Source organism: Lissotriton helveticus, chromosome 2_1 (assembly GCF_964261635.1).
Source record: "Lissotriton helveticus chromosome 2_1, aLisHel1.1, whole genome shotgun sequence".
Lineage (NCBI taxonomy): Eukaryota > Metazoa > Chordata > Amphibia > Caudata > Salamandridae > Lissotriton > Lissotriton helveticus.
In genome coordinates, this window is record NC_136059.1 from 514,225,132 (window position 1) to 515,378,564 (window position 1,153,433).

Below are 1,153,433 nucleotides of genomic sequence, written 5' to 3' on the forward strand. Positions count from 1 at the left end.
ACTGCACAGCCTGTAGCTCATTCTCTGCAAGGCATAAAACACAAAATATCTGAAAGAAAATCACACAAAAGGCTTTTCAACATATGTCCCAGCCTTATGAAGAATGATGTGCCAGCACATCTCAGGTTCTTCACACTGCAATGTTTCAGGAAACAGCTTAAGAACATCCGTTTACAATCCCACTGGTAGATCAAACCTCACATGAATCCCTCCAACTCTGACCCACCATACCTCTCCTCCTCAATGTATAACATAATTTTAATCCTGTTCCTCCTGTGCAATCTGAATATCTTTGTTGCATTCTGTCAACAAGTATATGAAGCACATTTTACCGTTAATCAGTAAAGCGTTGTGATGACCAATACCCTATACCCAATACCCTATTCCTAGTACTAATCACGTAGCCTGTCAAACAAAGGAAAAACACCGAATAAGTATTCACGATTTTTACTGATGCAAATCCACTTACTCCTTCGGAAAAGTACACTAACATGATGAACTTCTACACATGTGTAAGACTGCTTCAGAAGTAGAAATTTCAGAGGAAAAGTGTAATACTTGAGGACGAGGTGAAAGAAAACCATTTTGCATATGTATAAAGCCAGAACTATTTAGGTATTTCCACAAGACTTCCCATGGGGTTTTCATTGTGGAAGTATACAAAAACCTATACTGCAAAAGGTAGGGGTAAACGTGCTATCCAAAAGGGGAAATTAAAGAGAATACCACCATATGTAATAAGTGTAAATACATAGCTTTTCATTGCCTCATTAGCGGTGAAATGCCATGTCACAAATAGGCTGTAACAGAGATTGGTAACGATATTGCAGGCTTGCCATGTAATATAACATCATGAAAACTCGAAATTCTAAAAAATATTGACAGGTTCAGAACTTGCAACCTTTGTTTTTCACGTTACTTCAATTTGTAAACTTTCCTTTTTATATTTTGTTTTAAAGTCACAAACAACCTGCGAGGATGCCCGGCCATTGAGCCTGTGTAATGTTTAATTGTAGGAAAGTTTAAACAGTTCAGTTTCATCAGTTTACTGAGCCGCATGTGATTGGGTTCAGATCTCACAGTCTGGTTGAGTTCATTGCATATTAGAGTCCTTGAAGTCCCATGCCCTTTTGTTCACATCAAGGATCACTGACTGTTCGGATGCGGAATACACGTATAAATCTACGCACTTAACAAATCAAATTCTATTTTTCATCCTCTCAAAAAAACCTCGACTTCATCATGGTCCAAAAAAACAAACAACAAGATCCAAGGAGACAGGTTCTCAGTGGCTGGCCCTCATTATTCGAACAACTTTTCTCAGCACATACATAACACCCACAACCTCATTACATTACAAATAAACTAAAATCCCACCTATTTTTAATATTATTGAAACCATTTGGTCGCCAAATCTCATTTCTGCAAGCATCAAGAAGCAATTCAGGTATGCATTATGTGCAATACAATAACATATAAAACAAATATAACAAGCAGTGCCAATGTCAATAGGTCTGGCTTTCAATAAATGTTGTATAGTAATGTGAAGCATTACAAGTAAATAGCATGGGAATGGAAATATAGTTGTGTGGACTCAGGCAAACTAATACTAGTGTAGGTTAAAAGGTCAGGAAACAGCTGAATTGTCAAACGAGACCTAAACATCCATGTAGAATAATGATGGCCCTCCTCCCATCTGTGCTGCTGCCAGATAAAAACACCATAAATTATCTAGTTATCTAAGACACCTTAATAGGATTATATTGTTATGTGTGTGCTCCTGAAAGTTCAAACTCAAACAGTTGGTTACATAAACAAAATGCTCACAGAAGTGAGGAGGGCAAGCACCTTTTTGTGGAAGCTCACAACTTCTACTCAATCAAAACATGTACTTCTGACTCCCAACATTAGGCCGAAGCTAAAGCGCCCTCTCTAGTGATGCTCACATAATTGTCTGGGGACCGCTGCACTGTCAAGCTGCACCATAAACACAAAAAAGTTAATTGGATATTTGCAGTTAGTCATAGGATACAGGGTAACTTTGTTATAAAACATATTTTGTTTCATGACTGCTTCTTCAGATTTTGATAAATGTAAGACAATCATCCATATTTTCGTCTGCTTCTAATACACTTCTGTTTTAGAACATCTCTCAACCTTATTAGATAGGGTAAATGTCTTAGAGGGCAGCTATGTGAATGATATTTGAAACGTACTGCTTTCAGGTTTAAGCTCTGGTAAATATTGATCAAGATGGTGTACTAACTAAATTTTGTCTCACTCAAGACAGCCTCATCAATCAGCAAAATACAACTTTGAATTTTTGTTTTGATTAGACTAAATTTGTGTTGCAATGGAGTTAAATATAATAACACTAATATTAAGGGGGAAATACAAACCATCCACTGCAGTATATGCACTCTCTAACCATCATCATCTGTCTACAGACATTTTGCTAATCTGTTTTTATTTTACCTTCTCAAGAGCCTAATATTTGCAGACTGCCAAAGTGTTGTTCGAAAACAGCCATCCTGTGTATGTCTTTTACAGAATAGTCACTGACAGGTAACTACATTTGAATATGAGAATCATGCCCACTTTTGACCTGAGTATTTATGGAATGTTTTATGAATACAACAAAAAATAAACATTTTAATGTCACAACAGTTCCCAATTGCTTGCATGTATCCCAGCATTGCAGCCGAATTTGCATTAGAACCTCTCAAAAATGTCTTTATTTTCAACCTGACACTTAAAAAAAGTGACTTACTGTGATGTTTCAAATCGGCTAATCACATTACACTCAATGTATTGATGGAGCATGATTATTTGAGAATAATCTTGTTTGATCAAGTCTGCTCATTAAGTGTGAACTAATATTTGTCTTAGAACAGTGTGGTAGTTTCTGAAAACACGTGTGAGTTTTAAATAGCGCCACAAGGAAATGTGGAAGAGTAAAACATCACATTTAGGGGCCTATTAGGATGGCGGCTAGTGGTGCTGACACCGGCCGCCAGTGGTGCAGCGGTCCCGGACCGGCAATTAGAATGCCACCGCCACAGTGGCGGTGGCATTCCCCATCCACATCATTGTGGAGGACGGTGCACACAGCACCGCCCGCCACAATGCTGTGGCTGCACACTGTGCATTTGCATGCACAACGTGGCAGGCACAGCGACGTGCCTGCCACGTTGTGCATGCAAATGCAGGGGGGTACCACAGGTGCCCCCCATTTTCCCCCTCATCCCCCCAACATCCTGGGGGCCTGCAACGGGCCCCCAACTGAAATCCGCATGTGCCGCCACTGAAAAGCTGAATCCCGCAGGCATAGTAATATGGATGGCGGTGTCTAGCAGACACCGCCACCATATTCAACCCTTTTCCGCCCGGTTGACTCATCGACCAGGCAGAAAAGCAGCGGACGGTCTTCCCGGTACCCCTGCCATCATAATATGGCGGGGGAAAATGGGAGGCGGGCGGGAGTTAATGTCGGGCGGATCACCACCGCCATTAGGGCGGTGGCGATCCGCCCGACATTGTAATAGACCCCTAAGAGTTAAAAAACAATCTGCAATGAAAAGCATGCAGAAGGGTTGCGAACTGGTATATGAGAAATGAGATGTCACAAGAGAGAAACTTATTAAATGTACTAAAGAATATAGTACAAAAGTAACTTGCAAATAGATTTGTAGAAAATATGAATATGAAAATGCTTAAAGTAAAATGATTCTTGCTTATGTTTTCTTTGATCATGAAAATCATATTAAAGAAGTGATTGTACTTTTAAAGATTTAAATCAGACTATGCTTATGAGTTTATTTGAGATGATCTTCTTCTTATATAGTTTCTGATGCATTCTCTATTTTCTTTTATATTATTAATAATTGTGTGTTTGATTCTTTAGAAAATGATGATTTGTGTTTTTATATGAAGGCCTCAAAAACTATTAGTGTATTATTTTTCTTTTCTAACGGAGACATCAGAAGAATGTATTTTGTCCTTCACATTTCTTAAAATGCTAATCTATTTGCTTCAGTTAATGCATGTTTATCACTAGAGTTTCCTTCCTACAGTTAGAGTATTTCTCTCTATGAGTAATTGTGCCAACTATGTTGCAAGCTAATGTGGAAGCGGGCGGGTGGATATGAAACATTTTCAATGGGTTTCCTACTGCAGAGGCGACATGACGTTTTGCAAGTGAACAAAAATATTTTCTTAAATGTTCTGGATGAACAGGTCTGGAAAACGATCACACCATGAATCCTAACCAATGGAATTGTGTAAAACTGTGAATAAGCTAACATTGGGGGCAGGGAATTGTGAACATTTGAAGATATAACAACCCAGTGGGAAAAAGATCAGGAGAATCTTTACGGCTGCTGCGGTATGCTCTTGGCTTGTGCTCCTGCTCCCCCGGAACATCTAGTTCTGACTACTCGGGCATGACATGCTATCAGTCTGAACTTTAACCTTCTCTGAATTGAGCTTTCCTGAATATTCTTTGCATTTCATCGTCTGGCGATGTTGCAATAGCTAAACCTTCTCAGCTGAAAGGTTCGCTATCCAGATTACTGCACACTGTGCATTAGTACATTGATTTTAGGTTTGTATGAAACTTTGAATTGCATACTGAAATTGCAATGTGTTTTTTTCTTGTCTCTCTCTCTTCCCTCTTGCCAGTTATTGATTTGTGATGTATTTGCCATGATTTGTATTTTCTATTGTGGATTTACCCGTAATCATTTGAATTAACAAAAAGTACTGAAAAAAATACTTATGTATCCTTGTGAAGGACCATTCATCTTGAACATTAGATAAAGGTACCTTGATGAACATACTGAGTTTGTTTTTCTTCAATGAGTTTTAGCTGACATAATGTATTTTGACAGTTGTTGTTGTTAGGCATTTTCTGCATTACAGTTCCTCATGAAGGAGATTGCATCAGTCTCTAATTATCTGAGTCCCTATTAGCTCTTACAAAGATCTATCGGAGGACCTCATGATTTGTAAGTGGTTATAGAGTTTCTATGGGCCCAAACTCTTGGTTTTGTAAATGACTATATAGTTTTTTCATGGTATATTGGATATCTGTGATTTATTGTAAAATTTACACCGCTTCCGCTGGATCAGAATCTAGTAGTATTGTTGTTTATCGAAATGTAATGCCACGTCTAGTATCAACATTTTTAAACCACAATTTCATAGGCAACTCATTTAATGTTTACAATTATTAATTTCTCTTTTTACAACGTTTGCAAATTAGCTTGCAACGGTTATTAGTTTCAGTTTTAAGTCCATATCTAGACATTTAACTTCTCTGTCTCCATCCCCCACCCATGAGCTACTCAACCTTTCTACCACTTAGCTGAAGCTTAGAAATTCAATATAATAATTTTGCAGATTATCATCAGTTATAGTGACATGGGGACGGTGGAAATAGATGCCAAATAACAGAAAATGTCATTACTGTAAATGAATCCCCATTTTTGCTGAAAAACCTCTAACTGCACCAGTAATTCCTCACAATAATGTTATTACCACTGCTCGACATTGATGCCACATTAGCACTCTGATCTAAACCAGTGCTTAAAATAAGTGCCACTTAGATGCATTTTTCCCACATCTAGCAAATGCTGGACTGCAAACTTAGATGGCAACATTCAAGAGAACAGTTAGTATGATTTCCTGCTGAAAAGGCAATGCACACCAATGGCACAATGCCTAAGCTGAACTATTCAATAACCTATTTGCTGTTTTAGGACAGGGAGAATGGTCCAGGTCGTCCAAATATTGTATTCCACAGCCTAATCATTTTATGATAACAATAGAGATTCATATTTGACAACACTATTTTATTTCTACCCCAAGCAGCAAAACAGAGACTAGAAATAATGTAAATAATTCCATAACTTTAAAGACTAGGGGGGTCATTAGGATGTCGGGCGGACTTAGTCTGCCTGCCATCCTGTCGGTGATCGGGACCGCCCGCCATGAGGGCGGGGGTCCCGTGGGGGGTATTAGGATGCGCCCGCCACTGTGGCGGGCGCATCCCGCATTTTTAGCATTGTGGCGGGCGGTGCTCTCAGCACCGCCTGCCGCAATGCTAAAAATGCACGAATGCATTTGCATAAACAAAGTGGCAGGCACCGCACGGTGCCTGCCGCTTTGTTTATGCAAATGCCCATGTGCACACCCCACCTCTCCTTTACTCCGGTGGCCCGCAGGGGGCCCCCGAAGTGAAGACCGCATGCCTTTCCGTGGCGGCATCGCCACCACAGAAAGGCATCTGTTCTGGCCCATCATAATATTGCTGGCGGTGTCTAATAGACACCGTTACCATATTAAACCTTTTCCGCCCTGGCCACAAGGCGACCGGGCGAAAAGCGGCGGACGGTCTTTCCGTCCGCCGCGGTCCCCCCCGCCATAGTAATATGGCAGGGGGAAATGGGTGGCGGGCGGGTATGGATGTCTGGTGGATCGCCACCGCCCGCACGGCGGTGGCGATCCGCCAGACATCCTAATGGGCCCCTAGGTATTCAAGAACTCTGCCTCTATTATGCCTGCTCTTTAAACAGTTAACATTTAAAAGACCACGGTGACACTATGTACCAGTGAACAATCTGGGTCATTATCATAGATGTGCAACAGTGGCTCCATTAGACAGCAGGTTTGAAACCCAATTAAACTTTAGAGGAACCTAATGAACAGATCACATTAAACTTTTAATGCCTTGAAAGGTTGGAATTTATAATAAGTAATATATGGTGATAAAGAAGAACAAAAGGTAGCAGCTCATGAAAAACCAAACAGTGATTTTATATGTAAAATATTATTTTTCATAGACACATTTATAAACAATTTTGTTTATGCAAAGGGTCTAGTGGTCTCTGATGCTTCCATTCCATTAAAGATTATATACATGTTGTCAGAGCAACTGTATTGAAAATGAAAACACCCAAGTGGCATAGTACTATTTACACATAACACATAATTCATTCTGACTTTAGTCAGAGTGTTAGTCGACTATCAATTTTTCAAACCCTTAGTGATTAAGCAGACATTATCAGACCAAACAGACAATTTGAGCAACTGTGCAAGTAATCATGTCTTGAGACCATTGCATGGAGGGTCGAATAACAGAAGGGCAAGGCGTACTGCTTTTATTTTTTGATTTATTTTATTTATTTGCAGTTATGTATATATATCACAAACCAGACCTGACTGGTGTGAGCGCGATTTACATAGGAACAAATTGCATACAAAAGAAAGTTTAGGTTTTGTTACATAAGAAGGTTTTTGTTCGGTTACACTTTACACGAGATCAGATACATTCCATTCATACAACTTTATTTTGGCAAAATTGGCCATAAAAGCACAATTTAGAAACAGTGGTTCAAATGGTTAAAATACAATTACATAAAGGATAAAAAAAGAGTCAACAATCCACGCTCTGTCGCAGCATTTCCAGGCATCAGCCGTCTTAAAAAACAGGACATAAGGTGCGTTTCCAGGCATCAGCCATCTTACAAAAACAGGACATAAGGTGCTTATGGAGAGTACATTAGGTGGCTAGTTCCCATTAATGTATTTACACAGCCAGCATAACTGCCTCCAGTTGACAGTGTGGTTAAATAAAATAAAACATAGGCCATGTACATTGAGGGACCATGTTCTCTATACATTCTCTTTCAAGAAGTGACGGACCTTAGAATACATTGATTGTCTCTGAGAGCACCAAATAAGTACAGTTTATGAAAATTCATCATTAGAAAACATGTCACGTCCAATTATCAATCCTATTTACAGCTTGTTTAGGATGGCTCTGCGCGTGTGCCACATGGTGAATAAAAAGCTTGAGATTGAAAAGACAATGGGCATGTGCGTGTCAAATTTTAAGATCCTGTACATGTCGCTACAGTGTATGGACCCAACATTCCTACAGAGGTGAACAAGCCATCGCGACCGTGCCTTCTTGCACCCCTGACAAAAAAATATCACATGAAGATCAGACTCTTCTACATTGGGACAAACCGGGCATTCTGCATTTATATGACCCTCACACTTTTTTGTAAATGAATGCAGCAGTAGGACTCCATACCTAAATTGCAGATAGAGCTTTTTTGCCAAAAGCGGCTGTATGTCGTCCAACACTGGTTCTAAAAAATGTATAGTTTTTGCATCCAGGAACTTGGCCGTCAGTCTCCCTATTGAGGGACTCCATTCTAGCAGGCAGAGTTTATGATCTCTATAACTCTCTACCAAGGCTTTCCTGGATGTTGTTTGGGAGGTTTCTTCAGCATTATACCACAGGCTGCCCCAGCCCAGATCCTCACATGTTTTCTTAATATGCAATAGCCAGGGTAACTTCCCTGCACCTTGTAACCCGATAACATCAGACAGTTCTTCTCTATAGTAGACTAATTCAGGGGTAGACCACAAACGCCGCCAGTATAATATAGGTCTAAGGGCAACTTCTTCCTCAATGGGTCTGATCCATAGATCCATACGTAAAGGTGTTAAAGGTGTACTAGGTGGCAGACCCATAAGTTGTCTGCCAAATAAGTGCTCAGTACCGGCTAAATGTCCGGATGTACAGTACCCCCATAGTTTGAGAAGTACCCCCCCGTGGAGAAGTGTGGCAGTGGAGAAGTGTGGCTCAATGGTTAGAGCGGCAGACCCTGATGCAGAGGTCTGGCCTGGGACCAGGGTTCAATTCCTGCCTCGGCGGGTCTTGGGCTCAATTTCCTCAGACCTGCTCATTCTCGCCTCGGTGCCTATTCTAATCATGGGTCCAACTCTGGGCAATAGCATGCTTAATCTCCACAAGGCGATACAAAAGGGGATGATGGACGGAGCGCTTGAACAAATCAAACACTCACCCCCAGTCAACTGATCTGGGTTTAATCCATCACCATTCTTTAGTTCACTCAGCCACCCCAGTTCAGACATGGCTATATGCAAATCAGTCTGACCCTGTGCCTCATGGGAACAGTCCAGCCCGAACTGCCAACAGCGCTGGGATGCCTGGCTTCACCTTGGGGGTGCCCAGGAGTGGACATTTCACAGGGAAAAGCCAGGAAGGGTTCCAGAGCGGTATGCGTACAGCGCCAAGACACCTCAGGGTATAAGTGCGCTATACAAGTACAAATTAATTTCATTTCATAGTTCTGCTCCATAATGTGCAGCCGACCTGGCTTGGGCCTTGTAAATTGCCACCGCCGGACTCACCAGTTTTTCAGAACAGGTCCTATATAGTTTTAAAATGCCACCTGTGGTCTGGGATAGTTTTAGACCTATTTTGCTAATTTGCGCTCCCCAGTCCATTCTTTCTGTCAATGTAATTCCCAAATAATCAAAAAATGGTACCCTCTCTAGGGGACTACCATTCAGACAGAGGTATGGGTGGGTGGAATTGCCTACATTGAAAGCCATGTACTTTGTTTTTTGCGCATTGATTTCTAGTCCCCGTTGTTTACAGAAGGCGCTAAAGTTATTCAGGGTCCTCTGGATTCCCATGGGGGACTTGACAAGCAGGAGCGTATCATCTGCAAACATGAGGGCAGGTATTGTGCGTTTCGCCAGTCAGGGAGCGTCGATGTTTATCCCAGCGTTTAGTGATTCAATCAAGCCTTTAACGAAAAGGCAAAAGAGAGTTGGGGCCAGGACACAGCCTTGCCGGACCCCTCTCTCGACAGGCAAGAGAGATGAAAGTTTGCTGTTTTTGCCAAATCTAATTCGAGCAAAGTTGCCCTTGTGTAGGCCTTTTAAGTGATGACAGAGATAGGCTGGGACTCTAATAGAGTTGCCCAGAGTTTATCCCTTGGTACTAAGTCGAAGGCTGATTTAAGGTCTACAAAAATGAGATAGAGGCTACCACCCTCTATATTCACTGTTTTCCAGTGGCTCATCTGTAGCCTTAAATTCTGATCAGTTGTTGAAATCCTTGCTTGAAACCCGGCTTGGAGGTGAGTAAGGATGTTATATTCCTTCATCCAGTTATGCAAGCGCACCAAAAGGATCTGTGCAAAGATTTTTTGACTTACGTCTATCAATCTAATCGGACCGTAGTTGACAGGTAAGAGCGCTGAGCCCTTTTTATAGATTGCCCAAGTGGATTGCCATACCCTGGAGAATTGCATTAAACAGGGAAGATAAGTAGGGGGCCTATACAGTCGGCTCAGAGCGGAATTGATCTCCGGGGATCTTGTCCAGCCCTGTGGATTTAGCTGGTTTAATCATGCGAGGGCCTCATGTACTTCTCTCAGTGAAATTGGTGGACATTCTACAAATGTTGTGCACAGAGAAGGTGGGGGTCTGTTAGCTAACCCATCCCCGACTTCAGCCCTTGAGTAAAGTGATTCCAAGCGGGCCTTCCAAATTTCCTCGCTGATGTTGGGTTCTACAGCTGATTTGCCCTTCTGAGACCCTGAGTTGATGATATTCCAAAAGGGCCTCAAATCATGATTTGATAGGGCACTTCTAAGCTCAACCCATTTTTGCGACTCCCAACTTTGTTTGGCCTTGGCAATGTCATTCTTATATTTTGCCCTCGCATCTTTAATCACTGGCCTAACATTACTTTTGATAGCAGTGACAAGGTCCTGCTTGGCCATACGGCAGTCAAAGTTAAACCACGGATGTTGAAACTTTTTGGTCACCCTAAGTTTATTTTGCTAAAAGAAAGCGGCCATAGAAGTGACCAGCTCTTGGTTGTTTTTAGAAATTATTGAATTATAATTAGGAGTGCCCTGTCTCTACAATTTCGTATGCAGCCTTAAGATATGGAAGGATATGTTGATAGCGCATGGCCAGTTTTTCTTCTGACTGGGAGAGTTCGCCCCAGCGGACTCTCCTCCCTCCATTGGACTGGATCAAACATGTATCTGCGGGTATCGAGTTATCAGACGGTTTCTTCGCGTGAGGTGTTGTTAATGTTAGAATGAGGGCATTATAATCGCTGTCTACACGGGGACTAATTTTAAAATCTAGCACTCTGTACCATGATTTCGTGTCAACCATAATATAGTCAATAATAGAGGTATCCCCTGTCTATTAAAGGTGTGGCTCCCAGGTGTGTCAGTAGTGCTAATGGGGTCCATGCCCTTATATGGGGTATGTTGGGCTCTGGGATGGACCAGTAGCTATCCTCTTCACAGAGAGTGCCCATGACCAACACATTCAGCGGTTCAAATTGGCAATTGAAATCTCCACCGATGATTACACCAAAATTTGCGGGGATGGTTGTGAGACAAGTAGTTAATTGTTCAAGTGTGGTGGACTCTTTTCCTTTGGATACTGGTTGAGAATATACATTGATTAATGCTACGTCTAATCCCGTGTGGAAGGTAAGGAGTACACAGAGAATATCACGAGAAACTCTCCAGCTGTTTTGCCTCGCAACCCATATGAACTGCGAACCAGGTACATAAGCCTTCGGAGGGTCTGCCCTTCCCCCCGTGAGTAGCTGGGGTAATAAACGATGCATAGCCCATTCTATGTATGTCGTCTTTGTACCATGTTTCTCGGAACATGCATATTTCGTGCTGCTCTATGAGGCAACCCCATTGCGGACAGTTCCGTTTAGATGGTAGTCCAGCTATGTTCCAGGAAAGAATTTGCAGAGTAACAGGGCCTGTTTTATCTATTAGGGAGGGGGGAATTGTAATTTCATTACCTTGACTATCCAGTGGGAGTTGGCAGTAATCCTTTCGCTGTGCTGTACCGATACTATTAGCTAGGTCGTGAGTGTCTTTCGGGGTATGTAAGGTGTTTACAACATCCCTCTGAACTATGATCGAGGTCTGCGTTTCCTGGTGGATAAGATCGAGGGTTGGAGGATTCGTGAGTGCTGTCATAAGTGTGTTCCTAGACTCTCCTGTCTCGCATTCCATTTCTTGCCTCAAGCTCTGCATTGGTAGTTTTATCCTATGTACCCCTGTCTTTTGCTGTGTACCCACCTTTCCTAGTTGATATGGGAACTCTTGTGGGGAGACCTCACTCAAGAGTTAATCTACTGATTACAGGGGGTTGAATTTGGTTTGCACTGGAATGTTAAAGAGTAAGGGAGATGGTTGGTCCTGGCCTAATGTGAAGAACAAATTTCCCTGTGGCCGTTCCTCCCTCCAATGACCATGTCTTTCTCTTGCCCGTGGGATATGTGTGGGGGGGTAAAAATGGCCTACGGGTAGACAACTAATGCCCCCCTATCCCTCTGGTAGAAGCGATCTATGAGATATTCCACAAGCAATGGATTTTTGAAGTTAATCACAACACAATCACTGGAAGTGTTTTTAGGTCTCCATCCTACCCACCTCACCCTACGGGCCATGATGATTTTGTTAATGTCTCTGTAGGTGGAGAATTGTTTGTTGTTAACTAGCCAATGCAAGCATGTATTTCTTAGGTCGATATATGACTCTCTTTCCTCTTTTTTCAACTCGGGGACACTTGCTAATATGACCACATAGGGGGTTGACTCCGGGGGGAGATTTATTGCTGGAAGAGTTGGCCCTAGTTCTTGTCTGCCCTTGTGTGGGACATTTTTGTTCCCTGGCCTCTCACTGCAAGCATTGCTCACCTGAGATCTAGTTAGGGATTGTTTTTCCTTTCCTGGCTGTGTCCCCTGTTTGGGCTCCTGATGGAGTGGACTCATTCCTTCTCCTGTCCCCACTGAGTTTTTCAGTACCTTCCCCCCACCCTCCTGGTTGGGGTGGGTTGCCAAAATGAGTGTTGGTGTTCTATTGATTGCTAGGGGTTCAGGATTAATACCTTGGGGGGCCTGATTTGTGTTTGCGGGGTTCACTGGTTCCTTTGCCCTTGGTGCTGCATCAAGCTTGTCCACCCATAGCTCAATCAGTTTGGTAAGTTTGTCTAGCCTTTCCCATATATTTTCTATCTCGTCCTTCACAATAGTCCTTAGTTAGGCCTGTAGGTCTACCATTATGTCCAAAACCAAGAATGCCGATCCAGATCTGTCTGTAGTGGTATTACCAGGGTATCCTCCCTTTGGTTACCAGAAATTGAATGGGCCATTGTTGGTTTTTTACGCTTCTGGCCTGGTGGTGCAGCTGTTTTAGTTTTCTTAACTTTGAGGTGAGCACCTTCATGATGTATCACATCCACACGACCGCTGCCTGAGTCCTAGGGGGGGAAGTTGAAAGTTCCTGGGGTGTGAATAATGGTGAGCCAGAATCGTCATGCAAACTAGTGGGTAGGACAAGGTAGGGGGTGAGAGACAATCGTCTTTCAATTAGTTCAATTTCGGTGGCAACTACTCCAATGGCTCTCTGTAGCATTCTGTTTATAGAGGTCGGTTTGTGTGAAGAAGAGGGTTGTGGGAGTGTTGCAGTAGGTTTCCCCACACCAATCCGCCTACCCATGTTTGTATCCAGGTTAGACTAGTGGCCGGAAGGGGAGCTCGTGGTGTAGGAGTCACTGACCTTACAAGCTGTGTCAGGCTGGATCTGCTTCCAGAGATCTACAGAGGTCCCTGTGGAGAACCAAGGGTGGTGGCCCAGCCCAGCCTCTTCCGACCTCTGACGGGCGCAGACGGGCCTGCCCTTGGCCCCGGCGCGGCCCGGGCACACCCGCGCACGTCCCACGATGCAGGAGGTCAGCAGCGTTCTTATCACGCCTCCAGGCGTGAGTGCGGCGTGGCGTGCGCGTAGGGCTGCTGGGAGATGTAGTCCTCGCTTGGGCACCCAGCGCCAGGAATAACCATGGCATGACTGTAGAGAAGTGCAGGATAGCCGTTCCCCTCACGGCGTAGCAAGACCAGATTACAAGTTGGCCGTTTCCCTCACGGCAGGTGGCAGGTGAGCTCTGCCGGACTTTGAGCGATACAAATTGCACACTTTGAATATTTTAATAGCTAAATGAGGCTGCTAAAGTTCTCCACCAATCACAAATTTACATAATACCTGTTTACTTCAAGCCTGTTTTTTTATACAAATCCTAAGACAGTGGCCAGGCATTTCATTTTCTTAGCGAATATTCATACAATTCAGCATTGCCAGATGTGCATTTCCTATCATTCATTGTTGCAGGGATTCTGCACAAACACAGAACTATGCGCAGGATTATAGGACCTTGGTATATAGGGAGTGAGTCGTCCTACCACCTTACTACCCATGAGCCGAGGACCGACTAGCTATAGTGTCTCACTTGCTCTCCTACTCACTCACAGAGAAACAAATGATTAAACACCCCAGAACACAACACTCCCAGATTTCTCAGTAATCGTGATAACAAGACACACCCTTTAGCTCACACTCATGTACTTGTCCACAATAAGATCTGACAGAGACACGAAACAGTTCAGAAGGATAGGTTACTTACCTGTAATGCTAGTTCTCTTCCAGGGGTATCCTCATCAAAGTCATAAGCACTGAATATTCCCGCCCATGTGAGGAGACCCCGGAAATAATAAAAATTATATATGAAAACCATATATATATACAGCTCTATATATATATATATATATATATATATATATATATATATATACTCATATATCATTTCTGCTCATACCAATGCAGCTCCCATCTAGGAGGCTAAACAATGTAATAACACTCATAAAATCTATATTTGCAAACATATAAAAACACAAGAGGGCAAGTAGCACTTGAACTGTTTTTTAATGAGTAAAACTCATAAAGAGTAAACTACAAATAAAGTAGACATTGTTAGCCTAAAGCCTGCAGTGCATTGTAAACCAATAGCATAGAAAATGAAAGCATTTTCACACAAAAAAACTGGCACAATGCCTTTAAGGCAGCCATGACCCCTAGCTTCCCATCATGCTCAGAGGTGACAGTTAGGTCAGTTGTTCTTTGTGTAATTCTGAAGATCAGGGTACAAAGATATCCTTTAACAATGAAGATAATCTTATTTGCCTGGTGGAGGCGGGTGGGTTGCTTATGACTTTGATGAGGATACCCCTGGAAGAGAACTAGGATTACAGGATTACAGGTAACTAACTTATCTCCCACCTGCAGGCAAATGAGAGTAAAAAATGACCCAGTAGCAATCAGCTGTTTAACAGATTTCTCAAGGATGCCTGGCCTACTTGGGTGTCTGCTCTGATGTCTGAATCCAGACAATAGTGCCTCGTAAATGTATGGATGGACCTCCAAGTCGCCGCCTTACAGATTTCGGATATGGGCACGTTATGAAGAAAAGCAGTCGTAGCCGCTTTTCCTCTGGTAGAATGCGCCTTGGGAGTACACCCAAGGGGCCTCTGTGTTAATTGATAGGCTAGCTTGATGCATGAAACTATCCATCGGGAGATGTACCGCTTTGAAGCAAGAAAACCCGTTCTGATCGACCCATAGTTAACAAATAGTTGATCAGAATTTCTCGTGGACTTAGACCTATCCAGATAGAATTTTAAAACTCTTTTCAGGTCTAGAGAGTGTAAAGCCCTCTCAGCTGGAGTGGTGGGATTAGGGAAAAAGGTGGGCAGAGATATGGTCTGATTTACATGAAAATCTGACACCACCTTAGGGAGGAAAGAGGGGTGAGTCCTCAATACGACCCTATTAAGATGGAAGACGGTATAAGGTTCCTTGGAGCAGAGAGCTTGTATTTCGCTCACTCTGCGAACTGACGTGATTGCTACCAAGAAAGCCGCCTTCCAAGAAAGGTCTTGTAAGGTTGCTTTGTGTATGGGTTCGAAAGGTGGACCCATCAATATTGATAGCACCAGGTTCAGCTCCCAGGGTGGTGAAGGGGGCCGGACCGGAGGGTAGACCTTCTTTAAGCCCTGAAGAATGTCTTTAACAACCTGCAATTGAAAGAAAGAAGGTTGAGAAGGTGAATGTCTATATGCAGTGATAGCTGCTAAGTGCACCTTAATGGAAGGAAACTTCAAACCTGCTTTTGTCAGATTAAGCAGGTATGGAAAGATGACCTCTTCTTGTCCTTTGGTTGGGTTACATTTGTTTTGAACACTCCACATAAAGTAAAGTCCACATTTGTAAAGCGCACAATCACCCGTAAGGGTCTCTAGGCGCTGGGGGCCGTCGGGAAGATTAAGCGAGCTATTGCCCAGAGTCACATGGTGCTGGGCTGACCTGCCGCCGGAGACGGGGATCGAACCGTGGTCCCCAGATTCCAGCGTCAGTCGCCCTGGCCGCGGCGCCACACACCTCTTCCCTCATATAAAAAAGGGTTCCACTTGCACGCATATGAATGCCTAGTGGACGGTCGTCTTGCTTCTTTTAAGATAGACATGCAGTCCTGTGGTAGTCCTAAATGGCCATACTGGAGGACCTCAGGAGCCATGCTGCCAAGTTAAGTGAGGGAAGGTTGGGTTGATGAATCCTCCCGTTAATCTTGGATAGCAGGTCAAGTCTGCGCGGCAGCCTCGTGTGAGGGTATTCCTACATCTGCAGAATGTCCAGGTACCACCATTGTCCAGGTAAGCCGGGGCAATCAGTATCATCCTCGTGCGTGAATGAGACAGCTTGGTCACCACCTTTGGGATGAGAGGATGGGGTGAAAAGGGGTACACAAATGCCCCTGACCAGCTTATCAAAAGAGCATTCCCTTTCGACCCTGGGCGGTAGAACCATGAGGCGAAGTCTTGGCATTTTGTATTTTCGTTGTCCACTAAGAGGTCGATGGTGGGATGACCCCAAGCCTGGAATATGCCTTCTATAACTTCGTCGTTGAGGACCCAGTCTTCTCTGTCTTCGAAGTGACGACTGAGAGCATCTGCTCTCGCGTTCTGTTCTCCCGGCAGGTGTACTGCTGTGATTGATAGGTTCCGTGCCAGCAGCCAATGCCAGAAGGTTTGAGCTTCCAGTGACAGTGTGCGTGAGCGAGTTTCCCCCTGTTTGTTCAGGTAGTACATGTTGGTGGTATTGTCCGTCTGTACTAAGATTGAAGTTGCCTGAATCGAGGGGAGAAAAGCTTTGAGGGCCAGGTGAACTGCCCTCAGCTCCAGCATGTTGATGTGATAGGACCGCTCTTTTGGTGACCACAGACCTTGTGTCTGGAGAGATCCGAAGTGAGATCCCCAGCCCTGGAGGGAAGAGTCCGTTATTAACGTTTGAGAGGGAGGTGCTTGGTGAAACGGTATCCCAACTTGCATATTCTCCTTTCTCATCCAAGGGATGGAAGATCTTGCCGCGTTTGAGAGACTTATCTTGTCGTCCCAGCGAGCTGTCTGCTGGTCCCATTTGTCCTCCAGATTCTGCTGAAGAGGACGCATTCGTAGTCTGGCATTGGGAACCAGGAAGATGCAGGATGCGATCGACCCTAACAGGGAGGCAATCCAACGAACTGATAGCTTTCTGTTGTCCAGAGCCAGAATGTATTTCCGTATGATGGAACACTGTCTCTCCTCTGAAGGAAGCACTTTTCCTACCTCGGAGTCTACCAGAGCACCTAAGTAATGATTTATCTGTGTTGACTGTGGAGTTGATTTATTGAAGTTCACATGAAGGCCCAGCCGGTGACAAAGTTCTAGGCATTGCAGGAAATGATTCCTTACGCTGTGTGGTGAGGGACCTTTCAACAGCCAGTATAGATAAATGAAGATGCCTTCGTGGCACAGTGCAGCTGCCACTACTGCCATTCACTTCGTGAACACTCGCGGAGCTGACTTCAACCCGAAGGGCAGTACTTTGAACTGGTAATGAGAAGATCCCACCAGGAATCTTAGGTATTGTCTGTGATGTTGATTGAAAATATGCATCTTGCAGATCCAGTGAACACATCCAATCTCCCTGCCTGAGATGTGGGTATATTTAATGGAGAGCTAACATGCACAAATTCTCCTTTCTGATTGATTTGTTGTGTGTTGGCAGGTCCAGAATGGGTCTGTATTCTGCTTTTCGACCCTTCTTCTTTACCAAGAAGTATCTTGAGTAAACCCTCTTTGAGATATTGGCACCCTCTTGATGGCTGATTTTCGGAGAAGGGCGGCAACTTCTTTCTGTAAGACTTTCGGCTGGTGACACGATGATGGAACTGGAGGGATTGAAGGAGGGCGGCGCCGAAAGCGTAAAGAGTACCCATTCTGCAGAGTAGCTAACACCCACCGGCCCTTTGTGATAGTATGCCACTCTTCGAGATGATTTGCAATACTTCCCCCCACTGGAGTGGTGAACGGCGACGGGGGAAGTGGGAACTCATTGTTTTGTCTGCGTCTTAGCGGAGTTGTTACCCTGACGCTGGTTTCCTCTTCCTCTGTAGGAACGCCTGCCCTGACACTGAGATCTTTGCTGACGTTGCTGATCCTGATTTGTCTGCCAATGAAGGGTGTGAACCCTCTGTTGGGAGGATCGCCAATTGTAAGGCCTGAATCGCTTGCGGAATTCCTTCTTTTTCTCGAGACCCACTGCCTTTAGTGTGTCCAGCTCTGTTTTCATCTGGGACATTTCTTCATCCGTGTTAGCCCCGAACAGCGATGAACTGGAGAAGGTAAGATTCAGGATGCATGACTGCGCTTCTGGCTTGAGCGCTGTGAGTCAGAGCCAAGATGTTCTTCTAGCGCATATTCAGTGCGCATATGCATGAACCAAAAGAGTAGCCCCATCAGCCGCAGCGCTGATAACCGGGTTAGACACCAAGCTGCCCTCCGGCACGATCTCTTTAAAGTCCTTGCGGTCTTCCTGTGGCAACTTCTCTAAATCTCTGTAGTGAGTCCCACAGAAACCTGTCATAGCGGCCCAAGAGAGCCGATGCATTGGGGAACTTCAACATAGAGACTGAAGTGCCACAAACCTTCCTTCCCCACGAATCCTGTGTTTTACTCTCCTTGTCTGGTGGGACAGTAGTGGAGGAAGCAACAGCATGAGTCTTTTTTGCTGCAGCAATTATTACAGAATCCAGAGGAGGATCGTCTTCTTTAAAATTCTAGCTGGCAGGGTCTTAACTGTCACCCGCATGAGAAAGATGTCTATCACAGGCTCTATGATGCCCGGTACCAATGGTAGCAGAGGTCGAGATGCTGCCATTTGGTATAGAGTCTCAAAAATCACAGAGGACTTACTCTGATGAGTTGGCATAGGAATGCCTAGCTTTGCTGCTCCTCTACCAAGAATGTCCTGAAAGGTGTAAACATCATCCACCGGAGAGATGGCGGCCTGTCAGTAAGGGTAGGCGAGTAGTCTCTGTGGGATGTTCGAATGGAAGAGGAGGACGGAGTCGGAGATCTGTGCCTTCTCCTCCTGATTTTAGATCTAGACCTCCTTCTGTGCGAATGCGCCGGAGTGCGGCTGCAAACTCTGGCTCTCGAAGGAGTACGTTCGCTATCCACCGCCTGTACCAGACGAGCCAATGGAGATCTGTGGAGAGGGCTCGAATAATGTTGAGCCGCTGTGGCTGGAACTGTGGCCCAATGATGTAATGGTCTGTTCCATCATGTTGAAAGATGGATGGACGGCAATCTTTGTCCCTCTCGCCCCTCAGGAGACTGTGTAGGAGTAGGAGAGTTCACCCCTTGTTGCGCAGACCTGGTTGGGGAATCTTGGCGTCCCCTGGACACTGGATGTCGAGATCACCACCTCTGGAGATCTTGACGTTGCTCCTCTGTGAGAACTGGGTGAAACTGTTCTAGACGTCCGTGACGGAGAAGAGGACAGGCTTACTGGTGGGTGAGGCCTCTTTGGAATGGTGCCTCGATCTAGACCGCCTCTGCACAGACTGTCTTCTTGATGGAGATGCCTGCCTCGACGTCGACTTACTCCTCTTGGAAGAAGGGCTCAGTCTTGCAGCCGAGCGGTCTCTCGACATCGAACATCTACTCGACGCTGACGGAGTACCGTGCTTCGACGTCAGCTGCCCTTGTTCTGAAGACCTGTGTCTCGACCTCGACTGGCGATGGGCTGCCGTCGACGGAGATCTCTGTCTCGACGTCGAAGATCGTTGTGCTGATCTCGACGGAGATTTCTGCCTCGACGTCAATGAAGGAGTGTAGTGTATCGACGTCGAAGATCCTTGGACTGTCTTTGACGGAGACTTTAGCCTCGACGTCGAAGAAGGTGTCCTGTGCCTCGATGTCGAAGATCTCTGGATGGATCTCGACGGAGACCTGTGCCTCGACGTCCATTGTCGATGATGAGGCGACGATGGAGTGATGTGTCTCGACATCGATCACCTAACCGGCGTCGATGGAGACTTGTCCCTCGACATTGATCGCCACCTGGTTGCGTCAATGGAGGACTTGTTACTTGTCGACGTTGAGCTTGTTGTCGATGTTTGATGATGCGCCAGCATCACCGTAGTCTTCAACGCCGATTTCTTGTCGCTAGCAGCTTCGACGTTCAGCCCGACGCCGATGGAGAATAGGTCAGGACTTTTCCTCTCGAAGTCAACCAAGTTCTCTTTTTCTGCTGCTTCACAGGAGACCTACCTCTTTCGGAGAGGCCATAAAGTCGAATTCTCTCCTTGCCTTTGATGATCCTTCTCGACAACTTCTAACAATGATGGCAGTTGCTAGAAGAGTGAGAATCAGGGAGGCAAAGAATACACGCAGAGTGTGTGTCTGATCTGGCCTTCTTCTTGCCACAGGAAAGGCAAGGATCAAATAAAGAAGGCATTTCTGAAGAAAATAAACCTTTTCTGTAACTCAAAAAAATCACTCTCACTCTAAGGCAAAACGACGTCGAGTGAAAGTACAAAAGCTAGAAATTTGAAAGTTATTTTTTGACAGTCGAAAGAACTGAGCCAGCATGGTGTTTGTATATCGGCAGGTTGCACAATCAGAACCTAGGTGGCATATGAGGACAAAAAAAAAAGAAAAAAAGGAAGAGCTGTGAGTCCAGGGTCCTGACTGAAGGAGCCGGAAAGAACAACTAACATAACTGTCACCCCTGAGGCATGATGGGAAGCTAGGGGTCATGGCTGCCTTAAAGGCTTCGTGCCAATTTTTGGTGTAAAATGCTTTCATTTTCTCTGCTATTGGTTTACAATGCAGCCTTTAGGCTAACAATGTCTACTTTATTTGCAGTTTACTCTTTATGAGTTTTACTCATTAAAAAACAGAGTTCAAGTGATACTTGCCCTCTTGTGTTTTATATGCTTGCAAATACAGTTTTTATGTGTGTTATTGTTTAGCCTCCTAGATGGGAGCTGCATTGGTATGAGAAACAATGATATATGTAAATATATATATATATATATATATATATATATATATATATATATAGAGAGAGAGAGAGAGAGAGCGAGCTGTATATATATGTTTTTCATATATAATTTTTATTATTTCCGGGGTTACCGCACACTGACGGGAATATTCCGTGCTTATGTCTATTGACGAGGGCACCCTGGAAGAAAATATTTATTTTAACTAGTGTGCCCTAACATGCAGTATACATGCCACAACAAGCATGAAACAGCATAGTACAAATACAGTCAGCATAACAGCTAGTCCATATATCATGAAGGGGGATGTCATAATGAAAAGACAATAGAACCTATTCTCCCTCCCCTTGCTAAGAAGCAATATTATTATATATTAGAAGATCTCTGGGCTTTGTCAGCAGACTCCATACCTCAACCTATAGATGGTAGATCTACATCATAGGTGCTGCCTTGCTCTTCACCCTGGAAAGGTCCCTCTCCAAGTGTGTGCTACCTATTTGTGTATTCTAATAAAACCAAAGTACGTTTGTCCAAACAACAGCTGCATCTGTATGTTTTGTCTAAGGGCTAAGGCCTGGCCAGAACAAAATAACAAGGGGCATTGTTGTTCGACCTTGCACATAATGGTCAGTCAAAATCCCAGGAACATGGAGAGAGTGAACACAGCAATGAGTTCTCATGTGAAAACAGCCATAGAAATGATTACAAAAAATAAAGATGTGTAGTAATGTGCGCTAAGAGCAGGCAAGCTGCAGCGTGCTCATGCTAACTTAGTCAAGACGACAATGTCCCTATGGGCCATGTGACTGAGGCTGATAATGTTCTCCACAAATCACCATGTTTCATGTTCCATAGGTAAACTGACGTAATACTTGTCTACTTCAAGCCTGTTTTTTTTTTACACAAATCCACGGACAGTGGCCAAGCATTTAATTTCCTTTGCAAATATTCATTTAATTCAGTATCGCCAGATGTGCATTTCCAATCATTCATTTAATGTGAATAACATATTTCACAAATCTCCATGCATTCCATGTCAATACCTCATTCACTCTGAGGCAAAATATTCAAGACTAATGAGGTCAGCCTTCTTTCATTCAGCAACACTGACCTTTCCATGAAACTGTGCTGTTAATTGTAGAACAGCTGGACTGCTGTACATGCCTTTCAATGTTCTCAAGCTTGACATCTAATAATGTGTCTATAAGCTTTCTCTAAGAATTACTGTAACCACTTTAGTCTTGACAAATTGTTGAGTCTGTGGTGTGTCAAGTATTTGTAAAAACAAGTTTATGCGATGTTGTAAGTAAACATATTTCACTTCAAGGAAAGTACTATGCATGACTTGCAGTTAGCATGCCTTCTTTCTTTCAAAGCACTAGGACACAAGAATGTCTGAACATCATATTTAAAAATGAGATTAAGAGCCATTAACATTAATTGGCAAAATGTTAATAAAGAAAGAAAAGTAAATTGTTAAAATCATATTATCAAACATGATGGAATATGCAGATGCCGACATATCTCTTGGTCTTAATAGTTCTAAAGTAATCAATCTAATGTACCATTTTCAACATTATCGCCCACCCGGCCTAAGGTCCACTCAGGGCAATCGTCTTGTCATTCTCACAGCCAAATAATTCAGAACTGATGGCAACTACCTCACTTACCAAGAAGTGAATACTGCTTCTTGCTTATTACACACCAAACACATTTACCCTATCCCTCCTCTGCTCAAATGTGGTTCCTTACCCTGTTGTCATCCAGCTCTTCTTCCATTCACTATGTTGCAGCCACTTTTTTCTTTCTATATCCTTATTCTGTTTAATTTATCCATATGAACAGGTGAAACTACAACCTGCTAATGAGTGTCTAGAACCACCTAAGCAGGGTCCAATACCAGCCAGACATGTACTGGGTCTCTTATTCCACTAAGTGTGGAAATGAATCTACCTTTGATGGTGACCTCAACAGATGGTCTAAGTAGACCAGTTAAAGTTGGACAGTAGGTTGTCATAAGGGAGTAAGAGCCCAAGTATGGTGGGGTAGTGTGGCTTAAACCGAAAGCAGACTCCTCTATGTCACAAGTTCAGCACAAATCCGTTACCGCTGAGGAAGACAAAGCAGGGTTCATGTCAAGCTTCTGATGAAGACTTACATAGCTGGCATGGGATTTGGGAACTGTGCGTCTCCAAAAGGGCCATAACAGTCCAAAAAAGGCAGGCGGGTCTGCAGATTCAAAAGAGGACAGTTTCTTACTGATGGAGTCCAATCCTGGTAGAGTGGAAAACAGGTCGAACCTCAGCTCTATCTTAGGGAAAGGCTGATTATATATATATATATATATATATATATATATAGCACATTAGTACATCAACAGAAGCTCTGGGATACTCGACTGTGCTCTGATATCTCCCTCTTTGTTTTGCAGGCAAATGGGCACAGGTGGAATAAGAAGTGAAGAGAGACTGCTCTGATACTTCATCTTTGGTTTACAGGATACAGACAGTAACTGCATGAAACAACCTTGCTACATAGGCACTCTAGTGGATAGAGTGGAGTGTTGATACATGTAAGTGTTCTAAAAAATCTATGAAAAACAATTAGGACTATTTGAAAGCCTAAAAAAGAGGCTTGGAATAAGGAGATTTTGGACGTTGTGGAAAGTCCCTAGCCTGGTAATGGTATCTAGGTACCGAGCATTTTCAAGCAAGCTCTGTGAACACTTTAATTCATGGACTTTATTAGGTAAGGAAGGACTACATTATTGACTTTTAGGACCACGTATAGTCCACAAATGCTCTGCAAAAGAGTATAAATTCTGTCACTGGTGTTAGCATCTGCATTTTTCTCATAATCCACTACTTCTTATCGTAAAATCTTGCACATCTAAATAGAGCAAATCCTTTCTAATTTGCACCACATAGATCACATACTGGTAAAAGACACATTTCCATCGTATGTATGTAGCTTGTGTACAGGGTACAATAAGAAAATTGTCTTTGTCCCTCCTTCCGCAACCCAACCATCCCAACCCCGGGCCAGACATGGATTGTCCAACACCAAATAAAAAAATGTTTATTAGGGCTTAGTCTGCATCGGTCTTTGCTGTCCTTCGGGACCTCCGGCGAGGGGCTCCATTCATTGCCGACAGTCGCTCGCTACTGCTGTCTTCCCCCTCTCTGCTGTGGTGACGTTCTGACGTCTCTGCGGCGTCCTCTCTCCTCAATCGCAGTTGGTGCCTCCTCAGACCCCCAGATTTCCCTCATCCCACATGCACGAGTACGGGTCTTTTGTAGGCATTGTTCCTCCTGGTGTGGGCCTGCAGCTTGACCCTGGAGTACCAGCATCCTGTTTCGAAGAAATACATCTTCCCGTCTTGGTGAAATTAAAAATTTTGCTGGAAACATAAGCATCATTTAAGTCAGTTGCAGCGCACCTAGTATTTGCTTGACCACCGTATAGGATTGTACCTATGCCCTGTAGCGTGTACTCTGGATTGATGCTGATCAAACTGCCAGTACAGTGAAGGCTGGGAGATAGAAGCTGCTGAGCCCTTAAAGGAGCAGTGTTCGCTTTTTTAAATGGTTCACTTTAACTCACCAGGCATTATTTTTCTTCATGTATCTCTAACATGTATCGCTACTGAAATCAGTGTTATACATACTTTTTAGTCTGGAACAGTTTACAGCTAGGTGATTCAATGTGTTCTTTTGTGCTATCTCTCAATTGGCTAACCATCTTAATTTGCTGGTAGTGCCGAGGGTGAAGCGGTCACGCATGGGCGGTCGCCAGCTCTCCTTCCTTGCAGCTAAATTCTGGAACCAACTCCCCGAGAACATCAGGCTTGAAGCCAACCATATTGCCTTCAGGAAACGGCTGAAGACTTTCCTGTTTCACTGAATGGTAATGTCTCTGATGTCAGGTCTAAAAGCGCTGGGATGCCTCCGGGTAGCCATGCACTTTACAAGATTGTATTCATTCATTCATTCAGTGAGAAAAACTCAATTAAAGACTTCCTGCTTAACTTTGCGGTGGTGACATATGACTGACTTAAATTGAAATGTCTACGCCAAATTGAGTTTTTTTTCTACAATACTAAGAAATAGGAGCAAGTGTTCTGGGGTGCCTGCGCTTTGTTAGGAATATTCTATGTTTATGACTATCAGTGGCAATACTACGACGCAGAAACACTGGCTCCATCTTCCATGACTTGGCCACCTTTAAAAGTTGAGGCACTTAGCTCTTTAAGTTTCTTACACACTAAATTCAATCACTTCTGATTACATGTAGAGTGACAAATAAAAATTCCAGGAGGCCAAAGTACAGAAAAATAACAGATCTAGAGCATGCCTTACACAGAAAGGAACAGTATTGAGATGAAGCGACTGGCCCTTTGACAGACGCTAATGGAAACAGCATCTCTAGCACACATAGCAACACAATATAGACTGTACGAGTGCCTGGACAAGGCAGGGAAGCTACTATACTGGCCAGCAAACAGACAGCAAGATCTTCGGTTGATGTTCAGCCTTGTCACAAGCCAGTCAGTCAGTCAAAAATCTTTATTCGATAAATCAATATCAAAAAAGGCACGGTACATACAGAAAATACACACATTATACATTATTAAAAACAAGCAATTTTGAGTTTAAAAACAGCATATCATGGTTAAATAAAAACAATACAAAAAGAGTTAAAAATGTTTAAGATCATCATTAATTTCATAAAAAGATATGTCCTAAAATTTTAAAATACATCATCATTCCGCTATCAACCAAATACTTAGTATATGATAGTATTTATCTAATAAAGTGCTAGGTACAAAGACTTCATAACAATGTTGCCAATCTCTCGTTCTCCATAAGTCTTTTCCTGGTGCGCACCGCACACACCAAAAAATTGGCTACACAAAAAACAATACTGGGATGATTTAACAGCTGCAAATAAAGAAGTGCTGGTCTTACTTGCATAAACCCTGCCTTTTTTAACGTTGGCACAAGATACTTCCTCCGTTCCACCATAAAATGATCACAAAACATGGTGAAATGAGTGGTATCTTGGATAGAAAAATTATCACAGGTACAGGGTGGAAGTTCATCAGGTTTACCCCAAATTGTATACTGACCTAGTATTAGATGAATCATATTGAAGCGGAAACGAGTTAATAAAAACCTGTGAAAAGGGCGGGTAACCAAGTTTAAATAAAATTCAGGGCCTGAAAAGGTTGCAACCAAAGTATGTGCTCTAACCGAGGGTTTTATCAACTCTTTTTCCTCTCCTAATAATGACAACCTCTCAAGCATTTCATTTTTGGTTCTAACAATGTCATTCCGGGATATAGACTCCGGTGAGAAAAAGAGATTGGGTCGACCCAGGGCACTAAAGCCATTTTTAACGTAGGTCAACCACTTAATTTTATGGGCGTTATCAAGTAAAAGACAATCTTTCAAAATGGCCTGATTTAAAGATAATTCGTTATTGAGCCAAATTTTAAGCCACATGATTAAAGGGGCAACTCGAATTTTATCTGAGATAAAATCGGCCCCTAATTCAGAATGAACCGAATAAGACGGTGTGGACTGAGGTAAAGACAAAACTGATCTGAAAAATTTATTTTCAGAAACCTGAAGACAATCTATTGATCCATAACCCCATAGTGAACAGCCATAGGTTGCAACAGACACGCACTTGGCGTTATAGATGGTCATGAGGGCTGGGACTGGCCTAGCCCCCAGCCTTCTGCTGAAACTCAAGATGGCAGAAGATGTTCTTACTAGGGCACTATTTCTGTTTCTTATTTGAGGACACCAGCTCCCCTTATCCTCAAACGTGACTCCTAAATATGGGAATGTCGAAACTCTTTGCATTTCCACGTTGCTACAATAGAAGGTTTTAGCTTTCTTACAGCGTGAGCCTTTACCCACCACCATGGTTTGAGATTTTTTCGCATTAATTTTGAGATCTAAAGAAGCCATAAAGAGCCCAAATGCATCCAACAACCGCTGTAGTCCCAGTCCTGTACGGGCCAGGAGCACCGCGTCATCCGCGTACAGGAGGACAGGGACACAAGTCTCTCCAATACGCGGTATGTCCGGTGTTGCCGTCTTTAACTCGGATTCAAGGGCGTTAATATAAACTGTGAAGAGCAGGGGTGCCAAGATGCACCCCTGCCTCACCCCTCTTTTGGACTTGAAATGGCTAGTGCGTCGCCCCCCAGGGTCAACCCTAACGGAAGCATGGAGGTCTGAGTGAAGATCGGCAAGAAGATTTACAAGTGCTCGATCAAGACCCAGATCTGCAAGGATATGCCACAATTTATTACGGTTCACGAGGTCAAAGGCCGAAGACAGATCCATGAACCCTAAATATAACGACCCATCTTTAGCCCTAGTATATTTGTCCACTAGCATCTGCAGATTAAGGCACTGGCCCATAGTGCCCCGTCTAGTTCTAAAACCATACTGCAGGTTGGATAAGACCCCTCTATTATCCAGCCATGACTGGAGTCTAAGTAGGATGACCCTACCCAAAATTTTTACTGACGAATCAATAAGAGATATCGGGCGATAACATGCCGGGTCTACCCTACTTCCCTTCTTAAATACGGGAATAATTACAGACTCCTTCCAGGAGGCCGGGATACTAAATCTAGTTAGGGCATTAAAAACACCACACAACACTCTTGACCAAAACTTTGGCTCCATTTTAAAAAAGTCAGCAGGGACTCCGTCAGGCCCAGGGGCTTTGTTTTTTAGGGTCTGATCAATGGCCTTCTCCACCTCAGAAACCTCAAAAACAACGCCCTGCATCTCGTAAGAAGGAGGAAGACTGTCTGACACATCTTCCGTTAGGTTACTCGAATATATTGCTTCAAAATGGCCGATCCAGTCACGATCCGGAATATTTAACTCGAGGGAGACTTGATCCTTGTCTGAAAAAAAGGGCTGATTTACTACCCTCCAAAAGTCAGAACTATTTTTAACAACCTCAGGATCGGACAATTGTGACCAGGCAATATCCCTAATCTCCTTCTTCCTATTTTCTAGGGCTTTTTTATATAAAGATCTTAATGTAGTTATTAAAGGGCGGTCTTTAGGGACAGCTTTAAGGGCCTTGAGCAGAGCAGAGTGAGCTCTTGAACAAGCATGATCAAACCATTTTATCTCCCTGGGCTTAAACTGTTTTTTCTTATTTGTCAAATTTATGTCAATACTTTTGCAGATGTTACCAAAGGCAGACATAACTTGAAGATTTGATGACCTTGTGTCTAGACATGTCAGCACATCATTTTCAGTGCTAATGAGGACAGCATGAAGGACATCCTCAGGTACGACAGAAGACCACTTCAATCTTCGCCCCTGGTCCTTTAACACCACGTCTTGACTTTTGTTTCCCCCTGGCCCTCTCTGATTAAAAAAGGCACTAGACAACATCTCCGCTACTACCGGGTTATGATCGCTAAATGCTGAGACCATAGTGCCATAGTGAACCACCCTCTCTAAAATTTGACAAGACACATATATGTAGTCAATTACAGTACCGTTGCCATTACCTTTAAAGGTTGGAGTTCTTCTGTCACTTTCCCCACAACTAGATTCGTACAGATTCCAAACATTCAAATAGGATTCAAGGGTCTCCCCCCTACTTGAATGCTCAAAGTGTGGTAGTACGGAGTACAAAGGCCCCTCTACTAGGGGATCTGTACATGACTGATTGCAGGGATGAATGTTAAAATCACCTAAAAGAATAACTTCGAACTCTTTAACCTTGGTTCTATAGACTGACAAAAAAGATTCAATAATATCTAAATTCTGCCTGGTGTCCTCATTAGGGCTAGAATTATAAAAATTAATAAACAAGATATTTATAAAAGAAAAAGGATTAAATTCAACAATCAGACAATTATGGGAGCCAGAATTGTGTTGTGTTAACACCCCATTTAGAGACGTTTTAAACAAGGTTAACAAACCCCCCCTTGGTCTTCCAGCCCCTTCTCTGGTAGCAGGTAAGGAATAATGTGTATAACCATCCAAAGAAAAACTGTTCGTTAAGTCCCAAGTTTCCTGGAATGCAAGAATATCAAAGGACTTAAGTATTTTGATCCATTCATCAATCCCTGCCTTAGCCTTAATGCCGGCAATGTTCCAGGTCATTATCCGACAATATACATTTGAGGAACCCTCATTGGTAGGCAGTCAATCGTTTTCACTTAGAGAAGAAAGAGGGGCAAACCGATTGAACAAAGGCAAAATTGGGGGAGGTTGTGAATTGGGCCTACACAAATTATAGCAGTAAGAGTCCATATTCACAGATGGTTGATGTTCTTGGGACATCCCAGGGAAAAAGACCTGCCTGTTTGGGGGGTAAGCAGAAGTTTGATGAACAACATAAGAATTTGGGGTAGGAGTCATATTCAAGTGATTATAAAAATACCCCAACGGGCGCACGCTTATATTATCCTCAGTGACCGGTAAGGAAGCCGCCCTTAACAAAACAGTTGCGACGTGTTGCGGGTGTCTCAAATTTACGATAACACAGTCACCTCTGCATGATTTTCTTGAGGTGCCAATCCATTCAACCCTGCGCACTGACAATATGTCATTACAAAAAGCGGTGGGAAACCCACAGAATTTATTTAGCCAAGCAATGACTTTATTGCCTAATGAGCTGGTCAACTCGTCTCGTTCTTCAAAAGAGTTAGGGTCTACTGGCGGGACGTTTGTTAAAACCACTGTGTATGGTGCACAATCAGGGGGTAAGTTAACTACGGGTTTTTTCCTCCCCATTGTCCTCCCCAGACTACTTTCGCCTGCCTTACTAGCGGCTATTTTCTTCTGTAAAGTGGGAGCTATGGTATCAGGCTTTGAGTGAGGTTGAGCAGAACTCACACAGATAACAGGTTGGCCCGTGGGTGTGCCTTTAACCCCCTTGCCGCTATTTGAACCGGAGACAACTGCCGTGACAGTTAACTCAGGTCCAATAGTTTGAGGCGGCTTAGTCTGTGAAAAGTGTGTGGATAGGAGGCACCCGAGTCTAGAGACCTCTTTAGAGACTTGGTCTAATTTGTAATCAACCCCCTTCCTGTTTACTACAGCACCCTCTAAAAGATCACTCTGGTTAGCTTTAGTAGTATTTTCAGTAATCGCTTGAGCTGGAGCTGGTGAAGATAATAGTGTGTTTAATCTGGCTACCTCTTTTGTTATCATATCAACTTTAGCTATTAGGGGTTTGATCATTAGCTCCATTTTAGTGGTCAATATGTCCGCGAGTAGCTGAAAATGATCGTTATTCACAGCTTCCTGACCCCCCTCAGTACTATCATTATTTGTTACCTCTGCCCAAACAGACTGAGAGGTTGCAGTTTTCTTTTTACGTTGCCCCCCACGCTTATTAATCATTCTTCTACAAGCCCTAACTGGGCGGCGGATCATAGATGGAGCAGCAGCGGGAGAAGATGACAATACATCATTGCTATCAAGGGTGTCCGCTGTGGAAGAAGCAATATCAATATCCAAAACAACAAGGGGAGGAACAGGTAAAGCACTCTCATTTCCATTATCAATGTCAATATTATCTACAGCAATAGAGTCTGCTGTGTGCGAAGCAGGGGGGCTAACCCGGCTGAGGGACTGACGGCGATCAGAGTTTATCTTTGTGACCATCTTGACCATATAATTGTCCATGGTCCCGACTAAAGCAGGGGTTTTGGCAGAGCGCAATTTTGCCATTTACTCAATAAACGTAGTTAGTAAGAACAAATGAGTAAACGAGTAGTTAGACACTCACTGCGAGATGATAGAATCCATAGGACTAACTGCCAAGGGTCGTGGCCCTGCCCTGCCTCCTCCTGCCACGGACGGCCACAGACGGGCCCGCCCTTGTCCCGGGCTTCTCCCGGGAGCGCCCGCGCGCATCCCGCGCGCGTCCCGCGGGACGAGGGAGCAAGAGTTCCTTTATGCGCCCCCAGGCGCTTCCTGTTGCCTGCGCGGCGTCGTCCTTGCCGCAGGGGCTGATGGGAGTTGTAGTTTCCCTCACGCAGCCCGGCGGAGCCAAGCCCGGCCAGGCCACCAGCGGAGCAAAGCCCGGCCCTCTTAGCACCAAAACGCAGGTCGGCGGAGCCCAGCCCGGCCACAGAACACACAGCGGAGCCAAGCCCGGCCGTGTGCGAGTCTCCTGCTACTTCTCAGCGCCTCCCGCAGATTCACTTCGCAAGAGCTCCTTTTCGCGCCCCCAGGCGCTTCCTGTTGCCTGCGCGGCGTCGTCCTTGCCGCAGGGGTTGATGGGAACACACAGCGGAGCCAAGCCCGGCCGTGTGCGAGTCTCCTGCTACTTCTCAGCGCCTCCCCAAGCACAAATTGGACTATTACAGACCCTAACCTCATAGTCCGAGAATTTGCGACCTACTACGCCCACCTCTATCTGAAGCAACTCATACCCATGGCCGGACATGGCAACCCGATTGTGGAAGACCTGATTGTGCCCAAACATGCAGACGATGATAGGCAGGGCTCAGAGGAACCACTCATTGCTAAAGAAATCCTACAGGCTATCCAACCACTCACGACCAGGAAATCCCCTGGCCCTAACGACTTCCCACTTGAAACGTGCATCACAGTTAGTTCCACCACTTCTTAACATGTAGAATGAACCCCTGAGATCTTGGAAGTTCATACATGATTTGTGAGGGCCACAATTTTAGATGTACTGAAACTTCAGAAACCACCTGACGAATGTGAATCATACAGACTTATTTCTATACTGAACATGGAGAACAAAATCCTAACGAAGGTGCTAGGGAATAAGCTGGTGAAGACAATTTAGACCCTGATACATTCGGACCAGAATGGCTTCATACCAGAAAGCTGATTTCAAGATCCACTAGTCTTCAATAATTACACCTTTTCAAATTTTACAAACCAAGTAGAAAATTTCTGACACTAAAATTTTATGTAAAAAGCATTTCATTTAATATATCATCAACAAACAAATACAATGTATTCAGGTGCCATAACAAAATAAAAAAGAAATTTAAAAGCTGTGATGTTTCACAGTGACATTTCTTTAAAAGAATTTTTGTACACAAGATCTCATAAAAGAACCAATAAGTCGACGCAGCGTTTCGGTATGTTCAAATACCACCTTCTTCAGGACAGTTCTATAGTTAAAGGAAAGCATACAATTTTTGATCTTGATTGACAGGTTGTTTTACAACTTTTTTCACATTCTTTATTCACATAGATATGAAACCCTATTGACTTAATACATCACATGCATTATCTATAATCTAAAAACAGAGGTCTCGTTGACAAACATTTTTTGGGCACTCTACAAGTTATGCTAGTGGATCTGATCTATTTCAGCTAGAGCCAGTGATTGCAAGTGTTCTTTGACCCGACATATAGTCAGGGAGAGATTTCTTGTGGTTCAATTCAATAGTTACCACAATTTCATGACAAGTGATTCATCTTTAGGGTCATTTACCTTAGTCCTAGTGTGTGTTCACAGCTAGGTTTTGTTCAGCTAGACTGGCCGGAATATTCTTTGGGACCAGGGAAAGACTTAATCTTTGTCTTGCTTCTACCGCTTCCGTAGATATACTCCCTTCAAAGTAATAAAAGAGGCATTTCTTTTTTTTAAAGTTAAATTCTAGGGTCTCTTTTCTCTATTTGACCAGGTTCTTACTCAATGGATGCTCATTACCTTCCACGAGTAGATTATTGAATTTTCTTTCCTTCGTTTGGGTCTGTCTTGATCAGAGATATCTTCATTTGGTTAAATCGACGATATGGGGCTGTGATGTCATAAAAGGTAAAGATAAGGGAAACGACCTTCGTTATGCTCCTGGTTGTTTTAGTCTTTTTTATTTATGACTATATCTACATTACTTAGTAGTTACCTGTGTGATATACTTTAACAGGTTCTCTGCATACGGAGGAGCCACCGATTATTTGTACCTTTAAAAACGGATAGCTGTGGGCACAAGTTTCAAGAGTTGGTTTAGTATTCCATGTCCTCTTGTCTGTAAAGTTTAAGTGATACAGTATACCCAAGGTTCCTTCAGCACCCTTCTTACCTAAGTGATTGATGGCACTTCAGCAGATCCAGTCGTGGTTTTGATTCCCACTTTTTGATAAAACGGATTGGTGGTTTTCTACTTCACCATCTGTAATGTAAAGTTTATTTATCGTTATTGAAATTTATAATATTGTGATTGTTTTCCTCATTAGCATCCTCTCGTGCTAACCTTATTTATTTCAGTGCTCTCTTTACAGTGTTGCCATGTTCGTATAACTACACTAGTTACCGTGCATCCAGTCTCTATCCTGACCTATATCGCTGTTCTAGGTTGGGTAGCGTTTTTTATTGCAGATGACCAAACTTTGGATGACAACACATAACGGATGATAGAAAGGATATTATATTATCATGATACAGGTTTGCTCCGTTATTATTGTTGACCTTGGTTCGCACCCGCTCATATTAGCCTTTGTTTGAGTTAGTGCTATCCTTGCCATGCTGCAGTGTTTGTTTCGTTGCATTGTATACAGCGCGCTCGGTATATCCCTCTGCCTTAGCCGCTGATCTGATTCAAGTGGCATTTATCAACAATGGATATTTTATAAAGAGCCCCTTTTTTTTATATATATATATGAATTTTGCCCTTTTATCCATGTTATTTAAGTTTGTAAGGCAAGAGACCGGTTTGCGCTTCTATATTATCTACGTTCTTAAGACGGAAAACAGGGTTGCGTAGCCGCACGGTTTGTATTCCCTTGCGCTTTTGCCTATGTTATCTAAGTTACTTGAGACAGAAAACAGGGTTACATAACCACATGGTTTGAATTCCCTTACCTGAATCGATATTTTCGGCCTCCCTGCTCCTCACGTACGCCTCCCGTCTCTCGCCAGGTTCTTATTACTTACTTCCGAGAGGCGTGTTTTTATGGTATCATTTCCGGCAGTGGTCTCGCGATGCTATCTGATCTTGGGCCTGGTTCTACCTGTTTTGAACTCATTATATTGCCCATAGGTAAACCAAGAATAGGGTTATTGCAGTCGTGAGGGTTAAAGCTCCTAGGTTGCAATGCCGATAGTAATAAAGTTTCATACCTAAATGCCGATATAAGAGCGTGGTTGCCATAGCGAGCAACATCAACAATACGCAACGTAATATCGCGAGAGCCCCTCGGGACATAATTAGTCAGCACACTGTATTCAACGAAAGCCCCGCGGCAATATAATGAGTTCAAAACAGGTAGAACCAGGTAGGCTGTTACCGCATGCCTTCCTGTTACATTGCACATACTATGAAGCCTCACATTACCGCTTGTACTTCAGAAAAGCGCACAAGATAGACAAAATCCTGACGAGGTTGCCATAGTAACGACCGAAGCCCAAGATCAGATAGCATCGCGAGACCACTGCCGGAAATGATACCATAAAAACACGCCTCTCGGAAGTAAGTAATAAGAACCTGGCGAGAGACGGGAGGCGTACGTGAGGAGCAGGGAGGCCGAAAATATCGATTCAGGTAAGGGAATTCAAACCATGTGGTTATGTAACCCTGTTTTCTGTCTCAAGTAACTTAGATAACATAGGCAAAAGCGCAAGGGAATACAAACCGTGCGGCTACGCAACCCTGTTTTCCGTCTTAAGAACGTAGATAATATAGAAGCGCAACCCGGTCTCTTGCCTTACAAACTTAAATAACATGGATAAAAGGGCAAAATTCATATATATATATAAAAAAAAGGGGCTCTTTATAAAATATCCATTGTTGATAAATGCCACTTGAATCAGATCAGCGGCTAAGGCAGAGGGATATACCGAGCGCGCTGTATACAATGCAACGAAACAAACACTGCAGCATGGCAAGGATAGCACTAACTCAAACAAAGGCTAATATGAGCGGGTGCGAACCAAGGTCAACAATAATAACGGAGCAAACCTGTATCATGATAATATAATATCCTTTCTATCATCCGTTATGTGTTGTCATCCAAAGTTTGGTCATCTGCAATAAAAAACGCTACCCAACCTAGAACAGCGATATAGGTCAGGATAGAGACTGGATGCACGGTAACTAGTGTAGTTATACGAACATGGCAACACTGTAAAGAGAGCACTGAAATAAATAAGGTTAGCACGAGAGGATGCTAATGAGGAAAACAATCACAATATTATAAATTTCAATAACGATAAATAAACTTTACATTACAGATGGTGAAGTAGAAAACCACCAATCCGTTTTATCAAAAAGTGGGAATCAAAACCACGACTGGATCTGCTGAAGTGCCATCAATCACTTAGGTAAGAAGGGTGCTGAAGGAACCTTGGGTATACTGTATCACTTAAACTTTACAGACAAGAGGACATGGAATACTAAACCAACTCTTGAAACTTGTGCCCACAGCTATCCGTTTTTAAAGGTACAAATAATCGGTGGCTCCTCCGTATGCAGAGAACCTGTTAAAGTATATCACACAGGTAACTACTAAGTAATGTAGATATAGTCATAAATAAAAAAGACTAAAACAACCAGGAGCATAACGAAGGTCGTTTCCCTTATCTTTACCTTTTATGACATCACAGCCCCATATCGTCGATTTAACCAAATGAAGATATCTCTGATCAAGACAGACCCAAACGAAGGAAAGAAAATTCAATAATCTACTCGTGGAAGGTAATGAGCATCCATTGAGTAAGAACCTGGTCAAATAGAGAAAAGAGACCCTAGAATTTAACTTTAAAAAAAAGAAATGCCTCTTTTATTACTTTGAAGGGAGTATATCTACGGAAGCGGTAGAAGCAAGACAAAGATTAAGTCTTTCCCTGGTCCCAAAGAATATTCCGGCCAGTCTAGCTGAACAAAACCTAGCTGTGAACACACACTAGGACTAAGGTAAATGACCCTAAAGATGAATCACTTGTCATGAAATTGTGGTAACTATTGAATTGAACCACAAGAAATCTCTCCCTGACTATATGTCGGGTCAAAGAACACTTGCAATCACTGGCTCTAGCTGAAATAGATCAGATCCACTAGCATAACTTGTAGAGTGCCCAAAAAATGTTTGTCAACGAGACCTCTGTTTTTAGATTATAGATAATGCATGTGATGTATTAAGTCAATAGGGTTTCATATCTATGTGAATAAAGAATGTGAAAAAAGTTGTAAAACAACCTGTCAATCAAGATCAAAAATTGTATGCTTTCCTTTAACTATAGAACTGTCCTGAAGAAGGTGGTATTTGAACATACCGAAACGCTGCGTCGACTTATTGGTTCTTTTATGAGATCTTGTGTACAAAAATTCTTTTAAAGAAATGTCACTGTGAAACATCACAGCTTTTAAATTTCTTTTTTATTTTGTTATGGCACCTGAATACATTGTATTTGTTTGTTGATGATATATTAAATGAAATGCTTTTTACATAAAATTTTAGTGTCAGAAATTTTCTACTTGCTTTGTAAAATTTGAAAAGGTGTAATTATTGAAGACTAGTGGATCTTGAAATCAGCTGCCAGCTCTTTCCCCCACCCTGGGCTCTAGGGACACTTGTTTACTTTTCACACTGTCTTCTCCTTGTCCCACGATGGATTTCTAAGGAGACCTCCTTTTTGTTTATATTCATACCAGAAAGCAGCACCCGCCATTTCTTTAGACGCTTGACTAATGCTTAACCACATGGTCAAACAGGAGGACTTTCGCACCTGGGACAATAATGGCATCTCCAAACTAGGGGACGTCTGGGAGAATAACTGAATGTGCAGATTCCAGCACCTCACACAAACAATGCACAGGACTCAATTGTACTGCTATTTGGAGCTTCACCATGCACTGGAAGCATCACTTAACCTCCTACAAGTGCTTCCACCATACAGTCCCCCAGAGGCACACATCATAGACTCACCAGATACCATGGTGGCTCTGAAAGAACAGTGGGAACGTGACATGGGTACTCTAAAAGAGGAACACTGGGTGAAGGTCAAAATGCCCCCAGGGTATTAACGATCACTATGAGACTGCGCCAAATTCAACTTCGGTATCTACATAGGATATATTAACGTACTACACAATTAAGCAAAATGAAGGAAGGTCTAGACGTAAAGTGTTTGAGGTGTAAACTGGCCTTTGGTACCTTCGTCCACACAACATGGGAATGCCTAGCCATACAGCAATACTGACACAATATTTGCAACACTTTAACCAGGCTTGTGGGCAGGAAGGTGATACCTGAGCCGAAACACGTCTAGCTGGAGCTGATGGATGAATTGGAGGGGGAGTAGCCAACACACAAGACTCCTGGTGGCAGTGGGTCTCCTTATTGCTAAAAGAGACGTAGCACGGTACTTGCAGTCAGAAAAGGCACTACTGGAGGCAGTGGTAACCCCTGGTCCCCCTCATACTGGCCCCCTCCCCTCGGCCCACCCCCTTCTCCCTCCTACTCTGTTAAGACTCTCGGCATCACACTTAATCATCAATTGACTCTGCACTTCCACATTAGTTCTGTAGTATCTTCCTGTTTCTTTACCCTTCGCACCATTAGGAAAGTATCGCGGTGTTTCTCCCCTTCTGCACTTAAACTAATTGTTATGGCCATGGTTTTATCCAAAATCGACTACGGGAACATTATTTATAATGGTGCCCCCGCCTATGCACTCCAACGCCTCCAGCTAGTGCAGAACCAGGCAGCACGCCTGGTACATGGCCTTTCCAAATTTCATCACTCGTCACCCCTCCTTATTTCCCTCCATTGGCTTCCCAACAAACAAAGGGCCCTTTTCAAACTTGGCTGCCTCACTTTTCAAGCTCGGATGGGCACGGCTCCCGCATTCATCAACTCTGCCATTACTAACTATTGCCCTTCCAGAGATCTTCGCTCATCCACCAAATCCTTACTAGTCATCCCCCGTTTCAAGAAATCTAGATCGGGAGGCCAGAAATGTATGGTTCTTGCGCTCCACATCAGACTCTCTCCCTCCTACATGGAGTTTCGCAGAGCCCTCAAGACCTTTCTGTTTCAGCAGGTTTTCGGCCTATAATCCTCCCGTTTCCTTATGCCCAGGTTCCTCCACTAGCGCCATGAAACTGCATTGTGTACGTGCGCTTTATAAATGTTCAAAAATTCAAACATTTTCAAAAATACCAATATCTAAATGGACAAGTGCAATGTACTACTGCGCCAGAACAATTTGTATACAAATCTCGTGGTTGCCCGTTAAAACAGCGTACGGTCTGGGGTGGCGGGGTGTCTGGATGGCTTATTCTGATAGTTTTAATTTCCAGGAAAGATGTATCTGGAGGAACTATATGCTTAGGTTATTCACTGAGGTGGGTGATCAGTGAGTGTGCTAGAGGACTGTTTTATTGTGCATTTGAAATGTGTCATATATATTCTAAACCTAATAAAAAGTGTTATTAATAAAAAAACGATGTTAGATCTGGGGGTCTCTAGTTGGCAATGGTATTCACCTTTGTCCAAATAGGGAACCTTACTTCTAAGTCAGGATAAGGGGATTACACTCCTTGATAAACCCTGCTCACCCCCCTGGTAGCTTGGCACGAGCAAACAAGCTTATCCCAGAGGCAGTGTGTTAAGCATTTGTGAATATACACAGTAATAGAGTGATAACACTACAGATGGACACAACACAGGTTTTACAAAAATAAGTATTCGTTATATAGACTTAAACACAAGACCACAAATGACAAAAATCCACAATACTACACTTAAGATTACTTAAAAGATGATCAAAGTCTCTTAGTCCAAGTTGATGGTAAATGGGACAAAGTTCTCAACAAAGTACCTGGATGCGTAACGCAAAGTGAACAAAAGGCTCGCAAAAGGGGAGATGCGTCGGTTCTGTGACCCAGGGGAACGGTTGCATCCTTCCTCAATTCTTGCACAGAGTAGGGGACTCGTCGTGAGCCTTACCGGTGCGGAGGTGATGCGCAGATTCCCGGCCTGCGGCCCGTTGCGGTGCGCAAGATGGCGCCTTGATGCGATGCGATGATCCGGTTGCGATGCGAGAAGATGGCGCCCTTGATGCGGCGATGCGATGGCGATGCGATGACGCCCTGGCAACCTTGCGACGACTCTGTACTTTGGAGCCGCGACAGGCCCTGTGACACGCTTCTCTGGTGATGCAATGGCGACTCTCACGATGGGGTCACGCTTCTCCGGTGATGCGACAGCAGACAGCTTCCATGAACACACGCTTCCAGGGAGATGCGACGAAGGCTCGCTTCTCTGGCGTTGCGATGATTTCAGCTGCAGCGGCGACAAGCTTCTTCTCGATGCGTCGCCCTTCCAGGTCCCAGCGGCACGCATGTGTCTGGAGTTAGAATTCCTAGCAAGGAAATTCAGGAGGCAGCTGGAGGTGAAGTCTTTTGTCCCTGAGACTTCAGCAGGAGGCAAGCAATATTCCGTAGATTAAAGTCCTTACAAACTTCCTTCTCCTTTCCCTTGGCAATGAAGCAACCACTGCAGGCCAACCCAGCAAACAGCACACTGGCAGAGGGGCAGTCCAAACTCCTGCAGCTTCCTTGGTTCTTCTCCTTGGCAGAAAGGTTGCTTGTTCCAGAAGTGATCTAATTTCTTGGGATCAGGGTCCCAATATTTATACCCCAAAATCCTTTGTTCTCTGAAGGCAGAGAGGCCTCTGCCTAGTCCAAACCAGTTCCTGAGCACTTTGTTTACATGACTCTCTTCTTCCTTTCACTGCGCAGGGCAGAGACATCAGCCGCCCCACAGGAGGTGGAGCCAGCACAGGGGAGGGAAGATACAGCTCTGGAGCACTCTGTTGACATGATTCCTTCTCTCCTTTCACAGTGCAGGGCAGAGACATCAGACAAGCCACTGGGGGTGAAGACAGCATTGTAGAGGGAAGGCCCAGTCCTGTTCAGGTCCCAGGTGCACTCCTCCCTCCCATCTGGATGTAAATCTCTCTATTCACCACTTGGCTGTCCCAGCCTGTCTCATGAAATTCCCCAGCCCTGTCACTCACAAACTCAGACAAGGAACACACAACCCAGCAGAGGCAGGTTCAAATGGTTAGGCAAGCAAATACCTGATTTCTAAAGTGGTATTTGCAAACACAGAATATTAAAATATCCTTTACTAAAAGATGTATTTTATTATTCTGAGTTCAGGCATACTACATTTGAATTTCTACCATTTTCCCTGAGTCAGTTAGGATTATAAGAATGTAATAATCTAACTGCCCATTCTGGTCTATGAGAACAAGTAGCCTTCAATAGTGAAAAAAGAAAATGGCTGTAATTCACTATTAGAACATCCTACACACATCAGAGCATGTCCTACCTTATACTTACAATGCACCCTGCCCTTGGGCCTACCATAGGGGTGTCTAATATGAAGCAAAGGGAAGGTTTAGGGACCGGCAAGTGGGTGCACTTGGCCAAGTCGACATGGCAGTGCTAGACTGCACATAGGCCTTGCAATGGCAGGCCTGAGACACACTTTACAAGCTGCTTCTGTGGGTGGTACAACCAGTGCTGCAAGTCCACCAGCAGCATTTGACTTACAATCCCTGGGCACACATGGTGCACTGTACTAGGGGCAGACAGATAAATCAAATAACCCAATCATGGAATAACCAATTAGTACATTAATTTAACATGGGGAGCACTTACACTGTGGCACTGATTAGCAGTGGCACAGTGCCCAAAGCATAAATCCAGCAAAAACATATAAAAACAGAGGAGGCAATCCATAAAAAATGAAAGGGAGACTCACGCCACTGATGCCAGGTCTAACACGTGTCCCCTCCAGCTGAAATGTGGGGAGAACTACCCTTCCCCTTGGGAGTTCTCTTCACTAAGGCGGAAATATCTTGACAGAACATCAGCGTTGGCGTGTTCTGTACCAAGGCGGTGTTCCACCGTAAAGTCCATACCCTGTAGGGAAATGGACCACCTCAAAAACTTTGGGTTCTCACCCCTCATCTGCATCAGCCATCTGAGGAGCCTGTGGTCGGTCTGAACTCGGAAGTGAGTCCCAAACAAGTATGGTCTCAACTTCTTCAGTGCCCAGAACACAGCAAATGCCTCACGCTCAATTGCACTCCACCTCTGTTCCCGTGGAAGTAACCTCCTACTGATGACGGCTACAGGTTGGTCTAGGCCCTCTTCATTAATCTGTGATAGAACAGCCCCCACACCCTGCTCTGAAACGTCTGTCTGAACAATGAATTCTTTTGAGAAGTTGGGTGCCTGAAGCACGGGTGCTGTGCACATGGCAGTCTTCAGGGCGTCAAAAGCCTTCTGACAGGTGTCAGTCCAGTTCACTTTCTTGGGCTGCTTCCTGGAAGTCAGCTCAGTCAAGGGTGCAACAATGTTGCCATACCCCTTGACAAACCTCCTGTAGTACCCCGTGAATACTAAAAAAAATCTCACCTGTGTCTGAGTCTTTGGGGATTCCCATGCCAGGATGGTATCAATCTTGGGTTGTAGGGGCGCCACCTGGCGCTTCCTACCTGGTGATCCAAGTACACAAGGAGCCCTGCCCGATCTGGCACTTACTTGCTTTGATCGTAAGGCCTGCCTTGCGCAGTGTCATCAACACTTCCCAGAGGTGCTGCAAGTGTTCTTCCCAACTGGCGCTGAACACTGCAATGTCATCCAGGTAGGCGGCACTGAAGTCCTCCAGTCCAGCCAACACCTGGTTGACCAACCTCTGAAAGGTGGCAGGTGCATTCTTCATCCCAAAGGGCATAACCCGGAATTGGTAGTGCCCATCTGGTGTGGAGAATGCTGACCTCTCCTTAGCCCCATCAGTCAAGGCGATCTGCCAGTACCCAGACATCAAATCAAACGTGCTGAGGTACCGTGCAGCCCCTAACCGATCAATGAGCTCATCAGCTCTGGGGATGGGGTGTGCATCGGTCCTGGTGACTGAATTGAGCCCTCTGTAGTCCACACAGAACCGGAGTTCGGGTGTGGCACCCGGCGAGGCAGCCTTTGGGACCAAGCCCACTGGGCTGGCCCAAGGACTGTTTGATGACTCAATGACCCCTACAGCAAACATCTTGGAGATTTCCTCCTTAATGTAAGCCATAACCTTGTCAGACTCTCTGTAAGCCTTGTGCTTGACAGGAGGACTGTCACCAGTGTCCACATCATGGACGCACCACTCTGTGACACCAGGAACCGATGAAAATAGATCAGAGAATTGCCCCAACAGTTGGCGACAATCTTGCTGCTGATCAGGGGTCAGTGTGGCAGAGAGGCTGACACCATCCACTGACCCATCTTGCTCTGTTGCAGACAGGAGGTTAGGAAGAGGCTCGGTCTCCTCCTCCATTCCATCATCTGTCGCTAGGAGCATATCCACTTCGGACCTTTCTTAGTGGGACTTTAGGCAGTTAACATGCAGGACCCGCAAGGAGTTCCTGGGAGACCGCAAGTTCACCAGATAAGTGACATCACTCTTGCGCTCCACCACCTCATATAGACCGGTCTACCTGTCCTGGAGCGCACAAGGCTCCACAGGGGCCATGACCCAAACTTTCTGTCCAGGTTGAAGCTCAATCAGAGTGGCATTCTGATCGTACCACCGCTTCATTTCCTCCCGGCTGGCTTTCAGATTCGCCTGAGCGAGATCCCTGAAACGCCGAGTCTAGTTCCTGAAGGCCAGCATGTAACTATGCACATCCTGGGGAGGTTTCCTGGGAGACTGCTCCCAGCCTTCCTTGACCAGACTCAAATGTCCTCTTATCGGGTGACCATACAAAAGCTCAAAGGGGCTGAACCCTAGAGACTTTTGTGGCACCTCACGGTAGGCAAACAGAAGGCATGGCAAGAGGACGTCCCACTTACGCCTCATTGGTTCTTCAAGACCCATGATCATGCCTTTAAGGGTCTGGTTGAATCTTTCAACCAGCCTATTTCCTTGTGGGTGGTAAGGAGTGGTCAACTTGTAGGTAACACCACACTCCTTCCACAGAGACTTCATATAATTTGAAATGATGTTTGTACCTCGGTCTGACACAACTTCTCTGGGGAACCCCACATGGGAGAAGATCCCCATCAGTGCACGTCCCACCACGGGGGCCGTCACTGTCCTGAGCGGAATGGCTTCCAGGGAACCGGGTAGCATGGTCCACCAAGACCAGGAAAAACATGTTGCCCATGGCTGTCTTGGGGTCCAGTGGCCCCACAATGTCAATGCCCACCCGTTCAAAGGGAGTACTGACCACAAGGAAAGGTTGGAGAGGGGCCTTGTGCCTTCTCCAACTCTTCCCACTTGCCTGGCAAGTTTGACAGGTCCTACAATGAGTATCTGAACTCTTCCGCATCTGGGGCCAATAAAAGTGGGAGACAAGCCTTTCAAATGTCTTGTTCTGCCCCAGATGGCCAGCTAAAGGAACATCATGAGCCAAACCCAGTAGGAAGGCTCTGATGCGCTGGGGTAACACCAGCACACGGGCTGACCCAGGCTCAGCAACCTTAGGCTCGCTATACAGGAGACCATTCTCCCAGTAAATCCAATGTGATACAGACTGATCACCTGCTGCCTGGTTTGTGGCCTGTTGCCTCAAACCCACAAGAAAAGGGCACTTCTTCCTCTCTTCACAAAATTCCTCCCTGGAGGGACCCCCTTCTTGCTGCCAATGGGTCAGCTCAGGAAGGTTCCCCAGTTCAGAAATCTGCTCCCCTGTAGGTTCCAGGGCATCCCCCTCAAGTCCTGCCTCCTCCTGGACCGTGGGAACAATGGGGGCTGGTTTCCAGCGCCCCTACCTCTTCTCTTTAAAGCAGGTCCCTGGGCCATACTTTCAGGCTCCAGGGTCTCTTAAACACCCTTAGCTGCCATAGACCGAGTGGTTACACATGCCCACTCAGGCAGACCCAACATCTCTAAATGCGCCTTCCTCTCCACCTTAACCCAAGGGGAGCTTTCTAAATCATTGCCTAACAGACAATCAACAGGCATGGGTGGCCTCACAGCTACTTGAAGAGTACCAGAGACTCCCCCCACTCAAAGGGAACTTGAGCCACTTTGCGATGGCTCTCTGTGTTGTCAGCGGCAACAACTGGGAATAATGCCCGAGGGACTACCTGCTCTTCAGAGACCAAGTGACACTTGACAGCTGTCACACTTGCTCCTGTGTCTCTGAGAACCTCCACTCTATGGCCATTGATGATCCCCCACTTCCTGTATTTTTTAGTGTTCTCTGGCAGCTGAGTTTTAGGGACCATCTCAAAGTCTCCTAATGAGACATGGGACATATCTGCGGGACCCCACTCACCTTGGGCACCCATCTCCTCCCCACCCAGGGCTACACTGGCCATCTGATGGGGTGGTGCACGGGGTGGCACATACTGTCCTTTCTGAGGACACTGGGGATGATACCAACGGTGTCCCACCTGCTTATACTGAAAGCAGGTAACAGGCCTCCTATGAACAAGTTTACCTGTCGGGGTCCTGACTTCTTTTCAGGGGGAGGCTGGGAACCCTTACCTTGGTTCCCTTGGGAACTACTTTGGGGACCTTTTTGGAACTCCCTACGTTTACCCTTGTCCCCCCCACTCTTCTGCTGGGGACCCTGCCCACCCTTGGCGGAGTCTCCCACAAGACCCTTGTGGAACCTGGTACTGACCCAGCGGTCCGCCTCTTCAGCAAGCTTTCTAGGATTAGTCAACTTGCAATCAATAAGGTGCTGGTGTAGCTCTGGAAAACAATTAGCAATCAAATCATAGAGCGCTTGAAAATTATCAACATTGCTACCCCTCACAGAACCATCCATAGCTCTGCATAAGAAAGACACATATTCTATCCAAGTGGTTCCATCCAGTTTCTTACAATTCCTGAACCTCTGTCTATAGAGCTCTGCAGTTAACCCATACCTTGTCATCAATGCTTCCTTTATGTGGTGATAAGACATCCTATGCTCACTGGGTAGGTCTAACAAAGTATCACTCTCCTCAGTCAGAAAGCGACCCCACAACCCCGCTCCCCAATTCTTCTGGGGGACTCGGTGGGCCATCATTGCTATCTCATAGGCTGCAAACCACTGACCAATATCTTCACCTTTGTGAAAATCTTTGATGACATCCTTGGGAATATGTACCCTGCCTTCTGAAGGCACAGATGGTGCGCTGCCACCAGAGGGATTGATTTCTAAGCCCTTGGCCTTGATCATTAACTCCCTCAATATTCTCTCATGCTCATTCTCATTCTCTCCCTTTGCAAAGACAACCTGAAATTCTCTGTTTCCCTCTGACTCTCCATCTTACGCTTAACCAACTACAGCGTGTGCGCCCTATTTCTCTTCCTGTCTTCCAACTCTCCCGGGGACAGGTCTTTGGAAGAGTTGCTGCTGCCAGGTGCGGACGGCACCCCTCCCCTGGCTGGAAACACTAGCCTATCAATTTGCCCATCTGCACCCCCAACAGGCTCCACCACAAGATCAAGAATATTTCTGGCTTCTACCCAGGTCCTCAGCGCCTTTTGGTAGTCTTCCTTTTTAGAAATGCCTGGTGTAGCAGCTTTCAATTTCCTGCAAAGATACTTGAGCTGTTTCAGAGTGTAGGTTTCCAACCTCTCTTCCTCAAAATCAAGATCCATAGATGCAACAGATGCTAGTTTACTCATGGTAGTAAGAATTGGGAGTTTTCAGGAAAAACTAACAGTCCAAGGAAAAAAGAATTCTAAAAAAAAGTATGTGGTCGCGTTTGGTCTGCACTCACTAGTAGTGTACACCAATCACTGTATATGAAACACAAATGCAAGGTCCAAATCCCACCGCTGCCACCAATGTTAGATCTGGGGTCTCTAGTTGGCAATGATATTCACCTTTGTCCAAATAGGGACCCTTACATCTAAGTCAGGATAAGGGGATTACACTCCTTGATAACCCTTGCTCACCCCCTTGGTAGCTTGGCACGAGCAGACAGGCTTATCCCAGAGGCAGTGTGTTAAGCATTTGTGAATATACACAGTAATACAGTGATAACACTACAGATGGACACAACACAGGTTTTACAAAAATAAGTATTCGTTATATAGACTTAAACACAAGACCACAAATGACAAAAATCCACAATACTACACTTAAGATTACTTAAAAGATGATCAAAGTCTCTTAGTCCAAGTTGATGGTAAATGGGACAAAGTTCTCAACAAAGTACCTGGATGCGTAACGCAAAGTGAACAAAAGGCTCGCAAAAGGGGAGATGCGTCAGTTCTGTGACCCGGGGGAACGGTTGCGTCCTTCCTCAATGCTTGCACAGAGTAGGGGACTCGTCGTGAGCCTTACCGGTGCGGAGGTGATGCGTAGATTCTAGGCCTGCGGGCCCCTTGTGGTGGGCAGATGGCGCCTTGATGCGATGCGATGATCCGGTTGCGATGCGAGAAGATGGCGCCCTTGATGCGGCGATGCGATGACGATGGGATGACGCCCTGGCAGCCTTGTGACGACTCTGTACTTTGGAGCCGCGACACGCTTCTCCGGTGATACGATGGCGACTCTCATGATGGCGTCACGCTTCTCCGGTGATGCGACAGCAGACAGCTTCGATGAACACACGCTTCCAGGGAGATGCGACGAAGGCTCGCTTCTCCGGCGTTGCGATGATTTCAGCTGCGGCGGCGACACACTTCTTCTCGATGCGTCGCGCTTCCAGCTCCCAGCGGCAAGCAAGTGTCTGGAGTCAGAATTCCCAGCAAGGAAATTCAGGAGGGAGCTGGAGGTGAAGTCTTTTGTCCCTGAGACTTCAGTAGGAGGCAAGCACAGTTCAAGCCCTTGGAGAATATTCTGTAGATGAAAGTCCTTACAAAGTTCCTTCTCCTTTCCCTTGGCAATGAAGCAACCACTGCAGGCTAACCCAGCAAACAGCACACTGGCAGAGGGGCAGTCCAAACTCCTGCAGCTTCCTTGGTTCTTCTCCTTGGCAGAAAGGTTTCTTGTTCCAGAAGTGATCTAATTTCTTGGGATCAGGGTCCCAATATTTATACCCCAAAATCCTTTGTTCTCTGAAGGCAGAGAGGCCTCTGCCTAGACCAAACCAGTTCCTGAGCACTTTGTTTACATGACTCTCTTCTTCCTTTCACTGTGCAGGGCAGAGACATCAGCCGCCCCACAGGAGGTGGAGCCAGCACAGGGGAGGGAAGATACAGCTTTGGAGCACTCTGTTGACATGATTCCTTCTCTCCTTTCACAGTGCAGGGCAGAGACATCAGACAAGCCACAGGGGGTGGAGCCAGCATTGTAGAGGGAAGGCCCAGCCCTAATCAGGTCACAGGTGCACTCCTCCCTCCCATCTGGATGTAAATCTCTCTATTCACCATTGGGCTGTCCCAGCCTGTCTCATGGAATTCCTCAGCCCTGTCACTCACAAGCCCAGACAAGGAATACACAACCCAGCAGAGGCAGGTTCAAATGGTTAGGCAAGCAAATACCTGATTTCTAAAGGTGGTATTTGCAAACACAGAACATTAAAATAACTTTTACTAAAAGATGTATTTTATTATTCTGAGTTCAGACATACTAAATTCGAATTTCCACCATGTTCCCTGAGTCAGTTAGGATTATAAGAATGTAATAATCTAACTGCCCATTTTGGCCTATGAGAACAGGTAGCCTTCAATAGTGAAAAATGAAAATGGCTGTAATTCACTATTAGAACACGCTACACACATCAGAGCATGTCCTACCTTATACTTACAATGCACCCTGCCCTTGGGCCTACCATAGGGGTGTCTAATATGAAGCAAAAGGAAGGTTTAGGGACTGGCAAGTGGGTGCACTTGGCCAATTCGACATGGCAGTGCTAGACTGCACACAGGCCTTGCAATGGCAGGCCTGAGACACACTTTACAAGCTGCTTCTGTGGGTGGCACAACCAGTGCTGCAAGCCCACCAGCAGCAGTTGACTTACAAGCCCTGGGCACACATGGTGCACTGTACTAGGGGCTGACAGATAAATCAAATAACCCAATCATGGAATAACCAATTAGTACATTAATTTAACATAGGGAGCACTTGCACTGTGGCACTGATTAGCAGTGGCACAGTGCCCAAAGCATAAATCCAGCAAAGACATATCAAAACAGAGGAGGCAATCCGTCAAAAATGGAAGGGAGACTCACGCCAATGATGCCAGGTCTAACAAACGATAAGACCTACAAGTGTGAAAAACAAAAATAGGAAAATTATATTGCGAATTAGAAGACTATATCTGGGAAGATGCGCTAAGATTTCCTAGAGAAGTCACAATAAAAGACAGTGTCAGACTTACCCAGCTGAAAACATTGCATAGAATATACTACAGCAGAACTTTAGAATACAAACTAGGTAGAGCGCTCGATGATAAATGGACATGTGGGCAGAATGGCACATTTCTACATATTATATGGGATTGTCCCAAAATGTAAAAATACTGGAGGGCAGTGGCAAAAATATTGGAAGATACCACTGAAATTGCACTTGGGATGGATGCCCCATTATGTGTTTGAGCATATAGGGATACACAGCTGCAGAGAGTTATAAAAGGACATTGATAAACTCGGGGTTTACAGTTGCCAAAAGGGATATTACTCAAATGTGGGGGAACGCAGAGCCACCCTGAGTCTAGGAGTGGGTGAGAGGAATGGATAGATGTATGGCAATAGAAAATGAATTTTGTAAGGGCAGGGGATGCGCCAAACAAATTAAGAAAATATAGTGAAAATATATAAATGAGTAGGATGCATGGAGACACACAACAGATGAATGTCTTTTGGGGTGGAACGGTGTCTCATGTCTGTAAAGAGATTGTAATTCACTTGTACTATTGCGATGCTGTTAAGTGGTAAAATATGCAGATCTGTGAACCTGAGTGCCGACATGTTGTTAATGGATGAAGTTCTAGAATGAGCTGATCTAAGAAGAAAGCAGTCAAAGTTGATGCAACTGCTGGTAAAACTATGTCCAACTACGACATATGTAGCCCTTGCATTGCCGAGGCTGCTATAGTGAGTCATTTAATGTGAATGAATTTGGGATCAACTATGTACATTTCATTAGTAAATGCAAGGAGTCAAATGGAGATCCTTATCTCAAGCAGAGACAAAATGGTGCTCCCCGATTTATTCTCATAGTGCATCACTAGGTACTTAGAAACAAGAGCTGGGGAACACTTTCTGAATTATTTTAAAATAAATATTCCAAAAGTCACTTGGCTATCAAAAATCTCAATCACAATTTGTTTTAAAAATGTAAAAGACTCGTTGCTTCCAACAAGCATGTGTTTGAGAATGTGATTTACTTTCTCAAGGCTGAAAAACCACAAATGAAAGAAACCGAGTTATACATTGGATGTATGTCTAGGAGCATACCTTCTTCAATTTAAACAATAACTCAATATTATTAAAAACAATGGTCTTTCACGTATACAGGGTTTTAACTCAAATATGCCTTCTCTTGAAAGAGAACATAATACATTCATATAGTTCTGTTTCAAGGGGCCGCATATATATTTTTTAAATATATGAAAGCTAGACTCAGACACGTTTGCATAATCCTATTTACCGGTAGCGGTTTTTCAACTTATTTATGATGCCTAATGCTCGCACTATGTAAACTGTACTATTTACATGCATTGAAGATTTCCTGGATTAGTCTGCGGTGGACATAGAACATAGCTTTTTGTTGATGTTATGTCATAATTAAAGGATTGTTACAGAAGGACAACGAATGTTTCTTTAGTATATGGCACGTGCAATAATAACAAAGGCAAGATATCCGGTCTTGTTCTGTGTGTGCTAAACGTGTAAAAGCCAATAAAGAGCTATGGAAAAAAGACATGTTTGCTTAAAACGTCGGAGGACAGCGCCCAGATTCAGTTTCCCTTGCTTTGAATGTACACTTCCTTGGCATAAGCTGTTATTTTTTTTAATTATCAATTGCATGTTCTTCTCTATATCCCACACTGAGTTTTGCACTGCCTACAACTGCCAATCAGGTAATTTCCTCAAATGTGTCACAGTATTTCCATTTCACAAGTAGATATTTATAACCCTCTGGGGATTTGGGAACCCAGTGTGAAGGCTTATAATGCATTCAGCTGTGTGCTAGGTTCCAATTTGGTGTTTTGTCAGTCAGTGAAAAGGGAAGTTGGATTTGATCTCGAAGTCTTGCTCTAAATTCATGAGGCTCAACAACCTTAATAACATTGCTTAAAGCCATCATTACAGTAGCTCAGGCATAAAGATCTGTAGTCATTAAAGGGGCGTTCTAGTTAATCAAGACACAATACACCTGTAAACCCAAGCAGACATCGGCAAACATCCTCAAACGACTATTGGTTGTAATTGCTACTGATGCTGGGCTGTGTATAGAGACTTTTTTCTTTGCCTTTAAAGCTCCACTCTAAACACTTTCCTACTAATCTACCCATAGCCATCTCTGAAAAACAACCCTTTTTCAGTATATGTGACAGTGGGGTGGTCATTTTGATATCCAACTGATATGGGGTGGTCTCATGTTAGAACCACTGTAGGCAGCTGCCTTATGGTACCTCAACAGAACGCCACAAGAAGGTTCCTTAACCCCTTCGGGGCTGATGACGAGCTGGGCTCGTCATGGCGTAGCCTCCTCGCACGCTCATGACGAGCCCAGCTCGTCATGAGCCCCACCCTCGGGGGAAGCGCCAGCGCTCCCCCCGAGTCAGCCCGATTTTTTTAGTTTCTGCGGGGATGGCAGGGGAAGACCTTCCCCTGCCTCCCCCCGCCCTCCCCGCCCGCGTCATCAATGACGTCAGCGCGCGAGGCGCGCTGACGTCACCGGAGGCTCCATTTGTTTACCGACGCGCAGGGAAGCCATTTGCTTCCTGCGCGTCGGATTGCAAACAGGTTAGTTTTGCGGCTGGGGAGGGGGAGATTGCAGTATTACTTCTAAGGAGGGAAAGGAAAGGCTTTTCCTTTCCCTCGGTGGCATTTAGAGGTTTCCTGCTGCACGATCGTGCGATCGTGCAGCAGGAATGTTAGGGATTTTTTTTTTTTTTTTGATTGATGATCAATTTCGTTGTTCGGGGAGCGGCCCCTTGGGGAAGGGTCGCTCCCCTTGTTGGGGGAACATTATCTATGAAGTCTTCTCTTGGCTGCAATGTTGTTGAAAGGCCGTTTTTTCTACAAAAATGCTGATGGGGGTCATTTATAAAGTAAAATAATAGTGCTCATTGTAATGAAGGATGCAAGTGCCTCTGTCCTTCATTACTTATACTGATGTGTGTTTCTGAAGTGGCTAAAAAACACACCTGTGCTGCCTAGGCAAAGCTCACTAGTGTTTTTGGCCTGATGAATGTTTTTTTTTGTGTGCTGCTTTTCAAACACATGCTTTGTCTCCAGTGACCATGTGTGTGTTACTATGCCATGTGCGAAGGGGTCCCTTGAGTGAGCTGTCCATCATAGTGGGAAGCTCACAAATGTTTTTGGGCTGTTGATTGTTACCTGAATTTGTGCTGCAACTCTAGCGCCATCTTTGTCTCCATTGACCATGGGTGCGTTACTATGCAACTGCACAAATGTGCGCAGGGGTCCCTTGAGTGAGCTGTCCATCATAGTGGGAAGCTCACAAATTTTTTTGTGTTGATGATTGTTTTCCTGAGTTTGTGCCGCAACTCGAGCGCCATCTTTGTCTCCAGTGTCCATGTGTGCGTTACTATGCAATTGCACAGATGTGCGCAGGGGTCCCTTGTGTGAGCTGTCCATCATAGTGTTTGGGGTATGCACGAAACATGTCGACGATAGGAGTTGATAGGTACATCTGGACACATTACGTTTAGGGCAGCCTATCTTTGCACCCCGTTTATTACCACCTAGAGGCAAGAATAAAGTTTATTGTAAACCTACTGGGCAGGTATTTCACACATCACATAGTCCACTCCTCAAATACACATGCACCACACATAGTCTAATAAAGTGCTCCTACGTAACTTTCGCAAGTCGCAGCACGCCCCAGCCCGTAGAGGACTGGGATGGCCCCAATGATGAAGCATGTCACCGTGGGGCAACCCTGGTGAGTGAGGGGACACCTAAAAGAGGAGCATTTCTCCCCTTTTTTGTACACAATACCATATTTTCACAATCGACCCCAGTGTGTGTTGGTTGTTATCTGAATAAACTAGCAAGGCTCTTAGGTATCTGGAAGCAGAGACCATTTGTTCATCATAGTGGGAAGTTCACAAATGTTTTTGGGCTGATGATTGCTTTCCTGAGTTTGTGCTGCAACTCGAGCCCCATCTTTGTCTCCAGTGTCCATGTGTGCGTTACTATGCAATTGCACAGATGTGCGCAGGGGTCCCTTGTGCGAGCTGTGAATCATAGTGGGAAGGTCACAAATGTTTTTGGGCTGATGAATGTTTTCCTGAATTTGTGCTGCAACTCGAGCGCTTGCTTTGTCTCCAGTGTCCGTGTGTGTTACTATGCCATCGCACCAATGTGTGCACAGGTCCCTTGAGTGAGCTGTCCATCATAGTGGGTAAATTTAGGAAAGATGGTGCACTCCGCTAGTTGGTGGGCGTTGCCAAACGGGGATCTTCTGTGTGAGTTCACATGCCTCTTATGTGTATAAATGGTCAGAGACTGTTGAGAGCAGCAGATGGGGAGAAAGAAGCTCCTGGTTATAGGAACTGTTTTAGGATTGCGCTTGTGAAAATCAAGGATGCAAGTGCCTCTGTCCAGCATCGCAGTGAACCACAGTAATTCTGTTGTCCCCCTCCCCATGAGAATCCCTGATGATGTCAGCGCGCACAGCACGCGCCAACATCTTCAGGGATTCCCAGGCGGTCGGGAAGCCATTTGCTTCCTGCGCCTGGAGGTGTTAGGTTGGTTTTGAGATATTTGGGGGGGTTTGCAAAGAGGCATCAGGGGAGAGGTAAGTGATTTTCCTCTCTTCTGATGTCTCTTTGCAGGGCATTTCTGGCTCACGGTCGCGCACAGCATTGCGATTGTGCGGTGGAAATGCCCCCACTAGCACCAGGGATTTTATTTTAGATTGTAGGAAGTGACCCATTGTGCAAGGGTCGCTTTCAGGTGGGTCGGATTTTAAATTTAGATTTTCTGGCCTCCCCCCCCGGTGGGCAAATCAACCCGTACTTTTGTCCGTTTTGCCCTTTTTGATGGCCCATCTGTGTGGATGTGATTTTGGGGGTAAATTTGTGTATTGTTTATTCATTTGTTATGTTGTTTGTGAAATGTAGTATTAAATTATTTTTTTTCTTCTTTGTTTTTGATCCAGGCTTTTGCTGTTTGTATTGGTGTAGGTTGTGGTTCGGTTAATGCTGGTTTTGCAGCTTGTGTAGTTGCATGTGCTTGGTAAGTAAATGTTTTTTGTACTATTTTTCCTAGATAAATGTGTTGTTATGAAAAGTGAAGTTATTGCTGTGTGTGTGGCTTTGTGTTTCTTGATTGTTAACTTTTTTTTTTGTATTGCTGCTTGATGTGTACTTTGTCTAATCTATACTTTTTTTTTTCTTTCCAGTGGGATTTCCTTTCTTTTTGCTGTGTTTCAGCAGAGTAGGTGCTGGTGAGTCTTCTTATATTTGGTTAGATTTGAATTGTTTTTGAGTGTATTGATTTTTGTGTGAAGACTCTACCTTGTTTACTTCTTCCTTTGCACAGTGTAGGTTGTTGTTCACTTGTGTGTGTAGTCTTCTTGATTTGTAAGGATAATGGCTGCTCGCAGGATTACTGCTAAGCAGGTTGTTAGTTTGCTTTTTGAGTCTTCCTCTGACCATGGTCCAGACACTGACTCCGATTCGGAGCATGAGGTAGGTGCAGAAGATTCAGGCAGTGAGTTTTCTCTTCGCATGGTATCATCGGATGATGATTCTTCTTCTAGTGCTGATGAAGTGCCTGTGGTAGAGAGGGACATTGATGTGCCGGTAGAGAGGCAAGAGCCATGTGAGCGGCAGCCTAGGTCCTCAAGGTTTCCCTTTTTTTCACGTCAGGAACAGGCAAGTGTGGTAAAGGCTGCGCCCAAAAGGTTTCACATTGCTGTGGTGCGCCAAAGGTTATCTGGTGCTGCTAGTCTTCCTGTTGTAGAGCAGCATGAGGCATCTGGTGCTGCTAGTCTTTCTGTTGTTGTTGAGCAGCAAGTGGCATCTGGGGATGCGAGTTCTTCTGTTGATGTTGAGATGCAAGAGGCAGCTGGGGATGTGAGTTCTCCTGTTGGTGAAGAGATGCAAAATGTATCTGGGGATGCTAGTATTCCTGTTGGTGTAGTGAGGCAAGAGGCATCTGGGGATGCTAGTGTTCCCGTTGATGTAGTGCAGCAAGAGGCATCTGGCCTGCAGGCTAGGGTGGCTTCTTCTCCTCATGTTAGTGATGACGTCTGGGTTGCCCCTGGCATGGTGCAGCCGGAATTGCCAGACTTCACTGGTGTTCCAGGGTGTAGAGTGGATACTGACAATTTTTTGCCAATTCAATATTTTCAGTTGTTTTTTGACGATGAGTTTTTGCAGGAGATTGTGGAGCAAACTAATTTGTATGCAGAGCAGTATTTGAGGGACCACAGTGCCAGCCTTAAGCCCCATTCCAGAGCTACCCATTGGTCTCCCACATATGTTGAAGAGATGAAGAAGTTTTTGGGATTAACTTTTTTGATGGGCTTGCTAAGGAAGCCATCAATGTCTTCTTATTGGTCCACTAGTCCCTTGATGGCAACATCTATATTTCCAGCAGTTATGACTCGTGATCGATATATGCTTCTTCTTCGCATGATGCATTTTGTTGATAATGATTTAGCGTTGCCACGCGATCACCCTGATTGTGACCGTCTTTTTAAGATTCGGCCTGTCCTTGATCACTTTGCTGATCGTTTTCCTGAGATGTTTGCACCTGGAAGAGAAATAGCTGTGGACGAGTCTTTGGTATTGTTCAAGGGCCGCTTGGTTTTTAGGCAATACATTCCTAGTAAGAGGGCACGCTATGGCATCAAACTGTATATGCTGTGTGACAGTGAGACTGGATATGTTTATAATTTCAGGGTGTACACCGGTAAGGATTCCAGCATTAACACTTCTGCTTGTCCGTCCACTTTTGGAGTGACTGAGAAAATTGTGTGGGAACTAGGTAGACGATTATTTAACAAAGGCCACCATTTATATGTAGATAACTTCTACACTAGTGTGCGTTTGTTCAAGGAGTTGGCCAAAGTGGGCACTGTTGCATGTGGCACGATGCGCAGTAACCGGAAAGGTTTTCCAATAGAACTTGTTTGCAAAAGGCTTGTGCGGGGACAGTCTACTGCATTGCGATGTGGGAAGCTTCTAGCTGTGAAGTTTTCAGACAGGAGAGATGTTTACATGCTGACTACTATCCATGACGAAAGCACTGAAGCTCTGCCAGTTCGGGGTGAGACTGCTGAAGTGCGTAAACCTGTGTGCATTTTAGACTATAATAGGCACATGGGTGGTGTTGACAGAGTAGATCAGAGGTTGGAACCTTATGCTGCTCTTCGAAAGGCTTACGTTTGGTACAAGAAGTTGGCTATCCATCTTTTCCACTTGGCATCCTTTAATGCTTTTGTTGTTTTCCAGAAATCTTGTCCTGAGTCAAAGATGCCTTTTGTTAAGTTTCAGGAGACTATAATAGGCAGCCTTGTACTAGTGGAACAGGCAAGTGTGCCAAGATTTGGAGTGGTGGAGGAAGTGGCTAGACTGAAAGATCGCCACTTTCCAGAATACATTCCTCCCACAACTGCAAAAGACAAACCCACTAAAAGATGTAGAGTCTGTTGGCGAAGAGAAGTGCGGAGGGAGTCTCGTATGCACTGTCCTGACTGTCCTTCAAATCCTGGATTGTGTGTGCCAGCTTGTTTTAAATCGTACCACACACAAAAGAAGTTTTGGGAGTTTCATTGAGCTTGTAAGTGTACTGTCTGGTCTTTTTTCTGTAATATTTTTTTGTTTGCTTTTAGGTTTCCATTAGTGCAAAGCATTTAGGTTTTGAATTTGTGTTAGCAGATTTGTAGGTTTCTACATTTGATTTGCGGTATTTCTTTAAAAAATTCTAATTTCGATGGTGGTGTGTGCAGGATTGTGCTTGGATTGTTGGTGTGCGTGGACTGGCGCTTGGCTGGTGGTGTGCGTGGTCTGGTGCTTGGCTGGCATAGTGCATGGATTGGAGTTGTGCTGGGGGGGTGAGTGGATTTTTGCTTGGCTGGCTGAGTGCATGGTTAGGTGCTTGGCTGGTGGTGTGAGTGGATGGCGCTTGGCTGGTGGTGTGCGTGGTCTGGTGCTTGGCTGGCATAGTGCATGGATTGGAGTTGTGCTGGGGGGGTGCGTGGATTTTTGCTTGGCTGGCGGAGTGCATGGTTAGGTGCTTGGCTGGTGGTGTGAATGGATGGCGCTTGGCTGGTGGTGTGCGTGGTCTGGTGCTTGGCTGGCATAGTGCATGGATTGGAGTTGTGCTGGGGGGGTGCGTGGATTTTTGCTTGGCTGGCGGAGTGTATGGTTAGGTGCTTGGCTGGCGGTGTGAGTGGAGTGGTGCTTGGCTGGCGGTGTGTGTGGAGTGGTGCTTGGCTGGCGGCGTGTGTGGAGTGGTGCTTGGATGGTGTTGTGTTTGTGGAGTGGCGCTTGGCTGGTGGTGTGCGTGGAGTGATGCTTGGCTGGTGGTGTGTGTGAAGTGGTAGTTGGCTGTCGGTGTGCGCTGAGTGGTGTTTGGCTGGCAGTGTGCATGGTCTGGTGCTTGGATGGTGGTGTGGGTGGACTGGCGCTCGGCAGGCGGTGTGTGAGTAGTTACTTTCTGTTGGTCAATACACACACTGCTAGTTGAGTGACACTCCACACAGTCCATCATTTTGTGTAGTTGCAGTGTCAGAAATGTGGGCGTGCGAAAGTGATGGGCCCTTGAATGGCGCTGTTTGCTGGTGTGAGTGTTGAAATGTGATGGGTCCGCGGCTGGCGGTGTGAATGTTTTGTATGTGTCACGCGTACGAAAGGTGTATGAATGGCCTGTAAAGAGGTTGGTGCCTTGACGTGGCTTTACAGCTCACGAGCTGCGAGTCAGTGGTTCAGTTTATCATACTTTCAATTATACGCAGTGTATTTCATTTTTGATGAAATTACTTGCGTATCCAATTGTATGTACTGAATCATCACTCACCCTCGTGCCAAATCCAACCAGTATGTGTGTGTGCTTGCGGATTAGATGGGTGTGCAGTAATAATTGTTTTTTTTCTCTTTCTGCAGTAGGGTGTACATTGCCCCTTATTGTGATTGTTCTTATGTGTTGCTTTTCCATTCGGATGGTGTCAATGGTCTGGTTTGTATCAGGTATGAAAGGTGCGTGAATGGCCTGTAAAACGGTTGGTGCCTTGTCGTGGCTTTACAGCTCACGAGTTGCGAGTCACTGGTTCAGTTTTTATGCATTTATTTATTGACAGAGTATTTCATTTTTTTGAAATATCTTGTTAATAAAATTTTATGTACTGAACCATCACTCGCCCTCGTGCCAAATCCAACCTGTATGTGTGTGTCTTTGAGGAATAGATAGCCGTGCTTGAATGTTTGACTTTTGAGTAACTCTGTTAAGGTGTGGTATCCTTTTACTCGGGAGAACAAGGGGAGCGCAGGGTGGTAGGACTTTTTTGCCGGCACGGCGATCCCACGCCAAAATGTTTGGAAAATTGCTATTTTTACCTATTTTTAAGGTTTGCAAGGAGTTCTGGGTAGGAAAACATTGGTGGACCCACACATGCCATACCTCCCTGGACTCTCCCGGGTGTCTAGTTTTCAGAACTGTTTGGGTTTGCTACTTTCCAAAGAATACCACCCACCCCGGCCCAAAAACTCAGGTGCCTCCCCCCAAAAAAATCAAAGTTATATTGCTTCAGGGTATTTTATATTCACCACTGTTAGATTTGGACCTTTTCCTGTTGCAGCCACTATGGCTACCCACGCAAGTGAGGTACCGTTTTTATCGGGAGACCTGGGGGAATGCTGGGTGGGAGGTAATTTGTGTGAGCCCAGTGATGCCACGCTTTCCCAGACTACAACGTGTGAAAAAATTGATTTTTTTCTGCTAAAATTGAGGTTTGCAAGTGATTCTGGGTAAAGGAACGTTGGCGGATCCACGCAAGCCATACCTCCTTGGAAGCGCCCGGGTGTCTACTTTTCAGAAATGTGTGGGTTTGGTAGGTTTCCATAGATGGCTGTCTCGCACGGGGCCAGAAACCCAGGTAACCCCTAAGTCCACCAGCTTTTGCAAGAGGGGTTACCTGGGTTTTTGGCCCCGTGCGAGACAGCCATCTAGGGAAACCTACCAATCCCACACATTTCTGAAAAGTAGACAACCGGGGGCTTCCAAGGAGGTATGGCTTGCGTGGATCCTCCAACGTTCCTTTACCCAGAATCCCTTGCAAACCTCATTTTTTGCATGGAAAAAATCAGTTTTTTCACACGTTTTAGTGTGGGAAAGCGTGGCATCACTGGGCACACACAAATTACCTCCCACCCAGCGTTTCCCAAGGTCTCCCGATAAAAATGGTACCTCACTTGCGTGGGTAGGCATAGCGGCTGCTTTATGAAAAGGCCCAATTCATACTGTGGAGACGAAAACATTACCTTTAGCCAAATAATCTTATTTTTTGAGGGGGTCACCTGAGCTTTTGGCCCGGGGCTTGGCAGGCATCTTTGGAAACTACCAAACCCAAACAGTTCTGAGAACTAGACACCCGGGGGAGTCCAGGGTGGTATGGCATGCGTGGGTCCCCCAATGTTTTCCTACCCAGAAACCCCTGCAAACCTGAAATTTTGGTCAAAAAACCCACTTTTCCATACTTTTTTGGGTGGGATCTCGCTGCCGGAACAAATGTCCTACCACCCAGTGTTTCCCTTGTTCTCCCGAGTAAAATGATACCTCACTTGTGTGGGTGGGCCAAAGGCATGTGACTTAGGCTGGGGTGCTTAATTTGTAAAACGTAAATATGAGTAAAAACTACTTTTTTCAAAATTCATTTTTGGCGTATTCTGCTTTGGGGCACCCACACAAGTGAGGTATCCTTTTACTCGGGAGAACAAGGGGAACGCAGGGTGGTATGACTTTTTTGCCGGCCCGGCGATCCCACGCCAAAAAGTTTGGAAAAGTGCAATTTTTACCTAATTTTAAGGTTTGCAGAGAGTTCTGGGTAGGAAAACATTGGGGGACCCATGCATGACATACCTCCCTGGACTCCCCCGGGTGTCTAGTTTTCAGAACTGTTTGGGTTTGCTACTTTGCAAAGAATACCACCGAGCCCCGGGCCACAAACTCAGATGCCCCCCCCCAAAATCAAGGTAGTTTTGCAATAAGGTAATGTAAATTCACCACCGTACGATTTGAACCGTTTCCTGTTGCAGCCACTATGTCTACCCACGCAAGTGAGGTACCATTTTTTTCGGGAGACCTGGGGGCACGCTGGGTGGGTGGAAATTTGTTGATCCACGCAGATTCCAGAACTTTCCACCACAGAAATGTGAGGAAAATGTGTTTTTTTGGTCAAATTTTTATGTTTTCAAGGGATTCTGGGTAACAAAACCTGGGGGTAGGCAGGCGAGTCACCCCATCCTGAATTCCCCTGGGTGTCTAGTTTTCAAAAATGTATAGGTTTGCTAGGTTTCCCTAGGTGCTGGCAGAGCTACGGCGCAAAAACAAAAGGTAGTCTTTTTGTCCGAATCGTGCTAAATTTCACTGGGAAATTGAGGTGCGACCATGCTGCGTTTTGCGCTGTTTCATGTCGCAGCCACTATGCCTACCCACGCAAGTGAGGTACCATTTTTTTTGGGAGACCTGGGGGCACGCTGGGTGGGTGGAAATTTGTTGATCCACGCAGATTCCAGAACTTTCCACCACAGAAATGGGAGGAAAATTTGTTTTTTGGGTCAAATTTTTATGTTTGCAAGGGATTCTGGGTAACAAAACCTGGGGGTGGGCAGGCGAGTCACCCCATCCTGAATTGCCCTGGGTGTCTAGTTTTCAAAAATGTATAGGTTTGCTAGGTTTCCCTAGGTGCTGGCAGAGCTACGGCGCAAAAACAAAAGGTAGTCTTTTTGTCCGAATCGTGCTAAATTTCACTGGGAAATTGAGGTGCGACCATGCTGCGTTTTGCGCTGTTTCATGTCGCAGCCACTATGCCTACCCACGCAAGTGAGGTACCATTTTTTTTGGGAGACCTGGGGGCACGCTGGGTGGGTGGAAATTTGTTGATCCACGCAGATTCCAGAACTTTCCACCACAGAAATGTGAGGAAAATGTGTTTTTTGGGTCAAATTTTTATGTTTGCAAGGGATTCTGGGTAACAAAACCTGGGGGTGGGCAGGCGAGTCACCCCATCCTGAATTGCCCAGGGTGTCTAGTTTTCAAAAATGTATAGGTTTGCTAGGTTTCCCTAGGTGCTGGCAGAGCTACGGCGCAAAAACAAAAGGTAGTCCTTTTGTCCAAATCGTGCTAAATTTCACTGGGAAATTGAGGTGCGACCATGCTGCGTTTTGCGCTGTTTCATGTCGCAGCCACTATGCCTGCCCACGCAAGTGAGGTACCATTTTTTTCGGGAGACCTGGGGGCACGCTGGGTGGGTGGGAATTTGTTGATCCACGCAGATTCCAGAACTTTCCACCACAGAAATGTGAGGAAAATGTGTTTTTTTGGTCAAATTTTTATGTTTTCAAGGGATTCTGGGTAACAAAACCTGGGGGTAGGCAGGCGAGTCACCCCATCCTGAATTCCCCTGGGTGTCTAGTTTTCAAAAATGTATAGGTTTGCTAGGTTTCCCTAGGTGCTGGCAGAGCTACGGCGCAAAAACAAAAGGTAGTCTTTTTGTCCGAATCGTGCTAAATTTCACTGGGAAATTGAGGTGCGACCATGCTGTGTTTTGCGCTGTTTCATGTCGCAGCCACTATGCCTACCCACGCAAGTGAGGTACCATTTTTTTCGGGAGACCTGGGGGCACGCTGGGTGGGTGGAAATTTGTTGATCCACGCAGATTCCAGAACTTTCCACCACAGAAATGTGAGGAAAATGTGTTTTTTTGGTCAAATTTTTATGTTTGCAAGGGATTCTGGGTAACAAAACCTGGGGGTGGGCAGGCGAGTCACCCCATCCTGCATTGCCCTGGGTGTCTAGTTTTCAAAAATGTATAGGTTTGCTAGGTTTCCCTAGGTGCTGGCAGAGCTACGGCGCAAAAACAAAAGGTAGTCTTTTTGTCCAAATCGTGCTAAATTTCACTGGGAAATTGAGGTGCGACCATGCTGCGTTTTGCGCTGTTTCATGTCGCAGCCACTATGCCTACCCACGCAAGTGAGGTACCATTTTTTTCGGGAGACCTGGGGGCACGCTGGGTGGGTGGAAATTTGTTGATCCACGCAGATTCCAGAACTTTCCACCACAGAAATGTGAGGAAAATGTGTTTTTTTGGTCAAATTTTTATGTTTTCAAGGGATTCTGGGTAACAAAACCTGGGGGTAGGCAGGCGAGTCACCCCATCCTGAATTCCCCTGGGTGTCTAGTTTTCAAAAATGTATAGGTTTGCTAGGTTTCCCTAGGTGCTGGCAGAGCTACGGCGCAAAAACAAAAGGTAGTCTTTTTGTCCGAATCGTGCTAAATTTCACTGGGAAATTGAGGTGCGACCATGCTGCGTTTTGCGCTGTTTCATGTCGCAGCCACTATGCCTACCCACGCAAGTGAGGTACCATTTTTTTTGGGAGACCTGGGGGCACGCTGGGTGGGTGGAAATTTGTTGATCCACGCAGATTCCAGAACTTTCCACCACAGAAATGTGAGGAAAATGTGTTTTTTTGGTCAAATTTTTATGTTTGCAAGGGATTCTGGGTAACAAAACCTGGGGGTGGGCAGGCGAGTCACCCCATCCTGAATTGCCCTGGATGTCTAGTTTTCAAAAATGTATAGGTTTGCTAGGTTTCCCTAGGTGCTGGCAGAGCTATGGCGCAAAAACAAAAGGTAGTCTTTTTGTCCAAATCGTGCTAAATTTCAATGGGAAATTGAGGTGCGACCATGCTGCGTTTTGCGCTGTTTCATGTCGCAGCCACTATGCCTACCCACGCAAGTGAGGTACCATTGTTTTTGGGAGACCTGGGGGCACGCTGGGTGGGTGGAAATTTGTTGATCCACGCAGATTCCAGAACTTTCCACCACAGAAATGTGAGGAAAATGTGTTTTTTGGGTCAAATTTTTATGTTTGCAAGGGATTCTGGGTAACAAAACCTGGGGGTGGGCAGGCGAGTCACTCCATCCTCAATTGCCCTGGGTGTCTAGTTTTCAAAAATGTATAGGTTTGCTAGGTTTCCCTAGGTGCTGGCAGAGCTACGGCGCAAAAACAAAAAGTAGTCTTTTTGTCCAAATCGTGCTAAATTTCACTGGGAAATTGAGGTGCGACCATTCTGCGTTTTGCGCTGTTTCATGTCGCAGCCACTATGCCTACCCACGCAAGTGAGGTACCATTTTTTTTGGGAGACCTGGGGGCACGCTGGGTGGGTGGAAATTTGTTGATCCACGCAGATTCCAGAACTTTCCACCACAGAAATGTGAGGAAAATGTGTTTTTTTGGTCAAATTTTTATGTTTGCAAGGGATTCTGGGTAACAAAACCTGGGGGTGGGCAGGCGAGTCACCCCATCCTGAATTGCCCTGGGTGTCTAGTTTTCAAAAATGTATAGGTTTGCTAGGTTTCCCTAGGTGCTGGCAGAGATACGGCGCAAAAACAAAAGGTAGTCTTTTTGTCCAAATCGTGCTAAATTTCACTGGGAAATTGAGGTGCGACCATGCTGCGTTTTGCGCTGTTTCATGTCGCAGCCACTATGCCTACCCACGCAAGTGAGGTACCATTTTTTTCGGGAGACCTGGGGGCACGCTGGGTGGGTGGAAATTTGTTGATCCACGCAGATTCCAGAACTTTCCACCACAGAAATGTGAGGAAAATGTGTTTTTTTGGTCACATTTTTATGTTTTCAAGGGATTCTGGGTAACAAAACCTGGGGGTAGGCAGGCGAGTCACCCCATCCTGAATTCCCCTGGGTGTCTAGTTTTCAAAAATGTATAGGTTTGCTAGGTTTCCCTAGGTGCTGGCAGAGCTACGGCGCAAAAACAAAAGGTAGTCTTTTTGTCCGAATCGTGCTAAATTTCACTGGGAAATTGAGGTGCGACCATGCTGCGTTTTGCGCTGTTTCATGTCGCAGCCACTATGCCTACCCACGCAAGTGAGGTACCATTTTTTTTGGGAGACCTGGGGGCACGCTGGGTGGGTGGAAATTTGTTGATCCACGCAGATTCCAGAACTTTCCACCACAGAAATGTGAGGAAAATGTGTTTTTTTGGTCAAATTTTTATGTTTGCAAGGGATTCTGGGTAACAAAACCTGGGGGTGGGCAGGCGAGTCACCCCATCCTGAATTGCCCTGGGTGTCTAGTTTTCAAAAATGTATAGGTTTGCTAGGTTTCCCTAGGTGCTGGCAGAGCTATGGCGCAAAAACAAAAGGTAGTCTTTTTGCCCAAATCGTGCTAAATTTCACTGGGAAATTGAGGTGCGACCATGCTGCGTTTTGCGCTGTTTCATGTCGCAGCCACTATGCCTACCCACGCAAGTGAGGTACCATTTTTTTTGGGAGACCTGGGGGCACGCTGGGTGGGTGGAAATTTGTTGATCCACGCAGATTCCAGAACTTTCCACCACAGAAATGTGAGGAAAATGTGTTTTTTGGGTCAAATTTTTATGTTTGCAAGGGATTCTGGGTAACAAAACCTGGGGGTGGGCAGGCGAGTCACCCCATCCTCAATTGCCCTGGGTGTCTAGTTTTCAAAAATGTATAGGTTTGCTAGGTTTCCCTAGGTGTTGGCAGAGCTACGGCGCAAAAACAAAAGGTAGTCTTTTTGTCCAAATCGTGCTAAATTTCACTGGGAAATTGAGGTGCGACCATGCTGCGTTTTGCGCTGTTTCATGTCGCAGCCACTATGCCTACCCACGCAAGTGAGGTACCATTTTTTTTGGGAGACCTGGGGGCACGCTGGGTGGGTGGAAATTTGTTGATCCACGCAGATTCCAGAACTTTCCACCACAGAAATGTGAGGAAAATGTGTTTTTTTGGTCAAATTTTTATGTTTGCAAGGGATTCTGGGTAACAAAACCTGGGGGTGGGCAGGCGAGTCACCCCATCCTGAATTGCCCTGGGTGTCTAGTTTTCAAAAATGTATAGGTTTGCTAGGTTTCCCTAGGTGCTGGCAGAGCTATGGCGCAAAAACAAAAGGTAGTCTTTTTGTCCAAATCGTGCTAAATTTCACTGGGAAATTGAGGTGCGACCATGCTGCGTTTTGCGCTGTTTCATGTCGCAGCCACTATGCCTACCCACGCAAGTGAGGTACCATTTTTTTTGGGAGACCTGGGGGCACGCTGGGTGGGTGGAAATTTGTTGATCCACGCAGATTCCAGAACTTTCCACCACAGAAATGTGAGGAAAATGTGTTTTTTGGGTCAAATTTTTATGTTTGCAAGGGATTCTGGGTAACAAAACCTGGGGGTGGGCAGGCGAGTCACCCCATCCTCAATTGCCCTGCGTGTCTAGTTTTCAAAAATGTATAGGTTTGCTAGGTTCCCCTAGGTGCTGGCAGAGCTACGGCGCAAAAACAAAAGGTAGTCTTTTTGTCCAAATCGTGCTAAATTTCACTGGGAAATTGAGGTGCGACCATGCTGCGTTTTGCGCTGTTTCATGTCGCAGCCACTATGCCTACCCACGCAAGTGAGGTACCATTTTTTTTGGGAGACCTGGGGGCACGCTGGGTGGGTGGAAATTTGTTGATCCACGCAGATTCCAGAACTTTCCACCACAGAAATGTGAGGAAAATGTGTTTTTTTGGTCAAATTTTTATGTTTGCAAGGGATTCTGGGTAACAAAACCTGGGGGTGGGCAGGCGAGTCACCCCATCCTGAATTGCCCTGGGTGTCTAGTTTTCAAAAATGTATAGGTTTGCTAGGTTTCCCTAGGTGCTGGCAGAGCTACGGCGCAAAAACAAAAGGTAGTCTTTTTGTCCAAATCGTGCTAAATTTCACTGGGAAATTGAGGTGCGACCATGCTGCGTTTTGCGCTGTTTCATGTCGCAGCCACTATGCCTACCCACGCAAGTGAGGTACCATTTTTTTCGGGAGACCTGGGGGCACGCTGGGTGGGTGGAAATTTGTTGATCCACGCAGATTCCAGAACTTTCCACCACAGAAATGTGAGGAAAATGTGTTTTTTTGGTCAAATTTTTATGTTTTCAAGGGATTCTGGGTAACAAAACCTGGGGGTAGGCAGGCGAGTCACCCCATCCTGAATTCCCCTGGGTGTCTAGTTTTCAAAAATGTATAGGTTTGCTAGGTTTCCCTAGGTGCTGGCAGAGCTACGGCGCAAAAACAAAAGGTAGTCTTTTTGTCCGAATCGTGCTAAATTTCACTGGGAAATTGAGGTGCGACCATGCTGCGTTTTGCGCTGTTTCATGTCGCAGCCACTATGCCTACCCACGCAAGTGAGGTACCATTTTTTGGGGACACCTGGGGGCACGCTGGGTGGGTGGAAATTTGTTGATCCACGCAGATTCCAGAACTTTCCACCACAGAAATGTGAGGAAAATGTGTTTTTTTGGTCAAATTTTTATGTTTGCAAGGGATTCTGGGTAACAAAACCTGGGGGTGGGCAGGCGAGTCACCCCATCCTGAATTGCCCTGGGTGTCTAGTTTTCAAAAATGTATAGGTTTGCTAGGTTTCCCTAGGTGCTGGCAGAGCTACGGCGCAAAAACAAAAGGTAGTCTTTTTGTCCAAATCGTGCTAAATTTCACTGGGAAATTGAGGTGCGACCATGCTGCGTTTTGCGCTGTTTCATGTCGCAGCCACTATGCCTACCCACGCAAGTGAGGTACCATTTTTTTTGGGAGACCTGGGGGCACGCTGGGTGGGTGGAAATTTGTTGATCCACGCAGATTCCAGAACTTTCCACCACAGAAATGTGAGGAAAATGTGTTTTTTTGGTCAGATTTTTATGTTTGCAAGGGATTCTGGGTAACAAAACCTGGGGGTGGGCAGGCGAGTCACCCCATCCTGAATTGCCCTGGGTGTCTAGTTTTCAAAAATGTATAGGTTTGCTAGGTTTCCCTAGGTGCTGGCAGAGCTACGGCGCAAAAACAAAAGGTAGTCTTTTTGTCCAAATCGTGCTAAATTTCACTGGGAAATTGAGGTGCGACCATGCTGCGTTTTGCGCTGTTTCATGTCGCAGCCACTATGCCTACCCACGCAAGTGAGGTACCATTTTTTTCGGGAGACCTGGGGGCACGCTGGGTGGGTGGAAATTTGTTGATCCACGCAGATTCCAGAACTTTCCACCACAGAAATGTGAGGAAAATGTGGTTTTTTGGTCAAATTTTTATGTTTTCAAGGGATTCTGGGTAACAAAACCTGGGGGTAGGCAGGCGAGTCACCCCATCCTGAATTCCCCTGGGTGTCTAGTTTTCAAAAATGTATAGGTTTGCTAGGTTTCCCTAGGTGCTGGCAGAGCTACGGCGCAAAAACAAAAGGTAGTCTTTTTGTCCGAATCGTGCTAAATTTCACTGGGAAATTGAGGTGCGACCATGCTGCGTTTTGCGCTGTTTCATGTCGCAGCCACTATGCCTACCCACGCAAGTGAGGTACCATTTTTTTCGGGAGACCTGGGGGCACGCTGGGTGGGTGGAAATTTGTTGATCCACGCAGATTCCAGAACTTTCCACCACAGAAATGTGAGGAAAATGTGTTTTTTTGGTCAAATTTTTATGTTTGCAAGGGATTCTGGGTAACAAAACCTGGGGGTGGGCAGGCGAGTCACCCCATCCTGAATTGCCCTGGGTGTCTAGTTTTCAAAAATGTATAGGTTTGCTAGGTTTCCCTAGGTGCTGGCAGAGCTACGGCGCAAAAACAAAAGGTAGTCTTTTTGTCCAAATCGTGCTAAATTTCACTGGGAAATTGAGGTGCGACCATGCTGCGTTTTGCACTGTTTCATGTCGCAGCCACTATGCCTACCCACGCAAGTGAGGTACCATTGTTTTTGGGAGACCTGGGGGCACGCTGGGTGGGTGGAAATTTGTTGATCCACGCAGATTCCAGAACTTTCCACCACAGAAATGTGAGGAAAATGTGTTTTTTTGGTCAAATTTTTATGTTTTCAAGGGATTCTGGGTAACAAAACCTGGGGGTGGGCAGGCGAGTCACCCCATCCTGAATTGCCCTGGGTGTCTAGTTTTCAAAAATGTATAGGTTTGCTAGGTTTCCCTAGGTGCTGGCAGAGCTACGGCGCAAAAACAAAAGGTAGTCTTTTTGTCCGAATCGTGCTAAATTTCGCTGGGAAATTGAGGTGCGACCATGCTGCGTTTTGCGCTGTTTCATGTCGCAGCCACTATGCCTACCCACGCAAGTGAGGTACCATTTTTTTCGGGAGACCTGGGGGCACGCTGGGTGGGTGGAAATTTGTTGATCCACGCAGATTCCAGAACTTTCCACCACAGAAATGTGAGGAAAATGTGTTTTTTTGGTCAAATTTTTATGTTTGCAAGGGATTCTGGGTAACAAAACCTGGGGGTGGGCAGGCGATTCACCCCATCCTGAATTCCCCTGGGTGTCTAGTTTTAAAAAATGTATAGGTTTGCTAGGTTTCCCTAGGTGCTGGCAGAGCTACGGCGCAAAAACAAAAGGTAGTCTTTTTGTCCGAATCGTGCTAAATTTCACTGGGAAATTGAGGTGCGACCATGCTGCGTTTTGCGCTGTTTCATGTCGCAGCCACTATGCCTACCCACGCAAGTGAGGTACCATTTTTTTCGGGAGACCTGGGGCCACGCTGGGTGAGTAAAAATTTGTTGATCCACGCAGAATCCAGAACTTTCCACCACAGAAATATGAGGAAAATGTGTTTTTTTTATCAAATTTTTATGTTTTCAAGGGATTCTGGGTAACAAACCCTGGGGGTAGGCAGGCGAGTCACCCCATCCTGAATTCCCCTGGGTGTCTAGTTTTCAAAAATGTATAGGTTTCCTAGGTTTCCCTAGGTGCCGGCAGAGCTAGGGTGCAAAAACTACAGGTAGGCACTTTGCCAAAAAAGGGTCAATTTGTAACTGCTAAATTTAGGTGTGACCACGTTGCATTTTGCACCGTTTCCTGTCGCAGGCACAAGGCCGACCCACACAAGTGAGGTACCGTTTTTATCGGGACACTTGGGGTAATTCAGATTTGTAAATCAACTGTTATTACCAATTGAGCTTTCATGGATTTCTCCCTTTGAATGAAAGACATTGTGTAAAAAATAAATCTTTATGAAAAATGACCAATAATTCTCATGCTAGTATGAGTATTCCCAACTTTGAAAATGTGCAATTATATACTGTTTCTGAACTCTATAATTTGTACCCAATTCAGAAATACATAGGTGTCTTTCATACAGATTATTCCATGTATACATTTTCCAAGACAAAGTGCACTATACCCAGTAAATGAAAAAATACCATTGCAAGTTGCTGCTCAGTTTTTGGATCTGGGTTCGTCGGGTTCTTGGTGAAACTACAAGTCCTATATATCCCCACAACCAGGAAGGTCTAACGGATGTAACGGTATATTGCTTTCCAAGAGCTGTCAAAATTAGAAAAAGTTATAGGTGAAAACGTTGAGACAAAAGGCTGTTTTTTTCAACAAAATTTCAAATATTCCAATATCTAACTGTTAGTTTCTATAACGAAACCTTCATGGATTTAGACAAATGACCCCTTTCTGAATTCAGAATTTTGTCTACTTTTCGGAAATGTAAAGCTTTCCAGGATCCATTATTGCTTTCAAACTCATTTCTACCATTAACTGGAAGGAGGTGGAAAGCTCTAAAAATAGCAAAAATAGGCTATGTCCCAGAAAAATGCCAAAACTGAGTGAAAAATTTCGGTTCTCTGACAAAAGTCTGTCATTCCCTGAAAGCTGAGAAAATGGAGATTTCAGCCCCACAAACCCTTTTGTGATACCATTTTCAGGGAAACACCCAGAGGCTTTCATTTGCAGCCCGTTTTTCCCATTTTTCTGAAAAAAACAAAAAAATCACTATATTTTGGTTAATTTCTGGGCCCCCTCCAAGGGAATCCACAAACCCTGGGCGCCTTTAGAATCCACATGATGTTGGAAGAAAAGGACGCACATTTGGCGTGGATACCTTATGTGGTCAAAAAGTTACAAGGGCCTAAGCGCGCACTACTCCAAAACGCCAAAAAAAGCCTCAGCACAGGAGGGGAAAAGGCCTAGCAGCGAAGGGGTTAAGTAATAAATGGTCTGAAAATTAATCCTTTCACTAGGGAAGGAGGATTGTCTAAAAGTCGATACATCATTTCGCCTGGGGTCCTTGTACCAGCAAAGCAACTGATAATACTACACTTACTGCATTCCTTGATGCGTGGGCATACATCAACAAAGTGATCACATTGAGACACTAAACTGCGTAGCTTTTCATATGACTGCTTGAAGTGGTGCTCCACAATAGTGCTAAGAAGAAAAAAATCTTCAACCTCATTAAAAGCACAGTGTACTCTAATATCCAGAAGTAAGTCATATCTGTTTATAGATGAAAGAAAAGCTTTGTGAGTCAGGCCCATAGAAAGTCTACCAAATCGTCAGGTTTTGAGTTGGGTATATAGTCACACACATGTAAATGTAATGCATATTTCTGTGGTAATGCACACAAACGTAAATTTGGTCATTCAAGCGACAGCATGTTAACTTTACAGATGAGAGGATCAGCCAAAACAGTTTTATGATGTTTTGATGCAATGTTCCTTAATCTACACACTGAAGTATGTACGAGGAGATTTCCAACTTTCAAAGTATGACCTCGTTTCTTGCATAAGGTACACAAAAGAGTAGAGGCGTATAAAAAGACTTTACACTAAAAAAGCCTTTCTACTGTAAAAATGTACTACAGTACAAAAACCTTAGAACACTAAAAACAATGTGCACAATTTTGGCCCATGATATCATCCGCATATGTGAAAGAAAGACTGTTTACATCCAGGCGTTGGCAATATGAGTAAATAAATAGATGCAGATAAAGTATTAGTGTATTGACTGTGCGTCTTAAATCTAGCTGGTGGCTCCCATCCACTTAAAGCTGCAGGGAGGTGTTGTGTGCTTGTTGATCTCACAGCTGGTAATTCAGGCGCATTTGAGTGAACGCTGGCTTCTGTAACTGCTTACTCCTGAGGCAGCTTCCGGTGCCCCTAGGCCTTCCACCCTCTAAGTCATTAAAGGGAAACCTCTGCAACATAACATGCAATTTAGATGTCGTAAAAATCATTACTTTGATTATGGCGCACTTGAGCCACATCTCAGATTTGGTGCCTATGACATCTTTATTGCCCACATTAGTTTTGCCAGCTGCTGGAGGTAGCCACATTAATTAGGCGAAGAGGAGAGGAATTTCCTGTTGTTAATGATCGTAACGGAATAGTCACTTAGTACCAGGAAGTGTCCAGCCTGGAGAGCATCATGTTTACTGACGAGAGTTTGCATGCAGTGCTATTTAAAGCGGTAATATTTAGCAGAGATACCACAGTGTCTTGCTTTAGGGTGACCAACTGGCATTGGTGCAAATTCAGGACGGTGAGTGTAAAAATTCAGGACAAAGGGTCAAAATTCAGGACACAAATTCAGGACAGGAGGTCAAAATTCAGGACAAAACTTCAGGACAATTGGATACGTTTTACAGACACATCAGAGGTCGCGCAATAGTATATAAGTAAGCCCAGCCATATCCAAACATATTAAACCATTTGCAAACCTATCCATCATGTATCCTTCCATCTATCATTTCACTCATCCATCACTTCATTCATCCTTTCACTCATCCATCCATTATCCATCCATCCACCCTTTCACCCTATCCATCTGTACAGTCATCCATCCACTCTTCTACCCATCCACCCATTCACTCATCCATCCAGCCATTTACCCTTTCACCCATCCAGCCATCCTTTCACTTACCATCCATCCACCCAGTCACTCATCCTTCCACCCTTTCATTCATCCATCCTCCCTTTCTTTCTCCATCGACCCTTTCACTTAGCAATCCTTCCTTCCATCCATCCACCCACCCATCTACTCATCCACTCATGACTCCATCCATTGACCCTATCACTCATCCATCCTTTCTCTCATCCATTTATCCTTTCACTCCTTCACTTATCTATTCATCCTTTTGGCCATCTACCTTCCTTTTCACTCACTCACTCATCCATCCTTACATCCACCCTTTCGCTAATCTGTCCATCCATTCACCCATTCACTTATCAGTTCATCAATCCATCCATCATTTCACTCATGCATCCACCCACTCACTCAATCATCATCCACCTTTTCACTCACCCATCCACCCTTTTACCCATCCAGCTACCCTTCCACCCATACATCCAGCTATTTACCTTTTCTCTCTTCCATCCTTCCACTCACTCATCTATCCATCCATCCACTCATTATCCATGTATTCAATCTTTCATTCATCCGTTCACCCCTTCACTAATGCATCCAGCCATCCATTCACTTGCTCACTCGCCCACCTTTTCATATTAATTTTGAGCTCAGCCTTTTTGAGAAGAGGCCCATCAAGATCTTCACCCTCGCTGCAGGGGTCGTTCCAGGACTGGGACAGAAGCCACCCAGGGCGGAGACAGGATCCACCACAGGGGGGGGACAAGAGCCATCACAGGGGGGCACAGGAGCCATCACAGGCCGGGGGACGGGACGACAGGAGCCATCACTGGGGGGGAACAGGATCCCCCAGGGTGGGCACAGGGGTGGGCATGCAGTATTCTAGTATCATCTTGGTCTCTTCCAGGGTGGGGTAGGGCCAGGGGCGGCTGGTGGATTTTGAAAGTGGTGAGGCGAAAAATGTTGTACCCTAATATAACGATCAAGCGAGCGAGGCGAGCAAACCCGAAACACAAAAGGAGGGTGTGCAAGATTTTTTTTTTTTAATTGATACAAATGGTGGGCTTTACACCACCTTTTTACTACAAACTGGAGAAAAACGGGGATCCAAATATAGTATGTTAAAGCACAAATATGAAGAAAACATTAGAAACAGATAAAAAATTAGCCCAATCCTCTAAATGGTCTGCTTGCAAAATGACCGCCAAGCACACCCAACCAACGGAAACAAGCCCTATAAGTGTGTCTTGTATTATTTATCTGGAGAGGCAATGACACATGAAGCACAATACCAATGGGGCAGCACACTATGCAAAGTATAGATTTTTAGCTTAACAGTGTTAAGCAACACTCATAATTACATTGGCCACCCCTACGAGAACCCCCCCCCCAGTTTTTTCATTCCACTTAAAGCTCTGCACACATAAAAGTGTGTGCGTGATTCTTTTGTATATGGAGGGAGCAATGGTAGAAACGAAAGGCCGCACATTTCATGATTTCATTTAAGTCATGAAATGCACTGTCTTTGGTGTCTGCCATGCCTCCACATACAACAGAAACACACGCTGTGTGTGTATGTATGTTTCATGGGCGCATTGTAGACAAAAGGCCAGGGACACTCATTTCAAATAAAATAAAACTAGTGTCCCTGGCCTTTCGTTTTTACCATGCGTCCATCTATAACATACACACAGCTTATGTGTGTATTCTGTATATGGAGGGAGGCATGGTAGAAACAAAAGGCCAGAGACACTATTTTTAAATAAATTATCGTCACCGCTCTGACAGCAGAAAAAGACAGAGCAGTTGCAAGTAAAAGTATTGCAGAGAGTTTGGCCTTGGTAATCTGAATTTAAAATGACCAAGCACTCTCTAATTTCTAAGGTAACAGCGCGTTGTAACACATCTACTTGCAAAACTGCCCACTGGCAGATTAAAGGCAAAGCCAATCACAAGCACGATCAAAAGAGAGGCCTCGTGGCTGGTCGGACTATGAGCCGGCCTCTGGTGCAAGGTAGGTGAATGTATGAGTACATCTTGCAAATTCCTAACATGTTAAGCTTTCTCTTTTTAGTCGTAATACTCTCCTGATAAATTGCTAAGGCGCCCAGTGGTAAGAGAGGGAGCGATCTCACCAGAATAGAAGCTGTACAGACAAGTCCATGCAGCAGGTGTATTAACGCACAGAATTATCCATCTACGGCTGGACCATGCAGCGCTTACTCACACAGTAGATACATTAACCTATTGCATTTCCACATTACTCTTTATTGCGTCCCTCTTTTCTAGCTCGGGTTTTGTTTTCCCTGTAGTGACGAGGCAGCAGGGAGCACCCATTCCTGCAGGAATGCTCTCAGGCCCAGAAAGCAGTGTTCCCAGCTTCCAGACCTTCGCATTTCTGACATATCTCTGGTGTCACAGTGGCCCTGGGCAGAAATGGAATGTGTGAAGCCCCTCTAAATTGTGGAGACATGGCGTATTCAGGGCTGTTTGCATTTGAATAGATGCCCCCTGCTCCTGAAGCTTCTGCCCGCCCCAGCCCCCCTCGCCTCAATCACCTCGAAGCACCTCTTAACAGCTCATCAAGGGCTGGAGGTGTGAGGGCTGCCATCCCGCTGTGACTCTCAAATGCCGCGGGGCATCTGAGCTTTCACACAGCATCGGAGCTGTTACACCCCACCTCAACAGCAACAGAGCAAAAGAGGGAGGTGGACGGAAGCTGCGCCGGCTTCAGGGAGCTGCGACCGGTGCCCGGTCAAAATTACGGACAAATGGTGTCCGTTAAAAGATCCTTTACGGACAACGGACAGATGGCCGAAATTACGGACTGTCCGTGAAATTTACGGACGGTTGGTCACCCTATCTTGCTTTCCGTAGAAATACTATTTCTACACTCTTCGCTAAATTCAACTTGTCGGCACACATGTGTTAATGACTTCCCCAAACATAAATTGGTAACAATTTTTAATCACTCCAAAGTGCACGCCGTATTTCCTGTCTCTCCTGGCCTTCTCGATAATTAGTTATTTTCTGTTGTCAAGGCTGGAGGTGTTAGCATTTCCAGCATTATGTACTAAGCACACTCTATTAAATACTTGGCAGCTTTTTCTGCCATCTCAGATTAAGAAATTTCAAAAGAATCAGGTATTTGGGAATTTCTTGAGCTATCGTTTGCTCGGTAGCCAGGATGTATGAGAACTCCATTCTTGCCACTAGTCCCTTGTGTCTAATAATCTGGCTTAAGTCACAGCAGGCATTACACTCAGATCTCCACCGAATAACTGTACTAGAAATACTTGTGTATCTTTAGCAGGTGGATACCATGCATACTTTCATATTCAGCCATGACTAGTTTAGTTTTGTATTCATTATATTTTATATTTAAACATTTTTTAAGGGCAGCTATCAACATATCACAGCATGACTATCCTGAAACTCAATTCAATTCAAAAAGTCTTTATTTCGATTTTTTTCAATCATAAAAGACAGTTTACAATTTAATATTTTAAAATTACCCTTCATTGACAGCTAGTAAAATCCACAGTTCGTCACTTCAACTCTCAATTAACAATTATTGGCCTACCGCCCTACATAAAACCCATAGATTACAGTCATTAAATAAATTATATTAAAAAGAAGAAAAAAGGAGGAACATAGATACATAATTCATTTCATTCTTTAAAAAAATATTTTAAAATTGATCATTAGGTACATTAATCACTAGTAACATTTTACAATCTCAAGTGTCCTAGGCCATAATTACTGTAGGCTCATTTTGCGGGCCCGAATTATCCACATCCAATGGAGGAATTTAGCTATGGCTATAACTACGGCTTGGGAGTTGTCAGTTCGTAAGATCCTGACAGCCTCACAACCCGTTTTGAGACCCAACTGGACACAGATAGGTTTTAACCAAGATCTCCTGGGTACCTTATATTCTGGACAGGCAAAGAGAACGTGCCCAATGACTTCCCGCTGATCGGGACAAAAGGGACAGGCCGAACCTTGTCCCCCACGCCATTTTGCAGTGAGGCATTTAGTGGTAATGTCCCCACCCTAATCTGATGGTATTTCTTCCTGTCCCCTGGGATGGTAATCCAGTCCCAATAAGCCTCAAAGGCCGGAGAATGCTTAAATTCTAGGAAATCTGCCGTAAAAGATGGTTCAATACAGCGGCCAAATCTCTTTGCCTCCAACATGTTCCAGTACAGGTCTCGAAATATTTTTCTAGGTGGAAAAGAATTCCCCACTGGGTCATCCCACAGAGGAGATAATCCCATAGCCTTATATATTGCTTTTACCTCCTTCATCCATAGTATTTTATGGGCCTTATCGGAGTCTCTCACCTCGAGGAAGGCCCGTGCATACTGGGAGAGTTCCGGGGTAACCCATAATCTCCTCCAGTAGGCAACCGATCTGTATCTGGCCATATCCTCGAGGCCATGAGACCCTAGATCATAGTGGAGAGGGATCAGTGGAGTGGAAGCCGGTAAGCCTGTGATATTGCGCAAAAATTTATTCTGCGCACCCGTCAACCTTTTTAAGTTACTGAGCCCCCATAGTTCCGCCCCATAGAGAACTGCTGCTCCAACTTTGGCATCATAGATCTTTAAAACCGGGGTGATTGGCCTCGTATGAGATAAGTAAAATTCCTTAGTGAGTGCTCCTGTCAATTGTGCGTGCTTTGTGATCAGCTGGTTGGTGTGCTGTTTCCAGTCTAATTTGGATGATATGGTTATGCCCAGATAGTTAAATACTTGGGTCTGCTCCAGTTGAACCCCATCCATAACCACCCTCCCTCTGGCGTATTTATTTTTATGCAGGACCATGAACTTTGTCTTAGATGTATTAATGACAAGACCATGGTCAATACAAAAAGCCTCGAAGACTCCAACGGCCTTCTGGAGGCCCTGTTGTGTCTTTGAAATCAATAGCGTATCGTCAGCAAACATCAACAGGGGGATCAGCTTGCCATCCAGCTTGGGGGCATCGGTTGATTGCTGTTCAAAGTAGCTGATCACCCTGTTGATGTATAGTGAGAAGAGTGTAGGGGCGAGTACACACCCTTGGCGTACCCCCCTTGCGATAGGGAATTTATCAGTTACACTTCCCTGCTGGTTCCAGCGAACTCGGGCAAAATTATCTTCATGCAATCTGATAAGGAGTGACAGGATATCCAATGGGATGCCCTGTTCTTGTAAGGCTGCCCACAACTTAGTACGAGGCACCAGATCAAACGCTGATTTAAGATCAACGAAGGCTGCAAAGAGCATACCCCCCCCAGTAGCACTACACGCCAATATAATAAAACAAATCTAAAAACTTGATCAATCGTACTGGTATGGCTACGGAACCCTGCCTGTAGGGGCGACAATATATCATTTTCCTCTATCCAGCCCTGAATACGCTGCAGTAAAAGCCTTGCCACTACCTTTTGTATACAGGCAATAAGGCTAATTGGCCTGTAGTTTCCTGGGTCCGAGCACTCCCCCTTTTTGAAAATTGGGATAATCTCGGCACCCTTCCAGGACTCTGGTATTGGTGAGCCCATCGCAATACCATTAGCTAGCAGATGGATGTAAGAGGCCCAAAGATCCTTATCATGCATAAAAAGGTCTGCTGGGACGGAGTCCAGGCCTGGTGCCCTAGCTTTTGGGATATTGTTCAAAATTTCAATAATATTAGCTTTGGTGAAGGAAAGGTGATTTGCGCCCTCAATTGCTTTTAGGAGAGCCTCACGCTCTTCTCCCTCCTCGTCCATAGCGGCGAACTGGGACGCATAGTGAGAGACCCAAACATTTGGTGAAACATAATTAGTAGGTTCGCCCCTTTGAACCCCCCTACCCCATTTGACCATATCCCAAAAGGAGCACATAGATCTTTCTTTACTAGCACTCAGGAGCTCCCTCCAATATTCATTGTCCCAGTCACTTTTTGCCTTAAATTGCGTTTTTTTATACATGACTGTGGCAATCTTGATCTTAGCTATAACTTTTGTTTTTACTGCATCTGATAAGGCCCTATATGCAACCCTACAGGATTTGCCATACCATTGATCCTCCTTCTTTGTCGGCCTACTTAAGGATCTTAACTGATTAATAAAACTGTCGTGGATCTGACTAACATTTAATACGACTGCTTCCACAGTGGAATTATTCCTTAATCCTGAAAGTCGATAATAGTGATACCTAGAATTAGTACAACAAGACCAATTGATGGGCAGAATGCAGAACCAGGGGCGTAACAAACGCCCCCGCAGCCCCCGCGGTGTGGGGGGCCCAAGTCTGTTCAGTTAATTAAGGGGGCCCCAGCCACCTCAGCTCTTCTGAAAGCTGTGAGAGAGGCTTGCGCTAGCAAAGCCTCTCTCCCTCTGTGTCTGAAGCAGGTGCAGCCTGCTGCCTGCTCCGAGCCCCTCGCCCCCTCCCTCTGACTAAAGAGAAACAAAGTATCAACATTGTTTCTCTTCAGTCAGAGCTGGAGCCATGCCCGGGACAAGGGTGGGGGCCCCAGAGACAGCAGTCTCCACTGCTCCTCTGAGGCAGCACAGTGCCCAGCCCCCACTCTCTAAGCAAAGCCCACCCCACAAGAGAAGACAGGGACAAAGGTGGGGGTGGGGGCCCCACCCCACAAGAGAAGAGATAGGGACAAGGATGGGGTGGGGGTGCGGGCCCCACCCCACAAGAGAAGAGACAGGGACAAGGATGGGGTGGGGGCCCCACCCCACAAGAGAAGAGACAGGGACAAGGATGGGGTGGGGTGGGGGCCCCACCCCACAAGAGAAGAGAAAAGACAGGGACAAGGGTGGGATGGGGGCCCCACCCCACAAGAGAAGAGAAGAGACAGGGACAAGGATGGGATGGGGGCCCCACCCCACAAGAGAAGAGAAGAGACAGGGACAAGGGTGGGGTGGGGTGGGGGCCCCAGAGAGTAGGAGGCAGCACAGAGCACTGTTAAGGGTGGGGTGGGTGCCCCCAGAGAGAGCATTCTCAAGGGCAAAGCTCATATGAGAAGGGATGAGGCAGCAAAATGGGGCCCTCAGGTAAGCACTCTTGTTAGAATGCACCATGGGTGTCCACGGGGAGGGGGGAAGGGGGGCAAGGCAGAGGGGAGAAGGGTGCAAGGCAGAGAAGAGAAGGGTGCAAGGCAGAGAGGAGAAGGGTGCAAGGCAGAGAGGAGAAGGGTTCAAGGCAGAGAGGCGAAGGGTGCAAGGCATAGAGGAGAAGGGTGCAAGGCAGAGAAGAGAAGGGTGCAAGGCATAGGGGAGAAGGGTGCAAAGGCAGATGGAAGAAGTGTGCAAGGCGGAGGGGGAGAAGGGTGCAAGGCAGAGGGGAGAAGGGTGCAACGCAGAGGGGAGAAGGGTGCAAGGCAGAGAGGAGAATGGTGCAAGGCAGAGGGGAGAATGGTGCACGGTAGAAAAGGTGCAAGGCGGAGGTGGAGTATGGTACAAGGGGGAGGGGGAGAAGGGTGCAAGGGGGAGGGGAGAATGGTGCAAGGTAGAAAAGGGCGCAAGGCTGAGGTGGAGAAGGGTGCAAGGCAGAGAGGAGAAGGGTGCAAGGCAGAGAAGAGAAAGGTGCAAGGCAGAGGGTCGAAGGGTGCAAGGTAGAGAGGAGAAGGGCGCAAGGTAGAGAGGAGAAGGGTGCAAGGTAGAGAAGGGTGCAAGGTAGAGAGGAGAAGGGCGCAAGGTAGAGAGGAGAAGGGTGCAAGGTAGAGAAGGGTGCAAGGCGGAGGGGAGAAGGGCGCAAGACAGAGGGGAGTAGGGTGCAAGGCAGAGAGGAGAAGGGTGCAAGGCAGAGAGGAGAAGGGTGCAAGGCAGAGAGGAGAAGGGTGCAAGGCGGAGGGGAGAAAGGTGCAAGGTAGGGAAGGGTGCAAGGCGGAGGGGAGAAAAGTACAAGGCAGAGGGGAGTAGGGTGTGAGGCAGAGGGGAGAATGGTGCAAGGTAGAAAAGGGTGCAAGGCGGAGGAGGAGTAGGGTGCAAGGCAGAGAGGAGAAGGGTGCAAGGCAGAGAGGAGAAGGGTGCAAGGCAGAGGGGAGAAGGGTGCAAGGCAGAGAGGACAAGGGCGCAAGGCAGAGAGGAGAAGGGTGCAAGGTAGAGAAGGATGCAAGGCGGTGGGGAGAAGGGTGCAATGCAGAGGGGAGAAGGGTGCAAGGCAGAGAGGAGAAGGGTGCAAGGCAGAGAGGAGAAGGGTGCAAGGCGGAGGGGAGAAAGGTGCAAGGTAGGGAAGGGTGCAAGGCGGAGGGGAGAAAGGTACAAGGCAGAGTGGAGAAGGGTGTAAGGCAGAGGGGAGAATGGTGCAAGGTAGAAAAGGGTGCAAGGCTGGGGTGGAGTAGGGTGCAAGGCAGAGGGGAGAAGGGTGCAAGGCAGAGGGGAGAAGGTTGCAAGGCAGAGGGGAGAAGGGTGCAAGGCAGAGGGGAGAATGGTGCAAGGCAGAGGGGAGAATGGTGCAAAGCAGAGGGGACAATGGTGCACGGTAGAAAAGGTGCAAGGCGCAGGTGGAGTATGGTACAAGGGGGAGGGAGAGAAGGGTGCAAGGGGGAGCGGAGAATGGTGCAAGGTAGAAAAGGGTGCAAGGCGGAGGTGGAGAAGGGTGCAAGGCAGAGAGGAGAAGGGTGCAAGGCAGAGGGGAGAAGGGTACAAGGCAGATGGGAGAAGGGTACAAGGCAGAGGGGAGAATGGTGCAAGGCAGAGGGGAGATTGGTGCAAGGTAGAAAAGGGGCAAGGCGGAGGTGGAGTAGGGTTCAAGGGGGAGAGGAGAAGGGTGCACGGGGAGGGGAGAATGGTGCAAGGCAGAGGGGAGACTGGTGCAAGGTAGAAAAGGGTGCAAGGCGGAGGTGGAGTAGGGTGCAAGGCAGAGAGGAGAAGGGTGCAAGGCAGAGGGGAGAAGGGTGCAAGGCAGAGGGGTGAAGGGTGCAAGGCAGAGGGGAGAATGCTGCAAGGCAGAGGTGAGAATGGTGCAAGGTAGAAAAGGGTGCAAGGCGGAGGTGGAGTAGGGAGGGGGAGTCAGTGAGGGAGAGTGGGAGAGAGTGGAGAGTGGAGAGAGGGAGAGTGGAGAGAGAGAGTGGGAGAGAGTGGAGAGGGAGAGTGGAGAGAGAGAGTGGAGAGAGAGAGAGAGAGTGGAGAGAGAGCGTGGAGAGAGAGAGAGTGGAGAGAGTGAAGAGAGAGCGGAGAGAGACAGTGGAGAGTGAGAGAGTGGAGAGAGAGCAGAGAGAGACAGTGGAGAGAGAGTGGAGAGAGAGAGAGTGGGAGAGAGAGAGTGAGAGAGTGGAGAGAGACAGTGGAGAGACAGTAGAGAGAGAGAGAGTGGAGAGAACGTGGAGAGACAGTGGAGAGAGTTAGCGAGGTAGAGAGAGTGGAGAGAGAGACAGTGGAGAGAGAGTGGAGAGAGATTGGAGAGATTGGAGAGAGAGTGGAGAGAGAGTAGAGAGAGAGAGTGGAGAGAGAGAGTGGAGAGAGAGAGTGGAGAGAGAGAGTAGAGCGAGAGTGGAGGGAGAGAGTGGAGGGAGAGAGGGGAGAGAGTGGAGAGAGAGAGTGGAGAAAGACAGTGGAGAGAGAGAGTGGAGAAAGACAGTGGAGAGAGACAGAGAGTGGAGAGAGAGTAGAGAGAGAAGGGAGATGGGGTGGAGAGAGAGAGTGGAAAGAGAGTGGAGAGAGAGTGGAGGGAGACAGAGAGATAGTGAGAGAGTGGAGAGAGAGTAGAGAGAGAAAGTGGAGAGAGAGACAGTGGAGAGACAGTGGAGAGAGAGTAGAGACAGAGTGGAGAGAGACAGAGTGGAGAGAGACAGAGTGGAGAGAGACAGTGGAGAGAGACAGTGGAGAGAGAGTAGAGAGAGTAGGGAGAGAGGGTGGAGAGAGAGAGTCGAAAGAGAGTGGAGAGAGAGTGGAGGGAGACAGTGGAGGGAGACAGTGGAGGGAGAGAGTGAAGAGAGAGAGATAGTGGGAGAGAGGGGAGAGAGTAGAGAGAGAAAGTGGAGAGACAGTGGAGAGAGAGTGGAGAGAGATTGGAGAGAGTGGAGAGAGTGGAGAGATTGGAGAGAGAGTGGAGAGAGAGAGTGGAGAGAGAGTGGAGAGAGAGTGGAGAGAGAGAGAGTGGAGAGAGAGTAGAGCCAGAGTGGAGAGAGACAGTGGAGAGAGACAGAGAGTGGAGAGAGTGGAGAGAGAGTAGAGAGAGAGAGAAGGGAGAGAGGGTGGAGAGAGTGGAGAGAAAGTGGAGAGAGAGACAGAGAGAGAGAAAGTGGAGAGAGAGTGGAGAGAGAGAGTGGAGAGAGAGTGGAGAGAGAGAGTGGAGAGAGAGAGAGTGGAGAGAGAGAGTGGAGAGAGAGTGGTGAGAGAGAGATAGTGAGAGAGTGGAGAGAGAGTAGAGAGAGAGAAAGTGGAGAGAGAGACAGTGGAGAGTGGAGAGAGAGACAGTAGAGATAGAGTGGACAGAGTTGAGAGAGAGAATGGAGAGAGAGAATGGAGAGAGTGGAGAAAAAGTAGAGACTCACTGACTGACTCAGAGACTGAATACTGACTGACCGAGAGACTGACTGACTGAAAAACTGACAGAGAGAGAGAGACTGGCTGACTGAGAGAGTGACTGACTGACAGAGAGAGAGACTGATTGAGAGTGAGACTGACTGACAGAGATAGAGAGAGACTGACTGACTGACAGAGACTGACTGACTGGCGTAGAGAGATACTGACTGACAGAGAGAGAGATTGACTGACAGAGAGACTGACAGAGAGAGAGAGAGAGAGACTGACTGACTGAGAAAGGCTGACTGACTGGGAGAGAGAGAGACTGACTGGGAGAGAGAGAGACTGACTGACAGAGAGAGAGAGACTAAGAGAGAGAGACTGACTGAGAGAGAGAGACTGACAGAGAAAGAGAGACTGACCGACAGAGAGAGACTGCCTGACAGAGAAAAACTGACTGAGAGAGAGAGAGACTCACCGAGAGAGACTGACTAACAGAGAGAGACTGACTGACAGAGAGAGAGACTGACTGACAGAGAGAGAGACTGACTGACAGAGAGAGTCACTGACTGAGAGAGAGAGAGACTGACTGAGAGAGACTGGGTCACTGCGAGAGAGAGAGAATGACTGACTGAGAGAGACTGACAGAGGGAGAGAGAGACTGTCTGGAAGACTGACTGACAGGGAGAGAGAGACTGAGAGAGAGAGGCTGAGAGCGAGAGCCTGACAGAGAGACTGACAGAGAGAGGGATTGACAGGGAGAGGGACTGACTGAGAGAGAGACTGACTTAGAGAGAGACTGACAAAGAGAGACTGACAGAGAGAGGGACTGAAAGAGAGAGAGACTGACTAAGAGAGAGACTGACTGACTGAGAGAGACTGATTGAGAGAGAGAGACTGACTGAGAGAGAGACTGACTGACAGAGAGAGACTGGCAGAGAGAGACTGGGTCACTGCGAGAGAGAGAGAATGACTGACTGAGAGAGACTGACAGAGGGAGAGAGAGACTGTCTGGAAGACTGACTGACAGGGAGAGAGAGACTGAGAGAGAGAGGCTGAGAGCGAGAGCCTGACAGAGAGACTGACAGAGAGAGGGACTGACAGGGAGAGGGACTGACTGAGAGAGAGACTGACTTAGAGAGAGACTGACAGGGAGAGACTGACAGAGAGAGGGACTGAAAGAGAGAGAGACTGACTAAGAGAGAGACTGACTGACTGAGAGAGACTGATTGAGAGAGAGACTGACTGAGAGAGAGACTGACTGAGAGAGAGACTGACTGACAGATAGAGACTGGCAGAGAGAGACTGAGACTCTGACAGAGAGAGAGACTGGCTGACAGAGAGAGACTGACTGACAGAGAGAGAGAGACTGGCTGAAAGAGAGAGACTGACTGACTAAACTAGAGAGACTGACTGACTGGGAGAAACTGACAGAGAGAGACTGAGAGACTGACTGACAGAAAGGGAGAGACTGACTGAGAGAGAGACTGACTAACTGAGAGAGACTGACTAACTGAGAGAGACTGACATAAAAAGAGAGATAGAGAGACTGATAGAGAGAGGGACTGATAGAGAGAGGGACTGACAGACAGAGGGGCTGACAGACAGAGGGACTGACAGACAGAGGAACTGACAGACAGAGGGACCGACAGACAGAGGGACTGACAGGGAGAGAGACTGACTGAGAGAGAGACTGACAGCGAGAGGGACTGACTGAGAGAGACTGACAGAGCGAGAGAGACCGACTGACTGACACAGAGAGAGAGAGACTGACTGACTGACAGACTGACTGACTGAGAGAGACTGACTGACTAAGAGAGACTGAATGACAGAGAGAGATAGACTGACTGACTGAGAGAGAGACTGACTGACAGACTGACTGACAGAGAGACTGAATGACAGAGAGATAGACTCACTGACTAAGAGAGAGACTAAGAGACAGAGACTGACTGACTGACTGACTGACAGACTGACTGACAGAGAGACTGAATGACAGAGAGAGAAAGAGAGACTGACGCACTGAGAGAGAGAGAGAGAGACTGTGATGGAATTGGGGTCAAAGTGTGTATGAAGCTATGCAATGCCTCTTAAGATTGCTATTGTCTACTAATAACAAGCATTTACAATGCAATAGGGCTCGCAGCATTAAAGTTTGAGTTATTGGCATTGTGTATGACAATGCGTTGCATAAAATGTTTAGCAAACTTTGAATTGGTGAGCAGTGAGAGTGTGTGCAAGAGTATGCTGTTCTTGAAAGCAGTGTGGTAGAGAGTGCAGGAATTTGGGTGACCTGAGCAATGTGGATGATGCACCTCACGCACGGGGCTGACTGTGCTCATGCTTGCATGGTTATATAGCTTGCTACATGTAGGGTACATGGGTGTGGGTGTCTGTTGGATCTGTGAGACAGGTTTCTGTGGGTGTGTGGTACAGATGGATATGATGTGTCTGGTGTGGTGTGTGTTTTTGGATGTGCAAAACAGTACATATCAGGGTTTTTTTAACCTAGAAAATCACTGAAAAAAACAAACGTTAAAGTAACGTTATAGTTAGATGTGAGACAAAAAATATGTTTTTGTTTGAAGAAAAAAAACCTTAGAAGTTTACTGAAAATAACAAAGGTTAAAGTAATATTATTAGGTGAATATGTCAATTACAGCATTAACATTTTGAACTAACAGAAACACAGAAATTCACAGGTTAGAGTTAGTAAAGCAAACTATAATGTTCACCCCGCCATGCAATGCTTATGACCTCACGTATTACATCACTCACCCATTTCTCACCGAAACACATAGATACTCTAATCCCCCGCCTTTCAATTCAATTCCTGTGATTCTGTGTTATGTGCCGGAAGTGTGGTAAAAAGTCGAGGGGACATTTACAAGACAGTCTTTGTTCTATACTTGTCATAAGCAAGAAAGTGTATTGGCAGGGACTATGTTGTTAGACAGTACATCATTACATCAAACCACAGGCCCTTACTCACTGTAGCACTGTTGATTCAATTCTTTTGAAGAAGTATCAGAACATCTGTTAGAATGAGGGCTTGGACTACAGGGTATTTGTGCATAGTTGAAAGCCTCAACTCTTATTCTATGGCTAATACATCATTAGGTGTTGCCAAGCGTCAACGATTGGCTCTTGTTCTATCTTGGATTACAATTTGCTTTTCAGGAGGACTTCCCTAGTGTCTTGAATAACATAATTTCTCTTAAAAGAAGCTGAAGTGCTCCACCCACGAGTCATCCCGATAGTTTGTGTTCCGTAGTTCCTTTACTGGGCTTGGGCTTGGAATTGACTTGCACTTGGCTTCTAGAATTGTGAGACTTAGGGCCCCATTAGGATGAAGGGCGCCCGCCGGGACCGTGGAGAAACCGGCGGTCAAATTAGGAACAACTGCTCAAAAAAATGACCGTGGCAGTAGCGGGCTAACCAAAGCCGCCCGACACGGGCGGTGATGTCCAAACAATGACCGCGGCAGTCGGAAACGCAGCGGAAAAGCTACAACCCGCCTCATGCATAGCCGAGACTCCACGCGGGAAATTAGTATATACCCGATGGTCCCGCGGTACGATCGGCTGTTTCCGACAGCGGTCGCATACAGGAGTGAATGTGAGAGACAGCGGAAGAGCTGCAGCATAGATACCACAGCGGACGATACATGAAAAACATGGCGAACGAAGCAAAAGTACCGCCGCAATGCCAAAAATTGCACAAACCAAAGTAGCCATGCCCCCCAAATACAAAAAACACAGCCAAATGGAAACTACAATTCCCAGGACATCCCCCACAACACACCTGACAGCAAAATCCCATGTGGACACACCCCCACAGCTGTATATAAAACCAGCCCCTTCACTGACCACAATCATTTGAACACTCCAGAAGAGAAAGGTATCCACCAGATCTGACAGGAGAGGCAAGAGAACATAGGACACCCACCACCACCACCACCACCATCACACCAGCACCAACAATCTCCCAGCACACAACACACCTCACACAAAAACACCCCACCCACCACCCACACCCCTGCACCCACAAACACTTCACACACCATGGCATCACCGAACATGCCCAAATTCACAGAGAGTGAGTTGACAGTCATGGTAAATGAGATAGTCAGAGTGGAACCACAACTGTTTGGTAGCCTGGTCCAACATAGACCATTAGCCACAAGGACTCAAATGTGGGAAAGGATAGTACAAAAGGTCAATGCAGTAGGGTCCACCCTGCGATCCAAGAAGGAGATCATGAAGTGGTGGCATGATCTCAAGAGGGTTGTCAAAGAGAGGAGGAGCAAGAACCAGGAGCTGTCTAAACAGACTGGCAGTGGCCCTCCCATTCCACAGAAAACATTCCCGCCATGGGAGGAGAAGGTGCTTGGCATACTGCATCCTGAGAGTCTCACAGGAATATCCGGGGGAGTGGAGGCACACACTGATAGGTACTGTTTTGCACATCCAAAAACACACACCACACCAGACACATCATATCCATCTGTACCACACACCCACAGAAACCTGTCTCACAGATCCAACAGACACCCACACCCATGTACCCTACATGTAGCAAGCTATATAACCATGCAAGCATGAGCACAGTCAGCCTGCGAATGGTGGGATTGGTAGTGTATGCCATTCTTTTCTGTTCAGGTATTTTTACAGAAATCTGACATTTGCTATCCACACAAATATATGTCCATACATGCTTGGACATGTATGTTTATGTATGTTGGCCTCCTTCTGCATACTCTCACACACATACAACCCAATTGCATGTATTAACATATACATGCAAACACAAAAAGCCACTTATTAATCGGACATTTATTTCCTATCTTCCTAGACTCAGCCAGGACTGTCTTCTTTGCAGATATTGCTAGCTGTGTGCCAAGAAAAAAAACTGTTGCACATGGCACACTAAAACGGATTCTAATAAACCAAGTTACAAAATGGAAGCTTGGGGGGGGGGGGGGTGGAAGTAAACACACAACTCGTGTCTGCCCAGCTCCCCAAGTAAGCCTGGGCTGAGTTCACAGAACTCTACGAAGTGGAAAAAAAAACACCGTGCTACAAGGAGCTCAACGGAGTGTGTTAGATAAATGCCATTCAGGGTGATTTTCAGTGCCAGGTGCTTGTCCGCACTGTGCAATCATCGCGAAAGGCACCATGCACAGCGCAAGCGATTGCGGCTTCCTTTCTGCCACTCAAGGGGCAGCTTTCCAAAGGCGAACAGATGGTTTCTCAATGTGAGGGAGTATACGCAACCACTCGCAATGAGAAATCTGACCACCTGTGTTGAAAAATCTTGCCAGGAGGTTGATTTTCCACACTCGCACACGCCAACTTGATGTTGACGAGCATGAACGAGGCAAAATCTCACCGGGAGGTGGATTTTACATACTCGCCAGCTTGACGTTGATGAACGTGAGGGAGGAAAAAACTCGGCTCTCCTACGTGAAGCGGAGTTATTTGGAACTCGGCGAGCTCCGCGTAATGTGAGTGCGGAAAACTCCCCAAACTCAGTGAACGGAGCAGAGTTTACCGCCCAGGCTTAACCCTAAGGTGGTCAGGCACTTTCATACATTACAGACCAGGGTGGCAAAAGAAAAACATCACTCCAGAAATGTTCTTGTCAGACAACAACTTTATTTGTTTCCTGCATAAGCATTTTGCATTGTGCAGTAGAATGTACCCACAGAACGAGAATATGAGTGTCAGAGGGAATGATAAAACAACTTTTCATGACCTGCTACTCCTAGTCCACAGTCTTTTCTATTCACACCCTCATGCCTCTGTAATAGGCCAGAATCATTACACACACGATGGGGCAGGCCTTATCATCCTCAAAAGGATGAATGGAAGTTGTGGCCCACTGGAATTCGAATGTTATCTGCAACTGGCACCAAGGTCTTTTGTGGTAGGACCATTAACACACTCAATTGTATACATCAGAGATGGAACTTGCTAGGCTACATAACATACACACAGAAAATGTTGTGGCACAAACCTAGAACATAGCCAAAGCTCAATGCTTACCTGAAAAAAATCCCACAGAAGGTTGCAAATGAACCACAGCTTCACTTAGTTTCACAAAGCACAGAAAGCAGCGTGCAGGATTCTGTACCCGGCAGTGTACAACCTCAATTTGTCTAAGTCTCTGCAAGCATGGATGACCTAGGTCCTAGAAGCAATCCACATTAAAGTGTATGTGACACTGAAAGTGCACCCTGCCACTTTGTGCATTTGAGTCCCTGGTACAGTGCTACTAGCTGCAAAATGAACCCACATGTAATAAAAAATATTCATCCCTGAAGATCTCTTGGCCAAGGGACACTGCATCCCACACTGTGTTAAGAAGTAAGGCATTCAGGATGTGCACGTCACTGCAGCATTGTCTAGGCAATCATTTGGTATCTGCTACAGATGGGGGTACCTACATATGGCTATCTGTGGAGCACAGCAATTCCCTGACTCATCCTGGCACTAGCTTCTAGACCTGGATAAAAGAAGTGGTAAGGCCACAACAATAGCATTTGGACCAAACAGAAGTGCTCATGTGCAAAAAAACAACCAAAACCCATTACGAACAGACTCTACACTCCATCGGACCAAAGAGTGGTATCAGTGGTCGAAGTGGGGAAAGAGGAGTAGGGGAACTGTGAGCATAGAATTAGAAGGTGGGAATAACCCGAGGATTGGGCCACTGGGTGGAGTCAGAGGTGTGGCAAGAAAGAGCAAAACAACCCAATCATTAGTATTTGTTTGGCATTTCACTGACCAGTTACAGCTTTTTACGTTATTTTATTCAACCAATGGATACATATGCTTATTTAAGGTTTAAGATGAGCTATTGACATTAAAATACATTCACAAAGTGGGGGGAGTTTCCAATCACAGAATGTACCAAATATGCTTAAAAGTGGAATCCCAAGCCATTTGTCATCACCACTTCTTCCTTTTTCCAAAAGAGCAGTTCAAACATGAATGGCAAAATATCCTTGTTTACAAATGTTTTTCACATATTTATGGCTCTGCCATATTTGCCAGATAATGCATCATCTGTTGCATAATCTGACAATTTAACCAAAAACTGTTTGTAGCTCAAACGGATGAGAAAATTGCAAAAAATGTGACTTGTGTTGCTGTGAAGTGGAGGGCTTTGGCAAAGGTTGACTGGCCACCTTTCTCACTGCTGCATTTGCATGTTACACTGGTACTGAGGCAAAACCTCTGCAAAGACTGTTAGTATGTGAAAAAGGTCAAAATAGTAAAGTATCAGAAAATGTACCGCATTACGCTGCAGCTTTTTTTTCTCTGCGTAATTTAGACAACACTGTGGTATAATTTTGTCCTCCATTGCTGCATAATTACTATGGCCCCAAAGCAGACAGCACATGTTAAAAAGGCTTGTGCATGAAGCAGAGAGACTGTGAAGCTTGCAAACTTAATTTGGTGTGTGTGCAAATCCTGCATTGCCGATCGCTGATGCGTTGCACCAGTACTGCTGAAACGGGGCCAATGAAGGTACCAATGGGTGAGGCGGACTGACTTCAGAGGCCCTGTGACTTCTGCAACAGAGTCACTGTTGCTCTAGGGATTGCTGATTTGTACGCCTGCCCATAGGACCGCAGTATAGATTGTGGTGGACAGGCCTTCAAGGTTAAGCCACACTTGACAATGCTAGGGTCCACCTGCTGGTGCTAAGACACCAGGGTTTAAGTCTAGCATGGGAATGTGCTCCCTCAGGAGAGTGTTCTGGTGGACTGGTCATGAAGGCTGAACCTGCTTCCCCAGTTCTACATTTGGCAGCTCTGGCCATAATGCCACATCCTATCCTCCACTGAACACCATATTGTTCAACTGAAAGAAACTCGCATTACTTTCAGCTACAACCCAATTGTGCCCTGCTATAAATACCTGGATGCGACTCAATTCAAATTATGCATTAGACAAGAGTACTATGCTGCCTGAAAAAAAGTAGCAACCATCTGGAAAAAGCACACTCATAGGGAATGCAAGATTAAGTAAAGTATGTGAAATATATGCAGCAACATCATGGTTACCTTAACGCTTGTGCACTCTTTATTCAGAAGTCAATGAGTGTTTTGGCCTGCAAAGTTAAGGACATGACCACAGAAAACAGCTGATAAGCATCACATTTAAACGTTTTCCACTCCAGGCATCAACCAGGTATTGTAGTCTGTCCAGGAATGGTGTACTTTCCCACCCTGGCAAAACAATGTTGTTCAAAGAAAGACATAAAACGTAAGTATCGCTTCACTGGAAAACTCTGTAAAGTAGCACTAATGTATTTGGGTGTGAATAAAACCAATCTGGCCTCTTTGCAACCACTTTGTCTTGCTTTATTTAGTTATTTATTTATTTTTCGTATTCTGAATATTTTAGGAAAATAAGACGACATTTCCAGCAATAGTGTTTCTTCTTTTTTGTTTCCATTTCACAGGGGACTGACTGAAGGAAAGCAGAGTAAAGAGAGGGTAAGCTTCATTTCTTGGAGTCACTGTTGTCAGCAAGTGAGAAGTGAAAAGGAAAAAGAGGGAGGAAGAGGAAGCAAAAGAGAGAGGGGGAGCAGCTGCCAGCATCAGAGCACGAGAAGTAGACACTGTCCTTGTCTTCCATTTGACACAATTAGGAATAATAGCATATGATAGCTAACTGAGACTAGTAGAGTTTATCACCTACTTCAAGCTGTAGGAGCAGGCAGGACCAACCCTTTTTCTCTTAGTACAACTTCAGGCACAGGACTCGCGCTCAAATATACTGATGGCCCTGCAGATAAACACCACTGTGGGTTACTGTCAATATAATGACACAAGCAGTTAGTGTATGGAGCTTTCCATTGCGCCTTATAATAACTACTTGTATCATTTGTGTATGAGCCTGCCGCCTCATAGGAGAGGGTGGGAGCTGACTTGGGGTGAGGTGGGAGGGGGCAGGTTAGGGAGTGCTTGAGCTGGCTCAAGGAAAAGAAACTGGCAGCCGAATCATGCATGCAGCTTGGATTCAGTCAGAAGCATTAAAGGTGCACCGCCTCCCCTTAAATAATGTGGCACACAAGGCCAAGTCCAGCCCACAAATAAGTCACCTGCCACATGGGTTTTTACCCGCACAAATGGGAAACATGTCACCCATTTGTGTGGGAAATTGCCCAATCTGGCAACACTGCTATCTTGATGGAATCAAAGTGGAAAACTGAAAGCATTTTCTACTGAGGATACTGCAGTAAATGAGGAAATTAGGGAGCCTGATAACAAATAACTTTACCAAGATGGTCACCAGATAAAAGAGAGCCCAAATATAGTACAAACACCACCCAAATGTAGCCCAAGTATAGCCCAATGACAGAAGTGTGCAGAGCACTTTTTGTAGTTTTATATAGCGCAGGCTTGCCCCAAAGCTATTGGAGTAACTTACTTACCCAGTCTAAGGGGTAACCTTAGACTGGGTAATCTCTAGAGTCAAGGATATTACAATTCACACAATTGTTCCTTGCGATTGGTCGGATCACCATGCCATAATCTTCCATATATCCACCATAAAAAAGAATAAGACCACGCAACCTGTCAAACTCAAAAAGTGGACACAGGACACCAAAGACCCTAATATTGAGCAATTAGTAGCACAATATAAGAAGGATCTAAATCTGCCTAACAACTTGCTGAACGTTTGCCAACTCACTGATCACTACACCACATCAATGACGAGTATAGTCAACTCCACCATGCTGCTAAAACTGAAAAAAACTCAGAGAAAGATAAGATAAAAATCCATGGTTCAAAGGGGCTCTGAAAGTGGAGACAGCAGCCAGCATCCCCCCAGACAAATACAACAATAGGAAAAAAAGGAATTCTTTAGATTGGAATTGGATAATGCCAAAAACAGACCACAGAAACTTTTCGAGATGTTAAAACAACAATCCAATAATCTGGCCAAATATGCTCAAGAAGAAACAAAAACTCAACTGAGCTGTGAGGAATTCTCAACATTCTTCACAGACAAGGCCAACACGCTAGAAAGAGAACTTAGAATGGCAGCCGACAACCTCTATATCCAATTATCATCACAGAACGATGCTACCATGAAAAACGCTCAAGACATAACGAAAAATAAAGCACAATGGTCGACCTTCAAGTTATATGACCAAAATACCATTGCCAAAACTCTCTCGGATATCAAACCAAATAGCCACTACAATGGTTCCCTCCCCTCTAAATTCCTTAAAAGAATCAACCATATTGTCGTCCCAATATGGACAAAAATAATCAATGCCTCACTATCTCAAGGAGTCTTACCAGAGTGCCTAAAAAGAGGTTTAAGTACTGCCCATCATCAAAAAACCTACAGCGGACCCGGCAGAGCCAAATAACTTTCGTCCAGTGACCATTATTCCATTAGTTACCAAACTAAATGAAAAATGTGTACAAAATCAACTGAGCAACCACATCACACATTTCAATCTGCTGGACGACTGCAGATCTGGATTCAGGCTAGGCCACAGTACGGAAACAGCAATCTTACATATAGTGGCTGATGCACTACTGGGCCTGAATCACAATCAAATATGTCTACTAGTTCTTCTTGACCTGTCTTCTGCATTTGACACGGTACATTGTGAATAATTACTAGCCCAGCTCGAAGACAGGATGGGATTATCTGGAAATGTTCTGAAATGGTTTGAATCTTTCCTACAGAACAGAACACAAAGATTCCTGGTCAACCAGACGCTATCCCCATCATGCCCTAATTCGATTGGAGTTCCACAAGGATCAACATTATCTCCATCACTATTCAACCTATATATCAAACCCCATACAGAAATTCTCCAACACGCAAACATAGCCTATCACATGCACGCAGATGACACTCAGATCCACAATAAAGTGTCATTACAATGGTTAACTAGAAATCACCTGAAATTAAATGCACAAAAAATGGAATTCCTACTAATTTCACCTCCAAACAACCCTGCAAATGTGAGGGAATGGACTAAACTGATCACAGCGCTAAACTGTACCCCTATCCTAGTTGACTCGACCAAATCACTAGGAATCACGCTTGATAAGAACCTAGACATGAAAGCCCACATCAAATCAATGGCAAAAAGTGCCTGGTTTCACCTGAACTACATTTTAAAAGTAAAACCACTTATTGCTACGTCAGACCTCAAAATGGCAGTTCAGTCATTAGTTAAATCAATGATTGAATATGGCTGTACAACATTAACAGGTCTACCTAAAATCTCTACAGCACGCCTAAAAGCCTGTCTCAATGGGGCTGCAAGACTCATTACAGGTTCTAGAAAATACGACACATATCCCCACACATGAAGGCATTACACTGGCTACCTTATGAAGCCAGATTCCGACTCATACTGGCATGTATTACCCACAAAAACACCAATGTATTTATCCCAGATAATTGAGCTATCGGGGGAAGCAGACCATCCCGGAATGCCAGAGACCTGTTGAGGAAACCTCCCATCTTTCAGAAGAAGAAAACATATGACAGAGCATTCTCCGCAGCGACCCCCAGAATCTGGAATTCACTCCCTCCAAACATTAGAATAATTCCAAACAAGGCAACAGTCAAGAGGGAAGTGAGGATCTTCCTAATGATCAAGTTCCTACCCTAAACATTGACTGTTCATCATCTGCATCGTGGTTAATAGCCGGACGTCGCATAGCCCTGTCAGATATGGATACATCCTGCACAAAAAGACCACTAAAATACCAAACCAACCAAATACTGATGCCAACCAGATCTGTTGTAGGTGGTACATCAACAGGTCAACAACGAATGTACAGATAAACTCACCAGTTAGCTGCGAAGACTTCTTAGATTGTACATTACTACAATTAATGGATCTTTGTAGTTTGATGTAAAAGATACGAAAGGTACACATCAGAACCATATGTATAATACTAATGTTGCACCTTGTGTACCCCATAAAGATCCTAATCTTGTGTGGTTAACTAGAAATCACCTGAAATTAAATGCACAAAAAATGGAATTCCTACTAATTTCACCTCCAAACAACCCTGCAAATGTGAGGGAATGGACCAAACTGATCACAGCGCTAAACTGTACCCCTATCCTAGTTGACTCGACCAAATCACTAGGAATCACGCTTGAAAAGAACCTAGACATGAAAGCCCACATCAAATCAATGGCAAAAAGTGCCTGGTTTCACCTGAACTATATTTTAAAAGTAAAACCACTTATTGCAACGTCAGACCTCAAAATGGCAGTTCAGTCATTAGTTAAATCAATGATTGAATATGGCTGTACAACATTAACAGTTCTGCCTGAAATCTCTACAGCACCCCTAAAAGCCTGTCTCAATGGGGCTGCAAGACTCATTACAGGTTCTAGAAAATATGACACATATCCCTACACATGAAGGCATTAAACTGGCTACCTTATGAAGGCAGAATCCCACTTATACTGGCATGTATTACCCACAAAAACACCAATGTATTTAGCCTAGATAATTGAGCTATCGGGGGAAGCAGACCATCCCGGAATGCCAGAGACCTGTTGAGGAAACCTCCCATCTTTCAGAAGAAGAAAATATATGACAGAACATTCTCTGGAGCGACCCCTAGAATCTGGAATTCTCTCCCTCCAAACATTAGAAAAATTCCAAACAAGGCAACAGTCAAGAAGGAAGTGAAGATCTTCCTAATGAGCAAGCTCCTACCCTAGACATTGACTGTTCATCATCTGCATCGTGGTTAATAGCCGGACATCGCATAGCCCTGTCAGATATGGATACATCCTGCACAAAAAGACCACTAAGATACCAAACCAACCAAATACTGATGCCAACCAGATCTGTTGTTGGTGGTACATCAACAGGTCAACAACGAATGTACAGATAAACTCACCAGTTAGCTGTGAAGACTTCTTAGATTGTACATTACTACAATTAATGGATCTTTGTAGTTTGATGTAAAAGATACGAAAGGTACACATCAGAACCATATGTATAATACTAATGTTGACTAAACGCTCCGTCCATCATCCCCTTTTGTATCGCTTTGTTCGCCCTAAGTGTGGCAGGGTATGCTCAGACGTGAGTCCCTTGCTCACTTGGCCACTGGATTCAAGATAGCCTGGCTGATGAGGATTATGAATCCGAACCCGGTCCCAGGATGCTTGTTTCCGGTCCATGGAAGACATGGCTTGGCAGTTCGGGCTGTACTGTTCCCATGAGGCACAGGGTCAGACTGATTTGCATATAGCCATGTCTGAAATGAGGTGGCTGAGTGGGCTAAAGAATGGTGATGGATTAAACCCAGATCAGTTGACTGGGGGTGAGAGATTGATTTGCTCAAACGCTCCGTCCATCATCCCCTTTTGCATCGCTTTGTTCGCCATAAGTGTGGCAGGGTATGCTCAGACGTGAGTCCCTTGCTCACTTGGCCACTGGATTCAAAATAGCCTGGCTGATGAGGATTATGAATCCGAAACCGGTCCCAGGATGCTTGTTTCTGGTCCATGGAAGACATGGCTTGGCAGTTCGGGCTGTACTGTTCCCATGAGGCACAGGGTCAGACTGATTTGCATATAGCCATGTCTGAAATGGGGTGGCTGAGTGGGCTAAAGAATGGTGATGGATTAAACCCAGATCAGTTGACTGGGGGTGAGAGTTTGATTTGCTCAAACGCTCCGTCCATCATCCCCTTTTGTATCGCTTTGTTCGCCCTAAGTGTGGCAGGGTATGCTCAGACGTGAGTCCCTTGCTCACTTGGCCACTGGATTCAAGATAGCCTGGCTGATGAGGATTATGAATCCGAAACCGGTCCCAGGATGCTTGTTTCCGGTCCATGGAAGACATGGCTTGGCAGTTCGGGCTGTACTGTTCCCATGAGGCACAGGGTCAGACTGATTTGCATATAGCCATGTCTGAAATGGGGTGGCTGAGTGGGCTAAAGAATGGTGATGGATTGAACCCAGATCAGTTGACTGGGGGTGAGAGTTTGATTTGCTCAAACGCTCCGTCCATCATCCCCTTTTGTATCGCTTTGTTCGCCCTAAGTGTGGCAGGGTATGCTCAGACGTGAGTCCCTTGCTCACTTGGCCACTGGATTCAAGATAGCCTGGCTGATGAGGATTATGAATCCGAAACCGGTCCCTGGATGCTTGTTTCCGGTCCATGGTAGACATGGCTTGGCAGTTCGGGCTGGACTGTTCCCATGAGGCACAGGGTCAGACTGATTTGCATATAGCCATGTCTGAAATGGGGTGGCGGAGTGGGCTAAAGAATGGTGAGGGATTAAACCCAGATCAGTTAACTGGGGGTGAGAGTTTGATTTGCTCAAACGCTCCGTCCATCATCCCCTTTTGTATCGCTTTGTTCGCGCTAAGTGTGGCAGGGTATGCTCAGACGTGAGTCCCTTGCTCACTTGGCCACTGGATTCAAGATAGCCTGGCTGATGAGTATTATGAATCCGAAACCGGTCCCAGGATGCTTGTTTCCGGTCCATGGAAGACATGGCTTGGCAGTTCGGGCTGTACTGTTCCCATGAGGCACAGGGTCAGACTGATTTGCATATAGCCATGTCTGAAATGGGGTGGCTGAGTGGGCTAAAGAATGGTGATGGATTAAACCCAGATCAGTTGACTGGGGGTGAGAGTGTGATTTGCTCAAACGCTCCGTCCATCATCCCCTTTTGTATCGCTTTGTTCGCCCTAAGTGTGGCAGGGTATGCTCAGACGTGAGTCCCTTGCTCACTTGGCCACTGGATTCAAGATAGCATGGCTGATGAGGATTATGAATCCGAAACCGGTCCCAGGATGCTTGTTTCCGGTCCATGGAAGACATGGCTTGGCAGTTCAGGCTGGATTGTTCCCATGAGGCACAGGGTCGGACTGATTTGCATATAGCCATGTCTGAAATGGGGTGGCTGAGTGGGCTAAAGAATGGTGATGGATTAAACCCAGATCAGTTGACTGGGGGTGAGAGTTTGATTTGCTCAAACGCTCCGTCCATCATCCCCTTTTGTATTGCTTTGTTCGCCCTAAGTGTGGCAGGGTATGCTCAGACGTGAGTCCCTTGCTCACTTGGCCACTGGATTCAAGATAGCCTGGCTGATGAGGATTATGAATCCGAAACCGGTCCCAGGATGCTTGTTTCCGGTCCATGGAAGACATGGCTTGGCAGTTCGGGCTGTACTGTTCCCATGAGGCACAGGGTCAGACTGATTTGCATATAGCCATGTCTGAAATGGGGTGGCTGAGTGGGCTAAAGAATGGTGATGGATTAAACCCAGATCAGTTGACTGGGGATGAGAGTTTGATTTGCTCAAACGCTCCGTCCATCATCCCCTTTTGTATCGCTTTGTTCGCCCTAAGTGTGGCAGGGTATGCTCAGACGTGAGTCCCTTGCTCACTTGGCCACTGGATTCAAGATAGCCTGGCTGATGAGGATTATGAATCCGAAACCGGTCCCAGGATGCTTGTTTCCGGTCCATGGAAGACATGGCTTGGCAGTTCGGGCTGTACTGTTCCCATGAGGCACAGGTTCAGACTGATTTGCATATAGCCATGTCTGAAATGGGGTGGCTGAGTGGGCTAAAGAATGGTGATGGATTAAACCCAGATCAGTTGACTGGGGGTGAGAGTTTGATTTGCTCAAACGCTCCGTCCATCATCCCCTTTTGTATCACTTTGTTCGCCCTAAGTGTGGCAGGGTATGCTCAGACCTGAGTCCCTTGCTCACTTGTCCACTGGATTCAAGATAGCCTGGCTGATGAGGATTATGAATCCGAAACCGGTCCCAGGATGCTTGTTTCCGGTCCATGGAAGACATGGCTTGGCAGTTCGGGCTGTACTGTTCCCATGAGGCACAGGGTCAGACTGATTTGCATATAGCCATGTCTGAAATGGGGTGGCTGAGTGGGCTAAAGAATGGTGATGGATTGAACCCAGATCAGTTGACTGGGGGTGAGAGTTTGATTTGCTCAAACGCTCCGTCCATCATCCCCTTTTGTATCGCTTTGTTCGCCCTAAGTGTGGCAGGGTATGCTCAGACGTGAGTCCCTTGCTCACTTGGCCACTGGATTCAAGATAGCCTGGCTGATGAGGATTATGAATCCGAAACCGGTCCCTGGATGCTTGTTTCCGGTCCATGGTAGACATGGCTTGGCAGTTCGGGCTGGACTGTTCCCATGAGGCACAGGGTCAGACTGATTTGCATATAGCCATGTCTGAAATGGGGTGGCTGAGTGGGCTAAAGAATGGTGATGGATTAAACCCAGATCAGTTAACTGGGGGTGAGAGTTTGATTTGCTCAAACGCTCCGTCCATCATCCCCTTTTGTATCGCTTTGTTCGCCCTAAGTGTGGCAGGGTATGCTCAGACGTGAGTCCCTTGCTCACTTGGCCACTGGATTCAAGATAGCCTGGCTGATGAGTATTATGAATCCGAAACCGGTCCCAGGATGCTTGTTTCCGGTCCATGGAAGACAAGGCTTGGCAGTTCGGGCTGTACTGTTCCCATGAGGCACAGGGTCAGACTGATTTGCATATAGCCATGTCTGAAATGGGGTGGCTGAGTGGGCTAAAGAATGGTGATGGATTAAACCCAGATCAGTTGACTGGGGGTGAGAGTTTGATTTGCTCAAACGCTCCGTCCATCATCCCCTTTTGTATCGCTTTGTTCGCCCTAAGTGTGGCAGGGTATGCTCAGACGTGAGTCCCTTGCTCACTTGGCCACTGGATTCAAGATAGCCTGGCTGATGAGGATTATGAATCCGAAACCGGTCCCAGGATGCTTGTTTCCGGTCCATGGAAGACATGGCTTGGCAGTTCGGACTGTACTGTTCCCATGAGGCAAAGGGTCAGACTGATTTGCATATAGCCATGTCTGAAATGGGGTGGCTGAGTGGGCTAAAGAATGGTGATGGATTGAACCCAGATCAGTTGACTGGGGGTGAGAGTTTGATTTGCTCAAACGCTCCGTCCATCATCCCCTTTTGTATCGCTTTGTTCGCCCTAAGTGTGGCAGGGTATGCTCAGACGTGAGTCCCTTGCTCACTTGGCCACTGGGTTCAAGATAGCCTGGCTGATGAGGATTATGAATCCGAAACCGGTCCCAGGATACTTGTTTCCGGTCCATGGTAGACATGGCTTGGCAGTTCGGGCTGTACTGTTCCCATGAGGCACAGGGTCAGACTGATTTGCATATAGCCATGTCTGAAATGGGGTGGCTGAGTGGGCAAAAGAATGGTGATGGATTAAACCCAGATCAGTTGACTGGGGGTGAGAGTTTGATTTGCTCAAATGCTCCGTCCATCATCCCCTTTTGTATCACTTTGTTCGCCCTAAGTGTGGCAGGGTATGCTCAGACGTGAGTCCCTTGCTCACTTGGCCACTGGATTCAAGATAGCCTGGCTGATGAGGATTATGAATCCGAAACCGGTCCCAGGATGCTTGTTTCCGGTCCATGGAAGACATGGCTTGGCAGTTCGGGCTGTACTGTTCCCATGAGGCACAGGGTCAGACTGATTTGCATATAGCCATGTCTGAAATGGGGTGGCTGAGTGGGCTAAAGAATGGTGATGGATTAAACCCAGATCAGTTGACTGGGGATGAGAGTTTGATTTGCTCAAACGCTCCGTCCATCATCCCCTTTTGTATCGCTTTGTTCGCCCTAAGTGTGGCAGGGTATGCTCAGACGTGAGTCCCTTGCTCACTTGGCCACTGGATTCAAGATAGCCTGGCTGATGAGGATTATGAATCCGAAACCGGTCCCAGGATGCTTGTTTCCGGTCCATGGAAGACATGGCTTGGCAGTTCGGGCTGTACTGTTCCCATGAGGCACAGGGTCAGACTGATTTGCATATAGCTATGTCTGAAATGGGGTGGCTGAGTGGGCTAAAGAATGGTGATGGATTAAACCCAGATCAGTTGACTGGGGGTGAGAGTTTGATTTGCTCAAACGCTCCGTCCATCATCCCCTTTTGTATCGCTTTGTTCGCCCTAAGTGTGGCAGGGAATGCTCAGACGTGAGTCCCTTGCTCACTTGGCCACTGGATTCAAGATAGCCTGGCTGATGAGGATTATGAATCCGAAACCGGTCCCAGGATGCTTGTTTCCGGTCCAGGGAAGACATGGCTTGGCAGTTCGGGCTGGACTGTTCCCATGAGGCACAGGGTCAGACTGATTTGCATATAGCCATGTCTGAACTGGGGTGGCCGAGTGAGCTAAAGAATGGTGATGGATTAAACCCAGATCAGTTGACTGGGGGTGAGTGTTTGATTTGCTCAAACGCTCCGTCCATCATCCCCTTTTGTATCGCTTTGTTCGCCCTAAGTGTGGCAGGGTATGCTCAGACGTGAGTCCCTTGCTCACTTGGCCACTGGATTCAAGATAGCCTGGCTGATGAGGATTATGAATCCGAAACCGGTCCCAGGATGCTTGTTTCCGGTCCAGGGAAGACATGGCTTGGCAGTTCGGGCTGGACTGTTTCCATGAGGCACAGGGTCAGACTGATTTGCATATAGCCATGTCTCAACTGGGGTGGCCGAGTGAGCTAAAGAAGGGTGATGGATTAAACCCAGATCAGTTGACTGGGGGTGAGTGTTTGATTTCCTCAAACGCTCCGTCCATCATCCCCTTTTGTATCGCTTTGTTCGCCCTAAGTGTGGCAGGGTATGCTCAGACGTGAGTCCCTTGCTCACTTGGCCACTGGATTCAAGATAGCCTGGCTGATGAGGATTATGAATCCGAAACTGGTCCCAGGATGCTTGTTTCCGGTCCAGGGAAGACACGGCTTGGCAGTTCGGGCTGGACTGTTCCCATGAGGCACAGGGTCAGACTGATTTGCATATAGCCAAGTCTGAACTGGGGTGGCCGAGTGAGCTAAAGAATGGTGATGGATTAAACCCAGATCAGTTGACTGAGGGTGAGTGTTTGATTTGCTCAAACGCACCGTCCATCATCCCCATTTGTATCGCTTTGTTCGCCCTAAGTGTGGCAGGGTATGCTCAGACGTGAGTTCCTTGCTCACTTGGCCACTGGATTCAAGATAGCCTGGCTGATGAGGATTATGAATCCGAAACCGGTCCCAGGATGCTTGTTTCCGGTCCAGGGAAGACATGGCTTGGCAGTTCGGGCTGGACTGTTCCCATGAGGCACAGGGTCAGACTGATTTGCATATAGCCATGTCTGAACTGGGGTGGCCGAGTGAGCTAAAGAATGGTGATGGATTAAACCCAGATCAGTTGACTGGGGGTGAGTGTTTGATTTGCTCAAAAGCTCCGTCCATCATCCCCTTTTGTATCTCATTTACTAAAGCATCGTTCTAAAATGAATAAAATGTATTTTTGTTTTGCCATACTGCCCCTTCTAAGGAGATTATTCATCATATGTTATAACTGAGATACATTTTGAAAGGGATAGATTGTAAAAATAAAAAATACACAGATCTCACTATTTCAGTAGTACATACAGTTGCAGATGTAGGCAGATTTTACTGTTAATTCTAATCAAAATTAGGGAGGAGGAATAGGTGTCCCAACCAGTTCCCCAAGTTAAATGCGTAAATCAAAATTAGACTGGGACACTTGTAACTACGTTACAACTGGTTTGTTAGATAACCCTCATAAACGCTATGGTAAATTGCGGTTTATATCGGTTTTCCGCCCCACATATGCGTTGTGGCATTTATCATCGGGTCATCGGGCCTTTCCATTGCTAAGATCGGCAAAAGGTAGCGTTCACTTATGGAGCTATGAGGCCTGTTTGAATGCCAGCCTCAGACCATACCCATCAACCTTTTAATAACAGTTCACATCCGTTCAGAATTAAAATAGTTTTTTGGAAGTAGAATTGTTTTTTAATGATAACCTTCTCTGTGGGGGTATCTGCACACATCTCTGGACACTACTACGCTATACCAGAGGTTGCCTCATGGTCTGAGGCTGGCATACAGCACGTAAGATGACCCGATGATAAATGCCACAACGCATATGTGAGGCGGAAAACCGATATAAACCGCAATTTACCATAGCGTTTATGAGGGTTATCTAACAAACCAGTTGTAACGTAGTTAGTTACAAGTGTCCCAGTCTAATTTTGATTTAGGCAGATTTTACTGATCATCGCTCAATTACCTGCTTTTATACTTCCTTTTCATTTCTAGAAAATATATGTTTAGTGCTCAGATATCAAATATTCATTTCTATCAAATACTACAGCTACAGACTTAAAGATTCTGCATATGTCCATATATCACCTTTTCACGCCATGGCTGCTCGTAATATGCCATGAATAACCACTATTAGGACTGGGCTGGCAGTACACAAAAGGTGTAATTGGAAACTATCATGCAATGAATGGCCATTGGAAATATTGGAAATTATCATGCCATGAATGGCCATATGCCAGGGCCAGCATTTTACCCACAGTGTGCACCATCCTGACATAAACGGCCCCAATATACTAGAAATTGCCACCATGCCACCAGCATCCTCCAATGAATGTCCTCAAAATGTGATGAATTACCAACATTATGCCATAGGAGTGCCCAAAAACCTACAAATTACTGCCAGTATGCCAAGGCCAAAAATGTTGTCCTGTGAGGCACTATCCTACCATACATGCTGCCAAAATAGAATTATCATGATATGTGTCATAGGTCATCTCAAAAATGTTAATGCTGAAAATTGCCAGCTACGGGCATGCATTTTTGTCCAGGGATGGTATTGTCTTGCTATGGATGGGCCCAAAATATGCCACCAACATGCCATAGGTAGGCCCACAATGCAAAAAAGTACTACCAATAAGTCAGGCCCAGGAGCTAACCAGCACAGTCCCTCACATTTACAAACATGCCCACAAAGGTACACATGTGCAAGCACATACCCACCGACGCATACATACTTTTCCAAGATGCTTCATGTACACTCCTGGCACTCCGTTCTATCCCAGTCGAACTTCCCACATTTATGAGACCTTAATTCACACATAGATTTTAACTGGTAGCGAAGGTTCTGAATGGGCCCTGCTCTGTCAATCACATCATAAGTGTGATGCTAGGCCTTTCCATTGCTAAGATCGGCAAAAAGGTAGCGTTCACTTATGGAGCTTTGAGGCCTGTTTGAATGCCCGCCTCCCCTCAGATAACTGCCTGTTAGTTTTCTAAACACACAAACCGTGTATGTCAGCTTGGTTGAAATTTCCTTGCCAGCCAAGACATGCACAATTTGAGTATGTTTTTCTACTGTCACTTTGATAGTTTGAAGATGCGCATCATGGTTTCTGACTCTCAGACTGACGGGGCAAAAAAGTAAGGGCTAACAATCGAACACCCTTATTGGCGAGCTGCCACTGAATACAGTGTTAATGAATAGTCTTAAACTCGAAATCCTCAGCAAAATGTTTTTAAATCTGTGCAGTAAGATAAAATCCAGTCAGTCGTTCGCCGCTTCTTTATGGATGGGAGTAAAGAAAAAAGAAAAGAGCAGAACAGCAGGCAAAGAGAAATGGGCATGGGGAAAGAAGAGTGACATGAGACAGAACCACCGTCTATCTCTTCGCCCCTTCTAATTCTATGTACTTAGTTAAAGCGAGAGAACCACTCACACAATGGAGATTACATAGGAGCTTTATATTGTACCGCACAACTAAGAATATCAGGTTGATATCACACTATGCCTAAGCAAAAAAAATGGCATTCTCTGGTCTACACTATACATTAAACCTTGGCAATTCTAGTGTATGCCACTAGTTGTCACCTGAATTGACGAGGGAGGTTATCTGTCAGACGCTCCAGTTTACTTTGTTATATGGGGTTAAAATTCTGTTTTCCACATTGATCCCGTTGTGAGCGGCCTAGAAAAGATTGAAATATGAACTCAAGCCAATAAAAACATAAAGGAGACAGACGCTGGAAAACCAAAAACAGGGCCAATTAGACACTGACATTAATGACATTTGAGAGGCTACAGCATGTCAGCCTAGAGGTGGAAAATAACAGTCTTGTAAGATATTTGTCCAAGCTGTCCTGCAGAGAGTGACAGAGAGAAAGCTAAGGTTGATGCCTGACGCTTTTGAAAAGCACAACTGCGGAAAAAACATCTGGAATGCCAAAACCAGCTGCAGTCAAAGACATTGGCTCGTCCATTTAAGGAAACGCATGACATTCTACCCATAGGTTTGTACTGGAATGTGAGAAATGCATGCCTCTGAAGTAAACGACAACAATACAAGCAAATCTGTCTGCACCAAAGAAAACGAGAAAATAACACAGGCGCATGAATTAGGTGTATAAATTGGACGTATTCACAACGTGCATAATCCCAGCGGAAAACATCGCGATATACTTTTATAAATGATTCCATTTACTGTGAGAATCTCTGTAATACGACCACACGGAGTATATCCTCTGAGGTTTACAACAGGGTCCTTGGCTCTTGGAATAAACAGTCTGGCTGTGCTCCTTTTTTAGGAAGCAGCAGGAGGAAATGCTTATTCTCCTAATTAACTACACACACGAATTTTCTGGTTAACAGCAGAGGATAAACCGTTGTTGATTAATAGCTAACCTGCTTTCACTGCAGTTGCATTTTTTACACTATGGCATAATGCATAATTATAAAATCAGCCGTTACAAATCAAATTATATTGCACTTCTGGTGCCAACTTTTACTATCGGCGCAACGGAACCAAATATACAGCTGAATTAGTAGGCACTAACACTCACGGAATAGGAAAGCTAGGAAGGACTATCACGCCCATCTATAATAGAAATGAACGCACTCACATGAGAATTGGACAGCCGATAAGAACTACTAGGTCCATTTATATAGAAGAATGTATGCACACATATTAGTGAGGGCAATCAGACCCATTATCTCACACTCGCGCATGCACGCACACACACAGAATTAGGCAGCTAGTTAGGACTACCTTGTTTATTTAGAAAGAAAAATTCACACAAGCACATGCATGCTCCTTCAGTGTTGGGCAGGTGGTAAGGGTTTCATGCCAATTTAACTCTGATAAACTTCCGTTGCTCTTCATAGACAGACCTTACAGGATCACAAGCTTTTCCAACAGCTGTCTCAGGACCACTGTTTTTCCGTTTCTCCAGTTGGTTTTAAAAACAATGAATGAATTTATTTTGGTTTCACCCTTTCCATAGTGTGTTTTTTGTAAAAAACCTTTTAGTGCTTGTCAAACATATTCACACAATAAAACAAATCAACAATATGGTGTTCAAGCATGACGGACGATGGAAGCATTAAACAAAAGGAGATATAGGTGTTACACTACGAGAATAAGGGGGCCATTGCGAGGACTCCCTGCCAAAACCCTCTGCAAAAATGAACAGATAAATGCATCAATACACGTCCGGAACCTCCACCGCCTGTTCACACCCTCAAGCTCGCCATAATCAGGCCCACTAGTGTCAAACGATCCAGACCCACCCCACGTCACGAGCTGACAGCGTCGCCACTAGGTCCTAGTGGTGAGGTCGCGTCTGTCAGGGGCTCCCCTGGTGTTCCCTCCTCCATCAGTACTCTACCCTCAAGGTCCAGCCTATGTCAGGCATATTGCACTGCACCATAGGGCGAGTTTTTCCATCTGCAATGACTGTAACTTTGCCTTCCAGACAGACGAGAGAAACGCCCGATTAACAAACGGCATAGGTTTGATGCTGATGAAGCATGTTCGTTCGCCAGTTGTAGGAATTAATTCCGTTTTTTTCGTATAAACTGTCGTTTGTTCTGTAAACATCTGCATCATCTGTTTACTTTCTTGTGTGAACATAACATGACGCCATGTTTCATACTGAGACTTGGCTGCAGGAGAGCTCACTTCCTAGTGTGATCGGTGCTCTACCCCCTAGCTATTCTATTGTTAGGAAAAATAGACTGGACAGGACAGGTGGAGGGCTCTCAATTGTGTTCAAAAATATATTTCTCTTCCCGCCTGTGAAACTCTGCTTTATTCAATTGCTCTCTACCCTAAATTTACACTGCCTGGCGCATTGGTTTACCACCCTCCAAAATATGCCGAAAATTGGTGCATAGACACCCTAGAATTATTGGCCCAGACATCCTGAAACCCACTAATTTTACACTGCTTGGTGATTTAAATAATCATTTCGATGACCCAGAATGCAGCTTTGGTACTACCTTTATTGAGGACTTAAGAATTTTTAATCTAACCTTACACAATTCATCTCCTACGTACGAGGCTGGTCACCTTATAGACCCAACACTCTCAAATATAAACAGACAATGTGACTACAGATCCCCCTATTCCTTTGATCAGGTCAGACCATTCAGCCATGCCTTTCTCTATTCAAACTCTGGTTAACCATGTGAATGTGCTGAATAAAACAGCTAGTAAGGCTAGAGTCTGCTCTAAACTGGATGTTTCGCTGCTAAACTCCCAACGTTTACATACAAAACCTGTTTTAATGGAGAAGACTGATCTTTGGCTGAAATTCATTGACAGTTGGGTTGTTAAATCACTGGATGCCATCCTGCCACTCTCCTCATTCCACCCAGCCAGAGCTATTCCACCGGCTCCATACTTTAATGCACCAATTTGAGCGGGAAAAAAACACTGCAAAAGACTTGAGAGACTTTGGAGAAAGTCTTATGCTGAAGATGCCAAAAAGAAGTATAAATCAGCAATTAAAAAATATCATAAACTATGTAGAACAGTGCCTGCGTCATTCTGTTCTGATAAAATTGGACTGGAACAAAACTGTCCCGAAACGCTTTTTTAAGGTGGTTAGGGAACTTGCTGATTCTTGTAATGTGCCTCCTGCTCCCTTGCTTTCCAAATGTCAATGCAAGGAGCTTGCCAAGTTCTTTATTAAAAAAGTGGCTGACATCATCTTGAACTGTCCAAAGACATAAATCTTCAACTGTCCAAAGACATCAAGAGCAACTCCTTACTTGGGGTTTCAGACCTCCCTAATCAGGAAATGAGCCAGCCTCAACAAGAACTTTGTAACACATTGAATAGTCTGGATTTAACACCCACTTTGTCACTCTGGCCTACTCTTGACCTCTCCACCTTTCTCACTATTCTGCAATTTATCAAATCAGGCTCCCCATTGGATACCCTATCACCATCCAAACTTTGTCTACTGGATCCAATACTATTACATATGATGGTTGATCTCCTGAACACCTCATTATATGAACGCCTTGTCCCTCAGAGGTGGAAGCACACTATGGTGCTTCCACTCCTAAAAAAAACCAAATGTGGATGCTTTGATCTGGTAAACTTCAGACCAATCTCTTGGCTACTCTCTTGGCTACCCGCCTCGCTTCGTTGGGAATCAGGGATAAAGCCCTCCTCCTGCTCAGTTCCTTCCTGTCTAATAGATCTCAAATGGTGGCTCACAATGGATTTGTTTCCCCAGCTTTTTCACTCCCATGTGGAGTCCCGCAGGGTTCATTGCTGAGCCCCACTCTCTTTAACCTGTGATGTCACTCCCCTGGCTAAGCTAATAAGAAACTACGGTTTCACCCTGGTGTCCTATGCGGATGACACACAGATCATTGTGTCAATCAACAGCTCGTCTACTGATACTGCGTCCTGTTTTCAAGACTGCATGGGCCACATAGGAAAATGGTTGCAGGATAACGGTTTGACACTAAGCTGTCATTCGAAACTCAGATCAATCATACTACAGCCGCATGCTTTTTCATTCTCAAAATATTGAAAAAGTACCTCCGTTTATCCCGTTTGAGCTAAGGAAAAAAGTGGTCACAGCGTTAATTGCCTCTAGGCTGGCCTACTGTAACGCCTTATTTACTAGTGCGAGCAAGCACAGCATACACAAACTTCAGATGATTTAAAATTCTGCAGCAAGAGTCCTGTTTGGGCTCTCTCGCTATGATTCGGTTTCCAGGGCTCTCACGGAGCTACACTGGTTGCCCATCAACAAACACATTCAATTCAAAGCGTTATGCAAAGCTTTTAAAGCTAGACATGGCCTTGGTCCCTGGCAACTGTTGCATTTTTTCAAAATCCTACACTCCATCCAGACCACTCGGATCATAAGATAGTGGTAATTTGATCATCCCCAAGGCACACAAAGTAAAATGGGGAGGAAAAAGCTTAGCCTACACCACCACCAAACTCTGGAATTCCCTTCCTATATCCCTAAAAAAAGAACCCAATTTGCTTAAATTTAGGAAGGGTTTAAAAACCTGTCTATATTAGGGCACCTCCACTGTAATACCTTTGCCTGTATGCTCATTAAGTGCCTAGATACCTTCGGTTATATGTAGCGCTATACGAATACTTCATTTAATTTAATTTCTCCTCACCCCTTCAAAATTCTGCGTGTAGTACAAAAAGCACCATCTTGCTCATCAAAATGACTTGCGATTTTACTTGGCTGCCTTTTGGCCAATCAGTGTTCACCCTTCGGCAACTTTGTTTTGTGAATCTACTTTCTGAAATCCTGTGTATTTGCTTGCAAGCATGATCACCTTCCCTGAGCCGTGCTTCAATTTTCCTAGACTTTCAAAGGATGGTATGTACGGATTTCAGTAGACCAAGGTGGGAAGGTCTGCAGCTGTATGACAGAATGATAGAAGGAGATGCATGGACAGCAAGGATACTGAAAGCAGAAGATATAAGCCATAACTATGTGAAAACAAAAAAACTGTTATATGATGCCCAGTTAGGCTTTAGCCAGATGAACAGAGACTACCATCAAGTACATAAAGGAAAAAGTGTTAGATTCATATGGGACCAAGGCCAACTTGTAGCCCTATTTATATGAGGCTGCTCAGTGGCCTTTAATACCATAGACCACAAGAGGCTTCTAAATCATAAAAACTATAGGTTTCAACATTTCCGTTAAAGCATGGGTTTGGGAACTAGGCCATCAATCCTCAGTTCATACTATATCCAACAGTGGGGAAGTGTCACTTCTCTTTAACATATACCTGGTACTCTTTCCTTATTCGAGAAGAGGGCTGTTGCTGTAAAATGAATGGTGATGACTCCCAGTCTGTAGTTGACTTTACCAGTAACATAATGATTGACTATCAATTTTGACGATCAAAAAACTGAGCTCACCCTCCCAGCTTGCCTGACCTACTAGAATCTGGGTGTTCTCATGACTCTCACCTATCATATGACCCACAGACTATGAACTGGAATTATGCAATTTTGCGGCTGCTGCGTTTTTCACATAATTATGGCTTTGCGGCATTTGCTAAACAATCATCATCCGTTGAATAGTCTGCAGGCTTTAACTAAAAAAAACATTTTGTTTCTACCTTAAGGGTTCAAAAGTTGCTAAAAACATAGCGGCACATGTTGCCACGCAGTGGAAGTCTCCTTGCAAAGGTTAACTGTTTATCTTTCCGTTGCTTATAGTTATATTTGGGTGTTATACGGGTACTAATGAGGTGCAAGCTATGCCCAGACTGTGTCAACAAGTGTAACAAAAATGAGAACAGAACGTAGTAATACTATTATAAAATATGTTGCATTGCGACGCATAATTTGCCTTTTTGTGCTGCATACTTTTGACAACGCTGTGGCATCATTTGAACCTCCCCAGCCACTTAATTCCAGTAGCCCTGTCTATAATACTTGTAGCAGTGATTTCTAGATTACAGTATTGTATGGGCGCACATTTAAGCCTTCCGAAGAAATGTATTTAAAAGTTTAAATTGACAAAAAAAGCTGTATAATTTATGGCCTAAGGAAAAACGATCATGTAACGCCATGGGATCTCGAATGGCTTTGTTAAACATGGATCAAATACAGAGTTCTCGTCTCAGTCTACAGAGTAATCTATGATAAAACCCCAAAATTCCCATTTCCATTTGGGACCAGTTAATCACACCTCTGTGCTCTTGCTGGTACTGAAAGCTGTCCATCTCTAAATGGCGCTTGTCCAAATTCAGAGGAATATTTGTAAAAGTGGCAAAGACCAAAACTCTTGGAACATTCCCTCAAAGGATGTACGACTACTACACAACTTTACCTACTCTAAGTACGAATTAAAACAGCACTTGAATAATCTACAGGTACTAGCAATAGGATTACCCCAGATGGCCTCTCCTCAAAGGCAAAACGCCGAATCCTCCTGCAACCTGTCAGTTCATCCGAAGTATCTAGATAATGTATATAATTCTGATTTAGAATTTTGATTACTTTGTTAACTTCAATTTCAGTCTGCTGTGTTAGTATGCACACTCTTCATATGGTTGTTAGTGTTTTTTTTTATCTATCTCTATATTGATTGCTGGTCTATTGATTGTTTGCTTAGATGCTGGACCACCGGTGCTTCCTTGTGCAGTACGAATAGTAATAAACATAAACATTTATGATAGGATGTTGGTAAGAAGTTGAATGTAAATATGAATGATTGCAAATAGTTCTAGAAACTGATGGGAGCAAGATGGCGGCCGTGCTCTCGGCCGAGTGAGGTGGCGTTCTGCTCTCCTGAACCGCAGTGAACCCCTGAATGACTGCTCTGCCCTGCTCGCATAATATCAGCTAAAATTGTTCGTTCTTCACTGAGTACGAAAAGAGCAATTCCCTTTATGGCTCTTACCTTTCGCCTGGCTTCTGTTAGACCCGGACTGTCTTTTAAGCTGTGGTGGTTCTGGCGGGCTGCCCAGCGTCCTAGCCTCCGCTCCTCTGGGTCGGTGCTTCGTGCGGCGCTCTCTCCTTCTAAGCCCGGCGATTGTTCTCCGGGCTGCGGCTTTTCACCTCCGACCTTCAAAACCAGGATGCCGCCGAAAGTGCCTTCTAAAGCGGCGGCTGCCGCTCTTAAGTCTCGCAGCTCGACTCGCAATCAGCAGGAATCTGACTTGAAAGATCCCGCAGCTGTGACCCAGAAGGGACGCCTTACGAATGCGGATAAACCTTCAGACAAACCTTCGTCTACGATCCCCTCAGTAGTTGCTACTACCCCTTCGATATCTACTAAGGGTCGAACGCTTCCTGAAATGCTTGGTGGGCTCGGGGCTAAGGAAAAAGATCTCACGGTGAATGCCGGTTTATCTGACACAGCGCAAGGACAAAACTCAAAGACTCCTAAAGATCTTTCCGGTAAGGAGGGGGTGAAGCCGCAGGCTCTTAATAATACAGTTCCCACCCGACCCGACCAACAACTTCTCATATCCCGGCTGCTGTCGATAATTCCGTTTCATTACAGAGTCCATCTCTAACAGTACCTACTACAGCGCTGTCTAATTCAGGAAGCTCTTGCCATCATATTGACCCTTTTGAGCTGCCCGGACTTACCAATTCTATTAATTCTCTAAAAGAGGCTCCAGATTCCTCTAATGCTGCATATTCTTCCATCCGGTGCATGCTGGGTAACGTAGTTCAGCCGTCTAATATGCCTATACCTGCCTTTTTGGAGTTGCCTATAGAACTATCTCATGACACCAGAGGCTCAGTGATTAGTGAGACTACCGATAAGTTCTATTCGGTCTCTGATCATTCTCTGTTCGAGCAGAATGATGATGACGATCCAGAGCCCCAGTGGTCGGACTATGATAGCGACTCGGCTGATTGGCGTCGTAGTGAGGCCTCAAAAGACTTGAATACTGACACAATTCGCAAAGCCCCCGGCACTAAAGCATCTTTTCAATCAACTGAGCAAAATCTGCAGAATAATTTACCTGGGGGAGCCATGTCAGCTATCTCTGAGGAGGTTTCTCTGGTAACAATTTATCAAACCATAATGATGCACAGAGAAGCAACAAGACAAGAGAACATGCGTACCCAGGGGGGTTGCCGTAAAATGCAGAACTCTCTTCGACGTGTTATTAAAACCTGCTCTGAGACCACTACTAGGGTCGCCGAAGATGAAGAACGGATTTCAGCTCTTGAAGATGCCGCAGCTATTCAGAAAGATCTAGTTACAGAGGTCAAAGAACAACGTAAGGACATTTTATGGAAGCTCTCAGATCTTGAGAATTGGGCTAGAAGGAATAACCTTCGGATCTTGGGGATAGAGGAAAACAAAGAGGGTGATGATGTCCGGCAGTTTATAGTGGAGCTTTTTACCGATGCATTTCCAGAGGTCACCCAATGGGATAGGAATCTCGAAATTCAGAGAGCGCATCGCTTTCCATTCAATAAAAAAAAGCAATCCTCTGCCAGTACCTCTGCCAGTGTTAACAATCCCTACCCCGTGCTATCCTGGTATGCTTTAATAATTTCCTCGCCCGTGAACGCATATTTGACCTTGCCAGACCTAATAAGAAGCGATCAGCTAAGGATTGTCAATTTTTTGCCCGTCCGGATTTTTGTTCAGAGACGGTTGATCGCCGATGGCATCTTCGGCAGCAAATTTCTCTATTCCAGGCTAAGGGGGCCCAGGCATTTTTACTTTTCCCCGCAAAGTTAAAAGTGATTTTTAAGGGCCAGACAAAGTTCTTTCTGTCAGAGATATCTGCTAAGGAGTTCCTGGATTCAATATAGCCTGAGTTTGGCAATGTATTTTTTTTGTTTTGATGCAGGGCAGCCGTCAGTTTTCTGTCTTCTTTTTTGTCTTTGCGATGACCTGAGGGGTATATATAAAATCATGAACTCTTTCTCTAGCTGATGTTTTTGGGTCATCAGTAATTTTTCTGGATAGGGGGAAACTGGGGGATCAGTGGAGTGTGGGGATACGCTTACTGAACCATCACATGGACCCTGGTCCTGATGCTCCGTATGGGGGGTGAGGGGTGTGGGGGCGTAGTGGGTGGGCGGGTGGGCTCAGTTGGGGTGGGAGGGGTGATTGGGGTGGGTTGCTGGGTGGTGTGTTGAGGTGATCAGACTTACGGTTACAGACGGACGTCTGCGCTTTTCAAATGTATTTAATGTGATGCCAATTCTTGTATTTCTCTTTAAAAACAAGGTGGATTGCAGTTATTTGCTTTATAAAATGTTCAATAGTTTTCTTCAGGGCTATCTGTTTCTAACTAAACTTAATGGCCGCTCCTAGATTGACATGTGCAACCTGGAATATCTGCGGATTGAATGACCCTAAAAAACGTAGGATTTTTCATAAGATGTTGCAGGTGATGCAGGTCGATTTAATCTGCCTGCAGGAAACCCATATTCCTTGGAGCAGCCGCGTTCATCTTAGATTTTTTGGTTATGATTTAGTGGCCTGCACCCGACAAACTTCTACAATTAGGGGTGTTGCTATTATTTTAAAAACCGGGGTTGGGCGGGTTAAAAGGATAAAGCAAGATAATTCAGGCAGATGGTTAGCTGTAGAGTTATTGGTTAATAATCGTTTGTTTTCTGTATGTTCGATATATGCTTCTAACCTTGATGACCCGCAGGTCCTGAGGAATTTAAATTTAGAGTTAGCCACTTGGCCCCATCCAATGTTTTTTTGTGGGGATTTTAATATCAATATCCCTAGTCAGTTAGATATAATAAAGCATACTGCATATGTCGGGCGAAAGCCTCAAGTTTATAAGGCACTCCAGATTCTTTGGCATTATCATTATCCAAATCAAGAGGGCTACACTTTCTATTCAATACCTCATAACAAAATGGTCCGTATCGATTTTGTTTTTACGTCTGCTCAAGGGGCAGGGTCTACTAAGATAGAAATTAACCCCAGGACCATATCTGATCACAATCCTATCATTTTCAGTCTTCCATGGGATCGTTCTGTTAACCAAATCAGATCATGGGCTTTCGATAGGAGACTTTTATTAGATAAACTTTATCAGGAACAGCTCACTGTATGGAACTCAGAGTTTTTTTAAATCAATAGCCGTACCGCATCGGTCGGTATTGTCTAGGACACATTTAAAGCCGCGTTACGCGGCGAAACTAAGAGATTCGCCTCCTATCGTTGGAAAACAGAGCAGCAAATTGTTAAAACTAGAGTAGCAGCGCTTCAGCAAGCTGAGTTGGATTTAAGTATCAATATTCGTATGGGGAAGATGTAGCTGCAAGTCTGAAATCGGTTGCTATAGCAAAGTCTAATTTACTAGAGCCCTTTTATAAAGATATAGCAACCAAGTATTTTCAATTTCGAACCTCTATGTATGAGCTGGGTGAAAATTCTAGCAAGGTTCTAGCAAAACGTCTACAACAAAGGGCTGTAGCCAACCAGATTATCAGGGTTAAGGACCAGTCTGGCATTATTCAAGACACACCTAGTGGTGTTGTAAATGCTTTTGCTGATTTTTATTCGATCCTATATACAGAGGATTCGAATATAACTTTACAACAACAAACTAGCCTGGACCAATTTTTTCAATCTATAGATACTCAGAAGGTTACAGCCGATCAGAATCAAATGTTGGCAGAACCTATTAGTTGGGAGGATGTGGTAACTGCTATGAAATCCCTTTCCAACGGTAAAGCAGCTGGGCCGGATCTTATCCATCTTGAATTTTATAAAACTTTCTCATACTTATTTAAGCAGCAAATGTTAGAGGTTTCCGTCATGCCCAGACCGGATCTGTCCCTGATTCTTGGCGACAGTCGACAATCGTCCTCTTTAAAAAGAAAGGCAAGGACGAATTAAACCCGGCATCATATCGGCCGATAGCGCTAATTAATACCGACAGCAAAACATTTTCAAGGATATTGGCTCTCTGTTTAACTCAAACAATTCTTCCCCTGGTTTCCATCCGCCAGCATCGGTTTATTCCCGGCAGGGACACGACTGATCACATCAGGCGTGTCATTGCCTGGCTAGACTGGGCAAAGGTCACAAATTCCTCCCTCGGGGTGATCCTGTTGGATGCCGAAAAGGCGTTCGACAGGGTCTCCTGGGGGTATCTATGGGCTGTCCTGCGCTGGAAGGGGTATACATCGGAGTTTATCCAGGCTTTACAAGCTCTGTACATATCTCCAATTGCTAAAATTCGTATTTCAGGTATCGAATCTCATTATTTTCCATCAGCAAGGGCACCAGACAAGGATGCCCCTGTTCTCCCCTCCTTTTTGCCCTATTTATCGATCCTTTTTTATGTTTGATAGAAAAATCTCAGACTATTTCTCCTATCAGGGTCCATGGGATTGAATATAAGGTATTGGCATATGCCGATGATATCGTATTATTAACTGATGATGTTGCTCGATCTTTTCCTGCATTGGAGACTCTGGCAGCCTATTTTGGCTCAATTTCGGGCTATAAGTTAAACATTGCAAAGACGCAAATTTTGCAATCTGCGGCTATGCCAATTTCTCATGTTCCTATAACTACAGAGGCAACATATCTTGGTATTCAAATCTCGCCCGATGTAGACCAGATCCTGGATCTGAATTATTCTCCCAATATTGATATACTTCATAATAAACTAGAGAGGCTGGATCATTTACACCTTTAGTTATTCTGTCGGTGTAACATTCTTAAAATGTTTGTCCTTCCTAAATTTTTATATCTTTTTAGATCCATTCCTCTTCTAATTCCTAGTCCAACCTTAAAAAGAGCAGAAAGGATATGTCAACGATTTTTATGGGCATATCGTAAACCAAGGAGGGCGGCTAAGTGGATCCCCCGCAGGATCGTGGGGGCTGGACAGTTCCGAATTTAATTTATTATTACTGGGCAGCTATGATCCAACACTTCGCCCTTCCTCTGCTAGGAGATTCTGCTGAGCTTCCCGTACATTTGTCACCATCAATATATTCAATATCACTTGGAGATGCCACAAAAGGTGTATTAACTTGTATCCTAGAACCGAGTTATTTAAAAAAAAACAAATTTAAGGTATTCTGGGCACTATTCTCGGTCTGGCAAAAAGTTCGTAGTCATTTTCATATTCCTAAACTTAATTATTACACCCCACTAAACGCCTCCGGGTTACTTCCATCAATATTTCAAGAGGGGGTGGCCATCACTTGGACATCTCTTGGTTTGAAGGAGATTGGCGACTTGGCTGACCTCGGGCAAATGGCCTCTTTTTCCTTTCATTTCATCTGCAGTCTAACCACTTTTTTAAATACTTGCAATTCAGAAGTTTTTTCGATAAGAAGCTCTCTGTAAACTTAACAATGTTTCATAAAATTACTATTGTTTAATTAATAAGAAGGAATGTAAAATTTGGTAGTCTGAATCAGTTCTTTCTATCTCAACTTCCAGATGATCTAGACGATCAGAACAATAAGTGGGGGACTAAATTTGGAGTACCTTGTGTTGATTTAAAATTTCCGTTGCTTTTAGCTAGGCCTGTTTTGGTTTCAGGTACCCTTCGTTCGCAAAGTTCTATGTCTATGTTTAACCTCTATTATACGCCTGCAAAACTTGTTAGATGGGGGGTTGTTAGTGGGGGCAAAGGATCGTTTTTTGCTTGATGTAAATCTCCGTCTGCAGACTCTGTTCACATGTTCTATGACTGTTCGGAGTTATCTTCCTTTATCAATCAAATGGAAATTTTTCTCACCCAGATAACTCAAACTTCAGTTAAAATCTCTGCAGAAATGGTAATTACTGGCTATGAATATTCTATGGCCCCCGAAAGAACAAGATACCTGCAAGCTTTTCTGTTTATTGCAATGGCCATGGTCAGACTCTGTATTACATCGCTCTGGATAAATCCTGAACCTCCTACTTTTTGTCATTGGAAGGCCAGGATGCTGGCCTGGTATAAATTAGAGACTTCTGTTCAGGCACTCAGAGGAAAGAAAAGGCGTCTAACTGCTTCGAAGAATTGGGCACCATTTGAAAAATGGCTGGCAAATTAATAATGTCCTTTAATTACTATTGTATAATTTCTCATGTATAAATTATGTAAGATTTATGTTTGTTTGTTTAACCTGTCTCCCACCACCACGGGATAAAACAAAAAATCAATAAAAATAAATAAATAAAAAAAAATAGAAACTGATAGGAGAAAAGAGTTGCCGAATTCAATATAAAGACAACAGTTGTCTTATTGGTGGCATGCAGCTAGACAAAGTCTCATCGTTGCCTCACAAATCTCTCTTTAAATCACCCTAATTCAAAAACTATTTTCTGGAGGGAAATGCTCTGCACTTTTCACATTTCTTCAAAATGAAGCTGATCAATATGGTCCTTTCCATTTAATAATATCTGAACTTTTAGTGGAATATTGCTATGGATTATTAACGACCATCTTTACAACAAGTCCAAGGGAATCAACATATTTGTACATATGATACTGCTAAGAAGTGGGCAATGAAATTATCCCAGCGCTCTCTGAAATTAATCCAAACTTTCTTTGATTTCACTCCACGTCAGAGCTTGTCTAGACAGTACTTGATTTCTTCTCTTCAGGTATTCATTACTCCAAAGTAAGCTAGTGGCAAATGATAAAAGCTTAAAAATTACATATTCCGTTAGTTAGAGTATCAATACTTCCATTCTTTGGAACTCACTCCCTCTACAGCTCGGATCTACAACCCACCACTTCACGTTCAGGAAACAACTAAAACGTGGCTTTTCCAGAAATTGCAGTAAGACCGGAATTGCTTATGGTTGCAATCCAGCGCTGGGATGCCTAAGGTAGCCATGCGCTCTTTCAAGAATCAATTAAGAATACAGCATAACAGAAAAACACCTCTGATCTATGCTACAAGATGGTTCCATGAATAGCGAAGAGAAGATATGGGGTTATTCAGATTTGTCTTAAATCAATGGGAATATATAAACATGCAAGAAGGTAGTCCACATAGGATGTATACCCAGGAATTAATTATTGATAGAAATGGAAAACTCTCAGCCCTTATATATTGCTAATTGAAAAAGAAGCAATCTGCTTGGCTTTAAGTATGGTGTTCAGTTAAGATATCTTTGTGCAATATGAGGCACAACAGAATATTAGTAAACACCAAGGGGGTGATTATGATGGTGGGCGGATCGCCACCGCCCGGCTGGCAGTGGCGATCCGCCCTCCATCACAACCACATTTACACACCACCATATTACCATGGCGGGGGGTACCGCGGTGGACGGAAAGTCCGCCCGCCACTTTTCCACCAGTCAGCAATCGTCATGATTGCCGGCCAGGCGGAACTCCAGCATAATACCATCCATATTATGATGCCTGGCGGTTCAGGTCCTTATATGGTGACAAAGCCGCCATGGAAGGGCTGGTGAGAATTGCTTTGGGGGCCCATTGCGGGCCCCCAGGAGGGTGGGGGGCTGCACTTGGGGGGTACCTATGGTACCCCCCTACAGTGCCATGCTCAAGGTGGCAAGCACCGCGCAATGCACAACATGCCTTTTTGGCATTGCTGCGGGTGCTGCTGTAAGCAGCACCCGCAGCTATGATAAAGATGCGGGATGCGACCGCCAGGGTGGCGGTCGCATTCTAATTGGAAGTGCGGGACCGCCGCACCCCTGGCGGCCAGTCCCAGCACCGCTAGGGAGGCAGGCGGACTTCAGTCCGCCCGCCATCCTAATGGGGCCCTAAGCGCTGGAAACAACTTGCTGCACAGTACATGTACTAAAGAACAGCGACATGCTAAAAGTATTCAATCGTAGACTGACATCATTATGTCATTGCACCTCTATGCACTTTATAATTAACATTTTTCTTCTTTGGAATTTAGCAGACCAATTCACAAACCTATTTTTAAAAGTCAATAATCAACTCAGAAGTGTCCTCCCACTACGTGAAACATGTTCCTGCTATTTACAGAGGCTTTTATTTAGGGAGTCACAAAAATATACAGAAGTACTTATGAATAAGTAGGAATATATTTGATTTCTTGAAGTGCTCTTGCTGCTCTTTCTATAGATACTACATGCTCACAAGCACTGGCAACACTAATAGGTCTCATCTTTGTGACCTATGGGCTTTGCCAATGGTTTTTAGCCGAGCTGCACAGCATCTGCGATTTGAATGATTTCTTTATTTATATTGTTTAAAAATATAAATCCATTTTATTTAGTGTTAGTAATTGCCTAAAAATAATACATGATTATTAATTAATTGTAAAATATTTCATTAACCTTTCTTACATTTTAAAATTCATGTAACATTAATATTTATTAAAATAATAAAAATTACTGGTATATAATTCTATACATCACTTTTAATAGTTTTAAATACATAGTTTAAGTGTATTTTTTAATCAAACGTCCGAAAAATAATTGCATTTTAATTTGTTATATTCAAAATAATTAAAAATTACATTTAGAATTAAGTTATTAATGCAGTAACATTATGTTATTCTACACTTAAAATAAATATATAAAATTCAATATCTTTAATATTTAAGTTACAAGTAGTTTATTTAATTTTTTCAAAAATGTAATTAACTTAAACCTTACCAAATACTTTTCCATACAGAGATCTCTGTATTGTCTGCGAGGTCTTCTGCCAAGTGCACAGGACGACAAATACTGTTGTAGTAGTATCTTTACAGTATTCTTTGGCGTTTTTACAAACTCCATCCCATATTACAGGGGATGAGGACAAATAAGTCTACATACTTTTGAGTAACTTTACATTCGAAAATGGGGAATAGAAAAAAATAATAAAGTTACTCAAAAGTCTAAGAGAAAATGTACTTGTAGTATATCTACATATGTTGATTTACATTTGTAAACAGGGCTTCAGACTACAGTTCAATGAGTTACAACGCTTTAGTGCTTTAATAGATCTGGATGGGTGCGATTGACAGGGGGGAATGGGAGCATTACAAATCAAGTGCAAAACTGTAGGAAATCTGGGCCCAACCATCCTAAACCTTCCACGGATATCCTTAACAACACATTCACCCCTAGAGATCATGTGAAATTAGTCTCCTGGAATATCGCTGGACTAAGGCCCAAAGTGTCCAACCGAGATTGGCTAGTAATTGTCACTAAATGTGATTTGATTCGCTTCCAGGAAACATGGGAAACTGGATCAATCGATCTAGACGGCTACCGTTCTTTCCATACTCCGGCCCGTCCTTCTGTCTCGGGAACTGGGGGGGGGATTTTAACTTTGTTAACAAATACCTTAAAATTAGCAGTCTTTATAATTTTTTAATGACTCTCCTTATTTCCACTTTCTCCACTTAAAAGGACCGAGTTGTGACACAATTCTTTTAATCAACTATTACACCAATAATTTTAACTCTAATATGAAGCAGGTTGCCGATATGCTGGGAAGAGATGTCAACACTTTCTTTAACACTCTAAAGCAGCCTTTAAAAATCCTTTGGGCGGGGGCGACTTTAACATGTACTGTTGTGTTTTCTTAATTAAAGCTGTGTGTGGTATGTCTAATGATTCGGGTGATCCAACTCCCTACTTTGCTCACGACTCCTATGGCGATGCCCTGAACAGATTGTTCTTCATTAATGATCTGGAAATTATGACTCCCATTGACTCTATTTCTGGCTCTTTACAACATACATTTGAACTGACCAGTCAAGGTTCGACCTTTGACTATTTACTGATCTTTTCGCCCCTTAAAAAAATCATGCCATATGGATTTAGTGACCACTACGCCATAACTGGTGACCTGGAAAGGGGAAGTACAGTTGTGGAGCAGCTAAGGCATGCCAACCCTGTCATAGCAAAAAAAATGGGATAATCCTAAAATGGGAAATGGTAGATAAAGTGAAAACTGCTACATTCGTGGTCGGCAACAGACTCAACAACATCATGACTAAGGCTTCTGGTTTTTAGTTTTTACTGATTTTTACAGATAAATACAGACAGAAAACAATGTATTTCTTGTCTGTATTTATTTCTAAAAGCGTAAAGATAATGAAAATGGTGCTTGTTGTGAGAGACCCTCCATGTTGTCTTTCAGGAAGTCTAGGCAACAGCTGAGCAGATAGACGGCATGGGGAATTAAAAAACAGGATGAGATTTCCTTAAATAGGCATATGTTAACATATATTTGTAGAATAACACGAATATGTACTTATGAGTGTAGTGGTTAGTTATACATGGCTGCTTAATTTGCTAAATTGTGACAAGCATCCATGTATGCATGTTCAAGAGTTAAATAAACGTGGAAATATACCATTTTATGGCTCCATTTAATCTCAAAACACAAAATAAATATGGATATATACCAATAAGAAGGGCAAAAAATAAATATGGATAAATACAGACAGAAATGTTTATAAAATAAATACCATAAAACCGGGAGCCCTAATCATGACCTGTCTGGTATCGAACCCAGATCCAACACTTGTAAAAACGGCCTTTGATAATATACTATTAGAGGCTAAACAGGCACTAACTGGGGAAAGTACAACTTCCAACACCCCAGGCCCTAAATGGTTTAACCAGTCATGCAGTAAGTTTCTATGAACCTTGCACCAGGCTCTCAGATCCACTCCCAGGGATGCAGAGCTAGTTAAGATTCTGCGGCTCCGTTATACAGAGGCAGGGAAGCGGAGAACCAATACCCTTAAGGAAGAAGCTTGGAAAAAACTCCATCAAGCAGCTCTCTCAAAAAATGCCAGGGATTTCTGGAGAGTTATAAATGCACCATTTCTTTAAGCTCCTGAAGACCCGAGCACAGTGTGTCATGTGGACGAGGATTCCTGGATTGTACATTTCACCTCCATTGTTAACACTCCTGTTGAGGAACTGGCCAGCCAGCTGACACCTAGTAGCTCTCCCACTAAATCCCATTTACGTTTTTATCTACACGAAATAAGACAGGCCCTGTCACAGTCCTCTACTAAAAGCTAGCCGGGATCGCACACCAGTAGATTTTTTTATGGAGCACCCTGATCTATGTGGACCGGTGCTGACCAATGTTTTTAATGTAATAGCCATGGTGGGCCCACTGGACTTGAGGAAGAGGTCAATTATAATCCCAAACCCTAAGAAATCCCAGCCTAAAAAATACCAGCCAATCTCTCTACTAGACATTACCTCTGAATTGATGGGCCGTGTTTTACTTAACAGGTTAGAGTAAAGGGCCACACATAATAACGCCTTGATCACAGCTCAATATGGGTTTAAAAAGGTGGGTGGTACTCAGGACCAATGCCTCAACCTAGGCTTACTAATGGTCAAGTATACCCAAGGATAGCAAGGGAAATTTTACTTGGCATTCATGGATCTATCAGCAGCATTCGAAATGGGTATCGACGAGGGAATAACTACTTTTATAAGACAGCTTTATTTATCAGCCTCGGCAACCGTGCACTATGGAAACCAGGGTGAGTGCACTAGGCCGTTTCCAATCAGGAGGAGAGTCCGCCAGGGTTGTGTCCTTGACCCATTCCTCTTTTTCACCTACACGAATGGGGTGGAGCCACCCCTGTTGAACTCTACACCGGACGTCCCAATGACCAATAATGTGCGCACCCCAATTCTGCTATATACAGACGATGCTGTACTAATTTCCTGCACTGGTCGAGCTTTACAACATCTGTTGGAGATCTATGTAAGCTATATGAGCAGTTTAGATTTAAAAACAAATGAGGCAAAGTCTCTTGTCGTAATAACTGGGCGTAGAGAGAGGAGGGTCCCACACTTCTATATAGCAGGACGGGAAATAGCTCACACAGATATCTTCTCTTACCTTGGAATTACATTTGAGAGGCAACTATCTTGGTCCAATATGATCACTACTAGGGGCTTAGCCCTGGAAAAAAACATTATTGCACTTAATTCCTTCACAAAAAGACTGGGTGCAAAGCCCCTTGAAATGATCAAAAAGGTCTACTCCGCCAAATCAATATCAGTGGCAACCTATGGGGCAGGGATATGGGGATTTACTTACTCCCATACCCTTCAGACTATTGAAAATTTCTTCAGGAAAAAACTCACTGACCTCACAGCAAGTTGTTCCAATTTTACATGCCATGCCAAGCTGGATGTCCCTTATATTGAGGATATAATCAGGGGGAACTTGACTCAGCCACCGACCTTTGGAGGCCTGGGAGGCCACCACTTGGGCCCCTGCCGGACACCGGGTCCTCCGCTTTGCTGTTGCCTGCTATCGCCTGCCGCCTCCCGGCCATCGCGGCGAGGCGGAGGTTCGGGGACTACATCCCCCAGCACCACTTGCGCCCAGGAGGGCGCGCATCCTGTCCCGCCCCCGGAGGTGCGCTTAAGGTCAGCGCGAGCCCCGGGGGAGCGGGGAACTTGACTCAGCCACCGACCTTTGGAGGCCTGGGAGGCCACCACTTGGGCCCCTGCCGGACACCGGGTCCTCCGCTTTGCTGTTGCCTGCTATCGCCTGCCGCCTCCCGGCCATCGCGACGAGGCGGAGGTTCGGGGACTACATCCCCCAGCACCACTTGCGCCCAGGAGGGCGCGCATCCTGTCCCGCCCCCGGAGGTGCGCTTAAGGTCAGCGCGAGCCCCCGCGTCGCGGGATCGCGCGTGGGTCGGCGCCCGGGCAAAGGGCGGGCCCTCTGTGGCCCTCGGAGGCCAGCGGAGACCGGACCGGGCCTGTCCCCTTGGTTTTGTCTGGAAGATACAAGGTGATACTGACATTACGTTCATTTTTGTTTGCTCACTTTAAGACCCTCACTACGAATCCTATTGTGAGACTTTACTGTTGAACCAGTACCCTCATGTCACGTAAGGTGGCTCCTAAGAGCTGTGGGGCGCAGAGGTGCGAGGTCACGGGGCCCATGGATTGCTATCTAGAAAGGGTAACCTCACCTATCACTTATGAACTAGATAGATTAGAACAACGCTTGTCCAGAGATAGCGTGCTTTGTAACCACCCTGTTACACACACAACCGATGTAGCATATGGACCAACCTTGCTGGACGAATTGAATGACCTTTGTAAGACGCAGTATGTCGCAGCAGATTATGTAACTGAGCAACTCCATGCTCTGGTTAGTCCCCTAGCAACTCCTAACGTCCAGCCCGTTAATTCCTTACTGACATACGATAACACACTAGAGGTCCTTTCTCCATCTCCACTAGTAAAAGTTAACAGTAATCAGACAGGGCCCCTCAACATCCCACCCGCCAAAAGGAAGCGTCACGGGACCGCCCGCACGGGGAATGAAGCCACACAACGAAAATTGTGTCAAATTTCCCTAGCAATGACTACACCTACCCCGACAGCAGCTAAGATGCATAAAACTTTGGAATTTCCTGCTCCTACCCCCCAGGCTACTTTACTGGACCTTATAGAACGGCTGGTCACTTCTATTATATCCCCACTGACAGCAAGAATAAATAGTCTAGGAGAAAAGCTCAGCGAAATTGAGATGACTATAAACGCAAGCTCGTTACTAATAAAGAATATGGCAGAACCCAGCCAGCAACCTGTTCTACCTGCCACTGTGGTACACGAATCAGCTACCCAAAGCATTAACAGTGGGAATAAACTATTAGTTACACACAGGAGAGCACGAAAAAATCCAAATGTAGCTAGCAACCCTACTAAAACGCAGAGCCCCAGCCCCAAAGTAAGGTCGACTCTAGGCCCAATACCTCATAATGTGATATCTGATAAACAAGGTAACATCTCTGGCAGAAGTGACCATATAAATTTACCCCCAATAGCCGCCCCTTTTGTATGTGTACTTTCGGGTGTTCCAGCACTTAAGAAAGGTATACCTGAAAGACAGCACGACTTAAGAAATAAAGTCGTTTTTTGGCTAACGAAAAACAGACCCCTACCATCTAATATTGACGGCTCGATAATAAGCGTCAGAAGGGTGGGATGGCTGGGACCGCTCCCTAAGGACACTAAAGGGGACCTTGTCCTGATAAGATTTAGAAACGAACGTGTCGTCCCCTACCTACAATCCTGGCACCCTCAACTGGGAGATGGTCGTATATATATATGGCAATTACATGACTTTTATCCTAGGGCGTCTTACCTCACCCCGATAAGGCCAACAGGACAGGGCAACTATCAATTGGACAGAAATGTATATGTACAAAATGGTTATAAAATGCGGACTTCTAATCAATTTTAGACCTTGCCCCGAATATGGCGTGGATCACATTATATTAATTTAGACAGGGGAAACCCCTAACTGATTTACATTTTAAACTCTGTAAAATGTTGTTTTCTTTTAAAACGTGTAAATATTTATTTTTAACATGATGTAATTATTATGACTGCTCCTTATAATCTGTATGCTTTTATGATTTATATTTTAAATCGAATAAAGCTGAATTGAAAGTGAAAGTGAAATAATCAGGCTGGCACAGATACTCTTATGGCATTCGATATGTAGAAGAGTATCAGTGAACCTTACCCAGAGGCTAATAGAAGATTGCCTTCATCCGGAACATGCTCAAAGAATTCTGTGGCTATCATACATCAATACCAGCCTCACCTCTCTTGGTTTAGCTCACCCATTTACATCTCCATCAAATTATACCATAGTTGCAAAAAAAGAAATCAAAACATTATTTCTCAAAAAAAGGACATTCGAGCGACTCAATTTGAATTGCTCAAAAGTGTCTGTAAAATTGTACCTAGAGGGCCCAATGGATCAGGAAGGTGCACCACTATACCTATCTTATGTGACTAACCCACGCCATCGATTTATTTTAATGAGGTTTCGGTTGAACTTCATACCTTGCATGTTTTCCTACCCAGTAGGCATCTTCTCTATCTCTGACCTACCTCCCTGCCCGTACGATAGCTAGTCTTCCCAATCAAATCTACACTTTTTCTTTTTCTACAAATTCTATAAGGCTCACCGCAATGGATTTATCCGTCTGCTTATGCGTAAACATAATTTTAACCAAAATCGCCCAGGTCTGAACTTCTTACAATCATTGCCTGACCAATTAATATGCTATTTTGTGGCTTCATTCCTACTCTGCTCATTGAAGACTAGGCGGCTGGGTAATCCTGTCCCTTGAACTGTGCACTTAAAATCTGTTTTTAAATAAATGTTTTATATGCTTATCTTACATCATTGTTAACATTAGCACTATGAAAGCTGTATTGTTTTTTAATGTCTATTTTATATTGTGCACTTTGTTCTTTTATGATCTTATTAATTAAGTATCGAATGAAGTGATTTGACTGACTGACTGAGTTACAAAAGTATAAAACCCAAAGCTCATTGTATGTTTGGATTAAACAGAGGAAACATGCCTGCAAATCGGCAAAATGTCACATATTATTCTGAAAACAATGTTGACTATTTGGAAAAACACTCACATTTGACCAACTGCACAGAACATGAAAACAATCTACCTGTCTTACATGAACTGATCTTTGTTCCTCCTAAAACTTGTTTGTGCTTTCTAGCAGTTGCCAGTACCCCACTTCAGCAGCTAATTCACTTTAGCTGGCATTATTTCTTCCTAAGTAAAAAAAGACTTTTCGTCTTAACTTCACTGATTTTTCCTCTGACATGTTTCAATTTAAGCATTTTGCAAACGTATTAGATCCGTCTATCTGTGAGTCACCACTTGTGTGTGTGATGCATTTCCACGAACTCCGCTCTTGAGAAATGGATGACAGAATGGTTAGCGTTTATGTACTAGAAGATAATCCCAAACTTAGATTTGAAAATAAATAGCATTGCACGTGCCAAAATGTGTGCATGGAAACGTTAAATATGAAACGTAGGCTTTGTTTAACATAACGTATAAAAGAACTCCAGTTCTTAAAAAACATTACTTTCATAAAGTAACTTCTGCTACTCCAAGCACTAGTCACTCCTTCGAATAGATTTTACAGAGACCCACTTTGGAAAGAATCAATCCATACTTTGATGTTTTGCACTCTTTCTTATCAGTAACAGTTATATATCCTGTCCAATTAGTATAGTGTCAGAACTCTAGTAGAACCTGCCGCATTTCCTTGTCATATTATTTCATATATATATATATATTAATATACAGACATCCACATCTTTACACCGATCCCATTATCAGATGGTAATATATATTATTAACTACTATACTAGACTATTAAAGCAAAGTAGAAAAAAATTCCTATTATTCTGATTAAAATGTTTATTTCATTTTAAGCACACTGCATAATCAAAAAGTTGGCACAGCAAGGGACTAAGAGATCAACTGTATGTGGAATGCCTCTGAACACAACATCCTTTTCTTAACATACCCGAAAGGGGAATGCACACTTTGGCCATGAAAAGAGTGCTCAAAGTTACATTAGACGTTGGTAAAACCTATAGTCTTAAAAATCTTAATTATATGTCCTAATATTTATATAAAAGGTGAAATGTTATGTTACTAACAAAATAAAATACCACGTGTTGCACAAAACATCGTAGACCTTAAATTGACAGGATGTGTGAAAACTCTCCAAACGAAACATTTGCCCAAAGGGTGCATTGTGTTAGAGGAACATAGCAACAGGAGCATGCTAAACACACAGTGAAGAAGGAAATTCAAACAAAACTTTGCTTAAGATATCTTCACTATCTATTTATATAATATAGAAAATATTGTAAGATCTCTACTGCAATGAACTTAGATTCATGTTTCTATCAACTAATTGCCCCCATGAAAATGGTGAGCAAAATGTAAAATACGTATGAATACCTTTTTGGGCAACCACAAGGACATACACATTTGGTAACATAAGCACATGGGTTATATTAAAAGAACAAGTTACTTACCTGTACACTGTGGTTCTCCAGTATTGATATCTTTTATAAATTCACATGCTTGAATCTTCCCCGTCGTCATAGTAGGAGTCCCACGGTAACAGTAAAATAGCAGTATAAAGCTAAAAGGACAATCGCCCTTGAGAATCAACAGTATTTAGTAACCAGTTAACCTCATTAAAGAACATCCAAACTCCAGCAAATCACATCGAAGACCCCTGAGTATCCATCCCCTGCAGAGCCACCATACCTCAGATTTCGAGTACGAGTGTAGTTAGTCAAAAAAAGAGGTACAGAAGGGTTCACCTGTAAGGGGAGTATGGAGGGTCACATGTGAATCGATAAAAGATATCAATACTGGAGAACCACAGTGTACAGGTAAGTAACTTGTTTTTTTCCAGTATTGTATCTTTTATAGATTCACATGCTTGAATCAGACTAGTAAGCAGTACATAATCCCAATCGGAGGTGGAAAAGACAGGTGAACCATCCCATCATGCAAAATAATGCCATCACCTGAAGCGTACCAAGCAACTTAACTTCCATAGTTATAAAATACACATATATCTATATATATATACATAAATACGATTTGGCAGAGGTAATAATAATAACCATAATAGTAATAAACATAACAATGATAATAAGAATCCATACTAATATAATAAAGAGAGAACCCAAACCTTTGAGGCAGGTAATCTCAGGAACCACAGCACCAATCACAACACCCAATACAGCGTTGGAAAGGGCAGTTGCAGCAGAAGGACATAGGCTATGCAGACGCCCACCATATACATTTAAAAGGTAAAAGAACGTGCCAGCAAAGTAGTCCCTTGTGGGCGTGTCTGCATTGTGCTGTGGGCGTGTGCTGGGGGCGTGTGGTACGTTCCGCCCTTCATGCCATGTCTCATAACGTGTGCTATGGGCATGTGCTGGGGGCGTGGGCGGGATTACAGAAAAAAAAAACGAGGCGTTGTTCCCAATATTTCATAGTTTTTTCTTCCCAGGTTCTGTACATTCCAGCTCAGGGTGTCCACCCTGCTCCCTTTAAATACCCCTGCACCCCATAATCATAACCCACCCTTACTCCTTAAAATACCCCAACACCCTTAAACACTAACCCATCTTAACCCTATAAATATACCCTGTACCCAAAACCCAAAAATATCCCTAAACCCTAAAAATACCCCTGTACCCCAAAACCCAAACCTAGCCCTGAACGCTAAAAATACCCCTGTACCCCAAAACCCAAGCCTAGCCCTGAACCCTTAAAATACCCCTGTACCCCAAAACCCAAACCTACCCCTGAACCCTAAAAATACCCCTATACCCCAAAACCCAAACCTAGCCCTGAACCCTAAAAATACCCCTGTAGCCCAAAACCCATACTTATCCCTAAACCCTAAAACTACCCCTGTACCCCATAACCCAAAACTATATCTGAACCCTTAAAATACCCAAACACCCCAAAACATATACCTCAGTACTCCAAAACATATACCCCTATACCCATACTTACCTTATCCAAACATAAAAAAACATGTTTTTACCATTCATGCATTTACAACGAATTTCGTTGTAAATGTATGCGTGGTAAAAGCATATAAAATGTAATGCCATGCGTTATAATGGCATTGCGGAGTCATGGTACGTTCGTCTTGAAAGTATGCGGAGCAGGGCCGGACTGGGAAAAGAAACCGGCCCTGGCAAACTGCTCAGCTGCCGCCCCCCTCGGGGTGAGGGGGAGTGCAGCTGAGCAGTTTGCTAGGGCCGGTTTCGGCCGATTTTGTTACCGGGCGCCGATATTGCCGACCCCCGGTAATAAAAACGGCCCCCCAGGAGCCCAAAACCGGCCCCCACCCTAGCGGCCTACCGGGGAAACGCCCGGTGCCCGCTATGGCCAGTCCGGACCTGATGCGGAGTGATGGTATGCGGAAAGAAAGTTGCGGAATAATGGGTGTTTACCCTCCCCCGGTACGTACATTGGTGGCACGGCGGCCCACATCTCCAGCAACATACTCATAATTTTTCACCACCGATTTGAAAAATGCACAGGTCTCTCTCAATGACGGCCAGCACCGACATACACTTTTAGACACATCTCCTGCCACAAGTTCTAGAATTGTGAACTTTAGAGCTGGGGAGCTACGTTCGAATCTCAGCATCAGCTCAAAATCCTGTGACTCCAGGCAAATCGCTTTGTCTCCCCGTGCCTACCACAAATGAATGTGTTCTGTAATGTAAATTGTGCTCATGCCATGTTGTCGAGTTTGCGCTATATAATATTGCAAGGAAAAATAAAGTAGGGAAACTCGAGTTCACACACTACTGAACGCGCACTCTTAAGTGCATCAGCAGTGCACTGTGAATCGGAGCGTTTCACAGGCCTGCCACAGATAAGAAATGCTATCAAAACGAAATCCTACAAAACAATATACTACTGGCCGGCAGCAATTCATACCCGGACAACGTCGGGACGGGCTGCTAGTTCTTAATAAACCTCAGTAACTGAGGCCTACCTTAAGCGAACAGATGACGAAGAGCCGTTTGGCCAACCGCAGCATCCATCTTTCGTAAAGTATCCAGGCAGTAGTGCCTTGTAAAGGTATGGACACTTGTCCATGTCGCTGCCCTGCAAATATCTGGCAGGGACATACCAGCAAACAGGGAGAAGGACGTTGCCATCTTCCTCGTGAAATTAGCAGTCACTTTGGAAGCAAAAGGGCAACCCGCCCTTTCGTGGCAGATGGTTATAGTAGAAGAAACCCAGCAAGCAATCGAAAATCTTGTCAAAGCCTGACCCTTCCTAGGGGCAGAGAAGGCGATGGGCAATTGAGTAGATTTGCGGAAAGATTTAGTCCTTTGAAGGTAAAACTTTAATCATTGTTTGCTGTCCAAGGAATGCAGAGTTCTCTCTGTTGGTGTAGACGGAGCAGGAAAGAATGAAGGAAGGAACACAGATTCATTCAGATGGAACGTGGTAGGTACTTTGGGTATGAACGAGGGATTGCTGTGAAGGCTTGAATTTCACTAATCCATCTAGCCGACGTGGTGGCTAAGAGAAAAGCCACCTTCCAAGATAGAAAGGTGGCTTTCATGTCGGACTAGGCCTTGTGAAAGATTGCTTCTGACTTTCCACCAGGACATCGGACTGATTATCTGAGGTGTGACTCAATATTGTCCTCGAAGGAGCTTCGGTTTTGAACCCATTGGGCGTCGAGCTGCTCCTGGAGAGGCCACATCCGCAACTGACAGGGAGGAATCAGCGGAATGAAAGATGACATCATCCCCAACATTGATTTGTAAATCGTCACAGAAACAAACCTTTTTGAAGAAAGGGACTGAGCCATCTTTAGAAGACAAGAAATTCTTTCTTCTGTGGGAAAGGCCATTGAGAGGTCGGAGTCTAATCTCGCTCCCAGAAACACAAGAGACCTGGAAGGAATGAGCGAAGACTTCTCTTCGTTGAGATTGAGTCCCAGAGAGATAAAAAGGCGAAGACAGGCGTTCGTGGACTTTTTTGCACTCTGAGCCTTGATTAACCAATCATCCAGGTAGGGAAAGACCTGGTGACCGGAACGCTAGAGAAAGGCTGCTACTGGCGCAAAGCATTTGGTGAATATATTGGGTGCAGACTTTAGCCCGAAGGGCAGCACCTTGAACTGGTAGTGGCACCCTGCCACTTGGAACCTGAGAAAACGACGATGCTTTGGATGAATAGGAATGTGAAAGTATGCATCCAGAAGATCCAGAGTGGACATGTGATCCCCTGAATCCAAGAGAAAGAGAATCTCCTGGAGCGACAGCATCCAAAATGGTTGGCTTTTGATGAACTTGTTCCACAACCTGAGGTCCATGACCTCCCTCCATTTTCCAGTTATTTTCTTTATGAGAAAAAAGTGGGGGTAGAATCTTAAGTTGCGCTGACTGCGCAGCACTATCTCGATTGCATGCTTTTAGAGAAGGAGTTTTATTTCCCTTTTGAGAAGCGCCAGATGGCGGTGAGCAATCTTTGTTGGTGGGTAATCAGGAGGTTGTTGAAGAAATTCTAGGGTGTAACGATGATTAAAAATGTCTAACACCCATCTGCAGAAAGAATTTGGAGCAGTATTGAGCCGAATGAAGTGGGACTGGATGGCGGGTGCCTGATGAGTCTTATTGTCTCCGGCCTGTGTCCTGGGATTAACCTCCTGAAGCAGGACTTCTTCGAGTTGGAGCTCTGGAGTAAGTTAATGCAGGCGTCTGCCAAAAGGACTGAGTGGAGTACTGAGGACAGAAACCCTGTTGGTAATAAGGTTGAAAACGCGGTTGAGGCTGGGTCCGAGCTGTAAACTGGCCTCTTCCTCTTCCCCGAAATGAAGAGAACCTTCTCTGTTGTAAATTGATTAAGGATTTCGCCATATCTGTGTCAGATTTGATAGCCTGGAGCGCTTCATTAACATGCTTACCAAACATATTCTCTCCATCAAATGGCATGTCCACCACCTTCCCTGGACTTCTGGGCGAAAAGTTGTAGCTTTCAGCTAACCTTGCCTGCGCAACACTGCGGCACCCGCCATCTCCCTAAAGGCGGTGGAGGCAATGTCCATAGCCACATCAATGGCTTCCGATGAAGCTCTCTCACCCCCTGAAAGGATTTCCTTTGCCTCCTTTTTCTTATATTCCGGCAGGAATTCCTAAAAAGGCGCGATGTCTGACCACATCTGCCTATCGTACCTTCCAAGAATAGCCATTGCATTGGAGGCTCTGATGGCTGCAGCAGCCAGTGGGGAGAATCTCTTGCCAATATTATCCAACCTATGTCCCTCTTTGTTTGGCGGGGTGGTACACGGAGAAGCAGTGTTTTTTTGATCTTCTCTGAGCAGCCTCCATTATTACTGAATCAGGCTCCGGATGGCCAATGAGACATGTTTGAAAGTCTTCTGGCGCCCGGTACTTCATATCCAGCTTTGGATTGACTGCTGGCACTGATGCTGGATTTTTCTTTAGCTTGATACCTTCCTGCCACAAGAAGTCGATAATAGAGACTGCCCTAACTGAACATCGAGTGGAAGCCTTACAATTGTACAAGAAGCATTCCGCTTGCTTGACGGGTATAGGAAGGTCGAAAAATTTTGAAACTCTCTCAAGCAGATCGTGGAAGCAGCCGATGTATGCAGGTGGAGAGTCAGCCACTGGCAGTGTGGGAGAAGGCGGCGTATGCGCTACGTAATCCATCCACTTATCGTGGACATCAGTGTCCCCTTGTATCTCTCCCTCTTCCAGTTGATGGTCTCCATAGTCCGATGCTCTAGTTGAGATCTGCCGAGGAGGTAGAGACTTCTGTTTTGGTGGAGCCAGTGGGGTTTCCTGAACTGGAGTCATGGCAGGCTCCTCCTGGCGAGAAACTGGTTTTGGGCCACATTGGCTTCAGGGAATCGCTTGTAGTAGTCATCTAGCATGAAGCGTAAGTCTGTGACTAGTGACACTGGCACATTAATGGAGGGTTCTTGATGATCTTCCTCCTCCTGTTCATAATATGGGTAGTGGTCCTGGAAGGTATCCAGGCGTTGCGCACTCGAGCGCCTCTCTGAAAAGGAATAATCACTCTCAAAGTAAGTCGAAGGATTATCTGGCTGATCCTCTTCATCAGATTCCTGGCACTTCACTCTCAGTTGAGAGGGCCTGTAGACAGGGCCAAACGGACCTTCATCCTCTGATTCCTGAAAATCCAGGAGGCAAGGATCATCGCCGGAATCGTCACCAGGGACTGTGACGATGGCGTAGAAGTATCCATCGACGGGGCAGAGACGCTCGTCGATGGTGAAACTCTCGTCAACAACAAACTCCTCACCGAAGCCGCCTCTGACATCACTACTTCCGTCTTCGTCAACGAGACAGCCGCCGTCATCTTCACTGTTGATGTCGCTGACGAAACGGTTGACTGAGTCTTCCTTTCAACGGTCTTAAGAGGAGAATACCTCGTCGACGGGTCCGACGACGGATGAATTTTTTGTGAGGGAGTAAGTGGTGCAGAAGGAGGAGCACAGCCAGATCTTTTATGGGTCCGAGAAGAGGCAGGTTGCTCTTTTTTACCTCTCTTTCCCACTGAATACTCCTTGCTCAGAGATCTTTGCTATTCCGGATCTCTCTGACCAGAAGAAGGATCTTCTTCCTTCCTTTCCTTTGAGGAGGAATGAGGCCTCTCCTCACTCTCAGAATCAGAATACCTCAGAGATCTTTTCTTCTGAAGCCAAATAGGAAGCCTTCCCTCACGGTCTTTTGAGGGTCTTTGAAGAAAAAGTCCGGCAGTGCTTACAGTCTTTAGGCTTGTGCTGTGGATAAATACAATATAAGCACTCCTTACGAGGATCCTCTGAGAAAAGACTGGACTTTCCACAAGTCTTGCAGGGCCTGAAAAGCCCTTTTTTAGACTCTAACATTCTGTAGAAAATACAGAAAATAAGCAGTAAACTCACTTTCTAGCAGCACCTCAGTTAAAGAGAAGGTTGAGGAAAGAACTCCCAGTTCAAAGTTCAAAGTAAAAACACTATGACTGAGCAGAGATCAGGGAGACTCCCTAACTCTCGACGTGTGGTAAGAAATCTGAGGTATGGTGGCTCTGCACGGGATGGATACTCAGGGGTCTGTGATGTGATTGGCTGGAGTTTGGATGTTCTTAAATGAGGTTAACCAGTTACTAAATACTGCTGATTCTCAAGGGAGATTGTCCTTTTAGGTTTATACTGCTATTTTACTGTTACCGTGGGGCTCCCACCATGACGACGGGGAAGATTCAAGCATGTGAATCTATAAAAGATACAATACTGGAGAAAGATGGGTTTTCGATAATTGTATCAGAATATATTTCATATGATGAGGTGCAACTGAAATGTGAAGGTTCCCCTTTTTGGTTATATACTATGACATATACATTCATGTTGCAAGACTTAACATCTCTAAAATCCAAGACCATAACACTAGACATCGCCTGAAGAACAACTGAAGATGTGTATCACGTCCTTCCATTCACACCGCTTCGTTGTATTACAGCTAGGTGTGAGCTATACAAATACTCTACACACATTTATATAAATAAAATAAGAATTACTTGGTTCATCAATCATATCTTAAACCAATTAAGATCTCTGCCCCTTACACTCATCTGAAGTATTTAAAGCAGTGGCTCTTAACATTTTGCCTACTGTGAACCCCCACTCATTCACTACTGGACCATAGTCTAAGTAATTTTTGGAGTCTGAATCCCAAAACAATACACAAAAATATAGAAAAAAGTATATATCAAACAAATATAAAATGATAAAATATTTTATTAAATTCACAAACAAAAAGATAAGGAAAACATTTTTATAGTAAAGTTTAAGTGTTTGAAAATTTTAGTTTGCTCTTCCACAAATCGAGCTAAGCATTCCATTTTGGCTTTCAATTTCGAAATCCTTCACATTTACAGAGCATTTTAACATTTCCAATTCAACATCTTGTTTTTGTTTGTATATATATGTTGTATTAATATGATGATATTATTTAATTTTCTAAACCGTCGCAGAACCCCTGAGTAGGCGTTGTGGACCCCAGGTTAGGAACCACTGATATAAAGCCATCCTAGGATAAAAGAGGCCATCCTAGTTTCCATTTTGTTGTCCAAGCTATCTCACCTTTCTCCCAGTTTTACTCCAACTGCGTGGCCCCTCCAGGCTGTGCTGAACCGAAAGCTCTGTCTTTCCTCCTTTCTTTTGTTTGTTCTGGGCTCATAGCTCGAAAAATGCTATTTTGAGAATCTCATTGGGAAAATGGTAGCTGGTGGTTGGATCCCATCGAACCTGTCAGACTGGCTACAGGCTTGATGTGGGTTGAAGCACACACTGAGCACAATGATCACTTGTGGCTTTTCAGTCTATCGATCAATGACTGACCAATTTGATGCTCGTAATGTTTGAAAGTTACTAGTGACATTCACCATAAATAAAAATGTAAATGCCAGCATTTGTAAAGCCACCTCTGGAGAGGTGTCCTGGCACAGCGCCGTCGGGAAGATTAAGCAAGCTGTTGCCCAGAGTCACATGGTGCTGGGCTAACCTGCCGCCGGGGATCGAACCATGAACCCTGTGGTGTGGAGTCAGGCACCCTGGCTGCTGCGCCACACCTCTTCCACCATGCCCCCAAGCTGCCCTACCAGTGAGTCAGAGAAAATGCAAACTTTCCTGCACATCAGTATCACTGGATGGGAAGATCGCCTCTGTTCCTGCCACTCTGTGATACTGCCACTATAACCATATCCACTGGAATTATGCCATTTTGCGGCAATGGCATTTTTTAGAATAATTACGGAATTGACACACTTGCCACATAATCCATGAAATGCTGCATAATCTACAGATCTCAGCCAAAAGAAATTGTTTCTAGCTCAAACGGATCAAATGTTATTAAAACAGAGCAATGTGTATTGCAGCGCAGCGGAAGGCGCTCTGGAAAGGTTGACTGTTCACCATTCCGTATAAATGAGGTAATATTAACACAAGGTGTGCCACATTATGTCTTTTCTTGCTGCTAACTTCTGCCGACTCTGCTGCATAATTTGGTACTCTTTGGTACATAATTCCAGTGCATCTGACTATAGCTGCCCAGGAGACTTGGGTGCTGACGACGGGTCATAGGCAGGGTTTCTTAACTCATAGTATTGAGGCACTGCCCTAGGTAGCAGGTAGGCCATGTGGGGGCTTTTAATATGGTATAAAATTTCGCTTGAGTGTTCAATTAAGAAAATCTTTATATCATGACCTTTTAGCTCTTAGCCTGAAACCAAAGTCTGGCACTCCATATCTGTGATTAGCATCTACAACAGGTCAAATCCATTTTCCAAACCCTCGCTGTGTCTGAATACCTTGAATGGATTTCTGGAAACCTTTGCCCTTGGTCATAAAGTGATCATAGCAGGAGATTTGAACACATCCTTCGAACCCTATGCACCATTCTTGGAACTGGTAAAGGATTAGGATGAATCTGGCATAATACCCAGACTCTGTGTTCAAAGAAAATCACAGAAGATGATTTCTGCTGCCCTCCAGAATAGCGATATAGGGATCTCTTTTGGTCTGAGGCCATGTAACGGTCGTTTTCCATCAGACCTTGATGCAAAGCCAACATTTAGGAGGGGTGATTATAAGAGCCATATAGGTTCTATTCTTTTGGAAGTTCACTATTGGCACGAAATCAATGATAAGGCAGTGCTTGATAGATATGATAGCGACCACTTTCCTATTACTTTAGTCTGGGATAAGTCACAGATAAGGGAAAGTCAAAGTATATTCTTTCCTGATCCACATAAGGCTGTGGTGATTAGCAACAATAAACGCAAGTTAAATGGGAGGTTCTTTAAAGATCTAAAAAGGGCAAAGCTGTGCAAACTCTAGAATGCCATGACTTAACTCCCACGCAGATTATGGAAATGCATGATAAATTATTTCTGAAAATTGGTAACCTGTTTGTAAGGGACTGTAAAAGTGGAAGGGGATCTCAGAGACCAAGAGTTAATGGTTGGTTTAATGAGTCAAGCAAAACCTCCAAGAAGGCCCACTTAGATTCGCTTAAGAGTAACCAAACAACATGTATTAATGAGTCTAGAAGGGGATACTCCAGGGCTAAGCACTTCTGGCACTTGGTCACACATGATGGCAATAGAGACTTATCTCGCTCAGACTGCCATATCCCCCAGAAGCCTGGGTCATTCACTTCTCAAAACTATATGAGGAGGCAAGATTGGGAGATGGAATATTAGAGACCCTGCCAACCCCTCCCACAAACTTTCCTGGAGAGAAGGTTAAGCCATTTACTCTAAAAGAAACTCTTGATGCAATTCAGGCCCAGAAATTAGGCAAAGCCCCGGGTTTGGATAGAATTCCAGCACATTTATTCAAGAACGAACAACAGATCTGGGGACCATATAGAAATTCTTTGTTAAACACACTGATGGCTTGTGCAACAATCCCGAGGTCTTGGAAGGGAGTAGAAATACTCCCTATTCACAAAAAGGCGATACATCCACACCTGGAAATTATAGACCAATAAGTCTAACAGACAATATTCAGAAAGTCTTCAGTATGCAAATTGTATCTAGGCTACGGGGGAAACATCCTTTACAACGCAAGTTTTACCACGCAGTGCCTTTACGACGCAACTTTTACAACGCAAACCATTACAACGCATTGCGCTGGGGGGGCGCTCTAGGATAGGGAATAGATTTAATTTACTATCCAACACCTTCCCTAGTGTCCACGGGGACTGGAGTTGGAATAGTAAATTAAACTATTCACTATCCAGCACCCCAAAGCGCTATGCGTTGTAAAGGCATGCGTTGTAAAAACCGCGTTGTAAAGGCATGCGTGGTAAAAGCATGCGTTGTAATGTCATACATCCGGCTACGGGGCTGGATTGACGAAGCCAAAGTGTTTTACAGGCAGGATTCAGATCCAACATCAGCACCGTAGACCAAAGTGTCAGATTCCTATCCGTTAAGTGGAAGGTAGTAGACATTCATATGGGGCTGCTATATGTTGTCTTTGTGGATTTGCGAGTTATCTTCAATCTAGTTCCCAGGGCAAAACTTTGGGTGGCTTTGCACAAGATCCGGGTCCCGCATGGACTACTGTCCTTGATTTAGGCAGTATATGCTGCAAACTTCCGATGGTTAGGTGGGGCCCCATAGGGGAATTGACAGAAGATATTCCAATTAGATGGGGTGTTAGACAAGGGTGTATTTTAGCCCCACACACTTTCTTGTTTATATAAATGGTTGCATCCCCAATCTTTTAAACTGTGAAAACGATTCCCGAAGGTGAAGGAATATAAAATTCCCTGTCTTCTTTTTGCAGATGATACTTTGTTACTTTCAAAGTCCCATTGTTGTCTGTTCATTCTCTTGGGTAAATGTTTTTTTTTGCCTAGACCACGGCCTGGAATTTAACAAATGCAAAACAAAGTATATGATCTTCGTTAATAGGAGGAAAATACCCAAGAATAAGGTACTCATAGGGGGGAAGGCTCTAGATAGGGCCTATGAATTTGAATATTTGGGTGTACGACTGGAAGACTCCCATAGATGGGTAGCACAGGTCTAGAAAATTGCCATGATCTTAAAGCAAAGAACTGGGTCCATTTTGAGATTCGCCAATAGGAGGGGGCATGGCCAGGGAGGCAATGGATTGAGTTGTGCCTTTCTTGCTCTCTGTGTCCCAGGGGCCCGCCAACACGCTTCTGACCGCCTTTGGGTAATCGAACTAGCACCCTGCAGCCCCGGTGATTTCTGCTGCTGGCCTGTTTTCACTTGAGCCGGTCAGACGCTAGGGAGAGAGAGCCTTTATCGGCCGACTTGACCGGGAGGCCCACAACAGCGGGAACTGCCCGTCGGCGCCATCTTTCCTCCAACCCTTGCTAGGATGTCTCCGCTGCAGTGTGGGGAGCTAAAGAAGTAGCCCAAAAAGTTATGCAAATAATGCTCACTTCAGACGAAATTAGCAATCTATTTATTTGTAAATGCAAAATCCTTATAAAAAACACACATATTCGTAATGCATAGGAAGAACAGAAACAAGTGAAATATGTGACCCCAGTGAATTTGTTGTAATCGTACTTGTACTCGAGCGCCCTCTAAGGGAGACCTGCTTTACATGTTGTTTCACGGCACACATCGTGAGCGAGGCAACCCCGAGTCGCAGCGTTTCTATCGCTCCGTGGCACTGTGGAGAGCGAGGGGGAGCAGCAGTGTCAGTGGCAGCAGAGGCATCAGCCCGGCCCAGCCCAGCCCAGACGGAGGACGGAAGACAGAAGAGGAAGAGTCTTGTGTGGGCGGTAGCCTCCGCGGTAAGTGGCAAGCGTGGCCGCCATCAGCAGGCGGCCGCAGTGAGTTAGCCCTTGGTGGTATTGCGGAGGCAGCCCGATTAGATCGAGGTGCAGCCTGTGACCCCGCCCTGTGTGTCCTGCTTGCCTTTGCCTCTCCTTTCGCCTGCTCCTCCGCTGATGCTCCGGCCTTTAACCTCTGCACTATTCGTATCCTCAGCACCCTTCGCACCCTCCGCCTAAAGTAAAAGTAAAGTAAAGACCACTCAGGGCGCCTGGGGGAGCTCAAAGACTAACAAGCATTAGAAATGCAATCGGGCTCGGATTTATTTGAGTTTGAGCTAATGGCATTGTAAATGCCAATGTATTGTTGCTATGTGTTATGGAGTGTGTTCATGTGGTGTGTACTGCCAGTGATCTCCTTGTGAGTGTGCGAATATTGCACCGTTACTGCCTGTGATGTCCTTCTTGTGAGTGTGAGAAGCTTGCACCTCTGCTGCCTGTGGTCTCCTTGTGAGTGTAAGAAGCTTGCACAGCTGCTGCCTGTGATGTCCTACTCACTACTCTACTCTACTCACTACTCTACTCTACTCACTACTCTACTCTACTCACTACTCTACTCTACTCACTACTCTACTCACTACTCACTACTCTACTCACTACTCTGCACTCACTACTCACTACTCTACTCACTACTCTACTCACTACTCACTACTCTACTCTCTACTCACTACTCTACTCACTACTCACTACTCTACTCACTACTCTACTCACTACTCTGCACTCACTACTCACTACTCTGCACTCACTACTCTACTCACTACTATACTCTGCACTCACTACTCACTACTCTACTCTACTCACTACTCTACTCACTACTCTACTCTACTCTACTCACTACTCTACTCACTACTCAACTCACTACTTTCTACTCACTACTCTACTCACTACTCAACTCACTACTCACTTCTCTACTCACTACTCTGCACTCACTACTCTCTACTCTACTCACTACTCACTACTCTGCACTCACTACTCACTACTCTACTCACTACTCTACTCACTACTCAACTCACTACTCAACTCACTACTCACTTCTCTACTCACTACTCACTACTCTGCACTCACTACTTTAGTCACCTCACTACTCTACTCACCTCACTACTCTACTCACTACTCACTACTCTACTCACTACTCACTACTCTGCACTCACTACTCACTACTCTGCACTCACTACTCACTACTCTGCACTCACTACTCACTACTCTACTCACTACTCTACTCACTACTCACTACTCTGCACTCACTACTCACTAATCTACTCTACTCACTACTCTACTCACTACTCTGCACTCACTACTCTGCACTCACTACTCACTACTCTGCACTCACTACTCACTACTCTGCACTCACTACTCACTACTCTGCACTCACTACTCACTACTCACTACTCTACTCACTACTCTGCACTCACTACTCTGTGTGCCTGGTGAAAGCGTGCACTGACGGCTGGTGGTGTGTGTATGCCTGGTGAAAGTGTGCACTGATGGTTAATGGTGTGTGTGTGCGCCTGGTGAAAGCTTGCAGTGACGGCTGGTGGTGTGTGTGAGCTTGGTGAAAAGCTGATTACCCTGCATACTCACATAGTGATTACCCTGCATACTCAAACACTGCTCACCCTGCACAGTCACACACTGCTTAACCTACACACGCACACACTGCTCACCCTACACACTCACACACTGCTCACCCTACACACTCACACACTGTTAACCCTGCATACTGCTCACCCTGCACGCTCACACACTGCTCACCCTGCAAAGTCACACACTGCTCACCCTGCACACTCACACACTGCTGGCGCTGGACACCAACGTACTGCTCACCCTGCATACTCACACACTGCTGACCCTGCACACTGACACACTGCTGGCCCTGGACACCAACGTACTGCTCACCCTGCATGCTCACACACTGCTGACCCTGCACACACACACACTCCTGGCCCTGGACACCCACATACTGATCACCCTGCATACTTACATACTGATCACCCTGCATACTCACACTCTGCTCACCCTGCATACTCACACTCTGCTCACCCTGCATACTCGCACTCTGCTCACCCTGCATACTCGCACTCTGCTCACCCTGCATACTCGCACTCTGCTCACCCTGCATACTCGCACTCTGCTCACCCTGCATACTCGCACTCTGCTCACCCTGCATACTCGCACTCTGCTCACCCTGCATACTCGCACTCTGCTCACCCTGCATACTCGCACTCTGCTCACCCTGCATACTTGCACTCTGCTCACCCTGCATACTCGCACTCTGCTCACCCTGCATACTCGCACTCTGCTCACCCTGCATACTCGCACTCTGCTCACCCTGCATACTCACACACTGCTGACCCTGCACACTGACACACTGCTGGCCCTGGACACCCGTATACTGATCACCCTGTATACTCGTATACTGATCACCCTGCATACTCAAACACTGCTCACCCTGCATGCTCACACACTGCTGACCCTGCACACTCACAGACTCCTGGCCCTGGACACCCACATACTGATCACCCTGCATACTTACATACTGATCACCCTGCATACTCACACTCTGCTCACCCTGCATACTCACACTCTGCTCACCCTGCATACTCACACTCTGCTCACCCTGCATACTCGCACTCTGCTCACCCTGCATACTCGCACTCTGCTCACCCTGCATACTCGCACTCTGCTCACCCTGCATACTCGCACTCTGCTCACCCTGCATACTCGCACTCTGCTCACCCTGCATACTCGCACTCTGCTCACCCTGCATACTCGCACTCTGCTCACCCTGCATACTCGCACTCTGCTCACCCTGCATACTCGCACTCTGCTCACCCTGCATACTCGCACTCTGCTCACCCTGCATACTCGCACTCTGCTCACCCTGCATACTCGCACTCTGCTCACCCTGCATACTCACACACTGCTGACCCTGCACACTGACACACTGCTGGCCCTGGACACCAACGTACTGCTCACCCTGCATGCTCACACACTGCTGACCCTGCACACACACACACTCCTGGCCCTGGACACCCACATACTGATCACCCTGCATACTTACATACTGATCACCCTGCATACTCACACTCTGCTCACCCTGCATACTCACACTCTGCTCACCCTGCATACTCACACTCTGCTCACCCTGCATACTCGCACTCTGCTCACCCTGCATACTCGCACTCTGCTCACCCTGCATACTCGCACTCTGCTCACCCTGCATACTCGCACTCTGCTCACCCTGCATACTCGCACTCTGCTCACCCTGCATACTCGCACTCTGCTCACCCTGCATACTCGCACTCTGCTCACCCTGCATACTCGCACTCTGCTCACCCTGCATACTCGCACTCTGCTCACCCTGCATACTCGCACTCTGCTCACCCTGCATACTCGCACTCTGCTCACCCTGCATACTCACACACTGCTGACCCTGCACACTGACACACTGCTGGCCCTGGACACCCGTATACTGATCACCCTGTATACTCGTATACTGATCACCCTGCATACTCAAACACTGCTCACCCTGCATACTCACACACTGCTGACCCTGCACACTGACACACTGCCGGCCCTGGACACCAACGTACTGCTCACCCTGCATGCTCACACACTGCTGACCCTGCACACTCACACACTCCTGGCCCTGGACACCCACATACTGATCACCCTGCATACTTACATACTGATCACCCTGCATACTCACACTCTGCTCACCCTGCATACTCACACTCTGCTCACCCTGCATACTCGCACTCTGCTCACCCTGCATACTCGCACTCTGCTCACCCTGCATACTTACATACTGATCACCCTGCATACTCACACTCTGCTCACCCTGCATACTCACACTCTGCTCACCCTGCATACTCACACTCTGCTCACCCTGCATACTCGCACTCTGCTCACCCTGCATACTCGCACTCTGCTCACCCTGCATACTCGCACTCTGCTCACCCTGCATACTCGCACTCTGCTCACCCTGCATACTCGCACTCTGCTCACCCTGCATACTCGCACTCTGCTCACCCTGCATACTCGCACTCTGCTCACCCTGCATACTCGCACTCTGCTCACCCTGCATACTCGCACTCTGCTCACCCTGCATACTCACACACTGCTGACCCTGCACACTGACACACTGCTGGCCCTGGACACCCGTATACTGATCACCCTGTATACTCGTATACTGATCACCCTGCATACTCAAACACTGCTCACCCTGCATACTCACACACTGCTGACCCTGCACACTGACACACTGCCGGCCCTAGACACCAACGTACTGCTCACCCTGCATGCTCACACACTGCTGACCCTGCACACTCACACACTCCTGGCCCTGGACACCCACATACTGATCACCCTGCATACTTACATACTGATCACCCTGCATACTCACACTCTGCTCACCCTGCATACTCACACTCTGCTCACCCTGCATACTCACACTCTGCTCACCCTGCATACTCGCACTCTGCTCACCCTGCATACTCGCACTCTGCTCACCCTGCATACTCGCACTCTGCTCACCCTGCATACTCGCACTCTGCTCACCCTGCATACTCGCACTCTGCTCACCCTGCATACTCGCACTCTGCTCACCCTGCATACTCGCACTCTGCTCACCCTGCATACTCGCACTCTGCTCACCCTGCATACTCGCACTCTGCTCACCCTGCATACTCGCACTCTGCTCACCCTGCATACTCGCACTCTGCTCACCCTGCATACTCGCACTCTGCTCACCCTGCATACTCGCACTCTGCTCACCCTGCATACTCGCACTCTGCTCACCCTGCATACTCGCACTCTGCTCACCCTGCATACTCGCACTCTGCTCACCCTGCATACTCGCACTCTGCTCACCCTGCATACTCGCACTCTGCTCACCCTGCATACTCACACACTGCTGACCCTGCACACTGACACACTGCTGGCCCTGGACACCCGTATACTGATCACCCTGTATACTCGTATACTGATCACCCTGCATACTCAAACACTGCTCACCCTGCATACTCACACACTGCTGACCCTGCACACTGACACACTGCCGGCCCTGGACACCAACGTACTGCTCACCCTGCATGCTCACACACTGCTGACCCTGCACACTCACACACTCCTGGCCCTGGACACCCACATACTGATCACCCTGCATACTTACATACTGATCACCCTGCATACTCACACTCTGCTCACCCTGCATACTCACACTCTGCTCACCCTGCATACTCGCACTCTGCTCACCCTGCATACTCGCACTCTGCTCACCCTGCATACTTACATACTGATCACCCTGCATACTCACACTCTGCTCACCCTGCATACTCACACTCTGCTCACCCTGCATACTCACACTCTGCTCACCCTGCATACTCGCACTCTGCTCACCCTGCATACTCGCACTCTGCTCACCCTGCATACTCGCACTCTGCTCACCCTGCATACTCGCACTCTGCTCACCCTGCATACTCGCACTCTGCTCACCCTGCATACTCGCACTCTGCTCACCCTGCATACTCGCACTCTGCTCACCCTGCATACTCGCACTCTGCTCACCCTGCATACTCGCACTCTGCTCATCCTGCATACTCGCACTCTGCTCACCCTGCATACTCGCACTCTGCTCACCCTGCATACTCGCACTCTGCTCACCCTGCATACTCGCACTCTGCTCACCCTGCATACTCGCACTCTGCTCACCCTGCATACTCGCACTCTGCTCACCCTGCATACTCGCACTCTGCTCACCCTGCATACTCGCACTCTGCTCACCCTGCATACTCACACACTGCTGACCCTGCACACTAACACACTGCTGGCCCTGGACACCCGTATACTGATCACCCTGTATACTCGTATACTGATCACCCTGCATACTCAAACACTGCTCACCCTGCATACTCACACACTGCTGACCCTGCACACTGACACACTGCCGGCCCTGGACACCAACGTACTGCTCACCCTGCATGCTCACACACTGCTGACCCTGCACACTCACACACTCCTGGCCCTGGACACCCACATACTGATCACCCTGCATACTTACATACTGATCACCCTGCATACTCACACTCTGCTCACCCTGCATACTCACACTCTGCTCACCCTGCATACTCACACTCTGCTCACCCTGCATACTCGCACTCTGCTCACCCTGCATACTCGCACTCTGCTCACCCTGCATACTCGCACTCTGCTCACCCTGCATACTCGCACTCTGCTCACCCTGCATACTCGCACTCTGCTCACCCTGCATACTCGCACTCTGCTCACCCTGCATACTCGCACTCTGCTCACCCTGCATACTCGCACTCTGCTCACCCTGCATACTCGCACTCTGCTCACCCTGCATACTCGCACTCTGCTCACCCTGCATACTCGCACTCTGCTCACCCTGCATACTCGCACTCTGCTCACCCTGCATACTCGCACTCTGCTCACCCTGCATACTCGCACTCTGCTCACCCTGCATACTCACACACTGCTGACCCTGCACACTGACACACTGCTGGCCCTGGACACCCGTATACTGATCACCCTGTATACTCGTATACTGATCACCCTGCATACTCAAACACTGCTCACCCTGCATACTCACACACTGCTGACCCTGCACACTGACACACTGCCGGCCCTGGACACCAACGTACTGCTCACCCTGCATGCTCACACACTGCTGACCCTGCACGCTCACACACTGCTGACCCTGCACACTCACACACTGCTGACCCTGCACACTCACATACTGATCACCCTGCTTACTTACATACTGATCACCCTGCATACTCACACTCTGCTCACCCTGCAAACTCACACTCTGCTCACCCTGCATACTCGCACTCTGCTCACCCTGCATACTCGCACTCTGCTCACCCTGCATACTCGCACTCTGCTCACCCTGCATACTCGCACTCTGCTCACCCTGCATACTCGCACTCCGCTCACCCTGCATACTCGCACTCTGCTCACCCTGCATACTCACACACTGCTGACCCTGCACACTGACACACTGCCGGCCCTGGACACCAACATACTGCTCACCCTGCATGCTCACACACTGCTGACCCTGCACACTCACACACTCCTGGCCCTGGACACCCACATACTGATCACCCTGCATACTTACATACTGCTCACCCTGCATACTCACACTCTGCTCACCCTGCAAACTCACACTCTGCTCACCCTGCATACTCGCACTCTGCTCACCTGCCCTCAGCGAACTAGCATCCACCTGGAAACCTTTCCAGAGAGGCCATGGACTGTATGGGCTTGGAACCATTTGGCGGTTATACAGCAGCGAGGGAAACTGTGCCTGTTCTGTTATGTATTAGTGAAGTGGCTGCATCAGACAGGGTTCAGAAAGTTCAAAATGCCTAAACTTCATTAGAAATTACGGAAGTCTGGGAATGTGCATCAGTCTTGCAGTCAACAGCCTGTTCTAGAAACTGTGGGGCAGTGAAGTTTTTAAAAATCTGATTACGTAGACAACGTCTCTCTCCTCCGTGTTCTGGATCATTGAACTGAAACCTACACACATTCAAACAACGGACGGACACACTCCCCTTCCCAGACCCTAAAAATAAACTGTCAGCACACCATCGCTCATTATTCTTACAGACTGTCACGCAGAGGCAGAAAAAAGACACCCCGTAGCAACTTAAAACAAGAACTACAGTGTGGACGAGCATGTATGAGTCATCTTCTGTGAGCCTCGCCTGCTGCCTCTCGTCATTTAACATTGAACGCGCTCACCGCTGTGAACGCGTTCGCATCATCTGGCTTGCATTACACGGGCACTCTGACAGCTCGTAATTAAGATTAATCACTCTGCCATGCTCGCTCTCGCACACAAAATGCCACATCGGGCACGCGTACATTACTTACAGCCTATCACTTCAAGGCTACTACATACACAGCACAGGGAAGACGAATCACTGACCAGATGCCAGAAAACGCAAAGGAATGTGTGGAATTCCTCTCACCAAGGCCCTTCTTCTTCTTCTTCTTTTTTTTTCTTATAACATTAGGATCTCTTAACTCCTCCCCCAGGAGGGGGAGGAGTCCGAGCCCTAAAAACCAGGAGCACCTAAAGCACAATAAAGCAAATACCCCAAGGCAACCTCGCCCCCTCAGGATACAGAGGTGCAAAGCGGCTGTAAGTAAACCTATAAGTGCAAGGACAATTATGCCTAATCAAGTCGTAGCGCTCCAGGGTGCGACAGTTTCCAGGCATTACAGACTGAGCTAAAAACTGAGCTAAAAAATCTGTGCCTGTAACCCACCATGAGATCAGGAAAAGTTAGGGGCATGGCACGCAACCAGCAACAGAAATTCAAAAAGGAGGGAGGGGACCAATTAGCAATGGAAAACTTCGGCAAGCTCCGGGAAATGGAATTGGAATCTGATGAAGTTCAAGATCAAGACCAAGAAAAAGATAAGGAAAGTAAAATAGATAATACCAAAGAAGACACCCACATTCTTACTATCGCCACTTGCTCCCCCATTAAAACCAGCATCAAACCCAACAAGCGGGCTCTCATAACAGACTTCCTAAAAGTATGCTGCAGCCTATCTCCGGAGAAGCAAAAGGCCCATAAAGCAGTTATGGAAGCCAAGTGAGCCAAGGGAATCAAGGGGGACAGGCCAGACAATAACATCAATGAGACACATAGAGATAATGATAGCAAAAACAACATCAAAACAGTAAACAAGGAAGGGACAGAACAAGTGGATTCCAAAACTACCACAACAGAAGGCGTAAGCTGTGCCAGTCCTACACAGGGCTGTTTGAGCTCATTTATTGACCACCAAGGACCCCATCAACAGGCTGTCAAGGCTGTAGTACATAATGCCCCAGGATTAAACTGGGAGCCCATGTCCAAACAATGGATCTGCCAGGCTCAATCAAACCAACTAAGCCAACAACACCAGCAATAACAAATTGCTCTGCAGTGCCCTGAAGTCCAGAGCCCTGAAGACAACCTGGTGCTCTGGCAGGACAGCATCGATAGCTCCTGCGCATTACTATACTCATCGGCAGACCCTCTACCTCTTGACCGATTTGGGGGTCTAATAGTCTGTGGGCAAGAACAATTCTCCGCCAATTCAGAAATATCAATTAACCAATCTCAAATTGCACACCAGTTGGAACAGGGACTCTCAACAAAAGAAAAAGGGGCAAGTGCCCCATGAGTCCCACGAGGCTGAAGAACTCAACCCAGTCAGCCTCTTAAAAGCACAAAACGTATGGGAATCCGCGCAACCAAGAAACACCGATGAACAAGGGGGACAATTTTCAACGGAACCACAAGAAAGCCCACCAACAGGACCATTTTGAATACAGCTAGTAGGCATCATGAAAACGATCGGATCAGCTATGATCTATCATGCCGACAAGCTGGATACCCAAGTCGAGCTACTAAACGTCTTAGCACTATACGTTCAGGGGATAGACCAAAAATTACATGACCTAAACACCATGATAATTAAAGTACAACAAGCACAGGACATCACATACCATACTTTCCACTGTTACTAAATAATCGATAAGCTCGCAACTGTCCAACCTATAATGTCAGAGCTGTTGGGGGCAGTCAGGGAAAAACAAACTAACTCCATAACATCTACGGAAAGAGACCCCAAGGAAACAGACAGAGTCAGTGGGAACATCTCCAGAATTAACACCAAAAGATCGAAAGAGGAAATCAATTCTCAAGAAGGAGAATGCAGAATTCTACCTGATGTAGAGAAGGGGTCCGAACAACCAGACGGACAGCCACATTTAGAAGGTCCATCACCAACTCCTAATCAAAGTAATTTATCAAAGGAAGCTACAGAAAGCAAGGAACAAATACGCTTCAAAACACCCCTCACAAAGCGGGAGCGGAAACGCCTGAGGAAAGCAAGGAAAAGTAAATTAAACAAAGCCATTCCACAATCATCGTTGACATCCACCCAAAAAATCCAAGATAAAGGTGATGAAAGCAACAGCTGCGCAGTTAGCACGCCGGATCATAACAACCTGGCAATAAAAGAGGCTGCCGCTCCAAGAAACCGCAACGCACAAAAAAAGGAAACTTTGTCAATAAGTAAAATATATGACATATTCAAACCTCCGGTTAAGAAGGAACACAATAACACAACAAGTAAAGAAACACTAAAAACAAATATAAACCAAATCTCAAAGGAATTAAAGATAAAAACAAGTAAAATCTGTAGGCAGGACGTAGTATTTAGTGGGAAAGAAGTTATACAGGCACGTATTGTTAAAAACGAAATCAAAACTAACCCACAGTCCCAGAGGGTTAGAGAGTCCATTGAATGCATACAACAAGCTCATGCCGAACATACCCATCACGTTGAAATATATCACCAAGGCCCAATAGAAGTATCAAAAGGGACCCCGATCGACCATACAAAAACACAATTGATCACCGCTAAAGTTCAGATATATTTGGTCCCACTATACGTCAAGGGGAGCCCACGATATATTGAATCGTAGTTCAATAATAAGGTTACTCAAATCCGTTCTAGCCATGAGGGGGAACATCCTTTACAACGCGGGTATTACCACGCGCTACCATTACAACGCTGTTATTACAACGCAAGTCGTTACAACGACTTGCGCTGGAGGGCGCTGTTGGATAGGGAATAGTTTAATTTTCTATTCCAACACCTTCCCTAATGTAACGTGGGCTGGAGTTGTAACGACTTGCGTTGTAAAAACAGCGTTGTAATGGCACGCGTGGTAAAAGCCCGTGTTGTAATGCCATACAACCGCCCTGAGACATATTACATCTAGGGACATGTAAATAATTGAATTCAAAACCTAATAGGGCCTGAAATAACAATAGCTACTTGGATAGATCACTCTGTCATTGAACAGATCTTGAGGCACAAGGAGGCATTTGCATCATGGGGTATAGAATTAAAAAGGATGAAACCTTCTCTTTATCCAAGCCCCCTACAACACCCCTACAGCACAGAGGGAGTACTAAAAGGAGCAAAAGGTCCTGAGAATCCAGACCAAACAAAGGATGAAGCCCAATCATAAAAGAAATCATGATTACAATCTCACACTCACAAACAGCCAATAAAGAGGATAACAGCACTGGAGACACCTAAACATACAACAAGGAGCAGCATGAACAAAAACCCACAAAAACTCAAATACATTACAGACCTGTAAAATCTGCTCCTGGAAAGTGAATGCTCAGCCTCCAAAATAGAGGAAATCAACTTTGCTGACTTCATCCAACAGTACAACATACTGCTATTGCAAGAAATATGGCAGATAACAAACACCCCAATTGTAGGTTACAAAGAACTTCTTATCCGGGCTAAAAAGGAGTCAACACACGGAAGAGCCAAATGTGGCCTATCAGTCTTCATCACGACAGATATCCTATGGAAAGAAGAAAACATTGACTTAGACTCCTGCTGGATGCAATGTATTAAACTTACAGTCTCCATCGCCAGTACCTTGCTAATTCTGAACATCTACATGCACCCTGCTTAAGAGCATAAAGGGAGAGATATCCAACAATTGGTAGTCACCCTCAAAACCCTAAAGCTAATCTACCCGCATGCCAATATAATACTGTCTGGGGATTTCAATATGAACCTGATGCAAGCCCAGGAAAAAAACCTACCAACTCATATAAAGGTCAGGAATGACAATACAACTAGGCGTGACACTTCGGGTAAGAAATACGCAGCACTACTGGATAATCAATCATTGTACACCTTCAGTGGTCGAGGTCCACAAGATAGCCCGGCAGCTTTTACAAGAGTGCCGGCAAAATCAGGAGCAACCATCGACTTCACTCTAGCAGATCCTGATCTATTCCCTTTCATTACGAACTTTCAAATAATAGAAAGAGTAGATAGCGACCACTATCCCCACTCTTTTATACTAACCAACATTTGAGAAAAGTGCCGGCCAACCTGTGCTCTTACACAACTCACCCAACTGTACAATCTACAGCGATTACCTTGGAACAACAACACCATAGATGCAATTATGGAGTCCTGCTCTGCTCTATTAGCCTCTACTGATGCAAAACCATTAGGAATAGAGGCCTGGGAGTCTCTTGTCAACAGCCTAAACAGAACGTTCTCAAACAGTTATAAAAAGAAAAATCTGATAGGATTAGTGGGTCAGCCTGGTACACTAACGCCCTAAGGATAAAAAAAAGATCACTAAATAAAGCTCTCCGAGAACTGGCCCTGGCTCAGAGAACTGGCCCTCTCGGCAGGCCATGACCATAATCAAACAAATGAAAAGCGACCTAAAAAAAGAGATTTGTGAAGCAAAGGGCACAACAACAAGTAGTTTTGGATGAAAATGCTTTATGTCAGCCGACAACAAAATTCAAAAGAGTTTTGGGCTCAAATCAATGTCCTATTAAACGGAAAAAATCGGCATTACTACTCTGACATAACCGAACATGCATGGAGAGCTCATATGGAAGCTACATTTAACACCCAGATAGTCCCTGGCGCTCCCGTTAACAACGACACATTGAAGGCGAGACGGTTTAGTGCCATCATCCCTAGGGACACTCCAATCAAAGAGCTCCGGACGGCTGAGACACCGAGTCTAACCTTCCAGGCCCCAGATTCCACAACCTGTATATCGAATCCGATAGACTACAGCAACCCCCATTGTTGTAATTTGGCAACGAGTAAGTTAAGCATTAGCAGAAGACATCTTGTATTTAGAAACTATCTTGTCCGTTGTGTGGAATCCATTTTGTATTTCTGGCAGCCATTTTGTTTGCCATGTGCTCGCCATGTGCTCTGTCCTACCTTCCTGTCAACTGCTCTTGAAATCTGCCTGGAGACAAGATATATTTAGCCTCTTCTGCTTTGCACATGCTCAGTTGAGCTTACAGCTGTGTGGGTATCAAAGGACCAAGCTCCTTCCAGTCAGTGTGCTACCTCATACACTACCAAAGGGTGTTGTGTGAATGTAGTTCCACCTCATGAGGTTTAATAAACTCTGTCTTTTCTATTCCAGTTTCTGTGCCAACTTCTTCCTATTGGTCTGAGGACGCTGTGCAGAGAAGGGCAAATCCCTTCACTGGTAGGCCTTGCTGAGGCTCACCACCACACCATGTCAAACAACCAGAAGGCAAACGTCAGCGAGGTCCATTTGAAACATCAGGGTCAGATCAACCAATCCCTTATCTACAGATTACACAAAGACAAGTACTGAACGCAAAAAAAAACAGACGTCCGACGGGGCGCCGGGACCAAACGGCTAGCCTAACGCCCTATTTTAAAAAGATCCAGTATTTTGGTCTAATCATCTATCATTACTGTTTCCTCACACTTTGGAATCTCACACTATCCCTGATTCTTGGCGAGGAAGCATACTACACCCTATATTTAAATCAGGGGCCCTTTCAAATCCTTCTAATTATAGGCTAATAGCCCTCATTGATGTTGAGGCAAGAATGTATGCCGCAAATTTGCTGAAAGATCTAGAGGATTGGGTCGATAGAATTAAACTGATCCCCAATACACAAACGAGTTTCTGAGCCGGAATGGGCATCTTAACAAATATATCTGCCATCACTCTTCTGGCCAACCAAACTTTTGCCAACTCAAAAGATTTTTATGCATGTTTTATGGACCTCAAAACAGCCTTCGATAAGGTCCCAAGATCAGCCCTGTGGGCAAAAATTAAATCCTGGAGAGCCCCCACAAATCTACTGAATGCAATAAGCTACCGCTATTCAAAAACATGGGTACAAATAAAAATGGGGGACGGTCGAAGTTTAACAAACAAAATCACCACCACCAATGGCTTAAAACAGGGGTGCGTTCTAGCCCCCTCTTAATTTAATATATATACAGCCGACTTAGACAATAACTTACGTTTAATACTAGGGGACTCCCCAAAATTGGGGAAAGTGAGAATATCAAGTCTGCAATACGCCGACGAAATCGTGGTGTTATCTCAAACGCCCCGCGGCCTCCAACGACTGATAAACCATCTAGCAGAATACACAGCTGCAACTCAATTAGACATAAACTTTAAAAAACTAAGGTTATGTGCTTCTCAAGCCCACACAAAAAGATACCAAAATTCACTTGGACGATCAACAGCACCTGCCTGGATCAGGAGGGAACATATAATATCTGGGAGTAACATTAGATCGCTACCTTAACTACAAGCAATACCTAGAACAGCGGAAAATAAAAGCAAACTCACTTAATAAAGGTCGTGGCAGCAAAATTCCTGCCATCAATTATGAACGGTTCGGAACTCCTGAACACAAAGGACGCAATAATTCTGAACATCCCCAAAACCAGCCTCTTCAAAAATCTATTCACAATTCCGCGCCACATTCCTCAAGCCCGGATTAGATTAAAAATCGGGTTAAAAAAACACATCCCGTCAAGACAAGGAGCGCTGGTAAAATACTATTGGAGAATGCAGGCAGCGGAGGAAGAGTCTCAGGCACACTACTGCTTGCTGGAGGTTGAAAGGCAATCCAGACTGAGTAACTTGGTTTATCCATCTCTGAAGGTATACAACCTTTACCACGCAACTTTTACAACGACCTACCTTTACCACGCAATTTTTACAACGCAGGATCCATTACAACGAAGTACCATTACAACGCATGTATTTACAACGCGGGTACCTTTACAACGCATACCATTACAACGTAAGTATTGGTAAGTATATAATTTTATCAAAAATATTATAAGTTTGTGTTTTTGGGTAAAGGGGTATTTTTAGGGTTCAGGGTCAGTTTTGGGTTTTTGGGTAAAGGGGTATTTTGAGGGTTCAGGGTCAGTTTTGGGTTTTTGGGTAAAGGGGTATTTTTAGGGTTCAGGGTCAGTTTTGGGTTTTTGGGTAAAGGGGTATTTTTAGGGTTCAGGGTCAGTTTTGGGTTTTTGGGTTAAGGGGTATTTTTAGGGTTCAGGGTCAGTGTTGGGTTTTTGGGTAAAGGGGTATTTTTAGGGTTCAGGGTCAGTTTTGGGTTTTTGGGTAGAGGGGTATTTTTTGGGTTCAGGGTCAGTTTTGGGTTTTTGGGTAAAGGGGTATTTTTAGGGTTCAGGGTCAGTTTTGGGTTTTTGGGTAAAAGGGTACAGGGTAAAAATTAAGTACAATTAAATTTAAATTACATTAAATTAATTTGATTAAATTAAATTAAATTAAATTAATTAAGTTAAATTAAATAAAATTAATTAAATCAAATTAAATTAAATTAAATTATATTAATTTTAATTAATTTACATTTAAAAAAATATTATAAACTTACCAATACTTACGTTGTAATGGTATGCGTTGTAAAGGTATCTGCGTTGTAAATACATGCGTTGTAATGGTACTTCGTTGTAATGGATCCTGCGTTGTAAAAATTGCGTGGTAAAGGTAGGCGTTGTAAAAGTATGCGTTGTAACGTCATATATCCATCTCTGAAGAAATCGATTGAAGCTCTAAAGTTAGAGGAAGCTTGGCACATCATACCATCCTATCCGGAGTTCAAACGAATAGTCAATAAAATGATCAATCAAATATCTCAGGAAAAAGATAAAGCCTCACTGACCACGAAAATCAACGCATGGATGGTGTTGCCAACATATAAAATGTTGAAGCCTCAACCATACCTGTTGGAACATTTTGCAAATCGCATAAAGCAGAAACTGATTTTACTGAGACTGGGAGTGTATTCATCTAAAGACCTAATCCCAAAATGGAAACGGATCTGGCCCTCAATAGACTGCCGCCTTTGTGGACAAAGAGCTGAATCATTGCTCCCCCTACTTTGCATTTGTCCGGCATTATTATCCATACGGAAAGAACTCTTGCGGCCAATAATGAAAAGAGAAGAAATAAGGACTTGTAGATCCGCCGTAATAAAATGCTTAGGAGGCTCGACAGTACAACTGGCATGTAAAGCAATAATGTTTTTGAGCTTAGCTGCAAACGAACTGGAAAAGAGAGACAGAGAACTTGAACGGGCAAGGCATGCAAGGTGATAAAGTGCATTTAATCAGTCCACAGCCTCATTGCTTACAGCACGATGCATTTTTCCTTGGAGAAATAACAGGGATTCATCAATGGCACCAGCAATTTTCCCTCAGATCACCAAACTGAACTTAAAAGATCTCTTACAGGAAATATACATACAAAGACATACTGTCTAAGAAACGCACATTTCCTTTAAAATGAACATCGCCACTTTATTCGCTAAACGCCCTAGGGCTACTCTGAGAGATCACTTAACTAACCCTGCCGGACACAGCTCAAGTATAACCACCTCAGAACTATGTATTTTATAGCATGACTCGCTATCACATGACTGAAGGAATCAATTGCACTCTGTTTTAAAATGTTTTTATTATAAATTTTTATGAGAATGTATCAATTAATTTGTACCTTGCTCATTAATTTTACGTGTATTAGCGGTCATGCCGCTCTTTTTATGATTTAAACTAAATCAAATAAAGTAATAATTTCTCTTCCTTTGGGCTGCTTCTTTACCTGTGTAAGGTAAATCCCTTAAATGTTGAATTAACTTAGACATTAGATTATATTATTCTCCTTGTCAAGCTCATGTGAGAATCCTTGCAAAAAATCAAGATACTTGCAACATTGATAAACATTTTCTTAAAATGAGTTCCCTGTGAACAACTATTTCAGCTTAATAGCTATCACCCAGTTCACGTGGACACATGGGTTGCTTTTATGTTTTTGAAATATAGCAGTGTGGGGACAGGTGAGCGGACGGACCCACTCTTCCTCTGCCCTAGCGACGGGGGACCCACTGCAAGGTGACAGAGTGGGGCCCCTCAAATGTGGCCATTGCGCTGCCCGTCGGGGGTGGCATAGAGCAGCCCGGATGCCAGCGGCCTCCAGTTCGGCCGACCTCCTTATCAGCAGCCGGACACTTCATTGTGGCCAGTGGAGGTCTACAACGGGCGAAGAGAGCCCTTGCTGTGAGTGGAGGTCAGCGATCGTAGCACCCCCTGGCTGAACTGAATACGCGGTGGATTGAGGAGCAGAAGGAGGTACACCCGAACCGCTCAAGAGGTGAGCACACAGGCGGCTTGGTCTTTGAGACCCTTGATGCTGACTGGGGGGCCTCTGCTTGGATTTGCTGGGGAGGCAGGAGACACTACCCTTTAGACATTTAGTACTCTCCCAGTCGCTCTGGGACAGGGAATCAAACTTCCGCTGAGGCCAGTGGGATGAGCTGCAACCTACTTGAAGTGAGACAAAGGGTGAGCATGGAATGAGGCTTGGGACCCTGGAGTAGGAGGCATAGTGGGGTTTGAAGGGAGACCCCCAGAAGATGCCAGCACTCCTCCCTCGCCCCTGCTTGGGACTGGCATTTCCACTTGTTGATGAGTTCCACCACGCAAATGCGGGAAGCCCACCCAAAACCGAAAAAACACATTTAGGCGATGTCCTTGATTGCGGCAAAAGAAGACTGAAAGAGCCCGCTAGAGAACCCTTCCCTGAAGAGACTAACTGAAAGTGACCCTAACCATACGTTTGACACCCCTGGCCAACTGCCATACCGATCACGACTCCTCTTGCCCTTGATTGGGTGCAGACTCTTGCAGACCCCAATAGTAGTGGAGTACTCTCTGGCCCACTGGAGTTGTGCCTTGATCAGGAGGGGGGCGGGCCTGGAACTGTCAGGAGTGTCACAAGTTGGCTCCCCCTGAGTGGAAGGCAAAACTGGGTAGAGCCGGCCTGAAGGCCACAGCCCCATATTCACAAGCTGCATAGTGTCCCCTGATGCGGGGTCAGTGACAGCAAAGTCCCTCCTGATGGAAGTGTACATCGGGACAGCGTGGGCCCTGACACCAGCACAGCCCGGAGGCACAACAGTATACGCTGCCACACAATGCCAAGTTCGAAAGCAGCTAAGGACAATCCAGTGATCTCCCTTTGGACTAAGGCACCGCAAACAGGCGAGGCAGCGCCGCCCTCTCCCTTTCTCCGGCAGGGAGGTTGGGGAACCATCCTCTGCCGCCATTACTCAAGGATATATGGATCGTTTCCTACAAGAACTTCGTACAGATATCTCCTCACTCAAAGAGGAATTCAAGCCCTGCCTATGTGACATACGGAGGGATGTATCTGAAATAGGCGACAGGGTGGACGACCTGGAGAGGACAGTCAACGCTACGTCTGAGGATCAGGAGGAGCTATGGAAGCGGGTTACAACCCTGGAAGAACAGAACATCAACCTACAAACCAAGCAGGAAGACTTGGGAAACAGAAGCCACAGAACAACATCCACATCCGGGAGTTCCTAGGAATGCTGAAGGCAGCAACATCATGTCCTTCAAGGGGGAGCTGTTGCAAGCGTTCATGGAAGCGAAAATGCCCCTCTACCTGCTTTATACATGGCCCACAGGGTGACTACAGCCAACACTTGAGCAGAGATGATCCCCAACATCCTGACCAGAGTACACTTCTTCACAGAGATAGAGGCAATACAGCAGGAAGACAGGGATAAAACTGAGTTAACCTTCCAAGGCTTTGCAATACATCTCAATCAAGACCTCTCCCCTATTACCTTAAGGAAGCAAAGTGACTTCAAACCAGTCACTGACAAGCTACCCAGCATGGGAATCTGCTACCAGTGGGGTTATCCCTTTTTACCTTGTGTTTCAATGGGAAGAGAAACGCCACTCAATAAGATCTTTAACTGAAGCAAAAACTCGGACAGGAATACCAAAGGACGCCCAGTGGGAGGGTTCCCCCGTGCAGCGTGACCCCCTGAGATGAGAACTCAATCCTAAATTGTCCACAGTTCCATCGTGCCGGCCCGACAAATGCCAAGCAGGGACATCTTCACTAGACACCAAGCGCAATATCATTCAGCGTCATCGTAACCTTAGTGGAGATGCCTCCCCACCTTGTTCAGCCGCGGACTCCATGTGAACTTGAACCAGGCAACACCCGGAACGTCTTCAAGCAAATGAGAATGAACTGCCGCTGCCTCCCTCTCTCCCTGCGCCTCTGAGGCTGGCGGAGGACCTCGGGCCCAGGAGAACCTTGCTAGCTCTTGGATCTCGTTGCACTGGCATCCCTCTGATGGACACCCCCATGACTTTCTCCACTAGAGGGTGACCTCTCAAGCGTGACTGGAGAAGCTTGGTGCTGACCTCCTCAAGCAGAAGGAGTCGCAGTTGGACCCTGTTGGTCTGTTGTTCCTTTTTCTTTTGCTTTGATTTCTTTTACAGGCTGTAGCTACCCGGTTATGCAACATGAGAGATCTTAAAATCGCTACTGCTGACCCCGTGGGTGGAGTGCGAGACATCATCAACATATGGTTGGGCTAGCCTATGAGTATATTTTTAATGGGGACTTATCCCGCCTATGCACCCCTTTGCTCTCTTGTTCATCGAGCATTTTATACGCACTTCCCGACTACACACCTTCCATGGGCAGTTTTAAGCTAATATCCCTAAATGTGAAAGGATTGAATTCTTCAAATAAATGCAAACAAATTTGGAGGTATGTTCTACACCACGACCTACTTCAGGAGACCCACCTGCTGGGGGATGTTGCCATTGGATGGCACATGCGCCACAACTAAAACCTAAGTCGTAGGTGTCCTTTGTAAGGCAAATTTTATACCTTAGTGATTAAAGAAATCGGTGACAAGGAGGGTTGCTACTTGCTGTTACAGCTTTTCCAGGGACGACACGAATTGACGATATTTAACATATATGCCCCAAACACTGTGCAGGACGCCTACATCAGGCATACACTACAGGAACAAGCGGGGTGGAGGAAGACTTCATAGTATGTGGAGACTTTAACCTGGGGTGGGACCCTTCCCTAGATAGCAGTGGATCAACTTACCAGAACACTGGGGCTATGTCCTCATGCCTAAAAAGAGATATAGAAGACCAGCACCTCATAGACGCATTGTGTTATAAGCTTCCAGACACACTGGATTACTCCTTCTTCTCACAAGTACACGCCTGTTACTCTTGCATAGACTATGCCTTCATCTCCGCTTAAACATGGCTGAGCTTTCTGACATTTCTATTTCTGACCATGTCCATTTAGAGCTTACATGGGCTGACATCGCGACCCACTCGGAAGTCACACCAAGCTGGTGCCTGCCCCAATATCTCTTGCGTAACCCTGTAAATGTAGAAGAAATACGGAAAGGCATCACGGAACACTTTATACTCAACGCGCTCCCTGAAACCTCCCTCTGCACATTATGGGACGGGTTCAAAGCTACTATCAGGGGCACTATCACACTGCACGAGGGCGCGAGGCGAAACTGGTCGAGTCTAACCTATCGGCTGAGATCAAACAATTAGAACACTTTGGGTTTATTGAATCTCCATTTGCTGTTTTTCTCTTATTTAGCATCTGTTTCCTGGAATTTGCTTTGTAATTCTAGACCCCCAGGACTCAATCAATCCTCAAGGTCTCTATGCATTTGATCTGTCTGATTGTTCCTTTCTCTCTGTTCATTTGTTTACAAAAAATTTGCTTAATAAAATTCTCCTTAAATTAAAAGAACACTTAGACAAAAACGGCCCCCTCCCGCCGAACCAAGCAGCAGCTGACTATCCTTCAAGGCCAGTTCCACACTCACCGTTCACGCCACGCGGAGCGAGCACTCCTAGCTCTCAAGCAGCAATACTAAGAAGGGGTGACAGATTGGGCAGACTCTTAGCCCGTAAGCCACGTCATATGCAGGCCAAAACACACATCGCAAATATCCACTTAAGTGATACAGAATGGGCTATAGCCGAGAGGGATAAACTAGAAGCTTTCCAGGCAAACTACTAACAGCTATAGGCCCAGGACGACGCCTCCCCTCAGCGACTTCAGTCCTACCTAGCTGAGTGTGAATGGGACGCTTTGCACCCGCATAACGCTGCCCTCTTAGATAAACTGATCTCTCTCAATGAACTACGCACTGCAGTCCGGGCTCTTCCCCATGGCATAACGGCGGGTCCAGATGGATTCCCGGTCCTTTGTTTACCAGTTCTTTTAGCCCCACCTCCAAGATCATTGTGCTACTTAACACTGATGCCAAGCTTTTCACCAAAATATTGGCTATTCGGCTGGTACCATATACACCACGTCTAGTAAATTCGGACCAAGTGGGTGTCATTCATCAGCGACAGGGTGCAGATAATGTTCGCCAGATAGCACACCTGATAGAAAAATTGCATCAAAATGATATCCCGGCATGCCTTCTCTCGCTTGGTGAGGAAAAGGCTTTCAACAGGGTAAACTGGGTGTACCTATGCGCAGTGCGAATAGGATAGGGCTGGGACAGGAGGGTTTATAAAAAAATCATGGCCTCATAGGTGGCACCAGTAGCCAGTGTCCCCGTGAATGGATGAACTAGGAGACCCATACCCCTTAAGCGAGGCACACGGCAGAGATGCCCGCTGTCGCTTTTACTGTTCGCCCTGGCAGTCAAACCCCTAACTATCACAATTTGTGCCGCTGACATGATGACAGGCATACCTCTTGGCGGTCGAACGCACAAGATAAGCCTGTTTGCAGATGACCTCCTGCTTACACTGACACAGCCTGAGATATCTTTGCCTAGTGTTGTGAAGTGCCTTCAGGACAATGAGGCCGCCTCCGGCTTTCAGATCAATATGAAGAAGTTATCTGTGCTCAATCTTACTATCCCGGCCCAAGTCATGCTACCCTTACAGGCCCTAGCGCCTTATCAATGGTCCTCTAACTCCATCAAATACCTGTGCCTTAATATTACCCCTATGCTCACTTCCTGGACTCGGGCCAATTGGTCTTCCCACTGCCGCGCCCTTGAGGCCGATTTTTAGAGGTGGAAACCTCTTCATGTCTCATGGTTGGGAAGTATTAATGTTATAAAAATGAATGTATTGCCAAGGGCTTATACCTATTTCAAAACTGCCCACGCCAATTACACAAGATGATATACTGCACTTGCAAAGAGACATCTGTGCCTTTAGTGCACTGTGGCGTTGGGAGAACACAGTTTGGATCAGTGAGCGCTGCGTGGCTTGGAGCTGACATCTGGGCTTCTGTGAGCTGGTGTGAGTGCAATGTGGCACTGGGAGCAGACGAGTTGGTTCAGTGAGGCCTGTGTGCCATTCAGCCAATATCTAGGTTTCGGTGTCGCTGAAAATACACGGAATGCTTTAATAAGGCGTGCGTGCCTCGGTGCTGATAGCTGGACTTCATTGAGTTAAAGCAATAGTACCGTTGTGCTGACTGCATACGAGGTGTTTCAATGAGGCCTGCGTGCCTTGGAGCTGATATCTGGGCTTTGGTGAGCTCGAGTTAGTGCAAAGGCCCTGGAGGCACACTGGGGGTGCTGTCCATGACAGCCCTCTGCCCAGAACCCATACGTCAGTTGCACTGCGGCTCCTGCCAGCTGCCTCCCCTCCCTCCGCCCTGCCCGGCTAACCCTTCAATTCGTCGTGACTCACGGCCGATGGAAAGCCTCGACAAGGAAGGAGAGTGGAGGCTCGTTTTATTGTGTATTACCGTGTTCTGCTGACCTACTTACACCCGCCGACCCCTCCCTCGTAACTTGCGGGTTCTTACAAACGAAGCCTCTTATCGTGTTATGATATCCCGCCATCAGACTTCACCGGAAGCCCCAGTGAGACAGATCACGCGAGTCTGCACTTGGTGCTAGAGTCGGGGAAGGGATGGGCCAGTTGCAAGGATGCACGTAATAATTGGTAGTAGTTTTTTGGGTGCATTGTTAACTGGTGCACCTACTCTCTTTGGGGATGGTGCGACCTCAGTTCTGATTGTATGGCTTTGTGTAGATCTTTACCCAGCTGTTCCCTGCTTAATTGGTAGTGTCTCTTCATGAGGATCTGATCAGTGGACCAAAATGACACTTGGGAAAGCTACTGTCATGCTTGCAAGTGAGTGTCGGCCCAGCCTAGGGCCACACTGATAATCAGTTAATTAAAAAAAATAAAAGATTCGATCCACTAGTACACTGAAGGACAGGTGGGAGTGAGTACACGTCAGGCAGCCCGAGCTGTCAGACAGCTGCCCTTTGCTTTCTTGACTCCATTTTCTGCACACCAGTATGTCTTTATTCAGATCAAGGGGGATCGTTTTACTCTGTTGATATTTCTTGTTGTTAAAACATTATCAGTCAACATCGACCAAGTCAACGAGGGGCAGAGAAAATTCCAAACTAAATGGAAGTCTAATATGAATGCAATCCTACCTTTCTCGCACCAATACCTGGTGTATTGGGTAGGTTGAAAGAAACCCAGGTGAGGTGTCTACCAGAATCACAGACCAACCCTTTCCTACTTTTGTCTCAATCATATTGACACTTTGATGCACTGGCCTTTTTAGGTCTTGGCCTTGCGAAAGCAGCGCATGCGCTGCTCTCGTCATACTAGAGCTTCTTGGAATCAATACAATTCCAGAAATCGTGTTGCGGCTTCGCCTCAAATTTTGATTGGTGTGCGTCGTTTTGCATCATGGATGATGCAAAATACAGTGTAATGATTGAACCGAGGCAATCATTTCACTGAGGGTTGCCACCCTGTCTGCTTTCAGCCCCGCCCACCGGGATTTGATCTTTTACTGGTGGCTTTATACACTGTCCTTTAAAAGACAATACGCACTCTTTTCTTTACATTGTCAGCGCCATCGTCTTTGGCTGCGCTTGTTTTATTTGCATCGGCTCGTGCCAAGTTCGGACGTGCTTATTGAATGTGCCTTGATTTTTTTTCCAGTGTTGGCTTTGCACTCACCCCCTTGCAGTTTGACTAAGACTCGGTTGCTTTTCAGCTTTCGCCTTGTGAGACTTGGATACTTTGAAGCTGAGATCTGCTTGTGAGCGTTCAAGCGAGTGCACTGTGGCGTTGGGAGAACACAGTTTGGATCAGTGAGCGCTGCGTGGCTTGGAGCTGACATCTGGGCTTCTGTGAGCTGGAGTGAGTGCAATGTGGCACTGGGAGCAGACGAGTTGGTTCAGTGAGGCCTGCGTACAATTCAGCCAATATCTAGGTTTCAGTGTTGCTGAAAATATATGGAATGCTATAAGGAGGCGCGCGTGCCTCGGTGCTGATACCTGGGCTTCATTGAGTTAATGCAATAGTACTGTTGTGCTGACTGCATACAAGGTGGTTCAATGAGGCCTGCGTGCCTCAGAGCTGATATCTGGGCTTCGGTGAGCTTGAGTTAGTGCAAAGGCCCTGGCGGCACACTGGGGGTGCTGTCCATGACAGCCCTCTGCCCTGAAGCCATAGGTCAGTTGTGATTGCGCCTCCTACCAGCTGCCTTCCCTCACTCAGCCCTGCCCGGCTAACCCATCAATTTGTCGTGGCTACTTATACCCACCCTCACCTCCCTCGTAACCAGCGTGTTCTGACAAACGAAGCCTCTTGTCGTGTTATGATCTCCCGCCATCAGACTTCACCGGAAGCCCCAGTGAGGTAGATCCCTCGAGTCTGCACTTGGTGCTAGGGTCGGGGAAAGGATGGGCCAGTTGCCAGGATGCACGTGATAATTGGTTGTAGTATTTTGGGTGCATTGTTACCTGGTGCACCTGTTCTCTTTGGGGATGATGCGACCTCAGTTCTGATTGTTTGGCTTTGTGTAGATCTTTACCAGGCTGTTCCCTGCTTAATCCGTGGTGTTTCTTCACGAGGATCTGAGCAGTGGATCAAAATGACACTTGGGAAAGCTACTGTCATGCTTGCAAGTGAGTGTCGGCCCAGCCTAGGGCCACACTGATAATCAGTTAATTAAAAAAAATAAAAGATTCGATCCACTAGTACACTGAAGGACAGGTGGGAGTGAGTACACGTCAGGCAGCCCGAGCTGTCAGACAGCTGCCCTTTGCTTTCTTGACTCCATTTTCTGCACACCAGTATGTCTTTATTCAGATCAAGGGGGATCGTTTTACTCTGTTGATATTTCTTGTTGTTAAAACATTATCAGTCAACATCGACCAAGTCAACGAGGGGCAGAGAAAATTCCAAACTAAATGGAAGTCTAATATGAATGCAATCCTACCTTTCTCGCACCAATACCTGGTGTATTGGGTAGGTTGAAAGAAACCCAGGTGAGGTGTCTACCAGAATCACAGACCAACCCTTTCCTACTTTTGTCTCAATCATATTGACACTTTGATGCACTGGCCTTTTTAGGTCTTGGCCTTGCGAAAGCAGCGCATGCGCTGCTCTCGTCATACTAGAGCTTCTTGGAATCAATACAATTCCAGAAATCGTGTTGCGGCTTCGCCTCAAATTTTGATTGGTGTGCGTCGTTTTGCATCATGGATGATGCAAAATACAGTGTAATGATTGAACCGAGGCAATCATTTCACTGAGGGTTGCCACCCTGTCTGCTTTCAGCCCCGCCCACCGGGATTTGATCTTTTACTGGTGGCTTTATACACTGTCCTTTAAAAGACAATACGCACTCTTTTCTTTACATTGTCAGCGCCATCGTCTTTGGCTGCGCTTGTTTTATTTGCATCGGCTCGTGCCAAGTTCGGACGTGCTTATTGAATGTGCCTTGATTTTTTTTCCAGTGTTGGCTTTGCACTCACCCCCTTGCAGTTTGACTAAGACTCGGTTGCTTTTCAGCTTTCGCCTTGTGAGACTTGGATACTTTGAAGCTGAGATCTGCTTGTGAGCGTTCAAGCGAGTGCACTGTGGCGTTGGGAGAACACAGTTTGGATCAGTGAGCGCTGCGTGGCTTGGAGCTGACATCTGGGCTTCTGTGAGCTGGAGTGAGTGCAATGTGGCACTGGGAGCAGACGAGTTGGTTCGGTGAGGCCTGCGTACAATTCAGCCAATATCTAGGTTTCAGTGTTGCTGAAAATATATGGAATGCTATAAGGAGGCGCGCGTGCCTCGGTGCTGATACCTGGGCTTCATTGAGTTACTAGTACTGTTGCGCTGACTGCATACAAGGTGGTTCAATGAGGCCTGCGTGCCTCAGAGCTGATATCTGGGCTTCGGTGAGCTTGAGTTAGTGCAAAGGCCCTGGCGGCACACTGGGGGTGCTGTCCTTGACAGCCCTCTGCCCTGAAGCCATAGGTCAGTTGTGATTGCGCCTCCTACCAGCTGCCTTCCCTCACTCAGCCCTGCCCGGCTAACCCATCAATTTGTCGTGGCTACTTATACCCACCCTCACCTCCCTCGTAACCAGCGTGTTCTGACAAACGAAGCCTCTTGTCGTGTTATGATCTCCCGCCATCAGACTTCACCGGAAGCCCCAGTGAGGTAGATCCCTCGAGTCTGCACTTGGTGCTAGGGTCGGGGAAAGGATGGGCCAGTTGCCAGGATGCACGTGATAATCGGTTGTAGTATTTTGGGTGCATTGTTACCTGGTGCACCTGTTCTCTTTGGGGATGATGCGACCTCAGTTCTGATTGTTTGGCTTTGTGTAGATCTTTACCAGGCTGTTCCCTGCTTAATCCGTGGTGTTTCTTCACGAGGATCTGAGCAGTGGATCAAAATGACACTTGGGAAAGCTACAATCATGCTTGCAAGTGAGTGTCGTACCTGCCTAGGGCCACACTGATAATCAGTTGATTATATAAAAAAAAAGATTCAATCTACTAACACACTGAAGGACAAGTGGGAGTGAGTACACGTCATGCTGTCCGAGCTGTCAGACCGCTGCCCTTTGCTTTCTTGACTCCATTTTCTGCACACCAGTTTGTCGTTAGCCAGATCATGGGGGATCTTTTTTCTCTGTTGATATTTCTTGTTGCTAAAACATTACCAGTCTACATCGACCATGTCAACGAGGGGCAGAGAAAAGTCCAAACTAAATGGACGTCTAATATGGGTGCAATCCTACCTTTCTCTCACCAATACCTGGTGTATTGGGTAGGTTGCAAGAAACCCAGGCGAGGTGTCTATCAGAATCACAGACCAACCCTTTCCTACTTTTGTCTCAATCATATTGACACTTCGATGCACTGGCCTTTTTAGGTCTCGGCCTGGCGAAAGCAGTGCATGCGCTGCTCTCGTCATATGAGCGCTTCTTGGAATCGATACGATTCCAGAAGTCATGTAGTGGCTCCACCTCCAATTTTGATTGGTGCGGGTCGTTTTGCGTCATGGATGATGCAAAACACTGTGTAATGATTGCACCGGAGGCAATCATTACACTGAGGGTTGCCACCCTGTCCGCTTTTGGCCCCGCCCACCGGGATTTTATCTTTTACTGGCGGCTTTACACACTGTCCTTTAAAAGACAATACGCACTCTTTTCTTTACATTGTCAGCGCCGTCGTCTTTGGCTGCACTTATTTTTTTTTGCATCCGCTCGTGCCCAGCTCGGTCGCGCTTATTTAATGTGCCTTGATTTTTTTTTTCCAGTGCTGGTTTACATTATCTCGGAGCCGTGCAAATAAGGTGGCTACAACTGTAGATGGCGTCGGGCACCACACTCACCCCCTTGTAGTGTGACTAATGCTCGGTTGCTTTCAGCTTTCGCCTTCTTAATTTGTATTTCCCGATACCTTTATTCACGCCCCCTCCCGTTATCCGTGTTTTCCATCCTCCTCCCTCCATTAAAAATGCAATAGGTCTCGCCTTTCATTAAGTTAAAGCCATTTGTTTTGCTATACAATGCCAATAGCAAAGCATAAGGCTTTAACTTAATCAAAGGCAAGACTTATTGCATTTTCATTGCTTGTTTTCAAACGTCGTCTTCCTTCTGCCCGATAGCAACTGTCTTTTTCTGACTTATGATTTAGCATTTCTGGTTTAGTTTTGCACTAGTATGCCTTCTGAACATGGACGCTGGACTCGACCATTTTTATAGACAGTACACTTACAGTAAACATTTGACTGTCCAAGGTAAGGCAAATCAGGGTTACAGTGTCAAAGCATAACCCAGACGGACAGAAAGCTGCGAGAAGCAGTTTTGACTAATTTTAACTGCCCTAATGGCATTGGTACCTCAAACGTGAAGTCGCGTTTTTTTGGCCAGAGACCTGAGAAGATGGTGCTGTTTCACCTGCCTCACATCATGACCTAAAGCCCGGAGTAAACGTGCATTGGCAGAGTCAACAGATCTCGGCTTAAGGATATGTTGACTTCTCTAATGAAAACTAACTGGACAGGGTTTCAGTGGGCGGAGAGAGCACACAAACGGAATGAGGAATGCAGAGAGCAGTGAGGGAGGAGCAGCTGATGTAACCTATGGTCAGAATAGCCTACTTTAGAACTGGGAAACCAGGTTCAAGGCCCATCGTGTGATTGTGGGCACATCATTTATTCTCGCCTGTGCCTAAAAATGAGTGTCACATTGTGTAATGTAATCGGTCGTAAAGCGCTCCAAAATCCGTGCACTGAGTTAACGCTATAAATAAAAAAATAAACAGATGCACATGAGACAACAATACAGGCGAAAGACTGTAACTTGGAGCACGGTTGTTGCACAGCTGTACATTGTGCCTAAAAGACCAACATGGAGGGTGGGGTAGAAGAAGCATATAAGGGATAAAACTGGATAAAACACGCACTGTCATGGAGTGCTTAAGGATAAAGAACAAGCATTTGCAATGCAATAGGTCTCGCATTACTGAAAGTTTGAGCTAGTGGCGTTGTGAATATTGATGCAAAACCAATAGGTCAAACTTTCAGTAATATCGCACTATTGCATTGGTCCTCCACACACGGCTCAGAAGTAGCAGGGGGTACAGACGGACAGAGCGGGGCCTCATTTCCTGAGCTGTCGCCAGGTGAAGTGAGGTAGTTTCCTCGTAAATTACGGGTGCTACCAGTCTCCTGTAATCTACGGTGGACCTTAATATCAGGTCACATGGTTGTATTTATTCCAACCTGAAATTATTGTGTCACTTTCATTTTAATTCACTTCGCAGTAGCAACATATTTTTGTGGTCCTGAGGAAAGCCTGGATTTCTTATAATCCATCGAGTGAGACATATACACCCTGTTATTATATCTATGCAGTTATTATGTGAAAACTGCACTTGCATAGTTTTTAATTTGGATATCAAGAGATAACGAATACATCTTTTTTCTCTTGCTCCCCAATTTTATTTTCACTTTACACATGTATGCACTGCACTCCTCACTCACATTCATATTATTTCCTCACATCTGTGGGATCTTAGGAAATCCTGGTAATAATAGAATTTTTTTAAAACATCCGTGAGCTCCCCTCTCTCAGTGAGAGGGTTGTAGCCCTTGGTTACACCAGGTTGCAACCAGGAGGAGATACCAGATGATGAGGCATGTCACTTCGGTGAGTGATGGGAATCCGTCCTTTTTATTAAAGGATTTTTTTTCTAAATAGATCATAGGTTCTTAGGTCTTTGCTGATGATAGGGTCTGTTTAGACCCGTGGATATTCTTTTGTATTGAGAGTTACTAACGGGGAATATACCCATGCTTGGTCTCTAAACGTTCCCTTAGACCCCCTATTACTTGTTGGTTTTAAAAAAAAATTTTTTTAGAGCTGTTGCATTGCAAATGTTTTTTTACATTTATTTATTTTTAAAGTAATCACAGTACCCGCGCTTTAGCTTAAGATGTTTAAAGCTAAAGCGAGGGTGCCAGTTGTAAGAAAAGTTAAGAAATTGAAAAAAAGGCCTGCAGCTGCATTTTTTCTATTTATTAACTTTTGTTACAATGGTGGCAATCGCGCTTTAGCTTTAAACATCTTAAGCTAGCTTTAAAAGTAAAGAAATAATTAAAACAAAGTGTGGGGATGCATATTTTTCTATTTGTTTACCTTTAAAGCAATCGCGGCACCTGCACTTTAGCTTAGGATGTTTAAAGCTAAAGCGCGGGTGCCACAATTGTAAGAAAAGTAAAGAAATAGAATTAAAAAGTCATGTAGCCGCAGTTTTTTTTCTATTTATTTACTTTTGAAGCCATTATGTGACCCGCGCTTTAGCTTAAGATGTTTAAAGCTAAAGCACGTGTGCCGCCATTACTACAGACAGAAAAAAACAGAAAAGAAATGGCAGCCACACACTTTTTTTTCGATTCATTCTCGGTCTGCGCAGCCAGTATTTGGGACTCTCCTCTCTGCTGGTCTGCATTACATAGTATTGTTATGTTATGTTGGTTTGTATAGCGCACAATTATCCAAGAGGGTATTCAGGCGCTTGGGCAAGGTGTGTGGACCCAATGTATTAATATGAAGTGCCAGGTCTTCAGCTTCTTGCAGAACTCAAGAAGTGAGAAGGAGACCTCCAGTTTTGCTTTTGAGATGCGGGGAGTATGTGAGAGTGAGGCAGAGCGTAGGTGTCTGGTGGGTTGGTTAAAGTGCATTCGCCTGTTCAAGTATACCCGTCAGGTGCTGCATAAGGATTTGTATGTGTGCGTGAGAAGTTTGAATTTGAATTGGCAGCGCTTGTGAACGGGGAGCCAGGAGAGCTTCCTGGGGCGAGGTGTGAATTGGGTGCAGCATGGGAGGTCAAATATGAATCTTTCGGCTACGATCTGTATGGTCTGGAGTCTGGAGCAATCTGTTCCACCTAGAACTTACTCTCCTGTAATCTAGCACCAAGAAACCTCTGATGAACGTGCGCTCAAAAAGTTCTTTTAACATAACCAATATCAACACACAAACTATAAAATATCTCCTTAGTCACGTTTCTCCTGATACAAGCATAACTGTGCCCCAACCGTGGCGGATAGTTGTAGAGTCTGTTGATTGCCGTGATGGCAGTCAGGCCTCTATCCGCTCCTTCAGGTAGGCTGTCAGGAGGCCTGAGATGCACGGCCTTTAGCGCATGGTTAGTTATTTATTTACTTGGTGGCCACCTCAACGCTCCAAGGAAGAGCAGAACCTTTTAACTCTGATTTCCTTCTCTAATCATGAGATGTATCCGATAGATAGTGTTGAACGGTGCTGTACAACGCTAAGTTAGATCTACTAAAACATGAGCTTCGGGCAGAAGGATGCATGGCAATTTGATTGGATTTTGGATTCCAAGAATTTACTGCGTTGGAGCTTATGGGTGTGCGCAAGCGCAGCGGAAGCTCCTCCCTGGATCTGTCTGTGGTACATTCATGTCTCTGTACAGTTTATCACTGAAGGATGTGTCAATCAACAAGTCCATTCGTTGAAATGCCTGCCTGTGAGATTCTGGCTGCCTGAATTGAAAGCAGACTTGCATGAAAATATATCCAGAAGACGAACAAGTATATCCTGGAAGAAAGTGCATCGGTATTTCATGAACTGGAGTAGCTTGCCACTCGCCGAAAAAGTGCTTCGGAGGCTCGTCAGAGGGATAGTAAGCGCTATATAAATGCAATTACAATAAAGAGGCAAGTAGCCTGGCAGTAAAATATTCACCTAACCGACAATAAATCATTCAGATTTACGTTAGGTCTGAAAAAGGGTGCAATATTTATCCAAACCAAATATATACCTGGTCCACAGGGATTGAAAGTTACTGGGTGCTTTATATAGTGGACTGTCATGGCTACTGCTCAAAAATTAGGCATACCATGCAGATTAAATGCAGGGTACCTTTACCCCAGTGCATTTTGTCAAGTTTTGTCTGTCGATATTTACTGCTGAAAAGTACAGAGGTGTAGTGGTAATTGCACAAATCATATTTTCAAGAGGTATAGTACATATTGCAATTATTCATGCTGACCATAATCGGTGCTTGGGGCGATGATTCTTATGCCTTTTCTTAAGGAGAAGAGGGTACAGCTGCAATTAATGGTAACGCGCGGACTGGGCCGCTTGTAGAAAGAAGAAAAATAGATCCCTAAACAAAAAGTTAACAACCTCCAACGTCCAGTGTAGGGAGACTGTAGTTGGCCAATAATGAGCCGGGAAACAAGCACAAAAGAATTTTTACCCAATGGCAAGCAGCAGCTGTAACCCCTTTCGGTAGAGTGATCACTGCATGTCTTGCAGACAGCGCATGCGCTGATGCCTGACCTAACAAAAAGAGCCCCCGAACAGCAAGCACTCTTAAAGTATAGGAGGAGCCGATCAGAGAGGAGATGTGCTCCCAAGGAAGGACAAAGGAATGCTGGAGATGCTAATATAAATTGACGCCAGCCAAAAGAAAGAAAGCAATAGTGACTGACGAAATAAAAAGCCAGTGCTATGATAAGGGTGAAATGTTTTCCTAGGTACGCTTTAAGCCTGTCCCCAATATGTCTTTGCAACTAGACAGCTGCGCTGTCTGGTAGGCTCGACCTAAAAAGCAGTATTATCTAAATAACCTGCCCCATACCAACAGCACAGTTTATAAGACATCAATATAGTGTATAACTAATCAAACTTTGACATTTTATTTTGATGCATTTAGGTTTCTGCTCACATTTCGCCATCATAATATCTAATTTTTTTGACTACTGATTCTCCTTCTTTAATTTGAAGTTAAGTTTATTTCATCCAAATGTGAAATGGAACGGCTGACATTTCACCTAAAAATGTTTTGGCTGAAGCTTGCGTATGGCCATGTTGCTCTGGTATATGAATAATTAGAACTGAAATTTTAAAGTTCATGCCAAACTCCACCTCATAGTAACCAATTGTAATATTTACTAAAAGAAGTAGAAGACTCAAAGATCTCTAGATCCTGACACCCCAAGTGGTTGAATAGGTGATGGGAACATAGGCAATACCCATCGGCATCCATTCACTTTTTCAAATCTTTTTACTACTTTGCAAGTGGACATCATGATTATGGTTTCTCTTTGTATTTATCAAATTACTCATTTAATCATTCATCTATCATAACACCCCAATCCTTATCACATTTTACTGGTAACACATTGATACTTAAGAAATAAATAAATTGGGATGTGCAGTCTATAAAGCAACCACACCAAATCCCAAATCTTTAATCAAACGATCAAGTAGTCTGAGAGGGCTCAGACAAAAATAATCTTCTTTAAAAATCCCAAGCTTCAAAACCTCCCATGCACAGCACCAATCCTTTTCGGGAACTGCTAATCTTCCATTAAACTCTCTCCCTGCTGATCTAAGGACTAAATTGATACTGCAGTATTTTCGCCAGCAACTAGAAGCACCTCTGTAGACTGTATTTGACACGAGAAGGTCTAAATATTGTTGCCTGTACACAAACATATGCTATCATCTCCATGCATATGACTATTTTTGACGAGAAAAACGAATGGTGCCTCCATTTAAGATGCATTATTACGCTTCCCCATCCACTTAACTCTACACCATTGTCTTCCTACCTCCTGGCCCTCTTTCCTTTTCTCATCTTCTGACCTTCTTAATCACATTGTCTTACTTTCCTCTGGCACCTGTTCCCCTTCACCATCTCCGCCCATCCTTCTCCATGACTTCTTCTCTCAACACCTTACAAATGCTTATCTTTGCCCATCCTTTTCACCCAAACCCATTTCCCTGTCCCTCTCTAACTTTCCATATCCTACCTTCCTTCTGCGGATTACGGCGACCACCCCCTCTCATAGTGACACTCTCTTGGTTTTTCCCTCTCTCTTTATTTTCTTCTTAGTCACTGCCCTTCCTGTTATATCTCTCTTCCATCTTCAATGACTTCCCTTGATCTTGCTGTGTTTCTTGTTCGATTTTAGACCTTGTCATCACTGTACATATTGTACTCTAAAGAGCTCTGTAAAATTGTTAAATAAATAATAATAAATAATTGAGACTCAATCTCATACAATACCATGAGAAGGATGTAATACTTGCCAATATAACGCAACATAACATAGCGCTTTGCCACTGTGTATGGCATGTATCATATTTTTCATATAACCACTATGTGTTCAGGGTCCTTTTTTCCGCTTACACAATGCCATTATATATTAGATGGCTGTTACAAGGTTTTTTTAATTGAATTTGTGCTGGCAGAAACAACAAAGAAGAATTACACACTTTTATTCAGCAGTTACATATTACAAAGGAAGTTAGCCTGCAGTCGATATAAATCAAATTTAGTATCACATAGTAGTGTCTTATTAATGAAAAAGTAATCAAGGCGTACAAACTTTTTATGGGGAAATGATCGTCAAGGGTTAAAAACGATTCAGACGATAGAGAATCTTTACGTTAAAAGAAAAATAGTTTTTTTTTTTATAACCTTTTTATAACATTCCTTCCAGACGATCTCTTAGTGACCCAACATAGATGGGAGGAAAAATTGGGTGTAAATGACCTGATGATGAAAGAATCAATTAAGACAGCTAATGCTATCCTAATTACAGGGCGATCACGAACTCAACATTATATGGTTATGTTCGACCTCTATCTCACACCAGCTAAAATCATGAAATGGGGGGCTACTGTTGGTATATCTTGTAACCGATGTGCACAGATTGGAGCAGATGCACTACATATGTTTTTTTCTTGTTTCAAATTACGAAGTATTATCTCAGAGATTCAACTTTTTATTGAAAAAATTACAGAGAGAACAATAACTTTATCACCAGAACTGATTTTATTTGGACTATCAATAGAGACTGTAGAAAGAGAGCACCAACACTTGATTTTTATTATGGTGGCCGAATTACGGGCATGTATTACTCAGGAATGGATTAATCCGGAACCACCATTGTTTTCTACATGGAGAGCTCGTTTATTAGCAAAATTTAATTTTGAATTTGCTATATATGCAACAAAAGGAAGAAAGAAGAAACAACTAGGGATGAAAATCTGGGCTCCGATACAACAATGGATTCATGAGGAAATGACCTAAATATTCTCTCGCTTTACTTTTTTTGTTGTGCTCATCTTTTTCTTCTTTAACTTGGATCCTGGTATTATGTATTTCATCCATGTAAAGTGTAAATAATTTAAGATGGTTTTGTTTGCAACATAAAATCAATACAAAATTAAAAATTAAAAAAAAGGAAGTTAGCCTCCAGTCAGTCCCAATACCCATTCTGTGATTTACATCAACAGTACTATAACTTTGGCTGCAACGAGATTCAACTCATTTGTTTTTATCATGGTGCTTTATGACAGCAGGTCTTCTGCGGCAGGTAAGTGCAACAGTGATATGTGCCAGGTTAGTGCTGCTCCAACAGCTCCTCGATTAATAAGGTGCGTAGCTTGGTCAGTAAGACTCGGGGTGAGCTTCAGATTTCCAACAATAACACTGGTATATCATGTTAATCATTATATGTCAAGCAGCGCATGAGGGGCTTAAGGGCCAGTGGAAAGGGGAAAGCGTGCAGATTGTGAAGGTGTACTTTAAACACAGTAAGTAGTAAAGTAACCATGTTTTAATACCTTCAAAACAGAAATGAGTGTGTGTGTGTCCGTTTTTGACTAAGTGAGCATTTAAAAAATGTCAGGTGAAATCCGACAGGCACATTACCATACCCTACTGAAAGCGCCTGTACCCAACTATTTTTCAAATAATACCCCCCCGCGCTCCCCACCCCCCCGAAGCTACACCAGTACACCCTTGAGGTTAATAAGAGTTTCCTTAAAGTCTACATTTAAGCTACTACCAACCATTTTGTTTCCAGCATCTAACTCTTAGTAGCTGGAGTTCAGACTATCTTAAGGCCAGGATACTTTCCAAGATAGAATGATTTACTTTTTACAATCAGCATAATAAAAGAAATACATTTGCCTTCAACTTTCAAGATTTAAGACATGGCTTCAGTCCAAACAAGCACGTCTTATCAACATTAAGATCATTTCTACCTGTTAAATTAGGTAAAGTTTTTACATCTACTTCTCAGTCCTCAAACTAGGGAATGCTAAACATACGTACAAAATCCAGTAACGTCTGCATTACACCTAGAAGATTGAAAATTAGTATAGACAGTCTTCTGGAATTTAAATATGTTTGGTGAAGATAGTTAATTTGGATGTATTCCTGGACAGTGGCTATGAATCCTGTTACTGTAGCAAATTCTTTGTCAGAAAAACTCAATTGTAAATCCCACTGCCAATGCAGTTAGAGCTCCTCAAACAAGAGGAGTATTATTTATTGCAACCATATATAATTTGTTAATTGCCTTTTGCCCAATACCAGTAATTTTCTATCTGTTTGCAGGGCTACTCGAATTATGAGGCAGGAGAGCACAAATTATGCAGCAGGATTGACTAAATTAAGCAGCCAGAAAAGGCAAATTATGCAGCATAATGTGGCACTTTTTTTTAGTATTAATTCATTATTTTGTCATTTTTACACATGATAATACTGTCTGAGCAAATATTTCACCTCATTAGTAACCAGTTAAGCAACCATATAAAGAAATAAGCAACTGAACGATAACCAGTTAACTGTTGAAAAGGGCCTTCTACTATGCACAAACACATGTTGCCACATTTTAGTACCCTTTGACCTCTTGGAGCCAGAAATTAATCAATCAATCAATTGATCAATCAATCAATCAGGATTTGTAGAGTGCTGCTTATCTACATACACAACAAATATTTGGTGGAGGGTCTCAGGGCGGGTTTAACGACCAACCAGGTACATGCCCCAAACAATACTATCACAACACAAAGCCATGCCTACGTTCTTACAGGACACAAAAGATGTCCTGAGACCAACGGTAGAATTTGATATTGAAAGGGACATCCTTGTATCATTCGACGTAGAGTCCCTATATACGTCAATTCCGCAGACTGAGACATTGGAGGTGGTAGGTGCTTTGCTGGAGCAGAGTGACCACCAGTCTATCACTCCAATACGTTTCATTATGCATTTAGCAGAAATCGCGATGAAGGAGAACTATTTTCGCTTTGAGGACACCATGTACCTGCAGGTGTCCGGGACCAGCATGGGCAGCGTTTTCGCGCCGAGCCTGGCGAATCTTTACGTCCATAATTTTGAACAACAAGTAGTCCTGACACCTGCTAACCCCTATATGACATCACTACACGTATGGAAACGTTACATCGACGATATCCTGGTGGTGTGGCGAGGGACAGAAGAAGATCTCGTGTCCTTCCACGGATGGTTGAATAGTAAGAACGTTTATCTCAAATTCACCATCGAGTATAGTCGAACATCTTTGGCTTTCTTGGACCTGAGGTTACATGCTACTCCAACTGGAATTGAATCAGAGCTCTATCGGAAGCCTATGGCAAGAAACGCGCTCTTGCGATATGATAGCTGCCACCCACGGGCTCTGAGGGACAACCTGCCCTTCGGGCAATTCCTCAGAGTCCAAAGGAACTGTTCCAGTAAGGAAGCCTTCAAGACCCATTCACAAAATCTGGAATGTCAACTGATTGCAAAAAGTTATCCAAAGAAGATCATCCGTCAGTCTAAGAAGAGGGCTTCCAATAATAACAGGGAGTCCCTCCTGGAGATACATCCTCCCAAAGAAAAGACCAACCGCATTGCCTTTGTCAACACATTCAACTGTCGATCTAACCAAGTGCAACGGATCATAAAGAAACATTGGTCCATCCTGAAAACCGGCGGGGACGACATAGCCTTACCAATCTTTGCCTTCAAGAGAGGACAAAATATAAAAGATCAGCTTATTCATACACGCCCACGAAGCAAGGAACCCAGACAAGTTGGCACACTGTGGGACCTACCCCCTGTGGTCGGACACCACCCTTGTGGATCATGTACAGTCTGCCCCCAAACTTGTAAATCAACTGTGGTCGACATAGGGACAAATCGCCCTTGGACACAAAAGAGATTTACAAACTGCAATAGCAGCAACTTAATTTACCAGATAACATGTCCGTGCCCATTACGATATGTCGGGATGACGACTAGGAAGATAAGGACACGCATACAAGAGCACAAAAGTACTGTGCGTTGCCGTAAACAAGCCACCCGTCTTACGGCACATTTCCTGGAGAAAGGGCATGGCCCGGATGATTTTTGTTGGACAGTCTTGGAACAACCTCACATTCCGGAGTCCTGCACTGACATCAGTCGCTTCCTGTTCAAAATAGAACAAAAATGGGTCTACCGATTGAACTGCGATAAGGAGGGTTTGAACGAGCCAATACCCTGGAGTTCCCTCTAATCCTTGTAATGACTATCAGTACCACTTTAAATGAATCTTACACCATTAAATAGACTCTTGTTCTATTTCAGTTCTCTTGTCTCAAAATATATATAAAATCTATATATTCTTCAATTAGAGGGCTTGGTGATTTATCTGAGTGAACATACAATGTACTTTAAGTCCTTTGCTCAATAAACCAATTCTACTTAAGATCACTTGTAAATATCTTCTTTAATCGGAGGGCCTAGTAATGTATTTGTGTAATTCTACAATTTACTGCTGCACATCTAGATATGTATTTATCAAATAATATACATGAATTTTGCTGAAAACGCAGTTGGAACTACTTGTCCCAGCATTCCCGGCATCACGTGACTGCTTTCCAATCACGTGATCCGAAGATACAAACATCTGTTCTTTCCGATCGTCGGTGCCCCCCCAGACAGTACAGACGACTGCCCGGAGACACCGACGGAAAGGTAAGCGGCCGCCCGGTCGGCCTGTTTACAGACTCGGGTATGCCTGCTTGTTTCCAAACTCGCGTATGATAGAGAGCGGTAACTGCCTCGTTCCGTGTATTACGGCGGGCGTCCCGCTTTGACTTGACAGCGCGCTTCACATTGCAAACGCGCATCCAGAAAAGTCACCAAAACGCGTCTAAAAGATCTGAAGCTATACGCGCTCTAAAGAACTGTGCTAACCTCTGAGAGCCCCCTGCATTTACAATTTGCCTTATGGTTATTGTTGCGCAATTGAGTTAGCGCACCTTACTTTTCAAACGCGCATTAAACTTTTCAAACGCGCATTAAGCAAAGTTAACAACACGCGTTTGAAGAATCAGAAGCTACAGGCGCTGCAAATAGCTGTGTTAACCTTTGAAAGCGCACTCGCTCCCTGCATTTGAAATTTGCCATCTGTTTCCGCTTAGATGGTTACTCCAGCGGAATATTCCATTCTGGTACGAGTGCTGGGTGATTGTGATAGTGGGGCACCCACGGAAAATAGCGATGGAGTAACAAAATAACCATACTTTACCTCTGCCTAAACCTTGCTTTCTAATTTTCTTCACATTGGTGTTTTATCAATTCTAAAAGCAAAATAATATTGTTTTTAGAGCGGTGCTCCTTCAACCTGAGCTGCAGCCAGGTGGGGTGAAGCCTCTCAACCAACACTTATGGGTGAGTGTCATTTGGAACGTTATGTTCGAATAGTTGTGAATGGGTTTCCATCACACGGGGTTTGTACTGCAAAAAAAAAAACCCCAAAAAAACCCTGAGAATATGATTTATTCATGTTTCTTGTTGTTTTTGTGTCTTTGTCTTTTTGTTTGGATCCAATACCGTCTGATGCAACGCAATAACAGTATACGGTTGAGTACACACCTGGGACTTTCAGGTGATATTTTTTCATATTTTATTACAAGCAGTAGTGTTAACCATCAAAGGTCCTGATGAATGCATTGGAAACTTTGTTCTAGTTACATGCAGAAACATGTTGACCACTATCAAGTACGGTTATTATTTCAAACCCGCACTTACACTTGCTTTTTAACCTTAGGGATTGGGAGATACTAATAAATCCTGTTTCTCTACCCAATTCACCTAATTTTATGACTACCTTTCACTTTTCACTATTATCACCATACACTGCTTTATTCAGGAGCCTCTTTAATTTTTTGCACAACATACCTCCCACTTATCACATTTATCGGCTACGGTTACATCTGACCAGCCGTTATTGTCTCCTGGGTAAGGAGAACCCAAATGATGAGAAAGAGGGCGGTACAGTGTGGCTTCTGATGGGAATCATTTTCTCCATATGCTCTTGAGCCTTGATTCGGCCGGCACCTTTAACATGCACAATGTTCTCACGGGTGTTATTGGTGTAGTATCGGTGTTGAGATCCTTTCTGATTGACTTTTATTTCTTGACCCCCAGGTATTTTGTGTTGTGATAGAGTGCTGCTTATCACCTGTGAGGGTACTCCTGTTCTGGGGGAGGGAGGATGATGCTGCTGAGTTGATTGGTCGAAGAGCCAAGTTTTTAGGCCCTCACTGAATTTCAGTATGGTAGGGGATGTTCGGAAGTGGATGGGGAGGCCGTTCCAGGATCTGGCTGCCAGGTTCTCCTGTGCATGCAGGGCAAGTGGGCCAAGTAGACGGATGCAGATCGTAAATTACAGGAGGAAAGTTTGCCCTGTGGTAGAGGTATGCTGATGCTTTGTTGTGTTGTGATTTGTAGGCGTGGTTGAGCAGTTTGAACTGGGTCTGTTTGCTAACGGGGAGCCAGTGCAGAGACTTGAGGTGGGGAGTAATGTGGGAGGTTGAGGATGAGCCTGAAGCGTTTTGAATTGTCTGGAGTCAGTTCAGTAGTTCAGATGCTTTTTTGTTACTATATACAGATTATGCAGCAGTAGATTATAGACTATCATTCAGAAGAACTAAAACGAATAGACAAAGGAGTACTTACTAGGCTACAACATATCTCTGGAAACTCAGGGCTAGTGCGCTGCTGATAACCCCAGGAATTCATAGCACACAATGGGGACCTAAGAGTAGTGATATAGCACTGACCTATTCTACCACTCATTGAATCTTTGTGAGGGAACTTTGTGTGTTTGTAGGCTGGATATCCTAAACCGTATCCACAAGTGACTTTGCTACATAATCTATCTAGAGGCTATACTAATCATAAAGAGGATCGGCTTTGGCATGCCCTTGTTCACGAAATATATGTCTAGCATGTGTTCATCTCAAACTTAATGTGCTAAAATTCTAGGTAAAATACACTTCCTATAAATAACCACAATAAATACGTACAATTACACTACCTGCTGTATTAGGATATGACCACTGCCCATATTATAGCCAACAACGGATATGTAACTTTATCAGGTAAGTGGAAAGTCAGATCTTGAATACTTCAACATCACTCTCAATAGGGTAGAACTATCTTGCGTTCATTAAAGTAAACTATGCATGCCGGTATCGGGTATGCTTTGTAAGAGCCTAAGTGCTAAATATCACATCAGGATATTACCTATTGATGAACATTGCACATTGTGGCTATGGTTCTTATCAGATTCTAGAGAGCATTCTTGATTACTATCCACTGATAAAGAACACAATGCGTGTAGCCCGCTTGGCTAGAAAAAACATACGTTATAGGCTTCATCAGGGTAACGATATTCCTTGTTCAAATAAACAATACACAAAAATCTTAAGAGTCATATAAACGAAAGAAAACAAGTTACTTACCAGTAACTTTGGTTCCCCAGTATTGGTAACTTTCATAGATTCCCATGCTTTGTATCATTCCCCGTCGTCGGAATGGGAGTCTTGGTAGTATAAAAACCATAGAAACAAAAGAGAAACCTAGGCCTAGGCCTCATCTCATTTTGTATCCTAGCACCCTCTTTTTGTAAAAAGAGACCAAACTTTTGCCAGGACCAATCAGAGCAGTCTCACCCTCTAGAACCTTCCTGAGAGAGCTCAGAGCCTCAGATGTTCGTAGCTGTTGTGCAAACCGCCACTATCTCTGTAAAAAGACTGAGCTTTCCCAGGGGAGGAGGGTGGGCGCATGGGAATCTATGAAAGTTACCAATACTGGGGAACCAAAGTTACAGGTAAGTAACTTGTTTTCTTGCCCCAGTATTGGAACTTTCATAGATTCCCATGCTTTGTATCAGAGTAGCTAGCAGTAAATTACCAAGAACACATTTTGTAAATACATGGCATCACATAACCATATCAGTAATACATATAGCATAAGAAAAACTAACAAAATGTGCTCACCAGGATGGAGGGATCGTAGGGAAAGCTCACCTCTCAATGAAAAAGATTCCGCAGGACTGCCTGACCAACAGCCGCGTCGTCTCGTCCCGCAGACTCCAGGCAGTAGTGTTTCGTGAAGGTATGAGTACTGCTCCACGTTGCTGCCCTGCATATGTCCTTAATGGCGACTCCCGAGAAGAGAGCCACCGACGATGCCACAGACCTCGTGGAATGTGCACGGACTCTACTGTCCAGTGGCTTGCCCGCTTCCTGATGACAGAATTGAATCGCACTGGAGATCCAGCGGGAAATGCCACTCTTTGCTAAAGGAAATCCCTTCCGTGGTGCGCTGTAGGACACAAACAACTGGGTTGACTTCCGAAAGGGACGTGTGCGCTCCAAATAAAATTTTAAGCATCTCTGAACGTCCAAAGAATGTAGCGTGCGTTCCGCAGGGGTAGAAGGGTGTGGAAAGAAAGATCTCAAAATCGAAGGTTCATTCAAGTGGAACTCAGATGGCACCTTAGGGATAAACTTGGGATTGGTGCGAAGAATAAGACCCTCTCTTTTAAATTGCAGGAATGGATGCACTATGGAGAGGGCTTGAAGCTCACTCACTCTTCTCGCTGATGTTAGAGCCAAGAGGAGGGCAAGTTTCCAAGACAGGAACTTTAAATCTGCTTTGTGCACAGGCTCAAAAACAGAGCTTTCATGAGTTGAGCCAGGACAAGGTTGAGCTGCCAAACTGGTGGAGGCGGACGAACTGGCGGATACATCCGGAATAAGCCCTTTAAGAATTGTTTAACGATCCTATAGGACCATAAGGAAGGACCTGAAGAACTGCGTCGAAACCTTGATATGGCCGCTAGATGCACCTTTACTGATGAATGTGCCAGGCCAGACTTAGCCAGAGATAGTAAATATGGCAACAATTGATGAGGTTGGGATTTGTAAGGATGGAGACCTTGACCCTTACACCACAAGCAGAATCGTTTCCATTTTGCCTTGTAAGTCTTATTGGTACTTGGTGCTCTGGCCTGAGACAAAACCTCTCTGCATTCCTGGGAGAGTGTTAGATGACTGAACTCTCTGTGTTCAGGAGCCACGCCGTAAAGTGGAGCGATTTCGGGTCCGGATGGTAAACCTGCCCCTGACTCCTTGACAACAGGGACGGAATGGGTTGTAAGCGAATTGGAGGAGCCTGGGAGAGCCTCAGAAGCTCTGTGTACCAGAATTGTCTGGGCCATGCTGGAGCAATCAGAATCATTTTGCAGGGCTCTGCCTTCATCTTCCTGAGAACTCGAGGAATGAGGGGGATTGGAGGAAAAGCGTAAAAGAATGCGCTGTACCAAGCCATCGAAAGAGCGTTCCCCAGGGACCCCTGATGGTGAACTTTGCTTGCGTAAAACCGGCATTTGGCGTTCTCCGGAGAAGCAAAGAGGTCGATGGCTGGAGTCCCCCAAACCGAGAACACCCTGTCCAGAATGGACTGATTCAATTCCCACTCGTGAGTCACTTCTGTCTGTCGACTCAAGGCATCCGCCTTGACATTGAGTGATCCCGCCAGGTGTTCGGCTGTCAGAGTGATGTTGTGTAGAATAGCAAAATCCCAGATCCGTTGAGCCTCTGTGGACAGAGTTTGCGATCTGGTACCTCCTTGCTTGTTGACGTAGTGCATGGCCGTCGTATTGTCCGTCCGGACCAGCACTGTATGGTTGCGAACTCTGGGAAGGAAAGCCTGCAAAGCCAACCGAATGGCCGTCAGCTCCAGGAAATTGATATGGCACTGGCTCTGTTCTGGACTCCAGTGGCCACTGACTTGAAGCTCTCGGAGCACTGCACCCCAGCCCTCCAACGAGGCGTCTGTGGTCATGATCATGGGTGAAGGTGAAATCCTGAATGTCAGACCTTGGGCGATATTGTCTCTTAGAAGCCACCATTCGGTCGCCTTTTTCATTGCCGATGTTACCAACACCTTGTTGTTGAAGGAACCCTCTGCCTGGCGCCATTGCTTGTCTAGTTCTTCCTGCAGAGGACGCATTCGCAGCCTGCAATGCGGTACCAATGGTATGCAGGATGACATCGACCCGAGAAGGGATTTGTATTGGCGGACTGAAAGGCATTTCTTGTGGTACAGTTGCCGAGCTGATACCATCAACCTCAGTTGTCGTTCCTCCGAGGGGCGAGCCGTACATTGCGTGGTGTCCAAAATGGCCCCCAGGAATCTGGCGGTTCTGGAGGGCAGCAGGACTGACTTGCGTTCGTTCAGCTGAAGGCCCAGGTGACGGAACAAATGGATGCAAGTTGAAACTGCTTGAGAAGTTTCCTCGCAAGATGGTGCTTTGACGAGCCAGTCGTCTAAGTAAGGGAAAACTTCCAGGGATTGTTTCCGATGAAAAGCTGCTACTGGTGCTAACACCTTGGTGAACACTCTTGGTGCCGACCGCAGGCCAAACGGAAGCACCTTGAATTGGAAATGGCTCTTTCCCACTGTGAAGCGTAGGTATTGTCTGTGAGCTGGATGTATCGGAATATGGAAATACGCATCTTCCAAATCTAGGGACGCCAAGTAGTCGCCTGGATTCAAGAGAGGAAGAATTTCCTGGAGAGTGACCATCCTGAAAGAGAGCTTGACGAGATAGGTGTTATGCTCCCGGAGGTCTAGAATGGGACGCCAAGTCTCTACCGTCTTCCGCACGAGGAAGAACCTTGAATAGAAACCCCGGCCCCTCTGAGAGAGAGATACCGGTTCTATCGCTCCCTTGAGGAACAATTGATGGGCTTCGAGATGGAGTAGTCCCAGATGTCCTGTGCGGATGGCGCCCGGAGCTCTTGTTGGAGGAAGATCTTGGAATTCCAACGTATGGCCATACTCTACAATATTGAGGACCCACTGGTCCGATGTTATAGATTTCCAGCTGTTCAGACAAAGGGATATCCTGCCCCCCACTGATGTGATTGGGAGGGGAGGAACAGTAGGTAGAGCCAGGAGGCCGCTATTGCCGCTTGGTGTTGTCCCGTCCTTGACGGTTCTGACGGCCCCGCGGCTGATGGCGAGAGAAAGACGCCGATTGCCCCTGTCGCTGATTTGAATACTGGGGTTTATAAGACTGTGAAGGCTGAGAGGAATATCTCTGTTGGTTTCCTCTGTACGATGTAAATCCTCTGCCTCGTGCGCCCTTGAAGGGGACTTTACGGTAGTTGAGTGACCCCAAGGATTTTGCTGTGTCCGTGTCCTTTTTTATATTCTGCAGGGTATCGTCCACATGCTTGCCAAACAGCATTTCCCCATCAAATGGGAGATCCATGATCCTATTTTGGACCTCCTGACGAAACCAGGTGGCTCTTAACCAGCCCTGGCGCCTTAGCACTGCTGAGCCTGCTAAGGCTCGAAACGCCGTGGAAGCAATGTCCATTGCACAGTCGATAACTTCTGCGGAAGACTTCTCCCCTTCCATAAGCACTTTTTTGGCCTCCTCCTTTGTGGGATCTGGTAATAGTTCCACGAAGGGTTCCATGTCGCACCACATCTGGCGGTCGTATCGGCCTAGGATGGCAAGAGCGTTTGCCGCCCTAACAAGCAAGCTGGCCATGGATGAAAATCTCTTCCCAACGTTATCTAGACGTCTACCGTCCTTGTCCGGAGGCGTGGTCAAAGGTGTGGACGGATTCTTAGACTTGCTTTGGGCCGCCTGAGAAATCACTGAATCAGGCTTTGGCTGACCAAGAAGGCAAGCTGGACTGCCTTCTGGAGCTTTATACTTTTTCTCCAGTCTTGGGAGAACCGGAATAACTGTTGCCGGATTTTGCATAATTTTCATCCCTTCCTCCCATACATGCTCAATGATGGGAATAGATTTGACAGATCTCCGGTATTGTTCCTTAAAGTCATAAAGGAAACATTCCGATTCCTCTCTCGTAACAGGCAGTCCAAACCTCCTCGCTGCCCTTTCCATCAAGTGATGAAAACCCCCTATATCCACTGGAGGGGAGATGGAAGTGTTGCAACCAGCGGCGTCCGGATCTGTAAGCCCACTGGTGTGGCGCCGCGGCCAGGGCGACTGACGCTGGAATCTGGGGACCACGGTTCGATCCCCGGCTCCGGCGGCAGGTTAGCCCAGCACCATGTGACTCTGGGCAATAGCTCGCTTAATCTTCCCGACGGCCCCCAGCGCCTAGACACCCTTACGGGTGATTGTGCGCTTTACAAATGTGGACTTTACTTTACTGTCGCCTTGCTCCAAGTCTGGGTCTTGTAACGGATCAATTAAGGGATCCACCTGTACGACCTCCTCATTCGAAGAGGTATCCTGTTGGACAGCAGGAACCGGGTCGGGATCTGGTGTGCGGACCCGGACCAAAGGTGTCACTGGTGGTGGTGAGAGGGGCACCACTGGAAGTCCAATAGCCGGCTGCACTTGCGACTGTATCTGCGGTGGAGAATGCGCAGGCTGCCCCGAAGGTTCCGACGGAAACCTTTTACGATAATCCTGTAGCATCATTTGTAGATCAGAGATGAGCGAGGAGGGCATGGCCACCATGCCCTGTCCCAAACCAGGAGTGCGTCGCTCTTCCGGAACATATGGATGCTCCTGATGGCCACCAGCATGTTCGTAATACTCCTCCGTGTCCGTCTCCTGCATCTTTACATTCAAGTCAGAGGGACTATAGGCAGGCCCATAATTGTCATCATCCTCAATCTCATCCTCCTCAGATTCGTCATCCAGAAGCATTGTTGGCGGATGTGAAGAAACTCGTCGTGGAGACGTCATCTCCGGCGTTATTTTCATCTTCTGAGGTGGAAAATGCATTTTTTGACCCGTCGACGGTCTCGTCGACGGAGCCGTCGCCGCCGGCGCAGCAGTCGTCGACGGAGCAGCCAAAGGAATCGTCGACGGTACCATTGCCTTCGCCGACACAATCCTCGTCGTCGACGGAACAATCGTCGACGGCTTCGTAGACGAACTCGTCGTCATCAACATTATCGTCGACGTTGAAGTTGTCGTCGTCGACGTAGTTTTTGTCGTTGTCGATGCCGTCGACAGCACTTTGCTCGTCGTCGTCGACAAGGAAGACGTCATCGTCGACGAGCTCGGGACCTTGAATGTCGACGAAGTCGTCGTCGTAGAGATCGCTACCGCCGACGAGCCCGTCGACGGAGCCAAAGAAACAGCGGGAACTTTAACAGAAGCAACTGTCGTCGACGTACCTGGTGTTTTTGTCGTCGACGTACGCTGTTTTTTCTCAGGCCCAGATCCTGAAGTGACAGAAGAGTGTTTGTCACTGGATTTGCTCTTTTTGGACGGAGGAGAAGGGAGAGCAACCTCCTTTTTGTCCTTTAAGGCTGTAATCCCTCCAGCAGCCTATCCCTGCCTCTCCTTTTCACTTCCGTGAGGAGATTGAAGGGGACCAGCCCTCCCAGGCCTGTAAGAGATCTTATTAGGGGCTTGAAGAGTGGGCTCAGATGTAGAAGCACCAGGGGGAGACCTACCCCTCTTCCTTGATCTGTGAGATGAAGCAAAAGATGTGGAATCCTCCTCATCCGAAGAGAGTACCTCTTTGCGAGTCTTCATCTTCTGAAGCCAGGTCAACAGCCGGCCTTCTCTGTCCCGAAGAGTCTTGTTCGAGAAGGTTCTACAGATCTTGCACTCTGTGGCCTTGTGGTCCGGATATAAGCAATACATACAACTTTCATGCTTATCTTCCACAAAAAGTCGTTTTTTCCCACAAGAGGCACAGGGCCTGAATAAGGCCTTCTTCTCCTTGTCAAACATGTCGAATTTCAGCAGAAAAACTTGAAGAAATAACCAGAAAGTAGTGAAAAACTGAGCAGAGCTCAGTGGAGACTCCCTAGCACAACGTGCGGTAGAAAAATCTGAGGCTCTGAGCTCTCTCAGGAAGGTTCTAGAGGGTGAGACTGCTCTGATTGGTCCTGGCAAAAGTTTGGTCTCTTTTTACAAAAAGAGGGTGATAGGATACAAAATGAGATGAGGCCTAGGCCTATGTTTCTCTTTTGTTTCTATGGTTTTTATACTACCGAGGCTCCCATTCCGACGACGGGGAATGATACAAAGCATGGGAATCTATGAAAGTTCCAATACTGGGGCAATATAGTATTCTTTAAATCAACGACATTATACACAGAATCTACGGATATTTGCTTAGCAAACTCCACCTTTGCAGTAACAGTCAATACAGTTCCATACCAAAGTGGAGAGGTGTGGTGCAGCGGCCAGTGCAGCTGACATCGGAGCACAGGGTTCCCGGTTCCATCCCCGGCACCGGCGGCAGCTCAGCTCAGCACAAAGTGACTCTGGGCAATAGCTCACTTAATTTCCACGACGGCCCCCAGCGCTTTGAGACCCATAAGGGAGCGTAGTTTGCGCTTTACAAATACAGATTTACATTACATTTACATACCGAAAGCATAAATTATGTCATGACAAGAGAAACATATTTAGGAACAATTACTTTCTTCAAACGTATGTAATATGAGGCAGATATGTAACTTTGTATCTGCCTATGTGTGGATAATACAGAAAATGACATACTCTTCCACAACGCCCAGAGGTTGACCGGTGTATAGCAAGGAGAACAGTGCAAGTTTTTTACTCACACACAGAACATGTACATAGCAGCAGCAGTACAAACCTCCTTAAACACACATAGCAGAAAAGCACAGGCAGGAGCAATGAAAGCTTCCTAGTGCACAGACAGAACTGGTGCAACAAAGCACATCAGTACAAGCTTCCCTCACACAGAACTGTTTCAGCACAGAGAGCAGTCTGGTATGCTTATTTCACACACATTACGTGGAAAAAGCATGGAGACCAGTATTGCAAGCTTCCTTTCATACAATGGATAAGAATAATACATACAGTCTCACTCTTATTTCTACAAGTAAAGCCCCAAAGTCTTATAATGTCATAAAAATCCCTGAAGATCCCCGTGGCCAGAGTGTGACCACATATGCCTTCAGTTATGCTAGCTTTATCTCTTAGCGTTCAGATAGAATTGCACTTCTCAGTGGCAAATAGAGAGGCAACATTTCAGGTAGTAAATGAACGTCAATATTCATTTTGTTCAGGCACTGGGGGCAGCCATGGCCACAGCTCGTAGAAGAAAAAAACTGGCAAAACGGAGGAAGACGGGGCATCGAGGTCACCAGGCCACACCTACTAGAGCACTGATATTTAAAGTACGGCCCGGGGGCAGCATGTGGCCCTCCTGACCTTTATATGCGGCCCCCTGGTGTACAGCAGCACTGGGCTGCATGTTACTAGAGATATGCTAACAATAAGAACAATGTTAAATAAACAGGCAAGCAATTATTTAAATGTTAATTGGTGTTAAAGAAAGGAAGTAACTATTGAGCCCTTCACCACTTAAGTTAAGGAGCACCTCCATTTTTAAAGCTATATTGCAGCAAAAGTATAAAATTATGATAAAGCCTATTCATGATTCAAAACTGAATTTAATTAACATGCAGGACCTTTTCACTTCAGTACAGCTGATAATATCAGGGCACTGAGAAGTATTATTATAAAGTGATTTTTCTTAAACATGAATTTAAAAACATTAATTCTTCCCCCACTCTGACAACAATACCAATAGAGAACTAAAGAGGCATGTTAGTTGTTATGTGCACTCTTACAAGTAAAATATTACTGCTTATTAAATCAAACACAGGAGAAGGTTTTGTATAGCGTGCATCCCGAAGCGCGTATTTCGAGATCCTCTGTTATGTTCCATATAGGTTCCCTGATATAGGCCTGGGTAACATCATACACCGTCACCTGCATTACTACCCCCCTACACCTCACAGTAACAGGCCTTTCAGGATTGAACCTTTACCTAGTTCTAGTCCTGGGCACAGAAGGAGTGACTGAGCAAAAGGTAGCACATTGTTTCCACGATCCTGGGGGATAAGGTTTGTCATGTTCTAAGGGGAGATTCTAGTGGCACGGTGAGCTAGCTAATATAATCAATCAATCAATCAGTCATTTGTTAAGCGCACTACATACCCGCAAGGGTCTCAAGGCGCTGGGGGGGGGAGGGGAGGTGGGGGGCGCTACTGATCGAATAGCCAGGTCTTTAGTATCCTCCTGAAGGTCAGCAGGTCTTGGGTCTGTCGTAGGCTCAGTGGGAGGGTGTTCCATGTCTTGGCGGCGAGGTGGGAGAAGGATCTCCCGCCGGTGGTTGTTTTTCGGATGCACGGGACGGTGGTGACTGAGAGGTCGGCGGAGCGTAGCTGGCGGTTGGGGGTGTAGAAGGAGAGCCATCTGTTGAGGTAGGCTGGGCCGGTCTTGTGGAGTGCCTTGTGTGCGTGGATGAGGAGCTTGAAGGATAGCCTCTTGTTGACGGGGAGCCAGTGTAGGTTTCTCAGGTGGGGGTGATGTGGCCGTGTCGTGGTACATCGAGGATCAGTCGTGCCGAGGCGTTTTGGATGCGTTGTAGTCGATTGATGAGCTTGGTCGGGTCTCCCGCGTAGAGGGTGTTTTCCGTAGCCGAGTCTGCTGCTGATGAGGGCCTGGGTGACTGTCGTTCTTGAATCTGTCGGGATCCATCTGTAGATCTTGCGGAGCATGCAGAGGGTGTTGAAGCAGGAGGAGGAGACGCCGTTGACTTGCTTGGTCATTGAGAGCGTTGGGTCGAGGATGATTCCCAGGTTGCGTGCGTGGTCGGTGGGGGTCGGGGCTGCCCCCAGTGCCGTTGGCCACCAGGAGTTGTCCCAGGCTGACGGGTTGGAGCCGAGGATGAGGACCTCCGTCTTGTCCGAGTTCAGCTTCAGACGGCTGATCTTCATCCAGTCGGCAATGGTCTTCATTCTTTCATGGAGGTTGGCTTTGGCCAACCTCCATGAACATAAAACATATAAACAGGCTAACATGCTCGGTGGGGGTGCTCAGAGCCAGTCTATGTTATCCAAATGCGCAGATTCTGTATAGTAATATATAGGAACTACACAACACCCCGTAATTGTAATAATGAAGAAAAAGATGAAAAGTGAAATAAAACTATTGCCAAGGATCACACAATTTGGTAAAGTGGGGTAGCCATGATTAATCCCACCTTTTCTGGTTTCACATTGTGCAATTCAGCAACAAGATGCATATGCTTTGCTTCCCCTACAACCACCTTACCACAAATGCTCCCCTGACCAACCGGCCTGACCGCACTCCACTGGCATCAATGTGGCCCTTGTCACATCACAGACTACACCTCTGGGAACATTTTTGCGAGTACCTGTGTAGTAGTGTGTAGTACCTGTCTGTTCAAGTGTAATGTATGATAATTAAGGCCTGAATTGTGTGGTTTAGGATCATCATTTCAATATGTAGGTCCTAATCCGTGGTGGATGCTCAGGATTGCTGAACCTTATCATCCCAAGAAATCTGTGGTTCCTGCTCGTTCAGGGCCACCCTGGGGGTTCCTGCTAAGAGTGCCCGTCACTTCTAAATTGACGTTGTGCTGTTAAAAATAGCTTTCCTATTGCACATGGTAGTGAGAAGAGTAAACTTTGCCTCTCCTACCCAGTACTTAAATAAAGCTCTAAAGAGATAAAGCAGGACCCCGGTTTCAAAAGAAAACCGTTCAATTGATTTCATCTTTGAGCAGCATTCACTTTTACTTTATCACTAAAATATGCTTACGTTTGCTTGCGGTTGCTACACTGATAAATGATTGCAGCTGTGAGGAGAACAGACTAGGCAGCATCTCTAGTCAATTGAAAGTTTAATTTAAGACTGGTGCAACATTTGCCCGGCTCCGTACAAAACAGCCCAACACTGGTATAATCTATGTGTCATGGTCACTAGCCAATGCTTCTTAGCTATAACTGGTAAATGAATAACAATAATGATTTTGTTCTGAATAATTAGTACTTTCAATTCTGAAAATATAAGAACTCATTCAGACACCTGGAGGGGACTTAGTATGTGTTATACAATAGTCATATGGTACATGAAAGAACTACAGAAACACAATTGACACGTCCTGAAAAAAGCAAATACTGTTAGGGAAAGGAAGATGAAGTAAAACAAGCAAAATATAAGCTTGGCTGACATGCATCGCTGACATGGATTACCTTAATAGTTTTTACAGTCAGAGTTGAGATATCAATCAATATTTTTGTAAGTAAAGTTTAGAACAATATTATAAACCTCAATAGGGACCCATTTCAAAGTCGGTTTTTAATTGTATTAGACTCTATTATACGGTCTCTTTTTCAGCTGTTTATTTTAAGCAGCACATACAAAGCACCCTACATTTCCCATAGTACTTTTCCCATGGGCAGAAAGCAATACCAAAGAAAAAACACAACAAACACTATTAAGGCAATCCATAACTAACTTCCTCTTTCTTGCTGCTAAATTAAGTGCTTGTCGAACCCTTGTACTAAAATGCTGTGAATGGGAGTACTTTGTGTATGTACTATTAGTATTTGTTTGTAAGTATGATTGTTAGAACTATTGCGTGATGTAGGTAATCCTTGTTTGTTTGTTCATTTACTAAGCAATCGCCTTTTTTCTCAGAGAAGCTTCAGTTGAGCGTCGCATTTGAATATAATAATTTGATAATCTATAACAAGCGTTGCTGTTTAAACACAAACGTTTGGCAGCTGAACACCTCGCAAATTCAAACACCGTTGTTTTAAGAGTACTTTACTACAGTGTGTGTGTGTAGGTGAAAGGTTTTGTTTTGTAATCCTGACTGCCTTTCAAGCCCGTTAACAGTTGCTACATTGTTATGCGCCCGCTCTGAGAATTTGATCAATTACAGAACGTTTCAGTGTTCAAGGCATGAAGCCAAACGCAAATTGTTAATTTAAAGTCATGTGTGGCCTAAATGTTAAAGTGCTAGACTCCTTAAGGGTTCAAGTCCTATGGCCTTAATAATAATATGCATGTTCTAAAATGTGTTCAAATGTGAAAAGGTGCATTCGTAAAATTGTTATAAATCCCACAGCTTTGCTCTACAGAGTGGCAAGAAAAGTAAATTGTTGCTTATGAAGGTTGTGACCATTGGAAAAAAGTGCTGGTGCATGTTTAAACAATTGCGGATATTTTTTCCTATTTTTGCAATAGTCTCTTGTTTGGCTTTAAATTTACGGTTTGTGGCGGTTCAATTATTAGCATTATGAGCAATATTAATAATAAAAAGAACTAAAATGCTGATTATAGAAAAAGAGAGAAAGAAGTATTTAAACAAAATCTCTGTCATTTTTTGGATATTGCTGTGTCCAACACAATTCACAAGACAGTCTCTTCATCTCTTTAAGAAAGTACCTACCGATATCGGTAACTCAGTGGGAGGACAATGTTAGTACTTTATCTGCACTTACTGGGGGCAAAAAAAAGAATGTAGCATAAACGTTTGGTACTCTTTGAAAAGTCCCAAGGGAATGAACATAACATGGATTGTGGCAGTTCGGTTCTACAATGTAAAAAGAACTTAAAGGCCCTGAGGCAGGACCCACATAGGGATACAGATGATTTACACAAAAAGTCATTTGATGATTTGTATCATCAGTATTCGGAAGCTTTATATCAAAATAATATGTTTTATGCAGATGATAATGGCCCGTATGGTTTCAAGAAATTGAAATTGGCTGATAAGCCACAAATGGTTAACTTGGATGCTGAGGCTAATCCTGTGTTTGATCCTGACTTGTTACAACACCTGAATTCTTCTGAGTGGTTTGTTCACCTTTTGTGGAGGACTATATAAAATCAACGATCAGGAATCATATTGACAGAGCCACTAGATAGGCGCACAAAAAAATAATCTTTGTAAGTTGAGAGGGTTAGGATCCCAGAAGGGGTAAGGACAGAGCCTGGGCATCATGCCCGGAGAAGGAATTGGACACACTGGGTCCATTAACAAGCATATTGTGCATGGCTGAGCAGGCGAAGAATATGGATCAACCTCTTGACCCAAAGATAATCTCCAGGTGGTCCCATAGGGCTCTGTGTTTTTGGGGAAATGCAAATGCAGGGTTGTCATATGGAAGGAGCAAAAGTATTTCAGGAAGGCTAGAATACAAACTTGGGGTTCTGGCTGGTTCTGAGATTGGACTGAACAGTCATGGATCTCTATTTGGTGATGATTTCATTGGGAATATTGGACCTTATGTGCCAGTGTTTGCTTTCCTAGATAAAGGCCATTTCTCAATGATGAGGGTGTTTACAGGGTCTCCCTAGGGCTTGTGGATACAGAGGTCACATTGCTAGTCATTCAACCTACTTCAGACCCTACTTCAACCACCAACAGCACAGATACTCCTGGCGGATGTTCTTCCAATGAAGTAAAAGGGGAGGATGCATTGGCAGGCTACTGCTGAATATATCCAGGAGGCAATCCATCAGACCTGGCCTTAAGCAACTACACTGGTTGCCAGTTGAGCAACGTGTGGCCTTTAAGGCTGGGTGTATTCTGTTCCGTTCTCTGAACGACTCTGGCCCTTCTTTCATCAGAGATCTTTTCAAAAAATATTGCCCCTCCCGTCACCTTCGATCCACCTACAAATCACTTTTGACTGTTCCTCCATTCAAAAGGAAACGCCTCGGAGGCAGCTGCTTCGACCATCAAGCTGCTGTACTCTGGAATTCTCTTCCTCTCCATATAAAGCAGAATGATAACATCCTCAGCTTTAGGCAATCTCTGAAGACCTGGTTGTTTTCTCAAGCTTACTACTGATAGCACTGCTTATCCTTCGACTGTCTTGTTTGGCTCCTTCTACAGCGCCATGAAGCCTCCGGGCGTACGAGCGCTTAACAAATCCCAACTAACATTAACATTAACATTGTTATTGGACAAGCAAAGAGAGATGGAGTTTAAGCTAGGCGGTAGGTTAGCACTTTTTGCTCCAAAACATTAGTTAATTTCAAATGATCCTTGGGTTCCGCAAACACGAATGCCCACATGCATCAAACTGAATTGCATTCGCAAACGGTGCGAATTGCAAAATTCGGCCGTTTGCGAATGCAATTTATTGTTTTGGGATGCATTAACCTTTTTGGCTTTTTCGCAATTTAAGAAATCGCAATTTATTTGCGATTTCTTAAATGCAATGCATGATTTTTTTTTAATTGCGAAATCGCAAATTGGAAGTGGTAAATTACCATAAAGTTAACCTTCATGGTAATTTTCCAAAACTTTCAAAAATGCACAAAAGTGCATTTTTGAAAGTTTCATTTTAAACACACACATGCCCTTTGAGCATGTGTGTGTGAAAAACGCACATTAAGGTACATTTCGGGGTGCAGGGGGGGTCCATTGGCCCCCCCCTGCACCCTTGAAATTGCATTCTCATTTTGCGATTCCTTAATTGCGAATCGCAAAATGAGAATGCCTTCACATTCATTCCTATGGGCCTCTAGGCCCATAGGAATCAATGGAAAGGGATTCCTTAATTGCGATTTGCAAATTGTGAATCGCAATTAAGGAAAAATAAGGAATCCCAAAATAAATTGCGATTTTTTAATGCATAGCCGTTTGCGAATTCTTAATTGCGATTCCTTAATTTTCGCAATTAAAAATTCGCAAACGGGAACATTGATGCATGTGGCCGTTAGAGTATTTCAAATTGGATTTTATGTCATGCCACAAAAGACCAGGTTTCATCTTTCATTTAAACAGTCTTTCAGGGGTCCATTTATTACAGAGTTCTAAAGCAACTAGAAATAAGGCACTTACAAAGGCCACTGGGTTACTCAGAAATGGTTCCATTAGCTCTGGAGGCATAGGAGAAAATAAACTGGTGGTTAAGCCACCTAGATGCCTAAAACATGCAGGCAAGATGTAGTATTAGAATCAGATTAAAGTATCTAAGGGTTGAGGGGAACGTTGTGGCTCCTTTTCTACTGGAGGAAAATGGTCCTAGAAGGAGTTGCTAATGCACATAAATTGTTTAGAGCTTCTTGCAGGCTCTTTTGTGGTTTGAAGCTTGATAAAAAAAAACAGGGTCATATGCGCATTCCTCCTTCTCATGGACAACCTGGGAGTAGTTAATATATTAACAAACTGGGGTGGAGGGAGGGTTGCAAATCCCCTACCAGAGTTGGCCCGGGTGATATGGGAATTGTTTTTCTTCATCAAGATATCTCCCTGGCAAAGGAGTATCTTTCTGGACCATGCAACCTGGTGGCGGACTGGTACTTGAAGAAGCCTATGGAGCAGCAGCAAGTGGTCAATATAGACCTATTTGCTTCCTGGTTGATGGCTTAGTTATAAATGTATTACAGTTGGAGACCGGATACTGATGTTATAGCAAAGGATGCTTTTTTATCAGAAGTGGTCTGGAAATAATAAGACTTTTCCACCTTTTGTAATGATATCAAGGTGTGTGAGGCAGATTTGCAGACACATAACAAAAAAACTGTATTGAGAACACCACTTTGGATGTCACAACCATTGTATCCCTCCCTTCCGAAGCTCTTGGTGGACTGTCCTATTCATCTGCCAGACTTCCTACATCTTTGAGGAACCCTCACAGCTAATATCACAGCTTGGTCCCAAGGAACATACAGACCCTGTTGACCTGGAACCTTTAAGGATTTTTACAGTCGGTTTAAGGCTACATCAGAATTTCCTGGGTGCAATTAAAGCCTATAGGCCGGCCTGGGAGGTATGGAGCAGCTGGTGTGTGGAACAGTATATTGATCCAGTTTCATTAGATGTCAAAGGGGAATGAAACTTCTTGGCATCTTTGACAGTTGGGTGAAAGTCCTGCAGGATTATTATTGGGTACAGATCAGTGATAACTGCAAGACACAAGACAGTGAAACGAAAGCCAACATCCCCTAGAATGTAGACTATTGAAACAAATTATGTATGAAAATTCTCCTAAATCCAGATTTTCGACGCTATGGGTTGCTGATTTGGGGCCAGATGTAGGTAGGATTGATTTACCGATTCTTAATTACCGAATTTTACCGATTCGGTAATTAAGAATCGGTAAATCTGAGGGGTGGGTATGTAGGTATTCCAGATGTGCTGGAATACCGAATCGGAGAAAAATCGGTATTTACCGATTCGGTAAATACCGATCGGTAATGCCCATTCATTCCTATGGGCTTTGAAGCCCATAGGAATGAATGGGCATTACCGATTCGGTATTTACCGAATCGGTAAATACCGAATTTCACAAGGGTGCAGGGGGTGTCACTTTGACACCCTCTGGCCCCCCCAAAACAGGCTCGAGTGCCATGTGGCAGGCATACATGCCCCAAGGGCAGGTCTGCCTGTCATATGGCAGAGTTGTGCATGCACACATGTGCATGCACACCGGAATCGGCATTTTACCATCAAATTGGATTTGATGGTAAAATACCGATTCGGTAAGGCTTGTGGGACTCAGAAGAGTCCCACCTACATCTCAAATTTACCGAATTGGTAAAAAATACCGATTCGGTATTTTACAGAATCGGTAAATTTACCGATCGCTAGATTCTGTGAAAATAAGCCCCTACATACCAATTCTTCAATACCGGTCGGTAACGGCCGAAAATACCGATTTTCGGCCGTTACCGACCGACCTACATCTGGCCCTTGGTGTTACAGTTGTTCCATTCATAAAGACAAGCTTCTTTTTAGCCATGGTCAGTCATGTTAGTAATGTTGTTATGCATGGTGTCCTTTAGCAGAGTGTCAGATGTTAGCATTTTAGATATCTTTACCAAGCATTTTCTCTGGTTGGGGTTCATTTTATCTAAATAAGAATTGTAGGAAAGTAGGATCTGTTTCTATGGTTACCCCTACTTTTTATCAGTCTGGGTTTCGTGCAAACATGAGCACGGAAACAGCACTGTTGGAAGTGACGGAAGCAATCAAGGAGGTTTTGGATTCTGGCAGAAAGGCGATGCTGGTGATGTTAGATCTCTCTGCGGCTTTCAATACCGTCCCCCACAGCCGTCTTCTTTTAAGACTCCTTAAGATTGGTCTGAGGGGGGACGGCTTTTAGCTGGTTTGAGTCCTTTTTGGCTGATCGACAACAAACGGTCTGGGCCCCCCGTACTCAGCATTAGTGCCGCCTTTGGAAGCAGGAGTTCCTCAGGGCTTGATTCTGAGCCCTACTCTCTTTAATATCTATATGGCCCCTCTGGCAGCGTTGGCTGAGTCTTACGGTGCCTGGATCGTTTCGTATGCGGACGACACTCAGCTTCTCTTCTCCTATGATAAGAACACGGTTTTTGATGGCGAGAGTATTAGGAGATGCCTGGAAGCTGTTTTCGACTGGTTTCAACTAAATAACCTCAAATAGAACTCAGATAAATCAGAGGTGCTTTTTTTCGGCTGCCCCCCCGATCCGGGCTGGAAGTCCTGGTGGCCGGCGGCTATGTTTCCTCCTTCTGCCGCCGCCTCTATGGCCAAGAATCTGGGAGTGAAGGTAGACAACGGTCTTACTTTAAAGCCACAGTGGGACAGTGTTTTGGACTCCTAAAAATGCTCAGGAAGTTCTTGCCACTACTATCTCTAGCCCACAGAAGAACTATCGTCTAAGCATTGATAGGTTCGCGCCTGGACTATGCTAATGTGTTATACCTAGGCCTTCCTGAAACTCTTTTGTCGCGTTTGCAAACTGCAAAATTCTGCTGCGCGAGCAATTTTTGGTCTTTACCAGAGATCAAGCGCGAGAGACCTTCTCAAGGCCCTCCACTGGCTTCCAGTTCGGAAACGCATCACTTTTAAAGCGCTTACTCTGGCTTTTAAGGCCCTTCATGGCATTGGTGCCAAATATATCAGGAAAAGATTGAACTTCTATCTACCTTCTCGATCACTACGGTCCTCTTCTCTGGCCTTGGCCACTGTCCTGGTAATTAGACGAGCCCGTATTGGAGGTCGCTCCTTCAAACGTTTGGCACCTCAACTGTGAATTCCCTGCCTTTGTCTTTGCGGAAGAATGATAATCTTTTAGCCTTCAGGAAAGATCTTAAGACATGGCCTTTTGTTCAGTAAATTTGCTATTTTCTTCTGCACTGTGCCTCCTTTGGGTCTATAGCGCCGGGACACTCTTTTGAGCAGCTGAGCGCTCTACAAAACTCATTTAACATAACAACATAACCTGGTGCTAAACTGTATTTGACTAGTATGATTGGCATCCTGCTAATAAGGACCACAGTCTTTCTGCTTTCTTCCTTAAATTGTTATGTTCAGTACTTAGGTACATCCCAGATTGGATACTGGGGTACCCTCATCAGTTTCTAGTATATGGTACTAAAGTAGCCAGGGCATAGGTACCGCAGAGGTCCCCCATGGGCTGAAGCAAGCATTATGCCACACATGGCAGACCATTCAAAATGGAAATACAGGCCTGCCATTGCAGCCTGTGTAAGCTGGTGCTAGCATCACTTGCTAAAGATTTAAGTTTCCTATATCTAGGGTCACTGCACTTAAAAACTATAAGTCACCCCTATAGCAGGGCTTTGCAATCCTGAAGGCAGGGTGCTAGGTTCTAAGTGAGAGGGTGCCCCTGCATGAGAAGGACACCCCTACAGCCTACGGACTCCATTCTCCCGGGTTGTCAGTGAAGCAGTCAAAGACTATATAGAAGGGCACCGCGTAGTTATGCGATGACCATCTGGAAACTGGCTGCAACTAATCCTACCATGTTGGTATCGAACCGTAAATGGTGTGGGAGGTATGATTCCAAGCACTGGAAGAGCCCTCCGTTAGGCTCTCGGTGTTCCCAGTACCAGCCTTCTTGACCCGGACAGCACAAAATGGTTGCTGCCGACCAGAGACACAATTCTGCCCTCCTGCTGCTGAGCCAAGCTGGAGCAGGGGAAGACAAAACAATATGCATCCTGTGACCACCTCCCAAATAAGATTTAGTGTATTGGGGTAGGGTGGGTGCGCTTGACAGCGCCACTTAGTCTGCATGAGGGGCACATTTGGTGTCCCCATACATAGTCCAGTTCAAACCAGTCTTGGGAGCTGTTGGCTCCTGCACTGGTGTGAAACTGGACAAAGGACATGGAAGTAACCTCCACCCTGTCCAGAAAGGTCCCCTGAATCATCCCAACCCTTTCCCTAGGGTACTTAAGGGCTTACCTGGGTGTAGGTCCCTAGATTTGTTGTGGGATAAAATTCAGATCAGACACCACTTTTACTTCTACCGTTTGGGCACTCTGGACTTCGTTTAGGCTCGACTTCGTCTCCCTTCCAGTCTGCTGCATCATCTGTGCCTTTGGACCATACAGGAACCTTACATGGCCTGTGTGCATCAAAGACACATGAAGGAATCTCCCTTGGAGTAAAGGAGTCACTCCCCATTTGCAGGCACCACAACTAAGTTGACTGGTCTGCTGAACCTGAGCTCCTCCAAACTCCGTAAGGGTCTGCAACACAGGTGGTGGTTTTCCACAGCTACCGAGGTCTGTCCTGCCCTCTCACCAAGTTTGAGGCCAGTATCCCTCGTGGGGGTTGCAATAACCAAACCCCTGTGCACAGCGTCAACTTGCAGTTGCAAAGGCTTGTTAGTTTCCTTCGGTGAAGATCTTCGGGCTCCAAGTATCCCCAACCTCAAGCACCTCTAGAGACCAGATTCTTCAGCCACACCACATCGTGTTTATCGTGGCTGCAACTTTTGGTGAGCTGCTTGAGGTCCTATCTTGACTCTAGTGCCTCCAGCCTGTGGGTCCATTTGAGGATCACCTTTGTTGCTTTTGGGCTCATCTGATTGCTTGGGGTCTGCTCTGACTCCCCTGCTTATGGTTAGTCCCCTGGACCTTGCTGGTCCCGACATTGCTCCTTCTTTAATCCCTGTGTTGGTTGCATTTGCCAAGTCTTGTTTGTTCTGACCTCTGCCAGACACCGGTCCCTCAGCACTCGACATCCTTTGAGAAACAGTTTGTGCATGGCTCCTGGTCCTCCTAAGCATCGCCTGGTCCTCACAGCTGCAGAGTAAAGGTCATCGTCACCCATCCTGCAACAACTGACATCGGAGGGCATTCGTTTTCCAAGTCTCCTGGTCACTCCTGAGTGACAAAGACTTTGTCCACTCTGCTTGCAAGTACCTCTCATCTGGAATCCACCTTCGGATTCCACTGGACACTTTCTACTTCTTCCGCAGCTGCACTTTCCTGAAGTCCTCCATTGGGTTCGAAAGCGGTTTCCGACACCACTTCACACGTATGCACCCGGCTTCTCTGGTGTAAGCAACATGGGTACTGGGATATTCCCGGGTGGGGTGAGTCTCCAACCTTCTGTATTCCCCAGGAACACTTCAGGGTCCACTGTGAAGGGTCCTTATTCTTTAAAAATCCAACCTCGACTTAAACATAGGAGTTGTACGGAGCACGCAGGGTGTTCCCACACTGCCCATGCTCTCCATGGGGTCCCTATCTACTTGCCTTGGGTGGTTCCTTGGGTCCCCCGCACTTCTACGTCCTCTCGACATTGTCTTGACCTGAGTCGTGGTTCTTACACCACTTTCTTAGTATAAGGGTTTGGTCCCTCCCGGGGTCCACTGTGTATTACGTGCTATTTATTGTGTTTCTTTGCTAAAGTATTGTGTGCATTGTGCATATCTCCGCGTAGGAGATATTTCTATGCGTTAGAGAGTATTATATAATAAATACATATTTTCATAAATACCTTGTGTGGTTCTATTACACTTAATCTATACTATAAGATTGCATTCTGGTAAAATAAAAGCTGCTTTACACTCCTTCTGGACTAAGCCTGACGGCTGCTCTCCACAGCTACCACTTAGAGAGCTTTCTAAGGTTGTCTAAGACCTCTTAAATCACCATCAGGGTTGTCTGGACTGGTGCAAGGAGTGCACTTATATAGGTGTACATCATATACCAGGCCAGCTTCTCACAAGATGTACTTAGAATGTTTCTACCTCTATAGAATTTTCAACCTTTCCCTTATATCCTAGGTTGCATGTGGTCAGGTGTAATAAGCATTATGTGCAGGTAACTGAACTGTGACCACTGTGCCTCTCAAGGCCGGGTCACCCCCCTCACTCGCCTGCTGCCCTGCTAGCCAGCCTCCTTGCCCTGCCTGCCTGCCTGCCGCCTGCCTGCCGCCACCGCCGCCCCCCCAGCACCCCCGAGCGGCCCAGCCACAGCGGAGCCGGCCGCTCGCCACTTTTCCCGCCGCTGGCCCCTGCGGCCCGCCCACCACCGGCCCATTGGCCCGGACGCTCGCCCAGCCCAGCAGACCCGCCCTCCCGTCCCCCTTCTTATGACGCCCCCTGAGCGACCGCGCAGCGGACGCGCGCAGCGGGAGCACCGATTGAGTGCCGAAGGTGCGCCAAAGGTAAGCCCGTCTGCGCCCGTCCGCGCCTGGACCGCGCCCAGCGCCAGGACCCCTGGCCCTCGCAGACCCCAGCCCACCCGCCGGACGTACGACGCCGCCACCCTCAACGCACTCAACGCCGGCCGAACCCCTGGATGCTACCGAGCCACCCCGAGACGCACCCACGGACCCTTCATCTGCCAGGCCTGCAAGTTCTCCTGCATCCGGACCTGCACTGCACCAGCGTCCACCAAGCAGAACACCAGCAGCAACCACCTTAAGTGCATCCTGCTCAACACCCGCTCCGTCCACAGACACGCCGTCGAGCTCTGGAACCTGCTCGACACCACAGACCCAGACGTCGCCTTCCTCACGGAAACCTGGATGAACGCCTCCTCAGCGCCCGACATCGCCATCGCCATCCCGGACGGCTACAAGATCATCCGGAGGGACCGCGTCAACCAGACAGGAGGAGGCATCGCCATCATCCACAGGAACACCATCCGCATCACGACCAACACCGATGACACCATCGCACCCGCCGAATACCTGCACTTCCAGATCCACGTCAACCCCAAGACCACCCTCAGAGGCACCCTCATCTACAGACCCCCGGGACCACGCACACAATTCAGCGAGGACATCGCCGACTTCATCAGCCCGCTCGCCCTCCCCTCAGCCGACTACATCCTCCTCGGGGACCTCAACTTCCACCTGGAGAACAACAACGACCGCAACACCACCACCCTGCTGGACAACCTCGCAAACCTGGGACTCAAGCAGCTGGTGACCACCCCCACCCACTACGCCGGACACACACTCGACCCGATCTTCTCTTCCAGCAAGGACATCGCCTTCAGCCACGCCACGGGACTCCCATGGACGGACCACAGCTGCGTCCACTTCAGCTTCAGAAGGACCACGCTCCACCATCACCAGCAACAGGCTCCCCGCAGAAGCTGGAACAAGATCACTGCAGACCAGCTCACTACGTCCTTGAGCAAGAACCCTCCCACCAGCACAACGAACCCCAGTCAAGCAGCCACCAACCTCACGAAATGGATCAGCGACTGCGCAGACGAACTCGCCCCGCTGAAGACCCCGCCGAGCAGACCCGGCAGCAAGAAAGCCCCATGGTTCAACGACGAACTCAAGAGCTCCAAGAAGAACTGCAGAGCACTCGAGAAAACCTGGCGCACAGACCCAACACCGGACAACATGACTGCCCTCAAGCTCGCCACCCGAAAACACCACCAGCTGATCCGCGCCACCAAGAAAACTGCATTCAAGGAACGACTGGACAACAACGCACACAACAGCAAGGAACTCTTCAACATCGTGAAAGAGCTCTCCAACCCCAACGCCAGAAACAACGACATCACCCCTTCGCAAGACCTCTGCAACTCCCTCGCCTCCTACTTCCACAACAAGATCGCGGACATACACAACAGCTTCAGCACTCAACCAACGCACGCCATGACCGAACCACCGCCCCCCACCACCACCCTCCGCGCCTGGACCCCGATCAGCACCGAAGACACCATCCGCACGATGAACTCCATCCACTTCGGATCTCCGACAGACCCCTGCCCTCACCACGTCTTCAACAAGGCCGACGCTGTCATCGCACCCCACCTGCGGGACATCATCAACACCTCCTTCGACATCGCCACCTTCCCGGAGAGCTGGAAGCACGCCGAACTCAGCGCTCTACTCAAGAAACCATCAGCAGACCCTACCGACCTCAAGAATTACCGCCCCATCTCGCTGCTCCCGTTTCCGGCCAAAGTCATCGAGAAGACCGTCAAAAAGCAACTGGCCGCCTTCCTCGAGACGAACGGCTCCCTTGACCTCTCGCAGTCTGGCTTCCGGGCCAACCACAGCACCGAGACCGCCCTGATCGCAGCCACAGACGACATCCGAGCCCTGCTCGACAACGGAGAAACAGCGGCCCTCATCCTCCTGGACCTCTCCGCGGCCTTCGACACTGTCTGCCACCGCACCCTAGTACAGCGCCTCAGCAACGTCGGAATCCAGGAGAAGGCACTGGAGTGGATCACCTCCTTCCTCACCGGAAGGACACAGAGAGTCCGCCTCCCCCCGTTCAGATCGGAGGCCACCGAAGTCATCTGCGGCGTTCCTCAAGGCTCCTCGCTCAGCCCAACTCTCTTCAACGTCTACATGAGCCCCCTCGCAGCCATCGCACGCCAGCACAACCTGAACATCATCTCCTACGCCGACGACACTCAGCTGATCCTCTCCCTCACTAACGACCCCGCCACCGCCAGAGCCAACCTGCACGAAGGGATGACAGAAGTAGCCAAATGGATGTCGAACAGCCGCCTGAAACTGAACTCAGACAAGACGGAAGTCCTCATCCTGGGATCCTCACCCTCCGCCTGGGACGACTCCTGGTGGCCCCCCGCCCTGGGCAGCGCACCCAAACCAACTGACCACGCACGCAACCTGGGCTTCATCCTGGACTCCTCCCTCTCCATGACCAGACAAGTCAACGCCGTCTCCTCGTCGTGCTTCCACATCCTGCGAATGCTACGCAAGATCTTCCGATGGATCCCCACCGAGACCAGGAAGACGGTCACCCAGGCCCTCGTCACCAGCCGTCTGGACTACGGCAACTCCCTCTACGCCGGAACCACCGCCAAACTCCAGAAGAGACTCCAGCGGATCCAGAACACCTCAGCACGACTCATCCTGGACATCCCCCGCCGCAGCCACATCTCTGGACACCTGAGAGACCTGCACTGGCTCCCGGTCAACAAGAGAATCACCTTCCGGCTCCTCACCCACGCACACAAAGCCTTACACAACCAAGGACCAGGATACCTCAACAGCCGCCTCAACTTCTACGCTCCCACGCGCCAGCTTCGATCGACCAGCCACGCCCTCGCCGCCGTCCCCCGCATCCGAAGAGCCACCACAGGAGGAAGGTCCTTCTCCTACCTGGCCGCCAAGACTTGGAACTCCCTTCCGACCCACCTCCGCCTGACCCAGGACCACCTCGCCTTCAGGAAGCAGCTCAAGACCTGGCTATTCGAGCAGTAGCGAACCCCCCCCCCCCAGCGCCTTGAGACCCTCCGGGTGAGTAGTGCGCTATACAAATGCTCTGATTGATTGATTGATTGACTGAATAACCTGAGAACCCCCCCCCCACAGTTTCTGATCTCACTGCGTAAGCCCTTTAATCCAGCGTCCTTCACTACTTTGAGTTGATGGATTAAGTTGGTGATGGTTTTGGGGGTGTGGATATAGGATATTTTGGAGCTCCTTCCATCCAGGCAGCTATGGCTTCAAAGGCATTCTAGACAGAGGGTAGATCAGAGGACATATTTAAATCGCCAGATTGGTCTAGGGTTTCAACGTTTAAGACATTTTGCTGTAAAACCTATTCAGCATGCAGCAATAAGAATGGTGGATATGCTTTGAACCTGCATAATAGAGCCTCCTGTCTTGTAATAACATTGCAGCTTCTCCTTGCCAGTTGATAAAGGAAAGCCCTGATTTTATTTAAGCCAAATGAGGCATATTCTATTCCATTTCTGGTATTTCCACCCACTCTGGCAATGGTTGGTAACACATTCATTTGGTTATTCCTGGTGCCAATATCTACTACCAAGCAACCGTCTAATACCTAAGAAGAGGACCAGTGGCATAACGAAACTTGAGGGGGGGCCCCTGCAAAGTACATGGAGGGGACCCCCTCCGAACACACTCAGGAGCTCTCAGGCCAGGTTACTGTGCTGAGGGGGCCCCCAGGAGCTTGGGCCCCCCTACATCGAGGGGGCTGCGGGGGCCTTTGTTATGCCCCTGAAAAGGACCCATTTGAAGAGAAGCATTCCTCTCAATTGGATGACATGTTCCTAACGTAAATTTGCCATGGAAAAGAAGCCTTATGGTTGCTTCTGCAATTATTCTTGCTATTTTTACTGTTTCGGTTCTCTCATGTCCTACAAACCTTATTCTTCAAGAAAATAGTAAGTTGGTTATGGACTTCCTTTATTTATAGTGTTGGGTGAGATTCTTAAGTGTTGTTACTTACTGGCCAGGTACCGTCGGTAAATGTAGTGTACTTTGACTGCTACTTAAAGTAAACGGTTGGAAAAGAGACTGCATAATATCTGCCTTCTGCATTTATAAAATCATGCCTCTTCCTGGCCAACTGGCAAGGAGAATATGCAATTACTGCTGGGTCTTAGACCCGACAGGACCCGAATCACTTAAAGCTCTGGCGGCAAGACTTCTGTATTGAATTAAAAATTAGCAGTGTAACAGCACTAAGTCAAAAAAGAACGAATCTTTGGTCCCTCTCTATCTCTGACCTTTCAACACTTCATGAAAAAAAACTTGAAGGCACCAGCTAACATTAATTTGAAAATAAAAACAGTGGCCTGAATCAGTGGCAAGATACATCCAATTTACTCAATCCACATGCTACTGAGAAGTAAGTCACCTGCTGATTGACATTTACCGTGTAGCAGGCAGCCTTTCAGAATCAGTCACGCATCTTTTTTGCCTGGTGTGAATTGTTTTCACTAATAGGGTGAATCTGATTCCATGAGCACAGCTTTAATTAATTTACTCCCAGTTTCAATTAAGCATAATTCAAACATACAGAATTAAACAGGGGGAATACAATCCACACAAATGTGTGTTTCTTCGAGAAACATTGCTGCTAGGAAAGATTCTGTAATTAAAGCTAAGCTTTAAGATACTTTAGGCTTTTTCTTTGGCATAAATAGACACCACAACGTTTTCAAACGTGTTAACATAACAATATATGTATGATTCGCACAAAAAACGAATTTATCTAATATATCAATAAAAAGGAATTTTAAGACCAGCAGCTTTAAATACTACTTAATATCTACATTATAAAAATGGTTTTTAGAGTTCCTAAATATATGCCTTGCCTTAACTGTTGCCCTCTGACACATTGTAAAACATATTTCGTTTATTGTTGAAAAAATAGTAACAATGGTTGGTCACCACATAGAAAGTGATAGAAAGAAAGAGGGACAGAGAGACTAAGAAGAGAAGAAAGACACCTAGAGAGAATGAGAGAGGGAGTTTGGTGGTGTGTGTAAATCTGTGTACGTGTATGCTGCTATGTGTTCGACAAATATGTTATGGGGGGTTATGGCCCTAATTGAATCAGTGCATTTTCCTATCGACACAATATGGGAAAAACTCTTTAAAACATTAGGCCCTACCTCCGAGTTCTGAGTAATCATAAATGACTTCTCTTGTAACATTTTCCTCTGTGATTACATGGACCTCCTCTGAAGCTTGAAACAACGTGAATGTGTACACTTCATCACAAGGAGTTTATTTCTATAAAAACACTCCATATGAAAAGAAATGTGTGTAATATTCACTTGCACCCTTTGCGTCAGCCAATTAATGAGGTAAATTAACAAGCATGTACAATGCAATGGTCTCGGCATTGTTAAAGTTAGAGCTATTGGCATTGCTCATGACATTATTTTTATTTATGTTTTTGTTTTTAAAACATATAAATAAATGGCATTGTTATTTACAATGCCAATAGCTTAATCGCTCGTAAATGCGAGACCTATTGCATTTGCACCCACACACAGAGCCAACCACACACACATACAGAGCCACCCACACAGAGCCACCCACACAGACACAGTGCCACCCACACAGAGCCACCTGCAGAACCACCTACACACACAGAGCCACCCTCACACACACAGAGCCACCCTCACACACAGAGCCACCCACACATAGAGCTACCTACATAAAAAGCTACACGCACAGAGCCACACACACAGACAGACAGAGCCACACACACAGACACACAGAGCCCAACACACACACAGAGCCAAACACACACACAGAGCCCGACACACACACAGAGCCACCTACACACACACAGAGCCACCTACACACACACAGAGCCACCCTCACACACACAGAGCCACCCTCACACACACAGAGCCACCCTCACACACACAGAGCCACCCACACATAGAGCCACCTACAAAAAAAGCTACCCACACAGAGCCACACACAGAGTCACACACATAGACAGTGCCACACACGCAGAAAGACAGAGCCACACACACAGAGCCACACAGACACACAGAGCCACACACACAGACACACAGAGCGACACACACAGACACACAGAGCCCAACACACACACACAGAGCCCAACACACACACAGAGCCCAACACACACACAGAGTTGAGCATCATTTGAACGCCACGAACCTAGAGTTTGCAAACTTATTAACAAAATAAACCAGTCCCCTGTTGTAGCCACGCATAACGTTAACCCAGTTCAATTCATTTATTGTTGAGAAGTAAAGAAAATGCCATGTGAGAGGTGTGCCCCATTTACCCCAACCAGAATACCTGTATTGGGATCCTGTACAGAGGGGTGTGGAACGAAAAGTGGAAACTAAACAGTTGTTTATACATTGCAACGACCCCTCGCCGACCTGAAATAAATCCTGGTCTGACGCTGCTCAGCTCTACTTCCTCGTACCAGTACTCTCTGGCCCACGCAAGACCCCAAAATGACCCCAAAGCAGGGGCACTAACCTACAACACCGAGGACTACATACACCTTGAGTCAAGGCACTCTGTGTCAACACGCTTTCCCAACCTGCAGCCCATTGAGTGATGCTCACACATCGCACAGCTCTGCTGTCGTGGCCCTCACCTGCTTGATATACCTTTTCCCGTTCGCAGCGGGAGACCCGGCCTCCCTCCCGGGACAAAATTGTAGTTCCTCCCCTGGTTCCCTGTAGTGACACGGGGGGACTTTCCTCAGCGCGCGTAGCCAGCCGACAAAATGGAGGCAGGCTAGGACCTCAGACGTCCGGGATGTACCAAAAAAATCTAAGTAGAGGGGGAGTGAAAAATTCCACAGAATTAGTAGTTTTAAGACTGCTGGCGTGAGAGCCATACTTGTGACGTGGGCTGACGTTTTTAAAGATGTAACTCCCTAAAATGTCAAACTACTGTTAAAATGTTCTAAGTTATTAAGGACATAGTGTAGAGAAGGAAGAGAGCTCCCCTATTGAAGTGGATTATGGTACTGCTCTCCGGGGTGAAAGGCTCGGCGGCAAAGCCTGACAGTGCTGTTACAGCGGCGGGAGCGGGAGTGTTTTGGGAAGACAGTTTGAGTCTGTTATAGGCTGATATGGACGCCGCATGGCAGACAATAACACTCTAGTATAGAGGCTCGTAGGTGGACGGTTTATCATCGCTTACGAAGGAGTCCATTACGTCCCAACATTTCAGCACACATGGTAGTGAGCACAAGAAACAATGCCATAAGTGGCACGAGCTACCACATTGGTTAGCGTGTATGTATGTAAACAGTAGCAAAATTGATTCGCAGTAATAAATAAAGTCTAAAGTCTCATCCGAAACTTCAGAAAAAGACAAGGTTTTCAGTACCACAGGCAGTCTATGAACTGCCACACTTCACCCAGCTTCCGGTGCAATCAGGAGACATAGTTTGGAACGGACTCAAAATCAGCTCACCGCAGGGCTCCAGGGAAGGCTTAACAAGCGCCACCATGTTTCTCTGAGGCGAAGCAGGAATGCCTCAGAGAAACCACCGTCATTTTCGGGACTGAGGGGCGTGTTTTTCGTTCTCTCCTCTTCCCAATGGCTGGAGTGTAAAATTCCAGCCAAAGGAAAGAGGAGAGAAAGAAACGGAAAAACACACCCCTCAATCCCAAAAAGACGGGGCTTAAACAGACAGACGCCCCTCTCCTCCAATGGCTGGCCTCCGTTTAGGAAGACAGCCAATGGTGAAAAGGGGCGGGTTCAAGCCCCACTACTCAAAAACATTAAATCTCAACAGCGAGACTGCGCAAGCGCAGCCTTCGCTAGGCCGAGACCTAAAAAGGAGTGATGCTGGACATACATACATTAGCGCGGCCATGTTGAGGCAGAGCACAAGTTTACTTTAGATGGTGCCATATTGGCTCCAGCTCATTTGTAAAACAAGCACAAGATTTCATCAATGTGTCCCCAGAGACAAAGGCGGATGTGCAATGTTGATGAAAATCTCTTGGGCTTCTTACCCTGCTACATGTTTCATGCACTCTCATGAGGCGAGAAGTGGATTTCGATTTTATCTTCCCAATTTCATAACTTACAATAAACAGCTCTTGTCATGAGGAGTATGCTGGTGATCTTGTGTCACTGTCTGTGGCCGTGTGCTGTGCCGCTGACCTAGAGAAATTCCTTCACCCTCTACAGAAGCAATAGAAGAGTCCACACATGTAGTAACCTTCTATGAGAACAAAAGAACCTGGGCGAGGTTGTCACATCTTCTCTCTGTGATGATATGAGTCACTTTATCATAGGGGAGATATCTGGAGAGAGGCCTTGTGCACAGTACGATTCAGAAAAGGGGGTGGTGATGGACAGAGCATCTGAATGAGGCAGAACACTCATACCCAGTCAAAAGATCAGGGCTTGATCCATCACCGTTTTTTAGCTCACTGCACCATCCCAGTTCAGAACCTGGCTACATGCACATTAGTCTGTCCCTGGCCCAGTGCATCATAGGAACAGGGCAGACCAAACTACCAAGCCAATTCTTTACTGGAAAGGAAACAAGCTTCCGGGGACCGGTTTCTGGCATTACCGCCGACTTCGGCCCGGCTTGCTTGAATCCTGATGGTGCAGTGAGCAAGGGACTCACATCTGAGCATACCCTTCCACGCTTGTGGTGGCCAAAACGATTCAGAAAAGGGGGTGGTGATGGACAGAGCATCTGAATGAAGCAGAACACTCATACCCAGTCAAAAGATCAGGGCTTGATCCATCACCATTTTTTAGCTCACTACACCATCCCAGTTCAGAACCTGGCTACATGCAAATTAGTCTGTCCCTGGCCCAGTGCATCATGGGAACAGGGCAGACCAAACTACCAAGCCAATTCTTTACTGGAAAGGAAACAAGCTTCCGGGGACCGGTTTCTGGCATTACAGCCATCTTCGGCCCGGCTTGCTTGAATCCTGATGGTGCAGTGAGCAAGGGACTCACATCTGAGCATACCCTTCCACGCTTGTAGTGGCCAAAACGATTCAGAAAAGGGGGTGGTGATGGACAGAGCATCTGAATGAAGCAGAACACTCATACCCAGTCAAAAGATCAGGGCTTGATCCATCACCGTTTTTTAGCTCACTGCACCATCCCAGTTCAGAACCTGGCTACATGCAAATTAGTCTGTCCCTGGCCCAGTGCATCATGGGAACAGGGCAGACCAAACTACCAAGCCAATTCTTTACTGGAAAGGAAACAAGCTTCCGGGGACCGGTTTCTGGCATTACAGCCGTCTTCGGCCCGGCTTGCTTGAATCCTGATGGTGCAGTGAGCAAGGGACTCACATCTGAGCATACCCTTCCACGCTTGTGGTGGCCAAAACGATTCAGAAAAGGGGGTGGTGATGGACAGAGCATCTGAATGAAGCAGAACACTCATACCCAGTCAAAAGATCAGGGCTTGATCCATCACGGTTTTTTAGCTCACTGCACCATTCCAGTTCAGAACCTGGCTACATGAAAATTAGTCTGTCCCTGGCCCAGTGCATCATGGGAACAGGGCAGACCAAACTACCAAGCCAATTCTTTACTGGAAAGGAAACAATCTTCCGGGGACCGGTTTCTGGCATTACAGCAGTCTTCGGCCCGGCTTGCTTGAATCCTGATGGTGCAGTGAGCAAGGGACTCACATCTGAGCATACCCTTCCACGCTTGTGGTGGCCAAAACGATTCAGAAAAGGGGGTGGTGATGGACAGAGCATCTGAATGAAGCAGAACACTCATACCCAGTCAAAAGATCAGGGCTTGATCCATCACCGTTTTTTAGCTCACTGCACCATCCCAGTTCAGAACCTGGCTACATGAAAATTAGTCTGTCCCTGGCCCAGTGCATCATGGGAACAGGGCAGACCAAACTACCAAGCCAATTCTTTACTGGAAAGGAAACAAGCTTCCGGGGACCGGTTTCTAGCATTACAGCCGTCTTCGGCCCGGCTTGCTTGAATCCTGATGGTGCAGTGAGCAAGGGACTCACATCTGAGCATACCCTTCCACGCTTGTGGTGGCCAAAACGATTCAGAAAAGGGGGTGGTGATGGACAGAGCATCTGAATGAAGCAGAACACTCATACCCAGTCAAAAGATCAGGGCTTGATCCATCACCGTTTTTTAGCTCACTGCACCATCCCAGGTCAGAACCTGGCTACATGCAAATTAGTCTGTCCCTGGCCCAGTGCATCATGGGAACAGGGCAGACCAAACTACCAAGCCAATTCTTTACTGGAAAGGAAACAAGCTTCCGGGGACCGGTTTCTGGCATTGCAGACGTCTTCGGCCCGGCTTGCTTGAATCCTGATGGTGCAGTGAGCAAGGGACTCATGTCTGAGCATACCCTTCCACTCCTATAGTGGCCAAAACGATTCAGAAAAGGGGGTGGTGATGGACAGAGCATCTGAATTAAGCAGAACACTCATACCCAGTCAAAAGATCAGGGCTTGATCCATCACCGTTTTTTAGCTCACTGCACCATCCCAGTTCAGAACCTGGCTACATGCAAATTAGTCTGTCCCTGGCCCAGTGCATCATGGGAACAGGGCAGACCAAACTACCAAGCCAATTCTTTACTGGAAAGGAAACAAGCTTCCGGGGACCGGTTTCTGGCATTGCAGCCGTCTTCGGCCCGGCTTGCTTGAATCCTGATGGTGCAGTGAGCAAGGGACTCATGTCTGAGCATACCCTTCCACTCCTATAGTGGCCAAAACGATTCAGAAAAGGGGGTGGTGATGGACAGAGCATCTGAATTAAGCAGAACACTCATACCCAGTCAAAAGATCAGGGCTTGATCCATCACCGTTTTTTAGCTCACTGCACCATCCCAGTTCAGAAGCTGGCTACATGCAAATTAGTCTGTCCCTGGCCCAGTGCATCATGGGAACAGGGCAGACCAAACTACCAAGCCAATTCTTTACTGGAAAGGAAACAAGTTTCCGGGGACCAGTTTCTGGCATTGCAGCCGTCTTCGGCCCGGCTTGCTTGAATCCTGATGGTGCAATGAGCAAGGGACTCATGTCTGAGCATACCCTTCCACTCCTATAGTGGCCAAAACGATTCAGAAAAGGGGGTGGTGATGGACAGAGCATCTGAATTAAGCAGAACACTCATACCCAGTCAAAAGATCAGGGCTGGATCCATCACCGTTTTTTAGCTCACTGCACCATCCCAGTTCAGAACCTGGCTACATGCAAATTAGTCTGTCCCTGGCCCAGTGCATCATGGGAACAGGGCAGACCAAACTACCAAGCCAATTCTTTACTGGAAAGGAAACAAGCTTCCGGGGACCGATTTCTGGCATTGCAGCCATCTTCGGCCCAGCTTGCTTGAATCCTGATGGTGCAGTGAGCAAGGGACTCATGTCTGAGCATACCCCTTCCACTCCTATAGTGGCCAAAACGATTCAGAAAAGGGGGTGGTGATGGACAAAGCAAAGCAGATCTCCGTACGAATCGTACTAAAAACCGTACGACTAAAAAATATGTGCGATTTGTATCCGGAACACGCAGTACGAGACGACCATACGTAATTAAGCAGCAGTTTCTGGCCCAGCAAGTACGATTCGTCTCTGCGACACTCCGTACAACTCTTTTTCTAAGGGAGCTCAAAACGTCCGGAAAAGCAAAGTCCGACCCGTATAGCATCATTGAAATAGTAATACGAGGTGCACACACGCCATGAATGCCAGGGTACGGTGCGTTACACACGCTCGCGTATGGCTCCATCACAATAGTGATACGAGGCGCACACACGCCATGAATGCCGGGGTACGGGGTTCGCCTGCGCGTCGTTCAGTGTGAGTTCGTCTCGTATTTGATTGTGTGGCTCGCTCATACACAACGTTTTCTGTATGAATCGCATTCTGATTCCCCGGTCTGGATCGTACTTGTCGGGTCGTACAGCATGTTTACGATTCGTACGGTTCACTTTGAGGGCCCGTGTCGTACGGATTTTCCCTTGCTATTCGTAGGGTTCGTAACGATTCGGTCATATATTTTTCCTACGAATCGTACTACGGGATTCGGACGGTAATTGGACGAGTTGTACGGAAAGGGCTACGGATTCGATTCGGTCATTTTAATTTCGATAATTTGCATTGGTCATGTTTACGAACCAAGCACTTTAATTAAGCATAGTTTAAAAGGTATATCTATTTGGCTAATTTGTAATGGTAACATTTACATCTTGATGAACTGGCACTTTAGCTTGGCATATTCCCACGTTTCTAATAATTCTAAATTCGGATTTGGTCCCAGGCACAGTCTTCTGTGCACTCTGCAACTGGGTAACGTACTAAGCACTTTCTATTAGTGAACTCCCTGCATACGAACTGTACAATCTGGTGCATCTGCACATGGTGCAACAATCAAAAAGATGGATGGATTTTATGTTGTTTTAATTTTTTGTTCTTATTTTTAATTGTAACTTTTAATTACCTAAACAATAAACTTTACTTACTTACCTAGGCAGTTCACCCCTGAAGGGCAGGGCCAGACTTCGTTGCGTCACATAAGGTGGCCTCAGAGGGATGCTGGGCCCTGGCGTGCACTAGCGCCATGCACTTACTGTTGTGTACAAGCGCAAGTACGAGCAGTGTAGCATCTTCATCATTAGTCCATAATTGCTGGGAGTGACCTTGTCTCACGGGCCTGATCCAGCCACCAAAGGCCCTGCATTTATGATTTGCAACGATATCGAAGTAAGTGGTGTATGCCCTTTCCCCATTAGACTCTGCAGCCATTTCTATAAACCCTGGTACCTTGTCGCCGATGTCCTTGCCATGCTGCTCACCAATCAATCAATCAGGATTTATATAGTGCAGCTAATCACCTGATAGGGTATCCAGGAGCTTGCCGAGGGTTCATTAGAACAGCCAGGTCTTGAGGGCCCTTCGGAATTTCGGGAGTGCAATGATGGTCCGGAGCTGCGAAAGGAGATTGTTCCAGGTCTTTGCTGCAATGAGGGAGAAGCGTCATCCACTTCTGCTTAGGTAGATGCGGGGAGTGTTGGCCAGTGATAGGGAGGTGTAACTTAATCTCTGCGGTTGATGAAACTTAAAGCAGTGGTTGGAGTAAGCAGATCCTTGGTTGTTGTGGAGCCTTGTGACTTATTTCAGCAGCTTGAATTGGCATCTCTTCTGTACGGGGAGCCACAGAAGTTGCCTGAGGTGGGGTCTGATGTGGGTTTGTGGGGGGGGTCAATGATGAGTCTGGCTGCATAGGAAAGCTCACAGCAAATGTCAGATAGGGAAATAGGACATTACATCTTATTCTATTCTTGTAGACTTTTAGGAATGTGTAATTGGCTCTGATGGGGATGGGGCAGATCATTCATTCCAGCACAAGCCAGTCCCTCCCACCAATTGACAGCAAGAGTGAATGAAAGGAAAATAAAACAAATATTTAATTGATAATGAAATGAGCAACTGTTTAACTTTTTCTAAGCATTAGTTTTATAGCATGCTTCTTTTAAAAATAATATCTAAGCAGCTACCTTTGCCAAAATATATGGCATGCTTGCCTCTGATCATAATCATAAATCATCCTGCAAACTACAATGCTAGAGACTTGGCTGTGAAAGTAAGTACTGAGGGCAATGGCAATAGGACCAAACATGCCCTGACGGAGGCAGGCACCACTCTCAGTCCGGTGGCATCACTGGATATCGGTTCAAACTTAAGAGTCAGGACTAATAATGCATTGACTTTATTTACTTATTTATTTAAGGTATTTATAAAACGCACAATCTTACCCTAAGGGACATCCTGGCATGAGACGTCATATTTGCCAAGCTCCCTCTGTCACAAAATCTGTTAGAGCAGAAACATCCTACAAAAGTTTAACAAATCCGAAGTCAAACGTAAATTAAGAGGCAGGCTATTCCAATCAGCGGCTGCCAAAAAGTTAAAGGAGTGACCATCCATTCTAGATTTCTTAATTTGCATGCTATGAATCAAAAACTGATTAGCAGAACGGAGAGCACGCACCAGCATATAAAAAGTGACTCTGTCATGTAGAATTTTTGAGCCATTGTCATAAACTGCACTGTGCATATGACAAACTAATTTAAACTTAAAATTTACTCTTACGGACTGGAAGCCAGTGAAGAAAATTAAGACAGTCAGAAGAAGAGCTCCTGCTGGACCTATAACAAATCAGTCATGCCACCAATTTTGAACAGATTGAAGACGCGTAAACAACACAGTCAGACATACCAAAATACAGTGCATTCCCATAGTCAACTACTTATAATCAGAGCCTGATCAATGTTCTTTAACCATACTACCGAAATACAACGAAATAGTCTGCAAAGAGTGCGTAGGAGTCCAAAACAACTCCTACACACAGCATTTACCTGGTCCTGCAGTGCAAGGGAGTCATCGATCAGGAAGCCCAAATTGTTCACAATTCTTTTCGACCTGTGCATTAAAGCACGTGGTCTAGTGCCCAAGGGGGTGCAGGCAGACTGGACAACGCAGTAGTGCCCATTGAACATGTTTTCTAAAGTTGAGTTGGTCTTGCTAGGGCAGTAATGTACAAATAATTCTGCAACCCATATGGGTGGTATTGGTTGTGCAATAATGTCTTCCTTGAACACATTTAATACCATCATAAGCAATTAAACAATTTTCCTGAGCAGTCAGTGAACAGCTGGAGTCACATGACCAGCCTGGTGTCTGCTAGCAGTACTTTAAAATATGTCCCTGTCGAAACCTATTTTGATATCTGTACCAAGCAAAGGCACTGATCGATGACTAGATGACTGTAACAACCCTTGAGGTAAACAATGTCCGACATGCAGTTCCTGTCCACATTTCACGTTTCAGTTCACCTTTGTTGCGTAAATTATGACTTTGGTGTAAATCTAGAAGAGGTGCCTTCCCACCCACAGGTGACACAGGTGAATCTGGTTCTTTGCACCACTAGGAATGTGAAAGGCAGGGTAATGTAGCCCCACAGTACCCTATTCAATGTGTAATTGCCAGAGAACTACTGCTTTTGGGTTATTAGCAATCCAATATACCGATCGGGGGCACCATGGAACAGTAACCGACTGATTTCGATATTCACAATATTAGACACACACACTAAGAAGAATGAACATGAACACTTTTATGTAAAAAGTATTTATTACTACAGAAATAATCTGTTTCTCAGTACTTCTAAAACAATTACACAGAATATTATAAAAACCAGCAAGCAGAAACGTTATTAATAAGAATAAAATGAACATTTTTAACATTGTTAAAATGTCATCTAAAACCTAACACCCTTAAGTCTGCTTCTATGCGCTATACTACAAGAGCATGGAAGGTAAATCAACTTGGCGTCTAGAGTTTCTTAGGTAGAAGAGGTGCACTGCATACCTTGTTGACAGCGAAGGCTGTCTTTATCAGTGGAAGCGTGAGGACAATATTCCCCAAGAAGGGCAAACACATGCTGCGGTGGCAGTCAGTCAGACTTCCTCGTGGCCTTGGCATTATCAGCTTCAGGTGCGATGTATCATCTGCAAAGTGCGAAGTGCGCTGGCAGCAGGTACGATCGTTTCGGTCAGAATCACAGGCAATAATCTAGGCAAAGGACCTCCCCTGACAAGTGGTCAAGTGACCATTCTTTTATACTAATTCTTATCAGAAATTCGAATTTCTGACATAAGTTTAGGCATGTCTGACATAAATTATGAGCATCAAGTTATGGAATCCACCTCAATTCAGGATGTCAATACAGACTACATTATTTTGGTTATATGTCTATACGTGCTCTTATTTAACCTTGAAATGGTGAAGGGTAGACATTGGACTCAGACAAATATCGCATTAGATGGGGTAGCTACGTCACTAATCGAAGAGCTTGATGCAATCACAACTCCTAAAAGATAAGGTCTGGCGACATCTACGTCAATAGGTAGACATGACAATGATTCTGCATAAATTGGGGCACATGGCAATGTCCATTGTCTAAGTTAATGAAGATGGCAAACTCCATGAACTAATATGGAGTCAGGGTTTCCATAATATCAAGTCGAACCTTTGTATCGTCCCCCGCTTGTACGTCTGCATGTGACATCACAGGGGCATGACTAACTAATAAGGATTCAACTCGTGTGAAGGGAAATCCATGCTCTCAAATCACTATCATCTTCAAACATCTAGAATAAATACATATCTAAACAATGTATGTAATATACTTGTAGCATAAAAAAGGCCATTGACAGAATGTATACAATGTAGATATGAAAGATTTTTAAAAAACGTGTGATAGTATACAGTTCACATAGTAAAGCATTGATATTTGTAAGCCTTGCACAGTTTTCGATAATCAGTGATAACATGAATATATCTCATAAATTATCTAAAGGTTTTATGCCTGTTGGCGAATAAATATACCAGTGACAATATGAAATAGGCTAAATTAAAAATATGCAGTATAAAAAGCAAAAAAATTAAAAAGAGTCTATTAAAAAATTAGAGGAAAAAGTTTTTCTTTTCAGTCCATAGTTCACATAGGCTTTGGTGATACCTATGGGAAATTCATATCATGATTCTTTGGTCGACTTACTGGTTGAGTTTACTCCTCGTCAGAAGACATGTCGACATCGTTGGGTGCACACGCAGGATACGAGTGGTCTTTCCGGAATCCATACAGGGCATGCTCATGGATAACAGACTTGGTGTTCAAGGGACCAGCAATTAGTTGCTTGTTGCTTGTCTGAAGCACTCAAGGTTGTGGCTCCATTCCAGGGGGCTCAAAGGATAACAATGAGTCAAGCCATTGCCTCAAGAGCTGCGTCGAAAAGTGCCACTAGTGATACTGCTCTGTCATGTAGCATCCTGTATAAGGGACACGTACATTGCTTTGAATTGTTTCTGGTGCTGATTTAGAGGTTGAATGATCTTTTCCATATCAAGATAAGCCACTAGGGCCTGCTCCAAATGTAAGTCCAAGATGATGTCAGGCGGACAGCTTATGCACCAGAAGACAGGTTTTACTTATGCAGCATTCATTTTGTGAAATGTGAACAGCCAGTTCTCGCAGAGTTCAGATAGCCAAGCATGTCCCATGTAGCGTGCAAGAGTCTCTCTGCAGCATTGTTCAACTGGGTATGTGTGTTTCATGTTGATTTCTTTGTCGAGCAGAAAAGAGATGATGGTACCACAGTTAATTTGCAGTATGATGATCGGCAATCCTTCAAAAAGGCTGGAGAACAGAGAATGACAGAATGACGGAATCAGTCCAAATTACTGCTTTAAATCCAGTCACCAGATCCAATGCTCTTAAAATATTGCACAACACCAGTTGTTACAGATGAATTAAATATCGTTTGCACAATATCTGCAAAATGTGTTGGGTATTATGTGTGTAACAGCCTCTGAATTTCTGAAGCAGTTCTGGCTGTCTGTAAATTGTAAACTTCAACCGCTGAAGTCAAAGGAACTTCGTTTTGTAGGAGAACAGACAATAGTTTGTTCAATTAGCCACAGATTTCATGCTTATACTAAGCCAAGTGATGTTCCTAATGGTATTTCGAGGTGAAGAATACAAAGTTCTTCCACAACACTGTATTGTTTCAGAAACCGTTATCAGGTTGGCCAGGTTCCACCCACAGCAAGTAACATTTGTTAAAAACAAATATGAGCTGTTGTTGAAATGTTCATGATGTAGAGAATAAATGCAAGTGGGGAAACAGACAAGATACAACTTAACCAAGGATTCAAAACGCTATACATTCCATGCAATGATATGGTGTCACATAGAAGGGAGTGTCCAATAGGATTTCTGAAAATTGCTGTACTGAGATACAGAGGGCCATCATAACTTTCATTTAAGCAGATGTGTGTAAAAGGAAACTTTATGTCAAGACAGGAGGCTAGTATTGTGCATAAACCTTTATGTTCCACTTCTGAGCAGCACCTTTAACAGTTCATGGAACCTTTAAATATCACTATCAAAAAGAACTTTCAAGTCCATAAGTAACATGAGATCACCATCTTCCTCCTATTTTGTTTGCTGCTTCTGAGCAGATAAGTATTGATTTATTATATTGATTTTAATAATTTGTTTAGCATATTTGGTTATTATAAGTCTGATTGTTGATATAATGTTGTGGAAACCCAATTTATGGGTGTATAATTGAGCTTGAATGTATGTTGATTTGGGATTTAAAAGAGAAAGTATAGTAATTTAAGAGGTTTAAAAAAGTAATGCTTTTTTAAGGTATGGGTTTGTTATGAGTTGATCGATGTAAAGCGCAAGCGCTCGTGCACTAGAGTTTCTGTTATATTAAAAAAAATGTAAAGTTTGCTCGCGCTTACTGTGACTTCATTTTGAAGAGAAGCGATAGCGCAAGTAGGCTTGAACAGGAGAGAGTTGTTGTTAGATTAAAGTAGACTGAGTAGTGACGTGTTGATGCGTGAGGAGGGATATCGTATTGGCCAACACTGAGTTGATTTTTTTAGGGAAACGGTGCTTGTTTTTTTAACACGAGTAGTTGTTTCGAGGGGAATTTGCTCTGCGAGGCTCGTCCCCGTGGAAACGCATCTCGCTTCGGCATTGCGTCTCAGGAGAGAAAGGTGATGTAGTTTGACCGTTGACAGAGCCAAAATAAGATATTATTACAGTAGATTTTAGTTTATAAAGAGTTTTAAAACTCATTTAGAGAGTATAAGAGGCTTGTTTTAAAATATTAGAAATAGATAAGACAAATGAGGAACAGGAGAAGATGATAAGGGAGATTATAAGCAAGGAAATTAAAGAGACTATACAAGAGTCAGTGAAACAGGCATTAGGAAAGAGAAAAATTAATGAAGAAGAGGAATATTTCTCCATTTCAGAAGAGGAGAATGAAAGAGGTCCAGGCGGAAAATGTTTGGCGAAAAAGAAACATATAGAAGGATCAGAGTGGCGTCCCAAGCGGCTCAAAATAGAAGGGTATCTGAAGCGATACAAAGGAAGGCCAGTTATACACTGGAAAGAGAGGAACTGCATCGGGCGATGCTTTAAGTGAGGATGATTTGGATGAATACATGTTGAACCTAGAATATAAAAATGGATTAGGAGAGGAAAATTAAGACAACGTAAAAGAGAAAGTTAAAGATACAGAGGTCAATCCTTTTGGGCGAGGTTGCGTAAGCCACTGGAGATAAAGGGGAGAAATATTATGAGAGCAGAGTGCTCTCATAATATTTTTATTGAGGAAAAAATTATGACACCAAATATTGACCCATAATTAATAACATATCTCTTCAAAATGGGAAAAGATCCAAGGAAGGGCTTAGACTGTTCTTTGTAACAGTGCTAAGATAAGGTTCTTGACATCCTAGGGCCATTGACAAAAAAATTTGATGCAGTAGAGGAAGCTTACCTAAAGAATCTTGATCTGGATCTTTCATTAATGCGTGGTTGGTGCCAGAGGGCAGTGTGCTTTTTAGGCAATGCGAATGCTGGCATTCTTTCTGAAAGAAGGAAGACTATCCTTATGAGGATAAATCCAAGATTAGGAAATCTAGCGTGTAAAGAATAAAGTGAAGAGGCTCAGATGGCTTCTGTTGGGAGATGGAATGGTGAAGTCTCTATCAAATTTAGAAAACACTTTCACTAGCCTTGATAGGGCTCAATTCAATATGCGTAGAGTATTCAACAACAGTGGTTTATATGGTCGGGCCGGTGGAAGAGGGCAAGCCACCGGCCGAGGTAATTACAGAGCCCGTTACCAAAACCAAGGAGGAAATTTTGGAAGAGGACAGAATAATTACAACTTCTTTCAGCAAAAAGGAAGAAGCTGGGCACGTGGTTCTAGAGGAAAAGGTCAAAACCAGACCCAGAATCATAACCAGGGTGAGTATGAAGACAGGTATTTTTTCTATCCCGAAAAATGTTCGAGGAAGATTGAAGTATTTCAAAGAGAAATGGAGGGAGGTATCAAAAGATGCTTGGGTATTGGAAACTGGAGAAGGTGTTCGAGTAGCTTTCACAACAGTTCCTTTTCAGGAGAAAGAATCTATGGAATTAATGTTTCAGAAGGAATTAATGTTAGTAGTGGAAAATGAGGTACGTATGATGTTAGAGAAGGATGTCATTATTCAAGTGGAGGAGCAAAAGAAACGATTTGAAGTACTCTCTCTCTTGTAGAGAAAAAAGAAAAAGGTTGGACACAAGTAATACATTTAAGAAGCTTGAATCAATATGTGACTTACCGACATTTCAAAATGGAGGGTATTCATCTCTTGAGAGATGTTCTTCAAGAAGGAGATTGGTTGGTGAAGCTAGATCTGAAGGATGCTTACTTTACTATTCCAATTTCGGAGGAGAGTCAGAAATGTCTTCAGTTCAGATGGAAAGGTCAGTTGTATCAGTTCAAGAGCCGTCCCTTTGGACTTTCTTCAACCCCTTGGTGTTTCACCAAGTTAATGAGGTCAGTAGTAGGTTTCTGACGGGAGAGAGGAATAAGGATGATAATTTATCTAGACGATATTTTGATAATGATTCAGGATATAGTTTTTGTAAAAGAACACTTGATGTTTGTTATGAGCACTTTGGAAAGTTTTTTTTTTTTTTTAATAAACTTAGAAAAGTCGGTTTTGGAACCAATAAAGAAGGTGGAGTTTCTGGGTTTTGTGGTAGACACAGTTGAGTGTCAGGTGTGTCTTCCAGAGAAGAAGGTGAAGAAAATAAAACAGGAGATTCAGAAAGTGTTAAACAAACAGAGAGTTTCTTTGAGGAACCTGGCAAGGGTAATTGGACTCTTGAGTTCATCAATTCAGGCAATTTTTCCAGGACCTCTACATTACAGAGCATTACAGCGTATAAAGAAATCAAGGTTGTTAAGAGTGTTCTGGTATGGAGACATGGTAGATGTTACTATGGAGGCAAAGGAGGAATTGATTTGGTGGAGAGAAAACATGGAAGCATGGAATGGAAGGGCTATTTTTGGGGTTTGCCCAGATTATGTTTTGAAGACGGATGCGAGCAACTTAGGTTGGGGCGCTGTGGGTCTTGGAGAGGAGACTGGTGGGGTCTGGTCTCCTTGGGAGAAGGAAAGTCATATCAAATTGTCTAGAGATGAGAGCGGGAGTGTTTCCCTTGAAGAGTTTCAAGGAAGGTTTGGTAGGAAGATCTGTTCTCCTCAGGATGGACAATGTGTCTGCTGTGGCTTATATAAACAGACTGGGTGGTACTCGGTCGAAAGGTTTGGCGGAGTTAGCGAAGGAAATGTGGGAGTTTTGTTTGGAGCAAAAAATTGGTTTGAAAGCAGAATATTTACCAGGGGCGAGGAATGTAATGGCCAATTGGAATTTGAGGTATATGATAGATTTCAGCGATTGGAAGCTGAGAGAAGAGGTTTTTATTCAGTTGATGGAGAGCATGGATCCATTGGAAGTAGATCTGTTTGTGTCGAGGTTGACCTATCAACTACAAAGGTATGTGAGTTGGAGACCGGATCCAGGTGCAATGGCAGTGGATGCGTTTCAGCAGGATTGGAGAAGGTGGAAAGGTTTTGCCTTCCCCCGTTTTCAATGATGCAGAGAGTTTTGGTTAAGGTAAGGGAGCAGAGATGCCAATTAGTTAGCCTCTTGTAGTTTGGGCTTTTAGAGGACTTTTGAGGAATGTGGAAGGGGAGGAACATCCCTTGGCGGAGTCAGGTACACTCAACCTTCTAGTTTGGAAGATATCAGGGGTTCAAGAGCATTCACAGATCTTTCAGGAATGGCTGCAGAATTATTTTTTGAGTCTTGGGCTCCAGGGACCAGAAGAAGGTATAGAGGATCTTGGAAAGTTTGGATTCATTGTTGCATGGAAAGGGGTTTGGATCCCTTGGAAGCAACTGACGTTCAGGTAGCACATTTTTGGGCTGGTCTTTTTGAGAAGAGTATGTATTATAGGACTATGAATTGTTATGGATCGGCTATTTCAGCTGGACATTCTTTGAGTCATGATATGACTGTTGGTAAGAGTCCTATAGTTTGTAGGGTTATGAAAGGTATTCAGGTTAAAAGGCCACCCGAATCAAAATATAAATCCTTAGTATGTGGATTTGGTGCGTAAGTTATTTATGGCCTGGCCAAGTAATAAGTACTTGGATTCAAGGGAGTTATCATGGAAGTTAGCAACCTTATTATGTCTCATTTCTTTTAGAAGGGTTTTGGATGTCAAGGCTTTGTACATTTCTCATAGATTTTTTCAACCAAATGCTGTAGTATTTGAACTATGTAAAAGGACTAAGACTATGTCAAGTACTGTATTTTATCCAGTGTTTGATGAATGTCCAGGTTTGTGTGTGGTTAGATGTTTGTAGGAGTATGAAAACAGAATGTTAGAAAAAAGGGGAGACGGGATAGATCAGGTTTTGATATGTTATGTGAAACCGTATAAGGCAGTTTCAAATGCGACAATTGCTAGATGGGTTAAATGTTCCATGAAGGAGGCTGGTGTTGATGTGTCTAAATTTACTGCGCATTCTGTGCGTGGAGCAATGGCAAGTAAGGTGAGCATGTTAGGTAGAAGATAAGAGGATAATATGAAGGCAGCTGACTGATCTTCTGTATCTACGCTCAGGAGAGGATGTATGACGTTACAACGCACACTTTTACAACGCACACCTTTACAACGCATTTTTACAATGCAACATCCATTACAACGCATTCCATTACAAAGCATGCCATTACAACAAAATTTTAAAAACGACATTTACAACGCATTCCACTACAACGCATACTACCTTTACAACGCATACCATTACAACGCATTACATTACATTGCATGTTTGGTAAGTATTGGATAGTGTAGGGGTAAAATTTACTATTCTAACTCCAGGGGGTGCAACAGTAGGGTAAGTGTTGGATAGTGTAGGGGTAAAAATTACTATTCTAACTCCAGGGGGGTGCAACAGTAGGGTAAGTGTTGGATAGTGTAGGGGTAAAAATTACTATTCTAACTCCAGGGGGTGCAACAGTAGGGTAAGTGTTGGATGGTAAAGTTATGCGTTGTAATGGTATGCGTTGTAATGACAGAGTTGTAATGACATGCGTTGTAGTGGTGTGCGTTGTTTTGTCATGCGTTGTAATGGATGTTGCGTTGTAAAAGTTTTGTTGTAATGGTAGTGCGTTGTAAAAGTTGCGTTGTAAAGGTTGTTTCCCCTCAGGAGATTCTATTTTAAATCAGTTGAACAGGTTTCAAAATGTGTTTTAGAAAGCTTTGAACATGCATAATGCTAGCCTCCTGTCTTGACATAAAATTGCGATTCAAATAATTTTACTGATTATAGAATCAGGATTTTATTAAGGACAAGGAGGCTAGCATTATCCCTTCCACCCTTCCCTTGGGTGTGCAAAGATGATTTGTGTAAAGAACAAGGAAATGTTATGTAGTTTTGATTTAAGGAAAAAAGTATAATTTCAGGCATGTTTTTTTGATAATGTTTTGTATTGTAGAGAATACATTTTTGTATAATACCTGTTTTGGATTGGGAAGAGAAGCTGGAAGAGGCAAACGAAAAGAGGAGGAAGATGGTGGTCTTATGTTACTTATGGACTTGAAAGTTCTTTTTGATTGTGATGTTTAAAGATTCCATGAGTTTTTAAAGATGCTACTCAGAAGTGGAAAATAAAATTTTATGCATAATGCTAGCCTCCATGTCTTTAATAAAATCCCGATTCCATAATCAGTAAACTTATTAGAGTAGCAATTTCCATGAATGGAACAGTTGTGAATTGTGCATGGTTTCATACCAACAAATAGATTTATGCTTTTGAGAGTCCAGAAAATGAAATGTTGTAATAGGCCATGATATAATAGCATGTATTAGACAGGTAATAAATAGGTGGAGTGTCACTAACTGTAAATGGTGCTGCTTCAAATTGCTTTATACCTAATAAAGTATAAGTAAAATCCATTGTTGGCCATTTTTTTTTTGTGAGTAAAAATCAAATTGTAGGGTTTCATTAAGAACTTGCCAAGGCACAAATCCTGCTCTGAGTGATTGTAGTGCCAAATTTAATTGTATGATTGCTCTTAATTGAGCCTACACATGTTGTAATAAATTTGGATCCCCTTTCATGAGGTCTAAAGCTGAGAACAAAATTGATCTAAAGAGTACACTCTTTTAAAAATTGTGTGCATTCCATTGTCAATAACTTCAAACACCATTTGCCTTTTTTCTTGGTCTATTTGCCAAACTCTTTCTGCAGCTTCTTTCTCAGAGTACCTGTTTAATTCATTATTGAAGGCATATATTCCTGTGTCAAGGAATCTTCTATTTCTCTTATGATGTGGTCCCAGAAAAAAAGTGAGAGACATCCATGTTCTCATTAAAGAGGAGATGTGTTCTTTCACCGCTGAAAGACTGTTCCAATCATTGTTGGCATAGCTTACCTACACAATATGTAGTAAATACTACAGGTGTTTATTAGCATAGCTTACCTACACAATATGTAGTACATACTACAGGTGTTTGTGTGCAGTAACGTGGATCACGACAATTAATTTTAGGTCCAGTAGTGCTGGAAAGTAAATGATGCAGGCATGTTTTACAATGGTAAAGCGATAAGGCTAAACCTTCAATGAAGAATTGGGTTGAATGATAGGTTCCACTCTGTATCTTACCATTTATGTCTGATTCCGACATATTCATTTGAAATTGCCAATCATTTAACAAAGTCAAATTGACTTTTGGAATAGAAGGCTTATTTAGAATCATTGTTCAGAATCCCATCAAGTAGTCTGTTGGATAGTTTTGTTTAGAAAGATCATTTCTTTACCTTGGCTCTACCAGAATTTGATTTCCTAAATACTTTTTTGCCAACATTTGCTTTCCAATCCTTGTATCCCTGAGTAGCCAGATTTTGACTAAACTCAGTCAGCTTGATGGCAGTGATTACATTCTTAGAAAGCTGCAGGGGTTTCTGTTTGAAATAGAAGGTTGAAGGGTTTGGCCTGTCAGTAAGTAAGGGAATTGCTTCAAGAAATTAGATTGACTATTGGGAGGCTGAGCCTCACAATGTTCCCATTGTGTGTAATTGTAAATTTCTTGTGGATAACTAGTCCTATATATGAAATAATGTGCATAGTGGTGCTAGCAATGCATTTCTTTGTAATTTTCTGATTTCAAGTAAGTATCTTAATTATTCAAAGTGGCATATGTCTGTAAATCAGACATCATAATTTTTATAGTCTCAATGTCGCTATCATCGGAAAGAGAACCGGATATTATATCATCAATCATAAAAACTTTTTATCACAAAAGGCAATTGCATTGTTTCAGATGGCCCCATAATTTAATATGGAAACTTTTCCCAGGCTATGCCCGTGGATAAGCTGTAATGTTTGCAGTGTAGAAACCTCTTCGGGTTCTTTGTGATGAAAAATGAGGCTGTACTTCACGAACCACAGGAGATGCAATTGTTCTGGCAGGGACAAAGTGTCAGTTGAGTAGCAGTAGCACAATGAATATCGTTGACAACCATATGATGAAAAGAAAAGATCACAAGGAAATCAAGGCATAGGGCCACAGGGGAATTAAATACTTGTCACGTAACCGTTGACATGTATGCAAAAGTCTCTGGCGGTGAGTGACTGCAGAAGGAGTTAAAATAATCTCCTGTAAAATATTCAGTTATTTTTACTCTCATTGGTCTCTAAAGGATCTCGAATGGGTACCAGTTCAAATAATGTAGCCTTAGGTTTATCAGCATCAGTTGTGTTTGTTCCACTTAATGTTCTGTGTAGAGTGTTAAGCTCAAGTATCCTAGGCTGAGGACTCAATCTTGGAATGTTACTGGTTTGTTCAGGGGTTAAAGTATGCAGAGTAGGGAAAGGCTGGGAGCTACTACACTGAATCCTTCTTGGTGTCTGCTCCGGCCAGCTATAGAGGACTGTTCACATATGCTCTTTGACATGGTCAGTAGACATCTGTCTGTTTCTTCTTGATCCAGGCAGAGGGGGCAGGATAACAGTTCTATTGCCATTTACCACAAGAACAGTTACATGTGGTCTGTAAGATGGCTCATAAGTTTGCTTGTTGTGGATTTACTCCCAAACTAGGTCCTCAACTTTGGGAATCCACCCATCAGAAGCAATAATTAATAACCTTCTTTTCACAGGTGGCGGCGTTAGAGTGGTTTGTGTGAGCCAGCTTGTATCTGACTTCTTGCATACTATGTAAAACATTCAAACGTTTCTCCAAATTAAATTTATCTTCGTCCATCACCGTCCCAGATATATCTAAGCCAAGCAAATACATAGGAACTCCGTAGAGAACTTCAATGGAGTGCGTCCTCTCAATAGTCGTCTAGGTAAATTATTCAATGCTCTCTTTTTTAATCACGCCATTGGTTCTCTCTACAACACATTTCGATTCAGCTTTGAATAGGTTGCTGAATTGCAGAAAAACTCCCAGAGCAGACACTGAATCCCTCTAAGCCTTGGAGGCAAACGCAGGAAAATTATCTGAATGAACTTCCCGCATGGACATTAAGCACTGCAAATCTTTTACAACTGCTGAAGCGCTTGCATTTCTCTGTGGTAAAACCCACAGGAATGGAGAACATGAATAAATAGCTACCAATATGCACTTATATCGGTTATCTGAATTTAAGGGACTAATGTGGTCCAAATAATCACCCAGAAGGAGATATTTGAGATTATGAGGGAAGTTGGTGAGGGTCGTTTGACAGTGGACGGTTTATTCTGCTGACACATATCACACTGCCTAACATAATCCATAGTCGGTTTATATATATATATATATTTTTTTTCCTCTGTTTTATACAGCGCAAACTTGACCCGAAATCAGGTATCAGAGCACTTTACATGAGCACCAGTTGCGTTACATGAGGACACATTCATTTTTGTTAGGCACAGGAAGATTAAGTGATTTGCCCAGAATCACAGGATGTTGAGAATCGTTGCCGAGACTCTAACACGGTTCACCATATTTGAAGTTCACCGCCCTAACCATTAGGCTACATCTTCTCCCCGATATAAATTCAGCCACTAGTAGTGTTGGTGTAGCATTGCTTCGGTTCCATTTATTCCTGCATGTGCAGAGGTCAGCCCCTCTTGAGCTTCTTTGAATAATTCTAATCTAGACAGACCATTAGGTAATATTCTGTCTCCCACTCCTGCTATTCTGACCATAGGAATGTTACCTGTCTCCCACTCCTGGTATCGTGACTACAGGAATGTTATCTGTATTAAGGGTCTAGGAGTACTTGGGAGGAAAGGTACAGAGCTAGAATATCGACGTATAAATATCGATGTACAGAAATATCGAGGTAAAAATATCGTGGGATAGAAATATCAATGGAAAAAATATTGTGGTCAAGAATATCGATTGTTAGGTAAGTAATATCGATTGCAAAAATATCGAAGTGTTAAATATCGTTTATAAATATATAGTTGTTAAAAATATCGATTTATTATTAATGTTATGTATTTTAGTATTTTGTATGAGAATTGTTTGTAAATGTAGTATATGTGTTAAAATTTTAGTAGTTCATATTTTTTTTAAATACAATTTTGCGTTTTTAGTTCCGTAGCGGGCTGTGGGTTTATAGGGGAATAGGGTGGGAAGTAATTTAATTTTATACATTTTATTTATTATTTATAGTAGTTAATACATTTTTTAAATTGAATTTTGCGTTTTTAGTTCTGTAGCGGGTTGTGGGTTTCTAGGGGAATAGGCTGGGAAGTAATTTAAATATATGAAATTTATTCAGTAATTTATATGGTGGGAAGGGTGGGAAGTATTTTATTTTTTATTGATGAAATATTCATTATTTGTTAATCCATTTGTATAGTAATTATTAATTGTAATTGTGTAATTAATTTTAGGTGTGGGTTGTGGATATTATAGTGTTAAACAATGTGTATTAATTCATGTTTATTATCTTTTTTAATAATAATACATTTTAATTTCAATATTATTTATGTTAATAATGGAAATTAAATTTAATAAAAATGTTGATTTTTTTTTTATTGTTGTGGTTTCCAACACTTTCCCTACTGTGCACTCACTGGAGTGGGAATAGCAATTGTTATCCCTACGCTATCCAACACTTTCCCTGCTTTTCACTCACTGTAGTTGGAATAGTAATTTTTACCCCTCCGCAATCCAACACTTTCCCTGCTTTTGCACTCACTGGAGTGGCAATAGTAATTTTTACCCCTCCGCTATCCAACACTTTCCCTGCTTTTGCACTCACTGGAGTGGCAATAGAAATTTTTACCCCTCTGCTATCCAGCACTTTCCCTGCTGTTGCACCACTGGAGTAGGAATAGTAATTTTTACCCCTCCGCTATCCAACATTTTCCCTGCTATTGTAATTATTGTGTTGTGAAATGTATGTTTTTTATTTTTTTTAATAGTTGAATGTGTTAACTATAGGATGTTTTATGTTAAATTATTGCTATATGTATATATTTTATTTTTATATAAGGTGCTCTGATAAGACTCAATGTGTGATGTATCTGGAGTTGCACACCATGCTGTTCATATCACCATCGAAGCTCATGACGAGCTGAACTTGTCATGAGGCACGGCGCTCCGGTGCTCATGACAAGCTCAGCTCGTCATGAGCCGTGAAACGCTCGCATGCAGGGATAATTCCGCTGCTGTGCTGAGCGTTCCACGAGAACGGGTGTGCTCATGACGAGTTCAGCTCGTCATGAGTACACGAGCGCCGTGCCTCATGACGAGCTGAGCTCGTCATGAGCATGGGGCGCTGCACGCGCCCCCCGCCCCCAGCACAGCGGGGGAATTACCCCCGCACGGAAGGGGATATAGGAGAAAAGCTTGTGTACGAAGAGAGGGATCATACTGAAACTTTACATTCAATGTACTTAAAGAAGAGGCTCATTGAACCCATCTCGGGTACAGGGCACGAGCATTAGGAATGCCTGCTTTTGTGGCCATTTCTAGTGCTGGTTTGGGAAAAACAATAAGTATAAGTTTTTACTGAGCCAAAGGGCGCTTTTACAAAACAGCTGTTTGCACAGCCTTCAGGTTGATTTTCAATGGAAGCAAATTGTGCTTCAGCTAGAGAATACAAGTGAAACTTCTAGGCAGGGAGGACAGTTAGTCCTTCATTGTAGGTCATTCAGGTGTAACCATAGTTACTGGGTATGACTCTGATAAGTAGGTTGGTTTAATTGTCCCTAGTATGTAAATATTTAGTCTCAAGAATTTCCGCTTGTGGAGCATACAAGATAAGTGTGCCTGCTCAGCCAACATTTAGGTGAAAATGTGGGAGAAATCAGGCCATACAAGGGCTTCACTCTTTCAGCATAGTGAGTCATTTAGGTTTGTCCAAAGTTAAGAAATCCCAGCAGCGATTTCATCTTTTTCAGTGTCAGGAAGTTGCAAGGTGGCGCATTTCTGAAAGAAGTCCGGGGCTAGACTCATGCCCTCGCTGGACAACTCGTATCCCAAGAAGGTTACTGTCAGGTAGGCAATCTTTGATTTTTTTAAAGGTCATTTTGTAGCCATTTTCTGTTAATATGGTCACCACTCTGTCAATCCTAGTTAAGTGTAGATTTAAATCATCATCAGTAAGGTAGATACCATCAATGTTGACAATAACTCAGGATCTGGTTGTAAGAGCTCCTTGATTCGTGCTGAAAACAAGCCAGGACTATTCCTACAATCCATAAGTAAAAGTCAGAATAAAAGCTGCACTCCGTCAAAACCGAAGGCGGTTAGATACTCACTTTCAGGCGCTATGTTTTGCCTAAAAAACTCATAGGAGATATCCACGGTCATTTTATATTTTTTCCACACCAGGTTGGCCATTAAACCTGTGCTATGCGTATTCTGTATTGAATATGTTGGTGTATGTGCATTTAAATTCCTATAGTCTAAAACTATTCTATATGAACCGTATTGTGATGTATTCCTATAGGTACTGTATGGATTCCCCTATTCCTGACCCTGGTTTGGTTAATAATTAACTAGCAGCCATCCAACGGTGCAAAAACCGTTATCTGATTAAGCCACACCACGGCACAGAAGCGCGTTATCTGATTAGGTCATAAGGCATGCCATCTAATTAGACAAGCGATATTCCTCCAGCCCCTGATAAGGCATACGGAGTTCTCAAAACAAATCAAACCTACAGCGACCTGGGAAATTCCCATAGCTATTGTTTTGATTTCACCGAGAACTTCAGCAAAAGAATGTGCGAACGAGCCCGTTCATATGACATCCTTATTGACGTATATATGTCCATCCTTACGTCAATCTCGGCACCTTTCAGGTATAAATATTACCGACATTGCCTTAAGCAAACACATGCGGTGGTGACGAGATCGGAGCAGCGAGACGTGCTGAGGAGCCCAGCAGAGAGCGAAGCCCACAGACGCTGCCCCGCCTTCCTGACGCGCTGAGAACTAGACGCTGCCTTTCTCCTGCCGAGAAATCCAGCTCCGGCGCTTCCAAGCAGCCCTCGCAGGCAGCTGGAATATCAAGACCTGGGATAAGAGATACCAGCCCTCCATCATTCTAGATCTCAGGTACAGAACTGAATAACCCCTTGCAGAGAATTCTCGAATCAGTCCCTTGGCAAAACAAACTTAACTTAAACTGCTACTTATCTACTCCCGCCCACGTATTAGGCTTAGGTCAGGTACACTGGGGTAGGCGTGGTTATAAGCACCAGTTGAGTATGATTAGTCAAATGTATATATGTATGTATCTATTTTATCCATTTTAAAGTATCATATGGCTCAGAAACCATATCAATGCTTTTACAGTATTATTTTATAATTCTGTCTCTACTGTATGCACTTTACTTAACTACAAGTATTGCAATAATAGCGATTAATTTCTCTTGTATGAGAAAAGAGACTGATCAATAAATAACATCTTTTATTGAACCACGCCCATCTCTTATTTCTCTACAAACTGGTGAAACTAAGAATGCACGTACTGACTGAGTAAAATAGGTTGTCTATTGTTTTCACACGACTCTAGAGATACACTCTTGATTAGGGGAGAGCAAAGTTGTCATGTTCTATGGTTGTCAGAAACTAAATCCCTTCTTGTCTATCCAGGGAGGTTAAAATCCTCCTTGCCTATTCGAGAAAGTTTCTAGTGAACTCTGAGCTAGCTGGCAAACACAAAACTTTAAGTCTAATATCGTCGGTAGAAGACCTAGTTAACCTCTGCCCTAGGTCTATACTATTGAAGATATTATTCTAATGCGCAGAGCCTATTGGGATAATAGGAACTACACTACATGGCGCCCAACGTTTGGATAGGCGATAAAACTAACGCAAGACATTAGAGTAACTCAGTCGTGCTTTTTCACACAGAACCCCTTTTTTCCCATAATACTCCAAAGATGTCTGGAGTGGGTGAAAGGTCATATCCGCCAAACCTCGCAGGAGGAGACTCCTATGTATGGTTCTTGGTTTATTCAACGTTGAAGGATACACTGTTCCAAAATATTGTGCATCTAATCTTTATATTCCGTGGAAACTTGATCTGCAAACAAACAGAATAACCTTCCTGTCAGTAAAATGACAGAAAGTGAAGAAGAAAGGGAGACAGTTAGACTAGCAGCTGAACTCCTAGTAGCAGACAATACTCTGCTGGAAAATGACCCAGATGCAATACTCATCCCGGTCAACATAAGGAAATCTATAACTTTAAAACTTATAGAAAATGGACTGACACCAAGAGGTGGTACCAGTCATATTCGTAATTGAGGCACACGAATATCGGCAGACAGAGGTATTCTATTCATGGATAAACTTTCCAGCAGCAAACGTTGTAACAAAGGATTTCCACTATTACAAAATAGAGGAACCTCCTAGTGAGTACACTCCTTTCGAGGAGGTGGAAATACCACTCAAATTCCAAGAGCATCTGCTCTTGTTTAATGGCGCCCTAAAACATAATAATCACATCACCAGGCTCGGTCCACTAGGTAGACCAGGAGCAACGTGGCCGGTCCTAGCCGGATACACACCACATCCAGACATTGAAGAAATGCCTGCACCAGAACTTTTAGTACAGCTAAAACAATTAATAAAAATACATAGACAATTAGTCCAATATGTAATGCGGACTTCAACAATCCAACCAGCAATTAAAATTCCACAGCTGACCAGTCATCAGGGGAACACAAATAAAATTACACCACAGAACATACAGTCCTGTCTAGGTAAGGTACCCGCAAAACGGGAACAAATTCCTTTCTGGCTAGCACAAAAAATAACTCAAATAGAGGCGGTGTTTCCAGATACCACCCCTGTAGAGAAACATAGGATTCTGACTATCTGTCTTCCAATGGGAATCGCACCACATGTGGAGGATTGTGACACTTGGGGAACAGTCTTTGCTTCCATTTACACAAAAACACATGGTGTACCATCCATGTCAGTAATACCAGATGTGCTAAAACAGATTCAAGAGGAATACGGTCCAGAACCCGCTTTAACTCTCGGTATGAAACTACTGAAAGACTTCAAGCAGGTCTCTGCAATATTATTAGCCAACATAAAGGGAGAAGCAGCAAATGTGGCGATTCGCCAGAGGTTAAAAGTGACAAATATAGCAGACCAACCATCGGAAATTGCCAGAATCATAGAAAAATCCTATGAAGAACTAGGAAGAGATAGTTTGGGTGGAATACCAGTGAAACCCCAACTAGTTGAAAGTCCTGAAAAGGTATTTATAAAAAATAATTTAAACACTCAAAAAAAGAGCTGGGATGGAAATAAGCAATCCAATCCTAAAGAAAAAAGATTCCAGTCCAGAGGAAGGTCTCCTTGGCGGAGAGAAAGATCTCCCGACCAAGGACGCAAGTCTCCCCAACGGGAGCCCTCTGTGAAAAAATACAACCTTAGAAATAGGGATAATATAAAGAAACCTGATAGATATCAAGATATTGATACACGTCCCTCTCAATCTTTTCAGACTTCCTCGCAGAAATCGGAAAGAAGAGGACGATCAGAACAAAGGGAAGAGCACGTCAAGTCCAAAGACAAAGAACCTGCTCATCTGAATAAAAAATTACAATTTCCAAAAAAGAAGGTAGCCAGTATTAAAGTAATCAACAATGCCGAGAATACTGAGGACACAGCTGAAAAACGGAGAATGGGCTCAGACAATGCTAGACAGCGCAGCAGAAGTGAGCATAGCTCGCAAAGTCCTTATGAATCATCTGGAGACAGTGGACACGAATGAATACATTCAGGTGGAAACTGCAGATACCAGAGTTAGCAAACCTCATAAAATATATGAAATAACATTGCGTATAGAGGGGGATAAGACTAGAAAAATAAGGGGACTATTTTGGGATAATCTGTCCAAGGGCTATGACATCCTTCTAGCTGAACAAGACTGGCCTCCAGAGTTTGTCAGGGAGTGCCCACATGGCGAAGAAATAATTATGCCTGCCTTCTCAAACCATATTCCAATTCATAAAAAATATACACTTGCAAGAAAGTGGGCAGTAGCTCAAGCCCCTGCCTTATATAAAAATCATGTGGGATGGGATGAGGACTCTCCTCCTCACAAAATCCAGTTAAAATCACAACCTACTGCACAGAGGCAGTACCCGATTAAGCAAGAAGCTAAAAAACAGGTAAAAGAAATCCTAGATCAACTTGAATACCAGGGGGTGATTGAAACCTGCACCTCACAAATGAACAACCCTTTGTTTCCTGTCTCCAAGCCAGACAATTCATATCGTCTTGTTTTGTACTACAGACACCTTAACTCATGTTGCAAAACATTTGCAGTACAAAACTCGCACAGTGCTGCACTAATGAATAACATAGTGCGCAAAAAATACAAAACACCCTTAGACATTTCTAATGGTTTCTTTTGTCAAAATATAGCACCAGAGAGCAGATATTTGACGGCGTTCTCAATAAATGGCACGCAAAAGAATTTCTGTCGTTTGCCCGAGGGGTTCAAGAACAGCCCAGGGTTATTCTCAGCGAGGGTAACAGAGTTACTACAAACCTATGATGACGAGGCATTATCTTATGTCGACGACATCTATCTAACAGACGATAACTTGGATACTCACTTGAAGAGAGTGAACACCATAATACTTGGGTTCGCAGCAGAGGGTTACAAATTTAACTTTAAAAAGTCAAGAATTGCCCATCTAACAGTCCTGTTTTTAGGATATGAACTATCAAGTGAAGGCAAAAGCCTGGCTGACAATTTCCTAGAGAAATGTACTGTAATCCAAGCACCCAGAACACTAAAAAACCTACAATCAATTCTAGGCTTCCTGAATTTCGGAAGAACTTATATTATAAATTATGCAGAAAGGGTCAAACCCCTTTATGATCTAATAACACCAGATTTTAAAAGAATCAATTGGACTCAAAAACACACAGAAATTTTGAGATCTTTACAAACAGACATGTTAATTAAAACAAAATTACAAACACGTGACAACACACGCAACCTTGTGATTCGAGTCATCCCAGGAAGATGCGGATTCACATACCTGACCTCTAATGAGGGAGAGAAGGTACCAATAGCATACAAATCACATTTGTACACAGAAGCTGAAAAAAGGTTCAGCATTAAGGAAAACATTGTTCATGCGGTTCAAACAGCTGTAGAAAAAGAAAAATACCAAGCAGACGGTAGACAGGTTACAGTCAGAACAGCAGAATCAGCTTTTGAGGCATTAACAACACCATGTAATTTACCGACAACTGCACTAAATCCAGAATGGATACAATGGGTAAATTCTGTTGCTACAGACAAAGTAAAATACTATTTTGACCCGGAAATGAAAGAATTAAAATATCTAGAATATGAGAAAGAATACCCTCTGCCACGGGCATGCTCAACCCTCAGTTTGGGGAGAGCTGGCTTACAAGGCCACATGCGAAATTGTAAAAGAAGTGTGGCGCGGAGATAAATTAAGACCTCTACTTACAAAAACACACTCAGTGGAAAATAATTCAGAACAACAAACTGAAATAATAGCATTAAAAATGGCGCTAGATAATGCCGATCGCGAATTCCCGACACTTATTGTGTGCGATTCGTATTACTGCGTCAAATCATACAATAACGATTTACAGAAATGGATTCAAAACGGTTATAAAGATGACACAGGTGCAACAATAAAGCAAAAAGTGCTTTGGGAACAAGTAGTTCTTTTACAGAAAGAACTACCAAAAACTCACGTGATACATTCACTGAGTCATCAGCGTGATGGCGTTCACGTTGCAGGGAATTCATTGGCTGAGACAGCCACAGTGGTAGCAACTAAACCGGCTTCCGTAGCTACAAAAAAGCGTACAGTAAAACACATTGACAGTGAAACTGTGCTGGCGGTGAAAACGTCATCAAAAGGCGACTGCTCGGCACTACCGATCAATTATCCACTCAATTATACATACATAATCGATGCAAACTCAGTCCCTTTTGCTCGAATCCCTGGAGTGGGGGACAGAGTAATTCCAAACACGGACAGGAGAGGCTTGTTAATAGCAGACGCACATATGGGTGAGGGTCTCAGACACCTTAAGCTAAAAGATTCTCTGGAAGAATTACAATCAGTGTACTGGTGGCCAGGCATGAGCCTGCATCATCACATTTTTGTAAAAAACTGCCCAGACTGCAATAGAGATCGCAGTGGCGAGCGGGGAGGACTATTGCCATGGCATTTCACTCCAGATGAACAACAACAATAAGAAAGCCCCCATCATGAAAAAAAAAAAAGCGTTATATTAACATAAAAAGACTAATTTTCACTTATAATGTAGACCCCAGCGCTCGGCTGACGTCTGGACTGTTATAAAAGGATTTGCGAGTCTATAATGGCATATACGCTAGGAGCATGCTACGTTTTAACTAATGTATTCCTTTTAGCCTTCAAGCTTATGGGGAAGCATGGCCAAATGAGCATAGCATAGCGGGACTCTTCTCACTTCCTTCCTGAGGGATACGGGATGGTGTAAAGAAAAAACCAAGACATAAAGCAATCTATAACGGAAAAGGTATTAGGTTCGGGTGCTGGGTGGGTCAAACATCTAATAAGTGTCCAACGTAGTCTAAATAACCTGCCAAGGAATTCTCTGAAAGGGTTCAGTCCGTACGAACTATTGTTCGGGACTAGAATGATGATCCAAGATCTTGATAGTCAGACTTCAGTGGTTAAAGACAAAAGCTTTGATATCAAAGATCGTTTGGCTATTTTACAGGACTTAAATGAAACAAGAAAAGACCTGAGCAACATAAAACTGAAACAACAGCCAACAACCACTGAAGAGAAACCACCTGTCCCAGCAAGGCCTGTCTGGATTCCAAAAGTCGGGGATGTAGTCAGAGAGAAGATCGCGGTAAAGAAGGAATTTGGGCCTTCTTACAGAAAAGCAGTTCCTGTCTTGTCTGTCAACGGGACAAGATCAGTAGTACTACCGCCCCTTGCTGGTAAAAAGGAGAACCGAGTTGTATCCATCGACCTGGTTAAACCACAATCATGTGGCCGATAACAAACAGTAGGCCAAGTGGACTCCCAAGAAGTAGCAGAACACCAATGTTTGCTACGAATACAGAGGCTCAAACTGGAAGACTGATCACATTTGGAAAATCTACAGTGAATCAGCAAGGACTATGCAACAAAGCAATGGAACTTGAACCTCTTAAAACCCAAATTAAAACTTTTCATCAAGAAACAACAACCTATGATGATGTAACTGCAGACTTTGCTAATGAAACAAAGCAAAATCCAAAAACAATTGGAACAATTGACAGAACAGCATCCGGCTACTTCATTAACTTCGATGATTCATCTGAAGACCTGAGTGAAGCAAAGAAACAGCCATCAACAAAAACTTTTAAAGACAAAGCTAAGGAACTTTTTCAACAGCTGAAAGAAACCTATCTGATCTCTCCATGGATTGAATTTTGGGTGGCCTTCGGTGCATTTATCCTCATTCTTTGGCTCATCTTAGTACTATGTTTGGGACATTTCATTGAAGGGAAATATGCTAAAATGGACACAGCAAGCCAGAAAATCAACTTGGTCCTTAAACCACACACATCTTCACACATCGAGAAAAGAGAACTTTCTTCAGTAAACTTCACAGCCAATCCTATACCAGGCGGTGTAGCATGGGACAAAACTGATTATGAAATCTATGGTCCGGTTGAAATCCTGAAGTATCCACACCAATTCAAGATCTCATTGAGTGACTTTGTAAAACCAAGCTCATTTGCGGATGATTGGGACTTTGAAAGTATTAATGATATGATGTCTGATCTTGTGATGTCTGCTAAATTTACAGAACATGATTATTTGCAGGGTTCGTCTAATTATGATCAGATGTTCTGCTACAACCATTATGGTAACCATTATCTACATAAATCTGCTCAACCTAGAAATGTTTTAAATTATAACCAATGGGAACATTGTGCTACTCTTCCAAAAGATAGCTCGAAAACATTTTATGATAAATATTCATACTTTTCAGGGTTTAACACAAGTAATGCAGAAACATTTTATTTCAAATGATCAAATAAGACAGGTATAAAGACCATGCTTACAAACACAAAATTGATATATTCCGATTCATTCTTTGAACAAATGAATACATTTGGGTTTGATTTCTGGAACAATAATATTGAAACAAAAACTGTTTGGGGTACAAGAGATTGGCAAGTACAAGGTATAGAATCATTGTTTAGAGCATGCATGATCCCAGAACAAATTATATTTTTGAACGACACTATTCAACAAACTACCTGTCTTGGCTTAGCCAAAATCAAAGATTTGAACAAACCGTCTATTCCAAAGCCAACAGTGAACAGTAATAGCTCTATAGATGTTGAGATAGACATAAACCATATATTAAACCAAAACAGAACACATCCTGAATGGAAAAAATGGTTGATCTGGCCCACAGGTACAAATAACTGTCAAGACAGATTCCTGAACAAAGAACAGGGGTTCACATTGACTAGGCCAGACCCTAGATATTCCCAAAGACAACATCCAGGGATAGTAACCACCTACAGCGTGGGCAAGCTCTGCCTTCAATGGCTAAAAACGTCCACACTGGCTGAAATTAAGCAACACCTAACTTTACTTACAGAAGGTGCTGACTTGCGTGATTTCATATTGGGACCACGCAAACAGCGTCAAAAATGTTTCATAGCGGCCTCTATATATGCAGCTTATAACGAAGTCTGGAAAGTAACTCAAATTGAGACAGCAGAAAAAATACGGGAAATTGACCGTATTAATTTGGAAAAATCACTTTCTGTGGTGGACAATGGGTTAATGACTCTGTCCTCCAGAATATATTCTCTGGACAGCATTGTGTCTTCAGCAATCGATATAATATCGCAAGACTTACTGATGTTACAACACGGTCAGTCCCAATTGCGTTCTATTGTACAGCTTGGCTGGACGTTACAAAATTTGCGTTCTGGCTATGTGCCTTGGCGTTTAATCAACACAACGTCATTATTTAATATCTTTAACCTCACTGATAAACAAATCAGTTTGGCACAGAAGGGTGCTGACTATACAATTCTGAGCATTGAAAAACTTGAGAGATTACCATTGACAATGTCAGAACGACCTGTCATTGAATGGATAATACATGGAATAATAAATATTCCGATAACTACTTTCCAGTTTCAATTCTGCCAAAAATATATACAGGCAGGCCAGTATGAAAGGTTGGGTAAAGGATACATTAAGTCAATATGGAACTTGCCCTATACACACGAATGTGTCAGCAATAAAGGCCAGAAAGTGTTTCTCAGTGGCGATAATTGTGCAAGATCACTGAGCGGTACACTTCTGTGTCAGGGTATTAGTTTGCACGGAGCCTGTGAAGGGACTTCAAATAACCTTTCATGTTACCAGCTAGGCACACCTGCAACACGAATAGAACCATTCTTTAGGAGACTCTCGAACGGGAGTTACATTCTAATAGTAGATCGCAGATGTTGTAGTTTGCTGCCCGGAAAACCTTATCTCAAAACTGTGACTAGGAAGGTCATGTGCTGTGAACATGTATTGTTCCCCAGCGAGTCTGCAGACAGGGAGGCAAGGTTATGGCCCGATTTGAAAATTGCTTCTATTCGAATAGATACTTTAAGCAGAATGAAGACTGTGCTCCTACCGACGCCGACCAGGCTCACGTCATCAAAAGAAACGTATGATCTCCAAGTTGCAAGGACAACAGAAGAGATTCATTCATTATTATCAACTAATTCCCCCATACATTTCGCAGAAATACTGAACGAAATCTTAAATATTTCTGATACCACTGGTATCTCCAGTGTATTTAAAGCAGTGTTTTCGGGTGCTTTAACTCCATTCAAAGCCATCCTGGGTATTTTTCCAGACTTTGTCCATTCCATTTTTGGCGGACTTCCTCTCCTTTTAGGACTAGTAGCGGGTATTCTATTTTTGATCCTGTTATTTCGCTATGGCAAACCATGTCACAGACAAAACACCTGCGACAAGGGAAGAAATGATCCTAGCCATTCGCTACCGGGACCGGGTAACTAAAATCCTTGGACTATCCCGGCTCAGAGACCTGAACATGACTTGGTTTCTTTCATTTAGACCAATGTGGCAAAGTTGTGTTATGCCTGTATTAAGGTGCTTGCTATGCGGCGAAGAATGCGTGTTGGACACCTGTCTGGCACTACAATCGGATGTGCCAATGGACGCAGATACCTTGTTGGGTCCGGTAACGGCTCATGCATTGTGCTGTCCCCAGCGGCTACCAATCCTGATGACGGCATTCGTGGAGTCTTCACCACTACGATTGAGGGGTAGTGAAGTACAAGATGAAAGCAGCATCGATCAGGTACGACCTTCAGTCAGCTATGCTGATCCAAACATCAATGGAGGCAATCTTGCTCAGGCTCATGAATGCATGGTAACAACCTTTTCCGAATTAGTGGAACTTACGCAAGAAGCTGTTGAAAGTTTTTTCAACAGTCTAAATGATATGATGTTTTCACCAGAGCAGCAGGAATAACTTTGAGCAAACTAGCACTTGGAGTTCCCTACATGCTGAATTTGGCCTTCAACTTTTTGAAGAAAAGCGATATGAAAAAAAAAATTCATAATTTTTTTCAGACTGCAAGAACTTTTTCCCCAATTCCACAATATTTATGATTTTTGGGACACTTATCTTCTGCTTAAAGTAGACATTATTCTTAGAGAACTAAATTTCTATTTTTAGGTAGTCACAAGACATTCGCTATGCTAGCACTGTTATACATAAATTTATGATTGTGATGAGATGGTCTCGCACTTTTTTTTCTGTATTAAGAGCCATTTCATGTGTGGTTTTCGCATTTAGATTATGCTGAATTTTTAACATATGAGTAGCATTATTAGACTGCTTGTGCTTATAGTATACGTGACAGTACATGTGATTGTGTTTCGTATATTTTATAAAATCCAATTTTCGGAATGCATATAAATGTATTTTGGGGTGGTACGGTATACACAAACGCTACTGATATTCACTATGCCTAGATTTGTAAATATGGACATAGTCTACGTGGAGTGGGTGTGATGTATTCCTATAGGTACTGTATCGATTCCCCTATTGCTGACCCTGGTTTGGTTAATAATTAACTAGCAGCCATCCAACGGTGCAAAAACCGTTATCTGATTAAGCCACACCACGGCACAGAAGCGCGTTATCTGATTAGGTCATAACGCATGCCATCTAATTAGACAAGCGATATTCCTCCAGCCCCTGATAAGGCATACGGAGTTCTCAAAACAAATCAAACCTACAGCGACCTGGGAAATTCCCATAGCCATTGTTTTGATTTCACCGAGAACTTCAGCAAAAGAATGTGCGAACGAGCCCGTTCATATGACATCCTTATTGACGTATATATGTCCATCCTTACCTCAATCTCGGCACCTTTCAGGTATAAATATTACCGACATTGCCTTAAGCAAACACATGCGGTGGTGATGAGATCGGAGCAGCGAGACGTGCTGAGGAGCCCAGCAGAGAGCGAAGCCCACAGACGCTGCCCCGCCTTCCTGACACGCTGAGAACGAGACGCTGCCTTTCTCCTGCCGAGAAATCCAGCTCCGGTGCTTCCAAGCAGCCCTCGCAGGCAGCTGGAATATCAAGACCAGAGACGAGAGATACCAGCCCTCAACCATTCTAGATCTCAGGTACAGAACTGAATAACCCCTTGCAGAGAATTCTTGAGTCAGTCACTTGGCAAAACAAACTTAACTTAAACTGCTACTTATCTACTCCCGCCCACGTATTAGGCTTAGGTCAGGTACACTGGGGTAGGCGTGGTTAGAAGCACCAGTTGAGTACGATTAGTCAAATGTATATATGTATGTATCTATTTTATCAGTTTTAAATATCATATGGCTTAGAAACCATATCAATGCTTCTGCAGTATTATTTTATACTTCTGCTTTTATTGTATGCACTTTACTTAACCATAAGTATCGCAATAATATCGATTCATTTCTCTTGTACGAGAAAAGAGACTGATCAATAAATAACATCTTTTATTGAACACGCCCGTCTCTTCCTTTTCTCTACAATCTGGTGAAACTAAGAATGCACTGAACTGACTGAGTAAAATAAGTTGTCTTTTGTTTTCACACGACTCTAGAGATACACTCTTGATTAGGGGAGAGCAAAGTTGTCATGTTCTATGGTTGTCAGAAACTAAATCCCTTCTTGTCTATCCAGGGAGGTTAAAATCCTCCTTGCCTATTCGAGAACGTTTCTAGTGAACTCTGAGCTAGCTGGCAAACACAAAACTTTAAGTCTAATATCGTCGGTAGAAGACCTAGTTAACCTCTGCCCTAGGTCTATACTATTGAAGATATTATTCCAATGCGCAGAGCCTATTGGGATAATAGGAACTACACTACAGTATGGCTTAGAGACAGGAAAAAAGGATATGTTCATAGGTGAAAGACAAGGCACTATAATGTCCTGGTACTGCAACTGGTCTAATATTGCTTTGATACCACGTTTTGCTTCTGGTTTTAAAGGGTATTGTGCTTTAGGTTGTGGTTCACTGAGTAAGGGAATAACATGTGGATTGGCGTGTTCGTGTCACCCTGCTTAGTTTCTATAGAAGGCCGGAGCTTGCCTCACAGACCATTGGCTGACATACATTTCCCTAATATCCTCAGGTACTATGGGAGAGAAGGCTACCATTTGACTTCTTCCCCAAGGGTGCTTCCATATTAAAGACTGGAGGCCAGACTTCTTCTGCTAAGATGATGTCATAATCATCATAAAATTGTGTCCAAAAGATTGTTTTTATAGTACGTAGTATGTCCCCTTCAATTTGTATTTTTAAGTTATAAACCCTATCAGGATGATTTAAGTATTAATCGGGAATCTCAATCTGTATAAAGTCATCAGTTGCACCTGCAGGCAGAAATCTCAGAAGTGTATGATGTACTTTTGTGATTTCTGTTGCGCTCTCACCCAAGTCCTGCTGCGCAGAAGGGCTTATAGCTGTATCGGCATGTTTTTGGAGAAAATCCTGCTACATTCTTTAGTTGGGTTTTAGAGTACAATCCTTTCTCTTCCCTTTACGTTGACGTCAGTCTCGCATCCTCCTTCACTTTTCTAACTGTATTCCTCAATTCTTCGGTACTAGGATTGCCCCCACACCCAGTTATTTTATCCACAATGGCCTGAAAAGAACATGGAGAGCTGTTATCAGAATACTGACGCCGTTAAGATTTTTATTTTCTTGCAGTCGCTTAAGTTATAACCACCCCTGCTGGATGCTTGAGAAGCAGGTGATCTAGTCGATCTTTTATCTTTGTCTTTCTGCTTGTTCTTCCCTTCCGTTGCACATTTTTTTTTGGGGGAACCCTCAGATAAATTTTTGGGTTCTAAATGTGGCGTAACAGGCAGAGTACCCAAGGTATCTCTTCCTACAAAGTATAAATGTCTACGATTATTTTCGGTAGTTTCCGTTCATGGTCTTGAACTGGATCTGCATCCAGTCTCTGAAATATAGACAGAACTGAAGTTCCTTAATATTGCTCAGGATGACAAAGGACACCGCTGACAAGTTCCCCAATAATTCTGAACTGGTGCAGCTCCGTGCTCATTTTGTACTTGTCTGAGACCATCCTGCAGGACTGCCATTGAAGGTGTACCATGCGTACTGGTATAAATGCTTGCAAAGATGCTTCCCTAAGTATTTCACTATGCAAGAGGGAGACACATATTCAATAACCAAAAACACTCCTTAGCACACGTAGCAATATAGTTTGACACAAGTAGATAACGTGTTTCCACAGAATTAATGCAATAATGAACAAGAAATTAGTATTCTTTCTTCTTTGTTGATTATTTTATATGTGATCATCCCACGACTTTCTCAAGGCTAAATTCTGTTAGGTAAGGTCGTTTTAATATGCGGTGATACTTCCAAACCGCATAGGGGTTCAAATGGAGGCGTCTTTAGTAAATGATCTGGCTTCTCAGGTATCTTGTTTTGCTTGTAATAATCTTCTTTCGTGCTTCTTTGGTATCTTGAAGCTTCCGTGACGCCTCCCAGAGTCCTCGAGGCAGTACTCTGCCTATGTGGATCGGACGTATCACCGCATATTAAAACTTTAGGAGCCTTGAGAAAGTCATGGGACGATTTCCCTTAAATGACGAAACACGTGTTGGCTGTGGAAAAATTCCTGAAAAATCACATATAAATAAAGTGATCAACAAAGAAGAATACTAATTTCTTGTTCATTATTGCATTAATTCTGTGGAAACACGTTATCTACTTGTGTCAAACTATATTGCTACGTGTGCTAAGGAGTGTTTTTGGTTCTAGAAGGCTGAGGCCTATTTTAATGAGAGAGGTGGTTCTCCTTACCTTATAGCACCGTCAAATACAGGGCTCTATTAAACAACTTGTGTTAATTTTCTATGTGGCGCCATTTACCTAAAACTAATACCACTGTCCAAACTTATGTTTGTTTTAGGGGTTTGTGTATGGATACACTGCTTCCAATTGATTGGTCATACAAGCAATCCTGCCAGCAGTTCCATCACTCTTCATGAGCGATTTACCAATGATAGCTTTATTAGTCTGTTGACTATTACTTTGTACCTGTGTGGGAGTGGTTAGTCCTACTAGGACAGCAGGTTTGGAGCTCAAAGTGCATTGCATAAGCTGTCCCAGTCTCCTGTATAAGATGACTATATAATTTAACAACCCTACCACCCAAGCGTTTATTACAGTGCCATGGCAATGAAAGAGAGTGTAGCCATCCAAGGCTTGCGAAGTAGCCCCTTCATTACGTAGCAGCCCCAAAGTGACATGTCTTTCCGTGTGTTGCAATTGACCACCAAACCAATTTTGGTGCTCTTGGTAAGTTGAATGGATTTCCAAATCTCGGTTAGACCTGTAATGGTCCGGTGGATCTACTACTGTGTATTTGTGAAACTGCCCTGAGGCAACATCAATTGGCTCAAACTTCAACTAGGAGTAAAATGTCTCAAAGGCTTATGCTGGAAGTGCAGCTATTGCAAAAATAGCTGCCCTCCCACCCCCATCAGGGACACCTCGAGCTTTGAGGTGTTCAGTAACCACTCCCTGTAACTGGCCCCAATAACAATAAGTGCTGCCATGATGAATGGATTCAGTTTGGAATCAAAGAATTAGAAAACCCACAGAAAGGGAATTAACCTATTATGAGGAAAACCTAACAAACCTACAGAAATAGGTGCTTCCTTAGCCTTAGTAGGAGGTAACCAAGATTACTACAGACATCTACGTAATGAGGTAAATGTGTGTGAATAGAAAGAACTACTCAAGGCAGATCCATAAGATATGGGTCCCAGGTTGGGCCAAACTGGAATTCTATAAGGGGTGCCTTCCCACCCGCGGGTGACACAGGTGAACTTGGTTCAATGCACCTTGATGAATGAGAAAGATAGGTTAATGTGGCCCTGTAGGATCCTATTTAATGTATAATTGACATAGAGGTATTGCTTTTGGGTTACTAAGAATCCTAAAAATGGATCAGGAACTCCATGGAAACAGTAACCAACCGTTTTCGTTATTCACAATATTACACAAAAACTGTACTAAGAAGAATGCAAGAACATTTGAGGGCTACCTGCACTAAATGTTTTGGCATTCTCAAGGAGCTTAGAAGTCTGCTTAAGTGGTTACAGATTGCCTGTAAAAAAACTGTAGTTCAGGCTCTGATTACGAGCCTTTGGACTATGGCAATGCCCTTTTTGTGGATATGATGGATAACCTTTTCACAAGATTACAGGTAATTCAAAATGCCGCCGCCAATATCATTCGAAATATTGACAGATTAGTTTCTCCATTGGCTTGTTTGGCATCCCTTCACTCGTTGCCAGTACGTAAAAGAGCGGGTTTCAAACTCTTATGCCATGTGCACAAGGCCCTGTGTGACATTTGACCCGAAATTTTATGGCCCAGAGTTCAATTCTATAAGCCAGCTGACAATTTTAGATTTGGCAATCAGAATAAGGAAAGCTAGATCAAGGGGACGCTCATTTTCACATTAGGCAGAAGCCCAGTGGAATTTACAGCTGGATCTCCGCCTCACTGCCAACTATATGAGATTTAGAAAGAAATTGAAACCTGAATGTTTTTGGGTTAACGAACAAGTTACTTACCTTTGGTAACGATATATCTGTAAGAAACATTAGTAGTGATAGATTCCTTACCTTAGAATTACCCCCAGGCGTCAGACTGGATCCGGAAAGTTTTTGTCAGCGGTACCCCTGCACGTCGGTAGGTGGCGTCGTGGGGCTCGGCGTCCGTCGCTGGCGTTGTGGTCGCCGATATGATGTAGCGGGCGCTACTTAGACGACGACCACACGCGCTGACGTTAGTTCTGTACACAACTTTCCGCACCATGCGAGAAACTGACCACTGGTGCATTGAAACTAGGGCCCTGGAAGGGATGACCTTAACCCTAGAAATCAGTTCGCAAAACAGGGAAGATGGGTGGGGCGGTAAGGAATCTATCACTACTAATGTTTCTTACAGATATATTGTTACAGAAGGTAAGTAACTTGTTCATCTGAAAGAAACACATAGTGATAGATTCGATACCTTAGAATAGATACTCCAGCAATACCAACCCCGTTGGTGGGTCTGCGAACCAAGATCACACCAGAAAGTCCCGAAGAACAGAACGGCCAAAGAAGCCGTCTCTCCGGATTTTGGCTGTCCAGGCAGTAATGCTTAGTAAATGTGTGCAGTGAGGCCCACGTGGCTGCCTGACAAATGTCTTGCAGGGGGACACCACGTCCCAATGCAGTAGTGGCTGCAGTTGCTCTAGTGGAATGAGCACGCAGCTCCACCGGAGGTTATTTTTTAGCCAAAGAGTAACAGGCTTTGATACATAAGATGACTCAGCGGGAGATAGTCCTCTTATGCACCACCGACCATTCTTGGTGCCAACTTAGCCAACAAAAAGTTGGTCATCCACCCAGAATTGCTGTGTGCGGTTGAGATAAAATGAAAGCACATGTTTTGAGTCCAGACAGTGGAGCCTCTCTTCCTCTCTGGAAGGATGCGGAGGCCGAAAGAAGGTGGGCAAGGTAATAGTCTGCCCAATGTGAAAGGCCGTAACAACTTTTGGCAAAAAGGAATGACGGTGCCTGAGCACAACCTTGTCCGGAAGGACCGACAGAAAAGGAGGCCTACAAGAAAGAACCTTGAGCTCACTCACACGCCTAGCAGATGTGATGGCAACCAGGAAGGCAGTCTTCAAGGTCGAGAGATGAAGAGGACAGTTATGAACGGGCTCGAAGGGAGCACACATGAAATAAGTAAGAACCAGATTCAAGTCCCACTGTGGCATCACAAACAGAACAGGGGGGAAAAGGTGTGTAATGCCTTTGAGAAATCTATTTACAACAGGGAACTTAAAAAGAGAAGGCTGATCAGTGAGCCTGAGAAAGGCAGAAATGGCAGAAAGATAACCATTGATAGCGCCCAGAGCAGAGCCCTGCCGGGCTAAAGAGAGAAGGAGAAAAAGGACCTCAGAATGAGGGGCAGAAAGGTGATCCACAGCCTTTGCTGTGCACCATGCCACAAATTTGTTCCACCTGCAGGATATCCACCTGCAGGCGTATACCGACTTAGTGTAGGGACGTCTGGCTGCCAGTATGACATAACAAACTTCAGGAGGCAAGTCGAAAGGAATCAACTGATGCCGCTCTATCTCCACGCAAAGAGGTGGAGGCTGGACAGGTTCGGGTGGAGGACCATCCCCTGCTGCTGCGACAGAAGATCCTCCTGAAGAGGCAGTCTGATTGGAGGATCGATGCTCATACTGAGTAGCTCGGGATACCAAACTATTCGAGCCCAGTCCGGGGCCACAAGAATGACTTGGGCCCAGTCACGCCTGATCTTCTTCAGCATTCTGGGTAGAAGTGGTATAGACGGAAAGGCGTACAACAGACCGCAACTCCACTTGCGACAAAAAGCGTTGCCGAGCGAGTGCCACCATGCAAATTCCAATGTGCAGAACTGATAACATGGCGCATTCTCTTCGGTGGCGAATAGATCTAACCAAGGCTCTCCCCACTGCTGAAAAAGACCTATCACCACGTCCGAATGAAGACGCCATTTGTGATCCATCATACACCTGCGGCTGAGTTCGTCCGCCATGGCGTTCTTAGAACCTGCCAGGTGTTGAACCACCTGGAAAATTCCCTCATGCCCCAACCATGTCCAGAGGCGCAGGGCCTCCTGACATAGGGTCCACGACCCCACCGTGCCTTGCTTGTTGCAGTACCACATGGCAGTGGTTTTGTCGGTGAACACTTGCACTACTCTCCCCTTGACAGAGGGAATGAATGCCTTCAGTGCAAGCCGGATCGTCCGAAGCTCCAGAGGTTTGAGATGGAGCTTGGACTCCATCAGAGACCAGAGGCTTCTGATCTCCGGCTCTCCCATGTGGCCGCCCCATCCCAGGAGAGATGCATCGTCACTACTGTGAACTCCGGTTGGGGCTGGAAGAGGGATCTGCCGTTGACCCAATGCCGGTCCGTGAGCCACCACTGCAACTGTTGTGCAGTGCCTTCCGAGATCTGGACGTGATCGGAGAGGTTCCCCTGATGCTGTGCCCACTGGAACTTTAGGTCCCACTGCAGTGCCCGTATATGCCATCTGGCATGGGGAGACAACCTTTACAACGCAACTTTTACTACGCAGAGCCATTACGACGCAACTTTTACAACGCAAACCATTACAACGCATTGCGCTGGGGGGCGCTCTAGGATAGGGAATAGGTTTAATTTACTATCCAACAACCTTCCCTACTATCCACGGGGACTGGAGTTGGAATAGTAAATTAAACTATTCACTATCCAGCGCCCCAAAGCACTATTCGTTGTAATGGTATGCGTTGTAAAAGTTGCGTCGTAATGGCATGCGTTGTTAAAGTATGCGTTGTGATGTCATACATCCTCTGGCATGATTGATTAGCAGGATGCAGGAGGCCATGAGGCCCAGCAGTCTCAGGGTCACTCTGACCGAAACCCGGGATGAGGGCTGGAAGATTGGAATCAGAGCCCGAATATCCCGGACTCTCTGTTCGGGAAGATAGACCCAAAACTGCGCCGTGTCCAGTACCGCTCCGATGAAGAGGAGCTTCTGAGAGGGAATCAGGTGCGACTTCGGCACGTTGATGGAGAACCCCAGAAAATGCAGGAGTTCGGCCGTAGTCTGCAGGTGGGAGACAACTGTCTGGGGCGAACCCGCCTTCAACAACCAGTCATTAAGATAGGGGAAGACTGAAACCCCTGATCTGCGCAGATGAGCTGCGATCACCGCCATCACTTTCGTGAACACCCTTGGGGCGCTGGTAAGGCCAAAAAGGAGCATGGTGAACTGAAAGTGCTCATGGCCTACCGTGAACCGCAGGTAACGCCTTTGGGCTCGCAGGACTGGGATGTGGAAGTAAGCATCCTGCAAGTCCAGCGCTACCATCCAGTCTTGTGGATCGAGAGCAGATAAGACCTGAGCCAAAATTAGCATCTTGAACTTCTCTTTGCGGAGGAAGCGATTGACATTCCGGAGATCTAAGAAAGAACGCAGGCCCTTGTCCTTCTTTGGCACCAGAAAGTAGTGGGAAAAGCAACCATGATCTACTTCTGGCGTTGGAATGTGCTCAATGGCCCCCTTGGCCGTAACTTCCTGCTGAAGAAGCACCAAGTGATCCCCGACATGCGGTGGTAGTGAGGTGGCATGGCTGGAGGGATAGTCTCAAAGGGGAGGGAGTAGCCCCGTCGGACTATTTCTAAAACCCACCTCTCCGATGTGATGGTGCACCAGTGGGGGAGGTGATGGCGAAGCCTACCACCCACTGGTGTCCGATGGGCCTGAAAGCTCGGACTAGGAAGGTTTGGAGGCAGTGGTGGCCAGGGAGGAGGTGGACTGACCCGCCCGCTGGCCCCTTGGCGTGCCACGGCAGAACCCACGTCCGCGACCGTGCTGGGATGATTGCGGCGCAGGCTTGTGGCTCTGTTGCAAATGCTGTGTGGCGCCCCTTCCGGTGCCATGAAAGGAGCGAAAAGCAGAAGGCAGAGGAGGGCGGACCGCAGAGAGTCCCAAGCACTTGCCCGCAGCCCGTGAGTCCTTAAACCGCTCCAACGTGCTGTCTGCTTTGTCGCCGAAGAGGCGACGCCCATCAAAAAGCATGTCCATAAGTGTGTTTTGGACATCCCCCGAAAATTCAGTTGTCCTCAACCAGGCGTGGTGTCGAACAGCCACCGTCGTTGCAAAGGATCTGTCCAATGAGTCAGCGGTGTCTAGGTGACAACGAATCATTAACTTAGCAGCGTCTCTCCCCTCTGCAACAGCCTGGGAGAGAGCTGGCCAGGCCTCCTCCGGACACTGAGGCAGCACTTGTGCCACTGTATCCCACAGAGAGTGGGAATAACGGCCCATGAGGCATGCGGTGTTCACAGACCCCAGCGCAGAACTGGTGGAAGAAAATGTTTTCTTTCCGAAATGATCCAGTTTCTTGGATTCCCTATTCGGAGGTGCAGAAGGGAAGGCAGTCGGGGAAGCAGAGGCCTGGACAAACAAGCCCTCAGATGTGGGGTGTTGAGAGAGGAAAATAGGGTCAACAGGAGCCGGGCGATGGCGTTGGGCCACGTTCCTATCCACAGGAGACCCAGTGGTGGGCCTGGACCTAGTGCCCAAAAGAACGTCAGAAAGTGCTTTGTTTAAGGGAAGGATAAGAAAACGAGTTACTTACCTGTAACTACGGTTATCCAGTGTTGGTATCTTTCATAGATTCACATGCCTGAATCATTCCCCGTCGTCGAGGCGGGAGTCCCACGGTAAATTATATACAATAGCAGTGCCTAAAAATTTCTTGTAGTAGGCTGGAAAAGCTCAAAACTTAGCAGCCTATCTACATCATTATGTAAAAAGACCTGAAATAGTAGCCTTAGCCAATCAGCTGTCCTCACCCTCTAGAACCTTCCCAGCTCAGGCAGTTCTCCTCAGATTTTCCCAGCACAAGTGAGAATGAGTATCCATAGAAAGAACTGCCCTACCGGGGAGGAGGGTGGGTGCATGTGAATCTATGAAAGATACCAATACTGGATAACCGTAGTTACAGGTAAGTAACTCGTTTTCTTATCCAGTATTAGGGTATCTTTCATAGATTCACATGCCTGAATCAGAATAGCAAGCAGTAACATCATGTCTGTCGGTAGAGGAAGGTGGGAGACTAAGAAAACATATATCTATCCCCACTCAACCAGGAAGGTAATAGAGTACAAACTTGTTAACACAACACATGCATAAAAAACCTTCATAAAACATCACTGATAGGACAGCATTATAAATACTTAAACTTTAAAAGAAGAATAAAAAAGACCATAAGCTATCCAACCTTAGTGAAGAAGATGCTGCAGCACCGCATCACCAACAGCTGTGTCATCATGAACCGCCGACTGCAGACAGTAATGTTCGGTAAAAGTGTGTACACTTTTCCAAGTAGCAGCTCGGCAAATGTTCTCCAGCGTCACTCCAGCGAAAAGGGCCGTAGACGCCGACATTGTTCTTGTGGAATGCGCTTTGACCTTCCTTGATAAAGGTCTGTTGGCCTTGTCATGACAGAAAGTAATTGTAGAAGACAACCACCTGGCAATAGTTGCTTTTGTGACAGCTTGACCCAAGGTGGCTTTGCCATAAGCAACACAAAGTTGTTTAGATTTGCGGATGTCCTTTGTCTTCGGAAGATAAAACTTCAGACACCTTTTCACATCCAGAGAATGTAAGACCTTCTCCGCAGGAGTTTTCGGATCCGGGAAAAAGGTTCTGAGTTTGACCGGTTGATTAATGTGGAACTGAGTTGGTACTTTAGGAATGAATTTTGTATTGGTTCTAAGCGTAACAAAGTCTTTAGAGAATTGCAGAAAAGGGTGAGTAATAGTGAAGGCCTGTATTTCACTAACTCTGCGAGCGGAAGTAAGAGCCAACAAGATTGCCACTTTCCAAGTCAGAAACTTTAGTTCTGTTTTATGAATCGGTTCAAAAGGCCTTTTTAGAAGCTGAGAAAGAACAATATTAAGATCCCACTCAGGAGGAGGAGGGCGAACTGGCGGAAAAGCTCGGAATAGCCCCTTAAGGAATTGTTTGATCAAAGAGGATGAACATAAGGATGGTTTGTTGGAACTCTTCCTGAATCTGGATATTGCTGCCAGATGCACTTTAATAGAAGAAAAAGCTAGACCTGCCTTAGCCAACGACAGTGGGTATGGAAGAATGGCTTCAGGAGGAGCCTGAAGTGGATGAACCTCATTGTCTCCACACCATGAGCAGAATCTCTTCCACTTGAAATGATATGTTTTGATGGTACTCTGCGCACGTGCTTGCGACAATATCGCCCTGCAGTCCGAGGAGATGTTTAGGTCCTTGAACTCTAGGAAGTCAGGAGCCAAGCGTGCAAGTGCAGCGATTGAGGATCCGGGTGATGGATTTGACCTCCCTCCCTTGTCAACATCGACACTGTCGGTTTGAGACGAAACGGAGGTTGTTGAGAGAGCAGAAGGAGCTCCTGAAACCAAAATTGCCTTGGCCAACGTGGAGCAATGAGGATGAGAGTGCAGTGTTCCCTCTTCATCTTTTGCAGCACCTTCGGAATGAGCGGAATCGGAGGATAGGCGTACGCAAACATTCCGGTCCATCTCATCAGGAGGGCATTTCCTCTTGACCCCCGTTCTGGGAACCTGCTGGCATAAAACAGGCATTTGCTGTTTTGTTGCGTGGCAAAAAAATCCAGCGTCGGCTTCCCCCAGAGCCGAAAGATCATCTCTACTTGATGTTGTTCGAGTTCCCATTCGTGACAGCCTGTGAACGTTCTGCTGAGACTGTCTGCTAGAGAGTTCCGAACTCCTTGTACATGCTCTGCTCTGAGGGATATGCCGTGACGCAGGGCCCATTCCCACATCTCCTGAGCTTCCAGTGACAGGGTGAGAGATTTCGTTCCTCCCTGTTTGTTTACGTAGAACATGCTGGTGGTATTGTCCGTACGCACCAGCACGGACGAATTCACAACCCTTGGCAGGAAGGCTTGTAGGGAGAGAAAAATGGCCCTTAGTTCCAAGCTGTTGATGTGCTTCTGTTGGTACTGACGAGACCATCTTCCCTGGATCTGAAGGTCCTGAAGGTGACCTCCCCAACCTTCCATGGATGCGTCCGTAGTCAGGGTGAACTCCGGAATTTCTTGGAGAAAGGTGAGGCCCGGCGACAAGTTGTGTGCCTTTGACCACCAAAGAAGAGCGTGTTTCATTTTGGCAGTGACTTTGATGCGGTCGTCGAATGATCCCTCGACTTGCTTCCACTGACGAAGTAACTCTTCTTGCAACGGTCTCATTCTGAGTCTCGCCATAGGAATGAGGCTGATCGCAGATGAACACATCCCTAGTAGGGAAGCGTATATCCGAACTGAAAGTGACCTTCTTGCGAATATCTGTCTTGCTAGGTTTACAAGTTTGTTTTGTCGCTCTTGTGTCAGGTATGCTTTGCACTGGCATGTGTTCAAGATTGCACCCAGAAATGTCAATTGTTGACGAGGTTGGAGCTGAGACTTCCTCAAATTGAGGGTCAGTCCTAGATTCGAGAAGAGAGAAAGCGTACTCCTGACCGCTTCCATTGTTGAGTTTCTGGTTGGACCTTTTAACAGCCAGTCGTAGAGGTATGGGAAAACTTGCATTCCCTGGGACCTCAACATTGCTGCCACTGGAGCCAGGCATTTGGTAAAGATTCTGGGGGCCGATTTTAGGCCGAATGGAAGCACTTTGAACTGGAAATGGACGCCGGCCACTTGAAACCTTAGGAATTTGCGGTGGTTCGGGTGAATAGGGATGTGGAAGTAGGCGTCTTGTAGATCCAGAGAAGCCATAAAGTCCCCTTCGTTGAGACAATTCAGAATGTCCTTCAACGTTACCATGCGGAAACTCTGTTTCTTTAGATATTTGTTGAGTTTGCGCAAATCCAATATTGGACGCCACTCTTCCGAATTTTTCTCCACGAGGAAGAAGCGAGAATAAAACCCCCTCCCTTTTTGAGAAGGAGGGACTCGTTCTATCGCATTCTTGTGTTGCATCTTTAAGGCTTCTTTGAAGAGTAAGTGAAGACGAGGGGGAGGGGGACCTCTGGGCGGCGTTGTTGGAGGCTTCTGCAAAAACTCCAAAGTGTGTCCCTTGCTGACCAAATCCAGGACCCACTGATCTGAAGTTATCTTCCGCCATTGGTGGTGAAAGGCGGAGATTTTGGCACCCACGGGAAGGGAAAGGTGAGTGGCTGACATCTGGCAAAGCTCATTGGCGCTTGTTGGAATCTCGCCCTTGATTGCCTGAGCGTCGTTTCCCTCCTTGCCGAGAGAAAGAACCAGAGGCAGGCTGCCTGTAAGTAGATTGGTAGTAAGGCTTGTTGTAGGTAGATTGATACTGACGATTTTGTTGGTTGGAATAATTGCCTCTGGAGGAGTAACCACGGCCTCTTGCTCCCCTAAAGGATCCCCTCTTGTATTGCAGGGTACCAAGAGATTTAGCTGTATCAGTATCAGTTTTAATAGCCAGTAAAGCGTCATCAATGTGCTTCCCAAACAATGATTCGCCATCGAATGCCATGTCCAAGATTTTGGTTTGGACCTCAGGCCTGAAGGTGGTAGCCCTGAGCCAACCTTGACGCCGAAGCACAGCTGCTCCAGCCAATTGTCTAAAATTGGTGTTTGAAATGTCCAGGGCGCAATCAATAATTTCTGAGGCCGCCCTTTCACCCTCTTGTACAATTCTGCGCACCTCCATCTGATGATCCTCAGGGATCAACTCAAGATATTCCGTGAGCTCGGACCACATTTGTCTATCATAACGAGCCAGGATAGCTAATGAATTAGCAGCTTTAATGGAGGCTGCTGCATTTGCTGAAAACTTCTTTCCAATTGCATCAAGCCTTCTGCCCTCCTTGTCAGGTGGCGTTGAAATGGGAGCAGAAGGATTTTCGGATTTTTGCTGCGCAGCCTGGGATGTGACAGAATCGGGTCGAGGGTGACCTATTAAACAAGCTGGAGTATCAGATGGTGCTCGATACTTTTTCTCTATCCTTGGAAGGACTGCAGGAATGGAAGCGGGAGTTTTCATTATGTTGAGGCCTTCCTTCCATTTATAATCAATAATAGGAATAGCTCTGATCACTCTGCGATATCCCTCTTTAAAGTCATGTAAAAAGCAGTCCGACTGCTCAACTGTGACAGCCAACTCAAATCTATTAGCAGCTCTCTGCATAATATTGTGGAAACCGCCTATATCTTCAGGTGGAAAATCTGAAGGACGGGGTGCAGGTGGAGAAGGCATAGGAATGACATAATCCTCCCAAGGATCCACAGGTGTTTTATCCGGCAACTCTCCCTCTTCCCTGCTTTCTTCATCATCATTAGAAGAAGTGTCCGTATCATTTTGAGGAACTGGAGCAGTATTTTGCTGTGGCGACAATGAAGCCCTTGGTGACGGAGGTCTTGGCACGTCAACTGGAACAGGTGACCCAGCGGGTGCAACCTGATTTGATGGAAATCTCTGGCGATAATCCGCCAACATAGCCTGCAAATCCTGTATTAAGGAAGTTGGTAAATGCGTAGTGTCCTCAGACCGAGAAGGTCTAGTATGAGGTGACTGATATGGCGTGGAATAAACGTCATGTGTATAATGATCATGGACTTCCTCCTCATCATCCTCCTGATATTTAATATTTAATTGAGAAGGGTGACGGGCAATCCCAAAAGGACCATCATCCTCTTCCCCTTCATCTGACTCCTCTTCCATGTATGTCTCCAAAATGTGCGATGGCAAGAGTGGAGAAATATGTGAATAATCCTGCCTTTGATACGTTTTCATCTGAAAATGAGTGTATTGTATCTTTGCTGGAGGTGAACCGTGCAACAGATGAGCAGATGTCAGTGCGGAAGCCACTGTTACCGGGATCTCCGTCGACGGTCCTGTCAATGAGAAAGATCTTGCCGTAGACGAGGTCGTCAATGGTATCTTCGTCGACGAACCTTTCGTCGTCGGGACTGTCGATAGCATCTTCGTCGACGAGTCCCTCGTCGTCGGGACCGTCGATGGTGTCTTCGTCGACGAGTCCCTCGTCGTCGGGACCTTCGATGGTGTCTTCGTCGACGAGTCCCTCGTCGTCGGGACCGTCGATGGTGTCTTCGTCGACGAGTCCCTCGTCGTCGGGACCGCCGATGGTGTCTTCGTCGACGAGCCCTTCGTCGACGGGTCCGTCGTTGGTGTCTTCGTCGACGAGTTCTTCGTCGACGAGACCGTCGATGATGTCTTCGTCGACGATGAAGTCGGCTTCGTTGTCGGCGACGGAGCAGAAGATTTAGTCGACGGAGCCGTCGTCGACAGAGACGTCGACGATGGCAACTTGGTTTTAGTCAGCAATGGTTTAACAGACATCAACGGTGAGGTAATAGCTGAAGTGGTAACCGTAGAAGTAGATGAGGAGGCAGAAGTCAAAGTAGTAGTAGGTACAGACACCAGAGAAACATTCTTAGCCTGGGTTGTACTCACAGTTGAAGAAGCCGATGCACTCTTAGAGGGTTCTGAAGCTTTCTGAGAGGTTTTAAGTTTTTTCTTTCTCTCAGGAGAAGCACCTTCTTTGGATCTAGCTCTCTTGCTGGAGGTAGAGGCTTTGTCCTCATCGTCAGTGGAAGAAGACTTCAACCACAAAAGAACCCTTGCCTCCCTATCCCTGATAGTTTTCTGAGGGAAGGTACGGCAAATTCTACAGTCCTTCACAATATGTGAAGGGTGCAGGCAATAAATACAGTCAGAGTGCTGGTCATCCACATGGACTCTCTTCTTGTAGCAGGTCCCACAAGCTTTGAAAAGAGCCTTCTTTTCAGACATTTTAAGGAATAAAGATCAAAAAACTGAGTAGGCACTCAGGGAGACTCCCTTACACACGAAGTGCGGTGAAAATCTGAGGAGAACTGCCTGAGCTGGGAAGGTTCTAGAGGGTGAGGACAGCTGATTGGCTAAGGCTACTATTTCAGGTCTTTTTACATAATGATGTAGATAGGCTGCTAAGTTTTGAGGCCTAGTTAGGCCTTTGGGCTTTTCCAGCCTACTACAAGAAATTTTTAGGCACTGCTATTGTATATAATTTACCGTGGGACTCCCGCCTCGACGACGGGGAATGATTCAGGCATGTGAATCTATGAAAGATACCCTAATACTGGATAAGTTACTTACCTGTAATCCTAGTTCTCTTCCAGGGGTATCCTCATCAAAGTCATAAGCACATGAATATTCCCGCCCATGTGCAGGACCCCGGAAACACATCACATATATGTGAAAACCATATATGTAGCTCTATAAATATATGTATCCATATATATTTATAAAAACACACAATGCAGCCTCCCATAGACATGCTGAGCAATTTTGCAAGGAATTCTCATGTACATAAACGTATTCCAATAAAGCAGGGAGAAAGAAAGACTTTGAAAACTGCTTTAATATACAGCAGAAAACACAATCCTGCAAGGAATAATGAAAAAACATTGTCAGCACATAGGCTGCATTGTAGAAACATTAGTGTAGAAAGGTGAAAATCTAACCCACATAAACACTCAGATAAACTGGCACCGTGCCTTTAAGGCAGCCATGACCCCTAGCTTCCCATCATGCCTCAGGGGTGACAGTTAGGTCAGTTGTTCTTTGCGGATATCCGCAGACCATTTTACAAAGAGATGCATGCATCATGTTCACTTGCTCGGGGAGGTGGGTGGGTTGCTTATGACTTTGATGAGGATACCCCTGGAAGAGAGCTAGGATTACAGGTAAGTACCTTACCCTTCTCTTCAAGGGGTTCCTCATCAATAGTCATAAGCACATGAATAGAATAGCATGCCCATCCCCTCATCCTGCGGGCAAGTAAACAGAGTACCATCAAGATACATAACAGCCATAAGGTCTATACAGACTCCAATAGGTTAGCATTCAAACAGATTCCTCAAGGAGGCCTGGCCCACTTGGGTATCTGCTATGGAGTCCGAATCCAGACAGTAATGTCTGGTAAACGTATGTACCGACTTCCAAGTTGCAGCCTTGCAAATCTCGCCCATCGGTACATTGTGTAGAAATGCAACCGTAGCAGCCTTGCCCCTAGTAGAGGGAGCTTTAGGGGAGGCAAACAGAGGCTTATTTGCTATGCCAACTTTATGCAAGATGCTATCCATCTTGAAATGGATCTTTTAGAAGCTGGGAAGCCTGTTCTAATAGAGCCATAGTTTACAAACCCTTGCTCAGCTTTTCTAATGGATTTCGTGGCATCCAAATAGAATCTGAGAACCCTCTTGAGGGCTAGCGAATGAAGGGCCCTTTCCGCTGGTGTGGTAGGATTGGGAAAGAAAGAGGGTAGAGAAATCGTCTGATTAACATGGAACTCCGACACAACCTTGGATAGGAAGGAAGAGTGAGTTCGCATAACCACCCTATAATTGTGGAGCACGGTATAGGGTTCTTTAGAACAGAGTGCTTGTATTTCACTCACTCTGCATGCTGATGTAATTGCTACTAGAAATGCTACTTTCCAAAAAAGGTGTTGTAATGTAGCCTTATGAATGGGATCAAATGGAGGTCCCATCAATTTAGACAAGACTAAATTCAACTCCCAAGGAGGATAAGGGGGTTCAACAGGGGGATAAACCTTTTTTAACCCCTGCAGGAAGTCCTTGACCACCTGAAGCTGAAAGAAAGAAGGCGGATTAGGTGATTTACAATATGCTGTGATAGCCGCTGCATTTCACTTTAATGGAGGAATATTTCAAACCAGATTTGGCCAAGTAGAGCAAATACGGCAAGATTACCTCCTCTTGCCTGTTAATTGGACTCCAACCATTACGGATACACCTCAAGTAAAACCTCTTCCACTTAAGAGAGTATGAGGTTCTTGTGGAAGACCTCTTTGACTCTCTTAAAATGTCCATGCAGTCCTGAGGGAGGGTCAAATGTCCATACTGCAGGATTTCAGGAGCCATGTTGTCAAGCTGAGTGAGGGAAGGCTGGGGTGCAGAATCTTCCCTCCCATTTTGGTGAGAAAGTTCGGCCTGCACGGAAGTCTTCGATGCGGGAAAACCAAGAGTTGCAAGAGGTCCGGATACCACCATTGGCAAAGCCAGTCCGGTGCTATGAGTGTCATCTTCATTCTGGATTGCAGAAGTTTGGCCACCAACTTCGAATGAGAGGGAGGGGTGGAAAGGCGTATGCAAACGTCCCTGACCAATCTATCAAAAGAGCATTCCCCCTCGTTCCTGGTTGGTAAAACCTGGATGCGAAGGCGTGGCATTTTCTGTTTTGATCGTCTGCAAAGAGGTCGATGAAAGGATGGCCCCATTCATGAAAGATGTCTGCCAACACTTTGTTGGTGAGCACCCAGCCTTCTTGCTCTTGGAAGTGACGACTGAGGGCGTCTGCTCGCACGTTCTGCTCTCCCGGCAGATGGACTGCCGTGACCGATAGGTTCCTGGCTAGCAGCCAGTGCCAGTTCGCCTGGGATTCGAGAGACAGAGGGCGAGAGCGTTTACCACCTTATTTGTTCAAGTAATACATGGTGGTTGTATTGTCCGTTTGTACTAGGATCGATCCAGACTGAATTGACAGTTGAAAAGCCTTGAGGGCTAAATGAACCGACCGCAGTTCCAGAATTTTGACGTGATACGTCTGTTCTCTGCTGGTCCATCTGCTCTGAGTTTGCAGATGACCCAGATGCGCTCCCCAGCCCTGAAGTATTCGTGATCAGGGATTGTTCTGGCAGAGTTTGGTGAAAAGGGACTCCCACCAGAAGGTTCTGTGGTTGCAGCCAACAGAGAATGGACATCTTTGCTGCAGGAGAGAGGATAATCCGGTCATTCCACTGACCCGAGGATTCATCCCATTTGTCCTCTAGATCTTGCTGTAACGGTCTCATCCTCAATCTGGCATTGGGAGTGAGAAAAATGCACTAGGCCATCGACCCCAGCAGAGAATCCACCTGTCTTACTGATGGCTGATGAGCCTGAAGGATGATGTTGCCTTTTTCTTTCATTGATGACAATCTCTCTTCCGAAGGAAACACTTTTCCGAGGTTGGAGTTGAGGTTGGTGCCCAGATAGTGGAGTGATTGAGGCCTAAGCGCTGAAGGAGATCTAGGCAGATGCAAAGGTGCTCCTGTACCATTTGAAGAGATGATCCCTTCAACAGCCAGTCCTCCAGGTATGGATATACGAACAGGCCTTGCCGATGTAATGCTGCCGCTAGTACTGCCATGCATTTGGTGAATACCCTTGGAGCTGATTTTTGGCTGAAGGGTAAGACTTTGAACTGGTAATGTTTTGTTCCCACGATGAATCGCGGGAACTTGCGATGTCCTGTTGGGATTGGGATGTGAAAGTACGCATCTTGGAGGTCCACCGAACACATCCAATCGCCTTTCTTTAGGTGTTGGAATATTTGGTGGAGCGCCAACATTCAAATCTTTTCCTTTTTGATGGACTTGTTCAGGCAACGTAGATCCAGAATTGGTCTGAACTTGTTCAGTTGATCTTTTTTCTGAACAAGGAAGTATCGTGAGTACACTCCCTTTCATCTTAGTGCAGGAGGGACCTCTTCTATTACTCGCTTTTGGAGAAGGGCCGACACTTCCTGACGCAAGAGGTCTATATGTAGATGACATGATTTCACCGGAGGAATGTCTCTTGGGGATGCACAAAAACGTAGCGTGTAACCATTTTTTGTATATTTAGCACCCACTGATCTTTGGTTAGGCTGCGCCACTCTTAAACGTAACTTTAGATACTTCCTCCCACTGGAGTGTGAAACGGTGCTAGAGGAAGCATAAACTCATTGCTTCGCTGGAGTTTTTGTTGCGGAGGAGGGCTGCCGTTGATGTCCTCCTCTTCCTCTCGAGGAACGGCGGCATTGGTACTGGGATTTGCCCTGTTTGTTTTGCGACCATTGAGGGGTTTGAACCCTCTGTTGGTAGTTTTTCCGATTGTAGGGCCTGTATCTTCTCCTAAATTTATTTTTCTTCTCTAGGCCCACAGCCTTTAAGGTGTCCAACTCGGCCTTCATTCTCACCATTTCTTTGTCTGTGTGTGCACCAAACAGTGAAGTGCCAGAAAAAGGACGACTCAGGATGCGCTGCTGAGCCTCTGGTTTTAGCGCTGTGAGGTGCAGCCAGGAAGATTATCCTGCACATATGCCATGTGCATAAGAGTGAGCCGCCAGGGACGCACCATCTGCTGCAGTGCTTATTACCTGGTTTGCCACCGGAGCACCTCTTGAAGGATTTCAGAAAAGTCCTATTGATCCTCCTTTGGGAGCTTGTGCTTGAACCGCTCCAGTGAGTCCCATAGTGACCTGTCATAACGACCCAGGAAAGCCGCAGCGTTGGACACTTGTAGAGAAGATGCTGCAGAGCCACAAGTCTTCTGTCCCCAAGAATCTTGTGCTCTACACTCTTTATCCGGAGGAGCGGAGGAGGAAGATGCAACTGCATGTGTCTTTTTCGCTGCTGCAATAATAACAGAGTCCGGAGGTGGATCCGTTCTAAGGAAAAGAGGATCTGATGCAGCTGGCTTATATTTTTTAAGGATCCGAGCTGGAGCTGCTTTAGCCGATGCTGGAGCGAGGAAGAGATTCATTACCGGCTCGATGATACCAGGGACCACAGGGAGCAATGGCCAAGCCGCAGGCGTTTGATGGAGAGTCTAAAAAATTATGCACGTGGTTGTCTGAGGAGCTGACATGGTGATTCCCAGCTTCTGAGCTCCTCTGATGAGAAACATCATCAATAGGCGACACTCTGGTGGGAGGACGATCCATCAGGGTAGGTGAGTAATCCCTTTTGGATGAATATGTCAAAGAGGAAGACCAAGACAGTGTACGCCGCCTCTTGCGATGTCCCTGAGACGACCTGCATTCAAGAGATCTGCCTCGGTGTTCTCTGGCCCGAGTGGTGGGTGATCTGTCAACTTCCTGCACAAGACGCTGCAATGGTGATCTGTGCAGCGGACTAGAGTAGTCTGTAGGCCATTGAGCGTGACCGGAGGGCCCTGTCTGTCAATGATGGGAGAGGTTGTAGCCATCTGGGAGAGAGATGGATGGAAGGAGATCGCTGTCTCCTTGGAGAACCTCTTGGCTGTGATTTTGTAGGCTCCTACGAGTGAACAGAAGCACTGCATGATGATGCAATCGTCTGGGGTGAGCTCCGAATGGAGTGAGAGGACTCTCTGCGGCTTATGGAGTGTGATCGGCATCTTGATGAGCGATGTGACATCGATGGTGAGTGTGTGTCTCAACGTCGACCTGCTCTGTGTCACCATGACTGGTGAGTTCCCAGAGCCTGATCGTCTCCTTGACATCGATCTCTCAGTTTGCTCGTGCAGGAGTCCTCAACGATGAACGGTAGACGGAGAAATCCATCTCAACGTCGATCTTTCCCTCGACGCTGACTGTCTTCTAGAAGTCAATGAAGTTGAGAGCGAGACACTTCTTGTCGCCGATGGAGACCGCTGTCTCGACATCGAACGATGTTTGGTATATTTCACTCTTAGTCTCTACGTCGAATACCTCGCGGTCGGAGAGGATCTTGCCTTCGATGTCGAACGCCACCTGGACGACGACGGAGGCGATGAGTGTCTAGCCTCAGGTGACAAGGTGTGTCTCGACTTCGACCGTCGCCTGGTTGACATCGACGGAGATTTTTGCATCGACGCCGATGGCTGGTGACTGTGCGACGGCGAGCCTGTCTTGACGTCGAACGCTGCATCGACGGTGACGACGGAGATCTACCTCACGACACTGGGCGAGCCTGCACCAATGGAAAGCGACTTCTCAATGCCGATCGTCGCCGGGTTGACGACGGCGGAGGATTCGACGTGCCTGCGTTCTTCAACGACGACCGGTGTTCTCTCGATGGCGAGCCCGCCGTCGATGGTCTTCTTGTCGACGTTTTCGTTGCCGATGAAGGGATTTGAGGCGCCGAGCCCGACGCCGATGGACAGCATACTGGAATCTTACTTCTAGAGGGAGTGCACGCTCTCTCTTTCCTCTTCTTCATCGGAGACCTGCCTCTAGAAGGTGATTTTCTCTTCTCAGCCAGCCCATAGAGGCGAATCCTCTCCCTGTCCTTCAGAGATTTCTCTTGGACAGCAGCTGGCAATGCTGGCAGGTTTTAGGATTATGTTCAGAAGGAAGGCATAGAATACAGACAGGATGGGAGTCTGATTTAGCCTTCTTCTTGCCACAGGAAGGGCAAGGGTCAAAAAGAGAAGGTATTTCTCACTACAATAAATTGCTCAACTCTCTAAAAAACAGTAGAGAAATACTCCAACAGCAGAAAGATGTCGAAGTAAAAGGCTTTTGATTAAAAAATTGGAGTATTTTCCGACAGAAATCAGAAAAGGTAGAGCTGAAGTAACCAGGGTCCTGACAGAAGGAGCCGCAAAGAACAACTGACCTAACTGTCACCCCTGAGGCATGATGGGAAGCTAGGGGTCATGGCTGCCTTAAAGGCACGGTGCCAGTTTATCTGAGTGTTTATGTGAGTTCGATTTTCAGCTTTCTACACTAATGTTTCTACAATGCAGCCTATGTGCTGACAATGTTTTTTCATTATTCCTTGCAGGATTGTGTTTTCTGCTGTATATTAAAGCAGTTTTCAAAGTCTTTCTTTCTCCCTGCTTTATTGGAATACGTTTATGTACATGAGAATTCCTTGCAAAATTGCTCAGCATGTCTATGGGGAGGCTGCATTGTGTGTTTTCATAAATATATATGGATACATATATATATATAGAGCTACATATATGGTTTTCACATATATGTGATGTGTTTCCGCGGTCCCGCACATGGGCGGGAATATTCATGTGCTTATGACTTTGATGAGGATCCCCTGGAAGAGAAGCAGTAGCTGCTGGTGAAGCACTTCATTCAGGAGGTTAGTCCTGACTGCCACAGTAGGGCGCACGAGGTGTAGGGCCTCGGCCGCCCTACATAACACACAGCATAACTAGCACCCTCCTCCATAGCCACGATAGGAGGAGACAGCATGGCAAGGTCTGGTGAGGTATCCAGACCACTGGCTGTCCCCAACTTCTCTTCCAAGACCTGACTCGCAAGCAGCTGCAAGAGGGTCCTCAGACCCCACACAGTCCTCCCCTTCCTCCTCAGGCTGGTGTAGAGGCTTAAAATAAGGAGCAGGGACATGGGTATAGAAATCCCCGAGTGGCATCGAAAACGTCATCGAACTACGCCGGGCCGACTCTGCGCCCACTTTGGGGCTGAAAAGGGGGTCGACTTCGTCCAGAGGAGCGAGCGACGTCGGAAGTGGTGCCGGTGGGGTCGACATCGGTGGAGGTGTTATAAGGTCAATCAGCGTCGACTGGGATCCAGGCCTGGATCCAGGGGGGTCCTGGGGGGCCAGAGCAGACTGTGACGCCGGGGCCGGAGCCACCGGCGGTGAAAGGCGAGGACCCCCAGTCGGGACTGCGGGGCCCAAAGGCGCACCAGCGGAACCCGATGGCCCAAAGAGGCGAGCCATGGCTGACAGGAATTCCTGTATTTGGGCCGGAGTCGCCGATAAACCTGGGAAGGGCGGGTAGGTCGGCGGCGACTACATAGGTTCCACAGGAGCTGCGGGGAAGGCACCAACCGCACCCTCAGTTGCATAGCGTGACCGGCAAGGGGAAGTCGGAGAACGATGTTATTTCTTCAACTTCTTGTGCTTCGCCTTACCTGACCCCGAGTGTGAAGACTTTGATCTCGAAGTCTCCGCGCACGGTCCCTCGACCTCCCACAGGACCGGGACCTCGAAGGGCGCGGAGCCGACTGCCGGGCTTCCAGCAACTTTCGGCGCAAAGTTTTTGGCGTCATGACCCGGCAGTCGGGGCATGACTTGGGGTCATAGTCGCGCCCCAAGCAGAAAAGACACACTCGGTGTGGGTCCGTCACTGACATCATATGGTGACTGTCCTCACAGGACTTAAAACCGGGCATCCTAACTGCACCAGAAGTCGATGAAAAATAGAGACAAAAAGCCTCAAAAAGTCAGTCAAAAATTGACTGGGGGTTCCTGTTCTTCCAGGATCTGCGCTTGCTGGCTCGAAAAAAAAAAGAACTGACATCAGCGCGCGTGGGCGACGTCTAAGTAGTGCCCACGACATCATCTCGGCGACCACGACGCCAGCGACGGACGCGGAACCGCACGACTCCACCTACCGACGCGCAGGGGTACTGCTGACAAAAACTTTCCGGATCCAGTCCGAGGGCAGAGGTCTTCAAACTGTCGGACGCGCCCCTCTGGTGGGCCGAGGCAGTGTTCCCAGGGGGGGCACGAATGCCTCGGTAAGAAGTAAATACACAAATAAGCAGGTAAAAGGGGGCCAGTTAACCTTTGTGAAGGGCCTTCCACTGCCTGGGGAAACGGCGCCACATTTCAGTAACTTTTGATCCTTTTGAGCTAGAAATATTTTTTTTCTAAAACCTGCAGCTTATGCACCAGGTGATGGTTTATGCAGCAAATGTGGAAGATCCATAATTATGTGAAAAAAGCCACAGAATCTTACAATTACAGTGGCTCTGGGTTTAGTGTTTATGATAAAACAAGGGCTTTCAAAGCATGTCATTAGTAATAGGTAATCAGACTGTACCTAGTGCAAGCATTTCTATAAGTATCCATTAAAATTATACTTTCCAGAATTCAACACCCTTATGTCACTTTTCATCATGAAACTTCCAGTGACTCCATCAATTAAGGCTTACACTGGGTCCCAAGCAGGCCTTACATTTGGTGACTAACCAATTGCACCCAATTACATTTCTTTCAGGTAGAAGGCACCTTGGTCGCTGTCACACCCTTGGCTTCACAACACATGGGAGCCCCACACTCAGCTTTGCTCAGCTTTACCACTTCTGCTCGCCCAAGTCTTGCCATAAAGTTTTGGAGGGGGGCCTGACTTCAAAACATTTTCCTTAGGGGGGCTCAGAACAAAAAAGTTTGAAGACCTCTGCCCTAGGGTATGAATGATGCACTTTATAAATACCGCAAATAAATAAATAAAAAAATTAAAAAGTGTTTATTACTACAGGAATAATCTGGTTATCAGTATTCTAAAACAAATACACAAATATTATAAAAACAGCAAACAGAAACGGTATTAATATAAGAATAAAATGAAATTTTTTAACATTGTTAAAATGTCATTTAAAACCTAACACCCTAATGTCTACTTCTAAGAGCTAAATTAAGAGTGCATGGAAGATAAATCAACTTGCAGTGTAGAGTTTCTTAAGGAGAGGAGACGCACTGCATATCTTGTTCACAGCAAAGGCTGTCTTCATCAGTGGAGGCGTGAAGACAGTATTCTCCGTGAAGGGCAAATACACAAGCTGTGGTGGCAGTCGGTCAGCTTTCCTCAGGGACTTGGCTTTATCAGCTTCAAACTTCATGAACGGCGTATCATCTGCGAAGTCTGAAGTGCGCTGGCAACAGGTGAGACCATCTCTGGCAGAACCTTGGGTGATAATCTGGGTGAAGGACCTCTCCTGACAAGTGCTCAAGTGGCTGTCCTTTTATGTTAAATCTTATCAGAAATTGGAATTCCTGACGTAAGTGTAGGAATGTCTGACACAAATTATGTGCATCAAGGTATGCATTCCAAACATTTTGTTATGAGCATATAAGGCCAAAGGATGTTAATTCAGACAAGATTATTTTAGTTATATGTCTGTATGTGCTCTTACTTAGCCGTGACATGGTGAAGGGTAGACATTTGACCCAGACAAATGTTGCATTAGATGCGGTGTATATGTCACTAGTCGAAAAACTTGATGATATCACAATTCCCAGAAGGATAAGATCTGGCGAGATCTACCTCAAAGGTAGACATGACAATGATTCTGCATAAATCGGGAAATAGGGCGATGTCCATTGTCCAAGTAAAGGAAGATGAAGACCTCCATGGACTAAGATGTGTTGGGGCCTCCATAAGATAGAGTCGGACCTTAGGAACCTTATGTCAACTTGTATTCCATAAAAGTATTTGCTTTTTCTAAATGCTATGCTGCAGTAATTTTTATGCAATATATGGTTATTGAGTAGTGCACACTTTGAGCTCTCACCTTCACATGTCTGTGTGAGAGATATGGATGAAGGAAAAGCTGAAGGCTGTGTTTTTATCACGGTGCCTGTCAGTGAGTCATAAAGGTATTCTGATTACATGCACATACAAACTTTTCCCTCTCTAAAAAACCATGGTCACATATGTACCAATTGCAAATGTGAGAACATGTGAGAAGGATGTATATGGCTATAGAAATTAAGGGAATTTCAAAGGAAAAGAAAATAGAGTGCAAATAGATGAATGTGTGGATTGTGTATGTGTGGGAGATGGTGACGTGGAGGAGATCAAACTAAGTACAGTAGAAGAAAGTGAAAATGTGCTGTTGAAGAGGAAAGAGATAATCTGAGATAAGCAGATCAAAGATGTGGAGAGAAAAAGGTTGTCAGTGTGAAAAGAGTGAAAAACTGCATAGGGACATGTACAGGGGTAAACGGCAATGGCTGAGACACTCTAAAGACCACTACCCCTTCCACTGGCCATAATAGTGCTTAATTCAGAGTATAATATTTTTCACAACAAAATCATTATTGTTACTCCTTTTTTGATAGTGCTAACAAGCATTGGCAAAGACAATAGTTCTGGCTTGTTTTAGGTACAGATCCATTGTTGTCTTATGTCTGGATGCAATGACAGAAAAGTCATAGAGACCTCGCGAAATACTGGTTGGGTCACCCGCTGTGTGAAGCATAGGATTTTAGTTCACTTATTTTAAGCCATCGCTTTAATCTCATGGACCACCCCTCTTGAAAAGGATTAGTTACTATTCTTTGGCCACACCCCTTTCAGAGACCTTCCCACTACCACCTTTTTCATCCCACATAAAGCAGTGGCTTCTAGTACACTCGCACTCTAGTGACTTATTGTATGGTGTGGGTGCATTGAAAAAGTAGTTTCTGCAGGAGCATTGGAAGGCATGAAACTGGTGGCATAAAATTACAAGGCAAATAGAATAGTTGTTGTCTCATGGTCGCAAACAAAGCAATGGGGTAGAGAGTCACAAACAGACCCATGATATTCCTGCCAAACTAAAAATAATTATCCTAAAAGGCTACCTCAAGCCTGTGTGCTCTGTTAGGTCAAGTCCGTTTGAACCTCTGTTATTGACAGGCTAGGTTCTTGGTGCTTGCAAGAGTAAAGCTATGGCATGCACACATCCAGAGCCTCTGTGCAAAGCACTGCAGTGCGCACGGACCCCTAGATTCATCAAAGCCACATTCTGCGAATTCCAAATTGCGATAATTACCGAATCGCAATTTAGAATTCGCAGAATGGGATTCATGAAGAAATGCGATAAAAAAAGCGAATCGTAATCGGCCGCAAATGCCGTTTGCGATTTTGCCAAAATCGCATAAAATTCGCAGAATCGCCCTTTTTCCGTGTTGAAATTGCGATCTCGCAATTACCGAAATCGCAAATTGCGAACTCGCTAATTGCGAGATCGCAAAAACGGGAAGTCGCATTTAGAGCACAATGATGACATCACAACCAGGAAGTAGGCAGTTCCCTCGCTCATTCTGCTCACTGAGCCTGAAAGTGGAAGCAGCACTGGCCACAGCTCCACTACAAACCACCTGCAGCTGCAATTCAGGAGACAAACAACCCCAGAAAATGTCCCAGGAAGCAGCAGGGAGCAGTGCCCCTGGAAGAAAAAGGAAAATTAAATTTTCCGTGCAGGAACTTGAATATTTAATTGAGGGGGTCACAAAGGACCATGACCGGCTTTTCGGTAAGGATTCACGGAGGGTGCCTGAGGCGGACAAGAGGCGCATTTGGCTGCGCATCCGCGCTAAGGTCAATGCAGTGGGAGTGACCCAGCACTCCATTGACGAACTAAAAAAGAGGTGGTATGACCTCAGAGGGCGTGCAAAGGAACGAATTGCAGAGAGGTTGGGGGAGCGACTTTCAACCGGAGGAGGAGAGCCCACTGTACCACCCAACACCCCACTGGAGAACCTTGTGGAGGACACCCTGATTCCCAAAGCATGCGTGGGGGTCACCCGGCTGTACTCCTCCCGACCCACCCAACAATCCCAAGGTAAGTGCCATGCGACCGCGACCCTGTCCCCTAACAATGGCCATGACTCCAGAGCTACCCATTAGAAAACCCCAGTTATGCAGGCCATGCACACCAGAAATACCCAATTGCATTGTGGGACTTGTAGTGTGACCACAATTTCCAGATAGCCCCATACAGCCAGACCTGTCAAGTGAGAGTCATTCCTAAAGCCAGTCAGGGAATGCTAGCCTGCATGCATGTAGCAACCTCCCATGTGCAAGAATCATGTCATTAATCACGGTCCCATTTACATCACAGGTGGCACAGAACAACCCAGCACCGACAGTGAGGCCCTACACATCGACAACAATCCCTGCCCCTCAACCAGGACCATCACAGGCAGCACCAGCAGCAGTAGTACCACCACCTGCCCCTGTGGACAGTGACACCCCTGCAGCCACAGGCGCGCCACAACCACCCCGTGTAACACTCATGGCAGTGGCACAGGCCACAACAGCTGCAGCCAGGAAGCAGACAAGGCGCACAGCCACTGTGCGATCATAGTCCAGTGGACTGGTGAGGGAGCAGCGCGACACAACAACACGCACTCGCAGGGGGGTAAATGTCTGGGATCCTGGCTTGTCCATTGAACGTCGGATGCTCCGAGTCCATCAGAAGCAGGCCCGTCACTTGGCAGCCATCCACCTGCAGCTACACAAGACTGCACGTAATGTGGGACAGCTCACTGACAGCATGCAAATCATGACCGCTGCTGTCCAGGAAAACAGCCAGGTCCTGTTGTCCCAGCAGGATGTCAACCGCCATCGCCAGCTGCTGACCCGCCTGTCAGCTTACACACGCTCCAATCATATTATCGGGAATGCCACCTCCCAACTATCGCGTCGCTCCCTAGCGATGCAGATTCAAATGGTGCAATGCTGCCAGGACGTCGCTAGGGCACTGGAGCAAGTCACCACAGCAGTGCAGAGTCTGCAGGCGACTGGCCATGGCCAAGCAAGTGGGGGTATGATGCCAGTGAGGGCAATTCCAGCCACAGCAGCCTGTCGTTGTCGCTGGTGACGGTACCCCGCCGCAGCACCAGGCCCACTGCAGCCTCACGGGCTAATGCTGATGTGGAGGAAGTCGAAAGGCGACTGGGAGCGTCCACCCGGAGGCACCACTGACTCTTTCTAATGTACCCGCAGGGCCATGCTGATGATACAAGCATGCCCTCTTCACAAACATGGGGATGTATGAGTTAATACAGCTCTTATGCAATATATAAAAAAATAAGTACATTATTGTGAAAAAAAACAATAATATTTAATATGCACAAGTTAATCTGACTCATGTCATTATTTGCTTTGTCATGCATGAGTGAAGTGTTGGGTGAGGGGAGTGGGTGCACTAGAAACAGTTCATTGTGATTTGGTTGCGGCGCCTGTGTCCTTCAGCAGGATTCTCCCCGTGTGCATGAGGCACATGTGCAGGTGGACGGTTGTCCCCTTCCGACTCACTGCCAGAGATCTCTACAGGTATCCTTCGCTTGGTAGCAATGTTGTGGAGTATTGCACACACGGCCACGATGCAGCAGCAGACCTCAGGCTGGTATTTGAGGGCCCCACCAGTCTTTTGTAGTATGCGGAATCAGCTCTTCAAAAGCCCAAATGTCCGCTCAATGCAATTTCTTGTGCGGATGTGTGCAGCATTGTAACGCCGTTGCTGTGGTGTGGCAGGGTTGAGGTATGGGGTGAGGAGGTACTCACGGAGACCGTAGGCGCTGTCACCTGAATAAAAGGAGCAGAGGGTGAGTGCCTGTTATGCGCAGCTAGATGGTTGCAAAGTACTGATTGTTGGCATGTGTACTTACCTAGAAGGTGTCCTTCGCCAAAGTCTCCCCATGCCAGTCGTGTGTGCATGCCGCTGTGCCGGAATATGAAGGAGTCATGTGTGCTCCCCGGGTATTGTGCCACTATGTCCGTGATGATTGTCTTAGCATTGCACACCATCTGGATATTCAGTGAGTGGTAGGACTTGCGGTTCCGGTACATGTATTCAGTTTGTGCAGGTGGGCAGATGTGGATGTGGGTACAGTCAATGCATCCAATTACATGGGGGAATTGCGCAATGTTGTAAAAATCAAGCTTGGTTTGATTCAAGTCCTGTTGGGTGGTCGGGAATGTGATGTAATGGTGTAGCCGGGTCAGCATGGCCTCCAGGAAACTACTTAGGCAGCGGGACATGGTGCTCTGGGAGATCCCACCTGCAACGGCAACTATCCCCTGGAAGCTTCCCGAGGCCAGGAAGTGCAGGCTGCACAAGACCTGGACATGGGTGGGCACGGTATTGGTCCTACTTGTTGGGTGCTGCATCAGGGGGGTCAAGGTCCCAGATGAGCTTGGTAATCATTGTATGCGATTTGGAGAGAATGCATCACTTTATTTTAATAAGAAGTTGCAGAACCCTAGCCTGACCGCAGCTTTCCAACGTTCCGGCTTTTTCAGGGTCTGACACATAAGGATTGTTGTACATAAGGGCAATTATTGTTCCACTTCTTGCCTGCTAACCACAGACTGCACCAAGCTTCTGCAGTTGAGTACAGTACCTGTCCTTGTTTACTAAAGTTGGGAAACGTTCTAATACCCTTGGACTACCAATGAAAGCTGTAAGACCTTTATGACCGTGCATTGATTTTATCTGGGAATCGGTGGACAGTAAGATGGCATTTGTGCATGTTCACTAAGAGGCATTGAGTAGCTGGTGAATGCTGACAAAAAGATATATGTAGAGTACCACACTCTGACTAAATAATCCAATTTACCCAAAATAGCTTTTTGAGAGGTATCACAGATTCTAATTGTAAACAGAGTTACAAATGAGTGAGCTAATACTTTGGTAGATGGTCAAGAAAATAGACGAATCTGGACTAGATAAAAAAAAATGCCTTCATTTCTCCCTTCCAGACCCACTTTTTTTCTTCTGGCTCACTGTTTCCAGTCAGTCTTACCACTTCACCCATTCTCCTCTTATTTATCTCAGCTTCTCTTTGTCTCTTTCAATCATTATTTCTGTCCTCCCTTGTTCATGTGAGCTTTTTGGTTTATCACTTTTTTCCCCTTCATTTCTCTTCTTTCTACAAATTCCTCGCTCAAAGTCCTTACCTTGACCTCTGTTACAATCTCCCACTAGTGACCCTCTCATTTCTTCTCTCCATTTTCTTGTTTTCCTATTTTCGTTCTTAATTATATTTCCCCTAATGTGACACTCATATTCCCCTTTCACTGTCTCTACCTTGCATTTCTTCTTTGTTCTTGCTGTGTGTGAGGAAGGGTGTGCAGCGGGCCGGAAAAGCAGGCGAGGAGGCCGTATATAGTGTGCTATACTGGCTGTTTATTTGCAGATAGTCACAGAGTGAGACACAGGTAAAACAAAGAAGGCTTCGAGGTACGGGATCCGCTCCGGGTCTTGAATGCAGCTCGCCGGCTCCGGGTGTTCCAACGGCGGCTCCGGTGAAGTAGAGGATCCACGGAGGGTAGGAAGCAAAAGAGAAAACAAGGGACCGTTAGTCCTCTCCTGGTCTCAGGACACTCTGTACCGTTCACCGTCACCCAGGGTGTGTGGTGGAAGGGATGGAAAGAGACAGTGAGGGAAGGGAGGAATCGGGAGGTAGGAACACAGGTAGGTACGAAGAAAGGGTGCTCAGTCGGAACGTGAAGGGAATGGCCGGGTGTGCAGGGGGGGGTGCTATACAGATATATTACAGTGCAGGGGACGTGACTCTAAAGAGATGGGGAGATATGTACAGGGATTTTACAGGGACTCCTAGCGAGCAGTAAATAGGAAGGATTAAGGCACTCGCGTGGTCCGCCGTAACTCTCCAGGTGAGTTACGGCCGCTCTTCAGCCACCTCCAGTGGACACCACCACTCCTCGGTCCACACGTCTGCTTCGCCTGTCTGCTCTCGGTCTCCAGCTTCTTCTCCTTCACCACCTCCAGTCCGAGGGTCCTGCCACGAATCTCCGACGACGTTCACTTCCTGGTTTGCCGTTTTATCCTGTTTTGTCGCTGCTTTAGGGGCGGGGCTTCCGCCGTCCGCGGGATTTGAGTCCGTCAGACCCGGTGTTCTGGTTGGTCCCTGTGGGAAAAAGAAGGGCGGGTTTCTCCGGGTTATGGCTGGAGCTTTGAGTCTTGTCCGGGTGATGGCGTTCCGGTGTCGGGGATACAGTCCCGGTGGCAGCGAAGGAGGTAGGTTCGGGGAAGGGCTGTGTTCCAGTTGGGGTTGCCGGGACGTCGTCTCACATCCCCTTTCCCTAGCTGTCCTTCTTGTACTGGAGGGTGAAGAAGGGTATCTCGAAAGGAAATCCGCATTGCCCTGATCGGATCCTTTCCGATGTTTGGTTTTGAAGTGGAAGGGCTGTAGGGATAGAAACCATCGGAGGACCCGGTCGTTCTGACCTTTGTTCCGGGCCATCCACTCCAAAGGGGCGTGGTCGGTGTAGAGGACAAAGTCCCTGCCCTCCAGATAATATCGCAGATTGTCCATAGCCCATTTGATGGCTAGGGCTTCCTTTTCCACCACAGCGTAGTGTTTTTCACGGGGAAACAGCTTGCGGCTTACATAGAGGATGGGCCGTTCGTTACCCAGGGCATCGGTCTGGGACAGTACTGCCCCTAACCCATGATCGGAGGCATCCGTTTGTAGGATAAAGGGTAGGGAGTAGTCGGGTGGAACCAAGACAGGACTTGAGGTCAAGGCTTCTTTTAAGTCCGTGAAGGCCAGCCATGCTTCGGGAGAGGGGTTTCTTAACTTCTCGTCGGTTCGGCTTGATTTTTTTAGCAGATCCGTCAGGGCGGCCGCTCTCTGGGAAAAATTAGGCACGAACCGTCGATAGTACCCGAGAAGCCCTAAAAAGGCTCGAAGGTCTTTTTTTGTTTGGGGGAAGGGAAGGGACCGAATTGCCACTGTTTTACTTTCCTGGGGTCTTATCAAGCCATCCCCCAGAAGAAAGCCCAGGTATTTTACTGTCTTTGCCGCAAGGGTGGTTTTGGCGGGGTTAATGGCGAACCCAAAGGAGCCTAGGGAGGAGACAACGTCAAATAGATGCTGCAAGTGTTGGGGCCAGCTGTCGCTGAAGATGACGATATCATCTAAATAGGCGCCGGCGTACTGTGAATGGGGTCGCAGGAAGTGGTTCATAGCACGCTGAAATGTGGCGGGGGCGCCGTGAAGACCAAAGGGCATGACTAAAAACTGGTATAACCCCTCAGGGGTGGAAAAGGCAGTCTTCTTTTTGTCTTGTTCCCTGAGAGGTATTTGCCAATACCCCTTGCATAGATCCAGGGTCGAGATATACTTTGCCTTTCCTATCCTCTCAATCATTTCATCGACCCTGGGCAGGGGGTAGCTGTCGAAGGTAGAGACCTTGTTGACCTCCCGGAAGTCTATGCAAAAACGGACAGACCCGTCTGGTTTTGGTACAAGGACGATAGGGGAATTCCATTCACTGACTGAGGGCTCTATGATTCCCATCTTCTGCATGGCGGCTATCTCTTGTCGTATAACCGCCCGACGGGCCTCGGGGAGACGGTAGGGCCTCAAGCGGACTACTTTCCCTGGTTCCGTTTCTATTGCATGCTCTGTGATGCTGGTTCGGCCAGGAGAAGAGGAGAAGACCCCTTTAAGTGGTTCCAGGGCTTCTCGTATCTCCTGGGTTTGTACGGAGGTCAGGTCAGGGTCAAGACAGGAGTAAAAAGAGAAAGGAAGGGGGTTGGGGTTTCCATACAGAACGGGACGGGGTCCTTCCCATTTTTTTAACAGATTTACGTGATATATCTGGGAGGTTCCACGTGTAGGGTCTATTTCTACCTCATAGGTAACCGGGGTCACCTGCCGGAGGATAGTGTACGGCCCTTGCCACTGCCCAAGAAGCTTCTGGTCGGACGAGGGCATCATGAGGAGTACCAAATCGTTGACAGCAAAGACGCGGGACTTGGTGCCCTTGTCGTACTGCTTCTTTTGGCTGTCCTGAGCGTTCTCCAGATTCTGTCTAACTATGTCCCGGATCATGGACAGGTGTGTTTTCAGATTCTCAAGGTATTCGGGGATCGGACGCGTACGATCCGGTTCGGCTTCCCAGGCCTCCTGTGCCATGTCTAGCAGGGTACGAGGGGGACGCCCGTACAGTAACTCGTACGGAGAGAAGCCTGTGCTACTCTGGGTTTTGCAGCGGATGGCAAAGAGGGCCAAAGGTAGCATGTCCTCCCACCTTCTTGCTTCCAGGCCCAAGAGCTTTTTTAGGGTCTGCTTTAGGGTGGCGTTGTAACGCTCCACCAATCCATCCGTTTGAGGAGGATAGGCAGAAGTTCTGATTTGTTTTATGCCGAGTTCAGCGCATACACGTTTCATCAAGGCAGAAACAAAAGGAGTTCCCTGATCGGTCAGGATTTCCCGGGGAAACCCTACCCGAGAGAATAGGGAGATCAGTGCTTTAGCTATCGTTTGGGTAGTGGGTTGGCGTAGGGGTATGGCCTCTGGAAAGCGGGTGGCATAGTCCACTACGACTAAGGCATAGCGACACCCGCTACGGGAGGGCAAGAGGGGTCCTATGATGTCCATCCCTATTCGGCTGAAGGGGACGTCTATGAGAGGGAGGGGTTGCAAAGGTACTCTGGGGGGTCTATGTCAGCTGTTTTTCTGACATACGATGCATTCACGACAATAGGATTTGATCCTTTGATACACCCCGGGCCAATAGAACTTCTCCAGGATGGCTTGACTGGTTTTCTCGTCCCCGAAATGACCCCCCAGCAGGTGGCTGTGGGCCAGGAAGAGGACTTTGTCCTGGAAGGGACCGGGGACAAGTAGCTGTGCGTTTTGTTGTGGCCCCCCTTTTCTGTATAGCAACCCGTTTAAAAAAAAAAAAAATAGAGACCTACTTGTAGGGGGTCTTCGTGATTGAGGGCTCTTCCCCATGCTTCCTGAAGAAGGGGATCCTCCTGTTGGGCGGCTCTGAACTCCCTGTCAGTCTGCCACGGGTGGTCTTCAGTAAACGCGGGGAAAGCGCTGACAAACTCTTTCTTCTCTTTTCTCTTCTGGCTTTTAGTCTTGTGGGGTTTGGGTTCCGTCACTGGTTGGTTCTGTCCCTGGTAAGGAGCGTCCTTCCACCACTGTGTCAGGGAGTCAGAGGTGTCCTGGAGAAGCATAGGCAGTCCCGGATAATCGCTCCCTAGAATGGCTTGTTCGGGGAGAGCGGGCACAAGACCAAAAGTGAGGGAAGTTCCGGGGTCGTGCCGATGCTGGACCCGCACCTGGGTAGTGGGGTAATGTTTGGTGTCCCCATGGACACATTGGATGGCCACCATTCCCGTAGGACTGACTGGATGCGCCAGGTCTTGAGGCCTCAGGACACTTTGACGGCAGCCGCTGTCGGCAAGGGCCATCAGTGGTTGACCGTCGATGGAAACCGGACAGTGGAATGCTGGTGGCGCGGCCCCTGGAGGGTTGCAGAGATAGTTTCTTACAAGGCCGACCTCCATCGGCTCTTCCTTCTGCGGGCACATCCGGGCGATGTGTCCGAACCCACCGCACGCATAGCACTGGGGTCCCGGATTAGGGGGTCGGAATAGGACCGGTGAAGGAAACAGGGGTGTAGGTTCTGGTCTTCGACTTGGTAAGGGTCGGAGAGGACGAGACTGCGCAGCAGTCGGGCCCCGGTGTGGATGCTCCTCCTTGCCCCGTTGGAGTTCCTGTGCTCGACTAAAGGCTGAAGCTATCTCAATGGCCGTTTCTAGGGTGAGTCCGGAGTGTTGCCTCACCCAACGCTGGGTGGCCGGATGCAAGGAGTTCAGGAACTGTTCCAAATATATTTTTTCAAGGATGTTCTCCTTTGTGGAGGTCTCGGGCCGGAGCCATCTGTTTGCAAGATCCCTAATCCGAAAGGAGAGGGCCCTTGGATTCTCTTGGGGCCTCTCTTTTGCCTGTCGTAGTTTTAGTCTGTAGGTGTCATCGTCAATCCCAAGACGTTCCAATATGCACCGCTTGATATCCACATACGGGGTGGTCCCCTGTATGTTGGCCTGTTGATAGGCGGCTTGAAGGTCGCCCGTGAGAAGGGGACCCAGATACTGGCCCCAACGGTCCACTGGCCAATTGGCTGCTTGGGCAAGACGTTCGAAGTTCGTGAAGAAGTAGTCCGGGTCTTCTCCCGGGACGTACTTCTGTAATACCACAGAAGGGAGGGAAGCTAGTGGTCTCTGTTGACCCAAGGCCGTTGTTAGCTTCTCCATGGATTGCTCGTGGACTGTCCCTTGTCCCTTCAGGACGTCGTGAAGCTGTCCCCTGTCGTCCTCGGCGGTCTTTAGGAACTGCTCCATAAGTTTACTGAACTGTTCCTGGGATTCCGCCATCTTTCTGACAACGGCCTCCATGCCTCCAGCTGATCCCACTTCTGACACCAGATGTGAGGAAGGGTGTGCAGCGGGCCGGAAAAGCAGGCGAGGAGGCCGTATATAGTGTGCTATACTGGCTGTTTATTTGCAGATAGTCACAGAGTGAGACACAGGTAAAACAAAGAAGGCTTCGAGGTACGGGATCCGCTCCGGGTCTTGAATGCAGCTCGCCGGCTCCGGGTGTTCCAACGGCGGCTCCGGTGAAGTGGAGGATCCACGGAGGGTAGGAAGCAAAAGAGAAAACAAGGGACCGTTAGTCCTCTCCTGGTCTCAGGACACTCTGTACCGTTCACCGTCACCCGGGGTGTGTGGTGGAAGGGATGGAAAGAGACAGTGAGGGAAGGGAGGAATCGGGAGGTAGGAACACAGGTAGGTACGAAGAAAGGGTGCTCAGTCGGAACGTGAAGGGAATGGCCGGGTGTGCAGGGGGGGGTGCTATACAGATATATTACAGTGCAGGGGACGTGACTCTAAAGAGATGGGGAGATATGTACAGGGATTTTACAGGGACTCCTAGCGAGCAGTAAATAGGAAGGATTAAGGCACTCACGTGGTCCGCCGTAACTCTCCAGGTGAGTTACGGCCGCTCTTCAGCCACCTCCAGTGGACACCACCACTCCTCGGTCCACACGTCTGCTTCGCCCGTCTGCTCTCCGTCTCCAGCTTCTTCTCCTTCACCACCTCCAGTCCGAGGGTCCTGCCACGAATCTCCGACGACGTTCACTTCCTGGTTCGCCGTTTTATCCTGTTCTGTCGCTGCTTTAGGGGCGGGGCTTCCGCCGTCCGCGGGATTTGAGTCCGTCAGACCCGGTGTTCTGGTTGGTCCCTGTGGGAAAAAGAAGGGCGGGTTTCTCCGGGTTATGGCTGGAGCTTTGAGTCTTGTCCGGGTGATGGCGTTCCGGTGTCGGGGATACAGTCCCGGTGGCAGCGAAGGAGGTAGGTTCGGGGAAGGGCTGTGTTCCAGTTGGGGTTGCCAGGACGTCGTCTCACACTGTGCTCTTCCATTGGTTTTCAAACTATTTTGGAGTGGGGGAGGTAACATTATGGTTTAATTATTCTAATTGTATAGAAGCAATCACAACACTTAAGTACTGTGATTCTTGGGAAATGGCAACATCTCCCACATCAACAGTTCAGGCTCTGCTGCACTTTTATAATTTTGGTATTTGAATAGTGCACATCTGTTATTCGTATTACCTTGTAAATGGCCCTCTGGAAGGAATATCTCTGCACTGCTCTGGAATTTTGTGTTTTCTTGAGAATGGTCTGAGGAGGGTTTTTGTGAATTAAGTGTACCTGTGTGTGCGGGCATGCTCAGAGGGAGCCACTGTGCGTGGTGTTTATCATGTTGCCCTATTATCAGTTGGGTGGGTTGGTGTGATGTTTGCCTGCTTGGAAGGAGAGTTGACATTAGAGTAGCCTGTGATGACCCTGAACCCTCACACGAGGGGCTGTTTGTATGGCTAAAATGTATATTTCACTGACCTTAAGTTGAGCCACTTGCTGAAATCTGCATGGTATTTTTTTGTTAAAGTATATGCGTAGAGTGGTCACATGGTTAGACTTTTTTATTGTGTTTGTGTGGATGTTTTCAGGCATGGCTGCCTCCGGGTCACCTGATGTGCCTGATTGGGCCCTCTACTAGAGAACCCTGGCCTGTGTTGTCATCTGACTGGATCATGTTTTCCTTTTGAGTACTTGACCTTTCCTCCCAACTTTTCATAAACTTCTATAGTTTTTATAGAGAACTTGCTGACATCCACAGTCTTTTATTTGTGTTGGAAATTATATATTTTTTTTAAATAAACCCTTTAGTGGGAGGATCCTCCCTAAACCACCTCGGTGGTCAGCACACTTGTTAGTTTAGAGCAGCATGGTGGCTGATGTGACAAAACTTTCCAGGGCTGCTTTTTTTTAGCCCACAGTCCGACCCAGGGAGGATCACTGCATGACCTATTGGCATCTTTAACACAGTTACTCGTACCAGCATACAGTATCCTGCCCATGGAAAAATAAACAGGATTTACAACTCATCCACATACTGACCTTCTTCGTTTCGAGAAAGTCATGCAATAAGTTGTCAACCAGTCAGTTCCTTCTTGATAAGACAACCAAGTAGGATTGGCACTGTCACTCCTCAGTGCACCCAGATTCCCATTCAGGAACATGCAAATCACATCTACCATGCCAATCACTTGAGGTGTCATCTTGAGTTCCTGCCAGACAAGCAATGTTTGCTGTGACTGAGTCATTTTTTTCTCTTCAAAACTACCAAGCACCACTACAGAGCAACTATTTTTGTAGCCATCGGTAACTTAATCAGATATCTAAACACTTGTGCTGCACTGTCAGACACTTTCTCAATTTCATGCTACACAAGCATTAATATCATTCTTGAGTAAGTCTCTTCATAGCTGAATGCCCATTGATGCTCAGAACCACAGCCACTGACGTCAGCAGACTATACTCTACGTGGGGGCAAGAGAACTCTTGGCTTCTTTGTTTCCTGTTAGACAGCCTTGTCGGTCCCTTTACTTTTTCAAGGAAGCTAAGCAGCAGCATTGTAATAATAGATCTGTCAATCAGCTTGTTCACTTCCAGTCATCCAAGTACAACTTGACACCCACTAAGCACCATCATGGCAGCCTGTATCTTTTTCCATGTGAGTAACATCTACCTTTGCCACAGATCGATCACCTGAACCTAACTCTTAAGCAAATAATTTCCCCCTCAATCTGGTTCCCAGATTCTCTTAACACTCTAAAATACTATCAGTACACTAAATGGCAAACAAACATACTGTTAATCAAAGCAAGTACTCTTACCAGTGAGGTGCCTTTTTAATCTGTTAAAAGAAATTGTTGATAATAACCCTGGTAGAGTGCAATGGCTTCTCGGCTGAGAAAGGATGTATACCACGTTGTAGAAAGGAAGGTTGCTGAAAGAGCATGACCAGCTATGAATAGCACTGTGACCTAAATTCTAAGGCTGAGCTTTCATTACATAGTTATTTTGTTTTTTAAAAGAAAGTCGACTTGTGCTGAGCATTAAATTCCATGGACCTTCGTTTATATAACACTTATTTCATACTGGTTGATTTTAACTTGACCACCACATTTTCTATTGTTGTGCCTTATTTCAAAGATTCTTATTCAATACTGCATTATGTAAAATGTCTATATAAATATACTTTCTGATATTGACAATGTATGTGGGAGATGTTTCAACCGGATGTGAATAAAGTATGTTTGTTTATAGTGTATTTCATTTGTATCTGCTAGAGATCTTCCAGCCTCTATGTTTGATGAAACTAAGATCAGACGTGCCACTTCCTGAAAACCAAGCCAAAGGTTTGTGCAATGTCATTTCATCTGATGTCATGGGAGTCAAAAGGTAACTTGATGTCACTTCCTGTGTTATTACCATCTGTAAGATCTTCTAATGTCTCTTCCTGTGACATCATCAGGGGGGGCTCAAAGAAGATTTGATGTCACTTACTCTACTTCTGGCATTTTCGTGAATCGAAGACCATGCGCTATGGAGCCCTATATAGGGGCCACCCCCTGCATGCTTGCGTCAATTTAAAATTGAAGGCATGAGGCCAAGACGGCAGCAGTGTAGGAGTGGATTCTTCAGACTCCACTCCAGGACGGATGGAAAAGATGCTATTTGGATGCCCACTGGAGACCCCAGCCCCGGAGACAGTGGGGGCAAGGGCCAGAAAGGGCCCAGAACAGCGGAAAGACGAGGCTCCTGAGACAGCTGTGCCCTGCTTGCAAAATGGCGGCTGCGCCTATCCGGAGAGAGGCCCAGCAGGACAAGCAGACCACCCGGTCCTAATAGAAACAAGAGTCATTCCCCTTAACAGACAACTAGCATTCAACATGGGGCCCTAGTCACACCTATGTGGGCCACACGCAGCAGTAAAACTCTGATGCAACAAACGGAACGTGGGCAACAGGAGGCCCACCCAATGAGCCCCACTGATGGTCAGTGAAATAGGACTATTATTGAAAAGAGAGCCATCCTAGTCAGCAACGAACATTCCTGCCCCATTATAAAAGAGAGCACCCCAGTGGAGGGCGGAGGCTGAGGAAAGATGCCTCTCTCTCTTGGGATAACACTATATGAGGGACTAGCACATCAATGAGCGATGAAAATCATACTTTGCGGGAAGACAAGCCCTCCCAGGAGAACCTCAGGGAACTGTCCATGCCCCATCGAACAAAAGGGCCACCTAAGAGAGTGTTTCTTTGGTAGGTGATGAGCACCTACCATACCAACCAGAAAATAGTCTAGAGGAAAAGATGACCTGTGGCTGATGCCCCCAACACTGGAAATCATATGGACAAGAGGTGCCAGAGCAATATTGGGATGTGAGCATCATACCCTATATCCTGGGAGCCCGACGAGTATGCCTAGTGGGCTGTGTGAGCAGCACACCCGGGCCAGCCTCAAAGCAGCCACCTTACATTTGAAGTGAATGCCCCACTGCCAATGTCTATCTGGGAGTGACCTACAAAGTGGGAACCTCCGCTGACCAAGAATGAACATCTTCATCTAAGTCATTGGGAGATTGGCCAAGAGGACAGCAGACACCTCCCAGACACCCACCCTAGGAACTCAGTGGAGTGAGGGACAGGCACCCTCTTGTAGGGACTCTTCACAGTCACAGGAGACCGCAGCAGCTGAATTCGGACTGGCCCTGGATGGTTCTCTGAGGGTGTATAGGAGAGTTACAGACAGCAGTGGAACCAAATTGTCAGAGACTGACTATCAATCAAACCTGAAACCACACAACTACCCAGTCCACATAAAAGAGGGTTACCCACCAGCTCACAGTGGGTAGTCCCCTAAGAGACCAACAGAGCTGGGTTCTCCTTCCATACGCAGTACTCCCGCCTGCTGTGCACCTAAGCCCACAGCAGCGGTTCCCAGGTGTGGTGTGGTGTTCATAAATGCAACAGAGGCTTCCCATCAAACTCAAACATAGCTACAAGTAAAAATAAAAGAGAGATCACACTCAGAGATATGCTGTATAAGTCTGCACCGAAGAAAGCTGATGCCCCCTTCAGATCACCTGTAAAAGTGGGCATAGCTCAGGCCTTGCAACAACGGACAGAGGAAGGTGTGGAGGCATATCCTACCCACTCCTTCATGGAAGGCCTCTTTGACAAACTTAGAGATAAGATATTGACCCTGAGAAAAGAAGTAGCAAAAAAAGTAAAGGAGGTGATACATGATTTGAGCGAGTTGAGAAAGCAGGTCTCTTACTGTGACATCATATGGGGGGCTCAAAGAAGATTTGATGTCAGGGGAAGGAAAAGATGCTATTTGGATGCCCACTGGAGACCCCAGCCCCGGAGACAGTGGATGCCAGAAAGGAGGAGATAGAGGTCCTTCACAAAGAGATGATCTCACTCAAGGAACATACTAACCACCTCCAGCGAAACCTGGAAGACTTCAAAAACACATCCTGAAGTTTTAACATCAAAATTTATGGAGCGCAGAGATATGCTGTGAAAGGTGACATTGAGGGATACATGAAACAACTGTTTAGACAGTTCCGTCATGAGCTGAGACAGTCAGAGATTCATCTGGACAGCATATATTGGGCGGGTCAGGCCCCTAGGGTCAAGAACCTTGGACAGCCTAACATATGTGCATTATTATAAGCAGAAGAATGACATTTTTGAAGGGACACAAGAGACAGGTGCGGCGACCTTAGAGCAGGCCAAACTATGGCTTTAGGAGGACTTATACTCGGTCACACTGCAGACACGTCACCTCCCACATCTGGCGACTACCTACCTAAGGGAGAAGAAAGCGAAATTCCGACTTATCTTCAAATGAGAGGGAGTGACCCACCAAATCTGCTAAATGGAGGAGGTTTGATCCATGCTGGGATTTGAGGGACAAGAGGGAGGAGCTCCACTGGATACAAATCCCAGTTGTAGTGTTCCCAGGAGCCATAAATCAGGTGATGAACCAGAGAAGGCTCGAGAAAAAGGACCCTGAAACCCACATTGGAGGAGAGCCATAGGGAAAGGAGCAAAATCACCAGTAAATGTGAGTGAACACAGAGGACCGAAAGCAATGAGAAATGTGTCTGCTGGGGCCACCTGAGTAAGTCTCAACTTTGGGACTGACAGATTTAAGAACACAGGGGCTCTCTAGTAGTGGGAAGAAGAGAACCTTAAAACTGATAAAGGATGGAGCGGAAGGGTCACGAGTGGACAGACTGCTATCATCTGCGAAAGCATGGCTTAATGGAATGACTGACCTAGCCGCGGCCATTTGCCAGTTTTAGTTTTTCTCAGTTGGTGGAGGCTGCTCTTATTTATTAATGTTAAGGGGAAGGGCACCCTCCAGTTCCAGTTTTACTTCAGATGAGACAGCTAGTCCTGAGGGCACATCTGAGTAAACACAGCCCACAGCAGCTCCCATTGTACACATTAGAGCTGAGCTCTCCACCCTGATCAACAAGACTCCATTAATTTCAACAGAAGTTTGAAATGCTAAGTTTGAATGTTTGGGACTCAATGTCAGGTGAAAAGACTGGACTTATTTAATATGCTGCAGGCTAAGGAAGACATCTGCCTCCCACAAGAAATCTACCTCCTCAAGCAGAATTGGAGTCAACTTTGCTCAGAATGGTTCCCGTGACAATATCCTTTTTCAGGTCCTCGAAAGTCTGAAGGAGTAACAGTGTTGTTGTAAATCAATCTAGGACCCTAGTGTAATTTTCCTGATTCATGCCCTTATATAGGTAGAGTTTATTCGATCCTAATATAGGCATAGAAATAATCTCCATATTTAGACTGAGCCTATGCTGCCCAAATACGGCATGGCTACTTCCCCTAAGTTCCAAGAATCTACAACGATTTCCTAGAGAAACCCGCCTTCAGAAGCTCGGGACTTCCCCTTGCCTGTATACTAATTTATCTAGGAAATCAAGGAGTTTTCTAGGAATTAATTCCCTAGTGCCGAAGGAAGCCAACCCTCCAGCTGATGCACTGAGAGACGCTGTCTTTTCTCCAGCCGAGAAATCCAGCTCCAGTGTTTCCGGTTTACCCTTGCGGGTTTCGGGGAAATCGAGTTCCGAGAGAGAGATACAAGGCCTCCTTCATTCTAAAAACCAAAGGTACGGAGCTGATTAAACTCCTTATCAGACTCTTGGCAGAGAATTACTAAACTTAAGCTACTCCTTACTTACTCCCTCCCTCGTACTAGACTTAGGTTGGGTACACCGGGGTAGGCGTATTTTAGAAGCACCAGTTGAGTACTTTTAGCCATCTTTTATCATTGTATGTATTTTATACGTTTTAAGCAACTTATGGCTTAGAAACCATATCATGCTTTTACAGTACTACTTTATAATATAGTTCGTATTATATGCCTTGTACTTTATAACCAGTATTACGATTGTAGCAGTACATTTCTTATGCTTGAGAGATAAGACTGTTCAATAAATACTTTTATTGAAAATGCCCGTCTTTTCCTTTTCTCAGCAACTCTGGTGAAACGAAGCATGCACGAATGACTGAGTGAAATAACTATCTATTGTTTCCGCGACTCTAGAGATACGTTTCATTCTGGGGAAACAAAGTTGTCATGTTATACGGTTGTCAGAAACTAATCCCTTCTTGTTTATTCGAGAAAGTTTCTAGTGACCTCTGAGCTAGCTGGCACTCACAATTAAGTTTAATAGACTCGGTAGAGACCTAGTTGACCTCAGTCCTACGTCTAATCTACAGGGTTTATTATTCCAATGCGCAGAGCCTATTGAGAATATAGGAACTACACTGCATGGCGCCCAACGCTTGGTAAGGCGATAATTTAACTCTAGATACTAGAGTAACTCAGTCGTGCTTTTCACACAGACCCCTTTTTCCGTAAAAACTCCAAAAGACGTCTGGAGTGGGTTAAAGGATAATATCCGCTAAAACTAAGTAGGATGAGAATCCTATATATTAGTTTTTAGTTTATTCAACGTTGAAGGATACAGTGTTCCAAAATATTGTGCACCTAATCTTTGTTTCCTTGAAACTTGTTCTGCAAAATCTTCAGTCGGTAAAATAATAATGACTGACGAAGAATTAGCTGAAGCTACAGCTCAAGCACTCTTAGAGGCACGAAATCACATACAGAATGACCCGGATGCAATAATGATCCCGGTAAATGTAAGAAAAATAATAACTTACAAACTCATAAATAATGGAGTTCCATCAAGTGGTGGTAAAGTAATATTTGTTATAGAGGCACATGAATATCGGCAGACAGAGGTATTCTATTCATGGATTCATTTTCCCCCAGCAGATAGTGTTACACACAAGTTTCACTACTACAAGATAGAGGAACATCCACTGGAATATGTTCTTTACGAGGACATTGAAATTCCATTAACTTACCAAGAGCATGCGCTCTGGTTTAAAGGCGCCCTAAAACATCAAAATCACATTACCAGACTCGGTCCACTAGGTAGACCAGGAGCCACATGGCCGGTATTAGCCAGCTATACACCTCATCCTGACATAGAACATATGTCAGACTGAGAACTGTTAGAACAGTTATACCAACTGATTAAGATTCACAGACAGTTGGTACAATATGTCATGAGGACTTTAACAGTCCAACCAACTGTAAGATTCACACAGCACACCCCTCATCAGGGGAACACAAACAAAATCACACCACAGACTATACAATCATTCATCGGTAAATTGCCTGCTAAAAGGGAACAAATTCCATTTTGGTTAGCACAAAAAATTACTCAAATAGAGGCAGTATTTCCTGATACTACACCTCATGAGAAACACAGAATTCTGACAATCTGTTTACCAATGGGGATAGCACCACATGTGGAGGACTGCGACACTTGGGGTACAGTCTTTGCTTCAATCTACACAAAAACACATGGTGTTCCGTCTATGGCGGTAATACCAAAAGTTCTGGGTCAGATTCAAAATGAATACGGTCCAGAACCGGCCTTAAATCTAGGTGTGAAATTACTAAAAGATTTCAAGCAGGTCTCGGCTATACTATTAGCCAACATTAGGGGTGAAGCAGCATTGGTGGCTATCCGCCAGAGGTTAAGAGAAACAGATATAGCAGACCAGCCATCTGAGCTGGCGAGAATTATTTAAAAATCCTATGAAGAACTAGGTAGAGAAAGTTTGGGTGGGAAACCAGTAAAACTACAACTAACAGAAAAATCTGAAATTTTTTTATCAAAAATAATCTCACCACTCCTAAAAAGAAGTGGGAAACTACTAAAAAGACACTTCCTAAAGAGAAGTATTCTCAATCTAGAGGAAAATCTCCCCAACAAGGAGATAGGTCTCCCCAACGGGAGCCCTCTGAGAAAAGATATAACCTTAGAAATAGGGATAACTTAAGAAAACCAGACAGATATCAAGACACTGATACACGCTCCACTCGTCCCTTTCAGACTTCCTCGCAGAAATCAGAAAGAAGAGGACGATCAGAACAAAAAGAAGAACGCGTGAAGTCCAAAGACGAAGAGCACGTTCCAAAAAATAAGAAAACTCAATTTACCAAAAAGAAGGTAGCGAGTATAAGAATCAAACATGCCGAGGATCTTGAGGACACAACTCAAGAACGGGGAGTGGGCCCAGACAATGCTAGACAGCGCAGCAGAAGTAACAATAATAATCAAGTTGAAACTGCCGATACCAGGGTTAGCGTACCTCACAAGTTATATGAAGTAACACTCCGGATGGAGGGGGACATAACTAGGAAAATAAAGGCACTCTTTTGGGAGAAGCTTTCAAAGGGTTATGACATTCTTCTAGCTGAACAAGACTGGCCACCTGAGTTTGTCAGGGAGTGCCCACATGGCGAAGAAATAATTATGCCAGCCTTCTCAAATCATATTCCTATTCACAACAAATACACGTATGCCAGAAAATGGGCAGTGGCCCAGGCTCCAGCATTATATAAAAATCATGTGGGATGGGATGAGGACTTTCCTCACCATAAAATCCAGTTAAAAAATCAACCTACTGCACAAAGACAGTATCCAGTTAAGCAAGAAGCTAAAAACAAGTCAGGGAGATTTTAAATCAACTTGAATACCAGGGGATGATTGAAACATGCACCTCGTCAATGAACAATCCTTTGTTTCCTGTCTCCAAACCAGACAATACATATCGTCTAGTCTTGGATTACAGACACTTAAACTCTTGTTGCAAAACTTTTGCAGTACAAAATGCGCACAGCGCAGCACTAATGAATAACATTGTGCGTAAAAAATATAAAACCACATTAGATATTTCAAATGGTTTTTTCTGTCAAAACATAGCACCTGAAAGCAGGCACCTGACCGCTTTCTCAATAATGGGGACACAAAGACACTTCTGTCATTTACCCCAGGGATTCAAGAATAGTCCAGGGTTATTTTCAGCAAGGGTAACAGAGTTACTACAAATGTACGATGATGAGGCATTATCATATGTCGATGACATCTATCTTACAGATGATGATTTGGACGTACACTTGGAAAGAATGAACACCATAATACTAGGGTTCGCTACAGAAGGGTACAAATTCAATTTTAAGAAATCACGAATTGCCCACCTCAACGTCCTATTCTTAGGATACGAGTTATCAAGTGAAGGCAAAAGCCTGGCAGCAAACTTTTTAGAGAAATGTGCGCTGCTCCAAGCTCCAAAAACGCTGAAAAACTTACAGTCTATTCTAGGTTTCCTAAACTTAGGAAGAACTTATGTTCTAAATTACGCAGAGAGGGTTAAACCTCTCTACAAACTAATCAAACCTGATTTCAAACCAACAAATTGGACTCAGAAACACACAGAAATTTTGCGTTCAGTACAAACAGACATGTTAGCAAAAACACACTTAGAAACACGCTTCAATGCTCACAATCTTGTAATCCGAATCCTCCCTGGGAGATGCGGATACACGTACCTGGCCTTTAATGAGGGTGAGACGGTGCCAATAGCTTACAAATCACACTTGTACACACAAGCTGAAATAAAATTCACTTCTACAGAAAAAATTCTGACAGCGGTTCAAACTGCAGTAGCAAAATAGAGAGCCCTCGCACAGGGTAAACGCATAATTATCGTTACACCTGTACCTGCATTAGAGGCAGTAACAAAAGCAAGCATTCCCAATGCTAAAGCTCTACATCCGAGATGGATACAATGGGTTAACTCTCTTGCTGCGCCAGACGTTGAATACGTCTTTGACCCAAGTTTAAAAAGACAAGAATTCCTACAATACGAATATGAATGTCCTCTGCCGATCGAACTTCTACCTCTAGAACATTACGGATGTATAATATATACAGACGGTTCAGCACAGCCCTCCATCGGGGGTAAGCAAGCTTACAGGGCTGCATGCGCGATTGTTAAAGGTTGCTGGCGCGAAGGTAAATTCAGACCTATGGTCACAAAAACTCAATCACTAGGAGACTGTACAGCTCAGCGAGCTGAACTACAGGCTTTCAAGATGGCGCTTAAAAATGCCGATCGTGAATTCCCCACACTGATAGTGTGCGATTCGTGTTACTGCGTCCAATCGTACAATGAATATCTGCAGAACTGGGTTCAAAACGGTTTCAAAGAGGCAAAAGGTGGCACAATTAAGCATAAAACGCTTTGGGAACAAGTAGTTCTTTTGCAGAAAGAACTACAAAAGACTCATGTGATACACACACTGAGTCATCAACGTGATGGCGTTCACGTTGCATGGAATTCATTGGCTGATGAAGCCGCAAAGGCAGCTGTGCAAACGGCTTCCGTAGCTGCAATCACTCGGTCAAAAACAAAAATAGACAGCGAAGTAATGCAAGCTGTCACTGCTTCAGTCAAAGACAGTGGTAAGACACTCCCGAAGGGCTTTCCTGTAAAATACTCAAATATAACTGATGCGAATAATGTTCCGTTTGCTCGAATCCCTGGAGTGGGGGATAGGGCAATTCCAAACATGGAACATAGGTTAGGGCTGATCTTAGCAGCACACGAGGGACTGGCGTCTACTCATGCAGGAATTTCCGCAACAGTATCGCTATTAAAACAAAGATATTGGTGGCCGCGTATGAGGAAACAAACTAGAAACTATGTTCTAGAATGTGAAATATGCCAGAAAAAAAAAGTTTCAACAGTTAAACGACCTGCACAGACGCCACTCCTGATTTCAGATAAACCACTAGCGTGTGTTTACCTGGACCACTGTCGTCCCTTACAACGGGACGGTAACTATAAATACATCTTGGTCGCAGTGGATTCCTGCACAAGATTCATCTGGATGTTGGCCACAGCGCTCGGCTGACGCCAGAACTGTTATAAAGGATTTGCGAGTCTTTATCGGCACATACGCAATCGGCACGCTACATTCTGACCAGGGTCCTGCGTTTAGCTCTCGAGCTTACAAAGAAGCCATAGCTATTTTGGGCGTTGCATTGCGGTATTCTAGTCCCTTCCATCCTGAGGGTAATGCGGTAGTGGAAACAAAAAACAGTGACATAAAGCAATCCATAACAGCTAAGGTATTAGGTTCGGGTGAAGGGTGGGTAAAACATCTAATAAGTGTCCAACGTAGTCTTAACATTCTGCCAAGAAATTCTCTGGGTGGAATCACTCCGTATGAATTAATGTTTGGTACTAGAATGATAATCGAAGACCTCGACTGTCAAACTTCAGTGGTAGAACAAAAACTCTTTGATGTCAAAGATCGTTTGGCTGTTTTACAGGACTTAAATGAAACAAGAAGTCTGAGTAACAAAACACAGAACCAAACAACTACTGAAGAAAAACCACCTGTCCCAGCAAGACCTGTCTGGATTCCAAATAGTGGGGATCTGGTCAGAGAAAAGATTGCGGTAAAGAAGGAATTTGGGCCTTCGTAAAGAAAAGCAGTACCTGTCTTGGCGATACAAGGAACAAGTTCAGTAGTACTACCGCCCCTTGCTGGAAAAAGGGAGAACAGAGTTGTATCCATCGACCTGGTCAAACCACAACTTGTGGCCAATAATAAGTAGTAGGCCCAGTGGACTCCCAAGATGTAGCATACAGCCAAATCTTGCTACAATTCAAGAGGTTCAAACTGAAAGACTTATCACCTTTGATAAGCCTGCAGTACGAGAAAATGGACTATGCAACAAAAATATGGAACTTGTGCCTCTAGAAACCCAAATAACGGTTTGTCAAGAAACACCGGTCTACAATGATGTAGCCTCTGACTATACAAACATGGCTAAGGAAGAAGCAACTCCAGTGATTTAAAAAAATCCGGATGCAATCCCAAGTATTGACAGAACTGCCTCTGGCTATTTTATCAAATTTGATGATTTTTCTGAGGATCCAAGTGAATCGGAAACAACACCAGCTAAAAAACCTTTCAAAGAAAAACTAACAGAACTCTTTCATCATCTTGAGAAAAAATATCTAGTTTCGCCCTGGGTTGAATTTTGGATTGTGTTAGGTATACTTTTCCTCCTGCTCTGGCTCATTCTTGTGTTAAGTTTAGGACAAATGATAAATGGAAAATACAGTAAGATGGACACTGCAAGTACCAACGTCAACTTACTCCAGCAAAGTCACAGTTCATCTCATCGCAAACGAAGAGACCTGTCATCAGTAAACATCACAGCAGTTCCTATACCTGGTGGTATAGCATGGGACAGAACTGATTATGACATTTATGGCCCTGTGGAGTTGTTGAAGATTCCACACCAGTTCAAGGTTTCTTTGAGTGACTTTGTTTCAACTAGCACATTTTCTGATGATTGGGACTTTGAAACTGTTAACAATATGAAGGCAGATTTAGAAATGTCAGCAAAATTTACAGAACATGAATACTTAGAAGGTTCATCTGATTATGAACAAATGTATTGTTTTAACCACTATGATCACCATTATTTGCATAAATCTGCACCCCTTGGAATGTTTTTACTTATAATCAATGGGAACATTGTCCAACTCCCCCAAGGAGTAGCTCGAAAACATTTTTTGAAAAATGTCAGTACTTCTCAGGGTTCAATGTTAAAAATGCAGAAACCTTTTATTACAAAAATGTGAATAAGACAGGAATGAAAACTATGTTGACCAATACCAAACAAATTTATTCTGCAAACTTTTATGCCCAACTGTCTACATTAGGGCTTAACTTTTGGAAAGATAACATTGAGACAAAAACAGTCTGGGGCACGAAAGAATGGCAGGTGCAAGGTTTAGAAGCCCTGTTCAGAGCCTGCATTATACCAGAACAAATAATGTTTTTAAATGACACTATTCAACAAACTTCATGTCTTGGCCTGGCTAAGATAAAAGATTTAAACAAACCGTCTATACCTAAGCCCATACCTGAAAGTAATGACACTGCTGATGATGGAATAGACGCAACCTATATTTTAAAACAAAACAGAACAGATCCTAATTGGAAAAAATGGTTAATCTGGCCTACAGACACAAATAATTGTCAAGATAGATTCCTGAACAAAACACAAGGACTCACAGTGAATAAGCCAGATCCAAGATACTCCCAGAGACATCATCCAGGGATAGTAACAACATACAGTGTAGGGAAACTCTGCCTTGAATGGCTACAGACATCTACACTTACCCAAATCAAACAACACTTATCTTTACTTAAAGAAAGCAATGATTTGCGAGATTTCTTGAAGGGGCCTCGCAAACCATGGCAGAAACATTTCATATACGCCGGTATATACGCTGCTTACAACGAAGCTTGGAAAGTGACGCAAATAGAAACTGCAGAAAGAATACGAGAAATTGATCGTATTAATTTAGAGAAAACGCTCTCTGTAGTGGACATTGGGTTAACGACTCTGTCCTCCAGAATTTATTCTTTGGACAGCATCGTGTCATCTGCAATTGACATAATAGAGCAGGACTTGCTAATGTTACAACATGGCCAGTCACAATTACGTTCTATCATGCTGCTAGGCTGGATGTAGCAAAATTTCCGTTCAGGCTACGTGCCATGGCATTTTATCAATACCAGGTCATTGTTTTCTGTGTTTAACGTTACAGATATACAAATCTCGTTGGCACAAAAAGGAGCAGACTATACGGTGCTTAGCATTGAAAAACTGGAAAGATTACCATTAACAGTATCTGAGAAACCTGTCATAGAATGGATAATACATGGTACCATTACGATACCGGTGACGTTATTCCAATTTCGGTATTGTCTACAGCATATACCAGCAGGCATGTATGAAAGGTTGGGTAAAGAATACATTAAGTCATCTTGGAGTTTACCATACACACACACTTGTTGGAGTGGGGGGAAGAAGGTATTCCTTAGTGGAACTAACTGTAAGACCTCACTTAGTGGAACACGTTTGTGTCAGGGTATTAATTTGCACGGAGCCTGTGACGGTTCTGCAAATAACCTTTCATGCCACCTGCACGGTGCTCCTTCCACAAAAATAGAACCCGTTTTCAGACAACTATCCAATGGCAGTTACGTTCTGCTCAATGATCACAGCTGCTGTGGCATGTTGCCAGGAAAAAGGTATCTAGTTAGTGTGTCATCCAAGGTTAAAGCAAGACAGACAGAGGGACGGCTTTATGGCCTTCACAGAATATCTCTTCTATTCGAATTGATACTTTAAGCAGAATGAAAGCCATTCTTTCACAAAAAATGTGCCACTGACCTCGTCCAGAGATACGTATGATCTGCAGGTTGCAAGGACAGCCGCTAAGATACATACATTATTATCAACGAACTGCCCAGTACATTTCGTAGAAATGTTAAGTCAAATCTTAAACATGTCTGATACCAGTGGCATTGCACATGTATTTAAGACAATTTTTAGGGACTGTTAGCACCATTTGAAGCAGTTCTCGGCATATTCTCAAACTTCGTACACTCTGTGTTCGGCGGCCTGCCTCTCATCTTGGGACTCGTAGCAAGGATACTATTTTTATTTCTTCTGCTCCGATATGGCAAGTCCAGGAACGAGCGATACCCAGAACACCATGGAACAATGCCTCCTTGCCATAAGGTATCGTGAGAGAATATCACAGATTCTTGGCTTCGCTCGTCTAAGAGATCTGAACACAACTTGGTTTCTATCGTTCAGACCAATCTGGCAAGATTGCATCTTACCTGTTCTATGATGCCTGCTTTGCGGACAAGAATGTGTGTTGGACATTTGTCTTACACTTCCATCAGTCCTGCCTGCGGATGTTGACGCTTTGCTAGGTCCAATAACGACACATGCATCGTGTTGTCCCCAACGGCTGCCAATCCTGATGACGGCATTTATTGAGGTCTCACTGGCAAGTATAACTGAGGGTGAGGTACGAGTAGCTACAGGCACACAGGTACCATCTGTTTCAGACGTTGCTAATGCATCCAACGCTGACGGCAATGATCCACACTTCTGCACTTTCGACCTACTAAGCGAAGTGGTTCTACTTTCACCAACTACGGAAGAAGGTTTCTTTGCCAGCCTAGACGAACTGATGTTTTCTCCTGAAACTGAAAATGACTTTTGATTGAATTACACAGCGTTCCCTGAACTCTGAAATTCGGCCTTCATTTTTCAAAAACAACTGCTCTACCAATTTGAACTTTTTCAAAATAGAACTCGTTGCCACAAGGTAATCTGCTTAAAGTAAGTAGAACTATTCTTAGAGAACTGGATTTCTGTTGAAACTCCTAAAACAGATAATATTTGGCCTTGTTTTGAAACAAAACCGTTTATATTATATGTTATGGAATGCTCTCGATCTTTTCCTTTCTGTACGATTAGGAGACATTTCATGGATAAAATTTGATTTAACGTTTTTTTTCCTTGAATGTATGCTCTCACACTATGATTTATATTAGTTCAGACCTATGATTCTTCATATTCACTTTATTGCCCTTTTGAAATGCAAAATTGTATTTTGGTGGGAATGTAAACACTAGCCTTATAGACATGTTCAGTGCTTATGGGTTTAGTTTAATTGAACTTAAGATCGTGGAGTGGGTGTTGTAAATCAATCTAGGACCCTAGTGTAATTATCCTGATTCATGCCCTTATATAGGTATAGTTTATTCGATCCTTATATAGGCATAGAAATCATCTCCAAATTTAGTCTGAGCCTATGCTGCCCAAATACGGCATGGCTACTTCCCCTAAGTTCCAAGAATCTACAACGATTTCTTAGAGAAACCCGCCTTCAGCAGCTCGGGACTTCCCCTTGCCTGTATGCTAATTTATCTAGGAAATCAAGGAGTTTTCTAGGGATTGAGTCCCTATATGACATTATTAAGTCCAATCACACGTCAATCTCGGCACCTTCATAGTATAAATATGCCCAAGATTTGCCCAGACAAACACACAGTGGTTTGGAGCAGATCGACTTACTACTTGCCCGACGCCCTGCAGCAGCAAGTGCCGAAGGAAGCCGACCCTCCAGCTGACGCACTTAGAGACGCTGTCTTTTCTCCAGCCGAGAAATCCAGCTCCAGTGTTTCCGGTTTACCCTTGCGGGTTGCTGGGAAATCGAGTTCCGAGAGAGAGATAATAGACCTCCTTCATTCTAAAAACCAATGGTACGGAGCTGATTAAACTCTTAGAGAATTCCTTATCAGACTCTTGCAGAGAATTAATAAACTTAAGCTACTCCTTACTTACTCCCTCCCTCGTACTAGACTTAGGTTAGGTACACCGGGGTAGGCGTATTTTAGAAGCACCAGTTGAGTACTTTTATCATTGTATGTATTTTATACGTTTTAAGCAACTTATCGCTTAGAAACCATATCATGCCTTTACAGTACTACTTTATAATACTGTTCGTATTATATGCCTTGTACTTTATAACCAGTATTACGATTGTAGCAGTACATTTCTTATGCTTGAGAGATAAGACTGTTCAATAAATACTTTTATTGAAAACACCCGTCTTTTACTTTTCTCAGCAACTCTGGTGGAACGAAGCATGCACGAATGACTGAGTGAAATAACTATCTATTGTTTCCGCGACTCTAGAGATACGTTTCATTCTGGGGAAACAAAGTTGTCATGTTATACGGTTGTCAGAAACTAATCCCTTCTTGTTTATTCGAGAAAGTTTCTAGTGACCTCTGAGCTAGCTGGCACTCACAATTAAGTTTAATAGACTCGGTAGAGACCTAGTTGACCCTAGTCCTACGTCTAATCTACAGGGTTTATTATTGCAATGCGCAGAGCCTATTGGGAATATAGGAACTACACTACAGTGTTGCAGGTCAACTCCTTCAGGGGAGAAGTATTATCCACACGTTGAGAGAGTAATAACAGTGGTTAATAAACCAGGGAATAGACTGCACTAATTGAGCCTCCTATAGGCCAAACTGATTACTTAATGCAGACTTAGGCCCTACATTGAAGACGTGGATGCTGGAGGTTAGGCTACACCTAAGGCGAGAGTCAACAGGGTGACAGTGGAGCCTTTCATGGTGGGGAGGGGAGTCACAAGACAGGGTTGCCCCCTATTCTCGCTTCTCTTTATGCTGTATATGGAGTCCATGGCAGAGCATGTGAGGAGCAACACAGCATATTCAGGGATTGAAAATTGGCTCTCAAGCTCACGCAATTGCTCTCTACGCTGACAACGTGAGGGGTAAGTGATGCTTACTGACGTCTTGCAATCTATTCCTGACCTGTTGTCAGAATTCAGATCATTTGGGTCAGCTTCTCCTTTTAAAAAAATAATAGAGAAGTCTTAAATGCTAAGCATATCCACCCCAACAGAGCACCAAAAAGTACTGCAGGAAGCGCACCTACTGACATAGACCAAGGGCCACATACAATATCTGGATGTCAAAATGACTTCCTCAATAAACAGGACAGCAGCGCTTAACTACAGATTTTCTGGCCATGACACATACAGATCTACAATCTTGGAAAGTGAGCAGGCTTTCCTTCTAGGGGAAATTAGCAGCAGATTCTGATAATATTGTAAGTCATGCAGACTCTTTCACTGCAACCCCTCAATCAAGTACTTGATAAATTACAAAGTTTAATCAAAAGCTTCAACTGTGAAAGTAAAAAATCACAATTCACAGAAGGGGTGTGCTCTAGATGGCAGGCGACACGTGTTCGAGCTTAGCTCTGACAGCCTTGCCCATAATCCTCAAAAATCAAGGTCCTGTGGAGGCATCATTGAACAATATTATCCAATCCAAGGAACCAGCAGGAGATCCTCGCCCATAGAGCTTATCAGGGTGGCAGGAATGTGATTCGGGAATGCCCTTGGGGCTGGACAGCCTCTTCAAGGTGGCGGGCACAGCGTTCTCCGCAGCCCTGGCCTCTAATGAATGCTGAGTGGAGGTGAGGTGGCTGCATTCACTGTAGGTGCCGGTGGGGACATCGAGTATTCTATGTTGCTGGGCCAATTTTAGAAAAGGATCTGCCGCCATTTCTAACTTTGCGGACTTTGGGAACAGTTAGGAATGCTTGCTGGTGGATCGGAGGGTTCTAGTCAGGCGATAGTCCGTCAATTGATTTGCTAGGTATTTTGGACCCTGACCATTAAGGGTCTTATCGACAAGACAACACAATTTGAAAGTAATGCGTTTTTTTATGGGAAGCCAGTGTAAAGTCCTGAGACTGGGTACAGAGGGGGTGCTGGTGGGAAGGTTAAGTACCATCCTGGCCGCGGTGTTTTGCAGGACCTGGAGTTTTGTCAAAAGGTTCTCGTTTATGGAGGCGAGCAGTGCGTTGCCATAATCCAGACAGGTGATGATTAGTCCTTGTACTGCGCATCAGTGCAAGCTGGTGTGCACTACCTTATTAATATGGTCAGTCATGGAAAGTTAGTTATCTATTGTGATCCCCAAGTTGCTGGCTGTAGACTTAGGTGAGGGGCAGGGACCCAAGGAAGGCGGACACCATTTATCAGTCCAATGTTTGTGTGCGTTTCCAAAAAGCAGTATCTCTGTTTTGCCGGCATTGAGCAACAGATATCTGTTGGTCATCAAGTCCTTTATTGCCAGCATGCATTGTTGGAATCTTAATTTGGTGTCAGTGGGGTCTGGGTCTAGGGTAATTAGCAGTTGTGTGTCATCTGCGTGGGACAGGGTATCAAAAATATGTGCTCTGATTACCTTTGCCAGTGGGGATACATATAAATTAAAAAGTGTAGGACTCAGTATTGATCCCTGGGGGACACCCTTGTGGATTTCCTGATTTTTTTAGTAGAATGGTCCTATTTGGACCTTTGAGCGCCGTCCAGTCTGGTAGCTATTGATCCAGAGTAGGGCTGAGCCTTCGACACCAACCTCAGCTAGGCGTTCTAAAAGAATGCTGTGTGAGATGTGTCGAAATATATAAACAATTGATAATACATACAGGGAGGAGGAAAGTAGAAAGCACAAGCCCAAAATTGAAAAGACAAACTTGCATTTATTGCTAAGTATACATTTTCATGTTAAAAACATTTAATACAAAAAACATAAAAGCCAGGTAATCATGTAAATAATCAATTATAATCAATTCTTATATTTATAACACGATTGCATGAACAGTGTTAAAACAGTGGCGAACAAATTAAGTCATTTTGATGACTTAATTTGTTCGCCACTGTTTTAACACTGTTCATGCAATCGTGTTATAAATATAAGAATTGATTATAATTGATTATTTACATGATTACCTGGCTTTTATGTTTTTTGTATTAAATGTTTTTAACATGAAAATGTATACTTAGCAATAAATGCAAGTTTGTCTTTTCAATTTTGGGCTTGTGCTTTCTACTTTCCTCCTCCCTGTATGTATTATCAATTGTTTATATATTTTTCACATACTGTCATTTCCCTGTACTACAAATTCAGTTCTTAACAGGGGGTCCTTGTTGTTCACATTGAGATGTGTCGAAGGCAGCCGACAGGTCGAGCAAGATCAGGGTGGTGGACAGCCTTGCATCAAGGGCCAGCCTTATATTGTCCAGGATCTCAAGTAAGGCAGTTTCAGTGCTGTGAAACGCTCTGAATCCTGATTGGGATTGATCTAGTAGTTTGTTGTATTCTAGATGTTTGCATAGTTGTTTATTTATCAAGGATTCCATAACCTTTCCGAACAGTGGCAAGAGGGAGATAGGCCGATAATTGAGAAGCTGTTTTGGGTAGGCAGTGTTTTTTTTAAAGATTGGTCTGATTATGGCCTCTTTCCAGTGAGAAGGTACAATAGAGTGAGACAAGGAAAGGTTACGAATTTTGGTTAGGTCGAGAAGCTGAGACGGAGCAATTTTAGATAGCGTTTGAGAGGAGGCCGGGTCGGTTGGGGATCCTGATTTAATTCTGTTTATTGTGAGGGCTACTTCTTCCTCTGTGAATGTGTGGAATTCTTTAAAAACACTGATGTGGGGGGGAGAAGGCTCATTGGTTGTCTGCTCAGATGATAGGTCGGTTAAGGTTGTGTCAGTTGGATGAGGGAATAGTTTATGGATGTCGTTAATTTTGTCATTAAAAAAGGATGAACGAGAATTGACCCATTCTTGGGAGTCGGTGAGTGGGGGCTGACAGGCTGGGGGATTCGTAAATTCTTTAACTATTTTACATAGTTCTCTGTGTGAATTCGCTGCCTCGTTTATCCTGTTTCCCAGATAGACTTTCTTTGCTAAGGCTATGTCATTCATGTAAAGCCTATGTGCTTCTTTGTATTGTTGTCTGTCCGTAATATCTTTGGTTCATCGCCATTTGCGTTCAGCTGCCCCGACAGTGAGTTTGGTTGTTTTTTAAATTGGGGTGAACCATGGGGTGAGTGTATTAGGACATCTAGTCAGCTTCTTTGGGGCGATAGTATCTAAAGTTGTGGTTATGGCGAGGTCTAGATCGATTGCTGTCTTATCAGGCTGAGTGAGCTCTGTAATGGGGGTGGGGAGAGAAATGTGTAGAAAAGGAGTCCACGCTAATCTTGTTCCAGGATCTACTCCATTTCAGTTCTTTCCTGGATTGGGGTTGGGTTAGGTTTACATGAATGTTAAATCTGATAACATAGTGGTCTGACCATAGGAATGGAAGTAGTTTATCGACCTCTATGAATTTGTGAATAGGAGATCTATGGAGTGGCCTGCGATATGTGTGGGGCCAGTCACTACCAGTTTTAGGCCTAGTGTGTTGATGCTGGAAATAAGGTCGTTGGTGTGGGAATCTTGTATTAGTTTGGCATGATGATTGAAGTCCCCTAATAAAAGAAAGTTACCAGAGGCCAGAACGTGTGGAGCTATTGTCTCCATGAGTTTGTTGATGAACTTTGCTTTGTTTCCGGATGACTCCTTGTTCCCCATCTCTATTGTGACAATGCAAATTTTGCCCCAGGCCGCTAGATGGGTGTCGATGACATATAGTTTAATATTTGCCTTGGGCAATTGCGGTTCCCCCTCCTCTTCTGTCGGTCCTGTCTAATCTAGTTACGTTGAAGTCAGGGGGAGGGCTACTGCAATGTCTGGTAGTGATGAGTCTTGGAGCCAAGTTTCTGTAACAAAAAATAGATCAGGTTTTTTACTGTCTAGTAGTGACCAGATTTCTAATGCGTGCTTAGGAAGGGACCGTGCGTTACAGTATAGACAGGTTAGGTGTTTAAGTGTTTGGGGGTGGGCTCTTTTTTGATACATTTGATGATACTGGATGCTTTTATATGTTGCTGTCTAAATTCCTGATTTGCGTGGCCTTCGGTTGGTAGGGGAGGGAAATTACCAAGTGGGTTGAGGGGAGCTGTATTTAGGGGGTGAAGCTCCTGACTCGTATATTTAGGAATGGCCATTTGCGGTCAGTCAGGTGAAGAATCTAGATAGCATTGGGCAGGGTGCCTGGCATCTGGCGACGGTCAGGCGTGGACGGGCGCAGATGGGCTTGCCTTTGGCGCGCCGCTGCGGGCGTACACTCGGCGCACTCGCTTTTGAGCAGGGAGTGGGCAGGACCGCAACAACAGTGTGTGGAGCGCTGACCTTGCGTTCCAGCAAGGAAGTGAGTGATTTTGGTGTTTGGCCAGGTTGGAGACATGATCCCATCTCTATTTTTTGTCTCGTCTTTGTATCTAGTTCTTTCTTTTCCTTGCATCTATTGTCTGCATCGTAGGTTTGAGAGGCTGGAGGTCTTGTTCTACATACACAACAGGTCTTACCGGCTAGTCGCAGATGGGCGGGTGCACACAGGGGTCTGCAACCTTCCGCAAATGTGGATGTTAAAGTAGGGTTGAACCTTAAGGGGGAAACGCAAGAAAGGCTGGTTAGGTGTTTACCCTGGGATGGGCGGTTTAGGGAGGTTCCATACACTTCTTTTCTTGCATGGAATGGCCATGATTGTATGCAGGATCCTGTCCTTAGTTATCTGTCAGGCCATACCCACCACACGTTTGAGGTTTGGCTCAATGTCACCTGGCTCCTATTCATTGACCGAAGCCGCCACTGTCCTACATCACATAGACATAATGCCAGGAAAGATATGGATTGCCACATGGAATGTGCAGGGGATTAGCAACAATATCGAACGATACAGGGTGCACTCCTATGTCAGAAGAAAAACCATTCAAATACTTTTTATGCAGGAAACACATTTGACAGACACAGAGGCAGAGAAACTGCATACAAAATGGAGGGGTCAGGTGTATTCATCTACATATTCTTCACATGCAAGGTGAGTGTCGGTCTGGGTGGTGATGGGGGTCCCTTTTATACACCATTACACAAAAATGTACATTGAAGAGCGATATATACTGGTCAATGGGTTATAAGACTGGTAGGAGATTTCCTTAGTTAATGTCTACACCCCCAATGTAGACGATGGAACCTTATACTGGATCGTTCTGGAACACTTGTTGCCATATATTCAAGTGATAATTGTATGGGGTGGTGATTTTAATTGAACATTAAGTGATGCTCTGGGTTGATATCCTACATGTCTGCATGTCAAACCAGCCATGACACATGACCTGTATGAGGTCGTGGACAGAACAAACTGTATAAATATTTGGCAAGAACTTCACCCCAAAACACCAACATACTCCTGCCACTAGCTGACGCTTGGCATCTATATCACTAGATTAGAAATTAGCAATATAACAACAATTAAAATCTGACATGATTAGCCAGGAGCATGAGGTGTACAGTATGGAGAGCTGAAAGACAATGCTGCGAAAGAGCAAGCAGTGCAAGCCCAGAGGAAGTTAGCTGAAATGTGGGACACTTTAGACGCTCTCATGCTGACATATTATAGACAATATAGACAAAACTACACGGAGGAGAGCAGCCGCAATTACCTGGGAGAGATTCCGTTATTTTCAACAAGCGGGGAAATGCCAGTAATGAGGGCACTTATGCCTAATTGTACAAGCTTCTGGGTTCAACCTTGTCTGTATTAAGTGATCCCAATTCCTCTACGCACAATATTGCAAATTCACCCAACCAATGTTTTGAGGAACTGAAAAACTCCTTCTTTACTGAACCTCCTAAACTGACTATGCCACCGCCTACTAATCCCTCATGCTATTATAAGACCTGTAGGACATCCTGGACGTCCCCCGACGCAGCCACATCTCCGGCCACCTAAGAGACCTGCACTGGCTCCCCGTCAACAAGAGGATCACGTTCCGGCTCCTCACCCACGCACAGAAGTCACTCCACGACCTCCGCCCCAAGTACCTCAACGACCGCCTGACCTTCTACACGCCCACCCGCCAGCTACGGTCTACCAGCCTCGCCCTCGCCGCCGTACCACGCATCCGAAGAGCCACCGCCGGAGGAAGATCCTTCTCCTACCTGGCGGCCAAGACATGGAACTCCCTCCCCATCCACCTTTGGCTGACCAAAGACCATCTCGCCTTCAGGAGACAACTCAAGACCTGGTTGTTCGAGCAGTAGCAGACCCTTTTCCCCAAGCGCCTTGAGACCCTTCCGGGTGAGTAGTGCGCTAACCAAGTGTCATGATTGATTGATTGATTGATTGGACAGCTAAGTCATATTTAAAGATATTAAAAGTGGCTTCTCAACTGAAATTCAAGCTGCTGGAGCCAAATATAAAATAGCATAAAACAGGCCATAGCATCATGAGACACAACTGTTTAAAGCGACATCTTGGATGCTGTTCGGTCGGGGAATCAGGCTGCTTTATGGCACATGATTCGCCATGGAGTAAAATCAAGAGTGAGCAGCCATAGAATAATATTTTAACCCACGTTTACCTACTCTATGGTGAAGATTCAATCTGCACCCCCACTTTCATGGATTCTGGAGAGTTGGATGTTGATCCACTAGTGTCAAGTTCCTTGATTGTAAGGGGAAAAAATGATGACATAGGTTTCTTCTCTGTGGCTGAAACAAGCCGAGCAATTTGTACGTAGAAAGCGGGTAAGGCCCACGGGCGGATAAGATCTCAGCGGATATTATTAAATCTGAGCCTGCTGTTTGTGCTACTTATTTAAATTATGTAGCCAATGCCATCATGGTCATGCCCAAATACCTGGAGCAGATATAGTTTGCATCTTTAAAAATGGCCTAAAATCTGACCTGGCAAACTATTGGCAACCCCAAAAAAAATCTGCAAACAAATTTTGAATTGCCTCTTGACAGGGATCAAAGATAACAAGATCCTTTCCCAGTTTCAAGTAGGGTTCAGCTCCAAGACCAGCACAGTAGACCAGGTTTTCAAATTTCAACTCTTAAGATGGAAATTTTGGACATCAATAGGGGTAGCCTTTATTTAGCAGTTGTTGCCTATAGACAGCATTTGATGTGGTACTCAAAGATAGATTGTGGTATATCCTAAGAGAAGGAAGGCTACCAACTCCCATCCTGGACATCACAGTGTGCTTACATACTGACAAATAAGTACAAATCAGATGGGGAGTTAAAGGGGAAGAACAACGACCGATAAAAGTCACCAGGGGGTTAAGGCAAGGATGCTTTCTTGCCCCAACGCTATTCTTGCTATTTATAAATGGCTGTGTGAACTTTCTCTTGGGTTGTGAAGGTGACTCCTCAGTCTTGGGGGACATACAAATGCCAACCGTAGAGTTTACTGATGATACTTTGTTAGTTTTAAAAACCCTAAGCGATTAGAGACCTTATTAGCTAGGCTTGAATTGTCTCTCACTATTAATGGTTTGGTCATCAATACAAGCAAAAAAATTTTTATGGCAATCCACCTGCACAAGCACTTCAGAGGAGTTCGGAGCTTGGAAGGATTGGACTTAGAGAGAGTCTTAGATTTTGACTTCCTGGGAATCCATCTAGTAGTAATTCCTGGATCAGTAAAATCACAAGGACCACCGCAAAATCTGACGGACAAGCGTCAAGGACAAAAATAGCAATGGCCACTGAGGTCCCGAAGCCAGTGAGACGCCCACTGGTGCATTCCTCTGTCGGCCAGCCTTTAAGGCCGGACCCTCTAGACATCGAGGGATCAGGACAGAACCAGTGAGCAGACCCTTAACTTGCGCAGAGGAGGCCTGCACCTGTGGGAACACCCGATCCTGAAGCGGGAGAGGTGGCTGCAGCAGAGTGCAGCTGCTCCCGCAGTGGACTGCGGGGTTGGCGATGGGGGCAGCACCTCCGCCCTCCCCGGAGCAGGTAGGGCAGATTCTGTGCAGCGGGAACTGGGGCCCTTGTCACTGTTGCTCTGGTTTAGCGGGCCTGCTGAGGAATTTTCAAGGACCCTCCAATACAAACCCTGGAGGCCCAGGAGACTCTGGCAATAGTAACTGAGCTGAGTCCTCAACGCTTTGGCCATTGCAGGCTGTAGGTTAGTTGGTCCCCCAGGAGCCCTGTGGGAGGGCACGTTTGATGCTATGGCCATCCTTTGATACTGGTCTCCCTCCTGAAGGTGCTTGCCAATACTAGAGACCGGCTGACTGGCAGACTTGCTAAGTAGCTGGGCGGGACATTGGTGGCATTGCGCTCTGGTGGGGACTCTGCCACCCCGGCGGTGCCTCCCCAACACCAATTCTGCCCTCCTCTATTGACAAGTATGTTCTCTGTAGACACCCTACGCCCGCTCATCACTGTGCACTGCTTAGAGGGTGATGGTGCCTAAGGACGCATTGCTGGTTGAGGCCACTTGAAGTGCTGGTGTGTGACACGGACTGGGCCGTGTCTGTGGGGGGCTGGGAGGATGAGACTCGTGTGCTCCATTGGGACTCTTTAAAGCGTGTTGAGCCTCATGGCTAAGTGTGCATTATAATTGCTGGGAACTTTCTAATCAATCTATTCTCTGAACGCTGCCAGGCATAGTATCCATCTTATGGGTGTGCGCACTGCCACTGAATTCCCCATGAGCTTTCTTCTAATGTTTTCTTTGATTGCCTTGTTATAGCTATGCCTCGGTTTTGGGCAACAGATGCTTCATGGGACGAAGTATGGGGTGCGGGAGTTGGGGGGAAGGTCTTATGTTGGTCCTGATGGGATTATTCTTTTGTCCTTACATTGTTGTTACTTTTCAGGTTTTCATTCAGGGTGCCCACCAATGCTATAATGTAGGTTTTTATAGCTGTGTTTGGAGCTTCCGTGCAGGGATGATTCAGGTCCCTTGAGAGTCCCCAAATGTCCTATCACCATCACACCGCACACTCACATAATTACAATCTTTTAATACTATTGGTTGCATAGACATTTTCAAGAGATCAGCTGGTCTGCTCTATATCAAACGATAGAGGCCAGATATAGTCCTGTGTTGTAGGAAACTCACCAGTTAAGCACCCACTGCCGCTTTCTCGGCCGCTTCATCTATGATAGGGTCTTTCATTAAGGCTTTGTTAGAGGCTCCAGGGAAGTGGCCCTCCTACTGCACAAATCTCTTCTGTTGACAGTAACCAAGATCCATGAGGATCCCTAAGGAAGGTATGAAGGGGCTGCTAGACAGTACAACTTCATCTCATCTTACCCACCCCCACAGCTGTGCAACCCACCCTCCAAGAACTCTGATCCTTATTGGTGGCCCTTCCCTTGAGAACCACCCTAGTTGGAGGAGACTTTAATGTGGTCCTGGACACCGAATGGGACACTTTGTCTGCACCTCACCCTGGCCGTCTGACTTGCTCAGCACGTCTATTGACCTGGCAGGGCCGGCCTAAGGCATGTGCAAGCTGTGCACCTGCACAGGGCCGCCAAACCCCAGGGGCCGCCACGCAAATATATATCCTTAGATACATATTTGCGTGGCGGCCCCTGGCAGGGATTTCGCGGCCTCGGGCCAACTACCTACACTCCCTGCTCAGGGCCTCCGTGAGCCTAGAGTCGGTCTTGGACCTGGGTTGACTCCTGGACCTAGGTGACGCATGGCGTTACTGTCACCAGTTGCTGTAGGCATACACACACTGGTTTGCAGCTCACAACACAGGGTCTTTCTTGATTTGCTGTGGCTACCAGCGACAGGCCTCCTCTTGTTGCGTGTCATCGGAATCCTCCCTAGTGGTATATCTGACCATGCCTCCCTACTGGCGGAATGGGACATCCACCTGAAGACTCTATGTCCTATTTGGAGATTTAGTGTGCGGCATCTGAAGGTTCCTGAATGTGCTTCCTTTGAGGACGAGGACCTGCAGGCCTTCTTTAAGGTGAATGAAGGCTTGATGTCGCTGTGGGCAGCGAGCAAGCCCTGCATGAGGGGACTGTTGAAGGGCTATGTGAGGAAGCAAGACTCTCTGCAACAAGAGCGGGTGACTGACCTCGAAACTGCCACTCCCAAAGATTTGACACAGAGGAGACACAGGGTCTCTTGGCACTGGCCGAGCTGTGGCGGGTTACCCTTGAGGAGGCAAAGCAATGCTGGAGGGCCTCAACCCAGAGAGATTAATAATCTGGGGGCAAATCGGGTAAATTATTGTACTGGCTGGTGACTCGCAATGTTTCCACCAAAGAGATACCCACCATTAGAGACTCGGCTGGCGTTTTCAAAAAAGAGTTGCCGGCAATCACCCTGGTCTTTGTGGCATACTACCAAGACCTCACACACTGTGACAGACCCCCTACCTTCGGAGATAGAGAATCCTATGCTCTGGGATATTCACTGCCCTCTATTCCATCTTCCTTGGCCCATGAATCAGACCAGCCTCTGACTGAGGAAGAGGTCGACCAAGCCATATATGGACTCTAGCCCCGGAAGACCTCAGGCCCAGATGTCTACCCAATTGAATATTATAAGAAGTTCCATAATTGGAATGCCCCACTTACTGAACTTCTACGCTGAGGCGATACAACAGGGATTGTTCCCCCTGACCTAGACTGCGCCACCATTGGGGTTATCCCTAATTAAGGCCTCCCTCCGGACCAGTGCTCCTGCTACCATCCAATCTCACTTATTAATGCGGACATTAAGAACCTTGCTAAAGTTCTTGTGGCTCGGCTGAACCATACCCTACCACATCTTATTAACCTGGATCCATGTGGATTCATGCTGGACAGAAGCACATGTCACTGCATTTGTCGAGTGGAGACGGCTTTCCCAGGCATAGGACCAGGATGGAGCCTTGGCCCTCCAACTTGTGGACTTTCATAAGGCCTTTCACATGGTTTGGGAACGCTGTTCGTAGATTGGTCCATCTCCTTTACCACAACCCCACGACTGTAGTCCGGGTGAATGGCGTTTTGTCCGCTCTGTTCCAAATCTGCAGGGGCACGCGCCAGGGCTGTCCCCTCTCCCCATTACTCTTTGCCTCGGCTATTAAGCCACTGGCATGCCTTATATACTGCGATGCACGGATATTGGGCTGGAGGTGGGACTGTGTGCTCAAAGACCTCGTGGCATTATACGCAAAGCCCTGGCTCCCGAAGCATTGAGATTCTTTGTCTCTATGGTGAAGCATCTGGCCTTCGCATTAACACAAGTAAATCATTATTGGTAAAAAAATAAAGGGCACCGCTGGAGGGCAAGGCAGGTGCCCAGCTGTTCCCCTACCGCAGAACTCATTTAAATATGGATTCACATACCTTTCCTCTCAGACCTGGCCTGGATTCCTAATTTTCAGCGCTTCAGCGTCGGTCTTTGATGGGGACCTGTGCCGTTGGAATAGCCTACCTCTTAAACCTATGGGGCACAGCGCACTCTTTAAGATGATGTGTCTCCCCAGCAATGTGTATGTAATAGCGAATTTCCCATATCCCATACCCTAAAGGTGGTTCTGACCTCCAAACTCACCACCTTTATTTCAGCGGGTAAGTGCCACAGAGCGGCATTCAACTCAGCACAGAACTCACCCTTCGATGAGGGACAGGGGGTGTTGGACATCTATGTGTACTACCTGACAGCACAATTGGTGCCCATAAATTACTGGTTCACTAAAGGTTAGGATGACACTGCCTACCGCTTGGAACTCCACATGATGGGTTTTGAGGGGCTCCTTGGCCAGTTCTATGGAGGCCGACTGCCCCGAGTGTGCCCTCATGCACATGAGTAGTAGTGTAATGATGGAAAGCGGCGTTGCGCCCTATTCGCTTGGACTGCCGCTTGACAAAACTGACCCCCTTGTGCAGGGCATGTGGCTTGAACAGCTCTCCAATCTACAGGGCTTTCACCAGTGAGACCGAATAGGAATTACATATCTGGGAGATGTGTACAAGGGTAGTAACCTCTTGTCATTGCAGGAATTAAAGGATAGGTAGACTCTAGCTAACACTCAATTTTTTTGTCTTCTTCAACTGAGACATGCCCTGCAGTCACAACTTCCCACGAATACTCAGCTCCCAGAATACAGCACCCTTGAGGCCAAGCTCTTCGTGGGGTGCTTGGGGAAGAAAGCAATAGCTCTAGTCTACCGCTCCCTGATTATCCATGCCCCAGATAGCTTTGATTCCCTTCGGCAGAAATAGGGGGCTGGGTGGGTGAGCTGGATGACGATGACTGGAGGAAGGCGTGCCTGGCTCCTAGGAAGTTGGCAATATTTTCCCACCTGCATATGGTACAGCTAAGTTACCTACACATGACCTATTTATACCCGTGTTGCATGCAACAAACATTTTCTGATGCTCCTGTTGTTTGTGCATGCTGCACACTCCTCGCTGCTTTTTTCACACGGCTTGGGACTGCACCGCACTGCGATCCTTCTGGACTGGGGTGGAGCAGGAGATCTTGGCCGTACTGGGGCACCCGATTGAATTGGGTCCCCGAACTGTGGCACTGGGACTTCTGGAGGAATTGGGAGGGCCCACCATCTGAAAGGGTTTTTATAGAGTTAGCCAAAAGGGATGTTGCCCGGCTCTGGAAGCAACCTACACCACCTTCGATACGGCTGGGAGAGCGGGAGTCGATTGGTGTGGCCAGCAAGAAAAAATGATCTATGAGGCACGTTGATGCTCTCACAAGAATGAACAAGCATTGGCATAGCCAATAGGTCTCACTTTTGGGACCTTATAAGTATTTAGTTGTGCAGCACAATATCCTTGGTGCAACAACATTAACTTTTGTATGGTCCCAAAGGCGAGACCTATTGGGTATGCCAATGCTTGTTACGGCTTGTATTCTGACCAGTAAGCGGTGCCATCAGCATAGTTATCTAACAAGCTTGAACTTGAGTGAGTACAAAAGTGTCCCAGAAATCACCGGGAGCCCATAAAATTTGCACAAACAAAACCCTGAAAAACAAAGAAGCCGACACTGTGGGGCTGCTGTGTAGAACACGCTTTATTTTGAACCGAAAAAAAAATAAAGGCGAGGGTATTTGTTCCAGTTGCTTTTTGGCTTCCAATTTATTTTTCCATTTCCCTCCGTACATCAAGAGACAGCCCCCTAGGACATCAGCCGCACCGCGAGCCCTTAAAATACAAGAACCCAAAAAATATACATGGCTTTTTCTGCAGAGCTCGACACTTTGCGGGCGGATTTATCGCGCCACGAGGTGCGGCTTTACTGTGAGCGCGTATGCCTGTAATGGGGTAAAGGCACCCAGGGACAGGAACAGAATGCACACACGGCCGGTTCGCACCTGTTTGTGCCTACCCACTGGAGGAGACATTGTGTATTCGGGGAAAGGGTGAGGAGCGCGAGTGTGTTAAAATAACAGAGGCATGAATGCACTGAAAGAGAAGCGCAGGATCCTGCTCTGTCAGATCCCTGTAGTACACCCACCTAGTCTCTCCTGGATTCGGTAACACATTGACTGGAGGCATGTTAACATTTATTGGACTGTGTGAGTGTGTCCACGGGGATAGGTGAGCGTTCCTATCAATAAGACTCTTAGTGGTGAGAAGAGCACGCCCTCTCAGGAAATGAGCCTTGTTAAGTCTCATTTAAGCGCTCCGCCTTTTAACGGTACACGTTCCTTGTTTACGGTGTATGGCGGCGCGGGTCCCCAAACAGAGTGTGTGCTTCACATGTTCGTTACGTATATGAGTCACCGAGAATGGAACATGCATGTCGGAGACGCATTCGAGGAAAGGTGGTGACACAGGGGCAACTTCTAGACCTTAACTCTCACTAATCAACCAGCTGGTAAATAAGCGGATCGGACAGGGCTCTTTACGCCCAAAATATCTCTGGGACATGCACTCCTCGGAAACAGCTCTAAGCAGGGCTTCTCATCACAGGAAACTTGTGACACTGGGTTACGCATCTCATAGCCACACTATATCCTCTCACAGGTATCCAGTATCACTCACCAGGAAGTATCAGATCCACTGCTAGAGGTGCCTTTTTTCTTCTGCATGTTACACTACTCACCATGCAGAAACATCTTTGATTGAATGTGGCATAAGGTGCTCCACATCCCTCCCCCAAGTAACAGATCGCTCTCGTTGCTATCAAATATACACACACTCCCTATCAGCTGGTCTCCATTGGCGACAGGGCGTTTGAGGAACCAGCTGCCACCAGAGAACAGGAATCGGGATACATAAAAAAACAAGATCTATTTCCTCTGCTGCGAGGCCGCGAAAGTGAAAGAAAAGAATCACGCGAAAATGCGAGTGCTGCAAAAGTGAAAGCAGGCGAAAGCGATCGCGCTCCAAATGCTGCTTTGGGTGCTGAAAGCTGGTGGCTGCGCGCGTGAACGCGCGCGTCACCGCAGGCGCTAGGCCAGCAAAAGCGCGTGGTAGCACTTTGAAAAACCCACTTACAAAATGTCTCACAGACAGTGCATGCGCTCGCTCAGGCGAGACCTAAAAAGTGTTGGGGTAGTGGTGGTCTTATTATGGAGTGTAATCATGAAAGGGTCGGCTCTGGTGGGGTCATCTTGTGTACTGGCGTGACTATGAATGTTCAGCTTTTACTGCTTGTAACATTGGAAAGTGCGCTGTATAAACAAAATAAAGTTGGTTATAAAAAAAATGTAACACATAGAGCAGCGGCCATTCTAAGATTTGGAAGAAATTCTTCTCTTCATTCTGTATCCCTCTTTTAGAATTAGGGAACCCAAGCAGTGGCCAGCACAATTTATGGGGCAGAACTCTGGGGAAACAGTAACATCAATCTTGTCAACAAAGCTTAAAGTATTGTCTCATTTGGTTATCAACTTATAGACATGGATGGAATAATCGTATATTGGATATACCTCACTGTTGTCCCTAGTCCAAACTTTTAAAGCTGAATTTTTTAGCGTGTTGATTGCTAAATAATTTCTTCTTATGGAGATTCTCAAATGTTTTGCACACGATCACCTATTAATGCACTTTATGACCTCTGTTCTATTAGTGAGTTTGTTTACGACAAGAATACATCTGAATTTCTGATATGTTATTGGATATTCATTAGATGTCTTTTTTTTATTTGAATAATTGAATTTTGTAACTCGATTATGTCGCATTTACGGTCTACAACCGAAATAAAGTGTTTTGAAATTGGTATACAGAGGGGAAGGTAAGTTAGGGAGACTTTTGACTAGGTTACTGAACAGTAAGCGGACGATTTTGTATATGAACTAGATGGGAAGATGGTTTCTAATCAAAACAATATCCTTCATGTGCTTAAAAGCCATCTGGAACAGGTGTGCAAGCTACCCCAGGAGCTGAGAGGCACAGCTGTCTAGAATTTCGTAACTTCAGTACAACTTCCGAGGTTGGACAGAGATCAGCTGGAACTCCTGGAGGCAGACATAACACAGGATAAACTGGTGGAGGCCCATAAGAATTATCACTTTACAAGTTTCAGAGATTAGACAGTTTCCCTTCTGAAATATACCAAAAGTACAGGAATTTGTCTCCTGATAAATTACTAGAGGTTTATGTAGATGCCAAACGCCTGGTTACTCTACCAGTTTCCATGAGGGAGGCGGTCATAGTTAAGCTTCAAAGCTTGGGAAAGATCTTGTCAAATCAAGTTCAGATCTAACTCTCTCCCTGATTAACACTGGCACTTATCTCCTGGCCAAGATATTGGCTAATAAGCTGCAGTGGATAATGGGTACGTTAGTACACAAGGACTAGTGTGGTTTTATACCAGAGGAAGTACACTAGTCAACATTCGGAGACTTACTCATCTAATACACGAAACGCAAAACATGGAGATGGCAAAAGCATTGGTTTTGCTGGATAGCGAGAAAGCTTTTGATAAGGTAAGTTGAGATTATATGTTGAAGGTTTTGCAGCGGATGGGCTTTGGACCTACATTCGTGGGCTGGGTTGGCCTTTTATAAACAGCACCCACTGCTCAGGTAGTGCACTGAAAGGAGTACCCATCAGTGAATCACCTTATTTGCACTCGTAATGGAACCACTGGCAATAAGTCTGTTCAGGGGCTTAGAGGACTAAGGGATATGAGTTGAGGATACGCTCCACATAGTGTCCTTAAACGTAGACACTGATGATACTTTGATTTATGTCAAGGACGCACATCACTCCGTATCAGTCCTGTCTACCATGCTGGATACATTTGGGGACAGTGCTGGTTTGCGTGTAAACACGGACAAGACAGTGGTGTTCCCTCTGGGTCAAATCAATCAATCTAGCGTTTGCTAAGCGCGTCTACTTACTCGTAAGGGTCTCAAGGAGCTAGGGGTGGGGGTGGTGCAGGTTCCGGTCCATCAAGGTGGGGATCTGGTGAAGAGCCAGGTCTTGAGGTCTCTTACGTAGATGGGAAGTGATACTGTCTGTCTGAGGTGGAGCGGAAGGGCGTTCCAGGCCTTAGCCGCGAGGAAGGAGAAGGAGCGGGCTCCCGATCTGTTTTTTCTGGTGCGTGGGACCATGGCGTTGGATAGCTGGGCTGATCGTAGGGTCCTTTGGGGTGCGTGGAATCTGAGTCGGCTTTTAACGTATGCTGGTCCGGTGTCGTGTTTAATGCAGATAAGACAGAGGTGCTTTACTGTCCGAGGGACAGAATTCCCTCTGCCTTACCCTGTGCCTTACCTTGTAACTTTTGGCCAGCAAGTACGACGACCATGGTTCAACCGGTAAAGTTGGTGCGTAATCTTGGCATCTTGTTCGATTCTAAACTTACTCTTGAATCACAGGTCAGGAAAACCGTGACCTGCTGCCTGGCCATTATTAGGTCCCTGCGGAAGATCCTCCATCTGATTCCATCTTACGCTCGGGCTTTGATAGTCCGTAGCACCATTCTTAGCAGGCTCGATTATTGTAACGCCCTGTTTCTTGAGTCACCTAAGTTTCTGCTTGAAAGGCTGCAGAGGATCCAGTCGACAGCTGCCAAACTGGCCTTGGGGTGGCCTAGAAGATCTGCCTCCTCAGTGGCGATGGCGGAACTACACTGGCTTCCTCTTGCACAGAGAGTCCAGTTCAAGTCTCTCTGTATAGTGTTTAAAGCCTTACACAGGGAGGGTCCTGTGTCTATGCAGCGTAAGTTCAAGTGGTACGTGCCTGCTAGATGTCTCCGCTCCTCGGCGGCTAGATTGGTGGCAATGCCGAGAGTTAGGAAAGTCAGGTCAGGTGGGCGAACCTTTGGGTACGCTGCTGCTAAGCTTTGGAATCAACTCCCCTTGGAAATAAGACAACTTAATGACTTGTGTTCCTTTAGAAGAAGTCTTAAAACTTGGCTGTTTCCTAAAACTTAGTCGGTCATCCGGTCTCCTGTTTCTCCATTACCATGTCCCTTTTTGTGTTGACTCAACAGCGCCAGGATGCCTTTTTTGGTGGTAGTGCGCTCTATGAGTTAAATAAATAAATAAAGTGTGCGTGGGTGAGCATTTTGAAGGTGACTCTTGCCTCGATGGGGAGCCAGTCTTGCAGCAGCATTTTGAATGTTCTGTAGCTTGCGGGTGAGTTTTTGTTTATTCCGGCGTAGAGTGCGTTGACGTAGTCGAGTCTGCTTGTGACAAGTGCGTGAGTGGCGGTCTTTCTGTGCTCAAGGGGGATCCATTTGAAGGTCTTACGTAGGAGGTGGAGTGTGTGGAAGCATGACGAGACTGAGTTGATCTGGCGGTCCATTTTGAGCTTGGAGTCCAGGATGATTCCCAGGTCCGTGGGGGTGGGCGGGTTTCCGAGAGCGGGGGGCCACCAGGTGTTGTTTCAATCGTCGGGTTTGGGCCCATGATGAGTACTTCCGTTGGAGGAGGAGGAGCACACAGACTCAGAAACGGAGGATCCCACTAGTACACCAGGTATACACGAATAGTACATTCCTCCTAGCAATGACCCAACATACGCTACTTGAGTATCCAGGAGCAGGCGCAGGCATTGGCAGAAGGGGGGAGGGGAGGAGTTGGGGTATAGGGGTAGATTAGGAGTTAGAGGGAGGGGGAGGGGTGAACAAAAAATAAAAGCAGACCACAGACATATTGGCATAAAGAACACAAGGGCTCGGGGACAGTTACAGAGCGTGTACAATGGACTGACGCCGCCCGACCTTCGGGATGTGGGCTTATAGGCTGTGTAAATGAATCGTCCAAGCAAATTCTTAATACTGCAGTTGTTATTGTGAAATGCCCATAAATGATATATGCAAGATTTGGTTCTGCAATAAATATGATGTGACACAAAAAAAAATTTGTACTTCCGTCTTGTTGGTGTTATGTTGTAGGCAGCTGTTTTTCATCCATGGGTGTCGTCCGCGTATATCACAACGTTGAAGAGAGTTGGGCTGAGGGAGGATCCCTGAGGGACTCCGCAGGTGGTTGGCATAGGGTCCGAGAGGAAAGGGGGGAGTCTGACCCGCTGCGTTCTGCCGGAGAGGATGGAGCTGATCCAGTCGAGGGCCTTGTCCTGGATCCCTGCGTTGTGAAGTCTGAGTAATAGGGTGCGGTGGGAGACTGTGTTGAATGCCGCTGAGAGGTCGAGGAGGATGAGAGCCACTGTTTCTCTTTCGTCCAGTAGGGTGCGGATGTCATCTGTTGCAGCGAGGAGGTCGGTTTCCGTGCTGTGGTTTTCCCTGAAGCCAGATTGCGAGGAGTCGAGGATGTTGTGCTCTTCGATGAATGTGGCGAGTTGGCTGTTGATGGCTTTCTCAATAACTTTCGCAGGGAACGGGAGCAGGGAGATGGATCTGTAGTTTTTGAGGTTGGTGGGGTCCGCCAAGCGTTTCTTCAGGATGGGGTTGACCTTGGCATGTTTCCAGTCATCGGGGAACGAGGCGGTAGCCAGGGAGCAGTTGATGGTGTGGCGGAGCATGGGTGCCATGGTGTCGGCGGCTCTGTTGAAGATGGGGTGGGGGCAGGGGTCCGTGGGGGCCACGGAGTGGATTGACTTCATCGTCTTCAGTGTGTCTTCGGTGGTGATAGCTGTCCAGCTGTCGATCGTTGGCTTCAGGGTGTCAGGGTTGTTGGTGGGGGTTCCGTGTGTTCGTTGTCTCCGTCAAAGTTGGCGGAGATGCTCTTGATTTTGTGCTGAAAGAAGGTGCTGAGTTTGTCGCAGAGGTCTTGTGAGGGAGGGATGTCAGTCGACTCGCTGGTGGGTTGGGCGAACTCCTTGATGATGTTGAAGAGCTCTTTGCTGTTGTGTGCGTGCAGGGAGATTCTGTCTTCAATCGCTTTTTTCCTAATTTCTCTGATGAGTTGGTGGTGAGCGTTGGTAGCAGCTTTAAAGTTGTTGTGGGCTTCTGTGAATTTGGTGTTCCTCCAGGTCTTTTTGAGGCGGCGGCAGGTGCCTCTGGACTCTTGAAGTTCGGAGGTGAACCATCTGGCTTTCTTGGCGTAGGTGTTGTTGTTTTTTTTGAGAGGGGATATGGTGTTGGTGCTGTCGGAGATCCACCTGCGCAGGGTTCGAGCTGCTGTGTTGGGGTCGTCGTTTTCCATGATGGCTGAGGTTGAGTTGCTGAGTGAAGAGGTAAGCTGGTTGTCGGTGATTCTGGTCCAGTTTCTTCGTTGGAGAAGGTGCTGGTGTCTGTGGATGATGGGTGTTCTGAAGGTGAAGTGAACGCAACAGTGGTCAGTCCATGGGAGTTGGGTGGTGTGGCTGAAAGTGATTTACCTGTAGTGAAGAGGAGTCAAGGGTGTGTCCGTGGGGGCCTGGGGGTCGGTAGATGAGGGTTATTCGGAGGGTGGTGGTAGGGTTGGTCTGTATCTTGAAGTGTAGATGTTCCATCATGTCTGTGGGCTCGTCGGGGAGTGTGCTCAGGCGGAGGGTGGGTTTGTGGATGATGGCCATTACTCCTCCCGGGCGGGTGTGGCGGTCTTTTCTGGAGATCTTGTACCATTGGGGAATGTCGATTGCGATGTCTGGTCCCGAGGTGGTGTTGGTCCAGGTTTCGGTGGAAAACGCAATGTTCGGGGTGGTGCTGTCGAGGCGGTCCCAGATTTCGGAGGCGTGTTTGTGGAGGGATTGGACGTTGAGGAGGATGCATTGCAGGGACTTGGGTTCATTGTGTTTTTGCGGGCGGGTTGTGCTGGGTCCATGGTCGTGGCGGTGCTGCAGGTGTGCCGGCAGCAGTGACAGCTGAAGGGTCCGTGGGTGTTGGCCGGCAAAGCTAGCTTGCAGTTGTTCTTGCAGCCTGGGTTTAGTTCATGGAGTGATGCTGATCCGTAGCGGTGGCGGTGCGGAGTTCCAGGGTTCCTGGCGCTGGTCGTGGTCGGGGACGGGTGCAGACGGGTGCAGACGGGCTCGCCTTTGGCGCACCTTTGGAGAGCGACAAGTGGGCGGGCCTGCGAGCAAGGGAAAACAAAAGAGAGCAAAGAGAATAAGGGGCTAAAGAGGAAGAAATTAAGCCAACACCAAGAAATTAACCAGGATTACACCAATGCAAGGCTAAAATTTACACCAATGCAAGGCTAAAACTTACACAATGTGGCAGAAAACGGGCAGGCACGGAGAGCGGGTCGAGAGCAGTCTCCAACCCTGCTCTTCTGGCTCAGAGGCAGTGAAGGCCAGGTGGAGCTACGTAGAGGGGGAGAGCAGTCCCCCGGCCAGAAGGGCACTTGCTCGATCCTCCGCGCAGCAGCCTGCATTAAGAAGGGGAGGGGGAGGGAAAGAGCAGCTGGGAGGCTGAAAGGGTGGGAATCGGCGAGCATGAGGTGGGAGGGGCTGGCGAGCGAGAGGAGGGTGAGGCCTGCGAGCAAGGGGAAACAAGAGAGAGCAAAGAGAATAAGGGGCAAAAGCGGGAGAAATTAAGCCAACACCGAGAAATTAACCAAGATTACACAAATGCAAGGCTAAAACTTACACCATGTGGCAGAAAACGGGTAGGCAAGGTAATCTGGTTGAGACTGACCCAGATAGATTGCCACATTGTATTGTATTGTAATTACATTTATATAGCGCTTATTACCCCTGACGAGACGTCTAAGTGCTTTTTCAACGAGCAGCAAACTACTATTAGTATAGTGAAATATGAAAGTAATTTAAGTGGTGGATAGGTTAGTCACGTATTTGGATTCAGAAGGATAGCGAAGGGGTAGAAGAGGGAACAAAGTTTGCATTTATATAGCGCTTGTTACCCCTGATGGGGTGTTAAGTGCTGTTTTGGCGAGTAGCATGCTACTCTGGAACCCATAAAGGATTAGTGGTCAATTAGTATAGTGAAATATGCAAGTAATTTGAGTAGTGGATATTAGTCAGTTATTTGGCTTGAGATGGATAGCGGAGAGATAGAAGAGGGAAAGGTTTGCATTTATATAGCGCTTGTTTCCCCTGATGGGGTGTTAAAGCACTTTTTTGGCAAGTAGCACGCTACTCTGGAACCCATAAAGGATTAGTGTTGAATTAGTATAGTGAAATAAGCAAGTAATTTGAGTGGACATAGCAGACATCATGTAGATTTGTTAGGGACATTTCTTCCTGCAGTCAAGGCACGGTTCGAAGCATGTGGCTTTCAGGGGGAAACACATGGTCTACAACAGGAGATTCTGAAATCTGTATAAAAAAAATCTAGACAATTATGAAGCAATATTCTGGATCCATGTCAAAGACTTTGTAAAGAAAGGAATTGATATCCGCAAGTAGAGGCAGCGCCTACATGTGGCTCTTCTCTGACACTTCCGGGAAGGGGCAGGGCCACCATGCAGTATGATAGCACCATCTGCAAGTGTACAGAATTGCTATGAAAAAGTTCGGATCCAGTCTGGCCTCTCAGGGGTACGTAAAAGGTGAGGAATCCCTCAGTCAGTTAAAAGTATCCATCAGAAATCACCCCTTTTGCCTTTGCCAATCCTCGGGAAAACGTAGCAAAAAATTATTGTATTCTATTTAGAACGTCTATAGGAGAAAAGGAATATAATGTGACAGACAATGTGAGGATTAAGAGTACCTTTCAGTTGTAAAATAGTCCATCGTGCATTCCACAGGAAGCTTTTCCTAGAGGGTGTAATATTTCACTAAACAGCCAACAGCATGAAGGGATATAAAATCCACACTGACAGCAATAAATTCCCACAGAAATACACTAAAGTATGGAGAAGGCCAGTAAGGGGAGAAAAGAATCAATGGAAGGCTACAGAGGAGAAGCCCCTGAGTACAGGGGCAAATACAAGAGGGAAGGGAAGGGCGGGCAGTGAGGCTAGGACCTATGTGGGAAGAGAGAGCTGGCATGAAGGAAAGGGGACCAGTTAAACCTAGGGACCACTACCACTCCCTCACTATTTGAACAAGCATTTAAAATGCAATAGGTATCGCCTTTCATTAAGTTAAAGCCATTTGCTTTGCTATACAATACCATTAGCAAAGCAAAGGCGAGACCTATTGCATTTTCAATGCTTGTTTATATAGTCCACCATATCTAAAATCACTCACTTCATTTAAAAAACTACACAGACACGTTCACACTACAGTCTTACATTCGTACCCCAGCCTGATCTCACATACACCTTAGATTATGTTAGGGAAAGGACTTCAATTTCTTTTATTGTTGTGAGCTCGGGTTTTCCAAACATACAGTCGACATACGTTTCGGTGAAAGAAGATTGTTTTTACAAAACCACCTTAATTAGGACCACACGATATGCACCATATCCTATGGTGAAACAATATGGGGTAATCTGTAAAATAACATGAACAGCAATAACTGCTGTGGTCAAGACTTATCACGATACAACTTTTCTTTTGAATGAACCTGCAAGATTATATGAGTTTACCACTGTCAAATCTACTTTACACACCCGAAGCAACGTGGGTTGGGTTTGCTCATATTTAAATTAGTATCAAGAAAAAGAGCCTCATTCAAGTGTACACCTTATAACCCTTATTCCTATTTCACCGGTCCCCAATGCATGCAAAGTACCTCAGGGTTGCAACAAGGTCAAATCATATGTGCAGTGGTGAGCGAAGGCAGAAGGTACAAACATCAAAGAGGTAGCCCTGTCCCAATGCCATGCAACGGTCTATGTTAGTACACCGATTTCTGCAGATGAAACATACCACACTTTCTAATCTATTGTTGTCTGGTGCTGGGTGGGTCTCATCCTTGTCTCCTTCGACCAAACGGCTACCAGAGCAATTACTTCCTTATACCCACTGTTATACCAATCCTGGGTTAGATCCTATTCTAAAGAAATATGAGAGATAAGGAGAATCGCAAACTCCCAAACCTAGTATTATTCTATGTGCGGCATGGAGGCATTACCTGTAATAAATTGATTGCTTCATACACAGTTATAAATAATCTGTCACATGTCTAGTGTGGTAATTCATGGGTTTTGAAAAAGGGAGTATGCCTCACCAAATGTCCACATGTATTAAAATCAATGAAGAAACAATAATCATCCCTTATTAGTTTGGGGAAATAGCTATCCTCAACACATTCTTCAAGTGCTACCATATTGGTAATTTTAGAATATTCGTACAATTTAGATTCTGCAGTGACATGCTACGCATTTAGGTATGGCTGTCTTTGGGAACTACGTAGAGTGTTTTTTATCTGCCACCTCTTGTGACTTTTATATACTTTTTATAATTTTAAAATTATGTATTTGGGCGTGAAAACTATGAGGATAAAGATTGCAGGGGCCCGACAGGTAAATTCGGCTCTGGGGTGGTTAGCTCTAGTGTTACATGCCTTTCTCTTTTGTGGCATGGCCGAATTCAACCTTCAGCCGGGAGCGGGGTGGGGTACCGGCTCACAATTATCCTTTAATTCCGTTCGTGCCATCCCCATGGACCATGAAAATGACAATGATAGGAGAGCGCTCTTCACAACGGGGTCTGTGAATGCTTGCATAATTGTTCCTGAAGCCACATGAAGTCTCCGAGATAACAGCCCTGGATAGGGGTCGTCACAACCAAGGTTCATGCAGGCTTAGAGCAAACAGCCCCAGGCAGCCCTTTTCTCGTTAATGCTAGTCTTGCCCAAACAATTAATCACGCTTGCTAGCTTGTGCCTGTCTCGAGCGTGAAAACGCAAGAACATCAGGGCATGGGCTGTGTTAGCTCATGGGTTTAAGCAAATTTTATTCATTTTATTTCGTAAAAAGAAAAAAAAATGTGTACGGGCCCAAAATTGTTCTTAGAAGCCCGCCTCTCGGGCTGACGGACGCTGGAATCACAAATGCCAAGGCTGCCTAGTCCTAACAATACAAATTTCATTCACCCCATTGCTTTACCATTTCATTATCGTATTCTTTATAGTGAGTTCTTTATCATCCTTGCCTTCTCTTTTTAACACTGTTTTCCTAGCGATCTCTTGTTCACCTCCCCACCCCCTTTAACTTTTCCCTCGATTGCACTGGGTTTAAACTCAGACAATGAACACCAAATGTGTAATCAACGAGTGCCGGTGGCTGCCATCTGCACCCACCCGTACAAATTAAGCACTGGTATAATGCTGCGGACACGCTCGCTGCCTTCATCGCAAGCGGGCATACTTGCTTGGAAGAGGAAAGCACTCGACGGCGCTCATAAAAAGGATTGCAAAGTGGATACTTAATAACGCGCTAACGAGAAGAATTGCCTTTTGATTGTTGCTCTTTATCACCTGTAGCCCCTTACATATGGGTCGAGCTCGACCTCGGATCTCCAACAGTCGGCCTGTCATCCGCTCCTTAGCAGCAGCTCATGAGGTGAGAGGCTGTGAAATATCAAGGGAGATTCTATTACAGGACCGGAGGCTTCGTATTATGCTTCTCTTTCTTTTTAATGCTACACACAGCAGCCAATGAAATTATTTGTATATCAAACAAAACTACATTTCCCATGATGCAAACACCACATCACTTCAATAAATAGCCCATAAGAGCCAGAAATACCGGATATCGTCCTCTTTCTTTGCTGCTCACGCAGCCAGTTAAGTGCCTTTTGATTTATGCAATAATGTGTGATGACTGATGATTATGTCAGGCTAAATGCCGCGTTTGCGCTTGCATTGGGGGTGTTCGCGAGCGTTGCCGCCACGTCTGTAAGGCCGGGGGTCGGATAGCGCAAGCTCGCGCTGAACTTCTCCGACGCGCCTCCCTCGCTTGATGGGAGCGCGTCTTAGGCTTTAGGCGGCAGATTAGAGGTTACCCGCACAGCGGGGGATTGATTGCAGCGTTTGCTGCGGGGGACATATCAGCGCTGTGTTGCGCTTCTAAAGCACCGGTACCCACCCGCCGATGGCGGGGAACAATCTTTTATTATAAATCAGAGCGCAGAGGCCTCCCTCATTGGCCGGAAGCGCTAGGAGCTTTCCCTTTCGTTCTTCTTTGGTTTCGACGTGCGTAGCCCAATTGGGCTTGTTTTTGGTAGGATTGGGCTACGCACGTCGCTACTGCCTGTTTTTGCTTAGGATTCTCCCATTTCCCTTCGGATTCTTCCATGAGCTGCTTTCCTACGCCTGGCTAGCTGTAAAAAAACATTGGGCCTGGAGGGAGCACACCTCCTGTGTGCTATTTGTGTACTCTTTGCTTCATTTTTACGCCCTGTGGGCTGCAAGAACTTTTATACAGCCTTTGGCTGAGGAGTTAGGTACCTGGTGCTTGTGTTGTGCTGTGGGTTAGCTCCCCCATTACTCCTCTCCAGTTGTTATTCTTACTTTGTTGCGCAAGTCCATGTACAGATTTGGAGATACCATGGAGGATTGGGTTACCTATGAGGAGGATGAGACCCATGAAGAGGAAGTGGCTAACCCTTCCATTGAGGATAATATTGTGGAGGCCCTGGATGCCTCGGTCCAGGACTCTGTTAACAAGGCCCTAGAGAAGGCAGTTCCGGGAACTGTTCAACAAGCCTTGGCAACTGCGTTAAAGCCTATCACTAATCAGTTGGAGAAATTCGCCAAGCGCCATGGGTTCACTGCCCATATGAAGACTAAGAAGGACGGTGCGCCTTCGGGTTCGCAATTGGACTCTTGGCCACATTCATATTCCTTATCCTCTCTGCCTGCCCCAGACCCCAGTAAATCCATGGTCCCGGACACGGACACTACAACCACAAACTCCCCGGATGAGTCTCCCCCAAGGAAGAAAGCTAAGAAATCTAAGAACGTAGAACCCACTCCGCCTGTGTCCACCCCCTTTACCTTCAACCCTGCAGACATTGTTCACCCCAGGTCATCCGATTGGTTACCGGCACCGGAGGTCGCTGTCTATATACATAACAATCTCCGAAAGAGTTTTGACAAGGAAGTCAGGAATAGACTCAGGTCTGAGTGCCCTAGGCCGGACATTGCTGACAAAGTCGCGGAAACCCCAGACATTGATTCTAGCATGTTGACCTTACTCAAGAAGTAAGGCATTGACCGCGCATGGACGGGATGTCAGGACAAACTCCTGGATGTTGTAGGGCCCTTGGCCAAAAGTTTGGAGATGGCCTTAGAGCAGAGGTCTTTAAACTGTTGGATGCCGAGACCCCCCTGTCAACATTTTCAAGCGTAAGGACCCCCTCCTGACAAAAATTTCTAAACCTCCAGGTTATGAGGAAGGTGAGGACCAAATTTTGCGACAGGCTTGACTAAATTGTGTGAGTAGAAAATGTAAATAATGTTCTGTGACGCTGCGTATTTTGGGGTAGCATTGCTTTATTATTTAGAATTTTTTTAAACACAGTAATACTGAGGAAAGCTTTCACCCCATCAGTACCAGTTTATAACCAAACTACAGCAATTAACATCAGAAAGATGTCTAGTCAACCTCTGTGAAGGGCCTCCCAATCCGCAGGAATACGCGCTGCCACATTAGAAGCTCACCTGGCCATGGCCGGGGGCCGGGAGCAGCAAGGGTGCATTCAAACAGTGGCGGTCTTGTGCAGAGTTAAGCAGTTTACCCATGCCCCTTTCCTCTCACCCCCTTCCTTCCATCCCTCTCTTCTCTCTTCTCTTTTCTCCTCTCCCAACCCCGGATCCCTCTCTCACATTGCAGGCAGATGGTTTTTAGCCCCAGGGCACCTTTTGGTAACAGTAGCGCACTGCAAATGTAAATAATAGGCAGAAGCAGGGGATCCACTAGACCTGAACTTCGGGGGGGGGGGGCGGTGGGGGGTTAACACTCCCAGTCAGGGCTTGTCCAAGCACTGGTCGCACATGGTGCAACAGTCTTTCTACCTTCTCCATAAATTCCCTCACTACCATTCACCAACAATACACCTCATCTCTCTATAGCACCTGTCTGACAAACATTTCATTTTTTATAGAGCTACTCATAGTTTACTCACACTCAGTTCTGTGATGTGCATGGTACATCGTCTTTGTACAAGGCACTTTAACCTTCTGCACTGTGTGGGTGACAAGAGTGCCCATGTGACTGCACGGTGAGCAATGCAACAGTGTGAGAGTAGGGTAAAAGGAGGGACTGCAGGGTGAGTGAGGTGACCATATGAATTTGGGTTCGGCCGCAAGTGCAGAGTGGGACGAATTAGTGCATGGTTAGTGATGGCCTTGTTTGAGTGAGCTACAGATTGAGCAGTAAGGGGGGACAGGTGAGTGAAGTGTCACATGAGTGCAGGGTGAGAAGTGTGCTCATGTGACTGCAGGGTGAGGTACAGAGTGAACAATGCAAGCGAATTTTTAGTGCAGAGTGATCACTGTGAGAGCAGGGTGAGCAGGTGAATGTTGTGAGTGCATGGTAATCAGTGTGAGTGCATTGTGATCACTGTGAGTACATTATGATCACTGTGAGTGCAGGGTGAGTGGGTGAATGGTGTGAGTGCATGGTGATCAGTGTGAGTGCATGGTGATCAGTGTGAGTACATGGTGATCAGTGTGAGTGGATTGTGATCACTGTGAGTGCAGGGTGAGTGGGTGAATGTTGTGAGTGCATGGCGATCAGTGTGAGTGCACTGTGATCAGTGTGAGTGCATTGTGATCACTGAGTGCAGGGTGAGTGGGTGAATGGTGTGAGTGCATGGTGATTGGTGTGAGTGCATGGTGATCAGTGTGAGTGCATGATGATCAGTGTGAGTGCATGGTGATCAGTGTGAGTGCATGGTGATCAGTGTGAGTGCATGGTGATCAGTGTGAGTGCAGGGTGAGCGGGTGAATAGTGTGAGTGCATGGTGATCAGTGTGAGTGCATGGTGATCAGTGTGAGTGCATTGTCATTGCTGTGAGTGCATGGTGATCAGTATGAGTGCATGGTGATCAGTGTGAGTGCATGGTGATCAGTGTGAGTGCATGGTGATCAGTGTGAGTGCATGGTGATCAGTGTGAGTGCATTGTGATCGCTATGAGTGCATGGTGATCGCTATGAGTGCATGGTAACCAGTGTGAGTGCATTGTGATCGCTGGGAGTGCAGGGTGAATGTGAAAGTGAAGGCGAGAATGAGAAGTGAGTAGTCTGAAACAAAGGGTGCATTCCCAGAAACTTGAAGCGTAGGGTTTCAGATATAAGTTAAACTATTGCAATAATGGCATTAATCAGGGTTCGAGGGTGGAGGAAATAAATAATGTGCTGATCCTGCAACAAACTTCCAGTCTAATGATTAGGGTTACTAGCTCATTATTTTGATGGCCCAGAAATAAGCAGTCACCTACAGCTGTTTTTTTTTACTTATCTGTGAATACTTAGAACAGCAAATATAAATAGAAAGCACTTTTAATTGTGTTCTAGGGATGCCTCAATGATCCGTGACTAATAATTAAAGAGAATAAAGACAGAAAAGTCACATAACTAATTAATACATACTTTTTTTATTTATAACTCAATTTAGTGTCAAGAGCAGGTCTCTGCAGGATCTTTAAACAACACATAGCAGGCATGTTTCTTTTGGCAACCCAACTTTATATTTCTTTTCATTAAATGCATTCTCACACTACAGCAGTAAGTGTAAAAATTCAAATGTAAGGAATAGGCAGAGTGGGGGCCCATGGGGTACTGGAACCATAAAAAAACTAAGATTTGGTAATCAGTTAACAAAGACATGTAAATATGCTAATGGTCTTTAAAGACCTGTGAAAAACTCGGGCCGGAGATCAGACTCCAGGCACTGCCCAGCCGAGGCCCCAGGAGCGCGAGCTGCACTGCAGCAGCCCGGGCTGAGACACAGGATGGGGGAGGAGGGGGGCTGAAGCCCTGGAGGCCAGGGCAGAAGTGACACTGTGAAGGCGCGACCCCCTTTGCATCGCTCCATGGCCCCCCTGGGGGTCGTGCCCCACAGTTTGAAGACCCCTGCCTTAGAGGCTCAGGAATCAGGTGCGGCTATGGACCCACACGTTCTGGCCGGTTGGACCCAGAGGGCGATATGCCTCTTGGGCAACGCTAACTGCGCTATTTCAACTGAGCGCCGTAAGTCCCTCCTCATGAGGATGGACTCCAACCTCACCGAACTTGCAATGGCAGAACCAGGGCCCCTGGCAGACGGCAATGTATTCGGTGAACGGTTTGTGAAGGATGTGGCAAAATACGTGGGCACCTTCACGACTCTCGAGAAAGCCCAGTCAGGCATAAAGCGAGCCCTTCATGCTGGTGTTTTTAACAGGGCCGGACGAGGCCGGGGACGCTCGTTTGGCCGCCAGTTTTCCCAAGGCCCCCAAAGAGGCGACTTTGGCCGTGGAAGAGGCGATTGGGATTCCACCCGAGGGGGAATGTTCTATCCTACCAGGCAACGCTTCAATAAGCGGAGGTTCAACAGGGGAGCCTACCGTAGTGGCTTTTAAGCCACAGAATCATCAGGTGAGTGCCCCAGATATTTTCCCACTCCCTCTGAGGGGTCGTATTCGTCACTTCTTTCAAAATTGGGTTCAATTGTCTCAAGATGCATGGATTTTAGAAACTGTTCAGGGTTTTCATCTGGATTTCTTTCAGGTTCCCGTTCAGGACAGGTGTCCCAGGCAGCTATATTTTTCCCAGACAGAGTGCTTTTCATAGATTCAGAAATAGGAGAATTGCTGCAGAAACATGCGATAGTGCGCTGCGACGAAGGCCCTCGCGGTTTCTGCAGCAATATTTTTCTGGTCCAGAAAAAAGGTGGCGGTTACAGGTTGGTACTCAACTTGAAGGATTTCAATGGTTACATGGTTTATAAACATTTCAAGATGGAAAGTATCCATCTTTTGGCGGATCTTCTGAAGCAGGGGGACTGGCTAGTTCGCCTGGATCTGAAGGAAGCCTATCTATCTGTGCCGATATTTCCTCTACATCGGAGGTTCTTGCAGTTCCAGTGGACAGACCTGTGGTACGAATATTTGGTCCTTCCTTTCGGTCTTTCGTCAGCTCCATGGTGTTTCACCAAGGTGTTGAAGCCTGTGGTATCTTACCTCAGAGAGTAGGGGATTCGCATGATAGTATATTTAGACGATATACTGATCATGGCACAAACGCAGGAAATGGCGAGGCACCACCTGTGCATGAGCATTGCTACGCTGAAAAATCTCGGATTCATGGTCAACGAGACCAAATCCGTTCTCTGCCCGACCCAAACTATAGATTTTCTGGGTTTTGTGATGGATTCTCATGCGGCTCAGTTGAATCTTCCCAGGTTGAAATTGCGCGACATACAGAAGGAATTACGCGCCCTGTTGTCCAAACAGACGGTCTCACTGAGAAGTATTGCCAGGATAGTGGGCCTTCTGGCGTCCTCAATTCAGGCAATTTTCCTCGAGAGTCGTGAAGGTGCCCACGTATTTTGCCACATCCTTCACAAACCGTTCACCGAATACATTGCCGTCTGCCAGGGGCCCTGGTTCTGCCGTTGCAAGTTCGGTGAGGTTGGAGTCCATCCTCATGAGGAGGGACTTATGGCGCTCAGTTGAAATAGCGCATTTAGCGTTGCCCAAGAGGCATATCGCCCTCTGGGTCCAAATATACCTCTTTATGGGATGTCTCTCTAGTTCTTTCACTGTTCAATAGTTGGCCTCAAAATGATTTGTTATACAGGAAAAAACTGTCAGCCAAGTTGGCTATGCTGTTATGTCTGGCAGCATGTCGTGGGTCATCGGACGTCAAAGCCTTGGACATTACAGGTAGAGTGTTTACTCCAGAGGGAGTCTCTTTTAATATTACTGCCAGGACTAAGACAATGTCTAGATGTGTTGAATATCATGCTTTTCCAAGCAATGCGAAACTTTGTGTGGTGCAATGTCTTAAAGTCTACGAAGAGTGTACAAGGTCTTTTCGGCCTACAGATGGTACGCAATCAATCAATCAATCAATCAATGCATTCGTATAGCGCGCTACTCACACGGAAGGGTCTCAAGGCGCTGGGGGAGAGGGGTACGTCACTGCTCGAACAGCCAGGTCTTGAGCTTCTTCCTGAAGGAGAGATGGTCTTGGGTCAGCCGAAGGTGGATGGGGAGGGAGTTCCAAGTCTTGGCTGCCAGGTAGGAGAAGGATCTTCCTCCGGCGGTGGCTCTGCGGATGCGTGGTACGGCGGCGAGGGCGTGGCTGGTCGATCGTAGATGGCGGGTGGGCGTGTAGAAGGTCAGGCGGTCGTTGAGGTACTTGGGACCAGGTCGTGGAGAGCCTTGTGTGCGTGGGTGAGGAGCCTGTTACTGATTGCTCTGCAGAAACCGTTCAAACCTGTTACTGCGGCTACTATAGCCAGATGGTTGAAATATGTTATGCAGGAAGCGGGTATTGATACCTAGGTGTTTGGAGCCCACTCGCTACGTGGCGCCATGGCCTCTAAGAGTTTTATGTTAGGATGTACTATTCAGGACATTATGCATTCAGCGGATTGGTCCTCAGAATCTACTTTCAAACAGTTTTATTATAAACCGGTGGGTGATATTTCCTCTGTAGTGTTTCAAGAGCGTTAAACTAGCATAATATGAAGCGTCCGGTCCTGTAATAGAATAAAAAATTAGCTAGCTATCGCGCCATGAATTTTCAATTCTATTAAGGACACGGAAATGAGGATTATCCCACCCGGTTTTATTACATGTATTGTAATACTTTGCCCACCCATGTTTAAAGTCTGTATTGGCAGATGTTATAGGCATTCTTTTCATTCTTCCAGGTTCTGAGAAGAAGATCGACTGATTATGTTTCCAGTTGAGGGAATTCTTTCCAGTTGATTGTTCTTCCACGTTGGAGGATGTTATGTTGGACACACACTTCAGTTATATATGGACTTATGATTGAAGCATAGAAAGAGGACGATATCCGGTATTCCTGGCTCTTATGGGCTATTACAGGAAGTGATGTGGTGTTTGCATCATGGGAAATGTAGTTTTGTTTGATATACAAATAATTTCATTGGCTGCTGCGTGCAGCATTAAAAAGAAAGAGAAGTATAATCCTCGCCTCCGTGTCCTTAATAGCATTGAAAATTCTTGGCGCGATAGCTAGCTAATTTTTTACACTTTGACGCTAGCCACAAAAGCTGCTGGTGTGTTGAAATAAAATGCATAACAGAAACAAGGAGGTGGTAAAGGCAGGTTTTTCTAAACACGAATGGGCATCATAGAGGCAGAGGGTACATTTTTAGGCACTTCCATTTAAAACCGGACTGGTAGTACACCACCAGCTCGTCCTGTGAGCAAATGTCCAGCTCTTATATAAATGTAAGTTTAAATCAAAAGTAAAGTAAACGCTGGTGTCGAAACAGTACAGTGGGCGTACACCAAGGGCCGTATAAGGCTGAGCCGAGCGCCGGTTTTGTTTTTGCGTGTGAGATGTATAAAGTCGAAACATGAATATGAACTTTAGACATAATGCGTCGGGATAGGAGTGAGGCAATCTTTGTTCCTGGTCTCCAACTTGTTCTGTTTAAAATTCTTGCATTAACTCGGGGAAATTCCGAACTACTATGCGCCTGGCTCCAGCCGGAATGACACAAAAAGTCCTCACCCCGTAATTAAAGGAGATAGTAACACGCCGCCAGTAAACAATCCAATCCCGGTGGGCGGGGCCAAAAGAAGACCAGGAGGCAAACAGGAGGGGCTAAATAGCCTCATTAACAATTAGAAGTCTCCATTTAGCATAAGCTTTAACAGTACATGACGCACGGCAATAGAAATTAGGGGGGGAGCTGGGACACAGGTACAGGAGGCTTAGAGCCAATGCATGCCAATGAAACAAAAGAAATTGGGAAAAGCAGGTGTCAAATATAGGGATGGCGTGGAGTGCAGAGGTAGTGAAGAAGAGCCTTGAATGCCAGAATAAAGGGTAGGAGGAGTAAGGTACCAAGAAGAGTGTGGAAAGCTGGTGTGGAGCATGAGAGATTCAAAAAGGGGGATAATGGTAGTGCTGGTGGCTGTCAGGTAGTCGTGGTGAGTTTTGGAAAGTAGGAGAGGGGTTTAACAAGGTTAGGTGGCAAGGGAGAAGAGGGTCAAGGGGAACAGGAGGAAGATAAGGTCATTAAGGAAAAGGCAAATGGTGACTGCTTAACTGAGTTACTTAGAGAGGATGGGAAGGCAACATTATCAAGGGAAAAAAAGAAATCTCCCTGTGTGAAGAAAAAAAAGAGGAGAAAGGAGCCAGTGGAAAAGTGTTGCTTAACGAGCCCTGCCATATCAAAGGGATTTTTTTTACTTCAGTCGTTCAACAACCAGGATTTTAAACACTCCAGTTTTCTACTTCAAGTAATCCACTGACAAATCATGGATAATTTTGCCAACACTACCTCCAGCACTTGGAGGATATAAACCAAAGCTTTAGCAGTGAAGAACGAGGTTGTCTGATCTACAGAGATTAATGAAAAAACTTTGATTTAATGACAATATTTTAAATCACTCAGATCAATGAACACATAAGGGACTTTTCCACAGCCTAAAGTTTGGACCAATGGTCTAGAGTGCAAAGGCTTATTCAGCAAAACTGAAAATGAAACAAACGCTGACAAGACATGGTGGTTGTCAGCAGGAAGTGTTAAAGCAGACAATTACTTCAGCAAAACCGCACATATGTATCTCCTTGAAGGTTTCATGAAGGAGCCTCTCGATCTATCGGCTGTGCCGCAAAGTGCTTGTCCTCTTCCGCTACAACTTTGTTCATTTGATGCGAAGGGCCACATATAGGCCAACTATCGATGCTGTATTATTTCCGACATCTTGGGGTGTAGTTCATGCACTTGCTGCAACAACAGTATGATGTTACATGGGTAGGGTACTACAGGGCTTGCTCAAATCCATTGATGTGTTATGAACACTTTCCTGGACTATATTTAAAAAAATTGGCACACTGCTGACTTCATTGGTATGATCATTAGCAACCACAGGGGCTGTCCGACAACCCTGAACCAGGGACAATCAGTCGATACACCCAACAGTAGGTTCAGGGGAAAGGTCACTTAAACTGTGCAACTCAACACATCCAATTAAGAATAAGAAACAATAATGAATAAACAAAAATGAAAAGAAAAAGAGAAAAAGTAAGGAAGCCTTTCAATTCACAAACTCAATGTTTTCAATATCAGAAGTTATTATTTATTACACATAGTAAAAAAACTCTTAAAACAGTTACGCTCAAGACAGGGTGCTGGTATACAAAAAACATATCACAAACCAGACAAGTGGCAAACAAAAACATTACATGTTACACTAAAGGAACAACATAAACATAAATAATGTGTCCTTAGATAATTTTGGCCACAAAAGCATAGACGCTTTACTCATCGGATCTGCTACGGTTCATACCGGCTCTAATTTTCCGTTGGCACGCAAGGATTAACAGACGGCCCCTTGTCTTCTCCTTGTCCTGAAGCATGATTTGCCCGGCGCTCCCAAGCCTTCGTTACCTTCAGTTGCTTCCTTACTTTTTCTCTTTTTCTTTTTATTTATTCATTATTGGTTCTTATTCTAATTCGGATGTGTTGAGTTGCACAGTTTCAGTGACCTTTCCCCTGAACCTACTGTTAGGTGTATCGACTTCATTGGTATGGGCAGGTGAAAGAGCCAAAATAAAATTGAATGTTCTCAATCTGGACTTCAGGGAGGGAGGTCTTGGGTTGCCAGACCTGGAATTATAATACCTGGCAGCGCACCTGCCGCATGCCACGAGGTGGTGTGACAGATGATAATTGGAAAAATCGACTATTGAGGGGGTGCTGGCGAAGGGGAGCACAACACCCCCTGCTGATGAGGGGCCGAGTAATACCTACACACTGTTTGCTCATAAATAAACATGTTGCTACAGCATGGCACATTACAATCAGGAGAATACTGATATGCCCTCCTAAATCCAGACTATTTCAAGGAACAAAGGTCCTAAGCAAATAATAATGTACAAAAAATAATTAGAATATAACCAACAATGGGTTACTCTAGCCATCCAGTGTCCAGCCGGACAATGGAGTTTTATTTTTACAATGGAGAAAATAAAGTCAGAAATACTTTGAACAGCATAAATAGTGAGGCACGGGGGGCGTGGCTAGGCGCGCAATGCGGACAGCAGCACCCGGGTAGAGCTCCGAGTCGAGCCTCCCCTTCCCCGGACCAATTATCCGGTATTTACCGTCGAAACTGCCTGAAACTGCAGGCAGACCACCGGCAAGCTATTTTCGGCATTCTGGCCGACTTTCAATTTTGAGGTCCACCACCGGAGCACCGGACTCTCCTGAGGCTCGCAGGCGGGGCTCGCTGCCACACGGCCGGCGGAGGGATTACGAGAGGCCGGGGGCTGGGCCGTGAGTCTAGGCCCCGCCACGCGGCCTATGATCCGGATTTGCCTGCATCCGATCAAATCTGGGAACGGACCCCGGAGGGCCCCCAGGCGACAAGCTCCCTGTACCCCCTCCCCCCCCGCTGGAATGAAGCCGTATGCGACTGCCTGGTGAAGTGAGGCGGCATCGCAGGTGAGCCGGGGGCCCTACACTGACGGTGGCCCGGGCCGGGGCCGTGGATGCTGGGCCTTCTACACGGACGCCGCGCAGGGGATGGACTGGGAGGCTCCTGCCGCCGCCTGACCGGCAAAAGTGACAGCGAGGGCCCGAGGCGGAGGCCCGCTGACTGAGACCTACGACACAGCAAGGGGGGGCGGCCGCGCTCCAGGACAGAGACCCGAAGATTGCCTGAGCTCACTGGCGACAGCCCCTCCCCCCTCGCAGCGGAACGGACACGGGAGACCCGGCCAGTAGATACCCGGCGGCACACAACAGCAAAGTGGACGACGCCCGGACCTATGGTGCGGCGGGCGGGCCGGTAGCCCGAGCGCCTGTGGAGGTGAGACCGGCGCTAGGAGAGCAGGCCAGGTGCGGAGGTAAGAGGGCCCTACCCGCCTAAACCAGTGAGAACACTGCGGCCCCCCACCCACTGGCACTCCCTCCATGGGTACACCCGGGGCCACACAGAGGAGTTGATGTCCGCGGCGACCGGCCCACACCGGCTGCACCCACGTGTTGACGGTGCTCACACCACGCCGGGCTCAGCGCCTCCTCACTGGATGACCTGCGTGGGGGAGGAGGACATTACTGGATTGGGGCCCCCCACTTCCCCCTCTACGTCCTAGCGCAGTGGGCAGACCTGCGAGGCACAGTGCCGGTTGGCTGCGGGACTTTGAAGCACGACCCCAGCCCTCAGGAGGCGCGAAACTGCATGAGGTGGACACTGTGGGCCCGGAATGAATGCAGCGCTGAATGTTCTTTGGGGACCGCAGGGTCACGGCAACACTGCTCTACGCTGTCAGTCGACGGTGAACATTGGCCGCGCTTGATGTCCCCGGACTCCCCAGCAACCACGAACTACAGGCTGACCCTCCTACTGGCCTAGGCAGGACCTGAGGCCCCTGCACCTGTAAGGTCGGGCTCACCTGGGGGCTCGGCTAACAACGGGTGTCACACAATCCCTGAGATAGGATTTGGCTGCCTACCGCAGCACACCGCTGCACTGACTCACCCCTCACGTCAGACACGCACTGAGGACAAGCTGCGCTGCCCCGCGGATACGGACGCCGGGAGCACCCCCCTGTGCCCTGACGACACAGCTGACCCTGGGAACGACGGTCATCCCGTCCCCGGGCTTTACCGCCGGTGGAGCCACCTCGCACATGTCCGGAGGAGTGAGAACCCGCACTGGTACAGGAGGAGCCCCGCCGAAGGGAAAATCTGACAAGTCATTACGCAAGATGGCGGCTGACCAAGTCGCATCGCGGTTGGATAACGTGCTTGCTGCCATGGAACGCCTGGAACAGTCCCTCCAACAGACCAGGACGTCCCTGGAGTCAAAGATAGACAGTGTTGCCATAGACCTAACCCACCTGAGAGACGACCACAAGAAATTGGCTGATCGCACCAAGATACTGGAGGGCACGGTAAACGAACTTGGCCCCAAAGTCTCACAAACTGACAAGCAAGTACAGGATCTCCTGAACAGGGTAGAATTCCTGGAAGACCGTGCAGAGGATGCGGAAGGGAGGGCGAGACGCAACAACATCAGGCTCGTCGGAGTCCCGGAAAAATGGGAAGACGCCAGACCGACTCAGCGTGTGGAAGACTGGATACGTGAGATATTACCTGAGGACACACTTTCGCCACAGTTTGTGGTAGAGCGAGCGCATCGTGTGCCCACGAGACCTCACACTACCGGCTCTAACCCGAGGCCGCTACTCTTCAAGGTCCTGAACTACCGTGACAGAGACGCTATCTTAAGGGAGACCAGACGGCTCGGGGAGGTACGGATTGATAACACCACGGTGATGTTTTTCCCGGACTACACCATACAAGTACAACGCCAACGCCATGATTTCCTGGAGGTGAAGCGTCGACTACGGGAGGCAGGCCTCAAGTACTCCCTACTCTTCCCCGCAAAATTGAGGGTAGTAGCGCGAGACAAAACCTACTTCTTTGACAACCCAGTGGAGGTGAGCGACTGGCTCGATAGAGGGACGGATACGGCGCCGAGGAATGCGCAACATCCTGAGATGCGACCCCGGGGACGCGGACCGCGGCGCAGACGCAGGAACAGAGGCCACACGAACGACCGCCCAGACGACACGACTCGCCACTCCCCGCCGCTGGACCAAATGCTCCAGGAACAACAGGACGCTCTCCGAAGGGTCTCCCAGCTAAGCGCTTCACCAACCTCTGACAATGCTCAAGCCACCAGCCCACAGATGGCTCAAAGCGATGATGAAGCCATCTACGGAATTCCAGACTCTCAACTATCGGTGGAGCTTCCGGAGGTCACGCCACAAACGGCTGACTTGCCCCATTGAAACGCGACATATGCAACCAACGGATGGCACCGGGGCGGCGGAGGCGAGACTCATAGACAAACAATCAATGGGATGCAGCGAATGCGGCTGCAGCTGGAGACGCCCCTCGCCGCCCTGGGAACAGACGGAGAAGCCCTAGCGCAGTGAGTACTCACCCAGAGGTATGGACGCTGAAGGGGCAAGGTGGGGGAGGGATTGTTCTGTCAACCGTCCAGACCACGTGGACGGGGCCTTTTTCCCCCACACATTCGGGGAATACAGTTTGCTTCCCACACTAACATATGCACAGCCACCCGGGGGCTACACCTCGGGTGAAGACATGGCCTAATTGGATGCCGCACTAGACTGCATGGTGGGAATAGTTTGTGGTCCGGGGAAGGGCAACAGACGAATCGCTCTCACTTGATTGGACATTGAAGAACTGCCTTGTTGATACCTAGCTCGAACTGCCCCCTAGACTTGAACGTTAATATTTCGCCCTACTGGCGCGTTTGGACGGCGACATGTTCCGTTGCCGACCTTTTGGTATTTACTGCTGTTTAGCACTGCTTGTGAACCCAGTTACATTCCTCCTTCCCCACATCGGAGAACTGCCTATGCCCTTGACAGAAATGTCGGATTATGTGTCTGCGGGGGGTGAGGAGGGGAGGCGGGGAACCTTGTGGAAGCGGTTGCCTGGGGGGTGGGTGACAGGGGAGGCGGATACCTCGTACCGAGATAGTGATTATGGCTGAGATTAAGATCTGCACATGGAATGTGAGAGGAATACACACACCATCGAGACGTTACCAAATATACTCATATATACGTCGCCATAAATTCCATGTAGTTTTATTACAGGAAACACATCTAAACAAAACTGAGGTTCACGCGCTGCGCAGGAGATGGCGCGGACAAATCTATGCCACGGAGTACTCCTCTTATGCCCGTGGGGTGCTCATTTGGATAAGGCCAGGTACTCCTTGGGCAAGCATGGATACACAGATAGACGCAGGAGGCCGGTAGTGATAGCGAGAGGCAGACTTGATGGACACCCGGTAGTACTTGCCTCCATATACTCCCCAAACACTGAGCAAGGTAGCTTCCTCGACAGCCTCTCCACGGCGCTGGCGCCCTGGCATGGGCTTCCGTGGATCCTTGGAGGAGACTATAATTGTGTCCTGGACATACACTTAGACAGGTCCACTGCTCCCCCACCTAACGCTCAGACACACGTCACGACGAAGGCTCTCCACAACTGGGCCCAACAATGGCGCCTACAGGACGCATGGAGGACCCGCAACCCCACGACACGCACGTATTCCTATTGGTCAGGCGCGCACGCACTACATGTCCGCCTGGACAGATACATGGTTTTCCCTGACCTCCTTCCGCTGATCCTAGATTCCCAATACATGGGCCGCACCCACTCAAATCATAACCCTCACACACTGACTGTTGCATGGGACGCCCCGCATCCTCCCATTCCCACCTGGCGCCTCCAACCAGACCTCTTGCTTGACGCGACATTCCGAGACTCCTTGCTTACGCAATCAGCCCAATACTTTGAACTAAACACTGGCACGGCGTCCTCTCCCCAAACCGAGTGGGATGCTTTCAAAGTGGTGACACGGGGGCTTTGCCTGGGAACACAGGGACACATGAGACGCCAAATTGAGCGAGACCTGACACGACTGGAATCGGAACTACTAGACCTCGAAGGCCCCGCGGGGGGAGGTGCGAACACCCGACTGACTGCAGCTAAGGCGGAACTTGACCGCCTACTAGACCGTCTGAAAAGCGTCAACTTTGCGGCGCACTCTGCTCGGATCCACAGACAGGGTGACAGACCGGGAAGATTGCTGACCTGGCTGATCGCACGGGAAGACCGATCGGCTCCGATATCGACCATACAAGCCGGTGATGGCAGGTCATTATACTCTCAGCGCCAAATACACGAGGCATTCACGGATCATTACACAGGCCTATACCGCTCTCGACTCTGTGTCCCATTGCCTGCCATTATGGACTATCTCTCTGCCATACACTTACCTACCCTGACGGCGGCACAACAGGATGACCTCGGAGCACCACTGGATCCCGAGGAACTCCGCGACACCATATTTAACCTCTCGAACGGCAAGACTCCGGGACCGGACGGCTTGCCAGCCGAGTTCTATAAGGCCGCCTCTGACATCCTGATCCCACACCTGGTGAAGATGTACTCCGCGGCTGTCGATGACTTCACCCTGCCCCCGACCCTCAATGAAGCGACGCTTGTCTCCTTACTCAAGCCTGGCAGGGATGGCGCGCAGATGGGCTCTTATGGCCCTCTCGCACTTTTGAATACTGACTACAAGATTCTTGCCTCCGCACTGGCCCGCAGGCTGGCCCCTATAGTCCCTGCATTGGTGCATCAAGACCAAAACGGGTTTGTACCGACGAGACACACATCCCACAATATCAGACGGCTATTTCGCTTGCAGGAATACGCCACGAGACAATGGCCACGAGCAGGGTGCCTTGTACTCGACCTGGAGAAGGCTTTTGACTCGGTGGAATGGCCCTACCTGCGAGCGGTGTTGGAGAAGTTTGAGCTGGGGGATGACTATCTGATGATGGTCGGCCTCTTATACCGTAAGCCAACAGTCCGAGTCCGCACTGGGGCATTGCTCTCTGACCCCATTCGAGTGCAGAGGGGCACCAGACAGGGTTGCCCACTGTCGCCCCTGCTGTTCTCCCTGGCAGTGGAGCCCCTGGCCGTGATGCTCCGGTCGCAGGGAGCTGACTGGGGAATACCATTGGCGGACGGACTGCATGTAGTGTCCTTATATGCTGACGACCTACTCTTATACGTCAAGGACCTCAACAACGTCCCAGAATCCCTCACTACCATCTTCGACACCTTTGAGGAAATGTCGGGATTACGAGTAAACTGGGCCAAATCGGGGGCCTACTCCTTTAGCCCGGACGTTCCCGAATGTGACATACACATCGGAGGTGGGAGATTGCAGTGGTACCCCAGCACGTTCAGGTATCTTGGGATACACATCTACCGAGACCCAATGGACATCTTGGAAGGCAATCTGATGAGGGCGATCGCCTCTACCAGGGCACAGGTGGGGTTCTGGAACACACTACCGCTCAATGTCCCTAGTCGCATAGCATTAGCTAAAATGATAGTACTGCCGCGGCTGTTATACTATTTTGCGAACATACCCACATATGTACCTACTCGGGTGTTCCGAGATCTCGAAGTTCTGCTACGAAACCTGATCTGGAACAAAGGTCGACCTCGGGTTGCATTGATGAAACTCTACATGCCCACTGCGGAGGGCGGACTCGCAGTTCCAAACATGGAATTATATTACCTGGCAGCACAAATGCAGTGGGTGTCAAGCTGGCTAGGCGGTAAGAACCTGAGCGACACGGCTACAGATACCACCGTTTGGTCCCTGTTCCAGGTTCAAATACTGTTCCATCCACTGACTCGGACTCCCCGACCACCGCAACTACTGCTCGCAGTGGCACGCAAATGCTTCCTCCGCTGCCTACGTCTGACACGGACAACGACGCCATATGCGCCGATATTGCCGCTGTTAGGCACCCCGACGACTGCGGGGACCCTGACCGCTGCACGGTTAGATAGCTGGAGCACCGCGGGAGTTGACACGAGGGGCGACCTTTACTCTGACGGCGCCCTCCTGCCCTTTGCAGCCCTCGTAGAGGATGCGTCCCTCCCGGCTGGACAGTTCCTAACACATGCATCCCTCGTCCACGCGTTGACCACCGCTTGGGGGGACATGTCTAGTGAGCCGCCAATACACCACTTCATACAATACTTGCATGTCATGAGCAACGGCACTCACATTATTCATTGGCTAACACAAGCACTCCTCCTACATACACTCCCGGCGACTGTGCACTTAAGGGAAAAATGGGCGACAGACAGAGGGCAGGACTGGACAGACAAAGAGTGGGCTATGATCCTGGCTGGTCCGGTGAACATCCCCCGCAGTCCTCGCTTTAAAATCATACAATTTTATATACTGCACCGCGCATATCTCACCCCTGACAAGATAAATAAATACTTTTCAGTAACAGACACTGCCTGCGGCCGCTGCTCTCTCATAGGCGCGGATCTCCTCCACATGCTCTGGCTCTGTCCTGCCCTCCAGCAATACTGGGACGGAGTGACCATGATACTCCGACATTGCACTAGGGAACAGGTACCGCACACGTGGGAAGCCTGTATATTGGGTTTGTATAAGCGCACGCACCTAAATAGGGTCCAGACTAGATACTGGGATCTTGGACTTATCACAGCCAAAAGACTACTTACCAAGAGATGGAAGGCAGCCACACCCCCACACCTCCGACACTGGTGTCTGTCGCTGACAAACTGGGCACGGGCTGAGAGCTCTGTCCTGAAGCGGGAAGAGACAGCTAGGCTCAGAAAATTCCCCATCGCACAACAATGGGAGGACATACTGCACTCCTTCCTGCAGAAATGTACGGAACAGGGAATTACATTAAGGACCCCGTGCTGCCACCCCTACTTTCCGATACGGCACCTTAATACACGCACATGCTGTATCACACACCTTCCTGTCGCCGTCAGGCTCAGCACACTGTCTGACTTGTACTCTCCTGTCTCACACTAACGATCACCTGCCTCACTCCCGGATACGCACCGTCACATGAGACACTGCGAAGGAGCCTGAGCTCCGCACCGGAATGCCACACCCGCCGACCGCTCATGGGCCCGCCCCCCCTAATGGCTCCACTACACAACCGATTTGCCCGTCCCGAACCCCGGCCCCCCCGCCTGCCTACCCCGCGAGACACGACTGACAAGCTGACTCGGATTCCCACTCCCTCGACGCTATGGCAAACTCTATACATACCTGCCCCTACCCGCCTCCTGTATCGTCCATGTCCCTGTTTCGTAGTTAGTTGTTGATTTGGTTTCATCTTACCCTAGACCATGTCCGTACACATACGACTTCATACTTTACATCATTCTGCGCCACGGGACACCCTCGGGTGTGACAACCGAAGCTCGGGCACCTCGCCTGGGCACTGAGGTGCAGAACAACTCTTTCCACCGGAATAGATACACCAGGAAGTTACACGCCCCAAATATGCTTAGTCGCCAAATACCCTCAACGCTCCTTCATATGACGCCCAGCCCGTCTGAATGCCGACCCGCACAAAGGCAATCACAATTGACGCACATTAGACGTGACAGGCACGGCTGCCACCACTGCCACTGATGAGGGTAGATTAGGCACATCCACTTTGATCCACTGACTCCATACAGGAAAACCCACAGACCACGCACTTACCAGACACTAAATGTATACATGCTATGGTGTAACGTGTAGTACTAGTATACGCTGCCGGACCCCAGGGTTGCCGGACTTTCAGCTGTGTTCATTTACTTTATGTACTACGAGGTGCTTTATATGCAGCTGGCCCGGCTGGGTTGTAAGCTATAATGCTGTGTACACTGTATGTTGGACAATAAAGGTCTTTTTAAAAAAAAAAAATAGTGAGGCACAAGCCTGTACCTTTAAAGAACCGGGAAGTGTGGGGGAATGGGGTAACATGGGGTAACAATACAGACAATCTAACCAAAATTATTTGTTGTACATTATTATTTGCTTAGGACCTTTGTTCCTTGAAATAGAATTGTTACCCGTGGTCCTCGGCCATTATTTCAGCCCCTCTTGTCTGTTTGAAAATACTCCTAAATCCAGACCTCATGAAATATGGTGGCTGCAGCCCTTTCATAATATAACTAATGATATGTTGATGGCCTGATGGTAGATTGGGAGCTGTACCACGCTCGGCGATCTGCACCCCGAAGAGACATTTTTAACGTGCGAGGAAGCCCAGACTAACTTTGCGGTGGGACCAGGACCCTTCCTACATTATGCCAAGATCGCAAATACAGCCAGGTAGATTTGGACAGAATTCCCCAATGCACACTCAACGGCTGCCGTTTTAGTTATGCTGCTACAGCTGGGGCATGCAGCCCATGGCATGTCACTTCTATAGAGTGCACTGAAAATAGACCGATTTAAATGCCCCTTTATAACTCAGAAGGGGCAGCACGCAGAGCTGGGAACACCACTGACAGAAACTGAATGGGATTCGACCTGTGAGCAGGTTCAAACGATATCTAGCAATGCCAGGTTTCAATTAGACCATTTTAACATTGTTCACCGTACATACTTGGCCCCTTCCCAACTCCATAGGTTCTTCCCATCTAGGCTGCTAGGGTGTCCCTTGTGCAAATGGAGCAAACCAGATTTCCTGCACATAACATGGAGTTGCAATCGTTTGTCCAAATATTGGCGGGAGGTGGTAGATAAATTATGATGCATAGTGGGGCTTCGACTAGAACCAAGCATACATCACTGTCTTTTGAATCATAGTCCCAAACTCCAGGCTTCCGGGTTGAGGCACAAATTCACCTCCTTGGGTCTGGTGCTGGCGAAACACCACATTGCTATCCACTGGACTCACCCCTGGGTTGATAGCCTGGAAGAACAATGTTCAGGAATATGCAACTATCCCGGTTGCAGCACGTAGGGGTGGGTGGATTGCTCGGCTTTCAAAGGAGGCCGATATCCTAATTCAGATGTCATAACATAGTGCTGTAACAGATGGGGTGTAATCTTGACTTTTACCAGGTTCGTCCCAGGAATTGAGGGTAGCATCCCGTATATCCTTGGAGTGGCAGGTAATATCCTCCACACCACCTTTTCTTTTTATATTTTAGCTTAGGGGCACGTTGCACACCCCACTTGTAGATAGTCACTTCTCACGGTCTTTAAGAAACACCACTAGATCCCTTGGACTAATTGGCATGAAACATGTCGACCATTAAGGAGCAGAGCACCTCATGACTCTTGATAGCTTGATAGTTGTCTCTCCTTACTACTTTTAATCAAGCAGGGATCCACCCAGAATAAAGTTGCTCTTAGGATTCCCCACTTGTTTTATTTTTACTCAGAACATCTACACGCACACTAGGTCCCTCACACCCACAGCACCAATACGCAGGAATAAAAGATCTACGGCAAAGAGGCCCTTTATGGGTGCCCGTCGGGTATTACAGCGCCAACCCGATGAGGAGCAGGCCCATATGATGAAGCAGGACACCTAGCTTCCTGGGTGTGTGAGAGCCTTAGTTCCGAAAGGAGGATTCCTCATTCTTTTTGGGTGCCTGGGACACACCTGCATATAGAGGAACTTCGCACCTCTTCTTGCCTATAACTTTGATAGGGCTAGTACGCTGGACCTATTCCCCTCTTCTTTTGTAACACAGGAATGGGCAACCTCAGAAGAGATCTGACTGAAAATGGTTCGCTCAGGCGAGAGAGTGGCTGATGATTTGCATGACTGGTCTTCAATGAATACTAGGTGGATGCAGATGACAGCATCTGATATGTATTAATTGTTCCTACAACTGTATATCTGGGTTCAATGTTATACTGATGTACATGGTATTGACAATCATGGACTATGAACTGAATACTGCCATTATGTAAAGCCATGAATAGCACTCGTTACAATGCATGCCATTACAAAGCAAGTCATTACAACGACTTGCTGTAGGGGGGGCGCTGGAGTTTGGATTAGTATAACTTACTATTCCAACTCCAGTGTGAGCAACAGTAAGGAAGGTGTTGGATTGAAAATCCAACAAATCCAACATCTTCTGCCCCCTACAGTAAGTCACTGTAATGACTTGCGTTGTAATGGCATGCAATGTAACAACGCGTCGTTGTAACGACTTGCGTTGTAATGACATGCGATGTATCGCATGCGTTGTAAACTATGTCTCCTATGGCCTTTGTTTCATGAAAACAGAATAAAATTTTTAAAAAGGAACCTCAAATCGTGAAGAAATACGCTTACCTACTACCAGATTGGTTGTGGGGGAATTAAGAGTTCCCTAAATAATTTATAGTGGAATGGAATAGGAAGGAGTCTGAAAAGACTGGTATTTCATAGATTAGACATTAGCCAGAACACCCATAGGGAACGTGGTATGGCAGTCACTGAAACATTGCCTTTGGGGCTTGTACTCATCCCCAATCATCACGGCTACTTTGGCTGCATTGGGATACATTAGCAACCATGAAGGTTTCACAACCTTTCCTTCTCTGCCAAGGACTATCACGGACAACCCAGACTTTTTTTCAGTCACAACAGGAGATGACTCTGGTGTATGGCAGAACGCAGGCTGTAAAAGAATTGTGGATTTCTACGACCAAGCAGGTCTCTGATCCTTCAAACAGATAAAGAAGGGTTTGGGGATTCAGCACGGGAGAGACTGAAATACCTTCAGATTAGATATAGGGACAAGTACGACGAGGTTAGACCATACACTATTTGACTCATGCTGGTATTTGAGAGGTAGCTACTGACACAGAGAAGACAAACAACTGCTCTCTGACATGTATAATTTCTCACCTACACAGCAGACAGGCAAACACCTAGAGAAGAGAGAAGAAGAGATTGGAGCAGGAAGTGTGGAGCTCACTTATAGACTTAGAATGGTCCCATATCTTCTATAGAACAAGGAGGACAGCCATGAGCGCCATGAGTAGATTACCTATGCCGAAAACCACACTACACTGGGTACTACACACCAGAAAAGATCTATGCTTAGATTGCCATGAAATCGGCGCAGAGAGGGTGTGAAGTGACTCGTACCATACTACACTGGTTATAGCATTGCTCCAATTAAAAAGATAATGGCATGATGAACTGATTGACGTAAAGTCGATGTTTGAGACAGAGATCTCACAATTTCCGGCATTGGCATGGGGATTCTGAATAAGCATATATGTACCATTATGATCCCCTAGATGGAAGCTAATTACACTTTCTCTGTGCGCCTCTGACAGACTATCACCACCCTGCAGAACTGATCTATCTAAGAGGACACCCCTATACACTTGGGAAATCCAGGCAGTAATGCCTGGCGAAGGTATGTAGGGATGGCCACACAGCGGATTTCCAGATATCTTTGAATGGCATGCGTTGTAGTGACATGTGTTGTAATGGCTGCATTGTAATGGCATGCGATGTAAAGGCAGTTGCGTTGTAATAACTGTGTTGTAAATGTAGTGTGTTGTAATAACTGGGTTGTAATGGTTGTTTCCCGACCCAGTTTGGGGAAGCAAATTAGATTTTACGTAGGAGAAGGAGGAGTGATTGCTGGAGGGATCCATGGTCTATTATACCATTCCTACAAATTTAATAGGACTGTGTATTAGATCAACAAAACTTTATAATATAGGGACTAGGTCTTCTAATATCAAGCAATAAATGTTGGCTCTGCGAGCTCACAGTACCGCATCTAAACTCCTAAACCTCCAAAGTTATGGATGCTGTCGGCAACCTCGAATATGCCCACTCTTATTCACAAGAAAAATGTGGAAAGAGATCTAACACTTTCGTTTGTCACTTTTACATGTCGAAGAATTAACAAAGAGAACAGACAACAATGCATTTTGAAATGTTTACTGAAAAGATCTAATCCTTGTAAGTAAAACATAAACTGTGTCCATTAGAAAGATGAGAAACATCATTGTTATAAGCATTATTAGAAAAGTGAAAAACACCAACAATTTAACCATGTTAATTGTTCCTAATGTTATTCCTATCTATCACTAATACCCCATCTCTAGTGAGAGCATGATGGGAGCACTCTTCTGCCAACCCAGTTAGAATGATCTAAACCCTATACCATGTTGTAATGTTTTAGGAAGTTGGCCTCAGTGCATTAACAAAGGCACTACATCTCAGTGTGCAAGTCTACACATATCTCTGCTTGCGCAGCTATCTTCCTTCTTAAGCTGAATGAGACCTGCAGAGCTGCCTCTCATTCACAGCTCTCATCAGCTTCCATGATAACCCCAGTGTGAAATGCCTCTCCCTGAATTCAAAACGGACGCTGTCTAGATAATAAAAAAACAGCCTTATCTCATTCTGCAAGAGACACAGAATAACATAGTTACTTAGTCTGGGGGAAAGAGTTGCCTCCTACAAGCACCAAATAAAACAGGGACATCGCATTTTAGTATGTGTGTCTCTGAAACTGACAGTGCCGACTACCGAACAATGTCTACCAAAAATAAATGTGTTTGTGGCATTTTCTTGTGTTAGTGAAAAACATGTTCAAACCATCATCCTAAAAAGATGCTAAGTTAAAAAGAAAAATTAAAATGGAGACTATATATAATCCCTATAAAAGGCTCTTGTCTCAGCCCCTCTTTTGTTTGATCAGTGGATTCCGGAACTGCTGTGTTTGGGGCTGCAAAGGCTGACACTGACAAAAGTAAAATCTTGTTAGAAGCCTCGAAAATAGTGAAGCTGGCTGTAGTCCATTGTTGGTGGGGATTATTGAAGCACCAAGGAGCGGGGTGTGGCTTTACTTGCCTTGGATCATTCTAAAGAGGAATCAGCTTTGTCCCCAAACAGGCACGTTGCATTGGAAGGAAAGTCCATTAAGTTGGTCTGTGTGTCAGAGAAGACATCTGAATTCTAAAGCCAGGTGTGTCACCTCAAGGAGGCTGAGGTTAGCGCCACGGGATCAGTGGTGTGCAAATTTGATTTGATAATGTGGCGTGATGCATTCTAGCCATCTTTCAGCACTTCCTGGCAGTTGGGTCTCATGTCTTCTGCAATGTGGGGTGTTATCATCCGGGTCATGTCCCATAAGGCATGGCTGCAATGTGCTACAAGACAGGTGAAATTGAGAGACTTCAAAGCCATGCTACCTGCAGAGTAAGCCTTATTTCCCCCATGACTCAAGTCATTTGGATTCCCTGTCTGTAGAAACAGAAGGGAAGGTGCCGGACAATTGTCTCAAGGAGCAGGAGGCATGGATAACCAGACTTTCTGATGATGGATAAACCGAGAGGGAAAATGGGTCCATGGTCCAGGGCAGTAGCTTTTTTCTCCTAGCTTGTTGACCAATGGTGCTACGGTGGGTTTTTCACATGCTGTCATGACCAGGTCCAGCAACACATCATAAAAAACTAGCAGGGATTCTGTGGCCGGTGCAGCAGTAAGGAGTACTTCAGTGAGGACATTTGTTTTCACTTTCACTGTTTGGAGCTGTACTTCCAGGACTTCAGTGACCTTCTTCACCAAGGTAATGTCCATCGATGCGGAAGGGCATCAGCTCTGGCAAAGGAGATCCTGCGGGAACGTCCATCTCTATCTCTGGAGAAGTATCCAGTGACGATGACAGGTCTGTCAGCTCATGGGCGGTTTCTCCACCATCATTGTCGCCATAGGCAGACAGATTCAAAGGATCCGAGTCAGAGTTAAATAAGTCATGAATCCTCTGCCTGTATTCTTACTCCTACAGGAGTCTCTGTGCCTCTTTTCTTGAACTGTTATGTGGCACTGCTTTGCAAAAAGCGCAGGGTGGCGCCGGTGGAGCCATACCTGGTGCAGGTGATGGAGGTGGTGGCAGCGTTGGTGGCCGCTGTGGCAGAGCCGGCATGATGTGGATGACTGTGATGCTGTGTATCGGTGCATGAAGAGAAATGGACATAGGCATCACATCTGTTTTGAAGGGATGGAATCGGAATAGTGCTGGTGTTGGAGCCAAGGCCATAATAACATGCATTCCATAGAGCGCCATGGGCCCCAAAGGAGATCCGGCTAGCGCCATTGCACAGGCAAAGAATCTCATTAGGAACGCTGCCGGATCTGAGCCCGGGTTGTGTACTCCAAGTAAAGGGGTCAGAATTGGGGAAACGATAAGCCCGGCAGAGCTGGTAATACTTGTGGTGGAGCCAGTGGCGTTGGAAGTGGCTCTGAGCCGGGTCCTGTGAAGTCACTGGGTCACTGGTGCTTAGCTGCTCCAACTCTGGTGCCAGGGATGAAGATCCTCTGGGAAACCGAGGGCATCAAGGTGGCTTACCTTTTCCGTGTTACTTATGCTCTTTATGCTTCCTCCATTTCCCTGAATAATGTAAGGGTAGTGACCTGGAGGATGGCCCCGATTGAGGACGACTGCGCCTATTATCAAGGGCACGGGCCACGAACAGTGTGGCCTTGCGTTCCTTAATCAGGGCCGGACTGGGAACTGAAAGCAGCCCTGGCAAATTTTGGCAGATCAGCCCCCACCCGGCGTGTAGCGAGCGAGCGCAGCGAGCGATCCCGACAGCTATTAGGGGGGTTTGGGGGGGTTCTCCCCCCACGAAAATTTTGGAAAACTACAGACCAAAATGGTGAATTTTACAGCACATTTTTCATTACATATTCAAATTGTATCACCTTTCAAAGCACAGTAAATAGTAGATGATGACCTTAAAGAACATCAGGTTACCCACCCAGTCATAGTCATATGTACCCATAGACATTCTTTCAGAGTGTATAAAAAATAGACACAAGTAGTGAATCAGAGAGAACAAAGTAAAAGTGAGACCAGCCCCCACATGGTGTGTAGCGAGCAAGTGCAGTGAGCAGCCACTACTAGTGGGAGTGACCAGTCCAGCCCTGTCCACCACCACCTCTGCGAGAGGCGCGTGACGTTCGCCCAGTGCCAAGTTACTGTGCCAGCCACCACTGTACAGCCAAAGGAATGAGTCAATCTATATGCCTATAATAGAGGCGGAGACACACTGAAGATGTCTAGCTCTTTGAGATAATACTTGCAGGAATGTCATACTTTTGGGAGGAGTCTTGCTACAAACATATTAGCATTCCACTATCTCTCTGATAGGTGCCTTAAACCCCCTCCAGCAAAACAATATTTAAAAAAAAGAAAAAGTCTCTAATGCCCTGTGGCAACCTGCCCCCCTCATTCATGTGTGTGATATATATATATATATATATATATATATATATATATATATATATATATATATATATATATATATATGTGTATGTATATATATAAACATTGTGACCTGGGGACTCTCCTCCACTGCAGACCTTAAAAGAATGTATCAAACTCAAGGTTTTTGAGGATTCTGAACTCTGACTCTAATCTGTAGAGTGATTCAGTAACCCTTGCTATGAGAACAATACAGTGATTTAATTAGACTATATGACATGCACAAAATCAAAAAGGTGAATGTTGCCTCTTAAATTGGTAGGCACTAAGACAAAAAGACAGAATGTGAGGGAAGACCATGCATAAAACACAGAGTAATGATTTTTTAAGGCAGAGATGTTAATGCTTAGCAGTCTAGCAGAAGTATTTTATAATGCATAATTTGGAGGACTGCAATGCAGATACAGTACTGCCGGGCCCGGGCTCTGTAAGCTGCCGGAGCAATGAGCCAGCCATGATCTGATGGGGTGACTGAAGAAAATCTAATTTAAACCAAGTGGGCAATTACAGTCACATAATTGGTATTCCCTGCTCCCGATTTGACTGTGGGGGTATTTAACTTTCCCTCTTTGCTTCCATCATAGAACCTAGGTAATTTTCTATGGGCTTGAAAACGTACAGATTGGGAAAACGTTTAAATTAGGTGTAAAAGAAATGAATCCATCCAGTGTTCTGTTGTTATGCGATAAAGATGATAACACAGCGTCTCCACATAAAAAAAAATACTATGCCAATGGTCTTAAATATTTTACACTAAAATGATTCTAGCACCAGAGAGGTAATTCATAAATGTAAAATACAACCCGAGATCTAACACTTTTAAAAACAATTCATAAATGTAAAAAGCAACCTGCGGAAAGGACAAATTTAGAAAATAGAAAGCTTTATTTCTTGTTTGTTTTGAGGGATTGTGGAGCCTTGGTGGTGGCATTAACTTTTCTGTCTCCTGCTAATTTACAAGCACATTCATGTATTGTGTGTTGTCTCACTCCACTTGTGATGCTGCAGGCAGCCAGTCACTGGCACTTTTAATTGCGCACGGCCCAATGCGCATACGGCATGATGACATCAGCCGCACTCTAAGGCGTGCAGATGCGGCGGAGGAGACAGTGCATCATTCTGCGCACAGGCACCTCCTCCTCCTCCTGAAAATGGGGGGTAATCGGTACAAGGCCTTCTAGATGAATTGTCAGAGTCTTTCCTAATCCTTGCTGCTCCCTCCCCATGTCTTGGTGTCACGTTACGTCACACATAATAGCAAGCAATGCATGAAATGGGATACAGAACTGCAGGCTAGTCCTGGTCCCACCCTGACCCAATGTATTTGCATGCGCCTGAGAAGTGTCTGAACTGTACTCTTACATTAAATGCATTTTCTTACACCCCTGCCGAGGAGAGCCCTTGGTCTCACTTTAAATTAAAGTAGTGGGCCTACAAGGTAAGGTACCGGACTATACCTGCCAATTTAAAGCACAGCTTTCTTTAGACCTTCGGTTCATGTGCCTTCAGGCTGCTTCGGTTAGCTGGTCTAGGCCTCCCATACCTGAGACTGACGCTGCCCTCCCAGCCCCAGGCCCAGGCAGTGCAGTGCTGTGGTAACCTTCTCACAAAGAACAGAAGATCGTTCAAATCAGCTCTCCTTGTCCCAACCACATTGAAAAGAAAAAGACACAAAGTAAGAACCACAAAGTGCCCTGGCCAAGACCTCTAGAATGGTCTTGACCTATTGATAGGCAATAAGGACACTGCTGTCTCTTCTGGAAAGATTGGAAACGCTTCCTCTCCAGAGATGCATTTGACCCACAGTCGTGTGGATAGAAAGTCTCAACCAAGTGCTCTGAAGGGGCTGCTGGCATACATGTTATCACTAGAAAACGGCTTCACTAAATAACTAAATAAACAACTATCAGAAACAACATGCACAAACAATAGATAGCAAGTAACACTCTAAAGCAAACTGGAGGGAAGAATTAAAGATGTGAAACAAGAGGCCCAGGCCAGATTAACAAAAAAGATCGGGCAGCGCTGCGCAGCATTGAATGCAGTTGTACACTGAGTTCAAGTTGTATCATGAAAAGAAAAAAATTGTGCGGGCCCGCATGCCGAATATTTCATTGGCTGGATGCACTCCTACTAAAAATGTATTTTTAGCACAGTAGTGCTGTGCCGGCAGAATTTGCCAAATTTTACTTTTATTTTTTTATTATATAATATACCTCTGACCCAACGGTAGACTAAACTGCCAAAAAGATTTTCACGACTAATCTGCCCATCATACAATTAGCTGAAACACTCGGAGAAGGGTTAAATGGAGAAATAATGAACAAAGACATCCCAGATGTGGTGAAGGCAATGCCAAATGGGAAATCACGGGGGAAGATTGAGTCAGAGCAATGCCTCTGTGAATCAGGCCTTATGAGTGCAATTTTATTTTTTAATACCCACGAGTGTTATTTCACAAGTATGATATGGGTAAATCCTAAATATGGGAATATATTAGCTATTTTAGGATCGTTTGGAACTCCGGGGTTTCTCAAACTCTCCAAAACCCCCATCTCACCCTTGGAAATATTCATGAATTCCCTCCTGTAAAGGTTGACCGTAAGCCCCATTAAAGGGTGTGCCTGGGAAGGTTGTTGATATTGTCAGAGAAGGGGTTTCGCCAAGAGAAAAATATTTAAGCTGTAGAAAAAATAGGAATAGTGTAATTGCACTCTTTCAAGAGCATTTTCGCACGTTCAATTGTGTATATATGTAAAGTGATGTATGTGTAAATAATTTCAGATGCACCTGTATAGAAAGATAAAACCCCTTTCTAGGAATACTCCTGGAAAACATGCTACTGTTACACCTTTTCTGGGGTGCTCTTAGAAAAGTTTACCATTCCCTGAAGTTTCTAAATTTACCCATGCAAGATTTATTAACACGTTTATGAACTGGGCTCTCTGTTCTTTAGACCCTTGCAGTTATGGGAAGCTGAACTCTTGTGTAAGATCTGTAAACGTCTAACCCTTATGCACAAACAGATTAGGACTGCTCCCGCATAGACATGCTGAGATTCCTTTTTATTTACACATCCTCAGAAAAAAATTACAAGTACACAGGATCAGGCTGCAAACAACAAATAGCACTCACCTGCGCTGCGGGAGGCAGACAGGGGAGATCAGGCCTGGGCGAGATTAAAGTATGGGGTGCGCAGGGGTGCCGATCTCCTGCTCTTTCCTGGCTGACCTGTTCTGCTCTGAAAGCTTGCCTCAGCTCAGTCACACACACTTCCCAATGCGCATGCCCACCTTAAAAAAACAGCGGCGGCGCGGAGGCGGTGACATATGCGTGCTGAGCCTGCACGCGTCTTCAACAACCACCAGGAACAAATCATCATCATAGTCAGTTGACCAGGAGGGTGTGAGGTCCGTGGTGACATAGTGTTTTTGTAATATACATTAATGCCGGGCGGCGCCGTGGCGGCCTGATCAAAATGAAATAATAATTTATTTGAAATCGGCGCGGCCCGTGTAGATTTCAAATAAATTATTTCATTTTGATCAGGCAGCCGCGGCACCGCAGCTCACACCAGGCCTCAGATCTGATTGTGCACTGCTGCCTGTAAGCACTGTGTTCTGTTATTGAGGCCGATTTGGACCGACCGTGTTGGTCCAAATTGGCCCCAACAGAACCGGCCCCCCTGCCACAAAATTGGCCCCCACCCCATCCAGCCTACCAGGGGATGGCCCGGTGGCCGGAATGACCAGTCCGGCCCTGTCTAGCTAACTTCGAGGGTTGCTGGACCTAGGAAGTGAATGACTATTATGGCCCTCAGAGAGAAAAATCCACCTACCCTGCTGCAGCTGCAATGTAGAGTTTCTTGATACATTTCTAAACACGCTGGGGCAGATTTACAAGCCCCTTGTGCCACTTTTGCGTCACTTTTCCCATATTAAAAGTGACACAATAGGGGCGCAAGGGGCTTGTAAATCTTCCCCCATTTATAGTTAAAATTTTCTAAAAATTGTGCAATGCAGTGTGAAAATCTGCAGTACTTGTTGCACGAATTGTAAACAATTTCACAGCCACATCTTTAAAAAGAGTCATTTGCAGATTCTGTCATCAGCCACATTAAAATAGAGCTGTAAAGCAATGCTAAGTGTTGCTCTAGTACGCTACGAGGAGCCAGTAGGAACATGCATGAGGCTCTAGATACACTCTCCAGTACAGATTACAACACAAGGAAAAGTGTGAGGAAATTATCACAACACTCAGCTTGCTTTGAGTGTAAATGACCTCTTCATTTACAACTGGCAAGCGGAGTACTTAGCCCTTCTGCTGAGCCGCACAAGCTACCCTGTTGACTGGGCTAAAAAAAAAAGATTCCAAACCACCCACCTTCCCTAATAAACTCTCATCCTTACATCCCACCCTCCTAAACACTTTAGAATTGCACACAACTTTTGAAATACTATACTATGAATCCTTGTAGTCCTGGCACTGTAACCCACATTATCCATATTTTTTAACCTGCCCTCACTTGGACCAGGCCCTCATCCCTACCCCAAATCTCGGCTCCATGGTTCTTTGCAAATTCTTATACCTCACCTTATTTTTCCCTTAATCATCTGGACTTCCTCGTCTTGCACTTCAGTGACAATAATACACAACAACAGTAGCCTAACAACAAAGCACCCGCTCACAACCCCCAACAACATGTACCAATGTAGGCGGTGGGCTTCTGCTTGGCAGCTGGCACAAAGGAAAGAACGCTCAAGTTGTATGTGCCAACACCACGTGGCCAGCCCTACGGCCACTACGTCACAGTATCACTCCCTCTGCCCCACCCAACTGCAGTGACCGCCTTGTCACGTGCTTGTGTTTCCAAATACTGTGCTTCCACCAGACACTCCTTGAGGGCTGGCTTCCACACACCCCACACCCATCCATCACAGGTGTCAATGGTCTGGTGACCCTTCCAACAAAAGGGGCCGGGAGTACGTGCTCTGGGCCCATTCCAGATAGTATAGCACTATATCTGCGTGGTCATTTCTAGCTATAGGGGCTTTGACCCCGACACTTACACCAATCTTCCAAGCACGGAATGTGCAGAGCTGCCCTCTCTAGGGGCCCTGACTATTCAGGGGCAAGCAGGGTAAAATTAGTTATTTCCCAGAAATCACACGTTATGTATAGAAATCTCAAACTATAGTCCACTTGTCCCTGGTGTCATTTGGCATTCAGATTCCAGGCAGAGCCAGGTCAATACATGTGGTTTTGTGTCAAAATTGAATGGGTGTACTGTTCCTGCCCTGTTAATCCCCTTTGCTTGGCTAATAACGGGGTGGGGCTCTGTGGCGTGAAGTAATTTTGCACGCAGGGAGTGTCAACTTTTGGCGCAAAACAGCTTTCGTATGTGAAATGTTGATTGCTGCTGCTTTGTGTGCTGCAAAGTACCACCTTTCATCACGCCATTGCGTGTGCAAAGGTATTGTAATTTCAAGACTGTTGTTTTAATGTAGGGGACGAAGGTCTCAAACAGCAATTTGTGTAATGACACGGTGCTACATTCCTGTTGGAAATGCATAACCCTGTTTTTTAACTTAGTACATTCGTTTCTCTCTTACACATAGAAATTCAATACATTTTCACTCTCCTCAAAAATAATGACCTTGAGTCCAACTATATTAATTACCCCTGGATGTACAGTAATTCTGCAATAATAAAGACTGAGGGAACACAACCCTTAGCTTTGCAAATCTCAGCCAGGAAATAAAAAAGCCCTTTTGATTGCACTTGCATTAGATAACTTACAGGGCTGAAAGGTTCACTTAGCTATTTATGCTTGCAAAGGAACATTCATAACGTGGGAACGAGGCAAACATGTGGAGCAAGCAGTTTTTTAAGCAGAAATTGTGCTACATTAGTCTCAGCACCCAAAAAGCCGACTCGTTTCAGCGCTCCGCACATTTGATAAATAGACGCTTCCTGTCCCACTGTGGTGACCCTCTGACCTCTGGTCTTCAGCTGTGCCCCTCCCACGGTTGCCCTACATGAACTAACTTCGGTCCTACCTACCTGTTGACCCTGTGCTCCTACTCTGCTGTGCATTATCTAATTGAAATGTAATTCGGAAAAATGCAAATGACACTCACCTGGCGGCGAGCGGCAGACAGTCGACAGCAGGGAGTGGAACACTGGGACAGGCAGGGCCAGGGCTAGAAATAAATTAGATTATGGGGTGCCAGGAGAGGGCCTCTCGTCGTTTCAGTCTCTGGGTTCTGGAATGCGGGTCACGCCTCGCGCACTTTTTATTGCGCATGTGCCACTGCCAACAGCCGCGCCCGCCCCACCCCCTAAGGTGATTGAACTGAAGACTCTGCTGCGCCTGCTCCAAATGCATTTATCCTGAACAGAACGCAGCCGCAGTCACATGTGATTGCAATTAAATTGAGATTGTTTAAATGGTGCTTTTACCGCACGGAGGCTCAGGCTCTGGAGCATGCATGCAGACTGCTGCCAGAAGCAGAAGACTGACTACTACGGAGTGTTAAAAAAAATCGGCCCCAGCCCCACCCAGCAACAAAACCGGCCCCCGGCCAAAAAACCGGCCCCCAACCCTGGCAGCCGACCGGGGGATTGCCCGGTGCCCGGCATTGCCAGTCCGGGCCTGTCCTTAATGGCCTTTGGCTGCATGCTGAGGCAGGCATTCCCGGGCAGGAGTAATAATCTGACCCAAGACATCAACGCCATATTCAATGGAGGATAGTTATTGACACCTGTCCCTCGCAATCCTGACAGCAGTTGAAGCCTGAACGCTTCCGAGGAGATATCTGTACTGCACTTCTAGAATTTTTTCTGAGGAAAATTGACAACTTTCTAGGGCGAGTAAGCTTCACATCCACATGGAAGACACCGAAAAACCAGGAATTTACATAGTTGCACAAGGGTGAGCTCTATATAGTTTCAATTACATCATATGATGCCACTTCTGGTATCAATGCAGATCCAGTCTGACATATGGTATAATTCTATGAGTAAGGAATCTGCAGGTATGAGTATCGACTTGGTATTTTAGCGTGGTTCCCCTGACATTTTGCCTCTACCGCCTGTATTTTTTATGCTGTGCAGGATTTTGCTGGCTAAGATGCTTTGGGCACTTTGCCACTGCTGATCTGTGTCAAAGTGCAAGTGCTCCCTGAGTAAATTGTTATTACAATTGCTTCTCCCTGATTTGCATATTTGATTTACAACACACGTCTGCTCAAACTCCTGCCAATGTGCCTTTTTTAGAATCAGGCCAAAAAGATATCGTAGACCCCAGAGGGGTAGAAGAAAGCGAACCATCAACATCAAAGACAAAGACGACAAATTCCAAACCCAACAGAAGGAAGAGATAAATATGGATAATCAGCTTATGATTAACATTTCTTCATATAATCTGAACCGCACAGAAATTCAGACATTGCAAAAAGGGACTTCCTTCGTTCCAACACATCAAGCTAACAAATTGGAACTACATGTCAGTCTCTTCAAGCTAACTCGCAACTTGAGATTACGACATTTCTTTGAAAATGTGATACAACCTAACACCATCAAGGAACCTGACCACCAACTTAAACATTTAAGACCCAAGAGTACCTATCAAGCACCTTTGAGTCACAAGTCTATAGATACCTTCGAAACTTTAGTCAGCAATGAAATCAACAAATTCGATTATAAACATCGATCTAAGTTTCAAAATTTGTCTAAAAAAGAATTGAATACTTTGAAAAAAATTGCAAATAATGAGAAGATTACAGTACAAAAAGCAGACAAAGGAGGAGCATTAGTTCTTATGGACACAGAGTACTATGTCACACAAGTCAACGCTCATGTTATGGATCAAGATGTGTATGCCCCATTGGGTACGAACCCCACAAAAAAGTTTCAAGATTTTCCACATCAAATCATTGATCAAGCATTTGAAGCTGGCACTATCACGGAGAAAACCAAAAGATTTCTGATAAAGACACACCCTAGGACTCCTTCCATTTATATGCTTCCCAAAATGCATAAAGACTCTGAACATCCTCCTTTCCGCCGAATCGTCAACACTAGAGGCAGTATTGAACGAACCGGTAGGGCAGTTTTTGGATTTGCATCTTAAAGATTTTGTGACTCAATCTACTACTTACATCAAGGACTCCACAGATTTTCTCATCAAAATTTCAAAAATAACCTTACCCGAAGATCAAGAAGTATGGCTATGCACGATCGACGTTAAAGCGTTGTACACCTCAATCCCCCACAGGTTGGGCATAGAAGTAGTTGAAGCCATGTTATTGAAGTCAGAATACAACCAAGATTTTCAAGTATTTCTGATGCAATTACTGAATTTCTCTCTATATCAGAGTTACTTCAAGTGGCAAGATGAACACTACTTACAATTGACAGGGACATCGATGGGCAATTGTGCAGTCCCCAGTTACGCGAACATCTTCATGATCCAGTTCGAAACTAATCATATCTTAAATGCCGAAAACTGGAAAAATTATGGCAAGTTTTTTTTCCGTTATATAGACGACATTTTTGTTTTATGGCAGGGCCCACATTCAATTTTAACACAAGAATTAGAAAATCTCAACAAGATTAATGATCGTATTCGATTCACCTACCAGACTCATGAGAAATCTATTGCATACTTGGATGTGCTTGTTCAGATTGAACACAACAAGATCACGACCACTTTGTATAAGAAATCTACTGATCGCAATAATTTATTGCATTACAGAAGCTTTCATCAGTCATCCTTTAAGAATAATTTGCCTATCTCACAACTCTACAGAACAAAAAGAATTGTTTCAGAATCTAATGAATCCCAAATTCAAATACAACATATGATTCAACGATTTGAAGCTCGTGGGTATCCTCCGGAAATCCTACAAAAGGCTGAACTAAAATGTTCCACAAAAACAAGGAATGAACTACTTGTACAAACTAAAAAACCAAGTGAGACCCGCATGGTTGTGGTGTCTAAATATTCAACAAAAAGTAGCCTATTCAAACGCACGATTTTGAAACATTGGCAAATTCTATCTCTAGAACCTGATTTCAACGGCATTTTCAGTGAGAACCCAAGATTTGCATTCACAAGAAGTAAAAATATCTTAGACATTTTAAAACCTAATGACAGATCAAAGATTTCTATTCAAGCTAAAGGAACATTGCCATGTCATAATTGCAATAATTGCAACGCAATCATCAAAGGTAATACAGTGAAACATCCTCGCAGCGGCATTCCAATTCATTTAAAAGTGACAGCTACATGTGATTCAATGAACTTGATCTATTTATTGAAATGCCCTTGTGGATTGGCTTATGTGGGCAAAACCATCAGAAAAATAAAGACTAGATTATCAGAACATAAAAGCAGCATAAGAAGAAACGATGCTAAGTCAGCGATAGCAGTTCATTTTCACGAAAGAAGACACAACATCTCACAACTTCAATTCATGGTGCTTGAAACTGTGGAGATATCCGAAAATGTGGAAACTAACAAACAATTACTACGAAAAGAGAATGAATGGATTTTCAAACTTGATGCTTTGAAGCCCTACGGGCTCAATGACCGGGTGGAATTCTCTTGTTATCTGTGATCTGAATTTAATACTGTGATCTAATACTGCAATTTAATGTTTATTGACTCTAATGACACTGACAGTTATTTAATGTACTTCACATTTTCATGTTTCATTTTGATTTTCATCACTTGGATCCTTTCACAGCACTCTACTTTACTATCTTTCTTATTATATCTTGTTTTTTGCCCTATATTTGTTGAACCAGAGCTTAGTTAGACTCCACTTCATAATGGCCGCCGTAATCGTCTAGCACACATTCCGCAATGGCCGCCGCAACCACTCTCGCCATCGTTTATGTTTATCACCCTTCATGCTTACAAACGCCAAACAGAGACGCCTGTTCTTTCATCTCCGGTGAAGACGCTATGTCTCCTTAGATGCTCTCACGTTGAGCTTTATCGGTAAGAGTTTATGTCGGCAATAACCGATAGTTATGGGGCATGTTACGGTCCGTTAAATCACACCCGCGTAATTATACAAACTGGGGCTTTATTCTTTTGCATGTTTTTTTCTATGCACTTGTAACGTTTTTTTAAACACTGCCGCTTCACCGTATTCACTTCCAGAGTTCGCATTTTCGTCACTTTTTCTCATTTCACTGGCTTAATGTCACGTTGCTTTCACAATATTTGTGTTCTCGTTTTCTCACCCTGTGTCTATTAGAACACTTCGTAATCACATTAACCGACTCAAATTACTGCATGACTTGCAGAGTGTGCTTTGATGCTTTGAAATAAGATACCATATGTGACCATTTGTGTTAGTCCTCATTAGATTTTTGTTTGATGATAGATTCCCCTGACGAAGTGCCTTCGGCACGAAATTCATTGGGACTTGATGACTTTTTTGCGTATTGATAAACTCAAGATGTGATTTGCAACATTGAACTATGAATTTATCGGATTGAATTAAAAACGGATTCAAACAGTATAAATTGAAAAAAACTTTTTTGTGCTTCGAACAAAAACTTCACGAATTTCCTTGTTTTATTTGTGACTAATGTCGTTTTTACGACTTTATCAGCTGTGCCCAGAGGGTCGCCCTTAAGTATTTAAGGACCGCATTTTCTGTATCTTATTTGACACCTCCAGGACGACGAGGTGATACCTCCGTAGCACGCTACAACTTTTAAAATTCCCTGAATACTCCTCAGCTTGTGCACACTTCAAATAATCTTTGGTTCAATTTACTGGTTAGTCCCTAGTAAAGTGCACTGAGTGCGCCAGGGTCTGTAAATGAAATGCTACTAGTGGGCCTGCAGCACTGATTGTGCCACTCACATGAGCAGCCCTGAAAAGTTAACTCAGACCTGCCACGGCAGTGTCTGCGCGCAGTTTTGAACTGCCATGCCGACATGGCAAGTGCACCTACTTGCCAGGCCCTTACCATCCCTTTTCTTAATGTAAGCCACCCCTATGGTAGGCACAAGGTACCCCCATGGGCAGGTTGCAGTTTATGTGAAAGATAGGACATGTACTGGTGTGTGTGACATGGCCTGATTGTGAAATACTGCCAATTTTATTTTTCACAATTGAATGGCCATCTGCCCCATAGGATAGGATGGGCAAAACTTAGTAACATTTTACAAGTATAACTTCTCATTGGGACAAGATGGAGAAATAAGGATTAGGCTCTATAAACTCACAATTTAATAACACACTTTAAGTAATGATGGTTTCCAAATTGTGTGTTTGAAAATGCCACTTTTAGAACGTACAAAAACAAAATCAAGTGTCCCACATGGCTAATGATGAAAAAAGTTAAATTAGCACAACTTACACATGACCCATGTAAATTTGTTGTTTGCCTGTTTTCTGATTATACCAAATAGATAAGACTATCATAAAATGGGAAATGCAGAAAGAAATAATATAAATTGATATATGAAATAAATTCTCAAGTACCTTAAATTCATGTGTAAGTTGTGCTTCTTTAACTATTTTTCATCATTGGCCATGTGGGGCACCTGATTTTGTGTTTGTGATATTAATCCCACCCCATATTAGGCCTTACTGGATCAAACCCTTCTGCGTCTCTATACTTTTCGAAAATAAGAATTTTCTTGTTAAACAGTCTGTGTGCCTCTGCCTGCTGGTGTATTGACTGCCTGGTTTTGGAGTGACACGGGCTCGGGATGTGCATTCACTGTAGACAGCCAGCCACTGGGGGTAGGGGGGAGGTTGAGGTGTGCCTGGCCCTTCCTGGATAACTCAGAGCTGAGCTGAATAGACCTTGGTTGAATTTAGAGTAGTCGGAGGAGTTTTCCTTGCACCTGAATAGGGCCTGTGTCCCTTGAACAATGCTGTCTCCAGCGCCTGTGGTCATACTGCACCAGTGAGGACAGAACAGGTTTGGACTGGGCTCAGAGACCCTTGCACAAAGAGAACAAAGACATTTGGGGTATAAGTATTAGACCTAAAACCCCAGAACTTTAGATTACTTCTGGACTCAAGAAGAAACTTTGACAAGGAGAAGAGCTGAAGAGCTGTGAGGAGGAGTACTGCCCCATTGCTGTGTGCTGTATTGGGTTGGCCTGCAGTTGCTGTATCTGCCACGGAAAGGACAAAGACTGGAACTTTGCTGTGAACCTGCTTTTATAAGTTCTCCATGGGCCTGTGTGCTGGCTTCCTGTTCAGAAGTCTCAGGGACACAAAGACTTCACCCCCAGCTACCCTGAACTCTGCTGCTGAGAGTTCTGACCTGCCAGGAAGTGCATGTTCCAGTTCTGGGCCTCTGGAGGTTGTTCCTGCTGTTGGGAGCTGGAAAAAACCTGAAGAACTGAAGAAACTGACACATCACTCTTCTTGCAGCTGTTTTTCCCGATGCAGCACCTTGCATATATTAAAGTATACAAAAATGTGATGGATGGAATACTTGAATTAATCTCAGCCCCTGGTAATGCCTCGGTGTAGGAATACTGCCCAGTGCGATTGTTAGTGGTTAGACTTATTGCAGGCATCCTCCCATCAACTTTTTTGTTTGATTATGCATATGTTAGTAAATGTGGGAGCAAAAGAAATGCCTTTGATCGCAAGGCATAAAAATAAACGTGTTAAGCAGACATTCCAAGACAAAGTTATGTTGCTAAATGCAAGAAAGAAACAATATTTTTTAAATGTCCACCGATTATTATGTCCACAACAGAGTTGCAGAGTCGTAAAATGGAATTTCAATACAGTATTCTCATCATATTCGTAGTTTGTAATTTTATATTTTTCCCATGCGTGTTGTGTTAAGAATACGGATCCTGTAAAGTTCGTACATGTGTTTTATTGTCAGATGCATTATGGAATATAACAAAACATGAAAGTCTAGGTCAAGTGCTGTTCAAAGTAACATAAATATGAGCTGGAATTTTCTCTTGTCAACATACAATAAAATAATACTCAAGATTCCCTGGTACATCAAATATCATGAAACCTGCATCCCAACAATCGCCCGCTAAAAGTGCACTTGTCCACCTAAAGATGACATCACCAGAAGGAAGTGCAAGAAATACAAACACACTGAAGTAACAGCCGTTTGAAAAATGGAACTTCAACCTCTCCCTTTCTAATTCTGAGTTAATGTTGAAATGCAGGCTGAAGAGAAAATCAACGGAATCCTACTAACAGAATTACTATTACCTCTCTTTGCAGTGGGTACATGGGCCCTTTGTCGTCAACGGTTTAATTTCCTTTGCCTTTACGGGTGTCCCGCCAGGTGGAAAAGAAATCTGGGTATAGGAGGAATACTAATTCTCATGAATTGCCTGCCCCCTTCGCGGATCAGCTTTTTCATTCCCGTCTGGCTCACTGAAAAGCCCCCAGACTGCAACATTACTGAAAATCTCAGGGTAATTCAGTCTATCCCAGCACAGCTGCTTGATGTCAAATGCTGGGTAGGAAAGTCCCACTCGCCAAGCACTCCACTCAGCTCCTTCTGCCATTGTGTATTGGGTGGTCAGTGCTTACAGCCCAATAGTAATGCGGGCCTGCAGCATAATTATTTTCAAGCTTTACTACATTTTATTTGATAGTACTACAGTTCTTGTTACAAAGTGGTCGTTCTTTTCTTCTCAACAAAGTCATTTTAGTACCCTTTTGTTTGAGTCAGTCGGTGTCATTTGCCTCCCCACTGCTCGTGTATTTGAGATTAACTCTCAAACTACCATTCCGGGATTTTTATGGCTAGTTTGAGAGATGAAGGTAGAAGAGTGCTTCGAAGACGCTACGTCAAGCTGCTATGGAATAATTTTATGGTGATGTACAGGCATTTCTATGAACTCTCCTTCATCTTTTACCTGCACGTGAGCCAAGGGGGTCATGCTCAAATTTGATTTGAAAGCCCCACATACTAACAGAAACTCAGCACCCTGAATCTTGTCAATGTTTAAAATTGATGCTCTGAAGTAGAGATTAGTAGATTGCATAGGACGCGACACACGTGTTGGCATTATTAGCTCTCTCCTTTTTTAATGGACACCTCTTGTCCTATTATTATAAAATAGTCTTCAATAAATAAAGTACACCTTCGATTCTTAGAAACTCTTGCTAATGTATAAATCATTTCTGACCTCTAAACTGTCCAGTTCGTATCAAATTTAGCAGTGTCAGAAGGCTACACTGCATTTGTGAGGTCATGTGCCAGTCCCGGATGAGCTAATACCCTAATTTCTTTTCTTGTCATTGTACTCTATGGTCCAGATGCATCAAAGGGTTTTGCACATTCTGTGTCTACGGGAAAATGTGTTCATGCATATGGCCCTATATCTCTAGGTCGCAAACCCCATCATTCTCCCCTTCCATTAATGTATTCCCATGTATGCTTTCCCGGACAAAGTAATAGCGCTACAAGGCCACACTATTAGGTACAGTGAGCTACATACATTCAAAGGACAATGATGTCTTAGTTTGCCTTCTTAAATTGCAGAAGTGAAAGTTGTGAATGAGGGAGGTGATGCTAACCACAATTTATGCAAACTCCCATTTACTAATAAAAAATGTATTGATATGTGCCCTAGTTCAAGAACAAACCACTTACTTCTTCTAAGGATTCAATTAAGTAAACTGTACACATTAACAGTCATACAGTCAGTCACCCCCCCTTTCTTCTTTTCCCATCATGCATAATACGCCTCTGCCCAGTCTGGCGCCACAGAGTAGCAAAGGGGAGGCCGGGCCTTATATAACCTACGCGATTAGGACAGTGATGAAAACCTGATGCTCCTTCAAAAATCTCAGTCATTTTCAGAAGCACCTGGAGTCTGACTGCTTAACTCATGGCTCGGGAAGCTTGTCACCTTCACATACACAACTTTCATTCATGAATACGGTATTCATTTGACATAATCAGTCAGAATTTATTCACAACATCAGCCACAGGCTCATAAATCTGACTCGAAGGTATAGTGGGCGGGGAAGTTAGACCACCAGCTCTCGCAACTGTGTCAACCATTTAATTAGCATTATTAAGGCTTGATAAGGGCATACATACATCAATGTAAACTACTGTCGATTCTATGTATTGCTGATAGCTAAATCACTAAGTAACCTACTGCAAATAACATCGTAAGTTAAATCCTGTTCTTCTACTCAGTTTTTAATTTGCTTTGGTTTAAGTGTATTAGTTTTAAATAGACGTTTTCAAGTGCCGTACAAAACTATATAAAAAGTAAACCGACAATGTAAGAAAAAAAAATATTCAGTATTACACATATTTTTATAAATCACGCTCTTTTAAAGAGGTTTCCATTGAACAAAAATCTTAAAGTATCAATGGAAATGGGCAAAAACAAATGTATAAAATTGTGCATAAATTTATAAAACATGGGTAACAGATTGTTGAAACATTTACAAGGAGAGTTTACCCCAAATTTAGACAGAATTTCGTTTGAGACAAACAAATGGAGGGATATGAAACACGTACAACAACCATACCTAGTAATAAGTACTGCGTTGTCATGGTGGGCGATCCCGTTCTCTGGAATGGTGTTTCCATCGCTTTGGTGGGAGAGGATGGATTTCTGCCACTTACAGAAGCTATCGAGGGATTTGTCCGCATGGTGGTTTATCTCCAAGTTTGGCTGCAATACAACATGCATACCAGAAATGTTCCAAACAGATTACTAAAGTCAGTATTTAAACCTTCTGATGTCTACAGAGGGACTATAATTAGCGGTAGTTTTCTAGGAATAATCACTTCTTGCCAATTTTTATCTCTATAAAACCTGACCCACGGTTCACTAAGTCGACTACTGAGCAGGCTTTCTTTCTGTTTCAAATGCAATTATAAATGCCAATGCAGCTATTTTAGTTTCTTAACATATAAACACACATGCACCATAACTGAACTGCACTGCTGAAATCCCTCCAAGTATGGAGATAATATTAGCTGTCATCTATATTTTATTTCGGATACAATATACAATGACTGTTCCCTTAAACTAAGTTATAAGTGAGGTTTTGTGTTCTGACTGCATAACCGCTCAAAGCAATAGTTATCTTAAGGAGAATACTGTGGTGCCATATAGTTAAAGGCTTTGGGGTTGGTATTGGGGTGGCATTGGGGGTCAGCATAAAGTTCGCGACAGATACAAATGTATTTAAAAACATTTCAGTCTGCTTACCTGATCTTCCGTGAGGACTATTAGACGTGTCACTATAATATTCACAACGTTTCCGAGGCTGGAATCACGATAAAGTTTGGCAACCTGACCTCCAGAAAATAAGAAAAGACACAAAGTCAGACAAGAAGCACCGACTGTAGTGGAACAAAAAGCAGCGTTAGGTTCTTAAAGCGAGTACCAAACAGAATGGTTTGCCAAGCTTAGCTGACAAAGATGACTCAAATGATTTCGCGCTGCTCCACTGATGCTCTCACTTGAGGGAGGGCCAACACGTCTGCATGTTCAGTGCCTGCCACCTCATGTGTGTACTCTGCGGAATGATCTCATCCTGCAGAAACAAGCGAGGGGAGCTCCTGCCCTGCGAGGAGACGAGCTCCAGTCTAAACAGCACGGCCAGACAATGCCTTGTAATCCCTCCACCTTGTCATTACAGGGCGACATCACAGCGTCAAGGGGCCCGTCAACTCCAAGCTGTCTGTGCGAAGTCAATAGCCCGAAACGTTTCATTCAACCGCCATCCAAATCAAACATTTCATCCTGACCCATGTTTCATTTACAGGCGCCAACAAAATGCAAATATCTGACATTTCAGCCACCTGTTTACAGGCCTGTCCCCAGTAACGCACGACTTTCAAACAACATGAACTCATAGGACTATTTCAAAGGACTACCCTCTGCGCACATTGGGACTGAATCACAAATAAGGACACCACGTTGTAATGCCTTGCCTGTGTGAAAAAACAACCGCCATTTAGTGCTTCACCTACATCTAAGCATTATGTAAAGTACTTCCGATATCCTGCTACTGATACTTTGATAGAGTTTTCCTGCCATGGCTTTGGCTCTATAGTTCTCTGCAGGCCTCGTCTGAATGAGCAAGAGGGAGTTTGCCTGAACCATTTGCGTGCGCTGTCCATGGCAGGGCAGGCCGGAATTATCGCTTAGGATAGTTCACAAACATTGCTATTTAAAGTTCCTTATTTTTTCCATTTATGTGATCGATTGGTGATCTTAGGAACCCTTGAAATACTACATAAACAAAATAAACAGGATGAAAATAGTGAGAACAATCCAGGCGTGGGTCAGAATCACAAGCTGCAGATTCTTTAAAACCGGCATTACCCTCTAACTTTTACTTGCTATAACCTATCAATGGGTATCATCAATTTACCTTACTAATTGCCCTTTCCTTTATGAAAGAACCCGTGTAAATCGGTCAGTTCTGGATTCAAAGTATTTGCAATCAGAGGTCAATATTTATTAACTGCAAATAGTCTCAGTTAATTTTTTCTGGTATAATTATTTTATTGATAACATTTGACACCTTTCCTTGAAACTGTTAAGCATTTAACTTCCATGGTGCAGACTTTGATTGCTGCCACTGCGCATCTATTTTGAAGGTTTGAATGCCTTCTTCATGTTTCATGCATCAGTTAAGCGTTTTCTACTACTGTGCTTCGATTCTACCCAAGTTCTGGTGGGATCTGAGAACAATTAGGATTGTGTGCTCTTCAATTTGGTGGTGAAGTGTATTTATCCGTTCCATCAATAGTCGTGGGATACCCTATTCACTGGATCAATGGTCTTTCTTATACAAACTTTACAACTATGTCATGATCATCTTGGAAAAACGATACTCTACTGTTTCTCTCACCTCAGAAATATTTAGTCCCTTAAATGGCCAGATATTTTGAATCGGAGCGTAGCAATACTCTCCCATTAGGAAAAAACAAGTTACTTACTTGTACACTGTGGTTCTCCAGTATTGAAATCTTTCGTAGATTGACATGCTTGAATCTTCCCGTCATCATGGTGGGAGTCCCACCGTACTTAATTAAGCAGTACTATAGAAATACATTAGGAATCATTGATAAAGAAAGTAAATTGATAAACCAATCTATATCTTTATAATAGACCCAATTTTCAACCAATCAGAGACAAGCCTCAGACCCCATCTCCCCTGCAGAGCCACCATTCCTCAGCTTCCAGCACAAGTGTGACTAACCGCCTGATTCATCAAGCTAAATTGCACTCGCACAGGGCAAGATTCTCAGAATCTTGCCTTTTGCGAGTGCAATTTTTGCATTTGGGATTCATCATCCCAAATGCAAAATTCGCTATTTAAGAATTCGCACATTTGCGAAGAATTGAATTTAAGGAATCTCTATTTGAGATTCCTTAAATGCAATTCATGAAGCATTTTAAAATTGCGAAATTGCAATTTTGGGCCGCTATTTACCGAGAGGTCAGACCTCTCGGTAAATAGCAAAAACTTAGAAAAATGCATTTAAATGCATTTTTCTAAGTTGCATGTTACACACACACATGTCCTCTGGACATGTGTGTGCGCAACACCAATGTAGATTACATTTCAGGGGTGCTACAGGGTGTCCTTTGGACACCCCTGCAACCTTGAAATCGCATCCTTATTTGCGATTAGCTAATTGCTAATCGCAAATAAGGATTAACTCCCCATGCATTCCGGCCCATAGGAATCCATGGGGAGTTATTCCTTATTAGCGATTAGCAATTAGCTAATCGCAAATAAGGAACCTGTAGGAATCACAATATTTATTGCAATTCCTACATGAATCCCGTTTTGAAAGTCCTCAATAGCGATTCGTTATGAATCGCTATTAGGGGCTCGCAAAACGGGAGAATGATGAATCAGGCGGTAAGTGAATGGTCATATGAGGTATCATGTGGAAAGCACAAACGGAGAGGTGGGCTGGCCGCATGTGAATCGATGAAAGATTTCAATACTGAAGAACCACAGAGTACAGGTAAGTAACTTGTTTTTTCTCCAGTATTAAATATTTCATAAATTGGCACGCTTGAATCAGAGTAGTTGGCAGTAAATAAATTCAAATGAAAGCGATTAGGCGAAGACACTTCCTTATGAAGCACATACTTTTAAGAAATAAAAACACAGCATAGAACTGCCTCAATATCCAGTAGTGACCATACTGAAAATAAACATACATATATATATTCACTGAAAAAAACATAGGTTTCAGGTACGTTACACTTAGTTGGACATTTCACTTGTACAAAACCATAGAAATTCCGCCGTTATAGTTTGTTCAGCTGACTAGAACTCGCGTCCCTGCAATGCACTGCTGATGAAATCACATATTACATCATTCATGACTTGGTCAGTGACATCACTGATGGCATCACTGCAAACAGCAGTGTCCCGGGGTGGGCACCCCGGGACACCGCGGAAGCCAGCCTTGGCAGGTGGTGGTCCCAGGGCCGTGGGTCTGTAACGGACCCGCACATTTCAATTCTAAATGCCCCAGGAAGGTGGCAGTCCATTGGGCATGGGGGGGGGCCTCCAGGCCCCCCGCCCATTTTAATCAAGCCCCGGGCAGGTGGCGGTCCCCGGGTGTAGCATAGGTGGGGTGGGACCCCCTCACGCTTTCTTTTGTAAATAGTCCCAGGGGAGGTGGCCGTCCCGGGGCTGCAGGGGGGCCAGGTCCCCCGCACATAATATGCATAGCCCCGGGGAGGTGGCGGGCCCCTGCTATTATTTTTTCACAATGCCCCCGCGACCTGGCCCACCCAGGGGCCTCATTAAAAAGAAGCACAGGAGCCCGCCCTTCATTTTTTTTTTCGGCAGGATTTGCGACCCCAATATGAATTCCCCCGAATTTCTTTTTTTTTAATTCTTTTTTTGGCCCTGGTCCTACAGAGTCACAAGATGGCTGCCAACACTTCCTGGTTTAGAGTGTTGGCAGCCAATCACAGTGAAGCTCGTGCTCGGGAGGGTTTAAGAACCCACCGCTGCCCCAGATATCGAAACATTTCCTTTTTCTAATTTCTCAGCAATTACTGAACGGATTTACACCATTTAACAATAACAAAAAGGGCTCTTTCTGAACCAAGAACTACCTTTTTGCCAAAATTGGTGTAATTCCATTCAGCAGTTCGGGCTCTAGCTTTGCCTAAAGTTTTCTATGGAAATTAACATGGAGAAAATGCGTTTTGGGACCACCCTTTTTCTCGGCCGCCGCTTGATAATTCGCCCCTAAACTTTCAGAACAGGAGCAGACCTGAGCGCCGCACCAGTTTTGAAAATTTTGCGAAGATTCATCAACCGCCGCCAAAGTTATTGGGAAAAGAAAAAACGCTTTTTGAATAGAAACAAGGTCCTAACTATAACTACCTACTGGCAACCGCCAGTAGGTAATATATATATATATATATATATATATATAGATATATATATATATCTAGATATATATATATATATATGTGTGTGTGTGTGTATATATATATATATATATATATATATATATATACATATACATATATATATATATATATATATATATATATATATATATATATCTCTCACGCTCCTCATGCACCTTTTCGCGGATCAATCACGGACGGGTGCTCTTGATGTGGTGGTGCCCCCATGTAATATTGCAGCTCCAGACTTTCATTCACTCACAGAAAGAGAACAGCACTCGCGGGGAAAGTTACGCCGGTTATTTTTATTCCAGCGCCACAACAAACGCGTTTTGGAAACTCCTTCTTCAGTGTTTACCCTACGCACTGAGAGGAGCCATTTAAATCACAATTTATCATACACATAGACACAAAAGAAGGACCAAATAGCCTCTAACGTGAGCGCCAACTTAAAACAGAGTTCTCACTCGAATTTCATATCAATGTATCAATGTATATACATATACGTTTTCATTTAGTAATTTAGCCATGTATTGGCATAGGTTGTACTTTCATGCATTTCCATCAGATTGAAAACTGGCACGTAAATTTACATTACTCTTTAAAGGACATTGCTTTAAAAATCAACGTTATATACATCTTTAAACCGTGCACGTGAAAGCTTTTTAAAGAAATTCGCAAATAAGCCGCGAGTCGGCATTTACCGCTCAGATCACTGTGTTACCTATTATATTTGTCTCTCATGACAGGCCCACATCTCGCCATGTATTGGCATACAATTACAGTCTATGTGGAAAAATTAAACAGATGAAGAAGAACTCATAATAAACTATGTGCTGTACAGGAAATCTTTTATCACCTGGAATCCTCATTTTCCCAGGTGCACGGACAACTCTTCCCCACTATTAAGGCCGTTTGGTGCCTTGGTTTGTAAATCAATTATATAGCGGGACTTATTAGTGGTGAAAGCTCTAGAAAGCTCTAGAATGCTGCAGGATAGACTTACATTCTGGTCGAATGTCTAAGTCTCTGAACTCATAGTCTTGAGGTTCCATGCAGATAAACTCAGAGACTTTGTCTGGGGGTGAAGAATCTGACCATTGTTCATAGGCAGTAGTTTTGGCAACGACCAAAAGATAATGTGCGGGGATATTGACAGTATTAGGAGCTCCGAATACCAAAACTGCCTTGGCCAAGCCAGGGCTACGAGAATGAGATTGCATGGCTTCTTCATCATTTTGCGAATCACCCTTGGGATGAGTGGAAACAAAGGAAAAGCATATGCGAACATTCCTGTCTACTGCAAGTGAGGAGAATTCCCCCAAGATTTCCTCTGATGGAACCTGCTGGCAAATCTTTTGCACTTTTTATTGATATTGGTTGCGAAAAGGTCCGACCTCGTAGCGCCCCACGGTTTGAAAACGCTTTCCAGCTGCTCCAAATTCAGTTCCCATTTGTGACACTGACTGATTGTTCTGCTGAAAGAATTTGCCCATGCGTTTTCAACGCCTGGGGCATGTTCACTCTACAGAGTTATCTTGTGCTCTAGCAACCATCCCCAGATTTCCTGAGCTTGAATCGATAACGTGCGAGACCGGGTGCCCCCTTGCTTGGCCAGGTCTGTCGTTACCAGAGCAGAAGAGCCTTAAATCCTTGGAAAGAATGCTTGCAGCCCCAGAAAAACTGCCCTCAATTCCAAGAGATTGATGTGCATCTGTGTCTCTTGAATAGACCATTTTCCATGAATATGTAAGTTTTGGAGATGCATTCCCCAACCGTCCACAGAGGCGTTTGTTGTCATAATGTAACTGGGGCATGTTGCCCCAAAGGATAGGCCTGGAGAGATATTGCATTTCTTTCCCACCATGACAGGGCCTGTTTCATTGTCTTAGAGATGAACATGACATCATTGAAAAAGACCTGAATCCACTGCATATCCAGCTGTTACAGGAGTGGTCTCATATGCAAGCGACAATTTGGTATCAATGGGATGCATTATGATAGCATTCATCTGCATTATCTTGCGCCTTCATTCTGGTGTGGGAAACACCTTCACTACTTTGGTGTTTAAGACTGCCCCAAGGAAAATCTGCGTTTTACTTGGAATAAGACATGACTTCTCTACATTGAGCTGCAAACCCAGAGATTTGAAAAGCTGACAACAGGCCGCAGTAGATTCTTTTGCAGAGCGAAATGTGGACCCTTTTACACACCAATAGTCCAGGTAGGGAATAACCTGGTGCCCTTGTCTTCTCAGAAAAGCCGCTACCAGTGCCATGCACTTTGGGAATATTCTGGGGCTGAACAGAGGTCGGAAGAGAGATCTTTGAATTGATAGTGGCACCCTGCTATCTCAAACCTCGGGAACTGATGGTGTTTGGCATGAATTGGAATTTGGAAATATGCGTTTAATAGATCGAAAGACGCTAGAAAGTCCCCCATGTTTATCAACAAGAGAATCTCTTGCAGCGAGAGCATTCTGAAAGGTTGTTTCTTGATATACTTGTTCAGTCGTCTGAGATCCATGACTTGCCTCCATTTTCTGCATTTCTTCTTCATGAGGAAGAAATTTGAGTACAAGCCCTTCCGCATTGTTGGAAAGGAACTCCCAAAATTGCTCTCTTCATCAGAAGAGTCGAAATCTCCTGCTTTAAGAGAGTAAGACGCTGATGTGTCCTCTTTGAAGGTGGATGGCGAGCAGATTTTTGGACAAATTCTAGGGCGTGACCTCGATGGATGATATCCAACACCCATTTGTCCTACATGATAGTCTTCCACTGTTGGACAAATGCAGACAGATGAGGGATCCCTTGAGCCTGGTGATGCGAGGAGGTGGCTGGTGGGTGAAAAACGTCACTGGTTTCTTGAGATTTTCCTTGTGCTGAAGGTCGGCGCCGAGCTGACTGCTGGGTGTACGGTATGCTGTAAGCACGAAACTGTTGCTGCTGCTGACCACCATACTGTGGTCTATAACCCTGTTGGGAATAGGGCTGGAATATGTGCGACTGAAAGGAAGGCTTCTTCTGAAAGTGACCCCGTCCCCTTCCTCCACGAAAGGACTGATAACATCAATGTTGGAGTGTACCTACGGAACGCGCCATCTTCGTATCCACCTTGGATCCCTGTCTAACCTCATCTACGTGCTTGCCGAAGAGATTCGGTCCATCAAAATGGCATGTTCAGGATCTTTGATTGAATCTCTGGGCAAAAAGATGTAGCTGTATCAATTACTTCTGAAGATGTTCGGGTACCTTCCTGCAGAATTTCTTTCACCTCCTTTTTCTTGTGTTCAGGGAGGTGATCTAGAAGAGGTGCAAGATATGACCACATCTGGCAGTCATATCGTCCCAAAATAGCTAAGGTGTTGGAGGCCTTAATGGATGTAGCCAACATAGTAGCAAATCACCTGGCAATGTTATGAAGCCATTTTTCCTTGATGTCAGGGGGAGCTGAAAAAGGGGCTGCTGGATTCCTGGAGCGTCACTGCACTGCCTGCATTATCATTGAATCCGGTCAAGGATGCCTAATCAAACATGCTGGAGCCGAATCAGAGGCTTTGTATTTCTTCTGCATTTTTGGCAATACAGCCATAACTGAATCCATGTTACTCTCAGCTTCAACCCTTCCTCCCAGATATAATCAACTATTGGTATGGATCGCACTGATTTTCTGGTAGAATCCTTAAAATCATAAAGGAAACATTCCGTCTGGGTTGCAGTAAGTGGTAAGTCAAATCTTTTGGATGCTCTTTCCCACAATTCATGGACCCCTCCAATATCCCCTGGAGGAGAACTCACTGGAGGAGGAGATGGCGACGGTCAAGAAGGAACGATATAGTCATCCCATTCCTGTCCGATCATACCTGGATCTTGAATGAGCTCTCTTTCCTCTGGCTGATCATCGGCATCACTTTCGATGTAGTCGTCCCTGGTGGCAATACTAGGAGGAGGTGGCCTGTCCTTCTGGTCTGAAGGTGGCGTAGTAGTAGCCGGCAGTGGCGATGAAACCTGCATTCCAGGCCTTCCCGGTGTGAGCAGAACAGGGGTAGGAGAGTTCGGGATACACTTGTAGAAGTCGTGTAACATGTGCCTAAGGTCAGTGACCAGAGAAGAGGGCACCAATATGGCATCCCCTCCCACATCTTGCTGTTCCTCATATGTTTCATATGGATAATGGTCCTGAAAAGAGTCATTACGTTGCAGCTAATGACGAGCCATGAAAGAATAGTCCCTTTCCATGTACCCCCAGGTATCCTGGATAAGATCCTCATCCTCATTATCTGTGTCTTGACATTTAACTTTCAGCTGTGACGGACTGTAGGCTGGTCCAAACAGACTCTCATCCCCCGATTCCTCTGTATCCAGAAGATGAGATGGAGGTAGAGGTGATACCTTACTTAGATATGTCAGACCTGGAGACTTTTGGGCCAATTCATGCTTTGAAATGTATTTTTGCTCTCAGTCGACGATGCTGTTGACAAAGAAAGTCATTTTATCGTGATAGTCGTCGACATCAGGATTCTTATAGGAGACTTGAACTCCGTTGTTGTCTGAGTGACCGATGATGAGGCTGTGGACAAAGACGTCGATGGAGTTGCTGTCGTAGCAGTTGTAGACTGTTTTCATCGACAAGGCCGTCGCCACTCCCATAGTCGCAGTGGCCATCGTCGGTACAGCAGTCGTAACGTGCATTGACGTAGATCTGGCCGTCATTCTTGAAGACAAGCCCGTCAACTGAGCCTTTTTCATCGACGAAATCTGCTTTTGAGGCGTTAAAGGCAGAGATGCAGAAGAATTGGAAAATATCTTCTGGTCAGAACCTTTAGATGGCTGTTTAAAGGCTGCATTCTCTGAAGTAGATGGTTTTCCAGCCTTCATTTTTTTTATTCTGCCTTTAATGAGGTAGAGCCCTCATTTTTACGTTTTCAATCAGATGTGGAGCGACCAGGGCCTACTTCTTCCTCAGATCCATACTCAGATCTGGACTTCTTCTTCTGAAGGCATAATAATAATGTGGACTCTCTGTCCTTCAGAGGTTTGGCCGAGAAGGTTCTGCAATATTTACAATCCTTGGCAGTATGCTTGGGATACAAGCAGTAAACACAGTCTTTGTGGGGGTCTTCTAAAAATAGCCTTGCCTTCCCACAAGACCTGCAAGGTCTAAGCAGTCTTTTCTTAGATCCATCCGACATCTTGAAAGGTAGTGAAGATGAAGTTATAAAACAATAATTGGGGAGAGGATGTGGCCTAATGGCTAGGGGTTCGACCTCGAAGCTGGGGAATCAGGTTGAAGACTCGGCAGGGAAGTTCAACATCCTGTGATTTTGGGTAAATCACGTAATCTCCTCGTGCCTAATAAAAAGAAATAAATATATGGATGTATCCATATGTAACGCAACTGGTGCGCATGTAAAGCGCTCTAATACCTTCGGGCCTAGTTTGCGCTGTATATAAAACAAAAACAACAAAAAAATCTTACGCTGAAATCAGCAGGACTGTTCCAGTCAGAGCAGGGTCGCCAACTGACTAAACTGAGCAGAGCTCAGGGAGACTCCCTCACACACGACATGAAGTTAGAAATCTGAGGTATGTTGGCTTTGCAGGGGAGATGGGGTCTGAGGCTTATCTCTGATTGGTCGAAGTTTGAGTCTATTATAAAGATATAGATTGGTTTAGCAATTTACTTTCTTTATCAATGATTCCCCATGTACCTCTATAGTACTGCTTATTTGAGTATTGTGAGACTCCCACCATGACGACGGGTCATAGATTAACATCAAGCATGTGAATCTATGAAAGATTTAATACTGGAGAAATGTCGGTGCCTTTAAGCGCTGGAAATATTAAAAATGTTTAAAGTTTAATAGTCTCCATCGTAACTTTGGTGATCTATTATATATGCTGTCACAAACTCTTTACAATTTGCTGTGACCTTAAAGCAATATAATTTTCTAATTCAGCCTATTAAGGGTAAAGTAGCATTATACATATTAATGTTTGTTCATTTCCAGCCTCCCTGGCCTGTCTGACACTAAGATGTTCTTGCACATGCATGCATTATTGTCTTGCATTTAGCCATAGTGCAGAAATGACTGTGCGCAAGAAGCTCTCTCACACCCCCTAAGCATGTCTACCATTATGACAATCTTGCTTGCATTGAACCAAACTATCTGCAGATGTACATCACAATGGGATCTTTATTTTTCAATCAGGTCAGTGCCTGTCCATGCCTGGTTCATGCCTTTGGTGCAACACCTATGCCCACTACCACCCGCAACCCTGATATGATGCGCAGGCCCTGCAGCAACTCAAAAGGCCCGACCCAAGCATTGGTAAGGGCACTATGAGCTGTATTAAAGATGCGGCTTTCTTAACAGCTAGTCCATCTCAAAACATCGCTGGAAAAATACTGCTTCTTGACGACTATGCCAAGTGCTTTTTTTTATTTAAAAAAAGCATGGCTGAAAGACTACTCCAAACCAGACCTGTATATTGCTCTCTCTAGTGGCTTTGGGATTGTTAAAAAGGCCAGAATAGGCAAATCTGGAATTAGAGTGTCAAGGGCTGGACTCACAATTGCTATGAGTCTGCAAGAGATATGAGTGATACCTTTCAGTAGCCCCAATGTCATCTAGAGCATAATAATAGTACCTGGCATGTGGTGCCTCTCAGAAAAAGCCACAGCTGGAGGGAAAAAAAACAGTTGACAAAGGTGGAGCAGATAGTCAAGCTGAGATCTTCAAAGAAGGCTTGAAAACAATCAAGGATGGGACCCCCCAAAACAGTTTCTGCTGGAAAAGTAAATAGGTTACTTACCTGTAACCGCAGTTCTTCAGTATAGTTATCTTTCATAGATTCACATGCTTGAATCATTCCCCGTCGTCGAAGTGGGAGTCCCACAGTATTATAATAAAGCAGTATGTATTGCTATGATAGCCTATAATAGCAATGATAAAAACTGTTTAATAGCCTATCTACTTTTTTTTTTTTTAAAAGGTCAAACTTGAACTATAACCAATCATGCGACAGCACCCAGAAGAACACTCCAAACAGAGGCTGAGTCACTCAGATTTTCAAGCCCAAATGGGAATAAATAATCCCGAGCTATAAGGGGAGCATCTCCGGGGAGGAGGGTGGGTCGCCTGTGAATCTATGAAAAATACCAATACTGGAGAACTGCAGTTGCTAAGTCTGATGCCTCGGGTATCCTCCTTGATACAGATAAGTATCTTTTTCACGGGTCCCTCTAAAGGGTGCTTCTTTGAAAATTGAATGTGCCAAAAAATCTTGCGGTGGCAGTATCAGCCTCGACTGCTTGCAAGGCGTAGTCGACATACTTACCAAACACAGCATCACCATGGTAAGGTAAAATATTAGATATATTTGCACCTCAGGTTCTAAATGTAGAGGCCTTCAGCCAACCTTGGCGTCTAAGGACCACTGACCCTGCCAGTTGTGGGAAACCTATTGAAGCTATATCCGTAGCGCAATCTACGTTTACTGATGAGGACGTTTCGACCACTGCAAAATCTGTTAGGTTTCTGCCCTTACTGTCCTCCTGCAGAAATTATATATATGTGGCAATGTCTGACTACATCTCATGGTTATACCTGCCCCATATTACTAGTGCATTGGCAGCCGATACAGTAGCACCCAGCAAAGTTGAGAACGTCTCCTTGCTGGTTAGGCGGGGTTATGAGTGAATGGGTTTTCCATTATTGCAATTCCTCCCGGGTATATCAACAACTGAAATAGGTGTTACAGATTTTTTATTTAAAATCAAAAAGAGAACAAACCATTGCTTATTTGCTTTTGAAAGTTGGAAGCGTTTGGCAGCTCGTTCTTTAAGGGTCTGGAAACCATAAAAAATAATTTGGTGGGGAATCCAGCGGTTGTGGGCCTTCTCTTTATCATCACCAGATATGAACAGGTCATTCTCAGGAAGAATGGTAATATTTGACACTGGGATCACTCTTTCAGTGGCAGGAGCATCGGAAGATATGGACATATTGGGCACGATGTGACCTTGCAGGCTCGGGAAAGTGTTAGAAGTAATCTTATAACATGTACTGTAGGTCTAGTACCAGAGCTAGATAGACCTGACCCATGTTCTGAAGTTGGAGGCGGAGCAAAGTGGTGAAATTGCTCCACATATTGCCTCTCCATATATTGCTAACTGTTGTAGACATGCTCATATTAGTCCCCTTAATTTGTGACATTAAGCTATTTTGCATAATATGCTTTTTGTTCTTGTTGATGACTATGGTGCTTTCGTCATTAGTATTGTTATTGAGATCGTAGTGGATGAAGTGGATGTCGATGACTAGGCTGACGTCGACATTGTTTGTTGTCGATAAGGCCTTCATCGTAGACGAGGCCTTTGTATGGTTATCATAGGCGAGGTTATCGCAGACGAGGTCGTCGTCATAGACAACTGTATTGACAACCATCACAGATGAGGCAGTCGTAGACAAGGCTGTCATAGAGGGCCATCACAGACAATACCATTCGTAGATGAGGCCATTCATTGATGAGGCCATTCGTAGATCACCATCGTAGATAAGGCTGTCATTGACAACCGTTGTAGATGAGGTCATTGTAGACGACCGTCATAGATGTAACCATTGTAGATGATGCCATTCATAATTGAGGCCATTCATAGATGAGGCCATCATGGAGGAGGCTATCATAAATGAGGCTGTTGTAGGCGACCATCGCAGATGAGGCTGTCGTAGACGCCATCTCAGATGAAGTTGTCGTAGACAGCCATCGCAGATGAGGCTGTCGTAGATTGCCATTTCAGATGAGGCTGTCGTCGATGAGCGTCATAGACGACCGTTGTAGCTGAGCGTCGTTGATGAGGCCATCATAGATGACCATCCTAGATGAGGCTGTCATAGACGAGGCCATCGTAGAGCACAGTCATAGATGAGGCCATCGTAGACCACTGTCATAGAAAACCGTCATTGATGAGGCCATCGTAGACGACCGGCGAAGATGAGGCTGTCGTCAATGACCGTCGTAGATGAGGCTGTCGTAGATGACCGTCGTAGATGAGGCTGTCGTCAATGACCCTCGTAGGCCACCATCATAGATGAGGCTGTCACAGATGACATAGATGAGGTCGTTGTAGACGACCATCGAAGATGAGGCCATCATAGATGACCGTCATGGACGATGCCATCGTTGATGAGGCCATCGCAGACGAGGCCATTATTGGTGAGGCAGTAATAGTTGACAATGATTCTGATGTAGTGTCAGGGCTGGAGAAGGAGTTGTAGGGTCTGCCTCTGAGGAAGTTTTTTCCAATCGTCTCTCTCTATCTGTGAGAAGTGCACTATCAGGACTCATGGTGTGTTTTTTTTAGGGCTTTTCTGCAAGCCCTATGGAGACCCTTCGCACGACCTCTCCCTTTGACCTCTCGTATGAGGTGAAGGAATCCTCAATGTCCTCATCAGAAGTGACAGATTTAAGTTTCTGTAGTCCTCATAATAGCCTCATCTCTCTGAACATGAGAGTTTTTGAGGAAAAGGTTAGACATATTTTGAAGTCCATTTCCTTGCTTTCTGCTACTCTGACATATTAGTGTCAGGGTTAGAGAAATGAAACATGAAATATAATCTTGAATGATCCAAAGGGAAGTAATAGCTGAAGAAACTCAGCAGAGCTCAGGGAGACTTCACATGACATGCAGTAGAAAATCTGAGGGACTCCGCCTCTGTTTGGAGTAAAAAGGGACAAAGATAGGCTATTAAACTTACTTTTTCATTGCAATTACAGGCTATGATAGTGATACATACTGGTGTTTTATGGTATCGTGGGACTCCCACTTTGATAATGGGGAATGACTCAAGCATGTGAATCATGGAAGGTCCAATACTGGAGAAAAGAATGGGACAAGAGAAACGAGTGGGCAATGAAGGTGCAGAAAAACACTGAATGCGTTGCAGTGCACTTTCTTCCACTGGCTTTCCCCTTTACACCCTTCAAACAGAAAGCTATCCAGTGATTCATCATGTCATTAATTCTAGACTTAGATAGTTGCAAACTCACATAGGAGCCTTGTAGGAAAGTAGGATCTGCTTTCATCGTCAACCCCACTTTTTGCTGGTGTCGTTATGTTTTACTGACTAATCTGACCGGGATCCTGCTAATCAGGACCCTAGTTTCTGTGCTTCCCCCCTAAATTGGAGTATTTAGGTACACTCCAGATTGGCTACTTTTGTACCCTTGTAAGTCCCTAGTATATGGTACTAAGGTACCTAGGTCACCCAGGTCATAGGTACAACAGGGGTCTCCCATGGGCTGAAGCATGTATTATGCCACCCATGAGAGACCACTCAAATTGTGACTACATGCCTGCCATTGCAGCCTGTGTAAGCTGGTGCAAGCACCACTTAGATGATTTAAGTTTCCATATATGTGAGGTCACAGCACTTAAAACCTATAAGTCACCCCTAAGGTAGGCCTTTCAATCCTGAATGCAAGGTTCTCGGTTCTAAGTGTGAGCGTGCACCTGCATGAGGAGTACACCCCTATAACCTTCAGAGTCCATTCTGCCCAGATTGTAAGTGCATCAGCCATTTCGATAAAAAGCGTGGCCATGCGTCATTATACGATGGCTATCTCTAATCTGACTGTAACGAACCCTGTCGTTTTTTGGTATCACTGTAACGCTCCTCTGAGAGGACAGCAAACTATAGCTGCTTCCGACCAGAGACACAATTCTGCCCACCTGCTGCTGAGCCAAGCTCGAGCAGAGGAAGGTAGGACAATAGGTAGTGTATTGGAACAAGGTGGGGGCGTTTGCCAGTGCCACTCATCCTTCATCGAAGGACCCATTTGGTACCCTCTGTGCATATTCCAGTTCAAAGAGCCATTGGCCGTATCCTCCCCACTGTCCAGCCTCTCCTCTGGGAGGCACCCCTGAATCGTCCCAACCCTTTCCCTAGGGCATTTTGGTCTTACCTGTGTGTGGAGCCCTAGATTTGTCGTGGGACAAGTTTCAGATCCAACACAACTTCAACTTCGACAGTCTGGGAACTCTGGAAACCGCTGGACTATGCTCTTGGGAACAGAGACTGCAACTAGGACGAATCCTGCTGCTCCTGATCTTGTCGTCCTGAAAGTCTGCTGCAACGTCTGTGCCTGTGCTCCATACAGGTTCTTCACAAGCCCTGTGGACATCCAAGACACCCAAAGGAATCTCCCTTGGAGTGAAAGAGTCACTTCCCTGCATTTGCAGGCACTGCAACGAAGCTGACCAGTTTGCGGTTCCTGAGCTCCTACAGACTTCGAAAGGTTCAGCAACACAGGTGGCGGTTCTGCAATCCCCTCCAGGTCTGCACTGTCTTCCTAACAAAATGGAGGCCAGTATCCCTCGTCAGAACCACTGGAGAGGTACCCCTGAGCACCGTGTTGACTTGTCGTTGCCAAGGGTTGTTGACGCTCTTCTCCAGAGATCTTCAGGCTCTAAGAAGCTCCAGCCTTAAGCATCTCCTGCAGCCAAGATCTTCGCCTGCACCACATCCTTTGCACTGTGGGCCTTCATCCTCTGGTGAGCTGCTCAAGGTCCTCTAGCGATTCAGAAAAGGGGGTGGTGATGGACAGAGCATCTGAATTAAGCAGAACACTCATACCCAGTCAAAAGATCAGGGCTTGATCCATCACCGTTTTTTAGCTCACTGCACAATCCCAGTTCAGAACCTGGCTACATGCAAATTAGTCTGTCCCTGGCCCAGTGCATCATGGGAACATGGCAGACCAAACTACCAAGCCAATTCTTTACTGGAAAGGAAACAAGCTTCCGGGGACCGGTTTCTGGCATTGCAGCCGTCTTCGGCCCGGCCTGCTTGAATCCTGATGATGCAGTGAGCAAGGGACTCATGTCTGAGCATACCCTTCCACTCCTATAGTGGCCAAAACGATTCAGAAAAGGGGGTGGTGATGGACAGAGCATCTGAATTAAGCAGAACACTCATACCCAGTCAAAAGATCAGGGCTTGACCATCACCGTTTTTTAGCTCACTGCACCATCCCAGTTCAGAACCTGGCCACATGCAAATTAGTCTGTCCCTGGCCCAGTGCATCATGGGAACAGGGCAGACCAAACTACCAAGCCAATTCTTTACTGGAAAGGAAACAAGCTTCCAGGGACCGGTTTCTGGCATTGCAGCCGTCTTCGGCCCGGCTTGCTTGAATCCTGATGATGCAGTGAGCAAGGGACTCATGTCTGAGCATACCCTTCCACTCCTATAGTGGCCAAAACGATTCAGAAAAGGGGGTGGTGATGGACAGAGCATCTGAATTAAGCAGAACACTCATACCCAGTCAAAAGATCAGGGCTTGATCCATCACCGTTTTTTAGCTCACTGCACCATCCCAGTTCAGAACCTGGCTACATGCAAATTAGTCTGTCCCTGGCCCAGTGCATCATGGGAACAGGGCAGACCAAACTACCAAGCCAATTCTTTACTGGAAAGGAAACAAGCTTCCGGGGACCGGTTTCTGGCATTGCAGCCGTCTTCGGCCCGGCTTGCTTGAATCCTGATGATGCAGTGAGCAAGGGACTCATGTCTGAGCATACCCTTCCACTCCTATAGTGGCCAAAACGATTCAGAAAAGGGGGTGGTGATGGACAGAGCATCTGAATTAAGCAGAACACTCATACCCAGTCAAAAGATCAGGGCTTGATCCATCACCGTTTTTTAGCTCACTGCACCATCCCAGTTCAGAACCTGGCTACATGCAAATTAGTCTGTCCCTGGCCCAGTGCATCATGGGAACAGGGCAGACCAAACTACCAAGCCAATTCTTTACTGGAAAGGAAACAAGCTTCCGGGGACCGGTTTCTGGCATTGCAGCCGTCTTAGGCCCAGCTTGCTTGAATCCTGACGATGCAGTGAGCAAGGGACTCATGTCTGACCATACCCTTCCACTCCTATAGTGGCCAAAACGATTCAGAAAAGGGGGTGGTGATGGACAGAGCATCTGAATTAAGCAGAACACTCATACCCAGTCAAAAGATCAGGGCTTGATCCATCACAGTTTTTTAGCTCACTGCACCATCCCAGTTCAGAACCTGGCTACATGCAAATTAGTCTGTCCCTGGCCCAGTGCATCATGGGAACAGGGCAGACCAAACTACCAAGCCAATTCTTTACTGTAAAGGAAACAAGCTTCCGGGGACTGGTTTCTGGCATTGCAGCCGTCTTAGGCCCGGCTTGCTTGAATCCTGATGATGCAGTGAGCAAGGGACTCATGTCTGAGCATACCCTTCCACTCCTATAGTGGCCAAAACGATTCAGAAAAGGGGGTGGTGATGGACAGAGCATCTGAATTAAGCAGAACACTCATACCCAGTCAAAAGATCAGGGCTTGATCCATCACCGTTTTTTAGCTCACTGCACCATCCCAGTTCAGAACCTGGCTACATGCAAATTAGTCTGTTCCTGGCCCAGTGCATCATGGGAACAGGGCAGACCAAACTACCAAGCCAATTCTTTACTGGAAAGGAAACAAGCTTCCGGGGACCGGTTTCTGGCATTGCAGCCGTCTTCAGCCCGGCTTGCTTGAATCCTGATGATGCAGTGAGCAAGGGACTCATGTCTGAGCATACCCTTCCACTCCTATAGTGGCCAAAACGATTCAGAAAAGGGGGTGGTGATGGACAGAGCATCTGAATTAAGCAGAACACTCATACCCAGTCAAAAGATCAGGGCTTGATCCATCACCGTTTTTTAGCTCACTGCACCATCCCAGTTCAGAACCTGGCTACATGCAAATTAGTCTGTCCCTGGCCCAGTGCATCATGGGAACAGGGCAGACCAAACTACCAAGCCAATCCTTGACTGGAAAGGAAACAAGCTTCCGGGGACCGGTTTCTGGCATTGCAGCCGTCTTCGGCCCGGCTTGCTTGAATCCTGATGATGCAGTGAGCAAGGGACTCATGTCTGAGCATACCCTTCCACTCCTATAGTGGCCAAAACGATTCAGAAAAGGGGGTGGTGATGGACAGAGCATCTGAATTAAGCAGAACACTCATACCCAGTCAAAAGATCAGGGCTTGATCCATCACCGTTTTTTAGCTCACTGCACCATCCCAGTTCAGAACCTGGCTACATGCAAATTAGTCTGTCCCTGGCCCAGTGCATCATGGGAACAGGGCAGACCAAACTACCAAGCCAATTCTTTACTGGAAAGGAAACAAGCTTCCGGGGACCGGTTTCTGGCATTGCAGCCGTCTTCGGCCCGGCTTGCTTGAATCCTGATGATGCAGTGAGCAAGGGACTCATGTCTGAGCATACCCTTCCACTCCTATAGTGGCCAAAACGATTCAGAAAAGGGGGTGGTGATGGACAGAGCATCTGACTGCCTCTGACTGGGTATAAGTGTTCTGTTTAACTCAGATGCTCTGTCCATCACCACCCCTTTTTCTGAATCGTTTTGGCCACTATAGGAGAGGCAGGGTATGCTCAGATGTGAGTCCCTTGCTCACTGCACCATCAGGATTCAAGCAAGCCGGGCCGAAGACGGCTGTAATGCCAGAAACCGGTCCCCGGAAGCTTGTTTCCTTTCCAGTAAAGAATTGGCTTGGTAGTTTGGTCTGCCCTGTTCCCATGATGCACTGGGCCAGGGTCAGACTAATTTGCATATAGCCAGGTTCTGAGCTGGGATGGTGCAGTGAGCTAAAAAACGGTGATGGATCAAGCCCTGATCTTTTGACTGGGTATGAGTGTTCAGTTTAACTCAGATGCTCTGTCCATCACCACCCCCTTTTCTGACTCGTTTTGGCCACTATAGGAGTGGCAGGGTATGCTCAGATGTGAGTCTCTTGCTCACTGCACCATCAGGATTCAAGCAAGCCGGGCCGAAGACGGCTGTAATGCCAGAAACCGGTCCCCGGAAGCTTGTTTCCTTTCCAGTAAAGAATTGGCTTGGTAGTTTGTTCTGCCCTGTTCCCATGATGCACTGGGCCAGGGTCAGACTAATTTGCATATAGCCGGGTTCTGAGCTGGGATGGTGCAGTGAGCTAAAAAACGGTGATGGTCAAGCCCTGATCTTTTGACTGGGTATGAGTGTTCTGTTTAACTCAGATGCTCTGTCCATCACCACCCCCTTTTCTGAATCGTTTTGGCCACTACAGGAGTGGCAGGGTATCCTCAGATGTGAGTCCCTTGCTCACTGCACCATCAGGATTCAAGCAAGCCGGGCCGAAGACGGCTGTAATGCCAGAAACCGGTCCCCGGAAGCTTGTTTCCTTTCCAGTAAAGAATTGGCTTGGTAGTTTGTTCTGCCCTGTTCCCATGATGCACTGGGCCAGGGTCAGACTAATTTGCATATAGCCAGGTTCTGAGCTGGGATGGTGCAGTGAGCTAAAAAACGGTGATGGATCAAGCCCTGATCTTTTGACTGGGTATGAGTGTTCTGTTTAACTCAGATGCTCTGTCCATCACCACCCCCTTTTCTGAATCGTTTTGGCCACTATAGGAGTGGCAGGGTATGCTCAGATGTGAGTCCCTTGCTCACTGCACCATCACGATTCAAGCAAGCCGGGCCGAAGACGGCTGTAATGGCAGAAACCGGTCCCCGGAAGCTTGTTTCCTTTTCAGTAAAGAATTGGCTTGGTAGTTTGGTCTGCCCTGTTCCCATGATGCACTGGGCCAGTGTAGGAAGGTAGATCCCTGACTATGGTTGCCCCCAACTTTTTGCCTGGTGTTTTGCTGGTTTTCTGACTTAGTTGACCTGGGACCCTGCATTCAGGGCCCCAGGCCTACTGCTCTCTCTGTAAAATGGATTCCATGTACCTTAGGTACATATCTAAATTGGATACTGAGTCACCTTATCAGTCCCTGTACAGTGTACCTTAGGTACCCAGGGCATAGGTGTACCCAGGGCCTACCAAGGGCTGCAGCATGTATTATGCCACCCCTGGCTGGCCATCCAAATCTGACACAACTGGCTGCTTGACAGCTGGGGCAAGGTGGTGTAAACACCCTTTGCTTTAGATATAGTATACCTATATCTAACCCTAAAATGGACACACAGATCTCCTATCAGTCACTCCTATGGCAGGCCTTAACAATCCTGAAGGCATAGTGCTTGGAATCGTGTGAGATAGTGCTCTGGCATGAGCTGAGCCTGTCTGCGGCTTTCGGGATCTATCCCTTAGCCGTTTCCATGATATCGCATACCATATACTCTTAAGTGCATTATAATCCTCGCGGTTATATGCCAACTCTGGTATCGCTTTATCAAAACATGTCGAGTAAGGTGTCATACGAATTGGAATACTAACCCCTCGCCAAGTCTGGCGACGAGGTTAGCATTCCACCCTTCTAGAGGGACACGACATGTATGTAACCTATAACCCCGGTTAAAGTCAGACAGAGCCTTAGCATCCACAAAATGGATGCTGCCACCGAGACACAAGTCTGCCCTCCTGCTGCTGGGAGTCCTCCCAGAGCAGGAGGCAAGGACAAAGGGTTTCCTGCCAGGGGCGGTGCCAGCACCGTCCCAGACAGGGTTTTGTGTATTCCAGGTAGGCAGGGCTACAGAGGAAGGTGACTGCAAGTGGCACCCCGGTGCTCACTATGCATAGGCCGGCTTGAACCAGTTCCAGGGACACTCCAGACCCTGAGCTGGGGAAAAGCCCGCCAAGGAAGTGGGTGTAACCACCCCCCTCCTGGTCCCACCCATAGGGCAGGACTTAGTCGCGTGCCAGCCCCCTTTTCCCAGATAAAGGTAGGAGCAGGCCCCCTTCCAAATCAGATCATCTTTGAATCCTGAAACTACTTTCCACGAAAGGAACTCAAGACTTCTTCCTAAGATTTCTCCCTTGTGACTAAGGAGTAGTCACCCTGCATCCGCAGGCACCATCTTCAGAACACTGCGGTCTGCTGCAAGTCCTTCCTCCGGAATCCGACTGCCCAGCTCGACGAGAACCGGCTTCCCTGGCACCTCTGACCTCTACCCACCTCTACAGCCCAGCTGAGAACCGTGGGTGCGACGAGACCTCGAGGGACTGGCCATCTGCAAGACTGCACGACTTCTGCACAGCAAGCCCGCCGAGTAATTTCCTGGTGAGTGCTTTGGGGTCCGAGAAGCCCCGACCCTGAGCAGCTCCAGCACCGAAGTGCAGCCTCCCAGCATCTCCACGATCTGCGTGGGGCCCTTCTGCTTTTTGCTGCTCACCACGTTGTTTGGCTACTAGCCCGCTGGCTTGTGGCCTTCTGAACGACGCCCGACGACATCACTGCTGCTGGTCTGGTTGCTCCAGACTGGCCCTTGCTCCCTTCCCGAAGAGGAGCACCCCGGACCCTTCTGGTCCACTCAAGACGCCATTTTAGGTCCACCGCGTGGGCCTTGCATTTGCCAAGACTTGTTGCCCAATCCTGGGTCCAGCGACGTCGAGAGCATCATCCATCGTGGGACAGCTCGCACCTCCATCCTGGTCGCCGACAACGCCTCCTGGTCCGAGAGACTGCAGAGCCCAGCAGCGCCCACTCACCTGACTGCGGTGACTTCGCCCGGTGCCATCCTGGTGCCCACTTAATCACTGGCTAGTGATTCAGAACTTGGTCCCCTCTGCTTTCAGGTCTTCTTCTTCCCTGATCCAGGCTTGGATCACTCCGAACTTTCTTCACTGGCCGCCTGCCAGCAACTCTTTCTTCAGGCTCCTGGTTCATCAACGAAGAAACCCGACGACACTTGAACCCTATGCAGCCGCAGCCCCTGGGCTAGGTAAACCGAGTACTCCGGTGCTCCAGCGTAGGCCCACTCTCTAAGTGTCTAGATCCACTTTCGTTTTTGTCCTACCTAGTCGGGTTCGCCCGAAAACACTAACTTTGCATTTACTAGGATCCATAGACTTTGTTCCGCCTTACGCGTGAGAGTTCCCACTCTGCACACGACGTCCCTAGGTCTCCTGCTAGTAATCTAAAGGTTCAGTAGTCCAGTCCTAGCGATCCCAAAGCCTATGAGAGTAGTACTTACCTGCTAGTAATTTCGCATTCCACTTTTGTAGTATATGGTTTTTCGTGCCCCTCGGGCATTTGTGTAAATTGTGCGACTTAAAGTATTTTCGTAAGAGTTTTGTTGTGTGCTTAGCTCCCTGTCTCATAAAGAGCCAGGGTAGACTTGTTATAAATAAATACACTGTTTATTTTCATAACAACTTGTGTGGTGTCCTTTCACTGGGTGTTCAAGGGGTAATGTGATGGTAAAACAGCTGGCTTAACACGCCCTCTAGAGTCTTAGCCTTAGACTGCTCGTATCCATGCTACTAGGATAGCTGGTCTATAAGGTTGACTTACAACCAATCATCAATAAGGGTTGTTTGGACTGATATATAGTGATCACTAGAATAGTGAACACTGCACATCAGGCCAACTTCTCACAGCCAGGGTCAGACTAATTTGCATATAGCCAGGTTCTGAGCTGGGATGGTGCAGTGAGCCAAAAAACGGTGATGGATCAAGCCCTGATCTTTTGACTGGGTATGAGTGTTCTGTTTAACTCAGATGCTCTGTCCATCACCACCCCCTTTTCTGAATCGTTTTGGCCACTATAGGAGTGGCAGGGTATGCTCAGATGTGAGTCCCTTGCTCACTGCACCATCAGGATTCAAGCAAGCCGGGCCGAAGACGGCTGTAATGCCAGAAACCGGTCCCCGGAAGCTTGTTTCCTTTCCAGTAAAGAATTGGCTTGGTAGTTTGGTCTGCCCTGTTCCCATGATGCACTGGGCCAGGGTCAGACTAATTTGCATATAGCCGGGTTCTGAGCTGGGATGGTGCAGTGAGCTAAAAAACGGTGATGGATCAAGCCCTGATCTTTTGACTGGGTATGAGTGTTCTGTTTAACTCAGATGCTCTGTCCATCACCACCCCCTTTTCTGAATCGTTTTGGCCACTATAGGAGTGGCAGTGTATGCTCAGATGTGAGTCCCTTGCTCACTGCACCATCAGGATTCAAGCAAGCCGGGCCGAAGACGGCTGTAATGCCAGAAACCGGTCCCCGGAAGCTTGTTTCCTTTCCAGTAAAGAATTGGCTTGGTAGTTTGGTCTGCCCTGTTCCCATGATGCACTGGGCCAGGGTCAGACTAATTTGCATGTAGCCAGGTTCTGAGCTGGGATGGTGCAGTGAGCTAAAAAACGGTGATGGATCAAGCCCTGATCTTTTGACTGGGTATGAGTGTTCTGTTTAACTCAGATGCTCTGTCCATCACCACCCCCTTTTCTGAATCGTTTTGGCCACTATAGGAGTGGCAGGGTATGCTCAGATGTGAGTCCCTTGCTCACTGCACCATCAGGATTCAAGCAAGCAGGGCCGAAGACGGCTGTAATGCCAGAAACCGGTCCCCGCAAGCTTGTTTCCTTTCCAGTAAAGAATTGGCTTGGTAGTTTGGTCTGCCCTGTTCCCATGATGCACTGGGCCAGGTTTAGACTAATTTGCATATAGCCAGGTTCTGAGCTGGGATGGTGCAGTGAGCTAAAAAACGGTGATGGATCAAGCCCTGATCTTTTGACTGGGTATGAGTGTTCTGTTTAACTCAGATGCTCTGTCCATCACCACCCCCTTTTCTGAATCAAGGTCCTCTTGCGACTCCCAAGGTCCTCTTGCGACTCCCGTGCCTCCGGTCTCTGGTCTGTGGGTCCTTTTAAGGGTCTTTTTCAATTCCGGCTCCCCTGCTTGCTCGGGGTCTGCTCTGACTTACCTGCTCGTGGTGAGTCACTTGGACATTGCTCGTCCCGACTCTGCACCTTTTTCGACGACTACATTGTTTGCCTCTGCCAAGGCTCATTGATGACCTTGCTGGACACTGACCCCTTGGTTCTCAACATCTGACGTGGGACAGCTCGTGAGCAGCTCCTGGGCTTCTACAGCATCGCCTGGTTCACACAGCTGCACCTTCAAGAGCACCGTCAAACTCTCCTGCATCTCTGACTTTAGTGAACATTCGTCTCCTGGGCCTGCTAGTCACTCCTGAGTGGCAAATGACTCTGTTCCCTCTGCTTGCAGGTACCTCTCATCTTGAATTCACCTTTGGGTTCCATCAGACACTTTCACCTTCCTCGTCAGTGGCATCTTTCCTGTAGTCCTCCATTGTGGTCTACGGCGGTTTCCGACATCAGTACTCACGTATGCACCCGGCTTCCCTGGTGTAGGTATCCTGGTTCCTGGGATATCCACGGGTGGGATGACTATTAAACCTTCCATCTTCCATGTGGTTTATTCAGGGTTCACTGAGAAGGGTCCTCTTTCTTTAAAATTGAAACCGCAACCTACCCATAGACTTGCATTGAGAACGCTGTCATGTTTTCACAATGCACACGGCCTTCGTGGGGTTCCTAGATACTCACCTTGGATGGTTCCTTGGGTCCCCAACTCTTCTACATCTTCTAGGTCCTCTCTTGACAAGTCATGGTTCGCATCCCACTATTTTAGGATATGGTTTGGTTTCCCCTGAAGACCACTGTGTATTCTGTGCTATTTACGTAGTCTATTGACAAAGTACTGTGTGTATATTGTGTTTATAATCTTCGGGTAGGAGATAATACATTGCGTTAGTGACTGTTAAAAATAAATACAAATTTTTTATAACAACACTGTGTGGTTCTTTTACACTTAACTCATACCATAAGATTAAGTGCAGGTAAAACAAGCTGCTTTGCACTCCTACTGGACTAAGCCCGAAGGCTTCTCTCCACAGCTACCACTTACAGAGCTTTCTAAGGTTGCCTAAGACCACTAAAATCACCATAAAGGTTGCCTGGATTAGTGCAGAGTTCTACACTTACAAAAGCGAGCACCATATATTAAGCCAGCCTCCTACGAGCCTACTTGGATTTGTCTAAAGAAAAGCTTTGCACCCTCCAACTTCTTTGGGAACTAACTGTATGGAATGGGATAGTGGCTGCAAGAAAAATGGGTAAGTCGAGTGTTACGTTGTGGATGGCTGTCTCTCCAGATCACACGCCTACAGCTGCTGAGCACGAGCCAGCTGCAGGAGTACCTTAAAACAAACATGCAAAGGTGGTGGCAGCTGGGCACAAGTTTGCAGAGGCAGGGCTGCTAAAAATGTGCAGACGCTGCCACAGAAGCAATGGCCTGAGCCCTACTTGCCAAGAACTGCAAACATGTGCACTAGTAATTAATGGTGCTGCAGGTCTCAAGCGCGATATACTGCAGCCATCGATAGTGGCATGATATTGGTGGCTATTTTCTTTTTTTATTACCCTTAACATGTCATCATGAGGGAGGCATATGGAAACGTCTTTCAGAAACTATTGCTGTAAAGCAGTTATTTCCTATAATACAATGTGGACCTCAGCTTGACCATCCGCTTCAACTTTATCAACCGTGATGTAGTGCTTTTAGCCTTGGTGGCTTTTTTACTCCCGTTGGGGCTTTTTTGAAAGGCACCAGTGGCCCATCCCTCTGTCACATGCCCAGACTGTCTTGGCGTTTTTGTTGTAATAGAAGGGGAGGCTGCCACTCTCTTTCTTCCAAGCTTTTGATTCGGGGGGCATTTCAATTTTCATGCCGACTAACAACCCACCTAAATTTGAAATGCTCAGTACTCATTTTTACTAATAATTTCCATACCTGAGATACACCTGGTGAAATATCCTCTGGTACCCTTCAGTAGCCTGGGTATTTGCTCCTCTGAGTCAATAAATCCATTGCACACATCAAAAGGAAGGCATAAAAAGTGGAGTTCCTTTAATACTCAAGCTGCTCTAGAATAATTTGGTTTTGAAAAACAAGATGGGAATGTCAGCCCTGCACAAATCCCGCTCAATGATAAGCTTAACCATTAGGCAGCAGCATACGCCACTCTCTTCCAGTGCCATATGGATTTATCAGTGGGCAAGTATAAGAGCTAGTTTGCTTCTGAGCTTATATTTCTTGGGCTGGTCACCAAAAAGACAGAAAGGAGGCGGCAACACAACTATTCTCAGGAACAGATGGTACAATTCAGAAGCCAGTTCAGACTCTACCAATGTCACCTCCAGAATGCTTTAGCCAACTTTATTGTGGCAAAGTTGGTGTCCACCAAAAACACTGCCAAAACTCAGTTCAAAGAAACAAATTTGTTCAGAGATCTACAACGCTGCACACCACCCATCTTCTTTAGCTGTCTTCTTTTTCAATAAAACAAAAGGCATCTATGATGACACTTTTAGTACCATTTCTCTGTAGGCAGGCAACTAAAATCGCCTCCTACTTAACATTTATATTTCGCCTTCTGTCCTTTTACCAAGGCACTTACAGGCACATAGCTTTTTGCGATCGCAAACGGTGTGAATCGCAAAAATCGGCCGTTTACGATCGCAAAATCAGCTTTTGGGATGCATGAAGGGTGAAGGCCCTCGCAATTTGAGAATTCGCAAATATTTGCGAATTCTCAAATTGCGATTGCATTTAAGGAATCGCATTTTGCGATTCCTTAAATGCAATGCATGAAAGTTTAAAAAATAGCGTTTTCGCAATTAGGGGGAGCAAATTACCATGAGGTTGAACCAAATGGTAATTTGCGAAAACTTTGAAAAATTCACTTCTGTGCATTTTTCAAAGTTTCATGTTGTGCACACACATGCCCTTAGGGCATGTGTGTGCACACCATATGTGCACAGATTGATTTCAGGGGTGCAAAAGGGTGTCCTTTGGACACCCCTGCACCCTTGAAATCGCATTCTCAATTTGCGATTCGCTAATTGCTAATCGCAAATTGAGAATGTCTTCCCATTCATTCCTATGGGCCTTCAGGCCCTTAGGAATGAATGGGGAGGAATTCCTTAATTGCGACTCGCAATTTGCGAGTCGCAATTAAGGAATGTTTAGAAATCGCAAAATTTTCAGCGATTTCTTCATGCATAGGCTTTTGCGATTTTTTAATTGCGATTTAAGAAATCGCAATTAAGAAATCGCAAAAGCCAACAATGATGCATGTGCCTGAAAGAGATCAGGTTTGGGCGGGATAGAAACTCTGCCTTCTTCACACTTCCCAAACACTCGAAAATGCAGTGAAGATTCTCACTAAGTTTTTTTGATTGAGAGCCTGCAAATGCAGGAGTTTGCTGGCTACATCACTGTCGGGGAACATGGAGGAGAAAACCTTTTAGTGACTAACTCACCATTCTTATGGTTGTATGCCACTATATAGAGGTTGTTAATATCGACCTATAAAAATACAGCATCCACTACATGACCTACCACCACATCATCAAGGTGTGTATTACTATCCTTAACTCCACATCTACTTACACTATACTTAACCTGCAATGTAGTGAACGGGTCAAAGTACTAGATACAATATTTCTGTCAAGCGATATATCGTGAGGGAGTACCCATTGACATACTACTCTCATAGACACTTTATACCCCAAAATCATTAGTCCTAGAAACAACTGTCTCACGTTGTAAATCGTCAAAAATCAACCAAGTGTAGTAAACTGCAGAAAGAGTTTTGAGGTCATAAAGGGCATCTTCCATACATGTCTTGTTTCATGGAAAGTTGCCTCTCATAAACAATATTTCTAACACGTGCAAACCATGTATGAATCCTTGTATGTTTGTTGTCTTATTTAGAGCAGTATGGTTCCAGAATATTGTTGCCTACATATCATCTGACAAAAATATCGTATCCTAAATACTCACCCCATTGGAGTTAATAACAGAAACTTTACACCCAATGTTCTAATAATTTTGTAAGTGTTGCACAAGTTACTACTTGTGTAACGATATATCAGTAAGAGGCATTAGTTAGTGAAGGATTCCTTACCTTAGAATATCCCCAGGCATCAGACTGTATCCGGAAATTTTTTGCGCAGCAGTACCCATGCGCGTCGGTAGGTGTCGTCCGCGGCTCCGCGTCCGTCGCCCGCGTCGTGGCGCCGTGATAACGTCGTCGGAGTACGCCGCGTGCTGACGTCAGTTCTTATACACAGCTTTTACGTGCCAGAAACGCAGAGCCATGATAAAAACCAACACTGGTGCCATGAAACTGGGGCCCTGAAAGGGTATGACCTTAACCCTAGATATCGGTTCGCAGAACGGGGAGGATGGGTGGGCCGGTAAGGAATCTATCACTAACTAATGTCTCTTACAGATATATCGTTACACAAGTAGTAACTTATGCATCTGAAAGAGACAAGTTAGTGATAGATTCCTTACCTTATAATAGATACCCCAGCAATACCAACCCTGGTGGTGGGTCTGCGAACCAATAATCACACCAGAAAGTCCTGGAGGACGGAACGGCCAAAGAAGCCATCCCTCCGGACTTGGCTGTCCAGGCAGTAGTGTCTCGCAAACGTGTGCAGCGAGGCCCCCGTAGCTGCCTGACAAATGTCCTGCAAGGGCACTCCCCGGCCCAGGGCAGTCGTAGTCGCCGTGGCCCGAGTGGAATGAGCCCTCAGCCCAACAGGAGGTTCCTTCTTGGCCAAGGAGTAACATGCCTGGATGCACAAGATTATCCACCGAGAGATGATCCGCTTGTGCACCGCCCGTCCCTTCTTAGCGCCCGCGTAACCAACAAAGAGTTGGTCATCCACCCGGAACTGGCGTGTGCGATCCAGGTAGTAAGATAGCGCATGTTTTGGGTCCAGACGGTGGAGCCTCTCTTCCTCTTTCGAGGGAGGCGGAAAGAAGGTGGGCAAGGTGATGGACTGCCCGATGTGGAAGGCCATGACAACCTTGGGCAGGAAAGAGGGTCTTATCCGCAACACAACCTTGTCTGGATGGACAGAGAGGAAAGAAGGTATGGAAGAAAGAGCCTGGAGCTCACTCGCTCTCCTGGCAGAGGTGATGGCAACCAGGAAAGCAGTCTTCAAGGTAAAAAGACGGAGAGGACAGTTATGGAGTGGCTCAAAGGGAGCACACATTAGATAAGTAAGAACAATGTTCAAGTCCCACTGGGGCATCACGAAAGGAACAGGAGGAAACATGTGAGTGATGCCCTTCAAGAACCTATTTACAATTGGGGACTTGAACAAAGATGGCTGATCAGGTAGCCTTAAGAAGGCGGAAAGGGCAGAAAGGTAGCCCTTGATAGTGCCCAGAGCAGAGCCCTGCTGGGCAAGAGAAAGAAGGAAGAGGAGAACCTCAGAAAGGGGTGCAGAGAGAGGATCCACAGCCTTTGCTGTGCACCATGCCACAAATCTGTTCCACCTGCAGGCGTATACCGACTTTGTGGAGGGACGCCTGGCTGCCAGAATGACATTACAGACTTCAGGAGGCAAGTCAAATGGCCTCAAATGTTGCCGCTCAATCTCCAAGCTTGTAGGTGCAGACTGGACAGGTTCGGGTGGAGGACCGTCCCCTAAACGACAGACATTCTGAGTAGCTCTGGATACCAATATCTCCATGCCCAGTCCGGAGCCACAAGGATAACTTGAGCTTGGTCGCGCCTGATCTTCTTCAGCACTCTGGGCAGAAGTGGCATATGCGGAAAGGCGTACAATAGACCGCAACTCCACTCGCGACGAAAAGCGTCTACGAGCGAGTGCCGCCTTGGAAATTCCAATGCGCAGAACTGATGACATTGCGCGTTCTCTTCTGTGGCGAATAGATCTAACCAAGACTCTCCCCACTGCTGAAAGAGACCTTGCGCCACGTCCGAGTTCAGATGCCATTCGTGATCCATCATGCACCGACGGCTGAGTTTGTCCGCCCTGGTGTTCAGAGAACCTGCCAGGTGTTGAACCACCAGGGTCACGCCCTGATGTTTCAGCCACTGCCAGAGGCGCAGAGCCTCCTGGCAGAGGGTCCACGACCCCACCCCGCCCTGTTTGTTGAAGTACCACATGGCGGTGGTGTTGTCCGTGAACACCTGCACTACACTCCCCCGGACAGAGGGGAGGAATGCCTTCAGTGCAAGTCGGATCGCCCGCAGCTCCAGAAGGTTGATGTGGAGCTGGGACTCTGCCGGAGACCAGAGGCCTCTGATCTCCCCCTCTCCCAGGTGGCCCCCCAGCCCTGGAGGGACGCGTCCGTCACAACTACGTGCTCTGTTTGGGGTAGGGAGAGGGATCTGCCGCTGACCCAATCGCGGTCCGTGAGCCACCACTGCAACTGTCTTGCAGTGCCCTCCTAGATCAAGACATGGTCCGACAAGTTGCCCTGATGCTGGGCCCACTAAAACTTCAGGTCCCACTGCAGAGCCCGCATCCGCCACCTGGCGTGATGCACCAGAAGGATGCAGGAGGCCATCAGCCCCAGAAGCCGCAGCGTCAACCTGACCGAGACTCGGGATATAGGCTGAAAAATCGGAATCAGAGCCTGAATATCCCGAACCCGCTGTTCGGGAGGAAAAACCCGAAACTGCACCGAGTCTAGAACCGCTCCGATTAAGAGGAGCTTCTGAGAGGGACACAGGTGTGACTTCGGCACATTCATGGAGAACCCCAGCAGGTGCAGGAGGTCGGCCGTAGTCTGGAGGTGGCCGACGACTGTCTAGGGCGAGCCCCCCTTCAACAACCAGTCGTCGAGGTAGGGGAAGACTGAAACCCCTAACCTGCGCAGATGAGAAGCAACCACCGCCATCACTTTCGTGAACACCCTTGGGTCGCTGGTAAGGCCGAAGGGGAGCACGGTAAACTGAAAGTGCTCGAGGCCTACCGTGAACCGCAGGTAACGCCGGTGGGCCGGCAGGACGGGGATGTGAAAATAAGCGTCTTGCAAGTCCAACGCTACCATCCAGTCTCCCGGGTCTAGGGCAGCTAAGACCTGAGCCAATGTCAGCATCTTGAACTTCTCCTTCCGGAGGAAGCCGTTGACGTTTCATAGGTCCAAGATAGGACGTAGGCCCCCTTTGCCCTTCTTGGGTACCAGAAAGTAGTGGGAGTAACAACCGCACCCTACTTCTGGCCCAGGAACGCGCTCGATGGCCCCCTTGGCCAAGAGGGCCGTACCTCCCTGTCTGAGAAGTGTCAAGTGATCCCCCGACATGCGGTGGTGCTGCGGTGGCATGGCAGGCGGGTCGCAAAGAAGGGGACGGCGATTTGCAGCATCCACCTGTCCGATGTGACAGTGCGCCAGTGGAGGTGGTGATGGCGAACCCTGTCCCCCACTGGCGTCACATGAGCCTGAAAGCACGGACTAGGAGGGTTTCGAGGCGGATGCTGCAGGGGCAAGTGTGGACTGGCCTTGCAGTTGTCCCCTACCGCCGCCACGGTGGTTTCCACGTCCGCCACCGAGCTGGATGGTAGTCTGCGGAACGTGGCTGGCAGAACGTGTGGGGGCGCCCCTTCCTTGGCCACGAAAGGAGCGAAAAGCAGCCGTTTGCTGGCGCTGGGCCGAGAGGCCCAAGGACTTGGCCGCAGCCGTGGAGACCTTAAAGCGCTCAAGCGCATGGTCTGCCTTGTCGCCAAAGAGGCGACGGCCATCAAACGGCATGTCCATATGTGTGTTTTGGACATCGGCTGAAAAATTGGCGGACCTCGACCAGGCGTGACGACGAATCGCCACCGTCGTTGCCATCGCTCTGCCTAGAGAGTCGGTAGTGTCCAGCACACACCGGAAGGAATACCGTGCCGCATCTCGGCCTTCCACAAGGGCCTGTCCGAGTTTAGCCCGTACCTCCATCCGGCATCACGGCTGCGACCGTGTCCCACAGAGAGTGGGTGTAGCAGCCCAAGAGGCACGCGGTATTGACTGACCGCAATCCTAAACTCAGGGAGGAGAATACCTTTTTTCCGTAAGTCTCGTACCTCTTGGATTCCCGGTCGGGGGGAGCCGGCGGGAATGCGGTATGGGAATTGGAGGCCTGGATAACCAGGCTCTCAGAGGTGGGGTGGGTAGACAGAAAGCAAGGGTCACCTGGAGCCGGGCGGTGGCGTCTGGCCACGTTCCTATCCACAGGCTGCCCTGTGGCGGGCCTGGACCAAGTGCCCAAAAGAACGTCTGACAAGGCCTCATTAAACGGCAGTAGAGGCTCGGCTGAGCTTCACTGCGGTACCTCAGTGAGGAAGTTAGTCCTCACGGCCGCGACGGGGAGCTCAAGGCCCAGGGTCTTGGCCGCCCTCATCAGCACCACGCTATAAGCAGCCCCCTCCTCCGTAGCCACGCTAGGAGGGGAGACAAAACCAGTGTCGGACGAAGTGTCCAGATCACTGGCCTCCCCAAGCTCTCCTGTCCAGTCCGCAGAAAACTGACACTCACGTGCCAGAGGGTCCTCGGACCCCTCCCAATCCCCCTCATTAACCATCGCCTGGTACTCAGGCTCAAAAGATGGGGCCGGGTCATAGAAATAAAATTCTCCCATCGAGGTCGAGAGCGGCGCCGGACCCGAATCGAGGGCAGGACCAGGGACGACGTCGTCCTGGGGCGGCGCCGGGGGCGACACCCGTGGGGCCGACGCCAGCGAGGTCGTGAGATCGACCGGCGGTGACCCGGATCCGGAACCGGACCCAGAGGGGCCCTGTGGTGTCGGGACCGAAGTCGCCGACGGCGCCGGGGCCAAATCGCCCGGCCCGCGTGGGGACCCAGTCGGAGCCTCTTGGCCCGAAGGCGCCGTGGAACCCGACGGAGGATCGAGCGACCTCATGGCCATGAGGAATGTTGCAATCTCCCCCGGCGTCGCGTCCTGCCCAGGGACCGGCGGGTGTGGAGCAGGCCGCGACACCACGTGGGCGGTGTCGCCTGAACCCCGGCCGCGTCGCGCGATCGTCGGGGGGAGTCAGAAGAGTGATGATGCCTCTTCGACTTCTTGTGCCTCTACCTGAGGACTTCGAGCCCGAAGACCGATGACGACTCCCGGAACTGTGGTGGCTCCGGCCCCGCGACCCGTCCCTCGACCTCCTTGCAGACCGGGACCTCGAGCGGCGCGGGGCGGACTGTCGAAGCTCGAGTCGCTTACGGGACCGCTCCCGTCTAGCCTTAGACGTCAGGGCCCGGCAGTCGGAGCAGGACTTGTCGTCGTGGTCCAGGCCCAAACAGTGCAGGCACCGACGATGGGGGTCGGTAACCGACATCAGTCGGTTGCAGTCGGCGCAGGGCTTGAATCTGGGCATCCCTACCGGCACCGTCGGAGTTGAATAGACTTCGAAAATAGATCAAAAAGGATCTTAAAAGGTTAGTCAAAAAGTGACTAGGGTACAACTTTTTCCAGATCTGCGCTAGCTGGCACGGAAAAAAGAAGAACTGACGTCAGCACGCGGAGGCGGCGTCTAAGTACTCCGACGACGTCATCATGGCGCCCACGACGCTGACGACGGATGTGGAGCCGCTGACGACGCCTACCGACGCGCATGGGTACTGCTACGCAAAAAAAATCCGGATCCAGTCTGACGCCTGGGGATATTCTAAGGTAAGGAATCTATCACTAACGTGTCTCTTTCAGATATTAAGACTATGATATTTATGTCAGATGAAGTTGTTTACGATATTATGACATGCAAACTTTTGGGCTTTAACAGTGCACACATTTCTTAAACTATTCCTAACCGTGAAGCCTAAAAGTAAAATTTGAAAACTATTACTAAAGAAATAGGGATCAAACTTACAATGTTCATTACACTCAAAACGTAGTGCTCAATGTCTTTGCGTCCATGATATCCAACCATCATTTTGTCTGCCACCACCAAGGTCTCCACAAATCGTTCAATGCTTACTGATCGCTTTGGTCGTCGCATGTTGTCATCAGTTGGACTTGGAGTTGGGAAAGCAGATGTGTCATTCAACCACCACACTTTGCCATTTTGAGTGATGTCTTCTAAGATTCAAAAGAATAAATCACTTCAGAAGAGTAAAGGGAAACCTTTTCAGTACAGATATCTCACTTTGCTATGAAACCTTTACTGCAGTCACAGTTTGTATTGCATTCTTTTTTGCACATCATTTACTGAAATGTTCTCGTCTCGAACTAGTCTGCCACCAATCATTAGTACTTGTGAACTGAGGGCTGCAATCATAATGTGTTGTAAGTATGTCTGTCTTCCATTATCCCACTAAGCTATCCCTTTTTCGAGAGATGCAGAGAGGGGCAAGAGAGAAAGAGGGGCTCACATCCTCAGTGTGCTCAACTTCTCATTGACAAGAACATGTTTGAATTATTTTGATTGATTGCATTTGTAAAGCATCCACTAACCCCATGGGTGTCATGGCACTGATGTTATCACTTGCTTAATCAAACAACCAGGTGCCGCGTTACTGTTTAAACACTTGGACCAAAAGAGTTGTCCCTTTATAAAGTGCAAGGGCATTCCAAAGATTCGTTCTCTGCACTGAAAGAGAACAGCGATCACAAGAGATAAAATTAAACATAGATTTGTTTGCTTAAGGTTTTTCCTAACTACAAAGATTTCGAGTAAGAGCGTGAGGAACCATTCTATAAGAAACCCATTGAAGGGTTGGTTGAAATAGACAGTTGTACACCACACATAAGAACTTAAATTTGAATGCTTTAAAGATAGGGAGTGGTGATTTCCTCGATGCAGACGAGATTTCTTCTCTGGGTGCCTATCGCTGTTAGCAATACTAGGTTCTGAGCACGCTACAGTCTAATCAGAAGAAAATTAGGTAACCCTGCAAAGAGGGTATTGCAGTGATATAAGCAGGCCTTAACCACGCACCTAAAAACAGCGTCCAGTTTTTGAAGAAAGAAAGTAAGCAGTGTTTAAAGCCTGTTAATCTGCAGTGATCTGTTCAGGAGGGGTTTTGTCTATTTGGAACAGTACTGCAACCAAACAACCTTCTTCTGAAATAGGACTTCAACTAGTACTTCTACCCATAATATTCACTCTGGTCTCTATCGATGACAAACCAAGCAAAATTGAATTTGGTTACAATTCTTTTGAAGTGCATAGCTATGCCATGGCTCGTGTACTTTTCAAGTAGTGGACTCCATAAGTCATGAGCAAAGCACAACAATAATGGAGGAAGGATCCCTATGACAGGTGGCTCTCAAAAATGTAATCATCTGCAGCACCAAGTTGACACAACCACTGGACGCTTGGGGGCAAGGAAGAATTTGCAGATGAGAGGAACAGTAGCCTATTAACTTCTTTCAGAGACCTGGCAAGTCTTATGTTGGGTTGACTATAGAAACATTGTGTTGACATCTACCAGTTTGTGACCTGGCTCCTCGCTAATCACCCGCTGCGCGGATGCAGCACATCATGCACCCAAGCAGCACGCGATCCACCTACAATCCCTATCCAAATGTGAATCTCTTTTTAGCATGGATAAGTTTGAAGGCTTGTACTGGTGAGTTTACAACTACCATGCTTATGAACCCAGTATTAATTTTACATAGTTTTACATCACCTCCGACTTCATTAGTGCTAATTAGTTTCAATAAGGTATTGCATGCTTGATAATTATTCGATCTTAACAATTTATATAGATGAACCACTCCCTTCTCAGTTTCATGTGCGTAACCTAAACATGTCAAGCTCTTCCAGGTCCTGTTAGCCAATTCAGGTTCAATATCTTGAATGTGTCTTTAGATAAGTATTGGTAAAGAACTTGAAGAATAAAAATAGAACATACACTTTAGTCTTGGAACATCTCCCTTTCTAACGAATCAAAGAGTTTTCCAGCGTTATTAGTGTCTATTGATGAACAAACATGGATAGCATCGCCCACGCAGGCAAAGCATTTTCAAAGACTATGACTGATGCTCTGCCAGTTGGTTTACTATTCTGAAACAGTATGTGTCGACAGAGAAAGAGTTTGCTGAAGCAAATTTAGACATTACAATACACTTGTGCCATCCATGACTGTCAAAATAATTACCAGAAGCTATGATGCTTACATCAGAGGTGTTCATAAACAAACTAAATATTGAAGAAACCCAAAAGAAGATTTATAAGGAAACAAATAAGATTTGCTTCTGTTTCGGGTCAAACCCATACAGTGTGAGTTGCACTCTTAATAATTGGGCATAAAAATTAACAATAGTCCAGGGACAATGTAGAAAGTACATGTGTGCGAATTGGTTCTGTATCACGCATGAATGTATGAAGTGCTGTGGGGGCACACATTAAAATGCACATAAAAGAACCACAAATATTTATAAATTGTTAAATAATGTTTTTTATCATGATGTGAAATAAAGGGCCAGATGTATGAACACTTTTTCCCATGTTATGTTATAATGTTATGTTATAAATGCTTATATAGCGTTCTATTGCCGAGGCGTCTTGGCGCTGGGGTGTGCAGTTAAGCCATAGTCGAGAAACCAGATCATTTAACCAGCATGGAAAAGATAAGTTTTAAGCTCTTTCCTGAAGTGAGTATGACTAAGCTGTAATCTTAGGTGGACCGGCAACTTGTTCCATAGTAGAGCTGCCTGGTAAGTTAGCCGTCGTCCACCCCATCTCGCTAGCCTAACTTTGGGACACATATGAAACCAGGCCTAGTAGATCTAAGTTCACGTGGTGGAGCATATGACAGGAACAGTTTCTGGCTGTCCACTGAGCCACCACCATAGAAGGCTTTATGCGCTAAGCAGAGGGCCTTGAATTCGATCCTTTCCTGGACAGGAAGCCAATGGAGTGCTCGCCTGCCCGTTGTGGTGGGATGCCTGTAAGGTAGCTTAAGAACCGTTCGTATGGCTGCATTTTGTAAAGACTGGAGCTTTTTCAGCTGGTACTTGTCAATGCCTAGAAGCATGGCATTACAATAGTCCAGTCTGGACAGAAAGAGGGCGGCCATTACTGTCTTTTGAAGTGTCACTGGAATGAAAGGGAAAATCTTCCTTAGAGTTTTCAAAAGGAAGAAACTGGTTGATGCTAGACTATTCACCTGTATTCCCATGGTAAGCTTTTCATCCAGGAAGAAACCAAGGTTTTTTACCTTTTTTACTGGTTGTGGGCATTCTCCAGCTTCTCTTGGCCACCAGTTGTTATTCCAAGCAGGTAGACCCCTTTCCAAATTCCATGACCTCCGTTTTTTCAGCATTGATCTTGAGAAAGTTCAGACTCATCCAGACCATGATTTCTTTAAGGCACCCGCAGAAGTTCTGTGCCGTTTGTTCTGCACTATCTCTAACTGATACCACTAGCTGGGAGTCGTCCGCATAGGAAACAAAAGTAAACCCATGCTTCCTGACTAACCCAGCTAGTGGCAGCATGTACATATTGAACAGAGTCGATGAAAGTGCCGATCCCTGGGGAACCCCACAAGGTAGAACAAAGCTGTCAGACAACAGCCCATCCCAATCGATGTACTGTTTTCTGTTCTCCAGAAAAGATGTAAAGAAAGCCAACGCTGAGCCATTTACACCGATCTCAAGAAGTCGCTGCTCCAACACCGTGTGATTCACGGTGTCGAAAGCAGCCGACAGATCGAGCAGGATAAGCACAGCCCTGCCTCCCTCGTCCACAATAGTCCAAATCCCCTCGACCGCAGCGATCAACACTGTCTCCGTGGAGTGCTTTGTCCGGAAGCCATGTTGTGATGGGTCTAGTAAGGAATTGTTATCTAGATAGTCCATCAAAATTTTATTTGTTACCTTTTCTGTGATTTTCGCAGCCAGGGGTAAACCGGATATGGGGCGGTAGTTTTTGCACACTGAGGGGTCTAACGATGGTTTCTTTAGTAGTGGCCTCATGTTGGCTACTTTCCACCTCAGTGGAAATTCTCCGGATGTCTGTACTTGATTTACCAAACTGGTTAAGGTACCTTTTATGTCGTCTGCTGCCAGGTGCATGATGTCTGGCGGGCATGGGTCCGTGTGGGACCCAGATTTTATAGTCATTAGTATGCTAATGATCATTTCCTTTGATTGAGGGTCGAAATTGCTAAGTGTACTGGAGGTGCTATAGTGTCTAGGGTTAGAGAGAGGAACATTAGATGAATGATTGGTCTTTTTAGCCAGTTCTTCGTATATAGTCGTTACTTTACTATGGAAGAACATGGCTAATTCGTCACAGAAAGTCTGGTCGGGCTTGAAGTCATTTCCATGCTGTGGTTTACTTAGGTAGGAAACAGACTTAAATAATTCCTTTACAGAGTTACCTGCCTCGTGGATCTTAGTGGTAAAAATTGGACCTTTGTTGCTCGAATGGCTTCTTTATATAATTTCAAAGCTTTCTTATAGGCGTCTTTGCTGGAATCTCCATAGACACAAAATGGGTAAAACCCTTTGATACATCTGGCCCAAAATGTTTAAAGTACAGCCTGAGAGTAATGCATAGGAACAATAAAAAAGAGGTATGAGAATACAAGCAACTCATTTAGAGTGACTTATAAATGACAAAACATGAATGACTTGCTCAGCAACATGGATAAAGACTTGATGCCTATTCAAATATAATTGAAAGAATTTAGAAAAAACGAGAAAAGAACTTATGAGCATACTGTATCAGATTCGTCCATCGCAGTACCGAGAAGCAAACCCATTCAGGACAAATAATGCTTACAGGTGATCCCCGGTTAGTAAATGAACTACGGAGCCTGAATCTTAAACATTTTGGTAGTAAGAAATATTTTTCGTATAAAAAAAGTTTTTTAAATGTGCCCATTACATTTCGAGCAAACGGGGTGCTTTGGAAAATAGTAGATGGAAAACATATTGGTCAATATTGTTAGCCTTATTATCTGAAGGAACGACAGAGATGAAACACGCTAATTTTTTGTGTTTATGGAAGAAAGGAGTAGCTTCGCATCATGTTAAGAGAAAGACTTGCAGTGGAACCAGGGGTCATCGGTTTTGCTTGTCCCGCGCTTTGATGAGTAACACAAATGTGAGGACTGCTGATAAAGACCATTGAGGTGGTTCAACTGCCTATGGTCAGATCAATGAAGATGTTCGGCAATCTAAGGGTCGCTGATTGTATTTCTAACTGAACAAGGTAGATGAACGGAAATTGTACTTTGAACATTATGAAAGATTGTACTATGGTTCATTTAAAAATGTTTTGCTGTTTGTGAAGTATTGTCACATATTGCCCACAAACTATACAATGGAGACACTGGTATACATTATAGAAATGTATAGATATGTAGATTGCATAATGTTATATTTAATTTCAAATCTGATACTTTGCAGCAAATTTCCACTTTAATATTTGATTTAAACCTGCCTCTCTATGGATTGTCACCATTAAATGTCTCATTCCAGAGGTATTTTAGCGTAGTGGTTTTGAAAAAGCAAAAGGATCGAATATCCATGTCCTTGCAGATTTGTTCCTATATCATTTCCTAATATTAGTGATGGTTGATACAGTCAAACAAATATGCCTTGAGCCCAAGAAATAGCTAAAGTACTTTCAGAACCTTCAGAGCCAGGATTTAGTTTCTTTCAACTGATGGTTTTACTATCAGTTGATGGTTACATAAGTAGAGTGCATCTTTCATTTTGTATAGCTAAAGTAGGAATCAAATGGGGCAAAAACTCTGAGCACACGCTAGATCATAACATATTCAATATCCACAATTAATACCCAGAAATTATTTTCATAGTCTTTATTTTCTTCACTTCTTTTGCCCAGACAACACGTGTTTACTTCAACAGGGCCTTTCTGAAGCCTTGGGGAAAAACAAGTATTTGCAATCCAATAGGTCTTGCATTACTGATAGTTTGAAGTATTGGCCTTGCAAATAATAATGCAACGCCAATAGCTCATAATTTCAGTAATGTGAGACGTAGTGCATTGCAAATGCTTGCGTAGTGATCCAGGAACCAGCATTGTATGTCTCAGTGCAGTACTACACACTGCTCCAAGAGGTCCCTAGAGAGCAAGGGACCAGCACTGCATGTCTGGTTGCAGTACCAAAAGCTACTCTTAGAGGTACCTTGTGAGCAAGGCACGAGAACTGCATGTCTGGGTGCAGTACCGCAAGCTGCTCCTAGAGGTCCCTAGTGAGCAAGGCACCAGCACTGCATGTCTAGTTGCAGTACCGCAAGTTGCTCCTAGAGGTCCCTAGTGAGCAAGGCACCAGCACTGCATGTTTAGGTGCAGTACCGCAAGCTGTTCCTAGAGGTCCCTAGTGAGCAAAGCACTAGCACTGCATGTCTAGGTGCAGTACCACGAGCTGCACCTAGAGGTCCCTAGTGAGAATCATAAACTACCTAAGTAAAACAGTACACAGCTGCTTGAAATAAGAGCAATTATATGTTTAAAGTAGTAAGGCCGTGGTGACACCAATGGACAGCTGACGATCCACTATAACCAAAAAAGCACGCCCATGTTCAGGTAAAAGAAAAGTACATCCATCATTATCCCATCTGAGGCGGCCGTGCTGCTTAAATTAATAAAAAAACGTTGTGAGAGAGAGAGAGCAAGCGTGTCCTGCCTGCAACAGCAGGCAGAAGAAAGCCAATTAAGAAAATAGTGCTACCAGGCTCTAATAAAAGCATATGTGTAACAACCGAAGTAAAAGGGCTCATGGGACCTCTTTTGGTCACATATGGTACTGCACCCTACCCATAATGCATTGCATGCAAGACAGTACTACGAGTAAATTCAAATAGCAATGTCCATATTTTTAATTAGTAGCTTTGAAATGTGACAAAAGAATTATCATGTTAATTTCAGATTAGGTTGCACTCTGTGTGGAGCTGATGAAGGGAAATTTCTAGACGGTCTCTTATAAATGTGAGATGTTCTAGTGAGTGAAGTAACCACTGCCAGTCTAGCTTGGAAATAAGTTTGTGTCTTGCCTGAAACCTTTTAAGAAAATAGTGCCTTGAGGCTGTAATTAAAACCTAGGCAGTAACAACACATGTAACAGGTGCAGTCCTCATGGGAGAGTACAAGAAGAGACGAACAAGTTACTTACCTTCGGTAACGATATATCTGTAAGAAACAGTAGTTAGTATTAGATTCCTTACCTTAGAATATCCCCAGGCGTCAGTCTGGATCCGGAAACTTTTGCGTAGCAGTACCCCTGCGCGTCGGTAGGCGTCGTCTGCAGGCGTCTCCTGCGGCTCCGCGTCCGTCGTCGGCGCCGTGCGCCGTGATGACGTCGCTGGAGTATATAGACGCCGCCTCCGCGCGCTGACGTCAGTTCTTTGTACACAGCTTTTCCGCGCCAGAACACGCAGAGCCATGTGAGAACCAACACTGGTGCCATTTGAAACTAGGGCCCTGAAAGGGATGTCCTTAACCCTAGGTATCAGTTCGCAGAACGGGGAGGATGGGCGGGGCGGTAAGGAATCTAATACTAACTACTGTTTCTTACAGATATATCGTTACCGAAGGTAAGTAACTTGTTCATCTGAAAGAAACAGGTTAGTATTAGATTCCTTACCTTAGAATAGATACCCCAGCAATACCAACCCCGGTGGTGGGTCTGCGAACCAATACAGCTTACACCAGAAAGTCCTGGAGGACAGAACGGCCAAAGAAGCCATCCCTCCGGACTTGACTGTCCAGGCAGTAGTGCCTTGCAAACGTGTGCAGCGAGGCCCACGTAGCCGCCTGACAAATGTCCAGCAAGGGGACTCCCCGGCCCAGGGCAGTAGTAGCCGCCGTGGCCCGAGTGGAATGGGCCCTCAGCCCAACAGGAGGCTCCTTCCGAGCCAAAGAGTAGCACGCTTTGATGCACAGGACGACCCACCGAGAGATGGTCCGTTTATGCACCGCCCGTCCCTTCTTCGCACCCACGTAGCCAACAAACAGTTGGTCATCCATCCGGAACTGGCGAGTGCGATCCATATAAAATGAAAGCGCACGTTTTGGGTCCAGACGATGGAGTCGCTCTTCATCCTTTGAAGGATGCGGAGGCGGGAAGAAGGAGGGTAAGGTGATGGACTGCCCGATGTGAAAAGCAGAGACTACTTTGGGCAGGAAAGAAGGTCTAGTTCTCAGAACCACCTTGTCTGGATGAATGGACATGAAAGGAGGTTTGACAGAAAGAGCCTGGAGCTCACTCACTCTCCTGGCAGAGGTGATGGCAACCAGGAAGGCCGTCTTTAAAGTCAGGAGACGGAGAGGACAGGAATGAAGTGGCTCAAAGGGAGCACACATCAAGAAGGTCAGAACCAGGTTCAAGTCCCACTGAGGCATCACAAACGGAACAGGTGGATACATGTGCGTGATGCCTTTCAAGAATCTCGTTACAATAGGGGACTTGAACAAAGAAGGTTGATCAGGCAGCCTTAGAAAGGCCGAAAGGGCAGAAAGGTAGCCCTTGATAGTACCCAGAGCAGAGCCCTGCTGGGCAAGAGAGAGAAGAAAGAGGAGAACCTCGGAGAGAGGGGCAGAAAGAGGGTCCACAGCCTTTGCTGTGCACCATGCCACAAATCTGTTCCACCGGCAGGCGTATACCGACTTAGTGGAGGGACGCCTGGCTGCCAGAATCACATCACAAACTTCAGGAGGCAAGTCAAATGGCCTCAACTGTCGCCGCTCAATCTCCACGCATGGAGGTGGAGACTGGACAGGTTCGGGTGGAGGACCGTCCCCTGCTGCTGCGACAGAAGGTCCTCCCGAAGGGGCAGGCGGATCGAGGGACCGACTGACATGCTGAGTAGCTCGGGATACCAGTACCTTCGAGCCCAGTCCGGAGCCACAAGGATAACTTGGGCCCGGTCGCGCCTGATCTTCTTCACCACTCTGGGCAGAAGTGGTATAGGCGGAAAGGCGTACAATAGACCGCAACTCCACGCGCGCCGAAAGGCGTCGCCGTGCGAGTGCCGTCTTGGAAACTCCAACGCGCAGAACTGATGACATTGCGCGTTCTCTTCTGTGGCGAATAGATCTAACCAAGGCTCTCCCCATTGCAGAAAGAGGCCTGTCGCCACGTCCGAGTTCAGACGCCATTCGTGATCCACCGAGCACCGACGGCTGAGTTCGTCCGCCCTGGCGTTCAGAGAACCTGCCAGGTGTTGAACCGTCAGAGTCACGCTCTGACGTTCCAGCCATTGCCAGAGACGCAGAGCCTCCTGGCAAAGGGTCCACGACCCCACTCCGCCCTGCTTGTTGCAGTACCACATGGCGGTGGTGTTGTCCGTGAACACCTGCACCACACTCCCGTTGACAAAGGGGAGGAATGCCTTCAGTGCTAGACGGATCGCCCGCAGCTCCAACAGGTTTATATGGAGCCGGGACTCCGCCGGAGACCAGATGCCTCTGATCTCCGCCTCTCCCAAGTGGCCTCCCCAGCCCTGGAGGGACGCGTCCGTCACAACCACGTGCTCTGGTTGGGGAAGGGAGAGGGATCTGCCTCTGACCCAATCGCGGTCTGTAAGCCACCACTGCAGTTGTCTCGCAGTGCCCTCCGAGATCAAGACATGGTTGGACAAGTTGCCCTGATGCTGGGCCCACTGAAACCTCAGGTCCCACTGCAGAGCCCGCATCCGCCACCGGGCGTGATGCACCAGAAGGATGCAGGAAGCCATCAGCCCCAGCAGCCGCAGCGTCAACCTGACTGAAACCCGGGATAACGGCTGAAAGATGGGAATCAAAGCCTGTATATCCCGGACTCGCCGTTCCGGAGGATAAACCCGAAACTGCGCCGAGTCGAGAACCGCTCCGATGAAAAGGAGCTTTTGAGAAGGACACAGGTGTGATTTCGGCACATTGATGGAAAACCCCAGCTCGTGCAGGAGGTCTGCCGTCATCTGAAGGTGGTGGACGACTGTCTGGGGCGAGCCCGCCTTCAACAACCAGTCGTCCAGGTAGGGGAAGACTGAAACCCCCAACCGGCGCAGATGGGCTGCGACCACCGCCATCACCTTTGTGAACACCCGTGGGGCGCTGGTAAGGCCGAATGGGAGCACGATAAACTGAAAGTGCTCGTGGCCTACCGTGAACCGCAGGTAACGCCGGTGGGCCGGCAGGACGGGGATGTGAAAATACGCATCCTGCAAGTCCAACGCTACCATCCAGTCTAGCGGGTCTAGAGCAGCCAAGACCTGAGCCAAAGTCAACATCTTGAACTTCTCCTTCCGGAGGAAGCCGTTGACGTTCCGTAGATCCAAGATAGGACGTAGGCCCCCTTTGTCCTTCTTGGGTACCAGAAAGTAGTGGGAATAGCAACCACACCCTACTTCTGGCCCAGGAACGCGCTCGATGGCCCTCTTGGCCAAGAGGGCCGTAACTTCCTCCTGCAGAAGTGTCAAGTGGTCCCCCGACACACGGTGGTTCTGCGGTGGCATGGCTGGAGGAGTGGTCTCGAAGGGGAGGGAGTAGCCCCTTCGGACAAGCTGCAGCACCCACCTGTCCGATGTTATTGTGCGCCAGTGGGAGAGGTGATGGCGAACCCTGCCGCCCACCGGCGTCACATGGGCCTGAAAGCATGGACTAGGAGGATTTAGAGGCGGATGCTGCGGGGGGAGGTGTGGTCTGACCTCGCCGCTGTCCCCGACCGCCACCACGGCGGTTCCCACGGCCGCCGCCGCGTTGAGAAGTCTGTTGCGGCGCGTGGCTGGCAGCACGTGTGGGACCGCCCCTTCCGTGGCCACAAAAGGAGCGAAACGAACCCGTTTGCTGGCGCTGGGTCGAGAGACCCAAGGACTTGGCCGTGACCCTGGAGTCCTTGAAGCGTTCCAGCGCGTGGTCCGCTTTGTCGCCAAACAGGCGACTGCCATCAAACGGCATGTCCATCAATGCAGTCTGGACATCTGCCGAGAAATTGGCGGATCTCAGCCAGGCGTGGCGACGAATCGCCACCGTCGTGGACATCGCCCTGCCCAGTGAGTCGGTCGTATCAAGACCACACCTTATGGAGTATCGTGCTGTGTCTCGGCCTTCAATCATAGCCTTGCCGAGCTTAGCCCGTACCTCCGGCGGACATTCAGGCAGCAGTTCCGCGACCGTATCCCACAGAGAGTGGGTGTAGCGGCCCAAGAGGCACGCGGTGTTGCAAGACCGCAGTCCCAGACTCAGGGACGAAAAGACCTTCTTACCATACTGGTCGTACCTCTTAGATTCCCGGTCGGGCGGGGCAGACGGGAATGCGGTCTGGGAAGTCGAGGCCTGGATCACCAGGCTCTCAGGGGTGGGATGGGTGGACAAGAACTTTGGGTCATCCGTACACGGACGGTGGCGTCTGGCCACGTTCCTATCAACAGGCGAACCTGAAGCGGGCCTGGACCACGTGCCCAAAAGAACGTCAGTTAAGGCCTCATTGAACGGCAGCAGTGGCTCCTGTGGGCATGACTGCGGTTTGAGTACCTCAGTGAGGATGTTAGTCCTCACGGCCGCGACGGGGAGCTCAAGGTGTAAGGCCTTGGCAGCCCTCATCAACACCACTGAATAAGCTGCCCCCTCCTCCGTAGCCACAGTAGGAGGCGAGACAAAGCCAGGGTTGGGGGAGTCATCCAGACCACTGGCGTCACCCAAGTCACCTGTCCAGTCCACATCGTACTGACACTCGCGGGTCAGAGGGTCCTCAGACCCCTCCCACTCCTCTCCGCAATCTACATCCTCACCATATTCGGAGTCAACAATGTAGACCGGCTCCCCGGGGTCAACAGGCCCCATCGGCGTCGGACTCGGCGTCGGGCGACGCCGGTTCGACTCCGCGGCCGGAGTCGGAGAGGGAATGGGGGCGGCGCCGCCCGGAGCTGGCGCCGGAGCACCGGCCGGAGCCGGCGCCGGAGACCCGGCGCCGCGCGGGGGCGGCGCCGTGGGTTGCCCCGATGGAATCGGCGCCGGAGAGGCCGGTTGACCAGCCGGCGTCGACCCTGAAGGTCCCTGCGGCACCGGGGCCGGAGCCGTCGGCGACGTCGGGGCCGGAGCACCCGACGGCGTCGAGGCTGGAGCACCCGAACCGCTAGGGCCCCCGGACGGGACCACCGGGCCCGCAGGCGCCGTAGGCCCCGTCGGAGGAGACAGTGCCCTCATGGCCATGAGGAACGCCTCTATCTCCTCGGGCGACGCGCCCTGCCCAGGGACCGCAGGGTATGGAGCAGGCCGCGTCGGCGACTCACGCGGAGCCGCGGGGGTGGGGCCACCCGAACCTCCGGCCGCATCGCGCGAGCGTCGGGGGGAGTCGGGGGTACGATGACGACGCCCCGACTTCTTGTGCTTCCTACCTGAGGAACCAGAGGAATGGTGACGATTCCCGGAGCGCTCGTGACGGCTCCGCGACCGCTCCCTCGAACGCTCCCTAGACCTCCGTCCGGACCGGGACCGCTCTCAACGCGGGGCCGACACCCGGAGCTCGAGTAGCTTGCGGGACCGCTCCCGTCTAGCTTTATTCGTCAAGGCCCGGCAATCGACGCAGGCGTCCACGTCGTGGTCCGGGCCCAGGCACCGGAGGCAGAGGCGGTGATGGTCCGTGACCGACATCGTGCGGTCACAGCCGTCACAATTCTTAAAACCGGGCATCATACCGGCACCTTAAGAGTAACAGGAAAGATTCAAAAACTTTGGTCAAAGACCGGAGTACTGCTCTTCGGATCTGCGCTAACTGGCGCGGAAAAAAGAAGAACTGACGTCAGCGCGCGGAGGCGGCGTCTATATACTCCAGCGACGTCATCACGGCGCACGACGCCGACGACGGACGCGGAGCCGCAGGAGACGCCTGCAGACGACGCCTACCGACGCGCAGGGGTACTGCTACGCAAAAGTTTCCGGATCCAGACTGACGCCTGGGGATATTCTAAGGTAAGGAATCTAATACTAACCTGTTTCTTTCAGATAAGGCTGTACTAAGGAGGGACTACTAAACCTATCCAACTCATGTAACAGGTGCAGTCCTCCTGGGAGAGTACAAGAAGAGACAAGGCTGTACTAAGGAGGGACTACTAAGCCTATTGAACAATAAAAAGCCAGCATATTTCAAAGAGACAGCGCAAGCGCTGCTTAGGCGAAACCTAAAAAGCACATTTTTAAAACTCCCACTGCTCTTATGATCACTTACTCTGCATGGATGAGTGAGTAGCACATTTTCTGACTTCGCTGAAGACAATGGACTTGAGACACATTTTAAACCCAATCCACTGAGTCCAGCACAAAGGGCAGAATTAGAGCAACTGTCATACAGACTGGTCATGCAGACTGATCAAATTGAGTCATCAATATAAGTGCTTTCTGTGGTAGCACGTATGTGAGCCTTAGGAACACTCAGGGAGTGCCAGCTCGCTATTTATAATAGGTACATTGCAAATAATGTTAACATAAATTAAGCAAAAGCCTAGCTGATTAATTCTAATAACAATAATGCACTAAAGTAAAGAAAGTAGCCGTAAAGAAGAAGACAGATACTAGATTTGAGATTCAATGCAAGAAATGCGAACAGAATACCTTCAAAAAATGTCTATCTATGCTGAGTAGGTGGTCTTGGCCCAGTATCTCTCCAGTCAAGCTATAACTGATGCACACTCTGGACCTTTGCAATCTTATTCCCACACTTAGGGCTAGATTTAGATCTAGGCAGACAGGTTACTCAGTCACAACGGTGACGGATATCCTGTCCACCAAAATATAGATCTTTGAAGATTCCTAGGCGTACAGAGCGGTTAACAGAGGCTGTATGAATCTCGACAGTTTACTCGCTTTAGGGGTTAAAATGAACTTCAAACTCGCATGAAGTGGTACTGGACCTGAGATATGAAGGAATGAATTATAGATCTTTGGAGATTCATACGCGTACAGCGCGGTTTACAGAGGCTGCACGAATCTCGACAGTTTACTCGCTTTAGGGGTTAAAATGAACTTCAAACTCGCATGAAGTGGTACTGGACCTGAGATATGAAGGAATGAATTAAGAAGTAGTGGCTACGAAATCACACACAACATGATCCGTTGTATGGTGAAAGCACTGATAGATTTACCGGGACAGAATTACAACCAGGTGTAAGAGCTTCCTTTCCCCTGATTATTTCACTAGAGGTTGAATTGACATATGTCAAAGAGGAAGACAGCCCTGAAGAAGTCATGGGGAACTCCCTATACGATGAAACACGTGTTGGCTGGGCAAATGAGGTGAAGAAAATAAAAACTATGAAAATAATTTCTGGGTATTAATTGGGGATATTGAATATGTTATGATCTAGCGTGTACTCGGAGTTTTTGCCCCATTTGATTCCTACTTTAGCTATCCAAAATGAAAGATGCACTCTACTTATGTCTGCAAGCAGCAGCGTAATAAGATGCTTGGTTATACATTAGAAGACACTGCAATGACTGCTGGTGTATGAGCGTTTAACATTCTATTGGGTGAGCATGGAATCTGTACGAAATGGCCTAGTCTCAGGGGAGTAAAGCAGGCCCCTGCAGCGCCTGAGGCCTCCTAAGACTTCAGGGCGCTCCCATTCAGCCCAAGGCCAATCAATATCTGTGAGACATGGGCGAATCCCGGACCCCTCTTAACATTACATCATTTTGTATTACAAGGGCCATATTACTAAAGTCTAGAATCCCAAGCAGAGTAAGGGCATGGAGGGCAAGGAATCCCTTTACGCTAGTATAGATGGCACAACAGTAGGCGCAAAACAAACAATATTCTTGTCAATAAGAAAATAGTCCAATATCTTAGAATTGTGTAATTAAATAAAACTATGCTGTACTGTTAAGCTTATTCAGTTTTGAAGGTTTTACTAACTAGAACACTGTTTTCTAGACGTTAGTCCTCTAAATTAAGGCGAGGCTGCTGAATATACGAATTACATTCATGAATGTTTATTCTCAAGAGCCAGTTCGCATTTGTATCAATGATTTAATAAAGGAGTACATTTTGATACGTCACAAGAAAACAATGTACCAGCCCAAGTTCATTGAAGATAGAGGGGTGTGAATGAAACGAGATAGAGGGGTGTGAATGAAACGGAGACACTGACAATAAATAGGACTCACAAAGGCACGTTGAAGAAATATGTGTACCAGGGGAGCACAGAGAGCCTACATATTTCAATGAACTTTCTTTCAACATATACAGGAACATTAAATATAAAGAGGCAATGCAGTTTGATGTACCTTTTAGGTATGGCTTGATGTCAAAGCTGTGGGTAAGACGTATTGATATCAATTTTCACTCAATATCTTAGTTTAGTTTAATATAGTTTTAATGTTATGCTTCATGTTACAAGCGCCAGACCATCTCAAAATTAACCGTAGCACTACTAAAATGGGAAAGACGAAATAAGCCGTACAAATACAGCCACAGGTTATCTGCAATTATAGAAAGACAATTGTCGAATACAACCTTTGAGAGCATTGGTTATGTTCCAGTACTATGAAGCTAAATGGGTGTGAATGATGTGCAAAAGTGAAGAGAAAAATACCCGCAAGGAGCCTGAGTCTTAACGAAACAGTCGCACACTTGCGAGGGGACTTTGGTGAGCCTACAAGTACCGATTCACAATCAAGACCTATTGGTGAGGGAGAAGTCATACCACATATACAGATACTGTGCTCGAAAATTCAATCCTGCCCTCCATCACTATTCGAGTAGTAGGAGCACGACTCAATAGTATGTATTGGCAGTCATGCAGCACATAAGCATAGTATACCTCAGAGCTCAACTTGCAGCTAAAGGCACCTTCTCCATCAAACTTCACAACATCTACTACACTCCTGGCGCTCGCACACTCTTCTCAGAGGAACTTAACGATTTAGTAACTCAGTTCTCCATTTCTGACTAGAACAACGTTTTCATGGGCGACTTTAATACTCAATAGAACAACCCAGAACCTGGTCTGCTCCCTTACTAACCTTCTTGAAATAAATGACCTCAAACAATTCTGCCATGAATCAACCAATTGCAAAGGGGCCACCCGAGATGCTATAATCAGCAAAAAGAGCTGATCTCACTTCAATCCATCACACCTATCGACTGGTCAGACCACCATCTCATTCTGTTTAAGATCAAGATCCACCTTAGATCTCACTCAGCCCCTTCCAACAAACCTACGCATTGGGCTAGCAATATCAAACAAATCCCTATAACTGAATTGGAAGCCAGGGTCTGGACCCAACTACAGTATCAACCTCTCAATCCCACCGTTGAGGACCTCACCACCCAATACAATACAGCTATGAATGATGTTCTTGACCAAGTGGCACTGATCAAACTAAAACAATCTAGAGAATTACAGTCGAAATACTGAGTCAACGCCGACTTCAACAATGAAAGGAGACAGCTAAGACAATCAGAAAGAATATGGAGATAGTACCCCTCTACAACACAACTCGCACTAGTAAGATCTGCACAGCGTTTTGATAAGAAACACATCTTTAGAGAAAAATCCACCTTTCTTCGTAACCAACTTGACCAAGCTAAGAACAGACCCAGGGAGCTCTTCAACATGATCAAATGGCAAACTATCCTTACCTCCTGCCATGAAATAACAGCCACTTACGAACGTTGTGAAGAAATTGCAAACTTCTTTAGTGACAAAGTAGCAAAAATTGAGCAGTCCATTATTCTAGCCAAAAATTAGTCTTCTGTACCAACCCACCCGTTGACTCACTTTCCCCAATGGTTGCTCCCACCCCAGATTTTCCTATTGACCAAATGGACCCAAGAAAAACTATTGTCAACTCTGATCTCCGACAATTGAAAAATGATGCGTATTGGTCTGACTTCAAACCCATGACAGAGAGTGAAGTCTACAATATAATTGCAAACTTGAAGCACACTTCCCACTCAAATGATCCCCTCCCATCCAAATTAGTACAAAACCTCAACCACATCATCCCCCCTTTCTGGACTCAATGACTTCAATAACCTCCGACATATCACCAACTTCCCGTTCCTAGCCCAAAAAATGGAGAAATGCATCCTTCTACAACTCAATCATCATACTGAGCAATTGCATCTCCTTGACACCTTCTAGTCAGGATTCAAGAAAGGCAGTAGTACAGAAACTGCAATGCTAAATATCCCAGATGCAGATCCTTGGATGAATGGGACACATGCCTCCTAATCCTACTTGACTTATCTGCAGCTTTTGATACTGTTAACCACCAGAATCTCTCTCTAAACCAACACCAGTTCCCCATGGTGTTCCCCAAGGCTCAATTATCTCTCCTTCTCTTTTCAATCTCTTCATGGAACCCCTTACTCTTATCCTGAACAAAGCAGGTGTAAAATATCACCTTTATGCCAATGACACCCAACTTTACTACACCATTAATTCACTGAGTGACATCATCTGAATGATACACCAATCAAGGTACAATCTTGGCTTAACACCACCCACTTAAAGCTGAACCTCAACCAAACCGAAATACTACTTTTCTCCCTGAAAAACAACCCTCTTCCAATCCAAGATTGGCTCACTAACCCAGATGCCCTTAACTGCTCTCTTACACTATCCAACTCCGTAAAGTCCTTGGGCATCACTCTGGACAAAACCCTGGCAATGAAATACCATCAACTACTCAGCCAAAGGAGCGCTGTACACTCTTAAAAATATCAAGAAAAGCAAACCTTTTATTTCGCCGAATGATTTTAAGACGATAGTGCTGTCTCGTGTCCTCTCAAAACTGAATTATGGCAACGCCATTCTCACAGGAACTCTGAAAACCCACCTTGCCCCCTTACAACAGTTCTAAACATGGCTGCTCGGTTACTAACACGTGTTAAACGATTTGAGCAAATTATACCAGCTTTAAAGACCTCAATTGGCTTCCCATCAAAGGTAGCTGTATCTTCAAGACTGCTTCCATCACCTACAAAGCCCTTCACGCCCATAACCCAAACTACCTAGGTTCCAAACTCTCCAAAGCAGGAAGAGCCAGGGCGCTGAGAAGCCCTAAGTCACTTCTTCTCATTCCCTCCTAAACTGAAAAAGAAATCATCACATTCTCTGGGAATGCTCCTAGGATCTGAAATGCACTCCCTAGTGATCTCCACCATAACTTCAAACAGGACCTTAAATTCCTTCTGCTCAACAAATACTTAAAAACTCATTCTAACTAAGCTTTGCTCCCAATTAAGTCACACAATCCTTTTAGATCTTATAAGGCAGGCATCTGATTTTGATGTTTTCAGCTTCCTCTTTTTCATTACTCCTTGAACTTGTGTTAATGTCCTTGATTTCATAATCGATTTCCCTGACGTGTTTATTTGGATGTACCTATATGTTTTGATCTCTATATTTTTATGTACTTCTATGGAACAGCCCGGAACGATATGTAAAAAGCTCTGATACCTTTGGGTCTAGCCGGCGCCATGTAAACCTGTAAATAAATAAAATAATAAATAAATAGTGACTGAGGATGGCTGTTGACAGCAGGTTTCGGGCCCTGCGCCAACATCACCCTTGGGAACAGCATTGATCTGTACAGATCTAAAGGATAGATGCATAATAATGCACTGAATTACATTTCTGCTATAGCCAATGATAGATTCGAAATACATGCTACACTGTTCAAGATCATTGCGAGCTATCCATGTCCCTGCTCAGTGATGGGCTGTCAGTGCTGGGCTGTCCCCTGCTCCAAAGAAGACCTGAAGCAGAGGAATGGTTGTGTTTCAGGCCCTTCGTGATTATGGATGCAGCAAAAATTCTTGTCACACACCTGACTACCCAAAATCTCCTCCTAGCCAGTGTGCACACTTTTTTTTTTTTAAATATATTTTTATTGCAGAATTAGAAACAAGATCACTCAATAGGCCAACCAGTACACTTGTGGCATCCCGACCGGTAACATGACAAAAGTACAGTACACAGCCAATTAGCCCACATCCCGGAGGCTGGGCGGCGCTTCAAATTTCCATTCTCCGGTAGATGCCCCAGTGTATGCCCCATCCGGGCGTCAGGTCAGTTATGTCGTGTAGTATCTGCTTTTACCCCACAACGCCCATTCCCCCCCCCGCACCGTCGAGCCCCAGGCTGCACCCTCGTTCGCTCCCAGCAAGTCCTGTCCATCTCTTCCCTGGGCCATCTGGGTCTAATAACTGCTTCGCGGTGCCGAACCACCTACCCCACGAACATCCCCCCCCCCACAACTGCTGCTAATGCGGGCACCCACAAATCTTCCTAGCACTGATGTACGCCACCCATCAGGATCCACACACAATAGCCAGTGTGCACACTTTACATCAGGGTCATTTGCTGATGCAAGCTTAAGCTGATTCCTACTGGAGCATTTTATGCATGTACAGATTAATTTAGTGAATAGCTACACGCACATCCAATGCTTCCTGTGCTAGAGCAGATGGAGACAAATCTTTGTAAATTCCCCAAATTCCAGATGAATGTGATCTGCTTAGAAAATTTAGATATAGAGATTTTCTTAAAGCAAATTGTTGAAATCGTGTTTATGTGAAACAATGTTCAAAAACAATAAGTTGAGTGAGATCCGAATTGCTTCACGTCAATACCTGCCTCTTGTAAGACCCAACACACCCACCTAGCAATAGTGGGAGAGGAGACAGCCTTGTGCGGCTTTCGCAAAGCAATGAGCAGTCATGCAGCACATAAGCATAGTATACCTCAGAGCTCAACTTGCAGCTACAGGCACCTTCTCCATCAAACTTCACAACATCTACTACACTCCTGGCGCTCGCACACTCTTCTCAGAGGAACTTAACGATCTAGTAACTCAGTTCTCCATTTCTGACTAGAACAACGTTTTCATGGGCGACTTTAATACTCAATAGAACAACCCAGAACCTGGTCTGCTCCCTTACTAACCTTCTTGAAATAAATGACCTCAAACAATTCTGCCATGAATCAACCAATTGCAAAGGCGCCACCCGAGATGCTATAATCAGCAAAAAGAGCTGATCTCACTTCAATCCATCACACCTATCGACTGGTCAGACCACCATCTCATTCTGTTTAAGATCAAGATCCACCTTAGATCTCACTCAGCCCCTTCCAACAAACCTACGCATTGGGCTAGCAATATCAAACAAATCCCTATAACTGAATTGGAAGCCAGGGTCTGGACCCAACTACAGTATCAACCTTTCAATCCCACCGTTGAGGACCTCACCACCCAATACAATACAGCTATGAATGATGTTCTTGACCAAGTGGCACTGATCAAACTAAAACAATCTAGAAAATTACAGTCGAAATACTGAGTCAACGCCGACTTCAACAATGAAAGGAGACAGCTAAGACAATCAGAAAGAATATGGAGATAGTACCCCTCTACAACACAACTCGCACTAGTAAGATCTGCACAGCGTTTTGATAAGAAACACATCTTTAGAGAAAAATCCACCTTTCTTCGTAACCAACTTGACCAAGCTAAGAACAGACCCAGGGAGCTCTTCAACATGATCAAATGGCAAACTATCCTTACCTCCTGCCATGAAATAACAGCCACTTACGAACGTTGTGAAGAAATTGCAAACCTCTTTAGTGACAAAGTAGCAAAAATTGAGCAGTCCATTATTCTAGCCAAAAATTAGTCTTCTGTACCAACCCACCCGTTGACTCACTTTCCCCAATGGTTGCTCCCACCCCAGATTTTCCTATTGACCAAATAGACCCAAGAAAAACTATTGTCAACTCTGATCTCCGACAATTGAAAAATGATGCGTATTGGTCTGACTTCAAACCCATGACAGAGAGTGAAGTCTACAATATAATTGCAAACTTGAAGCACACTTCCCACTCAAATGATCCCCTCCCATCCAAATTAGTACAAAACCTCAACCACATCATTCCCCCATTCTGGACTCAATGACTTCAATAACCTCTGACATATCACCAACTTCCCGTTCCTAGCCAAAAAAATGGAGAAATGCATCCTTCTACAACTCAATCATCATACTGAGCAATTGCATCTCCTTGACACCTTCTAGTCAGGATTCAAGAAAGGCAGTAGTACAGAAACTGCAATGCTAAATATCCCAGATGCAGATCCTTGGATGAATGGGACACATGCCTCCTAATCCTACTTGACTTATCTGCAGCTTTTTATACTGTTAACCACCAGAATCTCTCTCTAAACCAACACCAGTTCCCCATGGTGTTCCCCAAGGCTCAATTATCTCTCCTTCTCTTTTCAATCTCTTCATGGAACCCCTTACTCTTATCCTGAACAAAGCAGGTGTAAAATATCACCTTTATGCCAATGACACCCAACTTTACTACACCATTAATTCACTGAGTGACATCATCTGAATGATACACCAATCAAGGTACAATCTTGGCTTAACACCAACCACTTAAAGCTGAACCTCAACCAAACCGAAATACTACTTTTCTCCCTGAAAAACAACCCTCTTCCAATCCAAGATTGGCTCACTAACCCAGATGCCCTTAACTGCTCTCTTACACTATCCAACTCCGTAAAGTCCTTGGGCATCACTCTGGACAAAACCCTGGCAATGAAATACCATCAACTACTCAGCCAAAGGAGCGCTGTACACTCTTAAAAATATCAAGAAAAGCAAACCTTTTATTTCGCCGAATGATTTTAAGACGATAGTGCTGTCTCGTGTCCTCTCAAAACTGAATTATGGCAACGCCATTCTCACAGGAACTCTGAAAACCCACCTTGCCCCCTTACAACAGTTCTAAACATGGCTGCTCGGTTACTAACACGTGTTAAACGATTTGAGCAAATTATACCAGCTTTAAAGAACCTCAATTGGCTTCCCATCAAAGGTAGCTGTATCTTCAAGACTGCTTGCATCACCTACAAAGCCCTTCACGCCCATAACCCAAACTACCTAGGTTCCAAACTCTCCAAAGCAGGAAGAGCCAGGGCGCTGAGAAGCCCTAAGTCACTTCTTCTCATTCCCTCCTAAACTGAAAAAGAAATCATCACATTCTCTGGGAATGCTCCTAGGATCTGAAATGCACTCCCTAGTGATCTCCACCATAACTTCAAACGGGACCTTAAATTCCTTCTGCTCAACAAATACTTAAAAACTCATTCTAACTAAGCTTTGCTCCCAATTAAGTCGCACAATCCTTTTAGATCTTATAAGGCAGGCATCTGATTTTGATGTTTTCAGCTTCCTCTTTTTCATTACTCCTTGAACTTGTGTTAATGTCCTTGATTTCATAATCGATTTCCCTGACGTGTTTATTTGGATGTACCTATATGTTTTGATCTCTATATTTTTATGTACTTCTATGGAACAGCCCGGAACGATATGTAAAAAGCTCTGATACCTTTGGGTCTAGCTGGCGCCATGTAAACCTATAAATAAATAAAATAATAAATAAATAGTGACTGAGGATGGCTGTTGACAGCAGGTTTCGGGCCCTGCACCCACATCACCCTTGGGAACAGCATTGATCTGTACAGATCTAAAGGATAGATGCATAATAATGCACTGAATTACATTTCTGCTATAGCCAATGATAGATTCGAAATACATGCTACACTGTTCAAGATCATTGCGAGCTATCCATGTCCCTGCTCAGTGATGGGCTGTCAGTGCTGGGCTGTCCCCTGCTCCAAAGAAGACCTGAAGCAGAGGAATGGTTGTGTTTCAGGCCCTTCGTGATTATGGATGCAGCAAAAATTCTTGTCACACACCTGACTACCCAAAATCTCGTCCTAGCCAGTGTGCACACTTTACATCAGGGTCATTTGCTGATGCAAGCTTAAGCTGATTCCTACTGGAGCATTTTATGCATGTACAGATAATTTAGTGAATAGCTACACGCACATCCAATGCTTCCTGTGCTAGAGCAGATGGAGACAAATCTTTGTAAATTCCCCAAATTCCAGATGAATGTGATCTGCTTAGAAAATTTAGATATAGAGATTTTCTTAAAGCAAATTGTTGAAATCGTGTTTATGTGAAACAATGTTCAAAAACAATAAGTTGAGTGAGATCTGAATTGCTTCACGTCAATACCTGCCTCTTGTAAGACCCAACGCACCCACCTAGCAATAGTGGGAGAGGAGACAGCCTTGTGCGGCTTTCGCAAAGCAATGAGCAATTGTCGCTCGCCCGGAGGGCGGAGTTCTGTTGTCATCTCCTCATACGCCTTAAGGCATTGCACTACGCACAGTTTGGGTGACTCCACAAAGGCGGGATAAGAGATCGTCCGAGAAGCAGACTTAGTACGACGGCCCACCGTAAAGATCACACCGTCCGGAGCAAAAACTCTCGCTGAAATGTCGAGGGCCCGCACATCTGAAACCCTCCGATAAGACACCAAGCACAAAAGCATCGCCAGTTTCGCCGACAATTCTTTCAGAGAAAGATACTTGTTAGGTTGCCATGAAAGGAAGAGATTTAGAACAACATTGACGTCCCAAAGAACGGAATATCGCGTTTCCGGGGGTAATGAAAGCCGAATCACGCGCAGGAGTCTGCATACGAAAGGGTGTTCCCCAACTGGGGTCCCTTCCACCGGCTCATGAGCCGCTGAAATCGCAGAACGCATTGCGTTAATGATGCGGTATGCCAGGCCGTCGGATGCCAGATCCGCCCAAAAATTCAGAATTGGTACGACGCATGCGACCAAGGGATCCAAATCCCATCGAAGACACCAACGCACCCTCTTGGTCCAAGCGGATCTCTTCGTGGTGCTGGGAGCCCATGCCTTTGACAAGAGATCCTCAACCAACTGATCGTATGACATGCCGCGCCTGAGATGATGCGCCTTGAGGCGTTGAAGGGCCCGGTAATGGAGGGGTCCCGGGAAGATCGCCTGAATGGAAGAGGACAGGTGTCCCACAACTCTGGCGATCTGCCGCAGGGAAGTGTGTGATTTTGCCATTGTTTGTCGCAACACATGCCGGATCTTGGCTACCTTCCTGGACGGAAGACTCAAAGAGGCTTTGAGCGAGTCCACGACGAAGCCAAGGAATACCACGCTCTGGGACGGGGAAAGCATCGATTTGCCTTTGTTGATGACGAAACCTAGCCCCTGTAACAAGGATACCATTGTCTGAAGCTGAAGTTTGAGCTTCTCGGAGCACTGAGCCATCAAGAGGATGTCGCCTAAATAAACAATCATCCTGATACCTTGGCTCCGCAGGACCTCCACCACCGGATGCAGGAGCTTGGTAAAGCACCACGGGGCGGAGGAAAGTCCGAACGGAAGGGCGGTGAATTTGAACACCTGACCGTTCCAGACGAACTGAAGAGACGATGCCGTGGATGGATAGGGACCACGAGGTAGGCGTCTTTCAGGTCCAAACGAACATCCAATCGTTCTGAAGGAGCACATCCCGAAGAAGATGGATCCCCTCCATCTTGAAGTCACGATAAGTCAACCAGCCATTGAATTCCCTGAGGTTGATGACCGGCCGCTTGCCCCCATCCGTTTTTTCCACAAGGAAGATATTGCTGAGGAAACCCGAGGGATGACGAGTTGATCGACAGATGGCTCCCTAGCGGAGTAGCTCTGAGACCTCCTCGTCGATCAACTGCACATCGGCCAGAGAAAAAACTATTGGGCGAGGGGGATTCCTCTGATGGGGCTGATCGTAAAACTCTATATGAAAACCGCGCACGGTCTGAAGGACCCATGCGTCGGCAGTAATTGCCGCCCAGGACTCTGGGAAAGCCGCTAGCCCATTTGAATCTGGTCCGGCGATACTAGACTTACCGTTGGAATTGTTGTTGCCGGCGTTGCTCTTGTAACCGCCTCGCCCCCTGAAGCGTTGGCCTCTCGTAGGGTAGAAGTTTGTGTAGCTGGCTGAGATATTATAATGACTTCTTCCGGAGCCTTGCCCCTTGTTGGCAGGATTTTGACCGCCAAGGCCGGTCGCGTGGCCCCTACCGCGACCGGCCCCCCGGGAAAAACGCAGCTGAAACACCAGCTTGATGCTGGATTGGGCCTTTTCAAAGGACGTAAAAGTTGAAACAAACTTGCCCAACTCCTTTATGAATGGGACCACCCGAACAGGCCCCCTTGGGCGACTGCCCCTGCCTCCGAGGAGGCCAGATCCCCTAGCTTCGGGTCCAATTTGATCAAGAGGGAACACCTACATTCCGTCGAGAGGGCGCAATTGGCGTTTCCCAAAAAAATTACCACTCTCTGCGCCCAATTTGACAAAACCTCGAGAGATATGGCCGCCCCTGACACCTTTGCCTCCTCCGCCATGTCCAGAATCTTAGTAATAGGACCTATGGCGTCCAGCAACTTGTCCTGGCAGCTACGCCAGGACCTGTCTATGCCCTTGCGCGGATCCTTAACAAACTTAGCCATGAAAGTAGCCATCTTGGCATCCAGTTCTGGTGTCATAGCGACTTTCCCCTCTAATATTGGGGGAGGGCACTCACCCGCAGACAGCTCCTCACTTCCTTCTCCAAGGGTTTCCGGAGGCGCCCTGCCACAAACTTCGCCACCTTTTCCCCAGGCGCCCAGGCAGCCGACCGCGGGTGAATAATTTCATCCGGGTCCAACATGCCCGAGCTGTCCTGGGGCAAATCAGCGGTGGAGCCGGACGGGTGCCAAGACCTCACCAAACCCTCATCGTCATCGGAATCAACCAGAGACATACCCCACGGGGATGAAGGAGCCGTACCCAAATATACCGACGGAGTTGGCGCCGGCGACGGCGCAGGGGTGGGGTTGGTTGCCTTCGCAAGAAAAGCGGCACGCAGACGCTCAAAGGCATCCCTATCCACACCCTGCGTCCCCCCGAGCCCCCCTCCTTGCAAGGTCTCTTAAGAGCAGGTTGGTCACCCCCAGCAGGGCCTGGGTCTGAACCTGGGGCGCCTAAGCGCGCTTGCGCCAACTTGGCGCACTCCTCTACTATCCGAGTGGAGAGGCGCTCTTCCATGGGGCCTACAATGTCTGTAACGCAGCGGTAGATAGAGCTATCCACTGCATTATAGAATTCCTCATCATTGAGATAATGGTGAGATTCCTCCTCCTCATAATACTCCTCTTCCATGTCTATAGGGAACCCTAAGACCCCGAGGGAAGAAGAGGGGAAAAACAGTGCTAGAAACCCAAGCACCAACTTATGGGCAGGCCAGAGGCTCGCAGATGTCAGGGCCTAGTTGTAAACCAGAAATAGGGCAGCACTAACCCCTGAGCGCACAGACCCTCACCAAGGACTGGGTCTCAGCCGCCCCCCTTCATGCGCTCCTTCAGGAACCTCTACCAAGCCTGTTACACAACTTACACGGGGCCCACACGCGGTAAAACCGCAAGCAAGTGCTTCAAAACGCCCGTAGGCGGCAACGCTGTAAAACCGCTATACGGACCCTTCCGGGCGTGTAATTAATTGGGGCAAATACAGACCCCCACAGTGAGGGCGTAAAGGTGAGGCGGCGGGGCAAGGCACCTAAGCGTCTCTCTCCTCCGAACTGTGAGGAAGCTGCGCCGAGACCAGCGAGACGTAAGGGCTCCCCCAGGCGGCTGTAATTAACACCGCGGCTGTCACTGGGAGATCGCGAAAGGGACAGAGGACGTCCTCACGATCAGAAAGGGGCTCTGAAAATGAAAAACACGGCACAGAAATGCAATAGACATCAGAGTCGTCGTCCCCGAAGCCGAAACTCATGCACAGTCATGAATCAATAATGGCAGATATTGTACATTCACCAAGTCATGCAGAGCAAAGAAAAAAATACTTAACTGGCTGCGAAGCAGCGAAGAAAGAGGGAGAAGACACAAGATGGACACCCTATCTAGTCGTCATGGACACTATGAAAGGACTGATGTTACTCGGATTATGATGGAATGATAGGATTTGTAGTTGGATTATGTTTAAAATCGTTTTGTTTCTGGATTTAAATGCTTTTTCCTGTGTTGGGATTTATAAGCATTTTTAGTGGAGCTTTTCTGGGCTGCTGTGTTTTTGGTATATAATAAACAGCGAAGAAGGAAAAGCATAATCTGAAGCCTCCGGTCCTGACATTGAATCAGCGGTGTGCTGCCATAGTCTAGTCTACATAGAACCAAGGTTTGGACTACCGTCTTCAGGTCTTACTTTGGAATAAACTGTTTCATTGAAATTGGGCTCCCTTAATAGTAATTTTTCTATGTTCATCAATATGGAGGCTGGTGTTGAGTACAAAACCCAGATATTGTGCCCTCTTAACCATCGTTAAAATAAGAGGAAATTCACCTTAGTGTTGAGTTATAATTGGCAGGGTTTACAGTAAAACTCAGTTTTGAAGAGATTGGGGCTAAGGTTCTGTTGTGTCATCTATGAAATAAGTTGCTCAATACAGTTTGCAAGAAGGTGACATCCTTTACAGAGCTTAGTCTAAGGAAAAGCTGGGTATCATCACTGTAATGATGGTAGTTCATTGCAAAATAGTTTATGGGGTCCACTGATGGTACCCTGAGATACATCAAGTGGCATGGCGTACAGAGGAGAACAATGATTGCCCATGTGTAATTCCATTTTATAGTTGCAGAGATAGGAGAAGAACCATTTAAGTACTAAGTCCTTAAGTTCGAGAGTGCTACTCAAGGTCTTAAGGAGAATTCTGTGATCAATGGTATTCACTGCTTTAGAGGTAGAGCAAGTGGTGAGGAATTATTGCTCACAATCTAAGATTTTAAGAGCATCGTCCACTAACTACCTTTTGGAAGGCCTTTTCTCTGGCGTGTCCAGATCTAAACCCTGATTGAAAGCCTCCTTGTAATTTGCTGTCTTCATTGCAGTTTTTCAGTTGGTTAGCTACTCTATTTTCTAAATCTGCAGCTAGAAATGGAAGATTGGTGATGGGTCAGTAGGTAATTGGGTCAAATGTGTCAAAACCAGGTTTGTAATAGAGGCTTCACATGAAAGTAAATGCTGTTTTCATACAATCATTTTCTGTGTTTAAGGCAGCAAGGATTGTTTGAGGTGGGATTTGTTTGACATTTCCTCTTATGCATTGTGAGTTATTTCCTTTGGTTATTTAGCTCTTTGGAGTATACTTGGGATGAATGTTGAATAGGGTTTAAAATTATTTACTCTGGTTAGGTGAGTTATCATGTCATGGGATCTCAGCACTAAGTTTGTAGTTTTATCTGGTGGGCAACCCTGGTCCAAAAGAACGAGACATACCTTCTGTAACACTCTTTCTGGTAGATAATCTGACCAATCACATATTTCTCAGCTTGTTCATTTCCCCAGGAGCAAGACTGGAACAGGAACACTTTCTGAAATTGCTCCTACACACTGGCATGTGTCATAACTATATCTCACCACCAAACATGACAATACATATGCATTATCCCTGCATGCTGATGGCAGTTTATACCATGATAACCTTATTACCTCTATAGAAGGAGAAGGAGAGTGGGCAGTGAGGAATCCTTGGTTACATAGCTTTTCCAAAAGAAGGGGTGTTTCTCAATGCAAGTAACTTATACCTCTGGTGAATACTTCTAACTGCAGAATTTTACCTTGTGAATCGACATCAAAGCAATCCCCCTCCAAGAGGTAGGTCTGAGCAGCTGGCATCACCCAAGGAAGTCCACAGGACCGAATGGGCAAGATGACAGCATTTGGGGACATGTGAATTAATAAAACAGTGCCTGGGGTAAGTGTGGATGGAAGTCCACATGGCAGTTTGGCAAATGTCCAGTTCAGGAACACTCTGCAGCTAAGACTGAAATAGTAGCCTATGCATTCGTGGAATGAGCCCAAATGCCATCAGGAGGATCCTTTTTAACAAAGGTGTAACACAACTTGATGCAAAGGACAATCCATCATGGTAAATTCCATTTCGGGATGGCTCTTCGTTTCCTTGCACCAGCAAAAAACAAAGAGAAGTCTTTCATCCACCCGGTAAAAATTAAGAGCCCACTTAGGATCCAATCACTGCAACTTCTCCTCCTCCGTAGAACATTACAGCAGCAAGATGAAAGTGGGGAGTGTGATGGATTTCTAGACATGAAACGGTAGAACAATTTCTGGAAACAAGAAAGTAGGTGTTCAAAGCAACAATCTGTCATAGAAAATGGTGGTATGCAGACTCGGGACCGATAATGCTGGCAAATAACTGATGTGACGTGCAGAAGTAATAGCAGTGAGAACCAGAGTTAAAAGCCTCAGGGTACAACAAAACAAGCAGAAGGAGATCAAGAAGCTTAGCTTGTAGTGGGGTAAACGTGTTTCTCCTCACTAAAGGTAACAAATTTAGACCAACCAACTGAATAGACAGACTTTGTAAATAAATGGCGAGCAGTCAAACCAAATCCAACTTCAATTGAAGATCCATACCACTCACTTAATGCTGCTCAATTTCCATGTATGGCGGTGTAGTTTATGGAGGTTCAGAGGAAGCATTCAGCAAATCTGCCAGGACAGCAGGTGCTCCAGAAGATGCAGTCAAAGTGGAGGGCATATGCTGATATTTAAGAACTCAGAGTACCAGAATCTCAAGTCCCAGTACTGGGCTATCAGAATGAGCTCAGTTTGGTTCCACATGACGTTTTTCAGCACTCAGCGGTTGAAGAGGAAACATGCAAAATAGGTGTGAGTTCCAGTTAAGGCAGAATCAGTCTCTCAAGGATTCTTGTAGAGTAAATTCCATTGTGCAAAAGGCTGGACACAGAGTTCTCACAGCAGCAGAAAGATATACTACAGGCACACCAAATTGGGCGAAAAATGCCCTGTCCCAATTTCAGATGACGACACAACTCATAATTGGGCACATGACGCCTGCTGAGTTTTCCGCCCTGATGTTGAGAGAAACTGCAAGGTATCTGATCAACTGTAAGCAGATCCAATGAGGCTCAGCTATTTCCACAGGCGCCGAGCCTCCAAACAGAGGGCACAGCATCCCAATCCATATGATACTTGCTTGCTGCAGTATCATATGGCAGTTGTCTTGCTCTTCAGGACTGTCATTCAGCACTGTGTAATACATTTCAGTGTGACGGGCTTCAGCTGAGCAACAGTTTGAGTGTGTACATGTTTATGGTGAGTTAATGGTTGTTAGACATGGGAGTGGAAGGCATAAAGAGGGCAATGGCATAAGGACATTTGAGGGGGGGGCCCTGCAAAGTAAATGGAGGGGCCAACCTCTGGGCTCATACTGGAGCTCTGAGGCCAGGGTACTATGCAGATGGGGCCTCCTGGAGATCGGGCCCCCCTGCACGGTGGGGGCTGCAGGGGCCTATGTTCCACCACTGAAAGAGGGGCTAGATGAGAGCTGAGTCTGTTGAGATAGATTGTATAACGTGTCTAGAATTGGAGTTGAGCCGAATATACATTACAGTTTGGTAGCTGACAGCTGTTAGATGCCAGAATTTTATCTTGAACTAAGACTAGAGATTTGAGAGATAATACTTGGTCACACATCTCATGATACTGATCAACAAGAAATTTCATAATGCTAGCAAGCTTTTCAGGATTGTAAATCAAGGCCGGAGAGAGTCATTTTGAGCTGAATGTGTTGTGTAGAATGTATAATATTGCAGGCTTAATCTTCTCTGTTATTCTGCATTATGTCTGGCACAGATTCCCGAAACTCTGGAGCATACTGAAAACCAGTCTAACTCCAGCCCTAGAATATCTGGTGTTAAGTGTTTCCTATAGATCCTAAACACTGTACAGATGTCCACACCCTTCTCTTCCTTAAAAATCTAAATTTGAAACACATTTACAGTGTGTCAAACAAATTTACTCCCAACTACAAATATCTTGGATTTGTCCTCAAGCAAACGTTTTAAAACCAAAAGCCTAACAAGAAAATACTGACTAGGAACAAATTGCCAAAACAACAACAAATATAAAGAAGATGGATGTGGATGTCACAGTAAAAATTATTTTCTAAGTTCATGAACATTAACGTTCCAAAAAGGCCTCCAACAACCAAGGGAAGAAATCTATTTAATTTAGTTAAAGGCACTTTCACAAAAAGTTCACATTATTAAGCTCTATTTGAGGAAGTGTCCAAGGGCAACTCGGTGTGAAGTGTTTACCGTCACCGTCAAACATTTACATGGTAAAACGCGCAGGGTTACCTGTCAGTAGCGCAGGGTTGTTATCTATCAACTAATTGCTCATCTTCCTTTCAATTTTATTCACATTACTAATATACTCCTGACCTTGGAAGCATAAGGTTAGGGTTTGGCTGGGCTTCCTCCCTTCCCAAAACGATGTGCTTTGATTGACGGTTAATGTCAGATTGTGCCCCGGGGTGTACACATGGAAATCTGTTATAGGAGGGTCTGGGACAAAGAATCCCATATGAGGTGCTGACTGGACACCAAATATGCCTTTTAGAACAAGGAAAACGTTTCCAGACCTTTCGAACCACTGGGTATTTATCCACCCTCTCCTAGTGAACTTCGGGTAATCCAAGGGGCTGATTTAATTATCAGTGATGGAGTAATTGTCGTCCTCATGGTGGAGTACTTTACTCTCTCAAGGGCGAGGGTACTCCGCCTGCCGTATTTAGAGATGTCCGCTGCCCCTGCGGACATTTCTAGCATTTCCAAGAACTGCAGTTAAGGAAGTTCATAGAAATGCATTGTAAGTGACGGAAAGTCTGTGAAAAAGGTATGAAACTTGCAACGTTTTTAAAAAATTAAAATAAATAAATCCCAAAGCAGGGTTTTCTTTCTGAAGATAAAAAGAACAGGGGATCATACTCCCTTGGCATGGGGGTCATTTAAAAGTGTTCACTGCTCCTTACTGCCACGTTTTTCATGGCGGTGACAGGCAGTGAAACCTGGCCATATGTCTGCCCAATCTAAATAAGGTGGGCGGACACATGACCAAACCTTACTCTGCCGGGCCGTCGGAGGCGTGTACAGGAGGGGGAGATGGAGTACTCTCTGCTGTCCATACGCTGAAGGTCCGTACAGCTCTAAATGAGGCGAGCGGACCTTCAGGTTCTCAGAAAGGGTACTCTGTTGCGACAGAGTACCCTTTGTCAACATTTAAATCAGCCCATAAATGTCATCATTCAAGTCCTTCAAATTTCTGAGATTTATTCCAGTTCTAAAATGAATGCCAGTTATAATTTCCAAATTACAAATCCCTTAAACGTGGACCATAAAGTTTAACCAGCACCAATCAAAATAACATCCTTAAAGATTGTTATGACACAACATATACATTCAAGAATGGAAATCTTCACCAAAGACTTCTTAGACACGTTTACCTGTGACACCGCAGTAGGAGTGATTGCTTGCATATCTTTGACGAACGGCAGATTTTTTGTAAATTACATGCGGATGGCCATTATCGTAACTGAAGTGTTTGGCATTTCCAGTACTGTTGCTTAAAGGTTCAATAAAATATTCTTCATCTTCTGTGGCAATAATACCATGCTTGATGGAGAGAAGAAAAATAAGTTTAGATAAGCCAGGAGTTTGAACTTGGAAACACAGTCAGTATTATTAGAAGTAATTTGGAGAGGTTAGCATATCCCATCTTCATAGTAACCTTTCATCGGCAAGTGTCCAGTGTTTAGATACTCCTTAATTCAGACGGTTACCCCGATTTTTGGCAAACAAGGGAACACATGGTCAGTGCATTGGTTTCCCTAGATCCTACAATTCTGCTACATGACAAACTTATTTTATTTTATGTTATTTTAGGGTATGCTACACTTTATATCACTTCATGGCAGATTTTTAAAGCCATGCCAGCATGTCTCCAAAACGCTGCCTCTAGATAGAAGCAGCTATGCATGGAAGATGGGTCTGACTGACAGAAGGCTGCTTCTAAACATTTCGGTCTTAAAGCTTTGCCTCAATTTCCAATTGTCTTATTATTCTCGCAGACATTCTAGAGTTACACTTTCTGGGAAAATGTTTAAAGTTCAGCAATGATAACTAAAGTTCCGGGATCCAACATCACAGCGAGTGCATTATTATATAACCGTGTGCTGCACATCCAGATGCTACAGATCGGATGGGTGCTCTTGTGCCACGTAGCTAGGAAAAAGGTAGGAAGTGGTGTGTGCCTTGGGTAGCTGGTTATAGTCCCTCCCTGCTCTGTACTTCAATTCACATAAGGCAAGGGGGAGATGGGAGTTTGCAGATAAAACACTCACGTCAGGGAAAATAAGCGCTATATAAATACAATTTACAATTACAATTAAATGTGTGAGATTACAGAATTATATTGTCGTTAGTCTGGGCACACCTAAAGTGTAAGCCTTGTTATATTTGAAGGTATAGAAGGCCTGATGGATGCTGAATTTATTATTTATTTAGATAGGTTTTATACATACTACATTGCTGCAAGCAACCCTGTGGGCCATGCACATATCCTTGAACTGAATGCGACACAGTAGTTAAGAAGAGATGGGTCGGTGCTGTAACAGTTTAAATATCACCACAGATTGAAAGTAAAAAATTAGGCTGCAGAAATCCTAGTTCCAAAGAGACTTGCAGTGTCACTTAGAGGTTGACGGATGCACCATCCACTTATCCTGTAGCACCTCACTCCACATTTAAAGTGAGAGAATTGCTGGATTTCTGCAGGTACAGCTTTACCCAGCTGCACCACTGAAAAACCTTGGCCCACTGGTCCATCCAATACAGGACCATAAAATTACAATAGTTTTTACAATGCTTTATATAGTGTGGGGCACTGTTCCGGTCTAGAACCACCACATGAGGCATGTTGGTCCCAAGAAGGGAATTTTGTATTTTTTTATTTCAGTGAGTTTTTATTGAGGATATTAAGAACAAGAAAAAGCAAAAGTTTATCGAATAATAAAAACATATAGGTTGTCCCTCAAAAAGAAGCTAAACATGAGAAAAGTATATGTACATTTGAATCTCTGTACCTCCAGCCTCAAGCCACCCAATACCCCCACCACAGCTGGAGCAAAGTGACACAGACACAATGGACTGACGCCCTTAACACATCCAACCTAGACACCGCCACAAACCTGGAACACAGTGTCAACAACGTCAACAAATGGATAACCAGCAACACTAACACCATCACCCCCATCAAGACCAACAGGCACATGAGATTCACCAATCAAGCAAGATAGGTAAGTAAGCGTTTTTAGAGAGCGAAATTACAGAGTCGCTTTCGCACCATCGGTTCTGAACGGTAGACAACAGACTGTTTATTTCATGTAATTAGAAAACAATCAGGTTTTTAGCAGCTTTCTAAAAGGCCATATATTAGATTGGAATCGCAGTCCCATTGGCATTGAGTTCCAAAGTTTGCGATCTCGGAAGGACAAACATCCCCCCGCCCCCCAATCTGGCTTTCCTAATTCTTTGTACTGAGACTAATCTTGCCATACCTGATCTCAAATTCCAGCCAGGAACATTCCACGCGAGTATTTTCTGGAAATAGGCCGGGACACTACTCTGCACAGCCTTGTTGACTATATCCAGTAACATGTAATTCTTTTGCTAACTTGCAGCCAATGCAAATCCCTAATTCTTCTAGAGATGGGGCAAATTTTGAAATGCCCGAAGAGAAGACGCGATGTCGTGTTTTAAAGCAATTGAAGCTTCATAAGGAAGCGTTTCTGAGTGCCCAATTACAACACATTGCAATAGTCTATTCAAGACAGTACAAGGGCTACCACAACAATTTTCTGCATTTCCATCGGGATGAAAGGGAGTACTTTCCTTAAAAGTTAAAAACACGAGGTAACCAGGTTGATTTGATCTGAAAAACACAACTGTTTATCGAATAGAACTCCAAGATTTGTTGCTTTCTGCACAAGACAGGGAAAAAAATCCCAGATGATACACCGAGGAACTGACAACAGCAAAACGTGAGTGCAAATGACTGGAGAGAAGATGGCGCCAAAGCAAGAATACCTCCAACAGTACCACTTTCAAATCATATTTCAACCGCTACCACAGGATGCTGAGGGAGAAGAAGAAGTATGCCCTAGCTGATTGGATAAACTCCAGCTCCAACCACAGCAAAAAACTCTGATTGTCAGGGAGTTTGCCAGCTCCTCTGCCCATAAAACAGCATATTCCCCTCTTAAGTACTCTGTGACTACCTCGCCAACTTCTTCCATGACAAGATGATCACCATCTACAGAAACTTCGAACCTCAGCCAGCGCCAACAGACTCCCTCTACTTTCATCTCCTCACTGCAACCAGCACCGACCACCTGCTGACCACATGGAACCAGCTCACCCCCATGACACCATCACCATCACGAACACTGTTCACTCAGGAGCTCCCACGGATCCTTGTCCACACCACATCTTCATTCTCGGGACCCAAAGGTCAGCCACAAAGTCATCACTCTGTTCAACATCTCACTAACCATGACCACGTTCCCCAAAGGCTGTAAACACGTCAATGTCATACCACTACTAAAGAAGCTATCAGCCAACCCCAGCAAACCTAAAAACTACTGCCCCATCTCCCTGCTCCTCTTTCCGGAGAAGGTCCCGGAGAAAGCCATAAACAGGCAACTCAAGAACCTTCTGGAACAGAACCACCTCCTCCACATCTCTCAGTCTGGATTCAGCAGCAACCACAGCACCGAGGCCGCTCTGAAAGCCGCAACAGATGTCAACCGAGCCCTCCTCGACCAGAGAGAAACAGAGGCACTGATCCTCCTCTACCTCCTGGCAGCATTCAACATTGTATTGCCTCACAAGACTGCACCACAGCAGTATACAATGAGACGCACTCAAATGGATCACCTCCTTCCTCACCAGAAGAACTTAGAAGATCCGCCTACCACTGTTCACCTCCAAACTTAAAGACATCATATGCCCCTTCCCTCAAGGATCCTACCTCAGCATCACCCTTTTCAACATCTAAAAGGCCCCCCTGGCCAACATCGTCCAATCCCACAGAAATAACATCATATGCTATGCAGACGACACTCAACTCAACAACTCCCTCTCCGAAGATCTCACAACCACCAGAAATAACTTCCACAGGTGCATGGCAAGCGTCGCAACCTGGATGAAGGACAACTGCCTGAAGCTGAACTAAAAAAAAACAGAAGTACTCATCTTCAGTAATGACACCACTCCCTGGAACGTCTTATAGAGGCCCGTGGATCCAGGACCATCACCTACACCTATTGAACATGCCAGAAACCTCGGCATCATCCTGGACAGTAAACTGACCACGAAATCCAAAATTAGTGCCGTCTTCCTCACTCTGCAAATGCTACGAAGAATTTTCAGGTGGATACCCCAGGACACGAGACACACCATGACAGGCCCTTATCACCAGCCGTCTGGCTATGGCAAAACACTCTCTACCCAAGGATCGCTACCCACATCCCACTTGGACTTCAGACCATACAGAGCGCCACAGCCAGGCTCAGTCTCGACCTCCCTCGTCGAACCCTCATCACCCTCCACCTCAGGAAACTCCACATGCTCCCCATACAGAAAATATGCCAAATCAAACTGTTGACCCACACATACAAGGCTCTACACAACCAAGGACCAGCTTACATCAACCTACGCCTCAGCTTCTACCATCTCTGCTCTGCGTCCCTCTCCCTTGCCCACAACCCCACATCCACCACAGGAGAAGTGGAAGGGGCTCCTTCTCCTACCTCGCGGCAAAGACATGGAATTACCTCCCCCTGCAGCTACGGATCTCCCCCTCTTTTCTGCAATTCCAGAGGGCATTAAAAACCTGGCTGTTCGACTGAGCCTATCGAGCCCCAGTGCCTGGATACCCCTCCCCCTGGGTGAATAGCGTGCTATATAAATGCATTGATTGATTGATTACCTCCTTGACAAATAATAAAAGAATGTCAGGATACTATCAGCATAAGGTTGTACAGTGTTAGTTTTCGCAAATATGATCTGCGGTAATTAAAACGTTATCCAGCGATATGAAAATCAAGGTAGGGAACCTGAATGATACACCAAAGCTGTATAAAGAGAGTAAAAATAGAAGAAGCGGTATAACAGTAAAAGAGGCAAGTAAGGGAGAAACTGGACAGTAAAGCACAGAGAAGTGAGAAGGAGAAGAAACAGAAAGAAGAGGATGAAAAGAAAGAGGAGCTTGGTGTGTCTCCAGTGTAGGGGGAGGATGGAAATGAGACGATCATTGAGAACCTGGAAAGACAGAAGTACACAGAGTCTTCAGTGAAAACAGATCTAAATTGTCCCAAATTTTCAAAGCGATGATGGAGTGACGTGTAGATTCATTCGGCTAAAATATGTTCCCCAAGCCCACCAGGTGTTGTGTAGTTTTGACCCTATGGTAGGAACTGCGTGTTTGTGGACAGCATAACCTTTGGAATGGTGCCAGACTTATTCCATGCACCCCCTTCTGGATATGTCGTCCTATAGGCCAGCTAGCTCAAAGTGACACCATAAGCCCCGCTAACCCTAGGCGGATAGCAAATGGTTCTGGCAACTACTAAACATGACAACCCTGATGGAACCATAGTAACAGATCGTGCTCCCCTTCTCTCTGAGAAATGCACAAGGAATACACAGTGGGACATTTCCAATATTTCTTGATTCAACAGCTTCTTGTATAAAATATATGTGCTGCAATGATCAACAGACAGAAGCAAATTAAAGTTATTAGAAGTACTAGGACAGTGAACAGAAAGAAAAGTTCCACCATTGTGCTGAAACAATGCTTATATGCAAGCATATAAAATAATTTAGAAATCTGGCCCTTTTTTTGCAGATTTATATAGCGCAAACTCAACCCAAAGGTATTGGAGCGCTTTCATGAGCACCGGTTACGTTACACAAGGACACACTCATTATTTTTTTTGTAGGCACGGGGAGATTAAGTGATCACATGATGTGGAGTCGACCCAGAGGCACGAACCTTTGTTTCCCAGCTCCAAAGTCGGCAGCTCTAGCCGTGAGACCACATCCTCTCCCCTGTTTATGGCTTACTCCTACTAACCTAAGTGTCTAGGTTGTGTATGTGTGTTCTGCCAAGAATTCTTGTACTGGATGACAGAACCCCCATTACCTGAAGGGAAAGAATGTATGTCTCTGTCGTGGTCACGAGCTGGACACCCCTCATAGAGCTATCGGCAAGCTGCTGGGCCAAAGCTTCAGCATGTAGAGACCTCGCAAATGACAACAAAGTGCTCCTCTGTCAACACCCGGAAACTGATGTTATATATGTCTATAACACAAGGCATCTTTGCCTTGAGCCGAGATCTTCATCAGGCTTCCACAGTTTGTGTGTTACAGATAGCTATGTCGGCATGTGTATGAAAACAACCACATTTGCACAAAGCATGTATAAACCATGGTCTTTGCCCACTCTCCTTCGCAGTGAACCTAGCCTTTTAAAATTTCGGAAGGATTTGAAAACTTATCTGTTCATTTAATCTTCCCTCCCTTTTCATTAGTCTGACGGTACATAGCGCTACGAGGCCTCCGGGTTGTTTGCGCTTTATAAAACCCGATTAATAATAATAATAATAATAAAGGTAGCATGACAGTGTTCTTGCGAAGTTGATTCTGCAAGCAAGTACAGTTTCCAAGAAACTAATCCAGACTGCCACTGATGCAAATGTGTGTCAGTAGTCACTGTGTGAACGTAAAAGGCAACAAATAGGAAAGACCTGTCATGACACGGGTGTGAAATTAGACAAGAATAAAACTTTCTGTGAGTGAGCTAAGTGACACATTGTGTCCCATTGTACTAATGAACAGGGGTCTCTTCCCAAACTTTGCAAGTATGTAGTCCATTTAGAATGTATAGAAGGTGGGGCTTTGCTAGGATGTCTTTGTAACAATTTATAGATTTTAGAGGCAGCATGGATATTGCTTGCTATTGTTAGAGTAGTGGAAGGAGAGGGGGGAACCAAGTGGATCTAATTTGGTAAGATTGGATTTTTTTTTTTTAAGTCATACAAGTCTAAATTTGGTAGAGCAAATGTAAGCGGTAATGAGGCAAACAACGGGTGATCACCTTCTAAAAAGAGATCCTAAACAAGACCAATACAGTTTTCGGGCCACACGACCAACTGGGCAGGAGTTTGTCACTAAAACTTTTTTACAATGCCACAAGGAAAGTAGGTTAGATTTATATATCAGGCAAGGAAGTTTTTTGTCAATTACCTTCAGGGCATTTATAGTAGTAAGCATAATGTGTTTTGAATGTCTGGTTGGAAGATGATCCATGGGTAGAAGTCCTTAAGCAGGAAAGGGTGAGAAAAGGTCTTGTTCAACTATAAGCAAGGGAGGGCATGATGAAGTATAGTTAAGCCGCCATTGTGCCCGTTGCGTGGCAAGATAAGACTTTGATAGTGTACCAGTTAGGGGAATTGCAGCTACTATCACGAGTGTTCAGTCGAAATCTTTCAGAAATTCTTACTCCCATCTGTACCCATAGAAATCCTGAAGAGATTTTTTTTATAGAGGAAAAAAACAGATGAGAAAGACGAAAAGGAAGCATGCTAGAAAGGAAATGAACTAATGAGGTAACCATCATCTTACTGGTCTCTAACCTACCCACAATGAAATGCTTCTAAGGGGCAGCAAGGAAAGATGATTTCTTGATTTTAAGAATGGTTTGGTGCTCATTATGAACAACTGAATTGGATAGTTTACTATTAAACCAAATACCTTAAAATCTGATAAATTTGGGTTGCCAATGGAGACCTAAATCTTGAATGCATGATATGATATGATTGACATAAGCCACTGTCTTAAAGGGGACATTGTGGCAACAGAAACCTTTAATGTATGACAAATTGTTATGGTGTATAAGTGGGTCAATGGAGATGAGAAATAGTAAGGGGGACATGGTGCAGGCTTTATGGGTGCATATTGAAGAGAAAATTAATTCGATAGTGAGCAGTTCATTTTGATATTCGCAGAGGGATCAGTGTATAGTGACATAGTCAATTTTATAAAAGTATCAGTGATTCCACACCAGCTTAAGTACACCTTCAATTATGTTCAATAGACTTTATCAAACACTTTTTCTGCATCAAGCTCTATAGAAGCAAAGAGCGAGTTAGATATGTAGGCTCTTTCGATCACATGTCAGAAAGGGCAGATGTTATCGCTGGCTAGCCAACCTGAGAATTATGTGTGATTGTTTTTTTTATAATGAATTCAAGACATGTGGCTAAGATTGTTGGATACATTTTTGCTTCCATATTGATGAGGGAAATTGGTCCAACGTTTTTGGGGTTTAAATGGCTTTTGCCTTCTTTTGGGATTGCCACTATTTTAGCGATCGAAGCAGTACCTGATACTTTGCCTGTTGGTGCAAAATGGTTAAGTTTCGACTTTAGGGGACAATAATCATTTAGGTCAGAGATTTGTAAAAGCTTGATAGCCCTCAAGGAATTCATTTCTATCTAGAGGTTTTTCTGAATTTATCCTGGCCTTGTATGAAATATGAGGTTGGAGGATGGAATTCAGGAACTCTAAGCATGCTTCCTGAGGGGTCAGGCCAGAGGGAGCATAAAGTTTGGCACAGAAATCTCTAAAGACCTTCAGGATATTGTTAGTATTGGTTTTAATTGTACCCATGGGGTCTTTAATGCTAGAAATAATGGAATTCTATTGTTTTTGTTCCAAGTATGCAGCAAGGGAGTTCCCTGCTCTTTGAAGGTAGAACAGCTTATTCCCTTTCTGAATGTGAAGGCAGAGTCTATGTCGGGAATCGGGTCAAGTTGAAGGCTCCACCAGAGATAATTTGGGCTGACAGAGAATTGTGGGATATCTTCACTGGGCGCATAGATTTTGACGGGCATAGATTTCAGTACCCCCGCACTGCAGTCTAGTAAGTAGCCATCTGCCTGCACTGCTGTCCAGTAATTAACCATCTGCCCTCATTGTCTTGTTCGGAGGCTATGGCGTACAGACACAATTTTTTTGAGATTAGTGTAATGATCCTATTATTTTCCTTAGTGGCATCAGAGCAAGTCAGATCGTTATCCTATACATAGGGCATCAAGAGATCCTGTTCATCACCAATTTTGGTTTCTGGAAGGAATACTAAGTCGCTGCGCAGGTTATGACAATATTCAGATTTTCCACATCTCTTTTCAAGGTTGGTTGAGACCTTTAGTGTTCGATGAGGCGACCTTTATGGTGGCCATGAGTGAAAGAAGAAAGTATAAAATGCTTGACTCAGTGATATATGTATTTGAAAGAGATGTGAAAGTGTGTACAAGAGTGCATATAAGGCATCATATCTTGGGGTGAACCATACATGTCTGGGGGAGACCCCTCATGGGGTCCTCAAAGGATCAGAAAGGGTGGTGCTGGGAGATCGTCTGTGAGGCAGGAGGCCCACTACAGAACCATATAAAATCAAATAAGCAAAAAACGATAAAACCACCCTTAAAAAGGTATGCAAATGTCTCGAAGAGACAAGGAGATAGACCTAGAGCTTTGGGGAGTTACAAGCGATGGGCACCCACTGATCATTAACAATATGTAAACCAAGAATCCATGAGGGTAATTACAAGGACAAGATGTGCCCTACAAACAGATACAATAAGAAGAGCAACAAGACTAATACACCTCAATGATGAAACATGACATAACATTATGAATTCAAGGCATTTCAAAGTTGTAGCATCAGCCCAACAAACAACGTGTACATTCCGATCAATAGCAACTGGGGAAACCAGAAGAAAACAACAGAATCCTTCAAGAGGATATTGTTGAGATAGCAATGTTAAGGAAATGTATACGATTCTCAAGATCAATCAGACAGATTGATTATGGCAACATGAAAAGGGGAGGAGATGGCTCAGGAAGCTACCCACAAAAAAGATTAATCAGATGTAAGGCATGCAACTGTTTAATGGTGCTGTATGTATTAAGAACACATTATAACATCTCAAAATACTATGTTGATTCAAACAAAGGACAGATATGCAATGGTACGTATAATATAGAGGCATCATAGACACAACACTGACAAACAAAAGTGGTAAGTTTAACAGCGGATAAGTCTAGTGCCTGAATTAATATGATCAAAAGGAAAACACAGATCTGGCCACGGATCAAGAAGTAACCACAAAGGACTAACAGTACAGCAAAATCAGGAGAAAAATATTTTAAAAGATCAACAGATGATGCAGGGAGTGCTGGGTCTCAATACACCTGTGTAAAAGACCAACAATGAATAAATCAGGAGGCGATAAGCATCATGAGGAAGTAAGGGATGAGGTGATATCTTCCATTTGGGTTTAAAATGTATTGTCAAGGAAGGATTCCAGTTCTGAAGATTCTGTGAAGATCATGTTTTTCCTTTCAAGATATTTTTAAATTTGGAAGGGCCAACAAATGAGGATTGGATTGATTTTTCGATGAGTCTTTACCAGAGAACAAGGAAGCCTTTCCAACAGAAGACATTATCTCTAGCAAAAAGCTGGGAAATTAAAATGTAGATCCCATCCAGGAGAATGATTTGACCTTGAACTTATGTGCCAGAATTGGCTCAGCATGTTGGTGTCTCAGGGGTGTAAAAATAAAAGGCCTTGGATATGTTGTGTTTTTGGGTTTGAATGACGGAACTCTATGAGCTTGTTATATATCTCAAATTCCTATACAAAGGAAATACTGAAAACAATTAAAATCCAAGCATTGATAAAGTTAATAGGAGAAAGGGCCTCATTTTCCACATCTTCCGGGAGACCAAAGACCCTGCGATTGCTTCTTCTTTTTCTATCATCCAATTCTGTGATTTCTCTCTTCCAATTGAACTACAAGAGTTTCAACTTTTGCAGCACTTCAATTGCAGGTTATTGTAGTCTTCCAAGCAGCAGATCCTGCCCTCAGCATTAGTAATCCTCATTGTGATATCTTTCAGGTGTTTCCTTATCCCTGCCACCTCATTTTGTAGCAAGTGCGTATTGGTTTTTTCGATTTTTTGTGTGATATCATAAGCTAAATGTAGTTTTACTAGTATGGTATCCAGTGTAGAAGAACTGTTAGGTTACCAATTACCTTTCAGCTCCTTCTCTTTATGATCCTTATTGTCTATGTGATCTCTGATATCTGCCATTTTCATCCAGTTGTGTTGAGTGCTTGGTGTAAAGAAGCGTCAGGAGTAGGCACAATAGGGGAATCACAACTCCTGCGAGAACTACAGCTGCTGAGACGAGCAAGTTGTGATGCAGAGCAATGAAATTGGACCACTTGAGATCGGAAGTAATTAAGAGAGATAATTTGAAAGCAGGCAGTGGTGTAGATATTAATATTAGTGAAGGACTACATCAGATAAGGTATAGCCAATGTTGAACAGAGGGGTCAAATAGTGGCTGCAGGAGCTATACCTTAGGCATTGAGGTACAACAAGTAAAAAATCACATAGATGTTATTGAATTCACAGGAAGTTCATGGACTTAGTTGCATAGATGTTCCAGCAGCTTAAGGACCTACACATTCCAAAGAGAGCCCCAATTAACTGGATTTTTACATAGAGCAGAAGCTCAGAAAATCAGGTCGCATCACAGCTATTACAAATACTCAAATATAGCAGTTAGAGTAGCATGACATTAAATTTGCATTTGCATTAGCAAATTGAAGAATGAAGGAATGCAGAAAGTAGGGCCAGTAGACAAATGCTACTTTAAGATGACCCATGTACATAAACATAGCCTTCTCAAACAAGTGTTTGAAGTATGTGATTAATGAATGCACTTACTTCACATCTATAAAATTAATCATACAGCCTTAACATTGGGTATTTTTTCTGCGGCTGATGTCTGTATTGGGCTTTCAAATAGTGAATTAAATGAAGTAAACATTTATTAATTAACCTTGAATTTGTTTGGTAAATTAAACATTAATTTCCATTATACTGACACCTGTAAAGGGATGGATGAGGTTAAATATAACTACATTTGTAAATCTATATGGGGCTAGGAAAATAAATACAATTAAACATTAAATAAGGTAATGTTGTGCTTCATTAACTTCAACACATTGCACAGACTTTTACACAGTTAAATATGGGCTATGGTTATAAGCAGTAACATTAGGAGCAAAATATTCAATGCCAGGTTTTGTTTCTGAAGTTAATTAAAAAATGTTTACTTACCCGCTGTACAATTTATGAGTTATAATTATTTGGTATCCCTCAAAAATCGACCATATAACTCAAAGGTTGTACCATTTCATTTTGAATGTTGCAGATTTAGCATTTGTTTGACTGCAAATCAAGTAACACACCTGCCAATGCTAGTAAGCTAACTGGGCAGAGGCACACAAGTCATTGTAATTGTATTTATTTAGCGCTTACTACCCCTGACGTGGGTGTTATAGCTGCAAACAGCCACCTACAGAACAGGGAGGAACTACAACCAGCTACCGTGGGCATACCTTTGTTCCTATCTTTTCCTAGCTACATGTCACAAGAGCATCCAATCAATCAGGCGACATCTGGGGGGGCATTACACGGCTGGATAATAATTCGCTATGCTGCTGGATTCAAGAACTATTGTTATCATTACTAAACCTTGAACATGTACAATTTTCCCAGAAAGTGCACATTACAATGGGGTGCCTGATTAAACACAGATTTGAACAATCCTTTCACACCTACCCAAAACCTTAAAAATCTGGACCTGGGCACACACTTTTATCCTACATTTTGTCTGCACATAGGATGTAATACATAGTTTAATGGATGTTTCATGGAATTCTGAGATCGCCTAAGTTACAGCCCTCTATCTTTCAGAAGTAGATACAGAAGTACATATTAAAACGCACCAAAAATTATTGTTCTCTATAATAAAACTAAAACATTATTACAATATTGTAGTAGGGGTGCACTCTTCTCCTCAAACAGTTTGGTTTCAGTAAAAACGTTACTATACAAATAAAATAACATGTCACTGGAAAATTCACACAGAGCATTTCTGGAGAATAGGACATATTCCGTGGCCAATGGATTCTTTGGAATACGGTTGCTAGAGACTGCAAGGGACATTGACTCCAAAGAAAACAGAGCCTGCCATGATCATGCTGGAGTCCTTTATCATATTTGAATACAATGTCAGAGCCCTTCTGGGTTTTAAAAACAAACAAGAGATGATCCTTCATAATATTTTTCCGTAGCAGATATAAAATGGCCCCAAAACAGATGTTACTGCGGCTCTCTGAGCTTTGATTTCGACATTGGTATTTGCCTCTATTAACCGATGTAGACAAGGCGATTGACTCCTTAAATTGGACGTACCTGTTTCAACTCCTCGAAGCTATGAACTTTGGCCCGCGATTCCTGGCATATGTTCGGCTACTCTACTGACCTTTCGGCCTCAGTGCGGATTGCAGGACACCAGTCGTCATCCTTCCCCATCGGCCGTGGCACAAGGCAGGGCTGTCCCTTGTCTCCGCTATTGTTCACCCTGACAGTAGAGCCTCTGGCGGCATGGGTGCAGCGCGATCCACTGATTTGAGGATTTGAGTGGTCACGGACACAATCCAAAAGAATCGCACTGTACGCGGACAATGTGCTATTTTGTATGACTTACCCGTGGTTTTCGGGACCTCGAATTCTTCAGATTTTCCGGGTATTCGGAGAGACCTCAGGACTAGGTTTTAATCCTTCAAAATCAGAACTCTTTCCCATATGCGGTGATTAGGGACATGGAACGGCCACACAGCTGTCACACGCGATTGATGGTTTTAAATGTTTAGGAGTCTTCATTTCGCCCTGCCCCAAGATCTCGTGGGTGCACAACATCAATTCACTCCTCACTAGTGTACGCGACAAGACTGCAATATGGTCCCATCTTCCACTATCATTATATTGACGAACAGTGATGTTTAAAATGGTTTCCCTACCTCGAATATTATATTGGCTACAAAACTTCCGATACAATGTACTCCATACTTGGTTCGCCCAAGTCAATGCAATCCAAAATATTTTTTTATGGAACGGAGGAGCCATCTGGGTGGCGCTGCGTACATGTACACAGTCAACATATTGTGGGGGTATTGCAGAGGCGGATGTGTATACATACTATGCAGCATCCCATCTCTTTATTATTAACGAATGGTGGTTTATTTTTATTTTTTTTACATTTTATTTTTTTATTTTTAGCACAACTTAACAGAAAAACATACCGAAATCATCTGAGATATATACATACTTCGCAATACAGAAAAACAGTAAAGAGAGACACAAATCAAAAGAACAAAAAGAAGAAACAAAAACAACAGTAATAAACCCAGATAGCATTTACGGCACAAAAAATTGGTATTGCATAATTTATCCTCCTTATTCAAATACCTCTTCGGAAAGAACACATAAAGAAAGGAAGCGGAGAACTGGCCCAAGTGGCCCACTAAGACAATCATTACTGCTGCTTTTCCTTCCATCTATAAATGGGTCGCCAGATACGTTTGCCAAGCAGCCTCCCCCTTTTTCCCTTTCTCTCATAACTCCCTCTCTTGAGATTGTAGGTAAATAACATCCTGGCAAGCCACTGTTGGAACGTTGGAGCTGCTTTATCCAACCAAGTTGTAGCAATACCAATGCGCAGTACAGACATAGCCATGAAAACAAAGCATTGCAAAGGATCTTGCCTGTCCTCACTATTTATCCCCAACAAAATTATAGAAGGAGTAAGACAAACTTTAATTTCTAATGTTCTATCCAAAAATAATTCAATCGCTTTCTTCAGAGCTTGCAGTTGGGGGCATGACACAAACATATGTATTATTTCAGCGTCCACACTGTCGCACCGAGGGCATCTAGTTCCCGTCTGCCCCCCCCCCCCATTGCGCAATCCTTGCAGGTATATAATACAAGGAAAATATTGTTTTATACTGTTGAGCTTGAAGCCCTTCAGAGCGTAAAACGGGTTGGCCTAATTCTAATGAGGCTCTAAAGCCTTCATGATCTATGCCAAGTTTATCTACCCATTTCTTCTCGTATTTTTCAAGATCATCATTTTTGAGTAGAGAGAGCTCAGCATATATCCTCCGAATAGTGCAGTCTTCCCCTCCTCTAATAACATCCATGATTTTATTTTTGCCTAATGCACAGGGCCCCCTCTTTTTCCCCACCTAGAAAACTACAAATATGAAGATACTTAAAACAAATTATATTATTAATACCATAACTATTCTGTATGTCAATAAACTGCGGAATTAAATGTGGCCCCAGTCTCCGGATTGCACACATTTCCCATTCCGCCATTGTAGAGTCTGAGAAGATTTCCCCAGGAAAAGTGGGGTTCCTAAATAGAGTATAGCCATTTAGTCTGCCAAGACCATTTTTTTGTGAAATGCTGTCCAGATCTATATGCAGCCATCAAGGTTTTAAACCTAGTTCTTTTAAAATAGCTAGGCTCAGTAAACTTCAAAAGGCAGTTCTCCGCATCTACTCCGACCAAGATTGAGTACATGTCAATTGAACCAGTCTTAACCCGCGGGTTAGACTCGTCTCCCCCAATTAGCCCGCTCATATACTGAAAGGCTTCCGCCCAATAATATATTCTGAAATCGGGAACAGCCCATCCTCCCCTTGTCCTTGGCAAAGACATAAAAGGTAGTGCTCTCCTACGTTTCCGATGTGCCCAAATAAACCTATTGAGTATGTACTCCAATGCTAAAAAACTTTTTTGCTCAAATTCAAGTGGAATAGCCGTAAAAAGATACAACATTTTTAGTAGAAAACCCATTTTCACCACGTTGCACTGCCCAACTAGCGAAAGGTGTAGATTGTGCATTCTATTAAAATCCTTTTTAGCTTTAGACATTATTGGCTAAATGTTTCTGTCTACAGTCTTTCCCAGATCTGCGGATATATTAATCCCTAGATAGACAGATGAGTCAGTAACACGTATATCATCACACGCAGCCCCCGCATTCTTGACTATCTGTGTCTTAGACCTATTTAAGGCATACCCTGATACAAGGCAAAAGGTTTGAGCTTCCAGCTCGATTGCGGCTAGGGCGTTTTCCGGGTATGGCGTTACCAGTGCAATGTCGTCTGCATAAACCAAGCTTTCATATATTCTAGGCCATGAAATCTTATAGGAACAATGCCGCCGTTTGACTCCAGCTTCCGAATTAGAGGATCAATATATATCGCAAAACGCAATGGAGAGCATGGGCATCCCTGGTGTATACTACGCTTGATTGTTAAAGGTGCCGTATATCCTCCATTTACTCTAAGTTGGGCTGTAGGATCTTTATACAAAGCCTGAATTGCTTTGACATTGTCCCCTCAATGCCAAACCACTTCATAGCTGCCCAGAGATAGTCCCAGGAGACCCGGTCAAATGCTTTTTCAGCATTCATTAGCCTGACCACCATAGGTTCTCCTGAGACTTCAGCAGGATCAAAAAGAGTTACAACCCTGCGAACATGCTGCGTTGTTCGTCTCCCTGGGATGAAGCCATGCTGGCTGGAATTAACCATCTTACCTATGATTTTGCTGGGCCTGGTTGCCATAGTTTTAGGAAAATGTTGGCGTCCCCATTCATTAAAGTTATTGACCTACATGACCCTGGTTCTCTAGGTGGTTTGCCTTTTAACAGGAAGATGACTATATCTGCCCCTGCCCATGAACCTGGAAAGGAGCTACCCAACCGGGCCTGATGTATTATTTCGACTAGGTCAAGTCCGATTACCTCCCAAAAAACTTTATAACATTCTAGAGGGATCTGACCAGGTCCAGCTGCTTAGCCCAATGGGAGGCTGCCCAAGGCTGCATAAATCTCTTCAGCAGCCATTCCAGTGCCTCCCTATCTTCATCAGTAATTGACTATATTAGAGTTTCATTAAGATACCTTTGGATTTCCAGAGGATCTTTTGCCTGTTCTTCATTATATAATTTAACGTAGAATTGTCAAATATCTCTCGGATCCCTTCTGGTTCGTCAACAATATTCCCATTTCCATCCGATATTTCCTTAATCTCCCCAGTTGCTGTTTTCTGTCTCAGGCGCACCGCTAATGTATGCCTGACCCATTCGCTAAGCTCATAACATTGCTCCTTCTTGCCAGGAAAGTCGCAGCTGACCTGGTGGCTATAGCCTCCTGAGCTTCAGATTTAACCAAGGCCATTTTAAGCAAAATATCACCCAAAGATACGCTCAATGTAATTGCAGCATTCAGCTCCTCCTCTGTATCAATTATTACCTGACATAGCTTTTTCTCTACCAGTGCCTATCGTTTCTGTCTATGCAAACTATAGCTCAGCGTCTCCCCTCGTATCCAGGCTTTAAATGCATCCCAGACTACCCCAGAACTGGTGATTCCTCTATTAATGTCCCAGAAACCCACTATCCATTCCTTCATATGTTGTACATTTCCCAGATCTTTCAGCAGCCCTCTCTCAAAAGTCCATACCCGCTCAGGTCTTCCCCCTCTTGCAATATCAACTGTTAACACTATAGGATTGTGGTCAGAGATGGTGCGGGGAAGCTTCTCAATCCGACACCTAGATACTAATGAAATAGGTACAAAAAATTGTCAAGTCTAACAACCACCCTGTGAGAAACCAAAAAATATGTACTGTCTGGATCATCAGGCTTCAATCGTGCCCACACATCCGCCAGCGAGTTGTTCCGGACTAAATTAGAGATTGCTCGAAAAGTCCTTTTCTCCCGACCCGCATACCGTTCCCCAGTCTCCATCCAGAGTCCCCCATCTCATTTATATTAAAATCTCCACACATAATGACTGGTGTAGGCCAGGAGGCTAATTCCAAATCTAAAAATTCAAAAATATCACGGTCGTCCTTGGTCCTTGATAGTAAATATCTCACCCCTTATCGTGCACTCCACCAAACCCATCTACCCCACTGATCTTTCAACTTACTTTTGGCTGTTAAATCGCCCCGTCTGGAGAGTATGGCGACCCCTCTAGTTTTAGTCCCCTGTTTGGTATTCTCAATCAGATGGAAACCTAGCTGTTCCATTAACGTACCTCTTGTACCCTCTATATGCGTCTCTTGCAGGCATAAGAGATCCAAGCGCATTGTTCTCAAGATTGCTGCAACTCGTTGTCTTTTAACCTGATCATTCAATCCACAAACATTGACTGAGGCGATTCGTAGCCTCATTAATGAACATCAAGTATTTTTCTATCCCAATTATCCTTTAAATTTATTTTCAGCCTTTTAATCTTTATTCTTAAGCTTTCTCTTTCTTTATTTTCTGTTGCTTCGTTTCACCCCATGTGTCTCAGATGTCATACTGTGCTGTACCCGCCTCCCTCCCTCCCTATCCCCCCACCACCTCTCTGGCCCTCAGACCCCCCAAGCCTCCCTTCCCCTCACAGGCAAATAGGTCAGAAATGATCTATTTGAGGTAGCTGAAGCCCATAGCGGAGTCGCACCGCCCTGCTCCCCTTGCTCCCCCTGAAAACTTCCCTTACAAGCTATTCATCCAACCGTCAAACAGTTATATAATCATTTAAATCACAAATGCATATATGAATGGTAGAGCATACTAAAGCAGTAATTGCCTTGCACAAATCACATCGCACACAGCATACACAGCATCAAAAACTATCAAACCCCTCCACCTTTCCCCTTCTTCTCTTTCATTTCAGTCATATATGCTTGTGCCTTAATCTCTGAAAAGAACAAACAGACTTGGCCCTTGGAGATTATTTTGAGCCGGGCAGGGTACAGTAGATAGGCCTCACATCCCAACCCCTGAAAGGGAGTTATCAGCTGTCTAAGCCTCCACCTCCTTTCGACAGTGGCATGGCAAAAATCTGGACGGGCGAAGAATGTATTGCCCTCAAATGTTCGCCTAGCATCTGGTCTTGCTTTGTCAATAATTGCCTGCCTGAGAAGAAAATTGCTGATATACACTAAGATAGCCCTGGGCCTGTCACCTTGACCCGCAACATGCCTTCTCTTGTGAGCCAGTGGGAACCGATGTGCCCTCTGCACCTCAGTCTGCCAGTTCCATGAGGCCAACTAAGGGATACCCGCTTCAACAGGGTTACTTCAAATGCCATTACGTCTCCTCCCTCAATGTTTTCTGCCAATCCCAAGAGTCTGATGTTGTTCCTTCTATGCCGATTCTCAAAATTTTCAAGCTTCCATTGTAAGTCCTCCGTCAGCTTCTCCTGCGTCTCCTTGAAGGCCTGCCATTTGTCTGCCAGTTCTCTGCCAAGTCTGCAGTTCACTCCTCTACGGGGCTAACCCTGTCTGCCATGTCCTCATATAATTTATTTACCTTCCTTAGTGAGCCCTGAAGTTTCTTGGTTGCTTGTTTCGCCCTTTGGCTCTCTAGCCTGGCCTCCCCCGGCATCTGTTTTAGTGTGGTGTATACTAAATCCATTGAGGGAGTCTGAGCTGTGCTGATCGGGCTGGTGTGCCCACCATGTTCAGGCATTGCCCCATCGTCCTGATAAAGCTGAGTGGTAGCTGAGTAATCCCACGTAAGCTTTCGAGCTGCTGCTGTGTCCATTCTGGAAGGGCTCACTGTAGATTTAGATTTTGACCTACTTTTATGAAAGGCAACCCTGGGAACAGCTGGTGCTCTTTGCACTGAAGAGGTCTCTGCTGAGTCTGAACCATCAGAAAAATTACCTTCACTGGAAAGTGACGAGTCTGAATCATTGTTGAGAGAAAAAAGCAATCCCTTTTGGCGAGCCAGCTATTGTTTGGCTAGGTCCCTGTCTTTGCTCCACTATTTTCCCTGAGGATGCTTTTTCCAAGAGGGGCTCTGTAAGGAGGTTCCGCACCTGATCACCACGTTTATCTTTACTACCCCCAGTTACTTCCATATTGAGGCACACATCACTTACAGTCAACTCATTGTTTGCGGTACTATCTAGTACCTGTTCCCCCAGCAGATTCTGCTCACTCAGCCCATCCATGTTCTCCTTGTTCAGCTCCACTTGTCTGTCAGCCGGCCAGGCTTGAGGTGGCAACAATGTATCCTCACTGGGGAAAGTTTCAACAATCTCCACTTGTTCCCCTGATCCGGCTCTTGCCGAGCCCGCCGGTGTCACTGTCGAAAAAGATTCCATCAGGGTAGGCTGCCGGAGGTTGCTTTCCCGAGCCTTGCTGCCCACTTCATTACCAGCCTTCTGACTCACAATGCTGCTTAATTGCTGCCATTACCGCCAGTGCTGCCGCTTTCTTCCGTTTTCTTCAATAGCACTCGACGGGACTGCGCTATGCCTCGCGCTAGAGATGCTGGGGCAGCTGGGTCCTTCTGCACATCCTTCGCATCTTTCTGGTGTTTGTCCACTCTTGACGCAATCCTGCTACTGGCGATCACACACTGATAGAGAAGGTGGACTGCACGGGTAATTTCCAGAGTTGCTAACCTCACGGATGCAGTCAGATCTCAGCTCCAGCGCCGCCATGAATTGTGGTCAATCACAAGGCTGATCAACCAATCCAGGAGGTAAGGGTAATGTAGCATTTCATCTCCCCATTTCAACCCTTTTCTTCATCGGGGGGAAAGGATTTTGCTTTGACTACTCGGTACGGCCGGTCAGCGGCCATCTTACCTCCCTAGTTCTAGACAGAAGCAGCTTTTAAGGAATGGTGGTTTAATTCACCCACGGATACCGCTTTTGTACTTGAGCATTCTGCAATGGAGCGTAGTCCCCTTCAGCAGCTCCTATACAGCCATGGGAATCTAGACTTCTTGCCTCCAGCCAGCAGAAAAGTGGTTCAGCTCTGGAGATATACAGGTAGAAACATGGTCTGGCAGGGCCGTCTAACGCAGACGACCCCACTGTGGCATGGCACGCATCTGCGTCCCGTAGCGGCACTGTCTGGGTTTCGCAAATGGGACCTACTAGTCGTCTCCAGCCTAGGCGATGTTATGCAGGCAGCCACTCTCAAGTCCTTCCAGCAGTTGCAGACAGACTTCCAGCTGCATCAGACGCAATTCTGTAAATACCTCCAGCTGAGGCATGCTCTGACTCCTTTAATTCACTCGCTCGATGCCCTGCCAGAGTTTCACCCCCTCGGGGGTCGCTTACTAATGGGAGACCTGGGAGCACACAAGATTCGCCAGATCTACCAGACATTGACCACTCACGCCAGCACTACATTACATAAGACCAGGGGGGCTTGGAAAGAGGACTTACCTGATATGACGGACGACGACTGGACAGAGGCCCTCGCCAGTCCCTGTGGTGCAGCGGTCTCTACATGCTACCGTCTCATCCAATTTAAATATCTCCACTGTATATATTTCGCACACTCCCGTCTGTGGAAGATGAGTGTCATCCAGTCCCCTGTGTGCCTTAGATGTGAAGAAGAGGAGGTTACTTTCTTGCATACAGTTTGGAGTTGTGGTGCATTGCAGCCATTTTGGCGTAAAATTGTATCCTGTCTGGGGCGGATTCTATCTTGGGATCTCCTATTTGACCCTAGGTTGTTCCTGCTTCTTAGTACGGAAGGGATTGGCGGGACCTGCTTTAAGCACTTACTCTTCCTGGCCATCACCCTTGCTAAACGGGACATTGCCCAAATGTGGAAAGAGACATCCCCCCCACCCCCCACCCCCAGTAATAGGTGGGTGGAAGATGGCTATGGACAAATGTATGGGAGCAGAGATTGCGGTTCTCCAGGCCCGAAGTTGCCCCCAGAAGCATACCAAAATATGGTCCTCTGGGCGATTTATCGGGGCATAGATTTACCACCCTCTATAGGACTGGTCCTATATATCTACTGGATTACTGTGTGGCCCAAGTCACACAACTCTATCATCAACACATACATATACCTAGATATTTTGAGCCCTGTGAGCTCTGGGATTGTCTTTGACATGTTTCACTTGTTTTACCTGTGGGTTTTGCAGGCTTTATGGTTGGATGCACTTATTGGTACCTTCGATCAGATATGTCACTATAATGTATGCAGCGAGCTTTGGCCCATTATGTGCCATGAAAATCTAATAAAATATGTTTTTTTTTTAAATGACAGCGGTTGACCACTATTTGCATAGAGCTTTAGCTGATGAGGCTATGAGGCTAGAATTAAGCTCAGCTCCTACTGTACTGTGTTTTTCTCACAGACAGAAGCACATATATTCAACGGGTTCTTAAGAAAATATGCTGTCTCCTCTGAAGTGTCAACATGTTTGCACATGCAGGTAACATGGAAGATTATTAACAGGGCAGGAAAAGAGTAAAACTCCCTATCTAATTCACATTGGTATACATACTTTTACTTCATCACCACAGGGAGGTAGGCACAATGATAATGCAGGACTCATTTCAACCATATCACAGCCGAATGTATCCCCATCCACCTGGGCAATAATGGTCACTCTTCAAGATGAAGAAACTCGGTACTAGGGGATAGGACATGATGGTGACACTTGTATCTTAGTGCAATAACCCAGTTGGGATCACAGTATGCCACTCATAAGAATGAGTGCAATGTAAGTGTTGATTGTTGGGGTGAAAGTTTTAATGGACAGTTTGATGTTATCATGCTACTGGAGCGGTCTCTGGTACAGAAATGACACCCAATCGGGAGGACACTGCGCAGAACAGAGCAGCCACAATACTTTGAACACAGCCCAGGAGTTAAAGTTTTTCTAAATGCCAAATGGTTTTGCTGTAACCACATATTGGTTGCTATGAAGTTCCAGAGTCCAGCACCAGTCACAGACAAAAGTTCAAATTTACTGGATAACTAAATCAGGAATCATTGCATGTAAATGATTTTAAGGGTTTTCAGGCTGGATATCTTCAAATCCTTATGTGTTTGAGGCCTTTCGAGTCCTGAAGTTCAAATATCTTGGGCTACATGTTAGGATAACACTGGTTCCTTCTATGAAAGATTTGGAACAAATAGCGGAAGTCCTTACCACACTGAACTTACCCCAGCTAGACAGTAAGGTTGGTAAATTATTGGATGCACCGATTTCAAGGGAGGAAATACTAGATGGTATAAAGTCTTTGAGATCCGCGAAGAGCCCAGGCAGTGATGGCCTACCGGCAGAGTTTTAAAAGATGTTTGCACCCCTGATAGTGGATCGCCTGTTGGAGGTATATAATGAGGAGCTCCAGAATCATACGCTCCCGAATCTATGAATGAGGCATTAGGCATTAGTGGTCATGATCCCCAAGGTGGATAAGGATACTCAGCTGCCGGGGTCATATAGGCCTATCTCTTTGTTACATATTGATGTAAAAGTTCTTAGTGGGATTATGGCGGCCCGACTGCAACCACATATGCAATATTTAATACATCCTGATCAAGTAGGCTTCATTCCCAGACACAGTACAGCCCACAATTTGTGGCAGTAAGCTCATGTGTGGCACTCCCCCCTATTGCAACAGGAAGAATGTGCTTTGGCGCTCTTGGATGTTGAACAGGCGTTCGACTCCGTTGGGTGGATGTATCTTTGGGAGGTCCTGAAGGTGCTGGGTGTGGGCCCATGCTTTCTGAACTGGATGAGGCTCTTGTACTCGGAGCCCTGGGCTAGGATCATAATAGGGAAGCTAGTGTCACAAGCTTTTAGACTACACCGGGGTACCAGACAAGGGTGCCCATTGTCACCATTACTTTTTGCCATGGCAATGGAACCCATAGCGGTGAACCTACGAGGAGAGATGGAGGACTTTGGGATCCAACTGGGGGAGACTAATCATGTGGTGTTGCTGATAAAACCTAGAAAAAGAAAAAAGAAAAACACTGGTTCCTTGTGATAGGAATAAAGGAAACCTGTTGAACAAACTACTTACCTTTGATTACACTCTTTCTGGCAGATAGTACATCGACTAGACCAAGACGCCTCAGCAGCAGTGCGCTTTATAAATACCCTCAGTCAGTCAGTCATAAAATAGCCTTTTACATTAATCTCACCAACGACCACGGGGTAAATAATCTATTTGATTTGTGGTGTTCTGTGGGGCAAAGAAAGGTAAGGCGGTGCAGAAAAGGCCTTTCTCAAGGTGGATAGTTCTTTGCTTTAAAATTTGATATGCAATGGCCAAGAAGCAGCCTCCGGAGAGCTCATTACACCAGAGCCAAGGCTGATTCCACTGCATTTGCATGCGCAGTGCCTGTTTTTGATATCTTCCAGGCTGCAATGTGAGCATTAGTGCACACGTTTATGATCCGAAGGGATGGACATTTTGCCAATTCAGGCCTGAAGGACTTTTTGGTCTGAGCCCACTCCACAGACTCCCCACCTTTGGAGGTATTGCTTTAGTATCTATTCTAAAAAATGGGGATTTGTGGATAGAAATATCCATCAGTAGAACAAGCTACTTATCATCGTTAATACTACCCTATTTCTCACCCTATACTTCTCTCAATATATATTCTACCCCAACTTTCTGACTCATCTCAAACTTCTTTCTAATACTCTTTCCAATGCACTACCCTATTTCTCACCCTACATCTCTATCAATATATCATCTACATCCACTCTCACCTTTATACCAAACCCCATACCACTACTCTCACCTTTATACCAAACCCCATACCACTACTATGATCCCCAAAGTAACCCTTTCTAGACTCTACCCTACTCTATCCCTCCTTGCATAATCTGACACCTCTTTTATTATATTGATCCCCCAAAACAAGCCTTTCTAAACTCTTCCCTCTGACTCTTCCCCTTCACATCTCCTTTTTACTCATCCCAAGCCTCCTCCTACTGCTATGACCTCCAAAACAAAAACCCAAAAAAATCTTAATCCTTCACTCTTCTATCCCTCCACTATCCTTTCCAATCAAAATAACAGACTAACATGTTCACTTCTCAAATTTCATATTTGACTATACTAATTCACCACTAATCCTTTATGGGTTCCAGAGTAGCGTGCTACTCGCCAAAAAAGCACTTCAACACCTCATCAGAGGTAGCAAGCACTATATAAATGCAAACCTTTTTACCTCTTCTATCTCTCCACTACCCTTCACTATCCAAATAACTGAATAACATATCCACAACTCAAATTACTTTCATATTTCACTATACTAATTTTCAACACTAACCCTTTATGGTTTCCGGAGTAGCTTGTTACCCACCAATAAAACGCTTGAACACCCATCAGGGGTAACAAGCGCCATATAAATGCAAACATTGTAATAAAATGGTATCTCCAAAGGCCACTGGTAGCCTGTTCGCTCCTACTAGCGAATGGGCTAATCTGTTGCCATGTTTCTTCAATGCCAAAATCAAAATTATCCAGGATTCTTTTGAAACTCAGTCGCCAGCACATGCCACAGCCACTGCCTTACCCCCCGTTGTTAGGCGTTGCACCGACCCATCTTGGACGCAGTTTCCCGCCATCACTTTGGACAAATCCCTCTCACTCATGAAGGCTCTTAAGTCCGGTTCACCATCTGACCCCTGCCCAGCTAAAGTACTGTCATCTACTGCAGATGTATTTAATCCTGCAGTAAATTGTATTCTGAATACCGCTCTCCGCGAGGGCATCATGCCTCAGTCCTGGAAACATGCAAAAATCCTCCCGCTCCTGAAAAAACCTTCGGCTGACCCTGAACCATTTCCTTACTGCCTTTTTTCTCCAAGGCTTTGGAGAAATATGTCAATACAATCACCACAGAGTAGGTGGAGGCTAACCATCTGCTTCATTCTAGCCAGTCAGGCTTCAGGGCTAACTTCAGCACTGAAACTGCATTATTAGAAGTTGCTGAAGCTATTAAAGCCATATTGGACAAAGGAGGCAATGCAGTACTGGTGTTTTTGGACCTCTCTGCGGCATTCGACACCGTACCTCATAACAGACTTCTGCACAGACTAGAGGAGAGCGATGTTGGAGGAACCGTTTTGAGATGGTTCACATCCTTCCTGAAAAACTGTAAACAAACTATTTGGTCCCCTCCCTTCACCGTGGATATACCTCCCATGAATGTTGGAGTTCCTGAAGGCTCAATTTTGAGCCCTACTCTGTTTAATCTGTATATGGTCCCTCTCGCACTTCTTGCCGAGAAGCATAGTGTGAAAATAACATCATATGCGGCCGACACCCAATTGTTGCTCACATGTGAGAAGGGGGCAGAGTTCAATGGCGATGCTATTAAAAATTGTTTATCTGAGGTATTCTCCTGGCTCAGAGAAAACCAATTGAAATGTAACTCTAACAAGTCAGAGAGGTGATGTTTCGGGTTAACACATACATTCAATCAATCATTTGTAAAGCACACTACATACCCGCGAGGGTCTCAAGGCGCTGGGGAGGGGGGGCGCTATTGATCGAACAGCCAGGTCTTGAGTATCCTCCTGAAGGTCAGCAGGTCTTAGGTCTGACGTAGGCTCAGTGGGAGGGTGTTCCATGTCTTGGCGGCGAGGTGGGAGAAGGATCTCCTGCCGGTGGTTGTTCTCCCGATGCGCGGGACGGTAGCGAGTGAGAGGTCAGCGGAGCGTAGCTGGCGGTTGGGGATGTAGAAGGCAAGGCGCCTGTTGAGGTAGGCTGGGCCGGTCTTGTGGAGTGCTTTGTGTGCGTGTATGAGGAGCTTGAAGGATATCCTCTTGTTGACGAGGAGCCAGTGCAGGTTTCTCAAGTGGGGGGTGATGTGGCCATGTCATGGTACGTCGAGGATTAGTCGTGCCGAGGCGTTTTGGATGCGTTGTAGTCGTTTGATGAGCTTGGTCGGGGCTCCCCCATAGAGGGCGTTTCCATAGTCGAGTCTGCTGCTGACGTGGGCATGGGTGACTGTCTTTCTTGTTTCTGTCGGGATCCATCTGTAGATCTTGCGGAGCATGCGGAGGGCGTTGAAGCAGGAGGAGGAGACAGCATTGACTTGCTTGCTCATTGAGAGAGTTGAGTCGAGGATGATTCCCAGGTTGCGTGCGTGGTCGGTGGGTGTCGGGGCTGCCCCCAGTGCCGTCGGCCACCAGGAGTCGTCCCAGGCTGAAGGGTTGGAGCCGAAAATGAGGACCTCCGTCTTGTCCGAGTTCAGCTTCAGACGGATGATTTTCATCCAGTCGGCGACGGCCTTCATGCCTTCGTGGAGGTTGGCTTTGGCGGTGATGGGGTCCCTGGTGAGGGAGAGGATCAGTTGAGTGTCGTCGGCGTAGGAGATTATGTTGAGGTCGTGCTGTCGGGCGACGTGTGCGGTCGGGCCATGTAAATGTTGAACAGTGTCGGGCTGAGGGAGGGTCCCTGGGGTACGCCGCAGATGATCTCGGAGGCTTTGGAACGGAATGGGGGAGGCGGACGCTCTGGGTTCTGCCGGAAAGGAAGGAGGTGGTCCATTCTAGAGCCTTGTCTCGGATCCCTGCGGCGAGGAGGCCTGAGCGTAGAGTGCGGTGGCAGGCGGTGTCGAAGGCGGCGGAGAGGTCTAGGAGGATGAGGGCTGCGGTCTCACCGTTGTCCAGCAGGGTCCTGATGTCGTCGGTGGCGGCGATGAGGGCAGTCTCGGTGCTGTGGTTGCTGTAGAACCCTGACTGGGAAGGGTCCAGGATTCTGTTTTCTTCGAGGTATCGGGTTAGCTGTCTGTTGACGACTATCTCGATGACCTCGGTCGGGAAGGGGAGCATAGAGATGGGCCGGAAGTTCTTGAGGTCTCTTGGGTCTGCCTTAGGTTTTTGGAGTAGGGCAATGATCTCGGCGTGTTTCCAGCTCTCTGGGAAGGTCGCGGTCTCGAGGGAGAAATTGATGACGTTGTGCAGGTGGGGTGTGATGGAGCTGCTTGCTTAGTTGAAGACATGGTGCGGGAATGGGTCTGATAGAGAGCCGGAGTGGATTGTGCTCATGGTCTTGATGGTGTCATCGACACTCACGCTGGCCCAGGCTAGCAGGGGATCGTAGTCGATGGTGTGCGGAGGGTATGTTGTGTTGCTGTCTGTTGGGGCTGTCTGGGTGTTCAAGCTGTTGTAGATGTCTGCTATCTTGCGGTGGAAGAAGGTGGTGAGGGAGTCGCACAGGGTTTGCGACGGCCGGTGGATGATGGCGATTTCTCCTCCGACTCCGTTGGTGCGGTCTCTGCAGGTGATCTTGTAGCCCTGTGGGATGGCTATGGCGATTCAAACACCAGTTGATTAAACATTAGTACCGTTTCAATATGGCGCGTGTTTTTAATGTGGTCCTAGTCTTGCGTTATCACGGTGATGAAATGTATATGAACTGGTGAAATTCGAAACGACTCCGGTTGTCGCTAGTGGTATAGAAGCGGAATGCCTTTCTAGGTAAGCGTGATTCATCGAGTGAATTAGCAGGATCATTAAATGTTATATGACAGAGCACGATGAGTAACAAGAGTTGTTTATCCCTTTCAGGGAGTCTATATGTCTGCTTCAAACTATAATGCCCCAGCATATGTTATGAGTTGAACACGCAGGAAGGTGAGCATTAGGAGATCGTAAACATACCTTTTTGATATCGGTTGTTGAGTAATATTGACAGGGCGTTTTATACGATTTCTTAAGGTTCAAGATCCAATACTGGTGCACTTTACATAATTATTAGAGCAAGGACTTTCACTGTAAATGGGGTATGGGTTCCAGTGTATGAATAAGTTTGAACCAGTATAGTGGAGTATAACACAGTCAGTGATTCCATCGTATATCTTTTGTCAGGTTGCATCGTTTTTAATTGATTCACCACACTACGTTGTCGTAAAGATAGGTGAACTTGGCATATTCCTCGCCTGTTGAAGGTATGCAGTTAGCTCATTCCACAAAGAGAAATGATTGTCATTCTCTGAGTAAAAAATACTAGCAGTATTTACGCTCCTGTTCTCAATGTAAGGTTTCCGGGAAGAGTTTAGAGCAATTATGGTTTTGCTACTGTACAAGCAGTAAGTGCTTTGCGCGCCCTACACACAAAAGGGTTTCCATTCTGGTGCATCATGTGACCAAGACCACCACTAGGTTGTCAGGTTGATCACCATGCCTGTTTTAAAATCTAATCATGAGTAATGTCCATTATGTGTCCCAAATCAATTGACTGGTTTCCCTTTACATGTGCAGATTTTGCCCCTGACGAAGGGACCATCAGTCCCGAAATGCATTGGGCATTGTACTGTTTTGATTTCATGTTGCAATGATTTATTGTACATCATTTGTATAACATGTCGTGTTTATGTTAAAATTATTGAAAATGCTTTCTTTTTGAAATGTTAAAAGAATATAAGTAAAATAATGTTTGAAAAGATGGTATAAAAGGTAGTATTTTGAGTATATAACATATAGTTGTGCACATTAGAGTCCAAGTTACACACGGTGACCTGGCCACTTCATACCTGTGTAAGATGCAACATATTACTGGTTTGGGGTGGTGACCCATATTGACTTACATTTACCAATCCTGGGAGCTCCTTTTCGATCTCATAGGCTGGGGTCTAACTACTTGGGTGTAGAGCAAAGTTCGAGCGAGGCAGTAGTCGTGTCATGTGTTCTATCAAGGGGTATCTAGTAGTGCCAAGTCCTGATATGTACTAGTCAGTGAGGTTTTGGAGGTGTACAGGAACCAATGTAACAAACAGTGCCCCGGTGTACTAAGAACATCTCTTTCAGTCCCCTCGGCTAATGTGTCTGTCACCTCACCCAGAAGTTTCCCAGCTCTGAGCAGTTCCAAAACATATGCAGGAAGTTCGGCCCCTATTTCCTTGCAATGCGGGCATTTAGGGGATTCTATCAGGAAGTATCTATTTATTCATGCAGGTGTGAGGTATGCTCTGTGAAGTACATAAAAGTTTATCAATTGGAACCGGGCATTCCTAGAAACTCTAGGGAAACCTTCCAGATTTTATCTTCAATAGGAACCCCCATATCCTCCTCCCAACACAATCGTAAATTGTTAAGTGCGGGTATTGTCTCATTCCAAAGCCGATGGTACAAGCAAGTGACTGCTTTGTACATCCCAGAGGAGGTCACTACATATTGGCACCCACTTGACAATGAAGGTTCAGAGAACCCTAACCCTCAGTGATTGTATATCGCTGCAGTGAGGGCTCTGGGTAACAAGAAATTACCCTGTGGTAAATCATAGCGTTCTCTGAAATCTTCAAATGGCAATAGGGAGCCATCTTCATATAGCACCCCGATAGTGAACGCCCCACCTGCCATCCATTCCTCAAAACACGCCAGTCCCTGCCATGTTGCAGTTCTATAAGAAAATCCAGTGGGATGTCTGGGGCATATAGCTATTTTTTCAGCTTTTGCAGACTCCTAACCCAAAACTTGTGGAGCACTCTTAATTCAGAGCCATCTTCCATCCCCAAGACAGGCAACCATAGCACAAGGTGGGACAGCAGGCCATTGGGGTTGATCACATGGACGGGAGCCCAGTTCTTCCAAACCCCGCAGGACGCTTGGGCCTGGATTGAATCTAATCCAGACCTCGTACCAAGAGGAGGTTCTCCAAACTCCACTCCTCGAGGAAGGAAATTGGACACAAACAAAAGAAGAGCACCTTCGATAGCGGAGGTCCGAGATGAACGTCATAAAGTAATTAGGGCAGTGTCAAAGATTAGCAATGGTGGCACAAGCCCTCGATTTCCGCACAGTGTCCAGGATGACCAGAATTCAGACAGCTGCCGAATCACTAGCTCTGTGGAGGACTCTGATGTTGACCTTCCTAAAGTTATCCCTAAATCGGCAGATGAGATTATATGAAAGCGAGCACAGAGAGACATTGATCAGTGGAGATAAGGGACTGAATCATCTTGGACAGTATGTATGTCACTCTCTCTCTGCTATCCTCATGTCTAAGGGGGGGGCTGAGACTATTTACACCCAACACTAGATGCTAGATGGGGAGGTGCCAGGCTGGGATGCTCCACACGGTCGCTGTCCACTCTCCTTCACCCTTTTTTCTAGAGTTTCAGGAGTACCCCTGCAAGTAGACACCCACTGGCATCGTGTTTGGATGGGATCTGGACCTTTACCTGTCTCTGGGAGTGGGAGTTGGGGTTCTCATTGTTTATTGGTTTTCCAGTTGGGGTGTGGGTGTGCCTGGCGAGCAGAATTCCACCCAGGCATACTAATCGAAACATATGGTCACAGACCAAGGCGAGTCGCTGGGAACAGAGGGTGGATGTCATCATTGAACAAATGGGGCCCACTGTAGAATTTAGGTGTCTTTCGTGGAATGCTCGAGGGATGAACTTCATGACCAAACGTCACAAGGTATATGACTATTTGGTTAGAAAGGGGTTGCACATTGCCCTGTTGCAGGAAACACATATAAATGCCAAAGACGGGGCCGCATTGCAGCATAGATGGAGGGGCCAGGCCTTCTACACAGACTTTTCAGCCTTTGCCAGAGGAGTACTGGTTGGATCAAAGCAGGGGTTCCCTTTCAGTGTACCAGCCACCTAGTAGAACCTGAGGGACGGTGCGTAGTTGTAACTGGTAAGTTAGATGTGACAATTGGGAGTGTCTATAGTCCGAATGCTGAACAAATCTCATTTTTAGCAACCCTTTACAGAGCATTAGTGCCATACCTTTTGGGGTGCGTGATCCTGGGGGGACATTATAATTGTGTGGATGACGCGGTATTAGATCGCTCTCACCCCCCTATGCGGGAGAACCCCATTGTCAGAACTGCTGAGGCACTGCGTGATAGGCAACACCAAAGGGGTCTGATTGACTCGTGGAGAACGCTTCACCCTGGAGAAATGGACCTAATTTTTCTCACACTTACATGATTTTCAAGTCCGCTTGGATGCTAAACTTTCCACACCTGATTACCATGATTACATTATTACTTGTGAGCACTTAGCTGGAACAATCTTGGACCATAATCCTCTCCTGCTGGGATTCTGTTGGACATGAGCTAGGCAATGTTTCCTCACTTGGCGACTAATGCGGAATCTCTAGAACACCCAGTGTTTCAATCAGTAATATGAACAGCCATAGAGAAATACTTTGCAGAGAACGATGGGACAGCATCGAGCCCTTTGATGGTATGGGATGCTTTCAAAGTAGTGATTAGGGGCAGCTGTATCTCTGAGGCAGTGGGCATTTGAGGGACCCTACTAAGGAAATCACTGACTGTGGAACAAGAACTAAGAGATATTGAGAAAGATAGACCTGAACGTCGTGAACTGCAAGATGAATTGCTGGGGGCTAAGGAAAAGGTGGCAGAGCAAGTTGGAAGATTGCGCTGCTTCGAATACAGGAATTATATGATCAGAGAGCATACAGAAAGGGACCATTCTAGAGCACTTCTAGCCTGGCTAGCAAATCTCGCTAAGAGGGGGTCAGTCATCCTGGAACTCAGGGACGTGACCACCCCAGCACTCTTCCAACAGCAGGATATCAATAAAGCATTCCACAATTATTATGCCGATCTGTATCAGTACAGGGTGACAGGCACGGAGGAAGATATTAATTTCTTTCTGGGGCCCACGAGGCTACCAACCATTACTGAGGAGGAAGCAATATTACTGGGAAGAGATATAGAGAGTCAGGAAGTTAGGGCTGCTATTAAGCCTATGGCCAGGAGCATAGGGAACATTCGGTTATTGAAGGTGTTTCTTGATCGCTATGAAAGTGGTCCGTTGTCTATGCACTTCACGGGTGAAGTTTGGGAATAACATGACCCTGCTGTTATCAATCTGAAGATCGCTTCGTTGTTGGGCCCATGCCAGGATGTGATCCCAGTCCCTGAAATGGAGGAGTCTAGCCACTATCGGGAGTGGAGGGGCTTGAGGCTTGGGCGGGTGTGATGGCACTCTATGTGCCTTTTTCAGGGCGTAGAATGAGAAGAGCGCCTCCGGGGCTACCTCTGTGCGCAGCCAGGTCTCCAGGTAGACCACCATATTGTCTCCCTCCGCGTGCTCCGGGATACCAATGATTCGGACACTATTATGCAACCACAATTGTGGTCAGAAACCACTGATACGTAGGCTACCAAATCGCAATTTGGAACAAACACTCCCATTCAAACTGCGATTCGGTAGGGGTCGGCAAACCAATTTTACAAGCTGGATACACTTTTCTTAAACATATTCAGACTCTAATTCAGCAGTTTCCTTCGCAAGTAACACGCCAAGGCATAGGACAAACCTTTAAGACTCAAAAAATAGGGTTTGTACATTAGAAATTGACCTTTTGCAGCTGTAAATCCTGATTTTACAAATTGTAGGCTTTGCGACCACAAAGGGTTTAGTAAAACTGGCCCCAGATGTTTAACATGTAAGGAATGCTTCCAACAGATGCCATTTCGAACACTCAAGCAGGTAGTAGTACTTGTTGCTAAAGTATTCTACCTTATCATCCATCACCATTCCAGCTCTCAGTGAATTAATAGTGATGTGAATATCTGAAATGAGCTTCTGTTGTCTTATACTGGGTTGGCATCATGTTGTGTTTGCATACAGGAAAGCACATAATGTAGGTGTGGGCAGATTTATGATTTTAAGATTAACCTAAATATACTTCTTATTTAGATATTTTTTCTGGGGCATTTCCAGTGACATGGAACTTTTGTTTTAAGCACATCGATTGTTGTAATATTTACCTCATAAATAGGTTCTTCTTTCAAGTTTCAATTAAAAGTCCTCTGGATATGTTATGTTGGTAAAAGTGATCCACTGGAAAGAGGAAACGAATCTACCTAATACAAAGGCATTACTATTGGTTGGTACCCAACAGCAGCAGCCAAGCTTGGTCTCTCCGACTCGCCAATGGTGCACCGCAACATATGGCCAACCAACTTGCCAGCCAACTGCGCCAGCTCAAATAATGCTTTATTGTCTGGCTCAAAACACAAGCTAATATATTTTAGTACCCGTGTAAAGGCTGCAGAAGAAATATGAGCTGCATCGATGGCCGCAAATCCAATTAGATCCAACCCAGAGGTATATAGCTCAAAATTGCAGTCAAGTTTGATGAGTTTGAAAATCCTTTTCTCATCATTTTCAGAGCTCTCTGTCCCCCAACCTGCTGTAGAAAACTGCGGTGAACAGCCTTACCATCCTCCCAGCACTACAAATTTAGGGATAAGAGAAGATCCCTCCCTTTCGTCAGAAAACAGCATTGGTAATCATGGTAATTATTCAAAGCCCCGATTGGGCACCCTTTCCGCTCCTCTTGTGCCTGCTGAGTTCATAAATCGCAACAACAAAGAGGGATTGCCAATACTGATATATTCTTTTTAGAGCAGTTAATTACACCAACGTATAGACACCAGTTCAATACTTGGGATGGCTATATAATAGCTGTTTATTCAAAAACCATTCAAAAATCGGACACCATTTCAGATTTAGTGCGCCTTTACAGGCTATATTATTAACAAGCAGTACAAATTAGGACACAACAACAATAAAAAAGATACAATCATATCATCACTTTTCAGACATGTCACATTCACACCACTTACATTCAAACAAGGAAGAGAATAAAATAAAGAGAGTAAATAAAATAGAAAAAATAGAATAGAAAAAGTCAGGGTCAACTATATAATTCTAAAGCAATTATTAGGAATAACAACCAAATATATACATCACTATTGTTTCATTTTTAGTTTTCAGTTGTCAAAAGAATGTATCACACTCTATGGGTGTATGTACACGCAACCAAGTGCCATATAATTGAGCACCGGGAAGGCACAAGCTGACCCTACATGGTCTACGCGTTTCAAATCCTTAATAATTACAGGATTCTCATCAGGACCATGAGACGCTCTGCAGAGGAGACAAAAAAACAACAAGACCCAATCTAAGTGTCTAATTCCGTAATTTTTACAAACACAAAACCTCAACAGCACTACTACACCACAACTCCAAATCCAGCTTACCCATCAGATGAGCACACGGGGATTATTTAGAAAATTGTAGTTGCTCCTACAAGGAATATGAAAGATAGAAACAATAGGAGAAGGAAGGATATTAGTACCACTTCATGGAAGCCAGACAGAGTTCTAAATGTCAAATCGTCATATGAAAGTACCTCAAAAGGAGTGGCGGCTATCCTAAGGAGGGAGTCCAGTTTTCAATACAGGCGCGACCAGCTGTGGTGTCCCTGTAAAACTGTATGCACGTTGTTTAAAAACGCTTTTTAAGATTTAACAACAACCAATTGCACATATGTAAACCCGAGTCGCCGAAGTACTCTTACCGGGCGATGTTGGTGGTTAAAGCCCTAAGGCAGTTCGAACAGACTAGGCGGGGGGTGGCGGTGGCAGCCTCGAGGAATATATCAACAAGCCGGCTTTCTAAAATGACACAAGCAGATGGTCGCCACACTTATTATCGGGTGGACTAAGGTCATGAATGAAGGCCTCAGTAACTAATGCCAAAAACCGACGGACTTACCATCAGGAAGCCGAGCCTGACGCCATGGACGAGCGCTTCGTCAATGACTGTAAACGTCTAATTGCGCATGCGTGACTCTCGGCACGCTGGGTAATGTAGTTTCGGTGGCGCGAGGGCAGTGATACAAGCGGTTCGATTCCCAATCCTGCTGGAACAGGAGCGAGAACACAAATTTAAATAAGAAGGCAATTACTGGTCAGAAAGGGGAATAAACTTATGAACCTTCACATCTAGAGTGATAAATGTCATCATAAATATAATTATAAAACATGTTCAACAGCCCAAATCACTAACAGGGACAGTGGCTGGAGCACAGGGGCTCAGAAGCGGGCACACAATTAAAGTTTGTAAATTTCGGACAATTCATTAAGACCCGACACGGCCGTGTCGAATTTGACAATAAGGAGGGCTTCCCTCCTAGACAGTTTCAAATCCCAGTCACCTCCACGGAGATCTTTTTCTACTTTGGAGATGACTGTCCATCTCAAATCGTTAATATGGTGTTGACATCTATTCCAATGGTTCACCAAAGGTGCAGTTTCCACTTTCTGTTTAATTCTGGACTTGTGTTGTGAAATCCTTTGACGGATTTCTTGGTTGGTTCATAATTCAGCGCGCCTCATCCAACTGGAGTCTAAATTTCTCAAACCCAAACTTAAGTTTTCCTCCCTATGCTAATGAACCTAGGGCCTTTGGACCTCCCGAAACAGAAGCAGAAACCAGCCCGTCGCCTCAAAAAATCGAGAAGCACCGTGCCTAGATCAATGAGCTTTGGTATCAATTTGATAATGCACACGGATCTCAAGTCGAAGTATTAAGCCATGAACAAAAGGAACATCCGGAAATTAATATAGAGCGGACCATAGTGACCGAAATGAACAACCGAAGTAAGAACAGTACCCACCAGGGAAAAGTTAAATCAAGTAAAATACACAAACTTGTTCCCACATTAACAACAGTTTATAAGGAACCTTCATTCCAAGAAGACAACAGATCCATAGTTGCCCTAAACACAAATAACAGGGCTAAGACGTCCACCCAAATGAATACTGACGACCTATTATTGCCCAATTATAAGCTCAGGAGCAATGCACAGCCGCAGGCAATTAGCACTAATCTATTCCGGGATGATGCGGATATCCGGGGGATACCAATCCCAAACAGCATCGAGGTTCCGGGTGCCCAGGAGGCAACATCTCTACAAAAAATTTCCCTCCGAAGAACAAACAAAAGATTTAGACAATCCATAAATACTGTTACCTCCTGAAGCTCTGTGCAAATATCCCGGGCCTAGAAAATATAAAAATGACGGACATCAATTGTGTTGCTACAGGCCCAAGCGAGATAAATGAGACAACAGAGATAATTTCACTAATTCAGCCATGGCCTATGCCCTAAGGGGAAATAAAAAGCAATTAGACAATTGGGGCATAAAAATCAAGACCCCGTCTATCACAAAATACCCAATGATCCTGAAAAGCAGTGTGCTGAATGCACTGCTGGGTATTCAAGAACAAGATGACCACGAAAGAATGAATAGAAAGGATTCAACTCGCCTAGCAACACGGTCTATCCTGCATGGCACCAAAGGTGGATCAAGAATAAATCCGAGTAGCGATAGATCAATTCAAATTGCAACATGCGCACAAGGAGGCAAACTGCTCTGTTTGGCTAAGGGGAATAACGGCGAAGATTGGTCCTGGCTACAATGAGCCTTAAACCCCAGTCCCTAACAATGTGATGGCCCCCTCTAATAAGCTAAACTCAGCCCTCAATTTGAAAATCTGCTCTTGGAATATCAGGGGCTTCACGAACGATGAAGACAAAAGAGATGCAATACAACATCTTCAGAGCTATGACATCATCGCTGTCCCCGAAACCTGGGCTCTGACCTCACCTCCCTGGCTAGACTCTACAGTTTATGAATCACATGCCATAGCATCACAAGTAGGTGGGCATGCTTCGGGTGTAGTAGCTATCTACGTTAAAAGCAATCTGGCCTTACAGGTAACATTGATAAGTGAGGAAAACGGAGATTATGTTTTCATTGAAGCAGAGTGGCAACAAATAGTCCAGCCAGCTCAGACTGATCAAACCATTCGTATTTTGTATTTGTATGGGGTATTTGTAAAGCGCGTACTGTCGCTCCGGAAGGAGCATCCTGGCGCTGAAGTAATGTATTGTACAATGATGGGAATTAAATGGAAGCCATTACAAAAACATCAGATAAATTAAAAAGTTTTTAGTTGTTTCCTAAAAGTATTCTCATGGGCTAGGAGTCTAAGTTCTTTGGGCATGACATTCCAAGCCTTTGATGCCAACACGGAGAGAGTCTTTCCCCCCTTCGTTTGATAATGGAATCTGGGGATGGTAATCAGGTTTCTGCCTGAGGATCTCAGACTTCTTGGGGGATCATACCGGGTGAAACGTCTTGAGAGGTACTTAGGACCTGTCTTATTAAGGGCTCGGAAAGTTGTCAGCAGGATTATAAATAGAATCCTCTTGTGCAAAGGCAACCAATGTAGAGTCTTGAGTGCAGCCGAGGCAGAGGACCTCCTTGGTAATTTGAGTACCAATCTGGCCGCTGCATGTTGCATACTCTGTAATTTTTTCAACGTGGATTTTTTAATCCCGGCCATCAGGCCGTTACAATAATCCAAACGTGAAAGAATAAGAGCCACAGCCACCGTCTTTCTCGAATCAGTGGGCAGGAAATCAAAGAATTTTCTTTAGGGATTTGATGATACTAAAGCAACTTCCTGCCACATTCCTTACTTGTTGGTCAAAAGAAAGAGCGGAGTCAAACAAGACTCCCAGGTTTCTAGCTGTTTCCACTGCGTGAGGCGGCGCAGGCGAGTCTTCCGGCCACCATTCCTTAGGGCAAAAATGGACATCTTTACCCAGGGGTAGAATCTCCGTCTTATTGGCGTTGCACTTTAGGTGGTTATTGTCCATCCATTTAAAGACTTCTGTCAGACAACTCTTTAGGTTTTGTTCTGCGTTGGTAGAGTTCCTATCCATGGAGACAATCAATTGAGTGTCATCGGCGTATGATGTCACAAGTATGCCGTATGACTCTATTAATGCAATAAGAGGTACCATATAAATGTTGAACAGTAATGGACTCAAAATAGAGCCCTGTGGGACTCCAGATGACACCCTTTTTTCCCTAGAACGAAAAGGACCCAGTGAAACCGTTTCGGATCTGTCTGACAAAAATGACATTATCCAGGCCAAGGCAGTTCCTGTTATGCCTATATGTCTAAACCTTTCAATCAAGATTTCATGTGAGATGGTATCGAACGCTTCTGTGAGGTCCAATAAAATCAAGACAGCGTTCCTACCCTCATCCTGCAAGAATTTAATGGAGTCAGTAAGTTCCATAAGGGCCGTTTCGGTTGAGTGTCTGGGCCGGAAGCCTGACTGCTGGGGGTGAAGGATGTTATAAGTTTCAACAAAGTTTTTTAATTCTGAATATACCATCTGTTCTGTTATCTTCCCCAAGACTGGAAGGAGAGAAATTGGGCGGAGATTGGAAAGATCGGTGGGGGACTTAGTAGTTTTTTTCATTAAAGGTTTAACGGTTGCTTTTTTCCACTCAAGAGGCACTACCCCCTGACCAAGTGAAGCATTGACAATCGCATTGATGAAGGGGTTAACTACATCAATTATCAGATGTAGTATTTGGGGAGGGCAAGAATCCGTAGGTGCTCCTGATTTGCAGGCCAGAGTGACCTCCCGAGTTTGAAAAAGGGAGATAGATTGGAAGGCACTTAAAATATGACCCTTATTCTCTGGCCGTTCCTGGTGACTAATTAGAAGAGACGACGAGGGAGTAGGAAATTCCCTCTGTAAAAGTTCAACTTTCTCTTCAAAATAATCAGCAATTTGATTACAGAAACCTAAGGATGGTGGAATTTCTTGCTGGAGCATTTTAGGGTGGGTGAAGGACTTCACTATGGAGAATACCGTTCTCTGCTTTTTCTGGGCCTTATTAATAGCGTTCACATAGTAATCCCTCTTTGCCATTTTAATACTGGCAAGGTAGGATTTCCTGTGCTGTATGTACAGAGTTTTGGCTGTTTGATCATAAGATTTCCTCCATTTACGTTCACTCTTTTTGCATAATAGATGCTTATCAGCTAGCATCTGTGAGTACCAGGGGGCATTGATTTTTGCCCTTTTGCCCTTGCTCGGGGGACGTTTAAGAGGGGGGCAGTCCATGATTCTTGGCTGTACATACCTCCATCACTTTAAGTGCAAACGAGAAAGAAACACTAAGCAGAATGCTACCATTAATAAGTGAGCTTTACTCCCAGTGCCCAGATGGCTTATGGATGTTAATGGGTGACTTTAATGCTAACTTAATGGCCTCTGATCTAAATTCTTTCCTAGTAGCCCTGGATGATTCTGCCTGGGGCATCCCAGATATACTTGACCAGTTCCAACGGAAAGACAATCACGGCCTCAAACTCTCAGCCTTCCTTAATCACTTGGGTCTCTGTATCCTAAATGGCAGAGCTGCCACTGACTCCCCTGCAGCCTACACCCATCTCTCAAACTATAGATTGGCTACATTAGACTATATCTGTCTCTCGATCGCCCACTTCCATGTAATTCAGGATTTCTTGGTAACACCTACTGTGGCAAGTGACCACGCAATAATCTCCTGAGGCACATATTGTGCATTTGCGAGAAATTGCGTCCATTGAGAATATACTGGCTCCATCCAATTTGGCGTATTTTAAATATACGAACATGCTTTAGTTGAGTGCATGAAAGGTGAATCAGCACAGCTGGCAGCCTAGTTCATGAAATATTTGATGGCAACAAGGGCTTCTCTGGACTCCTCCATTTTATAGAAGTTTAACTTGTAAAGCTGGGACACCTTATGAACTCCTTTAAGGTTTTTATGTTTATAGTAACCAAAATGGGGTTTCCATTTTCTTAATCGTAGCATAATGGATTGAAACAACTTTTCTTTTTATCCTGTTCAATAAAGGAACAAAATTTGTATATTGTATATTTATATGTAGTTTTATTGCAATGATTTCAATTAATTGTGCAATAAAATGATCTATCTATCTAGATTCGAAAATTATTTAAACAGCATGTCATTGCTGTGTTATTCTGGTATTAAAAGTATCATTCCATCTAGTATCAAGTCCACAATTGCTCATTCAGGGAAGATCAAGGAAAGAGAGAAGGACACACTGAGCCAAAGGAGATTAAACATATTCAAACTCTCTGTATCAGCAAATCTCACTGCAGCAGGTAACACTAAAGCATCTTTTGGGAGGAACCATGAGATTTCACCAAACCCATGTGCAATGATTCCAAAGTAAGGCATCGGGTCACAAAAACACACTTTTGTAGTTCTATTCAGAAAATAAGTAGCTAAGTGTAGCTAAAATTAAAGATATGATGCACATATTTGGAAAGATGTATTTCCTGATCATGAATCTACATTGTAAGCGACCATCATAAACAAAGCTTAAGCACAAATGTCTGTAATCAAATAAAAATATTGGTTGAATTTTTTGCAAATTAGTTCCAGCAACATAAGCTATGCCCCTCTATTGAGACTCATACAATCAACAGAGGGGAAGCTTAATTTTCTGAACCACTCACATAAAGTCGATCGGGAAACTTTAATTTCGCTACAAAAGCGAGCAAAATAACAAAACATTTTCTGTATGCCTTAATCCAGTCACAAGTGCGACTCATGAACATTTCATGAACTAAGACAATAGACATGCAATGGTGATGGTGTTTACAATGTGGTAGCCATTTTTTTTTTATTTCTACTGAGACCTTAAACAGGAAGGAGGAGGGAAATATTGACTATTAAAACAGACAGAAGAGAAGCATAACAAGCATTGGCATAGCCAATAGGTCTCGCCTTTGGGACCATATAAGTGGTTAGTCATGCAGCAAAAAAGCTGCGTGTTTACCAACATTACAAAGAAGACAGAGCAACCAGTCACATTTCATTTAATAGTGCTAGTTGCTCTGGACACATTTTTAGCTATATGTGCTTGAATTTTTGCGCTTATAAATTGATTTAAATTGTAATTATAACATATTCAGCTTCTTTTAAGGTAATTTATTTCCACGAGTGTATTGGTAACTTCTAAAGATGGTGCCTGTAAAAAGCAGTGGTGCACTATATGTATGACCTTAATGTAAAAGTATACTCCGATGGAAGTAGGTCGTCCCTTTAATTATTCTTCAGACATATGAAGTAGAAGAGCTATGATTTAAATAGTTGATACAAGGCCTTCCAAGTTTTTACTTAGCACACATATGTCATATGCCAAATTGCGGGGGGGTGAGGGGGGGAGAGGGTGGGGGAGGGGCGGTGTGCTAAGCAAACATTTCGGGGTGGGGGCTAATTCTTCCAGCAATAGTCAGAGTGGAGATGCAGGGTCTCTAAGAAGGGGAAAAAACAGCAAGCCTCATTAACACGCAAATGGTCTTTTAAAGACCTGTGAAGGACTCAGGTGCATCTGTGTGTGTGCCCGGGAAGCTGTCTCAGCCTGGGGTGGCACACGACAGGGGGCTGTAGCCCTTTGATCTCAATGAGCGTTGCGTGCCTGCAGTCAATAGAACCTTCCTTCACCCCGCTCCCAGTCCACATTATAGCAGCTTTACGGTCGCAGAGCAAGGGTCGAGTGAGCCTGCAAGACCAAGGCGCGAGCAGACGATTCCCACAGCTGAAAGGACGAGACGGGCTATCCCAGGTGAGGCCGTGGGTCACAGCCTCAACACTGGCCGGAACAAGGCACTCCTTGACGTGCCGGCCCGGCAGAGTCATCGCAGAGGGAAACTTCCATGCTATAGACCAAGCGTTTATTTATCATAATGAAGTCATGTACAGGGTTGATGTTACACTATTGCACTTTGACACGTAGTTGAAGGGCTTCTTTCAGAGAGAGACGTGAAGCCTAAGACGCCTGAAGAAGACTGACCATCAGGTACTGAAAGTGTAAACACCGGCTGAACCAAAAAACGTACAAATTGACTAAGAATTGTGTCAACATGCATGTACCAGACACGGGTTTATGGGGCTGCTGTCCTGTTTTCAAGAAATCCTTATTTTTCAGGCTTGCTAGGTGAAATGCAGCCTCTTTTACGAGGTCAATGGCACTGGGTGCTCCTTTTTAATCAAAAATATACAATTTATGAATTAAACTTCACCACATGCAGGCACCATTCGCTACTGATCATATCTAGCTATTCTGTACACAAAACCAAGGTTATGCGTTTCAATAAGGAGAAAAAGGCAATTAAAAATACGACTTTAGTGCAGCTTGCTTTAGTTTATATTTAATTTGGGATACCACAAATTGGCACCGTCAAGCGAGGTTTCGATTGTAGCTGCACGGGTCTGAAGCCTGCCTTATAAAACAATGCTAACGGGTTTGATAGGAGTAGACTTGTCCCGAGCCTGTGCACTCTGCATGCCCGACCTTGACCGGTCCTAGGACAAGGCAATGGGGTGGGGAGGGAGGGGGGAGGTTAATTTACACCTCCCTGCCCTTTTGAGTTACTCGGCACTTGACTGAGCAGCGCACGGCCGGGCAGTGCTGAGGCATCCCCGTACTTTTAAAGAGAATAGCTGTGCGACGCTTGGAGCAGTCCTGAGATTTGCCGCAGTGTGATTTGGGCTGTCGAAACTGGGAACCGACAGACCCAGTGAAGAAGTTTCTCCCTTTCACGCTTTCCAGATGTCAGGGATTGGGGTCACGTGCCTGGCCAAACCACAGTGTTGAAACAGTGGTCCCATTCCACCCAGGAACGCTTTCTGCAGTTTTACAGAGTGTGAAACTGGTGGTGGGACGCGTGGGCTTCCGCTTGTTGTTCAGACACCTCGAAGAGCAGAAGATAACAAAATATCTAGAAAAAAAACAGGAGAAGGGAGCTCGAAAATGGAAGTTTCACAGGAAGGCGGCTTTGGCAGTTCGCCTGGACTGCAGAGGATGCGGCTGCCAACAAACACCAGGGCACACACATAGGACTCCGAGACCCACCACGGCCCGGTCACTGTGTGACTGATAGATTAGCTGTGCTCTGAAAGAAGTCACAAGAGTGATCTTTTAAAACCCGAGTTCTGCGTCCGTCATCATTCCATCCCAGCTCCTCGACTCCTAAACCAGTTAAAGAGTGGTAGAAGACGCGCATATTCAGCTGTGTGCCAACTGTGTGCCTTTAGAGATTTCTGCAAATCTGTTGCTGCACCAGTCTGCACGGTAAACGCCGTTTACAACGCGGTGTTTACACCGCACGACCTTTACCACGCTGCCATTACAACGCAAGTCATTACTACCACTTGCGCTGGATGGCGCTCTTGGTTAAGGAATATTGTGATTTTGTATTGCAACACCTTCCCTACTGTTACGTGGGCTGGAGTTGGAATAGAAAATTATAATAATCTTCAATCCGCGCCCTTCAACGCAAGTCGTTGTAACGACTTGCGTTGTAAAATCCGAGATGTAAAGTACCGCGATCAAAATGATCGTGTTGTACTATCATACATCTGTATGCACAGCCCCCCCGGCAGCAAATGCTTTACCAGTCTGAATGTAGGTGCAGGCTGCAGCTGGGGTGCATGCAAGCACTGGGTAGAGGCTGGCAAAACGAAACGGCCCAGCAAGAAAGACAACCGCGGCCGCGAAGGTTAAAGCGACGAAGGAGCGAGCAGAGGGCACAGAGATGATGTTTCAAACGGGGGCGAGATTCGCACAGCTTTTCCATTGTGGGAGCGAGCAGGGGCGTCATCTGTTTCGCATTAATTGCAAACAGATGGCACCTCTGCTCGCTCCCGCAAGGGAAACGCCTAACCTGCACGATTGCCAATAGAGAACAGTGCAAAACATGCACGAGTTTTAACAAAAGTCCTGAGCGATTCCAAGAGGTCCCACCTAAGCAGCGTTTGCGCGCTGCGTAGGCGAGACCTAAAAAGGACTAGACAAGAGGACAGAAGGTGGTAGGGAAGAGAAAGGGCTAATAGTGAGTGGGAGTATGATGTGGCCATGACATTACTGACAAGGAATGGGTGACAACGAAGAGAGGAAGCTTGTGAGATGGGGGTAAGTGGTGAGTAAGACCAGCTCCCTGAAAAAAAGACGAGATAGGCTCTGTGGCCCTGAAACAAGACTAGGTGGACCATGTGGAACCAAAAAGGAAACCAAGATTGTGGAAGTAATTAAAGTGGACTGTGCTGACGATGCAGGAATTAAGGCATTAGGGAAGCCAAGCTCACTGTGAAAAGCCCTCTGTGGAAGCGGAAATCAGATTGAAATACCAAGGACTATGTACCAATAAGCCTGGTACGTGGCTTTCCCCAGCACGGAGCAGATGAGCAGGAAGCACTCAGCAATGACATGGAGAGATAAGGGCTAACAGAGCAGAGACCTGGGATCCCAAGTCAGAAGAGAGAGGAGAAATCGAAACCCCCTTCTGCATGACTCTGCAGTAAGAAGACGTATTTGACATGCCCCTTGAACAACAGAGAGAAGGAACAGAGATTAACACCTTGGCCTCAAAACACCACCTGTGAAATAGTACAGAGGAGGGGTTCCTCCTTACTGGGGAAAGGAAACCAATGCAATAAAACCCTCATCGTAAAGACACTACCAAGAACGCAACAGACTCTTGGAACAAGTACAAACACCCAGAGAGATGGGTCCTATACCCTTGACATAGAGAAGCAGTGGAAGGTACAGTGACCCAGCAGATTAGCACAGATAGCCTAAGTCTCATAGAGAAGATAAGAACAGACCTAGTAAAAGGGTTAGTGGACTTAAAGTAGGAGCTGAGGCCCAAATAATGACCCTAAGGTCTGATGTAAATTCAAAGGGCCCAAGAATTTGAAAGAAAAGTAGGGAACCTAGAAACAATAAGGGGCCTTCTTTAAAATGGCAATTGCAGCCCTGCACACACGGGAAACACTTGTGTAACTGCACAAAATCAGGGGGCGCGAGAAAATGTGTGAAAGTGAGAGAGCGCAAATTAAGAAAAACTGTAGAAGTACACCATATTTACAAGCATGTTGTATTAGTTTAGTACACAGTATATAAGAGTGTCGAAATTATAGAGTGAAGGTACATAATAGTGTTTAATTAGAATAGAATACTTATATAGAGTGTGAAAAGCTAATTCAAAGATGTTAGAATGATGTTGAAATCTCATGTTATGTGGCTGTTGTAAAGGAAAATGTAATTCTGCTAAACGTGGAAATGTGTAGGCCACATGGCAGTTCAGAAAGAGTACAAGAAACTGATGTATTTCCACATAATCTGGATTTTAATGTTATTATGATTCAAGTATTACTGAACTTAGGACTGATATATATGTTTTATAGACGTTTATATAATCATTGTGTGTAATAAGTTAGAATATTGTTTAAACTAAAGAAATTAAATGTTTTGTAGAAGTGCATAGGCCCGTTTCATGGAATCCTATCAGGCCTGAATAGATAAAGTAATTTCGTTTGATCTGCATGTGCTCGTTAGAGAAAAGTCGTGTTAGGCACAGGACGCTGAGTCTGTTACATGGTTTACGACTTAAAGATATGGTGGAGGCCGGAATTTGGGGCCCACAGAGAAAGTGTCTTTTGCAGGTGCGAGGGGGTTTTTATCAGGAAAGTAATGAATAGACTTTTGTTCAAGAGAGCCTGGTACAGGCCTGGAGGAGTCTTCAGGAATTTCCTGGGGGTACCGTCTTGCCGGAGAGGAGCCTGGGAAGCAAGGTCAACGCTAACGATGGGCCTAGAAGGAGTACCAGCATGGAAGTTGCCGCCAGAACCAACACCACGTGAGGGGCGTCTTTGGGGGCGTTTCTAATGTAAATGTGATTTTGTATTAGGGACAGCACCCCCGGGTGGAGGTAAGGCAGATGATCTGAGGAACCTAAGAGAGCGGATGGGTAGGCAGATAGGGAACTGCGAAACATCGTTTTGGAACAAAGACTAAGGGAAGTGTGTGTTCTTCTTTGGAAGTCACCACTGCTGACACCTTTTTAGGTTAAGATGAACTGCGTTACTTACCTGTAACAGCAGTTATCCAGTATTGGTGTCTTTCATAGATTCACATGCCTGAATCATTCCCCGTCGTCGAGACGGGAGCCTCCGGTACATAAAAAAGTAATGTCCTATAGACATACATAGAGAAAATAGGCCTAAGGGTCTCCCCTTAGTAGCCTTTCTTTGTCCTTATGCAAAAAGGACCAAACTCTCACAGTTAGCCAATCAGCTCCGACCTCCCTCTAGAACCTTCCTGGGAGGAGCCTCAGTCCCTCAGATTTTCGTACGCACTCAGCTAGTTAGGCGTAATATTGTTAGAGAGGGATGTGAGACTTCCCAGGGGAGGCGGGAGGGTTGCATGTGAATCTATGAAAGACACCAATACTGGATAACTGCTGTTACAGGTAAGTAACACAGTTCTTATCCAGTATTAGGGGTGTCTTTCATAGATTCACATGCCTGAATCAGAGTAGCTAGCAATTAGATATGCACATTCGTGATGGAAAGGTGTCCTGCAGGCATGTTAGACAATGCACACATTGTCCTATAGCATGTAAAAAGACAGCATAAGCAGAGCATCACAATAGCAGAGAATGTGCATACCTGGATGGCGGTATGAGGGAAGGCTCACCTCACTGAAAGAGATGGCGTAGCACCGCCTGGCCCACTGCTGCATCCTTCTGAAGTTCGATATCCAGGCAGTAGTGTCTGGAGAAAGTGTGCGGTGACTTCCAGGTCGCCGCTCTGCATATGTCCAGGATCGGCACTCCAGCGAAAAGTGCTGCTGAGGTGGACATCGCCCTGGTGGAATGTGCAGTGACATGATCAGTCAAAGGCCGTCCGGCCTTGGTATGACAGAATGCAATCGCTGAGGAAATCCATCTCGAGATGCTTTGCTTCGTGAGAGGCAGGCCCATTCTTGGATTGCTGTATGCCACGAATAGTTGTGAAGATTTTCTGAAGGCTTTGGTTTTATCCAGATAGAACTTTAGACATCTCTTGAGATCTAAAGAATGGAGTGCTCTTTCGGCTGCGGTGGAAGGGTTCGCAAAGAAAGACCTAAGGACTATTGGTTCATTGAGATGAAAGTCCGAAGGCACTTTCGGTATGAACTTAGGGTTCGGTCTTAACATCACTCTGTCCTGTCTGAATTGCATGTATGGATCCTGAATGGACAGAGCTTGAAGTTCGCTTACTCTCCTGGCCGATGTTAAAGCGAGCAAGAGCGCAGTTTTCCATGAGATGTATTTGATGGATGCCCGATGAATGGGTTCAAAGGGATGCCTCATGAGTTGGTTGAGAACTAGGTTCAGATGCCACGTCTGGGGGACTTTCCGAGGCCTCGGAAAGGATCTATAAAGCCCCTTCAGGAATTGTTTGACCAGTCTACTGGACCACAGGGAAGGTCCCGTGAAAGTTCTGGTGAACCTCGATATAGCTGCCAGGTGGACTTTTATGGATGCATGTGCCAGTCCTGCTTGTGCCAAGTGCAGTAGGTATGGCAATAGCTGTTCAGGTGTGACGTACAGTGGTTGCAGGCCCTGGTCCGAACACCAAATGCAGAATCTTTTCCATTTGAGAGAGTAGGTTTTGTTGGTACTGTCTGCTCTCGCTTTTGCCAGTATATCTCTGCAGTCCTGCGGGATATTCAGGCCACCGAACTCTCTGTGCTCAGGAGCCAGGCCGATAACCTGAGCGATTGCAGGTTCGGGTGTTGCACCTGCCCCTTGGACATCGTCAGGAGGTTCGGGTGTTGTCGCAGACGAATCGGTGTCTTGATAGAGAGCCGAAGTAGATCCGAGAACCAGTGTTGTCTCGGCCAGGACGGGGCAATCAGGATTAGGGTACAGGGCTCCGCCTTCATCTTCCTGAGGAGCCTCGGGATCATGGGAAACGGAGGAAAAGCGTACGCAAACACGCTGAACCAACCGATGGAAAAGGCATTCCCCAGTGATCCCTGTTGGGGATGCCAGCTTGCGTAGCTTGGGCATTTGGCGTTCCCCTTGGTGGCAAACAGGTCGATTCCTGGGACTCCCCATTGAGAGAAGATGTGAGTCAGCGCGCTGTCGCTCAGTTCCCACTCGTGGGAGAGGGATCTTTGCCTGCTTAGGGCGTCGGCGATGGTATTGTCCTTGCCTGGCACATAGTCGGCTTTGAGTGTGATTCCATGCAGCACTAGCCAGTTCCAGATCTTCTGCGATTCGCGTGATAGAGAGAGCGAACGCGTTCCTCCCTGTTTGTTGAGATAGTGCATCGTCGTGGTGTTGTCCGTTTTGACGAGCACTGGGGAGTGCTGGATGCGTGGTAGAAAGGCCTGTAGTGCCAAATACACGGCTCTCAGCTCCAAAAGGTTTATATGAAGCTGTTTTTCCTGAGTGTCCCATTTGCCGCTGATCCGAAGGTCCTGAAGGACAGCGCCCCATCCCTCCAGGGAAGCGTCCGTGGTGATCACCAGAGGTGTTGCCGGAAGGAGAAATGACAGTCCTACGTTCAGATTTTTGCAACGCCTCCACCAGGTTAGACTCTTGGTCATTTTGGGTGTTATCCATACAGTGTCCTCGAAAGAGCCAGTACTTTGAGTCCATTGGCTCGCGAGCGCCTCCTGCAATGGGCGCATCCTGAGTCTGCAGTGAGGGACGAGGAGTATACAGGAGGACATCATGCCCAGGAGGGATGTATAGGTCCGGACCTTCAGTTGTGTCCTGTGCGCCACAGCCGTGGCCAGGGACAATATCTTGTCTGTCCTTTCCTTCAAGGGGAAGGCTCTTGCGCACTCTGTGTCCAAGGTTGCTCCGAGGAAGGTAATTTTTGTCGTAGGGATGACACAAGATTTCTTGAGATTGAGAGTTAATCCCAGCCTCTGAAAAAGATTTGTGCAGGCGCTGGAGGATTCGGCTGCGTCTTTTGCTGAGGGTGCTTTCACCAGCCAGTCGTCTAGGTAGGGGAAGACCTGGTGACCCATTTGACGCAGGAAAGCTGCCACCGGTGCAAGGCACTTCGTGAAAATCCGCGGCGCGGATTTGAGGCCGAACGGTAGTACCTTGAATTGATAATGTTGCCCTGCAACCTCGAACCTCAGGAATTTTCTGTGACACTTGAGGATGGGGATGTGGTAGTAGGCATCCTGGAGATCCAAGGATGTCATGAAATCTCCTTTTTCTAGAATGCCTAGTATTTCTTTTTTTTTTTTTTAAAACCTTTATTGAAAGACACGTATAAGTACAAGCGCTGGCCTACAACCACAGGGGCCGGCCGCAAAGTCAGGAGAATCAAAATAACAAAGCAATGTATACGATAGGGAGAATACAGGATGGATGCAAATAAAGTCGTTACATCGCCAGCGCCAGGATAAAAGAGGTTTCATTTTACATTATATAAAGGAGGCAGCAACCATATCTACCAGCGCGTCATGCAACATATACAGAAAAGAAGGGGGGGGGGCGGGAGGGAAATAGCCCCCCACGCAAGCAGACGACCACAGTAGGGCAAAGCCCAAAGACCTCACACGCCCATAACAGGTGCAGAATAGAGGAAGAATACCAGCAAACAGATAAAGTGGACGCCACACGTACAGCCCACCTGCCCCGAAAAAGGAGAAAGTGCAGACGCTAGCGAAACAGAGGAGTAAACACCAAGGGACATAGCCCACCCCCTAGAAAAAGGGCAATAAAGGGACCATAGAATAAAACAAACTAAAATAACAAACACCCCCCCCCACCCTACATCACTGTAATGGCTACGGCCTACCCCACTAAACAGCGTGCCTGTCGCCCAGAGTCACCCGAAATATAGAAAAAGAGAAAGGGAATTATAACGAAGAAAGAGAGGGGAATAGGAAAAGGAAACAGAGGATAAGGAAGAAAGAGAGAGGAGAGGAGCCAGCGACCGAGACATAAAACACTACCCCCCGCAACAATAATGCACTAATCGAGGTCGAAAAGGAGAGTCAAGAAAAGCCTACACCGGGATGTAAACAGGAACCATCCAGAATAACGAGGCCCGGAGATGCCATGTAAAAAGGGTCCCACAGGCATCCGGGCACGATCACCCCTGTCCACTTTTATGAAGAGTCGAGCTTCCCAACCCCGCCACAGCCAAAAAACAGCAGAACACAGTGGGTCCACACCAGTCAGGAAAAGCCGGTGGGATCTCCGCAAAACACCGTCCCGGCAAACCAGAAGCAACCAGGAGAACTCGGCAGCAGTCAGAATGCAAAAGTTCCTCAAGGATCCATGTGACCAAGCACAGTATCTGAGCCGTCCAGCACGAAGCAAAGAAAACAGGATGTAGAAAGCACTGCAGCATCGGCACCGGGTCCGCTAGATCCCATAGAATCGAGCACCCAGCCGGAGATCCCAGCACAGCCGCCGGCGAAGTTCCAGGCAGTACAATTCGGGGAGACGACACTTCGTCACAAAATGGCGGAGCCACCATGGCAGCTATCCGCAATTCCATGGCTCGACATTTCAAGGACAGGTCGATCCGCAGAGCAGACAGGGCAAACAAGATAGCACTCCGAGTAGGGGCCGCCCAAACCACGCGAGGGCTGGAGAAAGCAAATGCGGCAGCCTCCCTGTCTCCAGGAGAAAGACACCCCGAGGGGCCATCCGCCATCTTAAGTACAGCACCCTCCGCCATCGCCACAGGTTCTTCCAAGTCCACCAGGAGCACCGGCGGCCCCAGGGCTCACCGCCAAACCGCGGCGGAAGGCGCTCGGCGGAGAAAGGAGAGTCACCAGAAGAACGGGCGTGCTCCCCACAGCACTCGGGGGGAGCCCAGCACCGGATCCCGGTCGGGATTAACAACAGGAGTGGGTTTCTCACTTGAGGGGTGCCGGACAGCGCGGCTTCTCTTCTTCGGGCCGGTAGGCGAACGGACATGCGGGGTGGCCCACCAGCGGGGGCGGGTCCGCCCCGGGGGTCCCGGCCCGCGGCTCTCAGGCTCCCACCATCGGGTCTCTCCACCGGTTCCGGACCGCCGGCACTCCGAACATCTCCGGGCAGGCACAGCACTCGAGGCCCCGGCGTCAGGGCCGGGAAGGCCAACAAGGTGACCAGGGCAGAACGCCGAAATCACTGCACGCCAGAGCCCCGGAGAAGGATGGTAAGTGACGGCTCTTCCTCAGTGACCAAATTCGGAACACCCCGAACAGGATGAAATACAGGATAGGTGGCGGGGAGGAAGAGATCACGGAGCGAGGCGGTTATGCGACCGTTCCGATCGCCATCTTGGCTCCTCCCGCCTAGTATTTCTTGAATCGTCACCATCCTGAACGATTGGCTCCGTAGGAAGACGTTGAGCGCTCGGAGGTCCAGAATGGGCCTCCACTTGTCCTCTTTCTGGCGTACCAGAAAGAAGTGGGAGTAAAAGCCCTTCCCCTTCAGGGGTGCTGGAACGCGCTCGATAGCTCCTTTCTTCAGCATTACAGAAATTTCCTGGAGAAGCAGGCGTAGGTTTTTGTGCGCCCGTCTGCGTGGAGGAGTTCTGGGAGGGATGGTGGTGAATTCGAGGGAATGGCCAAAACGTATAATTTGGAGAACCCATCGGTCCGTGGTTATGAGTTGCCAATTGTTGAGGAAATGGGTCCATTTTCCTCCAAGTTGTAAGGAGGGATAGGGTGTCTGGACTGGCTGGAGTAGCCCGTCACTGGCGGCCGCCAGTGCCCCTCTTCGCATTCTTGCTTCTGAAGTTCGATCGTCCGTAGGACGATTGACGGCCTTGAGGTTGCTTGTGTTGGTATTGACCTTTGTTAGTATAGGAGTACGAGGACCTATTCTGATAGGAACCTCGATACGAGGACTGCCCTCTGGATCTGTTGCCTCGAAAGGACTGGGTCCGGGACTGTAAGGTCCCCAGTGCCCTGGCCGTATCCGTGTCCTTCTTTATGGTTTGCAATGCCTCATCGATCTTGTCCCCAAAAAGGTGCTGGCCATCGAAGGGCATGTCTAAGACCTTGGATTGCACCTCCTGGCGGAACGACGTCGCCTTAAGCCATCCTTGGCGGCGTAGGACCGCAGCTCCAGCAAGTTGACGAAAGCCAGTCATGGCAGCATCAATAGCACAGTCTATTATTTCGGCTGCTGAAGTTTGACCCTCCACTAGTAGAGCCTTGACTTCACCTTGGACTGTGTCAGGCAGGTCTGACAAATATGGGGCTATGTCTTCCCAGAGTTGGCGATTTTAATGCCCCAACAGGGCAATGGAGTTGGCCACCTTGACGGTCATGGCCGAAGTTGTCGTGAACCGTTTTCCGATTGTGTCCAGCTTCCTGCCTTCTTTGTCCGGAGGAGCGGACAGCGTGGAGGAAGGGTTGCGGGAGTGCTTTTGGGCCGCCTGTGTGACCACTAAATCAGGTTTAGGGTGCCCATTTAGGCAAGCCGCTGCCGTCAGTGGGGCTTTGTATTTCTTGTCCAGGCGTGGAACAACCGCAGACACAGAAGCGGGCGTCAGCATCAGTTTCTTGCCTTGTTCCCACAGAAATTCTATTATTGGAATAGATTTAGTCGTCTTTTGAGTCTGCTCCTTAAAATCGTGCAGGAAGCATTCAGTTTCTGTGGATTCGATAGCCATATGGAATCTCTTTGCCGCTCTTTCAACGATTTTATGGAAGCTGCCGATGTCTACCGGCGGCGAGTCTGCTTGGCGCGGTTGGGGCGAAGCTGGTGAAGACCCCACATACTCATCCTCCTCATCATGGGTAGAGTGGACCTCCTGGACCTCTCCTTCCTCCAATTCTTCCTCCTCCTCATCCTCGTCTGATGACACTACCTCCTGAGGTTGGATCCTCTCATGGTGGGCTTGAGGGAGAGGTCGAGACTGTTTTGGGGCTGCCGCTGGTTTATGAACGATAGGCGACTGATCTCTACTGTCAGCGTCCGGGAAGCGTTGTTTGTAATCCTGTACAAGGAATTTCAGGTCGTTCACTAGAGCAGCTGGCAGGCATATCATGGGGGTAACCTCCGTGCTGACATTAGTGTGGACGGAGTGCTCCTGGTAAGAGATTTCCTCTATCTCCTCGTCAGTGCTTTGGCATTTGACATGTAGGTCCGAGATGGAAGTAGCGGGGCCCAGGTGGTCATCCTCTTCTGAGTCTTCACTCTGGAGGATTTCGTGAGGCGGCTGCATCTCCACTTTGCTTGGAGACGTGGTTTCCGGCGTAATATGCGGTTTGGTAGTCTTGCCCAACGCAGGACTGGAGGTGGAAGCCGCCGACGGCGTCGTCGACGGTGGTAGCGTGAGGGATGACACCTCCACGAGCTTGGATTTCTTCCATGTTTCTGAAAGCGCCTTCGTCGACGACGAGTCCTCCGTCGACGGCGTCTTTAACTTCGTCGACGACGACGACGAGTCCTCCGTCGACGGCGTCTTTAACTTCGTCGACGACGACGAGTCCTTCGGCGACGGTAAGGTCTTCGTCGACGGAATCTCCGTAGACGGCAACTTGGTCGTCGACGACGACCGCAACGTCGTCGGTGCACTCGTCGACGGCGAGCCCGTCGTCGACGTCGTTCTCGTCGACGTTTTCGCCGTCGACGTCTTCGCCGTCGATGCCCTCGTCGATGCCTTCGTCGTCGGGGCTGTCGACGGTGGGTTCTTCGTCGACGTCGTCGTCGACGACAATAGGCTCATTAGAGAGGATGCCGTCGTCGACGTCATAGTTTTCGTCGACGGCGTAGTCTTCGACGTCGACAGGGTCTTTGTCGTCGACGACGATTTCAGCAGTAAAACAGAGGAAATAGGTCTACCTGTCGATGACGATGATGGAGATGTCATCGTCGACGGTGAAGGAGACAACGCTGACGTCGTTGACACAGTGGTAGTTACTGAGGTAGTCCTCTGGGCAGGTCTGCTAGATGACTGAGCAGGCTTCTTAAAAGTCTGATTATCCTTAACAGACACAGAAGATGTCGTAGATCTTGCCTCTGAAGACTTCTTGGCTGTCTTCCTAGGAGGAGTGTCTGAGGGGCCAGGGGAAGTTACCCTTGGCCTCTTTTGAGAGACTTCTGAGACCTTAGAGACACTACCCGCGGAAGATTCCAGAGTGTCTCTGTCCTTAAGCCTGTCGAGCCAGATGAGAAGGCGACCTTCCCTGTCTCTCACGGTCTTTTTAGGGAAAGACCTACATATTTTGCAGTCTGCAGGGACGTGGTCAGGATAAAGGCAATATAAGCATAAGGTATGCTTATCATCCACATGGAGCCTTTTCTTCCCACATGAAGAGCAGGCCCTGAAAAGGGCTTTCTTCTGGGATTCAGACATCGAAGAAAGCAGTGGAAAGAAAACACTTACTGCCTCAAAGTGTTACTGAAGTAATCCTTGAAGATTGTAGAGTGAAGATTCACTTTCAAAGGAAAGTAGATGATTTTTAAGGAATCCTGAGAAGAGCTCAGGCTGGAGACTCCCTAGCACAACGTGCGGTAGAAAATCTGAGGGACTGAGGCTCCTCCCAGGAAGGTTCTAGAGGGAGGTCGGAGCTGATTGGCTAACTGTGAGAGTTTGGTCCTTTTTGCATAAGGACAAAGAAAGGCTACTAAGGGGAGACCCTTAGGCCTATTTTCTCTATGTATGTCTATAGGACATTACTTTTTTATGTACCGGAGGCTCCCGTCTCGACGACGGGGAATGATTCAGGCATGTGAATCTATGAAAGACACCCCTAATACTGGATAACTTGTTAAGTAGGGATGTCACTTAGTCTAGTGTAGGGACAGTCTAATCTGATTTCTTTCCTTTCTGTAAATGACTCACAAGCTACAGCTTGTGTTTATCCTCGTAACTTTGATAATTCTAGAATTTGTTTTGGTGATATTCTTCTGCCGACTAAGAGCATTTAGAAAATTCATGTTTGTATTGATACCCGTATATCTTTTGAATCTTATTTTGAGATGTTTGTATCTCCAGTTAAGTTTGGCTTTGTAATAAACTTTTAAACTTTTAAGCTTGAGTGGTTCTTTAGAGTGGAGTAAGTCTTTAACTGATTAACTTAGTAGTGGATTGCCTTTTACTCAATGACAGGTACCAACGGTTCAGTCGACCTGAGTTGGGATCTAGATCTATAACTATAGACCAACAATCCCGCGTTAACAGTTGGTAGCAGAGGATGGTTACCTTCTTGAGGAAGGTGATCTAGACTAGGTTAAGTTTACCCCAAGGTCCCTAGATCGAGAGGTGGCCTGCCGAAGAAGGTGCTGACGGCGCGAGAGAAAAGCAGCAGAATCGGACGAGAGTGAGTATAACAAGGGTCATGCGTGGACAGATTGCGGTGTTTTGTGTTGTATTTGTATTGTAATGTCATGCGGAGTTGAATGCCTGTAGTGTGATTGTGAGAAGGTTGTGAGCGCGCGCAACCTGGTAAATCTTAAGTTCGGGGTAGAGCTTAAGTGGTTCGGGTGTATCGAACATCCAGAGTAATTGTCGACCAGAGTAAGGGGGTCATGAGGTACCATTGATCGCCCGCAGGACCGAGATAGGGGGAATGCAAGAGTGAGTGTGTGGGTGACGGACGCAGGTCGAAAGTTACCGTGTGCAAGTAACCTATCAGAGAAGGCGATTGTATGGACGTACACGGAAAGACATTTCGTCAGTTAAGGTGACAATTACAGTTAGACTGTGGACGTACAGTCAGAGAAAGGTGATCGCTTGGTCGGAAGTAATCATTTTTTTTTTCAGAGTATGAATGGGACGCATGCATGACCGGGAGACGAGCGGAGAAAGGAGGGGAACTGCTGCAAAGGGGGACGAGTGACGTCAGCGAGAGCCGCGCTGTGATAGGGCGGTCGGTGTGAAGCCGCGCTGGGACGAGAGACGTCAGCGAGAGCCGCGCTGTGATAGGGCGGTTGGGGTGACGTCGGCTAAAGCCGCGCAGTGATAGGACGGTTGGGGTGACGTCAGTGAAGAGCCGCGCTGTGATAGGCCAGTTAGCGAAAACCGCGCTGAGATTGGTGGATTGTCATCAGGAAGTAAATGAACGCGGAGAACATAGAAATTTGTAGAGTTTGAACATGAAGTGTTTTAAATGTTTGAGAGGGATTTTTAAGAGAAAAAGAAGAGAATCTTATTCCGGGGAAGAGGCGCCGCCGGAGGGTACACCAGCTCACTATATGGCAACGAATGTTGGGTTGCATACTATACTGTGGCTTGGGACTTGGAGTAAGATTACAGAAGGGAATGAGGAATTGACCTTTCCGAAATACGGAACATTTAGACTAGAGGTGTTGCATCAGTTGAAAGCAGTCATGTCCTCACTGAGACCTTTGCCTAGACCAACACAGTTTGAGGCCCTTAATGCGTGGATTAGGGCGGCGCACGACAGGAGTCAGAACAGACGCCAAGAAAGGGTACGGCGATCAGTAAGGGCAGTGCAAGATGCTAAATGGGATGAAGAAGCCAAGAAGTGGAGGGTACAGGTGATTGAGGTAGATAAGTTGTACCCCATGAGAGAGGTTACAGGTGGAAAGAAACCCATGGAAGAGGATGATGAGAGCGAGTCGGAGGACGGCCTCATAAATAGGTTGTTGATAGATAGACCACCTCCGGACAATAGGGAGACAGAAGGTACGGGGTTCCCAAAAGAAGACAGAGTTGGCATAGAAGGGTATAGGCCACTCCCTTTAGCGGATTGGGTACCTACCAAAGATGAAGGGACACTTCAACATAGTCCTGTACAGAGAGTAGTCGGAAGGTTTGTGGTACAGAAAACGCCAACAATAGAAAAGGTTGAACCTTATGGATTGCCAGATGTTCTTCGAGTACCTGTTACAATAGGTCCTATAGTGTCGATTTACAACCCAGAGAATGGGAGAGAGGAAGAGCAGGTACGGCGAGACAGAGAAAGGGTTGAGATGGAAAGGAGGAATAACACAACAAATGCCTGGAGGCAATTGCCAGGACCAGTAACGTGGAACACCCCATTAGATTCAGCAGTGGGTCCAGTAATAGAACAGGGGGGTCAAAGAGGACCGATGGACCTGAGGGGACCAAGGCCGAAAACCTATACAGAGCTAAGAGCAGACTTGAGAGAATGGGATGGGTCCACAGAAACTCCAAGCAACAGGTCCAGAGCAGAAGCGGAGTGGGGAAGTCGAGGCAACGGGACAGTATCTCACTGCGGGGCAAGCGAAAGCAGTCAAGAGCATGAGGGTCAAAGTCAGGAGAATAGAGGAGTTATACGTCATATTGACGGGGGAAATGGCCAGGAGCAAAGGAACAGAAGTATGGAGTGTGGAGAGGCATCTCGCCTCAGTCAAAATGAGGGAGGACAAAGGACCCAAGAGTATAGGGATAGGTTTAGGTGCACTCACCATGCACCCAGTGATAATGTACAGCACTGGGGTCGTGGGAGCATAGGGAACAGTGAAGGATCTTGCCATGTGCCGACTGATCAGAGACCACCGGCAAATGGTGAAGAGATGGGGAATAACGGAATGTCTTACCATGCACCTAGAGAAGCCAGACAAAATGGGAAATGTGGAACTATGGGGAATAAGGGAGTGTTTCACTACCCACCTAGAGAGGATGGAACTGCATGGGACCTGGAGAGATGGGAACATGGGAGGACTCCCCATAACACGCCTGAGCCTAGACGCAGGACTCAGAGCTGTGATGGGAGAGATGTAAATGGGCTCTCTAGAGATGGCATACTGAAAGCGGTGGTTAAAGCCAAAAGACTTGATGTGTCCAGTTTAAGATCTGACCTGGACGATATAATAGACGGTACATTGTCTTTAGAAAGGATCGACATGTACGAACAAGATGAGCTACTGTTTATAGCAAAGGACATCACTCGAAAAGCCAGAGCAACTCATGAGAAACTGTCTGAATTGGCAGACAAGTATATGGTAGATTTGTCCAGAACCAAGGCATTACAGGGTAACCACAGGTTGCAGTATTCAGATCAGGACTTAGATGAGAGGAGGACAACTGGATTAAAAACACACATAAGGGAACTGATCACAGGAATAAGAGCATGGAGAGACCTGGACAAATGGGAAGAGAGGTGGTCCAAGAAGGGAACAGTCAGACGGAGTGCGAATGTGATGTCTCCAGAGGGAAGGCTAATGCAGATAGAGGCATTCCCTTTGCGGGAAATATCGAATGGGAATTATGTACATGTGCCCTGGAGTAGGGGAGATTTGGCTGCATTTACCAACTCATTTCCGAAATTAAGGGAGAACCCGGTCGAGTGGTACAAGCAGGTAGAGAGGTTTGTGAAGATCTCGAAAGTATTGTGGATTGATTTGAACACCTTGTTTGACATTGTGGTCCCAGGAGACTTGTGGATGACATGCAAGGTTAGTGTCGAGTGGCCAAATGCAGAACCGGAAAGGAATCCCCGTACTAATGGACCATCAGAAACAGTAATGTTAAAATACAATAGGGTAATGACATGGCTGAAGGAAAAGGTGCCACCACAAGACATAGATTGGGTAAAAATAGACCGAACTAGACAGGAACCCAAGGAGACAGTTCATAAGTATTATGAGCGATTGTTGAAAGCATTCAAACAATACAGTGGACTAGATGTAATGGACCCCAAAGATATAGGACAGTTTGTATCAAAGTTTGTTCTGGGGTTGAGACCTGACATTTGTCTGATGATTCAGCAGCATTTAATTTGTTGGCAAAACAAACCATTGGATGAGATTTTGAGATACGCGAGATACTGTAGTGATGAGATAGAGTCCAAAGCAAAGAAATTAAAGGAAAAATTGATGGTAGTGCAGATGCAGACAGCTGGAAAGGGTGGACAGCACCAACAGAGAACAGGGACAATGGGACGAAAACCAAACGAACAGAATAGAGACAGCGAGGAAAACCCGAGACCTAGAATAGACCTCGCTACGTTGAAGAAAACGACAAAGTGTCATCAGTGACACTAGGTGGGACATTGGAGACGCGAGTCTCCCTATAACCCTGAAAATGGAGAGATAGAAGTAGAGGAGGAAGTTCCGGAAGTTCCAGTTCAAAGGGTGACAGTGTCAAGAAGTAATGCGGCCAAAGGGGGGACTTCGGCTCCACGAGCTCAGTTCCCTCAGCCACCAAAGATTACGACAGGAGGAAAAGTCTATAGACAAATGCCTTTGTTCACAGGTAAAGAAGAGCGTTACTACGTTGACCCATTGACGGGACGACGTGTAAGTAGAGAGGAGGACTGTACCCTCGGGGCAGTTCTAGAAGTGGATCAAAGAGGACCGTTTGTTGAGGCTGAAGTGGCCGGGTGTCCTACAACATTCTTGGTGGATACTGGAGCTACTCGATCAACTTTGAGATCGGCAGTGGTTCCAGGTCTACCAATGTCGGGGGAAACGATCCAGGTGGTAGGAGTCGCAAATAAGAGAATGAATAGCCCTTTGACGGAACCAGTGTCAGTGAAAATAGGAAACTACTCGGATGAACATCAATTTGTGGTATGTGATTCTAGTCCTGTATGTCTGTTAGGAAGGGACTTATTGTGTAAACTGAACTGCACCATATACTGCACACCTCAGGGAGTAGAGATAGAGACGACAGACGATGATGCTACCTTCAAGGTTGTTAATTCGAGAACATGTATAGAGCTGTATCCTACCCTGACAGTGGAGGAGCTCCCATGGGATTTACGAGGTGCAGTGTCATCCGAGGTATGGGATTTTACTGGGGAAGAGATAGGACTGATCAAAGGAGTAGAGCCAGTGAAGATTATGGTTAAACCAAATGCTGAATATCCAAGAACGCCCCAATACAAACTGACCCCGGAGACGATTGCAGGAATAAAACCTGTAATCGACTCTATGATTCAACAGGGAATACTGAAGGAAATCGTGGGAAGCCCATGTAACTCCCCGATTATGGGTTTGCAGAAACCTAGTGGGAAATTTAGAATAGTGCAAGATCTTCGAAAAATTAACAACATAGTTGTTTCATGTTGTCCAGTGGTACCGAATCCATCAGTGATATTGTTTCAGATACCATTCCAAGCTGAGTGGTTCACAGTGATAGATCTTTGTCAGGCTTTCTTTTCAATCCCATTGGATGAAGAGAGCCAGTACCTTTTTGCTTTTAAAATGGAAAGTCGCGTTTTAACATGGTGTCGAATCCCCCAAGGGTTTACAGATAGCCCATCAATTTTCAACCAGCTGTTGAAGAAAAATCTTGAAAGTCTGGTACTGCCCCAGAACTCGGTCCAGGTCCAGTACATAGACAACCTACTTGTTGCGTCAGAAACAGAAGAGGCTTGTAAGACAGATACCATTGCCTTGCTGAACCATTTAGCTGAAAATGGACACAAGGTATCTCCGAGCAAATTGCAGTACTGTCTGACAGAAGTACAGTACTTGGGACACCGGATAGAAAAAGGAAAGCGCAAGGTGTCACCAGATAGGATAGAGGCGATAATGAAAATGAACGCGCCTACGACACAGAGAGAAGTCAGGATGTTCCTAGGAATGGTTGGTTATTGCCGACAGTGGATAGCTAACTTTTCACTGAAAGCAAAACCCTTACAAAAACTGACGCACAAGGAGGTGAGTGATCTGGTACCATGGGACAATGATTGTTTGATGGCGTTCCTCCAGCTCAGAGAAGACTTGTGTCGTGCTCCGGCTTTGGGAATGCCAGATTATGAGAAACCATTTGCACTTTTCTGCTGTGAGAGAGAAGGCTGTGCTTTGTCAGTTTTAGTGCAAATTCATGGAAATGCCCGTAGACCAGTTGCTTACTTTTCGGCTACCTTAGATCCAGTAGCCGCAGCGTTGCCCGGATGTCTCAAATCCGTTGCTGAAACAGGTGTCAGCATTGGACAGTGTGAAAATATTGTAATGGGACACCAGTTAGTGGTGTATGTACCGCATTCTGTAGAATTGTTGATGACCAGGACCAAGACACAGCACATGACCAACAGTAGGCTCACGCGCTACGAGCAAGTTATACTTGCTGCGGAGAACGTGACCCTTAAGAGGTGCTCTGTTTTGAATCCTGCTACTCTAATGCCACTTCCTAATGATATAGAAGGCGAAGAATGTGAAGATCACGATTGCCTTGATGTGACTGAACTATGCACGAAACCAAGACCAGATATCGTGGATGAGCCATTGATCGACCCTGATGAAATTTTCTTTGTTGATGGCTCATGTTTAAGAGACGATACTGGTCGGTTGAGAGCAGCTTATGCTGTTTGCACCATTACTGGAGTTGTGGAAGCCGCTTGCCTGGAAGGAGTACACTCCGCACAGGTGGCAGAAATCATTGCATTGACACATGCTTGTATAGCAGGAAACAAAATTAGAGTCACCATCTATACGGATAGCCAATATGGTTTCGGTGTAGTTCATGATTTTGGGCAGTTGTGGTCTCAGAGAGGTTACATGACCTCCTCTGGTTCGCCTATTCGAAATGGAGAATTTGTGCGATTACTGTTAGAAGCATTACAAGGTCCAGCTGAAATCGCAATCGTTAAATGTGTAGCCCACACCAAAAATACTGATTTTGTGTCACAAGGTAATAGATATGCAGATGAAGTTGCCCGCTATTGTGCGGAGCAAGGATATTCTTTCACGGAGGTGGAAGTAGGTGGGGTTCAGGAAAAGACCGAATTAAACATGATGCTAGAAACAGTGGATACTTGGGAGGAGTTGAAAAACATGCAAGAAAAGGCACCTGATTCTGAGAAAAAGGCATGGGAAACAGCAGGATGTGTGAAAAGTGAAATGGATTTCTGGGTTTCAGCAGATGGAAGAGCAGTGTTACCTGAGGAATTAGTGAGTCCAATGGCACGACAGATACATGGTCCAGTACACCTAGGAAGAGATGCCATGCTGAGGGTATTCAGGCAGACTTGGTATTGCCCTAAGTTTAGGATTGCAGCAGAAGCAGTGTGTAGGAGATGTGTCACATGTCAGCAATTAAACGTAGGGAAAAGAACACCAGTTACGATGAGTCACATTGGGAGGTCTGGGGGGCCTTTCAACAGAATGCAATTAGATTTTATTGAAATGCCAAAAAGCAACCACCTCAGGTATATTCTGGTGGTTGTATGCATATTTTCCAGATGGGTCGAAGCATACCCTACACGCAGGGGCGATACACTCACAGTAGCAAAGTTGTTGCTTAGAGAGTTGATCCCGCGCTACGGGGTGCCTGGAATCAGATCGAGGAACTCATTTTAACAGTGAAGTTGTGAAAATGCTTTGCTCTGCATTGAACATTGATCAGAAGTTGCACTGTAGCTATCGACCGGAGGCTTCAGGTATCGTGGAGCAGATCAACGGCACGTTGAAGTCCCGAATAGCCAAAGTATGTTCATCGACTTCCTTAAGTTGGCCTGATGCTCTGCCTTTGGTACTCATGAGTATGCGTAGCACACCAGACAGGAGGACAGGTCTCTCTCCGCATGAGATCCTGATGGGGAGGGCAATGAGACTTCCAACTGTCCCAACCACTGCTTTGTTGAACATTACAGATGACCTAATCCTGGATTACTGCAAGGGACTGACTGACGCCATTCATTCTGTGTCCCTCCAGGTGCAGGCTGCTGAGGTTCCATCTTCCAGAGACTTGTGTCATGATCTGTGCCCAGGGGATTGGGTTTTACTGAAAAAACATGTCCGGAAGAACTGCCTAGACGTGCGCTGGAAGGGACCCTACCAGGTCATCCTCACCACGAATACCGCTGTGAAGTGCGGAGGGCTGCCAAACTGGATTCATGCTTCCCATACTCGAAGAGTTCCAGCACCCCTAGAAGAAACAGCTCCTCTCGCCGATGAAGATTCAGTAGTGGACGGTGAGCCACTAGAGGGGATCAGTCAAGCTGTGGGGGTGTCTGAAGAAGTTGGGAGCGCTACAGAACCAGAAGAAGAAGGACAGAACGGCAGTGAAACTGAAGTTGCCACAGAAGGAGAAAGCTGCTGTGAAAACAACTCAGACACAGAACAAGTCCAGAGTGATCGAGAACAGGGTGAGAGGACAAGAAATAGGAGAACAAGGTGTGGAGCAGCTACTTGGCCTGAAAGAAAAAAGAGGCCAAGCTTGAAGCCAGCTCGAGAGGAAACTCTTGCTCCTATATCCGAAGACTCGGATCTGGACGAAGGTGTGCAAGGGCAGGAACAGGAAGGTCCAAGGAGATCAAGGAGGGTGCAAGTGCCTTGCAGAAGATACTCTACCCCTGAGTGGACCTACCTCGCTGCAGATGTCAGAAGCACGCAGAACTGGGAGGGTGAGGCAAGTGACCCTAACCAGAATTGACCCCATCATAACAGTGGAAATAGAGTTGGTGATACCGGGATTGGAGGTCGAAGGATTGCTGACTCTCAATATTGTCTATCCTCCTCTCCTGAGTGGAATAAGAGAATTGGTCTTAAACACAGTAGAATTTCCGGTTTGTTGTTTAAGGAGTCCAATACTCGAGGAGCTCCTTCTTCGTTTAGAAATACTAGAAGGTGTGATGAGAGTCGTTGGAACACGTATAATTCCAGATTGCTAAAGACTTTGTAAATAAATTAATGAAGAGATAACCTAGCGCCGAGTGGAAGAAGAAACTAGGGACTTCCATTTAGTGGATGGAGGAGGGCTAGGGTTGTCTGTTGCTATAGAACACAAAGACTGATCTTGCGGAGAAGATTATCAGCTTCCAGGTGTGGTTCGACAAGAGACATTGTGCTGAGAAAGAAATTTGGAACTACACTGTTTGAGATCATGGAGGCTGGCAACCCGAACCGCAGGGCCAAATGTATAATAGGCACACTTTTAGTGGGAGTGATTTTCCTTATAGCTTTAGTAGTTACTATATCATATGTAGTGGGACATGAAAACGAAGAGAAAGCAACAACAAAACCAAAGATTACATCGACACAGAAACCTACTATTGCTAGTAAAAAGGGGGACAATACAGAGAAAGACAAAGCTTTACTAGCAGCTGAGACTCGTAGGTTACATGTAGATGAATCACAGGGGAACTTTAAATCGAATGCATATGCTAAATTGCTATACGAATATGTTGATGCTATGGAGGCTAAAAATTGCTATGTCTGTATGAGACTGCCAGCCTCTGTAGACGAAGGTATCAGATACCATCATCATCCATTGACTTATGGAATCACATGTAGTTTGTTGCTGAGCATATTTTATGAACGTGATCGTTATGAATACTACTTCTCAAACTTTGATTCTGTGTTACCAGAAGTACCAAACTACAAGCACCTAAATAAGTGGGATTATTATAAGAGTGAAGACAGATTACAGAAATTTTTCATTCCATGGAAAACATTAGATACTTCACATGCCAGAAGAAATAATTTGACTTGTAAAGTGTCAGAAATTGAGCAAAAGTTTATAGGGCAGGTGGATGATCGATACAGGAGACAAAAGATTTTAAAATCTTCAGGTCAATGGAAAACAGATTGGACCGAGGAAGAAAGGGCACACCAAAGAAAGGGTAGCAGTGGTCCAATAGCTTTAGATCGAGAGAAAAGGGGGAAACTGTGTATACATAGGGGTAAGACCTATTACGAGAATGTGTTTGTGGGAGAAGTAAGTTGTGAACATGCTTTCCAACTAGAATACTACTCCAAGGATTTCTTGAAGGAAATGCAGGTGATCCCAAATGTATATTTTGTCTGTGGGAGAAATGCATACGTGAAACTACCAGATAATTGGTATGGGTCATGTTATTTGGCAATTGTCTTCCCCAAAATATACCATGCTAAGGATTTAGAAATCATGGAGGGAAAAACACAAGGTAGAGGAAGAAGAGATGTAAGCGCTGAGGAGGTAGTTGGAGACGTATTTGGTGCTATGTTTCCTATTCTAGGGATAGCACTAAATGATGTCAAGATTAGAAGATTAGCAACAGTTGTAGATAGGTTGTCCGCCAGTACTGCTAGATCACTAATGCTGGTGGAAGGAGAGATGCAATCGATAAGGGCAATGGTTCTTCAGAACCGACTTGCTCTAGATGTTCTGTTAGCCAAAGAGGGAGGAGTCTGTAAGGCTTTGAAGGTTCAGGAATGTTGCACTTACATTCCAGACAATTCAAAACCGTTAGAGAAGTACATTCGAAACATTACTGAAATACATCATGAGATAGAGGATTTGACAAAGGTAACAGTGTGGGAAAAAGTAGGTCAAGGAATGGGTAAAGTTGGAGGTTGGTTTGCCAACCTAGGAAAGAATATCATTTGGTACATACTGAAACCTATTATCATAATAGTGATTTGTATAATCACTTTGTGGGGATTGGTGCGGCTGTATCAATGGTATAGATCAAACAAGTTGCAAAGAACCATGAGAAGGCAAGAGAGGAGATTGACTGCGATGCAGGATAATCAGTACAGGAGTCTAAAGGCTCTAGAGATGATGAAACGAGGGGGTACTGAAACGACTTCAGTTTGACTCAGTCCATACCTCAGGGATGGTGTTTTGAGGGTGATGACTACTGAAAGTCATCAAAGGGGGGATTGAGAGAGCGCAAATTAAGAAAAACTGTAGAAGTACACCATATTTACAAGCATATTATATTAGTTTAGTACACAGTCTATAAGAGTGTCGAAATTATAGAGTGAAGGTACATAATAGTGTTTAATTAGAATAGAATACTTATATAGAGTGTGAAAAGCTAATTCAAAGATGTTAGAATGATGTTGAAATCTCATGTTATGTGACTGTTGTAAAGGAAAATGTAATTCTGCTAAACGTGGAAATGTGTAGGCCACATGGCAGTTCAGAAAGAGTACAAGAAACTGATGTATTTCCACATAATCTGGATTTTAATGTTATTATGATTCAAGTATTACTGAACTTAGGACTGATATATATGTTTTATAGACGTTTATATAATCATTGTGTGTAATAAGTTAGAATATTGTTTAAACTAAAGAAATTAAATGTTTTGTAGAAGTGCATAGGCCCGTTTCATGGAATCCTATCAGGCCTGAATAGATAAAGTCATTTTGTTTGATCTGCATGTGCTCGTTAGAAAAAAGTCGTGTTAGGCACAGGACGCTAAGTCTGTTACATGGTTTACGACTTAAAGATATGGTGGAGGCCGGAATTTGGGGCCCACAGAGAAAGTGTCTTTTGCAGGTGCGAGGGGGTTTTTATCAGGAAAGTGATGAATAGACTTTTGTTCAAGAGAGCCTGGTTCAGGCCTGGAGGAGTCTTCAGGAATTTCCTGGGGGTACCGTCTTGCCGGAGAGGAGCCTGGGAAGCAAGGTCAACGCTAACGATGGGCCTAGAAGGAGTACCAGCATGGAAGTTGCCGCCAGAACCAACACCACGTGAGGGGCGTCTTTGGGGGCGTTTCTAATGTAAATGTGATTTTGTATTAGGGACAGCACCCCCGGGTGGAGGTAAGGCAGATGATCTGAGGAACCTAAGAGAGCGGATGGGTAGGCAGATAGGGAACTGCGAAACATCGTTTTAGAACAAAGACTAAGGGAAGTGTGTGTTCTTCTTTGGAAGTCACCACTGCTGACACCTTTTTAGGTTAAGATCTTGTTAAGTAGGGATGTCACTTAGTCTAGTGTAGGGACAGTCTAATCTGATTTCTTTCCTTTCTGTAAATGACTCACAAGCTACAGCTTGTGTTTATCCTCGTAACTTTGATAATTCTAGAATTTGTTTTGGTGATATTCTTCTGCCGACTAAGAGCATTTAGAAAATTCATGTTTGTATTGATACCCGTATATCTTTTGAATCTTATTTTGAGATGTTTGTATCTCCAGTTAAGTTTGGCTTTGTAATAAACTTTTAAACTTTTAAGCTTGAGTGGTTCTTTAGAGTGGAGTAAGTCTTTAACTGATTAACTTAGTAGTGGATTGCCTTTTACTCAATGACAGGTACCAACGGTTCAGTCGACCTGAGTTGGGATCTAGATCTATAACTATAGACCAACAATCCCGCGTTAAGAAAAGGGACAGGAGGAGAGAATAAAAGGATCAGAGGTAGAGGATTTTCTGATACGAATGTTCATCACAATCAAGGGGAACAACACTCTCAAGCCTCAGTTGGAGAGAGTTGGACGCGGGTGACTGAGCGGCATGAAGCTCCAAAAAGACATTCTGGTAAAATTACAGCGCTTCAAAGGCAAATGAGAAATTCTACAAGAAGGGGTGTAGGATTTCTCCAGACCACCATCCAGGACATTTTGTTTGGGGTCAAGGACAACAGGTTTTCATGTTTATTTTGTCCTTGGAACAAGTAAGCACAACACACTGCTGCAACACAAACCCTTTGCCTCCCAGATTACAGTACCACATTATGGATCAGGAAAGGGTATTGTCGGCAGTTAAGGTAATATTTGTGTCCATATGTTAATGCTGTTCCAACATATATTTATTGTTCATTAATACAAAGCCTTTATTATTTGGGTAAGCGCTTAAAGGAAATGTTAGTTCATACTGCACTACTGATTCAGGTTCCAGTATTAAAAAATTGTACATATGTTTGCAAAATTTAGCAATATTAAGGTACGCATAATGCTTTCAAGATGTTCTCTGATTACATGCATATATATGCAAAAGCTTGAAAGCAATATTTATAATTCTTTGCTTTAAAAATATAATTTTAATTTAAAAAAATGCAACTAGGAAAAAACGGTGAAATTTTAGGTACCATTTTTTTAAAGCATAGTTTTGTGAAATGTGTTGATGAATGCTGGTATTCCCCAAAAATATTCATAATGGAAAATCAGTGTAACTAGTTTCAACAAAATTATAGGACACATGAAAATAAACAAGCGTTGGCACCGTCAATATGTATGACATTGGGTGGTCATCCTTTTGGATTTGTCAATGTGTGTCTTGTTTTGACATGGTTTTTGTAAAACCTAATTGTTGTGGAGCTGCTGGGCCCTCATCATTCAAACAAACATTTGCAAAAGCAAAAATATTTTTGATCTCAAAAACCACACATTGCCACAGTACTTCCTGGCACTGAACAAAACTACTTTGCGTGCCGATATGCTCCTTGTTAAAGAACATAATGAAGTCACTCTCAGTGAAGCTAGCCAGACTGAAATTTAACGCCAGATCTAAGTAGAGGCCCATGAAAGTCACAATAGTGCACACTTGGTAGATGTCCTTGCATTAGTGCAGATTTGCACCTTACATGGATTCACAATAATTTACAGATGTAGGTCAGGGAATCGTACTCCTAGAAAATATTTGCAAACTGCATTTTAGCACAAGCAAATATGCATGTGTAGATTTGCTAATGCAAAAATCTTTTGAGCGGTTAAAAGTTTGCATTCCCACCAACTTCCTTTTTCCCCAAACAATGGTTTCACTTCTGTCCTTGTAAGGAAAAAATGTACATCCTTTCTCTTTATGGGAAAATATTAGAGACAAGCTGATGAAAACCCATAAAAGATTCAAAAAGGCATTCCAACCATGTGAACTATTGCTTAGCCAGCCCCAGTCTGTATATCTGGAGAAAGGTGGCAACATAACGCAATTGCTAGTATTCAAACCCTACGATGGTAGGAGCTCTGGCATAATCATGGGTGGTCGGTCTTTCCGGTACCTGGCGGCATGCCGCTGGAATGAGCTCCCTATCACCCTCCGGAAAGCCAACAGTCTCCTGTCTTTCAGACGGGAGCTGAAGACTTGGCTCTTTTCTGCATAATTTCTTGGACCACTGCGTGCTGCCGTGTTGTGTGTTTTAGTTTCAGGTCTCTTTGCCAAAGCGCCGGGACACCCTTTGGGGTAGCCGCGCGCTATAGAAGAGACAGTACATAACATAACATAACATCAGAGAAGCTATCATCAGAGCTCTTAATAATGAGATTGCTGTCATAATTTGTCGCCGCATTACATGGCACCAAAGGGGCAATTTGATTTTGTTAAAGGACAAGTAGATTTATGAAGCGATTTGTCCCATGGGCTAGTAGATATTGTATCAAATCCCACACCCCTGTACAAGGCTACATGAGGAAAAGCGTTGGGAACTTAGTAGTTGTTGAAATACTCCATATTTCAATATATCTACCCAGCCACAATCATGGGATGACAGCAATTCCCCCCTATCACAAACAGGTTTAAAAAGGAATACATTTGATACTGAAACATCTACCCATTCGGCAGATCATTTGAATATAAAAGAAAACTGGACCACTGTTCAAATAACATTAAAGCAGCACACATCTTAGGCATTCAGCTCAACAATGAACTGGACTCACAGGGAAATGCAGAGACTCAGAGGCAAAAGCAGGAAACAAAGAAAGACAATGGAACATAAAAGAGAAGAAGACTGAGAAGAATAAATCGAGAGAAACCTGAAAGATTACCAGATAATAGCTTATCTACTGAACCCAAACTATTAGGACCTTAGCACGAGAATTATGGTAACCTATGGCAAACTGGGGGCTCCCCAAAAGTGATGTACTTGAGTCTTGGGATCAACCTTGTTGTTCTATGTTGATTTCCCATTTAGACTTTATTCACTAGAAGATGGAAACTGGTATGGGAGCTGGGAACCAGAAAGGGGTGGGGCAGATTGAGTGGGGATGAACGAGCTGAGAGTCTGGCCACTGTCAGTACACCCAATACAATGGTGGCCCTTTGTTATCGGCCTCACTGTGGTACCCCAAAGGTATAGGGGATTTCCACTAAGCATGGGTGGCAGACCACGGACTATATATGTTCAATTTTGTTAGAAGTTAACCTAACATTTCCAACTTGAAGGAAAACAGGGGGAGAGGGAGAGTACAGGTGAATCCAGAAGGATACATGAAGATCAATACTCACTTTGAACATCAGAAAGAAAAACACAACAATAAAATTACCACAGTGAAGGACAAAATGACCCTCCTACACCTGAGAAAGAATAACCATGACCAGAGAAACAAGATATGCCATCAGTCAGGGAGACAATTAAGGCAACAACTGGAAAGGAACTATATAGGGGATATATTTGCTCATGGAGGTGGTAACCTTACTTCAGATTAAGAAAACCTGAAAGCCTTTTTCCCCTTCTATGCAGAACTATATACACCTGACAAACTTGGGGAACAGTAAATTTAATTAACAGCATCCACCTACCTTCTCAAAATATCCCAGGGCAAAAAAGTGAGCTGAGGCCCATTAATACTATTGGAGATTCTGGACACCATTAAATCCTTAAAAACGCAAAAATGCCAGATGTCGGGGGGCGTGGCTTGCAGCCGAAGAATATGGCCGCAGCCTAGAGAGGCCCCGAGCTTCGAAAACGGGCCCAGTCTATCCGAGCTATCATCCGGCACTCAAACTGCCCCAAGAAACGTGAGGAGTGAAGGCGGAAGTCATCTGGCATCGTCCGGAATTATCCCCGTGAAAAACTGAGCACCCCTGTGGCTACGGCGCCTAGAGGCGTCTGGCAGCCTATTGTGACGAGGAAGCCGGGACCCCCAGTTGAGGTGATATACAGGGAAAGAGGCCAGGAGACCGGCTCGAGGAGGTGCGGCGGTGGACGAAGCGCACCCGCCCTCCCATCTTAGTCCCTGAGATGGATCGGAACCGCGGAGCCGGTGGAAGGATAAGGTGCAGACTGGAGGCGTCCCCAGAGAGCAACGCTGCATACGGGCGCGGGACTGGTGGCCGGAGCGGAGGCTGAGGAGTTGCCCCTGCCGCCATCTTGTGCCCTAACAGTGCGGATTGCCGAAGTTGAAGCTGCAATCCATAGCGGGCGAAGGCAACTGCAGGGCGCAATTAGAGCTGGTATATCCCCGGAGCATAAAGCACTGCAGCGCTTCTTACGAGTGAGTACTGAGCAGCCGGGACGGAGACTGAAGAGCTACCATTGCTGCTATCCTGGGCCCTCGCGCCACGGGCGGTTAATGTAAAGACTGCACGGCGTAACAGACTGCAGCACCCTCCGGGCTCGGAGGGTCCTGGTGACACTCTTATGTTGCTGCGTTGCCCAAGATTAGTTGCCTAAAGGTTGGGGAGGACACTGCCAAATTACCCTTGCCACCATAGTGAGTTCACGTGTGCTGGGCGGCAGGATCAGAGGAGGCATATCTTGGCGGGCACGATCACTACAGCGGGTGTAACGCTTCTCCCGTGTGGCCTTTACCAACATCGTTGTTGCAGACTGGCATTATCGCAGGGGCTGACCTCTTCCTTTGTCGCACGGTGCGTGCGGCTCCTTGATCCAGGGCCCCACAACTTACCTATACTGATCTGCCCGCGGAGGCGCGGGTTGGAAAAGCGCACATCTCCCAAGAGTGGTGGTGATTTACACCCCTCCCCTATCCGGCTGGCGGTACCTAGCTCCATTAATTGATTGAAACGTAGCAGTGCTCAGAACTACAGGCAGTGCCATGCATAGGCCTTGCATTACACGAATCCCTTCTACCAGGCAGCAAAATGAGCAACAGAACTGGAAGAGGATCTAACCAGGTAAAACTGGACAAATACACATTCACTAAGTCGCAGGGTGAAGCGCCCGACAAAGAAGTCCTGTCAACAGCGGGTGCGACTGGTGGCGCTCCGCAGGAGGTCACCTTACAAGATATTATGACCACCCTCAATAAAGTAGACTCTAGAATTGGGACTCTTGCAATTGGCCTGGCATTGATACGTGCTGACTTTAATAAAATGTCCACCAAAGTGTCCGAAGTTGAAACAACGACAGCTGCCCTATCATCGGATACTTCCACTCTCAAAAAACAGGTACGACAGCTGGAGGCGGACAACAAGCTCATGATGGCCCGCCTCGAGGAGCAGGAGGCACGCTTGAGACGGAATAACATCCGCCTTATTGGCGTTCTGGAAACGGCAGGAGGTCAGGCCCTCAATCTTTTTGTGGAGGACCTAGTAATAACTCATCTCCAGCCGAATGGATTGTCGAATTTCTTCTCGGTTGAGAGCGCACACCGGGTCCCAGGTGGCAGGCCGAAGCCAGGGGCCCCTCCACGACCGATCCTAGCGCGCATATTTAACTTCAGGGATCGGGATGCCATCCTGCAAGCCGCTAGACAGGCCCCTCCGATCCGCATTGACAACGCTGCAATCACGATTTTCCCGGACTACACTGCGGCGGTTACGAAACATCGCAGAGGATTCCTTGAAGCGAAGAAGGCTCTCCGGGAACGACAACTGAAATTTCTATGCTGTTCCCAGCCAAATTGAGAGTGGAAGCAGAGGGTAAAACTTGTTTTTTCTCCACACCTGAGGAGGCACAGGAATGGCTGGATGGGTGGCGCAAGGCAGCGAGGTCGGGCCGTGGTGGCCGTCGGGACACAAGAAACAACGAACAGCAGGACGAAATGGAGCAAGAGTGAATATTCTTCATTTGAAGATGACGGAAGATCCATCCCTGACTGCATCGGTGGCCATGGCGGGCAGCCAGACCCTCGATTCCTTAGGATTGTATCCTCTATGATGTGGGGTCCTGGGTAATGGAGGAATATGAGGCTGTTCTAGGAGCCAATTTCTGCTGCTCACAGGTACTTTATGTTCTAAGCAAGGAGGCTGACCCGATGCGATGTTAGTGGGACACCTATTACGTGACTTCTCTTCATTAATCCTAGTTGCAGACTCTAATGGAGGGCTTTGGGTTGTTAAATTTCTTGGTGTATCGGCCCGAAGTGGAGCAGGGGCTGTTTTAACTTCCCCCCTTTGTAGAAGAACTGGGGATGGGTATTAAGTGCTCTGCTTTGTTGGGGAGGCGGGTAGTTTTGAATTCGTCGAGCAGGGAGGCAGGGTGGTGGGTGGGTAGGGCAAGGTGGGTTTTTCAAATTGTTTTTGTTTTGTTGCTTTCATATTCAGGGCAAGGTCTAATGTGGTTTATGCAGATCATCTTTTTAGGGACACACAACATAAGGGTCGCTTGGTACTACTACACTATTCATGGCGGCAGAAACAGAGTTGCTCGGCTCCAGGGAAGATACTGCTAACCCTCCGAGATCTTCGGGGTCTCCCCTGACGCTGCTTACTTGGAATGTGCATGGACTAGGGGATAAAATTAAAAGGGGATTGGTGTTACAGTACTTACGGCGCAGAGCACCGGCAGTGGCATTGTTACAGGAAACGCACCTGATGGGTTCAGAGTGTAAAGCTATGGATCGTTGGGGGTACAAACTGGTGGTGCACTCGGTTCTCTTCGGGCTCACGAGGGGTAGGCATTCTGATACGTAAGCAGTTCCCACTGATAATACATCAGACTTGTGCAGATGATCAGGGACGATTTGCAGCGATAGCATGTCAATGGAAGGGGAAGCGTTTTAATGTAGTGTCGGTGTACATTCCCCCAGCCCTCCAGGCTCTGGCTTTTCCAGTGCTCTGTACATTTCTTTTGGAATTAGCCAAGGGTGAATTGATTTTAGGAGGCGACTTTAACTCAGTCATTGATGGCACGAGGGACCGCTACCCAAGTAAGACGAGTGGAGGGGGTGGGTCCCGGTTGAGGGGGTTCATGGATGCTTTCGGTCTTTCGGAAGCTTGGAGGTATAGAAACCCCAATGTACGGCACTACACTATTCAGTCAGGGGTACATAATAGTCTCTCCCGTATGGACTATTTTTTCCTTACAGCTGGTAGTCTAGCCCATTTAGCAGATATTGAGATTCATCCATGTGGGATTTCGGCCCACTCCCCAGTATCCCTGGCCTACACAATGCCTACTAAGGCGAGGAAGTGTATTTTCCCCATCTTCCCGGGCTATTTCCAGGTTCCCACGATCCGCAAGGACATTGTTACAGTCACGAGACAGTATTTTTTAGAAAATGTTTCCTCAGTGCGATCCCCTTGTGTATTTTGGGAAGCATTTTAAACAGTGGTGAGAGGGCAGGTGATCGCCTCTATAACAGGCTATAAACGTCAGACAAGGGGTGAATTAGAGGCCCTGGAGGCGGATCTGGCTGAGTCACAAGCCCGACATGAGGAGGGTCCCACCCTACACACAGCACAATACCTTCGCCTTACGCGGAGCGCACTCAACGAGTATCAGCGTAACCAGGTTAAAATGCGGTTTCAAACTAAACGGCATACAATATACGAAGTAGCGGGCACGCTCCTGGCGTGGTTAGATAAGAAAGAAAGGGCACAGAACACGATAGCACAACTCCGTACTCACACAGGAGAAGTAGTGACCGCCCCAGAACATATACTAGAGGCCTTGGCGGGCTACTTCGAACAGGTATATACCTCTAACTCCCGCATGACAACAGAAGAGGCGCAAACATACATCAAAGATATCAAGATGCCTTCCCTGTCTGAGGAAGGCTTTAACACTAGAGGCCGATATCACAGTTGACGAATTGCGAACGGCCATCCATGCCCTTCAGCCAGGGAAAGCGGTGGGACCCAACGGAATACCCATAAAGCTCTATAAACGCACATCTGACCTGACAGCCCCACATTTCTTACAAATGTATAAGAATAGTCTAGAGGAGGGGGAACTGCCCCAGGATCAGCGACTGGCCACCATCATTGCGGTGCCAAAACCTGGTAAACCCTCGGATGAGTGCGCCTCCTACCACCCAATATCCCTACTCAATGCCGAAGCCAAGATCCTAGCGAAATTGCTTGCCACCCGCCTAACCCCGCCTAACCCCACACCTCGAAAACTTGATTCATCCGGATCAGTCCGGGTTTAGGCCTAGTAGAAGTATCGCGCTTAATCTCAGACGGGTGCAGGCGGTAATGGCGCGTATGTCATGTCTCCAAGAACTTGCAGTTATCCTCTCACTTGACGCCCGCATGGCCTTTGATATGGTGGAATGGCCCTACCTGTTCGCGGTTCTCAGGCACCTGGGCTTTGGCCCCAAGTTCAGAGCATGGGTGAAATTGTTGTACTTGCGCCCACTTGCGCATTTGGTGGCGAATGGTCACATCTCAAGAGACTTTCCGTTGAGGCGGGGTACGCGCCAGGGCTGCCCCTTGTCTCCATTGCTGTTTGCGTTAGCTCTGGAGCCTTTGGCAGCCTGGATCCGATGGGACCCTATGATCCGGGGCCTTCACTGAACAGCAACCTGGGAAGACCGCATCTCCCTTTATGCGAATGACGTGCTGTTGTACCTGACTTCCCCAAGATGCTCCATATTGACACTCTTAAATATCTGTGAAATCTTCGGCCGGGCATCGGGTTAAACCATCAACTGGTCCAAGTCAGAATTGTTCATCCTTAAGGGTCCGGCCCCATTGCTCCCAGCGGATTGTCCACTTGCGGTTAGGGAAGACTCTTTCAAATATCTGGGTATCTGAGTGACACCTGGATCAGATGCCTTCTTTTCTAAAAACTCGAGAGATTTGGGCGTGATGTGCTTCACTGGCATAAACTGCCTCTGACCCTCCTGGGCAAGGCAGCCCTTTTTAAAATGATGACGCTTCCCCGATTTCTTTATGTGCTGGAAAATACCCTGTTCCAGGTCCCGTTAAAATACTTAAAAAATTTAGCAGCAATGGTCTCGGGCCTCCTATGGGGCAATAAACCCGCGCGTGTTTCTAAGGATAAACTAATCCGAGGCTAGTATGACGGCGGTATAGCCCTCCCAGATATTCAGCTATATTACTGGGCAGCCCAATTGAAAATAATTAATCAGTGGTTACACGCACCTCAAACGGAACCGGCGTTCCAGGCAGATAGGTATGAACTGGGAGAAGCGGGAGTTCTGTCCGCATTATATGATGAGATGATCCTCCTCACTTTTGGGACCGAAGGCACATACTGTCAGTATTTGGTATGCGGCACAGACTCGTCTGAAATGCAAAGAAACTATTACACAATTGACCCCCCTGTGGTCAGTGCGGCAACTGGGTAAACTTTGCAATAGCAGAGGATTTGGGGCTTGGGACCTAATAGATATTTCCACAGTCGGAGACTTATGGAAGAGAGGTGCGGTTGTGATTTTTGAACAGCTACAGACCCAATACGACTTGGCTCCAGCCGAGAAATTTCGATATATACAGATCAAACATGCTCTGGAATCGGTCCTACCACCGGGCATGGAGGTGCCTGAGGCCACTCCTCTAGAGGACAGACTGCTTACTGAACATATGCCCAAGAAAGGAACATCATTTACTTACTGTAAATTAGTCAACAACACTCCGGACCCTACACTGAAATTGAAGCTCAAGTGGTCCGCTGATGTGGGGGACTTCGACGAGGGGGACTGGCAGACAACATTGTCCTCCCCACGGGAAGTGGCGATACCCTCTAGACTGAGGCTGGTTCAGTTAAAAATATTACACCGAGTACACTACACGAAGGTCACACTTCACATTATAGGAAGGGCAGCACATCACTTTTGCCTTAGGGTTTGCGGGGAGGTGGGACCATTCTATCACACTATATGGCAATGCCCCAAGATCGCAGGGTACTGGATTAAAATCATGAGAACAATATCTTAGGTGGTCGAGGTGACAGTTATCCCGGAGCCCAGATGCTGTCTCCTGAATCTGTGGGAACCGAATGATCTAACCCACCCCACTCAGGACTGGGCGACGCGGAGTATAATGTATGCCAAACGTAATATAGCTAGATGTTGGGGGTCGGAGGGGATACCAACACTTAATGATTGGTGTATGGCCCTGGACGCAGCAATGATGGCAGAAAGGGTGGTTTATTTGCACCGTGGTTGCCCCCAGAAATGGGAGAACATTTGGGGGGCTTGGAACAAGTATAGAGGTTATTTGTGTGAACCACCTGCACTGGAAGAAGGAAGTGAATCGGAGTATTGCTGGGTGGGCGGGGCGGACCCGAGTGATGTACCAATGGGGATGTGTATTTTGCTGCTGTTTATACGGAGAGATATATTGTCGCACAGATTTAATGCTCGTTTTTTGCACCCAATGTCTGTACCCTTTAATTGTCAAATGCCCTGTAATGTTTTCAATAAAAACATTTAAAAAAAATGCCATATGTTCATTGCAATGTGCAAAGCTAACATCCTGTGAATTCCAAAGATATGTAGGAACCCCAACCTGAGCACATTACTCAGTGTTGACACTGAACTGTTTACTAAGATTCCAGAAAAGTGGTTGGAATCACTGATGGCAGCTATTATTCACCAAAGTCAATCTGTGTTTATAAAATGCATACAAAACCAGGACAATATTCACCACACAGTACACCTTATCAAAATAATTGAGAGGACAGCCGTTCCAGTTGCACTAGTTTCATTAGATGCAGATAAAGCCTTCAACCGGTTGGTCTGGAGGGTTTTAATTGAGGTTCTTTGAGCTATAGGCATCAGTCCAATATTCCTCTAGCGGAGTCCTGGAAGTTACCATGTGCTAACCACAAGGGTTGGTGTCAACCGTAATTCACTCCAACTCTACATTGAGCAGATATGCCCACTCTCACTTTAAGCAATGAGCTTTGCAGCTCAGATAAGGTCAGGGGACAGGAGGCATACAGGTTAGTGGGGAAGTTCACCAGATTTCTCTGTTTGCAGGTGATGTGCTGATAACCCTAACATCAACACACACTTCACTCCAACACCCACAAGACACCCTAGAATATATGAACAGGCTGCAGGCGTTAAGACAAACTAGACAAAAATAGAAATACTAAATCTGACACTTATGCTTGAAGAATTATCCATATTGAAAATTAAATTTTATTTTCAGTAGGCCACTTGCTAAAATATTTATATTATAACTTTGAATGCTAAATATTGCTATAGAGCTAATTATCATGAGATACTTACGTCACTACAAAGCGATTTCCACAGTTGGGGCCCGATTCACAGAACTAACTTAAGACAAAATCCTAAACTTACTACTTTTGGTATTCTTGCTTACTACTTACTACTTTTGGTATTCACAGAATGCACTAGTATTACTTTTGGTATTCACAGAATGCACTTACTACTTTTTGTATTCACAGAATGGATTTACGACTACTAACTTTACATCTGCACTCGGGCCGGAGATTCCGGCCTGAAGGCGGAGCTTCCAGCCCGGAGGCGGAGTTTCTGACTCAGAGGTGGAGCTTCTGGCCCATACCGGAGCTTCCGGCCAAAAGTGGGAGAGGCTGGGGGGGAGGGTCTGGGGGGACTTCTGGCCCGGAGGTGGAGAACTCGGCCATGGCTAAATCTCCACCAACGGCTGGAATCCCTACCTCTGAGCCAGAAGCTCCGCCTCCAAGCCAGAAGCTCCGCCTCCGGGTCGGAATCTCAGGGCCGAGTGCGGACGTAAAGTTAGTAGTCGTAAAACCATTCTGTGAATACCAAAAGTAGTAAGTGTATTCTGTGAATACCAAAAGTACTAAGTGCATTCTGTGAATACCAAAAGTATTACCTTTAGGATTTTGTCTTAAGTTAATTCTGTGAATCGAGCCCATAGGCGCCAGTCTTCATACCGTAGATCGGAAGAATAATTGCAGTTAAGATGAACATCTCACAGACAATGCTAGTCTTCCAAGTAGTTTCCATATTGGTACACAAAAAATTCTATGAGATACTCAAAGCAATGACACTGAAACTGATTTGGTGGGTACAGAGGGCACGCTCGGCTTACAAGACTTTATGCAAAACACACTGAACGGAGGCTTGGCTCTCCCAGACTTTATCACGTATTACAAAGTCACTCAGATACGATTAATCACAGACTGGTCCCTCCGAGGATTTGACTAAATCTGGCTCCACATGGCTCGTACATAGGTGGGTAGGACCACTTGAACTAATATGGAAGCCAAAACCTGACCAACCCCCACTACCATGTGGACGGTCTGCTATAACCTCACCAAAAACTCAAAATAGTCCACATTCCCCTCACAACATACCCCAATACACAATAATATGGCTTTCACATCAGTTTTACAACCTTGCCCCTTTGATAAATGAAGAGGGGAGAATTGCCTGACCATTTTAAATATTTTTGGAAAGGGTGCAATTCTAATATTGAGAGATGCAAATGAAACTTCCGCTTAGACAAATGAAGAGATTTCATTGGACCCAAATTACACAGCAGGTGAGGAACCCTCAAATATAGAAAGCAGCTAACCAAGACTTAATCCACACTGAGAAATTGGTGATATTAACGTAGGGCACAAAGGGTTAATCTTACATTTCTATGGTATCCTGTTGGATGCATCCTTCAGCCAGGTAAGCACTCTGAAGTCACACTGCCAGGGAATCTCGGAATAAGAAATAGATGACACCCACCCATATATTGTGAGACATTTACAAAAACTCACACAGCATCACAGGAAGAGAGACTCACTATAAGGTGGTGATCAATTGGTGCCTACGACCAGGGAAACACAATAAAATGTACCCCCAAACCAGCACATATTGCTGGCATGGATATGGAAACCGGGTTCGAGTCTCGGCAGGGAAGCTCAACATTCTGTGATTCTGGGCAAATCACTTAGGGCCAGATGTAGGTAGCTAAATACCGGTCGGCAACAGCCAAAAATTGGTGAATTTCCCGTTACCGACCGGTATTTAGCCCTTCCCAATGTAGGAGGCTGTAAATAAGGATTCGGTAATTTACTGATTCCTTATTTTAAGGAATCAGTAAATTACCGAATCCTTAAAAACTATGTAGGTAGGACTTAAGTGAGTGCATTTTTGCTTCAAGGATTCGTTATTTACCACAACTACAAGTTGGTGGTAAATACCGAATACCTTTAAAAAAGCAATTATTTGCTTTTTTCAAAGTGCCATGTGGCAGACATACACGCCCTGAAGGCATGTATGTGCGCCACATGTGCACACATGCTTGTCCACACAGCATCCTAGCCCTCAACCTCACAATGGGAAAGACCCGAAGAACCTCCATCGGGAGATGCAACAACCCAAGCAACTGGCACAGTGTACACCGCGCAGGCAGCGGCTCCGAATCCTATAACCACACAGTTCTCTTGCACCGGTTCAATGAGTTAATGGCGGCGATTTTGGATATCAAGTCCACATTAGGCCCTCAAATAGACTCACTGTGCGCCGAAGTGGGATTCATAGGCAAAGATCATAAGAAATTAAAAGACAGAGTGGAGGAGTCGGTGTCGACACTGGCATCCCTGAGACCCACAGTGTCCACGGAAACGGACAAGATCAAATCACTCCAAAAAGAGGTAGTATACCTGAAGAGCAGGGCAGAAGACCAGGAGGGTATATCTCGCAGGAACTATGGGCCCGATTCACAGAACTAACTAAAGACAAAATCCTAAACTTACTACCATTTTGGTATTCACAGAAGGCACTTACTCATTTTTGTATTCACTGAAGGCACTTAGTCATCAATGAGTAAGGTCCTTCTGTGAATACCAAAATGAGTAAGTTACTCAAAATTAGTAAGTTACTCAAAATTAGTAAGTTACTCATTTTGGTATTCACAGAAGGTACTTACTCATCAATGAGTAAGTGCCTTCTGTGAATACCAAAATGAGTAAGTGCCTTCTGTGCATACCAAAATGACTAAGTGCCTTCAGTGAATACAAAAATGAGTAAGTGCCTTCTGTGAATACCAAAATGAGTAAGTGCCTTCTGTGCATACCAAAATGAGTAAGTGCTTTCTGTGAATACCAAAATGGTAGTAAGTTTAGGATTTTGTCTTAAGTTAGTTCTGTGAATCGGGCCCAATGTATGCATAGTGGGCCTACCAGAGCGAGTCGAGGGCCAAAGCATGGAATTGTACCTTAAAAACGGGTTTTCCGGGGAGGAGCTACGCTAGCAACCAAGATGGCCGCGTAAGCTCCCGGCTCCGCCGACCTCCGCCAGCAGCTGGTATATCCTGACATTGATCCTGAATTCGCACCAGACCCCCGTGTTCATGAGGTGTTCCTGAATCTAAAGGTGCAATCCTGAGATTTCCATCTTCTCGAATGATGAAGATACGCCATGTTTTCATTCTCGGCCTAACCCAGCGTGGAAGCCGGGGCCTCGATTTCTAACCCACATGGGTTGGAGTTGAACAACATCGGCCGCGGGACTTGGGCGGCGTCCGGTCTCCCGAAGTGGGGTATATTCTGATTGTTTTGGATGGCGACACTGTGATCGGTTGATTCCGAGGATACAGCAGCGTGACGCACCGGTTGCTGTGGTCGGGGGTCTGCCGCCCGGAGACTCTGCTAGCCTCCCGGGGTCGACGGGCCTGGGCCCTCGCCGGCGGTGAAGGTGTCGATATTGCGAGACTGAGAGTGCCCATCGTTGTCATCGGCTTCACGTGTGCCTGTTCCCCCGGGGTAGTCGCCCTCCGGGGGGGAGTCCTGCTCTGTCGCTTCGCGAGAGGGGATGGAGCGGGCGGAAGGTATGCCATCGCTGCAGGCCGTAATGGCCGCCATTGGGGCGCTCCACTCGCAGGTTACCGCCATCATCCAGAAAAGGATTGTAACAGTGGACGATATCTGCCTGAGACCGGACTACGACCCTTCGGTAGGTTTTCAGCAAGCTGTGGTGCCCGCGGAGCAGGGTACGCTTGAGACTGAGGACCCCGTGCGGAAGCCAGATTTGATGTGTTTGGTCGGTTCCCAAATAACAGCCAGCGAGCCTGGGACTATCGTAAGCTCATCCTGCTCAATCCCGATACCGCCCAAGATACGGCGTAATAAGTTCCTCAGTGACTATTGGAGTGATACATTATCCTTTTCCTCCCTCTTGGTTCAACCACATTCTTGTGACTCATTTTTGGTGGACAGCTATCCTCGTTTGATTTGTGGACATCGAGGACTAGTATCTTGGTTTCGATCCTACTGCACTGACTTTGACTTTTCTGAGCACTTTGATTCTTCCATTGAGATGGCGCTTCGGGCGAGGAGGGCTCGCACGAAAAATCGGAGTGGCCAGGGTTGAACTTGACTGCCTGGGTTTGATAAAATACCTTGTTTCGATACGGGATTTGTACCTATAATGATGTGGGAGTCGGGTGGTTTTTGCTAACTCCCCCGGTTGGCTTGTAATCATAGCTTTATACTGTCTTGATTATGTTTCGGGGCGATCGCTTCTGGCGGGGGGGTAAGGGAGACCGGGGGCCTATTTGATTTCTCCTCCTCCGCTCTTTTCCTTCTTTTAGGGTTAGTTCTTGACGACAGGCATGCTGCTAGTGGGGTTAGGCCGTAGCCATTGCAGGGGTGCAGGGTGGGGGGTTTGGGGGGGGGGGGGGTTGTTATTTTTTCTTTGTTTTGTTCTATGGTCTTTTTCTTTCCTTCTTTCCCTTTACGAGGGGTAGGTTGTTTATCCTAAATTGATTTTGTCACTTATCTGGGTGTCTACTCCGGCCTTAATTATCTGTATCTTGGGTGGATGGGTCTTGCAGACGGAAGTTAAACTAGGTTGTTTATCATATTGTCTATCCTTCTTTATATGCGTAACTACGTTGACGTCATATACTCCTGTGTAATTATTTATCTGCATTGCCTTCTTCGCCCATCTAATACTGTACTGCATTCTATAGTATGACACCTGATATTTGTAATGCCTCCTCTTGTTTTCTTCAATAAAAAGACTTATAAAAAAAAAAACGGGTTTTCCACGCATATTCTCAATGGCAAATACTCCAATTTATTTTCAGTTGAAGGGTGCATTCAGGGTGGCTTCCCTCGACCGGGTAACCCCCCTAGGCCTGTGGTTGCACGGATGTTTAATTATCGTGACAGGGATCCCATCCTTCAAGTGACAAGAGCCCGCGCCCCATGGCAAATTGAAAATGCCATGGTGTATATTTACCTGGACTTCACGCTATCGCTACGCCATAAATCATCCTACTTGGAAGTCAAAAATGCCTTCTGAATCACGACATACAATGTTCACTGCAATACCCTGCCACGCTACGCATCCGGCGCAAAGACAGCAACATCCTTTGCTATTCTCCTGAGGAAGCCTGGACCTGGCTAAAACAGAACGATCTCCACCACTGCACCACTGGCGGATCCCCGTCATCCATGGAAAATTGCAAGCACACGTAGGACCCATGGCAGGGGATGAGCGCAATGCCAAACCTAAGCCCAGGCCGCGAGAGAAAGGGAGCCAGCCGTCAAACAGGCGAAACAACATTGGAACCCTGAATCCCCCCAAGCTCAGAGTCTGACACGGATGCGATTCCAGAACAAATACTCCAACTAACAGACTCACAGCATGCAGCACTGATAGAAGGAGAACCAAACTGCAAACTGCTGAAGAACTTGGGTGAACCCCTATGCGACATCCAAAGGGCCCACAGAGCATAATGAAGGCACATCACCAACAAAGGAACTTGTGGACTAGACTTTGGATGGCAGTCTTAAGAAAGAACCATGGCTATGGCAAGCATGAACTGTTCTGGCGGCCACTACACAGCCGAATGTCACAGCCTGCTATGCCCCTACACATGATAAGTGGCTAATATAGCATTTCTATGTCTTTCTTTTTTCTCTCTGCTCTTTCTACTAAATATTTTGTAATGCATATTTCTTTGTCTTTCCTTCTTTGCTTTTTACAGTTTAATCTATTTGCATTTCAGTACAGATGGCCTCTTGCCCGTTGGCAAGTAGGCCTGGGTTGGGGAGTTGGGTATACCGAATGTTTATTGCAATCTCTCTGTTCCGTTCTACCACACACTACGTGCTTCAAGTGCGCCATTACTGCAGCAAAAATCAGGGTCTGGACACTATGGCGGCGATCAGGTCAACACGGTAGGCAGTGTGGGTGCAGGCACACTACCCTTTTGCTCCTAGCCTCTAACACAAAAGATGAGAAGCAATAACTATCTTCTACTGACTTGGAATATAAGGGGACTAGCCAGGTGTATTAAGCGACATAAGGTATATCAATATCTACGTAGACATAAGTTCTCAGTGGCACTGATACAGGAGAAACATCTTACTGCACAAACCCTAACATCATTGCGCAAGCGTTGGAGGAGTACAGTGATAGGGACTACATACTCGCAATATGCCAGGGGCACTTTGATATGGGTGGCACCAAGGGTTCCCCTGCAGACACTACATACTCGCATAGACCCACAAGGCCGCTATGCAATCCTGGAGGGACTTCTAGATGGCTCCCCATTGGCACTGGTCTCATTATAGGCACCACATTCGAGGCAATCCTCGTTCCTGCAAACAATAACCCCATCATTGCTTAGCGACCCAACAGCGCCAATGTATTAGTGGGAATATAATTGCGTCCACGATTAAAAGTTGGACCGCTCACGCCCAACGTTTCCGGGGGTGCAGTCAATTAAACTAGTGCAACACATGAAGGACTGGGCCACTAACATGCAATTAAGGGAAGTCTGGCATAGCAAATATCCCACAACTCGAATTTACTCACACTAATCAACGATCCATGATCGACTACCATAGCCAGGGTGTCACATGCGGAATACCTAGCCCGCATGATATCCGATCATAGCCCATTACAACTATGGCTGACGTGAGGTACAGGTAGAGCCAGTATCCCGACCTAGCACCTCCCCTTGGAGGCACTTAAAGATTCAGCATTGAGCACATCAATAACACAATCCATCACCTCATACTTTCATGCAAATGCAGGCTCCACTACATATGCAGGCATAGAATAGGATGCATTCAAGGCTGTCCTTCGCGGGCAGGTAATTAAAGCAGTATATGGATCGGGAATGACACTCAAGAAAGAACTCCAAGACAAGGAGACAGAGGTGCAGAGTTGCAAACTCCTTTCCCCCACAGACCCACACATGGTGCCCATGCTGGCCAAGGCTCGCCTAGCATATAAAGAGACGATGGACAGACTTTGCACTAGACTATAAACAATACCTGGCCCGACAACATGCCAAAGGAGTTAAGGCGGGCAAGACATTGGCATGGCTTTTAAAAACAGATGTCTCACAACCCCAATTATGGCAATATGTACGTCAGGTGGCCAATTGGCAAACACACAGGAAATTATTAATGACTTCTTTAACAAATACTATGCTTCCCTCTACAAAGCTCCCGGCCCCGGTGACCCTTTGGTCATCCAGCAGTTTCTATCAAAGGTAACCCTCTCACAGATAACACAAGCCCCATTTGAATTGCTTGAGGCTCCTATATCCAAAGCGGTGATCCCGGAGTCCATCAAACAGATAGCTGGTGGCAAGACCCCGGAAGCGGACAGATGGCCATCTGAATTCTATATGACTTACTCTGAACAACTTATCCCGTTTAAGCACAATATATGGGGAGGTATTCGAACAGGGAATTACCGCCCTTCCTCCGTGCGGCAATATCGATAGTATTAACAAAACCAGGTATAGACCCACTCCTAATGGGCTCTTACCACCCACTGTCCCTACTGAACTTGGATTACAAAATCTTGGCAAAACATTAGCCAATAGAATAATGGATGTGGTGCAAATACTGGTCCATGATGACCAGATTGGGTTTATCCCAGGGAGAAATACCGGTTTAAATCTACGTTGGATTTTTAAATTGCTTGAATGGGCAAGAACAGAAGTAGATCTGCCAATGGTTTGCTGCCTTGGACATCAAAAAGGCATTTGACACCTTAGGATGGCAATATCTACTGGCTGTGTGGGCAAGATTTGGCAGGGGCCCTAACTTCCTACGATGGGTAAACATATTATAAATAAAGCCGCAGGCCAGAATCAAGACAGGTCGGACCATATTCCCCTCTTCTGAAATAGAACGTGGAACGAGACAGGGATGTCCTCTATTGCCCATTATTTTTGCACTGGCCATGGAGCCCATGGCATGCAGACTCCGCCACCGGGTCCTAGATTGGGACATACAAGCGCAAGCCTGGGGATCTATCCTAAGTCCCGCGCTTTTCAATCTCTATGGAGCACCCCTAGCTAGGGTGATTAGATCGCATGGGTTTGATACAGTGTCGTATGCAGACAACACACAACTATTGATCACTCTTGGCCCAGATCCAACTAACATAAACTTAGATTTATAAACTGCATGACCCACATTAACGTCTGTATCCAAACCAACCACCTTCAACTTAATGACAGTAAGATGGAGGTTATTTTCTTTGGGAAGGCCCAAGAACTCTGGTCCAGTGACTGGTGGCCTCCGAATCTTGGCCGCTGTCCTTCCCCTAAACTTGTGGTTCGCAACCTTGGAGTGAATACCGATAATAAATTGTCCATGAAAGATCATATTAACCATTAAACAGGCATCTGCTATGGATTAACAAGAAGCCTATGTAAGATCTTCCAATGGATCCCAGTCGAATCAAGAAAGCCGCTTGTTCCGGGTCTAATCCTCAGTTCGCTCTATCACAGAAATGCCCTGATGGCTTCCATCAATGAAGAGCTTCTTAACAAACTTGACGTGCTACAAAACACTGCTGCCAGACTGATATTGAAACTACCTTCACTGTCCCAGTCAGTATCAAGTTTGAGAGCTCTCCACTGGCTCCCCATCAGGAAACAAATCCGTTTCAAGATCATCTGTCTTGGACATAAAACCATGCATGGGAACAGGCCAAGTTATCTTGCCAAGAAACTCAACTGGTACCTACCTAGTAGAACCCTCAGGTCGGGAACCAAACATCTTCTCACTTCTCACAGGATTCGTAACGTCAGGAATGGCGGTAGATCCTTTTCATATCTCGCCCCTACTTTGTGGAACCCTCTTCCACTGCAGCTGCGTATGGTTACTGATCATAATAAGTTTCGGAAAAGTCTAAAACCTGGCTCTTTTGATCATTCTTTCTATCCCTTCTCTGGTTTTGGCTAGCGCTTTGAGACCCTCGGGTGATATGTGAGCTTAATAAAATCCTATGACTATGACCATGACTATATGCAGTGGCACATTGTTTCTCCCTACGCGGACGATACACTAAATTATCTGTGCGGACAGAACACAGTTCTACAGGAATTAATAGAGTTACAAGATGAGCATGCTCAAATATCTGGTCTACGGGTCAATTGGACCAAATCTTTAATATTCCCAATGAAAGCTCTGCCTGCAGATCAAACGTGTGCTCTCCCCCACACTCCACTCACTTGGGCTTTTGACACTTTTGAATAGTCCAAATTTACCACTTTCAGACAGACTTGATAGAAGGCAATCTGGGAAAGCAATAACTAGAGCCAGAGCTGCCCTAACATTCTGGACGAGCCTCCTATTATCCCCTATGGGCCCAGTCGCTATCTCCAAGTTGTTCCTTTTCCCTCGACGTATACTTTTTTCGACCGTCCCGTACTACTACCAAAAAAATGTATGGACCTAGAGTCGCTTGTTGATTCTCTGATTTGGGGAGGCGATTCCAGGTCCAGAGTGGCACTCCAGAAGATATACCTTCCTTTATCTGAAGGGGGCCTAGGGGCACATAACTATGAACATTACCATGTAGCTGCCCAGCTCCAATGGGCTATCAGGGTTCGCTGACAGAATATCGAAATCAAAAATATAGATGAAAAAAATACTGAGGTAAAAATATAGGATGCAAAAATATCAACCCCCTACACTTAAACAGGCAAGTACAAAACTATTGGGGGGAAATATTGATGGCAAAAATATAATTGTACAAATATCGAATTTTATATATAAAATAAATTAATAATTATTAAGTATATTAAATATTAAAATACATTTTAAAAAATCGATGTAATGTACATTTTAATAAATATAACAAATAAACTTCATTAAAAAAAGTTACCACGCATACATAAATTAATATATAGATATATTTACTTTAAAACAATTAATAAACTATTCATTTGAATTTTATGGCAAGGCAAGGAGTGCAATATTATGCACTAACTCTTTTATTATTACTCACAGCAGCAACCAAGAACTTTAGAACATCTTAGAATCTAGAACTCTAAAAACATGATTAATATACTAGAACACGCAGCCCTCTTCCTTCTTTTGTTGCTGCTCACATTCAGATAAGTAGCTTTTCAAGATAACTTATGTGGTATGAGAATTTGATATTGGTTTAATGCAGATGAAGTATGCTTGGAATATAAGAAAATAAATAGTTAATTTAAATGTATTTAAAGGTGATTAGATTCACTAGTTTAGTTAAATTGTAAAAGAATGAGCAATTAATTAGTGATACGCAAATTTATAAAGTTATAGTTAGCAAGGATAAGTGTTTTCTTTTTTTAAATGTTAGGTTTATTTAAAGGATCCGGTAGCTTTCGTGCCGGTTATATTGATTCATGAGGTAGAATTGTATCAGCGTTGTATCGGAGAGAGTCCGGAGGTGGTGATAGGGTCGGACGCAAGTCTGTATGGATGGGAGCAAGATGTGGCTTGGTGACAACAGGAGAATGTTGGTCAGAGAGGAAAAAGGCGATGAACATCAATTATTTGGAGTTAATGGCAGGATCGTTCGCAGTGAGAAGTTTCGTGAGGAACAGAGTGAAGTGATGCGTATTGTTGAAAATGGACAATATCTCTGCAGTTCAATACGTCAACAAGTTAGGAGGACCTCTTTCGAAGGGGTTAGCAGAATTGGCAAAGGAGTTCGGGAGTTATTGTTTGGAGAGGACAATAATGGTAGAGGCACAGTATATTCCAGGGAAGAGCAATGTAGAGGCAGATTGGGGCTCAAGAAACCTGAGGGTTGCAAGCAATTGAAGGTTAGAGATGGGGCCCTTTGGACATAGATTTGTTTGTGGACAGATTGAATGCCCAGTTAGTGAAATTTTACAGTTGTGGACCGGATCCACAAGCTTTGGGAATAGATGCGTTCCTGCAGGATTGGAGAACAGGTAGGATGTATGCGTTTCCTCCATTCTCTTTGATTCAGAGAGTGCTCGTGAAAGTCAGGAGAGAGAAAGCAGAGTTAGTATTAATAACTCCATTTGGTAATCACAGGTGTGGTTTCTGGATGTGATGAGTCTGTCTGTAGAAGATGCGGTGTTGTTGCCGAATTTTTCAGGAATTGCTGATGGATGCAGAGGGCAACTACCACAAGCTGGTTATAGGAAGTCAGCTGGTATTAATGGGCTGGAGGATTTCAGGTGACTTTTGGCAAGTGTCAGGATTATCGAAAGAGGCCTTTTTAAAAATAATTTTGATTTATTTTCAACAATTCGTACAATGTTATAACAAGATTAATATGCACATTTTTACACTTGCGGGTATAGAAGCAGCTTTGGTGGGGTGTCAAGTCTTGGTACTGATAGTGATCATGAACAGTATTGACATTCATACCGCAAAACTATAATGATCAAACATCTTTAACATTAGCATTTGTATCTGTCTGAGGCTGTCGTTCGTGTCTGCCGTGAGTCCAAATTGTGCGTCTGACCATGTGTAATCAGGTATATGTACTCATGTATGTGTCTGGCGACGCTAGGAGTGGGAGAACTGTGCTCGGTGCAAATATATACATTGTTCCGCTAATCCCGACCCTGGCTTCCCAAATGCAGGCAATAGGCTATCTTAGTATGTATATTGCTTTTGGGGCATGGTATTCTAGAAACGTAGAGGGGTGGTGCATTTTATGACGGAACTGGTTTGCAATGCTCAATTTTGATTGTATGGCGGCTAAATAAGCATGCGATTGCATGCGGTTAGTCGGTGGGGGAATTCGCAGGGCATTAGTCAGTTGGGTCTCGCGTTCTGCCACTAGTGCTCTACGAAGATCTAGGAGCCATGCCTGCGTGTTAGGGCCTGCTGGTGACTTCCAGTCCATGTCAAATCTGCGTTTAGTCAGACCCAGTGCCAGTTCTAAAAATGTATTACGTCCCTAATTTTTACCCCTCCGCTAGCCAACACTTTCCCTACTGTTGCACTGACTATAGTGGGAAATTTAAGTTGAAAGATTTTTTAATAGTTTAATGTTTTAATTTATAATAGAATGTTTCTTATTTATTTACATTTTATGTTATTGATATATATATATATATATATATATATATATATATATATATATTCAATTCTATGTAATTTTAAAATTATTAAATAAATGCAGATTTTCCACAGTTTTAATGGGTAGAAAATCAAGATTTCATTAAAGTCACGGCGGCTAATATTATGCACTTCCTCTTTTATTACTACTCACAGCAGCAACCAAGAACTTTAGCATATCTTAGAATCTAGAACTCTAAAAACATGCATGATATTTTAGAACATGTAATTCCCCCCTCGTCCTTCTTTTCTTGCTGCGAAAAAAACATTCAAAGACCCATAAATACTCCATCTTCTGAAGTTCCCAATAATCTTCTTCCTTCTAAGTTCCTCTATATCCAAACTTCTTTAACTTTGTTCTGGAAAGAAATAATAAATCACACTTAATGGGTGGGCAACATATGAAGGGATAATATTAGCCTCCGTGTCTTCCTTTTATGGCAAGGCACAGAGGCCAATATTAAGCATGTTCAAAGCTCTTCCAAAACCTTCTGAACAGAATTTTCCACAGGTTTAAAGTAAAACCTTTTAAATGTTGACTCATTCCACCAATCAGCAGCCTTCATACTAGAATTTAAACACCCACCTGTTACGAAAGCCTTACTTGCCATAGCACCTCTTACCGAATGTGCCCCAAAAATAGAAACATCAATCCCTACTTTTTTCATAACCTCCTTTACCCACCCAGCTAAAGTAGGTGCTGAAACCGCTCTAAAAGGTTCTCTGTAATAAACCAACAATTGTGTATCTACCTGACTCCTTAAACTTCCAGTTCTCTTTTCATATTCCTTCAGACACCGTACTACACATAATAACTCATGCCCTTCCATTCTAGGATAGAAAATCATTCTAAGCAGACTCAGTACGTTTGCGTAACACAAAACGCACACCTTCTGGCTGATAACTCCTGGCATTCACCTCCAATGCTCTTATATCTGACATCCTCCTAAAAGAAACTAAACACAACAAAACTGCCATCTTCCATGACAATAACTTTAAACACGTAAACGTATTCTCTCCCCATCTTTCAATCTCTTTTAGTACCAAAGGCACATACCACAAAGGATGCATATTTAGACTTAGGCGGTATTTCCATACGTACACCTTTCACAATCCTTTTAACTAATGGATGCTGCTAATTGGCTGACCGTCCACCAACTCATGTGCTGCTGAAATTGCCGACCTGTGCAAATTTACTGTACTATAAGCTAATCCTCTCTTAAACAGTTCTGATAGATAATTTACTACCTCCACTGCATTTGCTGATATGGGATCCAAAGGTCTCTGCACACCAACTAGGCCATCTTCACCAAACCAACCTGTTCACTCTGGAAGTTCTTAGAGCCCAGGATTCCTTCGTTAATGTTAAAGATGTTTGATCATTATAGTTTTGCGGTATGAATGTCAATACTGGTTCATGATCACTATCAGTATAAAGACTTGACACCCCCACCAAAGCTGCTTCTATACCCGCAAGTGTAAAAATGTGCATATTAATCTTGTTATAACATACTTGTACGAATTGTTGAAAATAAATCAAAATTATTTTTAAAAAGGCCTCTTTCGATAATCCTGACACTTGCCAAAAGTCACCTGAAATCCTCCAGCCCATTAATACCAGCTGACCTCCTATAACCAGCTTGTGGTAGTTGCCCTCTGCATCCATCAGCAATTCCTGAAAAATTCGACAAAAACACCGCATCCTCTACAGACAGACTCATCACATCCGGAAACCACACCTGTGATTGCCAAATGGAGTCATTAATACTAACTCTGCTTTCTCCCGAAGGGTGGAGTGTTTTTCTACAGTTCCAGCAATAATGGAAAAGTATTTGACAATAGCGTCATGTACTTCCGACAGAAATAACGTATTCATGCATCAGTAGTGAATCTCCAATGGCGGACCAGATGGGTAGTGTAATTACCACTGTGCAGGGAAAATTAGCAATTGTGTGTAGCCACAAGAGAGCAGTACTGGACAAATATCAATGGTTTATACAGGTCCACACATTGTGCAGGCCGAAAAAAAAAATATGATCCTGCTGATATGGATATTTACGGGGCTGGCATCATTTAGATGAAACAATTCAAGCATATCTAATAGTGTTTTCAGGATCTGAGTTTGGAAACAAGCGGAGAGCCAGTGGACTCCAGAGCAGGTTGACAAGTGGGGTTAAAATCCCTGCCCATTAAATTGTGAGAGGCCTGATAAAATCTTAGCTTTGTGGATAATTCCAGGAAGAAATGTGGAGAGTCAGTGTTTGCGGTGTACACAATAATGAAAAGTATCTGGGCGCCAAGCAGCTCTCCGAACACAATGAGGTAACGGCCAGCGCGGTCAGTAGTGAGTTTGAGCAAGTAGAAGGGGACCGATTTATGGACCAATATACACACAACACGTGAATAGGAACTATAGAGAAATAAATATTGGTGGGGGCATAAGTGGCAGCATAATTACAGTCCGATCTAGGAGCCAAACGTGTTTCCTAGTGGAAGGCAGCCTGAATCGCATAGCAACGCATGTAGGTCAGTACCTCCCTACCATTCATAGGATTATTAAATGTTCCCCTCACACATGAGGGTTGTAGGATCAGATTCCTGAACTAGAAATCAGAATCCTAAACTAGAAAAAGAAATAGAGTTCTGAAAACCGATAGCAACAATTCTGTCACCTCTTCAGTATTGTTCCAACTGTACCATAAATGTGAGTGCTGATCAAACACACACAAAAAGTAGTGCAGATCAAACACACAAAGAAAAATGAACATTCCCCCCCCCACCCACCCCAGTCATAAGGACAAGTGAGGAGCCCCCGTAACCGTTCCCAAAAATAATAACCCAAACATGTTGAAATACACCAAGGGGGTGACAACGCCATGGGGAGTGAGCCCGGACAAACATATAACAATGAACAAGTGAATCACATCATGCACATTGCAGAGAGCCATCATCCACCCAGAGGGGTGGTAGGCTAAACCAGAGCAGTCAGTGTAGCGCACTGCTTATAAGCTGGGAGACCCAATTTACGTGTGAATTGCAAGAAGCTTCCTATGGATATGACCAAAAAAGATAGCATATAATACATAGCACACGTGTCATCTAAGGCCCCTGTCCACTGGGTGAAGCAGAAGGCGAACCCGCTGGGGCTGCTGCAACGGGACTGGCAGCCGAAGAGTTCTTTCCAGAGGTGTAATTCTTGCAGAATCGAACAGCATCCTCAGGAGTGTGAAAGACATGATGTAGACCATTTGATTCTACGTGAAGGCTTGCTGGGTATAGCATCCCATATATAAAGCCACGTTTCTGGAGAAATCACTTAACATCCATAAATGTACGTCAAGCCTCTTTAACCATCGTGTGTAATCCGGGTAAAGGGATATTATAGAGCCTTTCCCGGGCTAGACGCAGCGCTGTTTCATGTTCTCTAAAATAAATACAAGTCTGGCAATAATTTACTTCAGAGGCACACCGGCTTTGGGCGGGGTCCTAATGTGCGGTGTGCTCTTTCCACTACTAAGGTGCTTGTAAAGGATTGTTTATCAAATAGCTCAGCAGAAGTTGTTCTACGAAGATGTCCATGCGACCTATATTTGTGGACTCCAAAATGCCGATTATGTGTAAGTCATTACGCCAGGATCTGGTCTCTAAATCTTCATTCTTGGCCAGCTGTGGACTTCAAGATTCACATTTAAAACTGCAATTTTTAAATTTTAAGATAGGAGCCAAGGTCAAATAATATTAACCCACTGAAGTCACTCACCATATGTGCATTCATACACGACCTGAACATTGGTAGGGGAAAAAACTCCTCCTAAAAACGGTGCCCATTAAAGACAGGAACAAATGCATCCATCCATGATCTGAACTATTGGCTTTTACGCCCCATCGCTATCGGCACGCTCATATTGCTTGGCCAAGGGAAATGCATCCTGTACCCAATTACTGCAGGAATTTGACACCTCTTTCTATCGGCACAATCACACTGACCAAGGGGAGTATATTACATAAAGACTTTGATTATGATATGCGCATCTCTATATATGAAGCGCGCATTTGAGTTTGGGATTTACACTGTATAAAGAGTTTGACTAAGCTGAGCACATTCTTAATACTGTTGATACTAAGCCTCTATGGAAGACAGCGTAAGCTTTACGAGCAATAAGTCTCCAATCCATCCTCAATGAACAGACCAGTTCACATATTCCTCCATTGCACCTGTGTTAACGTTCCCTCCTTTTCTTTTTACTAGTTATCAACCCTATTCAAACGAGGTTGGTATTTGCAACAAGACTAAAGCAGAGACGCTAATCATTACTATTAGGACTGTCAAATATGTTATTGCTGTCCCTTTAATTCCTAAAAAGGTTCGATGGACTTTATGAGGGATCTTTATGCCTTGTATTAAGGACAAGTGTTTTTGAACAATTAATAAGATGTGACGCGATCTATATAAGTTTGACTATGGAAAACAATCCATAGAAAGTCCTTACTACTGTCTCTTGGTCCTCCCTTTTTCTTTTTCAGGGCTTTTTGTCCTAGAATTTGGACTTCTTTCTGACCACAGATGTTTTGTATATACTTATGAATAGACGTGCAGAATACACAGGTAAATACCTAATTGACAGTCATAACCACTGCCAGTGGTTGAAATCATGAATTGTGCACCTGTAATCTTTCTTACTACACTAGTACCTTTTTTATCTTTTCAGTACATGTTTCCAAATATTTATTTTTAGCATTGTGGTTATTTCCTTTCTTCATACTAGCATTTGCTAACACTTTTGTAAAGACCCGAACAAAACTCTTTGGAGGATACACTCATTGTTGCTTCACAATAGAGTAGAACATTGTCAGCATATAGGGATACCCTGTATTCCCTAAGAGTCACCCACTTAATCCTCTGCAGTTGTGCATCTCTCTGAATCCATTTGGCAAGTGGCTCAATAACAAGGGCAAAGACGAGGAGGGGTGACAAAGGGCAGTTCTGCCTATTGGCTGACATGAGCCATATTCCAGTGGGGGCTTGCCACGTTTCTGGAACCCAGTTATGATTGCACCTTGTAAGTCATAGGGATGGGTGTCAAGCTTATAAGCTTCTTCATACATGGGCAGTAAGGAGTGAAGCAAATGTGGTGCACATTTTTTTTTAATACTTCGTCAGGAAACCCATTGGGACCAGGAGTCTTTTAAAGGGGGAGAGAGCTAAGTGACTTTTTTATAACCTCTACAATCAAGGACAATTCAAGTTTATGGGTAGCCTAAGCAGAGTCAGGGAACTATCAAGACCTCTACAACTGGATTATCATGCTCGGCTGTGGGATGGATTTAACCGTGCAGAGGGAAATATAGTAGCAAACGAAAGGCTGTGCTAATTGGTGGGCATCCGTAAGGTTTTAGCCAGTAACTGAGGAGAACTTACCGGGAATATGGCATTCCATCATGCTTAGAAACAGGGCCGGACATGGAACACAAAGCAACCCTGGTAATTTTATCGGACCAGCTCCGGGGATGAGGTAAGTTGGTCGAGGGTGCAAGTATGAACTAGTGCTGTATATCTAAACCGGCCCCCAGCATTACTGCTTTTGTTACTGGGGGGCGCTATTGCAGCACTGCTGCCAACCCGGCCCCCACCACTCCAAAACCGGCCCCCACCCTTCCAGCTTCCTAGGAAAATACCCGATGCTTGCTAGGTGCATTACGGGGGCACAAGTTATAGCTAGCTTCACTAACTATAACGGCCGAATTTCTCTGGTTTTGTACAAGTAAAAGGTCAAATAACTATAACGTCCCTGAAACCTTTGGTTTTTTTCAGTGAATTTCTATGGTTTTTTGTAATGCTAATTTCAAATATGCCTACATAAGTAGGACATGTGCAGAAAGGAAGAAAGGCACAGAAAGAAGCAAGAGAAGTGCCGAAAGAGGCAAGAGAGGTGCAGAAAGAAGAAGAAAGGTGCAGAAAGAAGCAAGAGAAAGGCAGAAAAAGGCAACAGAAGTCCAGAAAGAGGAAGAAAAGTGAAGAAAGAGGAAGAGAAGTGCAGATAGAACCAACAGACTTGCAGAAAGTCATACTTTGACTGTACCTTACAACAGACTCATACAAAGTACCCTAATCACTAATCTTTTTCTGAAGATGTCTTAAATCTCACTTTTCTCTTGAAGGTTCACTACTAATCGACTACTCAGAATGTTATGCCTACCAAATATAAAACAGCAGAGATGTAGATAGATGCAAGAGGAATGCATAACGAGAAGAGGGGTGCAGAAAGAGGCACAAGGGGTGCAGAAAGAAGCAAGAGAGGTACAAAAAGACACAAGATAAGTGCAGACAGAAGAAACAGAGATGGAGAAAGAGGGAAGATGGGTGGGGAAAGAGGCAAGAAAAGTGCAGAAAGAAGCAACAGACATGTAGAAAGGGGGAGATGGGATAGAGAAAGAGGTAAGAGAAGTACAGAAAGAAGCAACAGACATCCAGAAAGAAGCAAGAGAACTGATGAAAGGGACAAGAGATGTTGCAGAAACAGGCAAAAGAAGTGTAGGAAGAGGCAAGAGAAGTACTGAAAGAAGCAACAGAGGTGCAGAAAGAAGCAAGGGAAGTGATAAAAGAGACAAGAGAGTTGCAGAAAGAAACAAGAAAGGTGCAGAAAAAAGGAAGAAAAGTACAGAAAGAGGCAAGGCAGGTGCAGAAAGAAGCAGGAGAGGTGCAGAAAAAGGCAAGTGAGGTGCCGACATACACAAGTGGGGAGCAGAAAGACAGAAGAGAAGTGCAGAAAGAGGGAAGAGAAGTACAGAAAGAGGGAAGACATTTGCAAAAAGAGGGAAGGGGTACAGAAAGAGGCAAGAGAGGTACATAAAGAAGCAACAGAGATACAGATGGAGACAGCAGAACTGCAGAAACAGGCAAGAGGGTTGCAGAAACAGGCAAGAGAGGTGCAGAAAAAGGGAACAGGGGTGCAGAAAGAGGCTAGAGAAGTACAGAAAGAGGCAAGAGGGGTACAGAAGGAAGCAACAGAGGTGCAGAAAGAAGCAAGAGAAATGATGAAAGGGACAGGAAATGTTGCAGAAACAGGCAAACGATATGTAGAAAGAGGCAAGAGAAGTGCTGAAAGAAGCAAGGGAATTGATAAAACAGACAGGAGAGTTGCAAAAAGAAACAAGAAAGGTGCAGAAAAAAGGGAGAAGGCCTACCAAAAATAAAACAGCAATATAAAGCATATCACTGTTGTAAATCTGACCAAGTTTGTGAAAGTATGCATGCATGTCTATGCTTTTACCGAGTGACTTGTTAAATGAAATTAAACATACAAACACTTGAATACCTGGGTTCAAACAGCATACTCTTTAAATTTGTGTAAAAAAAAGGTGTATGTATTTCTTTCTGCTCACAATACAGGTCACATGAGTATTCAATAATATATTTAAGGGGCTCTAGAACACATATATACATAAGACATATCTGCCCGTGCAACAAAATTACAGAGCAGAACTAAGAAGGTTTGGCCACCTATAAGAGAAGCTACCCGCTTTTTAAGCTACCATCTTCAGATGCATAACACATGTGAGATTACATGTGCAAGTAAACATATATGTCAGTCACGACAGCACGCAGACTTTTAAACTTGACAGCTTGTACTTCTCATCCGAATATAGAAACAGGCGAGAGAAGTACAGAAAGGAGCAAGAGAACTGCAGAAAGAGGCAAGAGAAGGGTAGATAGGGGCAAGAGAGAAGCAGAAAGAGGCAAGAGAGGAGCAGAAAGAGGTAAGTGAGGTGCAAAATGAGGCATGAGAAGTGCAGAAAGAGGCAAGACAGGTGCAGAAAGAGGCATGAGAGGTACAGAAAGAGCAACAGAGGTGCAGAAGGAGACAATAGAACTACATTAGGAGGCAATATAGTTGCAGAAAGAGGCAAGAGAGGTGCAGATAAAGGGAACAGGAGTGCAGAAAGAGGCAAGAGAGGTGAACAAAGAAGGAAGAAGGGTGCAGAAAGAAGCAACAGAAGTGCAGAAAGAAGCAAGACAGGTGGAGAAAGAGGCAGGAGAGGTGCAGAAAGAGGCAAGTGAGGTGCAGAAAGAGGCAACAGAGGTGCAGAAAGAAGCAAGAGAAGTGATGAAAGGGACAAGACATGTTGCAGAAACAGGCAAAAGAAATGTAGAAAGATGCAAGAGAAGTGCTGAAAGAAGCAACAGAGATGCAGAAAGAAGCAAGGGAAGTGATAAAACAGACAAGAGAGTTCCAGAAAGAAACAAGAAAGGTGCAGAAAAAAAGGAAGAAAAGTACATAAAGAGGCGAGACAGGTGCAGAAAAAGGCAGGAGAGGTGCAGAAAGAGGCCAGTGAGGTGCAGACATAGGCAAGTGGGGAGGAGAAAGAGAGAAGAGAAGTGCAGAAAGAGGGAAGAGAAATACAGAAAGAGGGAAGAGATGTGCAAAAAGAGGGAAGGGGTACAGAAAGAGGCAAGAGAGGCACATAAGGAAAGAACAGAGATACAGATGGAGACAAGATAACTGCAGAAAGAGGCAAGAGAGTTGCAGAAGCAGGCAAGAGAGGTGCAAAAAAGGGAACAGGGGTGCAGAAAGAGGTTAGAGAGGTACAAAAAGAGGCAAAAGGGGCGCAGAAAGAAGCAACAGAGGTGCAAAAAGAGGCAAGAAAGGTGCAGAAAGAGGGAAGAGGGGTGTAAAAGGAGGGTAAGAGGGGTGCAGAAAGAAGCAACAGATGTGCATAAAGAGGTAAGAAAGGTGCAGAAACAGACAAGAGAACTGCAGAAAGAGGCAAGAGAGTTTCAGAAGCAGGCAAGAGAGGTGCAGAAAGGGGGAAGAGCGGTGCAGAAAGAGGCAAGAGAGGTACGTAAAGATGCAAGAGAAGTGTTGAAAGAAGTAAAAGAAGTACAGAAAGAAGCAACAGAGGTGTGGAAAAAAGGCAAGAGGGGTGCAGAAAGAGGCAAGATGGGTACAGAAAGAAGCAACAGAAGTGCAGAAAGAGGCAAGAAAGGTGCAGAAAGAGGAAAGAGGGGTGTAAAAAGAGGCAAGAGGGGTGCAGAAAGAAGCAAGAGGGGTGCAGAAAGAAGCAAGAGAAGTGACGAAATAGACAAGAGAGTTGCAGAAACAGGCAAAAGAAGTACAGAACGAGGCAAGATAAGTGATAAAACAGACAAGAGAGTTGCAGAAAAAACAAGACAGGTGCAGAAAATAGGAAGAAAAGTACAGAAAGAGGCAAGACAGGTGCAGAAAGAGGCAGGAGAGGTGCAGAAAGAGGCAGGAGAGGTGCAGAAAGAGGCAAGTGAGGTGCAGACATAGGCAAGTGGGAAGGAGAAAGAGAGAAGTGCAGAAAGAGGGAAGAGAAGTACAGAAAGAGGGAAGAGCTGTGCAAAAAGAGGGAAGGGGTACAGAAAGAGGCAAAAGAGGTACATAAAGAGGCAAGAGAAGTGCAGAAAGAGGTAAGAGAGGTACAGAAAGAGGCAACAGATGTGCAGGAGACAAGAGAACTGCAGAAAGAGGCAAGAGATTTGCAGAAAGAGGAAAGAGAGGTACAGAAAAATGGAACAGGGTTACAGTACAGAAAGAGGCAAGAGAGGTGCAGAAAGGGGGACAAAGGGTTCAGAAAGAGACAGGAGGAGTGCAGAAAGACGCAACAGAAGTGCAGAAAGAAGCAACAGAGGTGCAGATTAGACAGCGGAACTGTAGAAAGAGGCAAGAGAGTTGCAGAAACAGGCAAGAGAGGTGCAGAAAAGGGGAACAGGGGAGCAGAAAGAAGCAACAGAAGTGCAAAAAGAGGCAAGAAAGGTGCAGAAAGAGGGAAGAGGGGTGTAAGAAGAGGCAAGAGGGGTGCAGAAAGAAGCAAGAGGGGTGCAGAAAGATGCAAAAGGGGTGCAAAAAGAAGCAACCGAGGTGCAGAAAGAAGCAAGAGAAGTGACGAAATAGACAAGAGAGTTGTAGAAACTGGCAAAAGAAGTACAGAACGAGACAAGCTAAGTGATAAAACAGACAGAAAGATGCCGAAAAAACTAGAAAGGTGCAGAAAAAAGGAAGAAAAGTACAGAAAGAGGCAAGACAGGTGCAGAAAGAGGCAGGAGAGGTGCAGAAAAAGGCAAGTGAGGTGCAGACATAGGCAAGTGGGGAGGAGAAAGAGAGAAGTGAAGTGCAGAAAGAGGGAAGAGAAGTACAGAAAGAGGGAAGAGATGTGCAAAAAGAGGGAAGGGGTACAGAAAGAGGCAAGAGGGGTACATAAGAGGCAAGAGAAGTGCATTAAGAGACAAGAGAACTGCAAAAAGAGGAAAGAGACTTTCAGATAGAGGTACAGAGAGGTACAGAAAAAGGGAACAGGGTTATAGAAAGAGGCAAGAAAGGTACAGAAAGAGTGACAAAGGGTTCAGAAAAAGGTAGGCGTGCAGAAAGAAGCAACAGAAGTGCAGAAAGAAGCAACAGAGGTGCAGAAAGAGGCAAGCGGAGTACAGAAAGAGGGAAGAGGGGTGCAGAAAGAGGCACGAGGGGTGCAGAAAGAAGCAACAGAGATGCAGAAAGGGGGAAGTGGGTGGAGAAAGAGGCAAGAGGGATACAGAAAGAAACAAGAGAGGAGCAGAAATAAATAAAAGATGTGTAGAAAGAAGGAACAGAGGTGCAGAAAGAGACAAGAGGGGTGCAGAGAGAGGGAAGAGGCTTGCAGAAAGAGGCACGAGGGGTGCAGATAGAAGCAAGAAAGGTGCAGGAAGAAACAAAAGAAGTGCAGAAATAAGCAATAGAAGTGCAGAAAGAGACAAGAGGGGAGCAGAACAAGGAAAGAGGAGTGCAGACAGAGGCACAAGGGTTGCGGAAAGAAGGGACAGAGGTGCAGAAAGAAGCAAGAGAAGTGCAGAAAAAGCAACAGAGATACAGAGAGGAGGAAGTGGGGTGGAGAAAGAGGCAAAAGGGATACAGAAAGAAACGAGAGGTGTCGAAAGAAACAAGAGAAGTGCGGGGAAAAAGCAAAAGAGGTACAGAAAGAAGCAAGAGAGATGCAGAAAGGGGGAAGTGGGGAGGAGAAAGAAGCAAGAGGGATACAGAAAGAAGCAAGAGAGTTGCAGAAAGAGGCTATAGTAGTGCAGAAAGAGGGAAGAGGGGTGCAGAAAGAGGCACGGGGTGCAGAAAGAAGCAAGAAAGGCGCAGCAAGAAACAAAAGAAGTACAGAAAGAAGGAACAGAGGCGCAGAAAGAGGCAAGTGGCGGAGCAGAAAGAAGGAAGAGGGGTGCAGAAAGATGGGACAGAGGTGCGGAAAGAAGCAAGAGGGGTGCAGAGAGAGGGAAAAGGCGTGCAGAAAGAGGCAGGAGGGGTGCAGATAGAAGCAAGAAAGGTGCAGGAAGAAACAAAAGAAGTGCAGAAATAAGCAATAGAAGTGCAGAAAGAGACAAGAGGGGAGCAGAACAAGGAAAGAGGAGTGTAGACTGAGGCACAAGGGTTGCGGAAAGAAGGGACAGAGGTGCAGAAAGAGGCAAGAGAAGTGCAGAAAAAGCAACAGAGATACAGAAAGGAGGAAGTGGGGTGGAGAAAGAGGCAAGAGGGATACAGAAAGAAACGAGAGGTGTAGAAAGAAACAAGAGAAGTGCGGGGGAAAAGCAAAAGAGGTACAGAAAGAAGCAAGAGAGATGCAGAAAGGGGGAAGTGGGGAGAAGAAAGAAGCAAGAGGGATACAGAAAGAAGCAAGAGAGTTGCAGAAAGAGGCTATAGTAGTGCAGAAAGAGGGAAGAGGGGTGCAGAAAGAGGCACGGGGTGCAGAAAGAACCAAGAAAGGCACCGCAAGAAACAAAAGAAGTACAGAAAGAAGGAACAGAGGTGCACAAAGAGGCAAGAGGGGAGCAGAAAGAAGGAAGAGGGGTGCAGAAAGAAGGGACAGAGGTGCGGAAAGAAGCAAGAGGGGAGCAGAAAGAGGGAAGAGGGGTGCAGAAAGAGGCACAGGGGTTGCAGAAAGAAGGGACAGAGGTGCGGAAAGAAGCAAGAGAAGTGCAGAAACAAGCAAGGGAGGTGTAGAAAGAGGGATGGGGTGGAAAAGAGGCAAGAAAAGTGCAGAAAGAAGCAACAAAGATGCAAAAAAGGGGGAACAGAGGTAGAGAAAGTGCCGATAGGGGTGCAGAAAGAAGCAAGAGAGGTACAGAAAGAAGCATGAGAGGTGCAGAAAGAGGTAAGAGGGGTGGAGAAAGAGATAGGAGAAGAGATGCAGAAAGAAGCAACAGAGGTGCAGAAAGAGGGAAGAGGCTGGAGAAAGAGGCAAGAAGGGTGCACAAAGAAGCAAGAGAGGTGCAGAAAGTAACAAAAGTGCAGGAAAAGGAACAGAGGTGTAGAAAGAGGCAAGAAGAGTGCATAACGAGAGGAGGGGTGCAGAAAGAGGCACAAGGGGTGCAGAAAGAAGCAAGAGAGGTACAAAAAGGCACAAGATTAGTGCAGAAAGAAGAAACAGAGATTAAGAAAGAGGGAAGATGGGTGGGGAAAGAGGAAAGAACAGTACAGAAAGAAGAAACAGACATGCAGAAAGGGGGATTAGGGGAAGAGAAAGAGGCAAGAGAAGTACAGAAAGAAGCAACAAACATGCAGAAAGAAGCAAGAGAACTGATGAAAGGGACAAGAGATGTTGCAGAAACAGTCAAAAGCAGTGTAGAAAGAGGCAAGAGACGTACTGAAAGAAGCAATAGAGGTGCATAAAGAAGCAAGGGAAGTGATAAAACAGACAAGAGAGTTGCAGAAAAAAACAAGAAAGGTGCAGAAAAAGTGAAGAAAATTACAGAAAGAGGCGAGACAGGTGCAGAAAGAGGCAAGAGAGGTGCAGAAAGAGGGAAGTGATGTGCAGAAAGAAGCAACAGAGGTGCAGAAAGAAGCAAGAGAAGTGATGAAAGGGACAAGAAATGTTGCAGAATAAGGCAAAAGAAGTGTAGAATGAGGCAAGAGAAGTGCAGATAGAACCAACAGAGGTGCAGAAAGAGTCATACTTTGACTATACCTTACAACAGACTCATACAAAGTGCCCTAATCACTAATCCTTCTCCGAAGATGTCTTAAATCTCACTTTTCTCTTGAATGTTCACTACTAATCGACTGCTCAGAATGTTAGGCCTATCAAATATAAAACAGCAATCCAAAGCATATCACTGTTGTAAGTCTGACCAAGTTTCTGAAAGTATGCATGTGTGTCTATGCTTTTACCTAATGACTTGTTAAATTAAATTAAGCGTACAAACACTTGAATACCTGTGTTTCAAACAGCATAATCTGTAAATTTGTGTAAAAAAAAGTGTATGTATTTCTTTCTGCTCACAATAGAGGGCACATGAGTATTCAATAATATATTTAAGGGGCTCTAAAACACATATATACATAAGACATATCTGCCTGTGCAACCGAATGACAGAGCAGAACTAAGAAGGTTTGGCCACCTATAAGAGAAGCTACCCGCTTTTTAAGCTACCATCTTCAGATGCTTAACACATGTGAGATTACATGTGCAAGTAGACATATACGTCAGTCACGACAGCACGTACACCTTTAAACTTAACAGCTTGTACTTCTCATCTGAATATAGAAACAGGCAAGAGGAGTACAGAAAGGAGCAAGAGAAGTGCAGAAAGAGGCAAGAGAAGTATAGAAAGAGGCAAGAGAGAAGCAGAAAGAGGCAAAAGAGGAGCAGAAAGAAGTAGGTGAGGTGCAAAACGAGGCAAGAGAAGTGCAGAAAGAGGCAAGACAGGCGCAGAAAGAGGCATGAGAGGTACAGAAAGAAGCAACAGAGGTGCAGAATGAGACAATAGAACTCCATAAAGAGACAATAGAGTTGCAGAAAGAGGCAAGAGAGGTGCAGAAAAAGGGAACAGGGGTGCAGAAAGAGGCAAAAGAGGTGAACAAAGAAGGGTGCAGAAAGAGGCAAGAGGAGTGCAGAAAGAAGCAACAGAAGTGCAGAAAGAAGCAAGAGGGGTGCAGAAAGAGGCATGAGAAGTACAGAAAGAAGCAACAGACATGCAGAAAGAAGCAAGAGAACTGATGAAAGGGACAAGAGATGTTGTAGAAACAGGCAAAAGTATAGAAAGAGGCAAGAGAAGTACTGAAAGAAGCAACAGAGTTGCAGGAAGAAGCAGGGGAAGTGATAAAACAGACAAGAGAGTTGCAGAAAGAAACAAGAGAGGTGCAGAAGAAAGGAAGAGAAGTGCAGAAAGAGCAAGACAGGTGCAGAAAGAAGCAGGAGAGGTACAGAAAGAGGCAAGTGAGGTGCAGAAAGAGGCAACAGAGGTGCAGAAAGAAGCAAGGGAAGTGATAAAACAGACAAGAGAGCTGCAGAAAGAAACAAGAAAGAAGCAAGGAAAGTGATAAAACAGACAAGAGAGTTGCGGAAAGTAACAAGAAAGGTGCAGAAAAAAGGAAGAGAAGTGCAGAAAGAGGCAAGATAGGTGCAGAAAGAGGCAGGAGAGGTACAGAAAGAAGCAACAGAGGTGCAGAAAGAAGCAAGAGAAGTGATGAAAGGGACAAGAAATGTTACAGAAACAGGCAAAAGAAGTGTAGAAAGAGGCAAGAGAAGTGCAGCTAGAACCAACAGAGGTGCAGAAAGAGTCAAACTTTGACTGTACCTTTCAATAGACTCATACAAAGTACCCTAATCACTAATCCTTCTCCAAAGATGTATTAAATCTCACTTTTCTCTTGAATGTTCACTACTTATCGACTGCTCAGAATGTTAGACCTACCAAATATAAAACAGCAATCTAAAGCATATCACTGTTGTAAGTCTGACCAAGTTTGTGAAAGTATGCATGTGTGTCTATGCTCTTACCTAGTGACTTGTTAAATGAAATTAAACGTACAAACACTTGAATACCTGTGTTTCAAACAGCATACTCTGTAAATTTGTGTAAAAAAAGGTGTGTGCATTTCTTTCTGCTCACAATACAGGGCACATAAGTATTCAATAATATATTTAAGGGGCTCTAGAACACATATATACATAAGACATATCTGCCTGTGCAACCGAATGACAGAGCAGAACTAAGAGGTTTTGACCACCTATAAGAGAAGCTACCCGCTTTTTAAGCTACCACCTTCAGATGCATAACACATGTGACTGTCAGGACCTGGACGTTCGTGGGTCGCTGTTCGGCATTGCAGGACACACACCGCCGTAAACTACAGTTCCCGGCATGCCCGGGGAGAACGTTGCATGCTTGACGTACAGCACGCATTCCCGGAAGTAAAACAAGGCATCGAAGAAGACGGCGGTGCCGATAATTCTACTGGTGTGTAAAGCTGGGGTTTGTACTTTTCCTGAATGCCGGTAAGAGTTGCTTCTGTGTGTGTGGACTCGACGCCTTCTGCGAACCCCGTTCTGGATTGGGTTCAAGACCTTCTTTGAGAGGCGAGGCGAAGTCCGCCTCGGATTATCTACGCATCCAGGGTTTGCTCTCTCATGTGAATCAGAGCGAGGGAGAGCTAGTGTTACGATTCCCCGCTGGAGGACATAAACATTTCTGTTGTGTGAGTTGCGGGGAGCAAAGCGAGTGGAGAACGAATGGTTGGGGCTCCAGCCATATTCTTTGGTCTACTTGCTTCCTGACTGGGGAGTTTTTCTAGGGAGTTCCTAATCTCCAGACATTACAAGTGTTTCCCACAGCCGATACGGTTAAGAATTCATTAACCCAGGCTTGTTTATATTACTTTCGTTTCCTTAATTGATGTACATCTTTATGTTCTAACAGGAGAGGCGAACTGGGGGCGATTCAGAGGGATTTATCTTTCCACAAGAAGTGTACTTAGGTATATATAATTATGGATGTTGTGGATATGCTAATAGACATTGTTTTGGCACTGAAGATAAAATAGGTTCAACATCTGCCTTATACTCTTCTATTACAGTTGATGAACCTCTGACCTCGCCTCATTCCTCATCCCTGATTTAGGCCTTCAATCTTTTTCTTTACAGGTAGGGATAAGAATAGCACAGGAATCAGTAGTAGAGTGCTTTAGGTGATGTCAAACTGAGTACTTTCTGACGTCATGTACTAAGTGTATGCTTTTCTCATTTCAGGTCTCCCTCCCTGCCGTCCCCTTCCTTTCCTTCCCTCGCTTGACTATCCTAGCAGTCTGTGTTTATACTCTAGGCTCCTGGGGACGTCGTGAGGGGGAAGGTTTAGGTAATTCAGCACAGTCCCGAGGAATTAAGAAGGCAGAGCCTTGACAGAATTATCGGCCCACGAATATTTTTTCCTCTTTATTGTGCTGAATTGAGTAATGGCTACCTTAGACGATGTTATCGCTGCCTTGGCATTGGTTCAAACCGAGCTCGCAGCATCCAACAGGGAAGTTGCTGCATCGCGAGCAGAAACCGCCCAGTTATGGGCTAGAGTAGACAGGATTCAAGCGAACCCTTTTGATGCAGGAAGTAGTACTAGCACAGCCCCGACTCCTTCGGTAGTTGTAGAACTGCCCTCGCAAATGCCCTTGGCCCCCCCTGAGAGGTTTTATGGGAATAATAAGAAGGTGCAAGTGTTTATGACCCAAGTAATGTTGCACTTCATGTGCAAGCCTAAGATGTTCTCCACTAACCAGGCTCGGGTGGCTTTTTTGATTTACTACTTGGGGGGTGAGGCTGCGCAATGGGCAGTCCCTGTGGTGAGACGAGATGACCCCCAATGATACGATTGGGACGAGTTCCGGGCCGAATTTGAGAAAACATTCGACCGGAGGGCTGAAACCTTTACCGCGAATAGAGAACTGCTGACCTTGAAACAAGGCAACGCTGACTTGGTGACATATCTCAACAGCTTTCGCCGACTGGTGGCCGAGACCGATTGGCCAGAAGCCAAACAATCTGCTTTGTTCTATCAAGGCTTGAACGATGACCTGAAGGATGTGTTGGCACACATCGATCCACAACCCCGCACATGTTCGGCACTCATTGAGCTGTCGTTGCGATTGGACCACAGGATGAAGGAGCGGAAGGGTGACCACAAAACCAAAGATCGAGCAGTGATGCCTCCGGATCGTGGAGGACAAGGTGAGAAATCATCGGTGACACTCGAACCTATGGAAATCGGAGCAGTAAGGGCGTCATTGACCGTGAGTGAACGGGATCATCAGCGAAAGCAGGGTCTCTGTCTTTACTGCGGGAAAAAAGGACACTACCTACATGACTGTCCAATTAAACCGAAGTCTGGAAGGTTTAGGCCTGGACAAACAGCCGCAGGGACAGCTGATAAGGGGTCGGAAAACTACCAAGCTTGAGGGCGGACGAGAGGGCGCCATCAAGCAAACGTTATCCCTTTCATAATGCCTGGTGGGGGGCAGGAGAAGAACCATCTGTTTCTTGATATGGTATTAGTTATCGCTTCTGAGTAGAGACAGGTGAGGGCTATGGTGGATTCCGGCGCCACAGGCTGCTTCATGGACTATGCCGAAGCTGAAATATTGGGGGTGGGGCGTATACCTAAGGAATACCCTGAGATGGTGTATGCTGTGGATGGGAAAGAGTTGGAAGCCGGGCCTATCAAACACCACACCCCAGAGTATGAACTCCTCTGTGACACATACCATAAAGAAAACCTGTCCTTCAACATCATACACGCACCACAATACGGAATCATTTTGGGACTCCCCTGGCTGAAAAAACATGAACCCTACATACAAGGGTCTTCTGGAACTGTACGATTCACATCTGCCTATTGTAAAGAACAGTGCATTTCGCTGGTTGACAGCCCCTCGAGAGCATTGGCCTCCATACAACACATAGCCACCGCGGCCGAGAAAGAAGTGTCTTTACCGTCTTGTTACCAGACATACGAGGCAGTGTTCAGCGATACTCAGGCTGAGACACTCCCACCCCATCGGGAGTATGACTGCCGAATAGATCTCGTCCCGGGGGCAGTGGTCCCGAATGGAAGAATATATGCTCTTACGATACCGGAGAATGAAATTTTGCAGGCTTACCTGGATAAATACCTTGCGTTAGGATTCATACGACCCTCCAGATCTCCAGCGGCGTCCCCCTTGTTCTTTATACCAAAACCCAATGGGAAAAAGAGGTGTTGCATTGACTACAGGGCTCTTAACACCATTACCGTGAGGAATCAATACCCGCTACCGCTCATCCCGGTTTTGTTGGAGCAGGTACGATCCGCCAGGATTTACACCAAGCTGGATCTGAGGGGGGCCTACTACCTCGTTCGCATTCGCCGGGGAGACGAGTGGAAGACGGCCTTCAAGACGCGGTATGGGCTTTTTGAATATCTAGTGATGCCCTTCGGGCTCTGTAATGCCCCGGCCGCATTTCAATACTTCTTATATGAGGTATTGAGGGAATTCCTTGAAAGATACATCGACGACATTTTGATATATTCGGATACCGTGGAAGAACATATAGAACATGTGTGCCATGTCTTACGAGCCTTGATGAACAACCAACTGTACTGTAAGATCACGAAGTGTGAGTTTCACGTCACCACGGTGGAATTCTTGGGCGTGATGCTCACACCGTCTGGACAAGTCATGGCCGAAAGAAAGATCAAAGCCGTGATGGAGTGGCCTTGCCCATGTAACATTAAAGACATTCAGAGCCTGTTAGGGTTTGCCAACTTTTACCGGCGGTTCATTCAGGGGTTCTCTGCTATGGTGACGCCGTCGACCCGTCTTACAAGGAAGAACGTCCCGTTCATATGGGATAGGACGGCACCAGACGCGTTCAATCAGATGAAAATTGCCTTTTCTACGGCCCCGGTTCTGATGCACGCCAATCCTGAACTTCCGTTCACCACTGAAGCCGACGCGTCTGAAGTCGCGATAGGTGCTGTGTTATCACAACGAAAAGAAAGTACCGGACTCCTGCATCCGATTGCATTTATGTCAAGGAAATTAACCCCTGCAGAAACTATTTATACGATCGCTGAGAAGGAACTGTTAGCGATACGGGAGGCGTTCCTGAAATGGAGACAGTGGCTGTTGGGGGCAAAACACCAAGTGACGGTGTATACAGATCACCGAAACGTACAGTTTATGTGTGCGGCTCGCCATTTGACTCCTCGCCAGTTAAGGTGGATGTTGTTTTTTGAGGAATTCTGGTTCATCATCACGTACAGACCTGGTGCCAAGAATAAGAAGGCGGACGCACTAACCAGACAAGAAAACCCGGAGATGCATGCTAAGAAACCTGTCCGGGCTATCATCGAGCCCTCTAAAGTCCTGTGTGTTGCTAGAACTGGGGATTTTTTGTCAGGTGTGAAATCAGGAGCACAATCATGTGTATGGAGAACCTGGCCGAGGCATCACAAGGATTGGAAAATGAAGCAGGGTGTGCCTATGAAGGGGACACAAGTGCTTGTGCCTACATTAACATTGAGGAGAACGGTGTTTTCTTGGTGTCACGAGTCCCCTTGTGCAGGTCACATGGGGTATGCAAAGACTCTTGAAAAGGCATTGAGACAGTTCTGTTGACCTACCATTCGTCCAGACCTTTGCCGATGGGTGAGGGAGTGTTCCAAGTGTGCCCGAATGAAGTCAGATCGTCAACAACCAAAGGGACTGTTGCAACCATTGCCCACTCCAGAAAAACCGTGGGAGAGGCTCTCAGTAGACTTTATAGTCGGCCTCCCCAAAGACCAAGGGAAAACGGCTATCATAGTGGTCATAGATTATCTTACAAAAATGGGTCACTTCATTGCATGCAACCAAGTCCCTACAGCAGGTCAGCTGGCCCATCTCCTTTTGGTTCACGTAGTCAGGTTACACGGTCTTCCAAGGGTTATTGTATCTGATAGAGGGGCCCAGTTTACAGCTCGGTTTTGGAAAACTTGGTGTACAGAGCTGCAGATCACGTCATCTCTCTCCACCAGTTTTCACCCCCAGACAGACGGGCAAACGGAGAGGTTGAATCAGTCTCTTAAAAAATACTTGCGCTGTTATGTGCAGGAAAACACTGATTCCCGGGTGAAGTGGTTATGGGTAGCAGAAATAGCCTGTAATAGCTCTCAGCACTCCTCCACACTTCACTCCCCTTTTTTTTGTTCCTATGGGCATCACCCCAGGTTTCATCCCTTGTTGCTCCCAAATACCGGCAGCAGAGTGCCCGAGGTCAAGGACAGGTTGTTGCGTATGCGCAAGGTACTCCTTGCCACACACAAGAACCTTGATCGGGCTAAAGCCCGGTATAAAACTCAGGCAGACAAACACCGCAGGCCGGGTCCGGTGTACAAAAAAGGAGACCTGGTGTGGTTGTCCACGAAACACATTAGATTCACACTGAACACTTTGACCTCCTGAGGCGCAGCCGGGAGAGTCGCTCTTGTGATTTTAAATAACTGCATATTGTGTTTTTAGACAGCGTTTTAACCTTTGAGTGTATCTTTGTGACTGACAACAAAACTTACCTCGTTCTCTCTGGGCATTCCCGCGCAGCGGTTCGAAAGCTGCCGAGGGACACTCCCCTGTGTTGCCGCCACCCCCCTGGGACACGCAGGCCACGCCCACCACCTGGCAGGCCACGCCCCTTTTTTGACCGAGCAGTTAAATAAGTGCGCTGAGCCCTGCTCGAGTCAGAACACTTTGACCTCCTGAGGCGCAGCCGGGAGAGTCGCTCTTGTGATTTTAAATAACTGCATATTGTGTTTTTAGACAGCGTTTTAACCTTTGAGTGTATCTTTGTGACTGACAACAAAACTTACCTCGTTCTTTCTGGGCATTCCCGCGCAGCGGTTCGAAAGCTGCCGAGGGACACTCCCCTGTGTTGCCGCCACCCCCCTGGGACACGCAGGCCACGCCCACCACCAGGCAGGCCACTCCCCTTTTTTGACCGAGCAGTTAAATAAGTGCGCTGAGCCCTGCTCGAGTCAGAACACTTTGACCTCCTGAGGCGCAGCCGGGAGAGTCGCTCTTGTGATTTTAAATAACTGCATATTGTGTTTTTAGACAGCGTTTTAACCTTTGAGTGTATCTTTGTGACTGACAACAAAACTTACCTCGTTCTCTCTGGGCATTCCCGCGCAGCGGTACGAAAGCTGCCGAGGGACACTCCCCTGTGTTGCCGCCACCCCCCTGGGACACGCAGGCCACGCCCACCACCAGGCAGGCCATGCCCCATTTTTGACCGAGCAGTTAAATAAGTGCGCTGAGCCCTGCTCAAGTCAGAACACTTTGACCTCCTGAGGCGCAGCCGGGAGAGTCGCTCTTGTGATTTTAAATAACTGCATATTGTGTTTTTAGACAGCGTTTTAACCTTTGAGTGTATCTTTGTGACTGACAACAAAACTTACCTCGTTCTTTCTGGGCATTCCCGCGCAGCGGTTCGAAAGCTGCAGAGGGACACTCCCCTGTGTTGCCGCCACCCCCCTGGGACACGCAGGCCACGCCCACCACCAGGCAGGCCACGCTCCTTCCCCCTGCTATTTCACATGTGCTTCCCCCGGACACGCAGCGGACGGGCGCAGCGGGGGCCCGTTTGCGCGCGCCTAAGGCAAGCCCGTCTGCGCCCGTCCGCGACCAGACCGTGGCCGCGGCCAGTCATGCTGCCGGCAAGGAGGCACATAGGGGAAGGATCGTGTGGTCAGGGGACATTCTTAGGTCTCTTAATAAGGGGAAAGCTGCCTGCACGCATAGGATCCACCTTGATACCACCACCCTCCCTTACACCTGTGGAGTATGCGGGACATTACTCAGAGCGTTGGATGACGCTAGAGTAAAAGACCACACTAATCCAGAACCAGAGACCAGCATGGATTTCAGAGCAGGCCTGCTAAACTGCAGATCTCTTGCAAAACACGCAGATGACATTTGGCTGCTTCTGGAAGAGCATCAATGGGATGCACTGTTTCTAACTGAAACGTGGCTAAACGAGGACAATACGTCCTCTATCGCTCTGGCAGTACCCTCTGGGTATTAAATCTGCCAAGCTAACCGGATGGGCGATAAAAGAGGGGGAGGGGTGGCTGTTATTTTTAAAGAACAGCTCACACTCAGTTCCTCAGCCCCCACCCCGAATCCGGAATTCGAGGGTCTCCATTTTTGCTTTAAGGTGGGCCATCAACTATCCCTAGCGGGATTAGTAATCTATCGCCCTCCAGGTAGGGAAGATCACAATCTGACCCCGATACTGGACACTATTATACAAAGCTCCCTCCTGCACCCACAATTCCTTGTGGTTGGAGACTTCAATATACATATGGACAAGGAGGACTGTGCCCCCGCCGATATACTGAGGTCAACCTTAAGCACAGCCAATTTAAGTCTCCTAAACGCAGGCCCCACGCACAGAGCAGGGCACACGCTAGACCTAATCTTCTCTAACATCGACAAGGCCAGCACAGACCCGCCGCTACCACTGATCTGGTCAGACCACTCCCGGATTCCATTTCAACTAAAATTAGCGACAGACAAACTGGGGTCTAGTAAACGCTCTTTTATGAAAAGACAGTGGAAGAAACTAACCCCTGCCTCCATGGGCCCAGTTCTAGCCCAGAATACGCCCACCCTTACCTGTAACGCCGACGTGGATGCCCGGCTGCTCAATGACTGGGTCGGGAATATGGTGTCCTCAATCGCGCCGGCTGCACCAGCCATTTCTAAACGTAGCTCGCCCTCGGCTCCCTGGTTCTCGCAGGACCTTAGAGCTCAGAAATCCGAATGTAAAAGGCGGGAGAGGCTTTGGAGGTTAAACTACGACCCTCTAAATAAAACCAGATACAAGGAAGCCATCAAAAAGTTACACAAAGCGATCAGAAATGCAAAATAGCTGTTCTACGCGGATTCGATTCTGAAAGCAGAACACTCAAGCAAAGAAACATTTAAAATAGTACAATCCTTTCTCAAACCCCGTTGTATCGAAAGGGAGATTCAACCATCAACCATGATGTGCAACAGGATCTCAGATTTTTTTGACTCGAAAATCAAACTTGTCTATGAGTCCTTTGGGCCTGATAAAAAAACTCAAAAAACTGACTTAGCTATACCAATATCAGACTGCAGGACCTTGTCAGAATTTCAGCCCTTATCCCTGGACACGGTCTTGCAAGAATTAAACCGTTGTAAATCAGGCTCACCCGATGATCCGTGCCCACCTAAAATTTGGAGTACCATTGCTGTCTTTGTAGCCCCTATAATCCAGCAAATATGGAATATGTCCATCTCCTCCGGAATCTTCCCGAATGTATGGAAACACGCCACCCTTCTCCCACTAAAGAAAAAACCTAACGGGGATCCCCTGGATCTGAGCAATCTGCGCCCAATTTCTTTACTGGCTGCTCCAGGCAAAATGCTGGAGAAGGCAATCCAGCGCCAACTTAACTACTTTGTTGAAGAGAATAAAATTCTACATGAGACACAATCGGGTTTCAGGCCCGGCTTTAGTACAGAGACAGCACTAATCGAGGTGGCAGAGTCGTTGAGATGGTCGATGGATTCAGGTAGCTCAGCGATGCTGGTGCTCCTGGATCTGTCGGCCGCCTTCGACACGGTCGACCACGAGAGATTGCTACTACGTCTGGCTGAGATGGGCATCCAGGGCCGGGCTCTGAGCTGGCTTCAATCCTATCTGACCCAGAGAACACAGAAGGTAGCACTGGGGACATCCTCCTCAACACCAAAGCCCCTAAGTTGTGGCGTTCCTCAGGGGTCGGCTCTCAGCCCTTTGCTATTTAACTTATATCTTGCCCCTCTATTCACGCTGATAGCCAACTGGGGAGTCAAAGCAATGTCCTATGCCGACGACACCCAGTTGTACTCAGTACTCAGTAGGTGTCGGAGGCATCCTTCTTGCGCTTTAAAGGGTGCCTCCAAGATATAGCCTTCTGGATGAACACAAACAAACTGAAGCTTAACGCCAATAAGACAGAAGTTATCTTCTTTGGAAAGGGCCCTCCCCCTCCTTCTGATCTTTGGTGGCCGACGGAGATGGGAGAAGCTCCCTTACCCAGCCGGGCGGCAAAAAACCTGGGAATACGCTGGGATGACAAGCTATCTTTCACATCCCACATTCAGCAAACAGCTGGCAATTGCCTATGCAAACTGAGGAATGTACGTAAGATTCTGAGACTCCTACCAGTAAACTGCTGAAAAACTGTAATCCATGCCACAGTAACATCAAGATTGGACTACGCCAATGGCTTGTACCTGGGTCTCCCCAAATACCAGGTACAGGGACTACAATTGGTCCAAAATGCGGCTGCGAGACTGTTACTGCGTATTCCTTTCAAGCAATCAGTCTCTCCGCATCTCCAACTTCTTCACTGGCTTCCGGTAGCCTGCCGAATTAAGTTCAAGGCACTCACACTGGCATACAGAGCGTTGTATGGCACATGTCCAAACTATCTAAAAACACGTCTACCGAGATACAGTCAAGCCCGCTCCCTCCGATCTAACAGTCGGGCTCAGATTGTTGTGCCTCGAGCAAAAAAAGCTCGGCTCGGCGGCCGGACGTTCTCAGCCAATGCGGCTAATCTTTGGACTCCCTGCCCCCAGCCCTCCAGCAGGCCCCCTCTGAGCCCTGCTTTAAACGTATGCTGAAAACATGGCTCTTTGCCCAACCACGCTAGTCACTTACTCTGTTCAGTCCTCACGGTCAAAATGTGCTCTGTAGCGCCGGGACACCTCCTGGTTGAGGTAGCTGTTCGCGCTTTAGAAAACGCTTTATTATTATTATTATTCAAGAGATACAGTGTGTTCAACCCTAAGTTCATAGGTCCTTACAGAGTCGAAAAACACATTAATCCGGTGGCCGTGTGGCTGCGCTTGCCTGCTCATTTTAGGATCCATCCAGTTTTCCACGTGTCCCTCTTGAAACCCTCTCATTGTCCTGTTCGGCGGGCCCCTCTGCCCATATGGGTTCAACAGGACGAGGAATACGAGGTTGACTCCAAGTGGGTGCGGGGGCGCCTGATGTACCTCCTGTCATGGAAGGGCTATGGCCCCAAGGAGAATTCTTGGGAGCCTGCCGGTGCATGCTCCTAGGTTGGTGGCGAGCTTCCACCGCAGGTTTCCGGGCAAGCCTGCTGCCGGTCAGCGCCCCTTGTAAAGGGGGGTGTACTGTCAGGACCTGTACGTTTGTGGGTCGCTGTTCGGCATTGCAGGACACACACCGCCGTAAACTACAGTTCCCGGCATGCCCGGGGAGAACGTCGCGTGCTTGACGTACAGCACGCATTCCCGGAAGTAAAACAAGGCACCGAAGAAGACGGCGGTGCCGATAATTCTACTGGTGTGTAAAGCTGGGGTTTGTACTTTTCCTGAATGCCGGTAAGATTTGCTTCTGTGTGTGTGGACTCGACGCCTTCTGCGAACCCCGTTCTGGATTGGGTTCAAGACCTTCTTTGAGAGGCGAGGCGAAGTCCGCCTCGGATTATGTACGCATCCAGGGGTTGCTCTCTCATCTGAATCAGAGCGAGGGAGGGCTAGTGTGACGATTCCCCGTTGAAGGACATAAACATTTCTGTTGTGTGAGTTGCGGGGAGCAAAGCGAGTGGAGAACGAATGGTTGGACTCCAGCCATATTCTTTGGTCTACTTGCTTCTTGACTGGGGAGTTTTTCTAGGGAGTTCCTAATCTCCAGACATTACAAGTGTTTCCCCACAGCCGATACGGTTAAGAATTCATTAACCCAGGCTTGTTTATATTACTTTCGTTTCCTTAATTGATGTACATCTTTATGTTCTAACAGGAGAGGCGAACTGGGGGAGATTCAGAGGGATTTATCTTTCCACAAGAAGTGTACTTAGGTATATATAATTATGGATGTTGTGGATATGCTAATAGACATTGTTTTGGCACTGAAGATAAAATAGGTTCAACATCTGCCTTATACTCTTCTATTACAGTTGATGAACCTCTGACCTCGCCTCATTCCTCATCCCTGATTTAGGCCTTCAATCTTTTTCTTTACAGGTAGGGAAAAGAATAGCACAGGAATCAGTAGTAGAGTGCTTTAGGTGATGTCAAACTGAGTACTTTCTGACGTCATGTACTAAGTGTATGCTTTTCTCATTTCAGGTCTCCCTCCCTGCCGTCCCCTTCCTTTCCTTCCCTCGCTTGACTATCCTAGCAGTCTGTGTTTATACTCGGCTCCTGGGGACGTCGTGAGGGGGAAGGTTTAGGTAATTCAGCACAGGAATTAAGAAGGCGGAGCCTTGACAGTGACATTACATGTGCAAGCAGACATATACGTCAGTCACGACAGCACGCAGACCTTTAAACCTGACAGCTTGTACTTCTCATCTGAATATAGAAACAGGCGAGAGAAGTACAGAAAAGAGCAAGAAAATTGCAGAAAGAGGCAAGAGAAGTGTAGAAAAAGGCAAGAGAGAAGCAGAAAGAGGCAAGAGAGGAGCAGAAAGAGGTAAGTGAGGTGCTAGAGAGGGAAGAGAAGTGCAGAAAGAGGCAAGAGAAGTGCAGAAAGAGGCAATAGAGTTGCAGAACGAGGCAAGAAAGGTGCAGAAAAAGGGAACAGGGCAAGAGAGGCAAGAGAGGAGAAGAAAGAAGGAAGAAGTGTGCAGAAAGAAGCAAGAGGAGTGCAGAAAGAAGCAAGAGGGGTGCGGTAAGAGAAGTATAGAAAGAAGCAACAGACATGCAGAAAGAAGCAAGAGAACTGATGAAAGGGACAAGAGATGTTGCAGAAACAGGCATAAGAAGTATAGAAAGGGTTCATAAAGAGGCAGGAGGAGTGCAGAAAGAAGCGAAAGAGGTGCAGAATGAGGCAAGAGGGGTAGAGAAAGAGGCAAGAATTGTGCAGAAAGAAGCAACAGAGGTGCAGAAAGAGGCAAGCAGAGTGCAGAAAGAGGGAAGAGGGGTGCAGAAAGAGGCACGAGTGGTGCAGAAAGAAGCAAGAGAGGTGCAGAAAGAAGCAAGAGAAGTGCAGAAAGAAGAAACAGAGATGCAGAAAGGGGGAAGTGGGTGGAGAAAGAAGCAAGAGGGACACAGAAAGAAACAAGAGAGGTCCACAAAGGAATACAAGACTTGTAGAAAGAAGGAATAGAGGTGCAGAAAGAGACAAGAGGTGTGCGGGAAGAGGGGTGTGAAAGAGGCACGAGGGGTGCAGAAAGAAGCAAGAGCGGTACAGAAAGAAGCAGGAAAGGTGCAGAAAGAAACAAAAGAAGTGCAGAAAGAAGAAACAGAGGTGCAGAAAGAAACACAAGAAGTGCGGAAAGAAGCAAAAGAGGTACAGAAAGAGGAAAGAGGGGTGCAGAAAGAGGTACAAGGGGTGCAGAACGAAGCAAGAGAAGTGCAGAGAGAGGGAAGAGGCGTGCAGAAAGAGGCACGAGGGGTGCAGATAGAAGCAAGAAAGGTACAGAAAGAAACAAAAGAAGTGCAGAAATAAGCAACAGAGGTGCAGAAAGAGACAAGAGGGGAGCAGAAAGAGGGAAGAGGAGTGCAGCTAAGGATACCTGGCCTCCACCTTGGGGGTGCCCAGGAGTGGATACCTCACAGGGAAAGCCAGGATGGGTTCCACAGCGGTATTCGTACAAGCGCCTTGAGACCCTTGCGGGTGAGTAGTGCGCTATACAAGTATCAATTTACATTCACAAGGGTTGTAGAAAGAAGGGACAGAGGTGCAGAAAGAAACAAGAGAAGTGCAGCAAGAAGCAACAGAGGTGTAGAAAGAGGGATGAGGGGTAGAAAAAGAGGCAAGAGAAGTGCAAAAAGAACCAACACAGATGCAAAAAGGGGGAACAGAGGTGGAGAAAGTGCTGCCTTAGAGGCCAACTAGCCTATCTGATACCTCCGGTATGCCCCATATAGTGGGATTGCTGATAGGCACAGGCCACGCCCCCTTGTTCCACCACTCTGCAAACACGCCTCCTGGCGTGCTCTTGGTTGGGGGATGAAGTCCCCTTGCCTTCTGAGGGTGCCAACTAGCCCACCAGGAACCTCCAGTACGCCCCACACAGCTGGATTGCTGAGAGTGGTCCGAGGCCACGCTCCCTTTTTACACACCACTCTGCAAACGCGTTTTTTGGTTGACATGACATCTCAAGACATGGACACGCAGTCTGCTCCTACCCCTCCTCCTTCTCGGAATCCTCAAGCTATTCCCACATCTGTGGATGACATGCGTCGCAATCTACATGAATCCCGTCAAAGAGGCAGAGAATTTAAACGGTCTATTCGCAGTCAAGATGATAAATCTTGCGCCTTAAGTACTGTCTCCACCTTAACTCAGGAACAACGTCAAGATAAGTCCCGTTCTCCTCTAAAGTCTGCCTCTAATGAGGAATAATTTTGATGTCATGGCTCCTATATAGCTTATTAAGCCATAGGTTGCAGCTACTTTTGCTTCTGTCTCTCTAATTGGCAGATATAGATGAACTCTGTGCTGTATTACTGGTTAAATTATCTTGTCCTCTTGGAATGTTCTATTTATCTTCCTGTATTCCTTAATAGATAGTCACAACTCTGTAGCATTTTACATATATTAGTCATCAAAATGTCTAAGTATTAACTTTTCATGCTTATCTTTTATTGGAGCTATTATTTAGGTTATGGATTTTGATTACTCACTACTATTATATTTCTTGATTATGTTCTTTATAGGTTATTAGTGCATAATTTATCTATCACATGCAATATAGTTATTTTATCTATGATGTTGACTATTTAACCTATTCTTAGATATTTATATATTTCAAATCCTATATCTTTATCAATATTTAGTTTACTATGACTTAAATCTTCTAATATATTTCCAAAATGTTATATTATAAATGTTATGCTCTCTTAATATGCTATCCTTTAAAGGGCAGATTTTATATCCCTTCATATTCCTTTTTTTTTTGTCAAATCTTTTTTATTATGATTTATAAAGATGAACATTACATTAGGTATTCCATTTCACACATTTCATCTTAGCGGCCGTTCCTGGGTAGAAGTGCACCGACAGCATGTCACGACTAGAAGCGCCACAGCAATACATGCAATTAGTCGGCAGGAGAAACATGATCGCCCAGGTGTGTCCTTAAATGGTGATTAAGATTCAATACACCCCACCTCCCTGCAGGAGGGAACAGGCCTTACATGTGCATCCCAGTCCTAATAATGATCATATGCAACAAAACAGTAACAGGAACAACTAACTGCGACACTGTCACCGAAGTACATTACAAAACTCCCCCCCTTCTCGACCCCCCCCAGTCCACCCGAACCCCCTCCCATGCCCCACTCATACGCACATGACACACATACCACCTTGGCTAATGCTTCCTCACCTATTTACCGCGCCATGTACTAGATTGTGTGTCAGGCGTGGTCACCACTGCGCACTCCCTCCCTCACACCTGATATGTCAGCCTAATGTCCCACCGCCCCCCTCGACCACTGCACTCCCTGCCGCCTGTAGTCTGTTTAGCATGGGTTCCGATTTCTCCGCCAAAGGCTCCCTCCGAAGCCCCAATATTTCCTCCCGCTGGATGGCTGTCCATTCTGCACGAGCCCACGACGAGAAAGACAGAACCCATGCTATTACACTGGGCGAGTCCCTTGCTTTCCATCTCCTAGTGAGGAGTCGCACTGCTGTGACCATTCCCAGATCAAGGAAACGAGATGACGCTTTATCTTTGGGCGACCTCTTGAAGTGATGCAAGAGATATTCAGGCCAGTTACAAGGGATGATGTGACCGGTGCATTGTGCAAGTAGTGCATGAACGTCTCTCCAATATGTGCCAAGGCCTGGACAGCGCCACAAAAGATGGAGCAGATCCGCGTTGACCTCCTCGCATCTGGGGCAAGTCGTATCCGCCCTATGAAAGTATCTGTTGATGAGGTCAGGGGTGAGGTAGGCCCTATGCACTATGTAGACTTGGATTTGGCGAAATCGCATATTTCTAGGGATGCGCACCGGGCTTTTAAGGATCTTTTCCCATTTTCTGTCTGCCAGCTCTCGCCCTATATCCCGCTCCCATTTCCCCCTAAGCGAGGCAAGGTCCATTTCCGTGTGCGTACGTAGGGACGGCGCAAACCACTTAATTAGGTGTCCCCGGCCCATGACATGCAAGTATTGCAACGTCAGGTGTTGCGCTGGCTCTACCGCAACATCTCCCCACCGAGCCGCCATGTGGGCCGTGAGAGATCGGTGCAGGAGGAAACCCCCGGGTGGGAGTCCAACGTCCTCAACTAGTGTCTCATAGGGTATCAGCGCACCATCCTGGTACAGGTCGCCCAACGTCCGGACGTCCACTTCATGCCACTGCTCCAGCACAGAGTGCGTGAGCACCCCCCCACCTCCGGGCGAGCCTTCCAGCGGCACCGCAGGTGCATAAGGGTACACCGAGCGCGTGAGGTACAATGCCCTATGGAAGCATTTATATGCCACTGCCAGCAGCAGCAGGATAGGACGCACATCCCTTTATATTCCTTACCAGCTGAGTTCATATTTTCTATTTTTACTTTATTTTATTCTCTCAGGGTTTTCTTTTCTAGCTTCTCATATCAATGTTATTGGCCACTTTAAATTGCTTTTTTTCTTCTTCTCTTTTTTCTCTCTTTAAATGTTCTAAGCCTGGATTTTCCTTATTAATGGAGTCCCAGCCCAGAGCGGTGCTCTAGTGAACCCAGACCCACGGTTAAAAGTCTATTGTTATTCTATTATACTCTTTTTATTATTATTTTGTAGACTATAAATCTTTCTTTATTTGCTTTCTATACTTTATCTTTATTTGTCTTTCTTATTGATGGGGTTTTTTCCTTTCCTCTTCTATACCCATTTCCATCATATCTTTTTGCAAGTCTCTAATTTTTTTAAACTTTATTTTTTTTATATTTCTACCATGGTCCTTGCTCACGATTTATGAGCTATATCCTAGAATGTCAATGGATTAACACACTATATTAAACGGTAGAAGGTTATTTTCTATTTACAATCTAAAAAGGTGGATGTGGCTCTTCTTCAAGAGACTCATCTTAATACCCTCGAGTCTGAAAAACTTCGTAGAGATTGGGTGGGTAAAGTTATCCACAGTAGTATCAGCAATGGGACTTCTTGAGAAGCAGGCCCTACTTGAAAATGTGGGGTAGCAATCCTTATCAGAAAAACATTACCAGTTTGTGTACTTAAAACACGGGAAGACTCACATGGCAGATATGTTTTTGCAAAAATGTGCATTGGTAATATTCATATATGTGTGGGTTCAGTTTATGCTCCTACTGGTGCTAAAAAAGATTTCTTTCTACGTTTGAATCGTTTGCTGTCGGAGATTGATGCCTCACAATACATCATCAGAGGCGATTGGAACCTGGTGAGAGATCCAGTTTTGGACAAAACTGGAACTCTTGATAAGAATAATGCAGCGGACAGAGCCCTTATGAATGATATCATTGCAGACAAAGGCCTTATAGATCATTGGCGCTTATCACACCCAACTGATGTTGAATATACATTCACATCTCGCTCCCATGGTACCTTATCGAGATTGGATTACTTTTTAATTTCTCAGAGAACTGTCAAATCGATCCAAGATTCTTGTATTTTGGAGGCATCCATCTCTGATCATTCTCCGGTCCTCTTGTGTCTACAGACTGGGACACCCAAACCAGGTCATAAACCCTGGAGAATGAACATCCAACGTCATAAAACACCCCTTGGTAAAAAACAATTGCAAGAACATCTTCATGATTATCTCTCATTTAATCAAAATTCAGTGGGTTCTCACAGGGTCATATGGGCTGCTGCTAAAGCTGATATTCGTGGTAGACTTATGCGAGATGCAGCCCAGTTCAACAAACAAAATATTGCTAAAACAAAATCAATTGGGACAGGACATTACCAATTTCACACGTTTATATACTAAATGCCCTACTTTACAAAATTGAAAATTACTGGAACAATCACGCATGACATTAAATTCTCTTTTCACCTCTAAGGCGGAATATGCCTTACGAAAAATGAAAGGGAGGCATTATGAACAGGGTGAAAAAGTGGGTAGACTTCTAGCAGCACAATTGAAGCAAAGAGAGGTTTCTATGGCTATCCTTGCTTTACAATCCTCTAAGGGTTCCATGTTAACATGTCCTCAGGATATTGCTAATGAATTTGAAACATACTATAAATCTTTATACACTTCAGACGCCCATATAGATCAGGGTAAAATGTTGTCTTTTTTAAATGGTTTAGAATTACCATCTCTTTCTGATGAAGATAGATCCATACTGGATGAAGACATTAGTAAAGAAGAGATTTCTCACGCTATCCTTAAATTTCCTTATCACAAAGCACCAGGAGAGGATGGTTTTCCAGCAGAATTTTATCGCTGGTCCAGAGATAAACTTGTAGACTGTTTGCATGCGGCATTTTAAGAAGTCGAACGTACTTCCACCTTAGGTTATATATCTAATAAAGCAGTAATAGCAGTTTTACCAAAACCAGGAAAAGATCCACTTCTTTGTAGCAGTTATCGTCCCATTTCACTTCTTAATTGTGACATTAAAATTTTAGCTAGTGTTCTTGCTTCTCATCTGCGCAGAGTCATTCCCTCTCTCATTCATAATACACAGGTGGGCTTTGTACCTGGTCGATCTTCCAGAAATCATTTACGCTCCCTAGCTCACACGCATACTGCTACATCTTTACAGGATAATACTTAGGCATTATCATTAGACACCGAAAAGGCATTTGATAGAGTGGAGTGGGATTATTTATTCCTAATCTTAGAAAAATTTGGTTTAGGAGAACAATTTATAAGAAAGATTAAATTGTTATATCAACAACCCACTGCACTGGTCAATTGTGGAGGATTTACTTCCGATACTTTTACTATACAGCGAGGCACCCGTCAGGGATGCCCCTCTCCCGCTTTTAATTTTATGAGCCATTGGAACCTTTAGCGGCCGCTATTCGGCAATCTTCCAATGTGGTTGGTATTTCTTTACCGGTGGGTGAATCTAAACTTTATCTATATGCGGATGATATACTGCTCACTATTACTGATTTAACCAGATCTTTGCCATCATTACTTCAAATTATTCTTTTTCTGGGTATAAAATAAATTGGGATAAGAGTCAAGCACTTCCCATCTCAGATGGCGCCTCAAGGGATGTGATACAGGGATATCCATTTCATTGGCAACCTTCTCGGTTAAAATATTTAGGTATCTTGGTAAATAAGGGATTGGCCGCCATGGTATCAGATCATTTAGGGCCTTTAATCATTCAAATGGAAAACGCTGGGTCTGTCTTTATGGGGGAGTTCAAACGGTGAAGATGGTTACATTACCGCGCTTTCTTTATATTCTTGGTATGCTTCCTCTTCATGTTCCCTTATCCACATTTCGCCTAATAGATTCCAAAATTAAATCTTTCATATGGGGTTCTATTAAACCTCGTCTGGCTATACATAAATTAAATGCTCATCATTCCTAAAGTGGTCTCAGTCTTCCCTCCATTGAACATTATACCATTGCCTTGCATTTATCTCAGCTCTCATACATGCTCCAAATTAATTTAAATACACCACACTGGGTCCATGTTGAGCGTCATCTTCTCTCTGCAACAAACGGTCTTGCAGTTTTATATGGATCTGGTTCAAGCCGCATAGATCCACGCAACCCCCTATTGTCTGCAATATGTAAGATATGGCAAAGAGCGCATCGTATCTTGGGCATTAATTCTCGAGTACATGTAAAGGCTCCTATATGGAACAAATCCAGCATACGCATTAAAGGTAGAAGCTTTCTATGGCCTCAATGGAAATCGGCAGGCATTCTCACACTAGACCAAATTCTCCATGACGGGGATCTTAAACCTCTATCACAGTTAATGGATGAACTACACTTACCCCCGCTGCCGCATGTCAAATACGATCAACTTAGAAAATCTCTTCTCAAAGCTCTCGGTTCCACACCCTGATCATTATCTATATCACCAATAGTGTTTTATTTACAAATTTGGGGCAAACAGAAAGGTGTAATTTCAGGTCTCTAGAAAACAATTACATCTCAATTATTTTCACACCCATTATCTTGCGCTCTCCGACATAAATGGCAAACACGTTTACAGACTTCTTTTTCAGATATGGAATGGATGAATATACTAGATAGTTTGGATAAGGGAGCTCGTGAAGCTCGTTTAAAGTTGTGCTTATTTAAAATTCTACATGACTGGCATTGGTCTCCGGTTAGATTACATAAGGCAGGCTTCTTACTGCATGCCAATTGTTGGAGATGTAATGCTTCTGGATGTGATATTGTTCATATTCTTTGCACGTGTCCATTGGTTAAAGATTATTGGGCTTACATAGGTCAGACCTTACATAAGTCTATCTCACTGCGGGGGGCGCTAGAGGGCGCAAGGCAAGTTGGCCGCACTTCTGTGAGGCTCTGCCTGACCGAGCCATCATCCGACTAATATCTGCCACATCCATATGCTGATTTCCTAACCATCGATGGCAATGCCCTACCTGTGAGCTGCGGAGCGGAATTGTGTGGTTTGCGGGGACAGTGGACCTCGTGGGCCTGATTTTGGACACCTGGTGTGTGGGCTGCGAGGCTCCTGCAACATGGCGGACTGACCGGGGCTGAGTGGCTGGCAGCATAACTAGCCCTGCTGTCTTGATATCTGCCACCCTGTTGCCTTCCACATAGGCGGCGGTGTCGGTGCGGCTGTGTGGTGCCGTGGTGACGAGCGGGCCCCCTGGACGCCTGATAACGGGCGGTGGTGGACGGAGCGGCTGGGCCCCGGAGGCGGCAGAGAGCGGAGTGCGGTGGACTGGCGGCACGCTCACCTGGAGCTCCTGGCTGTGACAGCGGAGCTGTCCTCTTCTGCGGCAGTGGACTCGCCGCTCTCCCTGGTGCCGGCGGCGGTGAGTGGGGCTGGGGCCTGGAGGCGACCGGGTCGCGGAGGCGGTGCCGGGTCGGGTGCTGGGCCGCATCCCTGCGAGCTGTGGTTGGTGCGGGTGGCGGCAACGTGGACTGGCTGGAGGGCTGCTCTTGAGGCTCAGTTGTCGAGGCTGCAGACTCCGGCGGTGGTAGCGCTGGTGCGAGGCTCCGGAGGTGGGCCGCGGATCCCCGGCCTAAATTAGCCTCTGGGCACTATCGGCTGTGTTCTTGCTGCGACAGGACCATGTACATTGGGCCTTGAGTGGCCCACGACTGCAACTGGAGGCCGCGCTATTGGGGCTACAACGGCTGTGAGATTGGATTGGCAGAGAGGCTCTACCTCTACCCTTCTGTGGCGGTGCTCTTAAGGTGGCAGATCAGAGGCCTTGTTGCTCAGGTGCACAGAAAGTATAGTTGTGCTTCGCCGCCAGCATTGGCTGCACTGCTTGGGGTCTTCCGTGTCGAGGTCTGGCACTGACACTGGTGCAGAGGGTGACCTAGTGGAATGCTCAACACTTGTATTTCATACCACGGATACCCTGATCCTCTCTGCTGCTAACCTGCGCTGGGTGTACCATTATGGGCCGGACGGATAGAAATCAGCCAAAACTAACGTTCGACGCGCGGCGGCAGCCTGCGTCCACGCTGCAGGCCACATCGGAATCTGAGACTGCAGTGATGGCGGGGGGATCCCTGAATCTGGAGGCCACACTGATTGCTTTGCAGAAGACGTTGCAATCCATTGAGGGTACTATGGCGGCGGTTAACCATAGACTTGACCATATGTCCACCCAATTGGAAAGACAGAATACGCGTACGGGGGAGGTGGAATAGAGGGTGTCCGCCACGGAGGATGGTCTAACAACGGTCTCTGATAAGGCGCTCAATATGGAACGTGTCCTCTCTCTTATTCAGGCGAAGAATAAAGATTTAGAGGCGCGGTCCCGACGCAATAACATCCGCGTCACCGGACTTCCGGAATCCACAAATGTGGGTAAAATGGAAGAGTTTATGGAGCGTCTCATAGTGGACATTTTCGGTGCTGACCAGCTGTCGCGCATGTTCATTGTCGAGCGAGCCCATCGCTCTTTAGCTGCGAGGCCGGTGCCGGGTGCGCCACTGCGCCCTATAATAGCTCGCATCCTGAATTATAGGGACAGGGATGTCATTTTGCGGATGGCACGTGAGAAAGGGACCATTGACTATCAAGGGAACAGGCTTGCATTCTTTCCAGACTTTACTGTAGCAGTTCAGGCTGCGCTGAGGGAATTTGGCAATGTGAAACAATTTCTTCGTAAAGAGGAGGTTCCTTATGCTATGTTGTACCCGGCCGGGTTCGCATTGGCACAGATTGGCAGAAGATTTTTACTTCCCCCAAGGCCACAATGGAATATGCTAAGAAATTGAGATGTCGGAAACGGGATTCGGCTGGTGCACTTGAGGAGGAGAACCCAGGGGAGGAGGAGAGCTAAGTGCGATGCTCCGGTAGATGAGGACATTATGGGTTGATTAGCTGCTTAAAGTGACTTGTTATGCACTGTGCCTACGTTCGGCTTTGTTGATTGGGGGCGGGGGGAGCGGTCATGCTAATCCATGCACATGGGACTGCGATCCGGGTCGACTGTGACACCCTCACCCTCCACCCCGCCCCCTTTTTTTTTGTTTTTTTTCTTTTTTGCATTGCTTGCGGTGGCTATTGTTGGGCTGTAGCATGCATCTGGTCTTATTTACCCACTGCACCTCATCGGGGTGGGGGTGGGGTCTGCGGTCCCCCTTATATGTGGCTTCCTGGGCTGGTTTACTTTGTTAAAGGAAGTATGTATCATGATGTTGCATTTGGATGATATATCATTGTTGCTTGGTCACCTCCTGGTATATGGGAGGCTTAAGCATCTGCGCCCCTTCAAATGGGTTTACCCCAAAATTTGAATGCTGTTGGTTTGGGGGGGAGGGGGGGAGTTTGAGGGGGTTGGGGTCGGCTTTGGAAGGTTTAGGGTGCTGAAGTGGGTGGTGGGTGGGTGGGGATGGGTACTGGGATGTGGGTTTGTTTGTTACCTGTCGTCTGGGGCCGGGGCGGTTCGGTAAGTGCAGCTGTGCAATGTGTGCTTCTAAGCTCTGCTGCTGGCTTTTGAAGGTGTGTTACTCATATATTTGTCACATGTTACGAAGTTGTGATCTTTATGGATAGAGGGGGCAAAATCACTTGGCTTACATGGAACGTGCGGGGGTTGAACAGGCCACAAAAGACCAGACAGGTATTAGCATACTTGACTCGTCATAACGTTCAAGTGGCATTCCTGCAAGAAACACATCTTACGGGGCATACTGCTGTTTCAGTGGCTAAGCAATGGGCGGAGGTTCCACTTGCCTCCAATTATTCGTCATATGCTCGGGTGGTAATGATATTAATTAAAAAGAATGTTCCCTTTGTGAGCATGTATGAGGAAATTGATAAGGAGGGTAGGTACATCATACTGCAAGGGAAACTCTGTGGAACCTTGATAACAATGGTCAATGTATACGGGCCAAATGTGGATGACCCTGAGTTTTATACCATTCTGTGGAACAAGGTATATGCGTTACCAGCCTCTGCTATTATATGTGGGGGGGATCTGAATGTGGTATTGGAGCGGGAGATGGATAGGAAGGCATGTCGCCTGGCTCCTGACAAGAAAGCGGTGAAAGCGGTGCGAGATGGCATGATTGAGCTGGGCTTGGTGGATGTGTGGCGCTTGCGGAATCCTGGTGTGAAGGAGGGGACTTTTTACACCTATGCGCATGATACCTGGTCCCGCCTGGACTATTGGTTGTCGACCCGGGATGTCAGTGGTTGGGTGGCGTTGGCTGTGCAGCTCCCTCGCACGTTGTCAGATCACGCGCCTGTGTTGATAGACACGGTTCTCCCCACATATGCCCCTGCGCCGTTTTCGTGGAAACTGCAGCCCACGGCGCTCTTAGACTCAGTGTTTCGTGAGGGTCTACGTGAAGCCATAGATAACTACTTTATGGCGAATGTTGGCTCAGTAGAGGACGTGGGCACCGTCTGGGAGGCATTCAAAGTAACGATACGCGGGGCGTGCATAGGTTTGCAATCCGGCGTGCTTAAATCATTGCGGGACTCCATGGGTCGGCTGGAGCGTGATCTGGTGGGGCGGGAGCGTCAATATGAAGGGGCACCAACAGCATCTCTTCTGGCTACTATATGGTTGAAAGTGAATGAATATAATGAGCTGGCTGAGCAAGAGGTGAAACATTTGGCAAAACGGAGCAGGGCCTGATATTATGGCGAGGGGGGGCGACCGGGGCGTGGATTGGCTGACAGGATCACGGAGCCATGGGCTAAATACTGTGGGGTGCAGGAACTCAAGGAGGGAGATAGGTCCGTGACAGATGCTGAAGGCATATTGGATCAATTTGTACAATTCTACAAACAAATGTACGGCCATCGGAAGACAGCCAGTGAGGAAGAGATATCACAATACCTGGATGATGTGGCCTTGGTCTGGCTGTCAAAGGGGCAGCAGGATTTTTTAATGCACCATTTAACGGAGGGTGAACTTAAAGACGCAATCGCGGCGCTGCCAAATGGGAAGGCGGCGGGCACTGTTGTCTTCCCTCTGAATTTTACAAAGAATATGTTGATTTGATCTTGCCTCACCTCACGGCAATGTTTGCTGAGGCATTGGAGCAGGGACGGCTTCCAGCAACATTGAGAGAGGCGTTAATTGTTGCCTTACCGAAACCGGGAAAGTCGCCGGATAAATGTGAGTCTTACCGACCACTATCCCTTATGAATACTGACGTAAAAATACTTGCCAAAGTACTGGCGACATGCTTGCGCCTGTTGCTCCCTGTAATGGTCCTACTGGACCAGTCGGGGTTCGTTCCCACTCGCTCCACTGCCCACAATCTGAGGGCACTGTTTGCTGTTCTCCATTTGCTCAAACCTGACCTGGCGGCGGCAGCGGTCCTGCTGGACACTGCCAAAGTGTTTGATTCGATCGCATAGCGCTACATGATCGCAGTGCTACATCGTATGGGGGTGCCTTTCCTTTTCACGGCCTGGATCAAATTACTTTATACAGCTCCGGTGGCTCGGGTGCGGGTTAATGGGCGTGTATCGGCGGCCTTTCCCATTCAGAAGGGCACTCGACAGGAGTGCCCACTCTCGCCCTTGCTATTTGCCCTTATCTTGGAGCCGTTGGCGTGTATATTGAGGCAAAGGCATGCTGACTCAGCGCTTCGTTGTCATCAATGACCATTAGCAGTATCGATGTATGCTGACGATATGGTCTTATGCGTCAGGGAGCCGGAACGATATTTGGAAGGGGTAATCAGGGAATATGTTCGATTTGAGTGGTTGTCAGGCCTAGCTATTAATTGGGATAAATCAATAATACTACCCCTCACAAGCAGTACTACTCTGTTTGAGCTGGATTTCCCGTTGGAGTGGGCCACAGAACCTGTTCGGTACCTTGGCATCTGGGTGCACAGGAATCCACAGGAAGCAATTCGGGCTAACTACGGGGTGGCTGTGTCCAAACTTGATGACCAGGTGTCCCGTTGGACGAGATTGCCATTGTCGTTTGCGAACAGGATTGCCCTGATCAAGATGGTGGTGTTGCCTAAGTTTTTATATTTATTTGTTAATGTTCCGATTACCCTGACGGCCCATTTTTTCACTGCGCTCCGCTCTCTGTTGATCACGCTTGCCTGGGGGGGTAAAGAACCGCGTGTAAGATGGGACACGCTGACGAAGCCTCATGAGCTGGGCGGGTTCTCGGTCCAGGACATGCATTTATATTATTTGTGCGCTCAAGCACACTTTGCTTCTTACTGGCTATCGGCACCGCCGTACACGCCACATGTGGCGGTTGAGGCTGGAGCGGTCCACCCATTGCCCCTCAAAGCCATGATTACGAATCCACACTCAGTATATGAGAAAGGTGAAGTGGATATGGTGCAATGTACAGCTTGAGCTTAGACTGAGCTGGGGAAGCGTGCAGGGCGGCTGCCGTTGTACGCCCCTGTCATGCCCTTGCTGCATCATGCTGCCATATCGGTGTTGAGTGAAACGGGGGCGCTTCAGATTTTGCACACCGCCAGGTTGCGGGATCTGGGGGATGTCTTTCATGCAGGAACCTTTATCACGTTGCAGAGCTTTTTAGAATACGGGGGGATACGACTATGGCCACTTTTATTTATGCCAGGCTCCGGGCTGCGGTGCGCAGTCTTTATCCGGCCTTTCCGGAAGAACCAGCTGCTTTGGGGGCCTTACAACTTCTGTATACGACTAACACTCGAGCGAAACTGGTTTCCCGATTATATCATGCCTCGCAGTTGGATGAGGGCGCTGCAGTGTCGAGCTCTAGTGGTAAATGGGATGACTGTCTTCCGCAACTGTTAACGGATGAAGAAAGGGAAGAAAGCTGCGCAATGACTGGCAGTTTTGCTGTCAATGGTAATTTCAAACTTATACATTATAAGTTTCTCCATCAGTGGTACTACTCTCCTGTGCAGCTCCATAAGTATGGATTACGAGTCTCTGATTGTTGTGTGCGTTGCGGGATGGAGGGTGAAGACTTTGTGTATTTGGCATGGGCTTGCACTCGAATTTTTGCGTTCTGGATGGGAGTGACAGAAGCATTGTCTGAGATGACGGAGGTTCCGATTGGATGTGATCCCAAGGTGTGTTTACTAGGAATAGTGTCCAAAATACCAGCGGGGGTTCGCAAATTGGTAGTGCTTTCCCTGCAGTTGGCCAAACGTAGAGTAGCCATGTGTTGGGGAGGGAGGCGGGCGCCTGATATTAAGCTCTGGTTGCAGGACCTGGCATATTGCCGTGACCAATTAACTTGTTATCATGAGGGTCTGCCATCGGCTTCCCGGCCGCGAGACATCTGGGGCCCTTACACTGCATATATGTTGACCCGGACGTCTGACGTCTGATTCGGTATGATGGTTCCTACTCATCTTTTTTATATCAATTCCACTGTTACCATGGAAGGTGCTGTATTTTGTAATTGCTGCTACTGTGTTGCTCCCTGCGCAGTCATAGCTGTATTGCCTTAACTCCGACCGTTGCCTTGATCTGCTGATGATTTGTCTAATTAATTTATGTAACTGTGATGCACTATCTGATTATTGTATTATTTGTGAATGGACTGTAAGACACACATCCCGGCTGCACTCGGGTGTTATGTTTGGATGTTCCTTTTTTTGCCAAATTGATAAATAAATTAAAAAAATAAAAGTCTATCACACTGCATTTACCCCTTTCCACAGCTAATATTATTTTACATGATTTCAGAAATGTTCCCATTCTTTCTAAACCACAATCTCGTTTCCTACATACCGCGCTTGCAACTGCTAAAATCTGTATATTAAGACAATGGAAATCTTCCACTCCACCATCTCGAGAGTCCTGGTTATCTGCTATGATTCAAAATGCTTCGCGAGAAAGGATTATATATAATATTCAAGATCAACTAGAGTTATTTTCACAGATATTAAATCCTTTTCTTATTTCTTAACATGTTTGTATTTGTTATCATTTAGTTTTTAACACTTGATTGTATATGCTTTTTCAATCTTTCCTTTATATATTGCTATATATATTTATTGTCCTAGATAGCATAATATTAAATATTGTTCTATATGTGGATTAACTTTTTAAATTATATCATATGATCCTTACCCATATTACTTGTATTTGAGTTTTCTTGTTTTTGTTTAATGATTCTGAAATGCTAGTAAAAAATGTCAACACACGCATAAACGGCTAATTAACATCATCAGCCGGTTTCCTAACACCTGTGGGTCAGTAAAAGGTGGTCCTGCTGTACTTGTTTGTGCGGTAATGTAAATGTCAGGTTTCACTGATTGGTCGTCAAGTCTGACTAAAATATCAGCACTTCTTCAATAAGTGGAGGCTGCTGGGGTTTATGTGTGAACCAAAATGAAATTCAGGAATAACGCATGGCCATTTCTGTTCCCATTCTTTCATACTGACGTTTCCATTTATCTATCCCCAAAACGTGTGTGCCATATGATCGTAATAAAAGCAGTGTTCCTTACGGTACGTGCTTTTTAGGTCTCGCCTGTCGATGCGCATGCGCATCGAGCTTGCGAGACTATTGGGGCTTAAACAGTCTTTAACTAACTTGCAAGGAATCGTGACGATTCCTTGCAGTGCCCGTGAAATTGAAGCTCAATGCGCATGCGCATTGAGCTTAAAAGCGCGTGCACATGCCCCCAGCCGCCTGCCACATCAAAGGTAGCCCAGCCCCTCTCCCACAAGCTTATCAGCGTGCTCATTCCCTAATTATTCACGGCCGGCCGGCCGTGACCTGCCCCCAGCCGCCTGCCACATCAAAGGTAGCCCAGCCCCCCTCCCACAAGCTTTTCAGCGTGCTCATTCCCTAATTATTCACGGCCGGCCGGCCGGCCGGCCGTGTCTCCTTCATTGTTCACTTTCCTTTCTACACTAACCTGTAACATTTTGATGTATGAGCTTGTAGCACTGCTCAACATCATTTCATGTCTTTATTTTTTAGACATCCGGTAATCTGACTCCTTTTTATTGCGACCCGGAGAGTCACAGTTTTTACCTTGATTAATCATTCCCTGCTCCGTGAAAAGTAGAAGTCTGTTTCACGTGCGCTTTAAGGTAAACGAGGTTTCATCTTTTGTACGCCTATGAAAGTGAAGCCTGTAACACTGCCCAACACTACCTCTCACATTTTTCCTAGTTCCTAGATTACAGGCAATTTAACTCTTCTCTATCCAGTACGGAGAGCTTTGAACTTCCAACCCATTTCTGCTCCGCTAAATAGAAACAGCTGTTCAATACGCACCTGCAGGTAAAACAATTTATCGCTTTGCTAGTTCATGCCAGCGAGGATACGCAGACAGGGGTGCAAGACAACAAACACAGTGTGATCTCTGTACCGACAACGAACTACTCCGTGTGAAAGCTCTACTCTGGATCACAACTACAAGGACACGGTTTACGCGCAGTCACTGGTTTATTATGACAGAGAAGATCATGAGTGAATGTTGTACCTTGAACACCGCGTTTTCCTTGCGTCTCCTCCCCCCTCCCCTTCTCTGCCTTCCCTCCGTCTTGTCTCTTTTGGCCCCCCTCCTCCTCCTACTCTCCTCCCCCCCCTCCTCCTCCTACTCTCCTCCCCACTCTCTCTCTCACAGCCTCCCCCAGCTCCGCCCCCTCACTTCTTGGTTGCACGGCCGCTACGCCGTGCCTCCCCTACTCTCCCTCCTCCTACTCTCCTCCCCCCTCCTCCTCCTACTCGCATAGGAGCGTTTACAAAAGCAGAAAAAAACGAGCTCTTTACGAGACACCCACACGGGTTTACAAACTGAAATTAATGTATTTACCCTGCCTTCTACATTGTACATTTATGGGGTTGAAGCACTGCTCTGCCAATATTTGCAGTGACTCGGGCTATTGTGTTATACAAGGCTAATAATAAAGCAGCATTAATGCGCTTATTTTGAGGTCTTGTCATGAGCTGCAGCGCGTGGATTCTGCTTTTCAATAGCGGATATTTGTTTAAAGATCTGTCGAGGCGACTCTGAACACACAAAGTAACCACAAACTAAGCAGCCGGTACGCAATCTGCGGGTTTTTGCTTTTCCTTATGAGTACCAAACCAACCAACAACATGCAGACAGGGGTGCAAGACAACAAACACAGTGTGATCTCTGTACCGACAACGAACTACTCCGTGTGAAAGCTCCACTCTGGATCACAACTACAAGGACACGGTTTACGCGCAGTCACTGGTTTATTATGACAGAGAAGATCATGAGTGAATGTTGTACCTTGAACACCGCGTTTTCCGTGCGTCTCATTACTAACTAGTCTCTACCCATCAGGTAAAGGAGAAACTCTAGTACGTGTGCATTCAGCCAAAGTGGCACTGTCACAGAGACATCCTCAGCGTCTTGGATCAAGCAAGTGCATGCTTTGGTTTTTCATCGCGTGCATCAGCACACAGCTCCCGTGAGCATTTAGCCAGGCACTTCAATGGGTCAAGCAAAGTGCACGCACTGCTCTATGCAACCTAAATTAATGCATGTGAGGGAACATCCGGTCTTAGGTTAAGCCCTATTAGGATGCTTCGAATTCTAGCAAATAAAAATGGTAACAAATATAAAAGACAGTAAGTCCAAGACTCCCCTAGATGCAACTAAAAGCCTCGTAAAGAGTTTACCACTAGCTACTGGGGAGTTTATTTAAAACCCAGTCGCTGCCCGAGTCTCCTCCACCACCCCCACCCCCTCGCAGCTGTTCTGCCTTTCGCTTTACTCTCGGACTTTAAATGCAGGAGATTCTTGTCTGGCACCATACGCATCTCTTGGGGTCTCTTATTTGCGAAGGTAGTCACAGTCATGCAAGGCAGACGTGCATTAGGCTTTTTAAACAGTAACGATTATAACTTCTGATGAATTCGAATGACTACACATTTCAGGTGGGGAGTTTTTAAAGCTTCCACCCCCAAACACTGCAAACAGTGCCACCTCGTGGTAACTGTGCAGCACTCCAATATAAGGTATGTCAGGAGCTAAGACTCGAACTTCCCTTCCCAACCACTCTGGGTGAGGACGCATGCTGCTATATCCACGTTTCTGGTTATAAAAGCCTTTTTAGGTCTCGCCCCCTCCCTTCTCCAACCCCTCCCCACTCTCTCTCCCAGCACAGCACCATCAAAAAACCCCAGCCAACAGTGCAATAGGTCTCGCAGCATTTGAGTTAGAGCTTTTAGAAATGTTTATGGCTTTTTTTATTTGTAATTCTTTAGCATTGGCTACAGGAAACAAAAATGCTAAAGATTTTAAAAAAAAAACCATAAACAATTCTAAAAGCACTAACTCTAATGATGCGAGACCTATTGCATTTTCAATGCTTGTTTATCTTTGTCATAACACCCCTAGAGTCCCTTTTTCAGTATTGCTCTACCTAGATAACTGTATGTACCAGTTGGGAGCGGATGATCTGGTAAAATGAAATTGAGAAATACGAACCAAGATACAGTAGTGGGGTTCGCTCTCAATGAGGAAGATAACGTGTTTACCAGATAAGCTGTTCTGCTTTTGTTTTAAGCCTTGAAAAACCGCCATCGGTTCGTATTGTTGCATTTCTCATGGTACAATAGAGTCTTAGGGGGGCAGACGACCACAAGGAGATCAGCCACCCTAGGCAGAGTGCGCGGAATCAAGCAGTCCAGTGACTGATGCGGTATTTGGGCTGGAATTGACCAATTGTGTAGCCCAGGGTATATGCAGCCATTTTCTGCAAACAGCCACCATAATATAGTGGTGACAAGGTGGATGGTAGAAGTTTGTGGAGCATTTTGTGGTTGTACATTTTGGCAGTACGATTTTGTTGGCGTAGTATTTTCTATAGTCGATTAAATGACAGATGGATAATGACAAGATTGCGCAGGCGATAAGCCTATTGCGGAGGTGTCTTGACATCTGGAAGCGTAGAGCATCAGCGGGGGTTCCGTTCACCGCCATGCCGCTAACCATGACACGGCGGTAAGAGAACGGGGTAGCTCTGCTCTTGAGGGCATCCCCAAGAAAGAAAATACCGGGGCAGAACCTGATCCCGAGGGGCCCACTGGCTCGGAGCATGTAGTGCGGATGATCGCCTGGGGGCCTCCAAGGGTTCAGATTGCTTATGTGTGACATTTTCATAATGTCAGCGTAATTATGAGTGTCAACGACAATGAGTGACACTTTCTTGCAAGCAAAATCAAGCAATTAAGAACAGGGAAACATAAATATCAGAAATTACAGCCATTTGAACAACAAGAAACTTTAAGAACATCTTAAAAGTTTTGCAAAGCACCAGATATGGAAAGGCACTAACCTACTGCCCTTATATAGGAGTGCTGCCTAGAGGCAATGCATCGCTGCAGCCAGGCCCCAGGTTCAGGAGTTTTGGGGGAAGTGGGAGGTGTGAGAAGGCTGCATACATGAGGGTGCTGCCTGGGAGCTGTGTGTTGCTGCAGTTAGGCTCCAGATTCAAGGGTTTTGAAGGAAGCAGAGGGGTGTCAGAAAGCTTCATACTTCCAAGGCTTTGTTTCACTCGTTCCTCGTGAGCGCCCACCCCTGTCAGCAGATGCCTCCCACCCCCATTTTGAGATTCATTGATGTTGTTGATCAGTGGGTAGTAGAACAGCTGAGCTTAGAGCTGTGAGATGAGTGCAGCACTGACTACAGCGCAGCCTGAGGCTGATATGTCCTTGGAGTGAATGTTGTGCATATTTCAAGAGCATGAGATTTTGTTATAGAATGAAAAGAATGACACATTTCCATGGGTCAGAGGCCAGGATTGAAGCTAAAACTGACTGTCAAGCAACTCTGCTGGAAGAGTTGCTATTCTAACGCGAGAGAAAAAACTTTTGCATATAAAATACACAATTTGTTTGGATTACGTCAAAATATTTTGAGCAGAAGCACTTATCCTGCAAATATAATTCCCCATACTCTCACTCTTGTAACCCCCTTTACCACTGTGCTCCCATTAGTATAATAATTGAGCCCCCACCGCCAGTGAATGAAATGGAAAAAAATAAGTACAGGTACTCTCCAAAAGGAGCGATGAACTGGGGGGTGGAGTGTGGGGCGGGACTAGGGGTGGAGCCAGGTTTTCAACCTTTCCAAACTTTATATGCAAGAAATTCAAGTGCATTGTGAAAAAATCGGAAGTATCTCCCCAATGGTTATTGCCCTAATAATCATTTATAAAGCATTTACTAATAATGGCATGTTCAAAACTGTCTCTAAATGTTGCCATCAAACATTTGCATGCTGGAATTTTTAGAACCCCTTACTTATGAGAAAGGGGAACTACGAGTCCCAGCATGCAAAAGCATTACCAACAAAATTCTAGAACTGTCTGAAAGTGTAAGCCATTCAATGGAGCTGCCTATCTCATTTGGATTATGTATGGTTTCTCATACGAAACAAGGGATTTAAATGCACCAAACCAAACAAAATTGTGTTGCCTTTTTTGTTTGAGGGTAATCTTACAAGGGGCAGCAAGGGCCACCGAGAAGGAAAGAATGGCGCGGGCTTCAGATTGGCACAGTTGTTAGAAAGGCCACCACCCAAATACTCTGTATCATGGGCACCCCCGCCTCAAACCCCTAGGCACTGGCATCCTAGCCATCCTGGCAGGCCATGTCAAAACACCTGGGCATCAGCCACAAGAACTGACTTGCCCAGTTGTGTGAGTGCACACTGGGCTGAAAGCCTCGCAGTCCTTGGAGCATTTAGGGAAGTGTGAAAGGCACTAGACGAGACACATTTGCAAAAACATGCACCCCCACCCTCACGTTCTGCTGAGGTAAGTCTGCCAAAAAGGAGAGCACTGGGGCTCATTCAGTTCTTGGCCTCTCAGCTGAGATTGCTGCAAAGGTGCCGGTCACCAAAGAGGCCACTCAATTGTGTATACAACTGGACGCAGAACCACCAATGTTTAGGTAACTTGTTTCTACCCTGATAAAAATTCATCCTTTCAGCATTATACAGGTTACTAAAGAGGGTCTAAAAGTTTTAATGGGAACTCCTCGCACCTTTGCTGACTTTTTTACTGGACACATGAAACAAGCCATCTCAGAGCACCATTTACGTTCAGTTTGAGGAAACAAGTCATCTGCCTAAGATTACAGTTTGATAAGCGGGGGAGCTACGAATAATACAACCTACAAACTGTGCTTTGAGCATAAAAGTGCCTCCTGCCCTCTTCTCTTCCGCACACCGACCCCCAGCATTTAGTAATTTAAGGACGTCTATTGTCTCATGAGTTTAATGGGGTTGGGGAGGATGGGGGGTCTGCTCAATTGCCTTTTAAACCCAAGGGTCTACTGTATGGGCTTGACACAGGAACTCTGCTCTCTTGATAAAGTACCCTGGCTCGCCCCTTCGTTCTGCCTCTGGCCCGGCACCTCCTGATTTAATGTACTGTAGATCTATTTGAAAAGGCAACAACAGGAGCACTTGCGGGCCGGGCCGTCTTGTCGTTTAAATGCACCAAACCAAACAAAATTGTGTTGCCTTTAAGTTGTTTTTTTGTTTGAGGGTAATCATGCAAGTGGCAGCAAGGGTGGGGATTTACATGCAAGTAAAAATACCTAATTTAAATTGTTGATGAACTAACATTTTCAGTCATTTAAAACAATGGCATGCTAAAAAGCTGTACTGCCTAAAGAATGCGCCCCACATACTCGTCCATTAGTTTTATGATGGACTCTAAACTCCCACTATGCAGGATCAAAGGGTAGACCAAAGACCCTGCCGACTCACCGCTGCTGGAAGAGTTGCAGAGAAGCACGGCAAGATTGCTGTTCTGGCGCTCCTTTGCAACTCAGCTCAGAATTGCCGAATCAGAGCAGGTCATGTGAAAAGTGCTGCAGAGGCAGGAGAAAATGAGGAGCACCAACTTTATCTAGGCAAGGCTCCCATTGTAGAGAGCCACCCGGCCTCTCACATACAATGTTACCACACACACACACGCACGCCTTCACCCTCGGGACGGGCACGCCCCGAGGTATATATAAAAAGCGCGGAAGACCGCTCGGGGTCTTTCCGGCATACCAGGCTATCACTGTGTGTGTGTCTCATTTGTGCAAGCAGCGCTGCGTGCGAGGCCCTGACCTCGCCCACCACACTGGCGACGAGGCCGGTTCATCTCCCACGTGTGCCTGGCCGCCCCGCCGGAGCTGCCCGCTCCTCACCTTTCTCAGCTGCCGGCCGCCCCTGCTTGGCTGTCGTCCCAGGCCGCGGAGCTCGTCCGCCGGCCTGCTGTGCCTGCTCGTTGTCGGCTCCCCGCCCACGCGCACTCCCTGGTGGGGTCGCGTTCAGCTGGCGGGAGCCGCGTGGTGAGTGCTTTCCCCGCGGCCTTTGCCCGGCCCCCGCGCTGCTCCTGCTGCCTTCTGCGGGCCTGCCCCGCTTTGCATCCAGCGCGAGCGCACTTCCAGTGCGTGCTGCCCCGGAGGGGGAGGGGTGAACAGGGGAGACGCTGCACGTCAGCCCCGAGGCAGGAACACGACGCGTGGTGCCTCCAACGCGTGCCTGGCCCTGCTGCATCCTGCCGTGTCCTGCGCGCCTGGGATCTCGCTGGGAGCAGGCGAGGGATGTGATCATCTGCTGCTGCGTGAGGCAAAGAAAAAAGAAAAGTTTGTGAAAAAAAAAAAAACACATCTTTGCACAGTGCAGGTCGCCTACAATAGCTTCACGGTGGGCCCTTCCACTCAGTTCACTGGAGTCAACACTGCCATAAAGCATTGGCGAGTGCAACTGACAGGGATCTGCAGTGCCATCAAACATTGGCGAGTGCAACTGACAGGGGTCACAAGTGCCATCAAGCATTGGCGAGTGCAGCTGTTCGAACATTTGATCACCTTCCATCTCCAGTCCACGCCACGCGATCCGCGCAAGTGGGGTGTGATCCAAGGGAAGGGTCGCCATCATGAATGACGCCGCCACAGGGGGTGCGCCCACGTGGACGGCCGCACATACCGCTACGCCACGCCCACCTCCACGGCGCGGAGCTACCACGCACACAGTCAGCCATGCCCACACTGGAGTGGCCCCGCTTCCGCCATTTAGCGAGACGGCGGACCCAGCAACCGCGGCGCCAAGATGGAAGGCGTGGCTGGGGCGCTTGAACCTTTACTTTCGAGGCACCCGAGAGACAGACAGCACGGTGAAAAGATCACTCCTGATCCTATATGGAGGCCCAGAAATCTATGACCTCTTCGAGTCTCTCCCGAACACCGGCGAAGACGACGACTATGACGCGGCGGTGGCCGCGCTTAATACCCACTTTGACCCTCAGGTCAACACGGACTACGAGAAGTTCAAGTTTAAGCGGGCATGGCAGACTGAGGCCGAATCTGTGGACATGTATTACGCGAGGCTGCGCCGGCTGGCCAGCAGCTGCCCGTTCACGGAACCACGTGAGGAAATCAGGGACCAGATCATCGTAGGGTGCAAATCAAAACTTCTGCGGAAGCTCATCCTCAGACAACCGGGCATCACGTTGGATGCCATTCTCGTCCTCGCCCGCTCCCATGAACTGTCGGACTCCAGAGCGGACGAAATGGAGCTGGCACTTCGGTCCCCCATAGCCCCGCAAACCACGCCCAAAATGGCGCCCATCAAGGAGGAAACCGTCGACGCGATTCAGAGGAGACCAGCGGGCGGCAAACCTCGACAGTGGCAGGCCCGGGACGCTCAGTGCGCCTACTGTGGGGGAGATCATGCGGCGACCGCCGTGTGCAACGCGAAAGGAAAGACGTGCTCGAAGTGCGGCAGACTCAACCATTTTGCTGCGGTATGCCAAGGAGGACGTTACAGGCCCAGCGCCCAAAGAGCGCGAGGCGGATATGGATCTCGGTCGATGACATCCAGGGTGAGACAGCTGTCGCTGGAACAAGAACACCCACCGCCCGACACAAAGGCCCAAGACCGGAAACCGTACTATGAGGACGAGGAAGACGATGAGGTTTATGTGGTATCCTACGTCAGCAGGATATCCACTCGGAAGAGGCCACCACCCATGTGCATGATCTCCGTGGAAGGCTCGGAGATCAGGGCGCTGATCGACACCGGAGCCTCCGTGAATGTCATGGACTCTGACCAATATGAACAAATGTCGCCAAAACCAACATTGGCCCCGACGAACGCTCGGATCTACACATATGGAGGCACCGAACCCATGCCGCTACGCGGCGTCATCAGCACCACCATTCGTAATGGAGAGTACACAACCGAGGCCCGGTTCCATGTAACTGAAGGAAGGAAAGGGACCCTGCTCAGCTGCAACACAGCGGAAGACCTTGGGCTGGTCTTCTTCGCCAACCAAGTACACCAATCACACGCTGACTCCATACTAGGGGACTTCCCTGCGCTATTCAGCGGCCTCGGAAAGCTCAAAGATAAGAAGATCAAACTACACATAGACACCACCATCCGTCCCGTCGCTTTGCGTCACCGAAGAGTGCCGTTCAACCTCCGCGCTCAGGTCGAAGAGGAGCTGAAGAAGCTCGAAGACCTCGATGTCATTGAGAAGGTGTCGGGACCGACTCCGTGGGTGTCTCCCCTGGTGGTTGCCCCGAAGCCCAAGCAGCCGGGTGCCATCAGGCTGTGCGTCGACATGAGGCTGCCAAACACTGCCGTGAAAAGGGAGCGCCACATCACGCCCACCATGGACGACATCGTCGCCGACCTCAACGGGGCGAAGTGGTTCTCTAAACTTGATCTCAATGCGGGTTACCACCAGTTGGAACTTGACCCGAGCAGCCGATACATCACAACGTTTTCCACACATGTCGGGCTCCGGAGATACAAGAGGTTAAGTTTTGGAGTGTCATCGGCGGCTGAAGTGTTTCAGAATGCAATAAAGGAAGTTCTGTCCGGGCTGAGTGGGGTCATCAACCTGAGCGACGACATTCTGATCTACTCGAACACGCTGGAGGAACACCATGCACATCTGAGGGCCACCTTACAGAGGTTGCAGGAACATGGACTAACCCTCCACAGGGAAAAGTGTTCGTTCTACCAAGAAGCGGTGGATTTCTTTGGTTACCGATTCACACGCGAAGGACTTCGAGTTGACCCAAAGAAGGCGGAAGCCATCCAGAATGCCAGCACGCCCAGAAACCCCACCGAGGTGAGAAGCTTCCTCGGGATGGCGACGTACTGTGGCCGATTTATACCTAACCTGGCCGACTTGGCCGAGCCCCTCCGCGCACTCACTAGACAGGACCATGAATGGGAATGGACTGGCGCGGCAAACCAAGCCTTCCAGGAAATCAAGGCGAGCCTTCTGGACAAGGCCACGATGGCCTACTTCCAGCCGCGCAGGAAGACCGAATTGGTCGTGGACGCCAGCCCCGTAGGTCTCGGCGCCGTTCTACTGCAGGAATATGGCCAAAACGACTGGAAACCTGTCGCCTATGCGAGCAAGGCTCTCACGGACACTGAAACGCGATATGCTCAAATCGAGCGAGAGGCGCTAGCCATCAAGTGGGCCTGCCAACACTTCCACTTGTACCTCTGTGGCCAACCCTTCACCATCGTGACCGACCACAAGCCACTCCTGCCCCTGTTCGCCGGGTCCTCCAGGCTTGCCCCACCGCGGATTGAACGATGGGCCGTACAGCTACAAGGCTATAATTTCACCCTGGTCTTCCGGCCCGGCGCCCACAATCCAGCGGACTATCTGTCCAGGCATCCGGATGTCACCAGAAAAGCAATCCCACTGGCGGATAGCCTGTTGGTGGAAGAATTCGTCCACATGGTGTCCGTAGCTGCCTGCCCGGAGACCCTCACCCTGCAAGAGATGGGAAGAGCTACCGCTGAAGATGAGACGCTGACCCGCGTCAAGACTGCCCTGGACACTGGAAGCTGGACGAGATTTCTGGAAGGGGCTCAAGGACTTCGTCCGGAGGTTAGTCACGCCCGACAACAGCTGTGGCAGATTCGCCATGAATTGAGCGTCGGTGACGAAGGCGTTATACTGAGAGGGCATCTTATTGTGGTACCGGCGAGCCTCCAATAACAGACCCTCGTGATTGCTCACACGGGCCACCAAGGAACCGCCAAAACAAAAGCCAGACTACGCAGCAAGGTGTGGTTCCCGGCCATGGATCGCATGGTGGATGAGATGGTGCGCTCGTGCCACGCCTGCACCATCACGGGGTCGGATCCGGCCCCAGCCCCAGTCATCACGGAAGAAGCGGCGACAGCGCCCTGGACCCAACTGAGCATAGACTTTGGGAGTTTCCCGGATGGCCGCCACACGCTGGTCGTCGTGGATTCCTTTTCAAAATTCCCCGTCGTGGAGCTGCTCTCCTCCACAGCATTTGGACCGGTCAAGAAAGCTTTGGACCACGTCTTTGCCACTATGGGACTTCCGGAGGAGGTGAAGTCGGACAACGGGCCACCTTTCCAAGGGCGAGAGTTCCAAACATACCTGGAGAGCCTAGGGATAAAACACCGCAAGATCACACCGTTGTGGCCGCAAGCAAACGGCGAAGTGGAGAGGCTCATGCGGACTCTCAACAGGGCGCTCCGCATCGCCGTCAACGATGGCAGAGATCCGGAAGCTGCGTTGGATCAATTTCTGAGTGCATACCGACAGACCCCGCATAGCACCACTCACTGCGCACCGGCGCATGTCCTGTTCAAAAGAGCACCAAGAGGCAACATCCCTGCGTCCTCTACCTGGACCCCGGAAGAGAGGGATAGTGCTGCCATCCAGGCAAGGAGAACAATCACGAACCAGAAAGCAAGCGAAAAGAGACACGCCAGAAACCCAGGGCTGCGAGAAGGAGACGTCGTGGTAGTACAAGATCGGCACCCTGGGTGGAAATTCAGGACCCCGTTCGAACCAGAGAGATGGGTCGTGGAGAGGATTCACGGAACAATGGTGACGGCCCGCCTCGGCCACCAGACCGTCACCCGGAATGTATCTTGTTTCAAACGAATAGGAGTGCCGGATGGCACTCCCCAGGAAGCCGATGAAACCACCGATGTCGGCGCAGATGGTCCGGATGACGGAGGACCAGGGGCCCAAAACTCCGTGCCCCTCTCGAGCTGCGATCAGCCAGGAGAAGACCGCCGTCACCTTGGGGTACCCCGTAGTGAAACAACTGGGGACACTTCTTCTTCCCGAGACGAAACAACAGCCCCGGCCGGGGCTGCTGAGTCTCCCGCCCGGACCAACCACAGATATCATCTGCGGCCCAATCCTGGGCCAAGCCAAAGACTTCGAGACTTTCTGTGCACTTCCCCTTAGCCATCATGTGGGGATAGTTACATGTGAACTAAATTGAAGGAGGGATGTAGGGAGCCACCCGGCCTCTCACATACAATGTTACCACACACACACATGCACGCCTTCACCCTCGGGACGGGCACGCCCCGAGGTATATATAAAAAGCGCGGAAGACCGCTCGGGGTCTTTCCGGCATACCAGGCTATCACTGTGTGTGTGTCTCATTTGTGCAAGCAGCGCTGCGTGCGAGGCCCTGACCTCGCCCACCACACCCATGAGTACCGGTACTCCCCTTGTCCTAGGAAAAGATCCGGTACTCAAGGGGCGAACATTAAAAAGTGCCAGTACTCCGTACCGGTGAGTACAGGCCCATTTAAAGCACCTCCCCACCCAATACTCTCGACGTTGTACCCTAACCCCTTGTAGTCTATAAACAGTGTCACCCCGCCTCAGACTCTGACTTCAGAGCACTGTGAGCTATAGAAGGCTCAGATGACGGCTCTCTAAATTAAATATACATAGTTAAATACCTGACTGAGAGACAGACACCAAGTCTGACAGAGTGTCTCGAGCCTTGGTACGGGCTGTGCCAGCAGCGGCGACTCCCAGGCGGCAGAGGCCGCGGTCCAGTCAGGACTTGCAGCACGGCATTCATGAGTCTGTATTTCATTCAGGCACAGTATTCTCTCTGTCAGCCTGGCCGCGGTCCAGTCGGCCGGGGTGGGTCAAGTCCGGTGCAACTCACGCAGCATCACCTAAGGAGGCCTGGCTTTAGGAACCAAATTTGCTCCATGCAGCAAAAGCTGCGGCTGCCAAATTTTAGACACACTCAAACATCTGACATCTAGCGCCACAGATGGCCCGCCTATAAGTGTCCTGTCTATTAGGCAGCCATTGGGCAAATCACATTGCAGACCCTCCGTGACGCCATGTCACGTAAATGCCCGCGGTGTTAGGTAAATGAAGCCAGAGCCAGTTTAACTAAGCCAGCTGGGAGGTCGCGAGAAACGCCGACACGCGCTGCTTTGCTCTGAGCTAATTATAGGAGGCTCTGCGCTGAGGAGGCACTATGCATGACTTTGCATTTCAGTGTGGTGATGCGGACCACCACACTGAAATGCCTTAATCTAACGCCTGATGCGAGGCACTTGACAGGGCTGTGAGGAGGCAATGGCAGGTTTGAGTAGCAGCGTGTATTGTCGGCGTTGGGGCTGCATGGAGCAGGCATTGCCTGAGAGGTGGGCATGGCCCCAGCGTGGGCGGGGGGTCAGGAGTTGGGGAAGGTTGGTGTTTTTTTGAGGACAGGGACCCACATGAGGCCAGGCTGTCAAGGGTGATGGGCAGGGCTACCGTGGGCATGCACGCAGCTACTGGAGGGAGAGGGGAATGAAAGGGGAATGTTGTATGAGCCCAGGTCCTTTGGGGGTCAGGTGAATAAGCTAAGAGGAGAGGTTGCAGAGAAGGGGTTGCACTCTGCATCAGGCACAAGCTGGAAGGATCAGAACAGGTTGAAGAGGGACAGATTTAAGGCTGCTGTTGAGGAAACAGTCGGCATGGCAGGACACATAAAGGCAGGCAACAGAGAGAGTGCAGGAAGGAGAAGGGTGGAGGTGGACATGAGTTGGGGGGGAGGGGAAGAGGGCCTCCGGGCTCCAGTATCATTGGAGAGAGGAGGCTTATTGGACTGTGCCCCAGAAGGAGCTAGGGAGTGGACTGTGCCCCAGAAGGAGCCAGAGAGCTCCTGGCGCAGGTCGCGTTGAGAGCAGCACCACAGAGGCCGTGCGTGGGTGCTGGAAAGGAGGAGACAGGTGGCAAAGCGGTAGCCTACAGAACTGGCACTAGGTAAGATAGCAGAAGTGAGCATATGGCGGCTGAGAAGGTATCAGATGGTGTGGATGCGATGGAGTTGCAGGTTGGGGACAGGATACGGTTGCAGAAGGGTTATGTGTCTGACATGGGGGTAGGCATGGATGAGCAGAGCTCAGTGGGAGCAGACAACACAAAGCCTTGGGTCAGGGACAAGAAGTTGGGGGTCAACGAAGGCAGTAGCGGGGTCTGAGGTTAAGGATGGGGAAATGCCGGATTCCCATGCCAAGGATGCAGAGAAGAGCTTAGAAGTTGTGACAGGGGGAGAGAAGGGAGGGGACCAAATGGAAGGGAAGGAGAGCAAAGAGTTAGGTTAAGAATCATCCCTAAATTGGAGTTTTGAAGCCTTTGGGAGAAAACCTTATGCTGGCGACAAAGGAAAAATTGAAGTAGGAAGGATGTAGAAATGCTAAAATTGCTACATAGGGAAATGGGGAATAAGGAGGGCTCCAAGGAGGAAGAATATGAGCTAGCCAAGCAACCTAAACTTCCCTTGACCATACAGAATCGGATGGTGGCTTTCCTAATTTAGCTCAGCGTCCACTGGTAAAATATCCTGAGAGGTGTGTAGCGCTTTTTAAATATATGGACACAATACAGAAAGTACAGATTAATTATGGGGGTTATGCCTGAGCCTAATAGGATGACAAGTTTAGGGCACGCATGGTCATGGATCCCAATGCAGTGTGGGGGAGGTGGACACAGATCTTTGGCACTATACCATATGCCCAGCAAAGTTTGGAAAGACAATATTTACAGCCAGAAGCTTGTCTATTGTGTACCTGCCCTTTCAAGGGTGCCCCACCTGGGGAGGGGTGGGAACAATAGGAAAAGGACAGCAGGACAGACAGATGCATACTGGGATTTTAACAAAGGAGCTTGCACCAAGGAATATTGCAAGTTCCGGCATGAAAATTCCAAATGTGCCAGCAAACATCTCCTAGTTAATTGCTATAGGGTGGAAGGACAAGTCAGTAATTCCTTTGGGCAGTGGCAACAGCAGCAAGGGCCTGGCAGTTCAGTCAAGCTTCCGGGTTTATGGGTGGATGGGGAGCACTAGGATCTGGGGGCAACAGCTTGTAAGTCCATTAAGCTAGAATGCCTGAAGTTTCAGTTGGCACTCTATCATCAGAATTAGGCAGCCACGTTGTTGGCGGAGGGCGCATGGGGTTTCAGACTTGGGTACCAGGTTCTGAGGGTGCGCAGGTGGGTGAGCAATTTGAAGTCTGTCAGTACCCTTAAACACGTGTTAAAAGACAAACAGTGGAAGGAGATACAGGGACGGAGGATGCCTGGGCCAATGAAAACGTCATTGTGTCACCCATTGGAGTGGTTCTAAAAAAAGAAATAGGTCATTTCAGACTGATACAACACCTGTTGTGGCCAAAGGGTGCTTCAGTGAATGATTTCATCCCAGAGGACCAGGCGTCAGTCACATATTCTTCAGTGGACGTGGCGATGTCCATAGTAGAGGAAGTAGGTAACAGTGGCATCAAGTCAGCTTTCTGCTTGCTGCCGGTTCACCCAGACGACATTCAGCTGTTAGGCATTCAGTTCAAGGGCCAATGGTATATGGACAAACCACTTCCAATGAGTTGTTCCATATCATGTGCACTATTTTTACACTTCAGTACCTTCCTCCATTGGGTGTTTTCTAAGTGCACGGGGCACAAGCATGTGATGCATTATCTTTTGTTTTTTTTAAATATTTTTTTTTTGAATAGAGCAATAGGTAAGCCAAAGGTACAAAACATATTACACTTTAGATTTCAGTTACAACACATTTCCAATAAATTTCTTAAATGACAGACAAGAGATAAAAAGATAAAACGATGTACAAAGATAAAAAGGGAGGTTCGTCGAGATGCGAAAAAAAGAACAGTCTACTACATCATTAAAATTTCCAAGACATGTGCAAAATATGCAATTTTATAAAGTGCATCTGCAAGAGCGTGCAAAGCTGCAATAAAGTGCTGGTGCAAAAGTGCAAAGAGTAAAGTGCGAAGAGTACAAAAAAGTACCATCTTAAAAAGTGCATAGTGCAAGCTACTGTAATAAGAAAGTGCTAATAAGTGCTGTTGTCCTAGAATAAAAAAAACAAAAAAAAAATCATCTACTCTCGATTTTCTTCACAAATCATCCTCCCTTCATTTCTTCTAGATTCTCAAAATATTTCCAGTTCCTCTCAAATCTCCCAATGGCTCCCACTCTGCCAGCATAAGCCTTTTAAAAAAAACAGGTTCTCCTCATTTTATTAAACCAGTTTATATGTGATGGGATCTCGCTGGACTTCCAATTTTGAAGTATTAAGGAGCGAGCAACTGCACAAGATATAAATATAAATACTTCTTCTGCTTTATTAAGCCCACTCCTATCTTTGCATATACCGAACAGGGCTACTTCTGCTGCTGGTAAAAAAGATTTCCCAATAGCCTGTTTCATATCGGCAAATATTCCCTTCCAGAAGGTTTCTAACTGCCGGCAAGTAAAAAAGATATGATTCCATCCACCCTGGCTACTAGCCATACATCTGAAGCATTTATTCTCAACTTGAGGGTACATTTTTTCCAAAGCCTCCGGTGTATAATACGCTAACCAGCAAGATAGAAAAGACATCCTTTTATAGTTGGCAGCACGTAAGGATCCATTCCAAAACTGACAAATGACCTCCCAATCCCTTGTGGAAAAATTACATTGTGTAGAGATATTTATTTTCTCAAGATGTCTATCTATTAATATATTTTGATTTGAGCAATGAAGCATCTTGTACCAGTATCCGATACCTTTGTTCTTTCCAGCATAAAGGGCTGTTAATATAGCATTAGGAGCATTAAGCAGGCCACTTGTCACATTTCTAATAAAATGCAAAATCTGCATATATTCAAAACAGTTTGGGCGCAATGGACCATTAGTTCTAACAACTACCTCCTGCCAGCTAATTACTCTGTTTTGGACTATCATATGCCTCAACTCATGGAGCCCACAAAGTTCCCAGGTTTTAATATGAATCAAACTTAGTGGGAGGCCTATTTGAGTACATTCAAATAAACTTAAATATTGAGAGCCATCAGTACCATGTTTTTTAAAAAGGAGTGACATTCTTGAGGCATATTCTCTCAACGTCTTGTATCTTGACCTCTTTGGGAGCTTTGCAATTTTAAAAAAAACTGGAATTTGGGAACCTGCCTCTTGTAACATTCTTATACGAAAAAAAGTATCTCTTGTCTGATTACTCCTCAATAATCCTGCCAATATATCAAAAAATGCAGCTTCATAGTAGGTCCTTAAATGGGGTAGGGCCAAACCTCCTTGTTCAACTGGAAGTTGCAACACTGGGAGTTTGACTCTCGATGCTTTATTACCCCATATAAAACCTCTCAGATTGTTTCAAGCTCTTTAAAAAAAGCTAAATTAATTTGAATGGGAACGTTACTGAACAAAAATATGAGCAATGGCAGCACCGACATCTTAATCAATGATACCCTACCTATAACTGATAATGGGAGAAGGAGCCATTGATCTAAAAGAGTCCGAATTTTGTTCTTCATTCTGATGAAGTTCATAGAATAAAGCATATCGTATTCGGTAGTCACGAATATGCCCAGGTATCTAATTGGGTCGCTCCTTGCAGCTTGGGCCTGCAGATCAATAGGGAGAAAATGAAGATCAGTGTTTAATGCAAGGACCTCCGTTTTTTTTTGTATTTACTTTATAAGCCCCTATCTTTTCATAATTATTATACTCTCTCATTAGGTTTTCAATATTTTAGGAGTTAAATATAAAATAATATCATCGGCAAACAAGTTTAATTTAGACATACCGATGATAGGGGGCAGGATAGCCACGTTGTCCCTAATCTTTACTACTAGAGGCTCGATAAAAAAAGTAAAGAGCAACTGGGACAACGGGCAGCCCTGCCTTGTGCCCCTATTTACCTTGATTTTACCAGCTTGTTTGGCGTTGATTATTACTTGGGCTGATGCTCCCTCATAGATGTTATGAAGCATCTTGATAATTGAGGCTGGAAAACCAAATTGACCGAGGGAGTAGAATAGTGCTGCCCAATTCACCAGGTCGAACGCTTTTTCTGCGTCCATCATTAATATGCAGGCTGGGGTCAAATTTGTATTAAAATAGTCCAATGCCTGAATCAAGAATTCGGTGTTTGCTGCCATATAACGTCCTGCAATAAACCCGGACTGGTCTTGGTGGATGACCTCCTGGGCAGCAAGGACAAATCTTTCGGCACATATTTTCATAAGGATTTTATAATCCGAATTTAAAAGGCTAATTGGCCTGTATGAATTAACATCGTATTGATTTTTATCTTTTTTGATAAAACATATAATTGTAGATTCCTTAAACTCTGCAGGGACGTGCCCACCTAACCTAACATAATTATATACATTTTTCAAGGGAATTGCTAATTCTTAAAAAAAAAAACGTATAAAACTCAATTGGGAATCCGTCCTGGCCGGAAGCCTTTCCCCCTGAGGTTGCTTTTATACAATCTTGTATTTCTGGGGTATTTATTTCAAGAGTGATTTGGTTGACCCGGTTTTCGGAGATTTTGGGGATTTCTAAATTTGCAAAATAGTCCTGGATCATTACTTCCTCTACCTGATATTCCGTAGAGTAGTACATTTTTTCAAAATGATCCAGGAAAATCCTAGAGATCTTGTCTCTATCCTCTTCCTCCAACCCACTCTGAGGATCACGAATTTTCACTATCAGTGATGACTCCTGCCTTTTCCTTGTAGAGTTAGCTAGTAATTTTCCCACCAACTGGCTGTCTTCATAGACCTTTTGTTGGAAGGCTTTTGAACTATTAATCTCTTCCGCAATAAAAAAAATCCTGAAGAAGAGATTTAGCCTACTCTAGTTTGCTTGAATGATGTTGGAGCTGCAAGGTATATTCCCTCTCTACGTCTGACTGAAGCTTGGCTATTTTTAACTTTCTTTCGTTTGCCTTAGCACTAGTGTATGCAATAATCTGGGCGCGTGCTGTTGCTTTAAATCCGTCCAAGACAGAGAAGGGTTCAGCTGTTTTGTCGTTTGTTTCAAAGAATTGTATAATCCATTCTCTGAATTTTGAAACCCATTCCTGGTTTTGTAGCAGGGTGCGATCCAGCTGCCACCTGGGACGCACCTCCTCCACTCCTCCAAGTACTAGTTCTAATTCAATTCTGGCGTGGTCCGAAAACGGACTTGAGATCTGAAAAGATCTGGATATTAAAAAGAAATCTATTCTGGATGCAGTCCGAAACCGGTGGGAATAACATGCAAAGGATTCAACTTCAGGATTTATATATCGCCATAGATCCCTCAATTGATATTCATATAAGAGTGCTTCAAGAAACGTTTTGTTTTAGGTTTTAGCTGTTTCTTTTTCTTATTAGAAGTATCTCTTGACAAATTTTGAATATAATTAAAATCACCTCCTAGAATTATCTGTCCGGGCACTCCCCTTAAAGATTCATACATTTCTGACAACCCGGAAATATCATCTAGGATGGGGCCATAGTAATTCACAAAATTTATAATTTTATCTTGCAATTTTGCCACCACCCATATTCACCTGCCCTTGGCATCTCTATGAACCTGTAGGAATTCCCAGGCTAGATCCCTTGAGAAATAAATGGCAACCCCTCTCTGGGCCACCCCTGCTGATGAAAAAAATACATTGGAGAAGTATCTAGGAATAAACAACTTCAGACTATTAGACTTCAAATGAGTCTCCTGAAAAAAGACCACCTGGGGTCTAATAGATATTAGCCATTTCACCAGCGCCCCATACTTCTGTTTGTTTAACTTTCCATTTGCATTAATTGACAGGATGTTGCAGGTATTAGATTTCATAAAGAAAAGGAAAAGATCTTATCACTGTTAAGTACCTATTAATAAACCTAAAAAAAAGTGAAATACCGATTGCTCATATTCCTTTTTGCTGCATTTACCCCCCCCCCCTCCCCCACCCTTCCCAGGAATGTGGAGACTCCCCTCCCTGCCACGCTTGCCACATTCCTCCCACTTCTTCTGGTCTGGGTGTCCTTTTGTTACAATGATTCATTATCTCTATTGTTTCTTCTCTGCCATGTTAGTAAATCACAAAGTAAAGGTAAAAGAGGTCTAAGTGCTGTTGGGGCATTTGAATTTTGCCTGTAGAGTAGTGAGAGCAGGGAGGACATTCTGTAGGAGGTTGGGGACGTCAAGGTCAGGTCTCTCTTTGCCATATCACCATGTCAGATTGTCAGCTGGGACAAAAGAGGATTTAAAAATGTGGCGATTTTTTTAAAACTCTTTCAACGGAGTGCAGCTGATGACCATGGTTGATTTTGAGTGGGATGCACAGGTTTACACCAACGCAGTGGGAAGGATAGGTTTCAGACTATATTGGCAACGGAAATGGTGCGTGGATGAATGGCCCTCAGAATGGAAGCATGGGGGACGGAGCATGGCCTTCTTAGAATATATCCCACTTGTAGTGCCAGTGTCCCTGTAGGAAGAGCAATTGGCTAACAGGAAGATTTTATTTCACATTGACAACATGGCGGTGGTGCAGGTAGTTAACCGGCAGACAGCAAAGGACGCCCAAGAGTTGAAGTTGCTGCGGGTATTTGTGTTAAAGTGTTTGTAGTTTGATACTCTGTTTAGAGCACGACATGTGCCATGGGTGGATAATGACATTCTGGATGCGTTGTCTCGTTCACAGTGGGAGAGATTCCATGGGCTGGCCACGGCAGCAGAAAGAGTTAGGATCAGGATGCCACAGGAGCTATGGTAAGTAGTCACCAAAGGATGCTCCTACTGGCGCTAGAGTCACTGGCCCTGTCGAGGAGGAAGGAGTATAGTGAAGCTTGGGGGAGGTTTTAGGTAGTGGGGCGTAGAGGAGATGGGTTCACCGGGCACAGAGGGATGATGTGGTCCAGTTCATTGTGAAATTGATTGACAAAGGGCAGTCCAGGGTCACAGTTGCAGGTAAACTGGCAGGCATTTCATTCATGTGGAAGCTTTATTGGGCCTAAGGCCCATCAGCAGGGGAATGGGGAATGGTCCAGAGGCGAGTCATAGTGGGAAAAAGAGGAGGCCCATGACGTGGCCCTTATTTTGTGAGGTACTCAGGAGTTTCTCGTAGATATGCGTAAGTGAGGAGGAACAAGCTTTGTTTTCGACACTGATGTCATGGATGTTCTTTGGGGCTTTTAGGGTGTCTGAGCTCTTGGTGGGTAAGGGAGACTCGGGTGGGGTCATTTGGGATTTTTCGAGGTGGGATTACAAGTTTGCCTGCAAAATTGAAAATGGATCAGCGGTGTCAGGGTAGATCCGTCTTTCTGCGCAGATACCCTGTGTTCAGTTTTTGCCCCGTGCAGGATAAATCTCCAGTCAGTACAGATCAGGTGTTCAGGCATATTCATGGCAGGCCTGTGACGGCATTTCAACTATTGGCTGTACTGTGTAAGGTTCTGGCCAAGACGGGTGTGGATGCAAAAGGTTTTGGGAAACATTTGTTCAGCCTAGGCATGGCGACAGAGGTAGGTAGGAGGGTTTGGTGCAGGACAGATATAATGGGCCTGGGTATAAGGGCATCTGATTGTTTTCAGTGGAATGTGCAGGAAAAGGAAGGGGAGTATTAGCAGATTTCTACTTTTTACGTTATTGTTGTTTTCCAGATTCGGTTCCAGGCCCAGATGTTGCAAGATTATCGTTATGGATAGTGGGGCACTCGTTTGTTAAATGGGCCGAAAGGCAGGCGAGACAGAGCAGGCACAGTGCCAACCTGGGTATTAACCCCGATAGCTTCCAAGTGCTATGGTATGGAGGAGGGGACAGGCAATGGCGAAAACTGGTACCCTGTTTGAATAAGTTGATAGTCAGGGGAAAGTGCCCCAATGTTTTGTTGCTGCATTTAGGGGAAGCATATCTAGTGGTTGAAAAAGGGGTGTCTTTGATGAGAGTGATGAAAGATGATTTTAGAGAGATACTAAGGCAGTGGTCAGGATGCCACGTTGTGTGGGCAGAGTTCATACTAAGGAGAGTGCGGCGACGGGCTAACAAGTCGACGGCCATAGAGAAAGTGAGGAAGAAGATAAACAGAGAAATGAGAGCATTATGAATTGAAGGGAAGCAACTCGCATCCGCGGATCTTTGCTGGGGTGTGGAAACTGCCTAACTGAGGACTCTAACGACCAGGAACCCTTGGGACACACTCACCTGGGCCTGCCTGCCCCGCCTACAAGCGCCATATTACGGCTCGCGGCCCCCGCTTCGCGGGAGCCGCTCGCAGCTGCGGATCTTTGCTGGGGTGTGGAAACTCCCTGATTGAGGACTCTAACGACCAGGAACCCTTGGGACACACTCACCTGTGCCTGCCTGCCCCGCCTACAAGTGACATATTACGGCTCGCGGCCCCCGCTTCGCGGGGCACACGCGGGCGCGCGTGTGCCGGGCGAAGCCCGGGCCAAGGACGGGCCCGTTTGATCCCATTAGAGCCAGGTAGAGGCTGGGCTGGGCCATCCCTCTAAGGCCCCTGCACCAAAAAAGATATCGTAAGTGGCAATAACCTTAGTAACAATTTTTCGGGTGTCAAAGTTATTTTCGCCCAGTATTGGCACATGAGATCGCACTTACGGAACGTCGCCTCTCAATGGACCCTGTATTTTCCAAAAGATCATCTTTGAGGACCATTGTGAACGCGTCCACGGCAGAAAAACAAGGTCAGACTGCTCTGGCTATTGTATCACAGGCAGAGAATATAAGTACCCAGGATATCTCAGCTTCCTCAACAACACGTAGTACAGGGTTGAACTTACCAATAAACACAGTAACGGGGTAGCAGTAGTCCATGAAGAGCCCCGCCCACCAGATGTTCATTCGAAGGGGGCCACCTCGAAAAGAAAGCGAGGAGCAACACGAGGTGGCACTCAGCAGAAAGGGAAGAAGTCTAAGACGTCTAATCAAAGTAACCAGAAGGAGACTCCTAATGAGGACCACTCAACTGTTAAAGCCCCACAAGGAGCCAAGCTAGGGGGAATTGACTTAAATAGTGCTGACCCTGTAACCATTATGGGACCATTGCAGAATGAGAAAATATACTGGAGGAAAATAGGGGCCCTTTTAACAGCTCATCTGGAGCCTCTGATGTATAGACTTTCTGCAATTGAGAACAGACTTAGGAAGGCGGAGGGATTGATAATGCACTCTTTGGGTAGCATTGACGACAAAATAGCGAAGAATGGCTATTTTAAGAAGTCAGGAAGGGAGGGTGAAACGGAGGGTGCATCTGGTTCCAACATCACTGTCACACCAATATTGGACAATGCTGTGCAACCATTGGCTATGGATAAATCAGGGGGGATACCATAGGTAGGGGAACTGTTGATAGTGTTAGGCCACAGGGGGTGCTTAGTAATGATGATAAGGAAAGAAACAAGGTAAAGATATCGTATCCCCATTTAGATTTACCCCCAGATTGCTCGCCATATGTTGCTGTCTTGAATGGGGTCCCCAAACTAAAACCGGGCGCAGAGGAATCCTATGTCCAACTCGAAAACAAAACAGCATATTGGTTAAATCATAATAGACCTCTGCCTTGCGATGCCCACTGTAAGATTCTCTTTGTGAGGAGAGTGATGTGAGGAGAGTGAGTTGGGTGGGTCAAAGGCAGAAAATGATACCAGGGGATTGTATTGTCGTGAACTTTAAAGACCCAAAAGCAGCGCACTATGTTACCTGAGGCCCCCCAACAGGTTCACGATCTAATATTCAGGTGCAGGATTTAAGTTATTTCTATAGATCAGAAAATCTAAGGCCTGATGACGGGCACTGGGAAATCTATAGGGGGAGGATGGCGCAGCCAGATAGATGGAGAGGAGCGGGCGAAATTGAGAGGAGTGAGTTACCGGAAACAGTTGCATTAGGAGCGGATACATATGATAGTCAGGTAGCCCCAATGAGGGAAGTAGGAGGGCACACATCCCGTTATTCAATAAATATGCGCCACTTGATTGGGGGAGACACCTAAGTGAAGTGGACTGACTTCATGATGAAGACACTGGAAAAGAAAGGGAGTCACACTCAACATCACAAGTAGGGGAATATATGGATAGCGTACCTCTGAACGAGAATCAGCTGACACCGTGTAACCCACATCCAGTTAGACACAAGGGTGCCCAAATAAGAAACAATCCTACTATGGCCATTTGTTCCCCCATGAACCGTCAAGGGAGTTCCCTTGAATTAGTATCCTGGAATGTGGCAGGTTTATCTGCTAAGTTTCAAAACACTGAATGGCTTGAATATATTAACAGATTTAATATAATCTGTATGCAGGAAACCTGGGAAGTAGATCACACTAACTTCCATTTAGATGGGTATAAGTCTTTTGGGCTCCCCGCAAGCAGGTCCATGGCAGGCAGAACAAGGGGTGGGGTCCTAGTACTGGCACATTTGGGTTTGGAAGGGGCCTGGACTGACCTAAATTGGAATTCAGATTGTATGATAGGCATACGGTTTAAAAATAGGGATTTCAATTTAATTTTGGTCAATTTTTACAATGCGGGAGGATGTAGAGCAGGAGAGCTGGACGAAAGACTTGGGTTACAGAGAGAGCAGGACCAGGGCGCAATGGCCCCACTGATCCTAATAGCAGGGGATTTTAATTGCCATCTGTGCCCGAAACTGATACCGTTCACAGAAGGCTGGTCCTCTTGCAATCTTGAAGAGGGAGTACACTTTGAGCACATGGCGGAATGAAGGGAATTGAGTAGGGCAATGAAAAGACATATAATGGAACATTCAATGGACTTATTAACCATTGAACCTAATAAGCAGGCTAACCCTACCTTTGAACAAAGAGGATGCAGTTCATACATCGATTTTATATTAGTATCCCACCTGTTAAAGATCGGCTTTTGGGTTTTGCCATAGAGTGGAGCGGTTTTAGTGACCATAACCCGCTAACATTGTCGGTGGCAGTGACAAATGCTAGCAAGGCTATTAGGAGGGGGGTAGGGATTAATAGGGAGAAGGTCACGGACCAAGGTAGGCGTCTGAAATGGTCTAGGCTTAATGGAGAAAGTTTTTATAAGTCCCTCGAGGAAGAGGGGAAACAGCTTTTGGAGGTGTGTCTAGACCTTGCAGTTAAAGGACCCCCATTAGTGGAGGTATTTGAAGAGATAGGGCGGCTGGTAGATGGCCTTATGCATACGACAGGGCAGGGCAAGAGAAAAAATTAGCCCAAGTGGTTTGATAGAGGGTGCTCTCTAGCCCAGAGGAATTGATGAGCTGCTCTTAAACACAAGCCAAGGGATAAGCAAAGGGTTATGCACTGCAGACTAACCTACAAGCAGGCAGTAAGGCGCCGGAAGAACGCACTCCAAACACAAACTTCGGAGGACTTGAGAGGAGCGGCTGAAGGGAGAGATCTGCCCACCTTCTGGACGATAGTTAACAACCCTTGTTTTCAAGACACAAATAGCCCTCAGATAGCATCTAACGTGCTCCCCGAAGTGGGTGGAGCACTTTAGAGGACTATATAACAGGGGGAACACCGATACACAGGAGATTGAGGAGAAGGGGGGGAAGGTGGCACTAGCATTTACTCTAGAAGAGATCATTGGGGGCATAAGGGGCCAAACTCGAAATAAGGCCCCAGGACCGGACGGGATCCCTCCGGATCTCCTCCTAAGTATGGTGGACCTATGGGGACCAGTTTTAACAAGAGTGATAAACGCGGCCATAGCCTCTGGGCTTCCCGGCTCATGGTCGACGGCCATATTAGTGCCAATAAGTGGAATAAGCTACCTGACGACATGTGCAAGGAAAACAGACTGTTTCCATTTAGGAAAAGGATCAAGACAATGCTGTTTTTAGAGGCATTTGATTAGGTCTATTAGGTTCTTTGTTAGGCTTCAGTGGCACTATGGAATGTGGACGGCCGCTCTATGACACAGCACTTAGAGACCTTTGGTGATTAGCGCTCTACAAATGTAATCTAAAAAAAATAATAACAAATCTTTAAGAAGGGGAGTAGGGATAGCCCTCAATGCTACCGTCCCATCCCCCTGATAGCTGTGACTGCCAAAGTGCTGGGTAGAGTAGTCTTAAATCACTTGATGTGCTGGGAAGAGGAACATCATATCCTTATTGATGTGCAGTACGGATTTAGGGCCAAGAGATCAACGACCGACCAATGCTTAAACCTATACTTATTGGTGACCAAATATACAGTTGCCAATAACGAAACGGTTTATTTAGCCTTTATGGATCTGGCAGCAGCCTTTGACTGCGTGAACAGGGAAAAGTTGTGGGCCATAATGTCTAACTTAGGGGCGGACGCTGATCTCATCAAGATCCAGAGAGCTTTACACTGGAATACATCAGCTAAAGTTAGGTATAATCTGGAGGGAGATAACACCGAGCCTTTTATCGGTACCAGTGGGGTAAGACAGGGATGTATCCTGGCCCCGTTCCTGTTCTCCATGTACATTAATGGTCTACATACACTGAAAATCGAAGAGCGGACGAGGAGCAGGGTCCTTTCGTGCATGAGAATTCGCACCTGAACCATCAAAAACGGGGCAAACTAGACGTAAAGACCAAGACTGCCAACCACCAGAGCTCCTTAAATCCTAGAAAACTCCGTCTATCATTTCAGGAGATATATGGGGCAGCAATCAAGAACTTTTAAGAGGATACAACCAATCAGTGTGGCCTGCAAAAGAGGAAAGGAGGGAGAAAACTCTTCTTTCATCCACACAGAAAACGTATTATAAGAACCCCTCTAGCCCGGAAAATCATCATACTGTTCCAAAGTGCATGTGAAAGTGCACGTGGCATGCTAAATCAAGCATCGTCACTTTCTGGCAAGAAATATCTGAGCCTATTTTAAGAAGTATCCCCATATGAAATATTGTCCTGAAGAAGGTGGCACCATATCCATTTGCCCAAACCACCGAAACGCGTTGACGCCTTTGTCACTGAAAGAATCCAAATAAAGCTTGGGAAACCATAGATACAAGGGAATTCCTGTACTGTGGGTCCTGTACGAGAGTTTGAGGGCTATTGGATCAAGAGGAGAACATGAGAAATAGAGCATTAGTATTGCTCCGAGAATAGGGGAGAGAACAGTAGTCAATATAAGAAGTGGGGAGTATTTTCTCTTGTTTCCTTTCTTTTTTTTGTTGGGAGAAATATTTGTCCTGGTACAAGAATAAATGTGATGTGTTTTTTTGTTCAATGTTATGAAATGATATGCAATATTGAAAATGTATGTAAATCATTTTTAATGTTTTATGTATGTTCTTTCGGAAACTTTCCCGAAATTTTAAATTGCTAAGATAACCTTTTATATGAATAAAAACATTGCAAGCGCAACAATCTAGTCTGACAATATACTTAGTACAAAAACTGCGGTGATATGATTGTGTGATGAAAGAGTGAAAGACTGGTGTAAGGAATCATAGGGTCTGTTGCCAGGGATTTCCCTTCAGGCTTACATTAATGGTCTAGAACAATCCCTAAGTAGATTAAAAGTGGACTCACCTAGAGCAGGCAGCAGAGTGATCCCCGTTCTGCTTTACGCAGACGACGCGGTCTCGCTGGCACGTACCCCCCTGGGACTACAGCGTCTAATAGATGGTTTTGTGGATTTTATGACTAGACTGGATCTATCCGCCAACCTGACTAAATCGTATGTTATGGAGGTGGGGCCTAAACCTAGAAATTTTTTAATTATAGAATAGGCACATTCAGCTTAGTGAAGGTACAGTCTTTTTCATACCTGGGAATTGTATTCGATAGGGGCTTACATTTTAAACCACTGATTGATGAACGATGTAAAAAGTTAATATCTAGCTCAGGGGCAATAATGAACTTCGGTCGCAGATTGGGGCGTTGGTCGCCTGAGCAAATAATGACTTTATACAATTTAATCTGCTACTCAAAAGCGGCGTATGGGGCTGAACTGTGGGGGATTGCTAACGTAACAAAATTGCAGATAGAGGAGAACAAATACCTGAGAAGGCTCCTCAAAGTCCCACAGTGTGTATCCTCTAACATTATACTTGAAGAACTGGGCGGAGTGTTTATAGAGGACAGGGTGGGGAGCAGGCCCCTGCTCGCATGGCTAAAGATTTGGGTCAACCCAGAAGCTAGCCTGACTAAACAAATAATTACGGACTGTTTGGGGAGGGATAGGGGAATGAATATCCCATGGCTCAAATATGTAAAGGGTGTTTTGGAAAGCATCGGTTGCGAGGACCTTTTTCTGACGCCGTCCTGTATAACAGAACGGGATCAGGCCAGAGTAAAGGAGATGTTCTTTAAACAGAAAGTTATAGCCCGAGAAGCAAAGGATGGGAATAAACAATCAGTTAAAGCACATGTTTTAGTGAGGTCCTGTGAAGGAATGGAGCCTTATCTTGCCCTCATACACAACGCCCAGGACAGATTTTTAATCACACGTTTTAGGCTCAACCTTTTACATCATTTATTAGCCAATCAGGCAGGTTTTACAAACTCAGTTGAGATAAAGGGTCCCTGCGGCTGCAATCACCGATCTCCGCAGGACACCCTTCATTTTGTATCATTGCCCAGGCGTCGCTTTTTAGTAAGTTTGCTGAAAAAAGGCCAAATTTAGACATGCGAAAGAGGCCCTTTTATACCTACAAATGGTTCAAGATCCCCTGACCTTACTTTCTGTGACAAATTTTTTAAGATTATCAGTCAAATTAAGAGGTACCAGGGGGATTTGTTGATTAATATATCACCATAATATTGACTGACAGGCGGGGAAATGGGTCTAACAGATGAATTGTAGGATTTAAAAAAAAAAATGTTGTCCTCATTTGCCGTTGCCCTCGTGCAAGAATCCACCGACCACCATTATGTGTCTGTACGTCCGCTCCCATAGCTCGAGATTAGAGCTCAGCCGAGGGGGACCCCTGCCATAGGTCCATGGAGCAGAAAGAAGGCATAATCATGGGGAGAAAAAATAAATAAAAATAAAACCCCGGAAATCCTAATTCCATTGTGCCATAAGGTCCCAGAAAGCAAGCTTTTTCCTGCTACAAGATCTGGCCAGGTCCACCTTAGAGACTTCGCATAGGGACGTCAGCCCCCCTGAGTATAACGGAGGTGTAGTATTGATCCAGGATCTGCAAATCTGTCTCCTTGCTAAGAGAATTGCATAGAACAAAAAGGATCTAGCATGACCGGAGATGTTTACATCAGTCCCAAAGATGATTAAAGGGAGAGTGATGTTCAGTGTGCTATTGAGTATAGAGCTCAAGGCAACCTTCACTTCCTCCCAAAACTGAGTAATGGCGGGGCAATCTTTAAACATATGCACATCTAATGGTTCTAGCAGATGCCATTTTTTGCATTTCTTTCCTGGCAGAATCTTTGCTAACTGTTGGGGGGAAAGATATGCTCGATGTAACGTAAAGAGGTGGTTGCGCCTCAACCATGCTGGTTTCACAATCTTATATAAGAGGTTGAGGGAGTCCAACCACAACTGCTCACAGTTGACGCCCACCTCACCTCCCCATAGCTCCTCGGCAAGTCTGAAGTCTCCGTCTATCTCTTCCAAGATCGCCCAATACCAACAGGAGACCTCCTTACCTCCCCCCGGCCTCGACACCAGTTGATTTTCCAGGTTGCTAATTTTCCCCAGAGGGACCCCCTTCCTACTCAGTGCCTGAGCCCAGCTACTTAGCTGCATGTGCTTAAATCTTGAGAGGCCCGGCCCAACTCTCTCCCGCAGCTCCTCCCACGACACCATTGAGCCGTTTGCCAGAAGGTCTCCCTAATACAAGATTTCGGCGTCCTTCACCGGACTCGCCAATCTGTCTTTAAGACACGCTGGAGTACCTGGCGAGTCCCACATAGGTGCTAGATTTGAAAAGTAGCTGAGCCTTCTAATTGTAGACCAGCTTCTAGCCAATGATTGCAGAATTTTTAATTTTACTTTTTTAAAGAATTTCTGGCCCCCAAATTTAAAGAGAAATGCCATCAGGTGGAAGATCGGCACCCTCTAGCATGGCTCTAAACATCTCTCCCCTAGAGGAAACCGACGGTGTCTTTAGAAGCTTTCTGGAGTAAGAGAGCTGAAACGCCCATGCATAGTATTGCAGATCTGGTAGTGTTAACCCACCCTTTTCCCTCCTTCTCCTCAACTTTTTCCAGGCCAGTCTTGTGGCTCCATAGTTCCAGATAAAGGAATTTATCTCTTGTTGGCATTTATTTACTTGTTTTGTATCAAAAGCCATAGGGATTGAGGTAAAAAGAAATATATATTTGGGCAGGATAGACATCTTTACTAAGTTTGTCCTCCCAAAGATGGATAAGGGGAGGTGAGTCCAGGCCTTTAGCTGTTTCTGACTCTCTTTATCTACTCGATCGAGATTGTAGATGGCAGTTTTTCTAACATCTTGGATGATTCTGATTCCAAGGTACCGCATGGATGGGGCTACATCCAGATAAGTACTGTTGATATTCCAGGCCATGATTTCCGTCTTGTTAGCATTTATCTCATATCCGGAAATCTTGCCAAATTCCTTCGCCCTCTTAATCACTGTTGGAAAGGCCAGGTCCAGGTCAGATGTCATAATGAGAATATCATCTGCATATAAAGCCACCCACTTTTCCCACCCACCAAAGCTAAAAGATGGTATATTAGCCTCTTCTCTAAGAACCTGGGCAAAAGGCTCAATATAGAGATTAAAAAGCAGGGGAGAAAGCGGGCAACCCTGCCTTGTTCCACCTTGTAATTTTAAATGGCTCAGTGAGGGAGTTGTTTACAGATAGCCTAGCAGTTGGAGCGTTATATATAAGGGCTATCATACGGCAGAAATGTTCAGGTAGATTAAATTTCCTCATGACCGCGGCCAAATAGGCGCAATTGACCCTGTCAAAAGCCTTGGTCGCATCCAGCGTAAGAGCGGCCAGAGGAAGAGAAAAGGAGGTTGCAATATCAATGGCCCCAACTAGGTCTTGCGTGAGATCTGCCAGATGTCTACCTTTAATGAAACCCTTTTGGTCGTCATGGATAATCGAGCTTACCACACCCCCAGCCTAGAAGCTATAATTGCAGCAAAGATTTTATAGTCGCTGTTGAGGAGCGAAATTGGGCGGTATGACCCACATTCTGTCAGATCTTTCCCTGGCTTAGGTATTAAAACTACCGTAGCATCATTCTAAGACTTGGGAGGGTCCATTCCCTCCAAAAGAATCCCATTAAAAACCGTGGCCAAAACTGGGGTGATCTCCTCACTTAGGGCCCGATACAGATCCCCCGGAAGACTGTCAGGGCCAGCCGCCTTTCCACGCTTCACTTGCCCCATTACCTTACTAATCTCTTCAACAGAGATCTCTACCCCCAGTGCCCTGCTTTGCTCTGGTGTGAGACTTGAAGTAGATATTTTTTCTAGCCAGGCATCCCTCTCTACCTGATCTTCACAAGTGTCTTCTCTGTAGATGGCCTGAAAGAAGTCCTGGAACGCACATCCTATTTCCGACTTTGAAAACCGAGAAACTGCTTCCCCTTCCACTTTAATCTCCCTAATGTAATTCCGCGCCTGATCAGCTTTGGTTTTCCAGGCAAGAATCTTGCCAGCGGCCTCACCAAACTCAAAATGGGAATTTTTGCTCGCCTCTCACCTCCTAGCGACCCTTGCCTGTAATAAGTTTTCCAATTGGGATTTTAGTGTATCTAGTCTTTCTTGATCCGCGCCTGAGCCAATATGGGCGCCCAAGTTGTTCTCAATGCCTTTCATTTCCGTCTCCAAATTCTCAATGCTTTCCCTATACTTCTTCCTTCTGTGAGAGGATCGACTTGTAATACAGCCCAGCCCCTCCAGAAGGTCTTCAGGGCATCCCACACCGTCTGAACCTCAGCTGACTTTAAATTGGTCTCCAAAAAATGCTGGGTCTCTGAACGGAGAAAAATAACTTTGTCGTCTTCTAATAGAATGGTGCGATCAAAAGACCAAGAAGCGTGAGTGCATTGCTGGCCTAGCTTTAGAGTAAATGAAATGGCTGAATGATCAGAAAGATGAGAAGGGAGATAGACAATGTCTGTCACTGAATCTTTAAGGCAATAACTAAATAGAGCATAATCAATCCTTGACAGATGTTAATATTTGAAATTTCGGAAAGAGACCCCCAACTTGGTCCCTTCTCTTTCCCTCCAAACATCTGCAAGGCCTAACTGTACCATTATTGTTGAGCGGATTTGCCTGGAATTAGAAAAAACGCAGGCTCTAGAGTTAGCAGTTTTATCCAATTTTGGGTTTAATACGATGTTAAAATCACCAGCCCAAATTACGGGGTCATGAAAGCTTAATAGGTGATCCCGAATAATGTTCATATAAGAGGGATCATCCTGGTTTGGGCCGTAGTACCCAACCAGGGTATATGGAAGGCCGTCCAGCACGACCCTTACCAAGAGCCACCTGCCACTCTTGTCCTCTCTATACTCTACAATTTGTGCTTTGGCCTGTTTCTTAAAAATAAATTTAAAAAACCTACTGTTTGCTGATTGGTCGGTACCCAAAAAGATGTCTATCCATTTTTATTTTTTTAATATCTCTACTGTTTCACTTTTGAGAAGAGGTGACTCCTGTATGACAATGACCTGCGCCGGGGAGTCTCTCAAATATTGGAAGATTTTTGTTCTTCTACCCCTTGTGCGCAGGCCATTGACGTTCCAGGATAAAAATTGTAACTGCATCATTCCGTCACACCCCAGTTCGATAGCTCATCCTCTTTCCCTGAAACAATGTTATCATAGCTTCCTTTATCCATCTTGGGGTGAACTTTTAAAGTAGTCTGGTCTTGGTAGCTTAAGCCCTGTCAGTGGACAAAAATAAGTGCTTTAATAAAATACGAGGACTCTGACCCATGAGAACATTTTGCATTTTCCCCCCTGACACCCTGTGTCACAGCCCCCCCCCTCTGGAAAACCCCTCCCTACTTACACGGACTGATGTATTTCCAGTTTTGCGCTCTCTGGCGCTCTCCGCCTCCTCTCCCCCTCAGTACTGCAGACTATATCGTAGGTAGTGCTTATGGGTTACCCAGTATTTCCACTTTATTCATATTGTTAATTTACCCCAAGTTTTCCCTTCTTTTCTTTTTTCTTTTTTTCCCAAAGACACCGTCTGTTCCCTTTTACCTTACACCCTTTTACCTTACACCCTTTATTTTTATACTTTTAAAAAAAAAATTTTTTTTTTTTTCCCCTTCCAGCTTTAGCATTTATTTATAAAGGTTAAGTTTATTTTTATTTTTTATTTTTAATATCCCAATGGGGTACATTAATTTAATTTCTTATATTCCGCAGTCTGCTGGAAAAGATGAGACTGCTGCCCTCAACCCTTACTCAAACTCAACTTACGCCCCATCAAATTTCTGCTCCCCCTCGTGTAAGATCTCTTAATGACTCCAACATCTCGTCTGCCTCGTGGGGCGATCTGAGGTTATGCATCTTGTTATTGTACATAACACGTAAGAAGGCAGGAAACCTCATCTGCACTGTAGCTCCCAAACCCGTAAATGTTTCCATCCTTTGCCCTAATTCCCACTGCCGATCCAGCGTGGACTTGGATAGATCTGAGCGAATTTCGTACAGAAAGTCCGGGCCTTTTAGAGTTTTATCCTTAAGGCCAAATTCAGAATTTTCTCCTTAAGCGCGTACGTAAGGAAGTTTACCAGAATTTTTCTGGGCTTAGCCCTACCAGGCTTTAAGCGAAAAGGGTCCCTGTGGATCCTTTGGATGTCCTTCTCCAGGGTATCCAGTGACTCCTCCAAATTGAATGTGTTCTTTAACAGGCCCACCACAAAAGTCTTAATATCACTCCCCTCTTTTCCCTCGGGGACCTAAAGGAGCCGGAGATTGTTTCTCCTTGACTAGTTTTCCAAGGACTCCACCCTTTCCCGAATCGCGTCCCCTTCTCTACGCAGAGATTGAATTTTTAGTTCAGCGGATCCCAAATTGGCCTTGAGCACCTCCACGAGCCTTCCAGAGACTCTGTCCTTTCATATAGCCTGTCTACTTTTTTATCCAGAACATCACATGCAGCCCTAATTTCAGATTGGTTCGCTGCTGAGTCCGCAAATCCTTTCCTGATGTCCTCCTTCAAAGAAGTTAACAACGTCTCAATCGAGGAACTGATTACCCCCACAGCCCCCCCTCCTCCCGACCCACCAGCTTCCGGAGATGCGGGGACTACTAACGTTAATTCCCCAGCTGGGTCCTGTGTCTCATTCTGATCAGGTATTGGGGTCACAACTAAGTCCGGGGGTACCGTAGTCACAGGGGGCTGAATGTCCTGACCGACTTGAACAAGCTGGGGGCTAACTGATTCAGCTGCCTCTGCCATCTGAACAGGTAGAACTGCAGTGTCGGAGAACTTGTAGGTGAAAAACTGACTGTTTAGGTCTAAGTGACCAGAGGGGTTTGCTAGGTCAGAGGAATTTCCTTGATGTATTAGCTGAATGTCCAAAACCTGAGGTAGGACTTTGAAAAATGAGCGCAGGGAGGGGGTTATACGGGTTGACTTAGAGTCTCCTCGGCCCTTTTTTGCGCCTACTTTCTGATGCCTTATAAGATCATTGGCACCCCCCCCCTCTCTTGAGGTATCTGCCTTAAACTCCCTTTAGCTTCCTCAGCTAACTCAATTCCCCTTTCTGCTCCCCCTGAAAAGACCCCCTTAACGATTTCACTTCCGTTCTTTATTGATGGAGCTTGGGGACAGAGATTGGTTTTACCCCCCCTGTTTCTGCCTCGTTTGGATTTGCATTTAGAAGTTTTCCTCCCGCCACACAACTTAAACTCTTTGGGCTGTTTGTGCACCCGTCACCTGTCGCAGACCCAGACACAGCCTGACCTAGGTCATTACTCACGAGTGCTTCGGCCACTTCTGTCTCTTCTGACCCTCCGTTTTTATTTTGTTGGGTTACACCTGCAGTTGTATACTTCCTTTCCACCGGGAGGACTGGGGCACTGCCGAGGCTGCCGAGGCTGAGGAAACAGGAGCAGGAGAGGCGACCGCTGGAAAGAAAGCACCTATCCCCGACACACCAGGAGCCTTGCCACTGCTCTTCCCGCTTGTACTGGCGCTGCCGGCATTCCCCCTGAGGAGCCCGCGGGCCGCCGCTCTGCGGCCACGCCTCAGCTCCACGGCTGCTCTCTCCCAACACTGCGGCAGGGAGAGACCGGGAGCGAAAGCAGGAGCCTGGTCCGATTCTCTCAGGCACATCCGAGGGCTGACTGGGGCACAACACTTTTAACAAGGTACGCTATATCCCGCTACCTTAAGCACCGCATAACGGAGGAGAAAGGTGGAGGGTTCCTGACGAGAGCGCGCGCTGCTGCTTAGCAAGCGGGCGCCATGTTTTCCACCAGCTGCCCATGAATTGTAGGATTAACAGCTCCTGTATCTCCCCCGTTTTCTTTTTAAATTGTATAGGTTGCTATTTTTATACTGTACTTTTAAGGCATTAAATGTAAAATGCGAATAAAGAATTTTGAACATTGAATTGAAGTACAATAATCCGAAATTTTTCCACAATAAATAGGTACATCTTTCGTACTATGTGATGGAGCTGTATCTGTTGACGGTGCAAAAGTTTTGAACGTGCATTGGTGTCTGGCAGGCGCGGGGGAGAAGGGGGGCAGGCAAAAGGGGGTCAGGGCCTTTTTCTGGGTGGCAATTGGCCGAGAAGTTGACACGGGTTAGCCAAGTTTATTGTTGTTGATAGCGACAAACCAGGATTAAAGGGAACAGGTAGACAAGCTCACACCTGAACAAGGCAGGAAGTTTAAGGTTCATTAGGAAGTTGGCTTAGAGGTTAATAGTTGCAGGAAAAATGTATTGGAGGTTTAAGGTCTCAATTACAGATGATCAGCACAGGAGGAGTAAGAGACTTACAGGTTAAGTGTTGTAGGGGGGGAGGGACTTTTAGGTGGGTGACTTGATAGTATTTTCTTCCATCTGCAGGTGTATGAAAGGCCTCTTTTGCTCAGCGTTGAGCTCTTCCTGTCCTCGGAGCTTGCTGTCAATGGCACTTCGGCGCAGAGTGGCTCTTCAGCGCAGGGTATGGTTTTGGCATTGAAGGTGTTTTCAGATTAGACAGTTACGGTGCTGCTGTCTGCTTTAGCAGCGGTGGAGGCTTTCGTGCCGGTGGGCCTTTCAGCGCCTGGGCAGAAGGGCCTGTAGAGTGCAAGGAGGGCCACGTTTTATATGGGGCACTTACAGCCAGAGAAGGGAATGTTGTCGGTTCCAAGAGGTTCTGTCAGTGCCCTCCATGGCCCGAAAGGAGTCGTGGGCTCACAGGCTGCTGTTCAGTCTATGGGCTTGACGCCCAACCACGGGTGGGGTGGTGCTCTACCAGAACATTTGGTATTTTCTGTGGCAGCTGGTTGCGACTGGATAACCATACTCGGGCTCAGGGTCTTCGGGTTAGGATTCTCCGTTCCATCAAATTCAGCTAGCCTCCGAACTGGATCGAAGTAGGTGAGCACCAGAGGGGCTTGCTTCCTCCTGTTCCTCAACATAGCGCACCCAGAAGATTTTGGAGTGTTGTCATCGCCCCCTCTGTGCTTCCTCCGATTGGCCCACCTCCACTTGCGTCGGTACTGAAGGGTTTTCTTCAACTGGAAGATAAGGCAGGTCTGGCAAATGGTCTCATCATACTTGCGGGAGGGGCAGAGTTTACAAATCTTATGGTGGTTGGCCAGGGGGAACTGGAATGACTCCGGGGGCAGTACTGGAAGAACGTCCTTTCCATACTGACCTGGCACTGCAGAAGGTAGGGGTGACAAGGAGCAGGGGTCCCGAGAAGGGTCTGAGGGCTCAGCTGAAGGCGTCAAGTTTCACAAGAATGTCAGATGAAGGTTTGGCAGCCATGAAGTGGGATCGTGTGAAGATTATCTAGAAGCGACAGAGACGGATAGTTGGAGAGGCTCGACAGAAGGTGCTATTAGGTGCAGCACACAGACACCCGATCAGTACACGTCCACACCCGATGGTGGAAACAACTTTGAAACATCTAACCCCAAAACTACATGGCATGAGTATGCAGGGCAAGTGTATCTACATCCATACATTCTACAAACCTACCTTTTTCCTAACTAGTCAAAAAATGATTGGAAGTGGGGCAAATCAGAGCCTAATGAGCTTAATGTGAATATCAATAACCAATCACTATAATACCTATGTCAATACCAATGACAAGCAATAGTCAAGACTCTACTCATTTCTTAGTCACATCAAAAGTAATCTTCTAAGGCAGACATTATGGGATAATATTTGTCTCCAAATGTAGCATCACATTTCTGTATAAAATCATTGGCCAGTGTTTTAACTCACTTATACTACTCGAGACACAAAACCTGCCGCTACGTTTCAAGCACTAAATACTACCTTTCAAACTAAGGTCTCTGGTCTTAACTATTGTAACTTGCTGTACATACAAGTCAAAATTGCCTTGATGTGATTTAGTCATCAATGCAGCAAAATACAGGCTCACTATTTAATTTATTGCTAATGATCTGCTGGGCTGACATCAGCCCTACAAGTTATTCATTACTCAATAACATGATTCATAGCTTTCATAGCTGCCATTGGACACTGAGAAGACCTCTTCCCAGCACTGGATCAACTGTCTTTGCACTCACTTAAATATTGCATTTAATGTCCTTTAGTATACATTATCCATAACATACTGCATGTGAATTGAAAACACTTGATTGATTATTACGTTGCTTCCACAAGGCAAATATGCACCACAGATAAGTCCACACCTATACTTCCAGAAATTCCCAGACATGAGCAATACCTGCATAGCGGTAGATGCATAGGAATAACTGCCCCACCCCCCATGAATTGTACTCCCATTACACATCTGAAAGTCTGGTGACATTTACAGAACCACTGAAAATCTAACCTCTTAATCAAGAGCAGCTATAAAATCCAATGCATGATATGACACACGAGAATACTCAAAAGCCATGATGTTGATAAGGTTTTATGCAAGGTTACAACACACATAAAGTAGAATTAACAGTTATGACATTCTGGACAAGGAGCGTAAACTATATAGCTATAACTATAAGTGGTAAAAGAAATGTCATGCCCAAAAGTGTGTTCACACCGTCACATGTTGGACTTAGTACTAGATGTCCATACATGTCTCAAACACAAGATGTTGAAACAGGCTTTCTCCACAGAATTCCAGTAACTGTGGAACAAGTAGCATGAAGACCAAAATCTTGCTATCAGTGACAAAACTGCAGATAGAATGAAGATACCTGATTTCAACAGTATATGTAAATATTATTTTGCACAAAATGTCAAGTCAAGTCAAGTCAAGTAATTTGTATAGCGCGCTACATACCCAGAGGGTCTCAAGGCGCTTGAGGAGGGAGGGGAGTTACTTGTCGAATATCCAGGTTTTAAGTTGCTTTCTGAATGCTAGGTGGTTTTGAGTGAGGCGGAGGTGAATGGGGAGTGAATTCCAGGTTTTAGCCGCCAAGTAGGAGAAGGATCTTCCTCCCATGGTGGTTTTGTTGATGCGTGGAACAGCAGCAAGGGCTTGGTTGGAAGAGCGTAGCTGGCGGGAGGGGGTGTAGAAGGAAACTCGCGTGTTGAGGCATTCGGGTCCAAGTTCGTAAAGTGCTTTGTGTGCGTGGGTGAGGAGGCGGAATGTTATCCTCTTATTGACAGGGAGCCAATGGAGGTCTTTCAGGTGATTAGAAATGTGATCTTTACGCGGGATGTCTAGTATGAGTCTGGCTGATGCGTTCTGGATGCGTTGGAGTTTTTTCTGAAGTTTTGCGGTGGTACCGGCGTATAGGGTGTTTCCGTAGTTCAGGCGGCTTGTAACCAGTGCGTGGGTGACCGTTTTTCTAGTTTCGGTGGGGATCCAGCAAAATGTTTTTTTGAGCATGGGAAGAATGTTGAAGCAAGATGATGAAACGGCGTTGACTTGTCTGGTCATCGAGAGTGAGGAGTCCAGGATGACGCCCAGGTTCCGTGCGTGGTCCGTTGGGATGGGTGCTTTTCCAAGGGCCGCTGGCCACCAAGAGTCGTCCCATGCGGCGGGGGAGGTACCTAAGATAAGGACTTCTGTTTTGTCTGAATTCAGTTTCAGACGGCTGAGCTTCATCCACTCAGCTACTTCTTTCATTCCTTGATGAAGGTTGGTTTTGGCGGTGTTAGGGTCATTGGTGAGTGAGAGGATCAGTTGAGTGTCGTCAGCGTAGGAAATGATGTTGAGGTTGTGTTGGCGTGCGAAGGTCGCGAGGGGGCTCATGTATACGTTGAAGAGGGTGGGGCTGAGTGAGGATCCTTGTGGCACACCACAGATGACTTCAGAGGCCTCTGACTTGAACGGTGGGAGGCGGACTCTCTGAGTTCTTCCGGCAAGGAACGAGGTGATCCATTCCAGTGCTTTTCCTTGGATTCCGATGTTTCTAAGGCGATGTAACAGGGTACTATGACAGACTGTGTCGAAGGCTGCGGAGAGGTCGAGGAGGATGAGGGCGACTGTGTCTCCATTGTCCAGTAGAGTTCGAATGTCGTCTGTTGCTGCGATGAGTGCGGTCTCAGTGCTGTGTTTGGCTCGGAAGCCGGACTGTGAGGAGTCGAGGGAATTGTTGGTTTCGAGGAAGGCGGCGAGCTGGTTGTTGATTGCTTTCTCGATGACTTTGGCCGGGAATGGAAGGAGCGAGATGGGGCGGTAGTTTTTGAGTTCGGTGGGGTCAGCTGTGTTTTTTTTTAGAAGGGCGCTGAGTTCGGCGTGTTTCCAGCTTTCCGGGAAGGTGGCGGAGTTGAGGGAGCAGTTGATGACGTCTCGGAGGTGTGGTGCTATGATGGAGTCTGCTTTGTTGAAGATGTGGTGAGGGCATGGGTCTGTGGGGGATCCTGAGTGGATGGAGTTCATCAGGCGGATGGTGTCCTCAGTGGAGATTGGGTTCCAGTCATTAAGGATGTTCAAGGGGGGTGAAGGTTCGGCAGAAGGTTGGGTGGGTTGGTCTTCGGGTTGGTTGTTGAAGCTGTTGTGGATGTCTGCAATTTTGTCGTGGAAGAACGAAGCTAAGGAGTCGCAAAGGGTTTGAGAGGGAGTGATGTCGTTGGAGTTGGCAATGGGGTTGGTAAACTCTTTGACGATGTTGAATAATTCCTTGCTGTTGTGGGCGTTGTTGTCTGGTCTGTCTTTGAATGCGGCTTTCTTGGCTGTCCGGATCAGTTGGTGGTGTATGCGGGTGGCGTTTTTGAAGGCGTCCCTGGTGCTGGTGTTTGGGTCTTTTTTCCAGGCCTTATCGAGGGAGCGACAGAGTTTCTTGGATTTCTTAAGCTCATCGTTGAACCAGGGGGCGTTTTTGCTGCCTAGTTTGATTTGACGTTTTTTCAAGGGTGCTAGGCTGTCGGCGCTGTGAGTTAGCCATTGTGTGAGGTTGATGGCTGCTTGGTTAGGGTTCGACGAATAGGCTGGGGGGTTTTGAAGAAGCGATGTGGAGATCTGATCGATGGTGATTTTGTTCCAGTTTCTTCGCAGAGTGGGTTGAGGGTGGTTGTGGATTGTGGTCTTTTTGTAGGTGAAGTGAACGCAGCTGTGGTCCGTCCAATGGAGTGCTGTGGTGAGACTGAAGGAGATGTGCTTGCTGGAGGTGAAGATAGGGTCGAGTGTGTGTCCTGCGCAGTGGGTGGGGGTGAAAATGACTGATTGTTGGATACATGGTGATTATGAATACGACTAGAAAATGGCCTGCAAACTTAGAACACTACTGTGGCAAGGGGGACACCCTAGAATTGCACTCAAGACATTGCAACGCAATCCCTACAATGAGGGGGCACTCCTTGACATAGAGGCTTTTTACTGCGCGTCCCATCTGATACCCATAAATGAGTGGATACACAAACACAGAGATCACCCCACGTACCGCCTCGAGAGGGAGGGAATGCTATCTCATACACACCTACACTACATCTACAGGGGAAGGGTAGCTCACATCCAATTGCCCTGGCCTCAAGTGACCCAGTTGGCATGGACAAGGGCTACCAAGATCATGGGCTGGACGGGGCGGATCACGCGGAACACACCGCTCTGCGTGGGGACTTGGTTCAGAGAACTACTTAAGCTTACAGGGTTTGAGACCTGGGACGTCCTCGGGATCTCTACGATAGGGGACATAGTCAAAAAACAGGAGCTTACAACATGGGCAAAGCTAAAGCAGGAATATGATATGAACAACTCACAATTCCTTAAATATGCACAATTACGTCATGCCTGGCAGGCAGAAAATTTCCCCAGCGAACAACTCCCGGAATACACACCCTTAGAGGACAGGCTCTTACAGAAAGAGCTAACACGTAAGGAGGTTTCCTTTACATATAAAACCATTAACAACAATATCCCAGACGGGCTAATAGGGCTCCAAACACGATGGGAGAAGAATATGTGGTCCATGGAAGATATTGATTGGGAGGAGGCGTTAATGCACCCCAGAGAAGTCGCCAATCAATCAAATCAATCAGTCATTTGTTAAGCGCACTACATACCCGTGAGGGTCTCAAGGCGCTGGGGGTGGAGGTGGGGGCTGCTACCGATCGAACAGCCAGGTCATAAAGGCAAGGCTAGGGCACATCCAATTTAAAAATACTACACCAAACATACTATGATAGGGATAGGCTTCATAAGATGAGAAGGGCAGAATCACCATTTTGCCTGGCTTGCACCACCACTAAAAGCAATTATTTCCAAATGATTCAGGCATGTCCCATACTTCAAACATAATCGGGCTAATAGGAACAGTCCTGGGGGTGACGTTTCCGATGGAGCCAAGATTTGTGAAACTACTGATTCCAAGTGAGGTGGACATAACAAGAACACAGTTAATTTTTTCCTCCCTGGGGATGTTAGTAGCCAAAAGAGACATAGCTAGGAGATGGGGTTGGCCGACAGGCCAACCATTCAGGAGTGGACGAAGGGGAATGGATATATACATGATGGCTGAGCAGACCACATTAAACTGATAAGAACAGATACTACACTTGATCTTAGCCAAAAGGCCGAGAAGCGATGGCTGAGCAGACCACATATCGTAGCAGAGGGTGTCCGAAAAAATTCCTCAAGATCTGGGACCCATGGAGACGGCACTTCAGGCTTGATATGGGGATGACATGCAAAAGTCCGCCATGCACATCACACAGGGGACTCAGACACGGGGCCCGAGGGCATAACGTCCTAGCGATTATCTTTGAAGCATATCAGAGGCCGTTCCCTGGCTCAAAACAAAACCACATAACCATGACAAAAAGACACTGGTGGCATGCAATGATTCACACAGATCGAAGGGGGGAGGTGGCTTTGTCGATGACGATCATATTTGTAACTGTTTGAGATCGAATTTTACAGATGTATCATACAAGAATTGCCTTGTTCTGATTGTTCAGTTGGAAAATAAAAAAGAATAAGACAAGGAAAAAAGCATGCCTACATGTAGGAGTCATAGCACTAACATCTGGTATGTGTGTGGATCCTCGCAAAGGAGATGAACAAATGCATAAAGAAGGCAATCGAGATAGCTTAGACACACAGTCATTAGTGAATGTTAATCTGATAATACAAATGGGCTACTTAAAACAATCCTTGCATTTGGGCCAGTATACAAATATACAACACTATTAGGTAGCTGAAGCACTAAAAGTTGCCAATAGAGTAATCATTCAAAAAGAAAAAGTCACAAACCTTTGGTAATTATCTATTTCTGGTGGATACTATATCTTCCCAAAGATTCTTCACCTTATGAATATCCACCAGGCACTGGACTGGTACAGAAAACTTGCTTCTCAGCAATAGCTCTCCAGAGCTGCCAGGTGGTGCCGCACAACATCAATTACTGCTCTGTTCACCCTAGATGTGATGAAATCTGGCTATCTATGGCACCATCTGGCAAACTGGCATCAGTTCTTTCTATGTTTTCCATGCTTCGTTGAATACTGCAAAGAGCAACTAAGACAACTTTTACAACACTGACAAAACAGCAGTAACGCATGTGCACACCTTGAATCTTATGATTCCCAGCACTAACTCATCACGGGAGGAGGAAGACTGGTGCGAAATCTGCAGGAAAATTCATAAATAGTGTTAATAAATGTAAGTAACTTTATTTTTTTGCATTCTTCTTCTGGAAGATTCCTTGCCTTATTAATGGGTCCAGAACCAATACATTTCAAGCAGAGAGATTCATGACTGCTGGTTAACAAAGGAAGGTATGCAAAACAGTCCTAGGAAAGTATCCAGCACTTTATGCAGGATCCATAAGAAAGTAATGTTTGTCAAAGGTGCCCAACAAAGACCAAGTGGCCACCTGGCAAATACCAGTTAACTGGACCTCCTGTTGAGGGAAGTCAAAGTTATTGCGGACTTCATTGCAAGTACAAGAAGGCCAGCTGGAGGATATTTCTTGGCCAAAGTGTAAAAAATCCTTATGTGCATGATAGCCAAGTGTGAAATTGGTGCATTTGGTTACCACCTTCGGGTGAAAACCTCAAACCGTTAATTGTCCACTCTGTCTTGTCTTGCGTCGCCGATGTAGTAGCCTAGGGTATGCCTAGGGTCCAGTCTCAGTAATCTCTGATCTTTCTTTGTGGATGTCTAAGATCATCCAAACCATCATGTGCACTTTGATCTCTCTCCACCCGAGCTACTGGTTGGCGTAAAGGCACAGGCTCTTAGGACCTGAGTGAGCATTAAAGAAGCCTGCTCAGGCCAATCACGGGGCTGCTCACATGAGAGCAGACACTTGCTGGCGTCTAGGAGCCTGCGCAGTGTGAGCAGAAGAATCTCGAAACTGCAACACAACAGCAGGTAAGTGCTTTTTGAAAATGTATTATATTCCACCTATCCCCAATAGCTCCCCCCTCGCCACCGGTTGTTATGAAAGGGAGCCGCTACTGGACAGGAAGGGTTTCAAATCCTCAGACTCTCACAAAGCTTGCCTACTGTCCAGTATAGATTGATTTTGTTATGGGAATGGGTGCAAGGAGCGTCAAATTTCCAATAAATTCCTCAGTCCAGTACTGTAGTCCATGATTTGTATTATTCAGAATCTCTCTCGAGGTCAACGAATTTCCAACAGAAAAAATGTCCAATCCAATGTGAATTACAAGAAATATTCCATCAAAATCAATGTTCCCTTGTCCATAAATAATAATGACAACTTAAAACAGCCTACGCATTTTGACCTTCTTGGACATCATCAGGGCTGCGAAATAATAAAACAACGAAGAATCAAAATGATTTTGTTATATGTTTTTGGGTCAGCAAGATTATTGCTACCAGTTCCAGTGATAGACAGAAAGTGTTTAGTTGACATCTCTCAATCTCCATGTGTGCTACCAAAGCCATAGAGGATTGCCTTGGAGTCTTGCTGCAAACATAGGTATTTTGTATCAAAGGAAGATGGGGCTGAATTGCAAATCCTCCTTGACCAATCTGTGGTGATAAGGATAGTTGTGGTGGAAGAGGTGTGGCGCAGCGGCCAAGGTGCCTGATTCCGGACCATGGGGTTCATGGTTCGATCCCTGGTGGCGGCAGTGGTCAGCCCAGCACCATGTGACTCTGGGCAATAGCTTGCTTAATCTTCCCAAGGGCCCCCAGCGCCGGGAAACCACTTCGGAAGTAGCTGTGTGCTTTACAAATTCAAGGTTATTATTATTATCCTCCCCAGCTCTGGTGAGGACATTTCAAAATACTGAGATTGGCAGCAATGAGTATAGCAGGACCAATGATCAGCTGAACTTGAAGGCATCCTTTAGAGAATCAATTGGAAGGACATTTTGGCACAAAACTGAGAAGAGGTCATGTTCAGGACTGTGGCAAAGAGGCCCACACATGGACAACACAATCTGGAGTAGGTTGTATCTGTCACTTTGTTATAAAGAGACCACTTGTGGTCCCCCAATGAGAGGTGGAAAAAATGTATATTGTAAGGTGGGTTGCTACTGGGTCCACAACCTGCTAGACACAGGTGTAAGGCCTTCGTGGGGACAAGACTCCACATTACTCTGCCTGTTTATGTAGTGGAGAATGGTTGTGTTGTATGACAGTACGTGAATGGTTCTCCTTGAGATGGAAGGAAGAAATGCCTTTAGAGCAAATCTGACTGCTCATAACTCCAGCACATTTATGTGCATCTATTGATCCAATGTAAACCAAATGCCTGGGCAGTCATTATTCTCAGATAAGTTATACAGCTCAACAAAGATGCATCTGTAATGAAGGTGGCATAAGTCTGCACATGACTGAAAGCAACATCTACGGAGGCTGGAGGAGCAGGTCCATGGTATTCTAAGGAAGCAGAGTTGAAAATTCACACCTAAGCTGAAAGGCACCTTTGATGGTGGGTACCCTGCTACCTTGATGCCCTCATATACCCTATGGCATTCTGGCATCAACAGGATGCAGAAGACATAAGACAATCAGGGCGAGCAGGCAGAAGGCTTGTAGAAATGGGATCGAAATCAGATTCAGAAACATCAGAAACCTATCCCAAATATATGAAGGGAAAGGAAAGCCTTCATGGAGGGAATCCACTGCATGGATACTGAAAAGTCCAAGTATTGCAGACAGGTCATGGTGAAGATGTTGCTTGACCTGCGCAAGTGACTCCATCTTCACCAGCCAGTAATCTAAGTACCGAAATATATGTATGTCTGATCTCCTGAGTAAAGCTGCCACCACAGCCCAGACTTTGGTGAACACTTGCGGTGCGGTCATTAGATCAAATGGTAGTGCCGCAAGATGGTAGTGTTGTGCCCCCACCCCCATTTTAATAGAAGGTGAGGCCTGTGAGTGGAAATAATAGGCAGATGATAAAAGAAATTATGGATATCCAAGTGATCCAACAAAACCTCTGCATTGAGGGCAAGCAGAATATGGCTCAAGATCAGAATTAGGAATTTAGCCAGGGATCGAGAATGGGCCTAAATGGCCCCTTTGCTACACAGGGAACTAACCTCCACCTTCAGACTGAAGCATGTGCTGGAGAGCACTTCTTTGCAGAAATAAGGCGGTCCGGTGGGGAGCACTTTGAAGGAGTGCACACTTCTTGTGGATTAGCTGGAGAATCCAGCAAAGTAAAGTGGCCACTCCTAATTACTGTTAAACTAGGAGATCAACTCCACCCTCACCAGAAGCTGGTGGTGGAGGGGGAGGAGGGGGAGTTAAAGACATTTTGAGGTGGCAGATCCAGCGGAAGATAGGGGAAACTGCAGCTGCCACCTTTTGAAATGTTGGCATTCCTTATTTCCGCTCCGACTCCGAAAGAATCAACAAATCTGCTAAAAATTCTGGATCAGCTGCCCTGAGGGTTGTTCCTTGGAGAAGCTCAGATGCTACAGCACTGATGGTGGAGCTTCTTCATTGTAGGGGCCAGGACAAGACAATGCACCATGGGTTTACTATCCATAAAACATTCTCGAGAGGAGTCAGCCTCGCTTTTAAACACATGTTCATTAATACCACCTGGACATCTCCTGAAAGCCTGAAGATGGGATACAAATGTGCTGGCACACAAGTAACAGTTGTGGCCAAAGATAAGACCATTGCATCAGAAAAATCTGGGCTGCTCTTCCAGCATATGTTTGGAGGCATCCAACCGACTGCAGATCAGGCATTGTTGACAGAAAAATTTGTATTGGATGTTGCAGTACTGTGGTGTGAAATTTGTCTGTGAACTGCTGGGCCCAACAAGGGATTCTCCCACCTAGCAACAACTGGCTCTAAGATTGCTTCCTTAAATGGCGACAATGACTCTGGAGCCACTCAGAACATTGGCAGGATTTCAATCAAGATGTTGGACTTCGTCTTAGAAGTGGGCAGGGCCATTTCTAGTGCTTCCCCCGCTTTCCATGACATGGAGATAAAAAAAACACTACTTCTGAAGCAGGGCCTGAATGGTAAGGAATATTCCGCCTCTGGTGAGGTGCCTAGGCCACTTGCATTTTGTAGATCCAAATAGAGGCTAGCATTTGCCTCAAAAGGAAGAAGGAGTTTGTCAGCTTCCACTGTATCCCTCGTGCACCCATTATCCCTATTAGGTATATCTGGGACAGATGAATTTAATCGAAATAGGTCTGCTATTTGAGCAAATTTCTGGAACTTAGAAAGGTGGTGTGACACAGGTTTGTCATCAAAATAGGCTCATTCTTTTTAGCCACTTGGATATCAGCCAATTATGCAGGTGAATGCTGTGCCAAAATCGACTCTGAAAGCATCACCAGCGATTGCGTCATAGTTGGTAATAAAGGCACAGAGGCTGGCACCTTAGTAAACAAGAACTTCTTTACAATCAGAGCCAAGGCCAGAGCGTGTGAAGATGCAAAGTCAGGTGGCGTCAAGATCAGAGTGTTAGAATCAACTAACCTACAGGTTTGAGTCAACCCGTGGGGAGTGGGCCAGTGGGTAGAGGTTCACTCTTGATCATGTCTAAAGTGTCTAAGCAAAAAGCTGTGGCCTAGAAGGAACTCATGCATGAAGCAAGGACTCTGTCTTCATCTTCTTCAGGACCAGAATCTGCTCCAATGATGAGGAAGAGCCTGGCATTCGAACACAGTGTAACCAACTATCTGAATGGCCGCGGGGCTATTTACCCGAGGAAGAAGTGCACTTCTTCTTCCATTGGTGTTATTTGTATGTTAAATGAAAAGATCCCTATGGGGATCAATGCTTGTCCAGTGACATACACGAAGGAGGCGACAGGGACCACTTTGTAGTATCCTCACAAGCGCCTAAAACAAATAGTTTTGCTTCCCACATCCTGAAGGACTTAAGGTTTATGGAGGTGCAATACTAACTTGATAAACATAGTCCTTGAAAAATATGGCCAATATGTCCACCTGATATCAAGAATGATCTACAAAAGCAACTTTTGGGTAGATTAAGCAAAGGGGAGTTTCTGAATTGCCCAAAGATCAGTTGTGAAGAACAACCTCATACACAAGGTGTTTTGAGGTTTCCACTGCACAACCAGTAGATTCTGTGATAGTAAAAAAGATATTCCGAGAAATTTCTGTGGAGGTCTGCTTACTGGTTAAGGTAATCAAGACATTGCACAGAAAGATATATGACATTGGATGCTTCCAAATTAGACTATTGCTGTTATGTGGTATTAACATAATGTTAGACACCACTATTGACATGTAAATGTTGGTTTCAAAGTGCAGCAGGACAACAGCAAGTTCACCAATAGACATAATCAAGAAAAAGCACTTTTACAAGGTATAATAGCGTGACCATTGAGTTTGATATTCTATTAATCTACCTTTATCTAACGTGGTTTACTTGCTTTTCTCCCTGCCCCTTCAGTTTGAGTATCTCCTAATCTACCATCAAGTATACAATTTCCTCTGCACAATTATCAATATGTTTCAAATACCACCGTGCCACCTACCATTAACAAGAATGTCTATACACCTCATCCAACTTCCAGTATTCTTTTTTGTTTGTTATTTTAGGCATTAATACAGTGCAGACTTATCCACAGGGGCAACAGAGCAGTTAACAAACATCATACAATAGCAATTAACAAGAAAAGAAGTGTCAACTACAGCAATGGTAACACAATCTACGATAAGAGGAGGAGAGGTCGACATAGAGGGTGAAGATGGGTAATTAGAATACTTAATTAGAGGGGGCGTGGTGGGAGGGTGGCAGACTTAGTCCAGTAGCATAGTCTAAACAGGTGAGTCTCAGGGGTTTTCGTGAAAGAGATGAGATTTAAGTTACATCAGATGATCTCAGGCATGATAATCAGAATCGAACAGGAAAAAGGCCAATTCGTGGACACTAATACCAAAGGAAAATGTATCTTGAATGTTTTTCTGGTAAGCAAATGAATAAAGCTACTCAGCAGTTGTAAGGGCTGCACTTAAGTATGTTCCAATAAATTCAATTGTGTGCCTTGAAACTACAAAAATGTTGTCACATGCATGCATTCAGCAACATACCTGTAGCTAAAATCATTTCTAGTGAAACTACTCTTGCTCTGTTTTCCAACTTTCTCTCCTCTGCTCCCATATGCTTGCCTTGTTAGGGTTACTGATAAGACACTATAACAGTTATCCTTTTATCTTTCCAATAGCACATTCTTCTTCTATTTCTACTGGAGGGTGTTGTCTAATGTTTGGTCCCAAGTTCCATCCATTTTTCCCACTACGCTCCCTCTCTTGGTGAAATAATCTGCTTTAGTTTCTCACATCTTCTTTCTTCATACATCACCTAAATGGGTCTGAATTGCCTCCCTTGAGCCAATCATTCAATCTAAAATCTGTGAATGTCATGAGAGACTGAATGGGTTTCCAATTATTAACGCTGAACTCCCATAAGAGAGGCGTCTTTTATTTCAATGCCTCAAGTGTTCCATCACATCTGTCCTTTCCCATCCCTTTTCCCCGGACGTCATCACAGTCTAACCTGCAACCAGGAATCAAAGGGTACTATTCAACTCCAAAAAGTGGATATATTGCTTAATCACATCTGCAACGCAAGCACCATGTTTCTGTTACTGATTATCACACATTTGCCTCCACCTTCCCTAAAAAAGGATCAAGACTGATCAAGACATTGGTAATGAACAGATTGGACCCTCTGAACATCTTTCTTGTGTGTCTTTACCATACACATATCTAGGATTTCCTGTTTTCAGTTTCTATTTGTTGAGAATTCCAGTGGTATTTTTCAGTGTTTTCCATTGTTTTAAAAGATCGTAAAACATCATGAGCGTGGTGCTTTTCCAGTGCTTTTGAAGAATGTGTCTTTTAATTTCTTTGCTGGTTCATTCCTATAGCCAATTCTTCCTATCTTCTTTCCTACTCATATGTCCTTTCCTTGAATTTCCTCTTCCAAGTAACTTTTCATTATTTCCTTTACTTCCTAGCACTAAGCCTCCTCTCAATAGCAGTCCAGTCTAGCCCATGTCCAGGATAAGCATGAATGCTGATATGTTTGAACATCACTAAGATTTTATTGCAGCAGAATAGAGCTTAATAGCGAGCATTTAACAAGGCTCCCTGCTCTTCATTTATATTGTGCTCGGTGGTCTGTTGCTGCAAGATAGTGGTGCACTATCCTGTTCTTTGTCTCAAGTTACCAGGAAAGCACTTGGCTAATAAATGTGGTATTCTGAACCTATTCCTGCTCTACATGGCCCTAGAGGAGTAGTCTGCAGAGGAATTGATGTTTAACTTGCCTGTTGACCTTTGTTTATTTGAAAGTGGTGTAGGGACTGTGCTCTTTCCAGTGTTCCCTGTTCTAGTAAATTTTCAGTCTAGGTGAAAGGAAGAAGCACAGCACTACAATTAACCCCTTCGACGCTGAGGTACACCTCTCGTACGCTCATGACGAGCTAAGCTCGTCATGAACCGTGGGTTTTTTAAAAAGTCAGCGCACAGTGGGAAAACCCGCAGCGCACATGGTGTTAAATTAAATATGTTGCCTTATCTCTGGGCCTCGGTGTGATTGCTGAAGTTGTTAAGGATGTGTACCATGTCCTTTTGTATAAGGTGATACGGCTCCTGAAGGCTTACTTTTTAAAACAATCACCATATAACACTAAGAACAGGAGTATTGGATACAGTACATTGATTATGGAGGCGTCCGTATGCAAAGTGATGTTTGTTTCCAAAACCTTGATACCTGAGCTTCAGAAAACAATGTTTAGTGCCACTGTCCGTGAAGGAGTGGGAGGGGTGAAACTTTGCTTGCCTTTACTGAGATCCTGGTCAGAATTCAGCTGCAAAACTGCTGGCCATTTCACAGCAACATACAGTGAGCTGAAGCCATATGAGTTAAACCTTGCACCCAAATAGAAGTGGAAATCCTTTTTACCCCTACCAATTGGACACTGTAATACACTCCTGATTTTCTGCCAACCGTCATCTTCTTGGCATAACCAGAACGTTTGTGCAACCTCTTCAGGTTCAGAACAGTTGAAGCATTTGAGCCCTTTGCTATGAACACCTTTCCCGACCACATTAGAGCTATGTCACCCCTTTCAGAGTTTAAAAGACACCTCAAATCCCCCTTTCCCACCCTGGTGGTTACATCTGTGATATCCTCCAAAACAATCCTAAATATTGTCAATTGTGTGTATGCTGCATAGAATATATGCTTATATGTACTGCCGTCTAATGTCTGTCTTTGTTGTTGCCTTTCATGTACCTGTTTAACTACTCTAATGCAAGCCTCAAGCACTTCTCATCCTATCCCCCACTATATAATACAGATTCTGCAGTGTTCAATTATATTTTCTGAAGGATATGAAGTTTGGCATTACAATTCTTAAGATCCAGCCAGCTTTGAAGGAACGCAAGTAAATGACTCTCTTCTAAAAGCTCTTAAATATCAGCAAGGCTACATATGCAGGTATTAATTGCCGAATACAAAGGACCAGCTACGAATTCTGGATAGTTTCCACTCTTTAGGTGGAAAGCCGCTCTTTTTTAGTGTATCACATCTATAACACCAGCAACTCTCTATACCTGCCTACTTTGCATGTCTGCTTTTCTAGCTGAATTGTTAAACATTGAATTAGCAAAGCACCATCCAAGTCAAGCTAGAAAAATATTGAGGTATTTGCCATTTTTGTGGTCAAGCATGGGATTAGTTAGTTTTATTCATGCTGAGCTGAAATATGATAAAGCATTTGACCATTATAGGCACTGAATTACAACATTGAATTTGATGAGATACCACCCATGGCCACCTGGAATAAATAAAAGCAACTCTTTATGAGTGTTTTGCTCTCATTAGAGTTCATCGGAGAAGCACAGATTGTCAAGACTTAAGTGGGCATAGGTCTAAATCTTATTCAAAGCACCTACTAGGATCTCTGGGTAGTAAACTGGTATTTGGTTAAGACCGATCTCTCATAGACCTTTCATCCATAAAAACAATTCTGTCATGCTTTATGATTCATTATGACACTGTGATTTGCCACTGCTCTTTTGAGATCATATCATGTAAATGATTCTTTAAGCATAATCCACTAAATGGAAGGTTGGAGCCAGTAACCAAGACTATCATGGTCTGTGGCTGTACTCCCACAGTCATCTCCTGTGTCCATTTCTTTTGACTCCTCGCTTCATTGCTATACATTTCCTTTCCATTTCATGTATGTGCTTTCTCTGTATACTTTCCTCACAGCTCACCCCCTCGTACCCATTCAGCACCATAGCTTTTTCTGACTTTTGATCACGTTTTTCCTATCCCTTCTCATTAAAACTCTACACATCCCCATCCATGGTAAAGAGCACTAAATTAAGTGAAAACACAGGACCAAGACTTCCCAAGGCTGCCTCGGTGAATCAAGAACTGTCTTCCTGAATATATCAGATTAAATGAACCACTGCTCTCATTCAGGAGGAACTTGAACATGTTAATTTTTACAGTTTATCCCTAAGAATGCAAGAACCCATGGACCATTGTACACATGATTTTGACTGCCTTCCTCATTCACCTGTCTCTATCTCTGTCGTTTGCTTTTACTTTATGTCAGTGCAACTATCTATCCCAAGTTTTTTCCCCAATATATTTTCTCATAACTGTAAACAGCTATTCTGTCCAAGTGGCTAGGTCAATGCTATAACATAACATAATGTGTATTTGTAAAACGCACATTAACACAAACAGGTAGCTTTGATCTGAATAACAGATGTTTAACAAATGGATAATAAATAAATAAATAATGTCAACCCAGTGACATCATGACAGTATGTGCAATAATAAATAAAATGTGAAAACTGTTATCATAGTTATGAATAAACCTACTTTGTATAATAATGATGGGCATATAAGCATAGGTTGTGATGTGCTTTGAATGATATTAATTAATTGACTGCTTTTCCTGATAGTGGTGCAGGAAGCTTTAATTATACATTGTGAACATCCTTTTCTTTTGGCTTGCAATCAAAATATTTGGTTCTAAGCAGAGAAACACAGAATGGTAAACAGCCTTTACAACACATGCATTACTATGTAATGCCTTTGCCACATATTTACCATGCATTACTTTACCACGGATACACCTTTACCATGCATGCCTTTACCATGCAACATAAGTATATTTAAGGTATCTTAGGCGTCTTTACCACGGATATACCTGTACCATACATGGCTTTACTAGGCAAAATAAATATGTTTAAGATCATTGTCTGTGTGTATGTATATATATGGTTTATAAATATACACGGACACTATAGCGAAACACTTGTCAGGGGTTGCTTTTACTCATTTCAGGTTGGCTTGGATGGTATTTTACCAATCCAAAGCTGTAATATTGTGCCTGGAGTGGTAAATGGCTTTTGTCAATTTACAGCTCGATGTGGATAGCACTGTGCTAATCCTATGCTTAAAGACTTTGTTGTACAAATGGCAAAAGACTTTGTCCATTTCTATCTCGGCATGTATAGCACTGTGCTAATCCTACGCTTAAAAACTTTGATAGAAAAGCAGACATTTGAGGTGAGCAAATTTAGAGTGTCGCGGGTGTTGAGGGTGCTCTATACAGGAGCTGCCTTCCACCTAAACTTGGGAACTACCCAGATTATCTCCTTCTTTTTTGCACAATTTATGCGTCACTCTATGCCTGCAAGGGTATTGTTTTGACTTATACTGGGTGCTCCCTTGTGTCTGGACAAAGCTAAACCTCTCTGACGAGCTGTAATGACAGAGAAACACGTGTCAGGGGGTGCTTTTACTCATTTTAGGTTAGCTTGGATAGTATTTTACCAATCCAAAGCTGTAATATTGTGTCTGGAGTGGTAAATGGCTTTTGTCAATTTACAGCTCAGCGTGGATAGCTCAGGGCTAATCCTATGCTTAAAGACTTTGCTGTACAAATGGCAAAAGACTTTGTCCATTTCTATCTCGGAGTGGATAGCACTGTGCTAATCCTATGCTTAAAAACTTTGATAGAAAAGCAGACATTTGAGGTGAGCAAATTTAGAGTGTCGCTGGTGTTGAGGGTGCTCTATACAGGAGCTGCCTTCAACCTACACTTGGGAACTACCCAGAGTTCGCTCCTTCTTTTTTGCATAATTTATGCGTCACTCTATGCCTGCAAGGGTATTGTTTTGACTTATTCTGGGTGCTCCTTTGTGTCTGGACAAAGCTAAACCTCTCTGAAGAGCTGTAATGACAGCGAAACACGTGTCAGGGGTTGCTCTTACTCATTTCAGGTTGGCTTGGATGGTATTTTACCAATCCAAAGCTGTAATATTGTGCTTGGAGTGGTAAATGGCTTTTGTCAATTTACAGCTCGGTGTGGATAGCACTGTGCTAATCCTATTCTTAAAGACTTTGCTGTACAAATGGCAAAAGACTTTGTCCATTTCTATCTCGGCGTGGATAGCACTGTGCTAATCCTATGCTTAAAAACTTTGATAGAAAAGCAGACATTTGAGATGAGCAAATGTAGAGTGTTGCTGGTGTTGAGAGTGCTCTATACAGGAGCTGCCTTCCACCTAAACTTGGGAACTACCCAGAGTTCTCTCCTTCTTTTTTGCATATATATATATATATATATATCTCTATTCCCGCATACATAAAGACGAGGCGGTCCTCCAGTAGCTGCTTTATCAATATTTTTATTTCCAAACAAAAGCTGATTTTCATCTCATTTTTAAATTTTTTAACTTGATCTTGGTCATCATCTTTGCCAATTAATCCTTTGAATTCCTGAATTTAGAGCAGTAACTCATTCCTCTCAGTGTCTGCATGCTTGATTAAAATCTTTATTTTAACTGCAACACATGATGGACGGAATGCTGAATGATTCAAACATTCTCCCCCAGTCAAGAGATCAGTTACACTTTTTGCCCTAAGTGGGATTGGTATGCCCAGACGTAAGTCCCTTGCTCACTGTGCCACTGGATTCATGCTAGCCTGGCTGATGAAGGGTGACATACCCCGAAACCGGTCCCAGGATGCTTGTTTCCGGTCCAGGGAGGACCTGGCTTGGCAGTTCGGTCTTGACTGTTCCCATGAGGCACACATAAAGACGAGGTGGTCCTCCAGTAGCTGCTTTATCAATATTTTTATTTCCAAACAAAAGCTGATTTTCATCTCATTTTTAAATTTTTAAACTTGATCTTGGTCATCATCTTTGCCAATTAATCCTTTGAATTCCTGAATTTAGAGCAGTAACTCATTCCTCTCAGTGTCTGCATGCTTGATTAAAATCTTTATTGTAACTGCAACAAATGATGGACGGAATGCTGAATGATTCAAACATTCTTCCCCAGTCAAGAGATCGGTTACACTTTTTGCCCGAAGTGGGACTGGTATGCCCAGACGTAAGTCCCTTGCTCACTGTGCCACTGGATTCAAGCTAGCCTGGCTGACGAAGGGTGACATATCCCGAAACCGGTCCCAGGATGCTTGTTTCTGGTCCAGGGAGGACCTGGCTTGGCAGTTCGGTCTGGACTGTTCCCATGAGGTACACATAAAGACGAGGCGGTCCTCCAGTAGCTGCTTTATCAATATTTTTATTTCCAAACAAAAGCTGATTTTCATCTCATTTTTTAATTTTTAAACTTGATCTTGGTCATCATCTTTGCCAATTAATCCTTTGAATTCCTGGATTTAGAGCAGTAACTCATTCCTCTCAGTGTCTGCATGCTTGATTAAAATCTTTATTGCAACTGCAACAAATGATGGACGGTATGCTGAATGATTCAAACATTCTCCCCCAGTCAAGAGATCAGTTACACTTTTTGCCCTAAGTGGGACTTGTATGCCCAGACGTAAGTCCCTTGCTCACTGTGCCACTGGATTCAAGCTAGCCTGGCTGATGAAGGGTGACATACCCGAAACCGGTCCCAGGATGCTTGTTTCCGGTCCAGGGAGGACCTGCCTTGGCAGTCCGGTCTGGACTGTTCCCATGAGGCACAGGGTCAAGATTGATTTGCATATGGCTGGGTCCAAACTGGGCTGGAGTAGTGGGCAAAAGAACAATGGCTTTAACCCAGATCTCTTGACTGGGGGAGAATTTTTTAATCATTCAGCATTCCATCGATCATTTGTTGCAATTACATTTTCCACCCTAAGTGGGACGGGTATGCCCAGACTTGGGTCCCTTGCTCACTGTGCCACTGGACTCAAGCTAGCCTGACTGATATACCCCGGAACCGGTCCCAGGATGCTTGTTTCCGGTCCAGGGAGGACCTGGCTTGGCAGTTCGGTCTGGACTGTTCCCATGAGGCACAGGGTCAAGACTGATTTGCATATGGCTGGGTCCAAACTAGAGTGGCGTAGTGGGCAAAAGAACAATGGATTTAACGCAGATCTCTTGACGGGGAGAATGTTTGAATCATTCAGCATTCCGCCCACCTTTGTTGCAGTTACCCAAATGATTAAAATCTTTAGCATACCTAATGAACTTAAGGAGATAAGGATTTGGGTATTCGTATGTAGGTGTAATCAAAATTCTCAAACCTCTAGGTATTCTCCCAACCTCTATATATTATTTCAGGGAGGCACTTGAACTAGCCCATCATTTGGACAGGTCTCTCACTGAAAGTTAGGCACTGCGACATGCGCCAGACACGTCAAGGGTATAAGAACTCCTGCTGTTTTCCCCTTTGTTATCAGTTTCCACAGACAACTTTGCCACTGCAAGTTCTCTCTCATGGCAAATATCCTTAGCAACAATCTAAATATTAAATCCTTTACAGACATTGTCATGAAAAAATAACTATCAAAACTCAGTTGCATTTTTTTTACTAATTTGGGATTGTGGGATTACAACAGAGAAGGATTGCATTTAATTTTGAAAAGATGAATTTATGCATGTATAGGTTGAGCACATCATGGTAGACTTTGATTATATATAATATTTGCACTTTATGAAGTGTATTCCAAGATAGTGGTCCAGGTTTGGTGACGCCATTGGTCCTTTGTATATGTCCAGAGCACTGATTTGAGGGAAGGAGTATGGATTAGACACAGAAAAGATATATAAAATGTATCGTTACAGTGGTTTATTATTGTGAACAAGGCTGGTGTCCTAGCCGCATTGTGTTGATTTGAATTCCTCTGCCTTTATTTGAAAAAAAAAACTATTGATAAAGCAGCTACTGAAGTGCCAGCTCATCCTTACGTATACAGAGATGAGAGAAGCTTTTAATAGATGTGCAGGTGGGCGCGTCTTACCCGAGCACCACCGGAGGTTTAGTGCAAGCCAGCAACAGCAATTTAGATGTGGAATATATATATATATATATATATATATATATATGTCGATCGAACACGTATTGCTGAATGCTGAGGTGCTTTCAAAACGAGAGGTGTGCGGGTTGTAGCAGACTCAGTTTTTCCGCTCGAACTTCACCAGTACTCTTTCAGCCACATCCATGAAGAAGGGAACTGCAATACCCAGGCATTCTTTGATTTACTTTATTATCGTGCAACTGCTTAAATATGCATATATATAATATATATATGTGTATGTGTATATATATATATATATATATATATGTATATACGAGATATCGATTGCGAGCTTTGCACGAAAAACAACAGTAATTTGCACAGAAATGATGTACTGTATTGCGTAATTTGCACATAACAATGCGTTATTGCACAATTCAACGAGTTAAATTATGTGTTTAAACTTGTAAAAAAGATAAACTAGAATTGGGTATTATACCAATATAGAAATGGAATTGTTAGAAATGTAGCTTTTTGCACTCAAATTCGAGCACTGTCACTTTAAATGCATCACAAAAAAAGAAAAAAAGTGAGAATTGTTGGCATATATTGAGTCAGGTGACAACCTTCCGTGTCATGTGATCAAGGTACATCAGGTACCGAAACGCGTTATGGCCGACAAAGCAGTAACAGCTGAATAAATAAGAATTCTTGGCACTAACCTGGGTCTGTGCTCCACGTTTTTTTCTGGAAGAGAAAGCGCAAGCTATCAGCTCGTGGGAGTGGAGTGGTGTGGATATTGCTAATCGGTGAGCTTCCTTCTCCGATAGTACACGGACCCCTCGTCTGCAGCAGAGGGCTGGACTCGCAGCAAGAGGAAGCAGTCTGGTAACGGACCAAAACCAACGAGTTATCCTGGAGGATTGTAAAGTGCGAGCAGCCCCCCAACAGTGTTAAAGGTGCAGAAGTTCCTGCGGAGTAAGCTGAGCAACGGTGTCGGGTGTCGGAGGACGCGGGACAAGCCGTCGTAAGCTGAAGGTAGGACCAATTGCACCGCATTGATAAAGTTGGGTGACGAGTGTGCAATAGTGGAGTCACGCAACCGGCATTGTGAAGACATCGGTAGTGACGAAACGCAAAAGCAAACAAACATAAAATTAACAGCTGGTAACGATGTCGGCAGACACGCTAAGGAATCGTGAGGCAAAAGCGGCGGAAATGTTCGATGACACAGCAACACCGCCAACAAACAACAGATCCCAAAATGAATTGGGGTCATCTGGAGTAAGTTGTGAGACTATGAAAGAAAAATTTCGGACACTAGAAAAACTATGCAAACAGGAACAAAGCAAATGATGGGAGGGAAGGTCACTTCAACGTTACCTGGATGTAAATCGTGTACCAAGAGGTTTACGAAGTCTCCTAGCACCGAGCTACGAGACACCCGACCCCAACATGCTTAAAGAATGGGAGGAAACAAATCTGGAGTACTCACGAAAGCTGATGATAATTCTAGTGAAATACGCGGAAACAGACCGCGAAAAATTACAACAGAAGATACACGATTTAAATGAGGAAATAAAAACAATGGGACAAAACGATGAGGAAATTAAATTAAGAAAAGAGATGACAAGCCGTCTTGAAAGAGAAGAAGAAAGAATCAGAGAACGGAAGACATACAAATATCATCGAGACAGAGTTGATTATGAATGCGGTAGAATATTCACCTTCGCTAAGAAATATGAGAGCATGAAAATTAAAAAAATTCAGTGGAATAAGTAAAAATGTAAACATAGGCAATCGCCATAACAAGCAAGGTGAATCATCGACGTCAAGTCTCAGCTCAGCAAAAGAATGTGAGTCAGAGGATACAAGGGCAGGGCGAGTACCAACTACTATATCGTTGGTTGAGGAGCTGGATTTTTTGGTGGAGGAACAAAAACAAACCCTCAGGCCAAAGCGACAAACGACGATAGCTCCGGCAAAATTAAAAATCGCACCCGCAAACGCAGAGAAAGGAGAAGGGCATGGAAAAGGAGAAACGACCAAGCGGTACCAAACAGGCAGGTGGAACTGCAAATAAATGGAGAAAATGAAACCAGGGATAAGAAGTCTAAAAACATAACTGTGACTAATCTATCTGACGTAACATTGAACACAGCGGAGTTACAGTTACTATCCTTGGGACTCTCCTTTGCGCCTGAAAGCACCTTTGACTACGCATCCACACGGATGGATGTTTACAAAGGAATTAGAAAGTTAAAAATAAGAAAGTATCATCTGCTCAAAGGAGAAACTGAGCGCAGTATCCTGGAAGAATCAGTATCAGACAATCAGGAACAAACAGAACAAATGTTCAATACCCAGGAAAGAATCTTAATTGAAGACCTAGCGAATATGGCATCCACTCAATCACAGGACAATATGACACAAGGTGAAAGTGATGTAACAACAGTATCACAAAGCATTGGAACATGCACTACCAAATTCAAACCTCGCTCCAAATTTGTTCCCAACATGCCGAGAGATGAAATAGAAATATACCACGAACAAATAACAAAGGAACTTAAAGAGTTAAATGTCGCCACAAATAAAATCAAAAACAGAAAGAAAAGGAAATTGGAAACGAGCTATCACCAACTGATGAGCAAGTTATCTAAAAATAGACAGATTGTAATAAGAAATGCAGACAAAGGGGGTAATCTGGTAATTTGGAAAAAAGCAGACTATTTACTAGAAGCCCAAAATCAATTAGTGGATAAAGACTGTTACTGCAGATGTGATCTAAGTACATTGAAAAACACATATGAACAAGCATTTACAATGCAACGGTTTCGCCTTTGGAAATGTTTGAGCTATTGGCATTGTAAATGGAAACATTTGTATTTATGTGTTGGTTTTGAAAACAGATAAATAAATGGCATTGTCCTTTACATTGCCAATAGCTCTAACTTTTCCAAAGGCGAAACCGTTGCATTGTAAATGCTTGTTTATGTTTTGTATGATGGTCAGGATTTGTTTTACTGTATGCTTTGTTTTATGTTTCGTTCTCACCTTCTTTCCCTTATACTGCATTAAGCATTTTTGTTTAAGTAATTAATTCACTTTAACTGCCTTTTCCAACAGGTGTTCTGCATTGCTGTATACTAGCGACTTTATTTTGTTTATAAAATCCAATAAAGCACTTTGAAAGAAAAAAAGGGCCAAATTCCAAAGTTGGCATTTTGAGTACTAGTGCATATGTTCTGTTTTTTTTGGGTGCATTTTACACCATTTCTGGAAAGGGAAATTACGCAGTCACCCAGGCTCAGTCAAGGTGCATGGTATAAAAAGTGTGAGGTAAAGATTTGTTGGAGGGTTTGTTAAGTTTACTTGAGGGGAGAAAGAATAGCCATTGCCATCGATGCGCTTGGTAGAAAGGCGAGGTATTGAGAAAGGGAAATGGAGAGGCAGGGGAGAATGAGTGTAGTTGTGAGGTCGAACATGGTAAAAATGGGCCTTTAACCGTACCTTTCCCAGATGCGGTGTGTGGAAACCAAGCAGTCAAAGCACATATGCCGACCCGAAGGTTTTAGAGCGCTTTACATGAGAACCTGTTACGTTTCACATTTTTTTTTTCTAGGTACCGGAGATTAATAAATTTGCCCGGAATAACAGGCTGTTGCGCTGATGCCGATACTCCAACCTCGTTCCCCAGTTTCTAAGTCGTGAGCATTGGCGGTTATGGGTCATCCTCTCTATAAAAAGGAAACTCGCCTCTGTGGGCAGTCAGATTTCGAGGGTGAATAATGCACAGTTCGGTGGTGCGCTGGGGGCAGTTAATTGGGTGTAACGCTTTGAGCGCCAATGGGCACAGTACACATGGTGCTTTTGACATGTGGTTAATTTGTGAAGAAAAAAAAAGATAAGTGCCGGGGCTCCCGTCAGGGGGCAGTACTTTGCACCTGCCCAGTTCTCCTGTTAGCGCCGCTTAAAACAAAACCAACTACAAACAAGCAAGTACCCCTCTATACATGCTTCCATAAAGTGTACACTCGTTATGTAAACTGCTGCCAGTGTTATAACCAGCACGTTATCCTAGAATTGGTAATAGTAGCACAGACATTGAAAAGCAGATCCAACTTTTACTTTCATACTGGTTCGTGCTACAGAAAAAATGCTGACAGTTTCATTTTAAAAACTGTGAATGCAGGACATATTGCTCAAGAGAGGTCAGTTTAAGTTGTGTAACGTGTAACATAAGAGAAAACGTATGCCACTTAACACGATTTTCTGTTATTAACCTCAAAACGCTGACATACAAAAATAGTTCATTGCTTATTGTATCGATCTTGACTTTATGGGTAATTCTTAGAGGTATGCAACCTGAAAGAAGTGAGCTTCAACCTGGTCTTGTAGCAGAGGCATCCCATAACAACTACATTGCCCAAGTGGCAAGTTTACGTGACACGAATCGTTTACGGGGAACTTCTGTCATTAGCGACGTCAGGGTTGGGCACTTGTTTCCCTTTCGGTGACGAGTGAAGCAAGCCAAAAGCGGACAGTTCCCATGCCACCGTCCCAATGCTGCTGGAGACCGGACGGGGTGCGGCAGTAACACAGTGTAACAATTTACATTGCTGGGGTAGCCATGCGCTATACAAGCTCCGTTGACCTAACATAACATGATGGCCAAGCAACAGGTAAGGATGATTGTGCTTAAGTTACAGACAACAGAACCTCACTCAATCTTCCACCGCCTACCACAAATGAATGAGTCCTTGTGTAATGAAACCGGTGCCCATGTAAAGTGCTCCAATACCTGCGGGTCCAGTTCGCGCTAAATAAAACTGCAAAAAAAAAAAAAAAAAAACATCAACAGTCGAGGCTCACCTCATGCGGCCCGTACACCACAGCCAGCGCCTTGGTGTTGCCCTGCTCGATGTAGGCGGATCCGTCGGCCTGCGCGAAGACCCCCATGCGGGCCTGGATCTTGCGCAACTCGCCCGGCTTCCGCCCGTCCACCCGGTAGCCCTGGTCGGACAGCAGCTCCATTCCCGCCATGTCAGCGGCCCGCGAGGATGCACAGACAGACTACACCCGTGCAGTAGCTTGGGCAAAGAGAGACCAAAATACTACCTCTCCCGACATGCTGCTCACCATGACGCCATTTCCGCCTGGGCCAGGCTCTGCGGGCCGTGACCCTTCTTTCTTTCCACTATGGAAGCCTCAACACTTGTCTTTAATATGCTCAAAAGATCAAATTAAGGGTCTAATGCCGCGAATATTCTCAACGAAGACGGCCATCTTTATAAAGAGTGACTCGAAGCCAAATACAAAGAGAATTCCACAGTAGATCTAAATAATTTGGTAATATCATTGTACCAAAGCGTAAACACTCTTGTAGTAAACGCTTAAGATAGACCCTGTTAATTTCTGATATATTAAGTAATATATTATTAACTATGTTATTCAATTTTTTTTGCCGAAATAAAGATCTTTTTGACTTGACTTGAATAATAATAATAAGAAAATGAATATTACATATTGAAAAAAGTATATACTATACTCGTAAACAACGCTTTGCTTGCTGCTGAAGGACGTTTGGTGCATTGAGCGAAACAACTGCTCCACTGCAAAATGGCCGCGTGGTTTACGTATACTCAGTACGGCGGTGTATCACACACGTGTTTATTTGCGCTCCAATTCCGATGTTTGTCTGTTTCCTCTGGCCTCATCACAGTGCCTATTCGCTGGTGTCGAAATCTAGGTTCTTCGTTGAAGATAAGGCAGGGGGGTAAGTAGCCTCATTTAATCTTGGGTGGGGAGGATCAAACCTGAATTCTCAGACGAGTAGGAGGTTGCATAGACAAGGCTCCAGTGGAATGCCGCCGTCCACAGATCAAACAGGATGAACACAATGTCCTGGAATGGAGGTACAAGCAAGGCTTCTTCCCCCCGGCTCTTCAAGAGACCGGCCGAGCCCCTCCTGTGCGAGACGCTCTTGCGAAGGAAGAAGGAACTGAGAACAAGTCAGGTCCCGGGCCGCGCTGTGATTGGCTGACGTCACGGGGGTGTCCCGGGCCGGCAGCCAATCACAGCGCGGCCCGGGAATGACGTCACGGGGGTGTCCCGGGCCGGCAGCCAATGGCAGCGCGGCCCGGGACAAAGGGGCGGGGCTTAAAAAAAGCACCAGAAACGCCCCCGAATCGCGTTTTCGAGAGAAAACGCGATTGACAGCCTCTGCCTCCCAATGGCTAGCCTCCATTTATGGAGCTAGCCAATGAGAGGCAGAGGCGGTTCTAACCCCACTATTAAAAACAACAGATTTCGATCTGGGAGGGGCTTCGCCCCTCGCCAGGTTACGAAACCTAAAAACTATACATGAAAGTGATAGCCTGGAAAGGTTTGGGCCTTATAAACAAAGAGGAGTTTTTATTTTTGAAAAATGAAAGACCAACAACACCTGTACTATATTTCATACCAAAACTCCATAAAAATCCCCAAAAACCACCAGGGCGACCGATCATATCAGCGATAAACAGCCTAACAGAACATATGTCCCAATATATCGATCATTATTTCAGTGCCCAGTATAACACCAACGCGTTTCAGCCTAACGGCCTTGCTCACGGCGTCCTGTGTACAAATAAAATTATATATATATATATATATATATATATATTTATGTGGTGGTTAGGATATTTTTAGCGTTTAGGGGGTTGGTAAGGATAAATGATAGTAAGGAACGTTTTAGGGCTAAGGGGTGGGTAAGGTTTTTTTTAGGGTTTAGAGGTGGGTAAGGTTATCGGGTGGTAAGCGTATTTTTAGGGTTTAGGGGTGGGTCAGGTTATAAGGTGGTAAGGGTATTTTTAGGTTATAAGGTGGGTATGGGTATAGGGTACCAAGGATAATATTAGGGTTTGGGGTGGCTAAGGGTATAACGTGGTAACGATTTTTGGGGAGGTTTAGGGGTTGGTAGGGGTATAGGATGGTAAGAGGGTTCTAGGGTTTAGGGTGGGTAGGTGCAAAGGGTGGTATGGATATTTTTAGGGCTTGGGGTAGGTAGTGATATAGGGTGGTAAGATATATTTATAGTTGGGAAAGGGTATAGGCTGGTAAGGATATTTTATAGGGTTAATGGGTTGGTAGGGGCATAGGGTGCAATGGGTTGTTTTAGGGTTTAGGGGTGGGTAAGGGTATGCAGAGTTAAGGTTAACAAAAGGGGGTCAAAATGTAAAAAGGAAAGGATTTGGGAGGGCTCCCCCAATAAATAAAACATTTAAATGTATGTATAATCATGTTAAAAAGGGGTGGGGGCATTTGAACTGGGTTCCCAGAGGTAGATTAAGTAGCATTTGTGTCTCTGCAGTCTGGACCAGCTGCAGTCTATGAATGACATAGTCCGTCAGTCCAAGTTACAAAGAGTTGGTATAGTTATGTTATGTTATGTTATCTGAAATTTATAGAACGCGCGGCTACTCCCAGGAGTGTATAGTCCAACCTAGAAGTAATGAGGGTCTGAATCACAGTCTTCCTGGCTGGAGCAGACAAAAGAAACAGAAACCTTTTCAGTGTGTGATGGGCCCGAAACATGTGAAAATTCAGTCAAATGTGTTAGCCATAGAAATAGACCTTCATTGTTCAATTTTTCTGTAATGCCTTTTGGAATGGTTACCTATTATGGTTTATCTTTTTTCCATGATAATGTTTCATGTTACTATGTACTTTATTTGTGATGGGATGGCCAGGTCTCAATTTGCAATTGAATGAGTGCTGGTGCTCATAGTTCTGTTCAGTAACCAGCAACTGATGCTTTCAAACATCGGCACACTGAATACCAAGGCTGCATCAGGGGTGTGGAATTACAAAAAATATCTACTTATCCATGGGACAGGTTGCTTCATAAATCTACTGGTCCTGTAAAATAATCTACTTGTCCCTTTGGTGCCATGTAGTGGGGCCACAAATTATGGAAGCATTCTCATTAAATAAGAATAGCCTCTATGATTATGCTAGGGTTAATACTATAGTGGGGCTTGAATACTAGCAATTTTCCTTTTTTCAGTTCTACGGGCTGGAGGTAGCGGTAAGAAATAGTTCCAGGTTGGAATGCCCTTTTGAGTCTGTGGAAACTTATTGACTTGCATGTTTTAAGGGTTTTCACCAGTTTTATCTAGTCCTTTCCCATACTCAAAAAAGGTTGGAAATATATTTCTAACAAGGGTCAGAAGTAAAACTTATTTCAGGGTTGGGAAAAAAGTGATTAAAGGGAAAGTGAACTTGTAAACGCTCAACAGATTTTCGCATGAGCAAATATACACATGGATATTTGCTCGTGCTAAAATACAGTTCATAAATATTTTCCTGGACTACCATTTCCTGGTGCACTTCGGTAAGTTCTTGTGAATTCACGAATACGTAAATGTAAGAATTGGGCCCCTAATTAGGTCTGGCGTTAACCAAAATCTTTTGTTTTTATTATCTCTCGCTCTCTAGCCATCTATGGGCTGTCTTCATTGTGAATGATCGCAATCTGCTCTTTAACAAGGAGCATATCAGCACATAAAATAGTTTTGTTCAGTGCCAGGAACTACTATGGCAATGTATGTTTTTTGAGACCAAAAAATAATTTAGCTTTTTGCCATTGTTTGTCACAAATGTGAGGGTCCTGCAGCTCCCACAACAATAATATTTTAGAAAAGCAATGTCAAAACAAGACACGCATTGACAAAACCAAAGACAGACCACCAAGTCGACTATTGGCTTTGCCAATGCTTGTTTATTTTTATGTTTCCCCTAATCGTGTTGAAACTGGTTGCACTTACTTTCCATTATGAATATTTTTGGGAAATACCATCATACATCTACACATCTTAAAAAATTATGCTTTAAAGAAATGGTACGTACAATTTCACAACAGTTTAGCAAAACGTTTTGTTTCGTAGTTGCATTTTTTTGTGAACATATTATTTTGAAAGCAAAGAATCATCATTCTTGCTTTTCAGCTTCTACAAATATTTTCAATTAATCAGAGAGCATTCTGGGAGCATTATAAATTACCTCATATTGTTACACTTTGCAAATGTGTGCACACATCTTTTTTTAATGGAACCACTGTCAGTAATGCAGTCCGAGCTATACAACATTTATCTGGAACATTCACCCTAATAATAAAGGCTTTGCCTTAATGAAACATAAGTACAAGTTCGAACAGCATTAACATATTGAGCCAAATATTACCTCAACTGCAGACAATTATCATCCATGCTCCATAACGTGGTACTGTAAATAGGCAGCCAAAGGGTTGGTGCTGCAGAGGATTTGGGGCCTAATTGTCCCAATGACAAAATCAACGGCATGGCTCTTCCGTCCACTATCAGACACTACCTGCCTCTTTATCTCACTCGTAAAATATTCTGCTTTCTCCCTTTGCAACGGTTTTTACGTCTTTCTCCTTTTACTTCTTTCCTTTTTCTTTGATTTTCCCTCTCTAGCTCGCGGTCTATGTCTGATGAGTAAACATAAGTAAGTGCCAGTCCCAAAAATGAATGCCGGTGGGCACCTCTGTCAAGCACCGGCTCAAATTGGTCACTGGTGATAGCTTCTGATTTCTTAGTACTTGAGTGTAAGCTCTAGTGACTTCTTACACTGACATGCCAGATTCTTGACAAAGACGCTGTTCAGTTCTAACGTAAAGTAGCTTGCAAATAGAGACACATTAAATAATATGTGAATATACTAGAAATGAGGACCGGCATGTCTACGGACAAGAATATATATTGGAGTAATATTTTGAAATGATTTTGCAGAATTTCCAGTGTTGTACAGGGTCAAATGAAAATAAAAGCAAGCCCAAAGGAGACTAACACTTTGATTCCTATGTAGAACGAGCTAAATATAAATATCCTAAAATGCCCTCTAAACCCATCTTTTGATAGTTTTCAGTGATTACATTCATCACACTGCTTATCACATAGAACATTTTTAAATGAAAAGAAAACAAAATAATTTGTTTGTCTTGATATTAGACACAATCACATGGGAAACGTAGTAACATAACGAAAAGGCAAATGTTGACGCTTCTTTGGTTGGGAATTATTTGGAATGGCCAGGGAGATTATTTAAAATCTCAGACAGTGAGTTTAGGTAACTGGAGAGGAGTTTTATATTAAGAGACAGATGTTGTCTTGATAATTAAGACTTACCTATGTACAGATGAGTTGGGCATGTTGAGTAGACATACTAAACAAATAGAAGAGTATGCGTAACAGACACTTCAAACGAGTGGTTTTTAAGGTTAAAACACCATTGAGCCAGTGTGGGTAAAGCTTGGATGTCAAGTGTTTTTATCCAAGGTAGGCATTGTTATTAGCATTTAATATATAAGGGGAGCAATAAAACGCCATGTAGCTAAAACAGTGTACTTTCATTCTCACAGTCGATGCCAACCTTTCTTTAAATACGAATGCCAGTTCAGAAGAATGAGACTTCTTAAACTTATGGCACACGTCGCTACCAAACAAAGTAGGGGCCACTGAGGTTTCTATTGATACATAAGAACTTTACAGTGAGCAAAGAGTAGTGGATAGGTGGTTTAATCCATACTCTGTTGATTTGTTTTCCAAGAATTTTCTTAACGAAGAAGCACATGGTTAGGAGTACGACCGAGGGGGCCACACAAATATAGTGGTGGGAAGATAACGGAATGTAAGTGTGATTTTTTACATCATTAGAAGTATATGAGGGAGTTTATACAGAAGCCCGTGTAATTAGCTAACACATTCCCATATGTGCTTTATTATTCGTTACCATACCAACGTACATTAAAACCTGAGGGCGAGTGACTGTGACAAAGAGGAAAGAAGAACTTATAGAAGGAGTGAATGGTGTGAGAGAGAGGGCGGATATGAGGCATTGGCACAGAATGCTTTTTCTATATGGAAATGTTTGTAATTTTTGCAATGTTGGCAATTTTAGGATCAATTATGTATATGTCCAATGAAAACAATTATGTTTAGGATAAATGTATTTGAACTGTATTTTAATTGCATTTATTTGTGTTTTTAGATTATATAAAGACGAGAGGAATAACTACAGTCTTGAAAAAGAAGGTGTAATAGGATTGAACCTTCGAAACGCATCGACGCAATTAGTATAGCCACAAATTTAATTGCTTTTCTATCACCTTAAATGGTAAAAATGGTGTTTAGGATATAAAAACTTTTTAGTAGCATTCAATTTAAAGACAATGGTTACGGTCTGCATGAACTCTCGTAGGACATACTGTTTATTCTTATGTGATTTTATTGTGTTTTTATGGTGCAAATTTAGTAAAAAGTGATTATGATGTTTTGAACTCATAGAATGATTTTATGAACTTTGTGATAATAAATTTTAAAATTTCTACAAGCAATTAGATATTTTTGTGCCAATACTTGGGTGACTTTGAGTGTAACATTTGGAGTTTTTGAGAGGAGTGTGTAGAGGAGTGTGCAACATATATATGGGAGTGAAAGTGAGAGAAATTAATTATATCAAAGAATCTTGTGCACCCAGAGGACACCTTTTAATAGTTCTTATTTGAACCCTAGTCCTTTGGGAAACCAAGGGTTCCTCTCTTTTTTGATATAGACATACTAACCTACAAAGGGGGCCAGAAATAGAAGAAACATAGTACAACAATGAACTGACAAAGAAAGAGAGGAATCTTCCAAATGGAGCATTATGTAGGGGAAGGGAGAAACATAAAATTGGACTTCAAGGGGAAAGACAGAAAAATTACACTGTTTAAGCACCTTAGGTTATTAGCCTCTTTCGAGGTGTAAAATGGGTGCCTGATTTACTGCAAAAACGTTCACAGTTTATTGCTTAATAAATACAGCACTATTTAGTAATAAAAATAAAATAAAAAGATAAGCACAGCACTCCTGACCTACATTAGATGAGACATCACATGGCATCAAATTGTTACGTGACTGGAATGTTTCTTGCATGGTAAACAGGAGTGTATCCCTGACTTCAGCCCTGACAATGCGAGGGCATGTCCTGTGACCTGGAGGGGTGCACTAAACATGCCCTCATACTAGGCAGAGAACTACTGACATTGTGGTTGGTACATTATGAAAGCAATCGTGGAAGCATACCATCTTTTGTGAATTATTAGTGGGACCACATCCTTTACTCTGAGTCAGTGAGAGCACGGTCTATTGACCCCTCTCATCTAAAGTTACATCTAAGCCGGGTATGGTGGCTCAGTGGACTAATGCGTCTACTGCAGGGGCCTGTGTTCAACCTCATGGTCACAGTTTCAAATCCCGGTGGGTCCACTCAGCCTTTCATCCATCTGAGGTTGATAAAATGAGTACCATTGAGTTGGGTAACAACAAAGGATTAGTTACTTATCTGTAATCCTAGTTCTCTTCCAGGGGTATCCTCATCAAAGTCATAAGCATTAGAATATTCCTGCCCATGCGCGGGACCACGGAAACACTATATTATATGTGCCCCACATATATATATATATATAACCGTATATATATATATATATAACCATATATATATATATATATATATATATATATATATATATATATATATATATATATATATATATATATATAATAAGAAATAGCAGCCTACTAAACACCAGAGCTGAATCATGCTGTAAACTGAAACAACAATAAAGTTTGTTTTAGAACTGTTTTAATTCTCAGAAAACAGTAGAAATTCTTATAAAACACTGAAAGCATAGGAAGCTCCCAGGCTGCATTGCAAATTCCCAGTCTAAAAAAACTGAAAAGCTAACCTGCAGCAGTATGCAATAAACTGACACCGTGTCTTTAAGGCACCCATGACCCCCAGCTTCCCATCATGCCTCAGGGGTGACAGTTAGGTCAGTTGTTCTATGCGGAGACTGTACACAAAAACCATGAAACAATCAGGTTAACAATATCTCCAAGATAAAGTAGTCCTTTGCCCGGGGAGGCGGGAGGGTTGCTTATGACTTTGATGAGGATACCCCTGGAAGAGAACTAGGATTACAGGCAAGTAACTAATCCTTCTCTTCCAGGGGATCCTCATCAATAGTCATAAGCATTAGAATAGAATAGCGAGCCTCACCTCATCTCCTTGCGGGCAAAGGATCAATAAAAACAGTATATCATTGATAAGCTTAGACACAACTAAGCTTGAACAGGCCGCAGGCTACCCAAATAGATTCCTCAAAGAGGCCTGGCCTACTTGAGTATCGATCCTGGAATCAGATTCTATACAGTAATGCCTTGTAAAGGTATGAACTGATCTCCAGGTTGCAGCCTTGCAAATCTCTGACATAGGGACATTATGTAGGAAAGCTACTGTGGCCGCTTTCCCCCTAGTAGTGTGCCTTAGGTGTCAACAATAAGGGCTTGCCCACTAGCTGATAAGCCAATTTGATACAGGAGACGATCCATCTGGAGATGGATCGTTTGGCAGCTGGAAAACCCGTTCTCATGGAACCATAATTGACAAAAAGCTGATCCGTCTTCCTAATACTCTTAGTTTTTTCCAAATAAAATTTAAGCACTCTTTTGAGATCCAAAGAATGCAGCGACTGCTCAGCCGGGGTCGTGTGATCTGGAAAGAAGGATGGACGAGAAATAGACTGATTAATATGAAAATCAGACACAACCTTTGGTAAGAAAGATGGATGTGTCCTTAACACTACTCTGTTGTGGTGGAAAACAGTGTAAGGATCTTTTGTACACAACGCTTGGATTTCGCTTACTCTGCGCGCTGATGTGATAGCAACTAAGAAAGCGGCCTTCCAAGATTAATGTTGTAAGGTTGCTTTGTGGATGGGCTCAAAAGGAGCTCCCATCAACTTGGATAACACTAGGTTCAACTTCCAGGGAGGAGAAGGATTTCAAACAGGGGGGTGGACTTTCTTTAACCCTGGAGGAAGTCCTTGACCACTTGCATCTGGAAGAAAGACTTTTGGCTCGGCGATTTTCTATACGCCACAATGGCTGACAAATGCACTCTAATGGAAGCATACTTCAAACCAGATGTTGCTAAGGAAAGAAGGTATGGAAGAATAACATCCTCCTGCCCTTTAGTAGGGTCAAGATGATGCTCCCTACACCAAATATAAAATCGCTTACACTTGAACGCATATGACGCTCTTGTGGAGGGCCTCTTAGCAGCCTTTAAAATGCGTATACAATCAGGAGGCAAATTTAGATGTCCATACTGCAGGACTTCAGGAGCCATGCCGTTAAGTTCAGAGAGGGGAGGTTGGGATGTAGAATCCTCCCGCTCATCTTGCTCAACAGGTCCGGCCTGCAAGATAGACGTCTGTGTGGACACACAGACAGATGAAGAAGATCCGGGTACCACCACTGCCGTGGCCAGTCCGGAACTATTAGGATCATCTCCATGTCCGATCTGAGGAGCTTGGAAACCACCTTCGGAATCAGAGACAGGGGAGGAAATGCGTAAGCAAATATCCCTGACCAATCCATCAAGAGAGCATTCCTCTGCGTCCCTGGGCGGTGGAATCTGGACGCGAAGGCGTGGCATTTTCTGTTTTCGTCGTCTGCAAACAAGTCTATAGTTGGACGACCCCAACAATGAAAAAGTTCTGCCACTACCTCGTTGTTTAGCACACAGTCTGGCTGATCCTCGAAGTGCCTGCTGAGTGCGTCTGCCTTGATGTTTAGTTTGCCTGGAAGGTGCACTGCTACCAGCTAGAGGTTCCGAGCAAGAAGCCAGTGCCAGATCGCCTGGGACTCCAGAGAGAGGTTGTGATCATGTGCCGCCTTGTTTGTTCAGGTAGAACATGGTGGTCGTATTGTCTGTCTGCACCAAGACCGAGTCGGCTTTGATTGCAGGGAGAAAGGCTTTGAAAGCGAGATGCAACGCTCGGAGCTCCAGCATGTTGATGTGGTAGGTCTGTTCTTGAGCAGACCACCGACCTTGTATTTGAAGGCACCCCATGTGTGCCCCCCAGCCTTGGAGAGACGCGTCCGTCACTATTGACTGAGTCGGGAGAGGTTGGTGAGAAGGAACTCCCACCAACAGATTTTGAGGTCGAGTCCACCACTTGATGGAAATCTTCGCTGCCTGGGAAAGACTGATCTGGTCTTCCCAGCGCCCTGTCGATTGGTCACACTGGTCCTCCAGAGACTGTTGTAAAGGACGCATCCTCAGCCTGGCGTGTGGTATGAGAAAGATGCAGGACGCCATGGAACCCAGCAGGGAGGCTACCTGACGGACTGTTGGACTTCGGGTCTCGAGTAGAATCCTGCACTTCTGTTGCATCGAAAAAAGTCTCTCCTCCGAAGGAAACGCTCTTCCCAAGTTTGGGTCCAGAATGGAGCCTAGGTAGTGGATGGACTGGGTTGACTGTTGGACTGACTTTTCCACGTTGACATGGAGGCCGAGCTTGTGCAATTGTTGCAGGCAAAGGCGAAAGTCGCTCTCTACTTGTAGAGGAGATGGACCTTTTAGGAGCCAGTCGTCTAGGTACGGATAGACGAAGAGCCCCTTTTTGTGAAGAAGAGCTGCCACCACCGCCATGCATTTGGTGAAGACTCGAGGTGCCGACTTGAGCCCGAAGGGTAGCACCTTGTACTGGTAGTGTTTGTTGCCGACCACAAACCTCAGGAACTTGCGATGATGCAGTGCAATTGGAATATGAAAGTATGCATCTTGCAGATCCACCGAACACATCCAATCGCCCTTCTGCAGATGTGGACATATTTGGTGAAGAGCCAACATGCGGAACTTCTCTTTGACTATGACCTTGTTTAGCAGACGAAGGTCTAGAATGGGACAGAACTTGTTCTCTTGATCCTTTTTGGGGACAACAAAATATCTGGAGTAGACTCCTTTTCCTCTTTGCGAGGGAGATACTTCTTCTATAGCTTGTTTTTGAAGAAGAACCTTCACCTCTTTCCGTAGCAGATCTAACTGGTGAGGACGAGATTTCTTTGGAGGAATGTTTTTTGGGGGCGCACGGAAACGAAGCATGTATCCATTGCGCAGTATATTCAGCACCCAACGATCTTTTGTGATGCTGCACCACTCTGCCAGATGTTGTGAAGCACTTCCTCCCACTGGAGTGGGCAACGGCGCCAGAGGAAGCCACTGCTCATGACTTCCCTCCTCTCGTTGATGTAGAGGATTGTTGTTGATGACCTCCTCTACCTCGGTTGGATTTTCCCCCTCGGAACTGGGTCTTGCCCTGATTCTTGTTTTGGGACCACTGAGGGGTTTGAACACTCTGTTGAGCCCCTTTGCCCTTGTTGGTCTTAAAACGGCGCTTGAACTCCTTTTTCTTTTCCAAACCGACTACTTTGACTGTTTCTTGCTCGGCTTTCATTCTACTCATCTCTTCGTCAGTGTGTTCACCGAAGAGAGAGGAACCAGAAAAAGGAAGGTTTAAGATGCGTTGTTGTGCATCGGGCTTGAGGCCTGTCAGGCGCAACCAAGACGACCTTCTGGCGCAAATTCCATGGGCATAAGGGCTGCGCCGTCTGCAGCCGTGCTAATCATCTGGTTCGCTACCAGACAGCCTTCTGTCATTGTCTCTTAAAAGTCCTTCTGGTCTTCTTTCGGCAGTTTGGACTTGAAACGCTCCATGAAGTCCCATAAGGCTCTATCATATCTACCCAACAGTGCAGCTGCACTGGAGACCTTCAGGGTAGAAGCGGCAGAGTTACAGACCTTGCGACCCCACGAGTCCTGTGATCTGCTGTCCTTATCTGGCGGGACTGAGGAGGTAGCAGTGACCGAGTGTGTTTTTCGTGCTGCTGCTACGATCACTGAATCTGCAGGAGGATCAGTCTTGACAAAGACCGGGTCAGAGGTAGCTGGCTTGTACTTTTTTTGGATGCGAGCCGGCACCACTTTAATGGTCGCTGGAGCCAGGACTATGTCTTTGACTGGGTCCATAATCCCTGGAACCAATGGAAGCAAAGGACGTGAAGCAGACTTCTGGTGAAGTATCTCAAAAATCACTGTCGTAGTGACTTGTGGAATAGATAGCTCAATGTTGAGGTTTTGAGCTCCTCTTTGCAGGACATCATGAAAAGTGTTGATGTCATCAACCAGTGAGACCCTAGAGATAGGGCTATCCGAAAGTGTGGGAGAATAATCCCTCTTGGAAGATTGGGTAGAGGAGGTAGAAGAAGTAGATGGTGTCCTCCTACTCCTGTGATGAGCACTGCGCCTCCTATCGCGTGATCTTCCTGAACGTTCCTCTCTTCTGGGGGAACGAGCTCTAGCAGGTCTCCTCACAGGTGATCTTTCAGCTTGAACCCTGTGCCTGGGAGGACTGCGTCTGTCCACTTCTTCAACCAGTCTCTGAAACGGAGATCTGTGTGTAGGACTGGCGTATTCCTGCATCTGCCTCGTAGCCCCTGAATCCCGCCAATGATCCAATGGCAGATTCCATCTAGGGTACAACCTCACATCTGCAGAAGAAGGGTCTCGCAAAGGTGACTTGCGGGCAGGGCTTCTAGACTTTGAGGCAGCTTGCCCAGACGAATGCGAGGATGAGTGGCGGGAGGCTGATTCCGTCACTAGAATCACCGATCCCCATCTGGATCTTCCGGAAGCGGAGTTCCTCGACGTCGAACCAGCCCGCTCTTGGTGCCTCGACGCCGGAGTCGAATGTCTCGACGGCGAGCGCTGTGAGGATCGATGATGTCTTGACGTCGAGCGGCAATGTGAAGCCGACGACGGAGCCCTCGACGCCGAACGACGCTGGGGCGACGGCGGAGCAGCCAATCTCTATGTCGAGTGTCTACGGGACGACGGCGGAGGGGTATTGGTCACCCTCATCGCCGAACACCTACGAGACGTTGACGGAGATCTCCTCCTCGACGTCGATCGACGTCTGGTTGTCGACGCCAGAGGATTCTGGTCTCTCTGCGACAACAGAGGTGAGCCTCTCCTCGACGCCGAACGTCGTGACGATGACAACGGCGGAGGGTCTCTGGTCCTCGACGCCGATCGTCGCCCGGTTGACGACAGCGGAGGGGTCACACTTCTCTCGTCGATCGTCGCCTGGTTGGCGACGGCGGAGGTGTGATGGTCCTCAACGCCGATCGTCGCCGGGTTGACGACGGCGGAGGGGTCTTGGTCCTCGACGCCGATTGTCGCCAGGTTGACGGCGGCGGAGCGGTCTAGGTCCTCGACGCCGATCGTCGCCGAGTTGACGATGGAGGAGGGTCTGGAATTCTAGACGACGACGTACCTGAATCCCTTCTTCTCGACGGCGGGTCGTTTTTTAGATGAATGACCCACCGGTAGTTCTCTCATCAGCGCCGAGCCGGACGCTGAAGCTGAAGGCTGTGAAGGACAGGCTTTTTGGTCATGATTTTCAGGCAGACAAAGAATACAGACTTCATGGCTGTCTGTCTTGGCCTTCTTGTTGCCACAAGAAGGCCAGTTGTCAAAAAGGGAAGGCATTCCAAAGCAGAAAATACCCACCAAACTGTCAATAAAAGACAGATTCTTACTTGAGAAGATGTAAAATGTCAAAGTAAGTCAAAAAACTGTGAAAAGTGAAGAACATTTCTGTCAGAAAAAAACAGAAATGAGTGGAGCTGTGTTGCCAGGATCCTTCCTGAAGGAGCTGGAAAGAACAACTGACCTAACTGTCACCCCTGAGGCATGATGGGTAGCTGGGGGTCATGGGTGCCTTAAAGGCACGGTGTCAGTTTATTGCATACGGCTGCAGGTTAGCTTTTTAGTCTTTTTAGACTGGGAATTTGCAATGCAGTCTAGGAGCTTCCTATGCTTTCGGTGTTTTATAAGAATTTCTACTGTTTTCTGAGCATTAAAACAGTTCTAAAACAAACTTTATTGTTGTTTCTCATGTTTCTAATGCATGTTTTTTCATGTATGGTGGAAATTCTTTACAGCATGATTCAGCTCTGGTGTTTAGTAGGCTGCTATTGCTTATTTATATATATATATATATATATATATATGTATATATATATATATATATATATATGGTTATATATATGTGGGTCCACATATAATATAGTGTTTCCGGGGTCCCGCGCATGGGCGGGAATATTCTAATGCTTATGACTATTGATGAGGATCCCCTAGAAGAGAACATCTGTTATTCAGTGCCAAGATACCCGTAGTGGTGAAAGTGTGCTTTACATACTCTTATGTTAAGCCCAGACGCTTAAGGTGACATTTTGTGTGTATTTAGAGTATGTATGAATGTGCAGTGTGTGTAGCACATGTGTGGTAATAAGACTCTCTGTGTTGTTTTTCTCCGAGTATTAGGGCTAGCAGGATCTGTTCTGGCTGTTCCAGGCTTAGTACCGCACAATAGGAAGATGACAGCTTCCACAGACAGTGGAAGACTACTGGCTGCCTTCCTGGGGTTGCAAAGTGAAAACTCAGAATCTGAAAGGCTACCTTTAGAAATTCTGTGTGAAACTTAGTAAAAGGCTCCTGAGCACTGACATTTGGTAGGTGGTAGGACTGAAGGGTGGAATCACAGTTTATATTGTTCAGTGGGAAAATGTTTCTAGGCACGTCCTGCCCTTTTGTCTATCTCCCATTACTAATTAAGGAAGGTGATGGCAGCCAGATGCAGAAAACTCACACTCCTGCTTGGAGGGAGCCCCATTGCTACCTTTGGTGAGAACCACCACCTTGAACAAAGGCAGTATCTGGAAAGCACCCTGGAAACTACATTGTAAAGTGAACCAACAGAATTCAGTTCTGAAGCTCGAGAGTGGATCCACATCCTCAGTCTGGAAAAATGATATAACAGTGGGATCCATACTACTTCACTTTGTGCAAGTTCCAAGTCTTTTATGACCAAGGAAGGGAAGAGGGCTACTGTCTGCATTACAGCCAGTCTTCCCAGAGGTAAAGTCACTTGGTTTATGCAACTTGCTGGAGAAAATTAGTTTTTGCCTGTGCACCTGCATCCCTGAATGCCCAGAGAGGGCAGAAAGGAGAGTGTTTGGCCTTATAGGAGGTACACTGTCCAGGAGAAGAAGCCCAGCATGTTTCTGGTTTTTTTTGGTCTCAGTTGCTGGCTGCTAAGAGGGAGTGCAGCTGGCCCTAACCCGAAATCTTCAGAGTCCCACAGTCTCCTGTGGCAATTCCCAACATGAGCTGCAAAAAAACGTCAGGTTGGCATCATGCAGGGTAGCGTTCCAGCCATCAGCCTCGACAGTCTTGTGCTGATGCTAGCACACAAGGTGTCCACCCAAGAAACGCTGCTGCATCGGCCCCCAGTATAGTTCAAGTTACATGTGCAATGTGCAATGTTCCTCTAATTCAGGAAGACAAAAGATTACTCTCTTGTAGTTGTGATCAACAGCATTACTAAGTCTTGATGAACGCACTTGACTCCCCTTGAGCATCATTTAAGGTAATATCACTTCTTTTCCTGAGAAAGGTGCAATAGAAAATTATCATTTTAGAGGGGTCGAAACGCTGAAAATCTATAATGTTTTAAGTTGAGAAAGAGACTTTGAGTCATAAGTGGTGAACTCTGCCCTACTGATTATTTATTACTGCAAAACAACAAGACTTTAGCTTTGTTATAAAGGATATATTTTGTGCACTATTGTATGACTAAACCTTAGTACAAACTTGCCCTTTTGATTGTTGTGGATACAAACCAATGCATAACAATACTACATTTATGTTATATGAGAAATGGCATTTGACTGTGGCTTCATTTAAAACAAAATGGTTGTGAGTTTTATGACCATGATCACTAGACACGTCTAGATCCCCATGCATTTGAGATGTACATAGGAGAGGACCTATCATGCTCTCCACGATTATTAGAGTTTCATAATTATTGTTTCTGAAGGACCCTTACTTTTGATAACCTTTAAATCTGCCCAGGTTTCTGGGGTTTACTGGACATGCCCCTATGGGCGTCCACCTGCGTCCACCTGCACCAGCCTCCAGGGCTGCAACTTCCTAATACTAGCATTAGACTCCACCGTCCCCAGAGGCCACAACTGCTGGAGATGAATACACGCACCAGACTGCTCCAAAGAAGCTCAAGAGTATAAAGATGCTGGCCTGTGTCTAGGAATCACAAGCATCACCGAGAAGAAAGCGCAGTTCGCTGTCTGCATGAACAGAAACACTGTGCCTGAATGCAAGCAGAGGTAAACTGTTGCTGCTAATACTAAACTTTGTCAGCACTGACTTGTTGGGCTATGAGCCAATGTCTACACACATATTTGTACCTGAGTCACCTGAGAAAAAGAAAGGGGTTAGGATTTGGGCATCATAGGGTATGTGTTTCATTAGATAAATTGGATTTATACAACCCTGCAAATCAACCAGCTTAAAATACTAGTCCTGTAAAGGACAATACTTGATTAAGTATGTTGCTCAGCTGTACTGAGCTCTTGTCCCTTACACTAACTCCCTCAGAACCCTATAGCTGCTGGCCCCTTGCTGTCTTGAGAACTACGGTTGGAAAAGGTTCCACCCCACGACGTAAATGGCAAGCAACTTCAACCGGCCAAGTAGCCCCTGTTGCCTTGTGGCCCCCCACGCTCCCCCAAAAGAAGTCTGACAGTATGGCAGTGATGACTGATTTACCGGACAATAATGGCAGATAGTTGAAGGGGGTATATCATGCCATAGAAGGCCATCTTGATAGCACTGTCAAGGCTGACTGAACAGAGCTGTGGAATGACTACTGCTCCTCTGCACGACGCATTCAATTACAAGAATAGAAAAAAAATTCTGTTTACTTACCAAACCATTGCAGTTGCTTAATGCCACATAGGTTGTGCTGTTTTGATCCTGCAAACTTCCTGTGTAGTGGCAGTTGTCCATGAAGTCGTGCTTCCATTCCGGCCCATCTTTCCCCCAGTATTCCACTGTAAACTGTTTAGAAACTAATTCCGTGTTCAAAGTCAAGTTTAAATGAAAGTGCTTGCCATATGCAGAAAGTTTGAAAAATAATTTAGCTCCGACTTGTTCATGATCATTAGGCTCCGTGCTCCTCCTTCTCCTTGAGTGTTTATCACGTTTCACAGTAAAGCTGAGAAAGGCTCCATCTTGATCTACCCTGATTGGAACAGTCAGCTGGTAGTGTTCAAGGTAATACAGGAACTCCTCTTTGTAATCAATAACGTATATCCAGTCCAGGAGGTGGGTATAAAAGAAAAGAAAATACAAAAGGACATAAAAAGTAGTAGGACATACGAGATCAGAATTTGGCCAGTTCATCATCCTTTATAATCAATTAAATGATGAGCAAGGCTATATTAATGCAAAACTGTATAATACAAAATGATTTGGGCAATCAAAGTTTTTAGCCAAGGACAATGTATCTATATCACAAACTTATATAAGCATGCTGCTTTTAAACATTTTTTTACTGTGCCAATAAGCACTCATTTGTAGGCTGCTCCACTTAAGGTCTTATACTTCAAGGGCCAAAGCTAGTCAAAGTAGGAAACTAGGAAAGTCATTATTAACTTTTGCCAAAGATACCGAAAACATTAATTAACTTTCCAGTAAGAAGAACCGTAATCATAGCTCATCTGTGAAGCACTTGCCGAATGTATCTATGAAGACCATATGTAATGTGGATTAGCCCACATATATTTTAACTAAACATGCAAGTAGGTAACTACTTTAGTCTGTTTTTTTAAAAGATGATATATCTGGTGCTGGTTAATCTATGTTTAAAGGTTAGGTGAATTGGGGAAATAATGATATTCAGACTTAGGGTCTTATTTAAAAAAACGTTAGGAGACGATTTCTAATGGCTAGGGTTCACATATAAAAACTTGTTTTAATGTTAACTTTGATGTCACCACAGTTAGTCATCACCTCAAATAAGAAAATGATATTTTTGAGTGTCTTGGCAGATATACAATAACAGTGGACCCCTACCTTGAGAACTATATGAAAGCCTGTTGTCAGTGTGAAATTCCGATAAAGCCATGATTAGGCTGAAACTCCAGGTCAACGTCATCCACAAAATTTCCATAATTTAGAAAGAATGTAAAAAGGTCTCTGGAGGGGGCTACCTGTATATTAGGGAATTAACGCCACTCCAGAATCGCACCATACCAAGTTTGTTTATTCAATTTTCCATCAAAATAGGTTAATATATGTTGGATTCTTTAACGGGTATTCCTTCTGTCCAACAATGGGCTCTTCCGTCTCTGTTTGGATCATTTTCATCCCCAAAACGTAATTAAATTTGTATGAATTCTTCAAAATCCGGATGGTTACTTGACTTGGGCCATTTATTTAACTGAAACAAATAAACAGGAAGTTGTTTAAACATATGCTACAATCACTTGTTGAGTAATGTGATTGCTAAATTACAAATAAGATAAAATAACAAGGAGAAACATTTTTTGTTCTAAGAAAATATTAGAACATTGGAATACTGAGAGCTCCATCGAAGACAATGGAGTAGCTCTGGGCTTATAATGTCTGGTCTAAGCCCCGAGCTCCAACATTCTAATGTCTGTCTTCATACCCTTAACGGGTGGAATGTTCTAATAACTTTATAGCCCTTCTACAGCGGGCTATACAGGTTGATAAAGGCTCTCACCTTCATTATAGGCCCTGCCTATAATGTGGGTTTGGGGCCTTTAACAACCGGTATAGCTCTTGGTAGCGGGCTACAAGGGTATAGCATGCGCCCTCAGAACTTAATGAGTCTGCAATTACAAGTGGAAAGAGACAGGATAAAAGGATGAAATAAAAGAACGTACAAAACGATTATGTTCTTTTTCAAAAGTATTTACTTCTGGTTTACACAATGACTTAAAGGCATATGTTCTCTTTTTCATATAGAACTCGTAGACATTTCTTAAAGGTAGCAAAAGCAAGGTAATATTACCATAATGACAGCTTGTAGAACAGTTTTTTAAATGTATAATGAGGGCAATACCTTTTGATGAGTGATGTAGGAATTGTTAAAAAAGAAGCGACCCATTCACAAACCACTTATAAATCTACATACATCCTTACATGTACACCTACATCTAATGTAGAATTATTGTTTTAAAGAAAGGAATCCAAAACAATAGCATGAACTGTTTTGCGAATTCCATTTACAACTACCAAAAAGCATTTTTGCATACGGGAATGCAAAATCTATAGCACAACTGAACCCTGTCTCAGCTCCCGATATCACTGTGGCCATCCCAGGAAGATACAAAATTGCACACCAGGACCACCTCCACAAACCCAGCGGAGGTCGCGCCATTATCTACATTCACACCCTCAAATGAACAACTACCACTGTCCCAGACACCCCTTTCATGGAACACATAAACTTCAACCTGAAAGCAAACAACAGCACCACCACAAGGGCACTCTAGTTCATAGACCACCCGGTTCAAAAGGCAACTTCAGCAACCTCATCTCAGACTACATTGCCAACCTCACCATCAACTCCAAGAACTTCCTTCTTCCATAGCAAAAGTTGCTTCAAAGGCACCTATACTTCATTTATATGTTCGTTGCACATAGACTCAACCTTACTATAAAAGACGGTTGAATCCTACCCATGATTATCACCATAGCAAAAACAACCGGTACGGGCACTTATACATATATCGGCCCTTGGTACACAACATGAGTAACCTTAAGCCAATCGTTAAATATGGCAAGCGAGGCACCAAATGAAACCAATACCCAGAGCTAGCAAAAAGACAACAACAAAACAACAAAGAAGCTCAAAGTGACGAGTTAAAAACTTTAACGGGATACCGGAGGGTTTACCTATCCGTCGGTACCTCGGCGTAGAGTAGAGCCTGAAGCCGGAGGTGCCGCGATAACAGAAAACGCCTCCTTTTAAAATGCTACACCCGTGGTAACTGCCAATCACATCGCTCGACCTTGGACTATTGTGGTCTTAGTACGAGAATCAAGAGCGCATGCGTGTTATAATAACACTGTGATCTATATCCCGCGCATGGCAACTCGTAGCAATGTGCTTATTCACACATGCGTAATTGGAAACATAACAAAACAAACATCCAGTCGATAGACTAAGTGAATTTTTTACCCAAAAAGTTTCCATGTTGTAAACATATTAGTAAACAGTGACCACGTGTGAAGTTAGAAGATGAATGAAAGTGAATATCATCAGGGCTGCACAGTAAAAAAAGGTTGCAATGATGAAACTGATGTATTGTATAACAGCATGCATCGATCATCATTAACGCTAAGGACTGGTACCATATTGATGTCAGACAGCAGTGTGCACCTGAAGGGTGAGCATAACACAGGTCCCATAAAGGAATCAGTCGCAGATGAGGGGGTTATTTGTACCAGGCATAACATTGGTACAAAAAATGGAAACAAGAACTGATAATGGATACCCAGTCAGTAATTCTGTGCGAGGTCCCTAAGCTCTCATCCGTCATCATATTACTTATCGAGCTATAAAAAGTTGCTGTACGTGGAGTTATAAAATATTTCCTATAGCGCATTATGTGAATCATTTAAATTGGAACTAGTTATAGCAGGTATAGATAAATAAAATCATTTGCATAAGTCCGTAGATTACCATAGGTACAGTCACTCGAAATGGGAGAGAGTACTTGAAATGTGGTGCCTCAAAGCAAAGTCAATATAGGTGAAGACCTATTCAGAATGACCATTATAATAGCAACCATGGAATATCATCATTTAAACCTCTGATGTCAGTCTGTTATTTGTGTACCCACCATTGCTCACGCCTGAACAAGAAAGTGATTATATCCGTTATGTGTGGCGGAATGAACGGTTTTTCCAACACTGTCCACTTTAGATCACAGGGATTGTGTTTCACTGCAAGAAAATGATTGGCCAGTTTTGTAGATGATTTGCCACAACGGATGGTACTCTTATGCTTGAAAATACGGGTCATGGGCAAGTGATCATGTAAATAAGGTTGTTAGTGTTACAATTTGTATGACAATTGAGGACCCATGGTCGTGATGATCCTATGTCAATCTCTTTTGTCATAGATGTGTGGGAACAAGCTGAGCATGAACCACATGGAAAATGTCCCTGTACTGATGGTAAACCCCACAGAGTATCCTCATCTTTTTATTCTGGATACGGGGCGTGTATGAACTAAACGGTCTCTGAGGTTACTGCTTCGCTTAAAGGTAATAAAAAGGGGACGTGATAATGATACACCACCAATGTTCGGAATTTTCCAGTTTGACAAAATGCTCTTTTTGATTTTGTAGGAGAACTTGCAGAACATGTGGACACAGGTCAGTCTATTGGTAGTCTCTTTGGGAGTACTAGGTGCAAGCAACGCTGGCAGATTGTTGTTAAACGCCCGTTTGTACGATTTTTTCACCAGTTTCTTAGGATATTGTCTCTCCTGAAGTTGGTGAGAAAGGTCCTGGGCATGTTCATGTTATTTCACAGTAGAAGAACAGTTCCTCTTCAAACGTAAAAACTGTCCGAAGGGCAAATTGTCTCTTAATGCTTGGGGATGGTAACTACCATAGAGAATAAGGGAGTTTTTAGCCATCGGTTTCTAGTACAGTTCAGTATTAAGGCCACCCTCCCCCAGATGATATTAAGATATCCAAAAAAGGAGATGAGTCTTGCTGTATTCGCAAGTAAAGTTCAAAAAGATGTTACAGTTGTTCAACCATATTTTGAACTCATTAAGTGAAGTCAGAGTACCACGCCACACAACAAAGACATCATCAATATATCTTTTCCACACACGTAGGTGGTCTCTGTATAGATTGTTGATACTGAAGATGTGTTCCTGCTCAAATACATGTACATATAGATTGGCCAGGCTGGGAGCAAAAATGCTCCCCATAGAGGTACCAGACACTTGGAGGAACATCTTATTCTCAAACTGAAAGAAGTTCTCCTTCATTGCTATTCTTGCACATGCGATGATGAAAGACACCGGCGTGAGGGAAGCAGGAGGATTCTCCAAAAGGAGAGTCTCAATGGCAGAGAGAGTTTCATCCTGTGGGATGCATGTGTAGAGTGACTCTACGTCAAAAGACACGAGATAGTCCAACTCTACATCGAAGCTCAGATTTTCCACCGGAATGAGATCATCTTTCGTGTCCTTTAAGTAGGTGGGCATTTTGGCAGCAAAAGGCCGTAGAAAGTGAACAGCAAAAGAGGACATAGGTTCAAGTAATGAGCCTAATCCAGAAATGATCGGGCGGCCAGGAGGAGGTTGTTGGCTTTTGTACACTTTTAGTAATATATGAAAGTAAGGCACAATAGGATAGGTTTTGACCAAGAATTGTGCTTCATTGGTAGTTATCCATTCATTAGCTCGTGCTTCTTCCACTAAGATCGTTATCTCTTGTTGTAGTCTCTTAGTGGGGTCTTCTTTCAATAGTCTGTAGGATCGAACATCTTGTAATTGTCTCAGACATTCTGTTCAATATGTGGAAGTATCCATTATTACGATCGCTCCGCCTTTGTCTGCGGGTTTGATCGTAATGGTGTCATCATTTGTCAAAGATGTCAATGCTAGTCGTTCCTTTTTATTGAGGTTCTGAAATTGTCTATTTTCACTGGCACAAATGTTGGTGACTTGAGAAGAGACACCTTTCTTAAAGGTGAGGACCTGGGGAGGTACCTGGCTAGTAAGAGGGTTGAATGTAGATTTGTTTCTTAAACCTGTATTCGAATTAAGGTCTTGTGTAGAATCAGAGGTGTCATTCCGAAAGAAGAAATTCAGACAGATCTTGCGAAAAAACTGAGCAAGTTCCTGTTTGATTTCAAAAGTATTACCCTGATATGAAGGTACAAAACCTAGTCCTTTGTTAAGAGACATAGTTCGTCTGGATTCAAAATTCTTGTACTCAAGTTGATAACAAGGTTGTCTCGGAGCTCGTTCCTGTTAACTGCTCTGTCGAACCCCGAGTTGACCCGGCTGATTGATTGTCTGTCCAGTGAACCTGGATTTGGTGTTGCCGCCTCTTCCCTCTGGACCTGCCGCGGCCAAACCCTAAAAAAGGCTGATTAGGGTACATTTGAGGTTGTGGATGGTAAGCGAAAGGCTGTCCATGTGGTGGGAAAGGAGGATAGTTGAAAGGACCTGGTGTCCACCATTGCGGAGGAGCTGCAAATTGGACACCGCCCGCTGTTGTCTCCAATTGCCTCTGCCTCTTCTGATGTTACCTCCATTGCCTACATCTCCCTGATTGGAATTGTCTGAGTCACTAGACCAACCTTTAATACTTGAAGTTGAATAGTTTGTCCGATATCTACGGCCCTGTCGGTTGTGTTGGGGAAGCACATAGTCAGCACTGGTGTAAGGGTAAACCCTCTTCATTGAGAAACGCGCAAGATCTTTCGTAAATTTGTTAATCTTGGTTGTTAATACTGAGTCTTTAAACTCTTTGTTGTGTTAATTGAATTCCTCATTTTGTTTCTTAAAAAGGGCACCTGTAAGTGTAACCTTGATTTGGGATTCCAGAGCCTGTATTTCTATCAGTATCGTATCGGCGACTCGCTTGGCAGTTTAAATAATGAGAATAACCCAATCGTGAATACATCGCCAGGCTATCAAGGACCAATCATTAAGAAATGTTTTATCGTCCAAGAATAATCTGGGGGCGTTCGTGACAATCAAGCCCTTAGGTGCACAGTTGCCTCTGAGGTACTCAGTCATTATCGCACCGTGTATAAACACTCGTGAATGTGATTTCTTGAGTACTAAAAGTTTAGTCCAATCATCCTCCTGACCGGTAACAACCCCTTGAAAGGTGTCAATTATGCTAGGTGTGCTAAGAAGAGACTGTGCTGTTGTCTCATCAAAAGCCAGACCTGGACGTTCAGCCATAATTATATGGAAAAAGAAAATCAATATGAAATGCCCTGGAGCAGTCTTCAACTATAAAAGACAGCTCTTGGAAGAAAATCAGGTTTAAGGAAAAAGAAAGAGGGACCCGCAACCGGAACAGCTGCTCATAAAACTATAACAATAAACGATTCAAAGCCAGAGGGTCCTAGGGAGGGTTTTGAGACCACACAGGATTTATTCCCCAAAGTCAGAACAAAGAATAATACAAAATCCTGGGGTCTTTGAAAGTAGTAAAAAAGTGTGGAAAACCACTACTTAGAGATTACAAATACAGTGTGTCAAATATTAAACAAAACTAGTGACTACGCCCAACAGAAATATCTTTGGGCATTTCCCTTTTTAGGATGAAATCCCTCACTCACCATAGGTGACATGCTTCATCATTTGGGATTCTCCTCCCAGAGGAAAAACCTAGTTCCTCTGGGGGCTACAAACCCCTCTCTGAGAGGGAGGAGCTCAGAGATGTTTTGAATGTTATCTAGGATGTACTAAATCCACAAATGAGGAGCTAATAGTGTGAGTGAGGGTGCAGCGCAAACAAGAATATGTGTGAAAACTGTGAGGAAAGTGAGATAAAACTAGCACAAGGACGTCCAAAAAATGTTTATTATAGTACATACTCCGCTAGGATAAAAAACGCAGTGCACCAGCTGTCTGGATTCGAAACTGCGGTGCTGTAAACAAGACTATTTGGTCAACATGTTTCAGCCATAAAGCCTAAATATGGGCTATGCTTTCATCAGGACCTATGATGCTGCTGCAAAGAGTGCACGTGATATAACATAAAAGGATATAGTGACACAAAACGTCTTGATGTGTCTGTGCAAGGTAAGCATTACCTACAATCAAAAACACAAAACGTCTCGTCACTGTTATGATTATAGGTACATCAGAAAACTGGTTGCGTTACATAGTAAAGAGGACCCATAAAGGAATGCACTTACCCGTAACTACTGGGTAAGTCACCACCCCTCTCCCTGGCAACCGCTCAGGAAAAAGGCACCACTCTAAAAAAGATGGTGACAATAGTTTATTCACAAAAACATGTCTTATCCACTTAAGAAGAAGTATACCAATAAGTGTAAATCTTACTGATAAGCATGTTTATGAAGGGCATAACTCCCAGAGGAGGGCTATAAATCAAGGCAACAAAAAACAAACAAATAAAAGACACAGCCAAAATGTTGGCAAAATGTTATCAAATTAACTTAAACAAGAAAACAATCATCACCTGAGCAAGAGCTACTTTAGTAGCACCAGTAATTCCTTTATTTATTCATGTCACATAGACCAAACCTACGCTGTAAAAAAGATTGAGTCCAGCCCATAATCATAGCAAAAGCTGCTTCAAAGGCACCTACACTTAATTTATATGTTCGTTGCACATAGACCCAACCTTACTATAAAAGACGGTTTAATCCAACCCATGATTATCACCGTAGCAAAAACAACTGGTATGGGCACTTATACATATATCGGCCCTTGGTACACAACATGAGTAACCTTAAGCCAATCGTTCAATATTGCACACGAGGCACAAAATTAACCCAATACCCAGAGCTAGCAAAAAGACAACAACAAAGCAACAAAGAAACTGAAAGTAACGAGTTAAAAACTTTAACGGGACACCGGAGGGCTTACCTATCCGTCGGTACCTCGGCGTTGTGTATAGCCTGAAGCCGGAGGTGACGCGATAACAGAAAACGCCTCCTTTTAAAATGCTACACCTGTGGTAACTGACAATCACGTCGCTCGACCTTGGACTATTGTGGTCTCCCATTGAAAAATTGAAGTTTGCGACCGCAGCATGTGTGGGCGCATCTTAATTACGGGGTCTGAACCGCCGACCTGAGGTCGGTCGGTTCCCAATCCATAGAGATGTCAGTCGGAGGCAACTCTGACATCGTAATTAGGACCTTAGTCTCTTACAAGGATCCAATGTCATCAAGTGCAAACACAGAGGCAGTCCGTCCACCCAGCAACCGGAAATGTGACAAACCACCACTCAGAGTATGTTCCAGATAACATACTGAGAAACATTACTTGTTATATTGAAGCAATCATGTAGCTTGGAGAGATATACAATTCCAGGGACTTTGCATGGTCGGTTGAACAATGATTAGCTATGCGGCACACCACCCACAGCAATTACATCACACATTCCAGTTTAGTTTCTAACATTTGCAGATGTTTTCCCTCTTTTATTAACACACTGTATTATAAATTAAGCTGTTTATAATTCTAAATAAGCTTCTATATCTTTTTTTCATTAGAAATGCCTCTTGATTTGAATTAACTTTTTTAAAGTTCCAATATTACTTATCAAACCAATAATTAGAGGCAGCATAGCTCTGTTTACAGGAAAAGTCACCTGAAGGATATATTGAAACACTGAAACAAGCTACAGACAATTTTCCAAATTTCCAAAATCTGCAAGTGAGTGAAAATTAACTTGAAAATTGCTCAATTTTGGGGATACATTATAGACAATAGCCAATTTTGGGAACACATCATTGGGATACTAGTTTGTAAAGGGGAGGGGGGAACCATTAAGTGCAATGAGGGATAACTGAAAACCATCAAACCATGCGCTATAGGGCATACCAGCAACTATGTTTCCTGCAGTAGAATAAGTGTATAATTAGCAATAAACGGTTCACACACACAGAATGATTCACTAACTCAGACAGAGTGGACGGCTCTCCCCAGGAAATATGCACCATGGGACTGGCGTCACATTGCAATCGATTATAGTATTGTGCAATTGAGGAGGTTGGCAGGGGTGAAAGTCATTTGATACATAAATTAATTAATTTCCCCAGTAATACATTTATCAGATGCATTTTTGTTGTAAACCACCACCTGCTGTTACAATTATGGGAACTGCTAAAAAGAGTATATTGTGCCAGTACAAGTATTGCACTTGTGAGGAAACCATACCAAAGTTCAGCTGATGTGGACACCAATATAAATATTAATCATTTTTTCAGAAATATGTAACTTCAATTCTAAATAGGAATCTTTAACCTGATCTCCTACTGTACTTCTCTCTAACCTCTGCCACAACACCACTCTAAACTTTTACCTCACCTTAGCCCACCCACTCCCAAAGCAACGCTCTCAATAACATCCATCTTAGAATCTCCATACTTGTTACACACCTTCATGTAACCTCACCATCTTGGAAAACCTACTCATCACATGATGATCATTTGTCCACTAAATCTTGCCAACTACAAGACCACCCCCGCCTCCAAACATGTATCTTCCTTCCATGAAATTCCTTTTTACAGGAAAAATTTTCTCCTCCCCTTGTCAAACCTATAAAAATAGATCATTGTGAAGACCAATCGGTTGCATATTGCATAAATTGAAAATAAAATCTTGACATAGATGCTCAGTTGCTATATATTTCTGACTGTCTGATGTCATACGTTCTTAAGGCTTTTGCCATTTGTGAAGTCACATGTTAATTGTTTTAAGCAAATTATTTAAAAAGGGCAGCATCATATCAGTATTTTGCAGATTGGAAGAGAAAACATGCTCCGAATTATCTTTGGAAAGTAATTGATGTAGGGATTCCAAGATGTGTGAGAGTTTAACCTGGCAGATTAATTGATTGTCCTGGTGGTCTAGTACGTCTAGTTTTGGTCAATAGATACCTGAATAATTACAATGATGTCCCTGCTTACAAGTGTAGAACACTGGGAAACAGAAGGTTAACTCGAAGAAGGTCAACTGATTGCCATAGCCATAAAGTGAAAAGACCACAGTACTGATAAATATTTCGAAACCGTTAAAAGTCAATTTGCGCTTAATTGGAAATTTTACTATGGTCAGAAATGTTGAGTTAGATCAATTAAATAGCTTATGTCCAAAGTAAGCATGTGTGTTAGTAAGCATGAGGACATAGCGAGCTTTATGTCTGGGTACACAATATTAAAGCTGTAATTTTGGACTGGTTTCGGGGACAAGTCATCGGTTTCACGAAAAAAGATGATATGGTTAGACTATTAGGAAACTGGGGAGATGTCATATATTATGTTATGGTACTTGAATTTCAACAAACTAAAATCTTCACGATCCTTTGCAGTGGTGTATTGTGCACATCTGAAAATGTGCAAGATAATAATAATATATATGAGAATTTTGAAGTTTGCAACACTAAGGACTGAAGTATGATGTATTCCCTTAACTTTTTGGAGGTTTCTATTTATGTAAGAAAGTGAGCAGAAGGCTTACATCTTTTAACCGATTCGCTGCGGTGCACATTCCCCCGTGGTGCGGGTGAATTCCACGGTTGCGCAAATCGGGCGGCCCCTGTCTTTCCGACGCACACATCCACCGTGACGTTGGACGGCTGCCGGCATGAAAGAGGCTAACATTTTTAATGCAACTCTACTTCTGTGTTCAGAGTAAGTCATAGTCAAAAGAAATATGCAGTTCTAGCTGATGTCATAGCCTATAAGTTGAGGACCTGATTCACAAAGGCAACCCACACTTATGAGTAAGTTTACTCTTTTGTGTAAGTTCACTACTTTTAGGTATTCACAAACTCAAAATGTTAGATACAACTGAAAAAAAAGCGGGGTAGGTTCAGCGCTACACATGGTCAACCATCGGTAATGCAAAACCCTCCCATACAAAACATTGGAGTTAGTGATTTAAAATAAAGCCCATAAAGAATATTGTTAAACGTATAATTAAATTATTTAAAATAGATAAAAACATAAATATAAAGTAAAGCTAACAAAAATACATAACAAATAATGCATATGTAATATTTAATTATAACATATTTTAATAATCAATCTGAATTTAAAATAATGTAAAAATAAATATAATTCATTGAACCGGTACCGCGGAGATTTATGTGCCCCACTGATAGAAGAGGGTGAGGATAGCTCGGACGAGGAGGGAGACGAGGACTAAGTATTGTAACCAGACTGATGTACGCGATTTTAACACAGTTGTAATAGATTAACAACGCTAATGTGCTGCGGACCGGGGTGTGCAATGGGTCTGCGCCAGGTGACCTCTGTGTGTGTATATTTTAGATACCTATGTCGGTCGTAGTCAAGACTGCCACAGACACAATTTGACGACAGTCTATGTAATTGAGTCTTTTAGTTACTGTTATGCTTGTTTGAAAAAAGATAACAAAAGTAAGATGTCAGTTTATGCTACTTGACTAGAAATAATACACTCAGAACTAATCCGAAGCTACGCCGCCGGACCCATGGTTGTCGGCTGAAGGGCTGTGTATTCTTTTAAATCCATTGGTTGTCTTATTATTCGCAGCCGGCCTCAGGGTTGTAGGCTCACGGCTGTGTAATACTCCTAACTGTCAATAAATCTTACGCTCCCCCAAAAATTAATAAATAAATAAATAAATATAATTGAAACATAATTACATTAATTGTAATTAATTCTATGCTTTTAATAATTACTAATGCACATTCAAGCAATGTTTTTTCATTAGGTGGAAATGTATTTTTAATTTAAACTTCAGAAAAGTCATATTAATTTAATATACTACCATTAATTAAAGCTTTAATTCAAAATGCATTTAATAGTGCTCTATCATTCTTTTTTCTTTACAATTAAAGTAAAGATATTAAATTAATTTACAATAATATTTAACACAAAAATATTTTTAATATTTACACTTATGTTAAATACACTTTTTTATTAATCCTGATACCTTATTATGGAGAGATTCCTGCCCAACTGCAGCATCCCCCTGATAAAATCTCCCATTATCTCGATCACAACCATGGTGTCATTAAAGCATGTGTAACATTCACAAATTCCACCCTGTATCACATTTTACTTCGCCATGAACATAACACCCTTATCAACAGCAGGCCTGACTACTGCAAAAGCCTTCTACTAAACCTCACTCATTACTCTTTTCAGCTCATTGAGGGAGCCTTTACCTTTGCCAATTGCACCCTATTCATCTCCTATAATCCTCATCTGCCTGAGCCTCCTCCTTTAGATTCCAGGATGGATGGCACACAATGTACATCAGGGCTTTTTTCCACTGTCCCATGTGGGTATTCAGGTCCATCTTTGGCTTTGACACTCCAAACCCCATTTCTTGCAATATATTTTCATGATTGCAAAGCTTATGAAGTGGCCCAACAACCACCAACTAGTAGTGGTGCAAGGTTCCCAAAACAAACCATTATGGAACTTGGTCCCAATTTAGATATGGGCAGGTGGCCCACCGTCTGCAACTGGAATGGAGGAAATAATGTCCACAGCCCAGGCAGACTATCGTGCACTGCATTTAGAGATCTCGCCTGCCTCATGGAGATCTCTATGCCTTCAGAGGAGCCTCCACCACAACAGCTCCTCTAAAGGTATTCAAAGGTTCCTGAACACCCATGTTTCATGCGACAGCTTTAAATTAATTTTTTCCCCAATAACAAAGTTCCAAAGCAAGGGGTTGTTTTTGTCAAATAATAAAAAATTATCCTGAAACTTCAGGAATTTTCTCCCAGTATGTTTGGGTCATTTTGTCCAACTGAGGGGGATGAACTTGGGGTTAGTACGAAGAACTACTCAGTCATCCCTAAACTGCAGGAACAGTTCCCGTATTGTCAGAGCCTGAATTCCGCCAACTCTTCGAGCAGAATTTGAAGCCAAAAGAAGGGCAACCTTCCATGACAGGAACTTAACCCCTTCTCTGCTCATGACGGAATGGTTCCATCATGAGCACAAGTACAAGTGTGCTCATGAAGGAACTATTCCAGCATGAGCACACTTGCAAAAAATCCCTCTGCTGTAAACAGCAAAGGGACTTCCCTTTTTAGGTCGAGGGACCTATATGGTGCGCAAAGCGCAGCTTCCGGTTCAGAGATCTTATGGTTTGGAGTAGGGCAGTTTAAACCCGCCTCTCAGCTCCGTTCGCTTCCATTGGCTGGCTTCCTAAACGGAGGCCAGCCATTGGAAGAGAAGGGAGTCACTCCAAACAAGCCCCGTCTTTTTCGGATTTGGGGGCGTAAGTTTTGCTGTTCTTTAGCTCGTGGCGTCGTCCGTCACTCAGGACAGCAAAACACGCCCCAATCCGAAAAATTTCGGAAGCTTTGAGGCAGCCATTTCTGCCCGACCACCGCCGCCGCCGGAAGAAGTCCCGTCGTGGGGATCCCCCCCATCGGGTGCTCACCCCGCTTTATATTTAAATTAAAGAGGGAGCCTACCCCTCATCAGCCCCGCATTACCGCCGCAGCCCAGGACACACGAAAATCGTAGCCGCGACCCGGAAGTACAGTGGGCTAGGCAGGAAGCGGACGGGAGGTCTCCCCGCGCTCCTGCCCGGCAAGGAGAAGAAGCCCGTCCCCAGCCGCCGCCGACCGGAGAAGCCCAGCAGCCCTGCCCGCGGCAGAGAGGAGCCGCCGCCTCCTCAAACAGCCGGTGAGTGCCGTTTTTCTTGTTTCACCTGGGCCCCGATCCACGCGCCCTTTGCTGCTTTACAAGGAGCCTGACTGACAGAATCGCTTCAATGTTTGCTCACAGCCCAGAACTTGAGCCAAGGTCGTGTTTACATTTCTGCTCTGCCTTTTTGGCGATCCCCTCGCACCTTGGTCATAACAACACTTCAGTTAATCTCGAGTTGCCAGTATAACTGTTGCCTCAGGAATGTAAAATGGCACATTTTGAAATATTGTATGTCTGCCACTTTGGGATATCATTTTGGAGGTCTCTAAATTGGTATCTTGTGAAATGAATTGCAGTAGTCGTTAAGGTTGCACTGTTACACTGAATAATACGGTCAAATAAACGAATGGAGCTATGATATGTCCCTCAGTGTGGCGTTCTGTAACCTCAATCACGGCATTTCTGGCAGGGCCCAGGAGTTATTTAGCATCATGTCTCTAGTTTTTGTTTTTCACTAAATAGGGGTGGCTTCTCTGGAGAATATGCCAACATGGCTGCCATGCAACTCTTTGTTATGAGATGTGTTAGCCAGTTGCTTCAAATGTAGCAAAGACTACAAGTCCCATGATACCCCAATTTGACAAATTAAAGTCAAGCCCTGAGTCCACCTTTGGTGTCACATACCCAGCCCTCCATTGCAGGCTATTTGTTTTCTATCAGTGTTACTCAGTTCAACCTGTCTAATAGAGCAAATATATTGCTTCCCAGTCCAAATTCGTGATCAATTCACCCAGATTTTAGAAGCGGTAAAGAAGGCATGCCTTCCCAGAGCCCAAGGCAATCTGCTGCTTCGAAGATACTCCCAGTGTTTTGCCTTAAGGGACATTCACGGGGCAACACTTTCTAGCAATGCAAACCAACAGACCCTCTGCTGCATCAAGGGCACCAATCAAGGGAAACAAGCATTAGCAAAGTCAATATACTTCACCTATGAGATCTATTGGATTTGCCATTGTTTTCCTGCCGTGCTGTACAGCATTGCGGCGGCAGTGCAATATAGGTAAAATAAAAAAAGACCCGATGTTTGCAGCATTGCTAGAAAAAAAAAAGTAGACCCGATGATGCAGTGCCCACCATGTCACTTTGTAAACATGTGCATATATTTACCAAGCATGCGTGTGCCCACAAAAGGACACAGGCTTTTTTTTGTTTTTATCTACTGTTCCAAGATGGCTCAGTAAAAAAAAAAAAGTTGTGCAAAAGAACTGTTTCCCAAAAAACATTTAACTAATGAGCGGGTTGGCGAAGTGTGAAGCAACAAGGCGAGCGAGGGTGAAGCAACACAGTGGGTAGTGGGAGACAACTCAAGGGCGAGAAAATGCTCACAGAGGGTGAAACAGTAAGAAAGCAACATGAAAGAGGAGCGGAAGAAAAGCATATGAGTGATACAGCTGGGAAACACATGCACTTTTCTCTAAAAAGAAAAATGTAGCTACCTAAAAGTGAGAAAAGGAAGCACATAAACCAGACTATCAAAGAGATGGTAAATAGGCTATGTTCCAGAGACAAACACAACATGCACAGGTTTAAGCAAGGAAAGCCATCAAAAAGTAAGCAAATCAGAGCAACAGTAAAGCCACCCAATGTTAGGCAGTGGACCGGCTGCAAGCCACTTTATAGTCTTGGTAAGCTCACAATATGCAGGGTCACTAGAAAATGTGATTGTGCTGCCACTGGCACTGTGTGGCTGTGTGTGTGTGTGTGGCTGTGTGTGTGTGTGTGTGTGTGTGTGGCTCTGTGTGTGTGGCTCTGTGTGTGTGTGGCTCTGTGTGGATAGCTTTTTTTGTAGGTGGCTATGTGTGGGTGGCTCTGTCTGTGTGAGGGTGGCTCTGTGTGAATGACTGTGGGTGACTGTGTGGGTGGCTCTGTATGTGTGTGTGGGTGGCTTTGTGTGTGTGGCTCTCTGTGGGTGTAAATGCAATACGTCATGCATTTGCGAGTGAATAAGCTATTGGCATTGTAAATGACAATGCCATTTATTTAACGAGTAAGCTATTGGCAATGTAAATGACAATGCCATTTATTTATGATATTAAAAAAAAATGTCATGAGCAATGCCAATAGCTCTACCTTTAATAATGCCGAGACCATTGCATTGTAAATGCTTGTTTTGCTTTGGGAGGTGGGGAAGAGCTTCCCCAACCTCCCAAAGCATGGTTTATGTTTTCCTTGTAATGACGAGCGCGCTGTCGTCATTACAACAAAAATGACACGGAAACTTAGTTTCAGTTTCACCGTTTTGGTGCTTGTGGGGCTATCTCAGCCCCTGAGCACTGAAACACATGGGAGAGGTATCGTTGGAAAGGGGAGAATCTCCCCTTTCCAATTGTACCCTTTCCTAGTGGATCCCTGTTTGGCTTAGAAGCAAAGGTGTTAAGGTCCCCCTTATGTGTAGGTTCAAAAGGATGATGCATATGTCACGACAAAACTATATTAAGATGCCAAAGAGCTGGCTGAGGCTTGAGAGGTGGAAAGGTGGGACATAGACCTCTCCTGAATTGCTGAATGATCCTTGCGGACCATAATGATGGTCCTGAAGATGTCCTCCTAAATTGGGATCTAGCAGCTAGATGTACTTTAATTGAGGCATGTGCTAATCCGGATTTTGCTAACAGCAGGATGTATGGAAGAATCTTATGGAGCAAAGACAGCAGAGCATGGACGTTTGAATTCTGACACCATACACAGAATTATTAGTGCTCTGTGCCCGGGCATTGGAAAGTACATTCCTATATTCAGATGGGATTTCTAAATGCTGAAATTCCCGGTGCACAGGAGCCATGGCCCTAATCGAAGTGATTTGGGATCTTGGATGTAGCACCTGTCCCTGGGACATCGTGGAAGAGATGGAATGGGATGCAGAAGAATAAGTTATCTCTCCGGAAGAAGGAGAAGTTCTATGAAGCAATGTTGACATGGCCATGATGGGGCTATTAGGATCATTCTGCATGGTTCTGCCTTGATGTACATGAATAGTCGTGGCAGGAGGCAAATTGGTGGAAAAGGGTAGGCAAAAATGCTTGACCATGGCATCAAAAATGCATTCCCCCAGGATCCCGGTTGGTGCTGTGCAACATGGCAAAGAGGTCCACTGTTGGTCTGCCCCATCTGAGAAAAATGCTGTCCAGCATCTTTTGATGGATCTCCCACTCATGGTAGGTTCATTTGAGCCTGCTTAATGTGTCTGCTATAGTGTTCTGATCTTGCAGAAGGTGTTTCGCCTTTAGAGCGATTCCGTTCTGATTCACCCACTTCCAGATGTACTGAGATTCCTGAGAGAGGAGGTAGGACCTGGTGCCGGCTTGCTTGTTGAGATAATGCATTTCCGTTGTACCTTATCTTCAGTTTTAATGCCTGCAATACCAATTTCACTGCCCTGAGCTCGAGCAAATTGATGTGGAGATGCCGGTCTTGATGTTGCCAATTGCCAGTGACCTGAATGTCTTGCAGGAAAGCTCCCCATCCTTCCAGTGAGGCATCGGTGGTGATCACATGTGGAGCAGGCATGGTAAGGAAGGAAAGACCAATGGAAATATTCCGAGACTGGGTCCACCAAGAGATGCCGTTGGCCATACCTGGAGAGACTGTAATGACGTCCTCGAAAAAACCTACTGCCTGATGCCATTGCAAATCCAGCTCTTCCTGCAATGGCCGTATTCGCAATTGGCAGAAAGGAATAGGAGGAATGCAAGCGGACATTGTTCCCAGGAGGGACTTGTAATGGCGAACTGAAAGTGACTTTCTTCTTGTGAATGACTGAGCTAGTGATATTAGTTTAGCTTCTCTCTCTCTCTCTCTCTCTCTCTCTCTCTCTCTCTCTCTCTCTCTCTCTCTCTCTCTCTCTCAATGCTTTGTTTGGTGTGGTATCCAAGATTGCTCCCAAGAAGGTGATTTTGGTGGAAGGGTGTAAGGTTGATTTCCCTTAGTTTAGGGTTAGGCCCAGCTCTGCAAATAGACTTGTACATGTCTTTGTGGATGACTGGACTGCTGAGTGTGAGGGTGCCTTGATTAGCCAGTCGTCCAGGTAAATAAACACTCGATGCTGTTGCTTACTTAGAAAGTCTGCTACTGGAGCCAGGCATTTGGTGAATATTTTTTTAGCCGATTTCAGGCAAAAGGCAGCACTCTGAATTGGTAATAGCTTCCAGCTATGGCAAATCGAAGGTACTGCTTGCGGGAGGGATGGATGGGGACGTGAAAATATGCATCTTGTACGTCTAAGGTGGTCATGAGATCCCCGGGGTTTAGGAGGAATAAAAAGTCCTGAAGAGTGACCATGCGAAAGGACTGCTTTTTGAGATGTTGAGAGTCCTTAAATTATTATTAATATTATTAGATGATTTATAAAGCGCCTGAATCGCCCCACATGGGGTATCTCCGCGCTGTGGACATAGAAATATAAGCTCATGGTATTTAAAACAGAAATGTCTTCAATTTCTTCCTAAAACTGAGGTAGTCGTGGGTAAGGCGTAGTGCCTCAGGTAGGTGATTCCACATTTTGGCCGCCAGGTAAGAGAAAGCTTTCCCTCCCCTCTTGGTTTTCTTAAAGCGGGGGATGACCAAGAGGCCTTTGCCTTCTGAGCGGCGCCTGCGCGAGGGAATATATATGGGGTCAGTTTGTTGGATAAATATGTGGGTCCAAGCTGATGGAGTCCTTTAAAAACTATACAACAAATTTTAAAATAAATACGTTTACGAATGGGAAGCCAGTGAAGTTTGTGTAGGAGAGGAAGGGAGGGGGTGCGACGAGGGGCGTTGGTAACCAGGCGGGCTGCAGTGTTTTGAACCACCTGTAGGGTCTGAAGGGCAGAATCTTTGGCCGAGATAAGAAGTGCGTTGCTAAAATCCAACCGACTCAAAACTAGAGCGTGTATAAGAGTCTTGCGAGTGGACAGGGGCAGAAAGTGGAAAACTTTCCGCAATAGGCTTAGAACATGGAAGCACGACCGTTTGGTGGATGCTATGTGCTCATACATGTTTAGCCTATTGTCTACTAGTACCCCTAAGTTCTTTACCACCGATTTGGGGGGGGGCCGTCCCTAATTTTTCCGGCCACCAGCTCGGGGACCAACTTGTAACTGCCTCCGTGAATAGCATGATTTCCGTTTTGCTAGTGTTGAGCTGAAGGAAATCCTGACCCATCCATACAGTAATTTTGAGCATCCCTTCAGAAAAAATGTCTTGGATATTAGGCGCATCGGTATCGTAATCCAGGAGCAGCTGTATATCGTCTGCGTAGGAGACTGGGATAAACCCAATCTTCCTAAGCAGAGCGGCCAGAGGAGCAATATAAATATTAACCACTTGGATGCTAAGCCTATTTGTTAATTCCCATGTAATTTCCATTGAAATCAATGGAAACTCCATGACGAGTTACCCTTGTCATTAGCACTGAAGGGGTTAACAAGCATTGACATTGCCAATAGGTCTCGCTTGTGGGACCTTATAAGTATTTAGTTTTGCAGCACAATATCCTTGTTGCACCAAGGATATTGTGCTGCAAAACTAAATACTTATAAGGTCCCACAAGCGAGACCTATTGGCTATGCCAATGCTTGTTGGCAGTGTTTCCGATAAACCGCAGTTTGTTGAGATGAAATCATGAACATGCTGTAGGTGCCGTGCTCGCGTGCTGCCAGGGAAACGCAATGCTGAGATGCGCGTGAAGTCTGTTCTTTGGAAACAACTGGTGAGTAATGAGCACGTGTGAGTTGTTGGGGAAACTGTTGCTAAGCGATATCGCAAGATCATGCAAATGACTCCTCAGCAGAGCACAGCATCAGACAGTCGTCAAAAGAAACACCCGTGTTTTCTCTTCTTGGAATTTAGAATTTCGGAATGTGCGGCACCTGATGTACACACGCTGTGTCAGTTCGTGTTTACATGTATGTTAGAAGGATTTAAGTGGTCTGGATAATTCAATCTCTAATGCAGGAGTACCGCTTTCAAAACAGCGCAGGCACTAGCAAAGAAAATAAGTCTGGCCTAGGCTGCAAGTGGAGTGGAGTTCAAAGCAGCGAAAGAAATGTCAACAAATGCGTGCGCCGGGAAAGGAAGGCAGAGAAGGGTAGGGGGGAGGAGAAATGCCACACGGCGGGCAGGGAAGCGGCGAAAATTACTAATTAGGGGAGGAGAAGCCGAGAAGCCGCAGAGCGCACGCTGGGCGAAGCCCTTTGATGTGCTGTGCGGCAAATGCAATTAGGAGGGAGGGAGGCTGATGCGCGTTCGTGTTTGATCACGTGGTTCACGTGAACTTCATTAAAACGCCAGCAAAAAGCTGGTGGTTTCATGAGGATTTTGGCTACTTGAATTCTCGCTCCGCTCGATGCGCTTGCGCGCATCGATAGGTCGCGAGACCTAAAAAGGGTAGGGCTAAGACTTGAGCCATGTGGGACTCCTTTAGTTACCGCGGTGGTCTTTGCTTTGAAGGGGCCGAGATTCACAGTTTGAGTTCGATCCTTAAGGAAATCTGTCAGCCATTCCAAGGCCATATCCTGTATGCCTATGGTGTGCAGTCTATCTAGGAGGATCTGGTGGGAAATGGTATCAAAAGCGGCAGATAGGTCGAGCAGTATAAGAATAACTGCTCGACCCCCATCCGCCTGCCATCTGATATCATCTAGGACATTAACCAGAGCAGATTCCGTGCTATAACGGGGCCGGAATCCCAATTGGGTATGGCCTAGGCAATTGGAGGTCTCAACAAAAGATGAGAGATGTTTATTAATATGTTTCTCCAGCAACTTAAATCCAGGATCCGATGCCATAGATCCCTTTCACTCTCAGGGACTTTGGAACCAGTTCTAGCAGATGTAGGTACTTTACTTCTTGTTGACCTAGTGGAGTATAAAGTGGGATCTGAAGGAACTCTAAGGTATGGCAAAATTGTATCAGGTTGTGGATCCCTCGGTCCGTAGTTATTTTTCACCATTGATGAAGGTGTAAAGAAATTTGCACCCCCAACCCCCAAGGAAATCTGTGGATTAGTTGGGAAAGAGATAGCGGAGCATGAAATTCGTCATTGGCGCCGTGAGGTATCTTTTCTCTAATGCCCCGCTCTTTCTCTGGAGGTAGGTTTTGAATACGCCCCTGACTGTGGTTGTCATTGAGCATACTGCAGTCGATAAAGCTGGGAAGAGGTAGTGTAGGATTGATACCTATACTGATGATATCCACCTCTATAAGAAGGAAGGCCCCTTCCTCTCGCTCCCCTAAAGGTAACTTTCTGGTATTGAAGCATCCCCAACGCTTTCCCAGTGATAGTATCTTTCTTTATAACCTCTAGCGCATCGTCAATGTGCTTTCCAAATAACGCTTTTCCATCAAATGGAAGGTCAAGAATCTTGTTTTGAACTTCAGGCCTAAATGAAGTGGCCCTGAGCCTTCCTTGACGGCGCAACACCACTGCACCCCCCAGCGACCTGCATGCTGTAGTGGCGGTATCCATCGCACAGTTTATCACCTTAGCAGATGCTTTCTCTCCTTCTTGGAGAATTTTCCTCACCTCCGATTTACTGTCCTCAGGAAGTTGATCCACTTATGGAGCAATGTCACACCCCATTTGTCGATCATTTCGACCTAAAATGGCAAGAGCATTGGCTGCTCATACTATTAGAGCTGACATTGAAGAAAATTGGTTACCAGTGTTATCCAAATTCCTGCCTTCTCTATCTGGAGGTGTGGTGATGGGCACAGACGGGTTCTTGGACTTTCTCTGTGCTGCCTGAGAAATTACAGAGTCTGGTTTTGGACCAGGCAAGCAGGAGCATCCACCGGAACCTTGCATTTTTTCTCCAATCTGGAAAACACTGGCGTCACCATCGCTGGCGTTTTTATGCCCTTAAGACCTTTCTCCCATATATGACTCACAATAGGAATAGCTCTAACCAATTTTCTAAAGGGCTCTTGAACTCGTTCCGTGCTCGCGTCGGTCAACGGCCGTCCCGAGCACTACCTCGCTAGTGATGCACACGTCCGTTGGCCGACGCAGCCCCGCCAACTGATTAAAACTCCTGCACCGCAACGGAATTTGCGCCGCGGTTAAGGAGTTAAAATCATATAACAGTAAGTTTGAGATGTTGGCATTGGCAGACCAAACCACTTGGCCGCCCTTTCAAGTAGGTTGTGAAAACCACCAATATCTTCTGGTGGTGAGTCAATAGGCACAGGAAAGGGAGAAGATGGTGTGGGAATGAGGTAGTCATCCCATTCTCGATGTGGATCCCTGAGTTCTCCCTCTTCCTGGTCATCATTTGTAGTTCCTGGATCTTGTTGAGGAAGTGATGGTGGTGATTTCTGAAGAGGCTCCGAATGAAAATCTTGAATCCTCTTGGGGGTACACGGGATAGAACGTGTCCGAGAAGCCAATGTAGACTGTTCGGGAGGTGCAGACGCTGGCAGAAATCTCTTTCTATAGTCAGTCAACATGAATTGCAGGTCCGTTAGCAACGATGACGGCATGCAGACTACTTGCTCTTGATAGTCACAATGGTATTCCTGCTGAGGAATATAATACTGATGTTCTCCATATTCCTCATCACAATCATATTCCTGGCATTAAACCTGCAGTTGCTACTGGCATAACCAAAAGGACCTTCATCATACTCCTCAGAATTTTGCTCTTCCAGGAGATGGGATGGCAACAGAGGTGTAATCTTGCGAGGTGAGGTAACTTCTGGTGTAATTTTATTCGTTCTAGGGTTCTCTCTTTTTTCTGGTGTATTTACCCTCATCGACGATCTTGTCAACGGTACTGCCGATGACACCACCATCGGTGAAGTAGATGTGGGGGGCAATTCATAAAACGCAATCTGCGGTGTTGTTGCCATAGATGTCGTCATTGCTGCCATCGATGTCGTCATCAGTGCAGTCTTCCTCAATGTTTTCATAGTCACTGTCGGCGTTGTCGATATAGCTGTCATCGTTATCCCCGGCTTCGTAGACGATGATGTCGACGGCCTAATTGGCGGTGACAAATCTGAAGTCTTCACTCATGACTGAGCCATTGGCACTGGTGTCCACGACGGTTTCGGCACTTGCCTTATGTTTGGAAGCTGAAGACTGGCAGACCTCTCTATTCGTCAATGTCAGTGAGGGTTTCTTCGTCGACAGTTGTTCTTCAGGAGACACTGAGAAAGGCTTCTTGAAGAGTGCCTGCCTTGAGGGGGTGTAGTAGAAGGCTGTAGTAGAAGGCTCAGAACCAGCCTTTTTTGATTGTCTATCCCCCGAAGAATGTCCCCTAATCTCCATTTCAGGTTTGAGGAGATTTTGAGGGACTGCGTCCATGAGGTCTTTGTTTAGAGGCTCGCCAGAAGAATGAGCGTGAGATGATCTCCCCATCTTACGCGCCCTCCTAGATGAAGAGGAGGACGCCTCATCACTGTCCTTACTCGAAATCACTTCCTTCCTGGCCTCAAATTTTTGAAGCAATACAAGAAGGCGCCCCTCACGATCCCTTTAAGTTTTGTTAGAAAAGGTACGACATACCTTACACTCCTTTGCTTTCTGGTTTGGATACAGGCAATAACTGAAGTCACTGTGAGGGTTCTAAAAAGACTCTTTCTTTCCTTATCTGACATGACTATGGCAGAAATCAACAAATCAGCACTGAAGAAGATGGTACCGTAGTAGAAATTGTTGATTGAAGCAAAGAACTCTATCAAAAAACACTACTGTAGAAGAAGAGGCTGAGCAGAGTTCAGAGGAGACTCCCTAGCACAACGTGCGGTAGAAAACACGAGGGTCTAAGTTTCTCTTAGGAGTATTCTAGAGGGTGGGAGGTCCTGATTGGTTCAGGATTGACCTTTGGTCTCTTTTACAAAACAATGGAGATAGGCTACAGAAATTGAAATGGGCCTAGGCCTGCTTTCTGCTCTGTATTAGCTTTGCATTGCTATTTTGATGTACTGGGGACTCCCATCTCGACGACGGAGAATGATTCAAGCATGTGAACCTATGAAATTTCCAATACTGGAGTACACTGTGACTGTGAAGAAACTCGTAATATGCTTGGCGTGCCACAGCAGCACCACCAGCATAGATCAGGCCTCAGACCGCTGCAAGACCGCCAGGGATCGCGGAACCCTGGCGGTAGCAGCGATACTATTGCGGTCCAACTGCTCACCTCGTAATACGCCAGTTGGACCGCCGGTGCTACCGCGGGTCAATCGTAATCTGCCCTTAAGTTCACTTTGGTTGAGGCACCACGTAGTGAAAATGAAAAAAAACCACTATTCTATTGCATATTCTTTAGATTTATTCAGATAAATATTTTCAAATCATATGATCCTCAAAAGTAAAATGAAATGAAGAAAGCAAATGAAGTCATATGTGAAACAAATCAAGAATAAAGAATAGGAAAACCGTAGGATGTGACAAATTTTTCTAAAGCAAAGGTCTTTTAAAAATGATTGTGTTTTTACCGAGAATAATGGGGCCTTCCTAGTGAATTTCTAGATTTTATTTAAAGATTTTTGGCCATTACACATCCACTAGGGAAAACAAGGGATGGTCTAAAGATTAAATAAAAAACCAGAAAAAAAATAACATTAGACCAATGATCAATATCATGGTACCACAAGAGTACTCTACCAACTAGCTCCTCTGATGCCCGAAAACCTACACATAGGCAACTGGTAGAAAGCATGCACAATGTGTAAACTAGAATTTCCAAAACAGCACTAAAAAGCAATGAAGGGGGCTGTTGGTGATTTTCAAATCTTTTGATGTCTGAGTACGTTTTTATGATGCTGTCTACCTTCAAGGGGCTCTTGACTCAGTGGTTCTAGCATAGTGCAGGGCAGGAAATAAGCAATTGCCATGCTAGGCACATGACAGGTGGCTCACTGTGTCTTTGTATGATTTTTATTAAACCTAACAAAAGAACAAGCATTGGTAAAGACAATCAGTCTAGTGCTGGCTGCTAGCAAGCCTTTTAGCTTTATCAATGCATGTCTTGTTTTGCACATTTTTTTATAAAACATTGTTATGGGAACTGATGGTCCCTCTCCAGTCTTTGCTCTCAAACAAACACTTTGACAAAGAGTTTCTTGGCACAGAAAGGAACTGCTTTGTGTGCAGATGTGCTCCTTGTCTCTGACAGTGAAGTTGGATTGCAAACAGCTAAAGTGAGGTGACCTACTGCCCCATACTGTATGCTGTTGTAGGCAGAAGGAAAATGTGAGTGGCACAATAACAGGCCAATGAAAGAACAAACAGGGCTAGCTGAAAACCCCTATAAGTATATTATACATTTAAGTTTACTAAAATCCAAATGTCTTGGCTAACGCCATGCCTAAAATCATTTGTAAACTCAAATCTTGTTGTAGGTCAAAATACTTTAATGTGCCCCATCTCATTTGCGTATGCGGTCAAGGAACATTACTGACCGAGGTTAAAAAAGGGAATGCCTTGAATAACATAATACACGTAATTCAACTAAAGCAGTGGGTTTTTTTCATAACCCAAATAAAGATTCGCAAGACTAAACACAATATACGAAAACTACATTGTATTTCCTGCGGGACTGGAGCACATGCCTATAGGCATAGAAAGAAATCTAGAAGGTATTATATCATTCCGTCAGCCTTGTCTGGTTATGAAGGGAGGCTATCAGATCGCAAAAGATTATACAAAATAAAAACAAACACCTCATAAAAACCCAGTTCTTTCAGCACTGCCAAAGACATGATCTGCATGTCATCAATGTAGGTGTTTGGGAAAAGGTGATCAGCTTAGAAATCACATAGGAGGTTAAGGACTTTATAAATTGTTGACACACAAAGAATTAAAAAGCCACCTGCTATCATTTTGCAATTGATGCAGAGTAGTGTACTGTAATGTGTCCCAGCTGCTCGACGACGGCTCTAGTCGGCCAGCAGTAGTCCAACCCCCAACTCCAGTGGAGCTGCAAGCACTTTTCAGAACAAATACCATGGATAACGTAAGCTAATTCAACAAACACACCTGGAAACAACTTATTTTTAAGGCCAAGTATTATCAAAGTAAATTGAGGGCAGAGGTTTTAGAAGTTCACCATTGTGGAAAAATCATTCTTCTAAAATCCATACAAGAGTCAGAGAGCCAAGTTACTGTTGTCACATAATTCTGCCTCATTCCAGGTGCGATCGTGATGAGTAGCACGCATAGTAAGTGTGCTTTGTTCTGTTTTCACTGTTAGAATTAATAGGCATGGTAAAGGGTCCTACTGTCGGCTTGGTCTGCACGTGCAGCGGAAGAGAGGCCTTTCAACGGTACACAGGGACGTGCTTTGATCTTTTACAGTGAAGAGAAGGAAAGACCAGCCTTCTCAGTTTCTGTAAATTCATCTGGGCAGATGAGAAACGGCCCCTTCCCTCGCTAGAACAGAGATTGCATTTCTGTTGCACAGCCTGTGATTTGTTTAAAAGTGTGGTAGGTCTTTCTCAGTCTTAAACCTCATCATCAACATGTGAGCAGGCTGCGTTCATTTAGCCATGTCCTTGACGTTATATGTGCTTTACGGATATAATTTTACCCAAATGGCACAGGTAGAGCAGAAATAACATCGTACGCGTTAACCGTTGATGACAAGACATGCTTTATACTGCCTGTGAAATTCATGCCAAGGTTCTGGGGTAGAAGCAACTTAAGTAAACTACAGAAGGTTCACGTGATTCCAAGAGACCTATTTTCTTTCTAGTCCTGCCGTTGCCTTCATGACTTCTAAGGCCAGGGGTAGCAAAAACAAGCAAAAACAATGTTGAAACTACCAAACGGCCACTTGCTACCACTGCCAAAACTGGACTATGTTCAACACGCATTTGGCAATGGCTCAGGGCAAACTACAAAATGTAAAAAATGTAGTATATTGTTGTGCTTTGTCATCTCTCTTGGCTTAAGTGGGAACTGCATAAAATCTGATGCAAACACAAACCTTTCCAATATTACTTCAATACCAAGTTACGCATTATTATTATTATTATATTTATTTTTATAGAGCGCACAGCTACCCTGAGGTTTCCCGGCGCTGAAGACATAAAGAGCGAAAATACAGAAAGGGACAGTGGGCTATTAAAACAAAGTTATTGGTTAAACAACCATGTTTTTAAGTTCTTACGGAATTGGAGGTAACAGTCGTTAGTTCGAAGCTGAAGTGGGAGAGAGTTCCATAGAGAGGGGGCCTGGTAGGCAAAAGAACGACCTTCCTGTCTAGCTCGATTAATCCTGGGTATTTGGAACTTGTGTTGGCTGGAGGAGCGTAAGGTTCTTGAGGGAAAGTATTGGTGGACTAGGGTGCTCAAATAGGCAGGGGCCTTGCCTGCCTTGATTCTGTGCATAAAACACAGAGCTTTAAATTTTGCTCGTTGTTCGATACGGAGCCAATGCAGACTCCGAAGACAAGATGAAGTTGGGGATTTTTTAGGCAGCATGTATATCAACCTAACTGCTTCGTTTTGCACTGTTTGAAGTTTCTTAGTGACTTCTTTACATGCCCCCAGATATAAGATGTTACCGTAGTCCAGTCTAGATGTAATTACAGCTTGGACTACGGTTTTTAGTGTGTTCTGGTGGAGCATCCACCTGAGTTTCTTAAGCCACTTGAGGATGGTAAAACAAGTGGCCGCCACTCTAACCGCTTGTTGTTTCATGGATAGGTGTTCATCAAAGATGATCCCCAAGTTGCGAGCGGTTTTGGAGGGGGAGGGTGTAGGTCCCATCTGGGGAGGCCAATGTTGGGGGCCCCATAGGGTAGTGTGTTTCCCAAATAAGAGGCAGTTCGGTCTTTCCTCCGTTGACTTTTAGTTTGTTATCAAACATCCATTTGGAAATGTTCTTAAGACCAGAGCGGAGGGAAGACGGGTTAGACAGAGCATTAGCAGAAAGTGAATAAATAATCTGGGTATCGTCTGCGTATGAGTAGATCGTCAACCCAGATTTTTCTGCTAAGGTAGCAAGGGGACTGATATATAAATTAAATAAGATGGGGCTGAGAGTCGAGCCCTGGGGAACTCCGAATAGAGATTTATGAGGTTTAGAGGAGGAAGTAGAGGAAAAGACTTGGAAGGTTCTATCGGAGAGGAAACTTTTTAGCCATGCCAGGGCAGGTCCAGTTATGCCACAGGTTTGCAGGGTGTTAATGAGGATGGTATGGGAGACGCATCTATAGTTAATGCCAGGAAATACATGAGTAGGTAATTGTAGTTTTATTTATATAGCACTAACTACCCCTGACAAGGTGTTGAAGTGCTTTTTGGCGAGTAGCATGGTACTGCGGAACCCAAAGGTGGATTAGTGGTGGATTAGTAGAGAGAATTATAAATTGTTATGTATTTATTGTTATGAGTGGTGGACATGTGAGCCTGTTAGTTGGAAGAATAGTATAAAGAATGGATAGAGGAGGGACGAGTTTTGAAAGAGTTATTTGGGTTTTCATAGTAGTAAAATAGGTTTGGATTGAGTCAGAGAGCCTGGTAGTTGGATGAAAGGGATAAAAGATGGATAGAGGAGGGAATAGTTCAGAAATAGTTATTTGGGAGTTCAAAGAATTCAAAGAGGTCTGGGATGAGTCAGAGAGCCTGTCAGCTGGATGAACAGCATAAAGGATGGATACAGGAAGTAAAGGTTTTGAAAGGGTTATTTGGGTTTTCATACTAGTAAAAGAGGTTTGGGATGAGCAAGAGGGCCTTTTAGTTAGATGAATAGGATAAAGATGGATAGAGGAGGGAAGAGTTTAGAAATTGTTATTTGGGAGTTCATCTTAGTAAAAGAGATTTGAGATGAGTCAAATTGTGGTGGTAGGACATTTTTGAAAGAGGAATACTTTGAGTCATAGAATAGTGGCTTGGGGAGATTATGTCATTTTTTTCCTCTGCAGTGGTAGGAAAATATAGAATTATGTAGATACAGAACCACACAGTCAGGTATATATATATATATATATATATATATATATATATATATATATATATATATATATATATATATATATATATATATATATATATATATATATATACATAGAGATAAATTCCCATATGTAAATGCATGGATATATATTTACAAACTCAGTCTTTCCATTTTAGCTGTAAAAGAAGGGTATACTTATATAAATATATATCTGTGTGTGTGTGTGTGTGTGTGTGTGTGTGTGTATATATATATATATATATATATATATATATACATATATATATATATATATAGATAGATAGATATATATAGATAGATAGATAGATAGATATATATTACCTACTGGCGATCGCCAGTAGGTATATATGGTTAGGACCTAGTTACCATAGGAAATCCGCAACATTCTATTGGGAATAACTTTGGCGTCGATTGAGGAAATTGCGTGCAATTTGCCAACATTTTGGCCAGCTCAGTTCTGCTCCTTCCCTGAAAGTTTTGGGGGTATTCGTTAAGCGGGGGCCGAGAAAAAAGGGGGGTCCCAAAACGTGTTTTCCCCATGTTAATTTTCATAGGACGATTAGACACGGCTACAGCCCGAACGGCTGAACGGAATTACACCAAACTTGGCAAAATGGTAGGGACTGGTATGCAGAAGTGCCTTTTCTATATTTGGTGAAAATCCTTCCAGTAGTTCCTGAGAAAATCAAAAGAGAAAAAATATATATATCTATAGCAGCTTACTGTAAGCTTACTGTAAGCTTACCTTTCTGAGCACAAGCTGCATGCTGATTGGCTGTCAACTGTCTGTCAACACTCCAAACCAGAAACTGTTGGCAGCCATCTTGGGACCAATATACATGATAGCACCTCATTAAAAGCATTGCAGTTAATAGAAGGTTTTAAGACTTTAGTTACATCATAAATCATTTGTTGATAGTACCATACTAATTTTAAGAATTGTGGTGTGTTCTAAGGTGATTTTACCATGTGAAAAAGCCTTCTGCTGGGATATCATGAATCATGTTTGAAAGAAAACTATTATCTCATGCTTTTCCCACAGTGGTTTGAAAGGGGATCTATAAGCTAAGCTGAAAGCATATTTTCTGTAAATTCACATTATCTTTCTCAGTCATGTGAGAATGAAGTCCGACATTCTCAGTAAAACATGTACATCCAACAAGGACAGAGACTGTCAGTTGATTCCTTTGTGTTCTACTGCAGCTTCCCAGAGAGTTCTAAAAAACAACTAGAGCGCTAACAGTCTTACTTATGACAAAAGTATGGCACACCAGAAGCCATCTTGATTGGAATGAAGTGGTAAGTCTGAAAACATTTAATTTAAAAAGGAACAAAATGAGGGGGTTCATTTTGCCATAGAAAGTATGATTAGTGCTGCAGAAAGAAAAATTAGGGCACATTTTGAGTGACTTCTCAAATCCTCTTCTATTTCATTAAAAAATACTGACATGCAGTCTCCCAAGATGGCCACCGGAGACAAAAGAGCCCAAATGTAGCCCAAATATCACCCATATGTAGCCCAAGTATAGCCCAATGACAGAATGTCCCAGAGTGTTCTAAAGAACAACTAGAGCGCTAATAGTCTTACTTATGACAAAAGTATGGCACACCAGAAGCCATCTTGATTGGAATGAAGTAGTAAGTCTGAAAACATTTAATTTAAAAAGGAACAAAATGAGGGCGTTTATTTTGCCATAGAAAGTATGATTAGTGCTTCAGAAAGAAAAATTAGGGCACATTTTGAGTGACTTCTCAAATCCTCTTCTATTTCATTAAACGAATTCTGACATGCAGACTGAAACATGCACTTTGAATACCAGCAGCAGACTTCCCTGGTGAGCAGTAGCTTTACTACAGTGATCTAATGAGCAACTAGAGTGCTAACATTCAGAATTTATGGCAAATGTGTGACACATCTGAATGCCTTCTTGATGGAACCAAAGTAAACAAGCATTGAAAATGCAACAGATCTCGCCCTCGTTTAAGTTAAAGCCATTCTGTTTGTAATGAGGTGGCTTTTTAGCTTTGCTTTTATTAGTGTTTTTCAAACTTTCATGTAAATAACATGCATATGTATGCATATATGTATATGTATGCATGCATTTATATTTGTATTTATATAGATATGCAGATTATATATGTTTATATATGTATGTATATATATATATATTCACTGAAAAAACCATAGGTTATAGACCATATATAGTTAGGAATTAGCATTTAAAAAACCTTATTTTACTCACACAAAACCATTGAAATTCCATATATAGTTAGTTGTACTAACTATATATCGCGCACCCGCAATCCACTGCTGATCATGTCACATATTACATCATTAATGACATGGTCAGTGACATCACTGATGACATCACTGATGACATCTCAAATGACATCACTGATGACATCACTGATGACATCTCAAATGACATCACTGATGACAACATCCAGTGACTGTGTATTTCTGTAAAGTTAAAATATATCTTACATATTGAAGAATGAGTGGATGTAGAAGTGTCTGGATGAAGGATTTAGTAGGTGCATGACTGACTGTATGAGTGAGTGGTTAAATGTGTCTCACTGAGTGCATGGGTTAGTGACTGAACTGTGTTAATTTGTGCATCATTATGTTTGTTGTTCTGTAAACTGCTGCATGTGTTGATCAGTAGCTATATGAGTAAGTATATGGGTTATTGATTGGTTGCTCAAGTATTTGTATGGGAGACTGAGTGTGTGTGTGGGTGGCTGGGAGGTGTATGACTCTGTGCATTGGTGAGTGAATGGATATCTCAGTGCTACATGTCAAAGTAAGTACATATGTAAAACACAGTACATGTGAGAGTTGGCATATATAAATAACTGTGCATAAGAGCCAGTGAATGTGTGAGTGGCTGTATGGATGATTGTGAACTTGTATCAGGGATTGTAAAAGAGAGTAAATATGTGTTAGTATATGTTTGAATAAGTAAGGTGTGTATAACTGTATAGTTGAGGAAATGGAGGTGTGATTGATTCTTTGCATGACTGACTAGGTGTGTAAGTAACTCCATGGATGAGTGACAGTCTGTGAGTGTCTGTTTACACTGAGTGTATCTAAGGTTATATTAGAGTCTGAAGAGGTTCATCGTATTATCACATGAATGATGTCATCAGTGATGTCATCAGTAATGTCAAATGAGATGTCATCAGTGATGTCATCAGTGATGTCATTTGAGATGTCATCAGTGATGTCATCAGTGATGTCATTTGAGATGTCATCAGTGATGTCATCAGTGATGTCATTTGAGATGTCATCAGTGATGTCATCAGTGATGTCACTGACCATGTCATGAATGATGTAATATGTGACATGATCAGCAGTGGATTGCGGGTGCGCGATATATAGTTAGTACAACTAACTATATATGGAATTTCAATGGTTTTGTGTGAGTAAAATAAGGTTTTTTAAATGCTAATTCCTAACTATATATGGTCTATAACCTATGGTTTTTTCAGTGAATTTTCAAGGTTTTGTAAATGCTAATTCCTAACTATATATGGTCTATAACCTATGGTTTTTTCAGTGAATTTCATTGGTTTTTTAAAAGCTAATATCTATAGCTGTAAAATGTATTCTTCTTTAAATCCAAAAATATATTTTATATGTTTATTAATAAAAAAAAATTTAATATTTTTTTAGTTTCGCTCCCGGTTCGCGAACCGGGAAGCTTTCCGTTAGCTCAATTTGATGCCGCGACCCGGTCCGCGAACCGGTAAACGTTCCGTTAGCGCAACTGCCGCGTTAGAAATCAACATCGTGACGCGTCGCGGAAGCGCGACGTATCACGTTGTCGCGTAATGCGTCTTATGACGCGCTGCGTTAGCGCACCCGGAAGTGCTCCGGTACGCGAACCGGGCGCTACCCACGCAAAAAAACAAAAAAAAATTATTTTTTTTTGCCCCGCGGGGCCCTTTTAAAGCCTCCACATTAAACCTAGGGGGTCAGGGAGGATCTACTATGCCCCCTTATGGTCATTTCCCCCTTTGTTTTGGCCTCCTCTTGTCTCTCAATCCTACCGAGAGACAAGATGGCGGCCGCTCCGGACTGTTTAGAATGTTGACAGACACCGGAGAGCCAATCAGCTTCGCTACGCGAAGTTCCGTTACGCGTAAAGTCCGCGAACCGGAGCGCTGCCCGGTCCGCTGTTACAGATATATATCTTTTTTTGAATGTTAATTTCTCAAAATCCACTGAAGCACATATATTGAGACCTACAAAAGGCACATCGGGCTACCAGTCCCTACAATTTTGCCAAGTTTCGTGCAAATCCATTCAGCCGTTCGGGCTAAAAGTGAGGCCAACCGCCCTATGGAAAACTCAATGTTAAAAACACGTTTTGGGACCCCCCTTTTTTCTCGGCCCCCCCTTGACGAACCCCCCCAAATTTCCAGGGGCTGCTCAGAAACAAAATGTTCCATTTTCCAGAAAATTTCAGCCAATTCCGTCCACAAACGCCAAAGTTATTAGACATAGAATTTTCAAAAATCCCATAGGGAAAAAATCCTAACTATATATACCTACTGGCGACCGCCAGTAGGTAATATATACATATATATATATATATATATATATATATATATATATACACATACATATATATATGCATATGCATATATATGCATATATATATGTGTATATGTGTGCGTGTAGAGGGAGGTAGAGAGGTAGAGGTAGAGAGGTAGAGGCTAGTAGAGAGAGGTAGAGAGGTAGAGAGTAGAGAGTGAGTAATAGAGAGTAGAGTGTGAGTAGTAGAGTAGTAGAGAGCAGTAGAGAGAGTAGCAGAGAGTGAGTAGTAGAGAGTAGTAGAGTGAGTAGTAGAGAGTGAGTAGTAAAGAGTAGTAGAGAGTAAGTAGTAGAGTGAGTAGTAGAGAGCAGTAGAGAGTGAGTAGTAGAGAGTAGTAAAGAGTGAGTAGTAGAGAGTAGTAGAGAGTGAGTAGTAGAGTGAGTAGTAGAGAGTAGTAGATAGTGAGTAGTAGAGAGTGAGTAGCAGAGAGAGAAAATAGTAGAGAGTAGTAGAGAGTGAGTAGTAGGGTGAGTAGTAGAGAGTGAGTAGTAGAGAGTGAATAGTAGAGTGAGTAGTAGAGAGTGAGTAGTAGAGAGTAGTAGAGAGAGTAGTAGAGAGTGAGTAGTAGAGAGAGACTAGTAGAGAGTGAGTAGTAGAGAGTAGAGAGTAGTAGAGCATGAGTAGTAGAGAGTAGTAGATAGTGAGTAGTACCCCAACGCCGGAAACAACGACATCACCCCATCGCAAGAACTCTGCAACTCCCTCGCCTCCTACTTCCACAACAAGATCGCGGACATACACAACAGCTTCAACACCCAACCGACGAACGCCACGCCCGACTCAACCGAACCACCGCCCCCCACCACCACCCTCCGCGCCTGGACTCCTATCAGCACCGAAGACACCGTCCGCACGATGAACTCCATCCACTCCGGATCTCCGACCGACCCTTGCCCTCACCACGTCTTCAACAAGGCCGACGCTGTCATCGCACCCCACCTGCGGGACATCATCAACACCTCATTCGACACCGCCACCTTCCCTGAGAGCTGGAAGCACGCCGAACTCAGCGCTCTACTCAAGAAACCAACAGCGGACCCCACCGAACTGAAGAATTACCGCCCCATCTCGCTCCTCCCGTTTCCAGCCAAAGTCATCGAGAAGACCGTCAACAAGCAGCTGGCCGCCTTCCTTGAGACGAACGGATCCCTCGACCCCTCACAGTCTGGCTTCCGAGCCAACCACAGCACCGAGACCGCCCTCATCGCTGCCACCGATGACATCCGAACCCTGATGGATAACGGAGAAACAGCGGCGCTCATCCTCCTAGACCTCTCCGCGGCCTTCGACACCGTCTGCCACCGCACCCTAGTGCAGCGCCTCTACGACGTCGGAATCCAGGAGAAGGCACTGGAATGGATCATCTCCTTCCTCGACGGAAGAACCCAGAGAGTCCGCCTACCTCCGTACAAATCAAAGGCCACCGAAGTCATCTGCGGCGTACCCCAAGGATCCTCGCTGAGCCCAACCCTCTTCAACGTCTACATGAGCCCCCTCGCGGCCATCGCACGCCAACACAACCTGAACATCATCTCCTACGCCGACGATACCCAGCTGATCCTCTCCCTTACCAACGACCCCGCCGCCGCCAGAGCCAACCTCCACGAAGGAATGAAAGAAGTAGCCGAGTGGATGTCGACCAGCCGCCTGAAGCTGAACTCGGACAAGACGGAAGTCCTCATCCTGGGATCCTCGCCCTCCGCCTGGGACGACTCCTGGTGGCCCCCCGCCCTGGGAACTGCACCCAAACCGACAGACCACGCACGCAACCTGGGCTTCATCCTGGACTCCTCCCTCTCCATGACCAAGCAAGTCAACGCAGTCTCCTCGTCGTGCTTCAACATCCTGCGCATGCTACGGAAAATCTTCCGGTGGATCCCCACCGAGACCAGGAAGACTGTCACCCAGGCCCTCGTCACCAGCCGACTGGACTACGGCAACGCCCTCTACGCCGGAACCACCGCCAAGCTCCAGAAGAGACTCCAACGGATCCAGAACGCCTCAGCCAGACTCATCCTCGACATCCCACGACACAGCCACATCTCCGGACACCTAAGAGACCTGCACTGGCTCCCGGTCAACAAGAGAATCACCTTCCGTCTCCTCACCCACGCACACAAAGCCCTACACGATCAAGGCCCGAGCTACCTCAACAACCGCATCAACTTCCACGCTCCCAAACGACACCTCCGATCAGCCAGTCACGCCCTCGCCGCCGTCCCCCGCATCCGAAGAACGACAACAGGAGGAAGGTCCTTCTCCTACCTGGCTGCCAAGACCTGGAACTCCCTCCCGACCGACCTGCGCCTGACCCAAGACCACCTCGCCTTCAGGAAGAAGCTCAAGACCTGGCTGTTCGGGCAGTAGCAGCACCCCCCCCTAGCGCCTTGAGACCCTCCGGGTAAGTAGAGCGCTCTATAAATGTCTATGATTGAGTAGGGAGTGAGTAGTAGAGAGAGAGTAGTAGAGTAGTAGAGAATGAGTAGTAGAGAGTGAGTATTAGAGAGTAGTGGAGTAGTAGAGAGTGAGTAGTAGAGAGTAGTGGAGAATATTCCAAAGTTTGGCACAGCACCACTTGCACAACAAGTCCAATGAAATCATATCACTTAGAGTCCTTATTGAAGCGCTGAATCTTGGTGTATATTCAAATGCTTTTATTTTCCTTAAGTTTATGTACCACAGCCAGCCGACGCGTTTCGTTCTGTACAACAGAACTTCTTCAGGGCGTTCTTATTTCCTTCAAGTTATGTCGGTATCCTGTTGTCATATATCTAGATATTTCTTCCAAATGTTAGACGAGACGTAAGTACATTCTTATTCAAAGTGACTAGGTATCAATTTTACCCACACAATTCGGGCAGACTTGAGTAATTTATAGCATCCTCAAAGTCAGTCTTTCAAAAATTCCAAGGTATAGGACATGATAATCCAAATTATTATTATTATTATTATTATTAAGCGTTCTTATATAGCGCTCGATTACCCGTAGGCATCTCGGCGCTTGCCTTGGGAACCTGTCCTGCTTTTTCCCTGTGAGATACCCGTACTGGGCATCCCCAAGGTGAAAGCCAGGCATCCCGCCGCGGGGGGCCGTAGTGGAGATTAAGCAAGCTAATGCCCAGAGCTGCAGAGTGTGAACCTGTGACTCGAGTAGGCACCGAAACAAGAATTATCGAGTCCGTGGATATTTGGGCTCAAGACCCTGCCGCGTCGGGAATTGAACCCTGGTCCCGGGTCTGACCTCTGCTTCAGGGTCTGCCGCCTCTAACCAGTGAGCCACAAATCCAAATGTTTCTCAAGAAAAGTCATTTTCAATCGTTCGGAATATCGCGATTCCTTGTGGGACCCCCTGAGCAGGCCTAGGGGGTCAGGGTGCTTCTACCCTGCTCCCTTTGTGTGTTTTGCACCTTTGTTTCACTGCTTTCTTGTGCCTTTGTTCTACCGAGGCACAAGATGGCTGCCAACTCTTCCTGGTTTGGAGTGTTGACAGACAGTGGCAGCCAATCAGCATGCCTTCCCGAGAAAGCTGCATGCTCATGGGCTGTCAACACTTCTAACCAGGAAGTATTGGCATCCATCTTGTGCTAGTGTTGACAGACAGTGGCAGCCAATCAGCATGCCTTCCAGAGAAAGCTGCATGCTCATTGGCTGTCAACACTTCTAACCAGGAAGTGTTGGCATCCATCTTGTGCTCGATAGACAAAGGCAAAAGAAAGCAAAAAAAAAACGTGAAGAACACAAAAAGGGGGCAGGGTAGATACACCCTGACACCCTAGGCCTGCCCAGGTGGTCCCACAAGGACAAAAAAGGACCAAATTTGTTTTTTTTTAAAACCTGGTCTGTTTTTAAAAAAATTACCTCACGGGGGGACCAAATCGTGGGGGCATAGTGATAAAGAAGTGTGGGGGGTCCACAATCCCCCGCACACTTCCCCAGGGACTGCCGCCCCAGGGGCAAAGCAACGCAGCCCCTTGGCGCATACTGGAGGCTCCTGGTGGGCTAGGTGGCCCCCAGGGACCCCCAGTATGCAAGGGGAATTAGTTCCTACTCTGCAAACACGCCAGGGGTTGCGCTGCAGGGAGGTGTAAAAAAGAGTGTGGCCTCATTACACCTCTCTGCAATGCAGCCCCCTGGCGCATACTGTAGGTTCCAGGTGGGCTAGTTGGCCCCCAAGACCCCCAGTATGCAAGGGGAATTAGTTCCCCCTCTGCAAACACGCCCGGGGGCTGCGTTGCAGAGAGGTGTAAAAAAGGGTGTGGCCTCATTACACCTCTCTGCAATGCAGCCCCCTGGCTTATACTGGAGGCTCCTGGTGGGCTAGTTGCCCCCCAGGGACCCCCAGTATGCTAGGGGAATTAGTTCCTCCTCTGCAAACGCGCCAGGGGTTGCGCTGCAGAGTGTTGTAAAAAGGGGGCGTGCCCTCTGAACACCTGCCTGCAAAAATGTAGTAAATCAGTATAAAAACCCCCCAAATTAATACATTTAAAAATTGTCATTTAAAAAACCGTTGAAATTCAATGAAAAAAACATAGGTTTCAGGCCTTATATAGTTAGGAAATAGCATTTAAAAAACCTTGCAAATTCACTGGAAAAACCATAGGTTTCAGGCATTATATAGTTAGGAATTAGCATTTAAAAAAACGTGCACCCAGTTTTGGAAGAAAAAAAAACGTGCAAATTCACTGAAAAAACCATAGGTTTCAGGCCTTATATAGTTAGGAATTAGCATTTTAAAAACCTTGGAAATTCACTGAAAAAAACATAGGTTTCAGGCCTTATATAGTTAGGAATTAGCATTTTAAAAACCTTGCAAATTCACTGAAAAAAACCATAGGTTTCAGGCCTTATATAGTTAGGAATTAGCTTTTAAAAAACCTTTGAAATTCACTCAAAAAACTATAAGTTTTAGGGTTGTTATAGTTAGCTGGACATTTCACTCATACAAAACCATTGAAATTGCTCCTATATAGTTAGTTGTACTAACTATATTTCGCGCACCCGCAATCCACTGCTGATGATGTCACATATTACATCATTCATGACATGGTCAGTGATATCACTGATGACATCTCAAATGACATCAATGATTACATCACTGATGACATCATCCACGTGACAATCACATACACCTTTTCATACACTAGTAACATCTTTCACCACTCTTTGTAAAATACAGAGTATCATATTTGAATCCATTGACACAGCAATACAAGTATTTAAAAACCCACTCATTGATTCCTAGATGTATACACACATCTAATCACTTACCTGTAGATTACTCATACATGCTGTCAATGAAAAATAGAACACTATCAAAAATACTTATACATCTATATCAACATTACACACCAGCACACAACCTATTCACATATGAAGTTATCCTACTCACTTACGCAAACAATGGATCATACTTACAAACTTAGTTAGCTACACACTTATACAAACACCACTTCATCTATTCATTTAGATAGTAAGTCATATTTAGTATATTATAAAATCATTATTACAAGTATACAGTTATCCATACAGTCACTCACACAATCATTGAGTCTTATGTATACTTATTTATATACAACAACTGACACATACACTGCCTTTTATTTTTCTAGTTTGTTGGACATGTACTATTGAGAAATATATTTGCTCATCACCACACCCATAAAGAAATTCACTCACCCAAACAACTGTTAGAAGATGTAGTTTTAACTTCATATATCTACTGAATCAACTATTCACACATCTTTGGGCAGTCACACACCCTCCACCGAACCACACACACATTCACTCTCCCATACAGATTTTCAATTAACTAATCAATAACTTATATAGACTTTCACATAGCTAGTAACCAACTGGAGAACCAGTTTACACAACAACTGACAAAGTGATACAGATATTCACAGTTTAGTCACTATCCACTATATTTAGTGAGACACTATACATTGTTAAAGTCCTCCATCCAAATATTTATTTTTATATATCCACTCATACTTCAATGCAAATTGCTATATATATAATGCATATTTAAATAACGAAGCAAACCACATTCACTGGATGATGTCATCAGTGATGTCACTGACCATGTCATGAATGATGTAATATGTGACATCATCAGCAGCAGTTGATTGCGGGTGCGAAAAATATAGTTAGGACAACTAACTATATAGGAGCAATTTCAATGGTTTTGTATGAGTGAAATGTCCAGCTAACTATAACACCCCTAAAACTTATAGTTTTTTGAGTGAATTTCAAAGGTTTTTTAAAAGCTAATTCCTAACTATATAAGGCCTAAAACCTATGGTTTTTTCAGTGAATTTGCAAGGTTTTTAAAATGCTAATTCCTAACTATATAAGGCCTGAAACCTATGTTTTTTTTCAGTGAATATATATATATATATATATATATATAGATAGATGGATAGATAGATAGAGGAGGGAAGAGTTTAGAAATTGTTATTTGGGAGTTCATCTTAGTAAAAGAGATTTGAGATGAGTCAAATTGTGGTGGTAGGACATTTTTGAAAGAGGAATACTTTGAGTCATAGAATAGTGGCTTGGGGAGATTATGTCATTATTTTCCTCTGCAGTGGTAGGAAAATATATAATTATGTAGATACAGAACCACACAGTCAGGTATATATATATATATATATATATATATATATATATATATATATATATATATACATAGAGATAAATTCCCATATGTAAATGCATGGATAAATATTTACAAACTCATGCTTTCCATTTTAGCTGTAAAAGAAGGGTATACATATATATATATATATATATATATATATCTGTGTGTGTGCCACAAGCGCCGTCACAGTCCATGCACGAACAAACGAGAACGGACCCAAGTTATAGTGCAGAATATCTGTGTGTGTGTATATATATATATATGTATATATATATATCCAAACAAACGCTGGCTTTCACCCGAGTCTCTTACACGGCGGGCTCACGACCGGGATAGCCACCCTCTCAATATGAATCGATATCCAAAGCGTGTGTCCCAGGGTGTCCGGAATACAAAGACAATGGAGCCGTTGCCTCCGTTCAAAAGTGCGATTTATTACGACACTAAGACCACCGCGTTTCGGAGTTACACTCACTCCTTCATCACGGGCCAGGATACAGAACCACACAGTTAGGTATATATATATATATATATATATATAGAGAGAGATAAATTCCCATATGTAAATGCATGGATAAATATTTACAAACTCAGGCTTTCCATTTTAGCTGTAAAAGAAGGGTATACATATATATATATTAAAATATATATATTAAAATATATATATATATATATATATATATATCTGTGTGTGTGTGTGTGTATATATATATATATATATATATATATATATATATATATATATACACATAGATATTACCTACTGGCGGTCGCCAGTAGGTAGTTATAGTTAGGACCTATTATCATTGGAAATCCGCAATATTCTATTCCCAATAACTTTGGTGCCAGTTGACGAATCTTCACGAAATTTTCAAAACTCGTGGGGCGCTCCGGTCCACTCCTATCCTTTATAAAAAAAACAGGGGAAGATGCGAGCAGGGTTGCGCGGATCCTGTCGATAAAAAAAACCGCATTGTTGGTAATTAGCCCCCGGTGGAGCCAAGTCCCGGGGGCAATATTATTATGTGAATGGGGGGCCCAGAGGGGTTCCAGGGACCGCCACCCCCGGGGCTTTATAAAATTATGTACGGGGGGCTCACAGCCCCCCCAGCCCCGGGGACTGCCACTCCCGGGGCTTCAATATTCATGGGTGGGGGGGCTCAAAAGCCCCCCCAAGCGCCAGGGACCGCCACCCCGGGGCTTCTTTCGAATATATGCAGGGGGCTCAAGGCCCCCCGCAGATAATTGTTTTTTTAACGGTAAAATTAGGAGTCGCGCACCCAGCGCGGCGCTTAGTGTGACCCCCTGGTGTGCACGCGTAGGGTGCCCGCCTCCTAATGCGTTGGGTGCACGACTTCTAACGGGTTGGGTGCGCGACTCCAAGCAAAAAAAACTAATATTTTTCAGATACATATCAAGCTTATGTGTTTAGATCTTGGGTGGCTCTAAAAAGAGCTGTTGTGTTTAGTGGAAGATTTTGGTACTTACAAGTAAGTACCGATGCAGAGTCTAAAGCTGTTGAGGAAGACTCTGTTACCCTCATCTGTAAAATGTACACCATCTCTCCTATAGATGCCGTCCATATTAAAACGCAGATTGTTGTGGTAAATGGACCCCATCCTATAATCTCTGAGATAAGCAGAAACAGCTTTATTGACATGTTTCCTAGCTTTCTCAATCTGTGGACAAAATTGATTGGACCAGTTCCATTTCTGTCTTTGGCATATATTAGAATAGACAAAGGCAGTTTGGGGGAAAAGTGACATCAATTATCCAAAGGTGTCCTTCATAAGCATTTCCAGACCTACCCCAGTCAAAGTGCCCAGGTCATTGCCACCACAGTGCACAATTATGAGGTCAGGGTGTTGGAGATGCAAAAAGGATTTTACCAATGGCATCAATTGGTGCCACTTTAATCCTCTCTGTCCAATCCATTTAATGTCTACATTTGGCAAAGCTTGGTCTCTGTCAATACCGTTGTTTTCTGCATACCTTTGGCTCCAGAAAATATAGCTATGTCCCACAATCCACACTCTAAGCATCTTGTAGGGAGGTCTGGATGCACTCAGAAGGTCTCTGTATATGAAATGGCAGTTTGACAACTAAGGTTTTTCTAAAATGGTGGCTAAGATGCAGTTTTGAAAAAAGAAAAGAAATGATTGGCTGGGTGAGAACATTATAGACAGAAAAGTAGGGTGCATGTTTATGTTTTTTAAAAGCATGTTTCTTATTGGTTAACAAAAACTGTTTAAAAGGAACATTACATAGGATAGGCTAATTTTTTGAGAAAAAAGAAAAAAATTGAACTCCATGCTCTCCATAACACAATAATTGTTTGCACTTAATGCAGTGCACCTTCAGTTGAGCAAACTGTGGACGTATGTCCAGATGTTGTGGTGATGATGATGCACCAGAGGTACTTACAACTGCAGGTGGAGGGTTCTACATGAAGTCTTCTGCACTCCTCATGAGCCAGGTTCATGGGGTGAAGCGTCTTCAAGTGTTTATACATGCTTGCCGTACCACAGTAGTATTTTTTGGTAGGCTCTCCTCTGGAAAGCACCCTCTCACAAATCCATCTGGTCACTTTAGTTGCATTAACTTTTTTGGGGCCTTCTGGTATCGAAAAATTTTTCCAGACAACTGAAGTATATCTTTCAGGGCGTGGAGGCTAGGAAGTAATTCATGATCCGAAGAGTGGTCTGAATGTGATGGTGGCTGCTATCCTGAAGTCATTTTGTGCAGTATTGAGAAAATAGCACAAAGGAATGCAATCTAAAAAGGTTCTTCTCAGTTGAGAGATGTTCCTCCAAAGAAGGTCTAAGAAGAATGAATGAAATGGGTGGGGTCCTTCAATAGTTAGAATAGGAAGTGTTATGAACCAATCAAATCTCTTTTTTCAGGTCACATGGGATCCGCGCACCCTGCACACACCCAACATGACTTCGCGAAATTGCATTTAAAAGTAATATAGGTTTATTAAAAGTAAAAGTATATTATTTTTATGATTAGCTTAGATAATATCTTGCACTAATATGTATATTAAATATATATATCTTTTTTGACATTAAAAAGTTTTGCAGGAGTCGCGCACCCACCACGTTGAACACGTATATGACGTCACACGGAAGCGCGCGAGCGCCGCGTAATGTAATACGTATATGTTGCGTATGCGCTTGGAGTCGCGTACCGGTCGCATAGCGATCGCACACGAAAATACGCACCCATCGCACACCCTATGCGGATCCTACACAACAGTCCTAAAATGGCGGCTAGGTTCCGCGCAGTAATCGAGAAAGGCACGCTTTGGGTGCGAGACTCCCCAAAAAAAATTTGAAAAAAAAACAATAAAGAAAATAATATAAATATATTTAAAAAATATATAAAATTTAAAAAAAAACATATTAGAGTTTCAATATTTTAAAAAACATTTTTATTTCAATTTATATTAAAAATATGTAATGTAATTTATAAAATATGTAAAAATAAATAGTTAATAAAATGTAGAAAATCAGTATCAAAAAACTAAATATAACAATTAATACATTTAAAAATTGTCATTTAAAAAACTTTTGAAATTCACTGAAAAAAACATAGGTTTCAGACATGTTATAGTTAGGAATTAGCATTTAAAAAACCTTAGAAATTCACTGAAAAAAACATAGGTTTCAGGGGTGTTATAGTAAGCTGGACATTTCATTCGTACAAAACCATTGAAATTCCTCTGTTATATTTAGTTCTACTAACTATAACTCGCGCGCCCGCAAGCCACTGCTGATGATGTCACATATTACATCATTCATGACATGGTCAGTGACATCACTGATGACATTTCAAATGACATCACTGATGACATCATCCACGTGACAATCTGATACACCTCATCATACACTAGTATAACCTTTGATCACTCATTATAAAATATGGAGTACCATATTTGAAACCACTGACACACCAATACAAAACCATTGAAATTCCTCGTTATAGTTAGTTCTACTAACTATAACTCGCGCGCCCGTAATCCACTGCTGATGATGTCCCATATTACATCATTCATGACATGGTCAGTGACATCACTGATGACATCACTGATGACGTCTCAAATGACATCACTGATGACATCATCCACGTGACAATCTGATACACCTCATCATACACTAGTATAACCTTTCATCACTCATGATAAAATATGGAGTACCATATTTGAAACCATTGACACACCAATATAAGTTTCTAAAAACCCACTCAGTGATTCCTAGATCTACACAGACATCTAAACACTTACCTATAGATTCACTCATACATGCTGACAAAGATCAATAGAACACTATCTGAGGGAGAGGTGTGGCGCCGCGGCCAGGGCGACTGACGCTGGAATCTGGGGATCATGGTTCGATCCCCGGCTCCGGCGGCAGGTTAGCCCAGCACCATGTGACTCTGGGCAATAGCTTGCTTAATCTTCCCGACGGCCCCCAGCGCCTAGAGACCCTTACGGGTGATTGTGCGCTTTACAAATGTGGATTATTATTATTATTATCCAATATACTTATACACCTACATCAACATTACACATCAACATACATCCTATTCACGTATGCAGTCATCCTACTCACTTATTATTATTATTATTATTATTAATGAATTTTGTATAGCGCCTGGTTACCCTGGGGCATCCCCGCGCTCAACCAGACAGATACGTTACCACAGAAGGGCAGGCACTAGACAGAGAATAAAAACGTTTTAAAAAGTTTACGGAACCTTAGAAGACTCGCTTCCGCTCGCAGGTGCAAAGGGAGGGAATTCCACAAGGTGGCTACATTTATAGAGAACCTTCTGCCACCGGTTCTTGCCTTCCTCACCCTCCGAGCCTGCAACAGATGTAGATGATCGGAACGGAGCGAGCGGGAGGCCTTATAAGGCTGAACCATTTCTCCCAGGATCGGTGGGCCATCCCCATGCAGAATTTTGTGGGCGATGCAGAGTGACTTAAATTTCACCCTTTCCCTGACAGGGAGCCAGTGCAGCGCCTTCAGCGCAGGGCGAGCGGACTGATGCCTAGGAAGGCCCGTCAGGAGCCTGGCGGCCGCGTTCTGCACTTGCTGCAGTTTGTTCAGGGTGGATTCTGGAGCACCCAGGAACAACGCGTTACTGAAATCCAGCCGCGAGATGATAAGCCCCTGGACGAGTAACCTCCTGGCAGCCACTGGAAGGAGAGGCAGAATCTTCCGAGCCGATCGGAGCAGGCCAAAACACACGCCTGCTGTTTTTTTGGCGTGCGTTTTAAAAGAAAGATCCTGCTCGAGCCACACCCCCAAGCTCTTGATCTCATGCTTGGGGGAAGGTACCGGTCCCAGACAGTCGGGCCAGCTGCTAGGAGATAGAGATGGAACAGAGTTCCCCAGCAGCATCAGTTCCGTTTTGGAGCCGTTAAGCTTGAGAGCTGAGCTGCACATCCAGGTGTAGATCTTATCCAGACACAAGTGAAGCCGGTCAGGTTGGTAATCCGACTGGGAAAGGCCTACCACCAACTGGGTATCATCAGCATAGCTGATGATCTTAATACCCAGAGGCAGTACCACACTCTCCTGAGGGGCCATATAAATGTTGAACAAAGTAGGGCTCAACGAAGAGCCCTGAGGCACACCACACTGGAGAGGAAAAGACGGTGATTTCTCCTGGCCTTCCCACACCTCAAATGTGCGGCCTTCCAAAAAGGAAGCGAACCACTTGAGGGCCAACCCAGAGACTCCCACCCCCGACAGCCGCTGGAGAAGCACCTGATGGTCTACGGTGTCAAAAGCAGCACTGAGGTCCAGGAGGATCACTGCCACCGATCCCCCTGAATCCAGAATGCTCCTCGCATTCTCCACGACTGCCAGCAGGGCAGTGTCAGTCCCCTGACCGGGCCGAAAACCCGTTTGGGAGTCGCCCAGGAGGGAGTTGGCCTCCAGAAAGCCCGAAAGGCGACTATTTACCAACTTCTCCGCCACCTTGCTGAAGCCAGGCAGCAGGGAAATGGGCCTAAAGTTGGCAAGGTCGTCAGGGTCCAGATTTGGCTTCTTGATAAGAGCCTTGACGATCGCCCCTTTCCAGCTGGGGGGTACCACTCCTTGGGTGAAAGACAAGTTTATGAGGTCCGTCACAGGGCCGCCGATGGTAGGGGCTACCTGCTTTAGATATTTCATGGGTGCAGGGTCTTTCGGAGAACCACTTTTCATGGTCGTCAAAACCGAAAGAACTTCCTCCACCGTGACAGGACCAAAAGAAACCAACTCTGCTGTTCGCACCCTTGGCTGAGTACTTACAATGCCACCGGAGACGACCTCCTCCGATTGCCGGGGAAGGGATGCAAGGATATTATCAATTTTCGTTTTAAAGAAAAAAGCAAGTTCTGAGCATTTCTCACGTGGGTCCTCGTGAGTGACCTGAGGTTCGGGGGGTTTCAATAGATCTTTAATGACCCTAAATGACTCTTTCGAGGAGTTGGCCGCAGAGCCTATTCTCTCCTCAAAGAAACCAGATTTTGCTACCCGAATGGCAGATTTATAGGTGCTCAGAGCCGCCCGATATTCTTTCCGGCTCATTTCGCTCCAATCTTTCCTCCAGGTCCGCTCTAACCTCTTGCAGCCCTTCCTCAATGTTCTCAGCTCAGAAGTGTACCAAGGCGCCGATCCCACTCTCTTCCCCCTAGTAAGTTTTTTTTTTTTGGGGAGGAGGGCATCCAACGAGTTAGTGATCCAGGTGTTTAAATTCACATCTGCTACTAGCGGAGTAGACCCGAGGGGAGGCCGGGTCGCCTCCAGATGATCCGCCCAACTATCCACAGGTAGCCTCGACCAAGCTCTTTCAATAATGTGAACCCTAGGGACCAGCGCAGCCGGGATGTGAAGCTGCCACGACGCAGGTACCAAAAAGTGGTCTGTCCAGGGCAGAGCCAGCGCTGGAAATGATTTAAGATGGTCCGAGTTGGAAAATATAGGGTCCAACAAGTGGCCTTTCTCATGGGTGACACCCGAGTTGGCCAAGTTGATCCCAAAAGCTTTAAGGTCGCTTAGCAAATCTGCTCCCAGGGAATTAGCGGGGTCATCAAGATGGACATTAAAATCCCCTAGCGCCACGAAGTTGGCCGTTGAGGAAGCGAGAAGTGCAATTGTTTCTAAAAAAGAGTTAGAAAAATTTCCCAGGGTTCCAGGCGGGCGATAGATCAGCAGTCCTGCCATGGACGCAGTCGATGATAAGCGGAAAGAGAACTGGCAGCTCTCACAGTCACTTACCCCTCCATTCTGAACCTTACAAACTAGCGTATCTCTATAGAGGATCGCAATTCCTCCTCCCCTCCCCGCAGGCCTGTCCAGATGAGAAATAAGAAAACCTGGAGGGAGTGCTCTGACCATGTCAGGGCCTGAGCTGGGGGTGAGCCAGGTCTCAGTAAGAAATAACACATCCAGTTCGTGGTCCAGAATGAGTGAGTGGATTTCAATAGCGTGACTAGGTAAGGACCGACAGTTCAATAACGCCATGGAGAGCACAGACTTAACGGAAGCAGAAACCCGGCCCGCAGTACAAGCTCTGCACGGTAGAAACGGGGGAATCCCCTCCCGTGCGAATTTGCATAAGATAGGATGGCCCGGACGCCAAGACATGAGTTCCTCCCTCCCATACCGTACACAGATAGTAGAATGCTCAGAAGGGACGGGCATGGGGACCGGCCCAAGGCCCGTCTGGGCCCGGACGGGCACAGACGGGCTGAACTCTGGCGTAACTCCGGCGTCATTACGGCGTCTCCGCTGCGCGTTACCGCTGCGCGTCAACATGGCTACCTATATACTCGCAAGGCGAGTAGAAAGAGGACTAGCGCGCTGGAACACACTCACCCAGTATGGCCGACCCGTGCAAGGGGGCAGAGGGACCCGCCAAGTGCGGTGAAATTCACAGTTTAAATGCGGGTGAGTTGACAGCCGTGAGGGTATGCGGGCCAAGCTGAGTTAAAAGCAGGGGGTAAGTGCAAAAAACAAAATTAAATAAATAGACCAAAAAACGGGAGGTTAAAAGTAATGCTGCCGAATACAAGCGCTACAGGTAAGCGCTACCGCTGGTAATAGGAAGCGCTGGTGAAATCTGCCTACCTATATACTCGCAAGGCGAGTAGAAAGAGGACTAGCGCGCTGGAACACACTCACCCAGTATGGCCGACCCGTGCAAGGGGGCAGAGGGACCCACCAAGTGCGGTGAAATTCACAGTTTAAATGCGGGTGAGTTGACAGCTGTGAGGGTATGCGGGCCAAGCTGAGTTAAAAGCAGGGGGTAAGTGCAAAAAACAAAATTAAATAAATAGACCAAAAAACGGGAGGTTAAAAGTAATGCTGCCGAATACAAGCGCTACAGGTAAGCGCTACCGCTGGTAATAGGAAGCGCTGGTGAAATCTGCCTACCTATATACTCGCAAGGCGAGTAGAAAGAGGACTAGCGCGCTGGAACACACTCACCCAGTATGGCCGACCCGTGCAAGGGGGCAGAGGGACCCACCAAGTGCGGTGAAATTCACAGTTTAAATGCGGGTGAGTTGACAGCCGTGAGGGTATGCGGGCCAAGCTGAGTTAAAAGCAGGGGGTAAGTGCAAAAAACAAAATTAAATAAATAGACCAAAAAACGGGAGGTTAAAAGTAATGCTGCCGAATACAAGCGCTACAGGTAAGCGCTACTTATGCAAACAATTGATCATACTTTCATTTACTCAGCTACACCCTTTGTACAAACACCACTTCATTTAATCGTACAGATAGTAACTCATACTTAGTGTGTTATAAAATCACTATTACAAGTATACAGTTATCCATACAGTCACTCATAGAATCACTGAGTCTTATGTATACTTATTTATATATAACAACTGTCACATACACTGCCTATTATATATTTCTACTTTTTTGGCCATGTATCATCGAGAAATATATTTACTCATCACTACACCCATAAAGACATTCACTCACCCAAACAACTGTTTCCACATGCACTCTTAACCACATATACTTACTAAATCAACTATTTACACATCTTTGGACAGTCATACACCTCCCACCCAACCACACACACATTCACTCTCCCATACAAATACTCACTTAACTAATCAATAACTAATATAGACTTTCACATAGCTAGTAACCAACATATGCAGTAGTTTACACAACAAGAGACAGAGTGATACAGATATTCACACAGTTTATTCACTATCCCATATATTTAGTGAGACACTTTAAATTAGTCACTTAAACAGTCAATCACACTGCTAGTAAAACCTGCATCCAGACACTTATACTTCCACTCATTCTTCAATGCAGATTGCTATATATATAATACATATTTAAATATCGAACCAAACCACATTCCCTAGATGATGTCATCAGTGATGTCATTTGAGATGTCATCAGTGATGTCATCAGTGATGTAACTCACCATGTCATGAATGATGTAATATGTGACATCATCAGCAGTGGATTGCGGGTGCGCGCGTTATAGTTAGTAGAACTAACTATAACCGAGGAATTTCAATGTTTTTGTACGTGTGATATGTCCAGCTAACTATAACACCCCTGAAACCTATGTTTTTTTCAGTGACTATGTATATATAGGAGGAGATCGGGAACGTCATCTGCGACGCCTGGATCTGAGTACATAGTGAGGCTACAGAGCAAGACCCCGGGAGGCCTCAACCATGAGGAGGACCTCCACGTACACTTGGGCTGACATCTACCGAAGTCTTTGTCTTATAGTTACACTACTGAAATTTGAGGGCCTTAAATCCCTCTGCCAACCTTTAACATGTGTAACCTATTGGACATCTCCATGTACACATCGCCCTGACCTCCAGCTTCACACTCTTAGGCTATTGCCCACCTACCATGAAGACACATGTCAATTATGTGACTCACATTTGTGAGCTCAGATATACCACTCACACCTGCCTGACAGTCTCCATTTTCTTATCATTTATTACTACTGTTTATTTCACCCCACTTCCCTACCCTTGTAACTTCTTAGAATGTATCCTTCCTCCGCACATTCGATTTAAATACACTATCTTTTATTAGACTATTAGTGGGCCTTATCCATTGTCTTGCAACCTCAAAAAACCTGTCGTCTGTAGGGGGACACATCCCGTCTGGCACATGCCAACCCCACCGTGACTAACATAGGACACATGCACTATTACCATAGTGCGCTGCCCTTTCACCGCGCCCCTGTTGCACAATTAAAAAACCTGGGTACAATCTACCAAGGGTTTCTGCCACTAGGCTATAAACTTGTTAATATGTAATTTTTGAACAGGCGCTTGTTGTAAACATATATGGTTTCACCGTTTCTGAAAGAAATCATGATGAATTTTGTTTTGTGTTTATATAACCATCAACTGACATTTCTTCCATGATATGCTTAATCATTTACTCTGTAGTTTTGTCAAGAGAAAAATTGATAAAATGTATGCAGGAGTCTTTTTTCCCTACAGACCACATGACACATACAAGCAGGAAATTAATGTTTTTTCTATGTCTATTATATGAAAATGCTTTAAAAGACATGGCCTCACTTTTGGTCTTTGTATGACTTTTTGACAATGACCGTGCTGTCGAAACGCGTCAAGTCAATAAATACTTTCTTGTGAAACAGAGATCCTGTGTGCGACTTTCCTTGCGCCTCTGCAGCGCGATATATATATATATATATATATATATATACATATATATATATATATATATATATATATATATATATATATATAACAGGGAACACAACATCACCCCAGCCAGCCGGCGTGTTATGCAGCTCGCCGCGATTCACCTCCTTTATTATTCGCCCACACGTTTCAGGGCACTGCGGCCCCTTTTTCCTGGGCAGCTTACAAACAACACTGAGGCTCGTAATTACTCCTTCCTCGGTTTTTATTATCACCACGTGTCCATGCAGTGGCTCCTCCCAACTCGTGCTGCTGCAATGCCTGATGAGGCATGTAGTCACCCTATTGCGAGCAACCATTCCCTTTAAGTAAGTTCAGAAATTGTTTGTCATTAATAGCACATTATATTCCTTAAGTAGGATGAGGGTCCTCTTTGACGAGCTTTTTAGTTCGCATTGAGGCGATGTGCGGACGGCGAGAAATCATTCCTCTCCCAGCCTCTCCTTGTTCAAGATGGTGCCCCATCCACGGCCAGGACCAGCCGAGCACAATATAATTCACCAAAATGCCCTAAGCTTTAAGCGTGTAATGCAGCCCACCGCGATTCACCTCCTTTAATTATTGTTCGCCAACACGTTTCAGGGCACTGCGGCCCCTTCTTCCTGGGCAGCTTACAAACAACACTGAGGCTCGCAATTACTCCTTCCTCCGTTTTGAGCCATATCAATTCAAATATCCGCACATCAATGCTGCCATTGCGATTAATTGATGAAATTTGCAAAAATAAGCAAACATAACAACTCAGAGAGAAACTACAACTCCTCGAGAGAACTGAATTTTGCTTTGATGGGATTTTCCCAATATGACAATATGAAAACATTGCAATATTGAAATAATGGAAACACCCACTAGGGGTCATTAATTTTTTCTGTCATGATTCATTAAGTAATTTTTGTGACTATTATGGTTTTTGCCTTATCGTGTGCGTAGACAAACTACCCACTGGGGATGTATATTGATAGTTTCTCTCTGAGTTGTTATGTTTGCTTATTTTTATCAATTAATCGCAATGGCAGCATTGATATGCGGATATTTGAATTGATATGGCTCAATTTGGGAGTCATTAACCCACTAGGCATTTAGTTTTAGACAATATGAACGTTTTTTTGTCTAAACAAAGATGAAAACTTTATTGAATAATTGCGATTTGAACAGACTCATGTTTCACGAAGTATATTGATTTAAACCAAATTTGACAGGGTTTTGAATTACTTAGCAAACGTTATATCATGCTAAACATCACTCATATTTTATATTGTAAGATAGATATGAAATCATGAATGATAATTTTCAGATTCACTCAAAAATTAATAAATTTGGGCAAAGATAGAAATCTGTCCCCGAGATTATATAATTGTGAGACTTGAGAGATAAATCTAAAAAACTTGAAAATTATTATGTTTAAGCAAGCGAGAATACATCGCAAATGGGAACTAATATAATGTTTAAGATTCACCACTCTAAAATGTCTGACACCGTTTAAGTCCACTTTCTATGTTTAATGTCACGTACTGTGTGTTTTTGGGCACGTAAAGTTAAGTTATATTTAAGTGTCTGCTTGGCGATGACAAATCACCCGTGACCAAGGCGATTTATCGCTGAAACGCGTTGGGTTTTTCGTTGGCTTGATGTTTGAATAAAATCTTTCAAGTTTCTCTGACTGGCGGATATTATTAGAAAGAGTGCACCATGTACTGGCTTGTACGATGTAGAATTGATTTAATACAGGGCGACCTCGGGCCCTGGTGTGCACTGGCGCAGAAGTGTCCCGGCAACGCGAGGAGGTGGAAAGGTGATATGTATATATATATATATATATATATATATAGATATATATATATATATATAAAAAAACAAAGATCCTGAAGAAATGCAGGTTACACAAATCAGGTACAGACCACTCGAGTGAGGTGGAAATAGTTGTGCTATATTCCTCCATTGATAGCAGCATGACGCGTTTCGACCGGGTAAATCCGGTCTTGATCACATGAATATATATATAAATATATGTACATTTTCACAGTCCTGGCCCACAGTGTCAGCTGTGTGTGTATATACATATATATATATATACACATATATATATATATATATATATATACATACAGTAAGATTTAAAGAAACGGGCTCGGAGCTCTCAGAGGCAGTTTATTCCTTTTATTTAAGCAGACGTGTTTCGGCGAATTGCCTTTTTCAATGCTTTCATAAAATGTGTTCAGTCATGTTGATTTCCTTTTATATTTAAAAAATCACATGCGGAGTTCCTATTCGGTGGTTAAAATCTGGCAAAGGAAAGAGGACTGTCAACATCATAGTTCAATACTTGATTTTAAGAAGCCATATACGCACAATAATTTACACTGATAATTCAGATCTTAAAACACCACAAATATTCAATCATATTCTCCTATGCAAATAGGCACATCCAATTACGTCCCCCTGCAGTATTTATGACCCAATGGGCTGCCATAAAACCCCAGCATCACATTGTTGTACATCCAAAGATAGTATACATGGGATACGTTCCTCGCCTTGCCAGCATGTATCAAAGACATTGTACCTCCTCGCAGCAGGTGCTGGGCCGATGACCTTAAAAAGAATGAACTTCCCGTGAGTGCTCTGAGCCCTTTTCTTTGAAACTTACTGTTCCTGTTTGCGTAAATATTTAGGAGACAATATTTATGTCAGACATTATTTCTGTAAACCACATTCTGACTTACAAAATCCTATTAAGAGGTGTGGTGCAACATTATTTCAGTTATGTCTGTTTGTCTTCAATGAAAGGATAATGTGATAAAAATAAAGAGGTCTGTTTGTCTTCAATGAAAGGATAATGTGATCAAAATAAAGAGGGAACCATTTCAAATAGATACACGAAGAGTCACATTCCAATGGCAGACGTGCTATGCAAATACTAATTCTAGCAATAATATAACATTAAATAAAGAGCAAAATGAGTTATATGTAATCACTTGAGTATGAGCACATTTTGAGCAACTGGGGAAAGGGGCACATCATACTCTTTGTGTTGCCAGTCTCCCTGAAGCTGCAGGCTGCAACTCTCGCGAGCAAGGCCCCCTGTAGGGCGCCGAGGCCCCTGTCCGTTAAAGCAGAAGAAATTACCTGTAGTCCGTCCTGTGTGAAGGTGTCTACTTACCCGGATACCTTTGTGCATACATAAAATAGGTTACATCAAAATTCAGAAGAAAAGTTTGATTGAGGTCCGATTCCCAGATAAGTTCTAGGTTATTTTTAGGCCTATCAGTAGGTGAGGGAGAAAGTAGTCTATAAATAGTAGAGGCCTTAAGGGGAACCTGAAAGTTTGGTGGAGAGGCAGGGAGGGGAGGTGAAGAAGGTGGAGGGATGTGTTGCAGGATAATAGTGGATAGTTTAGGTAGAAGTTCGTGAAAATGTGCACAGTATTTATTAGAGATACCAAAGGAGTCACGGAGTGCTGGAAAGGTTAATAAGGAATTGTTAGAAATGAGTTGTCTATAAGTGAGAATGCCTTTGTCGATCCATTCCTTCCAAAAGAGCGCCCGATTGCGTAGTTTAAGAGATTTATTATACCAAAGTGGGGTATTCAAATGAAGAGTAGATGGAACAAAGAATGAGCGAAAAAGGGCAAGTGTTAAAACTTTGGAGTGTTTAAAAATAGGTGAAAGCAGCTTAGGAGGTGGTTGAGTGAGATTGGAGGCAAGAAGAAAGGAGAAGGGGTGAAGTAGAGCCAATTCCAGAGAACTCCAAGCCGTAGTAGGAGGAGATGAGGTTTCGAGAAGGAAAGGCCAAATTTGCTTGAGAGAAAAAGCAGAGTGAAAGCGTGAGATGTTGGGGAAGTTAACACCACTTACCTGGGATTCTATTTGGTCCAAACTTCATTCCACCTCTCGGTCCGCTAGTACCACACAAACCCTTTACTTTTTTTATAATAGATTATTTTATACTCCCTGTGACTTGTTCAAATTTAAATTGTTAGATGCTAAGAAGTGTTGGTCATGTTCATGCACTTCTGGTGATTTGGTTCACATGTTCTTTCTTTGTCCTAAGGTCCAACTTATGTGGTCCCACATTTGGTCTGCACTTAACAAGATTTTATCCACTAATGTTCCTTTTCTTCTTTCTTCTGTATTTCTGGGTGGTTTGGCCCCAGTTTGGGATGTCCCGCTTCATACTCGTAAATTTATTGACCTTTGCATTGCTATTGCTTTTCAAATCATAACAACTAACTGGAAAGATACCAAAAATGTGGTTTATAATGCCTGGTGGAATTTACTCTGCCATCATCACAGATTAGATCGTGCATGCGCTTCTTCCATTCCAATGTTGATTAAACGTTATTTACTTTGGTCCCCTTTAACAGACTTTTTATCTAAAAGTGCCTCATGATCACCTGTTATTGTTAGTATTGGTATTACTGTTATTACTATTATTATGTACTTTTATTATCTTATACCTCTCTACTCTGTTTACCATTTATTTTTTTACTGCTGTTCCCCTCCCCCCTTTTTCCCTTCTTCTCTCCTTTTTTCTTTTTTTTTCTTTCTTTCTTTCTTCTCCCCACAAAATGAAAAGTTATAAAAGCATTTTTTCATTTGTATAGTATTTTCCCCCTTTGGGGCTTTTCTTGTTATGATGGCACATTATTCTTCATAATTATTTTGATTCCTGATGCTCTTTATTTATGCTGTTGTACTGATGTTTTACATTGTCTTATTTAATTCAATAAAGCTTTTCAAACTTAAAAAAAAATTCAGAGGAAAACCTCTACAGCCATCAGCCGAATGGATGTGTAGCCATCCATTAAGGATAGAAAGAAAGAAGTTGAATGATTCTCATGGGCCGAGATACGTGGTTTATATGGATTACTACATTGCCTTGGTGAGAGAGCTGAGCAGATTAGATCAGAAAAGTGACAGGAAATACAGAGGGGATGAAAGTCAAAAGGTGCAGATAACTTACAGGAAAAGCAGTGGTGAGCAAGATGGCGGCCGTGACCTCGGCCGAGTAGGCTGGTGCTGAGTTCTCCTGATCCACTACCGTCCCCCTGGCGTTTCCACCTATCCCGGGCTATGCGAAATAATAGCTAATCGCCTAAAAACATATAACATAATCCTCCCTGTATGGCGCTCATCCCCAGGCTCGAATCCTTGAGAGCGGGACTCACCGCTAAACTGCTCTGGGTCTGGCGTGCTAAGCTCTACTCCCGCCCACACTCAGCTCTGCTTTCGTTTGGGTCGACTCGGCGGAGCAACGGTCCGGTGGGCTGCGACAGCTTCACCTTAACAGCAGGCATGCCTCCGAAGCCGGCAGCCAAAGGAGCCACGGCTACATCAAAGACCCGCGGCTCCACGCGGAATACTGCAGAAGCGGAGGTGAAAAATCTCTCGGCTGGCTCTATTGGGACTTGCGAAAAGCTGATTATGTCGGACACTTTGAAATCTACCCCCCCTTCCGCTACTCCGGCTCCAACATCGAAGAAAGGTCATACACTTCCAGATTTATTTACCCGGCGTTTTCCAAAAGAGAAAGCTCCTTTGCCTTTAAACGATGTCAGCATAGCTGAGAAACTGCAGGACTCTGTGAAAGGAATGAAAGCAGCAAAAGACACGGTCCGTAAGGGGGTTGGTCCCGCCGTTGCTACTATGTTACCACAATTACTGAAACTTTCTCACTCCCTAAAAGCAACCTCGGACTCAAACGCCTATCTACGAGGCTGATACTAACAGTCCTGAAACTGGCAAACTTGATCCCCAGTCGATCCATCATTTGTCACCGCAACTCATATCTAACACTCTCTCACATAATGAAGCACAGGCTGACGCTGACAGTTACTTGGGGGCTCCACCTGTACAAATATCAAATGATTTGACTACTACTGCTCTTATATGTCCCCCCCAATGCATTTTGGGAAGTGTAGTTCAGCCATGCATTCAACCAAGTATTCAACCGGTTCCTGTCTCAGAGCAGTGCTCTAATTTATTGCTCACTAATGTTACCGTTTTTCCTGTCGAGCATGGTTCTGATTCAAGGGGTTCTGAGAGCACTGAGGCCACCGACAAATTTTACTCAGTCTCGGATCACTCATCAGTGGAGGAGGATGCAGAATTCAATGCAGTACTTGAATGGTTTGACTATGACTGTGAATCTAGGGACTGGCACCACAGCGAGGCTTCCAAGGACTTGAATCCAGCTGCTGCAGTTAATACAGTCCGTAAAGTCCTTAGCTCCAAGGTAATGACAAGCGCTGCAGGTCTACAGGCCACAGTATCAGATCAATCCGCAATAAATAATGAAGCTGTGGCTGGCAACCCCTCTGGTTCTTCAATGGAAACTTCTGAGGAGGTGACCCTCTCAACAATCTACCAAACCATTATCACGCACAGAGAGACAACAAGACAGGAGAACATTCGTACACAGGGGGCCTGCCGCAGAATGCAAAACTCTCTTAGCCGGGTGGTGAAAACATGCACCGATATCGCTTCTAGGGTCGGCGAAGCTGAGGACGGGATTTCAGCCCTAGAGGATGCAGCGGTAGCCCAGAAGGAATTGACAACGGAGATTAAGGAGCAACGCGAGGACATTCTATGGAAACTCACCGACTTACAAAACCAAGCAAGAAGAAATAATTTGATAGTCTTAGGTATTGAAGAAAATAAAGAAGGCGAGGATGCCAGGCAGTTCATAGTCTCGCTCTTTATCGAGGCCTTTCCAGAAGTTACACAATGGGACTGGAATCTGGAGATACAGCGCGCACATCGGTTCCCATTTCGGAAGAGGCAGACCTCAGCCTCATCTGGCGCAAATAACACCTTTCCAAGAGCCATTCTGATATGCTTCAACAACTTTCTTGCTCGCGAGAAAATATTTGATTTGGCCAGACCAGATAAGAAGCGGATGGGGAAGGGATGCCAGTTCTTTGTTCGGCCTGACTTTTGCCCAGCAACAGTTGAGCGGCGCTGGCATCTTCGCCAGCATATTTCTATGTTCCAGGCAAAGGGAGCACAGATTTTTCTACTTTTCCCGTCCAAGCTAAAAGTAATTTTTAAAGGCCAAACTAAATACTTTACATCAGAGTTTCTGGGCTCTATTTAGTTCGAACAGCCTTACTTAATCTATTCTAATCAACTGAATTGGGACAGGACTTTTGTTTCAAATTGTAGAGACTTAAGATGACCTGAATGATGGTTATATTTTTCTTTTCTTCTAGTCTATTCTCATTGGGTGGTCATGTCATCCGTAATTTTCTAACAGGGGGGCTTCTGGACCCAGGGGAACGTGGGTTCTCACCAACCTAACCGTCATAAGGACTACGGTCCTGTTGCTCTACTTGGGGGGTGAGGGGCGAGGGGGGGGAGGGTGGGTGTCGGTTCTGGGGGGGGTTGTGGGATGGGGGTGTTTTGGTGTTGGGTGGGGCTCAGGAGACTGTTTTTGTTCCCAGAATCATGTATGTGTTTAGGAAGTATGATTTACGCTGTAACGACCGAAATACTTTGTACACTCAGGTTTAGAGGTTTGAATTTCTGCTCTATTAGTAAATTGGGTCTCGGAGGTTGTTGGTCTTTGCAATTTTTGAATGGGGGGGGGAATAGGCTGCGCTGCGCTACATGGAATATTTGTGGTTTAAATTATGCCAAAAAACGTAGGATCTTCTGTAAGATTCTCCAAATTATGCAGGTTGACCTAATATGTTTACAGGAGACTCATGTTCCGTGGAGTAAGCGTGGGTGGTTAAGATTCCCTGGTTATGAGTTAGTCGCTTGCTCCCGCCAAACATCTACGATTAGGGGTGTTGCTATTTTGTTAAAGGCTGGGCTTGGGTCTGTCAAAAAAGTGAAAGAAGACAATTTTGGAAGGTGGGTCATTATCGAACTATTGGTAAACAGGTGCCCTCTGTCAACAGGTGCCCTCTGTCAGTCTGCTCCATTTATGCCTCTAATTTGGACGACCCTCAAGTTCTTAGGAGTTTGAATTTGGAATTAGTGGGATGGCCCCACCCAAAGCTATTCTGTGGTGACTTTAATATTAATTTATCTAGTCAAATCAATCTGCTAACATATCGTGGGTATGTGGGCCGGAAGCATCGAGTATTTAAGGCTCTCCAGATTCTTCTCCTGGAACATGGTCTCACAGATCTATGGCATTACCATCACCAAGATAAGGATGGGCACACATTTTATTCTATCCGTACAGTAAAATGGTTTGCCTTGATTATGTTTTCCTGTACGATCAAAGAGCTGGTTCCGCTAGCATCGAGGTTGTTCCTAGGACCATATCCGATCACAACCCTATAATTACTGATCTTTTATGGGATCGCCCTACTAAACAGATTAGATCATGCACTTTTGAGAGGAAGCTCCTTATAGATCAGCAATACCAGGAACATATGGCCGTATGGATTCCAGAATTTATGGACATTAATAGGGGGACCGCTCCTGACTGTGTGGTTTGGGATACATTCAAAGCTGCTTTGCGCGGGTAAACTAAAGGTTTTGCATCCCACCGGTGGAAACACAACAGCAGCAGATTAAAGACAGACTGCGCGGGTTACGACAAGCTGAACTCGAATTGAGTAATAATATTCGGTCTGGTCAAGAGTTGTCCAACAGTCAGAAGGCGGTCGCCATATCAAAGTCTAATTTGCTCGAACCACTCTATCAAGACCTAGCAGCCAAATACATCCAATTCCGAACTTTAATGTACGAATTTGGGGAAAATTCAGGAAAGGTTCTTGCGAAGAGACTACAACAGAGGGCTATGGCTAACCGAATTGTCCGAGTCATGGATCAACAGGGCTATGTGCAGGAGATCCCTAGCGGTGTTATGGATGTTTTGTGAGCTTTTATTCCAATCTATATACAGAAGATCCTAATATTGTTCAAAATCAAGCTGACTTAGATGAGTTTTTTCAGGCCTTAGACACCCTGAGGGTAACAACAGAACAAAATGAAGCTCTTTCTGCACCTATTAGCTGGGAGGAGGTAGAAAATGCTATTAAATCTCTGTCCAATGGTAAAGCTGCTCCCCGATCTCATCCATCTGGAGTTCTATAAGACCTTTTTGCCACTGCTTAGACAAGAAATGCTAGCTGTTCTTCGGGCCGCTCAAGCCGGGGTCATCCCTTATTCCTGGCGACGGGCCACTATTGTGTTGTTCAAGAAGAAAGGTAAGGACGAGTTGAATCCCTCCTCATATCGACCAATTGCACTCATCAACACTTATAGCAAAATTTATTCGAGAATTCTAGCTCTTAGATTAGCCCAAATTATAGTTCCTTTGGTCTCAATCCGCCAGCACGGGTTTATTACCGGCAGGGACACAACCGATCATATTCGGCATGTCATTGCGCTGCTTGACTGGGCTCAGGCCACGGGTTCCCCCCTCAGGGTGATCCTGTTGGATGCCGGGAAGGCGTTTGACAGGGTCTCCTGGGTGTTCCTGTATGCTGTAATGCGCTGGAAAGGATTTACTGTTGAGTTTATTCAGGCCCTTCAGGCGCTTTATTTGGCTCCAACTGCTGCAATTCGTATTTCAGGGAAAGAATCTGGCTATTTTACTATCAGTAGGGGGACCAGACAGGGTTGCCCCTGTTCCCCCCTGCCATTTGCCCTGTTTATCGCTCCTTTCCTGAACATGATTGAAAGATGTCAGGGTATTTCTCCAGTCAGGGTTCAGGGATGGATTATTTATAAGGCATTGGCGTATGCCAACGATATTGTTGTATTAACTGACAGCGTTGGCCCCTCTTTCATAGCCTTAGGGATCCTCGCAGGACACTTCGGTGCTATATCTGGGTATAAGCTGAAAATCGCAAAGACCCAAGTTATCCAGTCATCTGCCATGCCTTCCTCGCAGGTTCCTATAGCTAAAGAGGCTACGTATCTGGGGGTCCAGATCCCAGATTTAAATTACCCCCCTATAATCGATTCACTTCATACTAAATTTCAGAGAATGGACCACCTACATCTCTCTCTGTATGGACGCTGTAACATCTTGAAAATGCTTGCCCTCCCAAAATTTTTATATCTCTTCAGGTCCATCCCACTCTTAATCCCCCAGCCAACATTAGTAAGAGCTGAAAGAGTATGTCAACGGTTTCTCTGGGGATATCGTAGGCCAAGAAGGGCTGCGAAGTGGACCTATCTCCCTCGGGAGCGGGGCGGTTGGTCAGTCCCTAACTTGCTATATTATTACTGGGCTGCCTTGGTTCAGCATTTCGGACTCCCTTTGCTGGGTGACACCGTTGTTATTCCTCTCTGTATGTCTCCATCTATTTATGAAATAGCGCTCGGCGATGCCGCGAAGGGAGTATTAACGCGCGTATTGGAATCAAGCTACTTTAAAAAAAACAAATATAAGATTTGTTGGGCCTTATTTTCTGTCTGGCAGAAAATCCGCTCTCGTCTGGCTATTTCAAAACTTAATTATTATACCCCATTTAATGCTTCAGGCTTGTTGCCCCCAATATTTCACGACGGTATGATGACCAAATGGAGCTCTCTTGGTCTAAAGGTAATCGGTGATTTAGCTCAGGATGATCAGATGGCTTCTTTTTCTTTTCTTTTTTTTTTTAAATTCTTTTTATTTTATTAGTGAAACAAACACGGTCAGCAAGTTACATCATTCTTGAGTCCATTACGGCACCAATGATACATTGACATTTCAGTATATTCCTCACATACAAAGCCATAGAGAAATCAATTTTATTCTATGTCGTCTGAGCCAGTCTGTGGGGCATGCGGAGGCTCGCAGATATTTCCCCTAAAGTCATTCCAGCATGTCCATATTTCCCCCCATTTTAGAGGGCACCCTCTTGCTGTGTACACAGTCTTTTCTTGCAGCATACACCAATCCATGGGGGGCGTGGCTTGGCCGCTGAAAGGAATGGACACGTGAGCTCTGCGCTCCTCGCTGGCCTTCCAATTATCCTGCTTAAGACCCCCTCAGCGGATCCCGCTGACAGGGGCTTGCCCACATCCCCGTCCGCGCGCCATCGGACCCTCGTTGAAGCGGAGGAGCGGTCCCGGAGACAGCAGAGGAGCGCGCTGGCCTTGGGGTCTCCGACGCGGCGCCGGCCATTTTGAGCGGCCTGGGCGCTCGGCGAGATCCCCGACCTCGCGTGAGCGAGTGGCCGACCCGCGGTGCGGGCTGGCCAGCCGCCACCCACCACACGGACCGGTTAGGCGAGGGTGAAACCGGAGCCTCGGCGGAGGGAAACGGACCTTCCCGCGAAGGCACAGGGGCAGTGACAGCTAGCGGAGCCCACCAGCTGGCAGACCGGGCCGGCGCTGGTGACGGCGAGGACTTCTGGGCGCGCGACACCCCCCTCTCCTAACTGCCTTCATCAGACCCCTGGCGATGGGAGCCTCGGGGACACAACACTGGGGGGACCACCGAGGTGTTTAAGGCCAGGGACACTCTGCTGGGCATTGCTGGCCTGGGCGCTGCTCTATCGAGGAGGCCTCTGGACTGTGGACTCTACCCCCGGGGCTAGTGCTGGTTGGACACAAACTGGGGCTGGCCCCCTCGCTCTGGGACAGGGTCCCTCAACATTGGAGGGGTACGCACGCTGCCGTCATCCGGACTCCCGGCAGTGGGGTGCTGGACCCGGTGCCCCCCCGTGCTGCAGTGAGAGACTAGCGGGTGGTGGCCCTGTGGCTGGGGGGCCCCTCTGCACACCTTGCGCCCTCCAGGAAGTGGGGATTGGGGAGACGCTTTACGCCTGGGTCTGGCTGCCACCATGGGGCGCCGCCTAAAGCCTGCTACAGATGTGGAGGAGGGGGAAGCGAGCAACCAGAGCTCTACAGTGGGCGAAGGCCCGAAATCGGGCCTCCCGCAAGGCCAACTGGAACAGATTTTACAGGCCATAGCGGACACCAGGGAGGCACTTCGTCTGGATATCGGCCAAGTATCCACGAGCCTGGGGCTATTGCGAGCGGACCACGGCAAGTTAGCAGACCGGGTCAAACAGACGGAGTGTCGCATGGACGCGCTGGAACCGACGACCAAGGCGAATGAGGTTGCCATGGGGGAGCTGCAGCACAGGGTGCACCTACTGGAGCAGAGAGCGGAAGACGCGGAGGGGCGCAATCGCCGCAACAACATCCGCGTGGTTGGCCTGCCGGAGAAAATTGAAGCGGCGGACATGCTGGGCTACCTGGAGCCCTGGCTGTGCGACGTGGTGGCACCGGAGGGCCTGACCCCGTTCTACACGCTGGAGCGCGCTCACCGGGTGCCGGCTCAGCCCCCGGCTGAGGGCAGGCCTCCACGTCCAGTGGTGGCGCGCTTGCTGCACTACAGGGACCGTGACTTTATCCTACAGAGGGCGAGGGCGCTGGGGCCCTACCGGGTGGACAATGCTCAGGTCTCTATATACCCGGATTACTCCCTCGAGGTACAGAAACAGCGTTTCACCTTCCTGGAAGTCAAGAGAGCACTACGGGAGGAGGGTATCCGCTACTCGCTGCTATTTCCTGCACGCCTGCGGATCATGTTAGATGGTAAATCTTCCTTCTACAACTCTCCAGGCGAAGTGTGGGATTGGCTGGAGCTCTACAAGGCTGGGACGGATGCTCGCCCAGCGACTGAGGAACAGCGGAGGAAGACGCAGAACTCCAAGCGACCCAGGAGACCCAGAAAGCGACCGCCGAAGGCTGGAACACCCTCTATCTCGCAGACCGCACTAGAACGCAAGGAGGCCCTTCGGGCGGTCTCTACTATTTCCAGGGCGGTAACAGCGACGTCCGCAGCGGAGACGGGCTCCCGGGAGGGCTCGGAGGACGCAGTGTCGGAGTAGTCGGGCGCTGGTGGTACGGGGCCACCTCATGTCACGCCTGGGACAGCTGATGGCTTATTGGATGAGTGACCCTCAGGACCTGTTATGCTGGTATCGTATTTGCAGCTGGACCCCTGTTTGGGACTGGGGCGGAGGCACATGGCTGGGAGGTGCGGAGTGAAGCGGGGTGATGGAGGGATTCCCTCCCACTGCTGATGGTTTAGACCTTTGCGAGGGCGGGGATGTGGGGCAACTGGGGAGCACTGAGGAGGGCTGGCCTGGTGGCGTGGTTAGCTCACGACCTGTTGGAAGTAGCGACAAGCCGCCCCCCTTTTTCTCACACCTATTGTGGGACTCTGGTAGTTACCGGAGACTGTTGTGCTAAGGTTACTGATATTTGGATGGGACTCTGCTGTTTGGGGCCTATTCTGGGGATGGGTGAGACATGGGGTTGTTGGGAGGTGTTCGGGGGTTGGTTCTGGGGTGTTGTCAGTGTGTCTAGACTCTCATCTATCGACGGGGCTGCTATTACTGCTGTGCATGGGGACCATACCTGACCTAAAGTGTGTAACCTGGAATGTGAGGGGACTGAACTCTATGCTGAAGCGCCACAGGGTACATGCCTATCTTGTTTGCAGGGGGGTACAAATAGCCTTTCTACAAGAGACGCATATTGACCAACGTGAAGGGCGGGCTTTACAGCGCAGGTGGCGGGGCCAGCTATTCCACACGAGCTACTCGGCCTTTGCGAGGGGGGTTTTGATCTGGGTGCGGGCGGGGGTCCCCTTTCAGCCAGTGCAGACGGTGCTTGACCCTGAGGGGAGGTTCGTAGCTGTACAGGGCCGCCTGGATGGGAGGGATGTGACTCTTTGCAGCATCTATGCCCCCAATGTAGACCAAATTGCCTTCTTTGCACGCCTATCAGGGAAACTGGCGTCAGTGCTAACCAATGCGGTCTTACTGGGGGGGGACTTTAATTCAGTACTTGATGTGGGGTTGGATAGGTCTCACCCTCCGCTGGCGCAGGCAGCGGCGCACAGGCTAGCGCAGAGCAGGCGAGCATGGCAGAGTAGCTGGGGCCTGGTGGATGCATGGCAAACCCAACATCCGACGGAGAAAGATTTCTCGTTCTATTCCCCTCCGCACGAGCTTCATGTTCGCCTTGACAGCATTCTATGCACGCCGGATGTTCAATGCTTGGTCCGCCACAGTGAATACCTGGCTAAGACAATTTCGGACCATAACCCTTGCCTGGTGGCGGTCCACTGGACGCGTCAACGCCAAGCTATACCGACGTGGCGATTGAACCCGCTGGCGCCGGAGGATACTGTGTTTAGGGCCGAGGTAGGCAATGGGGTGGAGGGCTATTTTGGCGCTAACGCGGGCACAGCTTCCAGTAGGGCACTGGAGTGGGACGCCTTTAAAGCGGTGGTTCAGGGAGTCTGCATTTCAGCCACGGCGGGAGTCCGCAAGACTCTCCTACGGGACCTTACGCGCGACGAGGATCGCTTGCGCGAGGAGGAGAGGCGTTACCACACGACCCCGGAAGCTCGCGAGGCGGTTTCGGTGGCGCGGGAGGAAGTGGCGGCGGCAACAGAGAAGTTGCGCTGCTTTGATTATAAAGAGTTCCTTGTTCGGGTTAATGCTGAGCGCGACAAAGTGGGCTCACTTTTAGCCTGGCTGGCCGCTCCGGGAGCCCGCGGCACCCCGATTGTAGCTCTAACTACGTCGGAAGGGAATGAGGTTTACACTCAGTCGGAGATCAATGGCCAATTTTTCACGTATTACGCGCACCTTTATAGGAGTGCGATGCCGTGTGTGCCAGAGGAATTGGGTGAGTTTCTCCAGGTGGCGCGTCTCCCCCGGCTTGACCCCGAGCACGTGGCCCCACTGGGCGGAGACATCTCCGAGGGTGAAATTCGGGTGGCCATTAAACAGATGGCTCGCCGCAAGACTCCTGGTGCGGATGGGCTACCGATCGAATTTTATGCAGCTTATGCAGACATGTTGGTACCGCGCTTGCTTGTGGTATACCAAGAGGCCTGGGAAACTGGGACCCTCCCTGCAACAACCCGAGAAGCCTTGGTGATCCCCTTACTGAAGCGGGATGGCGAAGCTACCTCACGCTCGGCCTACCGACCTCTGTCCATGCTCACGACGGACTATAAGATCTTGAGCAGGATTCTTGCGACGCGACTGCTGCCCCACATGCGCGCTTTAGTGCATCAAGACCAGGCAGGGTTTATCCCCCAGCGCACTACTGCCACCTGTGTGCGTCGACTGCTTCGGGTCATGGGGGGCTATGTTGATGGTCCACCGGGAGCCGCTGTTCTGTCGACCAATATTGAGAAAGCGTTCGACAGCGTCGAGTGGCCGTACTTGCTTCGCGTACTGGAGACCTTCGGCCTGGGCGAGCGATTTGTGCAGTGGACCTCCTTACTCTATGCTGCGGCCACGGCCCGAGTCAAGACCGGGGCTACTATTGCAGCCCCATACAAGGTAGGGCGAGGGACCAGACAGGGGTGCTCCTTGTCCCCCCTCCTATTTGCGTTAGCTATAGAGCCTCTGGCAGCTCACGCCCGCCTGGGCCAAGCATATGAGGGCCTACAACTGAGAGGCGACACCCACTACATATCCCTTTACGCCGACGATTGCCTACTGTTTTTGGCTGACGCGGACGCTGCCCTACACGGGGCTAGACGCCTATTGATTTTGGCCGCCTCTCGGGACTAAGGGTCAACTGGGAGAAGTCCTGCCTCTTCCCGCTGGTGCCAGGAACGGACGAATCCCAGCCGGAGGATGGGCTGCGATGGAAATATAATTGCATCCCTTATCTAGGCACGCGCATATACCGGTCACAATTGGACCTCCTAGAGGGTAATATTGAGAGAGCGATTCGGAGCCTACGTGGCTGCATAGGGTTCTCACGGACGCTGCCGCTGTCGGTTGCAGGGCGAGTGGCGTTACTTAAAATGGTGGCGCTGCCCCGCCTATTGTACTTGTTTCGCACACTGCCGGTCTGGATACCGGCATCTGTGTTCACCAGATTGCGCTCCTTGCTCACCGAGTTCATTTGGGGAACGGGCAGGAGGCGAGTGGCGCTGGCCACATTGATGCGTCGTAGATCGGACGGGGGACTAGCAGCCCCTGATTTCGAATGGTACTATTTTGCGGCCCAGTTGCAGTGGCTTACCCAGGCAGTGGCTCTCGAATTCAGAGGCCCGGAAGGGGCTCCAGGCGGATGCCTTCCGAGACATATCATGTCCTTCATTATTCTGGCCCAGAAACTGGACCTTTCCCTACTCTCGAGTGAGGAGCGGACGATCCGCAACTGCTGGCTGCGCTGTCATAGGCGAGCCGGCGTCGCTCGCCCATATGCCCCAGAGATCCCACTGGGGATGTGCACTGCCTTCCCGCATGGAGGGGATTGGTCGGCACTGGCGACTTGGGAAGACCTAGGCCTGCACATGATCGGTGATTTGTATAAGGAGGGATCACTGCTTTCATTTCAGGAGTTGCGCGACGTTTACGACCTACCGAGGGGGGATTACCTGTTACACGCCTTGCTGGTGGCTAGTATCCAGAACCATTGGAAGAAGGGCCTTTCTGAACCGCCGACATCTGAGAGCTGTCAATATGTGGTTATGGCGGCTGGTACCTACAAGGCCGTCACCTGTCTCTATCGGAGGCTGTCGACGGAAACGTTGCAGCCCCTGGACGGGTTGAAAACCAAATGGGAAAAGGATCTTGGGCGACCGATTCCCGAATCGACTTGGCCGCAGCTTTTGCGGCGTGCATGGAAAGGCACAAGGAATGCCAGGTTCCAGATGGTCCAATTTTTCTCTCTCCACCGTGCTTATCTGACGCCGGTTAAGATCTCACAGTATTTTGAGGGCGCGTCTTCGCTCTGCCCTAGATGTGGAATGGAGGGTGCGGATTTTGCCCATATGTTCTGGGCTTGTGCGACGCTAACCGATTATTGGGAGGCGGTGGTGGCCTGCCTGAATGCTGTCACGGATCGGCAAATTGAAGCGGAAATGGGCGTTTGCTTATTATTGTGGTTCCCTCACACCCCCCGTACTCGTGTCACCAGCAAATTCTTTGACTTGGGCCTGATACTGGCCAAATGGGAAATCACCATGCATTGAATGTTCTGCCGGGGCCCCAGCTACTCGCGCGTTAGATATCTACCCTGGAGCGGTGGGCGACGGCAGGCCAGGCGACTAGATAACGACAGGGCGCTAGAGACAGCCAGGGCGTGGGAGGCCCTTGTGACCGAGCTGCAACTACCTGAGGGTGGCCAGGACGAGGATAGTGAAGCACCGACGCCATAGGGTGCTTCAGGGGTGAGGTTCCCCGTTCCGGGTGCAGTACACAACTAACATGAGTAACGACGGGGGTTATGGGAGTTCGGGTCCCCTAATGGGAGGCATCACCTACCACCTCCTTTCGACTGCCTTGAGGAAGGGACGGATTGTTGATTATTGGCTGTTGAGAAAGAGGACACCGGCGCACTGACAAGGGGGGTGGGACACAGGGAGGGAATGGTTGCGGGATTGTTATCATAAAAGGCATATAATCAGAAAAGAATTGTTACCCCGTATACTTAAATGTGAATGCAAGTATTGCTTGTTATCTTGAACTGCTATATTCTGAAATGCCAATAAAAATTGTTTTTACAAAAATACACCAATCCATGTCGCTTTGCCAATCTACCAGTTTCGGTGGATTAGGGGCACCCCACAATCTAGCAATGTTCCTCTTTGCCACCATCTGTCCAAGTGTCACCCAGATTTTACCTTTTGGAGACAGGTCTGTGGGCTCCCAGATGTTCAGGAGACATCTCTTAGCCTCTGGGCGAATCTCTACTTCCCACACCTCCTGCATACATTGCACCACCCGTCTCCAGTATCTTTGCACCTTCGGGCAGTCCCATAGTATATGGAAAAAGGTGCCCGTCCCACCATACCCCCTCCTGCAGTTCCCTTCACCTCCCCTCCCCATCTTTTGTAGTCTCGTACTTGAAATATATACTCTGTGCAATATTTTCACATGAACTAGTCGCAGTCGAGCCGAGATCGCCACCTCCTGTGGGGAGGCAAGAGCATATGACCATTCTTCCTCATCTATCTCCAGCCCGTCAGCGACCCATTTCTCTTTTAGGGGGAGGAGCATGTCAGGGGGGTTATTGATTAATTTTTTGTATGTGAGAGAGATGGCGTGTTCTGTCATGTGTCCATCTAGTAATCTGTCTTCGAGTGGGGAGATCTGAGGTAGTGTAGTCTCTGGTGGAATGTTCGCCTGCAGGGAGTGTCGCACTTGCATGTATCTGAAGTATTCGGTTCGTGCAAGTTCATATGTTTCTTGCAAGTGGGCAAACGTATGGATCCCTTTAGGGCCCCAGATTTCTTTGATTTGTGAGATTCCTATCAGGTCCCAGTTACGGAACCCCTTAGTGTGCCCCAAGTTGCCCAGTTTTTCGGAGGCCCATAGTGGAGTGGCCATGGTGAGGACATCCGACCACCCGAGTTTCCGCTGTGCAATGTGCCATATCTGTACTGAGTGTTGTGTCGGTCCCGTAAGTTGGTGTTTACCTGGTTTGGAGTAGAGTGCAACCTCATAATTCCCCCCCGGTAGCAACCATCTGTCCATCCCGTATCCGGGGTCGTTACCGTCACTGTACGTTCCCTGGTTAATCGCTGAAAGGTGGGCTGCCCAGTAATATTTACGGATGTCTGGGAGGGCTATCCCCCCGTTGTACCATCCCAGTGTGAGTTTGCGCAATGCGATTCTAGGCGCTTCGGCCCAGAGGAGGTTACGCTGCGCCGCCTCAATTGCTACGAAATACGAGTTGGGTACCAGGTCTGGGTAGTTCTGTAGAGCGTAAAGAAATCTTGGCAGTGCCATCATTTTAAAAAGGGCTGCTCGGCCCAGCAATGACAGTGGAAGTTGCTGCCAGGATTTGGCATCGCGTTGGAGCCGTCTCAGAGGCGGGAGTAGGTTTCATTCATACAGCAGAGTCCTGTCTGTGGAGACGAAGACTCCTAGATATTTGAAACCGTCCTCTGCCGCTGTTATAGGACAAGTGGCGGGGAGCCTCGGGGGGTCACCACGGAGTACACAAAGGTGAGATTTGCTCCAGTTGATACGAAATCCGGAGTTACGTCCGAAGCTCGTGAAGATATCAAGTGCCGCCATGATAGATCTTCGCGGTTTGGAGAGGTACAGAAGGATATCGTCGGCGTACAGGGAGATCTTGTCTTCCCATCCTTCCTCCCAGGCTATCCCTTTAAGGTAAACATCCTGCCTTATCCAGGCAGCAAGCGGTTCAAGGGAAAGCGCGAATAGAAGGGGAGAGAGAGGGCAGCCTTGTCTAGTCCCTCTCTCCAGGGTAAAAACCTCAGAGACCTTGCTGTTTACAAGCACCTGAGCCAGCGGTTCCGTATAGAGGAGACGGATCAAAGTTATAAAATTGGGTCCAAAGCCGAATTTACGAAGTACTGCAATCATGTAGGGCCATTCTAAGGTGTCAAATGCCATAGTGGCGTCGAGCGAGACCACCACCGCATCTTCTTGCAACCTATGGCGTTGCCCCAGTACCCCGTTGAGACGTCGGATGTTAAGTGCGGTGTTGCGATGGGGCATGACCCCTGATTGATCCGGGTGGACCAGAGTAGGCAGGACCGATTGAAGCCGATTTGCGAGCGTTTTGGCTAGAACTTTTGGCTCCGCGTTGAGCAGCGAGATTGGTCTATATGAGGCACAGGACTCTCTAGGTTTCCCCTCCTTAGGTATTGCTACTATGGTTGCTAGGCGTTGGTCTCGTGGCAACAGCCCACCTCTCTGCTTTTTTCAAACATGTGTTTAAGGTGTTTACTGAGGGCATCTGGCTTTAGCTTATAGAGCTCTATTGGGAGGCCGTTGGGTCCTAGGGCTTTGCCCGGGCGAAGGTCTGCTATAGCACGTTGGAGTTCAGCGACTTCCAGCGGGCTCTCCAGGGCTTCCCGATCCTCATCCGACAGGCAAGGCATTCGGATATCTGTCAGGAGGGCTACCGAGTCCTCCTCTGGACGGTCCGACTCCCGACTGTAGACCTGTTTGTAATGTCGCGCAATTTCAGCCACTATCTCCCGGGGCTCAGTAACTACAATCCCTGAAGCCGTGTGTATTTCTGGCACTACTTTCTTGGCCTGTTGCTTTTTATCAAGCCATGCTATAAGTTTCCCGGCTTTATCGCCTGGTCGTATAGCCTACCCATCTTGTGTCGAGCAACCGTTTGGGCTTCCTGCGTAACGAGTTCTCTATATTCTGCTGTTTTAAGCTGCAATCTATGTCGCACCTCTGTGGCCCCGTCGTCACGCGCTTCCCTCTCCAGCACCTCAAGATCTGCTTCAAATGAGGCGACCTGTTTTTCTTTAACATTCCGCTAGCCTGAAATGGCCGATAGCGCCTCCCCTCTAATCACTGTTTTAAAGGCCTCCCACAGGGTGACAGGGGAGTCCACCGATCCAACATTACTTTCGAAGTATTGGGTGATCGACCTGGATAGCTTCCTCCTAATGTCTTCGTTCTTTAAATGCCAGGCATGTATTGGCGCAACGCAGCCCTCACGTAGGGTCCCAAATGTTATGTGTGTAAAGACCGGTGAGTGGTCCGATATGCCACGGGTTAGGTGCGTTGCTTCTTGTACTGTTGTGTCGTGCTGTAGTAGAGTAAGGATGTAGTCAAGGCGGGACAATGAATGATGTAGCCCAGAGAAGAAGGTGAAGTGACTATCTGCCGGGTGAAGCAGGCGCCATACGTCTGTAAGCCCGAAGGCCTCCAGGAAGTCCGCCAGCCATTTCTGCCCCTGAGGTATGTCTCTGGGAGGACTTCTGTCCAGGGTCCCTGACACCACAGCGTTATAGTCTCCTCCCTTTACCAATTGACCGTCGGGGAGGGAGAGTAGCAGTTTGCCCAGATCTGTGTATGCCTGAGTTTGGAGGACAGGCGGGATATATACAGAAAGTAGGTTCAGTTTGTAACCCTCCCATCTTCCGGACACTGCTGCAAAGCGGCCCTGCGGGTCTTACTCAGTGCCGTCTATGTGAAGGGGCAGTGAGCAACGCAACAAGATCCCTATGCCCCTGGAGCCGGAGGTGAAGCCGGAGTGAGTTGCAAGAGTATATCCCCATCTATTGAGGGCCTGACGTGTGTTTCCCATAAGATGCGTTTCTTGCAGCAGGACTGCGTCCGGCTGGTACTGTTTAATGAACTGTAGGACTATGGTACGTTTGAGTCTATCTCCTAACCCATTGACATTCCAGCTCAGAACTTTGAGACTCTTCTCCCATCTCTTAGCCATAACCGTTGCTGTGTGAGATGACCTGTCCCTGCACCCTGGTGCCTCCATCGACTCTGTCATTACGCACTACACTTGACCGTAAAACCTTCCCAACTCCACTACCCTCCCAGCTCCCCTCCCAGCATTCACATTCAATACAAACATTTATCGTTACTGCAGACATGGGGCCCTCCCCTTTTCCCCCCTCAACTTCGCGAAGCTTACCCTCCCTCCCCTGTAAAATAGACCCCCCCACCCTGCTCCCTGCTCTGTGGGTTTAAAACTACCCACCACCCCAATTAGCAGAGCGCCTGTCGCCCAACCCTGCCCCAGAGAGAGAGACCCCCTCCGAGGAAACTTTGTGCGGGAAAACGTGGGCCGGCCCCGTCCTCGGCCGCCATACCCGTATTGCCCCATTACGTTAAGTCCCTCAGGTCTACAGTACTATTAAGGACTGTTAGGAAGTCTCAGAGTCCCCGGGCAGACATGTGTGCTACCCAGCTTCACCAGCCCAAACATTTCAATAAGTGTTTTTTATACGTTACTGTTCGATGAATCTGGCGCAAATGTTCGTGTCTTCATCGCGCTGTGTTGTCCCGGGCCGAGTCCCAGCAGGGACTGTTCGACCTGGAACGCCAGGATTGCTGGCTTTGCTCATCTCCTTCCGATCTCCCCACCGCTGATCCAGGGGAGGGGGCCCTGGTTTCCCGCCTGCCACCGCCGTCTCGCCCTGCCTGTGCCTCCAGCTCCGTTGTATCCAGCCATTCCTGTACTGCTGTTGGTGACGTGAAGAAGAGGGATTTACCTCCTGAGATAATTTTCAGCTTCGCTGGGAAAAACATCATATATTTAAATCCACGTTCTCGGAGCGTCGCCTTAACCCCCTGGAAGGAGCGTCGTTCCTGCTGGACTTGAAGTGTGAAGTCTGGGAAGAATCGGACTGTAGCCCTTTCATATTTCAGGTCTCCCTGTTGTCTAGCGACCTGGAGGATTGCATCACGATCCCTATAATTTAGTACTTTCGCGATGATTGTTCTCGGCGGGGCCCCTGGTTTGGGTTTAGGGATCGGGGCTCGGTGAGCCCGTTCGATGATGAAGATCTTTGATAGTCTCTTAGGCTTTAGGTGGCGGAGGACCAGATCTTCAGAAATAGCTCCATACTATCCCCCTCCATTCCTTCCGGTACACCTACCACGCGGCCCTCCCTTCCTGGTCCTCGAGCTTCAAAGCCATCTGTCGGTGTTGGTGAACGAGCTCGTTTACCCTGCCCTCCAGCCGCTTTTCGGAGGCCTGTAGCGCCTGGATGTCCACTTCGTTAGTCTTGGACCTTTCTGTAGTTTTCCCCAGGTCTGCGCGCAAGGGTCTAGATTGCGGTCATGATGGAGGTCAGGGAGGGTCCGCCTGGTCGTTGCCGTCCTTTGCCACCCCCCCTCCCCCCCCCCCAGGTTGCGGCTGCGTTATTGGCACCGCGTATTGGTCCAGCTTGTTGGTTTGGGTCACTGTTCCCCCCTTGGGCCGCATGGCAGAACAGGGCGCTTCTGAGTCCGGTGGGAGTGCCGCCTGTTCGTGGCAGTAGCAGTCTATGGGTCCGCGCCGACGCAGGTCCCGATCTGAAGTGTGGCCAGCGGCCGCCGCCGCCACGTGCCTCTCTCAGGGTATCTCCCGGGGCTGGGGCCTGCCTACGGATGTCCTGCGGTACTCTGGTCCGTGCCCCCCACAGTAAAGCTTCCCAATGCTTCGAGAAGCCCAAGCCCTCAGTGTCCAGTTGTGTCAATCAGTGTTCTGGCCCCTCGTCCTTCACTTACTATGGCCGCTTCCGCCCTGCGCCACCATCGGGCCCTCTGAGAACCTTTACGCCGCTGTGGGTGGGTGCCATATATCCCGCTGTAATAATTTCAAAAAGGGGTGGTGATGGACAGAGTATCTGATATATCCCGCTGGGCGTCTCAGCGCTCGATATCAGAGCTGATATATCAAACCCCACCTTCGGGGCAAATTATGGCGTGGCCCGTCTTCCCTCCGTGCATATGTGGTGTCCGCTTGGGGCGGTTCAGTGTCTAGTCGTGTCAATCAGCATTCTGGGCCCTCGTCCTTCACTTACTATGGCCGCTTCCGCCCTGCGCCACCATCGGCCCCCTGGGAACCTTTACGCCGCTGTGGGTGGGTGCCGTATATCCCGCTGGGGTCTCAGCGCTCGATATCAGGGCTGATATATCAAACCCCACCTTTGGGGCAAATGATGGCGTGGGCCGTCTTCCCTCGGTGCATATGTGGTGTCCGCTTGGGGCGGCAGTAACTCACGTGTTCAGCCCTGTGGGGACGGCGTCGGGTCGCGGCCCTCTGTTCGGATCACCATGCTCCCCCACAGCTGTCTGCGCCTGTTTCCAGCACCTCTCCGACTCCAGCCAAGGCTGCGGCCCCAGCGCAGCACTCCGGACGTGGCCACGCCCTCCGCCGACTCCGCGCCACACAGGCCTTGTTCACGATGTAGGCCGCAGACCTGGGCCTCGATTTGGGCGGCTGGCAGCACCGGGGCTCCGGACCTCCACCCTCGGTCGGCCGCCGAAGCTCCGGTCACGGCGCAGCGCTCCTGGTGGGTCCCGGAGCTCCGCTCCAAGCGCGGAGATGTAGCACCTCGCCTGAGGGAGCTGGGGCGCCGATGGCAGTGCGCTCCAGCAAGGATAAAGGGTCGGATTTTATGGGGACAACAACGGTCCCGGCGGAGCTCGGACTTTAGGCGGCCATTTTCAACGGCGCCTGGCCACGCCCCCTTCTTTTTCTTTTCTGAAGGATACATTTCATTTGCAATCCAACTACTTTTTTAAATACCTGCAGGTCAGGAGCTTGTTCGACAAAAATTTCTCCAGAAATCTTAATATGTATGCTAAGATTACTCTAGTTGAATTAATTAGGAAAGAATCTAGAATAAGTGCACTTTATAAATGTCTTCTGTCCGAACTTCCGGACGATCTAGCTGTTCAGAATCCTAAGTGGGCCGGTAAATTTGGTGTTTCAATAATAGATCTGAAATTCCCGCTTGAATTAGCCAGATCTGTCCTAGTCTCTGGTACGCTGCGTACCCAAAGCTATATGGATATGTTCAATTTGTACCACACCCCTGCCATGATAGCTAATTGGGGAGCCGCTAGAGGAACTAGCGGGGTTGCTTGTTCTAGATGTAAATTGTTTTCTGCCGATGCGATACACATGTTTTATTCATGCCCCGATTTAAGTTCTTTTCTAAATGAAGTCGGAGTTTTTCTTAATCAGTTACTTCAGATTCCGGTCAAGATTTCAGCGGAGCTAATAATAACGGGGTATGAATATTCAACTGCCTTCGAAAGAACAAGGCATATTTTTGCGTTTTTGTTTATCGCAATGGCCATGATTAGATTATGTATAACATCGCAATGGTTAAATCCAGAGGCTCCCACTTTCAGCCATTGGAAAGCTAGGATGCTTGCATGGTATAAACTAGAGTCATCTGTCCAGTCGTTGAGGGGGAGGAGAAGGCGCTTAGAGGCATCTAAGAACTGGGCCCCTTTCGACAATTGGCTTTCTCATTAATGGTTTTTTTTTTCTACATTCAATTGCTTCTTCTCTCCTTGTTACACATTGATTTGTTTACTTAACCTGTTCTGTTCATACTTTCTTTTTTTGTTCTGATCTATGTTTAAAAATATTGTTACTTAATGTGTATTCCTAAACCTTATATTTTGTTGCATTGTCTCCTGACGCTCTGTTCATAGGTCCTAGTGCACAAAAGTAAAACGTGTACCCCAGTTTCAGTATGAAAACAAGTCATAAATGGGTTGCAGGGAACCCTGTTGCCACTGAACTTGCTGGGCTATTGATAGGTCCGCAACTACTAAAACTTAACCCCATGCCTGTTTGATATATCTTTCAAGTACACAAAGTGCGGCACTTCCGCAAAACGGGCGGGGCCGCGTTGGCCATTGGCCGACGGCAGCACTGAGTAGGTAGTGCTGGCGTCGGCCAATTGCCGATGGCAGCACGGAACGGGTTAAAGGGCGAAACTATACCTGGCCAGGATTGCACCAAGCCCAGAGTGAGTTCCTTCCCTTCTATCAAGCACGTTTCCCGTTCTTCTTCAACAAATGTTTTCTATTTCTCATTGTAATCTTTTAATTGATACTGTGTCCGCTGGGGTGCCTAATTAAATCAATGTTTCTTTCCTCATGTATTTGTAGGTGATCGTCAATTATTGGGGAAAATGGACACCACCTAATATTTTTTGGAATGATGTAGTAGTCCCTTATTAGCATGAAGAAATCAGAGTATAATCCAATATTACGTGTCTTTGGTGAGATATAGGTGTATATATGGTTTCAAACCTACCATTCACCAATCAAAAAACACCGCTTTTACCTGCACCTTCCCCTCCTGCCTTATTTTCCTGTACTCTGACCTACTTGTCAAATCACTTTTCAGATTAACGTTGTTTTTCCTTTTTCTGTAATTCCACAGCACTTTAAGTTTGTTTTTTAAATCCTTATTCCTTTTGAATATACTAACTTGTTTCCATATCCCTTACCAATGTTACTATATCCTGGGGGCCTTTAGCTGATCCACTAGGGTCGAAACTATACCTGGCCAGGATTGCACAAATCCCAGAGTGAGTACATTTTAACAATGTTCCTTCCATTCTTTCAAAGACATTTACAATTCTTCTAGAACACATTTTGTTCTATTTCTCATTTTAATCTTTTAATCAATACCGTGTCTGCTGGGGTCCCTATATAAATGAACGTTTCTTTCCTCATGTGTTTGTAGGTGACAGTCAATTATAGGGGAAAATGGACACTGCCTAATTACGGAATGATGTTGAAGTTCCTAATTAGCATTAAGAAATCAGAGTATAATCCAATATTACGTGTCTTTGGTGAGATATAGGGGTATATGTGGTTTCAAACCTACCATTTACCAATGAAAAACCAAGGCCCGCAGTCTTTTTTAAATGAGTCTCCAATGTTGTATTTTCTGTGTACTTGGACGACAATAGGATTGGTACCCCAATTATAGTCCTCTTCTATTTGGCAATCTAGATTATCATGCCCCACAAACAAGTTTAAGTTGAAATCTCCTGTTAAGATCCACGGTGTTGCTATGATCAGCCTGCATTTTGCTCAAGATAACAGGTATAGCTTCTGCAATTAATTTTTCATTTTAATAGTAGGTTTAATATATTTGTTAGCTATCATCATACTTTTGCAGCTCTGATATCCTTGGATTTAAAGTTTATTTTAGCAAATAGAAGAAATTTCCTTTCGGATGATGCTTTTATTTGTAGCTGAACGAAATGTCATTTTGCACTTAGCTTGATAGGCCCCCAGATGAGCAACCCACTCAACAAAGTTTTTTGGCTGGCCTAAAATAAATTCTGAATAGTTAGGAAGCTGGATGCAGTCAAAGCCCATGTTTCTTGGAAGCAGATAATATAATATAAAACTATATATTTTAGCATTTTCTGATTATAATCTATCCACTGAATTGATCTTATATTCCAGGTCTGCTATGTGGAGCAGGACTCCCCGCAGGAGTACCTATTTAAGGCCATTAGTAACCATGACAGACTTCACCCTCTTTGCCTTGGTTTAAGCACAATTTTCTGCCTTTATTTTCTGGATTGCTTTTTATCATGAACTGAAGGTCAGAGAAGTGTGGCTCACTGGTTAGAGGAGGCAGACCTGGTAGCAGAGGTCAGCCCGGGACCAGGGTTCAATTCCCGGCTCGGCGGGGTCTGGAGTCCTAAAATGTCCATGGACTCGACAATTCTCGCTCCGGTGCCTACTCGATTCATGGGTCACACTCTGCGACTCTGGGCAATAGCTTGCTTAATCTCCACAACGGCCCCTCGCAGTGGGATGCCTGGCTTTCACCTTGTGGATACCCTGCCGGGGTTATCTCACAGGGGAATACCAGGACGGGTTCCCTAAGCAAGCGCTTAGAAACCGCTTGGTGATTTGCGCTATATAAATTCCTGTACATTTACATTTACATTCATACATATAGTTCACTCCCTCTGAACCCTTCGCATAATTTAAAACTGACATGCTTCCTTTTAATGTTACATTTTGCAGAGATTTTGCGATTTGTAAGGATTTCTTATTCTGCGGGGAACTTGCTTCCAGCATGTGCGTCTATCTCTCCAATGGAGGTGATTATACTCTAATGCCCTGGTTCAGCAGTTGTTTATAATCCTTCTTTATTAGACTATCCCTCTCTTTAGAAGGTCAATGATAGATGCATCCTTAAGATTCTATAAGTTGTACATCTGGGAGAGCTTTAATGACCTTGATCAGGTTTCCCCTATACAATATATTGCCCATCCCCAGTGATTTGATATTCCAGGTAGAAGATTCATCTAGTAACTTCTTCAGCTTGTGAAGATCGATCATGCACTTCATGAATCTGCATGCATTCTTCTTCATGTGTTAAAATAGTACCATCACCAAAATCACTCTGTTGTAATGTCCGACCTTAAAGCTGGAGGATTCTAGTTGAGGGATATTTGTTGTTTGTGTGTTTGTGTTTTATTAGCTGTAAGATATTTTCTTGATCTGCAAATCTTGGCATTTTGGTTTGTGTTGAAGAGTAAATCATACAGACGTTGCTCTTGTTGAATAGGGCCATGCCTGCTCTCACAGCAATTGTAACATTCTTGACTTCTTATAATACTCTCTTGTGTTTATGAAAGGGCCTGGTTAGTAACTCCATCATTGGCATCTTTAGCCTTTGTGCTTAGATTCATTCTATTATCATATACCCCAGTTATAGGAGGTGCCATGTGCCTGCTATCCAATGCATGTATGTTACTTTTATTTCCTACCCTGCAATTCAACTATTTTCTTTGCTGTTTTGCAAAGTTCTGAATTATAGACTTATTCAACTATAATCAAAAATGGGAAACATTTTTCTCACCAGAAGCATAGTTTCCACCTTCCCATGGTTTTGTTTGCTTTAATTTTTGTAATTGTTTTGTATCTTCTTTGGAAATTTTCCAAGCAATTGACTGGTGGTGGTCTGAGATACATGGCTATGAGTTAAATTTTCTATTGCATATGATATTTCCAAGCAAGGTTTTAGCCATGTGTGTTATCCCCTGCCAATTTCAAACATATTTGGCTGCGCTTACAATGTTGTTCCAAACCCTCTTGGTTCTCAGTCAGGTTGTTTTTATGACAGTCATCCTATGTCCTTTTGGCCTCCTGCTTTAAATCCTGGATGAGAAACACCATAGTTTCAAGTAGGTTTGATCAAGCAATGACGCACATATGCACACTTCATTGATTTTTTTCGCTTTGCCTTGGGCCCAGTGAGTAGGCTCATTTAGGGCCTCATTACGATGTCAGCCGGAAAGGCTCTGAACGGCAGTCAGATTCACCTAAACTATGTTTCCAACGGACTAAGAAACATTTCCGACCGACCAATTACGATGGAAAGGTAACCGTTCGGTCAGTCCGAATTGGTACCGACTGGCATTCGGAGACTCCAAGTCGGTCGGAGCCAATTCGTACAGCTCTACAGACCGTGTTTCCGACTGACGAATTACGAGGCCACTCTGAATCGGCCTGTCCAAACTCGGAACGGCTGTCAGAAACTGACTTTGAGGGAGGGCCTTTAGCAGGCCCCCCTTCACCCTGAGGCCTCTGGTTGGGGCCCGTGGGGTTACCCAAGGGTCCCCCCTGTAAAACCATGCACAGTGTGGCAGGCACCATGGGGTGTCAGCAACAGGGTGCAAGGTTTTCGGCAACCACCCCTTTTTTCAATGGAATCCTGTGTTGTCGGTCGAAACACAGGCTCCCATTGAAGTCAACGGGCATCGTAATCAGTCGGTCAGACTCGCCAAACGGGAAGCGGTCGGAACCGATTCCCACAAGGAGTCAGTCGGATTGCTTTCCAACCAACATTGTAATGAGTCCCTAGTGTTTTTAGTTTGGTATCTATCGCCGTCATGATTGAAGGCAATGTTTGGAATAAATCCACTTGGATGCCAATTTATCAGCATGGATCTGCACAGGTATCATTCTGTTTGTCTAATTTGTTAGTTTATCTGCACAGATGTCTATCAGTTAAGAGGAATACTGTTTTACAAGTCTTCCTTGTCTCCAGTAAGGCCTTGAATTACAGGCTGTAGTTGAGGATAGATGGGTGCCATTTCGCAGAATGTCTGGACCGAAACGCGTCAACCTCACAGAATAGAGGAGTCCGATGGAACAATTGCATCATTAAAGAAATTGGATATACACACTGTGGATTTATTTAGAGGGTTGACTCATCCCCTCGTGTGTGCAATGGACTACCTCATGTTTGGATTGCTCCAAACGGTCAGAGAATGGGTAGGAAGGAGTCAGAAACGAATTAGGCAAATTTGTTTGTCTCTTGATGTATGTATAAATGTAAATGGTCTAAATCCAGCTTTATGTTCGATATGTCTCATATGTTGATAAAATTGGATGGTATCGATTCTTCCACATCATCATAGTTAGATACCTATTGCCCAGATGGGGGAGGAGGATTCGGGTAAACCCCTATATTGTTTAAATCAAAATTTTACAGTCATTAAGCACACTTTCTGTTTTATTTTATGTGTAAAAAAGAGGTCACATCTTGCTGTGAAGAAGTAAGGATCATCTCCTATTGAGCAACTTGGGGAGGCCATTACCATTTGCATATTGTTTTTACTGGTGATAGATGCACAACGCCACCACTGAACTCTAGCTGGAACTAGGTTTCTGCTGATTTATCAGAACCTCTGGAATTTATATATATCACTCTTGGTAGGTGCTAATGGAACCTGTAAATCTTCCACACCTCATACTTCCAGGAGCTTAGGACTTACCTGCCCCACCTTTTGCAGATTCAGACAATTCTAGTAGGGGTACCTGGTTTGCCTGCTTTACCTTATTTACTCCTATTTTCACTTTTGCTCTAATTGAATGCTTTATCTGATGATCATCTTTATGTTTGTGGGATCGGTAATGTACTTGCAATTATAAAGAGTTGCATGTTGGCATACTTCACTGTCTTTACCTAACCTTATTGCAATAATTAATCCTCACAGTAAATACTGATGATCAAATGGTGACTGAACAGTGTTCTGGTATTTGGAAAACGACTGGCAGCAAGCCGAGAAACCACAATAAGTTATTTTAAGAGGATAGTGTTTAATGTGGTGAAAAGTTAAATCGCCTCCCTGAATGTGTGAGGGAAGTTAGACCTCATGCTGCCCAAGTTGAACTAGTTTTCTGTGTGGGGTTTACTGTTGCTAACTAGGCTCTGTGCAGGTTTGTGTCAGAGAAAGAGAACAAATGTGTAGTAGCTCGAGTAGTACCTGCATTAGCCATGGAACAATGCCTATTTTTTTCATGGAATGCGGCTGCAATTGCGTAATTTGTGGTTCCAGAGCTGTCAGTTGGAGCCGGTTAGCTGTGTGCTGGCTGCACTGTGTCACAGCTCTGTTTGTACTATGAATAAATCTTTCAAATCATTCCTACTGTGTGCTTTGGGTATTGTGACGAAACTACTACAAAATGTCATGCTGATCAATCAATCAATTAGAACTAGTGCACTAGTTACCGGTGAGGGTCTCAAGGTGCTGGGGTGCTGCTACTGCTCGAATAGCCAGGTCCTGAGTAGCCTCCTGAAGGTAAGTAGATCCAGGGTCTGCTGTAGGAGGATGGGGAGGGTGTTCCAGGTTTTGGCGGCGAGGTGGGAGAACGATCTGCAGTCGGTGGTCGCTCTTCGAATGCGAGGGACAGTGGCGAGGGCGAGGTCGATGGAGCGGAGCTGGCGGTTCGGGGTGTACAAGGTGAGTCGTGTGTTGAGGTATGCCGTCTGGTGTTGTGGAGTGCTTTGTGTGTGTGGGTGAGGAGCTTGAAGGTGATCCTCTTGTTGACGGGAATCCAGTGCAGGTCTCTAAGTGGGGTGTGATGTGGCTGCGGTGAGGGATGTCGAGGATCAAGCGAGCAGAGGTGTTCTGTATGCGTTGTAGTCGTTTCAGGAGTTTGGCCGAGGCTCCTGCGTAGAGGGCATTTCCGTAGTCTAACCTGCTGCTGACGAGGGCCTGGGTGACCGTTTTTCTTGTTTCGGTGGGGATCCACCCGTAGATCTTGCGGAGCATGCGGAGGGTGTTGAAGCAGGAGGACGAGACTGCGTTGACTTGCTTGGTCATGGAGAGTGTTGAGTCGGGGATGAAACCTAGGTTGCGTGCGTGGTCAGTGGGTGTTGGTGCTGCTCCCAGTGTGGTCGTCTACCAGGAGTCTTCCCACACCGAGGGGGTGGAGCCGAGGATGAGGACTTCTGTCTTGTCTGAGTTCAGCTTCAGACGGGCGTTCTTCATCCACTCGGCGACGGCTTTCATTCCTTCGTGGAGGTTGGTTTTGATGGTGAGGGGGTCCTTGGTGAGGGAGAGGATCAGCTGGGTGTCGTCGGCATAGGAGATGATGTTGAGGCCATGCAGTCGGGCGACGTGAGCGAGTGGTGCCATGTAGATTTTTAACAGTGTTGGACTGAGGAAAGATCCTTGGGGTACGCCGCATATGATCTTGGTGGCTTTGGATCGCAAAGGGGGGAGGCGGACGCTCTGGGTTCTGCCAGAGAGGAAGGAGGTGGTCCAGTCCAGTGCTTTGTCTCGGATCCCTGCATTGTGGAGGCGTGTGCGTAGGGTGCGGTGGCAGACAGCGTCGAAGGCAGCTGACAGGTCCAGGAAGATGAGGGCCGCTGTTTTACCGTTGTCCAGCAGAGCCCTGATGTCATCGGTGGCAGCGATGAGGGCAGTTTCGGTGCTGTGGTTGCTGCGGAACCCGGACTGGGACGGGTCCAGGATGCTGTTCTCCAACGAGGTAGCGGGTCAGTTGTCTGTTGACAGTCTTCTCGATGACCTTCGCTGGGAACGGGCGCAGGGAGATGGGTCGGAAGTTCTTGAGGTCTTTCGGATCAGTCTAGGGTTTTGTGAGTAAGGCGTTGATCTCGGCGTGCTTCCAGCTCTCCGGGAAGGTTGCAGCCTCGAAGGAGATGTTGATTGCCTTGCAGGGATGAGGTGCGATGGTGGCGCTGGCTTTGTTGAAGATGTTATGTGGGCATGGGTCTGACGGAGAGCCGGAGTGGATGGTGTTCATGATTTTGATGGTGTCGTCGTTGTTTATGTTGGTCCAGGTGGGCAGTGGAGTGGTGTGAATGGTGGCCATGGGGGCGGAGGTCTCGGTGGCTCTCGGGGGGGTCAGAGTGGTGAAGCTGTCGTGGAAGTCTGCGATCTTGCAGTGGAAGAAGGTGGCGAGGGAGTCGCACAGGTCTTACGAAGTTGGGATGTAGTTGGTGTTAGTGCTGGGTTTGGAGAGTTCCTTCACGATGTTGAAGAGGTCTTTGCTGATGTGTGCTTTGTTGTCTAGGCGGTCTTTGAAGAAGGCCCTTTTGGCGGATCTGATGAGTTGCCCTTTCTTCTCTAGTTTTCGGCAGGTTTGCTTGGAGGCCCGTGGTGAACCAGCTGGCTTTCTTGTTGGTCTGTCTGTTGTTTCTTTATTGGGGCGAGAGTGTTGGCGCAGTCGTTGATCCACTGACTGAGGTTGCGAGCGGCGGTGTCTGGGTCAGTGGGGTCGACGGGTGGGCTTCGGGCGAGGGTGGTGTTTAGCTAGTCTTCGGTGACTTTTCTCCAGCAGCGGCGAGGGTTCTGCTGAGTGCGGTGGCGCGTAGTGGGTTTCCTGAAGGTGACGTGGATGCAACGATGGTCGGTCCAGTGGAGTTCGGTGGTGTGGCTGAAGGAGACGTGGTAGCTTGCGAAGAAAATGGGGTCAAGCTTGTGGTCGGCAGAGTGGGTGGGTGTTGAGACGAGCTGTCTGAGTCTGAGGTTGGTGAGGTTGTCGATCAGTGTGGTAGAGTTGGTGTTGTTGTTTTCGAGGTGGAAGTTCAGGTCCCCGAGGAGGATGTAGTCTGTGGATGTCAGGGCGTGCTGACGAAGTCGGCGATGGAGTCGCTGAACTGTGTCGTGGTCCGGGGGGTCTGTAGACGAGGGTTCCTCTGAGGGTGGTGTTGGGATCGGTGTAGATATGGAAGTGCTGGTGTTCGGCGGTGCTGAGGGTGCCGTCGGTGCTGGTCGAGACAATGAGAGTGTTTCTGTGGATGATGACGATTCCTCCTCCTGTTCCATTGGTGCGGTCTCTGCAGGTGATCTTGTAGCCGTCAGGGATGGCTATGGCGATGTCAGGTGCCGAGGAGGAGTTCATCCAGTTCTCCGTCAGGAGGGCGACGTCTGGGGGGGGGTGGATTCGAGTAGGTCCCAGAGTTAGCCGCCGTGTTTGCGGGTGGAGCGGGTGTTGAGCAGAATGCATCTGAGGTGGTTGCGTTCTTTCTCGGTGGGTGGATTGGCGGATCGAATGCTGGTGAAGCTGCAGTTCCGGCAGGAGAAGTGTCCTTGTGTGTGTTTTGGGGCAGCCAGGAAGCAGGTGTGTGATCGTCCAGTGTTGAGTGCGTGGAGGGGGCCGGCATTGTAGCGGTGTCAGGCATTGTGGCGTTCGCGGGGCCAGGTGGTCTGGCGCTGGGCGCGGTCCGGGCGCGGACGGGTGCAGACAGGCTTGCCTTGGGCACGCCCGCTGCGCGCAGCCATGCAGTGGCTGCCATATAAGGGGAGGTGGGAGGGAGGAGCAGCTGGGAGGCGGGAGTGGGGCGGCGAATGGGTGACCAAGCGGGCAGGGCCGTAGGGGACGCAGCGGTGGGAACGGGGGCACAGAGGAAAGCACGGGGAAAACTAAGGAAGCACAAGGCAGCAAAACAATACAACCAAAAATAGACCAGGCAGCAATACAGAATTAGACAAGGCAGCAAAATAAAACAACAGAGCAAAATACAGCAGTACCGGACTACCGAGGCCGAGGGGCCTTGAACCTTCGGCCGTGGTTGTGACAGGCAGCAGAGGCACACAGACTCAATGGTAGAGCTGTGCGGCGAGGGGGAACAACCTGCCTGAGGACAGGATCAAGGGTCACTCTCCTCACCGTGCAGCGGCCACCATATAAGGGGAGGAGCAGCTGGGAGGCAAGAGTGGGCGGCGAATGGAGGGCCAGTGGGGCGGGGATGCAGGGGACGTAGCGGCGGGAACCGGGGCACAGAGGAAAGTACGGGGGAAAACGAAGGAAGCATAAGGCAGCAAAACAACACAACCAAAAATAGACACGGCAGCATTACAGAATTAGACAAGGGAGCAAAATAAAACAACAGAGCAAAATACAGCAATACCGGACTGCCGAGGCCGAGGGGCCTCGAACCTGCAGTGGTGACAGGCAGCAGAGGCACACAGACTCACTGGAGGAGCTGTGAGGCGAGGGGGAGCACGCTGCCTGAGGACAGCTGATGTAAGGGAAGTCTCCCCTTGTGCTGACTATTTCATATGTGAAGGAAGTTTGGACTTTAGATATGCATGCTGTAGTTGTGTACGTTAATTCTTCCACTGCTACTGCCCATGCTGTACCCGTTCTGTGCATACAAGGAAGCCTGGATTTGTCGACATTTCAATGTGGTACACAAAGAAATGCACGCTCTAAATGGCTGCTTATCCCGCGATGACCGGCTTTTCTTAAACAAACCTGCTTTCAAGGCCAGGCACACAGCATAATGAGATTTACTGCACTCTTAACATACCAATTGTTTTAAATCTGTGCTTTGGTTGGGATTTAATGTGTTTTAGGGATAAGTCTACCTGTAAACATAGGTGCCCTCCACCAAACTTCCACGTTTGTGAGTACTGCTGATAGTTTTGAGCCATAAAACGGTTCTAGTATTAATCCTGTCTAGGTCAGGAGTAAATACAGCTTCAGTGCGGAACTAAGCTTAGAACACTTCCCATAACTGAAGAGAAGGAATGAGTCAATCAATCAATCGATCAATCAGGGTTAGTAATGCGCAGCTACTTACCCGAATGGGTCTCAAGGTGCAGGGGTGGGGAGGGGTGCATGCTGCTCCTCAGTACTCAGGGGTGGAGGGGGTTGGGGGGGTTCCCTGTCCTATCGGGTAAGTGCGGGCCGGGCGCTTGTGGTGATTCATCGAAAAGCCAGGTCTTGAAGACCTTCAGGAACTTGGACAGAGTTGGTGTCTGGAGGAGGGGTAGAGGGGGAGAGTTCCCTGCCTTAGCCGCGAGGTAGGAGAAGGGGTGTCCTCCTGTTCTGGTCTTCTTGATATGTGGTACTGTTGCGAGGGAGAGCTGTGCTGAGCGGAGGGATCTTTGGGGTGCGTGGATCGAGAGGTGATGGTTCATGTAGGTGGAGCCGGTGTTGTGGAGGGCTGTGTGGCCATGGGTGAGAAGCTTGAAGGTGACTCTCTTCTCGACGGGGAGCCAGTGTAGTGCCCACAGGTGTTGGGTGATGTGGCAGTGGCGCGGCAGGTTTAGGACTAGTCTGGCGGCGGTGACTCTTACGGAGGAGTGGTGCTGTAAAATCCTACCTGGTGTTTTCAACATATTCATCTGTTTATTAGATGTTATATTTTTAACAGAACAGACAAGAGTTCTGTTTATCCTCACTGGACATTATCAATCCTACTGCATTAATTATTCTGATCTAAAGATGCACCAGATTGAGCTAAACCTCTACTATAACTCAAATAAATTGAGTATCCTTTCTGATGCCCCTCTCCATGTAGTTCCCACACGCGTTTTCATTTGAGTAACTGATTAGCATTGGTCACATAAAATCAGAGGTATGACCAGTTATTGATAGTGGAGTAGTTATTTCGTCTGCATCTGAAAGACTCGGTTGTGAGAGAAAGGTAGCCAAACCGCATCTTGGTTGCTTCTCTCACAAGCGGATGTGCTATTAGTTTGGAGAGAGGCAGCGATGCACTCAGCAAGCATAGCGCAAAAGTAGCAAAGGTGCTGAATTCTTTAAAATATTGATAAGAGACTGGAATGTAAAAAACATGTTTAAAAGCCGTGGTAGCTTGTACGAGATAAGTCATTATTTTCATGCAATAGTAAATTATTAACTACACTTCATTTTAACCAAAACCATTACCTTCACAGGTTTTGCCCACTATGTTTTCCATAAAAGTGTGATGATACTGTGTTCAGGAGAACTTAACTTTTTGGCAATGGCCAAGGGTCAAATATTTTTTTATGATCAATAATAAATGAATACTTTATAGTATACTTAAAATGCAGAGCATGATGGTATGGTTTCCTCTGTAATCTGGTTGCCACAAAGTCAGACTACTCAGCTGTAGTTGCTGCTGATGCTGGACCCTCATCCTTCCACACATTGGGCTTGCCATAAGAGGTAAGAAAGATTTCCATGCATAGGGAGGAGGAGGAGGAGGGACCCAATGCCCAGCTGTTGCCTTTAGACAAATGCAATCAATTAAAAAAGGAAAATATGTTATACATATCTTTATGTTTAATATAGTGTTGTTTGGTACCATGGTTAATTAAAACAAAATTCAAGAAACAGAGGTTGAGGGAGTAAGGAAAGGGACTGTTTTCCACAAGGGGAGCTATATACTCAGACTAAGATTAAGACTATGCGTTGTGACCAACCTCCATATCCCGATTGACTCTTATGAGTGTGAGTAGGTGAGTATATGTGACACCCAGCTGCCCACGCACTCTGAGAGGCAATCCAACGTTTACCAGAGCTGCCAGATTATAAAAGGGTGAAGCATAAATCTTTTGCCAGAATAAATGGAGTGATCTTCTGTGTTAACTCCCCCCCCCATGCAATGAACCACCTCTACTTTTAGAATTTAGGTGGGCATACCCTTTCCTTTGTCTTGGTGATTGTGTGGTAGGTGGAAAATGAGAACCTGAGACTACAAGGCTGTTTAGTCCCCACCTCAGAGGGCTCCCTCCCACAACACATGAAAACATTTTGGACCAGAAACTGGAAAATACCAAATAGGAATGGTATACCTAGAGTAATGGAAACAAGTTTCCTGTAGAAGGCCCCTTGATAATAAAATTATAGCCCAACTTAAACAGAAACTAAAGAATCTGAAAACTAACAAACCTTCTAGTCGGTTGAAGATACTTCTAAAAAAGAAAGAGGGGGCATCAAATGACATCAGGACGTACAAGTGAGAAGCCTGAAATGTTCACATAAAAATGAAAATACCAATTAAGCTACATGCATGATAGGCTCAAATTTGTTAGAAGCATACCACCCTTGACACAACTGGGCAGATTCAGAGAATTCAGAGATGGAGATATTTCTAGTGGATCGATTCTTGCTAGAGCAGATTGTTCTGGTGTAACTGCTGTCGATTCGAACACTGGGACGATAGAGGGCCCATCATGTGAACATATTTTACTATTGGAAACTGCAGCGTTTGGCAATAGGTTTGGTGTTGTTTCAGTGGTTGAAGCAGTCATTTTATGCTCATGGATGCCATTTGGGGCATTTCCTGTGAAACTTTCAGGATTGTATCTGGCAAACATTTTATACAACACAAGACTGGTCTCACTGGAGAGGCATCTAATTTGCAGCGCTGGCAGGCACAGGTAAACGTGGCGAGTCGTCAGTTTGGCGGGGTGGGGATGTCGACAGACGACGGAATTGGTATAAATAAATAAATAATACCTATTCTGTCATCGGTCGGCTTACCCCCTGGCGCACCCTGCCCCGCCACACCGCCCCACCATACTTACTTGTGCCGGCTGCCGCTTGTCATTTGAGAAATGACTGTCCAGTGTTTACTCAGGACAGCAAAAAAATAGAGAGGAGTCCCTTAAACCAAGAGGACAGGGTTATCAACCAGATCGTTATATAAGTTCCCCCTCAGTCTAAAATCCACAGATATACACATACACTTAGGGGCCCAATAGGATGGGGGGCGGATTGCCCCCGCCAGGCTGGCGGTAGCTGCCGCTTTGTGTATGCAAATGCATACATGCATTTTTAGCATAGTGGCGGGCGGTGCTGAGAGCACCGCCTGCCACAATGTTAAAAATGAGGGATGCGCCCGCCACTGTGGCGGGCGCATCCTAATCCCCACCACTGGAGGATGGCGGGCGGGCAAAGTCCGCCCACCATCCTAATGACCCCCGTAGTCTCAGGAACATACTAAATTAAGCCCCTAACCAAAAAGACAGCAAATATGAATGACAAGGTGCTAGCAAAAATATGAGAATAAGTTACTTACCTGTAGCTGTAGTTCTTCACTATTGGTATCGCTCATAAATTCACATGCTGGAATCATTCCCCGTGGTTGAAATGGGAGTCCCACTGTACCATAGAAAGCAGTTTTCATTGACGTACACAGCATTTAATGTTAAAGAACATTCAATTGAATAACTTATCCACATCATTCATTAATAACTAAAGTTCAGTCAATCAGGCAAAAGCACCCCCTAGAACACTCTCCACAGATGCTTCACTTCTTCAGATTTTCTAGCACAAGTGGGATAAGAGAAGCTCAGATAATAAGGGGAGCCTCCATGGGGAGGAGGGTGAGTCGCTTGTGAATCTATGAAAGATACCCATTCTGGACTGGACTTGTAAGTAACTTGTAAGTAACTTATCTTCTTCTTCAGTATTGGATCTTTCCGAGATTCACAACCTTGAATCAGAATAGTTAGGAGTTAAAATACTTATAATCAATAATGCAACAATAGCATAGCGGAGGTTGGGAAATAAATGTATACATGGCTCACCTTATTGTAATACATGGTGCAACACTACTTGTCCCACAGCCGCATCACTCTTTTCAGAGGAATCCAGGCATTAATGCTGTGTGAAGGCGGGCCTACTGCCTGGTAGAATGAGCTTTGACTTTATACTTTAACAGCTTTCTGACTTGTTTGTGACAGAACTAGATAGCTGCGGTGATCCATCAGGCTATACTATGTTTGGAAACTGGGAAGACCTTACAAAGGTTTCCAGTTTCCTAATGTTTTCTGTGCAAATAAAACTTGAGAAAAGAACCTTCAAGTGTCATCATTCACTTGACCCCGCCCACACTGCTGGTGGCAAACTACCGTTTGCACAAATTAATCAGAAAATCTGTATGTGCGCTCTCAACACTTTTAATATGTTACACATTCATTTGAACAAAAAACATATAGAAATTTTCTCACATTCTTGTTTTTGTGAACTTTCTATTCTTGTCCACTACATTGGTGGTCATATAGAACAGAAATAAAAACACATATACATGTAATCAATGACCAATTGCAGATCTTCAAACAATATTCATGTTATTGCAAGTCCCAATGCATTTCAGGATTGAATCCCTTCTTCAGGGGAACTGAAAAATATATTATAAAAATTATATCAACATATGCCATTATTCAGCACATTTAATGGGGGAAACGGTCACAATATTTGATGCTGAGTAATTTAAGCCGGAGCTTCAAACTGAAAAATATAGTGTGACCAAATAAAACTTGAGATATCTTATGATATGTGCAATTATGTAAAGATTTTTCAGCCATTCTCTGGGGATTAACAAAGAATGTTTTGTCTGAATTGCATGAAGGGTTCTTTACTTGTGAACATTTGAATATCACTAACCCTCCTTGCTGACGTAACCGCTAGTAAGAGCGCTGCTTTCCAAGTTAAGAATTTTAGATATGGTTAGTGAATGGGCTCAAAGAGAGTTTTCATTAGTTGCCCCAGCACTATATAAAGGTGCGAAGATGGAGGGGGTATCTTTACTGGTGGAAACTCTCTGACAAGGCCTTTGAGAAACTACTTGATCACTCTACTAGCCCTTAGCGAAGGTGATTTTTCAGACCTTCTAAATATTGAGATCAATGCCAGATTACGTTAATATAAGTGTGAGCCAAGCCTGGCTTTGCCAAGAGGAGCAGATATGGGAGACGTTTCTCCAGTGGTGCTAAAATGGGAGGAACATAAACGCCCTGACACGACAAACAAAAACTTTTTCATTTAAGCTTGTATGTTTTATTGGTAGCATGAGCTCTGGCCCTGCAATATTTAGGAATATTCAAGATTGCAAACTCATTCAATTCAGGAGCCAGGCCGACAAGTGTAAGGATCTCAGGTTCGGATGAAGTATCTGGTTGTGGTTCGTCAGCAACTGTGAAATTGTTCTGAGAGTTGTAGGAGCTCTGTGAACCAGAACAGTCTGGTCATCTAGGGGCAATTAGATTTATTTGACAAGGTTCCCTCAATTTTCTGAGTAACTTTGGGATCAATGGTATTGGGGGGAAAGCGTATGCAAAGATACATGGCCATCTGATCGAAAACTCATTTCCCCCACGACCCCTGCTGTAAGGGCCTCCTTGCGTAGAACCGCATTTGTGATTTTCCATTGTAGTAAATAGATGTGAGTTTGGCTTGCCCCAAATGTTCTCCAGATTCTGTTGGTTGAGTTCCCTTCGTGACAGCTGGTATTTGTTCTGCTCAAAGTGTCTACTAGGACATTGTTTTTTCCGGCACCTGTTTCGCCTTGAGTGTTGTTTGATGTTGCAGAGCCCATTTCCAAATTTCCTGTGCTTGTTGTAGTAGGGCTGAAGACCTTGTATTCTACTGCTTGTTTATATAATGCATGCTGGTGGTGTTGTCTGGCTGAATTAGTACTGATGACCCTGTTATCCTGTGCAGAAATTATTGTAGAGCCAATGTTATGCTTTGAGCTCCAGCAAGTTTATGTGCATTGTCTTCTGGAGTTGGTTTCACTTTCCAATGATGGTTAAATCCTGTAGGTGAGCGCCCCATCCCTCCAGGAAAGCGTCTAGGGTGATTACAAATTCGGTAATATGATGCAGGAATGTTAATCCATTGGACAGGTTTGAGTTCTGTCTCCACCACTGCAAGAATGTTATCTGAATCACATCGTTGAATGATCCTTGAACTTGTAATCATTGTCTTTCTAGCTTCTCTTGCAAAGGTTGCATCTAAAGGCGGCAATTTAGAATTAGTGGAATACAAGAGGATATCATTCCGAGAAGTGACTTCTTTAGGCACACTAAAACTGACTTTCTTTTGAGTAACCTTTGTGCTAACTGTTGAATCCGCTTTTGCCTTTCTTTTGAGGCGAATACCCTGTCTTGAGTCATGTCCAGAACCGCTCCCAAGAAAAGGAAAGTTGTTGAAGGTTTGAGGGAGGATGTTTGCTTGTTGCTCTTAAGACCCAGGTAGTTGAAGAGTGTAAAACAGCCTATTGTAGCCTTTGTTGACTCAGGAGACGCGGTTGCCTTTATCAACCAATCGTCAAGGTATGGTAATACCTGTACACCTTTTTGCCTCAAGTGAGCTGCCACTGGAGACAGGCATATTGTGAAGATAAGTGGTGCTCATTTGAGAGGGAGAACTTTTAATTGGTGGTGAGTGCCGGCTACCGTTAATCATAGGAATTTGCAATGATTTTGGTGAATTGGGATATGGAAGTATGCAACATGAAGATCTAATGTTGTCATGTGATCTCTTTAATTGAGAAGGTTTAAGACATCCTGGAGATTAACCATGCGAAAGGATAGCTTTCTTACATAGTTGTTTCGAAGTAATAAGATGGGACGCCACTCACCTGACTTCTTCTTTATCAGAGAGAAACTAGAGTAGAACCCAATTCCCCTATGGGTAACGGGTACCTCGTCTATTGTTCACTTGTTGAGCATGGTTGATATTTTTTGCAGGAGCATCCGCAGAAGGGGAGGAGGTGCCCTTACAGGGGATATTTCATCTTTTCTTGATGAATTCTAAAATGTGTATTATTTGATTACATCTAACACCCATCTGTCTGTTGTTATTAGGGACCACTGAAGTAAATAATTTGAGATTCAGCAACCAATCTGGCTCAGGGAATTGCAGGGGATAACTTGACCACTAAGTCATCACTGCTTTCTGGCAGTGTCCCTTCCGTAAAAAGGTTGCTTCCTTCTGGGTGCTTGTTTGGTGTACGTCGCTGCTTGTGGCTGTCTGTACTGTTGTTTCGGATATGGAGATCAGTATTGAGTTTGAAAAGTTTGGTATAGATGCTTAAATGTTTGATCACCTCTTCTTTAGGAATGTAGTCACTCCCCGAAAAGGCTGCTTCCTCATTTGTAATGTTCCTAATGATCTGACAGTATACGTGTCTGTTTTGATAGCTTGTAGAGCATCGCCCACATGCTTGCCAAGCAGTGCTTCACCATTGTATGGCATGTCAAGAATTTTACTGTGCATTTCTGGCCTGAATGATGTTGCCTTCAGTCATACCTGCCTCCTGAGGACAGCTGCACCCACTAGTTGCCTAAATCCAGTTGATGATACATCTATTGCACAATCAATCATCTCCGCGGAGATGGTAGCTGTGGAGAGCAGTCTTTAGGCTTATCTTGAAGGAGAATAAAGCAGCTTGTTTTACCACATTTAATCGACGGTAGGCAGACAAAATATTCATTTTTAAATATCGACATACAATAATGTCGATGTTTAAATATCGAAGGGACAGAATATAGAAGGTAAGTAATATTGATGTTACTAATATCGATGTTACTAATATCGATGTTACTAATATCGATTTTTATATGATTTTTATGTATATTATTATGTATTTAAAATTTACTTTTCTCTTAATGTAATTTAATAAAAACATTTATTTTAGTACTGTAGCGGGTTGTGGGTTTATAGAGGAATAGGGTGGGAATTAATTTAATTAGAATAAACTAATTATTATTTTTTATGAATTATAAATTAATTTTAATTAATTGGTAATTAATTTTTATTAATTGGTAATTAATTTCAGTTAATTGATTAATTGGTCATTATGTTCTGTAGCGAGTGGTGGGTTTATAGGGGAACAGGGTGGGAAGTAATTTAATTATACTAAATTAATTATTACTTTTTATGAATGATAAATTAATTTTAAATAATTGGTAATTAATTTGTATTAATTGGTAATTAATTTACATTAATTAAATAATTAATCATTATGTCCTGTAGTGGGTTATGGGTCTATAGGGGAATAGAGTGGGAAGTAATTTAAATGTAATTAAGTAATAATTTATTTTAATTAATTGTTTTTGTTAATTATATTATTAATAATTAATTATTAATTGGTAATTAATTTCTATTAATTGATTAATAGATAATTATGTTCTGTAGTGGGTTATGAGTTTATAGGGGAGTAGGGTGGTGTGTAATTTAAATGTAATTAAGTAATAATGTATTTTAATTAATTGTTTTTGTTAATTATATTATTAGTGATTAATTAATAATTTGGAATTAATTATTATTAATTGGTACTTATTATTAATTTATTTGTACTTAATTATTCCTTGGTAATTATAGTTTTAATAATTATGTATTAGTATTTGTAAATAGTTTAGATTTATTTAATAATACATTTTTTTAATATTTTAAAATATTAATTTATTTATAAGTATTTTATTTTTAACTTTTACGCTTTCCAACACTTTCCTTACTGTTGCACTCTCTGGAGTTGGAATAGTAATTTTTACCCCTACGCTATCCAACACTTTCCCTACTGTTGCACTCTCTGGAGTTGGAATAGTAATTTTTACCCCAACGCTATCCAACACTTTTCCTACTGTTGCACTCTCTGGAGTGGGAAAAGTAATTTTCACCCCTGCGCTATCCAACACTTTCCTTACTGTTGCATTCTCTGGAGTGGGAATAGTAATTTTTACCCGTACGCTATCCAACACTTTCCCTACTGTTGCACTCTCTGGAGTTGGAATAGGAATTTTTACCCCTAAGCTATCCAACACTTTCCCTACTGTTGCACTCTCTGTAGTTAGAATAGTAATGTTTACTCCTACGCTATCCAACACTTTTCCTACTGTTGCACTCTTTGGAGTGGGAATAGTAATTTTTACCCCTACGCTATCCAACACTTTCCCTACTGTTGCACTCTTTGGAGTGGGATTAGTAATTTTTACCCCTACGCTATCCAACACTTTCCCTACTGTTGCACTCTTTGGAGTGATAATAGTAATTTTTACCTCTACGCTATCCAACATTTTACTTACTGTGGTATTTGTAAATAGTTTAGATTTATTTAATAAATATTTTTTTTATTATTTAAAGTATTAATTTATTTATAAGTATGTTATTTTTAACTTCAACGCTATCCAACACTTTCCCTACTGTTGCACTCTCTGGAGTTGGAATAGTAATTTTTACCCCCACGCTATCCAACATTTTCCCTACTGTTGCACTCTGGAGAGGGAATAGTAATTTTTACCCCTACGCAATCCAACACTTTCCCTACTGTTGCACTCTCTGGAGTGGGAATAGTAATTTTTCCCCTATGCTATCCAACACTTTCCCTATTGTTGCACTCTCTGGAGTTGGAATAGTAATTTTTACCCCTACGCTATCCAACACTTTCCCTACTGTTGCACTCTTTGGAGTGGGAATAGTAATTTTTACCCCTACGCTATCCAACACTTTCCCTACTGTTGCACTCTTTGGAGTGGGAATAGTAATTTTTACCTCTACGCTATCCAACATTTTACTTACTGTTGTTCTTTTTGGAGTTATAATAGTATTTTATTCCCTCTGTTATTTAATACATTTTGTATAGTTTTAGCCAATGTAGTATATAATTAATTTTAAAATTATTAAAAGTAAATTTAATGTTTTAAATTTGTTTTGCATAATTATTTAATTTATATTTATGTTAATATTTTATGTGTATAGATGAATTTGTAATTTAAAATAGTTTTAATTATTTATAATTTATTAAAATAATTATTAAAACGGATTAAGTAAGTAAATATATTATTTATATGTACATGTTTAATTACTTTTTATTAAATTATGTATTCATTTAAAATATTATAAAATATGTTTAACTATGTTTAATATATTTTTAAGTATTATTTAATATATTTTACATATTTCTTATAATTTAAAAAACAATAATATTTTTTTTAAACTATATTATTGACATTGATACTTTTTTTCTTGATATTTTTGTACTTACCTTGTTGTAGATAGGATGTCGATATTGTTGACATCGATATTAATGCTCCGATATTTTTGTACCTCGATATTTTGTCTGTCTATATTTTGTCAGACATTCTTAATCGACATTATATATTAGATGAAAAAGAACCATGCAGTGTTTATAAAAATAGGTCTATTTATTATACAACACAATCAATAACACATTGGTATATCTCCTGCCCAGAGATATCAACAATACACACAAGAATACTTCAAAATAGTCAAGTAAGTAGAACAAATTTGCACAGGTCTCCAGGAGGGATCAAACCATATGCTAAGAAATTGGAATGCAAACGGCAAAGGAGAACGGGACTTGGACCAGAAGACTCATAGGAGCTATGCACAGAAAGAACCATCCAAGGTAAGTATCCCGGAACCCCACGGAGGCTGTGTGCAGAGTGGAAACACAGCCAAATGCCCAATGGAAGTCAATGGAGAAGTCACTGTTGCAGTTTTAAAAGAGAAGGACCCTTCCCAGAGGACCACGAAGAAACCCTTTGGAAGACGGGACGTTGGAGAGCCACCCCTCCAGTGGATGCCCCAGGAACCAGGTTACCGGTACCAGGGAAGTAGGGTGCATAGGGGTGAAGTGACATCGGAATCTGCAGTAGACAAAAGTGGATGACTTCAAAGAAGATGCCTCTGGAGAAGTCTGTGAAGGAGTCCGGTGGAATCCAGGGATGGATTCTTGAAGAGAAGAACCTGCAAGCAAAGGGGACAGAGTCTATGCCATCTAAGGAGACTAGGAGGCATGGAACCAAAATGCCCACCGATGTCGGGAGGTTCAGAAGTGAAGACAGTGACCTTGTTGCTGCCACTGTGAGGACCAGGTAATGCTGAGGAAGACCAGGAACCATACACAAGCTGTCCCACGTCGGATGTTAGTATCTAGGTGGTCGGTGTCCGGAGGGAGCACCAACAAGCCTTGATAGCCGCAAATGGGGTGGAAATAGAAAAGATGCAAACGTTGGGAGCAGCAAGGTCCAAGGGACTCACCAGTTGCAGGAGAGTCAGAGCAGGCCCCGAGCACACCAGGGAGCCCAGTGAAGCAAAGGAAGACCCTCGAGAGGACTCACAGGCCAAAGGCAAAGGAGTCACAAGAGGACCTCAAGCAGCTCACCAAAGATGGATGCCCATGGTGCAAAGGATGCAGTGAGGAAGCTGACCTTCAAGGGATGAGGTGCTGGAGGCTGGAGCTTCTAGTAACCCGAATATCGCTGGGGTGCAGAGCCAACAAGCCTTGGCAATAGCAAGTCGAGACGGTGCATAGGGGGTTGGTCCCAACAGCGCTGACGAAGGATACTGTCCTGTTACTGAGAAGGCAGTTCATGCCTCTAGGGAGCTTCAGAACCACCACTTGTGCTGCTAGGCCTCAGGAAGTCCATAGGGCAACAGGAGCAGCAGAACAGTCGGCTTTGTTGAGGTGCCTGCAGATGCAGGGAAGTGACTCCTTCACTCCAATGGAGATTACTTCAGATGTCCGTGATGCCCACAGGCCTTCTGGAGAATCTGAATGAGATACAGACACAGATGACTTGTTGAACAGTGAGAGCAGGAGCAGCAGGAATCTTCCTTGATGTAGTCTCGGTTCCAGTAGAAGTCCAATGAATTCCAAGTGTCCAGAAAGTCGAAGAGTGTCTTGGTTTCAGAGGTGAGTCTTGTCCCACAACAAATCTAAGGACCCAAACACAGGGGAGCCTTTAAGTACCCTAGGAATAGGGTTGAACTGACTTGAGGTCCCTACCAGAGGACGGGCTGGACGGAGGGAAGGATACTCCCTTGTCCTTTGTACAGATTCATGCCAGAGCGGGAACCAAGGGTTCCTGAATTGTCTCAAACCAGAGTATGCAAGGAGGGCCCCAATTGTACTCTGCAATGCAGTCTTGTAGTGCTGCATTGTCCCCCCTCCCAAGCCCAATACACTAAGTCATGTCTGGGAGGTGTTTACACCTCCCTGTGACAGAAAACCTATTGTTTCTACCTTCCTCTGCTCGAGCTCAGCTCAGCAGTAAGAAGGCAGAATCGTGTCTATAGTCGGCAGCAGTACTAGTTTGATCACAGACCCTGAAAGGCTGTTACCGGGAGTACAGGGGGTCCCCTAAGGAGCCTCCCCCAGTACATAGGATCATAATTCCAGCATCGGAATCAGTGTTGGGGTATGATTCCAACATGTTTGATACCAAAAATGACCAGGGTCGGTGTAGACATTATATAGTTAGACATCTCGTAATGACTGATGATCCCTATATACATTAAAATGGCTAAACACACTTAAAAAGTCTGGAAAATCGACTCCCGGGTGTGTAGGGGTGCCCTGATCATGCAGGGGCACCCTCACACTTGTAACCAAGCAGCCTGCCCTACAGTGCTGAAGAGCCTACCATAGGTGTGACCTATAGGTTTTAAGTGCAGTGACCTTAGATATAAGGAAACATATCTGTCGTGAAAAGTGCAGGCACCAAATCACACAGGCTGCAGTGGTATGCCTGTAGTCGCAGTTTAAGTGGACTCCCATGGGTGGCACAATACATGCTGCAGCACAGGGGAGATCCCTGGTGTACCTATGCCCTGGATACCTCAGTACCATATACTAAGGAAGTATAAGGGCACACCAGTAGCCAATCGTGGGGGTACCAAAATACTTACCAGAACCAATTTAGGGGAGAGAGCACAGATGTTGGGGTCCTGATTAGCAGGATCCCAGCAAACTAAGTCAAAACATTAACACCAGGCAAAAAGTGGGGGTAACCTTGCTAGAAGGATCCTACCCTGATACTCAATTAAACATGCCAGCGGATCATTAGGTGCCTTATATTTCTTGTCTAGTCTAGGCAACACTGCTGATACTGTGGCTGGATTTTTTATGGATTTAATGCCTTCCTCCCAAATAAAATCAACCATGGGAATAGCTTTGACCAATTTCTTCGTAGGTTCCTTAGCGTCATAAAGAAAACAATCCAACTGCTACGTCGTCAAGGGAAGTTGGAATCTTTTAGCTGTCTTTTCCATTAGGTTGTGGAAACCACCAATGTCGTCCGGTGGAGAATCCAGTGGTGGTGGTACTGGTGGAGATGGTGTAGAGATTAGGTAGTCACCCTGCATACAGTATCATCCTGCAGGATCCTTCCTGCCGAGCTCTAGGCGTGTCTTACCGGCTGCTCGATTTGGCATCATGTAATGGTTGATGGTGACTCGGGGGCCACTTGCTCCCCCACAGCACAGTCTGTTACTCAGGGCAGCTTAATCTCTGGGTGGTGTGCAGTTCAACGCTGTGCCCAGGCAACACACTAGAGCCTGGGGGCCGGCCATTGTGATCTGCCACTGCGGATCGGTCTGCTGGTGCAAGGGAATGTAGTGCAGAGGAGACATAAGGGGAGGAGATGGGCAGCTCACTAACTGGCTCTTGGGGCCCTCAAAATGGCGTGGGTTGTCCCTCACAACCTCTCAGCACACCCATTTGGAAGGAACTGCTGTCCGACGATGGAGGGCTACAGTGAACACTCATCACCCCCACCCCACGCAGTGCTGATAGCCCGCTCCTTCCTCTGACCCTCTCATCAACCTCCCTCGCTGCAACCTGCATATGTTATGTTATGTTAAATTAATTTATTGAGCGCGCTAACACCATTAGGTTCCTTGGCGCTATACGGAGAGAGCAAGAAGGAGAGACAGGAAATAACATAACAGATAAAAACAGCTAATAATACGCTTCAGTGAAGAGGTGCGTTTTAAGAGAAGATCTGAATCTGGAATAGGGGGAGGACAGCCTAAGAGGAAGAGGTAAAGAGTTCCAGAAGGACGGGGCTAAAAATGAAAACCTGAGGCCACCGTGTTTCTTCCGCTTGAATCTAGGGACAGACAGTAGAGCCATCTGAGATGACCGAAGAGTGCGGGAAGGGACATACTGATGAAGCAAGGAAGAAATGAAGGAGGGACTATGGCCAGTGAGAGATTTGGAAATGATGCAACCAAGCTTAAATTTACAGCGGGCAGAAACCGGTAGCCAGTGGAGACTTTTTAGAAGGGGTTGAACATGTTGATCTCTGGGTTGATGATATATCAGGCGGGCAGCCTGATTTTGGATCAACTGGAGTCTCCTGAGTTGGTATGCGGGAATGCCTACGTATAGTGCGTTAGCATAGTCAAGCCTAGGCATAACTAACGCAAGCAAGGCCAAAATGAGGGCGTCGGTGGTAAGTAGGCAAGAAAGTTTACGTATTTTCCTGAGCTGGAAGTGGCTGGAGGAAACTACAGCGCTGATCTGGGGTGTCATAGAAAGGTCGTTACTGATGACAACTCCCAGACTTTTTGCTGAGTTGACGGGACAGGGGGGGCTGCCAAGACTGGCAGGCCAAAAAGAGGAGTGCCAGGGATTGGAGGGTCCCCCGACAAGCACCAGCTCGGTCTTGTCGGGGTTCAGTTTCAGGTGGTTTGTGCCCATCCAATCGCTGATAAAACAGAGAGTGTTTTGGAAAGTGGAAATGGATTCATCCCCGGAGTCAATAGTGAAGACCAGTTGGATGTCATCCGCGTAATTAAACGCGGAGACATTAAATCGACGGAGGGAACGAATTAACGGGGCCAGGTACAAATTAAAAAGGAGAGGGGATAAGGAAGAGCCTTGTGGGACACCACAGGTCAACTCGACTTGAGGAGCAGAATACTGAGACAGCCTGACAGCTTGATGGCGATGGGTCAGAAAAGAACGTACCCAGTCCAGGGCAGTGCCCTGGATGCCAGCCTCTCTGACACGGTCGACCAAAATGCCATGGTCATACTGTATCATTGTGCTCCAAATCACCTCACACTGGTAGGAATTTAGTGCATCAATGGCGTTAGTTAAGGGATAATTTCCTGGATAGTGGCACCGGCCCAGGGAGCCGTCTTAGGAAGTGGCCATCAGGTCTAGCGCGCGTTAGTGCACCTGGCTCCATATCCTCGGACATCAGAATCAAAATGCAGCATAAAAGCTATTTTAGATCAGCTGCAATAACAAGACATTATAGCTCCTAGTAGCTGTACAGTGAATTACCCTCTTTTTTCCAGATGTAAAGCCAGACTGATCATAAAGAATGTTTTTAGAATATACAAATTTGAACTCACACACCGCTTATACTGCACAAAATGCTCAAAAGAGAGGATTTATGTGCTTGGAAAATACAAAACAACCCATGACATTTCCAATGAGTTTTTTGGTCAGAGCATAGTGCCTGAAAGCGAGTGTCTTACTGCTTTCTCAGTTAACTGGATTTCAGTTCTGTTTTAAACATTGACCTGTGGGCTGTATGAACAGTTCTGGTTTAATTGCAGCACAAATTATGGAGATCAAACAACAAGATCCCAAGTGCTATTATATATTGATGATTTCTTCCACGTTTTGTGAAAAAACGATGGACAGAAAAACACACTGCTATCTTACATGGACTGCAAGCAGACATGTTGGAGACTAAATATTTGCAGACTAGGGTTAACAAAACCTCCGTAGTTATTGGAATTGTTCCTAGTTCCTCACACTACACATATGTAGTTTACAATGAGGGGCAGACAATTCCAATAGCTTACAAATCACATAGAGAGCAAACTTTGAATCTTTATTTATTGGCCTGTAAATACACTAAGGCCAAGAAGGGGGTAGTCCATCTGGCCTTCGTGGACCTCAGCTCTGCTTTCGATAGAGTCTATCGCTCTAAGCTGTGGTCCTTGATGGAACAGACGGGTGCCGACCCAGTTTTAATAATTTTTTTGCAGGTTTGGCCCTAATGGGGAATGCACTGAGCACTTTAAATTACAGCTCAGGTCCGGCAAGGCTGTGGCTTAGCTCCCTTATTTTTTATATCAACGACATAGAGCAAGCTCTGGTAGCTCCGGGTGTAGATGTTCCTATAGCAGGAGATCGTTCTATACCTCCCTTCCTCTATGCGGATGATACTGTTCTAATCGCTCAGACGGCTAAAGGCTTGCAAAAACCTCTTAACCTTTTATTAATTCCATGAGTAGCCTGGACCAAACAACACATTTTTCGAAGTCACATGTTATGAAGATTGGCCCACCATATACGAAAATTATGAAACATGTAGTAGATGGCCAACATTTTAGTCAGGTAGACAAGTTCAGATACTTGGGGGTCCAATTGGACTCTGGGCTTAATTGGCACTCACTTATAAGTTAGAATGTCTTCTTCTTCAATAGAGCGATATTTAGTATTGGCGTTTTTTCACGTAGGCTTTGGCGCACTCATATTCAATCTATTTTAGAAATTTACAGGGCCAAGTGTGTCCCACTAGCGAACTACGGCAGTGGAATCTGGGGGGATGGCGGGGTTGCTCCACTTCAAGGAGCCGAAAAGTGCACCTTACGAAATTGTACATGAACTAGGTTTAGATTTTATTACAGATCATTTGCGTCTCTGCCCTTTAAAGCTTTGGTACTTAGGGGCTCATTATGATCGCGGACGGACTTGAGTCCGTCCGCGACCATCGAGGAGGAGGGAACCTCCGCATGACCTGCGGAGTTCCCTCCTGTCCATTTAGGATGTGACCGCCACCCTGGCGGTCACATCCTCTATTTTTAACATTGCGGCGGGTGCAGCTTCAAGCTGCACCCGCCGCAATGTTAAAAATGCATACATTGCATTTGTATGCAGAAAGCGGCAGGCACCGCGCGGTGCCTGCCGATTACTGCATACAAATGCAGGGGGGTACCATAGGTACCCCCCATGTGCACCCCCCACCCCCCTTCACCCAGGGGGCCCGCAACGGGCCCCCGCAGTGAAGCTCCGTATGCTTTTCCACGGCGGAAAACCCGCCGTGGAAAAGCATTTCTCTTTGGGCATCCTAATATGGCTGGCGGTGTCTGAGAGACACCGCCACCATATTAGGGCTTTTCTGCCGCAGTTGTAAGCCAACCGCGGCGGAAAAGCTGCGGACGTAAACCTGGACCCACCAGCCATCCTAATGTGGCGGTGGGTCTTTGGTGGGTCCGCTGCGGTTTTTCCGTATCCTCCGGGCCGGCGGTGGCTTCCGCCGGCCCGGAGGATACGGAAAAACCGGTATCCTAATCTACCCCTTAATTTGGGTAAAGGTGGAACTTAGGGTCCCATTAGGATGGCGGGCGGATCAGGCCTGCCATCCTTGCAGAATGACCCCCCGCCATATTAGTATGGCTGGGGGGTCCGCGGCGGACGGAAAGACCGTTCGCCGCTTTTCCGTCCCGGTCACCTTGCGAACAGGGTGGAAAAGGGTTTATATGCTGGCGGTGTCTATCAGACACCGCCAGCCAGATATATCACCATGGGCATTTTCCAATGCCTTTCCGTGGCGGCAGGCATGCGGAGTCTACTTTGGGGGCCCATTGCGGGCCCCCAAGGACTCCTGGGGGCGCACATGGGGGGTACCTATGGTACCCCCCTGCATTTCAAAGGACAACGTGGCAGGCACCGCGTGGTGCCTGTCACGTTGTGCTTTGAAATGCACGACATGTATTTTTGACATTGCGGCGGGCGGTGCATTCAGCACTGCCCGCCGCTATGTTAAAAATACAGGATGTGCCCGCCACTGTGGCGGGCGCATCCAAATTACCCCCACGGGACCTCCGCCCTTATCGCGGGTGGTCCCGTTATCCGATAGGAGGCGGCGGACAAAGTCCACCCGTCATCCTAATGACCCCTTTAGTCTTGATAGACTGATTTTGCAGGATTGTTTAAAACTAGAAAAATCCTCCCGGATAACATGGATGGCATACATGGAGCATAACCTCCGGGAATTGGGGAGGTCTGATCTGTATGATAACCCTTCTGCCATAACTCGTCTGATGGTAAATAGATTGAAACTGCCTTTAGGGATAAGCTGGCATGAGAACGTGAGGATTCTGTGCTAATGAAACATTCCATGCGACATGTAATATTAGTCAAAACTGTCAGTAATACTGAACCTTATTTGACCTGGAATATGACCCGACATCAACGCCGAATATTGACTTATTTAAGACTGAATGTATTCCCTCGCCTAATCCCTTTTAACCGCATGCGCGCTAGCGGTTTTCCCGCTGCGCGCTGCCATTTTAAAAATCCCGCGTTACGTGACAAGGTCAGCTCGTCATCCGCGTAGCGCAGGTTACGCCCATGACGAGCTGACCTTGTCATGAGCGTAGAAGGGGTTAATCATTGATGTTTTACGAAATTGGACCTCCTGTGCAACTGTGACAATACATCGATCAATGATACATTACATGTTGTTATGTTTTGTCCAAAATATAATAATCTGAGACACAAATATTTACACCCAATTTTAGAACTAATTAATTTTACACAAGTTAGGCCAGCCTTACTGTTTTTACAGCTGTTAAATAGTCCTTTTATTTGCTTTTCTCTAGTAAGCTTGTTGATGGGGGAGTTAAAATGGAATGAGTTTGGTAAAGAGAAACCATATGTAATTTTCATGACTTGGCTTTTATGATTTTATTTATAAAATCGAGTAAAGATCATGAATTCAATTGAACTGTGTTGTGGAGTGCTCTGTAGGTGTGGGTGAGGAGTTTGAAGTGTGCATGACCGTGTATCGGGAGCCAATGGAGTACACTAACGTATGGTGTGATGTGGGCTCAGCATGGGAGCTACTGCATTTGGATGGTCTGCAGTCTTCTTGTGAGCTGGTTGGTTATCCCGGCATACAGTGTGTTCCCATAATTTAGTTTGATGGTGATGAGGGATTGGGTGATTGTTTTTCTGGTGTTGTCCGGTAGCCACTCGAATATTTTTTTCAGCACCCTTAGGATGTTAAACCAGGACGAGGCCGGGTAGCCATGTCCAGTTTGTTTTCTATGATGATTCTGAGTATGTTTGCTTGTGAGCAAGACCTGAGGGTGAGTCCGAAGTCTATGGGCCCACGCGTGGCCTCTTTCCCAAAAACCACAGCTTCAGTCTTCAACTGGATTTCATCCAGCTGGCCACTTTGATCAAACAACCGGTGAACAAATTCCTGGTAATTGGGTTCCAATGAAACTCTTGTAAATTATTTGGCTTGGCTTTTCTCTTTTGCTGATGTCAAAGGGATTTTGGTGCCTGACTTACCTACTACAACTTTTGTTTTTGGTGTGCAGTTTTATATAGCAGGGGGCGCTAGGTGGCGCTGAACCTTAATGGCCGCCTTAGCGTAGTGCTCCTGCCGAGCCGGGAGAACAAATCATCAAAATCCTCATCCTGCCTATAATTAATGCGCTGAAATATCACCGGAGAACATGGGAAGACACACTGCGGCCGTGGGGCGAGTTTCAGTCCGGTACCTGACGACACAAGCCTAATATCCGGAGGAAGATGTACCGCGGACCGAAGGGAGGATAAGCGCTGGTCCCCTGGTGCGGCCTGACAATCTACGCAAGGCCGGGGAGGCACAGGCCGGTCGGCGGACAAAGCGCGCGCTTAACGGAGACAACGAGGAGCGGACAGAGCGCCCACGCAACACTAACGTCTCTTGCATCTGCCACTACCTGACTGCAGCGGAGGGCGATTCACAAGGAAAGTGCCTGACTGAGGGCCCCCCCGGAATGTCTTTGCCGAAGGCGGGCATGAGTGAGGAGCCTGGGGGCTGCGTGACGTACCAGTGGCAGTGCTAAACAATCGCAGCAGGTTAGTGCCCCTAAATCCCACACTGCAGAAGAGGCCGCAGCAGTCGCTAACTTGGATGCCCGGGCACCGCGCGAGGCTCACAAAGCTGTGATGGAGGCTGGCGGGACTGCCATTTTTGGAATTCCAAACGGCGCGGGTCCCTGAGACAATTGCGAGGCTCCTGCATTGGGCGAGTGCCTGGCCCATCTAACCTCGTAGTGACACCAGAAAAGGGACTCCCAATCTCAAATCGTGGCACCTGCTATAGCCAGTCGGCTCCGTGGTCAGGGAGGGGGTGCACATTGCTGAGAGATAAACAGGCACTGGCCGCCATTTTGAGGCTGGATGCACTGCTGCCCCCGAGACACTGCCCCCGCTGGCTTTGATGCTGACACTCCGGCACTAATCGCGTATCCAAATACTGTGCGGCAACCCTGGGATCACTACTGAACACTGGTGCATGGTGGCAGAGTGGCCTGCTTCGCTCCGGCTGGGGCCCATACACGGGGGAATCACATACTGGTGAGCAATGTGCCCACACCCCCATCCGACTGTGGTGGAGTCCCTGAACATACACTTCCACCCTTGGAAGGGACGGCACGGCCCGCCATTTGCATACGTGATAGCTTGCTGGCCACGAACCGGGGAACTACCTGTGGAACCTGCCCCTCTCCCATGGTGTTGGTACGACGTGAAACCCTGCATGCTTAGGCTGCACAGATTGGAAGGCACCTGCGGACGGAACCCCAAGCCTGACGAGACTGGGCAAGCAGCACAGGTGTGCCATTGAGACAGGTTGTTCCTCCTCCCTCACTTGCCACAATCATATAGCACACAGCCCGGCGAAATGGGCAAAACAGAGCCACGGCAGTTGAAATTGCCGTTTGATGCACAAAAGACTTCGGGAGCGAACTCCAAGAACCAGGGAGACGACAACCCACCAGAGACGCGAGAGGAGGGCTGGAAAACCCTCCTGGTGAGCATGCAGCAAAGCCTCACTTCCATCGACTCCAAAATAGACTCCATGAATCACCGCCTGGATAATGTAGTGGCGAAATTGGACGGGCACGAAGAACGTCTCAAGGAGGCTGAGCAGAGGGTGTCGGACTAGGAGGACGGGGCAACCGCCAACAGGCAGCAAGTGGCGCAAATGGACAAACTCCTAAAGCTCATAGCGGACAAAAATGAGGAGTTGGAATCGCGCTCTCGAAGGAACAATGTCCGCATGCTGGGCCTTGCCGAAACAACCAACACGGGCCGACTAGAAGACTACATGGAGCGCCTGTTGATTGAACTTTTTGGGGAGAGATTCCTTTTCTGTGGAGTTGGTGATCGAAAGGGCGCACCGCTCCTTGACACAGAAGCCCCCTGAGGGAGCAACGCCGCGCCCGATCATAATGAAGTTCCTTAATTACCGCGACAGGGACATTTTACTGCGACTGGCAAGGGCGAAAGGAGATGTAAAATACGAAAATACCACCTTGTCCTTCTACCCTGATTTCACCCAGGCGGTAAAGGAGGCCCGACGAAAGTTCCTGGCAGTAAAAAAACAACTACAATCCCGAAGTATCCAGAATGCAATGCTGTATCCGGCGAGGCTGCGGATTCATCATCGAGGCCGTCAACATATCTTCATGACACCCCAACAGGCTGAGGAATACCTAAAGCGAGACAGGAGATCGTCTTCCCGGGAAACAGCTGCAAGGCGCCGTTCACACTCTCACTCTCCTTTGACGGACCCTCCTTGAGGCGCGGGAACTGCATTGCTTTGAAAATGGGCTGGAATGCAGCATGGCGACGCGAAAACGATCAGAGGATTGGTGATGTATGACTCTTCTCTTGACATGAAGGCACATATTGGCTCCTGGCCGCTCAACTCCGTCCCATCAGATCGGCCCCTGGGACCCAGGTGGTTGTGGATGGGTGAAATAGGGAGGTGAAGTGGACGGGCGAGAGCCCCTGGCGGCCCCCACTGAGGGCATTATCCCTGGTTACCTTATGTGTTTAGAGGTTTGGGATTCTATCGCCTGGGCAGTACGACTCAGGGGTTTGTTTGGGGGGGGGTAGTTCTTTCCTGGCAAGTTGGGGTAGCCAGTGTGGGTGTTGGGGGAGGGAGGTGGTAACTGTAATTTTACTAATCAGCTACGTTTAGAGCTAGGGCCAAGCGGACATGTTCACTGTCCCGAGCATCATGATCACATTCCTCTCACTGGGCGAGGGGAGTAAGGATGACACGAGTCTATCCATCGTGTCTTGGAATGTGCGGGGACTTAACGACCCCAGGAAACGTAGGCAGATATTAGGCTATTTAGACAGGCATCACATAAAAATAGCGCTTCTGCAGGAAACGCACTTACCGAAGGGTAGCGACCCCAGATTTGCATCCCGATGGGCCTCACACAGCTGCTACACTTCCTACTCCTCATATGCTAGAGGGGTAGCAATACTCATTAAGCGGGGGGTCCGATTTGTAAAAGGCGGTACTGACAATGACCCCGAGGGCCGATATTGTATGCTGTGGGGCACACTACACTCACAGGACATAGTGTTTGTGAATTATTATGGGCCGTACACGGACGATCCACATTACATCCTTCTACTCCAGGGCAAAATACAAACACTAAGCTGTAGGTACACTATATGGGGGGGTGATTTTAATACGGTGGCGCACCCAGATGCGGATAGATCGCATGCCACAGCTGCCCACTATACTTCCTCCCAGTGCACCTTCCGAGATCCCATAGATAACATTGGCTTGGTGGACGTATGGCGCCACTTACATCCCTCGAGGAAGGAAGGCACACATCACTCTGCTATACACAACACATGGTCGCGACTAGACTACGTACTTGTTGCACGCGGGATGGTACACTGGGTGGAGGGAGTGACCCACCTGGCCAAGACATTTTCAGACCATTCCCCTGTGAAGGTTGAAGTGAAACCTCCTGTGGACCTGGCACCTTTTCTTAATTGGAGACTCAATCCCCTACACCTGCAGGACGCCGTCTTTAAGGCGGATATAGAACAGGAGATTATGGACTTTTTCCCTAGGAACACAGGGTCAGTGGCCAGCCTTACTACTGTCTGGGAAGCATTCAAAGTGACCGCAAGGGGGTGGTGCATCTCCAAGGGGGGTGGGATATTGAAGAACCTGCGACGCACGCTGAACACACTGGAAACCGAGATGAAAGCACTGGAAAGGGAGATAGCTAGCCAGGCTACTCTGCGGGATAAGATGTCAGGATATGTAGAGACAGCTGAACGAGAATGTAAGTTCAAAGGGAAACAATGCACAGATAGAATATATGGAGAGGGTGACAGACCGGGGAAGTCACTGGCGGGCGCAATTAGACCCCGCGTTTTCACAACTACGTCACTGAATTACGCACAGAGCAAGGCGTAATATGCAGATCCCTCCCTGACCAGCTCTCTAACCTGACCGAATATTACAGGAATCTATATACCACGCAGAGGCAGCATGCACTGACCCTAAGGAACAATTTTGATGATGTGGCACTTGCATGGCTGGGAGACGTGCAGCAAAAATTCTTGGCACTGGACCTTGAGGTCGATGAAATTAAGGAAGCCATAATGAGCATGAAATCGGGAAAATCCCCTGGGTCCGATGGGCTTCCCATAGAATTTTATAAAACATACGTACACATTTTGGCTCCCATCCTTAAGGTGGTTTTCTATGAGGCACTAGAGGAAGGCACCCTGCCTGACACCATGAGAGAGGCACATATTTTATCATTGCTCAAGCCAGGCAAGGCGCCTGACCTCTGCGACTATTACCGGCCGCTGTCCCTTCTCAATAGTGACACCAAAATCCTCGCCAAGGTATTGGCTACTAGATTAAATCTCTTCCTAGAAAAAATCGTGCTGCCTGATCAGGCGGGCTTCGTGCCCAATCGAGCCACAGCCCACAATCTCCGGACCCTGTTGGCAATCATACAGGATATTGATCCCAAATGCGCGACGGTGGCGGTCTTCCTAGACGCCACCAAAGCGTTCGATTCGGCAGAATGGGACTATGTTATTGGGACCCTAACATACATAGGAATGCCTGCCCAGTTTGTCCAATGGATTAAACTCCTCTATACCGCACCCTTTGCGAGAGTACTCCTTAATGGGGCTAGGTCGGAACCACTTTCCATATCTAGAGGGACGCGACAAGGCTGCCCCTTGTCCCCCGTCCTGTTTGTGATCGCCATTGAGCCCCTGGCGGCCAAATTACGCCAGCATCATAACCACAGAGGCCTCATTTATCCGTCCCGACAAGTGCTGGTTTCCCTTTACGCCAACGATATTACTCTATATATCCACAAACCTCAGGAGAACCTGAATCCAGTTTTGAGGGAAATCACTAAATTTGGGGCTATCGCGGGAGTGCAGATGAACTGGGGCAAATCGGCCGTCTTCCCACTGACTGAGAATACATCCCCTCATCCTCTGGACTACCCATTGCATTGGGAAATGGAGGACTTTAAATATCTGGGGATGTATGTATCTCGGGACAAGGACACTCTGCTGAGGACCAATTACGGCCGAGCCATGACGAAAGTGACAGACAATATAATGAGCTGGGTCAGCTCCCCTTATCAATGGCAGGGCGAATATTCTTAATAAAAATGGTTATAGTCCCCAAATTTCTATATTTATTCATAAACATACCCTATCATCCGGGGGCGTATTTTTTCACAACTTTAAAAACGCAACTCGTCCGTCTGATATGGGGGGGAAACAGGCGCGGCTGAAGTTAGACACTCTCACTCTCCCGTATAGACATGGTGGATTTGATGTGCCAGATTTCGAACAGTACTACCACAGTGCGCAGGCGAATTTTGCTGTATACTGGTTTCATCCTCCCCCCTATATGCCTCACCAGGCAGTGGAGGATGGCCATATGGCACCGGTCCCACCGTCCGGGTACTTGTTTACCCCGTACAAGGTACGAGATAAAGACCCTACCACTGTCGACTGCACAGTTAAAGCATGGCACTGGTTGGCAAGGTCGGAGGGCATTCCCCTGCTGTACTCCCCTAGAATACCGCTGAGTAACAGCCCGTACCTGCCGGTGATGACGGAGAAAATTTGCCAAAATCTTTTGACTAGACTGCAATATTCCACCTGGGGGGACTTATATCATGAAGGTGAATTTCGCACCAAAGAACAGTTTTTGGGGGAGCACGCCTACACGTTTATGGATGTCTTCCTATATACCAGACTCAAACTGAGTATGCGCGCCAAAACCCCTGATTTCCCAAAGGAGCCAGAGATATATACTTCCCTCCACTTGCTGCTACAGGCAGAGGCACCCAGACATGTTACCTCCATGCTGTACGCGAGAGTCCGTTCACAACCCCCGACTGCACAAGCTAGAGGCCGGCTAGCATGGGAAGGGGACCTGACTGAACCACTCACTGATGAGCAATGGGAATCGACGTGTAAGCAGATAGAGCAGGTCTCTGGGGGCAGTAGATTGCGCTTGCTCCACTTCAAATCGTTACATAGGATATACCACACACCGGCACGGCTACATCGGCTAGGCCTTAGGGAAGATGACAGATGCGTTAGGTGCCGACAGGGCCCGGCAGACTTCCTACACCTGGCGTGGACCTGCCCCAGAGTGGCAGACTATTGGATGGAGGTGTTTGAAGGACTCACTGCTATACTGCAACTAACCATCAAACCACACCCCCGCATTGCCCTTCTAGGATTGATAGGGGATATTGACACTCCCCACCGCAAATTTCTCCTCATGGGTGTATTACTAGCACGTAGACAGGTAGCTTGTAGATGGGGTAGGGGCAGGGCTTCCAAATTTAAGGATTGGATACATGATATGACTACCTGGCAGGAACACCTGCTTGCATATGCAGAGCAGCTCCCGATGAAATTCCGCCCAAAAGATATATGGGGGCCATTGCTGTCTTATCTTAGAGGGCAACAGGAGAATGTGGGCCTGAGCGGTGTAGGAGAGGGAGGGGACACGGACACTGTTGAGGGGTGAGCAGTAGATTGCGCTTGCTCCACTTAAAATTTTTACATAGGATATACCACACACCGGCACGGCTACATCGGCTAGGCCTTAGGGAAGATGACAGATGCGTTAGGTGCCGACAGGGCCCGGCAGACTTCCTACACCTGGCGTGGACCTGCCCCAGAGTGGCGGACTATTGGAGGGAGGTGTTTGCAGGACTCACTGCTATGCTGCAACTAACCATCGAACCACACCCCCGCATTGCCCTTCTATGATTGATAGGGGATATTGACACTCCCCACCGCAAATTTCTCCTGCGATGAAATCCTGCCCAAAAGATATATGGGGGCCAGTGCTGTCTTATCTTAGAGGGCAACAGGAGGATGTGGGCCTGAGCGGTGTAGGAGAGGGAGGGGACACAGACACTGTTGAGGGGTGAGCAGAGGATGTATTACCTAGGAGGGGGGATCGGGAGGTGCGTCGCTAAAGGGAAGCTGTAAACCGGAATGTTAGATGTCACGTCTACCACTGCTTTTCTTCCAGAACTTTTGTACAACGTGTCACGGAATGTGGCGCAGTAGAGGTTGGACTCTATAATGGACATGTAAATCTGACATGCTCAGCTCGTGCAGATTATTTTTCGTCCGCTCAATGGGGGGATGGGTTCGGGGGTTTTAAGGGAGGGACGGGGTGGGGACGGGGGGGGGGGAGTGTCGGAAAGTTCTATGTTGTAAACTGTATACCCAATATGGTTGCACACCAATGCTTTAATTGTATTGTGGCTTATTGAAATACCTGACTATAAATAAATATATTAAAAAAAATTAAAAAAGAGTTTTATATAGCACGAACTAGACCCAAAGGTATTAGAGCGCTTTACATGAGCACCAGTTACTTTGCATACGTATGAAGCATTATCAGAGTACCATGAACCTATTTTACTTTTATGTTTTTTTCTCCTAAAAGGGACCCTCTTAAGGAGACACATGCCAACTTTCACATGTGTTATAGTACACAGGGTAACACAGGGGCTATTATGAGGATGCACCCTTTTCTTGGGCAATCAAGAAAACAACTGAATAGATCATCACCAAGTCTTTTAGCGAGACAACTGCGGGTTACAATGCCAGTTTGCTGGTACACTGGTATAGGGAGTGATAGAGAGTCTGATATTCTGAAAATTGAAAGGGGTGCATTAAAATCACTGATAGCCTGCACCCACATATAATCCTGTGTTGAACTAAGTACTAATCAATAGAAAATGTGGACGTAATAATGAACAATGTATGTGTAATGTTAGGAATTTAATTTGTGTTAGTTGAAGGAATAAAACAACATTTAAATGTAATTGCCTATTGCAAGTGCTTAACTAATCAGTTCATGTGTAATGTAATGCATTAGATTTAAACGTGCACTACAAAGTCTGCACGTGTAGAAATGACCAAATGTGCCTTAAGGTGAAGAAATGTAATGCTTATAAGAGTAATGTTTATTATTGCGTATAGTTTAGAGGTATAAAGGCCTAAATGAATGTTCACGTTTTGTTATAAAGGCCTATTTGTGATTTCTTATGTTACTTGAATTTTGTAGGCCGAAATGTGCTTCCTTGGAAGGGCTCTCGGTTGAAGGCAGTCAGCAGATTTGTGCGTGCAAGGTTAACTCGTTCACATGCTTTCCGTTGCAGGTGCAAAGACACTTCCCTTGTTAGCTAGACTGATGCTCTTTGTTTTAGGAGTTAGGTATGGAGGAGACCGGTTACAGTGTTTCATGGAATGCTGATAATTAGAAGTTTGCTGAAGAAGCCTGGGATCCAAGGACAACTCAACCGTTCTTTGACGAAGTGCAAGATTTGTGGAAAGTTACCTGCAGAAGATGCCCATGCCAAAGGAGATGTTTTGGGGCGTGTTCTTTGAGTTGATCCTTTTTTATTAGTGACAGTGCCCCGAGGAAGGGAAGAGCAGATGAGAGCAGAGAGCCGTTAGGAGGGTAAAAGAAGGAATTGATTCTCAGAAAGAAGACTTAGCTTTGACTTCTGACTCTTTTGACGTGAGTGTACTTCTTAGGAAGTCTTCACGAGCTGATACCTTTTCTCAATCTTGCCTGGGAGATGCTATTTAGGGATGTCACCTTAGTGCTACAGTAGGGACAGAATCAACCGATTATTTTCCCTTTCCGTAAACTGATGAAGACTAATTTGGATGTTGGAGTAATTGTTGCTTGTCTAATTTTCCTAGAATTACTTATTCATTTCATGTTGCATCGAATTTCGTTGATCCGTTGAATTAATTTTGTATTAGTGCCCATGTATTTTTTCAACCTCGTCATGAGGTGTTTGTATGTTCAGTTATTTTTGGCTTTGCAATAAAAAAAAAACTAAATTGTAAGTCGGAGTCAGTAGTACTTCCCGAGTCTGAATTAATTGGTACCTACTGATTGTGGTGAATGTATTGTTTTCTCCCCTTTACACTTCTCAGCAGATAAAAAGATCCAGTTGACTAAGGATTCTTATGAGTGGTAAGATCAGATAAAATGAGATAAGAACCTGGCGTAATCAGGAGTGTGAAATGCTCAGGGTGCAAACCCCAATTTTCCCTTATCATCCCTTCTGTCAGCTCTTTATTATGAGAGCTAGTGAGAAGCTGAAAGTGCTCTGGTACTATGGTGTTAAAAAAGCAGGGAATTGTTGGAGAAAGTTAGCTAGTCTGCATCATGGCTGCTGCTCAAAAAAAGAGTTGTGCTATTGGCTTGGAGCAAAGCAGGGATTTGATTGGCAAGGAAGTAGCAAAGGCACTATGTATACTAAAATACTGATGTGAGATTGTGATGTAAAAAAAAAAGTCCAAGGTAGTCTGTAGGAGATGCAGCCTCATTTTCATGCAAAGGTTACTAAAAACCAAACGCCTTATGATACTAACCTAAATTTTTCTTGTCATAGGTTACGACCAATATGCTGTCTACAAAGGTGTAGTGATCTTGTGCTCTGGAGAGCTACATTTTTTTGGTGTGTCGAAACAATTGTCAAATTAACCACAGTCAGGAGAACCCCTGATCAACTGTTTTGTCTTAATTTTTTGTAATCACTAATAAATGCATGTCATATTCTATCTCAAATTGGGAGTTTGGAGATATTTTAAACCACACACCATGTTGAGTGATATTGCATTCAAGGACCATTTTATTATCATTGTATGAATGTTACATTTCTACAAGACACTTCTTTCAAGTTTTAATTTTAAAAAATGAGCAGCAAAAACTGCGCTGAATGAGTTACTTTCTTTTTGGACACTGGTTGTCCTACTTTCACCTGAACATTTATTCATTTAACTTTTAGACGTATGGCCAAGGATCAGCAATATACATGATCGTACATTTTACTACTCATTCAAGTAGGTATACAGTTGTCTATGCTTAAATTTCCCATCGCTTGGGTCTCAGTGTGGTAATCTTTGATAATGCTTGTGACACTGGGTCTAATGCAAGAACCACAGATGTGAAAAACAAATGCTTGGAAATCGCTGGCTCTAGAATTATTAATTATCTAAAAAAAACTTGTCTATGTAGTAGTCCTTTCCGAAAATTGTTATTGCATTTGTATAGCACTTCATACACCTGATGAGGTGCAGAAGCATATCACTGGATATTATGCTAAATGGGGTGAGTTTTTGGTGGGAAGAGTGTGTCTTTGCAGTATGCTCTATGTGAGAAGTGGTTTGATGTCATGAGTGAGTGACCAGAGTGATACTCTTATCCACTTTTGGGTTGTGGTGCATAATGTGTGGCTCCTTGAAGACACCTTAGATACAGAAACCTCCATCTTCATTGATCTTTTGGAAAGTGCAGGCCGAATAAACCACCAAGTAGCCCGTGGCATAAAATCATCGAGACTTTCAGGGCACATTTAACTTGCACTAAACCTGAAATCCCAGCTGATTTGGATGAGGCTACTAATTCTTATCATAAATGGGTTACTGCTAATTTGAATCTTTTGGCGCCTTTAACAACTACTAATAATAAAAGGACTTCTCCGTCTGAGCCCTGGTTTGACGACAGCCTTAGAACTCAGAAACAAGTCTGCCGTAGGCTTGAGAGGAAATGTTGCACTCAATATGACCACGGTGACAAAATTTCCTATAAAAAGGCAATTCAGGATTGGGGAGGACTCTATTGTGTTGGGCTGTGTATACGCCCCTCCCCCTTTACAGTGGTCCCTAGTGGAGCGGCTGCTCTCCTTATGGGCTGATATGCCGGGCGTGGCCTCGGTAGTGGGTGGAGATTGGAATGACGTCATGGATATGGGCAGGGACAAAGCAGGGCAGGAGGGGGTCAGGGTGGCACTCAATCCACGAAGTTGCATTCTCTGGTTACAAGCCTTGACTGGGTAGACACCTGCCGGCACGCGCACGGTGATAAGAGGGAGTATACGTACCTCTCGGCGGTCCATACGTCTTTCTCTAGGATAGACTATGGGGTCCATTACGATGTCGGGCAGATCGCCACCGCCATGGTGGCAGTGGCGAATCGCCCAACATAAATGCCCGCCCGCCACCCTTTTCCCCCCCGCCACATTACCATGGCGGGGGGGGACCGCAACTGAGGGAAACACCGCCCGCCACTCTCCCACCCCGGTCGCCTTGCGGCCGGGGCAGAAAAGGAATAATATGGTGGCGGTGTCTAATAGACACCGCCAGACATATTATGATGTGTGGTGTTAAGTGCCTTTCCGCGGCGGCGCAAGGCAGAAGATGAGATAGAGGAATTATTGGAGGGTCGCCCTCCACCTCCATATGCCCCCCAAGGTTTGTACCCGGCTGTCCAAGTGGACCGGACCGGAAGGGCGGGAGCAGCGGCGCCTGCAGTTGCTACCGCACCGGTGGTGGTACATCCTCCGGCCCCGTTGCCCGCTCCTCCTACCCTCCGTCCAACTACCACAGATTTAATCACTTTGATGCCTGGGGCAGGCGTTGCCTCTCCACTGTCCCCGGTATTTTTAATACCCCCAACTAGAGGAGCACCGGCCATCCCTATGGGACTGACCGCTGCCTCATCGGATGTCACGCCACGGCGCCCTATGGGAGGGATGGATGGTCGACGAGTTTTTACTCGATCGCCCCTCGGAGAAGAAGAAAGACGGGCTGTAGTGGTTCAGGCGTCCCAATGGATGCGGAATCCAATTTATACTCTGGAGGACATTTGGAGTACCATGAAAGATTTTGAACCAGTTACACAACAACTAGCATTAGAACATATGGCAATTAGACTGATTTCTTTATGGGAGCAATGTTTTCAGGAAGGACTGGCCCCCCAGATATTGCTTGATATCAAAGATCGAGCTTATAAGTTCAAATTACAAGTTGAAGAAGTATTCCAAAATGTTGAAGTTCTGATAAAATATCGAGATCGGATAAATAGTAGGTGCCCAGATGTAGGGACCCAGTACCCTATGAGAGAAGTGCACCCTATTTTCCATCCAGAGATTCCCGAAGTGTTAGATGGAGGGGGCCAAGTAACCAGAGCACGTGTAGAGGCACGGTTTCAAGAGCAGTGGGTCTATACCCCTTGGAAGCGAGCGAAGTTCTTACTTTAGAAGCCCAACTTCCCAACCCGCAAAAAAACCCACGGCTTATTATAAAGAGTTTACAGAAGCCGCGAATTCAGCCCTTATGACTTTAGGTGACATCAAGTTATTTTTCGGCCTTTTAGTCCCAGTAGATATATGGAGACAGGTGCATGATTCCGATCATGCTGCCGAACTAGGAGGAACCTGGGATCAGATTAAGACATGGGACAAAGATCGAAAACTGGGCGACAAGCCTAGAGACGAGATATTAGCTATACCTGCTCAAATTATTACTTACATGCAAACTCTCATTCCTCCACGAAAGGTGGACTGGGATAAGCTAACGGCCTGCATCCAAAAGAAGGATGAAAATGTCTCTGATTTCTTTACTCGGTTTGAGAAAGTTTATTGATTTCAGTGGACAAGATTTGTCTACAGAAGGTGGCATACGGCTATTTGTAAACAGGTTTGTTACTAATTTGTTACCAGAAATAAAGACACGTCTACAGGCTGCCGAAAGTACTTGGACCACTTCAACTCCTTCAGTCATTCTTAGCATGGCTCAGTATTATGAACATCGAGAAAATGAGAGTAAGGATAAATCGGATAAAAAGGTTAAGGAATTGAAAACCCGAGTACTGCTACAGCAGGTCAGCAGAGGGCAAAACAGTAGAAGGGGAGGAAGGGGCTCCTTCCCTAGAGGAGCAATGATGAGAGGAGGAGGAGGTCAGGGTCCTCCTATAAGGATTAACCAGTGTTCCAATTGTAGGCAGGAAGGACACTGGCGAGCCCAGTGTCCGTTACTATATGAACGGGGTGGTTTTAATAGAGGACGAGGAAGAGGAGGTACTGATCGGAATAGTATGAGACGTAGTGATAGGTCCGGTGAGGAGTCAGGAAAGAACTATTTTGATGTTTTTCAAGGAAGGCAATACTATAATGAGGATTATCGAGAAGACAGATATGATGGACACAACTATGCATGAGACAGACACGGACAGAGCAGGGGCCATATATCAGTACCAGTTGACCAGCAGGGGCCTTATGTACAGGGGCAATTGATGGGGACATCTGAGAATTTTTGGGTGGATACTGGAGCAATGAATAGTTCTGTTGCTCATACATTGGTCCCAGGGGATGCTCTGTCTGGGCATAACAACGTATCGGTGGTTTTTTCAGGAATCCCCGTGGTAAGCCCCGTTTCAAAGCCACTTCCCTTTACTATTGGCCCTGTCACTTTGGACTCACCATTTTTGCTTACTTCTAGTTGCGGCGAAAATTTGCTAGGATTAGATATACTGAAAAAGTTGCATGCTCGTATTTATTGTTCTCCTGATGGTGTGTATCTAACATTGCAGCCCCCCATTGAACGTAAATCCCAATGTTTAGTTAAAGATACACCTCTCCCTCCTGAGTTTTCAGGTATACCCCACACTCTTTGGGCAAAGGGGGACATGGATGTAGGATTGTTGAAAATACCACCTGTATCTATCACGTTAAAACCTAACGTGCATCTACCACGTATTCCCCAATATCGAATTTCGCCAGAAGGTGAACAGGCTTTATTGCATGTCATTCATGATTTAATTAAGAAAGGAGTGGTAGAGGAAACGGGTGCGAACATTTGTAACAGCCCCATTTTACCGATTTTGAAAAAGGCCCCTTTAGATGGTGACCCTGATTATAAAGATACTTATCGTTTTGTAATTGACCTTAGAGAGGTTAATAAAATAGTGATTCCTCAATACCCTGTGGTCCCGGATATCACTGCAATACTGACTATGATTCCCCCTACTACCCAGTATTTTTCAGTAATAGATTTAAAGAATGCTTTCTTTAGTATTCCGATCCATCCTGACAGCCGTCACATTTTCGGATTCTCATTATCTGGCCGCAGCTTCAGATTCTGCCGTGCACCTCAAGGCTATACTGAGAGCCCTAGTATTTATAGCCAAGCTCTAAAAGCAGTGTTAGATGAATTAGTCCTAACTCCTGGTAATGTTCTTGTCCAATATGTAGATGACATCTTAGTGGCAGCTGATACGGCGGATGGTTGTAAAGAGGCCACAGTTAAATTGTTGCACCATTTGGCAGAGAATGGCAATAAAGTGTCCTTATCCAAATTTCAGTATTGTCGACAGGAAGTGACCTACCTTGGTCATTTACTGTCGAAAGCAGGGAGAAGGCTAACTCCTGAACGAATAACTGTTATTACTAACATGTCTGTGCCCCGTACTCAACGTGATGTTCGTGCTTTTCTAGGCATAACCTCTTACTGTCGCCAGCCAATGGATTCCTAATTTTTCTCTTCTGGCTAAACCCTTGTTGCATTTGGTCACCAAAGATGTGCATGAACCCTTGCCCTAGACGGATGAATGCGAAGATGCTTTTAATTCTCTGAAATCTGCTCTTTGTTCTGCACCCGTCTTGGGTACTCCGGACTACCGAAAACCTTTTGTTCTCTATGTGCATGAAGTGGACGGTTGTTCTCTTTCAGTGTTAACCCAGGGTTTTGTCGGAAAGCAACGGGCTTGTGCATATTTTTCGGCAGTGTTGGATAATGTTGCCAGGGCCCTTCCTAGCTGTTTAAGGGCTACTGCTGCTGTGGCAGTGGCCATTCGACAGTCGGAGGGGATTGTTTTAAAATACTGATCTCACAGTGATGGTACCGCACGCTGTGGACATATTATTGAATCAAACAAAAACTCAGCACCTTACGAGTGCACGATTGACTGGTTATGAATTAACTCTATTTGCACCCCACATTAAAATTAAAAGATGTGCCACTCTGAATCCAGCCACGTTACTACCCCTCCCTTCGCGTGATCAAAAGGACGATGTCCATGATTGTATATTTCGGACTGAAGAAGAAACGAAGGGACGTGTAGACTTCACTCACTCCCCTTTATCTGACCCACAAGGGGAGTTGTATGTGGATGGCTCTTGTTTTAAGTTATCAGATGGCACGACAACAGCTGCTTATGCTATAACTACCCTTAGAACAGTAGTAGAGACCGCTCGGGTTTCTCAGCATTCAGCGCAAGCAGCTGAACTAATAGCTTTGCTAAGAACATGTAAACTGAGTGAAGGTTTAAGAGTAAATATTTTTACAGACAGCCAGTACGCCTTTGGCGTAGCCCATAGTTTTGGGCGGCTGTGGAGGGAACGAGGATTCCTTACCTCCCATGGTCAAAGAATACAGCATGGCCCTTTGATCGAAAGATTGTTAAATGCTCTAGCCTTGCCAGAAAAGGTGGCTATCATCAAGTGTAGCGCCCATAAGAAAATTATTGACACTACAAGAGAGGGAAATGCCTTTGTCGATCAAGTAGCGAAAGAAACAGCACAAACTAAAACGTCCACAATGTTCCCCAGTGTAGCAACCCGATGGGTGGCGGAGACTACAGTATTTGATAATACTATTGAAAGTGTTGGAGAATTGCAGAAAGAAGCCACTCCTGATGAATTATTAAAATGGGAACAGGAAATAGGGCGGCTAGACAACAATGATTGCTGGATTGATTTGACTGACAGACAGAGATGGCTATTGCCTAATGCCCTGGTGTTCGCAGTAGTAGTGATGATGGCCCATGGTACTGCCCACATCGGAGCAAAAGGTATTTGTGTATTACTGAACCCAGTATGGAATAACTCGAATATCTCCAAAACGGCTGCCCATGTGGTTAAATACTGCAAGGTCTGTTTACAGCATAATCCCGGTGGGAGAGAGACTGTTCTCAGTGGAAATTTTGCACCCCCTTCCTTGCCGTTTGAAGTACTACAAATGGATATATTCAATTTGATAGGGTGAACAACTTGAAGTATGTGCTGGTGGTGGTCTGTGCATTTAGCAAATGGGTTGAAGCGTACCCCACCAAAGACAATACTGCCTTGGCCACTGCTAAAGCCCTGATTAAGGAGTTTCTGCCTTGATTTGGTTTGCCCCGAATTATATGGACAGACAATGAGGTGCATTTTAATGCAGAACTCATTAAATATGTTTGTAAAGGATTACAGATAAAACAAAAATTTCATGCAGCACGTCACCCACAATCTGCAGGACTGGTTGAGATGGCATATTAAAATTAAAGATGGCAAAGATACAGGAAAGCACGGGTTTGAGTTGGCCTGATGCGCTGCCCCTAGCGTTAATGTCCATAAGAGTAACCCCTCATTCTCGGGCTGGGCTGTCACCCTATGAGGTTGTTTTTGGCTGACCAGCCAATGTGTGGGGTGTCCCAAGGCCTAGATCCTTTTGCGATCTTGATTATCCTATGATGACTGACTATTTGTACGCTTTAACTAAAGATCTGGTACCATTCATCAACAGGTGTCAGCAGTATTGCAGCCGCTGCAGGAGGGTCCCGGACACCGCTTGGAACCAGGACAGTGGGTCCTTGTGTGGAATTACCAACGGAAATCGAGTTTGGAGCCCAGGTGGAGCCGTCCTTGTCAAATCCTCTTGGCCACTCAAACAGCAGTGAAAGTCGATGGGAAGAAACATTGGATTCATGTGTCACATGTAAAGAAGCTGCCCCTGCCGCTTCCTTCTGACCAACAGAATTGAGACGGAGTTCTGACACAAGAAGGAGAGCAGAGGTTGAGTTTTGTGCCTTTCTTGGATGCCATTGAGATTGGGCAAGTGGAAGGGTTGTTGGTGCCGCAAGGAGACGAATCAGCCCGTTTCTGAAACTCGTGATAAGGCTGATCCCCCTGAGGTTTTGGAAAAACGTGTTGCACCAAATGTCCCTGCTGCTGTGTTGTTCGAAGACCAAGAACAACCTGGCCATCTCCGATACAATTTACGGCCCCGAAAACAGGGCGATACCCCATTCTCGGATTACAGGAGATAGGGAAAGACTTGAGCTGTAGGGCTGAAAATAGTTTTTACTGGGGTATTGAGCAAGACACTGGACTGAACCCGTTGAGAGCACGGAACTGTCATATTGCTCTGTTCAGAAAGAAAGACTGTGTTATGTTGAGGGTCTAAATTGCAACGTCGAAAGGTACAGTGAAGATTACTTTTGTGGATGGATAATAAGAGCCTGCCTGTGAGGCTCTAGACGGACACAGGGAGAAGAAACCCTCTGGCAGCTGGCTTGCATCTCATTCCCGAGTTTAGTTTGGACTTTTAGTTAGAATGTATCCCTTTGCCCGATTTGCCCTTGAAGACGAGAGGCCTCTTGCTCCCAGACCTTTCCTAGAGAATGTTCCCATGTTTTCCGGTTGGGCTACCAGAGTGAAGATAGCCTTTGTAATCACTATTGCAGTAATTATGGTTATATTGATGAGTGTGTTTATGTTTCTGGAATTTCAATACCCAATGCACAAGGTGTTAGGTACCACCACAGCCACGCCTGAGCATTACTTTTACACCTTACCTCCTCACAAAGAGCGAAATCGAGAAACCTATGCTAAAAATGTATTCATAGAAATGTTGCACGAAGCTCATAGCACTACAAATAAAACAAACTGCTGGGTGTGTGGCCTTTTGCCATCTGTAATGCATCGCCAAGATTTATTCATTTCTTTGCCATTATCGCACTTAGCGAGTTCTGAAGCTTGGTTTCAATTGTTATCTCTTAAGTATCTGCATTACGTAGCTGATCCCAAAAGATACACGGAAAAGGATTATGAGGCTGTTTTAAAGTATATAGAACAACATCAAGGATTTGATGCCCAGGGGAACCAAGGGGAGGGATCTTTAGATCCAGATGCCTGTATAAACATGTACACCACATATGAAAATGAAAAAGAAATGTTAGATTTTGAACAATTTAATTCCACGCAATATTTCCAGCACTTCCAATACCGAAATGTTACTGATGATAAGGCAATGCCTGTTAATATTCTGAATAGTACTGCTTCCTTTTGTATACAAGGACAAGGTCATGTTAGGTGATAGTAAATGTAACTGCACCTACACTTTGCATACTAACAGCACCCCGCCCTTAATAACTCCGCCTAATGTATATTTCGTATGTGGTGAGAATGCCTATACTTGGCTCCCCAGAGGTTGGGCAGGGCGATGTTATCTGTCTTTCCTTTACCCCCCAGTGTATATAGCTCCTTCCAATTACCACAAAACACATCAGTTGGCTAAACGGAGTTCTGATTACCGAATTAGTAGAAGTATTGATACTGATGGCACTGATCAGACAAATACTGCCTCCCAGCAATTTGTAGATATAGCAAAATGTCTCTTCCCTATTTGGGGTCCTATTTTTACTAGTAGAGATGTAAGTCGCCTCTCTAGAGTGGTGGAAAATGTAGTTCAAACCACTACTGGGATTTTGACTAACTTGACAGTGGAGCTTCAGGCTACGAGGCTTGTTTCGCTCAAAATCGGATGGTGCTCGGCGTCATCCTAGCGGACCGAGGAGGAGCATGCCGCGTGATCGGCAGCTCCTCCTGTTTATATATTCCTGATTCTGCTCCAACCATACATTTGGCCATACAGAAATTACACCGCTTAGCTGCAGAAGTCCATGCGGACACTGGTACTTGGTCTTTGATCGGGTGGGTCTGGGACCTCCTCTCTACTTGGGGATTGAAGATTTTCATGATTCTAGCTGGACCACTTGGAGTGGTATTTGGTTGTTGTCTGTGCCTTCATTGCGGGCCAGCATGTTGCTCCTTCTGTACTGCCAAGCTCACTTCCTCATTGACCGTATCACGACAGGCTAAAATTGAGAATCAGTTAGTGCAGAAGGAGGTCGCAGACCTCATGCAAACAGATGAAGGAGTATTTTTAGATTAGATAATCCGGTATATTGTAGTATATATTGGCTAAATCACGCCAAAAGGGCGGTCTGAAGGAATATAAAGTTTATACTATATCATGTTGTCGTAATGTATCCAATATATCACTGCTACTTTGATAGAACCCCCTTTGTAAATACACTAAACCCATGTAGATTCTCAGAATCGGGCCTGAACTGAATGAACGCCATCTTGGTTTCATTTCCTAGGGCCTCTTTCGTTAGTTGGGAAAACACGTGACATGCTGCTGATAGAAAAGCTTGAAAGGTCGGTCTGGGCTATGAACAGACCATTGATTCTAACTTAGGAGACTCAAGGTCACATCTGCCTTTCTTGTAGGATGAGCACATTCTTGCAGGCGCCATGCTTATACTCCCGTACACCAGAATGGACGGGAGGCACCTTTACTGACCTACCCCCGGAATAACTTGAGCTGAGTTTCGAATCAATCAGTTGCGCCTTATATGGGTTTTCCTGTTAGTTTCTTATGAACTGGTACTTTTCCATGTACGGGGTTTCTGTGAGGTATGTCGAAAATATATATGGACTGTTTTGAATGTAATCCAGCAGTCTCCTCTGCACACCTTTGAAAGCTGTGGAGAGAGGGAGGCTCCCCTATATAGGGCACTTTTGCAAAATAAACGATTGAACCATCTCCATTGCCGGCTGACTTATTCTTGGTAACTATTGTATATGGGCTATAGGTAAGTATAGCTCTATGGTATATTTTTTAGAACTTCAGTTTTGACATCCGGAACGACACTCAACGTCAAAGATTTTGGCTGTTTTGTTTATAAAAAGGCCAATTGCGGTCATGCAAATGTATAAATGGATATTGCAGTGGCCTCTGGGGTACAGAACCCTGCGTTTATTGTGCAAATTGACAATAAAGTTTGTTTTAAAAAAAAAGGCAATTCAGGACCATAAAAGAATTGCCAAAACCTGCTACTTTACAGCCAAAATCAAGGCCTCTCTTAATATCCCTAAATATCTTTTCACAACAGTAAAAAAGCTGAGTAAGCTTCCTGAACCCAAAAACACTGAAGTTGACCAAGAATTCGGTGATCTATTAGCAGGTTTTTTTTCAGACCAAGGTAAAAGCAGTTTACGACACATTTGCCTCCTCTCTTTTGGTAGAGGGGACGTCCACAGAGGGGATTACCTCCCCTATTTCACAGACGCTTTAGCAGACATACCCCTATTCTTGAGACTTTTAATTCTATTACTGACTCATTTGTTCAGACTCTTCTCTATCAGACAAGGTCTTGTTCTCCTTTGGTCACCTGTCTCCAAAGTTTATTCAATTAACCTTTGAGGTTACGTCTAATTATCTCAAAGGCATCTTCAAGAAGATGTTTTCAGAAGGTTATTTTCCAAGAGAGTGGAAGAGAGCTTCTATCCTTCCCTTGTTGAAGAAATCCAATTTGGATGGCAGGGACCCTAACAACTATAGGTCGATTTCTCAGCAGCCTTTTCCTGCTAAGCATGCAGAGAAAGCCATGAACTTTGATCCTTCACAGTTCATTAAGGATAACAATCTCCTTGACAACATACCGTATGGTTGTAGAAGCCAACATAGCACCGAGCTGGCACTGATTAACGTCTCGGAGATCAGGGATATTCTGGACAAAGGTGGAAAGACGGCTCTGATGCTGTTGGACCTCTACGCAGTGTTTGACATGGTCAACCACGGTCTTCTCTTCGATTGACTTTCTGCCTTGGGCATCAGGGGTAGGGCACTTAAACTTCCTAAATCTTTTCTTTCTGACAGGGAGCAACTGGTGGAGCTTGATGGGTTCAAAGTCACCCCTTTTTCTTTCCCCTGTGGAGTTCTGCAGTGTTCATCGTTAAGTCTGACACTGTTTAATCTTTATGTCACCCCTCTGGCCACTCTAAAAAAGTCATTAGGCTTTACAGTGGTGTCGTACGCTGACAACAGGCAAGAAGTGGCATCATTGGCTGGTAGCACTGAGGACACCGCTTCTAATTTTATAATTGTATGCATGAAGTTGGAATGTGGGTGACTACAAATTCTCTAAAGTTAGGTTCAGTGAAAACTGACGTTTTTTTATTTGGGTGTAACATCTCGTTTTGGACACCTAACTGGTGGCCACAGGAAATGGGAGATCTTCCTGACCCAGTCACTAAGGGAAAAAAACATAGGAGTCTATTTTGACATAAACTTTATTTTGAAGGCCAAGTAAAATCAATCAATCAGGGAATTGGAAGCGCGCTACAAACCTGCGAGGGTCTCAAGGCGCTGATTCGGGCGGGGGGATCCACAGATCTGTTTAGCTGAAGAACCAGGTCTTGAGGGTCTTCCTGAAGGTGTTCAGGGAGGTGGCACATTTGATGTCTGCCGGTAACTCGTTCCAGGTCTTCGCTGCAATGTGAGAGAAGAATCTTCCGCCTGCTCTGACTCTGTGGATGCGTGGGGTTTCGGCCCGTGCGAGGTTGGAAGATCAGAGGTTTCTTTTGTGTACGTGGAAGTTTATTCTGTCATTGAAGTATTTAGGTCCGTTGTGTAGGCATTTGTAGGCGTGAGTGAGGATTTTGAAAGTGACTCTTTTCTCCACAGGGAGCCAGTGGAGACTTCGTAGATGTTGACTGATGTGTTCGAGTCGGGCGATGCCAAAGAAGATTCTGGCGGCGGTGTTCTGTATTGTCTGGAGTTTGCGGAGTAGGGACTTGTTGACTCTTTCGTAGAGTGCGTTTCCATAGTCCAGTCTGCTAATGATGAGTGCATGGGTGACTGTCTTCCTTGACTCAGGGGGGATCCACTTGAAGGTCTTGCGGAGGATGCGGAGGGTGTTGAAGCAGCTGGAGGTGACGGCGTTGACCTGTCGGTTCATGGTGAGTGATGAGTTGAGTACAATGCCGAGGTTCTTGGCGTGGTCTGAAGGGGTAGGTGGGTTTCCGAGGGCGGCCGGCTACCAGGTGCTGTCCCATGCAGAAGGGGTGGTATAGAGGACGAGGACTTCTGTTTTCTCGGCGTTGAGCTTCAGGCAGCTGTTGGTCATCCAGACTGCGACTTCTTGCATTCCTTCCTGGAAGTTGAGTTTGGTAGTGGTGGGGTCTTTGGTGAGGGAGAGGATGTGCTGGGTGTCGTCAGCGTAGGATACGATGTTGAGGCCGTGTTGTCGGACTATGGATGCGAGGGGGGCCATGTGGATGTTGAAGAGGATGGGGCTCAGGAATGAACCCTGTGGGACTCCGCAGGTGATTTTCGTGGGGTCGGAGAGGAAGGGTGGGATTTTGATCCTTTGGCTTCTTCCGGTGAGGAATGATCAGATCCAGTCCAGGGCTGTTCCTTGTATGCCTGCGTCGTGTAGTCTGGCGACTAGTGTGCGGTGGGAGACGGTGTCGAAGGCCGCTGATAGGTCAAGTAGGATGAGGACTGCGGAGTGGCCTTGGTCCAGGAGAGTGCGGATGTCGTCTGTTGTGGCGAGTAAGGCTGTCTCTGTGCTGTGGTTGCTTCGGAATCCGGATTGGGACGGGTCGAGGACAGCGTGTCAGTTTCCTGTTGACTGTTTTCTCTGCAACTTTGGCTGTGATGGGAAGGTGCAAGATAGGCCAATAGTTCTTGAGGTCGGTGGGGTCAGCTGTGGGATTCTTGAGCAGAGGTCTGACTTCTGCGTGCTTCCAGTCGTCTGGGAAGGTGCCCGTTTTGAAGGTGGTGTTGATGGTGTGTTGTAGCTCCAGTGCGATTGCGGCCATGGCTCCGTGGTAGATGTGAGTGGGGCAGGGGTCGGTGGGGGCCTCCGAATAGATGCTTTTCATTGTTGAGGCGGTGTCTCCGGCCGTGATCGGTGTCCAGTTGGATATGGTGGGCTGGCTGGTGTTTCTGGAGTTCGGGGGCCGTCAGTGGTGTCTGGTGGGTGGTCGATGAAGTTGTCTTAGAGGTTTTTGATCTAGAGGTGGAAACAGGTTCCAAGCCTGTCGCAGAGGTCTTGGGATGGGGTGATGTCTTTGGCTTCGCTGCGTGGGTTGGTGAATTCTTGAATGACACTGAAAAGTTCCTTGGAGTTGGCCAGGGTTTTGTTGTGGATGAAGTTCCTCTTGGTGGCTCTGATCTGGTTGTGGTAGTCCGTCCTGGTGTCCTTGTAGGTGATGTGGTTTTCGGTTGTCTTGATTTTTCTCCAGTTCTTCTCCAGGCGTCTGCAGGTGCGTCTGGCTTCTTGGACAGCGGTGGTGAACTAGGCGGCTTTCCTGGGGCGTTATCTGTCGGGGTTGCGCAGTGGGGCAAGCTCTTCTGCGCAGTTGGAGATCCAGGTGTGGAGTTCTCTAGCTGTGTTGTTTGTGTCGGGTGCCCAGGATGGTTGTCTCGGGTGAGGGTGAAGTTAAGTTGCTCATCGGTAACCTCGCTCCAGATCCTTCGTGCTGGCGTGGGGCTGGTTTGGGTGCCTTGGGTTTGTTGATGGTGAAGTGTACGCAGTGGTGGTCTGTCCATGGCGGTTGCGTTGTGTGGCTGAATTGGACGCTGTTTCTTGCCGCGAAGATGGGGTCGAGGGTGTGTCCTGCTCTGTGGGTCGGTGTGTTGACGAGTTGTTTAAGTCCGATGCTCGCGAGGTTGTCATGAAGGATAGTGGAGTTGGAGTCGCTGGGGTTGTCAACGTGGAAGTTCAGGTCTCCAATGAGTATGTAGTTTGTTGAGGCGATGGCGTGGGGTGTGATAAAGCCGGTGATGGATGGTGGTGGCGAAGGGTATTCGGGGGCCGGGGGGTCTGTAAACGAGGGTTCCTCGGAGTGTGGCTTTGGGGCTGGACTGGATCTGGAAGTGCAGGTGTTTGGCGGAGGGGAAGTTTTAGCTGGAGGTGGTGAGGCTGAGGGTGCTCCTGTGAGGCATCCTCCTGGGTGGTTGGGGCGGTCTTTCCTCTGGATCTTGTAGCTGTCTGGGATGGCGGTACTGTTGGGGGTGGAGGATACGTTGGTCCAGGTCTCTGTGAAGAAGGCAATGTCGGTTGAGAGAGACTCAAGTAGGTTCCAGATTTCCGTGGTGTGTTTGTGTACGGAGCGTACGTTGAGGAGGATGCATTTTAGGGTGTCGCTGGTGCTGGCATTGGCAGTGTTGGAAGCAGGGGTGGCGGTGAATGTCTGGTGGCAGTGGAGGCAGGGGAACTGGCCATGGGTCGTGTTGGGCGAGGCCTGTTGGCATTCTTCAAGTCTTCCAGGATTGAGTACGAGGAGGGTGGTGGTGTCGTAGCAATGGGTAGTGGGAGGTCCAGGGTTCCTGGTGCTGGCAGCAGTCGGGTCGCAGACGAACCCAGACCGGCTTGCCTTTGGCGAGCCTTCAGTGCGCCGGCGACGAGCCCGCTGCGAGCGTCCGCTGCGCGACTGCACATCGGCAGCCATTAGGTAGGGGAGGTGGGAGGGAGGAGAGGCTGGGAGGCGGGGGAATTCCCGGGGGGAGGGGCCGCAGTGGTGAACAGGCATGCACAAGAAAATAAAAACAGTGGTGGAATCCAAAATTCTGCGGCACGCCTTCTGTTTGCTGTCCCAAAATATCAATCGGTATCCCATGCTCTACCACTACTGCATTGGCTGCCAGTTAGAAGGCGAATTGAACTCAAGTTCCTCTGTATTGCTTTTAAAGCACTGCATGGGCTTGGACCTGCCTATTTTAAACACAGATTTGTGTGGTATGTTCCAATCTTCATCATTTTTTAATCTTGTAATTCCAAGGCCAAAACTGCTACCGGGGGGGGGGGGGGTAGAAGCTTTGCGGCAGGCACAAACAGATTGTGGAGCTCTTTGCCTCTGGCTCTGAAGAAGGAATCTAACCTTCTTTCTTTTTGCAAACATATAAAAACCCGTTACAAAAGGGGATGATGGACGGAGCGTTTGAACAAATCAAACACTCACCCCCAGTCAACTGATCTGGGTTTAATCCATCACCATTCTTTAGTTCACTCAGCCACCCCAGTTCAGACATGGCGATATGCAAATCAGTCTGACCCTGTGCCTCATGGGAACAGTCCAGCCCGAACTGCCAAGCCATGTCTTCCTTGGACCGGAAACAAGCATCCTGACACCGGTTTCGGATTCATAATCCTCATCAGCCAGGCTATCTTGAATCCAGTGGCCAAGTGAACAAGGGACTCACATCTGAGCATACCCTGCCACACTTAGGGCGAACAAAGCGATACAAAAGGGGATGATGGACGGAGCGTTTGAACAAATCAAACACTCACCCCCAGTCAACTGATCTGGGTTTAATCCATCACCATTCTTTAGTTCACTCAGCCACCCCAGTTCAGACATGGCTATATGCAAATCAGTCTGACCCTGTGCCTCATGGGAACAGTCCAGCCCGAACTGCCAAGCCATGTCTTCCCTGGACCGGAAACAAGCATCCTGAGACCGGTTTCGGATTCATAATCCTCATCAGCCAGGCTATCTTGAATCCAGTGGCCAAGTGAACAAGGGACTCACATCTGAGCATACCCTGCCACACTTAGGGCGAACAAAGCGATACAAAAGGGGATGATGGACGGAGCGTTTGAACAAATCAAACACTCACCCCCAGTCAACTGATCTGGGTTTAATCCATCACCATTCTTTAGTTCGCTCAGCCACCCCAGTTCAGACATGGCTATATGCAAATCAGTCTGACCCTGTGCTTCATGGGAACAGTCCAGCCCGAACTGCCAAGCCATGTCTTCCCTGGACCGGAAACAAGCATCCTGAGACCGGTTTCGGATTCATAATCCTCATCAGCCAGGCTATCTTGAATCCAGTGGCCAAGTGAACAAGGGACTCACATCTGAGCATACCCTGCCACACTTAGGGCGAACAAGGCGATACAAAAGGGGATGATGGACGGAGCGTTTGAACAAATCAAACACTCACCCCCAGTCAACTGATCTGGGTTTAATCCATCACCATTCTTTAGTTCACTCAGCCACCCCAGTTCAGACATGGCTATATGCAAATCAGTCTGACCCTGTGCCTCATGGGAACAGTCCAGCCCGAACTGCCAAGCCATGTCTTCCCTGGACCGGAAACAAGCATCCTGAGACCGGTTTCGGATTCATAATCCTCATCAGCCAGGCTATCTTGAATCCAGTGGCCAAGTGAACAAGGGACTCACATCTGAGCATACCCTGCCACACTTAGGGCGAACAAAGCGATACAAAAGGGGATGATGGACGGAGCGTTTGAACAAATCAAACACTCACCCCCAGTCAACTGATCTGGGTTTAATCCATCACCATTCTTTAGTTCACTCAGCCACCCCAGTTCAGACATGGCTATATGCAAATCAGTCTGACCCTGTGCCTCATGGGAACAGTCCAGCCCGAACTGCCAAGCCATGTCTTCCCTGGACCGGAAACAAGCATCCTGAGACCGGTTTCGGATTCATAATCCTCATCAGCCAGGCTATCTTAAGTGTGGAAGGGTATGCTCAGACATGAGTCCCTTGCTCACTGCACCATCAGGATTCAAGCAAGCCGGGCCGAAGACGGCTGTAATGCCAGAAACCGGTCCCCGGAAGCTTGTTTCCTTTCCAGTGAAGAATTGGCTTGGTAGTTTGGTCTGCCCTGTTCCCATGATGCACTGGGCCAGGGACAGACTAATTTGCATATAGCCAGGTTCTGAACTGGGATGCTGCAGTGAGCTAAAAAACGGTGATGGATCAAGCCCTGATCTGTTGACTGGGTAAGAGTGTTCTGATTAACTCAGATACTCTGTCCATCACCACCCCCTTTTTGAAATTATTTTGGCCACCATAAGTGTGGAAGGGTATGCTCAGACATGAGTCCCTTGCTCACTGCACCATCAGGATTCAAGCAAGCCGGGCCGAAGACGGCTGTAATGCCAGAAACCGGTCCCCGGAAGCTTGTTTCCTTTCCAGTGAAGAATTGGCTTGGTAGTTTGGTCTGCCCTGTTCCCATGATGCACTGGGCCATGGACAGACTAATTTGCATATAGCCAGGTTCTGAACTGGGATGGTGCAGTGAGCTAAAAAACGGTGATGGATCAAGCCCTGATCTGTTGACTGGGTAAGAGTGTTCTGATTAACTTAGATACTCTGTCCATCACCACCCCCTTTTTGAAATTATTTTGGCCACCATAAGTGTGGAAGGGTATGCTCAGACATGAGTCCCTTGCTCACTGCACCATCAGGATTCAAGCAAGCCGGGCCGAAGACGGCTGTAATGCCAGAAACCGGTCCCCGGAAGCTTGTTTCCTTTCCAGTGAAGAATTGGCTTGGTAGTTTGGTCTGCCCTGTTCCCATGATGCACTGGGCCAGGGACAGACTAATTTGCATATAGCCAGGTTCTGAACTGGGATGGTGCAGTGAGCTAAAAAACGGTGATGGATCAAGCCCTGATCTGTTGACTGGGTAAGAGTGTTCTGATTAACTCAGATACTCTGTCCATCACCACCCCCTTTTTGAAACTAACATATAAAAACCCGGCTGTCTAAAAAGAAAGATCCCCTAAATCCTGCATTCCCTATTTTCTGTAGTTTTGCATTCTTTTCTTTCTCTTAATCAGAGCATTTGCTCCTAGACACCTTTGGGTATTAGTGCGCGTTATAAATTACAATTTCATTTCATTTTATTTCAGAGGGAGTGATGGAGCATGTGCAGTTTACTTTAGTCATTTGCGATAGGATACTATGCAAGTCCCTTGTCGAATTCCTCGGTGACCGCTGAACCCTAAATCCATGTACTGCACTGCTCTGCAGTTAAGCGAGAGATCTGCATGGATGAGCTGCCTAAAGTAATTCCTAATGGAAGCAGTTATTGTAACAAAAGAGCTTAAAATGTCAAATTGAGAGGCAGTTGGGGGACAAGAAGGGGGCCTGCAGGGATAGACTGCACTAATTTTAAAGGTACTAGAAAATGCTGTGAATTAAAAGCTGATCTATTAGAGTATCATAACAATGGATGGCAGATCTCATTGTGTGCTGGTTACATGTCCTCTTAGTAACACACAGGATTGGTTTAATGCGAGTTGATGGTGGCAACCACAGTGCACAGGCAGATATGAATGGTATGTGAATCCATTCTGGGGATAGGGAAGCAACCCCCACACTGCACCAGTTACAGGCAGCCACATCCGACTTTTTCTATTAGGTCGAGCCTGGATAGCGCATGAGCTACTCTGCAAGGTATGCTGTATTAAGAGTATGGACTTGAAGCCCCGCCCACTCTCCATCCATATTTTTCATTGGCTTGTGTCATTGTCCTTGGTGAATGCTGGCTTCTGATTTGTTAAAAGGCTTGTTAGTCCCTCCTTATTACTGCCTTGTCTTCATTTGTAACCTCTCATGAGGACTGGACCTTTTACTTCTGTTGTTACACGATATGTGTTATTTATAGCCTGTGGGCACTATTTTCTTTAATGAGCTGTTCCTACTCAGACATGACATGATTTCCTGCAACGGAGCCCGCTTTGCGTGCACCACCATCTCTGTGTTTTAATGCCAGCAGCTAGCACGCTCTGAATTCGGAAACTCTGCTCTCAGTAGGCTGGATTTATTTTGTCAGTGTGTGATGAAGGAGCTGTGCCTCTGATGGGGACAGTCTCTCCTGGCCCATGCAGCTTCTTACGTTTCCCAGACCTTTGCCTGCTTGTAATAGCAACATGCGTAGAGCACTGTGCTACTTCACTCCTCCCGTATCCCCCGATTCAGTGCTGCTCCAGGCATGAACGGGATGGAGAGAGAAACACCGGGGAGGGGTGCAAAGGCCTCCTGCCCCCGCCGCCACCCACCAATAATTCTGGCTGCATGAGCCCATACTAGGCCGGTGCCTAGTCCATCTCATTTCCTCTCTCGTGTCTCCCCTGTCCACGCGGCCGCCCACCCGACCGAACTACTGTAATCTCAGGGGGGCTCATGCGAGGCACATCCCCCCCCCCACACTCACTGGCAGTCCGGAATACAGATGCCACTGACTCCAGGTCCACAAGGCCGCCACACATTGTCTCAGCCCCCTAGGCCGCCCGATGGAGCATCTACATAAACCAGTCCTGCAGATCTTGTGGATCCCCACAACTCATCACTGGCCGTGCCACCACTACTCTGACACACTCAGCAGGGAGCTCAACTCGGGCAATCACCGAGATGGGCCAGGAATAAGGGTCTCTTCCACAGAGCCATGCTAAATCATGTCCGCTATCCTTTCGTGGCTGGTCAGGCCGTCCTCCTCTAGGAATCATAACAGTTGAATCTGAATCTAAGAGTCTTTTGAATTTTTTCCCTGAGAAAGGCACAGTCAATAAGTCTCATGCTGCAATAATGATAAGGAGGAATCCATGTAGTCCCCTTACTTGGGACCATTCCAGGGGGTACTTAGTTCTTGCCAGATTAGATTATCCAAAGTGCCCAGTAACCCATTCTTAAAGGAATGTTATGCTTGGAAGAATGCTTTTTGTATGGCCACACTCTACTTTCCAAAATTCCAAACGCATTTGAGCTTGGGAAGAAAATATTGGTAAACAAAAGGAGAAGCCACACATTTTGGCTATTAATCAATATAGGAGCTCCAAGTCCCTTCCTCTCATTATTTCACTACCATATGGTAATGTGGGATTTAGGTGGGGTGTGGCTAACTAGCCAAGATGGCGGTCGCATTTTGAAGCGGCTCCGTATCATGGCCCTGTTATCTGTCTGAATACCTCAACCACTGGCACCATCTCACCTCCTGGTCGAGCTCTCTACACAGTTGGTGCAAGCGGGCAGCGGTGGGCTGCTTGGTCGATTGTTGGGGAGCGACTCTGGACCCTACGGGCGCCTTCCTCTGCTACCGCCTGTGCCGCGGACTGCAGCCGCCCAAAGGAACAGAGCGTGCTAGCTGTACGATTGAGGCCACACCCCGGGGAGCAGACGGGTGGCGAGCATTGGCAGTGGTTGTACAGCGAGATTACCCCCCTGCTGTGGGACCCATCAGCGGTGGGAGCAGCTGCGGACTGGACCTACAGCCTGGTTAAGAGGTGAGAGATGCGGGAAAGGGGGGTGGGTCACACCGCTTAGTCTGGCGAGAACCCCCTGAACAATAGCTCGCATCACCATGAGAAGTGTGCGGTGCTCGGCCGTGCTCCTGGAGGCTGCACCCGGGTATCACTGAGCACTGCGCAGGCGTGGGATTGGCTTGAAACCGCAGGGCATCAAACCTCACTGAGCAGGCAAAACAACACTTGCAGAAAGACTCTGGCCGTTAAAGGAAGCCAGAGAAGAAACCGCAGGCGGACTGGGAAATCCCCTGCGCAGCTCCAGGCCGTCCCAGACCTGGAGCAAGTATTGCAATAGAGGAGAGAAGCCCTGCAAAATGTGGCAACAATGGATGGCCTCTGTAATGTTGTGGAGACTGGAAGAGTCCACATCTCCTCTAGTGTTGGGGGTAGTCCCGTTTGACCACCTCCCCCCCCGCAAACGTAACAGAGTGAGTCAGCTGAGCGTACTCCAGCACGACGTATGGTAAATGAATAAATAGCCCAGGGCTCTAGGTGTGGCTAAGTTGAGAGCTGGCCACCAAAGTAATCACGGCACCTGTGTCTCCTTTACTGCCCCTGTAGGCCTCCAGCCAGGATACTACACTGGCGACGAGGTGGTGTGGCTGCCCGCTGCCCTGTCTCTCCTCTCGCTCACCGTGCAAAGCACCGTCGCCCAGTGTGAGCGCCCCTGCCGCGCCTCGCACGCCTGTGGTCCGGCATGCACCCCTGCCGTGTGGTCGACCCCACCGAAGCGACGACGTCCTGGCGGCCTGCTAACGGCCTACCTTCCAGCCAGGACCTCCGCCACTCGAGCCTGTTTGCAGATCTGGGCCCCCTGCCGGCACAGCGTGAGTGTGCACACATGCGGGAGAGTCCTGGAATCCCGCCCGCGTGTGCCTGCAGCGCTCACCTCCACAGCGTGTGCTCGACCCCACCGCCGCGGACCTCCGGTAAGCCGCGCACCTTGACCCTGCTGCCTCCCGGCATACTGGCTGTCTGCCACTGATCCAGTGCCCCAGACAGAGAGCTGTGCACTCGTGCTCCACCAGTGACACTGCTGCAGCCCGCTGCCATTGCTCACGTGGCCCACTGCTCCTGGGGCCTCTCACCTCCTGCTGTGTTGCTCCTCCCGCCCACCGCCTGCACCGCACCTTCAGTGGCTCAATGGTCCTGGAGCCCGCTCCCTCCCCCTGCTGGTCTACATCAGCCGCCTAGGCGCCCTGCTAACACCGCCTGCACAATATCTTCAGCACTGAGACCCAGCCACCAGGCCTCTACCGCCTGACCTGGTCCAATTCACCAGCACTTGCCAAACGAGGGACACGCTGCTGCATCCTGCGCCAAGGAGTGACCGCGCCATCCTGCGCCTGTTAGTCGCACACGAAAATGGCTTCTCGTCACTGCCCTCCTGCTGGCAGGCATGCCATCCATTCCTCCATTGGAGCCCTTCACCATTACTGGACCGCCGCCATCCCAAGCTGCACGATGGAAGGCATGGGTGGAGCGGTTAGAGACTTTCTTTAATGCTGCTGACATCCCTGCCCCACGGCGAAGACCCATGCTCCTCCACCTGGGTGGTGCGGAAATCCACAAAATAGCGAAGACTGTCCGCAAAGCTGGGCCCCCGAGGAATTATGCCTCGATGCGTGATGCCATCACTGCTCATTTTGAGCCCTACGCCAGCCCGGATTACGAAAGCTTCCTCCTTCGCAAAGCAAAACAGCTCCCGGATGAGTCCGTGGACGTATTCTACGCCCGCCTCAAAGAACTAGCCAGCACCTGCATCCTTCCTGAAGAGGATGACGAGATCCGGGCGCAATTCTTTCAGGGCTACGCCTCCACTAAGCTACATGAGCGCGTCCTACAGGAACACAACATCCCAATGAGGGATATCCTGACCCTAGGACGCTCCAAGGAACTATCCAAGGTCAGAGCAGCCCACATGGAGTTCAGGGCTACGGCGATAGTCAAAGAGGAACCAGTCTGCGCCGTCCGCACTGAAACCCGTGACCCCCGACAAAGACCCAGGAGGTCCTCGACACAAAACTCCAGACAGAGCCCAAAGACTCGCCTCTGTGGATGGTGTGGCGGCCCTCTCCCACACGACGGTGCCTGCCCAGCCCAAGGGAAACCCTGCAGCACATGTGGAAAACTCAACTATTTTTCCAAAGTCTGCCGCTCAAAGTCACAACGGCAGCTCAAAAGCCCACCTCGCCATGTGCGTGCATTCGAACCACTCCCAGATGAGTCCTCAAGCGGCGACATGGACGAAGACGAGGCTGTCACAACGGCAGCTCAAAGGCCCACCTCGCCATGTGCGTGCATTCAAACCACTCCCAGATGACTCCTCAAGCGGCGACATGGACGAAGACGAGGCTGCCACTGTGCATGTAGTACACATGCCACATGCCCTCTCTAGCTCCCCACAGGCAGCGCCCATGGGGCAGGACCACCCAGTAGGAGCGCTCATCGACACCGGTGCAACCATCAACCTCATGGCTGCCAGCATCTACAGGCTCTTGCCCAACCTGCCAGCCCTCCGCAACACCAACGTCCAAGTGTACGCCTTCGGGACCCACACCCTGCTCAAAATATGTGGTGTCTTTTAAGCCGATCTATCTCACGACCAGATTCGCCAACGGTCCAAGGCCTACGTCTCCCAGGAGGGGTCTGGATTCTTACTCAGCTGCCGTACTGCACAGGACCTTCGCCCCATCCACTTTGCATTTACCATGATGGCCCACGGTCTGGAATGCCTGCTGACCGAGTTCACACCCCTCTTCGATGGGATTGGATGCCTCAAAGGCCCGGCCATCCAGCTGCACATAGACAAGTCCGTAGCCCCGATTGACCTCAGGCATAGGAGGATTGCCTTCCATCTCCGCCTCAAGCTCGAGGTTGAACTCCGTCTGTTGGAAGCGACTGGAATCATCGAGCGGGTGCGCGGCCCCACCCCATGGTGTCCCCAATCGCATTCGCGAGGAAGCCGAAGCAGCCTGACGCAGTCCGCATCTATGTAGACATGCGAATTCTGAACCTAGCTATCAAACAGGAACGCCACCTGACACCCACGGTAGTTGACATCATTGACGAACTCACAGGGTCCAAGTGGTTCTCAAAGATGGACCTCCGCTCAGGGTACCACCAGATCCCTCCGCACCCGGAGTCTCGCCCAATCACCACCTTCTCTACCCACGCCGGTCTCTGGCGTTACTCACGCCTCAACTTTGGAATCTCGAGTGCAGCCGAAGTGTTCCAAAACATCATCATGACCGTCCTGCAAGGGCTAGAGGGGTTGCTCAACATGAGCGATGATATCTTAGTACACGCTCCATCCCTAGGAGAACATATCCTCCGCATGGCAGCAGTATTCACCCGCCTTCGAGACTGTGAGCTAACCCTACACAGGGAGAAATGCGAGTTTCTTCTGCGAGACATCAGTTTCTTTGGATACCGATTCTCGGGCCAATGCATCGGGCCCGACCCAGCCAAAGTGAAAAATGTCCAAGAGGTGGCAGCCCCCACATCGGTGTCTGGCGTCCGCAGCTTCTTGGGCATGGTCACGTACTGTGGACGCTTCATCAGAAACCTCTCAGATCTGACTGGCCCTCTGCGTGACCTCACCAAAACCACGGCCCACTGGACATGAGGCCCGGAGCAAGAAACAGCATTGCAGCAAATGAAGGCGGCACTGTCCGCGGGCACCACCCTCCTCTACTTTGACCCGCGACACGACTCCCAGCTTGTGGTCGACGCCAGCCCCACGGGCCTAGGTGCTGTCCTAGCGCAACAACAAGTATGTGGCGAATGGGCACCTGTCGCCTACGCAAGCCGGACTCTTACACCTACTGAGCAGCGGTATTCTCAAATCTGGAAGGAAGCCATCGCGATCCTGTGGGGGTGCCGCCACTTCCACATATACTTGTACGGCCACCCATTCACCGTCATCGCGGATCACAAACCTCTAATCCCGCTGTTCCAAGGCTCCTCAACTCGTCCTCCCCCGTGAATCGAGAAATGGATCCTGCAGCTGCAAGAGTTCCAACTCATCGTGGAGTACAGACCGGCAACCCGGAATCCAGCTGACTTTTTGTCGCGGCACTCCCGGCCAACCACCCTTCCTGAAGCAGCTGAAGCGACTGCCACGGAGGACTACGTGCGACTAGTGGTAGAACGGTCCCATCCTCTCCCGATGTCCCTGCAAGATGTCATCACAGCCACACAGGACGATGACTGCCTCCAAATTGCTATCCAAGCAGTGGACTCCGGCGACTGGAAGCTCCTGCAGAGCCCTTTCCAAGACGGACCGTGTCAGCTCAAGCAACACTGAAGGCCCTCCACCAAGTTCGGCACGAACTGTCTGTATCCGCCGATGGCTGCCTGCTACGAGGCCCGCGCCATATCCTGCCGGAGAGCCTGACAAGACAAGCAGCGCTTCTAGCACATGGTGCTCACCAAGGGATTGTTAAGTCAAAGAACAGACTCCGCAGCAAAGTCTGGTTCCCAGGCCTGGATCAGCAGATAGAAGCGGTGGTTCAGCGCTGTCCTGTGTGCCTCCCAAAGAGCCTGCCGAACAAACCAGCACCCGTCTTCACTGAAACAGCTCCGAGCGCCCCGTGGGAGAGAGTGAGTTGATTTGGCAGTCTCCCAGGAGGAAAGTATATGTTTGTGGTGGTGGACGATTTCTCCCCTTACCCCGAAGTTGAGATTGTCACATCAATGTCAGCTGCGGAAGTGATCTCTAAACTCGAGAAACTGATGGCAACCCATGGAGTCTTCGGCGAATTCCTCACGGACAATGGCCCACCATTTACCAGCGCAGAATTAACCGAATACCTCGCATCCCGGAAAGTGAACCGCCGCAAAATCACACCAAGATGGCCAAATGCCAATGGAGAAGTGGAACGGCTGATGCAGACTTTGAACAAGACAATACAAATCGCCCTAGCCGATGGGATCAACCTTGAGCAAGCAGTGCACCAGTTCCTCCGTAAATACAGGCTCACGCCCCACTGCACCACATGCATCTCCCCGAGTTGGCTGTGCTTTGGCCGAGTAATGACCGATTCCATACCACATCACCCGGCATGGGCGGAAACACCCAACCCCCCCGAACCAGTCCGACTGCCGACGCGAAACAATAAAGCGGCGTCCCTGAAGAGACATGCTAAAGAAAGCCCGATTGCGGTTGGCGACCGGGTGCTGGTGCAGGATCGCCATCCTGGTGGAAAATTCCATCTACCCTTCGAGCTTCACCCCTGGATTGTCATGGCGCTAAAAGGCACTGTGGTGACGGCCCAAAAAGGGCACGAGAAAGTAACACGCAATGTGTCCTTCTTCAAAAGAGTCCCTTTTGATGATGATGGCGACTTCCCGGTGCCCGATAGGCCCAATGAAACATCTCCCAGCGGGCTACCCAGCTCTAGGAATGGAAGGCCCGAACCCGACCAACCAGTCACAGAGGATCAAAGCCCCGGTCCAAGGACCGCATTGGCACAAGACCAGGATCCTGGCAGTGACGAGAGTCCATCCACCTGCAGCAACCCACTTGAAGAATCACCAACACCTTAGTCGCGGAACAGCCAAAACAGATACAACCTGAGGCCGTGTCCGAAGCCATCCCAGAAGTACAAGGACTACATATCCTGTGGCTAGTCGGCGACAGCAGATCGAGTCGCAGCTGATTGGACAGTTAAGAAAAGAATACCAAGTAAGACTGTTCTGTTGGCACCTCGCCTTAGAGCTGATGGTTTTTCCTGAACTGTTTTCCTTATTTTGCTATCTTGTATTTGGACCTATGTTTGAGTTCGTTTGACATGTCTCTCCTGGTAAAGGAGGAATGTAATGTTGAGGAGACTGGAAGAGTCCACGGCTCCTCTAGTGTTGGGGGTAGTCCCGTTTGACCACCTCCCCCCCGCAAACGTAACAGAGTGAGTCGGCTGAGCGTACACCAGCACGATGTATGGTAAATGAATAAATAGCCCAGGGCTCTGGGCGTGGCTCAGTTGAGAGCTGGCCACCAAAGTAATCACTGCTCCTGTGTCTCCTATACTACCCCGATAGGCCTCCAGCCAGGATACTACAGCCTCCAGACCCATAGGGACACTGCCGTAAGTTGTCACATGGCAGAGTTAGTAGTTTTGGCAGATACATGTTATCCCTCTGCTCTATCCCATTTGAACAGCCCATTGTTTACCCCCTACTTGTCGCCTCGCACGCTGTAGTCACGCACCCAACAGTACTACAGGTAGGGTACACACCTGCCACGCGAACATACAACTACCGTCTCGTCCCCAGTGTGTTAGTCTTCCCTACATGCTGATGACCCACAAGAATAACAAATGCCGTCCACTCACATAATCACCTGGAATGTTAGAGGTATGCACGCACCAGTGCATAGATACAAAAACTATGCGTACCTTAAGTGTCACACAGCCCACATAGCGCTATTACCGGAGACGCACCCGGCACAACCAGAGATCCTTAAACTACTGCGCAGGTGGAAGGGGAAGATATTTGCCATAGTGTACTCTTCTTATGCCGGAGGGGCCCTAATTTTGGTCCGCCCAGGCACTCCATACACTACTGAGGAAACAGGAATAGACAAGCACAGCCCCTACTTGCTGACAAAAGGCTGCATGAACGGTTAGCAAGTAGTGCAAGGTTCCATATATGCCTTGAATACGAAACAGATGGTGTTCTGGTACGCCCTGTCAGGCGCCCTATCCCGATGGTGTGACATTCCCTGACTGCTAGGGGGTGATTTCAACGCGGTGCTGGACACATACTTAGAAAGGTCCCTCCTGCCACTGCAACAAGCCGCAGCCACGTCAAACGCCAGGGCCCTAGGGGAGTGGATGCGACATTGGGGCCCGGTAGACATATGGAAGAACGTGAACCCACAGACACGCCTTTATTCTTAGTACTTAGTACCTTTGACCCAGCTTGCAGGCAGGTCGCCCCCACACCGCCACTCGTCACCTGCTGCTGCATTTACGGCTGCTTGCTCCCCATTCTGCCACCGTCTTCCCCCCACACCCCACCGCTCCCTACCTGGCCTTTCCCGCCGCTGCCTCCCTGCGGCCCAGCCCCCCAGCAGGCCTCCCTGCTCCCGCCTCCCAGCTGCTCTTCCCTCCCAAGCCTCCTCATATGCAGGCCGAGAAGCGGCCTCGCAGTGGACGCGCGAAGCGGGCATGCCGCTGGCGCGCCTAAGGCAAGCCCGTCTGCGCCGGTCCGCGCCTGGACTGCGCCCAGAGCCAGAACCCCTGGACCCCACGAACGCCACAACACCAGACTCCACTACGACGCCAGCCGCCTCTGCGCACTCAACGCCGGCCGAAACCACACCTGCTTCCATGCCGCCCCGACCCTTCTCCTGCCGCACCTGCAGCTTCACCTGCGACAGAAGCACCAAACCTCCAAGGACTGGACCCAACCACCTCCGCTGCATACTCCTCAACACCCGCTCCGCACGCAAACATGCAGTCGAGCTCTGGGATCTGCTCAACACCTCCGCCCCAGACGTGGCCTTCCTGAACGAGACCTGGTGGAACGACTCCTTGGCGCCCGACATCGCCATAGCTATCTCAGACGGCTACAAGATCACCCGCAGGGATCGCGCCAACGGAATCGGAGGAGGAATAGCCATCATCCACAAGTCAACCCTCAAAGTCACCACCCACGCAGACGAGACCCTCAACACCGCCGAACACCTGCACTTCCGGATACCCATCGACCCCAACACCACCCTCAGAGGAACACTCATCTACAGACCACCCGGACCCCGGGCTCAGTTCAGCGACTCCATCGCCGACCTCGCCAGCACCCACGCATTCGCCTCCACGGACTACATCCTCCTCGGGGACCTGAATTTCCACCTCGAGAACAACAACAACGCCAGCTCCGCCACCCTGATCGACAACCTCGGCCTCAGACAACTCGTCACCACCTCATCAGATTAGTCAAGAGATCCTCTTTCAAAGACCGCTTGGATAACAACGCACACGACAGCAAAGAGCTCTTCAGCATCATAAAGGAACTCTCCAACCCAAGCGCCAACGCCAACGACATCCCGCTCTCACAAGAACTGTGCGACTCACTGGCCATCTTCTTCCACCGCAAGATCGCTGACATCCATGACAGCTTCAACACCACGACCGCCCGACTACGCCAGACTCCACCTCCCCTGTGAACACCACCAGCGCCAACCGCCTGACCTCATGGTCCAACGTCAACGACGACGAGACACGCAAGGTCATGAACTCCATCCACTCAGGATCTCCGTGTGACCGGTGCCCACACCACGTATTCAACAAAGCAGACGAAGCCATCGCACTCAAACTACGGAAGGTCATCAACATCTCCTTCGAAACAGCGACATTCCCGGAAAGCTGGAAACACGCCGAAATCAACGCCCTCCTCAAGAAGCCCAAAGCAGACCCCAAAGAACTCAAGAACTTCCGGCCCTGCTCCCATTCCCGGCCGAAGTCATCGAGAAAATCGTCAACATGCAAATGACCCGCCACTTGGAAGACAACAACATCCTAGACCAGTCCCAGTCCGGATTCAGACGAAACCACAGCACCGAGACAGCCCTCATCGCCGCCACAGACGACATCAGACGCCAACTAGACAACGGCGAAACATCAGCCCTCATCCTCCTGGACCTGTCAGCCGCCTTCGACACGGTCTGCCATCGCACTCTAAAGACACGCCTTCTAGAAGCCGGAATCCAAGAGAAGGCCCTTGACTGGACCTCGCCCTTCCTCACCGGCAGAACCCAGAGCGTTCGCCTCCCACCCTTCCCATTCCGAAGCCACCGACATCATCTGCGGCGTCCCCCAGGGCTCATCCCTCAGCCCGACGCTGTTCAACGTCTACATGGCCCCCCTCGCACTAGTGGCCCGCCATCATGACCTCAACATCATCTCCTACGCCGACGACACCCAGCTCATCCTCTCCCTCACCAAGGACCGCACACTGCCAAAACCAACCTCCACGAAGGAATGAAGGCCGTTGTTGACTGGATGAGGAGCAGCGGTCAGAAGCTAACCTCGGACAAGACGGAGGTCCTCATCCTCGGATCCACCCCCTCAGCCTAGGTCGACTCCTGGTGGCCGACCACACTGGGAACAGCACCAACACCCACCGACCACGCACGCAATCTAGGATTCATCCTCGACTCCTACTCTCCATGTCTAAGCAGGTCAACGCTGTCTCCTCCTCCTGCTACAAAACCATCCGCTTGCTCCGCAGGATCTACAAGTGGATCCCGACCAAAACAAGAAGAATAGTGACACAGGCCCTCGTCAGCATTAGACTGGACTACGGAAATGCACTCTATGCAGGGATACCAGCCAAACACCTACGACGACTACAACGCATCCAAAACGCCTCCACCCGACTGATCGTCAACATCCCCGGCTGCAGCCACATCACCCCCCACCTGAGAAAACTACACTGGCTCCCAATCGACAAGAGGATCACCTTCAAGCTCCTCACCCACGCACACAAAGCACTTCACAACACCAGACCAGCCTACCTGAACAGCAGACTTAACTTCCACACCCCCAACCGCCAGCTCCGCTCCGCCAGCCTCGCCGCTGTCCCCCGCATCCAACGAACGACCTCCGGCGGCAGATCCTTCTCCTACCTCGCCGCGAAGACCTGGAACATCCTCCCCACCCACATACGGCAGATCCACGACCTACTCACCTTCAGAAGACTCCTCAAGACCTGGCTCTTCGAGCGGTAGCAGCACACCCCCATCCCTTCAGCGCCTTGGGACCCTCTCGGGTAAGTAGCGCGCCTTACAAGTACATTGATTGATTGATTGAGTACTCTCGCCCACACGGATTACACGTTAGCATAGATTGTTTTATGGGAAATACAGCACTCCTTATGGATTGCATTGATGCGGACTATTTAAGCCGCACACACCCAGACCACAACCCATACACATTACACCTACAAGGGTTCAGCGTAGACCCGAATGTGGAGAATACAACCCGGGGCACTGGAAGACCACCCACCCCCTTCAGGGCCTTGCTTGGCACAACTATAGACACCTATTTCGAAATAAACACAGATTCAGTCCCCGGCGCAGATGTAGTTTGGGGCGCATGCAAAGCGGTGGTCAGAGGTCAGTGCCTTGGACTCAATTGGAGCATACGCCGCCAGTCAGACACAGAAGCCAAACACATTGAAGACACACTTATTTGCCTAGAAACTGCTATAGCATGCAACACTGGCCCCCACCAGGCCTGGTATAAACTGAGGCAAGGGCACACTGAAGTCGTAGAACAACTGCTTTGCCTAAACTATGGTGCACAGTCAGCGTGCAGCCATGCGACAGCTGACAGGGCAGGCAGACTACTAGCAAGGCAGAGCAGGCAGGAGCAAATACAACAGCCAGCCCTCCCACTAAGATCCACAACAGGGCAGTTACTGACCTACCAGCATGACATCCATCACAAATTCACCACCCATTACACTTGGGTGTATAAGTCAGTTATTAATGTAGACTCCACAGCACTAGAAATATTAGCAAATAGACTAGCCCCTAGGTGGTACCACACCTAGTGAACGCAGATCAGAATGGTTTCGTACCTGCTCGTAATACATCCATGAACTTGAGATGCTTCTTCAGAGTGGCTCACTACTCTAGAGAGCTCTGGCCGCACTCAGGTTGTCTTGTGCTATGCTTGAAGAAAGCATTTGATACGCTAGAATGGGGCTTCCTATTTGCCGCACTTAGCAAATACGGATTAGGCGCCAGCTTCTTAGACCTAGTTAAATTATTATACATGTGACCTACAGCCAAGATCAAAATGGGCCCTTGCATATCAAAACCGATCCCAATTGAACGTGGCACCAGACAGAGCTGCCAACTCTCCCTGCTGTTGTTTTCATTGGCCATTGAACTGCTAGCCGTATCATTGCACAGAGGGGATAAGACTGGGGCATCCCCATGGGGGACAGGACACAAACAGTTTCTCTGTACGCAGACGACTTGTTAATATATCCCCAGGACATCCAGGGCTCCGAGTAAACAGGGGGAAATCATGCTTGTACCCATTTGTCGAGTCAACTCCTGGCCCAGCTTTAGTGATCAGCAACACCCTGGTACGCTGGCAGCAGTCGGCATTCCGATACTTAGGTATCCGAATTTAACGAGAATCAGGGGACCTCCCAGAGGAAAACCTTGCACGTGCCATAACAGCAGTCAGGACAAAAATTTCATTCTGGCGCACCCTCCCATTGACCACCATGGGCCGAATTGTGCTTCTGAAAATGATAGTGCTACCTGGGCTCCTTTACCATTTTGTAAATTTACCCCTATGTATTAAACCTGCGTTCTTCTGCATGTTCGAATGGGATATGCAACTGTTCATATGGCACGGCACAAGTAGTAGAGTAGCGCTGGCCAAGCTCCATTTGCCAACTGACCGATGAGGACTAGCAGTACCTCACATGGATCATTACTATCTGGGGGCCCAGTTACAGTGGATGGCTCGCTGGATCAGCGGCCTGTACCTAACAGATTTTGCTACACCTCAACCAAGCTGCACTCTCACTCATATCATAGCGTTGTTTCAGCCGAGTAGGAAAGGAGTAACGCCTGCCCAACTAATGTTGAAAATTGCTTACAACTGCTTCCACCGCACTTTAAGGCTCACAAACGCGGTGGTCCCATAGGCACCTTCTCTGCCTATACTTGGCACACCTAGACAGAATCGTATAAACACTGCCACAGAGCTCAATTCATGGGATGAAGCAGGTATACAAACCCTGGGGGACCTATACCAACACAAAAGAGCTAATGCCGCTTGGCACGCTAGTCGAAGGATGAGATTTGCCACAAGGCCATTTCCTATTGCACGCTGCACTGATGCAGGCACTGCGGGCACTGTGGGGAGATATGACACAGGAGCCCACAACTCACCTCACGATACAGTTTCTTCATGTAATGGGCACGGGACAGCATCTCATTAGATGGTTCGCGGATTCACTACGAGCACGCGCAGCACATCCACTGACATTGCTTAGGCAATACTGGGACACGGAGCGACAGAGCAGGGAGAGTGAATGGGTGGCCATTTTAGAGGGGCCTACACATATTCACTGGAACGCCAGGTTCCACCTCATACAGTACTTCATACTGCAAAGAGCTTACATGACACCGGCTAAGATTAATCAATACTTTGGTTGTAATGATGCCCATTGCCCCAGATATAGGTTAATGATGGTGATTTCTTGCATATGTTGTGGGCCTGCCCAACTCTCACCACCTATTGGGAAGCAGTCGCAATGCACCTAGCAGGCTCCACGGGGCACACTGTAGAGTGTAATTTGGATGTATGTCTCCTGGGCCTTTTTAAGAGGTCCAAAAAAAATAAACTGGCGTCCCGATTTATAGATCTCGGACTCATTGTAGCCAAGCGCCTCATCACCAGGTGCTGGAGGTCCCCAGAACCCCGCCAATGAAAGCCTGGTGCCAACATCTGTTGTGCTGGGCCCAGGCGGAAAGTGTAGTGCTGCGCCGCGAAGACACAATAGGGCTGCGGGCGCACCCGCAGGCAGCAGCTTGGGATGCAATACTTCAGGATTCCCGCAAATCCTGGCGGGGGCAGGTGGAACCTAAGGCAACCTCCCAAGAGGTAGACAAGACATGAGCGCAAATAATTAATGCAGACTGAGGCGGACGCCAATATACGACTCAGACCCGGGGTCTCTACAATACCCTAAATGGCCTGCACCTCACACACACCCAGGTCAAAATATAATTATCTGCAGAATATGGGCAAGCACCACACAGCCCCAACACGCAGACAATGCAGGCACGGAGGTAACATGTACCACAGGAGGGCAGCGACACAATACATCGGGCGAAAGTTAAGCCCCCACCCTGTTCATTGTAAAGATCTTACACACAGTTTTAACTTCCTGTTACTCAGCTCATCCTCTCCCTATCCAACGAGCCCAACACCGCCAGACGCAACTTTCGAGAAGGCATGGAAGCCGTCGCCAAATGGATGAAAAACAGCTGCCTACAACTAAACACCAACAAAACAGAAGTACTCATCATGGGCCCAAACCCCGACGCCTGGAGTGACACCTGGTGGCCCACCGCCCTCGGAAACCCGCCAACCCCCACAGACCACGCACGCAACCTGGGAATCATCCTGGACTCCGAGCTCAAAATGGACCGCCAGATCAACTCTGTCTCATCTTCCTGCTTCCACACCCTCCGCCTCCTTCGTAAGACCTTCAAATGGATCCCCCTCGAACACCGAAAGACAGTCACTCACGCCCTGGTCACCAGCAGACTCGACTACGGCAACGCACTCTACGCCGGAATAAACAAAAACCTCATCCGCAAGCTACAGAACATCCAGAACGCCGCCGCAAGACTGGTCCTCAACCTGCCAAAACACTGCCACATCTCCCAGCACCTGCGCACACTCCACTGGCTCCCCGTCGAGGCGAGAATCACCTTTAAGATGCTCACCCACGCACACAAGGCCCTCCACGGCACCGGACCAGCATACCTGAACAGCCGACTCAAATTCCACGCACCCCAAAGGACCCTACGATCAGCCCAGCTTTCCTACGCTGTGGTCCCCCGCACCAGAAAGACCAGATCGGGAGGCCGCTCCTTCTCCTTCCTCGCGGCCAAGGCATGGAACGCCCTTCCGCTCCACCTCAGACAGACAACATCGCTCCCCATCTTCGCAAGAAACCTCAAAACCTGGCTCTTCGACAGACCCCCTCCTTGATGGAATGGAACCTGCACCCCCCCAAATCCCCCCCCACCCCTAGCGCCTTGAGACCCTTACGGGTGAGTAGTCGCGCTTTAACAAACTCCTGATTGATTGATTGATTGAGTACCCTACCACGACCTATATGGAAGATGTAAGCAGATAATAAAGCCTGTTACATGTGTATAGTAACGTTCAATTGGCGCTTATGCGAATGGTCATTGTGGAATTTCTATTGTTAAATGAAAACTCAATAAACATATTTAAACAAAACAAATGATAATGGGAGGAGCTACGTGTTGAGCATGATGGCCGCTTAGGACCTCAGCTCCAAGTAGCTAGCCCCCCAGCTCGCTAATCCTGTCTGAAATTCTGGTGGTGGCGGGCGCGACCCGCTTGCTGCGGCGCTGCTGGAGGTCCGGCTGTTCTTCCGGTCCCGCTGTGATAACGGGGACCGGAGTTGTGCCGCGACGGAGTTGTGGCCTGTGGTGCTGATGAGCCCGGGGACCCGGGTGATTTCAGAGGCTGGGGCAGAGTTGGTCAACAGCGGCGTCAGCGGAAGGAGTTGCCCGGTCGGACCCGATATTTCGGGAAGTGGACGTACGGGCTGCTAAGAGCTGCCAACTGCTGACTGCAGTGAGTGTCTCCGGTCCCGTGGTGCTTTGGGGACCGGAGTCGGATCGCCTGAGAACTGCACCCTAGGGATCGGGGAGTGTATTGTAACATCTTTGCCAGTGGCCGGGGAGCTGTACGTTGGCCGCAGGCGACTGGAATTGCTGGAGCGGGGCGGGTGCGATCGGCGGCATCGGGGATGCAGGGACAGTCATCCACCCCCACCACCCCCCCTGTATTGAGTATCCTGGTAATCGCGGGCCGCAGCGTCGGCCTGAACATATATGAGACTCCGGTCCCATGGTGGAGACAGGGACCGGAGCCGAGCTGGTGGAGAGCATCGCCCCAGGGTCCGGACAGTGTCGAGAGGCGCAGTGACTGGTGACCGGGGCGCTGTGAGTCCGCTGTGAGAGTCGCCTGGAAAAGAGACACATCCGGCAAAGGTGGGGGTGCAGACACTCACCCCCCCCCCCCTGTACTGTGAGTGGAGCTACTGGAAGCAGCTGTGGCGCCGATGCGAGCGGTTGTGGCCCGGCCCGCGCTGCAAGATCTGGGGGGTACGGGCGGCATCAGCAATACCCACTGTCATTTCCTCAGAGGCCCCCCGGTGGTCTCGAAGCCCTGATTATCTCGAGTGACCCCTGTGAATCCCTGCACGGCGCACCCACCGACGCTGTGGTCATTGCTGTGCTGCCTTGCCTGATCGCATGTCTGCCTATTAATTTGGACCACTAAGCCCTATGAAGCGCGAGTAGATACCCCAGTACATCATAACCTACAGTGAGTCATATGGTGCTGGGGCCCTGACCCGTCTGGGCGCTCTTTGCGTGGAGGTTCTGGTGTCCAGCTCTCGGACTGGGGGTGGATATTTCCTGTGGAAGACCCGCTCTGGCTGGGTTGGCTGCAGGCGGAGGTCACGCAGAGTGAGAAGGTGATTACGACTGCGAGATCTGATATAAACTGTTGCCCAAGAGACCAGGCGGAGAGGTGGAGACGCTTCCCATCGGGGGACAACTAGGATGGTGGCCAGGGGGACCTGGATAAAACTATGCCCAGATCATCATCCAGAGGTCCTAAGCAGGTCCGGTCCAATAAACTGGACAGATACACTATGCCTAAGGGGTCAACGGTGGAGGTGAAAAGGTCCCAAGTGGCAGGCAGAGACTTATCGGACGCACCTGTGGAACTGACACTGTCGGATGTAATGGCAGCTATCGAGAAGGTCCGAGCGTCACTGGGGCAGAAAATGGAGTCTCTCGATAGTAAATCTTATCCGAGAGGACCTCACAAAAGCAAACGAGAAGGTCAAATCATTGGACATAAAGACTACCAGCTTAATAGACGACATGACGCAGATCCAGCGGGAGGTACATGATCTTCAAGCCTCTCGGGCCCTGACAGATAAGAAACTAGACAAATTTGAGGGGAGGGTCAGACGTAACAACTTACGCATCCTTGGGATTCCTTCAAAAGCAGAGAATCCAGCCCCGGACCTGTTCATTGAAGATATTATTCTCAAACATCTTCAACCTAAGGGACTGGGGAAGTTTTTCACTGTTGAGCGGGCGTATAGAGTCTCCGGGGGCAGGCCCAAGACTGGCGCCCCCCCGCCCGATCATAGCAAGAGTCCTGAATTTCAGAGACCGAGATGTGATACTGCAGGCGGCCCGCATAGGGGTCCCATCCGATATGAAAATGCTTCGCTCTCCTTCTTTCCTGATTTCACGCAGCTCGTGCAGAAACAACGCCAAAGCTTCTTGCTGGTAAAGAAAAAACTCAGACAAGGGCTTGCGATATGGAATGATGTGCCCGGAGAAATTGAGAGTGGAGGCAAGGGCGAAGACCTATTTTTTTGATAATCCTGAGGTGGTGGAGGATTGGATAGATTGCTTCCACTCGGCTGACTCGGAGGGACATGGTCAGGAGGGAGAAGGTGACCGACAGGAAGCCGAGTGAAAACGAAGGGTGGGATTGAGACACTGAGATGTTGGTTCACCGAGGGGCTCTCCATGCGGTTATGATGGAATGCAGATGCGGGGCTGTGGTAAACGGGAGGGTGACTCCGTAAAACCGAATTATTGTGGATTAGAGCTGGCGGGGGGCGTGCTACATCGATTCTCCTCCCCGTTACTATATTTAGATAAAGAGTTGATTTTGAGTTAGGGGCGACAGGCACACTGCCAGTTGGGGATGGGCGTAAGCCATAAGCAGGGGTGCGGGGAGGTTGGGGGGGATCTAGGGTCCGGGAAGTGAATTTTTGTTTGGGGGTTTGTTTGAGTTTTGTTGTTTTTTGCATCGGGTGACAGTATCGCAACTAGACGCTAGTGGTGTGGGGTGAATGTCATGTGCTAGTCCGGGATCGGGAATACGGGTGTTGAGCTGGAATGTCAATGGTCTGGGTGATAAGATAAAGAGGGGTAGGGTGAATCAACTAATCAGACAACACTCCCCAGACGTCGTATTGCTACAAGAGACGCACCTTGTTGGGAACCGATGCATGGCCCTCCACAAAGGGGGATATAAACTTGTGGCGCATGCTGGGTTCACGTCAGGATCTAGGGGAGTCGGTATCCTAACAAAGAATTCCTTTCCGCTGGATATTCAGGCCACTTGGTCAGACCAGAGAGGTAGATATGTGGGTGTCTCGGGGCGACTGGCGGGGGGGACGTTCACATTTTTGTCAATCTATGTACCACCCGGCCTCCAGTCCGATACTTTTAGAGATTTAAGTGCCATTTTTCTGACATTGCCTGTGGGGCTATTGGTGTTGGGGGGGATTTCAATGCAGTGCTAGACGGGGGAGTAGATCGCCACCCGCCGCGGGTTCTCCCCCATCGCAGAGGTGGCGTCCTGATTTCCTTGAAACGCTGGCGTTGATCGATAGTTGGAGGTTACGCAACCCGCACCAGACATGCTTTACCCATGTGTCTGCCGCGCATAATAGCATGTCCAGGTTAGATTACATACTGATACTGGCTGCGCTGGCGGGCACGATTAGAGAAGCAAGATACCTGGGTAGGGGCATTTCTGACCATTCTCCGGTGTGGTTAAAGGTCGAGGTGGGGCAACCAGCAGTGGGAAGGGTTGCTCCTATTACGGCATGGCACCTGAAACACCCGGCCATTAGAAAGGAGATACTCCAGATTTCAGAGCGCTATTACCAGGAGAAAGTGGGTACGGTTGATTTGGCGCAGTCGGTGTGGGAGGCGTATAAAGTGGTGCTGAGGGGTGAAGTTCTCTCCTTGGTTGCAGGCAAGAAAAAGACGCACCAGGTTGAGGTGACTAGGGTGGAAGCGGAAGTGATACAGTTGAAGAAACGTGTAGCTGAGTCTGCTGAACCGGGAGACCTACACTCACTGCAGTTAAAACAAGAGGAATACCGAAACCTCTCCAGGGAGAGAGCGATTTCCCATGACGGTGCCCTGCAGAGTCGGATCTATGAGCACGGGGACAAGGCTGGCAAACTGATTGCTTGGTTGGAGCGTGGGGAGTGGGCCTCTAGGTTAGTGTCAGAGTTAGAGGGGTCGGGATCTGATAGAGTCACAGACCCGCAGGCAGTTACAGATGTGTTTTCTACATATTTTAAGACAGTTTATACCTCGGATGGAGGATTCACGGAGGCTGTCAACGGATAAATGCTTAAGGATATCGGCATGCCGAGTCTCTCAGACAATGATAGGGCCTATCTCGACTTCACTTTCACAGACGATGAAGTCGCACAGGCGATTAGAGGCATTAAGGGCCATATGTATCAAGGCCAAATGGGTTCGCAAACGCCGAAATCGTTTGTGAACTCATTTTCGCAAAATGGTATGTATGAAAGAATTTGGATGCAAAATAAGGAATCACAAAATTTGCCATTCCTTATTTTGCGATTGCATTTAAGGAATCGCAAATTTTGTGATTCCTTAAATGCAATGTATTAAGCAAAAAAAAATTCAAAAATGCCCTTAAGGAATCTCAAAGTACCACCAACTTCTAGTTGGTGGTAAGTTGCGATTTCTTTGAAAAATGCACATTTCAGCATTTTTCAAAGTGCCATGTGACGCACATACATGCCCTTAGGGCATGTATGTGCACCACATGTGCACCCATATTTATTTCAGGGGTGCAACAGGGTGTCCTTTGGACACCCCTGCACCCTTGAAATTATTCTCAATTTGCGATTAGCAAATTGCGAATCGCAAATTGTGAATAAATTCCCATTCCTTCCTATGGGCCAGGAGGCCCATAGAAATGAATGGGAAAGTATTCCTTAATTGCGAATATCAAGAAATCGCTACAAAATTGCATTTTTCTTGATACATACCATTTTGCGATTCTGAAATAGCGCTTTCCTAAAAATCGCTATTACAGAATCGCAAAATGGTTCCTTGATACATATGGCGCTAAATCTAGGAAAGCAGCGGGTCCGAATGGTATTCCGATAGAAATGTATAAATTGAATGCCCATAAAATTGCTCCGGTTCGCCGAGCCATGTTTCTAGAAAGTAGGGAGTCAGGACAGCTTCCATATGACCAGCGGGTGGCAAATATTGTGGTCATTCACAAGACTGGCAAGGTCAAGACATCTCCTTCCTCATTTTTTTTTTTGCAAATATTTTTTTATTGCAGCAAGATCAGAGAATAATACAGCATATTCATCCCTCTCTCCCTGGTTCACAATTGGTGTGTCGCCCCTCACCCCAGTATCACACAGCCATTCAGCTCACAACCCGGAGGTTGAGCGGCAATATCTCGATGGGAAAAGGAATTTCGCTGGAGCAGTCCGCTCGCGTCCATAGCCACCAAGCGGGTGGGGAATGACATTGCTGCTTTTGGTCCTAACCTTCCCTTCTCCCTGTCCCAAGTCCAGGTAAACCAGGAGTCCCTTTTCACCCAACTTAAACAAACCCCCCCCCCCGTCCCCCGCAACACCCTCATCCCCAACTACCCCTCCACCCTCGTCCAGGACCACCCCTATTAGCCCACCCGCCCCCACCCAGACCCCCCTCCCCCCCAGGCGTGCCAGAGTATCACCTAATCATATTCTCAATCCCATTAACAGGACCAGATCCGGAGTTTAGCACCGGGGATTATCAGCGACCATTCGAAAGTCTTCACAATGGAACTCAGAAGTAGGGAAGCAGCAAAACAGGTCTAGGCCGTCCCCCCGTCTGGTGGGCGCTCCGCCGGAGCCGGACTATGTTCCGGGGAATCCTCCTCCTCCATGTCCACGAGCGTGAGACCTAGGACCATCCCCTCCCACGCCCTGGCTCTCTCCAGTGCTGTGTCGTTGCCTGCCCTGAGCGCGGCCCGCAGACGAACCTCACCCTCGCATCTAGCCCATTTATGCAGCTCCGCCCTCCAGCGCCCTATCACGGGGCCCCGGGACGCCTTCCATTGGGACGTGATGGCCCGCTTTGCCAGGATGAGCCCCAAGTCCAGAAACTTGCTGGTGACTTTGTTTTTTGAGGTGTGCGGGAACCAGTGTAGTATGCAATGCGCCATGGTGAGTTGCAGGTCCCTCTCCGTCACCTCCCTCAGAACCTCCACTACTTCCTCCCAAAAGGGCCCCAGCTCGGGACAGGACCAAAACATGTGTTGGAAGTCGGCGGGATCCGCCGGGCAACGCGGACAGGTCGCCGGGTGGGCCGGGAAGTACTTATGCAATTTATCAGGGGTCAGGTAGGCCCTATGCAGGACATAAAAGTGCACCAGCTGGAACCTCGCGTTGCGCGTGCCATTTCGGGCCCCCTCCAGTATACCCTTCCATGCCTCCTCGGGGATCTCAGTCGCCAAATCAGCTTCCCATTTCGCCTTCAAGGCCAGCAGTGGAGCAACGGATTCCGAGACCATGCGACGAGACAGGCACGTGACAGCCTTGACCGTCCCCGTCATCATCACTATGTACTGGCAGCCCAGGGACAATGGCGGCTCCGACATGCCCGCTCCCCAGTGCTTGCGGATCGCCGCCGTCAGTGCCGCGTGAAGGAGGAAGTCCCCGCCCGCCAACCCAAAGCGGTCCTGGAGGAGGTCGAAGGGCAACATCGCCCCGTTTTCGTACAGGTCACCCATGGATGACAGCCCCTGCTGATCCCATCCGTCTAGCCCGCGCCACGAGCCCCCATGCGGAAGTGCCCCGCAGAGTCCAAGAGGGATCTCAGGTGCGTACGGAACCGCAATACCGCATCTCCGGCGATATCTGTTCCAACATTTTCGGGCCGTCGCAAACTCCTGAGTGAGGTGGAAGTCCCCCATCGGTAGTCCCAGGACAATCCGAGACAACACCTGGACCGGACCCGCCGGTTCTCCCGATCCGTCTGTCCCTCTCCTGGCCCGTGCTACCCATTGCGTCAGCCATTGCAGCTGCGCCGCCAAGTAGTAGAGTTCGTAGTCCGGCACTGCCAGACCGCCATCCGTCCTAGGGCGGAGTAGAGTGGCGTGGGCCACTCTGCGCCTGCCCGCCCCCCACAGAAAGCCGATGACCATCGATCTCAGCCGCCGAAAGTAGCTCGCCGGGATCCAGATCGGGAGGGTTCCGAAGAAGTAAAGCAAACGCGGCAAGGTCACCATCTTGTGGAGCGCCAAAGACATCTCCTTCCTCATATAGGCCCATCTCACTTCTCAATGCTGAGCCGAAGAGTTTGGCAAAATTGCTTGCCACTAGATTGGTCAGTCATAACGACTCTGGTACACCCCGACCAATCAGGCTTTATGCCATGTCGAAACACGGCCCTGAACCTGCGGAGACTACATGGGATCCTGGGTGGTTCCCCGAGGATACTGGAGCCGGCTGTCTTGGTGTCCTTGGATGCCACTATGGCATTTGATAGGGTTGAATGGACATACTTGTTTTCTGTTTTGGCCAAGTTGGGCTTTGGTCCGGGGTTTATCGGATGGGTTAAATTGCTCTATGCCATTCCCCTAGCCAGAGTTATAGTCAATAATTGTAAGTCTGTGGATTTTTCCCTCGGAAGAGGCACGAGACAGGGGTGTCCGCTGTCCCCGCTCCTCTTCGCATTGGCGCTGGAGCCTCTGGCGGCTTGGGTTAGGTGGGACCGGTCAATACGTGGCTTGGGGTAGACGCCTGACTGGGAGGATAAAATCTCGCTTTATGCGGATTATATTTTACTATACCTCACTGACCTCAGGGCGTCCTTAAGTAATTTTTTGGATGTCCTGGCCATATTTGGCAGGTATTCCGGCTTCGCCATTAACTGGTCAAAGTCGGTATTGTTCGTTTTGTCAGGGGCTCCGCCCGTGGTTCCGCAATCGTGCTCGATAATGGTTGAACTGGTGGGATTTACCTATCTTGGTATATATATATATCCTCGGACCCGAAGATGAGATACGCTAAGAATCTGAGGCCCCCCTTGGACCGATTTAAGAAGGATGTGGAACGATGGAAGGCTCTTCCTTTCTCGTTACTTGGGAGAACGGTATTATGTAAGATGATGGCCTTACCACGGTTCCTGTATATGCTCCAAAACACAATGGACCCGGTGTCATTGTCCTATTTTAAGGAGATTGAGGCGCTTCAGCGACAGCTCCTTTGAGAAGGCAGGCCGCGTATAGCCTTTAACAAGTTAACCCTTCCGTGGTATGATGGAGGTATCGGTCTCCCAGACTTGAGAAAATATTATTGGGCCTCACATCTTGCGGCGGTGAATAGCATAGCCTGGGTCCACCTGGGGACCCAGGCTATGCTATGGATCGTGGGCAGGCGCCAGGTGGGGATATTCTTAAAGCCTTATATGCCAGGTCCGCGAGGTTCACGTTAACAGGCCCGACTGCACACGCTGTAGAAGTTTGGCATGCTGCTACCAGAAGTCTGGGATGGGAGGGCAGATTGACGTTGGCCACCCCACTGTTGGGTTCAGATAAACTTGGGAGCTTGTGGAAGACTAAAGGGTTCGATAAGTGGGACCTCATCGGAATCAGCCAGATTAAGGATGTATGGGGGAAGGAGGGTGTGTTGACATTTGAATCTTTACAGAAACAATACAGTTTGAATGCTACTGAACACTTTCGATACAGGCAGGTTCGGCATGCTCTCCTTGCTCACGTGCCTAGAGATGCAGATCTTCCTGAGGCTTCCCCTCTTGAGGACCGGGTACTGGATGGTCTAGATGGTCACGTGCCAGAAAGGACTATCTCCTTGATCTATAGGAAACTTATAAATAATATGGAGGACCCGTTGGGAAGTATTAGAGTGGCGTGGGGAGCAGATGGACTGGAGTTAGACGATGAAGACTGGGTAGAGGCTGTCTCTTCCCCGAAAGTGGTCTCAATTCAGATGAGGCTCAGACTGGTGCAGCTTAAAATTCTGCATCGATCATAAATTACAGGACCTAGGCTAGTACATATGGGACGTGCGATGAGCGGTGAGTGCAGGAGAGGATGTGGTGAGCTTGGCACCTTCATGCATATCATATGGCATTGTGAAGTGATACAGACCTACTGGGCAGCAATACATAATAAACTTAGAGAAGTACTGGGGGAGGAGATACGACCAGAGGCCCGCAGGTGTCTGTTGAACGTATGGGTACCCACGGACTTGAATGGGTATTTGAAACAGTGGGAGACGTTGGCATGCATGGTGGCGAAGCGAAACATTGCTCAGCTTTGTGGGGCCAGCCAGCCGCCCAGGACTGCTAAATGGGCCGAGGACCTAGACTGGTGCATGTTCAGGGAAAGGGCGGTGTATGTGGCCAGGGGTTGTCCGGGAAAGTGGGGGAAGGTATGGAATAGTGATCGAGGTGACCTGTGTACCCCCCCGGGGCTACAGAGAGACGTAGAACCACCGGAATCCCCGTGATCCCAAGTTCCGTATGATTGGTAATTGTTGATTTCTATAATGACAACTAAAACCCTCACAATGATGTCAACTATTGTATACCCGATGCAAATGTTTCTTTTTGTGTTACTATAGTAAAAAGATTTATTTAAAAAAAATGATAATGTGGGAGTCAGTTTTGCACCGAGGATTTTAAGTAAGGTGTTGAGTGTTGGGCCCATAATGATTTTGAGAGAGTTGCAAAGGCATAATTGAGTGACCCGGTTTTGGCTTTAATCTTTAACTTGTGATGATAGAAGGAGACCCTGTTATTGATGGTAACTCCAATATATTTGCATGTTACTTCATTTACATGCAACTTCCCATTTAAGCTCCAAACATAATTTTTAAAAATCCTCTTACATATTTTCAGCATTTTGGTTTTCATGAAGTCGATGTCTAGCCTGTTTGCAAAGTAAAATAAGAATTTGGAATGCAATAGGTCTCGCATTTCAGAGAGTTTAAGCTATTAACACACTAAATGACAATTCCTTTTATTTATGTTTTAAAAACCAAAACATAAATAATTTACAATGCCAATAGCTCAAACTCACATAAATGCGAGACCTATTGTACTACAAATGCTTGTTAGCACAGTCAGGAGAGTTATAAGTCTAGTCCCTAGCACCCAATGATTAAAGTCAGTTTTGACAGTGCACTGCTTAAAGTCAGCTGTGGCAGTGCACTACTGTAGTAGTTTCTGTGTAGATTGGTTTTGTGGTGCTAGAACCCTAGTTTAGTTCCGCATGCTTAGTTCAGGAAAAGCCAAGTCTTTGCTCCTTTCGGAATTTCAGATGGTCTTGTATGTTTCGTTATCTTTGTTGGTATGACTAGCCAGTGTTTTGCCAACTGCACTGACGATGCTCTACATATGGTCATTTTCTTATAGGATGACATGATTAGAAAAGGTGCTCGTCTTGATCAGAGTTCTCAGTTCTTTGAATACCTTTAGAATTTAACTAGTAGGAATTATGAGCCATTAATATGGACAATGTATAGTCCCTTAAATGCAGACTGTCTAGCTATAGGTAGGCAGTGGAAAGCAAGAAACACTGGAGTGATGTGCTCCACTGGAAAAGGGCATATTAACTGTCTTGCTGTGGTATTTCGAATCCTTTCTAGTTTATGGAGTACAAAGACAGGAGCAAACAGGTACAGGTAATTTGCATAGGTTACTCACAATATCACAAGGTTGAGAATGGCCTGTAATTTCTGTGGGTATAGTAGGTGAGGGAAGATGAGTCACAGTGTTCGCTTTGGGTAGAATGCACACTCTGTGGCTTGACTGACATGTAGCATCAGGAATAGGTTTAAGTCAATGGTTATGCTGAGGTTTCTCACTTCCATTGATGTCTCTAGCTCTTTGGAACATACTGTTGTTGGTCTGTATTTCTTCCAGGATCCAGAAGTCATGATCTTAGTTTTGGGGCAGTAGCGTCCCAGGTGGTTGATCCTCATCTATTCATTACCAGCATGAAGACACTTGCTAAGTAAAGATGAAACTAGGTTATTAGGGTTTTCAACTTTCGGGATAATGCTTGTGTCATCTGCTTTTGCAACAGCATGCTAGGTTGAACTAGCTGATCAGTCTGGTAAAGGAGTGTGATAGAGACTTTATATTAACCCTCCGGGATGACTGAGTTTGAGGAATAGGGAGATGAAGTGAATGGTGGTATTGAAACCATGCTTTGCTTATCCTTGAAATAGGAGGAGATATGCTTTAGGATACTTCCTCATATGACTCACATGTGGATTCTGACACATCGGCGCAAGATGGCGGCTGCGTAGTGGTGGTCGTTTGCAGCACTACAGTGAGGACATGGATTTGAATTAAAACCCCGTCCCTTTTCGACTAGCCGGCTGTTCACAGGCTAATAGAATGAATTTGGGAGGAATTAATGCTGGTCGTGGGTACCTGTCGGCTGCTCTGGTGGGGGACGCCGAGTTCTGTCAGGTCTGTCAGACGGGCGGTTGGAGCCGCTCTCACTGTGGTGTTCTTCTCGTCCCGGCGTGTGAGCCGTGCTGGTGCCAGTGGGCGGAGCAGGCCGGGAAAGCGAAGCGAGGTGCAGAGTGAGCGAAGTGAGGAGAGGAGCAGGAACGCTATGGCTCGAAAGGCTTTGACCGGCTCAAAAGCTGCGGTGGCAGCAAGGAAAAAGGTGGAAAATAATGTAGCGGAACCCGACAGGGGGGAGATGCCACGAAAGGTACGGACACCCCCTCCCGAGCCGGCAAAGAAAATCAAACAAACTACTGTGAGGACTCAACAGGCTACAGCAACAATTGTGATTTATTTTCACGTAGCGGTAAGGAGAAGGGTGCAAGGACAGGGATTGCTAAGGACAGGGATTGGCGGCTGATGCTCAGGAGGCCCCAGGGCAGGGGCGGGAACTTGAACTTGAATTTTGCTCGGATAGAGAATGATGCTAGCGCCCCTCAAGAGAAGATCGGCTTGGCTGAGGTCATGGCTGTTATAACTGATCAGCAACATGAAACAGCAAATAATGGTGGCATGTCAGTAGAAGGGGAGATTGAAATTCCAGGCCCTCTTGATGCCACGAGTGGCAAAGGTGCACTAGACCAGAGAGAGAGAAAGACCCCAGTGAGTGTTTCTACTCCATCTCGGAAGGGGCGGAATGGTCAGAAGATGAAGAGGAACGGAGTTCATACATGGGGGACAGTAACCTGGAGTCTGAGAGTGACCCTGAGCGTGAACTCCCTGCAACTGCGATAAGACCGACCATCCTATCAAAAACGCATGAACAGCCTCAAGGAGATCTAAGCTGGGACCACTCTTCTTCAATGTCACTCCAGGGTAGCCCTAGTATGGAAATGATTCAACCCCTACTTTTGGAAGTGATTCATCAGGCAATCCAAGCTCATAGGGAGGAAACACGCCAGGATAGCCGCAAATCCAAGGCAACCATGAGGCAGATGCAGGGCGTGGTCAGGAAATTGTCTAAAGCCTGTGTTAATGTAGGGGATAGAGTCTCAAACCTCGAGGAGAGGATAGTCGCAACAGAAGCAGCCACCAGTAAAGTATAGTCTCAAAGTGCTAAGGTCATAGACATCCAGTGGAAGCTGGAGGACATGGAGAACAGGCTCAGAAGAAACAACCTCAGGGTCTTGGGAGTACCGGAGGGAGTTGAAGGGACAGACGTTAGAGCCTATGTCATAAAGCTATTTGAGTCTGCTTTTCCGGAGTTATCTAACTGGAACTGGCCTGGAGAAATTCAGAGGGCACATCGAACCCCTTTTATAATACGCCGCAATACAAGGGAAGGGGACAAACCTAGAGCAATCTTAATATTCCAGGGCAATTTCATCTTGAGGCAGGCTATAGCTCAAAAAGCAAGACCAGATGCAAAAAGGTCTAGCGAAGGAATTACATTCTTTGTTCGCCCAGATTACTGCCATACAACGGCTGAGAGGCGATGGAGGTTGAGGCAATTGATCAAGCCTTTTCAGGACAAAAAAATGCAAGTTTACCTCATAAATACGGTGCAACTTAAGATAATCAATGAAGGGCAAACACAATATTTTTCATTGGAAATAAAAGCACAAGAATTTCTGGACTCCTTAGGTAGTCAGTGAACCGTTCTCTCTGCCTAACAAAGATAGTAAGGGTGGCGAACTACGGCTTGTTCTCAGTAGTCAATATAATAAGGGGTATTGTCTGTTGAAGTAATCTTTATGGAAGTCCCTACTGCTATGGCTGCAAACCATCACATGCACAGACTAAGGTCTGAGCGCTTCACGAGGGAGGGTACAGGGTTCGGGGTGGCGTTGGGGGCAGGGGAGAAGGGAAGAGGGTTGGGGGAGAGTGGGGGAATGGGTGGGGGGGTGACATGGTGGAGGGGAAAAAATGCAAAAAAGAGAATTGTTGGCACAAATGTAGTTCTAATTCGGTATGTGAAATGTGATTTATGGGTTGAATATGATTTCATCGCTCAATCTGTGAGGGTTAAAAAGAAGGAAGAATTTCAACAGAAGAATGACTCAACTTAGGATATGCACCTTGAATATCGGGGTGGTTAAATGACTGGAAAAAAAGGGGAAGATTGGCCGAATTTGTTAAAGTAGAACAGATGGATGTCTTGTGTCTACAGGAAACGCATTTACCTTGGGGGAAGAAACATTTCTTGAATTTAAGTGGTTATGAGATTCTGTCTTGCTTCTCTCAGACCTCTACAGTAAGGGGGGTGGCTATTTTAGGAAAGGTTGATCTAGGTGGGGTAAAGCGCTCTAGGGCTGATGCTATGGGTAGATGGGCACTGTGCGAGATGAATATAGGTATTACCATCTGCAGGATATATGGATCAAATCAGGATGACCCAGAGGTTTTCGAATTTTTGTAAAGGGAATTGACTGGGTGGCCCACCCCTACTGTGGTCTGTGGGGATTTAAACATCGCAGCGGACTTTGGGGGGGAAATGGTCTACTATTGGCGTAAGCCCAGGGTATTTCGTGCTAATCGTTCCATGATGCAATCACATGGACTTAGCGATGTGTGGGGAAATAAGGAACCAGGGAATCCTGGCTTCACTTACTTCTCCTGCCCATTATAGAAGTATAAGAAGCTGGATTACTTCATGATTTCATCTACAGAGCTCAATAAGGTGAAGATCCAGAAACTACCTAAAATCCTTTCGGATCACAATCCACTAACCCTGACTTTGGATTCGGTAAGGCCAGGTAGGAAGTACAGGCACTGGTCTTTTGATAGAAAGCTAATAGTAGATAGAATTTATGTGGAACATATCAAGAAGTGGTCTGAGGGATACTTTGACGCAAACAGGTTCAGTGCCCCAAGGAATAGTGTCTGGGACGCTTATAAGGCAGCATTAAGGGGGGGGACCATCAGTTATGTTGCCCAAGCCAGGAAAAAAATCCGTATAGAGAGGGAGCAGTTAGTAGATCAACTGATAAGAGCAGAGGAGCAACATGGGAAAGATATCTCGCAGGGTAAAGAGGGGAAAGAAAGTCAAGCAACAATCAGCTCTATCAAAGCCGAAATACACAAACTAATGGCAAAAAAGGCAGCCTCTGAATACCAAGCACAGAGAGGCAGGCTGTATGAGACAGGCGGACAGGCTGGAAGGGCGCTTGCACTTCGCATCAGACAGGCTACTTCTAAAAATATAATAACCAGCATATGTGAGCAGGGCCAGGAATTCGTTGAACCCCAGGATATTTTTAAAAACTACTATCAAAATTTATATCAGGAGGAGTCAGTCCTAGAGATACCACGGGGGGAGTTAGGGGAGGAAGGAATCAAATTAGACCAGGGGGAGAGGGATACTCTGGAGGAAGATATCTCCATGCGTGAATTACTGGGAGCATTACAAGAGCTAGCACCGGGGAAGGCGGCAGGGCCGGACGGCATACCTTTAGAATTCTATAGGAGGGTGTCAGAGGAGATAGTTCCATTGCTTCTTGATCTATTTAATGGCATAATGAATACAGGTAAAATACCGGAAATCTGGAAAGACAAAAATATAGTGGTGTTTCACAAGAAGGGGAAGCCAAAAGAAAATCCTGGCTCCTATAGGCCTAACTCCCTTATAAATACGGATAATAAAATCTACGCAAAAATCCTGGCAAACCGATTGGGGAGGATCATTGGGAGTCTAGTCTCTCCCTGGCAGCATGGTTTTATCCCTGGTCGGGGGACCACCGACCATATAAGACGAGCAATAACTCTGTTTGATATCGATGCTGCTGGGGAGGGGGGGTTGCAATGATCCTCCTCGATGCAGAGACAGCGTTTGACCGTGTCAGATGGGATTATCTCTGGGGAGTATTGGAGGGAAGGGGGTTTGGACCAAGAATTCGGTCTGCTATCAATGCTAGGCACTCAGACCCAGTCGCTAAGATCCAGTTGATGGGTGAAAGCTCGGACAAAATCCATATAACAAGGGGGGCACGGCAGGGTTGTCCCTGCTCACCCATCCTGCTCGCCCTTTACATAGATCCATTAATACAGTGGATACTTGGCAATGCATAAATAAAACCGGTCATCACAAATGGCTTTGAAACAAAAATCCTGGAATATGCCGATGATTTGGCAGTTATTTCGGTAGAACCGGATGCAACCTTGCGGGCACTGGTTGAAATTACCAAGTCATTTGGGAGGTACTCGGGTTACAGGTTAAACGAGGAGAAAACTCAAGTGATCTGCTCCCAGAATATTGTTGGATCAGATCCGAGATATGTTAACTCGACTGTATATTTAGGGATAACGATTAATGCGGCACCTGAACTCATTATCAGAGATAATTTTCCTCCAGTGCTGAAATCTATGGAGGCAGAACTAAAAAGAATGGATACAATACATCTGTCAATAGTAGGGCGCTCCAATGTGTTGAAAATGACGATGTTTCCCAAAATTTTATATATGTTCCGGGCCATCCCCCTTTTAGTGGATGAAAAACGTATTAAATCAATAGATGTCATATTCATTAATTTTTTATGGCAGTATGGCAAGGTTAGACGCTCTCTAAAATGTACGTCACTTCCACAGGAAAAGGGAGGCTTGGGGATTCCCAATATAAGGTACTATCATTGGGCATGCCTACTAACCCAAATGGCAGTTCTATTCGACCCCGCTGTAAATGAACCAAATGCTTCCCATAGAAATGAAAACTCCCCTTCAATATACGAATTAATACTAGGGAGGGAGGCAATTGGGGTATTATTGAGAAGGACAAAGCGACGCTATTTCAAGAAGGGGAGATACAAGATAATAGAAAGTGTCTGGGGGGTCTGGAAGGCAACTCAGAAATTATTGAGAATCCCAAAGCTTAATCATCATACACCCCTGTGGAATTCGGCATTATTCCCAAATTTATGCAGTGACGGTATGTGGAAAGTTTGGGAGCAACAGGGAATCCTAACAGTGGGAGACATCATGGTGGGGGAACAGGTTAGAAGCCTAGAGGATTTACAACAGAGATATTCCCTGCCCAGAAACCAAGACTTTAAGTATGCTCAAGTCACTCAGACAATAAAACCTAAGAGACCTCGTATTGATTCAGGCATAAGGTGTAGTATATTAGATTATCCGATACAAAGAGGGCGTAGGATCAAAGTCATTTATAAAATCCTAATGGAGGGAATCCAAGATGACTTGGAAAAAAACGAGGCTTCATGGGCCACAAAGCTAGAAGATCCCGATGTAGATCTGGACAAAGCTCTACAGTTGGATAAAAGGTGTTTACGCTCAATCAATTTAAAAGCACAACATTTTAAAACACTCTTTAATTTATACTATACACCCTCCAAGTTGTTTGATTGGGGCAAGAGGGAAGATAATAGATGTCCCAGATGCTCGGAGGGCCCAGCCGATCTTCTGCACATGTTCCATCAGTGCGAAACACTTAGCATAATTAAAAGAGAGATCGAGGTATTCTGGGAGGGGCTGCTAGACATTAAGATCAGTCTATCCCCAACCCTGATGATCCTGGGCAGTGAAAGTAAGCTGGCTCTAAAGCCAGAGACAGAAGCTTTGGTTTTTATATTGGTGGCAGTTCTCCGCATTCTTATTTCAGCTGCTTGGAAAGGCACGGTGGCACCGTCTTTCCAGATGTGGTTGACCAGACTTTTAGGTATACATAATCTAGAGGCTGCCTTATATGAGCTTAAGGGCAGGAAAGCACGGGAGATGGGTTTAAAGATTTGGGCACCCATGGATAAATGGAGGGCCGCAAGGCTCCAGCAATAAATAATGCATTTTAGATTTATATAATAATGTATATAATGGTTTTTACTATCCTTGGACTGTTGTATAACTTGTAAATGTATGATTATTTATGATTATGTATATATGGTGTCTCTCCCTCTTTTAAGGCTGCTAGAGGTTTTAGTGGATGTAATTTCGGAAAATATCTATTTTTGGTCTCATGAAACTGTATTCTGTGCCAATTAATTCTCAATAAAAATACATTAAAAAAAGGATACTTCCTCATATGCTGAGCTTTTCTAGGGTAAGTAGTAGTGCCTGGTGAGGATCATAATTTATAATTATAGGAGATATGATGGATACCCGAAAAGCTAAAAGTGTGCACATTTTCGAAGGGATGAAGTAGAGAATACAACAACCAGTTCTTAATTTATTCAGGTGGCTTTGACTCAAAGCAAGAGAGGGAAGTCAGAAAAGGGAGAAAGAAGGGAATGGAAAGTAGGAAACAGTGACAAATGGAGAGGGCAGGGATGAAAAAGAACCTGCAAGAGTGAGATAACGATAAAAGAAGTATGAAGTGTTGAAAGAAAGGGGACAAAGTAGAATCAAAGCCAGGCAGGCTTAGAATTTGTAAACCCAGCATTCGGAAGTGGTGGCGGAAGAAACCACAGAAGTTAAGCACTATCAAAATCTATTACTGGAGAAGACATAAATATATGCAGATGAGCTGCAACTGAATATGCATGCATTATTGCCACCACTGATGCTTTAAACGCTAGGTGCCTCTTGGCGGACATTCACATCGGACCTTACCTCTGTGGCGACTGGAGTTTTGGTGGTAGCAGCCTTGTCTCTGTTGTGCTGCACAGCGACCTGTTAAAGCTAGCGGTACCCGCTGCGCGGGTCCCGCGTCGCGTGGGTGAGAACAACTTGCACCCTTGTGTCCCCTGGGCGTGGAGGGACTTGAGGATCCTTGTTTCTGCAGGGCTGCGAGCAGGCGGGAGGCGCAGGACTACCTGTCCCAGGAGCGCCCGCCCGCCCTAACTCATTCCACCTGGTCAGCTCTCCCTGCAGGCTCCTCCCCCTTTCAGCCGATTGAAAAGTAAGCTGCCCCTGTCTACTGGTGGGACTCTTGGCGGACATTCACAACGGACCTTACCTCTGTGGCGACTGGAGTTTTGGTGGTAGCAGCCTTGTCTCTGTTGTGCTGCACAGCGACCTGTTAAAGCTAGCGGTACCCGCTGCGCGGGTCCCGCGTCGCGTGGGTGAGAACAACTTGCACCCTTGTGTCCCCTGGGCGTGGAGGGACTTGAGGATCCTTGTTTCTGCAGGGCTGCGAGCAGGCGGGAGGCGCAGGACTACCTGTCCCAGGAGCGCCCGCCCGCCCTAACTCATTCCACCTGGTCAGCTCTCCCTGCAGGCTCCTCCCCCTTTTCACCCTAGTATCCTATAAACACGGACGACAGTCCCGCTGCGCGGAAGCGCGCGGGAGCGCCCGGGAGAAGCCCGGGACAAGGGCGGGACCGTCTGTGGCCGTCCGGGGCCGAAGGAGGCCGGGCTGGGCCACCACCCCTGGTCAGTGTGAAACTCCATCTACCATAGTAAGTGACATAGCTTCCCTTGTACTGTTTTGTTACCATTATGGCAACTGCTGCAAATACAAGTCCTGCAACCAGCCATTTAACGTCTCTTCCCACGGAGTCTGGCCCCTTGGCCATCGGTCCTTTAGATAAATTCTTTTTTAATCGCTCACTTGCAATAGATAAAGAACTAACTTTGGCAGAGAAGCGTGCCGAGCGCAGGCTTTCTATCGAAATACTTAAGAACTCTACGGACAAGTTTCCAAATGTAGTCTATCCCACTTTGGTAACCCCTCTATCATCAGTGAGCATCCCGGTTACAAACAGAGACTCTGAGGCCTCGGGGGATAAAACAACTGAGACTGTCGTAGCAGTTTTAAATAATACCAGTGGTAGTATATCTGACCTACTATTGCATACTGATGCGGGTTCTCATGTTGTATCGTTTAATTCTAAAACTGGGGCTAAAAGGAAATGTCCAGTTTCTGTTAAAAGGTGTAAAAAAATGGTCCAACCACTACCAAAAATCAGGAAGTTACATAAACTTGTGATCAGTGGGAATCCAGTTAAAGAACCAGTGCAAAGAACAGGATGTGTAACGTCAACTATTCCTACTTCCCAGGATATCCAAGATAAAGTGGACAATTCATGTTCTGTTCCCAAAGCATCAAGTAATGGTAGCGATGTACTATTCGCAAATGTGCTTCCAGAATTGGAAAAAATGTTTAGATTGGTACTCATTCCCATTGAGGATAGAATTGCAAAACTCATAGATAGGTTAAACCACTTTGAGCAAGCAACTTTAGACAATTTCTATTCTACTAAATCCCTGATTAAAACGAGTAGGTTGGAAACAAGCTCAAATTCTCAGGTTGTAAATAACCCCCACACACAGGACAAGGGTAGAAATCCAAGAAATGGCTCACCTATACCTTCCAAACAAAATAAACCCCCAGCTAAAGCCACCACAAAACCCTTAGTTAGGGTTGAGAAAGCTACTTCAGGTTCTGAATCATCGCAGTTCAACTCAACACATCCCGTACAGTCCCCATTACCCCGGCCACAAAACCAACCGGCCGTTGTAAACGTTGTGGCTACTTCGTGCCAACAAGTGGGTAAAGTACCAGCTTTTGTGAACACAATTACCAATACATGTATACCTCCCAACATCACGGGGGTAGGAAATAGGGTCAGTGCTAACCAGTCGGCTGTTAAAGCCACAACAGCACCCCTTGCTAATAATAAGCAGGTGCAGAAACCAGTCCCCCAACCTCCTCCCCAAGTTCCCAAACCTATCCCAACGCCCTTGCAAAAGCCACCTCATAGAAAACCCCCGATCAATCTTACTCCAGACTCCTTCCCCTATGTGGCAGTTCTCATCAATGTACCATCTTTACCCCCAGGGCAGAGAGAAAATTTCCAGATGCTTAAAAACAAGACCATGCACTGGTTAAAGGAAAATCGTCCTCTGCCGGGTGACATTGATGGGTTAATAATAGGGGCAAGGAGAATAGACTGGATGGGTTACACATCTAAAACCCTGGGGGGAGACTGTATAGTGGTTAATTTTCAAGATCCTAGGGTGGTGGGATGGATAACAAGGCAAGGATGGGGAACAAATAAGGGCGGTATTGGTATTGTGGACCTCACTTTCTTTTACCCCAGATCAACAAGTGTAACCACAAGCCTACTCAACGAGCCAATAGTCCCCCCAAAGGCGCAATGGCCAGTGACTTCTTTACCACCTCCCCATGTCAGTTTCAATTGTACCCCACATACACACAATAATCCCCATGTAGGATGGCAGGACTCAGGGTGGGGCTATTGACATACTGGTACTGACAACGTGGGTGGAATTACAAAAGAAGTAGAGGAGCTAGGAGATGTCTGTGGTAACATTATTGCTACAGACATTAAGGAGAACAGTAATGAGGCCGGGTGTGTGGCCGATGAATGTGGTTCTAGACTAGTAACAATAAAACCAAATGTCTTACACCCTGTAACGGATGATTTAGCTGTGGTCACAGTAGATGACCCAGAAAGGCTGGCAAACCTAACGGGGATATCGATGTCGTCCCATGATTCTCCAATCGCTAAATCTAGGGACGGGACAAATGCAGATATTGGCACCTTTTTGTCTTGGAATGTCGCCGGATTGGCTAGCAAGTTGGATTCCCAACTTTGGGTGGATTTTATAAGTGGTTTTGACATCTGTTGTTTTCAAGAAACCTGGGCTTGTGATCCATTATTTTGCTTAGGTTACTTGAATTACTATATACCTGCCACAAAAGGGGGAAGAGGGAGGCCAAAGGGTGGCCTAACTGTGTGGGTTAGACAGGGTTTGTATATTGATATAAAAATCCTAGACCAGGGAAATTGTGATTTACAAGCCCTTAGAATCTCTGTTGTAAATGGTGCACCAATAGATTTATACAATGTCTATGTGAGAGGTGGTAAAGAAGTCAATCCATCTACAATTGAGTTGTTGTCCGACGTTATGGAGGTTAATTCCCAGGGTAATTTAAAGATAGTTGCCGGGGACCTAAACAGGACCTTTGAACCCTTGACCTGTACAAATGTCCTTATCGAGTGTGAAGAGGACAATCTATGGGGAGTACCTTCCTTAAACTTACAACCTGTGAAGCGATGGACTAAAGAGATTCTCCTACTAAATGGAATATGTTTGGAATATGGTCTAAGAGCCCTCAATGGTAGGACACCCGGGGACAAGGAGGGCAGTTTTACCTTTGATAATGGTATTAATAGGAGCCGAATTGACTATATATTGTGTAGTCTCCAGCTGTGGAATGGGGTTGTTGACATGGTAATCAGGCCCCGGGTTGAAAGTGACCACAACCCCCTATGTGTGTCACATAAGTGGTGGAATGTAGGTTCAAGAAATCCTAATGAGACACATAACGAAACTCCTCTGTTAAGTAACGATGAGCGAAGGTTAAAATGGCCCAAGGTGACAGCAAACGAAGTCACTATGACATACATAATTAATATGGTAGATTGTGCTATTTCTGCGATTGAAGCAGTAGCCCTAGTAGCTCCTGGGGACAATGTTATCACAGATATCCACAATAAGTTATTCTCCGCCTTAAGACCATGTTTTTTTATAAAGCAAAGAAAAGGGAAGAAAACTAAAGAAGTGGGTAGGTGGTTCGATAACCATTGTAGAGCAGCACGCCTAGACTTGGGGCATGCGATAAGGAACAGGGATCTTGCAGCAGTAAGAATGAACAGGAAATTGTACAAAGCAGCCATCTATTGTGCAAAAAAGAAATGGGACGAAGACCACTGGGCCCAATTAAAAGAAGCCTCTGATAATAAAGACCCAATGTTATTTTGGAAAATTATCAAGTGGGGTAGTGGTGTGGGCCCTGCAAAACCCGACAATAATGTACCAGTGGAATCCTGGGTTGACTATTTTGGGCCCCAGTATGCGGAAAGTAATAAGTCTGTGACAGCTGATGAAATAACACCGGTCTACGCAACAGATGATCTGTTTTCCCTTAGTGAAGTGGTAACTGCCATTAGTTCTGCGAAATGCGGGAGGGCGCCAGGCCCAGATGGTATCCCCCCTGATATTTTTAAACACGATGTGGCCAGATGGGCGAGATACATCCTCCTTGTAGCAAATGCATTAGCAAAGGGGGCAGTGGTTCCAGATATCTGGAAATGTGCAACCATTATCCCCGTCCACAAGAAGGGCGACCGCTCATTGCCTGCTAATTACAGGCCTATAAGCTTAATAGCCACCGTGCAGAAGATAGTCGGGAGAATGGTAACCAACCAGCTGATGGACTGGGTAGAAGATAACAGTGCCCTCTCGCCATACCAGGCGGGATTTAGGCGTGCTACTAGTACCATCGACCAGGTCTTTCGCTTCATAATATTGCGGTGGAAGACCGTTGAGCTGGGGAGGGGCAGCCTGTATGTCGCGTTCGTTGATCTACGGGCTGCGTTCGATCTAGTCCCCAGGTACAAACTATGGTCGGTGCTCCAAAAGCTGGGGATTCCTGCAGAACTGTTAACTTTAATCATGCAACTGCACGAATCCAACTATGCCAGAGTCCAATGGGGAGGAAGTAGCGAGACAACGGTGGACTTTCCTGTTGAAAGGGGTGTTAGGCAGGGATGTTCCATGGCCCCTCTACTTTTCTCGTTATTCATTAACGGGATAGTCGAGAGAATGTTGAGGGCTAGTGTTGACGCCCCATCGTTAGCGGACACCAGGGTCCCGATCCTGATGTTCGCTGACGACACTCTTATTTTGTCAAAGACTCCTATGGGGCTACAACGTGCATTAGGCATCTTTGATGCTTTTTGCTTGGAGCATGGGCTAGAGGTAAATGTAGGAAAAACCAAACTAATGGCCTTCTCTGCTGGACGCAGAAGCGATCCTAAAATTACCCTAAATAACAGCAGGCTCGATATAGTCAAGGAATTTACATATTTGGGAGTGCAGATTGCGGGGGGGACTGGCTGGACGCATCACGTGAACAAAGTAGTCCTAAAGCACCAGCAGCTATCGGGGGCCCTAAGGGGGGAACACCGTAAATCAAAAACAAAACCTATAAAACCCGCTTTGACGGTGTATGATGCGAAGGTTTTGGGTGCCACCTTATACGGCGCAGAACTATGGGCTTGGAATGGTCTGACGGCTCTTCAGACTTCCGAGAACAAGTTCATGCGCGGTATTACAGGACTTCCTCAGAGCACCCCCCTAATCCCATTGTTTCTGGAGCTTGGCAGACGCATGATTATCGACAGAGCTCGATTGCGGCCAGTTCTTTACTGGAGGCGCCTCTGGACGACTCCGGAAATAAGACAGTACGCTGAGAGCTTTCTGTGGATAATCAGGGAAGATATCTTCCACAAAATAAAATGGTTAAAACATCTGAAGACCATGTTGGAAAATCTAGGGTTCTCAAATCTTTGGAATAACCCCGAGGGAGAAACCTTCCCAAGTAAAGAAGCTCTTAAAAATCAATATTGGGATTGGGTGGGTGGCAAGATGCTGAATGACAATAGGGCAGATTCTATGTCTGGCCGTTTTCTGGAGACCAAAATTTCACCTGTCTTGGAAAACTATTGGGATAATGTCACGGTACCAATGGACAGGAAACTTGTCTTCCAGCTGAGGTCAGGATCTATCCCACTCAAGAAATTGACATCTGGTTGGCACAGACCCACTAACAGTCTATGTCCTGCCTGCGAAAATGCTGAGGAGAGCCTTGGCCACTTTCTCTTTTCATGTGAAGCCTATGTGAATCCAAGGAGGAAATGGCTCTCGCCGGTTTGTAAAAATTTGGGGACACGCGAAAGTTCAGTGGCTCTAAGAATCCTATGCACAACACAGCAGGATTCGATAGTTATGGGTGTCGCCAAATACATGGGTTGGGCGTGGGCGATAAGACGACGGTTCTTGGGGGGTCGTATGTAATCAGGTATTCCTTTTTAATGTTTTTTATGTATTAGGCATTTATTGTTTTATCTGTAATGTTGTATGAGCGTATTGTGTTTAATGGATTTTTTATTCTGTATTATGTATTTTGTAAATATTCTGATTTAATGTGCTTTTATGAGACTTGTCTCGAATAAAGCTTATACAAACATATAATAATGTATATAATGGTTTTTACTATCCTTGGACTGTTGTATAACTTGTAAATGTATGATTATTTATGATTATGTATATATGGTGTCTCTCCCTCTTTTAAGGCTGCTAGAGGTTTTAGTGGATGTAATTTCGGAAAATATCTATTTTTGGTCTCATGAAACTGTATTCTGTGCCAATTAATTCTCAATAAAAATACATTAAAAAAAGGATACTTCCTCATATGCTGAGCTTTTCTAGGGTAAGTAGTAGTGCCTGGTGAGGATCATAATTTATAATTATAGGAGATATGATGGATACCCGAAAAGCTAAAAGTGTGCACATTTTCGAAGGGATGAAGTAGAGAATACAACAACCAGTTCTTAATTTATTCAGGTGGCTTTGACTCAAAGCAAGAGAGGGAAGTCAGAAAAGGGAGAAAGAAGGGAATGGAAAGTAGGAAACAGTGACAAATGGAGAGGGCAGGGATGAAAAAGAACCTGCAAGAGTGAGATAACGATAAAAGAAGTATGAAGTGTTGAAAGAAAGGGGACAAAGTAGAATCAAAGCCAGGCAGGCTTAGAATTTGTAAACCCAGCATTCGGAAGTGGTGGCGGAAGAAACCACAGAAGTTAAGCACTATCAAAATCTATTACTGGAGAAGACATAAATATATGCAGATGAGCTGCAACTGAATATGCATGCATTATTGCCACCACTGATGCTTTAAACGCTAGGTGCCTGCTATACAAGATATCTGAAAGAGAAAATATTGAAAGAAAATCTTGACGTTTTCTCTTTCCGGCCAGATAAAGATTAATAATAATAATATATTTTTTAAAATTTCCAAGAGCTTGAAATAATTTTTGTTACTCCTTCATGAAGAAAATATTTTATAACCGTTCATGACATAAGTGCCTTGAATTTAGCGCTACAGCGGCATAAACAACATTTCTTGCAGTCTTCTTCAGCATTGGCTAACTCGGTTTTTAGTTCTAAACTGTCTGATTCACAACATACCAAGTCCCATGCGCACCTATATAAAAAAAAAGCATGACTACGGCTTAAGGCTCGCTCTGCATTTTAGGTCTTCTTTCTAATTCACCAGTATATCTAAAATTAGCTTCACTAATTAGTAAAGAGCTATGCCTTGGTGAGTCGCAGGAGGGGGGGGCTGCTATTGGGTCACTGATTGCACTGCTTGCGCGATGATGTAAGGGGCTGTAATACAGCAAAGCACTAAGCTCAGACAGGATTTAGCTACAAGATATCACTCAGCTCCCTGCAATATCACACAGTCTGCGCGGACTCTCTGCCCCCTTTTCATTAAACAAACTTAACTCACTGCGATTAAATACTGCCTTTCCTTACTGGCTCCCTCCTTTCTTGCTGCTGATCTCTGGGTACGTATGCTTGACGCAACGTGGCGTACGCTCTATCTGAAAAGCGCGCCGTGCAATTGCTTCAGGCAGGTACATGTATTAAAAAATAGATCTCTTGATGGGGACGAGGACGCGCGCCCCAGTCAGGACATGAACCGGTGACATTTTGGTCTAGACAGCATCTTTTGTGACCGGCCAAAAAGCCTTTTACTTGCCCAGCAGCGGGAACATTTTATTATCTTCCAGCTGCTAGCAGGGAAGGTTAAACACTGAGAGAAGCCAGCAGTTTTTTTTAAATAACAGTGGTGTGCAGCCTGTTCTTCTCGTGTTTCACACCATCGGTCACTCCCGCCATTCCAGCCTGCTTACGTAGCCATCATATTAGCAGTGTGAATATGCCCCATTAGTTGACGGCGTGAACATAGTAATACAACTACTAAATTCACACATCTACTTACCTGTCTGTCAAGCTTTATGTCTATTTATCTACCTTGTCAGCATGTTCTGCTCCCTCTCTCTCCCAATTAAGAGTATTTTAACTTTGTTCCTCCCTGCTTATTCAGATAGGCCTTGTCCGTAATGTTGACTGTAAGGACTAACACCACCAGATCTGATACCCTTGATGAGGTAGCTTTTAGAGCTAAATGTTATTGTACCATCTCCAAATCCCTCCAATTCGAGGACTCGTGGCTCTGCTTCACTTACCGGTAGAGACAGAGCCATGTCCCCCTACCTAGGAGATTGACATCAGTTGTGATGATAATGGGAGTGGAAGACAAAAGAGGAATTTCTTTCAGGTGATTCGCTGGTGCAAGCCACCACTACAACTGATGGTAGATCTTCTGGGCTAAATGTATTATGTGAGCGAAATCCATGGAGAAGGGATTCCACATTGCCAAAAGAAATCTTACAAACTGCTGGAGATGGAATCTTGCCCACAGAATCAGAGCTATGGTAGCTGCAGACTCTCCTTAAACCTGGAGGAAAGAGAATACAGTAGGAGAGTCTTGTGTCAACAGGTTTCTTAGATGTGACTGAATCTTCTCCAGCCTTGTGTGAGAAAGACTCACAAATCCCAGATCTGTGCTAAATTGGGCTCCTATAAAAGATGAGTCGGAGATGAGAGGATCTCTGATTTTCCCCAATTTATAAGAAATCCATGCTGCTGCAACAACTTGAAGACTTACATATTATGGATCTGAGCTAACTGCAGTGATCACCAATGACTGTGCTGTATATGTTGCATAAGTGGTGGATCTCGGGTACAGATTTTGTGCTGAAAAACTAACTTCAAGGCACTCTCTAATTTCTTGTTGTCTGTCGGTTCTGAAGGAGAACAATCCACCGGATTAAGGGAAGTTCTCTCAATAAGACCTGTCAGAATCATGTCAATTTTGCAAAAACTTGGTAAGGACTTTTTGCGTCTTCCAGAGAGTAGAGCTTCAGCAGAAATCTAGGAACTGACGCATGATCAGGCTCTTTCCATTCTCCAAAAACCAGATTCTCAACCTTTGACCTCGATCTTGCCCAAGGGCCGAGTCACTCCTTGCCGCCTGCCCTTCCTGATCGCGCACGCCCCTGCTGCTGCCTCCTGCAGGGTTCGTGCCCCCTGAGCCCGGCCAGCGCTCTGCTTGTGGTTGTACATCGTTCGACATTGTTTTATTCAGCCTGTAATTTAGCTTACTGTTGCTCCTCTGCCTCTTTCGTTTTTTCCTTTCTGTAACTTATTTTTGGACCGGCCAACCCCCCCCTCTTGCCTTCTGTGCCCTGGTTTCTCCAGCCGCTTCCCCGCGGCCACGCCCCCTCACCGACCCGCTCCCACCTCCCAGCCGCACCTCCTCCCCCGCCTCATATGGAGACCGCCACCCGGAAGCGCAGCGGACGCGCGCAGCGGGCGTGCCCCGCGCCTAAGGCAAGCCCGTCCGCGCCCAGACCACGCCCAGCGCCAGAACCCCTGGACCCCGAAGCCGCCACAAGACCAGACTGCACTACGACTCCATCACCCTCCAAGCACTCAACACCGGACGTGACCACTCCTGCTACCGGGCCACCCCGAAGCACACCCAAGGGCCATTCACCTGCCGGAACTGCAGCTTCACCAGCATCCGGCCCGCTAAACCATCAACAAGAGAACCCAACCACCTCCGATGCATCCTTCTCAACACCCGATCCGCCCGCAAACACGCAATCGAACTCTGGGACCTCCTAGACTCAACCACCCCGGACGTTGCCTTCCTGACAGAGACCTGGATGAACGCCACCTCGGCACCAGACATAGCCATAGCCATCCCTGAGGGCTACAAGATCTCCCGCAGGGACCGCACCAACGGAGTGGGAGGGGAAATCGCGTTCATCCACAAGGAAACCCTCAGAATCTCGACCAACACCGAAAGCACCCTAACCATCGCCGAGCACATGCACTTCCAGATCCACACCAACTTCAACACCACCCTCAGAGGAACACTCGTCTACAGACCACCCGGACCCCAACCACATTTCAGCGACGCCATCGCCGACCTCATCAGCACCCACGCCCTCGTCTCCACGGACTACATCCTCCTCGGGGACCTGAACTTCCACCTCGAGAACAACAACAACGGCAACTCCACCGCCCTGATTGACAACCTCACCAACCTCGGACTCAAACAACTCGTGACGACACCCACCCACACCGCGGGACATACACTGGACACCATCTTCTCCGCAAGTCCCCACGTCTCCTTCAACCACACCACCGAACCCCACTAGACCGACCACAGATGCGTCCACTTCACCTTCAGGAAACCCACCACACACCACCGCACCCAACAGTTGTCACGCCGCTGCTGGGGCAAAGTCACCAAGGACCAACTGACCACCACCCTCGCCCTGAGACCACCCGCCGACCCCACCGACCCGCCACCGCCGCCACCAACCTCAAACAGTGGATCAATGACTGCGCCAACACCCTCGCCCCACTCAAGACCTCTGCAACCAACCACACCAACAAGAAAGCAGTGGGGTTCACCGAAGACCTCCGGACCTCCAAGCACACCTGTCGGAAGCTGGAGAAGAAATGGCTCCGCGACCGTTCACCAGGCAGCTACGCAGCCCACAAGAACGCCACCCGCAAACACCACCAACTCATCAGGACCGCCAAGAGGATCGCCTTCAAGGACCGCCTAGAAAACAACGCATACAACTCCAAAGAGGTCTTCAGCATCGTGAAAGAACTCTCCAACCCCAGCTCCAACACCAACGACCACAGGACCTATGCGACTCACTGGCCACCTTCTTTCACCGCAAGATCACCGACATCCACGACAGTTTCAACTCCGACACCCCCACATCCACTGCCGAGACAACCACCCCTGCGACCTCCACCCGCACCAGTCGCCTGACCCCCTGGACCAACATCAGCGACGTAGACACCATCAAGACCATGAACTCCATCCACTCTGGATCCCCATCTGACCCATGCCCTCACCCTGTTTTCAACGAAGCCAGCGCAACCATCGCACCCCATCTCTGAAAAACAATCGACTCCTCCTTCGAGACAGCAACCTTCCCGGAGAGCTGGAAGCATGCCGAGATCAACGCCCTACTGCAGAAACCCAAGGTTGTCCCCAAGGACTTCAAGAACTCTCCCTGCTCCCCTTCCCGGCGAAAGTCACAGAGAAGATCGTCAACAAACAGCTGACCCGCTACCTCGAAGACAACAACATCCTGAACCCATTCATAGTCTGACTTCCTCAGCAACCACAGCACCGAGACCGCCCTCATCGCCGCCACCGACGACATCAGGACCGTGATGGACAACGGAGAAACAGCCGCCCTCATCCTTCTGGACCTATCAGCAGCCTTCAACACGGTCTGCCACCGCACCCTAACAGCGCGCCTCCATGGTGCTGGAATCCAAGAGAAGGCCCTGGCTTGGACCACATCCTTCCTCTCCGGCAGAACCCAGAGCATCCGTCTCCCACCCTTTCGCTCCAAGACCACCGAGATCATGTGCGGCGTCCCACAGGGATCCTCCCTCAGCCCAACGCTGTTCAACATCTACATGGCACCAATCGCCCGCGTCGCACGACAACATAACCTCAACATCATCTCCTACGCCGACGACACCCAGCTGACCATATCCCTCACCGAAGACCCACACACCGCCAAAGCCAACCTCCACAGAGGAATGAAGGCCGTCGCCGAATGGATGAAGCACAGCAGACTGAAGCTGAATTCAGAGAAGACGGAGGTCCTCATCTTCGGCTCCACCCCCTCAGCCTGGGACGACTCCTGGTGGCCAACATCGCTAGGAACACCCCCAGAACCCACCGACCACGCACGCAACCTGGGGATCATCCTAGACTCCACCCTCTCCATAACCAAGCAAGTCAACGCAGTCTCCGCGTCCTGCTTCAACACCCTCCGAATGCTCCGCAGAATCTTCAAATGGATCCCCTCCGACACTAGAAAGACCGTCACCCATGCCCTCATCACCAGCAGACTGGACTACGGGAATACCCTCTACGCAGGAACAACAACCAAGCTCCTGAAGCGGCTGCAACGCATCCAGAACACGGCGGCACGACTGATCCTCGACATCCCACGACGCAGCCACATCACACCCCACCTAAGAGACCTGCACTGGCTCCCCGTCAACAAGAGGATCACCTTCAAACTCCTCATCCACGCACACAAGGCCCTCCACAACGCCGGACCAGTATACCTCAACGACCGACTCACCTTCTACACCCCCACCCTAGCCTCCGCGCTGCCAACCTCGCCCTCGCCACAGTTCCTCGCATCCGGAAAACCACCGCCGTCTGCAGATCCTTCTCCTACCTCGCCGCCAAGACCTGGAACACTCTCCCCACCAACCTACAACAGACCCAGGACCTGCTGGCCTTCAGGAGACTCCTCAAGACCTGGCTCTTCGATCAGTAGCACCCCCCCCCCAGCGCCTTGAGACCCTCACCAGTATGTAGCACGCTTTAGAAATGTATTTTTGTTGTTGTTGTTGTTGTTGAGTGGAATGGCATGGAAATAAATGGCAGCTTGGCGTACTGAGGAAATAGAACATCCTAATTATCTTGCCCTGGATAAGGCTGAAATCCTGGGCTATGCCTGATATGCCCCAAAAGCTCAGGAGCCTCTTCTCTTCTCACATAGTTCCCAAAAGAAGTTGAGGGCGATTCTTCATCTGAAGAAAATGAATCATGTGCTGATCCCCATTTAGAGCCCTTCTTTATTTCTGTATCCCTGGGAGCTTTAGCAACTGTATTAGTGATCATAGGCTGTACTTCGTCTTCAGTCAGTAGTGCAGCAGCATCAAGTGGAGCCTGAGGCAATTTCCAACTTTAGCCAGAATCTGCTTGTTGTCATCAGAGGAGGAGGAAGATTAAATAAATCTCCTCTTGCATGTACGCTTCCCAGAAATAATGGCACACTACAGCCTGAAAGAGAAAGCTGAAGACCATCCAAAGAAACACGTCTTCAACTTCTCCTTCTTTCAAGAACAAACAAGCGTGGACCCAGGTATCTTGTGCATATGTTTATTCTGCCAAATCCTCCATTACGCGTATCGGGTATTTACCAATTCGGTATTTACCGAATCATTATTTACAGATTCGGTATTTACCGAATCGGTAAATGGCATGTAGGAAGCACTTTAAAGAGTGCTCATGTGCTTTAAGGATTCGTTATATACCACCAACAACTATTAGTTGGTGGTAAATAACGAATTCCTTTAAAAATGCAAATCAACAATGCCATGTGGCAGAAATACATGCCCTTAGGCCATGTATGTGTGCCACATGTGCACACAAGCACTATTCAGGGGTGCAACAGGGTGTCAATATGACACCCTGCCACCCTTTCCCTATTTTACCGAATCGGTATTTACCGATTCGGTAATTCACATTCATTCCTATGGGCCTCCGAATTTTTCCTACATTTCATTTACCGATTCTAAAATACCGAATCGGTAAAATTCGGTATTTTAGAATCGGTAAATTTACTTTACCTACATCTAGCCCTTAGTGTAGACGGCTGTCATGGGGGTACTTGCCAGCACCACCAGAATGCTTAGAAGGGCACATTTGGTGCCCTCCTTGCATACTCTATGTAGAACCTGTTCTGGGAGCCCTTGGTTCCTGCTCTGGCGCAAAACTGGACAAAGGACATGGGAGTATCCTTACATCTGTCCAGCCCCTCCTTTGGGAGGGACCCCTGAGTCGTACTAACCTCTTTCTTACTGTATAAACGGGCTTACCTATGAGTGGGTCCTCAGATTTGTTGTGAGAGAAGACTCAAGCCTGAAACCAGGTCACTCTGACCATCTGGACACTTGGACTTCGCCTGGAACCGAGACTGCTTCAAGGAAGACTCCTGCTGCTCCTGGTCTTGCTGTTCTTAACCAGTCCTCTCTGCAATTTTGAGGCCCGTATCCCTCATCGTAACCTCTCAGACTAAACCCCTGTGCACCGCATCGACTTGCTGTTGCCAAGGCTTGTTGCACTGCAGAGATCTTCGGGCCACAGGAAGCTTCAGCCTCCAGCCTCTCTTTCTGCCAAGATCACCGCATCCTCTACACCGTGGGCCTTCTTCTTTGGTGAGCTGCTCGAGGTCCTCTTGCGACTCCTGTCCCTTTGGCCTGTGGATCCTCTCGAGGGTCTTCTCTTGCTTCAGTGGACTCCCCTGCTTGCTCAGGGCTTCTCTGACTCTCCTACACTTGGTGAGTTCCTTGGACCTTGCTAGTCCCAATGTTCCTCCTTCATTGTTTTCCACATTTATTTCTGATGGCAAGTCATGTTGGTGCTCGCCCCGGACACCAACCCTATGGTTCTCGACTTCCGGCGTGAGACTGGTCTTCGGCGTCACCTGGTCCTCACAGCTGCAGCAACATGCTCACCGTCATCACTTCTGCATCTTCCGTCATCGTGGTCCTTGGTCTTCCTTGCCTCCTGGTCACTTCCGAGTGGCATAGACTCTGTCCCCTCTGCTTGCAGTTCTTCTCTTCAAGAATCCACCCTTGGATCCCACCAGACTCTTGCATATTCGTAGCAAGCTGCATCTTTTCTGAAGTACTCCATTGTGGCCTACAGCGGTTTTCGATGTCCCTTCGCACTTATGCACCCGGCTCCCCTGGTAGAGCTATCCTGGTTCCTGGGGTATCCATGGAGGGGGGGGGGTGACTCTCCAACCTTCTGTCTTCCAATGGGTTTCTTCAGGGTCCACTGGGAAGGGTCCTTCTTCATCCAAACTGCAACCGTGACTTTCCCGTTGACTTCTATTGAGTACACGGCTGTGTTTCCACTCTGCACACAGCCTCCGCGGGGTTCCTGGGTACTTACCTTGGGTAGTTCCTTGTGTCCCCAGCTCTTCTGAGTCTCCTGGTCCAAGTCCTGACTTCGGCCACAGTTCGCATTTCACTTTCTTAGTATATGGTTTGGTCTCCCCCAGGAGACCACTGTGTATTGTGCTTACTTACCTGTTTACAATTGAAGTATTGTGTGTATTTGTGTTGACATCTCTGGGTAGGAAATATACCAAAGTGTTAGTGAGTGTTGTATAATAAACAGACATATTTTTATAAATACACTGTGTGGATCTTTTTCATTTAATCTACACTATATGATTAGCTCTGGTGAAACAAGCTACTTAACACTCCTTTTAGACTAAGCCTGAAGGCTGCTTTCCACATCTACCACTTAGAGAGCTTTCTATGGTTGTCTAAGACCACTAAAATCACCATAAGGGTTGTCTGGATTAGCCAGCCTCCTACATTGGTGTGCAGCGGTTAGGATTTAAGTCTGCGCTGTTTTACCAACTAATCTAGGTGTGGTTTGATGAAAAACCATCACTAGCATTAGGCACATATAAATACTTTTTGTAAATTAGTAAGTTCTACTGAACTTTTTGGATTGCTAGTAGAGGGCCTAGCACAACCCTTTGTACAGTCCTTTTTAAGTTTAGTTTCCACTAGGATAGGTAGGTGCAACACCACACTACACCTAATTTACCATGTCTTTAGTTGTGGAAGCCAGTGGGTTGCAATCTTCTAGATACAGTGGTCTTAAGTTCCAGGAACGTAGGACCTTGGCTGCATCAAGGAAGTTAAAGACAGTTAGTAACCCTAACACTCAGCAACACTTAGAGCTGCTGCTTCGGGCTGATCTCCAGAAAGCTGGTGGGCCAGAAGGGCAGAACACTGTGGGTGGGTAGCTCCAGAAGATGGGTCAGGGTCGGTTCACTCCAATGACACAAATTCTGAGCATGACCAGGAGGAGTCTGATGACTCTTCCATGGTGAACTCTGGTCTCATGCCCCCCCCCCCCCCCCGGGAATTGTACAGCTAGTACAAAGGTTGTCCCTAGAGGTAGGACCCACTTTATTCCTCCTGGGAGTGTGAAGAGAATGCCAGGTTGGTCCAGCTCCTCCTCTGGGGGTCAAAGAGTAGGTCAGTAAGTCAAGCAAGAAGGACCACTATACCAAAGGCATGCAAAACAGTATCATTGAGAAGTAATAGTAAGTGAACGGCCAAGTCAAGGCTCAAGAGTATATGGAGAAAAATATTGTTCCCATCAGAAGCCACACTGTACTGCCCTTATTGTCATCATTTGGGTTCTCCTTACCCAGGAGACACGACGGCCGGTAGGTAGTTACCGTGACCGAGATGTGATGTGAGGGCAGAACAGAAAGGTATGATAGTGGCTAATGAAAAAAGCAGTGTCTGGTGATTGGAGTGAAAAAGTGAAGGGTAATGATAAAATTAGGTGAATTGGGTGGAAAAAAGGAATTTATTAATATCCCCCAGTCCCTAAGATTAAAAGGCAGGTGTAGGTGCAGGTTTTAAATAATAACCGCACGTGTTGGTGGTCGACATGTTTCTGCATTCACAAGAAAGAAGTTTCTAATGCATTCTTCAGGACCTTAGAAAAACACTACTGATGCGGTTATTATTTAAAACCTGCACCTACACCTGCCTTTTAATCTTAGGGACTGGGGGATATTAATAAATTCCTTTTTTCCACCCAATTCACCTAATTTTATCATTACCCTTCACTTTTTCACTCCAATCACCAGACACTGCTTTTTTCATTAGCCACTATCATACCTTTCTGTTCTGCCCTCACATCACATCTCGGTCACGGTAACTACCTACCGGCCGTCGTGTCTCCTGGGTAAGGAGAACCCAAATGATGACAATAAGGGCAGTACAGTGTGGCTTCTGATAGGAACAATATTTTTCTCCATATACTCTTGAGCCTTGACTTGGCCGTTCACTTACTATTACTTCTCAATGATACTGTTTTGCATGCCTTTGGTATAGTGGTCCTTCTTGCTTGACTTACTGACCTACTCTTTGACCCCCAGATATTATTTGTTGTTGTGTATTGAGTTCGGGGCTTATATCTGGCCGGTCGGTAAACCTGCCCTTAGACCCTCCCTAATTGTTTGTTGAACGTCCAGCTCCTCCTCTGTCAATTCCAATGCCTCTTACAATTCCCTAGGGACCTCCATTTCCAGTAAGAGGGAGGACTCCTCAAAAAGGGAATACCACCTCCTAAAACTTGAGAGAGCTAGGCTCAAGAAAAAGCTGTTGGCCCTTGATAAGGAGACCCTGGAAGTACAGAAGGTTAGGAACAAATAGGACTAGAGTCTCATGGTGGCAGCACTAGAGTCCCTAGGGTCAGGGAGCAATCTTTTGATACTAAGAACCTGAGCGGGATGATCCTTATCAGGAGGGGGTGGCATCCATAAATAGATCACTGCCTTAGAGAGGGCCTGTAAAGTACAGAAGGTTCCTCAAGGGCAGTGGGCAGTTATCCTGTGGCCCTCCTTTGCTAGCAAAGGTAGAGGCAAACTCTTTACTGTCAGGGAAGAAGATGCAGACAATTACTCAGTCTTGAAGAGTGCCCTCATACATGGGTTTGGTTTAATCACTGAATAGTGCAGGGTTAAGTTTAGGGACACACAGAAGGCACACACCCAAGACTGAGTAGATTTTTTAGACAGTACTATTCAGGTCTGGAAGGCTGGCTCCATGGGAGTAATGTACATGATTACACAGGATTGTACAACCTTAATAATTGTCCAAATCAGCAACTGCATCAGTACCTGGTAGACTCTGATCTGACCTCTCCCCAAGAATTGGGAAACAAGGCAGACAAATGGGATCGTACCAGGGTTAAGACTAATTCTCAAGGTGGTCCAGAAGAAAGATTATTCCAAGGCCCTAGAGAAAGGTGTGGAAACGTCTCAAGAGAAGTCCTCTGAAGAGCCCCAAAAGTCTTCCTCTGGGGGAGGGTCCCAATCCTCTTCCTCCCCTGTAAGAAACCCTATTGCTATCTCTTCAAAGAGATATGACATAAGGCAAGGGATTCTAATTGCCCCAAGGCCAGCAACAAGGATACCACTACTACTACTCCTACCACTACACCCACTAGTGCTTCCAGTATTAGCACTCCTAGTAGTAGTGCACGCGTGAATCTAGTTGGGTTCTCATGGGGTACTGAGGTGGATTCTGACCTAGCCACATCCCCTACACAGGCCACATTAGTATGTGATGGTGTCCCAATACCTTGGGCAAGTACATACAGGAGCCTCTGATCAATGGTCAGAAAGCTGTAGGCTGTAGGGACACAGGGGCCAGTGTGACCAGGGTGACAGGAAACCTTTTGTCCCCCCTTCAGCTTCTACCTGGATACATGTACCAGGTGACAAACACTGAAGGGGTTAGGACAGATCACCCCATGGCTATAGTCAATCTCAGCAGGAGAGGGGTAACTGGCCCTAAAAGGGTTGCAGTATCCCCCAACCTGTCCATGCATTGCCTACTGGGCAATGATCTAGAGACTTCAGCATAGGTTGAGGCAGAACTCTGGACCCATCTAGAAATGATAGGCCTCGCTGAACAGGTTGGTGTGGCCCATAGGGCACAGGTCCAACTGCAAAGAATCCTGGAGCAGTGAAGCATGAAAGAATGGCCCACCCAGCTCCAACAGAGATCATAAGGGAGGAAGAAAAGTCGTCCTCCCCCAGACTGTAGGTTAGGGTCAGCCTCCTCATGACATTGATGCTTCATCTTGTGAAGAAACTGCCCCAGGAGAGGTCAGGCCAGTCCTGGCAGAGCCACTGAGCACAGGGGAGTTTTCCAAGGAGATACCAAGTCTGGATCAGGTATCCTGCCCCTCTCTGCCCAGCCTCAGCCAGCCAGGTGCTGCAGAGGCCAGGGAGCCAGTGGACACCACATATTAGGGAACCCCAGCTTAGTAGTACTAGCCAGGTGGCTTGGCCTAAACAATCTGAGGGATCCCTCTTACCCTTATCAAGAGACATCCCCCAACTGGACTCTTTGGGCAAAGCAAGATGAGGGACAAGACTGTCCCAACCCTTCACTGGCCCTACATTGTTCCAGATCCACAGGCTAACCAAAAGCTCTAATCAGCAAAAGTTTGACTCCTATGGATCAGTACAAGTCATCCAGGGACAGAAAGGCCTCTATTGTGGCCAGTGCTCTTAGAAAGTTGAGACCAACCCTGTTAGGGCCTCACTTTCCTAGTCAGACTCCCTACAAGCCTCTCTCTTGGCTTAAACAGTTGACAGGTAGACACACCCAACTTTTGATAGGGTCCAAGCCCCTACAGAGAAGGAACTTCTCAGTGGACTATAAAACAGAGAATATCAATGTCAGTGCAGTTGGACCTTCCTTGTATTGCCACTCAAGAAATAAAGAATTATCTGGGCAAGGTTAGCCTTAGCTCCTTTCGATGGTGGTGGTGATGGGGGGGAGGGGGGGGGGAGGATATGTAGGAAGGTGGGATCCTTCTTGCATGGCTACCCCCACTTTCTGCCTGGTGTCAGTATGTTTCTGACTAGTCTGACTGGGATCCTGCTAATCAGAACCCCAGTCACTGTGCTTCCTCTTTAAATTTGACTTGGTAAGTACATTGCTACCTCCACAATTGGCTACTCGTGTACCCCTGTAAATCCCTAGTATATGGTACAAAGGTAACCAGGGCATAGGTACACCAGGGTTCTCCCATGGGCTGCAGCATGCATTATGCCTCCCATAAGAGACTACTCAGACTGTTACTTCAGGCCTGCTATTGCAGCCTGTATAAGGTTGTGCAAGCACCACTTCCAACAGATACAAGTTTCCCTATCCTAGAGCGCCCCCCAGAGCAATGCGTTGTAATGGTTTGCGTTGTAAAAGTTGCGTCGTAAAGGCACTGCGTGGTAAAAGTTGCGTTGTAAAGGATGTTTACCGTGCATGAGCAGGACACACCCTACAAACCCCGAAGGTGATTCTCTAAGCTTTGTAAGTACGGTTAGCCATTTGAAACACATATATTTTTTTGCAGTTTTATATATCATGAACTTGACCAAAAAGTATCAGAGTGCTCTACATGAGCACCAGTTGCATTACAGACGGATACATTCATTTTTTATAATTTTTTTTAGGCTCAGGGAGATTAAGTGATTTGTCCAGCATCACAGGCCGCCATAGCCGTTAAGCCACACCCTCTCCCATATAGTTCTTATATTTGAGGCCTCTACACCTACACCTAAAACCTATAAGTCACCCTTAAGGCAGGCCTTTCAATCCTGGAGGCAGGGTGCTGGGTTGTAAGTGTGTGGTTGCCCCTACATGACAAATCCCAGAGACAATTCTCCAGCCATTGTAAGTGGTGTCAGCCATTTTTATGCATATAGAGGCAATGCGCCATTCCGCGATGACTAACTATATAGTGGCTATGCCGAAACTGGGCATGTTTGGTATCAAACATGTTGGAATCATACCTCCAACACCGTTAGCAGCGTTGGAGGTATGATTGCATGCACTGGGGGGCTCCTATGGGAATCCCCCAGTACTCCCGGTAACAGCCTTCCAGAGTCTGCCAGCAAACTAGTGCTGGTGCCGGCCCTAGACACAATTCTACCCTCTTGTTGCTGAGCTGAGCTTGAGATGGGGAAGGTAGAACAATAGGTTTCCCGTCACAGGGAGGTGTGCCCACCTCTCAGTTAGGACTTTGTGATTTGGGCAGGGATAGGGACACGTGCCAACGCCACCAGACTGCTTTGAAGGGCACATTTGGTGCCCTCCTTGCATGCTCTAGTTAGAACCATTTCTGGGAGACCTTGGCTCTCGCTCTGTTGCGAAACTGGACAAAGGACATGGGAGTATCCTCCCCTCTGTCCAGCCCCTCCTCTGAGAGAGACCCTGAGTCATCAGAACCCCTTTCTTAGGGTATAAAAGGGCTTACCTGTGGATGGGTCTTCAGATTCGTCGTGGGACAAGACTCAAGCCTGAAACCACGTCATTTTTTGACTGTCTGAACATTTGGACTTCGCTGTACGTCACCAGGAAAGGAAAACTACATCAAGGAAAACTCCTGCTGCTCCTGGTCTTGCAAGTCTGTGCTTCATCAGGATCTTCAACAGACCTGTGGGCATCAAAGGCACCCGAAGTAATAAGTAATCTCCCTTGGTGTGAAGGAGTCACTCCCCAGCATGCGCCTGAAGTCCCACGGACTTCAAAAGGCTCAGCATACTGGTGGTGGTTCTGAAACTCCATCGAGGCCTGACCTGTCCTCTCTGCAATTTTGAGGCCAGTATCCCTTGTTGGAACCGCTGGGTCCGAACCCCTGTGCACTGCAGCGACTTGTCTTTTACCAAGGCTTGTTGGCTCTGCACTCAAGAGATCTTCGGGCTAAAAGAAGCTCCAGCCTCCAGCATCTCTTCCTGACAAGATCAGTGTCCTCACCGCATCCTCTGCACCGCGGGCCTTCTTCTTTGGTGAGCTGCTCGAGCTCCTCTTGCTATTCCTGTGCCTTTGGCCTTTGGGTCCTCTCAAGGGTTTTCTCTTGCTTCAGTGGGCTCCCTTGCTTGCTCTCGGTCTGCTCTGATTCTCCTGAACTTGGTGAGTCCCTTGGGCTTTGCTAGTCCCAATGTTGCTCCTTCATCATTTTCTGCATCTGTTGCTGCTGCCAAGGCTTGTTGGTCCTCCCGATGGACACCGACCCCCTGGTTCTGGACTTCTGACGTGGGACAGCTTATGAACGGCTCCTGGTCTTTCTTTACATCGTCTGTTCCTCACAGCTGCAGCGAGAAGGTCATCGTCATCACTACTGCATCTTCCATCATCTGTGATCATTGCTCTTCCGTGGCTCCCGGTTACCTGCGAGTGGCATAGACTCTGTACCCTCTGCTTGTAGGTTCTTCTCTTCAAGAATCCACCACTGGATTCCACTGGACTTTTGAACAGTATTCGCCAGCTGTATCTTTTCTGAAAGTCCTCCATTGTGGTCTACAGTGGTTTCCAACGTCCCGTCACACATATGCACTCGGCTTCCCTGGTGTAGGTATCCTAGTTCCTGGGGTATCTGCGGGTGGGGTGACTCTCCAACCTTCTGTCGTCCACAGGGTTTATTCAGGGTCCACTGGGAAGGGTCTTTCTTCTTCCAAACTGCAACCACAAAATTTCCCTTGACTTCTATTGAGTACTTACCTTGGGTTGTTCCTTGTGTCCCCCTGCTCTTCTGAGTTTCCTGTTCCAAGTTTCGACTTCGGTCGCAGTTCGCATTCCACTTTCTTAGTATAAGGTTTGGTCTCCCCCTGAAGACCACTGTGTATTGTGCTTACATACCTGCTCACAATTGAAGTATGGTGTGTATTTGTGTTGATATCTCTGGGTAGGAGATATACCAATGTGTAAGTAAGTGTTGCATAAAAAATAGACATCTTTTTATAAATACACAGTGTGGTTCTTTTTAATTTAAGCTACACTATATGATTAGATCTGGTGAAACAAGCTAACACTCATTCTGGAGTAAGCCTGAAGTCTGCTCTCCACAGCTACCATGTAGAGAGCTTTCTATGGTTGTCTAAGACCACTAAAATCACCATACGGGTTGTTGGGATAAGTGCAAGGTGCTTCACTTAAATAAGTGTGCACCAAGTACTAAGCTAGCCTCCTACCCATCGGTATGTCCTCTTTCGCACCGCATGTCCCTTCTGTGCTCTAACGTACACTACAAAGAGTTGGTCAGCCACCCGAAACTCTTTAGTATGGAAAAGGTAGGACGATAACGCTCTTTTTGGGTCCAGTGGGTGGAGACGTTACTCCTCCTTTGAAGGATGCGTCGGAGCATAGAAGGTGGGCAAGGTGACATATTGCCCTAGGTGGAAAGGTGTCACAATTTTAGGTAAAAAAGAAGCCCTAGTGCATAGTACTACCTTGTCTGGAAAGACGGTGAGGTAAGGAGGCTGAGAAGAGAGTGCCTGCAGCTTGCGCACCCTCCTGGCAGAAGGTATTGCCACTAAAAATGCTGTATTGATCGTGAGCAGCCGGTGTGGGCAATTGTGCAGCAGCTCGTATGAGGCACACATCACATAAGTGAGAACCAAGTTAAGATCCCATTGGGGCATGATGCAAGGAGAAGGGTAAAACAAATGTGTATGCCCCTTCAGGAATCTATGTACAATTGGTTGTTTGAAAAGTGATGGTTGATCTGGCAACTGTAGAAAAGTAGAAAGGGACGAAAGGTGACCCGTCAGAGTGCCCAGAGCAGAGACCTGCTGGGCAAGAGAGAGGATGAAAAGGAGAATGTCCGAAAAGGAGGCAGACAAAGGGTCGAAAGACCGTTCTGTACATTATATACAAAACCTTTGTCATCTGCACGCATATACCGACTTAGTGGAGGGGCGCCAAGCTGCCAGAATAACTTTGCATATTTCGGGAAGAAGGTTAAATGCTGACAACTGTCGCTGATCAATCTCCACGCAAGGAGGCGAAGAGTGTTGCTATGATAGACGATCCTTCTGAAGGGGCAGCCTGATCAGAGGATCGATGCTCATTTGTAGAAGCTCAGGATACCAAACTCTCCATGCCCAGCCCGGTGCCACAAGAATGACTTGTGCTCGGTCACTCCTGATCTTCTTGAGCACTCTGGACAGGAGTGGTATAGGCGGACAGGAAGCCTGAGCTCCACTCGAGAGGTAAAGCGTTGTTGAGTGAGAGCCTCCTTGGAGACTCCAATGCGCAAAACTACTGACATTGCGCATTCTCAACAGAGGTGAACATATCTAACCAAGGGTCTCCCCACTGCTGAAAGTGTCCTTGTACATCTTTGGATGGAGATGCCACTTGTGAAACCGCTAGGAACCGACGGTTGAGTTTGTCCGCCCTGGCGTTCAAGGAACCGGGAAGGTGTTGAACCACCAGGGATTTGCCCTGTTGTTCCAGCCAAGGCCTACTGACAGATTGTCCACGACCCCACTCCACCCTGTTTGTTGCAGTACCACATGGCAGTGTTGTTATCTATTAACACTTGAACCAGCCTTTCCTTGATAGATGCTCAGAAGGCAGTCAGTGCCAGTCGAATCGCACAGAGCTTCAACAGGTTAATGTGGAGCCCGACTTCCACCAGAGACCAGAATCCTCTGATCTCAACCTCCCCCCAGATGACCGCCCGTCCCAGGAGTGACGCATCTGTCACTATTGTGAGATCTAGTTGGGGAAGGGAGAGGGGTCTGCCAGTAACCCATTAATGGTTTGTAAGCCACCACTGCAGATCTGCACCATTCCCTCTGAGACCAGGTCGGCGAGATTTCCATGATGCTGCTCCCACTGGAACTTCAGGTCCCACCGCAAAGCCCACATGTGCCATCTGGCATGAGTCACTAGCAGGATGCAGGAGGCCATGAGGTCCGGCAGCATCAGAGTCATTCTCACTGAAATTCATGATAGAGACTGAAACATCGGTATCATAGCACGAATATCCTGGACTTGCCGTTCTAGAGCACATGCCCGAAACGGTACCGTGTCCAGAACGGCTTTGAAGAAAGAGAGCTCTGGAAAGGAGTCAGGTATGACTTCAGCACATTGATAATAAACCCCAGCGAATGCAGGAAGTTTGCTGTAGTCTGGAGGTGGGAGATGACCTACTGGGACAAGCCCACCTTCAACAGCCAGTTGTAGAGATAGGGGGAAGACTGGAACCCCTGATCTTCGCAGTTGAGCTGCAACCACCACCATCACTTTGGTGAACACCCGAAGGATACTGCAGAGGCCGAAGGGGAGAATGGCAAACTGAAAATGCTTGTGGCCCACCGTAAACCACAGGTAGCGATGATGGGCAGGCTGAACGGGGATATGGAAGTAAGTGTCCTGCAAATCCATCGCTGCCTAGGGTCTAGGGCAGACAGAACCTGAGCCAGAGTGAGAATCTTGAAATTCTCTTTTTTGAGGAAGTAGTTGAGGGCTCTGAGGTCGAGGATAGGATGAAGGCCTTCGTCCTTTTTGGGACCAGAAAGTAGCAGGAATAGCAACCACAGCCTACTTCTGGCACCACAACACTCTCTATGGCTCCCTTTACCAAGCCTCTTTAAGTAAAGTAAGGTGATCCTAGGTCAGCCGACTGTATGTAGAAGGCATGGAGGGAGGGGCAGTCTCCATGGGGTGGGAGTAGCTCATTCGGACTATCTGTAGAACCCACCTGTCCGAGGTGATGTCCCGACAGTGGTAGAGGTGATGGCGTATCCTGCCACCAACTGGACGCCCATGATCCTGGAGGATTGGACTAGGAGGGCTTGTAGGTGGAGGAGGGAGGAGAATTTATGGCCTGACCTAACTTCTGGCCAATGGGGTCGGGTAAAGCTGTGCCACAGTAGCATAGAGGTTGCGTAACTTGCTTTGTCCTCTGGCTAGGATAGGGCTGGCGTGGCTGAAAGCCCCTTCCGTAGCCACGAAAGGAGCGAAAGGTGGACGCAGGCCGAGATGACATACCGAGGCCCAAGGACTTGGCCTTAGCCAGCGACTCCTTAAAGCACTCTAATACAGCATATGCCCTATCTCCGAAGAGACGTGAGCCATCAAAAGGCATGTTCATCAGGTTGGCTTAGATATCCCCAGAGAAGCCAGCATTTTCAGCCAGGCATGGCACCTAACAATCACCCTCGAGGAAATCGCTCTGCCTAGTGAGCCAGTTATGTCAATGCCACAGCGAATAGTAAACTTTGCTGCACCTCTCCCATCAGCAGCTGCTTGGGAGAGGATAGCCCGGGCCTCTACGGGACTTGTAGCAGCACTTGCGCAACTGTCTCACATATGGAATGGGAGTAAAAGCCCAATAGGTACGCAATGATTATGGAAAGCAGTGCTAGGCTGGAGGAAGAAAACATTTTCTTTCCGAAGCTATCCAGCCTCTTGGAGTGCAGAAGGGAACGTGCCATGGGAGATAGAGGCTTGAACTAGCAAGCTCTCGGGTTGGATGCGATGAGAGGAAGGCTGGATCGCATCGAGCAGGGAGGTGGCAATAGAGATTGTTCTATTCACACAATCCCTGGTGGTTGGTTTGGACCAAGTCCCCAGAAGAACGTCCGTTAAGGCCTCATTGGAAGGCATTATGAGTTTCAAGGTGGAGACCCCAGACTGCAAGACCTCCGTCAAAACATTGGTCTTGACCACCACAGTAGAACACTGCAGGTCCGAGAACTTCGCAGCCCTATGCACCACCATGGTAAAAAGGAAGCTCCCTCCACTGTAGTACAGGTTATGAGGGGAAAGCTTGTTGGGCTCTGGAGCAGTATCCAAGCCACTGGCATCACCCAGTTCCTCATACCAGTCCATTTCCTCATTGTAAAGCGGGATTTCTAAGTGATCCCGCATCCGCTCCCAATCTTCCGCCAATCCTAGCTCCTCGGAATAGGGCTGAGTAAATGACATAGAGCCCAAAGGCTGCATCGGCGCCGGTCTCGGCATTGGTGAACGCCCAATCGGCTCCATGTCGCAGAAGATTATAATGGGGCTGGCGCCACCGGTGGGTGCTGGGGGCGGCGGGAGTCTTGTTGTCGGAAACAGTTTCGGGGAAGGTTGAGGAGGTACATTCATTCACTCACCAACCATTAACTCACCCAGTAAAGTACTGATGTCGATATTAAGTCCTCTCAATAACTATTCAATGACTTATCTATATATTTTGGTAATAAGATGATGAAAATCAGAAGTTATCTACATAAAGATCATGCCATTAACCCTGACCTCCTGAATACCCCTCAAAGGTTATCGTAAGAAACAGTGTCTCCGTCAATATACGCCACACCCTTATAAGCTCCAGCAAACCCTTAGGTTTCTCCCCTTAATAGCTGTCCTGCTTCTCATCTCAAAAGATTCAATAAATCCATCCTCGCATTGATAAGCCAAATCATCAGTTCCTCAGTTGACAAGGGATTAGTCCCACCCTCAATAAAAGAAGGGAACAAAATACCAATTCTAAAAAAAAAAAAATCTGAGCCCAATGGATCTTGTTAATTAAATATCTATCTCTCTCCACCCATACATAGCTAAGCTAATGGAAAAAGGGGTGGTCAAACAACTACAATCTTACATTGCACAAAACAATCTTTTGGATATCACTTAAGCTGACTTTAGTTGGGGCTTCAGAAATGAACATGTAATTACATCACTCATTGACAACTTAAGATGGATAGTGTACAGCGGCAGTTCAAGAACACTCATACTCCTGGACTTATCCATTGCTGTCTACAACATTGACTATCGAATCCTCCTCAACCTTATGAAACTTTTTAAATTGAGGATAAAGCATGTGCCGGGTTAAAATCTTTTATTTTAAATAGATCACAACAAATTCAATTTACCCAATTTCAATCTACGTTTATCCTTCTGTTCTGGGGCGTACCACAAGGCTCAGTCCTTGCCCCCTTTTATTTAACCTCTACAATTATTAGCTGCTTTACTCAAACAATTCAACTTGATAGTTTACTTTTATGCAGAAGATACATCAATTGTCATCCACTTCAAAAAGAATCCCATGAACCCTGAATTTGACCTCTCAGCCACTTTAACAACTATTGCCTCTTGAAAATTCAACCCCACAGAGAGTCAATATTTAATAAAAATCAATCCCTGAGTCGGCCCCTGCTTTCTCAATTAGGCAGTTTCCCGTCTTCAGCTACAGTTTTACGAAACTTGAGTGTTCACAGTAACACTCATTTGAACCTAAAGAAAAATTCACTATACCACCAAATCCTACTCATTGCGGATCTGCACTGTCTGCTGGGTCCTGAATCTATTATTCTTCCCCCATAAAAACATGGTTGCAAAAGTAGTTGTTCATTCTCATTTGGGCTACAGGAATTCAGTGTATCTATCTATGTCTTCCCCAAAAAGAGTTGAGCCATTTACAAAAAATCCACAATGTGCTGGTAAGAGCCATCTTCAACCTACAGAAATTTGACTCAATCTCTGTGTACCTGTCCCAATTACATTGGCTTCCTGCGGGGAAATACATTCTCTTCAAATCCACATGCAAGCCCCCAGGTACAGTAGCACCACCCAAGAGCAGGGTGAGCCCCTCCAGCGCTATAAGCCAAAACGGAAATGGGGAGCGCCCCCACCAACTGCCATACCCCCTCCTTTTAGCCAGCAACAGGCTCACACCTTTTGCAGGCGACAGCCGCAGTCGGTAGGGGAGTACCTGCCGGGGCGGTGACGTGGGGAGGGGGAGAGGCAGGGTGGCGGATAGTAATGTATGGATAATGGAGATTTGCAGGTAAGTAAACATTTAATTAAATCAAACAAATTTTGTTGCGCGTCCTGCATCCCCAAATGCAATGCAGTACGTGCAACGAAATTCGTTTGATTTATTTAAATGTTTACTTACCTGCAAACTTCCATTATCCATACATTACTAACCCCCACCCTGCCCCTCCCCCTCCCCACGTCACCGCCCCGGCAGGTACTCCCCTACCGACCGCGGCTGGCAGGCGATCCTCAGCCCCTTAGGGGCTGCCCTGGCCTCAGCCTAATAAATGAAACCAGGGCCCCACCCCAGGGCTTCTTGCACCCGGCCAGAGGACAGCCACTACCTGAAACGCTATCGCTGGCATGCCTCTCATGCTGCGGGATTATCCTCTTCACCCCATAACCCACACCCATGGATACTTCATTCAGATCCTCAAAGGCACACGTCACACAAGTTTTTTGTTAAACTATTTGTCTGGCCATTGTATCTGTGTGGCCGGTGCTACTGCTCTCAGGATGTAATTCTTTACAAACTGTTAATAAAGAATTACAACACAAATCCACATGCATGATGTACATTTTCCATGACTCAGACCATAAGTTTCTATCCTGTAAATTCAAAAAATATATTTGTGAAGAACTTGAACACCCCCACATATAAGGTGCAATGTGAAGGGGTTTAATAAACTACTGCAGTATACAGGAAACGTCACATCCACCCCATCATCCAGCTGCTAACTAACTTCAATAGACATCCTAAAACACTCTCATGTAATACATTCTGCATGATAATTGTATAATAACCCTTCACATCACCAATACTAAGTTACCATACATCTCCCCCCCATTGTTTTCCCTACATAAATAAGCAAGTTAACCCGTTCCGTGCTTCCTTCGGCCTCTACCTGGCTAGTGCTGCGAACGACCGTTGGCCGACGCAGCCCCACCCGTTTTTCGAACGTTCCGCACTGGCGCGGAACGTTCGAAGCAGCTAAGGTGTTAAAGTCTAAAAAACATACATAAATGAAAATAAATAAAGATACAAGTATTTCAGGACTAAAATGCATACACAATTTTCAAAGACCTACGAGAAATAATAGAGAATAAATATTGCACATAAAAGAACAACAATAACATAATTACATTTTATACATAGTCCTCCATAAATCTGGGAGGGACAACTACACGTGTACTCCTTCTCAGTTTAAAATGGTCACCCGAGTTCGTACTGCCAGAACTTGCATGACTTAAAGAACCGGAGTGACAAATATCAATTCTACTCAAATTCCAGATACGGTTATCATCTGACTTCACAGAGTTGTGAAAGAACTTGACAAATCTAAATGGAGTATATCATTTAAATGGTCACACCTGTGAGGGTACTTTATTCTCACCATGTCACCCACCTTTACTTCAATCTTGGAAGTGGCATGTCTCACATCAAAGTTATGCTTCTTTTTCCAAATCTTTTCCTTCTGTGCCACTTTCCACCTCTCATTGTCCAACAAATCTCCCACTTTCTTACACATCTTTCAAGCTGGAGACATCAATGTATTGTATATCCTGCCTCTGATCAGGTCAAAAGGTACTTTGACTGTGACGGAATGAAGTATAAGTCTGTACATTCTCACTTTCTCAAGGATCTCACTCTTCCAATCCCAGCTCTGAGCTTTCGCAATTTGGATGGACTCCTTCAACACCCTGTTGAATCTTTCTACCATGCCGTTGGATTCGGGATGATAGAGAAAGCATTCTTGTGTTTAATCCCCTTTCTAGACAAAATATCTTCCATTTCTTTGGATACTAGTTTACTTATTTTGAGATTTGTAGAGCGTCTGGTTACTCCAAGGAGTGTCCCGCACTAAGCAATAGCACCAAGTCAAAGAAAAGAAAGTCAGAAAACAGGTATGGCCCATTTGTTTTACGGACTCAGTCTAAAGAGGCAGGTCTTAAGGTCTTTCTGGAACCTTGCCTCTGAAGGTTCAAGTCTCAGGTTTAGTGGCATGGAGTTCCACAGCTTGGCTGCCCGTAGTCTGAAGGAGCTGCCACCCAGACGCAGTCTGCACACTCTAGGAATCACTGTCAGAGCTGTTTCACTGGATCTACGATATCTGGAGGGGATATAGGATTGAATCAGGGGAAAAGGGTAAGTAGGACCCCTCCGATTCAGTATCCTGTGAGTAAGACAGAGAGCTTTAAAAGAGACTCTGTTGCAGGCCCGGACTGGCCATAGCGGGCACCGGACAATCCCCCGGTGCGCCGCACGGGTGGGGCCGGTTTTGTTACAGGGCCGTTTTTGCGGCCCTGTACCAAGATCGGCCAATAACCGGCCCCGGCAAAGAGCTCGGCGGAACCTCCAACCCCCCCGAGTGGGGAGGGGGGCCGGCCGAGCACTTTGCCGGGGCTGGTTGTGGTTCCCAGTCCGGCCCTGCTCTGTTGTACTCCTTTGTCTGTTAAGGTACACTCAGGAAGCCCTTCTCTGCTAAAAATATAATTGAGAACTTTTGTCTGCTGTGAATGCTGCGCCCGGTTTCTGACCTCACCTGTCCCTGACATCGCTGGAATTCCTGTTTACCTGCTCCGGGTCCCCGCTGCATGCCTCCTGCCTCCCGCTGCTACACTTGAATTACAGCACCGAGTGGCCGCCGAGTGGAGGGGGGCCTCTGCTGCGAGGGGACTTCATTTACCATCAGCCTTTGCGGCCGGAGCCGCACCTGGGGAGCATCGCGCCAAGCGGCGCATAAATTACCGCACTACCTCCGGTGGAGTGGGAGACGTTTGTCTGCTGTGAATGCTGCACCCGGTTTCTGACCTCTCCTGTCCCTGACATCGCTGGAATCCCTGTTTACCTGCTCCGGATCCCCGCTGCATGCCTCCTACCTCCCGCTGCTACACTTGAATTACAGCACCGAGTGGCCGCCGAGTGGAGGGGGGCCTCTGCTACGAGGGGACTTCATTTACCATCAGCGTTTGCGGCCGGAGCCGCACCTGGGGAGCATCGCGCCAAGCGGCGCATAAATTACCGCACTACCTCCCGAGTCACGGGACCGCGCGCGGCACTAGCCGGGCCGAGCCCGGGCAAAGGGCGGGCCCTCTGTGGCCCTCAGAGGCCTGAGGAGACTGGGCTGGGCCATATCTCTTCTATCAGTAACCCGACTACACTGCCCTAAGAACATTTAGGTACTGTTACATGTGGTGCAAGCACCGTTAGACTTACTTTTCCATCCTGTGTTTAACTACTGTTGTATTGGCAGAGTTGATCCTGTCTCCTGCTGGTGATTTCTGTAGCATAAGCCCTTGGTATAGATAAGGAAACAATCATGTCGCCGAGGGCTCAGAAGGGAAGAAAATCCTTGGTGGGGGGGCCAGTAAGGGGGACGCTCAACCAGTTCATCATCAGAGCGACCTCCATGCTGGAGCTTGAGATTGCTATAACGGAGCGACGCATTTCGTCTGAATTTCAGAGAAGACGCATTTCTTTAAGTCCCCTACCTAGAGCGGCCTCACCTGCATCCTTACCTGTCACGGAGGGATCGCGTCATAGCGACATTAGCATACCCCATCTGCTTAAAGATGTTATCACGCCTCCTGACCCTAACAGGTCCTTAAGTAGCAGTGACTTGAGTGCTGATCATGTTATAGATTTAGTCTTGGGGGACTCTATTTCACCAGATCCCCCCAATCCTGGGGTTGGCAATAAAGGGCGGGCCCAAATCACAGCTAAAGGACGACCGCTAAAAAGGAAAAGAGGGGGAAATAAACAAACGGGGAGACAGGCTAAACAGACCAAGACAAACTTATGCTCTCCTATTAAAGATTCTAACGGAGTAGGAAAAGCGGTCATGAATGTAAATCTAGAACAGGGCCCACAGCCCCTTAGCTTAATACATGAGTTGACAGGGAATATTGAAACTCTAATGAAATCTCTCATCCTGCCACTTGTGGAAAGGCTAAAGAGGGTGGCTTTCCAACTGGGGTCTATAGAAAAAGCTGTAAGTGTTAATACAGCCTTATTGAAGGATCTAACACCTAATACTAATATCAGACCTTCTGCCCCAGACCCTTTGATATATACCACCAGTAAGACTATTACGCCGCCAGACCCCCCACACATAGCTCCAGTAAATATACAGACTACCACCAGGGCTATAGGATCACCAAGGACCAAGGGAGGTAAGAGTAATGTAACCAGAGCAAGGACCACACCATGCAACAATGAAGGGGGCGATTCAACCTCTAGAAAGAACACTGGACCAATCCAACACAATGACCTCCCCCCAGAGGCGGTCCCGTATGTTGCAGTACTGACTAGGGTACCAGAACTATCTCAAGAGAAATTAGAAAGCTATCGGGAACTTAAAAATAAGGTCATGTGCTGGTTGCGGATGAACAGACCCTTACCCCCTAATATTAACGGGGAAATACTGAATGTGCGAAGGCTTAAATGGGTAGGCCAGAGGCCCAAAGATTCCAAAGGGGACATAGTAATAATTAACTTCAGAGACCGCAAAGTTGTAAAATTCTTTAATGACAGGTATCAGGAAAGTGGTGGAGAGGGTATTCAGATCCACGACCTGAGTTATTTTTATCCAAGGTCTCTCCAGCCCTATCAACTTAAGAAATCCAATTGTCATTTAACAACTTGGGGGGCCCCAGCCTTCAATGTACCTACTAGAAATAGATATGAGGCATTGAATGGCCTAGATGGCGTAGACTGACTTACCCCCGAGCTTTTAGTGGGGGTTGACAAGATGATAGTGCAAGTGGAAAGTACAGTGGACAAAGTACTCGTACGTTATATAGATATGCCCATTATCATGGCCCCTACAATAGGTGGTAGCTCTAACAACAGCATCTCAAAGCGTGCCCTTAGTATATATGCAAAGGTCTTAAGATCTTCTATTGGGCCAGCTGCTGAGTCCCTTAATACCGGTGTGAGATCCACTACTCAGCGGGTACAACCAATAAGATCATCTGCTAACAAAAATTGGGAAAGGTCTCCACTAACAATCGCACTTGCTGATTGCGTGGAAACCTTTGAAGTCTCCCAGGGTGAACCCCCAAGACTAGTCTGCCACTGACAATCCCATCTACTAATAGTATAATTAGCTCCAAATAGACCAAGCTATTACAGCTCAAAGCTGGGTCAAACACTTTGAAGGCCTTTACAACGGAGCTGAACCCTCTAGACGGTCCACCGATAATCGTGGGGCACTCTCGCCAGATACAGATAGTACCTCCTTCCCATTGGGCATTCAATTTCACTTGGATGAAGTGAGTAAGGCAATCAGAGAAAGCCCGGCAGGGAAGGCCCCAGGGCCGGCCTGTGTTCCTGTGGACGTTTTCAAAAGCGTTCCAGATCTTTGGGCTCCTCTTCTGACTCGCGTGCTTAATTTTGCAAATAACATTGGGTTTATCCCTACCTGGGCGAAAGCCATAGTAGTCCCGGTTTATAAAAAGGGCGATAGGAATGATCCTGCATGCTATCGGCCAATTTCATTACTTGATGGCTTAATGAAGATCGCAGGCAGGATCATTCTTAGCCGCATGCTGGAGTGGTTGGAGGAACACGAAATCGTGTCCGACCTGCAATATGGGTTCAGGACAGGTAAAGGGACCATCGAGCAGGGACTTAACCTGGTCATAATTACAGCCAAGTACATCCATGCAAAAAAGAGAAACCTGTTCGTTACTTATGTGGATCTAAGTTCCGCATTTGATTGCGTCGACCATGGAACGCTTTGGCAGACATTAGCGGACATCGGCCTGGACAACCAAATATTTACTTTCATCAAGGAAATGTACCATGGGGCTTGTGCCTGTGTGAGATTTGGTAGAAAGGCCTAGTGTTCCGATATGTTTAAAATCCATAGAGGAGTTAGACAGGGGTGCATTCTTGCTCCCCTGCTCTTTACGCTCTATAATAACACGGTTGGCACAATTTTGAGCGAGGTTTATTATGACTATCCCACAGCAAACGGAACTCCCATCCCCATACTGCTCTACGCGGATGACGCGGCGATCATGTCCCAGAAGAGGGTAGGCCTACAAAAGGCGGTGTACAAATTCTCGGACTATATGAAAAGTAAGGGCCTACACGTGAATGTTTCTAAAACCTATACCATGCCGTGTGGACCCAAGACCCGAAGATTACCTTGTCCAATAACCTTGGATGGCAAAGCGGTCGAACTCACTGATAGATTCTGTTACCTTGGAGTCCACTTTGAGAGGAAGGGTTCTTGGCAACCCGCTGTGGCTGCTCGGGCTCTAGCTTTCACAAAAGCCACCGGAGCTCTGGTGAACTTTGCTAAGAGATTAGGCGGGAGGCCAGTCAAAAAACTACTCCAGATTTTTAAGGCTAAATGCATTTCTACAAGGACATATTGGGCTGGGCTCTGGGGGATTGAGCAGGTGGAAACCATCCAACGCGTCGAGAATCGTTTCTTACGCTATTTACGGGCAACCCCCAAGAGCACGGCAACATATGTGATACACATGGAAGTAGCCATGCCATATGTCACTGATATTATCAAGCTATCACCAGTATTGCTATGGCACAATGTATGGGTAAACCAAGAGACCCCTTTGAATAGAAAGTTCTTAATGAACTGCCTAGCAATGGATGGAGCCACTAATATTAAATGGCTCTCATACGGTAAAGCCTTGCTGGAAGAAACTGGTCTCTCCCAATTTTTTACTAACCCAGAAAGCATGGTAAACATCTCAAGATCTGCTCTCAAAAAACACCTACTGGCACATTTGGAAAGCAAAAGATGGCGGGAAGAGAGGTATAAGAAGACGGTCATGGCTCACGATTTGGTTACTCCTAACAAGGGTGTTCAGTTGTACCTCCTGATAGAACAACCCCCCTTCTCTCGTATGCTTTTGACTCGTTTTAGGCTGGAAACCTTTTATAGGTTAATAACCTTCCCACAATGTAATGACTGGTGTAAAGAAAAGCGACTTTGCCCATGTGACAACATCTCCTGCCAGTCTAATATTCACTGTACCTTCTTTTGTGCCTTTTATAGTGCTCCGAGGCAAAAAATCTTGAAACCTCTACTTGTTTTCTGGGGTTTGAGGTCATGTAGAGGGGCTTACGACAAACTAAGATCATTAGATATTGAACGTACTATCTTTGCTGTATCCTCCCTATTGAGAGCTGTTATCAGGTACAGAGACACAATGCAGGCCTAAAATGGTGCCCGAATATGTTTTATTTTGTGGGCTTTTACTGGCTCAATTTAAATCATTTTATATGGTCATTATAACAAAGCATGAAACTGCTTGTTTTTAATTCTGTATCTTAATGATGAAATGACAATGTGGTATTTTAATTAATTTTGGAATTGTAAAAATTTTAACTGGGAATTTTTAATTGTATGCTTTTATGAATTTGTTTTTACAATTCGAATAAAGCTTTTTGAAATTGAATTGAAATAATTGAGAAACCCAATGGCATTGTTAGACTCAATGCATTGTGTAATGCGTATCTCCGCCCACTGCGAAAACATGTCTATTAAAACCAGTACGTAGATTTGACCTGTTCTGCTAGTGACCAAGCATAAAATATCCAATGCCACTTCATGCCAAACCCTCACCGGGGCCTCTCTCACAACCATAGATTGCACCCTGGGTTTGCATACTTTTATCACTTGCTCTACACTCTATACAGTCTCTCACGACCTTTTTCCCCTGTACATCAATTCCAGGCCACCGAAAGTATAGTCTGATTCTTTCTTTGGTTTTTGAGAACCCTTGATGGCCCTGATGACCCAAATAAATATTTTTTTCCAGAGGAACCAGCTTCGTTTCTCTCCACAGTAAATCATCAATCACAGACAACTCCTCTCTAACATTCTAGTATTTGAGAACATCTTCAATAACACCTCCTTTAGCACACCAGCCCTTGCTGACCAACTTGGTCAGTTTTTGTAACACAACATTGTCTCTCAAAATCTTTCTCCACTCCTCTCCAATGACTATACCATCAGTGACTTCGTAGACCTTAAATCTTTCCAATTCTCATGGGTCTTCTTGCACCTAGGCCTCAGGCTCTGTCTGCACTAAAACCAAGCGCAAAAGACAATCAGCTACCCTGTTCTCCATCCCTGGGATGTACTCTACTTTAGAATCGTAGTTTTGTTTGCAAATTTTGGATGAAATAGTATCCAAATTCTTCTTGCAAACGACATCCTTTAGAGGTTTGTGATCGGACCTAACCACAAAGTCAGCACTTTAGGCAACCCAGGGGAGAGGAGATGGCCTAACGGCTAGTGCGGTCAACCTCAAATCCAGGGAACTGGGTTCGAGTCTCTGCAGTGACGCTGAACATCCTGTGATTCTGGGCAAATCACTTAATCTCCCCGGGCCTAACAAAAATGAATGTGTCCTCATGTAATGCAACTGGTGCTATGTAAAGCGCTCTGATACCCGATTCGGGTCAAGTTCGCGCTATATAAAAAACTCTGTAAAATAAATTTAAAAATAAACATTCTTAATGGCACAATATATACATAGTGCTTCCCTTTCAATAACTGAGTATTGATTTTCAGGATCAACCTAGGCCCTGGACAAGGACATGATGGTCTTTTCTTTCCCATCCTTCACCTGTTTCAGTACCGCACCCAACACTTTAGTGCTTGCATCAGTTACAAGAATAGATTGCCTCGCTGAGTCAAAGCTCTGGAAGATAGGAGCGCCACTCAAAGTCCCCTTTATACCCTAAAACTCTCAATCATATTGAGGGCACCACAAAAATGTCACTCCTTTTGATGTGATTAAAGATGTCAAGTCTGTAGATTTGCTATATGTTTGATTTGATATTATGCAGCTTTGATGTCTAAAGTAGAGAACACAACCGCACCTTCTAGTTGGGCAAGCATCTCCGCTATGCTGAGAAGCATATATATACCTGTGATCACAGCTCTGTTAGGAGCTCTTTGATCGACACAAAGTCTTACTTCCCCCAAAGCCTTTTGTGCAGGAACCACTGGAGCAAGACATTCTGTTGCTTTGGTCTCCACAATGACCCTTCCCCTTTCAACTTATTGAGCTCGGACAGTACCGCCAACTGTCGTCCACACAGTTTACATACCACCAGAAAAGCCTCCTCCTTGAGCACTATCTTGTGAGTATAGTTTGACAGACATCCTAAAACTTCACTAAAGGCTTCCTTATGCTCACAGCATAATCCGTGAACCACTCCACCCTCATTCTCCTTGTGTAAGGTATTAACTTTTACCTTCATTTTCCCATCAAGCACTGACCCTTCACAGAGTAATACACATTTTAGGACAATATAAGGTTCATTGTTGGGATCTAATATGACATTGAGGTCCCTTTGGTGAAACCAGCTAATGATGCTGTCACCCTTACATGAGATGTAGATCTTCCCAGCAGTCAAATTACTCCTGTACTCAAGATCACCTAAGAAGTACCTGAGTAATCTTATCAGTTGATTACCATAAGCTAACGGTTTAATGTCAAGTTTGAACACCTTAATCTTTCCCTTTAACCTCTTAAGATAAAGATCTTTCGGAATTAAAGAAATCTTTGCCCCAGAATCAAACAGCATATCAATATCTTGACCTTTACTTTAATGCCATCAATAAAGCGCTCACCCTTGTGTTGCCCAACCTGAATCACCATCTCTTGCAATATAAATCGTCATACTCAAACATACTTCAACATCAAAAGCGACTACTTTCAACCTCTTAGTATTTTTTAAGATTTACAGTACTTGGCAAAGTGTCCCCACTTTGCCACAAATACAACACATGGCCAACATTGCAGGACAAGACTTGTCATTCGCTAAGTGTCCCAATGTGCCACACCTAAAACACTTGCCTTTAAAAGCCTTTCTACGGTTGGAAATAGAAGGGTTGAAAGCAGGATTGTCCATATGTTTTGCTGGCACCTTCCTTGCGCTGTGCACCTTCTCTGTTGGTGCTGTGCCATTTTTCTTCTTTATCAATTCCACACAAGCAAGGGAATGTTCAATGTTTTTGCGACAAACAACACTTCGTCCAACTTAGGGTCATCAGTTTTGCCACAACTCATCTTTGACCTTTTCAACATTACAGCCCAACATAATTAGGTCTTGTATTGGTTCCTCTTAAGTACCTTCAAACTTCCATGTGGCACCCAATAGGCTCAGGTCAGTGATATATGTCTTGATCAACCCCTGCAGTTTCTGGATTCTTTTTGTGAAGTGGTACCTTTCTAATATAGTACTCACCTTCAGGAAATAGTGCCCATCTGATTTTTTTATGCATAACTCAAACTCATTTACATTTTCTGATTCACTCTCCTCAAGGTCAGGGAGATGTTTGAAAAACCTCCTGCACTTCGGGGCCTAAACAGTGAAGGAGCAGAAAGACCTTCCTCTCCACACTCAAAGATTCCCTGCAGACACTGGCATACTGCGAGAACACCTTCTTCCACTAGGACTACCTGATGTTTGGTTCCTCTGGAGAGGACAAGCAAAAAAAGTGGTGGAGCAATACTTTGCATTCTAACAGTACATGTGCACAGTCTCTATAGCTAATACAAACACATATCCTCTGAATAATAAACTACAATAAATATGTCTGTGACCACACAATGAGGAACAAAACGCTGGTGCGCGGTCAAACACCTGAGAATTTTCAGAAAATAACAAAGAAAGAAAAAATTAAAACCCACTACGATAGATGTACTTGCGATCCAAAGAATAAATGAGGCTGGCTGTGGGCTTCTGAAAGCTATGTGCCATTGATCCCTAGTATGACGATTCCCCCCCTGAAGCAGTTCATTCACAGCAGCGTGGCCGACTGTATCATTGTACCAGCAACCAGAGCAAGTGGTTAGATACTGAATGGAACGCGCGTCCCAGTGTCTCCTAATGTTGATGTTGCTGCACAGGTGTAGACACGTTGATGCGTCAGCGGCAACACGTAACCAAGCAAGGCTCAGCATCTCGAGGCAGACGCAGAGCAAGGAATGAGCACCATCATCTGGAGAATGTGGCCACCAGGGTATACATGGGGATGTTCCAGGTGACGGAAAATGGCTTTGCAGCTCAGTTAAGTGGTAACCCAAGTAGCTCACACGCTCCACAAGTTTAAATGTAATCAAACTGCAAACGCGCTAACATAAATGAGAAAATAGCGGAAGGTCACGGCCGGCCTCAAAACAACGGAGCGCTAGGCAAGTAAACATAGTACCTTAATTAATATCCCATTTTGGAGTGATGAACATGTTGAGACGTTTCCTCTCCTACTGCATAAATGCTGATAGGCCTCTCCACGCCCTGTATCGATATGCTGATTGGAAACCTCTTCAGAATTCTGGGTTCTAAAATAGCATCTCGAAAAGCTTCTCCAGCTTGTCATCAACATGAAGAAGCTGAATACCCACACAGGTTATGTGTAATGTGAAGCGGTTTAACAAAGTACTGCAGTATACAGGAAACGTCCCATCCACCACATCAGCCAACTGGTAACTGACTTTGAAAGAAATTCCAAAGCACTTCAAGATTCTACCACGTATACCATTGTAAGATTCCCTCTTGTAATACATTCTACATGATAATGAAATAACAAGCCTTTGCATCACTAATACTAAGATACCACAATATTCCATCAAGAAAATAAGGTATGGCAACAAAAACAACCTTGTGGTTTCTCGCTTCAAACATGTAAGCTGAGGTGGCAGAGACTTAAGAACCCAAGAAGCCAAACTTCGGAATAAGACTCCCATGAAAATCAGACTCCAGTCCCAACTTCTTAAATTCATATATACTTTAGAAAATGGCTCTTTATATAATACTTGGCAATGCCTTTAACGAATTCCAATAACTCCAGCAACGTCGGCGCCAAGAGACTCCTTTGGAGTGATAGCTGAGGTCTATAAATATTCATAAATTAATAAATATGTCTCAAATACTCATAGAGTCATTCATTTATTTCTCACTAAGTCTCTAGCAGCATTTGTTTAACCAATGATGTCACAATATTTCAGAGCAGGGAAGATGGATGCTTTGATCACTGTTTAAATTGATCCTTGACAAAAGAGGCTTTGCTGCTATTGTCCTTCTCGACCTTAGTGCAGCGATTGACACAGTCGACCATGAGACTCTGATGGATAGTATGAGTCTTAGAAATATAAAACGCTACCTTGAATTGGCTCTCCTCCTTCTTGAGAGATCGGTCCTTCCAAGTGAATGAACCTCCAAGTTATTCCAACATCCTTCCTTTAAGGTGTGGGGTTCTGCAGGGCTCCTCCTTAAGCGCTACACTTTGTAACCTCTACCTAAGCACCTTAGCAGACATTGTCAAGGAATTTGGAGTGTCAATTGTGTCCTATGCAGACAACACTCAACTTGTTGCCTCCTTCTCCCTAAATACAGGCTTATATCAGCAACAACTTGCTCCGTGCCTAGAGAAAGTGGCATGGTGGATGGCGAACCATTCACTTAAGTTAAATGGAGACAAGACTGAGGTGATGATTTTAGTAAATAAGCTTACTCCCTAAACGCACACTGGTTGGCCAGAGAGTTTAGTACCACTTCATACCCCTGCCTCCCCCATAAAAAGTCTAGGAGTGTGGTTCAACAGCTCCTTATCCATGGAAGCTCAGGCAAAAAAGCTTACTACATCCTGTTTTGGTATAATCAGAACCCTACGAAAAATTATTGATCTCCTACCCATTCACTCTAGGAGAATAGTGTCTCAAGCTTTGATACTTTCCCGTCTTGACTATGGGAACTCCTTCTATATTGGCTCTCCCAAATACATTATTAAAAGCTTATCCAAAATATGGCAGCCAGGTTGATCCTTAAACTGCCTAAAACATTTCAGCAAAAAGTCCATTGGCCTCTTTGCACTGGCTGCCAATAAAGGAGAAGATTCATTTCAAGACGTTCTACCTGGCACAAACCGGAAAGGAACAACACTGATTAGGGACATCCTCGTACCATGCACTACTTTGAGGACCTTAAGGTCCTCCAATGCTCAACTACTAAAAGCCCCATAGATCCAAAGGACCAGATGAGGTGGCAGATCCTTCTAGTATCTTGGCCCGATGCTCTGGAACTCAATGCCGGCTGACTTGAGAAATTAAACACAAGAGGCATGTTTTAGGAAAATGCTTAAAGCCTGGCTATATCCACACTAGCTTCTAGTCTAGATTAAGTCCGCTAGTGCCTACTATGACTCACTCAGTGCTGAGACGTCATTGGATAGCTATGCGCTAACAAATTGGTATAGTATAATATATGATTGTACCGGACAAACTGTGCATCATATACCAAAGCAGAAAGTGGCTGATTTCATAAGTGCTTTTGAAGAGTCTCTCAAGATCGATTTGTTTGAGGAAAGACATATAGAAGCACTCTAAAATCGTTCAACCTTAAAAGGTGGGCAGTTTGTTTCGGATGTATGACGGTACGACGCGGGCTATTACCACGCGTACCATTACAACGGGTGTTTTACAACGCAAGTCGTTACCAGGACTTGCGCTGTAGGGTGCGGACTTAGGAATATTTTAATTTACTATTCCAACACCAGTCCCCGTGGATAGTAGGGAAGGTGTTGGAATAGTAAATTAACTATTCCTTGTCCTTGAGCGCCCTCCAGCACAAGTCGTGGTTACGACTTGCGTTGTAAGAGACGCGTCGTAATGGTAGCGCGGGGTAACATCCGCGTCGTAAAGGATGTTCCCTGTTTGTTTCCCATTCATTCATTGATTCATCTTGGCTAGCTGTCAAGAAACACTTTTTTCTGCGAGACTCTGAACCCACAATAATGTACTGATGCGCATAGACCCTTTGGATAAGAGCACACATATAGTGGCCTAGTGAAACTGAACAATGTGACCCTGTCAGTTGGAGGAAGCCCTGTACAGTCTAGCGCACCAAGCTATTCCAGCAGAAGAAAAATAACTGATTACTACTGTACGAAATGCTTAGGGCATTTACAAGAGAAGCAATTACTGAATTCTGTCGAGCCACACCTAACTTTCTAGTGTGTTATTCAGAGGAGACATTTTAAAAGGATCAGATGACACTGATTATACTCCCTTATCCCTACTGTGGCCATCACTGGCTCCATTCAATCACCTGGCCAAGATCTAAAATGAAAAACATCCAAGCCGAGCTCATTCAAAAGCAAGAGGAGACTTCACTTTGAGATTGGATCCAACGAAGGGATTCCTGAGCCCAGGTGTAGCAATACATAGCCCCACTAGTGGGATAGTGTTAGGTTGCTCACTCAATAATACAGAGTACAATAATGTCTCTTCTCACTCACTGAGTACACCATTACTAATGCCATAACCTACACAGCTTCCACCAAGTGTGGTTCAGGCTTGGCTTATGTAAACTTGGAAAGAAATAGGTGCAATGACAGATACATGCATTTCTAGAACATGCAAGAAGGTATATTAATCCTTTCATTGGAAGCATAGGCAAGATGGCGGCGATGTGAGAGATCGCTGAGCTGTGCGTCCTGACCGGTGCTGTTTGTACGAGGAATGCGGGTTAAACAAATGTGATAGACCTGATGGAGCAAGGATTCGCACGTACCGCGACTTGCTTGAATTCATGAACCTCAATTAACCCTAATAGCCTTAATCAACTTGTTTGTCTTATTAATTTTCCATTTATTCTTACATTTTGGGCGTCCCAGAGAAGCTTGCCTATGTGTTTACTAGTCCTAATACGCTTGCTATTAAGATGGCTGCTGCTAAGCGGGAATTTCTTCTGCGCATGCGTCAGTCATACCCATGTGATGTGACGTACTCGCAGTTCTGGTGGGAAACCTTTTGCACTTGTGCACTAGAGCTAAAATGGCTGCTTTATGTTCTCACATGCCCGAAGCTTGCATCGCTGCTTTCGCTATGCTGTTTGTTTTGCATTAATCCTAATGCTATAGTTATTATGAAATAATGGGAATAATATAGGGATTCATGGTATACAGTGAATTCATTTATTCTGTGTTCTAAAGCTGTTTCTATTTACTTTCCATGTATCGTAATCCTTGGGCATGAGGGAAGGGGATACTCCATCTTGAAAAACCTTTCTGCGCATGACAGTCCACAGCCAGAGGATGAACTCTATGACATTGAACACGTGCCAACACAGAAGTCCCAGTCAAGATGCGCCTGGGAAGAGGCATCTTCACCTAGTAGAAGAAGCTTTAACTGACCAGTGGCCAGGGTTGGTCTCCACACCGTTCTAGGTAAATATATATCTGTGAGGGAAACACACTTACGTACTTTTTCCTTGCTTTCTGAAACTGCTAACGTCTTATTTGCGCATTTGTTCCTTTTCTTACCCTCCCTGTGCTGACCAATAATAAAGTTTTCTCTTTTGCTGTTTTATTAGCATGTTCCATTTTCTTCCCATCCTTTAAGGAAGTTGTGAAATACTGCTCATGAACTATAGATGTTCCTTTTCTTACCCTCCTTTTAACCGAATTATAGTAAATTGCTCTGAATCATTAGCGTGTTCCATTTTTCCCTTCCCTATAGCTACATGGGATCGTCAAATTTCCTTTAGTACAAATTAAAGTTTTTTTGCCTTACCCACCTTCGAGGGGTTTTAAACTGTGATATTCTAGCATGTTCCCTTTTCTTACCTTCCCTTTATAGTTTAAATTGTTGGCATAATCTATTTCCTGCATGGCTACACAATTTTCATGATTTTGGTTATTGATAGTTTACTCACTGTGAATTTTATGCTTTCTGATATTAATGAGAACTAGATAAAGGTTTTCAACACTTCCTGAGTCTGTGGTTATTATATAAAGAGTGCAAATATATAAATGAAATTGTATTTCGGTGACTGCTTATCTTTTTCAGCTAGCTCCCTGATCCATTGTGATCATAGGTACCCGTGACAGTGGATTGGTAAGTTGGGTACATTGGAAATAAATAGGAATGAACAGGGTTGTTGGTAGTAGAGTGTAGGTTACCCGATTCTATTTAGTATGGTGTATTAAATTTATGGGCCCAAGTGTGCATATGGTAAAAAATGTATTAGTCGGGTGACCTACGCGCTCTATCAGACTGCATCGTCGCTCTTTGCTACCCGACAGAAAAGCCCAAAAAATAAGGTGTTAATCTCGATGGGGACTGAGTCCACTACGTCGGAAAAGGTGGCGGCGGCAAGGGGGCAGCAAACGCTCTTAACATCACTAATCGGCATTACGGTGTTAAGGCTATTCTGCAAGTTAAGGACCAAGGGGCTATTTCCAGCAGCTGAGACCCAAAGTAGCTTAAAGGAGAAATCATACCTGGTATTGTCTGCAGGGGAGAGTATCGGCGAACGTAGCGGCATAGCTCCAAAGAATGCAGCAGCTCTGGCAGCCGCCGCCGCTAAGACGAGAGCGGCGAAGCAGGCTCAGCTGGTGCGGGAGCAGGAGCTCGGGAAGGAGGGCGGTAATACGAGCGCTGCTATGGAGCCGGAACCGGATACAGAAGCTGCTCTAGCCCCCAAGACGCCTAAACACGGTGGAGCGGCAAGGAGAGGGAGTACGACCGGCCCCTCAGTGGTTGACTTGTTGCGTAAAGCCCCAGCCTCAGCGAAACTCCTTCCGGGTAACAGTGGGAAGAGCCAGCTAGTCGGGCCGAATGTGCAGAATGTGCATAATATTGCAGTAGACACAGTGGATACAGCAAGGATTGTTGAATGCGGCAGTGGCAGTGCTGCATTTAATGCTGAGACTGTTCCAAATACAGCAAACACAGCAGCCCCTCCCCCTATGCTGGAGGGGGGAGCAGTTATTAGCACAGGGGTTGATACTGCTATACCAGAGCGGAATGATGATGACAGCTCAGATTTGAATGCAGACATGGTCCGAGGAATACATCAAGAAGGTATGACCCCTTTACTTCCTCCTGTGTTGACTGCCGTAGATTTGCCTACTCCCCTAGATATAGTTAACAGTAAGGGAGACACCCCCCGCAATCAAACGAATACTGTGATACTGGCAACCATGGAATAGGGGGGCTAGCAGCCGATCTGTACATGGGGGTACTAAAGTATCTGCTACAATACCTCAAATAGGATGCGCTGAAGGCAATACAATGGCCGGCTTGGATGGAGCAGAGGCTGTGGAGGCTGTGGGATAAAGACCCTACTGATTTTTATTCATTTTCAGACAAAGTCGATTGGTCGGATGAAATTGAAGCTGAGACTGATCTCACTACTGAGAGTGAGGGAACTATGAAATACAATGATCCCAGGGCGGGTCGGAAAACTGTGTTAAGGAGGAAAAAAAGCCATCATGGGGCAGGAGAACTGACCTGGGACTATTCTCCAACAAGTCAGTTGGTTAACTCTCCTGGCGCTGCGAGTGCTTCACTAAATCCAACATCAATAAATTCTACTCACCCTATTCACCCAGCGCATTCTGATCAAGCTACATCCACGTTAGACTCTGTTTTGGGTACCGTGCTTCAAGCTATCGCTGCGCATCGTGAGGAAACCTCCCATGATGGGTGCAAGGCACAGGGAGCTCTACGTAAGGTGCAGAGGGTGGTACGTAAACTAATAAGATCTGTTAATACCTTTAATGAGCGAGTAACCAAGGTGGAATCTCGTATTGTCTCCAATGAAGCTGAGGCCACAGCAACCCACAAGCGGGTTGACTCTCATGAGGCAGAGCTGGCCGATGTAAGGTGGAAGCTGGAAAATTGTGAAAACCGCCTACGCAGAAACAACTTGCGTGTTTTAGGCATTCCAGAGACGACAGAGGGAGATGATGCCCGCACATATGTGATACAACTTTTCCAAGACACCTTGCCCGAACTATCCAACTGGAACTGGGACACTGAAATACAGCGGGCACATCGAGTTCCCCTTACTTTGAAGACCACAACAAAATCAGGGGGGTACCCTCGAGCTATCCTGATCTATATCGGAAACTTTCTTCTCAGACAGGGTATCTCTGAGAAGGCCAGACCTGAAGCACGACGTACCAGAGACTCAGTCTCCTATTTCGTCCGCCCGGATTTTTGCCATATAACTGTTGAAAGGAGGTGGAGACTCCGCCAAATGATCAAGCCTTTTCAAGAGAAGAAGGCGCAGGCATATCTTAATAACCCTGCTAGGCTAAAAGTAATCTATGGGGGACAAACCAAATTCTTCTCTTCTGAAATTAAGGCAAAAGAATACCTTGATGGTCTGAAATAGATAAGAATTTAGGGGTAGTTTTGAAATATGATTACTAGTCTGAATGATGGCTTTTCCTTTTTTCTGGAGAATGGATGAGGGTGGGGAATTGGTGGGACTGCGTGGTACTGCGATAAAGGGAAGGGGGAAAAAAACACGGTAAAAATGTATTATTTATATATTCATACATTTCTCAATTTTGTTTACCCGTGAGATAATACTTGGACTTAGTTAAAAGATAAGCACTGGTTAGGAAGCACATTTCCATCACAACACACTCTTATGGAGTCTGATTGCCTTTTTTTGGGTGCGAGGGGGGAGGGTGGGATGTGTGGGGTGGGTGGAGTGGGGGGGGGAAGCTGGGAGAGAAACCATAAAAAAGAGCAACCTCAGATGTACAAGTCCTACAATAATTAATACAAGTAAAAATACTAATATAGTAAAAAGTAAAAATCTAAACATTTGCAGAGCACAAAACTAAAAGAAAGAATTAGGTTTAGCACTATTGGTATCACACTTGAAAAATTCCAATGGGAAGACTGAAATTATGTTCATGGAATATTGCTGGGCTGAATGACAAAGGGAAAAAGTCTCGATTTTGTGAGATAATCCGACAGAACTCTTATGATGTGATCTGTCTCCAAGAGACCCATCTACCTGTGGATGAGAAGGAGCTGCTAAGAATCCCTGGGTATAATGTGCTTGCACGAACAACACAAACCTCTAAAACACGAGGAGTGGCTATTTTAGCTAAAACATTTCTTGGGCAAGCTAAGCGCAGGTTGGTTGATCCTTTAGGTAGATGGGTTATAGTCGAATTAGAGCTGGGCATTACCATCTGTTCCCTGTACGGTTCTAACCAAGATGACCCTCAGATATTTCAAGATCTGGAATTGGAGCTGGCTTCGTGGGCTAAGACACTAATCCTGTGTGGTGACTTTATTGTATCCTTGGGTACGGCAAGGGACAGGCAGACACAGCACACATATACCGGTCATAAGCCTAAAGTTTTTAGAGCAGTAAAGCAATTTATGGACAGTTATGACCTAATAGATATTTGGGATCATAAACATAAAAACGATTCGGGGTATACCTATTTCTCACACCCCCACAATAAATATGTGCGGATCGATTATGTAATGACAACTACGGAATATTCTATCGATGTGGAAATAGCTAAATGTCCAAAAATAATCTCGGACCATAATTCGCTGGTTCTCACACTTAATATAGCTAACTTTAATAGACCACACACTCAATGGTCATTTGATAGGAAATTACTGGCCAACAGAGAGTACATACAGTATATAACTGACTGGTCGCAGGAATGTTTCTATTATAATCAATATAGTGCTCCTAGAGTGATGGTCTGGGACTGTTTTAAAGCAGCATTGAGGGGAGAGACTATCGGCTTTGTAGCCAAACGTAAGAAAATACAAGATAGTCTTAACCATCAACGCATGCATGAGCTAGCTAAATTGGAGGAAAAACATGCCACTCAAATATTGCGAGGGGAAGAAGGGGGAAGTACCCTGCGCAAAATATTAGTTCTTAAAACTGAACTTAATAGTGATCTCGCTAGAAAAGCAGCCGAAATCTTCCAAACAAATCAAAATAAAATTTATGAAAACGGGGAGAGGGTAGGGAAACAGTTAGCACTACGCACCCGCCAGAAGCAGTCTTATAATGCGATTGCCTCTATCGAATTTGAAGGCCAGAAACATACAACACCTGCTGGCATCACAGAAGCTTTCCGACGATATTATCAAAAACGATATCAAAATGAAGATAAAATCGAGTCAAGTGATATGAAAGAATTTCTAAGTGTATGGTTAACTGAGACAGGGACGGGTCGGACTATCGATGAAGCTACTAGAGAAGATCTAGAAAGGGAAATCTCGATTACTGAGCTACAAATAGCACTGTCAGGGTTGGCCTATGGGAAGGCTGCCGGCCCGGACAAAATCCCATTAGATTTATATAAAATTCTTGAAAAGCAAATATCACCATATTTACAAGATTAATTCCTGGGGGTACAATGGAGTGGCATTCCACCTGAGTCGTGGAAACTAACGAATATCGCTATCTTTCCTAAAAAAGGAAAATCTCCGGAATATCCTTCTTCATACGGTCCAATCTCGTTAATCAATTCCGATTCAAAGCTCTACGCCAAGATTCTCGCCAACCGGCTCTGTAGGATCGTCGAACATCTGGTCTCCCCGTGGCAGCACGGTTTTATCCCTGGAAAGGGTACTACAGACCACACTCGTAGGGCCATATCTCTTTTCGACATCATGAGTGTGACGGGGGCCAGATGTCGATGATCCTGCTCGACGCCGAGAAGGCTTTCGATCGAGTCTCTTGGAAGTTTCTATGGGAAGTCCTTGAATTGAACAACTTTGGATTAGGGTTTGCCAAATCCATCATGGCAATGTACTTAGACCCTAGGGCTAGACTCAGTGTAATGGGTACAGAATCGGGATTGATTAACATACAAAGAGGCACAAGGCAGGGCTGCCCTTGCTCGCCGATTTTTTTCGCCTTGTTTATCAATCCATTGATTCTAAAACTAATTGCATCTCATATAATAGAACCCATTACGGTAGGGATCTATGAAACCAAGATATTGGCATACGCCGATGACGTGGCGGTATTAACACCCAACCCTGCTGAGGCTATTCAGGAAATCGAGCAAATGACTCAGACCTTTGGCTTATATATTCAGGGTACTCCCTGAACAGGGATAAAACAATGGTTTTATGTACAGAGAATATTTTGTACGAAAACCCAAAGAAGGTGGATAGTGCCATTTATATCGGAGTTTGTATTACCCCAAGGTAGGGATTATTAATCAACTTAACTATGAACCCCTAATTAAGATCATCAAAAAGGATCTCCTAAGGGTAAACAATCTTCACCTATCAATCATTGGTAGGGGGAACGTTTTAAAAATTAACATCCTTCCGAGGATATTATATCTATTTCGTGCTATCCCCCTGATGGTTGATGATAATATTATTAAAACTATTGACTCATGCATGTCCAAATTTATTTGGAATTATGGTAAAATAAGAAGGGCTTTGGCATATTTATCATTACCACAGCACAGGGGAGGGTTGGCGATCCCTAATATGATGCTATATCTTTGGGCAGCGCTTCTCCAGCAAATGACACCGTTATTCACCTCAAAAATACCAACTGGAATCATACAAGATGGGGAGATACCGTCAATATATGAATTAGCAATTGGGGAAAAAGCCAGAGGGCTGCTGTTAAGACAATTGGAGCTGTCTTACTTTAAGAAAGTAAAATTTAAGATCATCCATAGTGCATGGAGTATTTGGAAAAGGTCCTCCAAACATTTAGCAATACCAAAATATACTAAATATACTCCGCTATGGCATAGCTCTGTCTTACCGATAACTGCCAAAAAATGGGAGAGCATGGGGATTGCTACAGTGGGGGACTTTTTGGGCCAGGAACCAAATACTGGATTTCTGAATTTACAAACAAAATTTTCTGTGCCTAGTAGTGATTTTCTTAAATTTATACAGCTGAACACTGTCCTTAATCAAGCTATCCCAAGAATTACATTGGAAAGCATTCCCTTCTTTGAGCTTATAGGGAAGCGGTCTACTAGGATAGGCACTATTTATGACCTACTAATTATGAAACAACGAGACGATCTGGAACATGTTGAGAGTGACTGGGCAGGTAAACTTGCCAATCCTAATATGGACATTGACATGTCATTATTTTTATCGTCTAAATTATTTTTAGTGTCTAATCTAAAGTCGCAACTCCATAAAACCATATATAATTTATATTATACGCCAGCTAAGTTATATACTTGGGGCAAAAGAATAAATAATGAATGTCCAAGATGCGGTCTGGGTCCTGCAAATTTAATACATATGTTCGCAGAATGTTCCAAATTAGACCTATTTAAAAAAAATTATTTTTGATTATTGGGAAGAAGTGTTTGGTCATAAAGTGCTGATATCAACAACACTTTATCTGGTAGGCTATGATAATACCCTCGGGCATAATAAGGAGGAGGAAACATGTTTATTCTTGGGTTTGGCGGTGTATCGGATTATATTGGCGGCCCGGTGGAAAGAAGTTGATCCTCCTAGCTTTCAAATGTGGCTAACTCGCTTTTTAAGAATTTATAACCAAGAAATAGCTATCTATGAAGCTAGAGGTAAAAAGTCTAGAATACTTGGATGCCAAATCTGGTCTCCAATTACTGCTTGGTCAGACGATATAAGGAATGCTCTGTGATGATTATTTTTTTTATAGACTTTTACTTAACGCTTTATAATATTACTATGAATTGACTTTGATTTTAACCTTTACTAAAAAAAAAAAAAAGTATATTATGAAATTGGCAAACTGGTTAGGGCTCAAACTGCTGTATGGCTAACATAACATTTGAGGAGCACCGGCCCGCGATGAAAGTTACAGCATGAAATATATAGAGCAGAAGAGAGTTTGCTTGCTCTCTCAGTGAAACAGTCATTCCTGTGGCTAAGACAAAGACTTAAGTAAAAAATTAGATCATCATGTTCGTGGCATGGGGAATACAAAATGCTTGTGGTGATTTAGGGTGACTTTGTGGATAATAATAATCTAGTATTTGTAAAGTGCGAACCAATCATCCTTAAGGGTCTTAAGGCATTGGAAGCCGTCGGGGAGATTAAACGAGCAACTACCCAGAGTCACAGAGTGCTGGGCTGAACTGCTGCCGGAAAAGGACTGTTAGCCTCCGTACTCCGAAGTCAGCCGCCCTGGCCGCTGCGCCACACCTCTCCCTTATTACTCAATCATATGTCCAAAATACAGGAGCAAGGTTAGAGGGTTGTCCAAAAATACATGAGTAGGGTTAGCGTGCTGAGTGTATCACCACTTCACCAGCATACACGGGTTATCAATGGTAGACAACAGATTGCAGTCTCTATGTATCAAAATAGAGCTGGTCTGATTCCAATGTTAGAGTCATCTGTTGGATTGTGTAATATCAGGCTAAGGACAACCAAAATTAGAGGAGTAGTGCAACGCACATATGGGAGAATACATAAAAACGCCAGAGTGGTGTGGATAGTAAAGGATTATAGGAATTTCGTATTAGGCATCCATTTTCTTTACCCCTACTGGAACACAGAACAGTTTTGGGCATACACTGTGGGTTCTCCAAGACAAAGCTTTGAAGATACTAGAGGAAATGTACCAAGCCCATCCAAGACTTGTCTAAATATGAGTAATGTTTGAATATGATAAGTTATGCTAATTTATCCCCTATTTTAACATCGGTACAGAGACTTCTACGACAAAAAAGTGGTACAACAAAGCGGACACAAATCATAGCTGGATGTCAGAAACTAACCACTATTCAGTATAATAGCACCAGACCCAGATTGGTCAGATCACACTTTGAAGATCCACACTCAGATGTCATGCTCGTTCTGGCAGGGCTCATTATCACTCTTCTAAACTGCTTGTTATGTCAGCAATCTCATTGTAAAGAAATCTGTATAACAAAAGCAACAAAATTAACACTTTTAAAAGGAAATAGAATGTATATAATGTGTTTGGGCATTTTTAGAAATATTTCCTATGTTCTTCTTGTGTATTCCTCTCACTTGCTAGCTAACATTTAACTTGGGCCATAAACTGTGTGTTCCGTACAGCAAGGTTATTGCAGGTACTGGCAGTGGAAGTGGCAGTTGTCAAACAAAGCAAATCCGGTTTCGCTAAATATGTCTCCTCAAATTCATCCTTTCTTTCAACTGCAGCAGGCTATAATTCAGAGCGCAAGGACCAACCACAGTAAGAGAGCGCCTGTCAGTGATGCTCACTGCTCCAAACGATATACTCTGTGCATCTTACACCCAGTGATACACCATTCTGGATGCTTGCTACAGCAACGCTGAGCATGTATTTTCAGCACCAAGGCTTTCTTGTATTGGTGAAGGCCAGGCTGGAATCAGTGAGACGTTATACAGTGAACTCGCCATTATAACCTTTCCATGTGTGCTATTACCACCAAGTCCGATTGTTTTATTAGCTTAGACCCAGTGCCCTTTGTGGCCAGGCTGTTAGAGCCATGGCAGTGAGATGGATGTATGACATGTGAGAGCTATACAAAAGATTGTTAGTTCAAAGTGAGTGATAGGAGCATCTGCAACACTGAACAACATACTACTTCCAGAATCATTCACGACTGATCAAGGATTTCCATTTCATTGCAAAGAACTTGAAAAGACAGGACTTGTTTAGCTGATGTCCATAGTCTGGACTCCAACGGTTTTACACAAGTGGGTTCTGTTACACTGACATGGGATCAATCATCTTCAATCAATCAATGCAATGCAATCAGCATGCATGCTGAATGTTAGTCTCTGGAACAGAGACCACGAATGAGGGCACCACTGGTGAAAGCACCTTGCTCAATGACTTCCCAGACTCCACATTGCCACTCACTTAAGGGACTCCTACAAACTGCAACATGCCTCATTCAGGTCCTAAACAAACATGATCACATCACCCAATGCTGATGGAACTCCACTCGCTTTGCTTGTCAGCATACACCAGCTTAAAAAAAATCTGCATGATTTACAAAGCCACCACGACCAGTGCCTTTTTTGTTCTTGCAGACCAGCTTACCATCTCTGGTGGCTCTTGGCACATACCCACCCAAGACACCATCAGACTGCAGATTAAGAAGTTTATAAAAGAAAAAAGCAAGGCAGCAGGGCTTTTCCATCTGTGCAAATAGGATCTGGAACAACATCTCCTCATCTATCAGGACTGTCTGCCCCAGTGCTGTTCAAACTTAGGAAAGAGTTGAAGACGCAACTCTTTAATGAAAACAATATCACAATCTTGTAACAGTATACTTCTACTTCCAGAATCCAGCTACTTCTCCTATTACTCATTTAACAGTGCTCCACTGCCTCTGGGTAGATTTGCGCAATAAAAATACCACATACATATATACACTGGGCCTGGACTCTCATTAAGGGTTTAGCAGACTTATGTAATAATCTGTTGGATCTGCCATTGCTAATAGTAATATGAATGATGTCTGAAATACAAGAAAATTAATTATGCTAGCAGAGCTTATATCACATGATCACATGGCCTTTGACTACCCACTCTTCTGATAACATCATAGGAAGAGACATCACACGATTTTATCCCCAAATGACGTCACAAGAAGTAACTTCACATATCCTTTGACTATGATAAAATCACAGGATGTGGGATGCAAACAAATGTAAACTAAAGATATCTCAGAAGCAAATATAAGATAGGCACAGAAGTTACAAGGGCTCCACACAGGTGTTGCAGGCACGTACACTGGTGGCTTCTGAAGGAAGCCTCTGCCTGCCGATACTGGCACGGTAAAGATGCCCATTTTCACTGACCACTGGAGGCAGAAGGGAGATTCGGTTTTACACTTTTGCTGCTTGTGCTAGCACACAGGTCAGTTCTATACAAATATACTTCTGAATAAAAAACAACAGCCATGAGATCTTACCATAGTATTTTTTTTACATGTCCACAGTAAAAAGACACTGAATACAGCACAGTTATACTTAATTTAGTACGGTGGTATGGCACTTGTATAAAACAGCTGAGCTGTTGTGATTCACGTGCTACCCCATTCGTTGGGCAGGGTACAGCAGCCTTGAGAAACGTGTCTCCTAGGCAGGGGGTGGGCGTGTGCAGTTACTAAACAGGACAGCTTAAGAGGATGGCCAACAGCCCATATTGGTCTATGTAGCTTAAGAAAACTGTTGATGTCCTGAAATCCAACGAGGGCAGCGGAGTACAACACTCACGTTTTAATGAGCATTCCAAAGTGGCATCATTTCTGGGCGATAGAATTCAATACTCAGGAGCACCTGCTACAAAGCCAACCTCTACATTAGGAGCCCCTAAAACAGGACTGTGCCAAACCACACATGTGTTTAATCTACTCATTTATCCAGACGATTACATGAGTGAAGGTCAACTTCTGTGCTTGTCTCTGAAAAGTGCCACTTTCCCTGAACTGTATGTCTATTCCAGGCTTCTCCAAGGAGTAGTTTGAGTAGTTCGTGGGCTACTGGTAGCTCTCCAGCTACCTAAAGGTAGCTCTCTTGTATGCAGTCAAGTTTATTACATTTTAAGCTTTTGCTTGGTTGAATTAATATATATATATATATATTTTTTTTGGTTTGGAAGCACCCGGGAGTAGGAGGAGCGACGGCGCTGAAGAACCTGTGCCAAAAGTTGATATGGCCGTTTGCCCCGAGGCGATGTGAGCAAACACGATTACGGGAGAAACGGATGCCGGTCTCCAAAAAACGTGAAGGAAACGGAGCATTTACCTGCCGCACGGGAGCGGTTGCAAGGAGGACGTCGGCCGGCATCTGCCAAGCGCCAGCACCGGTTGCGGTGAGTGAAGCTTTACCGTATTCTGTATTCCAACTGTATGGTATGCTCAGCCTCTGTCCCGTGAGGTACCGTGAAAATATTGCAAACCCCCAAAAGAAGGGAAAACCACCACCCGAAGTTAAATATTATGGGAATAGTACATACTTCATTGAGCTGAAATGTCGAACATGGATGATATAACGGGCGAAAGGAAATCAGATGCAAATGTAATGTTTAGGTCCGCTACAGATAGACCCGCAAGCACGGATAACGCCGTGACAACACCTGTAGTGAATAGCAACCTAAAAACATAATTTTAAGACCGGAGAAGCTGAAAGAGAGAAAGGTTAGAAAATGGTGGGAGGCCACCTCTCTTCAGCGCTACATAGAGTGCAATAGAATCCCCAGGGGACTCCGGATATTTATCATACCATCTTACGAGAATCCTGATCCAGCGCTTTTGAAAGATTGGGCTGAATATACAGCGGAGTCGTCGAAAGGGATGGTCCATATGCTAATCCAATATGCATGGAGTGATCGGGACAAATGCATCAAAGAAATAACGGACCTGGAGGATCTAATTGCAAAAGATAAAGACACAAAGACAAGCGAAGACTTAAGAACTACCATGGCAAAGAGAATAAAGGAATATGAACTGGGTATCAGGAAAAGAAAACAAACAAAGTTCCAACGGGACGAGCAGGATTATTTATCAGGCAGAATATTAACTTTTGCTCTCAAATTCGACGCAACAAGGAAACGACTTGCCCAAGGCAATGTGGGGGCTAATGTCGTAGACACCGAAGAATCGGAGGTGGATGCGTCACAGGGAGAACAACCCTTAGCTCCTACAACAAAAGGGAAGACTACAGCAAAACCTTTTTTCGACGAATATCAGGTCATCAAGGAGACCCGCCAGCGGCCACAACAAAGGAACCATCCCCCCCAACCAAGCCAAAAAGGAGGACAAGGCGGGGGGAAAAGGGGCAAAGGGAGGTACACAGCCAACTACTTCACCGATGGTAACACGGAGTGCATCAAACCGCAGGAGAAGATAAACTTGGCGGACGATAACAATATCATCAACCTGTCTAAAAGAACATTAACAGGGGATGAAATTATGGTCTTAAAGAAGGGGGGGGCGTGGCCACGGCGGCAACCGTAATGGCCGCATCGCTGTGAGGCTCCTCCGGGCGGGCGCCCGAAACGGACGAAAAAGGAATGTAAACTGCATCCCCGCTGCTACTGCCGGCCGTGTCCAGCCTCCGGATGATCACAGGCGGCCCGCGAAAGATTGTTGAGCTGTGGGGCCGGCTGATCGCTTCAGACACGGCGGAGGGGAGCTGAGAACTCCGGACCTCGGCGCCATTTTACCTGCGACGCTGGTGCTCCGGGTGAGTGCCGCTCGGCCGATCGCGGCCGCGGCTTAGTCCCTCTTCTCCTGCCCTTCACTGCCTCGCGCATTGCCTCGCTGCTTCCGCTCGCTCCCGCTCTTTCCCCGTTTTTTTTCCGGGCTCTTGGGTGCGGCTGCGGCCGTGGGCCTGTTGGGGCCCGGGAGCCGGGGACTAGATTTTGGGCTCGGGCGGAGCTGGGGGACTTGCTGCGGGCGCGAGGAGGGGGCAGGGGTGGGGTGAGCTGTGTGCCTGTTGGACGGTTTGGGGGCGCTCCCGAGCCCACGTTACAGCCCCGCTGAGAGTCTGGGCGAGGTGCCGCCCTACATTGCGGTCATAAGGCCTTACCTGCTGCACTACGACGGGGGTGGCTCCCGCCTGCACACCGGAGCTTCATATAGCGCTGCCTGCAACTGCCTGGTCTCCCCTGCTTCTGCTCCTCTGGCTGCGGGCTGGCCACTTGCCCGTCGTGCTGCCCAGCGATTCCTGGCCTTGGTGGTCTGTTGCTTGGCCTGCTCTACAATTGATCCCTGCTCCCCGCCATTGTCGCAGCGTCTGCGACCTCGCCAGCCATCCTCCACAATGGTGAAAAAGGACCCTGCTCAGAGAACTCTACAGTTCGACAAGCCTCCTCCCCCGGCTGCTGACCTCCCTCCGGGTGCTACATCGGGAGCCTCTGTGGCGCTGGATACAGGTGACGCAGCGACAATGATGGCCGCCATGATGGGGGAGATGCGTGCAGGCTTCAAGGCACTGGATACTAGGTTCGACAGTCTGGAGCAGAAACTCTCTGCCATCAACTCTACGGTGCAAGCCCACGATCGGCGCCTGGATCTTGCGGAGTCTAGAATATCCGACCTGGAGGATGGGTCTTCCAAAGCTTTGAAACGCCTGGAGAGGGTGGAAAAGATTCTGAAGGATGTCGCCATTAAGAACGAGGACTTGGAAGCGCGCAGCCGGAGGAATAACATCAGGATCCTTGGCGTGGCGGAGACTACAGCCACTGGCCGATTTGACACCTTCGTGGAGAACCTACTTCTTGAACTGTTTGGCAAAGACACCTTTACGGTTGGTTTTGTTGTGGAAAGAGCACACAGGTCCCTGGGACCCAACCCACGTTCTGGTCAGCTGCCCCAACCCATCATTGCCAGAATAATGAACTTTCGTGACCGCGACGCCGCGCTTCGGGCGGCACGTGAGATGGGTGAGGTGAGATGGCAGGGGAGCAAACTGTCCTTTTTTCCTGACTATACTGTTATGGTGCAGGAGGCTCGGAGGAAATACACCAGCGTCAAGGCAGCGCTCCGAAACCTGGGCCTCAAGTACAGTATGCTCTACCCGGCCCGGCTGAAAGTGGAGGCCCTTGGCCGGTTCCGTATCTTTGACTCTCCAGCTGAGGCTCAGGACTTCTGCCACTCGTACAAAAAGGGGCCTGGATCGGCTGCGGGCTCCGGATCCACTTCTCCTATAATTCATGACACACAGGCGAGCGATGATTTATTTACTGACGCTGGACAGGGCTGAATGCCCCTATCGCTCTAGTTCTGTTGCATTCTTCTTCTTTGCAGGGATGACTTCCAGTTCTTCTACTAACATTCGTCCTTGACCTTCCCACCGTTCCGTTGGGTTGCCCGCTCGGGGGTTTGCGTTGCCTCCCCCCATGGCGCGTGCCGTACTGTTTTGTTTCCTTTTCTTGGTTTTGCTAGATCGCAATATGCAGCAGATTTCGCATGTTTTCCCCATTTTGCATTTATTGTTCTGCATTACTGATTTGCAACTAATGGGGTTCTGCCTCTCGTGGGCTGTTGGGAGGCTGGGTGGTGGGTTGGGAGGGGGGGTTGTGTTTTTTCCTTGTTTTTTCCTGTTTTTGGTATCTGATTGTGAGACGCAAGACAAAGGTTTGCTAAATGGCCTCTTCACGCCCACAATTCTTGATTTGACTCTATGGCCCGGATAGGATTACAGACTGGCCCTTCTAGTTTAACATTAATGACATGGAATGTCCGAGGCTTGAATTCCACCCGGAAGCGGAAACAGGTTTTACAGTATGCAACGAGACATAATGTTGATGTGCTTGTTTTGCAGGAGACACATATGGCTCAGTCTGACACACCTTCCTTTGCGCGGGGTTGGGGTGCCCATAGAGTGTTTTCGTGCTTTAGTCGATATGCACGGGGTGTGGCAGTCTTGGTGCACAAACGTATACCTTTTGTCTTGACGGGTAGCAAGGTGGATGGGGAGGGGCGATATGCGATTCTCCAGGGGGTGCTCTTTGGATATAAGATTGCAATTGTGGGGGTATATGGTCCTAATGTAGACTCCCCGGCCCATCTTGAGGAGTTGCACCTATCTCTACTACACGCTGACATTGACCTGCTGGTGATGGGGGGAGATTTTAATTTGCTGATGAACCCAGGCAGAGATAGCACATCCATCTCCCCTGACCGCAAACCGCTATCCCGCGCTGTGATGGCTGATATTTGCTCCCACTTTTCACTTCAGGACATAGAGGCGACGCAACACACTGCCTCCCCTTCCTTCATGCACCACTCCGACTTCCACAACACGAGCACCAGGATAGACTACTGGCTCCTTTCTCCGGGCCTGGCGGGCTGGGTCACTGATCTCCGCACCCTACCGCGCACACTCTCTGTATTTGTTAAAAAGAAAGGTATTAATTGTGAGGACATTTTAACCCCACCCTTTGTGAGTCAATATTTTTTATGATATTGTTCTGTGCTTTTTTAATGATGTAAGTATTTTGTCTATGTTTATACGTTAATCAAGTATATATATTTGTTACAAGAAGGCGCCTCTTCAGGTGATCAAGGCTGCTGCAAAGGCCGGAACGCATCCTGTTTTTCCGGAGTGACCAATAAACAGAAATGATTCACTTCTGTTCCGGAGTGCCATCTCTTTCTCGAAAGCGAGAAGATGTTTGGAACATATATATATATATATATATATATATATATATATATATATATATATATATATATTCACTGAAAAAACCATAGGTTTCAGCCACGTTATAGTTAGGAATTAGCATTTAAAAAACCTTAGAAATTCACTGAAAAAACCATAGGTTTCTCCCATGTTATAGTTAGCTGGACATTTCTCTCATACAAAACCATTGAAATCCCCCCGTTATAGTTAGTTCAGCTAACTATAACTCGCCCGCCCGCAATGCACTGCTGATGACGTCACATATTACATCACTCATCACATGGTCAGTGACATCACTGATGACATCACAGATGACATCACTGAGGACATCTCAAATGACATCACTGATGACATCACTGATGAAATCATCCATGTGAAAGAGTGGCAGACCTCCTCTCACCCTAATATAATCTATAATACACACATTCAAAAATAGATCCTAAAATTTAAAAAAAAATAGAGATACCAATACCAGTTACAACCTATTCAAGTAATTCCAACATCTACATACACATCCACTCATCCACTAACAGTTCTATATAGTCACTTAAACATGTACTCACTTATCGTATGTACTCATACACCTATACATCCTGTTACACACCGATACTCATCCATACAGTTACTCACACACATACTCACACATGCATATAAACTATCAAACATCCATTTGTTTTCATATACAGCTATACACACACCACTACACTTAGTTTTACAGAAACATACACATACTTACTCTCTTAAACAATCAGTTATAGAAACACAAACTTATTTACACAGGAAGTTTTTCAATCTGTCACTGTCATATATCCTTACTTATATACATCAATACTCACATATACTAGTTTAAAACATATGTACTTTCTCATAAAGACACTATTGAGGCAGTCATTCAGTTAGTAACACACCCATACACACATTCATCCACCCTTACAGTCCTGCACACATGCTGTCTTCAAAACACATACAAACTGTGAGTCTGTCATTCATGCATCTGTGCCCTAAGTAATACCCGCCACCAAACCATTCATACACTCATTCTGATACTCAAAAAATCAACTAGTAACCCATATAGACACTCGTGTAGCTACTCACCAACCCGTGCAGCCACTTATACAGAAAGTGAGACACTGATACAGATATTTACATATTTAAACATTACTCGCTAATACATGTATTCACTAAGATACACTTAATAAGTCAGTTATACAATGAAATTTACAACAAAAAAACTATCCATTTAGATACTTATTTACCCATTTATTCTTCCATCGACCTTTAGATATACATATATAAAAATATTTATTTTTCAGAAAGACACACATTCAGTGGATGATGTCATCAGTGATGTCATTTGAGATGTCATCCGTGATGTCATCAGTGATGTCACTGACCATGTGATGAGTGATGTAATATGTGACGTCATCAGCAGTGCATTGCGGGCGCGCGAGTTATAGTTAGCTGAACTAACTATAATGGGGGAATTTCAATGGTTTTGTATGAGAGAAACGTCCAGCTAACTATAACATGGGTGAAACCTATGGTTTTTACAGTGAATTTCTAAGGTTTTTTAAATGCTAATTCCTAACTATAACGTGGCTGAAACCTATGGTTTTTTCAGTTACTTTCTAAGGTTTTTTAACTGCTAATTCCTAACTATAATGTGCCTGAAACCTATGGTTTTTTCAGTGATTATATATATGCACTGCAAAAATAAACACTCACTTCCTTTACAAAGAAATGGAAAGTTTGCATCTCTGCAACCTCTCTAATTTTTCAGCTTAGTCATCTTCCACTCAATCAACACAACAACCACAAATACACACATCTACTTGCTACCATTCTTGCCTAAGCTTATCAATCATTCTTCTTTAATTCAAATTCATAGTGCAGGCCCTTTATTCAGCCTTCTTGGTAACTACTACCCGTGAATAGCAGTGGGTAATTTGCACACTTCTGTCCTTTCTTGCGTGTTTTTGCGGCAGGTTTACAAGCCCCTTGCGCCACTTTTGTATCATTTTTCCCACGACCTTGTAAATCTGCCCAACTGTGTGTACTTTATGCACTAACTTTCTTCCTTGGTTGTTGTACTAGTTTCTCTTGCTCCCACTGCGGAATCCAACACCCTATCTGTGTAATGACCTGGAAATCCAAAGATCCACTTCACTGACAATGCAGTGGGTAGTTTGCGTCTCTCCAACCTTTCTTATTTTTCACGTTTTTCATCTTCCACTCAATCTACACATCATCCACACATACACACATCTAATTGCTGCATTCCTTAGCTGTGATTATCAACTATTCTTCTATTTTATATTCATATTCAAAGTGCAAGCCCTTTATCGAGCCTTTTTGTTGTAACTACTGTTCCAGGAATTCTGCTCATACACAAAACTGTGCATAAAGACTTAGGACCTCAGTGAATTACGGTGTACCAAAACCCACCTTACTACACAAACCCCCTACCAAACTAGCAATCAGTGACTCATTGGTTCTTCGCCCTAGAGCAAAAACACCAATGACTAGTCAACCCAGAACTTGCGACTTAGATTACATGAAGTAAAGTGGATAACAAAAACACTCTTTCAATATAGTCTTACACCAGTCCAAAACAAGATGTAAATAAAGACACGTGCAACTTTGAAATGTTTATTTCTAACGCTATAATCTCATGCACAGTACCTTAGAAAATACAACCAAACATATTATCAGAAACAAGGTTGTCAGCATTGTTACTATTCTATGAAATACAAACGGAAAAAGCATCCTATAATGCTAAAGGTAAAGAAATTTAAAATATACCTATATTTCACCCTCCCTACCTAGCAGATTAGTTTATAACTACAGAAAGTCTCATAGGATTACATGGGCAGACGGGGGCGTGGCTAGCAGCCGATGAGAAAGGTCGCAGCCTAACGAGGCTCCCGACCCTCCGCCCGGCAATCCTGATTTCCTCCTGCCCTTGGCCCGGGATCCCCGCACAACTCGGGTGGATCCCGAGAGCTCACCTTGTGACTGCTCCGTTCTGGAGCTCGGACCTGCGGGGCTCCTCTGAAGGCGGCTGCGAGCGGAGACGAAGCTGGCTCTCCGACAGCCAAGATGGCGACCCCAGAGTAGCTGAGCGCTCCGCGACTTCGAGGGCGTCCTCCTCAGCGGCCGCCAGCGTTGAGTACGGCCGGCAGACCCTCGCCGGAGAGAAAGGCACCCCCTGGGTGGTTGTTGGCCCCACACTGCGGAGCGACCTGTGGAGGAGGACGACCGGCGGAGAGACTGGTAGGGCCTCACCCCCGCCGGGAGTGCCAAAATCGACGCCCCGGCTTTGGGGCCTACGGACCGAGTGAAGTCGGCTCATCCGAGCGGGAGAGGGGGCCCGGCGGAGACTGCAGCGGCGGGACACGGAGGACAGCGGTGATCCCGCCGGCTCGACCGCTGCGACTGGGGAGGGACGGCGGAGCCCCGCCCCTGCCGGGAGAGGTGGTCGGAGCCCTGGTGCGGGGGCCTGCCCGGCGCATGCTGGCGGTGTCGTTCCTGTTGCTAGCTGCCCCCCTGAGCGGGCCTACTGGGACCCGCGTCGCAGAGGGAGACTAGTGAGTGCTCCACTGCGGCGCCTGGAGGACGACGAAAACCGAAAAAAAGATAAGCGTCTTGAATAAGACACATAAAGGCAGGCAAGGAGAAACAAACATTGAGACACGTGCAGACCCATAGACAGACCAATGCCAAGTTAATAGCACAGTCAGTGGGGTCCACGGAGAGAGAGAGAGAGACCCACAAATGCATGGAAAACAAGACTGAGCGGCACAACCTCCTACTGAGCTGGGGAGTCTGTCTACAATAACTACGTGCCATAGGGCCTGGTTGGTGCCTGGAGAGGACTGCGTCCTAAGGGGACCTAAAGCGACCTCCGCGGGGGGCCCTGCGGACCCGACGACCCTGTTACCCGGTCGGGTGCACCCACCCAAGGGAGAATGAGCCAGCCTCGGGGGGAGCGCAGCTAAGGCCCACCTAGAGTCGAATTTGCGCGAGGACCCCGGCTCCGTCACCTACCGAAACTCTGAACTTGTGGTTAGGGCTTGAGAGAGAGATTTTCGCGACCCCAGGCTGACGTACGGGGTCCAACTCGGCACGAGGGGGAATCACCTCCGCTACATACCCCTGGGACCTCGGCCGGACGACGCGGGTGAGACATGGGTAAGCCTAAAGGCCCCAAGGGTGACGGAAACTCTGCCCCGGACATGCCTGAGGATCCCACGCAACCTGCAACGGACCTACAGCAAATGCAGGACAGGATCTTGGAGGCCATAGCCGCTACGAAAGATGCCTTGCACCACGACATAGTGCAGGTGTCGGCGGGGCTGGGGCTCCTGCGGGCTGACCACGCAAAACTTGCGGACAGAGTCAAGGAAACGGAAACAACTCTAAAGGACTTGGTGCCGGTGCAGAAATCGCTCGATGGGAAGCTCACAGACGCGCTGGACCGGATTCGGGCGCTGGAGAGAAGAGCCGAGGATGCAGAAAACCGTAGCCGGAGGAACAACGTGCGCCTCGTGGGCCTGCCGGAAAAAACAGAGGGGGCGGACATGGTGAGCTTCCTGCAGGAATGGCTGCAATCAGTAGTGGCCCCGGAGGGACTATCCCCTTTTTTCACTCTGGAGAGAGCGCACAGAGTCCCGTCGAGACCCCCGAAGCCAGGTCTCCCTCCGCGCCCGGTGGTCATAAAGCTGCTACACTACAAGGACAGAGACTGGCTACTGCAGAGAGCAAGGGAGGCGGGCCCATTCCAGGTCGATAACAGCAAAGTGACACTATTCCCGGACTATACGTTTGAGACACAGAAACAGCGTGCCTCTTTCCTGTCTATTAAGAAAGAGCGGAAGGACTACAATACTCGCTACTATTCCCGGCCAGACTTCGCGTGGTGGTGGACGAGAGTTCTCTGTTTTTCCCTACGTCGGCGGATGCTTGGGCCTGGTGGGAAACCTACAAAGCTGGCACAGACGGGGCTCGATTTCGGGAGGAGTAAGAGCGCCAGGGACAATCACTCAGATGCTCGAGACGACACAGGGGGCGCGGACAGAGCTCCAAAAGACCGACGAACTTCCAAACGGCAGATGAACGGAGAGCGGCACTACAGGCGGTGAAGGAAGTATCGGGAGCGGCGCTGCCTCATTCGGAGAAGGGATCGGGTTCGGAGGACCATGGAACGGGCTCGGACACTGAACTATCAGAACTGGGCGGAGCCAGAGGCCCGAAGGTCACACCGCAGACATCGGGGGAGATCGTCGAAGGCTGAACCCTTGACAAGGTACTGAGTGAAACTGAAGGGGCTTTTTTGCTAATCCTACGAACTTTGGAGCAGTAGATTATGCAACTGGACTGGTATGGGAACTGCCATGTGTGACAGGGCGGGGGAGTAGGAGAAAGCACCTAGAGGGTCCGGTAGCTAGTGTGCGCACCCCGAGGCCCATAAGGCCAGCGTAGCTTTGACTACGTACTAGGAACTTAGTGAGCACGTTGCTCACCTGTTTGGATGGGAGCGACTCTTTTGAAGTTAGGTCCTGTTCTGGGGGTGGGAGGGCCTAGAGAGAGTGTGGGGCGACTCTAGGGGTGGAGTGGGGTGGAGGGACAGGGGGATGGTTGGGGAGGATGGGGGGAGGGGTCAAGTCAGTGTCCAAGATGTTGAATGCCAGTGATTCGTTTGTTCTCCAATGGGACAATGGCTAATGTTGGACTGTTGAAATGTGTGTCCTGGAATGTGAGGGGGTTAAATACAATGGCGAAGAGACACAAGATCCACTCATACTTGAAACGCAGAGGGGTACATATAGCATTCTTACAGGAGACCCATTTGACCATAAAGGAGGGTTTTGCGCTCCAGCGTAGGTGGAGGGGCCACTTGTACTACACTGTATATTCTGCATATGCTAGGGGGGTACTCATCTGGGTTAGAGCGGGACTATCCGTTCAGGTGACTAGGCACACGATCGACCCGAACGGGAGGTATGTGGCAGTTGAAGGACTCCTTAGAGGCCGACACATTGTGCTCTGTAGTATATATGCACCGAACACGGAACAGGCGGCTTACTTTGCGGGCCTCTCCAGGGGGCTTGCCAGCTATCTTGCAGGCCCGGTGCTGATGGGAGGAGACTACAACTCAGTAGAGAATGTTACATTAGACAGATCGCACCCACCACTACACACCTCCCCTGTGCACCGACTGGCGAAATGTCGATCGGATTGGCAGACCACATGGAACCTGACTGACTGTTGGCGCGCACAGCACCCCACTGAGCGGGATTACTCATTCTACTCTAGTATACACGACCTACATGTACGTCTAGACTCCTTCCTATGCTCCCCCTCGGTGGTTACTGCGGTAGCCCGGACGGAATACCTAGCACGTACATTGTCTGACCATAATCCACTCCTCCTGGCGCTGGACTGGATGACTGAACCTCCCAAAATCCCGACATGGCAACTACGGCCTGATACGCTGGATGATCCGCCCTTCCAAGCTGAGCTGGGGGAGCGAATAGTCCAGTATTTTATGGATAATGAGGGTACTGCCTCGTCTAGGGCCATAGAAGGGGACACATTTAAAGTAGTGGTGAGGGGTCACTGTATAGGGAAATACGCAGGGGTACGCAAGACGCTAATTGACGACCTAGACAAGGCTGAGCGCACTCTTCGTGAGGTAGAGTTGGATCGACCGAATCGTCCTGACCTACAGGAGACAGTGAGGGGAGCACGGGAGGCGGTGGCAGTGGAGATGGAGCGCCTTCGTAGTTTTGATTACAAAGTATACCTTACGAAGACTCTGGCTGAGGGGGACAAAACGGGAACACTCCTGGCCTGGCTGGCGAACCCTAATCGGAATAGTCAGCCGATTTTAGCTTTAAGGGGCAATGGGGACCACGTCCATACCACGCAATCAGCAATCCTAAACTGCTTCAGATCATACTACGAGAGACTGTATAGAGCGGAGCTGCTTGACCACACTGAGGCACTGGACGCTTTTCTGTCTGACCTGCAGCTGCCGCGACTGGAGCAGGAACAAGCAGACGCTCTAGAAAGCCCAATTGCCTTGGCCGAAATTAGGGGGGCAGTAAAGCGAATGGCGCGTAATAAGACGCCGGGGATCGACGGGTTGCCCATTGAGTTTTACGGGAAATACTTAGATCTACTAGCCCCGAGACTCCAAACGATATATAATGAGGCCAAAGGCGTAGGCAAACTCCCCCGATCGATGAGTGAAGCTGTCATGATCCCATTGTTAAAGCCACGTAGGGAAAGTACGGACCCCGCGTCCTACAGACCGCTGTCTATGCTGACAACCGACTACAAGATACTGAGCACAGTGCTGGCCACTAGACTGATAGCCCATATGCAAGACTTGGTCCATAAAGACCAATCAGGTTTTATTCCCACGAGAAATACCACGCACAACATTCGTAGATTACTTAGGTTGATGGACACTCTGCCCTCCGGGGCACGATCCCCCCTAGTGCTGGCGGTCGACATTGAAAAGGCCTTTGACAGCCTAGAATGGCCCTATTTATACAGAGTGATGCATACATTCGGCCTCGGAGAGGGATACATACAATGGACGAGGGTGCTCTACTCCTCAGCGAGAGCGAGGGTAAGAGTCGGGTCGTTGGTATCGGACCAATACGAAGTGGCTAGGGGGACCAGGCAGGGATGCGCACTGTCCCCCCTACTGTTTGCGCTTGCAGTGGAGCCTCTGGCGGCTCAGGCGAGAAAGGGGGAATATTACACCGGGCTGCACCTCAGGGGAGAGCGGCATTACATCTCCCTGTACGCAGACGACCTCATCCTCTTTTTGGACAACGCTGGGGCAGCGGTAGAGGGTGCCGAGAGCCTATTGGAGCATTTCAGCAATATATCGGGCCTGTGGGTGAATTGGTCTAAAACCTGCCTCTTCCCGCTGCGGAAGGAGGAGGAATGTCCTCCTCTTCACCGGAATATACGCTGGGAACCCCATTGCCTGAGCTACCTCGGAGTACACGTCTACCACGACCAGACGGATCTCCTCGACGGTAACGTCGGCCGCTGCATCCGCTTATTGAGGGGTTGTATGTCCTTTTGGGCCACCCTGCCGCTATCAACGGCGGGCCGAGTTGCACTCCTGAAAATGGTAGCACTGCAGCGTCTATTGTATTTCTTCCGGACCCTCCCGGTGTGGATACCCGGAGCAATCTTTAAACGACTGAGCTCAATGTTGGTGTCCTTCCTGTGGGGACCGGGTAGGCGCAGAGTAGCACTGACAACGCCGATCCGCCCTAAGGACGAGGGGGGCCTCGCAGTCCCGGACTTAGAGCTCTATTACTTAGCAGCTCAGTTGCAATTCTTTACACAGGAAGTAGCGAGAGTGTACCGCGGACCGGAGCAGGGGAGGGACTTCGGCACTCCCCGCCATGTCCTTGCATACATTACTCTACAACAGAAACTGCTTCTGCGTGAGCTCTCTCAGGAGGAGCGGACCCTTCGTCTGTGCTGGAACCGCTTGCAGAGGCGAACCGGCACTAGACACCCGTACGCTCCGGAGATCCCGTTGGGTATGGTGACGGCGCTCCCACATGGCGGCGACTGGTCGGGACTGCATCTTTGGGAAGAGGCGGGGTTGCAGATGATAGGTGATCTCTACGAAGATGGGATATTGTCCCCGTACCAGACTTTGCAGGAGCGATATGATCTCCCGAGGGGAGACTACTTACTGCATGCGGCGGTGGTGAGAGCCATACAGAAACACTGGGAGGGGGGCTTAGCGGAGCCTGCAACGTCGTTAGCTTGCCAGTATACCATGATGGCGGCAGGGACGTTTAAGGCCTTTATGTGCCTTTATCGTAGAATGCACACGGAAACCCTACAGCCACTTACATCACTTAAGAATAAATGGGAAGCGGACCTGCAATTAGACATCCCGGACACTGTATGGTCGCAGCTAGTGCGGAGGGTCGGGAAGAGCACTAGAAATGCGCGATTTCAATTGATACACTTTTTTATCCTCCACCGAGCTTACCTCACCCCTAGTAAAATCGCAGTCTACTTCCGCGTAGCGGACGCGGCATGCCCAAGATGTAGCCTAGAGGGAGCTGACCTGGTCCACATGTTAAGGAGTTGTCCGAGACTACAAGACTTTTGGGCGGAAATTGAAGGGACCTTGAATGCAGTTACTGACAGGGACATACACTATGATGGTGCAGTATCCATCTTACATTGGTTTCCCCACGCGAAAAGGAACAAACTGACAAGTAAATTTATAGACATGGGTTTAATCATAGCGAAGAGAGAGTTGACTAAGGGGTGGAAATCGAAGACAGCACCGACACATAGAAGATGGTTGAATGAATTCCTGAAATGGGCGACTGCAGAGAGCATGATCCGCTACCAGATGGCTCGCCGTAGGTCGGATGACAAGGCACAAGAAGCGGCAATGCTTTGGGAAACACTAGTGCAGGCACTGAGAGACAGCACGTTAGAGGAGGATGAAGAGGACGTAACACAAGATGAGACGCCACAAACGGAGACAAACATGCCAGCAGCGATTCCCTTGGACACACACATGCATTAAGATATATTTAGTCCGTGTTCCCATGCTTTAGCTATACATGATCACACTGGGCACTGACTTGGACACAGGGAAACAAGGGTGGGGGGGAATAAGATTGCAGATCCCACTGCTGACCGCGCACAGCGTCACAGGTTAGCAGTATGGGACACCACGTTATAAGGTTGAAAAAGCGGGGAGAAATGCTCCTGCAGTACTGACAGTGTTGTCGGGCCCGGCCCGAGGAATACCCAATGTAGAAAACTAGCGCCGCCCAGCCTCTGGGATGTGGGCTGAATGGCTGTGTTCGACGTAATTGGAAGACATTCGCTATATAATGCAACATTGGACTGTATATTGTGCATTGTGACACTGATTGTTCTCCATTTCACCGCAATAAAAATTGTTTTAACAAAAAAAAAAGGATTACATGGACAGACCCATACCTCTGGTACTCAGCAGTAGTGGATCACATTCAGTGCTCCACAAACTGTCAAGATACGAATGTTCTCCAAATGTGTGTAACTTTGCCTCCACAATGGATTATGAAACGCGCAAGTATCAGAGGTGGCCACAGCTCCATATGTATTATGGCTCGAACGTGCGAGGATCATTCTGAATAACAGACACAGTATTCAAGATAACCTTGATGTTCCATGCTCTCACAATACACACAAAACTAGCGATGCAGTTTACAAATCTAGCATACCAAATTATTCTCATATAAAGCAAAATACTCAGCCTTCTCTAAACAATATCACAAGTACGTGTCGTGTGCAAACCAGAGCAGGAAAGCAAAAATAGCGTGTAAGCTTCTAATAAACCCAAGCTAACTTAACACGGTGTGAGTGCAACGCTCAGTCCCGCGGCACCCTTTCTTGATCAAAGCACGTGATATAAACGTGGGCGAATTAGGAACGCAGAGTCCAAGCCTAAAAAGCACAGTCAAGTTCACATTTCCCCAAAAAAGTTATTCGCTCTTTGATAGAAAGCAGTAACTAAATAATAAAGAATATGTAGAAAAATCAAAGAGTCTTAATCCAACAGCGTGTAAGCACAGTATGTTGCAACAGCCTCAAAAAGGAAGTCATTGTTCTCATCTGAAAACATTTCAGCCATCCAATTCAATAGTGGGAATGAACATACATGTTCCTCAACGACCGGAGACTCTATCACCATCGGAGGAAAACTCGGTCATCTTCAATGTAACTGCGTGCCAATAACTCAAGCGCCGCTGCAAAAACATTCCAACGTCCCATTATTCCATGTGTCGCTGCTAAGGCCATAATCCCGCCGCCAGAACACAGCACGTCATGAACCAGTAAGGGGCTCATCAGCTGGTCACAATCCACGTTGGGAGACACCGTACTGCAGAGACACAAATCCAGGGCCCAGTTGAAATCGCAGCTCAGGCAATGGAAGACAGGCTGAACGCATGTGAAAAAGGAGAATCGAAACGATAATCCATAAACTGCACTCAACGTTGCCAAAGGCAGCGCTCCGTAATAACTAATCATTCGGTTGCGAAGTAGCAACAGCCGGGACATATTTATCGTCTGCTGCAGGATGTGCATCCATATTTATGTAAACAAATTAAGAAAAACAAACCGGCAACTAATGCGAGTATTAAGCGCAATCCACCAAAGATGCTGGAAAAAATTGAATGAAAAAATCCCAAAAAACACCAAATATACTTTCCACAGAAGTCACAAGGCCACTGCTTCTAACTTTAAAAAAGTAAGGTAACCCCGTAGTCAAGGACACATTAAAGATACTCTAAATTAACTCCCCAAAATTCAAGAGCACGTCTGTATTTAATAAATCATGCACTTCTGTGCGGGTGTTTGCTACATGAAGGACAAATGTTTCTGTGCCAGATATAAGAGCGACCTCTTTTTGAGACAATAGCGCTCTTATACGGCTCATTTGGTTGACTCTGCTTTCAAGGTCGAAATCGACAGCCAGATGGAAACATCCAGCTTCCCATGCAGAGGAGTTAACACAACTTTTTTTTAATCAAACCACACGCTCAGTTACCGTAATCATGTAAGCGATGCCTGCTAACATTGCACAACAATCTCCATTATTTCAAAGCAAATAACTCCAGTTTCCAGTAAACTGAACGTTGTTATGATAGCAGGTGTCGGACTACCTTTCAAAACTCAGTCCAAATTAGGTGCATCTTGTATACAAGAGCCATGCAATTGTATGTGTCTACACATTAAGGAGTGATCTGGTACTATTGTGCAATCCTCGCCATTCACATAGACTTCTTTTCCCTCCCTCGGACACCTATATGTAAATGGTAATAACCAAGCTTCATGCAGATAACCGCTCCCTAAACATCCATATCTGCCTATAGCATAGTATTTCATGCAAACCTCAAACTTAACCAGGTTAAAAAATAACGTTATGATACTGTGGATAAGCCATACACCTGAATTGGATCTCCAATGAGTGACCACTTCTAACCATTCTCATAGCGCGCCCTGTGCTCAGATTTGACAGTGAGAGAGTGATCACACCATAGTTTGTACTGCTAATCATTCTCAGCATACGCTACGAATACCCTTTGACGTTACACGTCGCATCAAAGCTTCCGTGTGATGTCATGTACGGCGCCCCGTACAAAAAAGACGCGAATTATTTTAATTGTTTAAAAACATATATTCATGTATTTAATGAACATACTAACAGAAGACTTAAACTAGGATAATTATGGAATAATTTTTTTTTTAAGTTTTAAAAATCCTATATTACTTCTATATTGTATGAGTGCAGCTGCGTGCCCCTCCGCCTGGTACCCTAGACTCCACCACGCCCAGACCCGGTTCATAAGCACGCGTGATCGTCACCACAAAACCATTAGCACGCATATCGCTTTTCCACACATGCTTTTACAACTAGTATGCATTTACCACACATGATAAATGCATAATCTTAATAATGTTTTTTTGTTGACCAACACATGTTGTAATGCCTGTGCCTTACGTCCTTCAAATTAGTTTCTAGGTATACGTGTGACCAAGTCTGATAAGATCGGAGGCCAAGGACAAACACCGTGGTATATGTGGCACGAAATCTCATCGATCACAGAGAAAATATGCGCGGGGTAAAATGAAAGTAACAGATATAATAAAAATAACGGAGGAAAACTATTAAAATGGCGGTTGGACGGAGTATGTAATCAACGTTTGGCGCCTGGACACTACATTTCAAATAAATATACATACAATATGTTTATTAATATATTACAAAAGTATAGCACCGGATGACACACATGACCCGGGAAAAGAAAGCGGCGAATTTAATACCTAAAATCAGGAGAGGTTTGCTTGGCGAACTTGAAGAAAAAGAAAAAAAAGTGCACTTGCAAACAAGGCTGCGCATGCGTAGAGAGTACAACTGATGCAGGGGAAAAAAATGGAAAGTTTTACATACTGTCATAGAAATATAGCTCTAAAAATGGCCCCAGTAATTTGCCCCCTCCCCCGGGAACTAATAAACAAAACGGACTTCTAGTTTTTTTTCACCTTTTCCACCGCGTACAAGTACTGCACGATTACCCCACCATTTTTTTATTTTTTTTAAATAAAAATTGAGCCTAAAGATCCATGTACCACCCCCCTGACCAAGACTATAATAATAATTGCGGGTTTCTAATGTGCTAGAATCGACTCCCGAATGAGTATCTCTGCGCTATAGACCGCTGGGGAACCCGTCCTGGCTCTCCCTGTGAGACGGTCCCTACTGGGTATCTCCAAGGTGAAACCAGGCATCCTCGGCGTATGTGGGGGCCGTTGTGGAGATGAGGCAAGCTAATGCCCAGAGTTGCCGAGTGTGATCCCTAGTTAGAGTAGGCACCGAGGCAAGAATTATCGAGTCCGCTGACCCTGGTGCAAGACCCTGTCGCGTCGGGAATTGAACCCTGGTCCCGGGCTGTCCTCTGCTCCTGGGTCTGTAACCTCTAACCAGTGAGCCACACCACTCCATTACTATAGGGTCAGAATGTTTTTACCCTACCCCCTTTACTTATTTCTCAACTTTGTATTACTGTTTTCTTGTGACTCGGCTCTCGCGACAAACAAGATGGCTGCCAACATTTCCTGTTTTGGAGTATTGACAACCAATCAGCATGCAGCTCTTGCTCGTAATTGTACATATTTACATACGCGTGCGCCGCGATTTTCCTTTAAAAAAATAAAAATTAAAAATAGAGCGTAAACATCCATGTACGACCCCCTGAGCAAGCCTAGAGGGTCAGAATGTTTCTAGCCTACCCCCTTCCCTTATTTCTCAACTTTGCTTTACTGTTTTCTTGTGACTCGGTTCTAGTTGACTTGTTTAGTAAAACAACGCATATATACGATTTAGGCATTTGTGCCTTTTAAATAGGTGTATTGATAAAACATATATACCATTTGAATGAATGTATATAATGTGAAATGATGTATTTATGTTGGCTATATGTCTATGTAATAATACTGGTTTTATCTATGTATGGTTATCATTACAAAATGGCGCCCACATTAGAATGTGTATAGGAACACATGAAATATGTTAGTCCTTCCTTTCTGTTTACAAAGTATGAGCATTGGTGCCAAACTACTGAATTTAAGTGATTGTTTTTCGCTTTGCTAATTATCAGTGAGCAAGGGCACGGACGAGCCCGAAACGCGTCTGATGGCATTTGTTACCCACCTTATGGATTAAAATAATACAGCAACTTTATATCTTCTGCCTCTGAGTGCTGATTTGGTTGTCCGCGAACTTTTCTGTGCAGGAGGCACATTGTGGAAAGTTGGATTTTTATATATATATATATATATCACCAAGGGGGCGGAGCAAGACTTTGCAAACAGCAGCGTGGCGGATCTACAAACACCGCAGCACTGGTAGCAGTTGGAGAGGGGCGCTGAAGAAGGCTGGTATTGCCGAAATGCATTCGCCTGGGACATTCAACCAATAAAGTGCTGCTTTGTTTCTCCCTTTGGGTCACAGCTTCTTTCTTTGGGAGGAGGAGTATCTACATCTACATATATATATATATATATATATATATATATATATATATATATATATATATATATAGAGAGAGAGAGAGAGAGAGAGAGAGAGAGAGAGAGAGAGAGAGAGAGAGAGAGAGAGAGGTATAGATATATCCAGAACAAATATATATATATCCAGAAGAAGCAGGCACGGACTCCAAATGATGCAGTGCAAAAAAATTATAAATGTATGCATTCTTGTTGAATTGTCCATGACGTGTTTCAGCCACACCAAAGTGACTTGATCACATGGTCATATGTATATACCAAAATCAAAATGTGTTCGTCTGAGACAAAAAAGTGTGCATTTTTCTGAACTTTTAAGCTTGTTTAGAGATAAATGGTCGATTTTCCAAAATACAAATGAAGCAGATATTTAAGTGATAAATCGAATTTCACTGCAGCAAATATATTACTAATGTTATTACCTTTGCACCAGGAGTTGCGGATATGGCTGCTATGTATTACCCATGTAAAGGCATTCCAAATTGACAAAACCTTTTTATGTTGCTTCTGGCAACCTTGCCTGGTGTGATGCATTGAAGTGATCATTCTTGGCAACACTGTGCTGAGGTGACCACTACCAGTAATCTTGCACATGGTGGCCACCATTGTAATCTTGTCTGGTGCGGTCATTATTACAACTCTAACAATTTTAATAGCTCTTTATGATTTTCTTTGAGCATAAGTAGCTCTTATTACAGAAAGGGTGGTAATCCCAGGTCTATACGGATACAGCAACTTATTTTCCAAATACAAAATGTTTGTTCCTGTGCCTACCAATTGGAGTGTAATCCCTCTCATCTTTCTGTACAGTAAGATCACTTTTTATTTTTAAATCTGTTTTATTGTTATGAACGTTCAGCAAAATATACATCAAAAAATCAAAGGAGAAGGTCAGAATTACCGACGGAGTCAGCATAATGAATAACCGTAGTATCACTTCGAACATGTTCATACAGCACTGACAAACAGTTAAACAGTACCATTAGGGGAAGAGAAAGAAAAGGGCATGGTCAAACCTAGCTAACATACTAAAATGGCCTAGCACTGTGTTAATATGTACGACAATCCAGCACACTGGTGGTCCTCAAAATGTGAACAGGGGCAGCACCGAGCCTGGGGTTGTGCAGCACCTGGTGTGTCTGCATTCAAAACCTAAGCATAGTTAGTTACACTGTTGTGAGGCTGCTCCAAATAACAATGACTTAGTAGATGATAGCTACTTCTCAATACAGGGAACACCAAAGAATCAACACATACAGCAGGTCTCCATGTGGCAGCAGCAGGTTTGTTATGATGCTAACTTGGAATATCATCTAATTGAGAATGATGTCAAAACTCACATATTCACTATCTCATCCACATATACATTCATCTCAGTGACTTAAGCACCACCCCTGATCTCTTTCTGTAACCTACATGTCACTCATGTGTTAACTGTTCATGTTCTGTGAGAGATGAAAGCTTGTACTAGTCAATCTTGCTGAATTTATTTTGCGGGAAATGAAAGAATGCATGTATTGTCTTCTGTGAGAGAGGGAAGCTTGCTGTGAGGAAGTAAAGCTTGCACACCTGCTACCCAATTTGTACCTGTCCTGGAATTTGAAAAACCTGATATTTTGTGCTTCCCTAACTGTACCTCTCCTCTGAAATTGGGAAGCTTGCAAGGTTTCTGCCCAAGGTGTACCTGTTCTATGAAGAAGGGTGTTTGAATGCACCTGCATAATCGGCCAGTCAGAAGATTTTGTTGGAAAATGCGCAAAAAAAAACTAGTTGTGGGGCCTTTTCCCAAAGACCCTGGTTTCAATCACAGCTTTCCAGCTTGACCAAACTACCTGACCTTTAGCAACTACTTCCCTTTGCCTCCTTTTCTGTGATCATCTCATTTGAGAGCACCTTGAAATAATGCAGTTCAGGATATTCACTGTATAAAAAAACTAACGTGTATATTGATTCATTAACCATAATGTTACTCCATCTGTAACAAAAATAAAGGTTGTGTATAGGTCTCTATGTTTCAAAATAGAGCTGGTCTGATTCCAATGGTAGAGACATCTGCTGGTTTGTGTAATATCAGGATAAGGACAACCAACGTTAGAGAAGTAATGCAAGGCATGCATGGGAGAATACATAAAAACGCCAGTGTGGTGTGGATGGTAAAGGATTATAGGAATGTTGTATTAGGCTAATGTAAACTGTTGACACATTCTGCGCAATACCTTCAGTTGAATCAGTTTAAGTCGAACGATCTTTGCCACCTTGGAGGGTTATTCCAGCTTTGCCACCCTCTCTTAAGACAACAATTGTCCACCAAATCAGGTTCCCAGCGTTCAACCAAAGAAGTAACATCTACCCTTGACTGCCATAGGAGGAAGTAGTAAACTGCAGTAAAAGCCTTCCTGGCTTCCCTGTGAATAAGCAGGTATTTGCACAGTAATATGTGTTGGCGATTCAGCACTTCCCTGCCTCCAAATAAATTTCACCTGCCTGACCAGAATTCCATACATTACAATCTGCTCCTGGGCAAGCTCACGTTCTGGCAGAGCTCAAAGAATCAATAACACTTAATTTCAAATAAGAGTAGTCACACCAGCCTGGCCCCAACTTTCTTTACTTGGCTTAGACGCAATATCTTTCAATTCAGGGTGCAGCCACAACTAAAGCACGGGAGAGTATGCTGCAAGCTCTCCAACTATTTCAGGCTACTGCTTGGATTTTTTTCATCCATGGAGTACTTCGGGCGTCCAGAATCTCAGACACCAGTTGTCCACCATTCCAGCCAGACTTTTGTCAACCATCCACTCTGCAACCCTTTGAAACTGAGCAGCAAGGTAGTGGATTTCGTAGTCAGGAGCAGCTAAACCTCTCTTCTGAGACAGAAACTGCAATTTACGCAGAGCCACTCTACGTCATCAAACCCCCAGGCTCCGACCGCCCCAAATAAATCAACAGCAGTCTGTTAACATCCTTCAAAATCCGTCCGGGCAACACCTCAGGTATGTTAGTGAGTGAAAATAAAACATAAAAAGAGCTATCTAGATAGTTAGTAGTATCTTAGATAGGGTCAGTTTACCCATCTCAGAAAGTGGCAGTTTCACATAGATGCTTCAAAATTTCCTGGCAGCGATCAACATTTTACCCAGGTTGCACTCTTTTGTGTACCTGTCATTATGGAACACCTGGATTGCCAGATATCCTAAGGACTTTAGACTCCAGGACAACTGCAACGCGGGCCGATCAGGTCTGTGCTCTCCGATTTCGGTTTAAGGGGAAAGACACACAACTTCTTCTTCTTCACAAGAAAGACTCATAAACACAGTTAAATCCTTAAGCAGGTTCCCCAGGCATAGCAGCACATCATCCGCAATTACGGACTGCACGTAGGTATGACCCAGCAAAACCACCATCATAGGAGACTCTCTCAAACTATGTCCACCATTGACTCCATTGCCAAGGCGAACACCAGGGGAGATAGAGGACACTCCTGCAGAGTGCCCTTTGAACCTCCAAGACTATGACATCACTTTTCCAGTTCACACCATCACTGTGGGATTTGTGTAAAACAGGTGTACCCATTTCCTAAAGACCTCACCAAAGCCCATCTCCTCCATCACCATCTGGAGAAAGTCCAAGTACAGTGTGTTAGAGGCCTTTCCCATATCTATTGCTGCCACTGATCGGTCTCCAGCATCACGTTAGCCTCAAACTGGTGTGTGAATGTTGAACTCGACCCAAGACGCATGCATCATCCTTTTTTACTTTATCTCCCTAGGCAATGTAAATGTAAATTGATACTTGTATAGCGCACTACTCACCCGCAAGGGTCTCAAGGCGCTTGTACGAATACCGCTGTGGAACCCATCCTGGGCACCCCCAAGGTGGAGGCCAGGCATCCTTAGCATTGTGGGGGCCGTTGTGGAGATTAAGCAAGCTATTGCCCAGAGTTGCAGAGTGGGACTCCATGATTGGAATAGGCACCGAGGCAAGAATTATCAGGTCCGTGGAATTTTGAGCCCAAGACCCGCCGAGGCGGGGAATTGAACCCTGGTCCCGGGCTAGACCTCTGCAACAGGGTCTGCCGCTCTAACCATTGAGCCTGTTAATAAAATAGATACAGTGCAAGGAAAAGTGCTTAGTTTCAGTGCTTACACACATGCTCAACCTTGTTGCCTGCTAATGACGAACCGTTAACCTGTTCTTGATTTTCTGTTGACAAATTACAAATTATGTTTTCATCATCCAACACCAATGTTCCATCGCTAGAAAGCATAAGCAATGCAAGTATCTACACAGAAGTCAAGTGACAGCTCGTATCTACAAAGTAATGTAAAACAAAATACATTCGAAAATAAAAGCGGACTTGAGTAAAACAAATGAGTAATCGGTGCATAAAGTATGACAGTTTAAGAACATGCACTATTACTTCATTATTCAGTATTCACACTCTTGGACCCAGATTTACATACAAGTCATGTAACGCAGGGCAGCGAGTAAAGTTGCTGCACTGCATTCTCTGAACTGGACAGAGAGTAGAACGCACTTTTGGCTGGCATATGCCAACGCTGACATCCTTGTGTTTTAAGGCAAGGGATTAGGTGTTGTGGGAAGCATAGGTTTTGTGCTGGAAGGGATCCATCCAGTATATAAACTATGTGTTAAAGTGTTTCCCACTTTCTATGTGTGCTGTACAATGGAGTACACTGGCAAAGTGGTAAAAACAAGGAGAAATGGAAACATTCCTCCTAGATATGCCTGCCCCAAGATGCAAGATCTGGCACAAATCTCTGTTTACAGTTTGTTTTAGATATGCATTTGTGTCAAGACTCATGGGTGGTTGCATGGGAAGCCCATGTAACGCCCCTTTGATGTAAACTAATACAATGCAGTGCACTGCGTAGCTTTGGGTTACTTAGGGTTACAAGCCATTGCAAATTGTTATTTGCGTTGGATTATGCATCCCACCACAACACTTTGCATTAGGTTTCTGTTAAAAACTTTACGCAAACCTGACATGAACTGTTTGTAAATCAAGGCCTTGGTGTTTTGGAATATTGCAAAACTCTGCGCATCCCTAGACGGTGCCAAATGCAAGCTCTGCTGTATCAGAAAACAACCCCAGCCTTCATCAACAATAGGGGGAAATTGTGCACAGTTTAAGATGTTGTCAGTCGAGATGGGCTCACTTTTCAGAACACAGATTAGCAGTCAAATGAGAATTAAGTGAGTGGTGTCTAGCTTGCTCAACGGACGTGCTGTGCAACAGAGGCACGTGGTCTGTTTTGACTAGGATGTTTCAAAGGTAAGACCGTAAAGTGTAAATCATCTGACATTGCCCTATGTATTCTGCCTCCAACATAGAAACAATCACCAAGTTAGACACACATGGGTGGCTGCCAGCTATTTCTGCGTGGTGGACAGGGCTTTCTGCTGATGCACTCTTCTGCTGTCTGAATAGGCAGAGCGCACACGGAGCACTACTCACTGTGCCTGGGCTCCTGGTACAGACAAGGGCACTGGTTACGAGTGGCCAGTAGCATGAGAGCTCGAATGGGTTTCAATGATCCCACTTTAAAGTTGAAAGAAGGTGGTACAGGCCTGTGTCTCAGCACACTGGGTAGCATATGGGCCTCCTCCTCAACCAAACATGAACCGTAGAAAAAACAGACGTATTTTGTGATTGTAAGAAACGATTACAGGCCCTGATGTTCTAAATCGTTCATCCCCCCCCCCCCCCCCCCCCCACACACCAACTCAAACACACACCTATCTTATTGTGTTATTTTAAGTGTAAGTAAGGTGCTGAACTGTAGCTGAGATGTGCTTGAAGACGATGCCTGCTCAGACTCCTTGCAGTTCATCTCGTTCACACCCACTTGGGTGTATTACCATTCCCAGAGGACGAGCCATTTCCCTTGAGCACGGCACGTTTCACTTGAAGAAACTCAATTGGGGGAGTTGTGTGTACAGAGTGTAAAGGTACGGTCACGAGTCTTTGTGAGCCTGTGTCCTGCGAGGTACAACCCTACTTGTGAAGGTATAATCTGTTTGACTGACCGCATTTCTAAACTGCTCACTACCATATTGGGTCTTTTGGCACTGGCAGAACAGCGTGTGTACAGAGAGGTACGGCTCTGGCAGGAAGGACTGTGTAAAAAGATGTACAGCCCGGGCAGAAGGCGTGTGTAGAGAGGAGCACAACCCTGGCAGAAGAGCCTTTGAGCAGAGATGCACAGTTCGATCAAGAAACTGTATGAGCATAAAAGTGCAGCCCTTTCAAGAGAGCACGTGTAAGGAGATATCAGCCCTGTCATAAAAAATTTGTATATAGTCACGGCATTGTTAGAAGAGCCTGTGTAAAGAAGACACAGCCCTGCGAAGAAAGCCAATGAAAAGAAGTTCGCCACATCACGGAAGTCCCTGCAGCATGTGCCCAGACAGCAGCGCTAACATATGTTTGGATAAAACGCGTGTGACCCAGACAAGTTGGCATCTGGCCCAGATACGGTGAACCAGTGTAATGTTAGAATGTGTGGCACACACAGTGGACACTGGGGGCCCATAGCCTTGTGCAGCTATGCTCTCAGCATACGTCCACGGGCTGAGAAGAGTCGAGGGTGCAAGGGCTTTCACCGATAGTGAGAGCCGGGTGATTCCCCTTTCTTAACATTTGATTTAATTATAGTCCCTAAGCAAAAGCCGCTGCATATGGTGCTCGCAGCAATGAAGGAGCTCCTGTTATGCCCGGCTGTTGGCTAATACTTTTAATAGAAATATAAAAGTGCTGATACTCACTATGCAAAGTACCTTTTTGTTCCAGAGAAGTGCCGGTGCTCTCCCACTGAATCTATTGCAGCAATGCCGAGAAGTGCAGGGACACTTTCTTTCAAATTAAAGAAATGCAGGTGCCGGCGCTAACGCGTCTGTCAGAGAGCCCTGTCTGAAACAGGTACTGGATATGGTACAGGAGTAAAGATCCGGGCATAGGGGACAAATGTACAGAATAAAGCGCCCGAGGGGAGAGGGGAGCAGCCGGGAGTGCAGGCCGCGGGCAGAAGGCGGGCCCGTGGCTCCTGAGGTGGGTACCGCTTCTGCCCTCAGCGGAGGAGCCGACGCCACGCCTGCAGCCGGTGCTCGCGCTGCCTGCCAGTTGAGGGGATGTCTTCCCTTTCCACGGGGCCGCGCGCTCTCCCCTCACGAGCGTTCTCTCCTGTGGAGCGTGCCGAGGAGATCATCTCAACTGCGCGAGCGACCGCTGGCGGTTAAACACACACTGAAGGCAGGTGCTGCGTCCAGTGTCCGGGCGCATCGGGGCCAGGCAGAAAATGTTCGTGCCCTGGCCTGTTGCTTAGTACTGCTTGTGCCACCTATACTGTCCGTGTGTGTGCCTATGCCAAGCTTGTCTAGCCCGCTCGTGCCACCTACACTGCCCGTGTGTGTGCCTGTGCCAAGCTGTCCGATTCCACAGTGCCAGCGTTATCTCTGCCCAGTGCTACAAATGTTCGTTCCATTGGTGCAAAGGTTGGCTGTAAAATGCCCGTGCTGCTTGCGAATGCTCTTCACACCCTCATTTGTACCAGCTATGCCCATTCGAAAGGTGCCTGCACAACGATGTCAGACTACCTCTGCCCTCGGTGCCAAAGCAACCAAGCCCCCTGTAAAAAATGTTCGTTCCCTTGCTGTCAAAGCTGGCTATGGTCAGGGACAGACAGGCAGGAGAGAACAGATGCTTGGCTAGGTTCCTCGACAGGCGGGCCACCTCTGGCTGAGGCCAGTATCTAGCCAAGAGGCTCAACATGGTGAGACGTAGATGCCTCTGAAAGGCAGGGGAGACACAGACTGTAGGGAATTTCAAGTTTTTGGGATGAGGACGGGGTTATGCTGGAGAATGAGGGAGGTTTAAGAATGGAGGCAGTTATGAATGTTGGTCGTACTAGTGTGGGAATATTAATGTAAGTGTAAGATATTGTGCCAGCTGCAGTTAAAGGATGGCCCGTTCTCATTAAAACAGCCCTTTACACCTGTGAAAGGCTGTTGTGCTTGCGCCATGTCGCACTTAGCTGGCTATGAATGACCGTGTCACTTGCGATTGCTGCCCATGGCCTTAAACATGCCCATATATACCCATGTGCCACACTATCGGCTCCAGACTCTGGCCTAGATACCAAGGCTGCCCACGATCCTTGTGCCACATCCAACCATGCACAGCCCATGCCCTCGGTGTCGGGAGACGTCGGTGTCCTATCAGCCACCCGCTCGCCTGGGTGTACACCCCCCACCCGCAGCTCCCGGCTGACTTTTTCAGACAGAACAGACTGCGAAAGTTGAGCCTTCGAGTTTGGAGAACAGAGCCGATGGTGATCTGAAAGGGGCCGGTATCAGCAGATCAGGCTCCGAGCCGAGTCTGGCACCCCTGCAGCCCTCTGTCTGTCTGGAGTTTGGGGCAAGCCCCCCCCTGACAGACACCGACGACAGCAGGGCACGCAGGAGTGCGCACAACTGCGCTACTGGGACAGGCGAAGGCAGCACAGCAGGATTATTAGTGGATATGGGGGGAGGGGAGGGGGGGGGCGCGAACGGGGTGGAAGTCGAGGAAACATGCAGAGGGGACACAGGGATGCATGTGGGGAGGAGGCACATGGGTATGCAGTAGGAACTCAGGGCGGTATGCAGGGGGGACACAGGGAGATACGTATGTATGGAGTGCAAATTACAGCCTAGGGTGCGGGAAGGAGGTGCGCAGGAACACACGGGAAACATGCACAGTGGCCCAACACGGTAGAGGGCGGAAGAAAGGTCACAGATGAGAGTATCAGGGGGCAGAGGCAGAGATATGCATAGTCTGCATCGCAAGGGGTGCTAATAGGATATTTAGGGGTAAATGGGGAATATGCAAGCTGGTTATGGGGTGGGTGTGCTAAGTAGATGACCAGAGGGAGATATACAGAGTACGAATCTGGCTATGTAGGGTAAGGAGAGGACATTATACAGGGATAGAAAGGATTGGCATGGAACACGGGGAAATCCAGTGTGAAACAGGTGGTTGCAGAGGGTGAAGCACAGTAGAGACAGTCGGAGATATCCAAGTTGGCACAGAGGAGTGTGTGCAACACCACGAGTATATGCAGGAAAGCCACACATCAGTTTAAGGAGGATCCAAGCATGGGACATACAGTGGACAGCGATGTGCATGGGAATACTTTTTGGTGAATAGAAGTAGCATGTCAGGGTGCAGTAGTGTAAAATGCAGGGGGCAGTTGGAATAGGCAGGGACACATGCTGGTGGCACAAGGGTCGTGCACTGTGGCACAACGGTGTATGCAGGATTGCCACAGCGGAAAGTTCAGAATAGACACGTGTGCGGGGAGACAGGACATGTGAAGTGTTTGGAGGATGGGCAAAAATGGACTATGCAGATGACTCAGGGAGAGTATGAATGGTAGGTAGAAGAGAGCCATGTAGAAGAAACTGCAGGGTGCGCAAGTGGTATATGCAGAATAGGCACGGGAAGAGCATGCACGGGTGGGCACACTAGGGGTATGCAAGGTGGGCACTGGAAGGGCATGTAGACTTGGCACAGGAGGGACAAGCAGAGTGGGAACAGAAGTAGTCTACTGAGTGAACTCGCAAGGGCTGTGTAGAACTGACAGAGGCGGAACGGGCACAATCTGGATATGCACGGGTTGGGGGTTATACAATGGAGGGTTAAGACGGCGTGGAGGGACAGTGAACATCAGCCAACCTTACCGTGTTCATCCTGAGCTCCAGGGAGAAGGTGCCTGTGCACAGTGATGCTCCCGCCCCCTGAGCTCCCTGCTCTGCACGGGCGCTCCGCCCGCCGCGGTCCTTTCCTGGAGGGGCTCGGGAGAGGCTGTCCAGGGAGAGAGGGGGCTGCCGTCCATTCACCGCAGTGCAGGCCCGCTTCCCTCGCAGCCGGTGCTTACATGTGGATGAGCACGCTGAGCACTGACTGAAGTTTGAGCCTGAGGACTCCGGCACCGCTCGCAGCCGGCCGGGCAGGGGAGGGGGAGGAGGGGGGCGACGGAGGCTGCTCCGACGCTGACGTCACGCTGCAGATGTGCGGGAGGGGGGCCGAGGGCACGCTGCGCGCGTGCGCACAGGCCCGGCGCGGGGGAGGGGGCAGAGAGGTTCAGACAGGGGTAGCCGAGTACACAGAAGCAGACAGACACTGAAACTGAAGCACCTGGGGACGGACAAGGACTGAACCAGAGAGAATCACTGCCTGGGTAAGGATACCAAAGCCAGGCGCTGCCAGAGCGAGAGATGCACAGACGGCCACCGAGACACTGGCACCGGCACAGAAGCACAGAACTGGACATGCACGGATATGAAGACCGCGATTTCAAGACGGATACCAGCACATAAACTCCGAGATTCAACTATTAAGCGAGACGTCGAGATAAAGTCACCACGAAAGCTACAGCGAGACAGATCCACGAACACAGACACATGTAGAGACAGACAACGAAGCATGGACACACAGACACACACAGGTACAAAACAAACTCAGAAACATCTTGAATGAAAACAGACACCAAGACACAATAATTGAGGCCTCCAGATCGAGTGAGATATGGAGATAAAACAGACCGGTAATTAGATTCAGCGACTTATCGCTAGAAGCAAGGACACAGACACGTACTAAGCATCGGTGCCAGGGTGGAGAGACTCACAGCTATTTATTTATTTATTTAATGAATTTTTTTTATAGCGCGGACTTTACCCGAAGGTGTCAGATACCGAACACATACCCTGAGATAAATAAACACCAAGGTATGACATGGAGGCGGTGGGAAATCTCACAGAACTCTTTGGAACACCCAGATTTCTAACGAAATACGTTTCCTTACACAAGATAGTTGCAGTACGATACACAAAGCCTGCCAACATACCACAGACTGAAACAAAAGCACACACATTAAGATACAGACAGACAGACGCTATAGGCACACGTGTGCGCACACATCCGCTCTGATACCAATATGCAGAAGGATCAGGGATGCATAGAGACAGGGGGCCATCTCGTCAAACTTTTTTGATTGGCGCCTTTACATATCCTTGGTGGTAAGTAAGGCAGTGCTAGGTGCAAAACACCCTTTATCAACATAGCACGAAAGCAAATATGTGGTAATGTGTGACAAGCATATGTATGTGATACCTATTTAAACAGAAAGAATATTACTGAGGTACAGCAAAACGACGATTATGCAATATCATATTGCAGTAGCACCACAGTATCGCACAACTTAACAACTCAACAGTAATACAAGAACACATACACAACATCCCAAAGTAATTGATCAAAACAGCACACTAACAACACAAAAAGAACACCAACGTAATATAACACTATAAAATACATAACACAACAGCACCCATTCACAATTGTTTTGAGTTAGAGTTTGTTTACTGTTTTATTATAATTGTGCTGTGCTTGTGCTTTTATTCTGTCTCGTGTTGTTTTGTGGCATATTGTTGTGGTATTGTAAACGTGTACTATTGTGGTTTATTATTTTGGTGGGTTTGTTGTGTCACTACGTTCTGTTGTATTGTTATTCAATAGTTTAAGCATGTTCATGTGTTATTTAAAATTGTGCCATTGTGTTGTTTTTTTGCTGTTTTTTTGCGGTATTAAATCATGTTGCTATGTTGTTGAAGTGGCGTGTTGTCTTCTGACTGTTGTAAATTTTTTTTGTAATGTGTTGTATTCTTTTTTGGGCTATTTTCGTGGTGCACTGTGTTGTTTTGTTTTACTGTTGTTTTGTTTTTGTTTCGTTATGTTTTTGTTGTGTTATTTTGCCCTGTGTTATATGGGCACTGTGCTGTGTTATGCAGTTTAGCTACTGTAAAGTACACATGTTGCTACATTTCCAATCAAAAAGCAGTGCTTTTCTTTACATTTCCAGTGACAAAAAGCAATTTACCACTGCCTAATGTGGTCTCATATGACCAGGGCACAAGTCCTAAAAAAAAGAAGTGGGGGGACGCGGTCACCGGAAGTGACCTCACAACCGGAAGTGACGTCACGAAAGGTGGCTTGCTCCTCGTCCCAGAGAGGCCAAAGAGTGAAGTCCAGCTGTTTGGCAGGGGGGACGGTGTCCCCCCGGTAAAATAAGTGGGGGGACGCTGTCCACCCGAGTGGTAACCCGACTCAAGCCCTGCATATGACTGTTCCAGCTCTTTAACTATTTAAAACACCAGTCAATCCAAAACGGTTCGGTGAAACCATACTTTAAATTAGCACTTCCAGTAACTGTATGTGATATAACCATAAGACACAGGAACTGAGCCACACAGACGGGGATATCAAGATACGGACACACGGATATGAAGATGCAGAGAGTTATCTAGTTAGAGACATTTAGACATATAACAAGAAAAATACATCGAACGAGAGCTACTGATACCAAGACACAGGTAAGCACTGAGACACAAATACTAAGGCACATATATTAGAATACACTGCACCCACATGGCAGACACACATGAAATAATTCACTCTATTATGCAGAGATACTGGCTCCTGAAAATGTATGTATAAGAGAGATACCAAAAACTCAGTAGGCACACTATTATAATCAGGGGCTATAGAGGGCAAAGAAAGACATGCAAGAATTCAGAGAGAAACAAAGCGGGTATACATATGCTGCACGCAGTGAGCACAAGAGGGATATGCAATATAGGCACAGAGACACAGAACAGATACCAAGAAAGACTGTGAGACATAAATAAGGAGATGGATACCAAAACACAGACTCAAGACAGGCTTCAAGACAGATAACAGGAAACAGACAGTCACAAACAGAAGTTGACACAGACACAAACTCTGGAGTACTGAGATAGACACATTCTGGAATACTGACCGCTAAATATAAGCAGACATCAAAATGGACACAGGAACAAGGACACACAGACCTGCAGATCCAAAGACAAAGGCTTGTATCTCGACTGGGCCACTTACATAGATAGACACAGACACTGAGAAAATAGATAAACGGACATTAAGAGACACACTGACAAAAACCTGGAAATACAGACTCCAAGACACAGATGTTGAGTTATAAGTATAAAACCATATACTGAGACAGACAACAAGACTGGTTTAAAGACACAGACACCAAGAGAAATACTGACACCGACATCAAGGCTCTCAGTGTGACGGACATCAAGTGTATGAGTGCAGAGACGAAATATCAGCTGTTGTTTTTGCTGACAATCGCATTCTGCAATCATTAATTTTACTTGAAAGTTCACTTATATTTTCTATGGCATGTCGAAGTGACCTGGATCTGAGGAGTCACACTTACACTAACTCAAGTGTCTTCTATTGATGCTTAGCCTACAACAGAAACAAGGAAAGCCACCATACAAGAAGCATGTAATGAGAGTGATGATAAAGCTAACCAATATATGTAGGAACCCACTGCAGCAAATCCCTGTTCTCTTGAGAAGTGCTGCCATGGGGCCACGTTCACTCTATAGAAAACTTTAAATAAATTAATTAATTAATGAATACTTGAATACCACTTCCCAGGGGCCGCTGCTCCGTTAAGGCAGAGGAGCGTCGCCCCACTAACTAAATTGCCCCCAGAGATGGAAAGTAAAATGTCAATAAAGTTGATTTATTACCATTTTATTTTTCAATAACCCCATACCAAGCCGAGCGTAAGGAGAGGGGCTTGGACGCTGCTGACTGGCAGCAGCAGAGAGCAGTGATGGACAGGGCACTTAAAGTGCAAATGTCTCTTTGGCCGGCAGTCTTGCGCCGGCCAGCCAGATATGCACACTTTAAACCTCTCTAATCCAGCTGTGTAAGACAGCTGGGTTAGTGAAAGCACAGGCCTCCAGTGCTCTTAGGAACGCTGAGAGAGCCCGCTCTGTCCAATCCTGGTGCTGCTCTCATGCTGGTTAGCACAAATGATGAATTGAATAACACCGTAAGCATTTAATGCGCTCCTTCGCCTTGTGGGCAGTGCATTATCCACATGCACAACTGCAATTTTTTGTCAATTTTCCGATATGATTGCACTCTATCAGTGTATGTTGTTTTGACTGCTCCTTGTCAAATGTATACCCTTCTGTAATTATGTGTTTTTTTCTATGTTCTCTAGCATTTCATGTATCATCTCAATTGATTATGCATACCATACATCTAAGAATGCTCTTCTCTCCTGCATTTTCTACTCTTTTTGCCAATCCAGGCACTTTCACCTCTCCTGTCACTTTCCTTGCTTTCTCTACGTCCAAAGTCATAGTGCACGCTTGTCGTCATTACGTCCTCTGGGCTTCTCAGCTTTTTCTTCCTGAGCGACTGACACTCACTTCCGCTCCGGACTCAAGCCAGTTGTCCTGTGGATGTGCTGTGTGTACTTTATGCACTAACTTTCTTCCTTGGTTGTTGTACTAGTTTCTCTTGCTCCCACTGCGGAATCCAACTCCCTATCTGTGTAATGACCTGGAAATCCAAAGATCCACTTCACTGACAATGCAGTGGGTAGTTTGCGTCTCCCCAACCTTTCTTATTTTTCACGTTTTTCATCTTTCACTCAATCTACACATCATCCACACATACACACATCTAATTGCTGCATTCCTTAGCTGTGATTATCAACTATTCTTCTATTTTATATTCATATTCAAAGTGCAAGCCCTTTATCGAGCCTTTTTGTTGTAACTACTGTTCCAGGAATTCTGCTCATACACAAAACTGTGCATAAAGACTTAGGACCTCAGTGAATTACGGTGTACCAAAACCCACCTTACTACACAAACCCCCTACCAAACTAGCAATCAGTGACTCATTGGTTCTTCGCCCTAGAGCAAAAACACCAATGACTAGTCAACCCAGAACATGCGACTTAGATTACATGAAGTAAAGTGGATAACAAAAACACTCTTTCAATATAGTCTTACACCAGTCCAAAACAAGATGTAAATAAAGACACGTGCAACTTTGAAATGTTTATTTCTAACGCTATAATCTCATGCACAGTACCTTAGAAAATACAACCAAACATATTATCAGAAACAAGGTTGTCAGCATTGTTACTATTCTATGAAATACAAACGGAAAAAGCATCCTATAATGCTAAAGGTAAAGAAATTTAAAATATACCTATATTTCACCCTCCCTACCTAGCAGATTAGTTTATAACTACAGAAAGTCTCATAGGATTACATGGGCAGACGGGGGGGGCGTGGCTAGCAGCCGATGAGAAAGGTCGCAGCCTAACGAGGCTCCCGACCCTCCGCCCGGCAATCCTGATTTCCTCCTGCCCTTGGCCCGGGATCCCCGCGCAACTCGGGTGGATCCGGAGAGCTCACCTTGTGACTGCTCCGTTCTGCAGCTCGGACCTGCGGGGCTCCTCTGAAGGCGGCTGCGAGCGGAGACGAAGCTGGCTCTCCGACAGCCAAGATGGCGACCCCAGAGTAGCTGAGCGCTCCGCGACTTCGAGGGCGCCCTCCTCAGCGGCCGCCAGCGTTGAGTACGGCCGGCGGACCCTCGCCGGAGAGAAAGGCACCCCCTGGGTGGTTGTTGGCCCCCGACTGCGGAGCGACCTGTGGAGGAGGACGACCGGCGGAGAGACTGGTAGGGCCTCACCCCCGCCGGGAGTGCCAAAATCGACGCCCCGGCTTTGGGGCCTACGGACCGAGTGAAGTCGGCTCATCCGAGCGGGAGAGGGGGCCCGGCGGAGACTGCAGCGGCGGGACACGGAGGACAGCGGTGATCCCGCTGGCTCGACCGCTGCGACTGGGGAGGGACGGCGGAGCCCCGCCCCTGCCGGGAGAGGTGGTCGGAGCCCTGGTGCGGGGGCCTGCCCGGCGCATGCTGGCGGTGTTGTTCCTGTTGCTAGCTGCCCCCCTGAGCGGGCCTACTGGGACCCGCGTCGCGGAGGGAGACTAGTGAGTGCTCCACTGCGGCGCCTGGAGGACGACAAAAACCGAAAAAAAGATAAGCGTCTTGAATAAGACACATAAAGGCAGGCAAGGAGAAAAAAACATTGAGACACGTGCAGACCCATAGACAGACCAATGCCAAGTTAATAGCACAGTCAGTGGGGTCCACGGAGAGAGAGAGAGAGACCCACAAATGCATGGAAAACATGACATACATTAAAACGCTTGGTCAGAAATAGAGATATAGACACTGATATGCAGACCAAAATGTATAAACGACAAATGAAAAACACCCAAAAACTGAAATTTAGATGCAAATACAGGAGCTGAGGGGTCATTTTGAGTTTGATTGATGTGTGACATTTGCCATTCTCCTCGACTCTGAAGAGGAAAAAAGAAGAATAAACCGCACCTACTGGTAGAAAACTGTAAATATGCCGGGGTTATTGCTTTTTTGATACTCAGAAACAAAGCCCAGGCACCATGACCTGCAGCTGTCTGGTATTTTTATTTTTGTCAAACGTGTTCCTGCCGTGCAAGTGGGAGCACTTTCAGCAAAAAAGCTCTGTTCTGGTTTACCATCTGCCCACCTCTACTGCCTCAGAAGACTGGCAGACTAAATGACGTTCTAAGACACGTACAGAGACATACTCAGATTAAGGAATGACAGTGCAACACACATGTAGAGACACTGTGATCACACTGAGTAATCAAGAACAGCACAGAAACACGCAGCAGGCCATAGGCATTGAAATAGAAATGGATAGCTAGACAGGGACAAAGACAATAAGAGAGACATTGAGACGACGGGAGTAGCCAGAAACTTAAAATAGCCCCCACTTGAACCATACCGCTAATCCTACAGAGTACGCGAAGCAAGCAAACCTGGTCCTCAGGAAAGTTCCCTTCACTCTTGTATTCTTCCTCCATCCACCTATCCATCCTTTCACTGTCTACCTATTAATCCATGTGTCCATCCTTCACCTTTCCATCCATCAATCCTTTCACGCGTCCACATATACATCCTTCTTTACATGCAATTACCTATCAATACGTCCATGTATCTATTTATGCTTCCTTTCACTCACCCATCCTTTCACTCTTCCTTAGTTGTCTATTCTTCATCCTTCGATACATCCACCCTTTTGCCTATGTATCCATTTACGATTCCATCCATTCGTTCACCGCTCCATCTATTCTCACACTTCCTTCCAACCTTCCATGCTACCTTTCACCTTCTCTTCCTTATTGCAATCGTATATCCTTCATTTCTCCACCCTTTCTTTCCGTCATGCTTTTGTCTCTCGCCTTTCTTTTGCTTTGCTTTTCTCTCTTATGCAATTTTCTTCTATTAGTTCCTTTTCTGTAATTTCGCTATTGTCATCACTTGATAATTTCTCGTTCTGAGTTCTTTATTGTGCTTGTAAGCCCACCTCCCATAAAATGCCTATAAACATCTAGTTAACATTTAGTGGGACCTATAGGGCCCAGTGCACCCCCTGCTAAAGCTGCTTAAGTAAGAGCATCAGTACAGCACTGATTGAGACGGACATTAAGGAGAAATGTCATTTTTGATTTGTATCTACTTGTAATGCGCACAGCTACCCCAAAGGGTTTCCCAGCACAGGCCGGAGTACAGCTTAGTGGTCCGATGCAGTGGGCTACAGTAGCCACGTCTTCAGACCCTTGCGGAAGCTCACACATGAATCACAATTCCTTAAAGCTAAGAGAAGAATTCCACAATTTAGGGCTGAGATATGCAAAAGAACGTCCTTTCATATGAGTTAAGAGTAACCTCGGTACCGAGAACAGGGTGTGATTAGAGGATCGCAAGGTACGAGTCAGCTGGTAAGGAACCACCAGTTACTGAATGTAGCAAAGTCCTAAGGCCAGTTTGCATTTAAACATAAAGCACACTGCTTTAAACTTAATGCGTTTGGCGATCTTAAGCCAATGCAATTCCCAAAGCAAATGGAAAATAAGGCAGATTTCGGTAGATGAAAGAGCAGCCTAGCAACAGTGTTTTGCACAATCTGAAGGCATTGAACCAGGGCCTTAGCAGCTCCTAGGTACAGCACATTCCCGTAATCCAGTCTGGATATGGTTAAAGCCTGAATGACCGTTTTATGAGCTGCTGAAGGGATCAGCCACAGAATCATTTTCAGCCATGTGAGAACTGCAAAACATGTAGCAGTGACTCTGGCCACTGGTGGTTTCATGGAAAGTTTATTATCCATGAACACGCCCAGGTTTTTCACCAAAGGGGCTCGGATGGGCAGGTTCCCAAGGGTCTCCACTCAGTGTCTAGAACCCCACAGAGAGCCATTCTTACCCCCAATCAGGACCTCCGTCTTATCACCATTAAGCTTGAGGGAGTTCTTATTCATCTACGTCAAAAATATATACAAACCTATGTTCAGAATCAAAGAGTCATGGTTCTGTGCCAATGATAAGGAGAAAATAATCTGAGTATCATCGGCATATGAAAAAAAGGGCAAGTCCGCAACTCTCTACTAAATCTGGCAATAAGTGGACGTAGATATTAAATAACAAGGGGCCCAAAATAGAACCCTGCGGAACTCATGAGGTCAGGGACTGAGGCTTAGAGCACACATTGGCTGAAAAGACCTGTAACAGATGGTCTTTTAATAAGGAAGCAAACCACCCAATGCTGAATCAGCAAGATCCAATACCTCCAGTCTCGCTAACAGGATTAAATGGGACACCGTATCGAGATAGCTGAATTGAAGTAGAAAATGAGTTAAACTTTGAGGCAAATACAAAAAGTCAAAGACAGCCAGGCACATAGACGTGAGAAACACCAAGACAGATACCACCATGCCATGATGGACACCAATGCCCATCGGAACAGGGACACAGAGATTGACACAGTGAGACAGGTCCAGAGATATAGACAGAAAGATCACAAGAAACAGACATGGGGAGTGACATGTCACTAGGACAAACATTCCTACATTCCCAAACTCATACAGAAACCAAAAGCTACCTCAAGGAAAACTCAGATGTACAGAGACCAAGAAACAGACACTAAGTAACATTCATTGAGGCACAGATTAAGAGAGCCTCTGAGACAAATACAGATATGCAGACTCTGATACAGGCATCAAGACATAGATTAAGACAGACAATGGGGACCTGAAATCTAGACAGATATAAAAACAGGCACTCATTAAAAGGCACAGATCGATGTAGAGACACATACCCAAATCTGAGAGACACATAGATACAGTCAAACAGAAAAAAACATAGGGCCAAATACACCTGAATCCAGACAGTAATACAAAGCAAAAGAATATCATCGGAACACAGCCAATAAGATAGAGATGCGTCAGACTACTAAACAGTCAAAGAAAAACATTGCCTTTGGAAATATGCATTTTGTATCACTTCAGAGCAGGCTTAATGGTAAAAATAATAATATGGTGAGTAGCCCTTTGGAGGGCATTATTACTGTGAAAATGAGCTCCACAGAGGTATCAGGATCAAGCCATGTGGAGCATGGAGACTTGAAAGCAGCTGACGAAGGTGTGCACTGGCACTACTACCTTTTGTGAACCAGGAATGATGTGTTATGAGGGCTCTCCACGTCAGCGAGCCCAGATCTGTTTGCACCAATGCGCACCAGGTGTTGTCGGTACATTTGTGGATTTGCATCTCCTGATTAACAGAAACATTCACCTGCGACAATCACATATGTGCATTTTGGGCAAATGCATATATGTACGACCTGAAAGGGTACTGTGAACCAGGATTAAAGTGTGTGCTGTATGCAGGTAATCAAGCAGTCTCTGCACTCAGTAATGGTGGCCTTCATCCCAACCAAACCTTGTGGGGTAGGTATTACTGTTGATAGGCTATAGACAAAAGCCCACGCCATTATAATAAAAAGCTTAGAAGTCTTAAAACACACTATAATCCTTTCTTAATGGTACAGAAGGGATGCCCGCTGCAGAACAGACTTACTTGGCTTGGAACAAGAACATATGGGAGGTTTAAAAATGTGCTGTAAAACGCTACCAGAAAAGACCCCTGTGAATTCTATGCCATCAAGAAACAATTATCGTACTTTCATCTGCCTGTAAAACGAATGTTCAGTTATTTCATGCAGCATTCACCAATAGTAGTGTATGGTAGTGCAGCCTGAGGCCTATGAACTGAGTGCCCAGAATGGGCTGGACCGTGTGCATATGTTTGCTAAGCTGCACTAGCACACACATGACAGGTACAGCATGGCCACGAGCAGTGCATGTTCCTCCGGTTCACAGCACAGGAAGCAGCAGTGCCGCGTTCCTTTGCACGCACACACACACACACACACACAGAATGAGTACATCTTTGGCTACAGAAGTTAACAAAATGGCCTCCCGTACACCAAGGAACAAGAGGTGATGTCACTCAGGATGTTAAAAACAATCCGGATAACGTGACAGTGTCGACCCAGAGACTTCCCTAAGACAATACATCAAAACCTGGAAATCCACACATTCCTATCACAACTACTTCTAATGTGTAGAAGACAGTGCTACGAAACCATGGGCAATAGGGATAAACTTAATGGGCAGCATCTAGGAGGTACTGCGGATAATAAACAAGCATTGGCAAAGCCACGCCAATGGCTTGAATTTTGGTTCCTGACCACTGCAGTTAAAAAACTAAAACATTTGCTTTCTATACAAAAGGTACGAGATAAAGAATTGAATGTGTGATGATTTCGAAACGTGAAATAGTCCCAAAGAAAGCGGAACTATACACCAAAAAGCGTATAGAGTGAGGAGAAAACATTTACCCTCTGGCATTTGTAATGCAATATGTGTTGTATTTACGTGACTTAGATGTATTGATATTACAAATAACAATGGCTTTTAATTTTTTTAAATAATTAATACTTAAATAAAAGTTATTGTAATTTATAATGGCAATAGCTGAAACTTTTATAAATAACTTTTGTGAAGATTATGTTCAGTGTATTTTATTGTGACGAAAATCCAAGAACAGAAGTGAAATATTAACATCTTTTTGTGACATTTGTAATAAAGCTTGAAACATTGAGAGAACATATTTGAACCAGTTGTTGTTGAATGGTTGCACAGATTGATGCTGTGGTGGCGCTGAGTGAAGTTGTGGTGGCGACGAGTGATGCTGTGGCGTTCAGTGATGCTGTGGTGCCCCTGAGAGATGCTGTGGTGGTGCTGAGTGATGCTGTGGTGATGCGATAGATAGAGTGAGTGTGATAGATAGATAGAGTGAGGGCGATAGATAGATAGAGGGAGGGCGATAGATAGAGTGAGGGCGATAGATAGATAGACAGACAGACAGACAGACAGACAGACAGACAGACAGACAGATAGATAGATAGATAGATAGATAGATAGATAGATAGATAGATAGATAGATAGATAGATAGATAGATAGATAGATAGAGGGCGATAGATAGAGTGAGGGCATTAGATAGATAGATAGATAGAGTGAGGGCGATAGATAGATACAGTGAGGGCAATAGATAGAGTGAGGGCGATACATAGATAGAGTGAGGGCGAAAGATAGATGGATAGATAGATAGTGTGAGGGCGATAGATAGATAGATAGATAGATAGATAGATAGATAGATAGATAGATAGATAGATAGATAGATAGATAGATAGATAGATAGATAGAGTGAGGGCGATAGATAGATAGATTGATAGAGTGAGGGGCGATAGAGTGAGGGCGATAGATAGATAGAATGAGGGCGATAGATAGATAGAGTGAGGGCGATAGAGTGAGGGCGATAGATAGATAGATAGATAGATAGATAGATAGATAGATAGATAGATAGATAGATAGATAGATAGATAGAGTGAGGGTGATAGATAGATAGATAGAGTGAGGGCGACAGATAGATAAAGTGAGGGCGACAGATAGATCGAGTGAGGGCGACAGATAGATAGAGTGAGGGCGACAGATAGATAGAGTGAGGGAGATAGATAGAGTGAGGGCGATAGATAGATTGATAGATAGATAGATAGAGTGAGGCCGATAGATAGATAGATAGATAGATAGATAGATAGATAGATAGATAGATAGATAGATAGATAGATAGATAGATAGATAGATAGATAGATAGATAGAGTGAGGGCGATAGATAGATAGAGTGAGGGCGATAGATAGAGTGAGGACGATAGATAGATAGACAGATAGATAGAGTGAGGGCGATAGATAGATAGAGTGATGGTGATAGATAGATAGAGTTAGGGCTTTGTGTGTGTGGTTGTGTGTGGGGTTGTGTGTGTTGGGTTGTGTGCGTGTGTGTGGTTGCATGTGATGGCGATAGGTAGAGTGAGTGCGATAGATAGACAGATAGAGTGAGGGTGATAGATAGACAGATAGATAAAGTGTATTTATGTTCCATTGAGTAGAGTGTAAGTATGAGGTGTGTAATTATACGGCACTGAGTGGTATTATGTGGAGTGTATTTACGTTGCATTGAGAAGAGTGTAATTATGTGGCGTGTAATTATGTGGCACTGAGTGGTAATATGAAGAGTGTATGTTGTATTCAGTAGAGTGTAATTTTGTGGCGTGTAATTATGTGGCACTGAGTGGTATTTGAAGTGTATGTTGCACTGAGTGCAGTGTAATTATGTAGCATATAGTGATATGGCTCTGAGTGGTATTGTTTGGAGTGTATGTTGCATTGAGTGCAGTGTAATTATGTAGCATATAATTATGTGGCACTGAGTGGTATTGTGTGGAGTGTGTGTTGCATTCAATAACAAAGAGGATGGGAGGTTGGACAAACCCCTGTTCGCGTTCAGGAGAAACAGAAACCTTAAAACTGAATTAGTCCATACATATAGAGATGAACCATGCAAGACCCAAAGTACACTCTATAACACTCCAGCCATCGGAAACACGCATAGTGGTACTTGCAATGTTTTTGAATTATACATACAGACTAAGGAAATTAAACATAATGGCATTTGTTTGCCCTCCAAGACTCTCAATAACTGATGCAGCAAAAATGTTGTGTACTTGATACGCAGCCCCTGCGGATTAGGTTATGTTGGGTAGACGGGGAGAGAAGTATGCACCGGAATACAAGAACACGAGTCGGCAATTTGAACTAAGCAGCCGAATTCCCCTTTGGGTGGCCCATTTTGAAGAATTGGGACACAGTGAACTGGATATACGTTGGTTCATTTTGGATTTTTTTTTAATTGGAAGACGGGGGAGATATGGTGAGTAAAAGGAAAGCAGGAGAACAATGGTATATTTCCAGACTTAATACAGTCCGTAAAGGACTAAATTCGAGAGAGGAACGGGACCGATTGGTGAGCCAAAACTGAGATTGTTTTGATATTGGCTTTCTTTTAGGGAAAATAGATGGCAGGAAAACTCACATTTAGGTTTTAAAAAAAAAATAGATTAAGCTTTGATTTGGTGAGAAATGATGAACGGAAAGCTAGAAAGTAATCATGATTGGGAGCAATAGTTTTCTATAGTGTTTTTTATTAACAAAGGATATGGCTTACATTTTAATCATTTTTCAATATTATTCATTTTTCCTACTGTAAAAATGTCCTGAGGACATTGGACATACAGTCATCATTGATCGGACTATGTAGAATATATCGGTTCTGGTGGAACACATTTGGGAATATAGTGATCTTTGGAGGTAATGTGTGTATTCTAATATTGTCTAAGGGTCTATTATCCTTTTGACAAGAAAGTTAGACATGCGGCGCTGATTTAAGTATTATTCCATTCACTCCTCCAATATGGCGTTTAGTCTATTGACATGGGAGATGTTGTGTAAATAAGATTGTTTAAGTGTTCTAACTAGATATTGGGGGATTGAGACCCCTTGGAATGTCTCCAAGTTTCTTCGCCTAAATCAGGATAATTAGTCTTACAATTGTACAATTTTTTGGTACTGATCGATTGACAACCAAAACAATTTTCTTAGATATGGATTAACAAGAAAATGGGATTTTAAACCCCCGTAGATTTCCTTTTAGGCCATGAATTAAAATCGATGCCTACTAACTTGGAGGTATTGACTTATCCTATGAGGTTCTTTTGCCTTTCCAATATGGCGCCTTCAGTTTTGTGGTGAAGAGTAATGCTGACTACCAGTCACGTGACATTGAGGCATGGCTACTTAAAAACCGAGACATTCAAGCTTGCGATTTGAAACTGAGGTTTTTTTCCCCATAAAAGTCTAGAAGGAAAACGTAAGACTTGACGTGGCAGATGGTCGAGGGTAGTTGGGGGCTATGGACATCTTTGCACTTACTGTCTTGAGTAAAGAAAGCCATTCCCCCAACAGTAAGCGTGCGGTGTAGAAATGGTTTTATCTTGATGGGATACGAGTAATCTAACATACTCGTATTAACCCGGTGTTTTTGACAATGTCATCATGATGTTGTAGTACTATGAAGGGATATATATTCCTTTATAATACATACGGGGAGATGATTGTATAGCCCCAGTAAATTTGAAGATGCTGACTGTTATTATTAATGATTTTTTAACCGATTGTCCTTAAACCTTGGGGTACACTTTCCAGCTGAGTAGGGAATACGCCAGCCTTTTATTTATTTATTTATTTATTTTAAAGGTTTTATATAGCGCTGGCTAGACCCGGAGGTATGAGAGCACTTTACATGAACATCAGATCACAGTTACAGGTTACATCGTTACAAAGGTTACACAGTTATTAGAGCATGGCAACATAGTTACTTGTAAGGTCGAGATAAACAAAAAGCACAAATACGTAAGGGAAAAAGCAGGCAAGGGGAAAGATTCAGGGGAGGGGGGTAGGTGCTGGGGAAGTAGCCAGGTAATAAAGGCGGGAAAAGAGGGGAGGAGCCTAGCTCGCGACCGAGATGGCCGCGTTTTAGCTCGGCTCCGTTCAACCACCTGTTTTCTTCGATTATCCTGTATTTCTCCTGCCCCGGGAAGCCCTCCTTGCGGTGTTTCGGTACCGCGGGCACTTTGCGGACACTTACCCGTTGCTCCGGTGATCCTGGGTGCTGTCGATCCTGTGCGGTGGTTCCCGCTCGGAGCCTTCGGGGCGGACTGGCCTGGACCTCCTGGCAGCGACGGGACGTGACGGAGCGCGATGGTCGGCCCTTGCTGGCGCTGTGGATCTGGTTGTGGGGGCTGATGTGCGAATAGGCCGGCTGTGCCCGTTGGCGGACCCGACTGGCCTGGGCCTAGGGGTGCGGACGCTGCCTCCTGCGGGAGAGCCTCCTCATTTATCCGGCTTGGTCCCCCCTTTGTTCCCCGGCCCGGCCATTTTGGATTTTCTGCCCGGGCTCGGAGAACGGGGCCGGCGGCGCGAGGGGGCCGCCGAACATCCTTCTTCTGGTGGGTCTCCTTCCTGCCTTGGGGCGCCCCGCCGCAGTTCGGCTGACCTCCTTTTGCTTTGGTGTTGCTCCGGCCGGGGCCCCCGACGACCGAGGGCTTGCTGGGCTCCTAAGATGGCGGCCGACCCTGGGAGTCTCTGCCGGGCCTGGGCGAGCACTGGGGGCCCGCCACACGGCCCGGATGTCGGATCTTGTGAAGGGTTTCCTGCACTTCAAGTTGTCCTGGATGCACTATACTCCTGGCGGACTTCCGTGGCTGTGCCTGTTTCCCCTGTGGAGGCGGACCCACTTTTTGATTTATGCGGGCCCCCATCGTTGGATTTTGCTTCCTTGTTGCAGGGTACGGCTGGTGTGCTCCTGGTCTCTGTGCCTCCGGCGGAGACCGCATCCTTGAATTGGAGACTCTCCGACGCCCTTCGTCGTCCTGCTTTGTTGCCTCGGCCGCTGGTCTGCGGTCCGTTTGCATCCTGTCCAGGCCTCGATGATCCTTTCTGTTTCTCATCGCGTCGGCTCCCCGGCCGGGGCGCCTGTGCCGACCCAGCTGGACTTGCCTCGTTGGACTTGTCCATAGAACTGTGCCTGCGGTGCGAAGATTGTACCGTAACTTTTTTATATTCTCCGTATTTTCTTTCACGTTTCTCCTCATGACTGCCGCTGGATTTCCTCCTGAACCCTGTGTCCCTCGTCGTTTGGACTTTGTTTGTTTGGATGATTACAACCTTGGACAAAAGCGGACAGGGCTGAAATGACTTATTATATGCGGTAGTCTTGTTTTTGATCTATGACCGACATGTGCTGTTGTGATGTTGCGTAACTTCGTGGGACTCCTGAAACTTATCCTGATGTCGTTTAACTTCCCGTGGGCTCTGCCTCTCCCCTTTTCACAGGTGGTAGGATGGTTGCAGATTATCCTGTTTTTTGCCCTCTCCCGTGTGTAATGTTCCTTCCTTTCCCTGGCCCTTCTTTTTTGCCTTTGTTTCTACCTTGTTTCTTTCTCCTATATTTCGGGTTCTATTTAGGGCGACAGGCACGCTGCTGGGGGGTTGGCCGTAGCCTTCTGCAGGGGTGTAGGGTGGGCTTGTGGGGTGGGTGGGGGGGTCTGTTGCTGTTTTTGGGGGATCTTTTTCCTCCTTTCTTCTCCCTTTTTGGTTCTATGGCCCTTGTGTATCCCTTCTTTCGGGGTTCTGTCTCGTCGTCTGTCCCCCTGGTGTCTTTCTGGGGTATTTTTCCGGTATCACGATGATTCTGATTTGCTGGGTGTGTTTTCTGTATTTTCAATGTCTATTTTGTACCGGGTTATTGTTTTCCTGTTTCGTCGCCCGGGGGCGGGTGTTTGGATAAGAGTCCCTTCCTTTCCTTCTTCCCCCTTCCTTTCCCCCCCCCCCCCTTATGCGGGGTTCTTTTCTTTTATTGGGGGTCCGTTTCGTATTGTTCTTGTATTTGGGTCCTTTTCTGTGCTGTTCGGTGGGACAGGTGGTAGCTGCGGTGGGCGGGCATTGGACGATGTGTGCGATAGCCTTTCCTCATGTCTGTTGTTTTGACCGGTGCTTATTGGTCTGCCTATTTCGTATTTGTTTCTCCTGTGTTTTTTACGATCATTGTATTGCTGCCCGCCGCGGCCCCGCCCCTTTGGTTTGTCTCCCGGCCCGCCATACTCCTGTACTCCATAACCCGTCCTTTAAAAATAAGAAAACTACCTTTCTAATTCTTATCTCCTGTGATTGCTCTAAGATGCTTGTTATTTCTCCTGTTTCTTTGCCTTTGTATATTGTGATACTCTGTGCATTGCTCCTGACATTCGGCTCTGTGGTGGCCAGCCCGGTGGGTTGTAGGCCCGTATTTGTGAGCTCTTTCTGTACAATAAAGGTTTTAAAAAAAAAATAAATAAAAAAAATAAATAAATAAAGGCGGGAAAGAGAAGGGGAGGGTGAAGGACACAGCATGGAAGGAGGAGGGGAAGGGCGACGGGGACACAAACCGGTAGACGATTCAAAGCAACGCCCAAAGCCCAGTAAGCTGTGATCCCAGGGGAAGTGGTATCACTTCTCTATCTCTGTTGCGGGAGGCTCCCTTTACGCAGTGGACTCTCTCAGAGGGTTCTCTGAGACTCCAAGGCCTACATACTGGATCCTTCCCCAAAAAGGGGAGAGGGAGTGCTTTGGCAAGGGGTGCCATACCATACCTCAGCTGTGAGTGGCTCCCTTGGCTCAGTGGACTCTCTTAGCATGTTTGCTGAGACTCCAGAGTATAAATATTGGATCTTTCCCCAACAAGGGGAGGAGTGCTTAGTCAAAGGACACAAAGGACAGGGGCCTAGGCAGACTAGCAGGCAAGGTGAGAGATTCAGGGGAGAGGGGATAGGAGCTAGGGAAGTAGACAAAGAGAGAAAGAGTACTAAATGGGAACATATTTAATTAATGAGTTATTATATAGCGCTGGCTAGACCTGAAGGAAACAGAGCGCTTTACATGAGGACCAATAATGTTGCAATTTACATCAGTTAAAAGCTACATAAGTATCAAGAAAAGCATTTAAAGAACATAGGGGACAAGGTGAATGGCGCAAGGAAGGGTAAGGGGATAGGGTAAAGGGGTAGGAGGAAGATAAGACGTAGAGAGGAGGGGAAAATCTGCCCAAGGTCCGGCTGGGTAGGTGATGGCGGGGGCGGGAGAGGGAGTCCACAACACATTTCCTCTTCAGCTATATGGTAGCTCCCCCGAGCATCAGCCAAATCGCTTAGTCTCTACAGTCTGGGGTAAAGTTCCTCAGCATCCAAGTCCTGATGTGGAAGCAGGTTAGGGGATAGGTTGAAGGTCTGGTCAATGTACAATTGTTGTCCCAGGGAAGTAAAACAACGTGGAGGTGACCACTATGGAAGCCATCTTGGGGTCAGGTAGGGGGCTGTACTGTACACTGGTGGCCATCCTAAGGTCAGGCATCTGGCAGTTAGAGTCAATATCCACGACAGTGGCTGCCAGAGAATAACAAATCCAGCGTGCACACACGCACAGACATGCATAAGCACACACAAATGTGAGTACACACTCTCATATGCGCACATACGCACACACAGAAGCACATATACAGAAACATCCAAAAACACAAGCACACATAAAATTCCATGCTCTAGTACAAAAACACCCCAGTACATGCACATGCAAACACCATTACATGCACAAGCACACACAAATGCGCTCACACTCTCATACACGCACAGACGCACACACACACAAGCACACATATAGAAACTACCAAAAAACACAAGCACACATACAATCACATGCTCCAGAACAATAATACCCAAGGACGTACACACAGGTACATGCACACACACACACACATACAATCACATGCACAAACATGTACAAGCATACACAAATGTGCGCACACGCTCTCATACGCGAACAGAGGGTGTACACAAGCACGCATACAGAAACATCCACATGCATAAGCACACATACAATCCCATGCTCTAGTACAAAAACACTCAAGTACATGCACACACCATCACACGCACAGACATAAGCACACATACAGAAACATCTGCGCGCACAAGCACACATTGAATCACATGCTCTAATACAAAAACACTCAAGTACATGTCCACACCATCACACGCACAGCAATGCACAAGTACACACAAATGTGAACATAGTCTGCGATTTTTTGGGAGGCATTTGGGCAGTTCACAGGCACAGGCCACACGTTGGTGTGCCCGTATGTCCCCCTCTCACTTGGCCTTGGAGTCTAGACTTGTAGCTCTCCAGTTCCGTTGTATGTCAGGGTGGTTTTCCTTCCGTGGGCCACGCCCTCTAGAGCCTCTTGGTAGTGTCCTGCAAGGGACCACGGCTTGCTATAGAACCCCAGGCCACCACGAATGCTCAGAATAGGGAGAATCAGGCCTCCATCTTAGGGTCAGGCAGGAAGGTTAGGCAGGTCTGTGTTGATTCTTCTCACCCCTCTGCAGAATCCCAGTCTCCAGTCCTGCTGCCTACAGGCCCTCTCAGGTCATTGCTCCTTGAGTCAAGAGGTAAAAGTCCCTGATAAATGGAGCGAGGGCCCCCCGGGCCTCTAGGGGAGCAGTGCTAGCTCTCACCTCATTGCAAAGTAGCAGCAGTCTCCAAAGTTAGGGGCGTTGGTGCTAGGAAACAGCCCGATCTCTGCTCCCGACAGCCTCGGCGCGTTTCCTGCATTGTCATCAGCGGGCTTCACCGCCCGAGGCCTCGCTGCTGCTCACCCAAGCCTTCACTCCCAGTCGGTCGCCATTTTGCTATCGCCGTTATGTGCCCTCCACGAAATCTCCACCACAAGTTCTTCACCCCCTGTGCGGCGACCCGCTGTCCTTTTGATATAAATATATACATACATTCCCCCTCCAGGGATTCTGGCTAGTATTTTGAAAACGGAAGGGACGATTTAACTTTTAATTGAAGACCGAATTTGCCATTATTTTGGTTGAGAGGTCGGATGTTGGAGTTCCCTTGTTAAATAGAAGGGAGGTATGTATTGAGATATTTTATATACAGAGAGTGGGAATGACTCTATCAGGTATTTTTGATATTGAGGGATGCCCTCTCTGATATTTATAGGTGCTGGCTCCTCTATTTATCACCATCGGTACGGGGATGTGTCTCGTATGATAAACAGATAACCCTCTTTCTATTTATGGGCCCGTCTTTTTTTTAAATTGATGATGCCCTTCTAATAAATGATTTGGTCTTTTCATATCTTAGTGATACATCTTAAAAGGAAAAATCAGTTCTCTCATTTTCTGGAACTCCTAGACTGTATAGAAGTTACTCAGGAGTGTTCATCTAAAAAATCTTTAAAGGTATTGTTATTACACCTATAGAGTTTCACATCTGGGTGTTTTAAAATGGGTTGTGGAATCAGTTTGAATGTAGTAGTGTTGTGCATAATTTTGAAATTACTATCATCAGGATATATATGATTTTATTATTATATTCAGAGGGTAAAATTATTCATGTGTTATTTGTGTTTTTGTATCTTTTTTTCTTGGTACGTATGATGTAGATAAAACAATTCGTAGCTAGGAGATATCTACTTTCCTGAAGAAGGTGGTTGCTATACACTACTATCCACCGAAACGCGTTGATGCTTTTATTAATGTATACACACTAGATCCTTAGGATATTTGCAAGTCAATGGAAAAGCACTATGTAAAGTATTCCAACTGTGACAAATAATCTATTATAGACTTGTGTTTTTATACAATGATATGAGCTTTTGTCTATTGTTTTCTCGGGCTTTGTTGTTTGTATAATTGTTACATTTATGTGTGTTTTTCATGTGACCCTCTTCTGATGCAATAAAGGTTTTTATGCTTTTTTATTGTATACATAACAATTGTGTTGAAGAAATGCAATTGTTTGTTTTATTTTTTTTATTTTTAATGATCGTAATAAATTGTTCAAATAAGATTGAACAAAATCTTCACTTTTTATTATCTTAATTGTGAATTTATGTTCTGATGATACAGTAAGGCTATACTGTGTGAATGTAATTGAAGTGTTTTGTTCCACTAAAGAGGAAATGTGGTTTCTGACTTGGGTCTATTTGGTGCTCTACCCTTTGGTTGTAAGGAGCCCCTCTCTGCTTTTAGAGAGATCCACATTTGTTGACCCCAAAACAAAAGCTCCCATCCTGGCGTCGGATCAAGCTATTTGCACAAGATTAAGTGACATCTTTGAGGACAAGATTCTGAAAATTTAGGCTAATATGGGAAGTCCCAATTCTCCAGCTTCTGTCATGTTTCTGGTGACTTTTCAGGGCCATCAGCAGATACCACACTGGCACCATTGGTTCCTCATATGGTAGAAGACTTAAAGCTGCAGCTGGCGAGGTGCAAATCAGGATAACCTAAGGATTCATTTCCGCCGCATATTTTGGCAGCTGTCTCTGACAACATTGCTCCAACATATCAGGAGCTGTTCTCGGTCTCACATCAGTTGGGTGTTATTCCTGAGGCTTGGAAAAGAGCTAATGGTGGCCCGCTCCTTAAAAAGGCTAAAGCAGACCCCGATACCTCAGCTAATTTTCATTTAGTCTCATAACTGCCTGCAGCTCCCAACATTTAGGTAAAATGCGTAAACAGCAAGCTCAATACTTTTCTTGCCAACAATAAACTACTACACCCATCTCAGTCCGGCTTCCGCACTTGACACAGCACAGAGACAGTGTTGTTAGAAATCGCTGAAGCAATTAAGCTGGGTTTGGACTCGGGTCTTAATGTGGCCGTGGTGCTGTTGGACCTATCTGCAGTATTCGACACTGTGGACCACAACATCTTGTTACAAAGGCTAGAACATCTGGGTGTGGCTGATGTTGCCCTCCGATGGTTGGGATAATTCCTGGAGGACCGAAAAGAGGTTGTTTGGATGAAACCATACTCTTCCAAAGTCAAACAGCTGAGATGGAGGTACCTCATGGTTATGCCCTGACCCCTGCCCTTTTTAACATTTACTTGGCCCCTCTGCCGTACTTGGTGGAATCGTTCAAAATTAGGATGATCTTGTATGCGGATGATCCATAGCTCCTATCAACCTATGAAGGATACTCACTCATCACCAAAGAAACCTTGCTCTCTGCTTAAAAGCACTTACTTTTTGGCTGGTTCAGAAAGAACAAACTTCAGTGTAACCCTGATAAGATCGAGATTCTGTTGTTTGGGACTAATCCATTACTCGGATGGACAGGTGCCTGTCTAAACAATGTTCCACCTTCGCCACCCGCCACGAAGGCGGCAAGAAACCTGGGCGTATTATAAGATCCAAATCTATCCTTCAACGCCCAGGTCTCATCGGTGGTGAAATCCTGTGTTTGGATTCTTCTTCTACTCAGCAGATTTCTGCATTTGATCCCTCAGGAGGCACAGGTCACAGTGGTTATTGCATTGATAATATTGTGGCTGGATTAAATCAATGGTCTATACCTGGGAATTCCAGAGTATTTAATCCAGCGCCTACAGGTAGTACAACATACTGCAGTCCCCTTACTGTATAAGCTACCAAAGCACTCATCTGTATCGCTTTTTCGCGAGAGACTGCATTGGCTTCCTGTGCATAAGCAAATATTGTTCAAGGTATTAACTCTGATACATCAAGCCCTCTACTGAGGTTCCGCGAATTCTGACCCTGGGTCATAATGGTCATGGTTCTGTAACGAATTTGGTAACAGCGAACCGTAAACAGTGAGCTCAGCAAGCATGAGTGTTTCCGTCATGTTACATTGATGGATTTACTGTGTATTTGACGATTTCGTTCTGAAACCCTTGGGTTCCATTTTGTGCATGGCAGCCATTTTGTGGTTGCCCTCACATAGGCCTATGACTGTGTCTGAACAAGTCTCTGGGACACGTACACCCTAGCTTGAGTTTGTGCTGACTCCTGTTTGACCTGAAGTGAATTGACCCTGCTGCCTGAAGCTGACCTTGCCAAACCAGTTCTTGCCCTTTAGCTGGTCAAGATAGAGATCAAAGAGCAGGACATTGCTGATTTTATGGTACACGCACACACCTTTCTATCTTGCTTCTCATCTGTTTCTGTTCCTTCTTTATGGCCTATTTACGATGGGGATGTGCCCGTTTTTATTATGGGTCGATACGATAGACGGGTCTTCTGGCGACGTCATCGATATCTCATTTAAGTATGAGTGGAGCGTCTCCCAGTCCTTAGTTTTTGGGTATCCCTTGGGATCTTTGATTTGGGACTTGCAAGCTCCAAAGCCGAGGGACTCGTGTATTCACGAGACTATCGTGTTTGATATTCCCTTGAAGTTTGAAGCTAGACTAGTGTGCGAAGATGCCTGGTCTTAGCAGACTTGGAAAGTCATTTTGTTGTGTTTGTAATAGGGATTCCCGATTGGAGGATTCATGTCCGGTTCCTCCGATTGGAACTCCAACCTATGAGCTCTATTTGAAACATGGCGTGGGCCCCATCACGTATAATGAAGTGTGGATTCGCTACACTAGAAAGGACGGTGTCCTAAAGTGGCCCCAATATGGTAGTTATGACACGGAGATTTTAGATAATTTAGAAGTTAAACTCTTCAAGAAGAAAGCCCGGCCGGCGATGTTTGACTCTTTCCGCCTCTGGCGAAAGGAAGCCAAACAGAAAGAAATTAAATTAGCGAAGAGAAATAAAAGAGAGAAGGGTATTTCGATAATGCAAGCAGCTATACAGTTTAAAGATAACGAAGAAGAACAAGCGAGTGAGCAGTTGCACAGGCATTGTAAAATGGCGATTGATAAGTGTTATCCAGCTTTGCCACCCCATCAGCAAGATGCGACGAAGGAACTTGAGAAGGATCCTTTGATGTCCCATTTGTTGAGGTCGCCACCCCCTTATGTGCAGAGTGCTACAGCACCTCTGCAACCTTTAGTTGCGCAACCTCCGGTTGCTTTGCCTCCAGTTATTGCACAGCCGCCAGCTCCTCTTCAGTTGGCTCCTATTCCTCTGGCGCAGCCTTCTCAAGGGCCGCCGACTTTGCTACTTGCTCCGTCTCCAATTCTTACGACTTTGTCTCCTGTTCTTGCTACTTCTTCTGCTACTGCTCCTATATTGGTTTCCTCTCAGTCTGCCTTGTCTCCTGTCCTTCTGTCAACTTCTCCTTCTGTTCGACAGAGGATGACTGATACCGTTACTGGTCTCCTTTCCCCTCTCTTTGGGTCACTAGGTATGACCCCTGTTTCACAGCGTAAACAATTACGTAGCCAATTGCCTGGTCCAGACGAGCGGACAGTACTGGATCATTTGGCACGTAAATGGGTTACTAATACTTTGAGATATGATTTAGAATCTGTTATGGATGTCTTCCGTCAATGGGAAGCACCGAAGCAGAGGCATGTTTTTGATGAAATGTGTACTTTCTTTCGTGAAGAATGGGAAGATGGTGATTTGGGACAGACTCCGTCTGAGTTGTTCCGTGTACAGTCCGAGTTTGCGAAGGGAACTATAGTGGATCTCGATGTTGAGAGAGCAGTTGCGACATTGTTGTCATTCAGGAGTAAGTCTCCTTCTCAGCCGTTGTTTGAGCCTAATCCTTCTGTTAGGAGGAAAGTGCGACAATATCCAATGAGGGAGGTTCCTCCGGTGTGGAAAGAGGCCGTTCAGGCCGATGTTAATGCTGGTATTGTAGCTGCACCAGCCCATTTTCAACGTGTTTGGGTAAATGTCCCGTGGAAGCGAGCTGAAGTTTTGGCTCTTAAGCAGACTTTGCCTGACCCCCGTAAAAATCCTGCAGGGTATTATAAGGAATTATCACAGACTGCAGACTCATGTATTATGAATCTAGCTGATATAGACATGTTGTTTGGAAATGTGGTTCCACAGCCTTTATGGGGATTGATTCGTCACACGGATCATGCGCAAGAGTTAGGTGACACCTGGGTCAATATTGGTGCTGCGGATGGTCGACAAGTTGGTGGTGCTAAACCTGAGCCTCTAGTTGCAGAACTTCCTGGTAGGATCGTTACTTATATGAAGACTTTAATGCCTGCTATGCGAGTAAACTGGGACAAATTGTCTGCGTGTAAGCAGAAGAAAGATGAAAGTGTGTCTGATTTCTTCACTAGGTTTGAAGAGACGTTTATTGACCATAGTGGTCAAGACATGAGTACGGAAGGTGGTCAACGGTTGTTTGTTGATAAGTTTGTGCATAATTTGCTTCCCGAGTTGTTTACTAAATTGAAGGATTCAGAGAGTTCTTGGGCTGTTTCCTCATCAGCACAGATATTGGCTACTGCACAGTACTACGAAACTAGGGATAAGGATGAGAAGGATAGAGCAGACAAGAAGACTAAAGAGTTGAAGACAAAGGTTCTTTTGCAGCAAGCGTATCCGCCTCGTAGTAGCCAACGTGATTATCAGCAGCCTCAGCAGTTCCAGAGAAACTCGCAAAGGTTTGAGCCTCCTCAACCGCGTTTTCCTATAGGCCCTAATCAGTGTGCCTATTGTAAAGAAGAGGGCCATTTTAAAAATAGTTGCCCGGTTCTGTTACAGCGCACGAATGGTGTTTCTGGTGTGAGAGGTCGAGGTGTTCAGCAAGCTTCTAGAGGTAGGGGACGTGGTGTGTTCCCCCAGAATGCGCGTTCCTTTCCTCCACAAAATTCATCAATTGTTTTGATCAGCAAAATGGTGCGTCTGGTAGGACGACTCAGTACTATGCTGACGACTACTATGTCGAAGGTGAGAATATGGACGGTAATGATTGCTAGGACAGCCATAGACAAAGAGAGGGAGTTGTTTCAGTTCCAGTAGATCAGAGTGGACCTTATGTTGAAGTGATTACATCAGGTGTGTCAGAGCCTTTTCTGTTGGATACTGGTGCTGCAAAGAGTTCTATTATGCACTCTAGACTCCCTGGCGCACCTTTGTCTGGCTTAACGAATGTTTCAGTAGGTTTTTCTGGCGCCCCAGTTAGAAACCCGATTTCTAGTCCTTTGTCTCTTTCTGTTGGACCTCGTGAATTTGAAGCACACCTTATTCTGACGACAGGTTGTGGTGAGAACTTGTTGGGATTGGATCTGTTGAAAAGGTTGTATGCGACGTTGTATTGTTCTCCTTCGGGAGTACAGCTTACATTGGGTAAGAAAGTGATCTCTCCGATGTATTTGTCGAAGGATCAACCTCCGACAGAATTGTCTTCTCTCCCTGATACTCTTTGGGCTACTGGTCCTAATGATGTGGGTCTTTTGGAGATTCCACCTTATGTTGTAACGCTTAAAGCAAATGTTAAATTGCCACGCATTCCCCAATATCGGATTTCTAGTGATGGTGAAAGAGTGTTGTTAGCGATCATCTATGATCTAATTGAGAAAGATGTGATTGAAGAGACGAGAGGTAATGTGTGCAACAGTCCTGTTTTGCCTGTCTTGAAACGCACTGACTCTTCTCAGCCACCCATTTACAGGTTTGTGATCGATCTTAGAGAGGTTAACAAAATCGTCGTGCCACAGTTTCCAGTTGTCCCGGATATTACTGCTTTGTTGACTTTGATTCCTGCTTCAGCTACTTGGTTTTCAGTCATTGACTTAAAAAATGAATTCAGTATTCCAATTGCTGAGGAGAGTAGAGATATTTTTGGCTTCTCTTTAGGAGGCCGAAGCTTCCGGTTTAAAAGAGCTCCTCAAGGCTATTGTGAGAGTCCTTCTATCTATAGCCAGGCTTTGAAAGGTCAACTTGATACTCTTGTTTTGCCTGCTGGTGCTGCTCTTATTCAGTATGTGGACGGATCTGTTAGCGGCCGCTGATGATGAGAAAACATGTAAAGAAGCTACTCTTTCTTTGTTTCGACATTTGTCGGACTTGCATCATAAAGTGTGACCTTCCAAGTTGCAGTATTGTTGCCAAGAGGTGACCTACTTAGGTCATCTCTTGTCAAAGGAGGGAAGAAGGTTGACTCCAAAACTAATTCAAGCGATTGTGTGAATGACTGTACCAAGCACACAGAGAGAAGTGCGTGCTTTCTTGGGTATCACGTCATATTGCAGACAATGGATACCGAATTTTTCTCTGCTGGCCAAACCTCTGTTGGCATTGACTTGTAAAGATACACCGAATCCCCTCCCGTGGTCTGACGATTGTCAGAAAAGTTTTTCGGAATTACGTGATGCATTGTGTTCGGCTCCTGTGTTGGGTACCCCAGACTATAGCAAGCCGTTTACGTTGTATGTGCACGAGAGCGAGGGATGTGCGTTGTCAGTGTTGACACAATCTTTTGGGGACAAGCAGCATCCATGCGCGTATTTCTCGTCGACGTTGGATCCGGTAGCTAGAGCGTTGCCGAGTTGTTTGAGAGCCACAGCGGCAGCAGCTCTTTCCATTCGACAGTCTGCTGGTTTGGTGATGGATAATACGTTGATTGTGATGGTTCCACATGCAGTGGATACCTTGTTAAACAGGACCAAGACACAGCACTTAACTAGTGCTCGATTGTCAGATTATGAGTTGACACTCTTAGCGAGCCATGTGCATATAAAGAGATGCAACACGTTGAATCCAGCTACGTTGTTGCCGAACTCAGTGGAGACAGATGTTTCTGAACAGCATGATTGTTTTCTTAGGACAGAGGAGGAAACGAAAGGGAGAATAGACCTTAGGGACACTCCTCTTTCAAAGTGTGATGGTACCTTATGGGTAGATGGTTCGTGCTTCAAGCTCCCGAATGGTGATACGACTGCGGCATATGCTGTTACGACTTTGCATATGATTGTTGAAACTACACGTATCCCACATAACTCAGCTCAAGCAGCAGAGCTGATTGCATTGACAAGAGCGTGTGTGTTGTCAAAAGGGAAAGGAGTGACTGTGTACACTGATAGCCAGTATGCGTTTGGTGTGGCTCATAGTTTTGGACGATTGTGGAAAGAGCATGGGTTTCTGACTTCACATGGAGCTAAGATTCAGCATGGTCAGTTGGTAAATGAGCTTCTTGAGTCACTTACTTTGCCATTGCAAGTTGCGATCGTGAAATGCAGTGCACATAAGAAGGTTACCGATGACGTTGGTCGTGGTAATGCATTTGCAGATGAAGTTGCGAAAGAAACGGCAAGGGATGTGATGAGTCGAATGTATGTTGGGGGTCCGGCAAGATGGGTTCCGGATAGAGGAATGTGTGAAGATACGATAGAAAGTGTGAAGTCAATTCAAGCTGAAGCTACAGAGAAAGAGTTGAGCATATGGAGAGAGAGTACGGGTAAATTGGATTCGAATGGTTGTTGGGTTGAGTTGTCAGAGCATCAGCGATGGTTGTTACCCGATGCGTACGTGCTTGCAGTGGTTACAATGGCGCATGGAATGGCTCATATCAGAACGAAAGGGATTTGTAAGTTGTTGGCTCCATTATGGCAAAATGCTGGAATTCCTAAGTGTGCAGAGAATGTGGTCAAAAATTGTATGGTTTGTCTGATGTACAATCCTGGCAAGGGAACTCCAACTCCAGCTGGTCATTTTGCGCCTCCGACGTATCCGTTCGAGGTTTTGCAGCTAGATTTCATCCACATGGAGAGGTGCAACAATTTGAAGTATGTACTCGTGGTTGTTTGTGCCTTTTCAAGATGGGTAGAAGCATATCCCCTGAAAGATAATACTGCCTTGTCCACAGCTAAAGCCCTTGTTAAGGAGTTTTTCCCTAGGTACGGTTTACCGAGAATGGTCTGGAGTGACAATGGGAGTGAATTTGTGGGTCAAGTGATGAAGAGAGTATGTGATGGTTTAGGAATTCGTCAGAAATTCCATGCTGCAAATCACCCCCAATCAGCTTGTCTAGTGGAGTGCTATAATGGCACCCTTAAGTTGAAATTGGCCAAGATACAGGCGAGCTCTGGTCTTCAATGGCCTGATGCTTTGCCATTAGCACTTTTGTCAACTAGGATGACTGGACATTCTCGAGTGGGACTTAGTCCATATGAGATAGTTTTTGGTCGCCCGGCAAACATATGGGGAGTGCCGAGGCCGACAAAATTCAGCGAGATCGAACATCCTGTACTGCTTGATTACCTGTACGAATTGACGGCTAAATTGCGTGTCTTACACCAACAGGTTCATGATACATTGCCTCAGGCTTCTGAAGATTCAGGACATGCCATTGATCCTGGCTCCTGGGTCCTAGTGAAGAACTTTCAGCGGACAAAGAACGATCAGCCCCGCTGGACCGGTCCCTACTAGGTGCTATTGTCTACGCGATCTGCAGTACGTGTGCAAGGGAAGAAAAACTGGATCCACGGCGTACATTGTAAGAGGGTTCCTTTACCTCTGCCGTACGACCAGTGGGTCCCGGAGGGCATTCCTGAATCAGAAACTGACACCGTGCCTCGTTTTCTGCCTTTTAGCGATGCACGTTTAATTTGGGACGAGTTCTGAGCGTGAAAGCGACAATCTTCTGCAAGAAGCTGTGCCACCGGTAGTTCGACTGGACACTACCAAGCCTGAACTCTTGTTCCGTGATCAGACATTGCCTGGAAAAGACCGTTATAATTTGCGACCAAGAGTTGTGGGACTAATAAAGTGAAAATCCTTTTTGCTATTTCTGAAAGTTCAGCTCTCCCATCTGAGAAACTGTTTTGGCCGATTTTTGTTTTTCGAACCGCCATCCGGGTTCAGCTGTAGGGTCGCGGTGTAAAGACTTGGGAGTGCAAGCCGAAGACATAAGGTCGATGGTTCTGGTTGGTCCTAGGGCGTTCCCTGGACTGACAGACGCATTCCTTAGCACGGAAGACCCAACAGCCGCGAGCAGCACGGTTAGAGGATGGAGTTTTTCGAGATGGAGAGACCTGTTGAAGAAATTAGTTTTAAGAGCAAAATGTGCCGAATTATGAGTAGAAAGTGTTTTTGATATTATGTCTTTTCATGTTACTTAGCTTGATGATGTTCTTGATGGGATATATTATATTCTCTTTTCAAGTGACGTTTGCACCCACTACACAGCCCATACCTTCTTCTACTGTTTCTTCGCATTCTTTTCATCCTCTGCCTGAACATGAGTCCATTAGGAGATTGGAATTCGTTAATAACTCCTTTGTTCAGCTTCTGCACCAACACCAGCTAGTAGTGAACACGACAAATTGTTGGGTGTGTGGCCTTATGCCCCATACTACCGATAAAGGTATTCCTTACCTGGTCCTGCCATTCAGCTATAATGGTTCCGTGTGGGCATACAGAACGATGTTCATCTATGATCGTGAAGTCTACCCCCTACGTTCTGTGAAAGACAATCCAAAGAATAGTGCTCTAGTTAAGGGAATAGTCGATATGATTAAAGGAGCTAGTTCCTATGAGACAATCCCGAAAGATGAGACACTAGCGTATATTGGATGGAACGTGACCGGATATGGAGCTAGTCTGAGTAAGAACCAGCAAGCGAAAAGATCCTCTCCGATTTGGATTGTACCCCATCAGGGTCATTTTTGTCTGCAAGGTAATGGCAAGAATCCGAGAGCTCAGTTAGGGAAGAGTGTTTGCACTGAGACGTATGTTTTTGCGTCCCAGACTTCCCCATCATTCCTAGCAGCTAAGGGTACCTATTTCGTCTGTTACGATAGAGCGTACACATGGTTGCCCCCTGATTTCTCGGGCACATGTTTTGTCTCGTTCCTGTTGCCTCCTACGTATACAGCTGCGGCAGATTACCACAAGACGAGAGTTGTTAGAGGTGTCTTCAGTAAGGAAGATACTGCAAGACAAGAATTGGGAGATTTTCTGAAGGGTTTTCTGCCGTTTTGGGGACCTATGCTTAACAGCAGGAACATACGGCAATTGACGAGAGTGGTTGAGGCCACCATAGTTGAAACTGCCGGTGCCCTTAGCAACTTGACTGCTGAGCTCCAGTCAGATCGCCTTATGACTCTTCAGAACAGGGTTGCGTTAGATGTCATACTTGCAGATAGAGATGGGGTATGTAAATTGATTCAATCGAGCTGCTGCGTTTTTATTCCAGACAACGCTCCGACAGTGTACCAAGCCATTTCCAAGCTACATAAGATCTCCAAGTCTGTACATGTGGACGAAGGAGATTGGTCGTTGATGGGATGGTTCTGGGAACTGTTATCCACCTGGGGATGGAAGATTCTGATGATCATTGGGGTGGTATTAGCTATCCTTTTCCTGTTCTGTCTTTGTGTACAGTGTGCTCCTGCTATATGTGGCCTTTTGCTACTTCGTGCTCGAGGAGACCTGTCCAGAGAGAGTTACTAAGTACTAGGATGATGCTACAGCAACATCTTGGTGATCTGATGAGTATAGACCTGGATTCAGATTGACGTGAGTTTAGGTTATTGCCTATGTAAGGGCAAAAGGAGGGTCTGAGGTTCCGCGAATTCTGACCCTGGGTCATAATAGTCGTGGTTCTGTTACGAATTTGGTAACAGCGAACCGTAAACAGTGAGCTCAGCAAGCATGAGTGTTTCCGTCATGTTACATTGATAGATTCACTGTGTATTTGACGATTTCGTTCTGAAACCCTTGGGTTCCATTCTGTGCATGGCAGCCATTTTGTGGTTGCCCTCACATAGGCCTATGACTGTGTCTGAACAAGTCTCTGGGACACGTACAACCTAGCTTGAGTTTGTGTTGACTCCTGTTTGACCTGAAGTGAATTGACCCTGCTGCCTGAAGCTGACCTTGCCAAACCAGTTCTTGCCCTTTAGCTGGTCAAGATAGAGATCAAAGAGCAGGACATTGCTGATTTTATGGTACACGCACACACCTTTCTATCTTGCTTCTCATCTGTTTCTGTTCCTTCTTTATGGCCTATTTACAATGGGGATGTGCCCGTTTTTATTATGGGTCCGTTCGACCTGTCTGAAGAAGAATGTTAAGTTTAACCAATGATTGATTTTGGGCTGGACAAACTGAAAAATTGGCTTGTCATCATGCTCCTGCTTTTGTCGTGGAAACATGTGAGTGGTCAAACTGTAAATAAGGAATGTTTGCCTGAAGCACAATTTTTTGTATAAAAAGGGATGGCTTGCTTTGTAAAGTTGAGCAGGCTCCTGAGAACATACACCGTGGTGTACTTCTATGATCTCTGTTACTGGCTGCAGCTAATAAATTTGATCTTTGACGTCACCAAGAAGTACCCTGTGTCTCTGTATTCTAAGACAGGTGGACCCGGAGACTTTGGGCGTTTCCCCTGGCGCCGCTGGGTTCTAAAAACCCGGTTCTTCACTACAACAAGGGTCCTTCTTATCTGAACGAAAGGATTAAGACCTATAGACCTGGGGGAATGCAGCACTGCAGTCAGGCTAGGTTGTTAACCTTCTCTAGCTTTAAAAAGCAACGTAGACGAGGTTCTTCCTTTTTGGTCCTGGTCAAGGGACTGTGGAGCCAGTGGCAAAGACAGCTGAGATTAATGAGTGAGGAAAGGTGTTTTAAAAATCATTAAAAACGTACCTATTTAGTCATTAGGGCAGTGGTGATATTGGCTAGGATTTGCTGTCTGTTCAAACTTTGATGCTAAAATGCTGGGACACTTCGTGAGTTGCTGTGCGCTATATAAAGACCCTTCATTCATTCGTTCAAAGACATGTACAAAAACCTTACACTCAAGATATCTATATGGTCATGCATGCATCGCCATACTGCCATGTAATGCCTGTCTGAATGTGGCTCAAATGGCCTTTTCTAGCAAGGCATCATATATAATCCACCAGAAAGAAGGGCTATTGGCATGTGGACCTACAAAACTCCACATTAAAGGTAATTTAAGCCACTAATAATCTTCTCTCCGTTGTGCTGATCAAGTGGTCCGCTAGGCCTGAGGAAGGATGATACAGAGATGGTGTCTTCAGCGGCACCTCTTAACTGGGTGTTCTCTTCTTGTTATGATTTTAAAGACCACTGAAGAGCCTGGAGATGTACCAATGAAGCTACTATTAACATGCTGGTGTTAACCCTTGTAAGAATGAGCCCGACAGGTTAGTTCTCTGGCCACCACAGCAGTCCAGTGTTTAATAAAAGACCCTAAAGCAGAGCTTCTACGACTCCATTAAAGAAATCACCCCTTACCTTGCACGTCATTACATCCTTGGGTCTTAGTTAGTTCTCAGGACAAAATAAGTATGCACCAAACAGGCAAGCAAATATGGAAAGCCCTCTATCTACAAGCTGCTACTGGGTCATCGCCTGCAGGTGGCATTGTTTAGTTACCTCTCAACTTCCGCCATGTAAACGTATTCAAAGCAGGTGGGAGGTGTGGTTAGTGATAAGATCCCCTGCCTTCCTCTCATACTTCCTCTTTAAACATAAACTGTCTCTGAAAGACTCAACTGAGTTATATAATCAGTTTTGGACATTTAGTGGTGTCAAGGTTTAAAAGCTGCACTGCTATATATGCCTTCGACTGGGCTAACGAGGATTTTTCAAGGCAAAGTGAAATTTCCATCACATCCAGTCTTCTCTGGCAATGAAGCCAGATCTGCTCGCTTTTAACTTGTAGGGTAAATTTGGGCCTCCTCCAGCAGCAGTGCACTAGGCGACAGCCTTGTCTTGCCTTAGCTTAGAAACCACTCTGTCTTTACTCGCGCCTTTGCAAATGTGAACAAGATTTGTAGTTTTCTTGACTGAACAGAGACAGTTTTCAGCCCAATATCCCCCCCCCTCACCCCCCATTAAAACGTGTTGGGTACATTATAATTTTGGTCTGAAAACAAGTAGTCAAATATTTGTTGAAATACGTTCCTTTCTCCCAAATGTCAAAGGAGGTAGTCATGGTTCTACTAGCAATAAAAGAAAGTAGGATTTAGTGTAGGTAATCTACACTTACTTAGAACAACATTGGCAGCACAGATAGCATGTTGCCTTGCTGGCCGCTTTGGTGCCGTTAATAAGATATGTGGAAATTGTGTGCTCCCAAAAATCAGCAGAACCCACAAATATGTATCTTCATCCTTATGAGACAAGGGGGTAGCATGTTGTGAGGTATAAAAACTTTGCATTGAGAACAGGATGACCCTAGATTAGCAGCCAGAAAATGGCACCCTAAATGATCTATGCAATTTGCAGCCCCAATTTTTTTTTCCTCGAATTTGCTGCATCTCTTACCATAATGCCACTCTCTAATGGCTAATTTGCTTACGTAGACAAGCCACCCTTGTATTCTGATGAAGCCGGGTGATTCTGGTCTTAACATCCATTCTGGATATAACTATAGGAGTAAACTTCACTGTTGTTTGCATGGATCGACACAAGGGATAAATATCAGACACCGCAAATCTTCCTCAGTGGATGTCATGTCTTGAGGTATTGTCTGAATTGCTGCCTATAATGACCATGTCAACATTAAATGACTACTACATGAATACGGTACTATCCCAATATCTCTAGAAGCCTATTCCACAATGAACGTTACAGACCTGTTTGCTACCTATAAAAGTATCTTTTAGTCCAGGGGCCTGAGGAGTAGTGTCAGAGATAATCATGCCTCGCTGGATTACTCAATCTGTTTTGCCAGACCTTTCCCATTAAGACACACCTTGCATTGCTGTGCCAGATCCATATGGGTCCTATAGTGTCAGGAGCATTGCTGCCCCCCTTGCCCGACATCTTTATCAACTCACATTGCCTAGCACTGTCTTAGCAGAGCTGTTGTTTTTCCTGAAACACATTATGCCTGCACACACAGACAACTCCTGGCGTGCTTTGAAAAAATACGCATTCACTACATTTACCCTCTCTTTTTTAATGTCTTTATTGATTTTATTACTAAATTAAACATATAATGGATCACAGTAGAGTGCATCGTTACATCCAGTTGTAATGGAGGAGCTATTCGTGCAGCAGTCTATATCCAAGAAAATCAGACGTTATAGTGACCGGGAAATGTGTGGACGACAGTGGGAAACATCCTTTACAACGCAACTTTTACCATGCAGTGCCTTTACGACGCAACTATTACAACGCATGTCATTACAACGCATTGCGCTGGGGGGCGCTCTAGGATAGGGAATAGATTTAATTTACTATCCAACACCTTCCCTACTATTCACGGGGACTGGAGTTGGAATAGTAAATTAAACTATTCACTATCCAGCACCCCTAAGCGCTATGCGTTGTAACAGCATGCGTTGTAAAAACTGCGTTGTAAAGGCATGCGTGGCAAAAGCATGCGTTGTAATGTCATACATCCGCGACAATACTACAGGATATCCAAAAAAGAGAATTGTACAGCATACAATAAAGTGTAAAAGCCACCCCTGCAGCTCTGTTGCAGTTGGAATGTGTACTGTGAGCAAGTCAATTGTGAAAGAGGCATTAAAACAACAAGAAAACAAAACAAAACCAAGGTTCTCTAAATCCGACATAGCGACTCACAGATTACAAACAACCACAATGTTGACATAAAAGTACAAAGGAGCCAACAATGTAATCAGTAAGAATGGGGAGCAGTAAGAAGGGAATGTTCTTCTAGAAGGTGTGCGGTCTGTCTGACATGTACAGATCCTCCGTAGAGGTCCAGTGGGGTGGAGCTGAGTGAACATGTTGCGGAGGGAGTAGGGCGGAACTCAGTAGCATACAAGGTCTGGGAAGCTTCAGTTGTCAAAATTAAATGATCGCATTGGGGCATCCAATGGTCTAGACGTTGGGGGTTGAAGGGAAGTGAAAAGTTTGCTGTAGTATTGCAATATGTCTTGCTGGTTAGCCAGTTTTTGACCGTGGGCAGATGTCTCCTACCCCAGTTTTGAGCAATCTCGCATTTGGCCAATAGTCTAGGGCCATTGCAGTAAATCGCGTAATGCTTTTTGAAAGATCTTGGATATAGCTCATTAGTGCAAGGAGCGGATGAGGGTCAAGTTGAACATCCACCATCTGAGTCTGGTGGGAAAAACCTCACCCCAGTAATTTGCAATATGACAACATGTTCACGCCATGTGAATGAAGTTAGCGTCCATGACATTACATTTGGGGCATTCGTAGGATCGTGTATGGTCATATCTATCTTGATCACTTGGGGTAACATAGCTCATCGTAGAAATTTAAAATGTAGAAGTTTGTGACGGTGATTAGGTGAGATCAATTGGATTTGTGAACAACAGGCGGTCCATATCTTATCCGTCAGTGGAAGTCCTAAGTCTGCTTTCCAGTGGGTTCTGAGCTTAGTATCATAAATAGATATCAGGTATACAGCCTTGAAACTAGTTGCATCCCATCAATCACCAAGTGAGGCCAGCATTGGCTCGCTGGCAGGAGCGGGTGCGGGGGGCGGGCTGCTTCTTTAAAAAAAAATAAAACTTACCTTGCACCGCCGCAGGGTCACGCGTCTTCTCTCCTGCTCGCCTGTGTTCGACTCCAGGATGGAACAGGAAGCAGGCAGCGAGGCTCCCACCCCTGTTGAGATTGGTCTGAGCGCCGTGACACGGCATTCAGCCAGGGGCTGGAGGGGTGGGCATGTTCTCCATACAGGCTTTAATGCAGCCTGCATGGAGAACAGGGAAGTGCGCATGACTATTTTTGCCGGCCCAAGAGGGCCGACCAAACAGTCATTGCACACAGGAGTGTTCTACAACTCCTCCATGCAGCTCCGCCCGCTCCCTCACGCACTGCCGCAGCAGGAGGAAAAATAAAATTATAGTAACATTCTGTTATTATCATTTTATTTTTTCCTTTCTTTGCTGCTTCTGGCAGTGGGGCTACGCTCCTCCGCATTTGCAGAGGAGCCGCCACTGTTTATCACTAAGGTTAATGGAAGGGACCTGTCTAGTGCCAGTGGGTATGCCGGTATGGTGGTGCGTAACGCAGTATGTATGCGATGCATGATGCAGCCGTCCATGACAGTAGTTGCAGTGAAGCGAGGATCTGTAAAGTGAATGAGAGTGTGGCCATCAGGGAAGAGGTACACGCACGTGTGGAGGCCATATTGTATGTTTAACCAGGGTTCCCCCCTCTTTTAGTAGGGAATTCTTGTCCTTAGTACAGGTCTACTGCAAACAATTATCCTGCTATCTTCAATAGTACTCAAAGTACTGAATGTCTTAGACTTCTGTCCTGATGATGAATGACCCTGCAGGATTCTTCTTGTCGGGGTCGAAAAGTCAACATACATCTGGACTGTTTTCCTTCCATTGACCATGGAAAAAGAGGGAATCTACTCCTGTACTTACTCCATTAGCAATTGCTAGACAGCAATTGTTGATTTACCATGTCCTTCATTGTTACTTCCTGCCACTTTTGCAAGTTTGAACTACATGTGCCACCTCCCATTGTACTTTTATAGCACCATGTGTTTCAATGTTTAATGTTTAATTTTTATGCCAGGATTTAGAAGAAATGTTCTACTGCTTTATTCTTTGTGTAAGTACAATGTGTTTTGTATTTCAAAATGGCTGACACTTGAAGGTCTTGTGAGGTAGAATTAATTTACATCTCTAAAATAATTAGCTACATTTAAATGAAGCCGAAGGAACCCGTTTCATTGTAGGTGTTAAATCAAATGCCTCCACCACCCTCCCGCGGAATCTTGGCGCTTGACATGGTGAGATACCAGACTGGAAAACGATAAAATGTGTGGGCCAGGCTACGGATGCCTTGCAGGTTCATTATGGTAGTCCCCGATTAACAAAACTGGCGTTGGCCTCAAGAGTGCCAAGCGTAAAATACATTTGACTACACTAAGGTGAACCTGAACCTGCTGCATCATTTATTCGCAAAGCTGACGATATTTTCTCAATGAAACTGACACCCTAAAATTCCAATAATTCCCCAAGTCAATTCAATTTCCTCGGCCGGGAAAAGAAAAAAAGAAACAACTCCTGCACCCAGACTCCGAAGTTTCTGGCGTCTGAACTGCTGCTTCAAACATCCTATTTCCATCCTACGCCACCGGAGGTAGGAGGTGTAATTACTTCTGACGAATAGAAGAAGCCTGTCGCTTGGCTGGTCTGGGAATGAAGAAGTGTTATCTTAACACACGCACTCAGAAGCCTCCAAATACACAATTTTCCTTAGTTTTGGCACCCCCCCCCCCGTGCATTTAGGAACCCCCTTTCATACTCTCTCAGAAACGCATTCTGCGGGGGGGCGTGGCTTACGCGCCGATGTGGAATGGCGCTGTCCGGCTGAGCTCCGTGACGACGCGGGACCTATTCTGCCTTTCCTGCATTCTCCCCTCATGCGGACACCGGGGACAGTTAATTTCGTACGGCGGAACATGGTCCCCGTACTTTGTGAGCGGCGGCGGCACTTCAAAGTGCTGCTTTAACGTCTTTTTCTCGGCAGCTTCTATTCTCAGTACAGGGACGCGGGCGGCCGCCATTTTGTGCCGCCGCGCTCGCGTCCCGTTTTCTGGCGGATTTACCATCGCTCCTGTCCATATGCTGCCGCCACAAGTCACAGTTGGACAAGGTATGTCATGAATACTGTGCAGAATGCTTCCTCTACATTTTCATGAATCTTGGCGCCAGAGTTCCTCTCAGCTCTTCTCTTGCTACTAGTACTGCATACAGGCGGCCATTTTGAGGTGATACCTGTGCACCTGATTTATTCCTGCATTTCTGTCGCCATTAACCCCTCGTTGCTCAACGTATAAACTACATGGTTTCCAACCCCTATGGACGCTCTGCTGCTTTCTTCCTCGTTATATCCTTGGTTGGTTCCTTGGCTGTGATTCTCTGACTCTTGCTGCCTCTAGACGCCTGTCCTATTGGTTGGAATTACTGCTTCTCCAGTGCTGCATATCACCCAGTCCAGGTCTTCTTCCACCAAGTATTCTCTATTCATTACTTTGAGGGTCTCATAATTTTTATTATTTGGTTTGGCTTCTCTTCTTGTGGTCTTCCTGGTCTGCTCCTCTGTTGGCATCATGTCTCAGACCGTGGGACATCCGAGAGCGTCTGTCACCGGAACAACCCCAAAACGCCTCAAGAATGACCCTCCGTCCCCAATTCGCACCTCTCAAAACCCGGTGCTAGACTCCATCTTAGAAGAGGTCCGTGGCTTACAACCGTTCATGGTGGCAACTAATGAGAAGCTCAAGCAGATTGAAGACAGATGGGTAGTCATGGAAAACAAAGTCTCGCAACTAGAACAACGTATTAGTGATGTCCAGGATGTATCTACAAAAATTCCTGTTCTTGAAAGGGAGATACAGCAGCTGAAACTTCACACTGAGGACCTTGAAAACCGTAACAGGCGAAACAACCTCCGTATTTATGGTGTTCCGGAGTCCCTAGGGGAGGGCGATATGGTGACCTTCGTCCGCAAACTCCTTTACGAGCTTTTGGGCCTCCCACCAGAATCTGTCCCACTAAATATTCAGCGTGCGCACCGTCTGGGTCGACCGCAATCCAACCCAGCCAAACCTAGAGGTATCATCTTGCTTTTTCTGGAATTCACTGAATTGATGACTGTTCTTAAAGCTGCAAGAGCAAAACGTCGCCTCATATGGTCTGGTAACAACATCTACATATCCCAGGACTTATCGAATGCTACGAATGCTCGTCGCAAGGAATTCCTTAATCTACGTCCACGCATGAGGGAACTCAACATCCAATATGGAATCCTTCATCCTTGTCTCTGCAAAATCACCCACCATGGTCGTTCACGTACCTTTGAGGATCCGCAGAAGCTTCGAGAATATCTTCTCACCGTCGTTTCACCCACGATGGACACCAATGACTGAAACTAACTTTCTTCTAATATCTGCAATCATTTTTCTATTGTCTTGACAACTGTTGTGGCCTTGTCCCGGTTTCTTTCTTGTCATGTCTGGCTATAACTTTATTTCTTCTTGAATATATCCTGCTTATATTCCCGCGTTTTCCTTGCTCTGTTGGATTGGCGCCCGCGCTGGCGTCTCCATGCCTCTACTATTTAGCTCTTCTCTTTCTTTTCAGGACTGGCATCTTTGCCTTGTCTTGTTTCTTAGCTGTTTCCTTCTTTTTTTCTCCTCTCTCTTTCTTCTCTTTTTCACAGGCCATTGTTGCATATTCTTTGCTCATTCATGTTCCGGTATCTTCTTTGTATCCCTTCTTGTCTTTCTTTTCGTAGTCTCTAGTGTTCCTCATGGTTATTTATGCCTCGCTATATGGATTGTGACGTTCCTTCATATTTTGTTCTCCTATATTTACCCGTTTTGTATTCTTAACTTGTTTGTCTTCCTTGTTTCTCCCTTTAGTTCCTTACCTGCAGTGTTCTGGACCCAACTGTTACCCTCCTCCCTTACCTCCCATCATGTGTAACTTCGTGACGTGGAATGTTCGTGGTCTTGGCAACCCAGTTAAGCGTCAAAAGGTATTGTCCCACTTATCCAAATTGAATGCTCAGATTGCTTTTCTCCAAGAAACGCATTGTTCAGATGTCGAATCGCTGAAACTCAAGAGGGCTTGGGTGGGTCAAGTGGTGTACTCTCCGGCAATTGATAAGAAAGGGGGGGTTGCTATTTTATTCCGTAAAGGTCTCGATGTTCAAATTTTATCCTCTCAATCGGATGCTGAAGGTCGCTGGGTTATGTCAAAAGTGTCTATACAAAGCAAAACTATGGTGCTACTCAATATCTATGGTCCAGTCCGTCCTGACCCTAAATTCTGGAATGATATTAAAATCCTCATTTCATCTATTGACTGCCCTAATGTTGTCATAGCTGGTGACCTTAACCAATGGTTGGATCCATTCTCAGATAGGCTATCCTCATCCAAATTCCAGCCGGATAAGACTCATAAAGCTTTCCAATCTGCAATTGCCTCCCGTCCCCTTTTTGACGTGTGGAAAACATGTAATCTTGATTCACTCGAATATACATTCTACTCTAATGTACATCATACCAGGTCCAGAATTGACTATATTCTGGTTAGTAAATCTCTTCTCCCTGCTATTCAGACGTCTGAAATTGGTTCTATTTTTCTTTCGGACCATGCACCTGTGTATGCCACTTTTGACCTGTCCCACACTTCCTCCCCTTTTACTCGCTGGAAATTTAACACTTTCCTTCTCTCTGATTCGGATTTCATGTCTAAAGTTAAGTGTTTTATTTCTGAGTATTTCTCCCTCAACTTACCCCAAGACACATCAGTTTCAAACAATTGGGATGCTTTTAAAGCCGCACTGCGAGGGTTTACAATTTCTTATGTATCTAGGAAGAAGAAACTTAACAGGGCCAAATACAATGCCCAACTCGCCAACATTAAGACCCTAGAACATTCTTACTTCTCTTCCAAGAATCCTGACACTCTCCGTTTCCTTATTAAAGCCAAATCTGAACTTAATCAAATTGCCACAGTTGAAGCTTGCAACACCCTTTTAAAGATCAAATCCAAATTTCATGGGGGTCAAAATAAAGCGGGGAAAATGTTAGCAAATTACCTTAAAATCAAATCTGAACGCAAATCGATTGGCTCTATTCTTAATGAAAACACTAATACAAAGGTCTCCTCTGATGAGGATATTGCACAGGTCTTTCATGATTATTATAAACTCTTATATACAGATGATACACTGCCTGGTGATGAAGATCTCTCTCGTTTCTTTGAAGGCCTTCCCCCTCCTCCAGCACTTCCTACTGAATTTCAGCAATTAGAAGCTGACATTACCCCTCAGGAAATACTTAAGGCTATTACCTCCCTTAAGAAAGCGAAAGCCCCTGGCCCAGATGGTCTCCCTATCGAATTTTATGCCAACTTGCATTCTATTTTTGTTCCTCACCTTTTACAACTTTTTAACTCCTTTATTGCAAATGCCAAAGCGTCAGGTACATTTTTGGATGCCCTTATAATCATCATTCCCAAACCGGACAAGGACCATTCCCTTTGCAAAAATTATCGCCCCATTTCCCTTATTAATTACGACTGTAAAATTTTTGCCAAAATCCTAGCTGCCCGACTAGAATCCCTTATTCCTCTGTTAATCACGACCGATCAAGTTGGCTTTGTAAAAGGGAGACTTGCTGCTGACAATGCCCGTGTTTTTACAAATATTATCTCCCACAGCAACCGTTTTAAGGCCCCTTTAGCTGCCCTTTCTCTTGACGCTGAGAAAGCGTTTGATCGAATTAATTGGAAATTCATGTTTAAGGCATTGCATTGGTTTGGGTTTGGTCCTCATTTCATTTCCCTGGTTAGACTCCTTTACTCATCTCCCCGCGCCAGTGTTTTTGTTAATAATCAATTCTCTAAGTTTTTCCCTTTATCCAGAGGAACGAGACAAGGCTGTCCTCTCTCCCCTTTACTTTTTATTCTTTGCCTAGAGCCCTTCCTTATTAAAATCCGCTCTAATCCCCTCATTCAGGGATTCACACATTCCTCGACTGAGACTAAACTCTCGGCCTACGCCGATGATGTTCTGGTCTACATGGCTAACCCTGTCTCCTCCCTTCCTCCATTTTTAGAAGAAGTCCGCGTATATTCTTCTGTTTCTGGTTATAAACTTAATCTCTCCAAAACGGAAGTCCTACCCCTTAACTCATCCTGTTACCAATATATGTTTGCTTCCACGGATTTTGCATGGTGTCCTTCCAAGATCAAATACCTGGGAATTTGGTTCTCCTCCACCCTGCGTGACACACTCAAAATGACCTTTACCTCCCTTACTCAAAAAATTCAATCACTCCTTCAGACGTGGTCTCCTCTTTTCCTTTCATGGTGGGGTCGCTTAGACTCCATCAAAATGATGATTTCCCCACATATTTTATACACTGTTTCCATGCTCCCTGTACAGATCCCTAAGATGTATTTTAATAAGCTAAACTCCATCTGCTCTAAATTTTTGTGGAACAATAAACGATCCCGCATTTCCCTACAAAAACTTATACGCCCTAAATCTGAAGGGGGAGTTCGCTTCCCTGACTTCCAATCATACCATACGGCCTTTTTACTAAAACAAGCCTTTTCATTGGCGTTTGATTTTACTGATACCCCATTACCCAGATGGATTGTAGTTGAGAGATCTTTGTTAAAGGATTTCACTTTTCAACAATCACTTTTTATGTCCAACTGTTCATTTTTGACGCATTACCCTGTGTTGAAATATTCCCATACACTGCTACACAATATTTTTTCAAAAGACTTATCGCCCTTACAGATTTTTCTTTCCTCCAGTATTTGGTACAACAAATATCTTAAATACAAGGGTAAATCTTTCTACTTCAAATATTGGAAAGAAAAGGATATTATGTTTGTCTATCAATTCTTTTCAGATTCATCTGTTATTTCATTTGATGAAATGCTAACTAAGTTTGATTTATCTGTACAACATCGTAATGAATATGATATTATTACGAATGCCATTGTGTCTCACCTATCTACCCTGCCTTCGTTTGATACCCTTCCTTCCCTTACTCCTTCCACCCCTCTTTACCCGTTGTTTACTCAACAAATTCCCAAAGCTGCGTTGATATATAAAATGTTAGTAGAGAATGTTGGTCCTAGACCTAAAGCTGTTCATGAAGTTGCTTGGGAAACTGATTTCTCTTTATCGTTATCTATTGATACTTGGAATAGACTATGGTCCAAACTGTTTAAGACTTCGGTTTCGGCCCGTATTACTCAATCACTTTTTTTCATTTACCACAGAGTTCTGTTTACCCCAGTACGCATTACCAAATTCTCCCCTTCCTCCTCTCCCCTTTGTTGGTCCTGTTCATCTCACACAGGCACACTCAAACACCTCTTATTTGAATGCCCACGAGTTCTCACCTTTTGGAAATCAGTTTGGAAATACTGTATGCGTATTTTTCACTTTTCTGAACCATTTTCATCGTTGCATATTTTTCTAGGTTCTATATCTGATGTTTTGGACCTACACTCTTATAATGCAAAATTGTTTGATCTATTCATTGCAACTGCATACAAAGTAATCCTGTCTTGCTGGAAGGATAACTCTAAATTGGCTGTGCAGACTTGGTGGAATTTTGTGTGTGATGAGCATAGAATTGCTATTGCTTCTTCTTCATCTGTCACCTTAAAAATTAAGTCTGATCTTACTTGGCTACCTTTCTCTACCTTCTTATCCTCTTCTCCCCCCCCTTAACCCCCCTTCCCTCCTTTCTCTTTTTCTCCTCTCTTTTTCTCTTTCATTCTTTTTCTTTTTTCCTCTCTATAAGATTTTTCTTCAATTACATGATTTTACTTTACCGTTTTTCTTTTTCTATTCTCAAAAAGTGTCTTTCATGATTATCTCCTATTGACTTTGTGTTATCTTATGTTGTGATATTATGATGTATCATTTTTCTTATGCTTAATAAAAAACCTTATTAAACTGAAAAAAAAAGAAACGCATTCTGCGGCAGGCGTGCCGCGTGCACGCGTCTTTCACACATTCCCACTGTGCGTCCTCTCAGTTACATCCGTACCCCTTTCACGCACAATCTTCTTACGTATGCTCTTTCTCACTGGGGCTTGGCGACACGCGCACACACCTTCCTCCCTCCTTCAGTCAGTCCTTCACTAAAAATAATTGCACAAAATAAATAAATAAATAAGTATAGACGCAGCAGGGCTCGCTGCCTGCAGAGTCAATAGCCCTCATGGTGACCTGGATTGTCTGGCCTCCTGCCATCTGAGACGCAGAAAGTACGTCCTGTGGTTGGCACGGGCAGCTTCGAATAATCAAACCCCATATGGCAGTGGCACCGTCCTAGTTACAAAGATAAAGATCTATTATACGGGAAGTGGGCCTTTACTCACACCTCGCCCCAGACTGACCCACCTGGCAGTGCTTCGAGTGGGGGAGTCTTTCACAGTAGCTCTGCTAATAATGTAAATACGGCTTTATTCCTCAATTGCAGCACGAGAATGTAAGTTAATTGATACCAGAAAAGGGCTGAAGGCAGTTGAGGACAGCAGGACTCCTGCAGCCTGGCCATGGCTAGCCCTGCTGGCTGCTTCATACAAAGACCGAACTAGTCTCCGCTCCTCTTTATGAATTCATGTATTATTTTAGGGCTTAGACAACGCGGACCGGAGCGTATGCGAGAGCTGCACATCACAAAGAGATACACCCCTAGGGTTGCCACTCGGTCAGTTTTCATCTACCGGCCTGGCCTTTCTGTTTTTAAGGGTCAAGACTGATTTGCATATGGCCATGTCTGAACTGGGGTGGCTTGGTGAGCAAAATAACGATGGATTAAACCCAGGCATCTGTGACTGGGGGTGAATGTTTTGCAATTGCGCAACATTCCGTCCATCATCTTGTTCATTTTGCTTTCTGTTTTTAAGTTCAGGCTGGCAGAAATATTGGGAATGCAGTGCAATTCGGTATTTTTCTCTTCTGGAAAAAAAAACTTTGATCGGTTAAAAAAAAAGTTGAAAAACATTTGAGAGCTGTTTAAACGTTTCAGATTGATTACTAGAGCAAATCGAGGGATAATTGTTATGGCAAAAAAGAAACCTGGCTATTTTACACGAATTCCTTTTCGCCTCCCGGCTCTTGGCTGCTCGAGAATGGCAAAAAGTTAACAAATGACCGGTATTGTTTTCTCAGAAAGGTGGCGTGGGGGAGGGAGAAGCAAGACACGGCTTGACACGTTTACTGAGTGTGCTGATCACTAACACAGTGAGTGCGCACAAGTGGTTCAGGACTGTACAATGAATCACAGGAACGTGTTCAAGTACGTTTGTTTTTAGGCAAGAAGAACGCGAGACAATATAAGGCAAGAATTCGGCAAGTTTTAAAGAGCTCCTTTTGTTATCTACCTGAAGCCGTGTTCAACGTTTCTGGGTTTTAGAAAGTGTTGTGATGCATTATTTTATCAACATCTTTTAGAGAGCCCAGATAGATGTGTTTTAGAGTTTCCTCTTTCCTTGAGGTGCCTGTTAGGTTCAGGAAGTCCATGGAAGGCCGAGCTAGGGTTTTATCAACCGTCTTTTTAGCTTGGACGCCTAAAGTAGGTTTCATCGAGTCCTACCTGTTTACATGTGACTGTGCTCAATTGCATATCTTGTATGGTTACCATGGAATGTTGTAATTGTTTTTTTTAATGTGTCGTGATTCTGATTTTAGTGTATTATCTTTTATGGTCTTGTGCAAAGCCGAATAAAGCCGACGGTGACTTTGTCAAAGTAAGGTTTTCATTTGTTTTTATTGAGGGGGGGGGGGGGGTAATTGTAATACGACGGCGTCTTCAACGGCGCCATTAAGTTGAACGGTTAGGATTCTGTTTATGACACATTGGCAAGGGGGAGGTGTTAAAGCTCAGCTATTGAAGCGCATTAGCCAAACCTTCAAAGTCTGTGGCTAGATAAAAAGAGCACCAGAGTGAAAGCACCTTTGTTTTGTCTCATTTTGACACCTTTGTTTCCGCCTTCCCTCCTTAGTTTCTACCACACTGGTTTGGGCCTCGTCGGGGCGGGGCTTCCCAGCCAAGAAATCACTGTATTTTGCTAAAGTAAGCAACGGTTTCGATGAACTAACTACATCGTTTTTAATGAAGTCTGTCTGGGTTTAATAATTCATTTGTATCTTTGGTGTGTGGGTCAGTCATCCAGGCTCGTCGCCGTTGCTGTGATATCGTTCAGAATAGTGTTAAAAGCTTCGGTGATGCTTGACAGAACACCGCAGTGCCAGGCCATCTGAACGAGGGGCTTTTTGCTCGTTCAAAGAGCGCCACCGTGTGATCTGAAGTTGGAAAATGCATGTTTTTTTGTGAAGCCTTTTACACTAGTCAGCCTTTTTTTTGGGTCTCTTTGTGGATGGAAATTTTGGAAACCTACATTAGACAAAAAGCCTGTCCCATGGAAGTAGTGGGAATAGATATTAATGCCCCAAAAGCGTGTGTAGTTAACATACTCAGTGGAACCCAATCTGTCAATGACGCACCCACAAAGGGTCCCACCAATCCCTGAATGCAAGGCTGCCCTGGCAAAAGACAAATTCAATTGCAAACCAAGGTCTGATCACCTAAAGATATGCAGAATCAAGGCCTGTATATCCACATGCGTCATCCAAAACGACACTGTTTTGTTATGTTGCATTAAACATTGTTTTTACAAAAAGGTAATACCGAAGCAACATATGTGGTTAAACTGCCAAAGGGTATGTCAGTTGTTTTATCACAGAATATTCACCAAACACACTGTTAGTGTCACAGGAGCAAAGAAACTCTCGGAAGGTGCAGAAATTGTGTCAAGTAAGAAGAAGTGTCATAAAACTAGAGCACTCTCTAGGGTGCACACCAGCATAGAATGGGATTCTAAAGTTGCACACAATACATGCCCAACATCTCATAATACAGGAAGGTACAACTTTACTTCAGAGCTAGAATATGAGCACACCTTTATGCTAAGTGTTGTGGCCCTTCTATATCTGCTCTAGGTTTCTTCCTCTCACCACTCCTCACAAATCTTTCCGTCCTCCCTTGTCAACTTTCTTGCATCTGTTCCTCACATTCTCTTGTTTTTCTGCCACTTTGTGTTCTCTCTCATCCTAGCTTGCTCTCCTGTTGCCTTCTTCTCTACTGACATTTTCTATTATTGCTTATCTGTCTTGTCTAACTAGTCATCTTTCATCTATCATTTTTCAATATCACTTGTTACTGCTTCACATTCTCTCCCTTTTCAATATCACTTGTTACTGCATCACCTCCTCCTATATATTTCTCTCTAAGCTGTCTTTTGACATTTCTGTATTCCTTGGCTGTCTCTTTCAAGTATCAAATGTATCTGTATTTTGCTTTTTATAATCACCCTCTTTTCCTCAGCAGCCCCCTTCTCAATTGTTGCTGTGGCTTTACCACCTTTATTTCTCCTCAAGCTTGATCTCTTGCTACAAGTACTGCATGCTAAACTGCAGCCCACATTAACATACAAGAGCAACACTCTAAAAGGTAAAGATGCTGCAGCCCTGGACCAGGGCAGGACTGGCCGTAGCGGGAACCAGGCGTTTCCCCGGTGGGCTGCTAGGTTAGGGGCCGATTTTGGGCCCTTGGGGGCCGTTTTTGTTACAGGGCCGTTTTTGCAGCATAGCTGCAAAATCGGCCCCTGTAACAAAATTGGCCGAACCGGCCCTGGCAAACAGCTCGGCCACTCCCAGGGGGGGCGGCCGAGCTCTTTGCCAGGGCCAGTTTTGGTTCCCGGTCTGGCCCTGCCCTGGATACAGTAATAGCCAACTCTTACATATCAATCTTCCATCTCCCAAAATATGTCTCACCAGTCCAAATACGGCTGAAATTTGGCCTTCAAAAACAATTGGTGGAAAGAAGCGGTGCGTACGTTAAAAGTTGGCATAAAATCCTCAGTGCCGAGGTTGAATCCCTAAATTCCCACACTGGATCGTGCTGTTTCTCCATGGAAAATACCCAGCCAGGGAATATTTGTTTGATTCCCCCAAGTTATTGGAGCTGTAGGAACTCAGGCGAATCCCAACAGATCACCTATCCTTCAAAAAAATTTTGAAAAAATAACGTATATGACATCTGTCTTAGAAGACAAGGTAACGTTTGCTAAAAAGGCACACAGATGGATGGTGCTCAGTGATTTTGAAATACTCAAACTGCAATCTTACTTGAGTCAAAATAAGGACAAAGGATTTTTTTTAAAGTAACGACTAGGGGTCTGGTGTAACTACATTTTGTACCTGGCATCTGCATGCAACACATTTCTGAGTCTCCTGGATACAGTCTCAAAGAATTTTGTTAGCCGGCAGTTTAGCTGTACATAGACTGGGCCGGTCTTGTGGAGTGCTTTGTGTGCGTGGATAAGTAGCTTGAAGGATATCCTCTTGTTGACGGGGAGCCAGTGCAGGTTTCTCAAGTGGGGGCTGATGTTGCCGTGTCGTGGTACGGTGAGGATCAGTCGTGTCGAGGCGTTTTGGATGCGTTGTAGTCGTTTGATGAGCTTGGTCGGGGCTCCCGCGTAGAGGGCGTTTCCGTAGTCGAGTCTGCTGCTGACGAGGCCCTGGGTGACTGTCTTTCTTGTATCTTGCGAGATCCATCTGTAGATCTTGCGGAGCATGCGGAGGGTGTTGAAGCAGGAGGAGGAGTCGGCGTTGACTTGCTTTGTCATTGAGAGCGTTGAGTCGAGGATGATTCCCAGGTTGCGCGCATGTTCGGTGGATGTCGGGGCTTCCCCCAGTGCCGTCAGCCACCAGGAGTCATCCCAGGCTGAAGGGTTGGAGCAGAGGATGAAGACCTCCGTCTTGTCCGAGTTCAGCTTCAGACGGCTGATCTTCATCCAGTCAGCGGCAGCCTTCATTCCTTCATGGAGGTTGGCTTTGGCGTTGATGGGGTCCTTGGTGAGGGAGAGGATCAGTTGAGTGTTGTCGGCGTAGGAGATTATGTTGAGGTCGTGCTGTCGGGCGACGTGTGCGAGCGGGCCATGTAAATGTTGAACAGTATTGGGCTGAGGGAGGATCCCTGGGGCAGATGATCTCGGAGGCTTTGGAACGGAATGGGGGAGGTGGACACTCTAGGTTCTGCCGGAGAGGAAGGAGGTAGTCCATTCCAGAGCCTTGTCTCGGATCCCTGCGGCGTGGAGGCGTGCGCGTAGAGTGTGGTAGCAGACGGTGTCGAAGGCGGCGGAGAGGTCTAGAAGGACGAGTGCTGCGGTCTCACTGTTGTCCAGCAGGGTCCTGATGTCGTTGGTGGCGGCGATGAGGGCAGTCTCGGTGCTGTGGTTGCTGCGGAACCCGGACTGGGAAGGGTCCAGGATTCTGTTTTCTTCGAGGTAACGGGTTAGCTGTCTGTTGACGATTTTCTTGATGACCTTAGCCGGGAAGGGGAGCAGAGAGATGGGCTGGAAGTTCTTGAGGTCTCTTGGGTCTGCCTTAGGTTTTTGAGTAGGGCAATGTTCTCGGCGTGATTCCAGCTCTATGGGAAGGTCGCGGTCTTGAGGGAGAGATTGATGACGTTGTGCAGGTGGGGTGCGATGGAGCTGCTTGCTTTGTTGAAGACGTGGTGCGGGAAAGGGTCTGACGGAGAGCCGGAGTGGATTGTGCTCATGGTCTTGATGGTGTCATCGACGCTCACGCTGGCCCAGGCTAGCAGGGGGTCGTGGTCGATGGTGTGCGGAGGGTCTGTTGTGTACTTGTCTGTTGGTGCTGTCTGGGTGTTGAAGCTGTCGTGGATGTCTGCTATCTTGCGGTGGAAGAAGGTGGTGAGGGAGTCGCACAGGGCTTGCGACATCGGGATGACGTTGGGGTTGGAGAGTTCCTTCACGATGTTGAAGAGCTCCTTGCTATTGTGTGCATTGTTGTCGAGGCGGTCTTTGATGGAGGTCCTCTTGGCTGCCTTGATGAGGTGGTGGTGGTTGCGGATGGCGTCCTTGTGTGCTGTGTGGCTGTCCGGAGTTTGTTCACTGTGCAATTCCTTCTCTAGTTTCCGGCAGACTTGCTTGGAGGCAAGGAGTTCTGGGGGGAACCAGCTGGCCCTCTTGCTGGTGTCTCTGTGGGGGGTTTCTTCAGCGGGCGAGGGTGAAGTGAAGATAATATGTCTGGATGAGACGGAGTCTGGAAGATATAGTGAGTGTTCTGGGATATCCCTCCCTTTCCCAGATCTCCCAAAAGAGACCTTAGCCTCGAGTGGACTGAACTCCGGGAATGTCTCCTTGTTAGGAATGTGAGTGGCTAGGGTATGACGTAGTTGGAGGTATCTGAAGAACTGTGTGGAGTGTAAAGAGTAAGCCTGTTGTAGTTCCTGAAAGAAGACCAATGAATGAGGAGGGAGCTACCCTTTTATCAGGAAAAGGATTGGGTCAACAATCATAAACAAAAACTACTTCTCCTGATTTTGACAACAAGACTTATAATGCTATCCTATCCTAGGCAGAGATTGCACAAGTCGGGAAATCAGTCTAGGCGTGGGTTACCAAATTTACAACTTAATCAATTGCAGATCAGTATTGACATGAACAAATATTGCAAACACAAAGTTAAAAATTTCATTCATTTATTATACATTTTTTGTTAAGAACACTAATACATTATATCATATGTATTCTGCAGACAATTCTATGCATATTGCTATAAAATGTTTTTCAACTCTATTAAAAACCAGTTCCTAAATACTGCTACTAAGCGTTGTTACATAAATCACAATATACATCAAATTTCTCAAACATACAGAGCAAACTATCTCATTCCATCACTGTACAACTTGTTTATTACACATAGAGAACAAACTGTCATGTTTATATGCATAGAATTGTCTGCAAAATACATATGATATAATGTATTAGTGTTTTTAACAAAAAATTTATAATAAATGAATGACATTTTTAACTTTGTGTTTGCAATATTTGTTCAAGTCAATACTGATCTGCAATTGATTAAGTTGTAAATTTGGTAACCCACGCCTAGACTGATTTCCCGACTTGTGCAATCTCTGCCTAGGATAGGATAGCATTATAAGTCTTGTTGTCAAAATCAGGAGAAGGAGTTTTTGTTTATGGTTCCTGAAAGAAGGACAGGTGGTCTCCCTTTCATACTTCGCCCAGGCAGGTGATGCCTATTAGATCCCATGTTTGAAAAAACATCAGAGTCCCAGCCTCCCGCAACCAAGTGGCGTGCCTTAACGGCGTTTGTAATGTGAGCCTATTGTCCCATTAAATGTGCTGCAATGCAGATAGCCATGCCAGGAGAGCTGTACGGGGGACCACTGGCAGGGCCTAAGGGATTGGGGCTCCGTAAAGCATCGCTTGGGTCTGAGCAGACCACAAGCGCCCCAACTCTAGCCGATAAGCTGGGTCTGACCACCCCCATTAAATCAGTGATGGATTATCAAAAGGTGCGTGGTATAAGTATAAGAAGGGATTGGTCATTCCCATTCCTCCTTCGTATGTGGTTCATTGGCAGGTCGCGAGAGCCAGAAGCGCTCTTGAGCCCCCCCAAAGAAAACTGGTAATCACTCCATCCAGATTGCAAAACCAACTGCGAGGGAGATGGATCGGGAGACTTTGGTGGACATATAAGATGCGGGGGAGAACCATCATTTAAAAAAGGGCAACTCTCCCAAGGGGATTAAGAGGAAGTTTTTGCCATAGACGTAGATCATCCTTTGTTCATCCTTTGTGCGTTGGAGAAGTGGACCGACATTGATGGACCAGGTTAGCTTCGGGAGACGTGCCACCCAGATACCAAGATACTTAAATGATAGTCTTCGTATGAGCATGACTGTCTGCCAATCGAAACACTCTCTAGAGGCATGAAAGGGTACCACTGTGGATTTGAGTGGAATGAGGTGTAGGCCGGATGCTTGCTCAAAGGAGGATCTGTAGGCATCTCAGTCCGGATCGGGCCAGGTCGGCTAGGTACAGGAGGACATCATCCGCGTATAAGGCGATTCGGTCTTCATGAGAATTCTGCCAGCGCCAGCCCTGTATTTGGTCATCCGTCTGGATGTGGCAGGGCAAAAGTTTGATCGCGAGGGCGAAGAGCAGAGGGGAATGCAGACATCCCTGTCGGGTCCCCCTCCCAATCGGGAAGACCTCAGACAACGCTCCGTTTATGAGAACCCTGGCTGATAGGTTAGAGTAAAGTACTCCCACCATCCTCCGATAATGAGGGCCAAAGACCGCCCTTTCTAGCACGTCTCGCAAGTAACTTTAGCCAACCGTGTTGAATGCCTTCTCAAAATCGAGTAAAACTAATGCCAAATATGGTGGGAGGAGGTCACAGTAGGCAAAGGTCACGTGCAGGCGCCGAAGACAATGACGAGTGCTGCAGCGTGGCATGAAGCCAAGTTGGTCAGGGTGGATGAGGGTGTGGAGCACTCTTTTCATATGGGTGGCTAGAATCATTGTGTACATTTTAATTTCCATATTAATAAGGGAAATCGAGCGGTATTGAGTGCAGGAAAGCAGGGGAGGGTGCGACTTGGGTATGACCACAATGGTGGCTGTGTCAATAACAGAGGAGAATGATCTGTCCTCTACAGCTTCCTCGAAGAGGGTATGGAGTCTTGGCAGCAGAGTTTCGCGGAACGCTGCATAATACTCCGCTGGGAGCCCATCTGGACCTGGGGTTTTGTGGGTAGCGAGCGCAGAGATTGCCTCACTCACCTCCTCAGCTGTAATAGCCTCGTCCATGGTTTTCTGCTCTAGTTCTGAGAGCCTTGGGAGAGGGATAATTGGCAAGAAGGAGGAGTTATACTGTGATATGTGTGTGGAATCCATTGAGTATGGTGCCCTGTAGTAATTTGTGAAGGCTTGCGCAATTACTGCGGGCGCATGGGAGATTTGTCCCTGCGCGTCATGAATTTCAGGGACTATTTCATTAGCCATAGGGTGAGTAGCGAGCCCGTGGAGCAGCTGCCATTTTTGTATCCCCACCCATAAATTCTGTCTACCGAGGATCTCCAGACCATTTTGGCTGATTCAATGGAAATGTTCTTGATTTCCTCTCGTAGTAACTGTAATTGGCGGTGTTCTGTTTCCCCATCCATGTGTGCTGATGCCATTTCCATACGTAACGCCCTGGCTTCAAGTTGAGCAAGCTGGTGGTCACGGGTCTGACGCCTAAGCTTAAGGAATCCTTTGGCATACCCCCGGATTGTGGCTTTGCCCGTTTCCCAGAGTGTACCCTGCCGCTGTACTGTGCTCTCATTAGTTCAAAAGTCATTTTTAAGTCCCCCCCCCCACGCTCTCTCTGTATTCTTGAACTTGGAGGAACCAGGCATTTAAGCGCCATATGGGTCGAAGAGCTTCAGTGGGGCCCCCCATTTGTAAAAGGAGTGGGGAGTGGTCAGACACTCCGCGCTCCAGGGTCTGAACTTTGGTGTTGGCCCGGCAGTCTCGCGTGGGCATGAGGTCTATACGGGTATGACTGTTAAAGTGCCACGGAGGTGTGTGTAAATTGTCGTGTTTTAGGGTGCCAGGTGTGCCAGACATCACAGACACCCAGTGTAGTGGCCTAGTCTCCAAGACGTTTGGCCCCCAATTTCCTGTGAGAGGATATGGAACCCGTGGCATCTGGTACAGCCTTAACATCCCCTCCAGTCACTGTCAGGCCCTGAGGAAGAGTGGATATTATCTTCACTGTACTTTGAAGAGTGTGCTCTAGGTTTGCTGGAGGAGCATAACGTGATATTAGATTAATGGTGGCATCCCCTAGGGTACCAGAGAGGGTAGTGAATCGGCCTAAGGGATCATTGTAGACCTGGGTCATTGTAAAGGGAAGAGAGCGATGGAAGGATTTTCATGGGCTCACCCCCTATTGTAAGGATATGACATTGTGGTAAAGCGGCGATACTCGAGGTTGATGATGTGGAGGTCTCCACTGGGTCAGAAGTTTGGCCTCTAAAGGAAGTTGTGTGAATCCAAAGACGCTAGTGGGGTAAGGGAAGATCCTGAAAGTGAGGCACAGTGTTACAGTGGAACAAAACATCATGAGCAACATCTGGGGGAACCTTCCCAGTATAAAACCCCAACCAACCCTCCACCCCATACTTCCCTAAATGAAGCATCTGTCGCCCAACTAACAAAAGCTTAAGGTGTAAACAAGTTACTTAAGGGTCGTGATCAATGGCTGCATGCTGAGCTCCTCCAAGTTCCAGGATACTTGTTCCTCTGGTACGGACTTATGGAGTTACAATACTTATGTTCATATGCGGGGACTGCGGGATAGATCGCTGTCCTCTGAGCTGGGTCTGGGAGAGCCGTCAGGATTCATCTCAGCCGATTGGGATGGCGTATTTGCAGGTTTTCTGACTCCCGGCGATCCGTTTCTATCCTGGGTGGAGCTGACCGGCGATGCAGATTTTACTCTCTGGGTCCTGCACCCCCTGTGGGCCCCCGTACGTTGTCCACTTGGATCATAAGGTCCTTCCCCAGTGGTTCCCTTGCTGGGATCGCTGTTAGAGTGCTTTTCTGTAGGCGGAGTGGGCATTCCTCTGTAGTACAGGCTCAAACTGCATCCGGTATGTTTAAAAAATAGGATTTATTCTGAAACAACACTTTGAGGCAAGCACGGAAGAGGAGCCTGTATGACAGATTTATGGCCAGCAACTTTTGCTTAACCTGCACGTATGATTTTCTGTGGGCCTCCACTAGTTGAGCTCCGATCGAGAGCGGGCTTCCTATAAAATAGCATCGCGGTCACTAAAGTTGAGTATCCTCACAATGACTGACCGGCATGGTGCCCCAGGTAGGGGTCTAGGAGCGAGGGAACGATGGGCCCTTTCACCCACAAACATCATTCAAAGAGCGGCTGGACAACAACGCCCACAACAGCAAGGAACTCTTCAGCATCGTCAAAGAGCTCTCCAATCCCAGCGCCAGCAACAACAACATCTAACCGTCACAAGACCTCTGCAACTCTCTCGCCACATTCTTCCACCGCAAGATCACAGTCATACACGACAGCTTCGGACCCCAGACACCCGCCCCAACCACCAAACCAACGACCCCCACCTCCAGCCTCAACGCATAGACCCCCATCAGCACCGAAGTCACCACCCGCGTCATGAACAGCATCCACTCCGGCTCCCCCTCCGACCCATGCCCTCATCATATCTTCAACAAAGCCGACACCATCATCGCACCCCACCTCCGGAACGTCATTAACAACTCCCTCACGTCAGCCACATTTCCTGAAAGCTGGAAACACGCAGAAATCAACACCCTACTGAAGAAACCAACAGCGGACCCCAAAGACCTCAAGAACTTCCACCCCATCTCTCTCCTCCCTTTCCCGGCTAAAGTCACCGAGAAGACCGTCAACAAACAGCTGACAGCATTCCTCGAAGAAAACAACTCACTCGACCCATCCCAGTCCGGATTCCGAGCCAACCACAGCACCGAGACCGCCCTCATCGCAGCCACCGATGACATCAGGACCCTGATGGTCAACAGAGAGACAGCCGCCCTCATCCTCCTCGACCTCTCGGCAGCCTTTGACACCGTCTGCCACTGTACCCTAATAACCCGCCTCTACAACACTGGGATCCAAGGAAAGGCCCTAGACTGGATCACATCGTTCCTCTCCGACAGAACTCAGAGAGTCCACCTCCCACCCTTCCGCTCCGAGGCCTCCAAGATCATCTGCGGCGTACCCCAGGGCACCTCACTCAGCCCTACCCTCTTCAACATCTACATGAGCCCCCTCGTGGCCATCGCACGCAAACACAACATCAACATCATCTCTTACGCCGACGACACCCAACTGATACTCTCCCTCACCAAAGACCCCCTCACCGCCAAAGCCAACTTCCAGGACGGCATGAAAGATGTCACAGAATGGATGAAGCTCAGCCGCCTGAAGCTCAACTCGGACAAGACGGAAGTCCTCATCCTCGGACAATCCCCATCCGCCTGAGGCGACTCATGGTGGCCCACGACGCTGGGCACTGCACCGATACCCACGGACCACGCACGCAACCTGGGATTCATCCTGGACTCCTCCCTCACGATGACCAAGCAAGTCAACGCAGTCTCGTCCTCATGTTTCAACACCCTGCGCATGCTTCCGGTGGATCCCCACCAAAACCAGAAAGACGGTCACCCAGACCCTCGTCACCAGCCGACTGGACTACGGAAACGCCCTGTACGCAGGAACCACAGCCAAACTTCAGAAACGCCTTCAACGTGAGGTTCTGTAATTCTCGAGACTGACTCCATTTTATACTGTGCCACCATTTTGTATTGCCCTCACGTAGGCCTGTGAAGGTAGCCTGGCGAACAAAGTGGCCTGGCCTTCTTAGTCCATGTATACATTAACTAGGTTTCTTTCTGACTCTGGAATGAACTGTAAGAAACTGACCTCTTCCCCTGGAACAGACCTCGCAAAGCCAATTTCCCTGATCGACCTTTGTCTGAGATTGCCAATCAATGTTCAGGACATCGTTAACTTTTAGTTTCCTTGCATATGCCTTATCTTGTTCATCATCTGTTACTGTTTCTTTTTTATGTTTCTTCATTACATGGGTTATGCTTTCAATTATAGGTTTGTCCGGCTTTTGGAGATTGAATTTGGGACATTCCTAATGATTAACTTTTGGGTTGGGATACTGTACATGTAATCATGCCATGCCCTGCAGTGTCATCTAAATCAGATTAACCTTTGTGAACTATGTAATTATAATGTTTTGCCCATATCCTGCTAAAACCCCAAAGGCTACTCTCCTGCTGACCCACCAGATTTTCCATTTGTTTAGGAATATAATTGGTACAACTCCCTTACATGCCTGGGGCAGGATAAAGAGTATATAAGACGTGAAGTAAGACCATTCTAGCAGACTGCCTCATTCAGTTGCTAAGGCTTCTGTGTGACGTAGTCTCACCTCATTTAAGGTTAATAAAAATGTTCTTTTACATTTCAGCTTCATGCCCAAATTCTTTATTATTGGTTTGAATGGACTAAGTATCAGTGAGCCCTCTGAGAAGGAGTTCAGATTTCTTCAAATGGCGCGGCCAACGCGGGCCTCATCAGAGAAGTGGCTATCTGAGGGAGTGATCTTGTCAGAAGACAGAAATCTACTGAGGAGGACAGGACAGGACAGGACTCTACTAAGGAGGTACTCTATGCACGGAGGTTCTGGGGATTCTTTGTCTCTGCAGCCCAGTATATTTCTGATCTTCCTGATTTTGATCCTCCACATGATGTCACTCCTGACTGAGAACCTTTTTGGCGTGAGTATTTAAAAAAAAAAAAAGACCGTAAGGTCATTTAGAACTTGGCAGTTAGAATTTGGACAACTATTTGTTTGGTATAGCTTTGGAATTTTGGAATTTGTGTTGGCCAACTTTGGATTTGTATAGGTTTGTATATGCAAATTGCAATTTGTGTAGGCAGGTAATGAGGAGACTTTTCTCTACTTTGTATAAGATTTGAACGGTGCAACGTACGGAGAGTACCTTAAGCACTATTTTGATTATAATATTTGCATATTCTGCAGTATTTTTGGCATACCTGTTTTCAAGCTCACATCAGAGAATGTGTTGCTTTTTGGAAGGTACCATAGTGTGATGTGAAGTAAATTAGCTGGCTCCCCTAGAGGGAAAACCTAAATAGGTTCAGGTATAAACATATTTCTTCCTTGGTGATTCTGTATCCCCAGGGAATTAAAATATGGACATAATACATACAAGGATCCTCTGTTCTGTGCAATTTTATGAATGGAGATATGCAGAGCGATTTTTGGTGTTCTGCCAGCCAAAGCTAGTGAATTGAGTGTATCTTGGCTTCTTGGAAATAAAGGTCTGTGGGGCTGTTTTTTTGCAAATATGACTTACAACTAGTATTTACAAATGGTTTGGTTTAAGTACAGTCTGTGGGCTGTCCTTTGTTTCTGTCTTGAGTATTGATCTGTGGGTTAAATGTGTGTTTAAATGTCTATGTGGTTTTCCCATTAGTGCAACTTCTGTAAGTAAATAGCGATGGCGCTATTTATGAAATAAATGACTAAAAGCACGCTGTATTGTGTGTCCTGAGTGTTTGACCCCTTTCTGTTTATGTCTGAAATGAGCTCAAATGTGTGTTTGTGTTTTTTTCTTGATGTTTTAAGTCTGTTATGCAAAATGTTAGTTAATTAATATTAATCAGAAATGAAATAAAAATCCAGAAATGAACCATGTGATATGCTAAAATAGCTATATGTTGCTATTTAATTTATAGAGTAAGCAATTATGCACATGTACAATGCTTTAAAGATAAAATTAAAATTCACATTCACTAGGAATAAAAAAGTCCTCAAAAATGAAATTGTGTGTTTTGCAAAAAATAAACTTACAGCATTTTCCTTAGATACATTGTATTAGATATTAACAGGCAAACACATCATCTGAGTACATTGGATTTTGATGTATTGCACACGCATTTTGAAACTTGAAATGTCTTAGTTTTAGTTTTAAATAGACAGCCACCGTGCCCACATTCTCAATACTAAGAAACAGCTGTTGCTGCCGCTAAGCAAGCAACACGAAGCAATCACGAATAGACAGGAATGTTAACTCAGTCAGGACATTCTCAGTTAAACACAGGTGAACCTTTGCATTTCAGAATAGTGTTTTAAAAAGGTTACAAAAATAAGGTTCATTATTTCGTATTACAGGAAAACATTTCAATTAAGGGATTCCTTTCTTTAAGCATTTTTTGTAAGCACATTTTTGGTTCTAATATTAAAATAACTGTCCTTTTAAATAAAAGTGGCGCAAAAATTTGTCATGTTTCAAGTTAGGCTTATGTGCTTAGGCTTGGGAGTGAATGCGTCTAAATATGATAGGCAAGGGATGCAGCTTGCTATTATATGTGGAATTATTAAAAATGGTTTTATTAAAAGAAAAATTACTAATTATGGAAAATAATTTTTTTTTTAAAAATAAGTGCTTTTAAAATCGTTTTTTAATATTTATAAAGCTTAATACTCATACTATGACCTCCTAGCATTCAAATTTAATTTAAGTTGTGTTGCACCGCAAAAATAACAACATTTGCATATGGAATTTCACTTGGCGCAGGCGTAAAAAACTCATTTTTCTAAGGATTTACATGAGATATGTCTAATGTCCAATCTCTGCAATCTGTAAAGAACATTCTGAGGATGATTAATATGTAGCACAATTATAGGATATTTATTTTTAAGTGCCACAAATATCAAAGTCGAATTTGGGTAAATAGACTATTTAAACAGCATTTTTTTCATTTAGAGTAGCTTTTAAAGTGCCTTAGGCTTCAGTAAATGCATACATTTAGGTATGATACAAATTTGCAGGTTGTTCTCATTTGGGGTTGCTCTTAATGGCTCAGTGAGCCAATGTGCCCGGTGCAGAGGTTTGAGTTTAATATCAGGGTTGAAGGTTTTAACTCTAGCTGGACCTACTGAGACGTTCATCCATTTAAGGTTGATGAAGTGAGTAACATTGCATAGGGTGGTAACAAGCATTTGTTCTAAAGCTGGTATGTTGTGTTGTTGTGTTCTGCGAATTATTCATAGTAGATGTTTTTGAGTCTGGGAATAGTAGTGGATTGTGGCACCTAAAGGGAGTAATATATATGGTATGTGATTTTGGATAGGGTTGGTTATTGCAGTTTAGAAAGAGTTGGGAAGGCTTTTTTTCTTTGACAGCTTCAGAGTGAGGAGCCGCGGAGTGCGCAAGGCAGATTTTGACCTTAAGGTCTGTCAGGTGGGGGTTAGGAGTAAGTGAAAACAGATGTTCTGCTGAGGTGTTATTCTTAGCTCTTGCACGGACTGTGCTAGGCTTTCATGTATGTCGACATCTGCAGCCTATTAAATCAGGGCCTTGTCTCCGAGAAGTGCATTCCTGAGCGGCCTCGCTCAAAGCAGGGCCTAAAAGGGGGTGATACATTTGTATTTCTGTTTTTGAAAAATTATGTCCATGTAAGTTGCTTTCATTTAAAAGAACAAGAAATGTTGCATTAGTTTTAGAAGATGGTTGGTTACAGTTGATATTTTGTGTGTTATGTGAAGTGTCAGCAGTATGTTGAAGCAAGATGTGGTTTTTGTATGACTCCTTTGAAAAGAAATGTTCGTGTGTTTTTCAAGTTTTTTGCATTTTGACTTCTATGAATTGTTCCTGTTGGTCCTGTGTGTCAGAAGCGACACAGTAAGTCGTATTTGACAGCCGATCTCCACTAACTGGTGATCTGCTGTCAAAAGGAGGGTGTGTAAAGTAAAACAAAGTGTAATTTTAATTTTAAGCCTGACAAATTAAGCAGGCCCGAATATTGGGTTTTGGGCTGCATGAAGTGCGTGCGTCACCGCTCATTTACATGTGCTATTGTAATTTGCCTATGCTTTTTGTGCTTGGTATACAGCACGTATATCTGATGGCTTGACATGTGTGTTTTTTATTTTATGTATGTTTTTGTTTTATGTTGCTGCTTTTGATACTATTACAAGTTCCCCTGTGTTGTGAAGGGATTTGCATGACGATGCGTATCACTGCACAACAGTTGGGTGGATTTGCTCTGATACAAAATTTCACAGACGTGATATTTTCATGCTGTGAACAAGACAGACAACACTTCACCAGTGTATGTCAATTTGGCTATAATAGTATTGAAGAAAAATAAAAGAGATATACAGGATCAAAGTGTGTCACCTGCAGTTAGTCACGTTACTGCCCCTTCCCTCAAGGAACTAGATTTATGTTTCCTTGATTGGACCTAAGGATGAAATTATAGATCTGTGACTCTTGTACAAGGTGACCTAATTTCTATATTGCATTAGTCTGCGTCCTAAGTAGTGTATGGCTTTGTTCCTCAAAGGAAACCAGGTTTCATTTTTCCCTTAAGAAGGACCTGGAACATTAGCTGAGATTACCGTATATGGCGTAGCGGCCAGCGGTAGAGTTAAAATTTGTGTACTATTTTGACTTTTATGTATCACCCATACTCTTGGTGTTGTGTCACAAACTTGACTATCACCTGAGTAATTTCTAGTTCTTCCTATAGATTTTTCTTTTGCCGCTTCTCCCCTTGATCGATGTCGCATTGTGCCTAGTTATTGGGGATTTTAGCTGTGTCCTAGTCCCATTTCCCTTTTCCGTATTCCTTTCACCAGTCAGCCCATTTATTATTATTGGTGTATTGTTCAGGTTCACACTTCCAGTCTGCAGTAATGTACCAGGGACCCCCATATTATGTATATTTCCCTTTTGTATGACCAGACTGGTTTTCAAGAATTTTCTTCAGGCCTACTTTGATGTTTTCCAGTCTGACTGTCAGGGTAGTGATGGACTGGTTAACTGACTTGATACTATAGTAAGACAAGTTTTCCACCTTAATAGGAGATACCGTACGTTTATTTCTTCAAACATGGCATAATTACAATGCCTATTTCAGTTGAAATTTACCTTTTTGTTCCTGCTGTTTTGAATGTTGGTGGGATCAGATGGGTTTTAAATAGTGGAAATACTAGGACTCTCTAGTCCTTGTCTTTTGTTCCCACATTTTGATCATTAGCCTGTATTGCATCATGCACCTAATACACCATTGTTAAAGGGAGGTATCTGTATGCCTCTGATAAGTTGTTTCATACGTTTCCCTTTTTGATATGTTCTAGATAAGAATTGTAGGAGCACATAGATGTAGTATTTCAAGAAATGTTTACCTCATTATACAATGCTATTGTGTGTGAAGACATACATGCAGATATAATTCCCCTGTAGCTATCTACCCTTAGATGACAGAAGATAATAGAAAGTACCCAATTGAAAAAGCCAGAAGCACTGTCTTGGCCTTTGTATCCTATAAGAGTAACAGTGCATTCTAGAGTAATCCCATGGCGTATGGCCACTCCCTCAAAGATTGCAGGCCACCTGCTTGCAGTCACCTTGTTAAATACTAGGAATTGTTTTTCTTTACTTGGAAGAAAACTAACAACTGTGTCACATTTCCTACATCACTACATCTTCCAGAGTCAAAGGAAGAATGATACCCTGCAGAACGGTGATCAAGACGAATCCTAACTCCCATCAATGATAGCTACAGATGAGAGGCGGACGTCTTGGCCCTACAGTCTCAACACCCAGAAAGTAACAAAGCTGGACAGCGATTGCCGGTGCTTCATCAACTGCATTACCAGAGCATCGTGCTTGCTTCATTAGACGGCGGTGGACTCCAGAGGAGAAGGAGGCCTGATCAACGCAGAACATGAGTTTCAGTGCAAAAGAGCGAAAGAGAAGGATCCCTGTTGTTTTGAGGCTTCAGTTTTCTACCTGTCATGTGCTGGTAACCTCAGACAGTGTGCAGTACCTTGAGCCCCTTGGCCTGAATTTTTGGCCACCCCCCCTTTTCCTTTGCTCCAACGGAATGGCAGTGCACCGGAGGATCTACGGTTGGCAAAAGGCACTACATTTGTGGTACCCATGAAACAGCGGCCCGAGCGTCCTCTGACACTGAATAGTGAGTGTTGGAGCCTGAAAGTGTTGCTGAGCGTGAAAGTCTGTTGCTCTTTCTCGATTAATAGTACTTGGGTCTGCACGATGGGATCTGCACCCATGACCACCGAAGAGCATGGTATCTGTAGTGCCTGCCACAGAGGAAAGATATTGGTGCACTGCCTTGAGACATTGAGACTTTCGAGTGAGCTGTGGGTGTTTGCCAGGAGGGCACTCCAACTAAGCAGTACTATTTTCATGAAGAGGCCTGAATCGAGAGGCCCAATGCGGAAGAAGACAATGGAAGCAGATTTGATGGACGATAGAAGCCTGCCAGAGAGGCTTTGAACGGACTTTGGGCACAGTTGCACAAGCGATTCCAGTGCAATTGTATAAAGTAAATGTTAATTAAGTTCTCATTTGACTGAATTGCCACGGAAGAGGAAGTGGCTCTGCCTCTAGCATCCAAAAATGGTCCACCAGAAGTGAGTCTTTGTGCTACTATGTGTGTTCGGAGACCTGTCCCGAGAGGAGTAGAGAATAATAAGATGATGTTACAGCAACACCTTGACGACCTAATAAATATCGATATCGACCTAGATTCAGATTAACATGAGTCTTAGGTTATTGCCTACGTAATGGCAAAAGGAGGGTCTGAGGTTCTGTAATTCTCGGGACTGACTCCATTTTATATTGTGCCACCATTTTGTGTTGCCCTCACGTATGCCTGTGAAGGTAGCCTGGCGAACAAAGTGGCCTGGCCTTCTTAGTCCATGTATACATTAACTAGGTTTCTTTCTGACTCTGGAATGAACTGTAAGAAACTGACCTCTTCACCTGAAACTGACTTCGCAAAGCCAATTTCCCTGATCGATCTTTGTCTGAGATTGCCAATCAATGTTCAGGACATCGTTAACTTTTAGTTTCCTTGCATATGCCTTATCTTGTTCATCATCTGTTACTGTTTCTTTTTTATGTTTCTTCATTACATGGGTTATGCTTTCAATTATAGGTTTGTCTGGCTTTTGGAGATTGAATTTGGGACATTCCTAATGATTAACTTTTGGGTTGGGATACTGTACATGTAATCATGCCATGCCCTGCAGTGTCATCTAAACCAGATTAACCTTTGTGAACTATGTAATTATAATGTTTTGCCCATATCCTGCTAAAACCCCAAAGGCTACTCACCTGCTGACCCTCCAGATTTTCCATTTGTTTAGGAATGTAATTGGTACAACTCCCTTACATGCCTGGGGCAGGATAAAGAGTATATAAAACGTGAAGTAAGACCATTCTAGCAGACTGCCTCATTCAGTTGCTAAGGCTTCTGTGTTATGTTATGTTATGTTATGTTATGTTATGTTATATATTTTCTTCTATAGCGCACAGCTACTCCGAAGAGCATCCCGGCGCTTTAGCGAAGATAACTTTATGCAGAGTAACAACACAACAACTAAAAACTGAAGAGAAAAGAACCCAAGAAACCCTATGCAGAAAAGAGCCAAGTCTTTAATTCCTTCCTGAAAGCAAGAAGGTTACTTGCCCTTCGTAAAACCAGAGGTAGCTCGTTCCAGCCCCGCAAAGCCAGATATCGGAAAGCCCGGCCTCCAGTTCTGGATCGCTTAATGGCAGGCACAGTCACTTTGGCCAAAGAAGCAGATCGTAAGGCCCTGCTAGGCAGGTAAAAGGCGAAGCGTTTCCCAATGTACTTAGGACCGATACCGTGAAGGGCTTTAAAAACCAAAGTTAGGCTTTTAAATAGGATTCTCTTAGAGATGGGCAACCAATGCAAAGCTTTGAGTAACTCAGCGGCATTGGCCTGTCTCGGGAGTCCAAAAATGGCTCGAGCCGCAGAATTCTGCACCACTTGCAGGCGGGTCAAAAGATATTTGGGTAGACCCAAATAGAGGGCGTTCGCATAGTCCAAATGCGACCCTATTAGAGCCTGCACGATGTTTTTTTTGTGGTGAAGTGACAGCAAAGGAAGAAATTTCCTAAGCATCCTGAGAATGCCAAAGCATTTCCCTGAAAGCCCGATGATATGGGGCCTGAAGGATAAGTCACAATCAATCAGAATTCCAAGGTTTTTCGCCTTGACAGAGGCATTGTCCGGGGGAAACATATCCTGTGGCCACCAGGCCTTCCAGCTAGGATCGGGAGTGCAGCCAAAAAAAAGCAACTCCGATTTATCGGAGTTGCATTTGAGACCCTGACATCGGAACCACTCGAAGACAGCATGACAGCATCGAGACAGTCCCTAATCCGTATGCCGTCAAAAGTCCCGCCTCTGTCACATGTGAACAGAAGCTGGGTATCGTCAGCATAGGATATGATCTGGGCGCCAAAAGATTCCGCAACTGCCGCCAGAGGGGCCATAAAGATGTTAAACAGCATGGGGCTAAGAATGGAAACCCTGAGGCACCCCAACCTCTAGCGGCGACATATCAGCAGAAAAAGGAGGCGCCCAGATCATTTGCCGGCGGCCGGTCAGAAAAGATTTAAACCAGCTCAACACCGTCCCCCGTAGGCCGATTTCCCAGAGTCTTGTCAGGAGGCCTTCGTGGGGCACGGTGTCGAACGCCGCCGACAAATCAAGCATAACCAACATGGCCTTGCCTCCAGAAACTAAAACCTCCCTGATGGCGTCGGTAACCTCGAGAAGGGCAGTCTCCGTGCTAAAATTCGCACGGAAGCCAGATTGAGACATGTGAAGAAGGTCGTTCTCCTCGATAAAATTGGAGATCGACCGGTGTACATGCTTCTTGGTTACTTTCGCCAGCGCCGGGAGGAGAGAGATCGGCCTGTAGTTTGCGTGTATGAGAGGGTCAAGGTTTGGCTTCTTGATCAGCGGTAGGATCAAAGCACATTTCCAGGCCTGAGGAACTCACCAGTGGACAGAGAAGAGTTAAGAAGTGTGTTCAGTAAGGTGTTAAGAACTGACGCCACTCTCCCCAGACACTTCGCCGGACAAGGGTCCAATGGCGAGCCAGACTTCAAACGGGACAGGAGGTCAAGAGAATTAGTAAGGGTCATAAGAGGGAATTCACACATAAAAGGACCATTGCCATCCAAAGGAGGCAGGGACGGCCGACAGCTAACATCCAACAAGGGGCAGGCAGGAGGGAAGGAGTCCTGAATAGATTTAATTTTAACAACAAAAAACTCGGTTAGTTGTTTTATCCAAGCTTCTGAGTGCGTGTGAGAGGGAGTGTTTAGGGAAGGAGAAATAAAATCCTTTACAATTCTAAAAATCTCTCTACTAGCGTTGTCGGCCTCATCTATTCTGCGCTCCAAAAACGCCTTTTTCCCCACCCAGATTTGTCTGTGGTATGATCTTGTCACCACTCTATATTGCAATCTCTCGGCTGGATCATAGGCTCGTCGCAGGCCCTTTCCGCCTTCTTACACTCCTGACGTAGGGCCTTCAGATGCGGAGTAAACCATGGAGCGGAACTCCGTCTCTCAGTAGATTTAGTCCTCTTTAGAGCCAGCACCTCCAATCTGGCCGAAAACCAATTCTGGAAGAGAGAAAGATCCTCCTCCAGATTGCCAGAAAGTTGGCAAGGGAAACTGAGGAGGGCTTTGGATACCATGTCCGCAGAGATCAAGTGAAAAGGCAGAGAGGTCCTCACGATGTTTTTTAGAGGCCTCGTCCGGGATGTGGCAGTAGAGAGCAGCGCAAAATTGATTAAAAAATTATCAGACCACAGGACAGGCTGCGGGGGAGACACATTTATTGGTCTTGTAGAAAAGACCTGATCCAAAGTGTGCCCTTTGTTATGAGTCGGCCCCTGAACGGCGTGTGACGTAGTCTCACCTCATTTAAGGTTAATAAAAATGTTCTTTTATATTTCAGCTTCATGCCCAGATTCTTTATTATTGGTTTGAATGGACTAAGTATCAGTGAGACCCCTGAGAAGGAGTTCAAATTTCTTCAAACGCATACAGAACGCCTCCGCACGACTCATCCTCGACATCCCTCGCCACAGCCACATATCTGCCAACCTGAGAAACCTGCACTGGCTCCCCGTCAGCAAGAGGATCACGTTCAGGCTGCTCACCCACACACACAAAGCGCTCCACAACTCGGGCCCCGAATACCTCAACAACCGCCTGTCGTTCTACACTCCCACCCGCCAGCTCCGCTCCACCAGCCTCGCCCCGCCACCGTCCCTCGGAATCGCAGAACCACCACCGGAGGAAGATCGTTCTCCTACCTGGCAGCCAAGACATGGAACTCCCTCCCCACACACCTACGACTGACCCAGGACCATCTCACCTTCAGGAAACACCTCAAGACCTGGCTATTCGAGCAGTAGCGGCACCCCCCCTCCCTTCAGCGCCTTGAGACCCTCACGGGTGAGTAGCACGCTTTACAAATTGATTGATTGATTGATTGATTGAAACCACAGAGCGAGGGCATCTGCCGGCATCCATGATCTTAACCAGTTTTCAACAAAAGTGTTGACTTGGGTGGGTTCCATGCCCTCAGGAAGGCCAACCAGGCAGAGATTATTCCAGCGGTAGCGGTTTTCGGCATCTTCCGCTCGTTTATGGAGTTCTGAATTACGGATTAACAGCTGCTTCACCTGTGTTTTAAGTGCAGGTACATCGTCTTCCACTTCTGAAAGCTGGGATTCAGCCGCTGTCACACGGGCCGTTGCGTTGCGAAGGTCCTGGTGGATGAGGGCCACATCCACGCAAATCTACCCTATTTTGGTTTCCATTGAGTCCTGACATGACTTTATGGCTTGTAATATAGTGGTCAGGTCTCCCTCCGGTCAGTTGGTTGTGGAGGGTGTCATGCTATCCTGAGTGGGGCCATTAGGAGTATACTGTTCCATCTGAGTTTGAGTCGGATAAGCCTTTACCCCTTTATCCTTCACCATGATGGGAAGAACGTTCCAGAAGAGGATTCCACTCACTTGTACATCCCTCTCTCCCGTATAGGTTGGTGGAGTGCCAGTGGATTCAGTCCGGCAGGACGGTGAGAGGGCCTGCAATCTTCAACATGATCCCCTGGCCCAAGGACCGGAGTAGGCACGGACGGTCCAATGATCTGCAAGAGACGCCTCGTTGGCACAAGCCAGATACCTGCTTCTTCAGTGCGCATCCAGTTCCGAACTGACCCAGATACCACCCTCAGAATAGAGGGACGAGCGACCGCCTTGTCGCCACCTATGTCACTCCCTGCCCCAACCCGGGCACCGGCGGGAATCCCCCCACTTGTTACTAACGTCGCAGGATTGCAGGTGACTTTAGCCGCCTCCACGCCAGGGCACAGATATTCGGTTGTCCCATATGGTGCCCGCCATGCAGTGGGGAGTCACTGGAGCAGGTTCGCCATCCCACCGTCAGCCACACAGGAATAGATGCAGCAAGTATCACCACAACCTGGGCCTAGGATCCTCACAGGGGACTTCTGTCAGTCTATTGATGTATTGGCCTACTAGGTTTCGCGAGGCATTAGCCCTATCCAGGTTCCTTTAGATCGACATGTTGGGTCTCTCCCTCCAAGGGGGGATGATTTCATTGTCTGAGGGGATGGGCCGCTACCAGCTATCCTCGACAGCTGAAGGCTCTATCCTCCAAGTGTCCTGAAGTTTAGTCATGAGCCTTTGGGCCTAGAAGGCGGGAATCTGTTAATCTCAGTCAGAACTCCAATCCAAGAAGGTTGCACACTGTGACTCTGTGTCGCAACTCTATCAGGCCTCCACGGGGGGGGGGCTCCCGCCGACAGCAGGCCAACCGCCCCTGCCCGTATGGCACCAACAGGCTTAGTATGCTGTCCTTCCCAGCGTCCCTCTCTTTCCCTCACCAGTCCCCGAAGGGGGTTTCTGCACACCATAGAGTCATGTGGACCTTCCGAGTGGCGGATGATTTCAATGTCACCCCTATTCTCACACATGGGACATGGGCTTCTTGCCTCATCCGACGACAGCCACTCAGCCAGTGATCACCAGCGCGCCAGGCCTCGTCTTCTATTGGGGGGAGGGCAGGAAGTCACATTGCCTCTAGGGGCCGAGCCCCCGTTCTCAGCCCTTGGCGGGACGGGCCCCTGTACAGTCCACTCCCCCGGAGAATCTCCACAACGCCTCTCAGGACCCCAGTGGAGGGGCCCACCCGCTGCAAGGACGAGCTTCCGCCACCGGGGGCTGGACTCCGCACGCCTCGGCCACAAGCCGCACCTCTGCTGGATCTTTACTGCGATGTGTGTCCTGCCGACTGCAGGGCCGCTTCTTGGCAATAATTACTTGCAACCAACTGTCAGGGTGGTGCGGCAGCTTCATCATAGATCTCCGCGTCCCCGCTCACGTTCTGATTCTGTCGATGCCGCTCCGCTCGCCCACAGCGTCACTGGAGTCCTCAGGGAGCAGCCGGGACCATCACCTCTACAGGCCTCAGCAAGGTATGGGTATTGTGGTATCCGGCTGGATACATTCTAGTATTTAGCTTGTGATGTAAGACACTCTACACCCACCCACCACAGGCGTCACCAGTCAGTTGACCCTGTTAATAAAAGATGCCAGGCGCACTTGCCCTGGGCCCAGTTCCAGTACCCCACTACAGTGTCTGTGTGTTTATTGATCCAGCATGTGGGCCTAGTGTCCCAAAACACCACAATAGCAACGAGCGGGTCTTACCCTGCGTGTTGAACACCAGAAGCTATGCAGTTCCTAGAGGGTATGAAATGACACAGCGTGAGGCAACCCGCACCTGCCGCCCTCACGACAGCCCAGGGACACCAGGTCTTCGCTGGGAAAAAAGAAGAGACTGTCCATCTACGACAGCAAGCCCGATGCTCCTGCTGTCACCCGCCCGCAGAGAGACTGAATGAATCAGCGGGCAGTGTCATGAGGAGAGGTCATTGGCAACAAGAGAAGGTGAACCAGACAAGCTCAAGGTAGGGCAAGGCCCATGAATGATTTGAGAAGTGCGGCCCGCTCCGCCATAAAGTCGGCTGTGACCTGTATTTAAAGTGCAGCACCACGTAAGCACTAAGCAAATTAGCCGACCAAGGCGGACATTGTAAGGAGATAGCCGTTTTACAGCACCCGCAGCACGATCTTCACTGCTTGTCGGCCGCTCTTTGTGCCAATGAAGGAGGCTGCCTCTGAAAGAAATTACCACCCCCGCAAAGACTCGTAACATCAGGGTAGCTGCCGCAGCCCTTAATGCTCAAGGCATCAGCCTTGCATGGGATCTATGGCCAGCATATTGAGGACAGGTCCTGAGAGGCGGTGGGGCCTCTATGCTGCCACTGCTGTGAAGATGACCGGACGGCACCTCAGCCCCTTTCACTAAGGCCTGCGCAACCCGCAACAAATGCAGAATGCCCGAGTGCTGTAAATTCCAGTGCAACAAGCAGCAGGAGACCGCCAATCACTGCTGCGGCCCTGTTTTGAAGTGGCAACACCGAGCGGCAAAAGGACTGTCAGAGCAGTGACCCCTGACACCAGACCGGCCAAGTGAGTAAATAAAAAAAAATTGTAAATTGATACTTGTATAGCGCACTACTCACCTGCAAGGGTCTCAAGGCGCTTGTACGAATACCGCTGTGGAACCCATCCTGGTTTTCCCTGTGAGGTGTCCACTCCTGGGCACCCCCAAGGTGGAGGCCAGGCATCCTTAGCGTTGTGGGGGCCATTGTGGAGATTAAGCAAGCTATTGCCCAGAGTTGCAGAGTGGGACTCCATTGTAGTGTAGTTCCTATTATCCCAATAGGCTCTGCGCATTGGAATAATACCTTCAATAGTATAGACCTAGGACAGAGGTTAACTAGGTCTTCTACTGACGATATTAGACTTAAAGTTTTTGGTTTTGCCAGCTAGCTCAGAGTTCACTAGAAACTTTCTCGAACAGGCAAGGAGGAGTTTAACCTCCCTGGATAGACAAGAAGGGATTTAGTTTCTGACAACCATAGAACATGACAACTTTGCTCTCCCCTAATCAAGAGTGTATCTCTAGAGTCGTGTGAAAACAAAAGACAACTTATTTTACTCAGTCAGTTCAGTGCATTCTTAGTTTCACCAGATTGTAGAGAAAAGGAAGAGACGGGCGTGTTCAATAAAAGATGTTATTTATTGATCAGTCTCTTTTCTCGTACAAGAGAAATGAATCGATATTATTGCGATACTTATGGTTAAGTAAAGTGCATACAATAAAAGCAGAAGTATAAAATAATACTGCAGAAGCATTGATATGGTTTCTAAGCCATATGATATTTAAAACTGATAAAATAGATACATACATATATACATTTGACTAATCGTACTCAACTGGTGCTTCTAACCACGCCTACCCCAGTGTACCTGACCTAAGCCTAATACGTGGGCGGGAGTAGATAAGTAGCAGTTTAAGTTAAGTTTGTTTTGCCAAGTGACTGACTCAAGAATTCTCTGCAAGGGGTTATTCAGTTCTGTACCTGAGATCTAGAATGGTTGAGGGCTGGTATCTCTCGTCTCTGGTCTTGATATTCCAGCTGCCTGCGAGGGCTGCTTGGAAGCGCCGGAGCTGGATTTCTCGGCAGGAGAAAAGCAGCATCTCGTTCTCAGCGCGTCAGGAAGGCGGGGCAGCGCCAGTGGGGTCCGCTCTGTGCTGGCCTCTTCGGCAAGTCTCGCTGCTCCGATCTCGTCACCACCACGTGTGGTTGCTTAAGGCAATGTCGGTAATATTTATACCTGTAAGGTGCCGAGATTGACGTAAGGATGGACATGGATACGTCAATAAGGATGTCATATGAACGGGCTCGTTCGCACATTCTTTTGCTGAAGTTCTCGGTGAAATCAAAACAATGGCCGCAGGGATTTTCCCAGGTTGTCATAGGTTTGATTTGTTTTGAGAACTCCGTATGCCTTATCAGGGGCTGGAGGAATAGTGCTTGCCTAATTAGATGGCAAGCGTTATGACCTAATCAGATAACGCGTTCCTGTGCCGTGGTGTGGCTTAATCAGATAACGGTTTTTTATACCGTGGGATGGCTGCTAGTTAATTATTAACCAGAACAGGGTCAGGAATAGGGGGATCGATACAGAACCTATAGGAATACATCACACCCACTCCACGCAGACTATGTCCATATTTACAAGATCTAGGCATAGTAAATATACTAGTAGAGCACGTGTATACCGTACCACCCCAAAATACATCCATATGCATTTTGAAACCATGAAATATACGAAAAGATATATATATGCATTATATGCACTCAAGCAGTATAACAATGCTAAATAAATTACGCATATTCATACAACATTATTAATAAAATATGAAAATTACACATGAAATGGCTCTTAAGATAGAAGAAAAACATGCGAGACCATTTCATCACAAAATAAAATATATTTGAACATGCCAGAGGGCAGCTAATGTCTCTAAAGTTCCTAAAATAGAATTTTAGTTCTCTAAGAATAGTTTCTACTTTAAGCAGAAGATAAGTGTCCCGAAAAATTGCAACATATTTTGGGGCCGCTGAAAAAATTATGTTCCGCTGTCCGTAAACTGGAGAAAAATTGTTCACAATACTTTATTATCAAAGTTGAAGGCCAAATTCAGGGTGTTGGGAACGCCGTGTGCTAGCTTGCTCAAAAGCCATTATTTCTGCTCTGGTGAGAACATCATATCATTTAGACTCTCGAAAAAGCTGTCAACAGCTTCCTGTGAAAGTTCTATTAACTCGGAAAAAGATGTTACCATGCATTCATGAGCATGATTGCCTTCATTGATGTTTCGATCAGCATAGCTGACAGAAGGTCGTTCCTGATCGATGCTGCTTTCATCTTGAACCTCACTACCCCTCAATCGTAGTGGTGAAGTCTCCACGAATGCCGTCATCAGGATTGGTAGCCGCTGGGGACAGCACAATGCATGAGCCGTGACCGGACCCAACAAAGTTTCTGCATCCATTGGCGCATCCGATTGTAGCGTCAGACAGGTGTCCAACACGCATTCTTCTCCGCATAGCAAGCACCTTAATACAGGTAAAACACAGCTTTGCCACATTGGTCTAAATGAAAGAAACCAAGTCATGTTCAGGTCTCTAAGCCGGGACAGTCCAAGGATTTTGGATATCCGGTCCCGGTATCCAATGGCTAGGATTGTTTCTTCCCTTGTCGCAGGTGTTTTGTCTGTGACACGGTTTGCCATAGCGAAATAACAGAATCAAAAATAGGATTCCTGCCACTAGTCCCAAAAGGAGAGGAAGTCCACCAAAGATGGAATGGACAAAGTCCGGAAAAATACCCAGAATGGCTTTAATGGTGTTAAAGCCCCCGAAAACACTGTCTTAAATACATTTGAGACTCCACTGGTATCAGAAATATTTAAGATTTCGTTCAGGATTTCTGCGAAATGTATGGGGGAATTAGTTGATAACAATGAATGAATCTCTGCTGTTGTCCTTGCAACTTGGAGATCATACGTTTCTTTTGATGACGTGAGCCTGGTCGGCGTCTGAAGGAGCACTGTTTTCATTCTGCTTAAAGTATCAACTCGAATGGAAGCAATTTTCAAATTCGGCCATAACCTTGCCTCCCTGTCTGGCATTGCGCTGGGGAACAATACTCGTTCACAGCACATGACCTTCGCAGTCGTACTTATGAGATAAGGTATTCCGGGCACCAAGCTACAACATCTGCGGTCTACAATTATAATGTAACTCCCGTTCGATAGTCTCCTAAAGAATGGTTCTATTTGTGTCGCAGGTGTGCCTAGCTGGTGACATGAAAGGTTATTCGAGGACCCTTCACAGGCTCCGTGTAAACTAATACCATTACACAGAAGTGTACCGCTTAGTGACATGGCACAATTATTGCCACTAAGAAACACTTTCCGGCCTTTATTACTGACACAAGCATGTGAATAGGGCAAGTTCCATGTTGACTTAATGTACCCTTTACCCAATTTTTCGTACATGCCAGCCTGTATATATTTTTGGCAGTATTGAAACCTGAAAGTAGATATTGGAATATTAATTATTCCATGTATTATCCATTCACTGACAGGTCGTTCTGACATTGTCAATGGTAATCTCTCGAGTTTCTCAATGCTCAGGATTGTATAATCAGCACCCTTCTGTGCCATACTGATTTGTTTATCAGTAAGGTTAAAGATATTGAATAGTGACGTTGTGTTGATTAAACGCCAAGGCACATAGCCTGAACGCAGATTTTGTAACGTCCAGCCAAGCTGTACAATAGAACGCAATTGGGACTGACCGTGTTGTAACAACAGTAAGTCTTGCGATATTATGTTGATTGCTGAAGACACAATGCTGTCCAAAGAGTATATTCTGGAGGACAGAGTCATTAACCCATTGTCCACTACAGAAAGTGATTTTTCCAAATTTATACGGTCAATTTACCGTATTCTCTCTGATGTTTCAATTTGAGTTATTTTCCAGGCTTCGTTATAAGCTGCATATACAGAGGCTGCTATGAAGCGTTTTTGACGCTGTTTGCGCGGTCCCATAATGAAATCACGCAAGTCAGCACCATCAGTAAGTAAAGTCAGGTGTTGCTTAATTTCTGCCAGTGTGGATGTTTGTAGCCATTGAAGGCAGAGCTTGCCCACACTGTACGTGGTAATTATCCCTGGGTGTTGTCTTTGGGAATATCTAGGGTCTGGCCTTGTCAATTTGAACCCCTGGATTTTGTTCAGGAATCTGTCTTGACAGTTATTAGTATCTGTGGGCCAGATCAACAACTGTTTCCAATCAGGATGTGTTCTGTTTTGGTTTAATATATGTTTTACGTCTATCTCCTCATCTAAAGATATATTACCGTTCATTATTGGCTTTGGAATAGACGGTTTGTTTAAGTCTTTGATTTTGGCTAGGCCAAGACAGGTAGTTTGTTGAACAGTGTCATTCAAAAATATAATTTGTTCTGGGATCATGCAGGCTCTAAACAATGATTCTATACCTTGTACTTGCCATTCCTTTGTACCCCAAACACTTTTTACTTCAACATTTTTGTCCCAGTAATCCAAACCAAATGTACTCATTTGCTCAAAAAATGAGTCTGAATATATCAATTTAGTGTTTGTAAGCATGGTCTTTGTACCTGTCTTATTTGATAATTTGAAATAAAATGTTTCTGCATTACTTGTGTTGAACCCTGAAAAATATGAATATTTGTCATAAAAAGTTCTTGAGCTACCTTTTGGAGGGGTTGCACAGTGTTCCCATTGATTATAATTTAAAACATTTCTAGGTTGTGCAGATTTATGCAGATAATGATTACTATAGTGATTATAGCAGAACATTTTATCATAATTAGACGAACCCTGCAAATAATCATGTTTTGTAAATTTTGCAGACATCACTAGGTCAGACATCATATTATTAATGCTTTCAACGTCCCAATCATCAGCAACTGAGCTTGGTTTTACAAAGTCACTCAATGAGATCTTGATTTGATGTGGATACTTCAGGATTTCAACCGGACCATAGATTTCATAATCAGTATTGTCCCATGCTACCCCACCGGGTATAGGATTGGCTGTGAAGTTGACTGAAAGTTCTCTTTTCTCGACGTGTGAAGACGTGTGTGGTTTGAGGACCAAGTTGATTTTCTGGCTTGCTGTGTCCATTTTAGCATATTTTCCCTCAATGAAGTGTCCCAAACATAGTACCATGATGAGCCAAAGTATGAGGATAAGTGCACCTAAGGCCACCCAGAATTCAATCCACGGAGAAATCAGATAGGTTTCTTTCAGATGTTGAAAAAGTTCCTTAGCTTTGTCTTTAAAGGTTTTTGTTGATGTTTGTTCCTTTGATTCACTCAGGTTTTCAGATGAATCATTGAAGTTGATGAAGTAACCCGATGCCGTTCTGTCTATTGTTCCTATTGTTTCAGGATTGCTGTTTGCTTTATTATTGTGTTTTGTTGCAGCAGCATAGTCATTTGTTACTTCATTGTAGATTGGTGTGTCTCTGCTAAATGTTTTTATTTGGGTTTTTAGAGGTTTAAGTTCCATAGCATCGTTGCATAGTCCTTGTTGTTGTTCTGTTGGCATTTCAAATGTGAGTAGCCTCTTAGATTGAACCTCTGTGTTTGTAGCAAACCTTGGTGTTCTACTACTTATCGGGAGTCCACTCGGCCTACTGTTCGTTATCGGCCACATGATTGTGGTTTTATCAGGTCGATTGATACAACTCTGTTCTCCTTTTTACCAGCAAGGGGCGGTAGTACTACTGATCTTGTCCCGTTGATAGACAAGACAGGAACTGCTTTTCTGTAAGAAGGCCCAAATTCCTTCTTTACCGCGATCTTTTCTCTGACTAGATCCCCGACTTTGGGAATCCAGACAGTTCTTGCTGGGACAGGTGGTTTTTCTTCAGTGGTCGTTGGCTGTTGTTTCAACTTTATGTTGCTCAGGTCTTTCCTTGTTTCGTTTAAGTCCTGCAAAATAGCCAAACGATCTTTGATATCAAAGCTTTTTTCTTTAACCACTGAAGTCTGACTGTCAAGATCTAAGACCATCATTCTAGTTCCAAACAATAATTCGTACGGACTGAATCCCCTCAGAGAATTTCTTGGCAGGTTATTTAGACTACGTTGGACACTTATTAGATGTTTGACCCACCCAGCTCCCGAACCTAATACCTTTGCTGTTATAGATTGCTTTATGTCACGGTTTTTTCTTTCTACGATTCCGTTTCCCTCGGGATGAAATGGACAAGAGTACCGCAATGCAATGCCCATGCTGGTCATAGCCTCCTTATAAGCTCTAGAGCTAAAAGCAGGACCCTGGTCAGAATGCAGCATGCCAATTGCGTATGTGCCGATAAAGACTCGCAAATCTTTTATAACAGTTCTGGCGTCAGCCGATCGCTGGGGCCACATCCATATGAATCTCGTGCATGAATCCACTGCAACCAAGATATATTTATAGTTACCATCCCTTTGTAAGGGACCACAGTGGTCCAGGTAAACACAGGCTAATGGTTTATCCGAGATTAGAAGGGGCATCTGGGCTGGTCGTCTCACTGTTGATACTTTCATTTTTTGACATATTTCACATTCTAAAACATAGTTCCGTGTTTGTCTTCTCATTTGTGGCCACCAGTATCTCTGTTTTAATAACGATACTGTGGCTGAGACGCCAGCATGTACAGAAGCAAGTCCTTCGTGTGCCGCTATGATTAGTCCTAACCTATGTTCCATGTTTGGAATTGCCCTATCCCCCACTCCAGGGATTCGAGCAAACGGAACATTGTTTGTATCAGTTATATATGAGTACTTCACTGGAAAGCCTTTCGGAGTGTTTTTATCGAATCTTTTTCTGTAGCGCTGACAGCTTGCAATATGTCGCTGTCTATTTTTGTTTTTGACCGGGTGATGGCAACTACGGAAGCCGTTTGCACAGCTGCCTTCGCGGCCTCATCAGCCAATGAATTCCCTGCAACGTGAACGCCATCACGTTGATGACTCAGTGTATGTATCACGTGAGTCTTTGGTAGTTCTTTTTGCAAATGAACTACTTGTTCCCAAAGCATTTTATGCTTGATTGTGCCTCCTTTTGCATCCTTAAAACCATTCTGAAGCCAGATCTGCAAGTATTCATTGTAAGACTGAACGCAATAATACGAATCGCACACTATGAGTGCGGGGAATTCTCGATCGGTATTTTCAAGCGCCATCTTGAATGCCAGTAGTTCAGCTCGCTGAGCTGTACAATCTCCTAGAGATTGTGTTTTAGTGACCGCTGGTTTAAATTTCCCTTCGTGCCAGCGACCTTTAACAATCGCGCACGCAGCACTGTAAGCTTGTTTACCCCCTACTGCGGGTTGTGCTGACCCGTCTGTATATATTATACAGCCGTAATGTTCTAGAGGCAGAATTTCGATTGGCGGAGGACATTCAAATTCGTATTGGAGAAATTATTGTGTTATTAAGTTGGGATCAAATTCGTATACCACGTCTGTTGCAGCAAGAGAATTAGCCCACTGTATCCACCTTGGATGGAGTGCTTTAGCATTCGGAATGCTTGCCTTTGTTACCGCCTCCAGGGCTGGTATCGGTGTCACGATGATTATTCGTTTACCTTGTGCTAGGGCCCGCTCCTTTGCTACAGCAGTCTGTACCGCGGTCAGAATTTTTTCCGTTGGACTAAATTTCATTTCAGCCTTTGTGTACAAGTGTGATTTGTATGCAATTGGTACCTTTTCTCCCTCATTAGAGGTCAGGTATGTGAATCCGCATCTTCCTGGGATGACTCGAATCACAAGATTGCGTGTGTTGTAACGTGTTTCTAATTTTGTTTTAATTAACATGTCTGTTTGTAAAGATCTCAAAATTTCTGTGTGTTTTTGAGTCCAATTGATTCTTTTAAAATCTGGTTTTATTAGATCATAAAGGGGTTTGATCCTTTCTGCGTAATTTGCAATGTATGTTCTTCCGAAATTTAGGAAGCCTAGAATTGATTGTAGGTTTTTTAGTGTTCTAGGAGCTTGGAGTACCGCACATTTCTCTAGGAAATTGTCAGCCAGGCTTTTGCCTTCACTTGATAATTCATATCCTAAAAACAGGACTGTTAGATGGGCAATTCTTGATTTTTTAAAGTTGAATTTGTAACCCTCTGCTGCGAACCCAAGTATTATGGTGTTCACTCTCTTCAAGTGAGTATCCAAGTCATCATCTGTTAGGTAAATGTCGTCGACATATGATAATGCCTCGTCATCGTATGTTTGTAGTAATTCTGTTACTCTCTTTGAGAATAATCCTGGGCTGTTCTTGTGCCCCTGGGGTAAACGGCAGAAGCTTTTTTGCGAGCCATTTACCGAGAACGCAGTCAAATATCTGCTCTCTGGTGCTATATTTTGACAAAAGAACCCATTAGAGATGTCTAATGTTGTTTTGTATTTTTTGCGCACTATGTTATTCATTAGTGCAGCACTATGCGAGTTTTGCACTGCAAGGGTTTTGCAACATGAGTTAAGGTGTCTGTAATCCAAAACTAGACGATATGAGTTGTCTGGTTTGGAGACAGGAAACAAAGGATTGTTCATTTGTGAGGTGCAACTTTCAATCACCCCCTGGTATTCAAGTTGATCTAGGATCTCTTTTACCTGTTTTTTAGCTTCTTGCTTAATTGGGTACTGCCTCTGTGGATTTTGTGGAGAGGAGAGTCCTCATCCCATCCTACATGATTTTTATATAAAGCAGGAGCTTGAGCTACTGCCCACTTTCTAGCAAGTGTATATTTTTTATGAATTGGAATGTGATTTGAGAAGGCAGGCATAATTATTTCTTCGCCATGAGGACACTCCCTGACAAACTCTGGTGGCCAGTCTCGTTCAGCTAGAAGGATGTCATAGCCCTTGGACAGATTATCCCAAAATAGTCCCTTTATTTTTCTAGTCTTATCCCCCTCTATACGCAATGTAATTTCATATATTTTATGAGGTTTGCTAACTCTGGTGTCTGCAGTTTCCACCTGAATGTATTCATTCGTGTCCACTGTCTCCAGATGATTCATAAGGACTTTGCGAGCTATGCTCACTTCTGCTGCGCTGTCTAGCATTGTCTGAGCCCATTCTCCGTTTTTCAGCTGTGTTCTCAGTATTCTCGGCATCTTTGATTACTTTAATACTGGCTACCTTCTTTTTTGGAAATTGTAACTTTTTATTTGGATGAGCAGGTTCCTTGTCTTTGGACTTGACGTGCTCTTCCCTGTGTTCTGATCGTCCTCTTCTTTCCGATTTCTGCGAGGAAGTCTGAAAAGATTGAGAGGGACGTGTATCATTATCTTGATATCTATCAGGTTTCTTTATATTATCCCTATTTCTAAGGTTGTATTTTTTCCCAGAGGGCTCACTTTGGGGAGACCTGCGTCCTTGGTTCGGAGATCTTTCTCTCCGCCAAGGAGACCTTCCTCTGGACTGGAATCTTTTTTCTTTAGGATTGGATTGTTTGTTTCCATCCCAGCTCTTTTTTTGAGTGTTTAAATTATTTTTAATAAATATCTTTTCAGGACTTTCAATCAGTTGAGGTTTTACCGGTATTCCACCCAGACTATCTCTTCCTAGTTCTTCATAGGATTTCTCTATGATTCTGGCAATTTCAGTTGGTTGGTCTGCTATATCTGTCTCTTTTAACCTTTGGCGGATGGCCACGTTTGCTGCTTCTCCCTTTATGTTGGCTAATAATATAGCCGAGACCTGCTTGAAGTCCTTCAGTAATTTCATACCGAGAGTTAAAGCGGGTTCTGGACCGTATTCATCTTGAATTTGTTTTAGCACATCTGGTATTACTGACATGGATGGTACACCATGTGTTTTTGTGTATATGGAAGCAAAGACTGTACCCCAAGTGTCACAGTCCTCCACGTGTGGTGCGATTCCCATTGGAAGACAGATAGTCAGAATCCTGTGTTTTTCTACCGGGGTGGTGTCTGGAAACACCGCCTCTATTTGAGTGATTTTTTGTGCTAGCCAGAAGGGTATTTGTTCCCGTTTTGAGGGTACTTTACCCAGACAGGACTGTATGTTCTGTGGTGTAATTTTATTTGTGTTACCCTGATGAGGGTTCAGCTGTGGAATTTTAACTGCTGGTTGGACTGTTGAAGTCCGCATTACATATTGGACTAATTGTCTATGTATTTTGATTAGTTGTTTTAGCTGTATTAAAAGCTCTGCTGCAGGCATTTCTTCAATGTCTGGATGTGGTGTATATCCGGCTAGGACCGGCCACGTTGCTCCTGGTCTACCTAGTGGACCGAGCCTGGTGATGTGATTATTATGTTTTAGGGCGCCATGAAACAAGAGCAGGTGCTCTTGGAATTTGAGTGGTATTTCCACCTCCTCGAAAGGAGTGTAGATATCCGGTGGTTCCTCTATTTTATAATAGTGGAATTCTTTTGTTACAGCGTTTGCTGCTGGAAAGTTTATCCATGAATAGAATACCTCTGTCTGCCGATATTCGTGCGCCTCAATTACGAATATGACTGTACCACCTCTTGGTGTCAGTCCATTTTCTATAAGTTTTAAGGTTATAGATTTCCTTATGTTGACCGGGATGAGTATTGCATTTGGGTCATTTTCCAGCAGAGTATTGTCTGCTACTAGGAGTTCAGCTGCTATTCTAGCTGTCTCCCTTTCTTCATCACTGTCTATCATTTTACCGACAGGAAGGTTATTCTGTTTGTTTGCAGATCAGGTTTCTATGGAAACAAAGATTAGATGCACAATATTTTGGAACAGTGTATCCTTCAACGTTGACTAAACCAAGAACCATACATAGGAGTCTCCTCCTGCGAGGTTTGGCGGATATGACCTTTCACCCACTCCAGACGTCTTTGGAGTATTATGGGAAAAAAGGGGTTCTGTGTGAAAAAGCACGACTGAGTTACTCTAATGTCTTGCGTTAGTTTTATCGCCTATCCAAAGTTTTGGGCGCCATGTATTGTAGTTCCTATTATCCCAATAGGCTCTGCGCATTGGAATAATACCTTCAATAGTATAGACCTAGGACAGAGGTTAACTAGGTCTTCTACTGACGATATTAGACTTAAAGTTTTTGGTTTTGCCAGCTAGCTCAGAGTTCACTAGAAACTTTCTCGAACAGGCAAGGAGGAGTTTAACCTCCCTGGATAGACAAGAAGGGATTTAGTTTCTGACAACCATAGAACATGACAACTTTGCTCTCCCCTAATCAAGAGTGTATCTCTAGAGTCGTGTGAAAACAAAAGACAACTTATTTTACTCAGTCAGTTCAGTGCATTCTTAGTTTCACCAGATTGTAGAGAAAAGGAAGAGACGGGCGTGTTCAATAAAAGATGTTATTTATTGATCAGTCTCTTTTCTCGTACAAGAGAAATGAATCGATATTATTGCGATACTTATGGTTAAGTAAAGTGCATACAATAAAAGCAGAAGTATAAAATAATACTGCAGAAGCATTGATATGGTTTCTAAGCCATATGATATTTAAAACTGATAAAATAGATACATACATATATACATTTGACTAATCGTACTCAACTGGTGCTTCTAACCACGCCTACCCCAGTGTACCTGACCTAAGCCTAATACGTGGGCGGGAGTAGATAAGTAGCAGTTTAAGTTAAGTTTGTTTTGCCAAGTGACTGACTCAAGAATTCTCTGCAAGGGGTTATTCAGTTCTGTACCTGAGATCTAGAATGGTTGAGGGCTGGTATCTCTCGTCTCTGGTCTTGATATTCCAGCTGCCTGCGAGGGCTGCTTGGAAGCGCCGGAGCTGGATTTCTCGGCAGGAGAAAAGCAGCATCTCGTTCTCAGCGCGTCAGGAAGGCGGGGCAGCGCCAGTGGGGTCCGCTCTGTGCTGGCCTCTTCGGCAAGTCTCGCTGCTCCGATCTCGTCACCACCGCGTGTGGTTGCTTAAGGCAATGTCGGTAATATTTATACCTGTAAGGTGCCGAGATTGACGTAAGGATGGACATGGATACGTCAATAAGGATGTCATATGAACGGGCTCGTTCGCACATTCTTTTGCTGAAGTTCTCGGTGAAATCAAAACAATGGCCGCAGGGATTTTCCCAGGTTGTCATAGGTTTGATTTGTTTTGAGAACTCCGTATGCCTTATCAGGGGCTGGAGGAATAGTGCTTGCCTAATTAGATGGCAAGCGTTATGACCTAATCAGATAACGCGTTCCTGTGCCGTGGTGTGGCTTAATCAGATAAAGTTTTTTTGTACCGTGGGATGGCTGCTAGTTAATTATTAACCAGAACAGGGTCAGGAATAGGGGGATCGATACAGAACCTATAGGAATACATCACACCATGATTGGAATAGGCACCGAGGCGAGAATTATCAGGTCCGTGGAATTTTTGAGCCCAAGACCCGCCGAGGCGGGGAATTGAACCCTGGTCCCGGGCTAGATCTCTGCATCAGGGTCTGCCGCTCTAACCATTGAGCCACACTTCTCCACTCAAGGCTCAAGGCCATATATTATGTTAAAGTAAAGGCGCCCTGCTACCCAGCTAATGGACACAATGTCCCTGCTTACTTCATGGAGATGCTCGCAGCGACGGTGGCGGTTTCCCCTCCGCCCAGCCCGAGTGATCGGCACGGCCCTGTAAAGATGACTGTTCCAGAAGAACTAAGTAGTAATTCTTTATTGACAAGCAGGTACAAGTATCACAACCATATACGATGAAATCCAGCAGGTAACTGAATAAAACCTATTCTGGAATGCAGTGAGGTAAAATAAAATCACATACCTGTAGTCATAGATACGAGGATACCACATCTCCCTCCTTTATATAAAATCTATAATAAATAACAGAAGCATAACATAAATGCACATCTAACTATGTGATCAAACTAAGAATTAAGAATTAACATAAAAGAATAAAATAAAGGTTATTGCATGGTGCATGGAACATATATTCACACCAATCCCTTTCTTTATAATATTTAAATTACATAACATAACTTCTGAATCTCACTGAAACATTTACTGTTCTACCAATTCATGTTACTTTTGTAGAGATACTTGAAGAATTCGAAGGTTCCTCAATAACAGTGCTGGAATTTGTAGAAATCAACCCTGTGGGTTGATGATTGGACACAGATGAATTATTGGATGAACCATCTGGAGATTAATTAAATACTTCGTCTCACATCCAACTCATGGGTAAATTGACTTTTGAAACACAAGAATTAGATTTTGTGTAAACTTTATTAGAATCATAATTTTTATATGAACATATTCTATTGTAATGCCATATATTTCCATCACTTAATTTTGCTGACTTAGAGTAAGGAGATACAACTTCCAATGGGGGAGAACATTTGCTGAGACCTTTCTTGCCTTTGGAAGACAGCCTAACCTTGACCATATCACCAGTTTTTAATTTTATATCATTTGGATTATGTATTTTGTCAAAGTTAACTTTGTATGAGTCATGCATTTTCCTTATGTTGGATCTTACGAGAGCTGGTGACCATTTGCTATGAATTTTCATCATATTCCAAGCCACATTATCTTTACCAAAGGGTTCTCTCCCTCTTAAAATTTTGAAAGGGCTATAACCAGTATTAGTGGGAGTGATTCTATAGGTCCACAATGTGCTCATCAATTCTTTTGCCCAATTTTTTCCTGCATTTATTGCAGCTTGGATACTGCCCATTATCACTCTGTTGAATCTTTCAACAATACCGTTTCCTGGAGGGTTATAGACTGGAGTGTATTTCTTATGACTTCCATTTCTTTCTAAAAACTTTGTGTATCTTTCAGATGAAAATTGTGGACCATTATCACTTAACATTTCTTTAGGTATTCCTTCTCAAATAAATAAATTTTCCAAGAATTGTACTACATGTTTGCTGTCAAAATTTTCAGTGATGCCAATTTCAGGCCATTTAGAAAATTCATCAATTATGACCAAAATGTGCTTATTGTTTCCATTCTCATCTTCAATCGGACCAAACCATTCTATACTGAGGTTTTCCCAAGGGTTATCAGGAATTGTTCTTAATCCAAGTGAAGGTCTTAATACTTTTAATGATTTGTCAGCATTGATACAAGTTGAACATTGCTTCACAAAATTTTCTGTGTCTTTGTCTATACCCGGCCACCAATATAGCATTTTAACTCTTGACTTTAATTTAGAAATGCCCAGATGACCTTCATGATGGATTCATAAGATTTTCATACGTAAGATGTTTGGAACCACAATCTTTTCACATCTGCAGATGTAACCAAAATCATCAATAGATCATTCTTCTTGAATTTCCCACATGGCTTTCAAATCACCCTGTAGATCATTTTTACTTGGCCATCCTTTGGTGATGAATTTTATAGCTCTTGACAGTTCAATGTCTTCAGAATAAGCATTGTCCCATTCTTCTTTTGTAATAGTATCCATATTCTCTGAAATAATTGCCACACTGAATTAATCTAGTTCAAGGTTAGAATCGTCCTCTTGCTTAATTAGGGACCTACTTAGATAGTCTGCAACATGATTGTTCTTACCCGGAAGGTATACAACATCATAGGTAAAGTCTAACAACTTCAAGCTCCTTTTTGCAATCCTGGGAGTGGCTTTGAGTATTCCTTCTGAAGTTAAAAATTTAAGAAATGGTTTGTGGTCTGTCCTAAGAATGAATCTAGTGCACCACACAAATTGTCTGAACTTTTGCATAGCCCAGACAGTGGCTGGCATTTCTTTTTCTATCACAGAATATTTTACCTCTGATGGAGATAAAGATTGTGATGCAAAAGCAATAGTTATTTCATTTCCTTCATCGTTTATCTGTGAGAGAACTACTCCCAAACCTTTTCCACTAGCATTAGTTGTTATGATGCTGTGTACACGATTGTCAAAGGCTTGAAGAGGAAATGCAGATGTGAGTTTAGCTTTAATTCCTTGAAAATCACGTTCCAGTTCATTGTTCCATTCAAAATCATGTTTGACCTTCAATATTTATCTCAAATTGTAAGTTTTAGTTGCAAAGTGTTTTACGAATATTGAATAGAATTCGGCTAATCCAAGAAAGAATCTCACATCATCTTTAGATGTTGGTGAAGGTGTTTTTTCAATTGCATCCGTTAAGCTTTTGTTAGGAGAAATACCATTCCCACTGACTTGGTGGCCAAGATATGTTACAGAATTCATCCTGAATTTACATTTTTTAAGTTCAGCAGTGAGGCCTGTTTCCATTAATTTTCCTAGTACAATTTTCTATTTTTCATCATGTTCATTTAAATCTCGCCCCATTATCAGTATGTCGTCTTGAAAGTAATTTATGCCTTTAATGCCCTTAAATAATTTATGCATAAGGCGTTGGAATACGGCAGCAGCAGAAGCGAGGCCAAATGGCATCCTTATAAAACGATAACAACCGAAAGGTGTAATAAATGCCGTCAAACTTCTGCTGCTCTCGTGCAATTGAACCTGATGATAAGCTGAGATCAGGTCTATAGTAGAAAACCATTTTATGTCTTTCGTTTGGGACAACAGCTCATCGATTCTGGGAAGGGGAAATTTGTCAATTATAATGTTTTTATTAAGATCCCTCAAATCTATGCATAAGCGTAAAGGATTATCAGGTTTCCGAGCGATAACTAATGGGGCCAACCATTCAGAGCTTTCTACTGGCTCAATAATGCCTTTCTTTTCTAAATTGTCTAACTCTGTCATGACATTTTCTCTAATGCTCATGGGAATATTCATGGCTTCATGGCTTACGGGAACAGCATTCTGTTTTAAAATTATTTTGTGTGGGAAACCTTCTAGTTTACCTACTTCACCTGTAAATACTTTAGGAAATTGTTTTGTTATACTGTCAGTGAAATCCTTATTGATATCATCAATAAGCATAACTTGATTAGTAGATTTTGAATTTAAGATAATTCCCAATTCTCCTTGGTCTATCCACCCTAAAATAGAAGGACCTTTTTCAGCAACATACAATTTTCCTCTAATAGATCTGTCTTTAAATTTGAAAATTTCTTCAACGTAACCTACCATAGGGATTTTTTCACCAGTAAAAGTTACAGGTTGAATATCTGGTGGTTTTAACTTTTGTTTAATAATGTGAGCGAAATCTTTTTCCCAAACTGCTCAATGGACAATAGTATATGGTGATCCGGAATCAGGTACAATCTTAATATCTACACCCCCAGTATTAATGTCACAAATAGGTTTCTTTTTACCTGTAGTATTTATGTTCAAAACAATATTGTTAGGATCACACATATCTTCTATACATAAAATACCATCATCTGAAGTTAAAACATTTTCTATGTCATCTTCTTTCTTGTCTTCAATACAATTTACAGATTTCTTTTTATTTTTATTCAATCGTCCTCTACAGACTTTTGAAAAATGACCAACAACTCCACAATAAGAACATCTAGATTTAATGGCTGGACACCATTTCTCTAATGCATTATGACCACTGTAACCACACCTGTAACAAAGATGTTTGTCATCAGAGTCATTTTTTTTCTCTATAAACACTTTTCTTGTTGCTATCTCTCAGAAAACGGTTATCGTGTTTGTTACTTTCGCTTTTCTTAACATATACTTTTGTAACCACATTATTCTCATCATTTTTCTTTAATGCAACTTGTGCGTATCTTTTTGACATTTCAGCTTTTTTGATTATCGCAATAATTTCACCTAAAGGAGAGTCTCCACAAACCCAAAGTTTTTCTTGGATGGCTGAATTATTAGAATGCATAACAAGCTGGTCTCTAATAAAACTGTCATGCAAGTCTCCAAATTGACAATTTATGGAAAGTTTTTTCAAAGAGGAAAAGTAATCTTCAACAGATTCGGATTTTTGTTGTTTCCTTTGAAAACATTTGTATCTACCGATACCAACACATACAGTGGGTTGATAATATCTGTCTAAGTCAGATAACGTGTCTAAAAATACATTAGAATTATCATAGTACTTGTCTTTTTTTCTATTTGTAAATAAACTCTTATACCTTCAGGACCTAAATTATGTAATAACATTTTCTTTTTCCTAGATGCTGAAAATTCTTCATCATTCTCTTCTTCAAGAGCTGCAATGTAGTTTAGAAAATATTCTTTCCAATCAAGCCATTTAATTACAGGTTCACCTGGACGTGGAAGAAATGGTACAGGAGTAACCAATCCTGAATTTTGTGAAGCCATTTAAGTAGTCTTAATGCTTCCTGTTGAAATGAAATGTAACACTCTGTGCAATAAAATTCACTTTTATACACTTCTTTAAATGCTTGAATGGCTGTGTTTACTTCTTAATTCTTAAAATTATAATGTGTATTTTCTTGTTAATTTCTATTGGATAATGTTTGTTTTAAAATGTGTATTTTTACACAAAACCAATAAACAAGTGATCCCCTTTTTTTTAATATAACAGTTTCCAGTTTTAAATGCAATAATATCGTAGATTTTCCCTTACCGTTATATCCATGGATGAGTCTGTAATCATGTTTGGTGCTCGATGCCGACGAGTTCCTCTGCCGATGAACAATATTGTGTGGTTGCTAAGTTACAGTTTCTTTAACATGGCTGCCGCATAAGGTTACGTTGTTTGACCTTGCGCGGTGACGTAAGACGTTTAGGTGCTTCATTCTATTCCCTGCGTAAGCCTTGATGAGAAGCTCGCAAAGCAAGTCAGAACAGGTGGCGTCTCGCTCTTAACGGAAAGTTGGTTCCGGATTGAAAAATGCTGAACGGTTCTGTAACGAACCACAATTACTTTCAAAAGCAGGTACAATTTTGTTTAAAAACAAAGTAATTTACTCGCATGATTTCTGAAGATTGTTCCCTTCCGATATATAGGATGAATTTAAAGTTGTTTTTTTTGTGGCAGATTGACAGTTTTCTTCAGTTTCTGGGTTATGATGAGTTCTAGCTCGGTTCCATGCAGGATTTAAATAAATCCAATGAGCAGGATGCTCTGCTTGTCTTCGTGTTTTTTTAGTTTTTTTTTATATAACATTTTATTTGGCTTTTCATCAGGTTATACAATACAATTGTCATTCAGGTTTCAATTTGTTGATACATACAATCATTTCGTTTTGATACACATAATCTCAAATCATATATCGAGCAATGAGTGCTATATCTCTGCATAACATTTTGTTTTTCCTAGTGGTGAGTAGCGGGTTCTCAGGAAGTTTCTACCCCCCTGAGTATGTTCCCAGCTTCTTATGGTTCATCACTCAATCCCCCCCACAATCATCAATATCAATAATAATAAAGGATCTTTCTCTTCCCTCCAACCAGAACACCACACAGTCATTGTAACATCAGTATTCTATGTTCCCCCCTTCATGGACTATCTTCAGGGTCAGACAATTCCCGTGAAGGGTCGCATAGGTGTCCTCGGTATTCGTTCCATTTCCCCCAGATCCTGGACCATTTTTTGGGACAGCTCCTATGTACATATAGCGCCCTTTCCGCCACCATAGCTGCGTCCATGTCGTTCCCCCATTGTGTACGTGAGGGCACAAGTCGGAACCCCACCTCTTAGCAATGTTCCGCTTTGCAAGGGCCAGACCCATCGTCGCCCATGTCTGTAATCCTCGATTCATATCTGTAGGCGACCAAATATTTAACAAACAACATCGAGGTTCGCTCTGCAGTTCCACCCCACTCGCCTCTGAGATTTCGGACAGAACTTGGGCCCAGTATGACTGTATCCTGGGACATTCCCATATTATGTCAAAGAATGTACCCGGGGATCCACACCCTCGTAGGCAATTAGGCTCTGGGATGTGGCCTATCTTGTGTAGGAGCGTGCGGGAATAGTATATTCTGTGCAATATCTTTAATTGTACTAGTTTAAGTCGTAATGGTATGGAGGCCTCTCTAGCCGATGCTAGTGCATATAACCAATCTTCATCCTCTATGTCTCTTAGCTCTACCTCCCACTTGCTGCGGAGAATTACCGTGGGGTCTGGTAGATTGTTAATAAGTTTGCGGTATGTGAGTGAGATCGCTTTCTTATCTAGGCAGTCAGTGAGGAGTCTGTCCTCCAGGGGGGAGGATTCTGCTAGTGTCGTACCTGTTGGAATGGCTCCCTGCAAAGCATGTTTGATTTGTGCATATCGATATTGCTCAGTGTCTGGCATACCGTATTTTTCTTGCAGGGCTGGGAACGTGATTACTTCACCCCTCATCCACAGGTCACCTATTTTGGAGATACCAATCAGGTCCCATTGCCTGACACCCTTAGTATTCGCCAGGGTACCCAGACGACGTGTGTCCCAGAGTGGTGTGGCTAGTGTGAGCACTCCCTCCCATCCCAGGGCCCTCTGCGCCATGTGCCAGATCTTAATCGTGTGGGCTGTTGGGCCTGTGAATGTGTGGCGTCGTTTGTTGGTGTAGACCGCCCTCATAAGCTGTTCTGGGGGGAGGATCGTCCTGTCAAGGCTGAAAGCTGGATCCTGTTGTGGAGCATGGATCCATTGATTAATTACCATTAGTTGTGCAGCCCAGTAGTACAGTTTAACACTGGGCAGGGCGATCCCCCCGTCGTACCAGGAGCGTATCAATTTGGAGTGCGATATGCGGGCTGGTTTTCCGTCCCATAAGAGTGCGGAGATTTCTGCGTCTATTGACTTAAAATAAGTGAGTGGGACCGGAAAGGGTGTGTTTTGCAATGCATAGAGGAACCTCGGGAGTGATAGCATCTTAAATAGCGCAGCCCTCCCCAGCAGTGTGAGCGGTAAAGAGCGCCAATGGGTTACATCTGATTTTAGCCTCTTTAGAGGTTTCAGCAAATTTTCTTCCACAAAAATAGATTCCTGTGGCGTGACGTATATTCCCAGGTATTTGAAACCCCTGGTGAACGTTTGTAGGGTGCAGTCAGGGGGCAACGTGGGCGTTTGACCGCGTAGGACATATAGAAGCGATTTAGTCCAGTTAATGGTATATCCCGATACTTCCTCAGAGATCTTGAGGATGTTCATCAAAGCTGTCAGGGACGGGGTAGGGGACATTAAATAGATCAATACGTCATCTGCGTAGAGAGAGATGCGATCCTCCCATCCCGCCCCCCCACGTGATCCCCCGGATTAGAGGATCCAAGCGAATTTTCACCGCTAGTGGCTCCAATATGAGCGCAAACAGGAGCGGGGATAGGGGGCATCCCTGCCTCGTTCCGCGCTCCAGTGTGATTGTACGCGATGTATGGCCATTGGCAACCACTTGTGCCAGGGGTGCAGTGTAAAGGAGTTTAATCCAACCACAAAATATAGGGCCGATACCCATCTTTCTGAGTACTGCAAACAGAAATGGCCACTCTACAAGATCGAATGCCATTGTTGCGTCCAGGGAAAGAATGGCTGCGTCTTCCCGTAGCATAGGAATGCGGTGTAGGACTCCATTAATGCGCCGTAGGTTAAGTGATGTGTTTCTCCCGGGCATAAAACCAGATTGGTCCGGGTGTACCAATGCTGTGAGGTGGGGCTGTAATCGCAGTGCCAGGAGTTTTGCTAGGACTTTCGCATCTACGTTCATTAGGGAGATTGGCCTATATGAGGACGTTTGGTCAGGTGGCTTGCCAGGTTTGTGAACTGTGACGATGGTGGCTAGTCTTTGGTCAATCGTGAGTGCGCCCCTTTCTAAACAATCGTTATACATGGGAAGCATATATGGGATGATCTGTCGTGCCATTGTTTTATAAAGTTCCACGGGTAAGCCATTCGGTCCCATTGCCTTTCCAGTATGTAATGCTGCTAGGGCCTTCCCCAATTCCTCCCCTGTTAAGTCGCCCTCAAGTGCCTGAGCGTCCTCCTGTGACAGCGTGGGAAAGGGTATGTCTTGAATAAATCTCATGCTGTCCTCTTCCATCACCCCGCCTCGTGCGGTGTATACGGTTTCATAATAGGTGGCCAGTTCTTCTACTTTACGTGGGGGAGAGGTCGTGTGTGTGCCATCTGGGAGCTCCAACGCGGCAATCCATTTGCCCTGTCCTTCCGTACAAGCCACACGAGCATTTTCCCAGTCTTGTCTCCTAATTCGTAGATCCTATGTAATGTATCAGTTAGTCTCGTTTTGGCATGTCCTCTGCATATGCCCTGTATTCTTGAGATGCTAGTGTTAGTGTGTGCGCCGTTTCTTCCGTGGGGTCCGAGGCATGGGCTAATTCTGCAGTCTGGACCGCCGTTTCTAGTGACTCGATGGTTGCCCTTGCTCTTTTTTGTGCCTAGTGATATTGGAGATGGCTTGTCCTCTAATCACCGTCTTGTATGCCTCCCAGAGGATTGAGGGTGAGTCTACAGAGTCTAGGTTTTCGTCAAAGTAGTGTGTGGTGGAGGTTGTCAATGCTTTCACAATCGTTCTATTTTTTAAATATCCCGGATAGATCGGGAATATTCTTTGCCGTCTAGTGGGTTGTGCTGTGTATGTGAGTTGCACTGGGGAATGGTCTGATATCCCCCTTGGGAGGTGTTCCAAGGCTGTTATCTTTTCAGGGAGGATCGCCAGTGTCAGCATGTAGTCTATCCTGGAGAGACTATTGTGGGCTCCCGAGTGAAATGTGTAGTGGCGGTCATGGGGATGTTTAAGTCTCCACATATCCACCAGTCCCAAAGCTTCCAGGAAAGTCTTTAAACATTTGGTTAGGTCTGGTAGCCTCACGAGGAGGCTGCCGATCCATCGCTGCGTTCAGTACTGCGTTGAAATCGCCTCCAATGATTAGTTCCCCCTCTGGGAGTTCGAGTAGTAGTTTTCCCAGGTCTTGGTAAGCCCCTTGATGTAGCGCTGGGGGGATGTATACCGATAATATATTATATGGCCGGCCCTCCCATTGACAATGGATCGCAGCGAAACGCCCCTGGTCATCGGTCCAAGTGTGTTTAATCAGCAGTGGAACGTTTTTGGGGGCGAGGATACCCACCCCGCGGGAGCCAGAGGAGAACTCTGCGTGTGTGATCATCTTGAAACCCCAACGGTTAAGAGCCTTGCAGGCCGTTCCTACCAGATGTGTTTCTTACAGCAGAGCCAGGGTGGGTGCTTTCCTCTTTAGATATTGGAGGACCAGCCCTCGTTTAATTCTATTACCCAGCCCATTTACATTCCACAAAATAATTGTTAGTGGGGGAGAGATCAGTGGTTGTGATTGGGGGTCGAGTGCCGAAAGATCATGATCAGCCATAGTCTCCAGTGAGCAGGCCTATCAGTGCCAACGGATTCAGTATTCTGACCAAGGTCCGGTAGGTGTGAGTGCCTAGATTATACCCCAGGGCTTCTACTAGGCTTCCCATAGGGTGGGTGCCACGCCGTATAGGCCGTGACTGGCAGCTCGTGAAGATTCGCTTCAGCCGGGTCAGCATGTCTGAATGTGTGGATAGGAACCAGAGCGTGTGTTGTGTGTGTATGTGAAAAGCCAGCCAAGTTAGAAACGTGTAACTGAAACAGAAACTAAACCAACTCAAAACACCTAAACCCCGTAACACAGAGCAGAAGTTAAGGAAAATCAACGTAATCAAAACCCATACCCCCCTCCCTGCCTCCCTGCCCAGTGGATTAAGAACCTTCCACCTCCCCAACTGAGCAGAGTGCTTAGTGTCCCAACTCAAATACAGTGTTGGTAGGGGTGAGACTTCTGTGTCCATCGTTGAGCCCCCTCCCCTCAATTACTGTCCGTGCAGCACCAGTTAGATCAATTTGTCCTACCTGTCGGTGTCTCTTCCCCCCGATCTGCTCACCAGTGTGATTGAATGTTCGTGACCGTGGGTTATCAATGTTCCTCTGTCCTTTATTGTCAGGATCCACCGTGGGCACAGGCCAGGGACTCGACCGCTCACCTCATGGCACCCGCTCCCTACACCCTGTTCCTGGGTATTTACAACTGCGTTTGCATTGTGGGATTGTACTTTTATTCGATTTCCTCCCGTTCCTGCGAGCTTCCACCTTCGACGTTGCGCCGCGTGCCTCGGTTCTTGGGCCCTCTAGCTGGTCTCCAGCCTTCTAGCCAGTCTCATGCCCCTCCGGTGATTCAAAGAACCTTGTTTTACCGTCTGATTCCACACGTAGCTTTACAGGGAAAAGCATTGAGTACTTCAGTTCCCGTGCTCGGAGTTCCTTCTTTATGTCAATGAAGCCCCGTCTTTGTTGCGCCACTGCCGCAGTGTAGTCCGGGTAGAAATTGATGTCTGAGTTGTCGATTCTTAGTGGCGGGCGTATGCGTGCTGCCTGTAGAATGGCGTCACGATCTCTGAAATTAAAAATTCGTGCCAGGATGGGGCGTGGTGGCGCCCCTGGTTTTGATTTCCCTCCCGGCACCCGATGGGCCAGCTCCACCGAGAAGTAATTGGACAGTCCTCTTGGCTGCAGTTGATTATGAATGAGGTTCTCCACATAAAGATCTAGTGCTGGGCACCCCACTGATTTCGGTACACCTATAATGCGTACGTTGTTGCGCCGTGAGCGTCCTTCCTGATCGTCGAGCTTTGCTTTCAATAGTGCGTTATCTTCTTCGAGCTTTTGCACTTTACGTTTCAGGTCGGTAGCGTCTCCCACTAGTCCTTTAGTCATGGTTTCCACCTCCGTGAGTCTGTCTGACATTTTCGCAAAGTCCGCTCTTATCAGGGAAATGTCCGTAGAAATTGTACCCATGGAGGTCTGCAATGTTTTCAATGCCGCCATTACATCTAGTAGAGTAACTATCTCGGTGTTATTGGGCTCACCGTTTTGCTGGGGCGGCGTTCGTGGTGTAATCCCTCTCGCGTCTTCCGGGGGGTCCTTGCGGAACGCAAATGTATCCAGTTATGGGGCGTGGTGTCCTTTCATTCCCCTTCCGCTCATGGTGGCTGTCGATAAAGAAAGCGAGCTTGATGGGTCACGGTGCGTCGAGGGAGAGCTCGACTGCGTTCTCGGTATGCCCTTCACTCCAAATATATACCAGATAGTAGCGTGGGGGGGCCTGTTGCTGGGTGTTGCACGCTGTTTCAGGTGTATGTACGATGCTTAATATTCTAGTTTATACAGTTCTTTAAGTTCAATGGTAGGATTCTTAATCACTTTTGCTCCCACCTTAGCAGTGTCTGTTGCCAACTCGTTGATACTGGCGGTGGTTATCGTGGAGTTCTGCACTAGGGACTCGTCTACTTCCTCGTGATGCCTGTGGACTGTTATGTCCCGGCAGTGGTTATACCCTCGAGGTGGTGCGGTGATATGTCGGTCTCCTGCAGTGTTGTTAGCCGCCACAGGAGTTCGCAGGACTCGACTGCCAATGTCCGACTGAGAGCTTGGGACGAAGCGGTGTCTGGAATGCGGAGCTCCAACTTCCCCGCCGGTGTCCACACAAGTGTGTCGCTGGCAGCTACCTGCTTCCCACGTTTGCCGGTCTGTAGCTATCACGCCTCGGCGTCTGCTGGTATGTTCCTGGGAGTTGCGTGCCTCCACCCGGCGTCAGCCCGAGTCAGCGCCACACTGTGCCGAGCGCTCACGGAGTCCCGCCAGGTCCACCGTAACTCTAGACCCCGGCTCCTGGTGCCAAAGCAGGCCACAGTCTACAACTCGGCGCCGTTTCACGGGTTTTCCAGCTACGGTGATTCTACTTAGTACGTTGTGTACTGGAGGACATCCCGCATCCGATCCTGTGGTTGGTGTGTCTGCAGTCGCTCGGATGAATGTACGGATTTTTGGAAGAGGACTCACCGGTCACAGAGCTATGCTAGGTTGCGGCCATCTTGGCTGAACGCTAGCCCGTGTTTGTTTTTTTAATAACTGCTCACAACGCTGAAATATTAAAAAAAATAAAAAAATTCCTACTGATTTCAAGAGTTAAGCGGTCTGGGTTCTTCCGATGTAGTCTTATATGTATCCCATCCTCGTCGCCAATGTAAAGATGACTGTTCCAAAAGAATTAAGTAGTAATTCTTTATTGACAAGCAGGTACAAATATCACAACCATATACAATGAAATCCAGCAGGTAACTGAATACAACCTATTCTGGAATGCAGTGAGGTAAAATAGAATCACATACCTGTAGTCATAGATACAAGGATACCATAGCCCCTACACCATCAGTAAATCTACTGCGGCCTAGGCAGGAGCCACCTGGTGGTTGTTCGAGGCACTGCGCCCCGAACCAGACAGAGGGAACAAGCAATACAAAACAAACAATGCTGCAGCAGAGTAAACGCCAGCTCCGTGCCATTCCATGAGGACAAACTTTGAGCACTACGATGCTATGCTGTTCATCCTGCACTGCCAGCAGCAGCAGAAGACACAAGCACCAGAGCTCGCTGCTACTTTGTCCCATGTCATTCTTCCATCAGGGAAGGGGGGAAAAAGTGCATTGTTCCTCAGTGGTAATCGGACACCACCCCAAGTGAGAAGAGTCGAGGCCCCCCTGCTGACACTAAGCAAGTGTCACAAAGAGCATAGCTTTATGCCAGTCACCCAGGCAGAACCAGTGCCTCCAACAAAGGAGCAGACTGCACCCAGTGCCCCATGGAAAGGACTTTCAGCCAGATTCATCAAGCGAAATGCGCTCGCAAAAGGGCCAGATTCTGAGAATCTGGCCCTTTGCGAGTGCAATTTTTGCATTTGGGATTCATCATCCCAAATGCAAAAATCGCTAATAAAGAATTCGCTAAAATGCGAGGATTAGCATTTAAGGAATCTCTATTAGAGATTCCTTAAATGCTATTCATGAAACATTTAAAAAATGCGAATTCGCTATTTAGGTCCGCTATTTATCACAAAGTCAAACCTCGTGGTAAATAGCGAAAACTTAGAAAAATGCATTTAAATGCATTTTTCTAAGTTGCATGTTACACACACACATGTCCTTTGGACATGTGTGTGCGCAACACCAATGTAGATTACATTTCAGGGGTGCTACAGGGTGTCCTTTGAACACCCCTGCACCCTTGAAATCGCATCCTTATTTGCGATTAGCTAATTGCTAATCGCAAATAAGGAATAACTCCCCATGCATTCCTATGGGCCTGTAGGCCCATAGGAATGCATGGGGAGTTATTCCTTATTTGCGATTAGCAATTTGCTAATCGCAAATAAGGAACATGTAGGGATCGCAATATTTTTTGCAATTCCTACATGAATCCCGTTTTGCAAGTCCTTAATAGCGATTCCTTATGAATCCCTATTAGGGGCTCGCAAAACGGGAGAATGATGAATCAGGCGGCTTGTGCCTCAAACAGCAGCCCTGCTCACACCCATGTGTAAATAACTACTTGACAAAAGGGAGGGTTCCCTTAAGGCGCTGCTTAATACAAGTTTAAAATAATGGACCTTATGACGAAACAATGACATACACCAAGACTGTAAATAACGTTAAAATTTCATTTATTATGACAACATTAAAATTAACACAATATAAGGATTTCTAGACTGAATCCCTTAGTCTAAAATAAAAGGACAATAAAGCAAAGACAATACAAATAATTGCGACCTGTACAATTACAAGCAGACAGAACAGTTACAACATAACATTGTTGAATACAGTATTGTATATTCTTGCTCCGATCTACTAACACCAACATTAAGTCGCTACCACTTCAGCATATCAATTATGGTGTTGGAGACTTGAATTATACATTTTAGTTGCGTCGACGCGTTTCGGTGATGTCTCTTTATTATGACCACCTTTATCAAGACAAGTATTTTATCTGCGAAGGCCAAGGGGTGTATTCATTCGCCCTGAAAATCAATGTTATGCAGAGAAAATTAAAGTCCCATTTTGTACATGACCTAAATCTATTGAATAACCCGGACCACAAGAAATTTAACAACAATATCTCCAAAGCACAGAGAGAAGCCCTCTCCAACCTCCAAAATAGCGATGAGATAACGATCAAACCGGCTGATGAAGGCGGTGGGGTAGTAGTATTCGACACCCCTGTCTACGAGAAAAAAATAAGAGATCTCTTAAATGTACAAGAACACTATAGGAGAGCAAAATATACGGAACTTAGTCAGCTAAAAATTGAAGTGGCTAATCTCCTAGCAAGAGGTAAGGAAGAAGGCTTCATTAATGACCAAGAATATAAATTTCTTCTTAATACGCACCCTACAATTCCTGCAATTTACGGTCTGCCAAAGATACATAAGAATGCAACAGACCCCCCCATGAGACCTATCATCAGTGGGATTGGTTCTATTCTAGAACCACTCAGCCGCTATGCGGATTATTTCCTGCAACCACTAGTGAAGAAACAAAGGTCGTATCTCAAAGATACCTCCCACGCTATTGCTACATTTGAGGGTAGAGACTTCAACAGGGCGACCCAGTATCTGGTCGCCCTGGATATCGAAGCCCTCTATACAAATATTCCGCAAAATGATACCCTGGAGGTTATACAGTCTATTTTAGAGACCGAGGATTTAAGAGGGGGAAACAGTGATTTTATCATGGCTTGCCTCTTCTTCATCCTCAAGAAAAACTTTTTCTTATTTAAGGATGAGCTTTACCTACAAACTAAGGGGACCAGCATGGGGGCCACTTGTGCCCCTAGTCTGGCATGCCTCTATGTAGGTAACTTTGAGGAACAACACGTATTTAACGAGATAGCCCCCTTTTATGAAAACATATCCTGCTGGCACCGCTACATTGACGATATAATCTTTATCTGGAGCGGTGCCAGCAGTGATCTGGATAATTTTTTAACATGGTTAAACCTCGGTGATCCCAATTTAAAATTCACGGGACACTACAGTCATGATAAGGTAGCCTTTTTGGACATTAACATTAAAGAGCAGGATGGTATACTGAAGGTGGAACTTTACACCAAACCAACAGACAAAAATTCACTACTTCATTATTCCAGCAATCACCCCCGAGCCCAAAAAGATAATGTGCCCTTTGGCGAATTTCTTAGATTGAGGCGAAACTGCTCTAACCTTGAGGATTTCTACAAACACGCCGACAATACCAAAAACAAACTGAAGGCAAGGGGTTACCCTAATAAACTCATTAAGAATGCACTCAAGCGTGCACGCCAGTGGCGGTGCGTCCATTAGGGGCGTTGGGGCGTTGCCCCACTAGCCATGGACGACCGTCACGCTGAGGCAGGATGGATGTACATATATTATAATGTGAGTGTAAGTAGCGCACACGAAACTTCTCTGCGGCCGGCAACCCTAGCTCAATAATTACCGGGACAAGGCTGGCTGGCTGACATCGCAGAAGGTGTGGGGGCGGGGCTGTGGCAGTGATTGACAGCACAGACACAGTACAGCAAGCAGTCTGCAGAAACAGCGCAGCTGCAGTCTGCGCATGTCAATGTCTGGCTACTCGATTTTTCTACTTGCCCGCGCATGCGCTCATGTTACAGTACCTTTCCCTCCCTCCCCAACAGCGAGTCAGAGGGCAAGGGACCCGGGCCCCCGGGGTCTCGTAAGGGCAAGACGTAACCCTGCTCTTAGCCAATCCTGGCGCAGTGGTGCTGCTAATGCTGCGCCAGGATTGGCTGAGACTCCACCGCGCAGACTGGGCGCATTTCAAACAACTGATGATGGAACACTACACTCGAGTCTCTGAGGCGGCGGCACGGCGTGTGATTCAGCCCGGGGTGTGGAGAAGGAGCGGAGCCGAGGTCCGGAGGAAGGTAAGGTTTTCTTTATATTATTACCCTTGCCGTCGTCCCCTGCGCAACACTCCTGGACATGTCTATCTCTGCAGTCGAGCGCGCCACGGAAGGTCGGGTCTTTTGTTCAGCATCGGCGGCCTGTTCGAAGGACTCATCTGCGGCTCTGTCGTGCTTCATTAGCCTTTAGCCACATACTTATTCTAAATGCAAAACTGGTTTCCTAACTCTGCAGTCCTGGGTGGTTAAAAGGGATCACTTAAGTCCGCCTCGAAGCAATATGACATACAGTATTACGTCATTGGAATTAGTTGATTTGGCTGGTAACGGGGCGCTGTGCATGTATAATGATGGATGGTCGTAAGAATAAAGGCAGTTCTGGGCACCAGGCCTGCTTCATTGTCTTATGTTTATAGTGGCACTGACTCCAAGAGCGTGCAACATTTAACTCGCATACACATCATTAGAGGCTGGTAGGTATGTTAGCTGTTTCTGCTGACTTGCCTTTTTGTGCTACTGGAACCATTGGCAATGTTCTCAGGTGCCACGAAGACAGTAACCGGAACAGAAAGCACACTGGTTTCTTCCTGCATTCATGAGTCAAGAGATTGGGGTATTGTTGTCAGTGCCACCGGAAACAAGCGGTAAGTGCCTTGCGTGCTTTTTGTTTCTACTATTACCTTCATGACCGCTAAGAAAACAATAAGCAACCTAAGGTTATCAGTTGGACCAAGATCCCTCTGTAATTTCCACTCCTTGCTCTCGCCTTATCCCCTCAACATAAAAAAGAGGCAGTGAGAGAATGGGAGAAGGGCAAATGATCAACCTGGTAATGTCATTGGTGTTCAAAGAAACCTTCAATTTACTCTAGCTACCCCCGGCATTTTGGTGAACTAGAGTCTGTGTTGATAATTAACCAACAAGAGCATCCCCACTTGAAGGTTGGAGAATCACCGGAGAAGCACAGCAGTGACTCTGGTGTGATGTGCACACTGGCATGCACTGTTGCAGTCGGGGCACTGCTGAGTCAGTGAAACTGCTGAACGTCACAGGGTCGAATGGCAAGCTACGAAAGAACTTCGTCCCTATGGAATTTCATTGTTGGATTTCATTCATATCAAGGAATTCAGAATATGATTTTTGAAACCCCTTACCTGTTCTCAAGCCATAAGCATGCATAATGGTCATGTTTGTTTCTACAATTAAACAAAGACAGATATCGCTTTACCGGGAGGTGAAATCGCCAATATCCTGACCTGTACAAGGGCAAGGGGAGGCCAGACGTGCCCGTTGTAAAGTCGGAAGTATTTGCTGCTAATGCTTTCTAACTCTCTGGTCGTACTGGGGGCCTCACTCTCCGGCACCCTCCTTTTGCTGTCACTTCCAGGATTAGCAATTAAATAATTTTGCAGCAAATACGTAACATAGCGGGTTTAATTTGAGGCGGGGCGCGCTCCGGGAGTCCCTGCGTTCTCAAGAGGAATGTGGTGGGGGCCGGGGCAGTGTGTTGTTTGAGGGTGGGGAGGGGGGCGGGGCACACACCTTTTAAGTTCCCCAAGACTGAGAGGGCTCCAACTGCTTCCGGGGTCCCGATCTCACCATCTCCAAGAGCAGCAAGAAAGTGCAGAGCGACCAGGAGCTCATCCTCCGAGGGCAGGAGGGACCCGCGAGCCTGGGGGGAGAGAGGAGGCAGAGGCAAGGAGGGAGAAGGGACCGGGAAGACAGGGTGAGACCGGAGAGCGCGGGACAAGACAGGGAGAAGGGGACAGAACAGGGAAAGACAAGAGAAAGCGTGGCAAACAGGAGAGGGGCAAGACAGGAGAGAGGGAGGACAGTCCGGAGAGAGAGGGTGGACAAAACAGGGGAGAGGGGGCAGGCAGGAGAGAGAGAGTGGACAAGACAGGGAAAGACAGGAGAGAGGTTGGACAGGCAGGAGAGGGCGCAGGGGACAAAACACGAAAAGACATGAGAGAGTGGGACAGGCAGGAGAGAGCGCAGGGGACACAGCAGGAAAAGACAGGCGACATGCAAGGAAGCGTGTTGCAATCAGTGGATCAGTGGGCCCATGTCAACTGAGAGCTCTCTATTTTGGTGTTCTGTCTGTGCCAGTGCAGTGCTGTGTGAAATAATTGTATATTATATATATATATACACTGTATATATCGTAGACTTCTGTTTCCAAACTGTTCATATCCTGATGAGAGCCACTGTGTGTTTGTTCGTTGGTACGGTTTTGCTGCAACAGAGTTTTTTTGCAGCCAACCTTTGGCCACGCATTTGCCTGTCTGGCTATTACTGCCGGCTATTAGGCAGTGCGTGTGAATTATTTTCTAGCATACATTGCTCTGCAGGAGGTGTGACTGGGTAGAACAACCTGCCTTTGAAGTACCCCCCCCAGATCAAGGCGATGAGTGCCGCTCAAAGGAGAATGAAATATTCATTCAGACGCTCTTCTAATCTGCACTAATAAACATGCTGATCAGAGGCAAAGAAGAAATCAATCAACAATGACTCCGGCCTGATTTGTGAGGTGTTTGCACATGGGAGCTGCTGTGGGGTGGAGCACGAACCTTCCGCTGCCATTTGTTAGAGTAGTGAACAAACAAATGTTCAGCTTAATTTTGTTTTACCTTCTGATTTAAAAAAAACAACAACACTTTTTAGGAAAAACGATTCCGAATTTCCGACATGTTTTTATAAGATGCATAGATCACTTGAAGTGCCACCATTGAGAGCTCTGAAGCAAAAGGTGAAGCCGTGAAGGCAGTGCGAATATTTCATGGTGTCTATTGGGTCAAAAAGGTGTTCAGAATACTTGCTTAGTCATCCAGTCCTTGGCCTCCCTGCTAGCAAGCAGAGCAATGGTCACTTATTCCAGTTGCAATTGTGATTCTGTGCAATTTTGTGTGAAGGAAGTTGGCAAAATATTGAGAATGCAGAAGTAAATGTAAATGCAGTACTTACAGGTGTGTCGGTGTGTTGTATGTTTGTGAAGTGAAGGAGATGTAGGGAAGTGCATTACGGAGTCAGTGAAAGGAGTCTTATGAAGATAAGATATACATATGGGCAAGATGTAGAGAGAGAGAAAAGGGTGCACTAATCTAACATAGAATGAGCTTGACTGCACTATTGAGGCACTCTGAACATCACTACTACCCCTTTCACATCTGACCTAAAACAGCCTTTATTTTTAGATAACTGTGCTCTGCCTGTCACGATAAAAGTTGTGCTGCAGCATGTCATGATGGCTTTGCTGAACTACTTCATGAACAACAACTGCATCATTTGCAATGTTCATAAAGTATGCAGCTGGTTTTGATACTGTAGAGGACCATCAAGGGGAGCTAATAGAATTCAATCAGGATGGGGGTGATATGATCATATTTCTTCATCCCCTCAATGAGACTTGCAGACTGTTTACTCCCAGAGATGTATTCGCCAAGCCACCTCTTTCTCAAATGTGCTTGAGAATGCACCATTTTCCCACTTTTTTCAAAATGTTCTCGTGGGAGGACCTCCCCATAGGTGGTTCGGCCTCACTCGCTGCGCTCTCTCGCCACAGTGCAGTATTTACGCCTCACCACTTTCAAATGTCACCAGCCGCCACTGGTGCACGCTTTTATGATCGAGACAGCCTATTAGACCAGGATAAATCCAGTAAGAAACAAGATGCGACCGTAGATAGACTAGTGTTCGTCACACAGTATTCGCATGTCAGTAATCAGATTAAAAACATCATAAATAGAAACTGGAAAATTCTGAATTTCAATATGGAAAAACAACGGAATAAACCTCTTTTTTCCTTCCGTAGGAATAAAACCATCAAGAATAGCTTAGTACATACGTACAAAGCCATTAAGGAAACTCAAACGACCCTAACAGGGGGGCTAGCATCTGGAAATTACAAATGTGGTACGTGTACCATATGCCCCAACTGTATCGAAGGCAAAAACTTAGAACACAATGGCAGGCGACTAACCCCTACCACCTTCAACAATTGTCGTAGCCAAAACATTGTATACCTACTCCTATGCCCCTGCAACTTGGGTTACGTTGGAGAAACCAGCAGGGAACTCCGAATCCGTGTCCAGGAACATAAATCTGCAATACGGACAAACAAACCCAATGCCCCGCTTACAGAACACTTTCAAGCCCTTAATCATACTTGTGACGAGATAAGATGGTTCATCTTGGAAAAGATCAGAATCAATAGACGAGGTGGTGATATAGACAAAACCAGAAAGATTAGGGAACAATGGTATTTTTGCCACCTGAACACAATTTATCAAGGACTGAATAGTCGGGAAGCTCGGTCGTCCATCCAGTAGTGAAGATATCACCTTTTCCAATTCAGTTAATATTAATATTACCACCAGTAGACTCATTTTGGCATATTTACCACTCCATTGAACCGATACACACCTCACCTGACCTGACTGCATAGTGATTTAGATCATGAGGGTAAAGTGAGTTTTATAAACTTTGACCTATTTTTATATATCCATTTAAGCAATTTACTTCTCCCTTTTATTTTTGTTTATATTTCCATGTGCTTTTTTCTACTCAGAACAACCGCTACCTAGGTAATCACGGTATGCCTACCTTAGAGCCAACTTCGGGTAGTCATGTAATTTTGAAATATCTAACGTTACACATTTTGTGTAAAGATCAATCCGATAGCGGACCTGTATATCGCCCCTTTAAAACATATGAGTAACATTGTGTTCTTAATTCACAATTGGTTAATTTCTTGCGCCTGGCTTTTACGGTACACAAGATACGATGTGTCAACGTTAAATTCTGTCTTCTAATAGACATAACAATTCCGCCTCAAACTACATTACTGTTCCTGATTTTGGTTCTTTCAATCTATTTCCATCAAGTGCCGAGTGATTTATAGAACCTCCTCATCTATAGATGCGACAGCCCTGTCACAGCTCAACAAAAGGAAATACAATTACGGACCAGAGAGGAAACTAGACATCGAGAGCTCTGATTGGACAACCGTATCCAATGAATACAGAGACTCTGTGAGACCCACATTAGCATATCCAGCTTCCTCGGGCTTCAACAGCATTGGAGCATAGTCATTTTTAGGTCTCGCCCTGCGATTGCAGGCCAAAGGCCTGCAGTCGCAGAGCGAGACTATTGTCATCATTCCGGCTTTCAAGGACTCAAGGGGAGCCGGAGAGGACAACAGACTGTCACGCGCACGCAGCAAGCACGCAGCAGCAGCCTGCCAGGATCAGGTCACGCGCTCCGCTTCACAACACACATACAGCCCCCCCCATACACACACACATACATACATACAGAACCCCCTCCCCTCCCGCATACACACACGCCCGCATACACACACGCACGCACACACATAGCAGAGAACCCCCGGCACTTACACACACATCCCCTACCTCGTCTCGGCGTCTTCGCGCTCCCTTGCCCCGCTCCTCTGGTGTGCGCGCGCACCACTAGTTTTGATTCCCGCGTCGGCTGGTTTCTATTTAAACAGCCAATCAGGAGGCAGAACTCCTTGCAGACATGCTCCCTCTCTGGTCCGTTGTCATTTTTAACTGCGTCATGTTTACCTTTGTCTAGTCCTTCTTTTATGTCTTTGTCTCTACACCCTTCCACCAGTTAATCTTTAGAGTAGAGCTTTTCTTGTATTTACATAGTGTGCATTTCGAGGGCTGCAAGGCTTCCAGTTATGGAGACGTTTTATGTAAAGTGAAGGAACGAAAGGCTCTCAAAACAAAATGCTCGTGAGCCAAGTTTATACTGCCGAATATCTACATACGTGGCCTCGTGGCTCCGACCCCACACCCTTACATTACCTATTAGCACCTCTCCCAGGAGTCCCATCCCACATCACAGTCACCGGACAGCCGCAATTTCACAGCCCTGGCAGGATGGGGCTGCACCGTATCTGTTGCTCTGCTGAGCATCTTTGCTCCAGTGTCGGAGCTCTTCTTTATAACCTTGCCTGTGAACAAGACCCTGCACCCCATGTCTGCTTCCTCCCACCTCTCCCCAACCCATGGGAACACAAGACTCCACCCTGCACCCCAAGTCGGCTTCCTCCCATCTCTCCACACCCCATGGGAACACAAGACTCCAAACTGCACCCCATGTCCGCTTCCTCCCACCCCATGTGAACACAAGACCCCACCCTGCACCCCATGTCTGCTTCCTCCCACCCCATGTGAACACAAGACCCACACTGCACCCCATGTCTACTTCCTCCCACCTCTCCTCGCCCCATTTGAATACAAGACTCCACCCTGCACCCCATGTCGGCTTCCTCCCACCTCTCCCCACCCCATGGGAACACAAGACTACTCCTTGCACCCTATGTCTGCTTCCTCCCACCTCATGTGAACACAAAACCAGGGCATTGGCCTAGCCATTAGGGACCTTATAACTGTTTAGCCATGCAACAGTTAATGCATAACTAAATACTTATAAGGTCCCAAAAGCGAGACCTATTGGCTATGCCAATGCTTGTTTTATTGCCCAATCACGTACGAGCCTGACAGTTAAAACCCACAGAACACGGCTTGTCCTCGACACACGATCCGGACCCCCATAGAGAGCAGACCTCTGTATTACGAGCTGGTGAGTGAACTTCTCGGCTTTGCCCTGACTCTTGTAGGACATAGTTGGAGACAGGGGCCACAATCTAAATTGACTATAGCATTCTTTGTATGTTTATTTTTCTAATCACCTACAGGTAGTCTCTAGTGTATCTTAGTCAAGATAGAGAACCCAGGGGATAGTGGAAAAACGCACCGCCCCAGTAGGTAAGCAGTATCTAAATCGGCTTATCAAGGCCAATGATAGCACATTGAAAAATAATTTGGGGTAACTGATTAGTTGTTTTTATTCGAATTATTTTTAGGTCTCTCTCAAGAAATCACCTGTGACTCTCTTCACAGTAACCATCCACTGCATCATAATTTGCAAGATGCTGGGAATATGAGATACTATCAATCGGTAATTTGACTCACTTTACGCCATCAAACATGGTCTTATTTTTAATATAAAACAATAACTTGCGTGCCAAACCTTATTCTAGGCTTTTCCTTTTCTGTGTCCTTTTTCCACAGTTCAGATAATTTTGACCTAATTGTGGATTTATTCAAAAGGTCTATGAAACAACCAAATTAAATTTGGGTTCTGCTGTTGTTAAGTGGGGAGTACAAAAGTCATACACTACCAGAACAGGTAGGCTTTGACCGCAATGATCAAAAATCCCCTCTAGAAACTGACCACTGCATTTTTTATGCATTAATATAATTTTTTCTGATCACACAGAACATACTACTACCAGTAAACGTAACCTCGATGCCCACGTGTAGATAAAGAAACGGAAACAATTAGTAACAAGTGAATCACCATATCACTCCAGGGTAAGCAGCACTTTTATAAACCTCTATTGACGATCATCTTGAGTTCTGTAGGGCCCTGTGGAATAAATAATCGGGACTTATTCTTTTCTAAATCCCTATTGGGTGGAGAGTGGGGAGGATATTGGTCCTATTACCTCTTTCACCGTTTCTCGGCCACTAACCCTAATAATTTTATATACATTGTCCCATGTGGATCTTATGACGCAAACCCACATCACCCATAAAGGGTTTAAATATATGAATTTTATTCTTTTAGCTACAAATTGCACTTGTCTTTAGTGTGTTTTTAGGTTGTTTGAGACTTAGGCACTTACGGACAGTATACAAAATCTCGCTAAACAAATGCACTGTTTTAATAAATTAAGAGACCCACTTTATAAGGGTAATTTGACACTTGAAATGCAATGATTCTCGATTGTGTATGTATTGCCAATGGATAACCTTGTTGAAGACCATAAAATGAGATTGGAAACTATAGTGAGATGCACTTCTGTTTTCTTAAAAGTCTTACAAACAATAGTATATGTGAGATGATGTTAGATAATGAACCACCAATGGTCTATGAGTTGTCCACAGATCAACATTGGTTATTCAATAGATTTAGGTCATGTACAAAATGGGACTTTAATTTTCTCTGCATAACATTGATTTTCAGGGCGAATGAATACACCCCTTGGCCTTCGCAGATAAAATACTTGTCTTGATAAAGGTGGTCATAATAAAGAGACATCACCGAAACGCGTCGACGCAACTAAAATGTATAATTCAAGTCTCCAACACCATAATTGATATGCTGAAGTGGTAGCGACTTAATATTGGTGTTAGTAGATCGGAGCAAGAATATACAATACTGTATTCAACAATGTTATGTTGTAACTGTTCTGTCTGCTTGTAATTGTGCAGGTCGCAATTATTTGTATTGTCTTAGCTTTATTGTCCTTTTATTTTAGATTAAGGGATTCAGTCTAGTAATCCTTATATTGTGTTAATTTTAATGTTGTCATAATAAATGAAATTTTAACGTTATTTACAGTCTTGGTGTATGTCATTGTTTCGTCATAAGGTTCATTATTTTAAACTTGTATTAAGCAGCGCCTTAAGGGAACCCTCCCTTTTGTCAGGTTTGATAACCCCACTTCCCTTGGCCTAGTTAAGGGGTACCTCTCTGTCTTTAACATAATCAGCACAGCCGGTTGGCTGGAGAGGCGTTTTCGGTCTCTAAATCAGACCCCGTTTTTGGGTTTCTAAATTGTGGATAGGGGTCCCCCCACCACTCAATATGGATAAATTAAAAACCTTTGGGTTCTCCGATGAGCAATATAATAGGTTGATGAACCTTAATCCTAGAACCAACAGCGCTATAGGGCTTAACAATGCCAGCCACGATCAATTAATTAAAATTCTTAATACCAAAAAGAAGTTGATCAGAACAGAACTCCATGCGGAATTTTTAATAAACTATCTACAAGCAGGAGTGATCCCTATAGGACTACAGGTCCGCAATGAACCGGGATTATTTGTGGAACACCCAAAATTCATTGAAACTTGGACGTTAATAGCAAATCGCTGTAGTCGCGACTGGCTAATACTAATAATAGAGACAGCCCAAGAAATTATTGAAATGGAAAAAGTCGAGATCGAGAAATTAGAAACATCACTCAAACAATCTCCGGCATTAGATGATGCTAAAAAGAAACTAGATGAGATCAACCAGGATGTCGAAGGGTATCGGGAATATCTGTCCAATAAGAAGTTGAAGAAATTTAAAAAAGATATAGAAAAATATTCAGAAGAGTCAGTTTATCCCTATACCCACAAGGATTACTTTTCCAACAAAAGTGAATTACGCTGGGAGAACCCTAACCAGCAAAGACAAATTTATTCAAGAGGGGGTAATAAACGTATAACTTTTTCAGAAACATCTGGATCCAGCAGTTAGGATGATTCTGAGAGAGCAACAGAAAATCGAGGGGGACCAAATCTTTCTAGGGATTCTTTTTTAGAGAGACGCCCGAATCGAGGTCAACGAACCTTCAGGGGGTACAATCGATCAGAACCCCTACGGAACCATCCACCTCAGGGCAATTCCAGGGAATATCTTGCCACGAGAAGCAAACAATACTGGAAATAGAGGAGTTTCCAATTGTAAACCTCTCTAACAGAACACTGACTAATGCAGAACAAAAAGTACTCCAAAAAGGATTTAGCTTCGCCCCAACTAATATTAATTCCATGTATAACGTAGAAAGCGATTTAAAAAACTTTTTTAGAAAAGTAAGACTTAATAGATTTTTTGAAAACAAAACATATGACCCACTTCCTAGTGTTACGGGCCTTAGGCCAAAATCAACCTTTTTTCCCAGTCTGCAACAAGTTGATAAAAGCGTAGAGATCTTTGAACGTGTGGTTGGGGTAGAGATTAAGAGTCTTTTGAATAACCCGGACCACAAGAAATTTAACAACAATATCTCCAAAGCACAGCGAGAAGCCCTCTCCAACCTCCAAAATAGCGATGAGATAACGATCAAACCGGCTGATAAAGGCGGTGGGGTAGTAGTATTCGACACCCCTGTCTACGAGAAAAAAATAAGAGATCTCTTAAATGTACAAGAACACTATAGGAGAGCAAAATATACGGAACTTAGTCAGCTAAAAATTGAAGTGGCTAATCTCCTAGCAAGAGGTAAGGAAGAAGGCTTCATTAATGACCAAGAATATAAATTTCTTCTTAATACGCACCCTACCATTCCTGCAATTTACGGTCTGCCAAAGATACATAAGAATGCAACAGACCCCCCATGAGACCTATCATCAGTGGGATTGGTTCTATTCTAGAACCACTCAGCCGCTATGCGGATTATTTCCTGCAACCACTAGTGAAGAAACAAAGGTCGTATCTCAAAGATACCTCCCACGCTATTGCTACATTTGAGGGTAGAGACTTCAACAGGGCGACCCAGTATCTGGTCGCCCTGGATATCGAAGCCCTCTATACAAATATTCCGCAAAATGATACCCTGGAGGTTATACAGTCTATTTTAGAGACCGAGGATTTAAGAGGGGGAAACAGTGATTTTATCATGGCTTGCCTCTTCTTCATCCTCAAGAAAAACTTTTTCTTATTTAAGGATGAGCTTTACCTACAAACTAAGGGGACCAGCATGGGGGCCACTTGTGCTCCTAGTCTGACATGCCTCTATGTAGGTAACTTTGAGGAACAACACGTATTTAACGAGATAGCCCCCTTTTATGAAAACATATCCTGCTGGCACCGCTACATTGACGATATCATCTTTATCTGGAGCGGTGCCAGCAGTGATCTGGATAATTTTTTAACAAGGTTAAACCTCGGTGATCCCAATTTAAAATTCACGGGACACGACAGTCATGATAAGGTAGCCTTTTTGGACATTAACATTAAAGAGCAGGATGGTATACTGAAGGTGGAACTTTACACCAAACCAACAGACAAAAATTCACTACTTCATTATTCCAGCAATCACCCCCGAGCCCAAAAAGATAATGTGCCCTTTGGCGAATTTCTTAGATTGAGGCGAAACTGCTCTAATCTTGAGGATTTCTACAAACACGCCGACAATACCAAAAACAAACTGAAGGCAAGGGGTTACCCTAATAAACTCATTAAGAATGCACTCAAGCGTGCACGCTTTTATGATCGAGACAGCCTATTAGACCAGGATAAATCCAGTAAGAAACAAGATGCGACCGTAGATAGACTAGTGTTCGTCACACAGTATTCGCATGTCAGTATCAGATTAAAAACATCATGAATAGAAACTGGAAAATTCTGAATTTCAATATGGAAAAACAACTGAATAAACCTCTTTTTTCCTTCCTTAGGAATAAAACCATCAAGAATAGCTTAGTACATACGTACAAAGCCATTAAGGAAACTCAAACGACCCTAACAGGGGGGCTAGCATCTGGAAATTACAAATGTGGTACGTGTACCATATGCCCCAACTGTATCGAAGGCAAAAACTTAGAACACAATGGCAGGCGACTAACCCCTACCACCTTCAACAATTATCGTAGCCAAAACGTTGTATACCTACTCCTATGCCCCTGCAACTTGGGTTACGTTGGAGAAACCAGCAGGGAACTCCGAATCCGTGTCCAGGAACATAAATCTGCAATACGGACAAACAAACCCAATGCCCCGCTTACAGAACACTTTCAAGCCCTTAATCATACTTGTGACGAGATAAGATGGTTCATCTTGGAAAAGATCAGAATCAATAGACGAGGTGGTGATATAGACAAAACCAGAAAGATTAGGGAACAATGGTATTTTTGCCACCTGAACACAATTTATCAAGGACTGAATAGTCAGGAAGATTGGACTAAATGTCTGTAGCTCGATCGTCCATCCAGTAGTGAAGATATCAACTTTTCCAATTCAGTTAAGATTGATATTACCACCAGTAGACTCATTTTGGCATATTTACCACTCCATTGAACCGATACACACCTCACCTGACCTGACTGCATAGTGATTTAGATCATGAGGGTAAAGTGAGTTTTATAAACTTTGACCTATTTTTATATATCCATTTAAGCAATTTACTTCTCCCTTTTATTTTTGTTTATATTTCCATGTACTTTTTTCTACTCAGAATAACCGCTACCTAGGTAATCACGGTATGCCTACCTTAGAGCCAACTTCGGGTAGTCATGTAATTTTGAAATATCTAACGTTACACATTTTGTGTAAAGATCAATCCGATAGCGGACCTGTATATCGCTCCTTTAAAACATATGAGTAACATTGTGTTCTTAATTCACAATTGGTTAATTTCTTGCGCCCGGCTTTTACGGTACACAAGATACGATGTGTCAACGTTAAATTCTGTCTTCTAATAGACATAACAATTCCGCCTCAAACTACATTACTGTTCCTTATTTTGGTTCTTTCAATCTCTTTCCATCAAGTGCCGAGTGATTTATAGAACCTCCTCATCTATAGATGCGACAGCCCTGTCACAGCTCAACAAAAGGAAATACAATTACGGACCAGAGAGGAAACTAGGCATCGAGAGCTCTGATTGGACAACCGTATCCAATGAATACAGAGACTCTGTGAGACCCACATTAGCATATCCAGCTTCCTCGGGCTTCAACAGCATTGGAGCATAGTCATTTTTTTATTGCCCAATCACGTACGAGCCTGACAGTTAAAACCCACAGAACACGTCTTGTCCTCGACACACGATCCGGACCCCCAAAGAGAGCAGACCTCTGTATTACGAGCTGGTGAGTGAACTTCTCGGCTTTGCCCTGACTCTTGTAGGACATAGTTGGAGACAGGGGCCACAATCTAAATTGACTATAGCATTCTTTGTATGTTTATTTTTCTAATCACCTACAGGTAGTCTCTAGTGTATCTCAGCCAAGATAGAGAACCCAGGGGATAGTGGAAAAACGCACCGCCCCAGTAGGTAAGCAGTATCTAAATCGGCTTATCAAGGCCAATGATAGCACATTGAAAAATAATTTGGGGTAACTGATTAGTTGTTTTTATTCAAATTATTTTTAGGTCTCTCTCAAGAAATCACCTGTGAATCTCTTCACAGTAACCATCCACTGCATCATAATTTGCAAGATGCTGGGAATATGAGATACTATCAATCGGTAATTTGACTCACTTTACGCCATCAAACATGGTCTTATTTTTAATATAAAACAATAACTTGCGTGCCAAACCTTATTCTAGGCTTTTCCTTTTCTGTGTCCTTTTTCCACAGTTCAGATAATTTTGGCCTAATTGTGGATTTATTCAAAAGGTCTATGAAACAACCGAATTAAATTTGGGTTCTGCTGTTGTTAAGTGGGGAGTACAAAAGTCATACACTACCAGAACAGGTAGGCATTGACCGCAATGATCAAAAATCCCCTCTAGAAACTGACCACTGCATTTTTTATGCATTAATATAATTTTTTCTGATCACACAGAACATACTACTACCAGTAAAAGTAACCTCTATGCCCACGTGTAGATAAAGAAACGGAAACAATTAGTAACAAGTGAATCACCATATCACTCCAGGGTAAGCAGCACTTTTATAAACCTCTATTGACGATCATCTTGAGTTCTGTAGGGCCCTGTGGAATAAATAATCGGGACTTATTCTTTTCTAAATCCCTATTGGGTGGAGAGTGGGGAGGATATTGGTCCTATTACCTCTTTCACCGTTTCTCGGCCACTAACCCTAATAATTTTATATACATTGTCCCATGTGGATCTTATGACGCAAACCCACATCACCCATAAAGGGTTTAAATATATGAATTTTATTCTTTTAGCTACAAATTGCACTTGTCTTTAGTGGGTTTTTAGGTTGTTTGAGACTTAGGCACTTACGGACAGTATACAAAATCTCGCTAAACAAATGCACTGTTTTAATAAATTATGAGACCCACTTTATAAGGGTAATTTGACACTTGAAATGCAATGATTCTCGATTGTGTATGTATTGCCAATGGATAACCTTGTTGAAGACCATAAAATGAGATTGGAAACTATAGTGAGATGCACTTCTGTTTTCTTAAAAGTCTTACAAACAATAGTATATGTGAGATGATGTTAGATAATGAACCACCAATGGTCTATGAGTTGTCCACAGATAAACATTGGTTATTCAATAGATTTAGGTCATGTACAAAATGGGACTTTAATTTTCTCTGCATAACATTGATTTTCAGGGCGAATGAATACACCCCTTGGCCTTCGCAGATAAAATACTTGTCTTGATAAAGGTGGTCATAATAAAGAGACATCACCGAAACGCGTAAACGCAACTAAAATGTATAATTCAAGTCTCCAACACCATAATTGATATGCTGAAGTGGTAGCGACTTAATATTGGTGTTAGTAGATCGGAGCAAGAATATACAATACTGTATTCAACAATGTTATGTTGTAACTGTTCTGTCTGCTTGTAATTGTGCAGGTCGCAATTATTTGTATTGTCTTAGCTTTATTGTCCTTTTATTTTAGATTAAGGGATTCAGTCTCGTAATCCTTATATTGTGTTAATTTTAATGTTGTCATAATAAATGAAATTTTAACGTTATTTACAGTCTTGGTGTATGTCATTGTTTCGTCATAAGGTCCATTATTTTAAACTTGTATTAAGCAGCGTCTTAAGGGAACCCTCCCTTTTGTCAGGTTTGATAACCCCACTTCCCTTGGCCTAGTTAAGGGGTACCTCTCTGTCATTAACATAAATAACTACTTGACCAATCAACAAGCAAGCATAGACACAGGCTCTATGCGTCTGGCAACAGGATCAAGTCAGCAGCCATTATTGAGCAGCCAAGATGAAAGACATTTATAAAAAGGAGCGGTAACCACACATTCTCCACCATGTGAAGTGCCTGCAGCACCACTGGGTAGCCACTCCAAAACCCAGAAAAAGGCCACAGCTCCAAGGAACAGACTGCTAACCTCTGCACAGGAGGGGAGTGACTGGTAAACCTCCACTGAGAGAGAGCCTCCAGGAAGCCCAAAGTATCCTAGCCAAGAAACATCCAGCCAAAGTGATAAACTCAAAGGCAGCCAAGCTCCAAGCAGCAAAGCCCAAGAAGACAGCAAGGCTCACAGGAAATATGTAAAGACCGTGCTCTGAGCATGCACCCCCAGTGACTGTCTGATGCCACAGCAAAGCGAAGATACGGCGCCCCACAATCCTGGTGGTGAACTGACCCCACAGCAAGAAAACAAGCACCCCAAGTGCCAGCAAAGAGCACTTTGAAGAAGGACTCAGAGTGCGAAGTCTGAGGTGTGCGACGCAGGCACCCAGAAGCGGGTCAGCACAGGCAGACCCCAGGAGAAAGACATCTCCAACGAAAGAAGCACTACTGAACGCAGTACAGAGAGCGACCACATCTCTACTGCACCGAGGTTGAAGAGGAGAACACTGCACCAGGCAAGTGCTCAGCAGCACAGGGACAGCTGCTACCGTTCCAGGAGTGACAGACCGAAGACAATGAGCAGCCAGTGCGTCCAGTGAAGCAAATGAAGAGCGCAGTCGGATGCGCGCCAAATTAAGAAGCCAACCTGCCAGACGGTTGCAAGGGTGAAGCCGACCTGCCAGACGGTCGCAACGAAGAAGCACTGCTGGAAGGAGATCCCCTACATCTCCACCGCTGCAGCGAAGCTTCGCAGTGTGCCGACGGAGAAAGAGAGTGTCCTCCCTCGCACTGCCTCAAGACACAGTCGGCAGTGGCCCACGACAGGTAAGAGAGGTGTCGCACACTCTATGTGGCAGGCCGCCACAGCGACAGGAGCTCCGCCAGCATGGTGACATGTGACTGGCCTCACGGCGCATAGCGAACAAGGAGCCCATCACGCAAAGTGACAAGTCCGGACAAGCACACTGGAAGGAAGAAGCAGATGCCACAATGGCACAGCAAAATTGGAGGGGATGGTGCCACTGGAAGTCCCCAAGAAGCACATGCAAGTGCTACAGACAGGACAGGCCTACAACAGGCCCGCAAAAGGAAGGAGAGAAACCGTCACAAGAACGACGTGACCTGTGAGATGTCCATGTGGCGCAAACATGAGACAGGTGGCAGGATGCCACATCCAAGGAAAAACCTGGTCGGAAGAAGAAGAGCGTGGCACGATGCCACAGGGTAGACAACCACCAAAGGTGCGCAATATGGACAGAGAAGAGCGACAGGACCAAGGACTCGCACCAGCACTGAGGAAGGTGTTCATTCACACAAGCCAGCCACCGGGGTGCAGAGACGTCACTGGAGACAGCTCCGCAGGAGGACCTCCGTAAGCCTCTAGCAAGCGCGATCTGCGTCCTGGCCCAATGCTTCGCAGTTCAACCGTCCTCTCACCTGTTACCGGCTGCTTGGTATCGATAGCACCACACCACTCAGTGCACCTGCCTGAAGACAATAGAGCGGTGCCACAAAGTCCCTCAGGTCCTTCTCACTCCCTCAAGTCACCCCGACAGAAGATCACCGCCTGTCTGCCCACTGAAGAAAACTAACATCCATGTTGCCACCTTCCAGGTGCATCATCACCAAGGAGCATCGCAACTCCCAAGTGAATCCACACACACCCCGAACAACCGGAGCTCCAGTAGGCGAATCACCCAAGAACAGTCTGTGCACCCTAGTCAACCTACAGCCTGCCGAAGTCGAGCACACCCGGCCATTGGAAGATCCGCCCTTGGGGACTACACAAGACTTGGCCGTGGCCCTGTTGGGAGTTCTGCAGCGACCCCTAAGTGTGGCCTACGCAACAGCCCACTCAGCCCACGCGGTCACGTGGCAGTCCAGGGGACAAGGGCCTCAACGGAGTTCCTTTGCGAAGGGAGTCCGAGTAGGAGAGATGTGTCAGCCCCAGCTCCACGTCAGGCGCAGGAAACACGAGGGTCACGGCTGAAGACTAGTCACCCACAAGCTCACCAGAGGAAGGTGCAGAACCCAAGTCCAGCCGGCAAGGACGCCCAGACAATGACACCACCCTCAGAGGCTACACGAGTGACTTGGCTGTGAGTCCGTTGGCAGTTCCCCAGTGACGCGTTCGCATGGTTCACACAAAGCCCCGCACGGTCTACACGGTCCCATGGCAACCAGCAGGAAAGCCCTCCAAGAGGCTCCAGTGGCAGAGGAGTCCAGGCGAGAGAAGCAAGTCAAACGTCGCTCAGCAGTCTGGAGTAAGGAGAGTCACCAAGCACGGCGCCCCAACCGGAAGGCTTCACTCACAGAGATCGTCTCCGACACCAAAGTGGATTTCACCACCGCTCCAGATGCATCGACACTGAACTGTTATATATAGACTTCAACACCGCGAGACCAGGCCGGTCTAAAGAACATCGCCAAGGCGACTGAAGGCATCCCGACCATGCGATCCGAGACTCCAGCGCTGTCTGGATGACGGCCTGTATAGACTCATCTGGTGTTCTGTGTTATTTATCTGTTTTCATTACAGATTGGACTCTCGTTTGTTTTTTCATTAAAGTTTGGGAGGGATGTAGTATCCGGCTGGATACATTCTAGTGGTTAGCCTGTGATGTAAGACACTCTACACCCGCCCACCACTGGTGTCACCAGTCAGGTGACCCTGTTAATAAAAGGGGCCGGGCGCACGTGCCCTGGGCCCAGTTCCAGTACCCCACTACAGTGTCCGTGTGGTTATTTATCCAGCATGTGGGCCTAGTGGCCCAAAACACCACAGGTATCAATATCGTCGGGAGTCGTCAGGCGGAGGAGAGCCCCCAGAGCACCACCTTCTCTCCCCGCACGTCCCCTCAGCTCCAGGTAGGTGCCATTTTCACTTAGGCCAGGATCTTCACCGGTCCTCGCCGGCATCTCTACCACCCTGCAGTGTACTTATTTTGGGTAGCAGGGTAGCTGCCATTGTAATCTTTTCGTGGATCGCTTTGCTCCCTCTGAATAGTGCCTGCCAGAGGACTAGGATGTTGATGGATTACAGAGGGGTCTGGAGCACTCCTAGAGTGCGACCGCCATCTTGGCTTGCCAAGCCACGCCCCCTTATAGACAGTTTTTTAACACTGTTTTTATTCTTTTGTAAACAAGAAATCTGTTATTGTTATGTGTATGCAAATATTGTAATTAATCATGCATAATAAAATTACTTACTTACCTCTATTTCTCATCTGTGTTCCCCTTTATCTCAGTGACATTTTCCTCACTTTCCTCTTATCTCTTCATCGTCCATTTTTCGCAAGTATTTCAACTCTCTCTCACTTCCTCCACCATCTCTTTCTTACCTGTCTGTCACACATCTGTCTATCAGCTCTCTATCTCTCACCTGCCATAATCTCGCTCAATTGCCCCTTTCTTCCACTTCTCTTTATCAGCCCTGTATGTCACTCTTTCTTACCTTTTTCAACTGTCTTTCTTATCTTTCTGTCTATCACTACTCTTTTCTTTTTTTGATCACCTTTCTCTTGCTATTGTTTTCTTCTCAGCAGTTGCCGTCTCTTTATGATCTTTATCTCAGCTGTCCCCCCTCATCCATGTACCTCGTATCCTCGCCCTCATGTGTCTTCCCTTCAGCTCTCACTCAGCCTCTTCCATGACTGCCTCTGCTCTCACCAGTTTGTTCTCTCTGAAAGCTGTTTCTGTCACCTACATTTCTCCTGTCAATCCTCCCTACCCCTCTCAGCTATTTGCATCAAAGCTTCGGTCTCTTTATCAACCCTCACTCTCTCACCTGTCTCCCTCTCTCTAAGCTCTCTCATCAGTTTCTCTTTTCCCCTTCACCTGAACAGTCTTTCCAACCTGTCGTTCCACTCTCCCGCCCTCCGAGATGTCTTTTTCACCCAACTCCCTATTTCTTCTCCCACCTGTCTCACATCTCTGTCTCACCCCCTCACCAATGTATTTCCCTTTCTCACCTCTCTCTCTACATCATCTACCTTGCACCAGTTCATTTACCCACCTCTCTCAACTGCTGCTTACTTCTGTGACACCTCTCTCTAGATTATCTGCCCCCTCACTCAGTGGTATCTTTATCAATTACTTCTATCCAATTCCTCTCCTCTTAATTTTAGCCATCCCATCTGTGACTTTATTATCCTCTCTCACCTGTACCCCTCTTTCTCTCTGTTTCTGAGCTCTCTCACACCAGTCTTCCATTTATCACCTTTCTCAAACATGTCTCATACTCTGTTTTTGTTTTTCCAAACTGCCTCCTACACACCTGTCTCTCACCTACATCTTTGATGCCTCTTTTTCAGTTGTGACCTTTCTTTGCTGTATTTTTCCGTCCTCTCTTTTTCACCCCTTTCTAACACGTCTCCCCTCTATTTATCTATTGTGCCTTATTCATCTATCTGCCAGTCACATCTGTCTTTCAACTGTCTGTCAGCTGTCTCTTTTTGCCTATCTATCTGACAATTTGCTCTTGTCTCTCTCTTCTCTCTCACAGTAGTGTGTCCTATCTCTCCAACATGTGTCTCTTTACCTTTCCATCTCTCTCAGTGGTTTCTTTTTTTTCTCTCTATAACTTTCTCGCACATTTTTAAGACAGCAGTTGCAGGTAGTCTCAAATTAGTTTTGAAAAGTAAGTGTTTGTGTGTGTGTGTGTGTGTGTGGTTGTGTGTGTGTGTGTGTGTGTGCGTGTGTGTGTGTGCGTGTGTGTGTGTGTGTGTGTGTCTGTGTGTCTAAGTTGATTAAAAAATGTTGAAGGCTGGGGCTCCCTCCCATTATTATGTTTTGTTATGTTAAGTCTCACTTAAGTAGCGCCTAATCACCAATGGTCTCTTACCGCGTATGTGAAAGTTGCAAACTAACACCAGCTATTACTTGGCATAATACCCATTCACTCAGAGCTTCTCTTGCCCAAAAGCCTGCATAAACAAGAACAAGAACGTTTTCAGTTTCTTCCTGAATGGGAAGAGAGTGACTTCCCAATGCAAACTTATTGGCAGTTTATTCCACAACTGCGAAATCAGTACTGAGAAAGACCGTCCAGCCATAGTTAATTTATAAAACCATGGGCAGGTCGACAGGCTTGACTCAGACGACAGAAGGCATAATTCTGGAACATATCTCTTTAGACGGTCCTTAATTTAGACTGGTACCGTCCCATACAGTGCATTATGTGCAATACATAAGACCTCAAACCTAATCCTCTGCTAATTGGAAGCCAATGCAGTTGTTGCAGCAATGGTGTAGCATGTGACCACCTTGGAAGCTTAAAAATTAATCTTCATCACTACTTGGAGCCTCCCCAACAACTTTCCGGGAGCCCAATGTATAGTGCATTTCCATAGTCCAGTCGCAACACAATCAGTGCTGCCACCACAGTTTGCATTGTTGAGAAAGCTAGGAGGGGTACCAATTTCCGAAGTTGCCTCAGAAGGATCACACAGTTTCCTACCACTGTCGTCACCTGCCCGGTCAGTGCCAGATTATTGTCCAACTTAATAATTATAATTCTTTTTTTTTTTCTAAGAAAAAAAAGGCTTGGCCCTGGGGAATGGGAGCCTTGGGACAAAATTGGCCCGGGGAGGGGGGGCGCTCAGCCTCCCACCTTCTAATTCATTAAAAATATTTTATTTAAAAGGCTGGGATCCAGGGGATAGGGTCCCCAGTGCCGAAATAAGTCAGGGAGGGGGGCTGTGCGCCCCCTCCCCTATTCAAAATAGACCGGGCAATGGAGTACCAGGTGCCAAAATGGGCCCAGGGAAGGGGGTGTGTAGTTCCCCTCCCCAATATAATTCTAAATATATATCTTTTTAAAAAGACCATCAAGTTGCTGTAGGCCACTGCTTTTTCTACGCTACTTTGCAAACACGCCTCCTGGCGCACTGTTGGTTGGGGGATGAAGTCCCCTTGGATTCGCTGAGGGTTCTTGGGGGCCAACAAGCCCTCCTGTTACCTCCAGTAAATCCCAAACCGCCTAATTGCTAAGAGGACTTCATAAGTCATGCCCCCTTTTTCCACTAGTCTCAAACACACCTCCTGGTGCACTGTTGGTCGGTAATGAAGTCCCCCTGCGTGCTGAGGGTCCCTGTGAGCCAACAAGCCCTCCTATTACCTCCAGTAAGTCCCAAACAGCCTAATTGCTGAGAGAACTTTGGAGGTCACGTCCCCTTTCTCCACCACTGCAAACCCGCCTCCTGATGCATTGCTGGTTGGGAAACGAGTCCCCTTGGCTCCAATGGGTCCTTGTGGGCCAACAATACCTGTTACCTCCAGTCCCACACTGGAAGTATTGCTGAGAGGTCTTCAGAGGCCACACCCATTTCTCCACCTTTCTGCAAACGTGCCTCCTGGTGCACTTCTGTTTGGTGGATGAAGTCTCCTTGGTTGCTGAGGGTACTTTGGCGACAACAAGGCTTTCTGTTACCTCTGGTAAGTCCCACAGAGCGCGATTGCTGAGAAGACTTCGGAGGCCACGCCCCCTTTCTACACCACTCTGCCCACACACCTCCTGGCTCACTGCTGGTTGGGGATGAAGTCCCCTTGGCTCAAGAGTGTCCTCGGGACCAACAAGCTCTCCTGTTACCGCCAGTAATTCCCAAACAGCAGAATTCCTGAGATGTGCTCGGAGGCCATGCCCCCTTTCTCCACCACTCTGCAAACATGCCTCCTGGCGCACTGCCGGTTGGGGGATGAAGTCCTCTTGGATGCTGAAGGTTCTTAGGGGTACAGAAGCCCTCCTATTACCTCCAGTAATTCCGACACAGCAGGGATTCTAAAAGCTGATTAGAGGCCAGCCCCTTTTCTCCACCACTCTGCAAACGTGACTTGTTAAAGGTGTGTATCACTTACAACGCAACTTTTACGTCGTAATGCTGTTACAACGCAGCTATTACAACGCAGGATCCATTACAACGCATGGCATTACAACGCATGGCATTACATCGCAGATGCTATTACAACGCATACCATTACATCGTAAGTATTGGTAAGTATATAATTTATTTTAATTTTATTTAATATTATATAAATGATTTAATTAATATTAATTATAAATAAAAATAAATAAAAATATTTATTTATGTATATAAATATTATAAATTAAATTTAAATTAAATTTAAATAAATATGAGTATAGGAGTATATGTATTGGTGTACTGAGGTTTTAGGGCAGGGTTTGGGTTTTGGGGTACAGGGGTGTTTTTAGGTTTCAGGGCAGGGTTTGGGTTTTGGGGTACAGGGGTGTTTTTAGGTTTCAGGGCAGGGTTTGGGTTTTGGGGTACAGGGGTGTTTTTAGGTTTCAGGGTAGGGTTTGGGTTTTGGGATACAGGGGTGTTTTTAGGTTTCAGGGTAGGGTTTGGGTTTTGGGGTACAGGGATGTTTTTAGGTTTCAGGGCAGGGTTTGGGTTTTGGGGTACAGGGGTGTTTTTAGGTTTCAGGGCAGGGTTTGGGTTTTGGGATACAGGGGTGTTTTTAGGTTTCAGGGCAGGGTTTGGGTTTTGGGGTACAGGGGTGTTTTTAGGTTTCAGGGCAGGGTTTGGGTTTTGGGGTACAGGGGTGTTTTTAGGTTTCAGGGCAGGGTTTGGGTTTTGGGATACAGGGGTGTTTTTAGGTTTCAGGGCAGGGTTTGGGTTTTGGGGAACAGGGGTGTTTTTAGGTTTCAGGGCAGGGTTTGGGTTTTGGGGTACAGGGGTGTTTTTAGGTTTCAGGACAGGGTTTGGGTTTTGGGGTACAGGGGTGTTTTTAAGTTAAATAAAATTAATTATATTATATTAATTACATTTCTTAATTAAAATAATTAAATTAAATACATTATTTTAAATCATTTATTTTAATTACAATCAAAAAAATATTTAAAATAAATTAATTTTATTATATTAATTAAATAAAATTAATTACAAGTTTTATTAAAAATAATTTAAATAAATAGATTTAAAATTATTAAATAAAAATAAATACTATTTTAAAAAATATTTTAATTAAAATAATTTAATTAAATTAAAATAATTACATTTTTTTTAAAAAGGTATACTTACCTATACTTACGATGTAATGCCATGCGTTGTAATAGCATCTGCGATGTAATGCCATGCGTTGTAATGCCATGCGTTGTAATGGATCCTGCGTTGTAAAAATTGCGATGTAACGGTCTGCGTTGTAAAATAACGCGTTGTAACATCATAGATCCCTTGTTAAAAAACCATAGAAACTTACTTAAAAAAGCAAAGGTTACAGGGTTATTATAGTTAGGAAAAATAATTAAAAAAACCTTAGAAATTCACTGAAAAAACACAAAGGTTACAGAGACTCAGATTTCACTCATACAAAACCAGTGAAATTTGGCAGTTATAGTTACCTATGTAGCTAACTTATGCCCCTGCAATGTAGTGCTTCTGATCTCACCTATTACATCACTCATGACATCTCAAATTAAACCACTGATGACATCATCCACAGTACCACTCCCATATCCACTCACACCCCCATGCAACCGTTCATAGGCCCACTCACGTACCAGCACAACCACTCACCCATTCATACACCATACCAGTACTTACACCCCCCACTCACTCATACGGCCACTCACACAACCATTTCACAAATCTATACAACAACTCATACAACCAGTCACTCACCAATACTGCCAGTCAAATACCCACACATTCACCCATACAGCTACTCACATACCCACCTATTTACCTGCAAAGTAACTCACACACCCACTCTCTCACCCAATCAGCCTTTCAACACAACCACTCACTCACCCATACAAGCCCTCACACACTCACTCACACACCCACTTACATACCCATTCACGCATCCATACAAGCACTCACACATCTGCTTACTCACCCATACATTCACAGACACTTACTCTCCAATATAGCTACTCACCCACCAACTCACCTAAGCAAATACTGACTCAAGCAGCCACTCCCCTATACACACTTACACACCCAGTCACTCACTCATACAGCCATTCAGACACCCATACAGTCACTACAGACCAACATACTCACACCTAGAGCCACTCACACTGCCACTCACTCACCCATACAGTCACTGACACACCTACACACTCACCAATACAGCAACTCACTCACACAGCTACTCACACACCCACTAATGCACCCACTCACACATCCATATGCACAATAATACATACAGTCACACAGCCACTTACATAATATATATTAGAAGTATTGGCACTCATTAGCAGTACACCTAGTATATTTAACTTTTGTAGTACCTTAGTGTATATGTTTAACAATCATAAACTCTTACAGAATACTTACACTTACTGGAGGATGTCATTTGTGATGTCATTTGAGATGTCATTAGTAATGTCATTAGTGTTGTCACTGAACATGTCATGAGTGATGTAATATGTGGGGTCATAAGCAGTGCATTACAGGGGTGTAAGTATACTTAGCTTAGTTAACAATAACTGCCAAATTTCACAGGTTTTATATGAGTGAATATGTATCAAAAAACCACAGTTCTCCTTGGCTTGCAGAAAGTAGAGTTGGGCGGTAAACTCCACTCCGCCAGCGGAGTTTGCAGAGTTTTGCCAACTCTGTGCTCCAACCTTCCATCTTCCACAGGGTTTCTTCAGGGTCCACTGGGAAGGGTCCTTCTTCTTTAAATTTGAATCTGTGAGTTACCCGTTGACTAAAATTGAGCATGCAAATGTGTTCCCACTCTGCACACGACCTCCGCGGGGTTCCTAGATACTCACTTTGGGTGGTTCATTGTGGTTCGCATTCCACCATTTTAGTATATGGTTTGGTCTCCCCTGGGAACCACTGTGTATTCTGTGCTATTTACATATTCTGTTGACAAAGAATTATGAATTATTGTGTTGTATCTCCGGGTAGAAGATAATACATTGTTTTCGTGAGTATTAATGTAAATGTAAATGTAAATGTATAGGCATTTATATAGCGCACTACTTACCCGTAGGGTCCCAAGGCGCTTCGACCGCTGCAAAACCCTTCCTGGTTTCCCTGAGAGATGGTCCCTTAATGGGTATCTCCAGGGTGAGACCAGGCATCCCCGGCGGTCTGGTGGGGCCGTTAGTGAAGATGAGGCAAGCTAATGCCCAGAGTTGCCGAGTGTGATCGCTGATCAGAGTGGGCACCGAGGCGAGAGAATTATCGAGTCCGCTGACCCTGGTCCAGAAACCTGCCGCGCCGGGAATCGAACCCTGGTCCCGGGCCGTCCTCTGCTCTCGGGTCTGCCGCCTCTAACCAGTGAGCCACACTACTTCACTTAATAATAAATACATATTTTTATAACTACACTTCACTTAACCTATACCTCAAGATTAAGTACAAGTAAAACAAGCTGCTTTACACTCCTTCTGAACTAAGCCTGAAGGCTGCTCTCCACAGCGACCACTTAGAGAGCTTTACAAGGTTGTCTAAGACCACTAAAATCACCATAAGTGTTGTCTGGATTAGTGCTGGGTGCTACACTTACATAAGTGCAAAAACAACAATTGATGGACAGAATGCAGAACAAAGTCATACATTCACCCTAGTACAGAGATCTGGGCATAAATCCATCATTTCTTTGCTCACCATGCCATTCCAGTTTGGACTCAGCCATATGCAAATCAGTCTTGACCCTGCGCCCAATGGGAACAGTCCAGCCCGAACTACCAGGCCAGGTCCTCCCTGGACTGGAAACAAGCATCCTAGGACTGGTGTTGGGCTTTCAGCCCTCATAAGCCAGGATAGCTTGACTCCAGTGGCATGGAGACCACGGGACCCACGTGTGGGCATACTCAACCCACTCGGGTGACAAATGCAAAAACAACAATTGATGGAAAGAATGCAGAACAAAGTCATACATTCACCCCAGTACAGAGATCTGGGAGGCACAGGGTCAAGACTGATTTGCATATAGCTGGGTTTGAACTGAGGTGGCGAAGTGAGCTAAAGATGGATGATGGATGCAGCCCAGATCTATGACTAGGGGTGAGTGTCTGAAAATGTTCAGCACTCCATCCATCATCTCCTTGTGTTTGCTTTGTTCGCCCTAAGGTGGCAGGGTATGCCCAGACGTGGGTCCCTTACTCACTTTGCCACTGCATTCAAGCTAGCCTGGCTGATGAAGGGTGTTACCCAGAAACTAGTCCCAGGATGCTTGTTTCCGGTTCAGGGAAGACCTGGCTAGGCAGTTCAGGCTGGACTGTTCCCATGAGGCACAGGGTCAAGGCTGATTTGCATATAGCTGGGTCTGAACTGAGGTGGCAAAGTGAGCTAAAGAATGATGATGGATTCAACCCAGATCTATGACTGGGGGGGAGTGTCTGAAAAGGTTCAGCGCTTCGTCCATCATCTCCTTGTGTACACTAACATAAGTGAGCACCATACAATAAGCCAGCTTCTCACAATGTCTGTTTTTAAAACACTCTCTCCCTATGGACCAGCGGTCCACGCATGAACGAGACATAGCGAGCTGAGACACTACACGCGACCCCTAGTACAAAACGCCAAGTTTGCACCAGCCGCCCACCCATAGGGGTCGTGGTGTTGTGTCTCAAGTCGGTGTTTTGCACATGCGCAGATGTAACGCAGGAGGCACCGGTCGTACCTCATACATCCCATCACTGCTGGAAAGTCAGTCTGGATTTGTGGACTTGGGTCTCATAAGGGGTTGCAAGACCATCAAGAGAAGCGAACAGAGAAGCTGGGTTCAACTTTAGGAGAGGTGGGTGGGGTTGTCATCGGCTCCTTTGAAAACAAACTTAGTGCAATGACAATCATTTGGAACACCTGTGTTGTGGAGGGTGAATTCTATTTAAAGGGAATGCTCGACAATGTGCTAGCACAATAGCTCATTAAACACGGTGTACAAGAAGGTAGGCTCACTAACGAAAATAACATCGCCATGATGACATATCCGATGGTTTTACAAGCTTCAGTGCATTCTGATTTTCAAATGAGCACTGCAATACGTTAAGGATATTTTTTTCAACCCTCTTTCACAGACTCCATAGTCTGTAAATGTAGTTATTTAAAATATTTGATTGTTGTTGTTCTTAACCTTGGCCTATTCCAGAATCGTGCTTTCCTTGTAAATCATCGTTTGGCCTTTAAAGAAGTTCATTTTATATATGGCAGGATAATATCCTCTTAACTACAAAATAAAAAGCCCCAACTCTACCGCTTCATGAATTTGATTCACACTGTTGATTATATTCGAAAATATTCAGAAGTTAATGTCCACGGGCAGGCCCCCAGCTATTTCACATTGGCTTCACCCAGAGAGTTCACTTTCTCCTCTCTTCAATATGGGATTACTCTATGAAATAAATGAGACTGGATTGTACTCCGTCTGGTTGGGCTTGTTGTTCTGCCGGAGTTGGAGAAATGTTCTTTTGGAATATACAAGAGGTGATGCCCTCACGCAAGCCCCGACCCGGGAGGCTGGGCGTCCTATCAGCGTCAAATGGCTTTTGGAATAAATAAATATATATATTTTTTACTTGCCTATAACTTTGGTGTTGTTTGACCAATCAGCATGTCATAGAAAGTTTGGGGGTGATCCGTGTAGTGAAGACTGAGAAATCGGGGCGCAAAATAAGGGTGCGTTTGTATTGTTAATTCAAATAGGAACGCGTTGTCTAACCTACAGCCCGAACCACTGGACGGAATTACGCCAAATTTGGTAGAAAGGTAGATGTTATTATGCAGATTGTGCTTTTTATCATTTTGTGCAAATCCGTTCAGTAGTACTCGAGAAATTAAATCCGAACAGTATAGTGATATCTCTGTCGCAGATATTTCTCTGCGGTTTCGCAGTGATCCCGGTTAAATTGCGACGAGTTCATAGTAAACTGCGAAAGCGCACGTCAGCGGAAATGCTGTTCTTGGCTAGATGCAACCTGAACAGAAAGTTGCTGACGCCATTTTATGTACGTGGACGGTTCCCGGGGCTGAACATTTGGGGGGAAAGTTACACAAGGGGTCAGGGTAGAGGTACTCTGACCCCATGATTGACAAATAGGGGTATTAGTGAAACCAGTTATGTGTCCAAAATTGATCTTTTTTTTTTGCGCATGATGTTCACAACATCGCCACGAACTGCAGCATAGCTACCCCCGTGTACTGTCGCAGGTATCAACGTTTTTGCGATGTACGGCGTCACCACGAAAACTGAAGAACATTTTTAAAGATCAATTTTATACAAACTATCTTGAAAAATATGATTTTAAACAGTGCACTAATAAACCCCTAGTGTCTAAAATACTGTAAAATGTGTGCATACATGTGTTTTGCACATTACAAAAAAAGAAGGCACGATCATCGCGGATACCGACGTCTTCGGCATACTCAGAATACTGGTGAACATGGAAAATTGGTTTAAAGGATTGTTTTTGTACAAACTCCCCATAAAAATATGACTTTAAACAGTGCAGTAATAAACCCCTAATGTCTAAAATACTGTAAAATGTGTGCATATATGTGTTTTACACCTCTTAAAAAAGGCGCGATTGTCGCAGTTACCGAAGTCATCGCAACACTCGGTGTTGTCGCGAAGACAGGAAGTAGGGTTCAAACACGGGTTGTTTTTTTTTTAAACAAATTTTATTCGTCGATTCACATATATCATGCAGGGCTCTGCACACCAGAGTCATCTGCCAAAGCAATATCAATACATTTATAACAGTAACCGACTGCAGTTTCTCACCACCCTGAACTCCCTCCCCCCATGAGCAACAATACAAGACAGAGGGCCAATAACTAAAACCACCCCAATCCCCAACTAGCCCCCTACCACTCCCACCCCCCCAAAGATCGCACAAGTCCATACTACTACCTCTACTGTATTAAAATGAAATTGTTCAACATGTCCCAAACCAGGCCCACCGCCACCCGACTCCTTCCCCCTCTGCACCCCATACAGAAACCTCGGCTCAAACCGGCTGCAAAGACTCCTCTATCGCCGGTGGTTCCTGCCAGAGACCTCGATACTCCGCCCATCGGTTCCATAGTTTATAATGTTTACGTGGACACCCCCTGGCCACAAATTTGGGTTGCTCCAGACCCATACAGGAGTCCAGACCATTTTTCCATGCCGCCACCGAGGGGGCCCTTGTCTCCTTCCACGCTTTGGCAATGTCACATTTCGCCAGAGTAAGGCCGAGCAGCAGAAGGTGTCGTTTATAAATGTTGCCCCCTCCACCCCCTCCATTACATGCAGCAGTGCCAGTTGTGGTGTACGGGTAAGCTCACAGCCCAAGACTTCAGAGAGGTAAGCAAACACCCCCCTCTAGAAACGATCTAGTGACGTGCACAGCCAAACCGCATGGATAAACGTGCCCTCCTCCCGGCCACAGCGAAGGCATTCCGGGGAGGCAATCATCCCCGCCCGCCACAATCGCGACCTGGTAAAATAGACCCTGTGGAGATATTTGAATTGGGCTAGGCGAAGCCGTATTGCTATAGCTGCCCCCCGCGGGGCTGCCAGGGCCTCCATCCAGTCCTCCTCTTCCAGCTCGCCTACATCTACCTCCCAATCCCCTCGGAGTTTCTGGAGTGTAGGGGAGCAATGTCTGACCAGGGTCTGATAAATGCGCGAAATCTTTTTATCTTGTAGATCCCCCATAAAGATGTTAGCTTCAATGGGACTAAACTCAGGAATGGACTCCATACCCTGCAAGCTAGGGGATAGCGCGTGCCGCAGCTGTAAGTATCTGTAGTATTGTGTCCTGGGCATGTGATACTCCTCTTGGAGTTCCTGAAAGGATTTAAGTGTCGTATCCCTCAGCACATCGTCCAGGGTGGAGATACCAATTGCGTCCCATCCCCTAAACCCAGAAAGGGCCGCCAAGTGGGGAAGGCACCCATTGTTCCACAGAGGAGTCTCCCGGGTCAGGAAACCCCACCACCCCATGCGCCGCAATGCCTGCCTCCAAACCATGAATACTACCCGCGTAGCCGATGGCAGCGCGCTCCGCAACTGAGCTGAGTACAAGAATGAGTGCAGTGTATGTGGACCCATGAGGCAACGTTCCAGCGCGTACGCTGGGTCCTCCCAATCCCAGTACCACCACTCATTGAGGACCAGCAGGTGCGATGCCTGATAGTATGAGAGGAGGTCCGGGGATGCCAACCCCCCGGAGTATGTGGATACAATTTATGTGCGCATGGCAACTCGCACCCTCCCTCTCTCCCACAGGAACAGCCCCAGCACAGAGTTCACCAACCAGAACCATCTGGGTGAGATTGGGTATGGGTGATTCTGCAGTTGGTAGAGGAGTCTGGGTAGTGCTACCATTTTAAAAATCGCCGATCTACCAAACAGCGTCAGGGGCATACGGGACCAGGCCTGGATGTCTCTCGCACCCGCTCCCACACAGGCGTCACATTACGCTCCCAAGCGATGGCCGGTACGTCCGAAAGGACCACCCCAGGTATTTCAACCCACTCGCAGCCGACTGAACCACCTTCGCCCAGGGGCCCACCCTCGTCTGCCCACCCAGTGCCCATAGGGTGGATTTGCGGGGATTCATGTAGAGATCAGACGTCTCCTCAAAAATCTGCATTATGCGCAGTAGCCTTGGCCCCGTTCTATCTATGGCTGTCAGGAAGAAGAGGACATTGTCTGCATACAGTGCTATTCTATCAGAGATCCCCGTGGCCCACTCAAACCCCCGTACCTGTGCATCTATGCGCACCCAGGCCGCCAGGGGCTCCATGGCCAAGGCGAACAGATATGGCGATAGGGGGCATCCCTGCCACGTGCTCCTCTGTATATCAAAGGTGGAGGAGGCAGCACCCGCCACGCGCACCGATGCTGTAAGGCCCGTGTATAGGAGCTTCACATAGGAAAGAAAGCGCGGGCCCAAATTGAGTCTAGGGAGCAGAGCGAACAGGTAGACCCAGCTCAGTGAATCAAATGCCCTGTCCATGTCTGCCAATAACAATGCCCCTGGTTGCCCCAGTCGGAGGATCTCTGCCACTGCAACTTGCGCCCTTCTGATATTGTGGCGGGTGGCCCGCTGGGGCATAAACCCCGCCTGGTCAGGGTGCACAAGCGACGCAATATGAGGTAACAGACGATTAGCGAGCGCCTTTGCCAGAATTTCTGCCTCTACGTTTAAAAGGGAAATGGGGCGATACGAAGCGTGATTCTCCGGGGGGGCGCTCCGGCTTGTGGAACACCACCACCTCCATATGCCTCCAGTCCGGGGGAAGCACACCCTTGTCTCGATCCTCCTGCACCACCCCCCGATAGTGTCATTCCAATTGCACATTATACCGGCAAAAGAATTCCCTCGGAAACCCGTTGGATCCGGGCGCCTTTCCAGTATTTAATTCAACCAGGGCCACTCCCAGCTCCTCGTCTGACTGGGGGGCTTCAAGCTGGTCCCGCTGCTCGGTCGATAGCGCCTTGGGTGGCAGGTCGGCAATACATTTCTCAACTGTATCGGCCGGCAGGCATTCCCGGGGGACCTGGAGGTTAGCAAAATAGACAGTGAAACTCTCCGCAATAGCGGGAGGATCTGTAATTGGGGTCCCCGCCCAATCCAGGATTCCCGGTAGGGCCTGGGAGTGAAAAGTACCCTGACAGAGGCGATGAAGCATCTTGCTCGACTTGTCCCCCCATTGGTACACCCTGCTACGCGTCGCCAACCAGACCTGACGTGCCTCATCCATCAGCAGGGCTGCTCACTCCTGCTGGCCCAAACGCAATTGCCTCACTCCCAGGGTGCTCCCTGCTTCACGGTTCTGTCTCTTCAGCCTCTCAATGTTCGCCTCAAGGGGGATCAGTTCCTCCGTACGCTGACGACGAGCCGCCATGCACCAAGAAATGTCCGCCCCTCGCAGCGTAGGCTTCATCGCCTCCCACAATGTGGTAGCACTGGACACAGTCCCCACATTCCCAGTCAAATACTGAGCTATGGCTTCGCCCAAATGTGCAACATATTCCGTATTCTGAAGACTCCACACCGCTAGGCGTCACCAAAACAGCTGTCTTCCCCTGCCAGTATCCAATTCTATGAGAACTGGGCACTGGGGAGTGATCCGACACACCCCGAGACAGGAACTCCTCCGTCACCACCCTCCCCGCCATTATCCGGGGAACAAATATATAATCCAGCCTGGAGAACGATTTGTGGACTTCTGAGAGGTATGTGTAGCCCCTAGCCGCCCCATGCACCCGCCGCCATGCATAAACCCAATCCAACCCTACCACCAGGGCATGCAGTTTAGTCTGTACATCCTTCCTATGACCATCCCCAACTCCCGTTCTGTCCTGACCTACATTCATAACATCAATCCAGTCACCGCCCACCACTGACATTATATCGGGCATATCGGCCCACAGGGCTTGCAATCTTTCGGTTAGATTCCACTGCAAGGGAGGGGGGCGTAAACACTACCCAGAATCAGAGGGTCCTCCCCGACCCTACATCGAACAATGATGTAACGCCCCTGCATGTCAACCCATTGCTGCTCATGCGTGTTCTGGACCCTACGGAGTATCAGGATAGCCACGACTCGGGACCCCCTCACAAAGCCCGCATTGAAAACCTGCAGGAACCCATATCGCTGAAGGCACAGGGCCTTTGTGCCCAGAAGATGCGTCTCTTGCAGCATAAGAATATCCACCTTCGCCCGCTTTGCGTACTGGAGTATCGCCCCTCTCTTGACCTTATCCAGAGCCCCCCGCACATTCCAATTTAGGATCCGGAGACCTCCTTGCGTACCTAGTCCACCCACGGACGTTCTAACCATTGGAGGCTGCATCTTTGGTCAAGCTGAATGTGGAGCCACGGGGGCATGCATGTAGCCTGATGCAGACCTGTGATGGGTGTGCAACCTGTAAACAAATATAACCTCGTCCCAACAAACCTCCCACCCCATACCTCAACCCAAACACTGAAGTACCTGTCGGGGTTGGACTAATCCCCATACCCCAACGGGGGGATGGGCATCGCCCCAACCAATGGATCCTCAACTCACAGCCCATTGTGATGTATTCCTATAGGTTCTGTATCGATCCCCCTATTCCTGACCCTATTCTGGTTAACAAGTTAACTAGCAGCCATCCCATGAGGCAGAAAACCCCCATGATGCAGGAACCGTTATCTGATAAAGCCACACTACGGCACAGGAACGTGTTATCTGATTAGGTCATAACGCTTGCCATCTAATTAGACAAGCGATATTCCTCCAGCCCCTGATAAGGCATACGGAGTTCTCAAAACAAATCAAACCTATGACAACCTGGGAAAAACCCTGCGGCCATTGTTTTGATTTCACCGAGAACTTCAGCAAAAGAATGTGCTAACGACCAGGTCGTATGACATCCTTATTGACGTATCTATGTCCATCCTTACGTCAATCTCGGCACCTTAAAGGTATAAATATTACCGATATTGCCCTATGCAAACACACGCGGTGGTGACGAGATCGGAGCAGCCAGACTTGCCGAAGCTCAGAGCAGAGCAGACCCCGCTGGCGCAGCCCCGCCTTTCCTGACGCGCTGAGAACGAGACGCTGCTTTCTCCTGCCGAGAAATCCAGCTCCGGCGCTTCCGGGTAGCCCTCGCAGGCAGCCTGGAATATCGAGACCATAGACGAGAGATACCATCCCTCATTCATCCTAGATTCCAGGTACGGAACTGAATAACCCCTTGCAGAGAATTCTTTAGTCAGTCACTTGGCAAAACAAACTTAACTTAAACTGTAACTTTCTATTCCCGCCCACGTATTAGGCTTAGGTCAGGTACACGGGGTAGGCGTAGTTAGAAACACCAGTTGAGTACGATTAGTCAAATGTAAATGTGTATGTATTCATTTTATTCATTTTAAACCTTCATATGGCTTAGAAACCATATCAATGTTTTTACAGTATTATTTTATACTTCTGCTTTTATTGTATGCACTTTACTTAACCATAAGTATTGCAATAATATCGATCCATTTCTCTTGTATGAGAAAAGAGACTGATCAATAAATAACATCTTTTATTGAACACGCCCGTCTCTTCTTTTTCTCTACAATCTGGTGAGACTAAGAATGCACGTACTGACTGAGTAAAATAAGTCGTCTTTTGTTTTCACACGACTCTAGAGATACACTCTTGATTAGGGGAGAGCAAAGTTGTCATGTTCTATGGTTGTCAGAAACTAAATCCCTTCTTGTCTATCCAGGGAGGTTCAACTCCTCCTTGCCTATTCGAGAAAGTTTCTAGTGAACTCTGAGCTAGCTGGCAAACCCAAAACTTTAAGTCTAATATCGACAGTAGTAGACCTAGTTAACGTCTGGTCTAGGCCTATACTATTGAAGGTATTATTCCAATGCGCAGAGCCTATTGGGATAATAGGAACTACACTACATGGCGCCCAACGCGTTTGGAAGGGCGATAAAACTAACGTAAGACATTTAGAGTAACTCAGTCGTGCTTTTTCACTCAGACCCCTTTTCCCATAATACTCCAAAGACGTCTGGAGTGGGTAAAAGGTAATATCTGCCAGACCTCGCAGGAGGAAACTCCTATGTATGGTTCTTGGTTTAGTCAACGTTGAAGGATACACTGTTCCAAAATATTGTGCATCTAATCTTTGTTTCCATAAGAAACCTGATCTGCAAACAAACTAAATAACGTTCCTGTCGGTAAAATGGGAGACAGTGATGACGAAAGAGAGACAGTTAGGATAGCAACTGAACTCGCAGCTGCTGATAATGCACTGCAAGACGCAGACCCGGATATAATACTCATCCCGGTCATCAAGAGGAAATCTATAACTTTAAAACTTATAGAAAATGGACTGACACATAGAGGTGGCACAGTCATATTCGTGATTGAGGCACACGAATATCGGCAGACAGAGGTATATTATTCATGGATACACTTTCCAGCAGCAAATGCTGTAACAAAGTACTTCCACTATTACAAAACAGAGGACCCTCCTAATGAGTACACTCCTTTCGAGGAGGTGGAAGTACCACTTAAATTTCAAGAGCATCTGCTCTTATTTAATGGCGCCCTAAAACATAATAATCACATCACCAGGCTCGGTCCATTAGGTAGACCAGGAGCAACGTGGCCGGTCCTAGCCGGATACACACCACATCCAGACATCAATGGGATGTCTCAAGCAGAGCTTTTAACACAGCTAAAACAATTAATAAAATTACATAGACAATTAGTCCAATATGTGATGCGGACTTCAACAATTCAACCAGCAATTAAAATTCCACAGCTGACCCCTCACCAGGGGAACACAAATATAATTACACCACAGAACATACAATCCTGCCTAGGTAAAGTACCAGCCAAACGGGAACAAATACCATTCTGGTTAGCACAAAAAATCACCCAAATAGAGGCGGTGTTTCCAGACACCACCCCGTTGGAAAAACACAGGATTCTGACTATCTGTCTTCCAATGGGAATCGCACCACACGTGGAGGACTGTGACACTTGGGGTACAGTCTTTGCTTCCATCTACACAAAAACGCACGGTGTTCCATCCATTTCGGTAATACCAGATGTGCTAAAACAAATTCAAGACGAATACGGTCCAGAACCCGCTTTAACTCTTGGTATGAAATTACTAAAAGACTTCAAGCAGGTCTCGGCTATATTATTAGCCAACATAAAGGGAGAAGCAGCAAACGTGGCGATCCGCCAGAGGTTAAAGGAGACAGATATAGCAGACCAACCAGCTGAAATTGCCAGAATTATAGAAAAATCCTATGAGGAACTAGGTAGAGATAGTTTAGGTGGAATACCAGTAAAACCACAACTGATTGAAAGTCCTGAAAAAATATTTTTTAATAATAATTCAACATCACAAAAAAAGAGCTGGGATGGAAACAAACAATCCAATCCTAAAGAAAAGAAATTCCAGTCCAGAGGAAGGTCTCCTCGGCGGAGAGAAAAATCTCTGAACCAAAGACACAGGTCACCCCAAAGTGACCCCTCTGGGAAAAGATATAACCTTAGAAATAGGGATAATATAAAGAAGCCTGATAGATATCAAGACATTGATACACGTCCCTCTCAATCTTTTCAGACTTCCTTGCAGAAATCGGAAAGAAGAGGACGATCAGAACAAAGAGAAGAGCACGCCAAGTCCAAAGACAAGAAACCTGCTCATCTAAAAAAGAAATTACAATTTCCAAAAAAGAAGGTAGCCAGTATCAAGGTAGTTAACAATGCCGAGAATACTGAGGACACAACTGAAAAACGGAGAATGGGCTCAGACAATGCTAGACAGCGCAGCAGAAGTGAGCATAGCTCGCAAAGTCCTTATGAATCATCTGGAGACAGTGGACACGAATGAATATCTTCCAGTGGAAACTGCAGACACCAGAGTTAGCAAACCTCACAAAATATATGAAATAACTTTACGTATAGAAGGGGATAAGACTAGAAAAATAAGGGGACTATTTTGGGATAATCTCTCCAAGGGCTATGACATCCTTCTAGCTGAAAAAGACTGGCCACCAGAGTTTGTCAGGGAGTGCCCTCATGGCGAAGAAATAATTATGCCTGCCTTCTCAAATCATATCCCAATTCATAAAAAATACACACTTGCCAGAAAGTGGGCAGTAGCTCTAGCTCCTGCTTTATATAAAAATCATGTAGGATGGGATGAGGACTCTCCTCCTCACAAAATCCAGTTAAAATCACAACCTACTGCACAAAGACAATACCCAATTAAGCAAGAAGCTAAAAAACAGGTAAAAGAAATTCTAGATCAATTAGAATACCAGGGGGTGATTGAAACTTGCACCTCACAAATGAACAACCCTTTGTTTCCGGTCTCCAAACCAGACAATTCATATCGTCTAGTTTTGGATTACCGACACCTTAACACATGTTGCAAAACTTTTGCAGTGCAAAACTCGCATAGTGCTGCACTAATGAATAACATAGTGCGCAAAAAATACAAAACAACATTAGACATCTCTAATGGATTCTTTTGTCAAAACATAGCACCAGAGAGCAGATATTTGTCTGCATTCTCAATAAATGGCACTCAAAAACAATTCTGTCGGTTAGCCCAGGGGTACAAGAATAGCCCAGGGGTATTCTCAGCGAGAGTAACAGAATTACTACAAACATATGATGACGAAGCATTATCTTATGTCGACGACATATACTTAACAGATGATGACTTGGATACCCACTTGAAGAGAGTGAACACCATAATACTTGGGTTCGCAGCAGAGGGTTACAAATTCAACTTTAAAAAATCCAGAATTGCCCATCTAACAGTCCTGTTCTTAGGATACGAATTATCAAGTGAAGGCAAAAGCCTGGCTGACAATTTCCTAGAGAAATGTGCCGTACTCCAAGCACCTAGAACGCTAAAAAACCTACAGTCAATTCTAGGCTTCCTAAATTTTGGAAGAACATACATCGCAAATTACGCAGAAAGGGTCAAACCCTTTTATGATCTAATAAAACCAGATTTTAAAAGAACCAATTGGACTCAAATACACACAGAAATCTTGAGATCCTTACAAACAGACATGTTAATTAAAACAAAATTAGAAACACTTGATAACACGCAATCTTGTGATTCGAGTCATCCCAGGAAGATGCGGATTCACATACCTGACCTCTAATGAGGGAGAAAAGGTACCAATTGCATTCAAATCACACTTGTACACAGAAGCTGAAAAGAAATTCAGCATTAAAGAAAACATTGTTCATGCAGTTCAAACCGCAATAGCTAGAGAAAAAGATCAAGCGGACGGTAGACACATCACAGTCAGAACAGCAGAATCAGCCTTTGAGGCACTAACAACACCTTGTAATTTACCAACAACAACATTGAATCCGGAATGGATACAATGGGTGAATTCAATTACAACGGACAAAGTATAGTACTACTTTGATCCAGAACTAAAAGAATTGAAAAATCTAGAATATGAAAGAACATTCCCTCTGCCTATCGACATTCTGCCCTTACGACAATACGCTTGTGTAATCTATACAGACGGACATGCTCAACCCTCCGTTTGGGGAGAACAAGCATACAACCCCACATGTGAGATTACAAAAGAAGTGTGGCGCGGAGGTAAACTAAGACCTCTATTAACAAAAACACACTCAGTAGAAACTAATTCAGAACAACAGACTGAAATAATAGCATTGAAAATGGCGCTAGATAATGCGGATCGCGAATTCCCGACACTTATAGTGTCCGATTCATATTACTGCGTCAAATCATATAACAACGATTTGCAGACAAGGATTCAAAACGGTTACAAAGATGACACAGATGCAACAATAAAGCAAAAACTGCTTTGGGAACAAATAGCTCTTTAACAAAAAGAACTACCAAAGACTCACGTGACACACTCACTGAGTCATCAGCGTGATGGCGTTCACGTTGCAGGGAATTCATTGGCTGAGACAGCCACAGCGGTAGCAACTAAATCGGCTTCCGTAGCTCGAAAAAAGCGTACATTGAAGTATATTGACGGTGAAACAGTGCTGGCGGTGAAAACGTCATTAAAAGGCGACTGCTCGGCGCTACCGATCAACTATCCACTCAATTATACATACATAATCGATGCAAACTCCGTCCCTTTTGCTCGAATCCCTGGAGTGGGGGATAGAGTGATTCCAAACATGGACAGGAGAAACTTGTTAATAGCAGACGCACATATGGGCGAGGGTCTCAGACACCTCAAACTAAAAGATTCTCTGGAAGAATTACAATCAAGGTACTGGTGGCCAGGCATGAGCCTGCATCATACCATTTTTGTAAAGAACTGCCCAAACTGTAACAGAAATCGCAGTGGTGAGAGAAACGGTGTAATACCGTGTCGTTTCCCTCCAGAAAAGATCAACCGTAAAAAGCAAAGCGTCCGATTAACATATACAGGCTAGTTTCCATTTATAATGTAGATCACCAGCACTCGGCTGACATCTGGACTGTTATACAAAGATTTGCGAGTCTAAATGGCATATACGCTAGAAGCATGCTACGTTTGACCATTGTTTTCACTCTAGCCCTCCAGCCTGAGGGGAAACATGGCCAAATGAGCATAGCACAGCGGGACTCTTCTCACTTCCTTCCTGAGGGATACGGGATGGTGTAAAGAAAAAACCAAGGCATAAAGCTATCTATAACAGAAAGGATATTAGGTTCGGGAACTGGGTGGGTCAAACATCTAATAAGTGTCCAACGTAGTCTAAATAACTTGCCAAGAAATTCTCTGAAGGGATTCAGTCCGTACGAATTATTATTTGGAACTAGGATGTTAGTCTTAGATCTCGACAGTCAGACTTCAGTGGTGAAGGAAAAATGCTTTGATATCAAAGATCGTTTGGCTGTTTTGCAGGACTTAAACGAAACAAGAAAAGACCTGAGCAACATAAAGTTGAAACAGCAGCCAACAACCACTGAAGAACCACCACCTGTCCCAGCAAGACCTGTCTGGATTCCAAAAATCGGGGATCTAGTCAGAGAAAAGATCGCGGTAAAGAAGGAATTTGGGCCTTCTTACAGAAAAGCAGTTCCTGTCTTGTCTGTCAACGGGACAAGATCAGTTATACTACCGCCGCTTGCTGGTAAAAAGGAGAACCGAGTTGTATCCATCGACCTGGTAAAACCACAACATGTGGCCGATAACAAATAGTAGGCCAAGTGGACTCCCGAAAAGTAGTAGAACACCAAGATTTGCTACTAACACAGAGGTTCAATCTAAGAGGCTAATCACATTCGAAACGCCTACAGAACTACAACAAGGACTATGCAACAATGCAATGGAACTTAGACCTCTGAAAACCCAAATAAAAACATTTAGCAGAGACACACCAATCTATAATGAAGTAACAAACGACTATGCAAGAAACAGTAATCCTGAAACAATTGGAACAATAGACAGAACTGCATCCGGCTACTTCATAAACTTCGATGATTCCTCTGAAGGCTTCACTGAATCAAAAACACAGCCATCAACAAAAACCTTTAAAGATAAAGTTAAAGTACTTTTGAAACAACTGAAAGAAACATATCTAATTTCTCCATGGATTGAATTTTGGGTGGGTTTTGGTGCATTTATCCTCATATTTTGGCTCATCATGGTACTAACTTTGGAACGCTTCATTGAGGGAAAATATGCTAAAATGGACACAGCAAGTCAGAAAATCAACTTGATCCTCAAACCACACACATCTTCACACGTCGAGAAAAGAGAACTTTCTTCAGTCAACTTCACAGCCAATCCTATACCGGGTGGGGTAGCATGGGACAAAACTGACTACGAAATTTATGGTCCGGTTGAAATCCTGAAATATCCACACCAAATTAAGATCTCATTGAGTGACTTTGTAAAACCAAGCTAATTTGCTGATGATTGGGACTTTGAAAGTATAAATAATATGATGTCTGACTTAGTAATGTCTGCTAAATTTACCAAACATGATTATTTGCAGGGCTCGACAAATTATGATAGTATGTACTGTTATAACCACTATGGTAACCATTTTCTACATAGATCTGCACAACCTAGGAATGTTTTAAATTATAATCAATGGGAACATTGTGCAACCCCTCCAAAAGGAAGCTCAAGAACCGTTTATGACAAATATTCATACTTTTCAGGTTTCAACACAAGTAATGCTGAAACATTTTATTTCAAATTGTCAAATAAGACAGGGACAAAGACCATGATAACAAACACGAAATTGATATATTCAGACTCATTCTTTGAACAAATGAATACTTTTGGTTTTGATTATTGGGACAAAAATGTTGAAGTAAAAAGTGTTTGGGGTACAAAAGAATGGCAAGTACAGGGTATAGAATCCTTGTTTAGAGCCTGCATGATCCCAGAACAAATTATATTTTTAAATGACACTGTTCAACAAACCACCTGTCTTGGCTTAGCCAAAATAAAAGACTTAAATAAACCGTCTATTCCAAAACCAACATTGAACAGCAATAGCTCCACAGATGAAGAGATAGACGTAAATTATGTATTAAACCAAAACAGAACACATCCTGATTGGAAACAGTGGTTGATCTGGCCCACAGATACTAATAACTGTCAAAACAGATTCCTGAACAAAACACAGGGGTTCAAAATGACCAGGCCAGACCCTAGATATTCCCAAAGACAACACCCAGGAATAATAACCACCTACAGTGTGGGCAAATTATGCCTTCAATGGCTACAGACTTCCACACTGGCAGAAATTAAGCAACACCTAACTTTACTTACTGATGGTGCTGACTTGCGTGATTTCATTATGGGACCGCGCAAACAGCGTCAGAAACGTTTCATAGCAGCCTCTGTATATGCAGCATACAACGAGGCCTGGAAGGTGACTCAAATTGAGACAGCAGAAAGAATACGGGAAATTGACCGTATTCATTTGGAAAAATCACTTTCTGTAGTGGACAATGGGTTAATGACTCTGTCCTCCAGAATTTTTTCTCTGGACAGCATTGTGTCTTCAGCAATCGACATAATATCGCAAGACTTACTGTTGTTACAACACGGTCAGTCTCAATTGCGTTCTATTGTACAGCTTGGCTGGACGTTACAAAACCTGCGTTCAGGCTATGTGCCTTGGCGTTTAATCAACACAACGTCACTATTCAATATCTTTAACCTTACTGATAAACAAATCAGTATGGCCCAGAAGGGTGCTGATTATACAATCTTGAGCATTGAGAAACTCGAGAGATTACCAGTGACAATGTCAGAACGACCTGTCAGTGAATGGATAATACATGGGATAATTAATATTCCAATATCAACCTTCAGGTTTCAATACTGCCAAAAATATATACAGGCTGGCATGTACGAAAAATTGGGAAAGGGGTACATTAAAACAACATGGAACTTGCCCTATTCACATGCATGTGTCAGTAATAAAGGCCAGAAAGTGTTTCTTAGTGGCAATAATTGTGCAATGTCACTGAGCGGTACACTTCTGTGTAATGGAATTAGTTTGCATGGAGCCTGTGAAGGGAACTCAAATAACCTTTCATGTCACCAGCTAGGCGCAGCTGCAACAGAGATAGAACCATTCTTTCAAAGACTCTATAATGGGAGTTACATTCTAATTGTAGATCGCAGATGCTGTAGTCTTATGCCCGGGACTCCTTATCTCGTAACTACGACTGCGAAGGTCAAGTGCTGTGGACGCTTATTGTTCCCCAGCTCCCTTCCAGACAGGGAGGCAAGGGCATGGCCCAACTTGAAAATTACTTCTATTCGAATAGATACTTTAAGCAGAATGAAAACAGTGCTTCTTCAGACGCCGACCAGACTCACGTCATCAAAAGAAACGTATGATCTCCTAGTCGCAAGGACGACTGCAGAGATTCACTCCTTATTATCAACTAATTCCCCCATACATTTCGCAGAAATCCTGAATGAAATCTTAAATATTTCTGATACCAGTGGAGTCTCAAAAGTATTTAAGACAGTATTTTCGATGGCATTAACACCATTCAAAGCCATACTGGGTATTTTTCCAGATTTCGTCCATTCGATTTTTGGCGGACTTCCCCTCATTTTGGGACTAATTGCAGGAATCCTATTCTTAGTCCTTATATTTCGTTATGGCAAACCATGTCACAGACAAAACACCTGCGACAAGGGAAGAAACAATCCTAGCCATTGGATACCGGGACCGGATATCAAAAATCCTGGGACTATCCCGGCTTAGAGACCTGAACATGACTTGGTTTCTTTCATTTCGACCAATGTGGCATCGATGTGTTTTACCTGTATTAAGGTGCTTGCTATGCGGAGAAGAGTGCGTGTTAGACACCTGTCTGACTCTACAATCAGATGCGCCAATGGATGCAGAAACATTGTTGAGTCCAATAAAAGGCTCATACTTTGTGCTGCCCTCAACGGCTACCAATCCTGATGACGGCATTCGTGGAAACTTCACCACTACGATTAAGGGGTAGTGAAGTTCAAGATGAAAGCAGCATTGATCAGGTACGACCTTCTGTCAGCAATACTAATCAAAACGTCAATGGAGACAATCATGCGCACGAATGCATGGTTACATCTTTTTCCGAGTTAGTGGAACTCTCCCAGGAAGCTGTTGACAACTTTTTCGAGAGTCTAAATGATATGATGTTCTCACCAGAGCAGAAATAGAGACTTTTGAGCAAGCTCGCACACGGCGTTCCCTGAATTTGGCCTTCAACTAGAATAGCAAAATACCATGAACAATTTTCCCTCCAGTTCACGGACAGCAATTTTTTTCAGCAGCCCCAACATATTTTTACGAATTTTTTCGGGACACTTATTTTCTGCTTAAAGTAAGAACTATTCTTAGAGAACTAAGATTTCTATTTTTAGATACTTTATAGACATTAGCTGCCCGCTGGTATGTTCATAATTATTTTATTCTGTGATGGAATGGTCTCGAAACTTTTTTCTGTATTAAGAGCCATTTCATGTGTAAATTCTCATATACAAATTAGTGATAATGTATAGATATGCGTGATTACTTTAGCATTATTCTACAGCTTGAGTGCATATATTACATGTGACTGTTTTTTCCGTATATTTGATAAATTCAAAATGCATTTATGTATTTTGGGGTGGTAAGGTATACACGATACTCTACAGTATGTTTTACTATGCATAGATTCGTAAATATGTCCATAGTTAGCGTGGAGTGGGTGTGATGTATTCCTATAGGTTCTGTATCGATCCCCCTATTCCTGACCCTATTCTGGTTAACAAGTTAACTAGCAGCCATCCCATGAGGCAGAAAACCCCCATGATGCAGGAACCGTTATCTGATAAAGCCACACTACGGCACAGGAACGTGTTATCTGATTAGGTCATAACGCTTGCCATCTAATTAGACAAGCGATATTCCTCCAGCCCCTAATAAGGCATACGGAGTTCTCAAAACAAATCAAACCTATGACAACCTGGGAAAAACCCTGCGGCCATTGTTTTGATTTCACCGAGAACTTCAGCAAAAGAATGTGCTAACGACCAGGTCGTATGACATCCTTATTGACGTATCTATGTCCATCCTTACGTCAATCTCGGCACCTTAAAGGTATAAATATTACCGATATTGCCCTATGCAAACACACGCGGTGGTGACGAGATCGGAGCAGCCAGACTTGCCGAAGCCCAGAGCAGAGCAGACCCCGCTGGCGCAGCCCCGCCTTTCCTGACGCGCTGAGAACGAGACGCTGCTTTCTCCTGCCGAGAAATCCAGCTCCGGTGCTTCCGGGTAGCCCTCGCAGGCAGCCTGGAATATCGAGACCAGAGACGAGAGATACCATCCCTCATTCATCCTAGATTCCAGGTACGGAACTGAATAACCCCTTGCAGAGAATTCTTTAGTCAGTCACTTGGCAAAACAAACTTAACTTAAACTGTAACTTTCTATTCCCGCCCACGTATTAGGCTTAGGTCAGGTACACGGGGTAGGCGTAGTTAGAAACACCAGTTGAGTACGATTAGTCAAATGTAAATGTGTATGTATTCATTTTATTCATTTTATTCATTTTATTCATTTTATTCATTTTAAACCTTCATATGGCTTAGAAACCATATCAATGTTTTTACAGTATTATTTTATACTTCTGCTTTTATTGTATGCACTTTACTTAACCATAAGTATTGCAATAATATCGATCCATTTCTCTTGTATGAGAAAAGAGACTGATCAATAAATAACATCTTTTATTGAACACGCCCGTCTCTTCCTTTTCTCTACAATCTGGTGAGACTAAGAATGCACGTACTGACTGAGTAAAATAAGTCGTCTTTTGTTTTCACACGACTCTAGAGATACACTCTTGATTAGGGGAGAGCAAAGTTGTCATGTTCTATGGTTGTCAGAAACTAAATCCCTTCTTGTCTATCCAGGGAGGTTCAACACCTCCTTGCCTATTCGAAAAAGTTTCTAGTGAACTCTGAGCTAGCTGGCAAACCCAAAACTTTAAGTCTAATATCGACAGTAGTAGACCTAGTTAACGTCTGGTCTAGGCCTATACTATTGAAGGTATTATTCCAATGCGCAGAGCCTATTGGGATAATAGGAACTACACTACACCATAACTATCTAGCAGGGCTCCCGCCAGCTCATGCCAGATGGTAGTGTAAGCCCCAATCAGTGCATCCTGGTAGTCAACAAAGAAAGTTCTGCAGCACATCCGCGGCACCCCCCACTACGGTGCTGCCATCTGATCTCCCAGGGCCGACTCCCCTCGGGAGGCAGTGTTACAGGATTGTGAGTGCCTCTTGGACCATGATTGTCTGTTACTCCTCTGCCGCCTACCACCGGGGCCCCCCGAGCCGCTTCGCTCAAGGAAGAATCCGACTCCCTTCCCGGTGGGGTATGAGGCCCCACCCTGGTCTCGTCCGTCCACCTGAAAACTTCTTCTGGACTGTCAAAGAAATGAGTTTGCGAATAAAAGACCACCCGAAGGCAGGCCGGAAAGAGCAGGACATATGGAAGTTTGAGCTCTCTCAGCCGTGCCTTGGCAGCCATGAATGACTGGCATTGCTGCTGGACCTGCCGCGTGTAGTCTGGAAAGATCAGGATATGGACGTTGTTGAAGTGCAAGGGTTCTTTGGCCTGGGCCTGCTTCAATATAGTGTCCCTGTCCAAATAATTAAGTAATTTGGCAATGAGTGGCCGCGGGCGGGCCCCCGCCGGAGGTTTCTGCATTAGTGCCCGATGAGCCCGCTCCACTACAAAACACTTGGACAAAGATTTGGGGGAAGCCAGCCCTCCAGCCAGGTCGTTAGGAATCGTTCCATATTCCCTTCCTCGCAGCCCACCGGGAACCCAACAAAGCGGAGATTATTGCGGCGGGCCCGTCCTTCTGCGTCTTCCGCTCTAATTATGAGGCCCTTTTGGGCGGTCCCCATCGCAGCCACCTTCTCTTTCAGGTCCGCGACATTGTCCACCACACCAGAAATGCGGGTCTTGGCCTCAGAAATACAGGTCACCACGTTGCGCAGATCCTGCCGCAGCAGCATGACATCCGCTCCGACCGCCCCAATTTTGGCATCCAACATGTCTAAGGATTGGGTGATGGCGGCCAGGAGGGTCGCGTTATCTGGTGCAGTTCACGGCTGGCCCCCAGAGGCTCCGGCCACTGCCCTCGTAAACTTGGCAATCGGCCCCTGCTTGGCCGAGCCACCGCCTCCCTTGTCCCTGGTTGTGCCCTGAGCGATCTGGACTGGCCCTTCCCCAACCGAGTGATGCACCTACACCGGAGGTAGCAGCTCTGGTGGCCCGATCCGACCACCGCATGTTCCACCATCTCCCCTAAGACCCAGGCGTACCAGATGATTCCAGTGACAAGGCCCAGTCCTCTCCCCTGTGGCCCAGTCTATGAAACACCAAGTCCAGCAGCGGGCTGGAGCAGTCCCCAAAGCAGTTGTCGAATCTCAGGTGGTCCAGCCCCTCGGGCCCGGCCGACGGCTCGACAGTGCCGCAGAACCCCCGGTCTTCACTGCTCCATGGGGTGGCCCCACCGAGCGCCAGGTCTTCCCCATGCCCAACACGCCACCTATGGCACCGCTAGAATGATGGCCGCCAGACTGAGCCCCCTCCCTGACTGGGGGAGTAATAAGGCACCTCGACCCCACGTGGGTCCCAAGGGTCCAATGCACCTCCACCAGTGGGGTAAGACTGCCGATCACCTCATGGTCCGCCCCCCGCAGCCCGGCCAGGCCACGATCCTCAATGCACCACTAAGTGAGAGGGGGGGCACCCTCCAGCCACCACAGCTACTCTAGAGCCCCCAGCCAGCCACCATACACTCTTTGGGGGAAGAGGGGGAGGGGCGAGGCAGCCCACCAAACCACCAGAGGCTCCCTGCGCGGCCCGATAATGCCGCCGGTCCCCCCCCACAACACCAATGCAGTAGGGTGCCCCGGGGAGCAGACCAGCCGCCCCTATCGCCGGCAGCCCACGCCCCCACACTCCTCAGCAAGGTCCCGGATTACCAGCCCCCATCACCGCTGGCACGCCTCCTTACCGCCGCGGTCCAGTCCGACCGCCGAGCCTCCCCGATGCACCACAGCCCGGGCATCCACACTGCTCCTTACGGGTCGTCCTCCGCCACTCCAGGCCGGACTCCGCCACCAGGTGTGCCCTCTGTCTAGGTCAGACCGCGCACACGGCCCAGGATCTCACACTGCAATGCCACTCTCGGCCCACAAGGCCCAACTGCACTGCCGGCCCCCTGCCGGGATATCCAACGCGAGGGGGGGATGGCACCCCCACACGGCCGCACCAAAGAGAGAGGGCACCGCGGAGCTCCCGACCCGAGCTCTTCTCACCGCCTCTGTGGCCCGGTCCGGCCAACGGAACACTCCAGCCCACAGCGGCAGACCCGCCAACCGCATCCCGGAGCCATGCCTCATCTTCTCCTCAGCCTGGCGATCGGCCGATGACCAGGCCATGGGGCAAACTTCAGGCGCTGCCAAGCTCCGCACTCGGCTCTCGTCCAGGGCAACAACGGCACACACGGCACTCCATGCCTTCCCTACCCGGCCAGGCTTCTCCCCCACGCCGGCTGTATCTCGGCCCCGCGACCTCCTCCAGCACCCAAACTACTCCAGGCGGTGGAGCAGCCGGGGACGCGCCGCAGGAGTAGTAAGCAGAGTTACAATTCTACCAGGATTGCGGGATATTCGGCGTATGTGTGGCGGGCTGGACGGAGCTAGCCTAGCACGCGTCCGCCATGTTGGCTCACCAAGCCACGCCCTCCCTTCAAACAGTTTTTTAAAAAGTTACTGCAAATATATGTGTACAAACATTTTCTTTAAGTTAATAATGTGTGTATTGTAATAGTTAGAATTAATTTTATGTTATAATTTTTTTATGTGTGGCGGTCAGGTCGTTGAATGTTTGCATTTGTTTTGCAATTTTGTATCATGATTCCGATCATCGAGGCACTGGCTCGAATTTAAAATAAAAAAAACAAAAAGTAATTAAACAAGAAAATGAACAGCATTTTGGGCTCTTGGATGGCTTTGACAAGAGCCTTTGTGTTGAGAGTGTGTATAAGACAGCTACATATAAGACTGAAGGCAAAGTTATGACATCTCAAATGACATCACTGATGACATCATATAGGGATTGTGAGCGTTTTCTCAAAGTTACTGAGTGTTGAACATATATATTCAATCAATCAATCAATCAGGGTTGGTAAAGCACAACTACTCACCCGTGAGGGTCTCAAGGTGCTGGGGGGGAGGTAGGGTGGCTCCGCTCAGTGCTGGGGACTTCCAAAGAGCCAGGTTTTGAGGTCCTTCCTGACCTGGGGCGAGGTGTGAGATCGCCTGAGGTGGAGGGGGAGGGTGGTTCTGGGTTGAAGGGTTTTTAGTAACTCAGGAAATATGGCGCTCTGCTAGTAAACGTGCATATTAGTAGGTACAAAAGTGTATGGTGCAACTTCAACTCGAGGTGTCCCCCAAGGCTCAGTCCTCTCCCCCACACTGAGGTTCTTTAATTTTGACTCCATCTTACATTCACCATCATTTTGTGTTGCCTTTACGCAGGCTGCTTGATGAACGAAGTGTCTCTGCCCTTTGGACTGCAACGTGTCGAAAACCCCCTCCGTCCTTGTTTTGAAACCAATCTCAGACACCAGCCGGCCTAATTAATTCTTGTCTGGACTATCTAATCCCTGTATCAACTATCTGTTAGCCTTTAGTATTCTTCTCTTGTCGTATCTCATCTTTTGGCCTTCGCTATTCTCTCCCTGTGTTTTCCTATTACACAACCTTTCTTTTGAAGCATACAGACATGTTCTGCCATTACTGATTGACCTATAGGTGCTGTAATTGATTGACTTATGGGGTTGGGCAAAAACACGACTCAAGGGGGACGTTCTGGTTATATGATGCCTTGTTTTGAATGTTTTCCTATTGGCTAATATTTAGCAGATCTTGCATGTCCATATTAGGCATTTTGCATGCTTGCAAAAGCTAGGACTGACCCTTACTTTTATGCTGAGTTTGTAACCCTCACATATATATAAGACCCCAGTGTTCTGTACTCTTGAGACTGCCTCATTCAGTTGCTAAGGCTTCTATGTGACATAGTCTCACTCATTTGAGTTTAATAAAGATGTTATTTTATATTCCAGCTTCTGTGTCAAGTTCTTTGTATTAGTGAGACCCCTGAGAAGGAAGATTTGAGTTCTTCAATTGGCGCGGCCAACGTGGGCCTCATCAGAGAAGTGGCTATCTGAGGGAGTGATCTTGTCAGGAGATTGAAATCTACTGAGGAGGACAGGACAGGATTCAACTAAGGAGGTATTCTGTGCACGGAGATTCTGGGGATTATTTGTCTCTGGATCCCAGTATATTTCTGATCTTCCTGATTTTGATCCTCCACATGATGTCACTCCTGACTGAGAACCATTTTGGCGTGAGTATTCTAAAAACGACCGTTAGGTCATTCAGAACTTGGCAGTTAGAATTTGGACAACCTTTTGATTGGTAAGAGTAAGGTAGTTTAGTAACGCTTACTGTAGCTTTGGAATTTTGGAATTTGTGTTGGCCAACTTTGGATATGTATGGATTTGATATGCAAATTGCAATTTGTGTAGGCAGGTAATGAGGAGATTTTTCTCTATCTGGTTTTGTTGAACGGTGCACGTACGAAGAGTACATTAAGCACTACTTTGATTATAATACTTGCATATTCTGCAGTATTTTTGGCATGCCTGTTTTCAAGCTCACATCGAAGAATATGTTGCTTTTTTTGGGGGGAGGTACCATAGTGTGATGTGAAGTAAATTAGCCGACTCCCCTAGAGGGAATACCTAAATAGGTTTAGGTTTAAAAACATATTTCTTCCTTGGTCATTCTGTATCCCCAGGGAATTCAAATATGGACATAATACATACAAGGATCCTTTGTTCTGTGCAATTTTATGAATGGAGATATGCAGAGCGATTTTTGGTGTTCTGCTAGCCAAAGCTAGTGAATTGAGTGTATTTTGGTTTCTTGGATATACATCAGTCTGTTGGGCTGTTTTTGCAGTCTTTTGGAAACACTATTGAGAAGCGCTTTTTGTAAATATGACTTTCAACTAGTATTTACAAATGGTTTGGTTTAAGTACAGTCTGTGGGCTGTCCTTTGTTTCTGTCCTGAGTATTGATTTGTGGGTTAAATGTGTATTTAAATGTCTATGTGGTTTTCCCATTAGTGCAACTTCTGTAAGTAAATAGCGATGGCGCTATTTATGAAATAAATGGCTAAAGCGCGCTGTATTGTGTGTCCTGAGTGTTTGACCCCTATCTGTTTTTGTCTGAAATGAGCTCAATGTGTGTTTGTGTTTTTTTGATGTTTTCAGTCTATTAAGCAAAATGTCTAAATGCTTAAAAAAAGAAATAATTCACATTCACTAGGAATAAAAAAGGCCTCAAAAACGATATTGTGTGTTTTGTAGAAAAATAAACTTATAGTATTTTTTACTTACATACATTGTATTATATATTAACAGGCAAACACTTCAGCTGAAGTAAATTTTTGCTGAATTCAAACGCATATTAAAGAACACGCATTGATATGTCTTAGTTTGAAAAAGACTGCCACCGTGCTCATGTTACAATACTGAGAGGAGAGCTTTAATTGCCGCTGAGCAAATAGCTGTTGTCTTTGTAGGTCACAGAATAGACAGGAATATTTACTCAAGCCAGGACTTCGCCCTCAGTTAGACACGGGTGAATATTTGCATTTTAGAATGTTGTTTTAAAAAGGTTCCAAAACTAAGGTTCATTATTTTGTATTACAGGAAGATATTTCAATTAAGGGTTTTCCTCTCTATAAGCATTTTTATAAGCATATTCTTGGTTCTAATGTTAAAATAATTGTCCTTTAAAAAAGTGGCGCAAAAAATTTGTCATGTTTCAAGTTAAGCTTCTGTGCTTAGGCTTATCAATGAATGCGTCTAAAATGATAGGCAAGGAATGCAGCTTGCTTTTATATGTGGAATTATCAAAAATGATTGGGTTTAATAAAAATAATTATTAATTATGAAAAATAATGATTAAAAATAAGTGCTTCAAAATTCATTTTTTACTATTCATGAAGCTTAATACTCATACTGTGACATCCTAGCATTATAATTTAATTTAAGTTATGTTGAACTGCATAATGAGGACATTAGCATATGGAATTTTACTTGGCACAGGCGTAAAAAAACTCATTTTTCTAAGGATTTGCATGAGATATGTCTAATGTCCAATCTCTGCAATATGTAAAGTACATTCTGAGAATGATTAATATGTAACACAATTATAGGATATTTATTTTTAAGTGTCCCAAATATCAAAGTCAAATTTAGGTAAAATAGACTATTCAAACAGCATTCTTGCCATTTACAATAGCTTTAAAGTGCCTTAGGCTTCAGTAAATGCATACATTTAGGTATAATAAAAATGTACAGGTTGTTCCCATTTGGGTTTGCTTTTAAATGGCTCAGTGAGCCAATGTGCCCGGTGCAGAGGTTTGAGTTTAATATCAGGGTGGAAGGTTTTAACTCTAGCTGGACCTACTGAGACGTTCATCCATTTAAGGTTGATGAAATGAGTACCATTGCGTAGGATGGTAACAAGCATTTGTTCTAAAGCTGGTATGTTGTGTTGTTGAGTTCTGCGAATTATTCACAGTAGATGTTTTTGAGTCTGGGAATAGGAGTGGATTGTGGCCCCTAAAGGGGGTAATATATATGGGATGTGGTTTTGGACAGGGTTGGTTATTGCAAGTTAGAAAGAGTTGGAAAGGCTTTTTGTCTTTAACAGCTTCAGGGTGATGAGAGAGAGAGGGTTGAGGAGCGCAGAGCGCGAGGCAGATTTTGACCTTGAGGTCAGTAATGTGGGAGTTAGGAGTGAGTATAAACAGATGGAGAAATAATTGCTTGGAAAAGCAAGGCCTAAAAGGGGGTGATACATTCATATTTCTGCTTGTGCAAAATAGTGTCCATGTAGTTGCCTTAATTTAAGATGGTTAGTTACAGTTGATATTTTGTGTATTATGTGAAGTATCAGCAGTATGTTGAAACAAGATGAGTTTTTGTTTTTTGTATGACTCCGAAAAAAAAATGTTCGTGTGTTTTTCATGTTTTTTGCATTTTGTCCTTCTATGAGTTGTACCTGCTGGTCCTGTGTGTCAGAAGCGACACAGTAAGTTGTATTTGACAACCGATCACCACTAACTGGTGACCAGCTATCAAAAGGAGGGTGAGGAAAGTAAAAGAAAGTGTAATTTTGATTTTAAGCCTGACAAATTAAGCAGGCCTGAATATTGGGTTTTGGGCTGCATGAAGTGCGTGCGTCACCGCTCATTTACATATGCTATTGTTTTGTCTATGCTTTTTGTGCTTGGTATACAGCACGTATATCTGATGGCTTGACATGTGTGTTCTTGACATGTGTGTTTTTTCATTTTATGTATGTTTTTGTTTTATGTTGCTGCTTTTGATACTATTACAAGTTCCCCTGTGTTGTGAAGGGATCTTCATGACAATGCATATCGCTGCACAACAGTTGGATGGATTTGCTCTGATACTAAATTTGACAGATATGATATTTTCATGCTGTGAACATGAGAGACAACACTTCACCAGTGCATGTCTATTTTGGCTATAATGGTATTGAAGAAAAATAAAAGAGATATACAGGATCAAAGTGTGTCACCTGCAGTTAGTCACGTTACTGCCCCTTCCCTTAAGGAACAGGCAGCCCTAGTTTTATGTATCCTGATTGGACGTAAGGATAAATTATAGATCTGTGACTCTTATAGAAGGTGACCTAATCTCTATATTACATTAGTCAGTTTTGTTCTACTTCCTAAATAGTGTATGGCTTTGTTCCTTAAAGGAAACCAGGTTTCATTTTTCCCTGAAGGAGGAACTGGAACATTAGCTGAGATTACCGTATATGGTGTAGCGGCCAGCGGTAGAGCTAACATTTGTGAACTATTTTGATTTTTGTGTATCACCCGTACTCTTGGTGTTGTGTCACATGCCTGACTATCACACAAGTAATTTCTTGTTCTTCCTATAGATTTTTCTTTTGTCGCTTCTCCCCTGACCGATGTCGCATCATGCCTAGTTATTGGGGATTTTAGCTGTGTCCTAGTTCCATTTCCCTTTTCCATATTCCTTTCACCAGTTAGCCCATTTAATATTGTTGGTGTATTGTTCAGGTTCACACTTCCAGACTGCAGTAATGTACCAGGGACCCCCATATTATGTATAATTCCCTTTTGTATGACCAGACTGGTTTTCAAGAATTTTCTTTAGGCCTACTTCGATGTTTTCCAGTCTGATTGTCAGGGTAGTGAAGGACTGGTTAACTGACTCAATACTATAGTAAGACAAGTTTTCCACCTCAATAGGAGATACCTTACATTTACTTTTTTGAACATGACAAAGTTTCAATGACTATTTTAATTTGGTTTTTTACCCATTTGTTCCTGCTTCTTTAATTTTCGGTGGGATCAGATGTGTTCTAAATCATGGAAATACCAGGGGCCTCATTTATGAGAAATGACGCATCGCTGCGTGAAAGCAGCGATGCGTCACTTCTCAGTGCGCACTCCTTGCGACATTCCTGATGCGTCATATTTAATGTATGACGCATCATGTCGCAAGGAGTTACAGATACGTCAGTATTTCTGACGTATCTGTAAGCGCAAAAGTGACTTATTGCTGGAGTGTGTCACAAAAGTGACGCAACTCCAGCAATGCATCCTTTCACATGGGGCAAGTCCCATGTCAAAGGGCCTGCGTCAGTCTTACGCCTGCTGTGAGGCAGGCGCAAGATTTTGATGCAACAGTGTCCTAAAAGTGACGCAGTGAAATCTTATAGATTTCACTGCGTCACTTCTATGACCCTTCCTTGCGTCAGAACGCCCCCCTTGCATACATTATACCTGGCGCAGGTATAATGTGGTGCAGGGGTTTACAAAGTGACGCATCTACCTAGATGCGTCACTTTGTAAATATGGTGCAACAAGGCACATTTTTTACACCACTGGTGCGTCACAAAAAGTGACGCACCAGCGGTGTAAAAGTGACGCACAGCCTCATAAATGAGGCCCCAGGACTCTCCGGTTCTTGTCTTTTGTTCCCACATTTTGATCATTAACCTGTGTATTGCATAGTGCACCTGATGCACAATTATTAAAGGGAGGTATCTACATGTCCCTGATAATCTGTATCATGTGATTTCTATTTTGAGGTGTTCTAGATAAGGAATTTAGGAACACCTAGACGTAATCATTGAAAAAAAAAAGAAATGTTTACCCCATTAGACAATGCCACCATGTGTGAGGACATCCATTCAGATAAAATTCCCATGTAACTATCTACCCTTAGATGGCAGAGGATAATGAAGGGTACCCAATTGAAGAGATTAGAAGTATTGCCTTTGAGAATGACAGTGTATTCTAGACCAGAATTGTCCCATGGTGTATGGCCACTCCCTCGCAGATTGTAGGCCACCTACTTGCAGTCCCCTTGTTAAATACAATGAACTGTTTTTGTACTAAATTGAAGGAAACTAACAACTGTGTCACATTTCCTACGTCACTATGTTCTGCGGGATTAAGTCATAATAACCTGCGGAACACTGATTTAAGCCTAATTCCCATCAGTGACAGCTACAGATGAAAGGCAGACGTCTTGACCCTACAGTCCCAGCACCCAGAAAGTAGCAAGGCTGGACAGTGATCGCCAGTGATCGCCAGTGCGCCATCAATGGTATCTCCAAAGCATCGTACTTGCTCCATCAGACGGCATTGGACACCACAGAACCAGAGTTTCAGTGCAAAAGAGCGAAAGAGAAGGATCCCTGTTGCTTTGAGGCTTCAGTTTTCTACCTGTCATGTGCTGGTAACCACTGACAGTGTGCAGTCCCTTGAGCCCCTTGGCGTGAGTTTTGGCCACACACCCCCTTTTCTTTGCTCCAACGGAAGGGCAGTGCACCGGAGGATCCAAGATTGGCAAAAGGCACTACATTGTGGTACCTATGATGAAAAGAAAAATTAAATAAAAGAGCAGCCCGAGCATCCTCAGACACTGAATAGCGAGTGTTGGAGCCTGAAAGTGTTGTTGAGTGTGAAAGTCTGTTGCTCTTTCCCGATTAATAGTACTTGGGTCTGCATGAGATGATCTGTGCCCATGACTAACGAAGAGCACAATATCTGTAGTGTCTGCCGCAGAGGAAATACATTGGTGCACTGCATTGAGACATTGAGACTTTCGAGTGAGCTGTGAGTGTTTGCCAGGAGGGCACTCCAACGGATACTGAGAGGCACTATTTTCATGGAAGGCCTGAATCAAGATGCCCAATGCGACAATGGAAGCAGATTTGATGGACGATAGAAGCCTACCAGAGAGGCTTAGACGGACTTTGGGTATAGTTATTGTTGCACAAGCGGTTCCTGTGCGATTGCATAGAATGGGTGTTAGGAGACTGATTCTTATTGTTTTACTGGCATTGTCAATAGTCACTGAAATACATAGGATCCCTGAAAATGTTTGCTAAATAATTTTAGGATTTGCTTTTGCCTAGGGTTGTGAAAAAATGATAATCCTGTTTGTAATAGTGGTCATTACTTTCTTAATGTTGATTATGACCCGATGCTTTGTTCTGATAGCTTTAAATGAAATGAGTAGAATGCTCACCTAGCAATGAATTAGGATTTGCCTATGTAATGGCAAAAGGAGGGTCTGAGGTTCTTTAATTTTTTACTCCATCTTACATTCACCGTCATTTTGTGTTGCCTTTACACAGGCTGCTTGATGAACAAAGTGTCTCTGCCCTTTGGACTGCAACGTGTCGAAAACCCCCTCCGTCCTTGTTTTGAAATCAATCTCAGACACCAGCCAGCCTAACTAATTCTTGTCTGGACTACCTAATCCCTGTATCAACTATCTGTTAGCATTTAGTATTCTTCTCTTGTCGTATCACATCTTTTGGCCTTCGCTATTCTCTCCCTGTGTTTTTCTATTACACAACCTTTCTTTTGAAGCATACAGACATGTTCTGCCATTACTGATTGACCTATAGGTGCTGTAATTGATTGACTTATGGGGTTGGGCAAAAACACGACTCAAGGGGGACATTCTGGTTACATGATGCCTTGTTTTGAATGTTTTCCTATTGGCTAATATTTGGCAGATCTTGCATGTCCATATTAGGCATTTTGCATGCTTGCAAAAGCTAGGGCTGCCCTTACTTTTATGCTGAGTTTGTAACCCTCACATATATATAAGACCCCAGTGTTCTGTACTCTTGAGACTGCCTCATTTAGTTGCTAAGGGTTCTGTGTGACGTAGTCTCACTCATTTGAGTTTAATAAAGATGTTATTTTATATTCCAGCTTCTGTGTCAAGTTCTTTGTATTAGTGAGACCCCTGAGAAGGAAGATTTGAGTTCTTCAACACTCTTCAACATTTACATGGAAGCATTTACTGCCATTCTAAAACAAGCAAGCATCGCCTACCACCTCTATGCTGACGACACCCAGCTATACCTCGAGATCTCCTTCCTCAATGACATCCTCCGCCTCAACTCCACTCTTTCAAAAGTAGAAAATTGGCTAACTCTCAACCACCTCAAACTCAACCAAGAAAAAAACAAAATCCTTGTCTTCTCCAATTACAAGCAACCCCCTCAGATCCAAGAATGGATAAACAACCTTGACTCCCTAAACTGTAAACTCACTCCAGCAACCTCAGTCAAATCACTAGGGAACTCTCTAGACCCAAGCCTCAACATGAGTTCCCACATCAAATCCACAACAAAAGGTGCCCTCTACAACCTAAAACTTCGTAACAAAATCAAACCTTTTCATACCCCCAATGACCTAAAAACTGCAACCCAATCTCTAGTTCTATCCAGACTTGATTATGGTAATGCCACTCTAACCGGGACAGCAAGAACACACACAGCCCCCATGAGAGCCACCCTAAACGCAGCAGCAAGAATGGTCTCAGGTACCAGGAAATACGACCACATCACCCCTACATTACAGGCCTTAAAATGGCTACCAATCGAAGCACGCTGCGCCTTCAAAACGGCCTGCCTCACACATAAAGCCTTGCACACAGGCAAACCGGAATACCTCACTGCCAAACTCACAAAAGCTGGACAAACAAGAAACCTAAGAAGCTCAAACTCGGTCCTCGTAATCCCCCAAAAAAGACATAAACAAAAAGCCCTCTCCTGCTCCTTCTCTGGGAATGGCCCAGAAATCTGGAACTCTCTCCCTACCCACATTAGGACTAATCCTTCCTTCATGATCTTCAAGAGACAACTAAAAGAACTTCTCCTCAACCACCATCTCTAGACATCTGGCCAATGACCTCGCTCTTCTTGGTCCCCAATATCCTTGATGATACCCACTGTACTATATTGCCTATGTTTCCTTGTCATGTATGCTGTAAAGCGCTCTGATACCCCCCCCCCCCCCCCCCCGGGGTCTGTAAGCGCTATATAAAAGACTGAAATAAATAAGTAAATAAATATAACCCCTCAATTTTGTATAGGAATATCCTACACGGTTACAAAGTTCAACAAAAACCTGGACACACATAAAAGTAATTGAACAGTGTAATTGTAATCACACAATTCTAGTGAATTAGAGACAATGATCAAATGTCCTTGTTGGAGAAAGTTGCTTTGTCTTTTATTCCATTTTCATTAGAGCAAAACAGAAACCAGGCAACACATGTTTCGACGCATTTGGAAAATAGTTTCGCGACTTCCTCAGGGCTGTAAGAGAAAATCTTGGTAGTCGCTCCGCCGGTGATGATTGCAACCCGGCTGGCCAATATGAAGTCCTAGAGTGGTGGACTGTTATGTCAAAGAAACACTGTGATGCCGGTGATCCAAAGGTTAGGTCTGCAGTGAGTCTCTTCAGGGTAAAGATGCGGTTGTGTATGAGAATAGGATCTAAAGCGTGTGCGCTCGGACTTCTAACGGCAGTCTGCCATGTTCCGGGTATGGACACCTCTGCTGTGTTCTGGGTATGTGGATGGGGAGGTGTTCCAGGCTTTGGCTGTGAGGTAGGAGAAGAACTTTCCTCCCCTTTCTGGTCTTGATAAGTTGATAAGTGGGACATTGGCCAGAGAGAGCTGGGCTGATCAGAAGTGTCTATTGGGTGCGTGGAAGGAGAGGCGGCTGTTCAGGTATGCAGGTCTGGTGCTGTGAAGGGTATTGTATGCGTGGGTGAGGAGTATGAAGGTTATTCTTTTGACTGGACGCCAGTGGAGATCACAGAGGTGTTGGGTGATGTGACTGCGATGGGGGATGTCGAGGATCAGTTTGAATGCAGCGTTTTGGACAGTCCGGAGTTTACAAAGGAGTTTCTTGTTGGTTCTGCGTAGAGAGCATTGCCGTATTCTAGTCTTCTACTGATGAGTGTGTGAATGACAGTTTTCTGGATTTGGTTGGGATCCATCTGAAAGTCTTTCGAAGCATGCGAAGGGTGTTGAAGAAGGTCGAGGATACGTATTGATCTGGCGGTTCATTGTAAGCGATGAGTCTAGAATGATGCAGAGGTTTCACTTGTGTTCCGTCCGGGTGGAGGGATTTCCAAGAGCAGAGGGCCACCAGGATTCGTTCCATGCGGAGGGGGTAGAGCCAAGATGAGGACTTCTGTCTTATCCAATTTAAAGTTCAGACAGCTGTTCTTCCTCCAGGTGGAAATGGCTTTCATCCCTTCTTGGAAGTTGTGTTTGGTGATGTCGTGTTCATTGGTGAGGGTATCAGCTGGGTGTCGTCGGCGTAAGAGACGATGTTGAGCCTGTGGTTCCTGACGATGGTTGCAAGGGGGGCCATGTAGACGTTGAAGAGAGTGGGGCTGAGGGAGGAGCCCTGGGGCACTCCATAGTTGGTCTCTGTCGGTTCCGAGAGATAGGGAGGGAGTCTGACCTGCTGAGTTCTGCCGGTGAGGAAGGAACATATCCAGTCGAGGGCCTTGTGGAATTTGGTGGCAAGGGTGTGGTGGGAGACGGTATCGGATGTAGCCAAGAGGTCCTGGTGGTTGAGGGCTGCCGTTTCGCCCGGGTCGAGAAGGAAGCAGATGTCGGCGGTAGCGGTGAGTAGGGCAGTCTCGGTTCTGTGGGTGCTTCGGAATCCAGATTCAGAGTTGTCCAGGACGTTGTTAGGTTCGATGAAGTTTGCTAGCTTGTGTGTTGACGGCCTTTTTAATTACCTTGGCTGCGAATGGAAGCACAGAGATGGGCCTGAAGTTCTTGAGGTCCATCGGACCGCAGAAGATTTCTTCAGAAGGGGTTGACTTCTGCGTGTTTCCAGTCATTGGGGAAGGTGGCGGTCTCGAAGGAGTAGTTGATCATCCCACGTTGTTTGGGTGCGATGGCAGAGGCGGCTCTGTGGAAGATGTGGTGTGGGCAGGGGTCTGAGGGTGCTCCAGAGTGGATGCTTTTCATGATCTTCGAGGTGTTTTCTGTCGTGAGTGAGATCCATTTGAGCAGGGTCTGTTGGGTGGCATCGCTTGAAAGGGGAGCTGGAGGTGTGAGGTGCTCTTGGCTATCGAAGTTGCCGTAGATCATCTTAATCTTGTGGTGGAAGAAGGTGCTGAGTCTGTTGCAGAGGTCCTGGGAGGGTGGGACACCTGTTGTTTTGCTGCAGGGTTTGGTGAATTCCTTGATGATGGAGAAGAGCTCTTTAGTGTTGTGTGCGTTGGTGAGGATTCTTTCTTGGAGAGATTTCTTTCATGTGGATTTGATAAGTTGGCAGTGGTGGCTGCTTTGTAGGTGGCGCATGTTTCCAGGGTTTTGCTGTTCCTCCATGTCTTTTGAGTCACCTGAAGGAGTGTCTGGATTCTTGGAATGAAGGGGTGAGCCAGCCTTCTTTCTTGATGTGTCTTCCGGTGGCTTTCTTGAGGGGGTGCGTGCTGCAGTGTTTGCTTCTGACATAATCAGTGGTGGGGTGCTGACGAGGGCAGAGTTGAGCTGTTCTTCGGTGACTTTGTTCCAGCTTCTGCGGGAGAGGCGGTGAACGTGCTTGTGTACAGTGGGTTTTTTGATGGAGAAGTGGATGCAGTGGTGATCTCTTCAGAGGAGTTCCGTGGTGTGGCTGTAGGAGACGCTGTTTCTTCTGGTGAAGACGGGGTTGAGTGTGTGTATCGCAGTGTGCGTGGGGGTGGTGAAGAGTTGTTTTTGTCCTATATTGGCGAGGTTCTCTAGGAGGGAGGCGGTGTTTAAGTTGTTTTATCCAGGTGGAAGTTTAGGTCTCAGAGTAGGATATATAGTCTGTGGATGCAAGGGTGTGGGGTACAATGATGTTGGTTATGGCATCTGTAAAGGGAGCACGGGGCTGGGCGGCCTGTAGATGAGGGTTCCACGGAGAATCATTTTGGTGTTGGTCTGGATCTGGAAGTGAAGGTGCTCCTTGAGAGTCGTTGTGTCATCCTAGAGGGTGGTCATGCAGAGGGTGCTTTTGTGAACGACAGCGATGCCTCCACCTGGATGGGTGGGGTAGTCCTTGCGTAAGATCTTGTATCCATCGGGAATGGAGCTGGCGATGTACAGTGCAGAGTTGGTGTTGGGCCAGGATTCCGAGAGGAAGGATATGTTGCGCGAGTAGGTGTTGAGGAGGACCCAGATTTCTGTTTTTGTGTAGGGGACGTACGTTGAGGAGGATGCAATTGAGTGGTTTGTGAGAGGTGATGTTCGGTAGACTGGGAGATGCTGCTGGAGTACAGATGTGGGTGAAGGTGCGGCAGCAGTGTAGACAGGAGAGAGGGCAGTGGGAGTTGGTCGGCGTCGAGAGCTGGCATCTGTTGCTGTGTTGAGATTGTGGAGGGTGATGGACTAGTAGCGGAAGTGGGTCAGAGAACCAGGGTCCTTGGCGCTACTCGCGGTCAGGTCGCGGACGGGTGCAGATGGGCTTGCCTTTGGCACGCCAGCAGCATGCCCGCTATTAAGTAAGGTTCAGGGGAGGGCGGGGTTAGCTGGGAGGCAGGAAGGGCACACTGGAGGGGGAGGGGCTGTAGGGGCAGCAGCGGCAGGGAAAAACGAAGGAAAGAGGGAGAAGTGAAAATTAAGAAAAACAAAGGCAAGAGTGAGAAGTGAAAAGGCGAAAGGTGACAGAAAGGCAGAATGAAGGCAAGAGGAAAAGGGGCACAAAAAGAAAGTGGCAAGAGGGGCAGAGGCAGAGCAGCAGAAGAGCAGAGTGCTCTCCCACTGGACCACCAGGGATGAGGTACAGGCAGGAGCCTGCGGGTGGAGGAGGGCCTCGAACCCTCTCAAACAAAGCTCAGGGGGGTCAGTAGGCAGCACTTGGTGGAGCTGCACAAAGGAGAGCAGTCACACTGACCAGGTCAGTGGTCTTGCTCAAGTAATTCGCTGTGGAAGTGCCTGTATGGGTAAGTGGGTGGGTGTAAAAGTGGTTTATGGAAGAGTGACTGGGTATATAAGAGACTGTATACGTGAGATAGAGGGTGTGGGAGTTTTTGTATAGGTGAGCGAGTGGGTGTATCAGTGTGTGTATGAGTAAGTGAGTGGTGGTATGAGTATCTGTATAGTAGACCAAGTTGTAGTATTAGTGATTGAAATGGTGAATGAGAGGGTGCATGAGTGGCTGAATGGGTGTTTGAGTAGATACACAAATGTCTGTATGGGCAGGTGACAAGGTACATGAGTCTCTGTGAATCAGTGGATGTGTAAGTGGGTGTATGAGTGGCTGTATGAGTGACTCTTGTGTGATTGAATAAGTGTTTGAGTATTTGTATTGGTGAGTAAGTGAGTATGAGAGAGGTTGTCTGGGAAAGTATGTGGTTCTCTCAGTCACTGTTTAGATGAGTGAGTATATGTAATTGAGTGGCTGTGTGAGTAATTGTATGTATGAGTTAGTGACTGTGTGACTGACCGAATGGGTGAGTGAGTTGGTGTGTGAGTAGGTGTATTATTGACTCATTTACTGTGTCAGTAGCTGTATGGCTGCATGACTGGATTTGTAAGTGTGTCTATGTCTCTATAACTGGATCTGTAACTGGCTGTATTGGTAAGTCAGTAGGTGCATGAGGGTCTGTATATGTGAGTTACTGGTTCTGTTAGTGGCTCTATGTGCGTGTTGATGTGTTACTGGCTGTATGGATCAGCGACGAGATGTGTATGTGGTTGTATGTGTTCTGTGAATGAGTTTGTTAGTCATTGTGTGGCAGTAGGTGTATGACGTTTTTATGGGGTGTAAGTGGGAGTGCTAGTGTTTCTCTGGATGATGTCATTTGAGATGTCATGAGTGATGTCACTGACTATGTCATGAGTGATGTACTATGTGAGGTCATAAGCAATGCATTATGGGGGCGCGAGTTATAGTTAGCTCAACTATAACTGCTGAATTTCTCTGGTTTTGTACGAGTGAAATGTCAGCATAACTATAACGTCCCTGAAGCTTCGTTTTTTTTAGTGAATATATATTTTCCATGTAGAAATAATTGAATTCAGTTAACATTAATTCCTATAGGGTGTTATTCTAATTGCCTGTTTCCATTACTTTCTGTGAGAATGTGTTGCAATAGTTGTTCTTGGCTATGTGTGGGGTTTAACTTGCTCCAAGGCTTGTCTGGAGTACAATAACATCTGCTTTGATACTTTTAACGTTAGAAGTGTACTTTTGTAAATTGCAATGGATTTACTGTTTTGTGGATTTGTGTTTTGTATGGTCCTTTCCACGTTTACTTTAAAGTAGTAGAAAACACAGGAGAGGCAGAGGTCTTCAGCCATATGTTTGTGAACTGCGTTTTGTAGTATGAGTACTATTACTGTTGTACTACTTTACTTACTACAAAATGCAATTTGTGAATCAGACCCATAATATTTAATTATTTTAGCTCATTGATGAAGTACTGGTGCACACTGCAACAAGGGTAATGTTGGAAGATGTAACGGTATATCCCTCTTGAAATAGTTACACTGTTAGAGAGGAAGTGAAATTCTTGCTTTTGTGTCCAGGACCAAAGCCCAGAAATATGAGCAAGTGACTGATCTGCTAGAGGTATTCTCAGTACGTTGCCACCTCTGGAATAACAATCTGGTGTATAAGTGGCAAACCTAAAATCCATTTCTCCATCATGCGTAGAAAGTTCTTGAGATTAAACATAATTCCAGAAAATATACCTCTGCTTTCACTCCAGCTTCAGGAGCAAGCTGCACCTTGCCAAACCGTCAACATGAAATTCCACACCCATTGGATGTACATCTGTCACATAAGAAATATCTGCTCAATGTGGTACTAAGCATGGCATAGCTTCCGAGTGTGCTAGAAGGAGAGGAAATACAGATTCAATACCCGTCTTTGCAGACCATGCACCCACTCTCCTACCCCTCCAATACTCATGGTGCTTGACTGAATGATGCATACACCAATTCACAATTCTTTTTCGCTTTTGTGATCACTCACACTGTGACCCATTCGGATTAAAAGAGGGGGAACCAGACGAACGCGAAAGTCCCAATCTATTTTTTAGGCGCATCACCAAAGGAGACCTTTGTAATCAAAAATAGGAATAGAAAAAAACCTCCCAGGTGCACTCGTCTATCCTGGAAAGGCTCGTTACTGTCTTGAGGCTGTTCACTAACTTCTCCAAGCCTTATCCAGGATGGTTGTCCAGGGAACTGAACAATGCTCCTTAAGGTAGTCTTGCTGGTGCCATTAGGAGTGTATAGTCTTGTAGATAGGGCATGCCTGACCTTTTTTCCAAGACTTATCATGACTCTGCATGGGTCCCAATCCAATTCTTGTGCCCACCATGTGGGGAACATGTCAGCTTCGCCTCTGACTTCACAGTTTCTTGTCCTTTGGAGTATCTTAGTTTGTCCTCCAGTCCTGTGAGGCAAATGCAAGTAAAAGAAATGAAGAATTAAAAGCCTGAGGTGAAGAACCAGATTTCTAGCTACTTCCTGAAGGTGGCTTAGGATCGGGGATGTCGAATGTTTTGAGGCAGAGAGTTCTAGACCTTAGGCACCACAGAGCCAAACAAAACTCCCACAGATTTGGACTTTTTTAAATCTAGGGACATGGGCTAGTTTTGTATCAGATGATCGTAAACTCCTCGCTGGAGCACAATATTTGACCAGAGACTGAAGGTAAAATGTCTCCCAGCATTAATAACAATAGCCGAGCTTTAAACTCAATTCTCTGCCTGACCGGGAGCCAAAACATTGGGAACCAGCAAACTAGTTGTTATAACCATGGAGCATCCTGACAATTTTCAATGGCTCAGGAAAGGGTATGTTGATGCCATTTCTTACACACATTCACAAAAGCCTTCCCCATTCAGTACCTGATCTTTTCTTCACTATCGCCTGGGAGTAGCAGGAACATATTAAAATCTTCGATTATAACTATCTTATCAGTGAGCTCACTGGTCATAGATCATGCATTATTTATAGCCTATGTTGCAGGCTTTTATCACAATGGTCGACATCTTGCTGCAAAATGTACTTAAAACTGTATTACACATGCACACACTTAGGCCCAAATATCCCAGTCCCAAACCAAAAGTCAAGTAGGCAGCACTAGGGGAGGCACCTTCATGTCTGTCCCAGGTCTAGCAGTAATAGAGGCAGAAGCAGGTGTGATGGAAGGTTCAGACCGACTATTGGGAGGGAGGGTGTGTGAGAGTCTACCAGTGCCAGCAGCCTGATTGAAGGAACTGCTGAAATAAGATGTGCAGAAGGCCTTAACAATTTTATCATTAATGGTGGCAGTATCAATCATCAATCAATCAGAATTTATAAATTGCGGCTAATCACCCGCTAGGGTATCCAGTATGGCAGTAAATCCCATTACAAACTGCTGTTGCTATTCTTCTCTTGAATAAAGCTGTATCTTTCAAATCACACCTTGTACATCATGCCTTTATTTACATCCCCATCATAACTGCTAGCATCCTTATTATTGTGTTCAGTTTATTTGTGCGTTCCTTTACCATGACGGCTAAGATGACTTACCTTTTTATATGCTGAGGGGGCTACTGTCAATATATCCTTCATATTGTGCTGATCCACCTCATTCGTTCTGTTCTCACCCTTGGTACGGCTACTTTCTCTTTCGTCTTAATACACTTAAAACTACAGTGTTCTGCAAGGACATCAGGAGGTCCTTCAGTTCTCCTTCCAAGTAGCATTCTAGTTTTAGATGCTAAAAGCAAGTTTTCATACTGCTGTCTCTACATATTGATTCTTGAAAGGTTTATTCCTTTCCCTAAGCTCCCACCTGAAAATTTCCATACAACCCTCATGTATCTTTTGAGACACTTCCAGTATCTTATAGAAGGAGCTATCCATTGCAGCACTATTCCTTAAATTTCCGTAAATATCCAAGTTGGCTGCAGAGAGGTTCAGACAGGTTTCCTTATCTGAGCATCCACACCCATTCCCGAGGGTCACGGGTAAAACCAAAGGGGAGCAGAGCGAACTGAAAATGCTTGTTAGTCCAGTGTGAACCGCAGATAGCGTCTGAGGGCTGGCAGAATGGGGATGTGGAAATAAGCATCCTGCAAGTCCAACACTTCCATCCAGTCTCAAAGGCCCAGGGCAGACAAAACCTGTGTGAAAGTGAGCATTTTTAATTTTTCCGTCTTCAAGAAGAGGTTGAGAAGGCGCCGATCGAGAATAGGAGGGAGTCCTCCATCCTTCTTGGGCACCAGAAAATAGCGAGAATAACAACTACAACCTACTTCTGATGCTGGCACCCTCTCTATGGCTCCCTTGGACAAGACAGCCTGTTCATCGAGATGGAGCAGGGAAAGATGGTCCTTTGTTACCCGGTCGTAAGCGGGTGGAATGGGCAGAGGGGCTGTCGCAAAGGGGAGGGAGTAGCCCCTTTGGACAATCTGTAGTACCCATTGGTCTAATGTTGCAAACAGCCAGTGGGAGAGGTGATAGGGTATGCTGCCTCGCACTGGGTGCCCATGATGCTATGAGGTTTGACTGAAAAGGCTTGAAGGCAGCGGCTGCCTGGGGGGGAGGTGGTGAACTGACCTGACCACTGACGTCTGTCCCATGTTGTCGCTGGGTTCCGCACACTTGGCCACGAAATTGCTGGAAGCCTGTTGGTCGTGGTGGCTGAGAGGCTATGGACACGGTTGGAGGCCACTTCTGTAGACGCGAAAGGGGGATGGAATGTGGATTGAGGTGGACAAGAGCCATAGACCACCCCAACGACCTAGCCGTAGCTCTGCTGCCCTTGAAGAATGCAAGTGCTGAATCTGTCTTGTCTCCAAATAGGCAACAGACATCAACGGGCATGTCCATGAGGGAAGCCTGAAGAGAACAGATGATGGATGGAATGTTGAACAATGCAAACATCCACCCCCAGTCACAGATCTGGGTTTCAGCCATTGTTTTTTTGCTCACCAAGTCACCCCAGTTTGGATCCAGCCATATGCAAGTCAGTCTTGGCCCTGCTCCTTACGGGAACAGTCCAGCCCAAACTGCCAGTCCAGATCCTCCCTGGACCAGAAACAAGCATCCTAAGACCGGTTTCAGGGTACCACCCCTCATCAGGCAGGCTAGCTTCAATCCAGTGGCACAGTGAGCACGGGACCAACGTGCCACTTAGGGCAACAAAAGCAAAAAGAACAGATGGACGGAATGCTGAACAATGCAAAAATTCATACCCAGTCACAGATCTGGGTTTAATCCATCATTTTTTTTCTCACCTTTCATTCCCTGAAAAAACAGATGTTGTCAGCCAGGCAAGGTGCCGCAAGGCCACTGTTGATGAAATCGCTCTACCTAGTCAGTCGGTTGTGTCAAGTCCACATCTGATGGAGAACTTTGCTGCTTCTCTCCCATCTGCAACCACCTGAAAGAGTGTGACCCAGGCCTCCTCCGGGACCAGAGGCAGCATATGCGCAGCAGAATCCCAATGAATATAGGAATACTGGCCCAATAGGCATGCAGTATTCATCAACCGTAATGCCAGGCTGGTTGAAGAGAACATTCTCTTAATGAAGGTGTCCAATCTCTTGGATTCCCTATCTGGTGGAGTAGTAGGGAACGTGCCAAAGTGAATTCGGGATAAGGAGGGTGACTTGGACCACAAAGATCTCTGGGGTGGGGTGCTGGGTCAGGAAACTGGGATTCCCAGGAGTGGGACGATGGGGGCGGGCAATCGTCCTAGTCACATGAGCCCTGTGCAGGGCGTGGATCGGGCACCAAGTAGGACGTCTGTAAGGGCTTCATTAAATGATAGCAAGGGTTCTGAAGGAGAAACTCCTGGCTGAAGAACCTCCGTCAAAACATTAGTTTTGACTGTCACTGAGGGCATGTAAAGATCCAGGACCCCATCCACCCTACGCACCACCATAGCAAAAGAGACACCCTGCTCTATAGACACAGTAGGAGGGGAAACCAGACCAGTGTCAGATAAGGTGTGTAACCCACTGGCCTCACCCATTTCTTCATACCAGTTGTCCTCCTCAACAGGTTCTTCTACATAAAGTTTTATAGACCCCTCCCAAACATCTCCCTCTCCCGGCCTATCCATTAAATAAGGCACTTGCTCTGAGGAAGGTCTCAGTATCACTGGCAGCTTTGCTCCAGATCCAGCGAGGGATCCTTGGGGCCCTCCACCCAGGGGGCCTCAAAAGCGCACACAATAATATGTGTTGTCCCATTCATAACTGTTTCATTATCCTGTAATGAAGCAATGCATCCCTGGTTCAAGCTGCATACTGTAACTGCTTTCCTATCCTACCTTGCCCTTAAGTCTTCCTTCGCCTTGCACCCCTTCTTCCCATGCCAATTGGATTGTTCCCATTGGAGTTAGGTTAGAATGTTGGTGGTTTCTGACAGAATTGTCCTGTGAGGTAAGACTAAAGACAATGATCCTGTTTACTGGATAAAAGAACGTACCTTCTATCACAACGTTACTTACTTAAGTAACATTTTACTTTGAGGCATTGTATATATGTTTTTAGCCACTTGGTAATTGTATGAGGCACACGGTACTACTATCATTAGTTTATCCTGTACCTATTCTGTTACATGTGTTGTAAATGTTTTTAAGCAATCTATTTTATTTAATCCTGTTTATGTAGAAGGTATTACTAACACTTAATGAAAACTACACAAATCTCACACACTACCCAAAAATTTATATTGTTATTTTGTTTAATTAAAACTTGTATAGAGGGGGCGTGGCCAAGATGGCGTCGGAGTAGGACGCTTTTTCCCTGTCTCTCCGGCGCCGATCCGGCAAAGCAGCTAATAGCGCGGCACCTGGTGCCCAGCTCGGCCCCTAATCGGTGGCGGGGGTCGCCGGTACACTGCGGTGGAGCGCGGTGCCGTCGGCGAGGAGAGAGATCGCTCAGGGAGGCTGCGGGACCGGCGGAGCTCTGCGGCCTGTGGATCCCCGGTCTCGATTTGCGGAGGCCGGCCCGGCGAGTCGCGGGGCCTACCGCGACGGAGGAGGTCCATTTTGCGCCCCGCCCCGCCCTGGGTCATCTGACATCGGACCGCCTGGGCTGCGGGCTGTCGGCGGAGGCGGCGAGGGGCAGCTGCGATCTCCGGTGGGGCCTGAGGGTGCCGGCGAGTGGCGACCTGGAGAGCAGAGAGGTCCCGGAGGCCTCGGTGTGGGGAGGCGCCGCTGAGCCCGCCGGGGTCCGGAGGTGCACCTGTGGAGCAGCGAGGACCGGGCTCCGCGAGGACCCCAGGAAACCTAGTCCTGGTGAGTGACCCCCCGCTCTGGACGGGGGAGGTGCGGAGGGAGCCCGGCCGGCCGAAGGGGCCCATCGAGGGACATGTCGGGGGAGCTGCCGGCTCCTGGTGTGGCGGCGACCTAGTGACTGCCCCTGGGGTGGTGCATGCCCTGGAGGCCTTCTATGGACTGACACGGCGCCGCTTGGCTGTGGGGGTGTACCCGCGCGGCGGAAGGTCCTGACTGGCGAGAAGTGTGGGGGCCCGGGAGCACCGGCCAGGAGGTGTGGTAGAGGCCCCGGGCGCTTCCCAGAGGCCGCATTTGCCAGGTCAAGAGCTGCTGGACTCCATTGCCTGTGCCAGGACTTCCAGGGGAGGCTCCGGTCCTACGCTGCGAGCTGGTGCGGACTAGGGGTGCTGTTGGGGGTGCATACCTGGAGGCCCGGAGGTGCTCTGGTCGAGGAGCGTGGCGCCGCCATTTTGCCTGGCTCAGTCGGCTGTTTGAGTGCATGGCGCTCGCTCATGGACTTTTGCTGTCTGGATTGCCTTCGTGTACCGCCTCTCTAGGGCTTTCGTAGCTGACTGGGGGCCTCTTGACCACTGGGCTTTGCGCACCCCTACTTCCTGGTGTCTGGGCGCCGGGGATTCGCTGGGAGCCTCTGGCCAGGAGCTGTGTGGCGGACACTGAGTGGGACTGCCCGCCGGGGCCAACTGCTGCGTCTGCAGGCCCGGATCTGGGTGCTGCTTGGTTCTGGTGGTGATCAGTGGAGCGTTTGCTCTGGTGCAAGGCGCCCGGCATTCATTATGGCTAACCAGGCCCGCAAGGGACGCGTGCTGAAGGACGGCGCAGCTAGATCGTCGCAGCAGCCGGCATCCCCCGGAGCAGGTGGGTCGGCCGGGATGTCCGATGACGAGGCCCCGGCCACTAAGGCTTTTATGACCGAACTTTTTGCTTCCATTAAGGAGGACATCTCTGAGCTGCGGGCGCAACTGGCCTCTGATCTCCGGGAAGTACGGCGAGATGTTGATGGGATTGGAGAAAGGGTGGCGACTCTTGAGGACCATGATTTGAGCACGGCCAATGATGTCCATTTACTCCAGCAAGATGTCATTCGCCTCACGGAGCAGAACTTGGACCTGCAGGCACACATGGAAGATCTTGAGAACCGCTCCCGGCGGAATAACATTCGCATTAAAGCGGTACCGTGGGATGGTGAGTCGGGAGACCTGCGAGGCTATGTGCAGGAGCTGTTGCTGCAGATTCTGGATGAGGACGATGTGAAGAATATCCAGATGGATAGAGTTCATCGCGTTGGTTTGCCCAGGAGAGGGGGGGGGCCGCCCCCTGACATCCTTGTCTGTGTACATGACTTTCAATTGAAGGAGCGCATCCTCCGGAAGGCTAGGGCCATCGATTCGCTGCACTTTAGGGGCCATCATCCTCAGCTTTTCCAGGACCTTGCAGCGTCTACACTTCAGAAGAGGAGGGATTTTCGGCCGGTGACTTCCTTTTTGCGGGAACGCAACATCGCCTACTCTTGGGGGCACCCGTTCAGGATCATCTTCAGGTGGCAGAATCGGCTGATGCAGATGCGCTCCCTTCGGGAGGCAAAGGAGCTCTTGGGTTTGGAGGAGGTTGCCCCGTCCCAGGGGTCGAATGCATCCCCATCTCGGAGGCGACGTCGGTCCTCCTCGTGGCATAGAGTAGGGTCCTCTCCGGCGAGGGGGCGCCCGGACCGCGATGCCAGCCAGCAGGAGAGGGGAAGTGCAGTGGCATCAGTGGTTTCAGCGACGGTGCCGGCGTCACAGGCCAGCTCTGGAGCGGCGTGACGGTGACTTGAAACTACGGATCGGCGCTGGAGGGGCATGGACCCCCCCGGTCTGGGTGAATGGATGTACTTTCGAAGAAGACTCCCCAGACCGTGACCTTGGGAGGAACCGAGATGGTCTTCCCGACCGGTCCCAGACGTGGTCGTAACTTCGTGACCTGTGGACCACTGGGACTGATGAGTATTTTCTTCTCTGTTTCTGTTTTGTTTCCACTTTCACTGTTTCCCTTTCCTTCGGCCTACAGGGGACTTCGGCTGCTGTCTCCTCGCCAGCCCTGGGAGGACTTTTGTGGACTTTGGATGGGGTGTGTGGGGGTTTCCGGGGGGGGGAGGGTCTTGGGGGGGCTGTTTGGGGTGTTGGGGTTGGGGATGTGGGGGGGTTCTGGTGGTGACGCGGACGTGTTGTGGCTTGTATCATGTGGTGGTGAGAGGGTGGATGGGAGGCGCCGTTGGTTTGAGAGTTGCGGGGTGATTTGGTGTGGGGTTCGAGGTTGGGAATGTGGGGAGGAGGGTTGGCGGGAGTATGCTTTTCTTATGTGCTGTGACCAGGGTTCCTTCTGGCGGGGGTGGTGGGCGGGTTCCAGAGTCATAGAGGAGTCTAGTTTGGTGTCTCACGATGCCTGTTAGCTTAGGGACCTGGAATGTTAAGGGGCTGAACTCCCCGCAGAAGAGGCAAAAGGTGTGGAAGTATATAACTGACCACCAGTTGGACATAGTGGGACTTCAGGAGACTCACCTTGCACGCAAAGATGAGCTGCGTCTTAAGCATAAGGCATATCCCCTAATATACAGATCCTCTGCGTCCACAAAGCATAAGGGGGTGGCCCTCCTCTTCCATACTTCGCTACTTTTTCAACCGGTGGCGGTACGCACGGATAGGGAGGGCCGTTGGTTGATGGTGAAAGGGCTGGTGCAGGGGAGGCTTTGTACTTTTGTTGTGACGTATGTTCCTAACACTGGCCAGAATAAGTTCTTGCAAGACCTGCTGCATAAAGTGAGTGATTTTGTGGAAGGGCGGTTGTTCCTCATGGGGGACTGTAATTTGGTGTGGGACAGGGCGCTGGATTGTTCAGGCGCTCGCAGGGCGGATACTGGTGTGTTCTCTGAGCTGTCACGGCAAAAGATTACGGAAATGGGGTTGGTTGATGGGTGGCGGTTTATGCATCCAACGTCCAGAGATTACACATTTCTCTCTCATGTACACCACTCATATTCACGATTGGATCATGTATTCCTCAGCCAGGCTCTTAGAGGAGATGTTCTTGACTCCACCATCCTGCCCATCTCGGTCTCGGACCACAGCATGCTAGTGCTTACGCTGCGCTGGTCGTCGGCAGATACCGGGCAACGGAAATGGTATTTCCCAGCTTCGGTACTTCGGGACGAGGAGTCTAACAAGGCGCTGCGGGTGGCCATTAGGGAGTTCTTTACCCTCAATCCGCCATCCGATACCTCTGTATCCAACACGTGGGATGCCTTTAAGGCGTCCGTTAGGGGCACGTGCTTGAGCCTTAACGCACACCTCAACAGGTTGCGCCGCAAGGATCGGGAGGCACTGGAGGCTGAACTGGCATCTCTCGAGCGGGCGCATAAACTTAACCCCTCGAGGGTGACCCTCCGGCCTCTCACGGCGGTACGGGGGAAGTTGAGGGCGCACTACAATAACAGGGCGGAGTTCACGCTACTGAGATTGGGCCGACAGTCCTACTCTTGTGGTAACAAGGTGGGGAGGCACCTGGCCCGACAGCTTCGCGACAGGCGGGAACGTGAGTACATTGGGGGGATCCGCGACTCTGTGGGTCAGTTGCAGCACCGGGACGAAACAAAGGCGGCCATTTTCGGACGCTTTTACTCGGATCTATACGGGGGGGAAAGGCTGGGAGCAGCTGCCCAGAGGGAGTACCTGGGGCGTATGCACCTTCCGCAGGTGTCCAGGGAATGGAACGAGCTTTTAGGGGCCCCGATCACCAGGGAGGAGGTGTTAGATGCTATTGCGAACTTGAAGCTTCACAAAGCACCTGGCCCAGACGGTTACACCGCTGTGTTTTATAAATCCTACGCTTCCGAGATCTGCGACTTCTTAGTCACCCTTTTTAATGACATGGCCTCCTCCGGTTCCTCTGCTGGCTCCTTGGCGGAGGCGATGATTACGGTCTTGCCGAAGCCGGGGAAGGATCCAGCGCAATGCGCCTCCTTTCGCCCGATAGCGCTTCTTAATTTGGACGCCAAACTATACTCGGCGATCCTGGCGCGTAGGCTACAAGACCTTATGCCGGCGCTAATCCATCCAGACCAGTCTGGCTTCATCAAGGGGCGCCAGACGCATGATAACACTCGTCGGGTGGTGCATCTAATAGAAAAGGCAGAAAGATTTCGTATTCCGGCGGTCCTAGTGGGCCTGGATGCCGAGAAGGCCTTCGATAGGGTGGACTGGGGGTTTCTGTTTAATACCATGACTGCCTTTGGTTTCTCGGAGGCTTTCATCACTATGGTGAAGGCTAATTTCTGCTGCCCCCGGTCCCGGGTGGCGGTGAATGGTCATACGTCGGCGTTCTTTACTCACGCTCGGGGTACTAGACAGGGTTGTCCGCTGTCCCCCCTGCTGTTCGCGCTGAGCATCGAGCCGCTGGCGGTAGCGGTGCGGGAGCACGTCGGGATCAGAGGTCTGCCGTTCGCGGGGGAACAGCACAAGATTTCGCTCTTTGCAGACGACATCTTGTTCTCTATTACTGATCCGGAAACCTCGCTGCAGTTCATCAGGGAGGTCTTACTGGAGTTTGAGGCCGTGGCCGGTTTTAAGGTCAACTATAGCAAGTCCTACATCCTGAATCTTAACCTTTCGGAGGCCGAGAGGGACCGGGTACGGCCGCTGACTCCGCTGGCCTGGGCCACTGGTTCGATCGTCTACCTAGGGGTCCATCTGACTCCGACAGTGGGCGGGCTGTTCCAGGCCAATTTCCCATCTTTGTTGGCGAAGACCCGGACGGAATTGGACAGGTGGAAACCGAAATTTCTGTCATGGCTGGGCAGAATTCATGCCGTGAAAATGGTTCTCCTCCCTAAATTCTTATATTTGTTCCAGGCATTGCCTATCCCCATAGACAGCGATTTCTTTCGACGGCTCAAGACTCAAGTATTGCGCTTCATTTGGCAAGGGGGTCAGGCACGGGTCTCCTATGCGGTTCTCCGTCGGCCGAGACCTGAGGGTGGAGTCGGGCTCCCTGACCTGCAGTTATATTACAAAGCGGCGCAACTGCGAGTGTTGGTGGAGTGGTCGCAACAGACCTCCGAGAAACATTGGCTCCATATGGACCGATGCGTTGCCGGCAGGTCGATCTGGGACTTAGCCTGGAAACCGAAGAAGGACCGACCTCTCAACGCATATATATGCACCCCTACGAGCACAGTGTTGAAGGTGTGGGACTCGCTAGCGGCGGACGACCGTTGGACCACGTTCCCTTCGCCCTTTACGCCCTTGCATTACAACCCGGCCTTCCCTCCGGCGCTTCATGAAGGGCCGTTTGCGGTGTGGAGGGAGGGGGGGTGTCGGGCGTTGACCCATTTGTTCCACGGCCTGGACACCCTAACTTTCGCTAACTGTGTGAGAGATTATGGGGTCCCCCAGACTGAACGATTCCGGCATGTTCAGCTGCTTCACTGGGCCACGTCACCTGGGGTGATGGAGGCGGCTACGAGACCGCCGACTCCTTTTGAAACCTTTATATTACGCACATCCGCCATGAAGGGGGCCATTTCCTTCATATACCGGTTGTTGCTCAAATCGACGGTAGCTCCCCGACCTCGTTATATGGGGCAATGGGAAGAAATGCTGGGGCGCGATATCTCGGATGTGGAATGGTCGGCGCTTTGGCGAGACCTGACGACCTTTAACCATTCCTTGCACCTGAGGGAAGCCCACCTCAAGACGGTCATGCAATGGTATATGTGCCCGACTAGGCTTCACCGCATTTTCCCGGCGACCTCGGATAAGTGCTGGAGGGGCTGCGGGCTTTTGGGGGACTTCCGCCACATCTGGTGGGACTGCCCGGTGATCCGTCCGTACTGGGAGGAAATCCTCTCACATATAAAGGAAGTGCTGACTTATCCCATTGATGAGTCTATGGCTTGTGTTCTGCTGGGGCTGCGTGACCCTGGCCTTGTCTATCAGACCAGGGCCGATAAGAAGATTTTGTGGCTATGCCTAGGTGCTGCGAAACTCACGCTGGCTGCGGCCTGGAAAAAGAAGGATGCCCCGGCAGTGTCACTATGGCATGCACGACTTTGGAGGTTGCTCAGTTTGGAAAGAGTGGCGGACATCTTCCTTGGCCAGTATAAGAACTTCCGATATCAGTGGGGTCCCCTGGTGGACTTTCTCTCTAAGGGGTTACCCTCGGCGGTATGTCCGGCTTCATTGAGATCGATGCACCTCTTTCAAGTGTAATATGGATGTGGAATGAATGATGAGTGAATGGCGTCACTACCAGGGGGGAGGGTGGGGGTGGGATGGGGCAGTTGGTTGTCATGGTTTATGGGCTGTGGAGGGTCCGCGGGCTGCTTATTTGCACCGCTTGTATGGAACCTGGAGGTTTGGGGCCCAGCTTATTGCAGCTCTGGTTATCCTGGATGGCCTGGCCTACTGCTAGGCTTGTAGGCCACTGGTACTGTGGTCCTAATTACTATGTGGTCTCGCTCCTGGCCTGGATATGCTTGTAATATAGTCTGGGTCACTGCTGATGCATGCACAATGATTTGCCCTGTTCTGGAGTAATGTGCGGTTCCTCCGCAGCCCGATGTTTGTCTGTTTATTCTTTTTTTTTGCAAATCAAAATAAAAATTTTACAAAAAAAAAAAAAAACTTGTATAGAGTGAACTACTGTGGGTTTTGGAGACCATGCGAACAACTTAAGTCTTTATTAGTAAATAAAGTTTTTTAAGAAATGGGATGCCACATTAAGCAAAATTACCAGGTGACATTTTGTGAAAGCATCTGGAAAATGACCTAGATGGCATTATTTATTTTAAAGGTCTCCATTGATTCAGTAAAAAGTTAAGTAAAAGAATACATTGGAACAGCCACCTTGTTTAATACAGGATTTATATTACTAAATAATTTGATGCTCTTCTACAATGCAAACTAAAAACCTGTTAAAAATATGCATAGACCTAATAATTTTCAATAGATCAATGATTTATTGCAAATGACAAATACAGCTGATCCCTACTTGAAGGCTACCAATGAAATGTTGTAGTGGTTCCTACTGTGGTAGGTATTATTTACCACACTTTTGGATAGGCAAAAAAAGCTAACAGAGGACATTGCTTTAAATTTTGATGATGACACATTTTCAAAGCATTGCAGAGAATTATAGCTACATCTAATAGAAGAAAAAGACCAGGCTAGTTAAAAAATTTAGCTTTCCATTTGTTTGTATTATATCTTTATTCCATATCATTCAGAGTATAGCTAGCTAAGATATAGCTTCAAATTTGTCAGTAAATGGTAGCGTTGTTATAACAAGGTAATAGGGGAAGCATCAAACCAACATAATAGATGTTCGCCCAAATAAAAGGAATTATAAAATTAAGTAAATGCTTATAACAAGGTAGTGGTCCAAAACTAGAAAATCATAATAGATACTAAGAATAGTGTCACCAGAATGGTACAGTGCTTGTAAATGTCTAAATGGATGTTTTTTTGTGTAAAATTGATTGGTTAACTGACTTATTAAATGTATCTCAGTGAATACATATATTAGCGAGTGATGTTTAAATATTTAAATATCTGTATCTGTGTCTCACTTTGTGTATAAGTGGCTGCATGGGTTGGTGAGTAGCTACATGAGTGTGTATATGGGTTATTAGTTGTTTTTTTGAGTATCAGTATCAGTGTCTGTATGGTTCGGTGGGGGATATTACTTAGAGCACAGATGCATGAATGAGTGACTCACTATTTGTATGTATTTTGAAGACAGCATGTGTGCAAGACTGTATGGGTGGATGATTGTGTGTATGGGTGGGTTAGTGAGTATGTGTTTTTATAATTGATTGTTTAAGAGAGTAAATATGTTTCCGTTTCTGTAGAAGTATGTGTAGTGGTGTGTATATAGCAGTATAATCAAGTAAATGTTTTTTTGATAGTTTATTTGCATGTGTGAATTTGTGTGTGAGTAACTATATGGATGAGTATTAGTGTGTAACAGGATGTATATGTGTATGAGTACATATGATGAGTAAGTACATGCATGAGTGACTATATAGAACTGTTGGTGAATGAGTGGATGTGTATGTAGATGTTGGAATTACCTAATAAGTTGTTGTAATTGGTATTGGTTTCTCCTTTTTTAAGAACATTTTAGTTTCTATTTTTGAATGTGTGTGTCAAAGGTTATTTTATGCTGATAGGAGGTCTGCCACTTTGTCACAAGGATGTTGTCATCAGTGATGTCATTTGAGATGTCATCAGTGATGTCATGAGTGAAGTCACTGACCATGTCATGAGTGATGTAATATGTGACGTCATCAGCAGTGCGTTGCACGCACAAGTTATAGTGAGTCCAACTAACTATAACGTGGGAATTTCAATGGTTTTCTGCGAGTAAAATTTCCACCTAACTATAACTGGTGTGAAACCTATGGTTTTTTCAGTGAATTTAATAGGTTTTTTAAATGCTAATTCCTAACTATAACTGGTGTGAAACCTATGTTTTTTTCAGTGAATATACATATATATATATATATATATATATATATTACCTACTGGCGGTCGCCAGTAGGTATATATAGTTAGGATTTTTTCTCTATGGGATTTTTGAAAATTCTATGTCTAATAACTTTGGCGTTTGTGGACGGAATTGGCTGAAATTTTCTGGAAAATGGAACATTTTGTTTCTGAGCAGCCCCTGAAAATTTGGGGGGGTTCGTCAAGGGGGGGCCGAGAAAAAAGGGGGGTCCCAAAACGCGTTTTTCCCATGTTAATTTCCATAGGGCGGATGGCCTCACTTTTAGCCCGAACGGCTGAATGGATTTGCACGAAACTTGGCAAAATTGTAGGGACTGGTAGCCCGATGTGCCTTTGCTAGGTCTCAATATATGTGCTCCAGTGGATTTTGAGAAATTAACGTTCAAAAAAAATATATATCTGTAACAGCGCTCGCGTACTTTTCACGTTACGGAGCTTTGCGAAGCGAAGCTGATTGGTTCTCCGGCGTCTGTAAACATTCCAAACAGTCCGTAGCGGCCGCCATCTTGTCTCTCGGTAGGATCGAGAGACAAGAGGAGGCCAAAGCGAAGGGGCAAATGACCATAAGGGGGCATAGTAGATCCTCCCTGACCCCCTAGGTTTGATGTGGAGGTTTTAAAAGGGCCCCGCGGGGCAAAAAAAAAAAAACAAAAAAAAAATCGAACGGCTGAATGGATTTGCATGAAACTTGGCAAAATTGTAGGGACCGGTAGCCCGATGTGCCTTTGCTGGGTCTCAATATATGTGCTGCAGTGGATTTTGAGAAATTAACGTTCAAAAAAAGATATATATCTGTGACAGCGTCCCGGGTAGCGCTCCGTTTCGCGTACTTTTTGCGTTACGGAGCTTTGCGAAGCGAAGCTGATTGGCTCTCCAGTGTCTGTAAACATTCCAAACAGTACGGAGCGGCCGCCATCTTGTCTCTCGGTAGGATCGAGAGACAAGAGGAGGCCAAAGCGAAGGGGCAAATGACCATAAGGGGGCATAGTAGATCCTCCCTGACCCCCTAGGTTTGATGTGGAGGCTTTAAAAGGGCTCCGCGGGGCAAAAAACAAAAAAAAAATCCTTTTTTTTGGTGGGGTGCGCCCGGTTCGCGTAACGGGAAGCGGACTGGGGAGCGTACTACAAGGAAACAAGAATGATTGACTTTTAACTTATTGTATGTTTATAGACTTTTTTTTTTCTTTTTTTTCTGCTGAGTGACGTCTCGGCCTATGTCCACGGGATGCAGTCCCTACCATCTCGGCGTTTAAGCCCAGGGGGACCGGTAGTGTGGGAGAGATAACGTCTGTTAACGTTCGAGCCTTTTTTTTTGGTGGGGTGCGCCCGGTTCGCGTAACGGGAAGCGGACTGGGGAGCGTACTACAAGGAAACAAGAATGATTGACTTTTAACTTATTGTATGTTTATAGACTTTTTTTTTCTTTTTTTTCTGCTGAGTGACGTCTCGGCCTATGTCCACGGGATGCAGTCCCTACCATCTCGGCGTTTAAGCCCAGGGGGACCGGTAGTGTGGGAGAGATAACGTCTGTTAACGTTCGATTCGAAGGAAATCAGGAAGTGTTGATAAACATTGTCTGCGCCATCTTGCCTTTTTTCAAATGCCACACTTTTGTCGTGCACGGCAGCCATTTTAGATGCCTTGACCAGACCCACTCTCTGCACGCTGTCGATCCTTAGCATGGCTCCCCACCCTCGCAAGCATCTCCCCCAGGCACTGGTCACCCCCGCTCTCTGTCTTATGCATGGGCAATAAACCTCCCCCCATCTGCGCTGCTCTTCCCTGAGAATCACACCCTGTGCCCGCCCGACACCTCCCTTTCGCCCTATTCACTACCGCACCCTCTGACACTCCTCTTCCTCTGTGTCCGATTGTCCAGGCCGGTCCCAGGCTATCAGGTAGCCCTGCAGATGTAGTTTATGGCCCCAGCTGTAAAGAATCACCCCTCTTCAAAGGAGTTACAGTAGATCAAGGCCCCCACCCGATGAGATCCGTCACACCACACGCGTTCCTACTATCTGAAAATCATCCTGTATTGTGATTGGGGAGGGGACCGAGCCTGAAGCGGAAGATTCCAGGGATGCCTCTTTGTACATCAAAGTTTTTACAATTATGTGTCACATTAAAAATATATAGCACTCCAACAAAGTAGTAGGATTATAAAACTTTAATAACTTATAAATATATACAATGCAACAAAAACAGTAAAAACATTTAAACATTTTTAGGAAAAAAGAAGCAACAATGGTCAGTAGCTGTGTTTTGTGCGAATAGTTCCAAGGCAGCACAACGTGCTGAGTTCTGGATGGCACCCAGGTGATGTTGCCTGGGTGCCGCACTGGTTTTGGGTATCCTACAATGCTGCTCCGAATAACGGCGTGGGGCGTCCCGGGGGGTGGCTCGTCAGTAGCGGTCTGTTGTGCGAATAGTCCCAAGGCAGCAGAACGCGCTGAGATGTGGATGGCACCCAGGTGATGTCAAGTAAGTTGCCGCACTGGTTTTGGTATCCTACAATGCTGCTCCGAATAACGGCGTGGGGCGCCCCGGGGGGGGGGGGGGGGTGAGGCGGCGTGAACGGGCCTCCCCAGGTGGAGGCTCGTCTGCTGTAGTGGGGCGCCCCTTTACCGTTTCAGTTGCCATTCCGCCCACTTTTGGTACACTGTGCCAAAATCCGCCATTCAGCTGAGTTGCGCCCACTCTTGCAGTGCAGCGATAGGCGGCTGCCACAGGACTCTCAAAATGGCGGCAGGCTCTTTCCTTTTTGGGCACGGCGTGGGGCGCCCCGGGGGGGGGGTGAGGCGGCGTGAACGGGCCTCCCCAGGTGAAGGCTCGTCTGCTGTAGTGGGGCGCCCCTTTACCGTTTCAGTTGCCATTCCGCCCGCTTTTGGTACACTGTGCAAAAATCCGCCATTCAGCTGAGCTGCGCCCACTCTTGCGGTGCAGCGATAGGCGGCTGCCACAGGACTCTCAAAATGGCGGCAGGCTCTTTCCTTTTTGGGCCTGGTCCACTGAAATGGCCCTGGGACACCTTGGAAATCGGACGCTTGTCTGCTAGGTCTTGGACCCCATTCTCGAAAGCGTCCCCTCAGCCTTGAGGATTCTACAAAAGTCTTGGGGGCCCCCGACTCCTGCAGGCTTCCGGTGGGGAGCGGCTGCCATGATTGCTCGCGGAATGACCACGACGGAGCCACGAGATGGTGGTGCTTTCATGCTGACGCCAGCTTCAGTCTGAAACATCCAGAAACAAGGTGGGGCTTTCATCGTTTGGGAAAAAAAAAAAAAGTTTTCATCCAATGAAAAGTGTTATTTTTAGGTCATATGATCAAGCCTTCCATCATTAGGAAACCAAAAGTAAAATGAACCAATGAAAAGTTTTATAAACAAGTCACATGACCTGTTATGCGGCATAGGGTATAAAAAGCGTAGAAAATCCATTGGCACGTGAGGCGGCGTCAGTAGCGGACCGATGTGCGAATAGGCCGAAGGCAGCAGAACGCGCCAAGATCCGGATGGCACCGAGGTGGGGTCCAGCAAGTTGCCGCACTGGTGTGGCCATCCTACAATGCTGCGCAGAAAGTCGGCGTGGGGCGCCCCGTTGGCCTGTGAGTTCGCGTCAGTAGCGGACCGATGTGCGAATAGGCCGAAGGCAGCACAACGCGCCAAGATCCGGATGGCACCGAGGTGGGGTCCAGCAAGTTGCCGCACTGGTGTGGCCATCCTACAATGCGGCGCCAAAAGTCGGCGTGGGGTGCCCCATTGGCCTGTGAGGCGGCGTCAGTAGCGGACCGATGTGCGAATAGGCCGAAGGCAGCACAACGCGCCAAGATCCGGATGGCACCGAGGTGGGGTCCAGCAAGTTGCCGCACTGGTGTGGCCATCCTACAATGCTGCGCCGAAAGTCGGCGTGGGGTGCCCCGTTGGCCTGTGAGGCGGCGTCAGTAGCGCACCGATGTGCGAATAGGCCGAAGGCAGCAGAACGCGCCAAGATCCGGATGGCACCGAGGTGGTGTCCAGCAAGTTGCCGCACTGGTGTGGCCATCCTACAATGCTGCGCCGAAAGTCGGCGTGGGGCGCCCCGTTGGCCTGTGAGGTGCCGTCAGTCAGTGGGGGTTGTTTGAGGATCTGACTGCATTGGAAAGCAATGTGATGCTGTGCGTCGCCCCCAAGATGAAGGTTCCTCGGCTGCAGTGGGGCGCCCCTTGGTGTTTCACTCGCTATGCAGCTGAGTTGCGTGCGCACTTGCGGCGAATAGGCCGAAGGCAGCACAACAATGTTTTCGGAATGGAAGACACCACAAGGCGCTGAGATTCGGTTGGTGTGGCCATCCTACAATGCTGCTCCGAATAACGGCGTGGGGTGCCCGAAGGGGGGGGGAGGCGGCGTGAACGGGCCTCCCCAGGTGGAGGCTCGTCTGCTGTAGTGGGGCGCCCCTTTACCGTTAAAGTTGCCATTCAGCTGAGTTTCGGCCGCTCTTGATGCTACAGCGACAGGCGGCTGCAACAGGACTCTCAAAATGGCGGCCTGTTCTTTGGATTTGGGCCTGGTCCACTAAAATGGCCCTGGGACACCTTAGAACTCGGACGCGCAAATTTTTTTTCCTTTCCTCTACATGCAAAAAAGGTAAATGCCCGGTACGTTACCTGCCTCATCTGCCACGATGTACTCTCCAGAGGAACCGGAAAAAAATATAGTTATGGTAACTATACCATGCATCGTCATATGGAGAGGTGGCACCGATTAATTATAGTGCTGCACAAAAGAGAGATTTGGAGGAGAACCCCCGACCTGCCAGTACATTCACCAAAGAAGTGGCACTGACAGCATCAGAGGCAAGGGAAACGGTCCCAAATATTTAGAAGAACTTTGGAAAGATTAAAATGACATGTTTAGATTGTGGCAAATTAATTTCATGTGGACAGATGAGTGTTACTCTAATAAATATAGCATATGAACATCATCATAGTCGATGGTTGGTGGAGACATTTTGACTATATCCTGGACCTGCCCGTCCTCGCCCAAAATGGCGCCGGAATAAATGGGACTCGTAACTCCTTGTTGTGTACTGGTTGCAGAACCTTGATATCAAGAGATACGTATGCAGTTTTGAAGCACATGGCGGGCGGGGACGAGAATTGATTGAATATTTCGACATCCCTATTGATATTAAGTTCTGATGTGTTATTGATTACTGTACTATTGAAAGTTCGAATTAACGTCACCCATGGTACTTGCCCGCAAATGTATATCTAGATAATTTTATTGGAACTGGCCCTGTCGTATTTTAATTATAAAATGTACGTCCACCGATTCCGCAACTGTTAGACACCTTAGTTCTTGCAACCTAATGGCCCGCCCGTTACGTTCCTCTACAGTGTAAATGTCTACTCATCATATACGATTACAGTTTGCTCCGTGGCCGGCCCACGTGGTTATAGGCCCGTATTTGTATACTGACATTTTCACAATAAAGGTTTTTAAAAGAAAACATGGTAGTAGTATTTACATTGGTAAAGTTTTTAATAATAGTCACTGTTTTAGAATCAGTAAAAGGCAAGTGAAATAAAGCAGTCCAATTACATGAAGGGTAAAAGGTATAATACGCAGGAACGCAGTAAAGATAAATGGTCAAGGGCTGTTGTGTTTTCTACTCCTGCAACATAAAGTGATCGATAAGAATCTGATATTCAGGCGTATCGGCGACTAAGACAGCAGGCCGAGCCTCTTTTGCTCAACGGCTCCGTCATGGGACGAAGAAACGCCCTTTTTCTCGAAAAAGGAATATATTTTACTTGCAGGACAGTTGTAAATTTTCCGGGAAAGTACATTAGCCTGGAACATTATAACATATGTTTAAGAAAAAATAATGTTCGAAAGTAATAAAAAGCGTAATTTTTAGGTCATACTACCAAGCCTTTCATCATTAGAATAAGAAAAGTAAAATGAACCAGTGAAAAGTTTTATTAACAAGTCACATGACCTGTTATGCTTACGTTACGCGCTGCGCGCCGCGCCCCGGATCGCTTCCGGGAAGCTGCGCTTCGCGCACCGGAGCACTTCCGGATGCGCTAACGCGGCGCGTCATATGACGCATTACGCGACAACGCAGGTCCAGAATATAGTCAAAATGTCTCCACCAACCAGCGGTTGGAACACAACCCCTTTCAGCAGGCTAAATAGTTCTTTTAAATGACAACAGAAGGGACAGGCAACAAGAACCATCAGTCAAAGAGGGGAGGGCAAGTTCTTCTCTACCGGGTCACGTTGGGGCGCTACCGGAACTGATCGAATTGGTAGTCTACAGTGTTTCTGGATGTTTCAGACTGAAGCTGGCGTCAGCATGAGAGCACCACCATCTCGTAGCTCCGTCGTGGCCATTCCACGAGCAATCATGGCAGCCGCTCCCCACCAGAAGCCTGCGGGAGTCGGGGGCCCCCAAGACTTTTGTAGAATCTTCAAGGCTGAGGGGACGCTTTCGAGAATGGAGCCCAAGCTCTAGCAGACAAGCGTCCGAGTTCCAAGGTGTCGCAGGGCCATTTTAGTGGACCACGCCCAAATCTGAAGAGCCGGCCGCCATTTTGAGAGTCCTGTGGCAGCCGCCTATCGCTGCACCGCAAGAGCGGGAGCAACTCAAGTACATGGTGAGCGAGACGCTGTAGTCGAAAGAGCAGGCGGTAAACAGCTGAATAGCGAAAGAGGCACAGTGTAGCAAAAGCGGGCGGAATGGCAACTGAAACGGTAAAGGGGCGCCCCACTACAGCGTGTCTTTAGGTGAAACGGATTGTGGGACAAGGTCAAGAATGGAAGAGTCACCAAAAGGCAAAAAGTTCCGCTTGACCCCGGGAGCCGGCCACCTATGTCGGGGGCGATCTCAGGCCACACCAGGGCAACACGACTTGGGGAGGGGGCCGGAGCCAAGCGCCCCCTCCGAGTCCGCGCCATCACACCGTCCCTCGGGGGCCTCCGTCAAGCGGTTCAGGGTGGCACCGCATCACATTGTTTTCAAATGCAGTCACGTCCTCAAACAGCCCCCACTTACATTGAGAATAGTGAAGCTGTAGCAAGTGCAAATAGGCTTCAGACAGTGTTACAAGCACTCCTCAAAACTTTGAACTATCAGAGTGCATGAGTTTCATGCTCGATCGATTGAGCTAGCCGGATCGGGCAACAAAAAGTATAAAATAGTTATGTAAATAGTTATTTAATAAAATGTTTTACCCTGTTACTTTGCTGGTGTGTTGTATATATTTGTAATATTTGCATAGAGTTTATCGTTATTTTGGGCGGGGTGGGTGGCGGAGCCGACCTGTCTTGCAGCCATCATGGTGTGGAGCTCAGTTCATCTCACTAGTTTCGTATTTCTCATGAGGGGTTGTTCCTAATGTTTCTATTTTAGCGAGGTCAAAAAGAGATCCCATTAGTGGCCTACTGATTTTGCTCGATTCCTTTTGTTTTTTTACACGATTGTTCACTATCTGCAAAGACTAAACAGAGTATTGCGACTCTGTGCTTGTTTGTAAATAGAGAATGAACCAAAGAGAACTAATTCTAAAATAGTAAATGCTTGGATAACAATCAATCAAATGGAGAGAGAAGCAGGCACGACGGATTACAACGGGGGCAAAGGCCTGCGTTAACTACCCTTCACTATCTGCAAAGAGAGAGTACTCCTAATAGAAATGAGGGGGAGGGGGGGGCAGCATTCAAAGCAGATCAGTGTGCATAAACACGAAAATGTTTTTGCTTACCATGTACTTGACATTCGACAGCTTATGATATTTGCTATTAAAAAACCATTGAAATTCACTGAAAAAACCATAGGTTAGAGACCATATATAATTAGGAAGTTGCACTAACTATATATCGCGCACCCGCAATCCACTGCTGATGATGTCACATATTACATCATTCATGACATGGTCAGTGACATCACTGATGACATCACTGATGACATCTCAAATGACATCACTGATGACATCACTGATGACATCTCATTTGACATCATTCTTGTGCTAATACGATAAACCTCTTCAGACTCTAATATAACCTTAGATACACTCAGTGTATACAGACACTCACACACTGTCACTCATCCATGGAGTTACTCACACACCTAGTCAGTCATGCAAAGAAACAATCTCACCTCCATTCCCTCAACTATACAGATATACACATTACTTATTCAAACATATACTAACACATATTTACTCTCTTATACAATCCCTGATACAAGTTCACAATGATCCATACAGCCACTCACACATTCAGTGGCTCTCATGCACAGTTACTTATATATGCCAACTCTCACATGTACTGTGTTTTACATATGTACTTACTATGACATGTAGCATTGAGATATCCATTCACTCATCAATACACTCATGCACACAGTCAACCGCCCATGTAGCTGTTTCCACATGCACTCTTGAACTCATACACCTAGTGAATCAACTGCTCACACATCTATGCACAGAGTCACACACCTCCCAGCCACCCCCACACAAACTCAATCTCCCATACAAATACTTGGGCAACCAATCAATAACACATATAACCTCTCGTATAGCTAATGATCAACACATGCAGCAGTTTACATCACAACAGACATACTGATGCACATATTCAGACAGTTTAGTCACTAACCCATGCATTTAGTACGACACATTTATTCACTCACTCATACAGTCAGTCACGCACCTACTAAATCCTTCATCCAGACACTTATACATCCACTCATTCTTCAATAAATCAAACATATTTAAACTTTACAGAAACACACAGTCACTGGATGATGTCATCAGTGATGTCATCAGTGATGTCATTTGAGATGTCATCAGTGATGTCATCAGTGATGTCATTTGAGATGTCATCAGTGATGTCACTGACCATGTCATGAATGATGTAATATGTGACATCATCAGCAGTGGATTGCGGGTGCGCGATATATAGTTAGTGCAACTAACTATATATGGAATTTCAATGGTTTTGTGTGAGTAAAATAAGGTTTTTTAAATGCTAATTCCTAACTATATATGGTCTATAACCTATGGTTTTTTCAGTGAATATATATATATATATATATATATATATGTATATATATATATATATATATATATATATCATACCCCTCATTTTGTTCATTTTCAAATTAAAAGGCGATTCAGGCCTCCTTCTTGGAGAGCTCGGAGGAGGGTTGTTGCGGCCCCGGGGCAGGACATGGAACATCGTCCACGTCGACGGCAGTGCTGGTAGACTTTCCACCGGTCTCCAGTGATGCGTCCCGGGTGCTGCTGGCCAGTCTTAAATCTGGCTCGCCACTTGACCCTTGCCCTGCCAAATTTTTGGCTGGGATGGCGGCGGTGGTGAACCCTCTGGTCAACCCGATCCTCAATGCCTCCCTGAGGGAGGGGAGGGTCCCACGCACCTGGAAAAGGGCGATGGTGATCCCCCTCCTGAAAAAGCCTGGCCTTGATGCCGAGGTTTTGGCCAATTACAGGCCAATTTCACATCTCCCGGCTTTGGCTAAGATCACTGAGAAACATGTTCATGGCGTCTTGTCGAGCTTCCTAGAATCCATCAACTTGCTCCATCCATCCCAATCCGGTTTCCGTCCCAATTTTAGCACGGAAACGGCGTTGGTGGAGGTCTCAGAGATCATCAGGGAGACCTTGGATGTGGGTGGCAAGGCCATGTTAGTCATGCTGGACCTGTCGGCAGCCTTCGACACCGTCCCCCATGAGGTGCTCCTGGCCAGGCTTTATGACATCGGCCTAAGGGGGACGGTGCTCAAATCGTTTACATCTTTTTTGGATGGCCGCCGCCAGACGATCTGGGTTTCCCAGAGCTCCGCCGAGATGCCGCCATTGGGAGTCGGGGTTCCACAGGGTTCTGTGTTGAGCCCGTCGTTGTTTAACATCTTTATGTCCCCTCTGGCGACTGCGGTGGAGGCTTACGGAGCCCAGATCGTGTCCTACGCCGACGACACGCAACTCCTCTTCACATGTGGTAAAGATCAGCCATTTGATGGGGAGAGAATTCGGGACTGCCTGGGTATGGTTTTTGGATGGTTCCAGCGGAACAGTCTGAAGGCCAACTCCAGCAAGTCGGAGGTTTTATTCTTTGGCTGTGCCACCGACCCCGAGTGGTGGCAATGGTGGCCGGCCGTTATGTGTCCCCCGGCACAATCCTCTTTGGTTGCCAAGAACCTTGGCGTTAAGCTGGATAACAAGCTCTCATTGAGAGCGCACGTTCTCGGCCTGTCCGGCACTTGTTTCGGCATTATGAAGATGCTCCGCAAGTTTCTTCCTTTATTATCTGCGGAGCACAGGCGGATTACGGTGCAGGCGCTCATCGGATCCAGGTTAGACTATGCCAATGCCCTTTTCTTAGGCCTCCCGGATTACTTGGTCCAGCGCCTGCAGGTGGTACAAAACTCTGCAGCCCGTGCGATTTTTGGTCTGCATAGGCGAGCACGAGCCTCTGGGTTGCTGCAGACGCTCCACTGGTTGCCGATCCGGAAGCGGATTATGTTTAAATCCCTGACGCTGATGCACAAAGCATTGTTTGGCTCAGGTGCGGGATATTTGCAGAAGAGATTGGCTTTCTATCGCCCTGCCCGCTCACTGCGCTCTGAATCCCTCTTCACTGCAGTGGTTCCGCGTGTGAGGAAGGCCCGCATCGGGGGGCGCTCTTTTAGCCTCAAGGCCCCCCAGCTGTGGAATTCGCTTCCGTTGGCACTACGCAGTATACCCAATCTGCTTCAATTCAGGAAAAAATCTGAAGACCTGGCTTTTTAATCTTTCTGTTTAGTGGGTGTCTTTTTCTTTTGAGTCTGCTTTTTCTTGTTATGTTGTTCTACACTTGAGCTGCCTGTGGAAAGCGCCGGGACACTCTGTTAGAGTAGCCGAGCGCTATATAAACGCAATTTAACATAACATAACAAATGTATTAAGTGTTACCACTTTATTCCAATCAAGATGACTTCAGGTGTGCCATACCTTTGTCATAAGTAAGACTGTTAGCGTTCTAGTTGTTCTTTAGAACACTCTGGGACATTCTGTCATTGGGCTATAGTTGGGCTACATCCGGCTGATATTTGGGCTACATTTGGGCTCTTTTGTCTCTGGTGGCCATCTTGGGAGACTGCATATCAGAATTATTTTAATGAAATATAAGAGGATTTGAGAAGTCACTCAAAATGTGCCCTAATTTTTCTTTCTTCAGCACTAATCATAATTTCTATGGCAAAATGAACCCCCTCATTTTGTTCCTTTGCAAATTAAATGTTTTAAGTGTTAACACTTTATTCCAATCAAGATGACTTCAGGTGTGCCATACTTTTGTCATAAGTAAGACTGTTAGCGCTCTAGTTGTTCTTTAGAACACTCTGGGACATTCTGTCATTGGGCTATAGTTGGGCTACATCTGGCTGATATTTGGGCTACATTTGTTTTTTTTTGTCTCTGGTGGCCATCTTTGGGCTACATTAGGCTACATTGGGCTACATTGGGCTACATTTGGGCTCTAACATATATATAGCCCAATATATATTTTTTCAAAGTTAATTTTCGTAAAACCCACTCGAGCATATATCTTGAGACATAGCAAAGGCACAGCGGGGTACCAGTCCCTACAATTTTGCCAAGTTTGGTGGAAATCCATTCAGCCGTTCAGGCTAAAAGTGAGTCCAACCGCCCTATGGAAATTAACATGGGGAAAACACGTTTTGGGACCCCCCTTTTATCTCGCCCCCGCTTGACGGATCCCCCCGAAACTTTCAGGGAAGGAGCGGAGCGCAGCGAGGCAAAGTTAAGGAAAATTACAGGCAGATCCCTCATTCGGCGCCAAAGTTATTCCCAATAGAATGTTGCGGATTTCCTATGGAAAACGATCCTAACTATAACTACCTACTGGCGACCGCAATGTAGGTAATTATGTGATCAGGGTAATCAATTTCGAGCAGATATTGAATGACTTCACTGTTTTTGCAGCAGTTTGGCCACTTGGCAATGAGCAATGCAATACTGATTGTCTAATTTTAGAAAGGTTTTGTTAAACAATTTAAAAAAAAAACTTTTGTTTGTATTTATATTGTATGTCATGCATTTATATATATTTATATAGTTATTATTGACATGTACATGCATTGAATACCGGTTGCAGATACAAACAGATTCATTGAAAGTCTTTTGTTTAGCTCGATTGTATGCCCATAACAACGCAACTCCAGTTCAGCAAAAAAATACCAGTGCACATCCTATTCTTGATAACTATTATCCAATGGGCATCTAGCCACACACATCCGATATGTCCAATGTACGTTAGTCCATAATTGAGGCACACAAATTTCATCAATATTCAATGTTCTTTTATTCTCTTGTCACAGCCAGCCGACGCGCGTTTCGCCCTTCTCGGGCTTTTTCAAGGCAAACACTTGTTCAGTTGAGTGATCTGTGTTGTCTGCGTTAATTGTCACTAGAAACTTGGCAATAATATTCCTCCCGGCCTTTTATTTTCAACACGTAAAGTTGCTGTGAGTAGTTTTGTATTCGATCCCCATATGGCTATTCCAAATTCAAAAGTTTGGTCTTGGAGCCTTGATAAGTTCCATCGCCATTACGCGTGTAAAGTTTTCGGGAACGGTGGCTTCCTTCCGCGTTTCACTTCCCTTGTCTAATTTTAGAAAGGTTTTGTTAAACAATTGCGTTGTTTTCACTGTTCGTTTTGTGCCAAGCTGCTAAGGTAACGTCGTTCCTACGTGGTGTTTTCTTCTTCAAACACCGGCCCTGCTCCGTCAGCAGGGGGGCTGCTTCGTGACCAAGAGCGGGCCACTATAAATCCATACACAACTGCTCAAAACAGTGAAGCGCCCACTCGACGTTGTAGTTTTCACCATATTTAATCAGCAGGCAACAGCGAAAGCCAGCGCACAGTGTCAGCACAGTTGCTTACAGCCTTTAGCCTCTACAGATCGGAAAAGCCTCAGAGAGTGTCCCATTGACCAGCACTCGGGCCCTAGGGTTGGCGTAGAGGACCCCGATGAAACGGCAAAACGACGGGCCGAAGCCCATCGCCTCCAGCACGTCTTGCAGGTAGTCCCAGCCCACCGTGTCGAAGGCCTTCTCAAAGTCGGGAAAGAGGAGGGCCAGGTATGGAGACAGGCGGGCACGGTGGGCCAAGGCCAAGTGAAGGCGGCGGATACAATGACGGGTGTCCCTGGCCGGCATGAAACCGCACTGATCCGGGTGGACCAGGTCCTGCAGGAGGGGTTTGAGCCTCTGGGCCAGTACCGGGGCGAACAGCTTAATCTCGGTGTTGATAAGTGAGATTGGATAGAAGTCCACGCAGCTCGTGGAGGGCGGCTGGGTTTTAGGGATGACCACAATTGTGGCCAGGTCCGAGTCGGGGGGGGAAGGAGCCAGTCTCAGCTACATGTCGAAAGATTCCCAAGAGTCGGGGAGCCAGGATATCCCGGAAGGCAGCATATTATTCCTGCGGATACCCGTCCGGGCCAGGCGTTTTACCAGGGTGGGGGAGGGGGATAGCCTCCAGAACCTCGTCCAAAGTGAAGGGCTTCTCCAGGGCCTCTGCAGATTCGGGGGCAAGGGAGGGGAGCCGGGCGTCGGCACCGCTGAGGAGGGAGGCTAGGGATGCGTTTGCCAGTCGCGCCGCGTAAAGGCGCGCATAGAAATCCGCAAAGGTTCCGGCTATGGCCGCAGAAGTGACCTGAAGGGTGCCGTCCTGTGCCCGGACTTCCAGAACAATGCGGTGGATTTTGGGGTATGATACCAAATTGTGGATGAGTTTGCCATTTTTATCCCCCCAGCCATATATCCGCGCCACACACGATCGCCATACCATTTGAGCCGAGTCCAGCAAGATCTGGCGGATTTCTTCCCGAACCAGCGCCAACTGCCGGCTGGGGTCCGCACGCCCTGTGGAAGTTTGCTCTGCCTCCAGTCGGGCAGCCCGGGACTCCAACTCTGTGAGCCGGGTCAGTTGGTCCTTTCGCTTGGCATGGACAAGTCCCCTCGCTACCCCACGGATCACCGCTTTGCCAGCTTCCCAGAGGGTCTCAGGCGAGGGAACTGAACCCAGATTAGTAGAAAAATATTGAGTCAGCTCCTGTCCCAGTGTATCTACCAGCGTGGGGTCTTGCAGAAACCAAGCATTGAGACGCCAGACCGCTCGCGGGCCCGTCAGGGCAGAGCCTAGTCGGAGGGAGACGGGGGAGAGGTCGGACAGTCCTCTGGGCAAAATAAGCGCTCCCGAGACCAGATGGCAGTCAGCGGCCGGGAGCAAGAGAAGGTCAATACGGGAGTGGGTATGGTGAGAGGCCGATGTGTGGGTGTATTATGCTTTGCGGGGATTCCAGACCTGCCATGCATCGCAGAGCCCCAGAGCCGAGGCCCAGCTCGATAGGGCAGCCGCGGAGGAGATCCGGGTCGCCGACGGAGTACTGGTCGTGTCTCGCTGGGGCTGCATGACCGCGTTGAAGTCGCCCCCAACCACCGTGAGGCCGTGTTGGAGGGAGGAAAGAACCTGTGTAAGACACTGAAGCGTCGGGGACAGGAGGGCGGGCGGGATGTAGAGATTGAGGATATTTAGAGGGCAGCCCTCCATCATGCCTGATATCACCACATATCGCCCCTGCGGGTCGTCGTATGCTTTAGTCAGGGTGAAGGGGAGGCCCCTCCTGAGCAGGATTGCTACCCCCCGGGATCCACGTTGAAACCCAGAGTGCCAGACCGTCGCAAAGCCATATCGGGACAGAAAGTTGCATTGCGTGCCTAAGAGGTGGGTCTCTTGGAGAAGGAGGCCGTGCGCTTAATATGGTCGAGGAGACCATTAACGTTCCAGGAGAGGATGTGCAGGGGCCTAATCAGCGTGTGCGTCATTAGGGGAGGGGAGAGTGTAGGGGAGCATGGGACCACCAGGAAGCGCACCCAGGACGTGAGGGCCTGAAGCACTGCATCGAGGCCGGAGGAGACTGTCCAGACTAGTTAGCAGAGCAGGGACACTGGAGAGCCAAGCAGGGAGCAGGGGGATGGGGGGTGACCGCCCACAACCACCCCCGTGGCGGCCCGTAGGCGGCCAAAAATAACTAAGTAATGGGCAGCAGGAGGTATGCGCCAGGAGTGGACCCACCCACCACATCTCGTCAAGAAGAAGAGCTGCACCAGCCACCTGGAGGTAGCACCAACCATGGCAGAGGAGCGGCTAAACTGAGCTGAACTGAAAGCCGGCCCGTAGGCGGCCGAAAACAACAAACCAGTGGGAGCCAACGGACTCCCCCCCCTCCCAGAACCCCACAACTCCCCCCACCCTACACTTCGAAACAAGAAGCATCTGTCGCCCCAAAGTCCAACCAACCAAAGGAGCCCCTGCTAGGGGAAGCTACTAAACTTAAAACGGTTAGTAGGGAACAGTAGCACCAATCAAGAGCTTGCTAAGGAGGACCCCCCTCCATATCGTCGGATAAATGCCAACAGCTGTAAACACTAGAGCTACAGAAGTGAATGTACTTCAGGATAACAGCCACAGTCTCGCAAATGACAGAAAGGATGGTATACAAGGAGGAATAAGTGGGGCGAGCAAGAGCACAAAGTAGGAGAGCGCATCCAGTTTGGGTTCTGTCCCCACGGGGAACCTCCCGGGCAGCCAGTTCTCCAGGCAGTAGGCAGGCCCACACAGCTAGTCAGGGTAGGCCCGACATCTCGGATACAGCCCACAAAGACCAGGTTTCAAGTGGCACAGGTTTAGGCCTCCGCGTCATTTGGGGTTCCACGGATCACAGGGCTACCAGACAAATCAGAGACCGATCTTGCCTTCCATAGGCTCACACTCGATTCAAATGCTCCATCGATGACGACCAAGGAGGAGGGCACGGCAGAGGGGAGGGCGCCCTGGTCTGCGAGCTGTGACGGGGACTGCCGGGATCCCCCTCCCGGTGATTGAGAGGCCTCATCTCGACAGCGGCCCCTCCTACGAGATCCGGTGCGGCGCCGCTGTGGCTTGGGCACCTCGTGGTTCAAATGGGTTGTAGGCCTTCGGACCGGGGATGGGGCCCGCCCGGCCAGTAGGGGACGCTCCTCCGTAAGCCAGGTCCATGCCGCTTGTGGGCTGTCGAAGAAGAAAGTCTTGTCTTGGAAAAAGACCTTAAGGCGGGCCGGGAAGAGGAGACCATAGCGCAGCCCCAGCGCCCTGAGTTTTTGCTTGACCTCATCGTAGGACTTACGCTGGGATTGGACCTCTCTGGAGTAGTCCGAGAAAACCATTATTTTAGAGTTCTGGAAAAGCAGGGGGCCCAGGTCCCTGGCAGCCCCCAGGATGGCGTCCCTATCTCGGAAATTGAAGATGCGGAGAATGAAGGTCCGGGCTGTGGCTCCTGGAGGTGGTTTGGGCGCAAGTGAGCGAAGGGCCTGTTCTATCGCGAACCAGGGATAGAGCTTCTCCGCCGGCATCCAGGAATGAATCCAGGTCTCGAGGAAGACAGCGGTGGCACCCTTCTCCACTCCCTCCGGGAATCCCAGGAGGCGCAAGTTGTTCCTGCGAGCCCGGTTTTCGGCGTCCTCCGCCCTGTGATGGAGCTCCGACGTCAGTGTCTGCAGACGGGCTACCTGAGTCTTCAGGATGGTCAGGTCGTCCTCCGTCTTGGAGATACAGGATTCCACTTCGGAGAGTCGTGTCGTGGCGTTTCGGAGGTCTTGCCGGATTAGGGCCACATCCACCCTCACTTCTCCAATTTTTTCCTCGACGGAGGCCTGGGATGTACTGATCGCCTGGAGGATTGTGGACAAGTCCCCCTCCTCAGCCCCGGGCAGAGGCGAAGGGCCGGCGCTGGACTCCAAGTCCGGCTTAGTGAGTTGGTCCATACGCATCTGGGTCGGGGGAACCGGAGTCTGGGTGGTCTTTCCCCTGCCCATGGTCCCAGTGGGCCGAGAGTTGGCGTGCAGGGGATGATGCAAGTCCAAGAATGCACTTCAAAGGGCCAGGCTTCCCGGCCTCCCAGAGGGGTCCGAGTCCCCAGGAGCTGGTGAAGGGATAATTGCCCCACCGTGGGTCTAAGGCCTCTGGGTTCTCTCAGACCGCACGGGCTAGAAGGTCCAGGAAAGCAGGAGTCAGGGGGAGAGGGATAGGGGGGTGTCGCTCCTTCTGCAGCAGAGGACAAATCGAGCGAGGGGCCCCCCGGCGGCCACGCAGGGCTGGCCTCCGGCTAGGAGCAAGCTCGGCCGTCTCCGCCGAATCGAATCAGGGCCCCAGCGATGTGGTCCACAGGTCTCTAAGCCCGCCCCAACCCCAACACCGCCAAGCCTCTGTAATGAGGCCAAAGAAGGATCGAGAGTGGCATTGTTGGTCAGGCGGGGCGTCCCTGCGCCTCCAGGCCAGCGGGAAGCAGGTCCGAGAGGCCGGCGGTCGGCCAGACCGACGCGTCAGTCAGCAGCCCCAGGGCCCAGGGCGTCGGGAGAGGAGCCAGGGGGGGGTCGGTCGATAGGCAGGCGAGCAGAGTGGGCCAGTCAGTAGTTGGGCGGGGGGGCTGTCTCCGCCAGCATGCATCCAGGACCCCCAGCCATACCAGCGAGCTTAGGTGACACACGGGCGAGGCCACCGGGGAGCCCCCCCCCGCCCTGCCCCGGGCCCCTCCTCACCTCAGTAGATCTGCGGCGACTCACGGTCGTCCCAGGCCTCAGGGCAGGCTCCCCCAGTACCGCAGTTGCCGGGACAGCTCCACAGGCTCCTTCGGCGTGGCAGAGGCCTAGCCGAGGCGTCAGAGGGGGCCACAGTTGCCAATGATGCGCTCGGGGGCTTCACTGCCTCCCAGCCCGCTCGTACAGCACACGGGCGAGGCCAGGGGGAGCCTTCCGTTCTGGGCCAAGTGGCTGTGATCGGCACTGAGCCTTCAGTATGTTCACTAGATATTTTGAATGTACGGTAACCAATTATTTTTCCCACTTGGGGTATCTAGTGAACATACTGTAATGACAAGATATAACTGGTTTATAATTTTGGCTATATTTACGTCATTTATTTATGGGACCAATTTAGGGCATTTATCCATATTATATCTGTAATTAACAGAAGATGTGACATCCTATCACCTTGAAGGGCATTATATGTTTTCGCCAGTTATAACTGATTATTAAGTGTTAATCTGAGAATACCTCGCACTTACAAAACCACTACAAGATGGCCCCCAGATATCTGGTCTAAGTCCTTTATCTATTTTTGCACTTATGGGAAATCACGTGAGACTTGTGTTACTGAAACTTTATTTATAGTTTTCAATGTGATATACAACCCACCCGTGATCAAGGCGAGTTTTTCGCTGAAACGCGTTGGGGCTGTTGTTCCATACCTGATTCATCATGCTGGAATTGAATTAAATAAATAAATCCTTGGAACACGCTATTGGATTGTTTGGCGATTTTGTTTGGACTGGAGTGCATCGGCGCAATCCTATTGTGCTGGGTGAAAACTGAATACAGAAACAGGGTAACCTCTAACCCTGTGATGCACCGCTGTCACGGTGTCCCGGTGTTTTTTGGAGGAAGTGGAAACGAATATATGTATGTATGTATGTGTATATATATATATATATATATATATATATATATATATATATATATATATATATATTCACTGAAAAAACCATAGGTTATAGACCATATATAGTTAGGAATTAGCATTTACAAAACCTTGAAAATTCACTGAAAAAACCATAGGTTATAGACCATATATAGTTAGGAATTAGCATTTAGAAAACCTTATTTTACTCACACAAAACCATTGAAATTCCATATATAGTTAGTTGCACTAACTATATATCGCGCACCCGCAATCCACTGCTGATGATGTCACATATTACATCATTCATGACATGGTCAGTGACATCACTGATGACATCACTGATGACATCTCAAATGACATCACTGATGACATCACTGATAACAACATCCAGTGATTTTATGTTTCTGTAAAGTTTAAATATGTCTTACATATTGAAGAATGAGTGGATGTATAAGTGTCTGGACGAAGGATTTAGTAGGTGCATGACTGACTGTATGAGTGAGTGATTAAATGTGTCTCACTGAGTGCATGGGTTAGTGACTAAACTGTCTTAATTTGTGCATCATTATGTCTGTTGTTCTGTAAACTGTTGCATGTGTTGATCAATAGCTATATGAGTAACTATATGGGTTATTGATTGATTGTCCAAGTATTTGTATGGGAGACTGAGTGTGTGTGTGGCTGGCTGGGAGGTGTGTGACTCTGTGCAGATCAATGTGTACTTATATCAATAATTGTATAACAAGGTAAGTATGTGTTAGTATATGTTTGAAAATATAAGGTGCTCTATGTTTAACTATATAGACAAGAAAATGGAAGTGTGATTGATTCTTTACAGGACTGACTAGGTGTGTGAGTAACTCCATGGATGAGTGGCAGAGTGTGAGTGTCTGTATAGGTGTATGAGTGCATATGATAGTGTTGTAAAGATGAGTGATTGTATGTATGAATGATTGTATGGGTGAATGAGTGAATGTGTGTGTAGACGTAGGAATCAGTGAGTACATATGTAGTAACTAGTATTGGTGTGTCAATGGTTTCAAAAATTATACTCTGTATTTAACACTGGGTGAAACAGAGGTTATATTAAAATATGAGGAGATGCATTGTATTGTCACATGAATGATATCATCAGTGATGTGGTCATTGATGTCAAATGAGATGTCATCAGTGATGTCATCAGTGATGTCATTTGAGATGTCATCAGTGATGTCACTGACCATGTCATGAATGATGTAATATGTGACATCATCAGCAGTGGATTGCGGGTGCGCGATATATAGTTAGTGCAACTAACTATATATGGAATTTCAATGGTTTTGTGTGAGTAAAATAAGGTTTTCTAAATGCTAATTCCTAACTATATATGGTCTATAACCTATGTTTTTTTCAGTGAATTTTCAAGGTTTTGTAAATGCTAATTCCTAACTATATATGGTCTATAACCTATGGTTTTTTCAGTGAATTTCATTGGTTTTTTAACAGCTAATATCTGTAGCTGTAAAATGTATTCTTCTTTAAATCCAAAAATATATTTTATATGTTTATTAATAAAAAAAATTTTAAATATTTTTTTTTCTTCGTTCCCGCTTCGCGAATCGGGAAGCTTCCCGTTAGCTGACCTTGATGCCGCGAAATAGACCGCGAGCCGGTAAACGTTTCTTTACGGCAACTGCCGCGTTAGAAAACAACATCGTGACGCCTCCCGTCCGCATGACGTTTCGCGTTGTCGCGTGATACGTCATATGACGTGCTACGTTAGCGAACTGGTACGCTTACCGAGTCGCAAAGCACAGGTTTCTGGAAGCAAACCGGGAGGCCCTGCAAAGCGCTTAACGTAAACACAGCAGGTCATGTGACTTGGTAATAACACTTTTCATTGGTTCATTTCACTTTTGGTTTCCTAATGATGTAAGACTAGGTCATATAATCTAAAATGAACACTTTTCATTGGTTGAGAACTATTGTTTTTCCCAAATGATGAAAATCCCTCCTTCTTTCCTCACTCTGACTTTCATCATTGTGAGAGAAAGACCCTTTGTTACCAGTGAGCAATGGCTTCTTTAGTAGCTTCAGCTGGTGCTTCCCCACCACCTCCACCACATCCAAGGAAGAGTGGACCACCTGCTCAAGTTATAATTCAGCAAGAAGAGGAAGAAGAGGAACAGGACGACGAGCACGAAGAGGCACTTTTTGCCTGAGGAGCCCAGGACGTCTCACCGGAAAGAAAACTTCATTTGGCAATTTTTTAAAATTCCCAAAGGTCAGAAAAAAGTAAATGCAAGATACGTAACTTGCCTTATATGTCAAGATAGACTGTCCAGAGGGACCGACAAAAAATACAGTTTCGGAAACTACACAATGCATCGCCATATGACTAGGTGGCATCCTAACAACTACAGTGCTGCACAGTTTCGTAACGACCTAGATAATCTCCCTATTATGGCCAGAAGATCTGTTGTACCGGAAGTAACGGGACCAGAGGGCAGGGAGATGGTGCCAAATATTCAAACGAGATTTCATGAAGTAAAACACGTCTGCGTACATTGCAATGGATTCATTTGCTACGGAGAAAGAAGCATCACTCTGATCAACAGAGCTATTGACTATCATATGCAAGTTTGTACGAAACGCCCCAAATAATAAATACTTTTTTTTTGTTTTGTTGCTCCTGTTGAGCCCTTTACAATGAATCGTTTTCATTGCCCCCTGCAAGAAAAACCCCCAAAAATATAAAACTGTTCAGAAAAATTCAAAAAAAGTAAAAAAATGTTCAGAAAAATAATAAAAAAAATATAAAACAACAAAAACAATAAAAAAAAAGTTCTTTTCAGAACTACCTCCCCGTTATTAAAAAATTGGTACAATATTTGGAACTGTGCCAACCTCTATTTCTCGTAGTTCGCTTCCCAGTTCGCTCGCCGGTACGCGAACCGGAAGTGAACCAACATTTTTTTTTTAAAAAAGAACAGTAAGTATAAGGGAAGGAAACAGACACTTATGTTAAAAGAAAGACAGCTATAGGGGAGTAAACTAGAGATACTATTACCCGTAATCCACTGCTGATGATGTCACATATTACATCATTCATGACATGCTCAGTGACATCATCAGCAGAGGATTGCGGGTTTTTTGGCAACGTGCCTTATCCACGGTTTAATAACGCTGCCTTTTGCTTTATATAAGTTTTCAAATTGTATGAAATATATACCAATAGGTCGTTATGAACCTTTAGGTAGTGCTTTTCTTCATGAGGTCTGGTCGCTTCCATACACATACAGATGTTTCAAAGATGATCAAGAAGTTTATCTGAATGGAGAGGAATGCACTGAGACGCCAGATCATTCACTAATGTGTAGGCACATACAGTTACACGGTTCATGCAACAAACACCGACCAAATATGGCTTGCGTGTTGCAAGGCACGCCAGTTCCTGCTATCATCCCCACGTTCAAGTTGTTGGAAAATGGTAGTTATTTGATGCTCAATAATGAAGATTGTTCTGGGTTAATTAAAAGTATTCCTTTTATCGTAACAGTAAATGAACGGGTTATTTGCTGCAGAAATGTTCTATTTCCTCCCACACATGAACATAGGGAGTTTTCAATCTGGCCACAAATACCAACCTTGGGAGCACATTTCAACGGCATGGCAAGAATAAGAGCTCTTTTGTCTCAGAGAGAGGTGGCCTTGAGTTCGGCCCGTGAAACTTTCGTGCTTCACATAGCGAACACCCGTACAGAGGTGCAGACCCTTTTAAATACTGATTCGCCTTTGCATTTCAGCGACATGGTTCGGACTATCTTTAACGCGTCCTCCACAAAGGCCCTGGCGCACTTTTTTAAAGTTGTTACCAGTGGTCTCGTGACTTCATTTGAGAAAATCTTTGGAGTCATCCCTGCTTTCTTTCATTCTATTTTTTCCACTCTGCTTCGTGGATTCCCATTTTTACTTGCATTACCAGCGGACGCTCTTGTGCTTTTTTACATTTTTAAATATGGATGTCCCTCCTGTGCAAGCTCCCGCCCTGCAGCTGCTGACACTGTTCCGCAATCGCATGCTAGAATATTATGGCACAATGCCGTTGGCGATATTAAGCACGGCATATGGATTATCTTTTCGATTCTCCTACTTCACCTGTGTCCAGCCTGTATTTCACTGCCTGACCTGTGATTTCGATTGGGCCATTGATTTGTGTCTCTGCGGACCGGTTTCTCCTGACGTCGACTTTAATCAGCTGATGACTCCTATCATTACTCACGAGTTGGTTTGTCCTGGCGAAAGGATTATGGCTGTGGCATTGATGCATGGACTAATTGGTCCCTGGAATTTACTGGCGGCAACACAGTCTTTCTTGGAACAGAGCTTTCTTGAAAACCCACCGAGCTGTCCTCTGATGGTGATAGAGGATCCGGTGCTGGGAGAGCACGTTTGTTCTTTTCCGCTTTTAAATTGGATGGCTGAACTCTTTTCGGATGAAGACGGTGACTTCCTATTGGAGGCTGTTGCAGCTTATTTTGCATACACAGTTATGTCATAGACCTTTTTCATGTTTGATATGCTGAGTACTAGCATTTCATTGACAATTCATTGACTTATTTGTCAAGTTTTTATTATTTAGCTTGCCTATTGGCTTAAGCCTCGATAAAGTAGTTGGCTGTTTTATTTTTCTTTAGCATTAAATTTTCCTAGTTTTTAATGTTTTACCTTGCGGACCGTCCACATATAAAGTTGCAATCTGCTCTCATGAGATGGCACTTCTATTATCTTATTCAGTTCGTTTCCGGATCATGGGGAGCTGTCATCTAGATCCTGGATATCTTTACACCGTGTTAAGTTAGCATGGGCTCATTACCGGTTTAAACGCCATTTTTCCTTTTTTGCAACTTCTGCACACGACACTTAGTTGTTGCTTTAGCTTTCAACCTAATAGTTCATCGTGATTTACATGAGCATAATATGTTATTGCTCTACTATCTGCTTTACTTGTTAAACTATATCTGTACAGCGAGTGCTGAAGTTTCAAGAACAACACGATACAGAATTGTTATGAGGTCTGATCTCCACGACTTCATACTCATAACATAAGTGCAGCTTCTGCCAATTCTGGGCATGAGGCGGGTTTTATATTGCTTTGCCGAACACACATACACAACACTTGATGCGGTTCACATGAAGAGAGAGCTGGTGTATGCTGATGTGATTCCTTCAAATCTAAGACACTAAAGTATGGGCACGCCCTAAACCAACACAAAGAGACCTTCTTAGCAAATAATATAATATGTGTATTAGGGAGGGTGAGATATAAGCAGCCGCGGGCCGTGGAGGGAGTTACGGTGGGGCAGGGAGGCGGGGAGGGGGAGGGGCAGGGTGGAGCCCTCTCCACCCTGCCCCTCCCCCTCCCCGCCTCCCTGCCCCACCGTAACTCCCTCCACGGCCCGTGGCTGCTTATAAGTGTTGCTAACTCTTATTCATTTACAGCATGTTAACATACTGTCACCATTCGCTTTCTATGTACTAGTAACTATGCTGGTAATTTTGCTACTGATAATATGTGTACTTGTATTATCTAAGATACTACGCCTGAGAAGACGGCATTAGTAAATAAACATTTCAAATACACATGTGTTCTTCTTAACTCCATGTTCTGGTTTCTAAGAAATATATAACGACCGACTGTTCATGAGTTCCACGTATCCTGAGGTACTATAAGTTCATATTCTGGATTGTCTAAACATTGAGAGTTTGTTATATCCAATGTGACACTGTACCTAGCTTGCTAAGGGGTTTTTGATTACTAAGGTGAGTTTTGGGACACCCTAATTCGCCGAGGTTCCAATCCTCTGTCCACAGTTCTGTGTGAGAACAGAAACCCTGCGACAGGGGCACCCCCGACCCTTGCTGGAGCTTCATCACACTTGCGATACAACTCCAGCAATGCGCCACCTTTACGGCACAGATACATCACGCATCTGTGCTGTTTTTGCCCCATGATGCGCCGCATTGTAAATGCAGCACACCATAGGTGACGGAACAGCGGCACAGAATGACTAACACATCCCTGGTGATGCGCCAGTCATCATAAATCTATCCCTATGCTTCTTATCTTGTTAGAGATGAACCGCCATATGTATCATCAAAGTTTTTTGCATTTCCTAAATAGCGAACTTTAAGGAATAAATAGCGATTCTTTACCATTCCTAGTTTGCGATGAGCTATTTGCTAATTACAAATTACCCATTCATTTCCTTCATTTCCATAGGGCGGTTGGACTCACTTTTAGCTCGAACGGCTGAATGGATTTCCACGAAACTTGGCAAAATTGTAGGGACTGGTAGCCCGATGTGCCTTTGCTATGTCTCAAGATATATGCTCCAGTGGTTTTTACGAAAATTAACTTTGAAAAATATATATTGGGCTACATTGGCCTATATATATGTTGGAGCCCAAATGTAGCCCAATGTAGCCCAATGAAGCCCAATGAAGCCCAATGTAGCCCAATGTAGCCCAAAGATGGCCGCCAGAGACAAAAAAAACAAATGTAGCCCAAATATCAGCCAGATGTAGCCCAACTATAGCCCAGTGACAGAATGACCAATCAGCTTCGCAAACCTCCGTTACGCGAAGCGGAGCGCTGTTACAGATATATATCTTTTTTTGAACGTTAATTTCTCAAAATCCACTGGAGCACATATATTGAGACCTAGCAAAGGCACATCGGGCTACCAGTCCCTAATATTTTACCAAGTTTCGTGCAAATCCATTCAGCCGTTCGATTATTATTATTATTTTTTTTTTTTGCCCCGCGGGGCCCTTTTAAAACCTCCACATCAAACCTAGGGGGTCAGCGAGGATCTACTATGCCCCCTTATGGTCATTTGCCCCTTCGCTTTGGCCTCCTCTTGTCTCTCGATCCTACCGAGAGACAAGATGGCGGCCGCTACGGACTGTTTGGAATGTTTACAGACGCCGGAGAACCAATCAGCTTTGCTTCACAAAGCTCCGTTGCGCGAAAAGTACGCGTACTGGAGCGCTGCCCGGTCCGCTGTTACAGATATATATCTTTTTTTAAACGTTAATTTCTCAAAATCCACTGTAGCACATATATTGAGACCTACAAAAGGCACATCGGGCTACCAGTCCCTACAATTTTGCCAAGTTTCGTGCAAATCCATTCAGCCGTTCGGGCTAAAAGTGAGGCCAACCGCCCTACGGAAAACTCAATGTTAAAAACACGTTTTGGGACCCCCCTTTTTTCTCGGCCCCCCCTTGACGAAACCCCCCCAAATGTTCAGGGGCTGCTCAGAAACAAAATGTTCCATTTTCCTGAAAATTTCAGCCAATTCCGTCCACAAACGCCAACGTTATTAGACATAGAATTTTCAAAAATCCCATAGAGAAAAAATCCTAACTATATATACCTACTGGCGACCGCCAGTAGGTAATATATATATATATATATATATATATATATATTTCCTTGAATCTTCACGTTCTCAGTTTGTACAACGGAAGTCACGGCACCACAACAGTAGGGTAATTTATTTATTTTATCTTAAATACACACCATGTGTAAAAAAGTGCAAAATGGACGGCCTACGCATTTCGACTGCAATCAGTCTTCAACTGGACCATAGAGTCCTGGCTGTCTAGAACGTTTTTGTAAAGTGCTCAGTGCTTAAACCATTATTCATTTCCATGATTAAAAACAACTAGACTACCGACTTCATTCACAACTTTTGGCACCAATTAATCGCCATTCTTTCACATGACTTTAAATCATTTTAAATCATTTTCTTACTTTGCTATACATGTAAAGTACATTTTTTCTATTTTCTATGTGCATGTTATCACATTAATAAAGTGCAAAGTGCCGATTCAATTCATAAGGTAGAGCGAGGAGGTTTTGAGGAGGAAGACATGAAGTTGATTATAAGAAACTGTGCATTTCTTAATAAAAAGGGGAAAGTGAGAATAGAAATGGGGCAGAGCAGAGAAGAGAACAGAGCAAGAGGTAATTTATTCCAGAACATGATTTAAACTTCCATTTTGATTTTTTTTTTTACATTTTTCTATGTTCTACTTTTGCTCATTTCAAGGGATTATGTTTGTAAAGTACATGTTTCATATTCCTTGGCAGTTCATGTGAGAGTCCCAATTATTTTTCATATTTTCATTCATTTTCCCTTATTTACAATTTTAGTTCATATCTTTCAACCTCCTTTATGGGTCCTTCTCTTTATTTTTCTATTTTTCTTTTTTTCTCTTTCTTTCCTTATGTCCATGTAGTGCTGTTTTTCTGATGATAAAATGAATTTTCACAATTTAGGAGAATTTTACTTGCATTCCAATGTTGGCATCTTCTTTACATCGGGATTAGTATTCAGATTTTGATTGATGTTCATTTGATTGTGTTTACATTCTCCAGTTTTCTAGAGTTTTTTAGAGGTGTACATGTAATTCGGCATCCAAATTGTGCCCATGTGGATGTTCTGTGCCCATTCCAAGGATCATACGGCTTTCCATTCTTCGCAATTTCAAGGTTAGGTCTCCCCCTCTTTCAGACATTTTTACCAGTTTAATCCCAGAATATGTCAATTGGGTACAGTCTCCTTGGTGATATTCATTAAAATGTTTCGCCATAGGATAGTTTGCATCCTTTTTTTGGTGGCCCGTCGATGTTGGAGGATACACAAATTCAGTTTGTTAATTGTGCTCCCCACATAGTATTTTTCACATGGACACTTGAGTCTATAGATTACATGTTTCGACTCACAGGTGATGTGATCCATGATCTTTTCAGTCTTTCCATTTTGTAATGTATACTCTTTGATGTTTTGAGCATATTCACAAGCCTTACATTTCACACACTTCCAAAATCCTGGAGTGTTAAGCCACGATGTTTTTTTGATGTCTTTTTGTTGTTTGAGATCCAGATGACTTTGAGTTAGGATGTCCCTTAGAGAGGATGTTTTTCTATAGGTGATACTGGGGTAAGGTGTTCACATAACGTTTCATCCAACAAAAGGATTTCCCAGTTTCTCTTGAAGACACCCTTTAGTATCTGACTCTGATTGTTGAAATCCAGGATGATGCGGCTTTTGTTTTCCGGGTTTTTCTTTTGCAACTCTCTGGTTCCAACATCCGGCAATCTATGTTCTTGTTGTCCCACTGGGATTAGAAGATCCGATCTTTTCTTCATGTTCATTCGGGATTTTGCTGTCAGTAAAACTTCCATCGGATACCCTCGTTCTAAGAATCGTCCGAACATCCTCTCAATTTCTGCTGTTGCATCCTCTTCTTCTGAGCAGTTTCTTTTCGCCCTCAACATTTCGCCATATGGTATGCTCCATTTTAATTGAGGAGGATGACCACTATTAGCGTGAATGATGCTGTTGCAGGACGTCGGTTTCCGATGTATCTTGGTGCATAATTTGTTATTTCTTACACCCACTTCCACATCTAAAAATATGATGTTCGTATTGCTAATTGTTGATGTGAAGTGCAGATTATAGTTGTTTATCTCAAGGGAATCGATGAAGTTCTGTAATTCAGTTTGATTTCCGTCCCAAATGCACACACACACACATCAGGGATCATATTACATGTGAATCCAAATATGTGGTATACTTATTAGAATGTCCCTGCAGAAAACAATATGTAGGAAGTACAATCAACAAGTTAAAACTGAGAATCCTACAGCATTTACGAGCCATTAAGAATAAGGATTACACCTACCCTATGGCCAAACATTTTCACGACTTTCACTCAAGTGACTGCCAGCAACTGAAATACTCAGGGATCAAAATTGTAAAACCAAAAGAACGGGGCAGGGACAGAACCTTAAACCTACGAAAAACAGAATTAAGATTAATTCGAGCAATTGGCAATGAAAGACCATATGGCCACAATTTAGATGCAGAATTACACATTCACCTATAGGAAACAAAATTGAAGGATCATAAAGGATGAATGGAAGTCTGTCCCTGCTGACACTAACATCATAAAGAAGAAATGGCACTTAGAACTATGTGAAATTATTGAATGAAAAAACTGTTACAAGGGACAAATTAAGAAAAGAACTATATTTGACTACCCTTTGAACAATTGATCGAAATTTGAATATATTGACCATCCCTTTTCTCTTAGACTAGAAAGTGTATGAGTTGATTTGAACACATGGGATAAGGTCCTTTCATCTAAAAAAAAATATGGATAGTGTGAAATAGTTACTCCTTATGTTGATTTTGTTTATTCCTCGTATTTTCTCAGAGCAGAGTATATCTGGATGAGTCATCTGGCTCACACATGCACCTTAAATTGCACGTTAATTGAGAATTGTTACTTTGTATTGGCCAATAATTCAGATTGTACTTTACATTTAATCATCTGTGACCAATCGTAGAATGATTGCACTAGTTACTTTACAATTGGACATTTAACTCTCATTGGGGCCCACTTCGATTCATACTTTATAACGAATCGGTCCTTAACCGATGAAATAACAGAGGCACTATTCACTTCATTCAATCATCTTATGAAATCTCAAGTATGGTTGGATATTTTAAGTGTAGTATTTAAAAAAACTAAGAAAACTGACAATGGCATATCAACTGATATTCCATTAGGCAGTTATAATTGATACATTTATAATACAGTTTTTTAAACATACTACACATAAACAAATGGTCTCTTTAAAAAGGATGGAATGACTGGTATTAAATTTGTAGTGTACTTTACATTGATGGATTGATGCACTAGTCACCTTATCATACGATCAAACCTCACAACGTAGTGTGCATTTGTTGGGAGCACAATAATAAACCAGGCATAAAATTACGGGAATATAAGAATCAGATATAAGTATTGCACAATAGTAACTTATAACAACTTAGAGACCACTTCCTAAAATGTGCCTAAGTCAACTCTGCCTCCTTTGAAATCTTAGAATACTTTCCTCTCTCCCTCTTTTTTTGAAAGAAAAGAATTGAGAAAGAAAATTGTTTAAAAAAATGGTTTTAAAGGATACACATATACATATAATTTTCTTGCACTCGCACTTTGTACATTAGTGAATTGTTTTTACAAATGTTAAGTCACAATGGTAAACTGCAATGTATATATACTATTCGTCAGGATTAACATAGTCTAGTCTTTTTTACGATAGTAGAAAGTAATGAGGAAATTAGCACTGAGCACTTTAAAAAGACATTCTAGGCTCTAGGACTCTATGGTCTATTAGAAGGCTGGGAGCCGAAACGCGTTGAGACCGTCCTTTACCGTTTGTATTTTGCACTATGGTTGAATAAATCACTTTTTGAATTGAGGGTTCCCGTGCAGCCTATCTCCCCGGGAACCCCTTCCCCCAGGCGACCTTCCCCCAGGCGACCTAAAAATGAGGCTCATGGCCTCATAAAATTACTTCAGTTGGGCGGGGGCGCTCCAGCTCTATAAAAATCTGGAAAGTACAGAGCTGACCCAGGTCCAGATGCCGACGACTTGGAGGGCGTGGAGTGCTGATGCTCCCTTGTCTCGTTGGTTGACTTCGATGGACGCTGGAAAGTTCAAGAGTGTTTGGATTTCTTTGACTTCTTATGCTTGTGGGACTTCCCCGAAGACTTCGAATGTGAAACGAACGTTGAGGCAGAGTCTGCCAACAGTCCTGGGACATCCCAGGCGAGCGGGACCTCGAGTATAGAGGAGTCGGCTGACTATGGGTGGCGAGGAGCTTGAGGGAGCCGTCCTCAGCACCTTCGGGTGCATGACACAGCAGTCCTCAGATGCCTTGGATTCGTGACCCAGCTCTAAGCACTACAAACACACCAGGTGGGGGGTCAGTCCCCGACATTTGCAGAAGACAGGCTCTACATGGTTTGAAACCAGACGGTTTCTTTGGTGACATCCTAACATCAGGAGGTAAAATCTCGAAAATGTCGACAGAAAATCCAGTCCAAAAGTGACTGAGGGGTAGCTCAATCCAGATCAGCACTAACTGGAGTGGAAAGGAACAAACTGACATTAGTGAGCCATGGTGGCACCTATAAAGGTACCGTGGACGTCACTTCTGGAGCGGATAACGCATATGCGGAAACGAACGACACCACCTACTGGTGAACAGGGGTACAGCTCAAAAATCTTCTGAATCCAGTCTGATGCCTGGGGATATTGAGAGGTAAGCAATCTGTGGCTACGAGTCTTTATTTGATTGTGGGTTTTGGAAATCATGATCATATGCGAGCCCATAAATACCTGCCACCACTCCAAAAACCAGTTAGTTAAAAGATTCCCAACAACCAGTAGTTCAGGTTTGTCTAAGTTTAGCTTTAGAAAGTTGAACCACAGTCTGGTCACCAAACAGCCAGATGATGGGCTGAGCATAGGAGAAAAAAGAAAAGCCAAAGGATTTTAGGAGACTGCCAATCAGAATATATTACTTATCTTCGATAAAACCGCTTTGGGTATACTATCTCTTTCTGTAGATTCCTCACATTATGCATATTCCTGAGTCCAGACAAGATCTGGAAATGTTTTTCCTAGCAATTGTACTTCACCACCGCCAAGTGGCACCACAAAACTACAGGTGCAGCTCTGTCGTCTGTGTAATCGATGACAACAGTCTATGTAGGGTACCACCTGGCACACCGGCATAAGCTCCTTCATGTTTTTCTATGCCCGTCTGAGGCTTGCTGAGAGGAACTAAAACAAGCTTAAAACCAAAAGATGATTTTGCAGCAAAACCCAGGCACAAGTAGATAATTTTCATCCCTATTAAAGCTAATAGTATCAAAAAAGCTGACGAGAGAGCGCAATGAGTAATTTGTGGGAAAATAAAGTACCCACCAGACAGTGCATTACCGAATGCAAGTAACTAATTTTTCTGATGGACAAATCCACTTGCAAATTCTTCACATTACGAATGAGTTCCAAAGCAATACCCGCCAGGAGATGGAACTTAGTAGTGCCAACTAAACAAGGAAATCATGAAGAACAGTTCTTGCAATAAAAGTCATTGCTTCTCGCCTGAGAGGCAAAGCAGTAACGGTTACTAAAAGTATAATGAGGACCAAATAGCTGCTCAACAACTATCAACCAACAGACCAATCAGGCCAGCGAATGGATGCCACCATGGCTCTAGTGCAATGTGCTCAAATGCGAGTAGGAGGACCATTCTTTGCCAAAGCACAGCACAACTTGATGCAAATGGTGGCCAAATGAGAGAATGTACACTCGACCATTACTTATCCCTGCTTCCCTCAGCAAAACCAATGAAGCTTGTCATCCAGACAAACCAGTCTCGTCAAATCATTATAAAATGAGACAACACTCTTAAGGCTCAGCCTGTTCAGCTGCTCCTCCTCCGTAGGCGGGCAAGGTGGAGAGAGAAGAAAGATGAAAGAATGATAGAATGGTCCATGTAGAAAGCGGAGATCACTTTTGACAAAAAGGAAGAGCGAGTGTGTAGGGCTAGTTTGTCCATATATAATACAAAATGATAGGATCAACAGTGCTCAGAACTCAGGGAGCGTGGCCACCCGCCAAGCACAATGGTAGCTTGCTAATGTGGCTCTGTGACTCAAGCAGCTCAATCCACCACCATCCGTTTACAATCTGAGCCCTCCATTTGCCTGCCGATAAACGGTGATGCCAGCAGAAGGGGAAGAGCCTTGACTGAGACGAAGGCCCCAGAACAGCTGCAACCTGACCTGACCTGATCAGACCCGATCGCTCCTCCCGCCGCCGATGCCAGGCCGAGTCTCTGCCCCTGTGTGGAGTGGCCCCCTGTCCTTGCCCGCTCTCTCGTGCCGCTAAGGTTTGCCGTCTTGATTCGTGTCCTGCTCGTGTTGCTGTTTGTTCTGTCGCTCCCCTGCCCCTTGTAATTTTGCTACACCTTTTGTATTTTGTGCTTTAACTTTGTTGCTGTACTTGCCCTGTTCCTATTGTATTTTGTCTTGCTTGCTGTACTTGCCCTGTTCCCCTGACCCACCCCGCTCCATGCCGCTGCTCCCCCGCGGCCCCACCCATGCTCCCTCCGCATCTCCTCACTGCTCCCCCCCCCCCACTCGCCACCCCGCTCCCGCCTCCCAGCTGCCCCTCCCTCGCCCCGCCCCCCCACTCTCCATTTATGGCAGAGTGCATGCGTACGCGCAGCGAGCGCGCCGATTGTGCGGTGAAGGCGCGCCAAAGGTAAGCCCGTCCGCGCCTGAACCGCGCCCAGCGCCTGTACCCCTGGCTCCCGAAGAAGCCATTCCCCCCGCCGGACCAACGACGCCGCCACCCTCATCGCACTCAACACAAGCTGGAACCCCGGATGCCATCGAGTCACCCGAGGACGCACCCACGGACCCTTCACCTGCCGACCCTGCAATTTATCCTGCTCCCGGACCTGCTTCGCACCCGCCAAGCCGACCTCCAGCAGCAACCACCTCAAGTGCATCCTGCTCAACACCCGCTCCGTCCACAGACACGCCGTGGAACTCTGGAACCTCCTCGACTCCACATCTCCAGATATCGCCTTCCTCACGGAAACCTGGATGAACGCCTCCTCAGCGCCCGACATTGCCATCGCCATACAAGATCACCCGGAGGGACCGCGTCAACCAGACCGGAGGAGGAATCGCCATCGTCCACAAGAACACCATCCGCATCACAACCAACACAGTCGACACCCTCACCGCCGCCGAACACCTGCACTTCCAGATACACACCTACCCCAAGACCACCCTCAGAGGCACCCTCATCTACAGACCCCCGGGACCACGCATCCACAATTCAGCGAAGACCTCGCCGACTTCATCAGCCCGCACGCCCTCCCCTCGCCGACTACATCCTCCTAGGGGACCTCAACTTCCACCTGGAGAACAACAACGACCGCAACACCACCACCCTGCTGGACAACCTCGCCAACCTCGGACTCAAGCAACTGGTGACCACCCCCACCCACTACGCCGGCCACACGCTTGACCCCGTCCTATACTCCAGCAAACACATCTCCTTCAGCCACGCCACCGGACTCCACTGGACGGACCACAGCTGCGTCCACTTCAGCTTCAGAAGGACCACTGAGGTTCCGTGAATTCTGACCCTGGGTCATAATGGTCGAGGTTCTGTTACGAATTTGGTAACAGCGAACCGTAAACAGTGAGCTCAGCAAGCATGAGTGTTTCCGTCATGTTACATTGATGGATTCACTGTGTATTTGACGATTTCGTTCTGAAACCCTTGGGTTCTATTTTGTGCATGGCAGCCATTTTGTGGTTGCCCTCACATAGGCCTATGACTGTGGCTGAACAAGTCTCTGGGACACGTGCACCTTAGCTTGAGTTTGTGCTGACTCCTGTTTGACCTGAAATGAACTGACCCTGCTGCCTGAAGCTGACCTTGCCAAACCAGTTCATGCCCTTTAGCTGGTCAAGATAGAGATCAAAGAGCAGGACATTGCTGATTTTATGGTACACGCACACACCTTTCTAGCTTGCTTCTCATCTGTTTCTGTTCCTTCTTTATGGCCTATTTACGATGGGGATGTGCCCGTTTTTATTATGGGTCCGTTCGACCTGTCTGATGAAGAATGTTAAGTTTAACCAATGATTGATTTTGGGCTGGACAAACTGAAAAATGGGCTTGTCATCATGCTCCTGCTTTTGTCGTGGAAACATGTGAGTGGTCAAACTGTAAATAAGGAATGTTTGCCTGAAGCACAATTTTTTGTATAAAAAGGGATGGCTTGCTTTGTAAAGTTGAGCAGTCTCCTGAGAACATACACCGTGTTGTACTTCTAGGATCTCTGTTACTGGCTGCAGCCAATAAATTCGATCTTTGACGTCACCAAGAAGATTCCGTGTCTCTGTATTCTAAGACAGGTGGACCCGGAGACTTAGGGCGTATCCCCTGGCGCCGCTGGGTTCTAAAAACCCGGTTCTTCACCACGACCCACCACCACCCACAACAGATTCCCCGCAGAAGCTGGAACAAGATCACAGCCGAACAGCTCACCTCATCCCTGAGCCAGCACCCTCTCGCCAGATCAGCGAACCCCAACCAAGCCGCCAAAAGCCTCACAAGGTGGATCAGCAACCGCGCAGACGACCTCGCCCCACTGAAGACCCCCCCCGTCAGACCCGGCAACAAGAGAGCACCCTGGTTCACCACTGAACTCAAGAGCTCTAAGAAGAGCTGCCGAGCCCTCGAGAAAACCTGGCGCAGAAACCCGACACCAGACAACATGACCACCCTCAAGCTCGCCACTCGAAAACACCACCAACTGATCCACACCACCAAGAAAACCGCATTCAAGGAACGTCTAGACAACAACGCCCACAACAGCAAGGAACTCTTCAACATCGTCAAAGAGCTCTCGAACCCCAGCGCAGGAAACAACGACATCACCCCATCGCAAGAACTCTGCAACTCGCTCGCCTCGTTCTTCCACAGCAAGATCGCAGACATACACAACAGCTTCAACGCACAGCCGACGCACCCTACGACCACACCAACGCCCCCCACCACCACCCTCCGCGCCTGGACACGGATCAACACCGAAGACACCATCCGCACGATGAACTCCATCCACTACGGATTACCCCTGCCCGCACCACGTCTTCAACAAGGCCGACTCCACCATCGCACCCCATCTCCGGGACATCATCAACACCTCCTTCGATACCGCCACCTTCCCAGAGAGCTGGAAGCACACCGAACTCAGTGCCCTACTGAAGAAACCATCAGCGGCCCCCACCGACCTCAAAAACTACTGTCCCATCTCGCTCCTTCCGTTCCCTGCCAAAGTCATCGAGAAGACCGTCAATAGACAGCTGGCTGCCTTCCTCGAGACGAACGGATCCCTCGACCACTCGCAGTCCGGTTTCAGAGTCAACCACAGCACCGAGACCGCCCTTATCGCAGCCACAGACGACATCCGAGCCCTCCTCGACAACGAAATAAACAGCGACACTCATCCTCCTGGACCTCTCCGCAGCGTTCGACACTGTCTGCCACCGCACCCTAGTGCAGCGCCTCAGCGACATCGGAATCCAGGAGAAGGCACTGGAGTGGATCATCTCCTTCCTCGCCGGAAGAACACTGAGAGTCCGCCTCCCCCCGTTCAGATCCGAGGCCACCGAAGTCATCAGCGGCGTACCAGGGCTTCATCCTAGACTCCTCCCTCTCGATGTCCAGACAAGTCAACGCCGTCTCCTCGTCATGCTTCAACACCCTGCGCATGCTACTGAAGATCTTCCGGTGGATCCCCACCGAAACCAGGAAGACGGTCACCCAGGCCCTCGTCACCAGCCGCCTGGACTACGGCAACACCCTCTATGCCGGAACCACAACCAAACTTCAGAAAAGGCTCCAGCGCATTCAGAACGCCTCTGCACGACTCATCCTGGACATCCCCCGAACAGCCACATCTCCCGACACCTGAGAGACCTGCACTGGCTCCCCGTCAGCAAAAGAATCACATTCCGACTCCTCACCCACGCACACAAAGCTCTACACAACCAAGGCCCAAGATACCTCAACGACCGCGTGACCTTTTACGCTCCCTCACGCCAGCTACGCTCCACCAGCCACGCCCTCGCCGCCGTTCCCCGCATCCAAAGAGCCACCATGGGAGGAAGATCCTTCTCCTACCTGGCCGCCAAGACGTGGAACTCCCTCCCCATCCACCTCCGCCTGACCCAAGACCACCTCTCCTTCAGGAAGCAACTCAAGACCTGGCTTTTCGAGCAGTAGAGGACCCCCTCCCCCAAGCGCCTTGAGAACCTCCGGGTGAGTAGCGCGCTATACAAATGCTTGATTGATTGATTGATTGAACAGCGGCACAGCCGGTAGTGCGGCCCACATCAACAAGGGATGCCACGGCCTCAAACGGTGGAGCTGAGTGACACACAGCAGATGCGGCCCTGAAAGCGGCTAAACAAGTCTGGTCTGGTCGAAAGGAGAGTTGGCAATATCCCTGAAGTGGGGGGAGGGGGTGAAGACAGTGATTCCCCCTCCCCAAGAGACTAATGGCCAGTGAAAACCCAGCATGGGTCCTTGTCGTCAAGAAGAGCGAAGGAGGGTAGCCTATGGTCAGTCAATTGCAGCGGGCGCCGGGTGAAGTGTGGAGAGCCCAACTGACAATAGGGGCCAGAAGGAGTAAAACTGGAGAAAGAGGAGTAACCGCTGGGGCATCTTGGATAGTGATAGAAGCAAGAGTCCCACAATTAAGTCCCAGTGATCAATGGAGGAGCAGAGTGCAAAGAAAGGCTTGGCTTGCTTCCACCAACAAGAGGCCAAGAAAACCCTGAAGAGAGACGGAGACATATGTGAGGAAGGGACCCTGGCGAAGAAAAAGAAGCCTCTATTGGTGGCAGTGCGGAGGACCACAAGTGGCTCTCAGAGGGGCACAGCGGGGACACCGGGGGTCCTGACAATTGCCAGAACAAAGTAAAGGGTGTAAATGAGAAGTGCAGTTAGGTGTACTAAGACACCCAAGGCGGATGCAGCGGGCTCCGTCCTCGTTGGGGACTTATGGATGGAGATTGCAAGGGAAGCCAGACCCCCATTGTGCCCCAATTATTGGACACTTAAAGACTTGGCGTATTAGGAATCAGTAATGCACTAGCTAAGTAACTAATTGTCCGCAAGCACCAAGACACCTTTGCGTAGATGCTTGCTATAAAAATTTATTTAACATGACATAACACATGCCTGTCGTCTGGTGAAAGGGGAAAACCGCTGGGAGAACCCAACAACTGTGAGGGTCCTGGGGAGGTGGCAGTGAGTACCCCACAACTCTGAGTGAGGCCTGACAAAACAGTGAGGCCAACAGTGACAGGAGGGAAAGGGACCCGGACCTCCTTGCAAACCAAGCTGGATAAATAGGTCCTCATCAGGGACAAGCCACCAGAACAAATAACGAGGAACACCAGGGGTGGAAGAAGATCCACCTGGAGAGATGCTCATTCTAAATGACATCATGACAACCATCCAGGAAGTCTGTGGCTCTCTTGAATCAAAGATTGACTCGGTGACCTTGGAAGTTGCACTGATCCGTGCAGATTTCTGCAAAATGGGAGAACAAGTCAAAGAGACAGAGGACTCTATTGCAGCCCTCAAGGTTTAGACTCACACATTGAGAGCACAAATGGAAAAACTGCCGGTCGCCAAGCAGGTGACTGAGGTGCAAATAGAGGACTGTGAAGGCTGCGCAACGAGGAACATTAGAGTTGCCGGAGTCCCTGAATGGGCCGAGGGACCAAGGGCAGATCTGTTTGTGGAGGACCTGATCCTCAACACCCTCAAGCCGCGAGGTTTGTCAAAATGATTTTGTGTTGAACGGGCACACAGGGTCCCGGGGGCCCCACCGAGGCCGGGGACAGAGCCACGTACTATCATTGCCCGGATTTCTAATCACAGAGACAGTGATATGATCCTAAAAGCTGCCCACAATAGTTGCCTGTGAGATACGACAGTGCAGCAATCTGCTTCTTCCCAGATTTTACTCTGTGGGTCCAGCGGGTCAGTCGCGGCTTTGTTGAAGTTAAACATGACCTTGAGACAACGAAACATCAAGTATTCAATGATGTTTCCAGCCAAATTGAGAGTGATGGTGGAAGGGAGAATGTGGCACTTCAGATCCCAGGAGGAGGCCTGAGGAATAGAGGGCAGCGCACAACAAAAAGACTCAAAATCGACCCCACCAACAGACTGGACACAAAAGGCATGGATCAGGGAACCGCAGAAGAGGAAAAAGCGAGATACCAACGATCGTTGCAGCAGAGGAATTTACAAGGATAATGTGTCTGGCAAGACACTAGGGGCTAGTTCGACGCCCTGGGCTGAGGCTTGGGATGGCGGACATGAATGGGAGGTGGAAGCTGGAACTGAATGATGGAAGATGGGAGAGATTGAACTGAACTACAACACCAGGCTAGTAACAAGCTTTGCGGCAGCGAATGGCAATTAGGCAATGATATCCAGTAAAACGTTGGGGGATGGTGAGGTGAGGTGCAACAGGGAGGTTGTGACTACTAATTCCTGATATGTTTGATTCAAGTTGGGGCGATAAGAGCTCTGCAATGTTGGGGGGGGGAGTTGGCAGTTCCAAAGCAACGATGAGGGAGGTGTGAGTTAATGTGGGATTGCTCTATTTTAAGGAGAGGGTTCCAGATTTCGGTTTGTCTGCATACATGATCAATACACCTTGGTGAGCATGTCCTCCAACACCACCCTAGCTGAGCCTTACGACTCATGAGAAATCTGCAGCGTCGTTTGTGAACTCAGACTAGAGGGGACACATGAGTGGAAGACAGGGAGTATTGACGTAAAGATCTTGTCCTGGAATGTGAACAGGCTTGGGGATGAAATTAATAGAGGAGTGGTGCTGCAATGTTTCAGGTGCTAGGCGCTCTACATGGTGCTCTTACAAGAAACCACATGCTGGGTAGCATCTACTGTGCGCTTGAGAGATGGGGTTTCACAAAGGTGACCCATGCTGGCTACACGTCGGGCTCAAGAGGAGTGGAAATTTTGGTGAAACGTACATTCCCGTTCATGATCAATCACATGTGGACAGATCTCCAAGGGAGATATGTGGCCCTATCTGGGATACAGAAGGGTTGGACACTTAATATATGATTAGTCTATGTCCCACAATGCCTGCATGCCTCCTTATTCTCTGATCTTCATGCCCTTCTACTACAATAACCGGAAGGCATGATTCTCATGGGCGGCAATTTTAATTTACTAGTGCATGAGAGACAAGACCGGTGGCCACGCAGAGTCACTGGCCTAATGCACAACAGACTTTATTCATTTACAGCTTATGCATTAGGATTATCGCTTGGAGGAAACAGTGTACATACAATGTTGAATTATTTAACATTGTGTGCATGTATGATTACAGTCTTAGGAGTTACTTCTCTGCTGGTGTCTGCCTCCGACAGTGCTCCTGTGGTCATCCACCTAAACAACATTTCTAGGATATTTGCGAACTACATCTCTACCTAGGAAGTCAAATATGCACAACCCATTATAAGAATTCCTAACCTCCTGGGTGTTGGAGGATCTCTGGCTTACACATAATCCTAGAGAACAACAATACACCTTTCTCTCAGGAGCACATGGGAGCCTGTCCCGGATAGACTGCCTCCTTACATAACGCCATCACACAATTCTTTCGAATGTCCAACATTTGGTGATGGGAATAACTGACGATTCCCCAATCTGGCGAGATTTGTGCTGAAGCGGGAGACTCGAAAGGGAATTGCTCCTATTAGTCTGTGGTACTTGAAGCAGCATACTATATGGGAGGGAGAAAACCTGCCCTCAGTAATGTTGGCGCAAACTCTGTGGGGCCTACAAGGTTGTAGTGAGAGGACAGATAATCTCCCTCATATAAGGATTTAAGAAAGAAAAGAGGAAACCTAGAGAAGTCAGAGAGATTTCTGGCCAGGAGTGCCTCCTCATAACTGTAGATAGCACAAACACACAACACACTCTAACCCTAAAATAGAGAGAATATTATGACCTGGCTATAGATGCCGCACGGGCGAGCCGTCGACTAACGTAATATCGACTATATGAGGGAGGGAACAAAACGGGCAAGCTGTTGGCATGACTCGTCAAACGAGACAAGTCTAGGCGCTGGGTTTTGGAAGTTAAAACAGGTGAGGGAAGGCTGGAAAGGGAGGGTAACCTCTTAGCCAAAACATTTGCAGACTATTACGCCCACCTATATTCCCAAGCAGTGAGTACGACGGCTGAAGATGTATGGGCTTTTCTCCAAGACATATGACTTTGTAGATTGTCAGATGCAGATCAGAACCTATTAGATGAAGACATTACTGAGGAGGAACTGCTTGGAGCGCTGAGGGAACTTCACTCCGGCAAAGCCATGGGCCTTAATGGCATACCAATTGAACTCTACAAAATGATGGGCTCTATGTTAGCCCCCATTTATTGAGTATGCACAAAGAGAGTAGACAGAGGAGAACTCTGCCACAAGATCAAAGACTGGCACCATTGTGGTCATACATAAGGAAGGGAAACCGCTTGAGGAATGCACCTCTTATAGGCAGATATCTCCTGTTAATGCGGAAGTTAAAATATTAGCAAAACTGTTGCCCTCGTGCCTGATCAACGGTGATCCAATCCCTGATCAATTCGGATCAAACGGGATTTATGCCCTATACAGTGGAATAGAACTACATTTTTGCAGTACTGGCCAAGATGGGCTTTGGCCTGAATTTCATAAAGTGGGTTCAACTTCTCTACACAGGTCTGATGACACAGGGTGAGGTGAACGGTGAGTGCTCCCGCTTACTCAGGCTTCAAAGAGGTACCAGGCAGGGCAGCGCACTATCCCCACTTTTTTGCGCCTTGGCTCTTGAGCCGTTGGCAGCGTGGATCAGTCAAGATCCTCTAGTGAGGGGTATGCACTGGGAGGGGCAATGGTATGACAAAATATAATTATGCGCAAACGGCATGCTGCAGTATGCGACGGATCCGGAAATGGCCCTTGCTCGGCTGATGCAGATCATTATGAATTTTGGGAAGTATTCTGGATAAACCGTTAATTGGTCTAAATCACTGCTCTACACACTGAAGGGCCAAAAGCTACAACTGGAATGAAAGGTCCAGGGATTCCAGGTCTATATCTTACTTCCTGAAGGGTTCAGTCAACGGGGAACTCTGCTCAAAGCTTTGGACCATAGAAGCTTCAAAGAAGGAATTGAGGTTTGGGTATGAGCGTACGTTCCTTTAAAGAATTAGTATCTTAGTCTAGCACGGGTAAATCCTTTTTATTTTAATGACAAATTCAGTTGTTGCATATTACATTCATTCATCTTCTTAAAGAATCCATTCTCGTTATAGATTTTCATAACTTTATTGCACAAAGAAGAGGAACAGCCGACACGTGTTTCACCCTGTATGGCGAATAACGCCAGGGCTTTCTCAAGGCTGTAACATAAACATAGTACACTGTAAGAAAAGATGGACATTGTGGAAGTGGACCCCAAAGAGTGAGAAAGCGGGTGCTCAAGAACGAGGTAATAAAAAATCATTTACTTTTTATTAAAAATTTATTTAGAACAAGTAATTCCAAAGTATTCAAAAAAATATTTTTCAAAATAGAGTTAAAAAATGATTTCAGGACACAGTACTCAACTTCATTTCTCTAAAAAGTGAAGATAAGAGATGACAGTGCCAGTGTGAAAGATACCACTTCCCATAGTGTTCATTAATAGAGAAAATATGAAAAGTTCCCATCTTTGACACTTCTATACAAGCGGGCACAGTATAGCTGGTCATTATTGTCTAGTTAACATCATAGGTGAGAAGGAGACCTTTAATACAGCATGCAAGAAAAGGATGAATGTAGAGACTAGAGGAATGAAAGATTGTCCAAAAAGTGAAAATCAACAGTACCTAGACAATTATGTCACGTCATTTTCAGATTTTTCCAACATTCTAAGTTACAGTAGGGTAAATATGCATAAAAATCTGTCATGCAAATATGGTTGTCGTCAATGGCTGTCGTCAATCAAGTTGTATTTCTAACATTGCTTGCAGTGCATGTTAATGCAAGTATTTGTCATTGCTCTTTTAAAATGGTCAAAGCGGGGGAATCGAGGTCAATTTGAGTTATTTACACCAATTTGTATATCAAGGTATAATGTATATTTTTAGCAAAAACACACATCGCCTCTGCTGATTACTTCTTATTCCTGTACTAGAACTTCAAAAAAAGACGTGTACTTTAACAGATTTAATTACAATTAGAACAATAACAGGTTCACTGCTCTCGTTCTTAGGGGAGTAAAGTTTAGATACTGTCGATAGTTCAAGGCGGCTTAATGTTACCAGTCAATACTATTTAAGCCGCGCGACTGGCTGAGATGTAATATCTATAGTGAAGCATGCAACCTAGTAGCGCGGTACAAAATTATTGGTCGTTTTTAGCAGGACAAGTCGTAGCGAAGAGATAGCTAATGCTAATTTTTAAAAAGTTCTAGCCCATGCCACAAGTTAGAATTAAAGTGATGCGCGCTAGACTTACTTATTTTTAGGTCGGAGATGTTATAACGACAACGTCCTCCAGTTAATCTGGTATCGGGCAGTGGTCTCGTATTGTAGCTCTGAGCCGCTGCCATATTTAAACGATCCGACTTGATGGTATAACCCGGAAGTAAACATCAATTACTTCCGCAAACTTGTCTAATCGTAAATTACGTATCGGAGCTTCTTTTTTGCCACATTGGACATGACTTGTTTGAACAAATTATTTTGGTAGGGAATAAAACATCCCCCAGAAATGTTTTGACTCAGTCATATTAACAACAAATGACGGACCTGAAGCGTAGATTATAGATGTCAAGGAGAGACTAATATAATAGCCGGGAGAGCGTAGCTGCCATTTTGGGAAGGCCATTCATACAACAAAGGATAATGGTAAGCTCCAATGCATGCCATCTATATTAAGAAGGTTTTGGAATTAATCTATTTACAAAGGGCGCAGACGTCAGTCTAATTAGTATTGCCATTTTGATATTAGTTAGGAGCCTATGTCACATATGGAGTTTAAAGACACTCATAAAGACTATGATCACAATATCCTTTAGTCCGGGGCTCACTGGTTTCTAAATAGTTGGTGACTCAGTTAATATACATGCAAACGACTACAAAAGAAGACCGGTAGTGGTGTATCCAAAGGGAAAGGACCGCACATGCACTATTGATAGTCAGATTGTAACCAGTACTGGAATAATGATAAATCTTCAGTTCAGAAGACGGAGGCTACATAGACCACTGTCCCCCACTACCAAGAGAGACTAATGACAATCAAAGATTGGCAAAATACAATTGAAACAAAGGGGTCAAACAGAGCACAATCCTAACAGACATATATACATTCCCAGACCAATAAGTCACCTAGTGATTACACAATATATGAAGATTGTCAAATAATATCAACAATTGGACATAACAAACAAACAGAAAAAATCAAATTGTCATGTTCTTTATTAGGAAATCCATGCGAGTAGACTTGACAAGAAACAGCCGACACGTGTTTCGTCAGTACTGCAGATCAGTACTAAGACTTTTTCAAGGCTGTGAGATGAAACAAAAATAACATATAATGTGTGTCTAACAATATACATAAAACAGTTTTAGGCTCATAATTTTGTTGTTTCTTTTTCTTTGTTATATGCTACACCTCCCCTGGGGTCGTAAGGAACCGACGCCGTGCAGCGCCATCGAAGGTGCACCTCCCCAACGCCGTGAGCTATATTTGTTTTTCATCGCTTTTCCAAGGTACTGTTCTTTAGGGGGTCTGTTTGACTCCGGGCGCGACGCCGTGCACCTCGCGGTCGGCGCCGTACTTTGGGATTTCTCCTATCACGACGTCATGATAACTCATGTTGGAGTTATCTGTTGCTAGAGACTAATTTTAAGTGAACAACACATTTTTTTACATTTTTTTTAACAACATATTTTTTTAAGCATATCTTGAGTACAGTATTGTGGATTTTTTGTTGTTTGGTTTTGTGTTAAGTCTATATAAAGACTTATTTTTATAATACAACCTGTGTGGTGTCCATCTGTAGTGTTGTCACTGTATTACTGTATGTGTTCACAAATGCTTTACACACGGCCTCTGAGATAAGCCTGCCTGCTCATGCCAAGCTACCAAGGGGGTGAGCATGGGTTATTTTAGGAGTGTAGCCCCTAACCCTGACTAGACGCAAGGGTCCCTATTTGGTCAAAGGTACCTACCTCTGCCAACTAGAGACCCCCAAATCTAACAAGCATTAATGAGCATCTTCAGAATCTTGTATCCCTTGCATCAGGACCACTTCCATAAGTAAATGAAAATGAGATAAATGTGCTTGGAACTGACTGAAGACAGACGCTTCCTTTGTGGTAACTGTTATTGAGGGCCTTGCTGGTCCCCTGAATGGCTCCCGGTCAGATTTGGTTGCCCAAAGTAACTCTAAGTAACCTCAATACCACTTGCAAACGTTTTTGCCTCAAAATGTTTCTCAGTGTCATATTAGTTGAATTTGCCAATGCTTCTTCGTGTTTAAGTAGAAAGTGCATATTTACTGTACCTTGTAAAGTCTGTATCTCACGAACCCTCCGATGAATCTTTTTCATTTTGGTGTAAAAAATGATATAAAAATATCATCTATTTTATGAGTTGGTGTTGGATTTCTTGAGTGTTTTGTCTGTTTCTTCCTCAATTTCAGGCCAAGAATATGTGGCTCAGGGCCAGCAATGGGAACTTGTCTTGGCAGATGACCATGTTAAGAAGGCAGAGATCCAAGAAAGGTGTCAGGCCTCTGTCCTTCTCTTCTTCCAGAGATACAACACCAACAGACCCTTTTGTGAGTAAGGCTCTCTCTGCCTTAAAGATCGAGAGATGAGCAAGCAAGCACACCCAGAAGGAACGGAGGGTGGTCTATGTAGCTCCAGCTGGTCAGTTGTATCCCGGCTACGGGGAGAGCGTGGCCCAAATGTCAGCGCTAGATCGGACCGCACAAACAGCCTTGTCCACATTCCCCTCCCGGAGGTCTGCGGGATCATGATAAATCCACACCCCCAGGTAAGGCAGACATCTAAGCTCCTTAGTCGCCCACGTGGGGAATTAATAAGATTGTTGCCAATTAACCTGCAACCCCAACACCGCACCAAACCGTCCCAGGAGCTTGCGAGCACCTCCCAAAGCTCCCCCACCATTAGGAGGAACAGCAGGAGGTTGTAGACGTAGAGCACAATATGGTGGGTCTGCTCGCCTACTGTTATACCCCAATACCCGGTCCTGGAATAGCAGGCCAGTGGCTCCATGGCCAGGGCAAAGAGTTAGGGCGACAGAGGACAGCCCTCTCTGGTCCAGAGCTCCACTCAGTACCTCTTTGAGATGATATGGGCTGTACGAATCATGGCCGATGGACCTGTGTACAGTAGTTGGGTTCAAGCCACAAACCTCGGGCATAGGCTAAAGCACATCATTACACTATAGAGGAAGGCCCATTCAGGCCATCAATCGCCTTCTCGATGTCTAATGTGAAAATCAAGGCCTCCTCTTTGTCATATGTATCTGCCTCAAACAGTCTAAGAAGGCTCCTAATTTTAAGAGCTGCATTGCGGCTTGGAATAAACCCTGCCTCATTCTGGTGCATGAGTAATGGCATGTGGTGTAAAAGGCAAGTGGCCAAGATCCTATTCAAGTTCTTAACATAGATATTCAGCATTGTCAATAGCCAGTAGGCCCTCTTGTCATGAGCTAGTTTCCCAGGTTTCAGTAGGGGCACAATCAGGGCCTCTCGCATAGATGTTGGGAGTAGTCCTGTGTCTTCGCTACTCAATATAACTCCAGCAGTCGGGGCCTAAACTTCTGTATAGGCAGAGTAAAACACCAGCAGTCAGTCCCAGCCAGGAGTTTTGTTCCAGGCCATGGATTTTATGGCTCCATGAATCTCCGGGAGCGTAATGTTCCCATCCCCCAATTCATCTGCCTCTGCCGACATTACAGTTGGTAGCTCAAACAGCGCCAGAAAGGCCTCCATGATCAACCGTACTACTATAAAGGTTAGAGTAATAGTCGTGAAACTTAAGATAAATATCTACTTGGTGGTATACCGTGTGTCCTCGGCCCACAGTGAGCTCCACTACCACCGTTGCCGTGTTCGACGGATTTGCAAGCCACACTAATAGCAAGCCAGTCTGATCCCTCTCTACATGCACCTGTAACATATAGTTGCTGTATTCGAAACACCGCAGCTGTTCCCTATGCTCTGCGACTCTTTCTTTAGTCTCCAAGAGCCTCTAAGAGTTCCAGCAGGTTGCCCAGGCCTGCGCTGCTTAATTTCCCTCAACGCCTCTTCAGCTGTGATCACCTCTGCCACTAAGGTCCTCCGGACTCCCACTGATTCCTAAATGCATCTGCCTCAGATCACTATCTTAAACGCGTCCCACTTCACCTGGCGGGGGTTGAGAGGGTGGGGGGTGGGGGGTGGGTGGAGGCTGAGCCAGCATTTTCAGAAAAATATTATCTAATGGCCGTCCTGATTGTGTCTTGGAAAAGTGGGTCCTCCAATGCCTCCAGCTTCAGTCTCCACATCAGAATACAGGGCCACTCCCCCTACCAGTCCAAGCTGCAGGGGATTATGATAGGAGAGGGTCCTGAAGAGCTATTCTGTAGTTCTGACCAGCTCGTGAACAGCAGGCATGCACAAGAATGCATCCAGCTGGCACATGGAGATCATGTAATAGGGAAAAAAGTAGTAGTCCATTTCTCCTGGGTAGCGTAACCTCAAGGAATCAATGAGGCCCCATTGTGTCTGACAGTTTGTGTACGTTCTGGTCATGCTGATTATTGGGTAGTCCAGTAGCTGAGGATGGGATCGGTCACACAGTTATAGTCTCTTCCCAGGAGGACCTGACCCACCATATGGGGAGCTAATACTCTTGAAAGCTCAGCCAAAAATATAGTTTGATCAACATTTGGGACATAAATGCTGCCTATTGTAATATCTCGGCCATCTAACTGTCCAGTAATCATCACGTAGCGGCCCGCCGGATCTATCAGATGTCCAGTATGCTGGAAGGGAACTCCGGGTCCTCCCATTGCAAAAGCTGAGTAGTCACAACTTTACCTTGATGGGACTGCTTATTTATCGTCCTCCCGGGCCACCTAGAATGTTTAAGGACTCCCTCATCAACTTGGTCTCTATCTTGGCCGCTAAATCTACCAATTTCCCTATATAAGGAGATCTCAATCTTCATCTTGAGGACCACCTCAACGGCGAAACGGCAGATTTTCTAGCAGATCTTGCTGCTTGCCAATTACTGCAATTTTTTTTCCGGCTCAACTCACCTGGCAGGACATCTTCTTGACCCAGTATTTTCCAACATATCTACCCTCAGAGCCCTACCCCCTCTTCCCCATGGCATAGACTGATAATTTTCTCATCTCTATTGCACTTCTTTACGAGTATCAGCCACTGTACATTGACTCTGAGCCTTTGCTAAAATGTCCTTGGCATAAGTTTAAAACTAATCTGCTCAAGGACACTTAAGTTCTCAAACACCCCAAATGTCTGTTGACGTCGAGGCAGCTGAAAGATGTGTCCACGAGTGGCTCCTGCAGGATCTTGATAAACACATTCCTGCCAAACTTACATCACGTCGCAGAACCCATACCAATCCCTGGTTTTATGAGAAATTCTCCCAGATGAAGAAAGACTGCAAAATTCTTGAACAGGCTTGGAGATGCAAACATGACCCTGTCCTTAAAACTCAAAATCGTTCAGCCGTCAAAACGTATCACAAACTGATCCGGAAAACACGTGCCGACTATATTGCAGAAACAATAAAGTGCAGTAATAATCCAGCCAAAAGCATCTTCTCCCTGCGACATTAAAACCCACCATCGGGGCGTAAACCGGCGCCCACAGTGGCCGGCTGGGTGGACAATGCTTCCCATTGTCAAACGCTATTGGGAGAATTTTGGGACTTGATGCCTGCTGCTAGCCGCCCCTGATATCTGAGCCCCTCTTGTCTCTTATCTTCATCGTACATAGGCCACTGATAGCTCCTCACCTGGCTCCCCCATTAGAGACCCATTAGACACTACTGGTCGCACCGCTGTTGAACCCTCCCCACCTGCCTCACTCTCTAGTCCCCTAAACACCGCACTTTAAGTTCCACCTGGCCCTTTGTATTGGGAATGTGCCCTTTTTTGATCTACGTCTATTTTTCCCTTTAGGTTATACTGTGAAGAAATGATGTATCCTTAAGTGATATGTGCCACTACGTTCCTACATAGTGTGTTGTGCTGCCTTTTGTTTTTTGTATTGTTTTTAAAAAAAATCAATAAACAAAGTTAAAAAGATAAATAAACACCATCAGCAAGGACCTCGACCACTCTCTCCAACTCACAATGTGAAGCTCTAGCTACTTGTTTTGTTAATAAAGTTGAGGAGATTTACAAATCCTTCCCGCCCATTACCAATAGCACAAAATGCACTGTTTTTAACAGAGGTCCAGGCACCATTTTATGTTTCTTCCCTGTCTTATCTTGTGAGACACATAGACTTAATCTTAAACATTCGATCAAAATAAAGCATCACCATGTAAATTTTGAAAACAGAATGTGATTTTGTTTAATCACAGATGCACGAATAAATCAAGTAAGAGATACAATGCATGTCATATTTACATATTTACAATTTGGCATGAAGGGTGAGGTGACGAGTACCAAGGAAATATTTGTGAAGGTGAAGTGCGCATATTTATTTTGATCGAATGTTTAAGATTAAGTCTCTGTCTATATGTTTATGTAGTGCAATCGTTTGCCACTGTGAAACATAACTTTTGTACCACATCATACCCGGGTCCAGTGGCCTTTCGGGTTTACCCCATTGTGATATAACTCTAACACAGAATGGTTTTAGGCCTGGTCACAGTTCTGAATCCACTTTATTGGCTGTGACTGAACAACTGCGGTGCACTTTGAATGAGGGCCGGACCTCCACCTTGATTCTCCTTGATCTTAGTGCCGCGTTTGACACCGTATCACACAAAATCCTGCGGCATCGCCTTCAAGAGATTGGCCTAGGACACGCGGTTCTTGAATGGTTCGTGTCTTTTTAGCTGACAGATCCTTTCAAGACATCCCCCCCTAGGGCTCCCAGAGGCAGCTTGTCAACGATGGGGTTCCCAGGGCTCTGCCCTGAGTTCGACATTATTTAATATCTATGTCCAGCCCCTGGTGAAAGTGGCTAAAAGCAGAGGCCTTTCTATGGTCAATATGCTGATGACACTCAGCTTTTCATCTCACTATCCAACACCTCTGATCAGCATGTCACCAAGTTCCGCGATTACATGATTGCCTTTGATGAATGGATGACGTCCAACTGTTTGCAGCTGAACGCTAGTAAATCTGAGCTCTTACTGGTGAGCGAGGACACCCACCTCATGAACAACAAATGGGGCCCTCGGCCCTGGGAATCTCTAATACTCCAAAAGATACTGTAATAAATCTGGGTGTGTGACTGAACAGTGCACTCACCTTTCAAGCTCAGACAAAACTAGTGGTGGGCAGCTGCTTTGGTCTCTTACGTGGCCTGAGGCCACTGCTCGGGTTCTTTGATCTTCACACTCGCCAAGTTATCATCCAGTCTACCATCCTTTCTAGACTGGACTATTGTAACGCTTTGGATCTGGGTGCCAACAAGGCCGGCATTCCAAGATTACAGAGGGTGCAAAACGCCGCTGCTTGCTCCATCTTTGACCTCCTGCGGTCTTGCTTTACATCCAAATACATACAGAAATTACACTGGCTCCCGGTTGAAAAAAGAATTAAATTCAAATCTCTGCATTGCTCACAGAATTTTTCATGCCCAGCCCCCCATTCTAACCAACCATCTCACCCCCTATAAATCAGAACGTAACCTCCCCTCATCACACCAACTTTTGGTATGCACCCCCGTGTTAGAAGAGCATGTGCGGGTGGTCGCTCTTTCCAGGCTCTAGCTGTGTCGCTCTGGAATGCTCTCCCTAGTACCATCAGGAACCTAAAAGACCATAGGGTGTTTAGGAAGGCAGTCAAAACCTGGCTCTTCCCCTAATCTACCCCCAGATGCATGATTTCCCACCTTTCTGTTTTTTGCTGCGATTTTAGCGCTGGGACGCCCCGTCGCTGGGGCAGCCATGCGCTCTACAAGTCTGTTAACATAACATAACATAATCAGTAACATTGTCCTGTCCTCTCCATCTAAGTTGCAGGAGTGCCCCCTCTTTAGCAATGAGATGCATTTCCTGAAGTAGTGCTATCTGCAGCCCTCATCTATTGCCATGAAAAGACCTTATGTCTTTTAGCCAGTGTTCACTCCCCTAATATTCCAAGATAAAACTTTATATGTCATGGTTGGCACAATTGAAAATAGGGAGAATACACTGGATGGCCCCCATCGGACATGCAGGTTCCAGCCTGGTCAGCTCCCCACATTTTCACGCAAAAAGGAGCTCTTACTCATCATCATCATCATCATCAGTTAGTCTTTATTCGATCATTTTACAATCATAAAAGAAACAATACATACATAAAAGTGTCAATAAAAGCAATAACACCCTAAAAAACATGCATTTCATACTCAACGAACGTACCAAACCCCATTCCGCAACAAACAAACAACATACTCCCGAACTCCCACTCACCAGGACAATCTGAGCAACGCCCCCATACAAACCTTCAGCCAACAGGCATATATTTGTGGGTGTACCCACAGAAACATCAATAGGATGAAAGCAGTGACCGTTAAGTAGTCTCCCAACTGCCCCGCCCACCCCTATCCAACTAGCTGAAGTAAACAAAAGTCGGCCTCTAGGGTCTCAGACGAATACCATCCCAGTAACTCATTGGAGAAAACCAAAGGCCTTCCCCTAACAAAAGCCAGTCTCAAGATCATACAGCTCACCAACATTGACATATGAGCTAATTTGCTGTGCCAGATGTGACCCGAGTCAGCATCCGAGTTCTCCACCTAGCTGGATTCTTTTGTACTATCAGAGTCCTGGTTACCTTTGTTGCTCCGTGTTTGCATTGGGCTCAAACCCACCCTGCTCATAGTAGCCACTACTTTGACTGCTCGCTGCTGCTCGCTTTGTACCTCAGCACCCGAAGGAGCTCTTGCGCCTCACCTCACTTTCATTTGATTAGGGGTGTGCCCAGTGCTTAATTTGTAAAACATTAAGCGCCGGGGCTAAAATATTTGCTTAGAAACTGCCATCGCCAGTGCTGCAGAAAGTCGTGGTGCCTAGTACCAAGGCTGGGTAGATTTGAGCACCCTTCATGCATCTTTAACACATCACCAGACACTCCCTGCCCCTCTATTTCACTCCTGCACGTTCTTTGTCATCTTTGCTTCCTCCCTTTATCACTTTTCCATCTTTCTCTTTGTCCTCCTTTACCCCGTTTATGTTTTTCTCTCTTTTGTTCTAGGTCAAAGTGAGATGGGCAAAAATAAGTGCTAGTGCCCTAAAATAAGTGCCGGTGGCCCCACTGGCAACCAAACAGCAATATATGCTACAAGAGAGCCAAGGGCAGTCGAGAGTGGCAACAATGAGCCCAAAACTGGTCAATGTCTGCTCTGTAAAACGTTTGCCTGTGCGAAAATCCTCTTATCAACAACTAGTGGTTAAATATTCCACTTACTAATGGGCTGCAAGCTATGATTGGGAAAGTAAGGGAAGCAAAACTCTTTAATTGGAGGGCAAGAAAAGTTTGGGGTAGTCTGCGGATGGGGTGTCAAAGGTTCTTGTGGGAATGTTTTCAACTTCAAATTTAGCAGAAACTCGTCATATAGACCTATGTTTACTGTCACTAAAACACAAGCACAGAGATACAGTCAGATGCCTCATACTCATACTCAGCGCACACACAGACAAAGATTGACTTACAAGCGCTCACACGCACAGACTGACTTGCAAGCACGCTTGCGCACACAAAGTTCTACTTAAAAATGGTGTATCCTGTAGGAAGGTGGATATCTGACTATGGTTACCCCCAAACTTTTTGCCTAGTGTTTAGCTGGTTTTTGACTTAGTTGGCCTGGGATCCTGCTATTCAGGGCCCCAGGCTAATTGCTCTCTCCTTAAAATGGACTCCATGTACCTTAGGTACATTACCAATTGGAACTGGTTCACCTTATTGGCCCCTGTAACAGTGTACCCTAGGTACCCAGGGCATAGGTGGTTCCAAGGCCTACCAGGGGGTGCAGCATGTATTGTGCCACCCCTGGCCTGGCCTCCATATTTGACACAACTGGCTGATCACTCAGCTGGGGTAAGTCGGTGTAACCACCCCTTACTTAGGTATAGTATATCTATATCTAACTTAAAATGGACACATATGTTCTTATCAGCCACTCCTATGGAAGGCCTCATTAATCCTGGAGGCAGAGTGCTTGGAAATATGTGAGATGGTGCTCTGGCATGAGCTGAGCCTGTCTGCAGCTTTCGGAACCATGTCCTTTAGCTGTTTCATGATACTGCCATACCATATACTCTTAAGTGCATTATGAACCTCGCGGTTAAATGCTATCTTTGGTTTGGCTTTATCAAAACATGTCGAGTAAGGTGTCATACGAATTGGAATACTACCCCCTCGCCAGTTCTGGCGACGGGGGTAGCATTCCACCCTTCTAGAGGGATACGACATGTACATAACCTGAACCCCGGTTAAAGTTAAAATGGATGCTGCCACCACAGACACAAGTCTGACCTCCTGCTACTGGGAGTCCTTCCAGCGAGGGCGGCTTGGACAATGGGTTTCCTGCCTTGGGAGGTGCTAGCACCACCCCAGACAGGGTTTTGTGTATTGGGTAGGACAGGGCTGAATAGAATCAGACATGCCTGGGGCACACAAGGTGTCCCTGTGCATATGCCAGTTCAAACCGGTGCTGGGGCTCTCCAGCCCCAGTCTTGGCGCGAAGCTGGACAAAGGAAACCACCCCCCTTCCTGGTCCCACCCAGAGGAGGGACCTAGTAGGTGATCTGGCCCCTAGATTTGGAATAAGAGTAGGAGCTGTGTCCCAAGACTTCAGATCATCCTGAACTCGACTTGAAACTAAGAAGAAAACTGCACTTCGACATTCTGCTGCACAGAAGACTGAAGAGAATCTCCCTTGTGGCCAAGGAGTGACCACCCTGTGAATACAGGCACCAACCAGCAACTCGACGTCTGCTTTGCCGCCGCCTCCCGCCGGAGCCCGGGCCCAGAGCCTGACAAGACCCAGACTCCCAGACATCTCAGAGCCCGATCCACAGTCCCTGCAAAGAAGAGACCCGTGGAGGCACCGAGAGACGTGGGACCGGACATCTTGGAAGACCCCCAAGAAGCTGACTGCGCAGCACCCGAGGCACCCTCGACGCTGTGCTTTGGGGTTTGAGAAGCCCCGACACCGAGCAGCATTTGCACTGAAGATCAGCCCCCCAGCATCTCCACGATCTACGTGGGGCCCCTTTGCACTTTGCCACTCGACGCGCCATCCGGGCCACTTGCCACGTGGCTAGCGGCCATCTTGGCGACGAAAACTACGATTTGCACCGCTGGTCTGGTTGCTCCAGACTGGCCCTTGCTCCCCTGAAAAGGAGCCCCCGCTCTGACCTTGCTGGTCCGAGTGAGAAGCTTGCATCGATTCCTGCGTGGTTTGCTTTAGCCAAGGCCTGTTTGCTCCAATCAAGTTGCCGACACCGCCATCAGCGAGAGCCTTCGTGGGACAGCTCGTGACCAACGCCTGGACGTCCTTAACCTCTTCGTGTCCACGTGGCTGCAGAGACAATCTTCACTTCTTCACCTGTTTGCACCTGACATTGCCTGGTTCTATCCTGGTTCCACGGTAGTCACTGGCTAGTGACTTTGAACATTGTCCAATCTGCTTTCAGGTCTTCACCTCTTCAGATCCACCCTTGGATCCACCGGAACTCTCCTCGACGACCCGCCTGCAGCATCTTCAGCTCCAAGCACCATCGACCTGCGTGACGAAACCCGACACTACTTCGCACCTGTGCACCCGCTTCCTGTGGGTGAGGTAACTCAGCAACGCCGGTGTTCCCACACTGGTGTACACCTCTAGTGCCTGTGTCTAAAGTTTTATCCTTGTAGGTTCATCGGAAGGTTCCTTAAACACTAACTTTGTAACTTTTACGCACCATTGACTTAACATTGGTGCATGCGTGCACTTTAAGCACTGCACCCGAGTCCCGCGGTCCTTTCCCGACTTCATCACTGCTAGTCCCGAACAGCTTCAGCGATTCCCCAGGCCCTAGGCCTCTTTCCTTTCCCCATAGTGATTCTTATACCACTATTTTAGTATATGGTTTAGGTGGCCCCTACGGCTCATCCATATTGTGCAACTTTTGTATATTTAAACTGTGTTTTGTTTTAACGCATTTGCTTCTGTGCTCATAAAGAGTATAGGGGATATTTGTAGAAATACATCTATATATATTTTCAATATATATGTGTGGTGTCCTTTCATTTGGTATTCAAGGGGATTGTGGATGGTAAAACAGCTTGCTTCACATGCCTTTACAGAGTTTAGCCTAAGACTGCTTAGTCCATGCTACCCCTAGGATAGCTTGTCTATAAGGTTGACTTTACAACCTCCACCATAAGGGTTGCTTGGCATGGTACAAGGTGATCACTAGAACTAGTGAGCATCATATACCAGGCTCACATTGGTGAGCAGCGGATTGGGATTTGAGCTTGCTGTTGTTTTACCATTACAATCTTTGAGAGTATCATTTGAAAGATCATACAGGTACCTGATAGGTACACTAAAACAAGACTAATATACTTAAGTTCTACTGAACTTAGTTGTTGTAGAGAATAGGGAGTAGCACACCCTGACTACAACTACTAGATAGGTTTAGTAGGAAAACACCAGTGTAGGTAGATTGCAACATATCCACCCACACTAGAGCAATGTCTGGAGCAGAGGGATCCACTGGACCTATCTCTGTTGAGAGTGACCCTCCAAGGGCACCATCCAAATTTGCTAGCTTTACTGTTAAAGAACTGAGGCAGCTGTGTTCCTTAACACCTTGAATGCTATGGGGATTTTTCTCCTGTGCTGGAACTCCATGAACCCCATTATTCATGACGAGCTGGGCTCGTCATCAGCGTAGCAGGAGGCTACTGCATGACGAGCCCAGCTCGTCATGAGCGTGGAAGGGGTTAAGAGGAATCAAAACGGGTCCTACCCCTACAGCAGGTCACCTCAGAGAGCTTTTAGACCAGTCTGAAGCTCTAAAGACCTCCAAACCAGGCCCCTCAGGGACTGGAGATGGAGGCTCTCCTTCTGAAGAAGAAAACACTGATGCCCCTGTCCCTGTCATCCAGATAGATGAGGAAAACCAGGTCACTGGAGATACTCAGCCTGAGGATGAGGAAGAAGAGGAAGAGGAGGAGGAAAGTGGGTCTGATGATGAGAGAAATAGCCAGGTGTTAGTCAGCAGGCTTAACCAGGCTAACGTAATCTTATTTGGGACTGAAAGTGGGTCCAACCCATTCAGACCCCCAAGTGGACTTAACCAGGAGCAAAGGAGGAGGAGGAATCACTCAGGTGAATCCAATACTTCCCAAGCTTCTCATGGTCACTCCAGAAGGGGGTTGACTAGCCCTTAGAGAAAGGAACATGAGGCCAAAATGAGAGAGGCTGAACTTAGGATCCAGAAGCAAGAATGAGAAGTTGCCCTGACCAAAGAGAAACTTGCTAGAGCAAGGCAGCCTAGAGAGAGTGGATTAGGATCCACTGGTGGCAGCAATATCCAAAAGGATAAAGACAGGTCCTATGACAATAGAAGCCTGAGTAAGATTGTGCCCCCCTACAAGACTGGGGATGACATCCACAAATGGATGACTGCACTTGAGAGAGCCTGCAGAGTACAGCAGATCCCTCAGGAGCAGTGGGCAGCAATCTTGTGGCTCTCCTTTGAAGGTAGAGGCCGAGACAGACTCCTCACAGTTAGTGATGGGGAGTCTAGAAACTACCTGGTCCTGAAGAGTGCTCTGATTGATGGGTTAGGCTTAACCACTGAACAGTACAGGTTAATGTTCAGAGACACCCAGAAGACACAGACTCAGGACTGGTCTGAATTTGTTGAATGTGCCACTAAGGCTCTGGAGGGCTGGTTGCTGGGAAGTAAGGTTACAGACTATACAGGATTGTATAATTTAATTATGAGAGAGCAAATCTTAAGTAATTGTCAAAAACAGCTTCTACATCAGCACCTGGTGGACTCTGATCTGACCTCTCCACAAGAATTGGGTAAGAGGGCAGACAAATGGGTCAGAACCAGGATCAGGCCTAAGAACCAGGGTGGTGACCAAAAGAAAGAGACTACCAAGCCTCAAGAGAAGGGTGGGGATAAATCAAAAGAGAAGACTTCCCCAGGGCCCCAAAACTCCAAGGATGGGGGTAGGTCCCAAAACACTTCCTCTACACAGAAAAAGCCTTACTGCCATACCTGTAAACAGGTTGGCCATTGGAAAACAGACAGCTGTTGTCCAATGAATGGTAATAAGGAAAACATACCTCCAGGTAAAGCTCCAACACCTCCTGTCACTGTTAGCAGTGGTCCCCCAGGTGGTGGAGCACCCCCAAGAATTTGGGTGGGTTTACCTTTGGAACATGTAAATGTAAATGTAGTATACTTGTAAAGCGCACAGCTGCCCCAGCAATGGAGCGTCCCGGCGCTGTATAACTCTGGGGAACCCGTCCTGGCTTTCCCTGTGGGATGGTCCCTGCTGGGAGTCCCCAAGGTGGAGCCAGGCATCCCTGGAATTGGTGGGGCCGTTGTGGAGATTAGGCAAGCTAATGCCCAGAGTTGCCGAGTGGAACCCCTGATTAGAGTAAGCACCGAAGCGAGAATTATCGAGTCCGCTGACCAAGGTCCACGACCCTGCCGCGTCGGGAATTGAACCCTGGTCCCAGGCTGACTTCTGCTCTCAGGCCTGCCGCCTCTAACCAGTGAGCCACACTACTCCAGGTCCCCAACTGATCTTGTCTATGAGGCTGGCATGGGGTTTGACAATTTCACTGATTGCCCAAATACTTTGAGCAAGTATAGACAAGAACCCCTCATCAATGGTTTGAAAGTTGAGGCCTACAGAGACACAGGGGCTAGTATCACCATGGTGACTGGAATCTAGTCCCCTCTAGGCAACTTTTACCTGGTGCCACATACCAGGTGACAAACATTGATGGGGTTCAGAAAAATCATCCCATAGCAGTGGTAAATCTCAGCTGGGGAGGAGTCACTGGCCCAAAGAGAGTGGCAGTGTCCTCAAACTTGCCTGTAGATTGTCTACTGGGGAATGATTTGGAAATCTCAGCCTGGGCTGAGGCTGAACAACAAACCCATTCTAAAATGGTAAATCTCCATGGAAAGGTTAGTGGGGCTGTGCAGGCCACAGCCCCAATACAAGATGTCCTTCCTGAAAAGGTTGGTAGGGCTGAGCAAATCTCATCCCCATCTTCAGTAGAAATTCTTCCTGAGAAAGTTAGCAGAGCTGTTATGGTAACAGCCCATACCCAAACTGAGTCCTTTCCTGAAAAGGTTGGTGGGGCTGTGATGGCCACAGCCCAAACTCAAACTGATTCATGGGTTGTGAAGCCTGAAACTATGGATCACTCCACACAAACAGAGAGCATTGAGGAGGAAGAGAAATCTCCCTCCCACCAGACATTAGGAAAGGATCAGCCTCCTCAGGGAACTGATCTTACCCCTGATGAAGGAACTGCCCCAGAGGTGGTTAGGCCTCGCCTGACCGAGCCCCTGATGTCAGTGGACCCTTCTCAGGTGGGACCCAGTCTGGAGCAGGTAACCTGCCCCTCTCTACCTTGCCTTAGTCAGCCCAGGGCTGCAGAGGACAAGAAGGACAGTGAGCCCCAAAGGACCCCCTGTCAAATAAAGCACCCCCATCAGCAGATTAGGGGCACCGAAGCTAGCAGCCCTAGCCAGGTGAAAACTTTAAAAAACTCCTGAGGGGTCCCCCTTAAAATTAGTTAGGGACCTCCCACCGATGGATTCTGTTGGGCACAGCCAAACCTGGGACCCACAGGGCCCAAACCTGAACTGTCCCTCCAGTAAGCCAACAAAAGGGACCCAGCCTCCAGCTTTAGGTAGCCAGAGGTTGACCCTGAGAGCACAGTGCAACTCAGTCAAGGAAAGAAAGGCCTACATGGTGGAGAGTGATTGGAGGAAGCTGAGTCCTAAAGAGGAATCTCACTTCAGTACTCCATCTCAACACCAGCCTTTAACTTTGCCAAAACACACCACAGGTAGAGATTCCCTATGGTGGAGACCCTCTGATACCCTTAGGGTGAGGGATTGCTTAGTGGACCATGAGACAGGGGGTAACCAAGCCAGAGCTGGTACTTCCTTATATGGCCACTTAGGCAATATAGGCTTACCTGGTCAAGGATAGCCTTATCTCCTTTCGTTTGGGGGGGGGGGGGGTTGTGTAGGAAGGTGGATATCTGACTATGGTTACCCCTAAACGTTTTGCCTAGTGTTTAGCTGGTTTTTGACTTAGTTGGCCTGGGATCCTGCTATTCAGGGCCCCAGGCTAATTGCTCTCTCCTTAAAATGGACTCCATGTACCTTAGGTACATTACCAATTGGAACTGGTTCACATTATTGGCCCCTCTAACAGTGTACCCTAGGTACCCAGGGCATAGGTGGTTCCAAGGCCTACCAGGGGCTGCAGCATGTATTGTGCCACCCCTGGCCGGGCCTCCATATTTGACACAACTGGCTGATCACTCAGCTGGGGTAAGTCGGTGTAACCACCCCTTACTTAGGTATAGTATATCTATATCTAACTTAAAATGGACACATATGTTCCTATCAGCCACTCCTATGGAAGGCCTCATCAATCCTGGAGGCAGAGTGCTTGGAAACATGTGAGATGGTGCTCTGGCATGAGCTGAGCCTGTCTGCAGCTTTCGGAACCATGTCCTTTACAGAGTTTAGCCTAAGACTGCTTAGTCCATGCTACCCCTAGGATAGCTTGTCTATAAGGTTGACTTTACAACCTCCACCATAAGGGTTGCTTGGCATGGTACAAGGTGATCACTAGAACTAGTGAGCATCATATACCAGGCCAACTTCTCACAGATCCTAAAATAGCTTTTAAAACATTTCATCAGAAATAATGAATCTACAGTACCTACTCTATAACTGCATAAACGCACCTAAAATATCACTCACAGTGATGTTTCTAAAAACAGACTGAAGCATTTTTAATATACCCTGAAATAATTGTATTTAGTGTGAATTCTCGAGGAACAGTTATTTTTAACAATCAGTTAAAACAATCTATACGGAAAAAATGGCAAAGGAAAGTATTGCAAAGAAAAATGTTCTTGTGCTTTGCAGGTTTTCTCTATTTTGAGGGGCCATACATCATACTAAAAGCTTTGATGATGCAGTGGACTGGCAAGATTTCACCCCTTTCCCAAGACGCGTTGTTTTCCAATAGTTGAATCTGCTTGTGTGTTCAGTGTATGAGACAGAGACATTTACTACCACCTTGGATCATGGCGATCGCCTGTACTGACTCTGGTCATTGCGGCAGCAGAGAGGATGTGCCCATAATTCTGACATTTCTGCGTGACATGCATAGTTTTTATTCTTAAACAATATCTGTCACGCCTTCCAGGTCACATACTGGTGTTCCATCTGATGCCTGTGATTTAGCAGCCAACCCTTCCACTGTTTCCGTTATGATTTAGCATCTCTTATTATCAAGAAAAACAACACTTAACTCTAGTGTTTATTCCAAAACAGCTTGCAACATGAAAAACTTGCTGCAAAAGTAAGCGTTTTGGCAACTGACAGTTACTTCCATACTTTTCCCTAACTCCTAATTGTTTTGGTTTTAACAAACAATAACGGCTGTTTATTGCACGCCACGGCAATTACGTGCCTGAACTACAGACATTGGCCCATAGGGGGAGAAAGATAATTTAACTGTGTTTATTTTCTAAGTTGTACAGGCAATAAGGCCATTGGTATCTCTCTCCTTGGCCACAAACGGTGTGGTGGTGGGGAAAGCACAGATTTCTTTCATTCATGTGCATCCCTTATTACCCCCAGGTCCCTCCGTCCTCGACACCTTCATACTTACAAGTGGAGATGACCATCTCCCGACAGAAAAAACAAGAGGAATGCTGGGACACTAATACTGCCCCTCCCCCCGGGAGTACATAAGCAGTACTTACCCAGCAGCCCTCCTGTTCTTTTTTTCTGTCTGTCGACAGTGTTGATGGTGTGCTGGTGCTGCTCCTGCTGGGCTTGAGTGGCGGTGCTTCTCTTCTCCCCCCGCCCAGCTGCCTGGCTGTATGGGCGCGGGGTTCCCTGGACTGCCTCCTGGCCTGCCGGGCTTGCTTGGAGTCGGTCTTTCTCTGGAGCCGGTGTTTGGATTGGAGAGTTCCCGGCTTTGCTGTGTGCTGCGTGCTTCTACCGGCCCTTTGTGGCTGGTGCTGGAGTTCCCGGTTGCTTCCGGGTCGTGGGCTCGGCTTCCCGAGCCTGGCCGGGGAGCCGTGCCTCGCTGGATGGGCTCCTGATGGCTTCTGCTCGACGGTGATGTGGGGGCCTTGTTCCTGGAGTTGGCCCCCACTCCTGGTGAGTCCCGATTTCGGGATCCCTTTTTTCTTCTGCCTGGTGCTCTTGGTGGGCTGTTTTTATGCTGCTGCCTGCCTGTGTATGGTTCCTGCCCGTTTTTCTTTCTGTTTCAGAGGCCGGCGCTGGCAACTGCAGGCGCCTAGCCTCGCTTCTATGGCGTTCTGCTCGGGACACTTCTCTTCCTGCCCCGGAGGGTGGGGGGGCTGCAGGGTCTCCCGCTCAGCCGCTGTAGAAATCTGCAGTGTGGGCTCCCCACGCAGCGCCGCTGGCAGCGCTGGAGTGTTTCCTGTTCAAGGCATGCGGGGGCCTCTGATGTCCAGTTCGGGGGCCGACTCTGGTGTCCTCTGCTTCTTTCCTGATGTCTCATTAGGAGGGTTTATGCCAGATGTCCGGGGCTGTTTCTTCCGTCCCTGTGGTACTATGGGCGCTGTGTGTGGGACGTTCCTTTTGTTCCCGTTCCCTGCCCTTTGTTCCGATGCATTGAGGGGTGTTAGCGCCATTCTTGCTGTGTGTTGGTCCTCTCGTTTGCTGCTGCACGTTGTGTGTGTTCCAGTTCCCTGCCCTCTGTTCCGGTGCCTTCAGGACGGTGTTGGCGCCATTATTGATGTGTATTGGTCCTCCCTTTTTGCTGGCCCGCCTGTGTCTTCTGCCGTGGGGTGAGGTGTTGGCCACCCGGCTGGTGCGGTCCACCTCCTGTCTTGTGTCCCGGGTTCGGGTCTCAGCGGTGACACGCTGCGTCCTGTGCTTCTGGGCGGGTCTCTTATTGACCCATTGCCTTACGCGTTTTCATGTGTCCTCATGTGTCGCGACTGGTGCCTTTGCTGCCCCTGTGCCTCTCCTTTGCCTTGGGTGTCCTGGGCGCGGTGCCTCTGCTTTTCCCTGAGCTTTCTGTGCTCGGTCGGGGAGGGGGGGGAGGATGTTCGGGGATTTGCGACCCTGGTGTGCCTTCTGTTTTTTGACTTGCTTATGTGGCATACTTATGTGGCATGGTGCGCTGGGGTGTCTTGTTCCTTTGCTGCTTGTGTATGTGTTTTTGTCACATTTTCGGTGGGGGCATGTTGTGTTGTTGGCCCCCGCTCTGGCTGTTTTCACCCACTCTTTTTTCTTCTAGGTGCTGCGAGGCGCTGGGCTCCGTGGTCCTTCTTGTGCCTCTGGTGTCGCTGGCGCTCATGCCCGTGGGTTCGAGTCCGGCCGCTGCTTTCCTGATGTCCGGTGTTGGTGGGTCCTCTGTTCGCCTGCTGATTCCGGTCCTGGGGTGATGACGGGTGTGCCTTCTGGCGTGTTTCTTGTCCCTGGGTCGGTGCCTCCTGGGGGTGCCAGGGTTTTTTGGGGGCTTGCGTTCAGCGCTGTGCTACGTCCCGTATTGCTTTTTGGGGTGTCCTGCTGCTGTCTCTGGAGTCCGCGCTGCTTGCCTCCTGTGTGGCTTGTTCCTGGTCTACGGCCTTGCTGCTGGCCCGCCCCGGGTCTTGCTGTTATTGAATGGTGGGCGTTCCGGGGGTCTGCTCCCTTTGGTACTCTTCTTCTGGCTGTGCCCGTGCTCTTGGCGGCTCTGTGGGCGTTCGCTCTTTCTGTTTGTGGCTTGCCTCGGGTTGGCGTGGGTTCCGGTCGCCTCTGTGGTGGCTGGTTCCTTTTTTTGCTGGCTCTACCTTTGCTTGCTCCTGGGGTTCCCTGTGTTGTTGGGGTTTTCCTGCGTGCTTGCTTGCACCTTGCTCTCTGCTGCGTGGCGTTCCTCTCTTCTTCGGCGACGGCCTGTTCCCCCTCTGCTTCGGGCTGCCTACCCCGCCAGGTGGTGGGTCGGTGTTCCTGCTCCTCGGGCCGATGCGGGGGTGGGGTCCTGTGGGTTCCCCTGGTTCCGGTTGGCCTGCCGTGCTGTCCTCCCTATGTGGCCTTGCCTCCGCTGCGGGCTGGCTGTTGTGGCCTCTGCTCCGCTTGGGTGTCCTGGTTCTTCGCTTCCTGGCTTCTGTGTTGTTGGTCGCCTTTGGGGCTCCTGGTTCCTGGTCCTGTTCCTGCCGTCCCTTGGGCTGTGCCAGATTCCTCTCGTGGGTGCTTGCCTGTGTCATGCCGGGGGCTCTTTGGGGTGCTCTGTCCCCTCTGCCTGCGCTTGGGGGGCTTGTGCTGCCTTGGGTGCGGCTGTTCTGCTTTAGCCCTGTCTGCACCTGTTCTCGTCTGTTCCCTGCTTGGTGCCTGTTTGGGTGCCTGCCTGGGTCTTCCTGTTGGTGTGGGCTTCCCTTTGCTCCGGCCTGGGGCTTCTGGGCCTTTCTGTGTGCTTGGCCTGGCTGCTTCTGCGCTGGCTCCCCCTGGGCTGGCATTTGGCTTGCTTCTGGTGTTTCCTGTCTGCCCCTCCTGTTTCTGCCGTGGTGCCTGCCTGGTTTGTTCCTGGCGGGGGCCTCCTGGCTGCTGCCGGTTCCTGTCATGCCTCCTGTTCTCCGGGTTGGTGTGCTGTCCCCATGCTCTGCTGTCTGCTCAGTGTTGTGCTTGGTCGAGCCGGGTTGGTCCCTGCCTGGCCTTCTGGGCTGCTGGGTGCTGTTGGCTTCCTGGTCCATCTGCTGTTGGGGGTGTTTGCTCCCTGGGTTGTTCTGGTCTCGTCTGGTTCCCTTGGTGGGTGTCTGGCTGAGGTTTCTGCTGCTGCTTCCCGCTCCTGCTTGTGGTGCTCCTTTTTGGGCTCTGCTTCCTTGCTATTCTCTTTTTGGATCCTGGCGGGGGGTTCTGCGGTTGGGGCCGCTTCTGGTGGTTCCTTCTGGGCCTTCTCCTACTGTTGGTTCTCTTCCCGGGCTTGTTTACCCGGTGTTGTGGGCCTGTGTGGAGTTCTGTGGCTCCGGTTCTGCCGGCTTCTTGCTGGTTATGTGTGGCCTCGGTCTGTGCCTCCTGGGTTTTCGGGCTGTGCTATCCCTTTTTGGTCTGCTCTGGGGGTTTGTGCCGGCCTTTTCCGTGTTCCTTCCTGGTTCTGTGGTCCTGGCTCGCTCCTTCCTCCCTTGATTTCCCGGGCTTTGTTCCCGGTGTGGGTCTGTTTGGGTGCCCCTCCCTCTCTGGTTGGGGTGCTGTTCTGTGGTGCTTGTGCCTCTGTGGGTCCCTCCCTCCTGGCTGCGGGTTGTCTGTGGTTTCCTGCTGCTTGGTCCTCTGCTCTCCTCTGGGTTTGCTTGGGCCTGCTGTTCCTCTTGCGGGGTCGGGTTGCTTGGCTCTGGTCCTGGCTTCCCGGTTCTATTGGTGTTTGTAGGTCTCTTTTTTTGCGGTTTGCTTGGCTCCTCTCTGGCGTTGCTGGATTGGGGCCTTGTGGTTCTGGTCTGGGTGCTGTGCTCCCTGGGCTTTCTTTTTCCCGCTGCTCCTGCCCTTGCTGCTTGCCTGGCCTGGGTGTGGGGTTCCTGGGCGGTCCTGGGTCTTTGGGCGCCTTCTTTGTGCTGCCCTCTGTGACTCGTTGGGCGGCTGCTGGGGTTTCCCGGTTGCTCTGTGCTGCCCTCCTGCCTTGTGTTCCATCCCTTTGGGGTTGGGGTTTTCTGGGCTTGTGGTCGGTTTTTCTGTTCCCGACCTGGTTGAGTTTTCTTTGTTGCTGGTTTCCGGTCTTGTGGGCCTCTCCTTGTTTGGTGGGCTTTCGGCTGGGTTCTGGGTTTCTTCCTTGTCCCTGTCTTTTGGGTCGGGTTCTCGATCCTGTTCGGCTCCTGGGTGCTTGTTGCTTCCTGGGCCTCCTCGGCCGGGTTTCCTCCTCGGGTCTCTTGGGCCCTTTCTTTTTGACCTTCCTTTTTGGGCTGGGTGCTTGTGCCTGCGCTCTGTTGGCCGTTTCTTTCTTTGGCTTCTTCCGGGTTGTCTCGTCTTCCTGGTGGGTCTGCCTGGCGGTGTGCTCCTTCCTGCTGGTTCTGGCCTTGGCGGTCTTCTCCGGTGGGTTGGTTTTGGCTGGGCTTGATGTCCTGGTCCGGGTCCCGGTTGCCGGCTTCTTGGGTTGGCGGCCTCCTTTCCTTGGTGCCCTGGCCTTTTTTCTTTGTCTCCGGTCCTTGTCCCTGCTGTCCGGTTCTGGGTTGCGGGCCGGCTGTTTCCTGCGGTCTTCCTTCCTCCTTCTCGGTGCTCCCTTGGGTGGCTGCTTTTGTTGTGGTTTCCTTGGTGTGCTTGTGTGTGCGGAAGGCCGTGTTTTCTGCTTTGGTATTCTCCACTTGTAAGTATGAAGGTGTCGAGGACGGAGGGACCTGGGGGTAATGTCCTATTACTTACCGGTAATCTTCATTACTCCGGGTCCCGTAGTCCTCGACACATTCATGCGCCCCTCCCTCCCTCCCGGGCGGCCGGCCTTCCTGTCTGGGCTTGTTAAGTACAGGAGGGCTGCTGGGTAAGTACTGCTTATGTACTCCCGGGGGGAGGGGCAGTATTAGTGTCCCAGCATTCCTCTTGTTATTTTCTGTCGGGAGATGGTCACCTCCATTGGTAAGTATGAAGGTGTCGAGGACTACGGGACCCGGAGTAATGAAGATTACCGGTAAGTAATAGGACATTTCTCTTCAGGTGCTGCTGCTGAAATAAAAGCAGAGCGGCCTCCTTGCTAGTGGATGCTGGCGCCACTGCTTGCTTCATTACAGTCCATGGCAGAAGTAGAGAAAAAGTGTGTTTACTTTTCTCGATTTACATGGTTGAGAGTCAGAGACGACTTCATAGAAAGCAGAGAGGATTGTCTTTCCGTGTCTGTACCTAGGAAGATACATGAGCTGTGCAGATAAGAAAAGTCGTGCCTCTTAGTTAGCTCCACCTCGCAACGCCATGATGTAATCGGTCATTGAGTAGTCAAGACTATGCCCCCATGAGGAACACTGTCCGGCATGTCAGGTGAACCACTGAACCCCAACCATTAACCTAAAGTGTAGGAGATTGTGGGGCAACTGGGTCTACACTCACAGCTCTCGTAGCGGTGCTGAGTCTGTCAATCTCAGACGCCCCGAGTTAAGGTGGCGGAAGCGTGGGACAGGAAGTCACAGGTAGAGGAAACAGCACTCAGCGGTGACGAGCAACGGGACCCGGCAGGGCAGGAGCGAGTCTAGTACTGGGAGGGGGCATTCAGGAAGGTGAAGATGATGAGATTATGACATAGGTACGACTCGCATGGCTCTTGGCGGAGGGTGCCAGCAGGCTGCTGCGTGAACCTGAATCCAGTCACACAGAAGCCTGCTCACGTACCAGCAATCATTCGGTTCTCGTGGCTCACTGGGTCTTGAGGCTGGCTTCGGGCAGGACTTACTGGTGAAGAGATTAATAGTCTGTATGCTCGGCGCCAGGCCGAGCATACACACAGGGCAATAGCCCTGTGAAATAAGTGCCGGTGCTGAGCTCCGGAAAGCACCGGCACAAATTAAGCACTGGAGCGCCATGGTGACACCAGGCTGGGCCAGCCTGCAGGTGTGTCTCGATCCATTCCCACACTTCCTGTGGGGCCCTGAAGAACTGCACCCCCTCTGATGTCCCCACTCTTTTACGGGTCAGAAACATAGCATAGGACAAGCACATTTGACAAAGCTGATGCTTGGCATCCATAAACATAGAGTACTGCTTTTGTACTTCTTTAGTAAAGTCTGGGAAGATCTTGACCATGATGTTAGTGACTTGAATATCTCCCTGGAGCCTAGTTTGCGCAAGAATATGGTATTGGTCCCTATGGTAGAGGAGCCTGGCCACTACCAGGCGTGGTGGCGCACGTGGCATGGGTGGTCGAGCTAGAAACCTGTACGCACTCTCCAGGGCATAAAAAAGGGAGTGGCACCACTTGCTCACGTAACTATAGTTTCAAATAGGCCACCGTATTTTTCCCCTCTGTGCGCTCAGGGAGGCCTATGACATGGATGTTGTTCCTCCGCGATCTCTAACTTTCTGACTTTATCCACCCTGGCAACAAATCTGTCTCTTAACGTTGAAATATCCGAAGGCAAGTCTGCCAATGTTGTATCTGTAGAGGTGACATGTTCGGTGAGGCGCCGATGATCATCTTTCAAGATGTCCAGGTCTGCCCTTATGGTATCAATCTTTGTTTCTAGCGCCTCTCTGGAGGTAGTGAAGGCCTGCATAATGTCTTGGAGTGTGACCCTCTCCTGGGCTCTCTCCTGAGACGATGGGAGTGGTCTTGCTGCTCCACCGGTGGAGCCCTCAGTTATTGTCGACCCTCCCGCCTCTTGGTCTCGCAACCTTCCCCACGGTGGCCAAGAAGTAGGTAAGTGTCTTCTAGCCCTCGGATTCTGCTTTGCCCGCGGGTCAGCTGAGCTTTAACGCCTCCTCGCAGGGGCACAACAACGCACCAGCAGTCTTCCGCCCCCTTTTCCTGAGTAGGCCTAGCGTCAGGGCCACTCCCACGCTGTACTCTCTCACTCTGAGTTCACTCTCTCTCAGGGTTCACCTAGCTGCAGGTCGTCTCGCATGCTTCCTTCACCCGCAGAGCGTTGGCACCTGCCCTCGGCCCTGCCAGCCTTTCGTCCTCCATTGCTGCTTGGCCACACCCCCTGCCAGCTGAAATTGCACGGCCAAGAAATCACACTCGTGGAAGGCAGTACTGTAATTTTCTTTTGAAACCTCTGGAGCTGCGGATCGACATCAGAAGGCATGAAAAGAAACTGACCTATGTGGCTTTCCTCTGTTGCTTCTTGGGTGGCACGAGCCAAAGCAGAGTCGCCCAATACCACCTACAAGAGTGCAAGAGCACTGCTGTTGAAGGTTTCCAGATTCACTCTGGCACCCCCAGATATTTAAACGGGGAAGTATCTGTGGTTACAAGTACCCCGCACAAACAAAGCCCTCAGATCAGAGGGCAATGGAGGACAAAAGGGCATTTGCTCTCGTGGATTGGCCCCTCCAAGTCAAATCCTGATGAGTAAGTAGCTTCCCTTATTCACTTTCTCGTATTGGCACCAAACAAAGTGCTTCCTATAAATTACAATGCCCATTCGTCATTATACTCATTCTTGACAAATAAGGAAACGTGACATCTGGGAAGGTGTGAGAGCCTACCTACCAATTTTTTGAATTGCCTATCCTATTCATTGGACATACACATTGGAATGTATGTATGTATGTATGTATGTGGTCTTGTAAAGCGCACTGCTGCCCTGAGGCGTCCTGGCGCTGTAGACCGCTGGGGAACCCGTCCTGGCTATCCCTGTGAGATGGTCCCTAACTGGGCATCTCCAAGGTGAAACCAGGCATCCCCGGCGAATGTGGGGGGCCGTTGTAGAGATGAGGCAAGCTAATGCCCAGAGTTGCCGAGTGTGATCCCTGGTTAGAGTAGGCACCGAGGCGAGAATTATCGAGTTCGCTGACCCTGGTCCACAACCCTGCCGCGTTGGGAATTGAACCCTGGTCCCGGGCCATTCTCTGCTTCCGGGTCTGCCGCCTCTAACCAGTGAGCCACACCACTCCACATTCACATAGTTCACCAGAAATTCCTTAGAACAGTATTTACTCATCGGGATGGCTTTTTGTCTTATTTGTTACAAGGCTCCATCAAAAAATATTTGCTGGCACCCATTGTGCTTCTGTAACCCCTAATAACTGGCATGTAACCCGTGGGGTAACTTTGTGCCACATGCAAAAAGAACACTTGACGGACAGAATGCAGAACAATGTCATACATTTTTTTTTTGTAGAGTTTTATATATAGCGCAAACTAGACCCGAACCGAATCAGGTATCAGAGTGCTTTACATAGCACAAGTTACGTTTTACACTTTCATTTTTAGGCACAGGGAGATTAAGTGATTTGCCCAGAATCACAGGAGGTTTTGGCGTCGTTACCGAGACTCGAACCCAGATCCCCAGGTCCGAGATCTGGGCCAAATCCATCGTTTTTTGCTCACCATGCCATTCCAGTTTGGACCCAGCCATATGCAAATCAGTATTGAACCTGCGCCAAATGGAAACAGTCCAGCCCGAATGGCAAGGCAAGGTCCTCTCTGGACTAGAAACAAGCATCCTAGGGCCGGTTTCAGGCTTTCAGCCATCATCAGCCACATACATACGCTCAATAAAATATTTAACACTTATGGGCACCATCCTTCAAATAGGAGGTCCCAGATTTCCTCTGGTGACTCAAAGTGTGTGCACGTGTATGCCAATACACAGCTCCAGCACCCTTACTCCCACAAACTACACCCGCACAAGTGTCAAGATCAAAAGCAGCACTGTCAACAGCTTTTCTCCACTGACTGAACTGAAGCTCAAACGTATCATCGTGATGATGAGGAAAAAACACCCTTAGGACTACATCTGCATTGATCGGACCGAAATGTAGAGAAGCATGCTTGTAGGTCTTATTTATGATGTCAAAGAATATAGCCTCCTGTTCTAGCACCACGAACACTAAGGATGCCAGGCTCTGTCCCTATTCAATGCCACAATTATCCCCTAGGACAGGTTGCAGTAATGATCGAAAGTGTAAACTCTGGTCCCGCAAAGTAGTCCATGTTTAAAACTAAGGGCCTGATTTAGACTATGGAGGCCGGCCAAAGTGGCAGAAGCCATCTCTTCCGCCATCCTGGCTGGATAACTGCTCATCATATGTTGAGATCTCTGCCAGCACAGCAGAGATCTATGTGCCTTCAGATGAGCTAGCATCACAGCAGCTCCTCTGAAGGGCAATGAAAGTTAGTTGAGCAGCTGCCAAGTTTCAGGCTTACCACACTTTTTTGTTTGACAAAAACAAACTCCAAAAGTTGGAGTTTGTATTTGAAATAAAAATAATAAAGGACCTTGACACCCTGGAAGTTCCAGGACATGGGTATAATGTTTCTGTTTGTCCAGTGCTAGGCCGCCAGGGTTTCTTTGCCCTCTTGCGATTTATTTTTCCCCCTGATTTTTCCTTCTACAACGGTTGAATTCTTCTACTGTCATTGTTTCAATCTGGATCAACTTTGTTGTGGAATATTTAACTCTAGACCTGTGTGTTGCTCGGCTCTTTTCTCCTTCCAGCTGTTAGGGGGAGTTTGGTGCCCTGCTGATTTTACCAAAGCAGTCCAGATCTTGAATCAAGAACTACACACATTGCCAAATGAGATTTTTTCTTCTTAGTCAGTGTTTCCACATAGCAGTGACCCTCTGAAGGAGGCACCTGTCAACTTTTCACATATAATATTCCGTGCAGAGTGGCACCATGACTACTGGGTCAAGTCGCCCTTTCCTCAGGCAATTCTGAAAGGCACTTGACAGACCTACTTCACTTCCATCCCTTGACAGCTTGTTGCTTGCACTATGTCTGCTAAGAGAGGACACCACATCTCTTAGAGCTCAAAAAGGTCTAGTATCCATGTCAGGCCAATCTTCAGCTTAGGAATAGTTTTCAAACCTGGGTCATATAGCTTCCTTCTAGGTATACGTCACAATCGCTGAGGGAAGAACAAGGAAAAGGAGGTTAACAGAGCCATCTCCAGGCAGCAATCAGCAGGAGCCATGGCCAGTGAACTTGATTCATAGTTGAAGATAAGAATGTGCTAATGAGATCTTTATAAACATCATAAAGACACATGCCAAGACTATGGCCAGTGAGTCGATCCAGGTTACCTATATATGAGGCTTTTTGTAGCAATAAGAGAAAGAGAAATCGCTTGAAAGAACTGGATATCCATGCAGATCCAGATTTCAAAAGGCACTACGACCCCGCTGGAACTCCAGGGAAATCCAAGAGAAGCAAGGATCTCTGAAAGACATCTGCTGGCAAGATGCGCCATCTGGAAACTCCAGGGAGGTACAAGGAACTAGGGCAAAATACTAGTCAATGTCCAGAGCCCCGAAAATCCCTCCTGATTCCTCTAGCCCAAAACAAGTCAGGATCTCATGCCTCATGAACGTGGGGCACGAGGCCGTCCACTGTTACAGTAGGTGCTTTGTGGACTGTAAGAAAGGGTAAGGAGCCAATCTGTGGTCAACTGACGTTTGCTGCATACCATAGTAGCAAAGACTGAGGAAGAACTTTTCATTACTTTTTCAGTGCAGATTCCTTAAACCTATTACTATTTCTCTCTCTCCCGCAGCCCCTCAAGACAGCTCCCAAGGATCTATTACCAGAATTTCCTACAACTGATGACAAATGTACTACCGATAATGTTGCTCTTGTGGTTCCAAGTCTGACCTGGGGCACTTGTCTAAATCTTTGGTAGTTGTGGCTGTAATCAAGATTCCTACCTGAAACGGGTACTTCATTCCTGCTGACACTTGGGTGAGAACCATGGAAAGGAGAACCGTTGTTAACTTTTGCTTGGCCCCTAGGTGTTCACACCTTTGAGGAGCTGTAGGACAAACTCAGTAAACTCAGAAGCTGGGATTATCTCTGAGGAAACTTCTCTATGCTCATTCCCAGACAGCCGCTCAGAGAGAGCGGCAAAATATTTAGGCTGCTCTGGTACCTTTAGGCCTTGGTTTGTGCAACCTCCACATCGGAATCCAGCTAGCATTGAACCTATTTGTCCATGTGGCACATGTGAGAGCTCCTGTGTTCGGCCAAAGATGAAGCTTTGAGTTAGGAGAGTCTGTCCCAACTGTCTCCAATTGGCAGCACAACCTTCCAAGAAGAACAGATATCCCCGTTATGGTGGTCCACAAAGATAAAGCCCCAATTACTGGAGGCCACTGGAGCCTCTTCGCCTTCATAGTCACCACCCAGCAGATACTACAGGGCAGTTAAGCCAAAGAGGCAATGTCACTAAAGAAGGCAGCTTCTCAAAGACCGAAAGGGTATAATAGCTTACACTAGGGGAAATCACTGGGATCAGATGAAAATGACTAGTGCTGAGAGCTAACGAACAGGCAAGTGAGCAGGCAGATCCGCATCTAGCCCCCCCACCCAAAAAAACTCCAACTCACAACAAATCTAACTTTCTGATGGGCAAGATTTGTTCTCTTATACAGACCTTCACCTAATGCAGCGAGTCGCAAGGAAAAGATATCTTCCAGTGGCCCCACAGTCAAAAGATACCAAGAAACTATTTTTCAGAAGTTGTGCTTGTTTAAATGTCTCGTATTTCATTACGAGGAGACCTGATCATTCATTATGCGCTGAAAAATAAGGGACTAATTAAATGTACGGATGGATTCAACATCATGTTGCGGTACATTGTTATTTTAATGTATAAAATACAATCAAAGGTTGGAAAACCTTGTCAAATGTTTTCTACATGTGTAATGATCTCACATTAATCATTCTCAATTAGATGCTTTTCTCACTAAATTATTGCAAATTTTACATGGTTCAAATTCTATAACATCCTCTGAAACAAAACAATATTTTTCCTTTGAGTAAACACAAGAAATAAGCTTGAATAAGCAAAAAAAGTATTAATTATTTCACAGATGGGGCAAATGGTAATATCGCACCTTTTCCAAAAGATCGTGAGCAGTGAGATGAATTACTGACAGCGTTAACACCCAATGGCCTCAATTGTCCTTGTAGCTGTACTGCATTCATGGCTGAGGTTGTTTGTGGACCTGAGCATACTGAGCGCGAAAACACACAAAATAAACACATTTACAGTTCAAAGCTATGACACAGTTTTAACACAAATACTCTTCACATAGTTCTTTTGACAGTTCTGTATACACATTGTTGAACAATTCGTTCAAATCATACCCGCAACACAAAGAAGGAAAATGTAGGACCACATAACAAAAAAACACCAGGTCTTACTAACTTGCACCCTAAGGCAATTTATTTTACACAGATCCTGATTACAACTGGACCCCATTTGGGCACAAATGTGACTTCAGGCCCAAAATGGAAGTACAAGAAGTCGGGTGCAAACTGCTGCCCCTGACGTGGCTAAATGCCCACCTGGTTTTCACTAGATAAAACATAATGCAATTTGGGGAGGAGGTGTGCGCATGGTGTAAAATGCTGGTTTGTAATAGTCTGTAAATGGTAATTCATGTGGAATTTGCACATATTCTCATCATTAATTACCACATCACACATAAGTGTAAATTGGCGGATGTTCAATTTCCATCGGCATTGTAGACCAGTTGTAATCAGACTTATAATGTAAAAGTGCTATTGCGCTTCATAATTTCTTTTTTTGTGGCAGACGAAAAGAAGCATAATAGCACCCTTTTTTTTACAATTTTTCTCAATTTATTTTGTGGCAAATTGTGGTGTTTTGCAGCATTAACAAATTGTTCCTTTTTTCCTAAGGAGACCAGAAACGAACATTGACTTCTGGTGATGTACAACAGTACTGTCTAGTTTAAAAATACACGAAATACAATTGTACACCCTTACAAGATGTACTCTGGTGCTAACTAGGAATTATTTGCATCATTCAAGGAGTGTGTCCGTAATCCACCACAATATGTGGTAACAACTACCTGAGCAGTTCTGAACCTCGGCTAATAACATTTAAAATTCTAATGGGTAGTGAAAGTAGAGCAGTACACGGTTCAAGATAAAATTAAAATTTAAGAAAACATATCTTAAAATGTCCAACATTTTATTTACAAGAAAAAGGAGAACCTAAAAGTCCTAGGGACCATCTTGAAAGAAATTACTATAAGCACAAAAAAACAATTGTGATGGTACAGGATAAGTCCAAATGAGAGTCAATTTCTTTTTTTAATTTACTTTTGCTAAACATTGGCATACGTAAACGAACCTACAACATATACTGGAATGGTAGACTATGCTTGTTGTTGGTTTAATGATGGAAGGCTTCGAGTCGCAGCCTGTTTGGATCCTGTGGGTGTCTTAATGCTATGCCGTAGCGCAGCAGCAGCTCAACGTAAGGAGGCCAGTAAGACTTCACAATTGGCACATATGGGTCATGGGGAGTAGCCAACAACTTATTCATAAGATCCTGCAAGAAAGAAATTAAAATGAGATGAGGCAGTTTCATTAAAAAAAAGTATTTATACTTAAAAGGATACAAAACTGAATATGACTATTTGCATCTATCAGGACTTTGGCAAAATGCAGTTTTTTGATTTCCCACAGAATATGTAAGTAACAAGTTAATTACCTTCTGTAATGCTTTTACTAGTGGATATTCTATCCTGTCGCAGATTCCTCATCTTAGAATACTGCCCAGCTGCCAAAATGGATCTGAAAAACATTCTTCATACCAGTGCTCCCGCATGCCACTAGGTGGCCATGCAGCTTAGCATTGCCTCCACACCACCCTAGAAGGGACAGAGTGGAGCAGCCACCCCTGTGCACCGACGTCAGTTTCTTGCCTTTTCCCTTTCTCCGCCTTCGGACGCAGAGCATCAACAATTGTTGGTACACGTGCTCTGAATACTAAGTTGGTACCTTTTTAGATGTGAAAGAGAGGCCCTTCTACAGAACATGGTTGTGGGTGGGCAGTGAGGAATCTGCTGTAAGATAAAGTATCCATCAGAAAGAGCGTTAAGAAAGGATAAAGATAAATTATTTGTTTTTTAGATGGATACTTCCAATTGAAAATTCTGCACTATGGAACAGAGAGAAAATCAGTACCTTTCTGGTGGAGGATCTGTGGAGTGGACTCAGACCAGTCTTGCAGGACTGAGCAGGCAAAATGTCTTTCCTGCCTACCCTGGCTGTTAAGGCAATAGTTCTTCGTGAAAATGTGCATTGACACCCATGTCGCAACTTGGCAGATGTCAAGGACAGGCATTCCATGTGCCTGTGGTAGCTAACCTAGCCCTGCTTGAATAGGCTCTTAGACCTTACACAGGCTGCTTAGTGGCCAGTACTTAGCAGACCTTAATGCAAAGGACAATCCACCTCGACAGAGTGCTTTACTGCATCGCTTTCCCCTTTTCTTGATTCCAAAGTTGCAGGTTCTTTACGGTTGTGAAATGATCTAGCCATGTTTCCCCCGCTGTTAGAAGACATCCTGTGCCACCTTGAGTTGTAGACACCATTCGTAAACTGCAAGGGACGGCCTACTCAGGTTGTCGGCTGTGGCATAAGCAACCCTGCTATCAGGAAATACCCCGTCGTCCCAACCACCTCCAGAGGTGCAGAACCTCCTGACATAGGACCCAGGCCCCCACTCGACCTTACTGACTGCAGAACCACATGGCGGTAATGTTGTCCTCTAAAACCAGCACCAGCATCCCCTTGATAGATGGCAGGAGGGCCTTTTAAACAAGATAAATGGACGCAACTCCAGCAGATTGATGTAAAGTAGACCATCTGCCATAAACGATAGTCCCATGATCTCCACCTCCCCTAGATGACTTCCCCAGGACAGCAGGGACGCATCTGTCACCACCGTCAGCTCTGGAGAGGGAAGAGAGCGTGAGAGGCCTGCAGCTGGACCAATTGTATTTGAGTAGCCACCACTGCAAATCTCGAGTATCGGCCAAATTATCTTTGTGCTGAGATGATAGGAACTTCAAATTCCACAACAGAGCACACAGGTACCACCTGACATAGCAGATAAGGGGGATGCAGAAGGCTATAAGGCCCAGAAGCCTCAGAGCTATTCTCACGGTAATCGAAACCGAGCCAGAAACATCAAGGCCATATCCCAAATGTCCTAAACTCGTGGTGGAGAGAAAGCCCTGAGCTCCACTGTGTCCAGGGTGTCCCAATGAATGGAAGTGTCTGTGGAAGAGTCAGGTAGGAACACCTTAGGGGTGCTAGTAAGGCTGAAGGGAAGCACAGCGAAATTAAAATCCACCGGACTACTCGAATCTCACATAATATCTGTGGGACTGCAGGACGAGTATATAAAAACAAGAGTCATGCAGATGAAAGGACACTGTACAATTGCAGGGGACCAGAGGAGAGAGAGTCCGGGGCTGTATAAACATTTTTAATTTGTCTTTCTGCAGAAAGTCATTCAGAGGCCAAAGTTCCAGATTAAGGCTGAGGCCCCTGTCCTTCTTCGGAACAAGGAAACCGAATAACACCCATCTCCTCTTTCAGAGACCAGGCTCTCTTGATAGCACCCTTGGAGAGCAACACACGCTCCTCGTGTAGCAGAATGAATGGGTGCTCGCCTGAAATTTGCTTGGTGTGGAAGAAATAGCGGGCGGGGAAGACAGAAAATGCAAGTCAATCATTTTGAATGATCTGTAAGATCAGATATATCGCCAATCTGGGAGTTAATGTCAAATTCTACCAGTTGGGTATATCTCACTAACGGGAAAGTGCTTGGGTGACAGTTGTAGTAGAGGAAGAAGAAATGGAAGACTTATGGCCCACAGGCTGCCTGTCAGATCAAGTCAACGGCCTCAAAAGAACTGGGGTGTCTGCTGTACTGATGGGGAAAGCTGTCTCTATGCCAGCCCTCTGCAACAGCCTCTAAACCTTTTAAACGGATGCAGAAACTGTTTGGCAGGGGTTAACAGTCCCACTGCGTAGTCCACAGCTCTGCGGTCATTAAAGCGCTCCAACGCGGAGTAGGCCTTATCCAAAATACGGGACCCATCGAAGGGCATATCCATGAGGGAGGCCTGTATAGCGCAGATAATCTTGTGAAACGCAAACAGCATATCGATGATGGACAACACTAGTACTGACTGTTCTCCACAGGCAATCTGTAGTGTTCGGACCTACACAAATAATATTTGGTTGCGTTCTGTCCCATGAATCGTCTAGGTCAAAGAGATCCTAAGGTCTTTCAGGACTGTCAGCAAGATCTTGCTAGCCATGTCCCCCAGGCTACGCGTGCAGTGATCCTGCAAATACACAGCATTTACGGATTGCAATGCTACATTGGCAGAAGAAAATATGTCTGTGACGAAAGTCTAAATCCTCTTTGACACCATCCCTCGAGTGGGGTGTAATGAATTAGGATACGCCTTACTGTCAAGGCCTGTATGAAAGCTCTCTGGGGTGGGGTGATTGCTGAAATAAATCCAGTTCATCAGTTGCCCATCTGTGAGATCTAGCCATTAACCTCTTAACACTGCCAGGCAAGAACAAGACTTCGACTTAGTGGCCATCAAAGGCTCAACTTAAGCTAGCTGCAATTCTAGTGCCTCAGCTGCCCTCTGGACCACCAGAGCAAATGAGGCACTCTGCTGGACCAAGTGGTGAGTCAATCTCTGTCTCTGGTGAGGTGTCAAACCCACTTGCATTCTTTAAATCTATGTATAATGCATCATCAGTACAGTGAGGGGGGAGCAAGCCATCCCCATCACCATCATAATCATCAACATCCTGGTGTGCTCCTTGCTCTGGCATAGGATCAAAGTCAGACCTAAAAAGATAATAGAGCCTCTGCTGGTCCATGTGATTTAGCACAGGCACTGGGTTAAAGGTTGCATGATGAACATTTGCGATTTTGTAGTGTGACATCAGTTGGGCTCAAGCCAATGTGGGTTTGTTGTTCAACATTGGCAACAGCACTGGATTCTCTGGGAACAGTATGGATCTCGGGCCAGAGTAGAAGTCTGCACCGGGGCCAGGATGCACCCAAGTAACACGTCAGAAAGGGACAGACTATGCCAGGGAAGGACTAGCTGGTAGTAACCAAATTTGAGGGCCCTGAGGTTCCATGAGGCCAAAAGATGCACCAAAGGGAGCTGAAAGCTCAGCAAACATTTGGAGAGTGGCCTAGTTGAAGGCCTCGATCTGCTGTGGTATCAACGATGGCCCAAAATATCTGGGAAGAGTCAGGAGGAGCTGAGGTATCAGTTACACAGCCAGAGCCCTAGATGGGGTGCAAATGACATAGTGATGCACTTCTGCTTTCTCTCTGAAGTCTAAGTGGTGGGATGGAGTCGAGCCCTGCTTTGATTTCTTATGCTTGTGCTTGGACTTCGACTTATCGGAGGACTTCGAGTGCATAGCTGAACGATCAAGACAGCGGCTTCGGGACCGAGCCCACACCCACAACTTGGATTGTGAGTGCAAGTTATGAGAAGCCCACAACTTCTTGTTTGGTATCACACAGCTACGCTTCCCAGTTTCAGATCACCTTTAGGAGTATGAGATACACTTACTGCCCAAATAATGTGTGACCCAAGCCTACACAGCAAAGATGCACGTTATGCTGGTCCGTGACCAACATCTGCTATCTATAGTACAAGCATGGTCTGAAACCTGTTGTTTTAGGTGGGGACATAGCTCACTAGCACACTGGCTGAGGTCCTTGAAAAAAATTGACAATGTTGGGATTGGAGCGCTGGATTCATGTCGAATGGCATGGAAAGAAAGGAACTCATAACAGCGAGCAGGCTGGTGCTTAAAACACAGCTCTGCTGTAAGTTCCATAGCACTATGGAGTCAGCACAGAGCTCCACAACACCACCTACCTGTGTGCTGGAGCACTGCTATTGAGAAGGTTTTCTAGATTTAGTCTGGCATCTGGGAGTATCCTAAGGTGAGGAATCCGCAGTTAGAAGTATCTAGCAGATAAGGTTTTTATTTATTCGAAGTGTTTGAGAAAAATTGTAAATGAGTCACTAAGGAAGAGGGGGAAGGGGATGGCGGGGCAAAACATCTTCTGAGGATTGCAACCTGCATAAAATCACAATAATGTTTGCTAGGGGGACTTTTACTATATCTTTCACTTGTCGACACTTGGGCCTTTTGAAAGAGGTAACTGCCTAATTTTGAGACCGCAAACACAAAGAAGGTATAAGAACCAGTTACTTACCTTCTTTAATGCTCTTTTTGCTAGAGACTCTAGCTGCAGATTCCTCACCTTTTGAGTATTTCCCAGGTATCAGACTGGATCTGGAAACTTTTCAGCAGTACCGCAGTATGTCATCAGGTGGTGCAGTGGGGATCCGCAAAGATGCCGTTCCGCTTAGAAAATGACATGCGGAGCCCATATAGTTGCAACCCCTGTGCACTGACGTCAATTGCTTTCAAGGATGTCCACGCCCAAGTACACAGAGCCCCAAGAGCATATTAGTTGTAACCAGAGTGCAGATTCCTAGACTTGAGGTCTTGTTAATGGAGAGATTCAATCACCGAATGGGGACAAAGGGATGCTCGGTGAAGAAACTGCGGCTAGATAGAGCCTCTACCAGAAAGAGTGTTACAGACTTTAAGCAACTTGTTCTTCCGATAGAGACTTCTAGTAGGAGATTCCTCACCTTTTGAATAGACATGAAAGCAGTACTTATTTGGAGGTAGGTTTGTGAATGGAGGGACGCCCATGTAGCTGCATGGCAAATGTCTGGGACAAAAATTACACGTGCCAATGCAGTGATATCATCTTTGGCCCTGGTAGAATGAGCAAGCAGTCCTCCGGAGGCTGCTTACTGCCTAATGCATAGCAGATCTTAATGGAACGCATGATTCGGTGGGAGATAGTTCTCTTCTGCACTGCCTTGCCTGCATTGTTCGCTCCAGAGAACCCCACAAAGAGCAGTTCGTCCACCTGGTGTTCTTTGGTACTATCATTGTAAAAGCTGAGCATCTTTTGGGATCCAATTGATGAAGCCTCTCCTTCAGAGGTGGGTGAGGTGCAGGATAGCATGCTAGGAGGGTAATTATTTGACTGACATGGAAAGGCATCGCAACTTTGGGTAGCAACAATGCTTTTGTCTGCAAGAACCAATTTGTCTGGGAATAAGGTAGTGTATGGTGGGTTAATGTATGATGGATTGACAAAAAGAGCTTGAAGCTCACTCACACGATGTGCCAATGTGATGGCGATGAGGGACACTGTCTTAATAGTAGGGAGCTGTTAAGGACAGCTGTGAAGTGTGTTCAAGAGAGTGCACATTAGTTAAGTACAGACCAGATTGGGGGCGCTAGGTGGCGCAAGACCAAGATGGCCGCACGCCAGCGAGGTTCTGAACACTTGGCAGCATGATATTGCATTTATCTTACTCTAAAGCTCCTCAACATTGCTGAAACAGGGCGACCGCTTTACCCTCCTGTGCTGCAATCACTCAGGTGGGGCGATCGCCGCTCTGCGGCCCTTTTCGGAGTTTCTGGGGGCGGATCTAGTTGGAAGGGAGGTGCGGGAGCTGCCTTGCCTGATGAACTGCACGGACTCCCCTGCTACGCAAGACCAGGGTCCTATGTGGTTGCGGGCCCGACCGCGTCCATCTTATTGGCGCTCTTGCCCACAACCTGCAAACGCTGAGACAGGCTGCCTCCCTGCCCTCCCATGCGGTGCTGCCCGTGACCTGTAGACGATGTGCCTACCTGTCCTCACCTGCAGTGCTGTCCACGACCTGCAGACACGGTGAAGAGCTGCCTCTCTGTCCTCGCCAGAAGTGCCTGTGCTGTCTTTTGGTCGGCTGCGGCGGAGGTGGTGTGCACAGCAGCCGACCCCGTTCCTCCGCCCCTGGATCCCCTCCGGTGCCAAGTTGACGGCCTGAGGACACATTGCTGATTTTTCTGAGCGGACCGGTGAGTCGAGGGAGCGCCGCTTCATTACTGCCGGCAGCGACGGTGACAGTCGCCTTTCTGCACATAGCTAAGCCTTGGCCATTGCCTGGCACTGCCTGCTGCATTTTGACGGGAATCACTGACTCGTGCTCTGAGGAGACTGGACGCCGTTGGGATTACTCATCCTGGAGGACAGTTGGCTCTTCTGGCCATTGTAGCTGGGAGATTAGAGTTCTCTGCAGACGGCCATTGTGGGGCTCATTTCCTTTGAGGCCCTATTGCTTTCCTCATTGGGTGCCATCCTGCAGTGCAGTGCTTGCGGTGCTCTGATCCTCTGCCCTACTGTGTTAAGGACTCGTTCCTGCTTGCATAGTTCCACTCTTCTGGGAGGTTTGCTTTATTGTGCCACCCTGCTGGCTGTACTCTGAATCCACCCTTACATATTTCAAGGTAATCGACTACAGAGTCAGTTGGACCCCGCCGCTATCCGTGCTCTTACATTTGGGCCTTGGACAGGTCCTTACGTGACAGGCTACGACCCTCCACCTGCCTGGCACTCTCTTCAGGGCGCTTTCCTCCATACCTCTGCGTACTCCTTGGACAGGGCACAGCAGCGCTGTACGTCTATCATCTACTCCATCATTCCCTGCGAGATCGGTGGTACTAAACCCTTGACGGTCGGAGGGGCGGTGTCTCTGCCATCATGTGTAAGACGGACAGCCGCCAGCACAAGTTGGTTTTCGTGGCCAGGAAGGCGGTCACAGGTCCAACCCGGAGGACTCTGTCCCATCCAGCGGCAAACAGGTACAGATACAGTCTCCGGAGCCTGAGGTGGAGGTCACAACATGGCTCCTCGCTATGCAGCACAGTCTCTGGCAAAATGGATACTATGAATATCCGGCTGGACTTTTTAATACAGAAGGTTGATAAACATGATGAACAAATCAAAGAAGCGGAACGGCCTATCTCAGATACCGAGGACACCACCTCACAATTACAGCTTCAAGTGTCGTAAATGGATAGGCTGCTCAAGGTTATTGCGGTACAAAAGAGATAGTCACAGTGGAAAATATTCACAATGCATCAACAGCCAACACATGGTCTATGAAATAAGAATATGACAACACCAAATAGCTCATACAATAAATGATTGTGATTTAATAAATATCACAGGGATTGTCAGTAGATCAAGGGCTCAACAGATAGACTGTATATCAAATTTGGCATTTAATAGAATCAGGTGCATACAACGTGAAGTGACGAGTGCGCAGTTGGGATGAGTGCAGGGGTTGTGCAAGGGAAGGTGGTGCATATATATACATCAACATTCAGTGGTGACAAGCTATCCTGCCAGATTTCTGGCAAACACAAAAATGTGAAATCATAAACAACAGATGCAGATATAAATTCTCTGTCATCCAGGTTTCATATACAAGAGAGGAAAATGTCTACGTTTCGACCAGTATGGGGACCATCAGAATGAACGTCTTGGAAGTGGGGTCTTCATCAGGACCAAGAGGGGTGAGAAGGGCACCTATGGATAATGGTATGTGATTAGTAAGGTGTGTCTCACCAAGAAGACACCTTACCAACAGGTTAGTTAGGGTATGATTTACCGGTGACAGCAAGAAATCTTCAAGCTGGAATGTGGTGATATGGGCCTACGAAGATCCTACAGGGGGAGAGAAAGGAGACATACAGAATCCGCTAGGGTCAGTGTTCAAACTAGTGGAATAGAGGAGTACAACATAGGGCAAGAATGGCCTGACACTTACTCACGGTTGGTACAATAGTCACGTGTGGAGTGAGCCAAGGGTTTGCAGTAACCTATGGTAGCGGATGTATCCGTAATGAAGGAGCAAAGGTTCAAAAGTAACCTGTAGCTGCAAAAGGAAGAAGTTTCCGGTCAGTGAAAGCTAAGCATGTAGGTAGTAAAAAGGCAATCTGACAATCTCTGAATACTAATGGCACCGCACCTGCAAACCAGGGCTGAGGGTCACTTGTGAGGTAGCGTGGCAGATAATTTAGCTGCAGTTCCAAGAAACTATGGGGCACAACAAGCGATGACAAATTACAGTGCGCGTCGAGGTGCAAAATACTGTGACTAAGATAGCTGCCCTAACTTGAGGTAAGCTCAACCGTGGGACGTCTAATGCTTCAACAGCTATGCCACATGTCATGCCAGAAGAAACCAGGACTAAGACATGGCGAGGCCTGTGTGCGTTTAAATACACAAAATCTATAATAGGGCAGACAACTCAAAAGGTCAAATGCCGAATACTGCAGCACTGCAGTAGGATAAGATGCAGCGCCATTGGAGCCTCCATGGTAGAACACTTTCAAGTGCTAAACCATCCCCCAGAATCCATGAAATGGTTGGTCATTGAAGCAATCGCACTTGGAATCAGGGGAGGTGATTTGGGCTTAATTTTTAACACTAGGGAATGTAAGTGGATGGATCGCTTTAACTCTGTACAAAATGGCCTCAATGAGATGGATGTAACATATGCCCAATTATCCTTACTGAATGGACAGTAATGTACATGCTTCCTCCACCACATGCCACAATCTAGGCCTAATTGTGCTACATAGAATGTATGTCTGTCAAACAGGACAGTAAGGTGTACCATCATACTTAAACAGTGCCACAGTGTGGTAATAACACCTACTTCAGTAACTGCTCTACTGTTAGAATGTGCGCCAACCAAGTTGGACAGCCACATCTACTGTGTATTGTGAACTGTGCTGCACTGATTTGCTCTGTCTAGCAGGGATACTTGTAGCATTTCTGTTGACTTATGATTTATGGACATTGATGTTGATCTGCAATAGCCTTTTATGTAATCTCATTCACTTTTACATTTTTGCAATGGGTCGGATGCCCTAATTGTTTATTGTAATTTTTAGTTATGTCCTTCTCCAGAACATGATGTTGACTGAATTGTGATATTGGCAATTCCATCTTTCCCTTGCCCTGTGCTGCCTTGTAAATCATTATTAGAATGACCTCTGAAATCCCCGGAAACATCCTGACATGTTTTCAGCTCTGGGATCGATATTCTGCCTTCTTAAGGTCACCGGCAAAGCTACGATCCGTCATTTACTGGGGAAATACGTGCCCTACGTGCACTCTGTAACTCAGTATTTAAACCTGACACGTGACAACTTTCAGTGTTAGCTGTGAGAAGTCTCGACGCTGCCTTGAGGTATGTGCACCTCTCCCCTCCTCCCTTTCAGCTTCGACGAATGCCTCACACGCGCTCTGCACTGTCCCTTGGACTTACACAGTGTCTTTTCATAGTCAATTAAGCGGTTATTTATTTATTTATTTCATTTCTAGAGCGCTCAATCACCTAACATGCATCCAGGCGCTGGCAAACTCAAAGTACATGGTAGAGAAACGTGCAGAAGAGCGACAAGGGTGGAAAACCACCCAAAATACAGCCCTTAAATTTTCGGAAACATCAAAGTTTTTAGTCTTCTTCTGAAGAGAAAGAGATCACTAACTTGTCTCAGTCTCAGAGGAAGCCCATTCCACAATCTGGCTGCAGCAACCGTAAAGGTTCTGCCAGCCGTTCTCACTTTCCTAAACCTCTTGACTAATCTTGCCGAGGCGGAATGGAGGTTTCTAGCTGGAACATACCACTCAAATTTCCTCTGCAACGAGACAGGGTCCAACCCATGCAGGGCTTTAAACACTAGGCAGAGGGACTTAAATCCTCTGCCCCACCGGGAGCCAGTGCAGTTCTGACAGAGCCCAAAAGGAAGAGGTCCTTCTAGGTTCTATTTTAACACTTAACACGCGCTGTGTGGTGTCTCCGGCCCCTGCGGAGGTCGGCTTGCAGAGCTAATTAAGCCTTCCCGGCTCTGAGAATTTAACTTTATGACGCGCTCCGCATGATTTCTGATTAGTGACTTGGTACTTCTTCACCGTTTGGCCCATTGTTTTTAAATGTCTCCGCTTTTGTGTATTTAAACGCACACAGGCTTTGCCATGTTTTAGTCCTGGTTTCTCCTGGCATGACGTGGCATAGCTGTTGAAGCATTAGACGTCCCACGTTTGAGCTTCCCTCACGTTAGGGCAACTATCTTAGTCACAGTATTTTGCACCTCGATGTGCTGCAATTTTTCAGCGCTTGGCGTGCCCCATAGTTTCTGCAGTTAAATTATCTGTCACGCTACCTCACAAGTGACCCTCAGCCCTGGTTTGCAGGTGCGCTGCCATTAGTATTCAGAGACTGTCAGATCGCTTTTTACTACCCACATGCTTGGGTTTCACTGACCGGAAACTTCTTCCTTTTGCAGCTACAGGTTACTTTTGAACCTTTGCTCCTTCATTACGGATAAATCCGCTACCTTAGGTTACTGCAAACCCTTGGCTCACACCACACGGACTATTGTACAAACCGTAAGTGTCAGGCGTTTCCTACTCTATGTTGTACTCCTCTAATCGACTAGTTTGAACACTGACCCTAGCGGATTCTGTATGTCTCCTTTCTCTTGCCCCCTGTAGTAGCCTCATAGGCCCACATCACCACATTCCAGCCCGAAGATTTCTTGCTGTCACCGGTAGATCATACCCTAATTAACCTGTTAGTTGGATGTATTCTTCGTGGACACACCTTACTATTCACATACCATTATCCATAGGTGCCCTTCTCCCCCCTCTTGGTCCTGATGAAGACCCCACTTCCAGGACGTTTAATCTGCTGGTCACAATAGGGGTCGAAACGTCAACATTTTCCTTTCTTGTATATCAAACCTGGATGACAGAGTATTTACATCTGCATCTTTTGTTTATGATTTCGCATTTTTGTATTTGCCAGATATCTGGCAGGATAGGTTGTCACCACTGAATGCTGATGCATATATATGCACCACCTTCCCTCTGCACACCACCTGCACTCATCCTAACTGCGCACTCGTAACTTCACGTTGTATGCACCTGATTCTATTAAATGCCAAATGTGATATACAGTCTATCTGTTGAGCCCTTGATCTACTGACAATCCCTGTGATATTTATTAAATCACAATCATTTATTGTATGAGCTATTTGGTGTTGTCATATTCTTATTTCATAGACCATGTATTGGCTGTTGATGCATTGTGAACATTTTCTACTGTGACTATCTCGTTTGTACCACTATTTACCCGAGTCCAGTGGTCTAATGGTTCACCCCATTGATACATAACTCAAGGTTATTGCAGCAAAGAATGAGGATTTGGAGGCTCGCAGCCGCCGCCGCAACAACATCCCGATTATGGGCATTGCAGAAAGTACAAACACGGACCGCATGGAGGACTGTGTGGAGCGCCTCTTGAGGGGTGCGTGTGGTGATGGGGCCTTCTCATCGCAGCTCGTTGTGGAGCGGGCACATCGCTCCCTGGGCCCTCGCCCCCACTCCTGGCTGTTAAGCAAAAACGTCGAAAAGTGCAGATAGAGTTTACCTTCATGTACCCGATGCGCCTACGGATATCCTACCAGGGCAAACACACCATATGCTTCAATCCAAAGCAGACAGAGGACTTCCTTAAATCCATCAACCGAAGATCGCCGACTCACCTCTGACCCCTACGAATCCTGGGCTTTTTCTCCTGCTGAGGACTGATCCATAGGAGGTCATGGTCCCCTGTAATATCTCTTCTACAGTTCACGCCCTTTGCCAGGACAGTTATCACCAGGCATTCAGACGCTGAGGCGGCATTGGGCCTGGCTTTTGTGACTACGCTTATGTCACTCGTCTCCAAAATTCCTGAATGGCTTCAGCGCAGACTGGGCAGATAAGTGCAACATTCTTTATGTGCTCTCCACATGTTGGGTAAATGGCTGTGATACATGTTTAGAGTGCTAGTTCTGAACTCTGCCAAGTACCCTCCTGTTCTATTTTATTACATCCCCACTACAGTGCCTTGCAGCTCATGAGAGACCGGAGGATTCCATGACCCACTGGTGACCCCCACAATGGGAGAACCCCCTTAATATACTGGACTTTTATACTTGTTGAACTTGTTCGAACTGGACTATAATGTAGCAAGTTCCATGGCAGTGGGGTGGGCGATATCTTACCGGCACGATTGGCGTGCTGTTGTGGGTAGGGGCGGGATGGGGATTATTGTTGCTGTTTTTTGTTAGGTATGAATCAACAGATCATTATGCCAGAATACATTGATGTAGACACCTGTAGTGCACACCATCATGCTGCTCCAAGCGACCACTTCCCTCTTCCAGAAGGATGACCGCATCTCCTGAACAGCTTCGCTTAAACTTGCTCACCTGGAATGTCAGAGGACTTTGTAACCCCCGTAAATGCCGGCAATTCTTGCATACCTGGACAGATATCGGATCCATATCGCTATGCTTCAAGAGACGCATGTCGACCCGCGCCTCCCTCCCCATTTTGTTAGCCGAAGGGCTGCGGAGCGTGTATTCTCCTTCTGTTCTACTTATTCCCGCGGTACTCTAATTCTAATTTTAGTCAAAAAGAACACACCTTTTATTCTAGGCGGCACTTTCAGCGACATTTTTGGTGGGAGCTGCATGCTCTGGGGCACACTGGGCACGCAGTCAGTTACACTTGTCTGTTGTTACGGGCCCAATACTGATGATCCGGACTACTTTAATACTCTTTGGGGCCACATTCTTAAAGTGGGTTCCACACATATCATTTGTGTGGGGGACTTCAACACTGTTCTCTGCCCTACTGCTGACCGGTCCAATCCTCTCCCTCATCACTACACAAAAACTCATGAAACATTAGTGCATCTGCTTTCTGATCACGGGCTGATAGATGCCTGGCGCCATGTGCACCCAGAGGGAGAGAAAGCACATATTACACTACAGCACATGCCTCCTGATCACGCCTCAATTACTGGATAGTATCCCGAGGGGTAGCTCCTTGGATTCACTCAGTTGATCACATCCCCTCGAATCTGGCGGTTAGTGCCAGAAGCGCTTTTGGACGCTGCTTTGAAGGCGTAGCTTGGGGAAGAGATATCTAACTTCTTCATTTGGAATAAAGGCTCCATCACTCATATGAGTACCCTTTGGGAGGCTTTTAAAGTAATGGTGCGTGGATTTTGCATTGCAAAAACTTTTGGAGTTCTCAGGGATATTCGTCGCAGAATGCGTTGCCTTGAAGGGGAATTAAAATTACTGGAAGCAGATCTGTGGCGGGATTCCACGGGCTCAGAAACCCGCACTTAGAGATAAACTCACAGACTATACTGACACAGCAGAGCGAGAGGTCCGCTTTCGCTGCAAATACTTCACCGCTCGCCAATATGGGGAGTGGGATAGGCCCGGTACGACGTTCACGATGGAGATCGGTCCACCCCG

The 1,153,433-nt window shown here is 46.0% G+C and overlaps 2 protein-coding genes, 2 long non-coding RNA genes and 1 pseudogene across 5 annotated transcripts in view; 1 reads left to right on the forward strand and 4 right to left on the reverse strand.

Annotated features, from left to right (window-relative positions):
• Nucleotides 1–32,178: 32,178 nt before the first annotated feature.
• Nucleotides 32,179–32,881, reverse strand: LOC144819403 (uncharacterized). Its single transcript, XR_013607349.1, has 3 exons — nt 32,800–32,881; nt 32,581–32,700; nt 32,179–32,254 (listed from the first exon to the last, which is right to left on the reverse strand). It is a non-coding gene; the product is annotated as an uncharacterized LOC144819403 (long non-coding RNA).
• Nucleotides 32,882–35,700: 2,819 nt separating this feature from the next.
• LOC144819404 (uncharacterized) lies at nt 35,701–36,403 on the forward strand. The gene is made up of 3 exons (XR_013607350.1): nt 35,701–35,782; nt 35,882–36,001; nt 36,328–36,403. It is a non-coding gene; the product is annotated as an uncharacterized LOC144819404 (long non-coding RNA).
• A 179,608-nt stretch (nt 36,404–216,011) lies between these two features.
• On the reverse strand, nt 216,012–890,536 carry LOC144818098 (A disintegrin and metalloproteinase with thrombospondin motifs 6-like). 2 transcript variants are annotated; one of them, XM_078675151.1, is made up of 8 exons: nt 890,307–890,536; nt 641,093–641,322; nt 639,807–640,171; nt 429,797–429,965; nt 397,507–397,715; nt 363,804–363,887; nt 363,115–363,260; nt 216,012–218,098 (listed from the first exon to the last, which is right to left on the reverse strand). In XM_078675151.1, exons 3-8 carry the CDS (start codon nt 639,885–639,887, stop codon nt 217,891–217,893), a joined length of 897 nt encoding a protein of 298 aa, XP_078531277.1. In that variant the 5' UTR covers nt 639,888–640,171; nt 641,093–641,322; nt 890,307–890,536; the 3' UTR covers nt 216,012–217,890. The 2 variants fall into 2 exon arrangements, with proteins under 2 accessions (XP_078531277.1, XP_078531276.1); XM_078675150.1 differs by having other exon boundaries at nt 640,956–641,322; nt 890,307–890,400.
• Nucleotides 602,798–602,938, reverse strand: LOC144820524 (U2 spliceosomal RNA; annotated as a pseudogene).
• A 247,381-nt stretch (nt 890,537–1,137,917) lies between the features above and the next one.
• The window catches only part of CENPK (centromere protein K), a 471,484-nt gene continuing 455,968 nt past the window's right edge, over nt 1,137,918–1,153,433 (reverse strand). The window contains exon 11 of the mRNA XM_078675154.1: nt 1,137,918–1,139,661. Coding sequence (XP_078531280.1) covers nt 1,139,503–1,139,661 — 159 coding nt within the window. The 3' untranslated portion in view covers nt 1,137,918–1,139,502. The remainder of the gene's footprint in view (nt 1,139,662–1,153,433) is intronic.

Excerpts from the sequence above, each read along its gene's own strand:
- LOC144818098 (XM_078675150.1), bottom strand. The coding sequence starts at position 641,052 with ATGGAAATTTTGTGGATGACGTTGACCTGGAGTTTCAGCCTAATCATG. Across the intron at positions 640,172-640,955 it reads GCTTTCATATAGTTCTCAAG|AGGAGTTCCTGTATTACCTT; the intron begins GTAGGGGTCCAC and ends TTGATTACAAAG. Across the intron at positions 429,966-639,806 it reads TAAGCAACTGCAATGGTTTG|CATGGTATTATTGCCACAGA; the intron begins GTAAGTAAACAG and ends CTCTCCATCAAG.